Source organism: Helicoverpa armigera, chromosome 5 (assembly GCF_030705265.1).
Source record: "Helicoverpa armigera isolate CAAS_96S chromosome 5, ASM3070526v1, whole genome shotgun sequence".
Taxonomy (NCBI): Eukaryota; Metazoa; Arthropoda; class Insecta; order Lepidoptera; family Noctuidae; genus Helicoverpa; species Helicoverpa armigera.
This window is the reverse complement of record NC_087124.1, coordinates 5310651-6242019: the sequence shown is the minus strand read 5'-3', so window position 1 is coordinate 6242019 and position 931369 is coordinate 5310651. Positions and strand designations below refer to the sequence as shown.

Genomic DNA, 931369 nt, shown 5'->3' with positions numbered 1-931369 from the left:
GTGTAAATTCTATGTTTAGGATATAATTAAAACCCGGCTTAAAAAAGCTGATTACACATTCCGTTTCGTAATAAATAATTATGAACTGTGGTCACCTAGCGAACGCTGAGTCAGACTTCAAACATGCGTATTACCTTTTATGTAAATATATCTGTAAGACAATTTGTCTGTAGCACATAACATGTATGTAGACACATCAATAAATAGTAGAACATGTCACCACAGCGCATTTACGACGTTCAGCTAGTAGATATGTACGAAATATTAAATGTTTGTTGTGAAAGGAAAATGTTTTCGTAATTTATGTGGACATAAATTATTAATATACCGCCAGCAGCCTGCAGCTATCTATGGAACAGTTAAATTGGATTCAAGGGTCGCACGAGGTTTAATTTGATGCGGGTCTGCTCGAGCGGGACCCTTTATGATAAAGAGAATTTGTCGATTTAAAATTCTTCGACACATTTTTGATCTTTTATAAACCTGTGAGTTATTCCGTAAAACATATAAGCACTTCTTTTGTTACCTTATTCTGTGTGAGTCTTGTTCGCTATCATATTAAAGTGAAAACAAAACCACGGCAGCACACAGATCTCATAAATATCGATGATCCATTTCCTCCCGACGCAGTGAGACGATACAGTGTTGTTTCAAATTATAGACGCGTGCGCCACTGGAGGCTGCGGATGTTGAGAATTGTCAAGCGAGGGAGAACCCGCGCCATCCTAACTCGTGAATAAATTTGAATGCCTGAACAGAGGACACGACGACATTTGGCCTACAGGCCACAGGTGCCGACGCTCTATGTTATGTTTCCATAAAAACGCGCTCGTCGAAGGGAAATCTGTGCAAATTTTGAGAAAAAATACTCCACACACGAATAAGTTTACCTTTCGGTGTAACTTGTAATATATTCGATTGAATCGTCAGAGTTTGCGTGTGGACCTATCACCATATTCCTGATATTTTATAGATATGTATATCAATAAAATCATGCATGGTTAAATCGTAACTTGAGTGTTACGACGTAAACGAGATACGAGCGGTACAATCTAACTTGGAATGTTGAAACTCCGATTGAATTTTCGTGTTTACTGGGCGCAGGTGAAATGTTTCAAGAAAATTTTTCAATAAATGAAAAATGGAATTGGTTTGCTGCCGGGAAACGTATATAGTCGTCGACATGTTTTCTATTTTACTACTTCTTGAAACAAGTCGCTCCACGTGTTCTCACTATAACGCTCTGTGAATTTCCTTACAATATTCAATGATTGACAAAAGCTTTCCTTAACTCAAGATATGATATATCAGAACTCATACTTGTACAGTATCGAAAAACGTCACGGCAGCATGTACACCTTCCTACATGTTTGTGATATAGACTAGTTATAAAAAAGAAGGACGACTTAAAGGATAAACAAAAAATTTCATGCCCCACTGGTTTTTAAAATAAAAATATGTAGAAATAAAATAAAATATGCCAAGCATTAATCCCGTTGAAGTGGTGGTTTAATTTCACACGAATATGAATCAGCAGAGTCGGTCATCGGCTGTCATGACCGGGTGACGACACCGGTATATATATGGTCCGAGTGAACACTTCAAAAAGACCACAATGTCGAACAAATACTCGTCACATATGTATTTCGGTGACTACAAAGGATGTCTAGTTTGCTTACCGGTCGATGTGTAATAAGTTCATTGGTCATTGGATACACAATAGGTACCTATTGAATATGTGTGACCCTTTTTTTTCCAAAAGTTTACAACACGATATTGATTGTCTGATTTCCAAAAATAAAAACTATATTTTCATGTATTTCGCGCCTGTTAGTTTTTTATACCTCTACACCTGTCACATCGGAATGCATCGAAAATCTCTTTTGAAATTGCAATTCAATTTTCGAATTTCTGACGTAGCAAAAACCAAAATAAGTATAGACAATTGAATATTAATACAACGCCTTGACGTTTTACACGTAATACAATCAACAGAAACCTCAATATCTTATAGAAATAGGTACCTACGTCAAATGAAACCCCAATATTGGTAAAATAAGCGTAAAGGGCATACTCGCCTACATGAGTGAAGGTTCAATATTAAATAAGAACGTCTATATCTGTATGCTGAATCCGCGAATCTCATTCCTGGTTTTATTACTTGATAAAGTCAATAAATACTTTATTATACTTTATACTTCTTGATTCTATTTTTAAAATAATTTACTGAACAATTATTTTACTCTTGTTTGAACAGTGTAGTCTACTATTTTATGTCTAGTACTAAGTATACATATGTATGTATTTTCTTTGTTCAACATGTGAGATTTTGCGTATCGCTGAGAAAAACCCAATAACTTTTTAAACGCTCACTATCGCTGTTAGTAGTAGTTTTGCTTCCAACAAGATCGAAATAAACTTAATAGAAATAGCTTGGAATTTCAAAATTTAAGTGGACCTATTTTCTACCTATAAACGTAACTGACATTTGACACTCGGACCATTCTCTCGTATAAATTATCAGTTGGCATCGAAATAAAGATTGACATGAGATACGTTTCCATAATTTTCTCTCACTAATTTGTAAGATAATCGCAAAACATTTTCCGGTGAAAATCGCATGAACAAATAATTCTTCATTAGAACGTGATATCATAATACTACCTTGATAGATGATATCCTTTCCATTTGTTTCCCTATGACTTTATTAAAATTCTGCAGATGTATTTGTACTCCAGAACTCTTTATTCAATTAACAAAATTGGAAGCCTTAAACAACATAAACCGCCCTTCCAAATACAAGTTTGTGTTTAGAGCTGACCATCTTAGTGAAACAATAGAGCATCAAGTTCATCAGGCAATCCAGTTTCCTCGGCTGCATTGTAATGAAAAGCGGTTTTGTATTCGCGATGCGGCCGCCGATGGGCCCGAACTGAATTAAAAGTTGCGCCGTCCGCAGCCGATGTGCCCGTAAACTGATAAACGCACAGTTACATGCTCCGTTCACGTAATGTAGTTAGTCGTAACGATGCTTTACTGGTCCGCTAGTGAGGTTACCCAGCCTTTTAAATGGATGGTTAAATGAACTAAATTGTTTATAGAGAGGTGCATGTAACGTACGGCCGCTTTGATGTTTCATGAGATGCGGAAGTATACTTTAGCTACTATTTTATGAAAATTATCTCCAACGGAACTCTGACAGTATCATTTATTGGCAAAATATTGAATAATGGAGACATGTTGTCCAGGAGAATAAGGACGTCATAAACTTTTCTGGTTTTACTTAATATTAAACACGCCGCTTGTATGTATTTCTTTTTTGTATATAATAAAGTACGTACAAAAGGAAAATGAAGTTAACATACATTTCAGCATTAACCGTTTTATTATTCTACATCCACGAAACACAATTTATTAATTTACTATGAAAAGAGGAACTATAAAGCAATTTAATTAAAGGTAACTAAAACAACACGGTGGTTGGAAAGGTGCGCTATCAAAGCTTTGAAATTATAAAATAAAACTAGGGGTATGTTTTATCAGACAATAGTGAGGCGCCCCCTAGCTCCGAGGGGCGAGTGGCGGGCGAGTGGCGAGCGACTGCCAGTGCGGACTGAAGCCCTGCTTGTTACGATCCCGGCTCGGGTAACAGAATTGCAATTTATAGCTTTCTCGTTGTTTTTCATAATTTATAAGATTAGCAGCAGCGGCGTCGCGATACCATTATAAATTTCAAATAAGCTTGATTTATATTGTTACTGTAAAAACTTATGATTCAATTACAAGTGTAATTCATTACGATTTTGTTAACGAGTTTCCAAAAATCTTTAAAATAGCGTTAAACATAATGTCACTCATGTTTTCTTTTTAACACAATAGCAGTGTCTAAGTAATTAGCTAGTAATTCCTAATTGTAATACAATATTTTTTACTTTACTTAGTTTTTTTTTCTTGTAAAATAATTACAAATCAGATGACATTTGATCGAATGTTAAATGCAACGTAGGACATTTGGTATGAGTTGAACTCTTGCCAAAACACATTGAAGCTAGCACAAAAATCGAACGTGAAAATCACAGTAGCTGAGTTTGGACCACCAGGATATTCTTAATTCAAAGTAATTCATATAATTTGCAACAGAGAAGTTAGTTGGCCAGCCGCATGCCGTAGGTACCCAGCAGCGTTAAGTTTAAACATTTCGTTTTATAACTATGCACCCACTAGACTATGGAATGGAAACTACTTTTCAGTTAATTTACTAAGTAGTGCAGCTAACCTGACTCCTGTGCTAAATGCAACGTTTATTTATTTTGTTATTATATAATAATTAGAACATCCAGCTCTTGTTCAAAGAAGTTTTCGTTTTCATAATAAAAGCGAGGTATTTTTGTTTGTCTAAGGTTTTTCTGAGAGAAAGTTATGCATACCAATGCGAAAAAAACTACGCACCTACGCTGATTTAATTTTGTTAACAAGTCCACCTACAGTTTATAACTGTTTTGTGTTTTTGTGAAACAATAAATTCAAACTTCTTCGTAATTCGATTTTAATCTACCTATTAAAGCTTACCTATATGAGACAATTTGCCAGTTTTGGCCAATTTGATGAGTGCACTTATTTTGTGTGTGTGTGTTTTTACAATGTTGCTTCTTCTTCTCCAGTGTACATTTGAACGTTACTCATGCGGTGTACGTGAAGTAGTTTCTTTAGCCGAAGCTAAGATATTCTAGAGAGACGCGTCGTCCACTCGGGGGTACGTGAGTCGCGTGGAGAACATTCGCCCAAACACTCGTTTGTATACATGGCATCTCTTGCTTGTACACGCTTTTTATTTGATTGATTCATTCAGTATCGCTTGTCAATCAAATGTTGCCTTAAGTGTGAAAGAAACGCAAGCACTTGTAGAACTTAATTGCTTCAAAGCTAAAGAAAAGACAGTCCAAACTAATGCAAAATCCATGTATGCAATTTCGTTCCCATCTATTTAATCCTAACTAGCTATCGAAAATTTTGTCTCGATAGCAATGATACTTTTTATTTAACTATCTTCACATATGTAAGTTTAGTCTGGATTGAAATTTTGTCAGTTAAGTACATAGTCGTGTTCAAATGATATCACATACGACAGCTTTTCCATCTAAATCCAGCATCTAGATATTCACAATACGGTTCAGTTCCCAGACTTCTCGCTGTACAATAATATTTGTTTATAATTGGACAAGTTTGGAGTGGCTAATTAATGGAAATGGCACAGTATCGGTGTCACGTAGACGCAGCATAAGTCCTAACTAGATTCTGCGAAGTGTGACACAAGGAACATGACGTCTGCTCCCGATCATTATAACTTGCCCTCACAACTACGGCACCGGATTCGATATTAGCCTGCTTCAACTGAATACAATATCTACAGATGTTCCGATATGTACATACTAAGATCTAAGTAGGTGCTTTAGTTCTGAAGTTGAATATGTTCCTGTCTTTATTTTCTTGTGGAATCAATTTTTTTGTAAAGTCTTTGTTTTGGTGAACAATGATATTCTAAACAGATTTAGTAATGTTTTTTTTTGCTGCTGCAAGCGACTGTTTTAACAATTATTTGGTTGGTACTATTGAATTGCTCTATTGAACACGTTTTTTTACATAAACTGTAATTGAAGCGGTGATTCTCTAAAAAGCTAAGTAGTCATACACAAACATAAGCTATACAATTTGCCAGCGCTATAAATATAGCAATTTCAGTGTCGAGAGAGTCGCATTTGTATTTACGACGATTTTCATTTCTGGGCACAGTTGAATTAACATTTTTATGGTTCGGCAGCAAACGGCATAAAACCCTGCTCATTAGACATCGCCAGGGGAACTTTACGCTTTGGTGCGCTATCGAAATTATAGTCCCCGATTCCGCATCAAACTCGAAAAATCAGCGATAAGGAAGTTTTTCTTTGCATTTTCTTTTTCAGAATTTGTTTTTGTGAACCTCGTAGGTAAGGAACGAAAATAAAAAGCGTATTGGCGTTTAATATTGGAAATTTAAATATAAAAGTAGGTACCCGGTGTTGGTTTGTTCTTTTATATTTTGTTTTAAAAGCGGAAAAGAAATACCGGGCACGCGATAAAATAGCCAAGAGAATATTTGTTCATGCTGTTGAAAAATATTTGCCAGTCAGCTGGTTGTTAGCGAGATTGACTGTCTGGGGTGCGCTGCACTAATGCTCTGCTGAGTGCCTTTGACTTTCTTTATTAGAAAAACATAATTTAGTTTTTCAATAAAATATTGTAGGTACCTGAAGAATATTTTTGTAAATGATTTCTTTATAAAAATACAGCTAAAAATAAAAGTGGCGTTTATTGGAGCACAGAACTGTTTCGTAAATGGATACTTACTTGTTGAGTTTCTTGCACTTGAGCCGGTAATTAGTTTCGGATTGGTGGCGGCTGCGAATGGTGGACGGAGCAAAAATCACAAAAGGCGCCTATTATAATGGATTTAGGGAGAAATTGTCGCCACTGTCCGGACTCCGGACACTTGAATTAATGAGACTACTTCACAAATCCAAAAATAGCTGGCAACTGTATTCTCTGACTAATAACTTATTTGCAGTCACAGTTTAAATCTGACTTTAAAAATACTGGCCGACTTCAGTTGAAATGAAAATCTTTTCAGTTTACTGGATTATGGCAGTCCACGTTTAGGGGAAATGGTCCCATTTTAAATAAGGTATGAACGCAGTTTCTTCAATCGTTGTATCACGTTGGTTTATGGTTATTAGGTAGAAGAGTAAGTTGTTAATAGAAAAAGAAAATATTTGTAATCACATGCAGTCATTTACATTGATCTATCGTACCTACGTAAAAAAACGTATATTCTGCAACAGTGGAAATCTACAATATCTACCGCACAAGTCATGTAAAAACAGATACAAAGAATAACAAATATACATCCATACATTCTTACAAACTTTCACATTTATAATATTAGTAGGATTATATGCCCAATTAGATGGTTACTGGCTTTAATTAGATGGTTCTCAAAAAGCGTGATCTCAAGCGCCTGTCGATTTACCTTCGCCCAAGAGCACTGAAGACGCGACGCTAGGGCGCAACTTTTTGATTCCATTTACTCTCAGGGGTACCCCTGCACGCACCAAATGTGCATATGCAAGATCGTAACGTTCCATTTATCATTTCACATATCAGTTGTCAAATGCCACTTTACTCCTCTCGCGAAAACACATTTTATTGTTATGATATGACAAATGAATCTAACAATTATAAAGATTTTGATCGTTGGAAGCACCATGAGGATACGGTTGCTTCTAATTAAACCATCTGAGCAGAAAACGTGATTAAAAGAACTTCGATAATATTATAAGAGAGTTGTTATGGGTTACAAAAGTAATTGTAGATATCATATTCCTAACGGTTTACGAGTTGACATACACACTACGTAATACCATTTTAATAGCGTCAATATCTGCTCAGCGCCGGTTTCCTCGACTAACATAACGCCATAACAATACCGATGCGGGCTATACTGACAACTAATCCCCATCAAATATACTCCAACACAATTGCTGAGCCACAATTAGTTTATCTAATTAATTCGCGACAGCCAGCGTATGATCATAATGCGTACACTGCCAGTTTGTAATAGAATAGAATAATAATATTTGTTTAGCGAATAATGTAGGCACATGTTGCGTCAATAACTGCTAAATAAATCTCATCTAAAATTAGGTTAGTTATTAATAGCGGTAGCCAGGTTTTTAGCGATATGTCAATGTACGTTTATAAACAGATCCTCCAATGGAAAGTTTCAATGTTTGCTTATATCATCGATTGACTGGTTAATTAGACGAAGTCTTCTAACGCAACTCGTTAGTTCGCATCCGTTGATGGGCATGAAGGAATATTTGCCATTTACCGTTAAAAACAACATCGGGGTGTGACAAACAGTCCCAAACGGCACAACAATGGCGTGGCACGGGTGACGGTGGCGGTGCTAGTATTTCCATCGAGCGAGGCAACACAGTGACAAGTTATCGGAGGCACAAAGCCGAGGCAGTCGCCGCCAGCTTGCTGCGCCGCCATTCACCGCTCTCTCAAATGCACTTTATCATCCGCTCTGCTCTGAGTGGCTCAATGCTTCACGCTTTTTTCCATTACGTGAGTTTGTATTAAGTTGGTTATTGCAGGTATCGGTGGGAAATTTTATGATAGACAGCTGTTATTTACTGATAGGTTTCTTAATGGTTTTTATTGAGTATCGTTTTTATTCCCTCGCAGTCGGGAAGAGTTGTAGTTGTGCGCACCATTTGGTCCTGAGCTAGCATTCCGCAGGAATAGTAGTTTTCTTTTATTTATTGTTTTGAATTAAAAGCTTCATTTTTCATAATTTTCACATAAATAACAATCTCTTAATATACCGCCTAAAATACTGGTTACTGCTGAACTTTTCTAGGCTGCCATCACAACTTTTTAACTTCCCAAATTGAGTCAATTGCATATCAACCAATCATTCTCAAAGCAATATGGCACTAATGATTTAACAGTCCTGTAAGAAAAGTCCGCGAAAGCCTTTTGTAAGGGCTTTATAAATTAGCAGGTAAAATAAGTACGATAAAGTAGTTTAAGCGCCTGACAGACAAAAGGTGGCACCTGATCAAGAAAGGGGTGTTCCGGACCCGAGCCGCTCCGCCTTCCGTGTGACGCGCGCCTAATTGTAGATGACGAAGGTAACAGGTTAATTTGTTATCAAAGAGATTGTTACATCAAGGTTTGAAGGGTGTCACTTTGAGCGAAGCGTGCTGCCTTCGACTTGAAATGGTGATAATTGGCTACGTAACAACTATGTGTTCTTATGGCCGTTTAAAGCCTGTCGATAGTTTTAATTTTTTTTTTTCAAGTCAGATAACACACTTCGTATGGCGTGCGTAAAATTTCCTAGTCAAAAGTCGGTCATAGCTTTGTATAGTGTATGTAAAATGTCCTAGTCAAAAGACGGTAGTCTCCAAAGCTCGCGTCAATCTCGGTTCATGGGCGTCGAAGCTTGCGGGCAGTCGTGGTGCTGACATGTAACATATTGTCGGAACATAGCTCTTACATTAACACAAAAACACCACATGACATGTACATTTTATTAACAGTTTAATGGTAATCATGGGGGTAAATTGTAAGACCTGAAATATAAGCTAAGATGATAAAATGAACATGTGTGAAAGATAAACTTTTCAATCATGTTTAGCGGAAATCTGCGGCCAAACGTCAACAATAAAGTAATATGACATGAAAAATGCGGGAAACAGACAAAAAGTTTATCGAAAGGAGGCAAAAGGGAAAAGATGAACACCTTTTGAAAATAATTACCCATCTTGAAAAATGGGAAAAGGGTAGCAAAGCCGAAGCATAAGTACCTGTCCGGGTTGAGAGCCCTCGAATATGCTCTTTATGTAAGTTATGATACTGACGGTATGGTAATGGGACATCATCGACGACCACTCCATTCATCCTCACCGTGTATAGGATGATCTTTTAAGAACCAATTTCAGTGGCAGTCGATGACGTGATCGGTTGGTTAAACAGCATTTTTTTTTACTTTAGTAGCTCGAATTATGTCAACATGGTAGACTTTTTACTAGAATAAGGTCAATCTGCCTGCATTTTCAAAAGTTATATCAATAAACATGTTTGGCATTTTTTTTGTACATATATTTTTGTATTTTACGCGGTTTAAAGCAAAAAGTTTGGAAAGTAATTGTTACATTACATACCCAGAATTAACTGAAAATTTTAGGTTTTTAAACTTTTAGGTTAAAACAGTTGTGTTTTAGTTTAGAGAGATTCAAACTTTGAATAAAGTTTGGTCTAAACATATTCTATGTTCGATGTTTTCATAATCTCACTGGATCAACCTGTATATACTGAAACAAAGTTTGGCTACTTTCGTACTTAAACGGGCATTCCGGGTGGATTTCAAATGTTAATTTTATTGAAATTAAGCACATAACTTAGAAATTATAAACATTCGGGTATTATGATTTACTTATTTGTACTACAGGGGACATTATAAATTTAAAATTAATCATTTACTTATAGTTTGTTCGAAGAAACTGCACAAAATTAAATAAATTAAAATTATTAAAAAAATAAATAATAAGTAAATTCATAATTAAACGATATTGAGTTCAACGGTAAGTAGGTACTATAAAACTTAATGAAACTGTTACTTACTCATCATCATTATTTAATTTATCATAGTCCTCTCATAACCGTAAATAAATAAGTACGACATTAAAAAGGCGTAGATAAGATATAAAGGAGTAAAGAAAAGCGCAGTTTTATAAATCAAAGTTAAGAAGGCTCGAACAGATTCGTAGCACGTAGCACTTCGTAGCAATATGCATGTAGCAGGTAATAATATTCTAGATTCAACATCAACACACAAAAGCAGGTAAAACTTATGTACTGTTATTGTTTAAAACTATTTATGTACCTACTAATTTTAACTAATTTAGATACCTTTACAGGAAAATATACATACCAAGTGCTTGAAGAACTACCCCTTGAAACACATACTTTTGATCACTGTAATACATATGTAGTCGAAAATAAAATATCACTTCTTCACTAGCTACAGCCAAACAACACCATCTTTGTACCGCACACCTGGAACCAAAATAAGTGCTGCCAATAATATTGAGAAAACAATAAATAAATAGGTAATTACGCCATCATTCATTTGGCCAGTAAACCGTCGGCGATCAATACGCCGTGTCATCCATTACGGTAGCGTTGTGAAATATATTGAAGTATCGCTCCAGTCGCGCTACTTATTATAAGTACACACCAATCATTAAAGATAAGTAGTTTAAGTTTGTATATCTATATGCATGCATAGTGTGTACCTACATTGTATAAAATAAATAAATATATACGAATTATAGTCTATATAATATGTTCTAAAATGTAAAATATATGTTTAACAACAAATCATTAAATGTAAAATTCTCATTTGTTCGTACTTCTGATTTATCAGAACCGATAATTTAGAGGTAAATCATGTTTGATTGGCATTTCCTGGAATACAAATTGCAATATGAAAGCGGATTTAAAATTGTGTGAATGTATGTAAAGAAATATTTCATAGTGCCAAAAGATCACCTTTTTGTGAATCATTTAGCAGTTTTCTGTGAAAATGCAATACACAGTATCTTCGTTCCAATATGAGTCCCTTCAGTGAATATAAAAAAAAAACAAGCCCAGTAATACAGATTAACTATTTGATCTTTTACGACTGATGGGATGGCCAGGGTAATAAAGCTTATTGAAGATTTCACAATGAAAACGCGATGTTCGATTCTGTTAATGGCAGATTATGATCGAACCAGATTAACAAGGCTTGAACTTACATCCTATAATTTGCATAAAAATCATGACATAAAAACAGACGAATAAAATTCTTTTCAAACAAAATGCACACTCTTTTTACGAAAGCAAAAACCACACCTGAATTCAAAAACGACATTGATTAAACTGGTATGTTCATTTATATGCCAGTACTTTGCCACTGGACCAGTATGTAACTGATAAAAACCTTTTTCTATCTCCGAATTTATAGTAGGACTTTATTCGGGCGAGTAACGTTAAAAATCATTTTGTTACGTCCAAAACCGAACTGCCGTTTTATCTCATACCTACCCATCGTTTCAGACTGAAATTTCTTTTTTAATGTAAATCGCCTGTTTTATTATAGGTATTACAATGAAATGCGATTGGTACAATACAGCCATCAGTAAAATACTATGGGGTCAACCCTTTATGCTCGCTTCCGCGTTTTATCCCTGATAATGACGGTTCGACCTTTATTTCTCGAATCGGTGTGAAAATTGTACAAATTCCTGGTGCGGTCACATTATTTGTTGAGGTCTTCCGTCTCCGACATTGTTCAAACGATTGACTGCCGATTAAGTCCTTGAACCTTTGAATACCACGCAGTGAACTATGGTAAGTTTTTGCATTGTATCCAGAATCGTTGCGTATTCGTATCTAGTAGCGATTTCGTATAGTTATGATCACTTTGATTGTGCTATCATATATATCAAACAATTATTGCCTTAGCTATTTATTTACTTAACATTCTTCTCTATTTAACAAAGTAAATATAAGAAGACAAATAAAGCAAGTTTGGCGCGAGAGAGACTTGGTGACGGGGCTAAGTCTGGCGGTCAGTCGGCAGCCAGCTCAGGCGGCCACTGTTTATCAGGGCGCGGTTGGCGGAGACGCGACAAATAACCGCGCTGTCCATCTCCGCAGATAACGCCACGCTTTTTGTGTCCCCCACCACTCGCCGTCGAGATAATACTCATTTATATTGAATTTACCCAAAATAAAAGGAAGAAGACAATAAAATGTTCAACGAGATTTTCGCCGCTTTTTCCTTTTGTCAAAAACTGTGTTTTATTTATTTGAATAGGGCCTTTATTGAGCTTGTTACGTTTTAATTTCGTTTATAATTTTTGATGGAGGCTGTCATCAGCACGTTGTACTTGTGCAGTGCAAACATTTTGTGGTATTATTGACGGCATCCGATAAAACGTGGAGCCGAATTAATTATTCGCAGAAACTATATTTCATACGCAACCGCTGTAGAGGCCAGCGCTGATGTTTGATGAAACACGTATGTACCTAGCTATAGGTTTGTCAGTGGTGCTTTGAATTTAACGTAGTAAGGACGATGGGCGTTTTGGTACCTTGTCCAACAGTGTTGAATGTAGTACCATTGCGTAGGTCTTGGCAAGGCAAAAAATGTTTACTATGACGACTAGTCCCAAATCCTTGTCCATTTCGCGTGACATCGACTAATAGAATGCATAATGTTCATAAATCATCAACGTAGATGTAGTTCTTAAATCCAACTGTATCGAATAAAAACTGGTAAAGTAACAAAAAAACTAGAATTTGGCCTTTTTAGAATGTTTGCCTGCCGATTGATTTGAAAAAAGACTGTGCAAACCATTGCAGTTCACGCAGAACTAGCTGATGTATTTGGTGAAAGTTTTTCAGTCTTTACAATCAATTGAGGTTGAAAAGTCAGAAGACGATGTTTACATAGTACATATTACGACTCAATCTTGCTCGTCAAGACGTGCTGAGATAATGATGGATTTCTTCTTAAAAAAGATGAATATAAATGTTTTGAGCTTTCGTCAAATCAGATGACGATTGTGTTTCCGTAGTATGACTCCATAGACTATTACAACCTTTAGATTATAATAGAGTGTATCTCAAACAATGTAAGATGTCTGTTAACTGAGTTTAAAATTATTACACTGACGACATAATATGCCTCTTAATGAATTTGCATATATGGATGACATACTTGTATGTCGATTCAATTTTTATCGTTACTCGGATCGGACAGCTAATTGAGGCAAGCCCCATAGTTTTTATTATTCTTCACGTTAATACCTTTCTAATGATATATCATACGTTACTGTTGGAGCGGGTACCAAATTCCATACAAAGTGCCCATTGTCCAAAGGTTGTATATTATGTAGCATATTGATCGTTATATTTTACATGATAGCAGGTACATACATATAATAATCGTTACCTAAGTCTAGCTTGAGAGTCTAGCAAGTATTTGTGGAAACATATCACCTTCAATTCGTTAACACATTTTTTTGCATTAATTTACATCACACTTATTGTGTTCTAAAAGAGTTTCATAAACTTTTCTACTTAATACTTCCTACTTCACTCGACTTGAAACACTTGTTGTCATATCGATTCCTTTTCTTTTAGGTAGACATGTTGTCAATTCATAATCAAATCTTTTTCTTACTGATTCGGGTTTTCCGATGTTTTGCTACCTATATAGACTCTTCGCCAACTTAAATCTGGAAGAATGGGCAATAGCGGTTTACAAAATAATATTCAAGTGATTCACTTGAATTATTGTTTTGTCTGGCAGAGAAAGGCGCAAAAAAAATACAAAACAAGAAAGCAGCTTTTTTATTGAACTTCTATATAAACAAACCGTTTTCGATATTAAAATGAAATAGCGAACAGTATCTGCTATCTTTTCATTGCATACGTCAGCAAACTGTACTTTCCCGAAGCGTATGTCATCATGCTTCTTTTTTATATCTCTTCAACGAACGCAAAATAGAAATAATATTTCAGACGACAATTTACATAAAACATGAATATGAAATGCTGTCATCAAACGGGTTTCGTCAACACTGGACCACGGGATTATTTTGTGTATCCATACTCCAATTACCTTTAATCATATACCTATTGGCGCATAATTTATGATAATTAACTTGTATAGTTAATTGCGATAAATCATTACAGATTCCCGAACACTGTGATTACGTGTCGGTCGATCACAATGAGCCACATACATAGTGTTTAGCGTGATTGTCTCCAGACGACCCTAATACTATAATTATCCTCACAATTGCATTCGCATGAATACAGTTATTAACTAATTAAGTAGATATTAATCTCTCTGATATATCCGTTTAACATTGATAAGCAGACAAAGATGAAAACTAAAGCATGAAACATTAGACAGATCTGTCATCTTCTACTCAGAACTGCAGAATGGTAAGCGAAAGCAGGATGGTCAACGTCTGCGATACAAAGATGTGCTTAAACGCCACATGAAGAGATGTGACTTACATCCGTCACACTGGGAGGCTATGGCGGCAGATAGGACACAATGGAGGCGAACTGTTAGGGACAAGGTGTGCGAGTTTGAGAGCCAGCGTAGAGAACAGCTTGACGCTAGACAAGACGAGCTGAAGGCCCAACCACCCTCAGCCATTCAATACACCTATATCGGAGGAGTGCTGACTAGCAGGGAATGTGGACGGACATTTACTGCAAAAATTGGCTTTGTCAGTCACTGGAAAGCACATCAGCGAAGCTCTAAAAATTAAGCGCAGACCCAAGTCGCTGAAGCCGAAATCGGCCAGGATCAATATAAATAAGTCAGTAAACGAAGATATATATAAAACCTGGAGTATTTAAAGATAAATATGATCAAATAATCAATGTACCAATCAAAACTGACCATTGTCATTATCATAAGTTCAGTTTAGTTAAATGAGTATCACGTAAGTTTCATTAACTGCTCCACTCGCTGGAGGGAAAAGCGTCACATAACGGTGCTCCTATTCCATTCATCAAATTCTAATCCGGCGCTCCAGCGACCTGTTCACGTTCAGTCGGCCGTGCTATATGGATTTGTTATATAAAATACAGTGCATTCACATTTGAGCACGAACAAGGCTCGTCCGAGTGACGTCTAGACAATGTCCGAGCGGGAGGGCGCGGGGCGGGCGGCGAACGCTGCACACTGCCACAGTCGGCGCGCAATTCGTCAAGAGACCGCTCTGCCGTAACTAGAGTTCTGCTACTCTGCCGCAGCTTTTTGTTCCCAAGCAAAATAAAGAACATAAAATGCAAAACAAGCGAGCGATACGATACCCTGATCTACAGCGGACTTTATTGATAGCGCCTGAAATATGCTCCGTCATTTTGTCTGCAGCTGAAACGAGCTACGTAGTTAGTACAAGATGTATTGTACGAATTAGTTCGGATGAGTTGCTTGGGTACATTTCGTTTATTTTGCAAATAGAACGAGCTCACCGGTGCTCGAGTTGCAGACCGCGCGAGTAATACTTAAGGGCGGCGCGCTTATGTGTTTTTAACAAAGTTGCCACTACGGAAATAAAATGGGATTTTAGGAGCACATGGTAGCGTTGGCTGTCTGCCACGAGACGGAGTTAAAGAAAATTTACTGGCCACAAAAATGTAGCCTCTCTAGTACGCGGCACCCCCTCCGGGACGCACCGGTTAGATTAAAGTTTTGTTAATATGGAAAGGTTGCTGCGGCGTACGATTTCCCGTGAGATTAAAATGAACACATTTCAGATTTCGAGCTCGACCCAACTTTGAGTACCTAGTTCGACACAATGCGCAATGGTCCACTATGATAAGAGTATTCAGTCTGACGCGTGGAAATATATCGCCCAGTCCCCTTCCAGTAACACTTGACACGCAAACCGCTATTAAATTTGGGCTTTTGAAACGGCATCCGTAAATTGTAAAAGTTCCACTGACGAGCCCATTAACTAGGAGCCATTCAGCACTCGAGTGTACGGTAACATGGAGCATTCAGAGACCACCCCGGTTGAAATACGTCGTAGCCACCCTCTGTTAGCACGAACACTTTCATAGTTTCGTTTTTACAAAATGTTGTAAGGATAAAAATGGGAAGATATTGATGTAGAGGCATATTGTGTACTTAGTCGTAAAGTATAGGTATATGCCGTGTATAAATCAATTCGAATTAAAGTTATCAGACTGGGTGCCGTTTCCGAGTCAGTGTTAAGTTAGTGAGTGCCAATCAGTATAGTTAGCGGCCGCCTTAGGAGCTTCCAGACAATCTCGGCAAATGGTGCCATTAGCTGAATGCGTAGCACGGCTCACGCCGGGTAACGAGCGGCTTAGCTGCCGAGCCCGCTATCATTGAACAATTTGAATAATACATGGAAGTTGAAACACTCACCGCGCATCGGGAAAGTTGGAAAACCGAAGTTGGGCCATAGGCCGAGCTCCGAATAGATAGTTTAATCGACAGTATGTGTAGCGTGCACCGGCACCAAAATATATCGTGGATAGACACCAACATAGTTTGATCGGTGTTTTACCATAATTAAAACTATGAAGTAACTAGACTGTGAGCAATAAGCTCTGTTTACAAATGTGTTCCAGAGAGAGATCTTGCAAGGCACAACATCCTTGGGAAAGAGGCGAACATCCATGTTATGAGACGCTTCACTAATGTTATTAAGAAATAAGCAATCATGTCTCAAATAGGTACCAGAGCTGCACTATGCACCTTCATGATTAATATGAGTTCGATAAGCTCGCTACAAATGAAGTGACGGGGACAGGGCGATAGTTTTCTCACGGGGAGTAATTAATCAAAGGACAGGAGCCGCCTGCCGCCGCAGACGATAAATCATCCAGGCTGGACTGTAACGAGCGTTTCCTCGCAGATGAACGCTATGAATTTACCTCGTCCTTAACTGCTGGGCTACCTACTTAATGGTATACGTCTGTTCTGTATATTAGTTTAAACATGGATCGTTTTGTCTAAAAAAACATACTTAATTGTGAATCAGTATTTGATCCTTAGTAATAAACAGAGATAGTATCATGCTAAGTGCAACTTTATTATTACTCTGTACATAAGAACCTGACTCCTCTTTGGAAAATTAAATAAATATGAAACGTATTCGCTTCTTACAGCAAAAAGTTTTTCCTTTGCAAACTTCAGTCTCCTTAGGCTAGAGTGTCAAGGAGTATGATCACACTCTGTCGCTTGCCTCGGCTAACAAATTTCCGCTATAAAACTGTCTGTTGGTGTATATGTAGCGGTACCTATTGCTCGGTTTTTGCTAACCAGCGACACAGGTTGCTCGGAATTTAAAGAAAACGAATGAAATTGCTGCAGCTTAAAAAAAAGTATAAAAAATTGCTACGGGCCATTGGTTCCAAAATCTGTGGTTCGCAAAATTCAGTTAATTATGTTCCATCGAATGTATTGTCGTACAATGTGTTGAACACTACACGTTATGCGTCAGAGACTCGTATTTCATAAAAGTGACAGGCGCGACAAGTGCCTCCGAATAAATAAAAAGCTGGGAATTCCGAATAAAGTTTCACTGGATGGTTTGCGAACATGTTTTCTGGTTCGCCGACATTTCCTACCTGTTTTGAAGCACGTTGTTCTGTGAGCTGCCACTATATTTTAGCACCAAATAAAATATATACCCACGTTGATACAAAACATTAATTTATTGTACCTAATACATTCTAGTGATGTACAATATGGAAAAACAAATAAATACTATACACACACATTAAAATGTTAGTCACTGAAAATTTACGTAAAAAATTTCCTGCACCATTTATTTCCTGCGTTTGATTCGCTTACATTTTCATTTCAAATATGTAGGTCTTGTTGTAACCTTATCGTGGAATGTTGGCTGTCTGTAAGTATGTATAATTTGGAGCACATTCCTTTTTCACAGAGAGAGGCATATTAGATGTGGTGCAGGTAGGGCTCGTCGATGACGCCGCAGTGCGGCTGGCGGCCACCCGCGGCCGAATGTTGCGCCATACACAACCTACCATGGGCCCTGAATTCTTTATGTACGCGCACACTTTGTGAACATTTGCGTACATTTCCCCTCTTATACTTAGACTCGACCATAGTTTTCGTTCATAAGATATTCTGTTTTAAATAATTTTACTTATTTATTTCTTAGTTAGAAATATAATTCCTGTCTTTTGCCAGTTTTTGGGTTGGAATGCGGCAAAAATACTCTTTGCATAGGAATAAGGAGCAAAGTTAAAACTTTTTCAAGAAACACAGCTGAAACTGTGACTGCGACTAATTCACTTAACATTAATACTTGTTTCATGAGCCAGAATGTTTTAACCGACTTCAAAGAGATTACATCAAAACTTTCTTAATTTTAATCTTAACTTTGGCTTTTTTCGCTTAGAATTGATGAGGTTTTAATTTGGTGTGACAGTTTGTAGTCCGTAGATTGTAAACAGTTCTAATTTGTAAAAAAAAATAAAGGAACCTAACTAGGACATGGTTATACTCGTAGCAGCAAAAGAATTTCCTTAACATGTCTAAAAGATGCCTTCCAAAGTTTTTCCCTTCGGAGCTTACAAAATATGTGCAAACACGTGAGGGCCTCAGGCGAGGCAGGTGTTCCATCGCGAACAAATAGACTAACGATCAGGATTCTACTTGTGGCCATTAGTAAGGGCCACGGCTCGCTGCCCGTACATGTTACTGCACCGCGACTCAATAATTTACTCTATACGCTCCTTGTTTCAGTCGGTTTAGTTAAAACATGGCGCAGTGATCGCCAGCCGCTGCTACCAACTCCACGCTTTCAGAAATAAATGATAAACGTGGTTTTAGTTTTTCGAACGCCATTTATGGGCCACGAGCACTTACTTTAATGCTTTCAGGGGAAAACGATGAGACAACAGAAAGGTTTCGCACAAACGTAGATAACAAAGTTAAGATAATGTGCTGAGAGGAGCTACTCGTCAGCGGGAAACGTTTTACGGTTTACAGCCGCATATCGGGAAATTTTATATTGATAGTGCGGTGTGGCACTGAATTCGGTTTCAACGTAAGTTACTTTGATTAAATCTGTTGGATCAACTGTGTGGGACATACGAATTAAGCGTATCAAGGTTTATTAATAGAAATGTAATGTATTGTTTTATTAGCTACTTAATTAGTCTGCCGTCTTGAATACAAACCTCTTACGAAAAGGTCACTTAAGTCAAGCAAAAGAATTCAACAAAAAAATACCTGGAAAACTGCCGAAGAAATGAAAATTCCCATTCAGGTTGAGTACCTGTGTTCTCTAATAATAATAATAATTGGTTGGCGATCAAAACGACGTAATAAACATGGTGGATGGTGGTGAAGCAGTAACAAATGACCCACATTCATTGTCTCCGCGGTTCCCTTTGGCACTAATGAGCCCCAGAATCACATTTTCAACCAAATCGTGGAAAATTTCGATTAATGTACACACAAATGTAGGCCTGTTTGAATATATTCGAGGGTAATTTGTCATTTTGGATTGCTTTATGTGTTTACTTTCGTTATTGTAAACTCATTTGGCGCCTGAAACATGTAGCGGTGCTGAGAGCCTATCGCTATACAAAGCTTATTGATTAGATTTACTGAGTTCATTGAATTGTTCGGTTAAATCCTGGTCATAATGCAGTATTTTAGCAGATTGAATCTGATGCTGCTGTCAGGTCCAACTACGAACAGTTTAAGTCCTAGATAACTTACAGAATTCCTTTATTCATTCAAATTCAATTATGTTCGGTCTTGTGTAATTTATCTAGATAAGGACTTTTACAGAACTCAAAGACCAGGGTGAGGGACATAAAACAAATCATAAATCATTCATATTCACGACTATACAAACAAGTCATGATACAAACGATGCAGCCTTTGATACCATCAAAAACTATAACTTCGTATTTATGTGAACCATGCATAAAATTGATTGCACCAATCATAACAAATTGGCGCATTCAATTCAGAATACATTTTCCTGGTATTTATAACGAAGTGGGAATTGAATGCAGGGACACAAAGAAAACCGCTACTCGATACCAATTTAGCAGCTGCACTTGTAAGCAAGAGATAAAAATTGTACGCGACACGTAACAAGCATTACCTACTTTAATATGAAATGCACTGCGTTTGTTGCTGATAAATATTTTGCGGGTTTCGAGTGACGGGGATTAAAAATAAATAGCCGTTGCTTTATGGCGCTTCTACGAATACCTGATGTCGGTTTTATAATTAAAATATCTGCACTGCTTTTATGTACCTGGATTATATAAAAAATATGTTATGTTTAATATGAATATTTAAGGAAGAACAAAAGTATGGTTCTATTTGCCAAACCAAACAATACTCAAAATGCACTAATACTTATTGCAATGTATGTGGTTAGAAATAGAAAAAAGATTACATATATTATGCATAGAATTGGTACCATTAGCAACCGACAAAACTATGAGTGTGGTTCCATCACCTGCATAAGCCTCAGTGATAATAGGTAAGTTTATCGGCGAATTTTCCGAGATTATTACTCGTTGAAGTACTGGTTACTGGTTTAAGTAACAGTAAAACAATCCTTACGGATTACTTGAACCACTTACTAATAGTCGAATTGTAATAAAATAGGATCCAAGTTACTGCAATCGTAAGAGAAAACGATGCACCATTTGCAAGATTTAATTAATTTGAATGGTTTCAAGTCCATTTCCAATGAATGCTTTATTACGAAAGCATACCAATGTATTCTGGCTTCAGGGTATTCTGATAGCAAATGAATATAAATTATTGAGTTGGGTAAGTAAAGCGGGCTGGAAACATAGAGTTGTGACAAAACTTTTAAGAACGCAATTAAAAATAAACGCTCGGCAGGGTTCGAGCGCGATCGTGACGTGCGCAGCGCTTTACCTCACGAGCTTTTTTAATATAGAATTTAAAACGATGACACATTTTAATTAATCATATATTTTTCCAATTTTCACGACTACTGGCTTTAAACGTGTGGTATTGTCATAAATTTAATGGGTACGCTTCGTTTGTCAAAGGTGGCAAAGAATATTGGTAATCATTTTGAGCATTCACTGGCGTTTTGTATTAATTAAAAAGTAATTTGAATCGTTCTCCCAATGAGCCTCGATACAACAAGTTAGGGTAAAATAAAAAAAAAAAACAGAAAGGAGAGTTATTTATGACTATATAAGTAATCGCGCGTAGATAATTTATGAAGGAGTCACCGGCCTAACGATATAAATTTAGAGAGACCTCAGTGCCGCTTGATAAATGAAACTACAGCGGGGAATTTCGCTTTCGACACATTTATTTTCTAAGGCTCGGCCCGCCCCCACTGACTCCTGTGTCTGAGTTACTGTTGCAAAAACCCAACCAACTAACGACGTCCAGGTATTGTCGGCTCGTTTCAATTTTGCACATAATTATTATTCTGTTCAGAACGAAATATCGATTGCTGTTCGAAGCCGAAATTCGTGGAAATTCGCCGTCAAAGGGCACCACAACTGGACTGAAATATCGCACTGCATTTTCTAGCAAAAATAGCTTTGTGGGAATGTATTGTGTGTATGTTTTGTGTAGGTATAAGCATCTAGAACAAATAGTACAAACCTGCCTTATGATTATTCGTTCGACTCATTAGCTCAAAGAGCAGTTTTCAGACTGTTATAACCACGCACGTCAGATCTCTTTTGTGCAGTTCTCCGTTTTCCGCGCAGATACTCAATATTTTCCATCTTCACTTTTTCTCAGATCATTGAATAGTTACTAATTCACGTCGAGTTTGCACGATTTGAACTTTCTAGCAATTCATTTTGTAGCATAATGATTTCAAGTTTGGAATGTTCCTCCATTTCTTTAGTTTTGATAAGTTTATCGGGAAATTGCTGCAATCAAAATGATCAATGTATTCATTAAAATGGAAAAAAAAGACTTGCAAAAATATACTAAAAAGATCTATTTTCAGAAACTGGAATTAAGAACTTTCACACTTCATCTTTATATACCAAAGCGTAATTTTTCCCCGTAGCAATCTCAATGACGCTTAACGTTGCGTGTTACGTTGTACGATTATCAATACAAGAGCAGCAGCACTTCGGTATGTAATCCCGTGCCACGTACGCTGTACAGCGTACAGTCGAGCAATTTGATATGAAGCCGGTCCATTAGCCGCGGGCCAGTAAGCCAGCGGCTGACCGCGATGTAAATGTTGTCGATTTGTTCAGCACGCCGTTGTCCGACCGCCCTACCATCCACTAAGCTAATGAGCCCCTTACAGAGGTTCAGGGATCATTGCTGTAACACCTAAAATTGGTGTCTATTAAAATGTTTAATACCTATATTTTACTTTGTATTACTTAGCCAACCTAGCCCACGATGGCTAATTAATTTCCAATCCAAGCTACTTCAGTTTCTGTCAGCCACATTGGGCTCATAAGCGTTTTTTTGTTGCAGCAGTCCTAAATAAGATCGAAATACTACGTTTCTTTCATTTAATTCAACACATGATTTGTTATTTATTTACCTAAAGTGGTAATTCAATTTTAAATTAACTAATTCAATTTCAACACTTAGTAATTCACTTTTCTCTTCAACAAAATAGTAGTGTTTGTAAAAAACACACAATTTCGCAGTTACGTATAGAGATAAGGTATGTGATACCTTCATAAATTCTGGAGGGTTTAAGATAGTGAACAAATGTCCAAGAGAAAATGAGACAGAACCTCATGCGGTTTTAAAACCTCCAGTGGTATTATCTGATGGAATCCTGAGCAAGAGAAGAGATAATAAAATGGATAGTGAGCAATAAAACCAGCTACCTTTGCGGGCACTATAAAACTATTTGACATACCCAAACCGTGCGAGCCAAATATACGAGTATCTACGTAAACTTGTGGTTGTACTGGATATGTCGAGTAGGCTAAACAGTATTGGATATAAGAAAATGTACGTTAGATGACATTCGTGTCCAATGTGGACTAATATTTTTTACAGTCCCGATAATTTCTGTGCGATAACACTGAACACTGAACGCTGCTTTCAGTTCCTATATTTTCATAACCACTTCTTTATCAAAATTTGAATTAGCTCGTATACCTACAGTTTACGTTTCAATTTATTTTTACCTGTATTTAAGATATCATAATTCTTCACACAAAAGCGGGATCGGTTTAAAAAAAAGTTCTTTACTGAAATTTTATTTGAGGATTTACGGAAGGGTCGGGTCGTTCGTTACATGTGAAGGCGGCCGAGGGTCATTTGTAATAATTATAAACTCCATTTTTTTTCAACCAAGCATGTGGTAAACACGGTGATCCGAACTAACAGGAACACTGTAAGCTGAAGTTTTTTGTTCCTTTTTGGAATACTAGTATGCGTTTTGCTATTCTTTGGAAACACAGTCAGAATAAAATCTTAACATGTCGTGATCGTGATAAAGTCATAACAAGGAACAAGCCTTTTTAACTTTAATGTGTATATGAACAATAGGATCTGCATATTATTGAATAGTGTAAGGTGTTCCATTGTAGCGGGCAGTCCGAGCGTGATTTCCTGGCACGCTTCACCGCTCAAATATAAGTTTGACAGCATTCTCTAATGCAAATATATATTTGAATGAATATGGAACATTTCGAACCTTACAGGCAAAAGTGTGTGTTGGCTGGACGATAAACTACATGCCAACATTGTTATAAGAAATGTATAGGTACCTTACTAGATTCGTCTATCCCTATATATATTGTCCTACACTTGCCATCATTAAATTATACTTTTAAAAACATTCACCGGTATGCTATATTTTGAGAACATAACATCACCTAACAGTTTATTTAATAGATTTCTTCTGGTTAATTCTATCATAGAGACAGAAAAACCAAAAAACATAGTTGAAATAATAGATCTAGCCGGTGTATTGTATTAAAGTCCAATCATAACAGCTTACGGACAGCATCAGTTCCTGTTATACAAGTAAACGGTGAATCGATTTCCTATTACGGTTGTAATGAATACCTGTGGTCGCAACACATCGCAGATGCTGTGGAAAATATGAGGAGACACCACCGTTACCTTATAACCCGCTCCACTGAGATATTGAATATTTTGTTCCACGGAAAAATCGTATCGGTCTGTGCAAAATTGTTTGTGAATTTTTGATGTGGTTGAAGATCTGTATTTGATAGAATACTGCATTGCTAATATAGAAGTATGCCATTTTGAGGTGAATGCACACGTTCGGTTTGAACGCTAGTCTTCCCTACATCTTGATGTTTCATGGTAGGTAAAAGAATTACTTACGTGATTTTCCACAGTGTAAGTAATACGAGGCTCAATGTAATACTCATCCCTTTACCAATAGCTACAAAATATGCGTCCTTCACCTTTATAGACATTCTTAAAAGCTCTCCTGAAAGTGAATTTTAAATCAAGTTATTATTTCAGCCTATTATTTCGGTACCCACAGTTAAGTCTAAACCAAAGGTCAGTCCCATAATATCGCCTACGTAATGTTTCTACGTCACTGCCCAACTAGAGAGCACTGACTGCTTACGTATTACGGTACACGGTTGTAAAATTTTGTAAAGAGCCCGTACATCGTACATATAGTTACAACGGACCTGTAAAGAAATGTAAGCTGAATTTCAGCTCAAAATTAAGATTGGATTTTTATGCAATTCATAAGCGCGTATGAATGGATGGCGGCACGTGGCGTTCTGTGGTTAGCGTTCTCGCCGTGCCGAAGCTTGATTTGTTTGTGTTGAAATTGTGAAACCCTAAACCCTTCACTAATTGCATTGTTTGTCGGTAGGAATTAATCTAAAATTCATAAAGCACAACTAGGTAGTGCTATAAGCTAAGATAGATATAAGCAGTATATAGGTATGAATATCAATGCGTACCAGGGAAACTGAAATAAGAAGATATACCTACTCAACTATTCAGCTTTAAAGGTAGACAGTGAAACCGATATCTTACACATAGAAGAAATGCCTATAAGTAAAATAGGATAGATAAACTTTAAACGCGATCCTTGTCACTTTCACGTCACTTAATCCACAAAACTGGGCAACTGGTACGTGAATGAATTCTGATTCGTATCTTTTATTAAAGCTGTCAAACGTTTGACCTTTGTGGAAAGCTAGAAAATGTGTGTCTTGTTCGTGTTATATAAAGCGACTATTTCAGGCCCCAGTGCCACCGGGGCTTAGTGTGTTCTAAATATACCAACACCCCCGAGTTGTGACGTCATAGCGCAGCCCCAACCCTTAGGCTTGGGATACATGCTGCGCGGTGCATGCTTCATTGCTGTTTAATAATGTTCACATTTCATGCAATGCACCTAATTTTCTGTCTCTGGTCTCGAAGGTATGTGTATCATATTTGTTAAAGGTATATCTGTAATATATGTATTTTTTTATCATTCTCAGCAGATTAATAATTATAACGTTATATCACTTCGTTTTATTACAAAGTGCCTTCGTTTGAATTCTCAGAACAAATGATACCTGGATCTGTGAAATGAAGTAACATCACAATCGAAAGACAACAATAGTCCACTGACCTTACCAGTGAGGTCCTTCAGAAAGGTCAGGTTCGAGAGCTACTCGTACCCGTCGCACATGTATGAAAAGATCCATGAATGTAAAAGTGTCAAAAGGAATATTGTAAGGGTCGCACGTATCGTGTGTAGTTACTGCCGGCCCCCGTGGGACACGACGTGACGCTACTATGTCGCACGTGTGTACTGAACCTTACCGATGCAAAATGTTTCATCGTTGTTATTTAACTAACAAAATATCTCAAAACAAAAGCGAACTCTCAAAGGCTTTATTTTTCGAAAATGCCCCTTTGAATAGAAACAAAAGGATTTGTCGCGAGGTTTACATAATTCAATATAAAAAATAATTTATATATACTAAAAATTTGACTGTATAAGTGAATTTCATATTAAAAGACATGGATCCAGGCCATATCCAGGCTTTGTACGCCGATATCAATCAAAAATATTTTTCAATCGTATGGATATTGAAAATTTATCTCAATTCAATCTCCAAATGAATTCATCAAACTGACGCGGTTACTCGATTCTCATTTAAACAGAACCCTTAAAACATGCTATTCATGAAGAAAATTATGTTTACTTCGTCATAGGAAATTCAAAGCGAACCGTGCTCTTGACAGCTTTGTGCCGTAAAAACGATTAATACTAACTCTTGGTTCATAAAATCATCAAATGCGAACACAACGTACTCAACTCGATTACGCTTCTGTCGAGTGCTATTGAAAGCCGATCGATTTTCGCTATAAAGGCTTACTCGATTCCTATCGAAAATAACGCCACCCTTACAACGTTCAATAAGCTAGTCATAACACAATTATAATTAGTAGGATTAATTCGACGAACGTGTTCAAAAACGTTTTATGTTTTAAGGTTAAACACATATTCAACTTACAGTGTCATGTGACTAACGATCATAATTATAAACTCGTAAAATTCTCTCGAAGCTGTTGTTTTGAGAGATTGCTCAATTGTTCTAAATTTTGTCATTCACATTTGTTTCCTGTGTTTTAAATCTAATGAAGTAATTCGAGTAATGTCGTAACCTAAGCTAGGATTCATAACGTGAAGAAAATAGGAACGAAGTTGTACATATTTTTGCACATTACGCACCCCCGAAATCCCCTAAAATATACAGCTGCCAACATACTCGGTTACATATAATTCGCAGAACAAACAATCAATATTTACAGAAGCATTAGTTCTAGCCAAGCCGAGTGTAGCTTTAAGTAATTTTGTTTGAGCAAAGACTTTTTTACTGCTTTATTACGACATTTTCGCTCTTTCTCCCTACCGCTGGGAGAATTAAAATTTTAATGGATTTTCAATGGCGGCAAGTGAAATAAAACCACCAGCACGGTGATTACACAGCTTCCGCTGGGGAAACAGTACGTACTGCCTGAACACTGCCAATTTAATTGCGGTATTAAGGAAATTAATTCAAAACAAATGCAAATTGTTTTACGAAAACCACCGCTTCTCAGGCACAACACAAATTGATTTATTTATCTGCTTCACATTAGCTATTCACTATTGCCGCTTTCGAGATTTCGTTTCAGAATGATTGATCTCAGCAAATACAATATTGGAAACAATTTTATTCTATCAAAATACCATAAATCTGAGTTCTACATGTCGTGATTAAAGAATGTCCAATTTCGTTCAGGCTTCTTTTATAACTGAATTAATTTATGCATAGCAAAGTACTAATACGGCCAATACAACAATGCAATGTTCCACATTTATTTCCATACATCAATATCATAGAGCTATTTTCGGCTTTATCTAATCGAAATTAATCTGGTTTAATCAGGGATACCTATGTTGCCTTATTTAGGCTGCCTAGTAGGGTTTATTTTTAACCCCCGACGCAAAAACGACGGGGTGTTATAAGTTTGACGTGTCTGTGTGTGTGTGTGTGTGTGTGTGTATGTGGCATCGTAGCTCCCAAACGGATGATCCGATTGTAATGCGGTTTTTTTTGTTTAAAAGGTATGTCAGTCGGGAGTGTTCTTAGCTATGTTTGGTGGAAATCGGTTCAGGTCTTCAAGGTCATCAGCTCGTTTGCTATATGTGATAGGAATGTTACACGCTCAGTTTACTTGCAAGTATATGTGGGATCTGAAATTTGAAACACTAATGTCTTTTGGAAGCACTGAGCTGGTCTGCTGTTAGGGCACGAAGATAGGAGACGTAACCCTGAACTGCCTTTTAGTAAACCCATCGAGTTTGGGCTCGTTGAATTTGTCGTGACGAGTTCTCTTCATATTTCTGATTGACGAGAACCTGATGCTGGAAATGGGATGTGGCGGATGAAACCCTGGAATGCCGGAATGAAACGGATAAACCGATTTATATTTTTGCTGAAAATCTAGAACTTCCAAAGGTTAATCTTTATTGTTTCTCAATCTGTGCAACTCTCCCAGAGCCAGTTTGTCATGAGGATTGTTAAACAGCTTCCTTTGGCCGAGATCGCATATAGCGACCCCATCTTAAGATAAAATAAATTAAATGAAAGAAGGAAAAATTAAGGAGCTCCTTTAAAAGCATGAAATAAAATTAAATTATAATTTAAAAACCCCCGACCCAAAAAAGTACGCAATAATTATGACAAAAGGTTAAAACGCTAAACTCTATAAAAGCAAAAATAACTTTTAACACTACGTAAACTAAATTTTGACGTGTCGGGGGACCGCTTTTTACCTTCATAAATACTTACATAAATCAAATGATACCTACCTAATTACAACATTCGTTTAAAAAAAACACGTATCTAAAGTAATGAATTAGAGCGGTCCCCCGACACGACAAAATTTAGTTTACGTAGTATTAAAAGTTATTTTTTGCTTTTTATAGAGTTTAGCGTTTTTAACCTTTTGTCATAATTATTGCGTACTTTTTTTGGGTCGGGGGTTTTTATAGATTTTGTTGCTGATATTACAGCAAGTTTTGGTAACACGTAAAGAAACAAACAAGATTAGGTAGTAATCACGTTCAATAGGTGAGTAATAGCATCTTGTGAAGTTGTGGAGCCTTCTCCTCTGAGGCTCGGCCCACGTCGCACTCGAACATGTTACCGGCTTTTTATTGTCCATCGTATAATATTGATGGATTTCGAAACAAGTTTTGAATTAGATTTAGTGGGCGTAAAAATCTAGAGAAGTAAATAAAAAGATAAGAAAAGCAGAAGTTGTTTGAAACGATATATGTATATTATCCGGTGCGGTGCGGTGACTCAAGCAACTCCCTAAAGCAATTTGTTTTTTTTCTCATTATATGAACAAAGTAGCATTGGTATTTTAATCTAAAATTAACACGTTTGAATTACGATTTACAGGGCTGTCTATACCTACATACGAGGGCGTTTTTAATAAAAAATAATAATATTTTTTATTTTCAATACATTGTCGTTATAAGTACTTACCGCTCTGCCAACATTTCCAGGGCTATGTCAATACCTGAGTATTGAGATTTTATTTGTCTTTAAAAGAACGAGGAATTAAAATCACAGCTGAGTCGCCGTCGTAGCTTGCGTTCTGTAAGCTAAATATTTTTTACCTTTTTTAAATGGTCCGTATTTTAAATGAGCGCTATAATTGCACAAAGAGCCGGTGCTGCAAATATCCTCAAATATATGGCGCGGGTGTCAGCACAGTGCAGCCTCTGCGGTTCAGATTTAAGTGCAGCCGAGCGGAAGGAATGCAGACGAATGATATTCCTTAACAGCCGAGCGGGGGATTAAGAAAGCTTCAAGTGACATATATTCCTGTACGAGCCATGGAATCACCAATTAAGAGTAGGTACGAGTTGGCAGGAATTCCGTAATTAATGTGCCTCTGCAATGTTTTCAACAATATTTTTGTGTGTTATATTTACTCTATTTGTGTATATCTACACAGTAGTGGAATTGCAACATTTTCTAAATGGAGCAGCAGCTTTAAATGTCAGTGGTCGGCAGCGACTGGTAGCCGCTTAAGACTCACTTGCGTAATTGTACCTAATTAGTTGTTGGTTGCTACCATACCGTACGTAGAACAATGAGATGAAATTGTTTAGTACGATTAATCTTAAATAAAATTTTCTACGGTTATAATTCATTATTATTAAAAATATTTCTACTTACCACGGATTTTATCAGCCAATCCACCCTTATGATTGCGTTCACCAATTTATAACAGCATTTACATATTGTGTATACAATATGTGTATACCTCAAGGAACTTAATACAGCGGGGTTCGTTTTCACTGTCCTTTGTTTACGATGACTCTTAAAGAATATTGGACATTCTGAAAATTCGATCACATACAAATATTGGCAACCAACATATTACGTGAAGGTTTACTGTATCGTTACGATACTTTTTAAACGGTTTTATCCTTGTATTGCAGTTATGAAATATTAAAAAAATATAGAGGAAGGTAAGTAAGTAAAAAAAAGTGAAAAAGAAAACCAAACAAAACCTTATTCTATTAAAAAAATACTAACAAATGAAAATCAACTGAACAAAACTGTTGAAAGAAACCTTTTTGCTCCCTAACTAAAAATACTTTAAAACAGTTGACAGCTAATAAAACAACAAAATGAAAACTTTACACGTTTATAAAAAGTTACTGAAGTCTCCTCTTAAATGCAGCGTAAATAAAAACAGAGAAGTCGGGAACTGAAGCCCCAACGCTGAGGATTGCGCGTTACAACGAAATAAAATATTAAGAGAGAGTGGGAATCCCGGTAACCTCACAAAGTAGGCACCCTCTCAAGAGTGTTTCCTCCTATAGAATAGCTACTCGTCTCTACCTACATATATGTATATTCATATTTAGATCTCTCGTCTACAGAGGGAATTCTCGCTAAAGCTGCATCAATATTTAATTCTGATGAAACAATAACTCTTGACTTCTCTTTAGATCGACGTTGAAAACATTTGGGTGCCTTTGTTTTTTTTCTACGTTCACATTCACCTACCTATATCCCATACATATACCTTGTTTCTTTGCAAGATCCTGAATAATTCTGAGATATCAACGTTCCGTTGTTTTTATATTCTTACCTCATATTGTACTTATTACGTATTTTAGTCTTGTATTGATTTTAGAAAAGCTCGTGTGCATTATTCATTGGCGGACACTCTTTTTTCAATACTTACTTATTCTCAAATATGGAATTTGCAATCCTTTCTTGTCTGATACCGGAATGTTTCGGCAAACATTGTTTCATGTTCCATATTTAATCCAACCATCAATATTATATCTGTTCTAAGTTTTGAAATATTTTTTCCAGTGCGAGTGTCAGGAGCTATAAACCATATTTAAATCGTGATCATATGTTAATCCTTTTCACGTTTGCTTTCGACGTTTTTATTTAACTCCATTTCCTATTCTGTACCTTTGCGACCTGTTACTGCATACTTTTGTAAAACATGCGGTTTTTATGTTATCTATTTTTGTGTAAAGTTTTGGATCTGGTGTTCTTGCTAAAATCTATGAAGGTGAAAGGAAATGAAAAACGAGAATCGTATTATCATAATCTTTTTATTAACAATAAAATGAATCATGTGCGATACATAATTGAATTTCCAGTTTAAGATGCACAAGCCTGGTTACTGCAAACTACTGAACCGCGTTTCAAGTTCCATCCAAATAATACGGTCACCGCATTAGAACATGTCTGCTTCGTGTGAAGGTAAAGAATTAGCACTTATAATAACTATTACAAAAGGAATCGGTTCGACCTGCGTGTGGTGCCGCGAGCGGGGCGCTCCCTGGCGACCGCTCTGATGTCGCACCACACTATAATCCTACGAGTTATTATGATAAAAAGCACTTTCGTTTTTTCGTTAAATACAAGTATCAATTGCATAATGCATCTCTCTTACCATTTTATAATCGAGAAATATGTAAGAAGAAAAATTTATGGAATATAATAACAATAAATAAATATTTTATTTACAGTTTAAAAATTTTATCGCCTATCTATTATATTCTTCGGGCGCTTAGGAAATAAATAGTACGATTGGAACTAACTAATAAGTGATCGACGCATGAACTGAACGCGACAAGACGAGCGACATGCGGGTCCCGCGCGGCGCTCCTTACCTTCCACAATACTCATCCGACTACTTCCTCTTCCAAAACAAATGCTCTCAATGAAAACAGCTTACAAACACGTATCATAGATATTAGAATAAGTATTTACAATTTACTTAGAGCTGAGTTAAGTTAGTTTGTTCTCATGTCTTGGTGCCACCTTATATTGTGTACTGGTCTGTTTAAAACACAAGTGTTCAAAGTAATGACAGAAATACATATTTATAAAAGCTTCAATAAAATTCATTTATGTAGACACATCGATGTGACATAACGACGTCGTAACCCAATACAGGAATAGAAAGAATACAAGTACAAAACATTGTTAGTCGATTGTCAATATCATTACATTAAAACTTTGTATCTACTTATATCTTATTTGGCAGTAGTGATCTTATATTACCAAAACTGGTGTAATTACCAGTTATAAGCTACTTCACTTAATTCGTAGGTATTAAATCCATTTTATATAACAAATTACAACATACTATGGTCGTTTTATGTTCTTAAAACTGCTTCAGAATGTAATAATATTATTCCGCGAATATACATAGGTTATACCAAATTTAGTGATGAATGAACTATTCCCTAGACTGTTACGATATATTAAAGATCAGGTTAATTGAAACATAACACTTAAAATGGGTCAATGATCAAGTCTTCCGGGATTTTTATAATAATTAAAGCTCAAATTTAATGGATAAGAAAATATCCATTACATTTTCTATTTATGAGTTAACACAAAAATCTTATCCATAGCACATTCACTTTGGCCTTAATTTGGCACACAGTATCAGTTACTGATTATACGATACACAATAACATTGTACACAAACTTCCCATCTCTACAAGGAAAACATTCGCCATTACTAGACAGCATTGCGGAAACAGACAGAATCACGATATCGTACACGTACAATAGAGCAACTCAGTGGTCGAGTTCGTATAGAACACAGTGGTCACAGATAACTTACAACGGTCACTAGAGAAGGAACAGAACGCGCTGTCCGTCGCGGACGCAGCAACACAACGTAACGGGTACAAACTGCGCCGGCACTCACTCCACGCACTCTTACTTGACACCTAAACGATATTATAGATAATATTGTCTCGGCAAAATCTCACTCCACGACACTCGTCAAATATTAGCGAGTCGTATATACTACGTATATATAAATTTGATAAAGTTAATTCGTATTTAAATATTCCATATTAATATTTACTCATAAAAACACTAATTCATCGTACTTTCGAAGTTCACAAGGTCACAAGAGGAGGCGGGTGGGTAGGGGTTGGGATTGGGATGGGGTTCATGTTTGGTCAGTTGGTCAGTAGACTGCGGCGACATGCAGCGGCCGCATGGGCAGCAGGCCGGCGCGCTCGAGCGAGGCGCGCCGTTAAATGATGCTCTCGCGGTTGCGCTCGTTCTCCTCCAAGGAGCTCACCGAGCTGCCGCCGCAGATCTGCATCTCTATCTCCTGCAGCCTGGACACAACACGAGCGCTAAATAAGCTGCCTTCCGGAAACATGGCTAGAATCAAGCCATCCACTTATTTATATACGTAATAGTTTATCGACTTACCTCTGGTCCACCTCCCACTGTTGCTGGCTGAGCTTGGCGGACATGGCAGCGTTCTCGGTCTCGACGGTGTAGAGGCGCTCTCGCAGGCGCTTGATCTCGCACTCGAGCGCGTCGTGCGAGTCGAGCAGCACGCGCGGCGCGGTGGCCACGCTGCCGCCGCCCGCGCCGCTGCTGCGCGCGCTCGACGCACACGACGCCACCGGGGAGGCTACACGTAGGGGGCTTACTGACGAACTGCAACAACAATCTCACGTCAACAATCAACAATCTCATCTCTCACGAGATAACGTTTCGAATAAAAAATAGTTAAACATTATTTCTACTATTAGGTTTAGCGTTTGTACTATCAGTAGCTTTTGATACTGTTCTACACATACTTGCCCAACACTTTACAACATAAATCCATGGAACTAAGAGCATGTGGTTTATAAAACACACACATAAACAATTCCCAAATAAATAATGTCTCCTTGGTGGTTTTTTAAAACATTATCAATCAAATACTGCTCGTACCTTTAGGAGTTCTACAAGGAATACATTTAGGACCCTTGCACTTTCAAAATATAAAAAGAGCCTTTCATACTTAACAATATGGTAGTACCTATAAAGCTGGTCCCGATAGGAAGGCGGGTGTGATGGGTGTGGGGGCGGTAGCGCGGGCGCAGGTGGCAGGTTCATGTCTTCTATGGGCACGCGTCCACTCGTCTCCACCAGTCCGGGCGTCGACTGACAACGACCCATAGCCACTAAAACATAATCACAAATCAGTCAAAGTGCTAAAGTACTGTTTAATGTTTATTAATTAATTACAATAAAAAGATCATCTGTTTGTTTATGCCTATTTATTAATTTCGTAGGCAGTGTTTTAAACTAAATGTACCTTTTTCAAGCGGCGCTTTTTTATATTTCTCAAGTCTCTTGACGGCGATCGCTTCGAGTCGCACCCTGGCAGCTGGATACTCCTTGAGCACGTCCCACATGTCCTTCTTGCTGAGCACGAACAGATCCGAATAACCCACAGATCGCACCGATGCTGTCCGGCGGTTGCCTGTCGACGTGTCATCCACACACTCCGTGCCAACCGGCGTCCGGTCCCCCTTATGAGCTGTTCTGATCCCTCATTCCACACAACACAACATACACAGAACAGGTCATAAGACCAGGTTGACCAGGACAACCGACACCGGCGGCAGGGGAAACATGACAAGAGAAGTTCAGTCACAGTTCAAGAACTAAAAACAAAGCTTGTTTAGTAAAAAGATCGAAAACTACCTTTAAATTTAGACAACACGAAGGGTAGGTAACGGATCCGGAGTCACATCGCGTCCAGAATTTGAAAAATAAGAAATGACCGTAAAAAAATTATAAGAAGCCATCTCTCTAGGGTTCTTATTGTGCTTCATTACCAAGACAAAGCTTTAAAATACAAAAATTGTTACATACGAATGCTAAATAGGAATTAATATAAAATCAGTAGATATTTGAAATCCGTAAAAGAACTAAGCAGTTCTACAAGTCAGATTGCATAGGATATCGAAGTCAGACAAATAAAAATAATTTTGAAACCGAAGTATATGGTATAAGATCGTTACGTACGCAGGTGACACTTAATAATATTGGGGGATCATGCACCAAGAGGTCACGCCAAGTATATGAGGTAATCAGGGAGGATGCAAAGCGATCGGGGACACTGCCTTCAATACAACCAAAGGAGATGTTACTAAGATGCAAATAAATCACATGACACAAGACGCTACAAATCCTTGAAGAGGATCTAAGATGAAGCCATTGAAGTCCGATTCGAAACAAATAAAAGTAGTTAAGCTTACCACACAACAATATTTCTTCTTTTGAAGTATCAATATGAAAAGGAATATTTTAAGAGCATATAAAAAAACTGAAATCATATCTAAAATGCGTAATTATAAATTAATTGTAAATTTGAAAGCATTCCCTAATAGAATTGGCACGACTAGTTAGCGCTAGTCGGGTGCGCTATTGCGTGGCAGTGCCGACAGCGGTAACAGTCGTCACCGTGATGTCCCAGAACCTGTTGGTAGCGTCGCGGCCGCTCCCTCGGCCTGAGTGCAGCGTCTCCTCGAAACGTTTGCTTTTCAAAACTTTTCAACAATACGGAGTAGATAATAATGGCGTGGCGTCTCGGGCCCTGGCGATATTTACCAAGTTGTTTACCTGCCGTGCCCATGTTCAGAATGGAAATTTCGCCAAAATAAGAACCAGCCTTGAGTGTTGCAAGCACGGTCTTCCCGTTGTCGCCTACCACCTGGAGTTTCCCTCGGTTCACTATGTACATTTCCTTTCCGACTTCACCTACGGAAAATATTCTATTTAAGCTCTGTTTACCGGGAATATATTCAGTATTTCCCTTTCGATAGGTAAATATTTAAGTACCTACAGGAAGCCAAATAAAATCAAACCTTACCTTTTCTGCAAATGTAGTCGCCTGGCGAAAACAGAACTGGTCGAAGCCGTAGGACCAACTCACACAAAAACCCCGCTTCAGTGTTTTGAAATATTTCCACCCTGTAATTTCGAAGTCATTACTTTCCTTGTTAATTGTAATATGGTGGTCTAAAAATATGCATCAATCTTCTTTAGCTTATTAAGGCTTGACTTGTTAATGTAAATTCGTTGACAATCGAAGTTAAATAAATAATTAAAGATACATTATAGTCATGAATATGTGCAGGTATGTCTAAATAAATTCCAGCTGAAAAACACAAGAGCCATTTGGCGACAAAAATTTACGGATCGTATAAACGAACACTTATGCATAATTCATGGACGTAAAAAGCGAATGTTTCTCTTTTTAATTATACAACACGGGGTATTAAGCTTGAACTGCTACGCTGCATTAATGTTGGTGAGGTGATGTGTACCTACCCGTTATCCCACTAGCCATTAGCAAATACAAAGTTTGTACAAGAAAGAACACACACAACAATGATAGAAATTTACGTAGTAAAATAATTCAATTAACTAACTCAAGCTAAATGCAAATTAAATTAAAGGCTAAGACATTTGGACGCCTTAAGTAATTTGCTCGATAGTGACAACTTCATTATCCCTCAAGTTAAGTTCCGACAATCCTTTGTCACAGTGTCTGGGAGGATCAACTTTTGTAATGTCCATCTGAGCATTCTCTAAAATTGCCTTAATAATATTGTCAGATTTCAAAGAGCAAAGTATACCTAAGTACCTTCTTTTAGGACTGTGATTTTAAAGATTGTGCTCCGAAAACACCTGATCCCCAGAATTCAGGCCAGCTGGGCTCGACATTTATTTCTTTGTGATTATTTAATACATTTGTGTTTCGAAGACTGCTAAAGAATACTAATCACCTTCTTTTCTTTTCTGCCACAGGCACGCTAGATCCTGTGTTCAGATAGGTACTAATGTAATATGTTTTTTCCTATTTGTACAAGTACGCTTTATTACATATCTTAATCATTTGGAAACCCCATCCTCATTGAGTCATCATTCTTGAGATAGGAACCTTAGCTATTTCTACCATGTCTATATGGTGGGACAACTATGTGAGAAACATTATATTACCTCTTCAATGTATCTAGGTGTACATTGATTGCTATTTCAGCTTTAAGCTTATCTGGCAGGCATGAGACGGCCTTCTCTTCATCCGAGCACTTCTGCGTCAGCCACAGGTAGTCAAACCACTTGATCACCTTCACCTGTAAGTGTGTTGGTACCCGCCGCATGCGCATATACGTCTTCACACCGTCCAGTTTCGCTGTAACAATGAATACAGTGGAAATTCTATAGGTGTTAATACTGCTAAAGTCAGGATTAACAATATTGAAACGAAGTTTTGACATCGGTTAAGTACTTTGACACATTTAGTTGGAAATACTCATAAAAATCTACATCATATGGATCAATAAGTATCCGATTGTCTTAAAGCAACTAAGAGCCTTTTGTAGAATTAAAAAGAGATTACTCTGGAAGAGGTTTAAGGCTTTCGCAAACGAATTTCAATTTCAAAAAGATAATGTTATTCATCAAGTTATTACGAAGTTTCGCAGCGGCAAAATGAATTTATACTGTTTTGCAGATCACACTTAATCTCACCTGTCGCCGTCCGGGAACTAGGGTTAGTTAACTAAGTGGAGCGCCTAGTATGTCAAGTGCTAACTTAATGTTCGCAAGAAATAATTGCAATCTCAAGTTTACCAAAACCGTTTAACCCGACTGCCATGTCTGCCCCGAGATAACAGGCTTAGTTCAGAACAAACACACAATAACGACGTGTAATGTGGGCATTAAACACTATACTCACGATGTCAAGTTATGTATGTATAATTAGATAACTGCGCGGTCGTTACCTTCATCCGCAGTTTACATTCCCAAAGTACATGACATTACAATTTTAATGGAAATCGATCCGTTGAGACGTGATTGTGTGGTAAAGCGATATATTTCATTCCGAATCCCTGAGGAGTCCCTATACAACCTGAGTAAAAAGGGGTCTGTCATCCGTGACGTAAGTTTCCTCTGTTACATTCTCTACATGTAAAGTATAGCATTGGGTTATGTTAATAAAGACCGACGGCACATTCTCAATGTTAGCAACATTTATTACAATATTTAGAATAAGGATCCACAAAATAAATAATATGATATGCTACGCCGAGTTCAAATGAAAACTAATTTGCACTGATACAGAGCATGCGGTTTTGTGTTCCGTCTGCGAATGTAAAGTATTCGTTTTCAAAGCGTTCACTGCTAGTCAATATGCACAAAGGCTGCGGTTGTGCTATAACCTGCAACATAATTAAAATTGTACTATACACATGAACTAACGCAACAAAATTTAACACACTGAAAACTCCTTACAAAGAAGCAAAGCTAGGCGTGTAGTGTGCGGGAACAAAAAGCTGCACCTAATCACTGGCTGCAGTAACAAGTGGCTCTAAGTGTTCGGAATAAGTTAGCACTAATCGCCACTTATTGGAAAATCGAACGCTTCAACTATTACAATATTAAATTTTAGTATTCAACGTGTTCACGAACTTTATGATAGGTTTTACACGTAACTTTGATATAGGTTCTGCACTCACGTAAGCAAAGCGTATCGGAGCGAGGTGCGAAGTGCTCAACTTCATTCGTTGACAAAAGCGCGCTGGACGGTGCGCACTATAAAGTACGCTGCAGGTCGCCACTAGCTCATAAAAGCGCTACTAAAAGTTTCCTAGATATTTTTTATCTCGGGATTATTTTATCACTCGTTTGGCGACAAAAATAAACCAAGAGTATCTTATAAGTTTTGGCATCATTCTCGTATCCTAATTTATAGCGAGTCATTCCACAAATATTGCAACAGACATTATTTGGCTTTTCTTTTGTGTAACGGATGTTAGGCCTACTTCAATGTCTGAGTATTCTTTTCTTAGGAGTGTGGGAGTTCAACTAATAACGCTTCCATATTTTCTTTACTTTATTTTACAACATATGAATTTATAAAAACAATATTTAATACTGATTTAAAATGTTTTCCAACTTATTAAGCGCGGTCTTTACAAACGACGGGCTTAAATGGTAGGCTTAGACCATCAACCTGGTTACAGTCTACGGTTTTGAACAGTAGGTACCTATATAAAGTCTAAAGATTTGTTATTCCCGTCATTATAAAAGTTCGCAAAAAGCTCAATACACAACATACATTCCATTTTGAAAATAGCTCTTTATTTTAATTTGATCACTGGAACCTATAACTTAAAACAGGCAAGCGCGGTTACAGCAGCATAATCGGTAGCTATGTAACGTCAACAATAAATTGGTCACAAAAACAAGTCACCAGGGAACCCTTTGCTTTGTACACATACGTATAACGGCGTACACGGTGTTATTAGTGTGCCGACATTTGGAGTAATTTAATCTTACTCAAACACTGCACGGAACGGGATGGCGGCTGAGTGCCGGCCGGCAGCCGCCGCGCCGCGCCGCGCCGCATCGCCCGACGGAAATAAGCCACGTGCACGACCAGCCACGCTACATTAGTTTCGTTAGAACACACTTTTTGGGAAACGACGGAAATAAAGCTTGTTTATTTAGTAAACCATTATTATTTTACTGTCCAGGTTTCCGTGTTCGCGTTGAGCAAAATACATCAGCTGGAAATAAATGTCCCAGAGGCTCTGTATAAATTAGCGAAAATATCTTCCTCAATCGAAATGAGAAAATTAAGACTTCTGTTTTTATTGCTTCTGCATTTAAAGATAGTTTTGCCGGCTCGGCTATTAGGTATTTTGAATTTGCTATGAAATTAAATAAATATGTCTCGTTAAATGGCTGAAGCAGTTATAGGTACAGCAGTTTTAAAAAGTTTTTCTATAGTACCTAATATTTGCTAGCCACAATGAAAATGGTTATCGGTAATGTTATCAGTATACGCAACAATGCAACGTCTAAAAGTCAAACGAACCTAGTTGGGAGCGCTGACTGCGTACACAATTTGAGGACAGGCCGCGTCCAACAATTTGAATATAAACTAGATACTTACTGTAGGAGCCACTGCACCGATTGTTTACATTGAGCCTGCCTGCTCGACATTTCCTAACTCCCTATTGAACTGTGAGAACACTCTATGGAATATCCGAACCTACTCATTACTTGAGTGGCGTCAAATAATCTTGTTTGAACATCATTTGAGTACATCTATTCCAGCCAGTGGTAACTATAAAGTATACATTAACTAAGAGACATATAAAAAATCTCTTAATAACTAAGGTACATATTACACAGAATGATCACCATGAAATTCAAACACAGCAAACAAAATCCAAGGTTACATTTTCCGCGTCTTGTCACTGAGTTGATAAACTTGATATTGTGTGTGTGAAGATTGCAAGAAGGCATTTTGCACCGGACGTGTGAGCGTATCACGAAGAAGCTAGTATTTCATTAGACGGGTAAGCGACCGGCGCGCAAGTTATTTAACTTGTGAATACTATACCTAGAGTTTTAGGGTTAATGAAATTGGCTTAATACTTCGCGGAGAGCGAGGCTTTCCACCTAAATTGGGAGTATGTATATCTAATGTTTTATGATGTTTAATTTTAATGTTTTATAATATTTTTAGGTGTCGGTTAGTTGGTACTTGTTCTTATCTTCTGGCAATTAAAATTACAGGAAGACTAAAGAATATTTTATATATCGACATCCGAGTCGAAGGCAGATGGACAAGTCCACGTGATGCGTAAGATGGAGGTGGTGATGTGTGGTGCATGGTGACTGTGACCAGCGGGAGGTCGCGGAGTAGATCAATTACTGTCGAATTGTTAGGCTTGGGCGGGCGCCGGGCGATGGGGTGCGATGGGGTGCGATGGGGCGCGATGGGGCGCGCGGTGGCAGCACGGATCGATGTCGGGCGGCCGCGCGCGACGCGCTCTCCCGGCGGGATGGGGCGCGGCGCCCGACTTTCGCCGAGCTATTTATAGCATTCAAGCCGCTGACCTATTTCGCTGCAGCGCCGCCGAGGAAGGTCACGGATTCAGCCTGCTCTCTGCCGTCGCGGCGCCATTGTCTTTTCAACCGAGCTGCAGCGCTAATTAAAGTTGTTGACACTTTGCCGGTCCTCTGTGTTTAAAATGCTAGAGTTATCCATTCTACGAATTGATTACCTACGTATCTGTTGCTAATTTGAGTTTAACACCAGTCAGTTTGCTTACTAAATAATAAGAATGATAAACAAAGTACTTACTTATCTTTCATAGTGTTATGACTTCCTTAAAATGTATCCGAAATTTCGGGAAAAAAAACTCAGTTTTCTAACTGAGCAGTGAGCAGACGGTGCACAGAAGTCAAGTTGAACGTAAGGTCGAGAAGCAGGAGGCGTGGGTGCCGGGAGCACGTCGCGGCGCGGTGCGCGGGAGGCGCGTGCCGGCACGTCTACCTGCTTAGTACGCTAATGTGACAGCCACACTGCGCCGCGCCGCGCTGCCGGCCCACCTTCTAGGCCCACTATGTCGACCAAGCTCTTTGAACCTTCACACGTGCGCTTGATATATCGTGTTAACCATCTAATGCATCACAGAAAATGAGAACTCTACGAAGCTTGTCTACAACACACATATTTATACGGGAACGTTTTATTTTTGCATAATCCTTCTTATATGGTAATCGGCTTACCTCAAACGTTTTTCATATAACATGCCTAAATTGTGCGCCGTCAGAACCAAGAACGCTTAAGTCTTAGATAAACTTAAACGTAAGGGAAAATTGTGTGGATAGTAGATACTACATTAAAAGAAAACTTGACCTGTGCCAACCTATGCCAAACGCTTCCAAGTGGTGCTATAACAACATAATAATGAGTAAATAAGAAAGTTTTTATAGAGCAAATTACATTCCAATATTTCCCACAAAAGCGAAAGTAGATTAGAGTCTCATATAAAATAATGTAATCACGCTGATATTGATAGATAAACGTACCTACAGTATTGTATTAAACATTTCTGTGAATGCTTTTACCTCGGCTGGAATTGTGTCATTGACATTCAGCGCTTTCATCACGGTGCACATAAAGAGAGCTCATTTAGGAAAACTAGCTAAAAAAGAAGAAAGCGTATATACGGACTGAAGATGTGTGGGACGTACCTAACGTTTGTGTTTTCTATACTACACAATATTTTCTTTGTAGAAGATTTTATAACAGTTGTGTTAATACATTAGTGTGTATGTTACCTTGGAACTCTTTCCTAGCGGTGCTGACGGAGGTGACGATGTTGGCGACGTGGCCCAGCACGGTGGCGAACAGCATCAGGCCGAACAGCAGCTGCGCGATCACGAACACGTACTCGCCTTTGCTGCGCGGCCGAGGCAAGTCACCTGGACACACAAACAACTACTACAGTCTACGTATGGTTGGTGATTTTCACCATAATATGGTACCTATTTAGGATGGTCACGCCTGCTACCTAAGCGTACTAACTATTTAATTTGAAGATGAATCTGCCGATTCACAAAATGATGATTCTTAGTGTAAGCTGTACTCAGGGTGTCAGGAAAATTTGTCTTGGTAATTTATAAACTAAAACAAAATCGCACTTTATGTTTCACAAATTGATTAGTACGGTTTCGTAGTTGTTGTGTTGTTTTTCATAATTTTAGATAATGGAAATCTTAAAAACAGCTTGCTTCTAGAATAACTGATACACATGCAACAGAAACATCGCCACTGCTACTGCAAGCAAGCATCATATGCAGACATGTCTCCCGAGATACGAGCCGTGACAAATCGCAGCGATTTAACATTGCAAATTGATCTCCTGCAGTTTCATCAAACGACGAACAAGAAAAATTGAGCGTCATTATTTATTCACGATTCAATCGCTTTATTCCAACTCTAACATCTATACATGAGTGTTACGACAGAAATCGGACACCATTACAACATGATCCTCCAACTTAATGATTCCCAATGTACTTGGAATGACTTCGAATAAATTTTTAAGGGGCATTCAATGTGTGTCATGATAAAAGAAATAAATACGATGAGTACATAACTGTTCATGATTTGTGTGTAGTGAAGTGAAAAGGATAGTAATTAGTAAATAAGTGAAAACTAAAACCAGTAAAGTTAAAACAACATCAAAACAGGAGCAGCATATAATTCATTGCAAGAATGTGAACGTTTATAACGATGTGGTTAAAGGCGAGCGGTCAGGAGCAACCGCGCCGCTTCGCTCGTCCGCGGCACCGAATCATACAACAACGCCTTTGTAATTGCTACGCCGAACAAAAAACTCCAAACTGATAAACCTGTCTATACGCGTTTGTTAACAACACCAATAAAGGACTGTTTCATGTTGATTCAGTTAGGTCCGTGCAAATATTAGCGCAAAAAATGTTCACAAGCTACGACCGCTCCACTTTATCCCTGCGTCTCGTTCGAGTCAATGTCAGATTAAGCCTCGTGTGTAAGTACTTTATCCCACCACCTGTGACGACGAGATGTGAGAAAGCGTATTTTATTTTAAAAATCGCTATAAATTTTCCAGCCGTTGGGAGCAACGGCTTGGAATGTCTGCCCGCCACGTAAAAAGTTCAATATTTACTGAGTAACCTAAACAACATTATAATAGGTTTTTTTTTTCAATTCTATGAAAAAGTAAGGTGGTGAATATACTTATATGAAAATATTTTATTGATGATAACAAAAGCTCGAAGATTAAACTTTCGTTGTCAACATCTAAACAATATTTCGTGGGTACTTGTACATAATAAATTCGCTAAAGAGTGTTTGAAATGCGTATAAGCAGGTACAAAGGACCCTTATTAGAAGACGGATGGCCCTCAAGACATGACAGTTACAACGTGGGCCGGTTTTTACGGATTTTATTATTAAAGTTAATTGCACGGCCCCCGAGAACACAGAGCGTTACTGACAATAAACGTCAGTTTACAAGGCACAAGAGTTTCGTAGCAAATCCGTAGCCGTTGCTACGCTACTGTGCTACGAAAATCGTAGAACATGTGCGACGTGACTTTGTGGGTGAATTTTTGTTTTCAATGAAAAAACATAGCTCATGATACAATGTAGGTACTATAATAATTATATAGGTAACAAATTGTAATAATTATGTGATGTGTCTCAGAATACACGCCATTAGAGCTTATTGCAGGCGTTACACTTGGCAAGCTTGCAAAACGATCGCCAATAAAGGTCTCCGAGACATTGTTACACCTTTTTATTGGGCTCATAAAAATACATTTTCTGTCGTTAGTACTAAGTGTGGCATGCTTGCCACTATTATTATAATAATTCACAAGACAAACAATATATGTAATATGTACAAACACTTCAATTCGCTGTGTTAATTGTCGCGGAGAAAGCGTAAGTCATTCATATTGTTTTCATTAATAAGGCTCCAAATTTAGACGTGTTTTGGTTGAGTACAACAGACACGCACACCAAAACGTAATTTATAGCCCACTCTAGCTACGCGTATACGTACATTCGGTATGCAGGATTTGTTGATTTAAAACTTTTCCCATTACCTGACGACCGTTGTACGGCTTTGTATATAATTATTGCGTTGTTCTTTATTTATGATGGCGAGTCGTATTATGAATATTCATTTGATCTATTGTACTCTCATTATATACAGGACGCTGATAAAAGCTAAGCTATACATATGCGTATATATATTGAAATGTCGAATTTACACCAACGTATTTATTCACGTACGCTACCTACGTTACATTTGACCATTATTTCGGGTTATTGACTGTTGTAACCCAAAAATTGCCATCGGCAAGGGTTGTCCTAGTCTCCCGCAACAAAGGCATACGCGTTCACCCGTGTTTAGAAATTGAAATTGATATAACCCTGAAAATCCTTTGACAAAGGGATTCGAACACAATGTCGGTCCCATTGTTTTAATTTTACACAATTGAAAAATATGTAAAAGTAAATAAAGTTAGGATTTAAATTGAATGATGTTTTAAGGTATACAATGAATCGTTTTATGGAAAAGGCCCATATTTTAATACCAGGCAGATGCATGAAAATTTCTCAGTAAACGTGTTTTGTAAAATTGATCAAAACATTAAAAGACGCAGTAAGTGTATTATTGAAAAGTATTTGTAAATAGGTATTGCATCAAAGTAACGATATGTATGTAATGTAAATGGCGTATCCAGATCTGAGTCATAAATGCATGGTGCTTGTCCTTAATGTTTTAAGTGTTCGTGAGCGCGGAACTCAAAATGGTGGTCATTAAATGAAATGGTGCTCTACATTGAAACACCTCTTGCTATTTTCCAGCGTTGTTGTTAATACGCGCTAAACTGCCGCGGAAGGTGCTATTTTAGAAAATTTAAATTGTGTAAATACTTTAAGATATGCCGAACAAAAATTCACGATAAGAAAATACTGAGAATAACCATTGCGATGCAGCAAATAAAAGTTTTTTTTTCTTATCTAAATGTGTTTTTATTTATATTATATATCATTATTTTTTTATTACACATTTACTGAAAATCTATCTGATGTAAACCTTTATGGCTGTTTGGTCATTTGTATCAACTTCACTTGCAAAAATACGCCGGTACCTATTCAAATAGTAGTACAACAATAAATCATTTTACGGCGAGCAAGCCCCAGAGGCGCGCCCGGTTTAATATAACAACTAAAGAAATACAATGTTTACTGAGAAAAGTTCCGTCTGCAAGGAACTGGTAACTACTTAACTAAGTTGAGAAGTTCGCGTATGAACGACCACCCAATAATGTTAAGTTATTGTACTTGCTTACATTTTGTGTATGTGAGGTAATGGCTTATTATGTCTCGCTCAAGGTGTGGCGTTAATACACCCGTGTTTACTAACTTAATCAATTTTGGTTATGTAATGAATTACGTGGCAAAAGTAAACATGTTGATTTTGAATTACGAGTGCGATTAAATCAATTAACTGTACGTTAGGGGATGATGTGCTTTTGTAAAGTTTTTGCTAGAGTTTAATAAATTGCATAACGTTAAATCAAGAACACGTTAACAACTCACTTTCAAGTACAAATAATAGAACTACTTACTTTATGAATAGAATAAAGACAAGCAATTTATAAAACGTATCGTACGTTTCCCTTATAACGTAAAGTAAACAAACCCATTCGCAGACCATTAACATAATATAATGAAATCTAATTTAAAACACCACTTCGGAAAGCCGCAATTTATAGTTTATAAACAGTATAAATAAGCGGTATCTCTCGTACAATTATCTCCCTATTTATGGGCGGAAAGTGTCAACCTCCGGGAAAGTTGCCTGTATTCCCTACCAGCGGTGAGGCGGGCGGCCCACTATGTTATTAAACCCGCTAATCATTATAAGTTGGTAACGCGATATACTCAAGCGGTTAATTGGATCTATCTTCGGTAAACTCGCCTCATTAATAACGGGATTTTTGATTTATTTTACAGTATTTTTATTAGGGAAAGTACATAAGTTCATATTACTTAATTTTCTTATAAAAAGAAAACAACTATAAATTTTATTTTCATTATGTTGGAGGCGAACTTTGATAACTTTTTACGTTAACGATAAGATCGATAAGAAAAACATTAATATTATCATTCAGCTCGATCGGCAATAATAGAATCACTAGGAGCGTACAGAAGCATGTTTACAAAGGCAACATTGCATCTAATATTGTACCAATTTCATGTGTGCGTCGTCACTGTGGTAGTAAGTCCCGGGTACGTTTTGTGTTTATTCGCTCATAGACGCTTTGTTTGTGAAAATATTGCACTAATATTGTGAGTGAAGTCGGCCAACTAGTTGACCAACCGCGAGGCGAGCCTGTCGCGCCGAGACGAGCCAAGTATCTACGGAGACACTTCAAGTCGATAGTGCTCGACTCGAGGGAACTTCTCAAGCACAATATTTTTATCTTCTACAGCTTTTACGATTCATTTTTTAAAGATCTCGATAGATGACTCTATGACATTGAAAACTGATAAATCTCGAAAGCAATTGGAACATTCTACGCGTATTATGAATACCGATAAGATAGTAAACAAGCGTTTGAATTGTCTTCAAGAGGCAATGAAAATGTAACGCTTAGTAAATACGTGCCTCAATTAAATTAACGATTTATTAAAGTAATCATTACGTGATCTAACAGTTAACGGCTCCAATAAAAATTATAATACACACTTACAGACCCAGGCACTGGTACAATATTGGATGTAGAAATTCAATTTTGGTTCGCAACTAATTACGCCGAAACAACCGAACTAAATTGACAAGCTATTTGATTGAATCCCGTCATTTGTATAGTACATCCACGAACCTGATTTTCCGATGCACGGAATTTATGAGGGATTTTGATGAATATAAATTATGCCATTATAATAAAATGGTGGCACGTAATCTGTGTAGCCATTCAGTTTAATGAGGCGTTCCAGCCTAAGGTTATGAACGCTATTAGAACAAAAACAGCCATAATGTTTGTTGTCAATACTCTTTTTTTGTTCGCGATTTTGCTTAATTCATAAATGTTATTATCTTAACGGTGTTAGCATAGCAAATTATTTATTTGAATATAGACGATTCGATTAACTGTTTTACCGGTAAAAAAAGTATTTTTAATATGTTAGAACTATGGAAATAATGGACCTTTGTCGCCAAATTCAGCGACAAGGCCCACTTAACCGCCAAAAGGAACCTACAAGTAGAAAAAACTACTTGTAAAGTGGAGCATAAATAAAGCTCATTAATCAAACATTTTTCAATACCGCACCCTGATCGTTTACAAAACATTTCTCATAAGATATTTATGTTATTTATTACGGAGTTATTCACTAAATATTGGAAGGCGCGCGTAGTGTCCGACAGGTCGTCACTCATTCCTGATATTTGCTGGAGCTATGAAACTAATTCTCTTTATTGTTTTCTACTCCGTAAACCGATGAAATTAAATAAATGTTGAAACGAACCTTCATATCACCGACGACTTTAATTTTCTTAATTTCAGACGCTTTTTACCTACGTTCATTTAAATTAGTAAAACCTTCATGTTTAAAATTTTTATCTTACTACTACATCAATTAGGTTTTTTGAACGTTTCTAAGGTTCCTGTTTTTAGTTCTGATGTTTAAATTGAATAAGTACATACTACATAAGTATAGGTAAACATTATGTCGTGGATTATTATATGTACACTAGTTTATAACATTTTATTAAAAAATCAATTCAAATTCTTTCCATTCGACATAAAACATTTTTATAATAAAACGAACACCTATAAATTATAAACCGCATTGAAATCGTTGTAGCGAACTGTCGATGTACAAGCTTTGTCCGAGTAGAACTGATCGGCAAATTGAATTAAATTCCATGAAACTACCGCTATAACATATTACACAATAGAGTTATGCACGAGTACGACACCTAAGTATTGGTTAATTTGGTTATTCTATATACGATTAGGTACCAGCTTACATCATGTATTCATGTATGTGCATTGTTTAGTGTTGTAACACGCTTTTTCAATTAATTTTACTAGCAAAAACATACGTTACAAATTGGTCATACTGTTTATCTAAGCACGTAATAAATATGTATGCGTTTTGTTTTCCATACGGTGTCGTACACTCTTTTGTTTTTTATGAACGAACTCGAAGTAGGTAGGTTTTTCTACTATTAAAATTGGTAGATCTTTAATCAGCGAAATTCAGAAATTGAAAACGAAAACTCATGTATTGTTAACGATGACTTCGTATTTTAGGGAACCAAAATTAGAAAAGGCGAATCGTAATTGGTGTTATGAGCAAGATCATTACCCTCCAAATCTTCACGTTAAAGCTAATGTGACAGAACATCGTTACACGGGGGAAGCATACGGTAATCCCTACTTATCAACACATGCAGAAGGTGAAATAAAATAAACTTAGGACTCACCTATCGTCGTGAGCGCCAACGTGCACCAATAATAACTTTGCAAATATTGTTTCACCACATCCGCAGTCTCAGTGTCATGATACACCCAGTTTTTACTACCGAACCCATTGTTTTTATATATTATATGGTACAAGCACCCGTTCCAATGGAATATCACTAATAAATAATGAATTAAACTGGTCGATCTAAACAAGTTTGGATAGTTCGTATGCCGCTCGGTGCGGTCCATGAACGCCCAGAAGCGGTATATCTTGACGAGGCGGAACGAGCGCAGGATGGAGTTGAACCCGATGGACAGGTAGAGGAAGTCGAGCGGCAGCAGGCACAGGCAGTCGATGTAGAACGTGGTGGAGTTCATGTAGTGCGCGCGCAGCTTGGCCGCGTCCGTCTGCAGCACGCCGTCCTCCAGGTAGCCCGTGCGGAAGTGGAACAGTATGTCCGCCAGGTAAAGGAAATCCGAAAAGTAGTCCAAACAAAACCACACTATTAGCGTCTCGCCTGCAACAAAACACAACAACCACATTATTATACATACTAAAAAATAAATTCACAAATTGTACGGGTTGTGTGACCACGATACATAAGATGTCACTCTCGCGATGAGATGATGTCAGCTAATCAGAGGTGGGTGTTGTCAAGAGGAAACGACCTTTATTAGCGAGTGTCTTTAATTCACTGATCATACAAAATTAACATAAAATAAAGTAATATAAAATGTAGGTCGCGCATGAACAATGCTATGCGATGTCATCAAGATTAAATTATGTATATAAAATAAATGTACGTTCGTCCGTACATACTGCCAACACAAAAGAGAACCAACTTAATTTAAAAGTACAACTATGTCGAACACTACATAAGAATTAAGTATAAAAGCAACAACACATGTATTTATGTAAGTAAAGTGCATTGATGAATATTGGTGCTATTGTTACTATTATTAGTTATCATTAACTACACTGAAGCTAACTGTTCTGTTCATAGTTGGCGATGTAGCCTTATTCACACTTGTCACACTATATGCTTTGCGCATCACTGGTGAGAACGTCTCACTATTGTTTGAGTTGTTCTTTTGCCCCGGAGATGAGATCGGCTGATCTCTGGTCACCCTGATATTCACATCACTCTCCTGTCTTGTCATCGATGCTGCTACTCCGACCCCAGGCTCAGGAACTGATATGGTGTCACCTGAAGGTTTCCGTGTCTGTGTATTGATTCGCCATTGGTTCACTTTGTACCCCATGACAATAAGAACGATCAGAAGTACAGTACCCAAGATGCCGTAAATTATATAGTAATGCGGAGTATCATCTAGTGGGCTTTCTTCCAATTTTTGTTTCTTCAAATTGGAAATCTGTCGCTTTATTTCATGGAATTCTGCCGTGTGGTTGGTAATCTGAATGATGTCTTGTGGAGTTACAGATGTATTCAAAATGTTGTTTAATTGAGATATGTTCGGAAGTCTTTCCACAGTGGGTTGAATGAACATCTGATTCATATAGTTATGATGACTATGTATTGTAAACATATCACCTTTCAAAACACAACCTTGCCCGATGGTAATGACCCCACTACCAATTAATTGTTTAGTCACTAGGCCGTCTGGGCATAAAATGCGGACTGAGCATTCCTCGCAACACGAGAATAGCCACGAGTCTCGGGTGTGTAATTTGATCCAGTTGTATGTGCATTCCTTGATTTCAGTATGACAGTACTTATTGTCACTATTTTGTGTATATTTGATTTTACAAATGGATTCTCCCATTTTTAATGTGTAAATGGGATGATTTAATGAACAGATAAATTCATTTTCAGCACGCATGGCGCACGATTGTACGTCTTGTTCTGTCATGGGTATAACTGTATCCTTATTAACATTGACTGCGATGTATTTTGATTCAGTTTGAGTATACACAGTACTGGTTCCTTTTTGCAGTGGAATAGTGATGATTCTGTCAAGTTCAAATTTATCATGGTTCAAGAGAGGAATTCTGATTTCCATTAGCAAAGTTTGCTTGTCACCCTCGCTTTGATTTGCATTAGTCCATATAACTCTTTGCTGTTAGTCCCTGGTATTTTGAGTTCGCCGTGTATTTGACTGGCGATTATGGTGAGTTGTTGCTGAATCTGATCCGGAGACAGTAAATGTGAATTTATTCTGCCATGGTAAATGTCAGTTACGGTATCTATTAAGTCATCCTGTAAACGTTGTATGTGGAAATTATAATATTAGCCGACATGAGTGCTGTCAACAAGGAAACTTTTGTACCGTGGTTTGAATCTCGTTTCGAAACTGGTGCATGTCAGATGTGATACGTTGCATATGTTCAGTGATAGCGATAAAGTTTTTATTCATTACAGCTTCATTTCTTTTATGATGTTGTTTTCTGCTTCCATTATTGACGTCTGATTTTTGAATAACGAAAATAAATGATCTTCTCTAATTTGTATAAGTTTGATGTCTTTTTCATACCTTTTGGCAAATCTTTCATCCAAGACTCCAAATAAACTATTTGCAACATACCCAACTCCATTAATCAGACCTCTTTTCTTCCTCGACGTTTGTATGTTCGTCAATAAATTGTTACGATGTGTTATTTCTTCCAACTGATGGTACAACTGTGCTGCAATAGATGTGAGCATAGGTTCCTCTCTACACGATTTGTTTATTTGCCGAAGGAAAGACTCTATGTCGACAATGCTCTGCCAATAGGAGGTCATATTATAGAAAACCACCATTTTCCATTGGTCTTGTACAATATTTATGTCAGCAATTTTGTCAAAATACAGAGAGTTCGAATTGTGCAATGACGTCACGTGTACTGTTTGTTGGAGAGAGGGAGTTACGAATGTGAGCAGTAATAGAAGAGTGGTTGCGAGAAAGTTCCGCTTGATTCTTCTCGCAGCTCTTGGTTTTATTTTGTCAGATTCTTGAGTGTTGTCAGATTCTTGAGTGTTGTCAGATTTACATATCGTCTCGTCTTCCTGTACGGGAAGAGATGATAATTTAATAATTGGCCTTTTCACTGTGCCTGATTTTGTTTTTACAGTCACCACTCGCACATAACCATTTTTCCCGGGATGCAATTCCATTATTCGCCCGAGAACCCATTTTGAAGGTGGCAAGTTGTCTTCTTTTATGAGCACTATATCATTGATGCAAGGGGCCTTCTTAGGAATATTCCATTTGTATCTTGATTGCAATTGTTGTAAATAGTCTGAAGACCATTTTTTCCAGAATTGTTGATGCATATGTTCTGTTAATTGCCATCTTGTTTTTATTCCGCATGCATCATAAACTGTCAGGGGTGAAGACAAAATGTTTCCACCAGTTAAAAAATGTCCTGGTGTAAGATATTCATCTTCTGGATTTTCTGTCATAGCGTAGAGAGGTCTCGAATTTAAACAAGCTTCGATCTGAGTCAAAAGTGTCGAAAATTCCTCATACGTCAATTTTTGTTCTCCTAGAACTCTTTTAAGGTGATGCTTCATACTTTTTACGGCAGCTTCCCACAACCCACCTGCACTAGGCCACGCAGGTGAGTTGAAGTGCCAAGTTATGTTCATGTCAGCTATGTCATTTAAAAAGTGTTCATTGATCATCTGTAAGGCTTCTTGATATTCTTTCTTGATGACACGGGAAGCTCCAACAAAATTCGTCCCATTGTCACTATAAACATGTTTAGGAACGCCTCTTCTAGAACACATCCTCTTAAAGGCGGCGAGGAATGTTGGAGTGCTCAAGTCAGATACGAGCTCCAAATGTACAGCTTTGGTTGCAAAGCACACAAACACTGCGATGTATCCTTTTGTCATTTTTATCCCTCTGCCTTTATTCGCTTTCACATCCACGTGTCCAGTGAAGTCAACACCCGTGTGAGTAAACGGACGTGAAGGTGTCACTCGAGGTTCTGGTAGATTCGCCATCAATTGATTTTTTTGTACGTTACTAAATCTACAACACGTTATACAACGACGAATATGTTTTTTGACTGTTACATATCCGCTTATAATCCAAAACTTCTGTCGTAAATACATCAAGGTAAGTCTAGGACCTCCATGAAGTGTCGTTTTATGTGCCTGGTTAATAAGTAATTCTGTCAGTCTTGATGTTTTCGGAAGTATGATGGGATGTTTGGTGTCGTTTGTCAAGTTTGAATATTCCAGTCTCCCACCAACTCTCAAAATACCTTTCTTATCCAAAAACGGACTCAGTTTAAGTAGACTACTACTGCTTTTTACCGATCCTGTTCGTTGTATTTGTGCAATGTCATCATGGTACTCTTTAACTTGTGTCATCCGAATAAGTATGTTATATGCATTTTCTATTTCAGACGATGTCAGGTAATTATTGTCGTTAATTGTTGGTGACTCATACCTTGCCTTTTTAGTTATACGATACCGAGTATTTGTTATGAAACGCGATACCCAAGACAAGACACGTGCCGCATGAGTAATAGAACTGTATTTTTCTAATATGTTTTCAATAACTTCATATTTTAATTGTGTAGTCATTACTTGGGGATTTCTTTTGATTTCAATCTCCGGGTCTTCTATATTTAGAGTATCTTCTTTAACGTCATCCTTTAGCCACGTAGGTCCCTTCCACCACAATGAGTGCTCTCTCAGCTGGGAAGGGGTAAGGCCTCTAGTTGCACAGTCTGCTGCATTGTCAGATGATTTTGTATCACCAAACAAATTGAAATATTTCTTAATCAACCTAATATACAGAAACAAAATTCTTACGAGTTGAGAAGATTACATGATACTACTATGGAATGCATTCACGCCATCCATAATTTAGGAATTGACACCACGACGTGGGATCCTATCCTGGTTCATCTGCTGATAAAAAAGTTTGACACGCACACATACAGCGATTACATGGAAAGTAGGAAAGAACCTCGTAAATTACCAGTATTTGAGGAAGCTATTGCATTCTTAGAGGCTAAATTTACAGCCTTGGAACCTGTAAAGAAACATGACAAGAACACATCAACAATGAATAACCCAGGTTATTCTAAATCATTTGCTTACAAGGAAAAATCATCATATGTGCCTGGGAAGAAAACAGCATTTACTAGAACATCTAGCGTATTTCATTGTGTATTGTGCAATACCAACCATGCGTTATACCAATGCAGCAAATTTGAATCTATGTCACCAGAAGTTAAATTGGCAACAGTTTCGAAATATAATGTGTGCAAAATTGTTTATTTGTGCACGAAAAAAATATCTGCAATTCCACAAAACGCTGTAAAGAATGCAACGCAGCACACAATACATTATTGCATGAAGCATGCGTCAACCCCGATGTGACCTCAAATTCTACCAAGCTATTCACACCAAGAAAACAGCAACAGATGCGTCAGCAAACTGTTCATCACTTAGCGGACATCAGTAACGAGATATTACTCCCATCGGTTCAAATGCATGTGTTATGCAAAGACGGACAATATATTAAATTGACAGCGCTTCTCGACCAGGGTTCACAAATATCCTTGATTACAGAGAATGCGGCACAAAGACTAGGATTACCCAGACGTCACTTTGACGGTACGATCTCTGGCGTCGGTACTTTATCAAACAAATGTAAAGGGAAAATTAACCTTCAGTGCAAATCGATTCATGACGATTATACATTTAATACTGATGTTCTGATTATGCCAAAATGATTAATCATTTGCCGAACAATTCATTTGATACTGCTCATTACAAGCATATCAATAACCTTCCACTTGCAGATCCGGAATTTAACATATCGAAGCCGATTGACGTTTTATTAGATGCAAAAATATATTCAGAAATAATAATGAATGGACTCGTAAAGGTTCTCCACAAGAACCCATTGCACAGCAGACAAAAATGGGGTGGATTCTATCGGGAAATATTACACCATCATTTAATTGTCATGTCGTCATTAATAACATAGAAGACATTGCCAATTATTGGGAGATAGAAGACATTCCATCTGACACTGAAGTGAAAAATCTTACGCAGCAAGATCGATTCTGCGAAAATTTATTCATGACAACAACACGACGTTTACCTAGTGGAAGATATGAAGTGAGGTTGCCAATGAAGGAAGGGTTTGAAAGTAAGCTGGGAGATAGCAAACCACAAGCAGTGGCTCAGTTCAAACAGCAGGAAAAGAGGTTCCAAAACGATGACACTTTATATGACAATTATAAACGATTTATCGACGAGTATATTAATATGGGTCACATGAAGAAGTGTGTTACTAAGACAAAAGTAAGCTGCATACTTCCACATCATGGAGTGATTAAAAATGACTCTACTACAACGAAGCTTAGAGTTGTATTTAATGGGTCGAGCAAAACTACATCAGGGTTCAGTCTGAATGATCTGATGGAATGTGGTCCGAAGCTCCAACAAGATATCCTGTCTCTTCTTCTGAGATGGCGAATATATAAAATTGCATTCACGGCAGACTGCGAAAAAATGTATCGTATGGTGATGCTTCAAGAAGACCAGCAGCATCTGCAAAAAATTGTCTGGCGGGACCAACTAATGAAACCGCTGGAAGAATATCAACTGTGTACAGTAACCTATGGTACAAAAGCAGCGCCATATTTAGCAATGAGGACGATAAAACAGTTAGCAAGTGATGACGCACAGAAATATCCCCTTGCAGGCAAAATTTTGGAAAATGACCTATTTGTTGATGACCTAGTTAGTGGCGCTCATACCATAGAGCAGGCTAAAAATATACAAGCGGAAGTAATTGACATGTTGAAAGGAGCAGGATTTAACTTAAGAAAATGGTCGAGTAACACGCCGGAGTTACTAATGCATTTGACAGAACACCAATTAAATCCATCGGTATTGGACTTCAAGAACGCTGACTCTACTAAAACACTTGGACTTAGATGGAATCCGGCTCGAAGGACCAAAATGTACGGGTTGTGTGACCACGATACATAAGATGTCACTCTCGCGATGAGATGATGTCAGCTAATCAGAGGTGGGTGTTGTCAAGAGGAAACGACCTTTATTAGCGAGTGTCTTTAATTCACTGATCATACAAAATTAACATAAAATAAAGTAATATAAAATGTAGGTCGCGCATGAACAATGCTATGCGATGTCATCAAGATTAAATTATGTATATAAAATAAATGTACGTTCGTCCGTACACAAATAAATGATTACCTACAGTATCAGTCTATAAAGTTATACAACTTTTGCTCCCACTAATGGATAAATAATTTTGCTTTGATCTGAACTTTCGCTATAAACTAAAGACAAAAAGATCAATATAACGAAACGGAAACTTGAAAGGCAACGCTTTGAAACTCATAGCAGCTGTGAAGTGGTAATGAAACAATTGGAAACTCGGGCGACGAAACATCCAAACGTTACCTTTCCAAATATTACATTGTCTCCGGTGCGAAACATTTAACTCAGAAAAGCTATTCAGGTAAGTAATTTAATTCACCGCGGGGCAAGTTGGCGGAAACTATGCGCGGAGTGCGCTAAGTCGGTGCAGCCCCAGATCGTCGTCGCTAATCTTGGTTGCTATCTAAATGGAGACGTCTTTTGCATAAGCTCTAGAGTCAAAATTGGATTTTTATCCACTTAAGCGCCTGCTTTCAAGTTTATCCGACAATGAAAATGAGTGGGAGCGATACAATTTGGATCGATTATGCCTAAATTGAAGGAAAAAGTAACTCACCGTTAATCTCCTGGAAGGCGAACCTGTACACTATGACCCAAAGGTTGTATAGGAAGGCGAGGGAGACGACCATGGACCAGTAGTAGCACAGGCGGCCCGCGGGGTCGAACACGAAGGACCAGTGCGGGCCGGCGCGCAGCCGCCCGCTCGCGTACGTCGAGCGCCGCCGCAGCCCGCCTCTGCTGCCGCTGCGACAACAATACACTATCAACCATCTCATTACCCATATCGTTTGACCCTTTTACCCTTAATGTCGTTCACTTTGCCTTAACTACGTACACAACGTTAAATCTGTTCGCCTTTGAACTCATCTACATAACATTATGTGTGTGTGTGCGCGCTCTCTGCAAATCTAATAAGAGTTGCACTCAACGTTAACCCTTGCGCTGAGAGTTTATATCATCATATCATAGGCTGTCATACAAATATTGCATACACAAAGTAAGCAAACACAAATACGTTACTTATTACCTACATCATCAACGCACAACATAACTAAAGGGGATCATTATCAAAGTTATATTTTGATTATTATGTATGTAGTAGTGAATACCGTAAAGAGCGTTAGTTATATGTACACAATATTACGTTGGCACATAACTAGTGCGAGTTGTATTGTCTGTGATATGCTTATGTGTATCTGTGGACCGTTGAGCGTGTGCGAATGGCGGCAATAGATAGTTTGCCTTCATTTGATATCAAAGTTAGTGACAGATAGGTTTGCGTGGCGCCTTTGTTATTCGATACTATTGTCGACAAGATAGAATATAGGTGCCTATTAAATGTTAGCTCTGATATGTTATGGACAGGATATTGAGATTCAGAATAGTGATTCACTGAACGGTTCCCAATACCATTACATAGATGACTCCGACCTACCGTTCATATTGCTCATTGCTATGCGTGAAATTAAAAAATATATATTTATCTTTCACAATAACTTGTAGACATTCTACTTAGTACGTGTAGCAATTAAGATAAGGCATAAGTTACACGCTAATTACAATAGTCTTTGTTCAATCTCGACAGCTTATCGATCAATCGAAGCATCGCCGACACGGCTGGAAACGTATGTAAGCATTACAGATTCAATACGCAAGCTATCAACGTCGGAGTCGTTTACACAAGACGCCTACTTCCCTATGCTAAGCATCCAGGCTTACAAGATATGTACACAGGTATCAGGCACGGACCGTGTAAGATAAATGTAAGCATCGCTGTTTGCATTAGCTGATTGTTTGGAGTTAACTCCGATTGACTGAGTTAGCTCGGGCTTGAGATTTATGTACTCACATACATGTGTGTATGTAATTGCGACTTGAGAATAATTGAATATCGCGTTTACCACCTGAGGGCTCGGCGCACCGATATCTGTTGATCGGTATCCAATTAACCCTCCGGATACAGAAGACAGCCACCGAAAGCGCCTTGCCACAGGATTGCGGTGTCAATAATACCAGTTTCATTATCTTGAGCAGGCTGAGATTGAATGCTATGACCTGCCAACTAGAGGCTTGTATCTCGACACGTCTCTGTCAGAACATGTATACAAGCACCAATACATGGCTGTAGAATATACAATAGGTGTATAGGAGTACCTGAATAGAGCAAATGGATTTTCATTAAATCCGATTTCTAAAGAGCTTATTTCAATTTATTGACAATTTCTTTATCGGTGTAAATATCGAGTGTCGCATAGCTTTTCCGCTATTTTGAAAATTACTTAAAAAGGGTTTCAAAGAATACTCAGTTGATATGATAAAGTATAAGATAGGTACATTATAAATTATATGAGAGATAGGTAAATCAAGGTTTCCCGCTTAATGGGATTGCAAACACTAATTAGATATTGCGGCCTCAGTAAACTTGTGAACAACATTTACCAATGTAGGGTTGTTAGCTAACTTCACCAGTTGTCGTGCAAACCGAACCACAGCTTATCAACTAGTTATTTGTTTATTAATACGAGCTTTTTCATTCATACAACAACTTCTACATGCGAACGAAAACTATTAGAAAGTTCGAATTAAAAAGGGCAAATGCTCTCATACCCGGTTTCATTAAATAAACGTTGAGTTTACTACCAGGGTGAGTTTTCCAGCCAAAATTGGATTTGCTTAGTTCATCCGATTTCCTTGTGCAGATTAGAGCGCCACCGACGTGGTTAGGTGCAGTGATAGAAAAACATTATACTTTTCATTTGGTTCGGTATAATTGTAACAGTAGTTCCTTTAAATAAACACAGATTTCAGACTATACACGAAAATCATCACTAATCATTATAATATCACCTGCCTAGCCTTTTCTGCTTAGGCAAGTTATAAAAATTTTATAATTTTCTATGTTTACTTTCAACTCTATGAAACAATGTAACCGATAGATACAACAAAGAGCAGTATACTGACGCTTAACAAAGCAGTGACACATTCACACGGACTCAGCTATAACTAACTTCTTACAAAATAAATCTCAACTTTTACCTGAGTATTACAGTTTTTTTTTAAGTTTTATAGTGTCGTAAGTTGTAGCATCAAGTAAGTAGTATCAAGTTTTGTAGTCTCTTATTCAAGGGGTCCGAGATTCTTACAGCGGTATAGTACCATAACAGAAAATGTGTACATACCTGTCGGTGCCATTGCAGTGCGTAGGCGCAAGATGGTTGTGCGAGTGGTGCGGCGCCGGCGTGGCGGGCGCGTGCGGCGTGTGCGGCGTGCTGCGCCAGCCGCTCAGCAGCGGTGCCTCGCCGCTCGCACCCAACAATTTTAATCTATGACAAAACAAATATTTAATCAATTAAATATGACGTTTATTTAGCAAATGGACGTAGTTATGCAGAAACGTTCCAACCCACTGTAAGTTGAATTTGAGATATAAGCATTTACGCGTTTCAGTTGTATTCTTTTTTATTCTAACTAGTAAAGGCATATACTAGAGGTTTTATTGTTGAATTATATTGAGGATAACCATATGCTAAATTTTAGGCTGTTCAATCACAATAACTCGATTTCGGGTGACTTGTGGGTTGGAACGTTCCTCCATAACTACGTCCAAATATTCCTCAAAAGTCTCTGGGTTCGCGAATTCCACGCTGTACCAAACTTGAAATAGATAATAATTCAATCTTTTTATTTACAACTAGCTTCTGCCCGCGACTTCGTACGCGGATCCAGTCCCTTGTGCCAGCGACTACGGAGTCAGCAAAATCAAAGATCTGAATCGTCTGATATTGAATTTTAAGGGCCCGCTGACTTGAAATCAACGGAATACGCATAACCATTAGAAACGTTCCATATATTTAATTTTTGTACTTCAACGGCAAAAGCACAGCAGACTAAACACAACGCTGCGAACTGAAGCGCAATAGGCGTGACCATAGGGATAAAAGTAGTGATTCTAATTAGTCCGCATTTAAGTTGTGTGTGATAAAAATATTGCACGTATTATTACGTAAAAAAAATTTAATATAACTAAGATGACTAAGTCGTGGTGACTTAGTGGAAGTCGTGGTGGTTTAGTGGGTAGAGAACCAATCTCTCAAGTATGAGCGTGTGACTTTGATTCCAGGTCTGGCAAGTACCTGCCAATGCTACTTTTCTAAGTTCGTATGTACTTTCTATGTATATTTTGGATACCAATGACCGTTATTTGGAGGGGATGTTAAACTGTAGGTCCCGGCTGTCATTGAACATTCTTGGCAGTCGTTATGGGTAGTCAGAAGCTAGTAAGTCTGACCAGTTTTTGTTGTTGGGTTGAGCGGGTAACCGGGTTGTGGAGGTCAGATAGGCATTCGCTCCTTGTAAAACACTGGTACTCAGTTGCATCGTGACTGGAAGTCGACCCTAACATAATTGGGACAAAGGCTCTTGAGATAATAACGACAATAATAATGAGATATAAGCACCGCAGGACATCTGAGGCTGATGACGGGGAGTAGCGACCCCGCGGGGCTATATGTATATGTCACCGTAAGATTACAAACATCGTTAGATTACAATCTATCTCGAGAGATTGTAAACTGTCGAATTATTGTGAACCGTAACATCTGATTACAATTTAACGCATTATTTTTCGCTATATTATAATCTATCGATGAGAAATTGTCAAATTGTCAACTGTCCGAAAGCTCTCCCTGATTGGTCAGTCTTTTTATAAGATCGACCAATCACGACCAGCCGTTCTGTTGCCATGGAGTTCCCGTAGAGTTAGGAATGAATTTGTGTTTGAAGACAAACTACCTAATTATTTTGTTTCTTATAATTTTCCAATTTCATTTAAATAAAACTACTTTTACGGATTTTATCGCGGTCGGTTTTAAACGTCGGGATTAAATAATATAACATAACCGCGATAAAATCCGTAAAAGTAGTTTTATTTAAATGTCTAATATTCGCGTAAGTGTCAGAAATCAATATGTTTCCAATTTCAATTTGTGTTTGAAGAATAAATATTTCGTTACAATTTGTTTTCTCCATATGTCAGGAATATTAATTACATACTCGTACTAAATAATAAATACTTGAAGAATTTTTGAAGAGCATTTATTTTATTTAACTGACACCTCTATTTCATTCCTAACTCTTCGGGAACTCCATGGGAACAGAACGGATTATTGGTCGATCTTACAAAAAGACTGACCAATCAGGGAGAGCTTTCGGACAGTTGACAATTTGACAATTTCTCGTCAATAGATTATAATATAGCGAAAAATAATGCGTTAAATTGCAATCAGATGTTACGGTTCACAATAATTCGACAGTTTACAATCTCTCGAGATAGATTGTAATCTAACGATGTTTGTAATCTTACGGTGACATATATACCGAGTGCTCCAGGGAGAGTATACTGTCTCCCATCTCCGGCCGGCCGGAGTGAACCATGACGGGGGTAGGTCTCACGCCTCTGGCTTGGCTTGGCCGTCCAGAGTGGAGTCGCTAGAGCATGGTTAGTAGCCCTTCTCGGAGGGCAGGTGCGTCCTGGTAAGTGGCGAGTGGGCCGGTGATGCTGGACCCACAGGGAGCGCGTGATCTGCGTTTTAAATCCGCCGAGATATCCTCGCCCTTCAGCCGCTCTGACTACGACTTAATTTTTTGATTCACCATACCTATTTTGTAATATTCATTTATATACATTTCAAGTGTAGTAGGGCTCTTGAAGTTCCACATCAGGTGTTGCAGATCTTCGATTTTTATACGTCAATAGAGTGTGCTTATCAGATTGAACAAATTTTGCTAAAACGTCATACCTTTATATGCTATTGTCTACCTGGGCTCCTGGAGTTCCACATCAGGTGTTTTAGATCTTCAATTTTTATAAGTCATTAAAGAGTACTTATCAGATTGAACAACTTTTGCTAAGACGTCATACCTTTATATGCTATAGTCTAGCTGGGCTCCTGGAGTTCCACATCAGGTGTTCCAGATCTTCAAATTTATTATCTCAGCAGAAAATGCTCATCCCATGAAACAATTTTTGCCATGGCACCAATTTTGTATCTCTTATAGTTTTGTTGGTCTGTTGGAGTTCTGCATCAGGTCTTCAAGTTTCGAAGATAAATTATAGCCTATATGTTGACCAGGTTTAATACCAATACAACAAAGAAAGAATCATTGAAATCCGTTCAGTAGTTCCGAAGATTAGCGTGTACAAACAAACAGACATACAGACATACAGACATGCAGACATACAGACAAACAGACAGATTTTTTTTTTTGGATTTGTGCTCCATTACTGTTTCTAAACCCTACCCAATTATTATTTTTTTAATATATTCAATGTACAGACACACTTTTTTTACAGATTTATTATATGTATATAGATATTTAAAAAAAGAGTTTTTAAAAAAATATGATGCCATTAAAATAATTGGTTTGCAAAACAGTAGTATGTATAATTTAATCAACACACAAGGGTTTACATATCATAGTTCCTACTCCCGAAGTATTCAGTCATCACGATTCACTCTTACCGTAAAATCCAGAACCTACACAATTGAATGTTCACTTAATTTACATTATTGAAACACATTACACATTCATTTCAGCCCCCCTCTTAAAAAACACAATATTCAGTCATTGAATGAAATCAGTATGTTGTTTTAACCGTCAAATCCGTAGCGGACCCCAATCGGGGTCTGAACATCAATGTCACCGTAAGCTCGGTTTAGACCCCAATTGGGGTCTGCGAATCAGTCATATGCTTTCCTAATTATTTACGCTCATATTTATTTTCTTTCCAATCAAACCACATTTGTGAGTACTAAATAAAATAACTAAATAAATTTAAATTATTTTTACGCATTCAAACCTTTCATATTTAGCATCCCGTTAGAAATATACCTTTTTAAAATCCAATCGTAATTACCGGGAATTCTGATCGAACTCGCCATGTTTGTTTACATTAGTTGTTTTTTTAAATTTGAAGACGCATAGACAAGATGGCGACGGTGATAGAAGTTTTGCATCGAATGATCCGATTCGTTAAAATAAAGAATCGATTTAATAATTTTATATTATTTGATATTATAATATTACTAAATTGCACTTTTGTATACTTACCATAATCTGAAAATAAATTAGGAAAAGAAAATTTATTTTGAAAAAAATGCTAGAAAATCAGTGGTAGAAAATACGTTGTAGCCGGAATAAAATAATCTTCGGTTTTTAGGGTTTCTGAAGACGGCAAATGAAGACTTATTTATTTCTTCGGGTGTTTTATGTGCAGGATTCCTGTAGACCTGCCAAACTTAATGGCGATTCGTTACTTCCAACTTTTAACTGAGCGGCAAAGCAATTTGACGAGAGCCGTAGTTAGGTGTAGTTATCGCAAAATTTTATGACGATTTTATTGTTTGAAAGGGCAAATAGTTCGCTGTTCATCGAAAGCTGGTCCAAGAAGGAAAGATGGCCGCCGCCGACTTATTTTAACCGACTTCCCAAAAGCGGAGGTTCTCAATTCGACCATTTTTTCGTATGTTTGTTACGCGATTACTCAGTCATTTATTTATCGATTTTGATGATTCTTTTTTTGTTTGATAGCGTATACTTCCGAGGTGGTCCCATTATCATCAGGTCAGGATCTGATGATGGAACCTTGAGAAATCGAGGGCGACTTTCGAAAGTTGCAGAAATACATAGGTTGAAATCTTATCACTCAGGTGTTTGCCTGGTAGCACTATTCAACAGTGAAGGCTTTGAGCTGACCTGATGATGGAGACCAGTGAAGGTCGAGGGAACTCGACAACTGAATATTTAAACTTTCTCGTGTTTGTGCTTATATTATTCGTATTTACGAGGCCTCTGCAACAGTGAAGGAGATGTAGACGAGAGAAGTTCGGTTGTCGAGTTCCCTCGACCTTCTCTGGCCTCCATCATCAGGTCAGCTCCAAACCTTTACTGTTTCATAGTGTTATCAGACATACATCTGAATGTCAAGTTATAACCTTATCTATGCTTACAATTTTCGAGAGTTGCCCTCGATTTCTCAAGGTTTCCATCATCAGATCCTGGACCTAATAACAAATATGGGGAATATACCCTTTCGACCAAAAACAAACATCCAAAATGAGAACCACCTCCTTTTTGGGATTCGGTTAAAAATATTTGGTGACTTTAAAATCAATCAATTATTATAATAATTGATTGACTATAATAATAATAATTATTATTGTTTCTCATCATCAAATAAGTACATTACTATGGTAGTTACAAATTGCATTATATTTCAGAACACCAGGCTTACCCTCCGCCGAAACAAAAATCTTAGAATTGTTGAGAAATAATATAAGAATAAATTAAAATTCCGTAATAGGTAATAAAAATTCAATTAAAGTTAAAAATTATTACAAATGACGCAACACCAAAATAAATAATACAAATAAAAATTTAATGCTAAAAACTTTCATAAAACTTAAATATCTTTTTTCTTAACAACAAAAACAAATTGAACCTATAATTTAAAATTAATAAATAAAATTGAAATTAGTTGCTATTAAAAAATAGGTATGTATATATAAAATTGGTATTCGATTATTTATAATAAATATCCGATTTAGGTATCGAATGCACACCGCTGATTGAAAAAAAAAATACCTACTCCATTCCAAAGTCTACTTCTCTTTGATCTTGTAAATTGTTCATTTTTATTGTGTATTTTATGTGCTGATTTTTTAGTTATTGTATATAAATAACTGCACGAAATGTATTGCAACGGATTGAAAATGTTATAAATATGACGTTTGTGTTGTGTTTGAGAAAGTGATGCGATTATTTATTGGTAAGTTTTCACCAAATTTGAAATGCCTAACTTTTCGATAGACTTAAAAACACCGTAATTATTATCTTTTTCTGAATTAACTGACCCCATTTGACCTTTGCACGTTGTTGTCAAATAAGTGAGCTCTAAAGTTATAGTTAAAATACTTCTGATCAGGCATTACGGACTTAGAATTCATGTGTTGAAAGTTAGTACAAATGTTTGACTTCCATGTCGCGATTCAAAATATCCCGCCGAATCAACGGTAAAGTCATATGTCAAAATCTTGTCGAGCAGAGGGGTTAAACGAACCTGCTGTCAAACAACATATATTTTCCCGCTCTTCTACATTTTTTTTTTTTGCAGCTTCACAGATTATAGATAATTAAAAAAGGTTTTTTTTAAGCCATCAAGGATTAGGATTAAAAATAAATACGAATTATGTATATATTATTACTACTACTACAATTTTGAAACAATAATAAAATGTACAAATTTGTAACATTTGGTACAAAATAAATAAATAATAAAATAAAATATAACATTACTAACAACCTTTTTTGACTAGCTCGGTACTGGTCTTAACGTTTCAAAACGTCGATGGTATGGCCTGGCCATTAAGACAAAAAAAGAAAATATGAATTTATTTTTAAATTGATGTTTAATGGCATTTAAACATTGTTTGGTTAGTAGTGGCCAGTTCTTTTTACGAAAGAGGTTTTAAGACCGACAGAATAAACATATTAAGTAAGTGCTTATTTTATTTCGCTAATTTAGGTAATTAATTATACATTAAGGATGATTTATCTATATGTGGAGTACATAATATGTTAACGTTAAAATTAAGCCATTTTTTACTTATATAAAACAGCACCAACTTATTTTCGGAAAGTGTACTGCAGAACTTCGAAATACGTACATTGAGATCATACCAAAAATAATACTGCAAGTCAACAAAAGCTATAAATCCGCTCCACATATCCACGTTAAATGAAAAACCAGTCAATAAAGCAGAATACAAAAGTCACCGGCTCGCGCGGTGTTAATCTAAAGTTATGCAGAGATGCGACTTTTTGCCTAGAGGAAGGAATCGTTTGAAGTCCAATCGACTTAGTGGCACGCGAGCGGCTACCGGTAGAAATTGGTTTTCCCAATACGACCTCTGTGGGGGCAGAGCTGTGCTAGAACTGTCGTACCGTAAAATGAGATATAAACCGTTCAAAAATGCGATCGGTTGTATTGCCGCGCCGACAGGCGCTCGCTCATATTACGGCAGGGCTGTCGCCAGCTGCTTAGCTACTCCTTTTAGATTAAATGGAGCGGTATTTATCGGCTTTTCTATCTTTACGTCGGCAACAAACAAAAATCCCTTTTGAAGTGCGTCATTTCCTCAATTCCCGTTTCTTTGTAGCGTAGGGGGGTTTTAAATGTAGATGGTTTACTTACATTATTAATTAAACATACCTACTTATAGCTAAACCAAACTACTTTTTATTTGTATAGGTAAGTTTAAAATTGTTTTGTTTAAGTTGTTTGTATAGGTATTTCACTATCAAATGTTAAGTATATAACCCCACGAGTATGTGCCTTCCCCAAACTCACCCCGTACATGATATGGCAAGACAATGTTTGTCTTACTTTAAATAATGCAGTTTTGTTTTAAAGTAGATGTACGTGAGTCTTTACACGTGAGGGCGGAGGACGGAGGCTCATCGAGTCAACACTTGTGATTAAAGCGGCACTCAAGAAAAGGGCCCTCGCGCTCCTGGGCAAACAAGAGTCAGACCCTCGAACCTCTCCACCGGCGCCTTAATGGAGGTACTGCACGTTTAACCACGTTAAGTAAAGAAAATTAAACCCCACAAAAATATTAAAAATAATACTTTTCAGTCCCAACCATCACGCATTAACAAACCAAGCTTGTCTTTTCAGTCAAATTTTCAGTGGCAACCTTGAATCTATATCTTCGATTGAGGGCAATCATCTCACCCCCCTTTTACAACGGAAAGGAGGGTATTCTGCCTAACCCTTCGCGAAATTAGGGTGCAAATATGTGTTAAGTATTTAATTAAATTATACGCCTATCATTCGATAAGGATTAAGATTAAGCTTTAGAATGTAATTGGTGTAGGTTTCAATCATATTACAGATTTACTAGTATAACGAACTACTCCATAACTAACATAATGATAATACATCTTAATTTAGCAACTTTAGACGTCCAGCAGTTAGCTAAATACAAGCACAAAACATTCACTATTCAAAAGCTATTCCCCCAAACGATAAATTGAGTTTATTGACCTCAATAAAATATACCAAAAGAAATCAACGACGTAATAATTCTTGATATCATAGAGGACGTTAAAAAAATGTGTCCGCATTACATAGCGACTGGAAGTGTTATGATCGCGATAGATCCCCTTTATCGCTCGTCGTGGTTTGTCACATCCAGTGGGGGATATCAAGTATTAAGGGCGTGAAATGCTGAACAGAAAAAGTGACGACACTACATACAGCTGAAACTTTTCCTAGAATAACTTTTAATACTCTCTTAAGCAGTTTTCTTGTTTACATTTTTTGCTGCACGTGGCACGATTAAAATTCCTTTAACTATGCATTTTGACTATAGATGTTGACTTAATTAAACAGAGGTTCATTTATATTAAACCACTTACAATTTTTTAATCGAACTGCCAGCTTATAAATTCCAAATATTTAACAAAAAAGACTGTAATTTTAAAAAGCGCTCGGTACTTAATTAAATACTAGACAGCCCAATTTTGCTTTCGCCTCTAAAAATCTCACGTTAATGATCTCGGGTTTATGAAGCGGAAAATTCGATACCTTATTACCTTACAAGTCGATAATTTTTAGAATAATGATTCAGTGGAAGCAGCCCTCCGTTTGAAACACCCCTGAACGATTGGAAAATGAAATACTTCACAACACCCTGTTTTTCATTCCCGTTTTTAATAGAGATGCGCCCTCTAAACGAAAAATTAATGAGAAAAAAACGTTAATATTTTATTTTTGAAATCCTCTTTGTAGGATGGTAACAGTTAAATGTAATTATATAACTTAAATTGATTTTGGGCATTCAGACAAAGTGTGTTTCATTTTGAGTGTTATGCAGAGTTATGTAATTAATTAATTTAAAACCTTCTGCTGTAGTTCACTCTGGGATGTGATAATCTATTTATAGAACATCACATGTTCGACTAGTTTAGATTGCTCAAAATTTACTCGTAGTGCCTAAACTCAAAAACCAAATTGTTAGAAATTATAGTACGCATCATGTAAAAAGAACGCTGGAAAAAAGTGAAGAGGGTGTGTTTGCACATAAGTACACTCGCCCACGAAAATACTACTCCTATTGATTTTATTTTTAACTAGCATTTTGCTCGCGACTTCATACACCAAATAGATTTCACTTCACGTCGACAAATAGCTTAATGCACACCTAGAGATGTAAAGTGACCGTCACGTTATATGTGACCGATTAATCTGACCGAGCATATTGGACATTTATCCAATTTGACCGGTCACTTATTGTCATTTATTGTCAGCAACGTCAGAATCGTTTTTTTTTGTTTAAAAATAGAATTTATTAGAAATAAACGTTTTTTCTTTCTTTATTTTATAAAACTACGGAAGTTTTAGAATCATCGAAGGTAACCAAATGTCATTCATCGATCTTTAAGATAAGATTTCGCCCGGCGGGAGATATCGTGCGGTGTTCCGCAGGGGTCGGTTCTGGGCCGCTCTTGTGGAACATCGGCTACGACTGGGTGCTGCGCGCCGACCTCCCTAGCGGCGTCAGCGTGGTCTGCTACGCTGACGACATGTTGGTTCTGGCACAAGGGAGGTCGCACCAGGAGGCGGCCGAGATAATGACGCGCGGGATTGCGACGATCATCGAGAGAATCTAGCTGCTGGGCCTGGAGGTGACCTTGCACAAATCCGAGGCCATGTGCTTTCATGGGCTTCGGAACGCGCCACCTTCAGGCTCCCAAGTCACGGTGGGGGGGGAGGAGGGGGTTCACATCGGCGTCGAGAGGGCGATGAAGTACCTAGGACTCGTCCTCGACAGCCGGTGGAACTTCGTTGAGCATTTCCGACGTTTGGGCCCACAACTGGAGAAGGCAGGTGCTGCCTTCAAACGGCTCCTGCCCAATCTGGGAGGCCCAAACGCCCCCTGCCGTAAACTCTACGCGGGGGTCATGCGGTCCATGGCCCTTTACGGGGCCCCGGTATGGGCACGTTCGGTACGGCCGCGTGGTGTACACTACCTGAACGTGCCCTAAAAGGTGATAGCCATTAGGCTAATCCGGGGGTACCGTACGATCTCCCGCGAAGCAGCTGGCCTACTTGCTGGACTGCCACCGTGGGATCTCGAGGCGAGAGTCTTCTTGCGCCTGTACGACTGGCGCGAGGAGACACTGCGCCGGGGGGAAACTCCGCTGCCGCGGCAAGTTGTCGCGCAGCGGGCGGAGCTCCGGCGCGATCTCATGGTGGCCTGGAGGGAGCGACTGTCACAACCCAGTGCAGGGCACGCCACCATCGTGGCGGTAAGTCCCCTCTTTGAGGAGTGGCTCGGGAGGAGTCATGGCGCCCTCACGTACCGCATGACGCAGGTGCTCATCGGACACGGTTGTTTCGGGAGGTACCTGTACCGAATCGGTCGTGAGGAGGCACCCGGGTGTCACCACTGTGCGGACAGCCCCGAGGACACGGTGGACCACACAGTCCAGGTGTGCCCCGCATGGGAAGGGCACCGCTGGGTCCTCGTCGAGGCTTTAGGCGGCGGCGACCTCTTTCGTCCGGCCCTGATCCAGGCCATGGTCCGGGGCGAGAGGGAATGGGATGCCGTCGCCTCCTTCTGCGAAGCAATCATGCTCGAGAAGGAGGAGGCGGAACGCCAGAGAGTTCGCACCTCTCATCCCAGCCGCCGTGCTGGACCAGGTAGACACCACGGGCGCCGGGTGTCGCGAGATGACTCCCGGCCACCGTAGGTGTGGGTCTGTGGGCGGTGAGTTCCGGTGGCTCATCGTCCCTCTGTCTACTTAGACGACAGACCCGTGTCGACACGCGCTCCTCAAAGAGATGTCAGCAACCCCAGAGGGGCCCAGTTGGGCCTAGGCCTGCCGGGGCTGCGGGTTGTTCGAAAGAGTTACCGCGGCTCTGGTACATAAAAGGCCTACGACGGAACACGACGGTTTTTAGTCAGTAAGAGTCTGACACTCCCTCACCGCTGCTAACCCACAGCAGGAGGGGTCATTTGATGATTTTTAACGTCGATAAAAAAAAAGAGATTTCGCCGACACTCTATGATTAATGATTTGTCAGTATACATCAATAAAAATAAATACGTACTTGAGAGTCTATCTTTTTAAAAGGTTATCTATGCACTATGTTGGTTTAGAAAGGCAATTATAGGTATTATTTCACATTCATAATGTTTTTAATTTGCTTGAGACGAAAATAATAATTGTACCAAGTAAAAAATACTTATTTAATATATCTGACCAGTCTGACAATAAATGTCCAATGTGACCGGTCATTTAATAGTAATTGACGGTCACTTATCGTATGTGACCGTCAGTTTACAACCCTATGCACACCTCTACAACCAGCGTTCCTTTCACATGACACTTACTATACCTTTATTCAGCATGCAATAACAAATGATGGTGATGATAATGTAGTTACCTAGCTTTATGTGCGCGTCTGGAGCGCGAGGAGAGGTCCAACTCGCTGGCGGCCGAGCATGCGGTGCCAGCCTGCAGCGAGCCTCGGGAGCCGCCCAGCCGACGCGAGCCCAGCCGGCACGTCATCATTTCTGTGTAGCAAAGGATACATTCAGTACATTGAAAAAATATATTTATATCAAGAAAGTAAAATAACTTAAAGAATGAATTGGTGACGTCTTAAATCATTTTGCAAGAACCCAACCTCAAGGAAGGGTTATGTTAAGTACCTCATCATATCCTCCAAACACCCAAATTGATTTCAATAGCTAAGATATAATGTACTTAATTTCTTTCTCAGATCACACTCATCTATAAACACAGAAGTGCCAAATTCGGTTTCAGGATAGTAATAGCTGTTACCATCGTGTTAATTATAATCTTATTGTCGTATTGAAGGAATGATCATTAAATTATAAATGGCTCGTTGTACCTGTTACTACAACAATACGCGCCACTAATGTCAATCGTATCACATTTCTCAGTCCGTTGTGCCCAATCAATCTACATATTATGATGTCTAAACACGCATAAAGTCTACTATCTCTCTTGTCCATCGGACTTACATAGTTCTTCCGTTGAATAAATATATACGTATTCATAAAACAAAGTTTTCTCATGAAAGTAACTGAAAATTGACATAAAAGTCGTCTTATCACAAGTTAAGCAGTATTTAAGTACTTATTCTCTGTAAACAATTAAGAAGATATGAGATAACATTGAATTTTATGATGAGTTCAATTCGCTGCGGTGCAAAGGGCCAACCGCTCTCCAATGGGGAAACAATAACGATAATAAAACGGAACCATCTTGCGAAACGAATAAAATGAATAAAGCGTAAATCGAATGAGGCTATTGTTGCGTCCCTATTCTTTTTATAAACTGCCCGCCACGATTTGTTCATTGAGGCGCCCACTTTCTGAGAGTTCCGGTCCAAATTACGACGTTCGAAAAGAAACTCCGACGTACTTCGTTCAGAAGTTACCTAACGAACTAAAAATAAAATGAAAACTCGATGCAATCGGGCAGCTGGCGCAACTATAGCATACATAATGGGTAAAGAAATAGGCTCATCACATCGCAGCCCGTGAGGGTAATATAACAACTTGATAGAAGCTATTTATACGGCGCTGTTCACAGTATGACGTCATAGCACAAAGCGATATCGTCAGTAGTAAATAGTAGCGTAAATGCGAATGTACGCGGATTGTTTCGTTCCGGCAGGCGGAGGTTTTGGTAAATTTTAATGGTATGTTGCGTCGCAGTGCGGAAACCTGCAACTTTTTGGCATGCTTATCATATTCACGGAGCTTATTTTACCTTTTGTTTCAATGATAGTCGCAATATGCACGTATTTTCTAAAAGGTTTATATTTTTAATCCACCTTGATGGCTGTCAATGTCATGCTATATTTTAATGAAGCAAGCAATATCATGCTATAAACTTGCACGACGAAGAAAATTTACCTGTTTCCATCACGCTTGCGTCATAGGCTCAGTTAAGTTTATTTCTTAGAGCAAATGCAATCATTTCAGGCCATTTCTGCTACGCCAAAAACCAAAATGCAGTACCAGCAAACAGCCAAACTATGGGTAATCAAGTTATCGTGGAAATACGGTCAACAACGTTCAAAATACTCTATCGTCAACATCAAGCCAGACGGTCTCGGAGCGATGCCACTAAAGGCCAATAAATAATAAGCTTGCCAGTTTGCCGCGTCATCGCGTCGATAAGCATCGAACAATGCTCCATTCTTGCATAATTAAAATTATTGAAGTTTTTATTAATGCTAATCGAATCACCCATTCATTTATTTATGGTTAAAGTGTCTCAGCAAATCCTTAGGTACTATTATTCTAAGTTTGATGGAATACATTTAAATGATTTGGAATACAGTAAGCCTATCTCTTTCTTCCTTTTCTTTGTGAAATCCTCTCTGGATTAGACTACTTCTTATTCTGCTGGGGCTTGACAGTACAGAAACCAATATTTTCTGTTCTTTAAAACATAAACTATTGTTGAGTTTGAGTGATTTATTTTGACATTCTTTTGAGCAGATGTTTAACACGCTTGTGCCAACCCCGAGGAAAATAAAGTGAAAAGGTGAAAACTAAAGCGAAACACTACTAACATCGCCCGAACGCCTCTCAAACGATTCCAGTTCGGAAACGTAGTTCTCGCGTTCAAATAATTTTCTATTTCCGCACCAAAAGAAAAAACAGTATATTTTGGTTTCTCTCGCCACAATATTCACGGCTAAAATACACTTTTGGACGTTTGCATCGTTAAGCGAGCTTCAGGATATAAGAAGTTTGGGAGTGCGCGAGCTTTATCTTGGGGAAACTTGGGAAAGCGATCACACCGTGTTATGTAACAAGATTATTAATATTTTAAACAACCTTCCTAGTACCTCAACATTATTTATAAATTGATACACATTTTTATTCTATCCCGTTCTTTTTTTTTCAAAATAAATGTTGATTAAAACAAAATACCACCAATATAAAAACACTGCTGTTACAAAACTATAAATATTTGTTGCTTTCATTGCAATTCGATACACTAGTGTATCACAACAATCAGTATAAAACAATAACATTCTTTTAATCAGGTGTATTCTGTTAAATAACTAAAAAAGTTTTTATAGTGAATGAAAAACCCCTATCCTACCTCTATCCTAACTATGACGAATGAATCGTAATTTTGTTTCATAATGTCTATTTCGTGGTTAAACGGCTGAACCCATGTAGACCCATGCTGATCATAAAAAATAGTTATATAATAAAAAAATAAACATAATTTCAATAGTAAGCAAGAATACGTCTGGACATTTTAACTAGAATAAAACATATTGAAGTTCGATTCATCGGCGTAACTGTACTCCGTGTGTCATATCTTTTCTTACACCCTTATATGAACGTCGCCGGGGGTGTACTCTAAAGTGGCGTCAACCAGTTGTGATAACGTACATAACCCGGCGCCGGGGGCACGCCGCACTGCGACGCAACACATCATTAAAATTTACTGGAATCTGTAACGTGCGAGGATCGCCGATCCAAACAAACAGATACACACACCAATTAGAAGCACGGCCTAGCAGTGTACTGCTGTTAAGCGGGTAAAGACGCGCTTACACCAAAACAGAGGGATTTAGCGAGATTGATATCTGGATCACTGCATACTTTGCAACCCACCCAAATATTCTGATTTATGTCGTAGCTTCACGAAAGATTTCTGAAAAAGTTACAGCCATAAATTTTCTATAGTTTGAAATTGTTGGTTTTAAACCATGAAATTGTTATTTAGATTAAGATTCTTACCGTAACGTTACAGGGCTTCGTTTAATTTAGGTAATTACTTTTGCAATAAACTACTCCGCGGAATACACAACGACATGGGACTTTTGAACGACGTCGTTTACTTAGCTCGCTTGACTTAATTTCCTTGTTTCGTTTGAAGTTGAATGTAAATTTGATTGAACTACCCGCACTCCCGCTGGGAGACGGGAACATATCTGGTGCGAACGAGATGATTTATGTCGTCGGTCTCGCCTCTTTTCGCTAATTACTTAGACGTGCCGCAGTCTTGTTAAGATTTGTGTTGTTGGGACTAATTAATTTTTATATAGGTACTTTACTCAGTTTTGTTATTACCTAGAATAGTGAATATTGTTTCTTCTTGTGAAACAAAAATGCATAGCAGATCATTATAATTTGAGAGCCATAGAAGACTTTTAATACATATAAAATACTTTAAAACCTGCAAAACTTAACTCAAATGTTGTCACATAATTATTTAAAAGTTTACATCAAAACCCTTTTAATATTAACTGGCATTTATGTAGTCACATAACTATCGTATAGAAATAAAATGGTTACGCAAACGATTTGATTACGTTCATAATAGTTCCAAATCTGCAAATCCACATTGTGTGTGGCTCTCACCGCGACACTAAAGCTCACCCTTCAATAAGGTTCGTAACTGACTCGTAAATGCTACATTAGCATAATAATAAGATTCATACTTAGATATAAATCTAGCATTTTATATGGCATCATATATTACTCGATGAATCTCCTGCGGTGGAAATACGTAGGAACTTTATTGGAATAATTCTGAGGCGGTTTTTTAGCAGTTTGCAATTTAAGTGGCTGAAGTATAATACAAGTATTCTTACGTCAAATGTAATTAATGTGAATTATTTGTAGCATAATGTGTATCATAAACTATACTTACGCAAATTATTATTAGAACAATATCGAGCTACGTTATACATATAAGTAGTCATACTCGCATGTAGGCAGTCGCGGCCTGCTGGCAAAGCCCTACAGCCGATAAGACGCATCTAGGATAAGCTTCAAATAGATCTGTACCTAGGCTGTTACGGACACAGACAAGGTATAGATTTTAATTTGACTGCAAACAGACAGTGTGGATCATACCGTCGTGTTGATGTGAGGTGTGCATTATGTAGGTAAACGTATTTTTATTGAAGCATATGTTCGAATAATTAAATTGTTTAATTTATGTATTATTACTTCTAATATTGGCATAATATTTCTACTATCTCATGATGCATGAAGATTAGGACACGATCATAAAAGCAAAAAAAGAAATAATTTGAATGTAACAAATAAAATATCTTAAGAAACATCAACATAACACGTAAGTCCAAAACACAAGTTCGTACATCCGCCCTGAGAGTTATATATTTGAAATGTTTACGGAGAGAATAATAAACCACTTAAGTTAAATGGGATTGTGTGTTTGCAGTAAGTAATTAAATCGTAAAGTTTAAAGGGGAGCCACAGATGGGCGCACCACGCCAAGACGCCTAAAATTCTAATTCACCCGACATTCTTGAAAGAAACAACATTATATTTATACATATTGACTATCTCTCTACGGATTTCCTCGGTAGGTACTTATGCTAGAGTATCTACCATCCACACGCTCCATAAATTAACAAATAAATATTAAAAGCAAATAAAATTAGAGAAACCTCATTAGGGAATGAATTAATCTTCATTAATCTTTGTTAATACTGGCCTCTTATCACAAAAACATCATAACTTCTCCCCTTATAACCAGAACCTTCCACGCACAAATTACAGGGATTTACAAATTGATTGAGTTCATATTCAATATGAAAAATGTATATAGCCTGACGACGTGTTTGCTTAACGCAGGATATATACGCGTAATAACGCAAAAAATCGAATACGGTTTGAACTTCTACTGTTTCGGAATTTGATCAACTTGTAAACCCTTCAATACAATTACTGAAAAAAGAGTAGGTACTCTTGAATACTACTATGAACAGTTTTCAATGATAAAATTCACTTTTGAAACGTGAAGCAAAAATTTAATCGTATCAGCTTTAGAATCTTAGACATCAAAGTGACGTGGAGGTTTCTAGAAACTTTCCGCCATCGCCTTTTCTCTGCTACGTCGACTTTTAGAGATAAAAGTTTTTTCGCCTACAAAAGAGTTATACGCTTTATTTCGCAGACAAAATAAAATGTCTGTGAAAAATCAAGAAAACTGAAAGACTGGATCCGAAGCCCCGAAGAGTTATTACTATAGCTGTCCATTTCGAATTCGAATGTAAAATAATAATTTCTGTGCTCCTTACATTTGCTGTTTGACCAAGTATGAAGTGAGTGAGCTTGGAGGTTGGGGGGAACCAGCTTGTGACCGATCGCGCGTAAACTTTCGACGTCGTCCCGCAGCCGCACTAAGAGTTTTTCATCATTTGATTTCAATATTTTATTAAGTCTTTTTTAGAAAATATAGATATCTAAAGGTCTGGCACATCGCGGCTTGTCTGACTACTCATGGTTGACGATAGTAACGTAAACGATGATCATGTTTTTGTTTATAATCTGTACCTACATGTGTGGCATCGCAATCTAAATATATAAAACTCAAAGGTGACTGACTGACTGACATAGTGATCTATCAACGCACAGCTGAAACCACTGGACGGATCGGGCTGAAATTTGGCATGCAGGTAGATGTTATGACGTAGGCATCCGCTAAGAAAGGATTTTGATCAATTCTACCCCCAAGGGGATAAAATAGGGGATGAAAGTTTGTATGAAACTTGCCCACGCAGACGAAGTTGCGGGCAACAGCTAGTCGTCGTATAAGTCGCTTCTCACATTGCTTCTCTGTTGTTAGATTTACTCAGTTATAGGTACCTAAGAAACATGATTGTAGTACCTCACTAAACAGTGTTGTTAAGATTCTCACGCAACTTGAGGAAATGTTTATAGTACCTGGTGTTTTATTTAAGAACAGAAACCCCCAACAACCTCTTTCCCGAGGACATTACATATTCTGTTACGCACAATCTGGACACCGAGGGCTACCGGTTGTAAAAGTTTTATTCGCCAATCGAGCTTGCTGTATAAACAGTAGGTACAAGAAACTTTTCATGATATCAATTTGCTATAATTTTCCTCCGGTTCACGGTCCCAAACAATCGTTTAAAGAGCTGCAGCAAACAGACGATAACATTATGAAAATGGTAAGCAAATATTTGACAAACGACTGCAGTATTCGGTGACGCCGCTATACTAACAACTTGTTGCAACGTAGACTAGGGCCGGCCAAGTTTACATAGATAGAACTTTTCGGTCTAGTCCATTGCACTTACTGCACTCCACTTTAGAACAAGCGCAGACGACGCGACGACTTCACTCCGCAAAAAGTCTCTCAATCTAACTTCAACTTAGGGAAGTGATCAATATCTTTCGTCGTGAACTTTAGCGTCAGAACTCAACAATCAAAGTTATCATACAAAAAGAAATACAGCGGGTTTGTGTAGGTGTACGATACTCTCACAGTTCACGTGTCATTGCACTCATGTAAACCCGCAGAATATTGGGTAGAGCGATTGAGCTCGGTTGCTCAACAAAGTGAGACTTGCTTGAATCCCGCATGTAATTTAATATCTGGAGAATATATAAACTACGCAAAATTGTACGAGAAAAGTGAAATAAAGAAAAAAGAATATTGCAATGTACTGAAATATAAAACATATATTCGATACTAAAATGTTATTTAGTAGACTAAAAGTAATAAACTATGAATCTATTGTAGCGGTTCATTAAATTTTATTACCTGTATCATGACATTATTTCCATAGAGAACACGTTTACATATCAAACACAATGATTGACGCCTCTTCAACAACAAAGAAAAAACACGCGATAAGTGCAAAAGTCTCGAATAGATTGTAGTTGTTACAGTTTTTATGCTATGAGTCTCGTCAAAAGTTTTGTCTCACCCATATTTCCCAGTGCACAACTCTATTTAAATAAAGTATGAACGGGAACTTTGAGAAGAAGTCGAACTGAAAAAATGCATTTTTTACTAAGTACGGCACTAAAAAAGTGTTTATAACAAAATTAGGTTTTAGAGGGAGTTCTAACTTTATTTAATCTAAGAATAGCTTTTGTTTTTGTACTTGTAGTTATTCATTGTGTGAGTGACTTAAGTTCCTACTTACAAGATAAATCTCTAACATTTGAATAGATACTTCCAGCTTTTTAAATTTGCCAATACTAAACGAGTTTTCTCAATGAGTTAATTAGTTTTGTAGAAGATTTCATTATGGAAGCCTCAAATTCAACATACATCGCTTGTGATCTCTAGCAAAACCAATTGACTGGTACAGTGGATACTTGTTTGATGGCAAAGTGAGAGATTCGTATACATTTTGTCATACATACAATAATAACTTAAATCAAATAATGGAGTGCAATAACAAGCAATCATTCTTTGACTAGAGTACCTATTATTGAAGCAAATACCTTTGGAGTAGGTGTGTGTTACAGGCGAGTATGCTCAATACAAAATAAACAATATTTCTCTCTTGGTTGGCACTCACAAAATATAATCACCCTCTCCAGCGCAAAGCCATTATTGTATTTTGTTATACATATCTTACTTTTTAATTCGAAATACATTTTTATAAAGCGATGAGTCCATTTTAATTCCAGTTTATTACTCTTATTAATACTTTCTGGGGAGCGATAACGACGGAGTGCACGACTAGCAAAACCCGTAGCAATTAATTAGCTGGGATCATCTAAATGTCCTTACCGAGATGAACGCCTGATAAATTAAGCTATTTAATTCAAGATACTGTCTATAATAATGCTTTATGTTTTCAAAAGATCTATTTGATAAGCTGTTTTAATTTCAAACGGTATGAAGGCTCTGGTTGCGGCCCGGGAGACTTGGCGTCCTTCCCAATGGCTGTAAAAGTGTAAAACAAGTATGTGTTCGCGCCGCTGAACATTAACATCAAGTTATTTTCCCCACAGTTTGTATTGCAGACAGTGTGAAACTTTAAATAAAACAAAATATTCACTAGTTAAATGTAAGTGTAATGTAAGAGAGTTCCGTTTGACGGCAGCAGCACAAAAATAATGAATAGGTCGCGCGGCGTCCACGACGCGCTCAACTGAGCAACGTCAATAAATAACAATGTTTTAGGCGCAGCCGGAGTGCTACCAGTTACAAGTAAGTAATTAGATAAATGTACCAAACAAGTCGTAACAAATGGGCTCAACGGCGATGCTGAAATATTTCGTGATTGATCACCAGTAACGAGCATGGGCTCTAAATTCCTTTTACACTATAGTAATGTGTTCAGCTCAAAACTTTGAATTTATCTAAAATGTTGCCTAGTTTGTTTGGTATATTCATGCTTTTAATTTAATATTAACTGTGTAAGTGACCTTTCCTGGTAAAAACAAATGGGCCATTAAGGGTCATTAGTGAAGGATATAATTATAATAATCTGGTAAAACATGCCTTATGCGTCACGATCGTGTATTACATGACTTTATATTACGCTCACAAAATCATTGCCGTACCCGTAATATGGGAAAATATGTCAATTTTAAGATGTTACGAAATATAAAAATACCAACCATGAAATAGACGTAATCAATCACGCAAACCAGAAGTGGCATCTTATTTGATAAAAACATGATCCAAACTTGTCCGCAATTCAGCTGATGCCATGATTAATTTCACGATAGGTAGATAATCCTAAGCTTAAAAAAAACTCGACACTCAAAGAAAGATGACGAGCTAATCAAATTTCGCGCAAGTTCGGAAAGTCTCAGCAAGTTGTCGGCAAGTTCTCAGATTCAATTAGTAGATACGCGGCGGGCTGATGTCGGCACCACGCCGCGCCCGCGTCTCCACACGACCACGGTGATTCCCATTATCGTGTCTATAATAACCATTCACTCTTACTTTCTTGATGTTTGCCCTTTGCACTTAACTTGAGTCTATTGCTATTCCTGCACTTTAATTGGAACTAGCTAATTATCAATCGTTGATATATGATTTGCAACATTTGCAGGGAGAGAATGAAAATGAGTATAACATTTTTAAATAGGAAACTGCGACAATGTTGATACAAATCATTAAGATTGCGCTCTGAGAGTACAAAAGGAGCTGTTATTAAACGACGAATAGTTAGATATAAAGCCGCGCAGCAGATTGCCAGCGCAGACATTATAAAAGGCCATTTAATACAAAAAGTGGAGCGAACGCCCCCGTCAACTACAAAGCCGACTGATAGATTGGCTCAACAAAACTTACTAATGTACGGTGATGGTGCAAGGTGAAACGCGCCAACTTCGCAAAGTTTCACCTTTGCCAGTGTTCAATGTTGGCAAATTACACGCCCCGTTTGAGAACCTTTCGCAACATACCGGTTGGCTAGTTAATATATTGAACAACAAACAGAGTTTGGAGCTTATATTGAAAATTCATATTTACCTACTAATAACACACTTATTCAAATAAAATATTGTTTGAAACCCGTCGATAAAAACACAGTATCTATTTAATATTAAAGACATGGCAACATTCTTGCGAGAAATATATCACAAACGACGACAATCATCCTTAACTGGTGAGGTCAAGAAGTGTCACCTGAGCGGGAAGACCCCTGCGAGAGTCGAGCGGCACATTGCCCGCCACGCAAACGTAATAAGAAAACTGAATTCAATTATACGCAATCTTACGGTTCCTTTGAGCTTTTTAATGAAACAACCATTTCAACATATTTGCTTGCTTGCAATAGAAAAAGACTACTGTTTTTATTTTTCAGCTGCATAATTCGATCTCCTTTCATTTGTCTATTTTTGCCGGGCCGCGCTCTGTTTTTCCTCTCGGAAAAGCCACCAATATAGCAGGCTGGTACAGGTCATAGGTATTAGGAATTGTGAGACTTTACTGCCATATAATTGCTATATTAGGCATATTCCATTTCTCTCATTAAATATAACTGCGCTTTCACACTAGTAATTTCCCAATAAGTCTTTTTACGGCCGCGGTATGTTTGAATGGGTGGCGCGTAGAAAAATTGAGCATATTATACCTACGTGCGACAAAAACTACTGGCGTGAAAGCGGAAAATGTAACGTCGAGTATACAGACGACAACAATCATACTTAAGAGGTCAAGAAGTGTCACCACAGGGAATAGCGACTGGGGACCTGCTAAATGTGACCACGTGTTACAGTATGAATGAGCCATGATAATGTTTATAAAAATCATATCATTTGAAAATCTTAAACACTTTTTGTCACTTTTTTGTTTGTAAGTAGTTCAAACATTAGCTGTCGTTGCAGTGATATGCACTAGATACATTTCGTAACATAAATTTTCCATGAATCGCCCCCACACCTTGGCATTTTACGGAGCACTAAAACGTTTTACCGGAGCGCGGGCGTAGATTATCTCCGTAGTCGAGTGCTTTACCGGCGGGTATCGCATCTCTTAACTACCTATGCAGTCCTGGTACAATTAACTATTTTACTACTACGGAACCCTTAGTTGCTGCTTTCACAATAAATCTGAAAACTGCCTTCTAGAAGAGTAACTTCGACATTGTTTTTAGAAGCTCTTTAATGATGGTGCAAACGTTCTAACAATGGTGGCAACCTTGAGGCACCGAGTCCTTTGTGGCAACTGCCGCCTTGTCCGAGGCATATTCTCGCCTTAATAAAACTTTATGTGCCTCTCTACATCAAAATATTCTCCGAAGCATTTAGGGAAACTCTTCACGGGAAATGATTGTCTCATTTCACGATGACTGTTTCAAATAAATATTAACGACTGAACATTGAGATATTTAATGGACGACTTCGTCGGTTGAATGAAATTTTATGGACTAGTCGGTGGAAGATTGTCCAGTAAAAAACATTGAATGTCTTTAGTTTTACTTCTCACTTACCGAAGTAAGCCCCTCTTTGTCTCTTGACTACTGCTACTGCTATCAGCAGAAAGTTTAAGTGTTTTTTCTATAACAATTAGACATATTCGCCTAAAATGTTCTTATGTGGAAAAATAATACACCAAATGAATCTCACATAAACCATAAAAGCTTCAATTTTCCTAACATTCCTTTGAATGTAGAATCACAATGAAAATGTTAATTTCTCCGCGTCCGCCGCTGGATAAAGAGCATTTTTGTGTTCATAAGCAATCGACTAGCGTCGGCTTGTCACGTGAATATCCACTATTATAGCACACAGCCTTTGTGAACTGCGTATTACCGATTAGTTGATACTATTTCATTTATCGTGATAAAATGTTTTATTACTTTGGACAAAAATTTATTAGGGGGCTCGACCAGCAATTTCTTTCAGCAAAGTACTTATCTTGTGATTTATTTTGTAAAGCATTCTAAGTCATATGTATTTTACTGTATAATAAATTAAGTTCAATCATAATGTCCATATACTTCTTTAGTGCATAACATTACATAGTGACGTGTCTGAAATTACATATCTCACATTCCTGAAAAAAAAGTAAAGTGACCCTCAGTTTGACACTCTTGATGAAATCTTTACTTAGATTCTTTAGAGATAAGAATTGAAAAAAGGGTCCAAACCTTGCAGTAAAAAAACAGTTCTAATAATATCAATATCGTACAATAAATAAGAGTTGTTGATCTAAATCCTTGAAGGCACCCACCGGCAGAAATAGGTTATGCTATTGTTAGCCGGGGGTCACATGACGTGCCTGCATCGATATTCAGTGCTATTTTAGGGTTGACTGGCGTGGCTCCTACGACCGCTAGCCGAGATATTGTCACCTCTGTAGTAAAACCTCTTTAAATAGGCTGCAAGTACTGCATGATCAGTGACTTTGGCTAACTCAAAAATAAAAATTTTAAACGAAAGTAAATTATTTTTCTTAATATTTTATAAATATTTTTTACTTCTATCCCACATCATTAAGCAGTGAAGGTCTTAAAAGACAATTCCAAAGATTTTTTTGCAAATAAATCCAGCATCGCTGCAACATATGTATTACCGAAAATTTTACGGAATCAATCAGTTCAAAGCGCAGATTGACCCATACATATTAATATGTGCATATTATATTCCTACTGTATTCAATATCAGTATCTCTCTGCATCTGAATCATAAAGCACCAATCATATTACTTAAAGCTACCTGGCTACAACCGTCGTACGTCACCCGATCCCCCGTGACCAGCGATCTAGAATAATTATCCCCGGAATATTAGGCCAATACCGGGAACTGTGTTAAGTGCACCTCTAGCGTGTCCGACATACTATTGATTTAACAGTGCCATTATCTCGTGTATACCAAAGTAGCTGTTCTCGTGTTCTATGACGAAATAATGTGTCCATAACTCAAACAAAAAGTATGGTAATTAGCACGAGCTTATAAAAACTAGTTTATTGTAAAATAACTTATTAAAATACCTTTACTGGATAAGATCTAATTGATTAAATCAGACTGAACATTTTAGGCATGTACAGAATACAAACGCTATAATGCTTTAGCAATTTAGTATTCCCGCACATGTACTTCAAAAATAGTCATCTCTCATAAGCCGACGCGACGTACAAATGCACGACATTACCCAGCCCAGTTGGTAATAGGTCAAATTCTTGTCCCGCTGCCAGAACTGATCCTTTTTCCTGCACAATAAATTAAATAGGACACTCCTCCACTACGTACACGTCCGTTGACATATCACGGCAAAATAGAAACGTGTTTCTGGCAATAATGCCCGTTTCTGCCACAATAAATTTGCTGTTGAAACGACCGAAATTGGTTAGCCTGTCATTGGACAATATTTCCCGAATGCAAGATGCCATCAAAGGCTATGCGGCATCGGTCCAATTAATTGTGTTGTAATAAACTGTCGTTTGCCCGCGGCATCATTCACTTTTTCCAATATTTCCTGCTATTCTTCTGCCATTAAATGGAGCTTTGTTTAAAAATGACTTATATTTCCTGGCGGCCACGTTGATATTATTGCTACTTATTATTTTATTCTTTCGTTGGGAAAGATATTACAAAGGACAATGGTTAATGTTTTATTCGAATTTATAAGAGAACGCAGAAAAACTACGTAACCGTATCATACATTAATAATTATTCTGGGAATTGTTGTTAAACTGCTCACATGATGTACATAAATATGTGAGCTAGCTCATAATATAATATCATTTATCATCATGTGTACGGAACAATAACTGTTGCCAAAGCTTAATGTAGGTTTCAGTATTGACGGATTAAGGTGTTGGGTGCCCTCAACAAACATTAGCTCTATATTGAGATTGATGAAGCATCCAAGCACTGGCACGTATCGCTGTCCTCCTACTAGCTATAGGTACCTAGTATAATCCACCACGCAGTTCATGCATTGTTGCTTAATATACGTGAACTCAAACTGACGTGATAACTATACCTATAGAAACCACTTTTTTATCACATCTGCAAATATCTACTACGGCGTAGCAAGTTACTACGAGCTACAAATCATGTGCAATGTAAACATTTTTCTAAAATATAACACAATTTCATTAGAAAAGAACCCCACTGCTAGTTAATGTGTCCTGAGTAATATATTATAATCACCTTTTTTCTACTTCACTTCAGCCCCTCTGCCTCCCGTGTCGTGCTAAATGAAGCTTATATAACGTAGAACTTGCACCATTTACCTTCGTATTTATATTGTACCCTACACCTAAGTTCGCAACATTGAACTGGGAAAGTAGTTCAAAAGCTAGATTTTCCACAATGCGCAATACGAGCCACCAATTAATGCTGTATTAAGGTAATCGATTGTCGATTCTCGGTACATTTGGGAATTGCCATTACACCTAATTAGGGGAAACTGTGCAATCGAATATACATTATGCTGTTGAACATGTGTCGTCTGCCATTGCTCCCCACAGACAAACCGGTTGCCGTAGAAACGGGACGGTGAGTGACGGCTCTGTACCTATTGCCACGACTAAAATAATGGTCGGCCACCGCCAAAGCGTTGACTGTTCGTTGCCAATTTACCTGGCAGACGTACGAGATGCATGTGCTAATGTATTTGCATACTAATATATTAGTTACTATTACGACAACTGTAGGATCTGTTAACATGTTCTATAAAATTATATGCAAACCTTATCGACAATTTATCCACATACCTTGAATAAAATATATAAAACACGTACTTATCGAATAGCTACGGAGCTTTCCGGTTGACGAAACAAAACGGTGCCAAAAATGTCACATGTGACATCTTTAATGAACCGTGCTATGACAAAGGTGGACGTACAAAGCGCGGGTACTTCAGTCCTTCACGGCACTTATGTACACCTGTTACTCACGTCATATTTCAGGAGAGCGCCCGTCGCAAATGTGTCATGCGAATACCCCATAAAAAGTTTTCACTTTCCTCTCAATTTTTATCGGGATATTATGTCATTATTTTCCACTATCTCTTGAAATACCTTCTGAACAGGTAGCGAGGTAGCTTCACGTGACAGTGATGTAGGACTTAGGAAAATTTCATTATCTTTTTTGTACATAAAGATGTGGTCCCAAGAGTCACATGGACGAATACAAAGCGTATTGACTATGTAGACTGGATAGTCGATATAGTTTATGAGACAATGGGGAATCGTTATTGCTTTATTTCGATCAACTCACTGGTAACTAGGGCATTTTATGAGCTAATAACGTAGGCATATAAACAATAAAATTATAAATAGATGGATGAGAAGAAGGCGGGTGTATTTGAGTCGATATCCGTACACGGCACGTGGCATGAACAATACTTAATCGAGTGTCAACCGCGGAGGCCCTCGCTTGACAGTCGACGTATATTCTCACGAGACATGACACCTATCGCCATTCGCACAGCATTACACACGTCGGGATTTTATTAACCACGGGGGTGCCTCGCTATATCTCTGTATGCTAGTGTTCGAGAGCAATCGATTAGAAATGTGTAGGTACGCTGGTGAGTTATAAATGTGATCTATTTTTATTTAATATTTTAAACTTCCTCAATTACTTATAAAATACTTACGTAATTGACTTTTCCTTTTTATAACGAATATTCACAAATAACTTAATGAAGATGTATGGCAAAACTTTAACTTCAACAAATTTAGAGCATGGCTTGCTATTTAGAGCCTCCGAGAGTGCTTCATCAATCATATTCTTTCTCGTCCCTTGGTTTCCTATCTTGCTTTCTTTGAAAAGTTGGGTCGCTTTACGACATCATCATCTTATTATTTATTTCAAATATTCTAATACATTAATGAATTCCAGATTCTCTAGTATTTCGGTATAAATAAAGTGTGAAACTAGTTCCAATTTTTTTCGAGGATATTCCAAAGCTTATACAAGCCGCAGTGTGGCACAAGCTTTGACCACCAAAACGAAGTTAAGGAAAACGTTTTTTACAAAAGTGTCGCGGTGGAGTGACGTGCGGTCGCTAGTGTAACATAAAATTCAGTTAATCGCGTGCGAGTCCGGGCGGGCTCGGTGGGCACAGCGCGCATCCCGGCCGGATATTGAGGGAGCGCGGCCGTCATGAAACTTTTACGTCCCTTATCCGCACACCTATTATACCGGCGTCATATTTCATCGAACCGCCGCTCGCCGGCTAGACAGCGCGAAAGCGGTTTTTATTAAAATCGTTGCGGACGTTTCCGTCACCTCGTAAACCACACGTGGCTGAAGGTCTTGCGATACAGCGAAAATGTTAAGATACGCGTGATGTGTTTGACGCGGGACTAAGCGAAATGTGTTCACATAAACTGCCGGCTTTATCATAGAGGGGAAGGGATAATATCTCGTGTGTAATCATTTGGTTGAGAAGTGTCTGCTATATTGTTTTAGGTAACGAATTAAGGGATGGTAAAACGTTTCCCTTTTGTGTGAACATTGATAGCACATGTATAAATTGATTTTTCTTTCAATTTTATGTTTTGACTGTACATATTTACCATTATTTTATAGGTTTTCTCTGCCAGGAACGTCTAGTAATATCTAGCGCAAATGAGGTATTAGAAAATTCTCAATAGCGGCCATAACTTTGGCAATGCGGTCGGAATTCCTCGGCCCTTGGGAGACTATGCCGCTGTACCGCTATACCGTAGACAAACTGAAACTGTAATACTATAAACCTCTGCCTACCTGCTGGGAATTACGGCCTTTTTAATAAGACACTGTATTAAGAAAATTTTTGCGCCGTGTAACTTTCAGTTTAAGCTATAAATTCTGAAGTGGAAGGCATATATAACTTTATATTTGCGTCATCAACTTAACATTGATTAAATTTTAATGATCCATAGAAAATTATGAATGCTAAATCACGGGATGCACGTTAAAAGCTAACAACCCTATTGCACGTACAAATGAATAAGTAAATTTATCTAAAAGCAGCGCAAGTGGCAGTCTGAGATTAAGATAACTCAATAAAACTGCTTAGCATAAGAAGTACTGAGTCAAAACTAAGTGCTATTTGTTTAACATATATAACTACAGTCAATATACCTAGAAATATTTTTGAAAATATGCAGATTTAATTTGTAATAGGTATATTATATCTATATATATAAAAATGAAACCCGCTTTCCGTTGTCACGACATAACACAAAAACGGCTTGACTGATTTGGCTGATTAGAGGGAAGGTTACTTAGACCCGGGAGAAGGTTTTAGGATAGTTCTTGTTACCATCCGGCTACGGGACGCGGGTGAAACTGCGGGCGAAAGCTAGTAGTTGTATAAATGGAAATTTTAAGGTTGTAAAAAAACACTATTTTACTACATACAATAGGTATATGAAGTCGGTACTCATAACGTAAAATGACACTTGTCTTTTGTGTTTGTAATTAATCGAAATAACATCATATAAAATTATAAGAATTTTACTAAGAAGTATTAAATCTTTTACCTACGCACTTACACGTATAAAACTACAACAATCCCAGCCTATATCTTGACAGATACCGTACTCGACTAGCACGTCATATTAGCAACAACATTGTAGTTAGCAGGCATTGTAGGCGGTGGACCGGACGGAGTGACGCGGGCTGACAGCGCGTCGCCGCGCCATCCCAACTGTCCTCGCGATCAATCACTCATGATCGAGGACACGCTTTAACATTTACTTTATTTCTTACTACATTTAAACTGCTAATTGACTGTCGATCTTCACCTGTTTATAATTGCGACGATTATGACAGTGGAAAGAGGTTGAACAAAGAAACGATGGACGGATTGTGTGAAAGTCGACATAGCTTAGAATGTTACTTGCGAGGTGGCGGCAGACAGAAGAGTATGGAAGAAGAAAACCCAAATAAAAAATGGGATAAGAGCAAGAGGATGCTGACAAGTGTATCAGCGTAGAAAACTTTCTCAGACAAGTGTTGCCAGTGACAGTTTTCTGACCTCTTACGCAACATCTCTTTCTGTAGGAGCACAGAAAGAGCATGTGAGGGATGTTGCGTGTGAATGTCAAAAAACTTCGTTTCACAAACCCACTTACAAAATCGATTAACTTTCATTCAACGAAAATAAAAACAAGCTCCACTTACACAGTCGCAATTTATCTTTCTCATTTGAAAATCTTTATAAAATAGCTTACATAATGTATAGCACATTCTGCGCTCGTTGGGGTTATCGTTTCAGATCTAAAACGCCGAAACGGTATCGTACAGTTTAATTTTCTTTTGCAAATTGAAGACTCGCTCCTAATAATCGAGATTGCTTTTGGTATCATTTGTTTTCGTTGAGATAGATAATGTAAAATATATGAGTTCATGTAGTAAGCACTGTGTTGCTAGCTATAATCGTAAATTCGTAGGTTGACATATTGTAAAGGTCGTTTTTTTTAACTTTTGTTAGCGGCAAAAGCGTATTGTCGGTAAGTATAAGAAGAATGTTGCCAGTGATTCCTGTTTTATAAACCTATGTGTTCTAACTCCAGGTCTGGTCATGGTTTATGTATGTTCAGTTGGGAACGGGTGACGGATAACGAGTGCATATTGAGACATTGAACGTTTTGTCACGTAGGCCCTCGTCGGCTATCCGTGGCGGCATTATGCTGATTGTGGCGCAATACGTAACTCGTATGGCGCTAACATGCACAATGCGCCACAAATACAACATTTTAATGCTGGTGGCTTTTGTTAAAGTAACACGGTACTGCTATATTACTAAAATAGGCTGCAAAAAAACATAGACTCTCAATCACGAGCAATAGTATAGTAGGTATGTAATTGCAATTATTTTTACGAATATTATAATTCATACCTCTACATAAGCATTTTATCTTAAATCTTTACGGTTTTTATTTAATTCTCAAAAAAATTGATGGAAAATAAATTTAAAAGGGCTTTTCGCACTCGTGTCCCCGCCGCGCCTCACCGCGACCCCACTATAGCCAGCCCGGACCAGCTCGCTAGTTTCCAAATAAATCCAAATTCTTAAACATGATCATACCAAAGGCAGCTAATGAGCAGAGCTAATGCTCAGACTACCCAAACTAGCGCTGCATCTAAGAGCCTCTCTAGAAAATATCAACCTTATGGATTTCAAAATTAGAATTAATTTCGTTTCAGAAGGAACTGGACTTATATCTTTCCTGAAAATTGCTTTAAATATCTATTTATCTCTGTCTTTTTATAAATCTATCTCTTTCATTTCGTGCGTGACGTCATTGACGTGTCATTTGTTTCATTAAACATTTGTCGACTCTTTCTCACCTAGATCAATCCATCCCTTTCATTTCGTGCGTGACGTCATTGACGTGTGTTTTGTTTCGATAGAAAGATTTATTTACTCTTTCTTACAAATCATTCTATCTTTTTCATGTCGCGAAGTATCATTTAAGAAAATAGCAACATTATTTTTATTTTCATTCCTATTTTTTGTTTAGTAGAACAGAATGTCTTTTAATAAATTTTAAAATTCGAATGCCTGCTCGAATGTTCGAATATTTTAAATGTTAATCATGAGGTCAATGACATGTCTTGTATTTGGATTTGAAAGTTCGAATAGTTGCAAGCTTATATTTTTTCTTTGTTATAAAACACAAAAGATTCCTACGCATCTTTTTGAAAAGTCGAAAAAAACAAATGAGATAATGCCTTAGTATAAATAAGTGCTCGTATATTATATACTTAGTCGTGCAGGCTAGAGTATTTCCCGGTGAACTGGCACGCGGGCTGCCCGCCTGATATTAAATTCTGAAGGTAATATTCATGAACGAGTGCCCTAAGCACGCCACTCAACTGTTTTCGATATAATAAGAGTATATTTTGTAATAAAACAAAATTACAGTGTTAATGTGCACTGAACCAACAAATTAAAGCTTTAAATTATGTTTCCACCATTTGTTGTCTGTAAATTATTGGGCGTTAGAAAAAACAGAACGTTATTATTACTAAAAATAAATTATCATTATTCATGAAACGTTCTGAAAAACGAATTACCATATTTTTAATATTGATCTACTAGATGGAGAACTATTTGAATAATAATAACTTTTGAAGGCGGAAGTTACGAAAAGACGAAAATCCTCATTTCAATAAACACAGACTTTATTCAGCAGCGTCGGAACCTAAGTACCCAAATTCATACAAAAAAGAAACTGAACAGTTTTGCGGGCATTGCACTCCATCGGATGTGAAACTGCATAGTGTTTTTGCTAGTAACGCCTCTAGAGACAAAAGTAGTGAATAAAATAGCAAAAAAACGTCACCGCGCCGCATTAATTTCATAAAGTCACCACGCGGGAACTATAAATTCACACGGCCCCGTTGTTACTGGGATGACGTCACACTCGAATGCAGCCTGTAATTACCAGTGATTTCGAAAACTATCAGCGGCTATGTTAAGTTTAACATGTCATTATCGAGCGCCCTCCCGCTCGAGCCACGCGAAATAACATTTTAATGTCCCCATTTATGGTAACTTGTCATGTTTTACTGACGTCCGAAATTACTGCTTTAATCGCGTTTCGGTAACGTGAACCAACGCTTGCTTCAGGGCAAAGGTGTACAAAATATCACAGCAAATGTACCCCAAATTGGATACATTTTTACGTGGCTTTAATAAATCCCTTTTGAAAAGACTTTCCTTTTACTGAAAACGTCTTTGATGGCAAAACCGACAATAATAACTAAAACATGATCATTTGTTAGAAGCGCAGATAAAAGTCCATTGATATCGTCTTACCTACAGGATCACGTAAAACAAATAACAACGGCTGGCCAATTAACGGCACCAAAGCAAAAGGAAAAACACATATTTTGGGGAATCCTCGCTAATAGAAACTAATTATGACGAGTGTGTTACTGGGGGTATTTCTTCGTTAGCGGCTTATTTATTAACATGATGAAGTACCTATAGGTAGGACCTCAGTAAAAATCTTAATGCAGTTGTCTGTCACACATACATACCTAGTTTTATAGAAACTGTTTTTGACCTGGTAAGAATATTTATCAGTTATCTAAAAGAGGAGATGGAGATATACATAAATATGAAATATGTTCCAGTTTACCTTTCAATAAACATACAAATAATGTCTCAATGCTCACGGAACAACATTAAATTTTCCTTATATTTTTTCAGATTAAAATGCAGAATGCGTAACCGCAGAGGCTTCTGTTTACACAAGTTCAAGTTTTCCGTAACGTTTACGCACGCACGTAGAATGTTTGTGTTCATTCCACAGCTATCATTGATTTTGTTTGCCGCCAACGATTTATACACACACCTGAAAGGGCTACAAATTCAATCATAAACGTCGTATTGGCGGATGTTTTGAGCCAACAAAGTAATTTAGAGTGTGCGAATGGAACGAGAAACAATCGAGCATTTTCGAAGCTATTCTTTGGGAACGATATTAAATAATGGCCTGATTTTGCTTCTGAAATTCGCCTTTAGTTAATTTGACGCAACTATACATTTGGCAATATGACTACGAAGAAGTTCCGTTTAAAATTATTTTTTTTACATGTTATTGATTTATCGAACCCATAAAACCCGAGCCTGAAGCGACAACGAAGGACAGAATTAAACGTTAATTTTCCTTAAGTCCCCAGGGGTGTGGTACAATTTACCTTAAAGAAACATGAGGTACCAATGGTCCCATGTTACTTAATATTTGATAAGTAAATCCATCCATTACCCATAGATATATATGTATGCATATAAACGGTTCTGTTTGAGTAAATGTTTTGGAAACTTGCTACAAACGATACAGTTTTAAAAAAACCTCTTTTTTTACAAAAGATGGGTACCTATTGAGTTTAATTAAAACTGCAGTTGTAGTATACTTATGTCTAACTGTCTGTCAAGTAAGTCACAAGTTTATAAACTGAACGTTTTATTCAGTGACAAAATGACACATCTTAAACAATTTGCGCAAAATGTGTTAATCATTAGTCCTAAGTAGGACGTATGAATATATATGTTTGCTTAATTACTTAATCTTTTGCGCGATGTATGTAAACCGTTTCCAAGTTCTCATCCGGCATAATGTCCCACATGAATAATTCCAGGTTATCTATTATAATACGGCTTAGCACAAGCCCGCTGTAGCCGATAACGTATTTAGAATAATTTACAGCGCTGATAGAATTCACTGGATTCTGTTTAAGGTCGAGATTATCCACTCTGCGGGAAAATTGAATCAGCGAGGAAAAAATTACAAAACTGAAACTGGTGTTTGTCACGGAAAAATGTGAATTTCATATTTCCGCCAGCTTTTTGGCAGGTAAAAACGGAATCACAAAAGTAATAATTTAATGAGATTTTTAAATTAAATTGAATTGAAACAAAAATGTTTCACAGGTTTACAAACATTAAAAGCTGGTGAAACAACCCATTTGTTACTCAAATCACTAACCAAAGAGAAATGTTGAATGTTCTAAAGACGGAAACCGCATTACAACGGATGAGCCTGCCCGGCTCTGCGGCTTACATTAATTTGTAAGAACTATTACATAGATTACGCGTGTGACTCACGACCACATAACTAGGGGCAACTTGAATAAATATTCAGCGGCCGACAGAAGAAATTAGTGTGATACGGATAGGGCGGAGTAACAGAATCCTGCCTAAATAACGCTTTTCAGATGAGTAACACGGATTGTCTGGAAATAAATTAATCAAGCGGTGGGGCAACCCACGTATCGTAGATTTACGAGTTGCTTCGCGCGCCCCTCGCCCCGCGCCCCTGCGCCCCCGCGCCCGGCGTCTCTCGCGCCTCGCACTACACTACTCATCAATTTCCTCAGGACATACGACTTGGAATCCTGTTAATTAAACTATGCCGCCAAATTAAACTGGCTATACACAGCTCGCGCGGTTTACCACTGACGAAAGTATGCACATTACGTACCTATTACAAATTATTCCTCATTTATCATTCTTGGCGTTTCTAATGACCCTCATATCTCTCAGGAACTAATTAGTAAACTAATCGTGAGGCACAACAAAATCAACATTTGTATCAATTAACCTTAATCAATAGATAAAAAGAGATTTTGGCTTTATCGGAAATTAGAAAGTTACAAAAAGTGTGTCTCATTCGAGTATTTCTATTCAATGTGTTCTTGCTGAACCCATATTTCGTCCATGACAAGCTAAAACCCCAATTTGCAAGGGGTGAGCTTATCTCTGCGCATAAAGAGCAGGTTCAATTCTTAGCAGATACATACGTATATGTATATACTGCTTGTATGTTAGAACAGCTACCAAGATTTTTTTAGGAGAAATCTTTTATCTTAAACTTGAATGAATGGTATTCTAATGGTGTTTAATCCTGACGGAACATTCTATGTCAAAGTTATCGAATCAAATTTATTTCTACACTAATTCTGCACGTAAGATCAGATTCTAAAGAAGTACATTTAAATACCCCCAGTTGCGTACATAACAGAATAACTTCTGTAGCAATATTTCACCAGGTAAATAAATACTTTGCACTTTTGGGTGGTTGCTCTAAAAGGGTTTTTATATTTTTTTCGGTGTGTGGTAGTACAGTACTGACCTATGAGGCTGTGCCGGCTGGCGCCGAGGCTGGGCGCGGGCGGCGAGCCGGCGGATCGCAGCGCGCCCAGCGCGCCGCCGCCGCCGCCGCCGCCCAGCGCGCCGCCCTCCAGCGCGCCTGGAAACAATACAACATTTCAATATCTAAAATACACGTACAAAAATATACAAATAAAACGTCCTATTAATTAAAAAGGGCTCTAAAGCTACCGGTTTTATACCAATAAATCTCTCAAATTTTGATAAAATTGCGTTATAATTAAAATATACGTGTTAACATTGCCAATGGAAGTACTTAACATCAACGTATGCAACAAGTCACCTAACACAACCCGGAATTGATCACCATTACAGCAAACCAAGTAGAACATTCAATCAAGCAACTTCATTAAGTATTAAAAGGACAAGGACTACTAATGGCTCGGCAATTTACGACGACTAAGACGGACAAAGTGAATATGATTGAGCCGGATGAAGATTTCGAGCACCGGTACCAGATAAACTGAGAATTCCTTTTTATTTACCTACCACTTTACTAAGACTTGTGACTATGTAGTCGCCTTTCACAAAACTGGGTCTTAAGTATTTTTAATGAATGCTATAGTTTTAGATTTCTACAGATAAGGTTTTAAAACTTTTGAATATTACTTATATTATTTACTTTGTTTCAAATTTTATTCATATTTTTTATCTTTATCACCCGAGAGCAATATTGCGTTGTATCTTGCACGAATGTAACACAACAATTTCGCAGAATACTAAACATTTTCAAATATCAAAGTCATCATCCTCCTCCGAGCCTTTTCCCAATCATGTTGGGGTCGGCTTCCAGTCTAACCGGATTCAGCTGAGTACCAGTGCTTTACAAGAAGCGACTGCCTATCTGACCTCCTCAACCCAGTTGCCTGGGCAACCCGATACCCCTTGGTTAGACTGGTGTCAGACTTACTGGCTTCTGACTACCCGTAACGACTGCCAAGGATGTTCAACGACAGCCGGGACCTACAGTTTAACGTGCCATCCGAAACACAGCCAATGGTGTCTAAGATATACTTAGAAAGTACATACAAACTTAGAAAAGTTGCATTGGTACTTGCCTGACCTGGGATCGAACCCGCGCCCTCATACTTGAGAGGTTGGTCCTTTACCCACTAGGCCACCACGACTTTCAAATATCAAAGTAATTTTATTTAATACCAGGAGTGCATAAATGCATAGGTGCTAGCTGTACATATGCCGGTGTCCTCGGTTGACTCTTACAACTTGCGCGCTCGAAACACCACTGAAACTAACTTTCCTACGAACAAGTTTTCAACAACTCATTTGGAATCAGTTCACTTCTTTAGAGCCTCTCGTAATGAAATTCATTCGTATTAGCAAGGAGGTCACGTGTTTTTCGAGTTCGGACTATTTATTATTTATGCACCTTCTCTGGTACAAATAAACCAAGCTTACGTATTGATTAATGATCCATTTAGAACATCACACTTTTAATGACTCTGAGCAGGAAAGTAACTGTTTGTTCTCACAATGAAGTTTTATCAAAAGTGAGGATTACTCACACAGTAAATAGTCGTAACAGGGACAAAAGACGCCTAGAGACATTTTAAAAGTTTTTCTATTAATCTAGCATTTTTTCTCCGGTCGCCTCTCAAAAGGACAAACAATGTATTCAGCAGTTTGGCGCAGACGATCGCTCCCAAGGAGCCATAAAAATTAATATGATGTTATAAAAGTGATATTTTTCATTAGAAGTGTTGGCAACTATTTTTTACAGTTTCCGCTAATGGTCATACTTTTTTAAATTACCTACGTTATTTCAGAACTTTAAAAAGCTACATACTAATTTCTTATTAGATAATTAGTTTCATGCACGAAATCTTTTTTTGAACTCTTAAGTATCCCAAAGTAGTAACGATCTTGCTATATAAACGTAAAGCTTGGACAAAAATAGCTGAAGATATTGATAGGTCTGTTCGGTTTCCAATAACGAGATGATAAGGCTGAGGATATGGTGGCGCTAGATAGTCGTGACGACTCCCTCGGGGCTCGTCGCCGACGACATTTTGCTTTATGTGCTCTAATATGGGCGATTCGTCGTGCTGTCGTGTCTGCGGACATTGTGGCCGTAACGTGGACCCAGCTTTGTAAGTTACAAGCTAAACGAAAACATAGTAGCTAACATTACTGTACGCCTCGAAAAAACTACCAGACTAGAACACTAATTATCCTCTTACAGTCTGGTTTTTTCGTACTTCAAAGTAACAAAGTTCAATAACCAGCATTGTTTTACTTGCACTAGTATTCATAGAGTCGCACACACAATATCGAGTTAACAACCCCAAACTTGGCGACAGACTCGGTAACGCCCTCGCGCCGCCGGCACCAACCACTACCTCTTATATTTCTACGTGAAATGACTTCTCTTAAACCAAAAACATGGCGGAGGCAACACGTTTTATGCATTGTAGATAAAACAAGAAAATATAGCTGTAATATGTATAGCAAAATGGGCAATAACGTGGTTCGGCCGATGTCTTTTATATTTTCTTTATTTACTCCAAAACAGATAGGTAGTAAAATTTTATATCATATATTACGATGATCTTATTTTTTCACACGATAACATTCATGCAGATCATTAGGAAAAAACATAATATAATTGTGGTATAGAAACATATAGGCAGTGTCCCTAAAGTCCACCCCTGAATGTTTATGAAACAAGTTTAGTGAATTTATCGTCGTAATTTTTCCGTATTTCTATACATGTATTTCATTTTTATGAGTATTGTTATGGCCGCAACACATGCTCAAAATCATTTTGGTTTTATGAATTCTCCTGATAATTGGGTCGTTTTATGGGACCAAAGTCCCGCAGATGTACTTTAATTAAGGATCACATTGAACGTTCCCTTATGTTGTTTGAGGTAAAAAGTTTTGGCCCTTTGAAAAAGCCCTGTTGTTGATGTACTTTGTGCTCAATCTATCGGCTCGGTCGGGTTTCGCACGGAGGCAATTATTTTGTGACAGCAATCTGACTTGTTCCACTTTTGCGTGCTCCGCTCGCCATTGTTGGTGTCTTATCAATAGACCAGTTTTACAATGAAACGGTTTTTTATGCGAACAATATAGTTCGATTTTCAGCGACGATTATATAGCCGACAAAAATATTTTTCGTTTTATGGTCAAAGGACTTTTTGTAAGTCCCGTTTATGTATTTACGAGCAAAATTGTAAAACAATATTTGTTCAGTTATGTTTATTATTTGAATGGATCACCTGTGTAAAAATTATGTATTTACTGATTTTGAACTGCAGTGAAGCAGTCCAGAAAATACTTAAATCAAGCTACTTTTCGGAAAGCAGAAGCATTTCTCTCATCATAGATTTATCATACCTTCATTTAGCAAAATTATTATTTTTTAGCTTAATCATAATGTCAAAAAAATAATAAAGTTCAAACATTAAGCCATACCAAATCGAACCTTTCGAAAGTAACGAGTAGAGAGCTCATGGTGTATTCACAAGCCTTTACTCACAAAACAATGTTCGGAAACAACACCCAATGGTTGCAATATCTACTCTGCAATTTATATCTAGCAACATCTCAAAGAAGATTTCAAATAGTAAAGGGGAATAGTAGGCTCGGATAACAACCGCTTCATAACAAATTCACGCCAGTCGGACCGCAATCTTTGCAAACATTTAAAGGCTCTTTAAACTACATCAAATATTCTAGAACTAAGACACGGAACGATTGAAAGCGAGAACAAATAAACTACTCAATTACAGTGCACTACTAATATTAAATTGTACAATTATATTATGAACATAAACCACTGTGAAGTAAACCTCTTATTTATAGCTAAGTTTCGAGAAAATTCTTCTCCTTTCCTCCTGTATTTATTGTTGGAACATAAACCAACTATTTGATTATGGCATTTTATTTTGAAACACTATTACTAAAACGATAGATACAAAAAAAAATTCTTAGATTAGGTCTTATACTTCCACTAGCCACCCCGGCATTTAGTTTTTCTGCGCACTTTTTGAAGAAGTTTCTGTTATGCAAATAATTATCTCCTAATTCTTCTATCACCATGGAGGTATATATTATCTTTTATGTAGTTTAAGCTGCACTGCTAAATACTAGGCCTGAGGCTGCAACATAAACGTGATGCAGATCTCTCTCTCAGAGAATGAAAGATGACCTTCGAATACGCCCAATTTTACCAGCACAAAAGCACACATACCATTCCTATACCTACTTATAAGAAGTATGATATATTGTCCTACTCGTGCCATTAACGCACATGTTCACCAAAAGAGAAAGCTTACTGGGAGTATAAAAATAAGTAGGCATAAGTCACTGATTAGTGACTACAAAGTTTCTCCAGAACTCCGGAGTTGGCGCTGCGCCAGCTCTGTTAAAAGTAGTTAATGATATAAGAACATGTTACTTGCAAAAACTCTATAGGAGAAAGGTTAGAACAAATCGGTGTCATCAGTAACTTCATTATGGTTAATGTGGTACTTTTGCTCAACTAATAACGTTCTACTGCGGACCTCATGGGATTAGTATGCTTTGTGTCGTTACCATTACCATTTATTCGTTTTCTAAACCAAAATAAAAGATCTGGAATATAAGATCGAAATTATTTATGTAAACTGCTCCAAATCAAAAATTCTCGTGACTTAGATATTTTTTACCCAAAGATGACAACTCACCCTGTATTCCGAAGAGCCATTACTCAGTGGCCACAGCGCATTCAAACTTACAACTACATATGACACTGAGTGATCAGTTTTGAGAACTCGGTACTTTGTTTCAGAAATTCCAGAAGTATGCCTGAGAAATGCGTCCACAGAAATATATAGCTAGGTACAGTATGATTGAGACCTCGTGAGTAGAAGCAAGGCATCACGTGTGCTCAGCAGCCGACCATTTCATAATAGCGGTTAGGGGACGCGATATAGCGCGCTTCAGAAGCACGTACGGGCTCAAACGACTCATAAATAGCTGGTCTACCTTCCGCGAGGCGTGTTACTTATTTCTCAGATGAAATATATGAAAATAAGGAAGCGAACATAAATAATAATGAAGTGAAGACACTACATTATAAAACAGATGCCTTCAATTAGGAATTCTTACATTCATCCAAGTGTATTTAATCTCATTAAATTAAAAGCGCCCGAAACCAAGTTTGGAGAGGTTTGGAAACTAATACAGAGCACTAAAATAAATATAATTCAGCAAGTAAATTCAGAGGCACAGTGGTGGATTCAAAGCGGATGTCAGTCATATCCGGAGCGGAGCGGCGACCGTTGATTAAAGTATAAATTACGAATCGTACGTGCCAGCAGGACTTGCAAATACAAATACATAATACCCAAAAAAGGTTTGATTAAAATAATCAACATTGTCTGCACATTTTCGTGTTATCGAAATAATTTCAAAAAGTCTTCGTCTAAAAATGTAAAAATCCAACCACATTTCGTTAACATTCTCCACAAGTTCGTACTTACAATTATCATCACGTAATTTTTCGGTTTTATAATATTAATCTTTGTTTCTGACCTAATTTTATTTGGTGCTTGAGCTTCGCGTCAGGCATTTTTATCAATTTACAAAAAAAAAAAGTAAAATCTCACTTTCTCGAATATAATGAAATGGAAAACATGAAATAAATATGTTTTATGTGCGGCGTATATTTTAGTGGTTTCTTTTAAGACAACGTATAAAATTGTCGTATTTCTGTTGAATTGGATGCTATTAGAAGAGATTGAGCGTAAGCCTTCGGCCGGATCGCACGGAGCGCTTAATTCGAACCCACCAATGCTGATTTATATTCCATCTGATTATCCGGATTTCCTTTTTTTCAATTTGAATTTCTTTTATTCGTCTAATTTAAGGCAAATTAAGCGGGGCATTGATATCATAACCCGGTACCTAGAAATGGTAATATAATACGGTTTATAGTTTTGTTTATAGTTAGTGTGTTTTGTTTTATTATCGTTTGCATATTTAACAGAGTTAGCTATTCAACGTATGATTCTGAGAAATACGTTATATTTCCATTTTGTTTAATTATACACAATATCAATGTAAACGCAAAATATCCGAATGGAATAATACGAATATTCATAACGGTTTCATTCCTAGTAAAATATAATAACGTACATAAATAAGAACTGAATTGCGTTCCAAATTAATATCCTGTGAATATCAAAACATGAAACGAAACAACTATTCCGACTATTCCGGGTATCGGCAACTATTCAACTATGCAATTTGATGTAACCCTCAATAAACTATTTTTAAAAGAGAAACTCGTTCAGGTAATTTTATTAAACATTCCACTCAACTGAATATTATGCTGAATTTCGGTCCCTTACTCCAGTAATTTATTAAATTCTTTAAATGACGAAGAGCTTAGTTTTACCGCAGTAAGAAAATGGGTCCGGAAATTATTTCTTCCCTAAAGTATTAGCAAGGCATCCATGTTAAATGATGGGCAGTCGGGTATGAAATACATTTAGCTGGGTTAGTAACTACATGTTGATTTCACTGACCTCTGTAATCAGATTACTGCGCTAGCATTTAATTAAGCGGATATGAGTTTCCAGATAGATCACGAATGCCGACTTGAGGGCAACACTACCTGTATGAAGCTCCTGGACTTCGGCTTATAAAACTTGTTACTCAATCGGAATAAACTTACTAATTCCAATTAAGTTTGTTTTAGATGGTAAATATGTACCTTTAAAAACATGATTCATAATAATGCAGACCTATTTCATGCTACGACTATTACATATTACTTTGTACGAGTATTTTATCTTCACACAGCTAATGTATATTAGCAAACCCACAGTCCGTACAACCATAAACTATCAAATAATTCAGTATCACGCCCACGCAAACGTCGAATAAATAAATCTATTTTTGTTTTATAGGCTAGAGTCCGGCTTCACCCGCAGGTAACATACATAAACGAAACAGATAAACTGGTAGTTTCCATGAACGCGGAAAACTTTTGTTTAGGTACTTACAGCTTATCCCATTTTTCTTTTATACGAGTTCTAAGAGTTCAAGGTACGCCAAGTGTATCGGGAAATTCGGAAACTAGTTTTGTAACAACATCGTTTTGATATGAACCCCCAAAAAACGAGTACTGTGTCGCTCTCGCGGTCAGGGACCTGGTGAGCGGGGTGGCAGCGTGGTTGCATGACCATAAAAGGCATGACGTCAGCGTGACGTCGACGTGACGCAAACACGAGGCGGCTATGACGTGGATAACTAATCGAAACGAGTACGTAATACTCGTATCTCGTGATAGTATGCGCACAAATGTGCTCCTGTCAACACTAAAGTACGCTAAGTTAGTGCGCCCTTCGTCCTTCTGGCTCGCGTTAGCATTCTTTACGCCTCGGGAGTCTGTTTCATTGCGTCACACGCGAAATTGTCTCCCGGTTTGTCAGGATCCATGCATAGCTATATATTGCCTTGCTTACTTTAATATCACTTTTGTTAGTGCGTTATTAGGATATTTTAACAAAAGACACGAAACACTGCGTTTATTGTTTGAAAACGAATAACGAAACTACTTTACCTATATACTTTGGCATGCTACTGATTTCAAAGAACAATGCAATTGCGGTATCAATAATTTACTGGAATGTGGTTAAAACAGTTTAATAACCCAACGCTTTAAATAAAAACACTCCCACAATACGGAACGCGAAACTCAAGTATTTCGAATTTGCAATTAAATTCAGTTCGATTGTGAAAGAGCCTTTTGGGCGAAGGTAGCGGCATAATGAAGTCTGTGTATTTCCATTTTACGAGGGGCATGTACAGCGGTATTGCTCGTAAACATTATGTACTTTATGAGGAATACGCGTTTGTATTACGCTACCGTAACCAGTTTATACCGGTTGTCACCAACCTACTTTGCGATACCACTGTGGTATTCACGGCCTTACAAAAACAATGGAACTAAAGTAACACGTCAATATAAGAGGGCTCGCGAGATTGCTCATAAGCCTCCTGTCAATCTCAACAATTTCTCCAACAGAAAATATATTCCACTTATTCAGTCGCTGTTGCGGTATATTTGGTTAGATTTTCTTTCTATGCAAATATAGTTGCTAAGATATAACTTTTAAATCAAAGTTAGATGCGAAGTTTGTTTAAATTCTCTTAAAAATAAAGATATAAATCTGTATTAAGAACTTAACTTGTATGCATTTGGTTCCGCTAGTGTGTGCACAAGAAAACAAATCTTTTATTCCGCTTGCACTCCAAGTATGAAATAATAAAGTACCTACCATATATGGCGGATAGCATGTATTTTTCCATTTCCGCGGTCGCAGTATTGGAACTCCGTTTATTTATTTTACGATGCACCCGAGAATAAGTCGCGATCGAAAATAATATTTTTATAAGCTGTGAAAATAGTTTGTCGAATAGTTAGTCATTAGAACTTTATTCACTTTAATTAAGACACACAGAAACTTTACTTGTAACCTTATTTGTATTTACTTTGTATCAAATTATATTGAATACATGATGGAAAAAAACGTTGCATTAAGGACAGACGGAAACTGCTTCCATAACAAAAATCAAATATGTAACTTCAAACGCTACCCTTCGCAGGGGTTGCGTATCGCGAAGGGATACCCCAAATTGGAAACGCAAGATTTTTCTCTAAGTGTGTATTTCAGATTTTCTGTTTGTTTATGCAAAGGCGCAAAACCAACAGCTAAATCTTTAAGGATAACAAATGAAAATCGTTCTCGATTCGAAATTGAATTGGAAACGTCAATTACGCTGTAGAGTACAGAACAAAGGCGTTATTGTGTCTATCCGTCAATTAAAACAACCTTTACTTGATCTCCGACGATAACATTCAGCGTACTACCAAAACCAGTTAATGAAATGTTTACTTACTTTTTGTTATTACTCGTGTTCACGACAGTAAAACCAAGTTCTTTTTTACGATACAAATGAAGGGAAAAAAACATCGGTCGCAGCAAAGCTAATGCGAGAGCAGTCGTTAGTAATGTTTTGCTGACTTCCTGAACAACTGTGAACAACAAAAATGGACACAAGCGTGGGTAGCGTGTCGCTTTACTTGTGTACATGTAGGTATACAAGTAGAAATCAGGTATAAGCACAAATGAAGCAAAGGGTGGAAGGGTTAAAAATATTTACTCTCACATTATCATCCCAGGTCCTCTGCAAACAAGAGTACAATGTGGCTTTAATTACATGCGCCACTTTTACACAGGAATACAATTTTAACCAGAAAACATGTCCTGCAGAGTTACCTGTAGCGAGTGCCAAGTTGGTAAACAAAGTTTTATATTTCAATAAGGCTAATTCGAAAAACGGGTCGAGCAAATAATAGTAACAATGTGCTATTGTGGAGCTAGGCTCAAGGCGGCGTCAGGTCACACGCCGTCCTGTGCAAACACACAAACTACCCTCGCCTTGTGTACCGCTTTTAACTAAACTGCCAGCAAATCTCTCATTTTCTTCGACAAATGCCGTTACTTATTCATGCATGTCCTGAGGAAAAGTTGCCGGTGCCGGAATTTTCACTCATGCATACGAAGAGCCCTCAACCGAAAAGTTTCACGACGTTTTGTTGTATGAATAGGAATAAAAAGTAAATATTTTGGTTTCTCGTCTACGGTTACGTGTCTGTAGTAGGTATACAAATATGCCGGACGAATGTTACGGTCAGACAGCTTGAAATAAACTACCTAAACCAAACTTTCCTTTCATAAATGTAATTAATTTCGACGTTGGTTTGTACTAAGTACTTACTTATGCGAATCATATACAGCGTTACTAACATAGGCTCAGGATATAACTGCGAGTATTCCCAAGTAGATAATAAAGCAAAATAATATTTTGAAACTTAATAGAGTTTCTATTTTTCATGCTCCCTTGGGCCACTGGCAAACTTTTTGTATTACGCGTCTGTTTTAAGTTGTGTTTAACACAGCTGCGCGTCGAGGGAGCGTTACAAACTTTTCTGGGAAGGTATTCTCATAGGCCGGTCGAGTCTAGTAGAGTATTAGAAACTATCTAAGCCGCCGGAGTCCCTTATTAGGCCATAGGCCGCTCCATTAGAAAAATTAATAAGCATCGCGTCCGACCTTAGCGGCGATGGGCATTAATGAGAGGCTGCGAACAGAATAAGAAAGAAAAACTCTTTAACAAAGTGCGTGACAAATGAGACACGTAACTAATGACCCCGTCAGAGCAGGCCGCCCTTACATCTGCTCCTCACAGACGACCAGGAACAAATGCTGTATTTACCTTACACTTTTCTACATAAATGTTTTGACGACGTATGTAATCTTATGCTCTCACGAAGTCTGCACCGATTTTTTTAATGCAAACATATTCCAAAAATACTTTCTGAATGCCGATGCTTACCTATAGATCGTTCTAGAATAGCTATGGATAACAGTCGCTATTCTAAACTGCAAACATCAAACTAGCCTCCATTGGAACCATTGATGAGAAGGCCTTTAATATTAATTCCGACATTTACACGTATTAACAGCAATATACATTAATAGCTCCGCGTCATCATTGTTAGCGTTCGATTGAGCACAATAATAATAATCAACTGAACAATAGTAGACAAAGGCATGGACAATATATGATTTCTCTTATCTTACCGACCCTTCCCTTACAGAAACTGTTATACGTCTTTCATCTATGATAAGGAGTATAGGTATATAAGAAACACGACAGCTCCTAAAGTAGCAATTTGCTGGGATTCGAGGGACCCTTCCGTAGATCAGTGTGGTGCACCGCTCTGATAAACACAACTGCCTGTTATACTCGTTTGGCTTATGAAGGCTTAACTGACCAACAACAGGCTTTCAGATAGGTTTGCTTCCAAAATAATGTATTGTGAGTGTTTGTATGTAACTAACATTCAAAAGTAGTTTAGTCAATAAAAAGTTCTTTAGAGATATATACGTTTGAGTTTTATTTAAGACCCAAACAATCGGGGGTTAACCCTACCTTAGATCTCAAATTGTCCTTATCAAGAATTTTAGCTCGACTGCAGCGGTTGCAACTACATATGAACGTACATAATCTATATAATAACTCGAGTGTATGTACTCCAAAACATTTTTGTCAAAAAGAATATACGCGATTAGAAACAAAGCGTCATCTTAAGGTCTAAATTTGTCCGACAAACGGCAGCTATAGACGTAGAAGTGCAGTGACTAAACAAACGGCAAGCTTCAGCCAATACTCCGTCAGGCTCAGAGCGAATCAACAGCCTGTCAAACAAACAAGTCAGCCTTTGAATTGTAGTCTTGATTTCATACCTATGTGACTATAGACTTCACTACCAAAACAACAGGCGCCTTTGTTTACGCCTCGAAATATTCCAGAATAAATAAACTGCTGAAATCCGTGTAGTGGCTTTCTGATAGCCAATAATCATGATTAAAAGGCTCGCGATTTTCGAGTTTGCAGTTCTCCTCATGTCGATAAACGTAGTTTCAATTTCGCATCACATTGCGTTGCTCGGGAAGAACGTTTTTATTGAAGGCGATACGCATTCAATTACTTTAGTATTTCGCTAAGTAACCTGGTTGGAGCCTCCTCCCGCATCTCCTTATCCAGTCATGCTCGCGGGATCGCTCCACACGAAATAACGATAAACGGTATGAGGCAACATACGCGTGTATCGATAAAGTACGTACCGTGCTGACACAAATGATCGACAAAATTTCCCCTGGGCCCCGGTGAGACCGAGCTGTGCCTCTCCAATGTTTTATATTTACCAGAGTGGAATCCATGAAGGTTACGTGTTAACAGTCTACATACACATAAATTGTTAAACAGCGGCTCCCCGATGAGCAGAACTTCCGTTCAGTGACAAAAATTTCCCATGAGTATCGGTGTGTTCGACGCGCGACAACATAACACAAAAACACCGCAATTTTATTTTTGGTGCAAAGTCATTACGCCGCGTGTAAATTATCCGGGAGATGAAACAAAACCTTGTGCCTATATTTGGTAAAAATGAATTCGATCTAATACATCAAACATGAAACATTTTTTATACATGATTATTATTTCTTTGTAAAAGTACCTTTTGAAAGCGAAGATATAAATAAAGTATTATAAAATCTATTATCTAAAGCAAGAAACAGTTAGTCAAAAGTGCTGCACTATTTGTTTCATTTTAAACATTCTAAAGTAAAAAAATATCTCACTAAAGAAAACATTCAGAATAAAAATATTCGAAACGCTACATTGCGTAGCTATCGTACGTAGCGCGTACCACATGTGCTACGAACGTAGCGCGTAGCACGTAGCATAGTTGATCGCACTAAATAGCAAGATCAGGCAAAATGTTTCATAAATCGAACCGCATCGACCCTTAATTCTCTGGTGTTGAACAAAGGGTTCTAGAGGCACATACCTAGAGGGCTGGCCTAAAGTTTTGTGGACATAATTCGATATCAGCGACCCTTGTAACCAAGTTTGTGAATTAGAGCAATCTGTCGTACGTCAAGAACATAAACGGCCATGCTGCATAGTCATCAATATTCCATGAAATTAGTGTAGTAGCTTAGTAATTTCTTAAGGATTATCACCAACATAATTTAGAGTGTTGTTCTAAAATTAAAGTATTGATAATTAAATTAATTTAATAACTTAATGGGTGATTCTGTCACTAGTTTACTTATACTTTTTGTATTCAATATTGTTTAAGTTTATCCGCACAGAAACTATGAACTGATTTCTTGTGTTTATATTCACTCACTCTCATTGATTCTTTAATTTAATAACCTATATACACTTTTCATTTTCGTAATGTATTCTGCACCTACGCGTTCTTTAAAAACGCACCACGAACTGAGTTAACGTTTGACTACAAAGGTCTAATGACCTAGTAAACACGATGATGAGCATAAGTTTAAGATGTATATGCAGTGCGTGATGATGGTGTGAAGACATAATGTACCCGTGAATGTGGCGCTCGTAGTGTGACGGTCTATGTCGGGGCGGAGCTGCGCGCCGCCGCCGGCATGCTATCAGCTGGTCGGCGCAGCCATGTGTCCGTCGCCCGCTGTCGCTCACCGGCCGCCGCCTGCGCACAACCACACCACGTTACTCACTACTCACTACTCATTACACCTTATTTACAATGTAAGCTAACACTAAAAGCAGCGCTTCACTTAGTTTAAGACGGCGCGCCGTGCAACTGTTTTCTAATTTGCTTTTTGTTTTTTGGTTTGAGTAGCGAAAGCGATTGTGCGCCAGTATTTCCGCATGTACGCATAAACATTAATATTAATTTAATTACTCTATGATTCACCGCACTGATTTTTGATAACCCTAAGTTTACATCTAAGATTAATTTAGCTAATCCGGAATAATTTAGGTAACACGCTTATGTTCCTAATCTGGTATTTATAATCCTAATATTACCTTAATATAGTGTTAATTAAGTTAAACTCGTTATTCCGCGTTGTAAGTAGAGAAATTAGTTGTCTCATAATACGTAACTAAGGTAGGTACGTCCTCACGCCATCAAATAATCGCGTCCCTAAGCAAGCGTTGTACGGTCATCGAGATCCTTTATCAATGAAGCCACAGACTCTAAAAGCATGCTACGTTTGCCATGACCGAAGTGGGAATGTTATTAGTTATTATTAATTTAAACAAAATGGGAATAATGACCGTTACATTTCTCATTAAAACAAGTGAATACACACGTGTGTTACATTATAAAGCAGTATTTTTAGACCTAAGCATAATATAATGTAACCATTCTACAGGCTGCCTATACTTCGTGCATAATAGACTTGCGTAGACCTAGTTCTCCACAAATAGGCGTGATGGCCACAACTGCACACGATCTAAATGCGGACAACACAGAATAGGCGACAGATCAATACTTCTTTATTAGTACAAACATGGACCAACTCCATCTTGTCCACATAAACTTGTTAGTTAGATTGGGTATGTACTTGTCACGTACATTTGTATTTACTCGCGTTGTGATCATCCCAATTCTCCTCTCAATTTTGGCACATGGGCACATGTTTGATGTATAAGCAATACAGTAAGAGAAAAACTGTCCAAAGTAAGTTTATACACATTTCATAACAACTACCTGAAAGTCGATTGTTTACCATAATCGCTGTATTAAGTTAAACCGCAATATCAGTAAAGTTGTGCAATAGTTCACAAGTCTCGTTCATGTTTCACTTATGCGTCTCATTTTTCAAGACATCTCACTGTGCCTGCAACTTCAGAGACTAAAAGTTTATTACTTTTATCTTTTTTCTTCTCTTATGTCTTTATATAGATATAGGAATACGGTTTTATATCGTTTAAACGTGCTTATTTCATTGCTTGAAATTACACTCTCAATATTTAAAATCGAAAGCACGTTTCATTTGATCGGCACACAGAAGTCAAGTACTTTCTTGCTTGTAACCAAACACACTCTTTTTATTTAACAAACATTCTCTGTGAATGTAAGAGCAAGGTACATACATAAAAAGAAATGGGCCGTGCCTCACTAGACGCCTCATTCATCATATTCAGTAACCCACATTCAAAAAAGAAAAATGAAATGCTAAAACCAAACGTCACGACCATGCATGGTGTACGAATTCATAACTCTTCCTTTTAGCTTCACGTTAGGGGGTAAAATTAGATAAAAGGATTGTTCATTTCACGCTTTGTCCCTTTTAAGGTGGGCAAATGATGTCACCTCTGTCGATCCACAAAAGCCACCCCTCTGCCAGCAGAAAATATGATTCCAAATAAATTTTATTTGGCAGATTTTAGATAACTTTTTGGAAGCTATGCAGAAAAAAAAGTAATATTTGATTCTGAAAAAGTATTGCTATAATTGAAAAATAATCCAATAAGTCTTGAGCTACTTAAAGAAATCATTTCAAATTGTTAAACTCAAATTGCAATAAACTATTTAGCACTTCAAAATAATTATGATAATAATTTAGTCTAAAATTACGAGTATTTTCGGTGCTCAAACAAATTCATGCTAGTAGTTTTGCTAGCATTCACTTATGTTTACTGGTATAGCATTTATTTTATCCATTACATAAACAAACCGTGTTTTCCTAGCGTAGGTACAGTATGCGCACTCGGCACTCCATACACTCAAGTGTATCAGCATTCGTCATCATTTCAGATGGATGTCAGCCACCGTAAAAATACTCATCTTTCACGAGACACGCTCCAGGGTTCAATCAAATAAGTAACATGTTTACTTTACGAATATTTGCTCTGTAAACTTGTTTGTGTGATGGAAAACTATCAAGTAATTCAGGCAAATTATTTAGAAGGTACTATTTGAAGAATATTTTCGGTCAAGTGTACCTAAATATAGCAGACGATATATGACTTCAAAAGAAATATTAACGTGGGAAAACAATTACGGCAAAAGTTTACGTCTTAAAATGAATAAAATCTAGTAATAGCTAACATACGTATGTAATATCCCCTAGTTACTACGAGCACCAATAAGAAAATAACAAAGCGACGCTCACAAAAACCAAAAAGCAACAGTTTAATCAAAATCAGTAGAACGTTTTGAATAGGAAAACGAACCTTTTCAAAACGAAAACTTGAAATCATTTTGAAAACTTCATCCAATTCCAAACGTGAACGTAAATGAACAGTTTCTGTCGATTTCCATGTCCGCTAGTTCATTTCATTGTACTTGGATTCAATTAAAACATTTGAGGAAGTTTGACTCTGATAGCGACTGAAGGAAATATTCCAAGTTCGCATTGACAAGGTGATAGAGAATGTGGGACATGAAACTTTGCCGAGATAACTCATTCACATTCCGCGCTTTTGTTTGTACAGCGCTATAGTTTGTTCTGCGAAGACGTGAACTCTCGGAAAATGTAAAAATATGGATAAGAGCTTTACCCACAAAGCTTTCCTTGATAGTCGCCGTAAGAATAACTAGGAAATCATAAATATACAAAATGTTAAGACTTTCCTGTCTTTGAAGCAAGCATGCAGTAACTGCACTGTAAAGCATATTATGTCACGTACTTGCCCTCTAGACTATAAAATGAGATATTTCCAAGAATTTATATCAAATTCAAGTAGACAAAGAAACAATCTATCACCGTCAGAAAGAACAGCTACGTAGTACGTAGGTAGCGCAGCGCGAATACTTCTGCTAACTTTTATTACGTTTTCCTGAGCTTACTGTTTATGTCCCCTTGCCGTTTATAACCGGGACGAGATATTTTTTATGTCACACCTTCAGCCGTCAGTGAGAGAACTTCAATAAAACGTGTATTAATAATAATAATGCATGGTGAGCAAGAACCGTTTTATAGCTGCAGTAAAGAGATATAAAAATCTGTTCAAAATGTATGAAGGACGTGGAAAAATGATAAAATGATTATGATAAATTCTTGTATTGTTTGACTCCGCAAGGTATGCATTTATGCTTCATTCACTTGTGTCACGTTTTCTCTTTTGGCAAGTAATTTAGCATACCGCACCAACAATGTTTGAGTCTCTAAATACCTTAATAAAAGCAGTTATAACATTTCACGTTGGACTGAAATAATGCAAGAATTTTCAAAAATGTGAAAATATTCAACGGGCCAGCTTGCATGTCTGTACAAAGGAAGCATTGTGAACAAAATATTTAAAAGTGAACAGTTGAAATTTCCGTCGTGTCGGCCGTTCAGCGTCTGTCACGTGCGAAACATGCGCCATTTATTTGTAGCGGCCTGCTTGTGACACGCGCTCACTCCCCGAATGTTTTCGTTGTTCCAGACTCCCGCACAACAAGACATGCTCCCGTATACCTACACCGCATTCCACTCACTCTAGTTTTTCGTACTCTTCTGGCAATTCGTGGCCTAAAAACCTTTTCGGCCGTTATCGGGCGAGTATTCTCATATTCTGACATTTTCTTTGACCGCCCATTGTGGGCGCAGTTGCTCTTAATGTACGCCAACGATCTTGGAAATAGCTTTGTTCGTTCAAATTAAGGTTTCAATCTTGACTCTGTATATCGATCTACTGCGAGAGCCTTTTAATAGGATTAGGACAAAATCTATTAGACCGTACTACTCTACTTGTTCGTGCAGTACCTCTTGGTAATATAAGCATTGAAATTAGGTTTTCCCCTTAATATTTTATAGCTTACTGCCATTATCAGCGCCATAACTTACAAAGATAATGGTCGTTACATGTCCCGGAGAATCTTATATGCAACATTATAGGTCGCCTCATGGGAGCCAAAGTGGACTGCTTGCGACTTTGTGTAGCTGATCCTGGGATGTGTCGATTCTTCGCATATGTAACGACTACTATAGTTGCATGTGAACGATAGTTCTCTGGTTCACCTAAAAGCTTTCCATCAATCTAGAATACTACAACAGATCCAATCTTTGATTACATGCTCTAATTCTTTGAACATAGATACAGGTACTAAAGCACGATGTAGATTAACTTTGTGAGTGCAATATTAGTGTTTTGATGAAGCAGAAAAATATTTATATTTAAATGTATGAAAATGACAAAATGTAATAACAAACGTTTTCAGTCATAAATATCGTGCTACACTTAACTACACAAAAGAAAGCGTGTAATAAAACGGCAATGTATTTTCTTTGTCCTTTTAAGCGAAAGTAGGATGTAATGGCTTTTAAAATTGAGATAAACCAATTACGAAATCAAAACACAAAGGACGTCGAGTCATGACTTTCGTGAGTATCTTTAGCTTCGCATAAACCGCTGAGTGAGCAATATAAACACAAGATTCGTTCGACAGTTTGTGCCGACATGCGTTCGCAACATAAATGTTTTTTCATTTCCTTTTGAAATTCACGATGTTACTACTTTTGACAGTTTTCATCATTATTTTCTACGCGGGCTTTTTGCCTTATTAAAATCCTTCAAATTGAATAAGTACTCTTCACTGCTGTTTGCAGTGAATTGTAAGATTCTATCTAAATTTTGTATTGCGTAAAAATCAAGTATGTTATTATTTAATCAATCTGTTAATGAATTCAACAAAGCGTATATGCTTTGTTCGCTCCTCCAAATCTTTGTTAATGGAACGTTAAACAACACATAAACCGAGGAAGAAAGCAGTGATAATACTATTCGTATTAATCCCGGCACAAGTCATATTGAACCTTCGAACAACAACGTGGGATGAAAGACGAGTTTGTGATAAATAGCTGATATCGATTTTTAAAACAATAACTGGGAGTTTCAATGTCAAGCTTGACTCGCAGTAGATTAGACGACACCTGTTACATTGGCAATGTTATATTATCTACAGGCACTTATAGACGAGCTGCAGACTGACAGGCACACGAGCTAGCTTTCAATATTGACTGTAGGTCGGTGGTGTGAAAGTCAAGGAGTGTATTCATTCTGATCAGGGACAACAGCGCACGTGCGCGACTCTATCCCCTCCGGGTAGAGGTTAAAATACAACGGTCGGTTCCCCAGGGCGGGCTGCTTCGTAATTCATTCATTTTTATTCCGAATGCCACTCGCCAGAGCTGTTAGCATGCGGAAAATCGTTACCGGCGTCGACAATCGCCATGCGGACTAGGGATCACACGCAACGCATCCACTTACACATAAATTAACGGACGCGGCTTCTTTACATCGCGCCACAATCGCCGGTCCCTGGGAACGTGGTCACTGAGCTACTCGCAGACAACACAGAGTACACGGCACGGCTGCGGCGCGGCACGAGGGCGTGTTCGCGCGACTCGACGCGGCGGCTCAGGTGACGCACAGCGCGGTGCGGGACGAGCGCTCGCACGGGCCAGCGCCGACACACGACAGCCTCCGTCGCAATGACGAAGCGGCCGGGCACGCGCGCGCGCTCTGCGACGCAGCCTCCGACTCTCTCCGATTGGCTACGAGATCTGACGACGCAGGGGTGAACAAACCCGCCACGCTTCTCCTTCTAACACAGTGACGAGGTTAAAAAGGATTTAGACTTTCTCGTAGCATTTTACGGTTCGATCGTCCTCAACGTACACTTTGTAAATCTAGACATCGTCTTGTTGTGAACTTGTCTGAATTGAGTATAAATCCTAGAGATCTGAGCGTCGTATATGATGTTAATCAGACACCTTATCGCCGCGTGCTATTCTTGTGTACAAATGATGTTTAAAGTCGTGAGATGAACAACCTCTGGATTCACTACAGTGTTTCAATGTTGGATAACAGGACATCAAAATATATAACAGGAAATCTCCTAGATAAGACTCCTAGTTAGGTATCTACATGACAATATATTTTATTATTAAGTTATTTATTAAAACCTAACGGTTACCGTTAAAATAAATTGACATTTTAACAATTTAAATTCTCCGAATATTTCTGCTGAACTGTGATCGAAAACGATTAAAACTGCGCAAATTGATATCCCTGGGAAAGCTGCAGCTGACGCCGACTCCAGGAAAAACATATCCATTGTGCCGAAGCCGGCGTGAGCCTGCTTTATACTGCACTACTATTCTTCTCTCCTAAGTTCTTATTTCAAGCTATTTGGGCTGGCTACACATAATTGTGACCCCTATAGTAGTCCATTACGTATAAAAAAGAAACAAATGACCATCATATGAAAACTGATAAGGGAAATTTTGATACTTTGACATTTGCACGTAACCCTTTTGATTAGCAATAACGTGCAGGGCGTGAAGAGGATTAGGTTAATTAATTCTTAATTACAAAACGTAAAAGGGATAATACAATATCGATATAAAACTCGCTCGACGGGAATAAACGAGTTAAGGTTTAAAAGGATGAAGGTTTTTCTCATTAATTTTTCATATACCACTTAATGCTACATGAGTACAAAAATACATGTTAAAAAACTAATTAAAACTTTTGCAAGCACCAATTAAAATACATTTCCACGTTTTATAAACAATCCAGCAAACAGCTACGTATAGTTCGTAGACCGCGCTACGAATTCGTAGCTCGTAGCAGGCGAAACACTAACGTAGCCCCTAATTCCTTTTGTTGTTTGAAAGCTTTTGCATAATCGCATTCAAAACATAAATAAATATTTGTATAAAACAACTGCGCTATTATTTTAACGAAGTTTGCGTATTTCTGTTCATATTGTATCCTTTGTTTAGTACATAAACAGACTGTAGATTTACATTTAAATCAATTAAGATATGCCGAAAACATTGTTACAGACTGTAATGTTTATTTTAGTAGTCATTGAACTTCAGTATTCTATTAATATCAATGTTTGATTTATGGATAGGTACTAACTACTATCTACTGGAGTAAATAGGTACACAAGTCACAAGGCAGCCAAGGTACTCATAGGCAATTGTAAGATTGCAAAAGCACGGTGCGTCAAATTGGGAACTGAATTCTATCTACCTATCAAATATAAGGAAGGGTGCAGGCGCGCGAAATAATTGACGTATGCGTAATTTTATACATCCTACTAATATCCTACTAATAGAAATGTAAAAGTTTGTGAGAATGTGTGGATGTATGTTTGTTATTCTTTCACGCAAAAACGGCTGGACGGATTTGGTTGTAATTTGATATGTAGATAGGTGATACCCTGGATAACACATAAGCTACTTTTTATCAACACACCACGCGGGCGAAGCCGTGAGCGGAAACTAGTATAGTATAAAAATATACAAGCGCTGATAGATCAGCGCCGGCTACCAGCTTTCTTTCTGAATACAACCAGAAGACTCCACCTATGCAGAGTGGAGAGGTATCTAAGCAAAATGTAGTACGTAAACTCAGGAGCGCTGAGTAGTGGCCGAGTCAAAGACAATATGCACCTTTTACCCACTCAAGGTTATCTCATCTCATCCGCTTTTGTAAGATAGCCTGATGGAGTATATCAATGGTTCTTTATTTATTTGATTGAGATTGAATGGGTGAGATGGATCCTGCCGTTTCTTCTTCATCATTTAATCTCAGCCTCCTCAATCAAGTTCAGAAGTCGAAAGTAGATAATTTCATATGAATGTGGTGTAGATTTAAAATTGTGAATTGGCTCGCCTTCAAATTATTGCATAAAACAATTATAGTCGGATGAGTTAGATTCTGTTCTGTATGCCAGCAGCTCTGCCTACCTATGCAATTCTATACATGTGTGGCCTAATAAAATTTGTAGAAAACAAATAATTTTAGTTGGGAAATAAAACGCCAGACTTTTGAATAGCAAAAAAAGATCGTATATTTAGAAACATAATTTCAATATCTTACAAACGAACAGCAGGCAAGCTATATTCAAGAGTAGAATCTAAGTGCACTACAGCATCTTTATGTTCCAAAGACATCTCGAACGCGTCGCCATCTTCAGTCAGCTTATCGAAAAAATAACTCGTATTCACCTTGCCAATGATAGAATTATCATTACTATTAGTACTAAATCTAAAATTACTTTTCCTAACAGGGCTATCTCGTGGCGTAGAACAATTGTTATGAATTTGCGTCAATACAGATTTCCTCAAACTCATTTTCTTAGGAGTTGAATACTTTTCAAAGATTAATCTAACTACCTTATTGTCTACTTTGGCAGTTTTTATTTCAGGAGGCCTTGAGATGATGTTGTCTATAATATCTGATAGATCAATATCTTCAATTTCATCGTCAGTCTTATTTAGCATACTTAGAAAATGAGGACTTGGTTTATTTTCTTTATTGGTATCAAAATGTTTGTCTTGTAACTGGTAATTATCATCAGCTACCATAATATTGTCTTCGCAATTAAGTGAAATATTTTTAAAGCTTTTTCTTAGAGATTGCATAACTTGTTTGCTTGTTCTTCGCTTTTTGCTAGCAATGAAGCTGGTCAGTGTTTTCTGTCCTTTCTTTGTATTGTTTTTAATTTTTCTTTTTAATCTGTTGACATTTACGCTGACGTTTAATGCGCTTGTGTTTGTGCCAGTTGCTTTCATAGACGCGTTGACGCTATCAACAGGTACCACAGTCTTAGGTTTCTTGGTATATTTTCTTTTAGGTTTATCAGTATTTGTATTGTCATTGTCTTTCTTCTTACGACCTCTAGTTTTCTTCTCTTTGGGTGGTTTTTTAATCGACTCCTCGTAGGCTTCTACTACTTTTGGATAATACTTGAGCATCAAATCTTGCCTCTCAGTTGTAGTCCAAGGAATCAAAGGATCCTCACCATCTGTAAATAAAATATGCATCACGTTGATTTCTAGACATCATCTGTTACAGTTTATAATAACTATCATTCGCATATTGCTTGAGCTTTACCTTCGAACTGGTCATCAGGAATCAGACCGTCATATTGACCTTCAGTATCAGTCCAAACAACTTCGTAACTTGGGACACCTGTACACAGACAAAACACAATTTACCACCACTAAGCAATACATTAAAAAGCACGTGAAAATATTTTTATATCAGCTGGCTTGCCATAAAAGGCCTTACCTCTTGGATTTCTCTTCTTCTTAATAAGCAAAGCCTGAAGAGTTCTGCAAGGGACATTGTCTTGGAAGTGCCATTTAGTCAGCAGCGGCAAGAATTTCTCCACACAATACCTTTCTGACCAGTCCAACTTGTTTGTCATTAGTTTCTAAAAGCACATATAACACACATATAAAACCTATACGAAAACTTAGCGATTGCTATAAGGTACTGTAAATAATTACCACAAATTGAATTAAGCTAGGTGTAGGCCTTTTCAGAGCATTCACATCAATGTCATCTGGAGGGGTATTCATGAATTCCTTCATGACTTTAGGCTCTGGGAAGGGAGCCCCGCATGTCAGCGCCCGGTTGCGCAGTGACAGCTCACGCTTCAACTCCGCTACTTTCGCCCTAGAAAATATAAATTGAACATTTAAGACTTAGTCACAGCACAGGACATAACATACAGCTTTATTAATGATTCTAATGCAACGACATTTGAACTTATCCATTGCAGAGAAGCTTACTCACTCCTGTGAAGACCAGCAAAATAATTGTTATCCTCTACCACCTGAGGCCTAATTCTTGAAAAACGAAATCTTACATTATTTTGTAAATTGAGTTTCGAACTACATCAGAGTGTACTATGTATCTTGACGAGTCTGAAATAAGCTAATCGGCTCACGAGCTTGTATTGTTCATACAAACGCCTTAGGACTTACAAGATTATTGGAAATATAATTCTTATAACTTTTGTTTTATTCAGCCTATACCATCCCAGTAATGGGCAAAGACCTACCCTATAGCCTGCCATTTTGCATCTCTTTCTATCGGAAGCTTTTTGTGACTATAACTTCTTATAACTAAATATTAAAATATGCATTACTTGTGTCCAGTATCATCACAGCCGCGATTTGTGACGCACACAGGACAACCGCTCTTGCCGTGCGTGCGACCGAAGTGTCCGCAGCGGTCACAGCGCCCGGGTGCCGACAGCCAGCGACTCTTTTCATCGTAGCGATCCGTGTCCGTCACCCAGGACAAAAGCCTGGAAATGTCATTGGAAATATAGCCACGTTTTTATCCACCATTCTTACGACTGAAAATTATTTATTTTTAACGCCAGTGCAAAAACATTGTAATATTTTGCCTGAACATGCTCTAAAGCCGACTGGAACTAAAAATACTCTTTTACTTACCTCGGTATGACATCCTTTTCAGGAATAGTGTGGAGGAAAGACACAGCTGTGTTTATAGATGAACCACAAGCACCCAGGCCATAGTCACACCCGCATAGTAATGCTAAGGCCACCATTTTGTTGCGTCCAAAGCCTGAAAAATGTGTTATAGTCTTTAACCACATCTACATACAAGATTCATTCTGTAAATAAAAGTAAGTTGTGTTAGTTACACAATTCATAACTCAATTCAGAAATAGCTGAACCGAATTGGCAACTTATATCCTGGGGAAGGATGTAGGTTACTTTTTTATCTCCATCCAGGTACGCAAAACAGTTCCGGAACACGGATGAAACCGCGGGTAAAGTAACCACAAGAAAGTATGTCACAAAAAATTTAAGAATAAGTTTACCATTGCTCTTATACATAGCAGCCGCGTCATAACAGTCGACGGAGCCCTGCATGGCGCCGCCCCCTGCTGAGTTGGACACGCTGAAATTGCGGTACACGCGACGAGCCCCGTAAGCGAAGCAGTCCGAGTCTTGTGATACTACTGCATCTACCAACTATAAAAGTAGAGAAAAGGACATAGTATATATTATCAGTACATAAGGAAGAAAAAAGGTATAGCGTACAGCAGAGAACATAGGGGCAGTACAAAAGAGATTACATAAGGAAGTACATAGAGAGTATACCAGAGTACTTAAAAAGAAGAAAGAATTGTGACACCACAAGTAAATTAGGTTTGAGGGTATGTCCCCAGTGCACACTACAGTAAATCCGCCACTGTAACATACCAGCAAAATATTACATTGTAAGCCCTAAGTCTAAGTAAGTATATAATTTATTGAGCAATGAATAGAAAATAAATACAAACACCTTGAGCATTCAGTTGCGCACATGTTGCTTCTGCCTCACCATGACCTTTCACACATCTGACTCCAAGGGTCTTCAGCAAAGACTCACACTGAAAACAAAGAAGTTTCTTATATTTATAAACCATAAATCTGTTATTCTTTCTCAAAATGTTAGGAAATCAGGTGTATGCAAAATTTTATTTAGTACAAATTAAATATTACATACTTCTTTGAGAACATTTTTAAATCTCTTCCTAGCAACATCAGGTTTTTTCTTGTTTACTGCAGCCTCAGAGCGAGGGGCAGCCCCTTTGAACTGGATAGCATTTCGGGCAGCCATGACATCTCTCTTGAGCTCCGGTGCATCCCCCTCCAGCACAAATATAGGGTTTATGTCAGCTAGCAGCAAATACACAGTTCTGAAGAATAGATTTCTGAAAAAAGAGATCATAGTTCAAGTTTTAAAACTATTAGCATATTTTAGAATTTAATAATGTTATTCAAGCATTGCTAAAGCAAGCCTAATAATGTAGGTTCTCGTAGTCTTGAGATAAATTACTAACGAATATGAAATGGAAGCTACAATCATACTAAATGGCTCTTTGATGTTCTACCAATACTTCATGGTTTTATTCAATTCATCTTTGTTATCATGCTAGCAGTATTTATACTATTTTAATCCTAAGTGTTATATATATAAACAACCCAAAGTTTAACTAGATACTTACCTCAAATATAACTTTGGCTGTATGTGGTACTCTGTGACATTCTGACTGTCGCAAACCCATCCTGATAAATCAACTGCAACTGTTTCACCACGTATCTGTAAATAATATTAACATACCGTGAGTAAAACAACTTATATTTCAATAACATGTTGTGGTTGTTTAAGAGGTCATACTTCATGTAAAGATTTTTTCTCACTATATGGCGTTAATACTGTCCAGAGGCCTTTCACACCCATTCTTGTCTCTCACTCGTTTTTAATTGCAATATAACACCTTTTTGAATTAATTGAACCACGACTTATTTACCAGTTATTAATAATATTTTTGTTTTTCAAACTGTTGTCAGTTGTTTTGAACATTATCACCTATTCCATCAAAAACAAACTGTAATGCAAAGATATAAAATGCAAATTGCAATAGAAATACAATAGTTTGACATTGACAACAGTGAATAATCTGACAATTCAGTCAAGATTGTTACCATGATCAACAGAAATAATAAAATATGGCCCAAGTCGCCAGAAAAGTAAAAGAAACAGTGAGGATTTTGGTTCTTATCTCCTTTTTATTTGTGTTGTTTATTTTAGATTGTTAAAATAAATACTGTTTCAAAAAACTCTGGAATAAAACGATTCAGTAAATCATTTGGCAATCTTGACAATAAATGACAGGAGTTGTCAAAGCTTCAACACAGCGCGTAGCAGTGAAAATTCATTCTGTTTCTCTCAGACACAAACTAAGTTATATTTGACTATCTCTTTCTCTGATTGTAAATGGCATCAAACTTACAACTTTGTAAACAAGTTAGTTGAATGAATAGGTCAAAATAATTATTGAAGACTGACTATAAATATTTATTAAATATGATAATGATGTAATACGTTGTTTACAATAGTAATTTCTATTTTCCCACAAAACTGTAGCAACGACGCATACGACCACAATGAGTTTCAGTTCCTTTCTGTCAAGTTGTTTACCAAGTTTAATTAAATTCGGTGCCACTATTTCAAAATCGCTAATGAGTTGATAAGAATGTTATTATGATAATTTTTTGGCGATAGTATCATTACTCAGCGTTATCAGCAGGCGGAGGGGCCTGGCGACGGACGTAATCTTAAAACACACCACACATATTGAACTGAGTAGATAAGTTATTATGAAACTTTGATTTAATTGCTCTCATACTTTTATTAAAACCGAACATGTCATATTTAAGAAGTCTGTACAAAAATGGGTAAGTACCTTTCATTATTATAAAGAAATAAAGTAGTTGTACATAATTTATTGTTGTAATTTTAATTTTATTTAAAACATTTTGTGAATACCACAGACTGATAGTGTAACTATGTATATCAGTCAATAAAATACTTACAGGTTACTATTCTCTTTTCTATATTTCCAGGGTGTCATTGCACCTGCAGTACCCGTCAAGGTTTGCTCACTCGCAGCAACTCAAAGAGGAGGTTCGCCGAAGGCAGATCAGTAAAGTGCTGATTGCCAACCGAGGGGAGATAGCATGTCGAGTTATGAAGACGGCTAGGAAGCTGGGTGTCAGGACTGTGGCCGTCTACTCTGATGCTGACAAACATGCCATGCATGTGGAAATGGTAATGCCATTATTTAATAATTTCAGTTAATACTTGTGTAACTGTTCAATTTAATGACAATGTTTATGCATTTGATAAGGTTTCCCGACTTATTTTATGTATACTTTGTACCTACGTACATCATTATGTTATCCACATCATTGTCAGGAATTAATTTTAGAAGGATTGGCTGCAATTGTGACTGAATTGTCTGTGTTTGTGCCACATGTAAGTTAACTCCAGCAGTTTTCAATCAATAATGTGTCTTATTATAGTGGTGCCAATGACTTATTTCCAATGTCATTATCACAGTTCATGATCTTATCAGCTGACATACTGTTTGCAGTATAATGTATAATTGGTATAAATAGGCATATTGTTATTAACAATAACAACCAAGTAGGTACTATTCATGTTAACTTATGTAAAATCCCACCATATTTTTTAATTCTGTTTTTAGGCAGATGAAGCATACCACATAGGTCCTGCACCCTCCACCCAGAGCTACTTAAATGCAGCTAAAATACTAGAAGTGGCCAAGAAGTCGAACAGTCAAGCCATACACCCTGGCTATGGGTTCCTGTCTGAAAATGTGGAGTTCTGTGAAAAGTGTGCCACTGAGGATGTCATATTTATTGGCCCACCACCTGCTGCCATTAGAGATATGGGAATTAAAAGGTAAAAGAAGATACATTGTTAAGTTACTTAAAAATGTCCATGGTATAAATAAAGGTTGACTGGTAAATTGCTGGTAGATGGATATACTTGAACAAGTGATTCTAATCATGATTACAAACAACTTTCCCAAAGAAACTTATTTTATACTCATTAATTTAAACTCTTCATGCTTTTATCTTCTAGTACATCAAAAGCTATAATGTCAGCTGCCGGCGTACCAATTGTCAAAGGTTATCATGGAGAAGAACAGAGTATTGAGAAGTTGCGAGAAGAAGCCCGACGGATCGGATTCCCTCTCATGATCAAAGCTGTGCGGGGAGGTGGTGGAAAGGTAATACCATATTTTTTCTAGGCTATAGTAGTATATGATTTACCACCCAATAGAATGCAAAATTTTTGGAACATAAAGAGATGGTGATTTGACAAACAGATGTTGCTGTTATTCTGGGTTCAGTGTTATAATATCTTAATATATTGTGTAAATTGTTTAATTTTCCATTACTTCTAGGGAATGAGAATAGCAATGACAGAGGCTGAATTCTTGCCGGAACTAGAGTCGGCTAAGCGTGAATCTCTGAAGTCCTTCGGGGATGACAACATGCTGCTCGAACAATACATCACAGACCCTAGGCATGTGGAAGTACAGGTATGTTGTGTATTGTAATCAAAGTATTTTAAGCTATACTAAAAATATGTGTAACTTTGTAATAATATTAATTAAGAGCCTATCTGGCCAGGTATTTAAATAGATGTTTAATGTAACTAACAGGTATTCGCTGACATGCACGGCAATGCCGTCCATCTGTTTGAGAGGGACTGCTCAGTTCAAAGACGTCATCAAAAGATTATCGAAGAGGCACCAGCGGTAAGTAACAAGGACAACCCGACGTAATGTCAAATTTTTTTTTTTTGTGCCTAAGTTCAAAATTTTACCTGCGAACCTTTGAAAAGCAGATAAAACCACTTTTATGTGCCTACATGTAATATCCTGTAATTCCAGCCAGGTCTTTCGGAAGAGACGCGCAGAGCTCTAGGCGAGGCGGCGGTCCGCGCGGCCAAGGCCGTGGGCTACGTGGGCGCAGGCACCGTGGAGTTCATCCTGCATAGACAGACTCATGAGTTCCACTTCATGGAGATGAACACGCGTCTGCAGGTCGAACATCCAATCACTGAGATGATTACTGGTGAGTACATTTGAATTTGGATTGCGGATGCTTTTTTAACCCGCTTTTATTTTTATGGCTTCGTCAAACTTTTTTTTATCTGCCTGATATAAATATTCATAAAAGCAATAACATTCTGACTATTCTTGTATTAGTCAAAGAGCCTAATAGTAAAAAAAAAATCGGAGCTTTCTAATGACGAAGTATCTACGTAGTGTTATTATGCCTGTTGTATTCCTCTTACCTTACTGAAGTGCTTTATTTAATGGCCCAATATTATATATTATTTTAGCCTAAACCATCTAGGCACCAAATCATAATCATTCAATAACTTTTCTTTCAAGGTACGGACCTAGTAGAATGGCAGCTACGCGTGGCTGCCGGGGAACAGTTACCCCTTTCCCAAGAGGAAATCATTCGCCGCGGCCACGCCGTCGAATGCCGTATATACGCAGAGGAACCAAACGCCGGTTTCTTACCTCGCGCCGGCACTCTGCATAGACTCACACAACCTGTACCTGAGGAGTTTGTTAGGGTGAGTTCTTAATTCAACTGAAGAAACTAGAGGTCGCCTTCTTATTCCGTCGAATGTAGTAAGCACGCCGAGGAGTAGTGGCAACACGGCTTTTTACCACGCACCGATACCCTGCAAAGGAGGAGTTTTTATTTTCTATTGTAGAAACTAGAGGTCGCCTCTTCATGTTGTCGAGTTTGGGTCGTCAAGTAGTAGCGCGGGGCTTCGTAAGTCGATGTTGACGTTTTCAATTGACTTCAACAGAGAGCGTTATTGGTATATTACTCAGTTCAAAGTGTGGAAGGCTCGATGGTACATATCCTCTCTTTTGTGAGAAGTCGCTTGTGTTTCGATTAGTTCGAGATGTTTTCAATAGATGGATCTGATGAAGCATGTAATGATAAAACATTATAGTTAATATTGCTCAACATATTTTTTAAATATTTCCTCACTTTGGTTTATTTTATGTTTATTGCATTTTCATTGTGAAGTAATTTTTAACTTTCAAATAAAAATGCGATTTAAGTTAGCAGTTTAGTTCATTTTTTTAATGAACGTTATAACTTTCCACCAGGTGGAGACAGGAGTGCGAGAAGGGCAGGAGGTGTCGGTGCACTACGACCCCATGATCGCCAAGCTCGTGGTGTGGGGACGCGACCGCAGTGAAGCGCTTGCCAAGACTAGGGCCAAGCTCTCCGAGTACCAAGTAAGACATTCGTATATTAAAAAGTTAAGGCATCAAGTTTAACTTTGTAGTAAATACACGGTTCTCATACATTTCCATTCAAAGATTTATATATTTTAATTTCCATTATTATGATGTTCTTCTCAAAAAATCTTTTTCATGACGGCTAGATTTTTTCAAGAAGTTAATCGGATGCGGCAAAAATAAATAGTTCCTCAATTTTCACTTTGACTGTGTTGATCATTTCTGTAATTCAGGGTAGTATATAAAAGTCATAATATATCACATCATGTTTTTTTTTTTAATTTTCCTCAGGTAGCAGGTCTGGAAACAAACGTGAACTTCCTCCTGCGTCTGAGCGGCGCGAGCGCATTCGTGGCGGGTGATGTGCACACCGCCTTCATACCGCAACACAAGCACGAGCTGTTCCCCATCTCCGACCACAGGCTCAGCGAGGACTGTGCTATACAGGCTGCACTGGGACATGTTAGTATACATAACTAACGTAAAAAAAAATTGAGCTAAACTTTCTTTGAAAAGTATTCATGAATTAAACTCACGCCTAATTCATGGTACTTAACTGTTGATCAATATTATTGATTAGTAAGGAGTATATTCCGTCCGGAGAAAATTCGTCAAATGCCTTAATCAACGCAAGACAGTTTTGCCAGCATTTCTTTCTTTCATTTCATTTATTTATTCAGAACAACATTTTACATTGTGTAGAACATACAACTTACAACTAATAGTTAAAATGATGTTACAATTTAATTCCCTGACACAGTTATAATTGTAAGAAATCTGACACAGAGTACAAACATTTTTCTAACAAAAATGCCTTTAATTCCTTCTTAAATGAATTAGGGCTATAAATTAATAGTTTGAGATTAGTTAGTCAACTTAGCAACTCAGCAACATGTTGTTGCAACTTTGTTCATAAACAAAAGTTTACCATAAATACGAGAGGGGCATTACAACCGTAAAAGTCTACGCTAGCTATTTCCCATGGAACATTAAGGCATCTTGTGATAGTTTCTTCATGCACTCAATCTGATATACTTCTATACATATGTATATATGATTGATTTTCATCCAGTTGCTGATCAAACAGCAGTCGAGCACGGTGACGGACAACTGGAAGGGGATCTCAGTGGAGCCTCAGGCGTGGAGACCTAACTACGAGCTACAGAAAAACGTCACCTTGAGATTTGATGAAGATGGTAATTTACTAACATTCATTGGCACTGTGAATGCCCCGTAGCAGAACAGTTATCTTCAAAAAAATAAAATAAATAATATTATACTCGTACACATTTTCTTCGAAGACAACTTACAATCCTTTGGCACCTATCACCAAATCTAAACTTATATCTATCTATGTCTTTCCTCAGACTTCACAGTAACAGTGCAATACGAACGCACTCCAAACACATACCGCGTCAAAGTGAAGGACGGCGAGTGGAAGCAAGTGGAAGCTTCACTACAAGCCACCGACAGGGGACTGAGGCTGCACACAACTATTGGTGATAAGAGGACCAATGTAGGCCTGCTCACGCATGAACAACAGATACATGTTTATGATGAGGTAATGGCTGTTAAGAACCTACACTTTTCTTTTGGTGGTAATTCATCAAATGACCCGCTGTGAGTGCAGCGTGATGGCGAGTCAGACTCTTACTGACTAAAACCCACCATGTTCGTTCTGGAGCCCTTCATGTACAAAGTCGCAGCAACTTTTTAGAAACACCGGCAGGGGCTCTAAAGTACCTAAATCTCTTATATCAGACATTACTTAAGTTCTGAAATAATGTTAACGCTGAAAATATTACATTCAAATAAATCATTCGATTATCCTAAATTAATTCACTCCTGCTGTAGCTAAGATTAAATACCATGTTCTCCATATTTCAAACCAAATTCCTTCACACTGAAACGTCAAACCGATTGCGAAAGCAACGAACTCGTGTCACCTTAAAATACGCAAAGAAAAATACATTTCGATATGTCAACAACGCCTACTTGAAAGATGTTCACATATGTTTTTGTGACAGAATGGTCAAACAGTGGTGGAGTTGCCTCGACCCAAATACCAGGCGAGCACCGTGGACGCGGCGGCCGCGGCCAACTCCGCCAGCTCGCCCACGCCCGGCGTGCTGGAGAGAGTACTCGTCAGCAAGGGGGACAAAGTGAGTCAATGTCATGGCAGACAACCTTTTTTTGACGTGACAACGTCTAATTACTCGATATTACTCGGACTGCATGCACGAAAAAGTTGACGTCATTGTCCCGTTGCACTCGATGTCCCGTTCCGCAAGCCAGAGCGCGGCACGAACGAGAGAGAGGTGTGATTGGCTCGAGTGGTCCACCAACAATAACCAATTTTTTTTATCGTTGGTAAAAATCATCAAATTACCCTTACCCCATCAAACCCCTCCCGCTGTATGTTAGCAGCGGTGAGAAAGTGTCAGATTTTTACTGACTAAAAACCCATCGTGTTCCTTCGTAGGCCTTTTATGTACCAGTACTACAGTACAGTACCGCGGTAAGTCTTTCGAACAACCCCGCAGCCCGTGGCAGCCATCAGCGTCACAACTCACCATGGCAGTCAGGCTTCATTAAGTATAACTTTCTCATGCAACAGTTTGGCACGCACGACGATGACCTATGATCCGAAGATAAAAGTGCGGCTTCATTGAATTTGCCCATTTTAAAGATGTCGATGTATCTCAAGAAAACCCGGTAGAAATACTACCATACTACAGTTTTTTTTTTTACTTTTCCCTCTTCAATCTCTTGTAAGGCTAGCTATGGACACACTTCAAGCAATGCAAAGTTTTCTTGAAAGATACTACATCATTCAACACGTTCATTAATATACTTAACAAGAGTACATAATATCCAGGTGGTGAAAGGCCAGCCCCTATTCGTGGTGATAGCCATGAAGATGGAGTACGTGGTGCGTTCCCCCCGCGACGGCGTGGTGGCGGCGCTGGCGCCCTACAACCTCGGAGACTCCGTCGGCAAGGGCGCCCAAGTCGTCATGTTGGAGGGAGACAGCTGAACGTGTCAGAAACCTAAGACTTTCTACTGGTAGGCTGTGACTATATCAATCGTTTTATTTTAAAAGTGCAATAAACCGAAAATATTATGTTATCAAAAAAAGACATTAAAATTTGCAAATAAATTGCAAAATCAACTAAGATATGAAATCTATGTCTTGTCCTCAACCTTAAGTAAAGATGTAAGTATATCACTAGAAACTAAATATTATAAAGAACAGTATATTACATTAAAAGTAACCTCTACATTGGCCTACTTTTACTAGTATTGAGCAAAGTAGATATCTACATTTTGTTACGCTTTTTACTTTCACTGGTACTTATTGTAAAAAACTTGCACACTTAGACGAACTTAATGCTCATCTCCTAATACCCCATTCATAGTAAAATGCAGCCTTTAAGCCTTTAGATAGTAAATAAGTATCAGATTATATTGAGGTACTCAGTGGCCATTGTGCAGGGAGTCAAACAGGCTTTGCCTATTCTTCCTAAAAAAGTGAAAGGCACGCTAAACAGAATTTCTACAACACAATACTTTTATTATTACAAAAGAATTTTCAGCTTAAAGCTAACCGGCAATATTAAAAATATTTTGAGGACAGTCAAACTCGATAATCGAGTCTTATATCCATAAGTTTCTCTACTGAACAATAGCATACTCTGTCTATTAAAAGTTTGGCGGTTATTTTAATATTAGTCTATGGTTTCAATGGCCGTGTTATCTTGGTCGGTGGACGCGAGCCCTTATAAGGCGCGAGGCCTATTGGTTGCAAAGCTTATTTAGTAATCCGACAATGTTATGAATATTTGTATGAATGAATTGTAATGAGGACTATGATTTTTTTATTCATTCCAAGTTTGTAACGTGTATAATTTAGTTAATGTTGTTGCCAAGTGTCAGCTAATATTTAGCTGATAAAAAAGGGTTATAAAATGACCCATTTGTAAAGCTATGGACCTCATAATTATTTTTATATCAAAGTTTGTTTACATTTTTCTAAGTAATTGTAATGCTAGTCGTGCAAAATTATGAAAGTGATTGTTTGAAATGTTTTAATTATGTGAGTTATTTTGGGATATAGGACAATATAAAATATATTTTTATTATTTTTACACAATTTCCTCGTTATGTATCTGTATATCTATTGTAAATATAACACTATAAAAATATGAAAGGAAGCGTTATTGAAATCCACCTCAGTGCTACCTACGTTAATTACCGCAATTGAAGGACGCTAATTAATGAATATTTAATACTCGAGCGAGCATCCGGATCACACCGCTGACAACATAACTACATACACAGAATCATTGAACACTTTGACTACATGGACTGAGGAATAATTGACTATGTAGTTTTCAATTCTCAGCATTAGATGGAAACTTTAATCATGTGCAAGAATAACTTTATAAAGAGAATGAAACCAACATACACAATGTGAATAGTAACACTAACACTATAAACCGTTATGTCTTCTCAATACTTATACCTTGAAATAACCCAATTTTAGTTTAGTATAAAAAAAAAACATCTTGATATTCGCCACCTCGTTTTTTAATGCATTTGTTGCGGCAATAGAAATAAATCTCGCTGATCGGCACAGACAGACGTAGTATTAAGGTACCGTTAGCATCTTCAGGTACGAAAAACTAAAAATGACCTGCCTCAAACTAAACGGGTTTGGACAAAGTTATTCAAACAAGTTAAGTATAACGGTACATTACAGTTAGTATTTAAATAATTTCGTGTTCTGTTTTCTATTACCAACTGTTGAGTGTTATGAAGCAATCATTTCAGACAAAAGAATGTAATACGCAATTTCGTCGGGTCACATATGGGGGGCGTAGCTCAGATGGTAGAGCGCTCGCTTAGCATGCGAGAGGTACCGGGATCGATACCCGGCGCCTCCAATCTGATTTTTTTGCTTATTATACTTTGTTTTTTCCATCTCGTAGAAATCTTCAAAGGTATACATATATCTATCTTTTTAACGGAACGGTTGTTTCAGAATAAAGTTGTGGTATGTTGTTAGTGTAGGTAATTCATGGCCGATGGAGATATACTACATATTTATTTATAGGGACTGTATGTATTGACGTAGAAACAACATTTTATTGATAAGATAATGTAATAATCTTCTTCCGTGTTTTGTTTGCATAAGCATAATTGTTCCATTAGAACTGAGTGCCTGTACTCGAGCTAGCGTACAAGGATGCTCAAAGGTGTGAGGTAATTACCGACTTTTCCATATACTTCAAGTAGGTACCTAAATTAGGCAAATTAACTTTCCAAATACCTCAAATAGGATCAAGGATCGGATTGGATGAACACAGAAAAATAGAATAAGTACATAATTGTTTACCAAGTAAACTGAAACTTGACTATTTTATTCAGTAGGTAGGTATTGTAGGTAACTAGCAACATAGGCATAGCAAGAAAGTGTACCGCAATCACAAACCACCAAACCGCAAATTGACAAGTGTTCGACACGACCCAGGTCACTGATAGGCACATTTGAATACCTACTCAATTAATGGTAACACTCCCTTATCTGAGTACAATGTGCTAGCATTGTTATCACAGTCGATCGTGGTCTGCCCCATTGCACCGCTCTGGACGCCACCTTATCTCATGCGGTTTTCGAAACATGCGTTCCCATTGTGCTATTTTTATCAAGCCCCTTTTATTCATACTGGTAGATACCGTTACCTTTCGTATACAATCTGTTTAGCTATACGGAAACTGGTAACGCCACATTTTTTCGCTCTGAGCAGACTAGATGAGGTAGGTATATTTAGGTGTATAAGGTAACCGCGTCCGTATAACACATCCGCCACCGTAAGTACTAACGTGTTAATTTTAATGAGTAAATCGTGTTTTTAGCTTGTATAAGGAGGTGCCGTTAAAACTAACTTAAACCACCGGTATACCACTTCTGTTGCAGTAGCCGATACTATTTTAGGGACTGTTGAAAGTTTCTCGCACACGAAATGTGGGTTACGCTTATCCCGGAAGCGTAGCAAGCAAAGCGAGTCTATTATAATATGTATCTGCCTTTAACGTTCAAATCAATAGTGGCCACGTGGTCTTCAAACAGAAATTATTGTACTGAAAGTTAATTATTGTCTGTAAGTGTTTTATAATTCAATTTTGATAAATCAAGCTAATACGGCCTTTTTTACTAGTCTCTTGCAGTGTTAATATGGTCATAACCTACTATAATATTATAAACGCGAAAGTTTGTATGTATGGATGTACCTATGGATGTTTGTTACTCTTTCACGCAAAAACTACTGAATGGATTTTAATGAAACTTTACAATAATATAGCTTATACATCAGAATAACACATAGGCTACAATTTGTAAACATATTGTTCGAAATACTAAACCTGCGCAGACGAAGTCGCGGGCACCAGCTAGTCGTTTATATTCTTGCAACAAAACAATCAAGTTCTCTAATTATTGAATTGTTATTGTTAAATCGACTTCAGAACTTGTACTCGGAATGACTCTAACGACCCTGCTTATCGTTATCATCATTAAAACTATATTAACTATGTCGAACAACTAGGTAGTCGTAATTGAACGTTTTATTCTTAAATGCTGATGGTCAATCAAGAACTAATCACATACTTATCCGACAGTATATTGCTTCCTGTCGCATCCTAATGTGTCTCGATACTTGCGATTTCAATCCATACATATTTCGTTTGTATCTACGCAAGTATTGATTTAAAGCGCATAAAGGTACCGTGATGGGTAGAGCATCGTAATCATCTTTCATTAAAAAGTTCTTTGTCCTCAGGTAAATTTTATCGCCGAACTAGTTTCTGCTACGGTCCAAATACGCAAAGCCGTACCGTCACCGTAACCAGTTCATATCTATGGGTAACAGAATTCCTTAAAGCCGTAATGCCATCATCTTAGACAATGGTCAAACTTCACAGACAAAAGCGTAAGCAATTTCGAAAATTTCGTTGCGGCGTACAAAATCTCTCCCCAACAAATGTGAGCAGGATTCCATTGAAGTGCTGCTATTGTTATTCGATGTGCCTTTGTTACCTGCGCCGCGCCCCCGGGACCAGGCTCAGGTTTGTTGATATTTTTTTGTAAACATTCCCGAAACAGCTGATCATGACAACAAACCCACGTGACCCCGCCGGCCTGCTATTGGTGAGAAACTTAGAGACACCCCAAGTTTCATGTTATAGGTCTCACAGGCACGAACACACTCACACAAACATTGCTACGTCGTAAATATTATTGGTCCAGTGAGAGTAGAGATGCTTATGCATCTGTTGCCTCACGGAAATTATAAAAAATCCTGGGGTTGTTACTTTACCTGTGGTTTGAGTTGGGTTACATTTATTATCTAAGGTAATTATTGTCTAGGGTAAGTTAAGATTGATAATCGACTCATAATTACGAGCATTTAGGTAGATAGATTCCATTTTGAGGTATTAAAATTAGTTAAAGACAAATAAAATAGTTATACTAGTGACAGGCAATATTATAAATGTTACGGGTAATGCTAGAAGGTGGAGTAAACCTAGGTTTACTCGGGTTGACTTAGTATTACCCAAGCTTCTTGGGTAAAGTCCGAATGATAATTAAAATAAATTTTAATTCGGGGTTTACCCATGCTCACCTAGGTCTACCCAACTCTGACTGGGTAATGTTAAAATTTGTGTACTTAATTAGTAAAATGAAAATCCAAGGTCATTTTAAACATTTATGATTTAAAAAACATACAAAGGCGATCGTAATTGCTTGAAGAGCATAAACTTAATAGCTTTAATATAAAAAAAAAAAACTAATAACGGTCGTTATTGTTCAAATTTAAATTATTTATTTGAGCAAGATAAACTGCTGTGACATTTAGAATTTCTCAATTTTCCTACAGGTTTGCATGAACACTTCTTTGTACCACATTTTGTTTTGCAATTACACCTTTTATAACCCTGGCCTCCTGAAAGCGACTGTTCATTTGCAACCTCTCGTAAGCTTTTTTTCTGGTGATATATTTTCAATATCAATCAGTTTATCATGACACACAGAAAAATGATTCCTTGAGAACATTTCCTCAATAGTACCACGTTCGACCTAGAATTAAACCACGGGCTCGAAAATTACGCAATACCTAACATTACCCAGACAGAGTTGGGTAGACCTAGGTGCATAGACCTAGAGCATGGGTAAACCCCGAATTATTATTTATTTTACTTATTATTCGGACTTTACCCAAGAAGCTTGGGTAATACTAAGTCAACCCGGGTAAACCTAGGTTTACTCCACCTTCTAGCATTACCCGTAACATAAATACTTGATGCATTAAATACGGATTAATAGTTATGTATTAGGTGTCGGCATGTACGTGGGAGTGGCGTGTGGCGATGTGGATAAACGTAATCAATCATGCTCACTCGTGCTCTTGATTTTAATTAAGAGCACGTTATTGTGGAAGTGTCCGCACAGTTATGTCATCATAATTATTTCAGTACTCAGTATTATGACTTGTGTAAAGGTGTAGGAATATTTTATCATTTAGTTCGTAGTACGTAATACTACGGACTAAAAGTCGTGGTTCGTAATGGGAGAACCTAAGTGGATGATACTGTCCTCCCATTAAAAACAACGTATAAGTTGTAAACTACAGTAATAAACAATATTAAGCAAAAGTTTTACTGAAACAAGCAAAACACATACCTACATTAAGTATGTGAACCGTTTGTGTAAGTAAAGCAGCACGTTTGTGAGAATTATCTGGTGACGATTGCTGATGAAGCAATCATTATCGAGGTCACTCAATATATAAAAATATATTTACAAGATTTAAAAGCATTTAAGTGGTTTCACTTTTTTATGAATTGCAATAAAAATCAAACGAGGCTATTGCTAACAAAAGTCGATTTGCGCAATATGTTTGGTATTTAACGTTTTTCGATTAGGTACCTACCATAACTTTGGCGTATGTAACGTTTATTAAAATCGTTTGTTGATTGTAGCTGTGAAGTAAATATGATTGACCGATTGGCCCCATTACGAAAATCATGAGTCAATATTAGGGAGCAAAACTTTTGCTTGGTTGTAAAATAAGGTGTTTCATTATTAAATGATGAATTTGCATTTATATATTTAATCAGTTTTTCAGTCAGTAAGATTTTTTTATTGATAGGCAAGTATGATGATTCATGTGAGCCCTGTCACCGGTGCCAGTGAAATGAACTACTACGAATTTTCACGTTAAGTTTTCCGAAACATTCATTTTAACAAAAAGTGGCGTTTCTGTTACCGATTCTAAGAAATCACCGAAAGTTTTTGGCAATTTGAGATTAAAACATGCTGTGGTATACGTAGCTACTAGCACGTAAAGAATTCATTAGGCTAAGTACCTATCTACCTATGTGTATAATGTATCTACCTACGAACAACCTTTAAGGTAAAAACAAGAGAATTAAAAGACCATCAATCAGTGGATACTGGATACCTATACTACTTATTTATATCAGTAATGTTAGCAAGTAGGCCATTTGCCAACACATGATACATACCTTCCTACTACATCTTTCTGTACAACAATTTACTAATGGCTTATTATATTCCTGGTGACTAATAACTTAAAAGTCGACAAATGTTGGCAACAAATAAAATAACTTGCCAGCGATTAAATATTTTCGCGACTATTATAATATGTAAGGTTCAAAATTAAGGGTGTTATAAAAACTAAAAACTAGCAGCTGCGTTTGGGTAGCAAATAAACTATACCAGTCAATTGAAATATTAGGTGAGGAGCTATTTATAATGACTTGGCGACTAATAATTTTAGTTGGGTGGCAAAGATAATATGTTACCAACTATTTCGTGCCGACTAAAAACCCAGTTTCAGGCTTCGCTTTGTGGATAGCTCTAAATATTAAAAGGAGTACAATAAAAAGGAATAAGAGTTAATTATTAATATTGTGTATCATAATTTTAATGAAAACGGCGGAAGATGCGGTGGTATTATCTCACTTGGCGCACTATGAAGATGGTAGAATTTAATTTGGATTAATTTTATTTAGCATATTGCCATTTATAACCTTCAATTAAAAAAACATTGTATTAAACATTGAAGTTAGTGACGAAAACGAATCGCTGCAAAACCGACTCCACGTAGTCTTGTCTGCCCTGCCCCTAGAGTGGAATTCAAAATCGCGTAGGCGCGGAGGGGCGAGGCGGATAAGCTCGCATGGGACCGCCGGAGCCCCGCAGCGCCGGAGCCGTGACAGAAGTCATGCTTGCTGCATGTTGCATGCTTACTTCCATGCTATTCACCTATAATTTTGAAAATAACACCCGCAAAATATTTTTTCTTCATGCCATTTTAGACTTTATTTAAAGCTATTAAAAAGTCGCACAATATATTTATAATATGAGCAAGTTTATATTTATTCTTCATCCAAACAATTTTAAATAGAACCTGATTTGTATTATTTATGAATGCCCATTTTCTATTTTATTGTCATCATTAAGTTTTCGCTTAGATATTAATTCAGTTGCCAAAAGAAAAACTTGATGCCAGTTTAAATTAAAACGGACCTCATAACTGATATATTAATATGCTACCTTTGACTTATTATGATACTCCTTTTTAGCTGCCAACCCATTATAAATGGTACCCACTCTATTATTTTTTTAAACCTATATTCGTTTTACTTAGTCGCCGCGCTAAATACATGCCTTTACTAATCACTATGAAAACCAATCACTGTACGTGCATTGCTGTTGTAGTAGTAGTAGTGTAGCTTCAGCTTCATTCTATGATGCAACTGTAGTAATAAATAACTCTTTCACCAAGTCCCTAAGTATAAAAAAAATACCTGTTTAATATAATAACACGGTAGTAAATAATAAATTAATTGCAATAACACATACTTACTCTTCAACCTTTCAACATTTTATGCAACACCGGTTCGTTAATAGTAGATGCGAAGTTGCAGTATTATTAATGTTTGCTTTGACGAAATGGGTTTTCTCAGATAAGAGCTAAATGATGATAATTATATTATTGTTATTTTACTGGGAGCCTGTCTCGGCTACAAACACAGGTTTATTTTCGTGAAAAATACAATCTTTGGCCAAATACTGATAACGATCACAATAAATTAAATATTAGGTACCTACGTAGTATCTAATTTGGTACATTCATTCAGAAGATATGACTTTATGAGTGGAAAAATATAAATATAACGTTTATCTTTGAAAACATATACTTATCTACTTCAATATTTTTTGACGTATAATAGAGGATTTAACGAGCTGTTCCCAGTTTATCTAGCTATTGGGTAAGCTTATCTTATCGAGATTATTTATCAGCCCAATAAAATGCTAGGCAGGAGTTTCGATACAATTCAGGACATTCCCTACGACTGCACCTTAAAGCTGTCTACTGAATACTGAACAAAAGAAGATTCTACTTCGCTCCCAGTGTACATTTCTTACCAGGATACCTAGTCATATTGCTAATAGTTTTCAAAATCTTTAGACAGTATTTGTGATCCCGTTCTCCTTTTTAACAATTTTCTAGTTTCCAAGATTTTATAGTTACGGACGTGCACCCACGTGCTAATGTCGCTACAATATTTTGGTTTTAAACACGTACTTTCTATGAAATTCTACACATAGGAAATATTGCACGCAATACTTACGTACAGGTAAAATTATTAGAAAATACAATTCGTGGAGAAAATAATTTGATGATTATTTTGTTACTTGTCTATAAAATTCAATTGTATAATTAAGTATGTTTGAAATTATATGAAATGTACCAAGTTCTTAAGAAGATCAAAGTTCTCAGAATATTTATTTACGTATGTATTTACCTTACACCAACCTTACTAATCCAGCATTTACGTAAACTACACTCAAAAATAACAAAGAGTATTCATACTTCAATATTCGCAGTATTTTAAAATACTTGGCATTGGCACTGAAACTTCATTTGCAGAAGGCTAAATAAATTATTATTCGTAATCGGTTATTTCTTTGTGTCGAGGCTCAAAACAATCTGTCATTATCATCACTAATTAGCGTCATTACTCATTACTTCCGTGGGTAAGCACAATGATAAGGAACTCAGGTAACTATATTTTAAACGATAAAGGTAATTCTAAATACAGTTAATGTCAAGACGCAGTAGCAGAGTATTTTATTTGCCAAACAAATTCAAATATCTAGGTACCTATATTGTCCTATAAACTAAAAGCAATAAACACCATTTACATCTTTTTTGAATGAGCTCAATGACGATAATGACACTGAGAACGCTCTCCGATGCGCTCTGCCTTAGCTGCGCTGGCTCTAAGGTTTCGTAGCCAACAATGCAGCAATACGACCGGTTGGTCTTCGTGGATCCAGGATTTCAGCGAGTTTACCATGTAGTTGGAACGGACAGATAGCAATGTGCAATTATATGATTGTGGTAAAATTTAATCGTCTCTACATGGGCAATGATAGTTACGGAAAGAGTCGCAACATTGGAAGGGCCTGAACTCAGAACCGAAGGTAGCATTCCCTAACTTTGAATAGTATTTAATTAGGAAGTTGTTTCCAGCCTCGTAAAGCTATTTATTAAATATTTATTATAGATTCTCGTATTAAATGGCCTCACAAGTCATAATATTTTTGATAGTCGGTCACAATGTTAGTAAACAATATGATCCACACTAAGCTAATAACAGTTTCTACTCGATTCTTACAACGGCGTGGCGTGGGTTTGTTTACCAGAGACAAATTTTCACGCACTTGATAAATAGAGAGTGACCTCTATTCATGAGATTTGTCTGCCGGGACAAGACTTACGTAAATGTGTTTACAACGAACATCATAACGTAAACAAATGTGACCATAAACTTGATAAACATAGAGTATAAGTAGGCACATGAAATAGTTCGGCGGGTGACGTAACCGCCGTGCGCGCCAGTTGCCGGCCATAACCAAACGTGTGACGGTTATTTTGGTAACATCATTATGCATTCAATTCGACATCACGTAGTTTTATGAGTTTATCTTTGGGCGAGCTTATCACATTTCAAAAATGCCAGAATTTGGGTCCAAATACTGTACAATTTTTTATTCATTTCAGATTCCTATTATAAAAGTAGGTCACTTGTGTGTTTACTCTACCACTAACTTTTCAACGTTTTGCTAAACCGAAATAGTTATGCATAAATTGAGTTATTATTGACAGCTCCTAATCCTATGCGGGAAAGCATTATGTCAAACGATACATTATTATAGATACCTTTTATTTATATTGTGTTTCTATTTTAATATGACAATATCTTCCTTAAGACAGGTGTAGCGTCTAACTTCTTATCTCTGTTCAATATATTTATTTCTAACAGAAAATACAATTTGATGCTGTATATGTATTCTAATAATATTGTTTTCAAACGTCGTGCTTGTTCTAAACGTTCAATAGATGGCGCAGCTTGACTTAGTCTCTGGTAGTTAGTAAGTTTATCTACTACGGTTCCATACTGGCAAACTATAATAAATAGTGACTATGAATTTATATTGTTAAGTATATATTGTTCAGCGATATTAAGACAAACAACATGATTGTTATAACATCATATAAATCAATTTACGTACTAGTAGTGATTGTAATTGCGCAGGTGTTAAATTAATTTAAATAATAGGTTTAATAAGTTAGGAACTTTTAATGGAGAAAAAACCTTTAAATATAGAGCAGGCACGTAAGATGATAGTAGAGAGTAGATACTGACTGAAGTATTCTGAAAAAAAAAAGTTAAACAAAACGATACCTAAAATGTAGAGTCATTAACAGATGAATTTTAAATACTGTCCGATATAAGTAAATCGTCTTCGCAAATATTTTTATTAGAATTATAAAATGGGTGCGTAGTCGTAGTTGGGTCACGTTAACTGCGTTGCATAAGTGGGTGCATCTGCTTGACATTTGAATCGACCCCGAATCCGAATAGAAACTGTGTCACGTATGAAGCGTCCGCGGACAGTGGGTACGGGCGGCGTCGGTGCGTTGTGCAATCCCGTTAGCGCTCCACGTGCGAACCGAACCGGCGCGCCTCAATGTCGCCCGTGGGCGGCTGCCCTCCGCGTGCCGCCCGCCCGCCCGCGCGCCGAGCGCGCCCGAGCCCGCCCGAGCGCGCCCGAGCGCCGCCGAGCGCGCAGTCGCCCGAGCTGCCGTCTAGCTCAGGCGCGCGGCCGTTGACTCGGTCGTCTCGCTCGCGCGAACAGCTGAGTATCAAAACAAAGGAGCGAGACGGGCGGTCGCCGGTCCCGCTCGCCGGCCGGCCGGTGTCGCCGCACGCACTCACGCCAGTTCGTGTTCGAACCGCGCTTATTGAGGTCGTCCGCTGCGAGCTCGGTTGCCAAGTTTAGTACCGCGAAAGAATTTTCCTTTGTCCCAATCCTCGAGGACCCTGCCCTCGTATTATGTTTCTACGCGAGAGCCGCGACCAGCCCCGGCCTACTGAGGAGCCGGACCGCGCACAGCGTGCCGAATCGCGTCGAAATTCTGTCAGTTTTCCAAAATTCTGTGACGGTTATCCCGCGAAACGCGTACGCCGGGCGATTTGAAATTTTTGAGTGAAGTTGTGAGTAGAATTTTGTCGGCCACCGGACAGTGGTGCGCTGCCACAAGTGTTCAACTAGTAGAGTGAGGACTGAGCATCATGTCCACGGGCAAGCGGCTAGCGAAGCGCTCCATCATCGGGACGCGCGTCGCGGCGCTGGGTGATGACGGACTGTACTACTCGGGCATGATCCAGGCGGTGAAGACGCCGGCGCCCTTCCCGGAGAACAACAACTGCATCAATCTGACGCCGAACACCCGCTACACGGTGCGCTTCGACAGCGTCAAGATGAAGAACCGCGAGTACCGCGACGCCGAGCTGATCGGGCCCGGCTTCCGCGGCATGACGGGCGTGCGCCTCAAGGAGGGCCAGCGCGTCTTCCTCACGCACAACGGGCGCGAGGTGCGCGCCGACGTCAAGCACCACGACCCCGACACCGACGAGCTGCGCGTCCAGGTGCACTCGCCCACCACTGAGGTCAGTTCCACACACTACTATACAACCATTGTACTTCAGGGAAATCATCTAAACGCGATTTCGTAGCAACTATAACTTACACCAAACTCTACGTAGACCTCACTGAAGTTTGTTTGATTTTTCAACCAAAAGACATCAACGATGTATTCATGTGAATTTAAACTCAAAAAAGTTTGTCTCGATTTCTTTATTAGAAATTGAAAATGGGAATAGCTAATGAGTAGTATATATAGTTAGGGTAACACATGCATAGACAATGATGGATATGCATTTATTTATAATTGGAGCGTTTATGAGTGTGCGTGTGTTTAGTGATCGGTTATTTGTAGTGAGTGCATGCAGTCGGGTGCGATGTTGTAGTGTAGGCGGAGTGGTGCAGCGAGCTATTGACCCCGCTCCACGTGCAGCGCGGTGCACGGTGCACCGGCCGGCGCCCGCGCATCGCACGCGCATCGCTCTACTTATCGCACGGAGCGCGGCTCACCGCCGGCTCCTGCTTAATGCCCGGTGTGTCCACTAATCACTTCTACTCTCAATATAACATACCTGTCATGACTCAATTATTAAAATCTATGACATCACTTTTTGTTATTGTTTGCCGGCTTACACCATCAGTTCAGGCGAATTATTTTCCTATACATTATAAATGTGAACATAACAGGTACCTAGAGTTTTCAACAATGCATTGCTTTATCTGTGCACTTATGTCTATGAAAGATCGCAAAGTTAAAACTAACAAGTGATCTATTTAATATATTAGCATAAGAGGAAAATACTAAATGTTAGCCTGAAACTAATAACTGAAACAAAAGCGCAATGTGTGTTTTTGAACAATAGAAATATTAAAATAGCTTAACATCAAGGGTAAAGATAACGCTATCGATTATAAAAAAATCGGCAGCACTGGCAAGGTGATGCTTTTATCATTGAAAACATTAAATGCATTTCAATCATTTTACAATAGAGATTAGATAACCGGTAGGTCACGACACGCGTAGTGTGCATACAGTGTCAGACGCAAGCCTCGCTAGATAAACAAGGAGTGCACGTGTCGCTACACTTACTTGTTGAAATTAACTCGGCACGGGTTAATGCGCGGCACGTATTTGGCGGCGACTAGAGCACGCATGCGCTACATGTTATAAGCCACTCGGACCGTTACAATAGGTTCCACAGCGCGCCATGTAACAGGTAGCCAAACATTACAATAATCAAGTCTTCCGACACTCGGCCGCCGCTAGAGTACGCAGCGTCGGACGCCGGCCGGCGCGCGCGCTCAATGCGTCATCAGCGTCGCCCTCCTTATCGCCGACCACAATTTGTACACAATATTAAATTCATGTTAATTTACACAGTCGATAATTGGCCGGTTGACCCGGCTCAATATTTTAATCTGACCGTCAATTTGTTTACCAAGGCTCGATAAAGGTTTTTCTGGCCATTACCTTCGTTTTTATATTTCCACTATACAAAGTAGGTGTCTACGTACAATAAAACATCCAATTTATGCGAACGCTCATAAGATTACAAGGAATATGGTTGCTTAAAGCTAAAATAAGACTGGCCGTGATAATGTTTAAGTCATAAAATTAACATTATTGTACAACAAAGAATTTGGGTCAAAACAATAACGGGATCGAACGCTGCAAGTAATTAAAATGAATACTCACTCATTTACTGATGTGTACTCAAATCGTTAAGATAGCCGTCGACAAACAAGCTGTTTTCGAACAACATCAAGAAAGCGGTGGCGCAGTGATTTTACAACAGTATCTGTATCTAGCTAATAACAATAAGGAAGCGAATTGCGCGCGCGCAGGCCTTGTGCCGTTGTGCGTAAATAGTGACGTAGCACGCGATACCGGCGTGACGCGACACTACGCTGGACTTAATTCATAGAGATGATGCCATGTTTACGATCCCTGATCATTATTTTGCTATTTGTTTCTTGTAAACAACTAAAAACTTTCCAAGCAACAGTCAATTACGAACGACAAGAATATTTTACATTCGAATTTTATTACTGTATAACCTACAAATATCAGCAACTAAATACAAAAACAATCTGACAACAAAGAACGTTAAGTAAACTCGGCACACACTTGTTTACTCACGAATGCCGGTGTATTGTGCCATTAATAATAGCCATGTATATCAAACAGTTTTTGCGTCACCCGGCGATAGATAGAGCGGCGCACTTCATCAAAACAACTTGACAGATAACACGCAATCCACCAGCAACATTTTTTATACGTAGCAGAGTAATGCAGGAGAAACCCAAAATAAGATAGTATGGAACTATTGAATAAATGTCCAATTACGGCAAAAGTCGATTTATCACAGCAATGACGCGCGGTATTCCCCAGGTGAAGCTCTGTGCGCTCGCGTCACAGCTCACAGCTCGCAGCGGACAGATCCACACTGCGGAGCTCACACACGCTCACACTAAACTTCTCGCTGAGTCACCGCCCGCGCTCATGTTCGTAAACAACTATTATTTTACCGACAAACCCGGACAGGGGAATTACGTAATGACTAAATAACTGCACATTAACTCATGTACACTAATGTTCAGTTCTATTCTATCTAATACATCAGTGTTGCAACTCAAAGATGTACACCGAAGAACTCTACGTTTGTAGATTACATTTGAAATAACACGGCTGCTTAAAATACTTTAAACCGACTACGCCATCATAACGTCAGGCAATAAGATATAAAAATAAAGAGTTCTCGACTGAGAAATAAGGTCACCGGCAGGCCCGGAACCGAGTAACGGTATTCGTTACAAAATCGCGTCAAGAATTATTTTCACGTGCGCGCGGCTCCGCCGGCCATACCGTTAGCCGGTGGCGGCCCAACATCAGCTAACCTTACCACAAGCTTGTCCGCCGTAAGCCGTTAAGTGGAACACTTACAGCACTTAACGACTGCCTCAATTGTTTGTGTATTTGCACAGCTTCTTCTCGTCGTAAATCTGGAATATTCTTTGCGCGAGAGCAATAACAAAGCGCTGCATCTGAATTGATACATGAACATTACGTAATCAGTATTTAAAGTGATTTCCCCAGTATCGGTAACCGGCGGAACGCCTTTCGTTTGCGGAGGTCGTAAGCGGTCCGAAGTGAGCAGCGAGTGGAGCCCGCGTCGGCTATTAGCGAGTGACGCTCTCCGCACTCCGCGCCGCGGCGAGTGTGAAAGTGCCGCCCGCACCTGCATTGTCCATGTACAGTGACAGTTTCAGATTCACTTTACCTGTACCATGAACTACTTACACTATTGTTTCATACACCTGTGAGAAATGACGAAAACACCTTCTTTAAAATACTCTTATGCAACAAAACCACTAATAAATAAACAAACCCGGATACATAGTGAGGGTTTGTTTATCACTTTCCTGAAACCATAAATTGGGTCACGTTAAAGAGCTTTTATTGCTCTTTTAGTTTTGGTGCTCAAATTAGGATCAATCCGCCAAAAATAGATCTTCGACTGAAAGCAAACCTGCGAGATCTGAAATTAGTTCAGCTAGCGCCCTTTCGATAACAGCGACTTACAAAAGTGCAGTACATGCACAGCATAATATTATGAGTTGTTGACACTAGGTGAAGCCTGTGCGCAATGAATGATTACTGTTGAGTGGAATCCACATTAGCATAAAGTTGCATGTAATAAAGCTAATAGATTGAAATAGCAAGCTATCGCGCGTGTCCGAACAATATAAAGAGTACGGACGGGCTCGGGCGGCAGACAGTAATAACTTGCCAACAATGTAATTAATATCGCATAACTAATATAGCTAGCGAAAGTAGTTATGATTCAAAAGTGTATTATAAATGCGTTTTCCAGATTTTCCAGTCCAGTTAAGATTTTTTTCGATGGAACGAAGACACTTACGCTCATGGCGCTTACCGTTGCGTGGAGCCGTCGCGTGTTCGACGCAAATTTCACTTAACTATACCAACTGTAGTCTGTTTATATTTTCCTAACGCGACTGATTTAAAACATTACGCGTATTGTTACAACGCACAAAACATTCAAGGCTGTTAAACATCAATCATCTATCGGCGTCGCTCACTATCGCTCTAAATTAGGAACTTACATATGTACATGGACACACACACAGTCTCGGTTTGCTATATCATATAGATAACTATTACATTTAGATAGAATAACAAACATTCTGGCCTTAGACAAAAGTCTACCTTAGTATTAAAGTTCACACTATTTCAGTTTCTCCTTCAGCAATTTCCAGTCATAATAATATGTTAGTTTTTCTCGTTGAGAGCGCACACGGAACTGCAAACTATGAGTGAGTTTGTCTTGGTGCAGAAGCCATGGGAAGAGAAAACAACCCGGCACATGCGCAAGCGCAATAAGCGTAGTCGACTACGCACGACGCCGACGCTACGTGACAATTTTGTTACTGATATTGTTATTATGACAAGACAACAAGATCTTCAATTTTCACACAGCAACATTTGCGAACTCAAAATCAAAAAGTCGTGTACATATTCATTCATGGTTGTTACACTGTCTCGTGACACGGTTTCGAAACAAATCAAGGTTGATAAGATAACACCGACAAAGATTTGGCGGCTGGCACAAGACTTAAGACGACAAAACTAATGTTAGGATGTTAGACAGCTTACGACTTAGGCGCAGAGCACCAGCAATACTTAATAAAATATCAAAGTTTCCATTGTTATTGTGCATAATATCGTAGAGCCACAAGAATCAGCCTGATGTTTATTTATTAATTCATTTCAATATGTACGCAGTATCAACCTGTTGCGTGTGTGATCTTATTTTATAACTGGTATAATATTCAGTTCGTAACGTCCACCGCGTTGATGTTATGCATGATAACTAGTAGTTAATATTGCCTTGCCGGCCGGCTCATATTAATACCACTAATGCTTCAGCAATGCATCTTAAACGTATAATAGCTTCTTCATACATCTTGAAGCCATGCATTTTTCCGTACGAAATAAAATTGTGTGACTGAAATATTATTTTTTAAACCAAATCAACGTCCGATCAGCTAAACAACTAAATAGCGCTAATCGACGTCAAATAATTGATGCAATAAAAATAGCAGTGTGTAATTAAATATTATGGTTTCAAATATTCATCCTTGACATATTAATAAATCGCTTGTAATAAATTGATACATAGCTAGTTCCCCTGCATGGCGATAATATAGTCCGCCTAATGTATTCGACCCAAATTTACGCCGAAACAGAGATGATTGACCATTTAATGTTGCGGAGCCCCGTTGCGAATTTATAAAAAGGTGTTTATGCTTAACCAGATCGTTAAAGTACCGAAATCTACTATCTGGAATCCTATTGAGATGGAATTTATAATACAAAATGTGTTTAGAATGTTTCTCTATTCTCATTCTCATGGACACTGTTACATTTTCGTTGTGCTATAAATATTGGTCCTCCTACGAACGAGCAGCGAAGGCAAGGTCGGCCCTTTGTGAGTGACCTCATTGCATTCGCCTTGGAATAGTTGCATGATTTATGTCTCTTATCTAAACAGCTGGCAGAACCAGGCGTGAATCTCGATTCTTTGTCGGTTGAATTACACTAAGTGACGATTGCTGATGAGAACCTCCTTTAGAATCGGAATCAAATGTCAATGAAAACAAAACATCTCAAATTCTTTTCACAATCCTTAAATAGGATAACCTACAGCAATCTTTGGGCGTCACGCACGGCGTCGCCGGTTGACTCAGCAACGCAAAATAACTCGTTTTCGGGTTTGAGGTAACAGTAACACACCGCGACCGTTACTACGTGGGCGAGTGTCACAAGTCTACAGTTACGAACTACGCAACATTATCCACATCTGTATGCCGGCGTCGGAGGCGCCGCTAAACGACCATTAATGTTTTAGTGTGATCTTGAACACTCAGGTCAAATTACAAAGCATGCTAACAATGATGTAGAGAAGACCGTGAGAAAGAAGGAAACCGAATTCTGATGCAAACAATGTAACCGCGGCGTGCTTCGCTAAATTAACAGAATAGCTTATGATAATGTAATTACCTAATTAAGTGCATGTCACTTGCTAAGAGCCCTTGACTTGTAGTTTTCGCAGTATTTGTCCTACATAAATAACGCTTAGTCGGGTCGTTTAGCATGCTGAGTATGTGTTGCTATGTTTCGAAATATTTTTGTATGAAGAGCAAGTTTAATTGCAAGCGTGCGGCGAGGGGGGAGCGCCCGCGCCCGCGCTGCCGCCGGCATGGTGACCCACTGACCCAGAATTGCTGATATTGAACCAGCGGCGACGCACAACCCGTATTCAAAACCCGACCTCCACTTGCGTTGTTTTTATTATACTATTCCGAATTTTTACAACGAGATCCATTTTGGTCTTTAATATCTAAAAAAATATTAACAATAGCGACTTCAGACATTTGTCAAGTTGGGTAAATATAGATACACCTAGTACACCCACCTGATGACCTATTTATGATCAAATATTCTTGAAGACATAAGAAAAAGACAAATTGTAGCCTATCGGCCCTTATTAAATTTAATACAGATTAATTAATAATTAAAATATTGAGTGAATGGATGATAGTGAACTCGTATTTAGTAGCGATGCAGTGCATGTACCTAGACTGCGGCAGATTCAAATTCTAAGTAGGTAATCAAAGCCACTAGAAATAGCATCAGGCCATCTCAGGTCAGCAGTATAACGGTGGTAGAGTGATGCGTATGCTGCGGCCGCGTGAAGCGAACAGGTTCCCGTATCCGTTATCAACTGGTAACTTGGGGCGCGGTGGGTCGCACTCCGTTTTTGGGTCAGGTTGGGTCACGACGCCTGCGTGCAAGCCGCCTGTCCCCCGAACATATTTAGCACTATTTCGATATCTAAGAATAGAGAGGCAACTACGCTTGCAGGCATCTCAAGGTGAAACGCTCACTTTTCTAAGCGTCGCACGTAAACGATGCGATTATAGCATCACGCCGGGAGTCAGCGATGTCGAAACATCGACACTGCGTCCTTGTGCAGATTTCACGTTCAATTACGTAATAGCATGCGATTTTATTTACGTGTAAGTCGAGTATGTTACGCGCGGGCCTGCGCCTCCTACGCGCTGCCGCGTGCTCGCCGAGAGGGGGCGGCCAGCCGTAACATTTTGCCCGTGACGTCATCGTCGCGTCGCGCCTACGCTAAATTGTTCGCCAACGCGCTCTGACGTCGTTCCTAGAATTCTAATTGCTACGGACTGTGACGTCACTCGCTATCAAATTCAATCACCACTTGACAGATAAAATGTTGGAATGCCTCGGCACCGGCTTGCATCATTGTCAGCGCTACGCAACATCAATTTCCTGACGACGGCCGACGACAGAAGCTGACCTACATGGTCGCTCGGATTTATATTCTATTATATCGAATTCTTTGGAACATAAAATTACTACACTTGATTGTTAGAAAATGAAATGAACTGGAGTCAAATATTATTTGACACATTTCCATTTTTACCCGACTGCCAAAGAAGGAGGGTAATGTTTTTTATTACCATGAAAAGCCATAAAACATGAAAAGGAAATTAAGTAATAGATCGTAGAAGTAGACGCGCGTCTACCCAAAACTTCTGCGCTCTGTACCTATCAAGCGATGCACTTGTGCTCTATAAATATAGTAATTGTTGACCGTACTAGATCCAGAAATAGAGCACGGTGAGGTTACCCGGGCGAAACCGGGCCGCCTAGATGCTAGGATCGCGACCCGCGGACCTGGCGCTCGCCAACTAGGCCGCCAGTTCGTCCTGCACAATCGATGAGCCAGACCTACTTTGCACTAACGACGTTCTGCATTAAATCCAAGACGTCAGCTGTAACAGGAATAACCATGATTCATTTACAATGGAAAAGATTTTGATTTTCCTCATTATTTCATATAATTGAACAATTGCATGTATTAGTCATAGTTGACCAGACGGTTAGGAAACTTTGTTACTTTTGTTAGAGCTGTTTTTATGAAGTAGAGTAGAATTAAAGTTAAATTACCAGCGAATTGAACGGTTCTCTCCAAATAGAATGGTTGCAATAAAAACACCGGCTGCATTTTGACGTATAAAATGTAGGTCACGGATTTTTGGGGCAAGGTTGCCGGTTGCAGCGACTTGGTGGAGGGCGTGCGGCGCGAGCGTGGCCTGCTTCCACTGCATCCGCTTCGCCACCACAGTAACGTTTGTATTCACCAATCATACGAGGCCACCGTGCCGATTCATTGATCACCTTAATCGTACTCATCCGACTGCAGCTCGCCTGAACCTTTACATCGTAATTCTAACTTTTTTGAACTTTGTAGCATTTATATCGGTTTTTAATTGCTCATCGGGGTGGACTCTATGTCCTTTCTTTCAAACCATCATATGTATCTACCTACTATTCGTTGCCCAGTTACTATAATAAGGCAATATTAAAGAGTAAGACTTTCGTACCACTATCAGGGCTCTATACTTTAAAAATTAAACTGAAATAAGTTTGGTGTTCATTACCTATGTATGGCCTAATATGGTGCTTTATAGGTATAACCTGTTGTCGATTTGCATAGAACTAGGAATAATTCGTTGCTAACACGTGTAAGTTGATTCATTTCTGCCCACGCGCCTATTTCTGGCTTCAGTTCAGAAATGAATAAGTACCCTGTAATGCGAATACAGTCAGCCCCTAAATTCGGTGAACCATTAACATTTCGAATATATTGATGTTAGGCTAGCTTCGGTCACTCATTACAATGTCTTTCAGCTATTTTTGATAATTTCTTGTAACTTGTAGTTTTTCGCACGGCGAATAAACGAGCAATTAAATTAAGTAATTCCATTTCAGTAACCAGGTGTTTACAAGTTGCTGTATCAATTGTATCTTTTTGTTTTGATTTAATCGGAATAAAAATTTTGCTAGCGATAGTGACAAGAAGTAAACAAATAAGAACGTAGGTTATTTTAATTTAGAAATCACCTTCGTTGCGTGTGGCGGTCGTGTTGATTATTTGTTAGGTAAAATAATTGATAATAATAAGCAGTGGCAATATGCGTCTATACCAACATTTATCTTAGTACTTACACAATTATTATCTTATCAGTAAACAGACGTAGTTTGTACCTACGCAATAAAAGACGTTTAACGTAATGTTGGAGGGCTAATTCTCAGAACTTATATGTAGGGAGCTACTTACTTGGAGGTACAAAGTGAACAATGAGATTTTGAGGTCTATTTTTAGATGATGTTTCCTTAGAGTAGTAAGTGAGCAGCAACAGATTTGAAACTCAATGGCACCGAGGCACAATGGGCCGATTATATTGGGTACTAGAGCTATTGACCTATTTATTAGTGCACGACCGCTCGCCGACAACCGAATTGCTTATGCATGCGTGTCTACGTGACTTCAACTGCAGCCTCACTGAATATATTATAATGGAACACTATTGACATCTCTACGAAGGTCTAAAACTTTCTTAATTAACTCTAAAATTAGCTATTGACAAAAAAATCTAAAAATCTAATAGATAATTAGGTCTCAGGTGCCTAATAAAACTTTAATAATTTTTTTGATAAAACAGTAGGATTCAAGACATCTGAATTGTTTCAAGCACCTATAGTGTGTCAGAATGTAACACTAAGTACCAACTCGGATAGACAAGAAGCCCGAGATGCCTAGTCTACTCATCAGTCATACATAAAATAAAGGGCCTGCCTTTCACCATCCATAACAATACTCCTATTTTTTAAAATAGATAAATTCAAAAGAATTTTATCAGTGGATAATGTAACCGAAGTGCGCTGCTTGTCCCCAACGCTACGTAATATTAAGTGCATTGTCCTGTTGCCTTAGCAAGTACCTATCCTGCCACTGACGTGACCACTGACATGGGTTAATACCTACGTAACACCATTTATGCTGTAATTGACACACATGGAAATTATTTATTTATTTCTCATTTTGGTTTATCTACGCCGAGCTCTGCTTTCCTCCTGTTGTTATGGTTGACATGAAAATTGGGTAGATTAAAGGCTTCAATAGTTGTATTGGTCATAATACAATAATTTATAAAATTTATAACACGATTTTTTTAATTGAATACTATTTTTTAACGTTCTTGATCTCTAAAGGGAAAGTTGCCTTAAGGATCTATCTGGGTAGATTTTTTTAAAGATTGTAGGGAATCAAAGTTGAAATTGATAGACTAACCTCCTCGCGGTCGTGACTACATATTTTCCACAAATTGTATTTGCAAATGCATTGATTTTCTACCATACGTTAAGTTAGTCTGGAGCCGATTCTAGAAACCAAATATAAAATCGTGTTAATTTAGTGGTGTCACATTGAGTATCGCCGGCGCAGTGTGTCGTCACGCACGCGTCATCATACATGATGCATAGCTCGCGCGCCTTACAGCCGCCCGCCCGCCTTCAGGCATTGACTCGACGCAGTCAATGCCACCACTTGATCGATCACTTATTATCATTCTGTTTCACGCTTTCGCTGATCAAATGTGATTTTATTGGAAATTACAATATTTATTTCTAACGGCTCTTATCGCAGTGGAAGGTTTATTTAGTGAAGCGCAAAATCTCGCAATGCTTTGATAAAAAAATGTCACACTTTAATGATATTGATAAGTATAAAATAGATTAGAACGGAACTAATTTATTTCCCTAGCGGTGTTTTGAAGACAGAAAATGTAACGTTTCAAAACCAAGGAGGCGTTACAAGCATAGATAATCCGTTTTGCGCAGCAGCAACATCGATGCGCAGTAGAGCGCACAGTTTACGCAACCCTGAGACGCCAAGAGCACCCGACTATCGGCCATCGCGTAAAAAAACAACCTCTGAACCGTAGTTAATAATATAAAATAATGAACTGTCATCATTGCTTGTTAATATGTGATTTTTTCCTATTGGATCGAACTTGGTATATCTCTTAAAGTTTATTTAATCTTTGATCACATCCTTCTGAAAGTAAACGAAATTGAATTGAATCAGACTTTTTTATCCCGGAACGGTGGCATTAAATTATTGTATCTACTCGTTCTATACATTATTATAGCTGCAATGATATGACATTGTCTAATGGCTGTAAATGACTACAAATGATCAATAAATTAATACGAAACTCATTTGTAATGACCGCCAACTCATTAACGTATAATTTAATAACATAGGCATTAACTATTACAGTAACTGTATTTTTTTTCTGAAAGTATATTACTACTTTGCTATTCATTCTAAGGTTACTACTATTCGCGTAGCTTAAGTAGGTGGTACGCATATCAGAAATTTTGGTCAAGGTAATGACATATACCTACTCTTTTATCTTTGTGATTGAATCTCGTTTCATCATCATCGGTGGATGAGAGATCTTGCAACTGTACATACCGGCAGACAAGTTTCTCTAAGCACAAGTACTGGTCTTATTATGCAACTCAGCTATGGCAATGCATTATTGTTGATACCGCCACCGGCAAACGTTGTCTATCGCTAATTACGATCGTCGGCAATTCCAACAATTGACACGTAATAGCAGTTCAGCATAAAATAAATTAACTCTACAAATACACTGAAAGTATAAAACGCAATAAACACGTCTAACCCTGTATATAGTAGTCATGCCAACGTTATCATGATATAGCGAAGTCGCCCGGCGACTTTCACTGGCATTTCAAAGCCGTCCGTTTCGCCATCGAATGAAGCAATTGTGCAATAGTTGTCACTTTTTACATAACCATGCCAGCAAGAGACTCGCTCGCCAATACACGTCTAACGGAACTATCGAACTTGCAATTGTTATTTTTATATTAAAAAATAATAGAATCACTGAGGTCCCACTAAAGAAAAGACTGCAATAAAATGAAGAACCTTTAAGTTTACTCATTTAAATAATTAGTTTGTGCTTCCAGTAGAAAAGCTTATGTATGGTTTTGGAATTTCTGTCAAACAATCATCGAGATACTCATTAACGCTACTTTCATTGTTCCGGCTCAAGTGAGGGGCACGGCAGTCAGCGTCTCATGGCTCAGAAGCACGTCCACACACCGCACGAAATCATGTAAAAGTGAAAGTATGATGTGATCAGCGACCCGACGCTCGACGCTAACTGTAGCTTCTACTGATCACTTCATCATAATTACAGGATTTGCCTGCGGAACGCCATGATCATCTTAAAGCTTATTCGTATTTCATGCTATGACAGCAATATCAATCTTATAAGAAGAATTTGTATTCGAATAACCTATCCATTCTAAACAGAGTTCGTCTAATCTGCGCTGTCATCTTGTAAAGCAACTAATATTTGATATACGGAAGTAAATCCGCAGTAAACGATGATTTTGCTATGAAGCCAGTAGAAAACAAACAATCGTCGCGTAAATTGATGCTAAACACGGCAAGGTTACGACCGTACCGACTGATGTATTGAAAAAGTAGTGACTACGTACACTCATTATGTAGGTAGATAATGTGTCAATCACGAAGGTAGCGTAGAAGGAAGCCGGCGACGAAAACGTAACCAATGTCAACCAGTCGACAGCTCGCCGCTCGTGGCACATAATTGACCGAGAGTGTGACCGCGATACGAGCAACTTTACCAGTGCGTGATAAGTATACATGCCGCATGCGTCATGCAGGCCCACTTCCTAATACTTGTGTTACAAGTTCAGCTCAATAATAACCTTTGAGATACGATAGAGTCCGAAGCGACGCGTAAAACTGATCAATTATTTCTTAGAAGGAACGCTGTATTGAAAACCCCACGATTATGGACTTCCCCGAAACAGAAATGCACATGCATTTATGTTTTTCACAAATATTATTACATGTTGTTAAGCCACTTTTCAACTTGATGGAAATTCCGTTGAAAGTTACGATGAAATCAGGTTGTTCCCCGTAGGCCGTAGCACAGACAGAATACTTAAAGTTAATTACGACTGCTACTTCGTACCCGTAGAAATCATAACGAAAATCAATGACAATGTTTGTTAGGAATTCTTGGTCCAGTATAGCTATTGGATATCCATTCTAATCCCGTAGTATCAGACCCCCTTAAAAAGCTGCTGCTTATGAAAATTTAAATAAATAGGTATCTACAAAACGCCTATAAAACCGGTACTGGAATATATTTCAATGGATACTTATTAATTTATGTATAAATGCGCTTTTCAGTTTCCAGTAGCGTAGATTACCACACTCAGAATCAGAACTTGTTTACCTCTACGAAGCAAGTATTTGAGTTGTGTGTTTCCTGTTCTGAGGCATAAGCTCGACAAGTAGGTATGTATTAGGAATTTACATTGATATATACCTACTTATTACTGTGATTTTATAGTTTATCAACTATTCGCCACAAGGAAACAATCGCTATGTGTTATTAGGAATAGGGAGTTAAATGTGCAGTTCCATAGAGCCGTGAGTCAGACCTCAAACCATGCGCCTCCACCCCGTCATGACGTCAGTTCGCATAGTTCCACCCCTATGGTTGTCCGTTGTGAAGGTCGCTATTGATCTCGTTCGTCAACACTCAAGTTTATGTTGCGATATAAATTTTGTAGACACATAAAATTTGCTTACGCAAAATGCAGTAAACTCAAATAAAAGGCGAGGCTTAACCAAGGTCTTATGAACTATGACAATATGTAATAGTCATGGAATGCAACTACCTACTACTTTTTTGGTGAAGTAGGTTTCTTACTCTTAACAGATTTGTTGTCCTTTAAGTGCTTGCATAAAGAAACTTAAAGTTATAGTTAGATGACCTACTAGATGATCTACTACTACAAAATAATATACCGCTAGCAAAAGGAACTACTCAATTATATTATAAGACCAATGTTTTTTCCATTGCAGGTGGGGGTTGAGCTAAAGAAAAGACTGGATGAAGTAAGGCTATTGGAATCCCGGAAGTCAGCCAGACTGGCAGATGTGGACACAGATTTCGCCAGATTGGCTGACATGGCTGGAGACCGCCGCCGTGCTTCTGCCACCATTGAAGTACCCGCACATCACATGCAAGGGTAAGCTCTATTCATAATTCATTGAAATTGTCTTAAATCTGAATGTGGTAATAATGCCAGATGATATTATTAAAAACTCGCATCATGGAAAAAGAATGAGGAAGCCGTAAGAAAAGTGTTCAGAATTTATAAAACAATTGGGATAAAAGAGCAGGGAATTAAATTAACAAAATATCAATGATTTTGCCTTGAGGTAGCGGCTCACCTCGCCACAAGCCGGTAGGAAGGCCGCTGCCGCTGCATTTCTAATGGCCGCTCGCCGCCTTGCAAAATCTCTTTATCTGGATTTTGCAAACTGGTTTGCCCTAACAACAGGAAGTAGGTCATCAAAAAACACAAACAACGTAATATGAAAAGGATTTCAAAATTATAATTTACCGTTTTGGCTGGAATTTGAAATTCTGTATGAATTTCGTAGGGTGTAGTGTAACAACGGCAACCAGCCATTAGGTAGATACCCAGCATGTATTGTACGTTACCTTGTAGGTAGGTGTAATCGTTCACGAGTGTGCACTGTGCATCGGCGAAGTGGGGCCGGGCGCGGGCGAGCGTTGCGAAACGCGCACCGAGCACGTTAGAAACTGGATGGAAGTGTTAGCGCGGAGTACGGGCGTGTCCTTGTCACACTTGCCTACATTCTGTGGCCGGAGCCCGCCGCCCGCGCCTCTCGCCTCTCGCCGCGCCTCTAACAGGGACAGACAATGCAACGTTGTGAGAATTATTTTAAAAAATCTAACGGATTACATCATTACCAATACCAATACCAACTACAGCTAGAACATGTTAGAGGCGATTGTTGCTACTCTCGGAATGGGAAGTGCTGATCAAATTGCTATTACTTTTTAAAAAGTTCTCCCACCTGTATATTTACATAAAACAAACAGGCAACAATCTTGAATCCAGACGTTTCTGAGATAAAAAGACAAGTTTTCAGTAATTGGCAGCCTAGTGCAAACGGTGACATTATATTCTGGCTGAGGAACCTACTGCAGTAGAACCGGAAAAAGAAACATCATCAAATAAAAGTCTGGCGTGACGTGACGCTCGTCGACACTGCAGTTTCACTTTTCATCGTGATCGTGGTGAGAGGCGAGGCCTCCACCGTGGTCCAAATTTCACAATACCTAACTTAACCGACGACGACGCTCAAAGGAACGCTCTGCTTTCGGATCTACTACGCAAGTCGCATTACAGATTAAATCAATTCATGCTCGGTGTTTAAAACTTTCTGTTATGCTGCATAGAGTCCACAACTTGAATAGCAAGAAACCGAAAACAGACACAGAACTAGGGTTTTAGTAAAATATCATGTCACTGTATACAAAGTTATGACCAAAACATATTCCAGACGGATGTAATCCGGTGTTAATACCGATGTGACCTCTAGAGGTACAGACAGTCTAGTCTACACCAGCTAGGTGACATGTGCTAGGTTATTGCATTACTTCTGTCTGGATCTTCAGGATCTGTTGCATATTATGCCTCATTTAATCATTGAAATTATCTGTGACAAAATATATATTTAGCATAAATATTAACACTATGTTTAGGGTAAATTCTGTCATCTTCCAAGGGATTCTGCGCTGGCGAGCTCAATTGACCGATTTCGTTATTAATCTTAGATCTCATAATCTGGAGGTAAATTACAATACCGTAGAAGGAACAACCAACGAGAATCTACTGAAAACTCAAACAGTATTTTAATCGGTGGTAAAACTAAAACTCTTAAACCAGCATTTGATATTTAAAGTAAAGCCGGTAATTTCAAGAAACCTGTTTGTACAACTCTCAAAGTTGCATGAGAGAGCAAGCCAAAAAATTTCAAACCATAAAACTATTTTGATTGAATTTGATAATGTAAGATTGTTATCAACCTGAGTACTAATTGAAGAGGTTTGTGATGAAAAAGATCCCGTTGTGAGCTCTCTTTCTAGTAATTACAGATAAAGCAAGATAGAAATTGAATTCGTGAACAAAATTTCGCAATTACAAAACGGGGCTATGGGTAAAGTGAAAGTTTGCTAACATTCGTTTTCTTTTAGTTAGCGACAGTGGTCAGCCACGGAAGCAGAGTTGTAAACCTGACGCCTTTCGGATGAAGCCAACATGGCAGTAGAAAAACCGTTACATTGTAGCAAGTGTGGCTAGACAATGAATATTACGATTTCGCTTACGAGTACATGAATCAACTAAATTCAAAGATGGCGTCGCATTTGGCTGGTACTTGGCGCGGCCGCCATGTGACACAGTGACCCAGTTTCGAAATGGAACGCCACACACACTAGAATAATACAGCGTACAGCGATATCCGCGAATGCTACATCGAGGCGAAGCGACAACTAATTGGAGAACCTAATCAATTGGTGTAACAATGAACGCGGCTTGACCATAATCGGCCAACTGGCCAAACATGCATATTGGAACTTGTTCGGAATTAAAATATCAACGTGAAAGCCATAGAACATAAGCGTAAGACGGAAGGTGAAAGCCTACATAAACTCAAAGGTGCACCAAGAATTTAGAGTTCGATGGAAGTCAGATAGGAACTCTTCTACGCTTAGATAGCAAAATTTTAACTGATCTCGCTAGCAGCAGGCCTAGTAATTAGTAATAGAATTTCAGTCATATTGCTTTTTGTCTTTTAATCAGTAGGTAAAGACTTCCTTGTCTGCTTATTATTCAATAAGTGATATTTTTACTATTTCGCGTCATAATCTGTCAGTTTTATTAATTCAAGATCATGAGGAACAACTGAGCACATCTCATTAATGATACTTTCCGTTTCATGCCTTTCACATATTGTAAGTAAAAACTTACCAGTATGTGTTAAAATTAGGCTAACTATATTATGAGAATTGTATGCGTTTATACAAAGTTGGAAGACATTAACTTACATTCCGCATGCGTTTGCGCAACATGTAAAGAGAAGGCGCGCGCGCACCGGCGACGGCCGGTGGTGGGGCGATGGCGGCACTTTCACGTTGGATAGGTACACGTTTGCTTTCGTTGGTGTTGAGGAGGCCCGTTATCTCATTCGGCAGGTGCAGTTATGCTGCTACCAACCCGAGAAAGTGTTACAAAAATTTATTCACTGGTTATTATGCAATATAACCTATTTGATTACTTTTAATTACATTGATGAAAAAATTAGGGAACAAAGAATACCATTGCGACTCTGATTGTTAATTTACTCTCTAAACTGGAAATCGAACAAAGGACGTCTACAAAACCCGAATACGTCATATTCAAGGAACATGATTACTCATCCGGAATGTTCACCTCTGTGTTGACTTTCCGGCGACCTACCTGCAGGTTATTACACTTCTCGGCAGGCAGGGACAAAAACAGTTCACGAGTGCGATTATTCTTCGAAGTCCACGGAATAACGACAGCCGCTGTGTAATTTCAACTAATAGCTAATTTTACTTTGGTTCAGTTCGATATTTGATGTCAGGTTAATAGAAGCAATAAAACTGACAATTGCTAGTGCTACCCCAGTCAATATTTTTATCTCTATTTTAGAGATGGGATTACAAAAATATCAAAACCCTAGGTTCCAACAAAAAAAATGTGGCATTTACCTGTAGGTTGGGAGTCAGGATTGTATCCCGATTTGACGGAGGCGGATATGGTAGGTAGGCAATGCTATCAGAAAAACAAAGCAAAAATTAAAGGGGTTAAATATACAGGGTTCCGTGCGAACAACACAAAACATTACAATTATAACCTTGGCAAGGCTAGGCAAGGAGCGGCGAAGGAGGCTGGCGCGGACCGTCCACGAGACTACTCGACCACAAGCTCTACAGATCTGTTTTTGTAGTCAGAACAAAAACAGCGCGCCCGACCTACATCAACATGGCAAAAAACGCATTAGCTTCGAACATACCTATAATGAAACACTGACGAAATTTACACAATGACCACGCTGAAGGCCTTCAGTTTATTTTTCAAATCAGCACATCATTGTCATATGACATTGATTTAACTAGTCGGAAGTTTTATTGTTAACATAAATCTCCGGTGATTGTAGTTGCCATAACTTTGAGAACGCTCTAACTAGGCAGCATTTGCGAAGTGCGTAGATGTCAGTGGAAGACATCATGCGTATCGTATGTTCACGTGCCTGAGTAGAAAAAATTGCGCGAACATAACAAAGTGAAATCGGTTAGGTATGGATTTGTAGCACATCTTGTAGAATCATCAATTCTTCAAATGTAAAAGTACATTGATGTATCAAGAAGATGCTGTATAATTTGTATTAAGATGAAGGTGTGTTGTTAATCTTACGTCTGTATGTCATGTCGCATAATATTTTCGCTATCGATGTTAAGCCAGTGGTACGCGAGCCGGCAGCAAGCCGCAAGGTCGTTCTCAATGTTACACGTGTGCAGCCCGTACGACATCGCAGCATGAAGCGAATGTGTGCACAGTTGTCACTACCCCGTGGCAAACATCCACTGATTATTTCAACAATTGTGACGCCATTTACACTTGACTGATGATATAATATTTTTCTTGACGTCATGAATTAGATGTCTAATTCAGAAAGTTGGTTACAGCGAATGGTAAAAAGAAATTGCTGAGTAATCTCCGTATGCCATTTGCCATACGTACTGTTGTACGTAGAGCTACCATATTTGATTACGTCAGTGCAGGAAATTACCTCATCGTTCACTTTGGGTACGTAAGTATGCTCCGCGCCGGCCGGCGAGCATCCCCATTATTACAAATAAAAAACAATGTCACCTCCGTAGCATCGGTCGTCGTCTCAGGGCGATAACGACCCCGTCGCCCGTCAGTTCACCTAGCCGTTCTATACAATATAAACGATTTCACCTTGCTTGCCGACTGAAACTATTCATGGGGCATTCTATTTTTGCCATTTATTTTTTTGTAAGTGATTAGTCGCGAATACTTTGAACTGTGAGCGAAACATATTAGACGAATGATAAAGTGACCTACAGTACGTACACCCTTACGAAAATGTACTGTTCTAAATCGGACAACGAACCTGGGGAAGGTCGTTGCGACGCGAGGTTAATACACCTTGTTTCTAGGGTGCGTTCGTAGGTCGCCTAAAGTCTACTTACTATTTGTGAGATTTACTTCTTAATAACTTTAATATCACTTTTAAAGTCCCGACTGTATACAATTGAAGTTGTAGTACAACTTATCAGTTTTTAAAATCAATTAAATATTGATAGGGAATAAATTAGACATATTTATTTTATGAAATAGTAATTCATTTTGAGGACTTAAGACACCCAGCAATTTGCAACATAAATCTGATGAAAGAACAAAAAAGTGATGCGCGCGCCGGTCGCTGATCTTGAGTGAACGCAGCCGGTCGGGGCCGCTCGCCGGCCTCCAAGGACGTCGCCGCAGCCTCCCGAAATGAACTCAAGTTCAAACGGGAATATTTTTTATATTTAAAGTTCACCAACGTTATTGATAAAACCTTAGTGCACGAACATCATTATAAACCTGGGCACAAAGTCTAGACTGTGCCAAAAACAATCCAGGTTGATGGTGGACCTTTGAACTACTTGTGTTAAATTCCATAAAAAATAAGTATAATCGTTACTCGTTAGGTACTACTTTGATTGAGATAATTATATGTAGATCTACAGCACAAATCTGTTAATAATCCTGAATCTTTACGTTCTTTGGTTTAATTTAAAGGCAAACATATAAAAAATTGTTTACATTTGTATTTTACCTACAACTCAATAAAAATTAAAAATATTTTAATCGGAGTTATTTCTTTATATTTCAGTGAAGTCATTTATTTGATATTTGGAATTATTCTTATTCAATTTTATAAAATACGGCGGTGTGTGTGAGTTAATAGAAACGTACACAGCTGAGGTTGTTGGGCCGGGCGTTCAGTTCATTCGCTGAGCGAAACAGGTTGAACGACCGAACGCACATGACTTGTGAAGGTGGCACAGGGTGATCGGTCAGAGCAAAAGCCTTCGTCCTTATGTGACTTGGCCAAAATGTCTATCGTTTGTGGGTCGCCGCCGGTTGCGCAACAGACGCACCCACCCCACGCATCCCCGCGCCCTCCAGTCACTTCACGCCGCCATCCCAACACTGCTGTAGCTGAGTTCAATACTCTAGTCTAGACTTGTTGATTGTTCAATGACGTGAACTTTTTTCGGTAACTTCGAGATAGATCTATTTGATAATAAACAAAATAGGTCTTTACTGTTAAGGGACGTTGGAGCTTTGAACTTGTGGCTTCAGATTTTGTGACCTGACATAGAAGAGTTTTAACCATTAATGCTATGCACCTTTAATAAGTTAAGATGTTTTGTTTTAGATCGCGCAAGCGTGGCCCGAGCAGTTCCTGCGACCTGGGCTACGGCGAGCGCGACGACCAGATGAACGAGTGCAATGCTGCGCTCGTGCTGATGTCGCTCAGCTGCTCGCCCAACTCGCCGCGCCCCAGTAAGTCGCCCGACACGACTCACCACACGGCACAACTCGACACGGTGGCGCTCACTCGCCATTACCCATGCATCTTCGACGACGCTGATACCCAGCATCGGTAGTCAGCAAGTTCTACATTATTAAGTATATTAAAACATCATGCTTCTGCTTTTGAGGCACTTGAGAGCTTGATATATCTAGCGATTACGATAACATGTAAGGTATACTCTAGGTCCAATTGGGACCTTAACAGAAGCACCTTTGTACTTCAAAATTCTCATTTCTTAAATCTTAATATTTTTTTCTCTTCAACTAATTATAAATAATTGTAAATAGCGGCTACTTATAAATAGGTTCCCTGTAGTTTAGGAATATAACATTTTAATAGAACTTAGACATTAACAAAGTTAGTGCAGATTATTCGTTTTAATAATACTTTGACTGTTAAGGGAGCGCTTGTATTCTGGATAAAATCTGCAAAACGTGGATAGCGTCTAGACAGTTGTCTAGACGGTGTCTAGACAGGTATTTGGTGTAACAGCCCTCTCATGATGAGCTTCAACCAAATGTGTTCTTTTCCTAACATAGCTATTTAAAGGAACACTATACAAATAAATGGACCGTCCCATTTTAAATTGTTAGGTACAAATAGAACAAAGCTCGCTCTGAATAATATGAATCGAGACTGCAATAACAATCTATTAGATAAGATATTCTATCATATTTGCGTCAAAATAATTTATTATTTCATTCAATTAGACACTCCTAAAATAATAAAATCATTCCCACGCTGGGCTCCAGCGAGCGAAGTGAGCTTTTCGGTACAGCTTTGTTTTACTGATATTTAGTGAAAAATAAGATTGCAATTTAACGAAAGCTTAGGAGAACACTGCGTCAGATCTAATGCGCGAGCGCATGTGGGCCGCGAGAAATAGCAGTTCTTGTGAGTGAAAGTTCTGACCAAAGTTCCGTTTCGCAATTTATTAGGTGGATACTTATTATTTTTATTTATGAAAGCATACGTTGCTATTCAAATAGAATCATTCATATTAATTACAACCGACATGAGATGCATTGTAACAGACTAAAAACACAACTCTTTTAAATTGGGAAGTTGTAAGTAAATGTGAGTTTGTCTGGCAGGCGCCTGGGGAGGCAGGTCGTCGGTGTCTCCTGGAGCCAGCAGCAGCTCCGGGTCGTCATGGCGCTCCGGCACGCCGTCACCTCCACCGGCATCCTCCTCCTTCAGCGACGAAGGCATTGCTATGGACTATGAAGACATCCACCCGCGCAAGAAAAGGGTAAGTGATCATATTTTACTACTGTACTACGGTCTGATAACATCTGCAAAAGTTGATCATCAAATATGATAATTAATCCTATTTAAAAAGATACGTAATTTGACATCTACTCAAATTACGTATCTACTCTGTCTTCAGTTTTTTCTCATGTTTCTTAATTTAAAAAGCCGTTAGCAGGGGTCTAACAAGCAAATTACAAAGATGTGTCGTGTGCCCAGTATGACTTCAATTAGACCGTGACACACTTCGTACTCGCTTTCATATTGCAATGACTCTTCATAAGGAAGGTACATCTTAATAGAGTTTTTAGAGACTATACACAATAATGTTTGTGATTAGCATGTTGTTATCTCAATTGAAAATTATTTTCTTGTTCTCTTTTCGAAGGAATCATTATAATATAACATTTTCTAACCGAAAGAGCTCTTTACACAATTTAGGATTTCTTAAAAAGTAACTACTTGCTCCTAAAGTTTCATCAGAATCATTCATACGGCATTTTGAAAAGTCAACTAGATCCTGCTATATAAAAATATCTGTTAAACATGCAGTTATCTACTTTATATAAGGCGCATAACGACAAACAAAGACATTTTATAAGATCCTTTGTGACGCACTCACCGTGCCGCTGAGTCAAATGCACAGATGCACTTCAAGGTTCGCTTGATGACATTAAGTATTACATCAGAACTCATGACGTAATGATTTCTTTTGTTTTTAATGACAACGGTTGAGGTCTATTCAGTACAAAGGTATCTATTACAAAGATGCTTTCTCTTACGCAGTAGATACGTCATTCAAAGGTAACTATGTAAGAACATTCTGTTATGCTCGTGGAATGCTTAATTATTTACGCTATCGGTTGTCACTTTTGCTATTACAAAACCTGAAACTAGGCTTTAGCACCTGGCTATGCTGTGTGATGCAGTTGTGTGGCCCAATAGGTGTAACCTACATTGTAAATAGATTAAATCCTTAACAATAACAAACTGCTTGGTAGATTGATAGTCCAAAGTCATGCGTTGGATAAGCAGTCAATGACTCGCGATGCACTTTGTTTAGGTATCAGTGCAACAAAAGGTGCCTACATTCGCGACACGTGTCGGGCCAATATAAGTTATTAGGTATCTACATGTTTATTAAGTGGTGTTCGTGCGCACACTATTAACTGAAGTATGTATTTATCTACGGAACAGTGCCAAGAGAACATGGAACTAGTAATTTGCTTTTACATTTGAAAATACGTTTTTAGTTGACTGAAACGCATCATAAAATATTTCCTACTCGACTTGCATAAGGGTTAAAGACGCCAAGAAAATTACCTCGGAACCTATTATGTTCCACTTCCTAGAAAAAAAACTAGGCAAAGACAATTTGTAATAACATGTTTTTTCCTTTTATGTGACGTTAGTTACAATGATGCGTTGCTGGTAAATCGATTCTTCAATGTATTGTATCGAATATCTTGTTCTCAGATATTAAAGTTCAAGTGCATTTATTTGCTTGAATCAGATCTTTCAATTATTTTTCCTCATTTTCGTTTCAATCTCTGAAAAGACTTACATTCTGCCAGAATGCTGGTGTTTTATGGAAAAGCTAAGTCAATATAATTTTAAAAAATGTGTTCGGGTTTCGTACGTACAGAAAAATATATATTTTGCAAACAGGGAAAACAGCGATAATGAGGTATTATTATTTAGCGTGAAGCTATCTCCACTCTATGTTGGCAGTAATAACATAGCATTGTCATTTATTGTATAGAATAAAGTGCAACGAACATACACATGTGCATATAATATAATTTACGATACACGTGCTCGGTTCAGTGTGTCGTACAATGTCAAGGCGTGGAGCTGTGGTCGACGTTATGCAACGCCATTGTAAAATTGACATAAATGTTTATGACTGCGTGAGTGACTACGACCGCAGCCGATACTTTATTGCAGGTAGTTATGACGATTCTTTACAGTTTACTGCTAAACGACGATCAGTGACAACGTTACGGTCATGGCTCTTCTATTTATCTGTACAATAGAGCTCTTGATTACATACAACTAGTTGAAAAATCCAAATAAAAAAAAACGAAAAATTGCGACTGACTCGACCTCTGTGGGTTCCGTACTCCTGACTTATACAATGCAGAATTACACTATGTGTATGTACATTTAATATACACACAAGTATAACTCACGGCTTACGTGAGATAAAATATCTGTAACATGATTAATTTCTGTAGTTGTAATAATTTTGTACATGATTGTCAGTGGCTGCATGGGCTAGCAGCGCATTCGATTTCGGTATATTGTCAGTCGTCTTTATCTCCACAGAATAGAACAGCAAGCGTACAATAGGTGTCGAGCATTGTATTGGCTTGGCTTGCCCACGCTCTGTTTATAACCTTGTGTACATATTGTTGGCGGCCAAATGCTCGTGGTGGGCGGACCGGAGACTCGTCGCGGGTTCGCTCTACTATTACATATTTTCTGTTCAATTACGTAACGGCTATTTACTCACTGTGAATGTGTACCTACTCATCACTCATTGTTCCTACACGAATGGAAGATTCCGCAAATTACAGCAGATCTAACTCTAACTGTGGACTATAGTCAGTTACAAAATCATTGCTAATTATTTTAATACACCGTTTAAATACAAAATTATAATGTATTATTCTATAAACGTCAAGATTTAGTAATGGCACTGATAATCGCTAAGAATACCCACCTAGCTAATCATCTCGATTTCCTCTTCGGGTATGGAACCCTAAAAATAGACACCGCAAAACAATAAGTTGGTTATTAATGTAACTTCGACACATACTTATTCTTTGTTTGGAAATATTGAGTTTCTGTACTGCATTGTCTGTAGAAAATGCATTGCTGTATTATTGTAGAATCGTGCATGCGCCTACGCAAATGCTGGCCGTTGCTAACAGGCTATTATTGGTGCAGCCGAACAATGGCATGCCCCAGACGTCGTGTCGCCCGGCGTGCTAAATTATCACGTAAGTTTCCTTGCCAACTACCGTTTTATTCATTACCAATATGCCATATTGTGTCATAGAATCCTTAGAGCCGCCGTACACGGACTGCTTCAAGCAGTTGAGACCGACCGCTTAAAGCCGCGACCGCGCAGTGAACTATAGTCATTCATTCGCTGCCGTACACACGACTGCTCGAGCAGTCGCGACCGCTTCAAGCCGTCAACTGCATGATGAAATTCCATCGTGCCGTCGACCGCTCGCGAGCGGTTGCGAGGCATACACCGACTGCTCGAGCCGTTGACTGCGCTAGAGCAGTCGACAGCTCTCCGACTTCCCTCTCCCCCCCGCCCTTTGCGGCCTCGCGGCGTCTGTTTTCTCATTTGACTGCTCGAGCAGTTGGGTCGTAGCTCGAGCAGTCAACAACCGACAGCTCAAGCAGTCGACGCCGACCGCTCGAGCGGTCCGTGTATTTCACTCAGCCGCTAACTGCTCGAGCAGTCCGTGTACGGCGGCCCTTAGAAGGCATTTTAGCAGAAAGCTGAGCGGTCCCTTAAGACGAATGTCATACCAAACAGGCACATTCAAAAGGTCTACTCGAAAGGCTAAACTTTAACAGTTTATTGATTAACAAGCTAAAGAGGGCAATCTTCAGAGTAGGTACATATTTGCAGAAATCAGTAGCTATTATGTGTGGCCTAAATGTGAAAAGAGTGGGAAGAGTCAATGGCTGTGCGGCGAGTGTCGGTACTCTCGGATTATCGTCCCTGGGGTCGCTGACCTGGCCACATGTGATCCGTGCGGAACCTGTTCCTGCGCACCACTTATGCCTGGCCGCTGCCCACTCTAGAGATCGCTTCTACCTGAAAAAAGTTACCAATACAGCTGCACTACGCTAGATACTGACGCACTTAGGCATGACTTTCCGTCATGAGTGATTTTCCGTCACATCACGATTATATCCAGATATCCATGATCACATTAATATTGAAGTTGGGTGGATGTTTGTTACTCTTTCACGCAAAAACGATTATCCAGGTGCGGGAAGTAGTACCCTCGGGACATGGGTGATAAAGACGGCCGGCGAAAACTGATGTTTCAAATAAAGGGGCATCCTGAAACAAAAACATTGTCTAATATGGTAGCGCGATCATTAGCAACTGACGTGCATAGCTGCATAGTATAAATATGTCGGAAGGCGGCGAAACATCAGGATGGCACTATCATCCGACATCAGTTAGGGTAATCAAGCAAAGAGATAACTCAAAGAAACTCAAAATTCAAACGAACTCAAAAGTCAAACGTTTATTCAAATTAGTCAGAACAAAAGACAGCCCCCAAAACGCCCGCCCTTCGCCACTTCCTATGTGTTTTGGCTTGGGGAGAAGAAGTGGCGGAACAAACTCCCCAGCAACACATGTCTGTCTGTTAGGTTAGAAGAACCTTTACACTTTAATTTCAAAAGACACTTTACACACTTTACAATATGGATCTACAACAGTACTACAACACTAGGCAATAACACTAGGTACACTACACGTAACGAAAGGCAGTATCGAGATGTGCGCAGCACGACGACTCGACCAAGACTGAGCTCCGCGGACGCCACGCCGACCACCACTACTCTGCCAAGCGCGCCAAAATGTTGTTTCTCCGGAAACGCCACCAGAGGGCGCGCTTGCGTGACGTTTAGTGTCCGTACTATTGACAGTCTCCGACAAATATAACTGGATGCAAAATCTCTTGTTACCGAGCGAGAGACTGACGTCAGCTGGCAGACCTTGGCGGAGGACACAGCTATTAGAGCGAAGCAAGGCCTTGCCAGCATTCTGCATGCAATGCAAATTTTTATATTTATTATGCATTCGTCACAATAATCGAGTCTTTAATTTTTGTTACTATGAAAGCTTCAGGGAAGGAAAATAAAAAGCGTGACATAATTATAGCCGAGCGTAATTTTTTTTTGAATAGCGTTCAGTCAATACAATGTTATCAGCTTTCGTCACATGATCAAATATTCGTAGAGCTGCGTGCGTACAGTCTGCATCACGAGCCATTCCACCAGCCGCTGACGTAGTCGCCACATCCAAGCGTAACAATAAGCGCGTTGCATCATACATACACGCCTATTTAAATTATATCACTTATGTATCGGTCCGTGGCGAGTACACCTTTATTCAAGAAGCATCCCTTCAGGGTCCATTCAGGGCTTGACACGAGAGCGGTCCTGAGAAGCAGATAGAGCACAAATACTAGCCAAACTACTCGCATAGTGGCTGGTGTAGACTTTCCATACAATAGTTACTATCGAGTGGCGATAAGAAAAATCGAGAGATTGGAGTGCATGCATGCAACACTTAAATTTGCACGAGTTTCATTATAGCCGCGACACGTGTGACCTCGGATGCGGTTTATTCCGTCATAGTAGTTTCATGAGATCAATAAGCACCAAACAGTTTACGAACCTTTTTAAAAGTAAACATTATATTGTTCCAATCTTACTAATACCTAGGTATGGGTGGAAGTTTTTTACTCCATCATAGATAGTACTGAATGGATTTCGATGAAACTGCAATAAGTACTACATCCAAATAGCCTAGGCAGTGCTTTTCATTTTGTGTATACCCAAATTAGTTCCCTTAATTTAACTAACGATCGAAGAGAGCACATAATCTAAAGGTTTTATATAAATCATTTAGATATTATAATTGTTAGAAGAAGGCATATTGTTCAACAAGCCCGTATAGTGACAATTGTCTCGCGGCACATACGTGCTTTAGCGAAGGTCGTATTATCGCGTACTACTGATAAAATACACCAATCGTTATCTGCAAAGGCGTTGCGAGGTGACTTCCGCGTGTCGCTCACGGTCATTATGTGACTATACTTACTTATACATACGGAGTTAATTATTATATTAGATAGAACCGGATCGTAATATTGTAAACAGACAAATTCTTGAAGGGACTACTTAATTTTTTAAAGCCAAGATAATAATAGACACGGTAAAACAAATATCAAATCACTAATTGGTAAAATTAGTGATATTTTTATTTGTGTGTTGTTTGATTAGAGAGCAGTTAAATAATTATCTCCTGTCTATAAGAAAGCGAGTATAGGTATCCAAAAGCGATAAGGGTGTTGATAATACATCTGATAGTGGCTGCGCTCGTACAGGAATACAGAAACTCACGTGAGTGGATAACGTTGCGCGTGCGCAACGTGACCACAGCCCCACCATCACCATAATAATAGTTTGTTTAGTAAGCCTTTGTTAGTTAGACCTTGAGTTTCTTTCTTTGCTAAGCCATGTCCTGCTATGCTCAGAAACGTGTTTACATTGCATTGTGCCCCGTTATATCTCTCCAAAAAAATATACAGCTTGATATTTCAAGGTTTATGTTGCATGAAAACAACGTGTGGTAGTTCCAACGCGAATATTACTTCGACCTTCGGGTTCTATATTTAAAACGCGGAAGACATTGCGGTACTAGAAGCGCACAGATCACTCGGCTCTGTAAACAGTTAGCTGTATAACTATTCTGCGCCAGTAACGCTACTCTTTTGCCGTTTGTATTTTTTATTTCAATTGGAGCTTAATCGATGACGTCGACATAATTCGGTGATGAATTTATTAACTGTCTCTTAGCCCGGACCTACCTTCACTTCCAGCCAAAAATGAGCTAACTTTTTGCTCGTCATGTGTTTCTGCCCAAGCGCACAGCTTGTCAAATCTTCACACATGGCACTTTGTCAAGCAATTACGCGTTTATTCAAAACACATTAGGTAACAGCAGTGTGATATAACAGTCGATAACAGAACATTCACGCTCCAGGCGTTACTAACGCTATCACGGTTTTATATCAGCCCACTGTGCGCGGTTAACATTGTTCGCTATTACGTCACTAGTCACATTTGAACACGTAAATTGCGTAGTTTGAATAGTAAAACAGACAAACACCGTACTCGTGCGAACATATTTTTTTTTAACCTTTTGTCTATTTAAACAGTAAATAAACGTAAATTGAATAATTATTAGGCGACGAGTAGTAAACTTCGATAACAATTTAGGTCACAAACGCGATTGCCGAAAATATGTTCACTATTATTACAGCTAATTATCTGAATGTTTACAGATAATATGCTATAAGTAGGTAGTTCTTTTTCAGTACCTCATTGTAGTGAGCAGCGGTAAAACTAGACTAGTATAGTATTATCAATACAGTACCTACTTTAAATGAGGTTTTAAGTATCAAACGTTTGTCAGTTATTATGTATCGGAAATCTAAAAATATGTGTGTACCGAAGTAACTCGCAATTCATGGAAACACGTTCAATAAATTATTGATCGAATGAATAACTGGAACACTTGTTTCAATCTTGAGCCTGTTTGACCTCATATTTATAGTTGGTATAGGTACCTACATCCAAATGGTATCTTTCTGTCCCTTACAAATAATAAAATTGCTATGGTAATCAATCACCTAATCACTCATTGATTACTATGTGATTCCGCGCAATTAGGCTTAGAGCTGCGTGAATAAAACAACCCTTAAAACTTCTTGAGTGTAAAAGCATTTTCAAACGCAGTACATCAACGTTTTTAATATTAATTGAATCATTAAAAAATTACCCAATGTAAATACGTTTCATATTGAACAATGTTTCAAGTAAACAGCATACAGCGGTACCCACTGCACGAACTTCAGTATTGTTGTCGTTCCGTCTCGCTCTGCGGGTCATCGCCCTGACACCACACAACTCCCTCGTTCTAATAACCCTACGCATATAACCAGGTTATTTTATCGTAAGTGCGGATTTTCGACAGCCTCATTATTTTTAGTAAAAAATTGTAAGTGAAAGTTACGTCAATTTGAAAAAATAGCGCTATAAGTTCATGTACCCCTATCCTGGCGACCTTGGCGCGGTCAAAAACACCGTGGAAGACATTGACCAGTATCAAGCGGGTACACCAGCTGCGGTTACGGTCATTATGGGTGTGTAACCACATTGGGCAATTATTTCTACCAGCTTGCACAATTTAAATGAACAAAGGAAGTGCTACAGTTACCATTTTGCGTGCAACACGACAGTCAAGTGGGTGGCAACAACGGGGGCCACACTTCAAGGTATCTTTCTGGGCATCAATCGTGAATCATGATTTATAAAGTACATGATAAAAATAATAATTAACCATAAGCAGTGGGATTTCCAAAACAACATTAATTACCCGACGGCCAAAAGGGGTTTTTTGCGGTTATTCTTGTATAATATATGCATTTTATACCTTTATATCCGACTGTAAGAAGAGTTAAGTATTGTTTTCCTCATATCTTCCAAACTGCTGAATGGATAACGATACCTGATTAGATATACCTATGTGACATTGAAGAAAATCATACGTACCTACATTTAATTTTATAAATTACGTAGCTTTTAGTTTTAGTACTACGGTACATAAAGATAAATAATAATACAGTTTAATTCAGCAGTCGACTTTCATGACACAAATGCACATCTTACGCAGCATCGTGTTGTCGGAGGATAGATAGACGGAGGCAATGCGTTTTTTTAACCGGCATTGGCGGGGCATTGACACAACGGCCGGTTCACTGCCCGTTCTTGACTGTTCAAATGTTTACACTCGGCTTTTAAATCTAAGGATCACTCCATTCTTATACTTTGTCATAGAGTATCAACTCCTGTTTAAGCAACTTTGTTTTTAATTCAATGAGTTTCGCAGTTGATATTTTACATTTTGTAGTTCACCTTATCATATTAGTTTACCCTTGTTTTGGAACAAGTAGGTTTACGCTTCTGTCGTTTTAAATATATCAGTTGGCTTTACTGTCTATTGTTGAGTATCAGAATGACTGATAGGTAGTTTATGCATAATGACGCTAGCACCTACTGACAAAAGTGACACATGTATACCTTATATACGAGTAGAATATCACCGGCTGGAACAATGGCACGACGAGTTCATCAGACGCGATAATGAGCAGTCCCGTGGGTTCAACAAACTCCTCATTTCACTAAATAATGTATATTGCGATGATATTGTTACGCCAGATTCCTTGAGCGTTTCAATCTTTTAATAGCCTTGAATCGTGTCGCTTGCAAGTGTTGAGTGGTTGCCAAATCTTTCAAGATATCAATACATTCGTTTTACCTCGTCCGTGTTGTGCTACATTATCGATTCAGGAGATAAGTTCTTATATTGCACCAGGTTAAGATAAATCTTATTTCATAGATATGTAGGGTTATATTTACCTATAGGTATTGTAGTTATTTTCATATAAAGCACCTACCATTTAATTCGCATAAAAAATAATCCATTATTACGATATCACACATGTATTTTGTATGACTGGCTTGGCTGATGGATGAATGCCTGAATGTTTTTTCTGCACGCAAAAACCCCTGAACGGATTATGATAAACGTAATAGTAATATAGCTCAATACATCAGATTAGTTCCCTGTGAAACCGTTTGAAACGGTGGGGAACAGTTTGTAGCCTATGGTTGACAAATTGTTTTTAATTAAATGCGCAGGCGGCTAATTTAAGTGACTTTATAAACTACAAAACGATGTATTCGATTCCACAAATTAAACCTGGTAGGCCGGTCCAGTTACAGAGAAATAAAAAGTGAAATAGGTACAAGTTAGAACCTGTAGAGGTCGGTGACCAAAGAGGCGACGCTGTGGCTTTATACCGATTGGCACTGCCCCACGCGTCTGATTCGTCATCTTTCCACCACCGTTTGAAAGCTTTGTTCTCTTTATTACTTTACTAAATTTGCACACATGCTAATTCTTTATTGTTGGACAATTATAACTGAGAGTGAATTAATTATAAAGTACAATTTTACCTACTTCATTTGACCTATTTCCTAGCTTGTTTTAGATATCAGGATGTCACACATTTTCACACAGCCGGCACACATGCCAAGTGACGTTGATCACCTTTGACCGTATTACTGGTCACGTGTATTTGTACTGCTATATCGCTATTCGCTACCAAGGCGCTATTCTACATTATTAACTTTTTGCTTTTATGCCACCTAATAATATTTCTTCAAAAGCGTCTGAAAGATTGTAACTTATCGATTGTATTGCGTCCCTGACTTTGATAGACTTTGATATCACCTTTTTATGAAAGAAAAAAACAATCATTTATAAATTTTATACCAACATCAACAGTACCATCACAAAGGATTTTAAAAGTTACCTATCAAAGCTACATCACAACCGCTCGAATCGTTCCAAAGTCACAAAGTCCAAAGATGTTTTGTTTTGTTTTGTGTACATTGTGGAAGTTACATTTCAACATAGCTAGATAGGCTGTAAGAAAGCATGAAGTGACGAGGGTGGAACGCCCGCACCCACCGGAGCTGCCGGCGGGGTGCAAGCGAGGGGAATGTTTTGGACCCGAGTTCAATGCATCCGCGCCGCCATGCGCCACCTGTGGAACATTGTATCAAAAAACGTTAATTCATGTTTCGTGGTATCTACGTTGTATTAAATATGAACAATAGTCTACATAACATCTAAACATATTTCTGTTATTTTGATACAATTATTTAATTTAAAATATCTCAGGATTTTCTATTTATTTAATCATAGGCACAACTTACGCTTATCTAACTATTAAGCAAAAATAAGACGCAAAAAGCGACTTTAAAATTATTTTGAAGTTGGTTTGACAGGAGACAATGATCCAACTCCTTAGGTATTGCATGAGGCTCACTGGGGGATCAAATATCACGAAGTTGTTTCTGTTTCGTCAAACCGTAAGGGTAAAACCATCGACAGTTCAGTGACCTGCCGTGCTCCTGGTTGTCCCTTGGCTTATGGGGTGCAGGCCGCGTGCGCTTTCTCGCTCCTGCATACACTCGTGCCATCTCATCTATTTCTTTGTGCGACTTCTAAACCAAATTCAAAGAATTAACACAGTCCCATACTACTATTTCATCATCCTTAAAATATACAGTATGATAATATTTTTTTTATTGCTATAGTAATACTAATTCGTAACTGATGTCTCCTTTATTTATTTGGTTATTGTGACAAATAAGTTAGTTTCGCAAAAGTTGTTATCCTACTATTTACGGAAATGGCTATCGGAAACGGTTTTTGTAGTTTACTTTTCAAACAACTTCATCATTCAGAAAGGTTTTTATTTGTAAACATGCAACTAGTGAATAAAGCTTGTTTTGAAACTCCGCCATCAAGCCTAGCCACGTGATCATTCAAATTCTCTACGCATCCGCCCCTCATCTCGGGGATATTTAATTATATGAATGATGCAGGAAACTGGAATAAGTCAGATTTTACTTTAAAACTTGATGTTATACTGTAGCCTAAATTATAATTTCGACATGTAGAGCACAGTGGAGTCACAATCACAAAGTCCGCATAAAAGTACCGGCCGGCAACACGCAGCCAGTAATCCAACATATCTCGTTAAAAGGCGTCTTCCTCATTCGCCTCGTTCCTAGAGCTAGAAGGAGATGACGCGAAAACAACTTATCTGGCCCTGTTAGGAATATGCATGTGTGCGTGTATCTGTAAATAAGGAAGGTCAAGCGGATGAAACGGACTTAGTATGTAGCTATGGTGACCACCCAGCCTTCGGCCCTAGATTAAGTCTGTACGCACACATGTATAATGTGCTGACTATAATTTTAAGAACTTAGGTAGATAAGTCGCCCCACCGGAGATGTCGCGCCGAGATGGGTCAGACAGTAGATTAGTTTTTTTACAATTAAAAGTACCTCAGAATCGGTAACACGCTTTTAATTTGTCTCCCGAAATTCCTTAGTAGTAATACTTAGTAATTTCAATAGTTTCCCCGCTCCGGAAACAAGAGTGGCGCAGCCGGTAGGATTTCGCTGTTATATTCCTAAATTCTTCGCGGTTTTAAATTCGTCGCGTGTCTCGAGGACGAGCTGCACGATAGCTGTGGGAATTTAAGGACGAGTGAAATCCGACGAACCAAATAAATTACTCTTGGTGCGTGTGGGCAAACAAAGGAATACCAAGGATGAGAGTAGCAGCTGGCTGGTGAGTGATTTTTCGCCAATCCATGTTCCTCTATCCCCCAATACTTAATACCTACATTATTTTGAGATTAAACCTCTCTCATTATAACGTGTTCATTTAGATTATTGGCTTATCTCATTGTGTTCTATAAATAGAACCGACATAGAGTAGTTAAACTTTCAGAGACGCCAATTAATTGTTATCTCAAGTGTATTCTTTGCATTGATATTTTTATAAATGTGTTTTATTAAAAGTAATAAGTAAAGTGTATGTAATTCTACACCTAATATAAAAAAATATATATTTTATACATTAATATTTTTAATTTTATTACCTAAACTATTACATACATTTTGCGTCTAATTATTTTCTGATTTACGTGTGTTATGTTTGAATTGTGTTATCTTGTGTGTTTCATAGCATAGTCAATTGTACTCTCACGAATTGTTTTATCTGTTCCGTTCTCTACTCTGTGAACATGATGACTTCAGTGACTATTGAACAAATACCCAAAGAAATTATTCAATTAATACCTTTGTATAATGGTGATAAAAGACAGTTAAATCTTTATTTGCGAAAGTGTCAGTATGTCCTTGACCGATATAAGGGTAGCCACGAACAAAATCTTTACGTTTATAATGTTTTAACTAGTCGATTGAGAGATGACGCCGCAGCGCTCTTATCAGAACGTGAAGATATTGTGACATGGTCTGCTTTTAAAGATCTACTTATTCAACATTTTGGAGACCCGCGTAGCGAAGCGTGCATTAATATCGAATTAGAATCCTTAAAAATTAAATCCGGTGAAAGTTATTTAGAATTTTGTAATAGAATCCAAAGTGTTCGATCATTATTGATGTCCAAGGTCAACATGATTGAGGATACTGATTTGAAGAGTGCAAAGACAATTATTTATAACAATACGGCCTTGAATGTGTTCTTATACAATCTCCCAGAGAATATGGTTCGTATTGTAAGGCTTAAGGCACCCTCTAGTTTAGAAGCGGCCTTGAGTATAGTACTTGAGGAAGTTAATTTCTTAGAGCAGTATAATACTAGGAATCGCATTTACGGTCAATCTAGCAGTTTCGGATCAAAATTGGTAATGACGCCAGCGGGATACAAACCTTTATTGCCAAATAATATTACCACACCTAAATTTAATTTCGGTATTCCACAGAATAAATTCAATCAGCCCCAAGGTCAATTACCAAATGCATTAACATCACGCCCCAAGCCTGGGTACTTACCCCAATCTCAACAATTTGGGTACAGGCCACCCCAACAATTCGGGTACAGGCCACCTCAACAATTCGGGTATAGGCCACCTCAACCATTTGGGTACAGGCCACCCCAACAATTAGGATACAGGCCACCGCCACAGTTTGGCTATAAACCGTTGCAACCTCAGCAGTTTGGTTACAAATCCCCCAATAATTCTAATACCCCACAAATACTAAAACCTCAAACGCAAACTACTGATGTGTCTATGCGAACAGCCCAACCTAAATCGAATGTACCACAAGGTTTCAATTTAAATGAATTGTCTGCTGACGACTATGAGCCTTATTACAATAACTATTACTCTAACTATGACGATGACTATTATGGTGACTCAAATGAAATTAATTATCATGACGAGACTCATGTTGACTATGAATTACAATCAGAAAATGAAATTCAGGCACTGGATTTTCAGGAGAGTGCCTCGACGGACAAGAAATCTTAGAATTAAATTTTGACTCTAATTTAGAGCTACCGTATATTTATGTAGAAGAGATAGACGCAAAATGATGATAGATACTGGTAGTATGAGATCGTTCATTGGTCCTACAAAAGCATATGAGTATTTTTACGACTATATACGTAATGAAAATTTTCAGGTGGTTAGTACTCATGCTACTAGTAGACATAATGAAGTAATAGAAATTCCTCTTCTACCTACCTTTGTTAGTGACGATTGGCATAAGTTCTATGTATACGAAGTAGATCCACGGTATGACGGGCTTATAGGTAACGACCTTTACAGCAATTAGGTGCAATTATTGATCTAAAAGAACGAATCTTAAAACGAATTCCACTTGTATTCCAATAATCAATAATAATTTAAATTATAAAATTACTGTACAGCCACGTTCAGAACAACGATTTAAATTGCCAGTAGATCAATATTCAGGTGACGCTATTCTTGACTACCAAGAATTTCGAAATGGACTACGAATGCCTAGTGCTTTAGTAAACTGTGATAGTGGATACGCATTTACAGTAATTCAAAACACTTCAGATTGCCCAAAACAACTGACTATTTGCCAACCTTTCACAGTAACGCCATATGAAAATACAGAATACAACATTAATTTTACTACGACCAATACTCCTCTAGAAATTGACAAATTACTTGAAGAAAATTTAGATAAATTAAGACTCGATCATACCAATGGCGAAGAACGTGAGAAAATTTATGCACTTTGTAGGGAATATAAGGACATATTCTACTGTGACCAAATCCCCCTTACGTTTACTAATCAGGTTAAACATCACATACGTACCAAAAATGAAGATCCTATATACATTAAACCCTATAGACAGGCACCTTTCATCCAAAACGAAATAAATAATCAGGTAGAAAAATTACTTCATGAAAATGTTATACAAGAATCTCATTCCCTTGGAGTGCTCCAGTTCACCTTGTCCCTAAAAGAAGGATGCGTCTGGTGAAATTAAATACAGGATGGTAATAGACTACAGACGACTGAATGACATAACCATAGACGACAAATACCCCCTACCTAATATTAATGACCTTTTCGACAAACTAGGAAAGAGTGTGTACTTCACCACATTGGATCTAGCAAGCGGCTACCACCAAATAGAAGTAGAAGAGAAGGATAGACAGAAGACAGCTTTTTCGACGCAAAATGGCCATTTTGAGTTTCTCAGAATGCCGTTTGGACTTAAAACCGCTCCTGCTACCTTCCAACGGACCATGGATAATATTTTGCGTGGTCTGCAAGGACTCCACTGCATGGTATACTTGGATGACATAATAATTTACGGAAATAGCCTTGACGAAATGATAAATAAATTAAGAATTGTATTTGACCGACTTAGAACAACTAACATGAAAATTCAATTAGACAAATCTGAATTTTACGCAAAGAAGTGCTCTACCTTGGACACACTATAACTAAAGACGGGCTAAAGCCTAATGACGACAAAATAAACGCTGTATTGAATTACCCGTTACCAAAGACAACGACAGAGATTAAGAGCTTTCTTGGACTTGTAGGTTACTACAGACGTTTTATAAAAGATTTTGCAAAATTACTCAACCATTGACAGCCTGCTTAAAAAGCGCAACAAAATTGTTATTGACCAGAAATACATAGACGCATTTAACAAATGCAAGGAACTCCTGACACATGCCCCACTGTTACAATACCCTGACTATGACAAAACATTTATACTGACGACCGACGCATCCAATGTCGCTCTAGGCGCTGTGCTGTCACAAGGACAGATTGGCAGTGACAAGCCCATTGCGTATGCTAGTCGTACCCTCAGTGATACAGAATCACGTTATAGTACCATCGAACGTGAACTGCTCGCTATAGTGTGGGCAGTAAAGCATTTTAGGCCCTATCTGTACGGTAGAAAATTCTATATATATACTGACCACCGTCCCTTAACTTGGCTCCAATCTCTTAAAGACCCTAGTAGCAAACTCACACGTTGGCGGTTACGTTTGCAAGATTACGACTTTGATTTAATTCACAAAACGGCAAACAAAATACAAATGCAGACGCTCTGTCCAGAATAAAAATCAATGCCTTACTCACAGACGACGAAAATCAGTCTCTAGCAGTTAATATTGATGAGAAGGAAGATAAAAATCTAAATGAATGTGCAGATAGTAAAGGTTCATCAACAGTAACGATATCTGATTCTAGTCGAACTATGACCTGTAGTCCTATAGATTTTTCCGACAATATTAGAGAAGTTCACTACGATACAAATGAGTATCCAATACGATCAGTGTCCAGTAAGTCGAACGAAACCGTTCATTCCGCTGTAGAATTAGAATCAACCGGTATACCTATTTTACATGAGGCGATCGACACCAAGCCGAATCAAATCTTAATATTTTCATGGTTTAAAAATCAAATGCATGTTAAGAACCTGTCACGTGACAAACAAAAGATATTAGAAGTTTTCCTGCCAAAAGATAATCCGCAATTAGTAAAGGACTTTTTAAAGGAATACATACAGCCAAAATTAAAATATTTCATTTATTTTGAGGAGAATGAACATCGGAAACTATTTAGCAATATAATAATTGAACTATTCAGAAAGGGAACTATTAACCTATTTGAATGTACAGAAAGAGTTATTTTTGTAGAAGATGAAGGAGAGCAAAAGGCACTTATACTTAAACACCATGAAGGAAAGACCTGTCATAGAGGCATAAAAGAAACGCTAGTTAGGCTCCGTAGAAATTATTATTGGAATAGAATGCAGGAAACTGTAACAGCCGTCATAAACAGTTGCGATGGGTGCCGTAGAATGAAATATGATAGGAAACCCATCAAACCTATATTACAACTAACACAAACCCAAGACGCGCCTTTTCAAGAGCTATTTATAGATCTTTTTAGTATAGAAGGTAAAACTTATTTAACTATAATTGACGCATTTAGCAAATTAGGTCAGGCAATCGAAACTCAGGGAAAATCAACTCCCGAAGTAACTAGAGCACTGATGAAATATTTTTCGTATTACGGTACACCCAGAAGAATAAGCTCAGACCCCGGAACCGAATTTAATAATGAACTAATTAAGGAATTTTGAATTTACATAAAATTGATTTCACATTGGAACCCCTAATAACCCCAATTCAATGGGTCTTATTGAGAGGTTCCACTCCACTATAATAGAAATTTACAGACTGGCCAAATACGAAAAACAATGTACTGATGCGGCTTCGGTTATGACTTATTCTGTTCTGGCATACAATCACACTATCCACTCAGTCACTGAACTTGCACCATTTGAAGTTGTCTTCGGACATACCGACTCAAGCAGTCCGTTTAGCATAGAATTAGAAAAACGTTATTTCCAAAAATTAGTAAAAGATCATGCAAAAGAATAAAAACATTATACGAACACTTAGCAGACAAAATGGTTAATATTAAAGAAAAGAATAGAGAGAGTAAGGGTGGTGAAGGTGAAATAAAGTTTAAAAAAGGAGAAATTGTTTTCGGTAAAGACATAAATAAGCGTAAAAGTAAGGATAAGCCCCGATATATAAAAGCTGTAGTAACAGGCAAAGCAGATAAAAATATTTTACCTATAAAAATAGGAGAAAGGGATACCAAAATTCCTATTAAAAATATAAAACGTCCTCCACAGGTGCGGCATATTATTGATGACAGTCACGATGCTGTCGCTGGCCCTTCATCTGCAAAATCTTGAAGGTAATCCAGGAGTTTTACCGGTGAAACAAGGTCATGCATATTTCCAAACTGATCAGTGGACTATTGTAAAGATCATCAGCCTAGATCAAATTTATACTGACCTTAACTACATCTCTACCAACTATCAAGCGCTTTGTAATTTAATTGATTGGAATGCATCATACTCACAAGAAATTATGACTATTAAAATGCATACAGATTCCATACGTGATTTAACTGTAGAAAAATACCAACAGCTTATACCATCCAAACGATCTAAACGAGGACTCATTAATCCACTGGGCTCTATTATAAAATTGTTACCGGTAATTTGGATCATGATGATGCGTTGAAGTATGATAATCTCATTTCTAAATTGAATCAAGGTCAAATCACTATATCTAAAAGGTTAACATTGGTCTCTAAAATGTTTGACAGTTTTATTAATGCCACTGAAACTATTGAACAGAATACAATTAACTTCCATAACAGGTTAACTAAAATTGAAACATTAATTAAAGATTTAACTGCTCAGCAAAATAGTTGGATTTTTCTGACGTACTTAACTGGGTTGTTCAATGTTTTCATGAGTAACTTTCGTACTATATTTATTAGATTAAGTGAAATCGAAACTGCACTTGCATTAAGCAGAGTCTCTATTTTACATCAATCAATTGTTAATTCTTCAGAACTTTTATATCATCTTAAATTAATATCCGAATATGAAAGCTTAATATATCCTCCCGCCGAAGCGAACTTGTTAAAAATAGAAGAGATTATATGTGTTAAATCATTTATTAAAAGTAATCAAATAACGTTTATAATGGAGATACCACTTACCGATAATGTTACTTATAACTATTATAAGATTTACTCCTACCAATTTTCCATGACACCGAAAATAAGACCCTAGCTATTTTCCCCAAATACCCTTACCTATTGGCGAAAGAAAATAGATACTCACCAATCGCAATACCGTGTAGACCATTCTCTGCCGGTGCTCGCTTCCTCTGCACTGCAGACAACAGGATCCCCTTCTATGAACTTACCTGTGTCGAACAGCTTATGAATTTCGAAAACGACCTTACCCTTTGCAAACAACATCCAATAGAAATCGAACAGGTCAGAGTCCAACAAGTCGCTAACAACAACTGGATCCTGTATAGTGAAGAGAAGACCACACTAACAGAACGATGCAAGGATGAGACCAGTAGACAATTGGTATTTGGTACTTACCTGATGACCATCGAAGAACCCTGTGAGGTGGAGATTCATGGCATACACATTAATCATCGTATCTTCATAGAGTCCGATGTGGTGAAAAGAGTACCAATCATCGCCTTACCTCAGTTACGCACTAACGCACAGCTATCCAGTACACGTGCACTTGATATGAAGGGCATAAATCTAGACGAAGTGAAATATATGGCGTATTCGTTAAAACATAGTGAAGTGATCGAAAGTGTTTTTGATAAAAGGGACAGTAGCTTCAGTGCGTCCTTGGTGTACGTGACCTTAGGTTTAGTTATTTTAAGTATTTTTGTATTTTCCGTTTATGTTGTTCGGCTCAAATTGCTGAAATACACGTGTTTCAAGAAAAATTATCGGAACCAATCTAAAATCGATTCTCCCGATAATTTTCCTCTTAAGGTCGGAGGAGCTATGGTGACCACCCAGCCTTCGGCCCTAGATTAAGTCTGTACGCACACATGTATAATGTGCTGACTATAATTTTAAGAACTTAGGTAGATAAGTCGCCCCACCGGAGATGTCGCGCCGAGATGGGTCAGACAGTAGATTAGTTTTTTTACAATTAAAAGTACCTCAGAATCGGTAACACGCTTTTAATTTGTCTCCCGAAATTCCTTAGTAGTAATACTTAGTAATTTCAATAGTTTCCCCGCTCCGGAAACAAGAGTATGTATGCTCGAGCAAAAAAGAGACGCAATGAAAACAAATCAATATCATGATCTCACAGCGTTTCGCGTTGGAAAGAGACAGCGCAATAACAAACCGGCATTTTGTGCCCGGCATGTTTTATGTTCAAGCACAAAACTTCTAACTTCAACTCTATCTCGATAGCATAAAATACAATTTCAACCGAGGAAGAGTTGTTTACAGACTTTAAGCAAGAACGTAGTCACTTTATATTTTCTCGACTGGTTAGTTGTAGGTAGATTCATATAGCTTACAGCGTTACAGCAAACAAAGAATTTTGACTTTCTAACGGCAATCATTGTACTATTAGATCCAAATTTTCACGGGTATTTATTTTATTTTATTAAGTGTCCAATTTAAACATGGATGTTAAAACATTATTAGGTCCGTACTTTATGGGCTCTACTAAATATTTATATTTACTTACTATATTTCAGCTCTTCTTTAAAGGTACTAAAAGCAGGAAACATTAAGCTCAAGCCCTGTAATTTAACTCGCTAAATCTAATCTCTATTGAACAACATAGGCAGTTAGAGTCAGTAATTTCGCGGCGATCACTTCCCTACACACAAATGCATAGATAGGTACAGTTGCACACTGGCATCGACTACTGCAGTGCACACAAAGACTTCAACTGGCACGTGTAAGCGTACCGACGACACACATACACAAACGGGGTTAATCTGAAAATGTTTTATAGTTTTGCTTATACAAGGGCTCTATAACGGCAAACATAAAGCTGTTATTACAATACACACTATATTAGTGTATTTCCATGATTAAATACTACTTTGACGATATTTTAATTCATGTAACAGACGTACGCAGATTACACAACCCTGCCAATCTTTGTGGAATACAAGTAATACATGACTTCCGCATGACGTTCATGCTATGCTTTCCTTTTGCATCATCTAAGCTGCCTTGCATTAGCTATATTGCTTTGTACAAGTGGATCTACAGCGCTGTATGTAAGCAAAATTGTATTGAATCGTTATTAAAACCTGAAAGTAGGTCAGTGGTGCAGCGAAGGGAAGGGAGGCGCCCTCCTGAAGTGAAACACGCGCTCCGACATTCGATCCGTACTCCCCACCTCCTGCGACGAGGGAACCTCAAACAATATTATAATAAACTATTTGCTTTGCCAACATAAGAATTTCTAAATTATACAGTTTTATTTCAACGTATCATACAACTGTTATGCAAACTTAATGAAATAATTGGACCAAAACATGACATAAACCTAGGTAGGTATTTATCGAATTGGAAAACCAGCTCATCTGTATGATCCTTTGTAAAAAGCTACAATTAATAAGGACAGGATCTAGAATAATAACCGTAACCAATTTACCTTAAAATTATTTGCTTTGTCACACATACAAATAATATAAAAAAGTAAAATGATTAATGTTATGTAGATAAAATTTGGAATAGATGCAATCCTGAATAAAGGAATAATTTCAGCGATTTTCCAAGTGGATAACGTGACCGTAGATTGAATTTGGAACGGCGGTATCGAACTTACAAGTTTTCAATTAGAAGATTTAATTGTCGATGCTATTTACTGAATAAGCGAGTTGCATTTGCCTGAAAATGTTCATGAATTAGACAAAGAAGCGCAACCTTCATATACCACCCTTGGCCCTGGTGCTTCGACCCAGTTCGCGGACTCCCCGCCCCCCAGCAGCCCCGGACGGCGCTCTTCTACCCCCGTGACCTAACCTACTTTTCATTGCACTTAATACGAGCCTTGTTGCTACATTTGGCGCAGCTAAGGTAGGCTGTAAACCTTCTGTATAGTATGAGCTCATTATTGAAGAGAAAGAAAGTTAAAATGAGAAACCAATCATGTGCGATATGACTGCCTCATAATGACTGACGACTGTCGACATGTATTATGTCATCGTTCAAACAAAGACTATTTGCAGTTGCAATGCGTGATATGTATTAGGCAAGCTAAATTAGTTTGATTGCAGCTTAGTAACAGTATTGTAAACCACTAGGTATGTGGTAATGTACAACTGTGTATGTAGCTAGCTCAATTCGGCCGAAATTATGCGGCATTGAGCAGAAGGTCGATGCAGAAACTTTGGCAAGACACGCCAACTGCGGCCCTGTGTATCATGTCATGGCTGCCAGGGTTGCCATTCTGCTATTTTACTCTGATCCAGCTTCACCATGGTTTGAATGACAGTTTCCATCTATCCTTACTTAATAGACAAGGATGTCAAAGAAGAACAAAACATCTTAATATAATTCCTACATTCTATGGAAACGATAATAAGATGTGGTCACAGTTTAAATGGAGATTAGTAGTTGTGTACAAATAGTAGAGGTAGATACAGGAGGGCAGCACTGATACGCGATCCATTCGCAAGGCCACGACCTAGAGTCGCTTCCGTCTCAGCTACCTATATCATCGCGAGTTTACTCGTTTTAAACACATTGGATTAATGTAGAAGGTGCATTATGTTGGCACAGATAGAATGTAACTTTGCAGGATTGGAAATGTCGCGGTACTTAATTTTTGATGACAAATTAAATTCATATTTTTCATTAAAAGTTTATTTTGCGTTTTAGCTATATTTGTGAAAAGCGGTGTTTATTGAACATATTTTCTAACTATATTATTTTGGTTGTTACAGATAAACAGTGTTGTATTCGTCTGCACCTGGAGAGGATGTACTTACGACACAAACACTTGCTCCGCCATTGAAGCACACATCAGAAACACACATTTAGGGTTGGTATCTACTCCTGTTATTATTTACTTTTGGACATTAATAGGCAAAGGGGCGGATTGGACAACGAAGTAAATGACAAGAATAAAATTAACCCAAATGCGAACTTTATTTTATTAAAAAATGATTATCCAACAATGCAAGCGCAATAACAGTTTAGAATGCTAGTGCTAGATTAACTCACAAATAACATAATGCAATGGTCACGTGTAAATGAGGTCACGTGCAGGAGCTAGTGCACGTGCTAGATGCAATAATAATTGTGCAATGCCAACAAGCCAGCTGGCAAGGTTACAGCCAGCCTGCGTCGCTAGCAAACATCTTACTTCCTGAACAAACAGAGAAAGTCTACATCAAATCTTAATCATTTCGTACCTTTTCGAGTTGTGGAATCACTGACAAAATACATACGACTAACGTTGTAAAGGTAACTAAAAATACTACCTCGGACCTTGATAATCGTTATTGTTAGAATAAAGTAGTTAGAGAGCACTGAAAGGCCGGCCCTTGGTGACCCGGAAGCAGCGAGGCTTCGCGACAAGGTTGCTAGCAACAGTCCCGCGGGCGGCCGCGCGCGCAAGGTCGCTTGCCAACGCCCGCGGCCCGGCTTACGTAACTGCCCTGTCGCCTTCTTATGTTACCGATGTGTGATATCAATCTACTGCTCCTATATGTTGCACATCATTTATTTATATACACGACAAGTACCGCAATATTATTTCAAATATATAAATTCAATCGCAAAAATATTCTTTAAGAACTAAAACCAGCCTGTATATGATTTACATCATGATTGGATAAGGTAAAAATAAATCATACCATTATGACCGTATTCCGAGAACTAGCAAAAGTACGCAGTAACCGACCATTAAAGTATAGTTTTTAAAAATTATGAACATTGCAGGCCAAAGAAAGAAGGCGATAGTGACCATGAAGAAGAGTTCTACTACACAGAGAGGGAGGTGGCGGCCCCGGCACCGCCGCCCACACTCTCCCACCGAGACATGTGCCGCCCGCCGCACGAGGATCCCGAGTATCAACGACAGCTAGTCGGCTCTTTCAGGTAAAACATAAGCAGCAGTTTGCTGTACATATCGAACCTTGTTTGTCAATGATCATTTTTGAATAACCATTACGTGTGTAATTTCAGGCAAGGTCTTCTCTCTACAATGCAGAATGGAACCGCCCGGCCAATAAGCATTCCCGTTACACATCATTGGGCCAATTCACATTCACCAGTAAGTACACAAGCGTTTAAAACATGTGGTCTTGCTGTCACATACTTCAATAAAACAGTTTTACTTAATCCAAAATGAATTTTTCAGAAACATATGCGGTTATCAGCGGCGAGCGGATCACCGGGCAGTCCCGGGAGGCGGCCGCGCTCGGATAATAAGAAATGTCGTAAGGTATATGGCATGGACCAACGCGATCTCTGGTGTACACAGTGCAAGTGGAAAAAAGCGTGCACGCGTTTCGGCGATTAGCGTTCGCGTCGCACGCACGCATATGCGCGGGCAGTGCAACTTAAATGAACGGTGACGTTACATTATTGAACCAAAATACAATGAGACATTTTGATCAATCGCGAAACGCGAGAACTATTCCGTGTGGGATTCATGATTTAATTAATTATAAGAAAATATATACTATTATGAATGAAAGTTTTTATTAATATAAGCAGAGACATAAAATTTAGATATATTCGTTAAAAAAGTTAAAGGAGACATATTTTTGCTCTTTATATGTGGCTCGTGTTTTGACTGCATAATGGACATTGCCCACGTATTTTTGTAGCGCAGTAGATTCGCCTTAACTGTGACGTACGTACATGTGGAATGCAAAATTGTGTGACGCTCTCGAGCGGAGACTGTGAATATTAGCATTAAGTAGTTGTAAGATTAGACTGAGATGAATGCTGTGAAAACATTGTCAACAGTGTTGACCAATATAGAATCTTCTCCAGTTGACCAATATAAACTCCTTAAACTAGACATTTTAAAATACCACATTTATCATAAAGGTATTTTAGTTGGTATTGATTTAAACAACAGTTTGGGAAACACTGCACAGTGTCATCGAAACTCTTGTAAAGGGTCAGTCAATTCCGTCCACATTTTCGAATGTGCTGCTTCGATTGTTATCGACAACACGTCCAAGACAATGTTTTCACACTATTGTACTATGTACTGAGTATGCCACTGTATGCTCTGATTGTTCGACCACATTCAATGTCGAAAATACTTCGGTGATATTAATCACTATATTATATGAAATGTATATTGACTGACTTATTAGATAATAACGAAATATAAATAATAATATATGAATTAGCCTCGTAAGTTATCTCAGATTCGACGAAAAGACTACTAACATGTTTAGACTTAAATTTTTATGAACATATCTGTGTTGTATACAAAGATGGTCCTACTAGAACAAGGAGACAATACTCAAGAGATGCTCGCGCATTCTGCGGCGCCGGGGCTTCACCGCGGAGCTCTGTGCTCGTCGCAATGTGAACACAACAGGGTGAGCAGCATATACGCAAGACTATGACTTCCAAGGAGACGAGAGAATTTGTAGGTAACACCACACTGTACATACTGATTCAATTATTGCATACAATCTGCAAAAATGGAGTTCGTTTGCATGAATTTCGATACGCCAATAGATGAGGCCTAATAATCTAGTAACCGGAACGTCGTCGGAAAACTTGAGATATGAATTTCATATACCTATTTAAAGTTCTGATAAGATTAAGAACCCATAGAATGTAATGTAACATTAGAAACATCAACACGTACAGGAGGGAAATATAAAAGAAGCGTGCAGGATTTGGGAAAAGTAAGAATAAAAGCGATTGCGAGCTGCAATATTACTTATAAGTATTACTGATTAATTATGTAAATATTAATTTAAATATAGTGAATTATATAAAAAGATATTATTCTGTATCTACATATTTAAAAAATAAAAGCAATGTTTGGATGTGTACATAGATAAAAGTATAATTATGAAATATTATTGTTACTTAATGTAATTGTTTAAATCGAAAACTTTTGTACGGCTTCATGATAACGAGTTTATGAAATATTTTAAATAGTTAGGCACTGTAATGAATTACAAGAGCCGCGTAAAGTTTTAATTTTGTGTTCCCTGCATACATCACGACGCGAATGGATTCTTTGTTACCAAGGCTCCTTGTCGGTTCAAATATATTTTTAAGTACATATTAACAAATTACAAAATGCTTACATTAAAGAGAAAAGTATTAAGTTCGTGAATACTCCTGGTTGTCAAACCATAGGTATCTATGTAATATTTAAAATGTGCCAATTGTAAATGTAACAATCACTGTGAAATCAATATTAGACTATTATACACGTAATGTGTTCATGTGTTCATTAGTATGCACTATGAGCTATCTAATTACATCGGTGCTGATACAAATAACGCACATTTCAGATAAATATGTACCGAGTTCTGTGCCTATTCAGAATTTGGACAACTTATATTATTGAACGATTACTGGTATCAGTTATCTTGGTTGTACAGGAAACATGTTAAAATCCTTTTTATTAATCTCATCGATTCAATAACATGTTAATTTCTATTTAGATCTGATTAGACCAGACAGACAGTCTATTTATGCCAAATGCATTCATGAGAATTGGACAAGGTACAACAGAAATCCGCTTCTATTCATGAAGAATCTTTAAATTTTTATGTTTTTTTCTGATACGCGGCGCGGTAAACCAATCAGAGTTTATTTTTAAAAAGTGACCACACAGTTGAACTAGCATTGCATTGCACTTATTGTGTCTTATAGTGACTGAATTAGTAACGGCCAATACAGCCCCGCTCCTCCGCCTAAATGAAAGAGATGTGACGATTAAGAATCAGTCCATAAACAAATATCAATCAATCAGTATCAGAATTAAATATGTAAACACCAATTTTTATTACAAATTAAATTCAATACGTACCTATTACTCATATGATAGAGATACCGCTTCTTGCCAAATTTCTTTATAAAGTATGTGTTACAGGTGCTTTATGTCATTATTAGTAATACTTAAATGTATTTGGAAATCGTGCTATCATAATATTATATTACGTGATGTACCTGTAAATCTTACCAAATAATTACATTTCATTGCAATATTGGTTGTGATAAAACATCATGAAGTTGTCATTTAATAGCAAAATAACAACGCTCGACGCAATGAACCTCCGCGCTTTCTAAACCAAAAGATCACTGTAGTCGTAAGCAACAACTCAGCTAGCGATTTGACAACTGCCATATTGTAAGGATCTAGAATATATAACTGCAGCTTAGATTTATATGTAGCTCCTAGTTGTATTTTAAGTTGAAGTCATAATAATAGTATTTAATATGTTAGGTACAGTAAACGTATTACGTATATTTAGTTGATATTTGTTATTTCACAGTTGTGAATTTTGTAAATTGTTTCAACAATTTCTACCTTGAATAGTCGATCACATTTTATATTTCCACGCAAAAATGTAGAAAACATTTGAACATGCCTCATGTGGACTGTTTAAGTTTAGACTCACTTTTCCTGTAGCTGCAACACTACCACTGTATTTGTACCTCTAACCAAAATAAGAATTGTTATCAATGGGTAACAATAAAAAGTTAAGACCAATATTTACGGAGATAATTACCGGGATTATATTTAAATACGTATCGTCGGTAGACAATATACATTTTGCAACGATATTTACGTACCAATTATTTCATATTCATGCATAAATACGATGCCGATCTCAATTTATTTTCGAAGCTACTAGAGTTACGTTTAGAGACATAATATTATTTCATGCATAGAACATTTCTTATTTTATATAAATTATTCATAGTAGTTTAGGCGTTATTATTTTTAAAATAAAGACACTTTATTTTTAATAACTAAATGATTTGTAAGTAAATATTTTTACGTAATTTACTAATTTATTTAGCCAAAATTTTTGCTCAATTTTGTATGCACTCAACACCAAAGTCATAATACTAACAAGAAACTACATATCAGTACAAAAAGCATAATTGAAACAGTTTTAAGATTTTTTTGCCTAGAAGATCACATGCATGGGCTCACGTCGCAGTCCTAATACTCTTGGAAGCATGTTTCGATGAAATTCTTAGATAGAGCGCTAGTGTAGCTCCAAGTTTTAATTCAGTTTCTACGTAACGGACTGTCTACTTGAGACCTAAGTACTGTTCTTGATTAGGTACATCAAAATATTATTTAGAACTTACAGATATAATGCAAGTGGGATTTAAATCCGTGTCGTCGAATTGAGCACGCGTTCAGCAATATTTGAATCCCACTAAAACTCGCTCCTCTTGCGAGGAAGTTAAATATCTTTCTTTTTACATACAGCGCCGCTATTTTCTTCTCTAACTTCTTTATGTAAATATGTAAATTGACAAAGGTCTTAGATACTAATAAATACCTGGTATTGAGTGGAACACCATAATTTCTAGTGCTATCGGTACTTACATAAAGCTGACGATATTATGTAAACGTTATCAACGTAAACACAGTTTTACCTTCTAGTTGAGTAGCATATTTACTTAAATATTGTATTCTTAATAGTCTATTCGTGAATATAGATTACTTCACCTGTTTTATACATACTTTTAGTACCCTTTGTTGTAATATAATTTCCGTTAAAATTATGGTACCTACATGCTAGCATGTAATTTTATCTACAAATATTTTAAATTAATATTATCTATATCATAGATTTACGACACTGTAATTTCTTATTTTTATCGTGTATTGTAATTATTTACTCCTAATTGCGTATATTTTAATTATTATGTTTCATCATTTATTCATCCCTTATGTATTTTGCTATTCCAATGAAGTTAATTTTATGTTTATGTGGGCAATTATAGTTTATGAAAATATGTCTCCTGTTTTTAGTGGTACCAATGTATTAAGTACTTGTGATTAAAGATATTTTCTTGACATGTCCATAATCTGACATAATCTAGCACTCAGCGTAATATTAATTTAACAACGAGTTGGCAAAAAAGTACAATTTCACAAAAAAAGGAAAAGAGCTATTATGATGAGCTAAATGAAAATACCTTTCTATCGAAAAGAATGAAATTAATATAAGGAAATAAAGCACTTTTTACCGATATCACTAAATATATATTAGTGTATTATGTGTTGGTACTTGCCAATGAATCAAAGCCAACTTGCGCTATGATCAGGCTGCATGACGATTTTTAAAAAATCAGGAATCAATCGTGTAAAATATTATATTTACATATATGTACACTGAAAATCAAGTACATAGCACACCTCTTTAAGAAAATAATAATTGCTAATACAAGTAGGTACCTATCTACCTATTGTAAAATTTGTATGTATAGAGTACATATTATTTGCTTTATTATTTTATTCCTTAATAGTTTAGGTGAGACTTCTGAAAATCGAATTGTCACGAAATTAACAGTGTACCTAAATCCTGTTACCTATATCATTTGAATTGTAATGTGAAAAGTTAGCATTTTTTGTGGAAAACATCCCTACTTTTAATTAATATTGTTCAACTAGAGAGTGCCACAGACTTTCAGAATGACTAATGTGCTAGTCGTATCTTGGAAATATCTGAATTAAGACTCAGCATATTACCTAAATGACCTATGCTAATTTTTTGCATTAGGACTGTCAATTCATGTAAATCTCACATAATAATCTACCTTACAGGAAGTTACTTACGCAATTGTTAAGCCAGTATGTATCAAATTTATATCAATATGACGTAAGTTTCAGAAATATGGTGTAGATATCTAGTTTCTTGTTAAGAACCGGTGGATGCATCGATACGTCGTTATTAATGGTTACCAGTAGTTTTAAGGACGCAACATGATCAAATATGTTGTTTATCTCTTGATAGATATTATATTTTCATATTTAGTTGTCAATATCACAGCAGTTTTAATAGACACTGTCAGCTCTATTCCTCATATTTAACTTTCTCTAACTGCCATCACAAGTTTTGTTTACTACGATCAACAAATGGTAGAAACTAGCTGGCGGTTAATCTACTGTGATATTCATAATTTTATTTATTATTTTCTAAATTATTATTTATAAATTTAATGTTGAATGTGAGCAGAGCATGTTATATTTTAATGAGATTGTCGTAGTTAAGACATTATTTTATATTGTATCTAATGGAAGGTCCAGAATGTGTTCCAAATTGGTTTAATAACGATAGTTAATACAATTTTATTACAAAATGTTTTTGTTAATACGTTGTTAATAATCTTGTAATGTAAATTGAAACAAGAAGAAATATGTACATCACAAAACTTAACAGCCTTATTAATGCACTTTGAGCTCTCTATCTATAATGTGTAATATTGAATGCATTTCATAGCAAACTATATTTGACTGTGAAGTATTGTACCTACCTATACCTACTTGACAAAATGTTACACAATTTAATGAAATATATATTAAAAAAATGTTATTATTTTATTATGTGCTACTTCAAGTAGACTATTTGCCTGAATATACCTCAATAAGTTTAGTATGAATTTTGTGTGTCTTGAAAAAATATATTTCAATTATTAGAATCACAGTGGCATTATTTTTCTGACCTTATCCTATCCTTAACAATATGCATAGAAAAGCTCGACTTCAGATCAAGCAAGTACCAATGCAACTTTTCCAAGTTTGTATGTAGGTACTTCTCAAGTATATCTTGGACATCAATGACCGTGATTCGGAGGGCAAACTATAGGTAAACTGTAGGTTCTGGTTGTCATTTGAACATCTTTGACAATCGTTACGGGTAGTCAGAAACCAGTAGGGTCAATTCCCACTGAAAGAGCAGCGGCCGTAAGAGCACGGACAATGTTAAGGTGTCTACACACCAAAGCCGCTGATGCCGGCGGCACAGCCCGGCGGCCCAACCCGCCGGCCGTATTTTGTACAATCATGCCGCCGGCTTTCATAGAGTATTTGACAATTACTAGAACACCACATGCCGCGGCAGGCGTGCCGCCGGTTTGTGCCGCCGGGTCAGCGGCTTTGGTGTGTAGACCCCTTAAGAGCGCGGCGTGGCGCGGCCCAATCTCTTGCGTTTACGGCCGCTGCCGGCCGCTGCCGGCCGCTGCTCTTTCAGTGGGGATTGACCCTAAGGCTGACAACCAGCCATAACATGGGATATTGGGTTGCCTGGATAACTGGGTTGCCCGGTAACTTGGTTGATCAGATCAGGGGCCCGATTCTCCTAATTTTACTTAAGCGACGTAAGATTCACATCCGACTGAGATCCAATCACGACTGAATTACGATTGAAGCGTATGTGGCATTGCGCAATTTTTTTCTTTTAAATAAACGTTTCTATCCGTTTCTGTGATTCAATTTTGAATCATATTGTGTGCAAATTATTAAAACTGCGATTCAATTTCTATTTAATTTTGTTATTATTAACTTAGCAGAATCGGGCCCTAGATAGGCAGTCGCTCCTTGTAATACTCTGAAACGCACTCAACTGCATCCCGTTAAACAACTACATAGGCGAGAAAATCCTTGGCAGATTTTAAGCTATGGAGAGGAAACTTCACATTGACTATTTTATATTAGCCAGTCTCAGCCTGTGTACAGTCAACTTCAGGTCAGTGGTAACAGTTTTATAGGAAAATCGTACTTATAACTATTGAGTTAAGGTGCATGACAGTTACCACTGATGTGCGGTCTACCGTACCTAAGGCTGACTGAACTTAGCTTAGTTGAATTCTGTTCATTCATCTACAAAATGTGCGAAAAAAAAGTAAAATATATTGAATGATATAATAAGCTTCCGGCCGCGGCTTCACCTACTTGGTGTGTTGAATGTAGCCTATGTGTCAATCCAGGGTATCACCTATCTAGGTCACTAAACCAAATCGGTCCAGCCGTTTTTGCATATACATTCTCACAAACTTTCACATTTATAATAATAATTAATCAAATTAATATTTATTTATAATATAAATATAGTAGGATACTTTAGTAGGATTAGTAGGATTTATCTTTAGGGGTAAATATTTCAGAGAGCTGGTATCACTTTTTATAATCTATGTTTTTGGCCCGTGTCTGTCAATGTCATGTCAAATTAAGAAATAAATCAATAGATTGTGAGAGTTGTTTTTCAAGAACAATGCAATTTGTGACTAATATTGTAGAAAGCTATTGACTGTCTCATAATTATCTTAAAAATCGTAATTGGTGTCCGAACAAGAAAAGTTAAGAAATAATAAGAGTGTCCAAGTATGGGGGCAGTACTAGGTCTTTGTTCTGCAGCTCAGGTGAATGTTGTTTTATCATAATTTTAATTTTGCTTACTAAAGTTTTATTTTCTCTTAAATTACTGTACAGAATCTATAAGTAATCCTTTGCTTAAATACCACATAGCATTATGGTTTGTTGTTATACTAGACAATGACGTGATCTAAGCCATTAGACATCTCCAGAAATATACATAAAATTGTTGTATCAAACAAAAAGTATGTATGTTTTTTGTTATTCATTAGTAAGAGTGTTCAGATTGCGTTTTAACTCTGACTAAAATATATTTTTTTATGATTCTGACCCACACTAGGATTTTCTAACATTTTGTGGGTATGTTTACAAAGATCATTTACCTACCTACCCTAAGGAGATCCACTTACCCATATTGTACTATGTATTTTGATCTTTTTCACATTATGTAGGTATTGCTCTTTTCTCAGAACTTGGGAAAATAGAGAATTTAAAAGCAGTATCTGCACAATGGCGAGAACCCTAAATTGAGCTCAAGTTGAACATTTTGTATTAACTTAAGGAAAACCTATTGAATTCAAACTGAAAACATACAATGTTACAGTCTCATAAAACAAAGCAAATACTTCCATTACTTTAATTGAATTTCAATGTGCATTTGTCTACTATTTGAGTGTAACTAATTATCCTAAAACATACTTTTTACTAGTAGGGCAGCCTGATTTTATATGACTACTTGAGAATAAATTTCTTGTAATTACTGGTATACAAGCAGTTAGTAATGTTAAAGAAACAAATTAACTTTTTCAATTAACACAGCTGGCATGCTGCTGTGGAAGTGCAGCGTGTTCCCTGTGTTGCTCAGCATGTCCGTCATGTGCCAACTCAACATCAACTCGTCTCATGTACACGCTCATGCTGCTACTTGTCATGGTAGCTGCTTGCATTACACTCGCCCCTGGATTACAAGATGAGATGAAAAAGGTATTTTTATAGTAGAATAATGAAGTGATTTAAAATAATTTTCTGCCATTTTAGGATATGTGCATTGTGATGTTTCATGATTTTTTCAGGTACCATTTTGTAAAAATTCTACTCACTACATACCCGGAGACTTTAAGGTTGACTGTGATAAAGCTGTTGGCTATTTGGCAGTTTACAGGTAATTAAATTAGTAATTATACAGTTAACATTATTCTTACAATTCATTTTATCAATTTTGCATTTCTGGATATACATTTGTGTTGAAAAGTAACGCAATTCAACAGGCTGTAGAGGAAAATATATTATTATCATTATAAGGATATGATTCGCCTTATAATTGTATTTCTGTTTACAGAATATGTTTTGCAGCATGTCTTTTCTTTGTTCTGATGGCTCTTATAACAATTGGTGTAAAGTCCTCTAAAGATCCACGAGCAGGCGTTCAAAATGGGTAAGTTATTATCAGTGAGTTTGTTTTGAACAACTATGTTTTATCAGTTAAGTATGTTGACTGATAATATTGTGCTCAATGATATATGGTGATGAGAATATTATATGTTTTTTTAGTTTCTGGGGCATCAAGTATCTGCTTGTGATTGGTGGTATAATTGGTGCTTTCTTTATTCCGGAGGGACAATTTGCCTTAACTTGGATGGTGTTTGGCATGATTGGAGGATTTTGCTTCATTGTTATTCAACTGATTTTGATTATTGACTTTGCCCACTCTTGGGCAGAACGATGGGTGTGTAAGTATGAGTTTTTTTCTACAAGTTGCTTTTTTCACACAATTTATTGGTATAACTGATAAAGTCATCATAGAAGGGGAAAAACCGTGTAAATAACAAAAGCGTCTCAACGACATTGAGTCACGAGGAAACAAGATGATAACAATTGTGAATCATTCTACATAATATACTATGATGACTTCCCAGAAAACTTGACATCTCTAAAATACTCCTGTTTAATATCAAAAAGGCATGGAATTACAAAAGCTTGTCCAACCATCCATGTATTTTGAATTGCGTTTTAGAATACAAAAAAATCAATGACTAACAATAGGCCTAAAAATAATCAATTGTTTTAGGAATACCTATAAAATATATAATTTAAACTGTAAATACAAATTTCAGCCAACTATGAGGAATCTCAGTCACGCGGCTGGTACGCGGCTCTGCTGCTGGCTATGCTCACCGCCTACGCACTCGCACTCATTGGCGTTGTCCTCCTTTATGTGTACTACACCAAGGCAAGTTTAATTTGTATACTAACTAGCGACCCGCCCCGGCTCCACACGGCAAAACAGTATTTGCCCACTATTTAATAGATGCTATTATACACCATTCTCATCAATCACTCTATCTATTAAAAAAAAGCGCATCAAAATCCATTGCGTATTTTTAAAGATTTAAAGCATACATAGGGATAGGTATAGGGACAGAGAAAGCGACTTTGTTTTATACTATGTAGTGATTACATGGTTGAAGATATAAAATCAAGCAAGAATCAATGAATGATGATGCATCCCTTATTTCTTTTCACAGTCAAGTGGATGTGAGCTATCCAAATTCTTCATCTCGATAAACCTGATCCTGGTGGTGATCGCGAGTGGCATTTCAATCCTGCCGTCAGTGCAAGAGCATCAGCCTCGCTCTGGACTGCTTCAGTCGGCTGTGGTGTCACTGTATGTCATGTACCTGACGTGGTCCGCGCTGTCCAACGCGTCTAAGGAATGTAACAGCATCACCGGGGGATCTAATGAGGTGTGTAATGAAAGAACAGTTATTTGTATACTGATACTTGCATATACCGTTATATGTATGAAGCTTACCCAAACGATACTACAGCCAAACTTTATTTCCTAAATAAATAACGTAGACGGATTCTATACGCCGTACTCCGTACTTATATTCAATATTGAATATCCAGATTAAGTAGTGAAAAAGATTCAGCAAAAAAAACATTAAAAGTAAAATTTTATGAGACTCATTCACTGACGAAAACTTTACTGAGTAGAACGATATTTAGGTGTGCTATAAAATATTTATGTCTATATTGTGTATAATACGTATTTATATTTATTTATGCCTGACATGGAAATAAAGGAAGTGACATATTGGGTATGTATGTATATTATATTTTATTTTTACAAATTGGCCAGACAGAAATTAAAGGAGCTGCACTGACAAGATAGGTCTTAAATTGAAGAAGATTGTATGTTCGTTGGATGGATGACTTATCATCTATAGCCTTGAATCATATATAGTCTTGAATGTGGAATCTGATTTCACTACTCGTTAACGAACCTTTTGGGCAGGCAAAATGATATCTTGTTACCTTTTTTGGCAGTCGTCCTTCGATAAGCAGTCGATCATCGGGCTGGCCATTTGGGTCTGCAGCGTTTTGTACTCGTCCATCCGAACTGCCTCTTCCTCGTCCAAGATTACCATGTCGGAGCATATCCTCGCCAAGGAAGGCGGCGGAGGTGAATATACCCTTTTATATTTCCTTACACTAATTAAAATAATATTGCAAACATTAACATGACTAAATTGCAAAGGAAAAAAACAATGGTAAGATTTTTATACATTGGCTTATTCACATTCTGTTCAAACTGGCCAGAATTATTTTGGAATGTCAACATGCATCGTTAACAGTGTGTCCTCTACCTTATTTGTGAGTCGCACGCTCACCAACTTTTACTACAATCCAACCACGGGATGTCTGTTCTTTATTCTGGTTTTGCATGATCTGTGTTAAACTTGAGTTATGCAGATAATCACTTTACATGAGTGTGTACCACAAACACATACACATGACAAAGAGACCATTTCATTCTTCTTAATTTAATGATTCTTTTGTACCACTCATTGAATAAAATATTTCTATAATTTTTATATTACCTATAGAGTTATTTTCCAATTATTTTTGCGAATATCTTTATTTTACACACAGCAAGAAGTTCAGTTGTCACATTCTATTTTTACTTTTTTTTATGTAAACTAACGCATACTGTGCATTCCTTGCGGACATAACGCGCGGCGGCGGCGCGGTGTAAGGGCACGGAGGGCTCATTGCTAACGAAGGTAACGCACACTTGCACTCGGCCTTAAGTCATAACGTACCTTCCATGCCAGATATTGAACATGTAACCAACTCATTCATGCTAACATAACATTTGCTTATTTAATTCCATTGTTATGATAACATCGCGACTTCACCATTATTTGCTTTGTTTACTTAGTATGAAACTATATTTCTTTTTCTTATTTTCCGTTGCGCTTGATCTCGGTCCAGCTTCTAAAGAATCCCAATCCAAGCCTAGCCCTATTTCGACGACGCCAGGTTAAAGTTTTGCAATAATGTAGGTTGTGTCACTGTTAGTTGCTAATTCATTCAGTTTTTTTATGTAGATTAAATTTATATTCCTTGGTAACATATTTTCATTTGTAAACAATGTTTAGTAACATTTTCAATTTATTTTAAAAAGTTAAGTTCTGTAGTTTTAGTTTTCCATGTATTCGCTTTAGTTGCACGTTACCATGGTACTGTGATCAACATTGTTAACGTTGCATGTTGGTATGCTCACTGAGCGCAGGGTATGATTCCATAGAGGGCGCTGACGGCGGCGAGGCGGGTCGCGAGGAGACCAAGGTCTTCGACAACGAGGGCGATGGCGTCGCCTACTCCTGGACCTTCTTCCACATCGTGTTCGCTCTCGCTACCCTGTACATCATGATGACACTCACGAATTGGTACAAGTGAGTATCTTTAAGCTCTGAAGTTTTTATTTAATATTAGTTTGCCATTCCCTATTGTTTGTAGGAACTATGTACTTATGTACCTGTAGTTTTATATAAAAGTAACATAATTACCATGGTTTGATACAATCATAGTATAGGCTTATGCAGCCTTCGACGCCTTTATTTTATTCCTCTAGAAAAAGAGGTAAAATGGGGTTGCAAAATATTAACTTAAACTTAACTTTTCCAGCCCGAGCTCGCAGCTTTCGAAGGAGAACGTCGCCTCAATGTGGATTAAAATCACTTCATCCTGGCTGTGCGTGGGTCTCTACATCTGGACCCTGGTAGCACCAGCCCTGTTCCCCGACAGGGAATTCAACTAAACCTGTTCTTCAAATTCTGTTTTATGCTATATAGAAAACACGGTTATGAGATACAACTTAGTGACAGACGAATAGCGAAATCTTAGCAATAGAGTACCTTTCTCTGGGTTTAGAATCCTAAAAAAAAATACGCTTGGAGCGACAAAATTATTTCAAATAAAGTTTATTGTGAATCGATTTGAACAAAAATAGCATAAAACAGATTAAAATTAATTTTATCATAAGTAATTTCGTTTCCATCATTTAATAAATTATGCCGTACTGTCAATTGTATCTATCTTATGCTAGTAAACCAGAGCAATGTTGTTAAAATAAGCCTGTGAATCCTTAAATATTAAGATCTCATATTATTATTATTTTTTATTACTTATTTTCAATTCATTAAGTATGAACTATCCTTTCTATCTGTGTAGTGTATGTTCTGTGCTGTGTATGTTCATAGCATTTTATAATTCTTTCACAACAATACACATAACTTTTTGTCTCACTATCTTCAAATCTTAATTGTTGTGTTACTTACTGCTTTAAATGTCTGTACCCACTAATTAAAATATTATTTTATCAATAAATGTTATATACCCCGTATGATTTTTATTACTTCGTTTAAATGTAAAATGAGTGAGCATTGAGTTTCTCGCCAGTTCTTCTCAATGATAAACTATGTAGGTACTTTTGAAATGGGCAACTAGAGTCAGTAAATTTTACAATAATGCAACCGCAACCCAGGCACCACGCTCTTGCATAGATAACCGACGAATCGGATAAAAACTTAAAACGGCCACAAAGAGTTGCAAGAAAACATCAACATTTATGATGAAAATAACTATATAACAACAGAAGTAGATTTTCTTGTATCCTGTTGGTACTGGAAGTAACTGTTCAGTAATAATTATAGAATATAAATTATAACGAATTACTAAAAAAGTACTTGTTATTGGTCGGTAACTTTTGGGTAACATCGACTTTCGCAGCTGGTATCATTAAAAATGACATTTCGGAAATCTGACATTTGACATTCGGATTTTCTGACAACTTTATAAATCCTGAAATTTAAACTTCGTTTACGTTTGTCTTATGTTTAATTTAATATAAATAAGTAATGAATTGCAAACACAATATTTAACGATGAATAGTCATTTATTTACTTTATTTTGTATTGTTGTATTAGTAAAATCTAACACAAATCAAGAGTTTTGTAGTAAAGATGATGAATCTTGTTCAGCAGACTACAATAAATATAGCAAAGGTAGAATCAATCACGTTTTTAAGGATGAATTTTATTTAATGTTGCGTTTCATAAATTAAGTATTTTAAAAGTAATGTTAATTGATCATCAATTGCTCTTTCAGTGTTGTAATTGCTTTTTTATATTCAGTTATTTATGTATAAAAGAAACAAACTTTACTTTTGCAAATACACATTGTTTATATTTTTATTCACTAAACATTTATTTTCAGAAGCTAATGAGTGGGCGAATAAAATTAAAGAAAAAATTGACTTAGCTGTCAGCCAGTATGTTCCATGTAAAAGTACAAATTGTAGCTGCCATGCATCAGTGATTGACCAGGACTTGGCACCATTTAGAGATGGCATCACAAAGCAACTATTCAATAAAGCTAGAGCAAAAGCAACTAAGTACCAGGTAATATTAGTTCAGTAGCATCTAACACGAAGCAGGGAATGCAAAAATAAAACTCAAGCTTCATTGTTGGTCGAAATTTCAATTTTGCCCATATTGATAGGCAGTCCGCCTTGGAGCCACGCACTACATTGACATAATTCTATGATCAATGCTAGAAGAACAATTGAATCCTAACAATATATTTTAATTTAAAAATCCCTGTTTATAATAATTTTATAATTATTATGTTTCAGATAATAGATGGCAAACTATATAGAGAAAAGGAATGTCATTTTCCAGCAAGGTGTGCAGGAGTGGAGCACTACCTGACTGCACTTGCACCAAAAATGCCTGATTTAGAACTAGCTCTAAACACCAGAGATTGGCCCCAAGTCAACCCAGGATGGGGCCATCCAAAGGCGCCAGTTTTTTCTTTCAGTAAGGTCCTGAAATTATCATTTTTAATATTTAAGAATACAGAGAAGCTGACAACAAATCCAATATGAATACAAATTAGTTTTGCATTAGGACACTATTTGCCTATTCATTTCCCAACTAAGCTGTCTAACTGGGTCCAGCTGAGAATAGTGCTTTAAACAAGCGAACATTCATTATATGTGTGTATCTTCTCGAACATCTATATTACTTGTAATACCACTTGACTTAGGTTGACAGACTTTCTGGATTCTTTGTGTATGTGTTCTGAGACCATCAATTTAGTAGTAGCATCCAGCACTCAACAACAGAATAACCATACCTTTATCAACCTGTAATTTAGCCATTTTACATAAGTATATGTATTTATTGCACTTAAATATATTTTTTCCAGACAAAAGATTACTATGACATAATGTATCCTGCCTGGAGTTTCTGGGAAGGGGGACCGGCAATATCTTTATATCCCACAGGGATAGGCAGATGGGACAAACACAGAATCTCTATTTCAAAAGCTGCTGAAAAGTTTGTATATATGTTTTTAAGTTAACTAGTTCACCAATTACAACATACATGTGTCTCTGACTTAATGCAATGATTAAATCTTCAGTCAGGAATAACTGTTCTGAAAAATGTCAAATCTTCGTTAGAATGAAAGATTTTTAAACATTTATGAAGAAGCACTGCAAAACGTGAACTTATCTAATTTAAATTACCCATACCTTTATTCAATCCAAGTAACTGAATCCAAACTAGGGTAAGGAATAATGAGACAAGGCACTTGTAAAAGCAGTTTTTTTATCTTTACTTTTGTCTTTGCACAACATGGAATGTAGTTCGTCTTATATTAAATTTTAGGTGGCCATGGGGAAAAAAGGAAGAGAGGGCATTTTTCCGTGGATCTAGAACAAGCGAAGAACGAGATGCTCTTATATTACTCTCTAGATCTGAGCCTGATCTTGTAGATGCTCAGTATACAAAAAATCAAGCCTGGAAGTCAGATATGGTACGTAGCTTTTATTCTTTGTTAAAACTAAATGCCATGAAGTGTGAGATTGATATGATTCATGAAATCAAATGTTTTGTATTTTAGGATACACTTTATGCACCACCGGCTTCAGAAGTACCATTTGAAGATCATTGCAAATATAAATATGTTTTCAACTACAGAGGAGTTGCTGCCAGTTTCAGATTCAAGCATTTGTTCCTCTGCAAGTCTTTGGTGTTTCATGTTGGTGATCAATGGCTTGAATTTTTTTACCCATCACTAAAACCTTGGGTACATTACGTACCTATCAGCACAGATGCAACCCAAGAAGAGATCAAAGACTTGATCAATTTCTTCAAAGAAAATGATAGTTTAGGTAATGAAATCGCAAACAGAGGATTCCAACATATTTGGGATCATTTGACTGATAAAGATGTAAAATGTTATTGGAGGAAGCTTCTAAAGAAGTATGCGAAACTTCTGAAATATGATGTAGTAAAAGATGTTGATCTGGAATTAATAACAGCGTAATTAAACCTACTTGCTCATAAAAGGTTTTGTTTTATTGTTGAATGAATAACTAATGAAAAATTGGATTAAAATAATCTATGGAGTGGCAGTAGAGGCATCCACTAGCATTATTCACGCCTACAGCGCCAGACCATAGCTGTAAGTCACAAGTAGTGAATTATAGCGACAATCATAGATAACAAAGGCCAGAAAGTTCATAGTTTAGTGTTTGATCAAAGTATAGTATACCAGCACTTTTTAGAATTAAGCAAAATATTGTAAAATTATATACAAAGTGAAGTAGTAAACAATTTATAATTTATACACTACCCTACTTGTCCACCTGCTCTCCCTTTTATCATTTTTTCGAATATGTACGTCATAATTTTATTCCAACACTGTTTACGGTGATTTGGTAAATATAAATACCGTTTTTTTATATATTGATTTATTTCTGAAATACATTTTACAATCTCAAGTGTCGAGACATTGAATATTACAGCTCAGTATTTCATGGAATTATAAAAATATTTATACATATGTAATATAAAATATGCTTACCTACCGAAGATGCATTAAAATTCATATTCTTACTAAGTAACAGAGGGTATTATTATAGCGATACAGTTCTCATTCAATTATCGACTCACTTGGTGGGTAGGTCACACTGCAGGGTCCTCGTCAATTGAATTTAGATAATTACAATATTAAATTGTACCTATGTAATAATAAAATAACATTTTTCATTTCGTTCACATCACTATTTGGATCGTTCTCTTTCTTCCCATCTTTGAGTATGTATTTAGATTATAATACTCTGTCCCAAATACGGCGTTATATCAGTCTCAATATTACGTAACTCACACCAACGTTATTATTTTTGTAACTACCTAAAATTATAAAAAGGCACTTTTGTCGCGTTCTGAGATTATTCCTTAGTAATTAATATTTTTGATTATTATTCAACCAGATGTCAGGATGTAAAATTATATACTTTAATCTATGCTTCATAATACCGAATATTGAAAATATGTATAAAATAAAAACTGAAACAAATTGAAGCCTTGAAAACATAATAACAATTTGCAGGACAGAACAACATTTGGAAGCCCCATTAATTCCCTTGAAGTTCTAAAGATATTTTTCACTTATCAACCGACTTCAAAAAAACATCTTTTGTTTTAGAAAATTAATTACAATTGACTTAATGGAAGTAAGTAGTGATGTTGGCTGACCAGCAGTAAATTACAATGCTATTTAAAAAAATAATCTCGTTTAGCGCTAAAACAGAAAATGATCTGTGCTAGTTTATTTGGCAGTTAGTTTACGCTCGAGTTGATCAGCGATGGCGAGGAGGAAGTCCTCGGTGTGTAAGTACATGCCCTCCTTGGTGTTCTTCAGGCCATGGATGCAGATCACCAAGTCCTTGGTCATTTTGCCGCTATCGATGCATTCGACGCACGCCTGCAAAAGTAAGTTTGAGGTTTAAAAACCGGCCAAGTGCGAGTCGGACTCGTGCACGAAGGGTTCCGTAAATTACAGTTAAATCAACCTATCTCAAAAACTATAAGAGATACTTTGATCAAACCAAAAATCGTTGAAAGAGTTAATTAGCATGCATCACCTCTATTTTTTTTAGAATTTTATACCCCGTAGTTATAAAAATAGAGGGGGGGGGACATACTTTTTACGACTTTGAGAGCTGATATCTCAAAAACCGTTCACTTTAAGAAAAATGTTTTTTAGAAAACTTTATATCATTTTAAAAGACCTTTCCATTGATACCCCACACGGGTATGTACATCGAAAAAAAAAATTTCATCCCTCAGTTACATGTATGGGGGGCCCCACCCCCAATTCTTTTTTTTACTATTTAGTGTCATATTTTTGTAGCGGTTCATACAACACATATTCCCATCAAATTTCATCACTGTAGTACTTATAGTTTCCGAGTAAATCGGCTGTGACAGACGGACAGACGGACATGACGAAACTATAAGGGTTCCGTTTTTGCCATTTTGGCTACGGAACCCTAAAAATGAAATTAGGTAAAAAGATAGTAGGTGGTAATTCTATATAAATGTAAAGTGAAGGTGAAATTTGTTTGCAATCACGCTTTGAATCAATGTTTACGTACTTAGCGCTATCTGGTACTTTTGCACCGTTGGATAGCACGAAATAAACGAAGGCGCTATTGTTGGTCCCTTTCATAGTATTTTATAGTATTATAAATGCGAAAGTGAGTTTGTTTATTTAGCTTTAGTTCTATTTATTTTTTTGAAAAACAAACATAGTACATGTAAAATTAAATAGCTAGGAGGCCAATTGTGCAATTTGTTACTGAATATTTCAAAGAGTGTTGACCTTATTTTGAAAAATAAAAGGTGTGTGTTGTTCGCGAGTGTCGATGAACCCGCTTTAAACAAGAACTACTCGTTTTGCCACTTTTATGGGCGCGACTGAACGACTGGCATTTAATCAGGTATTCTGTTTTTTTGGAAATTGTTTTAATGCTGAGAATTCGCAAACACGTTAGGTATATTAATCTTCCAATATCGATGAATCGGCAGCTTATCAAAATGATTTAGCCTTAGTGATTACCTACTTTGTTAATCTGCTATTAAGTTTACCTAAATTAGAATGAAAGTATTGATAAAGACTGCGGGAGGGGTTGCATTACTTGTGATAAGAAACAAGTAAGTTTAGATAACGTAATATCTGGAGTGATTAAACATTAATGATAACATCCAAAATGTACATGTTGTTTGTTATTCCAAACACAATATTTGCTAAAAGCTATGTACATAATAATTTTCAAGGTAAGGTTTATTTCCATACACCACATTACCTACAATTAATATCTTCAATGTTTTCCTTAACAGTCCACGACACTATAATAATTAGACACTTATACATAGAGACGCAATATTTGAATTGAAAATTCTAGAGACAACTGTTCTGGAGACAACTTGGTAAAATGGGGGAGCTTCTAACGTCCAACTTGAGCAAACGTTCATTATGCTCATTCCTTCTTTTGCGGAGCCGGGCCTGTGCCCCGCAGTACAATACAAAATCTGGTGATGCAAATCTGAAAAGAAGGTATAAAACAAATGACTTACGTCTTCGAGTGCGAGTGCGAACCGCTCGAGATCAGGCGTATTGTCGAGCTTAGCGCGATGAATCAGGCCCCTGGTCCACGCGTAGATGGAGGCGACAGGGTTGGTGGAGGTGGGCTTGCCCTGCTGGTGCATGCGGTAGTGGCGCGTCACCGTGCCGTGCGCCGCCTCCGACTCCACCGTGCGCCCGTCCGGGCACATCAGCACTGACGTCATCATACCCAGCGACCCGTAGCCCTAGTTCAATGCCAGACATGAATTGCGATTTCTATTGTTTTTGTAATAGCATAAAACAGCATCTGAGAAAACTGATGCTTGAAAAATCTTGATATGACGAAACCCTTAAAATAGTTATTTGTTATACAAGAGTGCAAAGTTGCTTTTTAACCGCGGGCTCAATTTTGATGACCGAGCAAGCGAAGGATTCTAAAATTGAAACACGAGCGTAGCGAGTGTTTCAATAATTAGAATCCTGAGCGATAGCGAGGGAATCAAAAGAGCACAAGGTGAAAAATCTTTGCACTCGAGTGCAACACGTAACTTTTCATCCCACCTCATCGAGGAAATTACTAAATCCAAAAAAACAAAATGGCGCACACATACGAGTATCAAATTAAAAAGATGTACCTATTAAAGTTCATATATTTGAAAACTTACTTTAAAAATGAAACGACGGTAAAAATCGGTGTAAAAACAATAACAAAAAATACTTAATTAATTTAATAATTATTTTAAGCAGTATTTTATTTGTTTAATAAGTATTTGTTTGAAAAGTCTTAGGTATCAAGATTGTCACAAATGGAGTATTGCACACGATGTTCTAAATTCAAATCACTTTGCCGCTCTAGAGGATAAAAACGACTTTTGCGCTCAGATATCAAAGGGTAAAACTACTCTTTCCGAGATGGTGGGATGAAAAGGTATTTTGTCACACTTTTCTGCGATCTGAGAATCGAACCCAGGACCATATGCTCAGTATTACAGGCAATTTGACATTCTGTATCTTTCAATAAGCAATCAAAGGGTATTGTTTTCTCGTTGTTTTAGTCGTTCATTCATAGTGCACAAACCTGTTTTGTTCTATACGTGTCTGTACAAGGCTGTGATCAATTTATTCGCTAATAATATAGCATTGGCGCTGCGGTCACAAATAAACTTGTCTAGAGGCTGGCGGAATGACCACAAGCGGTGAATTGAGACCAGATCATAAGTACCATTTTGTAACATTGACGACTATGTTATGTATTTATTATGTATGTACTTCCACGTATTATAAAACTAGGACTAAACTAGTATTATCACAAACCTGAGCTACTACGTCAGATTGCACGTCGCCGTCATAGTTCTTGCAGGCCCACACGAAGCCGCCCGAGCCCTTGATAGCCTGCGCCACCATGTCGTCGATCAGCCGGTGCTCATACCATATCTTTGCATCTTCGAACTGCTTCTTGTAATCACTAGTGATCAAAGATTAAAGAATTAGTGCAATGGTTTTATCAACATCATTAAATCAGTGAAAAGATACAAAGCTGTTTTTTTATCTCCAAATCACTAGCGAGGTGTTACATAAGTAATGCGTTTTAATACCTTTGATAAATTTCTTCGAAAATGTCCTTGAAACGCCCGTCGTACTTCTTGAGAATGGTGTTCTTAGTCGACAAATATAAAGGCCATTTCTTCTGCAGTGCCACCTGATTAAAGACAAAACATAATTTATGACGCAAATCGTAAATGCATGTTAATAACTGCAAATAGTACTGTATAGTCTAAACAAGTTCGTGTTTGATATGTATTAAGACTCATTGAAGCAAGGTCGCGGTGACCGAACAATTAAACTCTTCGGTAGATTGCTCTGAGTGCGTCATATCGATATTATTTTTTATTTACTTCTAGAGTTATTATTATTTGGACAGAACAAAATAAAACAATAAGTTATTAATAGTACTAAATATTTGAAGTGCGATAACGCATTAATAAGTCCGGGTTATTCAGATCAAGCAATAAAATAAACTAAAATGTTCGTTTAAAAATACCCTCGTACCTGGAAACTAGAATGCGCGAAAGCACGGATGGATTCGTCCGTATTGTACATAGCCATGGCAACACCGGGTCCTTTGAAGTCATACAGTGGTCGCCTCTCCACTGAACCATCGGCTGCTGTGTACACTAACTCCACCTGAATTATAGAAAGTGTTAATACATAGGTATAAATCGATTTATTGCAGATAGCTTGAATTTTCTGGGCCACTTCTTTCAAATGAGTTTTTGGTGATGAATATGGACCATACATTTTTAAGAAATCCTGTTTAAGCCTCAAAAATGGATGATCTTACGGTCTGTATGTACGTACGTCAAGGTATGTACTTGTTTGTCAATCAAGCTATATTTAGGATAAAATACGAAACGTAACATAAAAGGATCGTTAATTATTATTACCTTGCCAGCTTTGGGTATGACTAAATCTTGTGCTTTATACTGGTCTCCGTGTGCGTGACGCCCAATAACCATCGCTTTTGTCCATCCGGGCACGACTCGGGGAATGCTCTTACAAAGTATAGGCTCACGGAACACAGTGCCGCCGAGAATGTTACGAATGGTCCCGTTAGGACTCAGCCACATCTTCTTGAGCTTGAATTCTAAAATAAATACGTTCCATATATAGTTGTTTTAATGAGGGCATTAACATTCAGTGCACATGTACTTTTTATTTGCTATAAGAATGAAATCCATTGACTAAACCCTATGCATATCGGCTACGGCTACCGACATTTGACTGTGGGAAGACTTATTTTTGTAACTTACATGTTAATGAACCTAAAACGTGGCTAATTCTCACACGTGTCATTTTCCTTTGTTAACTTGACTCAACTGTGAACTCCTGTGATTGAACTCTAAGTACCGCGGCGGGCAGACAAAACGACGCTTAACGTTGAAACATTGTAAATAATTACTTAACGATGTTAATAAGTAGGTAATGTGTAGTTGATGAAGATAACATTGAATTTATTGTAGTTTATATTATTGTTTTAATTTATTTTTTAGGACAGCCGCCTGCACGTAGGCTTATCGAAAAAGTTACGATAACTTTTGAATAACCCCTGATAAATTAGTTTTGGAAGTTCAACTACTACAAGTAGGCATGTATAATTTAGGGATTTAAGTATACCTTCAACTCTTTGTTCGTCGGGAGTGATGGTGGCGCACTTGATGCCCACATTGTGCTTGAGGATCGCGTGTGCTGCGTCAATAGTGACCTGGTCGTCTGTGGCGTCACGGTGAGGCAGGCCCAGGTCGTAGTACAAGCAATCCAACTGCAAATATTTGGCGATGTTAATCTGAGGCCTAAATATTGGAATAGCATTGCTGCTAAAAGTACTGGCAGCTGTGCAGGGGACAAAAAACTATTAGGTCCTACTTCAGCAAAAGTGTACATTACATGGACCTCTATTTTTAAATGGCATCACGGAAGTCGGATAAATATTTTTATACTAAACAGCATTGCTGAATTTGTTAGGGCTAGATGCAATTAAAAGAAATTCAAAGTCATATTGTTTATCAGTTCAAAGTCATGTTAATACATTAATGTACTATATTTCGCAAAATGCATGTATGTTAACATAAAATTAGTAAACTAACAAAATTTTATACGCAAGTGATAAGGCATTTAGATATGAATGTGCAAGACTTGTGTTACAAATGATAACCAAGTAGTAAAATGGTAACATTGGCATAATAAAATGTGATAAGGAAAGTAAGTAGTTCTAATACAAAGATAACCTGAATGCTCTAACTATTTCGTACAATAGCAATTAATTGATTCCATTAACTCTTCTTTGTTTCTTTGAGATTTATGTTATCAAATTATAATTAATAGTTGTGTTGTTTATGTGGTACTCTTACTGCAGGTATCAATAGCACACATTAGTACTTTTAACATTATTATACACAATGTTAAAAAAAACCATATGGCTTTTATTAAATACCATGAGCAAAATGTATAAGCTAAGTTGACTTACAAAAAATTAAATGCATATGTTAAGTAACATACCTTAACATAAGGGAATATAAGCTTCTCTTTGATCATGGACCAAATGATGCGGGTCATCTCATCACCATCCATTTCAACCACTGGGTTCTTAGCCACCACTCTCTTGGCTGTGCCATCTAAACAGACCATTCAATATTTCATTAAACACAACATATTAATATTTATGTACGTATTTCCTTAATAAGTAATTAATTTTTAAATATAATTTTCTCATGCAAATTCCCAAACATTTGGAAACATAATTGAAGTGTTAAATTAAAACACTAATTAACCAAGCGCTTAGGATGACTGGTCTCAATTGAATAATTAGTAACCTCACATGAATATAAAGCAAACGTAAATTATTTATATTCATTTAAAACAACATTTTTAGTCATGTACTTTGCATGGGCCAAAGTTCTAATTTTACTACTACTAAATTGTCAGTAATGAAACAACTAGATTTCAAGTAATTCCCCCAGTTTAAAACTATACAGCGCCTATTTTTTTTATTATTGTTGTGTCCGTCGTGAACGCTTAAACTAATACCAAAGTTATCTAACCAAAAATGAATAACTATAATTTTATACTTACAATTTCTTGACGTAAACATGTTAACTTCAGTTAAACATTTGAATAATTTTCTACTATTACCGGCCATTTCTTAAATGAATAATTGGCACCGTAGCCTTTTTATCACGCAAATATATTTCACGTACAAGCGAGCGGTGAACTCGAACTTTTGGAGCTGCCAAGTTGGAGTTGCAGCACAGTGGAGGCGTAAACCGGCCGGACAGTGAATGAGTGAGCGAATGAAATTAGTAGTTTTGAATGAACGATCAGATAACCGAACCCACTCACACATATACACATTACAAACGAATACTCTACATACAGATGTCTCAATACTACCGCGTCCCGCGGGTCTCGCGTCTGTGCAATGGAAAGCTGACAGTTTTTAGCGATGTTACCAGAAGATAATTGGGAGTTAAAAGTGGGCGGTGTGGTGGTTGGGAGGATCATCTTATGTAGTAATAGATTGCATTTATGTGTTGATTGTATATTAATATGTACCTATAGCTGTAAGACAAAATAAAAAAAATATGCTGATAATATGAATTAAAGTCAAGATATAAGTAGATTTAACATAATTTTGGATTTTGTACTAGAAACTCTTAATTATGTGTGATAGAATGTCCATGTCAAAAAAACCGGAACACTCTGACATGTCATGCTGGTTTGTTTTGTTCTAATTTTCTAAATCAAAAGTCTATAGCAGAAAAATGTATTAAATCTTAGCAACACCGCACCGGCACGTCAAATCGTTATATTCATTTTCATTCATTCATTATCCACACACACACACACATAAAGATGTGATTGTTTCTGTGTGTATCACAAAACGTTGGTGTGCGTACATGGTTCACAAAGCTAGGAGTGGGTAATATAGCTTTTTCACAATATCAAATCGAAACTATATATTGATATTTGATATCGGATTTCGAAACTATATATTTTCTGAAACTATATATTAACAGATACGCGTAATCCGTCTCATGATGTTGTATCATTCCATAAAGCGTATTGTGAGTGAGAACCACCTAGGCATGCGATATTGTAAATATCGTAATACGATGTATCTCTAAGGAGCTAAATTACAAACAACGGTTTTGTCTAGATACTTAGCTGAAGTTTAAACATCACTAATTTCACGTGATGAAAAAGCCTATTACGTAGTTAGAGAAAACATACAATCGTCATCATCAATGAACTGTCCTTCATACTTTTACCAGGCTTAGGACTGGCTGCATTATTGTCTGTTATGAAAAGTTTTATAATAAATTATACCTAAATGTAGGTGCCGAACGATAAAATAATGCAGGCGTATTTAACAGTTCATTTGATGATATATACAAACTTTTTATATTTACACTATTTACATTGTCTTTTTACATTTTCAACTATTTACGTTGTTTGTTCAGCATTTATTTAAATCTGTTTTCATCTAGATTTACGTTCAAAGATACGAGCTGGTTTACTTTTGATGTTGTCAGCCGAGTGCGACGATCATTTATAATTAGTCCCGTTTTGCTAAAGATCCTCTCGCATGGAACTGACGTCGCCATGATGTTTCCATATCTTTTTAATAGTTTCGCCAAGTATGGATATGTAAACTTATGTTTGCGCCACCATTCGAGAGGGCAGTTCCACGTAGTTCCTGTGAAAACTGGCAACAGGTCGTCATTCAAATAGCCATCTATTTCTTTAATGGCTTTTGACACCGGTGTCCCGACATTTTGCTTTTTTCCCACTATTTCGTTTAAAATTGTCCATGGTGAAAACTTATCAGCATTGTGGTCCTCAGATGCCGAGACGGGTGCCTCTTCTCGCGCTCTCTCCTGCGCTATAATACCACTTACTAAGTCCTGGACTCGTTTCTTAGTATTTATAATTTCATTTTCGTCAGAAAAGACAGCCAGTTTGTATCGAGGATCTAAAAATGTACATACCGAAAATGTTCCACTTCTTTCAAGATTGGAGAATCTGGTTATTAGTCCTGTCCTTAAAGTGTAAATTAGCTCTTTAGATACATCACAGAATTCTTCGTCCAGGAGTTTATCACATGATGATATTAGACACCGTGTCATGACTATGACTGAACTACCAGTCATATACTTTTCGCCGCTCATCGATTCTGTCGCGTCCTCGAACGGTTTCAATATTTTTGTGACTTCGGCAAGTAGCAACCACTCTTCGTTGGTAATAATGGGAAGGTCTTTTCTGATGACTGCAACTGTAGACCTAATGCAATGTTCCAGTTCCACGAAGCGCCGTATCATGTGAAAGCTGGAGTTCCAGCGCGTCGGAACTTCTTGAATCAAACGTTTTGGTACGCAGTTTGGCTGATCATTAGTTTGTGCTTTTAATAATTTCTCTAAGGCGGTACTGTTTTTTTTAAAAAAGCGCACAATTTTTTTTACTTTATCTAATACGGACTGTAGAGTCTGCTCTCTTGTAATGGCATTCTGTAAAATCAAATTAAGCGTGTGTCCATAGCATCCATAATGCTTCCAACCGATGTTAGTAACCGCTCTTTGAATATTGGCCGCATTATCAGTTACTATAAAATTAATTTTGTTTAATGTTAATTCATATTTACTCATTACATCATTTAACACACTCTGAATGTTTTCACTCGTATGAGAATCTTCGAAATTAGAACAGTCCAGCAAGATGGTCTTTAGCTCGAACTCCTCCGTGATAAAATGACCGGTAACAGCCAAATACGATTCATTGGCTCTTGACGTCCATAAGTCAGCTGTAAGACACAAATGTTCAATGCTACCCAATGTCGTTTTTAAAGTTTCTTCGTTTTTATTGTACAAGGCAGGAATCATGACGTTAGAAATAGTTTTTCTAGTCGGGAGTTGATAGCCAGGGATCCAGCGCATAACTTTTTTAAAAGCTCGTTCCTCTACTAATGTAAAGGGGTGATAACTATCTATGAATAAGTCTAGTACATCATTGTCGATCTTTCTTTTCAAGTCACCTGATATTTTTTTAGTGGCGCCATATCTTTCTATACCTTGTTGTCTTACGTGACGTGGGGGTGAAACTGTTGGATTCGCTGCTGTTGAAGTTGAGGCGATTGGGTTTGCTAACGTAGTTATTGTAGCCGATGTTGACGGTGTTGCAGATGAATCTGCGGCAATAATCTGACTTGCTGAGGCAGTTTGGAAAGTCGTAATATCTTGCTGCCCGGTAGCAACTCTCGTATATGCATCTAAATGCTTTTTTTTTAAATGTGCCTTTAGATTGCCTGTCGTACCTTTATAACTATAACTGTCACCACAAACACGACATTTGGCTTTTTTGTCCACTAAATTTGTTTTGTCAAAATAGTCCCATAAAATACTCGAATTTATACGAGACATTTTTAAAATAGTTTTTAACACGAGTCACAAAATGTTTCAATATAAGTACCTAACCTACTCTAATTTTTACACTTAAATTTTATTTACACCTTAATACCTACACACATTAATACTCAAGTTAAGAAATTAAACTATTTTAAATACTAAACTAACACAAATTAACAGAAAATCAAATCGTAAGTAAGTAATAATGAGGAACAACAATAATGCGCTCACTCAATAATTGCTAGCACGAAACTAAAAAATAGAATTTTAAAATTTCTTTGCTTTCTAGTTCAAGGCCAGAGGACAACAAGCGTCATGCGCGAAGTTAATAAATCCTTGCAAATTATGTAATGTAATATGCATCATTATTACTTTAAAAGAAAGTTGAAATTCCTTTAACAATCTTGCCAAAATACTAAAACAATTCTTCAAACAGACTTATTGCATTTGACATAAGGTTCAGAATAGTACCTACGGATTATTAAGCTACGTTCTACGTTGGTTTTATTAATCACGCGCTCCCTCTCTCGGCCGGCTGCTAAGTTATTTCGTCGGTGTCAGTCGGTGTAGACATGGGGATGCAACTGAAGTACAATAATTTTCTGAGGTTTTTTTTTAGAAATGCGCCATCTAGTGACGGATGCCCCGTAACTTGGGTATTTGTACTTCGTTTTAGTCACTAGATGTCACTGCACCTTAGACCGATATTTCATCGATTTAATAACAAATCTAAAAAAAGTTTTGTGATTAGAAATATTAACAAATATTGTAATTAAATAATTTTATGATTTATTTTTAATTCTTTTTTATCTATGAGGACGTCTTAGTTAATCACAATAATCACACTACTTGAAACCACTTGAAACACTGACGATTGACATTGACAGTCGACCATACTTTTAAATTAAACCGTTTTCCGTTTTCTAACGTGTTGGTTTATTCTGAGTGTTATTTTCTGGTTTTTTTATTACGATTGTTGCGTGTTCCTGGACTCTGATACTGACTGCTTCTGTGATTGACCTGGCTTCGTATTTTGGACCTGTGATCTACTGCATTTTCATTGACCCGGCTTTGTATTTTGGAACCTCGATCGACTGCTTTTACATTGACCCGGCACCGTATTTAGGACTAGAAAATGCGTCCAGTGGATCGTCTTAGGGCGGAATGCCATCAACGTCAAGATATAAGTGCTACTTTGATTGTGACAATGACGGTAAGTTCAAAACTTTTAACTTTATAATGCACGTAATTTATCTTTTGCTGATAGGCTGCACAATATCCATTATTGTCATCCGTGCAATCTGTGGTCATCATAGTCCTTGAGTCATCAAAAATCTAAGATGCACTACCACACACACTCCTGTCCTGACCCTACACAAACAATTGAAACTGCACATTAACTTTTATATCCAATCAAAGACTCGGAATCTACGTATAAGACAAAGCCCGCTCTAGACGACCCTCTGACCAAATAACTTCATCAGGTTTTAAAACTATGATTTTACAGTGGCGTAGCATGGGATTCCGCCGCCCGGGGCGCAGGTATATTTAGCTGCCGGTCAGTGGGTAGTCTTAGGGCGAGCCCTTATTTAGGTACTTATTTAAATTCAAATGACTACAATTTAATAAAATTCTAAAGATGGTTTTGGCAAGAAAGAATTATTATTGATATCGACTCATGACCAGGTGCGGTCTCAGCCCATGATTTTGGGATTCACTAGGGTGCTGGAAGGAATACTTTCAGAAATTGTTACTGGCTCTCTTTGATATGTAGTGCAGCAGTGTGAAAATTTTAGCATCCTACCTAGGATTTTGTTGATTCATACACTAATGATCTATGTATAACTTTGTCGATTCATACAGCATGCAACAATATTTTTTGCAAACTAGGATATGTTAGATTTTCCTTTAAAGCTCAAAAAACATAAAGCCTTGTGTGGACTAAGCATTTATTGTCAAATTAAACGAAAAACAAGCAGATGTAAAAATTCAAGAGCGAGTCGAAAAATTTAGTACCCTGCCTGCCTGATAGGTTAGATCTTCTTTTAGTAGACAAGAAGTTATTGGGAGGTAGGCTAGAAGTATAGATAGATATCTATCTATCTTGTTGTATTTGTTATGGTGGTGGTGGTGGTATCTATACACACTATGTACACCATAACAAATTACAATTAAAACTTAATAACTAAAAGGGTGTAACAATGGGTGGTCTTATCGCTAAAAGCGATCTTTTACAGACAACCTTTAATGTATAGTGACTCTTCTCAAGAAAATTGTATTATGGGGTGGCATAAATAGGAACTGACAATGTAAAGGCGGCAAAAAATGCCTTTGCCTCTACTGTCAACGCTATCAGCTTCTACTTGGCTTGATGCTGCAGCTAGGCGGCGGTGCCGGCCCCTAGAGTAGCGCCACCCAGGGCCATGGCCCCTCGGCACCCCATGCTATGCTACTGTGATTTTATTTACTTCAACTGTGGTGTTCCTGTTCTAGTACTGCTAGACCTCAGCTATTATTTCTAGTGTTAGATTAATATTCAAGGATGGTATCACAGTACATTACTAAAATTTTATACATATGATGATGATATCTATTACGGTATTTTAATGAGAGTGAGTTGTTCATGTATAAAACTTCTTGATTTCAGGCCCATTGCACCGATTTCCTAAACCTGAATACCCACATTTGGAAAAGTTTAACTCGTGGAAAAAAGTACTAGATAAAGCTTTACAAGAGAAAGGCGACATCTACATTTATAACCAAATTCGATTTTGCGACAGACATTTTGAAGAGTGTTACCGTTCAGCCAGTCACCGACTTACTCCAAATGCAATACCAACTCTAGGTACCTACTATTTAGATGTCTTATGTTATTTAAATCTTAATAGAAACAAAACCACATTTCTTTGCCTTCGCTGTAATAACAAAATTGTTCCTCAAATATTAAATAAAATTTTCTACTGAATAATCTAATCCTAATTAGAAGAAAATAAAATGAATATTATATACCAAAAATAATTGATGCAACATGCTATCTTCTAAGAATTAAATGAATATTGTTCTATATTCTACATAATTATACAGTAACTATAAATAATTTCATCCTTTTGCAGATTTATCTACATTACCAGTTGGTCAAACTCTTGAAGGTCCATCGGGACATGTCGAGGCAGACATGTCGAATTTATTAAACATTTCGCAAGATAAACTTGCTGTCATTGAGCCATCCAGCTCTACCCACTATCATAGTGATGTACAGAATGCATTACAGACAGCTGAACGCCCTAAAGGTAAATATTTTTATTGACAATTGACCTTTGACTTGTAACATTAGGTTTTTCTTTCCATCATCAGGATTCCAATTTGTTTCCACTGTAGGGTCATAAAACTTCTTGCAGAGAGAGAGTGGGCATTTAAGCGTACATAGGGAAATAAGGACAGAGAAAGCGACTTTGTTTTATACTATGTAGTGAAGCCTATGTGTTATTACATTTTTTATAAGCTATATTACTGTAAAGTTTCATCTAAATCCGTTTAGTAGTTTTCGCGGGAAAGAGGAACAAACATCCTCACAACATTTATAATATTAGTACTAGTATAGGATTATTTCATACTAACTGCGTCCCGCGGTTTCACCCGCGTATACCGGAATAAAAAATAGCCTATGTCTAATTCCAGGGTATAAGCTATCTACATACCAAATTTCATCCAAAGCCGTTCAGTAGTTTTTTCGTGAAAGAGTAACAAACATCATCCAAACTTACAAACTTTCGCGTTTATAATTTTAGGTAGGATTATTTCCGCACTTGCAGGAATCAATAAATGTAAGACAATAACAAATCTCGAACTTGTAAACCTGAATTAAATGGATTAATAATAATAACTTGATATAATCCTACAACTTATGTGTCATAATAATTATTCATCCAAATAGCTAGTTCTAACCATCCATACCATTTTTTTTCGTTGGTAGAAAAGGCCCAAAAATGTATGGAGTCTGAATGATCTTCTTTATATCCATTTTTGTTTACCCATAAAATCCCCATAAAAAATATTTATCAAGCTTGTATCTGCTGTTGTAGGGAAGTCTCCACTTTTGTATCTGTTCCTCGAAGCCTACCTATTCCAATCTCTGGTCATAATATAATAACAGAACAATATTATGTAACATATTTTTATCACAATTCTATTAAAACTTTGTGTAACACTATTTCTTTGATCTGAGGTGTAACATAATTTAAATTACAGGTTCTAGGAAAAGAGGGACTTGTCAATATTTAAAACGAGTCGTCACCTCCAAAGAGAAGGAGATAATAAAGTTAAAACAGAAAGTATTGAAGCTGAAAAAGAAATATAAGGAACAAAATAACAAGAAACTCTCTGCAAGGAAAATTTCCACATCAAAATCATTTTGAAAGAGTTAAATAAAATGCCTGCAACAATAAAAATATTTACTTCTCCAAATGAAATGGAAAAAGAAACCACGAGGCAGGCGATTTACATTTAACGAAAAATCATGGCATTGACCATTTACAAACAGAGTCAGAAAGCTTACAACCTCATGCGAAAAATGTTTGTCTTGCCATCAAAGCGCAGCCTACAAAAATGTTGAGTAAATTTGAACTGAAACCAGGCTTCAATCCTGATATATTTAAAAATTTAAAAGCTACAGTAGCAAAATTGCCGGCAGAAAAAAAGTTGGTCAATTTACTGTTTGATGAGGTATCATTGGCTCCGGGTGTTTTTTACAACCCTGCCCTAAAACAGATAACTGGTTTTGAAGATTTTGGGCACAGACAAACAAAAACTCGCAGATCATGCCTTGGTCTTTATGATCAAGGGTATAAAAGCAAAGTGAAACAACCTTTATGCTTTTCATTTTGCCAAGGTGCCACGAAAAGGACGATTTAAAGAAGCTGATCAAAACAATAATAAAAGAAATCTCCAATACTGGATTGATAGTTATTGCCACTATATGTGACCAATCAGCCACAAATATTTCTGTGATAAAAGTCTTCAAGAAGACACAAAACGCAAATATTTACAAGAGGGTAATGAATATAGGACCCAAGCCTTCGAGTTTGAAGACCAAAAGGTCTTCCCATTATTTGATCCTCCACATCTTTTAAAGGGAATGAGAAATAATTTACTCGCCAAACATTTGAAATTTGTACAAGATGGGAAAACAAAGTATGCAAAGTGGGAACATTTGGAGATGCTGTTGAAGTTAGATGTTGGGGATGATGAAATTAGGCTTGTTAATAAATTAACAGAAAACCATGTTAATAAAGAGAAAATTCCAAAATGAAAGTGAAATATGCTGCACAAGTTTTCAGCCAAAGGGTATCATCAGCATTGAGATTCTTAGCAAGTAAGTATGCTTTTATTGTTCTCATTATTTTCTCTATATTTAAAAAATTGCTATTAATTTACTAAATTAGATTTTTATTTTTAATTTACATGTTTTTAACCATCTTCATTCTCCACAGACAAATTAGAAAGTTCATTATTTTTCTTTAAAATAATATTAGATGTCCTGGCTACATTTATAAGTTCAAAAATATTTAAAAACAAACAATTGAGATGCTATTTCTCTCGATAAAATTCAAAATAAAAATACAATTCATATCTAATAATTTATCTAAAATTGGCTATGTCAATATTTAAGATGCATAAGATATATTGTTGGAATAACATTATAAATTGAAATGAAATAATAAATTAAAATTATCATATTGAAATAAAAATTTGAGACATTATGAAACTACAAAATATAGTTTAATGTTGGTTTCTTACTAATTATATTTACACCCACAACTATTTACTGAACCAACTGATAAAGACGCACAGTAAATCGTTACTGCCACTTTAAAGTTTGTAAGTTTGTGCCTTTTCGACACAGCCGTGAGGCACACCGTTTAATTTTTTAATTAAATTTTTGTATTTTTGTTTTTTTATTGTGTCCCCTAATCTGGGTCGAATAAATGTATTTTCTTTCTTTTTTCTTTAATTTCGGTCCACAATAGCAAAAAAGATTGATATGAACTGTATTCTAGTACTTATTTAATATATTGTTTCAGAACACAACCTTCTTCCGGCGGAGTGCGAAGAAACTGCTGATTTTCTACTCATTATGGACAAACTATTTGATTCTTTCAATGGACATTCATATACAGGTGATCCAAAAATTTTCAAGGGGTGTGTAATGAATAATTCTCCTCATTTTAGATTATGGACAGAGGTAGTTCCTATATTGGATTCAATGACTTTTAAAACTATAAAAAAAAAACGGGATGGTACAGAAGAAGTAAGATATGAAAAAGTGCCATCCCTTCAAAATTGGATCCACAATATTAAAACGTTTAAAGAAATGTGGGAGTTTTTAAAAATCAAATATAAAGTTACTAGCCTTTTAACCAGAAATTTCAATCAGGACCCTCTTGAAAATTTTTTTTGTAACATTAGAAGTAATGGGATACGAAATGTTAATCCCTCGTGCCTACAATTTATTAATGCGTTCAAAACTTTGTTACTTAATAATTTAAATTCGAACCATTCTGTAAGTGCCAACTGTGAAAAAGATGAAAATAAATCACTGCAATCTTTCAAAGATCTTCTTGCTGAAAAACAAAACAATGAAATTGAATTGGTTAGTGGTGATTTTCCTATTGATTCTTTAATTAATACAATGAACCAAATTAAATGGAATGACTCGATTTTGCATGCCGAATCAAAAAAATATGTAGCAGGATACATTGTAAAAAATCGAAATGTAAAGTGTTCAAAAAATGTGGAACATGTACTAATGATATATTAAGAAAGGAAATTGATTTTGAATCATTTAATTATGAAATAGATTATACGAAAAAATCCTTATTTAATGCATGTGATGATTTTATAAAATTATTAAATGAAATATATTATATGATTGTTGCATGTTTACGAGATTCACCTGAAATAAAATATCTGAAAGAAAAAATGAAATTTTACATCAATTGCCATTGTGATTTTAGTATAATTACTTGTATAGTTCATAAAAATAAATTAATTGATTTTATAATTAATATGTCAATTAATTTAATCATTCACAGTTGGTGCACCGGGGTTAATAGAATAATTAACGGAAAAATAACAAATTTCGATGTAAATGATGAAATTAAGTTACAAGCATTTAAATATTGTAATACACATAAAAAAAGGAAATAAAATATACTTAGCCGATAAATGTACTCTTTATCTTTTGTTTTTTTATTATCTCCCATAATATTATTGACTAGACTAGAAGTTGGAAACTGAAAACTGGAAACTGGAACTGGAAATTGAAATCACTGTTTTAAATTCAATTTACAGTAAATTGAATTTAAAACAGTGATTTCAATTTTCAAATTTAAAAACATATTTAAGAGAACTCTTGAAAAGCGCCATCTACCCTAACCATACATGAAGTAACCACGCCATCTTGTGACGGGGGCCCGTTAACTTTCACGCTAGTAAGTTGTTTTGAACGATGAGTTGCGTATCTATCTCTATATAGTGTATTATCTATGGGTGTAGAGACTAGAGATCGTGTCACATCGTGTATACTCGGTCTTTATTCGGTAAATCGGTTTAATACGATACGTACGACAAGCTCATACTCGCCCTCGGATACGTTTTGGAGCAATATAGTGTTTCGCCCGATATATAGATTCAGATTAAGCCGATATCGGATTTTAGATATTGCACCAATATATAGATTCAATATCTATATACGTTTTGTATCACCCACTCCTAAAAGAAACTGTCTGTTATGATGCACCCACACATTCATAGCACTGCAAACTGCACAGGGTAGTGGTGCACGCATTGCACTTGCAGGTAGCAGGCTAGCAGGTAGAGACTGCACTGTGACAAGTGTGTCGGTTTCAACCATTTTTTTTAGTTCAATGTACCTGCGGGCCGGCACCCACTGATTCCCAGAGCTAGCTAACTCGCCGGTTGGCGGCACAACGTAAACGATAATAATATTGTGGTTGTTGTCGTTATCGAATTGAGTGAAGAGTGTATTGCGAATGCCAGCTCTATTGCCGTATTGGGTACGCCGGGCCGCGGTTGTCGCGAGTCTGGGTATTGAATAAATACCAAACGAAATAAAGAATAATAATTTTGGTGTCCTAATTTTGCTTCTCACTCGTGGTAGTTTTCGGCTCGTCTAAATATAATTCCTACACAAGTTCGGTATTCGGCTGCAAGCGTGAGTTTCAACCACAATCTAAAAGTCCTTCTGTTCTTGAACATACCTACTTCGGAAATTATTGTTATTGAGCCAGCAAGAGGCTTTTACAGCAAGTTTGGAACCCGGCTTGGGGGCAGGTAATTGCAAGCACTTGATTTTTAAAACGTATTGAATTTATCCTTTCATAACTTGACATAATTTATAATTTATTTTAATACATTCAATTTTTTGTAGTAATTATTTTTTCTAACAAAGTAAGGAAACTATTATCAATCTCAATCTTTAGCGCATTTAACGTAATAATTCCCTTCCCGTGCATAATTTCTAAATAAATGTGTATGAATCGTTGTAATGTACGACCTACATTATTATCTGCAATAGTAAAAGTGCATACTTTTATCCACGACTAATTAGCGCAGTAGTCCGGTCTCTGATAACGAGCTTTTATTAGGTAGATATAATTCTACGTACTTACTTGATAATCGCACGCAGAGGCGCGTTTCTTTACCGGCAACCATTATCTTGACCCTCTTATATTATTCATGAGTAAAATAAACTAATTTGCCTGAGGATTATGTCGCGTTTACAAACAATATTTGATATGTTATATCTTCTTAATTTTACCTAAAGGCACAAGCAATTTTTATTACCACAATGATGGTTTATAACATGTAATGAATTGCAATTTAAGATAGGAAACCTATTAAAAATCCTAAATCATTTAGATCCCCCAAACCAGCTGTCCATATCCGGAAGAGCGAGAGAGATTTGGTGTTGCCATTTAATGTCTTCAAAAAACACCCTTCCCTAACTAAAAAGGTGAAAAGAATGAGTGTATAAATAATTGCAGTTCCACCTCCTTTCAATGAATCTGATAAATAGAAGTTTTGGTTTTCAATGCTTCTTACAGAAATAAAAAATTTACTTCCTTCACAACTTTTCATAGAAGTCAAGACTTATCAGTATTATCTAGTATCATAGTAGAATAGAAAGGAGCAGTTGTGCAGTAATGTTTTTCAAAATATATGTTACAGTTGACCAATATGTCTGGGTCAGTGAGGTTGCTGCAAATCCACAAACCTCTACAGCGATCATGGCACTTCCGCCTATCAAGTTCTTCTGCAACCGCACCTCCAACACAGGGGGTTCCATACACTAAACTCAGCATAGGAGTACCAAAAGAGATTTGGGATAATGAAAGAAGGTAAGATATAAGTAAACCTACTTAGAGAAAAATCTATCTAGACAGCTTTTGAGAATACTATTTGAGATGGTTAAAAATTCACTCTTTTTCAGAGTGGCTGTAGTACCTGCAGTAGTTAGTAAATTAGTAAAAAAAGGCTTTAGTGTCAATATTGAGGAGAATGCAGGAGCTTTAGCAAATTTTCCGAATAAGACATATGAAGAGGCGGGTGCCAAAATAACCAGCTTACAGGCCACATTCCAGTCTGGTAATTAAGTTATAGTAATCTTCCGAATGCAGAATACAACTTAAATCGCATGAATTCTAACTTTTTGCTTGATTTCAGATATCATTTTAAAAGTCCGTCCATTAGTTGATCCAGAGGTGCAGAATGTGAGGGCAGAAGGGACACTGATTTCATTTTTATATCCTGCACAAAATCAGGAGCTGATAAAAAAGCTTGCTGCCAAAAATGTAAATGCATTTGGTAAGGCCTTTAAATATACTGTGGATAACTAAATTTGCTTTATAAACATCTCTGTCATATTCCCTTTATTTTTATAGCAATGGACTGCGTGCCTCGTATTAGTCGCGCCCAAGCTTTTGACGCTCTCAGCTCTATGGCAAACGTAGCTGGATATCGCGCTGTGATTGAGGCTGCTGCCCACTTCCCAAGATTCTTTTCTGGTGAGATACAATATGAAATCATTAATTTCCTTTTATGTAATAATATCTATCGCTTTTCGAATTGCCCAATACATGTAAGTTCGAGTCCAAAACAACATCTATGTGCAGTATTTATATTACTGAAGACCTCTAAATGTAATTGAATTTTCTCATTCCTATTTATACAAAGGAAAAACAATCATTTTTTGGGCTTCGTATCAATGTCGTTCGTGTCAATTTATGAGAATGTTGTTGATGATTGTGCACAATGTAGGCGGATAATAAAGGTATGGCTGCACATACAGGCGAGTGTTCTTGTTTTAAAGAAGTATGAAGAACAGTCAATCTCAAAGAACAGACATTATCACCTTGTTCCATGTATGCGTATGTTCACATTCTCATTTGGCACACATGGTCTTGGTATGCAGAGAAATGAAGGTGTGTTGTGGTGCAGGTCAGATGACGGCAGCGGGTCGCGTGCCGCCGTGCCGCGTGCTGGTGGTGGGCGGCGGCGTGGCGGGGCTGGCGGCGGCCGCGCAGGCGCGCTGCATGGGCGCCGCCGTGCGCGCCTTCGACACGCGCCCCGCCGTGCGCGAGCAGATCGAGAGCCTTGGCGCACAGTTCATCACCATGGACATGAAGGTCAGACCGATCACTGACCTCTAGCCACAGTCTTCACTTATTGATAGCAGAGTAGCTGCATATTTACCAAAATGTGTTTTTGCAGTGCTTTGGCATTTTAGTGCTTCGCCATTTGATAGTTGATACCACCAATCAGCCTTTCTTTTTATGAGATGTTAAAAACCCAAGGCTTAAAGTATTGTTTGATATTGTCACCTACCTAATAATGATCACATGTTTCTCTAGTGCGACTGATTACTTGTTATCGCTGAAGCTGTTTCGTGTTTAAAAGGGAGCAAGATCAATGTAACTTGTAATTATTGCAGCTAATAAAACGTAACATATTAAAATGTACCTTGAACTGTGAAACATTACACTGAGTATAATGAGCTGTCGCTGCGTGACCTATATCTGCGCATGAGATGCGTACAGCTCACAAGTTACATTGTGTGCATACATACCGGCGATGTCTGTGGTCAAAGTATAAGTGTCACGTTTGTCGTGTGACCGCAGGCTTGTATACGATGTCCACGTGTATTGTCCGTGTGTTATCAGGGACTTGTGCTTATAAAACTATTTGTTTACAGAGGTGGCTGTACCCTAATCCTAGTGGTTGGGGTGCAGCGTCCACCCTGCCCTTGGCTGCTATCGCCAATGGTAATTTCCAGATCAGATGACTCGTAGTTCTAGATACGTAGTCACGTTATATTTATTCACCTTATTTGTAAAGTTGGTTTTGTTTCGCTAAATCTTATGTAAATTTGCAACATTGAATGCACCAAACCTTGAGGAGTTATGTTATCTTTTCGTGATTTGCTAGTGTAGTTTTGTTTCTTTCGTTAATTTTCTGGCATGCTTCATCTTTTTATATTATCAATGAACTGGTTAATTGAACGTTTGCCCCAAAACATTTGTATAAATATTTGTCATGCCTTTAAAGAAACCGAAGTTGAAATATCTTACACCGAATCTAGACGCCGTATAGAAACATTTAAAATTCTCCTCAGATCGATGTCTAGCGTGTTTATTATTCAGTCTAGCAACTGTCACTCCCCCAATTTGACTAGTTAAACGACTTATTAAAACTTGTTTTCATGTTGCAAACCTTGAACATTTCATTTTGGTTTATTGGCAAATATTGTAATGATAATAAACACCACAAACGAGATGTTGGCATGGTGACGTGTCATGTAGTATAAACCGACTGATAAACTAAATACATAGAATGTGATAGAAGCTAGGTAAAAAAACGCCAACTTGTTTTTAACTTTAAAATTATGGAAATCCATTTATATCTTCAACGGCAAAAAAGTTTAGGCGGTTTATTATTCAAAACATACACGCCCACCGTTGGTCAAGGTCAATGACCGCTTTAATGGGTGTTTATTTACGATGTTTAGGAGGAAGGCGCCGGAGTAGGTGGGTATGCCAAGGAGATGAGTCAGGAGTTTCTTGACGCCGAGAGGGCTCTCCTAGGGAAGGAAGCCAGGACTTCTGATGTGGTCATCAGCACTGCGCTTATTCCTGGCAAACCAGCACCTGTCCTTATCCTTGAGGTAAGCACGTTTTCAAGAAATTACATAACTTAATTATTGAATAACCATTCAAGTCAATAATATTTATGTGTACTTAACTACGTGTAGGTAATATCATCGTGTTATCTATCGTGGGGTTACATTTTTAAACTACGCTGTAAAATTCAGCGGCTGATAACATTACACTGATGTTTTTCACCGTTCAAAAACATTTTATGGAACACGGAATCGCTGTGCAAAGTTAAAAATATCATGTTTATAACGTTGCTCACGCAAATAGCATTTTTTGCAAGCGTACGCGCAATGCAGTGCCTATATCTTAATAATGGGCGCGGAATCATGATAAACATATTTTGATTGCAGTTGATAAAGATGCCTTTTTTTAATCTTGACTTACATAATGCATATTAAATGTATATTATAAGAGAACAAATTGAAATGTATCAATATTTTTTATTGACCTAGGATGCGGTCCGTGATATGGCACCAGGCAGTGTCATAGTAGATTTGGCAGCAGAGATGGGTGGCAACGTTCAGACCACGAAGAAGGGCGAGATCGTCAAAGTGCATGGAGTGACACACATCGGCCTCACTGACATGCCCAGTCGTATGCCAGCACACGCCTCCACGCTATATGCGAATAACATCTCTGGATTCCTGTTTAGCTTAGGTAAATATTGCTCCAACTGATAAGATAACACCCAGAATAATTTGAAGGTTTGCAGCTGCAAAATATTTACGAAAAGTCACAAGCTTAACTGACATTTTCACAAGATACCTAATTTTAAAATGCATATTTGTAATAAAAATTCTTCTGGTCCAAAGGTACCAATGACCATTTCCACATCAACTTGGAAGATGAAGTGACTCGGGGCGCCATAGTGCTCAAGGCTGGAGAGCTCCTCTGGCCACCGCCCCCTCCTCCAAGCATGGCGTCAGTTCAGGCAGCCAGCACTGCCCCCGCGGCCGTCGCTAAGCCTGAACCTCCCAACCCGTTCAATGACACTTTGAAAGACGCTTTCTTATACTCTACAGGTAGGTAATGAGGCAAAGAACAAATGAACATCTATGCTATTTGAATGCGCCTCTAACTGACATCTTTTTCAGGATTGGCCGGCCTCATTGGTCTGGGAATAGCGTCGCCGAATCCGGCTTTCACCACAATGACAACTACACTCGCTCTATCAGGTAAATAAAATACATGCTATGCTTTAACCTCGTCTGCACTAGAGTAACATTGTGCGAAGTTAGTCATACTAGTCATCCCGCATGAAAATTGTATACCACCGTCAATCGCAAACCGCAATATTGCTCTGCCGTAGACAATCCTCCTTACAGATCTAATGCAAAAAGTGACAAAAGTGCTGAACCTATTGAGATGTTTTACATGGAGATAGGCGGCGATCTGAAAACGGCTCTGAAAAGACCAGCTACTTTATATATGACCGTCCTGAGTTTCCTCAGCTATTCTTGAACACTTTCTAAAAGTTGATACATTGCAGGCGTGGTAGGCTACCACACAGTATGGGGCGTGGTGCCGGCTCTGCACTCGCCGCTCATGTCCGTCACCAACGCCGTGTCGGGCATCACAGCCGTCGGCGGCCTGCTGCTGATGGGCGGCGGGTATGTGCCCGAGACGCCTGTACAGGTAATTAAGATAAACTTTGAATTTTCATGTTCTACGTTACTGTATTTGTGTACTATTTTTGTATAACGGAGCGCCCCATGTGAGCGATTTGGATACGAACTTAAAACGCCGCGATGTGATGCTAAAACAACAAACGGTCGGTATACGTACTCCTTAGAACGAACACCTAAAAATAATTCTACATGGGAATTATTCGCTTCACATTCGGCTTCGCATTGATGGGCCACGCTGATGGGCAGGACGCACAGTTCTAGTTTATTATGTCCCAAAATAGTAAAAAGTAGTAAGTAGCTGTTTTTTGCAAATTAGCAAACTTTCATAAAGAGATGGTATGGAGTATAAATAGAAATCTAAACATAAATGTAAACCTGACATTTCCCGTCTCAACAATATCAGAGAACTATTGTTTTCAAGCAATTACCGTTTTTTATTGAGCTCAATTAATAGAATCGAGTTGTTAATTGAGCTAAATAGACCATTGTTGTTGCCTATACTGAATAGTGTTCTAGCACTAAATTAGTCATTGACCCTCTTATTATAAAAACTGCCGCAAGTAGTGGTTTAAACCCGACTGAAGACGTCTTGGTTTGTTACGGTACTTACGATAGTCTTTACATCCTTATTACAAAACGTAGACTAAGAGAAGACTGTCTAGTACTTCGATTTGTCTATGGTTCTAATAATATCCACAGATTATAAGCAACAAATATTTAAATCATTCGTTCAATCGTTCCGAATTCTATGCGCCGTTCCTTTTTACATTATTTTGTTAATTCTATTTTGATGAAAAATAAATAACTATGATAATAAAAAAAATATCTCTGCAGTTGAAAATATTACATTTTATTATTTAAAGGTAATTTTATATTTCTAGTATCTTTTAACGATATACATGATCCAATTATTCTCTTTTAAAAAACTATCGAGTTTGCGCGTATAACGGAACGTCAGCGCGCGTATCCGAGTTATGTTTTGGTTTTAGGTTAGAAATAATTTGGATTATTTTCATTCCGATTTAAATGATTAAATAAGACGTTGTGCATCTAATTAGAACCTCTTCAAATTAAGTGCACAATAACTTACACACATAATATCGTGTGCATTAAATTACCAAAAGAAAATGAAACATTTGAAACAACATAAAAGTAGAAAATTATATTTTATTCCGATGTCTATTTATACAGTCAAATGCACTGATACATGTTGGACACTGTTCTTCATCACACAATCTTGTTCCCTTTCTCATCTAGGCATTTTTTGTACATTTTAGCAAGCTTCCAGTCTTTTTTTTACAAACATTGCATATTACTGGCAGAGATACGGCGTGAAAAACGCCAAAATAGTCTTGAATCTGTAAATAAACAGTAGACTGTATGATAATCTGATATATTTTCGGAGTTTCATCAAAATCTATGTGGTAGTTTATGCGTGGAACATAAACAAACATCCATAATAAAAACTTTGACTCTTATACAATTAATTAGGATGTTTTGGCAACCTACTTGCACTGTAAAGGCTACTTACTTTATGACGAGCCCAGTTGAGCATCATAGGATCATCCTGGATTATCATCATGCATTCAATTGACTATTATTTCGAAAAACGTAAATCGATATTTACATCGAAAATTGTCGTCAGGTAATTTGAAGAGATTTTGTCGATGACGCATTCTGTTGGGTCCCCGGACACTCTCAATAGTATTCTAACACATCCAAGTATTCCAAATCACACATATTTATATCCAATTTCGTTTTTTTCATCACAAAACAAATAACCTCAAAAGTAAATAATGTCGGAATTTGACGTTTGTTGACTAAGTACTGCAGTTTAGGCTTGGGCAAAAAATATCGATATATCAAAATATCGATATTTTTTCCGAAAAATATCGATATAAATCAGCGATATTTTTTCCCGCGATATATCAACTTTCGATATTAGGTATCAAAATCGATATATTTTTTAAAGCTCTGCTGTCTGCTCATGCGTCACATCATGCCTTTGACCAATCTGATTTCTTAAATTTAATTCAAACGCAAACAAAAATTACACTCTATAGTCTATGACCTGCTTGTCTATTTTGTTCATCTATGACAATGACACTGCTTGTTGGTTTGGTTTGGTTGGTATCACTGACTGCGTGTGTTGGAGTGTTGAGTAAATTGCCGACACTTCACGCCGGTTCTCTCGGATATCGCCCTAAAATATTTGATTTGCCAAGCTTCTTCAGTGTCATCTGAAAGAGTAGCTTCAATGGTGAATTTGGCTGTGCCGAATGATAGGAGTAGATTAACAGGCGAGCACATCAAGCAAAGAGTGCTCTTGATGTCAATATCAGACAAATACTGGTTTGAATAATGTAATTTTTGTTGTGTTGATGATGTTGTTTTTTTCTTGGCTTTATGTACTTATTTTTTAATAATAAAACTGATGTCAAAACAGCCAGATGTGTATTTGCTTTAAAATTTCGAATATTTTGACAATTTTTATAGATAATTGCTTATTGCGCAGAAAATATCGATATATCAACATATCGATATTTTTTAGTCAATTATTATCGATATATTTTAAAAATATCGATACGATATATATCGATATTTTTTCCCCATTTGCCCATCCCTACTGCAGTTAAACTAGGGGGCTCGATGGTTTATCTTTTGTACTACAGATAGTAATAGGACTTGCGATAAACTGCGTTTTGTAATAACGTTTTTTCAAGGTCGTACTTAAAGGTGGATTAAAGGTAGTACAAAAGCCGATACTTATTTGATACCGCGTTTTATAATAAGAGGGTGAGAGTTTTCTATGCAGCCAAATATACTTTCTTCAATAATACATTTGGAAGGCATTTATGTCTACAAAAAATTATAAAATTTTACCATGCCTATAATATTGCAGTGTTGAATATAAGTAACACATATTTTCTGAATAGAGAGACTGACACAGGTCTAGGTCACTGACATAGGTTTCTTCTAAATGACGCAGTTGAATCTTGAACAAAATCTAAGGCGTGTATAATAACTAAACAATAATCTTCTAACAGTGGCTGGCCAGCACAGCGGCGCTCATATCATTCGTCAACGTGTTCGGCGGTTTCCTCGTCACGCAGCGAATGTTGGACATGTTCAAAAGGTATTATATACAAGCTTGATCACTCTTTTTAGCCGCACGCAGGTAAATGAGAAAAAGAAAGATTAACTTAATTTTTGAATAAAATGGCTCCTATTAAATAATAAAAAGACTATACTTTATCCCGAAACGGGAAGAATTTCCCCCAAGACACTGGTGAAACCTCGGGAAACAGCAACTCTAAAATATTCTAGAATATAAAACTGTATGATGATATATCTTCCTATTTACAATAGGCCAACTGACCCGCCAGAATACGGTTACCTGTATGGAATTCCCGCCGCAGCGCTGCTAGGCGGCTACATTACCACGGCTATGCAGGTAACATTACAACAATAGAACATTATTATTTGTTATAGCTTAGTCTGCCTACATACAGCGATATTAACGCAGATTATATACTTACTGAACCGTTTTGTTCTTATGTCTCTATTGTTTTCTACTGTTAGGTAGTTGTAATAATAAATAATGTCGTTACATCTGTTCTGGCGAAATTGGCGGACAAACAGAGGTTTAATTTGGCGAGTTATATTAAAACTGAAAAGAAATATTTTTATGAGAATATAACTTCTGATTACCGCATACATGGTTGTGCGAAAGTCGCAAGTGTTCTTACAAAAAAGTAAATAAATGACATTGTGAAAAAAAAACCATGAAATAATTTTCTGAAGACACAATACCGACCAAAATTACGACCCTTCTCTTTTTTTCCACGATATACAATACATAATATTTTTTTCATCCCACCATCTCGGAAAGAGTAGTTTTACCCTTTGATATCTGAGCGCAAAAGTCGTTTTTATCCTCTAGAGCGGCAAAGTGATTTGAATTTAGAACATCGTGTGCAATACTCCATTTGTGACAATCTTGATAAACTTTTCAAACAAATACATATTAAACAAATAAAATACTGCTTAAAATAATTATTCAATTAATTAAGTATTTTTTATTATTGTTTTTACACAGATTTTTAACGTCGTTTCATTTTTAAAGTGAGTTTTCAAATAAATGAACTTTAATAGGTACTTCTTTTTAATTTGAGACTCGTATGTGCGCGCCATTTTGTTTTTTTTTGCATTTAGTAATTTCCTCGATGAGGTGGGATGAAAAGTTACGTGTTGCACTCGAGTGCAAAGATTTTTCACCTTGTGCTCTTTTGATTCCCTCGCTATCGCTCAGGATTCTAATTATTGAAACACTCGCTACGCTCGTGTTTCAATTTTAGAATCCTTCGCTTGCTCGGTCATCAAAATTAAGCCCGCGGTTAAAAAGCAACTTTGCACTCTTGTATAATAAATAACTTTTTCTTAGGGTTACCCCGAAGTCCACCAGATGGCTTACCTGGCATCATCTCTATGCTGCGTCGGAGCGCTCGCCGGACTTAGCTCCCAAACCACAGCTCGCAAAGGAAACTACCTAGGAATGGTACGAACATTTCACAAATTGAAAAACAAAAACTAATGAACTTAATCTTGCAACCGATGATTAGAAAAAGGCATTCATAACATCTATGTTGCAAGTGTCCGCAGCTACAGACTCGGCCCAAGACCCGCTCATTGTAATCTTGATGGCATTAGTCTTGATCTAATGAACATTGTAAAGGCATTGAGACATCATTGAACAATATGACAAAATTGCTGCATCATCATATCAATAAACCTTTTTTTTTGTGTAAATAGTTTTTGTTTTGAATTTCCTATATTTGAATTTATCTTCGAAAAAGATGCAGCAATTTTGTCCAGTTCCGCTGTGCTTGAATATAGACATTAGTTTTTAAGTCTTAGCTAGTGTTATACAACTCAGTACATAATTTATTCAACGAGGCAACTTGGGTTAAGTTCGGCACTTCACCTTGATGACACTTTAGTAATATGAGGTTGCATAAAACATATACAAATAATGCTAAGATTTAATTTGGAAAATATTTAGCTTGATGATATTATGTCCTAGATTGGTGTATCGGGAGGCATAGCCGCGACGTTGGGCATGCTTACTCCAAGTCACCCAGTGTTGGCACAAATGTTGGGCGTGGCTGGTATTGGCGGTCTTATTGGCAGCACCATTGCCAAGAAGATTGAAATCACTGACCTGCCGCAACTTGTGGCTGGATTCCACAGGTAACTTAATAATTCATCCAAACAGGATTGATTGTCTGTTGAATGAAAAAGAGAACTATTAAGGTGGACTGCTGATTTATATATCTTATTAATATTTTTTTCGTATTCCAGTCTTGTCGGCATGGCAGCAGTGCTAACTTGCCTCGCCACATACATGCATGACTTCCCTGCGATGGCGATGGACCCTACAGCAGCCACTCTGAAGACTTCTCTCTTCCTCGGCACCTACATCGGTGGTATTACATTCACGTAAGTCATTATTTTAATGGAGTTTTCTTTCCATACTAAAAATAAGAGGTATAGTTGTATGTATAACGACTTGTTATTATCGTCCTCTGGTGTAAACACACGTGAACAAACACTTACAACTAAACAAGCTGAACAATTTGTACTTACGTGTGAAATTAACTACATGTTAACAAACAGTATTTCACAGTTCTATGGAATCCACTTGAAAGGTCATTACAGGTCAAATTACTATTTGCCTTTTGTGCCACAAATACCACGTCAATAGTGGTGCGAGATTTACCAAAATGGCTTTAGTTTGCCATCATAATTTGTCTTGATTAGATATTGCAAAATAAATTGAAAAAAATCCTTACTTTAAAAGTGACCTTAAGAACAAGCTGCTAAGGTACATTTTCGCTTGCAGCGGTTCACTAGTAGCGTACGGCAAACTACAAGGGTCGCTGTCGTCAGCACCGCTGCTGCTACCAGGCCGTCACGCCATCAACGCGGGGCTGCTGGCGGGCTCGCTGGGCTGCGGCGGCGCGCTGCTGGCCTTCCCCGACGTGCCCGGTCTGCCGCTGCTGTCCGCTGCTGCTGTACTCAGTGGCATTCAGGGACTGACCCTCACAGCTGCTATTGGAGGTACGTCATTGTCTTATCAGCTTTAAGAAGTACTCTACTTGTATGTTGGAGTTGTATAAATCTGGTTCTTCAAACCTAATAGACAGACATATTTTTTTGGGGAGTTTGGTACGCCAGCAAAAACTCATTGGAAGTGGTGAAGGGTGTACGTGTGAAGCGACTTTGAAAAGTTTACTGACCGAAAGAGGACATAAGTAAGAAGGGAGTGGATGTTAGTATGTATGACGGCAAAAAGAGAAAAATGGAAGCGAAAAACATGCTGAACCAAATTACTTGGGGACAAGGCAAGAAGAAGAAGCTGTCCTTTGTTGAATATAGGCTGTTGCTTTGGAAAGCTCACATCCATTCACTGGCCGCCACCTTCTATATATCAACCGTCACCTGTGCAGTGATCCTGCATTACAATTCAAATGTTGCATGGATCATAAGACATATTTTTTTATTTTGTTATATTAACAGGTGCGGACATGCCCGTCGTGATAACGGTACTAAACAGCTACTCCGGCTGGGCGCTATGTGCTGAAGGGTTCATGTTGAACAACTCGCTCATGACCATCGTCGGCGCTCTCATCGGCAGCTCCGGTGCTATCCTGTCCTACATTATGTGCAAGGTAACTTGGTTACATCGATCAATGAGTTCGAAAAACAATTCTGTAATTTTTGAAAAAGAAAAACATCTATACTTATGTAACAAAGAGGAAACGTTGGTTCATTTGTTTGTAAAGGCACCGAAATTAATGAACAGATTTGAGAAATTCTTTCACGTTTGGAAGCTACATTATCCCCGAGTAATATAGGCTATATTTTAATGCCGTTACTGGCAGTAGATCTCACGGGTCGCTGGTGAAACCGCGGGAAAAACTAGTCTTTAACTTTGGCTCTTCTTAGAGACGAAAATGAAACCATTAAGTATCGTAGTTTCATTTCAAAATATTACTTTATTTCAGGCCATGAACAGGTCTCTACCGAACGTAATTTTGGGAGGATACGGCGTGACTAGCAGCGGGTCGGCGCGACCGGCCGGCGCCACGCACACTGAAGTCAATGTGGACTCCGCCGCAGACCTCATTCATCGTGCCTCCAATATTATTATTACTCCCGGTAACACATTTTACAATATGAAGTATTTAACACATGAACTGAAATATTTTCTTGAAGTTTTTGTAAGTTTCATAGTCGCGACTCTGTTGATGTCCCTCGTCCACTAATGCTTTCCATACTTTTATGAGCATTCCATTTACTATTATTCCGTGACACTATTTTTAAGAAAAATAATACCAAATAAACAATGTTTCTTTTTTTTCAGGATACGGTCTATGTGTAGCGAAGGCCCAATACCCTATTGCTGAGCTAGTCGATATTCTCAAAGGAATTGGAAAGAAAGTGCGTTTCGCTATTCACCCAGTTGCAGGTACATACATTTATAATCTTTATTTCTTCGTTATTATTTCTTAGGTAAAGGTTGAATGAATTGGTTAAACAAGTAAATTATTGTTTACAGGTCGTATGCCTGGACAGTTGAACGTCTTGCTCGCGGAAGCCGGCGTACCTTACGATGACGTATTCGAAATGGAGGAAATCAACGATGAATTCCCTGAAACTGATCTCGTGTTGGTTATTGGTAAGTTGCTTTAAACTTTCGGCAATAGTTTATTTATTAAAGCAAATTACATTAAGTAACAATATACTAATGTTGAATCGTTTACATAGGTGCCAACGACACAGTAAACAGTGCTGCGGAAACCGACCCCCAGTCACCCATCGCAGGCATGCCTGTACTTAAAGTTTGGAAAGCGAATCAGGTAAGCATTCCTCTGAATTAATTACTTAGAATATTGATGAAGTACATTATTATTAAAAAAAAAAACAAACAAATCTACATGATGTCCTTCCCCTTGTAACGCCAGGTGGTAGTAATGAAGCGATCAATGGGCGTGGGCTACGCGGCCGTGGACAACCCTATCTTCTACAACAACAACACAGCTATGCTGCTCGGAGACGCCAAGAAGACTTGCGATGCACTCCTCGACCGTATCAAACATCTCACCAGTTAAGTTGTAGCTAGACTATAATTTATTGTACCAAATATCTGTACTTATGCAGCTGCTCACAAGAGAAGTTACTGCCTAATTAGAGATATTTTTAGTTCAAATATTTTATCTCGCTGCCAGTCTTATTTTGAGAGACTTTGTTTTATTTTAACACATCACACCAACCACTGAATGGTCAGTGTTTTTGCAAAAAATTTGACACTCCATTTGCTAAGTTCTTTGTTATGGAAGAATTTTAGGGAGATCTGTTATTACTGATCGTAAAATATATCGTACTAACATCACAAGTTTTCCATAATCACATGCAGTCTATGAACACTACGGTTGGTTGAGGAGCTGCATTTATTTCACCGATATATTCCTTTTATGAATGAACACTAACTGTCTAGAAAGCATGTTATTATGTGTTATTTTCTATGCTCATTATCAAGACTGTAAAATTATGACGCCGTTCTTAAAACAAAATTACCCTTATATCTATAAAGGAGTACAACGATTTATGTAGGAGTTAAAAGTGTATATTTTACGTGTATAAGTCGTTTTTATTGACTCGAAAAACAATGCAAAATGTACTTGAAAGTCACTTTATTGTGTTCTTTGCAATCCAGTGTCATAATATATTTACTACTTTTGCGACTGAATAGTTATAACGAGGCGGGACCTTTTCGCCTGAATGTCGATGCCTTTGCTAATATTAAGAAACAAATGTGCCTTTAATGTTCTTAAATTCAAGTATCTCTTAACAGCTAGTCTATAAGCTTTTATGAAATTACTATTTTAATAATATTTTTTAATAAAATTGCATTTGAAATTTTTTATATTGTGTAAATATATTCATATTTGAATTATACTATGTTGAAACAATTGAGATTTTTATATACCTCTGTATTTAATGTTTGTTTTTAACTACAAACATAGATGTGAGATTATCCTATGGGTAACAGATTTTATTGGACCATCTTATATTGTGTTGGATTTAATTTCATGTTTCTTATGTCAACCATGATTTAGTACTATATGAACAATATCATTCCAACAGAATAATTATAGTATGTTCTTACATATAAGTACTTAGTTCACGACGCTAGATCATTGGGTGTAAGCTGCATTTTATCAAAATCAAACATTGGTTCAGTATACGAAATTATGTTGGTTAGGTTTGCAATAACTGTGGAATGTTATTTGCTATGATTATATTGTATCTTTTAAAAATAAAGAATGACCTGAAAATATTTCTGAAAATTTTTATTTACCATAGTTTATGTACTTTTGAAATTAATTTTCATCTTCATTATGTTCATCCGGCTCATCCTCTAACCTAAAGTCGAAGTCTTTGATTGCGTTATGATATTGGCTTCTAATATCTGAAAGCTGGTATTTCAAATTATTCATCTTGCGTAAGAATTCGATATTACTTTCGTTATAGCTGGCTCCTTTAGAGGAAGATAGTTTAAGTTTGTCGATCGCAATTAAAACCTCCAGGCGCAACTTTTCACAGATGTCTTGATAGCTCGTAAACTCAGGGATATATCCATTAGATCTAGAACGTTCTTCAGCTCTTAAACTCTGAAAAAGCTCATCGAGCTTTTCTATGAAGCCCTCAAAAGTAGTCAATAATTTCTTATGAAGATCGAAATTTTGGTTAGCGACGATACCGTTGTTACAAATATCCGCTGCAAGTTGTAACTCGGAGTCTTCAAGTTCTGATCTATATTTCAAAAAAGTTATATTATTTATTTCGGACATATTTCTTACCGCTTACCTAAACACCAAATAATTTATTAAATGTGTAATTTCATAATTTATTTACAAAATATCACCAAAATGTTTCAAATGTCAGAGATTATCATCAATCAAATAATCGAGAAGTGGAGTTGAATAGAGTTCAAACAAAATCGCATGAGAGGTTGGTAGCTAGAGGATTTCTATTGGCGAAAATCATACCTACTATGTATTAGGTGCGGTTTCACCCTCGTCCCGAGAAATCCTCTTGCAAATGGATAAAAAGTAGCCTATGTATGTTATTGTGATAATGTATAAACTATATAACTTCACAGACTCTGGTTCAACATATATCCAAGCCGCGTAAACTCGAGGTACCTTTATGCATGAGGTCATTGTGCGTGCGGACGGCCTCAAGAACACGGTTGAGGTGCTCTGTTGCTAGGAGGAGCACCGCCGCATTCTCGTGGCAGCCATTGGCGTCGGTGACCTCTCGCCACCAGCCGTGGTTTAAGCCATGATCCAGAGCGAGAAGACTCGTTGTTATTACACAACAATCATGCCATAAATAATTATATCATTATTATCTTCAGAGTCTTTTTCCAACTTATTGGGGTTGACTTCTAACTGGATACAGCTGAATACTAGTATTGATACAAGGTGCCACTGCCTGTCTTACAACCTCAACCTAGTTAGTTGTAGTAGAACTCGAGCAACCCAATCCCGCTTTGATAAGATTGGTTGTCAGACTAACGGCCAGTTTCTTCAAAAGTTATGGCTAAAGTAATGTCTAAAGTAAAAGTAACGGTCAAATTAAATTTTTTCTATTAGTTTTGGTGTCACTTTAGCCTTGAAAAAACGAATTTGACCGTTACTTTTACTTTAGCCATAACTTTAACTTTTGATGAAGAAACTGGCTATTAGTGGCTTCTGACTACCCATAACGACTGCCAAAGATGTTCGATGATAGCCGGTACCTACAGTTTAACGTGCCGTCCTAACGAAACACAGTGATTGGTGTCTAAGATATACTAAAAAAGTTTAAACTAACTTAACCGGGAATCGAACCCTTTACCCACGAGAGGCCATCACGACTTTTTAAATAATTATATAAGCTGTGGCATAAATAAAGTCCATAAAAAGTATTAGTTGAAACCATGTGTGTCAAAAGTTGTCAACTGTCAAAGTCAGCGAAGCACAGCACAGATGTTCACAGACAGGTACACACGATACCGCCTCGTCGTCGTATCGATAACATAATTATTTGTTTGAGTCGGTGCTGTGCTGTACCGTAGCGGAGTGTTTCAATCCACAAAATTATAGAATCCGTCTTCTTGTCGTATATTTCTAAAACAAAACAAATATTAAGATAAGGTATGAAATAAAATCAGACAAAAGTATTGCGGAGTGCAATGCGCTAGACGCGCCAGGAAATTAAGATTTGGTAATCATTCGGTTTATTCTTGTGTTGTTTAGTTGTTTTTAGTTTTCAAGTTCTACACTCCAGTGCTCAGCATGGTACGTTTTAGAAACTTTATTTTACACGTAATAATATCTACTCAGTCTATAAATAAAAATGACTTCTTATTCCTGAGTACTAAACTATTTTAAGGAGTTGGTTCGTTTTTAAATATTTTAAGTTTTTCCTGTTCATTTCTTGATGGACCTGTCTTATTTTCTTTTTAACTAGGTATTGAATTGATAAATTGAATATTGTAGTATTCTTATGTTAATAGGCAAGTGATGAGAAGAAGATGGTGTCATCAAGTAAGCCTGCCCTGCCTCCAAGCAGTGAAGAAAATGGCAATGTGTTTTCCATGATGTACAGATTCTTCAAGAAGGTATGCATTATTTATGTTTATAAAAAAAAGTTGATGGCATCATCATCACATTCTGATTAGAATAAATGCATGAAATATATTTGTCCAAACGGGTTGTTAGTGTGAGTCAACAGTGACCTTGAAATGCTGTGCTTTGAATCATAAGTTGGGCATTCAACCTTAAAGTGTTAGTTCCTGTTCTTTATTTTATGAGGTGGAAGTTTTTACTCACTACATTGTCTCAGAAAATATTGAATCATTTGGCTGATTCTCATGATGTAATTGTGAGTTTTTTTTCACTTACACAAGGTTTTTTGTGCTGCACCACATGCTTAGCCTTTCCCGATTTTCTTGTACTATATTTGAAAATGACATCAAGTCGACAAACAATAGAAATGTGTTGAGCATGAGGCAAGCAGTGCTTATCAGTAATTGGCAGCACACACCTCACTCCTTAGCTAATGAATACAAACACACATTAGCATAACTTACACATAACATGCAGGATAGCACATAAGCATGATGTCATGCTCTAGAATAGTTGTCCCAGAGGGCACAATGTTTCTAAAATAACTGGTTTTAAATGGAATGAGGAAGAAGCTACATAAATATGTATGTTATTATAAAATAACATTCAATTACAAAAAAAAATACGATTTTTATGTACTACTTCAATTTTTGCTCCACATTAATTTGTTTGCTTAAAAACATGTGATTAAAATTCATAAAAATCTGCTCAGGCATTTTAATGACTACTCAGAACGAAAAAACAGTCAAAAATTGCCTAATGAACAAAAATCAATCCATGAGCATAATAGACTGCATTAATAGAATACTATTGAACTAATCTTATCATTCTTTTGTACTTAAATTGAGTATTATTATTAGTTTAATCAAGATTGTGATAGTAAAACTATTATTACCATGAAAGAGAATGTAGTTGCTTCTTAAATTAAAAGTTCAAATGAATATGCGTTCAGTGTTTATAGTGCAGTGCATTAGGTATGCTTGATGAACGTTTGGTGCAGGTGTCGATAGTCGGCGTGGTGTACCTGGTGGGGTACATGCAATGGAGCGTGGCGTGGCTGATCGGACCCGTTATATTGTCCGTACTGCGCGATCAATGGCGCAAGGAGAACGAATACCGGCGCAACTTGGCCAAGGCCGCCGCCTCCTCCTCCGAGAAAGATGTTGTTTTGGCTAAGCTCGACGACTTGCCGGCGTGGGTAAGATATTACAACCTTTTATCGATGTCTGCTGAAACAGAATTTCATATCAACAAAGTTACTATTGATCGACATTTTATCTAATACCTAGAAAGTCCTGTATCACTGCGATTTTCGTGATTTGGATCATCGCCAAAAATAAATTAACTGATGGAGTAACCTACTCAGTTTTCTGTAAATATTTTCCTTCTTTTGCTGTGTATACTGCATAGTCCATTGGTCGCCTGTTTGTATGCAATTGCGTCACCTGCGGGATGTTATGGGATAATCGATTAGCAGCTCAACAATCATAGAGCAATTTATTTTTGCTGCATATACAAAAGGATATCATGTTAAAAAGTCATTACTTACTTAGGTAAAATTATTGTAAAACCTAGACAGAGCTGTCCAAACAAATCCAATTCTATTGTACCTAATAATTTAGTCGGAAGCTAAAAAATCGATATTTCCAACGATCGAAATGATAGCGAATTCCAGTAAAAAAAGTGACACAGAAAAACGACAACACGAACTGTCGTATCGGCAAAATATATACTTGCTCAAGCAAATTGATATTTTGTTTTTTGTGCTACTTTTACGCAATGGGTCAATCACACCATAAATGAACACGGTAAAACTAGGTCGTTGGCCTTCATGTATCATTATGCAATCGATCACTTCTTACGCACATATGGTATTTTTTACCAAAAGGGACTACCTACATTATAATATTCTTCCTTAATAATAATGCGTCGAAAAAAAAATGGACTATTTTCCAAAATTCACTTCAACCCTTTACATTTACCTCGTGATACCAAGTTAAAACTAATAACCCCATTTTAAAATTTTGGTCCCATATAAAAACAGAGTAGTACCTATACGTTATGGATTTAGGTCAACGGGAAGTTCTAAATACCCTTGAGAGTTTAGAAACATGCGTCTGTTGCCGAATAAGCGGCCGCACCTCTATATTTTTTTATAATTTCATAGACCTTAGTATACGATTTTTTTTTTTTTTTTTAATTCTTTTATTTTAAGGAACTTTTACGCATAGCGTATGTCAGTTCCATCGTACCCTAATCATACATTCATCACATATACAGGCAATTATAAATGGGCCATAAATTCGAACAAAACTTTCGCATCACCTCCATTTGGCTGGGACAAGATTTTATGGAAAGTACCTAAGTCAGTCCTGTTCAAATTCAAGGTTGATATAAGATTATTTCTGGCTGTCTCATACTTGACACATTCCACCAACAAATGGTGTAGGTCTTCAACAACCCCACATACTTCCGAAATAAGACCGTGAATCTTGATAGTCGGACAGACGAACAACAAACTGATCTTATAAACCGATCTAAGAAACCCTTAAAAGCTATGATGGCAAAGTTTGTCGATGTGATGTGACATCACTACCATTGTCTTAAGTTGCATTTCTATGAATAGTAACAACTATTAACATTTCCAGGTGTTCTTCCCGGACGTGGAACGCGCAGAATGGCTGAATAGGGTATGTAATGTATAGCAATTTAGTAAACTAAGCTGCCTCCTACAGCTGTTTAGTGCTCGCATATATCTAGTTCCTCCCACCTATTAATTTATGTGCAGCTCAACTATTGATTATGATTCCTTGAGTGAATAATCTATGACTATTTTTCAAACTTATTTCTATTCTATTTATGTTCTCCAAGGTCACAACTGGTGCAACCGGACGATGATAGACAAGTGGAATTTGTTACTGTATGCAAATGCTAATTCTCTAACAAAGTCGAATGTTTTGTAGATTCTACTGCAAGTATGGCCAAATGTGAACTCGTACGCTCGCATTCTGCTGAAGGAGTCGATCGAGCCCGCCGTGGCGGAGAGCCTGGCCAACTACAAGCTTACCGGCTTCAAGTTCGAGCGCATGATTCTCGGTACCATTGTAAGTATGACTGTATCTGGGTGTGTTGGTATGTTGAAGTGCTCTTAGGAACTCTTACTCTCTTCAAAGATATCGCACATTATTATTTCCTATATTCATGTCCTATGATAGTGACAAGCACTTGAGAAGCTGAAGTGGATCGAGAAATAAACTGCGCACAGAATTTTAATGACATCATTTCGGAGTAAAAATAGATGATAACTCGCCTATCTAGTGCAAATAGTGCAATTCCATTTCAAATAATGATCATAAAAATGCACGTAGGTAAGAAGAAAAAGGTTGTTATGCTATTGACTTTCCACGCGGTTAATAACGTCATCGGTATAAAAGTTTTATTGTATTGACGGGAGTTTAATCTTTTCAGGCGCCGCGAGTTGGCGGTGTTAAAGTCTACGATAAGAACTTGTCCAGGGATGAAATCATCATGGATGTCGACTTGTTGTGAGTCAACTTAAAAATACTATTCACCTACTTTATCTGTATCTGTGTGACGAATTTGTTTGTTGAATGAATTGTTTTGTCATCTGATAGTTTAAGTTTTGAGGCAGGTTGCACAAGCGAAAATGTAATGTATGCCGTATTTTCAAGGATGCTTTCATTGATTTCAGCTATGCAGGTGACTGTGATATATCATTTGTTCTGCAACGCATCCGTGGTGGAATTAAAGATCTTCAGGTACGGATCTACTCCTTTTAGTTGTCAGTTTTCGAATAAATTGCCAAAAAAAATTTTTGAATTCTGGTAAAGAGATGTTTCACTCGAATGCGATGAAGAAGAGTCTTTTGAAAGGCTGTGAAACCCTTCGTTTAAAGATATGATAGTTAAACTGACAAGACAGACATACTAGGAAGTTAGATATTAATAATGCTCCGTGTTATAGATCCACGGTATGATGCGTATCGTAATGAAGCCCCTCATCACCAAGATGCCTTTAGTAGGAGGACTACAGATATTCTTCCTGAACAACCCGTCCATTGACTTCAACTTAGTCGGCGCCGCTGATGTCCTCGATATGCCAGGATTCAGGTGAGGCCCTATGAAAAAAAAGTTTTACAAACCGTAAAACCGACATGAATAAAATATACCTGGATTCTCCTAAGTTCAATAATACTATGATCAAAACTGCATCAAAATTCGATAAAAACTGAGAACATGAAGTCGGTTATAAAAGTTTATGAAATCCAAAAATAGGGTACTGACCATAGACAATTATTTTTCCAGTGACATCCTTCGCCGTTGCATTGTAGAGCAAGTGGCTAAGATGATGGTGTTGCCAAATAAGCTACCAATTAAATTGAGTGATGAAATACCCACTGTTGACTTGAGGATGCCTGAACCTGAGGTTTGTAATTATTTATGACAATTCGATAAGTACATAGTAATTCAATATTAAAATAATATTTTTTTGTAATGTTAACATTAATTGTAATTTATTTTATTTTACAGGGTGTTCTTCGTATTCATCTCGTCCAAGCTCAGAATCTCATGAAGAAAGATATGTCAATGATTGGTAAGAGTTATTCATTATTTACACTAGTCATTACTTATGTATTTGTAATAGATTTACATTTTAGCCGAATTCATTATGAGAATCCTTAATGAGATTGTGATAAAGCCACTTGCTTATATCAACTATTGCTGGTAAACATTACTTGAGTGTACATAATAATCGTTAAGTTTATGTGTACTCCAAACATTTTGTGTTTGTACTCATTATCTTTTAGGCACCGATCACGTTCTTGTAAAGCGGAACTGTAGCTTATATTACCGATAGGTAATAACGTTCTAATCAATCTGTTATCACTAGGTGAACACTCGAAGTACGATTAATGATGATAGATTACTCCTCGTACAGAATGACGTGATTTCATTTGAAAAAAAATAAATAGGTGTGGAGCTTGTACTTATGTTGTACTACGGTGTCTAATTACCTTACATTTGCATAAGAATGAAATGTTCTCGTAAGAGTATTCAAATCTTTTCAATATTCACTTCTTATTTTCCTTAGCAAAGTGGAGACCTTTTACTGGCTTCTAACAATAATCTTATGTATTTTATTTTGATATCCAGGTAAGGGTAAGTCAGATCCGTACGCGATCATAACAGTGGGCGCGCAGCAATGGAAGACAAAACACATTGACAATAACGTCAACCCACGATGGGACTTCTGGTGCGAGGTAAGCATACACACAACATTTTCTCTTTTTTTTATTTATATTTTACTCGTTTGACTATGTATGCACATGGGTATTACTTATACAATATAATATTAGTTTGGATGTAGTGTTTATACCTATTTAGATTTTTAACAGATTTTACAACAACAGTTCGCTTAGCGAGCACAAAATACCCTTTCTTAATGTTGGTATATAACATTTGAGATGAGCTTGCTTATTTTAATTAATCGGGTTTTGGATTTTGGTAAGTAAGGTACTTTGTCTTAGCTCATTTCTGATCTTTTTTCAATTCGCATTGCGTGTCACAAATTTTCATTTATCTGTGCATTTGACATTATTTTAATTTCTCTACACGACGAGAATAATTGCAATTCGAACGCTGTCTGGCAGAACTGAAGTGGCAAAATACATTATACTATGAATATAATATTCTCATTTTGGTAAATAACAATGTTTTGCTATTTCAATAAAAGAATGCATTTTCAGCAATGAGCATGACTGAACGAGATATTTTATTTATAACGAAGAATGTTTATTGTTTAACTGTGGCTTATTGTAAAATAGTTTTTATGACAGCTACCTAACCGTTAATAAATTGTTAATTACTAAAATTCCCATGTGTTATACGCATGCTCGTTGTAAATAATCAGTAAACATTCTTCTAGGTAGAATGCCTTTTATTCTTATTCTTAAGTATTTATAAAAATATTAAAAGGGTTACTTACTATTTTAAAAATAATTATTGATATATTCAAAAGCCCAGGTATTTATAGACTTTTATTTGGTTTGAATTTCTTGCATGATAAAATGGGTCTTTAAAAAACATATATATTCGAATCAGGGCATCTAAGAGGGAAGTTTAAAAACATTTGATGATAGTATAGAAACTCTACAGTAACAAGGTTTTACAATTAACAATTTTGTAAATTATGCTTCTTAAATAAAACCATGTATAATGCGAGCGTATTCTGCACGCAAATATGGTCGTAGAATGTTTTCAAGTAAGTAGTTTATGAACAAGATTTTGTTTTCCTCACTTATGTTTGCGTCGGACTATGCGCGTGTGGCATACAGGCGCGTATAATGCAATCTCTGGGCCAAGCGTTGGAAATAGAAGTGTTCGACAAGGACGAGGGCAACAACGATGACAAGCTCGGCAAGTAAGTACGTGCACGCGGTGACGGGGCGCGGGGGGGGGAGCAAGCAGAGCGGGGCGGGACGCAGGAATCCGTAATAATGCTACGCTGATGGTTGCACTCGCTTCACGCATTGTAACTGTCCCGATACGCTTTACATCGGCCATTGCGACGCTTGTCTGTCAGTTGCAGTGGCATGGATGTCAGGTGATGGCGCCTACCACTGTTAACTGATAGTACTGCAAAGAATTAACAAGATGGGATAGAGTAGTGACATTCCAACATGGTGTAGACAAGTCTTGTGAGGTCATGTCACACCGACTCATTAAGCTCTTTGGTATGCTACTACTTCTATGTCCCTCAACATACAGTAGTGGAGGAACCTGAAATATGTTAAATCGACTTCTACCGATCCATTGAAGTGAATTAAATAATTTACTAACTATTCCAGGTTCTCCCATTACAAATAACCTAATTTTAGCTGCATGTGTAGTTATAGCGCAATTAGATTTTAGTACCTACTACGAATCATTCAACGAGTTACCAACGGTGAAGGTGAGTATCTTAGATATTCCTTGTATTTGTTCTCTATTACTCTTTAATACATCATTATTTCTCTCCCTTCTCCGCAAGTTTCTAATATGCAGGCATGAAGAGTACAACTTTAGAGAAATTGCTAGAAAGTTTAATGTTCTCATGAAATTCGATAAACTTGCCAGATGGTCTGAGATTCAAATTGGGTTGAAATTTAATCAAAATTATCAAAATTTCTATGAATAAGTAAAATGTTTAGGCTTGTTTTGGCATACTACTAATATGTAGCTGTATTGTGATTTTGTCCTAAGGCGTTAATAAGCTCAAGGAAGAGTCAAGTGTTGCAGTGCGAGCTCTGGGACTGGGACCCAGGCATGGGCATACAGAACGATGATTATCTTGGCAGGTCCGTCTCCGCTACGCGTGCTAACACACACTAGCGACATTTCATTGCCGTGTTATTTTTTGTTCCTCTAATATTGAGTCTTATTATCACCGTTGCCTAGTCGAGATCAGTTTTATTTTTCATTTTCATTCTGTCATGCCGGTGATGCTAAGATTCGTTTTGGTTTTAACTAAGTATTTTGACTTCTTTGGTGTTCTATTTTATACCTACAGCTGTTGTGTTTGAGATTGTTTTTTGCCTTTAATAGGAATACCGAACACATTGGGGACATACAATATGAAATATAATTGGAGTGGCAAGTTGATTAGACTTAATCGTATTCATGTATTAAGAAACTCACATTTACATAGGAATACCTACTCACAAAATTAATTTACATATAATTTAAGACACCAGCGCTTATTTTGTCATAATTTTTAACATGTATTTACAATACACCTTGGAACCTATTAATTTATTGCGCATAAAAATATGTACATAAACATAGACCTGATTCCCTATCCCCTGACTATTAATATTAGCTTAATATACATATATGTACGTGTATATAACTTGGTGAGTTGTAACAGTCCATACTCCGCACCAGCGCGACGATATTGGCCGTCAACCTTTTCGACTGGGACCGCACGGGACGAGACGATAAACTGGGCAGGTCGGTCGCTGCCACGAACACAACTGTATTTGACAATGTACAAACATTCTCACAGTGAACTAACATACTATTGCCACTGAAAGCGACCACGGAACGTACTTTACGTGCTGCGCACACGAAACTGAAATTAATGCTGCTGCCCGTACATTGCGCTGTAACGTCACTAAGGCACTCATTAACACATAACCACACATTGCACAACGCGGCGCCACGGTAGCCCACTAACGTACAACTTTTGTTAACACTCATTAGATTCTGGAACTCACAAATGGATCAAAAATATCACTCATTGCTTTACAATAGATATTAGGTGGCTGTTGTAACTCTACACAATCATACGTTAACGTTGAGGTATAACACAAACGTAACAGCTCACGGAGCATTCCTAAGGCTATTGCTAACAGACAGACTGTATGTCCACAAAGCAATTTTTCCGTATTCCAATCCTTAAACATACTGCTTGTTGTGTTCACTAAATGTTGCATTATGCACTGGTTTTCATTTTTCCACTTAAAATGGTTAAAATTTCTTTATAAACCCTTTTGTTCTTTCCAAATTAAAGTAATAACTTTTCTGAACATCCAAAACATGTTTATTGGAACTTGACATCTTAAACATGTGAATTGATTTGTGCTAACTATGGTGACTCTGTGAAGGTTCCTTAGCAAGCTTGTTGGAACAATGAAATTAATCTTTGTTATAATTTCAGGTGTTCACTTGATATCTCACAAGTTGTTCGCTTCGGTCGCTTAGATACGGTAAGTGAATTCCCTCAAATGAACTTTCTGAGCAGAAGATAAAAATAAATGATTTTGGTGAATTGATGGTTTATACAGAGCTAATTTATTTTTTTATTTTAGTGGCAAACCCTTCAACAAGCGAAACATGGAAAGGTCGAGTTGCGTCTGTCATGGCACCGCCTGTCCTCTGATGTATCGGAGCTTAGTCGCGTGAGTGTATCTACTGCATTATAAAATATGAAACCGTTTATAAACTCATTTTGTATTTATTTATATAATTATTTATTTCCAGGCTATATCTGAGACCTTGCTGATCAAGACCGGAGAACTGAGTTCTGCTGTCTTATCCGTTTACATCGATTCCTGCAAGAAGTTGCCTGTAAGTTATTCCTATCAAGATGACAAACCAAAATGAACTCTCCTAGAATGTATTTACGGTTTTAATTGTAAAATATTTGTCAATAGAATGCGCGCACCCAGTCTCGGCCAGACCCGTACCTCACGGTGACAGTTGGCAAGAAGACGGAGACGAGCGCCGTCCAGATGAGGACCGATGACCCTGTCTACGAGATTGGATACTCTTTTCTCGTGCAGAACCCAGAGATTGATAACTTGGAGATTAAGGTAATTTATAAACATCTGTTGTGTGTTAAAAACCGGATATAGAAAACTTTTTGCGTGTCTTCGCGTTTGCGAAAGAGGAAGAGTATAATTGAAATCCATTTGCGTTACTGATCCATGAAAACGCATCGACTTTTAGCACTACATATATGTACTAAAAGAAAGATGTTTACTTCGGATTACTTGTAATATCAGATCAGAAAAGGGTGTTTGTGTGTTGTTTCAATACTTTAATTGGTTCAATACTTTTATTTTTTATTTAAGGTTTTGGACTCCAAAACAGGAGGTCAATTAGGCCAGCTGACTTATGGAATTTCTTCTCTTCTGAAACAAAAGGACCTCAGCATGTTAACTCAGCCGCTTATGCTGCAGAGGTCCGGCCCAGAGTCTAAGATTATCATGTCTTTACAACTAAAGGTGAGTTTAACCTATTAACTCATTATTTACCAATTTCCATAATCTAGCTATATGTTATTGAAATCCACGTTTAACTTCAAGTATTAATATGCATAGGATATTCACTGCTAATACTGGTATGTTAGCACATCACACTTAACGTAAACCCGTTTTTGGAGAGAAGCAATTCTAGTAATTCCTTCATTGTATACCTTATAACAGTTGTTGCTAATAACTTTATGTACTAGTTTGTGATATGTAACTGTTCCCTCATAGATATTGAAAGAGGCTATAAAAGAGGAGGATTATGAAGAAGAGCCCGTGGCCGAGGCACCGAAGGATCCGTCGCCCGCCGTGACGCCGTCACCGCCCCCCGCCACCCCGCCCTCCCCTCCCGTCACCGTCGATGATCTAGACACGCACAAACCGGTCCCTCCACTAACTGACCCAGGTGATTCACACAACTTATTGATGATTTATTGCACGAAAGCGGGAAAGCTACGTCTGTGTTTTGATTCTTTCACTGACTGAGCGCTTCTAAAGGGGTCTACACACCAAAGCCGCTGACCCGGCGGCACAGCCCGGCGGCACGACTGCCGCGGCATGTGGTGTTCTAGTAATTGTCAAATACTCTATGAAAGCCGGCGGCATGATTGTACAAAATACGGCCGGCGGGTTGGGCCGCCGGGCTGTGCCGCCGGCATCAGCGGCTTTGGTGTGTAGACACCTTAAGCTTACGCATAAGGACAATGTGCATGGAGATTTATGGACACAAGTATTGCTTTCTTGCTTTCTGAAATAAAACATCTGTACCTATTTGTGACTAATTTGTTGATACTTTTCCACTGGACTAGTTTTTTCTTATCTCTTTACATCAGTCTCCTAGAACTCTTTTTTTTAAAGCAAACAGCACCTTTTGCACCCTTTTTGTTGTACTATTTTTTTTCTTCTGTGACTTGTACTGGATGAATTATATATTTCAAACTCACAAGCTAATCTGCTATTTACCTGAAACATGGCGAGCAGCTGTAGAATGTATGTTTAATATCGTTTGTTGCAGTCACTGTTCTCCCTGAACCTGTTCTTAGGAATATTGAAGATGCTCTCCTAGACAGCAGTTCACAGAAGTCTGTGCCTTTAGAACACATTGAAAAGGAAGTTGGTGAGAACTAGAAGTTTTTCGAAAACTTTTTTAAAATGAATCAATTTAAAAAAAGTACACTTATAACTTAATTTTATGTTATACAGACACGCCTCAAGAGTACCAGCCTCCTACTGGCCGCGATTCACCGAAACTTGTTCATAGAACCTCTTCGTTGACTACGTAAGTAAATAGCTATAAATTGAAATCATGAAAAAAATGAAGTTAACAAAGGTTTGTTTTAAAAGCATTATTTGAATATAATCGTCAAAAATTATTTATTTTATACAGATCTGCGGGAGAGGCGGGACTCGGACGTATACTTCTGTCACTTCGCTACAGCATGCAAAACCAAACATTGTTCGTCGTTGTTCACAAAATAATGTGAGTTATTTGAACTTTGGATAATTAAATGCCCGTTATTTAAGACTGTTTAATAAATGTTTCCACAAATTGTACAGGCACATACCACTGAAGGACCCGACCAACGTGCCCGACCCGTACGTCAAGTTATATTTGTTACCAGGCCGCTCCAAAGATTCGAAACGTAAAACTGTGGTAAGTGCAATATTATAAGAACAATCATTATCATCCTGCATTTATCCCAATTTTATTTGGGGTGCGCGCAGAATGTTTTCTTCTTCCAAACTTTTCTCAATGAAGAACAAAGCTTCGTTTCTATCAAATTCTAATAGCTGTTTTATAACTGGACTTTTTACCAGCTCGTCAAGAAGAGACTTGGACTTGTTAAGTTGGTCTCTAATAAGCAGTGGCGGCCCTAGGGGTGTGCGAACTGTGCCTTCGCACAGGGCCTCGCGCTTGGGGGGGCCTGGCGCTACAACCCACACTAATATATAAAATTATAATTAAAAAATATATATCTGGTCCAAAAAAAAAAATGCATTTTTCTTTATTTCTAATTCATTCTGCGTTTACTTTTTGAGTTCTCAATTTAACAAAAAGTTGGAACACCAAAGTAACAAAAACTGGCTCTCGATCCAGTCACGGATTCTTTTTATTTGTGCTTAATTCCGAGTTTAATTTGAGACTCCTTAAACAAACAATTAAAAAAAAATTCGCGCTCGCTACGCTCGCGGCTGTTCACTTGTCAGTACCGTTCATTCTAACATGATTAGAGTACTTTTATGTCCCAAAACTGAAAAATTTTCGCGCTCGCTACGCTCGCGGCTGTTACTTGTCGGTACCGTTCATTCTAACATGATTAGAGTACTTTTATGTCCCAAAACTGAAAAATTTTCGCGCTCGCTACGCTCGCGGCTGTTCACTTGTCGGTACCGTTCATTCTAACATGATTAGAGTACTTTTATGTCCCGAAAATCAAAAATTTTCGCGCTCGCTGCGCTCGCGACCTCACCTTGCACTATTGTTTACTATACAACTTTAGGTGCTTTAGTGACCCAAAGCTCAAAAATCTTTTGCGCTCGCTTCGCTCGCGGGTGCTTTATTTTCCACTTAGCCGAACCTAGAAGGTAGCGCCGCTTGTAAGTCCTTTTATTAACAAGAAAATAACTCCTGGCTCGCAACACAGACTTTTCACGTAGGACAAAGGACCTCGCATAGACCTGCCGCACGTAGCCTCGCAATGTCTAGGGCCGCCGCTGCTAATAAGAATAGACCTATGTCTACTATATCGCAATATTTGATAGAAACCACCTTGAATATTAAATGGACTATATAATTTGTTGTATGTATTTCAATCATCAGGTCGTGAAGGACAGTTGCATGCCGGAATATGACGAGCAGTTCGAGTGGGTGATCCCGTTAGCGGAGCTGCACTCCAGGCAGGTGGAGGTCACTGTCGCCACGCACAAAGGCTTCCTAGGCGGCAGCCCTGTTATTGGACAGGTACATACTCGATTGAATAATTATTTTATGGATATCAAGCCATCTTCGCCTATCATTTTCCAGGGGTTGGTTCTAGTCTCCAGTTCCAGGAGTAGTCTGCCTTTATGACCTCCTCAACCTAGTAATTTGGGCAACCCCTTGGTCAGGCGGGTTGTCACTCTTCCTGACCTTCGACTATCCGTAATAACTGCCAATGATATATAAATGATAGCCGGGACTCGTTTATGAGCTTACGTATTATTCTTTGTTTGCAGGTTGTTGTCCATCTCAACCAGTACGACTTCCGCGAAGCAAAAACTATGTGGTTTGACCTCATGCCTGAGACATCGCCTAGAGATTAGATGACATACAAACTTATTTTACATATTTTATGAAAGTACTTATGAATCTATTGTATTTTGCAAATTGCAAAAGCCATATTTGCTGATCTGATAATTTCTGTCACAATTAATTTTGACATGAATGTTGTGCTAAAGCCTTTTCGTAATTTCATATTTTAGGAATATAACCAATGTTGAACTATTAACAAATATATGTATTTTTACACTTGTTTACATTGTTATTAAAAGCTTTCAATATTTGTATTTAACTGAGAATAATACTTTTAACATTGAGTATTGTTGCTGATGACGCGCTAAGTCAAACTAATTAAGTGAGTAAACTTATGAAATATACAAAGCATTTACATCGAGTCGCATATTATTTAATAAAATATTAAAGTAGTTCATATTTCGTTCTTGTTACTTTTATATTGCATTTAAGTGTATTTTCGTGAATAAATATTTGAAAAATATCATTTATATTTTATTTGTATTACGTTTTTTTAGATAGTGTACTCAGAATCATTTGCAGGAGCAGTGGGAATCAGTTGCAGACATGGGATGAAGTCACCAATAAATAGAATATTGAGAACAGCCATTAGTATGGCCTGTAGAATAACAATACTCAAGAGATATAGCCTTCTATATTCTTTTAAAAGGCTTTGCACACAGGTCACTAGGAAAATATGACCGTAATGGATGCAAACACAGACCATTTACCATGTTCTGTACTGGCCTCATTGTTTTTGTTCTGTATTTTATAAAACTTAGTTTAAATGGTTTAAGACTAAAAAAGAGCAGAGATTAATGGAAAATCTTTATTAGATACTTCATTACATATTTCACACTCTGTTGTCATTGAATGTTGTCACTAGTAAATACAATTTCACAGTCTTCCTCAAAGTTCTGGCCTTAATAATAAAAGCACACGTGTCCTTATCACTTAAAAGAAATGATCAGCGTTCCATAGGAGTGGGTGTGATTTTTTGTGCAATTATTTTTCCATAACCACCTCTGCCACCATCATAATCTGTTCTGTATTCATCTCGGACCTGTACACAAAATAATGAACTTAATCTTTCAACATCCATCTAAAATTATTTAATGGATTATTTCACTCCAATAAACACATTTTTCATAATTTAATTTGCTCAATATAATTCCAAATAAGCGATTTTATCTTATTTACAAGTTTGATACAGTAATAATTCTTAAAAAAATATTACATTCTAAGAACATTTTGAACCATCATTTGAATGTAAGAAACGTGAAAATGCCATACCTGGCCACCAGTCTTGCCTCTGCCATACTGTCTGCCTTCAATAAATCCTGCATCCCAATCACAACGAATAATTCTGTCATCAAGTCTTGTACCATTTATGTACCTGTAAGATGTCCATTATTGTCAATCTGAATAACCAAGTCCAAAAACCTAATTTAAAAACAAACAGTACACTAACCTCATACAGTTTTCCGAATCATGTCTTGTATAATACTCCACAAAGCAAAATCCACATGGAGTCTTTTTATATTTATCTAAACCCATAATTACTCTTCTGATATCACCGCATCGGGAAAATAATTCGTATATTTGTTCTTCCGTAGTGTAAAATGACAAGTTTCCAATGTAGAGCGTTGATGACGCTTTTAATAGCTTTTCTTGCTCGCTGCGGGAACCCTAAAGAAAGAATTTAATGAATTGATATTTATATACAGAAATAAGTAATTCAAATAGAATATTATAGCATGTTTATAGAAGATATCTTGGATAAAATACTTAAACAAAATACGATAATATACCTTGAAATGTTGATCACGGTATGAACTTATTTCAATAGATGAATTCATAGCGCCGAAGCTGCTTTGCATACTGATTAAAACATTAAATTAATAGAACCAGTCTTGGTTACGAATTTAAAGCAAAGCAATAGTTAAAATTCACTATTACAGAATTCCAGCTCGACAAAAGCAAGCACAAAAAGCGTTTCACTTTTCTAGAGAATGACACTGACATAAATGATGACATTTATAATTTGACCATAGACAAGAATAAATACGGTTCATCCACAGACTAGTAAAAAAGGTTGAGCGTCCGATCTTCTTCTCCGAATCAATCTATTTCCGGCTTGGAGCCGCCCTAAAAAATGCCCAACCCCGAACTGACATTGACATATTTATTTTTTGGGTTAGGTTGGTAGAACTGTAGAAAATAAAAGTTACGAAAATACAACTGTTTTCTTTTTTGTTTAATTTAATTTAACGCTTTTCATTCATTTTTAAGTTTTATTTAACATCAACATCGTGAGTTAACGAAATTGTTGCATTAAAAAAACAAGCACTTTTCGTCCAAATTGTCGGAAAATAATAAGAAACTACTAAAATAGCCTGCTTCCCAATGGCCACTGTCCAAGAATTTGAAACTTTAGACGAAGAGGTTCGCGAGCTAATTCAAAATTATAAACATAAAAGAGCTACTGCCTACGAGCCCTGTACAGTTAAAAACATAAAGGAATGTTTAATTGGCCTCAGCGAAGTGTGTATAATATTTTTTTGATCTTTAACCGCACTCACAGTGCCGGACAGGTTTACTTGCTGTTGATTACTTTTATTATTTTGTCAAATCTTATTTCTAGGAGTTTGGGTTGCTTAACATAAGCTACATTTTCAATCCGTATATAGACTTTTCCGAAAACACTATAGATTCGGACGCCTTAGTGAAGCTTGTTAACTCCATGTGGACTTTATTACAAAAACACAAAAATGTTGCCCAAAAAGCTGATGATTTAGAGGAACGGAATCATATCTTGGAACATAATAATAAGCAACTAAACGTATGTATATGTTTTTCTTCTTTTGTATGTTTTTTTTTGTATTTATCATTCAACCAGCTGTTCCTCGTGGTTTGACCTGTGTCCCGAGGGACGATTTTTCGCAACCGTTTAATATACAGTTATGTACCCTTTCGGTGTAGTGTCCTTCCTCAGTCTTTTAAGTAACAGAGAGTTACTTTTGCATTATACCTAACAAGAATTTTTGAATTGTTATACTTTTACAGGGGCTAGTGACAAGATTGAAAGAAAAGATAAGCTCAGAGAAGAATGAGTCCAAGGCCTGCGTTGCATCAGCACAGAGGATATCTGACCACTCTGATGAAGTGGTACACAAAATGACAGACATGCGTGCCAAATTGTTACAAGTTACCAAACAAAAGGAAGCTAATGAAAGAAAACTACACAATGAAATAACTAGACTTAAACTACAAAATGATAAACTCACTGATCGACTTAGGAATAAAGGTAAGAAGAACATTATCATACTATTAATTGTTAAAGTTCACTTGATATATGGCAGGCATGAATATCATAGCATACAGCTATGATAGATGTGTGCTTTCATATGATTGCAAAAAGTCTAAAAAAATTTAGGTGCTCTGATTAATGATGTCAACAAAAGACAAAATACATTGAAACACAAAAATTTTAATCATAAAATTATGTCAGAATTTTATCAACACTCCATTAATTGTAATTATTTTGCAGATCTTCACACTCATCCTACCAATGCATCACAGGCTATGTGCAAAACTATGAAATCGGAACATGATGATTATGTTAAGCATTTAAAGAGAATAATAAGCAAATTGGAAAATAACAATCAAATGTTATTACAAGAAGTTCTCAAACTCAAAGAAGAACTCATTTTTAGAGGAATGGACCAGTTCACTTTGGATAATGGAAAGAATTAAACTCATCAAACACTTATTTTAACATAAGTTACCAACAAGAGCTGTGACATTTTTTTTTTATTAACTGATACTAACTGACTATTATCAAAAGATTATTATTAGACTACAGACGTTGGATTATATTAAAATAATATAAAATAATATGTATAAAACAAAATGACATTTATTTTCTCAGCATTTATAACTGTGTACAAATATGCAGCTTCATGTAATCCAATGTCTAATCATCAGTATTATAAAATAGCAGTAAGTAATATTGACACTCTATGTAAAAACTAATCTAAGTTTAATTGACACATTTTTTTTAATTAATAATATTTCTTGACTTGTTGCTGATTTTGTAATTAATCTGTCTAACATTACAGTTTTATATTATGACTTCATATTTGTTATGATTTTATATCCAGGCCCACAAAAATGTATAATTAAAATACCAGAATTATTTATTAACCTTTTTAAATATTTATTTAAAGATAAATCGGTTGTCACACAAAATCTCGCTCGCGGCTTCTCCCGTATGTAGGCACTCAAATTTATTTAGATATGAATTTTAAAGGCATTCCACAAGCAGCACTTAAAAAAATTATTACAATTATATTTTAAATTTTAAAAAGTTATCTTTTAATTTCTAATTCTCATAGAGAACAAAATGACTAGCAGAGATGTCATAACGCAAAATCTGCTAGGAAAGTAGCGCGCCAAAATGCGGGCATTCGAGGGACAAGAAACGTTATTTGCTCCTATCTGCCTTTAGAACCTGCAAATTTATTTAAAAATCCGTGTCACCAATCAATCAGTATTACATCTATGACAAATTGTTTTTTTTGGACAACGTACCCGTACGCCTCGTTAGTGTTAGTAACTAATCGTTTTAATCACGCCTACCGTACGTTTCTTGCCCGATTGCTTTATGACTATACACTCATCTTTCCTTCGTCCGAGCTAATAGGCTAGTTTCCTAAAAAATAATAATTAGTCCGTCTTGTAGATTGTCCAAATATAAGCGATACGTATTTTTTCTTTTTTAAATTGGATCAGAACTTGTTAAGATATAGCGTGTTAAAGTTGAGTGTGACGTCACAAGTTGCTACAATTTTCAGGACACTGTGACGTAAAAGGCCCCCACTCCTAATTTTTGAAGTGTATTATCTTTGTCATTTTATGTTTAATTAAAAAAAGAAAAAATACGTATCCAATATTTTTTGATTATCTAAAAAGCGGACTAAATATTATTTCATTATTTCGACCCTGGACACTACCCTATTCTTTATTAACACAGATATTTTGAAGGGAATAACGTCATATCGTCTGATAAAATTAATGGAAAATACATGAATCGGTTAAAGTTAAATATTTAAACATAATAAGTAAATTATCATCTCGAACCAAACAGTAATTACAGTAATATTAGAAAATTGATTAACTAATTTCATGGGGTTTTCACGTGGAATGTCAAGTAGATAATAATGTGTTCCACCCTTGCAATAGGATAACATGTAAGTACCTATGTATCCGACACCAGCAGGGAACCACCAGTCTCCAATCTATGCAATATCTCGGTTTAAAGAAAACTCACGCATTTGTAATACCAGCTTCCGCCCGCGTTTTCACCTGCATCTCCAAGGATCTATTTCCCGCACATGGATAAAAAGTTGTACCTAGCTGCTAAAGTTACAGTTATGGCTAAGCCTCGCATTTAGGTATTATATAAGTATAATTAAACTAATTCACGCCAGCGGTAACAACCGCGTCCTGTGGAAACTTGGCGTACCCGGATAAAAAGGCTGTCCTCAATCTCAATCAAGGGTCTATCAAACATTCAAAGAATCATTCAAATTAAACCCGAGGTTTCTGAGATAAGCGCGTTAATACCAACTTAGACTCTTCAGCATTGTAATAAAAGCACAGATAAGGAAACCTATAGTTTCAGAAGAGAACTATGTACAAAAATTCTAGATAAATAAGTATCGTCATTAATTTAACAAGATGCGCAAACAGTGTCATAAACGTAACTCCGTCCAAACAATATGCGGCGCATGACGTAAACTCGTTTACGGCCGAGGTTTGTACATATTACGTCTGTAGAATTAATTTAGTTGTTGTGTCGTGTGTCCAGGCTTTTGCGAGACTGATGCGCGGATGTTAAAACAGAGACGATAATATATGAGAGTGCGATGTGTCCAGTTTACAACTAGCTGCGCGTGCGCCGAACTGATTCACTCGGCGGCAGTCGCCGACTGAACATTGAAGTGAACATTCTACGTTCGTCCGGGAAAGTGTGTGCGCGCGCCTTGTTTTAACTGCAATCATTTCGTTATCATTAGTATTTCTATAAGATTGATAACATCATTACATCACCAGAGTGATAAGATTCAAGGACTAAGTTACAGGCGAACAGAAGTTTCACCGCGATTGTAGTATGCAACAGCTGTATTAAAATTAAGTGTGAACAATATAGTATATTGTCGTTAAGTGTGAATATTGTGTTGAACTTTGTCGGATGTCGCGGCACGCACCATGGGGACGTCAAAAAGACTGAAGATAACAGTGGTTGGCGATGGTATGGTCGGCAAAACATGTTTGCTCTACGTTTTCACGAAGAATGAATTTCCCGAAGAATATGTACCAACAGTGTAAGTGTCAACTTATTTTCCTGCTATGTTGCTTCTTATAAGTTATTGTACTGTTTGAGATGTCAGGTGCGGCGTATCTTAGGTCAGTAGGGCGACTGAGACGAGGTAAGTGCGACGCGAGTCTAAGCCTCCGAATTAGCACTTCGAAGTCGATGGTAATTATTACACTTATGTACCTACCTCATTACTAACACAGTCGCAGATTTGTCATGCTAAATTGTACCTATAACATCCTGCCATGGACTGGATGATTAAGGATTTTAATAAATTTTCCTTATATTTTCAATAGGTACTTACTAAAACAAGAGTGCTTCGTACATACCGTCACTGACTGATAGTGGCATTTAAAGCAAAATACAGTAAATAAAACTTTATTACGCTCTAGTCGAGGACGCAAATATATAAACACTGGTCATAAATTAATTTTCTTGCTTAAGTACCTCCTGTGGTGGATCCTAAGGTAACTTGAAGATCAGTAACTTGTACCTCTATATTATTCGATTAAAAACGTAGAAACAAATGGGCCTAAGGACAAGTACTTTGACGGTAAATAAATATAAGCAGGAAATCGATTTATCTTACGTCATTCATATTTGTATTATATCGTAGAACTTAACATGATGAGTAATCGTGCGTTGTGAGGTGTAAAACCAGATATTTAAAGCAAAGATCACAGGTAGGTAATATCATTTGAGTACGAACAACATTTAACAGATAAGCCACAATTTATGATACATTTTATTGTGTTTAGAGATAATAATGATGTCTATCAGTTTTGTCTTTGATACTTGTTAACTCAATCGTGTAGAAAATATGTATAAAGATACATTTCGTACTGTCGTTTCCCGATCTTCCACTTCAGCTTACCCTATATTCCCTATAAAATTTGTCATCATTCCATAACTTTGAGTTAAGACATAGTTTTCGGGAAGTACCCGATCAATTCAGTAGTCACTCAGAATTTTCTTTTAAAAAATAATTTCGTTCCCTTCATTTATAAAAAAACGTTGAACTGGCATGGTGAGTGAACGTTAATTTTGCCAGTAATATTCAGCACCAGCGGGCTAAATATTATTGAACAGGTACCTACTTAGCATTGCGAGCTGCACTATTTATAAAGTCAAATACGTCGCGGCATTGTTGTATTGTATCTACACGTCGTCGCTTCCTCTTTATGAAACTGGACGCACGCCTACAGCAACTTTAATTTCCTTGCAATCCATCTCTACTAAATAGCACAATTTCTCTGACACGAAGCTAGACGACAAATATAGTATTTAAGATTTTCAAAGAGACTAGTTGTAGTTTTATTTTTATTAAATATCATTCGAGCCACATGCATATTTATATTTATACTATGTTTGAAAAACTCGCAGTTTGGTAGCCGGTAGGTTAACGTACGCGTGTAGGATTGCTGTCGCCAGTACCGGTAATAGCTAGCATCAATTGTAATATCATTTTGAAATACCTATAATCTTTTACTGAACAACCATCGTCAGCCCTTGCCCTTATCCCAATTGATTGTCTATTCTTCCTTACTTCTCTGCCTGACATGTAGATAAAAACCTTAAATTCAATAGGTACCTAAATAGCAAAACAAATCGTTTCTTTGGTAGTTTCCTTCCTTGATAGGTACCCCTCAAATTCATGTATTCCCCACAATGCCATCCATATCCTCATTGCTCCGTATCACAACTACGACAGTTTCCACCACACAGCTGCTCCGATGCTGGTACCGAACTTCCTCTTACATTCCTCGTAAGAATAATATAAATAACAAACTGTAAAAATGGTTTTCAAATAACGTGATATTTTTTGGCGACAGGTTCGACAACTATGTCGGTCACATCACCGTGGATGGTGAAGAGGTGGAAATGGCGTTGTGGGACACTGCCGGCCAGGAGGACTACGAACGGTTAAGGCCTTTATCTTATACACAGGTGAGTTTCTTTCATGGTTTGGTCATTTGGTCCCGATGTGCGCGTGAGCGATTAAAAAAGCATTTCGGAATTCGTTACACCAGACGTATTTAGGCAAAGATTTTTGGGAACTTCTCCATTTGCCACTGAGTTATTGACTCTCAATAGGTACCTACCAGTTGCATCAGACAATACCCTAACATTTCGGTTCTGACGTTCAGAGTTCAAATTTAGTGCTCTTTTAATTGTAATTCAAACAGTAGTGTTGTTTAAATAATTCAAATGTTATTGTTCTGTTACAGACAAACTGTTTCCTCGTGTGCTATTCGGTGGGCACTCGTTCGTCATTCGAAAACGTGATCCACAAATGGTATCCAGAGCTAAAACACTTCAATGAAAAAGTACCCATTGTATTAGTTGGTAAGTTCAGAACAAAAATTTAATTGAACCTTCCTGCTTAATTTTAAGAAGTTTGACTTCTCCCGCAACGTAATACCTAAAACACCTGTATTTCCATATGGCGGAAAAAGGTTTTCAGGGTGTATGTAATTCCTAATTTCATATTTCTTCTTAAGTTATTATTAGACTCCCGAAAGCTCAGTCCAGCATACGAGTGCGCTATTAATTTCATTTCGGCTCGAGAGTCCTTTGTAACAACGTTCACTGAAATTAATGCAGAGCTCATTATTATTTTAAAAAATTGTTAATTATGTACACTGCAATTGGCGGCTATTAGCTAAATGAGTGTTAATAAGGAAGAACTTAATTGGTGCTTTAGATCCATTGTTAAATTCGCACTTATCAAGCTTTGCTTACTCAGCCTAAAGTAATTAAGGTTTACTAACGATCAGGCTATTTTAAGCAAATCAACAAATTGACCGTTTTCGTCGTAACTTCGCATATTTCTCAATGATCCCTCTTATTTGGAGATTTTTCTCGATGATTCCTTTTATTTGGATAAGTGCCTGATGTCGATATTTTTATTGCTTGGATTAATTGAACGAACATGTCGAAAAGGTGTCGTGCTCCCTTGTGTTGGGAGGCAGGCGAACCATTGTAAAATAATTACGTATTGGTATATTATTATGTACTATATCATGTTTAATTTATCCGTTTCAGCAACTAAAATTGACCTGCGAGCATCCGGCAGCGCAGTGATTACGACACAAGAAGGAAAGAAACTAAAAAAGAAAATTCGGTAAGCTCATAATCACAAACTTCCTAGAATAATATCTGTTTCACTCGTATCGTACCAAATTACAGTGAAAGATAGTATTGAAACTGAATATTTTTTAAAACAACACAAAAGTGAAAACTGACAAGGGTTATCGTGCGCGAGCGCCGCCGGCAGCTGCGCTATCGCCTCTTATCACCCGTTGATAATGACACCAGCATTGTGATATAACGACACAGAAATCATTTATTAAATAAATCAGGCGATTTAACTTGAACACAATTAGTTAAGTGCTATTAACTATTTACATAGATATTTGCGTCCTTAGTCACTTTGGTTTATCTGCTACGTTTGAATATTAATTAAGAGTTATCACCCGTTTCCCTATTCACTGATTTTATGATGAAGACACAAGTAGTTATTTATCTTTTGATACTGTTTGGCGAAGTTTCTATGATGCTTATCAGTTGGAGTGTCGTTGTAGAAGTGGGTAGCTACATGCGAGGCTGTTATTAACGTCGGTGTACTGGTTTCAGAGCGGTGCAGCTGGTGGAGTGCTCGGCGCTGGAGCGGGTCAACATGAACGAGGTGTTCGAGGAGGCGGTGCGCGCCGCGCTGCGCAAGACGCCCGTGCACAAGCGCACCTGTGCATATCTCTGACACTCTTCATACATCCAAATATTTTCTCAACACGACCCGCGGAAATCACCATCAACCAAAAGACAAACAAGCCGCGCACCATTCAAACATTCGCTGTTTAATCTTTCCAGAGTAACCGCGATTGTTATTGGTTAGATATTGACTTAAATGTTGCATTTTAACTTCAAGTATTATTAAACTGCAAAATGAGAAAATAGATCGACGATAGTGAGATTAGTCGGTTGATACATTGAGATTTTAGTTTAAGAACAAGCGTTGAGTAATGTGCTATTTATGATGCTATTGTACAAACATTATTACTTATAAAGTTTTTTTTGGTATTAAGTTAAATATGAAATGTATATTTGGTTTAGAAATGTAAATATAAAGTTAGATTAATATATTTTACGACAAAAATACCAAATTTAAGGAAACGTAGTCTACCTACGTTATTTTTCATGAGCAATAATAGCGCAATGTATTTTCCTCAATGCATGTATTAATTTGTTGCCTGTGGACTAAGCTTGGTTATAGATTCGTTGTACGTTGAGTTACGTCTGTAGTATGCAAGCTATTATATTTTAAAGTAGAATAATTTGATCACACTGCCACACTGTAGGTAGATTTCCCTCGTTCTACAACTTACATTATACGAGCTTAGCTTAGATACTTTAGGACGCATTTTACCGGGTACAATAAAGGGAATGATTGAGCTATGCCCGATGACGCCGATGCCGGCGCACTTATCCAATGTTGGGTTTACAAACCATACGTTAGTCATCGGTTGCTTACCAAGGATTTTCCGAATCACAGATAGATGACGTCATTAATACACAGTACGTAAATAATATGTATGGTATTTTACAATAAACTGACTGAATCAGTATTTTTGTAGCACAGGAAACGAATGCAATAATTGTAACACATGATAGATAGTAATATTTTAACAGGAAAATGCAAGAACTATTTATACTTAGAACATGTAGAATTTATCTTAAAAAAAATGTAGTAATATTTATCAAAATGCGCTAGCCGGTGTTTTGTAAGTATTAATTTATGTATTGAACGCCGCAAAAACTAGCGCACCAAATGGATAATAATTTACAAGTGTTAATGTTTACCAAAAATCCATATTTTAAGTAAATATATTGTATTAATTTATACTTAGTTTTATTATTTGTTGTTATATGTGTTGTATTTTATGAAGGTAGGTTTCCATACTATTGATAGCAGAATTAAAATATCTGCAAAAATAAATGATACACTTACCAACTGTCCGCAGCGCAGTTTCTATTTAAATGGTTGTTGAAATAAAAACAAAAGTTTAGTTAAAAATATGTATAATGCGGCAACCATGGCACATACTGACTTATAGAGAGCGTTAATTTTACACAATTTAACATTATTTTGTGACAATTTCATAACTTGTACAAACGTGAAAATGTTATGTTAGGAGTTTACAGGCTAGATTGATGACAATATGGCCGTTGTTGGCAACAACACGCCAAACACACTTACACCGCTATATTATGCTTTATTCGATTCAAAAACACGTACTAAATATGGACAATACAGACAAACCATTATGAGATTACTCCCGCCTTGTATGAATAAGAGAAGTTTGACATATACTACAGTACTTTACTATGAGATGATATAATTTAATTCTGAAGTCTGGAGTTTCAGATGGACTCTCACATTTGTTGACATTCAGCACCAGGTTGTGTTAAAAAAAAACAATTTTGTGTACGTTAAGGCCGCAAATTCGGAACAGTGGGGATTCAATGTATACCTACGTGGCATAGACTATACAGAACCGAGCTTCTGCATTTTCACGTTAAAGTTCTGCAAACTGGCCACACCGATTACTCTCAACTACTATGTAAAATATGTGAAGGGTTACCCGCTGTTCCGAATTCGCAGCGAGAAGGTCCCTACTGAGTAGATTTCAATGCGTCCGAACGCACACGAGGCCGAGCCACGGCGAACAAAACGTGTCAGGCGCGGAACACTCTGAGGACATTACTTGTCATTTCTTCTTCGAACGCTCTATGAGTTTACTCTGTAAAAGACACAAAATATTTTTTAAATAAGTCGGTCACGCGACAAATTGATTAGGTGATTCAAGCTATTGTTAATCCCTTTTTTAAATAATTTAATCTGAAATCTTTGATACAATTAGAGGTTACACGAATGAATTTTCAGTCTACATGCACTTTACATAGTTCTTTTATCTTATCACAAAGATATAATTGATATCACTCAAAAATTGCGATATCACGTCCGGACACAATTGTATACGTATTGTGAACACCAACTGAATCATATCCGGCCGTCTTGAGCGGGATGTTTGTCAAATTTGAAAGACTGAATTTGCATTGAGTAAATAATTCTTATGTAACTTTATCAAACTGATATCCAAATAACTATTAATATTGAATTGATAAGAAACATGGAGTGCAAAATGACGAGCGGAGGTGCTATAACGGAAAATGTCCCAAGAAAGTAGCGTTACCATCGTACGGGTATTTGGGGAACGAGGAACGTTACTGTCTACGCCTTCTTTGGAAACCGCCCATTTTTTTAAAGTGAAAAATCATGGACATACACTCGTAAATACGCTCCCCGTAACTTTTTATTTGCCTGACCTACCAGCCTCACCTTTCACCGTGGTAAGTAGTGTTAGCTAAGTTGAGTCCGATCTCGCTGAGGTGCTTGTGCTCCAGAAGGCGCCTGACCTCGCTGGATTATGGCATCTCCCTTCATATCCTAACTCCTTGGTAAATGGTGTTGCCTACCTTAGCTAGGTTGAGTCCGATCTCGCTGAGGCGCTTGTGCTGGTAGGTGAGCGGCTCGTGCAGCTTGGCGTCGCCGCGCTTGTAGAAGTCGCTGTAGTCGAGCCGGAACGCCAGCGTCTGAAGCGACACCTCCGGGTGCAGAGCCAGCTTCAGTATCAACGTCGTCACGTGACCCCTAGCATAAGAAACCACGTTATTTCTACACGTTATTTAGAAGAAAAAAAATATTTCGAAATTACAAAACTATTGTGTATGTTTCTGGAATGACCACGCAGAGAAACATAGAGCATGCCGAGTTCAAACTGTTCAAGCATTTCTTTTTCGACTACCCTTTTATGGAACTAGACAAAAATTGGATATCCCAAAATAAAAGTTCGGAAATCTGGATTCCTTGATATACATATCAGAGCTAAAAACAATAAAAATATTGATTAGCCTAATAGCCTTATACTACTTGGCATGATAATACTAGGCCAAAGATGAACATGAAATATAATTAGTAACGGCATGGGTTAAAGTAACAAATCGTGCGTGAAGAATGGACCGTGTAACATAGTTATAGTACCTGTACGTGCGAGCCCAAACGTTCAAGTCGGCTCTCCGACTCGCTAGGAACTGGTGGAAGATCTTCCGCTTCTCCTTGTCTTGAGCCTCGTCAGCTGCCGTGAATGCATATTCTCCTGAACGACAAATGTAAATAACCCAGTAGTATAAAAGTTTTTTTTAAATCATATATTATACATCATAATATTAGCTTCACTCGCATTGTATAACTATCTCACGGATAAGTTTTACTGTGAGAAAACTATTGAAGTTACTTGTTTTTTAAGTGTCAACGGAGTTTCTTGCCGGTTCTTCTCACTATGACTTGTGCTGACCAAGGAGTGCAAGGTTTGACTTTTCGAAAGAATTCAGGTCTATTTATGATAAAAAAAACCGGCCAAGTGCGAGTCGGACTCGCGCACCGAGGGTTCCGTATAAATCCTGTATAGATAAAAAGTGAGTCTCGCGCCAACCGTTCAGTTTAGAACAATCATAGTTATGGTAATTTCGTGAGAGTCAAAATACCTAGTTAATATTTTTTATTTTATAATATAACTAAAATAGTAGGCCAGTACCTTGTAAAAGTTATTTTATTAAAGTTATTTATATACAACATTTTATAGTCATCATTCAGAAATCTGATTGAAAATAACTAATTATGTCTTAAAGGCTGACCCGCTTTGTAAAAAGTGGCGGACATGAATCAAAGTAGTTTTAAATCGTGGAGAATGGTATGACGTTTCTTTGAATATAAATATTTTATTAAAATTCCATGGAGACAATGTCCAGGATCGTTTGAAAAATATAAAAGACAAGCAGTTTCAGAGGATTGTACTGGTTGCAATGCTAGTTTTTATTGTTAAAGACTTTTCATAAAGAAGGAAGATGCCAATTCGGATGACCAGGATCTGATGAGGATCTGGAAACCCTGAGAAATCGAGGGCAACTCTTGAATATTGTAGGCACGCATCGAGTCAAAACCAGACATGTGACTGTATTTTTGAGGGTACTGGTAAACAGTGAAGGTTTGGAGCTGATTTGATTATGGAGACTACAGAGAGTACTGAGAGGGAACTCCTGAATGGTATGTTGCAAGTACCACGTGTTTGGGCTTATTTTATTCGTATTGGCGAAGACTTTCCACATAGATAGGTTTGATTGCCATTGTGGGATCGATAGCAAAGATCAGATATAGTTATGGGAACTCCTTTACAATTTATAACGTAACCTTGTGTTGGAGCTTATTTTATTTTAGGTGATGAGAATTCACTACTAATGGGATCTTTTATTTTTGAGGGATTAATCACCTAACGAGCTCCAGTTTCAGGTTTTTTTCGAAACTGCCTGACGACTTGTAATGATCCGATGAATCCGCCGTGGGTATGGTTTCCATACTAAGGTGCCCAAAGACCTTTGAATGATTTAGAATTTTTCACAGTTTAGAGGCAATTATATTTAAGAAGTGTTTGATATGAATTTCAACTTTAATATCTCTACGCGTTCATGTGAAAAAGGGTAGGTAGTAAGTTTATAATCATTAAAAAAATATTTTATGTCATGTAAGCAAAAATAATATTTTAATATTTTATGTAACTTCAAATTTATCATTTTCGCAATTTTTCCTTTATCTGTACTATATAACGTTGCTTCTTGCCGAATTTCAAGATTCTGAGTTCACGGGAAGTACCTTGTAGGTTTTGATTCCCTAGCGTGTGACGGAAATTCGTCTAAGGTATCGGTATAACTGCTGTATCTTTTCACCGCGTTAATTTAGAAGTTTGATTTTTTCACTGCCTAAAGGGACAATAAACATAGGTATTTGGTATAAATTTCAATTTAATACCATTATTCGTTCGTGAGAAATAAGGTAGTAAGTTTCATTTTATTAAAATATTTTTTTTTATATTATATAACTGAAAAAATGAGATTTTCGGGATTTTTCCTATATTTGCATTATATGACAATGCTTCATGCCAAATTTCAAGACTCTGAGTTTACGGGAAGTATCCTGTAGGTTTTGATTCCTTTGCGAGTATCGAAAATTTGTTGAAAATATCGACATAATCGGCTGTATCTTTTGATTGGCTTGGCTTAGAAGTTTGATATTTTCACAGCTTAAAGGGACAATAGACCTAAGTATTTCATGTGAATTTCAGCTTGATACGTCCACGCGTTCCTGAGATAAAGGGTCTTGACAGACAGACAGACAGACAGACAGACGGACAACAAAGTGATCCTATAAGGGTTCCGTTTTTTCCTTTTGAGGTACGGAACCCTAAAAAGAGTTGATATTGACATCTCTCAATCCAAAAGATTTCAAGATAACGCTAAAAAACAGCAGGGTTAGAAAACTACGTGAATTTGTATGGACTTACCGCGAGCCACTCTGTCCGCTTTCATCTGTTCTATTTTGTCGCGTCGCTCGAGCTCGCTGTTGATGCCGGCGTGCAGCGTCGACTCGAAGCTACGCAACGCTAGCGTTTCGTTCAACACGTTGCCCAAGTACGACTGAAGCTCCTATAAGATTGCGAATCCAATGTAGCGTCGCGTTTAGTGACGGTATTTATGACCCCTGGGAAAATTGTGAGGTTTCCCAGTAACATAAGAGAGTACATAAGGGGTGTACATAAGAGAGTACATAAGAGGAGTATATAAAAGAGTGCATAAGAGAGTACAATTTTTTTCCCAGGTTGATAATAAGGTGGCTTAGGTACGCTATATGTGGAGATTTGCCATAATTGTTCGCTCGAAAATGGTGGTCGAGTGTATAGGTCTGTCTGAGCCGTGTGGTGCCGGTGGCGCGGCAGTACCTGCGTGGTGGAGTGTATCATGGCGTGTATGGAGTGGCGGTCGAGCGCGCGGTGGTGCAGGCGCAGCAGCGTGTCGAGGTCGGCGCGGTCGGCGGCGGCGGCCAGCAGCGCCTGCCAGGCGGGCTCGGCGCCGACGCCGCCCGCCTCCTGCAGCGCGCCCATCAGCCGCAGCGCCTCCAGTCGTAGGCAAGACACGCGTCGCATCAGGCTCCACACCTCTGACAACGTCACACCAACATTACAATCCATCTTTAAACTCCAGTTTCCAAATTCCTGCACCTAGAAAACTGTTTACCTGGCATATGCTTGAGCCTCTTCTGTAGAATAGCATGTTCGCGCCAGGCATCATGCAGCCCGTACTCGATGCGCTTGACTCGCCACAGCTGCGTGAAGAGCGCCCGGTAGCGCGCGGCGCACGTGGCCGGGAATAGAGTGCCCAGGGGTCCGTCCACGCGGTACTGCAGAGCAAATACGTCCCAGCCGCAGTCGTCGCGACCGTCGCCTGTAGGCAATAAATAGGATGATGCCCATATCACATTGTCTTCTTGACGAAACGAAAATTAATTAGACTGCTTAAAAATATATTAAGCCAAACTTTGTGGGTAGTTTCAATCCCTACCACTTCCTATAAAAGCGCACGCGCACGCTCAGTTGCGTCCGCTCTGCTTGGTCGTCGAGTAGAAAGGTGGTTGGCGATGATATTGTAAGACTATTCCTTTTGCTTATCTTGTGTTGGACAAGTAACCGTTGTTTTAGAGTTGTTTTTCACAATGTTGTTTACATTTTTGATTGAATTATTCTCGGTCATACTTAATTATTATTAATTTCAACTTGCCAATTTGTAATAAAAAGTACATAAGTTCGTTGTGATCTGTCTTTGAAACTAAATATAATTTTAATTAATTTTACTTACAGTTAGGGTAGAGATTAACGTGTAGCCTGGCGAGTACGTGCGGCGGCTCGAACTGCGCGTTGGTGGCACGCACGGCCGCCTCCAGCGTGCACGTCAGGTTGTGCACGTATAGCGACGTCGCCGGCTTGTTCAGCTCATCTCTGTGCGGGAAGAGTTACGAGATTGTAAAGACCGTATTAGAAGCAATACTAAATTGAATACTGGGAAGTTTGATGCGCTACTTCTTCCCAGCAAATAACACATACGAGGTGGTGACAGGTGGACGTTTTGGGAACTTTTGACGTTCAAAAACTACTGTTTTGCAGCCGAAATTGAATAAACGATTTATGATTTGATTTAATGAGTTAGCCTGGACTGGTCTACCTTAAAAAAAAGAGAGGCAGAAGAAAACTGACAGATAGATCGGTAAACTATATGACGTATTACATTCTTAAAATAAATACCGACTACATTAGAAACGACGATATAATTTTACAAGGAAGGCTACATACTGCAGCAGCGTCATAAGATGGTGCACGAAGTCGCCCTGCGCGAGCAGCAGGTAGCGGCGGTGCGCGGCCAGGTGGTCGAGCAGGTGGTGGTGCTGCGTCAGCGCCGCCAGCAGCCGCGCCGACGCCGCCGCGTGCGCCGCCGCCACGCCCTCGCGCAGCCCCGCCGCCTCCCACCACGCGCCGCCCTCGGCACCACGCTCCGATCCTGGTAATATGGACTCTGGATTTACGTCACATGGCCAGAGTTCATCAGCTCAGAGACAGAGAGGACCTCACGCTGTTTATGATATCACAAATCGCGAAAAAAAACTGCAGTGTTGTAATACAATATTAGTCATAGGTTTGGCGCGTAATACAATGTAATTTCCCCTATAATCTCCATTTCGTAATAGGTACTCACTTATGCATGTACTTCCCCTAAGAACTCGTTTATAGACTACCTATAGTAAGTACTACTGATGTCTGACCTGTATGCGGCTTGAGCAGCGCCTGCAGATGCTGCGCGTGGTCGCTGGGCCCGGCGGGCTCGTCCTGGCAGGCCTCGCGCATGAACACCACGCTCTTGCCCGTCGCCAGGATCTGCGCCGCCTGTTCCCGCGACATGAACGACGGCACCATCCACTCTCTGCAAACACAACAATATTAATAATATGAAAGCACTATTGATGGCAGGAGTTCATCAACAACATGAACATCAGTTTTCTTGAAACAACTGTTTACTATGAATTTTCCAATTTAATTTTCAAAGTGAACAGCTGTTTTAAGAATAACGGACGTTTGACCATTTATTTACTGTTGTGTTGTGGTGTGTGTGTTGAAGTGAATTTGTACATACCTAACTCTATACTTGTCATGCCACATCCTATCGATTGGGACTCCACTTCTGCTCTCAATAAAGAACTCGTTGAATCGATCGTCAATCTCCCCTGAAACAAAAATATACGATAATGTAGGTGGGCTGCGGGATTGTTCGAAAAAGTTGCCGCGGTCTTGCTACATAAAGGGCTTAGGAAGGAAGAAAAAGTCTGCCACTCCCTCACGCTGCACCCACAGCGGATGAGGTCATTTGATTATTTCCGACCATATAAGACATCTCTTAGCTTGGTTTATCGTCAAAATCTGCATAGTAATGTACAAATATTGCACCCCCAAAGCGACAATCACTTTTCCAAAAATGTGTTAAATATCTACAAATATCCTAAAGCAACCTTACTTGGTGCAATACCATTACTTTTGTAGTAAGAAAAATTTGTCGTCTTAGTTCATTTCATCTACATATTCTTTCTTCACTGTTGCATGAGGGAGATGTCAAAGTTTTAAATGCTTCTCCTGAGAAATTACATTTTTGTATTCAGTGACAGTGTCGCACTGGGGTGGTGCTATATGAGTACATGGTAGCTATATACTGACCGTGTATGAGCCATCGCGTGAGCATGAGCAGCAGCGGGTATGTGAGCGCGGTGAGCAGACGCCGCGCCAGCATGGCCACGCGCTCGTCGCCGTGACGCACGAAGCGGTGCACGCACGACGCCAGCTCGCCACCTATGCAAACATGACAATTATCTATCTATAACTAAATGTAGGGTAATAGACGACCAACGCCTTAGTCTGCCCGTGACCATGGATGCTGTAAAGGATCCGAAACGTCGGGATTAAATAATGTAAATACAACATCGATGAAATCCCGATAAGTAATTCTATAAAATTACTCTATTTATTCAAAAACAAGCTCTTGCTCGCTGTTTCGCTCGTGTCTTGAAGAACTACTTCGCGCACCTGGATAAGTGTAACTTTTAATAAATAACCATACTTTGGTCGATAAATGGATTGATTTGGTTTGTTCTGTCTAACAAACAAAGCTTCTTCTTCTTCTATCTATACAGAGGAGAGATCTATATATATATATATATAAAGAGGCAAACTTTGTTTGTATGGTTGTAATGGATAAACTCAAAAACTACTGGACTGATTTTAAATATTCTTCCACCATTAGAAAGCTATATTATCTGCGAGTAACATAGGCTCCCGGTGCGGGCAGTAGCTCCCATGGGACGCGGTTGAAACCGCGGCAAAACGGCTAGTGTATAATATTAGAACAGTTTAAGTTACGGCGTTTGATAGCTAGAATTGCTGTAATATACCTTTCTTGTGATGGGCAGCATGCGCGATATTGGCCAGCCAAGTGAGTCGATGCAACGGCTCCTGTGCCCATACACACACTCTGCGCAGAGTGCCGCCGCCGCCATCACCTTCGCAAGCCTGGTGACACAAAACATTATAATAACTAATCTCTAGTGAACCTAATAATCTAAATTAGACAGCATTATACATACCTGAGACTGTAGAAGAGCCACGCTGCGATAGTATTCAGTGAGTTCATCTCTTATTGATGCTACCAAGCCCTCTCCCATCAGCCCTAAAGTAAAATTAGAAAAAAAAAGTTTTAAAACCTATTTTCTCAATTTTTTTTAAACCCACTGTAGAAACGAGTTTCTTATCACTGGTTGACTAGGACATACCTTGAGGCATAAGTCCAGAGGCTGGGTCGATGAACTCCTTGAGCCTGTCGTGTAAGAAGCCGAGATGTGCGATGCGCGCGTGCAACGCTTGCTGCGGGCGCGGCGCGACGCCAACCCCGCGTGACTTCACTCCCGTCGCGGCGAGCACTGCTTCGCGTACGCAAGTGCGCTCGGTTGTTCGATCTAAATTCAAACAATTTAGTTATTTAAGAAATATGTTATTTATTAATGATGATGATGATGAGAGATAAATTCATAACACCTTTTACCTTGAGAGTATGAATGTCAATGATATCTCGAAACATTGTATGAGCATACTCTTTCATCATCTGCAAGACTAGCAATACTGACTCGGATCCATGCACTTACAAAGTTCAAACTTAATCAATATGGCAATACACAGTATTACTGTGTTCAAATTCAAATTGCATGAACAGGTGACAGAAATTCATAAATATTTTTTTTTTCAGATAGCAAAATGGTTTTTTGTTGAGTTATGAAGATAGTGTAATAATATATTTACCAGCAGATTGCAATGCCACAGCCAAGTTACTGTTATTGGATGGGAGGCTCTGATTGGAGCCTTGCTGTTTATTGGCATGGCTACCCCAGCTCATTGAACCAATTGTGCTCTTACTTGTGCTTGATGTTGCACATATGCCTGTGGCAGATTTCTGAAATGGAACAATTTTATGTAGACCTCAGTCAACATTTTAATTGTAATGTACAGAAACTACAAGACTGTAACTCACGGTGGCAGCAAGGTGAGGAATTGGGAATAGCTGTTGAGTAGACTCTGACTGCTGAGGTGATTCGGACAGAGCCAGAAGTAGAGCCAAGACTGACACACGCTGCTTCAGTATAAACTGCAAAATGAGGAAATTGTAACTTTGCTATATATCATTTGAAAAGTTGAATATGTTATACTTAAATTATCATACTCACTGAACCTTTCAGTTTGGAATAGCATTCGTTGAATTTGTCTGCGTCTCTAGAAGACACACTAGACAATTTTGATTGTATCTTCTGACACAGCAGCCTTTCATCCTGAACAGTCCGGGTCTTCTCGCCAGTTGATGATAAGTATGAAACCGCCAATTCATATGCACCATCTGTATACATAACATCTGTACATAACTATGGTCTATGTCTAATTAATGTGGTGTTAACCTATTTGACATCTTCACATTAGTGACAAGCCTCCAACTAACAACATTTTTGCAGTGATAGCCTTCTTAGTGTTCAATTAGATTAATAAACAACATTTACCTTTTCTCAAACTTGGAAATAAAGATTTAAAGTAATCATGGAAGTTATTCATAAAAATCATATAAAATGTTTTTTAAAACATTCATAAATGCACAAACTGTTATTAAAATCTTATTTCTTGTGACATTAGCAAATTTATCAAAAACAATTTGTAGTTGTTTTGAAAATAGAATTTACCTGGATCTAATGACAATCCTGCACACAATTTTTGAAGTAGTCCAGAGAGATTATTTGAAGACAAGTCCATTTTGACAAAAAAATATCTTCATCTACAATATAAAGATTATTTTGGTTCGGAATGATTATTATTTGCTATGGTACAATATTAAAACCATCACAATATTTACAAAGCTAATTTCATATCATAAGAAAACATGCACTTTTGTGTTTTCTCGCGGATTCGACAAAGATCGAATAGCATAAAAGATCTAATTCATTCTTGTTAAAAGTTATCCTAAGAACCAAGAATATGAAGAATTTACTTATTGTACGAACTAAATAATTAAAAACGATCAAATCAACCGAAAACTGTGTTTGTCATTTTTGTTTGACAATTGCATGACATCTACTAGAGAGGAGGTGCAGACGATAAGAGGATACCCAATGCTCATTGCTGATGTTTGAAACAGGATTATTTGTGATGGCATTGCTTTAGCTATTTTCACTATATTACACCGCCGCTATACAGTAATACTAAAACGATTAAATCGCATGGGTAATGTGCATCTTGCGTTGAACACTTACTAAATTAGTCATAACGTCATTCAGCTCAACTCCAGTTTATCGTTATTTTATCTATGGTAAAAAGTAGATGTGTGCTCCGAAATATTACTCAGTACACTCATGCTCTGGACGTCGTACATGAATCCAAGGCTGCATATTGTACTGATGATGAGACCCGGACCAGTGCAGCGTATCCTCAATGAAATCAAAGCACTGGCCACTTTAGAACGAGACTGACAGTATGGAGTGGGTCATGAGGACCAACCAGTTTACTAAGCTACATTTGGGAACACACCTTAGGCTGCGGTTCCATTGAGGCGGAGCGGAGACGAGCTGTGCTGCGATTCACGGTCACCCGTAACATTCTTTGAAATCCACATCTCTTCTCCATTCCGTTTCAAAGGCAACAGCAACAGCGAAGAGGACCTAAATTATTTAAAATATCAGGAAAACGGGCTAGATTATCTTTCTCTACTACGCCCTATCCATTCAGTGTAGAGCACAGAGAGAGGTGGCTCACTCTCGTGACTCGAATGTTGAAGGAGTTCCTATATGCGATACGAATAGGCAAAGCAGCTCCGCTTCAGTGGGAACAACTGCTAACAACTACCTCTTTTCACAGCTGAGCCCCGCTCCGCTACGCCTCAATGGAACCGCAGCGTTAGATGTCATATCTTATCAAATGTCAAGTCAAGTTTTATTGTCATTTCTCAATATCGGTAGAGGTTAGGAAATGAATATAAACAAAATTTATCATGAATCCCAAAAGCGAAGAAGCACGTAACCGTGACGAAAACCCATTTGAGGGAATGGTTATTGCAAGTTCAGAATCATTAGACAACTTAGAAGGCCGCAGTGCATGTCCGCGGTGCGGCAAATCACGAATGTATTTCTGCTATACATGCTACGTGCCAGTTTCCCTTATTGCAGGAAAAATTCCAGAATGCAAGGTAGGTAACTCTGTCTTTGTCTAGGTGTCTGATAATACGACCAGAACAGACCGTGGGAATCTATGATGTTTCATTCATTGATCTAATGTATACTCCTTTTTTCAGCTTCCAATAAAGGTGGATATAATTAAACACCGGCGAGAAATAGATGGTAAAAGCACTTCAGCACATGCAGCCGTTTTAGCACCAAATGATGTCACCGTATACACATATCCAGATGTACCTGAATATCCCCTGGATGGCAAAACCGTATTATTGTTTCCAGGAGCAGAGGCTAGAACTGTCCAGGAATTGTTTACTGGAAAAGACAATGCTCCTAGTTATTCTGATCTGTTGTTAGCAGAACTACCTTCTGGTTATAATGTAGGAACATTAATGACAAAAGTATTAAAACATCAAGACATTAATGAAATTCAGCATGCCCATAAGTTTCCAATAGACAGAGTAGTTCTTATAGACAGTACATGGAACCAGAGTAGAGGAATATATGCTGACGAAAGACTTCAAAAGATACCCACAATAGTGCTCCAGAGAAGAGCTTCCCAATTTTGGCGCCACCAGAAAGGTAGCCCCAGGTGGTACCTTTCAACAATAGAAGCCTTACATCAGCTGCTGCTAGAGCTACATATATGTGCATGGGGTAGGAGTGAACACTATAAGTCATTCCTCACAGTATACAGTCCTGTGCACAAAGACGACAACCATCCCCAGTGTAAACCTTACATAGGACAATATGACAACCTGCTGTATTTCTTTAAATTTATGTATGAAAAATTACATAAACTGTACAAGCATGAGAGCTTATTAGCATATACCAGACCCATGACATAGCTTCAGTGTCATTAAGTTTTGTCTACACCTATTTAAGGTTAAATATTAGGTAGGAACATCAGAGATGTAAATTATTGATAACTCAGTGATAGCAATAAATTTTTAAGAATTACTCTGTATAAGACAATCATTGAATAATACAGTAATAAAATTAAGAAATGTGATTACTTTTACTATTTATACTCTTTTATTTGTTATAAAAAATATTCCTATTATTACACAAGTAACAAAAATTAAGTAATTCCTATAGGTAAATGGAAATTTGTAGATTAAAATTAATGTCGACAATAATAATTCATATTGAGTTCCATGAATACTAATTTTATGGTTACCTCATATCACCATCACAATACATACCAATTACATACAGAAAGTGGGAATATAAATGATTCACTATTATCAATATAGAGTAAATATGAAAGGTATAATTTAATAAACTTACAGTATAAAGCTTTACAATGGCAATTTTAACCATTAATAATGTATACATTTCCAAATACTATATGATGTTTCCTGCAGTATCAATGAGGGTTTTTGAAATTTTTTCTGCCACCGGGTGGCGCCACGTATGCGTCTGGTCCAAACAGCTGTCAAATAGTATGGAATTGTAGGTGCCGAACTTATTGTTTATTGAAATTCTGTTATATTGGAAGTGTTATTGATTTTATTATGGACTACGGTCAGAATAAGGTTTCCGAACTAAAAATTGAGCTAAGAGAGAGGGTGCAAAAGTCACTGGTAGTTGAAAAATTTGTTAACACAATATGATTTAGTTTTTTTTATTTACTCAACCTCAATAGTAAAACAATAATGCAGTCACTGACCTCTATATTTACACACTGGACCGGCTGTTCCGTACGTTTGACAGCAATTTTATTGTGCCCATTTGAAGCGCCAATATCGTCTAAGCGAGTGTCCACAAAACTAATTTTGACGTATAATTTCAAATGGCTGCGAGAGACGTGTTTGTTCATTGGTTCACTGTAAAATAATTTTAGTACCTTAGTACATACCACGAACACTCGCTACGTCTAACAGCGCCAAAATGGCGATTATCAAACGGGCACAAAAACACGTTGACAACAGCCTGTCCAGTGGTAAATATAGAGGTCAGTGAATGCAGTGCTTTAATTATAAAATAAAAAAACCACTAAAATCGTTCACTATTCATAGTAAAGATAAACACTTTGACAGTTACCTGGACCTGACGACTCAGTGCGCCACCTGGTGGACGCCATTTTAGAAAACCCTCATTACTTCCTTACAGAAATACTTCACCTAACACAACAGGAAATGTATGAACAAATTTAGTCTTAACCGTCTCTACACTAAGTTGCATCTGTATCAGTTCAGATTATCTTGCCTTGAAACTTTAACTTGGAAACAAATTGACTTTTACATGTATAATATTATTGTTGAAAATCCTGATACTACTAAGATTTATGGATAATACAATATCAATCTATAGTTATTGCCATAAATACAAATCTGAGGGTCAACTACATTTTAATACAGGTTATAAGTTTTATAACTGTTTTTTGAAAGTTCATAATCATCTCCTGATTTTTTTATGATTAAACACACATACAGTGTTTCTGACAGCCTGTTGTTATAGTTTACGCAAATCTAAAACAAATACACTGCCGTCACTAGCGCTTGCGCCAACTTTCGTGCCTCGTGAGTTCCAGCAAACTTCAAAAATACCTCCTGTGCCTTTGTATGAGTGCACAAGACTTCCAGTTTGTGTTGACCATATGTGCACACACTTATCAAATGATCCACTAGCAAGGAATTTGCCATCAGGCGAAAATGCCACACTGTAAACTGGTTCAGTGTGTTTTGTGAGTGTATGTATGCACACACCTCGTTCAACATCCCATAAGCGGACTGTGCTGTCAAAAGAAGCACTTGCCAAGATCAGATTCATGTTGGGATTCTGTGTTCCAGGCCCTGTAGGTGACCATTTGATTGTGTAGATTTCTTTTGAGTGTGCCTGTAAGTCATGCACACATGTGTCCTGTTTCATGGACCAAATCTTTAATGTCATGTCATCTGAACATGATGCTAATAATTGTCCTTGAGGATCCCATTTTATGGCATTAACTTCATTCTGAAACAATATGAAGAATATTTAATTATGATGCCTATAAACAATTAAATAGCAAAAATATTTGTATGTTTACTTACAGTGTGACCTTGAAAGCTTTTGATTGGCTTATCAGCATTAAGTTTGCAGACATGAATACACTGATCAGTAGAGCAAGATGCAAAGGAAGTGTTGGTCTGCCAGTCAACATCAAGAGCTGGAGCTAAATGGAATGAGAACTGTTGTGTGCATTGTCCTGTTGATGCATCCCAAATAATTGTTGTCTTGTCAACCTGAAATACATTCATCATCATCATCATCATCAGCCTATCGCAGTCCACTGCTGGACATAGGCCTCTCCAAGTGCACGCCACTGAGATCGATTTTCGGCTTCTCGCATCCAGCTCCTGCCAGCCGTCTTGCGCAAAATACATTATTGCTAATAAAATAAAAAGTAATAATTGCTAGTCTTGAATGCTATGTGGTGTTTCTAAAATCAAAAATTATTAATCACTAACTTCTGCCATTGGTTCACACGTCCTATGACTTTTTACGTAGGATAAAGTCAATCATTCTATCAACTTACCCCTGCACTCAAAATATAGTTTCCTCTTTTGTTCCACTTTAAAGCAAATATTGGACCTTTATGTTGGCCTAGTGTTGATGCCAAGGTACCATCTGTGGTCCAAATACGAGCATAACCATCATATGAGCCTGTGGCAAGGAGGTTTCCATCACACTGCAAGGAGAAAGAATAACAATATTGTCACTGATTGTTATAATATTGCTACAGAAAGTATATTGTACTTTATGTGCATGATTCACTTACGTTCCAGTCTAATGATGTAACATCTTTGTTGCTGGGTACTTCAGCACCACCCTTTTGTATGCAGTGCCTCAACACCAACTGATTGGGGGTAGTGGCTGGATTGTCTGACATGTCCCATATTCTGAAATTAATGTAAGGAAAAAATGATTCAAACTCAAATAGGATAATTTTTATGTAGTGCTAGTTAAAAACCTGTTTGAGAAGGAAATATATTATCTGAACTGTGTGTAACAGTGTAGATATGCATTATTAATTTCCCCTTAAGCAGTGTAATAAACTACAACTTACCTAGCAGTGCTGTCTCCTGATCCACTAGCCAGCAGGTCTGTGCTGGGGTTCCAAGCACAGATGAACACCTCAGATTCATGTCCTCTGAGCACAGTGGCTTTGCTGGCAGGGATTTCTATGGACTGATCCATATCCATTGCCTCTGGAGCACTTGGAGTTGCCGCCCCACCAGGTGCAGCTGCCGCAGCATTACATGTTGTGCCCTGAAGTTAATTGTAACAATCTTTAATTATGTCATTTATACAGTATTTAATAATTAAACTTGATCAACTCTTGTGTTTGTTAGTTGATTAAATTCCATGAAACTTGTAACTTAATTGAAGGTATTACATAAATGGGCATAAAAATTAGTAATCCTTCAAACCATCTAAAATTCATTTCATTTACCACTAAAGAATAGCTGTACTTCAACCTTGTATTATGTGTACTGCATAGTTCTAGTAAGTATACGTAGTAGAGAAAATTCTGGATTCTTACATCAACTCCATTTTGTTCCCCACCAGAGCCAGGTTCTGCCTTGATGGCTTGCTTTTGAGCATTATGTGCATTCTGCCTTGCAGCTACGATATCTGGTGTGACTGCATCAATCAGACTTAAACTTTCTGTGAGCCGTGTTTCTGTGCCTGGAGAAAAAGAGGTGTTGTCATGGACTTGTATCACTCATTACATAGAGTACTGAAACCATTAACCTATCTCTGAAGTTTGTTGTCAAATACAAAACTACTGAAAGCTTGTAACCCACTTTGGGGATACATATGAAGATCCAAGTAAATCAAAACATACCATCTTCTCCTATTGTTATTTCTGCTTCCGTGTATTGTAATCCTTTTTGTAATATATTAAGCAAAGCAGCAGGTGGCACTAAGGCTCCATTGATGTTACTCTGAGATATGTGAGACTCAATACCAAATGTATATGCAGAGTGATGAAATCCTGAAAATAAAAAAATTTGTTCCTTATTGAATCTAGCAAAATTTGATGCTTATTTGACAGAATGGTGTGTACAAGATGTAAGGTTTGGATATTTTCAGATTCATTTGGGGAATCCACAAGAGGTTACACCGTAGCTGTAAAATATTGTCTCGTATATTTTTTTTTAAGAAGATGAATTGAAATTCACTCGTGTCATAATATTACGATGAAGCAGGTCTTCTACAAATTAGAAACGAGATAATGTCGTCGAAGAACTAGTTAGCGTCTGAAAGTTCAATGAACCATACCTGATTCCTGTAAATAGCGATATACAAGAAAATTGACTTCGTCACTGGAAAAACTCATTTTGTTTTATAATTTAATACATTCAGGGGAATAAATTGATCAATTTTCGTTAGAAACCGATAGAAAACATTTAACCCCTTTTATTTACTTCGCACCGATCATTGATTGTAAAGCAAAAATCTTTTGTCTGTGGTCAGACACACTTTCAGAACAGATATTCTCAGCGGTTGATTGATCCAAAGCAATTTTTTATAGCAATCAAAAGTACAGATGGCGCCATAGTCGTCTGTTCATCAATCTTCTTGTTGTCATAACAGTTCTTTATCTTCCTATTTTCTGGAAGATCACAAACAACTGAAAATTATAATCATATCATATCTAATCAGATACTCTTTACAGTTTTATTGCCATATAAATGATTTAATTTACGCATTTAAACAAAAAAAGGATCTTGAATGAATTTAATGCAAGCAAGTAAAACAACACGGCGACACGATATACAAATAGGAATAGTACATAGTAATAAATGTACTAAACGAACTGTCTATACCCGAATGAAATATTGCTTATGTCATCCGGGGACAATATAGCTTCACAAAGTGAAATCTTTCTTCAAATAGGTTCAGTAGTTTCGGAGGTAGACTTTAGGGTACAAACAAACAAAATAGGGAAAAGAGGACCACTCTTTCATAGAATTCTACAGAAGCATAGAAATTCAAATAACATCAAAATAAAACAAATCATGTCAGTCAATCTAAGCTAAAGTTATTTTAAACTATCAGTTATTCCTGTTTAATTTAAGGTACTAGTCGTTTTTAACGTTTTCATTCTAGACCAAATATTGACTACCAGAATGTAGCAAACTTCAGTCTGTTTTCTATCAAATCGAGCCAGTCATAGCAATTTGCGAAGTCGATAAATGAGAAAAATAAGGCTGTTCCACAGTACCTTTGCCTAGCAAAATTTGTAGGAACTGAAACAAATAAAAACTATTTTCGTTCTTACTTACCTTACGTCAAAAAAGTGTTAGTGAATTAAATTTGGTGGTTTATTTCAATATTTTTCAGTAAATTGAGTAAATGGTAGAAGAAAAGGTAAAATATTTAAATATTCAGTATTTTCTCATGTAGCCTGTTTATTAAAAGTAGCAAGTTTTATATATTTTTTGCTTTGTCTTGTTTGGGATAATGACGCCATTTTGTCGCGCCGGCTGATCTTAGGAATTATTATTTTGTAGATGTTCTTCTGTGGGTAGGGCAAGTGTTGTAATTATTTATTATTAGAATACACCTTTGAAATCAGACTTATATTTAGCATTCATCATTAAAATGAGTAAAATTACATAAGTTAGAAAATCTTAAAGGAAAATTGATTGATTTATGAATCGCACCAATATTGCGATAAATTATTACTATAAATTGCGCCTGTTTCTCTTTGTATATTCTACGATATTTTCAGTGATTATTCAAATAAGAAATGTATCTTCATACAACGTAAACTGCCCTTTTCTTGCCTCGTTATCAGAAATATAACTAAGTGTAGGTTTATGTGACTCAAAATGGTTTTTGTGTTAGTATAAAATTAGATGTACTAATCATGCTATTTTTTATTTGTCCCGATGAAACTACTTCGTATTCCAGCCACTGACACACCTTTTATAAAAGTGTGTTTAATTTTAAGTAAATAACAATAATTTGGCGATTCCATTTACCTCAAAATATTTGCTGGCAAATGACATTTGAAAAGGACAAAGTAATGGGAAAAACATGACAGAATATGATTTAAACTGTTGTAATAAAAATATAAATGGAGCTGTTCATTTCCAGGGGGTGCAATGATTAATCATATGTTGAAATAATGACTATATCAATGAAAGAACAAGATCAAATGCCTGGGGAGGTAAGCATCATATTTTTCTAATTACATTATGCTATGTGTGACTTTTTGTGGATCAATAATTAGTTTATACATTTCCTTGTGAAAGTGATATGATGTCAATCAAGAATAATAAGGAAATATCATTTGAAATGTTGTTTTCATAAAGTTTTGTACTTTATGCAGCTTTATACAGCTGTATTAATAAACTGCTCTGCAAATCTTTAAATGCAGTAATTTTCTAAACCCACTAGACAACTCACTATTGTGATATAATTACATTTTGGCACCATACCTAATGTGAAATACTAAATTATTTGTAAATATATTTCTGTTTAATGTAAATAACTTTTACTAGATGGCATTCCCCGAGGCCAAATTAAAGGCACTGGAAGAGAAGATTTCACATCCTCGCTGGGTTGTGCCCGTGCTTCCTGAACAGGAGCTGGAGGCACTGCTCGTTGCTGCCACTGAGCTGGCAGCAAAAGGTGAGCCATTACAACCAATATGTACTAAAAACATACACATTGTTCATTGATTTTTGTCAATTTTGTGTTCTAACTTTTCAAAGTCATGATACATTAAAAAAAAAAGTTATAGAGTAAGGCATACTCGCGGCCTAGTCAATTCATTGGTCTTTGGAGGGATTCCTACAGAACTTTCTTGTGAAGTTGCTATAACAGTTTATTTTTGGGGAATCCCCACAACGTTTGAAGTATTTACAGTGTATTCACAACACTGGTACCACTGTACTGTATTGATATTATAACAACATAATATGTATTATTATGGTCATGACCAAACTTATCTAATGTGTGCTGCAGCATATCTTATCAGTTTATTTTGATATCAGTGATGAAACAGCTGTTGTTTGTTGACAAGTCATTGTTTGCTTCAGGTGAAGATGCAAACCACCCGGCGTGTCAGAGATTCTATAATGATGCCCTCACAGTGTCCTTTACAAAGATACTAACAGATGATGCAGTCTCATCTTGGAAGAATAACATACAACAATGTGTCCGTTCAAACTGCGAGAAGCTTGTAAAACTATGTGCAATGAAACTAGATGATCCAAGATTTCTGCATTTATTATCAATGGCATTCAATCCAAATAACAAGTAAGAGACTATTTCATAATCATTGCATGCATTTCATAATATCAAGTATTAATGAGCTGCATATATTATCTTCAATGTAATCTTTATAATTGATCACTTCATTTGATTTTAAACTAAGTTAAGGATTGCTTGATTTGTTTGTAGTACTATGTAGGTACTACATAAATGATGGTTTTTACAGATTTCACACATTTAATGCATCTAGGACTTCTGAAGGTCTTTCTATCACACCGCCTGGACAGGGTACAGCACAAGAGGCTGAAGTGTTTGCAAGGTCGCAGGATCATCGCACGCCGAGAGGATGGCTGGTCCATCTTGTTAATGTGTATGTAATTATTACTACACCATATAATCTTGGTGGACTTACAGCCTTTTTGTGTCAGATTAGATTCATTATCAAATCAGACATGATAGTTTGCTAACTTTTCATAGTTTCTGTCAGTGTGTTACATTGTTATAAATAGTAATGTCCATTAAGTAGTTTCAGCTCTTGCAATGATCAACTTTATTAGCTATTGGTGTGAATGATAACATTGAGTTTGGGTTATTTATTTTCACAGGTTTGGGCAGGCAGGTGGCTTTGTTAAACTCCGTGAAAGGTTTGAAACAATCATGGGGTTCCAAAAGGCAGAGTTGACATCATCCATTACTTCAGAGGAAAAAGTCTCTACAGAAATAATAGAAAAAGAAAATGAAGAAACTAAAAGTGATAAAGTTGAAAACACAGAAATAGCACCAGTTAATGCTGACAGTGGAGAAGTATGTATTACTTAATATAATTAAGTTGAACAAAATATAGTTAAATTATATAATTTGTCTAAAACATGCTGTGTTCAGGATGTTAGGTTTTATGATTCAATTAATTAATTAGTAGTTTAAGTTTAGTACTTCAAGTTGACATTTATACGAGGACATGTCTAAGTAGTCTTGTCAAGTTAAGAGGATTAATGAAAACTAAGGTCATTAACAAAATGTATAAGACGGAATTTAGTGCATATTTCTAGTACAACAGCACCCTTCTAAGACTGAATCTAAAGCCGCTTTGGTGCTACATGGTGTTAACTGATCAGTCAGCTATGCAGTTTGAACTGTTGTAACTTAAAAATTCTTATAGAGAACAGCACTATTAAACATTCCACGAAATATTGTCTACAAAAGTATATTATTGTCCTAGTTCTCGATCCCGGCACGCAGCGAGCAGCCTTCGTCGTTAGAACAGTCTACCAGCGGGGAGACTCGCGTGGCGTCCGTGTGGCAGCTGCTGCGGCCTCTGGGGCTCTGCCACGACCTCCTCACATCACACACCGTTACCACGTACCTGTTACCTGTACTTGTAAGTACTGCATTTGAGACATTTTTACTTCATTTTATATGGACTATATTAGTGCCTGTATATAGTCCATATAAAATGAAGTAAATAAGGTCTAACCCAGCAGCTGTCTCTAATATGTTCCATAATTTCCAGGAATGTATCCCAACACTGCTGGAAAGTTTAACTGACGAAGAATTGAAGAGGGAGGCGCGTGGTAGCGAGAATAAGACTGACATTGTTTCCTGTTTAATTCGCGCATGTAAATACGTCTCAGTGAAAACACCCCAGCATCACAGTTTACTCAAATGTGAGTACATAGCCAATAAGCATCATATCATTTTCTTTTTGTTATAAAGTTACAAAGAAGTCTGAGATAATTTGATTGTAAACTGAACTGCAACTGCTAGAGTAAAGGTTTTATAGAGTCTTGGCCATTTACGACAGGATTCTAACTTTTAATATCTGTGTGGTGACTTGTTTTTGCAACTCTGTCAGTCTCTCATAGAACAAATATTTGCCAGTTGCTTTTCAGTTAGTGTATAGTTTTCATCCTTATATGGTGAACACACATCGATTGGAGCCGATTGTAACTTTAGAAGGACACTCAATAGAAAGCAGCAAATCTGGGAGATATTGGACAGTGCTGCACTGGCTGGAAGATGTGTTGGGTCGGTAGCATACCCTGTAGCTGCTAAGGGGCGTAGTTTCTATACCTCCCCTTCGCCGCTACATCGTACACTACCGGCTCCTATATGACATCGGAAGACAACACTTGAAGACTGAAAAATTTGTTGAAGCATGTTAGGGTTGTAAAGACCTGCAGAAAGCATTTACAATTTAAATTGAATAAAAATATTGTGTCACTTCTTGTATTGTATTCGTAAACCATTTTATTTGACGTTATTAATTCTTGTAAGGCGAAATGTTTAAGTTTAATTTTTTCAGCACTTGAAATGTTTCGTTTAAAAATGATATTGCGATTGCTGCAAATGTCTTCATTCAACGGGAAGATGTCAGCTCTGAATGAAATCAATCAACTCATCAGTACATTTTCTCAGCAACCAAAACCAGAGTGGCTCACGCCTGCTGTTATTACAGTAAGATATTTGTATTATAGTAGTATAAAAGTAAAGTAATAGTAGAAAAGTCTAGCATGTAATCCCTGCAAACTCAGATGTTCAAGAAGTCCACTAGAAAGCTGGAATGCTTTTCGTTACGCCATTTCGTCTTTACTAAATAATACATTTCATTTGTCGTTTACAATCTTACGAAAGTTAGAATTTTCTTAGGAGGAACACATACCTATATGTATCAAACAATTTTTTCCAGAATTGGATCCGAGAAAATAAAGTAGTGGACATAGTTTTACGAGACTCCCTCCACCAGCCGCAGTACGTCGACAGACTAGAGAAAATGCTTAGGTTTATGATAAAAGAGAACTCACTGACGCGGGACGATCTAGACGCCATCTGGAAGGCGCAGCATGGCAAGCACGAAGCCATTGTTAAGAACTTGCATGATTTGTTAGCCAAACTGGCTTGGGACTTCACCCCCGATCAACTTGACCATTTATTTGACTGTTTTAAGGTAATTTTGTCACTAATTGTTATAAGTATTAGCTGTTCTACAAAGTACATTTCTTATGTTACAAATTGTGTTTCAGGCGAGTTGGGCCACATCAAGCAAAAAGCAAAGTGATAAACTACTAGAAGTAATAAGGAGATTAGCAGAAGATGACAAAGATGGTGTAATGGCAAACAAGGTATAGTACTTTGCTATTCAGTTTCCGTTTCAAAGCTAGTCTTAAAATAAGGCTACATTGATAGTATGTTTGTTCTGCAGGTATTAGTACTTTTCTGGAACTTGGCGCACTCAGATGAAGTTTGTACGGAAATAATGGATGTTGCATTAGCTAATCTTATAAAAATATTGGACTACAGTTGTAGTCAAGACCGAGACGCTCAGAAGACGCTGTGGTTAGACAAGTAAGTTTAACCTTCATGCAATTTGCTTTAAATTACATTATAACTCTTAGCCATGCATCACTAGAATTTTCACATAACCCATTAAAGGCAGTTGAAGTTGGTAGGGGCCTATGTCCGAAAATGTAGGCATGCCAGTTACATAAGGCCATCAAATCATTTGTAAACTGGCTTAATTTGTTAAGGCATTTGTTAACAAGCATACTTTTGTTGACTTATTCATTGGAAGGGCGCTAACGGCAGCTTGTGTGTTCAGGTGTGTAGAAGAACTGAAAACAAATGAGAAGTGGGTGTTACCAGCACTGAAGATGATGCGCGAGATATGTTGCTTGTACGAGGCGGGCGGCGGCACGGGGCTGCGGCCGCACGTCACGCGCCAGGAGCTCATCGACCGCCTGCAGACGCAGCACTCGCTCGTCATACTCGTCACCGACTCCCTCACGCATTACATGGAAGCTGTGCGGAACAAACTAACAGGTATTTCTCAATCTTAAGTTAATTATATCGTCCATGTGAGGTTTCATAGCAGAATTTCGACAAATAAATTGTTTTGTTGTTATAGAAGAAGGAGAAATAGATTGGGACAACTGGCAACCAGATGGTAGATACCCACATGCAGCTCAAGTTCATGAACGACTCAGTTTCCTGAGGTTTCTGTTGAAAGACGGACAACTGTGGCTGTGCGCAGAACAAGTGAGGGGGCTACTTACCTTTATTTAAAAGTTGAATTAATTATTCGTTGTGTAATCCCTGCTCTTATTTTCTAGGCAAAACAGATATGGGTGTGTTTGGCTGAGAAGCCTGCACACCTCGGTGACCGGGAGGCGTGTTTCCGATGGTTCAGCAAATTGATGGGGGAGGAGCCTGACTTAGATCCTAACATTAATCTACATTTTTTTCGAAGGAACATTATGACATTATCACCGAATTTACTAACCCACGCTGGTATCAAGTGTTTTGAAAGGTACGAATTAGTCATGACAGTTATCATTTTTAAATAAAAAAATCATCATTTTTTAAACGACATTTGAATATTTGCAGATTTTTCAAGGCAGTGAACTCCAAAGAAGGCAAACTGAAAGTAAAGCGACGTAGTTTTCTACTTAACGACGCAGATCTCATAGGCTTAGATTATTTATGGCGGGTGATAACGGAGTGCGACGACGAGATCTCCGCGCGCGGCATCGAGCTGCTGCGCGAGGTGTGCACGTGCGTGGGCCCGCAGCTGTCGGCCGCGCACCACCACGAGGCCTTCCTCACGCACTGCTGCGCGCGCACGCAGCGCATGCAGAAGGACATGGACACGCACGAAGGTACACTCTAACTGATCATCATTTACCGAACCTTTTTCCCAGGCTTCCAGTCTAACCGGATGCGGCTGACTACCAGCGATTTACAAGGAGCGATTGCCCATCTGACCTCAACCCATTTACCCAGGCAACCCAATCCTCCTTGGTTAGACTGGTGTCAGACTTACTGGCTTCTGACTACCCGTAACGACTGCCAAGAATGTTTAAACTGATAATCACCGACAAAAAAGTACATTACACATTTTACACATTATCGTCATTGGTCGATAAATGTTATTGTGAAATTATTATTTTCAGATTCGTCAGAGGGTTGTACAAGAATGTGTAGGGTGATTCGTGCCATACAAGAATACATAAATGAATGTGATAGAAGGTTTTCAGCTGAGCGGCAGATCTTACCTATCTATAGGTCAGGTCGGGGGAGGCAGTGTACGATTATAGTCAGATTTAATTTCCAAACTGGCCAAAGACAAGTTGAAGATATTGAACTGTTCTCACACTCTAATGAGACGCTGCATTCGTTACGCGCCTCCATTCAAAGAAGGTTTGTGGGCTTATCATCAAGAAATTGAAATATTTTTTTCAGTTATATAAATTATTATGAATTTCTCTGTTATAGGCTGAAGACTGCTTCAGAAAGTAATATAAAGTTAGAGCTATATGTAAATAAGTTGGAGCTGTATGTTAATGGGGAATTATTAGATTCTAGTCACGATAGAAAAATTCTCTCGCAAATACCGCTTCGTGACAAAACTGTGATTGTTGCTAAGGTAGGTAACCTTAGAAAAATCCTCATGTATTTTATATTGTAGCCGTTTAGTAGCTATACTATATAAACACTATGGTGTATGTTGCGTAGGTTTATGATGGGCAAGTATGTGGCAGCGGCGGCTGTGGTTCGTCTAACGAGTCCAGCAGCGATTCCAGTACTTCTTCACCTCCCTTGTCGCCTACACCGGAGCACGCTTTACCTGGCGTTGTAAGTACTTTATATAAACATTTATTACAAATAGTCTAGATAGGGATTTTAATTGCAACTGAAAAAATATAACAATGTTTTAAAACTCGTAATTTCAAATAATTATTTCTTTTTATCAACAGCTTTTCGCGCAAGGGTCGTGGTATCTGCCATTTATATTAGACTTGGAACATATTGGCATAACCAAGGGACATGGTCCCCTTACCGAAGCGGCGCATCTACTCTCACAGATTTGCCCAGCGCATAAGCAAACTGTAAGTTATTCAATCATAAACAAAATTATCAGTTAATGTATATCAAAGAATTACTTATAATCTATGTTGTGTTGTTAATTTTACAGGTAGAAAAATTAACAGAAGCTTTGCTATGTAGAGAAGACACAAAATTGAGGGATATGCTTTACGGCCCAGCTCCGCCCACGGTAGCTTATAATGTTGAGGTATGTATTCCTATCTTATCTCCTAAATGCCTGTAACAAAATAAGTCATATAACAATGTAATAATATTTATAAATACCCAGGTGTTATACAGCATGGTGATGCCATCTTCAGACACGCGATTGGAACGCTGTCGCAGTTTTCAGATAGCTTGCGTCAAGAAAGCTCCACTGCTAGTCCAGTGCTTGTCTGACAAGGACTTTCTGCAGGCGCTGCACCACATACGCGGAGGTATGTTACCAGTTTATTGTCATGTTATGATAATGTCATAAAACTGTAAGCACTGTGTGGCTTCGATCAATAATGCAATGGCCTGAAAAATACTGCTACATCATAAAATTAAGAAATGTTTGTCAATTTTTGTTATCTATTTCAGGGTCGGCTACTTAGCTCTAGTGAGGCTAGCCAAACTGGCGTTATACACGCTTGGCCACCTTTTCGAAATATTAGCTCCTGACGGCACTGAATCAACTCTCGATAAGGAATTCAGGTTAGTTCACTTCCCTGATCCGCAAGAATCAGACACTAGTATAAATAGAAGGATTGAACTTACATGCAGATTTATATGAATTTGAAAATGTCTGGTATATAAAAATGCTGCAAAAATGCTTACTTTAACTTAGCCTATGTTCCAAAAATACAAAATGTTGAAGGTCTTCTTATTTTAACTGTTCTGTTCTTGTTAGTAGAAGGGATGTGACTATACTACGCGAAGCCTTACAGACGGTGCCCAACCATAGTTGCGAATTGATGGTCAAGGCTATTTCTGAGAAGCTAGCCAATGCGTTGGGCGAACAGGTAAATTTCATTTCAAAGTTTAGAATAAAAATATTCTAGCTTATAATCCAATTTCATCGTGAATTTAATGAATCAGGTGGTGATCAGTGGCGAGGACAGTGACTCAGTGTCTACGTTAGTGTGGTGGCGTGTGCCGACCGCGGCCACTGTCCGCGCTCTCTACAGCCTCGCTTACTCTGTGGCACAGCCGTCAGAGATCAGCGGTATCGTTCACCCTGATGATGTTACACGTAAGTTAAAATTACTTAGGGTATATTTGCATTTTGTTTTTTGAACTGGGATTTTACGATGATGTTTACTTTCAGTTGTCCGGGAATGTATGGAAGTAGTGACCATCTGTATGGCGCTGAACGGCGGCCATCTGGAGAATAACTTATTAAATGAGACATGGTGGCAGGATACTGCGTTGTTCCTAATGATTGATTGCCCGAACCCTCAGGTCAGTAGTCCTGTAGTCACATGAACAAAATTTTGGATAAATTGGAATTTACTGTTATTTTATATCTATAAATTGTCTTTGTGTGGCCTTCAACTTTTTTTTTATGTTACTGTTACATCGGGCTCTCATTTCAGTGTAACAATTGGACATGATTAAAATGAGTGTACATTGCAGGTTCGCGTATCATGCGCGGAGCAGCTGCTAGCCATGTGCGCGTGGGGCGGCGGCGGCGGCGCCCGGGCTGCGCTGGCGGCGCTGGGCGGCGCGGCGCAGGTGGCGGCGCCGGCGGGCACGTCCCCTGCCACGGCTCGTGCTCCGGCCGCGCGCCTCACGCGGCACCCGCGCCACGCGCAGCAGTTCCTGCAGCTACTGTGTAGACTGGTGGCTCTGGCCGGGCCCACGTCACGCACGCTCGATGATCTCGCTCTTGAGGTGAGTGCTCTGTCAATTTAATAAAGGCTTATTATATTCCTGGTGACTAATAACTTAAAAGTCGACAAATGTTGGCAGCAAATAAAATAACTTGCCAGCGATTAAATATTTTCGCGACTATTATAATATGTAAGGTTCAAAATTAAGGGTGTTATAAAAACTAAAAACTAGCAGCTGCGTTTGGGTAGCAAATAAACTATACCAGTCAATTGAAATATTAGGTGAGGAGCTATTTATAATGACTTGGCGACTAATAATGTTAGTTGGATGGCAGAGATAATATGTTACCAACTATTTCGTGCCGACTAAAAACCCAGTTTTAGGCTTCGCTTTGTGGATAGCTCTAAATATTAAAAGGAGTACAATAAAAAGGAATAAGAGTTAGTTATTAATATTGTGTATCATAATTTCATGAAAACGGCGGAAGGTGCGGTGGTATTATCTCACTTGGCGCACTATGAAGATGGTAGAATTTAATTTGGATTCATTTTATTTAGCATATTGCCATTTATAACCTTCAATTTAAAAAAACATTGTATTAAAAATTGAAGTTAGTGACGAAAACGAATCGCTGCAAAACCGACGCCACGTAGTCTTGTCTGCTCTACCCCTAGAGTGCAATTCAAAACCGCGTAGGCGCGGAGGGGCGAGGCGGCCTGCGAGCTGAGGTGCAGGTAGTTTTAACGCTCGCCGCCGCGGCTGAGGCTGCGGTGCAAGCCGAAGCGGGCAAGCCGAAGCTGCGGTGGTGAGCGTGAAAACCATCTGCGACTATAAGCTCGCATGGGACCGCCGGAGCCCTGCAGCGCCGGAGCCGTGACAGAAGTCATGCTTGCTGCATGTTGCATGCTTACTTCCATGCTATTCACCTATAATTTTGAAAATAGCAGCCGCAAAATATTTTTTCTTCATGCCATTTTAGACTTTATTTAAAGCCATTAAAAAGTCGCACAATATATTTATAATATGAGCTAATTTATATTTATTATTCATCCAAACAATTTTAAATAGAACCTGATTTGTATTATTTATGTATGCCCATTTTCTATTTTATTGTCATCATTAAGTTTTCGCTTAGATATTAATTCAGTCGCCAAAAGAAAAACTTGATGCTACTTTAAATTAAAACGGACCTCATAACTGATATATTAATATGCTACCTTTGATTTATTATGATACTCCTTTTTAGCTGCCAACCCATTATAAATGGTACCCACTCTATTATTTTTTAAAACCTATATTCGTTTTACTTAGTCGCCGCGTTAAATACATGCCTTTAATAAAATCAATAATCATTTATTCAAACTTGGCTGCAAAACAGCACTTATCGAACGTCAAAAAAAAATTACAAAAGACAAAATCCCTTCCTATGTGGTTTAGCTAGGAAGAAAAAGAGGCATAACTAACTCCTCAGCAACACATGTCTGTCTGTAGGTTAAAAGAACCTTTCAATAATGTTTTAAATATTGATATGCAATGTGAATATTGCAGTATACACAATATTTACATAAAAAAACATTACATTTGTTTTCTTATATGTGTTTTTTTATAGATTCTATGTGATTTCATAACCCATCATATATTTGTATTGTGTAGGTGGCATGGTTACGAGCAGTCCGTGCCAACCCTTTATCGCTGGACGACACGCTGTTAGAAGGGCATCTCAACCTCACCAAGGAGTTATTCGCGCATGTACCAGCGCAGGTTAAATACCAGTATGGCGCACATCCAGACCACAAGGATGCGGGACTCATAAAGGTAAGATTCATTGAAAATTTGTCTATTCACAATCTTGCCTTTTCACAACTAGGTTGAGGATGGCTTCCAGTCTGTTTTTCTTTGTTCGTTTTACCAGTGTTTTACATGCAGTGATATTTGACCTTCTGAACCTAATCAACTGAATCATTCATAATGCTTTAAAAAAACTCATTCATTTGGATTTCTGGCTTCTGATTACCCAAAATAACTGACAAAGTTAGATCGAACTCTTAACAACAATAATGCACCCAATACAATTTTTTATGCAATAATCAAAAATATAGTCTGTCTCATTTCAAAATTCTATAAAATCTATTCTCTATCTTTTATTAAATTATGCTAGAAAATACTGTACTTATAATGGTCGTGTTGTTGTATGTTAGGAAGTGACGACGGAGTTCCTGTGGCCGTACTCGTGGGCGTGGTGCGCGGTGCCGCTGCGCGGCGGGCGAGGCGGGCGCGGAGCCGGCGCCGCTGTGCTGTGCACGCCGCCGCCGCCGCCGCCGCCACCGACCTGCTGCTCGCGCTCGTGCATGCCTGCGTGCCCAACATGGCTGCGCTCGCTAATCTGCTCGAGCATATGTTTTATAGCGGTTAGTACGTCGCCACAGTATTTTCATCGTCCTGCTGCTGGGCACAGAACTCTAGTAAAAGGATTGAGGGTCAATCAAAGGATTGGCGATTACAATAATTGGCACCCTATACATATGTATTATGTATTACCCAGTATATATTTTTATAATATGTGTGCATATCAAAATGACAAAGAACGAACGACTGATCTTTTATTTATACTTGTAATAAATCAACTTAACGATGACCATATACTTGCAAAAATGACATGCGATATTGCCACTAGTAGACACAATTTTTATTGTTTTAAAGGTAAGATTAGATACATACTCGTTGCAAGCCGTCAACAGGGTCTAATTAAAATGTATTTGTTATGTAGACAAGAGCATGCCGCTGGCGGAGTGGGAGTACATGCCGTGCGTGGGGCCGCGGCCGGCGGCGGGGCTGGTGGGGCTGAAGAACGCGGGCGCCACGTGCTACATGAACTCCGTGCTGCAGCAGCTCTACTGCGTGCGAGCTGTGCGGGACGCGCTGCTCACCGTGCAAGGTCACACATACAAACAAATTATACTTCCTACCATACCAGTACTTTTGGTGAAGTGAAAGACACTTTTGGCAGTATTTTTTCCAAAACGTAGAGCAAATCTTTACTCTGTTTGGACCAACCCGCTCCATGCTTTCTTTAATCAAACTAAATGTCTGAATTATTTTGTAAATTTTAGTGCATGCTAAAAGTGTTTTTGTTTTTAGTTTTTAACTATAACCTGGGTATTTTTCACAGGAGCTGCAACAGACCCAAATGAAGATTTTTCTGGTGAAACTCATCATCACACTATTGTAGAGAATAATATTGAGGTATGTGTGCCCTACATGTTCATAACATGGTTTAGTTTATTGATAATATTTACCCTCTTTCTTACTATTATGATTTTTTTCAGAACAATGCAGATTACAACATCACGATTTTAAAACAAGTACAAGCAATTTTTGCCCATCTACACTATAGCAAGCTACAATACTACATCCCTAGGGGCCTTTGGGCACATTTCAGGTAAGATTCATTTTGTACCTTGAATTAAGAGTAATACAGGACGACAGGACTATTTTATAATGTTCTAATTTGTTATAGGCTTCAAGGTGAACCCGTAAACTTACGTGAACAGCAAGATGCGGTAGAGTTTTTTATGTCGCTGGTAGAATCTTTAGACGAAGCGTTGAAATCATTGGGCCAGGAACAACTAATGGCTAAAACTATGGGTGGTACATACTCAGATCAGAAGATTTGTAAGGGCTGCCCTCATAGGTAAGCTACACCATTTTATGAGAATTAATCCTAACAAAGGAAATTGATACTCATACTCGAATGATTGTTCGACAGGTACTGTAAGGAGGAACCATTCAGTGTCGTGTCTCTGGACATCAGGAACATGTCCCGTTTACAGGAATCCTTAGAAGCTTATGTTCGGGGAGAGCTGCTAGAAGGCGCCGATGCTTATCATTGTGACAAGTGTAATAAAAAAGTTTGTATCACTACCTATTCTATGAAACTGCTCCTGATTTTCCATTAAAAATATTACATCATTAATTTATATTTTAGGTGGTAACTGTGAAGCGGCTTTGTCTAAACAAACTACCTCCAGTGTTAGTTATACAGTTGAAAAGGTTCGAATATGATTTCGAAAAAGTATGTGCTATAAAATTCAATGACTACTTCGAGTTTCCGCGGGAGTTGGATGTCGAGCCTTACACAGGTGCGTGATGACCAATCTTTCTTGTCTCCATACTTTTTGGCACGTTACATGAGTGATAAATATAATATGAACATATATTTTTACATGGATCTGTTTACGTCTTCTAGCATGGGGCCTGGCTCGGGCCGAGGGCGACTCGTCACTGTGGGAGGGTGGCGAGGAAAAGGCGCAAGAGACTCATTACCAACTTAGCGGCATTGTGGTACACTCTGGACAGGCCTCTGGTGGACACTATTACTCATACGTATTATTGAGGTAGGTTGCAATCATTTTCAAATACAAATATTCTTTATTGTGGTACATGGGTAAGTAATGAGTTTTTACAACATGATTCCAAAATTTTACACGGCTTTGACATTTGTGGACATAATGGATAATACTTATGGATACTAATAAGTAATAATATTATAAAGAAAGTCTTTTGTAGAATTCTTACACTGTCCAAAGGCTATAATATATAGCTACGGGAAGTAGTTTTCACGGGACGCGGGCGAAACTGCGGGTAACCGGTAGTTTCGAGTGAAATAGATGCCCTTAGTTAATTTATTACATAACGGTAATATTTACAGAGACAACGGCAGCGAGACGGGACGATGGGTGAAGTTAGACGACGGTGACGTATCGGAGTGCGGCATGCACGACGACGAGGAGATGAAGGCGCAGTGCTTCGGCGGCGAGTACATGGGCGAAGTAAGTACAAGTGCCGCCAGGGCAGCCCGCACAACACACCTACACACACACCCCCTTATTCATAAATACCGACCTTACTTTGAACAGTGCGAAGATGCATGAGGGTCAAAATAAGCAGTCGAAACAAATCATAACCAAACGCGGTGACAATGACAATAAAAAAAAATCAATTTATGAATAAGGGGGTAAAAACACCTGTTGTGCTTACCACATGGTGACTTTTGTCATGTTGTAGGTGTTCGATCCGATGTTAAAGAGAGTATCATACAAGCGACAGAAAAGATGGTGGAATGCGTACATGCTGTTTTACACAAGGAAGGATACCATCGAAAATCAGTCGGCTCTAGAACAGTCAATGCAGAATTTGACCATGAAGTGAGTTGTAATTTTGTACCAAATTTTGTGGCATGAACTCTGTGGTCATGCATGATTTTCACCTCTCGATTGTTTTTCAGGGAAAATATCATACCTCGTCCTATCTGGTTGTCAGTACGTCGCAGTAATATTGCATTTTCTCACAATCAAGACCAGTTCAGTCTTGAGCATTTCAATTTTATGAAGAAACTTTGTTGTATGCGGCTACAAATGCTCCCAGGATCTCAAAGCGCTGTATGGGTACGTGTATTATATAAAACAAGATATTGCGTCCTTTTTTACGTCTTTTCAGAATTTTGATGTATTTATTTTGTCTGACAGGGGCCCGAACACGAAGAGATGTCGATGTTAGCGGTGCAACTGGCAACGAAGTTCTTGTTCCAAGTAGGGTTCCGAACAAAGAAGACATTACGTGGCCCCGCGGCCGACTGGCACGACATACTGTGTCAACACTTGCGATGCTCACAGGTCGTCCGAGCTTGGTTTGCTACTGATCTCTTCAAACATCCACATAGGTAATTTAATTTATAATATTTAACATTCACTACTCGGTATTGTTTAATCGAAATTAGAAAATAATAGTTTCCTTTTAATTTTTTCAGATTGTGTGACTACTTATTATCGTGTCCAACGGCTGAAGTGAGAATAGTATTTATGAAAATCATCGTCTTTTTGGCGCATTTCTCAGTTCAAGATCCGCCAGGTAATTCAGAATCTTGCTACTTATAGCACTATATTCGATATTTAATGAATCTACAATTTGTTGATAGATATTTGTTGATTGTTTATCCTCACTAATATTGTAAATGCGAAAGTAACTTTGTCTGTCTGTCTTTTACGCTTTCATGTCTATACCACTGAACAGATTTTAATAAAATTTTATACAGAGGTAAAGTTGATCTTGAGAAAGAACATAGGATAGTTTTAATCCCGGACTTATATTGAAGAGTTCTCTTGGAAACGCGATATAACCGAACTCGACGCGGGCGAAGTCACGGGCGGAAATCTACTTCTATATATATCGTGTTATATTTGGGTGTGTTTTGTTCGTCAGTGAGCAACGGTTTCGGCGTGTGGTGCTCGCGCGAGGAGGCGCAGTCGCTGTCGGACCAGCTGCTGTGCAGCGCGCGGGCCCTGGCGGCGCCGCACCACGACGCGCACGCCATCCGCCACCTGCCGCTGCTCTTCAACCTCTTCCACACCTACGCCAGCCTCGGCCTCAGCGAGAAGCTGCAGCTGCTTAGGGTAACTTATTATGAACCTCCTAAAAAATATATCGTCCCTATAGGAGCATTTTGACACCCTTAAAGCTATTGCTACTTCTTATTTTTTTTTTTTTTTATTTATTATAATAGGTTCACCAACAATTGTTTACACAATTACAATTATAAAACACATGCTTAACTGTAGTATTGCAGTGTAACAATATAAATATAATTAGATATTCTATACATTGATCATCATCATATCCCGAGCCTTTTCCCAACTATGTTGGGGTCGGCTTTCAGTCTAATTGAATGCGGCTGGGTACCAGTGTTTTTGTGTTTTTTACACTTCTATACATTGCTATCGGCCTGTATATTGATATTTATGGATAAAAAAATATATACATCGTAGTTTTTTGGTCTTACTACAGCAGAGCTGTAATAGAAATGAAAATTTATTTCACGTGCAAAAACCAATCATTCCTTTTCTATTTCAGCTAAAACTCCTCGACGTCGTTTTGTCTGTTTGCATGGATGAATCGAACACAATGGGAAAATACCAGTATCCAGAGTCGGCCAAAATTCATCAGGTAATTTAAATGAACTTTTAGATGTTATCAATTTAATACTACTAAGGATTTTATTCCCTCCTTACCAAAAATGATCGATATTATTTACGATCGTATTGTGTTTTAAAAAGATGGCTGCAAAACGTTTACAATATAATGTAAGATGAAATCCAAAAGTTTTGAGCTGCATATCGATTTCGCACTCCTGAAGGTTGAACATTAGCGCACGCTCCAGCCGCGTGAAATGGATACCATTTTGGAACGCGCGCCAATGTGTTCGTTGGAGCGCGCGAATGCAGAGCGGTGTGCTCCCTAGGGTGTCGGTTTCTACCGCGAACAGTCGTGGCGCGCGCGTCAATTGAGACTGTCGAAACATATTCTTTATGTTGGTTGCGCTCCCATGTGTCTTCTGCCACTACTGGCTTCCATGATGACTGGCCGAACACTGGCACAGTTGCCGCGCGCTCCAGGCTCGCTTAGTTGAGATACTTTAAATATTTGGAACACTCGGCGCGGTCATTCATGTCGCGCGAAGTCGATACGCAGCTTGGACTGACGGGTTGTTGTATGTGGTTGTTATCAGGTGGTGTGCGCGCTGGTGCGGTGCTGCGACGTGAGCGCGCTGCGGGTCGGCGCTGGCGAGCGAGGGCGCGGCGCCGCTGCCCAACCCCTACGCCGAGCCGCACGCGCCGCGCCCCGCGCTCTCGCCGCAGGCCGCCGACGTGCTCTACAACCGCACCGGGTACGTTCCCGCCCCTCTCTAGCCTGATCACTCACGTGCTCGCCAGTCGGCGCTGGCGAGCGAGGGCGCGGCGCCGCTGCCCAACCCTACGCCGAGCCGCGCGCGCGCCCCGCGCTCGCCGCAGGCCGCCGACGTGCTCTACAACCGCACCGGGTACGTTCCCGCCCCTCTAGCCTGATCACTCACACGTGCTCGCCAGTCGGCGCTGGCGAGCGAGGGCGCGGCGCCGCTGCCCAACCCCCGCCGAGCCGCACGCGCGCGCTCCCGCGCTCTCGCCGCAGGCCGCCGACGTGCTCTACAACCGCACCGGGTACGTTCCCGCCCCTCTAGCCTGATCACTCACACGTGCTCGCCAGTCGGCGCTGGCGAGCGAGGGCGGCGCCGCCGCCCAACCCTACGCCGAGCCGCACGCGCCGCGCCCCGCGCTCCGCCGCAGGCCGCCGACGTGCTCTACAACCGCACCGGGTACGTTCCCGCCCCCTCTAGCCTGATCACTCACGTGCTCGCCAGTCGGCGCTGGCGCGGCGCCGCTGCCCAACCCTACGCCGAGCCGCACGCGCTGCGCCCCGCGCTCGCCGCAGGCCGCCGACGTGCTCTACAACCGCACCGGGTACGTTCCCGCCCTCTCTAGCCTGATCACTCACGTGCTCGCCAGTCGGCGCTGGCGAGCGAGGGCGCGGCGCCGCTGCCCAACCCTACGCCGAGCCGCACGCGCCGCGCCCTGCGCTCGCCGCAGGCCGCCGACGTGCTCTACAACCGCACCGGGTACGTTCCCGCCCCTCTAGCCTGATCACTCACGTGCTCGCCAGTCGGCGCTGGCGAGCGAGGGCGCGGCGCCGCTGCCCAACCCTACGCCGAGCCGCACGCGCCGCGCCGCGCTCTCGCCGCAGGCCGCCGACGTGCTCTACAACCGCACCGGGTACGTTCCCGCCCTCTCTAGCCTGATCACTCACACGTGCTCGCCAGTCGGCGCTGGCGAGCGAGGGCGCGGCGCCGCTGCCCAACCCCTACGCCGAGCCGCACGCGCCGCGCCCCGCGCTCTCGCCGCAGGCCGCCGACGTGCTCTACAACCGCACCGGGTACGTTCCCGCCCCTCTCTAGCCTGATCACACACGTGCTCGCCAGTCGGCGCTGGCGAGCGAGGGCGCGCCGCTGCCCAACCCTACGCCGAGCCGCACGCGCCGCGCCTCTCGCCGCAGGCCGCCGACGTGCTCTACAACCGCACCGGGTACGTTCCCGCCCCTCTAGCCTGATCACTCACACGTGCTCGCCAGTCGGCGCTGAGCGAGGGGCGCGCCGCTGCCCAACCCTACGCCGAGCCGCACGCGCGCCCCGCGCCTCGCCGCAGGCCGCCGACGTGCTCTACAACCGCACCGGGTACGTTCCCGCCCCTCTCTAGCCTGATCACTCACACGTGCTCGCCAGTCGGCGCTGGCGAGCGAGGGCGCGGCGCCGCTGCCCAACCCCTACGCCGAGCCGCACGCGCCGCGCCCCGCGCTCTCGCCGCAGGCCGCCGACGTGCTCTACAACCGCACCGGGTACGTTCCCGCCCCTCTCTAGCCTGATCACTCACACGTGCTCGCCAGTCGGCGCTGGCGAGCGAGGGCGCGGCGCCGCTGCCCAACCCCTACGCCGAGCCGCACGCGCCGCGCCCCGCGCTCTCGCCGCAGGCCGCCGACGTGCTCTACAACCGCACCGGGTACGTTCCCGCCCCTCTCTAGCCTGATCACTCACACGTGCTCGCCAGTCGGCGCTGGCGAGCGAGGGCGCGGCGCCGCTGCCCAACCCCTACGCCGAGCCGCACGCGCCGCGCCCCGCGCTCTCGCCGCAGGCCGCCGACGTGCTCTACAACCGCACCGGGTACGTTCCCGCCCCTCTAGCCTGATCACTCACACGTGCTCGCCAGTCGGCGCTGGCGAGCGAGGGCGGCGCCGCTGCCCAACCCTACGCCGCACGCGCCGCGCCCGCGCTCGCCGCAGGCCGCCGACGTGCTCTACAACCGCACCGGGTACGTTCCCGCCCTCTCTAGCCTGATCACTCACACGTGCTCGCCAGTCGGCGCTGGCGAGCGAGGGCGCGGCGCCGCTGCCCAACCCTACGCCGAGCCACGCGCGCGCCGCGCTCTCGCCGCAGGCCGCCGACGTGCTCTACAACCGCACCGGGTACGTTCCCGCCCCTCTCTAGCCTGATCACTCACACGTGCTCGCCAGTCGGCGCTGGCGAGCGAGGCGCGGCGCCGCTGCCCAACCCTACGCCGAGCCGCGCGCCGCGCCCGCGCCGCAGGCCGCCGACGTGCTCTACAACCGCACCGGGTACGTTCCCGCCCTCTCTAGCCTGATCACTCACGTGCTCGCCAGTCGGCGCTGAGCGAGGGCGGCGCCGCTGCCCAACCCTACGCCGAGCCGCACGCGCCGCGCCCGCGCTCGCCGCAGGCCGCCGACGTGCTCTACAACCGCACCGGGTACGTTCCCGCCCTCTAGCCTGATCACTCACACGTGCTCGCCAGTCGGCGCTGGCGAGCGAGGGCGCGGCGCCGCTGCCCAACCCTACGCCGAGCCGCACGCGCGCGCGCCCGCGCTCGCCGCAGGCCGCCGACGTGCTCTACAACCGCACCGGGTACGTTCCCGCCCTCTCTAGCCTGATCACTCACACGTGCTCGCCAGTCGGCGCTGGCGAGCGAGGGCGCGGCGCCGCTGCCCAACCCCTACGCCGAGCCGCACGCGCCGCGCCCCGCGCTCTCGCCGCAGGCCGCCGACGTGCTCTACAACCGCACCGGGTACGTTCCTAACACACGACGTCTCACACATGCGTGCGACCACCAGGGCTTTCTTCCTACATTTTAACTAACGCGCATCAACTTCGTAGACGCAAAGATTTTAGACGTAAGCTGTATGTAAATAAAGTACAAATAAAGCCATCCAAAGTGGTCTGGAAATTCATTTTAGGAATAATCTCGACTTGACTTTTACAGGAGAATAACTTAATTGCTTTTATGGTACATTATTTTTGGCTTGTGACAATTGACTAGGTTGCGTATTGCGTATAAACTCCAATGGAGTTATTATTTACATCATACAAACTATCTTCCAGGACTTACATGAAAAAATTGACTGAAGAGTGTTGTGGCTGCGAGGAAGGTATAAGATTACTACAGTTCCTGTGCTGGGAGCACGCGGGCTGGTCGCGGATCGCGCTGGCCGAGCTGCTGTGGCAGATGGCGTACGCGTACTGCCACGAGCTGCGCCGCCACTCCGACGCGCTCACTGCGCTGCTGCTCATGGAGGACAGCTGGCAGCAGCACCGGATACATAACGTCATCAAGGTACTTTCTACTTCTGTTTTTACTATTACAATATGTGAAATGCGTTTGAGTGTTCTTGTCTCCGAATCTTGTCTGTTTTTCTGATATACAATAAAAAAAGTCATCAAGATTATAAATTCAAGCGAATGTCCGCATAAACCATTGTGGTAATTTTTAACTCGGTGCTGTTGTTCAGGGCGTGTCGGACGAGCGTCCGGGGCTGCTGGAGACGGCGGCGCGGGCGCGCGGGCACTACCAGAAGCGCGCGTACGCGTGCGTCAAGCTGCTGGTGGGCGTCATGTGCGCGCCGCCGCCGTGCGCGTGCACGCGCAGCCCGACGCGCGCCGCCGCTGGCGCCAGCTGCTCGCCTGGCTGCAGGACGAGCTCGACCGCGTAACTAAACATTCCTTATGTCCCCTACATATCTACCTATTCCTATATTTTATCTTCAATGCTACTTCGCACAGTTCAAAGTCAAAAATCGTTTATTCAAACTTGGTCGCAAAACAGCACTTTTCGAACGTCAGAAATTTACAAAAGACAACCCCCAATACCTTTCACCACTTCCTATGTGTTTTTGCTGGGAAAAAGTGGTGCAACAAACTCCCCAGTTTATAGTGACACAGTTTATACTGAGTGTCGACATGGCCTTGATTTGCGGAAATGCTTTCAGAAGTATGGCCCTGGCTACGGCTCTTACGGCACGTGGTCTCCGCCCGGTACATCAAACGAGACGTCGAGCGGATACTTCCTCGAGCGTAGCAACTCTGCTAGGAAAACACTCGAAAAGTAAGTTCTCAATTGTCACTTGTTAAAAATGCTTATAAATATGCTGTAAACGGTCGCCAAATTCATGTAAAAATATTTGCAGAGCGTACCAACTATGCCCCGAAGAGGAAGACGAAGAAGAAGAGGAGGGTCGCGAGGGCGCGTCGGGCTCGGGCTCGGGCGACGCGGCGGACGACAGCGCGGACGAGGAGGAGGCGCCCGCGCCCGCCGCCGCCGCCCGCGCCGCGCGACCCGCTGCCGCCGCTGTGAGCGTCTCTCTAGTCCCGCCCCGCGTACACTTATTTATGTAACTTACATGTTCCGCTTTAAAAGTACCATAGTATTTATTATTCGCCGTTAGGATTCGTCGTAGTGCTCTCTCGGCGGTCGACTGTATCGGTCGTTCGGCTCCGTGCCGAGGAACGCGCCTCGCCGGTCTCGATTGCGTGAATCGTTGAGAATCGAAAGGACGGTCACTTCGAGTCGGCTTGAAATATTGTTTGGTCCCCAAATATTTTCTCCTTATATGTTCACCGACACGAGAAGCAATCTCCTCTAGAAATAAGTTTTGTTTATCTGTGCAAAATATCTGAAAATAGTTGTGAATTCGCAACACACTATGAGACCGAGTTTTAATCTAATCTATGAAATGAACAATACTTGAAATAATGCTTTTGTTAAAATAGTTCATCTGATGCATTTTAAAATAGTGATAGATAGCAATTTTTTACTTTTAGTCCAGAGATGATAAACATGAATTAGAAAAGTTTTACACAGTACATAACGCATAGGATCGTATAACAAAGTATAAAGCTAGGTGCTATCTATTAGAGTCACGTCGTTGATTTTGATTGTGCTCGCTTGCTTGTTTACTTGTTTTGTTCGAACTTATGAGCTTTTGACGTTCACGATCTAATTAATAAGATTGCAGTACGTTTTGTCATTTTAATAATACTGCATTTCTTTATATATTAATTATATTATACATTTTGTTTAAATTACTATAATATATAATTGCCGTAAATAACCTACCGGTATAGTGACGACACACTTTAACCAAGTTGTATTGAATAATCAAAAAATCTCCTATAAATACGTTTTAATATAATAATATGGACTTTTATAGTCTGAATCGACATGGAAATGTAGGAGTGCACATTTTGACAATTCCTTTGCCTTCATCACACAATTTGTTTGTACATGTTTACAATTAAATTTGAAATCCTTACAACCACCTTACAAACGTCACTACACAAGTAGACGATATATTGAGAAATCTAATTATTACGGTATGGTGATATGGTAAAGTAATAAATTTTAATCAGAATCCCGGTCAATTAAATTTAACAATTGAAATTCATCTACTACACCTACATAATATTTGGCAAAGCTCAAATACTCTACAAAATCAAACAATTTGTAATAGACATCAATATTTAGGGACCGAGTTCATTGCAAAATACTTCACTTATAAATATTGCTTTTAATTGTGACATTTTCAATGGTCATTTTTATATCAATTATATTAGATAAGAACTGTAGATCTTTCTAAACTGAGTCATGTTTTGAAATAATTGTGATCACGATGTTTATGAGTGAAGTAAAATTTAATGTACATAGTAAAAATACAAATTATTGAGGCCAGAGAACACATATTGGCCTAACTCTGACTATGTAAACAATGTTTAATATTTCAGTTTTTTATTTGCTAGATGTATTATTATAATAAAATAAACTTAGTTTTAATTCAGTGGAAAGTGTAGATATAGGTATTAACGACTAGTCTAACAGGAAAATGTTGCCACTATGTCAATGTTCTGCTTTGTAATATAATGTTATTTATTTTTATATTTCACGACGGTTGTATAATATTTTCCTTTTTTTCTAGTGGTAAAATTGTTGTAACATCCAGGCTATCAGGCGATGCAGACGCTCTGGCCACTCGCTCGCATGCGTCACGGACGCTCTTGTCATAGTCACTTGTAGCCATTGAAGTTTGCACTTCGCATTCTACTAGTATTTTACAAATATAAAACCACCGTGATATTCTGTGAGTATTCATTGTTTTCATTAATTTTATCATAATGAGCCTTCAAATTTTGGTCACATAGACCGTGTGCCTTATTTTAATTTTATTTGCTCAATGCTTGCACCTGATAGTCTGTATATTGATCTATTAACAAGTTTTTATTTAAGACTGTTATGTCATTCATTTTGCATGTAAACAATATATTTCGATAATTAAATAACAAAGTATTTAAACAATGTGATAAAAATAGAATTTAAATTTTATTGCTTATTAAACACCAAGCAGTGTTTATATGTTAAAGTGAATGATGTCAAGTCGTGATTTTATTTTGGCTTTAAAAATTAAAAGAAGTCGCTTTTTATCATGGTTTTAATAAGAAAATACAGACATCCAAAATCACAAGTTGTAATGATTGATATAGTACAGATTAGCATTGTGAATAATTAGATACCTGGTCGATAAAATGCTGATTGTTGTTAATGTTATTACCAAAGATGGAGTTATAGATAAAGGGAATATGGTGGCCCTTTTCTTACTAGCTTAATAATTGAAATGTTTTGTATCTTTTATAAAATGCAAAGTTAACGATATTATGTTGAAACGAGATAAAATGTGATTGATCTTAGATAGGTGAACCGCTGATTCGTGTTTAGAAACAAATGAATCTATATACTGGTAACTAATCACATCTAGCAGATGTATGATTCTCGGAGCGAGTTTCGAAATCTTGTAAATATCATCAACCGGATGTCAAACTCAACATTAACTTCATTCTATTTTATATTCACAAAATTCGTAAATAGGACTTAAATAGCAGTGGAATCCCCAAAAACAAATAAGTTATAAACAAAAAGAAATGCAATTTTTTTATATTGAAAATTTTGTAATGTAGCATATTATTATATTGACTTATAAAATACCAATTTATTTGGCAGATATAATGTTGGAATTATTCACTGTAATTCGCATGCAGTTTTCACGAGAACAGTGTAAAATGTGTATTGATAGAATTATTATAAGATCAGTTGAGTTTTGTATAACATTTCTATGGCAAATATAACGAAATGGCATTTGAAGATTATACAAGAATGCTCAAACAAGCATTCATACAGATATTATACTATTCAAATCAAGAAATAAATTCATAAAATCTTCTTGGAGTTTTTAATTTACATTTGGAAAGAAAACCTTTTAGCGCTTAACTCTTTCAGTACATAGGCATCTAACTAAAGGTAACAAATAGTAACAAGTAAAATTGTATAATAATTGTTTCATTGATTGAAAATGTATTGAATTTTAAAATATAATATTTTATCTTTAGTTAAATGCCTACCCGAAATTAGTATACCGGTTTTAAATAATAAATAGACTCTTGTGTAATAACAATATCGTCACTGGAATACTAAAACTCATTAGTAAATTGTTATAACAACAAAATGGCATAAGGTCAAAGATCTTTCTATACAGTTTTGGAGATTATAAAGCGTAGAAAGCATAGTATATACCAGATCGAGTAAAAATATATTGTAAGACAATTATAATGACCTGTGCCCTTAAACGTAATACTTAAACAGATAAGTTGTATTGCGTGTTATCATTTGCACGCATTTGATGGCAAGTGATGATCGAGTTAAGCTCCTCCTAATTTTCATATAAAAATCAAATAAATATATAAATATGGAAGTACATAAGTGTAAAGGACATAGAAGAAGCAGCTCTATCAATATTACCGAAACCTGCCGGGACTATTACAAAAGTGGAGCAACAGATGAGCAAACTTTGGCTGAAAACAAACTGGCTTTTCAAAGGTATGCAATAAGTGAATTCATTTATAAATAGAATTGTATCTCGTGCCCATTATACACCATATGTGTTGCTTTTACATAGGTTGCGGATTCGTCCAAAATGTTTGATAGGAGTTAGTCGTTGTGATCTTCGCACTAAAGTATTGGGGCACGATGTCTCTCTCCCGGTCGGTATATCACCGACTGCTATGCAGCGAATGGCGCACCCTGAGGGGGAATTAGCTAATGCTAGAGGTAAATACCAAATCATTACTAATCATGTATTTGAATAAATACAAAATTGTGTGCTTGTGTGTTGATTATTTAAATTGATAAATATTTATATCATAACATATTTAAGCTGCTCAAGCGGAAAAAACAGTTTTTACGCTGAGTACCATAGCCACCAGCTCCATAGAAGAGGTCGCTGAAGCTGCTCCTGATGCAATAAAATGGTTTCAGTTATACATATACAATGACAGGTAAAAGATTTAATCAGCTGATGTAAAGTTCGATGTACTATTTTGTTTAAACAACAACTTACACTCTGCATATGGTACACTTACAGAGAAGTTACGAAAAATCTAGTCCTGAGGGCTGAGAAGGCAGGTTTTAAAGCTATCGCTCTCACTGTTGATACTCCGCTATTTGGAATAAGGCGCGCAGACGTCAGAAATAAGTTTACTCTGCCTCCGCATTTAAGGTAATGTTTTTACATAATTCCGTGGTCATATATGATTTAGATTGATGTTTTGCTTATACATTTGCGTTTTGAACAGGCTCGCTAACTTTGAAGGGATGCTGTCCACCAAGATCCGAAGCACTGACAGCGGAAGCGGCTTAAACAAATATGTCGAGAATTTATTTGATAAATCTTTGACTTGGGACGAGGTGAAGTGGTTGAAAAGGTAATATGATTAGTGAATACATATTATACAATTTTGATACTTCTGTCTTTATTACGATTTGTTAAATTCAAGTGGTTTCTTTTAATAGCATCACTACGCTACCAATAATAGCAAAAGGTATTCTACGGGGTGATGATGCGGTGAAAGCTATCCAAGCCGGCTGTTCAGCAATTTTAGTATCGAATCATGGAGCGAGGCAGCTGGACGGCGTCCCTTCTACGGTAATATACTTCCCTATGATATGACACATGTATAAATTTATTCCTCTATTAAAAATCGTTCTTCGTCGCATGCAAATGTGGCGCCTTATATAAAGTGAAAGATGATAAGCAAGCTTGTTTCTATCAGATTGAAGCGCTGCCTGAAATTATACAAGCCGTGAGAAATTACAACGTTGAAGTGTACTTGGATGGTGGCGTGACGACTGGAACTGATGTGTACAAAGCCTTAGCACTTGGCGCAAAAATGGTGAGCTTTTTTATTTCGAATACTTATTTATACTAATGTATTTTGATCCAAACGTACCTATACTAATTAAATAAAAGGTTATGTGAGAGGAGGCCTGTGCCCAGCAGTGGGACGAAAAAAGGCTGTAACAGTATTAGGTATATATAAAATGTTTTGTCGCATACAGGTTTTCGTCGGTCGTCCTGCATTGTGGGGGCTTACCGTCGGAGGACAGGCTGGTGTGCAAAGAATGCTAAATATTTTCCGGACTGAGCTGGAGTATACCTTGCAAATAGCAGGTATGTATCGATATTTATCAATTTATGTTTGGTAAAATATTTATTACCTCGAAAATATTATATTGAAAGTCGTCATATCGTTATATGAATTCCTACAATTTAAAAGAGTATGACGATGTTTTTAGAACCTTTACATGCAATTTTCTGGGCGAAGAATTGCAATTTCTAATTATATGAAGCCACATTCGCTAAACGTTGTTCAAGAGCTTACTAACTTTAGATTAACTTTAGTTTTTTCTTTGTTACAACAGGAACTCCAACTATTGCTGATATTACAAGAGACATGGTACGACATGAATCTGCGTATAGTAAGCTTTAACACAAACAAAATCATGTGATACTGACTAGCTGACATAACCACATAAAGTTGTGTAATTTATTTTACATAAGATAATAAAATATGACCATGACTACCTAATTATCTTGTTTTTGTTGTGACTGGCAAAAAATATGTTTTATTGATCTTTTGATTGGTAATGCGACTCAAACGATACAAATATACCGAGCACATAGTTTATTTTGTAATTAATTTACGATACAGGTTGTACAGAACTGCAGGCGTCATGTAACTTTCTTTAGGCCACATTATTCTAGAAATTTTCTGTAACAAAATATTTTTTATGTATTTATTTCGCTAGTTTTATTGGTCCAAAATTTAGCTACGTATTAAAAAAAACATCCTTGTCATTAGAACTTACCTTAAAATCGCAACCGTATAAATTGATTCCCAATTTCAGTTTTCTTATAGTTTGCTTCAGTTGGTTGTCTTTAGCCAGTTTTTGCTTCAGCTCAATTGTATCATTGCACGTGTTACAGGAATTGGTGACTTCCATACTACTTCCATCATGTTTCTCCTTAGATTGTATTTCTCCTAAGTAATTGCTAGACTGATTAGTTTTGTTCAAAAGCGAATCTCTTTTACGCATGTAGTTTGTAAAACTATAGCTACAAGACATAGTGTCTCGGTTGCGAGTGTTCCTCAGAGAAGTTTCTTCACTTTGATGCGTATCATTCTTAGGATTAAATATATTTTGACTGTCTTCACCAGTGTTGTGCACGTTGTATTAATAGCATCAAAGACACGTCCACTAAAAGACTTGTGTTTGATTTCTTTATCAATTTTGCTTCGGTCTGAATATTTTGCGACCCTCATTCTCGGTAGCCGTCGCTTCATCTGAATTTTTCTTGAATTTTGTTGAGTACACCTACTAGCAACAGTATTGGAGGTATCATTAGGGCGTTGACTAATGCACTTGGACTGATTGTCTACATCATGTCTCCTGGGAGTAGACGTAAATGTCGGTTTGAATTCATTTGTGGAAAATGTCTTTGAACAACCATATTTATTTTCGTTTAGAGACTCATAAACAGAATCTTTATTCAATCCACTACTGCTAGCTTGGAGTCGTCTTTGAAAACTGAGTGAACGACGCTGTTCAGGTTTGATGAAATCAGATATAACATGCTTGTTTTTCAAATGAGTCTCATGTAAAAAGGAAAGAGAGAGTTCATTTGTTTTATTACTTCGCAGTGAATCATTTGCGATTAGTGTTTGTCTAGTTTTCCTAAACTAATTTGATTAGCACTTTGAGCACACCTACAAAATGTGTTTCTCGTCGAAACTTGTAATGGATTTCGAGAGTCACATTTGACTGAATTTTTTTGGTTTGTATCCACCATAAATTCCGATGGAAAGAAAGCTTTTAAATTATATTCTTTCTCAGCACCAGCATTTGTTATTTCCTTCAGAACAGTTTTAAAGAATGCTGTGGTATCTGCACTATATTCTTTTTGTTTTGTTTGGCCAGGTTGTAATTTCGTGAGCAAGGATTCACTGAATTGAATATCATCTTTTTTTTCGTCATCGATTGCTGGGGCTTCAATAAGGGGTGCTAAAATAAAGTAACGTCATTAAAGTTTAACTAATTTCTCAAACACCTGACTTCACAAAAATATTAGTTTACCTTTTATTGGTGTTATACGATATAAGACTATCGTAGCCCACTGGCCTAACTGTAACACAAAATAATTGTATCAGAACATTTTTGGAATTGTCATTAATATTAGCTTAAAGTTTTTCAATAAGGTAAATAATATTAAATGATACCGGCGATTGCGGTCCATACACCAACAAGAAGTCTCGTAAATGTTCAGAAATATTTGTCTTAGCGATCAGTTCGACTGCTTCAGTGGAACTCTGCGCTATTGTGGCTAACAGTTGCAGGCTTATTTCATATTGCAGGAGTTCCCTATAAAATTAAACAAAACTTAGGCTATTCTTTACATGCAAAGTGCTAACTTTAACTTGGTAGATATGTCACAATTTAACCTAGTGATCAATGTAGATAAATTATTGAAAAATTGGTTGATCACAACGTCCAAGAATTCCTCAGTACTTTTACCACGAGAGAAAAGACATGACTACTTAGGCACCCTAGATGCCATGCCAGATAGACAGGTGTAAAAAACCTGAAGATAACTTTACCACATCTGAAGATAACTGACCTTTGAATAAGGACATTCCGTTACATTCAATAAACAGGTTGATGTTGCGGGTGTGGTTCTGTAGCAGGCTTTGAAGAACCACCAATACATCGATTGTTCGGGGATGGCACTTCTGAACGCACTGCAAAAAAATATTCATAGAACAACTTGTTCTGGAACTTATTTTAGTTATAGAGTAATTTAGGTACCGTTGGAATGAGGTGTGCACAATAGCTCTGATTGGCTTGCATACTGCGGCAAGATTCAGCGAGACACCGGCAAAGTGCACGCCACACATCTTGATTCTGAAAATGTTTCAATTTAGCAAAACGTAAGTACGATTGCATAATTAAAGGAATACTACAAAGCAAAATTCCTACCATCATACAAGTGAAAAGTTCACACATAGTTGATAGACAACCGCTACTTCTGACCATATTCCTTGCATAGGCTACCAGGTTGCCTTTTTTACTTTGACCTTCTTCATCGTCAACGTACAAAAGTGTTGAGAGGAAGTTTAAGGCAATAGTCGTTTTCCCAGCACGACTGTTCTCAAGGATTTTGCATATTTTGTCGTAAATGGGGTTGAATGTTATAATTGCCTCAACACTACCATTCTGGAAAAGTGAGACGTCATTAGAATATGTTTCTATTCTAAGAAGACTTACAGATATTTTTTTAATAACATAAAAGTATTACATTTAGCATTACATATGCAGATAAAATTGACAATAATTTAACTTGCGTGTCGTCGGTGCAACCATTGAAAAATTCCAATACGCCTGTTAAATTGAACGTTTTTCCGTTTTTCAATGAAGATACCAGATCCTGTAAATATTTGTGATAAATATGCCTTATTAATTTGTGAGGGTATGGGCCTGTGGTAAGATGGGGTATTGCTTATGCTATCAAATCAAATGATCCCAGCGCTTTGGGAAAGTATGCAAATAATCCTTGCTAATATTATAAATGCGAAAGTTAGTTCGTTCATTTAGTTAGAACTGTTTTATATGAAAATGAGATTTTATTTAAGAATTTTGTTATCCAAACAATTCAAATGTTTTTATAAGTTAATGTATAGCACACGAGATTCTATAGAAAAATACTAAAGTCACCTTTATTATAGGAATCTGATTACTCCTCATAATATTCATAATTGAAATTCAATTGGTACTATTCACAACCGAGTGTTCTATTTAAAAAGTTTTAGGTTGAAAACTTGAAAGTTCAAATTCCGACTCTTACCGCCACATTACCGCCACTTCTTGGACTCATGGACGAAAACTATAGACAATATATAATTTGTTTTTTTTTTTTATTATGTAGCTGGTTTACTTGTAAAAAGGTTCTAATTTTTGCAATGATGTCTACCGATGTGGACGGAAAATATTTCATAAAACGTCCTACATTTTGTAAAGACTTATGATCAGCAAGATTCCACGAGTAAAGGTATTTTGTAAAAAAAATCATTGAACATTTTGTATCTCTAAGTAGTCTGTGGTCAGTCAGTCCAGTTGTCAGTGTCATTCAAGTAAATAAAAGTCAAAACAACAAATGTCAAAACTAGCATTTTATTACTCCGTCTTGCTCGGAGAAACCAAACCGATAAATAATTATTTTTCAGCTCAACTTTTCACTCATGTTGTTTATAGTGGAATTTTATAATTATAATACAGCACACTTATGAAAAGGGATATAATTACTACTAAACATTAACTTGTATTAAGATGGACGTTGGAGAACTGCTTTCATTTAAGGTAAGATCTTGTAAGGTTGTGTTCACTATTTAACGTGTTGATAAAGTTTACATTGGATATTATATATAATACATACATATTATTTACAAACAGCCCACGCCGACGCCTAAAAGACCTAATGAAGAAGACAGCGGGGACTCTGACGACGATGGCGCGAAGGCTTCAAAGATGCGACGCTTGGGAGGACTAAACAAAGTAATAAGTTAATACCGTTGAGTACGACGTTGCCTAAGGAACCCACCATTACTGATAAAGAGAGAGACATACTTCGATTTGTTGAAACTGAAGTTACAGAGGTATGATCAGTACATTTTAAAATCTTGTAAACTACCTCTTACTAAGTGCGAGTGCTATCTAACTTTAAAATCTTCGACAATTATTTATACAGGGTGACATTCTGGATGAGACTGCAGTTAAGAAATTAGTGCTGAACTTTGAGAAAACTCTTAGGAACAGAGATGAGAATAAAGTTTCCTGATCAACCAGAGAAGTTCATGGATAGCGAAATAGACTTACATGAAGCACTTCAGGTATGACCAAATGATTTCTAAATGTGTTTGTTATTTAATTATCAACGGTATATTGGAATAATGAATATGTGTTTGTAGGAACTAAGCGCCGTAGCCACAGTGCCAGACCAGTATCCGTTGCTGGTAGAACTGAAGTGCATCAACTCTCTATTGGAATTGTTGTCCCATGATAACACAGACATTTCTACTAAAGTTGTCCACCTGCTGCAGGTAAAAATTACACCAGATCCTTTCACTACAATCACTGTATTTTTTATTTTATCTATCTATGTATAATCAAAATATCTAAAAGGTACATTATCATAGAAAATGCAGCAATGATTTGAAATTAAAAAAATTTTAACCTTACTTTGCCACTCAATTGTTTTAGTTATTCTTAATCAAATGTTCATCTTGTTTGTGAAAATGAGCCTTTTAATCTAGACATCTTGATTAAATACTGACAAATACTTAATCTCCCAACCAGTGGCGTAGCGTGGGTATCTGCCGCCCGGGGCAGTTGTCGATTTTGCCGCCCCTTCCCGTGTATTTTTTTTAACAAGTGTTACTGGCCGTTTGTCATTTTTAAAGTTTTTTTTTTGTGTATCGACGTTAAAAATCATCAAATAACCCTTCCCGCTGTGGTTTAGCAGCGTTGAGGGAGTGTCAGACTCTTACTGACTAAAAACCGTCGTGTTCCGTCGAAGGCCTTTTATGTTCCAGAGCCGCGGTAACTCTTTCGAACAACCCGCAGCCCCGGCAGAAGGGGGAGGTTCTCAAGTAGACTTTTATATCTTTGTTACTTGATTTCTTGAAGGTTTTAAAATTCTTTTAGGTACCTATGCAGGCCAGCGAAGTAGGTACCTATAAGTATATATGAAATTGAAATAATTTAAAAAGCGGGGCTACTTTAAACTGTTTAAAAATTAATTTAATTTACGGGACTAACACTAAAACCAGTTTCCATGGAACTATACCTAAGCGTGAAATTTGGCTTGTATCTAGGTAGGTTTTGCTTATAGCATTCAACTTTATCTAAACCAGTGGTTCTTAACCTTTTAGTCATGAGGGACCACTTTAATTAAAGTTTGTCTTGCCAGGGACCACCTCATCGGTTTACCTAACATATAGCACTCTGCTAAACGCATGTCGGCAGTTGTGTAGGTAAACAAATGCAAATAAAGAAAAACTTGCCCATGCAGTTTCCAAATGCGCGAGCGAAGCGAGCGCGAAAAATTATCGGACTTAAACCAAATATTACGTAAAATTTAGCCCAAACGTACTTAACTTTTGTTTGTTGACAGATGCAAAAATAAGGGAATATCGTTTTTGAATACGCGAGCGAAGCGAGCGCGAAATTTTTATCGGACTTAAAACAAAAATTACGTAAAATTTAGCCCAAACGTACTTAACGTTTTGTTTGTTGACAAATGCAAAAATAAGGGCCATAATATAGTTTCTGAATACGCGAGCGAAGCGAGCGCGAAATTAATTATTTTTATTTAAGACTCAAAACCAAAATTAAATACTAGTTGCGGCGCAGATACTAGTTGCGAACAATTTTTTTTTAATTGGGTAAATTTTGCCGCCCCCTAAAATTTTGCCGCCCGGGGAATTTGCCCCCTTGCCCCCCCCACGCTACGCCACTGCTCCCAACAAAAATAATATGTACCTAATTATATTGTTAATGCATATACATTTTCTAGGAATTAACAGATGTGGATATACTACATGAGAGTGAGGAGGGTGCAGATGAGCTGATAAATGCACTGGCTGAGGCTGAAGCACCCGCATTGTTGTTACACAACCTTGCACGCCTTGACGAACAAGTGCCTGACGAGAGAGATGCTGTACATAACACACTTGGTAATTTGCTACCACCACTTTTTTCTATTAAACAAAAATAGGCATATCTTTTCTAATTAGTTGTTACTCTGCAGGTATAATTGAAAACCTTACTGAATTCAGAATTGAATTGAGTGCGGAAGTTGCTAAACAGGGTTTCATGCAATGGATACTAAAAAGGCTGAAGGTAAGCTTGATCATTCACTTGTATATTGAACTAAAATCTGAATTAGAAAATGTTATATTTATACTTTTTGCTTTCTTTTTATTCACAGTTGAAAGTGCCTTTTGATGGCAACAAATTGTATGCCACAGAAATTTTATCAATTCTATTACAAAACACACCAGAGAATAGGAAGTTACTAGGAGAGCTTGATGGCATTGATGTTCTCTTACAACAGTTGGCGGTAAGTTTATTATATCCGTAAAATTATCTTTTATGTATAAAATACGTTCAGAATAAGCAGGCCCGCCGCTAGCTGTTTGTTCGCCCGCGTGCAAAACCGATTATGCCGCCCTACGACTACATATTATTGTCAAAAAATATATAAGGGGGGGGGGGGTCCAGGAGGTCCAGACCCACCCGCCCATTCATATCCATTTTACTTGTCCAACAGAAAAAAATATGTACATGCACCGCTCTAATTGCAGAAAACGCACTTCCTTTTGGATACATAAATATTGCAATAGGTACATAACATATATTACACATAACTTTTCATTTACTTGAAATGCTCAAGTCTTAGAGTAACCTAAGAAGTCCTGGGTTAGCCCGTAAGCAGACTAAGCAATTGCTTAGGGCATCAATGCAGTGCAATCATTACCCAAGTGGCCCCTATGTATTGAAAGATTGTGATTAATGGGTAGGTACCAACATAATGTATATCAAAGTGCTTAGAACGGATTATGGGTAACTTAAACTAACGAACTTAAATATTTATAGCAATGTTTAATTTCAGTAAAATATGTTATTAATGGTTTTTGGTGGGTTTCCCGTTGAAAAAGTCAACGCATGAGACATATTTTATATGTAAGGAAGCGCGAGCGAAGCGGGCGCGAAATTTATTTAGTCATAGGACACAAAACAAATAAAAACCACTGTTAATTAACAAAGCAAAGCCAAAAGGAAGATATACACAGAAATGAAGTGCAAATGTACATGAAGCCGCGAGCGAAGCGAGCGCGATTTTTTCCTTAGAGTTTTCATGAAGTAAACATACCACAAAACGCGAAAGTGAACAAAAAGCTATAACGGACGTGCGCGAAAAATTATTTTTCGGAATTGAATGCCAACAACAATTAAACAAAGATAAATTGCGATCAGTGCCGGTTTTAACTCAACCAGCTCCCTGGGCGAGATTTCTACGGCGCCCTCCAACTGCAATTCAAACCCATACGAAAAATAGAGACGTATGTAGATACCGATTGCGCGAGCGAAGCGAATATTTTTGTAATATTTTAGAACTCTAAACAAAAATTACTTAAAATTTTGCCCGTACATAACTCTTTGTTGATGATGGCGCCTATGTATTAAAATTTTGGGACTTAAAGTAGTACCCTAAAAAAAGGAAAGTTCATATGGAAACTAGAAGTTACTTTCTTATTAATTAAAGAACTTAACAACGACGCTCCCTTTTTGCTAAGGTAGACTAAAAAAATCTTGAAAAATAAAAACAACTGTAAAGTGAAGCAAGCCCGAAAATTTTTGAGTTTTGGATCACTAAAAGTCCTAAACATATATAATAAAAAGCGACTGTGAAGTGAAGAAGCCGCGAGCGAAGGGAGCGCGTTTTTTTTTTGAGTATTGGGACATTAAAAGTAGCTATATGTGATAAAAAATCGAAGCGTAAAGCAAGGAAACCGCGAGCGAAGCGAGCGCGAAAATTTTTGAGTTTTGGGACATAAAAGTAGTGTTTCTTCATTCAATTAAACACAAATTCGCCTTGGGCGCCCCTGAGCCCGCGGCGCCCGGGTTATTCACACACGCTGCACCATAGGTTAAGATGGCCCTGATGCTATCCATTCATTTGGATACAGTTCTTGTAAGTTGCAATCTTCGATGAAATTTAAAACAAAAATAGGAGTAACATTCTGATCAAGGATTGGTTGGGGGCGCCTGCGGCGCCCCTTATATCCGGCGCCCTGGGCCGTCGCCCAACCGCGCCCTACCCTAAAACCGCTACTGACTGCGATATCTGACATGAAGGCGCGAGCGCAGCTAGCGCGAATTTTTTTGGGGATGCAAAGGATGAACCCGTCAAAATTGATAGGGGACGACCAAAGCGAGGGCGGTTTTTCTGAAATTTTATTGCTAATCTACTTATCTATTTTTAATATTAAATATTACGTATATACGTATATTTTATTACGTAATTATGGTTTAATTCTGCCGTATGGGTTAATTTTGCCGCCCCCTAAATAGTGCCGCCCAGGGCATTTGTTTTAAATCGTCTTTAATAATTTTTAATTTTGAAAATGATCAACAAATGTAACTGAAACCGGCAGTGTTAGTAATATTCTTAGCGCTATTGCTGTGTTCGGAAATATTGAAATCAAATAATTGGTAAAAAGATATTGTATTTTTTTTATAGTACGTGATAGGTCGCTCGATTTGCCGCCCCCTAGGACGTGCCGCCCGCGTGCGGTGCACGCGCTGCACGCCCGCTTACGGCGGGCCTGAGAATAAGAGCAATCCAACTAACTAGCTAGCCCATGCTCATCCAGGGTCACTTGTTTACGCCGCTTTTTCTATTGCAGTATGTAGTTTTGACCCATAGAGATTTAGATTTTGATGCTTGGCGAGATTAGCGCTTTATTTTGTCGTTCACATACAAAATGAGATCTTAAGTGTCAATTAGTTAGTTAATGCTATCTGCCAGATAAAGGCTGCTTATTATTTTAGCCAGTTTTCTGAGACCTTTGAAACAAAAAGTTAAAGTTTATCGATACCTGATGAAACTGTACTTAAGTGTTATGTTGTTTGTTTGATAATTGTTGTGCAGTTCTACAAACGCAACGACCCGGCGGGCGCGGAGGAGCAGGAGGCGATGGAGAACATGTTCGACTCGCTGTGCTGCGCGCTCATGGAGCCCTCCAACCGCGACCGCTTCCTGCGCGGCGAGGGGCTGCAGCTTATGAACCTTATGCTCAGGTGAGATACCAGCCTTATTAGTGGCAAGCAGAACTAAATTGCTTGACCACACTCTCTTGATACTAATAAAATCAAGATACTTTTTACAGTAAAAACGTACTTCATTATGTAAAAACCTATTAACTTCTCTAAATTAAGCAAACACTATCTTGAAACCGCATCCAAATCCAAATGTGTTTGACCAGTATGCATACATCCAACCGAGAACCTCATTTTTTTGAAGTCGGTTAAAAACAACTTATTATTTCTGAACGTTTTGTATTGTTCTGAATATTCTTGCTTGACTTTTGAGTATTGTTTTTTAATTTACAGGGAAAAGAAAATGTCACGGAATGGTTCACTAAAAGTCCTCGACCACGCACTCGCGGGGCCCGAAGGCCGAGACAACTGTAACAAGTTCGTGGACATCTTAGGGCTACGCACTGTCTTTCCGCTATTCATGAAGACGCCTAAACGTAAAAGGATATTAACAGTTGATCAGCATGAAGGTTTGTATGTCATTTAAAAAAGGATTAATGAAATGTTAACTCGTTCAAAAAGATGTATCTAACTGTTCATTTATTGTTTTCAGAACATGTTGTATCGATAATTGCGTCAATGTTGCGCAATTGCCAAGGCAGTCAGAGACAGCGATTGTTGGCCAAGTTCACTGAAAACGACCTGGAGAAGGTAGATAGGCTTCTAGAGTTACACTTCAAGTATATGGACAAAGTGGATCGCACTGAAAAAGAAATGGAGGTGAGTCAGAACATCACGTTTTTTTTAAATTTCAATCAGTATTTGTAAAGGTCCATAGACTTAAAGGATGGTAGAAATTGTTCTAAATTGAGTAGGATGAATTACCTTACAAGTAGTTTTCATTGTTTAATTTGTTACTTTTTGTTTTTGCAGCAAGAAGGAGAAGAGTTGGATGATGACGCACAGTATTTGAGGCGGTTGTCTGGCGGTCTCTTCACATTGCAGCTCATAGACAGAATCATTTTGGAGGTAACATTTCTTTTATGTCTTGTCTGTATGAATATGTAAATTATTTTCGGTTTTCATTCTAAAGCTGCCTTCATTATAATCCTCAATTTACAAAGACAAGAGAAACTTAGCAATATATTAATAATCTTTTCAAAGGTTTGTACTGCGGGCCCGTCAGCCATCAAACAGCGTGTACAGCGCGTGCTGTCACTACGCGGTGGATCACTCAAGATCATTCGACATGTCATGAGAGGTGAGCAAATTAACGTTTATTCTAAACTTGTGCAAAATTATCGATTGGTTGGACAATTAAATATGTAATTGGTTGGCCGCCGCCAATGTTCAATGGTTTGCCGCGCGCAGTTGATACGCGGTTTTACGACGGTATTAATTCACTCTTCGCCTCTCGCAATAGTCGTTACAAATTGATTGTATGGTGTTTTTTCAGAGTACGCTGGCAACCTGGGCGATGCCGGCAGCGAGGATTGGCGTCAGCAGGAGCAGCAACATATATTGCAACTTGTAGATAAATTCTAAATACAAGCAATGTCTTAAATGTATGTGTTTTATTAATTTTACATCCTCAATTATCATCGCTGTGTATACTCCCGCCTGATAAATGAAAGTGTTTAACGTGATGCAATCCCTAAAATGATTAACTGTGACTTTCGTTAGTTCTAATTAAAAACACCACAAGTAACAATCGAATAATTTTATTGAATGCATATTTAATTACATTAATCAATTAAAAACCTCACTAACAGTGAACAATATAAAATAACAAACTACGTAAAAATAATTCTGCATGTAAACGAAATTAAGACATGTGTAATTTAGAAAAAAATATCTTTTAAAATAAACTATTTTAGTGCTAACATAAGATATTTTTCTTCATAAATTTGTAATTTACTTGGTTCAATAAGGAACTCATTAAAATTAAAATAACATCTATGTGACCGTTAAACCCATGAAAAAAATACATAAGTAGCAAAATTAGGTAAAAAATATTTAAAAAAAATTCCATACATTTCACGCCTCTAGCTAAATTAGGCAGCTGTTACTCGTGATTCAAAATCATTGCTTGAGATGATGCACGAAATTAATTAGCTTTGTTATCGGTATATTGCTCCTGTTTATCACTATTTTTTCCATTTTACCAATCGGTTCAAAAAACTAAGAGGGTATCGTGTACTTTTCTCACTATCATACTGAACTTTTCAGTGATTTTAATTGTAGTACATTATAATATTTTAGTTTAATTTTATCAAACTAGCACGTATGTGCATGAAATATATCATTATTACGTATCAAATTTAATAGTATCTATTAAAAGTCGAAGTTTGGTTCAATATAATGCGCGCTTTTAAACTGGCCGATTTTCCCGTCGATTTTTCCAAGCGGTAACGCGGAAAACGCACTGGCGTTGTCGCCCGTGCGACAACATACATTTGATAAATACCAGTTGGAGTGCAGGCGACTGAAACCGCGCGAAGTCAAACAGTATAGGTATATGCACGAAAATCCGTAAATTTGAAAGCGCTTTAAAACACACTCGCTATAACAGTCGTTTTTTAAATTGTAACATCAACAATATCCCTTCATTTTGTAGATATCAGATTGACAGATTGAAGTGAATGATCAATTAAATCGAGAGCAACCGTGATGTCGAGTGCGTCATGCAATTGATCTACTTAATTACATTTCATCGGATAAGAATTAGGTCTAAAATCTGTTCTCGCCAAACATGCGGACGTAAACACGAGCTTATGAGTAAAAACAAGTAACAAATTGTGTCAAACGTTATCACATTCTCCAAAATATGCTACTTTTCACTTCAGCATTCACAACCATTCTCTATTCTTTTCATTGTACATATTTACATTTCACGTGAGTTCAACGTCTCTAGTCGGTCTATTTAACATATATACGTGACAATTTGTTATACACTGCAATGGAAATGTTTCAGCTAATACTGCTTTAAATGCCAGTTGGCGCAAATAATTGTGTGCACCAAAGTGTGTAACTAACTAAAATAATTAAACTATACATATGTATAACAAAAATAAGAAAAGCCATTGCCAAGTAAGTATTATGAAAACCTTATGATTTCAAAAACAAATTCCTAAGTACCTGTAATTTTTAACTTTGACCTAAATCTAAAACATAGGTAAGTACGAAGCTTTAAGTTTATCTTGTATTTTGGGTACACTAATTAAAAACTAAACAATATTTACGCAATTTGAAATAATTTTCTTACAGCGAAATTATTAAACCACATAGAATATAACATACAGACATTACATGTAACTATCTGAATTTATATTGTATCACAATAATTCTTGACATACTATATATTTTACTCGGTTTCGAATTACAATAAGTAAGATAATATTCTGCAATTTCCTCGAGCCGTAAATATTATAAAATGCGAGATTTTTATTTAAATCTAAGGTAAGGTCACATTGGGGTCTCTATTCTTAATAACTTGTGATTTATATAAATGTATTTAAGATATCACTTCTAATTCGAACAAACCTCGTCACAAGATAAAAGTTTCAACCTTGTCGATCGTGCAAGACATGCGGCGTCATAGAACTGGGGAATGTTATTAAGTACGTATAAGATTTAACTTGTATCCTGTGCCGAACATTATATTAATATATTATAGTAACAAGGTAAGGTAGCTATGCCGTCCTATATAAATCTCGTCAGAGTGAATAAAGTAAGGCAACTCTAATTACAAATAACAACAACGACACTCATGTACCGCAACGGACGCTCATACTGAACAACAGAATAGAAAAAATAATGTAGTAACATTAAATAGTCAATTCTATTGTAACAAGCTGAGCATGAGGGCTAAAGTCACAAAGGCGAAAGTATGTGAGTATGTTTGTTACTTGTTCACGCGCAAACGGCTGAATGGATTCTGAAGAAACTTGGCAGAGATGTAAAAATGCTAATAAATCAGAATACCATTTGGACTACTCATATCTCGCGAAAACCCGCTGGCTGGAGGGAACCCGCTGGCAGTAGTCTGGTAAACCACAATTTAGCAAGTGTTTATATGTATAATCGGGAAACATCGGTTATATTTTATTCTCACTTTTTTGAAAAAATATTTTTTAAATTATTTTATATGTTTTGAATTTAATTTATAATTTTTAGGCTTTGAAAAGTGCGTCTAGCAGACCGGTACATAAATGTCGTTGTAACATAACAAGTAGTTAGAGGGCTTGGGGCCGCGGTTAAGGACACTCCTTGCTCATCATCTTGCTGAACGCCTTGGGAATGTCTTCGTTTGTCTTCGACACGTTGCTGCTGCCCAGCAGTGTGGGCGCGGGGAAGGTGCCCGACTGAATACCGTAAGCAGTCTTCAAGAGATCGTAGTTTATCTTTTCAGACACTACTGAATCTTTCCTGCAAAGGCGGGAAAGTATGACTATTAATTACTTGCATCAAACGGCTGGAATGTCCATCCGACGTATCGGCTACAAAGCTATTTTTAATTTTGATGTTGCTATATTAAGATATTAACAAATAAAGACGCGTTAAAGTCAAGGGGCTGTTTTCGTAATAAGTTGAAAAAAAACAAAAATATGGTAGCACGGCAACAACGCTTGGTAATTATAAAATTATAAAAAATTAAAATTTAACTATACATTGATTATATTAAATTTGAAAAGTCTGGAGACTACTTATTTAGCTTTCAAACCAACTGAACAGCTGACTTGGTGGTTCTGTAGTTAGTATTAAAGGTATAACTCACTGGTACTGCGGGTGGGAGGTGACGAAGTTGCGCATCCAAGAGGCCATGGTGGAGATCTCGCCGGAAGAGCGGCGCTGGATGAGCTTGAGGTACTGCTGCACCGAGCAGTGCGTGTCCGCGTCCACGTCCATGCCCGACAGGTACGACTCGATCAGCGGGATCAGGCCCGGAAGATGCCGTCCTGGTGACATCACAAATTGAATTATTGCGCTTTATTCTTTTGGAGAAATCTTGACTGAGTAGTCCGTAAGAATACTGCCTACTTAAAAACTCGATTTTCTTTATCAACCAGAAGACCAAAATGATATTTAAAAAAAGGTAGGAACCTTTTTAAAGTTAGAAATAGAAATGAGTTTTTGAAGTTCATTAGTATCACTAATCTATAAAGCTGATATTTATAAAAATAGAGTTACAACAAGATTTAATTACTATTACTACCATACCTCTTTTCATCGCTTACAATAACGGCCTACTAAACGTTCATGTAATGTAATGAAAATGAGTTCTATCGCCCTCACTAAACGGTTATCTTCACGTCCATTGCATAAGAATATAACCATGAATGTTTGAGTAACTACATTATGTTTCACTTATTCGTGCTGCTTATGCGAAGATTCTAATAGGTACAAGTAGTACATCCATGTAGTCCGTTCGCATTGTATACACAATTAAGTTAAAAAGGGAAACCTGTAATTGGCCTTGCTAACTGTTTTATATTTATCTGTTAAGCACTGATTGCATCGCCGTTGGTTTTCTTAATAAATAAAATAAAAACATAGTATAGTTTGAAGATGGTCTCAAATGGTAAATGTACCTGTATGTAGTTATAACAGTTGAAATACAGTTATAAATCGCATAGGAATTACCAATGTATTAAATTAGATACATATTTGTAGGAAAAATATTCATCTTCCTCATGTATAAGACGTAATCCATTCATCCTTGCTACAGCTGAATCAACAAAATTATCCGCTTGAAAACCCAAAGCGTCTTATTGTGTTATTGTTAGTGTCTAAACCACATCCTGTTTTTGTCTAGTTCTCGTAGTTAAGCCCAAGCTGCATGAGTCGATCGATCATAAGGTTAGGCTAAGCTTGGCGCGGTCGATCTGCGGATGGCTGAACATCTTGACAAGACAAGTTCTTCCGTGTTTCAGAAGCCACAATTAATTGGTTGACCAGCACCTTGACAACTATTCCTATGGGTTGCCCGGGTAACAGGGTTGAGGAGGTCGGCTAGGCAGTCGCTTCTTTTAAAATACTGGTACTTAGCAGCCTCCGTATCCAACTCCGACATTGTTGGGAAAAGGTTAGGCAGATGATAACTTGTTATTGTGCCCACTGGGGCATATCCGCCACAAAACCTAAACATCAGTTCAACTTTGATATTTTAGAAGCATAGTATAGTTACCTTTCCGTTGACGATCTCGTCGATGGTCATCTCAGTGTAGAGCTCGTTGGGGTCGGCGACGTGTTTGGCGAGGTCGGTGGGGGCGCCCACGTCGCGGCGCCACCAGAACTTCTCGCTCAGGCACGCGTTGCGACGCTGGGCACGCTGCATGTTCTCATCAACCTGATGCCAAAAACAAGTTAACGATATTAAAAGTTTGAGACACTACGACTGAAATAATGTTATACTTATACCACCTAATTATAAACGAGGTCTTAAAAGTACCCGCTTTATCTCTAGGTTTAAACCATCGTCTCGAACAAAATTAATCGTCTAAATGTAGCCTGCTTTTTAAATTCACGTTTTATAATAAGGTGGGACTTCTTATTTAGTTCAACTGTTCGTTGTGTTTAACGGTTAGTTATTAAAGTCCTTAAAGTTGATACTAAAGAGAATGTTGGCTGAAAATTATACGTGAAATATCACAAATATACCTATAATCATTAAAGCAAATATTTTACCTTGCTAATAGGCATAACGAAGTTGAGTCGGTAGGACAGTATGACCCTGGTGAGCAGCACGACGAAGCAGACATACGCGGCGTTCTCGAAGTCGGTGAGCTGCGCCTCGCACGGGCGGAACTCCACGCGCCAGCCGATGGGCGAGTTCGGCGGCGGCGGCTTGAAGCGCATCGTCTGCCAGTTCGTCGACTGGATGTTCTGTACGGACATAGGAAAATAGGATGTGTGTGATGACAAGCGTTATCAGACTCCTGATAAAGCATACATATTTTGACATAAATAAATAATAACGTTATCCAATGAATGACGATTTGCAGTTTCCAAAAAAGTTCTTAGACAGAGAGAGAGAGAGAGATAAAAGTTCACATCGCTTACTAAAAGCCATTTTTTCACTATGAGTTCTAATTTAGGTTATTAATTAATATACTGACAGCTCTGGCGGTCTTTATGGAAAAGAACCGGCAAGAAGCTATATGTAGCTGAAGTTCAACATGAACCAAAAGCAACGTACTTCAAAATGGTCGGTATCATTCTGGTCGTCCTGGTGCACCTTCTCGGAGAACAGCGAGACGGTGTCGCGGATGAACAGGTGCGCCATGCAGAGCCAGCGGGTGGTCGATGCCGCCCTCGCGCAGTCGCCGGTACAGCGCCTTGTCGTGAACTATGTTGATGTCGTTGTACCTTCACAACAAATAATTACGTATAGCCTAATTGGAAGGTGACTCATTCATTGGCATACTAAATATAAAACCTTAGAAACTGTAAGCGTTAGGAGTCTTGTAGGTTTCGTGATATTCAATGTTTTTTATCAGAACCTCCAGGAAGTTTAAAAATATATCATCTTTTCATTGTTAATATGTAATAACTTAAAGCGACGACCATAAAAAATATATTAGTGAAACAATACGGCACTAGACCGAGCTGCTGCCTATTACTTGAACAATAAATGTAATTAGCGTGATGATTTACTATAAACATCATTGTTCGTTTAAAAACAACTGATAACATCTGTGGTTAACTTGACCTACAGCTATAATAACTCTCCATAATTACTCAGGCACTCATCAGGCCGCAGATATCGGCGGTACAATGATTGCTTTTCACCTTTTATCGGTGAACGCATTAAATCAATGAACTCAATCGGTTCACTTAATTAAAAGAAACGGATTAAATCCGGCTTACCTATCTAGCCGCCAATTACTCAAAGGGATAGAGCGATAAGACGGCTTTGCGGCTATTATTATTAAACCTGTCTTTATTAAATCCTAAACATTTTAACAATTGCGGATTAAATATTTCTAGAAAGTATCCTATTCTATCTACTCTACGATAACGGATTGATCTCGAATCATATCTTTGATTACGGGGAGATGTTTTTCATCTGATTATTATCGAGATATAACAGAACTATAAACAATGCTCACGCTTCATTTTCCGGCGAGATGTAAGAAGAAATGGAATCATAACGCGACTTGTTGATGCGGAACCTATTGTTCTTGAGCGGTTCCAGGCCGCGTTCCTCGCGCGTCCTGCAGTCCACGGAGCCCGCGATCACGTTCCAGCGACAGTCCACGTCGGTCAGGAAACCGCGGAAGATAGGAGAAGCCGCTGATAAAGCCAGCTTTAGAACAAAAACAAAAAGTTTTAGGTCTTCTGAAAAAACATATTTGCTGTCTAAACATTTATTGATAATTCCAAAGAGCCTAAAATTTTCTTGATTTCTTATAAAAGGGGCCCTTTTAATTCTATCAGCTTTTTAAACAAATCTTCCTGCCAAGATGTAACGTAACCACAACATGAAGCCACCTGTTACGTAGTTATATATAGTGTAAATAATATGGAATGTAGATGTGATGACTTGCAAATTCTGAACTAAATATAAATTGCCTGAGGAAGATTTATTATCTTTTTGCAAATACTCCCATAGCTTTGAATCATTGCTTGTTATCTACTAATTGGTAGTAAGAGTGATATAGTGTGGCGCATGTAATCGATCCAATTCTGACCTCTAACACCGAACCGACCCATGATTTTTTACATAAAACATGACATAGTTCGTATGGACGAACTTTAGGTATAAAATTTATGATTATTTTCGATTGCTCAAAATTTTACAGTTAGGGGCCACGGTAAAGCTAAAAATATACTGAAACCGCTGGTCCTACTTGAATAAAAGATAACGAACCATTATAGGACACAGGGGAGCGAGCTGGTCGTAGAGTGTGCGCGCTTCTGTAATGCAACAAGCTTGGAAGGTAAGCTGCAGACAGCAGCAGCCCATGCCAAAGCCCATGGCGTCCAGGTACACGCAGTCCGGCTTAGCGACACCAGGCTCCTTCAAGTGGGAGTCATCCACCGGAATCTTCGTGTTGATGTCTTTGAACACTATGAGGAAAAAATATATTACGTAACAAATACTACACGCTGGTAAAACCGTTAGGCAGGTAAACTTTGCATGAGGAAGTACATAATGTATCGTTAGAACGTGATATTATGAATACAAGACCCATTCATAAATTGTATGTACATTTTATTACCGTCGTTTATTCATCCAATAACCTAAGTCTCGTGTCGGTATTAGGTATAATTAATCATATGTATAAGGATATTCGGTTTTTGCTTCTTACCTGGTAAATTAATAGCTACTTTTTCACCACGTCGTTGTCGAATGTTGGAGGTAAGTGTTTTGAAGCGAGGGTGTCCAGGGAAAATGCCCTCATCAGGAAAGAATAATGATCTAGACACGCCGTCATGTGGTGTCGGCGGGAACGCGGGAGTTGTGAAATTTGGACAGCCTAATCTGTAAAGAAAATGTTTATTGTGTACTATAGCTTCCATTCGTGGCTTCCCCCGCATCCCGAAGGAAATACTTCCAGCACAAGGGTAAAAAGTAGCCTATATGTTATTATGAGATGTCTGTTACATTATCCATTTTTGCGTGCAAGAGTAATAAGAAACATTCGTTTCTAACATACATTCTTACAATCTTTCGCGTTTATAATATTTATTGTAGGATCTCTTGGGCCTTCGGGATCGTTCAAATAGTTACTGATTTCATACTGTAGATGTAACCTTTAAAACGTAATTTTGGAATGGTTAACCCAGGATCTCCACCAAAATTAACCTCCAATGTGTAAATTGGCTGGACTTATTGGATGAAAAATTGAAGGTGTTTTTGATGAAAAGTCATTTAATTCCAAGCGAACTAAAATAAAACTTTTAAAACTGCCTCGTCATGCATACCATAGCAACCACAAACGCTACAAACAAATGACTCAGTCAAAACAGAACTAGTTATTGAGATAGAAGTAAGTATTTGAGTTTACAAAAGAATGAAGGCACACATGGAATACGAATTTATCGCACTGGGTGATGATGAAATGAATCTTGAAGAAGGAACTTACTTTACCTTGGAAAATTCGTGATGCTCATTATGACTTCTCCCGGGGGTAACAAATGTGAAACTTCAGCTCTGCGGTACTGCATGTTCGCCTCCACAATATTGAAATGAGCTAGCAGGCCTCCGTACGGCCGTCCCGGGGTACCTTCTATCATGTACGCGCCGTACTCCGGTCGCCATAGAGACTTTACATCTGCAACAAAATCATAACAGTTTTAGATGTTTCCAAAGGAAAGCGATTATTCGAAGTATATAAATAATTTTAATATAAAGGTTATAAAGGTTTAATGCTGATGTGGTTAAAACATAATATATGACTTAACTACTTTGAATATAAGTAGGTCTGCTATGGACAGATGATAACAGATGCAAATAAAATGCAAGTTTTATGCATTACAAACGATGCACGTCAAAAACAAGCATTGTCTTTACTGTGTCACTAACTACATGGCGCTACACTTTTGCCATAAGGGTACCTACTCTAATAGATGATTAATTATGATGATGATGGATGACAACAATGGTAAAGTGGACAATTTATCTTGCTTTTAAAGAGGCTTGACGCCCTTCTATGGAATTTACACATTATAATTAATTCTATTCACACATTCTGTGGAACGCATGGCCCCATATATTTTAAACATTATCAACATCGACTCGACAGCCAGTGGACAGTCAGCGTAGCCTTAATTTTTTTGGATTGTAATTAGTGACCTACAAAGGATTTTATCATCACCGATTCTGATGTCTCATTTGAGATTACGTTTGTTGTAGAAATATCAAAACTTATCAAGTCAGATAAAAAGTTGTATCTTACACTACACATTATCAGAATGACAACATGACAGTGCTAAATTAATATGACATCATTTCTTATTTAAACATCATAATCTAGCTATGAAGGAGTACCCTATGTCAGTACATAGACATAACACAACGCGGGTGTTCAACAATATCAGTACTACTGAAGCTTCATCTATTGCAGCGGTTCCCGAATTCTTTTGGCTTCGGAACCCTTTTCGTTTCAGCATTTTTCGGCGGAACCTTAGCCTAAGTAAGAAGTAAACTAAAGACGTAAATACACTTAGGGACGGCTCGTGGCCCGTGGAAGCGCACCAAATGGTTATATGGTTAGAAACATATTCAGTATACTCAGGCGTAGCATTACTATCTGCCGCACGGGCCAGAATTTAGCCGCCCTTGACTTTGTGTATTATGTGAATAGTTTTCAGTTTGAAGACTGACAAAGTAAACGCAAAAAGAAATAGATTGGGTTTGTAAAGGTGCGAGGCGAGCGAGCGCGATTTTTAAAAGTAAAAGTAGAAGTTCCGAGCACCCGCTAGCATTGCAAGACATTCAGTGGTAGCCGGTATCGCGAGCGAAGCGAGCGCGAATTTTTTTTTGTTGTAAGTACCTACACAAAATAAACAAAACCACTGTAAATTAATAAGTCTCAAAAAGTACAATATCCACACAAAAAAGCAAATGCAAATGAATACGCAGCTAGCGAAGAAAGCGCTATTGTTTTTCCTGAACTGTGTGTTGGATACTCGAGCGACAAAACGAACATAAAAGCATCACACGTAACATGGAGTCGCGAGCGAAGCGAGCGCGAAATTTTCGGATTCGCGGAGGTGCAAAAATTGAAAATAATGTCACACTTTGATTCTTGTTAAAAATAGCCACTGGAAATACGTATGCCGTGTCATTTCACGTCCTGTCAAATGTATGAAAACGTATAAGCCCAAAAAATGCGGTGATTTTTAGCCGACTCGCTACCGACTTTTGCCGAATGCCGAAGACCTGGAGGTATTAAGTTAATCTACAATTTGTAAAAAACTAAATTAAATTATCAGCTGCCGTGGCCTTCCCCCGCCACTTGTCGCGAAAATACGAGACTTACACTCCAGAGTGGTACTCACCTACGTGGTGCCTAAATGGAATTTTGGAATGCAATATTTAAAACAATTTAATTGAAAGTGAATGATAATTTAATATTGTCAAAAGTGAGACGATTTACCAAATGGAAATCTTGAATTTTCCACGGAACCCCTGAGGGCCTGTCACGGAACCTTAGGGTTCCGCGGAACCCTATTTGGGAACGGCTGATCTATTGCACCGTGCTTCTACCCGTATGAGAATGGATAGTCAGTGCTTTTATGATGGATAGCTGTAAAGCTGCGGTACTCAATGAGAAGCTATGTCTTTAATTTGAAAACAGAATGTATGTGGGTATGAATGGGGGCGGGGGGTTATTTTGTTTCAGTTTTACGTCTTGCTAAACTAAAGCTAAACATAGCAATAAAGGTGATAGGATTTTCGAAGGTTTTATGGCATAATTTTAATAGATTCTGCGTAAGATACAATCAAAATCACGACAGTCACAATGATGTTGATGAATTGTAAATAAGCAGTGCACGGTTTATGAAACACGCAACTCGACACTTCCGCCCTATGCATTACGAATTAGTTATACATTGACAAATGTAGATATAGATGCACGAGCATGACATGCATTATGCAAGCAATGGTGTGTAGGCAATCAGTCGTTACTAATGAACTAGGTAAAATGACATGCCAGTAAATGTATTATCTAATTGTAACGTCGTTGTTGCAGTGTGCTGCAAGTTAGACATTCTACTACAAACGTCTCTATTCATGTGATGTACGAGGTATATAAGGAAACTGCATAGAATAATAATTAATATGATATGATCAATAGATACTCTTTATCATTGTGTCACATGTCATTATTTATTAGGTAATGATTAAGATAACTGTGCAGTAGGTGCTATTATTTATTACCCTGCTGACTGAGCATAAATACAAGATTAGTGAATAGTGGTAAATGTGGTTTCAGTATCCAGTTTATGTTTCAGCAACATAATTTCAACATCGAGCGACTGAGCGGCCTACAATCAATCTTTATTGAGCTTGTACTCGTACATATCTACAGACTAATTAGTGCGTCTAGGGATGTGATGAATATCGATATCTGAGTACAAAAGAGCAACCGTATATTTAACATTAATCAATAGAACGTGTGTTCTTTTGTACGCACTAGATCCATCATACCTAGTTGACTTCGATCTTTCATAGCGGAAAATGACAATGCAATGCTACGTAAAACAAAGTGGATAAACTAAAAAAACCTATAAGTATGTATTGATAAAAAATCTATAATTATGCCAAATCTGGTTCTGTTATGTTAATAATATTACGCAATAATAGTAGCACCTTGTTATAGTTGTGATAATACGATTGAAGGTGTTAGCAGAAGTTTGTTTACACGGAAGCACTTTTTATACGAGTATAGGAAGGGCGCAGTTACTTGACGGGTTCAATATATCAATAAAGATAATTTGTAATTGAGTATATTAGATAACAGTGCCTTCTTGCGATCAATATCTATAATGGTATTAAAGCTGAAGAGTTTTTTGTTTGTATGTTTGTTTGGCTTTAACGCGCGAATGTAATGAACTAAAGAGCCAATTTTAAAGACTTTAGCCATAGTCTAATTATAGGGTAGTGCGTTAGTAAGCAGGCTTGCGGTTGCAAGTTGCAACCTCAGAAAGCTAAATTATTTTACTTGGTTTTCCTAACGTCATATTGTGAGTTTCACATACAATTTAAGTAGATCGCTGATATCGATGAGTGTTGTTGTGCCCCTATTTTATTTAAGCAATCAAGGCGAGCAAAAAAGCTTCGGTTATTTAATCGTGAATAAATTATATATAAGCTTAGTAGCTCAAACCATTAATTATTAACTGGCGCTAGAGTATGTCGTCATCCTGCATGACGTCATGACATTTTATTTTTGCTTTGTCACTGTAGCTAGCACCAACGACATGACTACATGAAAATAGGTAGCTGTTTTTATTTCTCCAACCTAATGTTTTCGTCGTGTGTGAGTCATGAAAACCACACACGAAGACGTCGTCAGCATGAAGATCGCTTTAAATCTTTCACAATATTATTCAATTCAAAAAACTTTGGAATGCCAGAGGGTCTTTTTTACTGACTTATACAATACGCCCGTGTGTTCTCAGGGATTCGTTCCTTGAAAAAGAACACGTTCTAACACGTGCAGTTTAGGAAACTCCTTATCATATATTGTAACAGCTACCTCGTGTTTTGGCTGTTATTCGTTTTGATAACATTGCATGTTAGTTATTAGACAGGGTAAAAAACCTCAATAAAGTCATTAGATTTTTAGTTTTTTTGTTTTAGCAAAATTTTGTAGGCACTATCATTCTGTAATTTTTTTTCGTGTTACATAATTCTTATTTTTTCCGAAGCATATGTAGAGTAGGACGTCGACTCGTACCTGTACGCCCTAGGCTGTATAAACAGGGACTCTCTATTTAATAATACATAGTTATGTTATGTGATTATCGACCACTAGAACACGGTCTTACATCGTTGAGAGTAAAGACGTGTTCCAACGTACATTTTTTGTGGCGTTAAATGTCGGTCACGATCACGACTTCATAATCTGTCAGCACAATGAATTGACAATATTATGTAGTTAAAAATATAACTTTTATCAATAAATAGATAGACTACTTAGATTATTCGGTATTTTAGGTATTTATGTGAATAGATTTTGTTTGATTGTGCCTATCCAGAGAAAATTCTTATTTTATAAATTGTTCATAAAATGGCAATGAATGAATACATAGACCTACTACAACAAAAAATCTTGTATAAAAATTGGCATGTTTGTAATTTTTAATTTTTTCTACGTCGTATTTTATTCGAGTTTTGCGACAGACAGTGCTTAACTGAGCTTAAATATTAAAACGGTTATAAAAATACTATAATAATATATTTTTTACGTTACTTGCTGGATGGTCTTAGATACACAAATAACAAACTAATTCGTTTGTAAATATTTGACCATGACACAAAGCTTTAACTGTCTGTGAAGGTAATTATTTCAAGGTCACGTGATAAAAAAGTGGTTTTAGCTATATTATTATGGAGTATGTACATATTGTAAAAAAATAATCTTTCTCTGTAGGTTATTAGGATATTAATGTAGTATGTTATTTCAGTTTTATACCCTCATCATTTTTAAAATCCATAAATAAAGATTTATCTCTTATGACAAGAAAATAAAAAAGCACATTACTATGTACTTTATGGATGACTTTTTACATTTTAATTAAAAATAAGTATTATTTTTGGAAGTCAGTTTTTTGTTATTATTTTTTTCTTAACATAATGTATATTTAATGTGTTAAAGATATATGGATGTGATAAAGAACTGAATTCATATTTACTTTGAGGGTCTGCTAACTCCTTCTCCTGCAGTTTGGGAAGGATATTATTGGCTATGAGGCTGACTGTAGCTCGCTGGTTTTCATCATCAAACTTTACTATTCCATGGAAGAGAAAACATATTTTACCGTAATGTCTTACAACTTTAATTACCCTTGTGATTTAATAATCAACTATCATAACTATGAAAACTATCATAATAGAAAAAATCTTATCAAAATTGATTTGAATTTTTAATCCAATGTGAGACTTATTAGCATAAAATAGAATATGTAAATGTATTTATATGGAACATGTAATGTGTTTATGGAAAATGCAATAAAAATAACTTTTTTATGAGACACTCCTGAGATAAGTCACAAGATTTTCTGTGAGGAATAACCTGTGCAAGCTTAAGTAAACAAACCTCATCTCCCCACTTGAGCACATCGCCTGTACGCTCCTGCAGCTTCACGTACAGATTAATGAACTGCTCGATGCCGTGCTGACGGACATGCTCCGCCAAGGACTTCGTCTCATCCCAGGACAGAGGGCTTCCTTCACTTAACAAACCCATCCTTGCTACTTGATCGTAATGAAATGATACACGTGATCTGAATAAGTCTTTCGAAAAGAATTTTCTACAGAAAGACGCCCTCGACTTAAGAAAATTGTTCATATAATGTTACTCGGAAAACATTAATATTACTCGTTCATAACAACTACAACGTAAAATTTTCTTTTACGACATTGCTTAGAACGGATATAAAAAAATCACCACAGCCGATGTTGTAGACAGACCAAAATATTGAAGGAACTTTTTCCAACTATTAGGAACGATAATCAACAATACCAAAAACACAGAATTTAAACTTTTCACTTTATCCTATTCTTCGGTCATGCAATTTAAAGGCGACCGATTTCTGTAATAGTTCATAATAAACAGACACAGAAGGAGACAGGAATGCAGTTATATCAGCGCACAAGGTTGTTCTGTAATCACTAATAATTCACAATTTTTTTATCAATGGAGCATCTACTGAAAAATCCAGTTGATCTTGGCAATCGGCGAATTGTGGAACTAAATACAAATGTATTGAATTTGACATGTTTATTAAAAACTACGTTCCATTTGACTCAAACCAAACTTGATGCTTATCAAGTCATTTTAAAGTTGTGAGCTGTCCGAAGGGCCGACTGTGGAAGATCAGCCTCTGAACTGGTTAATTTGTTTCATGCTGAATCGACTTACAAAATTAAACAGCATCACAATGTTTTTAACCTATTGAAAAGTTGAGCAATTTAGGCAACTTCAAACAATATTTTTAATCTGTTTTAGTAAATGTCAAAACGAATTTGTGTGTGGCGTTCTGTCGCACTAGTATTTTATTTCTCAATCATTACTTGTCCTAACAAAAGTTATAACATTGTGAAAAATGTGTTTAAACTCATAAGTAATATGTGATGCTAAGCAGTAGTAGGATTTTCGGTTATTGTAGTAATCAGTAACTAATCATGGTGCCAGTAGCAATAGAAGGTTGCACCCAGGGTGCCGAAGGTGGAGGAGCTCGAGGTGGATCCATATCGCTAGCATTACTGATAGACTTTATCGTACAAAGGACTTACGATGAACTCACAGTATTGGCTGAGCTGTAAGTATTTTACTGTCGACACAAATACTCTTTCATACAAACATGATAGTACATTTGCAATGTTTTTTTTTCTATTTACAGTTTACCTCGCAAAACAGATATGGAGCGCAAAATTGAGATATATAAATTTAGTGCACGAACGCGACAGTTGTTTGTGCGCTTGTTAGCCTTAGTAAAATGGGCAAGCAGTGCCACAAAAGTGGATCGCTCTGCTCATATTATGGCATTCCTTGACAAACAAGCCTTGCTGTTTGTGGAGACAGCTGATGTTTTGGCCAGAGTAGCTCGTGAGACTCTGGTCCATGCCAGGTTTGTAATTTTATTTTAAAAAGTAATTGATACTATATAATAAAGTTATGCTTAGATTTTGCACATAGGCTGATGGACCTTCTGTTATCTATAGTATGAGGCAGGTTCACCCACCCACCAACTGCATTTGTGCAAGTTGTCTCCAAAAAAATAATGTTTTTTTAAAGTTGCAATTTGCGCTTTTGTGCTAATAATATTAGTGGATTGACTACTAATCTTTTATACCAAACTAACTTAGTAGCACAGATTACGCTTTGCGAGTATTAGTGGTCCAAAATCCTGAATATGTGTATATTTGTTACTGCATTTTTACTTCTTCAAGTTCTTCACATGAAAAAGGTTGAAATTCTGATCAAACTTGGTGTTTATGAGACTTGTAAAATAGAATAACATGTGTCAGGAAGCGAAAGGAATATCTGATGGAAGCTAGTTTTTGATGAATAGAATTTAATAAATATGTTGTAGTGATTTGTTTTTCCTGTTGGTGTATTGTTATTACTTTAAAGTAGGATGGGTTGCAGGGAAAAGTAGGGAATTCATTGGAAAAGAAGTACAGTTAGTCTTATCACTGGATTTTGAATTCTGTAGGAGTTAATCAAATGTTTCAATACACAGGTTACCAACTTTCCACATGGCGGCAGCAGTAGAGGTGCTGACGCTGGGTACATACAGTAGATTGCCGGCAGTGATCAGGGAGCGGCTGGTCCCGCCTCCGTCGCTGACGGCCGGCGAGCGCCGCACCACATTGCGTGCTCTTGCGCATGTTGTGCGCCAACGCCTTACTACTGCTTCTTTACCTAGCGATATTAGGAACTTGAAGGTATAGTTCTAACTTGAAAATTAATTCATGTTTTTCCTTCCTCATGAGATATCTTCACTTTATGAGAATCTGAATCCTGTACTTCATGTTTAATCTTTTATAATTGTAGGTGGAGAATGGGCGCGCCACATTTACTGTAGGTCAAGAGTTCAGTGTTTCTCTCACTGTGATGGGGGATGCACCCAACTTGCCATGGCGTCTGTTGGATATTGCGATACTAATTCAAGACAGTGAAACTGGCGGTAAGTAATTTGTATAAGTAAGATGCACTTCTAATTGAATGTTTTTATTTCTGTTTAAATGTGCCTTATTTTCCCACCTTACAAATAAAAAAAATAAAAAAAGGTAGTCAAATAAAGTCTAGCTTTATCAAACCCAGAAAAGAAACCATGTTTGCAATATTCGTATGATATCAGTGAAATACTAAGGTACTAATATTGAATATCTTTTGTAGAGGGCAAGCCCCTCGTGCACAGTTCGCAACTAGCGTGGTTGCGCGGAGTGGCGCAGGCAAGATTAGCTGCAGCCGGACTTAGCGGAGCATTGACTGCGTTGCGCTACTTCTGTCGCTCGCTCTCTCTCGAGCTGCTCTACACGCAGACGCTGAGACTGTGCCGAGACCGCCTATCGCGTCATCTCCAAGTAGACAGATATACACCCGGACAGAAACTACAGGTCTCTTATTGGAGGTATGTTCACAAAGTTGTCTCATTTCGTATTTTATTTCTTGCTATTTGACGGCTGTTTAGAAAAAAACTTTTATTACTGCTTCTTTCCAGTCATAACCATAGGAAGTAGGAAGGGTGGGCGATTTCAGGATGCTGTTGTTTTTGAATTTTATGCCTAATAATTATAAGTTTTATTTATAATACCATGTCTGAAAATTCACATAATTTATTTTTTTATTTATTTATTCCTTTAATTCAGGCAACTAGGGCCCATAGAACATACAATACACAAATAACAATTAACATAAAAATAATTATAAACTAATACATACTATAATGACTCTCAGATGTCCCTAAACAGTTGGTGGTGGCCATGATTATTTTCAATGGTAAACTGCAAGTATAAGTTCTATTACGCAGGGAGCTGGGTTGCGAGCTGGGTTACCGGCTGATCATCGGCGCGGAAGGCTCGCAGCTGTGCGTGTGGCACGTGCCGGCGCTGGCGGGCGGCGAGCGCGTGGCCAGCGCGCTCACGCCGCACGCGCCCTCCATGGAGCGTCTGCTCGCGCACACCGTGCACGTGCGCAGCCGACAGCGCCTCAACGATCTCAAAGTGCTGCTCAATGATTTGGGGGTGAGCTATGATCATTTCATCAAATTAAGCATCAACTGTAATCAAGTCGAGGTCAAATCATTTATTTCATTTAGGTCTTTACAAGCACTTTAATTATGAACGTCAAAAAAAATTAAAAGTTTAAATTCTAATTGTCCAATCCAAAGTAGCTTCCTATGGAAAAGAACGGGCTAGAAACTCTATGGTTACTCATGAAATCATAACCATCTGTACCAAGGTAGTTACGTAAATAGTTTTGCATGAGTTAGTCCTGCAGTACATTAGCCTGATTCTGAGGTAAAATTATATTATGTACTGCAAAGTCCCGGTAAAATCTATATTGTGTACATGTAAACTTTCAGAGTTATTGTTAGTATAATTTTATATGTGACTAGCTGGTGCCCGCGACTTCGTCTGCGCAGGTTTAGTATTTCGAACAATATGTTTACAAATTGTAGCCTATGTGTTATTTTGATGTATAAGCTATATTATTGTAAAGTTTCATTAAAATCCATTCAGTAGTTTTTGCGTGAAAGAGTAACAAACATCCATACATCCATACATACAAACTTTCGCGTTTATAATATTAGTAGGATGAAATTGTAGTACCTGTATTGAGTCGTTCAGTTTATATCACAAGTGGTTTATTCACTGGTGTTGTTACACAGGTGGAGTGCAGCGTGAGCGGCTGGCCGTGCGTGCTGGCGTGCTCGGTGGTGGCGCCGTGCCTGCGCGCGGAGCAGCTGCTGGTGTGCGTGGCGCGCACGGCGGGCGGCTGCGGGCCCGCGTGCCCGCCTACCCCGCCACGCCGCGCATGCCCGACCTCGCCAACGCGCTCGCCGCCACCAATGTGCCGCTTATTAAGACGCTGCTCACGCAACTAAGGTGAATACCCGTGTTTCTACGGTTATGAATAATTTTAACGGTTTTTAGGGATCGGTTTTGGGTTGAATCCCTAATTGAGTATTGCCTCTTCTGGTCGTGGGATGCAGGGGGTTGTTTGAAACACGGTGTTCGAATACCGGGTATATTTCGCGTAAACCCCCAGATATAACCGCTAACTCGGAACAGTAACTATCCGTGCCTTGCGTGCCTCACAATTTCACACGTTTTTGCTAACCTTGCACTCTGCCATACATGCTTTCATGTGTCCCTGCAAGTTATAGTATAATGTTTTTTTTTAGCAAAATATCTAAAAGCTAAGTCAATCCTAATACATATTTTGCAATATAACGTCAAACGTAATTTAAAAATATACCTAAGACGCGATGATTGCTAATGAAGGATTCATTACACTTTCTTCGTTTACGAAACTGGACTACACTCTTGGCTGCCGTGTCTCATCATACAAAAAAATCCTATAAAATTGTTAAACAATTCCACTAGGTTCTGGTTAGTGGCGCGTCGTTGCGAGAAGACCCTGCAGCACCTGCCGGCGAGCGTGTGCGAGCACCTGCCGTTCCTGCACGGGCCCGACCACCCGCTCAGCAAGCTGTCGCCCGACCGGCTCTACGTCACGCTGCACCGACACACCGATCATATACTGGTCAGTTATATCACATCATAAATTACATTACTAACTTACGCATTTGTTAATTTTACTGTCACTTTCCATAAAGTTAACTAGGTATTGCCCGGAGTTCCACCCGTGTTCCCAGGAAATACTTCCGGCACCTGGATTAATTTAGCCCACGTCGGTTTTGTTTCAGCCTAGAACCTTATCTCTAGACTATGTGTGCTCATTATACTGTCAGTAGTATTTGCGTGAACCCGCGACAGGTAAAAAAATACAGTTTCTTTCGCAAAATGACATATAAAAACATACCCAACTGTTTTAATCATAATCGTTTTTAAGATTTAGCTAATGAATAAAAGCACAAGAATTTTCAACTTCTCGTAAATCCATTTGACAAACATTTTTCTATAATAAATAATCGTCGTAATGTTGTCTCAGATCGTAGAAATGAAAGAAGTAGCGGCTGGCAGTACAGCTACTACGAGCAACAGCGCCAACAGCGGCAGCGCGTGCTCCGTGGCGCTGTCCTTCCACCTCGCCGGCGCAAGGCGCTGCACGCCTGATGAGTGCGAGGACGAGGTACCACTCCCGTGTTACTATAGTATATAAAGTTTCTTCTTGGCCCCATCACATCTGAACACTTCAGTGAACGATAAGCAAAAAAATATATATATATTGCGCAACTTTGCACAATGTTGCGCAAGATTGCGCTAAGTTGCGCAATTTTTAAACTAAATTTTAGCGACTTTATCCTTAGTTCCGTGATGTTTATATTGGATAAATCAATAGCTTACTAGATTAAAAGTGTATTTAATTTAAAAAAGGAGGTGGTATTTGCAAAGACGTGTTGCTTTCAATAAATCTGATTTATTATTGCAAGATTTCCACACAAACAATACACGAAACTTATAATAAAGTACTTAAAATATGTACCTACGTCCTTACAAAGCTGAGGTTTATTATAAATCTTGGATGGTACAGGGTTCCGCCAGCAGTGCATCAACCTCGACTACAGCGACTCGAGCCTACTTGAAACTGAACTCCTTGGTTGAATTGGACACGTTTACTCTCACGCATGGACCGTTCACGCCGCTTGATACACCAGGTAAGGTTCCTTTAATTTCTTATACATAGAAGATATGACTTATTTAAGTGTTGTGCCTCTTCTTCTCAACACAGAGGAAGGGTGAAGGGTGTTTTCGTTATTCTTTTTTTTGACATCCTCAAAGTGCTTATTTATCAGTTTAATTTGACGTTATTTACATTATTTTTTAAAACGTGACTTATAAGAGCGTTTGTTACTCAGGCATGCAGCCAGGCAAGCGTAAGTTGTCGGCGGCGTCGCAACGCATAGTGCGCGTGCGTCAGCCGGCCTACTTCATCCCCGAGCTCGCTCATGTCGTCGCCGCCGCGGATGAACGCGTACCTTTCGTTAACCTAGCGCAGGAGGTTGGTATACAATTTTATAATTTTGTCTAATGTAAAATAATCGAAGTAAATATGAATATTGATGTTAGTGATTGACTATAAGGCTGCCCGTCCAAGTAAAATTTTGTTGATTGGATTGGATAGGATAGATAATCGGGTCGATTTGCTGGCTAGGATTTCTGACTAGAATTTTCTGTTCCAATATTTTTTAGAAAGTGTCCATTGCATTATTGCTATCAGTGTGTTTTGCTTTTCTCCTGCAAAAAATCGGACTTCGATTAATCGGACGTAGAAGGGTAGTCACGAGACATTTGTATAAAAATTGCACTTGTGTGATATTACAAAAGTGTATTTATGTGCTTAGTTGGCGCGTCGCGGCGTGACGCACGGCGGCGTGCAGCCGGAGTGGAGCGGGTCGGCGCTGGGCATGCGTGGTGGCGCTGCCGCCGCCCGCCGGCGCCTGTCCGCGCCGCCGCCGCGCTGCGCGAGCGTCTGCTGGCCGCCACCATACGACTCACTACTAAGAACCAGGCACGAGTCTGGACTGCGGAGATTGTGTTCCACGGCTCGCCCGTGCGGACCCCCAACCCGAGAGAACAAGGTACGATACTCATTTATTCTTGAAAAGCGACCCACTTTGGCTTCGCACGGGATAACAGTACTTCCCCACTATTTTATGTATATTATTATACGTATAAACCTTCCTCTTTAATTCTTCCACTCTATCTATTAAAAAATTTTAGTTTGAAGATTTAAGCATTCAAAGGGACTTTGTTTTGTACTTTGTAGTGATGCCCAATAACCACGCTTCACGCACATTGTCAGTCTGATGACGAGAAATTACTGAATAAAGTCAGCTGCAAAGCCATTTATTTACATCCGTTGTATTATCTTATATTTGTATTATTGTTCCTCTATGTAAAGAATACATTGCGCAACCTTAAACTGTGTAGTTGTAAAACATGTTTATTTATTTATCGAACATACCCACTATCGTCACAGTATTACCATATATATAAAATAGCAGTGTCCAAAGCGTCACTAAATGTTTACTTGTTATACACATGTTACTAAAAGTATACTTGTTATATACACGTTACTAAATGTATACGTGTTATATACATGTTACTAGATATATACATGTTACTAAATGTATACTTGTTATACACATGTTACTAACTATATAAAGTACTTGTCATAGGCGAGCGTCGCTGCGTATACCTGCAGTACGACCTGGGCACGGACGCGGGCCGCACGGCGGATGCGTTCCTCGCCGACTGGGCCGCCATCGTGCATCTGCATACATTGCTGCACGACTTCATGCTCAGGCCTGCACACGGTGAGAACTCTTTAACTATTACACTATGTCAAAGTTGAACTTGAGAAGAACTGTATTTTTACATATAATAATATCAGTCCATGGCTACCATTATACTGTATTATAATATTTAGGGGCGTATACTGCCTTCAAAAGGGTCGTGAGAATATGGAGCGCGGCCAATATCACTCTATGGCCACCATTATATTGTAGCATCGTTAGGGGCAGATCCAGTCTTAGAAAGGGTTGTGAGCACATACATCCGATGTGGCTGAAAATTTCGAATGTGGAATCACAAGGGAGTGTAGGTGTACAGAGGAGTACTTAAGGAACTGTAATGGGTACTGTGGTAGTATATAAAGGGTGACATGGCATATATTTTTGTTTTTGCGTAACAACATTTTCAGAACACGACTGCGCGTCATATTTCGTTGAATTTACTAGTATTGGAATTTACGAAACACGTTAGTTGAACTCTTGCTTCGTGACACAGAGCGCGAGACGCTATGGTCGGGTGTATGCATCCGGTCCTACACGTACCGGTCGCTGGTGGTGGGGTTCGGCACGGCGGCGCGGGCGACGGCCGTGCTGCAGTGGAGCGCGGCGGCGCAGCGCTACTCGCTGGCCACGCCGGCGCATCAGCCCGCTGCCAACGCGCACCATCTGCTGCATCATCATCTCGACCATTATATTAACTGGTGATTATTAACCTCTGTTTATATTCAACCTATTTGATTAGTCCACTATGGTATTTCTCCTACATGATATTCGACAACCACTTTGCAATTCTTGAAGCAAAAGAGAATGTAATTTTTGCAATAATCGTCTGTAAGGTTGTAATGCAATCAATACACATAACAATACCAACTATAGTACAATTAGTACATAACAAAAAATAATTTAGATTCGATAGAAGGGATAACTTTGCGCATTTTGCACTTACTGACATAGAAAGTACCCTTTTCAAGTGCTTGTCACTATTTTATGGTTATTGCTATAATTTATTTTTAATCGTGTCAGTTTGAAAGAAATACAACTGGTTCACTTACGGAGTTCAATATATCAAGCAATCATAACATGTTTATTAAATCCACACATAGTGCAAATTGATTGTGATCGAAATTATCTGCATTTGTACTTAAAATACCCAATACATTCCGTACAGCCACAAAGACCTGATGTCGTTTGGCGTGGTACTCCGCGAGACGTACGGGCCGCTGCTGGCGCTGTCCCGACTGCCGACCCTGCCGCAGCTGGGGCTGCATCACGTGCGGACACTTATGCCCACGCCTACCTTCACGCTGCTGGCACACTCCTGGAGAAAGGTAACTTTGTAGCTTGTCTAATGGCCGTTTAAAATATTTTAAGTGTTGTGTTATATAGGAATTGGACATTACTTTTATGGGGGCAATGTTAAAATTGTAGCTGTAGTAGCGAATCAGCAGATAGATAAAATATTAAGAACGGCTGGATGCTGAAATACCCCTATCAAAAATCCCCAATAACAATTAACTTCTCAACTAACAATACAAAAATAGATGTTGTCGACAACTTCACACTACTCGGACTTACCATAGACACTCATATAAACTGGAAGACGCACATACAAAATATTAAATCCAAGATCTCCAAATTTATTTACGCTTTTCGCGAAGTAAAGGTAACCACGGACCTACCAACTGCTCTAAGTACTTACTACGCATATGCGCACTCCTGGTTCAGCTACGGCATCATCATGTGGGGACACAGCACCGACGCACCATCACTCTTCACTCTACAAAAGAAACTAATCCGCATACTAACAAACATAGAACAAACAGACAGCTGCAAACCCTATTTCCAAAAACACAAAATACTCACATTACCATGCATCTACATTATTCTACATATTAGAAATATGTAAATTCGTTAGGAGATACTCAAAGTTCTTTACCAAACGCGGAGACAAACACACCAATAGATCACTGAGACACAAAAATATGCTGATGCTACCTACCTCCAACATGACACTACACTCCAACAGCCCCTACGTGATGTGCATCAAAATATACAATAAATTGCCCAACAAAATCAAGGACGAAACAAGTGACACAAAATTCCTTAACATCCTAAAACAAATTTTAATAAAAAAAGCATACTATACAATCAACGAGTATATTACCGATAAAGAAATAACTTAAAATTAAATAAAAGCAACATATAAAGAAAAATAACTATAAAATGAAGTTATGCTACACAAAAATATACGCAATATTATAATATAAATAAATACTTGAATAATATACTACATACTACCTACTATATTACATTAAACGCCTTCCTCTCTTCTAACTCTTTGCTGTGCCCATCAGGGTCCATAATTGTGACTACCTCTATTATTTTATATTTTCCACCAAATGTACATTATGGAATGCAATAAATGATATGATATGATATGAAATGAGGCAACCCTCTACCATGCGCCATGCGCGCTAATATAATTTGCATTTCACGCATGATATTTTATGCAAAAAATATTGTGGAATGCGTCGTGTTACAGTAATTGTTAATGTATACATTTTGCTACAAATTATTAGTTGCGCACATAACAAATTTGCGCAAAGTTTTGCACAGAGGACGCGCATTTAGGAATAAATCATAATGAAAATAAAACTAATAACTATCATACTATCCTCTTAGATCCGCATAGTATACGCGGGCGCATACTCTGGAAGTGGGTATCCGCGGCGGCGGCATCATCACGATACGCGACGGAGCTTACTCCAAGTTCGATCGTAACACTGTCGTCGACGAGTTCGCTCCTGCACTCGGTTTGAAGGTAAATAACATAACCATGTCTTCCTTACTAATGTCCTTTGCAGGGCTGGATGGATTTTAAAGGATAATGTAACATTACTTGATTCACAGGCATTCCTATCGCGGTACGTTGAAGACAATATGAGCGCAAGACTGTTAGCTGAAGATGACAACCCGCCATCGCCCATGTCGCCTATGCCACCTGGTAATAAATAAAGTGAAAAAAATAAGGACAAACACATACACCAGTGATTACATACAAGCAGGAAAAAAAATATATTCGTTCTTTTCTTAGGTGGTTTGAGGTTCCCGGCGCCGTTAACACCGCCGCAGCCGCACACACCGCACTCCGCGCCTGTCACCCCTCACCCAGCATCGCCTGCGCAGCACCAGGTACTTATAAACTGTGTCAAAGACCGCTCATAACGTCTGTCTTGTAGAAGTAGAATGAGCAGTATGAGTATACACGTTGGTCTGTTCACAGATGGGTGGAGGATCGTTCAACCTGACGTCCCCGCCTGGAGGCGCGGGCGGGGCGGGTGGTGGCGCGGGGGGCGGTATCTCGGCGTCGCCCGCGTCCCCCATGGCGCCGTCTCCTCACGCTGCGCCCGCCGCCTCCCCGCACCCGCCGCCCACCTCCCCCTTCACGGCCTGGCCGGCTTCGCCCTCACTGCCACGCCCCTCGCCCGGACACCACCCCTCGCCTAGGCATCACATTGATCATAAGGGTTAGTTTTATATTCTTAAATCCATGACATGATATCATTTTGTCTGTCTAAATACTTGTTTTATATCATATACAGGGTTATTGGTAAAACACTAACAACCTTGCAGGACTGTATTACTAACATCATAAAGTACAACTTTTGTTCTATGACTTTTTATAAAACATAATACATTTGCCAAAAACAAACCTACAAGATTTCATTGGTCTATCTAACACATTTCAACTCTATTTTGCTATAGTGATAAAATTTGCACGCCCCTACATTTCTTCACCAACAAAAGGCCCGATCGAGACCAGTCGAGCGATTAGTCGACCTTAGAGTCTGCGGACGAGTCGAGATTATCACACATTACAATAAATTCGTTTGGAGAAGGGTTTGCATTTTTAGAATGACTGCAAGATCTTTACCTACCCTACGCCTCCCGCGCACTATTCTCGTACCTAGTCATACTTTTGAATTGGTAACTCGCTACGCTACGACTTCCCGCCTTTTTACGAAAAGGTCAATAAAGAAAAAAACTTCTCGTTCTGTGTGCCTCGGTGGACGATCACTATCCCTGATGGCATGCTGGAATTGCCCGTAATCTCGTAACCGCTGTGTGGCGGCTAGCATTGTTACTCAGCGAGGTGTAGGGATGTTTGGGAATCGTATAGCGTATTGGCGACAGGCTTCCGAAACATTGTCATCACACCTAGCAAGCGTTCGCACCATTTCCGTGTACTCGACATTTGAATATCGATACGCCATACTGTAAAGATTTTACGTTAGAGAATTACGTTCGCTCCACCGAATTTTGCTACGAGAACACGTATGATGCGACGCGGGCGCATTAAAACGACTGACGGCCGCTCGTAAATAGGTCAAACCCTCCCCACCCGAGCCCCGCCCCTCCGCTGTTTTTGTACTACTGATTACTGTGCTTCGCATAGACTTCGTAAATTTTAGAGCGTACACTTGAAATATTTTAATTTTTGTGTGAAAATTTTGATGAACTAAAATCTGAGAATTATTAAAAGTCATAGAACAAAAGTTTTAGTTTATGATATTAGTAATATGGTCCCGAGAGGTTGTTAGTGTTTTACCTATAACCCTGTATATGAAATACATAGGAAAATGCTCGAAATTTATATAATATGTAAAACGACTCTACGTATGTATGAGACCCTATTATTAACCACTTTAAGTTTCCCTCGAAGTCCACTCAAGAATAGTTGGATGGTAGTATAAAATAAAGTGTAATGTTTTGCTGAACTTGATAGTGTCTCGCGACTGTCATATCTCCGTCACCTATCGAAACCTTAAAATTTCTGCGCAACGTCTCGCACAATGTCTGTATACACCAAATATATATGTATAAAGAAACGTATTGTACAATGAGTTGATTGTCCCGCTGTGCAGCAGGCCCCAGGCGAGCTCGAGCAGCTCGCGCGGCGGCGGTGGGCGCGGCTGGGCGGGGCTCCGGCGACGCCGCTGGCGGTGTGCAAGCTGGAGACGCTGTGCACGCCGGGCGAGGCGCCGGCGGGCGGCGCCGGCGGCGCGCGCCGCTGCAGCGCTCGCCTGCGTCTACATGAAGCGCACGCTGCAGCGCTTCGTGCAGCAGGAGGAATTTGTCAGTATACATGTTCTATTGCTCATATGTTTATATATCTGAAGCATATCGCGCTATATCGTCGGACCGAAATCGCTTTTGTGGATTTTCTAACACATTCACAAAGCAGCCCGTAGTCTGGAAGTTGTTGATTGATTCTCCCGTGCATTGGAGAGTACGCTTATATCGGTCCTGCGCCTGATGTCTCTCTGGTCGTGTCAGATTGCCGTCCCATCGGGCTATGCAAGTGAAAGAATAGGAAGTGCTCCTGTGTCTGCTCAAATGCTATATGTCCGGCGCAGCAGGCTAATCTATTTAAATGAGAACAGCCGCCGTAGCCAATATAATCCGTTAGGAGGACATTATTATCAAACTACGTTGTTGTTGACGTGGCTCTGTGTGCACAGTTAACACTGGTATCGGTGGAGGCGACGAGCCTAACATTCCGGTGCGAGAGCGCGGGGCTGGCGGCGCGCGTGGCGCTGCACCCGCAGCACATGCAGTCGCTACATCTGCAGCTCACGCCGCTGCCCGACCACAACAAGGAGCAATGGTCCGCTGATGATCTGCAGGTTTGATACTATATAATCATTTATTCGTATATTATATTCAGCTACTTTTTTATGTCTTATTGGCTAATGCACCTACCATGTTTTCTCTGCATCACCCTCAGGTAGACTGGAAAGAATGTCTATTGAGTCCGCCTAATGTTTTGGTGCATAAAGTTTAAATAAAGAAATATATTTAAAATCTGTACTTACTACGAGGACGATATCACGAACAAAACTCTAATGAATCATTTCTGTAATTTTGTTATACTGCCTTATTGGTGCAGTGGTCGAGCACCTATAACACTGAGAGCTGCAGTGAGTAAGTGGGTGTGTTGTACAGGTGATGGAGAAGTTCTTCGAGCAGCGCGTGGCGATCGCGCCGTACCGCGCGACGGCGCTGCAGGGCTGGACGCGCACGTGGGGCGCGCCGGGCGCGGCGCTGGGCTCGCTGGTGGCGCTCATGCGCGCCGAGCTGGCGCCCGCCGCGCCCGCGCTGTGGCAGCTGCACTGGGCGCTGCGCATCCCGCCCGCCGCGCCGCCCATCGTGCCCGCCGGACAGCCCGCCGTGCTGCTGGCCAAGCATAAGATACTCTTCTTTGTAAGTCTAATATACGATTACCACTTGTCTCGATTTTATTTAGTGTGCCAAACGAACGCGTGGAAGCGTCTAACGTCAGTTGCACAAAGACCCATTGAAATAAAAGGATCATCATCATATTGCTATCATAGTTGGCAAAGAAAGAGTCGGCAAAAGATTTAAAGAACCTTTAACTTTAATGGAGCTTTGTGCAACTGAAGGTAAGCCGGAGGTTTATACGCGCGCATAATAAGCTAGCGTGGAACCGATCTTACATACATGAGATCTTATAGTTTTGAATTTGAATTGAGCAACTTTCACGTCCCATTAACCTGCCGTATGCTTGCAGATCTGCTTAACGCGCGGCGACACGCAGCTGGTGCTGCCGCTGGTGTACGACATGCAGCTGAACGTGACGCAGCTGGCGGACAAGCAGAACGCGCAGCCGCATCTCATCGCCGTCAGCTTGCATCTCAAACGGTACGTTTTTAAATGTTTATTTTGTATCCGGTCTCAAAGGTACTTTGATACAACTACACAGAAAAAAGTTGCCTAAATCCTTCCCCGTTAAATGGGCTATCTAATACTATAAAACACACCCTTCAACTTTTCTAATATAGATTAAAAGCTTATCCTTTATTTTCCATCACGTAAGAAGAAGTTCAAAAGCGCATCTATTCAAAATATGCAAACAAAACTTGATCAGATACTTGTCATTTATAATGATTTTATATTTTGTGGGTATATGAAAGTGCTTGTAATGTGTCAGGTTCAACGAGTTCAGCCAGTCTCACGCGGAGTGCACGCTGTGGCCAGCGGTGCGCGACCTGCTCACCAACTTCACGCTGCCGCAGGAGGCGCCGCAGCCCGCCGCGCCGCCGCCGCCATAACACCACGCGTACCACGACCTGCTGTAGCGTGACAACACTCAACACTCACCGCTGTCACCTATAGTGTGTATCGTATTTAGCCTGGCCCTACGAGTAACGAAGCGTGAAAACGAACTGCCCGTATTCAACAGTAGAAAGTTGAAGACACCATTGTGGCTAGCCTTATAAACTTATGTTTGTACAAAGAATGTAGTAGTAAGTTGTAAGCTCAATACCGCTGTCCTCATCAATGTATAGCGGAAAGTTTGACTGTTGCTGATTGTTAAAATTATAGTTTTTTAATCAGTGGTCGATTAAGAGTTTTTATAAACTGTAAATTATTATTTAATAAATGAATAATCTCACAACTTTATGGTTTTACTAAGTTCCGGCCGCCGTTTCGTATAAAATATAGCCTATACATCTGTTATTCTGATGCCTTAATACTGCCAAATTTCATTTAAATCCATTATTTTGCGTGAAAGAGCTAAGAGGAACAATAATTGCGCAAGGGGTTATTGTTTTGTCCAGGGATTGCTGCTAATGTAAAATGTAAAACGTTATAATATAACAATAGTGCAGAGCGGGCCAAAACTGAGCTGAGCCGCCCCCGCAAAAAGTTTGACGTACATTTTATCCAAGAAGATTACTTAGAGCTAGATAAAAACCTATTTAACTACTGTCTTCGTCTTTGGTATAATAGAGTGTTTAGGTACGAATATGTCACAATAAGATTTGGCATACTTAATTCACGTGCATTCACAATATATTCCAACTATGCGATAAACAAAATTATTTAAGTACTTAGACTTTTTTATAAGAACCTAAAAATTACAAGTAACATACTATGGCCATGGCGGGCAAGGCCAGGCATGATAACTCAATGGAAACAATACTAACGTTTGATCGAGATGTGGTATGAATTTCAGTTACTCGTTACTACTTCTACTAACATTCAAAATTACGTATATTCATGATCCAGCTAATGGATTTGTTACGTATTACTACCCGGTGACCAAAATGGTTTTAGGGTTTGGTCGATAAGTCATTTTTGTGGGTAATCTAAAAGTTGAATATAGCTACTGGTATTGAGTAGTAAGTCGGCATAAATAGGTATCTAGGTACCTACTAATATCGTTCAAGACCTCTTCGTTCCTGCCGGGGCTGCGGGTTGTTCGAAAGAGATACCGCGGCCCTGGCACATGAAACCTACGACGGTTTTAGTCAGTAAGAGTCTGACACTCCCTCGTCGCTGCTAACCCACAGCGGGAGGTGTCATTTGATGATTTCTGACGTCGTTAAAAAAAAAGACCTCTTCGTTTACAACGATATATTATTGATGAATTTAGCAAAGTAATTGGTCGGTGGTGTGGTCCACGTCTCACATCACGGACATGGACAACGCGACGGCGCGGACGACGCGCGTGCGAGTGCGGGGTCGCCGGCGCATGCGACTCGGCTCCCTCGCCCTCAGCGCACTGATGACTATGCACTGTCGAGTATCAGCGTCAGCACTCACCAGCGGATTCTGTAAGTTGCCTACATCAACATTTTTATGATGCAATGATTTCAATTTGAAGCATTAATATAAAACTACTTTTATCGCGATTATATTAATATTATTTAATCCCACTGTTTCGGATCCTTTCCAGCTTGACCATTATAGAAACTACTAGCTGTTGCCCGCGACTTCGTCTGCGTGAGAAATAAAGAATTTCCAATTTCGTTTATTTCATCATTCATTGCTCAACCCCCGTAGATGATAGCGTGATAATATATAGCCTATGTGTTGAACCGGCCCCCAGGTAATAGTCATGCAAAATTTGATTTAAATCCATGCAGTACTTTTTGAGTTTATCCGGGACAAACATACAGACAAACAGATAAACAGACATACAGACAAAAATTCTAAAAACTACATATTTGGGTTCAGAATCGATTATGGATAAAGTATTAAGTATTCTTTAAAAAAAAAATCAATGTACAGTTTCGACTTTCTTATCATTTTATTATATGTATAGATTAAGTCCCAATCCAAGCCGAAAACTGCTAGACCTAAGGATATAGTGAACTCGTATTGCGTGAAACGTCAATAATCAACAAAATGTAGGGTAGCTGTTGTAACTAAAATATCAAGTCTGCCCGTGACTATGGATGTTGTAAAGGATCCGAAACTTCGGGATTAAATAATATTAATATAACCGCGATAAAATCCGTACAAGTAGTTTTATTTAAATGTCTTATATTCGCCTATGTGTCAGAAATCAATATATTAAAGCATTAAGTTCTGCTCATGGTCGTGTTTGTTTTGATTGCAGTTTTTTTCATGGTGTTCCTGATAGTAGCTGTAGCAAGCCTTGCAAACCCACTGCGACATTTCGAAATATACCTTGGACAATGGAGCCTTAGCGGGCCTGGCCGTGCATTCAGAATTATTCCCATGCTAGACGGTAAGAAAAGATGCCTGTTCATAGTATATGTTTTTCATAGGTAATTACGTAATAAATATATCAGCGTTTAACATAAAGGAACGGTGTTTTGCCCAGCCAGCCATCTTTATATATTACTAGCTTCCGCCAGCGGCTACGCCCGCGTGGTGTGTTGATAAAAAGTAGCCTATGTGTTAATCCAGGGTATCACCTATCTACATACCAAATTTCAATCAAATCGGTCCAGCCGTTTTTGCGTGATTGAATAACAAACTTACATCCATACTTTCTCAAAAACTTTCACATTTATAATATACTAGCTGGTGCCCGCGACTTCGTCTGCGCAGTTTTAGTATTTCCAACAATATGTTTACAAATTGTAGCCTATGTGTTATTCTAATGTATAAGCTATATTATTGTAAAGTTTCATTAAAATTCATTCAGTAGTTTTTGCGTGAAAGAGTAACAAACATCCATACATCTATACATACAAACTTTCGCGTTTATAATATTAGTAGGAAGTAGGATATAAGTAGGATTATTTAACCACACAGTAGTTATTTAAAATTGTTGAGTGATATAATTGTTATTTTCTGTTGTGGTAGGTATTGGCATAGCAATGTGTATAAATGCTATAGTGCGCGCCGTCACCTGCTGTTCCATAGCTGCCATAGCTGCGATGTACGTGATCCACTCGGTGGCCGATGCCAAGCTGCCCTTTACTTATTGCCGGTGAGATATTACTTACTGACGGCAAACAGGATTTCAGAGCGGCTTCACACTCGCGGATAATATCTACACACGGTTTGGACAGTGCCGGCTTTAACTCTACTAGCGCCCTGGGCGAGATTTCTACGGCGCCCCCAACTGCAATTCAAACCCATACGAAAAACAGAGACATATGCAGTTACCGATTGCGCGAGCGAAGCGAGCGCGAATTTTTTTTTATTGTTTACAAGTCAAAGCAAAAATTACCTTAAATGTAGCCCAATTGTACATAAGTTATTGCTGGTTGATGAATGCAAAAACAAGGGAACACAGGTTCTGATTGCGCGAGTTATATTTTAGAACTCAAAACAAAAATGACTTAAAAATGTAGCCCAAACGTAGATAACTCTTTATTGGTGTTGGCGCCTATGAATTAAAATTTTGGGACTCAAAGTAGTACTATAAATAGAAACTAGAAGTTACTTTCTTATTAATAAAAGGACTTAAAACGACGCTACCTTTTTGCTAGGGTAGACAAAAAAATTTTGAAAAATAAAAACAACTATAAAGTGAAGCAAGCCCGAAAAAGCTTATAATAAAAGGCGACTGTGAAGTGAAGAAGCCGCGAGCGAAGGGAGCGCGAATTTTTTTGAGTATTGGGACATTAAATTAAAAGTAGCTATATGTGGAAAAAAATGTAAGTGTAAAGTAAAGAAACCGCGAGCGAAGCGAAAATTTTGAGTTTTGGGACATAAAAGTAGTATATCTAACGCGCCCAGCATTGTATGACAATAGGTACATTAATTTAATTGAAATTTCTTGGTCCAGGAGGTCCACAACCTGCACCATAGGTTAAGGCGGCCCTGATGCTATGCATACATTTGGATACCGTTCTTGTAAGCTGCGATATTTGATGAAATTTTAAAACAAAAATAGGAGTAAAATTCTGACCAAGGTTTGGTTGGGCGCCTGCGGCTTATGCCAACGCCCTGGGCCGTCGCCCAACCGCGCCCTACCCTAAAGCCGCTACTGGGTTTGGAACGCCCGTAATTCTAAACAAATTCTTGTCGGTATTTCATTTAATAAACTCATAAACAGCGCAAAAAAATACCGATGCTGTAAAGTATACCTACCCGCATAGTGTGAAACCATTTATAACATGAAAGACCTGTTTTAAAAAAAAAACTAACTATGAAAATTCAGATTCATAGTCCTATTTATTCTAATTTTAGGGATTATGATTTGAACTCGTATGAACCAGAGTTAAAAGAAATCAAACAACTGTCATACCACGGGGTAAGTGCTATTATTTTAATACACGTCCGTCCGGTCTATCACGCATACACAAGGAAGGGTGATTTCAGGGACTTTCATTAATTGATTTGTTTCGTTTTAGCCTCGATTCTCAATAGGCTCTCCAACACAAGGGACTGAAGATGCAATGAGCACTATGGACTTCTTCCAAAGGGCCTGGAGGAACGTTACCTTTACTGCGTATGTACATAAATTCATTACATAATTTCATGCAAAGAATACTAAAATTAGTTTCGTTCGGGTTGGGAAGGCGTTCATTTTTATTGTGCAGTCTGCTAAAAAAATCAGATCCTGTAAATTGATTCGTAAAACAAATGAACTGTGGTGCACTGCGCAGATACCCGGTTTTGCTAGAGATTAAAAACTAAAGTCACATATTTTTACATTACTACAAGTAACTTACGCTCAAATGCTATTAAAAATTATAACATATTTTGAATTGCAGTAAGAGAAACCCCCAAACGTATAAAGTGAAAGTATGCAACGAAACTTTTCCTGGAAAATATCCTGCTCTATTCAGCACTCCTGCATACAACTTTTTCTAGTACGTTCGATTTTTAGTTTTCTTTTCTTTTTCCTACGATTATCACTTCCTTTTTATAATAATTTTCTTGTCTTATTTCAGCGTGGAAGTGGTTCAATATCGCTCAGAGCATGGTTTGGGTAATTTCAACCTGCCACTCCTAGTGGTCCTGATTTTTACATGGCTTATTTTATGGTCCATTATGGTTGTAGAAAAACTAAGTTATGGCCGAGTAAGTACAAATAAGTAAAATTTTACTAAAATACTCTTCTTCATCTTAAAGTTGAGGTATGAACACTCACTATTCGAAAGTTAACACATGTTTATTTATTAAGATAAGAAATTTTAATGTAGAAGGTACGACCGTGGAGTAGATTTTACTTATGGACAAATATTGTTGTATGAGTGTAAATTTTCGATTTTCCCAAGATCCAATCCAAATGCATGGACAGTTTACAAAAAAATTAAGCCGCATTCTTTGTTTTGTCTATATTTTGTTAGTTTTAGCTAATTTGGAACAACATAAGGCCGTGGTTACTAATCGTACCTTGGTTATGGACTTTACTGCTAGCAGGGACTGCTGCATCTAACCTGACTTTATACAAAACTATAACCAAAGCCTTCCGGGCCTTCGGTACTAAGCAATTTGTAGCGGTATGTACCTGATGCATCTTATCTGTGTTACCTCAAAATGATTTTATTTTACACCGTACTTTATATTTCCACGTTATTTAAAATTATAGGGTGTGGCAGATGCTTTTGAAGTGGCACTTTATATACATTCTGTAAGTGTTGGAACTGAGCTGATACATGGTAAAGGACTTAATCGGTTTGGTATGTACCTACTGTACTTATTCTGTACCATGAGTAATACAGCAGTTGAGATCATTGAACCCTGCTAGAATAATTGGAACTAATGTGACTATGCATTTTTTTGTTTTGTAGCAAGCGGACATGTAGACCCGTCATTAAACTCTGAGAACGTGTGGCATTCGTGCATAGTGCTGATGCTGACGGCGCTGCACTCGGCCACGGCGGCCATGTGTGCACTCGTCGACTACGTGCAGTTCAATCTATTGGAAACTAACGACATATCCGAGAGTACGTAGATCATTACGATACAGGACCAAATAATTTAGTCTCCGTTTGAAGGGGAAATTTAATAGCTTGCAATACATTTTCATACATGTGTTATAGGAGCACGCCCATAACATTACAAAGAGTACACATACCTACTAAAGAATGTTTGTTTGGTTGATCGGTTGAACGCGCTATCTACTGTCTATAACTCATACAATGTTATACAGGATGAATGTAATTAAAATTATCTTTGTTTCGCAATAGGTACGCTCTGGATGTTACCTATGTACTCCAAATGCACATCGTTGGGTAGCTACTCTCATCTCGTGTAAGTCTTTTTTTTGTTCATTTTATAAGGATTTGGTTCATTGTACTTAGTATGTAGCACTGATGTTACACTGATGACCTCAGTGTATTTTACTATTGTTTCAGTACTCGTTATTTCGTTGATTTCAGGACAGCTCTAGTATTTGGTGGTTTGATGGTTTCATACATGACTGTTTCATTTGTGTTGTTGAAAACAGCGCTGCATACAATATTTGAATACAGAGTAAAATTTGTGTAAGTTAGATTATTAAATATTTATTTATATTTTATCTTTTTCAAATATTCTGCGGTTGTGACTGAGAACTACGTTCAATTAACTTCATGGGGCACCCGAATACTCCGAACCTGTAGGTATTAAATCCAAAGGCAGTTTTGCAAATGCTATAAGTAATATTTTTTTTTTTTCAGTTCAGTGGAACAAGGTGTTGTCGCTATTCTCATGGTAACCTGTATGTGCCTCAGTTTAGTGGTTGCAACAAATGTCAGTATTAAATACAAACAATACTAAACTGATATAGGTATTTTACGGGTTCACGTTGTATATTGAATGTATCTGTTACCGCGCAGGGCGGCTTACCGTTGCTGGAGAGCTTAGACGCGTTAATGACAGGAGTAGCGATGCCGCTAGTGGTGCTACTGGAGCTAGTCAGTCTAATGTACGTGTACCGCAGCCACGACTTCCAATCAGACATAAACCTTGCTACTGAAGAAAACGCATGCGCTTCACGCTTAGGAATACAGTGGCAGATCATTCCATTTCTTACAGCAGTAAGTAATTTCTGATTCCCTACAATCATATCTGAAATTTAATTCCCGTAGAATTAGAATTAGAGTGACTGACATAGTCCAGCAGATACGCACGTTCAAGTTTAAAGATTCTAAAGTCACTATGAACTATGCATTATCATAAACTTTGTTGATTTAAAAATATCCAACAATAACTACGTTGTTTGCAGGTCGCACTGGTATTGAAACTAACGGTGCTAGCTAACGCCGAGCTGCCTTCACGATCTATGTGCTTAGCGGCAGTTCCGGTGGTCATGACGATACTAGCGCTTCCGCTGCGCGCCGCACACAATGCCTACAAGTTCCTGCACGCATCGTCGCAACCTTCCACCTGACCACTTGTATACAACATCATTAAATATCTACATTTTACTGCACAAATTTTTGACGGAAGATCCCAGTATCAATAAACCGAAACGCTGATAAACGAATTACGATGAATCAGCTTTTTAAAATGAGGTTTTCAAGAAACAAAAAACACAACTGATTGAAAATAAATGTTTATTCAATCATTTAAAATATTTATAAATATTGTTCTTTTGTACAATGTAGCAACATGTGTACACATGATTGATGACAGTAGCCTAAGTGAGACTCATATAACTTACAGACGCGAATTAATATATTTAAAAGATACATTCGAGGGCGCCTAGTTTACACAAGCTGCTCATGTTCCGTACACTATTTACACAACACCTATTTACCCATCCTGATTGATTCAAACGTTTGAGTAATTCATTGTCTATTAGCAAAGTATAATGCAAACATTAAAAACTCTGAATCACCATCAGATTGCATCGTGGGTATTCTACTATGATCTAGTGTATGCTATGATCTATTTCACAATATATTTAAAATATCACATATGTACAAATTATTTTCAAAAACTAAATCTCAATAATATCAGCAATGTTTCTGTGACATGTTGACAGATGAATAAATTCGTAAGTTAGCTAAACTTAGGCCATCGATTGCATCGTATTATATTTATATTTTATTTGCATATTTTACATTCAAAGTATCTATATTCAAAAACTATCACTTATCAACAAATCAATGATCAAGATGTCTGCAGGGTTCCTCTAAAATATATTTATATAGATTGAAAAGATGTAATTGTGCAAAACAGTTGCGAAATCTGCTACTTAACTAAACATTGGCACATAATATTTCCTAAATTTGTATTATTGAGCTAAGGATGGTATTGATTTGTTGATGTGAAATGTGTGGCCAGATGGTTAAGCCATAAATTGACCAAAGTTTATAACGAGAATAGTTAGATTTGACTATAAGTTCATAAAACTACAAGATTCATTGAAATAGTGGAGTTTTACTGGCGGTAGCCGAGCAATTGCTCGATAACCCTGTTCAAGGGTAAATCTTGTATGATTATGAATTTATACGATTTAATTACAACACCTAAGCACACCTTGATAAACGGTAGACACTCGTTTTCGATCTCGATAGGCCGTCGACTTCTTAAAATACTTTCGAATAATTTACTAAACCTGCACAATCAATTCCATTCAAACCCGTTCACGGTTCAATCCAAGGCACTCGTTGCACCATCAGTCCGGCGGCGCTGCCGGACGCGTTACAGAATAAATAAGGAGTAGTGCTTGCCGCGCGGCGCCTGCGCGAGCCGTCAGAAGCGCCGCAGCGCCGCGCCCGCCGCCGCCTTGCGCGTCGGCTGCACCGACAGCGGCGCCACCAGCACCTCGCCGCCCGCCGCGCCGCCGCCGCTCGTGCCCATCTCCTGCCACACAACACACCGGTCACGCACCACTAACATACTGAACGACATTACATCAAAACCCAAAATATGAATTTTCACGTTAAACGGACACTCTTATAGTTATTTGTGTGTAAGCTGACTCACGTTGATATTATTACAGCTGGCGAGCCTCATCTGCGCGAGCTGCGAGGCGGGCGTGAGGTTGGAGGTGGAGCCGAACGGCGAGATCATCGACGACATCGCGCGCTTCAGCTTCGACGGCGTTTTGTTAAACGAAAACGCTCGACCCACCTGTACGACATACGGCAAAATTAATGTATATTGTAAAATACGCAAAAAATACAACACTATTTACATTGGGCTTCTGGTTAAATACTTACTTTACAAACTGAACATGCTATTTCTTTACTTTTATTATAATTTCAAATAATTTTAAAGTCATTATTAGTCTCATTTACAATTATTTAAGAAGCCCAAAATATCAATTAACAGTGTTTATTAGACAATATGTCATCACATAACAAAACCATGCCCATTTTCCGTCCACAATGACACAGATGTTTAGAAACAATAGGAAATGAGTATGTATGGATGACTTGTTAAACACCACTGGTATGGCACGCTCACGACGGTTAATGTGTGCAAGGACTTAAAGCTAAGCGTTAACTAAGACATTCACTCGACCCTCGCTCTCTCTGTGCAGAAATTGAGCTGTTTACTTAGCAAAACATTCATTGGCAACGCAAGTTATACAATACTTCATGAGTAGTCACTGAATTAAGCAACGATGGACTGATTACTGAGCACACACTGATTCCTGTGCTTTGATTACAGCAGCACTTAGTAGTCTCCCAAATTCCAATGACATGTATTATTATTAAATGAATAATCCTCCATAACCGGGATGACAAATGAGTAAGATTATAATGATGGGTTCAGACAGAAGTGCATTCTCGCCGGCAAGGTTTAAGGGTTATAATACTCTTCATAATTTTCCGACCTTCATTTGAGTGATATTTCTTTTCAGTTGACTTTTTCTTTGACAGTTGAGTTGACAGTTAAAAAATTAGGTTTTCAGTTTGATCTATGTTTGAGCGAGATTATCTCATGTTTGGCTGAACCGATTTGCAGGTTACAGTATTTGTAAGACTTGGATGTTTAGGTATATTATTGAAGTCGAAGGTTTTATTTTTTTATTAAAAGTTTTTATAATCCATAAGAATTGGTCAGCGCACATCTAACTGAACGGAGCAACGCAGACGGCACACAGTATTATAGTGACAAACAGGAAGCAGTGTGCGGATGAAGGTATTAGTGGGGCTCAGGAGTGCGGCAGAGGCGCGTCAGACCTGTGCGAGTAAGTGAGCGCGCAATACCCATGTGTCTAGCAGCCCGGAGCCCGGCTCGGGCCGCAGCAGCCCCGTCAGCCCCGCCAGCGCCTCCAGCTACAACACAACACGACGCTGTCTCTGCACTACTATGCCAACACTGACCACTACAGCGCGACATAGCGAGTCGCTGTTACTCGCCGACATTCGCAACCATTCTTGTTCTTGTGAAGTGCAGGCACCCGTATCGTAGATACATTATGTGCCCACAAAAACTTAAAAATACTGAGGTTGAGGCTAAGTTAACCCACCCATACATTAGTGGTTTGGCATAAAAACTCATGATTTTGTTACTCCCCATTTAAAAAATCCCGATTCGTACTAAAAAGTTCTTAGCCATTGTTTCTATTCCATTTCAACTCGGCGAGTAAATGAATGTATGACTTTTGATTGTTATAACACGTTGACATAGTTGAATGCAAAACGACTGCAGACTACAATATCATGCCTTAGTTACATAGAGATGCTTGTGACGAACTCCTTGAGGTAGCACTTTGAATTTTTTGTAACTTACCAACATCACAGTTATGTGCTTGTTATTCTATGTCCAAGCTAAGCTAATATTCGTCTAATTCATGCTTTATTCATGTACATATATTTTAAAACTGGATTCGAGAGTCAGCCGGTTAACAAACACGTGTGTTTTGGGCCTAAAGTTTGTTAGCCTGGCCTGGACTCTCGGCAAGATATGATACAGTATAAACAAAGGTTGTGTTAGTGTCGTGATGTTACCTTGATCCTGGTGCGGGCGGCGAACTTGGACACCTTAGACAGTGTGCTGAGCGCCAGTTCGCTCGTGTCGATGTCGAGCTGGTGCGACTCTAGGCACGCCAGAAATTTATCCTGCAAATATTCAATATTATAATTATAATATAGGCCCAGCAGTTAAATCAGTGACGATTAATATTTTATATCCATTTTGCGAAATGTGGTACCTGATATCTGTAAAACTAAATATTCAACCATAAATACCTAGCTGATACAAGCATGATGGCATTTGTTGCTTATGGTAATATGTATGGGTAAACCAACATGAGCAATACTTACAGCATCAGCTTTGCAGACGGTATTAGCCATTTGTCTGCAAAGTTGTCGAAGAAAATGTGACTTGTCTACGGTTTCATCAGTAATCATAAAGGAATAGAGTTTCTCTTTGAGCTCTTGATTGTTGCGGCACATCAGCGCAAATACGTTGTGACAGTCTGAAATATACAATTATTTTAGAGGTTGTGCTTATTCGTTCGTAGATGGGCACAAATTTGTGAATGAAGCGTAGTATCTGTATCAAAATAAACTAGGTGTTCCACTCGGTTTCACTCTCGTCCCGGATAAAAAGCCCATGTTCAGCACAGAGAAGGTAGTTTCATAACAGTAGATAGACGAATTATTCAAATTGTTTCAGTAGATCCGTAACTTATTCTATGCAAACAAACATATCAATCAAATCTTTTCTCCTTATACATTAGTATAATTTAGTAGGTAAGCATACTATTAGTATATAACAAATGGTACAAACCTTCAGCTTCCCTGATATCGACGACGCGCTTGACCGTGCTGAGAGGCATGAGCGATATGTGCCGGTACGGCTTGCTCGAGCCTATCCGCATCGTGCCCGTGCCGTTCGTTGGGCTTTTACTGTTAAAAGCCTGAAATACAATGTAAAAAGTCATTATATGTTGGTTTGTCTGACAAATGACTTTGAGTATGCAATAAAAAGATGAGTATGAAATGATTTAATTATTTTGAGAAACATTTACTCATTGTTATTGTGCATTTGTGATTTGCCCAATCTCTATCAAATCACTCTATCGCTTAAAGGTTGGCTATAAGAGAACCCAACTCTGGGATAAGCTCGCCGTTATATCGTGTGTGTCGTTCACAATCACATTAAATCATATCGCGATATTCTATGGCGAATTGTAAAAAAAATAACCTAATCCATTCAGTGGTTTAACCACAGGAGTCATTTTTCGTTTTTATAATTTACAACATCATGTGTAAAGCAGAGATAAAGTTAGGAGCATTGACATATATTCTAGCGATAGACAAGAACATCCATACAAATAATTTACCCGCTTATGTCGTCTGTTGACATCTCGTTGACGTATTGTGACATGTAGTCATCCTCATTGATGTTAATTGCTGAAGTGTCGCTCGTATTTTGCCTACATTTTTCATTACTCAAAAAGTTTATATCCAAGTGAATTCAAAATCATGTAATATATCAAAAAGTTTATTTATATCTAATTGAATGCAAAATCATGTAATATATTAAAACCAGGAACTTATTTTTAGAGTTTTTAATATTAATTACGATGTTTTTTTTTCTTAAGAGGGCTATCACAAATTTTCGCGAATTTAATTATTTTTTCTTGAAAGTAAGAACATACCATGACAAAGTGAAGTCTGTTTTCATTGATATTTTACCTACTGCCAGTTTTATGGCACATCTGTTTCTGCACGATTTTCTTAATCCATAATTTAAGATGGCGGGCGGGAACAAATTAATGCATATTTGTAAAATTGAATTATAAATGAAAAGTATGATATACAAGCGTTGTAATAGCATGAACAGCGTGTAATTTTACTAACTTGACTCTCGAATAGTTTATATGTGTAAGTTTATACCTTAATATGTATTTTCTATTTTATAATTGTCGTTTCATAGACATCCATCTGACGCAGGCGTCAAAATCGCTCTGATTTGCCATTTTGGGCACTGCATAGTCTGCACTGCAGTTCAGTGTGGTAAGATTTTTGTTCGGAACGTTCTATCTAGTACGTAGTACATATATATCGATGGTTAGGAGTATCGTATGTTTTGATCCGTTGACAGCTGTCAGTTTTCAAGGGAGAATTTCAGTTGTTTGTAATGAATGACTTTTATATGGTGTTCTAGTTCTTGCACATTTTTATTCCATTTAGTTTGTTTGAAAAAAACATTTTTTTATTTTTACGTATTTTTCTTTTATCTTTGTGTTAATGGACATATATTAACCAGTATATTAACGCATTTCATTTTATGTGATTATGAACGACACACCCGATATATAAACTTTCCGTATTTTTTGTGCTTCAATAATAATATAATCCCGGGCAACATACTCACTTTAGATCGTTTCTTGCAGACTTCCATGGTGTCAGTGAAGAGGAATAGCACGAGGTGGTCCCCCCGGCCCGACAGCTCCTTGGAGAGCTCCACCACTTCACAGCGCGATACAAACGACCGGTGAGACGACACCAGGTGGGCCTGCGTACAATACAAATCATGAAACGACGAGGGTTCCAACCGACTTTTACATAATCCTTGAGTAACATAGTCTTGCGTGTTTTTCGAAATATGACTCAATGTGCTTTGTGGGTGGGGTCCACTAGAGCCAAAGCCTGCCCAGGCTGCGGGATTTTTCGAAAAAGTTTAAAGTTCGAAAACGCTTTATATATATACCGGTACATAAAAGTACTTTTGTTTATGTACAAGTACATTGAAGGAAAAGAAAGAACATGGTGGGTTTGAAACAGTAAGTTTGCCTCACGATGCAGTCTACAGCAGGAGAGATCATCAGATGCTTTTTCACCAAAAAATAAGTATACGTATGTACGAGCACAAACACTATTCTATACATCAATACTGGTCAGCATACTGGTCTGTGTGTAGGTTAGAACATGTGTGTGTGTGTTTGAGTGTAGTTACCGGGCACTGGTCGATGTCGTTGTAGATGTCGAACATCTGCAGCTGGCCCTCGGTCTTGCGCTTGTCCTCGTTGATGTGCGACATGACCTCGCGCAGCCCCGCCAGCGCCTGCACCAGCGCGCCGTGGTCGGGGTTGTTCTTGTGCGTGTGCTTCAGTATGTCTGATATACACATATAACATACGATATCAAATATATTCTGCATTATTATGTAAAATTAAACTAGATAGTTTAATTAAAAAAACGATCGAACATATAATATTTGATCCGTTCTGACTAAAATGGTTTAAACAAAGCAAAATAAACATTACTTTTAGATGAGTGGCAGACAGCAAAAACACATAGGAAGTGCTGAAGAGTGGACGTCTTGGGGCTGTCTTTTAATATTTTTGACGTCCGAAAAGTGCTGTTTTGTAGCCAAGTTTGAATAAATTAATGTTGATTTTGAGCTACAGACTTATTTCTATACAAGTATTTTATTTTGGAATACAGATTATACAGCTAAACATCTAGTCTAATTGTAAAGTAATAAAGTAGTCTTACCATCAAGTAATAAACTTATACTAGGTAATCGCTGCACTGGTCTTATTAGTAGCTCCTGTAAACTTTGTCGGCCACATTCTGGCTTGGTTTGACAGATTTTCAGGAATGCATGAAATCTGAAAGGAAACAAATCACATATTAAAACTTTTGATTCAACACTTTAATTTTTAAAAATTATATAATTTTTAATGGTGGAACCTTAATGATGTATCAAAGAGGTTTAGATACAATGACGTTTATATTTATACCTTGGGTTCTCACGGTCGCACTGTTGCAGCATCTCCTTGGTATTCTCGAAGAAGTTGACGAAGGGCGGGTAGGCCTTCACCATGTCGGGCGTGTAGCGCAGCACGAGCCGCCCGATGCTCGTCTCCTCGCTCCAGTGCGCCTGCGCGAACCGCAGCTCCTCTAACATGCGCCTGCACACCGAACACAACGCATGCTCATTACGTGTTTAGTTTTAACACTAAGGATGAATATCGATATTCATCAAAATATTATTGTTGTCCGTTTTCCGTAAAACAACTGTTTACCATGAAAATTTAACGTAAACATAAACATTTGTTTTCATCAATATCCAAGTTCATTGATGACATAAATGTTATTTGGGCCTAAATGTGATGAGAGCTCATCACTCATGTGGTGTCTACAAAGGTGGCTCCTGAGAGTCATGAATTAGTGGAACTAAATAGGGAAAAATTGGACTTTGCTGGTATCGAAAAGCAGAAAGCAAAAATCTACAATGTTCATACTCACTGGTGTAATTCATAAATAGGCGGTAAGTTTCCAAATATAATTTTGAGTTCAGTATTATTGAGCAATGCTTGATTCTTGCCATTACTATTGTCGTCCTCGGCCATCTCCTCCAACGGTTGCTTAAACATCTGTAAGTAGGTTGAATACAGATTTAATTATCGATATTTTATACTTATATTCAAACTCAACAAAAGCCAATACTTAACATCACGCTCATTATATGCATCGTATCTATTGTAATTAGAAACCAATCTATTGTAAATAAGTTATTGTCACAGAAAAAACTTATTTTTCTTTATTTTATGTTAATGTGAGTATATGTATATAAAAGCCTTACCGTAACTATTGTGTGCAATATTCCGACATAATTGGACTCTGTCTGTAGCAGCTCCATAAACACTTGCTGACGAGGCGAGAGCAGCTTCCTGACAACCGTGTCGGGGACCTCAGACTCTGTGGACGAACAATGAGCGGTCAGAGCGTCCGCATAATAGCATACCTACGTAGCGCACGAGTTCAACATGACGTTATTATAAACAACAAAACATAAATATATGATTATACCGTTGTCTGTTGACACAACAGTTATCAATCTGGTGAAAAGTACTTTTCAGTTGAATTACTAGTGCATGTAATGAAACAGATGGTTAGTGCTACTGACCCTCGAGCAGCTGCTTGCCGTCGGGCGAGGGCGTGCAGTCGAGCAGGTTGCCGGACAGGCTGAGCAGCACGGCGTCGCCCACGGAGGAGCGGCGCTTGTGCAGCGCGGAGTCGCCGCCGCGCAGCTTGCGCTTGCGCAGGCGCTGCAGGTGCGACGGCGTGGCCGCGTCCGCCGCCGCCTCCTCCGCCGCCGCCACCGCGCCCGCGCCGCCCACCGACGAGCGCCGCGACACCTCGTCCAAGTACTGCGCAAGGGAGAACTATTACTATACCGCTCCAGTTCATTCAACTTTCATCAAACTAAAAATTCTTTAGAATATTAATAAATAAAATACTTGTGTTAATATCAATGTTAAATATTTATTACTGAGTGAATATTATCAGGAATTTTAATACTCACGTCTTTGAATAGGTAATCTCGCTCATCTTGCGCCTCCTCGTTTTGCACGGAAGCCCAGAACCATTCGGCTTTGACGACGTGCACCCGCGTCGAACAATCCGGCGCAACCACTGTATTGTGCTCATCGACGACCTGCATTCACAAAGGAAATATTACGAACCATACTGTTAACTTCTGAGATTGCTTTCCTCCACCATTACCCACTAGACCCGTTCATCGGGATTCCTACACAATTCTTGTGAAGGCGTATCTGTGTACGCACGCCCCATTAAGCGTCTAAATAGATTTCAAGGTGCAGATATATTTTATATGACATGCATTCCAGCGAGGACCACTTCGAGGCCGAGAAGTCTCGACATGTACATGACACAGACCATGACCGCTGATGTTCGATGGCATGACAAAGCTACTATAAGTTTAGTAGTATTGAATAAAATAGTGTTAGTACCGGCAGCGATATTCCATGGCATTGCGATATGGTGTGGGCGTCGCGGATGGGGGGCGTCGAGGCAGGCGGCGGCTGGTCGCGGGCGGAGCGGGAGGCGGGAGGGGCGGCGGGGGCGGGCGGGGGCAGGCCGGCGGGGGCGGGCGGGGGCAGGCCGGCGCGGCCGAGGCGCGGCGACGCCGACGCTAGGCTCAGCGCGCTACTCATACGCAGCTCGGAACCGCCGCAAATTGAATGGCGATGAGTACGAAGCCATAGGCTTTGTGGGGTTTTAAATACGGTGGAATCATCCAGTTCATCTACATCAGCATCTCTGTCTCTGACCGGGGTGGCCAGGTCAGTGCTGTCCACTGTATCTACTTGTACTGGAGAAATATCTAAATTCATTCCATCAAATACCCTCTTTGGTGTAGAAACGTTTTTGAGATCTGAAGGTAAATGGCTCGCGTCAACTTCTACAGTATTACGTTCTGCTCGCTTTTCATATTTCTTTTTTCTTTCGCTCCTAAACGAAGCTGTAAATGACTTCACACTTCTTCGTAGTTTTGAAGCGGATTTTACAGTTTTGGAACTTCTAATTGAAGCAAATGATATATCAAAAAATCCTGACTGTTTGCTTGTGTTCATTGAACAAATAGAAGCATTATCATCTTCTTTGATGGGTGACGATGTGGAAGCTATAAATTCCCCAGCTGGGTCGGTCGGCTTCACGCTGTCTGGACTCACGGACTCCACTACAATTTCTCCGGACGTTTTAGTAACCGAATCTTTTTTCGTCCTTTTGAATATAGTCGGCCTATTTTTAAATTTAAAAGAGTCTTTAATTTTAAGCCTTTTAATAGACTTCCAGTTACTTTCTTCACATTTGTCTGGTGATAAGTTAGCATCAACTGTGCTTACTTGGAAATTAGAATCTGTAGAGTTACGACTTCTTTTTTTGCCGGAAGATATTGTAGTTGTCGACTGTTGCAGTTCTTTGCCGACAGTTGAGTTGGCTAACAAGAATACTGGTTCATCTTTGGAGTCGAGATCACACAAACTCTTCGTGAGTGACGAGTGTAAAGATCCCGCTTCAGTGAGACAATCAACTAAGTTGAAAACGTTCATAGACTTATTTCTAAATACTTCTCTCTTGTCTTTGGAGTTAATTCTGTCTGCCCCATGGACGAGCTGAGACAGGTTTTTGTTATTCTCTTTATCGGAAATATTAATTTTGCGCAACTCAACACGTTCAACGTGTGGGGGGCTTTTAGTATTGTCATAATTATAACATAAGTCGTCAGTAAACGATTTTCCTACAAAGCTAATACTGAAGTCATCTGTTTGATCTTTGCAAACAGCTTTGGCGTGTTTATCTCTAATACTGTTCCGAGCTAACTGCAAGCGTTGCTCTCGCTCATCGTGCGATACGTCGGCACTGACGTCGCTACGCTTGCTGGGGCTAGCGCGGCGGCCGGACAGCCGCGCCGACAGGCGGCGGTACAGGGAGCTCTTGGGAGTGGACTGGGACCGGTTGTTGGGAGTGCTGCGGGATGGTTTCGTGGAGTTAGGTGTACTAGGGTGGGGCGATAGGATAAGCGAACGACCGAAAGTCTCCCCATTGGCCATTACCTGAAACATGTGTGAAACACACCACGCAATGATGTAATGAAGCCATTCCAATACAAACATGCACGACGACAATAATAATATTATTATCGCGATAGAGGTAGTTACAACAAAGAAAGCGACTGCCTAGCGAAGATTGATAATATGTAATTTCAGTTTAGTTTACAAAGTGTTTCTGAACATAATTGAAGTCTATGAAAGAGGTGTTTGAGAAGCGATTTAAATAAATGAAATTGATCTGCTTGTGAGATTAAGTATATCTACAATGTAAATAGTGTCCTGTGCATGAGAGAGGATATTAAGGAAGCAAGTCGACACATAAACTCACACATGTAACAAAAAATGTGAACAACACTAGAAAATGGAGGTCGTGTGTATATGTACACGTAGGCTGATGAGGTAGGTGCGCAATTAAACACAGCAGTGAATATGAGTGAACCAACAATACCATGAAACTCGTGATAACAACAAAATGAATATAAAAAACAATGAAATAAAAAGAAACAATGGGTCGACTTTGTGTCGTGCGGTGAGGGATGCGGAAGTGGTTTACATGTTGGTCTATCCCGAGTGGCTGAAGACCAGGTCGGGATATTGGGATAAAATAAACAACAGATGAAAAAACAAAACGCAAAAGAGTTTCTAATATCGAAACAATTTCAGTGTGCATATAAAACACGCGACGTGACATTGAGTCGGCTGTCATTGGGTCATTATTTGTACTGATAATTGTACATCAAACACCTGCTGGCATTGAAGGCATTGCTAATAAATACGCAGTCATCGGAAGAAGTAAAGAGGTGTAAAATGTGTCTTAATAACAACATAGGTGTGCTACTAGCTTATTCATATTATCTACAATGTATATCTAACTAAGAGTGATTTGTGTACCCAAGTATAGTAACTACACGCATGCTGACTTCATAATGCTAAAATTAAAATTAGTTACTATTTATGTGTAATGTGCCATGAATTATATAAATAAACCGGTATGTATGCATGTTATGCAGAGGTAAATATTCTGTAGGACATTGTGTGTCGTTGGTAGGATAAATTAATTAATTTAACGAACGATTATATTAAGTGTATCGTCAGACTGTTAAAAAGGTTTTTTTTTTAAACAGCTATGTTTGACCTTGAGAATACAATGTTTAATGCGACTTCGGTGTTCGTCATGTTTGTAAACATTTGGCTTGCCGCGTAGAAGGACAATTGAAGTTAATGTAATCAATAGAATACTACCAGCATTATCGAGGTTATCAGCTGCATTATGTTCGGCAATAAGTCTAATACGAATAGGGCTGCCATCCGTCCGGGTTTCCCCGGATTTGTCCTCGTTTGAAGGGCGTCCGGGGGCCGTCCGGGCGGGGTTTCAAGAAGTGTCCGGGGAAAACCCGGACAATTTTCATGCAAGGAAGCACCTCATTGAATTTAAGTATATGTTAATAGTAAATGGATTACAAATTTCGTATCATTTTGTTTAAAAAAAATCGTACTCGTTCCTGGAAAAAATGCGATTTACGCCAAATGTCCGGGTTTTTTTAATGTTTGTCCGGGTTTGGCGAAATTCGAGATGGCAGCCCTAAATACGAACAACATTGAGACACGTGTTTTGTGTGTGTGTGTGTGTGTGTGTGTGTGTGTGTAATAGGACAGGTATGCAGTACTCACGACGTGCGTGCAGTCAGGGTCGTCCAGCTGACAGGTGCCGCCGCCATTGCTGGCGAGCACCTCCGCCATGTGCTGGGTCTCATCTTCAGGGAAACCCACAAAGCAGACGCGAGCGCCCGCGAACACTTTTAATTTGTGTTCCTTCTGCAATGACGACATAAATAAACAAAATGAGTATTTTACTACAAAAATTATGAATTATAGCTATATCCTGAGGTTGGGCCGACGTCCCGAGAGACTACTTCGCGCATCCCGAAAAAATTACAACAGAACAATGAAATAACATTCCCGAATTCCAAAAGGAATATGTCCAATGTTTTATGTATGTTCGATGTGGTAACCAAAGAAGTATAACAGTAAACAAAAAACAATTTTATTTTATTGATTTTGTACATTGCTGGGCCACGAGCTAATTTAATAATGTGGTCAATAGACATAACTTTAGATAATACTTACAATGACGTCATCATCAGTGGCTAGGCAGGCGGGGTCGTCGCGACGTTCCCAGCAGGCGTCGACCCAGGAGCGCGCCAGCACGGGCAGGCCGAAGCCCGACGCATACCGGTACTTGTCGCCCGTCGCCGCGGCCGCGATCAGGTGCGTCACTTTACTCGACATGTCCTTGCGGATCGACCCGCCCATATAGTGGATCAGGGTTATCAGGTACGTCTGCCGAATAATACATCAATTGTACACATTGAACTGAATGATTATTATTTTCTTCTTCAAGTACTCCTCCGTCCATAAACTACTTAAATTGTAAATTTGTGTTTCTGAACAGTTACGGCCATTTAATAGGATACAATCAAAGATAATGTTCCTACATATAGTCGCATTCATTTCAATTGAAGGCAGATTTGGTTAATTTGGAGCTGGTTGACTGTAAAACTGTTTCGAGTTTATCAATATTGTCACTCTTGTCACCCGACCGCAAGAGCCGATTTTGCAAGATAAGGAGGATGTTTACGTAAAACTCAAGAATTAGTCAATAACTATCGGTGTCTAAGGAACCACGTAATTTCCTACATAAATTGGAATTACTAACAAGTTCATCCTTTTTCCGGAATCCTGAGAAACATATGACAGCGCCGCGCATCGCGAGCGAGTAGAGCGGGCGCGCGGTCGCCGGCGCAGGCTCATCGCGCTCCGACAGCTGCAACACTGCCGTAGGGCCCAGCACCCTGTAACACACAAACATATCAAGAATTAGTATAGACTTAACTATGTAGCCAGTTCAGTGTCTAAATATTTTACCCAGCTGAGGTTTATTTTTAAAGTAACTACCATTCATACATAATAAAAGAAAGTCATAAGACAACCTCTTTGTTACGTTAAAGCTTGAAATAGCCATGTACGTGGGTAAATTATTGATTATTTTATGACGTGTGGTCTGTGACACACCATACCACAAACGATGCGGCCTTCTATGCTACCCAAGGTGCTTCACACCTAGACAATCAAACGCCTATTTGATATCACTGACAATGAAGGGTGACGAAATATTTGGCTTCTAAAATGCATAAGTTTTTGCCCTCCGCTAAATATTTGCCGTTTAGGTACCTATTCACTATAGAACATTTGTTATGACTCCTAAACTAAGGCTAGAACAATATTCAAGCATAGTCATTATCGCCGGAATTTAGTTTAGAGATGTCGATTAAACACTGTACCAGGAATACTTATAATTTAATGACATGTTATCTTTTGAAGTGCTGATATATTTCCCTTCATGAATCTACGATTCTGATTCAACTGTTCCTGCTACTCATGACATAGGTACCAATTTAATAACAGGAAATAATATATGTTTGAAGAACACCCCATTCACTTACAATAAGAAAGACATTTACCCATACAGATTAGGTACATGACTAGTATATTAGGTCTTAAAATATTTTTGTACATCCTACTATATGTGAAAATTATTTGCACGAATATACAAATGAAGCAAAATCTGTCTATCGTGCCAATACAAACAGTCATTACAGTGACGCTACTAGCAGACAACATAGTCAATAACAAAATCATATATACATCTAATCTGATTCAATAGTATATAATTATATTAATTTGTTAATTAAATGCATCACCATCCGAAGCTATCAGCTATATGCCCCTTAAAAAATACCAAAAGCCCTTCTAAATGTGTCATGTCCCTTCCCTTTATAGAATGTAATGATGTCGTTTGTCTATTTCTCTACGTAAAAAATCGATTAAAAAATGTTCTGTCACTCTCAATTTCATTTTCGAATGTGCAGCGTAACATGGGTCGAGTGAGTAGAGTTGTTTCACAATTAAACTTTTTTATTAATTGCACCGAGTTAAATGTATGTTGCAACAGCACAATAAAATTCCGTCCAACCCATTATTATACTTTTGAAACAAAATATTCAGTTAGTCGCATTGGTACTCAAGATAAACTTATCAATATTGAAGGCATATCAATTACAGTTCGCCGGTCAAAGTAACAGTTGCAATTTATAAGCTAGCAATTTGCTTACATCCGACTAATTAGTTAACCTTATCAGTAGTATGAAAATATTATCAAGTCAGGTCACAGGCGGGCTTTCCTTTTATGTTGGTTCGAAGCTGAAAACTTGGACATCAGCTATGTTGTAGCGACCCCTTTTATAATTAGAACTAGCGGTGCATATCCGGAGTACCTCACGCTGAATATTAATGAATTTCTTTATGTAATACAATGCACTCTCCTATTTTACTAAGTAACTTACAAACCGTCAACATGAAGCACAGAGTTGGTTTACTTCTTGTAACATGTATTTAGAGGTTCTCCACAGTTCTATGCGTCCCGAAGGAATTATTTCTAGTAATCGGACTAATTGTAATTCTGCTGTTAACGTTGAATATTTAGTCCAAGTAGGTATTATTATTTGTTTTGAATTTGTCGTAATTTGTGAGAAATTACTTAAGCCTTCCACTAAGTAATAATAAATAACATGTTTTTGTTATGGTATCAATGGATTTAATGAAATGCACGTAGGCACCACACATTGGCATGTAAGTATGTAGGTACATAATGTAACATGGCACCGCTTATCAACATAACAAAACAATCGTTACTAGTGAATAGCCATAGCCATGGTCGGGACGCAGTAAGTTCTTATACAAGCTAGCATTTTATATGTATTTTTGTTAATGAAAGTATGTGAACAAAGAAGATATATATACACGGAAAGAAAAAGAAAACCAACAAGAAAATGTGTACGGCCGAATTGAGAAACCACCTCTTCTTCTGAAGCCGTTTTTTTAATATTAATTATCGTTATTAAGTATAGCAGTCCATGGATGGTTAACGGATTGTGACCGAGTACCCTCCCTGTATGAAGCTGCCCGCATCCAGACACAATTTATAACAATAAAAACTCGAAATTATACTACTGAAACTCCAAACATACATGGAATTATACTTTGCTTGAATGGAGGATGTTAGTCGCCAGTTCGTTTGAGTCAATTATAGAATTCGTTTTATTCATATGTATGTCATTGTAGAAAATATTAATAGGGCAAGGAGTTTATCCGCGAAGATGTGAATTAAAAGTGTTGTTGGATATGGTGGGCGTCAGCGTGACGCGAGCTCTCGGAAAGAAAAGTGCGTTGAGTTCTGACGACGACGAGTCGCTATTGGGACTGTGTAGGCCTGACGTCACAGGATGCCGCATACAACGCTACTATAGCTATCTGTCGCTTTAGAAATACTTGATGAGTTACAGTCGAATTCCACGAATTTGTAAACAATCATTGCGATTCAATTAAATATTAAAATAGCATATTTTTGTTCCGAAAATTACTCATGCACTAAATAGATTCAGTGAAAACTTAAAATAGTAAATTTTAAAGAATCTTGTGAAATAAATGCCTTTAGAATGAGTTGGCAGTCAGCTTTTCGCTTCATTCAAGGCGTGTGTAAATATTTTGGTAGGAATGCAACTACACCCGTTCATCCTCTTATGTATCGAACTTGAGAATTGACTAAATCAAAATGTCGTGTAAAATCGATATCAACTGATATTATTGACACATGCCAAAGATTAATATAATCACGGCATCTCATAACGGCTGTAGTTGTAACATACGAGGAAGAACATTTTTTACACAGAACAGGGAAAATCAAGCATAAAGAACACAAAACTTCTGTGAAAATTCACAATTGAAGTAATTATGAAATTTTGACTGTCCTATCGCCCACACGGCGCAGAACCGGACCGAGTGGAGAAGATTGACATACAGTCACGATCCTCAGCATTGAGGGAACGACCAGAAAGAATCGCCCACAATAAACAAAATTATTCAAGTTGTTCATCTCAGTGAAATCAAATTGACAGCAGTTATTAGAACAAACATAAATCAAATAAAGTCTTACACATCGCAAATGGGCTGAATATTATCAAAAGCTTTTGATTCTGCACGAGCGACGAGGTGCGGAGGATCTTCCTCCTCGGGTGTAGGTGGTAGCCGCGTGGGCCCCATTACTATCACATTCACTGTAATCAGGCACTAGTCCGACGTGCTCTCGACACTATCGCTTCGCTTTGGACCCACTCACTAGCACTCTTTATCATCGTCATGGAGGTTACCTCATACACTTCTAACGGAAATCTGAGCATACATGATCTCGTTTTAATTTCGCGTATTCGTTGACTATTATTTCGTGCTAATTCGAGAAATGAAACAGATTAATAGTTTTATCGCGAGTGCCGCGAAAACAAAGGCACAAACGGCGTGCGCGTTATGCGTTTCACGTTAGATTGAAAAACAGTCGAGAGGAATGTGAGGCCGAAAATAGCAAGGAGCGTCGCGCGGCCACAAGGGCGACCCTCGCGCTACGCCGAACGTCGTCGCGTCGCACGCCCGCGAACTCTACACGCACCTTTATTTACATCCATCCTTCTATGAAACAGTCACCGTAACATACGGCCGTTTTACGAGTAGAAGGTCCCTCGTTTATAAACAACCCCGACTTGATGGGAGTTATGTGTTGGTCATTGTATTTAATGATGATACTCTTGAAGATGTCATAACGGTCTTTATAGAATCGTGATTTTGATTTTGCCTTCTTTCTTCGATATTTCGATCAGGCTAATATATTTTTTTGCTTTATGCGTATAGAACGCTGTATTATATGAGTCAGGTTAGAGAGATGAAATAATAAACAATGAATTCTCATCAGAATCATCTAAACAGCATCGTGCCGGCTGTAGCACTTCAATAGGAATTAAATGCATCCATATATTGAGCTCGAGGGAATGGTGTTCGAACTACAAGAACAGCATTATAAATATCCCGACATTTTAACAATGGCGCCGGGCAGCGTAGCGCCTCCTTGCTGATGCCGTACAGCTCAATTCTACCGCAGCTGAATTTAATGAACACATTGAACGATAAGGAGCCGCCAAATTGCCACTCATAAATCAAACTCAAGACAGACTATAGTTTCGATGCGAACAAAATACAACTTAAAGGAAATCAGGGTTGTTGAACTAGCGATTTGACAGGGTGGTGTGGAAGGAGGCATCATAAGGGTAGATCACTTTTAATGTTGCACATTGCGAAAATTAACCATTATTTAAATATTTTAATAAGAAAAGCGCATGACACGTAAATACGGACAACGCAGTAAGGAAGGGTTTTTGTTTTTCCTTTAATTAAAGGAATCTGTTACTCTAATGTCCTTCTACCCAAAGTATAGACAGGGACATGCTTCAATAATTTATGGAGATAGTTGTTTGACGCTGATCATAAATCAGCACTGAAGTAAGCATCGCCCACAGCAGTTCACAGAGTTGGCTGCTGAGTTTCTTCAGCATTCTTATTGTGTATATTCTCATCATAAGAACAATTAAACACAATGAGTCATGGGCAGGGAGATTTAAAAATAAAACTGCCAAATCTTATTTTTCTTGAGAAAGGGTTTTGCTTTCATGATTTAGATCGAAAGTAATTATTGTGTCGACAAGCGTCTCTAGTTGTTTGATTTTTAGAAATACTTAGCTGTGACGAATTTTTGCTATAAATCTTTGACATGATCATTATAATAAAAAAATGCTCTCTTCATGTATATTACCGTAGGTAATGACATGGAAGAGTTATGTTTTCAAAACAATTGATGATCATCATGCTATATTACTATTTTCATGAGTATTAAGAGACAGGTACAACCCAATGAAATAAGACCTACATCATATCGTATATTTCTTAAAAAGCTGGTTTTATCGCAATGTTCATCTTAATGAACACTATTTTAGGCGGCCTGAACGTCACCACGTTTCCACGGTTGCGTTTACACGTACAAAAGCGTAGGTGAGTGTAAGACAAAAAGATGTTAATGTAACCGCGCAATACAGCATTCGACGCGCTTATTAGTAGTTTGGACTAGCAAAAACGCCTTTCGAGCTGCCAAAATTAATGTCAATAACGAATAGTTAGCAACACAAGTACCTACCATTGGAAAATTGCAATTTTATTCGAGTAGGTAAGTCGTTATTGACATTTATCCCTTTACTCATCCTTTTCCTCGTATCTGATCTCAGACATTTAACTTTTCAGTTTGGATCAAAGCAAGCCACGTCAAATTATTTTGCTTTCACTTTAGGATTTTTTACTATTACGTATTACTTAAGGTAACAAAACCATCGCGAAACAGTATTGGTCTGTTCTGTAATGTGAAATAGCATTAAGCACTCACCTGTATTTCGCTCTATGTGCAGTGTCAAACAGATCACCGTCGAATGGTGAAGTGATGACGTAGGAAGGTGGGGCGGGGGGCTGCTGAGACGGCGGCAGAGCTTCTGGGCTTGGAGCGACCGCCACCGTGCCCAGCCGCTCGCAAGCCGCGCGCACCCTCTCACACTCCAAACACGTCTCATTCACGTACACTAATGGAGTCGACGAGCCTGGTAAATAATCATAATGTTAATACTTTTATAAGATACGAATGGAAATAATTTAGTAAAGGCTTAGATTCTTAAAACATATTTCAATTGACTGCCAACCCTGGATGTCTTGTGGATTTGGAGATATAAGAAGTCCCACTTCTTACATAAACATAGTGTACTATGTATCCAAATGTATAAGAGAAATAGTTTAACTATAATTTGTACATATTAAGTAATCTTCACACAAACAGAGATCTTTAGCACAATACAATTATGTTATACATCGTATTAGAACAAAATAACGAGTCAATGCAGAATGTTCTCACTCAGTTGGATTAAACACTCTACCAATAAAATTTCTATTATGATATATGTGCGCACATTTTACGATTTAAAATAGTACAGACTGGGGCTCAGACGGATTACGACTAAACTAGAATATTTATTGCATTCCATACAGTACCTACATGTTTCAATAAATGGCAAGCTAGGAAACTGTGTAATGATAATGAACCTTTTTACACCCAGGGTGCATACTAATTTTTGTCACGTATAAATCGGTATAGTTTATCCAATTTAGGTTGGGTTATACATACATACACTCATAGTGCCTCTAGCTGCCTCTTTTACATCTCACTCATTCATTGTAAGATCAGCGAATAGCTGCTTGGGCCAGAGACTAGTTTTAGAGGCACAAAAGAGTTCGCATTACCTACTTATGGTGTATTCTGAATAGGTAATTAAGGATAGCAGTAGCTTAAAACTTGATCTTTAGATCAGGATGTCTATTACTGTGATAATGAATGTTACTGTTGAAAAAGTTTTCCCAATTAACGACAGTAAAGGATTGCGATTAAGGATTCTAGTGCATCAGTTTTTAAACGAATCCTAATGAATTCGAAATAATCAGAGGTAAATAAAGCATAACTACATACGTAATAGTTAGTCTGATTGGACCATGTATCAACCATTTCACATTATGTTCACGGGATATGTACCTATCTAGTGTTAAGTTTTTACATTTCGATCATATGCCAAGAGTGTTCATGCCCATTAGGTCATTTTCGGGCTCTGATCTGTCTTCATATAAGGCTCATTGTGGAACTTAAGGCATTTGGCATAAGACGCAGTCATGCGTCTTTAACTCTTTGCTGGCATCAATGTTATTTTTAACACCATGCTGCTGGCTTGCGGGTGCGATTTCTCAAGAATATCGCTTCGCAGACCTGAACCCTCGGTTGGATGTATTATTGTCTACATTCAATGTTCATGTACGAAATATTATGTCAGAGACAGAAGGGTTAAGCAACGCTGGTCGCGGTCAGTCCGTGAATTACCATCTTAACATGATGAGTATCGAGTCCCTACCCCTACGTGTATCAGAGGACGCGTGAAATTTGTGGGTTCCGCCCACCTGTCATTTGAACACCTTTGGTTGTCGTCACGTGTATTTAGAATTCTAATATTATTAATTTTTAATAACTGAAATAAGATAGATCTTTTGAAGAACTGCGTAGTCTTCGCCAAATTATTCTCGTGTAAGGTAGTCGTGAACCATGAACACGATTTATCTGATTACGACGAATACCACTTGAAAAGAAACAGATGCTGACAACCACCGCTTCCTTTGATCCTTCAAGAATACACGGCAGAGGTATGCCGAGCGAGTTCCAACTCTTGTAAACATCGGTCATCGGCGCATATCATTGTTATTTCGGTCATAATTTAACGCTTCAACGATAAGTGATTTTGTAGCTATTCTCACTACCCTAACTACATAATCATAAAGTTCTACGGGAGTATGTTTATTCAGATATGACTACTAAACCTAGAGGATGATTATAGGATTAGCATACAGGATTTACGAGCAATCGCGCGTATAACCCAGACATAGGTACATAAACTTTTAACTTTCTACTCATATAATGCATTACACTTTTGATAAAATACAATTAATTTATATCTAGATAGACCCTTATGTATTTTATTGAAATAGTCTACTAGTGTTCGTTTATGTTTACGATATGAAGAACGGATTAGTAATATTTAAGTGCACGCCTTCGATGTATAATGGGTACTTAGTAGTAGGTGAAACGTGAAAAACAATATACCTAACGAGAAATGTGACCTTTCTTAACACGTTTTCTAATGTTAATGGTTCAGGGTCGCTGAGTCACGCTTGCGACATAGGGAACACCCGGCACTCTTGGCATGCAACACCACGCGAAAACAAGATGCTGTTGCCTGTACCTCACACATTGAGTAGGTTGTCAGATGCAGTATGAAAGTATTCAATCATACAAATACGCACTCAAGATGAGTGCTCAGCAGTTTAGATAATGATATCTAAATGGTGATAATAAAATAAGCAGTATTCACACCATAACACATTTTTTGATGAACCTTCAAAATGACACATAAATCGAATGAATAGAAATGGTAAATGGATTACACTTCTTTACCTGCAATTTCTGCTGACATATTGCTTATTTATGTGTGACATTATTATGTATATTAAAGCAAACATGTGACCATTTTATAATTTGACAGATACAGTTATATATATTTAAAAAAACTAAAAGCTATTAAGTAATTTACATTTACTGTCCAGTTGACATAACGCTTATATTTTTATAGAAAGCTGAAATGAAACAACTTTGTACATAATAAGGCAAACAGCACAGATTAAGTTTGATTTTTCTAGGGTTTCTAGTAAAATATTTATTGATTAGGTATAGCATGAAGTTTTTAAAAATGTAGCATTGATATTGCCAAAGTTTACTTTTGATATGTAGTTTGTATTATTTAATATGGTGAGTTAAATAATTGTGATGGGGAATTGTTGAGAACACGCCATGCTACAAACGCATTCGCACTCACATCCTCCACCGAGGTATGACCGCAGTTGTTCTACCAACGCTAGCATAGTTGGCGTGCGTGCCGCAAACCACGCTTTACGCCATCTGCAAAAGCAGTGCTCTTCAACAATCTTGGGCGAAAAGGGGCGATGACCGTTGCAGCATATAAATTCTACTAAAACTGATAAACAAAGCTATGAAATTACACATGGAGCATCTTTTTTTTAAGAAATTATTTGTACTGAAGGGTTAAGTTATCATGATCATGCTTTTGACCTTATCCCAATTTCATTTGGGGTTGGCACAGCAGGTGTTCTGGAGTTGTATTAAGTTTTAATTTGAAAGTTATGTTATATTATAAGTTACTTAATAGTGTGTGTACTATTTACTTACAACCAATAGTGTGGTATTGGTACATGATTATTATGGTAAGCAGGAAATATTTGTGTTAGTTTTGCAAATGTTTTTAACGTTGCCATTTGACATTTAAGCTGGATAAATTAAATACAGGTATCAATTTTACATTAAACCGTGTGAACAAGTTTGAGAAAAATATTATGAATAACTTTCAACATTAGTATCTACTTTTCTTTCTAGTACTTGGATATGGAATAAGTAATTATATATAACAAACTTATTTATGATAATTAAAGATGAGGAAAATTCGACTACTAAAATATGTTATGGAAAGCTTTGGATTTCAAAGAGCCACTTAAGAATTAATATTCAAATTGACTTGGGATATCAACTTCATAAGTACTTATTATTGCAGCTAAAGACTCATCAGTGCTTTCAGATATCTGTTTATCATAAAATGAATAATATGTGAAGTAGTCAATGTTTTCACAACACGGAAGGGTCAAGACTTCTAATAATTAATTACTTTTGTTAACTACTTGTATTGGTAACGTAGTATACAAAAACACCTCTATTTCATATCACATTAGATCAATACTATATTTTTGTGTTAGTGTTGTACTGCAAAGCAGATTTGGTGCATTTAAGTACACAAACTGTCAAAAATAATAATTTCTTGCATACCTCTTTTCAATAATATAATATTCATTTTACTTGTACAGAGAATGGCTTTAAAAGGACATTTGAAAAGCAATTAATACTGTGAAATGGTTTCAAGGATCCTTGATAAGTACTGTAATTGTTGACACCTGTGTATTGACAATGTTTATTGAAATATGTACATATAAAACATCAAATATTATATTCTGCTGATATAAGCAAAATCAAACATGCCATTGATTTGGTGTCTACCTAATATAAAGGTTTCTCATGTAATGTGCAAACCTATGTCAATAAGGGAAGGAAATAATGTAAAGGATATTTTGACAAATAAATGTTATAAAATAATACTGTTTGATTTGGAATCTCTAATCCTATCAATTCGAAATATACCAAAAAAACTAAAAGCTAGAGTCAGACTATTGAAAACCTTGGTTTTGCCTGTTATTTTAGGGATATTATGGGATGTTATAAGAATAATAAATATGAATACAGGATTTTTTTCTCTGGTTTAAAAAAAAACATTGCTTCACATACTCCAGGACTATAATGCATGGTCTAACAAACTAATATGATTAAAAAATTCATCAAAATAATTAATAATTGCTACAATTTGAGCAACATGTCAATGATAAGATCTTTTAATAATTAAAGAAAAAAAAAACAATTAAAATAGTTTATGTGGTGGCAGCAAAAACAAAATCTATTCCAGCTGAATTACTCTAGACTAGAATGCAATTATCAGGTAGGAAACGACGCACAGCAACATTTTGAGCTTCAGACTACTATGTTCAGCTCCTAACTCCTAGTTTACTCAAGACCCTACCAAAATTACCGATTTTTGAGTGCAAACTTTTTCAAAAACGAAGAGTAATAATTCAAACAGTATTTTTTTTAGATTTCGTTGTTGTTTACATTTTTTCCAAACATCTACATCCTTTCTTTATCAATTCCTGCACCCTTTACACACTATATATAATGGAACAATGATACGTTAGAATATTTACCATCATCATTTTCTTGAATTTTGTCAGTTGTAGCGGTGTTTCCTGTTTGTGTCATGCCCTTAGACAATTCGTCCATCTTGCCGTACACTGGTTCGTTACATCAATCATTAAAATCACAACACAAATTACAAAAACCTTATACGACACATATTGTACTATATCTCACTACGCAAAAAACTCAGTCTTTTATGAAAATAATTAGTTTTATCCATTTCAAACACATTTCTAAAACTCAGTAGCAATCACTCACTACGAACCAAATTGAAGTCCGTCAGAGACAAACCATAAACAAAGCAAAAGACAAGACGAAGACGACACTGCTGCTGGAGTGCTGGCTTATGGCTGAATATTTTAATGAGACTTTAAGTTTTAAATAGACAATTTTAAACTATTTTCATAATATGTGTGACTGATGCCATAAAATGTATCCTTAAGTCTGTGCTTCACTCGTTCCGTAAGACATCCGCACATAATATTAACATCATTACGCTAACGGGGTTGTTTCTTTTCACCTAACTAAATATGAATGGAATACTTGAATGGAACTTAAAAATGTAAGATGCTGTCGCCTTATCTATGAAGATCTTCATTATCCACATAATCATGGAACAGAAAGAAGAAGTGCTATTTTAATTTATGTTCCGTGATCATAACAATGATGGTTAATACTGGTCATAAAGCGCTACCTAGTCGATCTGAGTGAAGTGTATGTACATTGTGTGAGGTTATGGGTTAATATTGAAGATTGTGCAATGATTTTAGGCGACAAAAATTTTTATTGGACTATATTATTGTAGGTCTAGGGGTATGTACCATTCTTATTCTTAGAATCGCTTTTACGGACAATGTTCTAAGGCGCTCCCTAGACGATCCAATTTATTGAGCAATATCACGTACTGTGCAAAATTGCATGTAGGGTTGATATTGAAGATTATGATCATTGCATACTATTTTTGTTGTAATATTACACAAGGTAGGTCTAGGGGTACTTAACATCATAAAACTGGTAGATGGGGTGAAACGAGAATAGCAGCGTTTTACCTGAAATAAAACGCATATTAAATACTTACCTTATTTGAAGCTTACTAGTTTGAGATAGGCACCTACGTGTTTTCCGCTTTTATCTCCGTCCTTTTCTACCCCATATCTTGCATCTCTCTCGCACATCGACCAGTTTCACTCCCCACCAGGCAGGAGGCGACGAGTGTTCTCGGCGGCCACAGTTCGTCATTGAGTCGAAAACACCAGGCAGAAATTAAAATGTAAGCTTCAAATAAGGTAAGTATTTAATATGCGTTTTATTTCAGGTAAAACGCTGCTATTAAATTCTTGACCGTTATTTGAAGCTTACTAGTTTGAGACGTGTTTGTTATCGCCTGGTGGAAGTGGACGCCAATGTGAGCAAAAGCACAATGAAATTGTGTATGTAAATAGGTACTTAGGTACACGAGTAATCACATGTAAGTATGTGTATTGCGTCCTGGAATACTAATGTAATAAAAGTTAACTGGTACTGGTACTCAGCTACATCCTGTTAGACTGGAAGCCGACCCCAACATAGTTGGGAAAGGGGCTCGGAGGATGAGTAATAAAAATTAAAAGAGAGATGCAAGAACAAAAGCAAAATTGATTTCATTTTCTAATAGTAATTAACAAAAATATTGCGATACTTCTTAATAACAATAGTAACAAAAATATAGACATTAATCAGCTGGATTAATTAAATAATCGAGATAACTTGCTACTTCTATTTAGTGGGTATCTTTCCCTTCTGTAAAAATGGGCAAATGTATTGCCTGATCGCCAATTACCCTTGGCTAATATATCGTCCAAAGGTATATTGTCAACCCCGATTTTGACGCTACCGCCGAGTGGAAGCTTCCTGGGGTTGTAGTTATTCCTGCCTCTTTTAACAATGTCTTAATCCACCCGCAATCATCGTTCGGGTGCCTGCCTTTGGTTGGCCTCTAACGGATATAAATAAATTTAAGGAATTAGCCGATGTTCGTCTATCTTCTAACAAGGCTTTAGTCTTTCTGACCCAATACACTGGACTTAGATTTATATTTTCCTGATTATCCATCAAACAACAACCCGACTGCCTATGACTAGAACTGTCGGTCTTAGAGCCAAAGACTGGCCATAAGATTAAATTATCTTTGTTGTTTTTGAAATGTTCTGGGTCTATTGCAAGCAAGGAAAGATCATGGACTCGCCTTTCCGAAACAAGCTAGCAAAAGAAAGAGCAGCAGTGTGCCTGGAAGTTGCAAAAGGATTATTCTTGTCTACGTTTACTGCACTTAAGTAGGTTACCAATTGGTCAATATTCCAGATGGACGGCTTCCCGGGGAACAGGTTTGCTCAGCGCTATTAATTTTAAAATGTATCCGACTAGAACGTGTGAACCTAGCTCTCCAGTGGTTTCTGCATTGCATAGTGTAGCTATAACTGACTTGTGTAATAAAATAGTATTGTATGCTAGTTTATTTACTATGTAAGTCCGCAAAAAATTGGGTAAGTATAGGTCCAAATAGGGATTCAAGGATTCATAGGATCCAATTTCATACTTTTCGCCCCAATTTAACCATCGACTCCAAGCTGATTGATAAGTCTTGCGTGTGGATTGAAGAAGACTTCAGTCGGAGAGACTCCTTGTCCCTCCCCCCCCCCTCCCCATTTCCTTGACCTTGGCAGGGGGTATCCCCGTTGCTGTGTCTATCGGTTTCTGCTCGAGGTTCATCAGTGAGTAGGATACTGCTAATGATTGGGACTTCAAATCTGCTCGCCAAAATACCTGGTGCCACCGAAGGAACTACTATGAGATTAACTCCCGTTCCTGAATTGAGATGACTGAGGACCTACGGTATAAGGTCAGGTGGCGGTAATACCCATGCTAGCGGGTAAGTCCAAACTTGAGAAAAAGGGCATCGTGGAACCCCGCCTCGGGTCCTTCAGATCTAGGGGCACGTAGTACACAACTATGTATCCCTGGGCTCGCTTCGAGGCAAATAGGTCCACTGCTGATACAAGATGCCCCTCCGGTGGAGGTTTGTGTCGGGAGAGATGGTCTGCATGACTGTTGAATAGGGCTGGTATATGATTCACGACGTGATAGATTTGATACAGCTCGAGATAACTGAATACTTTGTACGTCAAGTTCGGTAGGCTCCTTGATCGGGTGCCACCTTGATTTCTTAGATATGACACTACAGTCCCATTTTTGCATTGAAAAATGGCTGTTGATCTCCTTAGCAACTCGCCGTGATTATCCAGTTAATACTGCAAGCGTCTCTTTCAGATCGCAGTGAAAGCCTTTTTCTCTCTTGTTCCATGAACCCATTACGGGAGTTCCGTTCAGTTGTGCCCCCATCCTACATCGGAGGCGTCCGTGGTTATAAGGTGACAGGGAAGTGGCGTATGAATATCCAAGGTTTGGTGGCAGCTGACCAGCCACCACTTTAGATCTGCATAGGCATCTGCTGGTAGGTTCAACATTGCTATACTCCATTCACCGAGCCGTGAGCCCACAATGTAACCAACGAATGACACTTTTCAAAATGGTGGGTATAACCCGACCGATGACAAAAACGTCACATTTTTATGTAAAATGTTCTTAGTATCTGTGGTCTTCAATTAAGTAGGGTTCTATGTATGACAGTCAAGACTTCTAGGTTCCTTTTACATGTAAACGATTTACTACATATTTAATTAAAATTAAGAAAACAATTTACGGCATTTATTATATTTGATTTCAAATAAGTTTGAAAAGATTGCATAAGTTCCACAGACATCGTTCTAAAATATAATTTCTAATGTTGTCAGTATATTACTTTCGTAGTTATTTTTATAAAATATGATCATTACTTCAATCGTGACTTATAAGAACCCTTTTTATGGTTTGTTCACCGTTTGGCTCACGGTTCCATGAATAGGGTAGGTATAGATTGCTGTTCAACACTGCATTGAGGGAAATGAGGAGAGCCCGGTAATGCAGTCTGCCGTATGGGACAACAAAAACTTGCGAAGTTTTAAAGTCCTATCAAGCTATGCAGGTCTTCTAAGTTTGTCGTGCTGTTTGTCACGTAGTGCGTTTTGTCATTATCTTGTTGATAATGCTTGCGATTTATTCACTTGCCATCCAAAACGTGGTGCAAATGATCCCAAAGTAGGCGAATATATCTTGGTGAGCCACCAGAAAATCGAGATACACAATTATAAGTAACCCTTGAGTTTTCAAAGTTTGAGCCACCCAATTGGTCACTGTGGCGAAGGTCTTGGGTGCCGTGCTTAAGCCAAATGGTAGGCACGTAATCTGAAGCAGTCTTCTTCTGTATACTAGTCGAAGAACATGTCTGTGACCTTCGGCTAACGGAAGGTAGAAGTAAGCCTGGGCGAGATCCACTTGCACAGCCATTCGTCTTTCTGAAGAAACTCTAGCACCCGAAAAACATTTATTAAACTGAAGGGTTCCGTAATTATGAACTTGTTGAGAACCTTGAGATTGAATATTGGACGGTTCTTTCCGTTGCCTTTTGGGCACAAGAAACATATTGGAAAGAAAGCTGGCAGAATTTGCAGCTATCAATAGAACTTTTTGTTTTATCATTTGGGATATGACGACATCCATCTCTTTGGACTCTCTGGTCAAATCTGGCATTATCTATCAAAGGTGGCTTTTGGCCAATGGTATCCGATACCCAGTTATTATTTTTGACAAAGGCGGAGCTCCCATTTCTTTCCATTGGTCTTGATATAATGTTAGGCAACCCGCCTCGAAAGTCATAACTTACGTGCCTTGTTGGACGCATCAAAGTCCGCCTGCGGTCCTGGACGCTTTGTTTCGTCTGTTGGACATGGTTCCTATTGTAATTTACTCGTGATGTCCCAAGGGAGCCTTTAGAGTTTTGCGTCACACGCCATTCAGCGTGAGTGTGATTACCATTTCCCTTCGAGGGAAGGTTATAATGGCGACTCTTCGATCCAAATAGCCAATAGGTTATAAGTCGATCCAAATAGCCACCCTGCGAGGGTAGATTGCAATGATGGTACGACCCGCAACATGCATGCTTGGTACCCTGCGAGGGTCCGTGATAATGAGCCGACCCCTGCGGGGGGTGGCAAGTATACTTACTGGTCCCTGCTTTGTAATGATGCTGCTACTCGCAACATGCAAGATTGGTACCCTGCGCGGGTCCCGTGATAATGAACCGACCCCTGCGGGGGGTGGCTAACATACTTACTGGTCCCTGCTTTGTAATGATGCTGCGACTCGCAAAATGCAAGATTGGTACCCTGCGCGGGTCCGTGATAATGAACCGACCCCTGTGGGGGGTGGCTAGTATACTTACTGGTCCCCACTTTGTAATGATGCTGCGTCTCGCAACATGCAAGATTGGTACCCTGCGCGGGTCCGTGAAAATGAGCCAAACACTGCGGGGGGTGGCTAACATACTTACTGGCAGTCCTAGGCGGAGCGTACCAAGTCTTTCAAGGCCGAAAAGCATCACACGCCGAGATAATGAGCCGACCCTACGGGGGGTGGCTAACAGACTTACTGGCAGTCCGAAGGGAGCGTACCAAGTCTTTCGAGGTCGAAAACCATCACACGCCGTGATAATGAGCCGACCCCCATGGGGGGTGGCTAACAGACTTACTGGCAGTCCGAGGGGAGCGTACCAAGTCTTTCAAGGCCGAAAAGCTTTCTTGACACCATCAGCCCTCTTCAAGTGCGGTAGTGATCAGTCCGAACTAAGGAGATGCTGGTTGGACCGCACCTCACACCATTCTTTTTTGTCAAACCGTTGAAACGCCTTGCAGGATTGAACTAGGGCCACAGGTGCCTTAGGGACATCGGGCTTGCTTTCTTTTCCATAGTCACGTGCACGGGCTGTGGTAGCTTTATTATTTACCGCATCTGTATTTGCTTTATAAGTCACTCATTCTGAAAACAAATTACTGAAAAAAAAAAAAAGTACACGGAAGAAACTCGTGACAAAAAAGGGGTAGATGTACAAAATATTAACACTTGATTTCGCAAAATCGAATATCGAACGGTAAAACCGTTAACACATTGTATAAAATATTATAAACTCACCTGTGTTCTGCGAGAGCACTGAGTTTATTTTTCAACGAAATACTACAGCGGTTGGTTAGACCAACCTTCTCGGGCGGAAAACAAGACGCCAAATGACGAACTGTGGCCGCCGAGAACACTCGTCGCCTCCTGCCTGGTGGGGAGTGAAACTGGTCGATGTGCGAGAGAGATGCAAGATATGGGGTAGAAAAGGACGGAGATAAAAGCGGAAAACACGTAGGTGCCTATCTCAAACTAGTAAGCTTCAAATAACGGTCAAGAATTTAATAATCTTCTTTCTTGACCCTTGTCTATGACTATCGACTATCAACCAATAAGAGCTCAACTAAACTATAATTTTAATCTACAAGGTTACTTTTTTTATAACAATATTTTTGATATCTTATCTGTGATTGGCTTTGTCGCAAGAATAAACAGAGATAGTTTTTTGATAAGATAATTGTTTAATTATATTTGCATAATGATAAAACAATACAATGGGCTAAGACTATAGCAAATGAAAATATTAAGTTGTTGTTTTCTACGAGTCGCTGGTTTATTTTCTAGTGGCAGTTGCAGGATGGATCATTTTGGCCTTTCGCACATATTGCTCGAGCCAGATAAATATAATCCAGATACTTTGGACTTGCTAGTTGACGAAGAAGCAAGAGAATATTGGCTTAATACTTGTGAAAAACTGACTGAAAAATATGTAAATTTTGCGCTTTTAAATAATGAAGATCCTACAGTGGAAATACGCGCACTTAAATTTAAAACTTGTTACATAGAAGCACTCAAAGAACTCAGAATAAACCCTCTGTAAGTAAAAAATTAATTGCATACATGATAAAATAATAGTAAACAGATGATTGGATAATCAAAGATACTCGTCTTAAACTATTTTTATATATTTAAACTTAATTTTATTATAGTGAGTGCCTTTACTCAAAACAAGAGCTATTGCGAGAGGAATGTAGAGGCCAATGAACAACATAACTGTTTCCCCTTATGTTAAGGTAGATGTGCAGGGATGATGCATTGCTAAAGTTATGCAATGTATTAACTATAGGAAATAGACATAGCTGCACAATTTGTGACCGTCCAATATTCACTTCCTTAGTTGAGTTATTTTCCACCAGCATTATGCTATGTGACACAATAACAGCTCTCCAATGGCCTTTTTTAGTTTCTGAACTTATGGAATCATGCCAAATAGAGTTGTTAAAATATATGCTGAGACAACCCCTGAAAGAAACTGGAATGAGGGGAGGAGAATCATAATTGCATGATCATTGTATATTTTTGGATACTAACAATGTATTCCTTTGATTCTAGTGCTCATGGGCAGTTGACCATAAGATTACTTCTTGACATCAACGAAACATGCCTTCGTTCTCAGGGTTTCTTTGATTTATGGAAACAACAAAAAAAATGTGAAAATGAAGGAGCATTGGCAACATTTGGTGCTCGACTAGCTGAAATTGATGCCCTGCCGGATGACAGACAGAGGTGGATCGAACTGACAAGAGGAGTATTAGCCGGTAACTCAATACATTTGTTTTGCCTTATTTAAATTTAAAACTGTACATACAACATAGTACAACATAGTTTGGGAAATGGCTTAGAGGATGATTTAAATTTAAAACTGTCTCAGTCCCTAAGGTGCATCCACATCAAATGTGAACTACTCCTTAACTGAGTTGAAAGTAGTTTATCAACCAATCTCTGTGCCAAATCTTATATCTATTTTAATACAAAGGAGTTACAATGCACCTGTCCTTCACACGTGATTGAATAAGGATGCTGGGATGGATGGAAGCTGCCCACCCTTTCACCTATGACCTGACATCCCTTACCTGAATAGCCTACAACAATCAAAAATAATATAGCTTTTTTTCATGAGACCCTTGAGATTACTCCCTACAATGGCACATACTCAAAAACATAACTTATCTCTATATAATATAAAATGAGCCACCATCTTAGATACCAAGTAAATACTTTTCCTCAAAGTTCATCTTTTATACTCACAAAAAATGTAATAAAGCGTTCATGAATAGTTGACAAAGGCTGGCATCTTAATTAATTCATTAAGTTGATGTCTATAGGAAATATGTTTGACTGGGGGGCCCAGGCAGTAACCAGTATTCTAGATAGTGGATTATATGAAGCACTAGAGAAAATTCAGAAAAGGCCCTGGCTGTATGATGGCTTGGATAAATGGCTTGACAAACTAGAGGTGAGTTTTAACTACACACTAATATGTATAACTCATATTTATATAGTTACAGATAATAAAAGGGAACATAAACTATTTAAACTAATTATATCTGCTTACAGAAAACTGTACACCATTGTGCTGCTGTGTTTGTTGATAATAGTGGTGTTGACATAGTTCTTGGTATATTGCCATTTGTGAGAGCATTATTACTGAGAGGCACTGGTGTCATATTATGTGCCAATGAATGGCCAGCCCTCAACGATGTTACCAATGTTGAACTGGAAGAGGTGTTACAGGGAGCTTCCCTCATTTGTCCCGTTATCTCAGCGGCTCTGTCTACTGGAGATTTAGTAGTAAGATCAAGTGGACAAAGAGGTCCATGTTTGGATCTAAGAACGATTAGTGTAGGTAAGTTGTTGAAATTCAAATTCAATGAAGTTAGATTAGCAACAGTGATGTAATGATAAGCTTTTACAGGTTTATGCACTGAAATGAAGGTTCGAGGAGTTGACTTAATCATATTGGAGGGTATGGGCAGAGCTCTTCATACTAACTTAAATGCTCGCCTTGCTGTTGATTCACTGAAAATTGCTGTAGTCAAGAATACATGGTTAGCACAGAGACTTGGTGGGCCACTTTTTTCTGTAATCTTTATTTATGAGGAGAAACCAACTAAAACATAAAAAACCACAACAAGTATGATGATGTGATTGTTCCCAGTATTCATTTAGGAATTTTAAGCCATTGAACTTGTGAAACCATTTGTTTGTAGTAATATCTCCATATTGCGCATTCATCTTTTAGAATGCCCAGTCTTCTTGTGTTAATGTTCTTATAGTGATTTTCGGAATATATTGAGTGTTATCCTGATCTAACTTGTTTTAATTATATAATTCCAAACTACTTAGTGCGACTCTGACGCTACTTCAATCAAGGTAACGGCGGCAAATAAGACGAAATGCTGCCCTTAAAATGGAGGGTACTCACAAGAGTTTCCTCCAGTATAAGAACTTCAAAAATAATAGGTGAAAGAAGAAAATAGGTGTCCTCTCCAAGTAGATATTTGTTACAGTTGATACAGAGATTTTCAAGGTGTTCAGCATATATAGTGTATCTTCCAGTTGATTTATTTTTCGATTTTTCAGAGTGTTATTTACTGCCTTATGTTATCAATTAAGATTATACTAAAGTCAGAGTAATCTACCAATTACTGTTGCTCTAGCAGCTTTTATACATGATGATTTAGGTTTTATGTGGCTAGGGTTATGGAAGGCATTTGGTGCTAGGATTTGACTTGAATAATGTATGTAAACTAATTAATATGATGCTTTATGTGCGTGCGTTAGGACAAATAATACCAAATTAAAATTTGTGAATTCGTATCGTTTATTCAAATAAAAAATGACCCAGTTCATACATCTATACACTAAAGGGAAGGGTCATGTAACTTCTCAACAATTCATTAAAAGAAGACGAATGCATGAAAAGTTATCATATCATGTGAGAATTCACTGTACACATCGCAGAAATGTACAACATTCAACATATCATATAAAAAGTGTTACCTAAATGCTAAGAAATAATAATCTTTGATGAACAATAACACTTCCACCTTTACTACAACCAGAAAGTGACATTTCTACATATTATGTCCCTTAAAATGAACAATCCAGTGATTCAAATTTCATAACGTCAACAATACATGGGTAGGACTTCATCTTACATTTTAATGTTGCTGTTCCTAATGCGGATTAGGATCTGTTCAGCCAAGCAATAACTTTGAACAACAAGTAGGCTATACCAAAAGCATACGCAATCTTTTCTTTCTGCTGCCGTTGCAGTTGCTCTGCCTCTATAGACATCACACGACGATTCAATTTCACAATCTGACGACGCAGATGTACTAACTCTTCCGAAGTAGACAAACCTTCACCATTACCCATTGGTGGGGTTGGGTCTCTGAAAATATAAGTTCATACTTAAGTAATGTTATAAGATAAAAGAATAATAGAATTGATAACTAACTAAGACCTAATTTTAATGCTTTGGGCATTTTGATTACAACTGCTGTTTACTTACAATAAAATAATTCATGATCAACCATGAGCATCCTTACCTCAGAACCAAGCGCGATTCAGTCATGGTAGATTCGTTGAAGTTATCAGGACGAGGTGTGGTCGAGCGTGCACCATCGCCTTGAGACCGGTAATTTCTTGAATTTCTTGGCGGCGAGTTAGCAGGCATCCCTTGTGGGAAATCATCAGCAGATGGAAAGTAGTGTTGATCAAGAGTAATCACGCGAGGTGGTGTACTGACCCGAATCATACCAGGGTCTGTTGGCAGCACTGCATTGTCAAGTTGGATTTCGCGAGGAGGTGCTTTTGTCCCTATAAAAAAGAACAAAAGAAAAACAAAAAATAATACCTATATTGTTATAACTCAGTTCATTGAAGAAATAAATTTTAAATAGCGATGCATAGAACGTCACGCGCTCGATACTAGTTCCTCTCACTCTCGCGCGTACCGTAAACAGAGTCTTTAGGTCAAAATTTGCTGAATTGACGACCTTAGTGATCTTTTTTACGAAAACCGAAAAAAATTGCAGAAAACTATAACAAATACTTTAAGCCAAGCAAAAACCGCTATTTAAGATTTTTTTTATTCAATGCCTAAGGGACCGTTCAGACAGACCAGCTTGAAGAGGAGAACAAATTCTTAACACGTTGAAAATTTAGTACATGCTCAGTATTTGTAGTAAGGTTTATTTTTGCATGTGCACTGCTTATGTCATTAAGAATTCGGAGCCGATTCGGGTCTGTGCGAAAAGAAAAATGTACACGTCTCCAAGGGGAACTTTTTCCTGTACCCAGATAAAATATAATCTTTGTTCACGGGGATAATGTAGCTTCCCAATAGAAAATAATTTTTCAAGTAGTTTCAGAGCTTACACATGTCAAACAAATAATCAAATCTTTCCTCTTTATAATATTTATGTAAATTATGCTGAACGAATAAGTTATGTTGTTAATGTCCTCCTAACTGATTGTCGCCTATGATGGCTGATCTCCTTGTATCTGCACAGGACATATTATAGTGCACAAACATTTGTGCAGACACAGGTGCATTCTTTATTTCTTCACTCTTGTACCCCAATGGGGACAGACATTTGTCACAACCACTATATAATTTTAACTGACCCTATTTTGTATTCTAGTTATTTTCTGGAATCCACAGTACTACATGCTATTGACAATTATAGTAAACAATTAAACATCTGATGAAAAATCTTATCATTTTAACTGTGTGTGCTCTTACCAACATGTTGATCTTGTCCAACAACAAGGATTCTCTCAGGTACTTTCATGTCAAACTTTTCGTTAGCATAATCCCAGCCAGACACTATTCCATTAGGTGCGCTGTCTTCATCCACTATGTCACCAGTAGCCTAAAAAAACATAACAACTTCATAAAGAATCAACACACTGTTTAGACAGCTGTTCTCCTAAAATTGAAATCCAACTTTACTGAAGTATCCATAATCTTTGTTTGTAATTTGAGTAAGCAACGTGAATATATAAAAAAACAAAGGAAAGCACTAAGCTGTAGATACAACAAATTAAAATTCATTAACAATAAAATCAAATAGGTATGATATAATTACCTTAATCCTTTGAGGCACAGTCATGTGGTGGCTTATAAGCCGCGCATAAGCTTCATCGGAGGTGTACTGCATTGTAGCGGTGTAGTCCAGATAGCAGAAACAATAGACGTGGTGGAGTAGGCACCTAGAGGAAAATGTACAATAAATACGTAATGTATAATAGTGTACCCGATCAACGAAGAATCAATATTAAGCTTTATCCTTTGGTAGGCGGTAGAAATATGACAATATAAAAACAAAACTTTGGATAATGTAATGTGAGAGAAATAAACTTTTTATCAGTTCAATCATAATTTATAATTATTAAATTTGAGTGTAGTCGTGGTATTTTTAATGTACTATAATAATATACGAAAACTGAGAACACTTACTGCTTGTTTATTTTATTTAAGTAGTTTAGTCCATCTGGGTATGGAGTGAAAAATAATAAGACAATCGAAATTTATTACACGGGCAGAAGTCCAGTCGTAAGAATTCGCGATTGACAGTATTTGACAGTTAAAGGATTGACAATTGACAGTTTTGAAATTTTGATGTCATGATTTGACAAATATGGAGGGTAGATGCAGGGAAAGCCATTGGTAATGGCGACAAATAAAAAAAATATATATATTTCATAAGAAAAGTTAATATCTCACAAACTCATCAAATGTGGCAAAGCAATGAGCTAACAAGATATATCTAGTGGCAATTGAGGCCTAAGTCCGTTTGACTAAATACAAACGTCCTAAATGATTCAGTCAGTATGTCCTCAGGACAGGAGCTGTAGCCTAGTTTGAGGGTCATTGCCAAACATTTATTGTAATTCTTTTTTAATGAATAAATATTTTTTTACTAATTTAGTCAAATGACACTCAGGAATTTATGTTAGAATCATTTAACTCTATGAATTTAGTATTTTTGAATCTTTGACTATTTTTAGTGGCGTGCACTTGGAGAGGCCTATGTCCAGCAGTGGACTGCGATAGGCTGATGATGATGATGATGATGACTATTTTTAATGTTTGGTAGAGGGTACTAATCACAGAAAACTGAGAAATCAGAAGATATTTCGCTTCTGGCTGACTTAATCCTCATTAGAAAGTGATGTAGGTCTTCTGAATTAATCAAGTAGAATAAGGCTTTGTTATGTTTTTTATAAGTGGAGTCAACAATTGGAACGTCATTTTCTGTTTTCCTCTACCCTCTATAATGATAAATTTCATTTGTTTTATATTTCACAACACAGTGTTATAGCGGTAGCTATTTCCTATTGGTAGTTACACTACTATAGCAGCATTAGCAACCCCCAGCCAATCGTAAAATACCGTTATTATGCACTATGTTTGGTACATGAGAACCGCTGTCAATTACGCCGTGTCCAGCTGTCATTGGTGGTTGTCTGGTTGTGTTGTCTCTTTAGGATGAGTTTTAATATCCGAAATCTATGAAGTTTTCATATTAACTCAACTAAAACAACTTGGAAAGTATGACCACTTATAAAGTTGTGTGTAAATGTGGCACTTGTACATAATTAAATTAAGGAATTCTTTAATTACTCGTAGAAGCATTTTAAGAACGATGAGAGCTACCGGCTTCAGAATTTCCTTATGTATAATAGCTTGCGTATTAGTGGCTTCGGTTTCATGTGATGATACTTCGAAACCATATGAAAAGAAGTCCAAATCTGTAACTTCTTTTGTAAGTGCAAAATGGGAAGCTACTCCAATAGTCCTGGAGCTCGCGGAATATCTGGCAGGCGAAAGTACAGACCTGTTCTGGTCATTCTTCGATGGGATAAATTCATTAAAAACTAGTCTGGACACCCTCGGTGAGTGAATAACAAAAACAATAGTCTTTAACCTACAGAACAATGTATAATCTGAGTATAGGAGCAGCATGGTTTGTGTGGTACTGCATTTAAAAATGTGCTTAACAAAGACAATGATTGAATTAAGAATCTGAATCTATACTATAAGGCTGAATAATCTTACAGAGTTAGATAGACTATTTATTGAGGAAGATTGTAGGCTACTTTTATCAGGGTGCATGGTATAGATTATATGGGAAGCAGATGAAGCTCTGTAAGTTAGTTTATAAATAAGTGAAATGTTATTTTTTTTGGAACCACTTGATAATAGTTTGTGTATGAATGCTTTGTCATAATTTTTTCAGTGTAAAAGTTTTGAATAATGTTCTAATTTATGGAAATTTTCAGAAACTGACAAGCAGGTGTATGATGCCTGTATTGGTGTTGCTAGTTCACTGCTGGCACCAGCACAGCTGCGGATGGCCAAACTGGCTCTCTCAATGCATCTCACTTCACCTACTGTCAGAATGTTTGATCAGATTGCCACACAAAGTGGAGCAAAAGAGGTTGCATGTGATACATTTGTGTCAATAGCTTCAAGGAAAATATGTGATAATGATGCTTTAAGAGATGTTCTGAAGTCCTACAACCAGTATGATGTGGCAAGTATAACTTTCCTTAAATATCATATTTTATCTGTTACATATATAGAGTATTATTTCTGAATAGTATGGTTTCCCTTAATCTGGTTATTAGTATTCTGTTGAGTGTATTTCTATGCATGCGTGGAGTTCCAATTACCTAAATTATAGAAATCAGCCTTGAAACGTTTCATGTTATTAGTTTATTACTGATGGTTTCTAGTAACAATGTTCCTACATAAAGTATAAAACTTTAGGTAGTAGGTTATTACTCATAAAACATTGTGTAGGGACATTAAAATTACTAGATATTAATTTTATTGATTATGACATGCATACTTGAAATCTGAAATATTTAATGAGGATGCTTATTGAAAAGTTTGTGAGGATTTCATGTATGACCAGTTATAGTCTGGAAGTTAAAAGCTTTTACTATAAGAACATAGAAGTGTTGTGCTAAATCATATGCTATATATGAAGCATGGAAAATGCACACTTCAATAGCATCACTTCAAGGTGATTACTGTAAAAATATTGTAAGAAAGATTACTATAGTACTCAAGGCCAGGTTACTACTACTACACTATCATGTACAATAATAATTTGTGTTTTATATAGGTTGAAATAGGCCATGCCATTAGCCATACTATTCTGAAATTGTGAAGTTTTTGCACTACTTGGTTTGAAACTTCTTTTGTTGAGGCCCCTTATAAGCTACAACTGTTGCAGCAATGTTAACACAATAGAGGAAGATATGTGTGTATGCATCAGTGCAACTGTGGTTGTCAATAGAAACAAGGTGTGCAGGAAATATTTTTGTATATATTTGAAAAGCAAAAAATAATAATCTTTTCTATCTTTAATTAGGAAGAGCATAAGCTGGAGACATATCTGTTAGACCACACTTATCCAAGCAGTGACAATAAGAGCCTCACTGCTATATTGTATGGAGAGCTTGGAATGAAAGACTTTACTGCAAAGCACAAGATACTCTCTGGATATGCAGACACAGGTGCCATCAACTACGTAGTGCGGTGGAATGTTAAGGTAAATATTTTTAATAACTTTATAATTGGTCTGCATTAAAATTGTCCATGAAATGCTCCTCATGTCCATTTTATTGAGGTAAAGACATAAATAAGTGCAATAATTTCCTGTAACATTTTTCATTTTACACATTAAATGTTTTTTGGTCCTCTAGCCCCGAGGCAAGCCTAAATTACGTCTATCAGGCTATGGCGTGGAATTACAACTGAAGAGCACAGAGTATAAGAGTCAGGATGACTCTACACCAAAAGAAGCTGATGACGGAGACACAAATGCTCAATTGTCTGAGGAAGAAGACGAGAATGATCCACAGAACCAAATTGATGGATTTAATTTTGGAAGGCTCAAGTACGTAATTATTTTTTTAGATTTAGACATTCTTTTCTTACTTCTATCTATACCTGAATTACTCTTTTATACAGGAATTTGTTCCCTGGTTTGCGTTCACCTCTGGAACGTTTCCGTCGACACTTATCAGAGTCTAACGAGGAGCTGGCTCCTTTAAAAGTGTGGCAGATGCAAGCTCTGAGCATGCAGGCTGCAGTAGCCGTTGTCGATGCCAACGACGCTGGAGGGGATGAGTCGCTCAAAGTCCTCACATCCATTGCTCAAAACTTTCCTATGCAGGTAACTGACAAGAAGGTTCAATATCATAAAAAAATATGTAAATAAAAGATCACAATATAAAGGATGACAACAGCATTGAACGTAAACCTCTTTTTCCATTGCTTTAGACAAAATCCCTTATCCACGTGAATGTCCCCCGTTCTTTCCGAGAAGAGGTATTATACAATCAAGACCTTTGGGCGTCTTCCCTGGGTCTACGTCCAGCTGAACCACTGCTACTCGTGTCGGGAGCGCAGTATGACGCCGAGGAAGTCGATGTGATGGCGTTGTTAGCCGCCCTCAAAGAAGATATTGGACCCATGAATACATTACATGCACTTGGTACGGCGTAAGTCACAAATTGAATCTAATATTTATCATAATATCAGTCTAGACACACGGCAGTGTGTCCGCCAAGTTCGAGCAAAAAAGGCGACACACCGGCCGTGGGTTATATTACACGAACCATTTCGGGCCAAATTCGACCCCCCTGTAACTCAAAATCTATTTTATTTACGCATATCAAATTTCTAGTATCTGTTGAGACCCCCTCACTTATCTAAAATACAAAATTTCATTAATATACCTATTGTAGGTCTTGAGATATTGACGTCAGAAAATCGCTATTTTTACTATACACTCACTGACTGATTCACTGATTCACTGATTCACTGACTCACTCATCAAAAACCTAGACCACTTCCAATGGTCGTATTGACTTGAAATTTGGCATGGAGGTAGGTCTTTATGTCAAGGTAAAGGGAAAAATCTGAAAATGGCCAAGTGTGAGTCGGTTTCAAAATAATGAAGGTGTTTTATACCCGGTGTAAATTTATACCCCTAAGGAACTAAAACGAACTAAATTTATCTATATTTATATAATATATCTTCGAATGGTACAAAGGTTTGTATTTAGTCAAAGTAAAGTAAAAATCTGAAAACGGCCAAGTGTGAATCACTTTCGAAAATAACGAATGTGTAACTTTGATCCACGAACATAATATATGATAACATGTCATGTCAGTCAGTTGGTAAATCTAGTCATATTTAATCTAGTTCATTTCTTTGTAAGAAACATAGTGCATATTAAAAAATCTAAAAGATAGTATAAATGAGACATTTCTTTAACTAACTTCATCATAAGAAAAAAATAAAATGAACAACCTTACAAAAATAAATGAAATCCCACCCAAAACAAAAATGTGAAAGACTGCCAAGTTCGATAATATGGGAATGCTTCGCCTATAAAAGAAGTGAGATCTGAATAAGTACCAAGTTCCATACACATACCTCAGTTAAAAATAGTTACTTTTTAATGATGATTACTTGGCAAGTTTTAATAGAAAATTAAATACTTGATTCATTGCGTTTAGTAGGTTTATAACAAGGTGTATGAAAACTTGCCAAGTAACATCATTAAAAAGTAACTATTTTTAACTGAGGTATGTGTATGGAACTTGGTACTTATTCAGATCTCACTTCTTTTATAGGCGAAGCATTCCCATATTATCGAACTTGGCAGTCTTTCACATTTTTGTTTTGGGTGGTTTGTATTAATACTTTTTTGTCATAGGTTTGTCTAAAAAGCTGATCAATAAATTAATGTCTCTGGAGCTGGGTGAGACGTACACATGGGAGGAGTACGGTCTGGACATCCGCGACACGTCTATCACGTGGCTGAACGACTTGGAGTCGGATGAGCGCTACCGCCGCTGGCCTTCCTCGTATATGGAACTACTCCGGCCTACTTACCCAGGCATGCTGAGGAATTTGAGGAGAAATATTTACAATTACGTGAGTACTCAAAAATATTCTGAAAACGTCATAAAAATAACTACATACAATTTATAAATCACATAGATATGATGTATACTTTTTGCAAATACAATAATTAAGTGCAATTTTATGATCAGGTCATAGTGGTGGACCCGACGTCCGTCGCATCTGGGCCGCCTCTAAAGCTGGGTGAGACGCTACTCAAGCACGCGACCCCGGTACGCGTGGGATTGGTACTCGCGCCCAGCTCAGACAACCCTGCCCTCGAGGCCGCCGTCCGGTCTGCCTTCAACTACGTCGCACAAGAGAAGAACTCCAACAAGGAAGCTTACTATTTCCTCACACAGGTCAGTAAAACCATATATTTTCCTTCTCGTCTCAATCTATCTTAAAGTTGTCTGGAAGAGATCGTTCTTAGCGATAACAAAATGATGTCACTTTAATTCGTTCTAAGATAGAAAAATGTATAAATACACTACTCAACAAAATTTTCTTTTTTTATTATATCCAAGGTGAAACATATAATTTTTTGCAGATTATCTATCACAGAATCGAAGTCTAGAACACAGGACTGCTCTAGCACGTCTAGTTTTGGAGAAAAACTAATCTGAAAATGCCTTAAAACGCTTTTTTAACGATATTTAAAGCCATTTTTTTACAGACACTATTTTTTTTCGTACTTTCTAACTAAAGAATCATTTAGCACTGCTCTTCTCAATTCAAATCCAGTTTACTTTACATCAGTACGAGTTTCCATTCTCGTGATATTTTTTTTCAGCTACGTCGTACGATTTGCCTTACATTACTAATAGACATTTTAGTATGGACAAAATACACCGTAAATGTAAAATGGTATATCTCGAGAAAGAAAACTCGTAATGATGTAAAGTAACTGGATTTGAATTGAGAAGAGCAGTACTAAATGATTCTTTAGTTAGAAAATACGAAAAAAAAAATAGTGTCTGTAGAATAATGGCTTTAAATATCGTTAAAAAAGCGTTTTTAGGCATTTTCAGATTGGTTTTTCTCCAAAACTAGACGTGCTAGGGCAGTCCAGTGTTCTAGACTTCGATTCTGTGATAGAAAGTCTGCAAAAAATTATATGTTTCACCTTGGATACGAAAATGCTGTTGACTAGTGATATTGGTGTACCTAATAAAGTACATCCACATATGTATCTAAGACATCGGTTATTTTCTAAGACCAGCAATTGTTTTTAAACCCAGAATTAATGTAATTTGCATTTTTTTAGCTGTTGAACCCGCCTCAAGACGAAAAGCTGTCGATAGAATTTGTGAAGAAACAACTGAACAAGTACATAAGTTTCAAATCTGATATTGATGAAATTCTCTCTGAGGACTCAGAGTATAACTTTGGAAGGCAACTGTCTGATGAGTTTGTTTCGAAAATTGGCACCAACAAATATCCTCAGGTATGTTATTTCTTCCAAATATTGTTCTAGCATTAGATAAAAGACAACAATTAATATCATGTTACCTGACAGTCTTCTTGAAACTAAAACAAAAGAATGTCTTAAAACTATTAACTTTGTTGAATTGGTAGGTGGTAAGTTAATTTTAAGTAGGGCACATATTCTAGATACATACATACTTACCTTATACTGTATACTATACACTACAGTACATATTTACTAAGTATGAAATAGAATTTCAACCCGATAATTACAGCCAGTCAAGTGAACCTATTTTAAAATTATTAATATACATTCATAGGTACTAATAAACGGCGTGCCTCTAGTCGAGGAAGGTAACTCGCCAGTGACGGGCTCGGTAGAGTTGCTCGAAGAGGCGCTGGTAACAGCACTGTCACGTCACACGGGCCGCCTGCAGCGCGCCGTCTTCAGGGGCGAGCTCTCCGACTCGGATGACGCGCTCGACTATCTGATGAAGCAGCCACATATTATGCCTAGGTATGTTAATATTACTCTGAAGAGTTGTTCGTAATTGATGCTCCTAAGGAAACAATAACAGATTTTAGATAAAAGTCCAAAGTTATTATTATAAAAATAAGTAGATAAAAAAAAGTTTTGATCACTGAAAAAAATAGGAAAGTCAATTAACACGTTGCCCAATAAAGACGACATAGCATACTTTAGCTCTAGATATTGATACAGTTTGTACATACATACGCAGCTATAAGGAATATTCATCGCATTTGACGAATCCTCAGTACCGTGAATATAAATCTCATTTGGAGACCATCACTGGTAAATTTTGGAGGTATCTTAAATGATATGTCAACTTTAAGGAAGCTAATTATGCACATTTTTCACAAATCACGGTAAATGTTTTCTAATATTTCTCTTCTTTGTAATACAAGGATGAAAATCAAATGTAGAGTATGAATAATTTCTATAGAGTAATTGGTATTCGATACTTTAACCCCCACACCACACAACAGCACTTTGCCAGTTAATTTTGTTTGGAATTTATGCCACTGAGACGCCAATCTCACTGTCCCTGAAACAATATGGTTTTGATAAACTTGTTTGTTTGCTAAAATATTAACGTGTTTGACAAATGCTCTAATAGGTATATCTTCATGAAACAGAAGGTTAATTATGTGAATTCTCTCCCTCAGACTGAACCGCCGAATTCTGGGTTCAGAACCATCACAGTATTTAGATTTGACAGGAGTTCCATCTTCCCACGACTTATTTGCTGAAGACAAAATACATAAACTTATGCATTTAACAGGTCAGTATTAAAGCTTGAAAATCCTATGTAGCTTGTGGTAACCATTTTCAATACCACCTACAATCTAAATATTATTATTAATCTCCTAGGGCGAGACGCGCTGGCAACTGCATTACCATTGTTAAAATATTTCACGAAATCTGGCAAGGTTGAGAAGTACACTCAAACTATTTGGGTAGCCGGCGATCTTAATAACAAGGAGTCCAGGGACCTACTGAAGAATGCTTTGGCCTTCATGGTAAATATAATTTTAACTAGGTTCCGACCGCGGTTTCAACAGCGTCCCGAGATAACTGTTTCCCGTAACCGGATGGTGACAAAAACTATGAAACTATGTCCTTCTCCCAAGTCTAAGCTACCTCCCCACAAATTTTCAACTTAAATGGTTCAGCCATTCTTGAGTTATATGTCGTATAATTAACAAGGACATTCATATAAAACTCATATTTTTTGTTATTGCATTTTTTAAATTATGCATCTTTTTAAACAATAGCTTCATATTTCATTCGTAACAGAAAGACTCCCGTGGCGTACGCGTGGCGTTTATTCCGAACGTGGACGGTTCGTCCAATGTGGACCAGTCTTTGAATAAAGTGGCGTTGGCGGCGTTAACCACATTGGGACCAGCTGAGGCCACGGCATACATGACGAAGCTGTTAGATGACGAGGGCTGCCATGAGACACAGACTTGTGATATATTGGTGAGTTCACACTTCTTGTTCGAATTATGAGTTTTTTATACAATAGATATGACAAAGAGATTGCTTTCTAGGTCTAGTTGTCGCGTAGCAACTGTTGTGCACGAGGTCTCGGGTTCAATTCTAGGGTTGTGGGTTGTATAAACTTTCCTAAAGTGTTACATCCCCGTTCCTGGGAGATCAGTACTCAGTAGCGGTCGGTATTATGATTCCACGGCCGTCAGGTGGATTTAAGTAAACTTTGACACTGGCATTGCTAAGTGATTAAAACTGTAGCCCTCACTGGAAAAGCCCAATCTAATTGATTTATAAATGTCGTTCCTCCAGCCGGAGATGGTCCCAGCACTGAACAAGTACGAGTGGGTGCTGAAGGCGTCCCGCGTGCTGTGTGCGCGCAGCCTGCGCCTGCGAGCCGCCGCCCGCGCACTCGTCTACAATGCGCGGCTCATCGGCCCGCTGCATCAACACGAACAGTTCACGCTTGACGATTTCCAACTGCTCGAGAGGTAATACACACTTTTGGATTGCAATACAAAAGAATCAAGCATAAATGTTCCATTCACATCACTACATAATATAAAACAAAGTTGCATTCTCTGTCCCTATATCTTGAATGCAATGAATTTCGATGTACTTTTTTTTTATAGATAGTGTGATTTAAGAGGAAGGTTTATATGTATAATAACATCCATTTAATAGAATTAGACCCTTGTGGTGCCGAGGCAGGTTGCTAGTTAAGAATATAATGTACAGCTTAAGGAATATAACATGTTTAATTTCTCTTTTAGGTACAGCAACCAAATGTACGCTGACAAGCTATCAGAAGCACTGGACAGCAAGAAGAAGTCAAAAGATTTAGATAACGAAGATGATGATGATGGTAAGTTCTTACTACTGTATTGGGACATCTTTCAAAGATTTTGCGTTATGACATCTTCGCTTGACACTTTGAACCGACTTCAAAAAGGAGGAGGTTCTGAATTCGACCATTTTTTTTTATTTTCTCCATGGTTTTGTGTGTTCAGACGTGGACAGCAAGCAGCTGGACAGCTCGGAGCGGCTGAAGGTGGTGAGCGTGGTGGCGGCGCGCAGCCCGCGCGTGCGCACGGCGCTGCCGCCCGGCCTGCGCACCGAGCACTCGCTCGTAGACCTGCCGCCGCTCAGGGACGACGAGGCTGCTGTCGAGGTCAGTCGTGGTGTCACCAATATTGGGAATTATCGTAGGTTTTAAACATATTTACTGTACTGCATATGGGTCAAAAAATGAGGTTGTACATATCTGTTGATTTTTATTGTATGTTGGACGACATAACCTACTCTCTCTCTATACAAGTTGTTTGAGCAGTCGTGTCTATTTGACAGGCAGGAATAACCGAGTATACTTTCGTAATATAAATAAACCAGCCCGTATTAGGCAGTATATTACAGGTTTCACTGTTTAATCAAACCTTATTCATGCAATGTACTTTTAATTTAGCCAAAAATATTGATAACACTAGTGTTGAAACAGTACATAATATTTATTTGTTTCTATAGATAGTGGCAGTGCTAGATCCGGCGTCGACGGCAGCACAGCGCCTGGCGCCGCTGCTGCTGGTGCTGCGGCGCGTCGTCAACTGCCGCATCAAGCTGTTCCTCAACCCGCAGGATAAGAACTCCGACATGCCGCTCAAGAGGTACACCTTCAAGTTATTGTATAGTTATGTGCGTCAACAATTGCATTTGTTATGATTTGAATTTCATCAAATGCATACAGTGCACTACATTGCTTAGCATAAATGTTCTCTAATATTTTATATCTGTTACGATTAAAAGGTCGAAGTACGGCTTCACCTAGTTCTAGTCGGCTAAAGCTAGGTGTAACCAGCCAAGTGCGGCTAGACTTATTTTTATTCTAGTTAGTTCTAAGGTGAAGCCTTCACTATATCGGCTTAAACTAGGTGTATTCGCCGTACCGTAAGTTATATAAGACCAATGACATTTATAAACCTTAGGTCGAAATTCGGCATTGCGGAAATGTATCAATCGATTCTTAGACAAAGTGGGCCATACATTTGATTGGTTGATCCTCGTGATGAATCTCCTTTCTCCCCCCATACTCGTGATAAATTGACGAAAATATGCATGTATTGTCGTCAGTTTCTACCGCTACGTGTTGGAGCCGGAGCTGCAGTTCACAGCTGCCGGTGCCGCTACTGGCGGGGCGCTGGCGCGGTTCGCGCGGCTGCCGCACGCGCCGCTGCTGAGCATGGAGCTGCGGACGCCGCCCAACTGGCTCGTCGAGTGCGTCAAGTCTGTATATGACCTCGATAACATACGGTTGGCTGATGTCGATACACTTGTACATAGGTGAGTTATTTTGCTGGCTTTTAAATACACAGCAATATGCAAAAATATGTGTGTCTCATGTGTCTGTGCGTTATATAACTTATTTCACAAAAAAAAAGAAAATAATTCTGAAGTTTGAGCTAACCAAATCCTACTTATATTATAAATGTGATGTTTGTGAGTATGTATGGATGTATGTTTGTTATTCTATATTCGTGTATTTTTTGCAGCACGGCTAGAGTTTATAAGAATTCAAATAATGACTGGAAATATATAAAATTGATGAAAAATAGTTTAGTACTATCTCTAGATCATTCGAATCACAGAACTTCATAAACCACCTTTTATACCAAACAATGTTTACTTTATTAAACAGCGAATTCGAGCTCGAATACCTCCTCCTAGAAGGCCACGCGTGGGACACCACATTGGGCACTCCGCCGCGTGGTCTGCAGCTCGTGCTGGGCACCCGCGACCGCCCCGAGCGTATGGACACCATCGTCATGGCCAACCTCGGCTACTTCCAGCTCAAGGCCAACCCGGGGGCATGGCTGCTCAGGCTCAGGCCTGGACGATCTGATGATATCTATGAGATTGTTGGGTAAGTTAGGCTTTGAATGTTCTCTTTTGTGAAAAAACCGTTAATAACGACTCTTTTGTTAATATATGAGTTATAATCACTACATAGTATAAAACAAAGTCGCTTTTTCTGTCCCTATATCCCTGTGTCCTTTTGTACGCTTAAATCTTCAAAACAACGCTACCGATTTTGTGATTTGATGAGATTTTTTTATTTAATAGCGAGATTGTAGAGGAAGGCGCCGGTGCGAAGCCAGGGTGGGTCGCTAGTTTTTATAGCTTAAACGAAATACTCAAGTACAAAAATATTGTGATCTTTTCCTACAGCCACGAAAACACAGACACGCCAGCAGACAGCGAAGATATCCAGGTGCTGATGAGTTCGTTCCGAAGCCACGTGATCAAGCTGCGAGTCAGCAAGAAGCCCGACAAGCAACATCTTGACCTGCTCGTCGAGAACGATGATAAGAACGCCGGCGGGATTTGGAACTCTATTGCTAGGTGAGTAAAGCTTAAAATATTTTTTAACAGTTCCCTTATGTGCAGATGTGCTTTAAAGAAAATTTTTATTAATAAAAAAAATAAGTTTAAATTTTTATTTTGCCCGCTTATTTTGAAATTGTGTGGAACTGCAGTTGGATTTCGGCTAGAGCCCGAATGCGGATACAGCTAGGTGTAACCGGCCATATGCGGCTCCGTTATGTACTCCTCTATGGACTTCCTTATGTATTTGCTAATGTATTCCGTTGTGTACAACCCCAATGTTATTTGAATTATTTCGTACCAGGCGAATCGTACTGGTAGTTCGTACTTATCGCCTGATAATAAAGATTGAAATAAATAAATACGCATTCGCAGTTCGTTCGGCGGTGGGGAGGAACTCGAGGCACAAGACGAGACCATCAACGTGTTCTCGGTGGCGTCGGGACATCTGTACGAGCGCTTCCTACGTATCATGATGTTGTCTGTGCTCAAGCATACCAAGTCACCCGTCAAGTTCTGGTTCCTTAAGAACTATCTTAGTCCTTCTCTAAAGGTAAGGCTTTAGTTTGCGGTATTGGAAACGGCCTATAACATTGGTCTATTATAGTATTGTAAGAATTTAATGTCACATTATCACTGGATAATTTCAATAATATATACCACAGCTCTGGAACATAAGGGGCTCCAAAAAGAACATAGGTGACAAAAAACATACTATTGTGTTAATTCGACAGGAAAAGTCAGACAATCAAAAAATCCTAACTTATTTCACTTATGTTTTGTGCCACTATGTGAATGAAATAAAGCTATTATATTCATCTAAAAGGATTTTCCACCTCATTTTCTAAAAAAAAAACAAAATCTATCATACTATAGCTGTCTTTCCTATAGGACATTCTCCCATACATGGCGCAAGAGTACGGGTTCGAGTATGAGCTGGTGCAGTACCAGTGGCCGCGCTGGCTGCAGCGGCAGCGCGACCGCCAGCGCACCATCTGGGGGTACAAGATACTGTTCCTCGACGTGCTCTTCCCGCTGCACGTCAAGAAGATCATATTCGTTGATGCTGATCAGGTAATCAGGTTCCTGGGTCTAAAATAATGCAGTATTATTAATTTTAAAGCTTCTGAAATATAATATGTGGCATTCATTTCATGAATACCGGCCTATCGATTTAAAAGTTTAAACTAAATATTTATATAGAACATGTATCTTAATTAACGCACATCCTGAAATTAGTTTGTTCAGAATCGTTTACTGAATCGATTGTTATCATATTATAGGTAATTTTTTATCCCAAAAATAAATACAACTACGGAAATTATTGTCATATTAACCCTGTACAGTCAAAACAAATTCAAATATACCGTAACTCAAAGTAATAAGACTTCGTGTATTGTCGGCTTTTTCCGTAGTTTCGTTATGTTGTGTCGAGTCGAGCGGCGCGCGGCGCGATATTTTCGTGCGTAGTAGTATGACCAAAAAGTTCTCCAAGAATTGGTATAACTAATTTAGTAAATAACAATGTATATACATGTTAAATTAAAAATTCAGTGTATGTATTATGATTATAACATAATATTCTAATTAGGGTGTTTGAGGGTGTGCGTTAATTACGTTACATGTTGTATAAATAAAAATGAGGGAATAATCTTTATTTCTTTAATTTATAGATAGTTTTTCCCAAATTCATCAATAACGACATGTCATTATTTTTTAGATTGTTCGTGCGGATTTGAAAGAGCTGGTAGAATTGGACTTGGGCGGCGCTCCATACGGCTACACGCCGTTCTGTGACAGCAGAAGAGAAATGGAAGGATTTAGGTAATAAATGGCCCTTAGCACTTTGTAGCCTAGGGTTTATTTATGTAACAATAAGTATTTCTGTTTGTTGCTGTATATACAAGCTGTTGATTTGCATCCGTGCAAAATTCAAGGAGGTTGACATAAAATACGTAAATATAATCAATTAAAAGTATGGTATGCGGGAAATACCTGATATGGTTCTTGTAATTTAATAGTAGATACTTTTGAATTAACCCAGTTTTATGAAATGAAAATATCATTAAAAGCCATGAAGCAACGTACATACTATAACTGAATTGTGGGTGTCGATATAGAAATATCTCGTCACGTAGCTGCCTGCGTCTACAAGGGTAATGATTATCATGTTCTGTTGCAGGTTCTGGAAGCAAGGCTACTGGCGCAACCACCTGCAGGGGCGCAGCTACCACATCAGCGCGCTGTACGTGGTGGACCTCAAGCGCTTCCGCCGCATCGCCGCCGGCGACCGCCTGCGCGGGCAGTACCAGGCGCTCAGCCAGGACCCCAACAGCTTGTCCAACTTAGGTAACTAACAGATTATTTATTTATTTTATCTTTATTATCTGGCATCATGGCCCGTGGATAAATACCTTAAACTAACATATATACTTCATATACTTTGTTAGTTAATGAATAGAAGTATAATAGTCACTTTTTGAAGGTTAAGATTACAAAAACGCCCGCCTTTCACGACTTATTATGTGCCTTGCCTTACATTAATAAACCATTTATTTCGGACAGAATCCATATTTAAGTTAGTAACAATGTACTTAAAAACTATGTTAGCAATTATATAATATAATATATAGGTACATTTATAATTTTCCCGTTACTATTCCCACCCAGTGTGCCTGTATGGGACAGTCAAAACGGGATGCAATCATTTGCAGAATTTTTAGCAGCATTAACCTGATCATTTTATACATATATCAAATTAATATCTTGAAGTTAATGCTGTCATATATTTCTTTAGTCTCATTTTGCGCCGCGAAAGGACAATGCCAGGGTCTGGGCTCAAAGTTTGCCCAGCAGTGGGAGTAGTTCCAGCTAGTTCCATAGTGCACTCTGAACACGAAATCCAAATATTTTGGAAATCGGTCCCAGAGGTCCCGAGAAAAACCGGTTCTAATGTTAAACTTGAACAGTCACTTTATAAAGTCCAAGCCATTTTCCCAGTAGTGGGAATGGTTAAAACAGGTTCTTTACTTCACTCTTAAGATGGAATCCAAATATTTTTGAAATCGGTCCCAGAGGTTCCGAGAAAAACCTGTTCTAATGTTAGCCAGCCATTGTTAGCAAGCCATTTTAAGCAGCCACAAACCTAACAACCTCTTTTCTTGAAATAACATTCAGATTGCCAGTGGTTTCTTTCACTGTTACCGGGATAAAAAAAAAAAACAGAAGTAGACGTTTAAGGGTGATTGTTGTTTCTCTTGATTTTCAGTCTCTATCTACCACAATCAGTCCTAAGTTCGTGTAGCGTCATGCAATTAATATCCGTAATGGCAATGGAAAAATCTTATCAAGACGAATAAAACAAGCTCGAACACGAGGTAGTAAATAGATACCGTTGAGGAGTTCCCTCGTCTCACGAGGAGTTCCGTCGTATCCATCGTCAGGTCAGGTCTTACCCTCCACTGTTTTGTGGTGTCGGAGACGTATACCCGAATGACAAGTTTTTATTCGATATGTGCTTACAATTTCTGAAAGTTCCCTATTGTTTTAAGGTTTCTATCACCAGACCCTGGACCGAATAACAAAGGAACCATTTGGAAAGTAAATCCTTTCAAACAATAAAATGATTGTTTAAATCGATTGGTAAACGACGGAGTTATGCACGTACTTACGTAAAAAGAACTGAGAAACTCCTCCATTTTTTGAAGTCGGTAAAAAAAATCTCGTTCAATACCTCGTATTTGTCGATTAATATTATAATGCATTTCAATTAAGGTAATAAAAGTGGAATAGTTTAAGAGTTCGTAAGCATATTTTTCGTAATATTGAATAAGAGTCAAACCAGTTTTTCTCAGGACTCCTGGGATAGATTTCTAAATATTTCGGTCTGGGACCTATTTTATAATATACTATGCAGTTACTGTGGGCAACTCTTGAGCCCAACTTCCATACAAAGAATAGCATTGTCCTTTGGTAGAATAATTCAGAGCTGCAATCGGCAAGAAATGTAATAATTATTTCGTTGCAGATCAAGATTTACCGAACAACATGATCCATCAAGTAGCCATCAAGTCTCTGCCTCAAGAGTGGCTGTGGTGCGAGACGTGGTGCGACAACGACTCTAAGGCTTATGCCAAGACTATTGATTTGGTAAGTCGTAGCACATAAGCACGTGTTGAATACACCTTGAACACGCAAACACTTTACAGGCGTAGTATAAAAATACCTATAAAAACATTCTTAGCGCAGTTGGGTAAAAATATCCTTTTTCACTTTACAAAGAAAATACAGACTTTTAAGTTCGTATTTTTTTTATCTTATACTCTCAGTTGGTATTCCTGCAGGGACCGCTTTCCATGATTAAATCAATGACCTATTCACAGTGCAATAATCCAATGACGAAAGAAGCGAAGTTGTCAGCCGCCATGCGCATAGTTCCCGAGTGGAGCAAGTACGACGACGAGATAAAGGGGCTGCAGGCACGCGTGAGACGCGGGCTGTACCAGGCCGCAGACCATGAACAGGTGACGTACACACAAATTATGTAGCACTAGCTGTTCCACGCGGTTTTCCTGCCGTGCCGGATAAATTTTTACCTTACCTGGATATAACATCAAAAGAATAACAATGAAAGCATTATTCAAATCGGGTCAGCCGAAGTCTACTCGATACAAACAATACAATAAATTATACTTTTCTTATTTATTTACTATGTTTTGTAACATTCTTCATGTAACGTTCTCTGAAAACAACTGTTCACTATCATTGTCACGTTCTATTTTCAAAATAAATTTTGCCGATGAAAATGGGTCACAATGGGTCCTGAAATATTATATTTTGGCTTCATTTTTGATGTAGTGTGTTAACACAGCGAGATTGTAGATTCTAATTAGTGAAGCGATTTTCTGCGCGAGCCGTGTATCTCCTTTCCATGTTCTCGAATACTCAATAATTGTGAAAGTTTTTATCTCTATCACTGAAATAATAGTTCTTATGATATTATTTAAATTCTTGCAGGAAATCGAGAGTACTGATCATCAAGAAAGTAGTACGGGTAGTCAGTCAAGTAAGTTATAAAATAAATATTCATTATGAACCACAAAAAAAAAACAAGTTCACTAAAGGGAGTTATTTTTGTTTCAGAACACGAGGAGCACTCTGAGTTATGATGAACTAAAGTGTTGTTATAATTAGTTTATTCCAATTTGTTGAATGCTGATTCGAGTGAATGTGTAAGTAGAAATGCTCACTTTTCTGTACAGTTCAGCGTTTAAAGTAGCTTGAACTATTCAATTATTACTTGTATTCTTATTACATAGGTATATATTTCCACATAATTGTAACAAGCTATGTATGTAATTGATTTGAAACAAAAACATTGGAAGTTCCTTTTATGATTTTATTGATTATAATAAGTCGAATCGTTCTTTATAACTACCAAAATATTTTTATAAAACGGTAATGTAGAACAAGTGTACTAAATTACGTCTTCATTTATATTATACTGCGAATTTAATTTGCGATGCCATATTGTAATATTCGTAACGGAAATTGTTTAAAATTATTATATTTCAACTGTAAAAACTCGTAACGAATTACCTATAGCTGACCTATGCTGTTTTGTCCCATCTACCACTTTCTTAAACTATGTTTTTACCACCAGATATTAACAATAAGTAAAAATGATGTGATTTTTAGTTAATAAGTGCAGGGATTTTGTTTATGTTAAAGTCACTAAGTTTGCAAAAGTTTATTTTTCTATAACCAGTGACAGTTTCCAAAATTCGGTATAGTTAGTGATGAAAACTACTGTGTTAATGTATAAGGTAAATTAATATAGCAGTCTCGAGATCTCACAAGTTAGTGAATTGTGTATACAGTGGATTTCTGAAGATTGGTCATAGTAAATTTCTTATTCCCAATTTGCTCAGTATATGTTTTGGTAATTGACATTGCTAAACAGTGTTGTAAATAAACAACTTGTGTCACATTAACATGGACTTTCATTCTAGAGCCCTATTTATTCATTACTAGCTGTTTCCAGCGGTTTCACCGGAGTCCCCCATAGGTACCTTCTTCCTTCTAAAATATGGTTATATCCGGGCATAGTCAAGTATGTAAACAGGAAAAGATTTTTCTGAATTTCAGAATGTTAAGGGTACAAACAAACAAAAGAGTTTCTTCTTTATTATATCAGCAAAGAAAAAACTGCAAAGCAAAATAAAACAGAGAATTCTTCTAAGTACGACTTTTATTTACAAGAGTTCTTAACATCACTATGCATTAAGATGTTTGCATAAAGTGTTATTTGACATGAAAAGACTATGACTAAAACTACGTATTAATTATAAAATTACGTTGATAGAGCAAAAGTACCTAAATATAGTTTATGATACTACCAATAAATACTACTCAATATGTACATCAATGTAAAAAGTAAGTAATACTAGGGATAAATACATACAGGAAGTTAGATTTCTGTAATGTATTATCATGAATTTAGCAAAAAGTTTTTTCGATTTCATTTCTAACAGTACACAACTCTACACAAGAGGCGTGCTCTAGCCCCAAAAAGAAGAATAACGATTACAGTAATCTACGAAAGCCGGATGTACAGCGTGGCTACATTACAATTTATTGTCGAAATATTAAAAAATACACACTAAAGTTACATTACACAAAGTAAAATCGTAGTATCCCGAACATCTACGTTAAAAAGTAACAGTCTTACTTATAAAATGATAAAATCTGTAGATTCTAAGTACAGTAGGAAGTCAGGCTATTGATTCAACTTTAAACTTATTCTTTATTTTAATACATCAAATATTATTTTTTTATTATTTAGGTAGTAATGAAATATTAATACCTACTACAGCTCCATATTGTTTAATGAGCGTTTCTGCTGCACATAGGGTGCTACTTTTCTCTTGCAAAACACAAAGCTTGCAAATCATCAAAAATTAATGTGTTTTTGTTCAATATTTTTTTTTTTCATCTGGAAAAAGGACGGTGATGTTGGTTACGAAAAGTTACATCTCATGCGGGCAAATTAGTATTATGTTAAAATAACCGAATCTGTATCTGTACCTACTAGACATTAAATATTAAAGGAAGAATCCATCTAATACCTACCAGTAAAACGGCAGTGGTTTACAAACATGAAGAACCTACACTTACGAAGGTAAAATGACTAGGTATAATGTCAATATTAATCTAATCAATCTTTGGTAATCTGGACTGGAACACTCACTGTATCCTTTATTTGTTTGAACTGGCGACGCAACGGTCTCTACAATTTAAAGAGTACCAACAGTAAAATTTATAATATCTATTGAATAATTAAGTTTTATGAAAAATTTAACCGTGGCTATATCTTGGATCATGTAGGGCTCACAAAACTTGTATTTTGCCAAAGGACGTTTTAGTTTCGATGGTGGTTATTTGGCGAGTGTTAAGTGAATAACTTGTGAGTTTAGGAGATCAGTTGCAGTAATGTTCCTCGGTGGTGAGGCGGCACAGCTGGCAGTCGACGCGGCAGCACCAGTGGTAGCGGCAGTGGCAGCGCTCGAGCCGACTGCTCCGCACACCGCGCCGCCCGCGCCCGCAGCACAGCCGCCCGCAACCGCCCGGCCCGCTGCCTATGCTCGCGTTGCACTTCCTGACACGCAACACTCTCATTAAAGGCCAACTTCGTTTATGTAGTGCCATGTACTGATCAGTGGAACAATCAATATGGAAGCTTAATTTTTGAAGCTTAAAAGTTTTTAGAACTAACTGCAATTCAGGGAAAATATGTACATCCTTGAAGTCTGTGTGCTAGAGGCACATTTGTAATTTACCTTCCATGCGTGCCGAGCGAGCCGGCGGCGGGGTCGGGCTCGCAGTAGTCGGGGCTGGGCGTGACGTAGCGCAGACGGGCGCGGGCGCGGCGCGCGTGGCGGGCGCGCGGGCGCAGCGGGCCGGCGCGCGCCGCCTCGGCCGCCAGCGCCGCCGCCACGCGCGCCAGCGGCGGCAGCGCGCGCCAGCACGTGCGCACCGAGCACGAGCCCGACACGCCGTGACACGTGCACTTCGTGCGCATGCCTGCTGACACCGCCTGCACAAACAAACACGTAAGTGCTTTTCCATTCGCTGTCGTCTTCGCGTCTACCACTGATCGATGCAACCTTCATTAGAAGGCAATTCGGAAACTAGTTCTGTCGTAAATGCAGGAGGACTTCTGGATGCGTCTGTGAACTTTTTGCGGCATTAAATTATGACAAAACAAAGGAAAACTTTCGATACCTTTCAGCCTTATTGCCAAATACTGAGAAAACCACTCCATTTTAAATTCGCTAATCAATGGACACAGATAATTCGATAAAAATCTTGTTATTTTAACGTCCATGTCAGTGCCCTCCAATTAGTTATAAAACTTTATGTCTGTGATTTACCTTCCGACCAAACCGTCCATTCATTAGATTAGCGGACGCAATGAGCTCTCGTAGTCGTTCAAGCCGCGTCCGCAAATCCACTTGTGGATCGAATCTGGGGTCGTCGGCTGCCATCCGGTATTCGATGTTACGGTATCTTGAACTTCTATCTTCGTATTCGTACCTGGTACGAAACATGGTATAGTTTAGTTCATGATAATTATAAAAAAAAAAATAGTATAAGTAGATATATGTGTAAGCGTTTTGCTTGGAAATTCATTGAAAAAAAAAACATCTAAAGTCTAGGGAAGGAATGCGTACAAAACACCTCTGCCCTAATCCTTCGAAATTGTGGCGAGGATCGTGCAAAAACGCTTTATATACGCTAACCTCGGCCTAGATCTGAACCTTTTCCGAGTGGGTCTTCCTCGTCGCGGTGAGCGCGGTAAACGCTTCCGTCCGCGACGTCCCTTCTTCCTCGTCTTCGGAGCCACGCTGGTGTTGGCTGGCGCCGGCTGGTCGTCCACGAGGATGACCACAGGAGGCATTGTCGTCGGCTCCATGGTTGTTGTAGTGGTAGGTAATTCTGTAGTTGTTGTTTCTATTTCTAGAATGTTTTCAACCTTCCCCTCTCGAACGTCTATTTCGTGTGCATCCAAAAACTGCTTCGCGAATCTGAAATTGAAGTTTATAGTAGAATTTCCCATAAAATCTTTTTAATATTTCATTCACCTAAGTAAACTAAATTTTTTAATGTTAATGAAGTTACCTCTCTGCCCATTGAAAGTTGTCTCCACATCCCCCCCATTTGAATCGTGCGTGTGGTTCAGCGGGTGTGATCTGAGCTTGGCGCGGAGGTCGCGGGGGCGCGCGGGGAGGTGCAGCGCATGAGCAAGCCGGCAGCGAGCCCGCCGCGCATGCGCGTGCCACCGACCACGTCAGTGCAGCCGCAGACATTGCATACACGTACGCTTGCTCGCGAGTGCCTGAGGACGACGACGAACTGAGTTGAATTCATAAAGTTATTATTTTTCTTCTTTTTTGAGTGCATCTCCTACTGGGGTTATGCCATTAGCTCAGCCAATTGACTCTTGCCTATGTTGTACCTACAACAAACCCAAAATACATAGGTCTTCAATGCCGGCAATACTTGTCCACTTTTGGATGTTCCGTAGCTAGGAATTGTAGCGTCTTTCTACACCTCTTTACCATATGTACATAAAGAAGTACACAAGGGAAGAATCGAGGGGAGTACATAACTTACATAAGAGAGTTCATAACAGAAGAACATAAGAGAGTACACAAAGAGTTCATAAGATGGTACGTAAGGGGAGTACGTAAGAGAGTCCATAAGATAGTTCATAAGAGAGTACATAAGAGAGTACACAAAGAGTTCATAAGATGGTACGTAAGGGGAGTACGTAAGAGAGTCCATAAGATAGTTCATAAGAGAGTACCTAAGGGGAGTACGTAAGAGAGTTCATAAGGGGAGTACATAAGGAAGAATATAAGGAAGTACACAAGGGCAGTGTATAAGGGGAGTACATAAGGAAGTACACAAGGGGAGAATATAAGGGGAGTACATAAAAGGAATACATAAGAGAGTTCATAACAGGAGTACATAAGGAAGTTCATCAGGGGAGTACATTAGTTAAATAAAGGGTTCACAAATTAGAATCGTAGTCTTGCAGGCGGTTGGTTTGGGATATTTAAGTCTTCAGCTACGTCAAGACGTGATTTAACTATGTTTGTAGCTAAAAAAAGTAAGTATAAAAGATTTAAGTACCTACACGTTCAGCAAAACATATTTTTTCCTTTAATCCCGAACCTTTGTATAGGTCTTGTACTGATAAGCACTTTCTGCGAAGAATCGTTTTAAATTACAAACGATATCAGCGCGATAAAGCCCGCACGTCCTTAGCTGAGTTAAACAATGGCATCTGACGGGCTTATCACACAGCACATCGGCAGCGCAGACCGCGCGTGAGTGCACAGCTCACGGTTATCGCTGAATGACGTCCTCCCCCTCCCCCGGCTACCCTCACCATCCCGCACCCTGCACGCTTGATTCATGCGTGTAATTAAATCTTTTGTCCGTCTCGCTGTACCTCGACCCTAAGCCCTCACCGCTGATCGTATTGTAAGACGAGCATTCGATCGCCTTTCTAATTTAACAGACTAAAGATAACTTTCATGGTTTTCAGAAGAAAAGCTTTATCTCATCAATAAGGATTCGCGAGATTGATTTATATTACCTTAACTTCGTCGTTCGTTCCCTTTTCCTATGAAAACGCCCCCGAGCTCTTAAAGAAATTGTTTGATTTCAGAAGTTAGAGTTAGTAGTTTATCTGCAGTGTACGTCAAATATTAAGTTTGCTACAGCAAATATTAATTACCTACCAAGTTGTGTATTTTTGTATATACAAGTAAGCATATATGATATATTGTTTTCTTCACATTGCACAACCCAACATGAAAAATCATCAACGTATTTCTACTCGGATCATCAAAGACATATTGTCTTATATATTTTTATATATTTTTCAACTAAGTTAATCATCGTTATTCAAGTTAGTAGCATATGTTTCTGAAATTAGGTCTGCGACAGTCGATCAGAAATGCAACCACGCGACTAAGCGATAATGTCTTCTTTGCGTCGCGTAGTCGGAAAAATATAAGTCGTTGAACTACTATTGTAGTTGAGCCCCATTACTGTTAGGATAGAAGCCAACTGAAGACTGGATTTAACTTTATATAGGGTTACTTGTGTTTCGAAGTAGCGTTATCTGCGAAAGACCTGATAGAATGGTCTAAAAGAAAATTGAGCGGCAGTAATTAACCTGATGAGGCTCTCGCTAGGCGTCTGGATTAAGGGACATATTCAGTAGGCAGAACTCCTTGAAGCGGCGCGTATTGCAATGAGTTTTCTGGCTTCTTATAAGCCTGACCACCGCGGTAGTCAGGCTATAAAACTATATATAAAAAATGATGGCTAGCGATATCGTGCACAGGGTGTAAGGTCCGGTACCTTTGTATAGTTTTTATATATTCACACGACACTTTGGAATGTGGAAAACCAACTCTACGTCACTGGTTACGTATAAATAATTATTTTACTCTCTGTGTTCCCGTAGAATCTTATTAAAAAAATCTTGCTATGTACTTTACTGGTTTCGTTTGAAGAAAAATTATTACTTCAACGAAAGAAGTTTCGTAGCAAGAAAAATAATTCTTCCCCCGTAACTAACCAGTAACGTAGGAACAATTATTTTTACTACGAAACCAACGCTACGTGGTTACGTAGCGAAGCGACCGGCCGAAGCCAACTTTTTAACGTTTTTTTTTTTAAGTGACTTGGAATTTTAATTTAGTTAAAATATATGATAGCTGATTGTATTTTTTGGTAAACTGTTTACGTATAGTTCAATCTTGTATTTAAAATAATTGTGGTCTAGCCTTTTCTAGCTCTAATCTAATGAAACGAGAGAAGTATTTAAAATTATAGTTCCGTTTAGGGAGTTTTACATTGTAAAGTTAGGGGACTTCGGATTCCAATACGCCATAATTGCCAATTGTCATACATACTTATTTTTGGACGTACCTACTTCCAAAAACAAAACCGATATCAAAGAGGCATCGCCATTACTTAGGTAGTATCAGGTAGGTACCTACTGTGGAGATTGAATTAAGTATTAAAAATCTCGGTTAAAGCTACATCCATAAACATATTCAGTTATTTATTGAATAGAAACGCGATGTGCGTCGTCGCGATGTCACGGGCTGTCCTGCGTTAGGTACATTTTTTGCATGTAGGTAAAGGTAAATATCACGGAAAACAACTCATAATAAAGTCAAATATTTGCGATGCGATGTCGTGACACCGGCGATAGGCACTACCTGTCACGTCAGTCCTGGGCGATGGATGAATGACGTGGCTACATCCGGTGCCAGCTTCAGTGATTGCTTGATGTTTGCTAACCTCTAACTATTCCGTTTACCAGTTGGGGTATTTGAATTAAATGACCATTTTCATAACTTAGGTATTCGTATCGGACTTCGTTATCTATGGTGTCCTTATTATTCATTAAATTAAACAGATGATTATTATTCATGAATGAGAAATAATTTTTCGAAGCTAAGATCTGTATGCAAAATTAGACGGACACCTATCTAAGTAGACACCTTCTTACTGAAAAGTTATTCTTTGTTCATTGCCTCAGCGGCCGCAGACTTTATTCGCTTCGTAAAACTTTTAATTAAAATGTATCAAGCCGGGAGCACTCCAAAGATTCCTAACGGTTTTGTTTGTAGCCGACAACGTTCCGTGTCAATTAATTTCCTAAAGTGGGCAGACGGACGCCGAAATGGTGACCAAAAACAATGCTTCGTATTTCGCAGTAGTCGACCGTCGGCATCCGGCCCGCACTCGCTGCCAACTACACAATGTCGCCGACCATGCTAAAACTAGAAAAACTTGCCCATTGTTTGTCTTCTTTTCTATTCCTAACTTTTAGATAGTTGTTTTTTAGTCTCTCTTGAACACTGATTGTAGAGAGCGACGTAAATAGATTGGATAGTGTTAACATTCAGGAAAAAGCTTGTTCCCTCTCCGTTTATCTTCCATGAGAATCTTGCTGAAGGATAAAATTATTTTCGGAAATAAATAACTGTATGTACGGATCGGTAGGTGCGTTTATCTTTCATTTATTAGATCAATATTGAGCTACTTAGTATGCAGCCCCGTCACGCTATGAGAGCCAACGTGTTGTACAGGCGACCTGCGGCGGCGCTCGCTCAACGAGTTCCGTGCTGGCGCAGTTATGAAGACATCGCGTGACGTCTTCTGTTATTTAATAAGGTTCCTGCGCCGGCCGTACCTACGATCGGAATCGACACGATTGCTCTTTACTGTCTATCCGTTCAACGTTCACTCTATTAGGGGATAATTAACAATAGACCAGTCAAATTAAATTTAAACAATGGTGTTGTTTGGAATTAATTACCCGAGAAGTGATAAATATGTTCATGTGTCATGTAAATAAAAAGAATGGTTGGAGCGGAACGGTACTCGCGCACCGTTGCTGAAAGAAAGGGCGCTGTCGTCACGCCGGCCGCGCTCGTACAATACATCCACGGTGATTTAAAAGACTCGACAAACTTTGTGCTTATCTTACATTAGTAATGGAAGTGCCAACTTTTTTCTACTAAGGGCGGTGATGGTTTCTTGCGAATAACAAATAATACTTAACTACACACATCATAAATGTACCTAAAAACTGATCAAAGTTTTAGATACTTTATAAATTGATAAGTGGAACTCACCCGTTAGCAGATCAGGGGTGTATCTTGGCGCCAGCTGTATGGAGGAGCAGTTCCAGCGCTCGCCCTGGTGCGCGGCGAGGCAGGCGGCGCGGGCGAGGCGCGCGGCTCCCGCCACGTGCGGCATGGCGGAGGGCTGGCGCCGACACGCGCGCGCCTGCCCGCCCCACAGCCAGCCCGCACGACGAGCCTCCACGCACGAGCTCTCCGTCCAGTTGCCTTCGCTTTCATGCAACGCTCTGTTTATTATCAAAAATAATAATATCATAACTGGTGCAGGTACTCATCTTAAATGTAGATATTATATAAATGCCTCCATGATATGGGGAAAAGATTCTCTTTTACTTGAAGTATTGATTTGTGAGCTAAATAAAACATCAGGATTTTTGTCAACTGTTTATTTCAAAAACATTTTACCTTCTATGACTTATTTAAATTATTCAATGGCAGTGATTCGTACGTTTATTCTTAAGTGCAATATTTTTATTGATACTATTTCGGTACTTTCTTTTCGTGTTCTACATTGTAAGAGGACGATGACCCGTCCCCACGTCGTGCGGATTCAGGCCTCTGACCACGTTGAAACGCCTCACACATTTCATACAAATAATTTGGTAAAAAATCTGAACCTTCGCCCTCTCTACGGCGTAGCACGTGGTAGGCTTCTCGTAGCGTCGGCTTCGGTGCGAGGCGCAACTCCAGCTCCACGGCCGTTGGAAAGTGAGCGGCTAAAGAATAAACTATCTCTAGATCCGAAGGTGGTGGCGATAAATGCCGGTAGTTCGATACTTTATGCAGAAAGTATTCTGACATACTGACTCTTGGATTACTATCATCGTATTTTCCTAGTTTCATGTCATATAGTACTGCTTTTTGTCTGTCTGGGCCCCAGAATTCTTGTTCAAAAGCCGCGTAGAATGTTTCTACGTCTTTGAACTCGCTCTTGAAGCATCGTGCCCACATGAGTGGTACTCCTTCTAAACACGATATTATGAATGGCAACTGTTTTTCTTCTGCCATTCTTAATTCGGATATGTAGTACTGAATATTTTCTAAAAAATCCATGGGGTGAGTGTCTCCGACGTCATCGAAATGTGGTCTCCTGTTAATGGACGCCAGAATCCAATCACTGAGATTTTCTGATGATAAATTAATGGTCGTTTTGTGTTTATCCAGTCTATCTTCGTCAAGTTCTACTATCTTCGGTCTGTCGTCTTGGCGCGACGCGGAAGGTTTATCGAACACGTTTTCAGCTTTACCCAAATTCGGAAGAGACATGTGACTGCGCAGTCTAGACGAAGGCATAGGCAGGCTTTGGTATACATCTTCTTGACTGGAAAATCGCACGCCGAAACCTAAAGTCGTCGGTTTGTGAATGGAGCTGCTGTACATAGAACTGCTGTACAGGATTTCGTCTTTCTTTGGGCGTTCATCTGGTTTCTTTTCTTTAGAAACAGAAGAAGATATCTTGTCAACCATCTCAGATAGGTTTGTTACTGAAGATTTAATCTGACGTAAATCGACAAACAAACTCATTGTAGAGTTATAACTTTTTATAAATCCATTTTCATGAATCTGACTGAAAATGTTTAAGCTGAAACAAAATAGAATTATGCATTACGATCGGTATCTCAGAGACAAAAATAAAATACCTATCAAGGGTAGTGCATGTGCGTGCATGTGTATCAAACCGTCAGTTCCAATAATAAAACTATTTTTCAAAAATGTCTCTCGTGTTGTCCTACTAGCTCTACATCTACAAAACGTACGCATCAGCTATCTTGTACACGTAATAATCGACGTCAGTCACATTTCAATGTTCATTGATGGATTTTTAACTCTATTTGATGTTTGATTGATGACTCTGTGCCTGGAATGGAGCGATGGTGGACGAGTGTTTATCATTGGCTATTGTTTACAGACGGCACGAAAGTTAACCATGTGAAACGTTGCTGTAGTGCTCGTGAGTGGTCCACAATGGAGGGCGATTCGTCACTGTTCGTGCGCCATTGCGCCGGCTAAATCAACACGTTGCTGTATGTGTAGCGGTCAGCTTAATGTGGTACCTACCCGAGTTACTTAAGCTTCAATTAAAAGACCATTGTTAAGCAGTTATATTTATATAATACAATGGTGCATAAATAATTCTATAAGTTAATAAATTAATATAATAATTGATTTATTGTTCTAGTTTGCGTTACCGATAGATTAGTATGTGTCAGTGAGCGTAGTGCTGGGCGGCTAAAGCGTGCGTAGCAAGTTCGTAGCAAGGGAGCTTACGTGCGGCGGCGGCGGGCGGGCACTCCGTACTACCCGCCGACTGCGAACTGCCGAGGGATGCGGCAGGCGTACTTGCCGCTTTTTATATACAGCTTACGTTACAATAACTGGGTTATCGTAGACGGTATATTAAATTTCATTGACGTTTCGTCGTGCCTGCCAAGGACACGCGTTGCCGATGGTACCGTTTCCAATATTACGAGGGGAACACGCTTTGTTCAAATATCTAGGTTGAATTTGTACCGTAGTTTGAAACTAACTGAATTTGTTGCGCTCATTATGTGGCATTACTCGTATCTTTAATTAAACTTTATTAACAGTGGTTACTAAAGAATATTTAGGCAACTTTATGCAGTTATGTTTTAATTTAAGCTATAAGTACCTGGTTACTTAAATGTTGTAAGCAAAAATAGAAGTAACCAATCGGGAAATGTAAGTATAAACTAAAAAGTTATGCCACGGGGGTAATTAAGCTAGAGCTAACATTGCCATGGGGGTACAGCATAGGGGTAAGGCAATTATGCCCTCAAAGGTAAGGTTTGCTGTAAGTTATTGCGAAGTACGTATAGTGCAAGTTCATTATTGATGCATTAGTTCCGCGGCCGGTCGCCGCTCGGTTGCGCATATCTTTGCGACCGAGCGAACAATAAACAACAAGCCCTCCTTCCTTCCATCCTTTTTAGCTTAACACTGACCCTACGTCCGCGATAATACCTATGTATGGAGAATTTGTTTTTGTTTTACATTCTGAAACTTTACACTGGCTACATATTTATCCAGAACTTTAGTTCTTTTTATAATATAGTAGTCTTTAGCTTAATGTTAACTTAATCAATCAATAACTAAGTAGCCATATGTACAGGGAGAAATATTTTCGATCAAGAAATGATATTGTATCCTAAAGATGCAATTAATTAAGGTTTTAAAAATTGGTCAAGCTATTTAGCTACTGCTTAAATATGTTAACAGGTAGGTACTTAATGGACTTATTCTTCGATAAAGTAAATTGTGATATCATTCAATTACATTATACACGTCTGTTACCAACCTGCGTAAGTTATAATAATATTAGGGGTTAAAGTATGAAATTGCCGTTTTATTCTAGTAGGTTTTTGAATTGCCATAGAGTCTTCATGGTTTGAGGTTTTCGAATTTAACTTTTTTCACGTGGTTTCTGTGATGTTTTTCTTTTAAAAAATGTGAAACATTTGATTATCGATGTTCAATTGTTTTTGTTATTCAACTTAAACAAGAAAGATGGATACTGCGAAAATTTGAGTAATTTTTGAATATGAGTTCCGACGCGGGATTGAACGGCAGAAACAGCCCGCAATATCAATGCTGCATTTGAAGAGGTGTCTGCTAAAGAACGCGCCGTGCGATTTTGGATTAAACGCTTTCGTGGTGGAAACTTCGACTTGAAGAACGAGCCATGAGAAAGACCGCCTGACAGGTGATTAACGAGAAATTAAGAGAGACGGTGAACGCCGATCCTAGTCAAACTACCCAGATACCCAGCCGAACACCGAATAATGTTGAAAAAATTAGCAGTAAAACAGCCACGACTCATGAATCGACCTTCACCGCTATTGCTCCATGACAACGCGAGGCCTCATACAGCAAAATAAACCGTTTTAACTCTTCAGGAACTGCAGTTGGAAACTATTCGTCTTCCTCCATATTCGCCAGACCTTGCTCTAACGGACGACCATTTTTTTTTTGTGATTTGGACAATTATCTACGTCACAAGAAGTTTCTTCCCAGGAGGCAGAACAAAATTCTTTCACACTGTTTGTGCAGTCTAGATCCTCAGAGTTCTATCGTAAAGGCATAAATGACCTTCTTATTAGATGACCGCAATGTATAGATAATAATGGCAACTATTTTGATTAAATAAGTTTGTTAAAAATTAAAAAAAAATACAATTTAGGTTTTCAGTACAAATCGGCAATTTCATACTTTAACCCCTATTATTTAACTTCTGAATACTTTGATTATTTTCTGAAACAAAAAAGGGCACAGGCAGGTAGCAACAGATAGTAAGGCCAAATATAAGTAAAGCGTCATTACACAGCTTTAAGGTAAGAAGCCTTTAAATATTTGCTATAATATATCCTTCGGAAAACTGATATCCGTGTAATGTGGTGGGGGACAGCGCACGCGACGTCACCACTCACGGTAGCTCCGACGGGCCACGTCACTCGCTCCGCATGCAATCAACATTAATAGCTGGCAGCCTGCAAACTTGGAAACAGCTACGCAGCACGCATCCGCAGAATAGCGCAACACCAATTGACTCCGGACATCGTGTCACGGTGCTGCGAGCCCAAAGCTTCCGTAATCCTACTATTATGGTTAATTCATGTGGAATGTAATTGTTCCGTTGTTGGACTCGGGTCGGGCACATTATCGCATTCGTCACGCCGCGCACGTGTACGTTTGATCTAATAAAATAACTCCCGTATCAAATTTTACGCGCCTATCTCGATCTGGTAGACAAAGAACCGCGCAGAGGGGTACAAGGCTTGGCTTTGTCATAACTGGTAGTCGGCACAAAAGACCACCCAACATTTTTCGGGTAAATCTCTTTGTGTTGTCCATATAGATAAAATAGGCCGTCAAGTTACAGTATAATTTTTGTTAATACCGAAAAGGGTCACATGTCTACGCAATACGCAGAAAGAACCACTGTTGTAAAAATGGCTAATATTACAATTCTATTGAATTAAATAAAAGGGTAGATAATTCGTGCATTTGCATACTGTGCTGCATTTTCTAATTTCTTGCTTATTGTTCTCTGGGTGAGTTTTTTGCGTTTTGTCTCCGGTACAATTAATGAAGTGTGGGCCGTGGCCGACACTTTTATGAATCTCTGAAACAAAACCACTAAAATCAAGCTCAACACAGGAAACAAATTCTATCAAAAACCCCATTGAATTTTAACATTGTTTGTGCTGTCCTGCCAATTAAAAAAAAACTTCGCCTAAAACCCGCGATGAAGCAAAAAAGCCCGTTTGGGGCGCAATACAGCTGACGCGGCTGCAGCGGCGCGGCGCTGATTCCGCTTTAATGATGATTAAATGCTGTATGATTGTCGTGGCGTGTGTAGCCGCCCCTGCGGCCACCAGCCTGCACCGCGGCAAGGGAACTTTACAGGAAACTTTCCCAGTACCTATCGAACTTCTTAATGTGAAAATAACTAGCGCTGCATAATTTAAAACAATATTTAGGTACTGAAGTAAATACACCGTTAGAATAGTTAATTCATCGTCTAAGTATCCTGATAACAAAATTAACAAAACAAAATACACGCATAGGTACATTACTGCAGTCACATCCCGTTTGGTTATGCTGACGGATGCTTTATTTCTACAAACGCCTCCCCTTCAAATGAAAATTAAATTTGCCACGGTAATGCATGCTACAAATTGTAGAATTGTCAAATCATTCCCATGCCCACATCCACTTGCTACGGATAATAAACTAACAAAATCGTAAACAATGAAATAGATTGACTATTTCATAATAGTAGCCAAAGATTACAATTTGTAATGATCAGTTACAAGAGCTGCTTTTCGCCCCAGCCAGTGTTAACTGCTTCGCTCCATTACACACGGGACAATGATACCTCCCTAATTATGAACCATTTGACACACGCACCCGTACGGAAAATGTTTACGTAACGTAATCAAGATCCTGCATTTCCAACCACAAGCATATAGCACTTCTATATAAATATGAAGGATGATTTGCATTTTTAGTCACTTATATGAAATTCGCGTTCGAGAATAGTAATAGCACATTTATGAGGGATATCACAAAAGTCATAAAATGGATACTGTGCAGGAATATCTCCGTAATTATTTCGTATTCAACGAATTTATACGCCGAGCACGTGGCAGAGAAACCCATTAGATTTAAATGTAGGTAAGTGGCCATCAAGAAGGAAGCCGGGAATAATTGAAACAAATGCACGGATTACTCAACAAATTGTTCAATACAAGGGCTATTTATCTAAGTCAACGCGCTGAAATGAACAATTTGTTTCATTTTATTGATATGACCGTGCACTAAACTTGGTGCACTCTTAAAATAATGCAACGATAAAAGGCGGATGATGTTTGGGCAACTTCTAAATCATTTCAGGAGTTACTAAGTATACCTAACTATTTAATCAGTTTAATAAATTGGTTCCTATTTTATTACACAATGATCCAAAAAATAAATACTAGATATTACCCGCGAGTTCGTCTGAATCCTAAACTGTCGTTTAATAGCCAAACATTGGATATTTCGAGACGTGTTGCGACACTCATTCAGTATCTGCAGCTGTGTTATTTTAGATGTTAACACGAGGATGCGGTTGTAATGAAGTAAAAAGTAAAAAACATCAGTCAATAAATCTTGTCAACTAATCCGGCGAGAGAAATGAAGCAGATTATAAAAACCGTTTTTTTGCAAGCTGAGAGAGGGTATGGAGTGCCGAGTCGTGCCTTATCTTTATTGAGAAAAAGTTTGTAGCACGCCGGACTAAACGAATTAAATGTCAATGTTTGATCCTGTTGAATGAATACACAGATAATTATTTTGGTCCCTACTAATGATTGTAGATAATGTTTACAGTTATAGCACTAAAAGTAATTTTTTAGGACTTATTTGCAGAGTAATCATTGATTACAGGAAGCACGTGGCGACAACGACAAGACCTAAAAGTGGATAATCGCAATGAGCTTTTGTCGGCGTCGGACGCGATGGGCGGGCGGATTGCACCGCGCGGGAAGTACGCGCGTGAGTCAACGCAAGCCAGACAGCGTGCCGCCCCCTCGCTCCCTCCCCCCGCACCTTGCTCAGCTATGAGCGCTAATTACTAGTATCGCCACCTTCCAACTATTACTTATACACATTTTCTTTGTTCTCTTTCCAAATTGGTCACACTTATTGGATTGATTAGTATGTTCTTAGCATTATTCCTTTTACAGTAGGTAGTCAATCATATTCTTCTGTGGAATGCGCTGCCCTCAGAAACCAGGAAGTCACCCAGCAAACAATCTTTTAAGAGTGCTGTGCGGAAGTACTTGCTTAAGAAATCGTTGGCAGAATCATCATTATAATAATTTATTGGTATATTATATGTATGTATGTATGTATTTATTGTTATTTGTATTAATATTGTTGTATTTAATTAGTATTTAGTGTTTTATTCATCATTAAGTTTTCGTTTTATTTTCTAATGCACCTACCATGTTTTTCTCTGCATCACCCTAAGGTTGACTGGAAAGAATGCCTATGGCATTAAGTCCGCCTATGTAATATTTTTGTTGCATAAAGTTTAAATAAATAATCACTTGCCCATCATAACTAAAATAAAATGTTTTTGTAATTTCAGCGAATTCCGATAGAAAGCTCAGTCGTGTTCGAAATATGTTATACCGGATCGTATACAATTGATTAATGAAGCATACATCAAAAAGGTTGCCGTCGATACGGCCGAACAAGAAATGTGTGACAAAAATAAAAGGCGAACAAATACGGCGGTGAGGATGTCGGTAATTTATGAATTTGTCAGGACAAACTGAACATCGTCGTCCGTGTAAATAAAGAGCACCACTGCGCGGATAAATTTGTGTCAGATCAAATGAATCGTGCCCACAACGATTTGTTGCACTTATTGCCCGCTCCACCCTCGAGCGACCAACAAAAACAATTCTTGGAGATGTTGAAGAATTAAGTCGTTTGTTCTCTGCTAAGATAAATTGGAAAGCTTCCATATACCCTCAATAGTACACATGAATAAAATCTATTTGTAAACGATCAAAGCCACAGGACACAGACACAGGAGGTGTCTGAACTTGCTTTAACTTAGTAAGTAGAGATGATATTATGTAGCGACATAGTATGCAAACAGCTTCTGCCCATTGTGTAACGTTGCCTCTTGCCGTACAAGTTGTGAACTTTAATAGTAGCTCAAAGTTGCATCCCTGCGAAACCCTTCACATTTTAGCCCGAACATTGCAAGTACTTAAAACTCCGCACTCCCAGTCGTTGTAGGATTTCGAGGAAGTTATCAGATTTAGATTAATTATAACGTTGGTAGCTTCACAGAAGTTCTATGAATTATATTCAAATGAACCAATTTCCAATTTAACAAATTCCTGAAAAAAAAAATGAAATAAATTCGTCCAATAAGTTATATAAGAGTTAAAATAAAATAGTAAAAACGTGTGTCCGGCACAGTGCAATAAAATAAATCTTGTACTAAGTGGCTCATATTTTACCTTCGCCCGCACTCGGCAGGCATACGTTTTCCACCTACATACGTTAGGCTGAAGGGGGAATTCAATAAAAATCACAATCGTAAAAACTAAGATGGCAGCCATATAAAAATACCTAAGAAAGCATTAAGAGCCGTCCCCTAATAATAGGTCCCGCCAGATGCACGGGACGGCCGCCTGGAAAAGTCACAGTGGGAACTCGAGCGAGGGAAATTATTTTTTTCGGTCTGCCACACACGGCCCTTGCTAACTCAGCGAAAACTGAGACCGCTCCTCTCACCGGAATCACTTACAAGAGGACATTTTACTGTAAAACTTTGGATATGAAAGTAATGTGTAATATAAAAGTATATTACGCGAACGAAGAAATACTTATTCAATATTGCTACGTGACTTCGACCAAAAAAATTATACGTCTTTTGCCGTGGTTGCGGGTCTATGAATTGCTATAAGTTTCTTTTGGTGTGGATTCGAATAAAATATTGTTTTTCTCTGAATAAAGGCTTTTCCTGCGAATTATCATAGTAGTTTTTAAAAATAAGTTTTCCATTGATAGAAACCGCCCTTATGTTACTTCTGTACCTTACTATTAAACTGACAATTTTAAAGATTTTTTTAAAATTCGAAGATGCAAGAACTTCATTTTCATCTGAACAACTATTAAACGTAACGCGTTCAGCCAAACTGATTTGTCGTAATTTTTTACAGCTTTAGTTCATGCAAACCAAGAAAAGCGTAGCGGAGTATATTCTATGCTATCAAAGACGTAGTTTTTTTTTTGTCAGGGGGGAAAATCCTCATGGACTGTTCTCCACCTGGGGTAAGTGGAGGGGTGTGCCGGACTCTTACCGGCTAAAAACCCTACCTGGTGTTGCCTCCAATTACCTGTTGTCGAGGGCACGGGTATCGCCAAGGCATTCTTCCGCACCCCCGACAGGTATTGGCCCGCCAGATGTTCGAAGGCGGGCCCCGTCACCCTTTGTGGCCGTCACCCAGCGGCCACAGTAACTCCACTGAGAGAGGCGCGCGCAACACAACGCCACCGTCTCGAGGCCTGTTTCTGATCGGATGACAGACGCCCCTAGTCTGTCGTCCGCAGGCCGCGCCCTATGGTGGCCGGAGATCAGCCACCCTGCGACGCCCCCTACGTCTGCTGCGGGTGGGGAGAGAGGTAGCAGATTCTCTCACCCTTTCCGCCGCCTCCTTTAAAACCATCACCTCCTCGCAAAAGGAGGCGACGGCATTCCACTCTTCTTCGCTGCTGACCATGCAAGACACGACGGCCGTCAGCGAAAGATTTCCCGCAGCATCCAGTACCGCAGTTAACTCACGGCGCTGCGTTGCCCAAGCTGGGCACTCCGCCAACGTATGCAACGCCGAATCTTCGTTGCCGGTGCCACAATGGTGGCAGTCGGGCGTGGGCTCCCGGCCTATGCGACACAGGAACTTTCCGAAACAACCATGTCCGGTGAGAACCTGTGTCAGCCGGAAGCTGAGGGCGCCGTGGCTTCTCTCCAGCCACTCCTTCATTACGGGCCTTATCGCCGCGATAACGGCGTGCCCTGCCGTGGGTCGTGCAAGCCTCTGCTCCCACTCCGCCATTAACACTTGGCGGAGCTCAGCCCTATGCGCCTCAATTTGTCGAGGTGCGAGACGCTCGCCCCGCCCCACCGCTTCCTCGCGCCATGTATAGAGTGACGCGAGGACTCTTCCGTCTATGTCCCACGGCGGAGATCCGGCTAGGAGACATGCCGCTTCAAACGAGATCGTTCGGTAACCCCTTATCACCCTGATGGCCATCGCTCGCTGTGGTCTTCGTAGCGCTGCGCGGTTGCGGGCCGCCAAGGTGTTCGCCCACACTGGCGCGGCGTACAGCGCCATCGCCCTCACGACCCCCATATAGAGCCTCCGGCAGGAGTTGTTGGGCCCCCTGAGATTGGGTAGCAAGCGCGAGAGCGCTGAAGCCGCAGCCATCAAACGAGGGGTTAGCCGCTGAAAGTGCGGCCCGAAGTCCCATCGACTGTCGAGAACGAGTCCGAGGTATTTCATTGTCGACTCGACAGCGATGGTGACCCCTCCTACCACTATGCTGGACCCCGGAGGTGGCTTCTTCCTCGGCCCATGGAAACAAAGGGCCTCAGACTTGTGCAGGGCCACCTCGAGGCCAAGACGCCGGATTCTGCCCACAACCTGTGAGACACTGGCTGTCGCCCGAATGCAAGCCTGCCGGTACGTCTTCCCACGTGCTGTTACTAGCGTGTCGTCAGCGTAGCATAGCACGCTGACGCCGTGGAGAAGCGCACCGCGCAGGACCCAGTCGTATCCAATGTTCCACAGGAGAGGGCCAAGAACCGACCCCTGAGGAACACCGCACGTCATCTCTCGACGACCCCATCCTTCTCGACCCGGGTATACGACAGCTCTTTCCGACAAGTAATCCCCGACTATGCGGCGGAGGTACGCTGGCACTCCATGGTAACGGAGCGCCTCCTTGATGGTATTCCAGGGCAAGGTGTTGAATGCATTGGCGATGTCGAGCGACACCGCCAAGACCACCTCGCCCCGGGCGACAGCTTCCTCCGCCAGGACCCTAACGCGCATGATCGCGTCCACTGTTGAACGCCCCTTTCGGAAACCATATTGGTTGTCCGCCAGATCTGGCCCTTCGCTAGACATGTACTGAACAAGGCGGTCGGCGATGATTCTCTCGAAGATCTTGCCCACTTCGTTCAGCAACACAATAGGCAGATGGTGAATCTGCGGGGCGTCCGTCCTTCCTGAATCAAAGACGTAGTTATATAACCTACTAGCTCTATTATCAGATTAATCATAACTTTATTAATTACGCTCAGGACAGCAATTAGTTCTTCGATGGTATTTAAACGATTACCTTATTCAGTATAACTTAAAATACACCGCATAACTTAATATTAAACAATAAACTACCTAATAACAAAATTTCATTTGATCATGCGAAACTTTTACGACGCGCTCGAGAGGACATTAACTGAGCAATTAGCGAACCACAGTAATATTGAAATAATTAGGTAGGTACTAAGAGCTATGCTGCCGTCGTATCAAAGAAGGGCACATCTACCATTTTGGTCAAACTGAGATAATTGAGATTAAAGTTTTTACCATATTCTGCTCCATAGCGTGGAAACCTATAGCTTAAAAGAAAAAAAAATACTGATGATATATGCGTGAAGGTTAGTACTATTATATTTTTAACTTTTTAGTTTTTATATATAGTTGTCGGAGGCGCCATCAGGATGGCAGGCACTATCGTCCGACATCAGTTAGGGTAATCAAGCAAAGAGATAAATTTGGATCTACAACGCTAGGCAATAACACTAGGTACGCTAGACGTGAGTACGTGACGTAGGGTAGTAACGCCACGAACACTCAATGAAGACTCGACCAAGACTGAACTAAGACTGAGCTCCGCGGACGCCGCGCTGACCGCCACGACTCCGCCAAGCGCGCCAAATTGTTGTTTCACCGAAAACGCCGCCAGAGGGCGCGCTTGCGTCTCGTTCAGTGACCGTACTATTGACTATCTCCGACACGGCCATAACTGACATACACACGTCCTCGTGTGGCTACACATTGTATCTGGTGACAAAAGAAAACAAAACTGGAGTAACTTTTCAGCTCGGCCTACCTGACCACACGATTAGGAATGACAACATAATTTTAAACAAAACAGAAACCAAATGTTTAGAAAGAATGCCACAATCTTAAAATCAATCGAAATCAGATCACACAATCTCGAATCAATGCACCATGTAAATGATCCAGACAGACCTAAGTCAATCAGGAATCGATAGGCTCCAGTGCTTCTCACTGGGCGTGTCAAAGATGAAAATGATCAGTCCTTCTGACTGATATGATTTAGAATGATCAGTCCTTCTGACTGATATGATTTAGAATGATCAGTCCTTCTGACTGATATGATTTAGAATGATCAGTCCTTCTGACTGATATGATTTAGAATGATCAGTCCTTCTGACTGATATGATTTAGAATGATCAGTCCTTCTGACTGATATGATTTAGAATGATCAGTCCTTCTGACTGATATGATTTAGAATGATCAGTCCTTCTGACTGATATGATTTAGAATGATCAGTCCTTCTGACTGATATGATTTAGATTGATCAGTCCTTCTGACTGATATGATTTAGAATGATCAGTCCTTCTGACTGATATGATTTAGAATTATCAGTCCTTCTCACTCATAAGTTGTCACAATGACGATATCTTTGACACAAGCATTCCAGTCCTTCTCACTGGAACACTCCTAGGGTCTACCCAAGGGATATCAGTCCTTCTCACTGATATGGTAAGGTAGGAATTGCATCTGAACAATGAACTTTGCAATGAAATTAGTAGCATTAACTTGAAATAAAATCAGCGAAATCAATTCGCACAAAATCAGTCGCAATCATCAGACAGATACAATTATCATGCGTGCATTAATTAGAGTTTGATGAAGTACCTTCGCCTGGGTCATCGACCTCTAAATCAACAGTAACTAAATCTAATTCAGTTGGAATCTCAGCTTGGGGCATCCTTACATCGTGGGCATACTTCTAGGTTCTATTACCAGTTAAAGATTTCAAAACATAGCGATCGTCTTTAAGTAACTCAAAAACTTTAAATGGCTTTTTAAATTTAGGGTCAAACTAGGTCACCAACTTATCAACGAGACAGATGCCTCTCAAGTTTAAAAATGTCGTAAAACAAATAACGTCAACATAAAGCAAAAATGGATCGGTCTCACCGGGTTTCCATTCAACGTGCGTGACGATGCGCACATCGCTATGGCCAGCAGTACAGCAAGGCTTTCGGACGTGAAGCCACGGAGATGCACGAGCACCAACGCTCCGACCTCACGATGACACGTTGGGCTCCTAGCAGCTGACATGCTCCATTCAACGTCGTAATTTTCTCGCCGAATTGCACAATAACCACCGTCATTGAAAAAAAAAGACAAATTCGGTTAATTTTCTAACATACCTTCAATAACTAGCTTGACATTTAACAATGGCAACGATACCATTACCATAAACGTGGTTACCATACTTGTACCTTCGTTGAAATTCTTAATTCAAATTATCGACGTTACTTTTTTTTTATCAAGTGGGTAGAAATTTATTTTCACGTGGCGAATTCGAAACGCGTGTGGGCATTCGGATTGCATCCCACTTCTGATGTCGGAGGCGCCATCAGGATGGCAGGCACTATCGTCCGACATCAGTTAGGGTAATCAAGCAAAGAGATAAATTTGGATCTACAACGCTAGGCAATAACACTAGGTACGCTAGACGTGAGTACGTGACGTAGGGTAGTAACGCCACGAACACTCAATGAAGACTCGACCAAGACTGAACTAAGACTGAGCTCCGCGGACGCCGCGCTGACCGCCACGACTCCGCCAAGCGCGCCAAATTGTTGTTTCACCGAAAACGCCGCCAGAGGGCGCGCTTGCGTCTCGTTCAGTGACCGTACTATTGACTATCTCCGACATAGTTAATTTTAAAATAAATTCAAATTATTCCTTTCAACTTAAAAAAAAAATAATTAAAAAATACCACTTACTACAAAGAAATGGCATAATTAACCAAATGTGACCTTTCTTTTTAATATTTCAAGAAAATTAGTCATTGAGTCTGAAAGAAGGGGCACATTTGTCTAATTGCGCTTTTTTAATGCAAAACTAAATTTTTTCTACAAAAAAAAGACAAATAATCATGCGAGGAAACTTTAATAAACTATAAAACATTTATTGTCATGCCATTTCTGGTTATCCTTATCCAAATAACTGAAACAAAACTTCTAGGACACCAACATTTAAACAAAAAAGAACCTTTCTTAATATTCAATAGTTATTTTTAAATTATTAGGGATCTCATCCTTCAATTTTGGTTAACTAATAGAACTTATAAATTAGAAAGAAAAAGTGCTAATACTTAAACTCGATTACAGTTTTTAGTTAGTTACCTAAGTAAGTATACCTAAGGAAAATCAAAATTTAATATTTATATTCTTTTTAATAAAAATAGGTTGGACCCAATTTAAAAATCTATGCAATAATCTCTAAATCTCTAAATTACAATTTAAAAACCGGCCAAGTGCGAGTCGGACTCGTGCACGAAGGGTTCCGTAAATTACAGTTAAATCAACCTATCTCAAAAACTATAAGAGATACTTTGATCAAACCAAAAATCGTTGAAAGAGTTAATTAGCATGCATCACCTCTATTTTTTTTAGAATTTTATACCCCGTAGTTATAAAAATAGAGGGGGGGGGACATACTTTTTACGACTTTGAGAGCTGATATCTCAAAAACCGTTCACTTTAAGAAAAATGTTTTTTAGAAAACTTTATATCATTTTAAAAGACCTTTCCATTGATACCCCACACGGGTATGTACATCGAAAAAAAAAATTTCATCCCTCAGTTACATGTATGGGGGGCCCCACCCCCAATTCTTTTTTTTACTATTTAGTGTCATATTTTTGTAGCGGTTCATACAACACATATTCCCATCAAATTTCATCACTGTAGTACTTATAGTTTCCGAGTAAATCGGCTGTGACAGACGGACAGACGGACAGACGGACAGACGGACATGACGAAACTATAAGGGTTCCGTTTTTGCCATTTTGGCTACGGAACCCTAAAAATAAATCAAAATATTCTATATTAATAGAGGTAGTAATAGGAGCATAAAGAAGACGGATCACAATCCATACAAAATTGCCCCACGTCTTATAACAATGTGACGTATCTCAAAAAAAAGATAAAAATGTTAAAAAAAATATGACATACTCTGTAACTTAATTTTTTTACACCTTCATACGAAAAAAATGCTTCAAAAATTGTTCAGGCGCTGTTATGAAAAAATTGTTCATGAGAAAATTTAAGGACCATTTTTTTAAATTATGTACCTATATGATTGATAGTGTCTACCTCCCAGGTGGTCCCATATTCATCAGGTCAGGATCTGATGATGGAAACCCTGAGAAATCCAGGGCAACTTTTGAAAGTTGTAGGCATGCGCAGGATAAAAACTTGACAATGAGGTGTATGTCTGATTACACGATGCAAATTATTAAAAAAAAAAAACCGACTCCCAAAAAAACACTGAAAAGCAAAAAAAAAAAACTATTAGGTGCATCGGCCTAGAAGTCGGTGCTTTTCATTGTTTTGGGAGTCGGTCTTATTTTTTTGTAAAAAGTTTTTTTATTTTTGGCTCTTCAGTGACAAGCTTAGTTGTTACTATCCGTATTAGTGGAAAGTTCTCATCAATACGAATAATATACGACCAAATACGAGGTAATTTACATATTCAATTGTCGAGTTCGCTTGACCTTCTCTGGTCTCCATCATCAGGTCAGCTAAAAAATTTCACTGTTGTAAATGTATATTCAATACAAATAATATATAAGCCCAAACACGAGGTAGTTTACATATTCAGTTGTTGATTTCCCTCGACCCTCTTTCGTCTCCATCATCAGGTCAGCTCCAAACCTTCACTGTTGCATAGTGTTATCAGACATATAACACCTCATTGTAAAGTTTTTATCCTGCGCATGCCTACAACTTTTAAAAGTTGCCCTGGATTTCTTCCATCATCAGATCCTGACCTGATGAATATGGGACCACCTGTGAGGTACACACTATCAAACAAAAATATAATTTAAAAAAATGGTCTATAAATAGTCTTATGATCGATGTTTTCATAAAAGCGCCTGAACAATTTTCAAAGCATTTTTTTGTATGAAGGTGTAAAAAAATTAAGTTACAGAGTATGCCATATTTTTTTACATTTTTATCTTTTTTTTGAGATACGTCACATTGTTGTAGGACGTGGGGCAATTTTGATCCATCTTCTTTTGGTTGTCAACCTTTTTTAAGCTATGTTATTAGAGCTTATTCGTCGCTTATAGCTTCGACGTCACAGGCACAACTGACGCGTTTCAATCAAACCCTGCCCTCCTTTCCTCACCCCTAATCATAAATAATTTAAAGAAAAGGCACAACTGGGTCTTTGTGACTTTTATACGTAAATTAATTGAGAAATACATGGATTATTTATTTAGTAGAAAGAGCACATCTGGCATTTGAGCCTTTTCTTTATGTTATGTTGTAGATGTGCCTTTTCAAAGTAGCTTTTAGTAAATATCTATATGAAATTATAGTCACATCTACGTATTTGTGCCTTTTCAATAAAATGGTAAATACATGTGTCTTTTCATCTTATAAAACATGAATATTAGTCTCATTTGTGCCTTTTAAGCCATCTGTATCTCCGTATTCCTTAAAGATAAAATTCTACAAAAAATTGAGCAGATGCGCCTTTTTTTTCTGATTCTAAATATGTGTGTAACTCAATTTTTTTTAAAATGTTAGTTGTGCCCTTTTTTCTTACGACGGCAGTATGCCGAAAATCGTGTTCGTACCAAAGCTCACATTTCCCGGGATATTACCGGGTGTAATCTCGGGGGCGAATAATTGCGGGTTGCAACTGAACAACGGTGCTCATTAGTGCAATGTTCAATTAGGGAGCGTCGATGGACGGGGAGAACCGACCCGTTACAACCGCTTTAAATCCTGTGGATGTTTCAAATGGTACAATAACAATGTTATTTAGTACCGCTTTATGCTGTTGTGATGCTTGTATTGATTAATTTGCTTTATGTATTCCTTAATTATATTGAATTCGCAATGGCTTCAACTCCGTTGTTTGACTCATGTAAATAGCGATGTCGAGCGCTGCTCGTTATTATAGAGCGTTAATCTGTTTTAATGACTTTTGCTTTTCATCTGTGATGTTACAATATTTATCAGTACGTATAGCAATGTTAATTAACAACTTCATTAAAATTACTGGCATATTAACTTCAAATATTTATGTTAATTAATAATAGAGTAGGTCTAGGTGTGTTGTTACTTTCCAATTATGTTTTCAAGCTCTCGTGTTTACCGAGCTTACAGAAATGATTTTAGTGTCGCTAATTACCTATGTTCTAATTAATTGTAAATCCTATCTCCGTGATGTTTGTTTTTAAGACTCGCCGTCCTCAGGATTTTCAACCACAACCTAAGTGAACTTTAAAATATTTTTTTAAACTAGGTATTCGTGAGCTTTCTTAACATATGCAGCTTTAATACCCTTCAGACTGAAAATTGAAATAGACGGAAGACAAGAAACGACACTAGGGCGGATCCAAAATTGAAAATTCCGAACCAAGAATCCTGCTGGTATGATTCGCTGATAGATGACCATCTCACTCATCTTATGATGACGCTCTTTAGTGTTTCGGAAGTGCATGATAAACTGGTGGGTAGTTAGAAGCCAGAAAGTGTGACAACCAGTGTTATCAAGGGCTATCGGTTTACCCGTGACAATTCACACTGGTACTCAGCTGCATCCGGTTAGATTAGAAGCCGATCCGAAAAGATTCGAGGCGATGAGAAAAGAGTAGACAAATATTGATGAATCCAATTTTTTAAAGTACTACGATGACAACTAAGCGAGATTTATGTAGTAGGTACATACTAGCCGTTTGCTCGCGGTTTCACCCGCGTCTAAATATAGCCTGCCTACGTTACTCGGGAAAACTGTAGCTTTCCAACAGTGAAAGAATTTTTCAAAGCGGTTCAAAACAGTAAACCGCGGAAAGAAAAACAACCATTTTTCCTCTATACTATATTAGTAGGTATAGATGGAATATTAATAGATGGAAGTAGGTACATAGGGAAGTCCATCTCCCGAGCCTTTTCCCAACTACGTTGGGGTCGGCTTCCAGTCTAACCGGATTCGTCTGGGAACCAGTGTTTTAAAAGGAGCGACTGCTTATCTGACCTCCTCAACCCAGTTACCTGGGCAACCCAGTACCCCATTTGGTTAGACTAGTTACCTGAAATACTGCCATGGGTAATAAAGCCGGGACCTACGGTTTAATGTGCCATCCGAAACACAGTCTTTAGTGTCCAAGATATACTAAGACAGTACATACAAACTTAGAAAAGTTCATGCCTGACCTGGAATCGAACCTACGCTCTCATACGTGTGAGATTGGTTCTTTAATTACCCACAAGGCCACCACAACTACATAAGGGTGAAATATTTATTTATTAATTTTATGAATGAATATTACAGCCATACAGAACAACATATTAAATCCAAAAGTACGAACAATTTTTCTGGTTGTTTTTGGACTGATTCAGCCTACCCCTCGTACTAGAAAAAAGATTTAGGTATCAGAGAGAGTGCATAAGGAAGGTGCATACTCTATATGAAGTACCTATATAGAGTAAAAGAGAGTACGTAAGGGGGAGTATATAAGGGTAGTGCATAAAGTAGAACAATTGATACTATGTACAAAGGAACAGTTCATAAGGAAGTACATTATGGAGTTTTTACATAAAAAGAAAAAAAAAGTAGTTTCACGTCACAAAGATATTCGTATTAGGGTTGTGGGCATGCCCAAAGTGCAGTCCACTACAAAGATCCATGACGACGATGTGAAAAAATCTGCACGTTTTTAACCTTTAGTATAATACATTAAGCTGTAGCTATAATTTATTCATACGTTTTATTTTATGTCTGATTTTCACTGCATATAACATTTTGATGCGTTTCCACCATATTGCATACCAGTTTTCTTTTTGCGGTAAAAATAATTAATATGTTCTTTGTTTAACATTTTTCTTCATTTTTCATTCATTTTTCATTTCATTTTTCTGTCTATTTATCTTATTATTATTTACTGAAATAGTTTTCAAGCCACCACAGAACCAACAGTCATCCTACAGAACCAACAGTCGTCACCAAAGTTACTTACCATAGTAGGAGCGGTTGCCGAAAATATTTTCAGAATTTATGAACTTGTAAATTTGAATTTAATCTCATTCCCATGCTACCGTTGTCAAATACCGCTAAGTATATTTATTCCTAGACCAAGTGAGGCCAATGCAATCCTTATATTTAATTTTGGATAGGTCAAAAGCGTCTCAATTTTTTTATGTCGTGAATGATTAGAGCAATTTTCTCAGGTAAATCAATTCTCATAAAAAAAATTAAGCAAGGTACAGACGAAATCAATTTTGAATTATTTTTACACGTATAACTTATTAGATGATGCGCAATATAATAATCTATAAAAGAAAAATAAACAATACTCACAACCATCGTATCGCCTTCGTAGACTTCGGCAAAAACACAAAGAACAAAACGAAAGCAATATAAGAACGCATCACAAAATAAAATCGATCACTGCATTAATTAAATATTTCAGTAACAAATCGTAGTTTAAAAAAAAAGTAACAAGGGCGCGAATTTTTTGGCGGGAAAAGTCGAGTGTCACGGAGAGCCCGGCGACGGGCAGCGAGCGATGCGGGATGAGCGCTCCCGAGCTGCGATTGCGACAGAATGCACGACTACGACCACCTCCAGCCACTCTCGGCCAGTGGTCAGGCAGACAAAACGCGCCGCCGCAACTGGCAAGAGTCGCCAAAGATTAAAACGCTAACTCCAGGTGTGATACTTTTAAGTAATGATTAACGCGTTTTCGCGTCGTATGGAGTATTTTAGTTACAGTTTCTGCTATTATATTAGTGTCTAAGTTTTCTTTTGTTTTTCTAGATTAATTTCACTCCTATCTCTGCTCTCTTCGCTTCAAAATTTCGTAACTCTGTTGTTTCTTTGTGCACAACATTATTGGCAAATGGATTTAGGTTAATAAGCCATATAAAAGGCACTTAATACATATATACAGGTGTATTGAACAGATCGAATCAACATTAGTAATTTAATTAATATCCATCAGTGTCTACGTACTGCAAATTTTAGACAGTTTCCCCCATTTTTGAGGTAATATTCAATTTTCTCCCTTATTTTGTACTTTCATAATACAAATTCGGAGTACTCTTTGAGAACGGGTTGTAATAGGCACAAATATGCAGCTAATACACCATTCCCTTGACAGTGGCGCGCGGCGAATCGGGCGGGCGGGTGGACACGCGCTCCCCACGCAAGCGGTACAACCCACTTATCAATTCAGTCGAGTGGGCATTCATTCATTGTGAAGCATTGTGCCTATTATGCGCGGATTCGGTGCTTATTTACCCGTTCACATGCCACTAGAGCAGTCGTCACTGTAACTATCTCATGAATTCAAGTCATCAAAATTTTGAACCACTAGCCGCCAGTTGCACAAAGCTCCATTAAAATTAAAGCTTCATTCAATCTATTGCTAACACTTTTATCTTGTTGACAAAGAAAGAGTCAGCAATAGATTTAAAGAAGCTTTAACTTTAATGGAGCTTTGAACAACTGATCGTATGAGGTACTAAATGGAGCCCGCTTTTTTAGGGCTCAGCATCTGTTTTCATCTTCACCACTCACCACGATCCAGCCATCATATTAAATATCCCATCTTCCTTCTATTCAGTTGGCTATTGCAATGTGCACGCATCCGTGGACTTAAAATTCAACCTGTTTAAGATTACAATTGTTAAAATCAAAGCTGAACGCAGCAAACGCGCCAATTGAAACCATACTAGAATTTCTTTAGGTGCATAAAATTTTATGAAACCTCGTGCACTTGTGCACATTGAATCGTATGAAACTGAAAGAAACCTCGACAAATTCGGATGACATCATCAAATTCGAGGCGGGTTACAGTTGTTGTATTAGACGAGATAGAAACAATTTCCTCGATTCAGTTAAGTGTGCGAGGCCTTTCTTGCATTCGATCGCATAAATGTGCGTTCACCCTTACAATGGTTGGTTTCCTTTATGTAAGGATTGTAACTATCTCCTAGGTCCGCAGATACCCGTATGTGAATTAATTTCCGCACATCCACATCAGTATTGTTAGCGCTGCGAGGTTTATCTAGTCGTCTCTCACCCATGCCCTATTGCTTAATTGGCCAGAATATTCAGTTACAGAAATATCTGCCTCATTTGAATAGTACGTTTTAAAAGAAAGAGGCATTTCATGAAGATGGCGTTACATATGGATTATGCGCGTCAGTACCTAAGTTTATGCGGAGATTCCTGCGCGCCAAAGTAAAAAAAAATTACACGGGGGTAATTCCAGTGAGTATTAATAACCGTGTGCTGGATTGGGATATACGAAAAATTACGAATTACAAAACACCGATACTAAAAAGGTACTATAATGTCTCGTGCGACTTCAGTATTCCTCTCAGACGTCAGCAGTATCATTCTGAAAGCCCAAGAACAAATGTCATGGCAGGCAGTAATTCGATATTCTAGAGATCTGAGAACAGAACTAAATCTGTTTAGTTGTATGGAATTCCCGTGTAACTCAATTTATGCGCGTATGAGTCAGGTGACTCCTGACTTCGACGAGGAACATAAATAATTATTGATATTTTTCAAGAATCCGTAACAGTAAAAAAAATATTTTGATTTTAATTAATCATATATTTGTATCAGCTATTTTACATACATAATATAATAAATTTGAAATAATATTCTAACACATTTTGCACTATTATAAACTATGATACATTGGGCACCCAAAATAAGTCTTAGTTATGTGCACTAAAGTAAACATCATCATACAGCATTTACTCCTAAAACTATTTAACCAAAGTAATAATAGTAAGGCGAATTACATTCAAAAATACAAATGTCACCAAATATAATTACAAACTTAATCACTAGGGGACCGAACATCTGGATATAGAGGAGATTTTGAGACACTTCATATGGTTTTAACAGTATCTTGTCAAATATCGTTACTAAATACATAAAATTGTTTGTGTAAGTTCTAGAGCCGATTAGTCCCCACTGAGCTACTGTCACGAAAACTGTTAGCAAAACATGGTTCAGTGATTCTTCTTGGCAGCGTACTGCTTGATGATAGCGACGCTGAAGGTGCGGGGGGGTCAGGCGAGGTGCGAGAGGTCGTCCAGCTCCGGGGGCGGGGGCGCCGCGCCGCCACGCGCGAACACCGGCTTGGCCACCACAGACACCGGTGCCTGCGCGCAAAACAACACATTATAATGTGACATTTTTAACCCAATTTTACAAAAAGTAGGAGAACCTCAATTCGACCGTGTTTTATATTTTTGGCTAATTCACTTGAATTATTTTAAACTGAAGTATAAAAACACAGAAACCAACCAAGGAGAACCTGTACAGTCTTCTTGTGCATTCTTTTTAAGTTGAAAAAGAAGAAAATAAATAACAAATTACATAAGTTATTTTTTCGTAAAACGAGTAAAATAATGAATTAAAAATTAAAAATATTTCAAGATTACGTAAAATCACTCATTCAAAACACGTCTTAATGCTTAGACGTGAATACATAGACTCGCAACAGGCGATGCAAAAGTGCTAATAAGACAGCGCATCACGTTCCTCCCGGACTCGTACTTCTTTCTGGGTGACGTCACTAAGACGTAGGGATGCGCGACAATGGGACAAATTTATCGACATTATTTTATACTAATATATTGTTTACTATTCTGATTAAGTTTTTAGCTATTATTCGTGCACATTGAGTTTTATCTACAGTTCAGTAGAAGTGTGTGTGCGCATCTCTATCAAAGATTTCATTAGCAAAACATCGTCTGCCGTGAGTGTATGCGTTGACTATAGTACTGTATGACCTACCTGGCTGACGTGCGCGGCGCTGTGGGCTGGCGCAGAGACAGGGGCGGAGGCAGGGGCGGCGTGGTGCGGGGGCTGAACGCCCACCACCACCACCTTCTGCGGGGGCGCCGCGCCGCCCGCCGGGCCACTCGTCACCACCACCGACTACGCAGACATGCACTACGTCACTACTCCGACTCACACAACGCTACCGGCGCCTGCCACCTGGCGCCCTACCACTGCACATTACACCTCGATGTGGTGCTTCTATGTACCACTCATTATTAGTTAACTGCCCTAACGACCCGTGGGCGTGTGTGGTGATTAACGCTCAATTCTTCTCTGTATGAAAAGAGGCCTGCGCCCAGTAGTGGTACGATAATAAGGCTGATGCCGATAACTGCCCTGCAGGCCATAAGCCCGCAGCTGAACATAGACCTTAGTATTTACTTATTGTTTCAGCTGATCAAGGGCATCGTTGAACAATAACGAGAGCGTGGAGAAAAACAAATAAACAATAATTGCAAAAACTAATTGTATTTTCAAAACTTTTTTGGGACATTCTTGACCGGTAGGTTTGATTGATAGGACTTCATCGAGAACAATGCGTCACATTAGTCAAATCTCTCAATGATGTGCTCTGCTCTCAACTTACAAATGTAGTATCTTACAACTACTGTTGTATTTCGTAAACCGTAAGTAAAATTGTTCTCCATTTCTGCTTGTATTCATTCGTGTGGCTAGATCCAGCATGCAGTTGTCATTGTTCATGCAAACATACACAAAGGCTCGTTCATCACAAACTCACAAACGTACATGGAATCGTATCTAGGTCAACATAACTACATACATGTCATTCGATAATAAGTGTGGTATATACCTGAACGTTCTGACTGCGGACGATGGTCGGCTGCGAGCTGTGTACGACTATGTGACCCGCGCCGCTGGCTGGCTGCGTCTGTTCAAAGGAAAACCAACCATATGAATAAAAGCTTTTATGACCATTTTTGCCTAGCACATGTGCTTCCTTATTTAAATAAATTCAGAATATTGGCCGGTTTCTCCAATAAACAAAAATAAACCGATCATAAGGTTGGGCAATGCTTGTCGTCGTCAGTCCGTAGATGGGTGACCATCTTGTCAAGACGAGTTCTTCCGTCTTATGAAAGGTACGATAAACTGTAGGTCCCGGCTGTCATTTGAACATCTTTGCCGGGTAGACAGAAGTCAGAAAGGACATTAACGAACATCGGTAAATAAAATCCCATGCCTTCTAATGTGAAATGGATAATTTTTGAAAACATTTTTTTTCGCATAGTCTATCTATATCTATATGTAGCATAAGTGAGTCTTTTTCGATCTTTTATGTATTCTAGAAAGTTCGGTATTTAACTTGTTGTACATACATTAACCTGCGGCGGCTTCTGCTGCGATACAATGACGAACTTCTGCGGCGGCGGCGTGGAGGGCGCGGGCGACTGCGGCGCGGGGGACGCGCTGATCACCACGTTACGCGTCGCCATCGTCTCTGCGGATAACAGAACCTTGATAACCAACTATTAAACTCAAAGTCAAAAACATTTAATCAAATTAGGCTGATAATTTGGACCGGACAAACAAAGGACAGCCCGCAAAACACCGACTCATTATGTATTTTTGCTGGGAAGAAGTGGCTTAACAAACTCCCCATAGGAACACAAGATTGTCTTGAAGATTTGTCTTGTTAGGTTTGAAGAACCAGATACACAAAAAAGTCCAATATATACAAAACATAATTACCACATGATAAGTAAAAATAATAACGCGGCTTTATACATGCAAATTAAGATACGTAGCTGCTCTACTTGTTTGTTACAGTTTGCCAGTAACCAAACACAGTATCAAAATTGTCGTGGAAATTGTTGCTAAATACGGGGCCGCTACAGGCCTCTTGAGCGTCCATTTTTTGGACTCATATAACCTGTTAAGCATTGTCAATCTGTCTAACATGTGTGGTGGTGGATTTCTACGTCTACGATACTGACCGACAGTCTTGGGCTGGTGCGAGGCATGCGCGACGTGGTGCGGCGAGGGCGCGGCCGGCACGAGCGGCGGCGTGCACGTGACCACGGCCACCGCGCCGCCGCCGCCGCCGCCCGCCGGCGACGCGCGCACCTTGCCCACCGCCTGCTGCAGGCTGGGGCCCAGGTACCCGTAGTCACGTCTGCACCGTAATATAGATATAAAGGAACGCTAGTGGGACGAATTACATGGGGTCGTTAGGCGTTAGTTATTGATACCAGGACTTTTGTAGTGCTCAACAGCAAGGAGGATGAAGTGAGGCGTCACGTTGAGGTTGAGGATGAATATGATTGCTGGTCTATGCAGTTCCACCTGAATCCCGTGGGAATACTGTCTGAGAATAAAATATATCCTATGTTCACCGGGGGTAATCTAACTACCCCACATCAAAAAAAAAAAATCGATTCGATTCCGTAGTTTCGGAGCCTGTTCACGTCTAACAAAGAATCACAATCTTTATATATTAGTATATAAGTATAGATGTTAAAAATGAACTGACTTGTAGTCATCGGGAAGGTCCGGCGGCTGGCGCAGCTGCCTCACGACTGGCGCCAGCACCTTGAGCAGCTGATGCTTGAGGTTGCCGGCCGCGAGCCGGTCGGCGCCGCCCAGCCCGCTCAGCGCGCCCTCCACGCGCTCGCCCAGCCACCGCACGCGCGGCAGGATGAACACCTACACAACATACACACACAAATGTACACATGGATGTTTTATGGGACCTAAACCCCACAAAGCAACTTAGTAAAGTAACCTTCGATAACGGCACACGCCCTGTTGCCTGTACAAAAACTGCGTGAAAGTATTGGAAAATTAAATAAAGAAGATTTCATTTGAAATAAGCTGTGCCATTGTAAAAAAAATAACTATTTTTATTGTTGTCTATATTTTGTGTGTAACTGTGTACATAAACTGTTAAACAAATAAACAAATAAGAAATGATAATAAAATACGATGGATGATACTCACTTTAACAACTTCAGGTCCTAATTCTGCCAAGCCCTGAACAGCGCCATACAGAGACGCGAGAGGAGTTTTCTCCGATTCCTTCATAGTGGTGACCATGGACGGTCCTACACCAGTCTCGTTATTAGTCTGTGACGGGCACTGCAGTGCCTTGGCGAACAATCTATCAATATAAGAAAACAAATGAAATGAAGACAGTGAGTAAATAAAATTATGTACTCCAATAAGCAATAATATTTTCCTGTTATATCATCAAAACTATCTAATCAGTTAACCAGTCTTATCCAGTTTTTTTTACCTTGTGACTCTCGTCTGTAGATTATTAGTAGACGTGTTGAAAGTCTTGCATATCTGCGCCATGAGACGCGCGGCGAAGTCCCGTAGCGCCCAGTGGTTGTCCATCTCTGGTCGCAGGCACAGCTGTCGCGATACTATGCACGTCGACACGGACGGGATCAACTCGTGTAACTACAATTGCGGGCCAATTGTTTGTATATAAATTATTGAAAAAAAAAGCTTAAAACAAATACGATCTATATTTTTGATCTGTGGCATACTTACATACTTCTCAAGATAAAGAGATTGGTTGTCAAGCAAAGCTTTGACCATTCGCATCAAATATATGAGCAATGCAAGATTGTTCTGCACTACATTAACTTTGACGCCTTCTGATATGAATGTACACATTCTTGGTAACATTTCGTGTAAACCTGGATCACAGGCTAGTGACTGCAGTGCTTCCTGCAAAGAAAAGAAAGAAGATTGAAAGAATTTTTATTACATACTGGCATTAAATGCCCAATGTTGCTGTGCCCTAACACGGTCCACAATTGTCCTTAGCTATAAGCCTACATAACATTTTGATAATTACATGAATAATTTTGTGATATAAAAAGATTTATCAATAAGCACAAGCAAGGTTGACTACAATGTTGTATCAGATACAGATACACATAGTTACGGCATGCGAAACATTTCTTTGTAAGTGAAATAATGATTACCGCGCGGCGTCCTTCGTCGCTGCCAACACAAGCCTCTGTGATTTCCTTGTAATACAACTGTTGCTCCACACTCAACTCATGCGTGGCCAGTTGCTTCACGTGCACCGACTCTGACGCCTTCAGCCGGGCTGCTTTACCACACATTGGTTTACCTGAAATATAGAATTGCAACCATTAGAAAAAACCTTTAATCTCGAATATGAATAATATACTCACATGGCATGCATTTATTGGCTTATATTTGAATGTTGGTTGATAAAAATAACAAAGATAGATCATGCTTAGGACCACTTAGTAAAACAGAGCGTAACAATTTTAAGCCTTAGCACAGAGCTGGATTTAAGGCAAAGCAGGCAGGTAATGGGGAAGAGAGAAAAAAGATTTATTGCAGTTATTTTTCAGTTTCAAGAATAGTTTAATTTTTTATATATATCGAAAAATAACTTATTTTGATGAAATAAATTAATTATGATCTTCCATGCCTTCAAATCCAGCCGAAATATTAAGTTAATTTATTTTTAATTTGATAAATTTATTTTTTTACTTTGGTAGCACTAGTTGTTTAAGAAAAATGCTTCTTTGTGAGAACTTGGCTTTTATGCCAAACAGTAGTAGCTAAACCAAATAAAAATATCATGTAGAGTTTTGTACTCAATAAAATTGATTAATTCTTTGTTTTTTATTTGGTCTGGCCATTTTTCCAATCCAATGATTAAATTCTATTTGCACTGGCTGGGATGAGCATCACTAAAGATATGTATAAGCTTTAGAGGGAGAAAATATATTTTATTAATAAAGAAAATAATTAGACATTCATGAACTTGAAATTGGTTAGCTGTCAGGTTTTACAATAATCTAAAGCAAGGGTTGCACATGCCATCCAGTGGTCATGTGTTATTCAAAATAAACTTACATTATTTGTATGCATCATGTATAGACATGTGAAATATAATTCAAAATGTCAAAATACATTATATGCTGATAGTCGCAGTGCATAAGTGCAATGTTAAACTAGAATAGGCAAACAAATGAATACCTGCAGCATCCTTATTAGTGGGTTTGCTTAATTTACTGATTGGATCAACTGATTCTGATTTCTGTGCTTCTTTAGATAGTGGTGGAGGGTTTTCGGGCACTGTGGGTTGAACACCATCAACACTCAGCCAGTGCGCTCGTACAGACACATCCAGAGGTATCTTTGGTGGAGGAGCTGACAATATATCAGACAAGTCTACTTCTTTCTCTTCTACAAAGTGCAACTCTCTTCCACCACCAGATGCAAACCTAAATGGTAGTGAATCTGGTTGAATGAATCCATATTGACACTGAAATATAAAAAAAAGAGTTGATTATTTGAATGTCATTTGTTTTCTTTAGCACACACTAGAATTTATTAGTTAGTGCATTTATTTGTGTCCAACACAATTCAGTTTGCTTAACAAACAAAATGTTAATTTTAGGATGTAAACTAAGTATCCCAATCGTTTAACCTTTAAACTTCACTGCCCTACATTCCATTATGACCAAATTTATTGCTCATCACCAGTTTATGCTTAATGAAACAGTAATTCAATAACACAGTCTCTTAAATACATAAGCTTAGGGAGTCTTACATAGGAGTGAATATAGTTCACATTATTTTTATATTATGCCGTTATGTATGATTCTTAAGTATCTACATCTAAGACAACAAACAAAGGGAACACCTAGACAGACAGCAGCTCTCTTAAGGGACAATCTAGCATTCTTAAATGCTAAAGGCATATAATTTTGTTAAAATGGAATAAACAAACCTATTTACTTATTTTATTATAGTTGTTGTTTTTAGCATGGAGTATGAGCTTACCTCAATATTCTTTATCTTCAAAGTATTATCTATATCAGTTATGGACAATTTCTGTCTCTTGGAATGATGCATGAATTTCATGCTATCCTGGACTATAACTTTAAGGCGGAAAGTCACATCATCCGCCAGCTCTTTAGCGGCATCATCCCCAAGACTCGCTATACCTATACTTTCCGCTATTGTTTTCATAGAATCCACTGACAATGAGGAGCCGTAGGCAAACTCTGAATCACCCATTTTTAAAGTATTTTCGGTAACACGGCACAACAAAATACAGTGAACCTACATGTACAAGTGCAAGAAAAGAATCTTAGCGTTAGACAAAATTATAACATTTTACAAGTATTACAATAGTCATATAGTAAGTATTGTGCCATACATATGCTGGTTGTATGAATAGCCAATTTTATTCAGAATTCCACAAATCGACATAAAATAGAAATCGAAAATACAATAAACACTACACAATGACAGCAAATGTGTACATTATTTATACTCTATGGTACTGACAAGTGACACGAAGAGAATTGCATAGATAAAAAATAATTCAGTCGGAAGTCGATATTTCCGTGGAAGAGTGGAAAATGGGTATAACCTTAGTGTGGGACGCGACCTGCGTCGACACTTGCGCCATCCCATCTTCCTAAAACTGCGTGTTGTGCTGGCTCCACCGCTTTACAAGCAGAGGACCTCAAACTCAAAATATAGTAGCCTTATCGGGAATTACATGTTTGACCCGTTTGGGGTTGAAACTCACGGGCCGTGGGGTCCGAGTGCTCATGCGCTTGCCAAGGAAATTTAGTTTTTTAATACATGTTTGAAATTGTAAATGAATAATAGAAGTTCAGTCAGACTAATCTCGATATATCTATTACAGGAAGATTTGATTGCTTGCTCGCAGCGAGTAGAATACTGAACCGGTTTGTTTGTTGATTGGATTTCTTTCACTGTGGTAGCTACACTATCTGTGTTGAACATGGGCTACGTTTTATTATTACATGGAGCGCAGGTTATTATTTAGAAACCAAATTAGAGAATGCTGCTAAAATTAAAGTAAGGACCAATCACGGGATGTAGATCCACCTGAAATCCAACCAGCAACTCATACAGTAGAATAGTCGATAAAAGTCATGGCGCTATCTTCAAAATGTTGATGTTCATTTCAGTTGTTTTTTTTAATCAAAATTGACTAGAGATACCAGAATGATGCAGAGAGGATTAATAGAGTGTGTCTTTCCAAAATATACGTTTTTTTAAAAGTCCATTGCATAGGCAGTTTAGCCAACACCACGCAAAAACACATTATTCTTGCCAGCAGTGAAATTACTGGATAACATGATAATGTTCCAAAATCTTTGTGTTTTAGAAGACTATTAGTGGCAGCAATTGAGAAAACCATGTAATAATATTAATCACAGCTTACAAGTAAATTAATGAATTGTGTTTAATGGATAAATAGTGATTTTAATGCCTCGAAATATTTTATGTCAGGCACTTGGAGGAAATTCGCAAATGTACTGACAACCCTGAAACTTAAAAATGACGAACACCGAATGCCGATCCATTTGCCCCACGCGATTTTTTCTTGTGTAAGGTGATTCGAGTCTGAAAAAGAAATACATTGGTGAATAGATTGTAAAAATGTATAGAAATAAGAAAGACGTTGATAAACATGTGGAGAATTTGCTATCTAAATTGTCCGCTAAAGAGGTAAGTAAAACAAGACCATGACCAAAATTTCAAGGATTGCTATGTAAGCGGTTTATTTTGTATATCTATAACTATTTGCTTATTTGCAGTTTAATTCGCGAGCTTATTCTGTAGCTCGACTATATTTCGAAGTGGGGGATTATTCGAATTGCCAGAAATATGTGGAGCAATACCTTACTCAAAAAGACAACAACGCTGCGGCGTACAAACTTCTCGGACAAGCTTTGCAGAAACTGGGGCTGAAAGAAAGAGCCCTTGAACAATACAAAGCATCTTTAGACATCGACCCGGCACAAACTAGCACAATTCTGGACAGTAAGCATGTTTTATTACTTAATTGTAGTCAGTGAATGACATTTCACATTTTAGTTATTTGGTTATATCTATATAGATATCAACATTTACGAGTCGAAATCAATATCAATGTTGGTTGTTAAAGAAAAACCAGTTCATGATTTATATCCACTAATATGCTATGATTTAACAATAGGAAGGTACATGGAAAATTATGTGAATTGCGGTTTGTAACATAATTAATATTATAAATCGTTGAATAACCTAAATAGGTTACTTCAAATGAAGTGATCAATCATTTCTATCAATATCATAGGTATGTTGCTCTTAAAATTTATACCATTTTACAGATACTCTAAATTATAGAACTTATAATATGTTCAACTTTATAAGAGTTTATTCTGTGTTAACAGTTCATTTGATTTTATTGCTTGTCGATGTCTGATTATCCGAATCAACCCTGGTCCCAATTAATTCGTATAATCAGCATTCTGTTGTACTTATTTCACCAATTATGCATACATAATATAAAAAGATGAAGTAACTTTAAGGGTTCAATTTTTTTATTACAATGTGAGTTGTTGAAGGTAAAGTTTTGAAATAAGTCTTTCATCTATTCCAGTTTGTGAGCTTCTTGCTGATGGTGAAGTCACCATTGAACCTGGCCGTGCAAAATACTGGTGTGAAAAAGCTGAAGCAACATTTCCTAGACATCCAGTTACATTTCGCCTACGGGAGAGACTAATTGCTGCATCCAACCCAGACCCTGAAGCACTTGTTACCTTACTGCAGTCTGAATTGGCAATAAGACCAAGGGATGCATTACTTCATGCTCGCTTGCTGAAACATTACCTTAGCATCAACAAAGTTAAAGAAGCTTTTGAACATGCATGTGTTGTGGAGTTTGGAGGGAAAACGTTTAGTAACAACTATGGCTGGTATGAAATTCTCAATGATCTTCTTAAACATAACTCTCACAACACCAGTGACTGGCTGTACCATTTACTTCTCCTTACGGTAAAGGAGCGTATTTGTTTATTGAGTATAACTGAAACACCTAGTGGTTCATCAAAAAGTCTGATTGAATCTAATGATCTCCTTCATGCATATGATCAAGCTATTGACAGTGTTGCAAAATTTGGAGCATCTCCTGGTTTTGGTGAATTTCATAGTGCACTGTTACAACACCATAGAGGTCAAGTGGCTTTTCATGCTGCCACATTTTTATTGAAAAAAGCCAAGAAAGATCAAATGAGCTGGCGTGATGCTACCAAGCTTGCATCCCCATTAATGTTGGTGGCATGGCAAACGGTTCCCTTAGATTCAAAAGTAAATTGGCTTAGAAATGCTCCTGAAAAACAAACAATTGCAGTAAATCGTTGGTATTCTGAGGGAACTTATAGATGTTCCCAGGCTGGCCATTACTTGCAGGCAAATATTCAAGAAAAGAATCAGTCATTTTTAGACCAGGTTTCTCAATGCTACTCTGGAACTCACTGGAGAGACAAACTGTATAAGAAGATATTTTCTAGTAAAAGTCATTTGGATAAAATCAAGTCATCTTACTTGGCATCAAATGCATTCACTCCACCAGTTCTAAGGCTCCCTAGGAAAGTAGAAGTTGAATCTTATGATGGTGATGCTCAAAGGGAATACGGTAGTTCCCTACACCACTTTGTTTGGACATTGTTAAATTACAAAAATTATGCAAACTTCAAATGCACACTTTTTGATATGCTCACTTACAACGCAACAACTTGTGGACCCGAAACATTAAACAGATCAGATATACACGCCTTTCTCTACTGTGCAACTTTAACAGCTCAACAGCAAATATCCAAGAGAGAATCTTACTCAACCAATGATAAGCCAGCTTCACTTCCAGCAAACATCACTGACTTACTATGTCCCCTTACGCAAATGAAATGGTGGGACTGTGCATACAAATTCAGCCAAAATGAGCTAGGTACTGAATTGACAGATATAAGGGCTACATTAAGCCGTGGCATAGAAGTTGTGCGATGCATTGATAACCATGGCCTTGACCCAGAACTACTTTGTACTCTTGGACGTATATTCAGTGAGAGAGCTAAAATGTCTACAAACGTCGATGAAAAAACTCAATTAGAACTAAGGGCTGGTTTGTACTATTCTTCAGCTGTACCTTTATTAGAAAAGTTGAGAAGTAAAATTGTAGTTAAATTCCTTGACAAAAGAATGTTTGATTACACACACAAAGACCTGGGCACCAAAGAACTCAATGCATTGATTGAGGAATGTAAGTTATATGTGGCAGTCAATCATCTTAGTGAAGGTGAATATGATAAAGTAATTGAAATTCTTTCCAATCTCAAATCACCTCAAGCTTTATATCACCTAAGCCAGACTTACAAAAAAATTGCTTTAGAAGAGAATAATTTGTCCAGAGATTCTGAATCAAGGTCAAAATTTGCAGCACTGCTGTCTAAAGCCAAAATGTTTGCATACAGAGCTTTAGATAGGCTCAAGGAGAGTGAATCCAACAAAAACCATCCTTTATACTCTGATACCCAAGAACTCATTGAAGACATTGAAATCCACATAAATAAAATAGATTCAGATTTTTCGGCCGCAATAAATGACGGTGACGGCAAGTACTCGTCGGATGAAAATGTCTCTGGAGAAAGTGGGCATTTGCCAATCCGAGGAAACTCGCATGTTTTTCGTAATATCAGTTCTACACCAAAAGCTGCTTCGAATGCGAATGCTACAAACTACAGAACTGCGATGGACTCCCAAATACTTGAACATTCTAGAGTTGATCAACAATTTTTCACAAGAATAGAAAATGAAATAAAAAATTTGCAGAAACGAGATAGCACCATTGGTGACTTCATGGAACAAACAAGAAATTGGTTTGACGAGAATCGTAAATTGGGCAACCAAATAATTAGCAGCATTCATTCTAATATGCAAAATACGACAGATCAGTTTAAGTTGCTGAAGATATCAGTGGATCAGGTTAAAGACCAAATCGATGAATGCAGAAATGAATGCAAGGATGTTAGTGAATTAAAAAAACAGGTAGCAGAGCTCAAGAAGGAAGTTGGCAAACTGAAAAAAGCTTCTTCTGAACAGACCATTGATGATAGCGACTTATATAATTTGGATGAAGATTATAGAACTAATGATAGTACATCATCATTTGCAGCCCAGTTACCATTCACACCATCACAAGTGATTCCTCCTTTCAATCAGAGACTTGTTCCACCTTTCAGTGTGCCACCTAATCCATATCAGTTATATAATCAAAGCTTATACAACCTGTATAACCAGTACTCTCAGTTTGCACAGCCCTCGTCAGTGCCAGGAACACAGCCAATGTTTGATCCCACAAGAGCTCAAGTAAACTATCCTGGTGTTTACCCAACACCAGATCAAATGTATTTGGACGTAGCACATCTTGTACCTCCTAATGCTCCCGCAGTGCCACCAGTGCCCGCCCCGCCCACGTTGTCAACTGGATCAGCAATGCCACCTGTGCCGTCTATACCTGTGCCACCACCAGTAACATCAGTTACCATGTCTAAAACAATTTCTTCTTCAGAAACTAAAGAAACTTCAAGATCCTTGCCTGTGAATGTTGTAATAACATCCTCAGACCCACTGCCGACCTGTACAACAACCCCAGCACCAATCTTGAGTGTGACAATTCCACCAAAACATATTAAAGGCACCCCTCATAATTATCAAATTCAATTGCCTTCAACAACTGAAACAAAACCTCCAGTGTTTGTTTTTCCCGCTCAAAATAATAAAACTGCAATTTCGAGTTCTAGTACCGTGAACTGGAATCAATCGTCCGTGTTCAAAACGACACCTGTTTGTTCAACTTCCACGTTCAGCTCTTTGCTTAATCCGACACAAGCAGCTCCAAAAATTGGAGGAGATACACTTGACACTTCAACATCTGCTGTTGATGGACTGTTTGCTAATTCGTCTCCAAACACCAGTCTCAATAAATCCAGGACCTTATCAGAGAGGAGCAATACTTCTGTAGAAAACTATGACCCATGTCCAGATTTTAAACCTATTGTGCCCCTGCCAGCTGAAGTCAAAGTAACTACTGGTGAAGAAAATGAATATACGATATTCAGCGCTAGAGCTAAACTGTTCAGATTTGTCGATAAGCAATGGAAAGAGAGAGGCCTTGGTGAAATGAAATTACTCAAACATAAGATTACAGGAAAAGTCCGAGTTCTGATGAGACGAGAACAAGTGCATAAAATATGTGCCAATCATATAATTACTTCAGAAATGGAAATAAAGCAAATGAAGAATGAGACTAAAGCATACTTTTGGGTTGCTAACGATTTTGCAGATGAAACTGTGGTCTTAGAAAAGTTCTGCATTCGTTTTAAAACTGCTGATATAGCTCAAGATTTCTATAATGCCTTTGAAAAAGCTAGACAAGAATCTTCACTAAATAAAACTTTGAGCCCAGTAGCACCGAAAAGTGAAGCTCCTAAATTATCAGAAACCACTGTGAGCTCTAGCCCACTTACTACACCTGTTAAAAGTAATACTGTTCAACCTGCAGTGTCTTCAGCAAAGGCAGTGGTTGGAGGATTTACATTCAGCAGCACACCAACATTCAAATCTGTTTCTGATGATGCCAAGGAAGAAACAAAATCGCAAGAAGTTGCTACTACTAAGGTTAATGTATTTAGTGGATTATCATTTAAAACTACAACAACTTCTCCATTTAGCAATTTGTTTGGAAAAACAACTTCCTCTGATATAGCCAGCTCTGATAGCACCGAGCCGGCGGCATCTGCTAACTTAAATACTTCAGACCAAGTTGAAGAGTATGAACCAAATGTTGAATTCAAGCCTGTAGTACCGTTGCCTGCCTTAGTTGACCAGAAGACTGGTGAAGAGGATGAAAATGTACTATTTGAGCATCGCGCCAAACTGTTAAGATTTGATGCTTCTGTAAAAGAATGGAAAGAACGAGGCCTGGGTAATATTAAATTACTTGTTCAGAAAGATAATGTTCAAAAAGTAAGACTTCTCATGAGACGTGAACAGATAATGAAGGTATGTTGTAATCATGCCCTTACCAATGAAATGGTTTTCCAAAAAATGCCCAACTTAGATAAAGCAGTTACTTGGTGTGCTAAAGACTTTTCTGAAGGTGAATTAGTTGCCGAGACATTCTGCTTAAGATTTAAAACTGTGCAGTTGTGTGATGACTTTATTGAGGCTGTTAAGTCTGCACAATCAAAAATGAAGGATGAATCTAAGGCAGCTAAAGAAGAAAAGAATGCTGCAAAACAAAATAATCAAACTGGATTTGGTGAAATGTTCAAACCTAAAGCTGGATCATGGCACTGCGATGCATGCTACACAAACAATTTAGAAAGTTTCTCCAAGTGTGCCTGTTGTGAAACACCTAAGCCAAACAGCTCCAATGGCAGTTCTGGGCCTGCAACCGCTACTACAACTACTGAAAAGCCAACAGCAACTGTAGGCTGGGGTGACAAATTCAAGCCCAAGGCAGGTAGTTGGGAATGCAAGGATTGTTTAGTTCGAAACGAACCTAATTTGGAAAATTGTAGTGCATGTAACAGTCCTAAAGATCCAACAAAAGCGAAGACGACTGTTAAACTCACATCTGACAATGCACCTAAATTCAATTTTGGTATACCTAAAGCAACTACTGAAGAAAAACCCACTTCAATATTGCCAGTTACTAGTACGCCATTGCCAGATAGCACAACTGGAACTGGAATGTTCAAACCTAATCCACCCAGCGTAGAACCTAATAATAAAACATCTATTTTTGGTATCTCTGCACCAACACAATTCCGTTTTGGTATTCCACCTGCAACTACTGATCCAAAGACAAGCGCATCTATTTTTGATGGGACTGGTGGACACAAATTTAGTTTTGGTGTACCAAATAATAACCAAGACACGACATCGAGTCCTGTTACCTTTGGAGATCAGAAACCTTCAACTAATAATATTGTGCTCGATGCACCTAAGAGTTCTAATGGTCAGGCTGTCGACTTTACTTTCAAAAAGAATGAAGAACCAAGTAATCCAGTAAAGCCAGCACTACTTCCAACACCATCAACTGATAATTCTTCTAATTTATCATTTGGGTTTAAAGAGAGTAGCACGTTTGGTTTCGTATTCAAACCAAAAACTCCAACCAAGGCTAAAAGCCCAGCTAAGTCGCCACATGGTCAAGGAGATGGTGATGAGAGTGATGGTAACGAGTATGCAGTAGAAGACGAATGCTACCATCCCTTCACTCCTGTGATTCCGCTGCCTGATAAGGTATGACAAATTAGTATTTAGCCCCTTTTTAAATAGTCCTTAATTTTCATTTTCATATTCATTTCTTAATTCATTATGAAATTACTTGCATCTTTATTTATGATTTATGTGAATGTGCTACAATTATATGTGATGTACAAGAGGTAATTATAACTTTTAGGTTGAAGTTGTAACTGGTGAAGAAAATGAAATCGAACTTTATGGACAACTAGCAAAACTATATAGGTTTTTATCAGGCGAATGGAAAGAAAGAGGGAAAGGAATCGTCAAAATACTGAAGCACAAGGATACTGGAAAATTGAGGTAATCATTATTATTCAAGCTATATTTGATGTGTGTCTACTATTTATAAAAAGTTTTAGAATAAATAATTAACTCTTATTTAATACAACTTTGCAGGGTCGTAATGCGAAGGGACCAGGTCTTTAAAATATGTTTAAATCATGCTTTGACATCTGAAATAATTTATAATGTAAAAGATGAAAAATCTTGGCAATTTGTTGTTAATGACTTTACTGAAGGGGAACTGAACTTAGAACATTTCTGTCTGAGATTCAAAAATAAAGAAATTGCATTAGAATTTAAAAATGCCATTGATGATGCGTTACAAGGAAAACTAGTCAAAAAGGCAGAGGCTACCGATAAAAAGGAAAAAGATGAAAGTGATGATGTTGTATTTGTTAGTGAAATACAAGCCACTTCTGAAGAAAAACAAAAAGCTAAGGCACTGATGCTCCCTGAAAACTTCTTTACTTATAAGAGTAAAGAGCCATGCCAAGGATGTCGTGGATGCAATGACAGTGAAGAGTCAACCGGATCAAAAACATCGCAGTTGTCAGCAACAACAAGTGACGCTAATGTGGCGACATCAACTAATGAATCATCCACTTCTACTGCTGAACAAAAGCCTGCCACTCTTGCAGGTACATTGAAAGCATCTCTGACTAATGCCAGCACACCTGTGAAAACCACGTCACCTCTCTTCCAAAGTCCTACTAATTCTGTTTATGGTACTCCTACTAATTTTGAAAAGACTATTGATACTTCTATATTCCGCACACCTCTTGGTTCACTTGCATCTAATGCTAAAACACCAACGTCGACATCTTCTCTAAGCAGTTTTGATAATAATGCTACCAACAAAGAAAACACTTTCAATCAGAAACCTAGTATATTCGGAGGATTTGGAGAACAGACCATGTTATTTGGTGCTCCCCAAAACAAAACTACGTCTATATTTGGCAGTGGCGATTCTCAATCGGCAGCGGGCTCTAAGAATTCCCTCCTAGCTCCACCAAAGCTCAATATTCTAAATACGTCGAAGGAAAATCAAAATGAGGGCAACACCAATATCAGTACAGCACCATCTAAATTTACTTTTAGTGATACAAAACAAACAGCGCCGCCTACGAATAGTACCGCCGATACGGGAATGTCTTTTAATAGATCTATTTTAGATTTCTCAGCTGCTAATGCGAAAACAGAAAATCAGAATAGTGGTGTCAAATCTATATTTGGAGATGATAATAAATCTGAAAACATATTTACGAGTGTTAAACAAGGAGGTCTATTTGGATCGGGTGGCCTAGCAGGCTCGCAACCTAAAACTGGTCCTGGAATATTTGGATCAGCTGGCATGTCGGCATTTGGTTCCATTTCTTCTCAAAATTCGATATTTGGAAGTGGAAAGCCCTTATTCGGAACACCAAACCAAACGTCTGTATTAGGTACAGTTGCAAAACCTGAGCAGAATAAAGAAGATACAGCGACTAAAGCTGTAATTGGTGACAACAAAACTAAAGAAATTGTTTCGGAACAACCTGAAAAGAAGGAAGCACCGCTTAAAGTTGACAACAGTTTAACATTTGCTGCACTGTCATCTGGAACTGGACCTGGATTTAACATTAAAACTGCTCAAAGTAAGTACATACATAATTGAATATTTTTTTTGCATATATCTTTGATGTGAATTGAGGAATAAATAGTTCAATATAAGCTTATTATACTTTTTATAACGGCACCACCTCAAAGATGCTGATTTCTGTAGTATTTTTACATAAAATGAAAGTACTCCCCTCAGGCGTTATTATCGTTGATACAAAAAGCAGACTCCTATTCCAATGTTCGTAAACAATTCATATACTTTTAGAACAAACGGACTTCAAATGGGAGGGAGCAGGCCAACAACTGTTTGTCGCAAAGCCTGCAAAAGATTCAGGGGACAAGAACAACGAGAGTGGAGCGGGCGATGACAGCGTGGGTGCCGGAGATGAGGAGTACGACCCGCACTACGAGCCTATCGTACCTCTGCCCGACAAGATTGTGGTCACCACTGGAGAGGAGGATGAGGTATTTATATGACATACATTACATACATATAGATGACTACTTTTAATATTGTATTTAGATAATCATGTATTTCGGACTATCTGTCTACTCTGCATTGGTTTAATACTAAAAAAAAATTCGATTGACTTTCGATATTGTTTCGTGTTTTTTAAATTCTATATATCATTTTTAAGGAAAAAATGTTTGGAGAGCGATGCAAATTGTTCCGTTACGACGAGAAGTCCCGAGAATGGAAGGAGCGAGGCGTAGGCGAAATGAAAGTGCTATACCATCCAACCAGGAAGACTTACAGACTTCTACTTCGTCGTGAACAGGTATGTTTGTTCTGTAAAATCTGTGTTTGTGTATATGTGTAACGAAATTTGCCTTAGAAAGCAGGTAAGAAGAGTAGCAATTTGTACTCATAAATACAAACGATCACCTCACAGGTACACAAAGCTGTGCTCAACATGCTGCTATATATGGACTTAGAGCTGCTACAGATGAAGAATTCGGACCGCGCGTGGACGTGGGCAGGCCGCAACTTCGCGGAAAACCCGGCTGGCGAGCAGGAGACACTTGCAGTCCGCTTCAAGTCCGTTGATCTGGCCACCTCCTTTCACGATAAAGTCGTTGAATGTGTTAGGGTAAGTAATTTAGAGCATTAACCCTTAATTTTTAGCTTAATTTTTGTTACGATATGCGCTTATACTAAAGTAAAATTCATTAACAGAAATTACAAGCGTCTGCCGCCCAAGCGGTAAGAGAAGAGAAAGAAGCAGAAAGCAATGCGGCACCATTAAGGTTACCCAAACATTTACAAGAGAGTGCGCGCGCAGACAACGCCATTACAGCTGAAGTGATCCAGAGGACGTCTGTGACGTCAGCCGAGCAGGAGGCCGACTCTACCGGCGATGATACAGGCGTCACCGAGGTGTTCAAACAGGTGCACTTCCAGGAATCGGAGGAAGACCATGATGATGAAGAGGAGGATTATGACTATGATGGATACTATAATGAGGTGAGTCATGATTGTGATAAAAAAAACTTCTACCAGTTATCATTTATTATTTGTGTGCATATGTCGAGCCCTTGGACTTGGATCATGTGAAATACTTTAATAATTAATTTGTTTAGGACGAGGAAGAGTCAGCAGCGTACTACTCGTGCGACGGAGAGGCGATAGTGCGCCAGGGCAACAATGAAACGACCTGCTCTAACGCACACATACAAGTACTGTTTGACCAGGAGATCTACTCGCCAAAGATTCTCGTTACGGACGCTGCTTCCGGGGAAATACTTGCAGATATGCTCATATACACAGATACTGAGTTCCAGGTACAAATCCTGCCCCTAATCTATTTTGATCTTAAAGCTAAGATTGAGGTTTTCATATTTTTCAACTTTCCCTGTTTTAAGCATAGAGTTTTTACATTCTATACACTTAAGTATATAGGTATGTGATCAGATACATAGTTTTGCTCGCTACAAGTTGTAATTAAAGTCATACCTAATTATATGTTGGACCGCCATCGTAATAAACTTAGAGTAAAATTGTGACGAATGTGTATGACAGATGAGCGGCGACACGTGCGTATGGTCGGGCACGGATTACACCAGCAACGACCCCGTCGACAAGACGGTCACCGTCAACTTCTACGACAGCGAGACGGCCATGCAGTTCTATGATAGTTGTGAGGTATGTAAACTACACTTATAATAGGAATCTACTTGCAATACTTAATATCGTTCCTATTGTGACCCGGTGTATCATGTTGTTTCAGACGAGTAAAGCCGCCACGTACGCGTCTACTGATCCAGAGTCTTAGGAATATTATTTAACGCCTAAATAAGTATTTTAACTTCAATTGTAGATTAAATTTCGTATTTGATTTAGGGCTGATTTTTCATTCGCCAGATAACTTTTATCTGAGGAATATGTTTGACGTTTTGACAGTTTTTGTATGGAAAATATGTCAAACGGCCATATTTATTCCTCAGATAGAAGTTAACTGATGATTGAAAAATCAGCCCTTAGTTAGTAAGTGTGTAGACCGGTTTTTACAATATGTTTATTACGAAGTTATTTTATAAAGTCTAGGCGACTATAAATTGATACTTTTTGTTTGTTGAGAGTCCAATTTTGTTACCTGTTTTTATTATTGCTCTTTAGATCTCATAAAACCTAAAAGCGTTTTTATAACTTTTATCATAGAAACGAATTAGCCAGTGAAACAATTATGACATTAACATTATTATCAATGCTAGACAAACGATGGTAGCAACAAGCTTACACATCTACAACTGTTGCTAAATAAACATTACCTGAAATACATTGATTGCCGTGCATGTGTAGTTTCATCCAACTATTTGACAGAAGCCATTTGATTTGTATAAGTGCTTAGTAAATATGTATTTTAATCGTACTATCAAAATATGCAAGTGTATTGTAATATAGGACAGAAAGAGATCTAACCAACACTTGTTGACATTTTGAATGTAAATGATCACATTGTTTGACGTCGTGTATAATTATGTAATGATATTGAAGCGAATGTTCCTAATTGGTTAGGTCTTTTTGGGCGTCACGATGGAGTTGCGACTGATTGAGACTGCTTGTTTAAATGAAATGTATCACTCGTAGCTCCATGTTTGTTAACAGGGCATACTTGATTCATAAAGTTTTCACATCTTTATAATATTGTTATTTACTGTAATTAACTTTGTGAACAAATTATTACAATTATGATCCAATCCATGTGATGATATTATAAATGTTTGTGAATTTCTAGAATGCAGGTTTTAAAATATTGTTTTTAAATGAGAAAAGGATTAATTTGTTTATAGTGATATTGTTATTTTACTTAATAATTAATGAAAAGTGATACCTTTGAAAGGGTTGTACATTTCCTTTTCTCATTTAAACTGTGATCTTATTATTAAACGTAATATCTGATGAATCAAGTGTAATAAATAAGTGATTGAAAATTATTTAGTTTTTTTTTATGATACTCTAACAATTTACTTTTAAGGTCATTTTACACGCTTATCAACTTCCCTTCTAGGGATCGGTAAGCGCAGAGTTGACTTTCCATTACTTGGTAGGCGCCGTTGCTGAACTTGTTTGCGTGATCGAACGATCACACTCCTGCCATCATCCGCAAGGAAAAGAATTTGCGACTCTGACCATAAAATACTTTTTGCTTTTGATTGTTTAGATTCTGCAGTATATTTTTTTTTATCTTGCCAAAGAGTACATATACTTGCTGTTCAGAAAATGACTAGAACTTGTCAAAGATTGTTACATTTCTTAAAAATAATGTCAGGTCTTATTTTCTGATTTGAAGAAGTGAAAATAATATGGACAATAAATGGTATAAATGTTTCTGTTATGGAGCACAATATAGACTATTATGCAACTTAAACATTTCATTGAATTACAGTTTCTGTTCACAGGATAGGACTAATCTACTTCATAATTTTAAGACAATCAATAGCTTTCGATGAAGAGAATATGAATGAATCTCTCAAGGAGACATCACAAGTGGAAGTGAGAGCTGTGTTCATAAACTGCGAACCAGTGAGTGTGAGCCTTCATGATGTGTGAAGAACCTACAAAATCTAAAACCCAGAGTTTGTTTTAGATATAGTAGATAATATTAATACTTATAATGAACTCTATATGAGAGTATATAGTAGTGAATTTTTCTAATGAACAGGTACAGGAAGTAAGCGTAGCACCAGATAGCGACTCGATGCGTTTCGAGCGAGAAGAACTCTTCAAGCATAGTGTACTACGCGACTGCTACAAAAAGTTGGCAGTCACTGTCAAAATAGTTAGCGAGCCCGAAGTGAGTACCTGTGTAAGGTGACTAAATGCAATGTTGACGACTTAATAAGAACACTACAATGTTTATAGATAGCTCTATTAAAATTGCAACCTAGCATCAAAGATAACCTTAATTATTGCATGTTTTCCCAGCAAAATTCAGGAGATGAATACTTACCCATTGAACACGTCTTCGAGGGATCTAATAAGAAGCGCATTCGTCTCCTCGACCCGTACATACTCCGTTTGCGCAGAGAACAACCACTGCAGGCGTACAAATTGCGAAGAGTTGATGTATGAACCACTTTCTTACTATGCTTGCAGTAGTATTCAATTTATTATAAACAGAATTTGAAGACAGCTGTAAGTTGTTTATCCTAGAATAGTTATCCGCTAAACTTACACTAGTCATGCTGCATGGCTGCAGCTGCGTGTGGGCGTCACCAAATTCTATAAGTACCTACCTATATCTTTAAAGAAGGCGATTGAGGAGTGACTAAAGTAGATAGAATAGATACCTACATTAGAATTCTGGTATCATACCAATGTGGTATAGATCCTACCACGAGATAACACAATTTTTAAATAATGCGCACGTTTTTTCAGACCATCAGCGGTATTTTGCTTGATTCTGAAGGTACAACATTTACCGGAAATATCAAACACGTAAAAGTAAGTTATTCCTCCTTATCTACTTACGTGTATTTCAAGTAGAAACTAGTTTTTTCAATGAAGTTTGGTTAGTAAAATTGAAAATATGAATTATAAATGAAAGAAGTGAGGATTTTTTACATATTTATATTACCCAAATAATAATTACGAAGTAAATACTTTCTTACGTCATAGAGTCGTATAGAGCGCGACATAGGCCACTCCGGGAAAATGGCTCGAGGCCCAAATGTTGAGATAGAGCAGACAGAACAGACACGTACTATTCCATTGACTCCAGAAAGTATCCAACCGCTTCAACCTACTACACTATCCTTCACGGAGTTTGCGTCACAGGGATCTCGAAGTTGTGGTTTGTATAACACATGTATAAATCTTTACTGCTGAATAAGTACCTATGTGTTATTGTTAAGTGAGTTTGTTGGTTACAATTTATGTTAAAACGGCTGAACATTTATAAAATCTTATTAGTATAAAATGGTTCATTTAGCACTTAGAGGGCACGTTCGTGCGCTCCTTGCCGTACCGCGGCTCCGAGTCTCGCACACGTACCTATGTTCAAGTCACGAGATACCTATACATGGCAAAGTTTCAATGATTTTGAAATATTGTTTATTTACTTTTACGTATCAAACACCACTACATTCACTTGTATCTTAGTAGGTAAATCTAATCCGGTTTAGGTGTCTTCAAAATATTCTCTCTTGATTTTATTTTCTATGATAAAATGTGTCGCATATTCCTCAGAAGGTGCTGTACTTCTGGCTTGCGATTGAGATGATAAACTCTCCTCAGCATCAATGATAACGGCAAATATTTTTTTCTTCACTTGTGTTTGCATCCACTGAGGCATATCTCTGGTGCTCTTTAGAATGCAGTTGAAGAACGATTCGAGTGCATCCACCTCTTTTTCTTGTGAAGTGTGCTCAACACAGCGTCTTTTATGCGCTACTTCTGTTTGTGCAGGTTCAGTGCTATTCGTCGTGGAAACATCGGGTTCGGAATTTTTTGGCTGTATTGTCACTGGTGGATCCATTTCAATATTTTCTGTTATACGGTACTTCATATGTGGCTCAAGAAATTGCATCGCTTTTGCATATTTCCAAGTAGTCACATGAGCTGGCAGTAATTTGTTTTGTCCTAATTTTGCTCTTTTCAAAGCCTCCCGATGGTTGTCCCGAAGCTTTCTCCATTCGGTGCGTGCAGCTTTAACTGAAATTAAGGAAATAATAAGTTATAGTTATAAAATTAGGAGGTTACCTATAGTTATAATTAAATAAGTTTAGTTTGGTTAGTACAAAAAAGAATAGTTATTGGTAGCGAAAGATACTTATTTTGTAACCGATTGTACGGTGACAGTCGTCACAGTAGGCACGGCGGCAACGCGAAACCGGTTTACTGACGCGAGCTCTGCACGGCGCGCATGAGAATAGATAATACTTATCCATATAAAATTTAGCTGATTTTAGGGCGGATAAAAAAAAATACTGATGATCCAGATATGCTCTGTTAATGATTCTGGAACACCAGATTTTTTTGCACTGCTTAAAATTTATTCCTGTATGTTATGGATATAGTATAGGAGTCCTATAATAGGACCTATAATATGTAGATAGGTAAATCTCAAACCAGGCTACGGAAAAATGGAACTAAAAAAACCTGCCAAGTGTGGGTCAGACTCAAGCAAGAAGGGTTCCGTACCATTATTTAAAATGAGCAAAAAAATTACGTTTGTGGTATGGGAGCCCCCAAAATATTTATTTTATTCTAGTTTTTAGTATTTGTTGTTATAGCGGCAACAGAATTACATAATCTGTGAAAATTTAAATTCTCTAACTATCACGGTTCATGAGATACAGCCTGGTGACAGACGGACGGACGGACGGAGGAGCGAAAACAATAGGGTCCCGTTTTACGCTTTGGTACGGAACCCTAAAAATGTAACAAAAATATTTTTTTCTCTGTTCGTCGCATGTACGCATGCTAGTTTTGGTACTTATGTCGAACGAATCGAATTACTTATTTCCAAACCTGGGATTTAAATAAACCATTATTGGAACAACAATGTTTTGCTACCTACTTGTATCAAACTATTCTGTTATTGTGTCCGTTCAACTTTAAAACGGCTATTATAAGACAGACTAAAGACAAATGAATCTTATGATTTGAATCACGAAACATTTAGATAGGCCTTACTTACTATTTGGTATAGAATCGTCGTTGATTTCTTTGACGACACTCTGCCAAGCCTGGCCTCGTGCGTGAACTTCGGGATAGTCCGGATGCTGCGGGTTCCACAAGCACGGATGTGCTCGCACTGTTTCTATGAACTTCTCCATGTTAGAGCTGTGTATGAATCACTACAGGGCTAGCGAAGTGCCTGGCGGCGTACGGACTGGCTCTGCACGACGTGCGGAGCCCTCCCTTTACAATCAAACCGGTTTTTGTGTTGAACGCCGGCCAGCAGTATTATAAAACCGGTTAGAACGCTTTCACACAGACGTTACATTAACAGCCCAGCTTTATCGTCTGTTTGTCTGCACGTATTATATTCTATGAGACTAGACTATATACTTATGATGCCGAACGATGCACATTTATAGTAATAATTTTAGCACAAAGATATAATAGGTAGGTAAGGTCTTAAAAATATTTCTACAGAAGTATGCAGGCAATCTAAACAGGCATTACTACATGCTCAATGTGTAATATTGTCGAATACCTAAATTCAGGTGCAAACAATTTAGATAAGTCGATTTTTATCCAACAATGCAGGTAGGTATGTTTATATGTATTGTCCATGCCCACGTTTTACATGAATTATAAAGGTGAAACCAATTTTACAAATAAGATATTTGCTCTAGTAGGTACTACACTTACTATTTTAATACTATTTATTTGTAATGCATTTTGTAGTTTGATACTTATTTTGGAATAATGTTCTAGCTAATTCTCTTAATGAAATATGTACAAATCAAATGAACACTACTCTAAGTAAGCGCAAGAAACGCAGCGAACATAACATTGTGGTGGAAGAAGCCAGTGATGACAATAAACAGTGGAAGTCAAAAGAACGTTATTACCAAATATCAGAACCTGAAAGAGATTCGGGTGATATCTTTGAAGAGAGACCCATTGATGACGATATTCATCATAGACTAGCGTTCGGTAACCATAAAAAAGAGTCGGCAGGGATGGCTGTCACTGAACCTCTGCCAGACGAAAGTGACCATCATAAGAAAATGCGTACTCGCACCTTAAATACTGATTCTAAAGCAGGGAGGAATAAAAATTCAGAAAATCTTAGAACGAACTCTCCCTCTATAAAAACTAAGGATATTAAAACTTCGATGGCTGATAAGCGATTTGATGATAGATATGGTGAAGTTGATGATTATAATAATAATGTTGAACGCGAAGAAGCCGAGCGAGATTACGCTGTTTATGAAATAGGTCATCCGGAATTATGGTATACGGTCCACGTACAATTGTTTGAAAAATTAAGCACTCCAGATGGGAAAACAGTTTGGAATGACTTGACCAAAGGCGAACAAGCCAGGTTGTAAAGATATTCCATTTATATTTTATCGTGCGTAATTAACTGAACTATTAAAATGTCTTTTTGGCACTCATAATATGATCGGCCAGTAGCATTATATTAGGCCTCGGCCTCGAATTTTGCGGGCAGCGGGGTGGCAGCGGCGGCGGCGCGGGAGCGGCAGGATCTTACGCGTATAATCAAATGGACCGGCCCTCGAATACAGCGGCGCGGGAGCGGGCAACGAGCGGTGCACTCGGTAACCGCCCGCGCCGCCGCCGCTGCCGCCCCGCTGCCCACAAAATTCGAGGCCGAGGCCTAAGACATTGAATGCTGCTGCATAGTTGTAGAGGTGAGGTTGCCCTATACACGCCATGATTTTACTAATTTATTTGTTTGTCGCTATATTGTAGTGTAAGTTCACTGTCACCCGAGTGGATTGGCCAAGACCTGACTGTTCGGTATCGTCCCGGTGAATGGATCCCTAGAGAAGAATTTTCTTTGCCCACGAGTAACTTGTGCCTCCTAGCTCCGATACGAGGCTCTGATAGCGTGCCTTACAATGTTGAAAACGGGAACATAACAAGTGGTACGCTGGTAAAAACTATCCTAATTGAAATTCGAAAAATAAATTCCTATTTAGTTCATATTAGAGCTTATATCGCTTATAATTTAACAAACGCCAGGTTATGCAATAAACTGTGATCTCTATACGGATACGAGCGGCGTTCTCGTTCCTTGGCCGATAGGAAGACATGGCGTTTTCGGCTGGTTCATCATCTGTATAACATATCTTTAGAAACCTCATAAAAACGAAGTGAAGTTTGCGAAATTTCGCCTACTTGTCACAACTGCTGTACTAAGTTTGCCTAAGATTAGGGCTGCCATCCGTCCGGGTTTCAAGAAGTGTCCGGGGAAAACCCTGACACTTTTCATGTAAGGAAGCAACTCATTGAATTTAAATATATGTTAATTGTAAATGAATAACAAATTAGGTATTATTTTGTTTAAAAAAATCGTACTCGTTCGGGGAAAAAATGCGATTTACACCAAATGTCCGGGTATTTTAATGTTTGACGAAATTCGAGATGGCAAACCTACCTTTTTTTTTTAACGACGAAAAAAATCATCAAATGACCCCTCCCGCTGTGGGTTAGCAGCGGTGAGGGAGTGTCAGACTCTTACTGACTAAAAGCCGTCGTGTTCCGTCGTAGGCCTTCTTATGTGCTAGGGCCGCGGTACCTCTTTCGAACAACCCGCAGCCCATGGCAAACCTACCTAAGATTAGTTTATTGTTTTTAGATCATTACAACTATTACCAACAAGCAATGAACACTTTTCATGTAAGGAAGCAACTCATTGAATTTAAATATATGTTAATTGTAAATGAATAACAAATTAGGTATTATTTTGTTTAAAAAAAATCGTACTCGTTCGGGGAAAAAATGCGATTTACACCAAATGTCCGGGTATTTTAATGTTTGTAGGGTTTGGCGAAATTCGAGATGGCAAACCTACCTTTTTTTTTTTAACGACGAAAAAAATCATCAAATGACCCCTCCCGCTGTGGGTTTGCAGCGGTGAGGGAGTGTCAGACTCTTACTGACTAAAAGCCGTCGTGTTCCGTCGTAGGCCTTCTTATGTGCTAGGGCCGCGGTACCTCTTTCGAACAACCCGCAGCCCATGGCAAACCTACCTAAGATTAGTTTATTGTTTTTAGATCATTACAACTATTACCAACAAGCAATGAAAATTCAGAAAGTCTGCCTCATACAGAATACAGCTACACTTTCCCTATAGTTTATTAAAATCGCTAGTAACGATTCGCTACAGCTACTTAATCCAAATAATCTCAATTCTTTTTAAGGTATTTCTGAAGATGGAGGCTACGTTGTCCTTCCTCAGGAAGACGTCATGGGATTGAAGGACGATGATAACATCTTCAAACGAAACGATAACGGTTCGGACTCAGATGATAATCCAAAACCAGAAGAACTAAGTGAGCGCAACGAACAGGTGCAGAATGATGTTGATTTATATCTGAATTATTTTGGCAATTAGCTGGCAGACTATTTTCGACCTCAATGACTTGCAGGGTCATCGAAGAGTAGTCGTCCGTACATCAAGGGCTTTATTGAGTGGAAGCGAAGAGAAAGTAAATATTGCCTTCCAAGGCTCCGATAAGTATCTAACGCTGCCACATCGACGTCCACATCACGCGCAAATCGATTTGGAAGCAAGAGCTGATGAAAATGAGCTCGTTCGAATTGGGTACTGTCATATTATACTACTAATTACTTTTATTGAATCACATAGTACCTACAATTATTACTTTGTTAGTTTAAAACCGGCTAAAAAAATGCTTTTGGTAGCTGAACTGTTTTCCCATAGTATGAATGAAAGAGAGAGAAATTCGTATGATCGTATGACCTTAGAACTTAAAACAGGTGAGTAGGTTACTACAATTCGTCATCTTCAGCCAATAAGATCTTGCTGGACTATCTATGTACTCGAAGGTAATTCCATGTCTCCCAAGGCGTACCTAAGCGAACCACTACTATTCGTAATATAACACACCAATATTAAATTCTCAGCGCATCTGGGCGTATTGCAATTGCTGTAGCAGATAGCACACGAAGAACGCGCACAATAATAACACTGCAAGTTGGTAATACGGGACTAGCTGCGGCACGATTCAGGTTTTTAGATATTTTTAACTACTTACTTGTCTTTTTCTCCCTATCAATGTTATATAACAAAATAACTGATATCTAATGATAGACTGGACAGGAACCGGTTTAGGCTCTTTTCGGTACTTTCCTATATCCTACGAACGTAGCGCATCTGCTGGGGAGTTTGTTGCGCCACTTCTTCTCAAAAACACATAGGAAGAGGTGAAGGCTCTGGGTGGGTTTTGGGGGCTGTCTTTTGTAAATTTCTGACGTTCGAAAAGTGCTGTTTTGCAGCCAAGTTTGAATAAATGATTTTTTATTTTCATTCTGTCCTGTGGGTAATTGTTTTTGTAAAGCAGAATAAGTATATAAACATAATGAAACTAAAATGATATTTACAATTGTGTATCTTTATATAGAGTCATAACGAGGGACTGTGGGCCAGCTTTGTCCGACTTCGTGAATGAGAAAAATAAACAATTGACGATGGCTGGACCTGTGCTGATCCCGCCGCGCCATACAAGAACTGTGCGACTAGAGCTACCAGTCGAGATTCCTATCGATGTCGCCCATTGTTCCGGTAAATATATCTAACTAGCTGTTTTCCTGAGATTTCACTCGCGTCCAGGGGGAACTCCTACCCTGATAAAATATAGCTTGTGTTACTTATATGTAGGTAGGTAGGTTAGCTTATCAATAGTGAAACAAAAAATGTTTCCTATTTATTGTATATGTGGTATAACTAGAGCTTTTTTTCTAATTTGATGATTTTTTCTATGTAGTCTCATTAGTGAATGATGAAGAGAAGTCGATAGCTGTAAGAGAAGTGGCCATAAAAAAGGGAGACCGGTGCTTTTGCGTCTGGCATTGCGACTGTGTTTGTCTAAGTAAGTCCAATAATAAAAGTAGCATAATACCCCTACTTGCCGCCTTATTGCGAACACGACTAGTTTCCGGGATCCTGGTTAGTGACCTATCGAGACGTCTGCACCTGCCACCTTTAATATGAATTTATTAAATTTTTAAAGGCAGCTGGTGCCACAATTGTCAGAAGCTAAGTCAATAGTCAGTCGTAGAATTCTAGTAGAGACATACAAAAAAATAGGGTACCTACTAGAGCTCTTGAAAAATAGTGGTTATTCCGCAAGGCAATATTCATTTTGTATGTTCTCCTAGCATATCTCCGCCACTCGCTGATACCTTAAAATGGTTCCTGCGCAGCGACTGCCGCAATTTCTTTACCTAGCCCTCAAAACCGCAAAAACGTGAATTGGCATTGCTTTGCTTTATGCTTGCAGCGGAAGATCCCAGGCTCCTCTGCCGAGAGATGCCAGAGGCTCGGCAGTCGGCCGCAGGGCTCTCGAGTCGCGGCAGAACTCGGCATGCTCGCTCGTGCTGTTACCGTGACGTTGTATCACTCAACGTATTCGTCGTCTTTGCTGGCGTTATTGTGACGCTTTTATTTTTTGGCTAGTATACCTTACATGAGTTAGAGATGTGATGTTTTTTTAATTAAAAAAAACTTGAGAATAAGTCCCATGCTGTTTTTCAGGTTGCTTAAAAGCATTTCTGGGGCTTATCTTTAGTTGTATCGGCTCTTGGGGTTTGTGTCATATAGTCCAGGTGCCCCGTAAACTTGATCATTACTACGAAGCCAGCCTAAAATGTCGCCCCGTTGAATACGATTGTGAGGGCTATGCAATTCATCCCGATACAAAGGAGAGGACTGTTCGTATGTTCAGCAGGTAACACCTTAATAATAATTTTAAAAAACATAAATAGGAAGGTGTCTTACCAAGTGAATGACAAAATAACAACTGAATAGACACCTATATAGATACATATATAATAGATATACTTAGATACTTAAATACACTTAGATAAAAAATATTTTACGATAGTAAAAATCTCCTGACTAGGTAGGTACTAACAAATTATTCTTTATCATATATCTCCTCGCTTTCTTGCAGAACCATGGAATTTATACTAAATGTGATATTCTTTGTGACTGTGCCTTGCATTATCGTTGCGGAATCGATCAAGGGGTTGATCTCACATTTTAGAAGCAAGAAAACAGACAATGGTGGTAGGATGTCATGCCAGAGCAATAGTAAAAAGTGTTTTAGCACACAGGACATGCAGGTATACCTATTTTTTTTACGTCATAGATAATTTATTTCTTGGAAACAGTAAGGAATTGCACTTGTAAGTATACATATAACATGCTTTAATAAAATTGGATTGATGTTATTGTAGATAGATGATTTCTCGAATATTTAGTGTGAAAAGTGCAATTCCTGACTGTTTGTAGGGGATGGCGTTGCGCTGGCGGCGGCGTCGCGGTGGCCTGCGTAGGTGGATGACACCTCAGGCACAGGAACTATCTAAAGAACTTTGGAAGGAAGGGCTCTCGCCGGTCAAATGCGAATTTGTAAGAGCTGATCTTTGCGATATTTCATTGTTTAGAATCTATTCGCTTTAAGCGAAGGCAAGCGTTTAATGTCTAGGTTGTGCTACAAAATAATGGCGATTTTTATTCCAGTCCGGTACGTATATCTACATATGAAAAAATTCAAATGAATAATTGAAATACAACAGATGCGGCCGCTGCTACGGGATATCCGGCACGAGCCTTCATTGCTCACCGAGACGCGCTGCCCCGACTCATGCGCCGACTCCGAGCAAGACGACACGGACTACGTCCTCACTCAGATGCAGAAGAGTAGAGAATCACTTTCTGTGAGGTTTTTCATGCAAACATTAATGCTACCTTGTCATGTACATAATTGTGCTACCTTGTCAAGCAGCTTTCATCGTCATTTCTTCATCCATTTCTTATCAGGTAGCTTTCGTATAAATACCTACACAAAGAGTCTTTGACCCTTCCTTGAGCTTAAACAAGGTAGTACCTAGGTCAGTTCTTCTAAATATTTTTTGAATACTTGCAGCTTGTATTTACTAAACTGCCAAGAACATACGTAGCCCTTTTTCGCCCTTCTTGTATGTACGCATGTAATGTTCTTCGTCATACGTAGGACTTTCAGGATAACGTTGGATTCTCCTTGGTTACCCAAGTGTTCTTAGAAATTATTTAAAATATAATTAGGTACCTACATGGTGTTTATAGTAACGCCGTGCACTCATCATCCTCCTGACTTCAGGTATTCCAATTTTTTGGGGGTGGCGCAGCATACCCATTTTCTTCCATACCCTTCGGTCTATCGCAATTTCACAAGTTACATTATCTAAACAACACATTGTATAAAACAATCCATCCATCGTTTCTTTGGTTCCTTCTCTATACCTACCTATCCATCGTTCGTTCATACTCAAGTAGTTAAGAACATAACATGACTGCCAAGAAAAGTTATGTATATGTAACATGGCACACCACTAGGGCTGCCATCCGTCCGGGTTTCCCCGGATTTGTCCTCGTTTGGAGCCCGTCCGGGGGCCGTCCGGGTGGGTTTTGAAGAAGTTTCCGGGGAAAACCCGGACCATTGTGTCAAATTAAAAAATAATATGAAAATGAGGTCTTGTTTTTTACATATAATTTTTGGTCTCTTCCGGCGAATGAATGAATGAATGAATGAATGAATGAATGATATATTTATTTGCAAGAATATAGGTAGTTAACATCAGTTCTTAACATCTAAGGGTTTCACTATATTCGGCATTTCTGCCGTGCAAATATTTAGATTTTTTCATCTTCCACATAGCATGCAGTACACATTTGTCTAATAATAATCAATTACATAAAGTTACAATAATTTCACACTTAAATTTAGATTTCATGCAATTAATAAGATTAAATACAATTCTATTCATTAAATTATTATATTACCAATATTATATTATATTAAATTAAAAGTAATTATAGTAATTAAATAAGTTTTACAATTTACACTCAAGATATTCATTGATGGAATAAAAAAATCTCTCACACAACCAGTTATATACCTTCTTATTAAATTCTAAATCTGTAGCACTTCTAAATTCTACAGGTAAGTGGTTAAATATTTTCACCGCCATGGTATAGCAATTTTTGTCGCATAGTTTTAACCTATTTCGAGGAACCACAAGAGGCTTTTGAGCTACTTTCCTCCTAGACAAACCTCTTATCTCTTTCAAAGAGTGAGTAATTATTTCTTACAAACTTGCAGGTTTCAAATATATATAGTGATGGTAGGGTAAGCAGCTTTTGTTTAATAAATATAGGTTTACAAGAGTCTGTCCACTTTAAATTAAAGATTGATCTTACACATTTCTTTTGGGCTATGAATGCTCTCTGGGCATCTGTTGAATTCCCCCATATAGTGAAAAAATGCAATTTACGCCAAATGTCCGGGTTTTTTTAATCTATGCCCGGGTTTGGCGAAATTCGAGATGGCAGCCCTACACACCAACTTATTTACAAAGAGATAAACTATATACCTACACAACTTGCGTAACACATACGGTCGGTTGCAAATAATTTAAATATGTAGGTAGTTTTTGAAAATTAAAATCAAAGGAATTAAAATCATTTATGCAAAACAGCACTTTTCGAACGCCAACATTTACCTAGTAAGAAAGCTTCCTTAACTGCTAAAAGCCCCATGGTATTATGTGCCTATGGTAGGTACATTAAAAGTTTACGGAAAAGCGAGCGAACGAAACGAACGATTTTGTTGTTTTGAGACATTTTGATTTCGTTATGAGCAAAAGTCTAAACTACCCGCACAGTTGCGAGTGCGAGTTACAAATATTGCACGGTGCACGGGCCGCATGCAGCTGTCACAAGCCTAATTTCCAAAGTGTAACTTTAGCCATAGGTACCTTACAATTTTCTTTAATTTTTCCAGATTTTGAAGCAAAAGCCCAAGTCCTGATCGGCAGTAAAAATACAGTACGCAGTATACATGCTTGATCTACAATATTTATTGCTTTGGTTTTACTAATACGTTTACATACATATTCATATTTGTTTTAAAGTTATAACTATAATAATTTTAATAAGTATTTTGTGCCCGATTGTTGTTTGAGTCAATTTTAAGATACATGCCTTCACAAATAGGTAAGTATGACTGTTATAAGAAATTGATTAAAGACTTGTATTAATGTTTTTTTTTTTTTTTAATTTATACCTATACTTAGCGAAGGTATGGTATTCTATAATATGTAGAGTCACATGATCTTCATTAATTTATGCTCATAACTACACGTATATCCTTCTCCCTAATGTGTTGGGGTCGGCTTCCGCTTCCAGTCTTAACTGGATGCAGCCAAGTACCGGTTTCAGACTACCCCCAGTAAAAATATACCTTTTGGTGGTTGTCAGACTTTCTGGCATCTGACTACCTTCAACGACTGCCCGAGATGTTCAAATAACATCCAATATAACGTGGCTTCAGCAAAATGGACAACAGCTGCATGCTGTTTAGGCCACAGCATAGGTACACCTGGGTACACCCCAAATCAAACGCCTCATTCGCTGTCAAAAATATGTCAAATTGTCAAGTTGACGTAAAGACAGCTGATGTGAGACGTCAAACTTAAAGAACTTGAGCGAGATCGATTTCGAACCGTAGCGGCGGCGTTGTATCTTATCATTACATTATTATTATTAGAAAGCCATATCATCCAGTTACGCAACGCATTAGGCGATGTAAGTAATGCGTTTATTACTCAGGCCGATAGTTATAGCTAGGAAGGCGCTGCAGGCGAACAGAAGCGTGCAGTTAAAGCATCCATTTACAACAGGTACGACGCTTGTAGCACGCGTGTGTGTATATTAACGATATATAAATACGGAAGGACCTCGTTCACGGTCTATTTTGGAAACGTGCCAGTTTGATACGAGAAGTAAAACATACAAACTTGATTCGTGTTTCTAGCGTTAGTTTGGAGAGCCATGGAAGATAAAGAGTCTTTGAAGAAAAGATTGACGCCTCTACAGTATCATGTTACTCAGGAAGCTGGAACTGAAAGACCGTATACAGGTTAGACCAGGACTATCGTTTTTTGGACTAATTCAGTTTGTGTCAAGAATTACCATGGCATATTTTAAAATCATGATTAGGATTTATTTATGAAATTATATTTTTCCTACTATTTCAGGATGTTATAACAAATTCTATGAAGAGGGCATGTATTGTTGTGTAGTTTGTAGACAAGATCTATTTACATCTAAGACAAAGTATGACTCAGGATGTGGTTGGCCCGCATTCAATGATGTTCTCTCCAAAGAAAAAGTTACCCTACACCAGGACACAAGCGCAGGTATGCTAATATGCATCTAGTCTATTTTACTGTATGTGACTAAGCGCATGAAAAATAACTGTTAATTTACAGTTGTCTGTCTTGCTTATTTGTTTTGTCTTTCTGAGTCCATATTTTAAAGTCATAGAAAATATTGGTGATTTTATTAGACTTATAGTTATATAGACTCTCATAACCAATCAATTTCAGTTGTCAAATAGCTAATTTGACCAATGGGTAGCTATTACACAGCTGGTTATTGTTAAGTCATTATTACCATTACATGATGTAAATCATCAATAGTGTTTTAAGGTAACTAATTAGGTAGTTACTAGCTTGAACTGACAGTAGATTATACTCACAAAATCACCATTTTTTCATCCATGTATGTGTAACCTTCAAAGCATTCATTGAAATTAACAATATGGAACAAATTTTCATTGCCATTTGGTACTACATTAAGCATTTAAACATAAAAGAATGATAACAATAGTGTTCCGAAAGCAAGCCTCCATTCAAGGTTGTTGTCTAATTCCTTCCACTATCTAATCCTTTGGTTCCATTTTAATAGTAAATGACAGAATAAATTACTCAAATCATCCAACAAGTATTTATTCATGGATTTTAAAATTTCTTAAACATTGAATAGGTGGGCATGACCATCACACTGTCATTTATTAATAGAATTGGAGACTGACTATTATATGTGTATGATACCTCATAGCTTTTTCTGCAATATAACATATTATTAATTTTATAAACATTAAATTATGTATTTATATAAACTACCTATTTTTGTTACCAAAATATATATATATATTTACATTTCTTAGCCTTAGAGTGGATGATGTTTAAAAACATTTTTGTTTGTGTTGTCTAGAACCATAAAAGAAGTAAAATACAGATAAATTACTTTTTATATACCTAGTTATTTTCTGCTGTGTAATACTTATGTACACAACAAACTAAATATAACAAGTCATGGCCAATTTTTTATACTTATCAATAACATAGATAATTTAATTGATTACATATAAAATTTCATCATCATTAGCTGCCTACTGTATTGTGACATCTTATTTACCGTCATGATATCAAGTTGCCTTGCACAAGTTACTTGTATGGATATCAATGCTACTTCCATATACACTTACATTGCCTTATATGCACTTGTGTCCTGATCATGGTCATGACCTTCAACTTGAACACTGTGCAATATGGATAAATAAGGTTTTATAATTACATTCCCTCTGAAGGCAATCCTTAGTTATTTAAAGATTGGAGACCCAACCCCTAATATTCGTAGGATTGTGTTGCTTAAGATACAACATTTTAAATTCGATTCAAGTTTCAGGAAGTTAGTTAATTCCTTCAAAATCCAATTAACCTAATAAGACGCCTATAGGTACATGCAATTATCATTTTATCAAAGGAAATAAAGCAAGACACTGACTGCTTATTATATTTTATTCCCCACTAGAAGTCATAGTAAAAATAAAACAATATCTCTTCAATCTGTGATAAATTATCTTTGTTCTCGCTTTTCTCACTGATCCATATTTGTTATTAGAGATAGATATGTTTAGTTTAATACCATATCTCGTAAATGTTATGAATACAGACTGCATTGGAACAATAGTATTTGTGAAGTCCTTTCACATGTATACACCGCGACTTTTTAGTCGTCTTACAAAGGTGGTCCACTGAATGTATCCGACATAAAATACCACTAGACATGATTATTAATTTTATAGCATTAATTAAGATAATAGGTGCAAAGAAAAATAAATAATACATTAGAAATAGGAAACATCCTGTTAATAATGTTTACGTATCAAACGGTAGAAAGTAGGTACCTTCCCAGCGCTCGAGTCGAGTGATCGTTCCATCTCCATTTTTTACGAGACAAAATATCGTAAGCCAATCTAGCACAGTCCACGTGGACTGTCATCCAATGAGATTCATTCCACGAGCGGCACGACGGCACCGCCAAAGACGACGACGGCACTTTTCAAAGAGTCCACGTGGACTTTGATAAATGCCGCCTTTTACTTAAAAATAGGTTTTAAAGGTCATTCTGTGGCTCAGTTGCCGTCCGAACTCCGCAAGTTGCGGAAGTGTGCGCGCACTACCGGTAATCAAGTGTTGTTCGCGATCGCTACGAGTGAATAGGGTATACGTCTTGCATGATGAGTGATAGGAACCGTCGCTACTCGAATATCGAGTACCTACAAATGGTACGCGTGTACGCAATAGCTGGTGACAATTTAAGGGAAGCAAGAAGATTGTACGCTGCGCCTAACAATCTAATAATGTTACGGAACCGAGGAGTGATCAACCCGCACGAAATAAAAATAATAATATTGCAACGCGCGCGGCGCGTGTGACTATTGTGCGCCCTGAGCCGCGTGGGGCTACCGGTAACCCAGCGAGCGGTAGGCCATTTATCGCGCGCGAGTACAGAGAGTGACAGAGGCCTGATAATAGGTACGTCATTGTCAACTTACATCACTTTGTTTTGGTTTGATTACGAAAAATGTTTCTGACGGTCCTAAGCCCGTAAAAGTATGAAGGAAGAATTGGAATTAAGTGTTACAAATTAAGTAAGAGTGCAAGTTTACAAACTGCTACATAATGAGAACATTAAGATTGCAATAGTAAGAAACTTATTTTGCGCTAGGGTGAATGAACTTTGATAAAGACGCCGCGCCGCGCCGCGCCGCTCCATTGATACAAGACTCGGGCCGCGCTCACTACAGGGTGTTTTTATAATCTATGTCATGCGTCATAATAATGAATTTATTTTTATTTTTGAATTATTCAAATGTCATAAATATATATATTTTTGTAATGAACGTGTTCTAGACATTGGATACATGAAGTGGGCTGCCGTTGTAAGACGACTAAAATGTCACGGTGTATATGTCACCGTAAGATTACAAACATCGTTAGATTACAATCTATCTCGAGAGATTGTAAACTGTCGAATTATTGTGAACCGTAACATCTGATTGCAATTTAACGCATTATTTTTCGCTATATTATAATCTATCGATGAGAAATTGTCAAATTGTCAACTGTCCGAAAGCTCTCCCTGATTGGTCAGTCTTTATGTAAGATCGACCAATAATCCGTTCTGTTCCCATGGAGTTCCCGTAGAGTTAGGAATGAAATAGAGGTATCAGTTAAATAAAATAAATGCTCTTCAAAAATTCTTCAAGGATTTATTATTTAGTACGAGTATGTAATTAATATTCCTGACATATGGAGAGGACAAATTGTAACGAAATATTTATTCTTCAAACACAAATTGAAATTGGAAACATATTGATTTCTGACACTTACGCGAATATTAGACATTTAAATAAAACTACTTTTACGGATTTTATCGCGGTTATATTATATTATTTAATCCCGACGTTTAAAACCGACCGCGATAAAATCCGTAAAAGTAGTTTTATTTAAATGAACCTGGAAAATTATAAGAAACTTTTATAAAAAAAAAAAAACAAAACAATTAGGTAGTTTGTCTTCAAACACAAATTCATTCCTAACTCTACGGGAACTCCATGGCAACAGAACGGCTGGCCGTGATTGGTCGATCTTACAAAAAGACTGACCAATCAGGGTGAGCTTTCGGACAGTTGATAATTTGACAATTTCTCATCGATAGATTATAATATAGCGAAAAATAATGCGTTAAATTGCAATCAGATGTTACGGTTCACAATAATTCGACAGTTTACAATCTCTCGAGATAGATTGTAATCTAACGATGTTTGTAATCTTACGGTGACATATATATACATAATATAATATGTATCATATTTTAACAATAGGCTTCCAAGATATTGGATTAGCCTAAACAAGCAAATGTCTATAGCTACAGAACAAAATAGAGTACCATAATATTATTTTTGGTTACTTTACCCCTTTAAAAAGTGCTTCTGAATACATATTTAGATTTCGAATAATATACCTAACAGCATGTGCTTTAGTTTTGATCTTGTGATATGCACGATTAACCCTGTAAGAAAATATTGTAGGTGTAAGTATGTATTATATTTAATTATTGGAAATTATATGCTTGAAGTTATGAAATATTAACTCAATATCTTAATGACATACCAGTAACAACTGACAAGTACTTATTAAGGTACTTGTTAAAAATATGAATGGTGTCCCTATTTTGCAGTAGATATTGATTTATCCCAATGTACATGTAAATATTACTTTGAATAGTTTATTTATGCCTGCCATAAAGCCAGGTGACGGGAAAGTGGATTCTGGTGCTAATACATTTTATCTTTTTTCTGTCTTCCCCGTACCTTTGACCATCCTCCGACACAATCCTGACTCTCTACAACAAACGTAAGTCGGCCTTGATTGGTAATCACTGGTTAATTTCAATTTGATGCTTTATCTACCTGCGTATAACATTTGGAAATGCACTGTATGTCAAACGTTGCCCATATAAACACACCTCACTCGCAAATAATATTGCAATGTATTCATGCTATTTTACATATTTACTCTAATCTCGTTCACCGCTCTGGTTGGGCGATCACAAACAATACACGAATGATCACACGATCCAATATGGATGCGGCCTTAACATTGGTATTCTGCATCACTCGTGATCTGTTACACGCCTCTATTGTGACTTCACCGTAACCGTTGTGGAATGCGCATGATGAATAATATGCATTTGTCCTCGCCACCTGAACTGCCCCGTCTTGTCCCGTCCCGCCTGTGCTCCTCCTGGATGGCTGCCGGCTGGACACTGCATCGCGACCGCGGTGACGACGCGCGACCAACACCACCCTCACGACACGACAACTGTGAACATCATATTCGGATTTATTCATATCATTCATTGTTCAATGTGAAATGTAAATAAATGGCTTCTTGGTGAATGGACCTGGTGTGTGAATTCAAGTTGGAGCAAATATATTACTGGTTTTAACACGGCCAGGTTTGGTGCGAACTGAGGTGCGATGCTCCAAGTGCTCCGCTCACCTGGGACACGTGTTCGATGACGGGCCAGCGCCCACACGAAAACGTTTTTGCATTAATTCTGCCTCCTTGGACTTCATACCTGCTGAAGAAAGGAAAGACTAACGTGTCCCCGTGTGAATTACCATCAAATAATAAACTTTGCTTGATTTTCTACATTCAATACAATAACATTTATAATGCTATTGAGCATAATCAATGATTAGATTGAAAGCCTTATTGTAGACTTAAGTACATAAATGCTTTGATCAAATTATTTGGCAGAAAACCATATTAATAATAGGCAATTAAAACCCTATCTTCCAGGATATTTTATATTCGATCGCAGAAACGTATAATGTATTTTTGTACAAAGTGCCACTAAAAACCATGTGCCTAATCAAGGTTCTTAACAGACAATTTGTCTATATTTTTGTAAAGCAAATCTACCAATTGTTAACGCTTCTATAAGGCAGCTTTTAATTTGAAGCAGAAGTCAAGAATTTAGTTACCATATCAAGTCATTGTTTTAATTTTATAGCTACTCCTTCGAATAATCTCCTACCTACATAATAACCATGAGTTGAACATATGTCCAATGGCTTGTAAAACATGACTATCAAGAGTGTGGGGGGGTTATTTATGGATTATGGATCGAGTGAATCTTGATTTGTTATTAATTTATTATTTATCTGGATAATACATGTAGAACTACTATGGAATAGAGTACAAATCTTTGTTCACAGTAATTGCTGCTTATTTATTAGATGCATAGATATTATTTTTTATTAATACAATAAAGGTTTTTTGTAATTACCATATGCTTTTTTTTTCATCCTTATCTCTCAATCACTTCAGTACATCTTTTGTAGTCATTACTCAATAAAACAATTGAATAATCTTGGTGAGTCTTTTATTATAGTATGGTAGTAGGTAATTTATATGCACAAGTTGCTCATACATGGCACTGATGTTTTACAACGGTCAAAAATCATGAAAAATGTTGCAACCACATTAAATGTCTTGTTCAGTTACCTATTACAATAATTAATACACTTTTAACTTAATCTACGTACATAATTACAATTACTTTCTCAACATAACATTCTATGCATACTCAAATTCATCTTCTTGATCACATTATGTAGTTTAATACACTTCATACAATATTTAGTAATATAGATATTGAATAACTTTGTTCAAGCTCTCTTGAAGTTTTGGCTACATTTTTACATTTCTACATCATTATTGCACAATTTGGTGTGGTTGGTGCAGTCTGTTTAAAATATTCAATTTTAGGCCGTATTTTTGTGATTGATTACTTTTATATGTGGATACCATCCACAGCAAATAATTCTATTGCTAACAACTGTAGTTTAATGGTAAATGCACATACATTTTAAACATTGCAATTAAAATAACGTAGTGGAATAAATGCCAGTGCTTCTTTTCGTAACATTTTAATTATCAGAATAACGACATAAGAAACGCGAGTATCACAATGTCACTGTACAACTAAGATTATTATAATTGATTATAATACCAATTATTATAAAAACTCAGTGTGACCATGACCTAACGAAAAATTTAATAATTTTTATTTTTTTTATCTTTTAGGTATGTAAAAGGTAATATTACAGGATACGAAATAAAAGCAATTCATACATAATGCACCAACCTGGACTGCACAGATTCTACATAGCGTAAATTGGTCACGTTCATATTGTCAATGAGTAGTTCTACTCGTTACTAACTTGTGTCTGTACAATTTACATGAGGCTTGTCTGTACCGATGCCTCCGTCTCATATCACGTCACATGTATATCATACATCGCCCACACATTCACACTACTCTCTCGCATACCTATAATAGTGAATACGTATCAAAATAAAACAAATTTTAACAGCGTCTGTCGGCACAACCTAAACAGTAAAAGCAGAGAGACAACTCGCAAGTCTTACAAATAAATGAAAATAAAATACTTCAATGATTTAATACAAATAAATGAATGAATATACGGAACCCTATGATCCTACTATTGTCGTAACTGTAAAGTAATGCGATATGCCGTAACTATTATTAGATGAATTATCTAAGTCTATCATTTAATAAAATCTATTGTTTCTGCAAACATATAATTATTTACTTTCCCTGCGCTAATGAATACTTACAGTTTGTGCCATAAAGGAGACGATCACCGATATATTTATCCTTTTTCTTTTGCTGATATTATTCAGCTGAATAGACTTTATAAACTTAATACTATGTAAATGCTTCACCTCATGACTAACAATAAAAATAATAATTATGGTCACGCGTCTAATGAGAATATTTTTGGCTTTATTTAACAATATACATACCATGTAATAAAAATTAATAAATTTAGATGAATATTGAATCAACTGCTTTACCAATATAATAATATAATCTCAAACGTAAATTAGAAGCCATAAGCGATTTTAAATAAATTAACAATTATTTTACATATATCTATTACTAACTAGTAACTATCGAAAGCAAACAAGCAGCTTAAGCCATCATTGTCTCGTTAGGTTTAATACGTGATATAAATTATACGAACTACACTCATTTCGTAATAAAATGCTTAATATGTACCAATCAATGCTCTAACAAACACTAAAAATAATAAAAATATTTCGAAATAGGAATACACATAAACAGAATGAAATGATAGTTCCATTCAGTCCGTCTCCATTCAGCAGTGAGCAGCCAGTCGAGCGGCACTGCGCCGGCCCGCCTCTGTATTGATGTGTTTCCCACAACTGCCTCACAACTATCATCACAGTGAATAAGCTGACTCCATACTAAAGTAACGTTTCTACGGTACTCTACTATTTATACTTTACAAGGTCGCCTAATCATCTGCCAGTCTTCGTTTGCAGCCATAATATTTCGTATTATTCCAAAAATTCGTATCTAAACTTCTAATATCTATCTACATTATCCGATCTTACCGTACATCAGTTAAAAGAAACACGTCAATAAGAGATCACATCGCTAAAAGAACAAATAATGCTAATACACAACACTACGACGATTTATAGTTAGTGGACTGCACTTTATTATCGATCTCTTCTCTTGTAAAAATATTACCTCTATTATATCCAATCGGCAGCAGTTTTACATTTAAAATAGGTATTGCTTTCTATTTAGATTTCCGTCACAGATTTCCGCATGGTGCTTCACCGTCTGTGAACAGGTTCGGCTGCGTGAGTCCACGGGTAGGCACTGAGGCTAGGGCCGGGCGGGCGCGGGCGGCGCCGGCGGCCTGCGCTAATGGCCTTTGGCCGCCTCCTTCGCCGCCATGATCAGCGGCGTCAGCGACGCCAGCGGCCGCGCCATTTTCAAGAACGGGTGCTGTAATATGTTCAAATCATTTAACTAGGAAGGCTATAGCTGCATAAACGTATAGCAATTATGGTAACAATGTACACATCATCATTGCTGTCCTATAATATATTATTAATTTATAGAACAGGGTCAGGCAAATTCCTTCTTGTTGTATAATAGACTTGAAAATATTGGACAAATCTGCTATTTGACAACTAAAAATAGTCCGGTTATCGTCATAGTCAAATGGCAACACTGGAGATGTCAACTTATTATCTCGCAATAAATAGCGAATATGTTTAGCAAAACGAATGATTAATGTAAAATGTACCTTTAATAAATCGAGGGCGGTGGCGCGCCTGTCGACGTCCACCTCGAGGCACTGGTCGAGGAAGTCCTGGAAGACTGTGCTGAGCTTCTCCTTATCCTTGATGTCCGGCTTGCCGTTTGTCGCTATGAGGTATAGCGCTCGCAACGGATTTTCATTCAAATAAGGTGGTTCACCCTCTATCATTTCAATGGCCATAATACCGAGTGACCACACATCCACCTGAAAATAATAAACACATTCTTCAGGGCTCAAGTCCAATAGTCGTTGTTGCAATTGTGTAAGAAGCCTAAGACCTAAAGGCTTGAAGTACAGATTAAATATGCATTTTTAATCTATATTTACACGAAAATATTCAGCAACCGTAATTTATCCATGTAGTAGACAAGTCCTCATCAAAACAATCACGCAATTTAAACATTCATAGGTAAAATAATGTTTTAAGTATAAGAAACAATACGAGTTACGAACCTTAGGGCCATACTGCTTCCGCGTAACAACCTCAGGCGCCATCCAATAAGGCGTGCCGACCATTGTCGTGCGTTTATTTTGTTCAGGCGATATTTGGGCGCAGAAACCGAAGTCAGCTGGAAAATTCAGTATGTATGTTGATTAGCTAATATTTAGTTATGTAGATCTATGAGCGAACTGGTAAGTAGAAGAAAATTAAACATCAGTAAATGAGGATACTCACTCAGCTTGACTTGTCCATCTAATCCAAGCAGTATGTTGTCGGACTTGATGTCTCGATGTATGACGTGGTTGGTGTGCAGGAAGTGCAGCGCCTGCAGCACCTCCCGGCACACGGCGGCGATCTGTCCCTCGTCCATACACGTCTCCGTCACCACGTCGGTCAGAGAACCGCCCGCTAAATATTCCATTACCACCCACAATTCCTATAAAAACATTAAATATTGTTTTTAACTTTCACAGAAATTAAAAATGTTTCGTTAAATGCGCTAGTAGTGCCATGAAACTGTTTTATTTTAAATCAACATCAATCAAATCAAAGGTGAAACGATCTATCTACGAAAAGTAGTTATCCGATGATACTCACTTCATTAACTAGATAACTATCAAGATAGTTGACTACATTATTATGTTTGTTCTCCCGCATAACGAGAATCTCATTTATGATCAGTTCTTTCTTAGGCTGCTGGCTAAGATTCATTTGTTTGATCGCTACTTCCATGCCTGTCGATGTCTCTATTGCCGTATACACTGTACCTGATGCACTGTAAAAGAAAAGAACATCATTTCAATTCTCTCTATATTCCGAATGTGACATATTTTGAGAGTATGTGGGCTCTCAGTCAAACTTACCCCTGGCCAATCTTCTCCATTTTAGTATATTTCCTATTGGGGTCGCCAACACTAACGATAGTTCTTAATTTTTCTAATATTTCCTCATCAGTCATTTTCTTTTTCCTCTGTTGCTGGGCAGTCGCTCTTCTGTAAAACGGGAAATAGAAAATATGATAGAGCAGTTGTTAATGTGAGATATTTTTGCACATGGAAAACATTGAGTGGTATCCGTACGGTGTGTCGGCGGTGAGCGGGGCGCCGTTGGGCGGCGGCGCGTGCGGCGGCGGCGTGTGCGGCGCCAGCGCGGCGCCCGCGGGGTTCTTGTTGCGGTCCAGCACCGCGCCCGACCCCACCTCCGCGCGGCTGCAGATCTGTGGAACCAAATACTCAGTACAGTCTCTAAGCCGACCTTCCGTGCTCAGATGCATTTCATTTCCCCATACTTCTAAAATCCTTTGATATAACATGATAAAAGTTTGTAAAAAAAAATGACAATGTTAGGAAAAATGTTATTATGGCCAATATGATAACATAAAAGGAAAAAGCGTTTAAATTATAGTTTATCCAAAAATATAATCGGAGGAAAATTACACCACTATTATCAACTCAATTATTGTATTTTTTGGCGATTTGTTGATTATACAAACAATCGTTTGTAAAATATAACCAGGATATAACATTTGATAACTAACCGAATGCGTGGTAAGGGCAGGATGCGGCACGTGCGGGGGAGACGCGGGCGCAGGAGCCGGCCGCGGAGGTGGCGCCTCTTCCTCTTCAATAGGCTTCGTGTACTGTAACACAATTTTAATAATCATAATAAAACTGAAAACCTGAAAAGACTGCCAAATTATCTGTGGTTTGATTGACCATTATACATAGAGATGTGATACATACAATGCTCTTGGTGCGATCTGGACGCGAGGGTGGCGGCGGTGGAGGCTCGGGGTGCTCAGTGTCCGTGGGGGTCGATGACGATGGACTACTAGAGGATACCCTGGACACTGAAGATCCTGTCAATAGATATTCATTATATTATAATTAACTCCCAGATTTATATACTTTTTATCTAAACAAAATATAATTTGTTTATCATTTACCTGAGTGTGTTGTGTGCATTTGTGCCGACGTCATGTACTTGGAAGGCGGTGGCTGCGTGGCCGAGGCGTCGTACCACTTGAGCACGTCGAGCACGGCCTGCGGGTTGTTCTTCTGCTCTTGCTTGCTGATGTTGGCGGCCATGAGCAGCCGCGCCCATGCCTCCGGCATGCCCTTAGGACAATTACCAGATAGTCAATATAGGAAACATTTTTTTAACTTTCAAATATCATGCAGTGTCCAATAAAGACTATCTCTATATTGAATAATAACTGGTTATCTTCTTATAAGCAAAAGAACCAGCGAATATACAAAGACCACTTATTAAAAAACTCAGAACAAAAATATACACACTATCACCACCAAGACATTCATGGTTAAGTTGATGCCAGTGGTGGTTTCAATTGTGTTTTGTTAACATGGGCAAGTGTAATAAGCACAAAAATAATTGTTGATATTTTTTTATAATATGTACTACTGGTAAGAAAAACAATCAACATTATAATTTAAGAGTTGTAGGTAATAAAAAATTTACATGCGAAATCTTTGAGTTCACTAACTGATAAATAGAAGTAGAACAAGTACCATCTGCAATATTAAAACAGGTAGGTTCTAAGCAGTCATAGCTGTAATTATTAATGTGCAGGAAACACTAGTCAAGAGTATACCAGCTAGGACTACTGGATAGAAATCAAGCAGTTTTTTGAGTAAAACTCTACACTAAAGAAAGAATCAACATAAGGTACCTACTATGATGCTATCTTAATATTTATTATTGTTATCAGTAGAGACTAACTAAAGCAAGAATTAGAGCAGATATTTGTAATATATGTCCTAAAACTAAAGGTTATAACCATATGGGAAGTAGAATATGCATGCTATACACAGAGACTGCATTGTGAACACAAAATGGAGTAAACATAAAAATTAACTAAACTCAAATAACATAAGGTAAGGAGTGATAAAACAAAACATTAATGTAAGATGTACATTATCACATTATGTAAGGTTGTATGTGAAAATGCACTAAACATATAATAGTATAAGCTATTACTTACTGTCATAGGCAGCTTGAAACAAAAGCGGTAATACATGGAACTCAATTACATGATAAAATTACTTGTTCCTTAAGGACTGTTTTAGATACATGTTATTACAACAGACAGCTAAGTCACCATTACACAGTTTTAAACAATAATGGTCTATAAACATTCCATGGTGTAAACCCGTAAGTCATCAATTCTAAATATACATTCTCTAATTTAAACATGCTTGTTGTTTTATACTTTTTCATTAACTAAACATTACAAGATCCTAATAAGATTATTGTTAAAAGTTAATAGTTTTCAGTAGTAAACAAAGGACATATTGTGTATGGACTTTTATTTGCAATACTAAAGGTTTGCAATGAAATTACTTTGAATAAATAAGGAATTCAACTGAAATGTAAAAAAATAATACTTGATATGCCATTTTAAAAGAAAGCAAAGCATTAAAGCTGTGAGGCATGTTTAGGCAAGAAGCTCTCTGTCTTTCATCAAAGGGTCTGGATAACAATATTTTTAAATAAGTCATTTAAACATGGATGACAAGATTTTGTGAAGTACTAAAAAATGACAAACACAATTATTTTGCAACAAAGGTGCATTAGTGCAAGTTAATCTTGATTTTTTAAATAATTACCCACATGGAATAGTCAGGGTGTAGATATTAATCTATGCATTCTTATCTCAAATTTAGTGTAGACAAATTAATAAACTAAAAACTGTAATTATCAATAATGTAATTTCTAATTACAGTCAATCAAGACCTACAATGCCACATCATAATATTCTAGTGCAATGAATATTTTCATGTGGGTTTATGGGGAGGGATACAACATGATGTGTCATGGGTTTTCCCTGGACACCCAACAGACATGAAGGTATAGTTACTATAACACAAATACAGTTTTATGTTACTTACAGTGAATTCTCCTGTGACTGCATCAAAGCCAACGTGAACCGTGTGCTCAAAATTGGTTGGGTAGCTTATGTTAGGCTTGTTGTCATTGTGAGCAGTACTTTTAGAGCCTTTAATTTTAGCTTTCAGTGTTTTCTTCTTTCTGTCACCACCATCATCAGGTTCTAAAAAGGAATAATAACAATAGATTTATGTAAGAGCTAGACAAATTATGTATTATCAAATTGTAATTATATTTTTTATTGTACAAAAATTGTATTGAAGTGGTTACTTTCTCAATCTGTAGGTCTGTTTATAGAATTGGTGATAGAATAGTTGTTGTCTCTTATTTGGGTACACCTATTGTTTACAAACTCATTAGCACATTAGTTAGCAGATACAAAAAATATATTCAAATGAAACTTCAATTGACTGGATCCCTGCCAAGATTTGTTGTTACCTTTTGGGAGAGGCCTCATGTCCACTGAGGCCACGGAGTCGCCACGGTCCGTGGCACGGTTGCTTGTGAGCCGGACCGGCGGCGCAGGTGGTTTGTCCTCATCACTCGACATTTCGGCGTCTTTAACCCGTGCTATATGCGAGAAAAACATACAACTACTTCATCAATATCTTAATACGATACTGTTAAGTTTTTATTCGTAATGTATGTACTGAAACTAGATGTGAATGTAGTAAAATGGGTAAGAATGTTTCTAGTGCTCCTAAATAGTATCAGGAACATTACAACAGTGTCACTCACTGTTTAATAGTATCAAAATTTGTAATGTAATAAAGATACAAGCAACTGGGCTGAGTGGAAATGCTTGACAATATCATAAAATAAAACTAAACTAAAGCACAATATTACTCATGGACGCGCCCCGCAAAGGTTTGCGAATGCGACAAAAAGATATTGCTTGAATATCAAACTCATATTTCCACCCACCTGGAAAATTATAGAATTATAAGGGTCGACGAAACAATAATATATGGACTTTTATCACATTTCAATTAATCACAACACTTAAAAACACATATCTTCTTCAAAACTTAATAATTTAATCATTCACACACATGAAACGATAGCAGTGATGACTAGAGCCGCCATTACACCACTATATTTAGAGAAGCCTCGCACATTCTGTGCTTAAGAGTAAATCTATGAATTAAAATCGACTAAAACAATAGAATGCAAGCTTATTTCTAGACTAATAACCCGAATATACAGAAAAAAAAATGTTGAATGTCAATGGATTATAAAAATAAGGCAGAGCTATTCCTGTTTTAATTTGAGACTGAGGAATAAATACTAAAACACTTAGTGTGTACCTACTAAGTACTAAGAACAGCGCGAGGCGTCATCTAGACGATCAATTAAATGGCCCAATACGGCAGTTACTGCAGTAAGTATTACTTTAAATATCATCGGTCAATTTTGCACTATTTCATTGATCGTTTAGGCTGCCTGTATATTGAACTAGTAATAGCTGTTTTTATAGTCGACTTTTTTTTAGTTGCAGCCTGTTCCAAGTTGCAGTCTGTCATGGTCAGCCCTTTTCTTTGACATGTTCTATGCATCTATGGTTTTATAGTGACAGTAAAAGTCGGTTGTCGTGTGTCATACGTGACATAAGTGACAATCTTGTATGACAACATACGTGCTAAGCTGAGAATCGTGGATTTGTGAATTGTGATGTGATTAGATTTAATAAAATACACACTAGCTTGCCAATCTAATACTTTCTCGAACCTTATATTGATAAACACTTCAACGGCTTATAGTTCCTGCCAAGAATGGTATAGAGCCCCTAACAACTAATCGCCATGGATCATCCAGAGTCAACGGTTTGTTTAATAACTATTATAATACCTATAAACAGTTGCTTTATGTTGGTTGATGGAGCACCTGCAACCAATTTATGCCTACATTAATTAATGCACAACTAATCATTCTTATATAGGCAGGGGCTGGTGTTTAAAATTCCCAGTTTATTACAAACAATTCAATACGGCTTGCTTACGTATGCGGCGATAACATCCTGTCCTTGATGCATATATACTTTTTACTCGTGTTAACTAGTATATTACTATAATTTTAAATTAGTAATTCCTTCTTATGCATTGTCACTACCATGTCCTTGTATCATTATTTATTTGGAGGTTTCACATAATTTCAGAGTCAAGAGAGTGGTGTTAAAAAAACCCCATTCGATGACTTGAGTAGAGATGATCTTATCAACAAATGCAAAGGGCTACTGGCAATCGCTCAAAAAGCCAAAATAGCCAAATCAGGTATTTATCATACTGACATACTTAATAAATTAATGTAGTGTGTATAAGATAAGATGTAATTAATTAACCAAACTTTTAACAGAGCTCCAAACAGAACTTGACGCATGCAAAGTAAGGTTGGAGAAATGTGAGGAAGAAAAAAATGCTAGTTCAGAAACAACTAAAACTCTACAAGAGCTTGTAAACTCCTTGACTGAACAAAAACTGAACTATATCACTGAGGTTGACTCAGCTCAAGGCAAGATTAAAGCACTTAACACCAAGTGTAGTAATTATGAGGAAAACATCAACACTTACAAAAGTGATTTGATTGTTAAAGATAGCAAAATTGCTGATTTAAATCAGAAGTTATCTGATCTTGATATTGAAGTAACATCACTTAAAAGACAGAACAATAGACTTTTGGAAGAAAATGAGCAGTTGCTGAGTCAACTCACTGAGTTTGAAGCTAGAGCAGCTGAGTTTAACAACATTGGGATGCAACAGAGAGAACAACTTAAAATTTTGGAAGAAAGTGTCCATACAGGTATTTTTGTTATTTCGCATAATTCATACATTTAACATACATGACATCTAATATTTTTTTTCTTTTAATATTATAATATTCTGGGTTTTTTTTTCAGAAGAGTATTATAAAAATCAATTGGGTGAATTACAGAATACAATCCAGCAATTAGAAGTGAAACTTCAAAGCAATGTAGATTTTGAATCAAAGTTCAATGAAGTAAATGAACTGTATGAGTCAGAAAAAGCTAAGAAAGAAAAAGCGAATGTGAAATTGAGGAGCTACAAAGATAAAATTTTGAAATGTGCTGCCTGTATTAATCAATTGAAGAACTCTAGATTTATTCTTGCTAAAACAGTTAAAGAATATTCAGAAAATATTCCTAAATGGCAAAATGATATCATAAAGGCATCAAAGGTTCTTGATAATCAAATAAATGAACTAAACAGTGAAAATATGTCATTGAAAGAAAGACTCCAGGAATTAGAAAAGCAATTGAATGAAGCTAAAGAAATTAAAATGGACACTAGTGCTAGTGATTCTCAAATAACTGGCTTAACAGAAGAGATCACCTTATTAAAGGGCCAAGTTGCTCATTTGGAAGACCAATTACAAAGCAGTGCAAATGAAAATACCAAACTTATCACTGAAAACAAATACCAATTAGATGAAATGAAAGTGCTGGAGGAGAATTTAAATGAATGCACTCAAAAGTTGAGTGATATCACTCATAAGTTTAATGATCTTGATAAATCAATGCAAACTCTACAAAGAGAGAATAAAAAATTAAATGACGCATTACAAAACACAGTGCAAAATAGTGATGAACTCGATAACTTGAATTTGCAAATAAAAGCTTTGGAAAGTGAAAAATCTATTTTGGTAAAAGAAAAGTTAAATGCTAGAGACAATGTTGTAGAACTTGAAAATCAAAATAAAGTGTTGTCAGAAAAATTAGCAAAGACAAAAACTGAATTACAAGGAATTCAATCTCAGTTAGACTTGGTATCACAAGAAAAGTCTGCATTTGAGATTAACTTTAAGGCTGAGAAAGAGAGTGAGGTCAATACATTGAAGTGTAATTTAATGGCTCAACAGGAACAGTTTAATTTGCTTAAGAAGGAATATGAAGATTTACAAGATTTAAATGGTCTATTGAAGGAGGAAGTGGAAACACTTAAACTTTCATTAGAGCAGCCTAAAGATGATGCTGACAATTTATCTGATTTGAATGTCTCCTTACAAGCTGACATTGTAAAGTTAGAGACCAAGCTATCTGCTTATAAACAGGAAAATTCTTCACTTCTATCAGAAATAAAAGACGCACGAAACAAATCGAAGGAGTTTGATAATTTAGTGGCCGAATATGAAGATGCCAAATCTAAATTAGCCAGTTATAAATCTGAAAATACAGAACTGTTAAATGAAATGAAGGAAATCAATCAAGTACTAAAAGAGCGTGGTGAGGCCATATCTAAACTGCAAAAGGCTATTTCTGAAATGGAGAAATTAGTAGAAACGCTAGAAAAAGACAGAGAAAATATCAATCAAGAGAAAGTAGAACTTCTCCAGAAGAATGAAACTCTAACAAGTGATTTGAAAAATTTAGAACAGAAGAGTTTCGAAAATACTGAAACAGCCAATCAATTGAATATTGAAAAGAGTAATGTTATGAAAGATTTGGTGAAAAAAGACGAAATCATCGTAACTTTGAGAGAAGAAATAGAAAAACTCAAACAACAACAAATGTCATCAGGTATTTATTTTAATGAATCTTTAACATATTATAGCGTTTAGCCAATTTAACTGATAATATGTTTGAGGATAACATTAAATATGTATATTATTGTGTTACAGCAGAATTACCTAATGAAGATATGTCTACATCTACCATATCAAAAGCAGAAGAACATTCTCGAATGAAGGACCTGGATGAGACTTTTGAAGAGAAGTTAGTGTAGAACCGATTTTATCTCCATATTTTTTGATTTTATACAGTACCCTTGACAAACCCCTAACTTTTTGCAGGTATACAAAGTTGAGGATATTTGCTCTTAAGCTGAAGAAGAAATTGAACGAGACCATAGCTCAGATGCAGCAATCAGAAAAGGATAAAACTCGACTTGAAAAGTTACTCAGTGAGAGCAAATCAGTGCATTGTGCAGATGAAGTTGATGCTCCCAAAGTAGAGAATACTGCTGTTACTAAAACAGATAACAGTGAACTTGAAGAAAAAGTAAAATCATTAACTGTTGCTCTTGAAGCTACCGAAAATGTTTCCACTGAACTTGAGAAATTGAAAGGTAATCGTTATTTAAAAAAATATTTTTGTAATGCTTCATAAGATGAAAAATAAGAAAGAAACAAATTAATTCTTTTATTTGAATATTTCAGCGGAGTTAGCATGCAAGACTCAACAACTGGCTACTGAAGTGGAAGCCCATAAAGTAACAAAAGACAACCTGGAGAAGGCTCGCCGTGATGTCAAGAAGAAGAATGTACTGAGTCTTGAGATGGAGGATTATGAAAGGTCCATGAAAGAGCTTTCAACAAAAATGGAAGAGAGTAAGAAAAAAATGATGCAGGTTTGTTCCAATTTTTTATATCACATTATTACACAAACACAATAACACTAGGATGTACCAAATGAGCTTTTAATTTGTTTACTACAGATGGAATCCACAATAGACACACAAGAAGGTACGATCACAGCAATGAGAACGCAAATAAAGCTATTGGAGGAACAAATAAAGACTGAGGAGAGACAGAACAGGCTTGTTAAAGAGGACCTCCAACACGCCATTGAAGATGGTAAAGAGAAGGACAACCAAATTCAAATGAAGAACACTGTCATTTCAAAATTAGAACAAGATCTTGAAGACGAAAAGAGGAAGAATGAGGAGTCAGATTTAGAGATGACGTCATTACTTACCGACAAAGAGAAAGTTATAATGGCGCTAGGCGAAGATAAAACTGAGCTCAACAACAGAGTTAAGAAACTGGAGTTCAAGTGTTCAGAACTCAATGAAAAACTAAGGATAACTAATATAGAATTGGCAGATCTGAAAACTGAATATACTAGTTATAAGGTAATGAGTTTGATTACGATAGTGCTGTACGTTTGATGCTATGATATTTATAACTGTTATAGTAATCACCAAACTTATTGGCAGCTCGTAAATAATTTCCGAGTATAGATAGGCTCATGTGGCCCGTATCACTCACCCGGCTATATCTAATAATGAGTTCTGCGATATTCGGCTATTTAGTTTGGCACCCAGAAAATATACTTATTTTAATAAATTAACTTCAATTTCAGGTGCGGGCTCAAGCTGTTTTACGTCAAAATCAAACAGTGGACCATAGTCAAGAAGAGCAACTGAAGGAGGAAGCGGCTGCTATGAGGGCACAGATAGAAACATTAACAGCCAAACTCACTACAGCACAGTATGTATATCTTGATCCTTTATTGCATAAATTATTGTTATAGGGCTTGTCTTGTCTTCTCTAGTATTCGAAAAGAATACTAATTTCAAATGTAGTTGCTGTTGGATTATTAAGCAGAATCGGTTTGCTAATCAAATAGCAAACAAAAACGCTGGGAGAACTTGCCTTGCGGTTGCGGGGCCTTGGCATTTAAAAATTGGTGGCCATTGATTTCATCAGCATTTTTTTTATGACATCTTTAAATAAGTTTGAATTCAATGTTTTTTCGGATGACGCTTCAGGGAGCTCTGGATTTTTTTATTTATTATTTTTTGCACACAGTTACTAAACATTATAGGTAAATAGGCTGACTTAATGCCTTAGTAGTTTTCTACCAGTCAATCCTACTTTAGTCAGCCGTTTTAAACATTGTATGTGTCTTTCGCATTTTAGGGCTGACTGTCCTCTCTCTGTCGAAACGTTTAGACAATTCCAATAATATGCAAATATATTCATTTTATGAGCGTGGTGAAAACAAAACAAAAATAAGTACTTCTACTTGTCCCGCCATCAATAATGTTCGTGAAATGTTATTGTCACAGAATCAAAAGAACATGTGTTTTATTTATTTGTTATTAAGTATTTGTTTAAATATAGAACAATTAATGAATATGTGAAAGTAGAGACATGATGTTCTGACATACAATAGGGTGATGAAACAATTATGCAAAATATTTATCTTGCTAAATATCCTTCGTGTTTAACAGTTTAACACATTGCCTAATAAAATGGCAAAAACAATTAGCAATGCTGAAAGTGATAGCTTTTTTGTTATTGCAAAACCTGTGTCTAGCACACACATATTCATTATGTGAGCAACCATTCAGAATGTATAGCCGAAATAATTTGATAGAGTGGAACATACGCAGCTATTCGATACCTATTTTAACGCATTTTGTAATTCTTTAGATAGTTTAGAAATATGTTTCCGTAAAATAGGTTTGCCACTCCAATGTTAGCCATTCAACGCATTTGTAGCACAGTAGTGTTAGTTCATATAGTCAAAATAGAACACCTATTTTCGACGTCACTAGTAGCTAGCTTCGGACAAGCAAAGCTATTCGAAGAGAACTGTAGTCTCTTTGCTTTCTGAGTTCCTTTTTTACTTTAGTACATTTCCGGCATTTGTGTTTTAAAGGGAGCAGATAGCAGAGAAAACTTCCGAAGTGGAGAGTACTCGGCGACGCATGTCTGAGGCGACGAGCGAGGCGGCGCGTGCCCATCAGAGGACCACTCGCCTGCACGCCGACCTCGCGCGCCTCTCGCAACAAATTGAATCAGAGAGGACTCAGAATAAACTGCAGGTGAGCTGGAGTAAAAGACTGCTGGGTATTCATTGTTATAGTCCCCGCCAAACTTAATGGCGACTCGAAACTGCAATCTGAGCACAGGTTATACCACTCGGCACCGAGATCGTGATGCTCCGAGCCTCCGACCCCAAATTAAGTTTGGCACGAACTTCATTACATATTAGGAAAGGAATCGATGATACAACAGCCAAACCCTTTTTATTATAATTATCAAAATTTAGACAAGTGCATGCTGGACACTTGCTTCAAAGTTCACCAACAAAAATTAAATCAAATCACCTTTATTGTGGGTACTGAAAAATTACATACTACATGTGCGATCTCATCTATTACATACTCTACAACTATTACAGGTCTCAACTTTGACACAGTGTTACAAAACTCAAATAAGTGAAATGGAAGCCAAGCATCAGAACGAGACGGAGGCTTTGAAGAAGCAGCTGGCGTTAGCTCAGGAGACGAGGAAGTCTGGCAACGTCGCAGCCTCGCTGATGGACGACGCTAACAGAAACCAGTACATGTTGCCAGTTATACCCAAAGACGAGAGCAGTGACGGCGAGATGGACATCAACGTGTCTATGATACCCAGGGAGGAGGGAGAGGTAATTATACTTTTTCAACTAGATTAAGGGAGTGTGAACAATGAATGATAAGTCTTAGTATTCCACTGATTACTAATTAAATACCAACAATATTCGTCTAAAACAGAATTTCTAATGCTAGGAGAAATAGGCCCGCCGTAAGCGGGCGTGCAGCGCGTGCACAGCACGCGGGCGGCACGTCCTAGGGGGCGGCAAATCTAGCGAGTTATCATGTAATATTAAAAAAATACAATATCTTTTTACTAATGATTTGATTTCAATATTTCCGAACACAGCAATAGCGCTAAGAATATTACTTACACTGCCGGTTTCAGTTAGGTACATCTGTTGAAAGGACATTTTCAAAATTAAAGATTCTTAAAAACGATTTTAGATCAACCAGTGGCAAAGCGTGGGGCAAATGCTATTTAGGGGGCGGCAAAATTTAACCAATAAAATTTCAGAAAAAGCCGCTTTGGTCGTCTCCTATCAATTTTGACTGTTTCACCCTTTGCATCAACAAAAAAAATCGTGCTCGCTCCGCTCGCGCTTCCTTACATATGAAATGTGCCTTATGCGTTTTTAACGGGAAACCCACCAAATAACATATTTTACTGACTTTAAACATTGTTATGTATTGCAATAGTTATTTATCCAAAAGTAGGTGGGTTTTCTGCAATCAGAGCGGTGCATGTACATATTTTTTCTATTGGACAAGTAAGATGGATATGAATGGGCGGGGGGGTCCGGACCCCCTGGATCCGCTCCCCCCCCCCTTATATATTTTTTGTCAAAACGTATGTAGTCGTAGGGCGGCATAATCAGTTTTGCACGCGGGCGAACAAACAGCTAGCGGCGGGCCTGTTGTATTTCTGTTCTTTTGTATTTCTCCTGGAGAAATACAATTGTCCGATTTCATAAATTAAAAACGAATAAAAATCTAAGGATATACAATGACATGTTTGCTACTCTTTCACGCGAAAGTACTCCCTAAGTGGATTTTGGTTAAACTTCGCAGTTATACATTTTATATAATCAGAATAACCTATTATATACTTTATATCCATGCGCACGAACTAGTTTTCTCGGGGCGCGGGTCTATAACATACGTAAAATCTCCATCACAAAGCGTGAAGCGTATTAAACAAACAAGTTTACAGTCATAATATCCAATTAGTTATTGATTGGTTATTATATTATGTTCATGGTGCATTGTGACGTCACAGTCAGCGTTCTTTTACAAATAACATATGACAATCACACACTTGACACTCAAGGACTACGTAAAAGCGTAAATACCAGGTGCTTATTACGTACTTATGTTACATAAACATGTGCTACTGTAATTAACTTGATTAAGGATGGCTGTATTTGTATAGCCGTTAATAATTACAATTTTAAAAGGCGTTACGCTATGACGAATGTATTTGTACAACATTTGGAATAACAAAATAGTTGTGTCCTTTAGCAATTTATTAGAACTGATTGTTCAAGCTTTTCCTTGTATTGAACATCAAATCCGCATCGAACTGAGATTTAGAAAACCACAATGCATTGGTATTGCAACATGTTATCATCTTAATTCTAAAATTGAGTCTCGTCATTCTTCGTCAGACTTTATTGACTCTTTTAATAAATATTGTATGTAGGTGTAAGTAAGGCACTTATCACTAACAAAGCCTTTAATAATAATATCGATTGATGATTTAAATTAGTTACACAATAATGCATTTCAATTTACAATACAATAATAATTTATTTTTAATTTGCAAACTTAAGAAACTACAGATAAGGAGTACTGAGCTGAGCATCAGCATCATTTCTTCACCTTCATAATCAAAATATAATTTAAGTATCCATACCCAATTCCAGGGTTCAGAATCAGCTCCGTCGCCGCCTCCGTCGAAGCCATACCTTGTGGCTGGCGGCGGCAGTCGGTCGCCCGTACCTCTAGAGAGGCTGCTGGAAGAGGGGGTACCTGATGACGAGGCTATGGACACATCGTCTTTCGCCCTCACGCCCGACCAGGAGATTGCTGACCTCAAGCGGAGGCTACAAGCTCAGCAGCAGAGGTTTGAACTACATGCATACTTTTATGAAGATACTATCTGTTTTCCCGCGGTTTTATCAGCGTCAAAGTATTTATTCGCTGTTGGGAAGCATAATAGGACACAGACAAGCAAATATACGTACAAAACAAAAACAAAAAACATGGTAAAATAAGAAAACAAAATGATAATTTAACGACAACACGCAAGATGGTCCTCGCTCGGCATATGCAGCCTCCCTTTCGCTTTCTTTGTTGTAGAATATTATTATTATTTGTTGTAGTAGTGTGGCACTCTGGGCACTGATTTTCTCGTGACGTCCCTCTACTTTCTTATATTTATGTCGGAGTACATATTATTACTCACCTAAATCTCAATATTACTCATACATAAATGATCCTCATATACTTTATTCCTCCAGAGTGAAGCACGTGACGGTGCTGCTGGCGGAGTCGGAGCGCGGGTGCGCGCGGCTGGCGCAGCTGAGCGAGCTGCTGAAGGGCGAGCTGCGGCGCGTGCGCGGCGCCACCAGCCAGCCGCACAACACCGAGTACATGAAGAATGTCACGCTCAAGGTATAGCTCTCCACTAACTTTTAGTCGTCAGTAGCCATGGAAGATTGCACGAGTCGCTGCGCAGAAAAAAAATTGGATGTCAGCGAGCGCGAGGGTGAGGGGGGAAGGGGTATGAACAAATGCGTGGACTTGTGTTCGAAATTCAGTTTACTAAAGACGTCGAGTTTTAAATATACATATGGAGGGTAGAGATTAGGAGATACTCATACTGTCTATGTCAAAAGTTTAGTTCGAAATGTTCGCTTGGCTTACTATTTAATCAGATGTCATATTATGTCGTTCTATTTCTATTTTTTTTTATGTAGATGTCAAAACAGAAGGTAACTGCTATTCATTCTGCAGATACACTCTTTTGTGTACTTTGATATATCATGCCACAGAATGGCCCAAGCATACATTACTTAGTACCACAACTTGCCATTACAGAGTAAAGGTCATAGTAAAATTCGTTCATAACATATTCACTTTGAGTACTTTTAGTCCCTTATATAAAAATATGGTCTATAAATAAAATCTATGACAATTCCAGTTCCTGACACTGCCGCCCGGTGACGAGCGCAGCAGGCTGGTACCAGTGCTGCAGAAGATACTTACTCTCACTAATGAAGAAACACAGAAAATTAACGCCGTGGCTAAGGGTAATACTTACATCCTACTAATATTATGTATAAATGTGAAAGTTTGTGAGAATGTATGGATGTATGTTGGTTATTCTTTCACCCAAAAACGGTTGGGCCGATTTGGTTGATATTTGGTATGTAGATAGGTGATACCCTGGATTACCACATACTTTTATCAATACACCATGCGGACAAAGCTGCGAGCGCAAGCTAGTCATAGTTAAATTACAAATAATCATCAATAAATTACAAATAATGGTATTAATATCGCGGGGACTTCCCCGTATCAGAGGAAATGCCTCGCGACCCGCCTTTTGCTTTTGTGCATTCAAAAGTTACAACTAAGATACGATTTTTTTAATCCACCGGCTTATGTTTCATTAATCTTGAAATCACGGGGAAGTACCTAGTATGAAGATTAAAAGCAATAACATTTTCTGCAATTGTGCATTAATTCGCATTTTAGATGTACCTATATTATATGAATGTTTTTATTTACAGGTTTGGATCCGAATCCGAGCAAAGGCTGGGGCAGTTATTTGCCGTGGCCCGGAGGGAAATAATATACTTAAAGAAATATAGATACACACAGTATAGAATGCGATAGTCGTGACTAAGCAATAGTAAACTGTAAATTGTCTGTGATTACAATATTATCGGATGCCTTTTCATTTACTTCGGAACTTTTATCTATTGCATTTGTACTAGACTTTTGTTCGATTTTAATGTATTTGTAACTATAAATTATTTATTTTGGAAATTAAACTAGCCATGTAATGTAATTAGGTTAGAGAGAGGAAATATAGAAGATTATGAAATACTTACAACTGTTATTATTAAATAACTAGTTACTTGTAGAGTTGGGTACAAGGTTCGTCATCAACAATCATTACATTCACTTTTAAATTATTATTAAATTCCTAAGTCTCAAAAGTTTTTTCGTTGACGTGTCTATGTTCCGCATGAGTATTCGCACATACAAATTGTTTTTTTCTAGAAAGTGTATTATGAGTGCGATTAACGATAACATTATTCAATATTTCTTAATTACATTTTGTGAAGTAATTTCGTAAAACTATTGCAAGCGTTTTTGCAAGACAACGAGTTATAAGACCGGTTTTTAATTATATACGATTAGTTAATCTGCACTGTTTTGAAATAAAGCTGTCGTTAAAAACACGAATAATTAGATGAAACCTATAATGTTACAAATGTTTTCTTTATTGTCGTCAAACTACATTCCGTAATTAATTTCATTATTGATGATTTTTACAGATTTTTTTGTCTAAAGAAACTATGTTATAACTAAAAATTCAATATTATTATTTATTTATATATCCCAGCAATGAAAAAGAAGCTTGTATAAACAAGGTGTTTGTGTATGACATAGTTTCAATTATTATTATTTACATTTCTATATTTTACATCCATTAATTAAAGTTTACACTTTATTTTGAACTAAGTATTTTTCGAATTTAATTATAAGAACATCAGGATATGTTTAAACAATTAAATACATTAAAAAAAACTTGTATTATTTTTGTATATTGCACCCGGATTCCACTTATTTTAAGGTCTACTGAGAAACCACACAATAAGCGCCGTTTCAAGGATTACCACCTTCTGACTGAGTTCCTTGACCCAGCCTCTAAACGAGAGCCCCTCAAGATGTTGATCGTGCTCTTGGCCACTAAACCTCTGGCGATCACGACAATCGGCATGAACTGCTTAATATTTTGGTGGACTGTGTTGGGCGCATACTTGTAGTAAGGTACCTCAAGATCCTCAAGTTTGTAGTGCAGAGCAATGTGCTGGTGGATGATCTTGGCTACTTGGTTGTAGTTTGTATTATTGCCAAAATATTTATAGTTTTGGTAACTTATTGAAATCTTTACAAACTAAGTTAATCTATATTTTTCTTCTCACCTGTGCTTGATAGCCCATTAGGATAAAAACAATCTTTGAAAATATATAGCTAAATGCCTAGTAACCCGCTTAGGCAGCTGCTATATTATAAATACAATGGTTTATGACAATTAATCCATGATTGCTACTCTTATTTTAATAAAACTGCAATAAACGTAACATAGGGTAAGTTTTAATCATTACAGCAAGAGGGTGGAATATCGTTTCATCAAAATCGGTACAGCCCATTTCGAGCATAAATGTGTAACAGAAAAAAACCTTGTTTCGCGTAACGGCTCTCACTAATCCCATGAAAGTTTTATGGTGACCCTTTCTGATATTTATGTAGGTTTATGATAATTTATAAAAGGTATTCCTTCAATATTACCCAGTTATCGAGCAAGGATATAGGCTACTTTTATCAAATTGGGTGTAGTACTTTGGGAAGCGGGCGAAACCTCGGGAGCCTGCCAGTAATATACCTATGTTCGTTCCTTGTTCATAAACACGGACTATAGCGACTATTTATAACTGAGCATTAGGATCGGTATAATTAAAGTGTAAGTAAATATCAAGGCTTTATAAAACAAAAAGGTTTGTACAACACCTACGTCGAACAGTGATACTTGGCCTTTATGTTATATACCTCCGATAAAGCACGAAGAAAAAGAAAGTTCTGAACATCCGGTTTTCCGACGGTTTTTTAAAAGCAATTTAATTATTACAAGAATTATTGGTTTATATAGGACTGTTATTAATCATTGCTAGAATTAAGACATTATACTTTATTATAAATCTAGGGTTTTCGCGATGATTCACAAAAAAATTACCGTTTTGATTTTATTGATTGCATTTCCCGGGTGAATTGTTCACGGCGCATGCTCGAAAATTGCTCGGAAAATTCGTGACTGCGGCTGCAAAGGTGAGCTTTTCTTGTGTTTTATCATAAAATATTTGAAAGAATTGGTAAATATAAGGGTTTTGTGTGATTCTGAAACACATCTAATTAAAAATCAAAACAAAAGTGCTTTTCCTGCGAAATTAATTTGAATATCATCTGAGTACAGGTATCCGCCGGTATGGGATTCGATTCATAAATTACGCAATTATTGTTTTTATTACGCTTATTGCAGTGATTTTTTATAAACAGCGAAGGCAATGCCAGTGATTCTTAATTTTCTCTAATCGTTTGCGAAAAAAATGCAACGCCTGTAAAAGCAACAGCAGACTTTAATTCGCATAGATCTAATATATATAGTGAGAAGATCGGCTAACGTTTTCTATGATATTTCTTATCATCATTTATTTTTCCCTTTAATCCTGTGCCATTGTTTGTTGAAAGTGAAAAATAAGAATTTTCCAATTTCAAAGTTATGTCATGTTAATGTCACCGTTATTAATTCTCGAACAAATACCGGGCACAAAGGGATTGCTTGTGAAAAGTATGATGCAGGCACATGCTCAAGATGGACGCACTGCAAAGCCCATGTGCGTCGCCGGTACACATGCTACGTAGTGCGACATGCGATTATTCTAATTTTGAATCATACAGTCGCAAATACATCGTAACTACTTGTATAGATCACATCAACTAATTTTAGATCGAATGCACTCTCTCCTTGTGATAGATAATAAATATATATGTAGTCATTGCGTCGGGATCGTTATGCACTTTCTGACGAGCCGCCGGTATACGTCGTATGTTATTAAATTGGTAAAGAAACTTGGTAATTTCGGATTCAAAAGAAGTGTTTAGAAAACAGATAGAACTTCGTAGTAAGTTAAATCGGTTACGATTTTGTAGTAAGCTAAATTGCTAACAATTTAAATCGGAATGGACCATTTAAGACTCAAACCTTTGCCTTTAAACGTCCGGAAAACATCGTGATATTTTTTGGTTTAGTGCGAGAGAAAGTGTGCTTTTTGTGCTTATGGGGAACTTTGATCACACGTTACAATTTAATTATTCTTAGCCAGCATAAAAGGCAATTAATTTGCGTATGTAGACAAGACATAGTCTATATTTGGCTGAATGGCTCCGCTGTATCGATGTCCCGGATGTCCTATGCGCACGCTCGGAGAAGCGACACCCTATAGGGACTTTTGCTACTAATTCAATCGCGAATTATTGTCAGTGCGCCTTACTGCAGTTACGACGTAGCTCGTGCAACATATTAACTGTAAGAAATATCTTACTTAGTTCACTGAAACCTATCTGTACCTACCTAGCTATAGACAGAAATTGAGTTTATACCTACAACGCGCTAGGTACTCGAAGATCCAATGGAAGATATTACCTCAAGAATCAATTTCAAGTTTTATGTATATTGAGAAACGGTCTTTAGTTTCGTGTTAAATTAAACAGTAGACCGCTAGTTGCCGAAAAGCTATGAAAAAGCTTTTAATTGAACTTCAAATCTGGTTGAGGAAATTTTGTTGTTAAAATCTTGTTCGAATATTTCGGTCTTTCGGAATTAGGACTGATTCCCTCAATACTCTCATAATCCATTTATTGAAATTTACTATTTCAATTGGTTGATGTGTTAAAATAAAGAAATCATTGGAGATATCTGACCTAACAATTCAGCATTTTCGAAACTTTGTCCCTGTTTTGTGCAGGTTGCAAGTGGATTTACTTAGTTTCGCATAACGCGCCACAAGGATGGGTAAGGAGAAGACTCACATCAACATCGTGGTGATCGGCCACGTAGATTCCGGCAAGTCCACCACAACCGGACATCTTATCTACAAATGCGGTGGTATCGACAAGAGAACTATTGAGAAGTTCGAAAAGGAGGCACAGGAGATGGGCAAGGGCTCCTTCAAGTACGCTTGGGTGCGTAATTACCTATATCTGTAATATTATCTAAAAGCTACTTTGCTTTAACTTTGCTATACCTAAATTAATACCTATATATCATAGGCAGCGATCTTCAGGCCCCTTTGTTTGTTTTGTCTTCTAAATTATAGTGTTATTTGTTGGATCTAATATACTCTAAAAAGGCTTTCTTGTTGCCATAGGTGTTGGACAAACTAAAAGCAGAGCGTGAGCGCGGTATCACGATTGACATCGCGCTGTGGAAGTTCGAAACGGGCAAGTACTATGTGACCATCATCGACGCACCCGGACACAGGGACTTCATCAAGAACATGATCACTGGCACCTCCCAGGTAAGTGGCTTCGTTCCATTTTTAAAACACATTGACCACCACCGTTTCTTATATTCATGAACAATGGTGTTGATGTCATTTATTAGGCTGACTGTGCGGTGTTGATTGTGGCCGCGGGCACGGGCGAGTTTGAGGCGGGCATCAGTAAGAATGGGCAGACGCGTGAGCACGCTCTCCTTGCCTTCACCCTGGGGGTCAAGCAGCTGATCGTAGGTGTTAACAAGATGGACTCCACTGAACCTCCCTACCACGAGGCACGCTACGAGGAAATCAAGAAGGAAGTGTCCTCTTACATAAAGAAGATCGGTAAGTTGTCGCTTATTTCAGCTGTGTTTAAACACGTCAAAGGTAGTAGGACTAGAATCGCACTTTGTAATAGGTTCATAGTCATTACCAGCTGCAAACTACAGATTAGTTGAAAGTTGTTTTATTTCTCCACGGTTGACTGGATTTGCAGTCTTAACTGCCCCAATGCCCAGGTGACCACGGTCGTGCCCTACGATTTATACGCCAGTATTTTCTTTTAACATAAATGTAATTGGTCATTGTCTCGTTCGACGCAGCGTTTCATTTGTTCTCGCAATTTCTTTGGCAACTAGTCAGGCAATAAAAATAATTTATTAACAAGAAACGCTCTGAAACTAAATGGGTCGGTACTTAGATGTGACGTAATGTTCCTAAGTAGAACGCAAGGAGACGTTGAGGTCAAATAGGTACTTACATAAGCTTGATGTGGCAGGCTACAACCCCGCCACGGTGGCTTTCGTGCCCATCTCGGGCTGGCACGGAGACAACATGCTGGAGCCCTCCGACAAAATGCCTTGGTTCAAGGGCTGGACCATCGACCGCAAGGAAGGCAAGGTTGAGGGCAAGACCCTTATTGAGGTATGCACTACATAAAAACTATATTATTGGTCCAAGGACAAAACCGCAATGAAAGGTAATGTCAAGGTGATAATTTAATGTGTGATGCCAGACTACGAATGCTTTTTTTTTAAATAAGAACAACGCATCGCAACAATTTTTTTTTCGTAACTTACCAAGTGAGGTAATCAAATATTCAACTGAACAAATTGCGATGTAGCCTTAAGCCTCGTCTAGGCTTGCAGTAGGTAAAGGTGAATAATCTAAAATAAACTTTGACCTATCAAATCCACTGATGTGTACAGATTTTCGAGCGGCTACTTTCATCTCATTCCTTTCAATTGAGTCCTTAACCTCTTGGTATTAAGTTTGTAAAGCCTCTCTCTGTAAAAGGGCAGCAGACGACTTGTGGCAACGACATTAATACTTAGGCATTTTGGATTCACAATAGTTATCGATCGATATTGAAATTGCTCTAGGAAAAATACGAATCGATATCCTTTAGGTTCACTCACAAATGTGAAATGTCCTTCGAAAGGGTAAAAGGCACGATATCATTATAACTTATCCTTGTAGGCTCTGGACGCTATTCAGCCTCCATCCCGGCCCACGGAGAAGCCGCTGCGCTTGCCTCTGCAGGACGTGTACAAGATAGGAGGCATAGGCACTGTGCCTGTGGGCCGAGTTGAGACCGGCATCCTCAAACCTGGTAAGAGATATCCTCTCAGCAGTAATATATCATTACAGGTCCGAAAGTAGAAATAAGACTTCCACAATTACCTATCGGTCGCGAGCTAGTAGACTTTGCTTAACCCTCGCATCCTTCATTCTGGGAATATTTAGATATTAATCGGTAAAAAGCGATTCTTGTCATTGATATCCTTCCACGAAAAATTCATAAGTAAATAAGATTTCTCAAATCGGAATTTCCAGAGATAAGCGGATTCAATTAGTGTTTAACTGATCTAATTACCTATCTAGATTAAGAATCGTGGTAATAATGGGGATACATTTGTAGGTATGGTAGTGGTGTTCGCGCCTGCTGCTATCACCACTGAGGTGAAATCTGTAGAGATGCACCACGAGGCCCTGCAAGAGGCCATGCCTGGAGACAACGTTGGCTTCAACGTCAAGGTACGACCTTCAACAAAACTGCATTCGTTGATTCATCATCATCCTCCTGCCCTTTTCCCAATTTTCTTTATGGTCAGGTCAGCGCAACATGACTTCTTCTTCCACACTTGTTTGTCTGACATTATCTTACATTCTTTCTAGTTTAGCTACTAGACTTAAAAAAACGGACTTGTGCAATTTAAGAAATTTGTAAAAAAAGTTGCTTATCTTCTTTACAGAACGTGTCTGTGAAGGAACTGCGTCGCGGCTACGTGGCCGGCGACTCTAAGAACGCACCACCTAAGGGTGCTTCCGACTTCACTGCTCAGGTAACTCGACTCCGACGTGACTTTGGTTTTGTCTGGTATATCCAAATGTTAATCTTTTTCCTTTGGTCAAAATACTTAATTTTCTTTCAAAATTGCGCTTACGCAATTCATTATGGGACTATAGACGAGTTAACTATTAAATAAATTGTGTCCACACTATTAGATATCTATATTGTTATAAATCACGCACACTGTAAGTATTGCAAAGTTAGAAATTTTCTAAAATACCGACACACATACCTAATTCGCAAATGTTGCGAAAACTTAACACCCCAGTTGAGTTCATTGCTTAATGTTATAATTAGTTAGTAGTTGTAATAATAACGTGTCCCCTAATTTCCTGCCGCCTATCGAGTTTTGTAATGAATATTATCGGTTGACCTTGTGCCTACTGTAACGTAAAACACATATTGTTCTGTTGTATGACTGTTGCATGTCTACATAGTGCTAAATTAGTAACTGATTACTAACATAGTTGAGCAGCCAGATACAACGACCCTTTATGCCTGCGTTAAATGACCTGCCTATGCAAAAGTCTACTGACTAGGCACCTATTAAGTAGATGGCAACTAATTAGTTCTGCTTGAATATTTCCCGGAAGAACCGATTACTCCAAGCGTTAAAAACCGTTGATTAGCTACCGTATTGATCTTTAAGCATTTTCTTCTGCGTGATTTTTCGGCTCCAGCGAAATAAAAAAAAAAACTTCAAACAGACTAGGTTCTTCCGAGTAGTAGGTCTTGCTTATGCTACAAACTGAGGGACAGATCATCTTGCAGGGTGGCTGAGCTAAGCCACCTTACCTACTCATGGTCGTACTATTTTGTAAAACCTATTCAACAATCAAGATATTATTTGCTGACAATCTAATTACACTCTGTCGGGAGTTATGCTAAAATGACGAAACTAGCATTTTTCTATTATTAACATTTATGTGAGCGGTTAGTGAGGTAAAATTTAATCATGCGGTTGAGCACTTGCAACACACCGAGCGCTTTCAACTTCTCTCTAATGGTCTATTGCTTATTCACTATGCTTCAACCTCATCCCCTGCAAGAAGCAGAAAAATTTGAGGATTACGTGACAGATTACATGACAGATTATTTTAGTTCCTGTTCTCGTGACAATCTTAGAAATTTTGGGAAGAGCTCAATTAGTCTGTCCTGCGACAATAGCTTTTTTGGAGAAGATTATTATGACGATAATGATTTTTAAATAACTGTACCACCTACCTACTACGATTCGAATCATAAAATACAATCTCCCGATGGCCTTGCACGGCTAGTTAGTATTCTCAGGGTCTCTGTATGTACGTGTGATGTTCAGGTGATCGTGCTGAACCACCCGGGCCAGATCAGCAACGGCTACACGCCCGTGCTGGACTGTCACACCGCGCATATCGCCTGCAAGTTCGCCGAGATCAAGGAGAAGTGCGACCGTCGTACTGGTGCGTACATTTGCTCCATGACAACAAAATTTGACATTGTTTGGTACAAATAATATATCCAAATAACTTATATAAAAAAGTTAGTCTTCTTCAAGTGGTACTTAATTTTTCATCACAGCTCGCACATTGTGTTTTCCCGTTTCAGCTTCTAAGCCCCTCACCCAACCGTCCTAATACAGTAATATTCATACCCACCTGTGAATCGACCTCTTTTCCATATCCTTATCCATCAGTAAGTGTAATACAATAGCCCATACGCATCATACAATAATTTTGACCAATTATAAACAGGTAAGACTACAGAGGTGGACCCGAAATCGATAAAATCTGGCGACGCGGCCATCGTGACGCTGGTGCCCACCAAGGCGCTGTGCGTGGAGTCGTTCCAGGAGTTCCCGCCGCTCGGCCGCTTCGCTGTGCGCGACATGCGCCAGACCGTCGCCGTCGGCGTCATCAAGGTATTGCTGTCTATCCAGCTATCTGTTGTTCTGTACCGGCTCTGTTCAACAAAAAGCTCGGCTTACTGTATTCTACTAATTTGATCGTCTTTTTATTACAGAGTGTTACCTTCAAGGAAGTCACAACGGGTAAAATTACCAAGGCTGCCGAGAAGGCCCAGAAGAAAAAATAACTATGGGGCATGTTAAGCAATGTAGTGCAGCCGACCAGCACCTGCAGCAGCGCGGCGGCCGGCGGCTGCACTACCGCCCCGTCGAGTCCTAGCCGAGTCCCGCCCCCCCTAGTGTCTCCCCGCAATCGGAGCTTCTTCACTGGTGACATCACGCTCGCCCTCTACGTATGCATTTATCATAGCACGATATTCTTAAAGTTAGTTCGTTTTAGTTACGCTTACGTGTTAAGTTTATATCTTTGTGATTATTTTAGTCGTAAGTTACTCGCCAAGTTTGAGTTTCCGTATCTGAAAGCTCGTTACGTTTTATTTTTCCATCGCAAGGAGTTTAGGAGGAAAAGCAATGGAGTGGTGGTTGGATTTTTAAACCAATTCCGTGCACAGAACAACACCATGACTGCTTCGTGAATGTCATCCGACTCATTCTGACACCTATTCTCGTTGATATGTATTTCTTGATCATTTCTAATTGTTATATTTTATTTGTTATATTCTATATATTTTTTCAGTATCACGTTTCAAATTGTCTTTTCATAAATCCATAATATTATAATATTCTGGTTTATTAATGAATAAAATTCATTGTACTTATTTATATTTTTAATATGCCTAGATACGTAGGTGTAAGTATTATCGTATCTAATTATTTCACGTTATAATGGTCGAAGATTATTGTAAAGTTAACATCAGCGTAGTTATTGAGGGAATTTGATTGTAAATCAATCCTCTGTAGTTAGCAGTATGACTAAAGCGTTAAAAACGTAATGATAGAAATTTTGAAATGTTTGTAAGGCGTAGTTAACTAATTTTTGTTCCTAGTATTTAAATGAAAATGAATTAATTTGAACTTCTGTGTGAGGGTTTGAATATTCAATTCTAATCTACCCATTAAAACTGTTTCCATAATCTTAACTGTTTAGAAACTGTTTAGATATTCTTACGTACGGAAAACAAACTCGAGACTCATTTTAAGCTAAATGTAACTTTGTAATTTTTTCAATAATTTTGTAAAGACCTTGATCCTTGATAAAACCAATAAAGAAGCTACTGGTATTGGACGAGTTTTATTTTATAGTTTAAAAAATGAAGTAAAATGATCTTATACCCATATGACTAGCTGTCTCCCCGCGGTTACACCCGTATTCTGGGTAGAACTTCCCATACCCAGGCTATGGTATTCTTGGCTTAAGTACGACCTTTCCAACAGTAAATAATTTCTGCAATCTATTCAGTAGTTTCGAAGCCAAGGGTACAAAACAATATTATTGTAATTAAGATCACTGTACTTGGCACAGCTCCCATGAGATTCCAAGGGATGCCATAAGTCAAATTATGCCTCTGGTATTTACACCGTTTGGGAAATAGTTTGAGGAATGCGAATCCCAAGTTCCCATGGCACCCACCTTCGAGATAGATTTTAAGGGGTGCCATGGGTTGAACATAATGGGTTACCTACTAGAGGCGGATATGTATAAGAAATATTTTTATGGTGGTCATTCAATTATTAGTGGAAATTCTTCTTTTGCGACGTGGCACTTTATTTATTTATTTCATTTGGAATTCCAACAAGAAATACACAACTTCATACATAAAAAATACAAACACAACCATGCAATGTGTTTCCTCATAATGGAATCCACATCATGCCGTAGACCATTTAGCCCACTTCTACAGCTTGTGTGTGGTTTTCCTTAACCGACTATTCCGAGAAGTAGCAAAATCAAACTATTTGATGATGAGTGTGCTTCATGGTCGTGGAGACTTTGCAGGCCAGTGACACGTTAGTTCGCGTGATCCCATGCAGAATCAAGACGCTTCAAGAGAAAACATAACGGGAACGTGCTACCTGGGGATTGCAGGACGGCAGGTGATTCCGGTGTGAATTGCTCCTCCCATCAACCATTGGTTGGTTGGAGCAGGAGTCTTTGGCCTTTGAGTGAATATTTCCTGTGGGTTCAACCATTTTTAACGAACTTCAAAAACAAAAGGAAGAGTCTTATGATTATGATCAAATGATATTGGAGTGCTTAATCAATTGTGTGTAGTGTGTAAAACTAAAGTGTTATAATTATTACGCTATAAAGACGGTGCCGTGGCATGCTTTCACACGACGATGTCCCGTGTTCAGTCTATAATTTTAAAAGGATAGCGTATGTTAGAGTTCTAGTAGTTTTGGCGTAACAGCGAGACGTTATAATTTTATTTTAATGTTTATAATAGTCTCGTAAGGGTATTATTATAACCAATTCATTTATATTGTTTAAATGGTTTAAGATGTGACTTAAAAGTTCCATATCCAAAGATTTTCGTAATGACAATGACAACTAGTTGACAGTATTGGCAGCGGTACGTTTGACACTTGACAGTTGTGTTATCAAGTTTCCGTGAGGTGGATAACTTTTCGCCGCATATTTACTTACGATACCAGTGAGCTGTTGATAACGAAACACGATGACGTGTGCTTTGCCGTAAGTGAAAGTAACTAACAAGTGGTAGGAGCAATACGCGTAGGCCTTCAATATCTGTTGTGTATTGTGGCAACTGCAGTCTGTCGCGAGCCGTGGTTTTGTACGCTTGGATCCATTATAACGTTCTGCTTCGTTTACGATGTGTGGAATTTTTGCATACATTAATCATCTAACGCCTAAAACAAGGCGAGAAATATTAGAATTGTTAGTAACCGGATTAAAACGCTTGGAATATCGTGGCTATGATTCAGCAGGCGTCGCTGTTGATGCCGCAGATCAGAAAGACATCGCTGTTCTCAAGCGAAGAGGCAAAGTAGCCGCACTCGAGGAACTGTTGCAGGAGCGCAGTGTAGAACTGTCAGTGGAAGATTGTGTAGAGTCGCATTGTGGCATCGCTCACACGAGATGGGCCACTCACGGCGAGCCCAGCGCTGTCAACTCTCATCCGCAGCGGTCTGGCGAGGACAATGCTTTCGTTGTCATCCACAATGGAATCATCACCAACTACAAAGAAGTTAAAACTTTCCTTGAGAACAAGGGCTACATTTTTGAATCTCAGACTGACACTGAAGCCATTGCTAAGCTGATTCATCATCTTTACAACCAGCACAAGGATTTCAGCTTCCAAGAACTGGCTGAACAGGTAATTCAACAGTTAGAAGGTGCCTTTGCTTTGTGCTTTAAGTCCCGATACTTCCCAAATGAGTGTGTGGCAACCCGCCGTGGTAGCCCACTGCTTGTGGGCATCAAAACCCGACGTCGCCTCTCCAGTGACCATGTGCCCATCATGTACACCAACAACAAAGCTACCCGCGGTGTTGTGCCATCTGTGCCCAGAGTGAACAGCCATGCTCATTTCCAGCCAGAAGAAGAAAGAGAAGTAGAATATTTCTTTGCCTCTGATGCCTCTGCAGTAATTGAGCATACAAACAGAGTTCTGTACTTCGAAGATGATGATGTTGCTCACATCAAAGATGGTGTTCTTAGCATTCACCGCTTGTCTGGCAGTAGCAGTGATCCTCATCAGCGAGAAATCTTTACCCTGAAATTGGAACTGCAGCAAATTATGAAGGGAAATTATGACTACTTTATGCAAAAGGAAATCTTTGAACAGCCAGAATCCATTGTGAACACTATGAGAGGACGTCTCAACTTTGCTGATAGCACTGTTACTTTAGGAGGTATTAAAGATTATATCCCTGAAATTAAAAGGTGCAGGAGGTTGATGTTGATTGGGTGCGGTACGAGCTACCACAGTGCTGTAGCTACTCGTCAACTTCTGGAAGAATTAACCGAATTGCCTGTTATGGTAGAGCTGGCTTCTGATTTCCTGGACAGGAACACACCTGTATTCCGTGACGATGTTTGCTTCTTTATCTCTCAGTCTGGAGAAACTGCTGACACTTTAATGGCTCTACGCTACTGCAAGCGTCATGGTGCTCTTATCGTCGGAATCACCAACACAGTAGGAAGTTCCATTTGTCGCGAGTCTCATTGTGGTGTGCACATCAACGCCGGCCCGGAAATTGGTGTCGCATCTACAAAAGCTTACACATCTCAGTTTGTGTCTTTAGTAATGTTTGCCCTGGTAATAAGCGAGGATCGTATATCTCTTCAAAAAAGACGCGCAGACATAATTGAAGGTCTACATGAATTGGACACAAAGATTCGTCAAGTTCTAGCTTTAGACAATGAAGTGAAAAAATTGGCTGAAGACCTGTACCGTCAACGATCTCTACTTATCATGGGTCGCGGATACAACTTTGCCACTTGCCTTGAAGGCGCCTTAAAAGTAAAAGAATTGACGTACATGCATAGTGAGGGCATTATGGCCGGTGAACTGAAACATGGTCCTCTGGCGCTAATTGACGACTCGATGCCGGTCGTAATGATCGTAATGCGCGACCCTGTTTACACAAAATGTATGAATGCGCTACAGCAGGTTACTGCCCGTCAAGGTCGCCCTATCCTCATTTGTGAGGAAGGCGACAAAGAAACAATGGCGTTCGCTTCACGGTGCCTCCAAATACCTAAAACTGTGGATTGTCTTCAGGGAGTCCTCACGGTTATCCCGATGCAGCTCCTCGCGTACCACATCGCCGTATTGCGCGACTGTAACGTCGACTGCCCACGTAATCTCGCTAAATCGGTTACCGTGGAATAGGTAACTTTACACTATTATAAGCACGTACACATAGTTGATACTACTGTAACATAAAACATCGACAATTAACTAGGCGTTAATTGAAAGCAAAGTATTCTCTAACTAGAGGACCAAAAACAGTCGTGGATATTATTGTTGTTGTGAAATTAATTCGAAAATACTTTAGTCATGCTTAAAGTAAGTGGTTTGAATTTAAGTATCCCGACCGGTATACTCGCTATACCATAGTAGGGTCGCATATATTAGGGAACTGGTTTTGTTCTCGCGTGTGAGAGTGAATATTTGATATTATGCTTTATTTCCTATTAATTTCTGCACATTCCGAAACTTTTTTCTATTTTATAACTAAAGTTCCATTGACATTCCATTACTTTGTCAATAGGTAAATGTAGGCTCAGCATTTGTATAGTTTTTATGACTTAACTCGTCATAGGTTGTCGTATCAAGGCCATGCCTTTCGCTTGCATACCTGCCACAGACAGGCTGTCATTAACTTGTTTATTATTATTAATTAAGCATTAATTTGCCCAAATTCAACGATTTTCTGTAAGTTCTGTTTTGTGTGTGTCTTTTATTATTTTTGAATGTTTATCGCATCACTTGCCAGCTGACAAGTGCGTACTGCCACGTCGATTATGCTTGTTATTTTAATAAGTTGATTGTAAAACCTTATATTCATTAATATCTCCTTGTATTAATTTAGCATTCAGTTTTAACGCCGTAATCATTATTACAATTCGGTTATTCCTTCTATTATTCTTAATATTAATTAAGTCTCCATAACTATCAATTATTTTACCGAATGATAACTGATTTTTTTTTTCACTTATTCATTTGAGTTCCTGATTCCTTTGTTTTTTTAAATTGTTATAATGCTCTACGATAACGTGTTTGTTATCTTCACTTAGGTGCCTACTTCAACAAAATAATATGTTTTCCATGTTCTAAAATATATTTTACAGATGTTACGACTTGATAAGTGTTAAATTAATTATCAATATCAGATTGTCGAAAGTCTAAATGTTTTATGACAATCAGATTGTTAATTTTCTTTGAATTTTATAATTATATTTTAATGCAGTGATAATCAACCTGCTGCCCCTGCGCCAACATTTAACTTATCTGTGCAATACTTAAGACTACCTACAAAATAGAAACGAATATGATTCGTCCCAGCCTGCACCTTCCACATAGGCGGCGAGGACGTTAAGGGTTGATTATCATTTCAAAAAATGCATCACACTCGATTGAGATTCTTAGTATGTACTTATGTAGGATTTGTATATAAGTAGTTGATATGAAATAGATGTAGTATATCCTATACATTATATTTTATGCCTAATTGGTATATTACATGAATCTATCTGATTAGAATAAGAATGTAAATCATTTTAATGTATTATACAAACTTTAACTTAGTTGCGACAAAAGTATTTTTAAGGATTTTCACACAGCAAGTACCTAGCGTGGCTTATACCTAGCGCCAGAATTCAGTAACAGTTTTAAGTGCCCGTAAAGTAAAACTAATGGCATACTTTAAATCTGGTCGCTGATAAGGTTTAAAACCAAGGAAACGTGAGATAGGTGCGCACTTAATGAATTTGATAAAGACTAGAGCGATTAGGTACTTTGCAATTAAATTTTCATTTCATCGATGTAAATATACCGGAGTGGATACACACTTCTTTCCTCTTGGTTTGTTCATAGTCATAACACAAACTTAATTTTGATTGAAACGAACCTGATTCTATATTACACGTAAAATATTGTATTGTTTTATAAAATAAATATATACATACCTATATGTATATTTTACATATTAACTCGGAATGTAGGTACTATAGTGCTCTCACTTATAAAGTAACTACTGATAACTGATTTAAAAATTATACACACAAAATGTAAATACCACTAATTAACTGTTGTTATTTTTTATTCTAAATTAATCGCTAGTCAAAAATCTTAGCTTAGATATTTTGATATTAAATATCTGATAAAGTATATGATATCTGTATATTTATTTTACCAATTACAAAATGACCTTTTTCAAACCCTGCATAGACTTAAACATTAACGGTAATCATCCCGAAAAAATGGAATGTATTGATTCCAGCACACTAGTACCTACTTCCATTAGAACGCTATCAGCTATGGCCTCGGAAACAGGATCATTTAGAGAGCATTCTATTCGCAATCAAAGCAGCTAATTAATTTACAATCGTAATGTGTAGAAATCAATCCAGTTTTATTTTATAACATGGTAACTTACAACAACTTTTTGGAAGTGCTGATTTTAGATTTAGAACACCTTTTTGAATTGTTTCACCACCTGCTTATACGCAATATGCTTACACACTGTAACTGGCAGATAATTACTACCTAAAAGTTATAAAACAGACCTCTCGTAATATTTGCAATTTGCGACATAGCTAAGAGCAGAGTCTAGATTTATGACCGATTGAGACTGTAAACGCGAATATTAAGAATGTGGTATTTTCAGTTGCCTAATTAAATGTAGTTGACAACCTAAAGGCGATGTTGTAATATATTAATAGTGTATGAATGACATTGTTTTATCTTAGTACGCTAGGCACAAGTAATAAATAACGGTTGTAGGTATAACTAGAAATACATACACTAGATGCTCGGCATTTGTACGTGTCATGTCTGGAGTGTAGTCTCGAGTGTCAGCAGAGGTTTTAGGGATCTATATAATCGAGGCTAGATAATGCGGTACGTTTTAAGAGGATTTTGTGATAATAAATATCATCCATTCATTACTTCTGTCTGATGCACACATGCTATGCTGTCTTCACTTTAGCGTGAAATATTAAGGGTCAAAAACAGAGTTGTTATATTTTTTATTATTTACCTATTTGATTATTTTGAAAATATATGTTTATTATGTTCCAAATTTTATTGAAATGGTTTTATTTATAACCCCCTAATTAATAACTTTTTTGAGTAATAATAAACAATCTGGACCTATGTGTTGGTGACAGTTGCCGGCTATTCTCACTAGGGAGATCAAGCCGGATACGCGCGCAATCCCTGTTACCTATATACCTAGTATCCAAGAGTTTTCGACACAGGAGCACTCTCATAGCCCCGGACGGAACTCACGAGCAGTCACACTATGAGATTTCCTACTACACCAACGAGACAGTTTTAAAACCTTTAAACTTTACCAATATAGGAGGGTAAAATATGTTAGATATTTAATTTATCATCAGTCTATGCATTGTACTCTTAATTAAATGACAATGTAGTCTGTATCAATAGAAAACCATATCATTTAAATAATTTCCGGGTCCAGGAAACCCAACATTTCCTTAACTGATATTACATAGTTACAGTTATGGTAAAGTGGCGAACTACTAACATTGTAGTTACTAACGCAGTTTGTTCGTAGTCTAGGTAACTGTCTCATTGGTCTAGTTACGTAGTAAGTAATCGCATAGCGCGACTGCAGTGCAGGTCCTGGGTTCGATTCCCGAAATAGCTTTGTGGGCTTTAGAAACTTTCACCAAGCAGGTCAGAGTCTGAAAGTTGTCTGTGTCATACCCCAGTGCCCAAGAGAGCACGTAAAGCGACCGTCCTCGAATACTCATCAGAAGTACTTAGTCGTTAGAATTCCACTTCAGAGGCCGACAGGAGGATTTGAGAAAAACTCTCGACACGAGCTTGTCAGGCTATTGAACGGAATTGAACCTGCTGCTCACTCGACAAGAAGAATATGAAGTGCCCCTCCCCACATCTATCTAAGTTTTTAATGACACATGGGTAGGTATAATAAAGTACACCACAATGCCGACGTGTATCGATGTATAGTCAGAATAAAAGTACTAAAAGAAGACGAGACAATATACTTAAACCAACGAGAACACTTATGCAATCACTTCTCACACACGATTGTCACGTGCAGTTTTCTCTAAAACGATGGGTACAACGTAATACCTACATAGTTTGATCAGTTAGCACCCAGACAGTATATGCCTGACTAAAAACAATGGACCGGTGTCTTTGTGATAAAAACGCTCATGTGACAGCTTTTAAAGAGCACTTTATACTATTCTTTGGCAGTCAAAATTCGATTAAAAGACAAAAAGCCAAATTTATTCAAAGTAGGCAAAAAATAGCACTTTTTGAAGGTCAACGAAAAGTTACCAAAGTGAAGTCCACGGAGCGCTGTTTCGCAGAACGCGAAGAAAGTTCCCTGAGTCCCAAGCTCCAAGCTCGTCACCAGTTCGCTAAGAATCTAGAAGATAGAGTTGTAATGTTAAAGGTAGCAGTCAATAAGTCTTCGAAAAGACGATACACATGTGCTGAAATGGCAATTTCAATCAGCTGGCAGCGACATATAGGAACGCATAAACCTTTCCCGTAAATCGCTCTATTTGTTAAAAACCACATGACAATTCGTGCAGTATTTTATAGATAAGGCCGAGGAATTTGTATTTAAGTGCTTAAAACCACACAAAATCATTACTTTAGTAACGTTCTGTAGGTGTCTTTCTGTGCAGGTAATATAAGAAAAACAAGCTCTTGTAAAATATGGAAGACCTGTTATCTTGTATAGTATTTTATAATGTCACTAGACTTGACCTTCGGGCTGTAAACCTGTTATAGAAATTCAATATAAAATAATATTTTTTGTATCAAATAAAAAGAAACCAGAATCCTTCCTAATATTAGAAACTCGAATGGATAATAGCTACATTATTCTAAAAACAGGTGCAACATTTCAAAAAAATACATAATAATACAGTACCTTCGGTTCTGCAGTTAAAGAAAATATTGGCTAATCAAAGTTTTATTACCGATTAGATTTAACAGTGTTATCGTAGAATTATTTGTTATATAACTGCTTGCAATTAGTTCTTTATGTTAGTTTAGTGCCTATGAGGAACGTATTTATTTATTCAGGTGATACTTAGCTAAACCAACGAAACTGCCTTTCTGTAAATAAATGTTATTTTTTTAACTTATCCGGTTCTCAATAACTTTTATATAACATTCGATTAAACAAATGTAACCACTAATCCAATTTCCCTGTTGCTAAACTAACCCTGGGTAAAATAGACTATATTTTATCTGGGTTCGGGATGAGTTTCCACGAAACGCGAAAAAACAGTAATCAGCTATTTGGTAGGTTCCTATTTAAGATATTAGAAGTGCTTAGCAATGGGTACCTTACTGAAACCATTCTAAGCTCCTAACTTGCTAATTACCTAAATTATAAATGTAGCCTACCATGGATATGAATGTTTAAGCGAATACATACCGTATTACGTATTTCTGAATGCCAGTGAGAAACAAGCTTATGGTGGGTTAATGTTGGAGGCAACACCAGGTAGGGTTTTTAGCCGGTAAGAGTCCGGCACACCCCTCCACCTACCTACCCCAGGTGGAGTACAGTCCATGAGGATTTTCCCCACTGACAAAAAAAAAGTAGAGATGAGAGAACCACGGTCTTCGCTAGCAGCAGCCCTTGCAGAAATTATCGAAATCCGCTCACAATGACTGTAGTGTTAAGGCGTTCACTTAATTATATTATTGGTGAATCCCCAGTGAAAACACCAAAGTCCTTGTATAGTAAATCAAGATTATAGGTGAACACATTATCAGAAACCATTATCAATTTGATAATGTGAAGATCAAAGCAATACCTAGTATAAGCGCCAATCACGTCATATCGATGCTATTATTTTATTGTGCTGATAAGATTGGTTATTTTACGCTGTTTTTGAGACAGGAAAGCGTTCTTCTTATCTCCGGAAGTACCTTGTATGGGTAACTTCCATATGTGGAGTGAGGCTGAACATCTGAAACCAATGAGATTCCTCATAGCAAAACTGCTTTCTGCTGCTTAACTACCTACCCTAAAATCGACTACTTGAACTAAGTCATGTAACCATACAGGAATTTCAATTAATTGCTTTTTTGTTTGCGTGTGTGAGAGAAAAGCGCGGGCGGTGAGCGTGAGACGGGGCGCGCGCCGCTGCAGTTGTTGCGCAGACGTCGTCACCATCCACCTCTCTCTGTTTCACAACACGACCCACTTGTCAGCCTGGCCGCCACACATAGGTGCACCCCCGCCACCGACACCTCTAACACACGCCAGACCAGCGCATACCAGTTGAACACATTGAAACTTTGGCATTAAGCAACGCTTACAACAATCCTTCGATATGATAGACGCCGTCCTTGCGACATAATGACTTTCAAAATTAATACCAACTATTATGTACCTACCCACACCTTTATAGGTCTATATCTACGTATTGCAAAATAATGTCTTTGATTTTTCAGATACGAAATAGAAGTTGCAAATTTTATACAAAGTTTTTTGTTAAGTAAAGCAAAACAAAAGTTCTCTTTTCCGACAAGTATTTTGTGGCATTGTACGAAATCTTCGCCTCTGTTTCTGATACACACCGGTTTTTTGAAAGAACTCGACTTCGCTGAGACAGCAACTGTTTCTGTTTATCTCAGGATTGATGTAGTCTTGAGTCAAGCAAAACAGACGCATTACAGTATCGCAAAGCAGTAACAAAAGATAATCATGATAAAACTGTTTTTTTAGAATAACAGATTTTCGGAAATGATTGGATGCATTCTCGGAACAATAAGTAAATTCTATAAATAATTAAACTCATATCGTAGATAACGAATTATTTTCCTCATAAACGGATATGAAAACATTATCCGCGAATAAAGATAACAGCTGCGACTACACACGTAAGACAAGAGAGAAACAGCTGAAATGTGCGTAGGTTATCGTATCTTAACTTATTAACACAGCAATATGGTTTCGTGGTATCTAATGATGTAATTTGGTAAACATTAGGTCAAGCGCACGGCGCGCCGCGGACCTGGGAAGGCCAGGGAGTGCTCGGGCGCCGGCGCCGTCAATGTTCCGGTCAGACGCGGTCACTGGCCCACACAAACCCACTCCTTCGTACATTTGCATCACAATCTAATCACCAAAATGCACACAGATATCCTGATTTTTAACGTGAAAATGTATTTTTTACTTATCTGTTCTTTGATTTGATTGGGAATCTCTGTTATACCTACTTTAATCGCTACTAATTGTTTTGTCTTGTAATTCTATGATTGCATTATCTATAGATTCATTTTGTATTATATCCGTCTTCTAGCTAGAATGATACCTAAATTATTAATGTTTTGCTTTTTAGTGTTTGTTTTGTGGCGGTTTTTTTAAGTGTTATATTGGAAAATTCAGCTCGGCGTTTAAATTACTTCAGACTTTTTTGGGTTCGCGCAATAATGCGTACAATAATGTGAAATTAAAACCTAATCTGACTGCTGAATCTCGGTTGTAAGTTAGTAAGTGCAAGTTGGCGGGATTGCAACACCCACTCAAATGTTAAATTGCGCATTCCTTGCGTCAGACCGATAGGTTCGACTTGTTTGACTCGGCTGAAGGTGTTTTGTTTTCATTCTCCATGCGTTTACATAGTTTGTTTGTTATTGCTGCATGTATTCAGCTAGCCTACAACAATAAGAGCGATTTTCTATGGTTCGCTTTATTGTTTTATCATATAAGTGCCTACCTTCATATTTATGTACATAAATGTTTCGAGGCATATAACGAGTTCATACATACGTACAGCAGGGATGGCCATTTTAATGAAAGCACCTTAGAATGAAATCTCCATAATGGCACTTACCTAATAAGCTATAGATAGACAAGAATTAGCTCTATGTCATAGGGACAGCAAGGAATTTGGTTTCTAACAGAAGAGTAGAGTAGTATAATTCTGTAGTTCAGATCGACCATGCATGAGAAGTGATCGATCATGAATTTTAAACAAATGAGCAAAGTGTTGAAAGATGTTAAACAAAATCGCACACCTAAAAATCCTTTGCTCTTACAAAATACAACGCATTGAATTTACTATTGTATTTGTGTTGTATTTGAGGGTTTGCGATTCCGGCACTAAGAATTACCTCCATAATACAGTCAGTCAGGATTCAGCAGCACCTACGTAGTTTTTCAAATAGTTTGACCGTTATCTCAAATTCTCAATAAATAACACGAATTTAACCTATGAGCTGAGGTTGTCTGCTATCTTAAATCAAGTTTTGTTATGCTATTCGTTTAGCCTTTAGAACTTGTCACCTTTATGCCGCTGCACCGTCTAATGTGAAGGCTAACAAGGTAAACAGATAAGCTGACACTAGGAAACAAATACTGCCTTTTAAAAATAGACTTTTCTTTTTTAGAACTGCGGATAAATAAGTTCCTAAGTCGTAAGTACTGTGACAATCTATTATATGAGCTTCTACTTATAATGTTTTTCCCGATAGCTTCACAAGAAACACACACAACTTGCTTTTGAAGATTCTCATTTGGAGCACTAGGGGTCATGCAATACGTCGCTACTTGCATATTATTAAGACGGTTTTCCAAATTATTTTACATGCTCTATCGCTACCGGGAGATCACATTAGTTCTACCACAACCACAACCTATCTAAAAGCATGTAGTAGGTACATCGTTTTATTTATTTATTTACATACAAATACTCACACCTACCTGCTTACTTAATGTTACCAAAAATACTAGTTACTTTAAACACAAGAATAGGCATCAAAGTATTCCAGTTTCCTTTTACATAACACTGAAACTCAGGCAAATAAAAAACAGATTCTGTGATTTAGCGATCGTTATTAATATGAAGCTCTTTATCTGCGAGTACCAACGGTGATTCTTAAAAAAAAAAAACAGTAAAAACCAATGCAGGCGCGGTGTCAGTGGCCCCAAGCCGACCGCAGTAGCGGCGAAATTCCACGGTCCATCTGACGCACACTGCATACTAAGTAGTTTGATATGACCTCAAAAAGGATACTATCGCCTAGTTCCGATATCATTAGTAATTTCACAATTTACAAAAGTTTACGGAACTAAAATGCGTAGGTTCACATTACTGAGACACCTTTCAAGGTGCCTGCCGAAAGCTTCCTTGGCTGCAAATTAGGAGATTGATCCATTTCTATAGCTTCTATAGATTATTATTTACAGCCAAATACATTTGACCAACCTATTCTAACCTAATTAAATAGCGTAACAAATCAACAAAGAAAGGAAACCAAACCTAAGCTGCATCAAGGTTACTAATTCGGAAACGCTTAGACCGTACAAATAACCAGGAAAAAATATATAGATTAACTTATAATGATTATGCATTATGAATAAGGGAATGGTGTGCCGAGCGTTCGCCTTGGAATATTCCTTGCGCCTGCGCACCCGCAGTGAAGGGGCTTGCAAGTCTTTGTTCCTAACTAACAGAGAAATGTTGCGAAACTGGTCTTTGACCTTTTATTTATTGCGACACTTATTGGTTTATTTAAGAATTGTGCTAAGGGTTGCGGAATATTGTTTCTTGCTTCTGCTTATCAATTTAGTTTAATATGGTACCTAAGTACATATATTCAGAAACATCGAAATGTGATATGAAAACTCAACCCCATCCATCTTAGAATATTGAAGTGCTTGCCTACCCTACTTGTTTGTTTTGCCAAAAGACCGTTCCTAACAAAACCGGCCACCTACTTAAATAACCACTTGACTTAAATAATTACGTAAAATTAAGTAACTTAGTATTGAATGTGGTAAATTTAAGTTGTTTGATGATCCAAACCAACCGGTTTTTGGCCGCCGATGAGATTGAAAGTTCGCTTCGTGACATTTACAAACTCCAGCAGATATGTATTCTTTATGGAAATTATAAAATGGCATTGAATAAAAAACGAGAAGATTCTATTATATATATTCGTAATTATTATCAAACAAAATCTCACAGCAGAAGCCATTAAAATTATTTTAGGATTGAGCATGGTATGAAGGCTGTTATAGTAAAAATAATGTTACCTACAGACTGTGGCTTAGGATATTTTTCTGTAACCTACTGAAACTGACACAATGGTTACCGATTCAGTGTCTGGTATCCGATAGTAAGTACTACCTTCCAGATAAAGGATGCTTATAATTTCTGCCAGATATTGCTATAGCCAAAAGTTATAGTTTAGGCAGAGAGTAGTAAAAGCTTAGGTTTAGCTTATTATCTGTCAGATAAATTACGTTAAGTTCCTCCGGTCAATTTTGGTATAGTGGTGGTACCGATTTTTGTGTGCAGTGAGAACCGTCTTTTTTCAAGGGAATAAAGCCTTTTCTTACTGACTCACAGAACTGCCAACAGTAGAGTACCAAAAAACGGTCAGACCAGAAGGCAAACCAGAAGGTAATCTATTCACGGAAAACAACAAAACTTTCGATCTGTCTACCTCAATGGTCTACTTAGTCAATGAAAAAAAATTGGGAGTCTAGAATCTGGTAGCTTGACTAGGCAATCTTAGATTTTAGAATTTTTATGAATTATAATTACCTATATAGGTAAAGAAAAAGAGTTAGGTATTCAATTAACTATTATTCAAGTTTATCACGAATCACGATTAGGGAACAGACCAATATAATGTATACTGACTGTAGATATTCTGAAAGTAGTGCAGGCCTGTTTCTTTGGCAAAAATCAAGGTTATTTTAAAATATTCCAACACATGCCTACTTATTGCTAGAATTTATAGAATTTGTCTACAAACGCAGATCGGTGCGCTTATGTAACGAATCTAATATGATTTGCGTATATTTTAGAGAAATCACGGCGAAATTAAAAAGAATTCTCAGTCAAGCCGTTTCTGATTACTTAATCAGTAAAGATATCTGAAAAAAAAGTTACTAATAGGTACCCTTTTAAGCTACCAACTTCTATGTACGTGAGGAGGTAGAGCCATTTTGTAAATTTTTATTTTTTCAGTATGTTGGTACTTAGTAAGCACTTCCTTACATTCGATTAGATTTTCCACGCGGTTTCACCTGCGTGTCGGGGAAAACATCTTCCCGTACCCGGATAAAACAGCCCATTTTCAGCGCAGATAGTGTAGGTAGCTTCCTAACAGTGAAATAATTATTCAAATTAGTTCAGTGGTTCCGGAGCTATTGGATTCAAACAATCAAAATTCTTTAGGGTCTTTCCATACATATTAGTATGGTAAGAAGGGAGAGCACCCTCCGACCTCCTATTTTTTCTGGAAAGTCAGTTGATGAATAAAAAAGTAGAACTTATTTATAGGTCTTAATAATTATCGCGCAATCATAATATAGTGTTGCTATTATTAGGCTTCCTATTGAACAGCTATATCTAGTGCTTTTAGGAATTTACTTTGCGGAATACGGATATAAGTAGGTGTAGCGTACCAAATCAAATAATGTAGGAATTCAATGTTTAAATTTAGCAAATGTAAAAGTCAAGATTCAAGAATTCAAGGTGAACAGGTAGTGACGGGACCATTCCAGTTGACTCTACGGATTTATCGCAAATTTATGTACCCACCTACCAACCAACGTATTATTATTAAATACTTCGGATTAGACACAAAATTTGTAATTTGATTATGTAAAAATTGATAGTATCCAATAGAGGCAAGCATTCAGGAAGTCTGACTGAATGTTAAAAGTCAGAGTCAACGCTTAAACACGGTAACTAAGTAGGTAAGTCCCGGATTAATGTAAAAGCCTAGGGGTGGCAGATTTCAGTACAGAATTACACGATGCCAGAGGATTACGGATAAAGAAGTTCACTAATTTTGCGATTTTCTTTTTTAAATACTTCGTTAAGTGATGTTCTCGCTTCGGTCGTGGCCTGTTCTCTCTTTAAACGAAATGTCTATTTAAATGAAATTTTATACACATGGTTACACAATTACACATATCATTAAACTTTGCCAATCTGAAGTCAGCCATTGGACGCCTTGCATAAGTTGCATATGCGCATAATATGTGTTTTGTTTAGATAATATGACTATCTGCTATCGTGGTTCCTTTTTTTAATTAAAAATATGTTTTAATGTACCTACCTACTGTATATAATTGCAGTAAAAGCGATAATGATCATTGTAGGTATCAGTTCTACAAGTTTTTTTCAATAGGAAATGGGTAGTGGTAGATCATCTTTATTTATATAAAATGGTAAAGGTAAGGAGTGTTAGAAGTTTGATCCGTTGACTGGTCTATAATAAGAGGTTTTCTTTTCGAGAATTAAAAAAAGCAGTGCCAAATGGCGTTTTACCTTTGCCAAGTTAAAAAAAAACATTGCACCGAGCCCTTTGAGCCGAGACCCAGACCCGGATAGTTATCTGACTAACTTCTTTTCTCCTTTTATTCCCTGTTTTATATATTTTTTTATTGTTATTAACAAAAACGTTTCGTCATACGACCTGGCTGCGGAGTTGAAAAGATATGACAATACGTTCCTTACAATCACGGACCTAGGTCAGCGCCATCTAGTCATCAGCTAGGAAAAGAAAAAAATAAATAAAAAGAAAAATTCCTCAACATTATGTATTTATTGTCTGCGTCACTATATTACTGATAACGCGTTGGTAACATTTTCAATGTTTTTTTAGTTAAAATCAATCAATCAATAGTTCTAAACATATTTCATCACGACCGGCTCAAAGTCCAAGCTTTTTGTTCTGAGTTTAACTATTATAAACTTATTAGCTTTTTTGTCAAGAGGGCGGCAGGGATCTCGGGCACTAAATAACTTACCAAAACTAAAAAAGAAATGTTTTTTTCGGTCCTTAGAATCCAGAAACGAGCCTGGCAATATTCTCGGCTCCCGGCCGGAGCCGGCCCGTTTGAGTGGCTCCATCTACAATGGCTTGGCTGCTTGGCTTTTTTATTGTTTTTATTACATGCTTTTATTGTCTGTGGTTAATTTATGTTGTCTTTGATATCGTGTGTTTTCAGAAATATAACCCGGAATACCGATTAGTGATCTATTAAATTGTGCAATACTATGTATTCGAGTAAAATTTACTGTTGAGACTTAATATAGCGCAATTATTTTAGTGATAATAGGTCTAGGGGCCGGCTGCCTTAACAATACAGTACACAATATGCCATAATATGACGGCACAAACAAACTACTTTGCCCAAGTGGTATACTGAGTTATCTTTTGGAACACACGGTCTATAGATATTCATCTATCTATTGTCTTTTCCTCATTCAGAATCACAGAGTACTTTTTATATTATGAAATAGAGGTCCAACTCGACTACCAAACTAAGTAAGACAAGTGGCGCCTTCTGAACGCAGGTTTAAGAAACTATTTGTCAATATATATACATATAGCTACATAAAGCAGTGGTTACTGGGTCTAGGTAGATTTTTGTTTCTTTTTGTTTAATATTTATAAGATGTTTTTCAATAAATAAAACACTGATAACCTTTAATATAATTTATTTTTTTCTTTTAAAACATTTCATGTATAATTTTTTCGCTTTTAGCTTATAGGAATCCGTATCATCATCACACTCTCTCCTATTTATTAATATTTTATTAATATCTTTACAGTAATTGTAAATAAAGAATCTGCAGGATATATTGATTAAAAAGTCTATTAATTTTTCTTTATGAATTTCACATTTTATGAAATCGAATTTCAAATGTATAAATATTAATGTTTTGATGAAATCTTTTAAATATTTTTTTCCAAACATTTTTAATTATTGTGTAATTTATATCCTGCAGATTCGAAACACAATTTAAGAGAGAGTCGCTGGGACTGCAAAGCCATTTTTATTAGCATACTCTCTATATTTTAAATAATCGTGTTCCTGATCGGACATTAAATTTTTTACATTCACTACAACCCTTGAAGACTTTCTTCTTAGCGGTTTTAATAAAATAACCGCTAACATATTGTAGCCCCAATTATACGGGGTCGCTTTTGTCTTCAAGGGCTGTAAATTCAATGTCCGGAATCTCAGAGAGCTCACAATTTATTTGTTCTTTGCAGGCCCCGCTTGTGATGAGAACTTCATGCAAAGCGTGGCAATTATCTGCCTCACAATTTGTCCCTGGGGCATGGACACTAGATAGGCTGTTTATTAAAGGCTGCTAAATGCTGCTTCAAATCCATCTGGAGTAGGGTTTACGTTGCGGCATCCTTGACTCCTTATCGATCCAAAAATTTTCTATTGGATCCTGATTCAGATGCCGCAACCAAACCGATGTCACTCCGTACTTCGCAGCAATTTTTTAAAAGCAGTTCTATTCCTTCTAGTGTCCATACCCAGTTACTTAAGGTGGGAACATACTCCACATTCGAGGTTTTACATTCACAAATTTCATATTTTTAAAAATATTTTTGCCTCCATCCATGTTTTGTGATGTATTGAGTTCGGCGTCGCAGGTCCCAGCAGTGGTTTACTGTGCTTCCTTTTCCCGAAGCTTCCGTTAATGGAGTCAAAAAGTTTGTCAAAAAACAAGATGACGTCCGCTGTATTTTGCGCATCTTGAGAGATTATTCCTTTTCTGCAAAAATAAGAAAAAAATATTAATAAATATTCCTCACACGTTCTTACAACGCAATCTAGTCCCAAACAAAGCATTGCTTGCTTGTAATTTGGGTACAGCAGACAACCAATAAATGAACTTATATAAATATAAATATTTTATAAATAACATAACATAGTGTACATATGTAGAAACACCCACACACATAAATGTTTGACTTATGCGGGAATCGAACCCGCGACCTCCTGTGGCAGGCAGATACACTGGCTACTATGGCATCTAGTCATCAATAAGAAACTTGTTATTATTAAATCTGAACTGGGAGCAGTTTTAATTTGTGAAAACTTTTACTATACAATCTTCCGCCCGCGGTTCTACCGCATCCCGTGAAAGCTACTTCGCGCACCCAGATTAAAAGTCACTTTTAGTCTTCCTCAATAAATGAGCTATCTAACGGTGAAAGATTATTTCAAATTAGACCTGATCGACCTTGGTGATTGGATTGGTTCTTCAGATTAGCATGGTTAAGAAAACATACAAACAAAAAAATCTTCAGCTTTATAATATATAAGTATCGATAAAATAATGCAATGTGAAAACATTATGTAATAAAGTTTATTTACCTGCTAGGTAGCCCATATTTGATGCTACAGTTTGGCTGAATAGTTGCGTAGCAAATTTAACTTTCATCCGTGGAATTTTACTGGGAATGCAGTGGGAGTCTGTTAATTTTGGCACCAGTCTTATGCCTTTGTAGCCTGGGTTTTCTTGGTGCAGTGCAGTTATGTGTTCCCACTTTGCCATTAGCATTTTGTTGTCTTTTATATAGTAGATTTTTCGTTATTAAATTATTTCTTATACATTTCATTAAGTGAGGTGGGTCATACAAGGGAATGATTTCCTGTTTATTTATTAAAATAATATTTCCCTCAGGTTCTTCTGATTTTCTTAACAGAATACCTCTTGTTTCTTGTAACAAGAATTTAATGCAGTTAACATTATTTGTTCCTTGGTCGCACACTGTTGCTACCACATTAAGACCAGCATTTTGTAGTTCTGTGATGACAGCCTTTAATTGTTTTGCCAGTTCTGGTCCCTTTGTGGCAGACTGAGAAAATGTGTATGCAACGGGTTGCTTATAATTTTTTATAAGTCCTCTTATCATAAATACCTGCGCATGATCTGCATACTCAGGCAGTGTCTCTTGCCCATTGGTTACAAACCCACTCACTCTGTCCTTCCTTTCATTGTATGCCACATTCGGTTTTAGTGACATTTCGTCAAAAGAACCACACATAATTTGTGCTCTGGTTTCATTTTAAGTGTGGCTTTTTTTATTTGTGCCATCAAATTTTTATTGATACCAGCATTTATATCTGCCATATTAATTAATTTTATTAAAATTTGGCGTGATGGCAGGATAAAGATTTTCCTCAGGAATCTGTATCCTTTTGGGCTTTGCTTGAGGATAGTCAAAGCTACAATTTTTCCTCTAATGTGAAACGCCGGCCTTTTTTTCCTTTTGTGCTCCCTGAACTGCAGCAAAGTTAAAATTTTTGATGTGCTAGACATTTTGTCTAGAGTTTCTAAAATTGAGGGTTTGTAGTAATATTTTGCAGGGCCTTGATCTTGATTGCCTGCTTTTTAACCTTGCTACGGCATTTGCTGAGTTTCACACCAACTTGCAGCATTTTCTGATACAGAGCACGCTCAGTTTTCGTAACAGCAACCTGTTTTACCGCCTTCTTACTAACACATTTAACTTTGCGATGCACTGAAAAAATAATAAGAATCATATGAATAAAAATTGCAGAATTTAAGAGTACATATGAGTGAGATAGCATCAAAGCTAGTTGTGTGTGAAAGTATCCCATGATTGAAATATGTATTAAATCTATAAATCAGTACCTAGTTAATAAACCATGATAGTGAGTGTAACAAGCAAACTCAGCTTTGAAGTTATTAAGTTTGATTACAATTGTGTTGCTTACCAAGATCTTTCACCACCTCAACATTTTCTTCTTCACTATGAGGCTGTCTATCACTGTGTACAGACTGAGATTCTGAAGTGACAGGATCTGAAAGGTCATTAACATATTTGGTAAGAAATGTGTGCCTATTATATACAAACCAATTAAGCTGATGATCATTACCATCATCATGAATGTAGCAGTTCATATTGAGTAACCATTATTTGAATCATATTGAATTAATTAAAGCCAGCCCACTACTAGACAAAGTTACTTTTCTTTTATATAGTTTATAATATCAACTAGCGACCCGCCCGGCTTCGCACGGGATAACAGTATTTCCCAGTATTTAATGTATGTTATTATACATAAAACCTTCCTCTTGAATCACTCTACCTATTACAAAAAACCGCATCAAAATCCGTTGCGTAGTTTTAAAGATTTGAGCGTTCATAGGGACATACAACATGACACATGACAGAAAAAGCGACTTTGTTTTATACTATGTAGTGATAAGGATGTTAACATTTTAGGACTTATGCATATGACATATAAATGTAATTTAACAAACTGTATTTCATCAATCACTCTTGTCTTAAGGGATAGGTTTATAGAGAGGCTAGTTTACTTTAATTGTTTGCAAAATTATAACTCAGGAACAACAAAAATAATTCAATTTAAGATGATTTTAAGGTAAATTAGCACATTTATCGAGAGAGGCTACATTTTATCCGGCGCATGAAGGAGTTCCAGGACAGAATATGTGTAAAATAATTGCTGATTAAATGCTTGTATGTAGGATCACTCACCAAGATTCTCTTTCATTTGTACATCTTCAATTGAACCTTGTGAGTGTATATGTAGATGCGCAGGTTCTGTAAATAATAATATTCAGTGATTAGTATATGTTATTATTACATCATTTATTGCTAGTGTCTATCTATCAATTACACTATATGCTGTCCGCATGGGTGCCGCATATTATGCACAAATATGTTGACATTATTGAAAAGAAACAAGTATTAAACAAAACAAAGTAATACAAAAGTAAATTATTTCAGACATGGTAATGGTTTTGTATGCCTAAGTGAGAGTAGTAGAAATCATAATTGACATGTACCTTGAAAACTAGACGTTATGGATACCACATATTATGTTTGGAACATTTGATCTATGATTCATTACCTATTCATTCAGTCAAGAGGGTACCAAAATTGTGTAATGCAGTGCTATTTAAGTATTACAACAAATTAAAATAGCAAAGGATTTTTGGTAAATGTGACATTCAAGTTACTCAATTTCAGCCTAATTTGTAGGAATAAATGATCTTTGAAATAACTTCACTCAAAAATGGCTGGACCGATTTGGTTGAAATTTGGTATGTAGATAGGTGATACCCTGGATTAAGACATAGGCCACTTTTATCAATACACCATGCGGACGAAGCCGCAAGTGGAAGCTAGTACATACGTAATGTAAATGTATGTATGTATGTATAAAATGAATTGCTTGTTTATATGTATATGATAAAATATACCTTTTGATGTAGACGGTCCTGAAATCTGAAGAGGTCTTAGTGCTCTTTTTCAATGCTGAATTTCGAGCAAGATAATCCTGTAAACAACGATAAAATAATATGAATTATAAATATAGTAAATTTTGAAATGTAATATAGAAACTCTTGTATGACATACTGCGTACATACAGAAATTGTGGCTCCAAAGAAATCTCTATTCAGATGTTTTAGACTTACTGCAGCTTTTCATTTTGTGATTTGGAAAGTTTACTTTAAACTCAAATAACATGACTGTTTATTTCTTTCTAACATCAACTCTAGAAATTTGAGACTTAGGTACTCTTTAAGGTAAACAGGTACCTTAATTTGGGTATTTTACTAAAACTAACCTGGCATGTTTTTTGTAGGTACAGCTCCTTTGGCAAGTCGGTTATTCCGGCACCAATATTTTGGTTCGAAATGATCATTACAGACGCGGCGGTATTTGAAAATATGGTTATTTTCAAGTTGCAAAATGTCACCACCAATATGAAAGACCCATGTATTAAATAGCTGCCTATCCTTATCTGGATTAGGGAATTTATGTAAATACCCCGTAGTGTCTGAAAAAAAGGGTAACAAGTTAGAATTCAGTGGAGTCGTGACAAAATGACGACTATTTGTTTTAAGGATGTTGATAAATGCTTACCTAAGCCATTTGTACATCCGGGAACACAACACTTTCTATTAGACATGATAAATATTAATTATCACAAAACGGGTCAACGAGTCCTATCTCAAGCACAAAATTCACAAGATTTCGATCACCTCAAGCACAAAATCGACACGGCCGAAGGAGCAGAGGCTCAACTTAACGGACTTAGGTGGATAAAGCACTAATAGGGATAAAATCTGGAAAAACAAACAAGACACCGAAAAGCACTTCAGCGCAAACCGGCAGCCAAATTTGTTTGATTGACAATTTTTGCATAATGTTGCATGTAGAAAATGGATTTAATGTTGCCAGTAGAAAATAAATTCTTGAATTTTATTTTATTTCTGGCTAATTGATAATAAACATTAAATTTTAGTAATTGCTTCAATATGCAACTCAAAATTTTTATTATTTATTTTTTTATTTTAGCTGAAAAAAAAGATAGGGTAAGAGTAGAACCAATAAAAGATGTGATAGCGCCCTCTTACACACCTAAGCATAACTACTACGCAATCGCGCATCATCGTCATTACAAATAACGCCATCTATATTTCAGTTTCTTTAATATCTTACATTATAATACTACCAAATTAAAATGACACTTCCATGTAAGGACCTCAATGTATTTACTGTCTCACTTCATTTTGCAGACCTATAATGATACGTTTTCTCGTTTGCCACTATTAAGATTGTCACCCCTGTTCAGAATCTATCTGACGCGTTGTTGCGATAAAAATTGCCGTGGTTATTTATTTCATGGCTATACAGTTTTACAGCATTACGCCATAGTAATTTGATTTACAGAGAAGATACCTTCTGATACTATCCACCATGTGTTCCAAGAGTGGCAACTACAATGGTGACTTGTTCGAGTATATCAAAGTTAGTGAAGATGAAGATGAATCTAATGCGGTTGAAATTCCTTGCGAATTAGATGGTACACTGTTGCTTTCAACTCTCGTAGCCCAATTTCCCGGGGCTTGTGGACTGAAATATCGACACCCGGATAGCAAATCAATCCGAGGGATTCGTCTAAGTGATGGCAAACTACATCCACCCAGTGAAGTAGGTTGGGGTAAACACCTGTACATTTGTGTATTTCCTAAAGAGAACAAACGTAAAATGGAAGATGTTTCTCCAGAGAATTCTGCTGCTAAGACCAAACGCTTAGAGAAGAAACTGACATGCTCAGATTTAATTTGTTTAGGATTGCCCTGGAAGTCAACAGAAGAGTCCATTAAGCAGTATTTCGAGCAATTTGGTGAAGTTGTAATGGTGCAATTGAAAAGAGATAAGAATGGCTCCTTTAAAGGTTTTGGTTTTATTCGTTTTGCTACTTATGCATCCCAGATGAGAGCTTTAGCCCAGAGGCATAACATTGATGGCCGCTGGGTAGATGTTCGTATTCCTAATTCAAAAGAAGGCGTAGTGCCTCAGATGCCCTGCAAAGTATTTGTTGGAAGGTGTACTGAAGATATGACAGCTGATGATTTACGAGAATATTTCTCAAAGTTCGGAGAAGTAACTGATGTGTTTGTTCCACGTCCATTTAGAGCATTTGGATTTGTTACATTTTTGGATCCAGAAGTAGCACAAAGTCTTTGTGGAGAAGATCATGTTATAAAGGGAGCTTCTGTATCTGTATCAAGTGCAGCACCCAAAATTAAGACCAAGTCCCAAAACTGGAAAGATGATTCCTATGGGCCGAATAATTGGGAGGGCAACCGTTCAGGGGGACCATCTGGTGGCCCAAGCAACAATGGCGGAAATAGTAACATTGATTCTCTTAACATGCAGAACTTAGGAATCAACCCTAATGGAGGTCCACCAGCTAACTTCAATTTACCTATAAGTTTAGTAGCTGCAGCACTTAACCAAGCAGGATGGGGTGGATTTTTAGGAGGCCCTGGTAACTCTGGTCCCAATAATTGGCAAGGTGGCCCACCACAAGGCAACCCTGGGAAAAACTGGAATGGTAATCAAAATTGGGGTCAAAATGGACCACCACAATCATGGAATCAGGGTGGTGGTAGTGGTGGCAACCAAGGTTGGAATGGTGGTGGCAAAAGTGGAGGCAACTGGAATCAAGGCAGTTGGCCAAATGGCCAGGGCAACTGGAATGGTAATGGCAATGGGGGAGGTGGCTCCAGTTCTGGCTCTGGAAGTGGGTGGAACAACAACAAGCCCCAAACATGAGGTGAGCACTACAGCCGATGCTTATATCAGAGATGTTTGTATGGTAATAATAGTTTAATTTCTAGTCTTTTAAGTAAATTTTTATTGCTATTATGTAAAGATGTGTAACGGAAGCAAAATTTGATGTGATAGGACTATCACAGAATGCTGATATGGATGCAATAAGATCCAGATGATGGTGTATTAGACGTAAGGTGACATAGAGTACTGTGTGTAATAATGTGATGTGTGTGATGAGGACTTTAGTTCAATAAAGGTGTATGCTAATATGAGATGGATGTTTAATTTCAATAATTATTGGTTAGGCTTACATTGTCAAAATATTATGTATGTTGGCCAATACAAAGAATTGGATGTGAGTGAACATCTGACTGTATGCGATTAATATCATAATTCTAAGGGATAACTGTCTAGGATGCCAAGTTGTCATTGGGTGTGCACAATTGTGTGTATCTTGCGTGATGTGTCTACTTCTATCAAACTCGTTGGAATGAAGTGAACTATGTCTACATCTTTGGGATCTGCGGTAAGTTGTGGGTGTGCAATCAATGGTATGGTCTGATGTTCTACCATGTATGACATATATGCATTTATTCTTTCTGTGCAGTAGCTATAGAAAGTGGATAAAAGGCTTATCAAGAGTGCTAATAACCAGTATGAGTTTGACTGATAAGGTCTGTGGTAACTATTTTTTGATTTATGTTATAAAACATTATAATTTGTTGTTGTTTGATTTTTTGTTTAATTTTGAGTACATTTTTATTATATTTATATCATTTCAGTTGTTATACGTAAACTTGGAGGACTTAAGAAGACATCTGGCCTAATAAGCTCCTGGTGTTTGCAATTTAACAACTTGTTTGTTCACTAATGGACAGAAAGGTAGCTGCAAGTATGTATTATGCATTTAACAGTTCGCATAAGCACATCTTACTATCTCAATCTCAACTGCAGCGAGTTTAAGAACGTGTAAGTAACACGATAGTGGTGTCTCACGCCATATAGGATAAAAATATTCTTACATACGAAAAATAATACGAGGTGCACACTGGGTTTTTTTAACCAGAAATACTTATTTAAATCTTTTTTGAGTTTGAAAACAATGCCAGTTTATCTACTTCATCATCAGGACGTCCACTGCTGAACATAGGCCTCCCCCTTTGATCTCCCCAGATACCTGTTGGAAGCGACCTGCATCCAGCGTCTTCCGGCGACCTTTATAAGGTCGTCTGTCCACCTGTCTCTACTTAACCTCTTTTAAATTTTAATTAATTAACACACTAAAATAACGTAGTTATTGTGTTCTCTTTGGTTAAAATGTAACACAATTGGTTTCATCCGCACCAAAATTGATAAACATTGATGAAAACATAGAGTTCAAGGGGAATCTTCTATTCTTCTGATGATACCTGCCCTTTTGATAAATGTTTAATTTTCAACAGGTGAATTCCGACCAGTATTTGGGAGTGATGAAAAAAGATATGGAAAGACAAATTGCTCTACAAAAATAATTGTGAATAAAAACTAAAGAAATAGGAGTGGTTTTAAGGTCATAAAATTTGAATTTCACATTGCAATTGAACAAGACACATGTCTCCTCAATTAGAAGGCAAATGGTAAAAGCAGGACAGTAGCGTGTCCAAATTCTTTCAGTGAAACGCGTATGAAGCTGATTGATGAAGAGAACGGCGCAGCTCCAACTCGGCATTTGAATTTGACCCTTAAATTATATCTCGTATGTTTTTCTATAACTTCAATATAAAAAGCCCGAGAAGGGGTGACAGCGAGCTTGCACATACCTACCTGACCACAAATGCGACGTTGCCGTGCCGTTCATGTGTGTGTGCCATAACCTTAAGTAGTCAAGAAGCGTGCAGATTTGAAGAAATTGTCGTCAAAGAGTTTAGACAAAAAACTTATGAAAGAAGTTCACTTAGAACGAACAGAAAGAATCAGATTAAAAGAGTCCCATGGGCCAGTTCAAGCGTCTCGCGTTCGGCTGAAGGAAGTCAGAATCGTTCGCTGGTCAACTCCATGATTGGCCAATGCACGGAGTCAAATATTCCATGACGAAAGCCGGCTTTGTGAGAAATTCATCAACTGAAGGCAAAGGATGTGAAGTACTTTGACTGAAAAGGTGTTATACACTTGTGGAGGGTCTGTTATGGTGTGGAGCGGCATAACTTTGAAAGTACCCATGCTTCATGACTGCACACCGATATAGATAATAGGGGTTAAAGTATGAAATTGCCGATTTGTACTGAAAATCTAAATTGTAATTTTTTTTAATTTTTAACAAACTTATTTAATCAAAATAGTTGCCATTATTATCTATACATTGCGGCCATCTAATAAGAAGGTCATTTATGCCGTTACGATAGAACTCTGAGGATCTAGACTGCACAAACTGTGTGAAAGAATTTTGATCTGCCTCCTGGGAAGAAACTTCTTGTGACGCAGATAATTGTCCAAATCACAAAAAAAAATGGTCGTCCGTTAGAGCAAGGTCTGGCGAATATGGAGGAAGACGAATAGTTTCCAACTGCAGTTCCTGAAGAGTTAAAACGGTTTCTTTTGCTGTATGAGGCCTCGCGTTGTCATGGAGCAATAACGGTGAAGGTCGATTCATGAGTCGTGGCTGTTTTACTGCTAATTTTTCAACATTATTCGTCTTCGGCTGGGTATCTGGGTAGTTTGACTAGGATCGGCGTTCGCCGTCTCTCTTAATTTCTCGTTAATCACCTGTCAGGCGGTCTTTTTCATGGCTCGTTCTTCAAGTCGAAGTTTCCACCACGAAAGCGTTTAATTTCAACATTATTCGTCTTCGGCTGGGTATCTGGGTAGTTTGACTAGGATCGGCGTTCGCCGTCTCTCTTAATTTCTCGTTAATCACCTGTCAGGCGGTCTTTTTCATGGCTCGTTCTTCAAGTCGAAGTTTCCACCACGAAAGCGTTTAATCCAAAATCGCACGGTGCGTTCATTAGCAGACACCTCTTCAAATGCAGCATTGATATTGCGGGCTGTTTCTGCCGTTTACTTCCGCGTCGGAACTCATATTCAAAAATTACTCAAATTTTCGCAGTGTCCATCTTTCTTGTTTAAGTTGAATAACAAAAACAATTGAACATCGATAATCAAATGTTTCACATTTTTTAAAAGAAGAACATCACAGAAACCACGTGAAAAAAGTTTCATTCGAAAACCTCAAACCATGAAGACTCTATGGCAATTCAAAAACCTACTAGAATAAAACGGCAATTTCATACTTTAACCCCTAATATTACCGAGATCTTAGAAAATATGCATATGCCATTTAGAGTATTTGTTGGCTCAAATTTTGTATTTATGCACGATATCGCATTAAATTAACCAAATGGCACGATCAATATACATAATTGATAGAGCAATCCTGGGACATGATTGGGCGAAGAGTAAAATAGAGGATACCTTTACCCGGAATTTTTTGCCCTAGGAAATTATTTAAGGTGAAACATGGGCAAATTTTTTTAGACAATTTCTGTTTTTTTTTTGCCCTGTATTCTGAAGGCCAATAAAAGTACATGATGAATATATTTTTTTATTGACTATTTTACCCACACACCTACTATTGCAACTCAGGTAAAGGAGCATCTAAAGAAAACGAAGGTCAAGTCAAGGTGAATTTTAAGATATAGCATGAAGAAATTAAAAATTGACCCTAGAGCATTTAACAAATCGGATCCACTGGAGAGCACAAATGTCTGTGAGGAACAGTATGCTAATAAATAATAAAGAGCGGGGGTCGAGAGTAGAGACAACGCCACAATAGAGATAGCTCACTATTCTTCATACATAGTTACGCACCTCACCAAACCCAAATCCATCGTGTTCCTTCGTAGGCCTTTTATGTAAGTACCAGGGCCGCGCTAAGTCTTTCAAACAATCCCGCAGTCTCTGTCTGCCTGCCTGCCCCCTGGCTTTGGCCCTGTTGTGGCCCGCTGGGGTTGCTGACATCCTCTTTGGTGGCCGGGAGTAATCTCGCGACACCCGGCGCCCGTGGTGTTACGCACCGAACTCTACAAAATAACACATGTCCACCAATCTCTGATTGAAACGATGGATCCCAGACTCTTCCGACATCGGTTTTACAGAAATCACAGTATTGCTAGAGACAATGAATACCGACAGGGGTGCGATTCTGCTAATTTTACTAAAGTGACATACGATTCACATACGACTGAGATCCAATCACGACTCAATATTACGATTGATGCCTATAATTGTCTATACTGTAGTTTGCTCTACAATCATATTGCAATCGTAAATCATTTGCAGACAAAATGATTCATTATTGAATGACAGAAAAGGATAAAAACGTTAATTTCAAAGAAAAAATAGCGGAATGGCACATACGCGTCAATCGTAATCGAGTCGTAATTGGATCGCAGTCGAATGTGAATCGTATGTTGCTTAAGTAAAATCAGGAGCATCGGGCCCCTGTTCTTCGCAAATATCATAGGACTTTCCGACTTCTCTCTTACATGTTTATTTCATAGTGGCGAGCATACAAATAAATCGACCATTTACTTTTTATAGTAGGTATATTGTTTGCAAAGTGTGGAAGCTTTCTATTACGATAATTGGATTCAAGAGCACCACATTATAAATACGTACACCTATACATTTTAAACTTAAAATTCTTACATCACAAGTTAATCACACGTCATGAGATCCATGGGAAGTCGTTTACGAACAAACCATGAGGTTAATAATATCAAATATGACTTCTACGAATTGTTTCCAGCAGTGGCGGATTTACAAACTTGCCGCTAGTAGGCCATTCAATTTTTGCCGCCTCTAATGATTGTGAACTTAATGATATTTCTGTCAGTTACTAGATTATTTTTGCAAGCCTCTATGTATGTACCGAAGAGTTTAATGTTAACAAGTTTATATGACAGCGACTTTGAAGCGTAAAACCTCTGTAACTTTTAAACGGCTCAATCGATTTTCATCAAACACTAAAAAAAAACTAAATTGAAATCGGTTCATTCGTTCGGGTGCTATGATGCAGTGGCGACGTTGCATCGGGTGGCACCCGGGGCGGACTACCTATTGTGCGGCCCCCCAAAAAAAAACGACAAATGTAAAAACTTTTTTGTTCCAAAACTCAATAATTTTGTACCAAAACGAGTAAAAAAACCGTCGTAAAGTGAAAAAGTCGCGAGCGAAGCGAGCGCGAATTTTTTTTTAGTTTTGGTACACAAAAATATCTACCCAAACAAGAGTGGAAAAAAAGCACTGCAAGGAGAAGAAGCCGCGAGCGTAGCGAGCGCGAAATTTTTGATGTTTGGGACGCAATAATACCTAAAGAAATCAGAAAATAGCCACTGCCAAGTGAAAAACGCGAGCGCAGCGAGCGCGAAATTTTTTGAGTTTTGGGACACAAAAGTCCTCCACCTCATAAACAGCTTAGAAATCGTCAGTTTAGAGCGTCAGTTGTTTTTGCTACTTCGGTGCTTTAACTTTTTGTTAAATTGAGGACTCAAAGAGCGCAGAACAAATCAGGAATGATGAAAAAAGCTGCGAAACCGTGAGCGAAGCGAGCGGATTTTTTATTTTATTTTTATTGAAACGCTATTAGAATATTTTAAAATTCATGATCACGTAAGTACCTAAGTATATATTACAGTTTATTAATTTTGCGTTTATTAATCGTCTATTTATATATGGATTGTGTACTCATATACTCAATTATAAAAAAAACCTGTAAAAAAAAATGGCTACATTTGCCGCCCCTCTAAATCTGCCGCTCTAGGCACTGGCCTACTTGGCCTATTGGTAAATCCGCCACTGGTTTCCAGTGAACTGTACTCAGTAGAGCTATTGGAAGCTGCATCTATATTCCGGCCTTCCGTCGTTCTAACCGACTATCTGACTGTTATAATATTACAGTACCTAGCATATTTTTACATAAATTGGTTTTCTATCATATTGATGTTGCACAATAACGTACACTTTGATATACAAAAGAATTGTATATTTTCATAGCGTATTTCTTACAAAAAATACATGTATTACAGTTATTAAACAGAACGAACACTTACAATGCGAGTTTGACTCGCACTTGACCCGTTTTATTAATAGTATGAAAATAAGAGAATCATCGACGAAATCGCTGACCGCGTCTACTGATAAGATAACATTTTTTTCTGAAACCTATACGCGGGAAATAACTACGAGCGATCAATTACAATAAAGCTTTCTAACTTTTACAGTCAAAGAGCCAGGCGATAATGGGTCTACTTACAAATAGCCAAACAGCCGGTAGTCGACGAGTAATCACATACTAATATATAGCATCCCTATTTTTCGAATCTGAGAACAAGATATCTACATTATACAACACTTTGAAATCCAGATATTCAGAATCAAGTTAATGTTATATTCTAATAGATTGATGCATATCTTGAATAGATATCATGCTGTATCATTTTTTAAAGCGTTTATTTCCATAAAAATTATTGCGAGCGCTTTCACCCTAATTGCTGCCATAAATACGAAAACATGAGACAGTAATTGTTTCCCTTTTTATCCTGCTGACTTAAGTTCCATAGAAAAAATATGAAGTACTTGGGATTTTTAAGTGTTAAAATGGATTGAAGGCCCATTCTGGTGACTCATACAGCGAAATTATTTACAAGGTTATAATGGTCTAACTTGGGTTCTGAATAGTAAATTCTGAAGAAAGTCGTCAAGACTTGTTATCTACATATGGAGTTAATTAAGAAAATATTATGTTTTAAAGAAATTCACGGATCCTGAATATGGAATTTCATATTTTTGGCGTGTGAACTAAGATCGAAGGTTAGACGCTTTTTATCTGTAATGTCATAATTAAGAGTTCTGGCAATCTCTTAGTATGCAATAACAGCGTCAGCGTTTGCTTAGTTTTAACTGCGGTTTCCGCTCACCCACCCCGTCCGCAGTTGGTTCGACTAGTCAAAAAGTATGTTTGTGTTACCCGCTAGCAGATTCTGTTGCCCGCCCCGCTTCCACTGTAGTTGCACACACTCTATTACTGAATCGTGTATCTCTTGAATTGAAAAAGAATAGGCCTTCAACCCACATGCACACATTGTTTGTTATTAATTCGAATACTTTTAAGAAAACGAGTTTTCGCCCAATTTTGGCGTCATCTGTAGTAGCGTGCATTGAAAGTAAATTTAAATCAAAGTGTGTAATTTTACTCCCTGGTACCGATAGCAAAATAACATTATTTTATACGTAGTCTTTATATTTACGTAAGTACAAGTATAAAATAATGTTATTACATAAGTTATTATAATCCATATCCATGCCTTTTTTATTATGTTATAACTGTTTCTAGCTGTAGTGATTACGTAAGTTAGAGGATTTCTTCAATTCGATTTACATTAATTTCAATAATGCGTCTACATTATTTTGTTATGGATACTAGGATATATTTTTACATTATTATTAATTGGAGATTAGACATTTTGATACCCTATAATATATGCTACCTTTATAAGTTTATCTTAGCACAGAAACATTATGACCCAGTTGAAATTTCCGAATAGTTTAAATATTTCCTAAATTTATGACTGCCAAGTCCATACTAATCCAATCGCACATAAATATATAAGTATTTCAAGTGAATCTAATTGATCTCGACTCGACCTTATCTGAATCAACATCTGATTCTGATTTCAAAATAAAAATGGTTCCCAAAATGAATGGCATTCTACTTCTGTTATTTCAAAGAGACTCTCTGTTGTGATTGATGAAACTAATAAAGGTATTGTCAGCAATTTTTACGATGTTCTTAGTTCTAACATACACCCAACACAAATGTCTAATCTGATAGCATCGAATGAAAGCAACAAAGTAATAATAGTATAATGTGTTTCATTTAGTGCTATAAAATCATATTTTTCTTTTTAATACAATCAACAGGTTTGGGTAGCCGAAGAATCTGCCTACTTATACATTACATATACGTAATCGGTGAGTAATAGAAGCTGCATACATTTTAAATTATAGAATCATAAATAGCGACTTTGAAGATATGATATGACGCTGCTCGTACATTCTTATTTACAATGCACTTTTGCCACTGTCATACAAAATTAATTGGATTGACTATGATAATAAAATATATAGCTGAGAGGTTTCTTTTCTGTTACTAACTAACTAATAACAGTGAATCTTTCAGATGTCAGATGTAAATAAAATAACAAACAAATTAATTTAACAACCACATAAATTGTCTAAACTAAAAATGCTTTCATAAGACTAAGGAGTTACATTAGACCTTTAGTTTTTTGGCGGGCCTGAGAGCATAGTTGAGGGTCACTTGGCGTTTGATGGTGGACCGTCGAGGATTCCTCCGGCCGTTCCACTCAGCTTCCATCTTTCGCGCCAATTCAAAATCATTCTTTTCCTGTTCAATCAACTTTTCAATTCTGAGCTGCTCTTGTAGTATTTTCTTAACATCACAATTCTTTAATGGACTAGACAAATTTTTTACAGCTAAATTGACCTTATTGTTATTTATTGTTTCTGAAATTAATGGTGGACTGTTTAATTCCTTTTTGGTACTTGACTTTTTGGAATCACTCCGTAAATATGGCTTCCTCTCAGATGAAACTTTTCTCTGCTTCATTTTGCCTTTTTTTGGTGTTGTTTCATTTTCATCTTTTGTAATACTTCCCATAGATCTAGTGCGTCTAAGATTAGTTTCATTATTCAATTTAGCAATGCCATCAATGTGAATAGTTTGTTTATTTCTATTAATGTTTCGTTTGATAGGCAGGGGTGCAACGCAAGGACTGGTTGATGCAGTTTTCTTTATTTTTGATCTGTTTGTCTCGCATTTGCCGGGGTTTTCCTGTAAGAAATTATAACTAAGATGTAGTTCTGATGTTTTACCATGGTCTGCAGCGAAAATTAAAGTTGAGATAGTTGTTAACTAGTTCAGCATTACATACAACCTAGCTAGAGTAACCGCTTTAATTTGCATGAAAGAAACACTTTTCTAGATTATCATTCAGGAAAACAATGCTTGTTAGGTATTATTTATGGCTGGTGAGATCCTTACCTTTTTAACTTTAAGGATATTTAGTGCAATAACAAAGGCAGATGGTAAGTTTTTAGCTAAGGACATATTTCTGAGGCGACAAAGTCCCTCCAAATACTGCGCACGGCTTGGAACAGGCTCCGTACGTGACGACGACGCCTCCTTGTCCACTCGCACGCCTGGAACGCGGAGCGGGAGGGTTTTACCTGTGTTGAAACTAAAAGAAAAGTTAAGCTGATTAATATTGCATTTTGTGATTACTTATAATAAAAAAACATATAATAACTTGTACACACCTTGTTGGTGTAGTTGATTCAATAGGTTTGAAGTAACACAACTCTTGTCGCATAGAGTCAACACTTCCAGTTTCGAGGTTTCTGTTTTCAGCTGCATTTATTTTGTGTTGTAGTATTCCAGTGTATGGCAGTGGCAAGGACACAAGGAGGGAAGGAACTGAGTTTTTTGATTTCACCTTATCTTCTGAATTGCTTACTTCTTTATCAGTGCTTTTAGGGTCTTCTTTCTGTAAACATGCAAACACCATTCTTACTGGTACCTAGCCTTCTTGAAATTATCTGTTAAAGGTGACCACAACTATTAGAACTAGTAGACTACTTCGGACTCACGCTAATCATTCGCATTAGCTTTCTGTTTATAAAAGAAGCAACATTGCGAGGAAAACAAAAAAATCATATATTGTTATCAGGAGCCCATCTTGCATTCACTAGAGAATCAATAATGTAAAAGGGCCCAAGGCCCAAAGCCCCTTTTATTTGGATTTATTTCAAGATTAAACATTCATCTTCATTTTTAAATACTAACTTCAATCGATTCAAGTACAAGCAACATACCTTTTCTTTAACACTTTCTCCATTTTCTTTATTCCATAAACCAGGGCCAAGTTTATTTTTTTTATCTATAAAGCTTTTAATTAGTTTTCCATAACTTGGCACCATTTCTGGCGAAGTTCCATTCATAGGCTTGACTGTTGGAGCTTTAGGAGTGGATCCATCAGTGCTGGTGTTATCATTAGCTTCATTATTTATTTGTGAACTACTGCAATGAGATAATACAATTTATACTAATATAATAAAGAGGAAACATTTTTTGTGACTACTGAACAGATTTGAAACATTCTTTATCTGTTGGAAAGTTTGATTATCCCTGAGTAACATAGACAATATTTTATCCAGGTACGGAATGAAGTTCCCAAAGGATGCGAGTGCAACCATGGAAAACCAGCTAGTAGAGTTGCTAACCAAGAAAACAGTGAATGCCCAGTTACATAAATATGGCACAATGGGACAGAATTTTGGACTTTTTAAAACCACTATCCCTGAGAAAAACAAATACATAACAAGTAACATGGTGCCTTTTACTGATATTGTATAAGTATAGCAATTTATTGCTAAAGACTTGAAAATTGTAAAACCAAAAATTTTTAGATTATTATGATTTACAAGCTACAAAATTTAAACTTACTCTTTATTGGTGGGTACTTGTAATTTAGATAAATAACTATCAATTTTAGTAGCTTTAAGTCTAGGTTTTGCAGCTGTTGCTTTAACATTTAGTTTCCTAGGAGTGTTTGGTGGTGGTACATTGTCTTTAACATGATCTTGCTGCATTTGTTGTGCTAGCAGTTCATCTTGTTTTAAGTTCTCTAAATACTTTTTATGGGCTTCTTCCTCATCAGATTGAAGTTTCCTGTAATGAAAATCTCATGGTTAATAGGCACAAGCAAATGTAAGCTGTTTCTTAGAATAGTGAATATACTAATAAACTCATACTTGATTAATAGTTCAGTCTCCTGTATATGCTTTTGCTCTAATCTAACCCTCTCATCTCTGAGCCGCCTCAGTTCAGCCTCATATTCTGACCTTATTTCTCCAGGCTCACTTAGACGGGGCAATGGTGTTTCTGAAATGCAAAAGGAGTTATTTATCTAAATATTTAGTTCTTTATGTTTCATCCTCTGAGCCTTTTTCCCAACTATGTTGTTGTTAGTATGTATGTTAGTTCTTTAGCTTTATCTAGCTAAAAAGAAAGCCAGATCCTTCTGTCTAGTCATTCTTAGATTTGTCAATTTACATATTTAATAGGAATCATTATTAATCCACATGATAACTTATGTAAATTTATAGATGTTTCGAAACAGGAACATGGTATTAACCCTAATAAATATAAATTACGCTACCTATGTTATTAAAAGTCAACTGTTGTGGGTTTGAAATTGGAGAGATCCTGAATGCTCCAATAGTTACATTGAATAGGCCACTACCCGTATCATCAGCAAATAACAAGTTTAGTTTATGAATTCATTTTTCAAAAAACATTTTACTTTATAAACATAAACAAAATATCGATTTACTATCGTTTTAGTTCGTATTCTTTCAGATGTTTACCTTCTGGCAAATGGATATCTTCTCCTTTCGTTTTAATTTCAATTTCTTGAGGAAATTTCGATTGAATAAAATTCCAAAGTTCAACGTTCACCAAATTCTTTTGTTTTGTTGCTGTTCTTAGCCAGGATCCAATTCGTAATCGACATAGAGGACAACACAAAGCATTATTTTCTATGCTGCCATTAAAACATCGATGACAAAAATCATGAAAACACGGCAGGGTTACTGGTTCTATTAAAATAGATTGACAAATTGAACAAAATACATCTTTTAATTCTAATTTTTCTAATTTTAATAACTTATTTTCAATTTTAGACAGCCGCTTCTTTGACTTGGCCGCCATTTTTGACTATTGTTTTTTTTCTTTATTTTTCTGTTACATTTTGTGCTCCATCCCTCTACTTTGAGATGTTTAGCATGTCGCCTTGATGTTGAATCAAATGAAGCTTTGTAAAGGGTAGTTTACACGAATAAAAAGCAGTAAGACACCATTCGCGTTTCAAATAAGCGCTTTCAAATAAATCAAAGTATTCACTCTCACATTTATGTATAATGCACGTAAATATTATGGTTTTATTCCTACTATCAGAAAAGGCCCAATAATCCACGAATATACTTAAATCTTTTGGCTAACTTTTCTGAAGTTCAAACAAAAGTACCACAAGAGTATTAGTACTAAGGCAAACAGAGGCAAGTTAATTTAATTCCTTTTATTAAATTAGTTTTAGTTTATTACAATAGTCAGGTTTATTCAAATAGTACGAAATTGTGGCTTCTCTAAAATAGTTGCTTAAATCAGGGGTACCAACATTCTGGGCGAAGAAGCCATGTTGATATTTTCTTTCTTTTTTCGTCATGTACCGACTCACATGTATTTGAGAACGAGAAACGAACACGAAAGAAACCACGAGAAATATGGTGGTTGGAAGAGGATTTTAGATGGTGTTCTTTTGTTCTTGCAGAATAGTGGTGGAATATTAACAAATGTTTAAGTGTGCTCTTTGAAATCTTTTTTAAAACACAGGATAAGACCTTGGAAAATGTCTTCAATGCATTTTGTGGTTCATCCTTTGCCTGGCACAGAGGATCAATTGATAGACAGGTAAACATATTTTATCGTTTTACTTGACTCCATTACGTTCATGTTGTGAAATCCGACATTCCATGATCATAAGACTGTATTGAGTCACATAATAATGATATAGCATCTAGGGCCACGTTTCCCGTATCATTTTACGTTCATGGGAGAATTTCCATTGCATGACATTTCTTTGTATAATTTAGTTTAGAGTTGCTTTACATTCACGCCATATAATGTACATTTCGATCGGATGGCGTAATCCTGTTTGGTTAAACGACGATGCCGTATTTGCAAACTCGCTTTTCGCATTGACAATGCCGATTCTGGAGAGTTGTTAATTCTCGAACTGTGACATAATAATTGTTCAATACCTTCCTACTAATCCAATACAATCATGCGAGATCAATAGTATTCCCGTATTAAAAAGGAAAATATGAAGATATTACTAAACTAAACTAACTATAAACTAATAATAATCAATAGGTTTTATTCTGCATGTAACTTTGGCACAAAAAAATGATAAGATCTAACAATAATCACCCTGTTTTTTTGTTTCAAAAACTCATAGGTTATTTGCTACTCACTTATAAAAATGTAGATTAGATGATTTTTCTTCTATTTTATACATACAATAAAATGGTATGTACCCCAAGGGGTAAAGTAAAATTAATGATCAACGAAAATAATACATACCAATCTAAGCAGGTGTCTTCATTCTGCAAAAGTAATTTGCAATATTGTCACTTGTCACATACTAAATAGTACTGAAGATGATCACTCAAAAATCAATTACTACCCACTCTTGTTTACTAGTTATCTATTTGTTAGAAATTTATATTTGGGATTCTATTCAATTTTGCCCAATTTTAAGATCATATAAAATCTTCAAAAATTGCAATAGAGTGGCAATGTAGCTAGTCTTTTTGGGATGACTCCCGCTGATAGCGATGTCGATGAGTCATGATGATATCCTCAGTGTTTCTGAAGGCAGTTTAGTATGGTGATCTGGCTGTCATTTGAATGTCTTTGGCAGTAATTGTGAGAAGCCAAGCATCCAGACCATCAAGCAATCAGTCTTGTCAAGATATATAGCATTGAGGAGGTTGAGTGGCAGTAGGCAGTTACACAATCTAAAACAATTATACTCAGCCGCACCCAGTTAGACTGCTGCAGGTGGTAGCTGCCTACAAATACAGTAACAGGCCTAGGTTATTTTTTTTTTCCTATAATCTATCATAATTTGATTATGGTGAAAACAAGTAGACCTTCATCATTAGTGGTTGCTGCTCAAGCATTTGTATGGATTTTGTTCACATCAAAAACAATTTTTAAAGTTTTTTACTTTTTTATTAGTCTCATTGCATTTTTATGACATCTGTCTTTTTCATGTGGACATGTTTGGACAACATCATCAAGGGAAAGACATTTGTCAAAGTCCTAGGAAAGAAAACTTATTTCAGTTAGTCTCGTGTATTTTTAAGCAACATTATGCATATCTGGAAGCCTAACATAGGGGCTATATTTTTTCATGACATGGTTATCAATATTTGCCCAGATTTTTCCCCAACTATGTTGGGAAGCTTCCAGTCTTACATGAAGTGACTTACTTCTTCTACCCATTTACTTGGGTCCAATAAAATACTCCTTTGTTTAAAACTGGCTGTCAGACTTAATTCTGACATAGGTGTTAAAATAACAACTAAAACCTATAGCTTACAATGCTTTCTGAAACCTAGAACTTATGTATTTCCACCCCTTTTGTGCATTTAAAGGTTTTATGAAACAAAGGGTGGCAAAAAGGTGTTTGTTGACCATTAAAAGATCTTACATGTTGTTTACCTACTGTTCATTGAGAAATACAAAGTTTGCCTTATACATATGATTTTTTTGTGAATATTTTTTTTTTGTTTGCTTTAGGCTAAAGGAAGTTGCTGACCGTTGGAATAGATATGGGACAGGTGCAGGATCGTCGGCTCTCAGTTCACTGCGAGGAGTACGTGCAGTGGCCGCCGGTCCAGCACATATCGCTTGTCTGCTGGAAGATGGTACTATCTGCCGTGCCGCCTTCTCCATAATTCCAGATAGATTGGACTTGAGTAAAACCGACGCTAGTAAGAATGGGGGTAATGGTGGAGGTGGCAGTGGCGGCGGAGGCACGAGTGGAGGCAAGCAAGGGGGCAGTGGCGGGGGTTGTGGCTCGCGTCAGCAACCACGCACTAGGGCCCGTATTATGAGGAACTCTATTCGAGCTACTCCTAGTTCGCAAGGTTTGTAGTTGAACACAGTACCTTCACTTCCTAAATTTTTTCAGTATAAGTCTAGACAACTAAGAACAGAAATGATACATGACTGGTTTATTTATTCGGAGCTTAAAACATTTGATTTGGACAGGATCTACAAGCCGTGCAACGGGTGTAATAATTGGAGCATCAGGTTCAGGACGAGTCGTTTCTGTTCCCGCGCCATTTGTCCCGGAAGATCTTGTCACACAGGCTCAAGTAGTCCTACAAGGAAAGAGCAGGAGTCTCATTATTAGGGAGTTACAGGTAAGATTTGTGATGCTGTCGTGATACAGGTGACGGGTTTTCATATCTAACTTATATATTTCTATTGGGTATGTTAATGCAATGGCAATGCATAATTAAATAAAAGAGTTTGAATATGTTTTGATGAAATATCGCAGCGAACAAACTTGGACGTGAATTTGGCGGTGAACAACTTGCTGTCGCGCGACGACGAGGAGGGCGAGGAACCGGAAGGCGGTGAGGGAGGCGATGGCTACGTGCCCGAGGACCTCATCTCGCTGTTGGACGGCGGCTTCCACGCCGCGCAGCAGGATCACTCCGTCATCATCGACGCGGACACCATGTTTTCTGAGGACATCTTCGGGTACGCGGCTATCAGAAGGTATACCTGTCAAGCTACGCTCCTCTGCCTCTACACACGATCCTGCCTGTAGTTGATATAGCCCTCGACCCAATCTCTGGCACGCTGTCAAGCTTACGCAGTTTCCGTTTATGTTATGATTGGGTGTTTATTAGTTCTGAACATAGAATACATACTCTAGAACAGTGCATGTTATTGTTTGATCCTTGCACTGAACACATTCCCTAATGTATTATTGTATTTGTCTGTGTATGGCGTAGTAGAGTAGAAGTAGGATTGCAGTTACAAAGAAAGGTTATAATTATGTATTATCATTGTGAAATTGTACAGACCACAATACACAATCAAAGGTACATAATATATTTGTGAACGTAAGTAGCTTGAGAACTGAAAACAATGATTTAAGAGATCAACTGTCACAAGTCTGGTGTTTTGCATTAGTATAAATGGACCTGGACCTTTCTTTGTGTCTGTGAACATTGCTAAACGTAAAGACAGTGTTAAAATATAATTGTATAATAGTCGCAGTGGTGGCGGCGGCGGCAGCAGCGGCGGTCGCGGAGGCGCCAGTCGCGAGAGCAGCAGCTCCACTCAGGAGCGCCCCTCAGAGTTCAGTCGGTGGCGCGAACGTCAGTACTTTGGGCCACGTCGGTGGCTCGAATCGGCTCTGCGCGATACCTCTTGGGACAAGGACGGAGGTAATAATGATGGAGGTAAATATTACATGTTTTTATTAATTGTTGTTATAATGTTTTCATTTTCATATTATAGACCTTGAAATTATAATCTTATCCTAAACTAATGCAATATTTTAATGACTTAACTATTATACCCTTACAAACACCCTCAATATTATTTGTAAGCGATTTGTCATAATGATTTAATCATGGCGCAAGGTTCAACAAATCTCTTTTTTTGGCATTTAAGTTCAAAGCGATAACAAATGTAATGTTTTCCTATCTTATCCTGTACATTTTGTAAAATGATATAGCTGAGAGCAAGAAAAAGGATTCTTCGATTGCGGCGTCACCACTTTGGGTGTCTGAAGAGTTGGAGTACTGGGACAGTAACATACGTTTCACCCATATCGCGGCCACGTACAGTGAGCTTATCGCGATCTCGACTCAGGGTCAACTGCACCAGTGGCGCTGGGCTGATGCTCATCCTTACCAACGCAATGATGTAAGTGCTTATTATTTATTGCCTAAAGAAGCATTATTGATATTTGCTTCTTTCAAATATATAAGCAGCCAGTCTTTTTTGTGATTTAATAATACAAATTTGTATGTGTGTATTATAACAGGCATCAGGATCGGTGAGTGCCTATCACCCTCGCTCCACCTGGTTGGGCATGGCTCCCGGCGAGCGAGTAATTAACATCAGCGCAGCCGGCATCCGCATCTCAGTCCTTACTGACACTGGCAGGATTGCCACTTTCCTTGACGAATCTATCGGTAAAGTATTAATTTATTACAATTATTATTCATTACATGCTCATCTTGGTTAAAAAGAGTGACCAAACACAAAATAGAATACATTTAACATATTACTGTTCTTTTTTATGCGTAGCTCATGCTCCTGGGGCTTCACGTCTCGAACATCCTCTTCAGACGTTTATGGAGTTTGGATCTGATAAGGCAATCTCTCTCCACGTATGTTCTTTGTATACCGTCGCGAGATTGGACTCTGGAGCGCTGTATTGGTGGTACGTTTGTCTTCACATTGAAATATTGCTGTATAACCTTTTCACCAAAAATAAATTAATGTATGTACTTAATGTCATAGGGGAGTCCTTCCATTGGGGCAGCGAGCTCGTCTCTGGGAGAAACATCGTGCGCGCTCTCGCAAGCAGCAGCGCGGACACTCGTCTACGGCGCCGCAAGACTTGCAGGCCGGACAAAGCGTTACTATGAAGAATGCGCCCATGTACCAACCCGGCGCCGTCGGTAAGTGCAGATACTGTTTGCGTATGCAATGCCTTAATTCGTTAAAGGATTTTTGGTAATACTTCATCTACTGCAGATTTTGGTCTTTGATTCAATAAATTAGTGATAAATCGTAAAATAATGTTAATTTGTGATCAGGATTCAATATGTCGACCGGAGTGCCAAAAGTCGGGGTTCTGCAGAATGCTGCTTGGAACCTATCTGACATGTGTCGGTTCAAGTTGTTACCGCCACCTCAACCTGACCGTTCCGTCTCTGATAAAGACAAGAGGGATTTACAGGTAACAATTTTACCTTTTCAAAATACATAATATGAATTTATCTATAAACAAAACATATAATTTGAACCGGATTTCTTTTGTTTCATCCAGAATCAGTCGCCTCTAACAGTTTCGTCTGTGAAAGCTTCGTCTTCAAGCAGCAACAGCAAGGATGGCGCTAAGGATAGCAACAAGGACATGGCTGATAGGCTTGACATGCCGCCGCCGCCCAGCCCAGCGTCTTCCACTTGCAGTGACACCAGCACATCACACAGTAAGTCTATAATTTAGCACTTACAATTATCAGTCAACTGAATGCACTATAATTATCTTATCAATAGACGGTTATTATTTTTATCTGTCACAAAAATTAGAATGTTTAGTAAATATTATTATTGTTTTCAGAACGCGCCAAGCGCGTAACTGTACGCGGCGAAGAAGGCTCTTCTAATGACGGTTCTAAACGTGACGAGGAGGAATGGCCGCTAAAGGAGGTCGTATTCCTGGAAGACGTAAAGAGTGTGCCATTAGGGCGAGTGCTCAAAGTGGACGGAGCTTACGCCGCTGTGAGGTTCCCTACCATCGGCAAGGACGGCAAGGAGGTTGTGCCATCGACCCCCGATGATCTGTCGACGCTGCTGCAAGACTGCCGTCTTGTTCGCAAAGATGACTTGGTAGCTGTCAAGTGGGGAGTGGGCGGAGCCGCCGGGCCTCGCGGACCTGACTGTCTGCAGCGCTCGCCGAGGAAGATTGCCCTGCCACCTGATGTACAAGTTATCACTATTGCCGTGAGTATTTTTGTTTACAAATACACAGAATGTGAAATTCATAGTGTTATTTACGTGGCCTTCGTGGTTATTTATCTTTTGTATTTATCATGGTCTAGCGACCCGCCCTTACATCCCCACAGTTTCGCACGGGATAACAGTATTTCCCCACTATTTCATGTATGTTATATTTTATATTTTTTTCGTGTCCGTAGGTGGACAGCCGCGGCGTGCACGCGGTGGTGCGTCGGGCGGGCGGCGCGCTGGCGTACGCCGTGTACGCCGTGGGCACCACGCGCGCGCTCACCGACAGCGCCTTCCCCACCGACAACAGCGCGCTGCTCGGATACTCCAACGGGCAGGCCATACAACTCGCCACCGCTGCTGAGGTTAGCACTATTTAATTCGTTTTTATTGATTTATAACAGCATCTTTAGATATTCCCTGACCAGCAGGGATTTTTGGTGTAAAAACAACTTAAATTTGAGTACCTAAACGTTTCATTATTGAAGGTTGTTTATAACGAATTTCTTGCAGAAAATGCCGTGGTATTTATTGACATAATGCAACTAGTTTCTTGCCTCATTTGAAGTTTGAAGGCATAAAATGACTAATTTTTAGTTTCAATATACTGACCGTAAAATCCTTGCGTACAGGGCAGCGAGCCAGTGGTAATGATGGTGGACGGCAACGGCGCCCTGTACCCGGTGTCGCGCGACTGCGTGGGCATGGTGCGCGAGCCGCCGCCGCTCAACCTGCCGCCCGCCCGCGCGCTGGCCGCGCACGCGCTGCCGCTGCACCCGCACGCCGCCGCCGCCGCCGCCGCGCACCCGCACCACACCGCGCTCAAGTCGCAGGTACGACACCACGTCAAGGAAACATGAGCGAAGATGCCATAAGGCCTAGTACATAAAAGGCCTACGTGGGAAAGGAAGGGAAAATGATGCTTTTAGTCAGTAAGAGTCTGACACTCCTTCACCGCTGCTAAACCACAGCGGGAGGAGTCATTTGATGATTTCAAAAAAAAAAAAGAAAAGAGATGATGCATAAGGCCGGGACTCCACCAAAGCAGAGATGTGTGAAGTATGCAGTGTATGCTGTCCACTTCAGACTCCCATTATGCCCTTTGTTAGGAGTTTATAATGACATGACACATCCGCTCGTTATTTTGTTCTCCATCCGAACCCACGACTATTACTAAATGTATCCGACAATTAATCTATGTATTGCGCCTGTAATGTAGAAATGTTTCGTGTCCAGGTTGCGCTGATTATCTTAGTGCCGGAGCCGCAGCTCATGATGCCGCGCGTGCTTCGCTGCGACCTCGACGGCGTACGTCAATTGTTGCACCAACTCGAATCTGACTCCAACAGTAAGTTATCTACAAGTTGTAACTACTATAATAATGCCAAATTACATTCATAGGGGTTTACTTCATGTATATTTATTGTTTACAGAACAACAGATCTTGTCCATATTACAAGAGCGTTGCGATGGCAACAGGAATATTCTACACGCGTGCGTACATATGTGCGCGCCTACATCTAACAAGGAACCTGATATAGGTACGTAACACTAAAGAAGAAAAGAAAAAAGCTATGTTGAATTTAGTGTAGGTGTAATTCTAACTTAACTATTTATTTAGTGGAAAACGCTTCGATGCCCAATTTAGCGGGTGGAACGAGCTCGGGAGGCGCTGGCGCTGAGGAGTCGGTGCCCGCCATCTCCTGGCCGCCAGAGACCTTCGAGGCCTCCGGAGACGAAGACAGCTTGATGGGACTCACCAACAATGGGTAAGAGCAATACTAGCATGTTTACAGCAACTGAAAAGTGCCACTTTTCTGCACTTTTTGTGTCTGATTAATTAATGCACTGTGACTTTCTTTCAGAAATATAATATCTACTCAATTTGTCTAAACCCTAAATGATCAGTGAATGTCTTTCCTTTATGTGTTTTTCTGTATTTGTTTCTTATCATCATCACTTTTTCCAAAAGAGTTTGAGTCAGTTTCTGGTCTAGTATCCGCCTTTATGTTACCCTATTACTTTGAATTATTTAAATATTTTGTTGTTTTAATTTATTGATTGACAACATGGGTCTCCTTTGCATGTAATATCAATTTGGTGACCAAAATAAGGGTGTGTATTTATAATTAACCACCCTGTTTGAACAGTACTCTCCATTGTGAATGGGAAGTGCAGTGTTACGCCGGATAACCTAGCCAAGACTACTAGACGAGTTCTCAAGAGGAATGTTACGGATGTGATGATGTGTTGAAACATTTACAGTAAAATGTCTGGCGGTGGTAACAGTGGCGGCGGCGCGGTGAGCGCGGACCCGGCGGAGCGGCGCGGCAACGCGCTGGCGGCCTTGCGGGCCCTCTGCGAGAGCTCGCTGCTGCAGCCCTTCCTCATGCAGCTCCTCACCGCCAAGTAAGTCAGCTTCACCTAGCTTATGTTGGGGCCCGATATGATTCGCTACCCACTCGTCACTTTAATCACGTGGTGTAGTTGATACCTTCGTGTGAACTGTCGATCGCGTTATGTTGGCTCACTTAGTACAACGGGTTATAAGATCGCCTTTGATAGTCGCGGACAAAAATGCTTTTAAATTATAAATCTTATACCAAGTCAGCAATCACTAATATGATTAACATTATCAGGGATGGAATGGGCCAGACTCCACTGATGGCCGCGGTAGCAGAACGCGCATACCGTGCGGCCCTTGTAATACTGGATGCCATTCGTGCCTGCCCCGAAGCGGACGAAGCACAACGCTCGGCCGCCATCTTCCCGCCCAACGCCAGCCCAGACCATTCGCCACTGCTGGTACTCTGCTGCAATGACACCTGCAGCTTCACTTGGACAGGACAGGAGCATATTAATCAGGTTTGTATATAATCGTAAAATATAGGAGATGATCTATTTACAGATCTTTCGATAAATATATAATAGTTGAATGTCGTACAAAGTTTATGATGCGCTTTTTCTTTGCAGGATATATTCGAGTGCAAAACGTGCGGTCTGACAGGATCCCTTTGCTGCTGCACTGAATGTGCTAAGGTAATGTATTACAACAAAGTGGTAGTTTATATAAATTTTAAAACTATTTAAATCATAAGCTAAATAGAACTACATAAGTCCATGTACTTTTATATTTTCATTCATACAGGTATGCCATAAAGGCCATGACTGCAAGCTAAAGCGGACGTCTCCGACGGCGTATTGCGATTGCTGGGAGAAGTGTCGCTGCAAGGCACTCGTCGGCGGCAACTGGACCGCGCGCTGTGACCTACTCGCGAGGCTCGCTAGAGACACGTCACTTGCTACACATTTCAACTCAAGGTTTGCAGAAACTTTTGATAAAGTTCTTGTTGAATAACTTATAGCTCTTGTGACTTCAAAGAGTCAAGCTTAGTTGACGACTACTGTACTTTTTGACAATGAATTATTTTTCAAATCTAACAATATTTTTAATGTCTACAGGGGTGAATCGATCCTCCTGTTCCTAGTTCAGACAGTTGGACGTCAAGCGGTGGAACAGCGCCAGTTCCGCGCCGGTGGAGGGCGCGGTCGCGGCCCTCGCAAGCAGCCTGGCTCTGACGCTGAAGTAGACGCTCCAGACCATGACCTTGAACCGCCCAAGTTCGCCAGAAGGGCGTTACTGCATTTATTGGGTGATTATCTTGCACGTCGGTCATTAGCTATTGTTGGAAATAATATGAAGAATACTAAACTAATTCTATTTATAGGTGATTGGCCGGCTGTTGAAGCTGCCGTAATGTGTGGCGCCAGTGGTGCTGCGGGAGAATCCGAGAGTCGTCCCAGTAGCCCTTCGCCCTCACAGTCCGGCACCACGCTGTTAGACAAGTTCACGCATGCGCTCATTGTTAAGTGCACTAATGAGGTTCGTACACAATATTGTAGGTGTAGTTTCGGCAAACCAATATCGTCATTCTTTATAGTGTGAATAAAAAAACTATGCTTTCCATTGTCACAGATGCTGGACACCCTGCTACATACTTTGATTCGTGAGCAACAAAATGATACAATTCCGGGTCGTGCTGAACGTGCGCGTGAAGTGGCGCGACGTTTCGTGCGTTCCGTTGCTAGAATATTCGTCATATTCAGCGTAGAGATGGCTCCGGGAGCGGCTAAGAAGAAAGGGTAAATAGAGTTGTATATATTTGCTAATTGAATGGCGTACGCAAGAACAAGTAATTAAATATTGTGATTTTTTTGCAGACCTCTATCGATCACATCATCTCTGGTCCGATGTCGTCGAGTATTCGCCGCGCTAGTCGCGCTCGCTGTGGAAGAACTAGTAGAGGCGGCCGACGCACTGCTTGCCCCGGTACGACTAGGTGTCGTGCGTCCCACAGCTCCGTTCCCGCTAGCGACCACCTATGTGGACCTCGTGAACGGCAGCGAAGACTTGTTCGGCGTCGAACCTCTTTCTACTGGACATTCGAGGCTTGCACATGCGCGCAGGTATGTATCGTTTTCTAAATATTTTACGTTGAGCACCAGTTTCGATGCGTAAGCAAATAAGGTAGTGTGGTCTATTTTATTCTCAAATATCTGTGGTGTGTCTTGCATGCATTTTGACTGCGTTATGTATAAGATGTTGTTAATATATTGCCGTTGTTAATATATAAGTGACGTTGTTTACGTATATAGAGAGTCGACGGCTGGCGGCGGTCGCGGCGCGGTGGCGGGCGGCACCTCGATGGGCAGCTCCACGCTGGTGCCGGACCGCTCGTCCACGCCGGTGGCCACCGAGTACGCCGACGACGTCGCGGGCGAAGCGCTCGGCGCTGACGACGACGCCTCCGAGACTGACGAGCCCGGAGCACCCGCGCCCAACCACGGCCAGCATGCCGCGCAGCCGCAGGATAATCAACATCATGATGATGCTATGGCCGACAGGTAACACTTCATTTTAGTATTAACTTAAAAGAGAAAACCAATGTTACATGTCTCATTATTATGTCTATACGAAAATTTGTCATGTGGTGTCTCTTATATGAGCTTTTCCAGCCTAAAATTTGTTATTTAGGAACAACATTATACTTTCGTACATTTTAACAGAGGTCAAGAACAACACGTAGTCGTGGAGAACGGCACGGAACGCGCTGAAGGCGGCGAGAGTGAGAGCGAGTTGGACTTGTTAGCCGAAGTGGAAACTGAGAGCGACTCTGATGATCAGGACAACGGGGAGTCTGCTCAACGCAGCGTCCAGACCGGGGCCACGCAAGGTTCCGACGCCGGTAACTTGACTATTCTTTCGTATAAAATAAAAATAATATAACGAGAATTTAAGGTAGTTATTATAAAATCTTATTTATCGTGATATAGGTATTGCATCGCTGCTGCTATACCCTGATGACGAGAGCGGCGACTCTACCCAGCCTGAGGACGAAGACTCCGAGGCAGGCGAGACTGACGAACAGGACGGAGAAGCCGAGCCGCCGCTACACGACGGCGAAACCCTCGAGAGACGCGCCGCTCCGCCTGCGCGGCCCAACCTAGCACCGCATTCCATGCAGTGGGCCATACGGTATGTGTCTATATTGTGAACTATTACTATTTACACCATCGTAAATAAACATGAAAGTTAGCACGTGTGGAAGTTTGCTACTGAAGTATTATTGAACGGATTTTGTAAAACTTACTGTAACATAATTACGTTTTATCCGTGTGGGGAACTAGCTCCGTCAGGGTTTGGGTGGCGTTATTTATTTCATACATGAATTTGGATTAGTGTCTTTTTTTTTACACAACCGTTGTACTGTACGTGAAGCAGATCTCGCGAGACAGCTCGCGGCACGAGCGGCAGCACGGGCGGCGTCCGACTGACGGGCAGCTCGTCGCTGGTGTTCATCGACCCCGCGTCGCTGCGCCGCTCGGCTGCGGCCGCGGCTGGTGCCCACGACCCGCATTCCACCTCCACTACTGCTTCTTGCCTCGCTAGAGCTTTTGGTAAGATATTGTGCATTTTTTTCAGAATATTCTACATACTCGAAAAAAACAACAAACTAATCTTTCTGCTAAACCTCCATCTTTTATAGAAGTTGATAAAATTTTGAGCTGCTTTTTTCATTCTTGTACATTATTACGTTAAAGTATAACTCTGAAACTATCTTATGCATGTAGGTAAAGTATGCTCTTTCTTTGACAGGCATCGTGATCCGTCAGATAGCGGACTTACTCTGGGAGTATGAGCGAGTAACATTGCCATTACCGCGAATGGTGCCGCTGGCATATCGCGAGGCGCTGCGCCTGCAGTGCTACCTCGAACGACAACTCAAACCCACATGGGACTGGCTAGTCACTGTAATGGACGCCACTGAAGCACAACTAAGGTATTTGCTTATTTTTATAGATGGATCTCTTTTAAGTATAATGCTTGAATGGTATATATCACATTCCTAAATGCTTTGTATAGATTCGGTGCGTCACTGACTTCTAACAATGCAAGTACCTCGACGGGCGACAGCGGTCGGTCTGCAGCGCCGGCTACTCGCCGCACTACATCACTGACGTCACCAGCTACTCGCATTATAGGCTTTTCTGAAGGACCCAGAGCGCGGGATCGCGAACAAGGTAAGACGCGCCTTTTTTATTCATCAAAGAAAACGGCTTCCAGTCTAACCGATGTTTTACATAGAGCGACTGCCTATCTGACTTCCGCAATCCAGTTATTGTGGCTACCTGACATCCTTTTGTAAGACTTTTTGTCTTCAGACTAACCGTAACGTCTGCCAATACGTTAAAATAAACACGGAATAACTCGTTATGACCCACCGACTGCGCCAAGCGTTGTTTAACCTAATGATCCGTCGATCCCCGCAGCTTTGACTTAGCTACAAGCTCTTCAAGCTCTTGTAATTTCAAAAATTATAAAAATAATGTGATGACATAGGTGTGGAAGCGGGCAGCGCGCGTCGCGAGTTCCTGGCGTACTGCCTGTCGCTGCTCCGCGCACACAGCGCCGAGCACGCGGAGCAGCTGCCCGTGCTGGACGTGGCGGCGCTCAAGCACGTGGCCTACGTGCTCGACGCGCTCGTCTACTACATGCGCGCCGCGCAGCCGCAGCCGCACCACCACCACCATCTCTGGACACCGGTAATGATGCACTTTCAACTTTATACCTGTGTTTTTTATTAATTGCGGATTATAAATACCCGATTCATCCGTTGTTTTGTGATTGGAAATAACTTGACGGCTTCTAAATTACTAGCAGATTTCCGTTTTTTTTGCACTCGCGTCTCGAGGTAACTAATACCGGTACCCGGATAAAATTAGACTAATAGTCTTCACCGGGCATAATGTAAGCTAAATTAGATAATACATATTCAGGCTACTCCTTACCTAGTCAGTAGTTCTTCCACAGAAAGTGTCACTGTGTTGCCTAAAACATTCAATGCACTATGCGAATGCAATTAATTTTCATACACAATTGCGAAGTTGCTAGCGTTTTTGTAGGTATTATCTAATTTAGCTTATTATTATCTAATTTAGCTTCTTATGTAGTAACTGTTGCTACGAATTAAATTTATTAACAAATACAAATTTATTCATATATGCATAATAATTACAATGACATATGTGTACAATAATGATTTTGCTAATATAGGACGAAAATGAAAACGAAGAAGGCGACGAAGAGATGGTAGTGGGCGGCGGAACTGCGGCCGAGTCCGACAGCGAGGGCGAGGGGGCTCGCGGCCGAGCGCATGCCTTCTTCCAGCGATCCGACTCTACCCTGTGTCTTGGCTGTCCTCCGCCGGATCCCTTCAACAGTCAGTACTCTTATATACTGCGTCATTTTAATAGCGCCGCAGATTGTTTTCGACAATTTTTCCTTACCTTTTTTTACTTACCTAATTGAAATTAATTTTTGTTGTGTATTTTAACTCTAGTTATTTTTTAAAACTCACTGAATTACTATGTGGACTTTCGTGGTGATGGAAATTTATTAATGGTTTTATAATATCGTAGTCTTGCGTTATTTATTACTCGTTACGGTATGAGTATGTTCTCAGCTGTTACAGAGATGTGGTAGGTATTTGGATATTTTTGTCGGGTCGAAATAGGCCATAAAAGATTTTGTGCTACTTAATTTTTGTATAAAACAGTGACTATGCAAGACGCACTACCGCTAGCTGATCAGCCGCAACTCCTTCAACCGAACGCTCGTCGTGAGGAATTGTTCGGAATGCCTCGACAGCCCGTTACCGTGCCCGCCTCCGGTGACGCGCCGCCCGGTGTGAACAACCCGCTAGAAGGTAACATTGCACGTAAATATTCACTTTTTATGTATTTACTAGATTAAGTAAATAGTGCTTTATATAATAAAAAGATCACAACTGCTTTAAATTGTATGTCTTTTTGAGAAAATGTCTCATAACTGCAAAATCACAGTAAATTATAACACTGTAATAACTTGACACAATAGCAGCAAAAAATATTAATAATCCAAAAGCACTCTTGAAGTATCCCCTTTTTAGTCTGGCAGCAAGTGCATAGTGTGATTTGTTTGTCAGTGGTTCCTCGACGCCTGGGCCTGTCGACACGCGGGACTGACCGCGGCTGGTCGCCGCCAGCCCGACCCGCGTCTGCACCACCTACTCACACCCATACGCTGACTAGAGACGAGCCACAGGTATGTCACTTCAACATTAGACAGTTTAATCATTTGCACGATTATATACTTCTATCTTTTCCCTAAAACTAGCGTGGAGGTGACTTATTGTATTATTTCTTTCCAGGACCTATCTTGTGCGAAAGACGCATCCACTAAAATGGACATTGACACTGATGGTGAATACTTATCTGACTCTGATTCTAACGAAGCCCGACAGATTCCAAGAAAGAAGCACCACAGGTATGTTGCATTTCTGTGTGATCACACAAAATGTTCAACAAGTCCATGTTTTATACGTTGCTTGTATTTCAGACATCCACATTCAGTCAACCTGACGACTGGAAACAGTTCCATGCATGACTCCATGGCGCAGCCGTCTGAGTTCCACACACTAGTAGACACAGCTTGTTCTATCATTGAAGCGCCTCATCAGCAGAACATCTCAGCGTCTCCATCGCCAGGTATGTTCGAAATCCTCATTTATTTGTTTATTTCTCTAAAACTTGTTATGGTGTCATGTACTTGAACGCGTTAACTTGTTTTAGGACCAAGCGGCTCCAACACAGTGGTAGCAGAAGCCCGCGCCTCGTCGTCCCGAAGCCCCGGCAAGACTGTTATTGTACGTGCTGTAAGTCACTCCACTTATTTGGGGGACTTTTTCTTATCAAAATTTTACCCTATTCTTGAATTGGATATAACTTTCTGAATCAAATTACTGAATAATCTATTTGGTAAAAAAATGCAAAATTCCGGATTTTCTTCCATACATTTTTCTGAGGACTCTGATACTCAGAAGTATGTAATAAAATGTTAAGCCACAGTTTAAATTTTCAATGTATATTTGGTAACCCCAGGGCGAGCTGTTAAGTGCAGCAGATCCACTAGAGTCTCAGGAGATATCAGCTCACGTGACGGTGGAGACCACCGGCTTACCGCCGCCACCACTCTTGCCAACTCTTACTGCACCGGCTCAACCGTAAGTTTTCCACATACAAATATATTTTCGTTTTATTTATTACCAGCAAATTATATTAAAAACCATGGTGCTTTAGAGTATCACATTAATTATATTTACAATCTTTGTAGCCGCGCGTGTCCATCATTAGGCGCATCTGTGTCCCACGATCTCCTCCTGGGCAGATGGCGCCTGTCTCTAGACCTGTTCGGACGTGTATTCACTGAGGATGTAGGCCTGGAGCCTGGCTCCGTGGTTGCTGAGCTCGGCGGCTTCCCTCTCAAAGAGGTGAAGTTCCGCAGAGACATGGAAAAGCTCAGGAATTCACAACAGAGGGATTTGACGTTACATAAGGTCAGTTTTTAGTGAACATAGGAATTTATTTTTTAACATACTATTGTCATTAACCCATGGTATTTCTTGTAATGAGTTTTATGAGTGTTAAAACTATAATTTTAACGTCGTAGATGGAACGTGACCGTGCCAAGTTGCTGCAACAAACGTTTGCGGAGTTGAACAGCGCCTTCGCGGGGCAGAACAGGCGAGCACACAGTGCTCAGCCGCCGCTGGCCGTCAACCGCGTCAAGGTGACCTTCCGCGACGAGCCCGGCGAGGGCAGCGGCGTCGCTCGCTCCTTCTACACCAGTGTCGCTGAGGTAACAACATTCAACATTACTAACAAGGCTTAGGCCGAATTTCACTCAATATGTGCTTAGCCTTCTCTTAACTATATGTCAGCAACTGAGTATATTGTTTTTACATGGAGCGACTGGCTATCGGACCTCCTCCACCCAATTATCAGGGTAACTTACCCCTTGTAAGAATGGTTGTCAGACTTTCTGGCTTTAACAACTGCCAAAGACAATATTACAAAGATTTCATTTTAATGTAAAGCAAAGCAGAAGTAATTTATTATTGTATGTAGTAATGCTGTTTGAATTATTCGTATACTGAAAGTGTTTTTTTTTTGTGCAGGCGTTATTAGCAAACGAGAAGCTCCCGCCTTTGGAGCCCGCGACCGGCAGCGGAACAACGAGTAGCAGTACCAACGGCACGTCAGGATCTGCCAACACCAACGCCGGCGGAGCGAGCAGTAACAGCGGAGCTCGGTAATTACAATTATTGCAATAAAGGTTGCCTTAGCAGTCTTACACTAATGAATATCCCATAAAATAGTTGCAAAAGACGTACTTCGGTTTCATTGTTATTGATTAATAGCTGTTTGCCCGCGGTTTCAGACGTGTTCCTGCCTGTATGGATAAAATAACGCTTCGATAATGTAACTTCCCAACGTGGAAGATTTTTTCAGATCGATTCAGTAGTTTTGGAACCCTCTCTATTATATCAGTATAGACAATTTAAACTTTAATGATGTGAAATATCGTTTCAGGAGTGGAGCGGGTCGCGCAAGGTCTAAAGACGCGGCGCGGCGAACTCCCGGCCGGCCCGCGCCGCGCCCGCCTGCATCACGCGAGCCGCGCAGAGTGCTCAGCGTCGACGCGAGGCCCTATTCGCCACAGGTCACTAATATTACATATTATAGAGCACCTCTAGTTGGTTCCCGGGTTTCACCCGTGTCTCGGGACGACTTCTTCCCGTACCCCAAAATATAATCTAGCCCATGTCACTCTAAGATAAGATGGAAGATTTTTTCATATCTGTTCTGTAGCATTTAGAGTGCAAACAGATTATGTATTATATTAGTACCGATGAGACCACTCATCATGTCTTCTTCGGCTACTAAATATTTGATTTATAATAATCACTTTTACATTGTTCGTTTACAGGCTGCTCCCGGTACGGAAGGCGCTGGTTACAGCGGTGACAGACCCGGTGGACATAACGAACATCTCACATTGCACCAGGCACAACTTGGCGAACGACTGTATCCTAGGGTAAGAACAGTCATAATGAAGAAGACAAAAATGTCCTTGTAAGAAAAAAAAAAACGAAAGAAGTTCTAACGCCATTTTTTTCTTTATCAGGTTCATTCATTACACCCGACTTTTGCGGGCAAGATTACTGGCATGTTATTAGAATTGACGCCGGCACAGTTGCTTGTGCTGCTTGCTAGCGAAGATGCGTTGCGACAGAAAGTGCGCGAAGCCATGGATCTCATAGTCATGCATCCTTCCGAAGCTATACTAGGTACGTTTATGCAGGGTTGATGTCATTTTCTTTGCATCCTCTTAGATAAATTTCAATGTACACTTGATAAACTTTACACTGTCCAGTTATTATCTACCGTAGTGGACACTGGGCATGCTAATTTACTTATCATGCTTATTTCTTGTTTTTATGTACTACCCCTCTAGCATAATCACTTATGTACTACTATAAACTTCCACCATATCGGATGGATTTTACCCACAAACTTTTGTTGAGAATTGTGGCCGCCCTGATAATATATCGTAAAACTGACTGTTTATGTGGCAGATTTAGACGTATTCTCGCTGTCGGAGCGCGGCGGCGGCGGCGCGAGCGGCGCGGGCGCGGGCGCGGCGGGCACGTCGGGAAGCGCGCCGGCGCCGGCCGACGACGCGGCGCCGCTGTTCTACTCGCCCGGCAAGCGCGGCTACTACTCGCCGCGCCAGGGACGCGCCACTCCCGAACGTATTAACGCTTTTAGAAATGTTGGCAGGTGAGCTTCTCGTCAACCCATACAGTGTTTAACCTTACATTTTATGTTGAAAGATTGTGAGAATAACTTTATTTTTTTTTTATTTCCAGGATAATCGGATTATGCCTCCTTCAAAACGAACTTTGTCCAATGTTCCTAAATAGACACGTCCTCAAATATATTTTGGCTCGACCGGTGAGGTTCCACGACCTCGCATTCTTCGATCCGGTAGTCTACGAGAGTCTTCGACAGTTAGTTGTAGATGCTGAGACAGGAGACTCGCATTCCCTTTTTGCTGCTTTAGATCTCAACTTTAGGTAAGGAATTTATCATTATGTTACTTTGTCACAAATATAAAATGTATTGGACAAATAAAAGAATTTGACCTACTGATCCGTAACGAATCTCATTGACTTTCTTCAGTTTGGAAATGTGTGAAGAAGAAGGTGGTGGTTGTGTGGAGCTGGTGCCTGGCGGACGCGACATCGAAGTGACCGCGCTCAACGTGTATGACTACGTGCGCAAGTACGCACAGCATCGGATGCTGCTCTCACAAGAGAAGGCCCTTGAGGTACTTTACAAAATATACTATATTAATGACTATGATTTTTACTTTGTGTCAATTTCTATGAAAACTTGATAGATTTAAATTTAATTTAAAAAATCAACCGTTAAATCAACCAACAGTTTGTTACACAAAGTATAGTTTTCAGACACATTTTGATTATTTAATTTTCAGGCAATGCGCGTTGGTGTACTCGACGTGCTTCCCGAATCTGCGTTAGAAGGCTTGACTGCGGAAGACTTGAGGCTGTTGCTAAATGGAGTAGGAGACATTAACGTGGCTGCTTTGGTGTCTTACACCAGCTTTAACGATGAGAGCGGGGAGCCCTCCGAGCGACTTGCGCGTTTCAAGCGCTGGCTGTGGGCAATCGTAGATAAGATGACTCATTTGGAGCGTCAGGATTTGGTAAGTCAAGGACAAAACTAAGCAAAATATTTTCAATTTTAGTTACGTCGTTGTATTTAGCCAATATGTGACTATTTAACTCCAGCAGTATAAAACATTAACTATGTACAAATTCACAATGGCTGTATATTATAGGTGTATTTCTGGACCGGGTCCCCTGCGCTGCCCGCCTCCGAGGAAGGCTTCCAGCCGATGCCGTCGGTGACCATCCGGCCGGCAGACGACGCGCACCTGCCCACCGCCAACACGTGCATATCGCGCCTCTACATCCCGCTGTACTCCTCGCGACATGTGCTCAAGCATAAATTACTGCTTGCCATCAAAACCAAGAACTTTGGCTTCGTCTAGACACTCGCCACTATTTGTTATGTATATCCTTAAGTTTAAGCCCAGTCATGTAAGACTGCCGCTGTATTCTGTCACTTTGTAAAAGTTTAGAGAAATTCCGTGTCTATAAAGAGTACTATCTTAGAGCTTACTTTATTAAAACCTTGAATTGTATTAACTTCTCGTACGGACATACTGGTGTATATTTATTTATATTAGATCTTTTTAATTGACGAATATTTAATTCTATATGACTGGGTGTATTTGACTGAATAGTAATATTCAATATGCAGTAATTTTTGTTAGAAAAAAGGCCCAAGAACGGTCCGCACAAGTACATAGTAATTGTTAAACTTTTAAGCTCATAGACCATAAGTATTTAACTGTTATTTAAAAGAAACCTATAGAAATCGCAATTCTATATACATACCAATATTACTTGAAAGTTGATTTAAATCAAAGATCAACATTTTTTTACTTATTTTCTAAATTGTTTTATTTATCTTTTTCTCAACTTATTTTTGATAAAGGCCTAAGTTAACCTGCATTTCTTTGCTCTCTGAAGAGACACAACACTATGGAGCATAAAAATATTCAAGAATATTTCAATTGTTTATATAGCTTTGTTATATAGTAAAAATTATATAAGATAATACAGTATGATGGGTATACTGCTATAATACTTTGGGAAGCTTGGATAGAGAGGCGTCGGGTCCGAGCGATGGTGGTATTGTGATATCAGAGGAAGTATTTTGCGCCTCAATCTCTAAATTTAAGATTATAATTAGATTTCCTTTGATTAGTTGTATTAATACGGTTCATAATAAACAATCTCAAAACGCTTAGATTGTGATTTTATTATATTTGTACCTACCACACATTAACTCTCGACTCAGGGACAATTTCAGCCTGGTTGTCCAATACCATAAAATGAGTCGCGGCTTGCTAAGGAAATGAGCAGCGGTAGCATTCGCAGGGAACTACTTCCCGCCCCCGAGAAAAGTTAAGTTGGAGTGAGTGATAAAATGACAGCAGACCAGAGTGCTTAGTGCGAGTTTTCGTGAATTTTTTTACGGACTCACATGAGAGCGCGTATTCTAAGATTTGTATGGAACAAAAACAGCTCCACCTAGTGTCAAAAATTGGAACCTGTTTTTGTTCCATACAAACAGTGTTGCCAACAGTTGTAGAAGTTTACCACCAGAGTCAACTTTTAAAACCACCAGAAAACCACTAACAAAAATTTATCCCACACTTAAAATCACCAAATTCACCACTAAAAAAATATTGTTTATATTTTATTGTAACCTAAAACAATTTAATCATCCAAAGATGTAACTCGGCAACGATAGAAAATTAAAACAGACAAAGCATTACATCTGTTTAGCAATTCATCCGACCCGATCCGAATCCTTCACAAATTATAATCGGCGTAGTAGTTTCACAAATTGTTTAGTTACGCATTTGACCAATGAATGAGTACTTAATATAATTATATAGTAGTCGTTCACCTTTTTGTTTTGTAGATGCTTTTTTGACATTCCGTGAGACTTCAAATCTCCATAGTAACTCCTTAAAGTTGTACCACAAAACTTACATTTCGCTACTTGACCCGCAGTACTTTCAACATTTCGCCACTAAATAGGGGACTTAAACCACCAGTATTAGTGGAAAATCCACTAAGTTGGCAACACTGCATACAAATCTTAGTATACGCGCTCTCATGTGAGTCCGTAAAAAAATTCACGAAAACTCGCACTAAGCACTCAGAGTTCTCTAGGTACTCTCTCACTTATATTGGGGAGATGTGTGTATACTGGTTACATGTTCATAAATAAGTAAAAAAGATTATTAAATCAAAGCCAGCTTTCAGTTCTTATTTTTATTCAAAAATAGGTATTCAAACATTTACAGTAATAAAATCTTAATTGTACAAACTGAACACACTAGTTTACGCAACGCGTATAAAGACATACATGTATCTTAACTAAGTACACACTTGCCATTTCAATTCTACACAGATTGGGAGTGCTTGAGCAAATTCACTGACTAAAAAATGCTTTCAATTTATAAAATTAATTACATTTGTGTAATACAAATACTAAAAATGACTTGTTGTTTATTGCATCGTGCCTACAAATAGATTGGACATACAAATCGCACATGATATAATTATGTAATTCACAACATTATCTTTTTGCACTTGTACACTTGGGAGATGAGCTTACTCTAATTTTGATACCATGTTTAATTCTGCCGATATTTTCTTATAAACACCATACAGTACAGTAACATGACATACATGCAATAACATACTTGTGAGATATGTGCTAGGATAGGTATTCCAACACATTTCAATAAGAGCTAACAACAGGAATCTGACAATAACCGAGTAATTGTTGGACCATAGTAGATAAGGCAGGCTGTGGAAGTACCAGGAATAAAATTGATAGTGAAGGCTCCTTGCACACATGACACCAATGAAGTTTACAATAAACATAGGTAGAATAAATAGTTGAGACAAAATATCAAAATTAATATTGTAGTGTGGATTGTGTTCTTGTTCAACAGGTTTCTTAACTGCCTTCTTTCCACCCTTCTGAGAAGATTTTTGCAGCATCACTTCAAATGAATTGAGGAAATCCTCTTGTTCTTTGGTCAAATTTTCTTGCTCATCACTCTTTTTATTTATCTTCTTCTTAATTTCTTTATTCAATTTACTTTTCCTCTTATTTTCTAAATTTTTTGCATCAATTTGCGGTTGTACCTGCTTTTGGACATACTTCAGACGACAGTAGCTTTGGAAATATTTTACACACATAGGTATGAATACAAACAACAAGAGAACATGTATTGCTAGTAACGATAAATGAAAACACTTATTTTCAAATACATCTACATCTAAAAACCTATAGTTAACAGTCCATGTATGATTGAAAACCCGACCAATGTCAAAGCTACCCTTTAAGTATGCAACAGGACTGCTCAGTAAGAATGGCAACCCTAGCACTACTTGGATTGCACCACAAATAAACAGTTGTATTAAAGTCCCTTTAAAACCTAGATTTGTCAGGTAAAAGAAAAATAAAGCTGGGGCATATAAAAGTATGTTCATTTTCACTGATACTCCTAAACTATAAAATATGCTACCCAAGTGCCATTTGGAATCGATGAAAAAATTTAAAGCAGCATAAAGGAAAAGAACAGCAATTGGGTCGTTAAATAATCTTAATACATAAATTGAATGTATCCTGTAAGATGTCAATATTGTGATGACCAGGACATAAGGTGGAACTTTCTTAGTTTTAATATAAATTCTAAGAACTAGGCACAGTTGTAGCAAATAGATGCCAATAAATATATATTGAGCTAATCTAATATTTTCACCTTGGCCTGTCAGGAAATAGAACAAAGAATAGATGTATACGAATCCTGCTGGGTACACGAGAGGTCCGGTGTCTCCGCGGAGTTGGCTGTAGTCGAGGGTTCCATTCAGGAATCCTTCACATTCTTGCATGTACGCTTTCCAGTCGATTTCAGTATAAGGCACACGTTCCACAACCAGTACATTGATGATTAGTTCAGCAATAATCAGGAGCAGAGCGGCAAATGGTAGCTGTGCAGGATTTACAACCAGACCTTTCATAAAAGACCACGTAAACATCCTCATTATATCGCGGTAAACCTCTTGAAATCTACTTTTGCCACCCATGTTGAGGCAGTTGGCATAACCACACGATATATTAAAGTAGCCTATACGTCCCGCAGATGTAGAAAGAGCTTGACAGAGTCAGTTTATTATTTCTATTTTAGGATTAGGTCACCGCACCGGTCCCTGGATAGCAGACATTTTTCGATGCTACTGTACCGAGTGACCGATGATGACAGTTTGATTACAAAAGGTTGACATTGACGTGATGGATATTGTCAATAGGGACGTGCAAACGACATAAAATTGCATGGTTCTTTCTATATGGCAGAATTTGAATACTCCGAAAATATTCATAACACAATTGGCATAATTTTCTTTTAACGAATGTCTTTAAAATATTTAGTATTATGATAGTTACGCGGAATATTTATTTGCCCGAATTCACAGTTACGTACTATTAAGCTAGCAGAATTTTATTTCGTAAAATTGCTTTTTATAGTTAGAATATCGCATTATTTCGTTTAGCTTAATGTTTATTTTGAGATACTATTATTTGGTATAATCTCACTCGGCGTACTATGAAGATTGTAGAATTTCATTTAGATTCATTTTATTTAGCATATATTGCCATTTATAACCTACCTACAATAAAAAAATATTGTATAAAAAATTGAAGTTGGTGACGAAAATGAATCGCTGCAAAACCGACTCCACGTAGTCTTGTCTGCCCTAGCCCTAGAATGCAATTCAAAACGAGGGGCGAGGCGTCCTGCGTGCTGAGGCGCGGGTAGTTGTAAAGCCCCTTGAGCCACAAAACTCGCAGATTAAATTAGATTAAAAAGGGGGGTAAGAAGAGCAGTTAAAAAGAGAGAGTAGGTACATAAGAGGAGTATATAAGAGGAGTACATAAGAGGAGTATTTAAGAGGAGTACATAAGAGGAATATATAAGAGGAGTACTTTTGCTTCACTTGTTCCCAGGTAATGAATATTACTTTTTTCAGCTCTGTACTCTATGAAACTTTCCAACAGACAAGCATGTATACTGTCTTATATGACCCCATTTCACTAGTCCAAATGCAACTTTTCTTATTAATACCTTCCACTGATTGTCAATACATTATAACTTAGAACAGGTTTGAGACGTAGTTATTATTTGATTGAACACGTTCTTAATCCCTTAAAAAATTACGGTAGCACCAATACAAGAAAGTACTCAACATAAAATTAGCGTTCTAACTTCTATTGATGTATCACTTAATGCTAGAGGAGAGGTAGCCCAAAACGCTCATTCACCTTTATTTGTTTAATTTGATGCATATTTTATATTTTACTAGTAAATAAAATAAACTTAATTAACTCTATCAACAAAGTTTATATTCATCTAATCAAACTGATAAAAACATTACTAGAGCAAAGAATTCCTATCATCATAAATACTTAGGTACATCAAGCAAACAATCCTTGCCTATTATTCCGCGTATTTACAGAGTGTACATAGCCAAAACGCATCCATAGGAAACTGCTCGCTGATATTTTGTAATGCTGTTTTTTAATTTGTGATTTCAAAGTATACACGAATTTTGCGTACTGCTCGAGTATAATTCGTAGCTTAGACGTGCACATGCATCATTCCAATTTATACACGGTCAAATTTAACTATACAAAATTAATATTAGGTAAATCATTAAACAAAAAAGGCTTTTGAATCTGAGTTTGTTTATTAAAAATGGGTGCTAATTAAACAGGCTTCTTTTTAATATCATTATTCGCCCCCAAAAATGTATGTTGCCTTCTAAATTACTAAGTCAGCCACAATTAACGAGCATCTAAATAATACTATCTTAGCCACTAGTATCTTCTAAGTAAGCCACTCTAAATACAACTCAGCATGATGGTTATTTTCAACCGACTTCCAAAAAAGGAGGAGGTTTTCAATTCAGCTGTATTTTTTTAGCATCTAAATTTGTAGCATGCATTCTAACAGTAAACTTCTAAAATACTATTAAATGACACCATAAAATATATTTAATTAGCTTCTAATTTTTTAACTCAGTACGTTTAAAATGTAAGCAAGCATCGCTTCTGTCACGGCTCCGGTGCTGCGGGGCTCCGGCGGTCCCATGCGAGCTTATCGTCGCAGATGGTTTTCACGCTCACCACCGCAGCTTCGGCTTGCTGGCCGGCTGAGCCGGCCAGCCTCAGCCGCGGCGGCGAGCGTTAAAACTACCTGCGCCTCAGCTCGCAGGCCGCCTCGACCCTCCGCGCCTACGCGGTTTTGAATTGCACTCTAGGGGTAGGGCAGACAAGACTACGTGGAGTCGGTTTTGCAGCGATTCGTTTTCGTCACTAACTTCAATTTTTAATACAATGTTTTTTAATTGAAGGTTATAAATGGCAATATACTAAAAACGAGTTAGTAAATTAGATGACAATGTATAAATAATTTTGTAAAATTAGAAGCGTAATCATGTGTTCAATAAATAATTTTGTGGCTGCACTTATATTTCCCATAAAAAATCAACTTGTTTAAAAAATATACAAAAAGAAATTGAATTTACGAGCATTATTAATATTTAAATTAACATTAAATGCTAGGTCGTGTTTTAATCAAAATGGCGAGCATGCAACTGCTCGCGAATAGATTGGAATCGTAAAGTTTTTCACGCCTATTCCAGTGTATACACGATAGTTTGCATGCGGACTAGCACTGTATATTATGGAACAAAGCAAGTTACTTTGGCCACTACAAAATATATGCGAGTATTTGCGTACTGCTGCTGTATACATCGGAAGACTTTGTATAAAAAGTGAATTCCAATCTATTCGCGACTAGTTTCACACGCTTGCGTACTAGCCATGTATATTCTGTAAATACGCTATTATTCCCCTTGACTTACTTTTAATCACGCTCGTTTCGTTCTTGACATTATTTGAACATCTAAATGAATGGTTAAAAAAGGTTCCTGAGAACTTGAACTTGAGACGCTGTACCTACCTACATTCAGCAGAGTAGGCTTATCTTGTATCTTGACCGACGCGTCGTAGGGATCTTCAGCAGTAAAGCAAGCAGTAAAGAGGTTTTCTTCACAGTTCACACAATCCTATTATTTATTTAGGTGCCTTCTCGTACCTTATCAGCAATACCTTTAAGATGAGCAAGGTCAGTCATATCATATTAAAGGAACAACAAATAGTTAACCAGTCTATGATTGTTGTTCTTTTTTGCCGATCGTAGTCGTAGTTAATTGGTCGTCATTATGAAAAGTTTTATTAGTATTCCATTATTTTTAACACTTGCAGTGGTATTAGGATCAGTAGGAGCCGAAGTGAATCGTGAGTAGCCACATATTTATGGTCGTATTACAAAAAAGTTAAATAGACGTTCGAGACGTGTTTAAGGGAAATTCTCCATACAACATTTTCTTAAACACGTGACGAACGTCTATTTAACTTTTTTGTCGTAAGATGTTTAATTAGACTTGGTACCTACAGGATAGACTTTCAAATATTCTCATTCTAAACCATTTTTTCCACTTATAGCCAAGAATTGTCTGGAAGCTCAAGTGCTGGACTTATTGTCAAAATGGCAAAACGGGGACGAGAATATTACATCTTCAGTTCCTTCATTGGAGAATATAAGTCTAAAATCAGTGGATGGCGTGTATGAAGGTTTCGGGATAAGGTAAGTTATTTATTTATTCTTTACTAGGCAGTACTTTATATCACCAGTGTGGATGCGCACTTATAAATCTGTCCGTCTGTTTCACGGTAATACGTCTCAACCGATATTAACAGCAGTTGGCGATAGTAATATCCCATCTTTGGAATATCCAGTGACTTCGTCGTAGCTGTCGCTTTTAGCAGGGGCGAATTTAGCCCTCGAAAATATTGTGGGCACATCTATCCGATAAGGCTGAAAATTATCATGTAACACAAAATAAACAACTTCAGTTAAGGTCTTCCGGATTAATTACATTATTAATGACAATTTACTTATTAAATAACGATGTAAATTAAAATGCAAAGTTGTTTCCCCAGAATCTCATACACCACCGGAGAAATGCAACTTCGAGGTGTGAATAGATTAATAGTCGAAGAACTTTCAGTATCCACTAGTGACTTGGAAGCATCCACAACTCTCCATTTTCCACTATTATCGTTAACTGCAGGTAATTATGTGTGTAGGTAGCTACTTCGTTTTCGTGTATGTAACCCACCTCAATCATTGTTTGCTGAATTAATTAAATTTACCGTTTAAGGCATAAACATTCCTAATCATCTATAGGTCTATTACCTTCGAATATTGGCATTATGCTTGTCTAATCGCTGCACGTGGGCCTAATAAGTTTTATTAAATTTAATTATATTCTTGTTTGCAGAACAATATAATTTAAAAGGGCGCGCGTATCTGATGTATTCTTTGAAAGGGGCAGGCCTGATGAAGTAAGTTGACCTATCCACTGTGTATGTAACTAGAGCCGAAGTTCTATGAAATATTATAGCGACGCCGACGCTAAGAGAAGAATCCCTACCTATTACTTACGCATTTCATAATGTTTCAGTGCGACATTTCAAAACGTTAAAGTTACTGTGGGATCGAAGTTAGTCACGAATGATACAGTAATGCAAGTGGATGATGTTAACCTGAATTTTAGTGTTGGAAGCATCCAGGTATATATCTTCGTCTTTTTAGCCTTAGGTACAATAGACAAAAAAAAAATAACGCGAGAGTCGGTCCTGTTTTTTTACCTGACTGTAAAATGTTTGAAGTTCACATAAATAGGTATAACAACTGTCAGAAATCAATAACATCTTTCAGCAGTTTCAGTTTATTTAGATCAAATATAGAATGACTTGAATGATTAATTTATTGACACGATCTTACTAAATAGTTATTTTTGCCTTTGTTTCTTAGGTTGATTTAGCAGACAGCTCGTGGCCGATCAACAAAGTTTTGAACAGCAGCGCGATGAAGATTGTGGAGAACCACCGAAAGGAGATAGTCACCGCGGCTAAAGATTTTTTGAAACCAGTCGTGAATGATTATCTAGCCACAATGACGTCCTCGCAGCTGCTGAGCATAGCGGCAAAAGATTACTGTAACTTCTCGTTAACATCTATTGATTTTCCAAAATAAATTATGCTGACGATTATACTAGTTTTTAAGCTTAAAACATAATAACGCCATTTTTTTATGAACAAGTAACCTATTATTTCCTGTTTATTTTTCATTATTTTGGTTCTGCTACTCATACCCAAACCAAAAGATAATAGGAATTCCTACTGAATTTCAAAGTTACAACATTTTCGCACTAGCGGATTTTCCAATCAGAATTCCAAGCGTAGGTACCTACCTACGTAATAAAAAAAACCGGTAATGCCACTGCAGTAAAAATGTTGATAAAATGATATTATCGAAAAGTAAGTTCTACAAACAAATGTTATGATTGATAGTTATCTAATTCGTTTTTAAATTCATATAAACCGGCTTTGGTTTCATGTAAACTGATAATTTCTCCAGGAGTCAAATCACTTTTTTACAATTGATTTCCTAAATAACAAGACAGCGTCCTAAATAATTAACAACAAGATTTGTACACTGTACAATAAATGTTTCTCATAGGAAGCAATAAAAAGATTGCTGATCATAGGAACATCACGGATTACAAATCGTGCTAATAGTTACACGTTACACCACTATTTGTTAGATTTTATGAAAAAATAAGTGTTACCGTTAACGAGGTTCACTTGTTCACACTAATAGCTTCGCTCAACTGTGTATCAAATTGACTATTTCAGAACAAAATTAGGAACAACACGATAAGCTATTACACACCATTAGACATACTAACAGCCAGTTTCTTCATCAAAAGTTAAAGCCAAAGTAAAAGTCAAAGTAATGTCTAAAGTAAAAGTAACGGTTAAATTCAATTTTTCTATGAATTTTGCTGACACTTTAGCCTTGAAAAAACTAATTTGACCGTTACTTTAACTTTAGACATTACTTTAACTTTAACTTTTGATGAAGAAACTGGCCGTAAGTGACAACACTCCTAAATTGTAATTTAAATAAATTCTCTGTTAAAATTATACGGCAATCAAAGATTTTTGAGGGAGTTTTATTCGGGAAGTGTTCTAACGGACGGAGTGTGCAATATATATACATACCTAACTACAAATAAATTATTATATGTACCATAGAAAAAATAAATAAAACCACACTCGTTTTAATATTAATTTTGAATCTTTTTGCGATATTTTCGACGGGCTCTTGCTTCCGATGACAATCGTTTGATACTTGTATTAGACGTGCCAATCAAATATCTTAATATATCTGAAGACGGGATTTTCTCCAGTTCGTAGTTAACTGTCTCGAGTGCCATATCCAGCACATCATTATCAAACATTATATCTTCTATGTTATTTACAAAATCATGCAATATTCGAATAAACGTTTGGGAAGAATGTTCCATTTGAATCTGGAGCTGAAAACGAAAGGTAATTTGCTATATTACGATATCTATGACAAGTATTCAGATATTAGGGTGAGCGTTTTGGAGTTTCCATTATACAAGCTATGCACTACAGGATACAGCTGGCTCAGTCAGATTTGAAGTTAGAGATTTATAACGAAGTAGCTTCCACCCGCGTCCCGAGGGGACAATATGCCTAATAAGCTAAGTATCTCCATCAGGATAAAAAGAAGCTTATCAAGATTTTTTTTTCAAAATTGCGCGTGAATAGGTTACATACACACAAACGACCGTTATGACGCAGAACTTCCTAATGTAAAATTCAGTGCAAACGAAGTGAGTTTCGATTTGACTTACGCGTGCGCCATCTATATGGATTATAATCAGAGCATTTTCGAATGCGAATACTGAACCCTTGTAGTGTCGCATAGTCACGGGACCCAGCACTGCCGACATTGACAACCCAGTTAATGTTAACCTGTTCAAACAAAAATAACACTTTAGTGGTGATTTAATTTAGCTAAAGTATACCATCAAATAATAGTTAAGAACATTTACGTACTTAAAATGACCAACTTCACGTACGTTTGTGTAGTCGTAATAAAACAAGGAAGGACAATGCAGGTGGAAATCAGCTGAAACCGAAAAAAAGTTTTAATTATACGTATATATTTACTAAACTATTGCAAACGATATTATGTTGCTCAAGCAAATTGTAGTTGTCCAATAACTGCATGTCAAATAATAGCAGATTCCTTTATAATATCTAAAACGAAGTTTTTATGTATCGTCGTGTCTGCAGCTTTTAAACTAAATTACTTAGGTATCTGTTAAAATTCATAAAGTTTACCTTCCACAGTAATCTTGGGAACAGTAAAATTGAAATCGATTCTAGGCGGTTGCACCTGCACATCAAATGTTTGTAGAACTACATCAGGTATCCCCGTCACTATAACGTCGTCCAAAGTGATGTTTCCGCTGAAAATAATCTGGTCTTAGAAGTTTGAAGAAATATGGAAATTCAGTTCAGTTCGTGGAGGGTAGGAAATTGATTCAATCATTGAATACCTGAAAGAACTGTTTATCGAATCGAAAACAAATATTTAAATCTATAAACACATAGGTATTTCGAAGTACATAGCATAATTTTCTACTGCGTTCAGTAGGTATGTACAGATGCAACTTATAATTTCAGTCTAACTCACGTAATATGAAGGTCAGGTACATTAATATCGTGGGTTCCAAAGTGAGGAATTCTGTATGGTTGGAGCTCGGAGAGTTTTTGAAGTGAATGCAGTAAGGTTATTGCTCGACGTGTGGCGCGCCGGTCTACCCAACCTTTCGGGTGAAGAAACGCAGGTAATTCTGCTGTGTTTAGACGAATGTGCAACGAACCGAAGTCTTCATCAACTGTTAATAAAAATTGACAAGTCTATAAGATTAAGATCATATGTAAACCATTTCTTATGTTGATAAAATACATAACCCTTACTATTGTACACCCGGGACTGGACGAAATATACACAGCATGTCACGAAAAGCAGAACCCTCATTTTGGCACCAAAGATTTAAAGCAACTGTGAACAATACTGTATATAAACATGTTATTTTCATCCGAGTTTGAAAAGGTTTATTGTTGTCAGAAATTGGTACACTAGTAAATTATATGATACGAAAAATCACATTGGATATACTTCTTCGTAGGAGAATGCCTATTTGTGAGTTACGTAAAATCGTAGAATACTAGTTCACATTTTTTATTTCAAATACCTACCTACATGAACGCAGAATATGCAGGCCTCTCTAAGTGTGCGAGAAAATGTAAAAAGATTGATTTTTCTAAGAGTCCTTAACTGTTTAAGTAAGTACATATGACACATTTATACTTAGTCAGTTTCTTTGCAAATATTATTCCCGGGAGGAGGTGACTCATAGACCAGGCCTTTCACTCTATGGAGCATGGTGTGAACCAAATCCGGTCACGACATTGATCGTAAGTAGAGTAGAACTCACATGAATGCCCAGTGCCCCGCCCGATCCAATGCTTATGCCCCTAAACTGCATCAGCAGACGGCAGGAGAAGGCTCTTCAAAGACATAACTTCCAGCCATTATTGTATCGTGCCTATGGCACCATTCACCCCCTAAAACTTTTTCCTTAAAAATCCAGTACCTACCTTCCTATTTTGCAGAGGAATCCTTGACATAGAAAATGAAATGGTCGTTGTGATCCTGGAGCAAGCTAGTGAGCAGTTTGCACACTGAAAACTTTTCTATAGTCGGCCGATAGTTTGTTTGGCCTCCTAAATAAGTATAAAGATGTATAGCAGTATACTAAGTACGCACATTACAAAACTAAGGTATCTAGCCGGTATCAGACCGACTGAAAAACTTGAAACGAATCAAGATTCTCTTTAAAAAAAAAATTGCCCACCATCGGGCAAGAGCTCCAACACATTGCAAAATTTTAGGCGGCCAAAAGTTTATTTGGGCTCATAAATCAGTATTGACATCAGTCACTCCAACTGACACAGACCAAGATCAGGTATCGGCTAATGCCCGTACTACCCGTATCAGACACACTGAAAACCTTGATTGGAATCAAGATAAAAAAAACTGACCATCGGATCATCTGCCAGACGACTGTTTAGTCTGCAGTGTGCGGGAACCCTAAGTAATATTTGATTTCTTTTAATATTCATATCTGATTTCATGGGATTGTTTTTTATGTAAGTATATTTTTTTCTTTACAGATGGTTTTATTATGGTTTACCTTTGTCACGATTAGCAGGAGTAGCTCCAGTCTGAGATTCCCAGACAGATTTTAATAGAAAAAAGAACTTAATTCTTTTAAAGTGGAGAGGTTCATAAATAAATCCAATAAAAACTTATCTATTGTTTTCCATCGGGCCACGACGTATGATGGCCACCTTTAATAGAACGTACTTAAATACGAGTATAGGTACTTTGCTTAGGAAGTGTCAGCATCCACAAATAAATTGCCGCTACCGAAAGTAAATAAAACATAAATAACAAAAAAGCTCGACTTCAATTAACTGAAAGCTTGTTTTTTGTTTAACAGAACTAAAATACTAAAATTCCTTATAAGACAACCAATCAATTTAGGCTTTGAATTTCTAAAATGGTTGATTTATCAACGTTAAATATTGTGGTTTCAAAAGTAACACCCCATTCGTGGTTAGGGTCATGATAATAAGAACGAGACTACAGAACCAACTTTTGGGGAAGTAAGTTGATCATTCCACTATAGGATTCAAAACTGTTTATTAACTGTTTGTATGAATGCCGCTAATTATAAAACAAAAGAAAACTAATCATGTTCAGCTATTTCATTGTCCTGTAAACTCAAGTCCTGGAAAGTGTGTAAGAATGGGTTGAGTAGGAAAGGACAGGAAATAAAACATGTCTTTTATTAATGAATTTAATCCAGCATTATTTATTTAGTTATACATATATTTAGTGATAATGCAGTTATTGGTTCTTGAAGAGCTGTGGTGGCTTCCCGTCTGCAACGAGATAGTTGAGGAGATCATCAGCGTTGAACCTGGCGAGCTCCACGCTGATGGCAGCTAACACGTTGCGAACGATGTTGTTCACCGTGTTCGGGTAAATCGACGTGTTCTTCAGGAAGTGAGTAGCGAATGCTCGGAATTCATCCGAATACTGATTCATGTTCATTGATACCTGTAGTAAGTAATGTAAGTATTACGTGAATCGTTTAATTATTACGGAAATATAGAAAAATATATTTTATTTTATAAAAATGGAATGCTAATAAAGAATTGAGCATTTATCAGCAACAAAGTCTGTGAATAGGTAATCTAGAGCTGATGCTATCGAGTGCATCTTTTCGTGTGGGGTGCTTTCACAAGCATATATAGAAATAATTAACATTGTTTTCTATATCTTGCGTATACTAAACATATAATTGTGAAGCTCATAAATTACCTGGGCACTTCCTACGAATATTTTGACATCGGCGCTCTCAATTTGGTACACTTTTTGACCAAGAGACATTGCTAGTTTATTTCCTTCGGCTATCGCAGCGACCAAGTCTTTGAGAATTATGCTGTACACAGAAACAACACATTAGGGACCTAAGAGTTAACTAAAAAATGTAGGAGACATTAATTAAGTATTTTACCTCACTTGGCCAACAATGTTCAAAGGTTGGCCTGCGTAAACTCCGCTCAATTGGAAACTACCTAAAAGTAAAAGAACATCAATGTATTTTTTATTTTAAATCACTAAGTTTCAGGATCTTGCAAGAAAATAAGATTTTGAATTCTTATTAATGGATACACGGAACAGTTCTTCCTCAATCCGTATTGAACTGTAATTATAGAAATGTTAATATTAAGTCAATTACCACTAGCAGCAACTTCAGGCAGACTGGCATTAAAGTCTACTCTGGAATTGGTCATGCGCATTTCGAGATTATTCAAAGCAAGGTTCTTGATTCCAGTCACGACCACATTTGCTAACGCTAAGTTAGCCCTGAAATAGACAAAATCAAGATGTAACGATTGTATGATGTTCGATCAAGATGTTCGAACCGGTGTTTTGTAGTTGTCTTAATATTTTTGCTTAAAGCCATGGTCACATATATCGACGATAGTGTAGGTACAACCCGTTGATACTTACTCGATATTATATTCTGGCATAGATATATGGTATGGTCCCAAACTCGCTAATTGAAGAGGATTGACTTGAGGCATATGTTTGATGAAGCCGACAAAGGACGCTGCCTTACGCACGGCATGCTTGTCGGCAGCAGTCAGGGGCAGGTACTTAGCCGGGAGGCGACCAGTTTGACCTTCGATGTTGATAGGGCTGATAATTTCGTTCCCTGAATAGACAAAAATTATTAACATTTAGACGGTTCACACATGACACTGCGCACCGCCTCGGTTTGCAGAAACTGAGCGATGATTTTTCCCGCGCGGAGACCCGATCGTAAACGCGAAACAAAATAGTGGAAACTCCAGTGCTACGCTGTATCCCCGTGAATTATTTATACACGGTTTGGTTTCAGACCCCGCCTGTCCACTGAAAGTGCAATCCGGTGCGATACGGACAGGAGGACACGGGTGTATGGTTGTTTTCTTGATCTTTCAAAAGCATTTGACCTGGTAAATTATGTCATTTTGTGTCAAAAGTTGTCGGATAACACAGACTTGCCTGCTGAGTTAATTAATGTGTACATTGGTGATACATTGGTATCTATAAGAACCAGATAAATTATGTTAAGTGGGCGGATACCAAATCTGAGACTTATAGCCTGGAGTATGGAGTTAGGGAGGGGGGAATAATTTAACTACTCTGTTTAATCTTTACATAGATCGTTTGGTGGGGAGCTGAGCAGCACCATGGTTGGGTGCTCGATAGATGGAAAGATGCTAAACTGACAAAATTGACGGGCCGTTTATTAGACACTGGCCGAGTAGACATGTGCGTGCTGACGGCCATGTCAAAATTGACATATATAAGGTAATTACTGTTTTCTACTAACAATAGGATGAGAAATTACTAACATTTTGACATGGGTCCTTGGTCTGAAATAAATAATTTATTATTGTATGTCTTTTTCCGACCACGGGACTACAGAGTCCCGGATTTTTGGAAGGCGAACGTGGGGCCGAAGCCAACACGCTGAAGCCCTTTTGAGACAACTTTAATGAAATGGTGACACAAAACCGACGATTATCCCTGTATACACTATAGAAATGTACCCAAGGACAAATTATTATTATGTACATAAGGACATAAGGACAATAGAAAAAAACCTATTATATTATATGGTCGCCCAATAAAATATATTTTGCTAACTTAAAATGCTTTGATTTCCGGACCCCACTACGCCATCTGAGCAACGACTACGCGCGTAGCGCTACGCCGTAGTCATGATTTTCAACCATCAAAAATACTCGTATGTAGTATCCGAAACGAATATTCCGCATGGAAATTGTTCTCGAAAAATGTCATTAAAATAATATGTGAATACCTGCGGGTCGCAGAGGTTCAATTATTTTTAAATAATATACATATTAAATAATTACTATCAAGCTACTTATGAAGCATTAATTTTAAGCAAAATAGCTAAATAAAAATAAGTAAGTATTAAAACACATGTAACTCACATGCTTGGACGGAATAAACGGTGCAGAATACCAAAACAATAATTCCCTTCATTTTCGTACCAAAAAATCCATACGACTGCATGTAAAACGCGATTACTTTTTAATATATATTCATAACAGTTATGTTGTACATAATGATTCACTTGTTGTCGGAAATTGGTTACATAAATTGATTTTGCAGAAGAACAGCATTCACAAACTACTCTGTAACCCATAGCTAATAGCTGCTTGTACAACTTTATTAATACAATTTGTAACCAATTTGTGAAATAGTATTTAGTGATTAAGCACCTACTCTTTCTTAAAATTAATATTTATGTACAAGTTACCCAAGCCTATAGTACAAGAAAACAAATTGAAATTCCTAGTTCGGCGTAATTGATTAATAGCAGTTTGTTTAGTAACAATTACTATGGTATACAGTTACTTTATTATATTTCGGTAGTGTTTTTATATATTTTTTTAAACAATTTACTTTAGTATTATGTAGCCCAAACCTTTGTTTGTTCACCATTGACCGAACAATGAACATAGGTACTTAATTTTAAGACTACATTTTATTTAACCTATGTTTTACAAATAATAAATTTAAATATAAATAACAACACACACAATTACAAATAATAAATTTGTAAAACTGTGTTGTTAACTTTGATTCGTGGTGGCCCAGTGGGCAAAGAACCAACCTCTTAAGTATGCGCGGGTTCGATTCCAGGTCAGGCAAGTAGCAATGCAACTTTTCTATGTTTGTATGTACTTTCTAAGGATATTGACTGTGTTTCGGATGGCACGTTAAACTGTGGGTCCCGGCTGTCATTGAACATCCTTCGCAGTCGACCCCAACGTAGATGGGAAAAAACTCGGAGGATGTGGATGAGGGTATTCCTCCTAGGTGGTCCCATAATCAATTCGAAATTTGTAGGCATTTATTTTATTTAAACTTTTTACAAAAAAGCCAAACCCACATAAAGGAGATGGCCAAAAAAAAACCCAGAGTCGACAGAAACCTCGCATGTATCATTGGATTCAGTATAATGTCTGGATGAATATGAAAAGTATTTCATATCATCCGAAAACCATGGGGTTCTCTTTTTATAACGGTTTTTCGATCAAGAATTTAGGTTATGAAAAAGTTTGCCTTATGCCCGTTTTCACCAACAATCTCTTAAAGTTTCCCTAATTAAGTGTCACTTAAAATAAGGGCTCCTCCAATAATACAGGTTATAAGGGACACTTAAACTTTGGTGAAAACGAAATTCGTATTAAGTGTTCCCTAAATGCTCTTAGGGGATCCCTAAATTTAAGTATTTGTTGGTGAAAATAGGCATCAGTCTATTATATCTTCTCTAAAAGAGTTGTGACTCCGCTCGGTTCATCCGATAGGAGAATCTGGTAGTGTGAAAATGCTGTTACCTAATGTAAGTTTTGGGACTAAAGACGATTACTCAGTTTTTGTTTGTAAGAATAGTTTCATCCCTGGTGTGCACTGTGTATTTCGTGATTGAAACGAATTAACAATTCGTTGATTTCTACGTAAAACGCTTGGGAAGATTAGCGGGATGCTGCGCGCATTTTCGGCGACCATCCCAAGGCGTCCGATTGCGTTGACCATGCATGATGCTCTCCTTTGTAAGCTGAACCTCTACGGAATTCGTGGTAAAGCTCTCGCGCTTGTCCTTTCTATCTGTCTAATAGACGACAAATAGTGGATATAAGTGGCTCATCTGGATCATTAGACATAATGGGCGTGCCGCAAGGCTCAATTTTAGGTCCCTTTTTAATCTTAGCTTATATAAATGTTCTCCAGCATATGATGTGTGAGATCTCTGATATTATTTTATTTGCTGATGACACTTTCCTTTTTTTCTAAAGGAGATGGCCAAATTTTCATAGAAAAAAAACCCAGAATCGACAGCAATGAAATGGTTACCAATAGGTTCTTTATGATAGACCTTTGATGGTGCCAAAAAATCCAGACTAAAATCCATGGGGTTTTGGAGCTATTTCATATTATCGCAAAAATAGGTTATGTTGAATATATGTTGATTTTAAAGATTATTAACATCAAAGGACATACAAAAGCAAAGTAAACTAACATTATACAAGCCACTAGTAATATCCCCATAGTTTCTGAGTTGGCCTGGTGATTAAAAGGTCTTGTATTTAACCACTCCAGATGCGATTAAGCACCGACCTTACCTACTTGGAGAGGTTTCACAGTTACATGCAACCTTCACAACTGGCTATGATATGTTTTTGGAGAAATTGTCTTTGAAAATCGCGCCATGTGACATTGTCAAATATAACAAATGACTTAGCAATGCAAAACGGTCCAATCACGAGTCTGCATTCAACTTCTAACAAACATCAAACAGTAAAAGTAAACTTTTTTGTGAACTAAAATCTTGATCGAAAAAACATTATAAAAAGAGAACCCCATGGTTTTTAGATGATTTGAAATACTTTTTAAAATCCACAAATTATACTGAATCCAATCATACATATGAAGTTCCTGTCGACTCTGGGTGTTTTTTTGGCCATCTCCTTTACAGAAAAGAACTAGTCCCATACACGTAAATGACTTGCTTCTTAATTCTTCTAAAACTAAATGCATCAAACTCTTATTAACTCCAGTAGGACGATATCGTTCAGGACGCTTATAAATTAGACGTTATTACTAAAACCGTTTTCCTGGGCATCACCATTAACTGTAAATTGAAATGGGGTGCTCACATATCAGCACTGTTAAAAATGAGTTCCGCAGCTCATGCAGTCAGAAAAATAAGACAGATTACTAACGTTGCTACTGCTAGGCTCGTGTATTTCGCTTACTTCCATAGTATTATGTCCTATGGAATCATACTATGGGATGCAGTGGCTGACGTAAATTCAATCTTTGAGCTGACGGCTGACTGGCTGACGTAAATGATCTCACGGATATATATAAAATTAAGCCTAAACTGTAAAGTCCACCCTAAATAAAAAAGCTTATTACAAAATTCAAGACGTTGACGATAAAGATATGTGGCGCTAACTTATCTCTGCATGTGTGGCTTCCCCTGACAATTAAACGACATTTCTTCTCTTTTTGGATTTTTGCAGTTTACCTTTCAGTTGCATCTGAAAGGTAAACTGCAAAAATCTTAACTTGGATAATTTTATCAGCATATTATTGTTATGTAATAGAATGTTTGTGATCAAATTACTTTTTAAAAAGAGTGTCTATGGATTTTCTTGCCGGCTCTTCTCCATGAGACCAACTTTTTGGAAACGTGCAACTAGTGCGACGTTTCATAGGAGCCTGCAAAGGCCTATTTGAAATAAAAACATTTGACTTTGACTTTGAAACAACAAATACTTAGGAGGAATGTACGCTATTTAAGGGTAGGATAGAATAAAAGACAAATTATTAATCTAAAATGTATTTATTTTTAGTACTTAGGTTACATATCTGTTGTTGGTTACATATTTATTGGAAAACCAACGGCTATACGACTGAGAAACAAAAAGCCAATTATAGGTTTTCACGGATAGCAATATAATAACTTATAGCTAATCAGCTGATATATGAGACATTAAAATGAGTGATTGCAAAGTTTGAAAAACTCATGATTTAGCTGCCTACGAACCACAACACTCTCGGTATTGAATGGGTCAAAACAGTACTACTTTCTTTACCTAATTTGTTAAATTCTTTGTTGTATTCCAAGTTGTGGATATACCTAAGCTTATATAAAACAGTCAAGCGGTTATTAAATTAACCAACTTTCAGAAGAAGGTGTAGGTACCGGCATGGTATTCATTCATGATAGTTCTTTGATAATCACGGATACGAAATATTTTTTGGTAGGTATGTACATTATGTTAGGTTTCAATATTTCAATTAATCCAACTTCAACTTAAAATTGATAAGAAATAAGAATCTTTATTTGTTTGCAGAATGACCCAGAAGATCAGATACAAACACTAACTGTATACTATTTTTTTTTATATGGTCGTTTATCTATCTATATTAACAAAAGTAGGTAAAAAGCCATCATATAAGATTTGAGAATAAAAAAATGTAAGCAGAAGTTAGCTTGTTCTATAATAATACAATGTGTATAACTCCTGAATGTCCTTTTCACTTGACCATTTCATAGCAGTTAGATATTTCCGTAAAAATTCACGATTGAATATTTCATTAATATTAATAAAGTATTCACTAAATAATTGTTATATACCATACCTACCTATCACATTTTTGGTAAGAATGCGTCGGCTGAAATTTCTGCCAGTTGTTGATTTACTAAGATCATTGCCGTTTTGAGAATATTATCATAAAGACTCCCTTTCCTTCCTTTCACCCTACGAGTTTTTTTGAATAATTGAGTAACGGGAGTGCCGACAGTTTCTTTCGCGCCGCCAATGGAAATACTTGTGAAATTGAACTGAAACAAAATTAATTAACTAATTACTTATCTCAGTTGTAATTTTCAGCGCTTTCTCATTGTGAACCTCAGAGATAGGGTCTTTATTTACTTTTTTGCTAAACGATTATGCTCCCCCACATATTCTAATTTACCTAGTAGAAATGTAGTACTAAATTTTTTATGTGCAGTCTGTGCAAACAAACTGTCTACTTCGAGTTCACAGAGGTTCGAGAGAACAAGTTGACACATCCTGAAATAAACCGCTCTAGCGAATGGAACAACTTTGCACACCGACCTACATAAAAATCTAAAGAGTTACCTACTTACTTACTACCATATTGTTTCGGAGTTGATAAAAAATGTAATATTTACCTTGGCGTCTTTTATATTGATATCGACTTCAGCGCTGTCAATTTGCAGCACTTTCCCCGTCGGTGGGATGTTATCCTGCTTAGCCCCAGCCGATACCATTATGCGCATATCGTAGAGGGTCCCACTGTTAGCATACAAATAGAAACAAACTCATCAGACTCTAAAAATATTGTAGATATTACTTTATGGACTCAATGACTGTAGTCTCTATTTCTATTTAGTAACAACTAGCGGCACAATACAGTACAGGGGCCCGATTCTGCTAAGTTAATAATGTAAAAATTGAATCGCAATAGCAGTTTTAACCTTAGCGGGCATTCTGCTACTTATATACATAAGACCAATCGTATTCCAACGATATTCGATTGGTTTGCGATTGGTCTTTACTGTAGTTTGCTCTACAATCATATTGCAATCGTAAATAATTTGCAAACACTATGATTCATTATTAAATCACAGAAACGGATAAAAAGGTTTTTTTTAAAGAAAAGTAGCGGAATGCCACATAAGCTTCCATTTATTTTAATACCCTCGTTACCTAATTACCTTATTTATTTTGAATGCACACTGACCTTAAGCTGCACCGCAATCTGACAGGGAGGAAACTCATAGTTGCCTGCAGGTTAAAGTCACCTGCAAAGTAGACCAAACGTTATTTCATACCTTAAGAACCTATTTCTTTTGTAACCTATTTATTTTTTTCGCTCCTCTGTCCATCCTTCCGTCCGTTTGTCACCAGACTGTATCTCATGAACATGTATTTCTGTTGCCGCTATAACAACAAATACTGAAAACTATTATTAAATAAATATTTTGGGGGTTTTATAAACAATGGTATGGAACCCTCCGTTCTCCGGACTCGTACTTGGCCGGTTTTTATTCAATACTAATGATCACTAATTTTATCTTTTGGAGGAATTCATTAAGGTTGATAAAAAAATCATCCCCATCTTGGAAAGATTAGTTTTACTCTTCGATATCTGAGTACAAAAACCGTTTTTATCCTCAAGAGCGTCATTTATCTTATATTACTGCTTTTTAATTTCCACACTCATTGCAAATTAAGTGAGTATCATCCTCAATTAAATAATGCCTTGACCACGACTAATGACAAAAATCTGTTTGATCATACATACTTTCAAAATATATCTGAGGAATTGTGATATTAAGATCTGCTCGAAGATTAATCAGACGCAACTGAACGCCTTCTATTATCAATGATGTGATTCCGGAAACCTGAAAGTTCTTCATGTATGCAACACCACTAAAAATAAGAATAAGAACAATGATTAGTAAGGAGCTAGCATGACCTAATTTTATTTCATTGAATATGATAATCAATATTAATTAATATTTTCAAAACAGTCACATTCACTCACACATGTAGGAAAATAGGCGTTATTCTCTCTCGATTTTAAAGTACATCCACTGACGTATTTTACACACTAACTAACATCGCACTCTTGACAGTGCTATCCGAAAAAGGATTAATTAAATATCCTATTACATAAAGTGATTAATAGGTGACGAGACGCTGACCAAGACGCTGAAACATACTTTAGCCAGAGATGAGGGATATCAATGCCAACGGGAGGTGGCGCGTCAAGCTTGAATGGGTCGATATTAGGCGCGAGCGCGATAAAGCCCAGAATATCTGACGCTGTGAGAGATGCTTCCACGTCCTCCTCTGTCATCGGAATGTACTTCAACGGTAGGTTCCCAACGCTGGCATGCATCTTTATGTCGCCGTATTTACTCCCGACTGTAACATACGATATTGTTGTAAGTTGGCTTGAAGAAGGTATGTTGGCAAGAATTCTCATGACAAAATAAAAAAAATAAATAAAAAATAATAAAATGAAAAATAAGCCTTCTACATAAACTTCCAAACAAATGGGAGCTTATAGTTCTCTTAGTTGCCGTCGCTCCTCCAAATCAACACATCGAAGGAGGTAGGTATACTTAATACAAAGACAAAATATGAAGGATTTAGCATGTAAGTAGATTTATATCTTCATATTTGATAAATATTCTTTGTGTCAATGAACTTTGAAGGTCTAGTTGGGTATTCACAAGTTTCTCCTAATATCTGAAAACTTACGATTGTTATATCTACATAGGGTAAGCGTAGCCTTACGATACCATGGAATTGTTACTATAACACTAATTAATTCATGTAACTGACACTTCTACTTACGTACCCGTTTCATTTGCTGATATAAAAGGTAGCAAGATGTTAAGAGTCAATAATATAAGTATCCGCATTTTTGCACCAAAACCTTTTATCAACTGTGTAAAATATACCCCGTTCAAATATATAACACGGAATTTTAATCACTAAATAAATACATACAGAAGTCAAGCTCATGCATGTGCTTCACTTTTCTTGCCTAAAGTCGGCGGTCGCGCTCGGGCCACAAAGTCATGTTTACTTTTCGCCGCGGGGCGCTTAACTACCTACCCGAAGTTTAAACTTTAACTGACAACAGGTAACTGAAAAGATAGTTCACTGTTTAATGTTGAATTTAAAGAGCTGTTCAATGCATAAAAAATATCATGGACGCGCGTCTCAGGCGGACGACTGGCGTGCTGGCATGACTCAGAGACGGTTTGAGATGATGATGATGATATCCTCCTAGCCGATTACCGGCTACGGCGGTTGTTCCCATGTAAGGGAGAGAAATCAGGCGCAGGACCGACATTTACGAGCTCTCAGGTCTCAGATGCACTTTGGCTGCTTTGTGAAAGTTTCTGAAACCCACAAATCGATTTCGGCCCGACCCGGGAATCGAACCCGAGACCTCGTGCTCAGCAGCCGCGGTTGCGATAACTAGAACAACGAGGCAGTTAACGAATCGGACGGTCTGAGAGCGGTGTCTGAGCGGCGTGCGAGGCTCGAGCGTATTTTGTATGTAGTTTGACTTCTGTATGTATTTATTTTGTGTTATTTTGTCTTCCAAAATAATAGACCGTCCACATTGCTGTTATAGAGTGTAAGTTCATGTGCACACATTAGTTACAAAAAATTGATTTTCCACCTATACATATGTTTTTATGGGATTAAATACTAATATTTCCTGCCTCGCTGCTACAAACTAGCGAATTTAAAGTATTTCTTCAATATGATGCGAAAATATTGTTATTTTCCATTCCAACGCAAGCGTTTTATCACCTTACCTTCCAGTACCAACATACTCATTTTCAATCATACCAACCATAACTATTTGCGTTAGCTGAAAAAGTCTAATGTTCTGCGATATTTAGGTACTTATTAACACAGGCTTCGGCCATTTTGTTACATGTTTTACTTAATTGAAAATGACGCATCACTGACACAACAAATTCAATTGCCAACAAATTAAAAAACAACAACAGAGAATGAACTAATAGCGTCCGTCCGTCAATCAACGGTTTCACCCGGGCTCCCCCAATAAACGGATCATCTAAAACTGCTAGTATTTAATAAAGAAATGTTTACTCTCTCTCTCTTTGTATTGAATTCTCGTACTTTTTTCTATAAATAAACAATACGAAGAAGATCCAAATAAGCTTGTATCGACAATCTTTTTGATTTTGGTACTTATCTTGTTTATTAACACATATTTAGATTATATTATACTAGTAAAATGAATTATCTTGTTGTCGGCTTAGTCGTGGCAATCGTTATAATCGTTTGAATCGACGTGACGTAGCAGCTTTGATTTGCGTTAAGTACCAACCTAGGTACATAGTATTTATGATTTCTAAGTCTGCTTAGTTTGATAGTTTAATTAATGTTTTATAAACTGAGATAGGGTTTCGCCAGATATTTATTTAGGTCACGACATTCTGGTGAGTTGAGGTAATATTAAGTGAGCTCTAGTCGCAGAACGACACCAACCGACCGATCTATCCGCCTAAATCGTTAGTAAATTAACTAGATATACCTATATAAGTCTTGAGTTTGTATAGTTGTATTAGCTGGGTCGTAGCCCAGACAACTTTAGGAGTTGCAGTTTTTTTTGCCGAAGTTATGTCAGGCGCGGCTAGGGTCATTGTCGGCTGGAACTGTTACTACCTCGTAGGTGGGTACTAGGCACCCACTTACTCGTAGGTAGCCAACTACCACGTGTCACCAACTGGTCAGCCACGTTATCTGCGAGTACCTACGTGCATAACAATGATATTGAGCAGCTGCTAAATATTTCGCAGGTTGATAACATTCATTGTACAAGTTGTTCCAGCGTTATCTACGAAAGCTGAGATTACATTGGTAATGATGATGGATCGCGGGGGCGATTATCGAAAATGGAAGGGAACTTATAAAGAAGTGCAAATTAGGCGAATAGCCCAAATTGTTCAAAGATACAACGGTAATAACTTTGGACTTATTTTTTATATTAATTAAAAAGTAATACCTATGTATCTAATTGTCTTATTTTGATTGCAGAAAATGAAAATATTGTGTCTCGTGTCTTTGCTCGTGTGCGCGTTGGCGCAGGCCGCCAATGTAGACAATGAAGCTCTTTCCGCAGGTCAGTGTCCAATTTACACGTAGGTAATGAAAATTGTCTTCCTGATTTTTTTAGAATTTTAACTATCGTAGGATATTATTACCAGAAGAATTGAATATAAAACCTATCTAAGTATTTATCTATTTTTTGCAGTAGACAGCGTGGAGACTCGTCTAGAAGACACGCACTTGCATGTGAACCTCTTAGCACCTGATTATGATGTGACAGAAGATGATCAGCAGCTTTTATCAGAGCTGGCAGCTCAAGAGAGGGAAAGCCGCAACATCGTCACAGATGCCATCAAAGATATGGTGGAGGGCTTCAGGGATGTTGTAATCAATGGGAACGATGACCTCCCGCCTCTAGACCCCCTCGTGGTACCCGTCATTGGACCTTTCGAATATAAGGCTCCTGCGTAAGTGTCATTTGTCGTAAACTTTAAGAACCTCACTACAATTCAATGAATTTAAATTTCAACATCAACCCTGTTCCCGTTTTAAATAAGAATCAAGCTTAGAAAAAGTAACAAAAGTCATAATATTTGTTTCTATAAAGTATCAATTTTTAAATACCTAAGTTCACTGTACAGTTTCATTTAACTAAAATAGAAAAACTAATATAAATGTATTTTAAGTGGTTTTCTTTAACATGCAGCACGGTCGCCGAGGTAACGGTCAACGACTTCAGGGCAGAAGGTCTCCGCTGGTATGTGCTGGACAGCGTCACCTTCAACGCTATCCGCCTGTCCTTCGGCGTGCACGTCACTATCCCCTGGATTACGGTCACTGGTAAGTTGGGCTATTGAATGCTATCGTCTAATATAGGACCTATGTTATTATATTATATCTATACCAAGGTACCTACTTGTACCTATTATAAGTAAGGAGGAAGGAAGGAGGTCAAGAGGACTTACTACGGTTTCGCAGGACCTTTATATGGCTGGTAGCTTGGACTACCTATATGTCTTTGCTCATAGGACATCATTGCTTGAAAATATTTCATAATCTGATTAAAGTATCAGTATTTAATTAAAGGAAACAGCAATTAGAAACCGATTTAACTTATCTTAAAAACTTAGATATTACGTACATAGCTAAGCTTATTAGCAATTTAATCCGCAATAGGGTATTAAAAGATTTGGTTATTATTATTTATCAGGTAGCTACGATGCCCGCGCCCGGCTTGGGCTTCTAAGCCACAGAGCTGGTGGAAACTTCAGGTGTGTATAGTTTTATTGATACTGATCTCAGATCAGTATCTCCGTATCTAGTATTAGGTACTTATCTGTATATCGTATATCAGGGAAACACGCAGATAACAGTGGTTGTCATGTGAATGACATAGTTATCTATGAATGTTGAGGAATAGTCGGACATCACTAATGCTTGATTGATTCGATCCGTGCTTACAGCTATGGATAAATACACTAATTATTTTAATTATTAACTTAACATCGTCTTTCAGGATCTTTGCCCACCGTATTGAATTCGGTATGGACATGAGGCTGGGCACCAACCTCTTCGGTGGACATCTTATCTTGCGTGAACTAGACATCAAAATCGACATCCATGACACCCATGTGAGTTAAAAGTTTATTTGTATAATTTACAAACCAAACCATTTTTTTTATAATGTCCATCACTGTCTTACAATTACTTAATCAATGTTCAGATCATTAATTTTATTCAACCAATTTAAGGACCAGATTAAAAGTTGTTTTGTTTTTTTCTAGATTCAAATCCACGGTATGACTGGCTCCAGCATCATTAACAGTTTCATCAATGGCCTGGTTCAGAGCGTGTCACAGGAGTTGATCCAGTCTGAGATGGAGAACGTCAGCAAAATGATCAGCGAAGAACTCTTTGACGTTATCAACGAAGTCCTCAAAGACTACACCATCAACGACATCTTAGGATAAGGAAAAAAGGCACCGGAACAAAAAGACTCGATACAAGGGCGGAATTTCAATACTCAACATTTTATATTTTTTTTCGTAGGTATACCTACTGAGAAAATAAATAAAAAAATGCGTCACTTAATAAAGTGGTGTTTAAAATTTCCATCTTTTATTTATATCCCTGGCCTAGGTAAATACTTAGTAATTTATGATTACTATGATTTATACGATCACGTAGAAAATGCATGACTACGATTAACATGTTCACGTAGTTACACGTTCAAAAATGCATGAGTTCATTACGTTCAGTACATTACACCTAATGTAATTTTGATATCCGTGTTTAAACAAATTACATTTATGTAACCCGATAATCGTTTTAATCCAAAATGCAACATGATTTTGGATTGAAGAACTATCGCAATTAAACAAAAACATTTAAAATTACTTTGAGGTACCTATATCGTAATCGCATTAGATATGATAAGATCAAGCCCATCGAGTATAATTAATTGTTAATGTTTACTTAGGAACAACATCGACCAAAATCTATTTTATTTTTAATTTCCCGCTAACACTCGAAGCGTTAATGTTAAGATGTTAGCACTGAACTGAAAAGCCATGGCATCCAAATAATAATGAAGTAAATTAAAACTTGTCTATGATATAAAGCGTGTGTTCTGAAATATAACAACAAAAAGACGTATGTTACATGGTCGCCACGACCTTATGAATCGTGGTGCTGCGGTTACCATATTTTGCTGATGAAATCGGACAAGTATGATTGTATGCAGATTAAGTTGTTTGCATGCGTACAAATACTATTGTCAATATATCGATTCTTGACGTCCGTCATCGCTACAGGTCAGTAACTGAGATACTCGATGTAAACTTCGGAACACAGACGAGATTCCTTGACTGTGGCTTGACGTTGACTTTACTTTTGATAGTTTGACAAATGACAGTCGCCGTCGTTTACATTTACACAAAACATTCAGATTTTAAATAAACTTTTATTGAAATATTATAATGGCAGGAAATTTTTGGCAAAGTTCACATCACCAGCAGTGGATATTGGATAAACAAGACCTAATAAGAGATCGTCAACATGATTTGGGTATATTATCGGAAGAAGAATACCAAAAAATATTTAACTTCTTCGCAAGCATAATTCAGGTTTTAGGCGAACAGCTTAAGCTTCGTCAACAAGTTATAGCTACGGCTACGGTATACTTCAAAAGATTTTATGCAAGAAACTCTTTAAAATGTATTGACCCGTTGCTTCTAGCACCTACATGCGTGTTCCTTGCCTCTAAGGTTGAAGAATTTGGTGTGATCTCGAACTCGAGACTAATAACAACTTGCCAGACTGTAATCAAAAACAAATTTAGCTATGCTTACGGCCAACAAGAGTTTCCGTACAGGACTAACCATATATTAGAATGTGAATTCTATTTGTTGGAGAATTTGGATTGCTGTTTGATTGTGTATCAACCATACAGACCATTGTTACTGTTTGTACAAGACATAGGGCAGGATGATCAGCTGCTTACTTATGCATGGAGGATAGTTAACGACTCTTTGAGGACTGATGTCAGCTTGCTATTCCCACCATATCAGGTATGGGAGAAATAACTTACTGCATAGGTACATTGTTGGTATTAAAAGTATACTACAATATTGTAATGTTTCAGATTGCAATAGCTGCTCTACACATAGCCTGTGTGATGTTGGGGAAGGAAAATCTCAAGCCTTGGTTTGCAGAACTTAATGTAGACATGGACAAGGTGAGCTCATTACTGCATGTTAACATAGAATGTGTGTATGTACATATAATTATTTAAACTTACTTATTTCAGTAATTTTGCATGTTTTAACAAAACAGATTTCAGCTTTTAAAAGTTTTTTAATGAAATATATAATACAAACTATACACTCTATTTTTTATGACAAAGATACACAAATTGTGAATAGGACAAATGTTTTATGCCCATAGGGTGATGCAAACTTCGTACTTATGCATTTTTCTCTTTCCAGATCCAAGAAATTGTGAGATCAATAATAAACCTGTATGAAATGTGGAAAAGTTATGACGAAAAGAAGGAAATACAACCTTTGTTAGTTAAAATGCCTAAACCAAAGCCTGCACCCCAAAGATAATAGTGGATAATATTTTTTATTATTATAGTTTAGGTAGTAATACCTTAGATGACAGTGACTTCTCATAGGACAGGTAGCAAGTAAGGGCTGGTGGAGGCATTCAAATGACATGTTCTAAAACTGATCTTGACAGGGAGTGAATGTCCTTAACATACTCATAGCCTTGTAACATAACATATTGTCTATTTTGCTGGCAAATATAGTTTTATGATTATTAGTAAAATAATTTAAAAAAATAAACACTAAAATTAACAATAATTTAAATTATAGAAGCTTTCAGAAGTTAAGATAAATAATGGATAGTTATTAATAATTGTTCAATTGAACTGGAGCTTCCAATGTGTACATCAAACTACTCAGTTTAGATTCTAACGATACCTGCTTGTATTTGGAAAACATTTTATATTTAATGATTATTGTAACAAGTACAATTATTAGTATTTCTTAAGTATGTTTAACTGTAATAAAGAAACAATGAAGTAGAAATGTGTTCCTATTGTTTAATAACAGTATTTGTAAATTTGTATCTGAATACATCATTAAATCTTGACAATCAATTTGATAATAATAACATACTTAAGATGAGTGGTTGTTTAATTTAATTTTACAGATTTAAGTTTATTGTTTAAGTTTGACATGGGTGAAACAATACGGATTAAGTGGCTTTAAGAATACATGTGTTCTTTTCAGTGTTTCATATTCATTGACATGATACCTATGGTGCAAATAGCTCAACTGAAATAAGTGCTTTGCAAAGACAGTATTTTTTTTGAATAATACAAAAATACGTATGAATATATAAAACAATATGGAAACCACCCCTTCTTTTACAAAAAATTGAATCTTTGTAAGAAATAAATATTCTTTCACACAGAAACTGTATATTATTTACCCACTATGAGGATCGCCCTCGATCTATGTAGAGTTTGTTTTCCTGAGCTGAGATAAAAAAATACCGGTTCTTAACATGACTGGAACTTTTGCTAGAATTCTGTATGTCTCGACTAAAATTCTACTTTTCATCCCAATACGAGTAGTTCCCTCGGGAGGTGAAACCACGTGAAACAGCTTTTTCATATGAATGCGAATGACAGGCACTCACGTAACGACTAAACCGATTGATAAAGGTATGGAGATAGGTGGGACTAGTAGCTAAGATCTAAATCTATACTACCTATTAAACTTCTTCTTTTTATCTGGTGAGCTATATTTTCTACAAGAGGCGGTCGAAGCCGCGGGAAATAGCCAGTGCTGATAGCTTACATGGTAAATGGTACATACATAAATTAAACTTCTCTTTTGAATAGGTATAGACTAGTGAAATACTATGGAGTCTGAGGTTTAGCATCTACTAAGTTGGTGGTAGCTGTTGCAAGCTTGTTCGCATATCTTCATAGCCTGGGCCTGGTATAATAGGTACCTACGCAACTGTCCTTAGGTAAAAACAAGAAAATCCATATGAATAAGACAGTTATGCATCGTCAATAACATTTTATTTTGTGTGCGTTCGCGCAGCGGAATGTTGTTGAATTTAAAGATTTTAATTATGCAGATAATTAGTGTAAGACGTCCTATAATTGTGTATGGTAAATAAAAATTTGTGTATGCAGCCATTGTGGAGAAATTCACCAAAAACAGATTCCGCTGGGCGAACGTTGGCGAACGTTGTCCTGGCGGAACTTTTTTTAATCCATAGACTTTAGAAGAAAAGAGATGTGTCCGAAAATTAGTGTGTATTTGTGTATAATTGATTATGTATGAATGAAATTAGTGCATGCATAAACTTCGGAGAGTTTCCGCTACGCGAACGTTTGGCCATTAGCTAGTTTTCATATAAAGCGCTTACATAGAGAGCTGTAGATTTTACATACGTTGTTTTGAATTTGTTTATATTTGTTTAAAAACAGATTTAGAAAAGTCGTAGGGTTTAAAAGATAAAAATATAAACGTAAAATACACTTATTAGGTCTTAGTTCTTAAAGTATGCAGTTTGGGGTCTAGATTTTCACGTTTACACAAACCTTGTAAGTGTCTCCAACATGTTGCCAAGTATCAATGATGTTCCATTAGTAATTAAAAAGTTATAGGATATTTTAACATGAACAGATCACTGTTTACAAAGCAGTCGAATATCACGACGTTCTAAAGGAATTGCATGGTAAAATGTATGCCAATAATTAGTTTAATCATTCAACTATTCACTTGCAAAATTTAATGTCATTAAATTCAGTAATTAAAGAAAGACAATTAAAATATCGAAACCCTACATAATCCGACCAAGTTCGGATTGCTACCAAAAAGCGGCCGTGCCATATGTCTAAGCAACGTTCTTAACTTGGAAGGTTAGTATTTATTAATATGGAACAGTTGCGTACACAAGCGTTAGGAAAAAATAAAACAATTGTATGTCTTGATTGATAAACATTTTTTTAATAATAATGCCACTATCTACGATAAAAATAAATCTTCAATTAACAAGTACTTCTCTATTTAAATATGAGTGTACAAAAATATTTTTATTATTATTACTTACATAAATTACTTAACTACGTGATTAAAAATAACGTTAATAAACGTTACGTATTTTAACTAAAATGTCGTAGATAGTGGCGTTATTATTAAAAATATTTTCATTCAAGAAATGCAATTGTTTTATTTTTCCTAACGCTTGTGTACGCATCTGTACCATATTAATAAATATACTAACCTTCCAAGTTAAGAACGTTGCTTAGACATATGGCACGGCCGCTTTTTTGTACCTATCCGAACTTGGTCGGATTATGTAGGGTTTCGATGCTCCGTCAGTATTATAATTGTCTTTCTTTAATTACTGAATTTAATGACATGAAATTTTGCAAGTGAATAGTTGAATGACTAAACTAATTATTGGCATACATTTTACCATGCAATTACTTTAGAACGTCGTGATATTCGACTGCTTTGTAGACAGTGATCTGTTCATGGTAAAATATCCTATAACTTTTTAATTACTAACGGAATATCATTGATACTTGGCAACATGTTGGAGACACTTACAAGGTTTGTGTAAACGTGAAAAGCTAGACCCCAAACTGCATACTTTAAGAACTAAGACCTAATAAGTGTATTTTACGTTTATATTTTTATCTTTTAAACCCTACGACTTTTTCTAAATCTGTGTTTTAAACAAATATAAACAAATTCAAAACTACGTACGTAAAAATCTACAGCTCTCTACGTAAGCGCTTTATATGAAAACTAGCTAATGGCCAAACGTTCGCGTAGCGGAAACTTGAATTTCTCCGAAGTTTATGCATGCACTGATTGCATTCATACATAATCAATTATACACAAATACACACTAATTTTCGGACACATCTCTTTTCTTCTAAAGTCTATGGATTAAAAAAAGTTCCGCCAGGACAACGTTCGCCAACGTTCGCCCAGCGGAATCTGTTTTTGGTGAATTTCTCCACAATGGCTGCATACACAAATTTTTATTTACCATACACAATTATAGGACGTCTTACACTAATTATCTGCATAATTAAAATCTTTAAATTCAACAACATTCCGCTGCGCGAACGCACACTTTTATTTTATAGGTAGTTGTAGGTAGATTTGAACTATGAGTTACGTAGTCATGGCTGTCTGCAAATTAATGGTTTCCGTTAGTACGGCTGGTGTCAAATGTTGATACCTGTATGCATAATTATAAATCCATGCAACCAAGTAACGACTTATTGTATAAACCTACAATCATAACAATCCCGATCTTCTCATATCAAAACAATAGTTGGCCATATCGCTGCAGTGTCCATACTAAAAGTAATTTTAGGACAAATGTTTAAGAAACGCTATCATCCGTGATACACCACTGATTAAGAGTCATATCTATTTAGGTATTAAACAAGTACTAATCACCACGGAGTGACGAAGTTTATGGTGAATTAGAAGCAGACAGGCCATTTTCTGTCTTACAACTTACACACCAGATTGAGTGTAATGTTGTAGGTAAAAATGTCTTTAATATGAATCTAATAAATCTTTATAAGTAGGCATCTATTTGAAATATGTGCGGATAAGTAACAGCCGCTCGGGTTGTCCTGGTGAACAAACCATTATGAGGTAGGCGAAAAGGTGGAATGTCCGTGTAAAAATATCAGAAAGTGTGCACACAATGCATAATTCGGCGAACACTTCAAAATACCTGGCTATATAAGTGTTGTGGAAGTGGAACGTACCGTTAGTAAAGTCGTCTCCGCCGCAGTCGACATGTCTTCAAGAGTGCTGCTGTGTGACCTCTGCGTCATCCTACTATACGGACTTAGCTTTATACTGGCCGAGGAGAAGAGCAGCACGTACGTCATTTGTTATATTTACTCGAATTCTTTGCGATTATTTTGGGTACTCAAATATATTTTTTCACAGTTCAACAGCACCAGATGACGGACCAAAGGGCAATTGTTCATGTGGAGGCTTTCCAACTAGTACGATAGAGCTCGGCAGTCTGCCCCTCCTTTCGCAGACTCCGGGGTTGGTAGTCAAGTGTGACGACGAGGGTGCTGGCACTTGCAAGAGCCTTTGCAACGCCTTGGCCACTGCCACCAAGGCTAAAGGACCGGAAGTTCTATGCAATAGGCTTAAGAATGCCAAAGAATTGAAGGTAATTTGATTAGAACACTGCTAGCTTAACAGATGAGACGACTTATTTGCAAATAACAAAAAATTACTTATTTTCACAGTTGTCAGCATTCTACCAAATATGCGATAAGCCGTGGACGTATGCTGATTTGACTGCCGATGAGCCGCTTTGCTGTGAGGAGTCCAAGGTGAAGATCTGTCCGTCCATGGAATCGGTGAACTCCACAGACACAGTGGCCACTATGGCCATTTAATCGCTTTATGTTCGTGCTAGTGTAGTTCCGCATTTATTATAGTAAATGAATTGTACTTATAAGACTTTATTGTTTTACTTTATATTTTATTTACCTCACAAAAGGCAAGCAACACTGGGCTTCATATACAATAATTAATCGCCGAAATGTGTCATGCGTAACGTCTGATAAGCTACAAAAAAGTGGATAACTCTCTCTTCATCAGGTTCAACTTATTCAGGATAAGGTTATTTAGTTAAATAGGAATTTAACATTTCAAAGTATACGGATACATTTAGTATTTGATAGTCAGTTTAGTCAATAAGTTTACGTTATCTGGGTATTTATAAAATAAAGACAGTATACAGGTAAAACCGTATATTTACAATTAGCTTCTGTTGAGTATGTATAGTTTTGTACATCATTTCAATACAAACTGTTAAATGACTACGATTTATAAACATATTGCAACCCAAGCAGGCTGGAATACAGAACTACTTATATCATATTAATAACAGAGGTAATTTTGAAGGTACTACAATCATTTTTAATATTGCTATTTTTTAGAACAAGTAAATATGTTTACAGACACAATAATTTTGAAACTAAACAATTTGAGTTGCAAGGGCCTTTGCTTATATTTCTTGTCATAACAAAGCGAAGGATAATGTTTCGGCAGAAGTCATAACAATACCTTTGAATCTACAACAATGCCTCGTGGTGTGCCGGATAAGCCATCGCGGGGCCCATATCAAAAAGTCGATGGATTTATTTGATACATTGACATAGAGCTCGGCACGGTTTACTGTGAGCTCTCCGGTCGCACAGAGCATATTTTGTGGAACCGTGCAGTAGAAACACATTACCTAAATATAATTTGTGAATTATGTTAACCAACCTATTGGTCCATTACTTTCGAGATAAACTGCGAATATCGAGTGAGAACTTTGCTTTAACAACAAAAACGTTTAAAAACTACTTGTTTCTCTGATATTTCATAATGATAAAACTTTATTAAAATCGAAAATCGAATGTTTAACTTAAAATTCATACTTCCGTAAAATAATTAACTAACTAAAATAACCGTTGCTTATTATTATATCTTTTGTTATTTCATTTTTGTATAATTCGTGTCTGCTTGGATCGGTATCATAACATCAAACAGCCAAACATACATAATTATACCTGTAAAATATTATACATATCCGACGTGGTTTAATTTCACAGTCAATGTTTACTCTTTCAACATGTTGAATAATGAACCATCTTCCAATTCTACTCAGTGCATTTTGGTGAGAAATGTACTGTGCCAGAGTTGTTGATTATTTTCGCAACATAGAAAATCTGATAGATACTCAACTTTAAATAGTGTACTTATGTATTGTTTGAATTAAAACCAAGGGAAGAAATAAATAATTCAAACTGTTTCAAAACCGAATGGTGCTTAAATACGAGAAAACAACCGCCTACAGATTTCTATATCAACCATTGCACTACGTTTACATAGTCAAATAATATTTATTTGAATCGAGGTAAAATGTTTGCGCACCAAAATAAGAAGGAAAATATGTAATTTATCAAGTATAGTTCTTCCTACTTCCTTCTTATAGCGTTTTAACAAACAAAAGTAACATTCTCTGAATGTAAAGATGAAATGTAAAATACAAACATGTTACAAAAGATGTATTACTCCTGTTTAAAATTCCATATTTATACTTGTATGTGCTACATTGTCGCCAAATACCTTTATAAATATTTGGCCTCGCCTCGAGAAAATCTACCGTCCAAGTCTTGTGCCTTCTTGATAATGGATTTCTTCTGCGCCTCGTCGAAGCGGTTCACTTGAAGATCCACGTCGCGACTGAACGGGCGCCGCTCCTTCTTGCCGTCTTCTCGCTCCTCTTTCTGTAATAGTTAAGAAATTGATGTGGTCACTAAGTTTTAACAACATCAAATGATGCCTTGTAGTTTTTGAGTATTTATTTTAAAAACAAAATGAACACAAAACGAATTAAAAATGGCTGCTCATCTATTACCCGTCTAAAGTTACGAGCCCCTTTCTTACTTAAATTATCCCATTCATATTAAGGAATCTACTGCATACCTTCTTCTTCTTTTTCAACTTCTTTTGATGCATGTCCAGAAGGCTCTCTTCTCTTTTATGTTTCTTCTTGTGTTTTCTGCAAAAAAATGAAAACTTAAGTTTTTTTTTATTACTTAATAAATATATATTTTTTTTAAATGAACCAAAGACAGTAAACGCGGTTTTATCTCCATACCGGTAGTTATGCACACTCACTTGACGGCGGATTCTTGTTCGTCGTCTCTGTTGGCGATGTGGCGCATCCTGGCTTCCTGCTTGAGGGTCATCTCCACGTCTTCCTCCTTCACGACGCCCGCGGCTTTGCGCGCCTTCTCCTCAGGCGTGTCTGTCCAACTCGACCTGAGGGTAGATTGACAATATTTTATCAGATACATACTGCATCATCTAGATTATTCTTGGCTTGAGAGCAGTCTGTAAAAAGGTCCTAGCTAGACTATCGTGAACTTTGATGTTGGTATTTCAATTATAATATCTGATCAATACAGTGACAAGAACCACCATATTATGCTGTTAAGTTAACAACTTACCTATCAGACATATCGGGACCTGCCTTAGCTCTAAAGCTCCTTGCCTCTAATCCTATTATTTTTGCTTTACCCTCTGGAAGCTCTAACATCCATTTTTCTCTAGACTTTACTTTGCTGCTATCTGAGTGACCATCTAAATTCTTTATCTTGATATCTAGCGCTCTTTCCTCTAGTCTTCGATGTGCGTCGGACCATTTCTCTTCCGAGCCGGCGGGTAAAGGGCCTATACCCAGATCTTCATCAGAACTTTCGTATTTAATAACTTCTCTTTCCTTTTCAGCTAGTACTTTGCGCATGTCGTCGGGGATAGAAGGTCCTGAAAGAATAATGAAGGATATTTCAAGGCTGTTCTATTGTTGTACTATTGATTATTATAGGCTTTTGGTGTTATCATTAGTTTTTTTTGTATAACTTTATTCCTTTGTTAGTTGGTCACCCGTCACCCAGTAGAACTTACTTGCATTCATGGATAATTCACTTCAATAATAGCCTACTACAGAAGATAATTAATATTAAGGATTTATACTATACCTATATTTTTAGGAGTGCTTTTCAGATGAGGTGGCAGAGCTGGACCTTCAATATTTGGTGAGGCACTTCTCACATACCGTTTCTGAAGATGTGGCGGCAGAGCCGGTCCGCATACGTCAGCAGCAGCTTTGTCGTCAACTTTGGGAGCCGTACGTCTCAACTTGTGCCTCAAGTCTGTTGGATCTATTTCAATCTCACTTTGAGTATCATCACTTGATATCTCACCTTCTTCACAACTCTCCTTTTGCGCACTTTTTTGTGTGGACGAAACTTCCTCCACAGCCTCAACATCGTTTTTTAAAACATCAGCCTTTAAATCAATATCAGTTGTGCTACTTACTTCTACTGATGCTGATGCATCTCTATCCCTGTCTTTGCTGGATTTGGAACTTTTTCTTTTGTGTTTCTTTTTATGCTTCTTTTTTTTCGTTTTCTGCAGTTCTTTCTCTAAATTTAAAAGCTTCGCCCTAAGTCTCTCGTCATCAGAAGAATCAATCTCACTGGATTCCTCTGATTTTTCTTTTACTACAGCTGGTATCATACTGTAGTAGGAACCAGGTTGTACTTCCTCAGAGGCGTCACTCAGGTCATGCTCTTCAATCACAATTGGACTCTCACTTTTCCTTTTTGGTGCTACCATGGGAGGAGGTATGTATATTTCAGATCTTTTGGACCTGTGCTCAGGAGATGGTGACTTCTCTTTTGGTTTCCTTACAGGCCTCTCCGGACTTCTATCGCGATCAGGTTTTCGTCGGGAATCATCCTTAGGTTCTTTATCCTTTCTATAGTCATGACCTATATAGGATCTTGAAGTAGAACCAGCATGTTTATGTCTATCTCTACTGCTACTTCTATGTTCCTTAAGTTTTGATCTATCACTAGATTCTTTGTGCCTATTTCGCTCATGTGATCTTCTATTTGGACTTCTGTCCCTGGAGTGTCTCCTCCTGCTTACAGGTGAATGTCTAGGATACCTGTGTCTGTCCCTATCTCTAGAATGTCTATCCGAGTGGGTTCTTTCATCTCTTTTTCTGTCAAAGTTTCTATTGAATCTGTCTGGCCCAGATTGTCTATTCCTTCCTAAATCTCTAGAAGTATCAACTCTTTGATGAGAAGACTTTTCATCTTGAGTCTTAGCTCGACCTTTGAATCTACCTGTTTCTGAATCACTGCTTGACTCATCCGAAATCATATTGGTATCTAAAAACAAAAAAGGGTTTTAAAATCAGGAATAATAAAAATCTAATTTACTTACTACCTTTATTACATACATATATACAAAACTACAAATTATAATTAAAACATTTTTGCTATTTTTTTAGCACTATAACGAACTGACTTCAGAAAGCCAGCTGTAAGTATGCCTTTTAATGATTGCCTCACACTGGACTGCCAAACTATATCCTTCAGGATCTGCCTCAATACCACAGCACAGTCAATATCATAAGCTACAGCGCGGAGGACATCTTCCATGTCTTGTTGGAGGCCCCCATGGTTCCAAAACTTAACAATCTTTTGTTGTGGTACCATCGGCAACTGCATCAAATGGTGTAACTTTGTCTCTGGGTTTACATCCTGATGGCACTGGGCGTCACCAGTTGGGATGTCAACGTAAGCATGGAACTGCTGTAAGATTGGCTGGTATAATTCTCGAAAGCTTAACAACTGTGGCTGCACTATGTTCCTTACTTTATTTTTATTTTCTCCGAAGGTCATTCTAAAGTCACCAGCATAACTTATGTTAGAAATAGCAAAATAGAAATCATACTCAGAGAACGTTTCTGGAAGAGTCAGGAGTGCTGTGTGGACTGCAGAGCGCAGATTAGCCTGCAGTGCACCCTGTAGCTGTGAACTATTGGTTTGCTTTATAATTTCTACTGGTTTGTGCAGTCTGCCAGCCAGATATAAATCATTCCAGTCTAGAAGATCGGCAATCAAATCTTTCTGTGACACCACCCCATACTTTATTAGGATATTCTCTTCTTTCACTTCAACAAGGGTGTTAAAATAAACCTTAGCACCCCAGTTCTCCTGAAACCTTGCAACAAACCCTTTGCCCAGGAAGCGCAGGGCGGAATAGTGCGATGGGTTCGTTGCGATGTTAGCCGCGTGCCATCGATATGAATTATCTACGCAGTATATTAAATCGATCATGTTTTGCTTCTTATTGTTTCCCATTTGTGGTTTCACGGCAGATCCGTAGGCGAAGCAGAATGTAAAATTCTGTGGAAATTTTGACAGTATCCTGTAGTATAGCGGTGATATATCTCTCGCTACACCGGTCATAACTTTTAATGCAGGTGCCGTTGCCATTTTTAAGTAATGAAGAGAAAGAGTATCTGCTGACCTGAGAACAACAGCAGTCCGCGCTGAAGACACGATGACAGGTGGATGATATTGTATGCTAGGTTTTTATTTATATACGGCTTAACATTTAGATGCTCATCATATCTAAGTTGAATTGTTAACCATACAACGTGTGCCTAACTAATAATATTTCATTGCACAATAATTATAACCAAAATAATCACAAACACAATAAAGCCCTATGCCCTGCAGTTACGCGGCCATAGACATATCATAGATTAATAGACCAACAGAGGCAACAGAATAGATAATAAACTTCAATAATAGAGTAGTTAAAAGACCATAGACTAGATAGATAAGCTTAAGTCAAGTCAAATTGACGTTTCGCTCACTCGTCTTGCTCGTCTTTGTTATACGTCAAAAACAGAAACTGTGCAGATTGTTTTCCATCGTTTATTTGTTGGTTTGCGCGTTACCGACAGGGTGCAACTGAAGTTGCACATTGTAGGTTCTATCAAGTAGTCGTTTATATCCAATAATGTCGAGTGTTGATAGAATTGATTTTGAAATGGAGGTTGAGGTGGAGAGTGCTTCATCTGGGCCGGCTGTGGATGCTCCTAACCCCACATCACCAGCTCCGCCAGCACCAGGAGGTGCTAAGAGTGTGGTGGTCACCACTGCGACCTCCGGCTCCGTGACGGTATCTCTACATCCCCTTGTGATAATGAATGTATCTGAACATTGGACTAGGTTACGTGCACAAGAGGGCTCTCCACAGATAGGTATTAAAACAACAATACATAAAATTTTACATAAACGAATTTAGATAAAACATATTTTCAATTAATGGTATTTGTTTTAGTTATTGGTGCCTTGATTGGGAAACAAAAGGGTCGAAACATAGAAGTGATGAACTCATTTGAGTTAATGTTCAGTGTTATTGAAGGAGATATCATAATTGATAGAGACTATTACAATTTAAAGGAAGAACAGTGTGAGTATTCTAACTATTCAAATTTTAAATGACCTTGGGTGTACAGGAAATAAAATAAAAAATGTCTGTTAATAATTACCCACATTTTTGAAATTCATCAGTTAAGCAAGTATTCTCTGACATGGACTTCCTGGGCTGGTACACCACGGGAGACACGCCAACTGACAAGGACATTGCCATTCACAGACAGATCTGTGATATCAACGAGTGTCCCGTCATGTTGATGCTAAACCCAGCTGGGAGGAACGGAGATGTGAGTCGACTAACTGTATTGTATTATGATTCTTTAATGATCTTTTGAATTTTGAAGACTTATATTGGGCATTTCTATTAAGAGGCCTCTTTATGTTGTCAAAAAACAAATTTATTGAAGGTTTTCCTTTAAGGTGCATATATACTCAGTGATGTACACTAAACTGATGCTATGTGTATGATAAAGAGTTTCAAAATCTTTCATTGGGCTAGCCATTTTAACCAGCAGCTGTTATTTCATTGAATTCAAAACTCCATGTGTTATTTTAATTTAATTCCAGCAACTTCCAGTGGTGCTGTATGAGTCTGTAATAGATGTAGTAAATGGTAGAGCCACAATGTTACTGGCACCTCTCACATACACATTGGCTGCTGAGGAGGCTGAAAGAATTGGAGTGGACCATGTTGCCAGGGTGTCATCTGGTGAAGCTGCACTTAACAGTTTAGGTAAGGACATTTATGTTTTAGCATTTGTTTCATGTATTCAGTCTTGTTGTCAGTTGACTGAAAGCACTGATTTTTACACGCTTTTTATTAGCTTCACCTGTATGTTTGTAGGTTTGTATGTTTGTTTGTAACCGACTTCTTTGGGCGCGATTTTGACCCACTTTAAACGGCCAGATTTCGTTCAAACTTTGTAGATTTGTTGAGGACCGATGACAATACACTAATTTGATAAAATTATTCAATTTTTAACAACAACCGACTTCCCAAAAAGGAGGAGGTTACACATACACATCGATTACTCCGAGGTTTATAGACCGATTTACGTGATTCTTTTTTTGTTCGACTCGGAATAGCTGCCAGTTGGTCCCATAGTCATCAGGTCAGGATCTGATGATGGAAACCCTGAGAAATCGAGGGCAACCTTCAAAAGTTGTAGGCATACATAGAGTAAAAACTTAACACTCAGGTGTACGCCTAAAAGCACTATTCAACTGTGAAGATTTGGAGCTGACCTGATGATGGAGACCAGAGAGGGTCGAGGGAACTCGACAACTGAATATGTAAACTACCTCGTGTTTGGGCTTAAATTATTCGTATTGACAAGACCTATGCAACAGTGAAGGTTTGGAGCTGACCTGATGATGGAGACCAGAGAAAGTCGAGGGAACTCGACAACTGAATATGTAAACTACCTCGTGTTTGGGCTTAAATTATTCGTATTGACAAGACCTATGCAACAGTGAAGGTTTGGAGCTGACCTGATGATGGAGACCAGAGAAAGTCGCGGGAACTCGACAACTGAATATGTAAAATACCTCGTTTGGACTTATATTCTTTGTATTGATGAGAACTTCCCACTTGTATGGATAGTGACAACTATTCGTATCACAAAAAGCTTTAAATAAATAAAATTTTACAAAAATATTAAACCGACTTCCCAAAGCACTAAAAAGCAAAAAAAAAATCAATTTTGTGCATCGGCCTAGAAGTCGGTGGCAAAATTAACTTAGTAACATCCATTAGAAACCGACTTCTAGGCTTTTCAATTTGCAAAATATGATTTTTGTTAATTTATATAATTTTCGTCTATAGTCGATAAGGTAAGAAAATTAATTAAAATTTTCTAGATTTTTTCTCTACAGTCGATAAGGCAGGACTCGATGTTAATTTTTATTTCCAATAATTATCTTTAGCCGTTTTCTCTAATATTGACAAATTTTTGTATACTAAAGAGAATTTTAATTCTACAAAACAAATAATAGTTTTAAAACAAACTAAAAAGTAGAAAATAAATAATAGTTTAGAAAAACTAAAAAACACACTTTTTATAGAAAAACGAACTAAAAAATAGAAAATAAATTTTAATGAATTTAAATTAAGAAAACAGTGTTAAAAATTTCAATGAATATAAATTAATAATAGTGTGAATACAAAAAAAAATATTTATAAAAAGCGTGGGGTGCTTTTTAAGATATTATCGAAATGAGAATCACTGTACTCATATCTGTCAATAAAATATTTATAACTATTGACACCATGCACCCCACGCTTTTTTTTAAATATTTTTTTTTTGTTAGCAGTGTTTGGTTAAACCTAGTTGTAGTAGCTTTCTAGGGGTTTCGTCATAACATTGCATTGTATTTGTTAAAGTATGCTTACAAAATGACCACAAATCTTAATTCATACTGAAAATATAATTCTATCTCTGTCACATTTACATACCTTTTTACCACAGATACACTTTTAAGTAGAGGTTACAGTTAAGTAACGTTCAAGTATAAAGTGGTAACTAACATATTTATACCTATAACAAGTGTATAACTATTTTTACAGTGGCAGAGCACCTAACAGCTCAGCGATCAGCTATCAAGATGTTAGTGTCTCGTGTGCGCGCGGTGCTGGCGACAGTGCGCGCGATCCGTGACGGCTCGCTGCCGCCGCGGCCGGCGCTGCTGCGCGAGGCGCGGGCGCTCTCCAACAGGCTGCCCCTACTTACTTCGCAACAGTTCCGCACACATTTCTATAACGTACGTGTATTTTGTTGACATAATCAAGTTCGTAGCTATTTCATTTAATTACCTCGGTGCGTGTACTGGGAATTATTTTGTTAAGTTCCATACACAACGTTACTTAAAGTAACCCAGATTGTAAAGGCACTCAGTGAGTGACAGTAACGCTGCCATTAATTAGCAGACAAAATATATTTAACATTACGGATATCATGCAAATAAGCAGTTTTCTATTTGGCTTTCAGAGTTAAGACGGTAATCTATTTGAATTCAAATATAACTGTTTTTTTTTTGTGTTCTTTTACAGCAATGCAATGACGTGGCGCTGATGACTTACCTGGGCACGATCACGAAGGGCTGCAACGCCATCAACCAGCTAGTGAACAGATTCAATGTACTATATGATAGACAGGGCATGGGACGCCGCATGCGAGGACTTTTCTTTTAGGGTGGACATTAATATTGCCTCTTTTGTACAGCAACTACGAAAGCATAGAGTGAGTGGAAAACTAGCATTTTTTCTTTTTTGTAACCAGTGGGAGTTTGTTTTTCCATGAATTCTATACTCAGTACTAATAAGGAACTTTATTATGTGGCAGTTGATTGTGATTCAGATCTTTGCTCTGAAAATATTACTTCCACACTAAAATGATTGTGTATATGTTGTGGGTGGAAACAATTTCAAAATATTGAAAAACTTAAGTTGCTATAAAATTAAGATTCAAAATGTAAAGTCAATAAAACAAAGTTAGGGTCTATGCACAAGAATGCTTTGGGCAACGGATTTACAATATTTTAAAGCTTGTTGTATTACCAAATTATGAAAAACTTAAAACATACAAAAAATGCTTGGGAATCAATCATGTGAATAGACCTTAATTAATTGGTGATTATATTGACATAGTGACTGATTTTATTAATTTGTAGCTACTGAAAATAAATATGTCTCATAAATTAAACAGTTTAATTAAACTAGCTCCATTTTGTTTCTAAATTCAAAAGTTACGTAAAATAATACACAAGTATGTGACGCATTATTTTTATTTTCGCATCCCGTTTGAAAATTCTATAGTTTCACTTCAAAATTAACAACTTTGGACACATTGAGATTCATGCTATGGAAGACTTTGTCAGATCAAGCCTTTACACTGTAAGACACCATACCATGGGTACCAGAACTTGTGATGTCAGTTATATGACTAACAGGATAATAATATTGTCAAGCTACATAACATGTATGTGATGGTTTAATAAGAAATAACTCGTTATCCAATATTTACAAATATGGTAGCTAACTTCGTTAGGATGATTACGTATCGCGATAGTAAAAAACTGGAATTTGGTAAACTTTGGAAACTTTTTATAAACAGTACACAGTCTTAATATTAGCACTGCCCTATAAATTATGTAAATTTATTAAAATTTGTATTAATTAAAAATCACTTTTACGTTTTTTTAATCAAGTTTATTAACAATGACTTGATAAAACTTACATTAGATAAACTTTATAATTGTACTTTAATCGATAGTTGTATAAAAATACTTTTTTAGTTGTATTTTAAATCGAATCAAACGCTAATATTGCTTTCATGTAACTATTTCGTAAAAAATATCTAAAAGTCCACAAACATTATTTAAAATAAGACACAGTTGAACCACCTTACTATTGAGTATGATGACGGAATAACATAAATGCATTAATGAGTTATAGTGGAGTGACCGAACAAAGCTAACATTGTGTCACGGAGTAGTGCACAAAAGGAGTTCCATATCCTTTACACGCAGTATAGTTAGTCCAAATTCTCTCAAATATGACCTATCACCAAAGTTCATTGGCGTGACATCGTTTGTCGACTGTCACATGCCACCACTCACTCGTTTTGTTAACTAATCCGTGGTGTGACGCTGTTTAATACAATCGAAGTCTTTGGATAAAAAACTAGTGGCAAGCACCGTAGTCGGCCGGCTATCTTGTAGCCTTGCGTCGCTGTTTGAGTGTTAGCTATGTGTCGTCAGGTATCTTCTCGATGCCTATGAGTTCGTCGAACAGCGAGTGGTTGTCTGGTATGACGTGCGGCTCGTGGAGCGTCTGTCGCGCGAACTTGAGCACGGCGCGCGCTAGTTGACCCACCGTCCATTTTCTGTCTACTAGTACTCGGACGAGCGTGTCCAGCTGTGGAGGAAAAAAATGAAGGCGTGACAATAAAAAAACACCAAATTAAGTTTTCTTCTCTGGAAAAGCTTCACGTTTTGAGGATTTAACGCAGTAAATAATTGTTCTTTTAAAATTAATTCTATCGTTTCAGTGATAGGCACATGTCTAGGACATACCTTGAACAGTTTCTCGTTCCCGAAAGTATAATAGATGAGTGCGGGCACTCCGGCCACGCTAGCAGCCAGCCATTGCAGCAGCAGTTTGAGCTGCGGGTGTCCTCGCAGACGAGTGCCGCAGCCCCAGTTGCCCGTGGCCACCGGCCGGCACGACCCGCCCGACACGATCTTGTGCGCCAACTGCGACAGCTGCGGACCGTGTAGCGATCAACTTCACTCTACATCCCCAAACTTTACTACTCACAGCCTAACCAGATTCTTACGACTGAGACTGAGTTACAGCTTGTGTCAAATAAGTTTGCTCCTCTGAAGTTAGCAATTTTATTCCCAGTAGTTTCTTTCTGTTGCGTTTTCACTAGTAGCCGACTTCGGAGAAAATTATTTAACATGCTAGCTGTACCAGTGATTTATATCTCTGTAACTCTGTAATCTGTTACAACACAATCGAATTATCAAAATTTAACTCCCCTCAAATTAAACAAGTCGGTAACTAGTTAGTGAGTAGTTTCCTTTTTTGTGTAAAGTGTGTAAAGAATCTGATACGGCTAAGGTATATTGAATTACACTAAAATAATACATGTCTAGATACGGATATCTAATAATGAATTATGGATAAAGTACTTAATACATTACAATTTCAAGCGATTAGCAATAGCTCCCGTAGTGCGTTTTTCAGTGCTACCAAATCGTTATGCATGAATAGTTTTAGCTTGCTGTATTTATTATTTTTAGCTTGCTGTATTTATTATGTCAATCGGAGGGACACTGAACACAACGGAAATATTAATTAATAGGTTTACATAAAATTTTATATTAGCGTTTACAGATGAGACGAACGAATAGGTACGGAGAGGAGGTGAAAATTTCTTTAACACAGTGCGTTTCGAGCTTACTCCACCGCGCCTCCTGCGTTCAAAGTTTTTCGATCAACAAACCTGAGCTGATCAAATTATGAGACACAAGATGCAGTTCGACCGAAGTTTGATTTAGCCTCGATTATTACATGCAACACCACAGAAGTATATGTTTCGACAGAAAGCAAAGACGATTATAATCATGTTATGTTAGTAGATACTGAGTGTTTAGAGTTAGCGACAGCCGGGTGCACGCCTGACCTTCGGTTTCTTTAGTTTTACAGTGACCGGTTCGCATTCGACGGTCTCTTCGATAGTTTCTACGATCATGTTTATCATCCAGTTCAACTTTTTCTTCCTGAGACTTGGGTTGGGCGGTACAGAGCCCGTCTCAGTGGACTTGTCCGTACATTTGACTTCGTCGCTGTGTGTCGTGTCGATCGCTCGCGTGCCCTCTATTATCTCCTCCGGTATAGATTCTTTAACTTTACGTTTCTGTCAAAACATATAGCAGTTTAGGTCGATGGTTAGATAATTTTGCTGTTAATGCCTTGTTTATTGCAGCAATTAGTTGTAATTAATTTGGAAATCCGAATGCATCAGCCTTGCAGATGTTATATATGTAAGTCGCGGTTTTTTAATAATGTTTATTACCGTAATCATTACAGAGTCGACTACATTAGACATTGGTTAACCAATCATTTTGTAAGTAGGTCCAACAGAAAGAAGATATTTTTAGCACGGGGTAGTGTGGTCCGATTTACTCGATCCTATTAAAATCGGGTTAACTTTTTGTCAGGTTGTTAAAACAGTGTTGAATCAATCTGAGAAAGCGAAAATACTATATAAATCTACAGATTATCGTGGTACTCCAGCATCGGTACAGTCTTGGTTTAGTCATATCAATGTAGATAAGAGGTTTATACGGATTAGGAAGGTAAGAAGTACGTAAATACTACCTAGGCCCCGTTAGTACCCAAGTAGAATCTGACTACTTACCCACATTGGTCTTTATGTAACTTTAATTAAACTAACGGAAAACTTAAGACATGAATACAAGACGGAGTAACTTACACCCGTTTTCTGAAAGTAAAATATTCATTGTCATCTGCAAAATGGTCACACATTCCTAAGAAGAAATAAATAATCTGCAAGATTAGTGGCAAAGGACCTTCAGAAAGTGGGTGGTTTCTGTAAATAATCATGAAATCTCATGCTGTCACGGAGAACACGGTAAGCAAATTCTTGTTTTTTGCATGTCCTGCCTATCGATGAAACGCTTGATGTAGGTAATCAGCTGAATCTGTTATATCTAAGGCTGTTGCTGTTGCTGTGACCATTATGAACCTATTTTTTTAATTGTCATTGGAATATTTGGGTAGTGTTTGAACATGTACAGAAGTAGTGCAAGTATGTACGTACGAGATGCGCGGCGAGGCGGTGCTTGTGCCTGGCGAGCTCGAGCGAGAGGGAGCGGGCCGCCAGCGCTAGTGGTCGCGGCGGCAGCGCCCGCGGCTCGCGCCCGTACAGCTCGGCCGCGTCCGCGCCGCCGCCCGCGCCGCCCACCGCCAGCGACTCCGACAGAGTGCGCTTCAGCAACGACCCCGCGAACCTGACGTGTTGAAGGTACTTCATACATTTCCCGTCATATATCTTCGAAGTTAGGTACATAGGTATGTTTTGTTTATCATATTAAAATTTCGACTATCGTAAAGTTACTGGCCAACTTTGGTCAAGTAAGGATATTTGGCAAGAACTGTATGGAAGCCGAATAGACCATTCAAAACTTCTTGTAGGTACGTATATTGTTTCTATAGCTTTAGCTTCGAAGTATTTAATACAATATCTTTATTTGCTAATCTTTTCAGATAGATATGTGTTATATACCCGGGCTACTTGGGCTCCAAACTGTAAAAAATTAGAGGAATCCCAAAATAACTGACAATCCTTGCTATATACAACATGTAACTTAATTAACGCACATCCTGAAATTAGTTTGTTCAGAATCGTTTACTGAATCGATTTATATCATTTTTAATATAGGTAATTTTTTATCCCAAAAATAATTAAAACTACGGAAATTATTGTCATATTAACCCTGTACAGTCAAAACAAAATCAAATAGACCGTTAGGGTCGGTTCATATCTAACGGAAAATGCGTCGAGCGTATCGTAAATGTATGAGCGACGCACTAACGCATCATCGGTTAGGTGTGAATGATTGAATGTTTTATCTTATATTTGTCTGTTTTAGCGTTACGCGACCGAAAATACGCGACGTATGTTCCGTCAGATATGAACCTACCCTAACTCAAAGTAATAAAGTAATAAGACTTCGTGTATTGTCGGCTTTTTCCGTAGTTTCGTTATGTTGTGTCGAGTCGAGCGGCGCGCGGCGCGATATTTGCGTGCGTAGTAGTATGACCAAAAAGTTCTCCGAGAATTGGTATAACTAATTTAGTAAATAACAATGCGTATACATGTTAAATTAAAAAATCAGTGTATGTATTATGTTCTAATTGGGGTGTTTGAGGGTGTGCGTTAATTACGTTACATGTTTATAGGTGTGACTGTCATAAAATCCTAAGAGAATTTGGTACAACCACTGACGACACAAACACAGATCTTCAAACAAAAGATTGATGTCTTCGTAGGTGGACTTTCGGTCATTGCGCCGCATTATGTCCTAAGATTATCAGACCACTTAAACCCTGCCTTAAAATCGATGGAAAAAACCTTGTCGCTAGTACAAGTTGTTAAATTGGAAGTAATTCGTCAATTCTTTGCGACAGAGAATTATGTATAGCATAGGCGAAATCGTAAAAGTGGTCATTTCAAATCTACACAAGTACACACAGGTCATAGAACTGCTGGTTGCCTATTACCTGGAGATATTTGGTTTATCAAAAACTTGTTTTGGCTGCGAAAGTGAAGTGTCTTCGCAACTAGGTCCTTCTTCACAGTCTAATATACCATTTTCATCAAGAGGCAAAGAGGAATCTTCGTGTCTGGAATAGCATTTCAATAAGACCTGACCTCTTCATGTATGGGGACAGGTAAAAGGATGCCCCCAACTTTATATATTTTATGTGCTATATGGTGTAATTCAGAAAAGCTGATTCTGAAGAGTGAAGACTTAATGGATTCAGGCAAGTCTTTTGTCACCCTATCCACTTATCGTGTAATTTGTTTCATGTGGGTAATATAAAAGATATACTTTACCTAATCACAGCCAAGTCTCGAGAGTCTAACTCTCGATTTTTGTGTTCGCCCGATTCTGAGTCGACGATGGGGTCGTTGAGCCACTGGTTGAATTGCTCGTACACTTCTTCTAACTCCGAACTAAAATAAGAAACATTTGAATCAAAATATGAACTTGACTTCAGAAATCTAGGCATTAAACTCTTGAAGAGCATTTGATAAGAAATTCCTAATTTTGGGAAACTCACGTATATTCGGTGCTGAAGCTATACTTAGAACTGTTGCCAGTTTCCTTCCTGCCGATGGGTCGGTGTCTCGGTGAAGGGTCTCCATTGCTTACAGTCTCTTTCTCTGTCAGCACGAAGCCGACTGAACCGCCTCGTTTTACCCTGAGGGACAAAGAACTTATTAATTCCAGTGTCTGGTATAAGGTCAGCGGGATGAAACAAAAAGAGAATCTCCCATTCTGTTATAAGACATCCTTTCTGACGAAGGAATTACATGATCAATTTCTCGATTTGCGATTTGAATTTCAAGATAAATGAAAAACGGGTACAGAAGCCATATTTAAGAATTAAGCAAAAACTAGGTGTAGGGTATAGAAAATATCCCTGCTTAATTTGGCTAGACAGAACTGAAAATTATGGACCTCTTCGTAACATATGTACCTGATATCATTATCCTGCACCTCAGCCCCAGATATGCTGATGCCCACAGCGTAACTAGAGCTATCAGTAGACCAGTCCCCGGTGCTGGTGGTGGTAGAATGTTCGGCCTCTCTCCGCAACGCTTCCCGCAGTCGATCAGCGAAGCTCAGTCGTCTTTCTTCAGTGGATAGCTCCTTGAGGTACTGGAATGAGTTGGGACGAGCGCTCTCGCCTCGACCTTCGTCTTCGCTACCTGGAAATAAAAGGAGTCCATTATGAAAAATGAGGGGTGTTATGTTTTCATATAGTCGTATTAATTAAAAGAACAGTCAAAGAAGTGGAATCTTGAGAAAATAATGTAGATTGGTTGTCTGAAAAAACTTGCTGTTCCCGCTTAGATGAAGTTCGTCGATCGTCTTTTGTTTTTTTAAGGGCGATTTTCTTTTATTTTGTCAAGATTTCTTTTAAGTGGTATGTTCTACTATACTACGTTCAGCTAAACACTCTTCACTCACCGTAATCAAAGCTATCATTGGCACTATGGTACTCATCATCGCTGGAGTTACAACTGGAGTACAAACTATCTTCCTGGCCGTCCTGTATGCCTCCCGTAGACCTGGTGACTGGTAAGCATTCGCCGGAGGAGCCGAGCACTATGAACCGACCTCTGCGGTTGTTCAACATGCCCCCGTCGGGAGATAACCAGCATTTCTTCTTTGTGAACTCTGCGCCTAGAACGAAGTGAAAGAAGGTTAGGTTTGTACATAAGGGAACTTTGTGAGGTATGAGGTGGTATTTCCACGAAAATGTACTGTAGGTAACTGTATAACTAACTTAAAAGTTTTGGTTCTTTTTGTTTTAATGTTAATTAACGGGTCGGCATGACTCAAGGTTCCTCGTTTAGCAGGTACTCGCCTGCTGGTTATAGGATAAGTTTTCATCTAGGTAATGGTTAATGCAATTTTATCGTAGTTAATAAATTATCAGTTAATGTACACAGTTACACACATACAACAGACAAGAAGAAAAATATAACAAATAATACAAAGGTATTTGATTTCAAAAGACCATTGAATGATTTTAGTATTCTTAAAGAAGGTACACTTACTAGGATCATTAAGGTTGAGCGTAGCCGCGCAGTAGTTCTGCGGCGAGGGGCTGCGACTGTTGTAGCTGTTCAGCGTGCTGCATGAGGAGGCTTGCTTTATGACTACCGTTGCTTCTACTTCGGGCGGCGTGTGACTGAACGACTCTCCTAAAAATGTAATAAACAATTTGAATTCTAAAACATGATTGAAAAAAAAAGAAAAACGAAACGATTTTTTGTTGATGAAGACGAAGTAATAGAAATGTGGTTTTGACCCATTGACGGTGTTGCAAAAAGACCTTAAACATTTCGGACCCATCTATTCAGAGCGGGTTTAAAATTTACTGCGAGCCCGATCGTGTGATTTTGGAGAAGTAAGTTCGGGGTTCCGTATTGCTAAGGGGCCCCGGCTAGTGAATACAGTGTCAAATAGCTCTAAGGATCCTGTTTCCACAATTTTAAGGATTTCTCTTTTATATTAGGTATTCTATAATGAGTCGTTTTTTCAACTGACCTATTGGTGAAAGCCTCCTCTCATGCCGGTTGCCATCTCTGCTTTTCATAGGCGTCTGTTGGAAAGCTAGTAGACACTTGTTGAGCTCTCGTAACACGTTGTCTTCCTCCCATTGGCTTAAAGGCAGCTTGCTATAGTCTTCTGCGTCCATTAGGCATACAGTCACCTGTAAAATGTAAGAAGTTCGCAAAAGGTAAATAAAAGAATTTGAAAACTGACATATTTATGAAAAAAAGTTGTTTATAGGTCCAAAATGATGAGGTGTAAATAAATTATGGTTATGCTGGCAGAAGCTGCTACATCAAATATGGCTTGAACCTGGTAGAAAGTTCAAGTTCCTTTTAGGCGAAGACTCTGTGTCTTACCGTTTTAGGTTCTTCAAGCAGTTCCACTTTGGTCTTCTGTCTCTTGTCGCAGATCCTGCTGAAGAGCCGCACGCCTTCCACCTTGAGCACCTCGTTATCTTCTAAAGCTTCTACCGATAGCATGGCCGGAAGCAACTCCGGCATCATGAACATTGATAGGGACTCCTGAAAAATTTATAGTAAACCAACTTAGTTCTGAAACTTGAAGAGAAAATGACTATTTGAGACTAGTCAGTTGGCACAGAGTAATTTTTAAAGAGCCGAATTTATGAAGATGAATCCAAAATCCAGATAAGTAAGAAACGATTAACTACAAAATTATGACTTCTGAAGAATTCGCAGAATTTCCTGATTTCCATTTCCTGATTGCCATATAATTCCGTAGACACAATAGTCAAAGAACAGCTGCGGAGCACATAATTCTTATGTATTTAAATAATGTTATGGGAAACCTATTAAGAAGGACTTACTTTAGCTTATGATTTACCTGTGAATCTCCATCAATAAGCGTATCCCCACCAACTCGACTGGACGCGAAGCAGACTCTGATGGCCTCGTCGTTCTCACATCTCTCCGGACGACCTTCGTGCCTCACTTGCAGCTTGCACAGTGGCAGCGTGCATTCTAACCAGTCCTCTATTGTCAACCACTGTTTTGAGGTCATCACCTAAAAAGTACGTTTGAGGATTATCTTCCTGAAAAGCAGCTTCTGAAGGACCCATCCAATCATTACAGAGTAATAAACAAATTCGCTTTTTCTGTCCCTATGTCCCCGTGTCCCTTAATACGCTTAAATCTTCAAAACTTTAGAACCGATTATGATGCGGTTTTTTTAAGAGATAGAGTGATTGAATAGGAATATAGGTTTATATATGTATAATAACATTCATTGCGCGGAGCCGGGGCGGCTCGCTAGTTGTTAATAATTACGTACTACGTTTCTCATTAATTAATTGTACCATGTTAAAATGTCAACGACCAGTTCCGAAATTCTTTTCCCAGAATACGGTCTAGACGTTTTATGAATGGACATTATGTGGTAGTATGCGGAGTATTTGCGTGTTGTACAGCCATAAAGCCGTTTAGTGGCCGTTCTAGAATAACTGGGGGTAAAACTTTACCTGTCTGCTTAATTTAATGGATCCCTCGTTGCTACTCTTATCTAACCATTCGAAGTAGTGGAGCAAGCTTTTTAATTTGTTCCTCTGTGATTTTCTGGAACAAATGAGGATCAATAAATCAAAATTCCACTTGACTGTCGTTGGAGCAATTCTGTGAATCGATTTGGTCTACTTTTCTTAATTGTTGTGTCAGTGTCTATTTATAAAGAACAACTGAAGGGAGTTTAGTTTACATTGTAGCAGAATGATGGCTTGTTCAGAATACATTAGCGCTAATTAGGTAGATGTTTTGATGTTCTTCAAAAAAATATTTGCATTTAGAAAATGAGGAACTTAGGTAACTAACTAGCTAGTCTATTTAATTGATATTGGAAATTGTCTATACCTGTGTAAATTCTTAAAAAAATGTGTAAAGTTGAAGTCTTGAAGTGTAGGGTGTGTTTTGAGCGTCCTCTTGGGGTTCGTGGAGAAGAAGGCGTGCGCCACCAGCGCCGACACAAAGTTGTACTCCAGTTCTGTTACGTCACCTAGCAACAAAGAAAATAGGAAATTCCATATTAGGCTAACAGCACTAACTGCTTGGCATTAGAAAATGACGAAAATGTACTGAGCTCAAATTAGTTTCCCATTCCTTAAATAATTCAGAAGACACTTTTCTTGCCGACTAATGAAACTGAAAACATTTGGCTTTCCGAAAGAAATGGCGTTGGATTGAAATTAACAGTATTTGCTTAGTAACAAATTAACGTAAGTAGAAACTACACGCTTCTTGAATGCTAAAATTACTGAAGAAAACGAAGGAATTTGGTTACTCGTATTTTCTTCAAGGGTTAAAGAGACGGCATTAATTTGAGCTTTTTTGCTAACAAAAACCTTTATAAAGAAAACCCGATTATTAGGACTAAATCTAATTACTCAAAGACTTGGAACAAAAGCGAAAATATTTTTAAAGGCTAATCAAACCCACGCTAAGCCTGATATCCGATATCCCAATGCGGCATTACCTACTTAGAGATCAGGTGCCGTAATAGACTACAAAAGTGGATCCAAAGAAGAACCTTTTATACGTAGGTAGGCTATGTAGGTTATCTAATACCTTAAGATAATAGTTTCATACCTAAGGATTCGTGGTAATACTGGTAATGTAAAAACCAGCATTGTTTAACTCAACAGTTAAGTATAATTTATAAATCTTCCTCCGAATTAAGTTATCTACCGATTTCCGACGTAATGCGTACATGTTTCCCGTGAGCACGATAATAATGCAGGGTATTACGCAACTGAGAAACCAGCCTAGATTTCGTTTGGCGTATAAACAATATTACCTAAGTGTAAGTCGTTACTTCTAGAATGAGAATTGCCTTCCATCCCTAAGGTACCTATAATAATGTGCGCAATGTTTGCAAGTAACCAAACGATGATTTGATGTTAATCAATTAGTCTTTTCAGGAGTTACCAAGGTAGGGGAGTATGAGTATGGAACCTTGGACGTGGCATACTTGATTATTTTATAAGGATTTGTGACCTATGAACAGTAGAATTACCTATGCACATCACCAGGCAATAAATCAAGCCACAATCAGATGTCATCAGATCACGATCAGATAAATATGAAATCTACTTATCTGCCAATATTTTGCCATGTTTGCGCAAGTTATCGTTGCATTCCATGATCCATCATGTTTATGCAATTAGGGATATTTTGGAACGTTGACGTCAACTGCCAAGCCTTTTGTAGTAGCTAGGTCGTACTTTTAATGCAACTGGATGAATATTATAAATAGGGAGCTGTAATGTTTCTATTAAAACTTAAAGGTACCTACCTAAGTAAGGCATCTGTAAATTTAATTGAGGAACTGTCTTCCCGCAGTTCGATTCTTAAATCTGGTCAATACCTAGTTCTCCAATAACAGACTAGCTAAAATTAAGACAAGTCTTATTTCTAGAATATATGTATATTCGCATTCGCATGTTTTAAATCTAACTAATTATGTAGGTACGTACTTTGTTGCTGTAAACTAAACATGAGTCCTTTGGGCGGCCGCCAGCGCTTGAGGTGCAGCGCCTTGTTCACCATGATCCTGATCGTGTTGTCGAGGAAGTGCCTCCGCTCGTCCTCCGTCATCTCTTCCTCTAGGAACACCTCCAGTCCCTTCATGAGCTCCGGGTCCTTGATGTCGTCGTCCGGATCTATACCTATGCTGTTGAGATAAAATGTGTATAATATAATGAATGTGTAATGTATAAAACTTATTATTCGTCAATCTAAGTAATTTATGTAATTGTATCAATCTAAGTAATTTATTTTCAGAAATCTACACATTATTTATATTTTATATTAATTCTAAACATATAAATAAAACAAAATATTTTTTTCTTCTTCAGACTTCAGTATACTCACTTGCACATGTCATGTATTTTCAACATGCTGGCTGTAAGTTTTGCCGGCGACGATGCCAGCAGCAGGTGCTTCAAATGACGCTGCACCGACGTCCACCAGGGAAGATCACAAGGTAACATTACAAGCGCCATGCTGCAAGATAAAAAAAACATAAATATGTAAATAATAATTCAATCTAAGTTTTCAGTATTTTAGATTATAAGTTTAAATAAAATTACACGCTTCCATATTTACTTATTTTTTAAAATTCGCGGTCTTTTTACACATTACGTAAAAATGCGTTCATGCATGCACATCTACTTAAATTCTTTGTAATGTTGAGGTTTTGAATTAAACTGTTATTAAATTACCTTCTAATTACTGAAACTGGTTATTAACAAAAATTAGCACCTAAGTGGTACCAGTTGGCAACAAAATCGATACGCGAAACATTGGATACATTTAGCTTCTACGCTAGCAAACGCTTTGAAACACGAACGCTCCCGTTACAGTTTGACGTTTGACATTTGAGAATATACTGTGCGCGGTTTATATTGGTTCAGTGTCGTGTTTTATTACGATTTTATGTGTATTTTAATTTTGTTTTACAGTAAATTAACCAAATACACAATGTCTAAAATAATTTAAGTTCAAAGTTAACGAAATCAACTAAAATCAAGCACAGTTTCATACAGAAACCGAAGGAAATATATTACGAAATAAATACAAAAGTTACGTATTTTGTGGTGACCAGTGTTATCAACTATCAAATGCAGATATAATCAGATAAAGTATTATCCAATAAATTTCGCATAACAAACGAGGTCATTATACTGCGACTGTCTGTGTCTACCTATGGTTATATGATAAACTCGTAGAAATACGCAGCGCACAATATTAGCAGTCAATATCAAAGTACAAAGGTCGGCAAGTATGTCTACAACGAGTAAATTACTAAAAACTTTGATCCTTGGCGCTCCTGCGTCGGGGAAGGGCACCATATCATCTCGAATAGTAAAGAAGTATAACGTAGCACACGTATCGAGTGGTGACAAGTTGAGGGACCACATTGAAAAACAAACTGATCTGGGAAAGGAAGTGAAAAAATACTTAAATGAAGGAAAACTGGTTCCAGATGATGTGATGATCAAATTTATGATCACAGAACTGAAGAAAGTTGAAAACCAACCATGGCTACTGGACGGATTCCCGAGAACTGTGGCTCAAGCAAATGCCTTGTGGAAGGTACAACCTGTAGATGTTGTAGTGAACTTAGTAGTGCCATTTGAAGTGATTATAGATAGAGTGAAGAACCGCTGGGTGCATTTAGCATCAGGACGGGTGTACAATATTGGTTTCAATACGCCTAAAGTTGAAGGCAAGGATGATGTGACTGGTGAAGATTTAATTCAAAGGCCTGATGACAAACCTGAGGCTGTGCGCAAGCGTTTGGAAATTTATGACAGTATTACAAGACCAGTCATAGACTTTTACAAACAGAAAGGTATACTCAAAGAGTTTGAGGGACGCACTTCTGATGAAATATGGCCTAAAGTGACCGCCTATTTGGATCCAATTTTCAAAAAGTAAGCATATCAACACACTTTTATCAGCTGTAGGCGAATACAGTCACGGAAACAATAGATAAAACTTTGATAGGAATTGTACTGGTGCTTCTAACAATAGAATTAAGTCACAAAATATGGTAAACTATTTAATGTATTTTATAGAACTTTTATAACTGTTAATTATTTTGCAAAGCAGAGCCATTTTATTCCTGTTTTACCTTATGGTATAATTTTATATTATGTACCTACCTTTATTTTACTAGATATAATCAAAGTTGTATTTTAATGCATTATAGGTAGTTATAATTTTTATTAATTTTAATGTTGAACACATTTTTTTCCAAATACCAAGATTTAGTCCAAAGTTATGTAGTGTGAGTGCAATATAGTGAAATTGTGTGATAGACGGTTAATGTAGCAAAGAGTATGTAGACAAGGAAATTGTATATCACATTGGTTACAGCCCTAGTCTTCCCTGTCGATATGTACTTATGTATTAGTGTAGTACTTATGAAGTAGCTGCTAGTTAAGTAATTGACAAAAATAGTGCCTTAATTGGGCTCACAGCAAGACACAAAGAAATTCCAATAAAGTAGTTTTAAGAGAAATATATCAAAAACAAGTTCCTTAATTGTATCACAAAAATGCCATTTAAGCTCAAATGATATCAAATCTTGTTATTGTTTTTTTTTGTAATATATATATTGATTGTTAAAGCTTATTTTACATTTGTTTGTTGAATTTCTATTTGTTTAAAAATAAAAACAATAGTTTTTATGTAAATGGTTTTTTGATGTTACCTCAACATTAGCTTAAAAATATAGAACTGTAATACATATACAAGTAAGTATGGATAGGTAGCTATACGTAACTAATATACCAACATGTTTCTGTCGTTGCACTGACGACAGAACATTATAGAATGTAGGTACACGTCTGGAAATAATCGTAAACAGCTTCAGCTCTCAGTTGGATGCACGTAATAAAGTTAATTTTCCAGAGCTGTACACGTAACCATATTGTATACGTTAGATGTTTTGTAGTAAGCTATTGTTTGTTTACGTTAATCGACATTAGTTCAATTTGAAGAGATCCGTCTGCAATGGACAGAATTACCACGAAACGTAGTCACTCATATTCATATCGAAACGGTATCATGAAATTCAAGCTTATTGCCGAAGCTACGCTAAAAGCAAATATGTATTACATAGAGACTCATCAATTTACATACAAGGACAAAAACCGAAACGCAAAGTAGACATTCAGAAAATATACCCAGCAATAAAGTTGATGAATATCAGATACGGCATAGCATGACGAAGACAATAAATTCGGAGAATTATGAATACTATCCGAAACTTATAAATGCGTCCATGACTATGCGTTCCAGAAAACTACACATCACATCTTTAGTTAAGAATAATGTATTCAGTTACCTTATAGCGAATGCGTTGCAATTCAGGCACAATGATTACTTCGTAAACACTATAATAACACCATCAGTCACTGTCGCCTCGCGACAACCGGCTTCTTTTTACGCACTTTTCTCATTATCTACAAGGAAACCGTCCACTGGTATTCTTTAGCATGTAGAATATCTTATTGCTTTTCTATAAGACAGAAATAGTGTAGGGAGAAACGCGGGCCGGCTGCGGGCAGACACGAGCGCGCAAACCCCGACTATTTTTAGCTGCTTTCGTGCATCGGCGCTGAAATTAGATTGTAAATAAAAAGTTTGGGTTAACAGGAGTCGAAGGCCTCATTATTTAGTCTTGTAGGTCATCACTTAAACCAACACCTGAAGGGTTTCAGCTTAATCTGTAATTAAAGTTTCCACGTTGTTGAATCGGTTCGAGTAGCACTTTCGGAAAGTTAGGTATTCCAAATATCTCGCTTCATGGTCACAATAAGTAGGTTATACGCTTATTTATAGTATTTTGCGATTTTACATTGTCATGAAAAGCTTAAAGTGAATTCGACACAGTAAACAAAGAGTTCGGGCAAAACTTTTAAACGTACCTAGCATCGTCCACTGATACAACTGAAGCTTCGTTGCTGATTTAAATGGGTCCTAGACCAGATTTAAATACTACTTATGAAAACGTTTTCAGTTATTTCCAAAATAATCTAGCGCGAAACCACCGCACTCGAAACTTTAACAACTTTTAACTCACTGTACGGAATTAGAACATTGATGTATCATTGAACGTATGTACCAAATTAATATTTGTAGCGTTTTCAATAATATCTGATCCCGACGCCAGAGCTTTGAGGTTAAGCGATCGGTGTAAATAGAGGAGCGGGGAGTGAAGTGTACGAGCCGATCGACGAGCCAGGCTGTACTGACGGCGTCGGGCCGACTTTCACTGGGGGGTGAGTACCCTTGCCCTGCCGGCTGTCGCACCCTCCACCCTCGGCAGTGACGTCACTCGGGCGCGTCACGACCTACGACGCCGTACGACGCCGCCACCCGATGCTCAATACCCCGCTCCCTAATAGCACGCCTCGTGAAATGTCGCTGCTGCTCCCGAAACGTTACGTAAAATGAAATATGAAAGTACCCACAGCCTGCGTCAGCACACTACATCATTTTCATACGGTTAAGGTCGTTCTGTGCCAAAATTAAAGGGCTCTACAGTAGCTTTAAATGCCTACTGCTCTCTTTGAGATAGAGTTTTGATTGGATTTTGAGTCTCGCTATCTATTAAGTATACACAGCTTAACATATAGTCAGTCGTAGCTTTTATGGTTTATGTAAGAGGTAAGTGTGTAACACGTAGATACCTTATTGAAATAAAAAAAAACAGGCCAGTCGCAAACGTCCCCACTAGGAATCAGGCAATAAGGAAAATTGCAATACGAAGAGGTTTCTGATATTCATGAAGAAATAATTATGTCCTTAAAACTTCCCATAACTAAGTTCTTTTGCAACCATACTGGACTGCAACTATTTCACGATTAGACTCTCTTATTAACGCTTGTTGATTGTAGGTATTGTTTATGTAGAATGATCACATCGTCGCTTACCACCAGACAGGTCAAGCGCGTGCAATTAATATACAAAAATATTTGAAGTCTCAAAATACAACAGCTTACAAAACCCACTGAGATCGTGTATATGTTCGGTACCTACTTAGAACCTACATGGTTAGAAGAAAAGTTTTGAAAACTCGGTGATCAGGGTTTGAGCACACATCTTGAAACTCTGACCGTTCACCAGCGGCAATCCTTTCTTATCCATAAGCGTGGTTCGCAGTCCGTAGCTGACCACGAACTCTCAGGATATGAGAAGCATCCGACCATTTCGTCTAATGCGCATGCGTGGATGATGTGATATCCTGTCTCTTTCATTTTTGCCGAACATATCAGATCTCCTACTAGGTTCTGTGAGCCTAGTACACTGGCCGCCCGAGAAAAGTTGTTGCCGCCCTTAATGGTCCACGTTGGGCGGGCTTGGGCGGAGCGGCAATACGCCTTCAGCAATCAGTTTGTTGCATTTCCTAACTTGACAGCCATCGTGTTGTGCGATTAGATACAGATGTAACAAGAGCGGGACTCATTATGGCGTTATTAATTTTTGCATTAATCATAGACTTACTTTCGAAGACATAAAAAGGTATGACACGGTTATTTACAAATGGCTGATTAATTATTTATTTGGCAAAAGTTTTTCTCAAAGGTATTGTATACCTATTCCTCTGCCGTGAGCGTATTATATTCAAGGTAGAAGTAACTTATATCTTGTGACTTCCAAAAAGTTAAATGGGTGTTAGGTTTCGAACCTGATGCATACTAATGCATGAAAACGTAACTTCCGGGAAATTACTACGCGGGAGGTGTGGGGCGGAGCGGCGTAACCCGCCTTCCTCAACAACCTTATTGCCTTAAGATCACTATCTTTACTTACCATTAGGATTTAGATCCTGTTGTTTAACTTAAGAGACGATAATAATAACAAGGATAGGTAAAGACCTAACCTTTGTTTATGTCTGTTTAAATAGCTTTTGATAATAAGGTCGATACTTATCTGTATTTATAAATCAACCATGTTGTTTTCCATTTATAAGGCAGCTAATAATTCTTGGCACGGAACAACATTATTAAAAGCATAACATCTAAATTATCTCAACATGAATGTATTACAAGCATTAAGAGCTTCATTAAATATCGGTAAAAGGTCGTTTATTTTAGGAACGAGTCTAATTAAAAGATTCTTATCAATGTCGCGCGTGATTCTGAAAGAAGCCAAGTTAATGCTATAAAGTCCTCGAAATATACGGTTATGCCTTTTGTTATTATGAAGCCCTAGTAATTTCGCCACGTGACATCGACTCGCGCCGCCCTCCGAATCAGCCGGTGGGCGGAGAATTTTTCCGGAATTCCCACAGATTTTCTTCTTCATAAAACATTTTATGAATTCGGGAATAACTAAAATACCTTATTAGGTTGTGATTTCGGAAAGACCATTATTGAGTGGGGTGATTAAAGTATGTAGGAGTAGGATGGAGGTGTTAGAAATTAATAAAACAATAAAATAAAAGGCACTTAGGAGTTATTGTGTTTTGCACAATTACCTAAATAAATCTTAACTTGAACTTTTTATTGCGATTAAGTAGGTATCTAGTTGTAATCAACACGCCTACCTTTGACAATTGAAATGTCAGGGTCAGTTTTATGGTTCATACACTTGATCATAATTGAATTAAGGATAAACACTAAACCTAATGACAGAATTGGGCTTCAAGCAAAGTCGATTGCTCCTCGTCGTATTTATCCGTATTTATATCATTGGTATTTAGTACTTAAATACTGTTCGTTTCCGCGTTATTAAATTAGTCTAGATAGATCAATAAATAAACATAGGTATACATCAGTTTTCTTGCTACCATTCAATATCTGAATTATCAGACTTTTACAAAAATAAATTATGCGCTTAAATTCTGTAAGTAGTGAATAAATTAATACTTATCCTAGCAGGTACGCTAAAATCTAAAAATTAACACAACTATGGGCCTAAGTTTACCGACAATATAAATGTCAGTTATCAAATAGTTTATTTAATGAGTTTACGATGAATTTTCATGTACGAATTTCAAAATAAACAGTTGATTCAATGTCACAAATAATACGTCAAGTTTACATAGGCAAAATAAATGTAAATTAGGTAAAAAAAAACTTATCTGGCTGAAATCAAACCTATTTGTCAAATCAAAAGATAACATCCAATTGTCTCGATAAGTAACTACATAGACATCTTTAAGTGGTCTGTTTTCCTGGTCGAATCGACCTCTGGTGCGGACAGAGCAACCCCAACGAAGCGTCATCCTTGGGGTAAAAGGTCACGTGAAATGCCAAAGATTCACAGTTTTGGCACGTACCGGTAATTTGCAAGGTCTCTGCGTTCCCAAACTTATGTAACGAATGGCACTGTTCATGTAACGAGACTGCATATCTACCTAACTAGAACTATCTTGAAATATTTGTTTTCGGTACCTTTTAAAATAATTACTATCACCTTGGATTTCATTGAAAAGATTCTGATCCCCAGATAATTGTTGGTTGTGCTTACTTTATTGGGGTTCTAAAGCTAAAACGTTTAAATGTAGGGTCGAGATTAATTTTATTCGACCCTTAGCAATCGTCACCGAGACATGACGTCACAATCATATAGTCGTGTACCGTTTCACCCCCGACGAGTCAACCCTCGCGTGCGGCCGACGTCAGCGCCGAATCGTGACCCTTTGTATTAGGGCTTCATAAAATAATGGATATAGAGCTACCCCTATAGTTTCGGTTTTGAGGACGTCATTTATCGATCGGCTTACGTCTGGCTTGAAATGCGTGATAAGTGCAGCATGCTGGAACAATATCAATTTTTTGATGATCTGAGATACTGTCGATGATTTGTGATTATTGCTTAAGCTTTATAACGGGTTTGCTCTTTCTTAAATAATCGTTAGGTACCTAGTTGGTGATGGCTACAGATTTTAATCTAAAAAAAGTTAATCCAGTTCAAACAAGTGGGTCAAAGTTTTTCATTAGGTAAACTGAGACGGTTTTTCTCAGAATAAGAAATATACTAGGTAACTTAATCGTTTTTTTTATATCCTGAATGCATTGGATTTGATTGCATGATTGCATTACCAATTGCAATGGGTAGATTAAGGGGCGAGGAATATTGAAGTGGGTTTAGAAATCTCTCTTAAAACCAAAGTGTACATAGGGGAATAGAAAAAAAACTTAATGATGTAAGTTATAAGGGATTTCTGCCAAAGTTACACTGGATCAAGTAAACTGTGTAAGAGGGTTAAATAGGGTATTTAGACGGTCGTTTGTCGATGATAATGGCGAAATTCCACCTATGTGAGGCTCTGTACACACAGCAATGTTTTTTCCTGGTCTACTCTAGTACTGTACACTTAATCAGTTTTTTGTTTGATTGGTCGTACCATTCGTAACGGGCTTTCTCGATAAAACATTTTTTTGTATGTAATCGAGATTTACATTCGAAAAGCATGTAATGTTTCTAACCAGCAATCTTCTTTTAAATTATTTTTTGTATTATTTCTAACGACTTAAAAATTAGTTTTAACGCAGACACGGGACTGTAATGGCACTGCAAACAGCGTTATCATTGATGTACCTGCCTGGGCTTGATAAACATTGTCCCCCTATGATATTTGCATAGCATCGATATATTTCCATGTCCAAACATTGTTATCCTTATTATCAATCATCAGTCACTTGCCCTTCGCGAATCCCTCCCCAGTGGTTATCATTTATGACGTCATCACCCCTCGCGACCACCCCCCACCCAATAGTTAGACAAAACTATTTGTACCTTCTCACTATCATGTTGCCCTATTGTGTTACACTAGCAAGCGCGGGGCGCCCGCGTTAGTTGTCAACTTATGGCGAGTACAACCCTTCTCGTCGCTCATGCTACCCTAGTACATTCGTAGTCAGGGCGTTACGTCACTACGGAAAATTTGAGAGGGCAAGTTTTAGAGACTACGCCAAACCGCCCTCGCTACTACGCGCTACGCCGAGGCTCTACGACTTGTAAGTGTGACTACGGCTACGAAAATTTAAGATTTTTATTAGCTATACCTACTAGTTACGGTAAATCGCTTAATATTATGGTTTATTTAGGTAAATATTTATTTTTTGATATGCAGTTGTTTTCTAATTCAATTGTTATTTATCTATTTCACTGACCAGTCGTCACCCACTCTATTTGGTTGAATTGATACAAATCTCTGAGTTGTTACTGAAAAAAAACATAAGAATAAACTTAATTTTGGCAATAATTATTTGAGAAAGTTATGTGCTTAAGCTAATAAAGGAACCACTCGGATTATTTATATTTAAACCTGCGTATGTAAACTTAAAACATTGAGACGTAAAATCTACAAAAAATCAGTCTACTAATCAAAGTAACTACGAAAACTAACAATACTCATGAGACGTAGCTTGTTAGGATATCTAACCACAAAACACGGGCTATTATAAAAATTACATAAATAACACATTTAATTCCACAAGAACAACTATTATTATTTCTAACATTATATTTATTTGTATTAACCTGATTATTTATTTCTGTCCTTGATATAAATTGACTGTTATACAAGCAAACATCTTACAAAGTACCCAATCAACATGTTTTATTGTATTTTTATTCTATACACAGTTTATTCACTATAAACAGCGCTATAAATTACAAAAGTACGGAGTGTACACAGTGATAATAGTTTTGTTTTGATGGCAACACGGTTATTCAGAGCTTGATAGACGAAGTGGAAAACTGCTTGAAAATCATGTCTTCGTAATCCTGAACTCCTGGTAGAAATAACCTCTGAAACGTCGACTACGCGTGCCGTCCCGCATTTTGTTTAGCTAACTAAAACTTTTACGAAGTCAGAACTTTTTCGGAGGAAGGACGCTTTTTGTTAAAACTGAGAAATGTTGTGTGCAAACTATTTGTATCAATAGTTTTAAATTGAAACGTTTGGTATTGATCATTAAGATTACTTAATTTACTTAAAATAAAGTCAAATAAAATGACAAATAAGTTACCTATTTTTATACCTAATTTCAAAAGTTCAAAGGGATTTACTTAAAAAAAATTTAATAAGAGTTAAAAGAAAACACCGCAACTATTTCGCGCAAACAAAATGCTACGAGCAATTTGAATACCGCACGCTACGGCGAAAGCGTAGCGTACTTCGCTGTAGGCGCTCGTAGCAACCGTAGAGCCTACGCGCCGCGCTCCGAGCCTGAAGTATCGACCACTTCGTGACGTAGCAAGAGGACTCCACGTCACTTATGCAGCCTTAGTACAGAAAACCACAAAGCCTTTGGGGTGGTATTATTCGAATTCAATGGCATGTTATGGGGTTTATTACTCCCATGCTTTTGGGGCTTTGGTATTTTAGAGGTGGGATGTTTTGAGCAGCTATCTAGAGGTAGGTGCACTAAATAAAATACGTAATATTGTAAGTACACGTTTTACTGTAAAATATATTAGTTTAAGGTACTAATTGCATTTAATTACTGTTTAATTATTTATAAAAGTTATACATTTAATCAATACTCAATTCTAATTTCAAATATTTTGTCAAATGAAATAAATAGTTTAAGTTACCATTCTTATTTTAAAAAATTGAAAGAACACCCATTAAAACTTTATTTTTAGTAAAAGAAAACAGCTCATCAACAAACTATGTGTTGATCCCAAATTCGCAGATTCCTCTGTACCTAAGTACTAAGACATCAGATTGTGTTGGAAACATTGTTAGCCTAGATTTAGTCTGGAATATCGTAACATACATATATGTTGTCCCGGTATTTAGGTACATGGAGTACTGGCGCGTTACTAATCGCTACAAAGGACTCGCTGAGTTGTTCACAAACAGAGCAATGTTAGCGTTACGCCAAAACTTCGGCAGCTAACGTTAGCTCCACAAACTAGAATGAATGATAATTGCATTTCATAATTGAAAAGTTGTAATTTCATTTCCAAACTTGTCCTGCATTTAGTTGCAAATACTGTCCAAAATATTTCTGTCCAAACTAACACATAACGTTGTATTTATTCATTAGCGAACTACGTTCCTGTTTTAGTAACGAACAAATTGTATAATTAGTAGTGAGTGCATAGTTCTGAGAGTTCAGTTTGTAGGTAGTGGTATCAGGCACGTTTTGTTAAGTCCACATCCTTCGAGCTTTGAGTCCTTGGTATGCAGGGCTTCCATTAGACATGGCACACTACGTCACACATTGCGCACCAGTCTCATTCTACGTCACTGAACGTTGTAGGCGCTCACGGAGTTAGATACATGTACTTAACATTTCTGTAATACAATGTTCTACTGTGTTTAATGTTAGAATCAAAACTTTATAGCTATAACAAAGCAAAATATCTCGAAAGTAATTTCGATAAAATTTAACATCTAAAAACCTTTTGATCTTAGTAACTCATTACCTAAATCATTTTTATGTCGTCGCGTCATGAATAAATTATAAAAAGAGTCACACATTCTCAACTTTGCAAAAGCACGGACGGATCGATATGACGCACACTACTATGCCGTATCGTGAGCGTGACCCGTTCGATAACCACCCTTCATGACGTCAGAGCGCTATATTGATTTTCTCCACCCCATACTCTAATACTTCTGCACTCCTGGCATCTAAGTATGCCGGGGAAAGCTTTTGTCTACGGAAAACTTGAGAAGGCACTGGAAAATTCTTAAGAAAATCATCTTCTTTCGTAGTACTTCCGAGTTAGCGTTAATAGCTATGGAAATATTCAAACAAATTTTCAGTGGATTGTTTCATTACAGAACAACATTTGTCATACAAACATACAGACAGGAAAATTGTAGATGATATGAGTGCACGTCTGGCTTACATGAGAGGGGACTGTCAACGTGTTGATAAAGTTTATTAAGGAAGTATTCTCGCATAAGTAGTAAATTACCACCACGACTGGTACAGCGCCAGTCGAGTGCTGTTCATTTGGGAGCCCGCCCACGTGTTCTCGCCACTTCGCCTTCACTTCATCCGCCGGGCTAATCTGTAAAACATCTCCTTTCGCGCATTGTCTCCTAGTACTGCCGGTTCAGTTTATCCGAAACTTTATCCGATATTATCCGGGTTATCCAGCCCGCTTAATCCAATGGCGTGCAATAGTGTTATTCTGATTGCGCTGTGCTTGGGTTTGGTGCATTGTTACAGCCAATACAGTTTCGAAAGTCATAAATATTGTGATGACCTGTCGCCGTATTATGGAAATATTAGTTTGGACCAAATAGCTGGTATTTGGTATGGCGTCGAAAAAATACCGCACACCAGAGGAGAATATAAAATAGAGCATACACAGGAATGTTTTTACATTGACATAAAGGAGATAAACATTGAGGTTTGTTTTTTTGATTTGTTTATTCATACCTACTCACCCCACTAAAATATAAATTAGTTATGTATTTGCATGCTAAAGGAGTTGCAAACAATTATTTTCCTTGTATCTATAAATAAATTAAACTATTGTAAATTAGAAAATTATAAAGCGCAAATGTATGTTTCTTTGTGTAGTTTTCGTTGAAAGCCGGATGAACCAGGTTAGAAAAGAAAAGGGTATGCACATAGTCTGAATCCACAAAGAGATTTTTCACCCATTGCTTTTGTAACTGGTTCCTTCGGAATGCAAGTAGGTACGACTGCAAAAAAAAATGCTTCTGTAAATAAACAAGCTTTGTCATTCAAGCGTAGTCTTATAAGTGTTTTTTTTTGGAAATTAATCACCAAAACTTAAATGTATATAATGCACCTACTTACTTCGCACTTAGTACATGCATGCTATGTGAACTAAAGCGAATTATGGTTATTTTTACTATCTTCGATGTCTTGTTATTGTCCCGTTGAAAATTAAACCTCAGTACATCATCTTATATATAAAAATGAATTGATGTTCGTTAGTCTCACTAAAACTCGAGAATAGCTGGACCAATTTGGGTTATTTTGGTTTTAAAATGTTCGTAGAGGTCCAGGAAAGTTTAAACGATACGAAGTTCGCGGGGTCAGCTACTAGGTAATAAAAAATATCAGCTTAATTTCACACAATGTCGGTTAGGTTTGTTATTTATAGCTATCACAACTGATAAAGATATGTACAGAAAAACAAAATACAAGTACTTCAACATAAAGCATATATTGCAGTGCGAGTTTAAGTAAATGCCCTTAAATATGCTGATTAGTTTATGACTATGATTCTCTAAAAGGCCTACTTATAACAGGATACGGGGTGGTAGTGTCAATTAATAGGTTAATTGTAATTATGGTTCACATAAGTACGTAACAAGACGTAATGTAATCAAGTGGGACAGTGTTTGAATGATAATTAGACTCCCGGTGTCGGGAAACAGATCGCTCACGACTACTCATCACACATTTCAATGATGGGCGTAGTTTTACTCGGATTATGTTTCATTACGTCCACTTTGGCAGCCAACGTTAATTTCTGCCAGAACCTAGAGCCAACGCATGACTTTGATGAGGAATCCGTGTTAGGCATGTGGTACATCCACGAGTATGTCTTCCACAGAGAAAATGTTACGAAAACTGAAGCTAATCCTTACTGTCCTATTGTACAGATTAGAAAGTTTGAGGATTATGTTGAAGGGGGCCTGTTGAACCATAACTTAGTGAGTGGACCATAAGTATATTCCTCATTTGTTTTCGATTAGAAACTTAATTGTTTGTCTCTGTTCCAGCCTACTCCGCCGACGCCGTACCCTCAGCTTACGAACTCGCCGTACGTGAACCGTCAGTACAACATGCATGAGCCCTACCGCATCAGACACTTCGTCCTGGAGTGGCACGAGGGTATCTGGCAAGACGACTACCACATTAAGGTCAACACCTCCCACAAAGGATTCTGGGCTACCGATGTGCCTAATAGATGTAAGGAAATGTTTCTTATATAGGATTTTAGAATAGACAGGAGATTATTTTCTACTAAGAGCTAATCATGTGGTCACTCCATTATGGCTGCTTCATATAATAGGAAGATATGCAAATATTCTATGGGTAAAAGGACTATAAATTAGGAAACTCAAAGTAATGGAACATCTCTGACCAATTCTCAAATTCAAAACACCTAAAACAAAAAAAATAAAGGTTTTAATTATTTGTTCTTTTCCAAAAAATAGATCTCCTCTTTCAATGGGTTATAAAATATAGTTTCTACTTATTAACAGTGGTCATTGTATTATTTCAGCTGTCGGTGACATGTACAGATTCTTCGGCGGTGTCATCCAAGTATTGAAAGTGGCTAACAACCACCTGGTGCTGAACTTCTGCATGCGGCTGCCCAACTCACAGCTGTTCAGCGTCGTGCTCTCCAGAAATGAGAACCAACTGACCCCCGAAGACCTGGCCAGTATCCACAACGTCTTCACTATGAAGCATCTCTCTACATCAGCCCTTAAAAGGGTCTGTGAAAACTCAGCGTCGAGCATAACTGTATCGACTTTACTACTCTTTATAGTTACTTACACGATTTGGGGATCCCACATGTAAAATATCCAATTTTATTAATATGTATAGTATTCAGAGATAAAACTATTAATATTGATATATTTTTGTATGAGAAAAGAGAAATAAATGATTTATTATGTATATGTCGTTTTGTAAAGCAATTTCTTATCCCCCTGTCCTATATTTAGACTACGGTCCTAATACCTACGAATCTTCGAAGGTCTTATCTCCAGTTCTGTTCAATAAGGATTAAGGTAAATCATGTATAAAATATAGATCTTCAGTCCTTTGTACCAATACGCTTGAAGCAAACAATTGTTGTCTGTCTACTTGTGTCAAGATATTTGTTCGTAGCAAAAAGTCTCAAAGCGAAACCAATTCAACGGGCCTTTGGAGTTATTGATGCTTAAGTATTCCAAAATGTCTGCTTATAATTGATTTTGCGAACTGGTAAGAAATAATTATAAAGAACACGATAATTGGCGTTAGTTCTCATGTGGGGTACCCTAGTAAATTAACTAGTATAGATTAACTTACTGTCTAGAATTATTAATTTATTGCTATGGTTTGGTAAAGAAATACTTGGTGTTTAGAGATACAGTGAATACGAATCTGTAGACTGTTTTAAAACTTAAAACTTATCTCAATTTATCGAAGAATACGATATTTTTTTCAAGTATATAAGTAATAGCCTATTTGTAATTTATATGTAGGCTATACATAGAAATATAATTGTGTTTTTCGATTTATCTCGTTAAACAAGCTACACCCACGAGTTCACCCACAACCCTGCGGATATTTTACATGTTTTGTGCGGTAGGAAATTGCTTGTAGCTTTCGTGTAGGCTCTAGGCAGGATTTTTCCTTTAGTTTATAGAAACTATAAAAAATATGAGGACAGCCTTGTATGTATAATAATGATAACCTACTCATACAAATAAGTAGGTAACAAGATAAACAACAATTTGCATTTTTTCATGTTCTGCATACTGATTTACGCGTGAACGCATTTAAAAACAGATTACAACAATCAAGTATTCACAACCAGTGCAATAGTTACCTACTAAGCCTATACTAGACTTATTGTTTACGAGATGTGTCCAGATGAGTCATGCGAACTGCAGTTGCGCCATGCAGGGAGCATCACCTGCACCAATTCGCTAATTGGTACCGCGGCTTCGAACGACGCCTTGTCCCATATTCCTCGCGAACCCAGTACAGACATGTTGGTCGCGCTGCCATTTTGTCTACTCCTTACCGTGGGCCACGTTCAAGGCTTCTGTGGTGATAACATTAAGTGGTCTCACAACTTCAACATAGAGGATGCATACGGCATGTGGTACGGCGTCGGGTACGCCCAGCACACCCCCGACTTGACGAACAAGCCGAACACCGTGGGCTGCGTCACTCTTCACATAACTGACGTCACTACTGAACCTCAGGATGATTGGCTTGATTGGTCGGTAAGTACTAATTGTGATAATTCTTTATCTAGCTAAAGCTAGTTTCGAAGGTGATGCCTTAATACCTAATAGGGAAGACCTATGCACGTAGCGGGCTATCTAGAACAACTTAATTAAAAGCGATCATTCAATTGATGAAATTGTGATATATGGTGTTGCAGTGTCTGCGGTTGCTATTAATTTACCGTAGCACTATATAAGTTACCAGTTACTCGCTGTTATTGAAGACATTCTCACATTTAATAACACATAACGAGATACTAATATTAATAAAATACAATGTACTTAATATAACTAATGGAAAACCCACAGGATCTTGCGATAAGCCCATCACATCGCTCATTCGGGGTATGACACAAAAAAATCCCCTCATTGATAAAAAAGACAATGTGCTTAATAAGTTTAATTTTATTCTAGATCCAAAAACACAATTATTCAGATGAAAATTGGCGGTCCTACAAGAGCAACCCATGGTCGGAAGACGTTCTGTCTGGCTCCTGGCTGGACATACGAGTAAAGAGGAAAGCGAAGAGGGACATATACAACGAGAGGCGACTGCGAGTGGTGTGGGATGAGGATGGGCAGTCCGTGGAGCAAGTTTACCTGTACACTCCAGAGGCGCCAGGCTTGTGGACCGCTGACCAGCGCAGGCCTTTGGAGAGAGAAATGTTGTCCAGGGGAATTGGTATTTTATTGTTTTTCTTTTATTCAATATAAGATAGGAAAAGATTAAAATATTTTGCGGTAATTCAAGGGCAATATGTCACACATTAAGAACATCAGTATACATAATCAATCCGAAAAAAATTACATTGTTACCAAATTTCAATCCCACATAATTTGTATATCTACTTATGTACAGAGCACGTGCCTCGTAATTACCCACTTAGGTAAACACCATTGATACAAAACATAGAAATTGACTATTTCGCAATAACCTGTAAAGTATTGTATAACAGCTTTCAGTGTTACTTGACCTCGGCAAGAATACATTACTGACATCAATAATTCTTTCTTTCTTTCTCAGATGTATGGAACCCCGACGAACCCCCAAGGCATCCACAGGTGATACGAATATTGAAGGTTAAGCAAAACGTCATGATCATCAACCACTGTTCCGAGATCAGTGGAGCTGTGTTCTCACTGATCCTCCGAAGGTCGCCCTCCAGGGTCGACAGGTGGGAATGGTTTGACTACAAGAGGCAGTTCTTCAACTTCGAGCTACCTAACGTTTATCGGTATTCTGCAGTGTGTGCAGGCTGCATTGAAACTAGTTCAGTGATTTTTGTTTTAATGTCTGCGGCCGTTTTTGTACTTTTATGAGGTCCTCATGTGTTTTTTTAATGTGAGATAAAGTTGCAATAAAATAAATGTTTAAAACAATGTTTCAATTAAATTCCTATCTCTGGTAAGAAAATCAACAGATGTAGAGTTAAAATCAATATTTGACTTTCTTTTTGGACGTTGTCTGATAAATACGACACCAATCCTTTAATTCATTGACCTTTCTAAAGGATATAATTATTGCCGTTGGTAGATAATTAAAGGTTTTCTAAAATAAACCTTTTTTCAGGATTAATAAAGGTTCTTACCTTAGTACCTAATAATTACAGCTTAAATAACCAAATACCCAGTTACGCAACAACAACTCATATAGGTATAACATTCATTATGTATTAATCTTAAATGTGAAATAAACTAGCAATCGAATAATTGCACAACATTTTTCCGCACCTAACGTACCTGAGGCACGCCTTGTACGTAATACAAAACAATATCTAAAAATAGCTCACGCATTTTCATTTCCTACGAACAAAGATGATAAAGAAATTACATAATAATGTAAAACGTTAGGCATAATACGGTACAATACACCTGATATTGAAGATATGCGACATTGATATCCGTATATTTACATTCAAATACAATGCGGATACATACTGGGCCCCGATTCTCCTAAGTTAATAATGTCAAAATCGAATAGAAATCGAATCGCAATATGATCGTAATAGCAGTTTTAACCATATCGGGCATTCTGCTACTAATAAAAGACCAATCGTATTCGATTGACATTTGATTGGTGTGCCATTGGTCTGCTATTTTGATGATTTTGGTCTATACGGTAGTTTGCTGTACAATCATTTTGCAATCGTAAATCATTTGCAGACAAAATGATTCATTATTGAATGACAGAAAAGGATAAAAACGTTTATTTCAAAGAAAAAATAGCGGAATGCCACATACGCTTCAATCGTAATCGAGTCGGGATTGGATCTCAGTCGAATCGAGTCGAACGTCAATCGAAGGTCGCTTAAGTAAAATTAGGAGAATCGGGCCCCTGATGTAGGCTACCTATTCCGCGATCGGAAAAAAATGCCAAACATGTACCAACGACACATGAACGGTGCCTACCATTTTATTTTTTTGGTTGGGAGAAATCCTCTACACTTCCTCCGCCAGGGTAGAGGCGGAGGGGTGTGCCGGACTCTTACCGGCTAAAACCTGTGTGTGTTCTCCTTGCACGTGGGCGCGGGGCCGCGGGAATCCAAATTCTTCCGTAACATTGCCTACCATACTTAACCTCTAATCAACACTACAGAAACTTTTACATAATTAATTAAGTAAATGTTCTTCATTAAACTCAATAAAAGTTGAACCTCCAGCTTCTTCGTAAATATAGCATAGTATTTCAATGGTATCGCACAATTTATTGCATTACAATTTGCGTGGTGATGTCATCGCTGTCAGAATCGAGTTTAGAAGTATGATAGCGTTTCCACGGTCTTGCAACATATTAATCAACCAACAACAGCTGTTATTCGCGCCATACTTTTCAATGAATAGAAATAAAGATAACCAGGTGTGTATTTGTATGTTATCTGCATGTATGTTTGTTTGTTGATGCTCACCTTGTTGCTACTTTTGTTCCTCTACGACCTACGTAGAACTTAACTTACCTATTTGATGGAATTTCATTTATAAGTGCAAATTTATTGCGACATATAAGCAGTTAATCGACTGTATAAAGTTATATTTATGATTAATGCTCAATCCTTCTCATTGTGAGAGGAGGCCTGTGCCCAGCTGTGGGACGATAAAAAAGGCTGTAACAGCAGGTTACTCAATTGCCAGTTGGGTATTATTGAGTACCTAGAAGAGAGTAGAGTTTATTGAGTGCCTAGTTGGGTATTATCGAAACAAACATCCGTTCAATAGAATAGTTGATATAAGCTGGCTTGGAGTTAACTGTCTGTTCTTCCCCTAAACTATTTACTAGTTACAAATTAAAATGGCAGTTTATCTGCTATGATACAGATTAGTCATTGGTAAAACCGATAGACTGTACATCAGATCATGGGGTACTTATTAATGATGAGTCGAGAAACTTAACTAGTGCTCCTTAACAACAATAAAGTTGTTTGTGAACGAGGATGTACCAGTGGCCTCTGATCTGTGACCAGCACAGGAGACAGGGTCACAGCCGTCGACGACAGGACATCAACGAATTATATCAATTAACCGTTTGCCACACCGGATTTGTGAATCACCTTACGAGAAATTATTATATGGCACAAAGGTAATTAGATGTCGAGTATGAACGTACCAGAACCTTAATTGGTCTCGTGGCATGGGAAAATTCCTTCAGTCTCTGAAAACAGTTTTCTTAATTTCTCGATAGACATATAAGCTCAAGGTATTTCTCTATTTCTAGCAAATTCTCGTGTTGGTAGAGGACTATCATCTTACCTACATTGCGTACTATTTTTAGGGTTTTATTTTATTTTTCAAGTTAATATTTATGTAATTACTAAGTATGTAAAAGTAAACTTCTACGTACTTACAACGTACTGATAGAGTGACGGAGAGTGGCCAAAAATGTTATGAATATAATTACGACTTGGTAATTCAATATTTTTTCAGGTAATAGACATTTGAAAGCTATGAGGTATCTTTTCAAAGTTAGCATACCTAACCTTGAATTATGAGACAGAAACTTAATACCTACTCTGATCTACGTTTTTTATTTATTAAGTGCCTTGAATGAATAATAAGGGACAGACCTGCAATTGCGCAAGGTGCAATAAGTCAGTTTCTTATGATTTCAGACCATGACACGTTAGCGGCCTGAAAAGCTACCTAAACTTGGCCAAAATTTAGATTTGAGATTAAAAAGCAAAAAATCTGTTTTTTTTTGCGCTTAATTACCACTATTTACTTAGGTATTACATAGAGCGACGCCCTGGGTAAGATTGGTTGTAAAGATGTTCAACTGACAGCCGGGACGAAATACAGAGGAACGCGAGATGTCTAGATATAGGTGAGACAATCGAAACTTACTTGTAATTTAATAGTTTATGTATTTATATCATATTCAATTTCTTGCCATTAAGCTCGCTAATTACAGTATTTTGTATTCCTATCATCATCACATTAATGCTATACTTATTAAGTAATCAACGCGACATAAGAAGTTTGAAATGCTACTTAGACGTGTTCCCAACTCCGGGACCAGTGGTCGTGAATTAGTCGTAATTAGTTTACTTCCCAGTCCCATCGCGAGCTCGCACCAGTCACACAACCCTACTATCACGCGACGACACACATCGAATACCAAAAAACAATTAGAAATGTACCGAAACGTGGTTGTTTTAATTGTTTTGTGGGCCACAGCTGAGAGTGCGAACTACCAACGGTACGCAGAGCCTGGTGATGCAAGATATGCCACGTATTCCAGCTCTAGTTACACTACTGTGAATCCGTATAACCAAAACCTGTATAAATCCGGCAGCAGCTATGGTAGTGATATAGCCAACTTCCCTGAAGTGACGCGATACCCCAACTACAGCCCTGGAAGCTCGACATACTCGTCGATTTACAACTCCTACACCACTCCGAGATCGAACGTGTTTTATCCTCCTGGTGGAGACATAACTCCACGATATGGAGACACTTCCTACAGGCAGGGCTATGGACAAGGATATGGGCAGACTGGGCAAGGCTATGGGCAAGTGGGACAAGGGTATGGTACTGGATACAGCTCCTACGAGATGCCGTTTATGAAGAATATCAGGGACTACTGTGTGAACCGGTCGCCGCAGCAAGGCATCTGGGTGGACAGCCTGATGGGCATGTGGTATGGCGTGGAGTTCATTCAGCATCTCGCCGGAGACTCCAGGATCGACTACGCCAGGACCTGCATTGTGATACATATCTCAGAGCCTATGGATCAGGTAAGTCTTTTAATACTATTCTGTGACGATTTGCCTATTTTGCTCATATGTTTCTGAAATATTTGAATGAAATAAGATCAATAGTGAAATGAGGAAATTTTTATCCATTAATGAGCTTTTATATCTGTATCTGGAAATCCCGAACTTTCGCACACATATTTCGTTGCGCAATAACGTACTCAGTCCTTTGCTTAACCCTAGAAGCCCAATCATATTTAACTAGCTATAAAGCCCAATCATACGTAAAAATGACGTGTAAAAATAAAACTTCAGTTTTCCATTTTTTTTTCTGTTAATGAAGTATATTTTTGCATGAGTTATCATAATTGAAGTTTTAATTAATAAATAATATACATTTTAAGTTAAAAAATACTCTTTATTAATACTATTATGGCACTTTAATCAAATCTTAGAAAAAAAAAACAAAAAAATCAAGCCTCTAACACTTTTTCTTAAAATTATGTAATTATAAAAAAAATCAACTAGTTTTAAATGTTTTCATAAAATTAAATCAACTTGTAATAATATTTTATAAGTCTCTTAGAAAAAAACAGTCTTTATATACAGTATTGACAAACATCAACATTGTGTTCTCCACATATAGCATTTGCAACACTGCGCTTTGGTCATCCGCCTTTTTTTATATGAACAAAATCCACAATAGCGTCGTTTTTTTGGTTCTGGCTCATAACTAATATTTTCTGATGATGGTGGTACCACTCCATTATCACTCCAGACATCATCTTCAACTACACAATCTTCTTTCTCGGATTCCGAATCCAGCGGAGAATAATCGTCATCATTTTCTAAAATTGTAGCTATTTCGTCCTGGTTTAGCCGTTGACGGGTCGCCATTTTGTATTCAACCTGAAAATATTAATATTATATGTAAAATGTAACGAAACAATACGATTAACTCAAATAAATCACAAATATAAAAAAATTTAAACAATTTCAAAAGTTACACAAAGCCCAATTATACGTCAAAATGACGTGCAACCTCTCTATTACAACAAAATGGCGGCACTTACCGAGATGACGCAACTGTGTCCTGCGAGGTCCCAATGGATACTGAGTTGGTTCAGCAGTTAGCGGCGATCTGACTTTAAACGTGAAAGATACAGAGATTTTTCGCCGCGGCATACGTCAAATTTACGTAGATTGGGCTTCTAGAGTAAATTATTCTCATCAATACTTAAAATATGTCCAAATAAATGAATATTTTTACTGCATACCTTTTAACTAAAACTTTAATGACTTACTACGATTGACAACGCTAGTCGTAATTATTTATAGTTTAAACAAAGGTCTGTAATGGGAGCTTTCTATCGGGAAAGGAATCAATTGACGGTCCGTCAATTAGTTTCGTCCCGCACATAACGATTGTTGTGACAAATATGTACCAGCGCTATTACTTCCAGCCACAGACCTATAAATTGTGTAGACTTGGCTTCTTGTTTACATAATTATACGTAATTATAATATCATAGTATCTGTAAAATTTTAAGAATAATACTTAAATCGAAAGAGTTTATATTAAACTATCTAATATAAAACAAGCTATGATGTACCTGTGTGCTAAATGGAAGAACCTGTCTTTAAATACTATAGTGCCTTAATAAACTCCCAAGGTACTTCTTTATATGCTGAGATATTTTGAATAGGTTAATTCTGAATAATTATGGTAATTACCTACCTACCAATCATAGTAAACACGTGGGTGTGATGTTAATACTTATAGTACAAGACAAGAATGATTACGTTTGTAATGTTTAATTAACACTATTCTTTAGAATTTCAATAACATCTATGTCATAACTTGGATAATCCAGCCCGGGGTTATCAAGAAAGCAATGCACTAAAAGATAATTTTGCAATAATGTAATAACCTAATACGTACGTACAACCGTGTAAACCAAAGAGATCGAATCGATAGGTACTTTATCGGAATCAATGGTAGGGGAGATGTTCCCAAAACGGGTAAGCTAAGGGAAGATGTTAAATAAAATAACCAAGAACATTACATGCGACTTGTATTTGTACTCATAGGGTTGTTTATATAATAAACTTTGGAAAACATAAGATAGTCTTAGTAATCTTCTTCAAAATTCAGAAAAAAATCAAAAAAAGTAAACCCCTTCGAAATACCCGCTTTGCCCTCGGGGGGGTCCTAAAACGGGTAGCGCCTTTGGGCAAAGCAGGTAATGAATGAATATATGTGATAAATGAATTAGAAAACGTATCTTAGCCTCCTGTTATCCAGGAAATCTTTATCGTTAATTAGTCTCCTTAATTATGTTAAACAGTTTTCTTATTTTGATCAGTCTAGATCACTTTTTTACTTTATTAAATGTTACATTTGAAATTATAATCCTACCAGCAGATAATTTTGTAAAAAATCAGAGAAAACATATTTTAATTTCTTTTTCACGCTGTTCCTGTACTTGTTCAGCTCTCTGTGGCTTCTTTTGTCTTCGATTAGCTTTCTGTGGGATCAATTAAGGAAGTGGTCCCTTATTTCAAATCGGGTAGTCACCCGTTATGCCCCTACCCGTTTTGCCCAAAAGCACGTTTTAAATTTCAACTACCTTAACCTTAAAATAGTAAACAATCAGACCACTAAGTATTCACAATTAATAAGCATATAACATGCAAAATGATAATACAAAACTACGAAAACCGTATCTTGCACCATATTTGAGTAGTCAGCACTAGCATAATCCGATTTTTTTTAATAAACTCTGCAAAAAACTTTTTTTACATCTAATCTCGAAAACGCTCGTTCTAGGCGCCCGAGCCAACTGACCGTGATCGGCGGGGTGGTAGTGCACCGCTCTACACTCACAGGTTCACACTAAGACCTATAATATACGAATGGCAAAGCCTACCCGTTTTAGGAAGGGTACCCGTTTTAGGAACATCTCCCCTAGTTGTTGATGATCTACATGCAATAGTTAAAAATTGGATTTTCTTGCACAATCGCCGCAATTTTACATTCTAAACAATGAAGGAGTTTCTCAATTCGAATGTTGTTTAAAATTATGATATTTAGTAAAATGCATTGTAAACCTTCTTAAGTTACACTATTAAAACTCTTCATGATTCCTGTTATCTGATAGTAAGTAATTGCGCAATACCAAAGCAATTACCAAAAGTTGTGAAACTTTCATTCAACTCAAGGAAAATCTTGTTTACCTTTTTGAGTACGCGGGAATACCTATCCGGCCGGCGAGTCTGTTCATATAAAAGCGTTGGGTCAACTTTGATAACATCAAGCCGCGTGAGTCAGGCGCGCGCGCCGCTACTCTCCTCAGTCGGCTACCATCTTTTATAAGCGCTATTTCAGCGCGAGTGCAAACCTCGAATAAAAAATCTCGCAGAGATTATTCGAATTTAAAATTAGTAAATAGGAAGTTTAATGTCAGAAAAGTGTAGTGTAACCCAGACAAAACATTGGAAAATGGAGTCGTTTTACCGAGTCTTGCCTTGGATTTTACTACTGTTTACATTGATATCTGCTGAAGAATTTATAATTTACGACTTCGACGCTGAATCAAACCACACTGCGCAAGGCAACAGTGGAATCTACAACGCTACTAATGTGAACTGTGTTCGTGAACACTTGTATGACAGTTTGGACATTAGCAAAGTGCTAGGCAAGTGGAAGGTGCGCGAGTTGTACATGCACCTGAGCAAAGAAGGCGTCAACGAGTACAACAGCTGTCCCGAAGTCAAAATCTGGGAGGACCCATACTTCCCTACTACCACGTTTGGGGTAGGTTTATTGCTTTTAAATTTTGGCAATGTAAGACGCCCAATACGTGCCTTTATAAATTGACATGTGACTAACAAATGTGCTGACTGAAATTGGTACTTCGCATGATATTTTCTCAATATCCGTTGTCCAGATCTGAAGAATGTATTTCGGTAAACGGGTATAGGTACCCTGTGCTATATTGACCTCATAGTTTAAGTTGTATAGTCATTAGACCCAGTACTTAATTACTGTGAATATCTTATAGTTAGGAGCTATTTAAGTTTGTGTGCATGTTGTTCAGAGAGTACTTGCTGATTGTATTGTGTAACTCCGTCAATTGAGCAAATTTCATTGTAACAACGGCTGACGGTCGCTAAGAATTCCTTAATGATTTTCTAACATGTGTGTTTGTTTATTCTGGTCTTTATGTTCCTACAGCAATAAGACTGAAAATACTAGTAGCCTATTTATATTGTAAGGCTGAATATTTTCTGTTAAGTTAGTGACGTAAATAGAACGAATAACGAAATGTGATTTTAGAAGACAGGATTATTGACTGTTGAAAATAATTTTAATTTATAAGCATGTATACGCCTCAGTATTTTATGTAAGTAGGTAGGTACTTCCGTTATGTTAAAAATGATTTATTTATTATATACTTAGGATATTATCAGGGCGTTTTGGTGAAACGCTATTGTTTCCAAAAGGATATTCTTTTGGACCTTATTGTTTGTACACTTGAATATGTTTACTGTACCTTCAATAAATAAACTTAAAACTTTGTCTTACGAAAAAATTGTAAGTATCTACCTATAAATTGACATCCGATCCTCTGTATAACTGAGTAAGAACAGAGAAGCACCTTGAATCAATATTAGTACGAAACGTCATGATTTGGTAGCCAGTCAAAACTGGAAACAATGACCAGTCTTTTCTAATATTGGCTCCGTGAGTAACTTTTGAGTTTAGAAACAAAATTATATTTATGAAACATGCCTACGTCCTTTATTTCACTTTAAGTCACTATCAACGGTATTTCCGCTAAACCCAAACTGTAGCTCGGATTGATGATAAAAATAAATAAATTAGGGTATAAACATCGAAAAGGACTTGAATATAAAAAATAAATATATTGTTCCAAATCATGCCAAATAAATTGCATATATCCGGCACCTACGCGACTGTATCAAAAATATTGGTATTTATTATTTTTATGCGTGGGCTCAATCTTTATTATTACTGACTGTTTTTGAACAGTTTCAACACAGTTATTTCCTGGATACCGAATAGTCCAATAATATTTATTTTGACTAAAACTACAAACCCGCATCTTACACTTCATTAATTTACGTAGCTGAAGGTAATCAGGCAGGTGCTTTAACGAAACTGAAAAACAATAAATATCTGCTTGAAAATACATACCTAAGTGAGCGCCCTAATACATTCATGTTTTTGTGTATTTCCTACAAAATACTAAACATCCATTGATTTCCCGTGCCAGTGTACAGGCCAGTCCCATTCAAAAGACAGGAGACTTGTCCCAACATGGGTGCCAATTACATATGTCTATTAACCTTTATCACCTACACGGTCGATGACTAAGACCAAGTATGTAGTACCTACGAATCCGCCTAAAGTTTGACTGAATCCCTGAGAATAACTATACAACTATAATAGACCTTAAAAAAAACCAGTAGAGTTCTTGGAAGTGCCGCTCGCATCAGTAGACAAAATATTATAGGCTGATAGGTAATAGGAATTCAATGGACGAAATGAAGCTGGCTCAATGCCTCTGGCCATATGTTCTTGGAATCCAGTCGTGGTATGAGTCAAGCACGTAGACGCGGGTGCGACCTGATAAGTCGAAACAAATACTTCTACTTATTATAATCGTAGACTGATAGACAATACCGATTGTTGTAATATCCCTCATTATTTTATATACCTACTTACCTACTTAGATTAAGTACCTTACTTAATTGAAATATGTATAGACTTCTGGTTAGGAAGGAAACATTAGTACCTACCTATAGTTCCTTAAATAAAACATAGACCAATTTGGAACCATCAGGATTTAATTTAGTTATAAGAAAATAAATTCAAAAAGATTTTCCTCATATATAACGCGGGACAATGCAAACTTAAGTAACACGGTAAGGAAAGGACAAAAAAGTAACTTACTACGTGAAAGTAATTCAGCTAACCGCTGAAATAAAATTTGGCATGGAGATTACACGTGCGGGAGTGGTACCTACAGACTTAAGATAGATGAGTAACTAGGTACAGGAAAACCCAAAATATTTTCATGATCATCATTTCTACGTAAAAATATATTTGTCATTTTTTGTTCCCGTTACACATCTCGACATGATGTGTATTTGGTAATTTGCCATTTTAATACAAATCGTGCAATTTCAGGTCAACGTAATAACCTACAGAAGCATATAAATATGTAAATACGACCTTTATGTAAACATGATTTTACATTTTTGACTTTTAAAACCTCTTTGAAACCAATTCATCTTGATGAAGTATCTACCTACATATTTGCGGAATTTCAGCATATCTAAAGCGTTTATTTTGAACGAGAAACAAATTGCAAGTCCCTTATTCTAGGGTCAGTGACACAGGTGTCATTCCGCATGCTGTAGGGAGACGGTTCCGGGAGCAATCCGACCTCGATGCTCCATCCGGGAGATTGAACCGAACCGCTCCATACCCCACGACAAGCAATCGCTCTTGCAAATTTTATACGCGACGGCTACGCAATATTGATTACAAGTCACTCTATCAATCATTTTACAGTACGTTACAGTTACTATTCTGTCAGTTAGTTTTACAAAATTACTCGTTTTAAGCAACTTAAAATAGAACAAGAGTCCTCGCTAAGGAGCGTCTACTAAAACAGTCCCACGCTAATCAGGCTCCCGTAAATAGGTACCTACTATTTTTAAAACTCTATATTCAAGGAGCAACCTTTTTTATAAAATGGTGAAAATATGCAAGATTAACTTTTACTTTTCCCAAATATTTTCCTCACATTGGTGAAGTTACCTACCTACTTGTATATTTATAAAACCCTTTAACGCTTCTCTAATACTTTCCTCTTTTACTGTACGTATAACTATCGTGTGGCGACCAAAATATTTTCCTTTTTCATCAACTGAGCAGTTATTTTTATTACTATTTGAAAATAGTTTTCACACTTTTACTTATTACCGGCAAATGTTAATAGATTCATAGGAGGTAACTCAATTTTCGCAAAGGTTTTCCTATTTTATTGTACGTATGTACACAACATGAGTCAATTACTGTTTTTGACATTTGGGGTTTTCTTTCCAGGAGCAATACGTATTGTTTATTGAAAGTCCCTTGAGCAATTACCTAGAATAGACTCATTAGTATTTTTCTACAATAATTTCCTGGTCGTGTCAATGATAATATTCTTGGCCTTATGCATGTTGGAAATACATTATATAAGTAATTCTCTAGTTGCATTTGTACACACGCGGTCATGCCAACAATGTTTGTATAAAACATTTGCACCTTCAATTGTTCGAAGGAAACCGTAGAGTCGAATGTTATGCGTTTTCGCTTGAGTGCCTCTAAAAACGAGACTCACATATCATTTGGTCATTCCAAGTGAGCCATACGTACCTACTCACATACGACAATAGGGCAATTAACTGCTCCCACTTTGTATCTTATACTATCTGTAATACCAGAGACTGTAATTTGACGAATTCTAAGATAGTAAGCACAATTAATGTGACCTGTATGCGGTACAACCACGGTGACGCATCTTGACCCGTCACAGAGGTCAATCCGACTGACCCACTTAATTCTCCAAGGATGCTGCAGTCTCTAGAACAGGATGACTAAGTCCAGGTTCAATTGGTCGATCGAGAAAATTGTTTACAGTTTCTGGAATCACACAAAGTGCATGTTTATATTTTTGTATGTACACGTGTGGGACTAGGACATCGTTGCTTAGAGCTTATGTTAATGTTATGAGAGTTTCATCCTTGACTTTATTTTGTGTGCATTGTTATACAACTGTCACGTTGTAGTTTACTGACCTAAATTCGATATTTTGACTATTTAGACCAGACGTACAGTCCTAATAAACCTCTTTGAATCTTTCCAGCCATCCACTGAGAACCAGTTGTTCCACGTCCAGCATATCAACGCGAAGTTCCGCCACGAGTACCGGCACCTGCGCCTGCTGTGGGACGAGGCTGGCCAGACCATCGAGTACTCGCTCTACTTCAAAAACGACTCCGCCGGCTACTGGCAAGTGTTCGACGGACAAAACGGTATGTTCTCTACACCTGGATTTTTCTACAACCTCCATAATGGCCGACGTTTGAGCACCTTTATTTTGGGCCTCGTAAACTTTCTATATAGTTCATCTATAACAATTTTTGGACAAAAGTTGTTCCAATTTTCAACATCTCAATTGATATTGCCACAATTACGCCCAATGATTATAGTCAGACAATAACAGCCAATATGTGATCCCTGTGACCGCGATAACTCTCTGAATTACCACGTAGGTACACGCAAGGACAATCTGTTTATTGAACGCGGTTATTATTCAGACTTATCTTCATTCTTGCTGTGCAGACAAACATATGTGTTTTAATATATGAGAAAATTAAACATCAAATGAAAATATTTCAGGAACGCTGCCGGCTAGACCGAGTTACCATCAGTTCAGTGGTACCGTTCAAGTGCTTAAGGCGGTCAACGATCACCTTCTTCTGAATTTCTGTCAAGATCAAGTGAACGGCAAGTCTGCGCAGCTGTACTCTGTCCTGTTCTCACGCGAGCCTGGCTTCATGGAGCGATGGGAACTGGACTCCGTGCACGCTCTGCTACAGAATAAAAAATTGTCCGTCGCATCAAGAAGAATGGTTTGCGGTAACAGCGCTGACAAACCGATTCTTAGTTTAGCTTCCTCAATAATTCTCATAGTACTAGCTTACGCAATTAGGTCTTATTAACGCAGTCTTATCTAGGGGCAAATCTATTTATAAAATACGAAATGATATTTAATCGGACAAGATGACATCACCGACAGTCTGTTTTAACGCCCACACGGTAACCACACAACTATCGAAGATGACATAACGCTAACTGAACTTGAAAGTATTACTACGCTCTGCGCAAAACGTGTCACGGAAGTTCTAAATGATTAGAGTTTCGTGTTATTGTGGTATAGGTGTTAAAACAACTGTCACGAATAATTTCAAAGTCACCACACACTTAACTGCATTCTGCGAAAACATAAATGCCGTCGTAAAATGTTCAATCTTTAAGACTGAATTTGGAAGACAATGTTTATGCCAAACAAAAGCTGTAGAACGTCTCGGCAACGTAAAATGTTGCAGTAAAGATGAAATGTGCCATTGTGTATGTCTGAGAGCCCCGTGCTTATTGACTCTGCAAATATTAAACCGGTTCCACCTCGCGTCCTTGTCTGCACTTGAAAGATTTGAGACTTCGAGAAGGACAATAGTCCCAGAATTACCTACATATCAACTTTTATAGCGTACATAAATATCCGTCCTTATAGTATGAAAATGATTAATGGTTTAGCTAAAGCAGTATACGTCAAGTTTGATCAAAATTTGAACGACGAGATGATGGCTAGGCGTGAGAATTTCTTAACTATGTACTAGCCACAAAGTCATGATAATGAAGCTGCTAAGAAAATGAGTAGGTAATATAGCAGAATGATGATAAAATTGTTGCTTTTATAACTAGCAATATAAACACAATAAGATGCTTATTACAATAATGCTTCATACTGTAACAAACGACCGTTTAATCTTCAATGTTGAATTTAAATAACTACTGTTTAGATGACGTCATACTAGCACAATGTTATGAAAAATGTATGCAGATAATCTGTTTGGAAGTAAACTCGTAACTGGGGTGCAACTGTTGCCAACATTGCAAGCGCATTAGTCTGCCTCTGATATTTTAGGGTTACACAACCGACGTTATGGTGCTACACTTATATGTTGAACAAACTTCTTGTTTAAGGAGATATCTCCAAAGTATTTATATACTTTTAATGTCCTCTGTTGTGTATGTTGTTACTTTAGATGCATATATATGTATATGGTATATCACAAAGTACAAAAGTAAGAATTTCAAGAAAACTCATTAGTACGTAGAATCGATTTTATAGCTATTGTAACAATTTCTTTTCATCTAGCACTGTCACTTGTTTTCTTATTTATTTTAATACCAAAGATTTATTAATTATTTAAATATGATATTAAGTTTATTTACATATTCTTTGAAAGAATAAAACCTTAAATAGAAAGCCGGCCTTTTATTTAATCCAATCTCTCAAATGGGGCAGAGATAATCTCGGAACTGATGACGCCAGAGCCCATTGAAAATTACGCCAATATTCAGAAATAATAAGGTCAAATTCGACGTAAATCCCTATTAGATTAGAACCAAAATAATACATGCCCCTGGAAGCCTATTTAAGCCTGTAGGTACAAGGCTTCTTTCACGTGAGTTACCAAATATAAATCTAATTTATCGCTTGCGCTAGTTTTTTTGTTTCAGCTTTTTGTCTAGCCTTCCTTGTGCTGCTTTGACTCTTTGATATTTTCCTGTACTACTTAAGATATAAGGTAAGTGGACGACTCTCTAAATATGAAGGATTCAAGCACTACATCTACGATCTACCAGATTACCGATAGGTGTGGGATAAGATCTAGAATTTACTAGTACCTACTTCCTAGAGCATAGGTATATGCTGGCTGTGTTTTATAGAAGGAAAACCAGTGCCACATTGAAAAAGTTCCTAATTTTGAAGAAAAACAAAAAAACGTTAAGGACACCTTTAGCGAAATACGCAAAATTAAAGCAAATATTTATTAGCCCCCAGTTATTCAAAGAAAAATCCTTCACTCCTACTCATGAGTTCAAATGGGTCAATGTAACGCCTACTAAAGTTTACATAATCACGTAACGTAACTAATACCTTCTGCTTTAAAATTCTGAGCCCTACTCCAAGGTCAGCTAACAAATCCAACAAATTGTTTACAGTTGTAAAACGCCGTTGATCCAATTAAACCGGCTGCCTCTCTACAAGCTGAATTTAGCACGGCTAAAAATAACTTCTAACTTTATTTTAAGGTTGATAAAGTTGAGTTTTGTTTGCGGATGGGATTACAATTTTAAGTTCGGTGGTTGAGCAATGACGTCACTGGAGCCGCCCACGATGAAGCGGGCATGCCTGAGGGGTGAACTTCACACAGGCGTTGCGTTTACTTAATAGTCTAGACTTCGTTTGTGGTGTCACAACCCTTTGCGAACATATCTGCTTTGATGTTACTTACGTTTGTTTACGTCCCATTCCGTTGTGACTTCTAAAAATATATTGGGATAATGTATTTAAAAACACAGAGATTTATTGGAGTTCCTAAACGCACGACATATAATGAAAACCTGACATATAATGAGAAGTGATATACCTTAATCATGGGCTGTTTTTGTCAATTCAGAGGGTTATCTACGCAAAAATAGCAGTATTAAATAACTTGTGTCATACATTAATAAATCGTATAGAATTTCACTGATTGCAGTCAGTATTGAATCTACCTAACAACGCAAAGGGCGTATTGTTAATTTTGTGGCAATAATGAAGTTTCTTTTTGTTCTGATTTGTGTGATACTCGGGACTTGGGCTAAAGCAACACATAAACAAGAGCACCATAACTCAACAGTCTGTGAAGGCGTGCATGTACACGGGAAACTGCACAAAAGACATGTCATCATGAACGGAATCAATCGTCCCTACCAGCTGGCCATATACAATCACGAACACAAGATATATTTCAGCTACAATGTCGGAGAAGACACCCAGGACACCTTCGGAATTGCCTACGTGAAGATAAACGATACAATGCCGACCGAAATAAACGGAATAAAAAACGGATTCGCCGTCGCCGTGGACGAGCACAATAAAATTGTGTTTTTCGGAGGAAGCGACGGCATCTACTCCCACAATCTAACACATCCGGGAGGCTTGAAGCACCTCGTTAAGGACCGTGACATTTGGGACATGCAGTTCTTAAACCACCACTTGTACTTCATACAGTACCCGTCGCAGCGACTGCACAAATACGACTTCAAAGAACATAATGTATCACTTCAAGAACATATTAAGGAAAAAATATACCAGTTCGTCATCGATGGAGATGGTGACACTTTTATAACGACTAGAGATGGCTTGTTTGCAATAAAGAAAGGGGCAAATCATCGCGTCCCCTATGAAGGCCCCAAAGTGTTTAGGGCCATAGAAGTAAATCACCAAGGCGTAGCACACTTCTGCGCTAAAAGTGCCATCTACGTAGCGCACAAGGAAAACCACACGCTGATAGAAATAGCTAGCATTAAAAATATTTTTGGGATAACATTTGATAGTGAGGACCATATTATTTATTCGAATCCCCACGAAATTGTGAAACTTGTACCTCATGACTGTAAGTAGACCTTGTAAAAGATACCTACGTATCCTCCCACCTCATAAATACTATGTTGGTAGTTGGTTCGAAATTATTTTTAAATATTTAGTAAGAAAATTGTGTATAACTTTGCTAGGTGTTCAACTTTTCAACACCTAGTTCAGCTATTAACATAATTTTAGTGCATGTATGCGTACAATATTTTTATTAATTAAAAATATCATGAATTTAGTCAATAGTCATAAATCATAATGCTCTTTTCAGAAATTATTGTTACTTCAGCAAAATGCATGAGGCATGAGGTACCAGGGTAATAGCATTTGAGAGATATCTCTTAATAGAAAAGGACATCCCGATCTGTCTCGCTTCCGCGATGGAGGGTCGCACCCTCTTCCGATTTCCCCAACCCTCCACGTTTCTGTCCAATCCTCGCTGGGTCTATTCAAATACAATAAAGCTTTCCAAATCTTTGGAACAAAAACTTTTAAAACTCGTAAAAGAAAAATAACAAAAATCTTAATTAAAAAAAACCGGTGCGAGTCTGGCTCACGCACGAAGGGCTCCTACTAGGTACTATTATTATCCATAAAAAGCACCAAAAAATCACGCTAATAGCATATGAGTCCCTTAATTATTAATTTTATTTTAGTATTTCTATTTTTTTACTACGAAACCCTAAAAAACAAAAAAATATATAGTGTCAAAAATAGGTCAAAACAAGCAAACATTGTTTTAAAGTTTAAAAAAATGTCCAATAACCAAAAGCGATATCTTGTAACAATATGGTGGCCTGGTATTGTTGACGTCGTATCTATTGAACAGTCACCGATAATATCGACGAAGGGTCGCCGCTGTTATCGATGCCTATTCATATCAAATTAAAAAGCCATAGGCCGTACTTACTTTTTCAAAAATCTAAATCATTTTTGTTATACTTAATGAATTAAAACCTTTTCACGAGTTCAATTTTGTTTTCATTATTATTTTAACTTACTATTCCCTTCGTAAGGTAATAAAATGTATTTTATATGAGTTCCAAACACATAATCAAAAACTTAACAATAAGTGTATTTATTTAAAAATAATTTTAAATTACAGAAGAAGAAAAAACAATCTAAGTTAAATACGGTTTGAACGACTAAAACAGGAACCTACTCTGTTGTTTTCCCGAACTTTATCGCGACAGCTGACTTTAATAACGAAGTATCTTCTAAAGTTATGATGTCCCAGTACAAATGTATTCGGGATTGGTCGTGGAAAATCAAAGTTGGCGGTTGGTCACACTACGTCACACTTCGGAGGTTGGATGTTGGATGAAAAGTAATGACTAGCTTTTCACTACCACTCGGAAAATAATTATTTTCAGTATTTCCTGATTTCCGAAGTGGACAGTGGTCAAGCTGACTTGCAAAATGTCCATGACAACGTCGCGAAATCGTCAGTAGAGGTCGTTTGTACTAGGCGAGCATAAACTGGGAAGAACTTAGGTCGCCGTATAATGCGAAGATCGGAATTTGGCGGAAGGACCTTCGGGAACGTTTTGCTCCCCTAGTGAGCGGCGCCATTTGTTCAATATTTTTGCTATTGTCTTTCGTCAGGGGCATATGAAGTAAAAAAATTATATATTTTAAAATGAAGTTGCGTTCTTTATTTGGTTCAATTTGTATGAATTAAAACTAAAAATATCTTATTTGAGTAAAACTAGAACGCAACGAGATCCTAAACTTCACAGGCACCGGTGGAAGAGACCGTCACAGTCCCTCTTACGTAGGTTACACCATCTCTGCATGCACAGCTATCCTGGAAAATAAAGAAATAATAATATGAGTTTTGAATAGAACTATGATAACTTCAGTACAAAATTGTTTGTAACAATACTTACAAATATATCACCATACGACGGGCACTCATCTTGCTCATAAAACTGGACCTTCTCAAGATTATGTCTGATGATTTCGTAAGTAGTTCTCCTCTCTTCCTCGCAACGCTTCTCTGTGGAGACCAGCCCCATGTTGTATCTCTTCACCTTCAAGTGTTCGGCGGTAACATTGTCCATAATGTCAGGGCTTCCAAAGATGGCATCTTCGAGATACGTGCAGTACTTATCGCTTTTCTTGGTCATGTTGATGTACCCGTTTGAGTTCCTGCGTTGCTTTATATTAGACTCATCTCTTTCCTTATCTATATAATTTTGATACAGTTCTTCATTCAACATTGGGGCGTTAACTGGTGCTGCGACGGATTTTCTCCTGGATTTCCTGATTCTGACGTAGAAGCTGGTAACGAATTGAAACTTGAGTATGTAGGCGGCTATTTCGGCGATGCTCGCGTACCCGCTCTTGTTGCCCTTGCTGTGCAGCAGACAGAAGTGTTTGGGTGGCGATGCACCGTATGTGAAACCTGAATGAACACAATATTTTGAATTACACATTGCTCTATCATCCTTCACGAGTCACCAATTTAGGAGATGATGAAACACTAGAAATTTCTGTCGACTGGCTTTATTCAGACCGGCGGCGCCCTATTTATATCTGCACGCCTGCGGCAGCGAAAATCTGCTTTTGAAATTTCAAAATTTTGAATTTGACTTTTAATCCTAATTGCTATTTTCTTCATGAGTATTGAAGGTTGCAAGTCAAAGAAGGTTGTATGCGTTTCATGTCGCTACAAACTAAATAAATGCCGATGGAGACTTGGCTCGATTTGGAGTTGAATGGATAAGACTGAGACAGACTAAAAGTAAAGTAAAACGACTTTGACTTCCACAGACTTCCACTTTAACATTTTCAACGAATGAAGAAACTTTCCTTCAGCTGCAAGCTAATTAAAACATTTTGGTGAAAGACATCTTACATCTACATAGACTTACCATTCAAAAATCCTTTTATATAGTTCGTTGATTAGTTCTCCATCATAGCCACTTGGAACTGCGACTGTTGTACGAGGTGAGTTTGCAAATTCATATATTTAAGAAAAAGATATCAGTATTGTTACGTACTATGGTTATTATAGCAGGAGCACGGCGTGAGCAGCGGCTCGTGTTCCGCGAGCGCGTGCGGCGCGCTGCGCGTGCGGCAGAAGTTGTTGCTGTTCCACGTCGAGTCCGTGTACGGGATGGAGTCGCACGCGCTGCCCACTGACTGGCACTTGCGGGACTCGCGCAGGGAGAAGAATGTTAGCGTTACCACTGCCTAGGAGAGGATAGAATTGTGTATTTAAAAATGGAGTTTTAATGACTTTTTTGTGGAAAATGTGGGAAACCTAAATTCTTTGTGATGTCATTTATTTTCTGTAAAAAGTCGTGGCCTGTAAAATCACCTGTATAAAACCTGCTAAAGGGAAAAGTTAGCTAGAACTATGGAGGTAATTTCATAGAATATTTTTATACACATAAACACATTCAAATCTGAGTAATTTCTTTGCTATCTAGGACACAACAGGCAGGCATCGTGGACGAATGACTCATTCGGTAGAAATCATTCTTTCGCCAAATACGAAAAAAAGGTGGTTCATGGTCAATTCGACTGCAATTATCTGTGCAATTTTGTCTGTGGTTATACAAACTTACCATAGTAAAACAAGCCGCAGCACATAGAGTAGCACACAGCGGGAACCCGTAGCGTTCAGTGAGGGCTCCACCCAGCGCGGGGCCTAGGACTTCGCCCAGCGAGTAGCAACACGACCATACGCCAGCCACCGCGCTGTATGTCGCTAGGGCTTCGGGACAACCACCTTCGTAGCTGATGGATAGTTTTATAAAATAAAAAGCGTGTAAAAAAAAAGAAGTGAACACCAAGACTTGTTGATGGTATACCTATACATTTAGGTACTTAGAATACAGTCTACTATGCTGACCATCATCGAAATTGCGATGACCTGTCAGGGCGATATACATGTGATGAGATCTGACATTATTAGAAATGTTCGCAGGACATTGTTACTGTTTGGCAGAGTGAATCATTTTGGGCGTCAAGGCACTGGGGTACACCGGTGGAATCTCATCCATAATAATTTGTAGGTTTATTTTTTAACTTATGATGGAAGGATAAAAGAGGTTAGTAAATCCTAACTAATATTATAAATGCGAAAGTAACTCTGTCTGTCTGTCTGTCTGTCTTTCTGTCTGTCTGTCTGTCTTTTCTTCACGCCTAAACTACTGAACCGATTTGTGTGAAATTTGGTACAGACATAGTTTGAAACTTGAGAAAGGACATAGGATAGTTTTTATTACAAAAAGAAATAAAAATAAAATTATTCCGGACATATAGCGCCATCTATTGGTCAAATCAAAAATCTGCTGGTAGTCACTATTCCACGCGAACGAAGTTGCGTGCAAAAGCTAGTTGTCTATATTTTACGTAAGTAAACCGAAAGCGGCGAATAAGTTGCTGGCAAATATTCAGGGGCACGTATTCACATCTATCATGTCAGCTGAAATTGACGAGCATTTTAAAACCGTTCCATCAGTGTCGTCAAGTCTTTTTCTATCATTTTATATCTTTGGCGCAATTTAAAACTGAATTTTCATAAAATCGGTAGTTCTTCTGACGTCGTTCAATCAGCTTTTAATAGAGTTGAAATTACAAGCTATAAATGGCAGATAAAAAATTAAAGATACTTTTTGAGATTAGATTCATACAAATATTTGAACAATTTATGAAAAACTTACATAGAACTTGTGAGTACTCCTTGGAAGGTGGGCAAAAGCGTTAAAGCAACAGACATGCCCAAAATTGACAACGCCACGAGATCAAGCCAGAGATCTCTGAAAAAATAACATTAAAGTAGATAACAACTACATAGATACACTCGATATTTACTTAGAAGATATTTAATATCTAAGAATTGTTTTTAATGAAGTTCTTACCTCGGTAGACCAGGGATGAAAGGGCAAGGTCCAAGGAGAAGTAATCCAGCACTAGATAGGAACAGACCCCACACCATCATACACCAGTGGTTGTGGACCCTGTAATGAGTATTTAATGTACATTTTGACACATGACCCAGTAGCAATATGTGGTAGATAAATATGCTATGGTGAAGGATATACCTAGTCATAACCGAAAATCAGAGGTAACAACTAGAATTAGCCGCAAATGGCCGGTTACAACTAGCTTTAGCCGGTTAAACTTAGGTGTAGCCAGTCTTCGGGCTTTAGCTTTATAGCAAATACATAAATAATGTCCGATTTTTTTAACGAAAATATATATATGTACTTACCGATCTGCAACCCATCCCCATATCGGGCTAAATATCCCATAAAGGCTGGAAAACAAGAGGAATATCAGGCCTATCTGTTCAGTAGAGAGGCCGAACTGCCGCAGGTGGGGCTCCAGCGTCGGGTCGAGAAAGGCCCACGTGTTCGACACGATCACTATCACTAAACCCGTTATTATGATCGAAGGAATCTTGAATAATCCGATGATGGACGCCGTCTTTGAACCTGACACGTATTCTGCGAAGGAAATTAAAATTGTTGATATAAAATTAAACTTTATTGAAAAAAAATAAGCAGGTTAGATGATTAGGATTTATGGGACTGTGCATTTGTTCCAAGAGACAGTAGAAATCACGTATCAAAGCTTCATCATATTTTTTTGCAACCAAGTTAAATTGTATTTTTTCTTTTTGTTTTTGGGTTTTTATGGAGATCATTTTCATCACCAAACGTATAAAAATAGATGAGAGTCATTTTATTTGGTGACGGCAAACGCAAATAAAAAAATCACAATCAATTAAATCATTCAAAATTACCTTCGCAATCAGTGAGCAAGAAGAAGTTGATGGGCACAGTCAACACCATGATAACGCCAAGAGTGTAAAAAGGTAGCCCGAAGCCCCCGATCTACCTGGAACATTCAGGTAAGTAGTTATACATTCACGCTAAAAACATTGTACGTACTTATTTATGGCCCCACTGGAACTGAAATGACTTTATTCGTCAATTACAGCGTTTTCACACTGGCGGCTTTTTCGCGGGAAAAACCACAGCAGAATCGAGTGTAAATAGGTACGTAAATGCGCGAAACATTTCGAGCGGCAAAATCTGTCGCGCAGTTTTCAACTGTCATTTGTCAGTACCGCAAAAAGAGTCAAAATTCGCGCCATAGGAACCTAATCATGAAAAGAGGTTCCATTCAGCCAAGCCATATTTTTTGTTGTGATTCGGTCCAGCAGAGGATCTGGAGAGTTGGTTGATAATAAACGGTGTTCATACAATAGGCATGTTTTTTGTCGTAAATTGTTGAAATAATAATATGTACCTAAATATTTTTTTATGACAAAATAACAAACTGCAGTTAATAAGTTTCGACATTACTCATTGTAACTGCTAATTAATTTGACAGATGTACTTACGCAGTGTTAATTAAACACGTTGCGATAACAAAACGATAGTGATTTTATAATCATTACGCCCGTGCTCTCATTTCATAGATTAATTAAAAATGAGATTTGTACCCACAAAACTAGCTCTGGATTATGTTTGTAACAATTTAATGTAGATGATTATTTTTTTCCATGGCCTACAAAATTAATCTGCTAAACAAGCTTTTTTAATCAACTTTACTTAGCGGGTACAATTCTCACATTGCTAGACTTTCATAAACTAAATACAATTACCGTGTACAACAGTCCCCCGATGGCTGGCCCCACAGACATGCCGAGGCCGATGAACGTCTCCAGGATGCCGAGGACTGAGCCTATGCTGTCAGGAAACGTGTTCACCACGAACACATAGCTGGCCGTGGAGTATGCGCTTGCCCCGAGAGCCTCCATTCCTCGCACCACGAAGCATAGTGTAGTAAAAGTCACCGTGTCTTCTATTAACGCTAGTGTACTAAAAATAGTAATAAATAATAGCAATAAGTATGTAAGATATGATAGGTTCAAAAAAGGTAACATTTCACCTAATCATTAGTACTTACTAAAAAGTTTCTAATTACTTTAATTTAAAGATTCTGGCTGAATTATGTGAAAAAAATGAGAAATAGCCATAAATTAATGAAAAGAAAAATATTTAAAAAAAATCTAATGGCTTTTTTAGTCTAACTTTGAAGTAAGTGGCCAGTGAGTGTTGATATTTCCTTAAAGAAGGTTTTAATGAAAGAAAAATGATTACAAAATAATCACCTAATACGTATGTAAAGGCTCAAGTTTTAACGTCCTATGCTTCGTAGGAAAAGTTAATAATTCGAATAACAGGCGTGAAGTAATAAAACGTGCATCAAGCTAGAAAATGCAAAACTTTTTGGAAGAAAAACCAATTTCAGGATCCGCTGTTAATAATGGGATATTATAAATTGCATATCAAATAAATAATCGCCTATCAATAAATACTCATCATTTATATTCTTTTTTACATCAAATAACTTAGTTCACTACAAATAAACTAAATGTTTAACAAAACTCAAACTGCAGATAATTCGAAATTATACATCAATATGACATTACTTTTTTCTTATAATGCAATACAGTTAAATTTATTCTTGTGCAAAAATACTACATACAAGCATTAAATACTGACTGCACAGCAAATTTACCATATTTCATAGCAAAATAACTATCCCAGTCGCATAGTACAACAAAACCTGTTCATCATATTTGTCTTAATTTTCAAGAAGCCATGCTCGGAAAATTTTATGATTATTATAACAAAAAAATCCTGTCACATTGCATTATTTCTAAAAGCAGAACAAATTAACTGAAAAATTGAAGCTAGTAACGAAAACGAGTCGCTGCAAAACCGACTCCACGTAGTCTTGTTTGCCCTACCCCTAGAGTGCAATTCAAAACCGCGTAGGCGCGGAGGGGCGAGGCGGCCTGCGAGCTGAGGCGCAGGTAGTTTTAACGCTCGCCGACGTGGCTGAGGCTGGCCGGCTCTGCCAGCCAGTAAGCCGAAGCTGCGGTGGTGAGCCTGAAAACCATCTGCGACGATAAGCTCGCATGGGACCGCCGGAGCCACGAAGCGCCGGAGCCGTGACAGAAGCCATGCTTGCTGCATGTTGCATGCTTACTTCCATGTTGCATGCCTGCTTACATGCTGCATGCCTGCTTGCATGCTTCAGGCTTGTTTGCATGCTTCTTACAGGAAAATAAAAATTCCAAAACTCTACCAAAAGATGATTCTGACTATAAACATTCTGAAATGTGATAGTTCTGCCTTTTAATGACAACTTATATGAAATGTATGCCAAAAGGAAGTACTGACTAAAAAGTGCCTATTGGGCAAACAAGGAAGCGTGGACGCTTATTAATAATTCAATAAATTACAATTTTGTATTTAATTTTATATTTTTTTGCTGATCTCATTATGTGGTAATTAATAAATAATAAGATGACTGTGACTAATAAAATGCTGTTTTATTCAGAAAAACTGCTGTAAACAATATAAAAATAGAAGCTATATTTAAAACAAAAAGAGTTTACATGTATAATGTGCATTAAGATTGTTAGCTGTGCATTGATGAAAAAGCTTTTGCTTTAGGAAAAATCGCTGTACGCTATGAAAATAAATTGTAGTGTGTTTAGTGATATTTTGAGTTGAATATTTTGCTGTGCAATCAGTAATTTTGATGGGAATTCGGATTCTTATTGCACGGAAAAAGGATATTTTTTGATTTGCGTTTAAATACTACCCGTTAATAATAACGTAATTTAAGAACTCACTATTGTACGTAACAGCCTACTGCTATCGGTTTTCATTATAGTCATGAATTGCAATGAAAGATTCGTGTAGTTTTACGAGAAATATCGTAAAGTCGTTTAGAATGAACATGTGACATAACTGACTGTTATGTTTTATTTGGACTTACCTACTATCTACCTTATTTTGTAAATTCTCGGTAAGTACACCCTTAGTAGGTACCTACTTACCTAATCAGTCTCACAAATAGGTATGTTACGACTATTTATAGATCTTCTATCTCTTCTAAATAAGAATGTACCTAAATTATATTAGATGCTCACGTGTTTATCTACAAACTAAAACATATTTGTATAAGCAACAAATTATTCCATGAGCAGTCTATTAATTAGGTCATCAAACTCATTGTCCTAACAAATAGTAGAGGTCTATGGAAAAGAACAAGAACTCACCCAAATAAAACATTGCAAGCGCCGGCGATGAACATGCCGGCCGTGAAAAGGAATTTTGCGCCAACCATCGGCAACTGCAAAATAAACAACGCATTATACAAATATCTACAATGTATTGTAGTTACGTTTAAAAGATAGTGCTAATTATTATGTACACTATCTAGCGGTTGATCAACAACAGGTTGTCATTTGTTATTAATTTACTTCCAAAGGGATGATAATACGAGTGTCGAGATGCCACATTACATTTTGGTGGCTCGGCGTCACTGTTTTTTTAGATTTTCTTGAAAAAAACCTACGCCTTTCTCGTGCAGTAGAGTAGGGCTGATTATATTTTAATTAAGAAATTATAATCTCAAATCAGTTAGTTAGGTACTGACATTTGTCTTTGAATATATTAAGTTAATTAGCAGGATTTAAATAAATATATTCAACGAAAAAAGTCAGTCCTTTTGCCAAAGAGCCCATAGTAAAATCCCTGGGGGCGACAAAACCTCTTAATAAAATGACGTAAAAGGAAGTTGAAAGGAAATCGTAAACATCCATAATACACGTCTTACGCAGGTTCCTTGAATAGAAACTTCTATTTCAAGATTGTGACCTTTTGATTATTCAGTTGCTGTTGTTTATTATCTAACTGATCTACATTCGAATCTCAGAGTTCTTAATTTCGTCCTACTCGCTGAGAATATTAGGTAAGTACCTAGTATTAATATTACGAGATTGAACAAGAACAGAGATGATAGAGGCGGGGTTAGATAAACAGCCTAGTAGACCTCCGACGAGTCTTGCGAAGAAGTCTTTGTAAAAACTTCAAAGGCGATACTTACAAACTTTCCAAATAAAGGCGATGTGAGGAACATAACGACGGCGTAGAAACTGAACACGATGCCACACATGGTCTCCGACAGGCCCTTGGCCGCTGCCTCCCGGGGAAAGAAGGGCGCCATCACGCTCATGGAGCAGAAACTCATGAAGTCCACCAGCGCCAGGGAGGCCAGTGTCAGACGCTGACGGCTGGACAGGTTGCGCACTGCGCCCGGCTGCAGGCGCGTCTGAGTTCGCACCAACCTACATAGGAATTACAGTATTCAGGGCTCTAACGACATAGAACCTTTTGCGTACCAACATTTGCTGGCCTAGACTTAGGTATCTGTGCTTAGACTTCAATCACTACCATTCAAGTGGGGATGGTTTGATTCACAGGGTTTGAATTGGATAAAGGACCTTTAAGTATAAGATGTCTAATTAGAACTATAATATCAGGTGTTTGTATTGCAAATTGCATCCAAGATCAATCTAGCAGGTATTGGATTACATGATACTTGATATACTAGCTAGACATTGATCATAATATAAGATAATGACAGCGACTGTTCTCTGCGTTAACAATAGCCTGATAGTAGAATAGCTACAAAATGCAACACGTGTGATTATAGTAATTACCCACTTGGATGCACCTTTCCATTGTCGAATGACATACGTGGGTATCAGTGCATTACACATTTGTTTGGAAAGATAATATCTTACCTTTCCCTTAATATAATGATTTCTGAGCTGATGTCATCGGGCGGGCCTCCCGACCAGGAGTGCACGCGCCGCAGTCTCCCCGAGTCCTGCAGGGACCTGCGCCCGCCCCACGTCGCTGCGAGGTCCTCCGTATGCGTGGAGGTCTTCATCATCTTGCTATCAAACACTATCGTCTCGTGAGAACCTGTTCCGCGGGCGGCACTGTTTAAATTCGAGTCACTAGAAGTCCGTTCACGGTTGTGTGAAATTTCACACAGTGGCGTATTGTCGTCAGCCTCGTCGCACTCTCTGTCCATATTGAAGGGCCACACTGGACCTCCGCGTGCTGCTGCAGCCGAACACAGAATATGCTAGATGTCACCCGCCTCCGCCACTAGCGCCGCAGTAATACCCGATCGTAAACAAACCAAGTTATCAGCGTGTCAACACCGAGCGCAGCGACTACTACTGTTCACAATTAAAATCCAACCTCGCACATATCAATTTAGGTATTATCGATATCTTATCGTGTTCAAATAAAAATTTCCTGGATAGAGGACGCTTTCCAGCCAGTGCAGGCAAGTTGACTCGATCGACTCGGTGGGAAGTATGGCGCTGTATTCATTTATTTTTTATATTATGTGGGTACCTGATCGTAAGTTCTCGTACGATATGTTTACTTACGATAATCCATGCCCTCCATGCCAGGATAGTTATCGTGAGAATTCGATAGCAAAAGGAAGTTTTAGAAGTGTTCTTATTTGTTCCATTAGGGACTGAGCAACTGGTGATGGCGTTCAGGTCAATTGTATCACAAATGCACACATTTAAGGTAAACACGTTTTCGCACCTGAAATGAAAGTATTCGATTTAAAACTCTGAGTGAATATAAGTTTTATTCACGTGATTACATTTTATAGCTTTCGATTATTTCAAGCCGTTATCCGTTGAATTTACTGATACTTTATTTGGATAAAAGTGAACCTAGATTACCATGTCGCATATTACCCACTGCTACAATTTTTATTTTTGTGAAGAGGATAAAATAAAACAGATTAGCAGAAAAAAATAATTGTATCTGTGTAAAAGTATAAATGGGACGTCTATGTTTGTGTGAGGTGCATCAAATAAAATTACCTATTGCAATAACCTGTTTAGAATTGGAACGCTCTAATTTTTATCTAAGTAATTGACCGCCAAACAGGACGGCATTTAGCAAGCTTTGTTTGAAAAAAAAAGAGATAAATAATTTATTGTGATTCATAAATACTATTTTAAAATGTAGTCGTGGCGCTAAGCATATTATCTTGTTTGCAATGTCAGTGCCAGTCATAATGAATAACAATTTACATATTTTATTATAGAGACCCACATGTCAGGCAGAACATTTTCGTTACAGAAAGACGATTGAAGCGTGGAAGTTATCTATGACAGAATTATTACTTGGCTACCTAGGTGCAATCGAATGACTAAAATGCATATAATTAAATTCATCTATTTGAAATACTAGATTACACCACATCGTGTCATTTTTTATTTGGAGTGAAATATCCAACTTTTGGCAATCCCATTTTCATTTCCAAAATATGGTAAAAAAGTTATTAAGGGGTTAGCGCAACGCATTTTATATTTCCAATAGCCCGCAATCCTACTAATATTATAAACGCGAAAGTTTGTATGTATGGATGTTTGTTACTCTTTCACGCAAAAACTACTGAATGGATTTTAATGAAACTTTACAATAATATAGCTTATACATCAGAATAACACATAGGCTACAATTTGTAAACATATTGTTCGAAATACTAAACCTGCGCAGACGAAGTCGCGGGCACCAGCTAGTATTCAATAAAAAATGACTTTGTTAACTCTTATTAGGGAGTAATAAAAGCTATGTTAGTTGTCCACTCTTGGAAGGACTAGAAGTATCAAAGAGCTTTCAAGAAACATAAATTAGGTACTTAAAATTTACGTGCCTAGGTCAATTATTGACCATGTGCATCATATGTATTTCAAAATAAGTATTGAAAACTAAATGCGGCACTGAAAGGGACTAGTGGATATAGGACTAGGCCATATGCTGGTGTAGATGGTGGTATGCAAATCATATTTAAAAATAAAAAAGAATACAACATACCGTAAAAATCCAATTCCATGATCCGTGAAACTCATTCATTCAGAAGTAATTCAATATTCCGATCAACGTGCAAGATAAGCTGATAAAAAATATTAGCTTAATTTGAGATCGAGATAAGATAAATAAAACTACCACTTACAAATATAGTAACCAGATTTGTATTGATGTTTTTATTCAAAACGAATGTTCATTATACGTATAACAAATCAACAATCACTTCATGTAATAATTACAAAAGAGAGTCAGCGATTTAGTACACTTACGATAAATTAAATTTATGATATTACAAATAAACAACGTATTTAATCCTTCTCTTAGTAATAACAGATTTATGTGAAAAAATATAGCATTTGTAAGTATGACTGCACTCGCGAACAATCGAACAAGTAATAATTGGCGATCTATTCGCCAGCTCGTTGCAGGCCGGTTTCATACGTAAGTAAATAGACACAATCTCAACCTTATATTATGCGAACGATTTTACGTTAGCGACACACTTCGATACAAAAATATTAAACAAAACACATATTTATAATTATAATCATGAATCGTTACTTTCAATCTTATTAATATTTCACGCTTTCATAAGTTTTAATTCTCTTCATTAAATGAAAAAGAATATGACGCATTCTCACGGGACAGACAGTAGAGGAATAAATAATGATATAAATAATTCGAAGAAAAATATTTGTCAAATATTTTGTCTGTTCCCGTGAGTGCTTGACGAATAAAGCTGTCCTTAATTCTAGGGTGAGCTTATTTGCGTGGCGTGGCCGATCATAACTTAAGTTGAGCTAGTTCCTGCAACAACGCGGCCTCTTGGTCAATCTTAGCGAGCTGGTTGAGTTCCAACTGCTTGCCCGCAGCTTTCTGTTGCTTCAGCTTGTCAATGTCGCTCAGTTTCTGGAAATAAAAAGAGGTTTGTTATGTATGCCTATGTGACTTCATCCAAGGAAAACGAAACGTACAAGTGCGAAGCGAACTCGCCCACCGAGGGTTTCAAACCTATGGTCATTATAAAAAGATAAGGATTTTTTTATGAATATTATTTTCCACCTATGCGTTGCATGTGAAATTTCAGGTTCTCAGAGTCGAAGTGAATGTAATTTGAGAAGAAATGTCTTTTTGTTTGGTTTGGCATTGCATTTGCGTAATAAAGGGCTCAGTTTGTTCCTGTTCAGAGCAACGCAACATTTTAAAGCAACATTATTTTTTAAGTCTGGTAGTCTGGCATGTTAGAATTGAGCATATCCAAATTACAAATTAGTTTGCAATTTCTGTCTATCCATTTTATTATTATTTTCAAAATGCTAATTTGTATTTCTAAAACACCTTTTTAATTTAAATTAAAGAATGACCGTGAAGCAAGACTACCAACTGCTGACACTTGTGCATTGGTTTCAATAGGTAAGTAGTAGGTAGGTAGTAATATGTTAAGATTACTTTTTTATGGTCGACGACCTTAAAGTGGGGGGAAACTCAACATGATAATGACGATTTGCCTTCTACGAATTAACTATAGATTTTCGCAATTTACAAGCCAAGTAATTTTCAATGCACATCCATATTTTTATTACCACAATGAATTCCTAAAGAAAATAATAATCTTTATTTTAGCAATGCAAATATAAAGGTTGATACAACAAATTATTTAGATAGATGCGGGATATTGCATAAATACATAATAATAGTAGACGAGTCTAGCACTCAATGGCACTGTCGAGCGTCATATTTGATAGTTTATCTTTTATGAAGCACCGGAAGAAAAGATAAGATGACGCTTATCTTTTGCATCTATGTGCTTGATTTACCCATTATGATTTATATATATTGCATATAGTCATAAAGTGGTTATAAATAGGTGACCGCCATCGAACAGATTTTTGTGTTGAGTGTAGATCGACAATGTTAAATCCTTGCGACCCTGACAAGAGATCTGTGCTTTTCCTAATGAAGAAGAGGATATTTTGAAGAAGCAGAAAAAGATGCCATAATATTCATTGAATTAGGTATCCAAAGCAAAGTAACTATCAAACGATGCGGTATCGTTTGACAGTAACCTAGGGGCTCTAGTGGTCTCACTATTAAGCTGACAAACTTTCTTTTTCTACACATGCCACAATTTTTTTTAAGAATAAGTTGAAAACAGTACCTTATTGAGGTTTTTGATCTTCTTGTCCTTCTCCGGGTCCCCAGTGGACACGAAGGGTGCGCGGGGCGTGGCGGCGGCGGGCGGCGGGGGCGAGGCGTCGCCACGTGCCTTCTCCTCAGCCTTGCGCGCCTTGCGGGCTTCGCGCTTTTCCTTCTGCTTGATAGCCTGCTTTGAAGGCGCCGCTAAGAAACAGAAAATTATTTGAATGGCTTTCATGTGTTTAAAGATTTTGCGGACGAAGACGAAATGTAAATTAGTCCTCGCTACGCTGCTTGGTATTAGACTCTAAAGTTGTATATACAAAGTTGAGAGGTATTTATTCAGCTGCATAATCTGGCAAAATTGAGAAAATTAACAAACCGCTCTGACTGCAAATAAAGTAATAATAAATGCAGCCAAGAGTGGTAACAATTTTCAACAGCTTTTGTCAATAGAATATCGAAATTAAGTACTCTTAATTGTCATAACTTACCACTAGGAGTTTCTCCAGGCTTATGCGGCTTCTCCTGTTCATGTAACGTGAAGGTTGAAGGCCTGTTCTTGGCCCCGGGAGGCCTGTAAGCCGCCGCCGGCTTCGGCGTGGAGTCCTCAATGCCTTTGGGCACGGTTCGCGACAACTCGCTCTTGAGGAAGTTGCCGGGCTGCCAACTAATTGCTAGAAGGTTCTCCTTCTCCGCACAGACGCGCTTGTGCATCAGAGCGCATGTGTAGTGCCAGATCTTGTACCTAAAACAAAAGGGAAACGTTGTCATGTCATACGTCTACTGTTTTCCGCAAAGAGGCTACCTATGTACTATATAGTGTAAACAGCTCTCGTCAAATAACTTTGCTGCTGTGGACAATTATACAGAATTTTTTTCCGTCCATTTTGAACCACAAAGCGGTAAATTTATTTTTATTGACGACAGCCGTACCTCAATATATCATTCTATACTTCATATCAATCTATAACGTTGTCGAAATTAATATCAATAACCTTAACAGTGAACTGGATAAATCCGAATATTATTTAATAATTCTGTCTGAAAACATTTAATTTGCACAATAATAACAATAACCGCCCAATTTTATATTCAAATGCTAATTATGCACGTATTTAAATATTTATTTAGTAGTGATGCAAACATTAATGATCAATAAATGCATATTAAGTAGGAAGTCTACTGGAACTTGCTAAACTTGCTATTATGATTCCAAATTGTTGCCTGGACATGAATAAGTAACGTGTTTCTATCGAATTAGTAAGTACATGTCCGTAAGTGTAAATTCGTAAGCTGTAACAAAATAATGGCGCCAAGAGACACAAAAACTTGACTAAATCAGTGACAAAAAAGAGGTCATAGAAATTATCATTTTGTTAAATAGCAACATGGCAAGGTAGGATGTGATTGAAATATGCTCCATTTCGCAAGGAATCGCCATTTCCTACACAACTTCTGGTTTGTAGAAAATCAGACATTTTTCACAATAGGTACATACCCATTGCCAACAGTGAGCCTGGGGTACGTAGTGGCAGTGAGGAAAGTCTCAGCTCGCGGGTCCCACATGAGACTGGTCGTGTCTGGGGCGGCACAAGACCCCACTTTCTTGTATCCGCGGAGCTCCCAAACCTCGATGTGCCCCGAAGCTATATTGCCGAAACCACCAAGCAACATACGTGTAGCGGAGTCAAGGAATTTTTTTACTCAAAAAAATAATAAAAGTCAAGACATACAAAAATTCGCGTTTCAGACTACATTTGAAAATATTTTAAAACTAGTTTATAAAATCGCTTTTTGAATAAATAGCACTTATCAACAAAAAACACTGAGTAGGTAATAGTTATGCAAAAAAATCGTCAGCATTTAATTTTGTTGACGTGACATTAATCCAGCGTTTTTTAATATAGCGACGCCTGATATACATACTTTTGCCACAAATATTTTTGCTTAGCTGATCAAAACTTTCGGCCAGTTTAAATCATTGTGCTGACTAAGCGTTCCAATATACGGTAGCCTTATGACGAAAAGTCGATACGGCTGTTAAGATTTCATACGAAGACTATAGAACCTACATACCATACATAGTGTACTGTAGTGCGTCATTGAAACAGCTATCCGACAGAAATCTTTACACAGTCTAAAACTAGTACATGAAATCATATGAAAAGGATATGGTTTCCTTCAGGCGGGAAGTATATGGAGTTCCAGGCGCCAGTTCCGAACTCGAACAGGGGTTCGCACTTGGCGTTGAACAGCGTGGCCTTGGCGGGCGCGTGGCCGTACACCGCCACCCACTCGTTCGAGTTGCCCGGGTTCCACGAGATGGCGTGGATGGGGCCTTCCTTACCTAAATCAGGCAATACATTAAACTAGAGATTTCATGTTGTAACAGCTAATAAACTATATCAAAGCAATAAATCATACTTACTGAAAACAAAATTATGAGAAGTTTTGGCAGATGGCATATCATCAGTCTGGATAAGAAAACATGATATTTGTCTATTAAAAATATTTGACCAGTAAATTAATACTTACTGAATGTCACATTCTCTGAGTTGCCTTTCACATCACCATAAGAGAGTGATTGCTTTCCATAGTAAGAGCCACCAGTTTTGTCCACCTAAAAGCAGATGTTTTGTTAATACTCAATTCGAAGTATCAGCTTAGAAGATGGCATCCAGATCCATTGTGAACAATGAAGAATTGTGTGCAGATTCAATTACGACAAGATTGTAAATAATTTGTCAATGAAATCATTCTTAAAGCGGTAGATAGACAAGGAACAAAATAAATATTTGCCACATGAAACTTTGTACTAACATCAGTTTGCGTCATCGCGAACACATTAGTGCCGCGTCGGTTCCAGTAGAAGGTGGCCTTATCTGCCTGAAAAGACGAGCGGCTGACTACGGCCTGAGACTCATCCTTAAAGTCTGGGTACTTATACACGCGCCAGAATGACGGCTGTCCGGCTTTACCTGTGAAAAATTGTGCATCAACATGTCTTATGACTATCCACTAGCGTCCACATAGCAAATAAGAAGTAGAAAAGTGAGGTCAACCAATTTAGTTGTTTTGAGCATAGTTTTACTATACTCATATCTATAAACAATCGGGACTTCAACGCGCCACTATGTAGGTACCTTTTCTTTTTCACCCTGGTGTACAGTTCACCCACCATGTGTACAAATCACATAAGTTTAAAAACGTTTTACTCATGTTAGAAACTATTCATTTTAGCAAAATATGGACCAGTCCTCTTTTATTTAACCTATTGCAATATTTGATAGCCCACAATTACTAAAATATTCTAATATCATTATTTTTTTTTGTTTTTACAATCATCATACCTAAAGTAAATAAAGCAAAATAATATGTTGGAGCAGGGCTGGGTGACACACTGAATGACTTTAGTTTATCTGCTGTTATTTGTTGCGTATATCTATCGAGCTCTCCGTTTTCATAGATCAGCACCCTGTTGTTCAAATGTAGGGCCAACAGCTTCTCATCTGATGTCCATTTTGGCTCCCTGAGGAGGAAAAAAACATTTACTTATTTTTCATTCATATGTAAATTAGATGAGGTTGTCACAGTAATGTAATAATAACACTGGTACTAAGCTGCATCCGGTTAGACTGGAAGCCAACCTCAACATAGTTGAGAAAAGGCTCGGAAGATGACGATGTTTGTCATTATTTTGAAAATTAATTTTATCTACTGGTGTGCCAGTTTCCATCACCCAATTGTGATTGTTACATGAATCTAGGTCTTCGGTATACCAGAACTATTTTAAACTTACCATCCGGTTTGATTCTTTTGTGTAAAACTTCCTACTAGCTGGCCATCAGCTGATTTATATACATGGAGGTTAGGCTTACCCTGAAACAGAAAGCTTTTAGTCATCATACATTTAGAAAAATCTCTGGTTAAAGTTCTTTTATGCTATATCGTTACCTGAGGGTTTTCTTTTGTCATCAAAAACATTTCCCAGACAGTAAAATAGCTGTCCAGTGGTGAAAAGAACATTTCCTTGATATTTCCATTTATGGTTGCTGTTACAGACCAGTCGGAACATCGCAGTATATCCACTCTGAAAGCATTCGTGTTTTGGTGTAAGTGTACCTAATGTACATAATGAATTTAGTTGCTAACAATAAATGTATAGTTAGCAACTAAAGTCCAACAACACAAAATGCTGAAACATTAAAATCTCAAATGTTTGTCATTGTTTATATCCAGATAATTTAGTTCTATAGTGTGATAGTTAGTTGAATATGGGAGCTTTTAGTGTATAAGAAGCTTTAATTTTGTTCCTAGTTCTGTTGCTAACCATTCAAAAATATAGGTCAGTGGGTCGTCTTAGGGATTGTAATATTGAAAATAAATAGTAAACCAGTAACGTAACCTTATAAGATCCTTGAAAACCATGTTAAAGAAAATTTACTGACAATACTGACTGGTATATCATATTAGTAGAATACTTGCCGAGTATTTACACTTACTTCTTATCTGTCCTGTATGCCAAATAGGTACCTTTTGGACTAAATATAATGCTACGTATATTCGTAGTCGTCTCATCTCTGAGATTTTTCTCATCATATGGCTCTTTGAAGTCTATTAAAAATATGTTTTTGCTGGTTAAACCTGTAATGTTACGGATCAAATAATTATAACCTCTGAAACATGCTTTTATCGTACTACTTCACTTTCTTACAGTGAGACATAAATATTTACCAGCAATATAAGGTGTACTCATTGTATTTAATTATATGTTTTGATCAACACCTTTAAAAACTCTTCATTTTCAGGAAATTATGGGTTTTACAAATAATTTCTTCCGCGCCGCAGCTGGACAGTTATATGTACCATAGAGTATAAATCTTTTACTTTTTATCGTTTTATCTACAGGTGCACAGACAAGTTGTATGAGGACTTTGAATCTTATAATTACTTTCTGTGGTAATATTTTTGTTTCATTAACTTTTAAGTATTAAATAAAAGATGAAAAGAAAATATACATCTGAATAAAATAGAAAAGTTAAAACTTTTAAAGTAATAATCTGTAGCTAATAATCCATGAAATGTCAAAAGAAAAAGAATGGAAAGAAAGAATTCAAGATGGTGGATTTAATTTACTATTTCAGAATGGCGCGCGAGTGATTAATTGGGATTTGAGTCCTTTTAAAAGTAATTTCTCACGTTTGAGCATTGAATATATTGGACTGAAACCCTAACTTTTCAATGTTTAGTAGTAAGGCTCAACTTCAGAAACGTACTCCTGAAAATGGGACAGATCGAGAGAACTTTTTGTCGCTTCTAGTGGATGAATATTTGCATTCTACTTCGTATGGTAAATATCTTCTACTTGAGAGATATTGTTTTTTTATTTATAAACGTTGTTATATTTAGAATATATATAGATCATAAAACATTGCACGTTATCCCATTAAAATTTTATTTGACCCTGACTCACGTAACATTCTTCGTGTTTATTACAGATGCTAAATGCCAAGTTTTAGCGAATTTGGCAAATTTTGCATACGATCCTATCAACTACCAGTACATCAGAGACGTTGGTGTCCTAGACATTTTTCTTCACGTTATAAAAAATGAAAGTAATGAGCAACTGCTTCATTTTGCCTCTGCTGGTATCTGCAATTTATGCTGTGGTAAGAGATGTGATTATTTTATATCACTATTTATTAGAACCTGAAGTAGGCATAGCCTGAGCACCCAAGTTATATAATGGAACAAAACTATAGTAATTTTATTTATATACACACAGGTTGTAGAATACCCAAAGTAAAAAAAAACTAATATCAAATACACATAAATAGTACATTACCTATTTTTATTATTTTGAAATCTATTGTTGAGCTGATTAGTTTTTATACTATGTATATTGTTAGGTTCAGTTCAAAACCCTATCTCTAGGATTTCTCCAGCTGTTTATCCGTCCGTTTGTCTCTCACCAGGCTGTGTCGCTCAAGTACTGTAATAGCTAGAAAGTTGTAATTATGAAGTTGATATATATTAAAACAAATGTGTTTATCAATATTGTAGTGTTTATACATGAATCAACCTACACTTGACCATTTTTTTAACACAATTATTGCTTATTTTATTATACTATGCTATTGAAATTATACTTTTATTTTTCAGATCCATTGAATGCCGAGTACATAGTTACACAATCTGGGCTGAAGCCGATCATTGCATTACTGAAATTAAACCACAATGATATCTTAGCAGACACAATCACTACTTTGTATTATCTTTACAATAATCAAACCAGGGCTGAAATCACCACAACAGAGGTTATTAAGCAAATTCGTGATATTCAGAACTCAAATGATAAGAGATTGGTAAACTTAGCCACTTTATACTTGCAAGATGTCTGTGGTACAAAAGAAGATATTTGAATAAAGCCAGCTTACAAAATGAACAAAATGCTATCAAATAGATTCCCTTACATTGTGGTAAATAACAAAAATTACCAGAAAATATGCAAAATTCACACTACTACCTTCAGTAATACTGCATTCAAAGCAGGAGACAAGATTCGCATACAGAAAACATTGACTCAGAAAGATTTGGATGCATTCTCTAACCTCACAAGTGACCATAACTATTTGCACCAGAACAATGGCAACAAGAGGCCAATAGTGCATGGAGCACTTCTTAATGGCTTGGTGGCTGGACTCATTGGCACACACCTGCCCGGCCCGGGCACTGTACTTGTGTCACAAACTATGAAGTTCCCTAACAAATGCTTTGTTGGTGAGAAACTAACCATAAGTGTAGAACTTGTTGATGTGAGGAAAATCCTCAAAGTGAAATTTTATTGCATTGTGGAGGAAGAAAAAAAGGTTGTGTTTGAGGGTGAGGCTAAACTTATGTTGGCCAAAGACTGTTAGAGATTTAAGTTAATTATAAAGTAACTTATTTCATAGGGTTAAGTTTTAAATGTTAAGGAAATCTTTTAGTAATGCTATGTGGATTTTGAATTCATAATTTATGAAATCCTTAAAATATAAACTAGATAAAATAAAAAGCTATTAGAAACTTGAAAGTTTTATGATAGTCTGTCTTATGTGCCAATAAATCCATGAAATCAAGTAATATAAACTGTCAAGTACAATTACTTAGTTTTAATTAGATAACTCAGTACCTTCAAGGTAGTATTTAGTAATTTAACACCAAGCATGCTGCAGTTGTATCTTGAATCTGTCCATGATTGTCCATTATTATACAATTTTCATAGTCTATAATTAATTAAGACTGATAGCGACTAGATCACCTATCAACAAACATTACCTAAACTATATTCATGAACTTTGGCAGCAGAATGTATGAATTGATGCATTATCACTCATAATGGTATTTCACAAAATAACATAATATAAACAAGCATTTTACCTACTCAATGCATAATATTTTTCAGCAGAAATTTCATACTCCATCATGTGATAACTACTTATCTTGCCAAATCATGTCCCCACATTTACAATTTTGTCAGTCACATCACAATGGCAAATTAGGAAAAATTTTTTGATGTATCATTCTTTTGAGAGCAGTGTTTTTGCTATTGAAAATGTTTTGGGTATTTTGTTCATTGATATGGAGTAAGAAGTTGGCCACACACCTGTAATATAAAGTATTATTAAGTACATAAATGCTCAAACTTTTTTATCAGGCTCAACAAAAAAGTTACAATTTTACCTAATGTACTGAATCTCTATTAATAAGCCTTTTATGTCTCCATTGTGATGATTGTAATGTTGAAACAAATCACTGCCACATTGAACAGTTTTGCACCAGGTTAACATTTCCTAAGATATCAAAATATTGAACTTTAGTTGGTGCCTTTTGCTGATCGCTGTGCTGACTCGTGATACTTGCGTAATATTTTTACATGACACTAAAATTATTTGTCATACTTAAATGAACTGCACTACAATTGCAAAGCAACTTTTTAAATCTGATGAATCATATAAATAAGAAAAAGAAAGGATCCTACAACTTTTTTAGAACTTACTCTGTAAATTAAATCTTTATGGTAATTTCTTAGTGATGTATAACACCATCGTCAGACTAATGTTATCTCGTACTTTAGCATGCTAGATTTTGTTTTAATTTTACCTTTCTGTTAGTTATTCGTAAATATTTGTTGTTTTCTTATCCTTGTTTTTCTTTTGTGCCGCCAAATCACATGAAATGTGATCCTCATGACATTTTATATGCTATGATGTAATGTAAACCCTTTATGTTTTACATAACTTCTTGAGCTGTTACAGAAATGTTTGTTTTTTTTATTAAACTTTGCCCTCTGTTTTTGTGACTTTTTTTTCCTCCATTTTCGCTTTATTTGCTTAATTTAGTTATTGTGTAGTGTCAATGTACTATAAATGTTTATTACTCATAGTATTTACGTAGTGTTAGGTCTTTCAAATTTTATTAAAGGCATTGCTAGTTGCTAGATGAATTTGCTTCAGAATAGAAATTAGAGACTAAAAATTCTATGATTGGGAAGGCTGTGAATTAAACTTGTGTAATGAACACTTGACTTTGGCAAATATAGATTCAGGTAGATTATTGTATGTGTAGATTCATCAATGTTTAATATTTTTTTCGTCGATTCTTAAAGTATTTCTTACATTAGTGTAGAAAATTAAACAGCATCATGGTAAATGGTTTTTTAATTTATTACATCAATACTTTTTCAGTCAAACCTACCCTTAGAAATCAATAGTTATTTATGGGCTAGTTTATAGCAACATTATCCATACAAGTCCTTGAGGCTGTTGCGTCTCAAGTATTATTCCACGCTTCTCAATCATTCTGGATACCTACGGATTGTTCGAAAGAGTTGCTGCGGCCTAAATACACAAGGGACTCCAGAAGAACCAAATAAGTCCGAGACCCTCTCCTTTAAGTGTAGGAACCACAGCGCGAAGGAAAGATTTCCACCGAAACAAATGAGTATCTCTCAACCTCAAAAGACCCTGAATATTATAGTCAGTCACTAAAAACTACCTATGGTTTGAAAGGTATTTGATCAGAAGGTACCTACATAATATGACCTGGAATTCACACATTACTTTGTTAAGGGGAAACTTATCTTTGAACAATTCTCAATCACGTTTATTAGGTACGCGGAAAGATTACCTAGATATATTCACGTAAAACATATCGCCTCTAGTAATTCAAGCACGTTTCGTTGTGCGGCCAAACTGCTGACTTAGCCATGTTTACTTGGATATTTACCCGGACTTGGAGATGGAATGAATAGATAATTTTGATCGGATCTGAATATAAGTTTAGTGTAGTTTTCAAAAGTTTGGTCAGTGATGTGATTGTCTGAAGAGGGGAAGGTGTGGCGGTCACCTGAATATTGGAGAACTTGTAGAAGGTAAGAAACAGTTTTTTGTTATGTGAGCTAGTTATGGCCTATAGTGGATGTTATTGAGGAGGCCTGTTGATTGTCCTATAGGGTTAGGGGTTGAGGGATTTTTGATGTTCCTTCTCAGTTTGACCTGAGATGGTCTCACGTTTGGCTAAAGCGATTTTGATGCGGTTTTCAGCATACTATTTATCACACTAAGGAGAAAGTTTAAGCTTAGGTATTGAAGTCCGTTTTATTTTATAAAAAAAATCCTTGTCCTAGTTGGTAGGCGCAGAAATAGGTGAGGACTTACATAAAGTGCTGATAGGTTTTCTGCTTACCTATTAAAGTGATGACCTCTGCGTTAGTCTCATTGATTGCTCATTACAGGCTCAATCTTCGATATCATCAAAATGCGTGGAGTCCAGTGGCTACTTCTAGCAGTGTGTCTGTTCCTGACAGTTGCATCCGAAGCCAAGAGGAAGGCCAAACGAGAGAACTACGTCAGCGCCCCCTCTGAGGAAGAAAATAACTACGATGACGATTATGAAGAGGTACTGTCAATTCACTGATGTCCAGATTATTTACTTAGTTCAGTACCTAACTCATTTTTAGGTCATTTATTCAGATATTATTGGATTACTCAGGTATTTTGTAACTTGGATAGTGGTGATAGAATTTTGTTGCTGACCGTACATAACTCTTGCGCTATTGTTATGTGTTATATTATTTACTTGCTTACGTGCTGAATTAAGAAACTTAATTACCTTTCTATGACTTAATGAAGTAGGAAAGCCTTTGTTTTTAATATGTAATTTGTAAATGTGGAGTCCGTGGGTACAGGATGTTAAGTATCTTCCAATCTTATTCAGCAGTTACCTATAGGTAATCAATTTCCAGACTTTACTTTAATATAAGAACAAGTATTTCTGCATCTGAAAAAAATATGACAAGGATTTACGAGTCTATGTTGCCAGTAATTTTCAAATGGAACTAGGTGTAGACCTAGCTTGATGTATAAATCAAGAGCAGTACAGTAATAACTGACAATATACCTGCGTAAGTACCACGATACTTAAGTCAGTATATGAATCATTCATCATTGTCATTATTTTACTGGTTTTATGTATTTTTGCTACAATTCAACCTTGCTTTACGGTCAAGGCTACGATGTTATCGTGGCGTCAGGATAACTGCTGTAAAGGTAATTAAGGCTGATGCGCTAACTACCATTAGGAGGCTCACATCTTGTTTGAAAAACAAAGAACTTTACAAGTATGTATATATATACATACACATAGGTATTTGATTGTGCTACGGAAAGACATGTGTGGCTATCACGTTCTTCTGTTGTATCTACTGTAGATTTTCCAGAAAAGCTTAAACATACTTAATGGACTTCCAGTTTCCACCTTTCAACCTTTATTCCGATCTTAATTTATTCATAATATGTTTATAATGATTTCTGACTAGACTTGAGTATCGTCCTAGAATGCGGTCCGCATTATAAGGCTAAGGACATTGTCTACCTACGTATGTTAGTTTACTGATCTCCTTTTGAGCTTGTATTCGGAAAAAGGTACTTCAAACCAGTGGTCTTTTACAAAAAAAAAATACGACGTTAACGAACCTAAGCCGTCCAACCCAGAAAAGTCAGCAAAATTGAAAAAGCTGAATATGGTCAAATTCTTTTTCATGTTCAATTTTATTTTTTTGTGTTTTGGCGTCAAGTTTTGCTCACAGAAATGCACTTTATTCTCTCTAAACAATTTCTGTGTTTCTATTTCAGCTGGAACCATGTCAATGTGGCGTGTTCCTGTCGCAGCAGGTCGGTATCAAGGAGAACAACCGTCGCAGTCGTCCGCGCGGCCCTCCCCAGGGTGAGCCTGTGGTCACCTACGACACCGACTCACCCAGCCTGCCCTGCGGCACGGGAGGATTCAAGAGCTGCGTCAGCCGCTGTCTTGATGTGGTAAGTACCATACCTGATAGAAGTTTGGAATTGGTAGGAGATCGTTTCTCAGATCGTTGGATAGATAGCCGAATATTTTGAACCTATGTTATAAATTGATATGGTTCAAACTAAGTTGAATTTATCGAGTTCAATAATCCTGCTTCAGCAAATATTTGTTTTTTTGTTTAGTGAGCTGATTAATTTCGCACAAGTAAACATGATACGTTTTACGCATAACCTCGCGGCCCTTGATTGTAATTAGCTGCCATAATAGAGGTCACCGCGTTCTGTCGCAAGTAATCATAACAATAGGAATCAAATGGTTACCTGAAGGTTGGCGGTGAACACTAATACATATGTATTGTTATAAGTATTTATCTTTAATCAGTTACTCCTTGTCATACAAGCACACAGAGATGAGATTAGAGGTCTGGATGTTGGTCATCTGTCTGCACCAGGCAGTTCTCTAGCTAGGTTGCACAACCAGTGATACTTGAACCAATTGACTGCAATTTATACTTATGTTAGCGTAACACAAAAGCAAGCCTCTAGTTTTTACTGGCCTGGAGATTTTGGTTGAACTTTGCTGTTTTTCGAATCCTAAATTCGATGGCAAGGAATAGAGAATGGTTTAATTGCCACCAACTTATAAACAATAAGCAATTTATTATTATCTATAATTTAACTTCTATTCATCACACCCCTTCTCACTCTTTTTTAGTACATAACCAGCAGGTTTGATTTATCAGTCATCTTTTTGAATCTATAGATCTTGAAGTATCTCCCTCGAGCCGGCCCTGTGATCTGCGGGGCGGTGGAACGCGACGTGCACAGAGAAAAGGCGTTCCTCTTCATAAAGAACTGCGGCGGTGAATGGACGCCCACCAGCTTCTCAGCAGGCAAGGAGTTCTGTTGCACCGATGGGGAACATCATAAGTGCTGAACAATTCCAAAATACGTACAGGATACCTAGTTTCGATTATTATAAGTTGACATTGATGTTTTTATACCTTATTACCATATTGGATTTTGAGTGGGGTTCGCGTTCACATACACATAATATGGAGTTCCTAATCCATGAATCTCACTAGAGAATAGAGATGCACCTAGTTACTTAGCGTTCATTTTAAAATTGTTACTCTGTACTTTTATTACACTTATCTAGGGAAGTTACGTCTAGCATTTTGAATATTAGCAATTGTTGCTATAATAATGAGACAGCGGAGTCAATCATGAAGTCAATTTGTCAAAACGTACACGAGTACAATTTGTTTGAGGACCAAAGTCGAACGCGCGGACGTTTCCTTGTGATGTCTTATTAAAGTGCTGTGTCTATGTTCAATCTTTAGGTATAAAAATATTTATACCTAGTTGTAATTTTCAAAGCGCTTGAGTTGTGATAATGTTCCTTCGCAAATCTTGATGTTGTAATTTTTTCTGATGTGGATAAAAGGGACATTAGATGAACTAGAATTCATAATATATTTTAGGAGGCGTCTGCATCTAGGATTTAAGTCATATTTGGGTTAATTATTTATTTTTATAATGTGGCAGCAGTGCCAGTAGTATAAGTACCTATGTAAGTAATACATTTTAGTTCGACAAACCTAACATAATTATTCTGATAGCGGTAGGAAAGCGCGCTCATCACATTAGTTAATGTCCAATTAATGATTGTAATTAATTTCAATAAAAAGTGTAAGTACTTAAGTTAATGTAATGGTAGTGCATTTGTAATCTGCTTTCTTTTATTACCTATGTATAGATATGTAGACATGCTATTAGAATGCGCAGTTAATTAGTTTTCTAATAAACGAATTCAATGAAATTGGACTTTAAATGCATTGCTAACTCATGTAATTGTATAATTTATGTAAATTATTTATTAAACCTAGTTTATTGCTTAATAAAGTAAGTGCTAATACCTACTGGCGTCTGGTTTTAACAAACGTGTTACCTAACTGAACTTGACGTAGCAAGTGTTAAGAATTCAATTTGGCCACGTTTTATTTTTACGTAAGGATTGTATTTACGCGACTCTGGCATGTGTTAGCATATATTGTCTATTTTTGCGCACGCACGCGGTCCCGCGTGTCTGTCGGCGTGGTCCTGCGCGGGCGCCGGTGGGCGCGCCGAGGAGTGCCTTATCCGCTGACCCGGTTCTGGATTATGGTGTCAATGAAGTTCCCTTATCAAGGACTAGTACACTCACATCAAGTGAAGTACATAGCTGCAGCTAGACGTACGCTGCGGGCGCGGCGGGGGCGCGCGGCGCGGGGGGCGCGGCGCCTGACCCGGATCGCGTAGGGTGAACAACCCCGACACGTGCCACTTTCTAAAAGAAACGCGCGTCGCCCGCGCATCCTTGCGTGGACAGCTGGGACACTGGCTGCTTCTCTATTACACGACTAAAACGTTTTGGCACCTAACGACCGACTAATAATAGCACACGCGTCTCAATCATAGCTAAATTATTCCTTATTCAAACAACCTGTCCCCACCGACAAGAGATGTAACGATGACAGGCTCCGGGTCTACGCTGCCAGACTACCTAAACGTGTCTGACTTTTCTCTTCGCTCATTGATACTAATTAACAAATTGATGACGCAAGGCGAATGTAGGTACTCCACCGTAACTAATGGAGAGTACTGAATACCTGTACATACATTATATTTAATTGACTTCTCATAAAGTCAAACTGCAGCTACCCTGAGGTAAAGCACGCTCATCCACGTTATAATTTCGGTTGCCAATTCTCTGAAACTCATTATTATGCTGAATGGAGTGTGGACGTACCTTAGCGAATACAATCCTGTTGCCAATATTTTTTAAAAGTCTCGGCACACTGAAATTATTCAGGGTTTAAAATCAGTTTCATGAACACATTTGAAACATTTGTGTTACGACTTTGATATAAGAGCGAATCCAATCCTTTACCGCGTAGATAAAGTAGATAAGCCTAATGTCACGAGTACACATGCCTCCCGGATCCCTGATTCGCGCGTGTGACCGACTGATAAGGACTCTAGCGTCACAGCTCAAGAGATACTCATTACTCTTACTTGACTAATGCTACGTGTACATTAAATAGGGTTGCAATGACGAACAAATTAAGTACAATGTCAGATTGTAATTACAATGTAATTATGGATCGCAGATTTGTTTACCTTGTTGTGTACCTACATACACTGTGCATCTTGGTACCTAAGTAAGTACGTACTTACATAATACAGTCATCATGATGAGGGTGCGAATTATAAAAGATGCGAGGACATCTCCGACATCCTGTAAGGTGCTTTATTATTGGATTAGTTTATTGCTAAGTCACGACTAGTATGTGTACCGATGCTTCGATACACTCCGTATGGTGCTACGTAATAGGTCGTAGGCCGTAGCTAGTTCACCCGTGTAGTTGCGTGATCACATTGATCGCGACCAACAACCCTGGCGAGGTGTAAGTTCGAGCGCGAGTGTTCCCCGAATCGGCGTGTGACCCCGGCGGCGCGGGCGCAGGCGGCACGTAGCGTCGCGTTATTGTAATGCGTTGCGCAACATCCCCCCTCCCGTCTACCCCTTCCCCCTACCTCCAGTGGCCAGCAGTGCTGCGCTGCCCTCCGTCGCTCGGGGTATTAATTCCAATGAACTCTAACTGTGACTTATTGGTTGAAATTGTAAGTATAGGCTTTTAAAGGTATGTGAACTACTGAGCTTTATTGCATTCGCTTCGAAACTACCTACATTGCAGGAATGTTGCCAATCTTTTATGTATTATAGCTCGGTTGAGTAAGTTCCATTACAGGAATATGATTCCATTGCGTACGCAGCATGAGTTCAGTCTGTAGGAGTATTTTATATTTTCTAATAGTTACTCCTGGATAGGGCTGCCATCTCGAATTTCACCAAACCCGGAAAAACATTAAAAAAACCCGGACATTTGGCGTAAATCGCATTTTTTCCCCAAACGATTACGATTTTTTTAAACAAAATAATACCTAATTTGTTCCATTATCCTAATCCATTTAATATTAACATATACTTAAATTCAATGAGGTGCAAAGTGTCCGGGTTTTCCCCGGACACTTCTTGAAACCCCGCCCGGACGGCCCCCGGACGGCCTCCAAACGAGGACAAATCCTCCCCGGATTTGTCCCTGAAATTATTCTGTATGACTTAGTAAACAATTGCAGAGCCACAGACGTATAACTTTATCAACTTTTCAACCAATCAACAAAAAAACTAATCTTTTTTACTTTGTCTCTTTAAGAAGTCGAGGTAAAGCATTACTATTAGTAGGTTCCCATAAAACAGACTTTTACGGGGTAGTCAGTTAACTGGAATCCTATAGGTACTTTTTTCAGCGTTTGTTTCAGTCTGAACTTTTCCTACCTGAAATAGGTAAGGTAAACGCGGGTGAAGTCGTCAAAACTTTTATTATTATTTTCTACTGAACTTAAAATGGGCCGGTTTATATATCAACATATTCTTGATAATATATTGCACAATTGAAATAACAATACGGGGTTTTAACAGTCACGGCTTCTAAGATATGTTATTTCAAACGTGTGTGCCCTAACAAAATCGTTTTTTCGTGAAGTTCAGCTGTCAAAAGTGAAACTCAGCACGTGGTTTTGTGTTTTGATTTAAATAACTCCAGTGGGGTCTGTGGTATGTTTCTTTGTTCAATTAGATAGTAAAGTTTATTTGCTAGCGATGTAATATGCAATTTGGAATACTTTTAACATAGAAGATATATTTTTTTAATGTGACATCTATTGGTACTTCAAAACTCCCATTTGACCCAAAACCCGTCAATTTTACAATTATTATGACGACTACTGGGACATGCTCAAAAGTTGCACCTAAACTCGTCATAATGAGATATTTTGTGTTTTACAGTACAAAATGCGAATAAATAGCTAATATCGGGACTTTTACAAAATTGATAACTGTCTAGAACAAACATATTTAAGGTTAAGATTACATTTGTTCATAAAACTGCGTTTCTTTTAAGCTTTTTCTTAGGGGTAAATTTTACTCTGCTGGTTCTAGATGCACGTACACAGTCATGTTATTCGATTCAATTAATATGTTTCTTAATGGTTAAATCCCCTGTTTTCTATAAGTATGCACTTTCTACAAGTGTTTTTTCAGGTATATATTGGCCGCTGTAGGCCTCCGCCATTTGATTAAGATCTATCGCTTTGGGTACAAGTAGGTCTAGCACTAGCCTTTGTTTCTACTACGCTTGGATTACAATTTGTGGCAAACAAAAATTGACTGTTCTTACACTATGCTTTTTGTTCGAAATAACTGCATTTCGTTATGCGTATTGTACCGCGTCTTCCTAACGTGCCTTAATAGCGCCTGTATACAAATTATGTCATTCAACTAGTTTTGACGCAAAAATATTAAAATCAGTTTTAAAACTAAGATGACATAGCTTCCATCGCTGTCACTTCTTTGCTTGTCGTATTCGATATTGATGAGTAAAGAGTAATCTTAAGTAAGATTTTTTATTTAAAATTGTCTGTATTTAGTGATTGCATGATCGTAATTTTAGTAGCAGATCATGACTGAAAGAAACTACAAGCAAGAGGGCCTTTTAAAAGTCATAAAAGCTGTAAATCAAGGGCCCACACACAACATCAGATGCAGCAAAAAAATTTAAAATGCCCTTTTAAGACAACTTTAATAAAATGGTGACACAAAACCGACGGTTATCCCTGTATATACTATAGAAATGAACCCAAGGACAATCTCCGGTTCTGTGCTAAAGTATTGCTAACTATGGAGGAAAACTACTTGGGCTATTGCGTTGCGAGGGATGTTGATTTGATATAGGAAACTATAGGAACTATGGCACCTGGAAAAAAGTCGTGGTGGCCTGGTGGGCCAAGAATCAACCTCTCAAGTATGAGGGCGCGGGTTCGATTCCAGGTCAGGCAAGTACCAACGCAACTTTTCTAAGTTTGTATGTACTTTCTAAGTATATCCTGCAATGACACCAATGACTGTGTTTCGGATGGCACGTTAAACTGTAAGTCCCGGCTATCCTTGAACATCCTTGGCAGTCGTTACGGGTAGTCAAAAGTCAGTAAGTCTCACACCAGTCTAACCAAGGGGTATTGGGTTGCCCGGGTAACTGGGTTGAGGAGGTCAGATAGGCAGACGTAAAGTACTGGTACTCGGCTGAATCCGGTTAGACTGGAAGCCGACCCCAACATAGTTGGGAAAAAAGGCTCGAAAGATGATGATGATGAGGAACTATGGCACCTGCCGATGACAATGTATAAAATACATGTTACAATGGCAGGTGGAGACTCGCCACCTCACTTACTGGGCCCCCGGGAATCAGTTGCTAAATCGCAACAAGAGGGCAACAGGTACATGAGCGGCTGAAGGGTGAGGATACCTCGGCGGACTTTAAACGCAGATCACGCACTCCCTGTGGGTCCAGCATCACCGGCCCACTCGCCACTTACCACGAGGCACCTACCCTCCGGGCAGGGCTGCTAACCCTGCTCTAGCGACTCCACTCTGGTCGGCCAATGAAGGCAAGCCAAGAGGCGGGAGACCTTCACTCCAGCAGGCCGGAGATGGGGGACAGTATACTCTCCCCGGAGCACTCGGATATATAGCCCCGCGGGGTCGCTACTCCCCGTCATCCACCTCAGATGCCCTATGGGGCTTATTAGATATTATTATTATTGAGTTTGAACGGTTAGTTGTACCTAATCATATTTTATTTTTTGATTGATACCTTTAAGACAGTAGACAGTTTAAACTGTCTATAGAGATTTTTGCAAATGGTACTTAGCATGCGCTGAGCAGTTCAGAAGTTTTGATGAATGACGACCTTACCTACATATCTATGAATGTTAGTAATTATTTCGCGATAAGCTATATAAATGAATGTGGCTTTTATTTTTTGTGAATACTAATTATTTTATTTTACAATTTAAATATTTTAAAAGTAATTATTTTACTCGTGCTACATATGCACATGACTGCATCGTTATTATGATTTAAAAATATAACATACTAGCTTCTGCCAGCGGTTTCACCCGCATCCCGTGGGAACTACTTCCCGTACCGGGATAAAAAGTAGCCTATAGCCTTCCTCGATACATGGGCTATTTAACACTGAAAGAAATATTCAAATCGGACCAGTAGTTCCTGAGATGAGCGCGTTCAAACAAACAAACTCTTCAGCTTTATAATATTAGTATAGTTATCGGCACGAATCTTGAGCTCTGACCTACTCCTGCGCAGAAGTATTTATTGGGTATGAAGTGAGGCGCGAGGACGGGCTAAAGCGGTGATTGGCCCGCAGTGCATCGCGTCATAGCGGTCACTCGGGATTGGTTCTTTGCTAATAAATCACTTCTGCGCAAATGTAGGTCAGAGCTCAAAATTCGTGCCGATAACTATATAGATATTTTATACATAGACTGGTTTTGTGATTCCAAGCGTTTGATAGATAGGAATATAAATATAAAATGCAACCATGTATCTGTTTTATTGAATACCTGCTCTTCTAACAGATTATGACCTGCTATTCTAAATAGGAATTTGGTTTTTTATCTATCTAACTACCTGATGTTTCAAAAGCACAAGTATGCTTAACAAATTCTAGCTCAAAAAAAATGTACATAACTTGAACCTTATGTTCAAGAGCAGAGAGTTTACATTAGCATTAAAAGTTGACGAGTACTGGGATAATTTGACGAGTATCCGTACAAATCAGACGACTATTGGTACAAATCGCCCTTTTTTTACTTTTGCCTTAATAAGTATATAAACCCATCAAAATGATTAAAAAAACATTAGTTAATTAGAATAATGAATAAATACTCTATCACGTCATGCAAAAATTTTCATTTTCTATTGAATATTTAACACACAGTAGCGCTTCAAAGTCAGTGATTTCCGAAATTCGACGACTATTGGTACGTTTACCTTACGCTATACCTACCTAAATCAAGAAAATTCTTAATGCTCTTATTAGTTGGGTTGTGGTTTAAACATCTATCCATACCCATAAATTGGAGTAAAGAGGATCTGAATATACCTAGGTACCGAAAAAAATACATGGAATCTAGAAATATGGTGCAAGGTGCAATAGATACTAAACTAATTGACCTAGTTCCCAGGAACAATCAACATTAGGTAGTCCGGAGACTACAATTCTATATTCTTGTACAAAAGATCTTATGGATACTGCCCGTCTATTAGGAAATTGGTAACCTACGCGAATCCATAGGTAAACACTAGATACATTATGAACACAATGCAGCATTTAGTATCAATCTAGCATACAGTAACATATGACGTTTATTTCTTAGGTGTGTGAGCGTTTACGACGCCTTCCGACGTTGTGGTACCTGCGCAATAATGACGTTCACAGTTCAACGGAAAACTATAAAATGCATACATGGACGTTTTCCAGCGCGCCGCGGGTGATGAGGAGCGAGGCGCGGGGGCGCGGGGGGACCCGCCCCGTCGACACACTTTCTGAAGGGCTCTAAAACTCCGGCTTTTGTGGCCACCTTTATGACCATCTATTCGTAGACCTTTTGATTTATTTAGCTGTTAAGACTAGCGTTTGAAGGCAAAATAGCTTTTATATGGCTTTTAAAAAGCTGTATTAGAAATACCCATTTTTGACAAAGTAAGTAGGTCCCGTTTAGGTTTGATCCTTTTCGAGGTCAGCTCGAATAGGGCGAGGTTGACTGTAATAGAATTAAACTGCACAATGTCGCAGTAACATGCTGTCATAAAACTCTGAACACTGCCAAACCAGGGATTTTCCGTTTGGCCGCAGTCCATCCTAATCGCTTGCGGTACTGAATGCACTAGCATGCCAGCTAGGATGCATTACACCCGGGTATATTAACTCGGCGTACACTTTATAGCTAACCGACCCTGTACTGTTATCGACCACACTCGCCACAAGGATGATAATCTATGCACATTTGGCATTGTGTTAAATTCAGCAGTGTTTTACCGACAAGTGAATTTTTATTACTATGTAAGTATTTAACTTTTCAATGGTTCGTGAAAATATGGGAAAAGCAAAAGAATTGTATCGTTTAATTTCCTTTGAGAAGACGTTGCATGTGTTTGGCACTAAAAGCCCTGTTAGCTCTTCCAACTAGGTCGCGTGCAAAGCTTTGCTAGGAATCGCCGCAGCGTGGGAATACCTACATCAATCCTTCTCAGAGATACTTAGTGGGACAAGGACTTAACTTTAGCCAAGTAGCTAGAAGCTAATCCATAGTTCAAAAGTGCGGAATCTTCGGGCTTTTTTCTAGGAGGTCACCAAGATGCCGTGGATATTTACCACTGTAATGCCAATGGTCTCTATTGCAGAGATGCAATACTCGCATGTATTGCATCCACCACCACGATTACACAGTATGAATACGAGTGAAGTTAGAATGATATCACGATATTATCAGTGCCTATGGAGGTTTGTCTGGAGCGAACGTTTCGAAGATTATCGGCATTTCGGTATTCCGCATGATACCCCAGTTCGTAATCTTTATCTGAAAGCAAAAACCTTATCTTCGTATACTTACTACGTACGTGGGAGTGCCGCCTCGGCGACTAAGCGGTGGAATTACCGAAGTATTCGTTTGATGGTACAGCTACAGATGTTACTCTACATGACCTGCAAACAAACTGCTTGTTTTCATCAAATTGTTCAATGCTAATTCTTAAGTTTCTGAATCATTCTGCTGCTCAAAGTGCTAAAGCTATAATAAGGAAGTTTTTTACCATCAGAAGTAGTCACTGGTGAACATAAGCAGTATAGGTGCTAGTAAGTGTACTTACATAGTTAATTGTTCGTTTTCATTGCTCACAACATAAAATGCGATGCAGTTACGTTTAAACACCGCTTTGACGAACTACCGTAAGCCGTAGCGATGGTTACATACTGCCTATCACAATGCGTTGAACATAAAGGAGGGAGAGGAAATAGGATAACGGTGTGCGCGGGCGCAGTGCGTCGGCATAGTCAGAGCGCAAGAACTTCTCAATATCGCAAACCGTTCCCCTGTCTGCGACCAACAATGTATCATTAAAACCTCGCCGCGGTGGCAGGCCTGCCCACCCCTGCGCGCGCGCGGCGGGCGCGAGCGGCGCGGCGCGGCGCCGGCTCCGGGGACGTGCCAGCGCGCGCTGGCTGCCCGTAATGGCACTCGATGTCGCCCCGCCCGATGACGCTCCACCGTTCACAACTTTTTGCTATTGCAAATGGAAACTACGGAGACAGTGGGGTGAATCGAGGCCGCTACACCGACGTTACACTACCATCTCAGAAATGATGTCGATTGTCAAGCGCTATTAGAGAACACATCATCGACACTGATGAACTACCAAATCTACGGATAATAACTGCTTCAGCGAAAGGTCAAGCAGTGTGGCTTTACGTAATGCCCATGTATAAATAAACACTAACAGAGCCTAATAATATCTCGTCTCAGTTTTAATTATTGCATCCATAACATTTTAAGTTTGAGGCAAACGTACTAATAATGGATTGTAGAGGAAAGTAAAATATTATTATGCTACAAAAGCTTAGATAACTATGCGATTGTTATGTCGACTAGTAAAAAATCTCACAATCTTTTTCCTTAAAGTAGAGTTTATCGATAAACTACAGTTACAAGGAAAAAATAACTAAGTTGGCACGTATAAAACTTCCGGTTGCGCTCTTGAATATTTCTATAAGACGTCTAACAATAAAAGTAGCGCAGAAGTATATTAAAGCAATCGGCACTCTGCACGGCAGAGTAGTAGGTATTGATTAAGGCCGCTATGGACGTGCTCCTCGGCAGAGCCAAAATAATTTAGAGATAGAAAGAACAGGTACAGGTGGTGTTGGAAAGTCCACACAACAACCTGTCTTTGGAGACTCAATTTAAAAAGTAATAAAGAAGCTCCGACTATTATAATGTAGATGATTACGGAACTAATGAAGTTTGTTTCAGGTTAACAAAAAACTTACATTGTGTGTTGAATGGTCCATAATTCGATTTTGTTTGTCCTAGTTATCACATTTTCCCACTCTCCTTCGAAGCAATGAAAGATGAGGAAGGCTCAACGATGTTAAGAGTTTGGTGCAACACGAACGAGACGTATTGCAAGGCGTGGTTTTGAAAGAGCTTCGAAATTGGATACTGCCAGAAAGCAAATAGAAAAGTCATGATTATATCGAAGTAGCCAACTACAGGTATATTGAAATTTAACTAGCGCTGGCAAAAAATCTGGAATATTTTAAGACGTCTTTTAGACTGCTGTGGTCAACTGTTTGATTAGAAGAGAACAAACATGAGGTAGTTATTTATTTCTTGTTATAAACGCAGGTTGCTATGAATATGTACATACGCCCATTTCACTGAGTTTTTATGTAATCGTTCTGCTGTATTTTTTTTTCATTCTTATTACTAACGATGCAAACCCTAAGTGGAGGGAGACATTTTAGGCGTTAATTAATTATTGGCAGAAATGTTATAGAGATAGTATAGTATCTAATAGGTCTATCGATCGTGAGTTTATAACTAGATCTACGTTTATATTTCAGGTAAGTAACCCCTAGGGGTTCTAATAGAACAGCGTGCGTCATAGACAAGGGAGATGAACAAACTCATCGCTATAGAACACGGAGTGTAAAGCTCACAACATTTAATAAGTTAAACATCGCCTTTCTAATTGTTTAGTACAAAGGTACACTCGTAAAGGCTTTGTCAACAAACATTAAAAGGTAGGAGAAAGGAGTCACTTCATACGAACTAAGAAAACTTGCAAGTGTTTATCTTTCCTACTGCTACGTCAGGCATAAATTATGTGTTATCAAATGACAGAACATAAAGACTGGCCTTGAACTAGAGTTCTAGCCGTCTAATACTAGTGTCTATAATATTGTAGTTATAACATTTATATTGACAGGTTTTGGAGCGGTGACCGGCGTGGACAGAGCAGAGCCACGGAAACACGGAATGCACCGCCGCTTGCGCAACCGAGCCTGCCCACTAACGTGTTGTTGCTCGGGGAAGACATAAAAAGAAATATTTTATTAGTGACTACACCGGTACCACTAAAAGTCTTGGGACTTACGTACATTAGAGCGGCGTGGGCGCAAATGAAATCCATCATTTAAATTAAATGCCTCCTCATCGTAAAGCGCAAAACGGGATGTACACAAGTTTATTAATCGATTCTTTAGCATTGTGTTATTAATTAACTTTGTACGGTACCTCGGTCTTTTAGAAAGGGGTAATCTGTGCATAATAATCTTATTCATACGGCAGGGTATTTCACTAACGGAACTCGCGTAAGTGTAGAAAATATTGGCTGCTGTTGGTTTCACCAGGATGAAAGCAGACAGAAGGATTTCATTTAATGTCTATTCAGCTGTAAGTGATATAAAGAACCTATTTAATAGAGGCTTTTCGCTTCTAATATAATGAATTATTTCTAAAACTTGTGATGATTAATCTAGTCAGTGTTTGTGGTAAAGGATTTTCAGATAGGATTGAATTTGAATGTCTTTAACTGCACTTGAGCGTTTGCTGAAAAAGAAATCTGCATTAATTTTATTTATAAGATCTGATAGATAGATATACGTACTTACTGCTATTGGTTTTGCTACTTGTTTGCAAAATCACCCCTCACAGATCAGGAAATAAATGTGCAGCTAAGGATGTAACCTAAAAATATGCGTATTTCTAGAAATTGCAAGTTTCTACAAACGATATCAAATCAGAACTGTGACCGAGGCGTGTAATCCTTGCACGTCACCGTCATGGCCACGGCCCGTTGTCGCCGTGCACTCCTGCGCACCTCTACTTATAACTATACCTAATTGTGATTTTACACTTAGGTAACCAGTAGGTACGTAGTTTGTTATATTCAAAGTGCATTTTTCAGGATTAAGGAAATGACAACGATAATCTAAAAATTATGTAGTTATTGTTCTTCTAATAATGCTCGGCAATTTTCCACAACCGCCATCTAATGAAATCTGTAGTGTGACGGAGGCGTGCCCGCCGTCAGGGCCACGGGCCGCTGCCCGCGCGCACTCCTGCGCAAGCACGCCGCCCGTGTAGCATAGCGTAGCACACTGTGTAAAACCTTCGAGCTGTACTCGCTTACATAAATTCTAGAAAAGTAAATATGTCTCTTTGTATGTAACTTTTACACATTTTTTTATTCGGTTATTTCTTAAATTCTTCAACACACACTTGAGAAATCAGTGTGATCCTTCATCACATTTTCGTCACACGTCTGTGATTTTTTGAGGGTAACGATGATTATGAGAGGGGTCCGTCATTCTCCCACAGTTCACCGATAATGGAGCGAGTCTCATGAACCATGTCACAGGGGTTGATGGAGCTCCACAACATGATAAGATATATCTGTATAAGTCAGGAAAGGCCTACCGCGCGGTATTACGGCTTAATACTCGTAATACAGTGTGGTCGATAACCTCAATGTGAACTTTGTTAAAATTTGATAAATGGCAAGGATAACGTCAATCAATGAAATGTTTATATTTCGCTTTAATTAGCACTTTAACAATTTTTAAACATAACGTTTTGCGTTCATAAATTATTGTCTCATAGCCGTTGTGACGAAGGTCGTGAATGAGCTTCATCGAGGTTACGGGTCCTACCGGCGCGGGCGCGTGTAGATGTGCCAGTAATTATCGTGAGACATCAATCATTACTACTCCACCGACTCACACACATGCACTTGTAGCTATCCGTTCATTGGAAATATGGTTTTTATTCGAGAATCTATGGTTTTGTAACAAAACCAGTTAAAGCTCAGAAACAACACTTTTATTTCTACGTCTTCAATTCTAGCAAGAATAGTATAATAATACAATGAAATTACAAAAGAATTCAAGGCATTGTATAAAAGCATTATAGAATTTATAGAAGACATCAATAAAATACTGTGTCGCAGGCGAGCATAGGCACACACAATAGAATTAAAGCTGTGCAGGTACTTGTAATAGCAGTGTGTTGGAGTTTGGTACGTTTACCGACGTATTAGCGAAGATGTCCAAATTTCCTCGATGACTACATTTAGGAGCACGAATTGTGAAGGCATGTGAAACAGGCACACTAAAGTATCTATTCACCGGTGTTAAATACTGTTGGCAGAACATAGAAATGAAACAAATTCTACATGAAGTAAGATATATACTTAGTTGTTTACTTCAAGAGGATATAATTCTGCCAACAGGTATTTTTCTTTTGACTTAGCAAAATCAACCGCACCTTTAGGTGAGATTTATCTCGATTATTCTCAATCTGTATATTTGTGCTGCCGATGATATTAAACGTTTTCGCAGTAGGTAACATTAGCGTGTTAGAACACAGCTAGCAATTGGAAAACACTAGTGTTCGCAGGATGCGTGAAGGTCGTACCCGCCCACGTTGCCTTTCCGATGACTAGGCGATCGCTACCTGTGTTCGCTAGGCGTCTTTATTATACTAATTACGGCCTAATGAACGTAAGGCTCACTTATTATTTCCTGAACGTAATTGTCCCTTAGCACTCGCGAAGTCATAGCGCAGTTCCGCTGACGAAGGGGAGGAATTGAACACTGATTGCTGAGTTTAATTGTTTCATTTTGTTATGGGAAAATTGCTTATTTAACCTACCTCTCATATGTAGACAGTGTCTAATATATTCTTGAAGATATTTAATCTTCTCCTACCTTCCGAATAATGTAAGACAGAATGAAATTTTTTAGTCAAGTAGTTTGAAATCCTTAGAACAAGTCTTCTTATTTAAAAACAACGAAGTTTTTACGAGTGTCTCATCGATTGAAGGTCATTTTACATATAAAGGAGATAAAGACATTTTTATGTAATAGGCAATCTTGTAACAGTAGCGATAAGTAGGTAGCAAATGTTTTGATAAATTATAAAAATACCCAACAAACAAAAAATCCTCTCATAGTGGCTAATAATGCCAAAAATAAATATCTTATAACAGCCGTATTAACGCTAATAAGGGTGCGTTTGGGCACAAATTACAAGAACAATAACCTCAAACCCCCCTTATATTTGCTTTATTGACAGCTTCTTTTTCTTATATGTACTTTTTTATAGCAAGCGATAAGGGAGTCAAACTAATAAAAGCAAAAGGATTTGCTCTTAAAAAGCCAACCAACCTTATACATGTTTTATAATGGCGAGCAACAAGGGAGTAAAACTTATAGCGGCAGGACAAATTCTATTTTAAAGCTATTCGCCTTAAAATCAGTGTTTGAGTTTCTGCAAGAAGTGTTTTGTTGAGTAATTTTTCACAGTTTGGCAGCGTCAACGAGTATTTCAAAGAAAACAAGAACCATGATTAATTTCATTCTTTTTTAGTGTACCTGAATCCGAGAGTATATTGTGTTTGTTTATTGAGAAAACTGTGTGGGAATTCAAACGTATGATAAAATGTGGTACAAAAAGTGTAATTATATCAACGCGCCCTTGAATTTGGGTAGTTTTCACGTAAAATGTGAATAATTATTAAGGCGTGTTTTTTATAACGCTTTTACAAGGGTAATATCATTCTCACAACGTCTATTAGAAATCTATAAGATTATAAGCTCTGTAATGGCAACATTTATTCCATCTGCTATCGCCATTTTATCTACCGTTAGGGTTCCTTTCATAATTCCGTAGCTGTATTAATATTAGCTATAATACATTTCAGGTATTATCACAATGGTCGTATTTACGGAGAAGATCTCACTGTCCAAAACAAGAGATGGCCATGGAATTTGACACATTTTATCGTACGAAGAAAATGTTTTCATTGCAAATATCAGACTTTGTCAAGCATACCTTCACACTTTGTGATTGGGCGTGAAAAAATAGAAGTTTTGCTACTATTCACTTTCTTGTTTTGTCAAAATTGTAAAGAGTATTTGATTTATGATCTTTATTGAAGATGAATGTGAATATTGTAATCCATAATTTTATTACACATTTCTCAATAGTAATAAAAAATTTCAATACCTAGGCAATGAAAAATAATTATTACTAGGTCAGTGTATGCAGTGGGACAGCATAGGCTAATTAAAAAAAAAAGTGTAAATAAATAGATATTTTAATAAATAGATTGTAATATTTTTAATAGATCACTCAAAGCCATTGTGAAATATTATTTTTTACTGCCCAGTTTTTGACATCACCACCGATATCCATCTTATTCAACTCAAATTTAGTTGAAAATTTATGTCTTCTTCACTACCACCACCGTTATATTCTTCTTGACTGATTTCCTGTACTTCATTGTCATCTTCCATAAAATCATTGACGGAACCCTCAAGTGATTTGTTGGTATCGGGTTTATGACTATAAGTATAAGTATTTAATGACTATGTAAGTGATTATGGATTGCGTTCATTCTTGTAAAGACCATATAAAATGCAGAATATTGTTTGTTGGGCAGACATCTTATGAAATGCTCCTATGAGTTTAAAAGCATCATAGTTAGCTTATGCATTACTATTATAAGAACAGTTAGCCAAATGAAAAGCTTTTATAGGGTTTTGAATATTATAAGGCTTAAAAGCATTGTAAATGCGCTTATGAGAATAACACATTTTCAATCCTTATTATAATCATGTAATTTGGACTTGTTATGGTTAACCCAACCAAATTATAAGAGTAAAGGTAATATTAGGCAAATCTTCTTATATTGTGCCATAATAAGGAACATTGACATAATGAAAGCGATTTTAAAGCAACTATAAGAAATTAGACCTTAAACATATAATTTTATAAGAGTAGCTTGTTTGTTGGGTAGGTACAAAATGCCTAGTGGTGAATTTTTGAGTTCTACTTGATATGAACATGTAAATGGCACCCAAGCAAAATGACTTTTAAATTAGAAACCGATGATCAGTTTGTGTACTTATAATCTCGGTTGAGCCGGCCGCACAGATAATAGCCATGATTGTCCAACGCAGAAAAAAACGACCTATAACCTCATTTTTTCCTAAAAATCTAAAGATCGTTGTAATTTATAAGAAACTGGCAGCTATTGCGAGAATATTACAACTACCTACTTATTGATGACCAGAGGAGAACAGGTTCAAAATAATGTTTAACTTATGCTTAATTTTTAAAGTTCAACTTCTATGCTGTTAGCCAAAATTTAAATTTTGATGTTTTTTAATAAGTAACATACGATAAATAATGCGAGCTATTAAAAAAAATGTATGGTGATTACGAAGATCTAAATTGATGTATTGAAATCATAGTGAAATGTGGTCGACCACCACTAACACAACAAATTGTGTCTGTTGTGAGAGCACCTAATTGTCGCGCATTAACAAGATGGTGTCCTCAATAGCGAGCGAGCGCGCCACCCCTAAGGATGCCCATTTCCTTGTAGCTGATTACGGCTCACGGACTAAAAAAGTACAATCATAGTGCTCTCCGGCGCGGAACGCACTGTCCTCATTTGAATACAAACGCAATGCGCGTGCGCACACACCCTTAACTGTACACAGACCCAACGCGACGGACCAATGACGACTCTAAAGTCAACGACCATCAGTTCCAAATCGCTCAGCGGCTCCACCATCGTGCCCTCTTTTCAAAGTCGAAAGAAGAGGGACTCTCGCGTGCGAGAACGGGAGGGCGCTATGCTTGACGAGGACGGAGGACGTTAAGGGCATTCACCCCGTACCCCGTGGGTTGCGACTAGCGGCTCTACAAATGATGTACAAGCACATAGATGCCTTTCTCTATTTAGGTGCGCACGAGTTTCGAAATAGTGGCCGTGGAACTTTTTGTTGGGAGGTGGATCCTGTTTGGGTTGCGTCAGCGCATGGCGATAAGTTCGGCTATTGCTGCGGCTAGAATGTCCGCGGCACAGGTGTGCGCCCGCGCCGCGCCGCGCCGTCACCCACCGACACCCGACACAACCTTTCAAAATGACCATCTCCGCGACGTTACACACTTATCACTTGTCTTCATAATCACTAGTAGTGGGGCATGAACGCTTAGGTGCTTATGAGTTAGTTATCAAACACACAGCTATTTATAGCCATCAACTTTTAATCAAGCGTAGAGTAAAAAAGCTAAGAAACTAAATTGCTCATTAAGTTTCAGGTGCAACCCCAACTCATTAAAATTCATCGAAAACAATTGAGTTGTTAATAAAACCCCTAAAAAACCTCACTTGTATCGTCTCTCATAGGGGATTATATCAATCTTCAAGTTATTGAAATATTATACGCAGCCAATTGGCTAACCGATTAAAGTTTAAGTAATCAAGCTGCATCTACAGTGAATATCAAAGTTATCTACATTAATGTTATTGCAATATTGATTGGATCCATAACATTGATATTTATCGAGGCTAATGAAGCCTCCGAATGAGGCCCTTACAAACGGGATCGCATCCACAAATCTAGTCATTTATAAACAAGCCATATATGTAGTTATTTATGGCCCCCCTCCATTAATATGTATATTTTGACACCAGAGCTATTGGGAGCTTATTACTTAATTATCTTGGTATATTTTAAACTTAGTTACTTAGGTAATCAATAATTTTTGGTTTTGTCACTAAATAGGAATGCGAGCTAATACGAGCCACTGTGCAATTTTTCTTAAGTATCATTTTTATATATGTAACTATATATTTGAAAATATTTTATTTTGAATTTAAAGATATTCGTCTATCTACAGACCGAACACTTGGCCACTTACCTGAAATACTTAATTTAACTTTAATGACTTAACAACAAACAATTTTCACCACATAATCCCCAAATATTTGTTCTACGTGTAAATAGACAAGGACTTAGTTGTATGTCCTCACTTGAAACAATATGAGCGATGTTAGGTCATTCTTACACAGGTGAATTGTCTAAGACTAACATACATAGTTCAGCGTACCTTGTTGAAAGGATTTGTCACTTATTTTACCAAATAGGTTGCAATGCAAAACCATTCAGACCACCAAACAATATCCGATACAATGGAATTAAGTATATTCAATCTTGGAGAACTATGATCGGCGAAGTGATGAAAACGTATTGCACTCAAAAGCCAACCATTTTCCCAGGCACGTGTTTAACAACTTAAAGTTACCAGTGACTAATTGTGTTATCCCGGTATTGATCGAAACCCCCAAAATGACGCGAAAAATTGCATGCATTTGTAAATTCTGCAACATCCATGTTCTATTCGCAGCTACCGCCTGCCTACGTTAGATGTATCTAGGTATGGATATGGATTTTCATGTAGGTAGTTTTCCATGGCTATTATCGATCGGCGCAGATAACTAGCTGGTGTCCTGGCCGGGGGTGGGCTACATCCACCCACCCCCCTCCCGCCGATGTGTCGATAGAGCCCGCATCATGCACCGCCGCTAATTGTTGGGAGACTACACTGCGCTGTGTATATCATTGTCTGGAGTTAAATCAATAGGGTTCGCGCTCTGCAACTGTTCTGTTGTTGCACTTTGTTATCTGTATTCCGGTTTTTTACAGGTATACTTTTAATTTATGAAAATTGATTAAACTACTAGTTTTTTCTGATATGATCTGTATTACAATATGTGGCCACTTCGTTATATTTCCTGTAATTATGCTAGAAACAAACCACTAAAAGTAAGGTAGTTCAGTTGCAACAAAAAACAAATGAACATAATAAGCTATTGCGCCGTGGACTGACCAGCGTTCCTCCGAAGTCCGAAATAAGAGAAATAAAAGTCGAACAAAAAGTGAGCCGGTCATCCCCCTCTGGACGGCGGCAAAAAGTACAAAAGTGTGCCACCTCCCGCCGTTCCCAGGAATGCTTTACGTCCCCTTCCCTCTGAGGGACGGGCGCGACTCCATCTCGTGGGAGAGTTTTCATGATCAGCCATGCCTTTTAAACTTTTTGTCTTTGCTACTTTGTTTTCTTAAAAATCGAAAGATACATGCTGAGGGTTGCATGTTGAGGAATAGATATTTTGCCAAAGAAAAATTGTTAAACTGATTGAAGGCAAATAGTTACTCTGTTATTTGAAGGAGATTAGATGCGATATATGTACTTTAGTTATTCATCTGCATGCAACAGAGATACTAGGTACCTAATTATTTATTGTAATAGAAAAGTACCAACAACAGGAAATAGTTTAACATAATAACATCCTAAATCCGTGTCGCTTGCCATGTAAAATGTTCATTACTCAAAAACGTAATTTATGTTTCCTGCATAGAGTTCACGATTTGTTTGGCAAGTTCAGAATTCGACCGGCAATGTTTAGAATTAGTTTCATTGTTATGTCGGGTATTGGAGCAACTAAAAGTTATGAATGAACGCACTCCCCTGCCTGTGGATCTGTCGCGTGACATGTCGTGACCGAACTCGCGGGAAACCGCACCATATGCATTAGCTGCGCTGGATGAGACATGAAAGTTCCTTTCATCTTTGGCAAATAGCAATTTGGCAAATGAAAAGGATTGCTGAAAGTTTCCGCAAGCCTTCGTCGATATTTGGAAGAAACAATTGAAACTGTAACTCACGATTGGATCACATTGATTCAGAATTTACGAAAATTCAGAATTATGGAAATATTTCAATATGTTGCCAGATGACCGGGATACCGTACCAAATCCAAATGCATTTAATAAATAGTTTGTTACTCAATCTTATATTGGCGGCCCTGTCATTTCCAGCATACTTTCTCTAGATTAGTGGCAAAGTGTGGAAACCACGAGCACTTGTCGTTTGACACGGAGCCCCGCGATAAGTGGCGAGGGGCTCTAGCCACAGGTTATTAAACCGGCCCGGGGGAGTGTTTGTTTTGTTTTTATATAAATAGCGATAAACATTCAGGCCATATCGCGCTCCGTGTGATTAAGGGAGGCTTACGCGCCTGAAGCGCGAATGGAAAGTCGGAGGGGAAATGTTACAACAATAAAATTAAACATTTACCCTCAATTTATTTATTTATAAACAGATTACGTTATTTTTTATAACTTAATCTGTTTATAACCTAAAATTACCTATCAAAATCTGTGGGATGGTTATTACTAAAAGACAATTATATAAAGTACAATGTAAATTCATTTCAACTGTGTCTTTGATAATATGTTTTCTTTGCATCAAGAGCTTACCTAAAATTATACAAACTTAGAAGTTGACTTTTTTGAATTTACAACATATTTTAACATTATCAAAGTCGAAGTTGGACATTTTCCTTTTCAAGTAAGTAATATCTGTACAAATTATTTTTAAAATATTCTTTTACTTATGTTTATCCTTCTGATGTTAGCAGGCGAACCATATTAGCTACGTGGAAATGGTGTTTTTACAAAGTTTTCAGAGTAAACGTGGCGAAATTACCATTCGTAAAATCGGTTGCCGAAACTGGTACTTAAACCCTTAGAATTAAATTGTGGGATGTACTCATGTCCTGATAAAATATTTTTTCACGGCTTACGGAATTTTAATCTGCAGATGCTTATTTACCGTGACGGCAAAGGAAGCATTTAGCAAACAGTTAGCAGACATGAGCCAATCTACGTTGCGATATTTTCTGTATTTTAACTTGATTAAGCTTTTAAAAACTAAATAAAAAGCGATAGGTCGATAACTTCTTCTTCGTCGCGAAAATTAATTAGATTTTCTTTTTCACCTAATATGTATGGATGTACCAAGTTGGTCTTACAAGTGGCGGAAAAGTTTGTAAGGCAACTCTAGTCTTGCAGTCGTAGCTCTAGGTTTTCAACGTTAGCTGAAGCCTTGACTGAAAACCAAATCAAAGCGCACCTAAACCTAATTATAATTTAATCATGTTGCATTTCCAGAAAAAAAAGCAATTCGGAAATCTTCATCTGCAAGCTCACAAAACGCAGCCGAAAGTAGCAGTGGTGACAGTTTGAACAAAATTTGGTAGGTACTGAAATGAAAAACATATTGGTGGTTGTTCCTTAAATTCCTATACATACATTTATGTAGGAAGCTATGCATGTCAACACAGTAATCACTTAAATAACCAATTTTCCGCTCCGGCGATTGCCTTTTTAGTAATTGTTACGATTGAAATAATAAAACCATTGATAGAAACAAACTACCCTCATGGTTCACCCTCTCAAAACTTTTTTCAAATTTGAATGAATTAATATCGTCTTTATGAAAATACTAATAAGGTTGATATTTGTGTGCCCTGTGTATGTTGTACTGGTAAGTGTTAGGATTGTAATGCAGTAAATTCAGTTGAATTTGACACGATGGAGTGGGTGCAGCGTCCTGGCATGCGGGTGGGGTGAGACTGCGTTTTGTTTTTTATTGTTCATTTACCGGACGATTCGGTCGAAGGGTGCATTTTTATTTTTTGTTCTTCTTTTACTATCTTAGTCCTTTTTTTAAGTCTGTCTGGATTAAGTTATTTCGTTAGGTCGAGGTATTGGATTTCTTGATTTGTATTTAGTGAAAAAGCACTAATAGGTATATTTACCTTTCTGCAGTTTATTCAAGTTTATGTACGTATCTAGCTCGGTATACTTTTGTCTGCGTTAAAAACTGAACAAACTTATGATCGAAGGACGACGAGAAACTATCACACTTTATTACATTTTCTTTACCACCAACCTTCTGCGATTTTTTTTTTCTTTTGTATCAAAATACCCCTGCCAATTAACATAATGATGCACTTGACGTTCCGAAGCACGCGGTTACAACGTTTAACATGTTTAATATCGAAGGGTGCCTCCATGGGAGAGTGACTCGTACCATACGCTCTGGTACCCTCACTGGAATTATTTTAAGGGAAGCGAGGGTTGCTCCATGATTTAATTAAGGAAATGGACGTAATTTGAACAATTGTTGCTGTTACATCGACCAGGACGAAACCACGTGTGATCACGATAAATACTACAAATACCCTGTGGTTTAAGAAAGCAAATACTTCATTAAAACTTCTTCGTAAGCTCCTTACAGTACCTGCTGGAGGATAAGCAACGATATGTAAGGGAATGTACGAATAAAACTTATTCAAAAAGGTCTTTCAATGATTGCGTTGCACTGGTTCGACTAATCTAAAAACGTTTAAATTATTCTACCAATTGACTCTAAGGGTAACAGGGTGCTTGAAACATTCCGTTTAATATTCAAAGTATTCAAACCTCATTTGCTATCACGTACTCTGAGATTGGTATTCACATTTTAACCTAATATAAATGAGCAACAACATATTTCATATTGAAATGTCTTTTCAATGAGTTTCAAGTAGGTTACTCTTAAAGATTGCTTTAATATTTAAAACGAATTGCTATATTACCATGTTACGGGACAAAAATATCAACTTATTGAAATATGGATACTTTACAATATTTTGGGACTAAACCTTTATATCCCACATGATAGGATGCCCATTATCTATGTGCATAATCTTTTGGTACCGTTTACAATTGGGGCAAAAAGTATAAATATTAAGTAAGGATGTCACTTTGTGATAACCCCTTAAATTATACATATCACGCAGGTACCCACACTATACTTAGTTGGAATCTGATAAATTAAGTACCTACTTATATTTTTAACGGAACCAATGACCAAGTTCTATTTTCGGGGTGGTTTATCTAATGTTTCTGTCTGTACTCTCATTATTTCGTTTAAAACGAGTTGGTCCGACTCTGTTGTACCTGCGAGCGAGCCCTCTCAAACTTAGAAGGCATTTCAAAACAAAGAAATGGAGTCCTTGCCCTCTCCGAGTAGCCCTCAGCGTGCCTCACAAAGGGCTGTGATTGCGAGGACAGGGGGGGGGGACACGGGTGAATGACCGCGCGCCGGGGTGGCCGCCCCCTGCGTACGCGCACGGTTGGCCGACGGTCTGTAACGTCCCTCATTCCTACAGTATTTTATTAAAATCTAGAGTTCCGGTCGCATAAATCGTAGCTTAAAAATATCCTTAGGGGGCGCAAAACTCTGACTGTATTATACCTACGCAATAACGCAAGTAGCTACAGAAAAAGACAAATGATTTTCTACAGAGGCACTTACAGTATTATGTATTAATACATTTAATTTAATACCCATTACTATTAGTATTTCGTATTAAAAAAGGATGTAGGAAAAGCATTGCTTGATTTTCCTGAAAAAAATCATTCCGAATTATGCACTAATGGTGTAATAATTTAGTAAAACTAAAATAATTTTTGAACTAAATTCATGTAAAGGCCTAATATGTATACAAATCAATATTTTGCCCGATTAATTACTAACTGAACGCCATAACTTTTTAACAGTCTTCGGAGAAAACACACCGATTTACATTAGGCTCTAAGTATTCGGCGTTAAAGCTTTGGCGAAAGAATTCTTAAATTCTTAAATAAATGTCAGTCAATCACTAGAGGTTTTAAATAAATAACTGTTGCACTCTTATTCTTGATAATAAATTGATTATTATTACGTATTGCCTATAAAATTATGTTGAATTCTACTATATTGGGGTAATATTGCAAACCTGCGCCCGGGAAGTGAATCCCAAGTTATAGTGACAAAGCCACAACCTCAGAAGTATCCACGATATATTAAAACAGCGCACGTTTGTCGTACAGCAAGTAATTACGTAGAACATAGTGAGTGTATTTCCATTATCGAGAGTTACTGCTTGCAATTGTGAGATAAGGAAACCGTAATGCAGTGAGTTTATGTCCAGCACCGAAGGCAACGTCTAACCTTACGTAACGATGTCTTCATTGCTAACGTTGCATACATCTAATATTCGTAAATAATCTAGGATTCTAGGTACCATTTAAAGTATCAGTTACAGTTGCTAAGAATGTCGGTAGAACATTTTAAAAGTTTACATTAGCCTCGTAATTTTACAATTTTCTCCGATTTTTAGGACTGTTTTCCTTCAAGCAACACTTCATATTTCTGACGTTGTTATGACCGTCTTTTCCTTTTTACGAAAATTAACTACTCTCCCCAATTTGCTCTCGTACCTCCCATATTTGTGCTTGATCTCTTTGTATATTACAAGAACGTCAAAAACTGATGAGCAGTGATTGCGTGTTGACAGTCGGTAGATTCGACCCCCACCTGTTGCGTCCCCTCGGCGGAAGCAGGGAATTTGCATCACAATCGAACGTACCCCACGTCGCATCGCAGTAGACTGACCCCAATCGTAATCTCTGTACCGTAAATGTTCATTTCCGGTGGTATTTTCAGGTGTAGGTGGTTTATGAACATTTCGTCAGGTCAACTAAATTGACTCGTCAGCTATTAGGTACTGATTTTAATACGTTTTAATATTTAACAGGGAAAAACGGATTTTCTAATGTATTGAGGTTTTAAGTACCTTTATAATATGTACCTACCTTAACGCGAAAGTTATTTTAATTTCATAACTGCTTCTTGCAAAGCATTAAGCATTTCTAATCGCTGAGGACATTCATGAAAATTCTTTTCCGACAATGAAAATCTTAATATAAGTAATATAAGTTTTGAAATCAATAGGTAGCATGCATTAGAATAACACAGGTACTTACTTAGAGCTAGGTAGGTACCTATCTACATACGAACACTCCATGAGGTTAGTAGAGTGGACGGGCGCTTATCGTGGCGAGCGAAGTGGCGCAGACCCTGCCATGACCTTCTGATTATTGTAGGACACGCTCGCCCCTCGCGTCCTGCGTGATCTTTGTTCTATGATTTCTATGTTCTAATGCCAAATGCTTGGCGCCAATGTTGGCGATTGGACCCAACAATGGCGCCATCTATAATGAATCGCACACTCGCAGTGTCCACGTGAGACGCTACTCGCGGACTCACCTACACGACCAACGTATAAAATGTGTGGTAGGTAGTAGTTTTTTTATTCATATTTTTTTATGTAAAAGTTTGAATATAGATTTTATTTGCCTAAAGCGTGTCTAGCTTTTATTTTCGTAAGCACTGAGTCGGTGCTGCCGTTGCATCTTGTCAGTCATCTAGTATCATACCTATTACCATGTTTTTTCACTTAAGTACTTTTAAAATTTAAATTGATATTTCTTTGTCTTCTAATTTTGAAGTTAGAGACATGATTTATTACTTCAGCTTCATAGGCACACATACCAATCAGTGCTACGTAACTTCAATACAGCCAGTGGCGTAGCGTGGGGGGGGCAGGGGGGGCAAATTCCCCGGGCGGCAGCTTTTAGGGGGCGGCAAAATTTACCCAATTAAAAAAAATTGTTCGCAACTACATAAAACTGTCTAACAATAACAAAACATTAAACAAGAAAGTTGAAACTTTTTAAAATTAAAATTAATTATTGTCAGGTACTTAAAACACACGTGACACTACATTTTACGTAATTTTGGTTTTGAGTCTTAAATAAAAAATAATTAAAATTTCGCGCTCGCTTCGCTCGCGTATTCAGTACCTGTATGCGCTTAATTTTGCATTTATCAACAAACAAAAAGTTAAGTACGTTTGGGCTAAATTTTACGTAATATTTGGTTTAAGTCCGATAAAAAATTTCGCGCTCGCTTCGCTCGCGTATTCAGAAACTATATTGTGGCTCTTATTTTTGCATTTGTCAACAGGCAAAACGTCAAGTACGTTTGGGCTATATTTTACGTAATATTTGGTTTAAGTCCGATAAAAATTTCGCGCTCGCTTCGCTCGCGTATTCAAAAATGATATGCCCTTATTTTTGCATCTATCAACAAACAAAAAGTTAAGTACGTTTGGGCTAAATTTTACGTAATATTTGGTTTAAGTCCGATAAAAATTTCGCGCTCGCTTCGCTCGCGTATTCAAAAATGACATGCCCTTATTTTTGCATCTGTCAACAAACAAGAACTTAAATACGTTTGGGCTAAATTTTACGTAATTTTTGTTTAAAGTCCGATAAAAATTTCGCGCTCGCTTCGCTCGCGCATTTGGAAATTTAACACCTTCAAGAATTTAGGTAACAAAGATATAAAAGAAAAGTCTACTTGAGAACCTCTCTCTTCTGCCGGGGCTGCGGGTTGTTCGAAAGAGTTACCGCGGCTCTGGAACATAAAAGGCCTTCGGCGGAACACGACGGTGTTTAGTCAGTAAGAGACTGACACTCCCTCACCGCGCGTAACCCACAGCGGGAAGGGTCATTTGATGATTTTTAACGTCGATACAATAAAAAATCCCTTTTTTTGAAGTCGGTTAAAAATGACAAACGGCCAGTAACACTTGTTAAAAAAAATACACGGGAAGGGGCGGCAAAATCGACAACTGCCCCGGGCGGCAGATACCGACGCTACGCCACTGAATACAGCACTTTTATCACTTAATACATACATATATTACACCACATAAGTTGTTAAAAGAGTAGTTTTAATTTATCAGACAGGTGTTAAATTCTTGAAAATCTTGATATTAACATAAACAAGCCTTGATTTTTTTAATATCGTGATTGTGTAGACACAATCCTATTGATAGAATAGCAAACACATTTTTTATGACCCTGTTTTTTTGGACAAGACACCAAAGCTTAAGGATATTATTTTTGAATAAATTAATTCAACATAAGGCATCCTTTAATGCCATAGATCATTAAGTTAGGTTTAAAAGCTGTCATTGCCTAGTACCTAAACCACATTACACATCCTTTCTTTTGAAGAAATACCTACCACTTACCTATTGAGAGGGCTAGCAGGTAGGTACTTAGTTTGTCATGTAATACCTATGTACCTACGCTAAGCTTTTAATCACCATAATTTTCTACGTTATGAGTTTATGTAAAAATACAGTTTGATTTTAAATTAAGCTCTTATGAGCAGATCACTAAATTCCTGTTTCACCACAAAACAGATTTCAGATCCTGTCTAGTCTTGGACGTGGTATTTTTTTGCAATAATTGAGTACCTATCTACACAAAAGAATAGTAGTCCTAGCATTTTTACTTATTACCTACAATGACAATAATATGCAATTTTCGATATGACATTGGTAATGTCCACGTCACGTTGTGAGTTGGCGGTGCCATCAGCGGTGCCTAGTAATAAAATTTTCCTGCGTTGTGGTGTGTGAGGGAGGCGACGCGGCGGGGCGGGGGTGCGGGGCGCGCGGCTCAAGGCGCAGAGGGCGCGGCGGGCGGTGCGCACCCGCTGGGGCCTCTCGATCACCGCCCGCGCAGCCGCCGATTCGCCTGCAACGACGTGACGCCGTCGTCGCGAGGGCAACTCTCCGGGGGAATTTTCGTAGATCATCTAACGTCACCCCTATCCAAACCCATTGAGATTTAATAAGGTTAGTTTTAAAGTACGAAATCTTCTATTCCATCGCATCGAACCTTTCATCTCCGGCCTATACTCCCTTCGAATCATCTCGAACAGTCCGAGTACCTACCGTGAAGCCCTTTCTCTAATTAAACATTCCTACTTTTACGATATGCGCATCGCTATAATATACCTGCTGAGAAGTAGGAAAAACTAACGGTGCAAAGAATGATGAGTGCGCCTTTCGGATGCACACGTGTGGGACGCGTTTGCGCAAGGTAACTCCCAAAACCGCGGCCGCAGGCGGCCATCGCTGCATCGGGGCCGTGAGCGGACATCAGAGAAAGGTGGAATTCACGCAACTCATGCGATACAATATGACACGGAAATTTAGGCATTTTATCTTCTCATTTCGTATTACTTAACGTTCAAGAAGTTCATCTCGTCCACTAATGACGGTAATAACATGATCAACATGATTCAGGTACCATTAGGAAAATCAAGGGTTAAAACATTGTATTAGGAAGTATATAGGCATGTAGCTAAATTGAATATAATATGTATAAATTTAAAAAGTACAAGCCCTAGTTACTTTTCCAACTAAAATGTGAAAGATTTGGTCGTATACCAAATCAATCCAAAATATTACACATGTCTTAAACTTAAAACGCTACAAAAGTGGCCAGACCACAAAGTAGTTGGGGATATATCACGGGCAGCTTACACGGCGTGGAGCACTCAAGCCCGACTGTTTACACGTGGAGAAGGCTTGCGCAACGCTCGCCTGCCTCCGCGCAGCGCTACTTTCCTTACGGTCACTACCCTTCTTGGAGGGACATTTAACACTTCTTTCAACATCCAGTATTTCCTGTGTTGAATTTGAATAACATCAATCAGATAGAGATTTACTAATTTAATAGAAATACGTTTAAATTACACTGGCTACGAATGACTACGAGAAATTCTGTTTTGTTTAGAAGTTGTAGTAGCCTATGTATAAATTCGATTCGTAGCACGGCTTATAGGATTTGGATGTAATCTTGTGTGCACATAGGACTTTCTAGCAAATACACCTAGCCTAGTGTCCACCTACACACATATATTGGAATGCCTTTCGAAGGTAAAAACTAATCTTCGAAATTATGGAAGTTCGGAAGTCTGTAGCCCAAGCAAAGACATAAAGAAAAGAAAAAAAAAGAAATACGCGATAGTCAAATATACATTTCTATGAATATTGGGGGTGATAATATACACGCCCATAAAGTGAAGGTCACGATTATCATACAATGGCAACGAACCGATCTGTATGTCGGTGCGACGTCGTACGGTGACAGAATCGTTGTTATGCAACTTATTTAAATATACTAAGCTTCTCTTATGCTTCGCTTTTTATACGACCATACAGTTATTTGAATAACTGGTGTGATAATATAGCTTTTAAACGATACATAAGTTCATCTATTTACTTTAAAACCAATATGACCAGTATCCTTATTGAGCTTAATTAAAGCAAGATAAAAACTCCTCTTATAAATAAATAAGGGAGATAGAAATTAAAGATATCACTTAGAATCAGAATGTGTTGTACACCTCATGAGCTTGTGCGCTCATTAAGATCAGCCCAGGGCCTGCAGTCTCGACATAAGATAGCGATTCGATCGCAAACTGACAGTCGCTAAATATTAACGAAAATATTCGCTTGCCATAACGACAGTAACGATAAACGCAAGTCTCGACAGCCGAGATAGCGGGCAACATCGCTAATTATCATGACATATTCGTGTCGGTACGATAGCGAAAACCGTATTCATAGTGCGGTGAATTTGTATTAAAATGTTGCATGTAAAAAAAATCCTTGTATTATAGGGAGAAATGGTAGACAAGATTTGCACAACCAATTTTGTTTCCTTTGACAATTATAAAGAAAATAGATGAACCTTATCATATTAAAACTTTTTGCATCGAACCGTGTAAGTAAAACATACCGTTTTTTAAGAAAACACATATTAAAGATCTTAATAGTTTGCGTACTTGCAATACAGACATAGAACATAAACAAACTGTCAATGTCAAGTTTGTTTGTGCATGAACATTGGTTTGATTTATAATAATAATAAAGGAGAACGGTGTATTCATTACTATTCATGGACGGTGAAGTCATTGAAACAGGCGCAGGCCTGCCGGGTGCCAGCAGCTTGAGCGTCAGGTAAGTACATCTACAACGAGAATTTTTTATTCCTATTCTTGGTACTTACTAAATTGAATACTTTGTATACATCCGAAGTATTCTGTGTTTACATAATGACTACTTTAATGTTTCAGGCGTAAGCGTCTGCGTAGCCCTCGTGTTACACCCGCTCAAATTGATGCACTACTATCAATATTAGAAGCGCGTCCATATTTGCACACGCGGAAATTTACCGGCTTGCAGGGCCGGGAAAATTTCGAAACGGGCTGGAGGGAGGTTGCCGAGGAGCTCAATAATCTCCCTAACGGGTCTAGAAAGACACCAGAGCAGTGGATGACGGTAAGTCTTTTTCAAAGATTGAATTGGTTTTAATTATAAGCATGTACATGCCACGTCAGTTTTTTTTTATTATTTACTTGAGTTAATTATTCTAATTGTAGGTTTGAGAGACTTAAAAGCCGCGCTTGCAGTAAGGCGGCAAAATTAAAAAGAACAAAACGTACCGGCAACCGGCGTCAGCACTGCTCCCCTGACCGAGGCCGAGAGCCGGATAATTTCAATAGTTGGGGCAGATTATTCCTTTGGGACAGACTGCCCGGACGCTATGCCAGAGGAAGATGTAAGTTGTGATTATTGTATTCAATACAATTTAATATTCTCAATCTTTGAATGTTGATAACACTAAAAATACTTTTATTGTTATTTACAGTTATTACAACATGAGATGGAGGCTGGGGTGGTAATCTCTGAGGTTCTCACCTTACCTCATTCTCAGGGTAAGTTTTTAAATTAATAGGTACTCAATTCAAAATATAATTATTTTAATTTTAATGTTACTATTTATTTTATTACAGCTAGAGATTTTGTGGAATTGTTACCGACTGAAACAAGTAAGTTGGAGTTTTTAGTAACTAGTTGGTTACTGCTATAATATATTTTATTATGTGTATACATCTGTACACTAATGTTACCAAAATATTAATTAACAAAATATTTTAGCAATCAATGACAGCAGAGCAACGGCTGGTTCTTCACCACCACCCATCCAAGAACAAGTGCAAGATGCCCCTCAGTCGCCAGTACTACAAATGAGTAAGTTGCAGTTATTTTGCTCACCTATGTTTATTTTCATTGATTTTTATTTAATGTGTTATAATTGATAATTCCAGCAGTACGTGGCAGAAGGACAGAAACTGTTGCATCATCAACACCACCACTGCGACAGAGACCCAGAAGAAAGAGGAGTAAGCTTAAATTTTATTTATAATAAAACATTAGTTCTGCAGGTGGGTCAGCCAATAATTCCTACAATACCAATAATTTTGGGTATTTTCAGATCTGAATCCTCGCCAAAGTGTTTCTGAGCAATATAGTGCAGCTCGACGAGAATTTCTAGCAGTTGCAGAAGCAAATGCTGCTACAATGAAGGTGTGTTATAGTGTAAATTTCCTCTTAATTATTATACACACTAGCATGCTAGAGAACATTAAGACACATTCAGTAAATCCAACGTTTTTTAGATGCTGGCAACTGCTGCTCAAGCGCAAGCAGATGCTGCCAAGATGCAGGCTGAGGCAGCCAAGGTACAAGCCGAGGCGACGCTGCAATTGGTAAAAGTCGGAAACAAAATAGCTGACGCAATAAATAATTACATAAATAAAAATAATAAATGATATAAAATGTTTTTATTTGAAACAGTACATAAATGAAAAAAGTATAATAATTATGTGAAACTAGTGTTAATTAGCCTTCTTCTTATGCGCTCTGCAACAGCTCGCCCAGAACCTGCATAACAAAAATAAAATGTATTGGTGTTAGGTATACATACATAGTAAAATAAAAAATCAGTTCATAAGTTACCTGTAACTTCTAACATATCATCATGGAATCTACTATTATCCACCAGCTGCATGGATGTGGTGGACTCTGGTTCCGGTAATTTATATGTTATCCGCATATTGTGGAGCACTGCACATGCGTTAATTATTAGGCCAGCCATATAGGGTTCGTACATTAACTGGCGTTGGTGTGATAGACATCTAAACACAGATTTTAGCACACCGAAGCATCTTTCTATGATGTTCCTAGCTGAGCAGTGTGCTTCGGTATATTTATATTCCGGTGTGCCAGGCTGTTGATGTTTTATGGGAGTCATTAACCACGGTTCCAGAGGATATCCATCATCACCTAAAAGATTAAAAATACAAAGTAATTTCAGAAGTCGAATGGGCAACCTCTTCGAGGCAGATTTATAATGTTCATTTATTTACCAAGCAGCCAAGCACGGCGGTCCCCATTTTCAAAATGTCGCTTCATTGTTGAGCGCACCGGTGAATTTGCCCATATGTGAGCATCATGTCTCGCTCCTGGCCATCGAGCATTAATATTTAAAATAATAAGATCAGGGTCACACACCTGTAATATATTAAATATGTAAGTACATATTTTTCAAACAATATTTTTAGATATTATAGAACTGAAGGTCAACTTACAGCTTGCACATTTAATGAATGGCCCTCATGGTGACCACTCACATAAGACTCCTCATTGGTCTTAGGAGCTAAAATTTTTATATGGGTGCAATCAATGGCTCCAATTACCCCTGGGAATGGCTGTGGGGCATTTCTAAATTTCTGTTTTGCCGCATGGCGTTCTCCTTGAGTCATTGGAAATTTAATATATTTTCTTAAAAGTTTTCATTTATTGCCGAAGTTACAGCCCGGATGACTCGGCTAACAGATTTTTGGCTCATGCTACAACCCCACTGCAAGCCAACAGGTTGTTGGTAGCACCCACATGCGTAAAATCGGAGTGCCGTCAGTATCTAATAAGAAGAAAATTTAAAAAGTTCAACCTTAGTTATAAGAAAAATATATTATAGAAATATTATTTATGCACGGTAGGTCGCAAAGACACTTACTTGGGACTCCACAGAAAGTCCGTAAGGCCGTCGTCTTTGGAGAGATGGACGCAGTTCACTTAGTAGCCTGTGAAACATTTCCTTTGAAATTCTATACATTTGAAGAAATTGGCCATCCTCCAAATCCAAGGGATTTTCATCGTTTCGCTTGTTTCGTGCTATTTGTCGACCCATAAGCACATCGCGTCTGTGCTCGAGCACAACTAAGTCCCATGCTAAATATTCAGAAGCCATTATTTATTAAATTACTATTTATTTAATATTTTCTGACGTAAAATAAACAAATATAGGAACGATATCGATAGTAGCTATCACTTAGCGGGCTGTCAAAAACTGTCGCAAGGAAATTCTATGACATAACGATAAATCGTTATCTTACCGAAAATATTCGGTAACTTTGCGATGACACTCGATAGTTTTGGCAGTAGAGACTACCAAAAATCGTTACGATCGGATCGTTAGGACTTATCGACCGAATTTTGTCGTTAAGCGATCGCTATCTTTGTCGAGACTGCAGGCCCAGCATTCGTGTAACTATTAGAAACACGCAGCGTAAGAAAAAGCTATCAAAGTAAGAGAAAAATAGTATCGATCACAGACATGCGACAGAAATCGCTCCACATACACCTGCACTACACATTAAGTTCACTAGATAGATAGAACGTATTGCGATTTATTAGAACTCGGCTCAACTTAACAATTTCCTGCTGATTGAAGTCAAAGTTACAAGAGTTTATATAAATACACCTTATCATGTAGGTAACCTAACTTCATCAATTGAAACAGCTAGCGGTTAATCAATTTAAGTATTCGCAAAACAACATGCAAATTGATTACTTTCAATTATAAATAAGTGGATATTATTACGTCGATATCGACTGAACTTCAGAAAATGTTCTCGATTTCAAAAAGTGTTCACGTTAATTTTTGCATCGTACAGGTTTCGTGTTTTTTTGAAGATTTATGAACTTAGGAGTTGATCTCTTTCTCTCTTGGAAACGAAAATTTTGTCCCAAAATCCAAATTATAAAAATCACCGATACGCGTGTCGCGTGTAGGTCGTTGACCCAACGTGGAACCACCCTGATTTCACATTGTTTGTCTCTTTCTGACTTATGTATGATTACTATTGCTACACCGTTCAGTCCGCTCATTCTCACGTGCGCGCACGCTGCACTATGTCGCACGCGGCGCCTATCAAAAAGTTCTACTCTTGTCTAGGCTAGGTACAAATGTCACATTTTAATAGAATATTTCTTAGATGGAAATCTGGTTTCTGACTGGCTCACCTTATATTATGTACATAATGTATGTGTATTTAGGTTTGTCATCTGTATCTAGTGCAGTACGCACGTTCATATCGTCTCTCAGTTGTCCCTCCTTTATGTCGGTGTTCATTGGGAGTACCTAAATTGTGGTCATTCTCACCATTCTGATTTTCTTATACAAATCCTATTGAAGGAAAAAAAATATCTTATCGCCAGAATGAGCTAAATAGTTGAAAACTTATTTTAAAAGGTTCGTATTATAAAGTATCATCGATAGAACATTTCAACAGTTCTTTCGGACCGTGGCTACGTTGCTACGTTCGCTTTCCAACAATCCTAATTTAAAAGATAATTAAAAGTAGAAGGTGCGAAAATTACTTGTTATCACTAGCTTTGTCTTCCTCGTGTTTTATAATATTTCTTTTACCGCCTGAGGCTTGGTGAACGCATTTTATACCGCTACGTAGTCCCGGTTCAATTCGCTGACGTTAGCTTTGCATTTAACATTAAATGAGAATTTATAATAATGTAAGCTCAGAACAATCAAAATAAAAGTAATTACGTATTAAGATAACATCAATTTTACATTGTTCTGTAGTAAAAATAATCTAACCATTAACTAGGGATGCCACTTGGCCTTGCTACGTTGTAGCATGCTCTGTATTACTCAATACATGTTCTTTATTCTCAAATATGTATTTAGTTTCTACCTTCTGTTTTTTAACCTTATGTCATCAAAATCAATCGATATGGTTCAAAAGTTTCAAGAAATGAACAACTAAATTCTTGGTAATGGACATAAGCAAAAAGGACTCTTGTTTCAAAACTTCATTGAGTACTTCAATCCATGTACTACCTTTTTTTACTCGTCCGTGATATAAGCATACATTATTGTTCATTGCCAATACATTGACGCACAACAATCCCTCATCTATTCTTGAGATACCTGTATTAATTCGGTGTGGCAGACACGTAGTTGGATGAAGTGACCATTTGGGTTTTCTGCTAGATTTTGGTTTGGAACCCAAAAAAGAGGTTTACTTCTTTCATAAACGGGTCTGAGCAAGCGATGCGCAAATTTTGCGCTACATGGGTTGGGTAGAGTAGACTCGTAATAAATGAGGTAGGTAGGCGTCGTCGCCTCTCAAGGTCTCACGTCGTGATGGTGGTGGCGGATATTATCTCTATTTACATGTAGGTACTTAGCTAAGGTACGTGGGTACGTACACCACTACATCTACGAAAGCCTGTATCATTTGAACATCACTAGCTTCGTGCAGCTAAGATTTAGCCCTTTGATCGAAACGCCGAATCGTAAAATAACGATAAAACTGTTACATACTAAAATCAAATTGCGCGCTCGCCTATAGCTATGCGCGGATATTTACAAGAGAAATTAAGGTTTCATACGATTACAGAGCTTTTAAAGACTAAGAAAATTCATATGTACGCGAAAGTCATATAAAATCTTAGAGAAATGAATGCCGTTGTCTAGTTTTACTACATCATGAAACACTGTGAAGAGTAATGGCTAGTAACTCTCTCACATTTAACATATAGGAACTAACAGTTTCCAAACGTCTGTAATTAACTATCTGTGTTCCTGTTGTGTAAAAGTATGCTACATCTTTGTACTGATGTTATAAAGTTGTAGGTAAGTTGTATTTATACTGATCTTATCCAATACCTACAGCTAAGAACTGATCTCAGACGCTAATACCTATTAGGTAAAACTGTCACTCACTGCATTATGCAACATGATATTCAGCAATATTTTATCATAAATATGAATCATAACCACGTTAATTGTTCCAGTATCTAATAAAAAATGTTAAGTTAAAGCAGCAATAGAATTTTGTAGATTGCAAGCCAAGCGCCAGCAAGCCCGTGCTTGTAAGCCAAGGAACAATTTTTAATACAAGGGACTGTGCATAATAATGAGCATTGAAATGTTGGCTCGGTAATATTTTTACATTGATGGCGGCAGCAAGTGGGAGCAATCCTCCGAAGCGCTGACCTTGCCGCGTGGGAGCCGCGCTAGAAATCGGCCCCGTGCGCTTACGCAATCTCAAACACTCGGGCGCGCGCGCCTCCACGTTCACACCACTGCGACAAGCTCACCGCGCGCCCAGGCTTCAAGCGCCCGATTATCCTCCAAACATCATTCTACCTGTCACACTCGAACATTTAGCTTTTGCATTTATTACATCTCATACCTCCCGGAATACAGATTTTTTCCGTTGAGGAATCAGTATCCTGTGAGACGTTCCTTATAAGTTAATTAATTAATAGGACTTTGAGGAAAATATGGAATAATTAAACGCGTTAAGCGATAGAGCAGTATGTGCTAATCCACGGGATTCTAACCGTAATGAGAGTACCAACTTCGATACACAATTTGAATTCGATGCCTAGGGAATTTTCCTGTGAAGGTCCAAAAATAACCTCCCATTTGAAAAAGTACCAAAGAAATGTGGACGGCTGCGTGTACCGGATATCATTTAGGGTTAATTGATTCACCGCCAAAACTTGAGCTTTCGTGAGATGGAATTAGTGATGAGCCGCGTAGTAACGGGACAACGGTAACGGCTGCTGTTGATGCTTTGCACAGCCTGTCTATTCCGACTCATTCGAATAGATCATTCCACCTGATGTCTTGCTCGCACTCGTTGTACGTAGGCAAGGTAAAAGCGTAAAATGTCCAATCGAATGTACTTAGAACAGAATAACAGATTGTGCCCAGAGTCACAGCGCATCGACAGGTGTCCCTGATTGTGCGACTGCGGCTGATAAACTGTGAGAAGACATGACTTATCGTGATAATGTCGGAATTCACGATATTTACTATCGATAAAATTGAGTAATTTATATAGGTGCTTACATTATTTGCCGAATTGTAGTAAAGGTAGTAAACAAATTTTGACAATTGAGCAAATTATGCTTACTAATGCAAGTATAACTTTAATGTTTTCTAGTAAGTAAATTAAATTGTCATTAAAACTGGAAATCGTTAATACATGAATATGGCTATTATAGTAACGATTGCCGATTGTTCCGCTTTCGTAATTAGGTATCCTCAAGCTGCGTAATGAATGATGATGATGATTTTACCATCATTTTAATTGATGTTGATTACCTATTTGTAATCTTTGCATTGATTCCTCGATGTAAAGTTTGAAAAGTGCGGTATTAGCAATAAGAAGGTCAGCAAAGATGGCTGTAGTCTCACCCACTAGCCCTTCTCGGAAATGGGAGGTGGCCGGAGGAATCAGCCGCTCCCCTTGTTTCGTATCGTTGACACATATGCCAGGAATTCGCTGATTTTATTTGTAAGGGTTATGGTTATAGTATATCTACGAATGGTATGGTTATGGAATAAAATCATACTTAAGCATAATTTTCTTTTGTCTCATTAGCATCACCGAAAAACTCTTTTGCAGTTGAAAAATCAAATTCTGACATTCATATGGGTTTAGCTTACTTTTAAAATAATTCCAGCACAGTGCATTCCAAATGAGTTTTTTTGTCATCGAAATTATCATCGTTGAATATTAGAAGACGGCAATATCGAGACAAAGATGATTCTTGATTTCAAAAAATAAGCAGAAGCAGAAAATAAAAATTTGTAAAAGCTTCGTGTGAAATGCCTCAAAAAAGAAAAACAAAGTATCAGTAGTATTCTTAAAACGCCTTCTATTCTATTTCTCAAATTAAATTGCTTATTAATTCAGGTAGGTGGACATCACGCAACATCCACTTTACCGCCTCGGGAGGAATTGATCTGGTAGCTGCAGTGATGTAGCCGTGAGATATCTAACAGTACACGGCGAAAATTGAGCGTCCGAATCGAGTCATTGAACCGAAACCCGACCGTTAGACGCACCGATTCTAGCAGGACGGGCCCTTCTACCTACACCTACTTACTGATACATGATTAGGAAACCGAAAATGCACTTCAGATTACTTCTTATACTAGGAAAGAACGCGAAAGCGTTCAAAGCGAACGAAAGGATTTCTAGATTTGCTTAAACTACAGTCTGTAATAGGGAAGACAAAGACTAATTTACTTATGATTATTATCTAAGTACCTAACTACTTACTTTTTTTTTTTTAATCATTTAAACTAGATTGTCATGTCTGCTCGTATGCATTTGAATAGGCCATGAAAGACGATGCCATCCCATATTCGATGAGTCTCTCCACGATGTACACACACACGTCGTATTTGTTAGAAAGCCGAAGGATTTCTTTTTGTTCGCAGCTTTTACCACTCTCGAAGTTTTAACAGTTAACGTCTACCGTTCTTCGCGGGCCGTTACTGCAAAATCTGCCTATTCATTGGCCACTCGAGGAACCAAACTTAAGAAAATACGACAATTACATTGAAATATAGAACATGTTATGGCAGTGGTGCTTTTGTTGAACGGTCACACTTTACTAAAAAAAGTGCGATCTGTAACAAAGCTATGATCATATAATCATTTCATTGTACCTATTACTTAGGTTTTTAGAAACTTTTACTGAAATATCATGTTCCTCTGTCTGCCTGTCCGTGGTTTAGTTCAGACATCCATATACTTAGCAGGAGAATAGCTATTGAACAACCTGACAACAGTTTAAAATGTTAATTAACGTGGATTCTTAGAACACCGCCCCTGCATGTCAAGAACGGTTGAATTATCTTTTGACTTATTTTAGATACGCAGGAAATATTAAGGTTTGATCAAATTATTTATATGTAGAAGATTCAGGAATCTCACATTGAAATTAAGGGAGAACATTTTATAAATGGGCACCACAATACACTTAGGTACTTTACGTACTCCTTCATGCCCCGCTTTCTGTATCCATTAGATCTAAATAACTATTAATAGATTAATGGTTCCGAAAATGGCAAAATTACTTCTAAAAATAACCCGATATTACTTCCAACTAAGCTCGTTTAAATCGCCATTAACCACGCTAGAGTTATAAAAATCTGAAAGGCAAGCCGCATTATGCAATGCCGGTAGGTATGTAATTTCAGTATTAATATCACAAATCAAACATACTTAGATATTTGTATAAGCTTCTTTCTATTCCTTTTTGTTCAGCAGTATGAAAACATAACGAATTTTTGTGACTCCCTTAGAGCGCTTGACTGGCAAAACGTGCCACCTTTAGATATTCCAGGGCGTGTTTGTTATTAGAGGGAAAGTGTGTTGGCAAGCTTTTATGCATCAGCCGCGCCGTCTGGAAACTGGGTCAGCTGGCTGTAAGGACTTCAGCTAACACGGGCACGATGACCTAGGTCAGGTCACTGCTGAATTATAGCTCTCGCTCTGTCCAATCGATACGACCAAGTTTACAGCGGCAGGTGCGCTAATTCACTAACAATATTCATGTGCGATTCTAAATGTTATTCTGACGCCGCGATGTGATCGATGCCTGTCCCATACGTCGCTCGTTGTTAATTCAATGTAAACATACATAAGATTTGGTAAATATTTTGTTCATCAAAACTGAAAATGACAATTATAACTGTATCTTTACGGGCTCGGTTATGATTTATTTATTAAATTGTAGTTGATCTGACATTCATATTGGCCTATTATAGTTATGTATCCCTGGATCAAACCTTTCGCAAACGATGAGTAATACCTTCATGTATACCTAATAAGTGGCTGTAAGCGGAATTGAAAACAAACATGATATTAAAATACAAGCATCGAAATACACTTAAAAAAAACTTTGTCCATTCATTCATTTTTAAAACTTAATTAAAATCTAAGGCCCATTACATTTGTCTAAGTATTTTTTATTTTACGAGAATGGGTTTTAGTTGTAAATAAATGTTAAATTAAGAATAAAAATAACTGTTTAGTACCTATATTCTTAGTCATTTAAATTTAATTTTCCAGATGTTAGGCATTTAGATTAAACATAAATATCCGATGGTAAGGGTGTACAGGAAACCACTTGCGTTCGTATTTTTATACCAAAGTTTCTGGGTTCGCGCCAAAAATCATAGAATCAAAATGTTCCGCTACGTGGATGCGATGGTGGGACTACGCCGTCGCACTGTGGAGTAAAATATACAGTAGATATCCTGATTCAGGTCAAATTCTTATCACAGTAATAGGATATGAGGTAATTTGATACGTAGGACGTAAGTGTGAAGTGTTCATTCCGTCCACATCAGGGGGGTGGTGTTAGCGATAACGATAAATAATAAAAATAGGAAACAGGACACCAGTTAAATTTATTTTTCTTTCATTGAACCCTTACTCTCATATTTTTTTCTCATTAATTATAGTTAAAGATCATTTATAATTATTAGGGATATAGGCTAACATTATTTTATCTAAGGATCTTTTATGCTAGCATAATAAATGATCTAGATGTTCATGTAAGATCCTTTTGTTCCTGTGGTCCTTAGCTGGCTTGTGTTATATTGCACTCAGGAATCAGTGTTCGTGTTTTCCACGATTCACTTTTGAAACTTTCTAACCCTGTGCCGGAGTGTAGCGGCAGGGAGGGGCGCGCGCGGGTGCCAGAGAGAGGGTACCGACCTCATTGCCCATTGCCACTCCTCCCGCCGAGGCGGCAGGCCATTTTTATTAAAAATACTTCCGAGTAACATCGCGCGCGGTTTTTTTTTTCATGTCCTGAAATTCTTCCTGTTATTGTTAAAAACTACAAAAAAATTAATACAGTGGTAAATTAATTAATACTGACACAAATAATTTTGGACCTATCGTAAATAAATTTAAAAACATTAGTGTATGTTCAAGTGAATTTGAAACTTAAAAAAATACAAGTGCGCCCTGCGATCTATTTTCCGTGCGGACTCGGGTTGCTTCGGTTGCGAAAAGTGGCGGCACTCGGCCATCATCGGCGGCGCTCGCCGCGTAGAGGGCGTCCATCCAACCCCACCCGCGCGGGACAGAGACAGAAAACACTGCTGACATGGCGACAACACGAATGGATTGATGTTTTTCACGTGGAAAACTCATCCCTTGAATGTATCCACGCAAAGGTGGGTTGATAAAGATCATTCATTTTATAACCATTTTGATTGAAATGTAGTTTTCTATATGAAAGAAGTGTAAAATAACCTTTGTTTTCGAAAACTAGCTTAATTAAATATGATATTAGGTCTAGTGATTTTAATCTGTAGCTGTATCATAATAAAGTGCTGGAGTAGGATGCTTGGATAGAGTATATTCCCCACTCGGTAGACAAAACATAATCTTTGCACACATTATTTTTATGTTAATTTTATCATTAAACCAATCACCTACACCTTCGTGATAGTAATAATAACTCTTGTCATTTACTGCCCTGACTTGTCGGGGTACCGGCATCTCCCCTATTTTCGTCCACAGCATTGATACTGCACAGGCTAAGATATAATCGTAAGGAAATACCTATTTAACTAGGAGTTAGTACGGAAAACGATTAAAAAGTGTAGCATCCTGACGGGGATGATGTTCCACGCGAGAGAGGAAATCAATAAATTTCAATAAATCAATATTTTAGCGTGCACCCTGCGCTGAATATATCCGCTGCCGCCATTTCGATGATGACGGCGTATTTTTTGTGAGAGATATTCGAGTCGCGGAGCGAGTCGGTGTTCGTCGCGCGGGGTTGCGGGCTGCGGCCGTCAGTCGTCGGGTGAGCGGGGTGCGACGTAAACGCGGACTCGGACTATGGCGGAAGGGCTGATCCTCATTCCCATAAAAGGGTCGAGTTGATTGTGTGCAGATACGTGTGGTACGTTCCCTTATGTTAGTGCAGTGATATAATTATTCTCAAACGGTGCTTATCTCGACGTATCGGTTGAATTAATGTGGATATCGGAGGTAATAATGCCATTGTGATGACGTAATGTAACGCGCTCGACTGGGTGCGTAGTAATAATTCGAGCGCCCGTTTATACCGCGATAACGTTTGTGGTCAGCACCTGTGGATGTGGAGCAAATGTTCGTGTTTTTGTAGATTTAAAATAAATTCGAGACCGTTCCAATTAGATTCTGATTGGAGTAAACGTTATTGTATTTTTTAAAGCAAATAGATGTCAATCTTTGTAAAAACATGATTAGTTTCCGACACGGCGAATATTTGGTGTTTGGTATGGGTGCAGTGGTAGCTTACAATACAATTTCCTACTGCAGTGCGCTCGTGTCGCCGCGATGCACAGGCTCCCCACGCCGCTAGACTATAGACGCCCTCGATTTTTTTAACCTTGATTGAATTGTGTAGCTACTGGTCTCATTCACAACCCGAAGTACTTTTCTAACGTGCCACACAGTCCTATGTTAACAATTTGTTACCTATGATTTTCTTTGCAATAAAGTGGGATTTTATTTATTCATTCAAAGTAGGATGCCAGTTATTTACAAACAGTTTGAGAGATTCAAATATTTTTCATACACGCTTTAAAACTACAAAATAGCACGTATGCAAGGTCTATTTAATTACTCTTTTGAAATAGGTACAAACAGGTACCTAGGTAATTAAATAAATATAAATCTATTTCTCCCTACAATTTAAGAATAAAACTATTGTGTTAGATTTATTCGCTGTTTTTTGTAAATAAAAATACCTACATTATATTTAAATTTCTATGTTCGCTCGCCGGCTAGAACCGGCATGTACCTAGGTATTACAGTCCTACCTACACCTATCAACTGACAATATGTGCAACGAGCTAGATATTTTATGGATAGGTACCTATCTAACTTACACAATATCATAATATTTATTTGAATTAAAAAATATTACATAGACCCGTCATACAAAATAACACGTATCTATAAAATATGAACAGCTCAGAGTTACCAGTCATTAAAAACTATGCATTTATTTAGGTTATTTTAGGTCCCTACTTGGATGTTGCGTGAATGGAGTAAGAAGATAATAGCGTGACAGATGCAAGCACAAACGTGCATAAATTCTGTAATCAGTAATCACATAAGCAGTGTGCCTAATTATTTCTAGTAGACACGAGAGCATAGAAATCAAAACGCTGCTCGACTTTCTGTTCTAATCAGAACCCATTAATAGCATCTCGATATTGTTACTGCAGTAACATAACGTAAGATCGTGTAGCTGTGTTATTATAAAAGTGATTGTTATACTGTTACAGGTCCCCCTGCGCCCGGCACACAAGCAGCACTAAACACTATGAAACATACAAATTGAAAATGGCTTTTAAAAAGTAAACATTATCTATTGTTGACGTTTTGTTGTATTGTTCATGGAACAAGAGAGAATACTTATGTATACATGATTGAATAGTTGTTGGTAAAATAGATTTTAAGCCTGGACTGGCAAAAATCATATCTTCCAAAGAAGAGAATATACAAAAAACAAATATGGCTACGCAAAGGTTTTGTTTGCGGTGGAATAACCACCAATCTAACATGTTGTCTGTGTTTGACCAACTACTTCATGCGGAGACGTTCACAGACGTCACTCTTGCTGTTGATGGACAGTTGCTGAAAGCACACAAGATGGTCCTATCAGCTTGCAGTCCTTACTTTCAAGCTCTCTTTGTTAACCACCAAGAAAAGCATCCCATTGTTATATTGAAAGATGTTCCGTATTCGGACATGAAGAGTTTACTTGACTTCATGTACAGAGGGGAAGTAAGTGTGGACCAGGAACGTTTAACAGCTTTCTTAAAAGTAGCCGAAAGCTTAAGAATAAAAGGTCTGACAGAAGTGAATGAGGAAAAGTGTGATATTCCAGCCTTAACTAACTCGTTAATACAACAGCAGAGTAATGCGCACACGCCTCCCCCGCAGCTTCACAGAATACACCCATACATGCATCAAAAACGACCGGCATCCGGGATGCCTAGCGGAGGGGCGCCCCCCAATTTATTAATGCCCTTATTGGGTAACGCATTGATGCAACCAAAAAGAAAACGAGGCCGACCGAGAAAACTGAGTGGAAGTTCAAGTGACGCACTGAATACAGCGGCCAGTCCTCCTGGAGAATTCGTTCCTGAGCCTGCCTCTCACGGATCGTCGAACAGACCTGGTGACCAACTGATAAGAGGCTCGCCAGAAATGTTGGAAGTTAAGATGTCCATGGATAGCTTCAACGCTGAGGACGGCGCGACGTCGGGGGGTGAGGAGGCAGGCGAGGCCCTGCTCATCGACGAGGGCGATGACGCTCAATCGACTGAAGCTCCGATGACTGGCAAAGATTCCGAGTCTGCAGGTATGTGCCTCAGCAATTAATCCTTTTTTATATTTCAGCTATATCGGTAGAAATTATTCACTTGTTAATAGAATATTAATTTCAATTGAATGTTGTTGAGTCTCCAAATGCCTTAAAACTGTTTTCATTGATGTATAGAATTTGATTTGTTTTGTACAAATTATAAAGTCGCGCCATCATTTTATAAATTGATAAGATTGTTGTTTATATTCGCTTACTATTTGTAAATACCTGTATTAATCTTCCTTTCCAAACATCTAACATTGTTTACAACAGTAAAATTTTAAATAAAAAGGGAAAAGCTAATGGGATATAAGCTTTGATGATAGGATACGATAAGTGAAAAGTGAAGTGTATAACGAATGCCTACTTTATATTTAATAATATTTAAAGTTTATTGAAAAGGGGTAAGTGATTATCTATGAAATTTTTTGACGTATACGAGTAACAGATGCTTATTTTTCTTCTATAAATCGACAATTTAACTATTGCTTGCTTTTCTGCTTTTGGGGAGAGCTATTAGAGGAATGGCCAGGGGCAAACTCGGTGTGGTACTTAATGGTTTGATCATAATTTCTTTCTTTAAACTACTTCAATTAAAATATGTATTACGAATAAGAAAAGGGAACACAAACAAGGCTTATTCCCAATAGCTTTCCTTGGTAATAAAGCAATTGGAAATATTCTGGTGGCTTGCCACTCACCTAAACTTAACGTAGGTTCGTCATTTGTATAAGCTTAATTTAAGATATAAGTCCTAAGAATAAAGGAGAAGAATATTCTGCGTCTCACTAAAATATTTCCAATGATGTTGTCGAGTGAAATAAATAGAAATATGATTATTTCAATACGTATAAATTGAGACCTGAAACCAACTTTTCAGATCCTGAAAAACCACCAAAAGAAGAAATACAACAAAACTTTTCAACAAACGGGCCCGTACTTTCCATAGAGAATGGATCTATAAAACAAGAACCCGCAGCTGAGCTTAACGACGGTTACAATGAACCAATCGAATATAAATACAATCCTGACCGAAGCCGCGAGAACTCTAATTCACAGGAAGGCCCTATTAAAGACACAGAAGACAAAAACAGACTAGGTCGTAACTTAAAGCCAAAGAATAGTAAAAAATTGCTACCCCAAATGTCAAAAATTAGAGCTCGAAACTTGTTCAATCAACTTTCTGGGCTTTCCAGTTTAAATCCCGCGCTGAGTACGTTCGATAAATTCCCCCCAGACCCGGTTCTGATGCCAGCTCTCGCCACACAGCTTTTCGCCGCTGAATTGGAGCAAAATAACCTCAACATGGCTAATAACGAGGTATCCGATTTAGCGCAGACCAACTGGGAACATCGTATATTCCCTTCGCCTATAAGGAAGGCAAATATGGGTAGTGTCGGTAATTATCACGAGGAGACCAACGAGTCTGTGAGAGATTATTGCATAAAAGAAGGAGAAAATGTATTCAGATGTAAAATATGCGCGAGAGTCTACACGCATATAAGTAATTTCTGTAGGCACTACGTCACTTCTCACAAGAAAGATGTAAAAGTTTTCCCATGTCCCATTTGCTTCAAAGAGTTCACTCGAAAAGATAACATGATCGCTCACTTGAAGATCATTCACAAAAATCAGCCGAATGCTAACGAGCAGATGGCGAAGCAGGAGTCTTAATGTATTCACAAGTTTTAGATTGTCGACAACACTCAGTAGTACTCTTTGTCGCAGATGTATTAAGATCTGATTAGCCAGAGTAGAATTTATTCATGTTATACGTTAACTTAAAATTTGGATTTTCAATAGTTTAATAAAGCGTAGATTGCGTATTGAGTAAGCGTTCGAGCTCTAAGTTTCATACATATGTCAATAAGTTTGTTGATATTAGACGACTCCGGTCGTTTGTTGTTAATATATTTATCTCTTTATTTATATTGTTCCATTTGTTTCTCAGAGTGCTGACTTCAAAGAGATTTATAAAATTTTCTATGATTTACTTGTTATTTTGCACTTAACTTGTTACTTAATTTTATTAGTTACAACATTTTCAGGGTACAAAATAAACTACTCATGGTGATCGTAAATTCAAAAGTAGTGTAATTTTTATGTGCTGAATATTAATGCAATTCTCATTGAACTGAATTAGTTAGTTTAAGTTTAGTTAATATATTTATGAGTTATTGCAATGGCATAGTCTTTTTGTAAATCGAGGGTGGTGTTGCGACGGAGTTAGGCATCAGCGCTGTTGAGTATCACAAGAGGCTAAACTATCTCTTTATAAAAAGACTTGATAACAAAATGCCATTGCGTAAGTAGTAGCGGAAAATGCATTTTCATTTAACTTGCCTTAATAGTGATCTTAGTTGTAGATGACGATTTGACTTCTTCGAAGTAAAACTCAACACAGGCTATGATTTTATTTTGTAGAGTTTGTTAAGAATAATTTATAATAGTTTATCAATGTTGAAATATTTGGTTGTAAATGTTATTATGCTATTCAAATATCTACTTATTTAAATCGCTTAAATTATACAATAGAATCTATAGAATAGTTGGTACACAGTATCAAAGGCGAACACTGTAGAATGCCAACACTTGATGGTTAATGTTCAGTTCCTGAATAATCAACAGAGCCCCAAATCATTTAGATATTTTAATAAAAGTTTTTAATTCGTAACATAAAAATATAATAGGATTATTATTACTTTGTTAAATGATTAAATTATTTACGCATATGAAATATCTATTTGTCAAAGACAATACAACAAATACTGTAGCTAATGTTATAAAGGTTATTAGATCGCGAACTGCATCCGTTGTGGGGCATGCCTTCAATGCAGCCGCGCTCAGGACTAAGTTGAATGTGCACTGCGGCCATTGTCAACTGTGTGTATCGGAGCCAGCGGGCGCAGTCGCGATATTATAACCGCAATCACAAACACATCTACCTTATTCACATTTGAGTTACTATCGAAAACAACTTTAAACAAATGTAACATATTATATATTTTAAAGGTTGACGTTTAAATTGTATATATTGAAATGATACAACAAGGCGTTGTTGTTAAAGTGATCTTAGCAAGGTGCTTTGAATGAAGTTTATATGTAACTGGAATCATGAGATGATTTGTAAATTCTATTTTAGTAGAAAACAAAATGCCTTAAATATAAAGTAAGGAACGGTACTTATAAATTATTTACTTAGTTAAATTTAGAGGCAAAAGTAGTCTTCCATGTAAAGATAGCGACACGTTTTCATATTTCAATTAAAACGAGAAAGTAAAATTGTTTTAAATAAGTAGGTATTGTATAAAATGAGTTTATATGGATGATAGGTATCTACTTCAATAGGTAGGTACGTATATTATGTTGTCGACCCAGAAACCAAATTCTCCAATTATAATAACGTAGGTCCAGGGAACGCTTGCCTATTAGTGTGCCTTTACTTGTATATTAATAAGTTTAATATTTATCGACTACTAGACTACTAAGAAATTTCAAAAATGTTATGTATTATTTATTTTCATTATTCAGAGTTTACAATGTCTACTTTAAGAAGCTTCCTTAGGAGTTTAGAAACCTTTTAGGCCCAAGTAGTTAAATTAAACGATGTAATTAAAATTAAGAATATATCATCTCATGTTTTCCATTTTGTTTGGAAATCGGAACAACTCGTCAATGTTATTTACAAAGTGAATATAAAAATTCGTAATTTTCGAGGCGTCAGGTCTTGATAATCAATATTAAGACTGTTAAAATTCATAAAAACGAATTTATTGTACCTACCTTTCATAAATCTTTATACGAAATTTACCTTGAACACTGATAGGTACTTAAAAAGGAAATTTAGACTTAATAATGGTGAGGCTATTATTGATCGATGAAACAAATCACTTACATTATGATAGTCAATTTAGCCAGTGCCTAAGCTTAACCTGTTCATTTTTAGTGAACCTAAATACTACATGAACATCATATTTATTGTATTATCTACTATGTATAACATATAAATCTAATATTTTGGTTTTAAATCTATTTAATAATTACATAATTGTATCAGTTTTAAGTCTTAAATTCAAGAAAGATTAATTATTTATTTTTCAATTCCGTATATTTATTATATTATGTAATATTATCAACTCACTAATAAATAATTTTATTATTTGTTAATGTTATATCATAATTGGTGCTAAATTATACTTAAGAAAATGTCACATGTGATGTGACATAAAATGGATTGTCCCTAAAATATACATAATATTATATATTGTTTGTTGATATTGTTGTTTTAAAAGCATGTATGTAAGAACATTATAGTCAGTCGTTACATTTATCCGTTGACAAAGTTATGGGACTTAAACATTCGCAATTATGTCATTCAAATGTTATATATTATTATTTCTGATTGAAACAAAATAATAAGAATATACCTATCTATTACATTTGACTATACAACCTTAAAGCAATATTTACTTTGTAATAATTACATGAATTACTTACAAATATTAAATTGAAAGATACTTTACCATTGACGACATAGAATTTTTACTTGGATTCAAATAGATGATAATTTTAATCTCATATAAATTACTTCCGGATAACAAAACAACTATAGTTTTTCTGTATAATAAATTATGTACTTAATACGGGTTTCTTGAGGGATTGGTCAAGTTGTTCAATGTAAAGCACCGGTAATACCGAGATAGATGCTTATGTACCTAGGTGCCTACAACTTGTACCTATGAATTTTCGGCACAACAGCTGCCAATATGTTTTTGTTTATAGTACCTAATCATAATTATATATTTGTAGAAAATAAGGACATTTTATGTTGCCTATAAACCAATTCCTCAAACAAACCACGAACGATAAGTTGTTAACTTTTACTCAAAAGAGTTTTATTAAATCTGCAGATAAATTAAATATATTTAAATTATATATCGACTTATCAAAACTCACACGACAATTATAATAATATTTATAGAATTTAGCCAAATGTTAAGCAAATCCATATTTTTTTGTTATTTGCACTTAGACAATAGAAAATGCAAAGAGTATGTTTAGATAAATTTAGAATTGAAAGTTACACGACATAGAATATTTGTTAATGAAACAAAATACAATGGTATACAATAAGGTGTTAATTACTATTTTTAGAAACTTTAAAGAAAATAATAAAAGTTACAGCAAAAACAGCCAATATTTTAATGTTTCTTACTTATTATTTTGTTTTGATTCTCTATTGTTATTTTAAGTTTTCACCTGTTTGATTTTATTAATTGTGAAGTTAAAAAGGTCTACGATCTTTCACTTGTATATTTAAATTGTATTTATTGTTTAAACGTTATTGTACCTATTGTACTATTGGCGTATAGCATATCGCTAAACGTTGTAATACCTAGTAGACATGGAATGTCTTGTCTTGCCGTTTGATTTCATACTAAACTTGGTGACACGATAATCATACTTATGTGGTCTGTCACCCGTGATTTATACAGCAACGATGACGAATACTAACGATTTCAACAATATTTTATTATTTTTTATATTTAAATATGTAGTAGCAAAGTAACAACACGGGTTATTAGTAAAGAGTAGATTAAAAGTTAAGTTATTTATAATATTATAGACATTAATAGTGTTGTTGACGATGGAGTGACATGAGAACACTGTATAGAGATGTTACTTAGTCACGCAGAGAGGACTGAACAGGTACGTTGTCCTATGACGCTACTCTCACGTTTCGTAGATGGTGTGGTTAGAGCTAGATTACGTTTAATGCTTTCTATGTTGCTCAAATTGATGCTCTGCAATGAACAAAGTATTGATTTGTTGGTCCAGTACAAATTGTTGCTTTTTATTTTTTATTTATACCATATTCTTAGATATTTCTGATGCAATATTATCCAGATATTGATTAATGAGGCTAATAACATGTTCCTGATTTTTTTATCCAAACATGATTGTATCTTTTGGCTTATTTTTCTCTGTATGTCCATATTCATACAATATATTGGCAGCTATTTTTTCGAATTATGTTTCTCGTGTTAAACGAATGAACTACACAACTGCTATAAGTTTAATGTTACTTTTCAACTATAAACCCACCTTATGTGATCTTAAGAGCTTAAGTTAACTGAAGTGTTATTTTTATAATTATGTACCTACTACTGAACTTGCCGAAATAGTTCCAAATGCAAACACTTGAGTCCTATTATGTCATAGTGAAATCTATTCTTTTTTGTTATTATTTTTTAATTTATTAATTTATGGTTACTTTAAAATAGTGTAAGCAGTTTGACTTTGCTACAAGTTCATGTTTTAAATTAAACATCAGATAATTTTATTGAACACACCCTCTGTTATCTTTTGAAATTTATTTGCTTAGTGAGTTTTAATTTATAGGACTGATGATTTAAATTTTGGTTAATATATATACACTTAGTACATATATTCCAAAATTGATATTATTTCACATTTTTCTAGTTTTAAATGTTTTATTTTGGATGCATCTCATGGACAAGCTTACCATTTATAGGATCGTCATAAGTTATTGACTGGTGCTATGTTAAATTGACAAGATTATTTCTGTATATCGAATGGCAGCTATTTTAAATTGAATATAATTATTGTAAACTTGTCCACGGAATGATTTCATGAATCGTGGTTTTTCATTTTAATCATGGTGTAATAAATTTCGTCATTCAATTTGAACAAATAAAGTTAATATATTTTCTGTTCGTTTTTTTCTTAATTTCATCGTTCTTTTGATTTATTCACCTTATTGTTAGCCCATGCATATATACCGATTTATCCTTTTTTTGCAAACACTTTTGTGCCTATAGACGTTGTGCAGTAAGTTGAGAACCGTAGGCAGGTAAATAAAGGACAATCCCAAAGGGCATCACGTAGTTTGATTTAATGTCGGCTTCAAATCAAACATTCAGAATGCAGTAATTATTAAAAATAATATTTTGAAGCAATGTCTTGATTTATCTCTTTTGTTATAGTTCACAATGTATCAATGGAGTTGTCCTTTTAAACTTTTAGTAATGAAATAATAAACGATACAATTGATTAATTATAATGTCATACTAATTAAGAAAACATTTTTTTTCAGGACGTGGAAGCCCTGATTCGGAAAACAAGGACATGAAATATTCTCGATCATCCCCATCAAATGATGGATCAGGAAAAATCCGCGTGAATCCGGCAACACAGGCTTCTACTTCGAATGAGTATCAAAACGACTCCATAAACAACAACACGTTACAGACCGGCAGCAGCCAAATGCAGAGGCCAGCAGTCAGAAGAAGAATAAGAAGAAGAGCTAACTCAGCATCGAATGACCCCGCCGAGCAGTTGACGGAAATGTCTGTTAGAGGCCTCAATCTATTCAGATACGCGTCAGTCAACGAAGGGGTGTACCAGTGCACGGAGTGCGCTAAGGAGAACATCCAAAAAACCTTCAAAAACAAATATTCATTCCAGAGGCACGCCTTCCTCTACCACGAGGGTCATCAAAGGAAAGTATTCCCGTGTCCCGTTTGTTGTAAGGAATTTTCTAGGCCCGACAAAATGAAGAACCACATGAAAACGACGCACGACTGCTACGTGCCAAAAGATTGCGTGTATCCGCCAAACGCCTACTTCCTGATACCGGGCATGGAAGGCCAGCTTCCTCCCGGCATCAAGGTGGAGGCGATGGGCTCGGGCTCTCCCCACGGCTCCACGCCTTCCCACTCCTCGCCTGACCCTGCGCAAGTCTAAGTGAGTGACGGGTTTCCGCTGGATTATTGTTGATTCCACGTAAACATGAAAACTTTTCCTTTGGCTAGTTTGTAGGTCGTCAAGATATAGAATTTTCGATTATAGTATTTGTTCTATTTTTGGAGTAAAATTTTCATGTACATTTTTACATTGTACGTTTACATATTTCCAAGAATACTGTTATGCATTTAATAACGAATGTTTGTTACATAAAATAAAGCTCATTATGTTATCTTGTTTAAAAGTATGGTTGTGCAAATATTAGACAATAATATACAATGTAATATTTGAGGCCAGTTACTGCGTGTTGAATTTAACTTGTTTTTGAAATTTAAGCATTTGTAGGTGCTACAAAAGTCTGAAACGTGCCTTCCATTTACGCAGATTATTAAACTATATAATTCTAAATGAGTTGTCGCCTAAAGTGCCTAAAAATACTTATACATAGTTATTCGAGATACCGCAAGACACCAACCAAAGACTGTATTACAAGTAAAACTTATTTTTATGTTGTCTATGTTCGCAAAATTGCAACATTACAGGTATGTGATCGGAAATCAGGGAGCGGGACGATAAGGCACGCACGACATGTCTCGGCTGAGTCCACGAGCCCGTCACATAGTACGATTATTGCGACAATTATCAGTATCACTCGCAAGCATTAATAAAAATAGATATATTTAATTATATTGAAACCTTTTCTTTCTTATTAAAGACTTATATAAAATAGATTATATTAAAAATATTTGTCTACCTATATTAGTGAGCCTACTGTTATGTACGTTAAGTACGTATTTGATTGAATCTATTTTAACAAGAGAAGTGTAGTGGGGAAATATCAATATGTTAACATTAACTTAATAGTGCCATAGCACAATTTTAATTCATTTTTGTATAATGTTTAATATTACTAAAGTTTCCAACTCTTATTATTTCACTTTTAGATTATATTTAGTGGATAGCGGAGAAGTCCTGGATAATATTCTAGGACCTATAACAAAATCAGCAGTTCTTCCATTGATAAGGGAAATAATATTTGTTAGGTAATGTTAATGTAACGCCTAATGTTCATTTATATTGTTAAGGTCTATTTCGGAGTGATTTATGCCTAATCTACGTTAGTGACCGACTTTAAAACTAGCAGGTCATGTATTTGTCGCGTATTTTTTAAGTTCACGTTTTGAAAAATTAAGAAGATACCTTTATGAGATCGATTAATGTTTTTTTTTTCTGATTGGATACTAAAATAGATTAGATTTTATTATAAATATTATTTCTACTTAAAGCATTAATCGGTAATAAAATTGAGTTTCGGTATTTTAAAATTTAGCGCACAACTTGATTTTAGTTTCATTTTTAGATATCTACGTTAAGTTTAAAGAAATAAGATTTGTTAGATCACGTTCTTGTATATAGTTTAACTGTGTATTACATAAATATTTAGGATATATAGTCGCCGACAAGGTATTAACAATTTGCAGTGTGATTTTTATATAAGTAGGTACGTCAGCGCCAGTCAATCGCACAAATAAACTCAACGTCAAGAGATACGTTGATATTTTTTTGAAAAGGATTAGGTTTTTGTTTATATTTTATTTCCTTTTATTTTTCGCCACTTCTGTTTCGATTAGCTATCTTAAAAATCGCTCTGTTACTCACTATCGAGTTCATAGGCTTTCTCAAGTTGGAGGAGAATTTGATTTGATTCGTCTATTTGTCTCTATTATTTGAAGTGGTGAAGTGTTATGCCTATCTATTATCTTTTTTGTAGTATTTTATTTTGTGATATTAGTGCTAACTAAGTTGGCGATCATGTTCATTGTTGAGTTATTGTAATTCTTACTTTCTCACTTCTAAACACGTGCTGCAAGGCAGCCTTATTTTACGTTTACTGCAAAATGCATCGCTAAAATAGTTTACTTTGTGAATAAAGTATTACGGGATCCAGTATGCGTCATTTGGTAAAATTATCGGCGATTTAAACTTTTGTTATTTTAATTATTCCTTATTACAAAATTATGAAAAAAGTAATATGCACAAAACTTCATAATATCTAACCATTATTTGGTAATTATGTAAAATATTTGCTAATAATTATGTTATCTTTTTATGGCTATCTTAATTTCGTTTAAATTTCTCTTCGTAATTTTTTTTTCTGCAAATATCTAGGTATTGTCAGACCTACCCTTAATAAGCACTTCAGAAAGGTAATTATTACGCCTACTTTGTAATGGCAATAATACGCTACTTGTATACTATGTTATATGTATAAAAATCTTCTAGAGGTTTAAAAAATGTTTATTATTAACTAATATTGCAAGAGAAGTTTTCTATTTAGGTTCGTGTCAAGTGCAATGATTATATGCAAGTGTTGATTTTTTTCTATATTCTATTGATTTTTACTCGATGTCCATAACTAACGATTACCTAATTACATACTTATTACTTGAGTTTATTAGACTGAAGGAGGACATTAGAGCTATTAGATTCCGTCGTACTTCTGACTATATGACCAGTTATCGGTATCGAGTATTAATAGTTTACTATCGTTCACCATTTATATTTCTCAAACAATTTAATTAACATATTAAAGAAATAACTTTATCTATTCATTCAATCAAATTATTTTAAGTCAACATTTTGAGAGATTCTTACCAATTAGTCGTTCAAAAGTAGATTTCATTTTTAACATTGATTTTATTAATGTATGTATGTATCTCTGTACTTTCCAAACCGTCAGTAATAAATACATCTCTGTTTTATAAGATGCGCCATACTAAAATATGTTTTTTTTTTGTATTTCGACTACTCCTACAATATTGTAATGATTATAGTGATTTAAGAACGTTAGATATTCGATAGTTTATATTAACAATTACTATTAACAAAATTACTACCACAGTCTAACTGATAAATTTAATAGTTTACCTATACTATGTAATTATCGTTGCAAACATCAAAGCTTTAACAATAAATTGATGAGAACGAGACAAAAGTTTATTTTTATTGTAACAAAAATATAGTAGTTATATTTTAAAGAAAGGATCTTACCAACACATATTGAGTAATTATTGTGAAAACATTTACCTACACTACGAATAAAACTATAAAAATAATCAAATGTCTTTAATTACCTCCACCAAACATATACCTACATTACATGTAGGTACCTACCTGCCTTTTTGTAATATTTGATTAGTCCCAATTTATAGCCCGGTCAAAATAGACATATGAAATAACAAAAATTCCCACAGAGCTGATTTTTGGTGGAGAGCTAGATTTGATCATTATAAATAAAATACTAAAAGTCCCTATCGATCCCATGTGTGCGTCAAAAGTTATTCGAGGTCAAATGTCAAAATTTTAGGTTTTTTGATTTTTTTTCGAAAACGGTAAGTTTTATCAAAAAAACACATCAGACCAAAATTGTAGATCTTTAAATTTTCTACAAAAATGACATTAACAGTTTTCTCCTAAATCTTACCATTTCTGAGATATAGCGATTCAAAGAGTCACACTATACATGATATGCACATATAAGCCACGTACATGCGAGGGCTGCCTTTAAGTTGTATCGTTTGAAATAAGTACAGACAATCTAATAAGTTAATACCATTTATTGTTTTTCAAAGAATTCTCTGCGATATTTAATGCACTTTAGCACGCATTAAACCCAGTTCTTGAAACATTGATTCCATTCTAAAGTGGGGGTAGTCAAATTGGCCGATTTGTACCTTCCTTCCAACCCCAGTCTTCTGGATAAAAATGGAAATGTCGAAGGAAAATAAGCGTGCGATAATTTTCTACAACTTTAAAAGCGCATTGTCGCGACTTCAGCGCTTTAAAAAAAATTGTTCTGTGTTTAATGATGCAGAACCATGCCTTAGGACTGCAGTACGCTCATATTTAGGATTTAAAAGTGGGCAATCTAGCCTTAGAGACAAGCCACTTGAAGGTAGTTCAAACCCGATATGACCCAAGATAATATCGAGGCTATGCGGCAGTTAATTGTCGCAGACCAACATGTAACATACCGTGACATAGATCCGTGGGCATAACGATTGTTTTACATTCCACAAAATTAAGTAAAGTCTTCGTGGTAAACTTTTCAGCACACCTGAAAAGGCTGTTGACTCATACAAATCGGCCAATTTGACTACCCCCACTTCAGAATGGAATAAATGTTTCAAGAACTGGGTTTAATGCGTGCTAAAGTGCATTAAATATCGCAGAGAATTCTTTGAAAAACAATAAATGGTATTAACTTATTAGATTGTCTGTACTTATTTCAAACGATACAACTTAAAGGCAGCCCTCGCATGTACGTGGCTTATATGTGCATATCATGTATAGTGTGACTCTTTGAATCGCTATATCTCAGAAATGGTAAGATTTAGGAGAAAACTGTTAATGTCATTTTTGTAGAAAATTTAAAGATCTACGATTTTGGTCTGATGTCTTTTTTTGATAAAACTTACCGTTTTCGAAAAATAATCAAAAAACCTAAAATTTTGACATTTGACCTCGAATAACTTTTGACGCACACATGGGATCGATGGGGACTTTTAGTATTTTATTTATAATGATCAAATCTAGCTCTCCACCAAAAATCGGCTCTGTGGGAATTTTTGTTATTTGACCACTACTTTTATGTCTATTTTGACCGGGCTATTAATAAAAATAAATAATTTTGAAATTAGAACTTCCAGAGTACCACTACACATTTGACTATGATGGCGAGAATGGCAGCATCCCTATAATAACCCTCGAAGTAATGTCTGACTCATCTAACCCCGAACCGATCATATCCAACTACGTTGACGCAGCTACGACTAGCGGCCATATCGATGACGCACTGACCAAGGATACTGGAGTTCATTTTCTGACCGAGCAGATGCACGATCATGCTCCTAAACAAGAAGTGAATAAAGAGGAAGGGAAAGAGGGATCGAAAGGGCGGCATGAATTGTTGGAGTACATGCTGCGGACCGACGGGAGTGTCATCTGCAAGTTGTGCGGGGAAGTGCTGCAGAGCCGCACGCACTGGTACAGACACAAGTACAAGCGACACGCTGCACAGCCGACCAACCCCGCCCCACTATTCCAATGCGAACAATGTTTCGTCTATTTTAAAAGCAGAAAAGGTAAGAACCATATTTACTGTCAAACTCAAATCTATAGTCAGCAAATCAAAATATAGATAAGAAATTGAAATCCATATCGATTTCTAAACATACATTACACATTAGGTACACTCAGTGCCCTGGAATCATTTTAATAATAAAATAAACGAATAAATAATTTCAGGATATATCGGACACATAGCAAGTAGACACAGTGAACTATTATCAGATGCCAGTCCAGTTTTAACTAACACGCCAGCGGAACCTCTTGGGACAGACCATCCGCAGCCGGTTGCACAGGAGCCGAAGGAGGAACCTGATCCAGAATTGGTGCTACCGAAGTCAAGCGTGCCTAACTATCAGACATCTGTAGTAAAACACACAACGAAGGCAGAAACTAAAAAGTCGTATCGAACCAAAGGTAATGTGATCTTTGCTATGACAAGTAAACTGTGAGCCAGGGTTTCTAAATGCCACCTTTAGTCTTGGGATTGACAAGCAGACCAAAAAGATGTGTTTTTCACTGGTTTCAGAACACATAGTGAACCAAGCAGACTGGGAAGAAAAACGTTCTCGGGAGGAAAAATTGGTGGCTGACATCATAGACCGGGTACGCCGAGAGTGTGAAGCGCAGCCAACTCAAACTGCACCAGCTCGACGCAGCTACTCGCGGCGTGCAACAGTCATGCACACGTTGCGACAAACAGACGCCCTGACGTAAGCACGACACTCGAAGTTCCTGTAGGATAGCTTTAATATTAAGACAAACAGCGTCTGTTACAAAACGTGTGGATATACTGAATTACTCAAAATACGACTTATTTTGCTATGCAGTACTGCAATATCCAGTAGTCTGGGTACCTACTGAGCGAGAAAATTAATTAGGTGTTAGTGAGGCACACGTTAAAACTGTTATTTTAAAAGCGACTTGCCTTAGTTACCTGTCAACCATTTATTAATTAATGCTGTTCCACGTACCTACGTCTGGCTACACTGTGGGTTCAGCATCATTTTCAGCGAAGCGACTGATTGAATTCAAATGACCCTCATTCTTAATAGCACTTAATAAAAGATGTCTTATCGGCCTAACAAAGTGAAAAATTACATTACACTTGCTCATGTTTTGTGCCAGTCAATAAAGTCTAGAGTCAAGAGTCAGTCAGTTAAGAGTCAGCTCTATTATCTAAGTAGGAACGTATGCGTTACAAAAAGTTGTAAATAAAGTATTCTGTGCCAATTGCTAACAAAATTGATGTGCCAACTAAATTTCAGATCATGTAAATACATTACATATTACAATCTTAACTAATTAATATTACTATCAATGTCTATCCAATATGAATATTAATTTTTGTGAAATATTTGTAGTCAATCTAGGTTAATTCAAACCATGTCTAAAATCGTCATTAATGTGACATGTTCCTATTCGTTCCATTGGAAATTCATATCAACCGTATGTGAAATACTTACCTAATTATAAACTATTTCTGACTAAGGATATGTTTGGTTTCACACTAGGCATAAAGTTAACGTCCGATTCAAATCTGTGATGATCGGAGACGGAAAACTACAGCTGAATTCAGATACTGCTTTTAGCACTACCATATATTCATTGGCTGACGTGATGGACGGATGCAACTGAACCGTACTATCACGGATTAGAATCGAACACTCTGAAATCGCAGAGACACGTCAGAGATCTCCTCTTCCTCTCCAGTAAAATATACAAAAATAATTTGATTGCCATTGTCATTAAACTATCATCTACTTTTACCTTCTATATCAAACCCATAGATTAAATTTTACGTACTTAACTGTAACTAATTCTGTCCTGAATTCGTCTATGTTGAATTTATTATTATAATGGCTATAAATATAGGAACGAAATGTGAGACTGAAAGTAAGAATAGACAGTTAGATTCTCCTGAAATGCCTACGTTACTAGCAAATGTAAGGGAGTAGAATTACTGATCAGCGATAAGTACCGTATTCTACACTTTTATCATAATTTTATTATCTACTACGTCACGTGTTTTAAATGAAGCGGATAGTTTTTATTATGTACATTAATTATTATTATTTAGGTACAAATAGAAGAAAAACAACTTATGTGGAAATGTAAATGTAATCCTGCATCAGGATCGCAATTTCTGTTAATTCAATTGCGTTCGTTCTTTCATAGTTAAGTAATGGGGGAAATCTCATAGATTATTACCATCTCATTGATTGATGTTAATGACTACATACCTATGTAGGTATGTCCTAAGATCCTCTTTTTAAAACTACCTATATATTATTTTATATCGTTTAGTGTAGCATCGCGAATGGACAATAATTAGTTATTTATTTTGTGATGTTCTTTTTTGTATTGCTTGTACACTGTGTTTGCGATCAAAATAATAGAACGCCGGCATCGGGGACAGGGTCAAACTTTCAGCAGTTGGAGGACGTATTATAAGACCAGCACCAGCAGCATCGAAGATACCTACTTATGTACTCCTCTCAGCATTTTAAACAATCCTTGAAGACTCACATCTCAGGATCTTAGTCCTTCGCATCCCTTGGTCTTTTGTGACACCGACAAGCCAATTATCTCACGTGCCAAATTGTTAAGAAAGATTGATAAAGAAATAAGCTTGTTTTAATTGAGAGCGTTATTTTCTTAATAATAATTGATACTCCAAATAAACCGTATTTAGAATTAAAATTACACCTAACTATTATTAACTTAAATGTGTCAAACCTGTAAATATTAAATATCTTATATACAAAAACTGTGATGAATGTGGCTCAGAAATATACGTATTAAGTAACTTACCTGATTGTTTGATTTTAATTAAGGCAATAAGTAGGTATTCCAGCGTGTAGTAGATACGTTACTGTACCGTAACCTTGGGATTTGATTTACTTGAATTCTCTATTACCTACAAGAACGTTTTCCTGGACTTTTTTCAGGTTTATTATTTCTTGAGGATCTATCCTACGATTTGCAGACTTGACAAGTCAAAACAAAAATTCCTTCGTTCCTTTTTGAAAGTTCGCTATTTTTTAAACTTTTGTTCGGTCACCAGTATCATATAGAAACACATTGATATAAAACCTGTACAGTGGGTACCTTCTTCTAGAGTTCTTTTTGTAATTTAGTTCTTTCTCTATTGTTTTTCTTTTCGTGGTTAAGTGCATGCTATCTACCAGGGCCAGGGCTTAAATGAAAATACTGAAATATTGGACAAATATTAAACAGTCTGCTTAGTCCTACTTAGTACTCTATGTTGAAGCCAAAAAAGTAGTCCGTCTAGACTCTAGACGCGTCATAACAAAATCTCAGAATGACGGACGAGTACGAGGCGAGGTGTGACCAGTCCTTAAAACATAGATAATGTAGTAAATAACATTATCTATGTTTTAAGGACTTATCTGTGAACAACATTGAGCATTGTCAATGTCAATGTCAAATAGCATTAGAATTTTGACATGTTATGATTTTTGCAATGCTTATTTCAAAGATTTCAAAACAAATTGAAAATATTCAGTTCAATTAAGAGAATTCGATTTTTGAAGAATATACGTACTTACTAAACTTTAACTATGCCTCAAGTATTTCAAGTCTTACGATGTTATAAATGTTTGGTCTTCCAGGTAAGATGCTTCACCAATGGGTATTGAATTGTTCACGATTCATTTTTCTATTGCGTATTCTAGTTGTACATTTTTACTATCTTAGGTCCACCAAACAAAGAAATCAAATAAATGGGAATGTAAGTTGTGTGGTGAAAAGCAATCGATCAAAAGACATTATGGAATAGGCACAGCCAAAGATTGTAGATTACACGTTCAAAAACTAAACGGCATGAGAGGTGAATTAGACGGCCTTAAAAACGAATCAAATAATAGTGACAGCAGTGAAACTGAAGAAAACATAGAGCCGGTTAAAGCACCTGTAAAGAATGATTACTCACCCTTGAAAAACAGTAAGTGGTCTAACTACGTGGAAGAAACTGAAAACGTTCAGAATAGTGATGAAAAGATGTCCTTAGGGGATGCAGAAGTAGTGTTGGAAATTCCACAAAAGCGGAGAAAAAGATTTCAAAACGTCACTAAGAAATATCCTAAGATTACACCATCCGATCATGTGGGTATTCAGGAAAATTTAAATGATCAAATTGCATTACCTGAAACTAGACCAATTGCTAGCAATTGTACAGTCAGCTTTGATCAAAAAACCTCAGATCTAAGTTCTCATTCCAAACACCAAAATGAAGTAGAACCTTTTAAAAGTAGGAATAGTAATAAGAAGTTTGTTCCACCAATAGTAAATAAAAATTCAAAATGGGCACAGTTTACTGATGATGCAGATCAAAGTCAACAGTCAGTTATAGAACCTTCAGAAAGTATTGAAACATCTCAAAATAATGTGCTGTTTTCATTATGTGATGATACCGATCTTGATAATATTTTAGATTTTTAAATGTCCCTTATGTGTCTTATTTCAATATCTATATCTGAGTGAGTATTTTAAGAGGACAAATTTGTATCAAATCTGCATATGTTATGTTTTTAGTTAAGAAGAATTATTAAAAGGCAATTGTTTTCCAATAATTTTATTATTACAACCAATACACATTATCATCACAATGGCAACAGTTTAATATCACTTTCATTAATGTCTACTACATAAATAGCGAGTGTACTACAGGCATACTTTTACATCATAACATCTACAACAAACTTCAATGAGTAAGTCCCACTATGGGTACTTCATTTCCATACTTACATGTCATACTTTATCTCCCAACTAAGCGGTACTCTCACAAAACGTGTAGCCCTGCTGAAGCTAAGTATAACAATAATATTACTTGGATAATAATTGCAGAATATTTTGTTAAAGCTAAACATACACAGACTCATGGAAAGACAGAATTTTAAAGTTAATTGTACCAACTGACCAACTAATGGTTTATTTCTTTCTTATGGCTACATTTGTTCAATGTATTTACCTATGTAAAAAAACTTGAGTATAGAATTATTTATCAAATCTCTTATTTGTGTTAGGCAGTGAAACTTTATAGACTTTTTGAAATATTCTAGAAAATGTTATTTAGATATATTGATATCCAACAATTCTGAAGACAGAAAATACAGCCACATAGAACAATTACATAGAATGTAGAATATATCTAATATAGGAAGCCCTACTACTTTCGATGTATAGTAAGAGTACATTAGAATAAATATTATAAATGATATAGTCGCTTAGAAATATCAGAAATCAGACTGTTTGGATCATTACATAAGAAGACTTAAGTTGATCTGTTTAATAAGATGTAAACAATCTCCATGAATTCTATTCTAACAACTTCTTCACCATATCAAAACCTGCATCGAGAATACATTTCTCATAACAATCCATTGCTGTAACCCAGCTCTTTACTTGTCTAATTTAAACAAATTATCGTTATTGCTCCCGCCCCGTGCTGCCTGACAAAGTCCTCATTATAAAAAAGCAGTTCTTGTTTAAAAGCTGCTTGTCACTTTAATTTCCAGAGATATTTACATTACGTAGACTAGTACGGCATCATATGCCTGCGTCTGTGCAGCTCTCTCGCTCGTGCGTAGCGTCGGCCGTAGCTCCACCGCCAAGCCCTGAGATGATAAATACATCAAATTATCTATTTTACAATACAATATCTAAAATATAGTAAACATTTTGAAGCTTTGTATGTTACCTCTCATTGTATCCTACAGTATCGCCTCTGTACAAGTGGTCCTCGAAGCGATCGTCAAAACGTCTGTTGGCAGTTTCTTCACTGCTGCCTGAAAATACAAGTATTTTTATGCTAAAACTTCGTCTTTTTCATGTATATGTAATTTTGTGTATTCGAGGAATCATTTCTATAGTTACCATTTGGATTAGAATGCGAGAAGCGTCGACACGAGGGACCTCTGCAGCTGAGTAGTTGTTGCAACTGATTGTGGAAATAATCCTTCTCAGCCGGTGTTAAATATTTTACTCGGTTTTGAGTTTCAAATGGATCTGAAATTAGAAAAAAATATTTTTTATTCATTCGACATTCGGTTTTTTTACTTCTGCTTTTGTTTTTATTTGCTGAACATACCGATTCTCAAGTTGTAGTAAGTGACCAGCCCGGTTATGAACTCGCAGTAGAGCAAGTTGTGTGTGGCGTTGATGGTCCTTACGCAATTGTAGGTGTTGTTGGAGGTACTCATACAGAAGCAGAAAGGACCGGCTGTCCAGAAAGGCGCCGTCCTCCAGTGGTCGTTGTCGTGTCTGTAGCAGTTCATACGCTCGGATTCGCATAGTTTCTCTAATTCCGCCTGGAATATTATTAAAAAATAGATAATGAACAAGTCAGGGCCAGTTGATTGAGGACGTATTATTTTTTGATTGTCTGTCTACTTGTAGATGAATTACCTAGTGTTTATTTATAATCTACAATGTAACTCACCCTCTTTCTAGCTTTCCTTAACTTCTTTTGAAGTAATTGGGCTTTTCGTTTTCTCTGTTCTTCCCTCGCTTTCTGTGCTGCTTCCAAGTAACTGTGCGCCGCTCCTCTCATTTTTCTGCAAAAAAGCAAAAATGTTAGGTTGATGTCAATTCTCATACGAATAACAAGTAGTTATTGTTTTGTTGTATGCGTACCGATTTTCTTCGCAATAACACACGTGCTTGTCCTCATTTTCAATGAAGAGTGGGTGAAGTCTTCTTTGGAATACATCAACGGGTTTCTCGAAGATACCCATGTTCTTTGACGTTGCCTTATTTGGATTCCTTTGTTCGTATTCGGAGGCGTCAAGCCGAGCTGGCCCAAGACTCAATGGACTCAGAGTCGTATGTCTCGACGTCGTGGTCGAAGGTCTACTGGTTGTGGTTGTTTCAGAACTTGTTGGTCTGCTCGTTGTACTTGTTGGTCTCTCAGTAGACAGAATCTTATCTATTGCCGAAGTGAAGTAATTAACATTCTGCGAAAAATACCCTTCAGAAGTCAAGTTTTCCCGGTTCTCGTTTATACGTTTCGTGGTCGCATCGAAATTCAGCGGATAATCGGTTGTGCCTATCGAATCAGTACTCGTTAATATGTTAAGTGTAGTTTTATAATCTTCAACACTGTTTTGTTCGTAGTTGCCATCGACAATGACCGTCGTGACATGCGGTTTCTGTATTTCGATTTTATGATCAGTATTTCCTTCGGATTTATCAACTTCGTGATTAAAGGTTTTTATCGTGGGAGCTACAGTGCTTGTATCATTCTTCAATTGAATGTCAAACACGTCTTCTTTGGTTCTAGCATTTATTGTGGGCACCACGTATTCATTCGAATGTCTGAATTTCTTTTCTTGAGCTGTGCTATTTCTATGTTTTGGTTTAATTCTATGAAGTCGACCTTTTCGCAAATGTTCCTTGGAGGAGTTGTGTTCGTGAGATGAACTTTTATTAAAGAGATGGTTGTTGATGAAGGCAGGATGTAAAGTTTGAGTTTCAATTACAACTGGCTTGGCGGTTTTAAGATGTCTCTTTATCTCTTTTAAATCTTCTAATTTTGTTCTTAATTGTCTTATTTGGTCTTCTAAACTCAATCTATTTGTATGCCAAGCTTTAAGATCATTATAAATTAGTTGAGAACAGTTTACTGTTCCATCTTTCTCTATCTTACATTCTAATGAAGATTCATTGCTGTTAATGATTGCATCATTCTTTTTATGTTTATTATGGTTCCAGTGCTGAGCCCTACGTTTAATTCTTTTATGTTCTATTTTTTCTTTGGTACGTTCATAAGCCTCAAGGAATGCTTCAGTTTCCTTTATAAGTTTATCAATTGTGTCCTTTGTATTTCTACTTTCGATCTCGTCTACTGGTTCGTTCTTGAAGCCTAAATGTCCAATGCTTGGATTTTCTTTAAGAATACTATCGACCGTGTTAGGTTCGTAAACCTCATTGTCTATAGATCTTCGACTCCGAGTGTTATTTTCTTTGGAGACCTCTGCAAGTCGCCGAGCTATTGTGCCGTCAGTTTCAAGCCTTGTGTACACAAGTCCACTGGGAGTAAAGCAGGCACATTTCTTTGTGCTCATCTTTGACTGTGATGGATTAATTTCCGCCTGTAAATTGTAAAACAAAATTATAAAACCATGACTGATGAAACATGAAAATTATTAAACTCGTTTGACAAAGATACTGACCTCATATCTGCACTTGTGCCTTCTCCAACGTCCATTTACTAGAACACATTTCCATTTCCTGCCAGCAGAGCAGGGTGCACGTAGCTCGGCTTTTGAACAGTCGGCTGCAATGCGAGCTGCCTTCCCCTCTAGTCCATTTGCGTCCGCTACTGCAAAGTATTTTGATTTGATTTTGAATTTCAAATTTTTAAATATGCGGCATGAAAATATTTCCATGCTATGATATCCTCCAAATTCAATCAAATAGACTGTGTCAATGCAAAGTGCCGATCCATCACTCAGTTGAGTAAATTCCAGTATTGACTGAAAGTAGGTACACACCTAAGATTTTATGACCACTTCCCAATCCTAATCTATAAAGAAAATGAGCAAGTTGGAAAATAGGGCATGTCAACTTACGTTCGAACAACTTGCTCCCTGGTGTAAGATAGTTCGGTTGTTCTTCAGCATCGAGCACTTTTTCAATACTGGCTTCCAGCAGCGGGTTGTGGCTCTCGTTAGTTATCAGCGTGTCCGATGACTTCTTCAGTGAATCAGATGAATCGCTTTCTGTGCTTTCCTGCATCAAAAATTATGGTGTAAAATAAACACAGTCATTTGTTAAACGAGATTAGTTCTGAAGTATACTGAAATACAAAAGTAACTACCTCACATTATTAGAACTTACATCATCATCGTCGTCATCCGGTTCGAGGAAGTCATCATCATCCGTGTCCTCGTCGAAGTCGCCGCTCTCTGAGGACTGAGGAGGTGATGTGGTGGCTCTGTTTTCATTCATCTCTCGACTGTACTTGTTCTCTCGAGAGCGGTGGCCAAGACCTGGGATATCTCGCCGACCAGAGCTGTGGGTGGGATTAATAGCTTTTTTTAATAAACCTTCCAACATAACTTTATTGTTTGGAGTCATTTTGTGGCTATTTCTCATACCTAAATATCTCAAAATTATTTACCTTTCAACTAAGAACGTGTCTGGCCAGTGCGCGGCGGCATGACGTCGGCGCCTCGGCTGTAAGAGTGGCAGGAGTGATCGTCCATCCATATGTGCAGGCGGTTCTACGCCTCCCATGTCCAAGAATGTAGGTGCCAGATCGATGTTGAGAACTATATCGTCAACGCTACGAAGAAAACATTACAGATAAGACTTTTCCATTAGTTGGTTAGTGAGACATCTTAACTAATTTAGGTTTGTAAGGCTCAGCATTTGTGGCAGATACACAGGCATTCACATTAGTCGAAATAAGTAAACACTAAATGAGCTAATAATGATAAATCAATTTGATCCGGGTCAGTAAAGTTCCTTCATGACGCAGCATACCTGCATGATATTACCTATTATTTAGATGCAAAACATTTAGGCTGGGAATTGAGGTAAGTATTGTAAGTCGGCAAAAAGGAAAGATACTAGTTATAAAAAAAAAAAACATATTTATTTTTCCTTTATTTTAAATGGTGTCATCCCTTTTATTTGAGTGTTTAGACGATTTAAACCAGTTAATCACAGAAAATAAAATGTCAAAGGAAGGAAAGAGGTTTTAGAGTTTTCGCTCATAAAAAATACTGGCTGTTCCAAGCTAAAAAAAAGAATGATCCCATTAAAAATTAAAAACAAATGTTCTATTTTCTTTTTATTTTTAATGGCATCTTGATTTTTTTTTTCACATATTTCAACCAGTTGCATTATATTTAAATTATGAAGTATAGAGGCTAATTGTAAATAGGCTGAATATGAATAATACAGAATAAAACTTACACCGTGCCTGGTTCCACTCCTGGCCCTCGTACAAGGAAAGGCACTCTAATGTCAAACTCGAAGGGAAAGCTTTTTCCTTTTACTAAGCCAAACTGTCCCAAATGATAACCATGGTCGGACGTGTAAACTAAATACGTATTATCTAGTTCGCCTAAAGCTTTTAACTCTTGATAAACTCGTTCTACAGCCTGGAAAATGGAAAGTTATAGATTAATCTTTTTGATTATGATAAATGTCCAAATGTAAATTATATGGTTTATTTTATATGAACAGGGAGAAAAATATTTGCATAATAAAGACCCGGGAAGATAAATATAAGTGGCTAGAAGCTATATCACAATTTAATTTCAACCACATGGTTTTGTGACGCAGTTTATAATAACTTACCATGTCGACGCTCTGCAACGTCTGCAGTCGTTTGGTCATCAGCAGGTCCGTGAACTGGCGATGGATGGGCTTCATCTTGTCTGTCACGCGGAGAATCCACTGCTTGTCTGGATTTGGCGCCATGTCGTAAGTCGGCGTGCTGTGAAATGATTGTAATGATAAATTATGTACACATAGAAAATTGCAAAAGATTTTATAGGTACCCATATAAATACTAACGTTAAAATATAGTAGGTACTTAATCGAAATTAAAACTCCTTTACACCCCAAAAGTGTTGTACCTACTTATGGAAGCACAGACTTCCGACAAAGTCGATCACATAAAATTATTATCTAACTAAAAATCGAGGTTCAAAAGGATTCATTCTACATCATTATTACATATTAAAGGTCCATTTTAGACATTTTTTTAATTCGCGATTGTCGGCGCGGCGAGGACAGGTTCCAGAGATACGCCCGACCACACAATACGCCGATAGCTGAATATTAAAACGAACAGGGTCATCATACAAGAAAAAAAAAATAAGCTAGACTCTTTGATCATGCATTATTGCGAAATACCACGCATCTGCGAGACCTAAATCAAGATTTATGTTTAGCATTTAATTGTTTATGTGTTTGGCTAAGATTTTATTGATAAACATGACGCTAATAGCATTATTGGTTTGCCAATTATATTTTATTACTGCCATCAATTATTAATGTTCGCCAATTGATGCTTAGGTAAATATGTGTGAAGTTAACATTTCCATAAATAAACAATATGGTCTGTCAGATGCTAAGGCCAAACCCTTTGCTTGTATTTAATAAATTTGCAGGTGTTTTAGCATACACTTTATAATAATATAAGAAGCGAATGCCGAACCATTTTAACATTAGGTCAGTTCCAGAAAAAGTAGATGTAGGTAATATTTTGAACAGCCCTGAAGCTCTGCTGAGGGCCGTGTTGCCTGTTGCTGCCGGCGCCAGCGAGTCGCAGGCGATTCACCGCAGAATGCACATGCTCTAATCAAACGTATGCACCAACCAACTAATACGAGCTATGTCCTACGAATGTCTTCCAATTACCATTTTAAGTTAATCCGCAAGAGTGGAACAATTTCACGATGTATTTGCCTGGCTCATGCTAAGTGAAATTTGTATGCAAAAATGCAGAACTAAGATGGCCATTCCGCGATAACTTTGTAGTGTAAACGAGACATGCCTGATTAAAACTGTGCTAATTTAGTATACACAGGTTGCACATCGCGCTTTCTAGACAAACTTTAATAAGGGTTACTTAGTCTAAATTAAGTATTCTTTCTAAAGTATTTTTTTGTAGGTAATCTTAAAGTATACAGAAGCTATTAGGTACCTATACCTAAGTAGTTTAGGAAATATATGCAGTTCATTGAATTTTGGATACGTTTATTCGTTTTAGCTACGAAAGCGATACTTACTACGCACGAAAACGGGAAAAACGGCTGATAAATGGCAATAACACCGTTTTGAACCAATGTTCATACTTATATAAAACTTCAAATAAACATTAGACTTTAGCGGTTTATTGCCTCAAATAGCTCGGAGGTCGTTTACACAAAAACAATGGTCATAACCATTATTATGAAGTGATCGTAATGATTTATTGGTTTTATTACAGGGAAACCATAAAAGTAGAGGAATGTAACTACCTAAGACCTACTTAGTAGTAAAGTCACACAGGTAAAGTTTCACATAGTAGGTAAGTATTTTATATTGCTTAGGAACAATGGGCCATACCCAGCCATGTTTATTAATAAGCAATATTTAGCTAATCAACAATATATCGTTAGGCAAATGGCTACTTTTCTAATTGACCTTTCCCTTGATTGCGATTGCCTGAAGCTTTTACTTACGATAGGAAGTACAATGAAAAGCTTCAAGCAACAGAACAAAAAAAACTCTCGTCTCTTTGTCATTGTTTTATTTGTAATATAATTATTTACTGACGAGTTATAAGAAGTTATTCGAGTTAACTAAAGTTTGCACGTGTCTAAAGTGTGAATATCCCATTCCACAGGCAAAGCGCGTCGCAGCCCTAACCGCCTAACATTTTAACGAAGCACCGACTTCATCCCGCTGTCTTAACACGATTACAAATAAACAGTTTAACATTTATATGTTAAGTAATGATTGGGATAAAGATTGTCTCATTTATTTGCATCGGCGACTTTCAAGCCCAGTCTTCCCCGACCGGTATAATTTATGCGAGGATCCAAGCCGAGACGTTCTACCTACCAGTAACCCGTCGAACGTTTCAACTGCACGATAAATAAAATCATGCAAGGAAGTCGTCCGTATAAAAAATAACGTAAAATATGCACATACATACATTCCTGATGTGTTTTATGTGAAGCAGCGGCTCGGCTTTTATGTTTTTACTGAATGTTACAACTGGTATAATTGACTACATGAAATAGCGCTCAGTTTATTTTCTGTTTGTAAAAGGAAAATATTAAAATTCATTGTATCGGAAAGTTATTCAGACGTTTTTGCGATGTTGGATCGTTGTTGTATTCTCTTACGTTTGGGAACGTAATAATTACAATGAGATCTATATCTTTTATACAAGTCACTACAGATGTTTATACATAAAGTAAAATCGGAAAATCACTTATTAGATTTAGTCAGCTTTCTATTCAATACGTTAACTTATTAGTTAATTTCGTTTTATTTCTGCAACTGTAGACTATGGTATTATTTTTAGAACATAACAATATCAACCCACATTTTCACCTTATTCCCGTACGATGTGTCAGGTATCATTTGAAAACATTATTAAATTAGTTCTTACTTAAGCCTAAGTTTTTAACTGTATTTTCTGTGCATGGCATATAAGGTTAATAAAAACAAAAACTCAATTTATTTAAACCCCAAAAACCGTTATTTACTGGAAAAATATTTTTTGTTTACAAGTAACCTAATTGGGTTGGCGAAGTGAAAATACTTCAAGTCATACAATTTCGGAGTCTGTTTCAGAAAGGTTGGGCAACTGAAATGGAAACTTGATGGACGATTTAATACCTTTTAATCCCGGGCCACGTTACACCTAATTCTTCATAATTTAGTTCCGAAACTTTGTAAAACAATTGTGCTGTTAGGCAGTTTTTAGATTTGCTTTGTGTTAATTTGAAAGGTATTTTAGAGAAAAAGAAATAAGCACAATTTCAGCCGTTTTAGATGAATTTAGACTCAAAAAGTTTTATTAAGTCAAAAGGACCTGACACTGAATTTCTTTAACTTTGAATGATCTCATTTGCTATGTTCACGGAACCGTGAAATCATACACACAATCCTATTTTATATGAAACAGTTCCGGATTCTCGGAACAGGCTGTCAGGTAGATACGACAGGAGTAGCAACTCGATGAAGTCGAAGTGGCTTCATCTAATACATATTCAGAGTGCATATTGTGATCTGTCGGGATGCGAATGCACCGTCGCGTCGTTTCACGTTATGTGCGTTATAACACCATTTGACTGCTGACTGCTGATACTCTATAAAACCTCTGAAGATACGCGAGCTTACTGAATTACTTATGTACCTACATTATAATTCAGATGTTTTCTATGGAATTGTGGGATAAAGTGATGAAAGCTATGGAAAGGTAATTCAGAGTTCAGGAATAATTTTCCATCAGCTAAATAATAAACATTTTCCCCGTTTGAACGCATGAAGTGATAACAAATTTCTCATAAATATTTTATGAAACACAACTAAGTGAAAGGAAAAGCACTGTTATGTTCTTTTACAGAATCTTTGTCTAAACGCAGCTATTAAAAGCGCTAGGAAAGTCTGCTAACGCAATAAAGTAAGGTTCAATGCATCACTATGAAGAAGTTTCCAAGAAACAAGTGTAAAATGAATGAAATGGTCTCAATAAACTTGTTGTTCTCACTATGCGATATCGTTAAACGTGAAAGCGTTAAATATTTTAACACAACGAGTACTTATATAACATGTAGATTTATAGCACGTGTTTTCTCCACTCAGTCGTTATTTCTTGGAGTAGAAATGTTTATTTACGTCCAGACCTGCCTACCAATACGTTAAGCTCCTGTTTTGCCACCACGCCTCAATTCTTGGTAAATTACCTACCTACCTATAGGTCCATATTTATTTGTCAGTCTGAAAAAGCATCTTGACATAGGTGCAGCAGTTAAATTAATAGATACCTACCTACATATATATGTTAAGACGTAGATATATCCTTAACGTTAGCACAATCGATTACCTAAGTAAATAATTGCACTCATGTTTATTTTACGATTCTAGAAACTAAAGCTGGTCAGAATGCGGTACGCCAGGTGTATTGATGGCTCAGTTCAAAGAATAGGTGCGGTACATAACTCAGGCGTGTTATCCTCGTGCAGTGAATTGCGGCACGCTAGCTAATGTGTTACACAAACGCCACGACGTCTGCTAGACAATTGATCTGTGTGCAGCGTTCCACCAGACGGCGCGACACCTGAGCGTGGCATTGAGCGATATCCTCGTATTACTCCGCGCCCACTTCCGCTGAATAAGCGAAAGCCAGTGCCCCCATAGTCGTAAGACACCATAATATAACGTTGGCTGACTCTAAACATTCTTATGAAACATAAATCAGCCTCCCACCACCTCTAGCCTGAGTGTAACTAAAATTATTCAGGGCACCGTCCGACGTAAGTGCACGTAAAATTTTTGGAGAGTTCCCGCGAAAAAAGGCCGCTCGTGATTATGAACCCGAATACATGCACCGCAGCGTAAAGTGGACAGCTTTTTACTACGTCGTATATTGAAGTAGTAATCTGCTGAACATTCTGTGCGCTTTTAATTTGAGCATGAATAATTTATTTGCTAAAATAACCTCAAAAATATTCATGTACTTAGGCAGCAACTTATTTTCAGCTCATAAAAGCTTAAAATGTATTTAGTTACAAGTTAATGTTTGGGTAGCACAGTAATGACCTCTGGAAAGTTAATCGTTCTCGCGGTCCAGCGCTCATTTGCCAAGGACCTCGTAACATCCTTGTGCGTATCTTTGCAGTAAAATGTTTCGGGGTCGACCACAAACATCAGAGTGGCATCCTAAAAGCTATTTGCTTTCGATGGAGCCTCAAAAACTGCGACTCTTTAAATATTTAAAGGGTAGCAAGATGGCCGGTGTTGTTGCGAAAACTCTGCAGCAATTAGTGTTTTTGTTGAGATATTTAGACGACGCGTCTCCGTCCGCTGAGATTTCAAACTGAATAGCGATTTATATTTTTAATTTGAACTGACGACGAACCGAGTGAGTCGAGTACTCTCCGAGGACCAAATTATGAAATTGAATTTTATCGATCAGGGGAACGACCTCTTCAGTTCTTTCAGAGGTGACTCAGTGACGAATTTATACGGCATTATTATAAGAATACATTTATGTCTCTAATAATAATTTTGGAAGGTATCGTTCTGTTCTCGAATATATTTAAAAGGCGACCACTTTGTCACTGAAAGTTTCGAGTTCATTGTTATCTTATTTTAAATACGACTTCATCAAGTTGTTTCTGAACACCGTTCGACCTCAAGTACTAGAACTATGTCAAAGTGACTTACATATCCTGGCGTTTAATATGCTACCAGTGAGAACTTTTAGTTTCCTCTAAAATATTTTCAAGACGAACGAACTCTATCAATTTATTGCATTGCATATTATAATATAAACGCAAGAACAACATCATAATATGTCCATTAAATACAATAAGCGTTGCAACCGCAGCGGCTACAACAAATAAGACGATAGCCCATCACCTCGCGTGATTTATTTCCTACTCTTACAAGTTGTACGATATAAATCATACGTGATAAAGGGCCGACACTGGGTTGTTATTCATCGGAACATAGACCACATTTGCCGTCACGCTATCCTGAAGGGATGTGCAATTGTCTCACGGACGTATTAAAGGAAAACAAAGGAATAATTAAGTTGTGTTTATCGGAACAAGATGATATGGTATATAATGGTCCGGGACATGGTTTATGCAAATAATTATACTACTCATTCTTTGATTACGCAAATTATAACTGGTACTCACTGGTGCGTGGTGACATTGAAGAACAGATGCGAGTACTGTGGAGCCGAGTCCTCAGGGCCGTGTGGGGCAGGGAAGGACATCACCAGCAGCACTGGCTTGCGAGAGAACCGGCGCTTGGACGCGCGCAGGAACGCTATGGAGTCGTTCGCTATCAGGTCCGGGTAGTAGTCCTGCGAAAGATGCCATATTTTAGTAACAATGCAGTATAGAGGGAAAATGTTGAACATTGACATGTGACTATGTATGTTATGATTCAATCTTCAAAATATTAAACCTTTAAATTTCAGAGTTGCTTAAACGTAATTAAAAAAATTGAACTTTTATTTCGTAATTCTGCGCTAAATAATTCTTACAACTGTTGACTTGACTTGCACCTATACTTTGAAAAGACTTTTATTTATGTGAGCTTTATTGAAAAAAAGCTTAGATGGCTATTTGAACTGTCATGAATATTGAGCCCGTACTTTGATTGAGACTTTTGTATGGACCAAATGACAACTTCAAATCTAAGTTTAAGTAGAAGCAAGAAATAAGAAGTAGAAGAATGAGAAGGTAGGTAAATACCTTGTGATAATCATCTCCATGCTTGATCTTCTTGCCGTTCATGTTGATGCTGTAGTTGTAGTACTTGGAGTTCATGATGAGGCCCCCCCACTCGCGCCAGCCGGGCGGGATGTACGACCCGTTGTACTTGTTCAAGTACTTCCCGAAGTAACCTGCGCAAAACATAACATGCCTTTAGTTACATTAATACAAGCTATGTACCTACAAACACACAAAGGATTCATTTTCGTAAACAGAACTGTCATCGCAATCGTCAAGATTTTAATTTAAAGCGATCCAAAATATTGTAACAATACCTATAGCTAATTTTAGAAAGAGTGTTGTTACATTAACACTGATTTGTCCTGAAAATAATAAACTTATATTCCACTCTGTACCTATCTTTTCCTGTTTGCCAACAATTTTCACGTTACAATACCTACAGGCGTTTTAATTGGTTTCCACGAGTTCCAAAAAGAATAATAAATCTTAATTTGAACGGCAAACATTTCAAATAATGAATGGGGACAACGCGCGAACGGAGCGCAGAATGAAAAGTGCTGTAACAAGGGATCATTGTTCGGGGGAGACAATAGTTCTCAAATTTTAATTTCGGCGACATTAAGGGAAACGCGGAGGGTTTTTAATTCAGTGGCGGTGTCGTGGCAGCCGGCAGCCGGGACGCCGTCATCTCCAATGAAGTGGGACATAGACGATGATTACTCGCTCCCTGATGTGCACGCGATGGCGCAAGCGACGAGCAGATTCCAGCGTTGCTCGTTTTCTTCTTATATTAAAGCTGGTGTAATATCAATTTTCATTTTGACAGTGATATTGCCTTTGTAAATTCCCTTATTTTCTTTTCTTGTTTTAAAATAATTGCTTTTGCTAAATCCTGCGAGAAATTGAGTGTGAGAAGGCCATTGCATATGTCAGTCAGCAATGTCAGACATATATCAAGGATATATGACCCGAGTTGCTCCACCTAAAATTTATTCTGACGGTAATGAGGTCCCAGGAATGGTGCCGCTTGATATAGCGCAAGACCTTATCATAGTCATACTGGCACCAGTCCAAGGTAATCACTCACTTCGTCATCATATTATTTTCAACATTATGAATAACCGTACCTTAGTCACCGTTATAATTTCATGCGGAGAAAAGGGGTGAGTCCTTTGCAATTGTCATTATTTTTGATCAAAAAGCTCTCCAGCCCATTGCGAATAATGAGATTTTATTTTCGATTTCCATTCGTTCTTTAATATTCGTACGACAAAATGAATATACGATGTTCTGTCCTTAAAGAAATTCCAATACCTTTATCAAAGCTTTTGCTTCCGTTATTACAATAATTTCTCATTGTGTCCAAAAATTGGATTGGCCGGAGAAAGTCGCCGGAAGGTCATAAATTGAGGTTCTTTGTTAGCTGTAAGACAACAGGGCGCCGTAAGCTTCGCAAACAAATGCTTTAAGATTTTCTTTTCTTTTTTGTCAAGGAGTTTAAGTGCAATGGAAATAAACTAGTATTCTATCTGCGAGTAGCTAGGTTGTTACACCTGAGTGGTGCAAACAAGAGACATCGTCAAAATGGTAATCCCACAAATAAACAATTAAACATTTTTACGGTTCATTTTATGTGGCTGTTTCAGCATGACAATACAACAGCATTAGTACCTGGCTACTAAAGACCGACTTGGTGCCATTAGGTATATAAGGAGCAGACATACAACAGGAGTATCTTTCAATATAATTTCCATAAGAAAAATGAACGTATCTAAAATGCATGTTTCATTCCATAGAATAGACAGAAAACAGTTTCGTTATTTATAAAGTAAAACACTGTTTCTGAAACAAACCGTATCCACTTTGCTTGAAATATGAATAGTCGTTGAAATTTTTGTCGATGTCGACTGAAAATATGAAACGTTATTACAAAAAGCTTTTAAAACTTGAAGTGCTGTAAAACGAAAGAACCGCTTGTCAAATAGCTGTATTACTTAGCTTGCGTCTACCTATTTGTATAGAGGCACTGTGGATAAGTTTATCTTTTAAAGAACTAACTGTGCATCAGAGTGGCGGTCACTCCTGCCTGAAGGACTACAATATTTATCAAAGCAATTATATAGGTAGTTGATAGAATAAGAAAAAACCTTCCGAAAATATTCCTGCCTCGAACAGGTACATACTTAAATTGTTAAGCGTATATTTAGCACTACTGATCTAAATAAAAACAAATCCAAATATACCTATGCACTTTGTAAACAAAGAGTTCACTGACCTCATAGAAATGACACACACATGTTAATTTAGATCAGCAGTCACCGTTCACTTATCTAAATTAATTGATATTAGTTTCACTTAAATAGTAATATGTCGATGATAACACGCACATAATGGACGCGGAGTCAGGAGGCGCGATATGTCACGGCACTGCTGCCAAATGAGAGCAAGTTCTGAGAAACGATGTGCCGACGGCGCAGCTGTTATATCGAAATTAAATTCCTGATGTACTATGTCCTATGTTATGCGATAACTAGCGTAACTTGTGAACATACTTCATGCCTTCGACATAGTTACCTGATTTTCGTAGGTGCCTGCTTTGAAATTCAATGGATGTTTTTGTGTCATTAGATCTATTTATTGATAGAAGTTTTTTAAGCTTAGTACTGTAAGTTGGCCACGAACAGCGACCGATAGAGAAAGATGGTAGGCTACGGGTGAAGACTTTGCCCAGCAATGGGAAAAAACTGTAAGTTGATTGTAATAATATATTTTCGTACAAAAATAGAATGATTATTTGTGTGACCTACATACATTATTCATAAATCTCATTCACCTAACTCATCATCGAAATGGAAACTACGAAAATTTCGACTGAAAATCAAACCCTTTGATCCCAATGGCTTTACATTCGTTATTTCTTTGCTTCAAGTAACATTTCATGATTAACTTTAAATCATTAATTTAGTATTAATGTATTTGGAGAAGGAGGTTCCTTCTCCGTGCGAGAGGAGGCCTGTGCCCAGGAGTGGGACTATAAAAAGGCTGTAACTGTAATCTATTTGGAAAATAAAAGATGCATACTGACTATATATAAAAATAAACACTAAGATATTCTTAGGTACCTACAATTAATTACTTTTTCATCCCACCATCTCGGAAAGAGTAGTTTTACCCTTTGATATCTGAGCGCAAAAGTCGTTTTTATCCTCTAGAGCGGCAAAGTGATTTGAATTTAGAACATCGTGTGCAATACGCCATTTGTGACAATTTTGATAAGACTTTTCAAACAAATACATATTAAACAAATAAAATACTGCTTAAAATAATTATTCAATTAATTAAGTCGTTTTTATTATTGTTTTTACATAGATTTTTAACCTCGTTTCATTTTTAAACTGAGTTTTCAAATAAATGAACTTTAATAGGTACTGCTTATTAATTTGATACTCATATGTGCGCGCCATTTTGGTTTTTTGCATTTAGTAATAACTATTTTTCTCATCTAGTAATAATAATTATCGGTCGTGAATTATCTTCAAGACATTAATTATTTATCTGTAGGTAAATAAAGATTAAGGTCAGTCGGTTTCGCATTTTTTATCCACATTTAAATATTCGCGTAAAGTTTCCTTGAGGAGATAAGCAGAAGTTTAATTATTTAGATTGAAATTCTATAAGATCATTGTAGAGATAAGATCTATCCTTATCAAGATCTTGATTTAAAATGTAAATTTGTTCATAAAATCTGTTAATAAATATCAGGAAATTGATTCCTGTTTTTAACACATAGATAAAGTTATAATGAATTATCCAGCAGATTTCGACAAACAAGATATTTTTCCTTTGGTTTGTAGCTTTATTATTTTCCGATAACTAGCTACGAGTATATTATGATTTTATTTACGTCTAAACTTATCTGCATAGTTACTTGAATAGGTACCTACATACAAATTCAGAGTCATAAAAATAACAATTTGTAAAGGCATTGCAGGAATTTTGTGGTCTCTAAATATAGCCTTAGCGGTCGTTTACATAAGTTAAACTATTGTCTCATGCATGTTGTAAATTTTGAGGTGATTTGACCTGAATATCTGAAATACCTTCAAGCCTAGCGTGGAGTACTCGGTCCTAATATAATATGTCAAAGTGACAAAAGTTACGACTTACGAAGTTAGCTTGTACTTATGTGACTCATTAAGTTGAAGTTCAAATTGCAGTGTTATCAGGGAATACATAAAACCTTGAAAGTATGTTAGCACTTTAAGGCTTTTTACAACAATACTTTCCTTTTATCGTTGTACTTAAGGCCCACCTCTGGAAGTACCCTTGTTAGCTTGTAAATATGAACTTAGTGGTTATAAGTATCAACACCAACATTTTGTCTAGATAATGTTTAAATGAAATTAAAATAGTAACATTCAAGGAAATTAAAGGCAATTGCGCTAAACCTAGAAAGTAAACTTGGACCGAAACGATTTCGAAATAAATTTGCTTAAGCTGAGCTCAAATCAATTTAAAAGGTACGTACATAGTTAGACAGGGCCCGTGTCAACCGCGGGTCACGTTCGTTGCTGGAATTTCATTTAGTGTCGGCCACCTTAATCTGGTTGCTGTGGCCAGCTCCCTTGTAATTACGTTAGTTTATAAGACAAACGAGCTATTTCACCGTGGAGTTTAAACGATTTGACAGCTGATCGATACGCAGTTGAGTTGTTGTGTAATGCTATTCGATTTGTTACGGGTAGCAGTTTAGCCACAGCTTGGAATATTGTTTCACTATTAAAAGCTAAAATCATTAATTAAATGAAATCGCTCCTTAAAGCCCCTAAAGCTTGTACAGTGTAAGAGTAAACTAGTGGTAGGGATTAGACAGTTTTGTGTACGTGCCAATTCTTAGAAAAAGATCGGACACCCCATAGGGTATTTCTACCGGAAAGTTAGTTTATATAATTTCTGTTTTTATTTTATAAGAACAGTGTTATGTAACGACGTTATGTTAGGGATATCAAAATGTCAAGAATTTCCTAACTTTCCTCCATTCTCACACAAATCAATTTCTATTTCAGTAGAACATAATGTAGTACAGGCAGTATTAGTGGACAGTAACACGAGTCCATCGGCAGACCGTGTCGTGTCATGTCTCGGTAAAGTGCGCGCTATCTGGCTAAGTTAGAGCTATTCACGACCGAAGCTCGGCGAGCACTCGATACTGGCCATAGACACGCGATTCTACATAGCTCACGTAGAACTGTGTATTTATACCTTTAAATTTAGTGTTAAATAGATGTTTTTAAGGTAAAAAATATGTTTAGAGACATCTAGATGCTAGATGTTGATAGATATGTCAGATTTTCGGTGGGAATATCATTTCGGTTAGTATCGATCGTTTAGAAGTCGTCAACAGTATTAGAGATAAGAGAAACAACTGGTTTGATATGAGATTGTAATTAAGATGTTACCACGTAGTCTTTAATTGTTAATTAAATCAATTTATAACGTCTCACACACATAAATAAGAACGTATCTATATAAGTTACACGAATATGACTGCTAAAGTGCTAACTTAAGATTCGCATTATATCTCTCCAAGTTCTAAACTCAAGTAAATACTGGAGTCGTAACGATAAGTGTATAATATTGTTTGTCGAGAACGTTAATATGAGATGGAAAGCGGTTCTCTATAAATAGCTGTACCTACGTCTTGACGGAGGAAATTGGGCGTCAGAACTTTAATGTCAGTTATGGATCCGTCAGCTTTGTTTATTTATAACCAATGAAAGTGGATCTAAGTAATATAAGACCGAATTATTTTGGGAAGGATGTTTCTTATTGATGTTTTCGGTTTAGTACTTTTCTTTCAGTAAGGTAATTGGACTTCACCTAGATCTTCGGGACTTATCAGGAGCGGCAATAAAGCGATATATTACAATTATAGAATAAGTTACAGAACCAGCATGAGCTTTTGCAGAAAATTAAATGGCCACCGAAGTTTCCTTAGTACCACATTTTCACACATTTCCAGGCCAAAATCCATTCAAAGATATTGTGTAATTCCAATTCAGTATTAGTCTACATTTTGTTGTAACCAAGAAGATCGTAGGCGTACTATTTGACACTAGGTTGCATAATTACCATCGCTGATTCATTTCATATAGATGCCATTAATCATATCACCACCAAGCGGCTGTAATTTATGGCCAGCCGACTCTGATAATAGAATTTAAGTGGTATTTATTATTATAAGGCCCTTCAAGCTGCTTTGATATCGATATTGAATTGAAAATAGTACAATTATGATCCTTATGAGCCTTGCTTTCTTTTTCTTTTGGCACATTTGATTTTCAAGATCTAGCTCGGCAATCTAGTCAGTTTTGGTTGCTTTGGGCCGTTATTTCTGGTTTTAGTTTTAATTGAGATACAATTCAAATCGAAAATAACCATGAGAGCCATATGAGAGCCCATTAATTGTAATCCTTTTACTCTTCAAAAAGCTGCTCAACTATTTTGTTTAATAACTACGAATGTGTATTATTACCTAAGTTAAGTATTCTATTACGTGATTAATTACAGTTCCTTGTTCCAAATTCGTTCCAACACGAAAATGTTTGAAACTATCCTTAGCAGATCAACGATCGTTCCGAACTACAAAATGGAGTTTGTCTATAAAACGAAGAAGACAAAGTATTGGTTTAATTATGTCTCATCCGACGGTCGGAGGACGAATGGCGGTTAGTATCTTCAAAGCTACTTTCCAAAACATTTCTCTTCGCTTTGATTCTATTTTGACTAATGACTTTCCTGTTAGACCGCTTGTTACACTCTTTTTGTATGTAAATAATGTTGCAGTATTAAAGTTTATTGCGTAGATAGAGCACAAGTATTACAAAGGATATTAAAATTAATATACGTGTATTTATCTGCTTTTAGCTTTTATTTCAAGTTTATTTAAAAGTAAGTTAAAGCTTTTGGATAACCTAAGTTTGATAGAAAACATACTAGACGTGATAAAATAAACTTTAACGCGTTTTAAATAATGAAATAAACTTTGAAAGCTTTTTATGAAACATTTAACAATCCATTAATAAAATTCGTATAAGTAAGAAAGTAGCACTAATCGACTTGCCACTTTAAACTAAAAACAAAATCGTCAGCTGTTTAATTCGACAAAATTGCTCTATAAATACATGAAGTTTATTATCCGGCGCATAAATTAAAAGATAAATAAAGCATACATAAATTGACTTTCTCCTTTATAAGATAACATAAACACGTTTTATAAAGTGAAATAGTATCGTCGTACAAATCACATTACGTTAATACGTGCATTGGTGATGGGGTCCCATTGACAAACTGTATGAATGAGGCGAGGCGGCGAGGCAAGGCGGCTAGGCAACTGGCCACGTGCCTCGCCCACGGATGGCGAGGCGTTTAGTGAGAGGCGGAGCGGAAGTGCCGTCCGATTTGTCCGTCCGTCTCGCTACTGTAGGCGGCTAAACAAGTGGTCGAATTCTTGAGCGATCAGCGATTTTGGATGATTCACAACACTGATGCCGCGTGACCTTAGTTTTTAGTGTGTTTTTTGTTTGAGTTGATGCAATTCCAAGAACTTTAATTACTACATTGTACCAACATAGGTTTACATGTTAATACAATATGCTTGGCAATTACAGCGTAGACAGCGTAGTAGATGGCCTATTGAAGAAATATTTTATAATTTCGATGTCTATTAGAGAAATGAAAATGGTATGTTGTGTGTTTTAAATTTTAAAACTTAGTATCGTACTAGTAGATTCACATGGTTTGAACTGTATGATATTAAAATAGAAGAATGAATTATATTAAATGCAATCCACAAATTGCACCATGAGCATAAAATGAAACTTGCGTTTAGGTAAACAAGCTACTCGCTTGCGCCCGTGAATCAGACCGCTCGCCGCCCAAAGGTGTAAGTTGCATGTGATTGCGCGCCGTGACCTGCGTGGGCGCAGCCGCTATAAATCGTTGAATTATTTACACGCCTTTGACAACACCGACCATTTGAATAATGTTTCGTTAACCAATATAAATTTTATCGTGACAACATGTACTTTGTAGTCGTTATGAAATATTATCACAGTAATGGGGATAATTGTTATTGTATTAATCAATAAACACGTCACGCAATTTGCAACTTAGCGATATGAATAATAGTCTTACCTAATTCTAATGAGTTTCTTGTTTAAGCCCTTTATAATTTCAAATAAAACGCGCTGCGTTTCGTTCTCTAAATTCAAATTATAACGAGACCTCTTTGCTTCAAGAGAAATGATTTATAAAAATAATAAATATAATTGTCTATGGACTACCGGCAGCTGAGCGAGCTACCGTGGAGGATTCATGAAGAGCGCGTCAAGGACGGTCGCCTATTGACAGCTCAATTAGGAATACAATAGTGAGTCGGTGGATGAGAACCAACCAGATATAAAAACTGGATCTTGCCTCAAGTGGCACAAGCAGTTACTGCGCCAGCCGACCCGGTATTAATCGCAGACATTAATTTTTATTACTTGAACCATAAATTATTACATGGCGTCAGCATTTTTTCAGTTTAAAATTGGGTTTTATCTGGCTTCCAAAAATATCGAGTTAGACGTTAACTGAGAATTCTCCAGTCTCAAAAGATCGCCCCAAAAGCTAACAAGTTTAGTGTGAAAATACAAAGGACTTTTCCTAAAAAGCAACCGCAGCCATTACGAAAAGACTAACACAATATAGCTCGGTAATGTCACCTGAAAACATTCACCCTTCAGTGGGCACATTTCTATTTACCACAATCTGTAATATTTCGGCTCCGTTGGCCAGAGCTGCCAATAATAACATTGGGTGTTTTCGCTCCAATAAATTCACTTATAAATGAAATACTGTCTGGTATTCAACTAAGTATTCGATCAAACTACTTTGCATATTGACTGGATTGCAGACGTGTATTTAATGTATCTGTCCCAATAGGTACTTCATTTAAATGAAACGGAATTGGTAATAACCGATTTGCCCTTAATTCGAGGGATATCGTTTCGATTATTATATTCGCTGATATTCGTAATCTTTTAATACTCTTACGAAATATGTCGCTAAACGATTGCCTCATGTTATGTTACGTACTTATACGATATAAAATGCTGCATACACTTAAGTTTTACAACTGTGGTAGGCGTGGGCGGGCCGGTGCTGTTCATTCATACTTTATCACGACCGATGAATGAACTACCAAATAAAACGTTTATTGATCGTCATTTACATTTATTTCCATAATATTATGTGTCTTCTAATGCATTATGCTACTCGAGACGTTAAAGGGCACATAGCGTAATGTCCTACGTTAGATAAATTTGGATTAAAGTGCAAACGTACCTCATAACTGTGCTGGAATTCAAATAAATAAATCTATTTTTAGTATTGTAAATGAAATTCAGTTAATTCAACACGTGCACGTAATTATGGTCTACAATTATGGATTATTTGTCTTAAAAGCACCCATAAATATCAGCGCAAAGCATGTGACCGCATAAGCGACAAACCATTTCAACAACAAGGCCCCATTAAGTTTGTGCACAAGTAAACAATTCTAATGACAAGAGAACGATTATACGTCACGTGTGTAATAGTAATGTGGGCTTCAAACTGACTAATAGCATTAATTCGACGATGGTGTGGACAATGAATTAGTCCCTATCCGGTCGCTGAGCAGGACATCCAGAGGGCTATATTTTTAACAGAACAATTGCTACAATTGGCGTGTCGTAAAATTACGACGTGAAATCTTCAACAGACAGACGCAATTATGAAAAAGTAGAATTATATTCAATTAGTGGCCACTCTATGTGGGATGAAATAGAAGCTTCCTTGATTTTCTTGCTCATTTCGTAATGGGGGACTCAATTGCTACAAATTATTTCTTTAATGAAAGTCGTTATCTATGGGAAGTCAGCATTTGATAATTGAAGGCCCTTCAGTCTGCTTATTAAGGGGAGTTTTACGCAGAAACTTTGTTTTACTTGGAGCCTTCCGGACTTTGAGAAGTGAAGTTTGCTCGTTTGTGTAATCTCAGTACCTACATTGTAAACTTTACGAGTATTTCATACAGCAGCGATTATTTGATTATGTCTAATGTTAATTTCTCACAATAAATTCCTGATGAAAATCGTTTTTGTAATGTTGCTTAATCAACACTTGTCTTAGGGGAATGCTGGTTTTCATTTCTGTTTAACTGGCGTCATTTCCTCACAATACCGAAAAAGCGTGTAAAAATGTTTCATTATGTAAGTACCTATCACTACGACATTCAACTTTTTCTCATCACTTTTGAGCATAGGTCTATTTGAAAAACTATAATTTTATAGAAGAACCCGCTTACATGGTTTGTACTTACACATTTAAGCTGATTGTGTTAAGTAAACGAGAATCGCGTGACGACTGCCCAATTAAGCCAACGATATCTACCCACACAAATATCTAAGCTACACATTTAATACGATTAGCTTTTGAACTTATTTAAATGTTTAATTGTTTAATCGGATTTCATGCCCTAAGTACCTACGTAGGTAATGGTCGTTCATTTAATTGAAAATGTTTAAGTAGTTACCTAATGAAATTAAATTAAGATAGGTATATAGGTGTATAGGTATTAAATACTGACTGCACAGCAAATTTTCCATATTTCATAGCAAAATAACTATCCCAGTCGCATATTAACCAGTAAGTACAACAAAACCTGTTCATCATATTTGTCTTAATTTTCAAGAAGCCATGCTCGGCAAATTTTATGATTATTATAACAAAAAAATCCTGTCACATTGCATTATTTCTAAAAGCAGAACAAATTAACTGAAAAATTGAAGCTAGTAACGAAAACGAATCGCTGCAAAACCGACTCCACGTACTTAGTCTTGTTTGCCCTACCCCTAGAGTGCAATTCAAAACCGCGTGAAAAAGAAAATGAGTTTACAATACATGTATAATGTGCATTAAGATTGTTAGCTGTGCATTTATGAAAAAGCTTTTGCTTTAGGAAAAATCGCTGTACGCCGCGAAAATAAATTGTAGTGTGTTTAGTGATATTTTGAGTTGAATATTTTGCTGTGCAATCAGTAATTTTGATGGGAATTCGGAATCTTATTGCATGGAAAAGGATATTTTTTGATTTGCGTTTAAATACTACCCATTTTTATTTGTAGTATGAAATTCCTAATTTTTATTTGACACTCGCTTAAAGTAGTCTTATTTTACACTTGTACACAAATTACGAACTAACTCTCAAATCAAATAGAAATCTTAATGAATCAATTACCGGACTTTGACGACATCTTAACGAATTCTGTGAGTCGAGAGAGGCACTAACAATCTTTGACTCGTCCCTTCCGCTTCATTAATTACGATTGTAATGTAAATCTCTCGTCAAGTTCACGGACGATGGTCCGACTTGGAATGTCCTAAAAATAAACCACTCACAGTTATAAATAAGACGAACATCTAACACCAATTATATAGGAAACTCGTCAAGTTGGACGTCTACTATATTAATAATTTGATAATGTGACGAAATGAGCAGTTAAACCCGGTTTATGGACCAACTTCTTGACTCCTATATCTGAACTTTGTACGAATGTATGTCGTTTCACTTATTAAGATGCATTCTTAGCTGATTTAACAAATAAGTCTGAAAAAAACCGTTTAAAAAAGAGCTTTCATACATTTATAAGATCTGATGTATAATGATAAATGTTTTTATATAATCTGATGTACCTATTTAAATAATGCCACATTTCTATTAAGTTGATGGCCAAAAACTTCAGATATGTTTTATCATCGCGACGTATTTGACCTATGACTTGGCACCCACGACCTTTGGGAAGGGCCCGCTAAGCCTCGCGCCCCACGCAGACCTAGCCTCTTGCGAAACGCCTCGTGGCAACTAAAAGTTTCTCATGAATACAACATCGTATTTAGAATTTGTTACCGTGTTGATACGAAAGCTGATATCGTAAATAATCGACGGTTTATTCGTGACAGGTCTGTTTATTTATTTATGGGTAGTGGAAGTACTATTCGTATTTATTTAACTTAGGGCTTTGACCCAATGCTATAGTCAAGTACTTAATGTTCGAATGTTAGATCTTGGTATACGTTTCTAGAGGTAATATTAAGCTTTTGAAATTAGAATGTGCATAGGCAGTCAGTATTTTTTTTTAAATGGCCATTTAAAGAACCTATAAATGGCCATATTTGCTACGCAGTATCGAAAATTGCTCGAACCTTTAGAATGTGTAGGTGGGAAAACGTCAAAGAGTAAAAGCTTTGTGATCGGGGAATGAGGACAAAAGTAATTAAGTTTAAAAATAAATTATGATGACTCACGTTCTCTACAGTTTCTATTGGTTAATTTATGTTTTATTGAATCAATACTTAACATTTAAACAAAGCCAAAGGTTTTATTAGAAAGCTTATTGGTTTTACAGCCACAACACTTTAAAATGAAAAGTAATAAGGAAAACGTTCGCTTCAATAAGTTCCTCCATAGAAATATATTACAGTCAAAGCCTGTTTCATTCTACATCCTGAATTATTTGTAATTTATGAGCAATATAGTGTTTACGAGCCTAGCTTTTATAAACGTTAAATATTTGCACTTAAACAGCGTGTTTCTGTGTAAAGATACAAAAGCTGTGCTGGCAAACACTTGACTAAAGCATTGGAGAGGTCGTGCCCTCCCACACTCGCGGTGTCAAGAGATGATAATCACTCTCGGTACGGAGGGCCTGCCCTAAGCTGGGATAATTAGCGGGTGTTCACGCACCTGGTCGCTTTCCCTCCGTGCTGTACGCTGGCGAGAAAGTTACTCAGTTAAATGCAAACAACCTTCAGGTTATAAAGGCCTGCACGCGCGAGCGAGCGACCTTTTAACATCTCAATAAGTGCGCTCAATACGTATTCAGAGGGACTCGCCTCAATACTAATTTGAATGTCCGATGAGACTTCACTTCTAGTTAGCTGCATTATAATTCTGCGGTACCGTATTGCTATTTTTAGACCAGTACAGAAAATATGTCAAACAAAACATTCCAAAAATTCCCATGATGACTGCCGAGCTTAAAGTATTCTTGCTTATTAGGAATAAGTGGAAAAGCAGAAGCTTACTCGAATGGAGTAACTAAACCTCTGTGGCTCATTTTTCCATTTTCAATTCACCCAAATAACTACAAGAACAATTACGGACTTCTCTCATTGATACAAAACGGTGGGGACTCCCTACTCCATTCCCAAAAATACCCATAAAAGTCAAAATCACAGCTAAGTATTGTTAACAAAAACGGTTAGTTATCAAATATCCTACATTCACTGCGAGGTGATCTAGAGGTGTGCCTGAACACTCGGTAACACACACCGGCTGGACGAGACCACATCGGGGTCACCGCCACGCGATAGAGATGCGCGCACGCACCGTTAGGGTTGCCGATGTCTATCATATTCTGCTGAAGTAACGGATAATGGTTACATGTTAGCTTGTGCTGCACATTCCAGGTAAAATTATGTCCTTATCCAAAGATTTGTCTGCATGACCGTACCTGTTCCTTTTGTGTGTGAACTTGGTTTGGAACTGGGTCATTCAATTTTCGTATTCTAAAGATACCATTCTAAAGGATATGAATAAAATGCTTTCACTACTTTATGACTACAAATTTTAAAGTAACGAATGAAGAGCATTTTTACCCTAGAAATATTCAAACGACGATTAATTGTGCGTGCTAAATAAAACAAAACACCATCTCCTTGTTCCTTTCATTTTACAGCTTCAATAATTTATTATCAGTTTCGCATCAACGTTAAGTACCTACGTATTTCTATTTAAGCAGGGAAACGGTAACCGCCGGACTAATAAGTTTAACTACCACTTTTATGACTCTGCTCTTGTAAAACCTTTCGGTATTTATAGCGTCATCATAGCTTAGATTTAATACTTTTAAATTAGCTTTTTACGCCGTTTAAATTACAACACGGCGGAATTGGTAATCAGTTGGAAGTGGAAAATGTATGTAGATACAGGACGTGAAGTATGGCTAACATATTTCATGGTAGTTACTGTAATTAAATACAACATTCTAAGACTGAGTTATGCCATAACGCTTAACATTTAAGTATTTGTTAAATGAATTACCTACGAACTGATATGATCTTTGCGATTAAGTACATAAATGCGTAGACTTTTAAGGACATATACTTACTTATATACGTTTTCAAGTAGACATTCAAGTTGTAAAAACTTATTTACAAAATACTTTTATAAACAAAATGTTGCATTTCAATTACATTTGTAATTTCTAGGTATTGATTTTCACTGTATTGTTAAAATAAACCTTTAACAATAACAAAATACCTAGGCACCCCATACGTTTTATGCTTCGTAGGCTCAATTATTTTGCCTATGCAAATGAATCAAAACTGTTTGTTACGCAACAGCCATCGACGCCACCTACATTACATATATATTTTACTGCATACCTTGTCAGTTACAATATAAATCAGCAAAGAATCACAGCCCTATGTCAGCCCGGTACCCGCCCGGAGCCGGCAGACAGCGTCGCGCCACAAACTAGCCGTTTTATCGCGGCCGCGTCCACCTGCGCCCGCGCACCTCGCCACTCATTTACCTCATTGTTTGCTAATCCTCTCACTTACGTATACGGGTCTGTAGACGGTCAATAAGATTTCCTAAATTGATATTCGTGGAAGACTATTCTAGTGAATTTGAGATAAGAAGAAGTAGTTATAGAATTGAAGATGTTACACCTTCAATTGAAAATCTTTCGGTCCTTCTTGACTTCTATAGTAAGTATGATTCAACAATCCTAAGTATAATTGTTAAAATTTGAATTAATTTATCTAAAGCTGAAAAAAATATTTTATTTTATAGGAAACTACTTATAACACGAATTAAAACAATCAAATACAAAGCTTAAGAGCTTAGAATGTTGTGGCTTTACCGAATACGGTAAACTATGATCACGATTGAAGCTCAATAGAGACGTCAAGATTATAATGAGGTTTATGATAACTTCGGGAACAGACAGTAGGTATAAATAAAATCAGACATCAATTATTAATCATCTAAGTAATGATTGATGTTGAATTGGTTTCAGGGCTTACGGCGGGCCATGAAACAATTGAACACAAATAAAATGGTTATGTTTCTTGTTATTTCAATTTTCATCAATTGGTTTGATTGACTCATTAATTGGTTTGGAATTTAATCATACTAAGTTTATAAACCTGAAGAGTTTGTTTGTTTGAACGCGCTAATCTCAGGAAGTACTGGTCCGATTTGAAAAATGTTTTCGGTGACAGAACACCCCTTTATCGAGGAAGACTATAGGCTACTTTTTATCCGGCTTCGTGTAGCAGAAAGTATTAATAGAACCTTATCCGATCATTCTTAGGAATTTACAAGACCATCACTTTTAATACAAGCACGTTAAACTGAATTCAGTGTGTATTCACATTTGCGTTCACAAACAAAGTTCGTAGTATTATGATATCTAGTTACAACAGTGAATATTCCGTGAAATACGTGTAGTGATGATAATTCAATCAGTGAAACGTAATATGTCTGGCAAACAGCTGAGGCTTCGGTAAACATAATATAACGGCAGTCAAGTATTATGGGCTAGCTGCGGGTTTTATTTTTGTATGTCCACGACTTTGAACTAGACATTGTTTAAATTCAAGACCATGTTTGGAAACTGTAGAAGTAAATATGCCCTTTAAAACTAAACTAAGTACTTTTAAACTTAGTAAGTATAAATACCTACCTAACCTAATAACAATTGCAATAAATAGGTACTAAGAAGATGAATATGCGAGCGTCTGTTTATCTTTTTTCAGTTTTCATGGTCACGTTGCTGAAAGAAGTATAAAAAACTATATTTTGATCTCTGAAGAGAAAAATAGCTTTGTTTTGCGTATGTTAAGAAGTCAGACTCGAACGAGAAGCGGCTTTAGATTATGCATAAAAAAACATTCAGACGAACAATGTCATTTATATTCCCAAATCAATATTCCAAAATAGCTAAGGTCGCCTATAAAACATGATATTTACTATATTTTCCAGTTTGTGTCGGCTGGTTGTTAAACAAGCTATGATGTTCCGCAGGTTGCCTAGACAGTTCGGCGCTGCGCCCACGCAAGCGCGCTCTCTCGCTAATACACTATTTATAACCACTATTTATTGGGTCCATTCCATCAACAAGCTTGTGTGAAAAGAATTAATGATCGCGATGATAGCTATAAAACAAATTCGAGCTTTGATAACGACGGAATCTGTTTTGGGAATGAACTTGACGCCCAGCCACATGAAGGGCACAAATATAATACATAATTATTTCAGAGGCCAGTCCTTCATAAATCCCTCGTCACTGTGAGCACAACAAGTACTGTATTCCATTCATCGTATCCGAAATAAATAAATCGATAACGATCGCCATTTATATAAATTAGGGTGGCGACATTGATAAATAATGTACGTGCTCTTAAAGCTGCCATTACCCTGGCTTTAGACCACTACCGTTGTATCCTGAGCCATAAAACTGTAATACATTGGCAGCTAGCTACATTATCTTCAAGGCACGGTGTTCTATAGGAAGCCTTGAGTTAATGGTCGGTCGGCCACCGCGTACTTTGTTCGAGTGATATTAGGTAGGTACTCGTAACATCTTGTAACGTTGTACTTGTCGCTATTCGAGAACCTTCTTGCAAGTAATACCTATCAGGCTACCAGCTTACAAATTCAAGTTTGCTTAATTTTCAACACTCAAAATGGATTAAGTCCTATAGAAGGTAATGTTGAAATTCTTCGGAAAAGTCAAGAACATCTTCACAAAACAATCCTACAATAAGTATTTTTCACGTGTGAAAAAGTCACGAATCGGTTTGGAACCAAGATGTAATAAAGATAAAAAAGAGTTCACGGTTTCGTGGCCACTGCTACACAATCTCTGATCAGGGCTATAAAAGGGCTTCTAACAATCGCCGGAAAAATATTATTAGGTGTAAATCTGTGAAATGTGTTCACTACATACCTACCTCGTTCTACGAGGGCCTTGCAAAGGAAAAGTGATATAATTTTGTAGATTTTAATATTAAAATTTTACAAACTAAAATAAGAGAACATGTGAGACGAAGTACTCCTCCCTCCGCATCACAGTCCTTTGTAGATTGGATTTGAGAATATTGAAAATAACTTTCACAAAACATGTTACAATTAAATGAGAAAATTGCAACAACAACCAAATAATTCAACAATACAGTCGTGTTTCCTTCTCAAATAAACTAATTTGGCTAAAATAAACAGCTGAATGCTGGTGTTAGCAAATTCTACGAGCAAAGTAACACAATGGAGGATAACGTGGCCGCGGCTGGGTGCACGTTGCCGCCGCAGGCTTTAATAATAAAACCTCTTTATTGTGTTTAACTTTGTAGACTCCCTACTTTGTTGCAACTCCGCGATTTAAAAGCAACTCGTGTACTTAGAGACTTGTGTAATTAAATGAGCAGTTACGCAGAGGAGGCGCTAAGTGTTCCACAAAGGGATTCTCTCAACAGACGTAATGGACACAATAAATGTTTGTACAACATAATGCTGCACTTCATTCTGTACAATGAAGTGTTCGTGGCCGTGGTGTACATTGTCTGTACGGGCGGGCTAATTTGAGTAAACCACATCTTGTTACCGAGTTGTCTGGCTGCCGAGATTGGGCTCATTTCGGAATGACGCCTTAGTTGCCAGCTCTGGATTTAACTACTTCCATTCAGATAAAGTACCTAGTTTTTATTTATATTTGCGTTGACGAGTTTATATGTTACCAAATGAAATATTTCAACAGCTTCTTGGGGATTTCCAATCATACCTACTCATGTTGACTCAGACTGGTTATGAACATAACGCAATATTGCTTGCTCTCCAAGACAAATACTAAGAAAGAAAATTTATGGTTCTTGTCAGGAAAATAAACTATTGCATACCGCTTGTTCATAAACTCTGAACATAGGTATTCTAAATTGGTAGCAATCCGTTTAAATTACCAAGTTACAGCTAAGTTCAATCAAGGCTGCGGCTGAGCTGTGAAGTTTCAACAACGGCCCGTTACTTGCAGCTGCTAATCTCTATATTCATTACAGTATTGTTGGCAGCGAACACAACGCATTCCATTTTACGTAACTATCCTTTGAAGTGTCATTTGCTGAAAATGCGTAGTGTTATTTGCTGCTAGATTTTTTTATTAACTGTACACAAGTATAGGGCTAAGTATCAGACATTTTTTTCATAAACCTGAAAAACTAGAATGTACAAAACGATAACTGTTAAACTACATGAAGACGGAAGCCCTGGATGGCCACTAGGCAAATGAATAGTTGTAGAAAGAGTGTCTCGGGCAATCAGCGACAATTTGCACTCCCACACGTCTCAACTTTCATATCTGGACGGAAGACGCAATATAAGTGATTAGGCTCTATCACCGGCCACACGTAGCGAGCCCGTGGGTAGTACCCATACCTACCAACTAGCCCGGAAGGGAAAGTAAAGGGACGAATTTATGATACCTCGTTTCAAGCATAAATTTACAAGCCAAATGGATTCTTAAGAGAACAGTGATAGAGTGCGGACACGTGCTTTGTGTCCTAAATGGCACTTCTTTGAACATTTCGCTAGGAATGTGCGCATTCTTGAGAACATGTTAAACACTTGGAGTTCACACCTGCCTCAGCACTATTTAAATATTAATGTAGACGGTTTACATACAACATTGTTTAAATTTTATGTCACATGCAATTAACAAATCTTCCCTCAACTGAGATAAATGTTGGTAACAATTTAGCTTGTGATAAATGATACGCCTGATTCGCTTCATTTGCAAATGATGCAATCGCTAAATCTGCTGGGAACCTCGAGCATATACAAATAAACACTCATGTTTTTGCGTCTAACAATGTGGTAGAATTATAAAATTAAACATTTGGAAAAAACGTCCATGTAAAGGAGTTAGTCGTAGGTCAAGACGCGCCGGACTGAGGTACATTAGCCGGATGGAGATAGAGCGGCCGATCGGTCTCCCCAAATACCGACAAGGACACTTCCATCTACATTTATTTGTACGAATCAGTGATGCGATCAAATGGACGACGTCCGGCGGCCCACGTGCACCCACGCCGCAACATATGATATTTAGAACAAATCTTAGAAGATGCATAGTGCATTTTACGAATTGTGGCTGTCCACTGCTGCGTGCTATTGATTTATGGCCGATGTTAAGTACGAGATAAGGACGCTTCCATTCTATTTAGATGTTTTGCAGTGCGCCGCAATAAGCTGCTTCCGCGGTTTTGAGATGCTGAAGTAGCTAGCGGTTGTTTGTCTTCTATTTGAATATTGGAATAAACTGGTCAGTTGTATTCGCAAAGAAACTGGCTATCTACCTACTGGTTGATATACAATATTAAATATAGACTCAAAAATCGTCTTGTAATGAAACTGTAAAATCGAGTTCAAACTAACTGAAAATCAATAAAACCCAGTTTTGGGCTATGTACATACATAGGAATTATAAAACTGTACAAATTTATTGAACTAGAAACACCACTTATGGACTAAAAGAATTCTTAGATTATCAAGAAGAGATCTTGATTACCTACGTCCTATACTTTATTAATACGAAGCATAGAATTGAACTAAATACGATTATTGTAGACAATTGCGTCGCTAGACCTTGTATCTTCAATATTCTTTTTCTATAAACAAAACACATTGATATGTGGTCAAGTTTATTTCCGAAAGAATAAACGTCTTCAGATATTTTCTAAGGTTCAGTGATGGTCATATTGCTCAATATTCCGTATTCTGAATAAAAACCTTTGACAAATTCAGATGTGCTTCCAGTCTCTGGCACAATTTATGTATGTAGCCTCATGTTATTACAGTATCAAATATAAACTCCCTAACCATATATAGGAATAACTAAAACAAAAAACATAGAAACAGCTACAAATTAATTACTACAAATGTTGCATACGACTTACGAGGGTTTATTAATAGCCGTGTAACAACAAACGCATTAATGTGGTAGCAAAACAGGAATATACGTTTGTGCGACCACCCCGCGTACATTAATCTAACACAAATAGAAAGTAGCACATATTTCAACCAGCCAGCTAGCCGCTTATCGCGCTAATCCTTCCTGGCTATACATCAATTATATTGCACCTCATGCGACTGAGACAAGACCCAAATACGATCCGATAATCGTAATTCATGTCGAAGGTGGACCTGCCAAAATGCCAAAACAGATTAACAGCGAAAACATTAAAAATATAATAAAATTGGCAGTCGGAAAATAAAACAGCCTCAATTTTAATGGTTTTCCAGATAAGTTTATCAATAAAATAAAGATCTTTGTGCAACTAGGAACAACAACATTTATTTTGTATTACGACTTACAATTCAAGCGTGGTGATTAATGCTCAATCCTTCTCCGTGTGAGAGGACAATTCAATTTCATGAATGTGTTGAAATTAGGCTAATTTTACGTCAATTTTATTTCTTTTAGCGCTTGCAAAACTGGGAAGGAAGAACGGTAATAGCACATATTGGTAACCTACGTATTGTTTATTATGTCTTAGTTAGGTAGTTACCAACAAACAAAATTTATTTAAACATCTTCCATGCCACGGACAAAACTTTCAACCGTTACCGAAAACGCGGCGTGTCGCTTAACATTTAAGAAATTGTGCAAGTTACAAGTGAAGTGGTGAGTCAGTCGGCATTCCTGACCCTCTTGCATCATGGCGGCGTATCAGCCGGATAAGCGTTCGTCGCTCCTCAGGTATTACCGGGAGTATTGCCTCTACGTCATCATACAAGTCGGAGACTTAGAACCGTGCTATTCAAAACTATGTAGATACCTAACTAAGCTGCATTGAAGAAATGGTCACTGGAATTTATGTAGCTTAATTTGGTTCATGTGTTGCCTGAGGTAAAATGTAATTGTTAACTGAACTTATGTCGTTTATATCTCTAATTTGTATAGAGTTACTGGGCAACTGCTATGTATTATAACGTTTTTTTGCATAGTTTTTTTTTGGTGTATCAATTAAAGAAAGAAGAAGAAGTATGTATAAGATCCGGACGTCCATATAAAAAAAGCCCATCGACATGTGCAACTATGCTACACATGCACAATATTTAACATGACATTCGAATAAAAAATCTTTCAAATAACTCAAGAACAGCAATTAACACCTTTTCACGATAAAAATCACCGACAAATTCATGAAATATTTAATCAAGATTCAAATTAACACCAATAATAATCTTAACATTTACATATGCATAAAAAACATCGTAAATGATTATATGTAGCATTATTTATCAGAATTTATAGTAGAAGTATTTTCCCAGAAATAAACACGTATTAAAACATCCTATTCGATGTATTAAAACATAACATTTAATATCAGTAATAAAATAAAGCCTTCCTTAACGGCACTTCGCTGAATTCATTAATGCATTAGAGAGTTCAGAGTTATCTTGACATAAAACTTTGTTCTTCGAAAGTACGTAATAAGTACGTATCTAGACGAAGTGCATTCCCAGGTGGTCGGGTTTCGAGTTACGATGGCTTGTACTCTACATAATAAAACAACTTGTGCCAGACACACCGTCGATCATCGTGTAAGTCAGCGAAACGCTAACGTTAACACTTTGTATTGCATAGAAAACACTTCTCAGAACTGAAAATGTATGTTGTACGAACATGTGAAAGGAACTTTACAAAAGAGCTTCAGGCTATGAAATTGTTCGAAGGCATTCGAGTGCCAGTTATTGTAGTCAGAAGTTTGTGAAGTTATCTAAGTACAGTCAACTTCAGGTCAGTGGTAACACTTTTATAGGAAAATCGTACTTATTACTATTGAGTTAAGGTGCATGACAGTTGCCACTGATGTGCAGTCTACTGTACCTACTCGTACATTTTGGAATCGGTAAAATTTCAGAAATCATCGTTGTTTTAAGAACTTTTTTACCGCTATTTGTAAGCTTAATATTATCGTCATATCAATTTTGATTTTACAAACAATGTAACTATTTTTCTCATCGGTTTAAATGGAAATGTCATTGAGCAGTAGTTGTTAGTAATCAAGAAACCGATACTATATTGATATCTAGCAGTAGGTACCAGAAGCTGCAACCGTAATTACAATAGTTCTCGATTAGTCGATTCTCAATCTGTCTCGATTTCAAAAGCGCCAGCAAATTGCTTCGCGCATGTGCCAACGCAAACGATAATATATTTCAGTTGGGACGTATCTGAGAGTAATTTCAATCGACTGGCTCTTTCCGCAATCTGTATTATTTCGTTTTGATGGGAAATATTCCTGAATTGATACCTATTCTTTGTGATTTACACATTCATATAGGTTACTATTCTTTGAGAACGACTTGGAGGGTCCATTATCTGAATGTAGACATTAAATAAAATTAACTTACAAATTATAACATTATTTTTAATTTGCTTAGCCAACTTCCCATGTGTCTATATTCTACATTAATTTAATTAGTATAATAAACATTAATAGCCTACATCTGCCCGCCTGATAAGAAATTCGTGCGAGAACTATAGTTGCTAGATGAGCTTAAAAAATATGTTTGACGGAGTCTCACGCCTAGGATAATGTACTGTGGCAGACGTTCAGAGATTGCAGGCGGATGACTAATGACGGTAATTACCATCAATTATGCCTACTTGAGTAGTCCCGTGAGGTGCTTACGAACTAGTAAATTACTATGTAAATCATGGTTTGACTGACGTGACATTTTACTTTTACGCATTATGCACATCGTCATTATCCATATATTGGGAACCTGCCATCCAATATTATGAATCCACTTTTTTGGTCCTGGTGTTCCTAGTATCAGATATTATTGGTACTTTTTGTTAAGCTTTCAAAAGAATGTACTATTCGATTATACAACAACGAAGCAATTAGGGAAAAATAATGGTTTAATTACAGTAAGCCATATAAGACGTGACATCTAAGATTCTGTCGGATTTACAGAAAATTTATGAGAGCTTTAAAGCTAGGGCTCAAGGGGTTCAAAGGTCAAATTAATGAAAACGGTAGGCTGGAGTGTAGAATACTTTATATATTTCAACTTCTTGATGTCTGATGTCTAGCTTTTGTACCACAATAGGTGTATTCCATAAAATTCATGGGTAACGAGAGAACAAAAGAGCAATTCAATCAGTCTAATAATCGCAAACGGCAGAATCGATCATGATGTCATAGCTTCAGCTAACACACCAGAATATGGGCAACTTTTTATCCGGGTGCAGGAAGTGGTTCCTTTGAGTAGCGGGTACAGCTGTCGGAAGCTATAATAATAAAATATGAACTCACCGGTCCGGTAGCCCGCATTGGAGAGGTAGGTCGCGAAGGTGTTGGTCTCGTGGGTAGCCTGCCACATCGGAGATGAGCAGTTGTCATTGTTCGTGTACACGTTGTGGTTGTGCACGTACACTCCCGTCAGTAACGAACTCCTGGGGAAGATGGTGCAGTGTGTAAGGTGAGAGGAACAGTGCAAACATAAATAATGAGCATAATGTTGATTGAGCTGAGAGTATATCGTAGACCGGTTGCGGTTAGAATTCTTGAACTGTAAAGGAAACTGAAATTAATTGAACCAACAATGTCCATTAATTTCGAGTGCGCTATAACTATGCCTCGCAGCACGGGAAGTTACTTTAATTGACATAAACAACATAAGGCCTTTCGTAATGGCCTTTAGAATAAACACGGCCGGTGGCCGGTGTGAAAGCAGTCGCATTAGCCTCCAATTAGTAATGTAGTCGTCGGGACCAGGTGCAATTGTGAACTGTCAGTCAGTCGCTATTGCAGCGAGTAATTTCAGTGCAACCGATAATGGTGCTGGATCTATGTCATTTATATTCTAATGGCACTTAACTGAGTCGTTATTTGCTGAAAGGCGTCAACTGCGCGAGATTGCTTGTAGATTTTATCGCAATTGCCAATAACAAGTAAAACTGATGAGAAATGTTAAGCTGTTTGAAGTTATTCGATTTAAATTGTATCGGAATTTATGATTGCTCTTGTTTGTGAATGGATGGGCAATTTTGTTTTCGCAAGTTCATTGAATGATAATAAAATTATATACCTTGATGGACAGCACATGGGCGTGGTGGTGTAAGCATGACGGAACTCGGCTCCGGCGCTCCTGACTGCCTTCATGGTCCTCGGCATAAAGTTCAAGCTGCCCAGTTCCACATCCTGGTCGTCAGTCAGGATCAAAATGATATTAGGTTTCCTCTCCCTCGGCTGAGGGTATGGGATGTAGCCACCAGTCTGCCACTTATTGGTGGACTTCAATTTAGATCTAGTCGAGTTTTCTCTTACAGGAACATGTGGCCTTTCTTGTGCTTTACTCTGAGGAATAGGCCTCCTTGCGGAGTTCCATGGCTTTTCCACGCTACTTCTGTTCCAGTGTTTCTCCGCCTTCCTGGATTTCTCATCTTTTCTCAAGCTGTATGGCTCAATCGTCCGGTTTACACTATCTTCTAGTGAATGAGCATCCGTTCCTTTCCGTCTATCTCTCCTTATTTCATGTTCTCTGTCCCATCTTCGTCTGTCTCCACGGTACCTTGAACTGTTTTTATGTCTCAGATTCCTTCGCTCGGGAATATCAGTGAGGGTACCATTGAATGTAGTTCTGTTTCGATTGTTTTCCCTATTCCTCAACTCTCGCGATCTCGATGTTTCTTCGTCTTCATACGAATCTCTTCTTGCAGATATCAATAAAAAATTCCATGTTAAGACTAGTGATATAAACTTAAAATTCATATTGGTTAATTGTTTAAAGTTAATTATATAATTTCTAGGAAATTAAGTATTGTATAATGTTTTTGGGAATAGGTTACGTCGTTACACGAATCACCGACTTCAAGGATCGCCTCGGACACCGAATCACCATTTTCGTACACCAACTGCAACAAAAGAGACCAAGAATTAGTCTTATAATTATATAAAACATTCTGATACATAAGTCCCAATACTTTTTAACCGCAATTAGCAAGTCATTGATTCGAAGTCATTTCAATAACTTGGAACATAAACATTAGGTTCGTAAGGACGCCTATTCCATGTTCGATCCGGATTTGAAATATGTTCGTTTCGTCCGTAATCAATATCGAAGCATTTAATGGCATTCGACCAGGGCATCAATCGTGAATTGCTTTTAACAGAATTGGACCGGTACCGGTCGGGGCGACTGAATAAATGCGCGACTCCCTGCATGAGGATTTTTAAAATAGATGTTGGTCAATATACGGGCATTGGCGATGCATGGGATTCCTAGAACGAGCTCTCATTAAATATAGTTTGAATCCCGCAGACACAACTCGTCAAATGTAGGAGAGCATTACTCACGTACATTGAGACTACGCATAAATATTTAAATAGATAGCTAAAGTGCAATGCCGCTATAAACTGCTAAAATACGTTCCAAGTATTTATGGATAACATTAACATTTGATAGAGAAGTTTAGTGCATACACAAAATTATGTTCGCCATTCAAATATTATTTATGTTGCAGTGTCTCGGTTGCGCCCTGAATCTACTGAGTGCTTAGGGCCCTAACAATTCTGTTGATAGGTTAAGAAAGTAAAACGATGTACAGTAACAATATTTCTGTAAATAGGAGTACCTTGGAGAAAATAATAATCGCTTTATAGACAGTATGTTTATATAACCTTACATTATTTTCCACTATCGCTACACGCCGTCCAGCTTCCTATAAACTCTATTTATAGAGCTTCTGAAAACTGTTTTCCTGGGAAAATATTGGGTATTTACCGGCATTATCTGAACAGATTGCAGATTGTTTAAACAGGGTATTTTTCAGTTTGGTTAATGTGTTGTTTGCACAGAGTGTGGGAATACCATTCCATGGGTTTTCCAAAGCTCGTGTCCATTAATTCATAGGGCATTTGCGCGCGTGCGGCTGAGTGGCCGGCATTCGGGCGGGCCGACGCGCACGCCACCCGTTCATCTTAATTTATATCCCCAGCCTAATTGATAGGGGACGAGATGCGATCGATGACGTCACACCACCCCGTGATATTGCCCCTCTACACTATTTATTATTCGATACTTCGTTGTGCTGGCTCGTAAAACAATTCAGTCTAAATGAGAATGCCTGTATTCAGGTCCACGCGTGCATTATATGTAGTCACACTGTCCAGGACTGGTTGAGCTCAGAATACATGCATAATGCTTGAAGGATTGCGCTTTAAGATGTCAACGATGCGAATACTTAGTAAAGTGTGCAATGCGCATTCTTGAACGCTCCGCACTGAAACTGTCATTTTCTGCATTCAGAAAATGTTTCTATTATGTCTATTATTCTGGGCGTAGTGTCTGTGATTAACCTAACAATACGTACACTTGAAATAATAATATGTATTCCAAAGATATCCTGCAATTGCGTAATGTGTGATTTTTACAACTCAGCAAAAACCAGTTTACTGCTTGAAAACAAATGAAAATAGTCTGTTAAATTCTTCAATTGCTGACGTAATTAGAGCACAAATTCATATAATATTTGTATTCAAGTAATCTGTTCTGTCCGCAAAAAGGACGGACAGATAACAAAGTTAATGTCGACAAGAGAGGCAGTGAGTGGGCGGCCACGGCTCAGGATTAAGGTCCTGCATAAATAAATGAGTGTTCATACAAGTTAGAACAAAGCCAACCCCAGCTTAACATCCTATTCAGCAATTTTTATCCAGTTGACCTTTTCACCTGCGTTGTGGACAGCGAATTAATTCCTCCACTGATGAGTGTCTTTCATGTTCCCTTCAGCTTTAATTAACCTTATTCTGAACGTTTCACTATTGTAAACTTCAGCCGACATTTTCGCTCAGCAACTGTTGTTTATGAGAAGAAAGCACGCAGAATACAGCGCATAAAACATTTTTAGACCATTAGCTATGTTTTGTTTTGGCAAACAGTGCAATAACCTATAATATATGAATAAAACAGTGATTGTTATGGCGGTGTCGACTTGATGTTTCGCCTCGCCCACTATTTGGAAACAAACACTTGGTGTGTCGCTATGTGCGTTTTATGTGATCCATGTGCCGAATAATAATATTTATAGAGAGAATTTATGTCGGTAACGTTACCAGTCTAAGTATATAGCTCCAATTTTCGCGCACGCTTGTAAGAGGATTTTCTTCAGACAGCACGCTTCAGGAATACCTCTGCGTCACGTTGGGATTACCTGTTCGTTGCCAGTATCTAACATGCTCCAACAAAGACTATCAGGTCAGGTATTTCTTCGAAGTAATTACAAAATCGATCTTTATTACAGAACGCCATCAAAGACTAAGTATATTTTTTTCATCCTAGATTAGTGTCCAGTGCATCTGAAAACCGGTTGCCATCTCGTGTTTACCGTAATGAAGATAAAGTTTTCATTCGAACCTTTAATGGTTTCATCGGAGCCCAAAGGTAGTTATTAGGTATCAGTTAATGCTATGCTATCTAACTAATGCTGCGATATCGCAATAACATTACAGTTTGAAATAGCATATTCATTTCAAGATGATCGGCTTTTATTACTTCAAGTTTTCGTTACAGAAAAGGAACCTCAAATTAAACGTGTTTAAAGTTCTTAATTACTTCGTATGTTTGGCCTAAAGTCAGGAAGTGGAATGCTACAAACATTGTTAATGAGCCCTTATAAATTAGAAGGGAAGGTAGGCGATCTCCCAATCGTCGAAGTTCGCGCCCTGTGCGAACTTTCCATGTTAATTTCCGTAATGGTGGCGAGACAAAACTTTAATCTTTACTTTACTCTGACTTGATTACATAAACTCCATCGCAAAGTTTAGCTGTTGAAATGTGCGGGTTTTTCGTAAGTATCAATATTGATTATGTTATAGGTAAATAAAGAACAGATTTTCTATATTCGTGGCGCCAATTCTTGATAGGTACTTCCAAAAACTTACAGGATAAACCAGGGCTACTAAGAACTCAGAAAGGTGAAGCCGTGCAGGTGTGCAGATACCTACCATCAAAAACCTAGGTACTTTTATGCATTCCATTTTTAAAACATGACGTATATCTATTTAATGTTATAAATAAACAAAAGAATGATGTCATACGGCTGATGAGATATCGGCACTATTTAGCTGAAGTAAATAAGTATGACATTAACAGTATTGACTTTCAACTGTAATGGCAGTAAAACTTCTTGAAGCTCATTTATATTGAAGAGGGCCTGCATTCTCAATCCCAATTCATTTTACCGTCGTTTAGAGTTTAAGTGCACTCGGTTAAGTGTTCGTTAACGAGTCGCCTTCAATACGCACGCCGTACCTACGTAGCTAGCATTGTTTTCGTAAAGGTGCAGTTAAAATTGAGAATTAGGTAATTCCCTAACACTTTATTAATTTACGTCGATAGATGTCGGCTATGATATAACAGTTAAGTATCTCTAGTATATCACAAACGAATGTGATAAAAAGTCAAAGACATCCCTCAAAAAATAACACAAAACCTTTTGCTTGCTTAGAAGTCTCAATTGGATAGTATTGTTCAAGCCGTTTGCCACTGAACTCAAAGCTTAGACCCGATATTGCAGATACTATTCAGGCCGGTAAACGCATTCCCTTTATTTAGATCGTGTATGACTAACAAGAAACAGAGGAACGGAATGAGACCATACGAATGTACCGCTCGCTACCTCCTTTCCTATCTACAAGTCGACATTAGAACTAGTACTTAGTATATCAGCAAGATTATCCCAGTTTCCAATAGATAAAGACACTGTTATTAGTTTGTAACCAAACGACAAATATCAAGTAATATATTAATAGAGATATTACGAAATGCATGCAGGCGGCAAACCGTTATGTCTGGCTGATATAGAAAATAGCTGAATGCAAATTGCCTGCAGCAAACACATTTATGGAGTATAGCTAGAACTACCTCACGTCGGAACATTGCAACGAGAGCGTGACATATTATTGTGGACTAAAAGCATACTATGCAATTAAGTGCAAATATGTAACAAGATTTACGTAATGAGTACTTCCAGTTTGTGAAACTTATGCCCTCTTATTATAAAACGCGGTATCAAATAAGTATCGGCTTTTGTACTACCTTTAATCCACCTTTAAGTACGACCTTGAAAAAACGTTATTACAAAACGCAGTTTATCGCAAGTCCTATTACTATCTGTAGTACAAAAGATAAACCATCGAGCCCCCTAGTTTAACTGCAGTACTTAGTCGACAAACGTCAAATTCCGACATTATTTACTTTTGAGGTTATTTGTTTTGTGATGAAAAAAACGAAAGTGGATATAAATATGTGTGATTTGGAATACTTGGATGTGTTAGAATACTATTGAGAGTGTCCGGGGACCCAACAGAATGCGTCATCGACAAAATCTCTTCAAATTACCTGACGACAATTTTCGATATAAATATCGATTTACGTTTTTCGAAATAATAGTCAATTGAATGCATGATGATAATCCAGGATGATACTATGATGCTCAACTGGGCTCGCCATAAAGTAAGTAGCCTTGACAGTGCAAGTAGGTTGCCAAAACATCCTAATTAATTGTATAAGAGTCAAAGTTTTTATTATGGATGTTTGTTTATGTTCCACGCATAAACTATCACATAGATTTTGATGAAACTCCGAAAATATATCAGATTATCATACAGTCTACTGTTTATTTTCAGATTCAAGACTATTTTGGCGTTTTGCACGCCGTATCTCTGCCAGTAATATGCAATGTTTGTAAACGACTGGAAGCTTGCTAAAATGTACAAAAATGCCTAGATGAGAAAGGGAACAAGATTGTGTGATGAAGAACAGTGTCCAACATGTATCAGTGCATTTGACTGTTTAAATAGACATCGGAATAAAATATAATTTTCTACTTTTATGTTGTTTCAAATGTTTCATTTTCTTTTGGTAATTTAATGCACACAATATTCTGTGTGTAAGTTATTGTGCACTTAATTTTGAAGAGGTTCTAATTAGATGCACAACGTCTTATTTAATCATTTAAATCGGGATGAAAATAATCCAAATTATTTCTAACCTAAAAACAAAACATAACTCGGATACGCGCGCTGACGTTCCGTTATACGCGCAAACTCGATAGTTGTTTAAAAGAGAATAATTGGATCATGTATATCGTTAAAAGATACTAGAAATATAAAATTACCTTTAAATAATAAAAAGTAATATTTTCAACTGCAGAGATATTTTTTTTATTATCATAGTTATTTATTTTTCATCAAAATAGACTTAACAAAATAATGTAAAAAGGAACGGCGCATAGAATTCGGAACGATTGGACGAATGATTTAAATATTTGTTGCTTATAATCTGTGGATATTATTTGAACCATAGACAAATCGAAGTACTAAACAGTCTTCTCTTAGTCTACGTTTTGTAATAAGGATGTAAAGACTATCGTAAGTACCGTAACAAACCAAGACGTCTTCAGTCGGGTTTAAACCACTACTTGCGGCAGTTTTTATAATAAGAGGGATGGTGGCTTACTTTGCTGAAGCAATTTGTAAGTGTCACTAAGGCATCTTAGAATGGTAGCAGGTGACACAAATATGGAAACCTACCTGGAAATCATTATAGTCTTAAAACTATGGTCTTAATGTTGAGTATGGATGTGTCTACAACCTTCATAGTACCTACTCCGTAAAAATACTAATCATATTTCATGGATGAATCAGTGGGTCATAGATTAACAAATGAATGGGACAATCTCCGTATATAAGTCTGCACCATGCAAATCGTAGTAAATAGTTAAATACTATTGAGCACAGTAATATCATAAACTTGTTACTTACGTATGATATAGTAAAATGACGTCTATTTTAGTTGCCGTCTCATAATATTGGATTACGAACGCCCACGGTATCAAAATATTGAAATCAGTTCGGAAACCAGTCGCCAATCATGTAGTTCAGAATGTTAGCACATTAAAATGTATACGTAGTTTGTTCTCATTAGTACACGACATAAAATGTTTACGATAGATATTAAAGTGATACTTCTCTCTATACATGGTTATTATAAAGCACAGTGCCGCCCGCCGTATCTACACCGGTTCGTGTGAACCTCACAGCACGGATTGAATAATTGGAACGAAATGAAATCGAAAACATTGGAATATTTCATTAAATGCTGGTGTCGGAAATGGGCCGTTTAATCGAGGAAATCGTTTTTTATTAATATTTCACCTTTTACTATTATGACGTAAGTTTTCAGTGGCCGTACGCTTTTATGTGTGCCTATTTATAGATGTAGATATCTTCAGCATAGTTTTTACCACACTTGTATTGATAATAAAGTATAAAGATACTTGATCTAATGTGTTTACAATGCTTACATGATATGACATAATATTAAAAAAAAAATCCCAATTAAATTCAGATTTCGTTTTGTTCTTCGTAAACTTACAGTAGGGGACACAATTGGCTTCATAGAGTTCCAGTCACGGCTGACTTACCTTTGTCCTAACAATATGTCTACCTAGCGCGGCGTCTGAACAAGAGACATCGTTATAATATTGTAATCGTGGCGCATCGTTTATTCTCTGTTTTGAAAGTTCGACTGTAAGATGGAAAATAGAAAGAATTTTAGAGAACAGAAACATAACGATATTTAATCAAACGTAGCCAAATTACTTAATTTTATAATTTATCGAGTTTAAATGTACTATAAGAAATATTGCAATCATAAGTATAATAGAATTCTATAAACATTTATCATTGTTACTGCATATTCAGGAGCTTGGTACTTAATTAAATTCTTTAGTAATTAGTCATCTGATTGCAGATATATTTAAATCCATACAGTTCTATCAGTGTCCACTGTCCAATTATAGTTATCTTATATATTTCTCAATATATTCCGTGCAAGTCAATCTTAATCCGATCTTTAGTGCTATTTAACCCAAACGTTATAATTCAATTTGCCCACATTGAAGTAAGATTGATATCAGTGTGTTAATGTAAGCAATACTTTCAAGCACGCAATAAATAAACTTTAGGGCGTATGTAAACGATATATTTACATAATTCGTAGACTTTTAGGGTGGGTTGAACCATATAAATATTAAGATAACTAAACCATAACTTTCTGTCAAATCGCCGATTTGACAAATTGGCAATTTGACGGCAAGATTTGCTTATCGTTAGAAATAGATAGTTTGCATCCATCATTTTAGTGAATAGGTAACTGAGACTGGCAAAACCTAGATTCATATAGTGAAAACAGCGACGTACATCATTTTAATACAGAAATAAAGATAAGTTAACCGCACCTAATTATCGTCTACATAAGGTGCACGGTTCATTTGTGGGGCTTTGTGTACGCATTTATAACAGAATTCCGGTTCATCTGTTGGAATTAACGGACAGTTCTTTTAAAAACAAAATCAAAGAAATTCTTGTTAAAAGGCATATTATAATGATTATTTCACAGATAAACGCAGATGGCAGCTCTGAAGTGGAACAAAAGTGCTTTCTTTTATTTTGTATGTTTCGGTGTTTTAAATTAATAATTGATGAAATGGAATTGTATAATTGTAAAATAAATTAATAATAATAAAATTGTAATAGACAGCTGTGTTGCTGGGAAGTTTGTTCTTCACCGCTTCTTCTTTCCAGCCATAACACTAGGAAGTGGTGAAAGGTTTTGGGGGTGCTGTCATTCTTGTAAAATTTTGACGTTAAAAAGTGCTAATCGTATTAGCCTATTTTAATTAAATGATTTTGACTTTGACTTTGATATCAGATTTATGAGTAGTCTGATTCAGTACATCTATCTTGTTCTTATCCTAAGGATGTTTACTTAATACAAATACATGTTTGTAATTAAGTAGTAACATAGGATTTGAGTTAAACAAAATGTAGATATAACAATAAATTATTTTTAATCAACTCCTGCTGTGGCAAGTGTTAACATATATTTTACAGAAGAATAAATCATAATAACAGCTGGTAACAGTTACACGATAAAATAAATTCACGCCCTTAGTTACTTCCGGAGATTCTTACACAAATAATTATATATTAATGAGAACTCGCAATTCGGTACAATAATATCTTCATACAAACTCAAACTCAAAATCGTTTATTCAAATTAGGCTGATAAATCAGCACTTTTCGAACGTCAAAAACAAAAGACAGTCCCCAAAACGCCCGCCCTTCACCACTTCCTATGTGTTTTTGCTGGGAAGAAGAAGTGGCGCAACAAACTCCCCAGACACATGTGGCATATTTCCACTTATAATTAAAAACACATTGTTGCTTATTATCCTTTATTATCCGCCATAGCGTCCTTGTGGGCACAAGTAAATATTATGATGTTTAATATAGTTTGTTATTATGGCTAAAATGGCGGCGTCATGGTATCGCCAAGTACATCGTCATTACATACAATTGCTGTTGTGTCATCTTTATAATTAATCTATTTTTTTATGAACGTAGTAGGTGTTTTTAACAACATTACGTAAGTGGACGTGCATATGCGCACTAATGTGCAGGCATTACTTGCTTAGTACCAAAGCTCGTTTTTGATGAAATACTTCATTTAATGCTCATAATTTCAGTGTCAAATTGGCGTGAGCTATAAAAGCATGGTGTCTAAGCATGTGCCCAGAGGTTCACATTATATGTAAATAAAAGAAAAATAAAACATTTAGATACTAGACTTGCGTGATAAAAAAGTTCATCAACGTCCACCACATGCCGTTTTATGGCATTTTTTTGCAAACACTCTTACTAATTAAAACATCTCATCCTTCGTGATAAATCACATAATCTCAGATCAATGACCTCACATAACATTTACTAATTGATAATTGGGCCCACTGGTGGCGCCTAAACGTATTTAGAAGTACAGTCAGCGTCAAAAGTTGCTGAACAAAACGAAATTTTCAAAACTGCTACACACCGTGTCTTCGATAACTTACCAGAGTACTCAAAGGTATCTTTTTTTGAAGTTTAGGATGATAAGTAAATTATATATTCTTTTATATTATATACTAGCTGTTCCTGCGAACTTCGTATCGTTGAAACCTTCCCTGGACCTCTACAAATATTTTAAAACCAAAATCAGCTCAATCGGCCCAGGCGTTCAATCAGACTAACGAACTTTATATAGATTTTTTTAAACTTTATATAGATTATTATATGTATTCGTAAATATTATGACCCTTTAATTTTTTAGACACTTTTGGAAGTTTTGATTTGTTCTGCAACTGTTGATGCTGATTGTACAGTCAAGTGCTAAACAGTCAATGTCTCTCTATTGAATTTACAGCTGCCTTTAATGTTGTGTCAATTCAACTAGTTACATCAATTAGACAGTGGTATACTGGTGTCGGGAACACTAATTTGATTAACGCCCGAAAATAGTACGTTTTTAAAGTACCTGCTGTTATTTTATTATAAAAGACAATAAGGGTGCAAAGCAATAAAAAAATCCAGAAAATTTAGTATTTCGGTTATAGTTCGGACAGAGATCACAGTTTTCGTAAAACGTTGATCCAAATTCTATCCCATTCAAATATTCTTTATATGGGCACCCTAACTCATAAAGATGTCTGCCGATAATGACAGGAGTGCTAACTGTTATTTAAATACAGGCTTGTCAAAGGTCCCGCCATAAATCTGTCAATCCGACCACTTGATTAACTCGTTATGATAAACCTTGTATGTAGTGCAATTTATTTTAAGAAGCAATCTGGCCAGCTTGGTTTAAAAATATTAATTAAATTTATTATAGCCAGTTTAGGCCGAAATTCTTTTGACGGATCAGTTGATGGATAATCTGGTCCCGCATTCTTTTATGACAGTTCTTGTCTATGACGTGATGACGCGTATTATGCGGCCAAATAAATTAAGAAATCTTTAAAGTTCGTTTCGAATAATATGTTATATTAAACGTACCGATGTTTTATAGAGTAAAGTAATACATTGAAGACAAGTAACAAGCTTGTTGCATTATCAGTAACCTTAATTTATCTCTTCATACAAGTCATAAAGTAACGTCGCAACGAAGTATCAATGTCAAGTGCCGAGTGCACACTTCTAACTGATTGGTAATGACGTGAACACTCGTTTAAGGTATATTTACGATCATGTACACCCGCCTTGTTTCTAGCATTATATATCATCGGCCTTATTGGTTTTGTCGTTTACTATTGCTTCAGTAATTGACCAATCGTGGTTTCATAAGTTTTAATAATGTTAATATCGAATTGATGCTTGTGAAACTGTCTGAACCATCTGTTTAATTTAAGGGTCGTTTATTTTTCTTGCATACACTTATGAAGTCTCACTAAGAGAGAAATAATGTGTGATTTCAGAAGCTCATGCTTTTTAGGTCTTCATTAAATTCTATACATAGAGCTACATCGAACGTAGTGCATTGCGCAACACTATATATATAACTCTCACAGAACAAAATCGTAACTGAATAAAACCTTTTCCATTTTATTCTTTTTGTGTGCAATATCTAGTGCAGTATCGCCAGTATCGCTTCACAAAAAAAACTATATCTGCGAGAGGGTTTTGTGAAAACGCTTTTCAGAGTAGAAAACATTGCAAAATATTCCTGTATAAATTGAATATAAAGCGCAATATTTTCGAGAAAGAGCTTTTATTGTATTTTTGAGCTGAAGTTTAGGTAAGGTGTGCCTTATCCGTGGGGCTGCTTACGGCGGGAGTTTCATTAGAGTTAACGTGCTGCCCAAAGCCGTAGTACGCGATAACTGCGCAGTAAATGAGCTAATCCTCGCTGGCCAACAAACGAAGCTGCAGCCGGTAAACCGTAAACAACGGACGGTTACAGCACTAATAACTTAACGCGGTGCAATCCGTCTTATTACACCACCAGGTATAAGCCTCTGCTTGCTTTGTTAATGAAAATTCTAATACAACGAAAAAGAAACCGAGGAAAAATCCTCACGGTGCACGTGTGCAAAGGAATTCGATGTCGCACAAAAATAAGTATCTCTAAATATCTTTGATAATTAAATCAATCTATAAACATCCTTGAAATAATTAATCCATATTACAAGAGCATTTGACCTAATCAAACCTGTTTACATGGTCGCAACACCTGCGATATATATCAGAAGTAATTATTCATCTCATCAAAAACAAAGATAATGAAATCTAGATTATTATGTAAAGTGCTACTAAGAACTTATTGATGAGTGGAAATATTCTATTAATATTACAATAGCCGGTGGTAATGAAAACAAACTGGTTGCGCACCTGACTGCGACCGGCAGCCGGGTGTCACGTTACGTCACGGATAATATAAAGTAAATGGAGTGATTGTGCACCCTGCCTCTGTAAGAAAAAGGAAGCCTACTACTGTAAATGAAAGAAAACAGTGATACTCTCGTTGTGAATAACTTGTTTACAGTTTCATCTCGTCCTCATTCCTGAACGGTGATAACAAAAATACGGAGAGACAGATGGAAAACTCCAGGAACAGCAAGGAATATTTCATGTGTGCAGGTTAAACCTCACCTGCATTGAATGTTTATTCAATTTAACAAGTCTAATACAAGCTGACTAAGCAAGCGAATTCTGTGAACTCTATAATCTAATCTTACTACCAACAAAATTGCGTCTTTGACCAATCCATTTGTTGTTTATTCTGTGTCAAGTGAACTGCGCAGACGCAGCGTCTATGAGTTTCATTTTCATTGAGTCATCTTTAATTATGAAGTCGTATTGAGCGCAATCATGCTCAATAAAAGCTGTTATTCAGCCAATACTTACTTATCATTTTTTTATGATCATTTTATGGAAGATGCATTTGATATATTACAGATGACTTCATATTAACCTAAATAAATACTATGTATTTGTTTGTTTGTACAAAGGTCGCTCACAAATTGATTTGCATTGTTCTATTTATAAGCATTAACTGATGGTTATTTTTGTCCCAGTCTCCTCACTTGAAATATGTTTAAGCATTGCCGCAGCGTCAAAAGGAGGAAAAGACTAAGTTTTATGATGCGCATGCGTTTTATTAAATCTAATTGTAAGAATACCTAAATTGATTAAATTTATCCTAAATTGAATATGCTTGCCTACGTAGAGAAAACTGTATCCGTATTCAAAGCTCTTAATTAACAACGTAAATTTTAATTATATGCTAATAAATGAATACCACGCATTTTTTGATATAACAAAAAAAATATTCCATATTCATTGCTTTTAAATAACCTATTCTAATGGCTGCACCTGTGTACTGAAAATATAAATATGCGCATATTGTCTATGCTTAAATGGGCGAGAGATGTCAACACTATTGGTGTCCTAGTTCCTTTATTCAAATCGACCATAAATATTTATCTGTCAAAGTCCAAAAATAGGGTTATGATTATAAATTAAACATTTGATATTTCACGATCTGATAACGTTAGCGATTATATAGTTGCATAGTTATTAGCACTATGAGATCTTATAAAGATAAAGATCCCACTTGCAACTTAATCTTAGTTGAATTATGTATAAATTGCTGCGTTTACCTTTATTTATATACGCATATAATCGCCAGCTCAATTATGAAGCATCCATCTATGTGATTAATCGTTAAATAGTTATTTTACTTATATAAAATGTTATTATGCTTCATTTATGGGTTTACTACGTTGATGAATTTCTCGTTAGCCTGAAGCGAAATAACTAGGTAACTAAAGAATCAATTACAAGAAATGCCATTAAATTAAAGTTAAGTAGGTACTTGCCTGAAAAGTGAATTGATTTGATTTGAAAATCTACATAGTCTATGATCACGGTGACAATTGACACTACACGTGTATTTTTCAAAAACAAATTAGAATCTAGGATGTAAACAACATGTAATCTTGTTGTCTGATCACTGAGATTGATTACCGAAATAACCTTTACACAGATATCAATATTTAGTAGGTAAATTAAAAGATATAATATGCCACGATAAAGCCTGTATATTAAACAGTTCCCAGGCTGCTATGTGTAAACAAGAAACTTTTGGGAAATCGAGGCCATTTTGCGTCATTAGTGTTTGTTACACGACGATAGGTAAGTACATCGAGGATAGAGTTGCTACTAAAAATCCTAGTGGGTATGATAATTATGGATTGGCGTAGGAACCTACTTGTAGAGCGGGCTGCGGGATGTTCGAACCAAAGGCCAAACACAAACAAGGGCTCCAGAGAAAACAAAGGTGGTTTTCGTCAGTAAAAGTCTGACAATTATTAGATGACCCTGCTGCACTCACAGAAAGAAGGATTCCCCAATTCAAAAAAGTTAAATAGGTACCTACCTGATGCATAGAATTTGTGTATCAAAAGATGCATAGAATTTCAGCCTGTAAACTTTCGTCAATTGTCATTTCAAATCTTTCGTCAATCGTCAAAAACTGGCATGACATAGGTACATGTTGCTATTTCTGTCGTTCTCCAAACTTAGTAAAATAACAGTTTCTCTAGTAAAGCTACGTCTTATTCAAAAGCTAATTATTCTATTTCAGTTCTAATCTACACTAATTCGTCAGAGCGATTGTTTCAAAGCGGTTGTGTCTAAGGATAATATTTTACTTTCAACAGACACTCTACAAAAGGAGCTTTGACATTTAGAGGTATATTAGCTTAGGACTCGCTTTGAACTAAGTTTATGCAATCCTAATATCTAGTTAGGTGTTACGCAATAACACTGATGTGTAACTTCAACTTACTAACTTGAAATTACTATATCGAAAGTACCAATTTTCTGTTTTTTTATAAGGAGAATCTACAAGTGTACCTATATCCTAAAGTGCCCACTTAAACTTATAAGTAGTTATGAAGGTTGTCAGATAATATTCCACACTCAAACTCAACATAACAGAACCGAGAGAAAAAAGCAAGCCAAACAAGTGACTGTGACACTAAAATGTTCCAAAAGATAAATAAACATGAATGTCTGTAATTAGTTACCATATAAATCTAACAGCTAAACCACCCAGTCTTCAGTTGTAATTAAAATCGTTTCAGAAGTCGGAATACCTCAATAATGAGACAAACACGACGGCCGACTGTAATAACGTGCGATTTATGTAGAACTCAATGAAACTTCGCGTAATTAATTTCAGCAGCTGCTCATTACAAGTCTTGACGAAATTATCAAACTTTAAGGAAAATGTCGGCACCTAATGGAAATTGCGCTTCATAATGCACCAGGAGGCGAGTTTTATACTTTAGTATTACATTTTCGAAATTACTTCAGTTATTAAAACAGATACCTAATTTTAAATGAGCTTAGAATAAGATTTAATATGATTTCCTATAAAATCAATTTAGAGTTCAAGTTTTCCTTTTACCTAATGACGTGAAGGATTAAATATGAACATAGGTACTTATCATAATAATGTGCATAAAAACCACGTACTACGCCGTACTTGAATCTTTAATCATCACAGTAAAACAAAAAATGTGAACAAATCTGCAGCTTGTAAACACGGTTTGTTTGTCCATTCCCACGGTTTGTGCGTGCGCGCAGGCCATATGGCGTCTAGCGCCACAACTAGATCTAGAATACTCAAATTTAATCACACTATTATAATCTTTATGTGAGCTGAGAGCTGTTTTGAATCGTTTAATAATAAATCATAGAGATTGAATCTTGCCAATGTAAATAAATACGTCAGTTATATTGACACAGTTGGGTGGCAACTTTGGCAACACTGGAGCCGCAAACGTCATAGCAGCGCCACAGACTAAACAATAATGACTTCCAGGCAAGCTGACTTGTTTGTTTTTACTGGCTTTGTTTTATCTTGTACGACCTATTCCTGAAATACTAGCTGATGTATCTAGCTGGCTAAGCTTCCTACATAAACAACTGTTACCTACCAATTATTACCTATACTTATTTATACATGACATGAACTCATGAAGTGGATATATATTCTCATTGCTGAAAATTTAAAATCGCGCTAGCGATTGAAAGACAAACTTATTTACCGTAGTCAAAAAGGTACTCTATTGCAAAAATGGCATTCTGTTCAAACTATGAGGTCAACGAGTATTTGTCTTATGTCTATGCTTGTAGAATTTATCGTGCAAATACTCAATATCTAGCTAACACAGACTATGCAAATACCGGCAATCGATGCCGCGATGATAACTTCAACCGACATCATATTATCCTAATAGGTATCCTAGAACACAAGAATTTTAATGACTCAGATACATATCATTGTCAATAATACTCGTAGATAATCATCATTCCATAATTATTTAATAAAATAATAAGCTCAGCGGTTGTTTTAGTAATAACTTCATCTAAACATGTAATTAGATACTTACTCTGATCTATTACTTACTTCTACCTATAAGTATTATTACTATACCACCTCCACATTATACCTATTGACTGATTGATATTGATTTATGACATAACCGTTCAGAACTCCATGTGATTATCCTAGTCAGTACCTCCTGAACAAGTACAGGCAAGTAACTGATTCACAGGGAAGTGTAAATCTCATTCGTCCCAAATACAGTTACACACAAAGTTCCTCGTAGCTATCTAAATCCCAACACATCATCTGTTCAAACATTACGGAGACTAATTTTCTCCCCAGACTAGGAGGATCTGGGAATCTAAACTAACAAACTGAACCAATACGCGATTCCAGAAACAGTCTAGATAAGACCGGTTTCGTCCTGAAATCCTAGAGATTACTTATGTTATTTTGTTCGCGTTTCGCTTCCCGTCGGTCTTGCGTCGCCAAAACTCTAAAATACACATTTGAGCGCTCATAGAGCTAATATTAGATGTTCACAAATGTGCATACGACGAATGATGTCAGTGACGAATTCACTTGCTTTCCTCTTATAGAGCTGCGCACACTGCCGTCACCAATTGTTACGTGTGTGAGGCTCGTCCGGACTAAACAGATTGATGTAATTCTGTAACGCGCTGAATGAAATTCAAACTAACGCAACACGCTCCAGATGATATCATTTCACGGAACTGAACATGGAACAAACAAACAAGGAATAATTTTAGCACTGTTTTTAATTTCAGACAAAGCAAGGATACTCGGGAAAACCTCTGGAAAAACCCTCATTCGGTTTATCGACTTCATGGTCTCATTCATATGGATCGATAAGATTTCCATTCGGAAATACAAGCATTTGGTGAATCAGTTTAATAATCTTCCTGTAATGTTAGGCTCATCGTCTGCCGCTCCGCTGTCTCGGCGGGCTGCCAGGATCGGCTTCGATTATAGGAAGCGCTCGGACACTAATTAGTGCGCACGCGCTTCCTTCACTCGTAACGTGCCGAGTGATTGCAGATTGTCAGTCGTATGACATTTCAAGCTTTAAGAGGCTTTTCATAATACTGTTCTGCTGGTTCTCTAGATTTTTGACTTTTTGTCGCCCAGTCCTTTCATGTCTTGAAACACTATCCCATCTGGAGATTGAATCAATAACAGGCCATTAAAATTGTGCTACATTTAAATGTTGACTGGTTAAGCTAACATTATTTTTCATCCAGCTGTCAAGCTTTATTTAAAAGTGAATTATCAGTAGTATGGTCCATGTCATTGTTTTAATTAAAGACTTAGTGTGTGTGTACATAGTTTCGTAGGTCCGTCCGCCGACATTCCATAGTAAAGCTCCTATCCCCTCGGTTTTATTCAGCCATAATAAAATTCTCTATTTCGCTCACATAGCTGCAGCATCAATGAAAACTTTAAACTCGATTTTCCATTTCAAGTGACATAAAACTCATATGTAGGTACAGCCTTTATTTCAAATTGAATTTTGCCATTTTATAAGTGAGTCGTACCTTGAGAAACTTATGTTCGCATGAGAACATTAAATCCACTAAACAATCGGCGTGTCTTTAATATAATGTGACAGGTTCAGTCATAACCGTCGATTATGTCACATAATAAAGTCTGAGAAATACATTTTATTTATGTGTATTCACATCTTTATGTTCGTTTGCTAATATCTACATTATAACAACGTAAATCATTTAAACAGATACAAAGCAAATATAATATGTTTTAAGTGCGCCCACGAACTTGTCATGTTTGATCATCATTGACATGTTTCTCTTTGATGGACATTCAAATCATAAGTATCTGTTATGCATAATAATGTTATCGAAGTGATATCCAACAGGTTCTCAGAAAATGTTTTTTTTAATAATGTTGATGGAGTAAACCAGTTTATGTTTGTGTAAAATTATTAATCGAACTTGATAAACTTTACCTACGTTATGGCACCTGATATTATTATTTACCTTGAAATGGCCGGTCAGGCCTCTAACGGCCTTGCTGTAAGTCAATAAACCCATCGTAGACAGGGTCAATTTATGTGAAAGCATTTCCTAATTTAGGCAGACGTTGGTCGTCCATCGCAAATCCCTCCAAAGACAGGATACAAACAACGCCGCGCGGCGCTCTGAAAAGCTTTCAAGTCTGGTTTGAGCGGTGCCTTTACTTACCGACACCCTGATGTAACAAGCATTCTTAGACCAAAAGAACGTACTTAAGATAGTGCTACATAAATATTTAGTGAATTTTGGCTACGTCCTTAAAACAAACAGATTTCTTCATCGATAGGCCGAAACTCTTTATATTGAAACTCAGATTGGCTTGTAGATAAATGGTCCTATAAAATTATGTGATGTAGCCGATACAACGACTTGTTGCGGTTCTTCACAGGAGGTGATAAATGTCGGCCATACTTAACCTTAATCAGAGTGAGTAAAACTTAAGTACGACCAGAGACAATAGACAATTGCAAGTCCGCAGAGCGTTTATGACACATTGTGCATGGTCGTAGACGTTATTGTACATCTACGTTTAGGGACCACCGACGATGACAATTGTGTAACCAATACTTCCCCTGGAATTATTAACACAAAGGTTTTTCAGCAAATAAAGAATTTATGGATACTCAACTCTTGAAGGTTCTTACACATAGTTAGTTGACCATTTATTCTACGGGTACTCATATATGTAGACTATCCATAGAATCCATTCAACTAATTTGGACATTCCTACTTTAAAGTGCAAAATTTAAAATCACGTGGAGTACCTACAATAAACCACAGTTTGACGTATACCTAAAGTATATTGGCGAACTTAAACCTTGAAGAGTTGCCTCAGATCCGACGCATAGCTCTTAGACTACAATAATAGTAATAAAACACCATTACAAAGTTATCGTACACGGCATCACTGCTTTTTGTACGAAGTTGGAGAATGCGTTGCAGTGTTTATGGTTGATGCCTCTCCTTGGGGATAAGGCAGGGTAGGAACTATTTATTTGGTCCGTATATGGCGAGCTGGCAATATCAGCCAGTCGACAAACACGTCTCGGCGAGACTGAGCGGCAGTTACGCCAAACATGGCCCCGCCTCATACTTCAGACGCAAATTATATTTCTTCTTAGCAGTTCTATACGGTGATGCCAACTTATAGCGGTTAGCTTTTTCACGCTTTTTGTTGCTAATAAGACATAATTTAGACCGCTTTAGTTTAGCTTTATTGCAATTGTGGTTGAAATGTGCGATATCACCTTTTTTATTTGCCTACTCATAGTCTAGTTCGCAAGCTGTGTAAAATGTCTAATTACATTTATTTTCTTTCTGCTGAACTGAGCACTGTACCTACCTAATTAAGAAATGCTCTTTCTCATCTGTTATTTTTGACAGGACCAACTTCCCTAATTTTAAGCTTCTTAGGTCCCATAAACTTTTGGGGACAGGGTCAAGTCAATAAAGCTATTCATAGTACTTAGAGAATCATTTACTTAATCTCCAGTTTAGAGCACGTAATCATGTTCGGACGTTAACTACAGTTTAATCGCACATTATTTATAACCGACCGATTAGCTCCGTCACATGGCGGCGAAACTTAATAAGTATGTCTTTACTTACCAAAGTTATAAATAAATGAGTGACGTTAATGTTATTATTTAAGTGATATGCTTAAGTATCGTATACCGAACTTATGATCAGAATATATGAGAAGTTTTAAAATTAGACCCAACCTGCGACAGTTCTTCTTTCCCAAGAACAATTTTATCTAAAATATCGACATGTAAAATTATTTTATTTTCTACTAGGTAATTATTTGATTTATTAATGAAATTTTAACTCTGTCTTTTCTCTTTTTGTTGTCCCTGAAAAGACAATTCTTTTTGTCCTCACCTGTGCCCGTGATAATACAGTAATGATAACATCGAAGCATCTGGCGGACGTGATTAGTTATGCATTCAACACTGCTTCTACTTGCGGAAGTACTCCACTATATTATGCTAGGATACCAAGTTTTAGTTGTGAGCTGAGCCCCTAGCCTTCCTGTTTTGCACCAACATTCTCATCTACACACTTTAGTAGCCAAGGAGAATATGAACACCCGAAAAATTGTATATGATAATCGTGGGACAATCTTGTAATCGGAGCCATGTCTCCTTGGGGCCCTTAAAAAACTGTCAAACTTGTTGAAATGACGTAAGTGTGTGCGTATGTGAAACGTAATTGAGAAGAATTAACACCTTTCAACTAAGACGAGGTACAGAGAAGTACAGAAAAACCCGCTATAAAAAAGGCGTGTTAAAAATAAAGTGCGAGTAGGTAGATAGTAGGAGTAACGTTCCCTACGTCTTAGCTTCTTCGCTGAAGTTCGACGTAAGTGCCCATTAATTGGACAAATAACTTCATAAATGTCGTCTTGAAGTCCATTTATAAGTTAAGAATCTTTAAAAGCACTTTAACTTCTTTAATGTAAAAAGTCAAATATTGATAGGTTCTTAGAGAAGGGGAAGAGAGTCCATCGTATAATAAATTATGAAGACAGGGTTTGTAGTAAGAATTTTTGGGTCCCGGCTGTGGTTTACAGTCGTTAAGGCTATTTAGAAGACATTACTTAGGTTTGACAACCAGTCCTATCAAGGGTTATCAAGTCGTTCCATACAAAACACTGGTAGGTACTCAGCTGCACCCATTCAGACTGGAAGCTGACCCCAACATAGTTGGGAAAAGGCAGATGATGACATTTGATACATCAAAAGCTCTATTGTATATCTTCAAGGGTAGAATGTTTTTGTTAAAAAGAGACCCCTCAAGGTTTCGGCAAGTTGGAGTGTGCGGGCACCCTCCCGGACCTCGACCGTTTAATATCTGCGCCGTTGACGCCTCACCAAATATTTGCGTTGAGATTTCTGCCGTTGACATATGCCACGTATTTCTAAGATAACGCTAGTTTATCTTACACATAAATTGAGATTAGGCGGTAATGAATGTATTCTATGCTTCTAAGCTTGATAATTATATTCAAGCATTCGAAATACGGTAAACGTTCGTAGCGAGTATTATTACTTCTACTTTGCCAATTTTCATATCGGAGAAAGCCATCGCCTATTTTGTACATAGTAAATGCTACTGTTAAAGAATAATAAATATCTAGGACATGTTTATTTTATTAATCACCAATATAATCTCAATAGTGAAATGACAACAAAAAACAAATCAATCTGTGCAGCACACTGAAATTGATTATCAAAAAACCATCGGGTTCAGTCTTTGCAATTATGCGACCGAGTGCGCAGTAACGTGTAATTAAGAGGACGAATTGGAATTTTTGGCCCCAAGGATTTCAATTTTTCTCAGTAAATACAAAACGGATCAAAATACAACTTGGTTATCTGAAAGTTCACGATATAAACCTTATTTTGTTTGTTGTAGAAACATGATTAGGTAACTTTTATAACAGAGAAAAATATATCAAACATACCTCTTTTTAAAAAGAGATTCACATATTATGGGCATACGGGACCGATTTAAGCCTCTTAACTTTTTTAGTAGTTGAGTATATACATACTCTTTAAAATTGTAGAAGGAATTTTTATCAAATTATCATTTCTAAATAATAAAATTACAAAACCATTTTGTCGCTTACGACTTTTAGTTATAAGCTAGCGCGCGTATTGTTATCCTCGCCCCGCTCAGACGCTCCGACCCCTTTTGGCGCCTTAGATGCGCGTGCCGGTTATGGAATTATTGTTGACCACTTCCTCGCCTTAATTGCAAAAAACAGTTCCTACATTTGAATTTAGTTCTTAAAATTTCCTCGTGAGCCAAAGTAACAGTGAGCGGGCCGTCTTTCAGTGCAGTCATTGTGGCCACCACCTGCTGTTCTCATTAAACCGTGGTTCGTCTGACGATAAATTCGCAAGGCGAGGTTCTCTCCTTACGTAGCTATGGCTGAGGGAATATTACACCGGCCAAAGTTTACGGTTACACCCCGGATTATATTTAGAAGGCTTTTTGTAAGCTTAGCCTATAATTACACGAGTTCGCACGCCACTACACCTTACAAATTGGTGTCGTATGTTCTGGTATTGTTGATTTTGTGTTGTTTGTTGAATATTTTTAGGTACAGCATTTTTTTTAATCATTCACTTAGTCTTGTATTAATTAATAAAAATATTCATGAAGAAAAACTTTATTTGAATTTTAAAACTTTTTTAATTTAAAATTTAAAATTTCATTTGGCCACAAAATATACAGAATATATAGTTTTTCCTTCAACACAGTACTAATCTTCTGGCCTCAAGGCCAAGCAGGTGCAACAAAAAATATTAATTTACTGTCTACGATGCATAATGAAGTGAAATAAATTCATGTCATGACAGCTAGATCCGCATTGCAAAAGGATAAATAATAATCTTTGACTTAATATTATGTTAAAGATCTATATTGGTGAACTTCGTTTCCTATTATTTGAGTGTTTTGCATACCAAACACATGGCAGTTACGGTGTCTCATATACAGTCTGCATTTTAAAATGTAAGGTTCGATTTTTGGGACTGTAACTTAAATACTTACTCAATTACATCACTAACGCATCAAAGTGGAAAAAAATATCGATGGGAAAACCTGAAACGTAATGAGCTAGGAGGCATCCATACCATTACCTATAAAAATCTCGGAAATATGTAGTACTAACTAATAAACATTAATATTCAAAGTCGTACAAAAAGTAGAAATAGCAGCCGTGGCCATATCCGAGTAGTCTATTGGAGATGTGCCTGCACTTTAAATGATTTTCCACGGTTTATTTTATGTGAGCACCTCACGGAAATGGTTACAAATTTTATGTTTCGCGAGTAAAAGCCCGACTTGGCATAAATCCACGCTGTCGTCCTGTCTGACATTTTTCTCCTCTTTGTGCGCCACAAGACTGTTTTTAAAGACTAAAGAAACAGGTAGATTTTATTACCCAAGAACTAAACCCTGTTAGGTTGATGTCTGTATAAAGATAGATGGCAATAATAAAGCGCTAAAAGTTTATTGGCAAGCCTGGCCCTGTTTATAGCACACGGTAGTCGATATACAAACATACAATTTGGAATGTATACGGAATAAACGTGATAGTCACGGTTCGTTTGGAGAATGCGCTGGCTAGCGCCGAGATCCAATTAAACACGGGTTTGAATAAGTTACCGCCTTCAAATAGCCAGTGGATTAAGATAAGACCCACTGCGAAGCGTGGTAATCGTGTAATTGGTTTGTTAGGTTTGATGATTATCTATAATAATAATATCCGTACGTGTTAACGCGCAAAATGGAATGTAATTTTCTCCTCGGCCCTCTTGGCGGCGTGAGATTATTCAGAATAGGAATTTAAATTTTCATCAACGCGTATTCGAAGTTGGAACGAATCATAAATGTTTAACATATTTCGTTTATTATGGGTCGCAAGAATGTTGTTAATCTTTCAGTTCAGTTCGTTAAGCTTATTGAACTTCAGACAAATTTTTCTTAGACGTAGATATGTATCCTTGTCATGTTCCACATAATAGCAGAATAATTGATTTGATGTTAAAACATATTTGTGGCTTAGAAGTAACTTTGACGGAATGGCTGCTTTTGTCTATTTTCCCAACAACACTGCCAGATCTTTTACAGGAATATTATTGGAATTTTTCGCAGAACATATACATGGAACAATGATGGCAGTTCGTCGGAACGGACGGTTCTGAGCTACAACGATTTTCCATTACGCTGGCGGGCGATCCATCGTTGCCCGATAAGTGTCGGCCGCTCCAAGGGATAAGCCCTAGGCCATATAGATTACTACGTACCATGTATGAATGAAGTAGCATTTTGTAGGACCACGATGAACGTAAGGGTACAGAGACTTGATAATCGCCATACTAAGCCGATAAGCTTAACTTCACTGTAAGCCTCTTCTTCGCTTCGGATTTGCTCACGCGATGTATAGCACTATTAATATTTTTATTTATAGCTTTGTTTTAAATTATCTTTTGAGTAAGTATAAAGCCAATAAATTAGCTATTTTTCCAATAGGAAAGTATTTTAAATGAAGTTTTTAAATAAGTAATCTAAATTTTAGATTACCTATAGCAAGTAATATTTAACATTTAAAAACTCATAGGTAGCCAAAAATCTCGTAATGCAAAATTATTCTAATAAGTAAACATCAAAACCACTTTAAGTTCTAAATTAGTGTGAAATGTTGAATCTAAATGTGCCATGATTTTAGCAAAACATGCAAGATTTATCAAATTCCATAGAGGTCTAGATGCTGATTTATTAAATAGCTTTAAAAACGTTTAACTTGTAGAATAATTCAATCCCACCAAAAACATTAAATGTAAAAAAAGCCAAGCCTCTACGCAATTCTTCCACCGTAAAAAGTTTTGAGATCGCATAGAAGCCAAGTCCTGTTCAACTATATTCGTAATAATAAATCAATATTTTGTGACTATATCAATAGTTTTGTTAACATTACAATAATATTGTCTTGGCCATGAGCACAATAAACTATAAATATAATACAGCATATTATCTGGAAGAGGTGAAAGTCAAACATGAATTTTAATATCACAGAATTAAATACTTTTAGTTTATTGTTACTAAATGACCGACAGTCAGTATCATGCAAGATCAATGAACTGCACATGAACTATGGCGCATGTTTAGTCCATGGAGATCTCAAATTCCAATCAGTCCATAATCAGTCCAATCACATAATCATGTCCATATATAAATTTATAAATCCAACGGTATTTACACGGGGACACACAAGGAGCGAGTATTAACTTGTGCTCATGGCCAAGACAATATTATTGTAAAATGAACAAAACTATTTAATTGATATAGTCACAAAATGTTGATTTATTATTACAATTAAAGTTGAACAGGACTTGGCTTCTATGCGATCTCAAAACTTTTTACGGTGGAAGAATTGCGTAGAGGCTTGGCTTTTTTTACATTTAATGTTTTTGGTGGGATCTAATTTATTTTTTGTAGGTCTCTTTCTTCTCTAAGTATATAACAAATTAAATTAGCTTACATGCAACTAACTAAATATATAACAAACTAGCCGTTTTCCCGCGGTTTCACCCGCGTCCCTACTGCTCGCACCGGGATAAAATATAGCCTGTGTTACTCGCAGATAATATAGCCTCCTAATGGTGAAAGAATTTTTAAATCGATCCAGTAGTTTTTGAGTTTATCCATTACAACCAAACAAACAAAGTTTTCCTCTTTATAATATTGGGGTATAGACTAAATATGTACACCTAAAGTAGTACGTAAACAACATTTTTTTTAAAATAAATTATAAACTTCAAAATCGTCGAATTTTCGAATCGAATATCTTTTAGAATCAAAGGGGTTTATTTCAGAGATAGATGGCACTATCACATGAATTTGGAATGGCATCTCGCAGTTCAGCCTAGGAGGCCGTGTACTGCTTAACCGGCACATGAATTTTTTTTTAAAGTACTACTTATACTAAGCTATGTAACGAAACCATAGCGCGATTTAGACCAGGACAACGCCATCTATCGAGCGAGCATGCAGTATTTATCGCACTGCATTCTATGAAAGATTTTATCATTATTCATTTCATTTAACCTAGCTTTTTTTTCATATGTATTTGATTAATATTTAATACATAATAACAATATACCACACTATGTAACAATAAAACTAATAGTAACATTTTGTACATAAATGAATAACAAAGTTATCAATGCAGTCAAAATTCATACACAATGTTCTTGAAAAACCGCAAATATAAATTTGTTTCCTTTTTTTTATTAAGTTTTAAGGTTTTTATAATTTTCCCTTTATATGTAGCTAATAACCTATCTTGGTGCCAAATTTGAAGGTTCTAAGTTTGCTAGAAGTACCTTAGATTTTTGATGATCTGTCAGTGAGTCAGTGAGTGACAAAATTGTGTAACTTTGATCGCTCATTACTCTTAAACTATTTATTCAAATGTCTTGTAATTTTGAGACTGAGCTTGTTCTAATACTTACTCTTGGTCATCGAAAACCTAAACTCCTAGCTTTGTCCACATGGAAGATACAGGGGGCTGAAATAGCCGCGAAACGCTTCGAGAAAAGATGGTACGGCCGTGCCCGCTTTGCTCGAGTCTTGGCGAGGGCACTGCCGTGCCCTCAGATATTTAAATTTTATGAACCAATTTATAATGAAGAAAAAAACTTCTGAAATATCTATTAAATATTTGCATTTTTGTGGGGACGGATGGACTTTTATTCACGGATATAAATTTTCTATGTCGTAGGTACAAGTATGAAATCGAACATCGCGACACTACACAAACACAGACCACCCATTTCAATCCGAATTAACTGCACAATCCCCCGGAGACCATCCCATTCCCAGTCTAAATAAATCCAATCCTAGCGGTTGCGATAGTCGGAATTAATTAATTATTCAAGAGCAGCGATGTGCCCTATTTGGTGCACCGTACCCTACCCAAGCCATATTTGTCACCCTCTCCTATGACAAAAACTATAAGCCACATAAGGATGGTCCCTATTCCAGGGACTACGCGAAAGTCAGCACAAAAAATGTAATAAAAAGTTTTTAATCAACAAATCAAATGTCGACAATAAAATCGATAGAGCGGACTCGTTAGGTAGGTATATCAAATGCTTATCATTAGGATATAGCTAAAACAAAATCGGAACCGCTTTCTATATGGTTAGTAGGTATACGAACTGCATTCCTCGCTTGATATCCGTCATAATATTTGGCGCCACCAATTTGCATAGCAATTAACAGCGAGGTTTATTATGATGCAAATTTCGCCAGAAATGTTCTTGTAGTCTTTAACAAGACGTACGATAGCACCGACCTCAAAAAAACCTGTCGCAGGCTTTGTAGAAAAAAAAGCAAATCCAGTTACTGCACATTCCTAGGAGATAAAACGGGTATGTGATTGTCATTGAAATGCATAGGTGTAGTAAAGATTTATAGCCTTGTTCAGACATTCATCAGAAAGTTATTTAATAAAACTTTCCTGTGATGGTCGACTGATGATTAATATTTTTGAGTACATTTTTATCCCTATATTTTTCCTAGTATTCAAGTATGCCTTAAAAGTCATGACGCACCTAACCGTATCAGGTCCTTGTATCAGAAACACAAAAACATTGAACTATTGCGTTATCGGCGCGGAGTGACGTGGCGCCACCACTTCTAGTCTAAACAGAGAGCGACCCGCTGACCACGGACCATTGTTCGCAAGATACGATGCTGCAACTCGGTAATGCATTTTACAAAGTAAATTGTACCTGAGACCTCTGCAGATCTTAACACTTTTTACCTGATAACGTGGTAACATTCTACTTTAGATATTTGGCGATTTCTAGGAAGTCAGTCAAGTAGTGGTTCTCAACACTCATGAGTGCATCAGTTCTTAAGAATGCGGTTGAGGACATCAGCCTGGAAATATTAGGGGTTAAAGTATGAAATTGCCGTTTTATTCTAGTAGGTTTTTGAATTGCCATAGAGTCTTCATGGTTTGAGGTTTTCGAATGGAACTTTTTTCACGTGGTTTCTGTGATGTTCTTCTTTTAAAAAATGTGAAACATTTGATTATCGATGTTCAATTGTTTTGAACTTAAACAAGAAAGATGGATACTGCGAAAATTTGAGTAATTTTTGAATATGAGTTCCGACGCGGGATTGAACGGCAGAAACAGCCCGCAATATCAATGCTGCATTTGAAGAGGTGTCTGCTAAAGAACGCGCCGTGCGATTTTGGATTAAACGCTTTCGTGGTGGAAACTTCGACTTGAAGAACGAGCCATGAGAAAGACCGCCTGACAGGTGATTAACGAGAAATTAAGAGAGACGGTGAACGCCGATCCTAGTCAAACTACCCAGATACCCAGCCGAACACCGAATAATGTTGAAAAAATTAGCAGTAAAACAGCCACGACTCATGAATCGACCTTCACCGCTATTGCTCCATGACAACGCGAGGCCTCATACAGCAAAATAAACCGTTTTAACTCTTCAGGAACTGCAGTTGGAAACTATTCGTCTTCCTCCATATTCGCCAGACCTTGCTCTAACGGACGACCATTTTTTTTGTGATTTGGACAATTATCTACGTCACAAGAAGTTTCTTCCCAGGAGGCAGAACAAAATTCTTTCACACTGTTTGTGCAGTCTAGATCCTCAGAGTTCTATCGTAAAGGCATAAATGACCTTCTTATTAGATGACCGCAATGTATAGATAATAATGGCAACTATTTTGATTAAATAAGTTTGTTAAAAATTAAAAAAAAATACAATTTAGGTTTTCAGTACAAATCGGCAATTTCATACTTTAACCCCTATTACTTAAGTTATTTAGATAGTAATAGGTATGGTATTTTATATTTCTTGTTTGGAAAGACCTGGAAACTCAAATGATATGTCTGCTTTTCAGTAAACTTATACATAAACAACAACAGATATCTGAAGGACGTACGTACCTACCTCACTAAACGCGATAATTATGTGTATTTCACCTGGAGATAAATAACACGTAAAGACATCTCCATCGGTGCATGTTATTGAAACAAGAAGTCGCAAAACAGTATAATAACAAGTAGTATTTAAACAAGTGGTAGACTAGCCGGTTGGTTTGTGTGAATGAGAGAATGCCAGTCATTCATAACTCGAAGCATTCTTTTGTTATACGCCGCTGGCGCAGTGCGATAAAAAAGGGTTGGCGCGCTGCCCTTACCGACACGGTTGTACGATACCCTTATGTCAAATAGGTCTTACTTGAAACATTGATCTTACAGGATACCTTAATATTGTTATGCTTTTGCAACATCAAGTAAGAGGGTTCAAGACACAAAGTACAAGTATATATTCAAGGTTTAGTTTGTTGCCCACTTATCTACAAGATAGATAGGTAAAGGTAAAACCACGTTGGTATGTTTCCAGGTTTTAAAAAGTACGATGTTAGATCACGAGTAAAACGAATAACCATTTATCATGTGCCATATCTACTCGTCGAATGCAATTTAATAAACATTGCAGGATTTGCATTGTTAACGGCAATAACATGTCTAAAAACTGCGAAACATAAGATGTTATGAAAAAAAATGTAATATCCACCGACAAGCCGTTGAAATATGCCTTTGTCTCAGGCATTCATGAATAGAATCTTCATAACTAAGCAATAAAATGTCGGAAAATATTCCTCTGCGTTACGCCAGCATTCGGGCTATGTGTTAATATTTGTGCCAATGCTAATGGAAGCGATCGACTGTGAACTCCGAACATTATGAATTTTCCTTCCTTTCTTTCATTGATTTGTACATATTGGAAAAAATCTTCAAAATACATACCTAACTAGAAAGATAGAAATACTCGCTAACAAAAATACACTTGATAGATTCTACATCTTTACGATTCTATTCTATTCTTATTCTCAACCACAATTTACCAGTACCTAGCAATAAAGACGCATTATTTAAAATAAGAGAAGACAAAACAGATGCAAAACTACATCAAGATAATATCGCGAATAGTGTCAATCTTAAAGTTTTCCCCAACATGAATATTCATAGATATCAACATGAATGGGTGCCCTGAGAAATTCAAGGAGATAAGACCATCAGATAAGCTAGAGAAATCCCATAAACGGACGCAAGTCGTGCTACTGTTGTCATCCATAGACAAGATAAGGTGTGTGTACATAGATAAGGGACCCTTGCAATAGACAAACACGCTTGCGGCATCGACGGACGGATACATCTGAATTCAGAACACCTTAATAAAATAGCCGTAATGTTTGAAATAGGAATACCGAAATTTCTAAATACCTATTGTAGAAACCAGTATGATTCTGTATTCGTGGCCTAGGTTAGTACTTAAATCTCGAAAATCTTGGTACATGTCCAATTTGCAGAGTTAATCTATTTTACTAGCACCATCACTTAGCTAAAGGTGTATTTTCAAGCCGTTTACAAACAGTTTATTGTCCTAGACGATTTCGGCCATGACCAATAACATCAGTGTTTTTTAAACCATAAATTAAACTTTTTACTTCCTCATACCAAAGTTACGTAGAAACTTAATTAATTGGTTCTTCTTTATTAGTTACGTTGAACGCAGGTAGCTTAGTTGGCAAAAAACTATAAAAAATGTTTAGTGGGCGTACAAACATCGTAGTAGATAATCGTTCAATTCACAAAAACTAACAGCTTAATGGAGGTGCTAAACAATAGTATTTGTGGAATCATAGTAATTAGAGTGATCTTCGTAGCTACCTGTACTTAGTTTACCAACATTGTAGCAGCCATTGCCGTAAGAACGCGCTTCAGCGGGATCAAAATATGACCAATTTCTCGTAGATTTTTTGTTAATTCACAAAATTTCATTTGTTTCATCACTTCTTTAATACATTCAATCCACTACAAGCCTTACGTTTTAAAACTGGGTTACCTAGGTAGGTATACTTTACCAAGGCTTTGGGTATCAACTTCGTCTTCTATTCTAGAGAGAACATTTTCATAAATACAACGCCTAATAAAATACGCGAGGCTTTTTACTTTGCCATTTACGATACACGTCAGCAGTATAATCGAGTTTTAATAAAAACACCCGCTGAGTGTCCGTTAATCTTATAATAAAATGGCTACAGTTTACAAGTAATTATATTTATGGTACAGGCTTCGAATGGCGCCAAACGACCCGACTTGGCCGTTGACTTACCGATTACAAGTGAATTTTTTCCCCTTTTTATAGTCCTTAGCTCTTTCGTTTTTCTAACTGCCTAGTAATATTCTTAGTTTAGATAATAAAGTGGGTGGTCCCTTTAATAGTTACCGACTAATCAAGTTTTTATTTGTCCCCAGTTGTTGGCAAAACTATTAAATGGTATTTTACGTTCAATGGAGCACTTGGACTCTTGTAGTACCTAGTTACACAAGTCTATGAAATGCCGTGACGTGATGCTATTATTTTCTCATCATCTGCTGTAATGTCAAAGTCCTCTCATTATACAGAGAAAGATAAAACGAGCTTTGAACACGCCAAAATAATTTGGCATCTACAAAAAAGATTAGTAATTTTCTTCTAGGTTGCATTGAAAATAATACAAACGATAACAGGTATAGTTATGTTACAATTAGGCCAATGTTTTCTTTAAAATCCATTAATTATTATAATGTGTTTATATTCACTAATTTTAAGTTTGTCAGCACAGTGAGGACCACGTCAGTGGCTCGTCCAGGCATATCAATGGTGAGTAATGAAGATATGATAACAAGGCATCAAGGCAATTAGTGAATGACACACACAGTTTCCTTCGAAATACATTTTTATGCCTCGATAAGTGAGCGAGGCATGTAAATAAATAACTATCGCTCGTTTTATCGCTGCAGACATAAATTACGAAACTGCCATCAAATTGCCGTTATTTCATATTCCGCATAACCCGAGTTTCTGACCACCCTTTCATCAGGAATGTCTCATTTTTAATGCGGATTACGATAACAAGAGAAAGTTAGACCTTTTATTTATACAAGACCTCCCAGGCAGCACACAAGTCAGATAACTGGCCAAGAATTTAACCCTATGCAGGGTTAAGCTTTATTATATATGAATAAAAGCTGAGTGTATTACCAAATTATGTATTAAAGTTATTTCTTGCTATAATAATGCTATCAGCTGAATTAGTTTAGTAATTTGCGGATTTTATTTCTTCAAACTGAATAATCATCTTAAAAAGACCTGCTACTCAAGAGTTCGTGTAATCTTTTGTATAACATTGGTATAAAATTCCATTATCAAGCATGATACTGGATAAGCTGTATTCTGTTTTCTTTTAGTTGTATTACACACTACACCTTGACAGTTATTCAGCTGCTGTATAAAATAGGCGTTGTTTCTGTTATGAAGCATATAGTAACTTAACAGAAATAAAGATGGCTGTTGTAACTACTTTATGACGCTTTGAGTACGAAATTACCGTCATGTGCAGCTAACTGTAGTTAAAGCAATATTAACAGATTCTGATGCAGAAGTTTGCTGCGTATTCATGAGAAGTACTTAGACATTTTTAAGCTAGAAGAGCTGTTCTGGAAAGTTAGTCAGCATTTAACCGGCTGACAGTGCTAATTGTTTTGTAGGGTTACTATGTGAAAATGCATCGCACGTTTGTAGTAGGTATATACTATATAGTACCTACTATGCTTATTTATTTGTATCGTACTATTATGAATTCTGTACTACAATGATAAGTTATAATTAAGTATGTAATTTTTCGTATCGTAATATATTTTAACCGAGTTCTAAAAGAATGAGGTTTTCAATTCATCGGGTTTTTATTATTATATGACTGAATCCTAATTGTTTGATTTACAGTACGCATGTGTGTTATTATAGAACAGTTGTCGAAATTTTTTTAATGCAGTCCACTTTTAACCAGAGCACAACTTACTAAGTGGACACTTATGGTCTGTTATGCATACATTAGACGGTAAGCCGCTGTGCAATCAGATTTTATTCAGAATGTGCGTCGCCATTATCGAACAACATAACCTAGTTATAATGATGTGGAATTTTATACTCAAATACTCAAGTTTAATAACGAAATAAATATAATATTCTTAAAAAAGTTTTACATGGTTATTTTTGAACCCTGACATTGAAATAAACTAAAAAAATATTTTACACGTAAAAAACATAACTAGAAGAAATGTTGTTTATTTCTTCAAAACCCGGCTTATCAGGAAGCGCGTGAAAAATTTACACGAAATATATATATATATACACGGTAAAGTTGCATGCGCACCTACAATTTCTTTCATCAAGCCTAAATAAGGGTAAAAATTACGATAGGTAAAATATTATACTACGAATATGTATAACTCTGTTCGGATTTGTCAATATTTAATTTGATCAACTTCTTGCTAAAATATACCTGAAATAAGCTAAACGCTGTGTATGATCTGAATATCTGAGCTTTGAAGGACTCAGTCAATTAATTATAATATGTTCATTCATCATTCACTCATCATCTGGCTAAAAGAGCTGTAATACTTGTGTTAAAGAACAAAATCTTTTTATGTAGAAGATATTCAGCTTGCCGTACAATTATTCAAAAATTATTCATATTTTACGTTGCTATTACACAGCTAATAGCAGTATATTTTGTGCCCAAATTGCTTGAATAACGTCTGAGTAAGCGCCATATCAGCTATTTACAGTAGTTTTTATCTGCAATTAGCTTCTATGACTGCTGTTAAACAAAAATTATTCAAAAGGTTTGTGCTGGCTGGGCTTGCTTCGGTACCACTATCGAAATGATAATCTCAATACAATAATTCTTATCTTTACACGTAGGAGTTAAAACTTGCGGCCAGTCTGGAAAACCTGCTGAAAATCTTAATTTAAACCAAATTACAATCAATATGAACTCGTATAATGGCTTGATCTACTTTCAAAGCTAGAATGAAAACTGGACGTGGTAATTCGCCGATTGATCACATAAGTGCGAATATAAACGATCTGCGACAATATGTTACGAGCTCTCAAGTGCCATTTGCATTTGCTAATCGTGCGTGAGTTACGACGCATGGTCAAGCGATAAGGTTTACTAATCCGGTTCAAAACTTGATTACATTGCTATCTGATCTTAGAATATAGGTCTACAACGTCTCTGGCGAGCTTTCCTCTTATAAATGTACACAATTATTATTCTTATCTCGTCTGTTCAGTGTATCAGACCAATTTCCAGGTAAATCGTTTAGGATAAACAATGTGCCATGCTGTAAATATGTGAACTGAGTAATTTAAGATATTTAATTTAGCACGTTGTTTTAACCTTTATCTCAGAGGTTAATTGCAGTTTCAAGAAGTTTACTTACAGCTCGGAAATATGAATTGATCGCTATTTATTGTAGACACAAAATTTATATGGATATGTTTTCGTCCCGAACAAGTTTGTGTTTCTTCAATAGCGCCCTATTAACCAAGGTATGGAATGAAGTGGGCCATTCCGATCTCTGATGACGAACGCATCCCGAGTTGACCTACGACCGTGACAATCTAAAATTATTTCTACGTAAAACTGGGTCAGAATGAGCATAAATTTACACGGCTTGATATTATCTAATGGGTCGATGTACCAGGGTCACAGTGGAGCGCGGCGGTGGACCGTGGACGCCTATTGTCATTCAATCGGGCCATTGTGGGCTCTTTGTCGGCCGCGACCGGAGCCCTGCCTCGGTCATTCGACATGGGGGATGCGGGACATAAAATATGTTAAAATTATCGGAATGTAGCCCAACGGCTAATGAATTCCCCAGCCGAGCACAATTTAAATGCATTTGAAATAGAAATACATAGTTTACCAATATGATAATGGTCTTCCGAGCTACCTAAATCATATTCTCGATGGGTACAAATAAAATAAATTGTTTAAATCCTTGTGAATCTGAAACGCCCAAATATGGAATGTCCTAGAAGAATATGAGAAGAACTTATGCAGCAAGTACCTAACAGTGGTTAATCCTGTTACATCAGAAAAGCTTTCGCTATTTCCGAGTAAGAAGCTTAGATCCAATGGAAAGCACTTAAAACATTTTTCTTAGCAACATTGCAGCAGTCGCGTGACTTCCTACATAATATCATCCAGGTAGATATTAAGATGCATGTAACATAACACATTAAACGCACATTATCAGCAATTAGCGGCTGCCGCTTTTAAACTCGTCCAAGCACCGTGAGAACGACGAAAAAAGTTGCGTTTGCGCATCTCAGCACGACACTATGCCTATACAAGATATTTCATTTTTATGTCTTTATTTTTCTAGGTGAATGTCAAGCGGCTAATATTAATTGTTAAAACAAATAAATCAAGTTAATCATTATCCTTGTATTCTTATTGTGTAATTAACAACAACAAAACCACTTCCATGGCTGCTTTTAATTTTCCTTTCCATTTCATAAATAACTGCCCTTGCGGTCTTAATACAGGCTAATGAATCATGTTCATTCATAAATTATTTGTCTTGAGCATTATCCTTTTTTGAACAATGTTAATGTAGCAGGAATAAAAATAAATGAAACGGTACTTCCTTCCAGCTCAAATTCGGAGAAAACTTCGAAACCGTTCGATGACTCAGTTTAAATTGAATTTTGTTGCACGACGTTAATGAGTTTTTGATACTAGACATTTTAGGTCTATCGAGGATCATTTTGAGGAATAAAAATTACAGCTTGAAATCAAAAGGACCGGAAAGAAGATGGATCAAAATTGCCCCACGTTCTATAACAATGGGACGTATCTCAAAAAAAAGATAAAAATATTAAAAAAAATATGGCATTCTCTCTAATTTATTTTTTTTACACCTTCATACGAAAAAAATGCTTTAAAAACTGTACAGGCGCTGTTATGAAAACATCGTTCATGGGACTATTTATGGAATATTTCATTAAATTATTTTTTTGTTTGATAGGGTATACCTCACAGGTGGTCCCATAATCATCAAGTCAGGATCTGATGATGGAAACCCTCAGAAATCCAGGGTAACTTTTGAAAGTTGTAGGCATGTGCAGGAAAAAAACTTGATAATAAGGTGTAAGTCTTTTAACACTATGCAACAGTGAAGGTTCGGAGCTGACCTGATGATGGAGACGAAAGAAGGTCGAGGGAACTCGACAACTTAATATGTAAACTACTTCAGAAGTCGGTGTCTAATGGATGTACCTAAGTTTATTTCCCCACCGACTTCTGCCCCACTTGGCCGATGCTCCTAAGAATAGTTATTTTTTGCATTTCAGTGTTTTTGGGAGTCGGTTTTATTTTATTGTAAAAAAGTTTTTTTATTTTTGGTTTTTCAGTGACAAGCACAGTTGTCATTTTCCGCATAAGTGGAAAGTTCTCATCAATTCGAATAATATAAGCCCAAACACAAGGTAGTTCACATATTCAGTTGTCGAGTTCCCTCGAACTTCTCTGGCCTCCATCATCAGGCCAGCTCCAGACCTTCACTGTTGCAAAGGTCTCGTCAATACGAATAATATAAGCACAAACACGAGGTAGTTTACATATATAGCTGTCGAGTTCCCTCGACCTTCTTTCGTCTCCATCATCAGGTCAGCTCCAAACTTTCACCAATGCATAGTGTTATCAGACGTACATCTTATTATCAAGTTTTTACTCTGTGCATGCCTACAACTTTCAAAAGTTGCCCTAGATTTCTCAGGGTTCCCATTATCAGAACCTGACCTGATGGTTATGGGACCACCTGTGGGGTATACCATATCAAACAAAAAAATAATTTAATAAAATAGTCCATAAATAGTCCCATGAACGATGTTTTCATAACAGCGCCTAAACAATTTTTAAAGCATTTTTTTCATATGAAGGTGTAAAAAAAGTAAATTAGAGAGTATGCCATATTTTTTTATACATTTTTATCTTTTTTTTGAGATACGTCACATTGTTATAGGACGTGGGGTAATTTTGTATGGATTGTGATCCGTCTTCTTTCTGAAGTAAGTGGATCTTGAAAATATGAAGTTGACTGATCGAAAAAGATGAAGACTGAGAGAAAAAAGTCTCTTAGTCAGTAGGTAAATACTAAAGAGAATATAGATATTAACCAACTGTAAGCTCATCAAAAAATTGCCCCAAGATCTAAGAATTCATTACCAACTGTCATCAAACACACCTTTATCAACACGTTTAAAATGGACATCCAAGAGAGAATTACAAGTACCTCTAAATAGGAGAGTTAAAGCAAGACTGAACCTGATCGGTAAAATCCTTTGTTCGGTAATTCAATGGTAGGTATTTCTCCCGGACCCATGGAAACAGTTATCGGTAGTTACCGAATAAAGAGATTTTTTTTAGGGGAAAGGCACTTCTAGTCATGATTCACTATTTAGAAGGTTGTTAGACTCACTGGCGCTCAATTGTTTTCTTTGTTTAGGTTTTTAACTATTATTCTAGCCCCGACGTTAAAAAGGACTGTGGTGACTGATGATATCTATAGGAGGTCAGAATAACATTATGTAAAAAAAATGGGATTCTCGCAGATATTAGTTTTTTGGCTTCTGTTATTCTCTATTGATAAATAAGTATTTTACTGCTGTCTGAAATTTCAGCGCGTCTTACAAAAAACTTTTTTTTAACCGCATGATTTTTGGTTAAATATGGTCCTAGGAATTAATTAAGCAATAGAATCGTTTTATTGATAACACAGGTCAACAGCATTTTTGGTGCAAAGGTGAAATATACAATTTCTTGTAGGATATTAGATACGTAATCGAAGTCCAGAACATAGAGTTGCACTAGCACGTAGGGATTTAGAGATATACCCCTCCTAAAGTACCAAAAACGCGATTTTAACGATATTTGACGATTTTTTTGAAGTACAGCAAAATAGTTTTTTTTGTTTCTATCTATAGCATTATATAGTACCACTCTTCCCGATTGAAATTCATTTTTATTTCCAACGTTAAGAGTTTAAATTTTCATGAAATATGTATACAGCTACGATAGTTCGATCTTCCCTATATTTCATTTGGCCTGTTAGTATGAAAAAACTCCACTTTAGTTATAAAATGGTATATATCGGGAAATAAAACTCGCAAAAATATAAATTAAAATGGGGTTAATGCGGGGAAAGTAGTACTATATGATGCTTTAGTTAGAAATTCCTATAAAATTCTGCTGTCCCCAAAAAATGACATCAAATTTCATAAAAAAACGCGTTTTTGGTACTTTAGGAGGGGTATATCTCTAAATCCCTGCGTGCTAGTGCAACTTTATGTTCTGGACTTCGATTACGTATCTAATATCCTACAAGAAATTGTATATTTCACCTTTGCACCAAAAAAAAAATTATAATTTGTTGACCAGTGTAATCAACTAACGCCGATTCTGATAAAGAAAACCGTGATCACAATATTTTTGAAATCATAAAAAAGGTCAACGTACGATAGTGCGTAAATCTTCGCAAAATGCACGGTTATTTTTTCTGTAAGGATATGAGATCTGAGAAGATACCTTATCAGCATAGTGTAAGAAACTCATATTCGCAGCATCCTACGTGCTTGATCTTTAGGTACCTCATTACAAATGAATGCTGAGATGAATATGATGTTTGTTCTTATCAGTTACTAAATATATATGTAGGTAGATTACATTTTTTTAAAGAATTCTCTATAATTAGGTAGATCAATAAAAATAATTTTGCTTATGGTTGTAAAATATGAATATGCAACTAATAAGGAATATTCAAATATAAACTCGCAAAATTATAAGTACACATAAGTTCTCAATTAAACAGTTACCTAATTGTTTTTTACACAAAGATTCCAACATTATCCGCATCTAGCAGTGACATCTACAAATACGATAACGCTGATAATAAACAGTCTAACTTTGTATATGAATACCTTCATTATTTTACATTTGCAAACATTGAAGTAGGTAGGTAATTAATCACAATAAAACTTCTTTAAAGTTTATCGATGTGAGCTAACTTAATTAATATTTAGTTCAAACGGTAACTTGATAACAAACAAATCACTGCATTATTCAAGTGATAACTGTATGACAACATAACAACGTGACTAGTGCCCGCTAAATAAAGATTTAAAACGTAATAAATTCTGCACTGGCCTGAGGATAAGTAAGACTTTTTGATTTTCAAAAATACTCACCGCTATTAAAGGTGCAACAGGATCTTTCTGACATGCACTCGATACCGATGCTTTCCACAAAACTGAAGACACGATCTTATTCCCGACCACAGTGGCCAGGATAACTAAATTAATTGTAAGCGAACAGCTCGCTACAGAGTCGCTAAACACACTGATATTGTATTTACAGCTTTAGCTAAAAACCACAGGTGGTTTAAATATTTACGTAAAGTTTTTGACGTTACAAGTTGTACGGGCGCGACGTAACGCGAGGCGATCGGCTCCCTGTCGAGCCGACGCAAGACTATCTCGGATACACTCGATCCTCAAGCTTTCGTACGCCGCGCCCGTCCCGCTCTCGCAGCCGGTCACCTGCCGGTTAAAAAAATATGAGAAGCCTCACATTTCGCCGAAATGTGAACCAAACCAAACATTTTACATTCAGGCAGAAAGGTACGAGACTGCTTTAAGTCGTGCGGGACTCCCTTCAACTCTAGATATCTTCACGTTATAGTTGATAGACGTGTACCCTGAGACTAGGAGGCAGATGCGTGTTCGCACGCTCAGGAGTCAATTTTGCTAGATTATCTATTATTGCAGCTACGTAGTTACTGCATCGCCGGCAGAGATTTATCTGGCCAGCCTACAGTAAAGGAAAATCTTCGTGTCGTCGATAATGATCCGAGTACACAAGAGAACATTTTAGCGCCCTGACTGTAATCATCGATACAAACTAACCCATCGTTTCCCAGTGATAAATTCAATTACTTGTTGTTTTCCAGCTTTATCTCTGCTAAGAACATCCTACGTCAATATTTGAAGGTACAATATAAAGCAAGCAGCGAGCTGCGCTGTTGACTCGAGCACCTCACACAAACAAACTTGCTTCCACTGATATGCCACCCTCAGAGATTACCTCCTGCTGTAACGGTAGCTGTGCGAATGAATTCGTACAACTATTTGGGTTTAATTCCGACAATTAAACAATTTAGGTCGACCATTATTCAACAAATACGCAAACTGGTGGCCATTAAATTTTACGATATCCTAATTTGGGATCTGAGCTTACAACTTCAGCAAAGTTACAGAATACGTGAGAATAAATGTGCAATGAAAAACTTTTGAATTACGCACCGGAATCTGTATAGAGTTTCTCGCGCTTTTGTTTGATAGCATCTCCTATTACTTCCGTCTGCCAAAATCACTTTGTTATGTAAGTACAGCGTTAACGTAAATCCTGATTCCTTTTTTGACTTAATGTAAGACAAAACAGAGTTAGTATGACGCGACGTCGACGCGGGCATGACACGGCAAAGCACTCAGAAAGTCAGCACCCCAGGCTTAAAATAGAGTCCGAGCACCCGCAAACCGCTCGCAACTCTTAAATCCTATTAAAGGAGCTCGGGAGCACCTTTATTCATAGACTTCACCAATAATTTAAAAGCGCTGCTTAAAGGCTGGTTCGCACCGGCGGCGAACAACAAAGACTTAAGTTTTCCTCCAATACGACTTGCCATTTACTTATGCCGAATGATGTAAGCGTTCGTAGGAAAACCGTAACTCCAGGTACAAGTTTACGTGATAAGATTACCACACAATATGCTCATGACGCTTGACCAGAGGCTACGTGATGAACTGCAGGCGTCAAATGTCATTCAATGAACGAATATTATTATATTATTGTTCTCGTGAATTATGAGACCAAATGTGTAGTCGGTACTGAGTCTCAAATAGGTCAGAAAGGAAATACTGATTGGTCTATATATTTTTAGCGGTTTTAACAACTAAACATGCCTTTATCTAAGCGTGACACTTAAATTACTTTACACAATTAATTTGGTCAACGTTACCCTACTACAACTCCTTTTGTACATAGAAAATTTATATTAAAACTGGGCTATAAATACTGGTCGCAGTTTCCTCACTGTGTAAAAGCAAAAAGACTTGCACTCCGCAAACTCCGCAAGCCTGCGCACTAGTCCTTGTACTAATATTTTATTTTTGAAATAAAACAGTCTGGGGTATCCTGTTCAAACTAGAATTTAGTTCGAGTAACTTAGAGTCAAATAAAGGAGAAGAATTGGCAGTGTCCCTTCGTTGTGTATGGTGCTTACCTGCGTTTATTTAATGTCTATTTTGTATTAACGTTTTGCCTGCTTAGGTATACTTATCATGCTGATGAAATGCATAGTATTTATTTATGTTATTGCGTATATACGGTATTACAATAGGTATTGCAACAACGATAACTAAGATTTGATTTTAAGGTATTTTAAAATAAAATAAATGTGGATAAATAATAAGTACATACATAGGTACATAAGCTGGGTAGATTTTTTTTATTAATTTTTTTCAGTTTGAACATTTCAAACCTTTAGCTCTCGTTATCTTGCTTCCATGTTTTCGCCGCTGTAATCGGAAAAACAAAAAATACCTAAAAAGTATTAATATAAGTGTCATGCACCAGGCATCATTATAAATTGTAATGAGACACAGAAAAAAAGTTGTCGTTTAATGTCAAAGCATTTTCTTCCAATAAATTTTCTATATTTATTTAAATTTTGTAATCATTCTGATCAAATTTTCGATTTATTTTAGTTTGTATCGTAAAAATAAAGAATTTTCTCTCTAAGTACTAAGTTGTAACGTAAAAGCCGAAACATGGCGAGTAAGTACATTTTGTGATATTCGATAAATCTAGTCTGCCTGCCTCTGGATTGCGTAATTATGTCACTTTACGTCTATAATATATCCACTTTATATTACGTCCACTTACTATCAACCACTAGCATTAACATAATTTAAAATGCATTTTGCGCTGTGTTGTGTCTGTAGAGATGGTTGGTATTCGTTATTCATTATATTAATTAGATTAGTAAATTGCCCAGATACCCCATGTGATGACATTTTCCACGATAGTAAGATTGTATTATCTAATAGCTTACAAAAGATGTAGTAGTGTGTAATGTAATGTAACATCTGCTTACAGACGAGGCTGTACTAACGAATATATCGGAAATGATCGACTTGGCCATCGGTACTCCTGAGGTAAACAAACAACTGTATTATAAAGTTTAATGCTAAATACATACATAAAAGTACCTATGTCAAGAAGTAAAAATCTTAATTATGACAATTAAAGCCATTGTTATAATTTCCACAAAAAATTTGGGTAGGTACTGCATTTTCTTTTGGCTTTTATATTTTGTGATCCTTAGCTGCTAATAGAGCTTGGACCGACGCCCAATGAACGGGGATAGGCGCCACGCCTCCCACATCCGTATCACTCTTATAAATACTTTCATTGACGACGACCTATGAATACTCGTGAATTTTCTAGACGACACTTCCCACAGCATTAATCAACAAACGCCAAAGAAAAAAGTGGGAAAAGATATTCCTTTTATTGCCATCGATTTCATTCCCGTATGAATGACAGTTGGCGCCAAAAAAGCCACAGACAATAGAAATATTTTGCACAAAACCAGCATCACTCGAAGAAACCCACCCATTCTTTAAATGGGAATGTTATTAGATTGAATATTTACTTATTGATGTTTTCACGAATTAGAAAATCTTGTGAGTCTAGCCAAAATATGGCGTTATACACAGATTTTAATTAGCAAAGTTATAATAACATTATTAAGATCTTATAAATATATCTAATAAATTGGTGATTGTAGAGTATTGACCTATATGAATTCTTAGCTCTGCCGAGGCGTAAAAACTATTTAACAGGATCAAGCTTTGTTCATTAAGATTAGCACACAATATTTGCAGGATACATTACCATTACCATTAAGGTAACATTTCTACATATTTTTTGTTCGGTTTAGATCGGAGTTGTGGACTTCAGTATGCTGCAGACTGTCCTGCACTGCCTTGCCCAACAACTGGGAGTGCTGAGCAAGAATGTTGAGTTGCGAGGCAGCGTGGCCGCCCTACCCGTCGGCAGACCCTCCGACACCACCCAGACCATAGCCATCAGCGAGTTCATCGTCGATACAGGGGTAATTTTACTCGCAACATGTATTAATGTATTTCAAAAATACCTGAAAGTTGTCAGATGTACAAAGTATCTGGTTTGTAAATACTACTACTAAAGGTAAGGCTCTTGATCAATTAGGGATTATAATTTCAATTTTTCATATAAATTATCTTTTGTATTTTCAGGCACCCGGAGGCTATGAGCTAGGTAAGTGGGTGATACCGAAACAACAATTTCATCTCTTAAAGTAACACACTTATGAAAATTACCTACACGATAACACATATTGAAACTTCTGAGTGAACTCGAAACTGTAAAATATGTACTTACAGTCTGAAATCAATTCCGTAATAAGCACTCAATTTTATTTATTTACATACTGTGTTCTAATAAATTAAAATGATATTGCTTACATATTTCAGCAACATATCCGATGTCACCTGATCAAGAAAGTATGCTCGTTGGTAAGCTGGTCAAACCTAAACACTTAATTCTAATGCTACAGGTACCCAATAGGTACGCCATTACTCAAAACAATTTTTTTTACAGTTGAGCGCAGGAAAAGGACAGATTACACTCCAGCGCCTTGTAAGTTCTCCATTAACTAGTGAATAAGTCAAATTTAAAAATCTCCTTAATTTTACTGACTGCAGGTACCTAAACATATTATAAAATCTTATGTTTTCTATGATATTAGCTAGAAAAACCACGACACCCGGAATGAGTACTCCAGGTGGTAAGGCTGCTGGTGGCGGTCAGGTTCCTGGGGGTGGTCAGTTCCCTGGTGGCGGTCAGGTTCCTGGGGGCGGTCAGTTCCCCGGTGGCGGTCAGGGTCCCGGTGGAGGTCAGGTTCCTGGTGGCGGTCAGTTCCCTGGTGGCGGTCAGGGTCCCGGTGGAGGTCAGGTTCCTGGTGGAGGTCAGGGTCCCGGTGGAGGTCAGGGTCCTGGTGGCGGTCAGGTTCCTGGTTACGCTCAGGGTCCCGGTGGAGGTCAGGGTCCGGGTGGAGTCGGTGGTGCGGGTGCTGGCCCCGGCGGTGTGCCTGGTGCCCAAGGCGGCGTCGGACCTCCATCCAGTCCTGCACCGCCTTCTGGAGCCGCTAGAGGTGGGCCACAAGCACCAACTGGCTATGAGACAGCCATTCCTGCAGCTGCTCAGACCACGCCATCAATGCCTCCGCCAATGGCACCACCAGGATCTCGTCCACTTCCACCTGTAGCCTCTAGACCGTCCTCAGAGAGGCTTTCCCTCGTCACACTCAGCAAATTCAACGTGTTGGAAGGCACTGTCAATGACCTGAAGCAACGCGTTTACGGCACCACCCCCAAGAACGAGGATATATTGCAAGAAGTCAGGTACTCCTTACAATTTTTATGTTAATTAATTTAACTTTGTATTTCCATCGCTTGGGTCCGTATAGATAGAAATACAATAACTAACGTCGTGGCTGCTGTTCTCATATTAGGAGATTAGCCAGCTGCACAGGGTCTGTTACAGTGCAGAAGCATTTGCGAGGACGCACTCTCCATTCATTGTGGGCAACCTACCTCATAAAGGTCGGCGGAAGACGCTAGATGCAGGACGCCTCCAACAGCTATCTGTGGAGATCTAAGAGGGACTGGGGAGGCCTATGTTCAGCAGTGAACATCCTATGGCTGAGATGATGATGATGACTCTACATTCCTTCCACGCGCACAATAGTCGCGCTATGCGACTAACAGACCAACGATGTAACAGGTCACAAGGGAATTTGAAGGCAATTACAGACATGTGGACCAACATGAATGTCTCATCACGTTTGGATGCTGCAGAAGAAGGCATCGGCAAGCTTAGCTCACTGATAGAAGACCTCATTGGAGAGACGGTCGAACTACAAAAGGCTACTGGAAGCCAACCGTTAGTCTTTTATTTCTATAGACAAATAGGCTAATCATCCATCAAACAAAACCCCGTCTTTTAATCAGAAACACAAATATTTTATTTGCAATTCTTGTAGATTTTTTGGCATTTACTCAGGAAAATTTAAATATTGCAGAACTATATATGAATTTCCTGCGTTGCAAAGCTTAATAAAAGAACCCTCTTTTTACCACAATTTCAACAAGTTTAAGAACCTAACCAGCTGTTTTTTAGTACAAGATTCTCACCCAATATTTATGAGTACTTTATAACTTGTAACTTGAATTAATTTTTAGGAGCCCTGCGACGGCCAGATTGGCAGAAAAAGCTAAGGCTGTGTCGCAAACGCCGAGGGGACCGGGCGGTGGTGGATACGGTCCTGATGGTGGTCAAGGAATGCAGGGTGGTCAAGCAGCTCCAGCGTACGGCCCACCTGGTGGTCAACCTGCTCCTGCTTATGGTCCGCCAGGCGGTCAGCAGGCCCCAGCGTATGGGCCCCCTGGAGGCCAGCAAGCTCCGGGATATGGTCCACCTGGTGGGCAACAGGCCCCAGCGTATGGGCCTCCTGGAGGCCAGCAAGCTCCGGGATATGGTCCACCTGGTGGTCAACAGGCCCCAGCGTATGGGCCCCCTGGAGGCCAGCAAGCTCCGGGTTATGGTCCACCTGGTGGTCAACCTGGAGGCCAGCCAGCTCCGGGATATGGTCCACCTGGTGGTCAACAGGCTCCAGCGTATGGGCCTCCTGGAGGCCAGCCAGCTCCGGGATATGGTCCACCTGGTCAGCAAGGCCAAGGCGCTCCTGGTGGTCAGCAAGGCCAAGGTTATGGCCCGCCTGGTGGTCAGCAAGGCCAAGGACAAGGCCCTCCTGGTGGTCAACAAGGCCAAGGGTTTGGCCCACCCGGTGGTCAGCAAGTACAAGGACAAGGCCCTCCCGGTGGTCAACAGGGCCAAGGATTCGGTCCTGCTGGTGGTCAACAAGGCCAAGGATTTGGCCCACCCGGTGGTCAACAAGGCCAAGGATTTGGCCCACCCGGTGGTCAACAAGGCCAAGGACAAGGTGCTCCTGGTGGACAACAGGGCCAAGGATTCGGTCCTGCTGGTGGTCAGCAGGGCCAAGGATACGGACCTGCTGGTGGCCAACAGGACCAAGGATACGGACCTGCTGGTGGCCAACAGGGCCAAGGATACGGACCTGCTGGTGGCCAACAGGGCCAAGGATACGGTCCTGCTGGTGGCCAACAGGGCCAAGGGTATGGGCCTCCTGGTGCTCAACAAGTACAAGGACAAGGTTCTTTCGGCCCTATGGGTGGAGCACAGGGCATGCCGGGTGTTCAATCTATGTTAGACTTGTCTGCATATGCTACTAAAGATGAGCTTATGCAGCTGCTTGGCCACTTGCAGCGAGTAAGGAACGACCTGGACTCTCTGACAGAATCCTTCTATAACGCGATGAAGGAAGTCAATGATGCTTTTGGTAAGATATTGCTTTGTTTTCAGTAAGTAATATAAAATATTCGAAATACATACAGAAACGACAAATTATCCACCGTAAATAATTATGTGTATTCCTGTAATCACTTGCCATTTGACCCTAAGCTCACATTGATACTATCAGTTAGCATTTCTCAGGTGCTAAAATATCGACTGCGTACCTACAGATTATCTAATAATCGCGATTAGGAAATGCTTATGGCACAAGCAGCTGAAATGTATACTTGTGAGACCGAGAAGAACTAGCCGACGTTTCCTCTTTTTGAAGTTTAGTTCGAAACATTCTAAAAGGAGCTCATGGCTAAACCTCTGAAACAATTTGGCGCGGTCAGTTCCTAAATTGCTGATAGCCATCAGTACCTAAATGAGTGAATAAAAATCACTTGGCTGACGGGACTTTCCAAGAGTCAGCCACAAAGCAACAAACATGAGTTATAGAAAGTTTTAAGATTGCTCGGAAAAGGAAATTAATAATAAATATAAAATGAATGTGGAGTGGAGACCACGCCTCGGCAAACGTAGTGTAGGACGTCCTCAGGCACGGTGGAGTGATGACTTGCGCAAGACGGCTGGCAGGAGCTGGATGCGAGCAGCCGAAAATCGATCTCAGTGGCGTGCACTTGGAGAGGCCTATGTCCAGCAGTGGACTGCGATAGGCTGATGATGATGATGATGATAAAATGAATTAACTTCGAACTTCCTATTTTAGAACCACCAACTCCGCTGCCTCCACCGTCTACATTAGCGCTGGTCACTCCCGCCGGTGAAGTGATGACGCAAGCTTATGGAGGACGCGGACCCGGAGGAGGCGCTTCTGGAGGAGGAGCAGGCGGTGGAAAGGCAGGCGGTGGTAAAGGCGGCGGTGGAAAAGCAGGTGGCGGAGGATATGGTGGGGGAGTAGATGGCCCTGCACCCAACATCACACTCGCCCCGGGTATGGCAGCACCAGGAGCAGGAAGTAAGTTTATTTATCGAACCAGTCTACGAAAATAAAGTACCTATTATTTAATAACCCATTTATTGCGGAAGGCTATAGGCTAGCTTTTATTCGGGGGCGCTAAACAGTTAACTTAGGAACGGACGATATCATGGGAAACTGCTGGTGATGAATGTAAAGACACTCTAATTGAAGAGAAAATAAATATTTTTTATTCCGTTTTTTTTTACATACATATTATTAACATTTTTAAATATTAAATATAAAAATAATAAATTTTTGGGCAGGCACAAGTGGGAAAATACAAGAAAATAGGTGAAAAAATTATTGTTCCTTTAACTTAAAACTTAAATTAATTGGTCCACAGTGACTCAGTATACACCACAGTCGCACCAAATGGGCCAGTCCCCTCAGACGATTCAGATGGCTCAAATGGGAGGAAATGTGATGGAAAGGCTGATTGAGCTAGAGAAGCAGTTGAAGAAGTGCTGCGACAACATCACCAAGTCTGACGGGCTCGTCAACGACCAGGTAATCTTGTTATCTCTTTGGTTTGAGCGACACACGTCAGCTAACGACGTTTTACGACGTACACCATCTTTACATAGAGGTACAAAATGGGATGGCCCAAAGATAAGGATACTATTTAAATGACGGTCCTTTATATGTCAGATCTGATTAGATATAGCTAACTTCTATTTAATCCCACAGTATCAAATTCCACGGTAAAAGTCTTAATACCGAATTTTATTTCAGCTGTCTTCGTTCCAAGATCAACTAGAATATATGGCGAAGCAAATCGCAGGGTTGACTGGTGGCGACATGGGTCTCGCCGGGAAGCTATCGCCAGATCTTGTTAAGGATCTACAAGGTAAACTACAACGCGCCATTGTCTCGCTAGTCAATGCCAATAGACGGTTGCTAGGGAAATCACTGTGTTCGCATATAAAGTTAAAAAGAAATCACAGGATTTTTAAAAAATAAGTATTATAGTGGCATCTGCAATGGCAGAATAAGGATATACCTCTTAACACACACATTCTGTCACAGATCAATGGTAAACAATTTAATTAAAAAACAAATTACGTACTTACATAGGCGGTGTATTCAGGTTCCAACTTCTGCCGACATCGTTCAATGAGAGCCTGATTCTTTGCAGGATTAATGCAATTGTTCCAAACTGTGCAAGATATGCAGACTCAGCTGCAACAAGTCCATGAGACGGCACTGCATCTCGCCGCTGAAAAAGAGGACAGGCAGAATCATATTGACGTAATAAACTACAGCAAACCTTTGCTTCATTATTCTTATGTTATCGGTGTCATCAATGCAGACACATCAACAAATGTCATTGTTTTAAAAAGTATTGGAGACGGCATGATGGACCTTCCAAAACTAGAGTTTAACTGCTATAATTTCGATATGCCTTTTATGGATACCCATTGACTAGGCACTGCAACTTTTTTCTTCTAAATATTTTTATTCTCAGGCTCTTTTGGAACAAATCGAGCTTCTAAAGGCCATCAAATTGGACCGCGAGGACATGGTGGAAGCCTTGGCCGACAAGGCAGACCTTCGCATGCTGGCTAGGAAGGTATCTCATGATCAGTTCGAGACGGCTTGCGATGACCTCTCTAAAGGATTGGAGCATGCGCTTGGAAAGCTCAATGTTCAGGTACGTTGTTGAAAAATAAACTATCTGCACTCTTTCATATAAGTAAGATAAAATATAATCTCCCTTAACCCCTCCCAACAGGGAAAGTACCTAAGCCTCGTTTATCTAAGTATCTACCTATGCCTTATTAAGGAAATTCGCTTTGCTAGATGGTACTATTTACAATAGGTACCCGAATACCTCTAACAGACTACGGGAACCTTATAGATAAGTGAATAGGTAGGTACAGTAAGGAATGTTTTGATTAACGAGGTTCTGTGTTACCCCAACTCGTTCCGGTATTTGAATAGGACAAGCATCTGAATGTTACTTCATGCAAGGTCAACGACGCTCGTTACTGACGAACTCATTCAGCCATAGCAGATAATTGTTCGCTTTAAACGTGTACCTACTGGGCCTCTCCCATTAATATGAAACAAACAACTAGGCATGTCATCAGATCCCCGATGAATGAAAGCTTTGTTTTTTGCCAACGAATGTCTGTAAGAGCCTATTTTTATTCTTTCTTGATTTTGCACCATATCTTCGTATTCGTTTTTCATAGGAAGTTGGTTTCTATTAAATTATGTGATTCGTTTTGCGGCTTTTGATATTCACTTCAAGTTCTCAGTAGTACCTATCTTGAATAGGTACGTCCACAGATTTTTTCCTCAACTTCCTATCTACCTACCTATCTACTCTATATATTCCTATCTACCCTAACCTTTAGGAAGCTCTTTGGCAACAAGCTCTGGATGACATCCAACGTGAGATCGAGACTAAACTGGACAAGATGGAGCTGTCTCCTGTGAAGGAATTCTTCAACAACAAACTGAAACAGCTTCAGGATAATCTGAAGCAGATGGCAGCACTTCGCCGCGAAGCAGAAGCTGCTGGCACCAAGAGAAGACTGTTGAGGTAACAGTTCAACAATAATTATAGCACTCTTCATATTGGTGTCATAAATGTGGCTACACTACCAATAGTAGATACAATTTGATTATTCCAATAACGACCGTTCCCAATATTCTATCTATCTTTTCTTTTGCTTAGGTACTAGAGATAATATTGTGATATTAGCACCATACAAGTACCTACATCTCAAATTCCTATCTCTAGAAAGGAAATCGACAGATACATAGTATATTGAGAGAACAGTCGTAGGTACCTAAGTCTGTATAGTGTACTCAATTTTCTACTACTAATCACCAAAAGGATTTTGCAACAAGAATTTTAAAAGCAATTCACAGCTATACTTTACCTTCCAACTGTGCTTCTCTCTAGGGATGTCAACTGCATATCGTGCGATGCGAAAGCTATAATGTCGATGGACGCACCGTCGCCGCTACCTGCAAAACCACTGCCGGCTACGCTTTCCATGAAGCCGTATCTCAGTTATGAATTAGGTAAAAGAGTATAACTACTATATTTTTGCTAATTTAGTTAGAATTTTTTTTTCCTGTTGTATAAAAATAAGTTTTTGCTGTGCTGCCCCAGGCTTAACACTTAATAGCTTTTGATTTGATAATTGTTTCACGTTTACAGACGCTATTCGCAAGGCCCAAGCGAGCAATTTACCGCATCGCAACATGCACGACTGGGAGCACATAGATAAGCAGATGATGCCCAAACAGCCCTACAAAGTCAGGTATATAATATATAACCACACAGCCATTGTTACAAGTCGAGCTAAGCTATTGAAATATACTATGTATTGTTTCTTACATTCGGTATCCAGATCAGAAACGGACAAGCACCTGTGCAACCGATATTGTGGCGGGTCGCACACGGTAACGACTCCTGCGCAGCGCGTCGCAAGACTCGGCCACTTTATAAAACAGTGGGGGCCAGAGGTGCTTCCGTTGTCTTCAGGATTCGCGGCTGGTGATGATGGCAGGGTAAGCAATGTTGAGCATAATGATTGGACAAAACAATATCGTTCGATTTTGCACAAAAAAATTAAGTATTGAGTGTCTCTAATTCAAACATGCTTTATATTCCAGTTGTATAAAATCAGCACTGGGGAAGGTGCTAGCGTCGGTCCAGGTATTTGTTATTGACTTTTTATGCTACCATACCATATATAGAGACTTGAAGTGAGTCCAATCCTTTAAAAAGTTTTGCGCACATTAATCCGATATAGCTGAAAATTCACATACATTCATTAAATTCAGATATATGAGAGAGTACATAAGGACATACATTAGAGAAAACATAAAAAGGCGAAATTTATCCAAGCAATGTCACATAAGGGTTTTAGGCATGAACACAGTTCCTACGGTGAAGGGCGGCGTTTTGGGGGATGTCTCTTGTAAATTTGACGTTCAAAAAGTGCTGATTTTCGGCCTACTTTGAATAAACGACTTTTGATTTTGACTACGGTAGAACCGCCACTAATAGAGACGTATAATCACATGCCACACCCATGTGCATTGTTCAGGTGGTGCAGTGGAAGGTGCAGCGACGTGCGCGCCGAAGTCTCCAGTCAAGAAGCCAGAGCCTCCTAAAGGGCCCAAGCCTATAGTGATCAGCGCAGTCAGTATCATTTTCTACCTCTCAGACCAGAATATGTTTTAGACCGGTGTTCCTTAGTGCAATTTGCGACAAAAAAAAACAAGTATGAATAGAAAAGGGTCGAATATTACAGTCACTGTATAATTATTGTTTTTCGCTTTTTACAACTAAATCAACAAGACTTGATCAAGGTAATTAATCGATGGTCCGTCTTTCAGGAATGCCGCTGTTTGGATCCCACAGGTACTTAGCTTGATTTTTTTTCTATTAGTACCAACTTTTTGGGGTATCGCTAAGAAATGGTTGTTAGAGCCTGACAAATTAGGATGTAGGTACATTGCACGATACCGCATACAATGGGGCCGGTATGGACCAAGCATGCGATTAAGGGATTAACTTACCAGGCTATAACAAATAAATTGGTTTATAGAAAAAAAAATATTTCAAAATGTAAATCGCTAAAAAAATAATTTCTATTTCAGAGCGACAACCTAAGAGCTGAATGGATTATCGTTTTGTCACATTATTATGTTGACTATTGTTTTTAATTAATTTCTAAAATTGTTTATCAATCGTGTACTTATTTCTTACTTATAATAATGTAATTCGTAAGTATGTAGTTATTTTTTAATTAAATTTTAGTAATGTTTATCATAAACAACACTAACTAAAATAAAAGATATGCTGGATTTTATTATGTTTTAATGGTAAATCAATTACCATACAATGTTAGCTTACATAGATGTAATTCGTATCTAGGTATTCAAAAATTAACAAAATTGTCTTTTCACCGGCTACAAAACATTTTGCAAGAAAATTATAATCATGAGAGAGAAACGACGACAATACAAGACAATCAACAATTTTCCTGAGATATACATATTTTTATATCAAACCTTATTCGTTAAGAAGCGATTATGTTTTACGATTATTATTTACAAAGTTACAATATCACACGTTAAAGGATAGCGTAAGGATAGGCTGACACTGATGTAACAGTAACTTCCCATAGCCCACTCCACTACGCATCGGGCTACTCATTTACACGGCTCTTAACCATCTACCAATCAGTCTTTCTCATCATTAGTCATTAACTCACGATCAATCATTAACTTTACAATTATTACATCCAGTACAGCTATTCAGACCTTCCCATTTTAAAAGCCAATTTCTTTGAAGTTGATTCTGATATAAATTAACATGCATCTGGCCTTCCCACAGATGTGACAATCTATTTTCAAATGATCTTTTAAACATTACATTCTTTTGTTTTCGACTCAGGGAGGCGAAAACTAAGCATCGCCGACAGATTTTTCACAACCAAATCGCTGTATCAATGTATCCACGAAAATAGTCATTATGTTTTAGGATTTGAAGAACCTGTTTGAAGTTTAGGTCTAGATAATGGTATAAACGCTAAGGAGTGTCGTTGTTAGTGTGTGGCAAACGTCGAAAACTATTTAACAGGTTTGTGCGATGATATGGCTCTTATTAATTACTGTAGCTATCACACAAGAAAATGCACGTATTTTGGCAGTTTTCCTGCTCGAATTAAGGGCTTTCACACAAAACTCCGATGCGATGCCGCATCGCAAATCGCAGATACACCTGCGATACTATTTTGCGCGGCAAACCATTTCGTAGAAAGTAGTACTTTTAAAGGGGCGTCATATCGCATGAATGCGCGATGCGAATGAGATCGGGAGTTCTTGCGGTGCATTCGTGCGAGTTCGCAGATATTAGCGATTCTGAGTTCGCAGTTTTGTGTGGGAGTCCTATATCTTAATCTTGTCTTCTGTTTTCTGTCTTCGACAGTCGCCACTACGACTATTATTTTTATGTCAAACCTTCTTACTGATTTTATAATGGACATTTGTGGCCTAGCTCCTCGTTTCCTCTTCAACGCATCTGAAGACATCGCCAGGACTCACGTAACTCTCTTTATAGCTACATTTATTATTAAATATTGTCCAGAACGGCATCCCTATTAAGGCCGCTATCCCACTGGCGTTTTACGAGCATTGGCGCTTTTCCAACCTCTGCGCAGCGCCAACGTCGCGCAGGCAGACGAGACGCTAACGTCGCGAGTTTCTATTGGCAAGCGATACATCCGCTGAACGCAAAGTTAACGTCGCACACCACACTTGCTGTGCAATGCAAGAAACTCGCAAAGTTAACGTCGCGTCGTCGTGCGCAGACGTCAGAGAAGCGCCAAAGCTCGTAAAACGCCAGTGGGATAGTGGCCTAAGAACCCTACATTTTAAATAGAGTCTAGTCGCATCGTGGAGAATACTTCCACACTGATGGACTATAGTTGCAAAAACATCCCCATTGGATCCCATCTCTCCAGGGAACAAAGTCAAATGTTTTTATTTCAAATGTGAGTGACGTGAGAAACGAGCATAGCGTCATGGAATCGTCGCGTACTTTCGTATCTGGAAAGTACGTTTATTGTCTCAAAATATTTGAATAGTCAATTTTGAATATATTTGACACTAATGATGTTAAGGTGATTTTTAGGTGTAGTAACATAATTGATTTTGTTTTTGAATCCGAAACTCTTACTTCGCAAAACACATTAAAATAATGTACTGTGACTATCTTGAGATCTCTTTCTATCAAGCGCGCTACGTATGATTAATGTTATTCTTTGAATTTCTAATAAGCAATTATCACAAACAGTAAACACATAAAATGTTTGACATTTACCAATTTAATCATTTGGACTCGCGAGTAACAATAACGTACATCTTAACTTTAAAAATGTGTGGATTAAGCCACAACATTGTACTATATACAATAATTATTTTACGAACCTACAAATTAGTAATAAATTCCAATTAGTCCCTAAATTAGACACTTTCGACAAGATTCAGTTGCATCATTTGCATAGGAGAGAACAGTTTAAAAAGTTTATTTTTTATGAAACAGACCTATTTAGACAGCTATAAAACCTTATATGCAATCAGTTTGACAAGAGCTGCATACACATGAGTTAAGACTATTTTGTATAACTATGTTTGTTGTATGTGGCGGCAATCGCCTCGAACGCGTGCGCTTACTGGAGAGTAAGACGGGAGACGGCCTCGGCGTACAGGTCGCAGCAGGAGCAGCGCCGTGCCTAGCGATGTCGGCCGCGCGAGTTGTAGTGGTTGCCGCCGTCGCGGCTGTAGCGCCGCTCCTTGCGCTCGCGACTGCCGCGCGACCTGTCGCGTCGCTCGCGGTCGCGGGAGTACTCCTTGTCGCGCGATGACTCGTGGCTCCTGCTGACCAATTTCAGCTCATTACTATTTGATTTAACAATCTAATACTTAAGTGGTATATGCAATTTTGTTAACTGTACATTTAAAGAAGTGGAATAGATACAAACCTGGTTTCTCCAGCGGAGCGGCTGTCGCGGGACTTGCGGCGGGAGGGGGCCCGCGAGCGCGGCGACCGCGAGCGAGACCGCGACTTGCGACCCTTCGGGGGCGACTCGCGCTCACTGTTCAAGTTGAAATCGTCGAATCTGCCAAACACGTAGTATGCAGAATAATCTCTCAACTAATGCCCAGTACCTATACAAAGCCTATTTGATTTTATTATTTATTTCCCTTTTGATATGTTTAGATCGATTTTAGATTAAAGAAGAAAGAAACTGATTTTAGATCTTTAGTAAATAAATTGTGAAATGAACTCACCATTCCATATGGCAGCGTTCATAACACATCATAGATAGATTTGAGCAATTTTTTATATCAATCTTATTACATTGAATGAAATCAGAATAGAACATTATATAGAACGGAAGAGGCAACTCACTTGTTTTTAGGAGCTGTGGAACTGTGACTAGAACTGGAACTAGAAGACGAGCTTGATGAGGAAGAGGAACTCCTAGACCTGCGCAAACGATATACTTGTACTTACTTGTGACACTACAACACAAGAATACTTTACAGAGCCACCGAATATGCTGTTCAGTATGACAAAATATGTAAGGAAGCCAGGACATCGAGCTACTCCAATCTGTCAATGATAGATTTTCAACTTTATGCCTGAATAATAAGGTTTATACCTTATATTGTTGACTGAAAAAAATCTACAGATACAGGAGTGACTGTGGCTTGACAGCCCCATAGGTTTTTACTGAAGCTCAATATAAAATGGTAACACTAAATCAAAACCAACAGCGGTGTTATGAACAGCCGAGTCGGTGGCTTAAAATTACTAATTACTCACAGCTAAGTATTAAAAACTTGTGAGCAACAAAACTTATTCGTATTATACATGTATGTTGTGAAATAAGTAATTACCCACATCTAAGACCAACCTTCTCTTACTCTTGTGTGGCGAAGTGTTGTCGTTTTTGTCGTCCTGACTGTCGGACCCGCCCTCTTTGGAACCCTCGCCGTCTTTCGCTTTATCCGCATTATCTGGAAACCGGATACAAGAATAAACAATTTACAGAATATCATTTTGTGCTAGGTGCGAGTACTGCTATTAAAATCCGTGTAATTCAGAAAACCTCGCATGTCTGTCTGGACCACACACAACTAAGCAGTTGTTACTTGTGTAATATTCTCGTCGGATATCTTCGACCTTCGGTCTTTTAGTTAGAACAAACGAACAAAATGGCGTCGAGCATCTGACATCAGGGGTGCGGGCCAGTTTTTTACGTAAAGTAAAACTGTATAGTCTTGTATTTGTTTTTTAACTTTATGGCATTACGCTACTAATTGGACTTACAACAACCTATACTGACCAGCTTTGGATGAGTTGCCCTGCTCAGCGTCGCTGCCCCATAAGTCATACTTGGAGAGGTCAGCTTCGTCGCCCGACTCCTCATCCTCGTCCTCCTCCCCTTCGGGCTGGCCCGGAGCCGGAGAAGACTTGCTCTGCAACAAGCGTAGGCACCGTCATACACCCGATCAAGTTACAAAGCAACACTTAGCGCCTGACATGATAAGCCCTGCCATAGTAGCATATCGCATATCGCATAAAATATATACGAATAATAGGCCTTATTTACTTCTGTTAGTTCTAATATTTTTTTATAATTCATGAATACAAACCTTATTCTTTCGCTTCGCCCTTTTGCCTGAGCTTTTCGTAGTCTTATCGGCAGTTTTCACAGTCAGTTTTAACCTATTCAGTAGAATAGGTTTTGGTAAAGCAAAACTTTTAAAGTTCCCTATAACCGGTGCATTTTCATTTGTTTGCGAAGTATTGTTAGTTTTATCTTCTTCTGGGTGTTGTATATTCAGGTTTAACTTTCTCACGATGTTAGGAGGTATAACAACTGGGCCCGGGTCAAAAATATCACTTAAAAAAGGAGTGTCAGTGTTGCCGTCCAGTTTCTCCAACTGCCTCTCAATGCTCCCGTCTCTGTTAGACTCCTTCTCCCAGTCTTCGTCATTAGTCAAGTTGATGGTTTCCGTGACTTGCACAGGTTGTTCAGTGTCTTGTTGCTCAGCATTGGTTGGTTCACTATGTTTAGGTGAAGAATTTTGGTTTATTTGTTGAAGATTTTGCAATGCTAATAGTAATGTGTTAGTGTTTATGCCAGCTAATAAATTTGACAAGTCCACTTGGGCCACAGGCTGTTGTTGTTCTGCAATTTTTGCAGGAGTATCTTTACTTGCGTCAACATTAGGGCTTGAAGTCATGAAATTTGTGTTACTTGACTGTGGTGCGTTGGGACTTGCATGTTGTGATGTGTTATTTTGGTTTGTTGGGACAATCTTCTGTGGCAATGAACCAGGCTGAATAGTGACGTATTCAAGGATATGTACTCGCTTTGAAGGACTAATCGTTTTAGGAATGTCTTCAGTAACTTGACTACCAACTCTTTCTGATAAACGTAAAATTTCAAGTGACGCTTCTTTCGGAATTGGCTCAGGTATAGGAATATTAAAATTAGGGTTTAACTCAGATCTAGTCATGGAATAGTTTGGTACTTGTTCAGGTCGTGCCATGTGGTACTTTGTCATTTGTTCTGGTCTGTTAAGGGTTGTTTTATATGCTAAATCAGATCCAGGAATTACATAATTCAGACCCTGACTTGCTCTGGGAATATTATGATTTGGCATCAAATCACTCCTTTCCATATTGTGATTTGAAATCCTGTCAGATCTTGATATGTTAAGATTTGGAATAGGGGAAATTCCAGGGACAAAAACGTTTTGAACTGGATCAGGTCTTCTTATGCTTTGATTCATAAACAAGTCTGATGTATTTACTGGCAGATCTGAAGTTCTAGGATGTGGGTCAGAAGGATGACTGATGATTCTATCAGTTCTGTTGAAAGTATTACTTGGGGTGCATTCAGATCTGTCCATGAGCATATTCACAGCCCGCTCAGGCTTGCTCACTATAGGGTTAGGAATACAATCACTTCTGGTGATAAGAAGACTTGGAATTGTGTCATGTTTATGTGCGACAGGGTTTGGGATTGATTCCAGATCAACCATAGAATTATTAAAGTTAGTATCAATTATATTGTGGTGCAAATTCTCCTCTTGACGCTGAGGGGTCCCATGTTTCAGTGGAGATACCATCTGACTTATTTCCTTGTTCTGAAAATCCTTTAACATGTCCAAAAGCATTTCATGTTTATCTTTGATGAATTCTGGTATCAAATTCTTATCACCAGGTTGTTCTCGCTGGGGCTTTTTGTCAGTTGTGTACAACATGTCAGAAGTGGGACTCTCAGGCCTGTTGGAGATAGCTGGAGATTGATGCCCACCTAATGTTGCTTGATCATCACATTCTGAATTTTTATAGAGTGCTTCATCCTCTTCATCCCATTCATTCTCATACATTTTTCTCACATTATCATACTTTTCCAAATCATTTTCAGCATCTGGAGTTCTTTGTGCTGGCTCACTAATATCAAAAATGTCTAAAATACTTCTGTTTTTAGCAGTGTTATTAGATTGCACTACAGCAAAAATGCGATCAGTGTTCTCAGTAGTATCACTTATAACACAATTTTTATCTGTTTTGACTGGTTTATCAAAAGGCATATAATGTTCAGTGCTGACGAAATTCTCAATGTCATCTTTAGTGAAATCATCTGCTTGATTATTTACAGCTTTAGACTGTGCAGTAACATACTGGTGAATTTCTACAGCTTTGACTGGTTCATCTATTGGTTTATTTGGGGTTCTATTTGTTTTATGAATGACATCCATTGACATATTATGCCTGTTTATCACCAGAGAAGTTCCATTACCCTTAGCCCAGTAACCTTTCTTTCGCACATTGTCTTTAAACTCTTGATAATTCTTTTTAGCAGTAGAACCCAGTTTGGTAGGAACATACTCACTGGAACAGCCATCAATATCAATATTTTCACGAGACTTTACATTCATATTACGGAGATTAGCTGTGTAGATGTTACCAGTCACTAAAGGCGACTGTTCTGCCTTTTTAACTGTACTGTATCCTTCAAAAGTGTTGACGTCGGTAGACACATAACTACTAAGTTTAGGTGTAGGTGCCACAGGGATGGGTCTTCTCTTCACTTTACGTCTCTTCCTGCCTTCTCCAAATACTCTTGACAAGAAGTTATCTTCTTCACTGTTATACGACACTGAATCAGAGTCAGATCCATGGGTGGACTGTCTAGTTGATGTATTTGATGATTTCAGAACGTTTCTTGGGTTCACAGACTTGGAGCCCTTTTCTGAATCAGTATCTGGATAGTTAGAGTCTTGGCTGTCGCGGGAATTCGAACGAGTTTGTCGGTGTGTGGATTGAGAACTTCTACCTCCTGATCCTCTTCCATCCACAGTGCTGGCTGAGCTACCAGCTGCTGGCAATTCTCTACTCCCTCCAATGAACAAAGTTTCAGCACTCATACTTCTACCAGATTTTTCTAGATTTTGATTAGGTTCCTCCTCATCACTGTCAGAGTCAATAATAATTTCATCAGGATTAGGCAATTTACAAACTGGTTTTCTGTCTTGAGATTTGATTTTGTCAGTAGTCATTCCAGATTTTTCTAATTCTGTATGTGAATCTACTAAACAACCTGTGCTCAAAAGCCGCTGTCTCCAGGCAAAGATTGTTTTAAAATCTGGTGCTGGTTTGTCATATAATGCTTCAAATTTATCTGTGGTAATTTTACAGTTGTTGTACACAATGGCAAAAGCTGCACTTCTTATTCGTTCTTCTAAGGTGTAGGTTACTTGAAAATCTTCAGCTGGATTTTGTCTTGTAAATTTGTAAACGAGATCATTCTTTGTGGATGAAACCCTATTTTCCATTACTGGGTTATACATTTTAGGTATAAGAGAGTCTGTGCTATCATGTTTACTCTTTTTTGAGCCAGTTTCATAGCCTGATGAAGCTGCTTGCTCCCTATCACCGGCACTTAAGAATCTCTTTCTTGTTTGAGTACCATTTGGTTTGTAAGAGGGTAACATATAATCTTGTCTCGGATTGTTCATTTGTTGATATCTGCTAACTCCTGCATTTGTTAGTGAGGGAATTTCACACATGGAGCTATCGCTAAGGTTGCCATTTCTTTTATCTTTTGGATTATTTGTAATTAGTGATATGTTTGGCCCAAGGACTGGCATTTTACGTTCTTTATTTGATTCCATCTGCAGCACTGTTGGTGGCAAGCTTTTGAATACTGCTCCTTCAGTGATGCCAACCTGAAGGCAGGAAAAATTATCTCCACTTTAATAATGATGTGCTTCAAAAGTTATTGCACTTATAATATAACATCAAGTCTTCTTTAGCTTCAAAATCCATTACTCCCTGAATATTGGTTAAAAAAAGAAAATTTTTACACAAAAAAGCTGCCATTACAGAACTTAAATGCAAGGACAGATATTGTATATCAAGATGGTGTTAATGATTTTTCGAAAATAAGTATTTATTAACTTAGCATATGTGATTTATAAAAATTGAATTAGAAGAGATGTTATTTTAACTAATGCAAGCCTTTAGTGCCAACATACTTAGTACGAGTTATGATTAAACATACCTTTTCGGATTTCTCTTGGGAGTCTGCCTTACGTTTGCGCTTTTTTCTACCAAATTCATCATATTCATCATCAGAGGATGGTTCACGTCTCCGGTACTCCACAACGCCGCGCTCATTGTAACCTCCACCGTAACCGGTGCGCGCTTCCACCTGAAATCATTAACAACGTATAGCTCATCTGCCTACCACACATGTTTAGAGGGCTTCAAAAATTAACGTCATACTTACTTCGCCGTACTTTGGTGCATTACAAACATTGCAAGTCTGACGCCGGGCCCAGTTAACATTAGCACATTTGTTGCACTGCCAATCATCGGCATTGAATAAGCCACGAGACTTTTCAGCTGCAGTCTTTCCTATTTCTGTGCCTAATTTCTTTTTGAAGGCTTTGGAACTGTCGGGTCTTTCTTTATTACATCTATAACATGAAGCCCTGCGTGCAAAATTAATATTTCCGCAATTCGCATCACTGCATATCCAATCCCCGTCGTTCATTTTGTTATGGATTTACACCTTTCTCTAGAGCAAACAACGCATATCCTCACACGAACACTTCGTTTTATTTCATCTAACCAAACATATCGAACTCTAGTCGAAACGTAAATAAAAGTCAAAACATTGGCAGAAACCACCGCTTTCAAAGAAAACCAAGCTCACTTTTGCAAGAAAAGTAATCAAGCTTCATGCCAGCCATGACGTGACGCAAGTAAAAAAAGAATTTCCTACCATAAACAATTGCATCGATACTTCCGTTTCTTGACTAAAACTACATTATTGATTGGTATTATCCCAAAGAATATAAAATAAACATTGTTTCATCATAAAAAAGGCCTAATGTATTGTTTGAAATATAAAAAAGTTCTGTAAGAATAAAAAAAAAAACTGTCTTAAGCTCTATGTAATTGGCAAAGTAATTAAAAAATTCATCGAAACTGTTGTACAAGGATACTATATAATGCTTAATCAAATTTTATTCAGGAAAGTGAATTATTATTAAATATCATTAAAAAAAAACATTTATTCTTTATTCAATGTAATTCAAAAAAAATTGTGACCAATAACTAAACGTTTTTATGCGCCTTTTCGAGTTTCGTAGAAGTTCGAGCCTCGCGCGCAATTTGCTACTGTCAAAATTGTTTACCGTGAGCCGTGAGGTTAATTTGTAGATTTTAATTTCATATTTCAATGATTTACTGTATTTTTATACACAGACCGAACTTGTAGCATGTTTTTTTGTGACATTATTCTGTTATAATTGAAGTTTTTGTGCAAACCAAACCAACGCGATTTGTGTGTGGTTGTCAAAAAGTACGCGAATATTTTGTAAAATAGGATTTTTACATAATGTTAACGCACAATGTATGAAGATGACAACATAACTTGTACCCCAAAGCGCTGTGTGCTTACTGAGGTCACAAACTCAGCCAACTATGTATCGCCGACTGCTAACCTCAAGTTACTGACTAATGTCGCGTTGCAATATCCCACACCGCCGCCCAGTGCTATACATCGAAAAGAAAAATCCCTTCAGATATTATGTGACAGGTGAGCAAACGCACTTCAAAATACTATCATTTTAGATTGAGAAGAAAAAATCTGATAAACTTACATTGTTACAGATTCCTCAATCTGTATCCACTCCATGGTGATGGTCCAGTGGAAATACAACTGGATAGCACTGCAGCCCGGCTAGGCGTAGAGAAACGTCGAATGTATGATATAATAAACATACTTGAAGCTATGCAGTGTGCAGTTCATAAGAGAAAGAACACATATCTTTGGCATGGAGGATCTCGACTAAATTCATTTCTTAAAATGTTGAAAAAGCAGGGGGAGCACCTTAAGTTATCAGAAGCTCTGCGTGGGAAAGCCCCCAAGCCTCCCACACCCAAACATAAAACTTTGGGAGTTTTGGCTCAGAGATTCCTGATGCTGTTCTTAGTAGAACCTCCTGTGAGTAGCTTATAATTGATACATTAAACCATATTTTTATTAATCAAAACTAAATTCATTGCCAGCTTGATAATAACATAATATTTCTCCTTTGCAGAATACTCTAATAAACTTGGAGATGGCTGTGAGAGTGTTGATAGACACTTCTAATAAGAGTAAGACAGTCCTCACTCCTGAGCAGCAGGACCGCCAACACAAGTCCAAAGTAAGGAGACTCTATGACATTGCCAATGTATTTATCTCAATTGGTCTCATTGAAAAAGTATCAGGTAATTTAATATTAAAGAAGCCAGTTTTTAAGTATGTGGGGCCACACAAGATTAAGAAGTGTGATAAGACTTTAATGACAACACCATCCCCCATCACACCACTGTCGCTGTTGGACAGTGAGCAGAGGGGCACCGCTTGCCATGTGTTTGCTGGAAGGTCCAAACGGAAACTGGAGTTCACAACTCCAACTTCCACCAAAGAACTGAAGCTTGGTATCACAACCCCACCTCACACGCCGTCACACAAGTGGGATGAAATCCTGCTCGTGGCTGACATGGAACTGACTAGAATTAACAAAGGAGTAGTCTTGTGATTAATTTAAAATTTGATTGTATTGATAATAATGCAGATTTTTATATAGTTCTCTTTTTCTATTTGTCTTCCAGGATAGCATGTCATAGTGACTTATTATATAGACAAAATTATAATGTACTTTGTTCCTATTTTTAAATTTTATTCAGTTGTTGCTAAGAGCAGATTATTTTTATTTGTCGCAATAATATTTAATTGCCAAGGCTAATAAATACATAAAGGGAGTACTGAATATATTATTATAGTACAGAAAGTTTTTTCATGAGTGAGAGATTAGACTGGACTCCTTTTTAATATTATTCTATTTATGAATTTCTGATCCTAGTGTCTAGGATTTGTACAACTACAAAATCTATTTTTTGACAAATTATGATATCGGTTTTTAACTGTAGAAGGCCTAGTGGCTCTTTAACTGTAGACATGGATTTATATAGAATATGCTTTTATTTTATATTGTTTATTCTTTATTCCTAATAAATGAAATGACCTTTTTTCTAATTTTATCATTCAATGTTTAACCATAGTCATTCTTGTTAATCCTTTATTTTTATTGATTTTTATAGGAAAACTAGCTTCTGCCAGGTGTTTCAACTGAATTCCTTGGGAACTACTTCTTGCACACGAATATATAGTAGCTAGCCTTCCTGGATTAATGGCCCACCTAAGACTGAAATAATTTTTCAATATTTTTTAAAGTTGTTTAGTTTGCTAGGCAAAAACAAAATCTTTTATCAGTTTCATTGGTAAAGCATCTTAAAATAATATCACTTTCATTTATAGTTATGGACAATGTGCAGACAGATCCTATACCAAGTCTGTTGGAACTTTTCATTATTTGTAAGTGTAAAGAAAACAATAAGTGAAACTTAGATTTTATTTACATTCATGTTAGATAAATGAATATATTTACAGACACACAAATTACATGATTATTGAGGAACATTAATTACATGAACTACATATTACTATGAATGATTTGAAATGAATGAATAAATTAGACGGAAATCATAACACTATTTTTACATCAATTATCTAAACAACTAATCAAATTAATGAAACAACTAAACTCTCGTAAGATAGAAAGATGTGCACCTCGAAGCCAAGGATGCACAAAATAGAACAATATATATTTAGGTACTACATAAAACTGGCCCTCTTTAGATAGACTATTAACAAAGCGTCTTGAGAGACTACAGTCCCACGATTTAATTTCGTGTTTGAAGCGATAAATAACCCTTATATAGTAATGGCAATCATACACTAGAAATTTCAAAATGCCCTTTGAGAGAATCTTGTGTCGACAAATTACACAACAGACATTAACATTATGGCTTCTCGAGTCAGTTAGGTTCGTTGAGGTGTTGTGTGATGCGGCCAGGAGGCGGCAGGAATAGCGGCAGATGTCCGTGTCACACCTGCTCTATCATTGGGAACTGCTCCGGGTCCTCGGATTGTGGGAGGGCTTCTGCGTCGAAGAAGCTGGCGTGCAGGGCTACTACCGTCACTGTGGCTCCTGAAATACCGCATATTTTAGTGTTGTTTTAAAATCGTTTCAATATGCTGATGTGCAATTTAAGAATACTGGTGTATACTATGTATGTAGCATACAATCTAAAAATGGTATCTAGGCAGTACCAGATGAAGCAAGTTTGGGTCCTGTAACAAATTTTTGAGAGTTTGTTTGGTGATTCAGTAATGGTGATACATTAAAATTGTAAAAAGAAAGCATTGGGCTTCATGATCCAGGTATAAAGCAGCTTACCAAGTATCCATGTGTATTAAGTATTTTATTGAGGGTGAAATAATGGGACAGATCTTAATAGCACTTATTTTTGAAAACTTCATATTTTTAAGCAGATAGGTGACATGTAAAGTAATTAAAAATGGTACTTAAATATAATTTACCTAAAACCCAGAAGAGTACAGCTCCAGCCCCGGCGAGCCAACACAATGCCATTGAGCATGCTGCACCTACTGCATACTGTTGAGTTTTACTCAACTCCCAGCCACCAATCTAATAAAGTCATTGTAGAGGAATTAACGTAAGAAATAAAATTTTGGCACACTGAAAGTCCTATGTTATATAAGACAGATTATAGTAATTAATTCCAATATGAGACAAAAGTTTAATAGTATATGAGGGTAAATTAGATATTTATCATGAAAAAAAAGAAGGAATATGGGCTATGTAACTTACTTTTGGCTGAAACAAAAATTAAACCATTACATTTAGCAGTTCATTTGCACAATACATAGTATAATAAAATATTCTCACCTTCCATGTGTTTGGACCTGATGTAAGTTTTCGATATCCAAAAAAACTGGCCACCATAGCAATCAGCAGTAGAGGTGAAGTTATCCTGAAGTCAGTAGTAGAACACCTTTTAATACAGAGTTTGTCCTTGAGTTTAGTAAGAAATTGTTTTTTACTACTTACAGGCAGTATGCAAACAATCCAAGGAATACCATCAGGTAATTCGCTTGAAAGTACTCCACATTTCTGTAAAACCGGCGAGATAACCGAGGTATTGATGGTGGTGCCTACAAAAGTATAATTTTTAAGTATCTCAAAGTGTTGTTCAGAACAGAATTCACATAGACGACGCATTAAATCCAATTCTTCCAAAAAATATACTAAGCATAGCAATCAAATTTGTCAATTAACCTTAAAGTTGTCAGTAGCCACAAATTGCGTCCAGGGTCTGCGTGTAGCCAGTACTCCCATGACCAGGGCCGGGCCAGCCCCACTGCGGACATGCTGTAGCAACCTGTTGCAAACAAGCTCAGTAGTCATATGTCTGTATATGTTATATTTCTCATTTAACTTATAACAACACACTATTTTACGATCCCGATGACAAGTACAAAGCAATTAATTTATATAATGAAGCAATTTAAATGAAGTCTTGTTAGTATGATTTTAAAGATGCACTATGTGGTGTGTGAGAATGATAATGTCTGAAGTAATCTGCATCAAAAGATTAACAAACTTAAGTTATATTCTTACTTGGAGAGAATCACAATCAATATACATACTAATCAGTAATTGTTCTATCTCTAATACAAATACTATTCATTTTTGTGCTTTAACTTTTCTACGCGAATGTTGAAAACCAATCATAATTATGCGTTAAGCGGGTAAAATTGGTTTATGCTGAAGCACAAACAACTCTCAAAGCATGAAAAACACCACGTAGCGTATTTTTGTTGTTGTTGTTAGACTTACAATTCCATATCATTGACATACTTTTGTAACCCTTTCTTTTCTACAGTAGCGTTAATTTCTCCTGAGAGATCAATGTTCACATTTTCAGACATTATGAAGGTCGTTTAATTTGTAATTTACAGTAATTATCCACAAAATAAGTCGGTAATTTGGAGCGATTTTGTATTATTGACTTGAATGAATGAATTGCTGAGTGAGTTGCTGACACTGACACTGACTGATGTTGGATGTTGAAGGAAAGGATCGGAAACACTGACCTCTATATTTACACACTGGACCGGCTGTTCCGTACGTTTGACAGCAATTTTTTTGTGCCCATTTGAAGCGCCAATATCGTCTAAGCGAGTGTCAACAGAACTAATTTTGACGTATAATTTCAAATGGCTGTGAGAGACGTGTTTGTTCATTGGTTCACTGTAAAATAATTTTAGTACCACGAACACTCGCTACGTCTAACAGCGCCAAAATGGTCATTATCAAACGGGCACAAAAGCACGTTGACAACAGCCTGTCCAGTGGTAATTATAGAGGTCAGTGATCGGAAAGGATAGAAGAGAAGTGACTGAGTTTTAAAAATAGTATAAAAAATATTAAATGCAGTATGAGGCGTGATTTTGTTTTTGATACTTTGAGGAAAATATATTTATAAGTACATTTTTTGTTCTACTAGATAACTAGACCTAGTTTAGCCTAGGCCAAACTAGTTTGTTCTGAAATCGGGCTTGACCGGTAACGTATCATTATCCTTGCCTAGCATTTTCTTTTTAGGGTTGGCTTCCAATCTAACCAGACGCAGCAGTGTACCAATGTTTTACAGAGAGTGACTGCCTGACTATCCTCCACAACCCAGTTACCCGGGCATTCCAATGTAATAAAGGGTATTATACCCCCGAAATATTCGATTTACTGAAAATAAAAAAGGTATTTACAAACACTCCTTTCGTTGAGAAAAAGGACTGGCTTCTTCACTATGGCCAGGTTTGACAAATGTCAGATCAGATGGCATTGACAGAACAGAACAAACGGATTTGTCACGTTTGGTCTGCTTTTTTCACCTTTTTGATGTTTTAATTTTTATAATTGAATATTGTCTTTATTAAACTACTTTCAGGGTCTATTTTAAAGTTACTTTGAAAATAAGGTATATCACCTTATTTTTGTACATTAAAATGCGTTCCTGTGCTGTGTACCTATTTTTTATTATTGCTTCAGTGTTAGCTCTTCAAGACGTTAGCCGGATAAAAAGTATGGGTAGATAAACCACAATTCAGTCAGTGTCTTACTTTTAAATTTGTCAAGATTTTTAGATTATTATCTGCTATTTCAGGAGATATTCTATGTCGCAATTGTGGAGCTGATATTGCCTCCAATCGCTCAATAATTTCAAAGTCGAGCCCTAAATGTAGATATTCGTTCAGCGATACTTTATTTTTCAAAGAAGAAGTCTTGGTGCAGGTGTTTACTACCGAAGTATTTTTCAGTTATCCTGTGATATCATTCACATATTCATCCTGTATTCCCAAAGGGGAGGTAGTATACATTTTACCTCAAACCATGGTGTTCATATGTAAATGACATCATGTAGATAATAATTTTTTGAAACAAATTACAGTGGGAAGAAAGTACGTCTTGGTTTCCTGGTTATGTTTGGAAGCCATGCGTATGCCCAGATTGTGGGGCATATATTGGATTTATCTTTCAACCCATCAATCCTGATTTGGTAGAGCCACCCAAAACATTTTATGGTCTTATCCTGACACATCTTATAAGTGAAGACTGTAAATATAATATTCAGTATTATTGGTTTTGGGAGTCAGTTGGTCAGTCAGGTAGTTGGGGGATGGGTGGTGTGTCATGTTTATGTCAGTGGAGTTGTGGGGCTGCTATTTATTGTTTTCTGTTATTTGGCTGAATTATTCTACATAGTATTGTAGTCAATCATCAAGTGATGTATTCAGTACTATGTTTCTTTTTCCTTTCGTCCTGCGGTTTCAGCCGTGTCAAGCACCCAGATAAAATATGTGCATACTGTACTTTTTAACAATCAAAGAATTTTTTAATAGAAGTACCAAAGAGTATCCCTTCATAGTAAATTATTATGAATTTTGAAAGAATGATTTCTTGGCCTTTTTGTGTATGGTGAAAATTTTATGATTATCATCTCTGTCTGTCCTTGTTGTTTGCTAAGCTTTAGTTTAGGATCAGGCTGGGTGTGACATTAAATAACCATATTTGTTTTAGCTACATTGGCCTTTCATACTATTAAAAATATTGGTGTGTGTTATGAGATGTCACATCTAGACCTATATTAACCAAAGTTAACAGACTTCTCAAGAAGGTTTTCAATTCCAATCACTTCATATAATTTATTTTTCATATGGTGAAAACTTAATTGCAGTGTGGCATTGTGTTGGTTACAAAAGTGTTAGTTATTAAAAATGTGTTGCTAAATAAGAAGTAAAAAACTATTTATTTGTATATTATTTTCAGTTCTTAATTCCTTGACCGAATACCCAGGAAGCATATCAAACTAAAGATGGCTGATACATTATCAGCTGAAGATAAGGAGTTTTTAGCTAAATGCGAGGAAGAACTGAAGGATAGATTTACTGAGAAAGATGAAGATTTTATGAAAGTTTTTAATGAAGTGGTCTCTAAGCCTCCAGTGGTGGACTCCTGGTGGGTTCCCAATTCTGGTCGTCGTAATGATCGCCGCAATAACCGGAGGAACCACCCGTACCAACGCGACAACAGAGACAGGAACTACGACCGCCGGGACAATAGAGGCTACAACGACTACAACAGAGGATACAACGACTACAATAGAGGATACGACGACGGCGGATCAGGATACCGCGCACGGCAACGCTATCCATACTGAAAGTGCATTTTAAATTAAATGTTTATTCTTGTTTTGATAAAAAATAAAACAATATCTTTCTCAAAAGAATATATTCTCAATTATTATGGCTTGATTTACATTTTAACAACTTAGAATTACATAATAAATCATCACCGATAAAGTAATGTAGCTACAGCAACCGTAAGATTGGAAACCATAACAGAATAAATAAATATTTTAATTCTCACTGCTACTCAACAAGTCTAATGATTATAAATTTATAACAATAATTATGCCGATATAATTTTAAAACCTAAGTTCATCTATTACATTCCTGATGTACACAAACAATAACAACGTCAAAATATTCTGCATGAATAGACGCACGCGCTATATTCTATATTTCATTTAACAGCTGGGATACTTTTTGGTACTTGTACTTTCTACCATAGATATACACAAAAGTTATTTCGCGTGGCCTTTCACAAAAATATATATCTCTTCTAATCTCACATAGGAATATGTCGTATATACAGTACATATGAAACAAAAAAGACGATGCCATTATACTGGCCATAGCGGTATAGTATAGTTAGCGCAGCGATGCGCCTGCGCAGCGCAGCGGCTCTAGCGCGCGTGCTTACATAGGACAAATAAATAATGTTATACGACCAGATAGATCTGAGTAACATCATGCTAACGATTACTAAGCACAATGACGATTACATTCATCAAGCATTCTAAGATAACTATTTAAGATTTTTTTTACTATTTAATTAATAATATTCATATATTGGCTACTCATCTCTGTACTGAAGCGTCACATCACGAACATAATCTATGGTTTATTGTAAACTATGTTGATTGCGTGTTCGTACTCCGTGGACTATCTTAGACACTCTTATAAATGTGTGACATGAATGAAGATATGTTAGATATTCACTAAACTGCCGATCAGCATATTATTATGATGTTAATATTATTAAATCAGTGATAAGTGACAACGCTCCAATAAGTGAAAAAATGCAACCATAATAATCAAATCACAGTACAAGTGTAACATAATTATGCTCACTAACTTAATATTATGACTCAATACAATCAGACACACGACAACATAACATACAAAATCTACTACACAAATTATAAATAAATAGAATATTTATAGTGACAGTGTCGGGGACCCTTGCGCGGGCTTCACACGAGCGGCTCGAAGCTCCGTCACTGGCAAGAATCGGTGCAGCTTGCGCCGCTGCCAACTGAGAGCGAGCTGTCTCCAAGCGTATGTCATCAAGGAACCGGAATCACTTTCATAAAATTAATGCGTGTTACATTGCTCGGTACTGGACACGCCAATAAGTCGGCCTCTAAACACATAGGTAATGATTGATTTGTTAATATATAAACTTCTACATAACATACAGATTTTATAGTTACAAATATGCTTTAATTTCCTTAACAACAATGCACAATATTAATTGTATGAATTGACACATAATAATTATCGGACTGTTCGGGCTTACGAGCGGTGGCGCCAGGCGGCCGACCGCAGCGCCGAGGTGCCGCAACACCAGGAATGTCGTCTGTATGCGCGGCTCGGTCCGTCTCCGTAACTCTCAACTTACATACAAATGACAATTGACTAGGATTAATGCACTTGCTCAGCAGAGCGAGCGGCGGCACTCGTATCCGAACACGCCTCTAAATTCGGAGAGGATGAAAACATTGGTCAGGTTTCAGTACATTTGACTAGAAATGCGCGTAGACGTTTATAATATTGTCTTCATGTCGGCCGATCGATGTTGATCCGCGCCGCTACGTTTCGAGTCACAATGCGAGTACAAAATCGTTTTCAGACTCATCGGTACTAAAGTCGAAAAGACTGACTTGTAAAAGTGTCAAATCTTCGTAGCAAATTTCATAAGATAATCTAAAGCTTATTTTTGATTTGAAAGTAGAGTAGTGGAGCGCTGTGTGCGGCGCGTGCGGCGAGTCCGGCGGGCGGCGGCGGCGCTCAGATGAAGGTCCAGCACTCCATGATCTTGACGATGAAGTCCTCGCGCGTGGTCAGCGGCTCGTTGCCGTACGTCTTGCAGCGCTGCGTGCGGCCCAGGTACAGGTCGCCGTCCAGCCACAGCCCGAACTTGCCGCTGCAACACCACGGAACAGTTAGTATGCGCATGACACTCGTCGCCTGAAAGGTACTCGCAGTTAGTCATCTAGTTTTGATTGATACTCACTCTCCGGCGCCGATGGATATGTTATCGTTGCTGCCGCGAATGAAATACATGTTGTCTCCGGTCCAGCCCCAGTACTTGAATTTGGTTTTCACCGGTGCTGGTGGTTCTGCAATTGAAATCAAATTTTAGCTGACAATCATAAATTATGCTAATGTGAAGCGATTTGGTACTAAAACCATTAACATAAATAGTAAATTGGGACTGACCATCTTTTTGTTCCTTGTTGTCGTCCTTGTCGTGATCCTTGGGCGCGTCGATGTTGGCCTGCGACTGGCGGCGCGCCTCCTCGCCGCTGCACTGGAACGAGAACAGCAGCGACTCGCCCGTGCCGTAGAAGTGCTCCGACGGGTGCAGCGCGCACGATGTCAGAGCGCCGAATACCTACACATTACAAAAACAATTTGTTTATTTATTTTACACTAGCTTTCCGCCCGCGGCTTCGCCCGCGTGGAATTCGGTTATATTGCGGTATAAATCACAACTATAAGAAAACTTCTCATTCCCACAGAAAAATCTAAGAAGCGCGATGTAACGCTGGATACGATTAGTTGTTAAACCAAAACTGAATGGTACACTATATTATACGTTTTCCCTTGTGGAGCAAAAACATGCAGATTTTGGGCCGGGAACACGCTACATAGAGCTGACCATGCGAAAAACAATGTTTTTCTAAGTGTACTCCAGCAACCCTTAGAGTTTGGCCATGTGCTTTATTAATGGTCATTGCAAATGAAACCCTTATAGGAAATTGTAGTCTTTTAAATTCAAATGGGAGGTCTGTTGCAATAATCGGAATCCGAGGAATGAGTACACTTTCACCCTTTGCTGCGCCAGTTAAAATAGTGGCTGTAATAATGTTCCGCCCAAGCTGAGTGACACGCAGCCTGGTACCATGACACAGTCTAGGGGCATCGAGATTACGCATGAGCATCACCGGAACACCTACTTTTAGTTTTAATTTATGAGAAGGCACCCCATTATCGTATCATTTAGCTTCTAAATGTACATGTTTATATTCGTTTGCAATATATTACCTTGTTTTAAACGACACACAGCGCCATCTACAATCCATCCATCAAGTAAACAATATTTTTGTTTTCCCTCGGGAATATCTATTTTTTTCGGGATAAAAAGTACCCTATTATTTAATCCGGACTTCTAACTTTACGTCTGCAAAATTTCAAAGCAATCAGTTCAGTAGTTACGGCGTGAAAGCGGAACAAACAAACAAACAAACAAACTCACTTTCCGATTTATAATATTAGTAAGGAAGTAAGGATGTATACAGCGCTCAATGTGCGCATGATCTTTCAAGGATTACAATTAAACACGTATCTACAAGGTGCGCAAATCGACCACCCACCAGAACTCGCTTTAAATTGATATAAAGTTCACAAGTTTTTTCATATTATTCTGCATGATAGTGATGTGATAGCCAGTCCTCTTTATCGCTCTTATCGATAAAATTGAGAGGAAAACATTCGAAAAGTAACAATCACAATGAATCAAGGTTTTCTTGTGTTTATTTATAAAAACGCAAGGATAAATATTATCGGCATGAGCAAACGCGACCTCTTGAACTTGTGTTAATATATTCTCGTCACGATAATAACAAAGTAAGCAATTGTAATTTGTATCAACTGTGTCTGTAAACACTTAAAATAGTTTACTACAAACATTTCGTAATAATAAATCTATTTTAAGCTGCATTAATCGGTCTAGATTTGGTAACTAACCCGAGGGGCGTTGGCAAACAGCTTATCAATTCTAAAATATTAATATCTTGCATTAGTGAAACTGCATAATCAGATCCAATCCTATCGAAATCGTGACAAAATGCTTATACATTGTAAATTCAAATCTATCCGGTTCTTAACTAGGCTACTACGGAGCTATTTTGTTATGTGACATAAGGCAGGAACTTTTGGAAACTGAAAGTATATTATCCGAAAGTGGCATAGGCAAGCATCGTTTTTGCGTGGAACACAACATCACAATAGACGAAGTTAGCCCTTTAAAGGCCATTATGGCCCAAGTATATCAACAACATAAACGTCAGTTTTTTTTTTATGTGGGATGATATACTTACAATGTTTTTTATGAGCTTGTAGCTAATTCAAAGTCGCGCAGATCGACCATAAGGTTAAGCAAAGCATGGCGTGGTCGGTCCGTGAATATTTAAACATCTTTGGTAGTCGTTACGTTTAGTCAGAAGCCAAAAATTGTGACAATCACCCTCACCGAGGGATATAGGGTTGCCCTTGTAACTGGGTTGATCAGATAGGCTGTCGCTCCATGTGAAACTCTGGTACTGAGTTGCATCCAGTTCGACTGGAAGCCGACCCCCAACATAGGTGGGAAAAGACTAGGCATATGTGTATCTCTATTAGGCAATTTGTTTCCTGTTTCTGTATAACTTACATTGTTGTCAGTGTCCTGTATGACGAGCAGCACGGGGCTGTCGACGCGCTGCATCTTGCGGTACATGGAGGCCAGCGAAAAGCCGTGCTGGCTCGTGCTGAACGCCAGCGACCACATGTAGCCCTGCGCGCGCGCCGGCAGCACCGAGCACAGCTTCTCTCTGAAATATACAGGTTATGCTTCATAACTAGTTCCTTAATGAAGTTAGAGACCTACTAGATATCGTTAGGGTTGCCAAATATACTTTTCAAATCTGTATTACACTAGATTATATTGTAGAACAAAAAATAAAGTACACAGACATAACCAGACATACATGACTGTAGATATTTGGACTTTGTAATGTACACCTGAAGGTTGATAAAGGCTGTCTTTTTCTTGTAAAAAGGTAGTTGGCAACCCTAATTCTGTTATCGTGGTCAACTTTTTTAATTATGGTGAAACTATTGTTATTGCATAACAAAAAAAGTTAACGTCGTCACTTTTACGTGAACCTATTAACCGATATCGATGAAATGAAACAATGATTGTTCTGTAGGCGGACAATATTTCAGTTCTTACGACAGAATTGTTACGGTTCGTACCGCGCCGTGCCTGTAGCGAGCGCGGCTGGAGAAATACTTCTTACGCTGCCCATATCCGATAATCGGTGACCGATTTTTTTATAGGAGAAAATAGAACACACTGATAGCAATAGTGTAAGTCTGCCTCGGGCAGGCAGCCTTATTGGACTAGCAGGTCCTGCGATTAGCAAATTCAAGCAAAGTAACAAACTCCAGCTTTATAATATCAGTATATTTGAAGTAAATAATACGTTGAGGCTTACCTGTGCTCCATGGTGAATACCTCGGAGGTGCCGATGAGGTCGGGCGGCGAGAACTCCATGTCGATGGAGGCGCCCGACGAGTACAGAGCCCGGCGCAGCTCATCGCTCATCGACAGCACCTACACAACGCACTGTTCGTTATATGCAGTACTCACGGCACGCGCTAATCAGATCTCAAATCGAACAAACATGAAACAAATGGTAGCCCCCACAGATGGCTTCAGCAGTACTAATCATTTATGGGAAATGTGGTACTTAAAAGTCGCATAAGCACATAATTCAAAAAGTGCAAGATATGACATTTTGTTATGCAATAGTGAAATAAGAAATTGATTACCTCATTACTGCTTTAATTAAAAGTTATCTGTGAGGGCTCATGACTGCTGAATCAAATGATTGATAATTTATGATCCTACTATATTATCAGGCATGACTTTGACAAGTATTTTGGAAATTGTAACGACTCATGCTTGAATTGAATTGAAAAAAGATTCTAGTTAAAAAATATTGCAATGATAATTGAAGTGAATTAGGTACAGTGTTGCCACTTTTGACGTGCAATATTAATTGTCTAACAGAAAATTATAAATGTAAATGTGCACGTTTTTTATTTGTGTTAATATATTCGTGATTTTATTCCACAAAATAGCTAAAATAATGGTTAGTAAAATGGCAGCACTGATAATGTCTATGACAGAGTCGACAAGATGCACTAGGGGGTGATGCATTCCCGATCTACAGTTCACATTCAACATTCACAGTGAACAGTGCGAGTCGTGCGCACTACTTAGCTAATTACAAATACACAACAACACTAAAGTGTTCAAAAGTTTCTTAATAACATTTACATACTTAGGTACACATATTTTTTGCTGACATATTCATATTTCAATAAGTGTAAATCCTGCTAATGCTACTTTTGTGATAGAGATCTAGCTAGAAGGCGTGTATAGGATAGTATTCGAATAAGAATAATCATATGCAAAATAGAGGTCTTCTAATATGTATCAGACTTGAATCAATAAATAATTTATTGAACAGGGATTTCAATTCATAAAAGACAAATACCTACCGGGTCCCGACATAAATTAAACTTGGAAATGCTAAAGATCACAATTAGCTAATAGTTAAACTTAAATACCAAATTAACAGGCATTCTGAATATAAAATGATTTTGCTTATATTAATTAGCTAGCTCTAGTGTTTCGCGCGTCTGACAACCAGTGCAAGTGTTTAGTAAGCTCAACATATTGCTTAAAACGAGTTCAACAATGTTAATTGGCCAACACAAGTCAAATCATTATACTGTATGTCATAATTAGACTGTTCTCGAGTGTGCGCTATACCTACTTAATTATTTAATGCAAATTTAAAATACCGTGAACAACAAAATTGCCAGTGAACTTGGAATAATGTATAAGTTTTTTTGTTATTTTTTGTTTGTATTGCTATGTTCACCTCACCTCGCATATGGAGTGTATGGTCCCCCGCCTCCGAGCGGCGTGTCCTAGAGTGCCCCGATCGCATACTGAGTGTATGGTCCCCCTTCTTTTAACGCTTGCATTAAACACAATCATTTCGATCTTCCGCACCTTGTCTGCGATTACGGCCGCGAGTCGTCGTAAGAGCCGAAACATTTTGATCTTTTAATTGTCGATTAGTTGCAACACTGGTGGCCTTCACGTGTCGGAATGAATGTTGACCAGGCAATGGGTAAGGAGTTCAGAAGCTTCTTGAGAATGCTTTTTTAAAGCAAGAAGAAACCAGCCTAAGGCTGTATACCTACGGGAGACATGGTGACGGTTTTTTTCACTATGATTATTATTTATTCACCACTACTCCAAAAAATGTCATGTTCCGGGACGTGCACCTACTGCGAGCGATTGCATTCGCGGCGTTGATTACACTGTTTTCCGTCGGCACCTTGTTCAAAAAGAAATGTCGCGTTAATCTCATTTTATCGCCTTTATCTTAATACATTAACCATCAATGTGGTACACAACTATCTCTGGATTATACCTAGGATTACGAATTATTTACTATAGCAGCTAATCGGTAATAAATTGCCACTGATAATACGATTACCTCAGTCAGGGTGTCACCACCATTACCATACATTTTTCACAGACGGATCTGGCTAAGAGATTCCAACCTGTATGACCAGTGTTAGAATATGACAAACCTACGTAGATATGTACGTAATGAATTACAACTGCGAACAGGAAAGTATATGGGAAATTGTGGGAAATCGGAGTAGGTACATGAGCGTGCACGCACGTGTAAGTGTCTATTTACCGTTTTTATTTTGAGAAAGTAGTAGGCAAGAGTAATTCACAATATGCTTGCCAATGAGTTCCCCCTGAAATTATTTTCAAACACTACTATTACGAGTTTTGAAAAAATTGTAAGTCTTGCAAGAAAAATAACATAGGAACCTATATTTAATGTTAACTCATGCACTGCGATAGGTAATAAAAAGGATTAATGATAGCGCGTTAAAAAAAGGAGATCAGCTAGACCTTCCCTTTCATCCCCCAATTATGAGTTATCCTAATTTGCCACTGAGAGTGTAAAAAAAGTACAACAAATGTCAGGATTTCCTAAGCAATTTAAGTTTTTTTTATATATCCTTCCGTATTGGATTTCTACAGAAAAACATTGCCACAAACAAATTGAAAACATCCTCCTTTTTTGGATGGTTTACAAACCATTTTCAGTAACTGGTCCAATGCGGAGTAATGTCAAGATTTGGATAAAAATGCACTATGTAAATCACATGTTATTTGTATTGTGTACCTAAGTTATAGAATTGTAATTGACTTGGAATGAGTAATATTATTACGTAGGCAGACATGTCAACAGGTAATAATTTTCCTGTTATAAAGAACTACATCAAGTAGGTTAAAATTATGTATTTTAGATTTTACTGTATGCGTATCACTTAGGTAATGTGAGTGGAAAGCCCTGTCTGCCTATTTATAACTCACCTCGATAAAAAATACAATTTCGATTAAAATGTGTTATCACTGATGTATAAGTATAATACCTATTAACGTGCAGTTAATTTTAGACATACTAAAATTCTTATAGTTGATTCAAATGGAAATTGCATAACATTAGAAATAAAACGCTGTGTATGAAATTATTAAAACAATAGAAAAAAACATTTTCTTTCAGAAAGTAATTATTTTATATCTTTACTAGATGAGAGATGAATTCAAAGGAAAGGCGTGTTTTACAAGCTTATAAATCCTAATAAGTGAGCGCAGTATCTTACATTTTGGACCGCAACCTAGTACATACAATATAGCTATTAAGATAAGATAATCATTTCCGACATTTTCGCTATAAATTATTTATTACTTAATAGGTTCATTCCTTCGTCAATTAGTAACTGCGAGTATTTTTTTTAAATTAATTTGTTTTCTTGTTTACACTGGAATTTTTTCGTGGGTATGTTTCCATATAAGTAGTTCTAAATTGGTCGAGAACTATTCTATAAATTATGTAAATGATATTCATTAATGTTCTATGAATGTCGCAAGTTAACGGAAAATTTTAATTCAAGATTGATTCCACGTTGCGCTTCGCGCCTACTTATAAACGCACCAACGATTTCGGACAAGGCGTCGACATTGCGATGACTTTACCGACTAACAATAAGTAAGCCTCATGGATATACAATATTATGAAAAACAATGCGCCATCGGCTTCTATACATGGTGTTTCATGATCTGCCTGACCCTTAGGCACATACATTACAGTAAGAATAAATAAATAGTTCTTAGACCTTGCGATTGGACACACGGTAGCTGCTCGCCTCTCTCTCTCTATTTATAGAAGAATTGGTTGCTAATTGCTGTCAACCTGGTGCATCTAGGAGTGTTCTCTATAATCTATGTGCAAAAAAACTGATGCTGTATATCAAGACGTTGGCAAACTTCAGCTAATTCTCCCTACATGCAATAGATATGATAAAGCCAATGTATTTAAGTTATAATACGTCACCGCAACAATAGGCTGGATTATCGTCTATCGCCGGCTAGCAAACTATTAAAAACTAATCGAACCATTTTCTTAACAATCTTATCGGAACATAAACATTGGCGAGAAAAACACGTGGCTAACTCTGCCTACGCTCAATAATTTCGTAATTTTGTGTCACGACCGGAATCACAAGTATATTACATACCCAGAAAGGTTTTGAACAAATATTATACTTTTTGTACAATAAACTAGTAAGTATCTATTTAGCTCGGTCAGACCTCACAGCCAATCAGCCATGAGTAGATTTTTTACTTAAGAATATGTACCTAAATAAAAAACTGAACAAACGTGTTTTCATCCAAGCCCATTTTAAGACCTTGCTTAAATATTAGAACATATATTCAATTCGGTAAACTTTTAATAAATTTTTGAGATGCTTTCTTGACATGAAATAGTAAGGAACGAGTTTATAGAAGCTTTTTTCTCTTGAACCAAATAATGTTATGATAATTTTAATCAATAACTTGTTTTACCACAAATGGAAAGGTCACCAAGGAGTGAATAGAGAGTGGAATCTTAAGAACGCCTGATGATGATAATGAATCACTTATCTTAGTTTCTGTAGTATACGATCCATTTGAACTTTACAGATAAGACTATTATGTCATAATAATTATCAATATTGAATTACTAATAATATAGCATATATTTGTCCACATATTGAACATATATCAAAAAGTTTTAGAGCCGGAAAAGCCAATATCTTCATATTGTTGTGCATACACAGTGGTGTGAAATAATTGTACCTCTTTTAAAACTTGTTCTTTCATTAGTATTTGTTGTTGACGTAATCCCGCCTCAAAGTGAATGAGTCGGCATACAATCGTGTTGACAATTTAACCATCAGCTAGGATCGGTCGTGCATGCGCAGGTAAAGCTAACGGTATACTGCTCACCTTTTCGCCGTCGAAAGTGGAAGGCCTTTCGGTGGCAGTTGGGCCGAGCCGCACCATCTCTATCCATTTAACTGTCTGCATCGAGTACACACGTTTTTACCGACTAAACAAAGGCGAGAGCGCAGGAACGCTCAAGTATGTACGCTCACAAACGATGCACCACAAAAAACACGTCGTCCACATCACAATTGCCAGCGCTTAATTTAGAAATCACCCACGCGATTACAAGGTTTCATAACTAAACAGTGAACACCAGCGTCGCGAGCGTCTGCTTATAAACAAAAGTGGTTTGTGTTCGTTTGTACGTGCCAGCCGGACACAATGAGCGTGTACAAGTCGCGGAAACTACGAACGTGCAGTGGACGGCCGGCCGAGCTCACGCCGTAATTAATGCTTGGATTAAAATATATATCCGAGTGCGGAGCGCGAGGCGAGCACGACGAAGCGACGTCGCTTGGAAACTAGCGGCTAAAAGAAAGGAGCACAACACGCGGCCGCTGCCGACCCCGCTGCCGAGCCCGCGACGTGTATGCGCCGCTGTGAGCCCGCCACCAACACCATACGTGCGGAAACAATTATATCCAGCCCATTAACTGTTTACTGAAAACCACACCACTGACATTTGTTTACGACGCTAACGAGCCTACTCGGGGATTGGAATCTGGGCAAAACGCGACGCGTTATAACACTATTACTCCTTTACCTTACTCTATTGAACAATGATGTAATTAATAGTGTTTGTTAGTTACTCGATAACCATTAAATTGGGATATAACTCATAATTATATGTATAACACTCTGACTATAATTAACGCCAATAGTAAGTCGCAATGAATCAACTCTTTCAGGAGAGTTAACCTTGTGGGAGTAATGTCAATGCTTCATGTCTGCTCGAACCACGCTTGAAGGTTACTCTACCGTAGCCCGAGTAACTATTCAACAACTTCCAACAAACTTATTAGTGGAGTTAGTATCTTTATATTCAAATACAAATTGTGCACTGAAGCTGAATACGATACTTCGGAATCTGAACAACGTTTAAATTAGACAAAAATAGCAATTACAAAGAGAGATATATTCAAAAATATACAGTAATGCTATATTCAATAATTCATTAATTATATTCATTACCTACCTGTTACTTTGGAAGGTCTTATGTGCAAAAGTTGACAGTGATCTTGGTCGCAGGACACACGTTAAAACAAACAAAAATATTAACTGAATTGTCAGTGGTAAAGCATTCACAATGTATTTAATTTTAAACCAGTTAATGGATGCAAGGTTCGCTCACATTGTGGCCTGGCTTGGCACCGCGTATATTGTGTCGAGTGTGCAGATGTATGCAGCCAGCCTTGCACTGCAAGTTATTATTGTCTTAGCACGCGAAAGAAGTGCAGTGTGCTGTGTGGACAAGCAGCCGCTCGCTGTGCTCTATCGTTATAGAATATCTCAAGAGCTTAATAAATCTCCAGACATTTATGCACGCCGAGCTAACAACGATGTTACAATTAGTCGCGATTAACATCTCGGCTAAACGCGGCGATTACGACGGCGACGCTCGGCGATGGCTTTAATTGAAATGTCTCACACAACGCACACAACGTAACATGCAAATTAATAAACGCACCATAAAACATATTGTGTGATATAACTGGGGGTGACACTTCTATTAACTTTATGACTTTTCATATTTAGTGAAATCGATACCACCCAGCTATATTAAGAGTAATCTCATGGCATGTGACATCGCTTCGTTTACATTATGCATTTGCTTGCTGCGTTTATTCATTATTAAGTAGATAAACATTTTGAAAAAAAACATTATTTGCTGTTTAAAATGAAACTTGTTTTTAGTTGGCCAGGCTTTAATTTAATCCGACACCAGTCTAGACCAGATTTGGGAATATTTTTCCGGTTCCAATTGAGTCAAATATTTGCAATATACACCAGCCAATTAACTTTTGTCTTCGAGCTAAAATAGTGCCCCAAAAACTTGATTGGAGACGAAGATAAAGTAAGATCATGAACCGAATTAAATAATATTTTGGTAGCACAGAGCCGATACGCACTAACCCTGAGCTGATCAAAATATTGACACACTTCACAATACAAATACGCGTATTCATTACGTATTACACGCGAAACTATTAACTGCAATTCTATAGAAAGCCTGTCATTTAATCCACCGTTGCACTTTTTCTTTTGTATAACACACCTGACAAAATAATAAGAAGTCTAACAAAGCCTCTGTCTGCAACATTCATTCGTAGAAGAAAAGATTTTTGAAAATAAATCAAATTGCTTGAATATTCAGCAAAGTGAAAGTGACTAACTTATCTCGGGTCATTTCATAAGTTTCTTCCAATATGAAAGTTAAGGCTATGCTTCTATGCTGTGACGTGCATCATCAAATGTATTGATGATAGCGCGAAATTTTGAGATGGTGCAGCGATTACGCGCCTGCTTACTCTTATGAACTTTTTCAAAACCAGTATGATTGATTTAGACATTAAACCATGTCGATATTAAGCAATTTACGCTTAATATTAAGGACAGAAGACATAGAAATAAAATAGGACATTAGAAAGAGGAGGATAGCTAAGTTTCTATGTAGTGCAGTTCTTTGGCAAGATTGGAAGGCTGAATTGAACTTAATACGTGAGGAAACGTCTGTCAAAACAGATCTGATGTGTTACAATTTCAGTACAATACGGAACGGCTAACGTCGAATTAAATTGTCTGTTTAGTGCCATTACACACGCGATCAAAATAAGCGCACATGCTCTTCGTTAATATTTTTGTGTACAATGTGATGTATCGTAACAATCTGCAAATTGTTGAGGATTCCTAACAAAATGGGTTAATAACGTTCCGGTTGTTCAGCATTAAGTAATTGGTTAGTTTCAATTGAGTCTTTATGTGCGTTTGTGGAATATCCCTGCAGTTATCCATCACGAGGACAGCGCTGAACACAATTGGATAATCTCGTTCGTACTGTGTTACGCAGCTACTATCAACCTCAAAAGGTTAAATTTTAATTCGATTATTTTACACGATTTTGAAGGCAACTGTAAATAGTTAATGAATGTAGAATATTATAAAGGTCCTGCGTAACCTTGCATTTGTTATCATTTACGCCCTTCTTGTTGTTCTCGTAAACTTGGCTCGGACCTCACAACACCCGGACCAGACTCATTATTTACTCATTAAGAGTGATAGCGTAACTGCCTATTTTTAACCGACTTCCCAAAAAGGAGGAGGTTATCAATTCGGCCGGTATGTTTTTTTTTTTTTTCTATGTATGTACATCGATTACTCCGAGGTTTATGGACCGATTTACGTGATTCTTTTTTTGTTCGACTCGGAATAGCTGCCAGTTGGTCCCATAGTCATCAGGTCAGGATCTGATGATGGAAACCCTGAGAAATCGAGGGTAACCTTCGAAAGTTGTAGGCATAAATAGGGTAAAAACTTGATACTCAGGTGTACGCCTAAAAGCACTATTCAACAGTGAAGATTTGGAGCTGATCTGATGATGGAAACCAGAGAGGGTCGAGGGAACTCGACAACTGAATATGTAAACTACCTCGTGTTTGGGCTTAAATTATTTGTATTGACAAGACCTTTGCAACATTGAAGGTTTGAAGCTGACCTGATGATGGAGACCAGAGAAAGTCGAGGGAACTCGACAACTGAATATGTAAAATACCTCGTATTTGGACTTATATTCTTTGTATTGATGAGAACTTCCCACTTGTATGGATAGTGACAACTATACGTATCACTGAAAAGCTTTAAATAAAAAACTTTTTTACAAAAAAATTAAACCGACTTCCCAAAACACTAAAAAGCAAAAAAACTATTTTTAGGTGCATCGGCCTAGAAGTCGGTGGCAAAATTAACTTAGTAACATCCATTAGACACCGAATTCTAGGCCGATGCACCTAAAAATAGTTTTTTTTTTGCTTTTTAGTGTTTTGGGAAGTCGGTTTAATTTTTTTGTAAAAAAGTTTTTTACATTGATTTCAAAATATTCCATTTAGCATTTATGACACATTTGCAATTCCAATATTTAATACAATAATTATTTTTTAATTATATTCACAGAAATCTCAAAAAATTCCATCACATCGTCAAGTTTTTATAACTGTGCAGATCGTAAGCGGGACATTATGATAATTTGTAGATATTTAGAAGCAAGCTACATTTTTGGGGTTTATTTAATGTAAAGTTTTGCAAGAATTATATCTCAGCAAGCTTACATTTAGCTCCATTGTGTTTTGTAATTCTTCTTGAAAATTCACTGATATTTTGAAAATAATTGTCAAAAATGTAATGACTGCTACCTGACAATTACACCATGGAGTATTTTAATTTTTGGACGATTGCAAAGCCTGTTGTCTAAACTTTTTTTCCCTGCACTTCTTGCTTTTTTATTAGCTGAAAATATTTTTAATTCATCCTCATAGTGCAAAAAATTGTTTTGCCCGTTTGATCAAGTCAAATCTATCGTGGCCAACCATAGTGAATAACAATCGTCAGATGTATTGTAAATTCATTGGAAATAGTGTCAGTAGGTATCATCTCGACACAATATCTAATTATATATGTATGAAGCTGTATGCCGGTTATGAATAATGTAAGAGGGCCAGGCGCTGCTTAGCACGCAGTTTGTAGTGCGGCGGACATTCGCGTCGACGATATGCCACGCCGGCCGACCGGCGACCGCCGCTTGACGCACTACAATGCTAATGAGCCGTTCTACTAGATCGGTTCTAGTACGCATTTTTTCTATAAGACAAGAAAATTGCAAGTAAACACATTCCATACATTCTGTTGTTTACTAAGCATTATTTTTCAATACCTGAATACAATGACAACTGACGTAGATAAATATGATGTTATCCGTTGAGATATTATTGTTCATAATTTCAAAGAACAGCAAGAACGCCTAAAACAATGGCTTGATTTAATTAAATACTAGGAAAATAGAATAGTGTAATTTGATGGGCAGGTCGGACACAACTAATGAGCTACAATTTTTCGAAATGCTACATGAATAGTGAATGGACTAGTGAAGGAAGATTACACAGCGTCCAGTTGGACGGCCATTGTTCAGCGTCCATTGTAACGTAACCATAACCTGCATGTTCTGCTAACACCATTACACATGTTATGTAACAGCTAATCTTACATATTCATAGAGTCTGAACATATGTACATTCTAAATCCTTTTCAGTTTTAGTAACATGCCAATTTTCATGCGCTTGCCATTTCATGTTCAATGTTAATAAATCGTAGGTCTACTCTAGACAGATCCAGCAATTCTATTAATCTTTACTAGCAGATTTTTTCTTGCATAAACCTTAGTAATAATGAGTCGAAAGTTATTGTAGAATAAAACAGTTAAGCCTTAAACATAAAGTGCATTACCCTAAACAGTAGACAAATGAGAACGTACACAGCTACGAGCTAATGTGCATACTAACATATATCTAGCCTAGGACAGATCGCATAGTAAAATCATTCTGGACATTGGTTGCTAAGAGTATTGGATGCAATCTAAGGGCAGTGCTTAACATTTCACTAACAAGTGCTTGACAATCGCACTACGAGGTATTTACATAGGCTGAACATGACTTCGTACGTATGTATGCGGACTTTAAAATAAATGTCACTTGCCTAAAATACCGAGAGACGTGGATGATGTAACGAATGCATAGTTCTCGAACAAGCTAATCATGGCGGGTCAAGGCTCACGCTCTTACGCGCACAATGGAGGTAAATTAGGATATTTACTCTAGCAGTTTCCTAAATATAGAACTTATATGGTATACCGTTATCGATACCAATTATTTACTATTGACTTACGTGTATGAATGGATTCTTTTATCCAATACTGGGACAATAAACAAGGTTGACGATGACTCACAAATATTCTACGGATTTATGGATGTACTTTTTGTACATTTTACTCGGAACTTCTCGGATTTTTGATATGGCAGGTGACAATAAATTGAAGTGAAGGTATGACGTGGTCATGTTCAGCCCTGGCGGAGGTACCTCCTGGCGCGGCTCCTCGCCGAGCGAGTCGCCCAGCGCCTCGGCCTGGCTCTTCATTATCGAATATATTTTCACGTACGGCGCCTTCAGCAGCTACGCGCATTGTCAATATTAGTGCTTATATGTATGTTGTAACCTTGTAACGTATGCCAGTGTCATCTTGTCTTAAGTGTCTAATACCCACAACTACATAATATTAATTGATGTTAATTAAACATGTAAGAATGTCTGTGTCAATTTCATGTTATTGATAAGTTAATCTAAATGCAGTCTTTATCTAAAATTGTGCAGACTTGAGTAAATAACGATGCCAACATAAATATATTACCGCCAGCTCAACGGCCATATAAAGAATTAGATAAAACAATAAAAACAAAAACATTTTTTCACATTATCTGCCATGTGGGGCTGTGACTGATAGGTAGATGTGAGTTAGCTAGTTCGCACTGCGCACCCAGTCTTATCGCGAGAGTGACGGGCAAACATAGCTCAAGTAAATACCTGTTGCATAACGAACCTTGAGCAAGGATACTACTTCACTGGAACTAATTAGCATTCATGATAACTCACTGAGGGTAATTTGGCAATCGCACTTCAGGTCTAATCGATCTTTATAGGCACACACATTTTGGCCTGTCTACGTGATCAGCTGCAGAAGTTATTATTAGTAACAGTTAACACGTTCCTGCAGCGTCATCAGAACGTTTCACAAACAACGTATTTTACGTCTACCTATAAGGAGCATCATAAATGTTCTGTTTGTCTCGTGCTACTGCCGTTATGGCTTCTCGTATGTAAATAACATCTTTACATATAATTTGTGCCAAAAAAGGATTCGAATAAAGGTACATTGTAATATAAAAACATCCATGTTCAATGTGTACTGTAATGTGGGATGTGAGATGCATTGTCGTTGATAAACGGTGTATAAAAAGCGTTAGTTAGTAATAAAACGGTGTTCAAATAATGTAATGTAGTAAGAAATGTGTTGGAATGAGTTAAGACGACTTACCTCCCAGGACTCGCGGGTCAGGTCGGACACATCGCCCGTGCTGCCGGTCCGCTCGTCCTACAAGTAATTAGTCATTAACACATAGGAAATTAACACAAAACCATCATAAATATGCTCGGAAAATTCTTATCTTAATGAGTGATGACAGGAGACGAGATAAATGTTTGTATGAAAAGAGTGATATATAGAATGCCTATTAATTATTAAATGGGAGGCGTTTTAGTGCAAACAAAAAGGTGCGCAACCTTTGTTCTGACTGGAGTTGACGATGAGTCTCATTTTCCTCATATTTAACACGTAACGTGTGAATTTTTGGACAATATTTGTCTGTTTATTGTACACTAGATTAACATGAGATTTCCTGTGATTAGCCATGACTGATTATAGAGTTATAGCCACGAAGCGTACCTTCTGTCCAGGCTTAGCATCGTCGTCATCCCACTCGGTGTCGCTGTCGATGAGCTCGTAGCCGTGCGCGCTCACGTCGCCCAGCGGCCCGTACCGGTCCGGCACCCAGTGCGTCAGGAACTTAAACAGGTCGTCCACCCTACGAATATTATTACCAATTAATATTAATACAACTAATCACGTTTGGTAAAAACAGTTAAACAGGCTTTCGACACGTGAATAAGGGAAATTCTCCATAATTATTTTTCTTAAACACGTGACAAGCGCCTATTTAACATTTTTGCATAGTTATTTTTAAGTGATTTAGCACATTGTCAAGCGATAAAATAAATTAAGAGCAATAAAATATTTTAACCTTTTATGGCAATTTACATACCTACATATATTTCGCGATGTGAATAGGACATCGGTTACCAAGTCAGGTATTCCAAAATTAGACTTTCACCTTATGCTGAAGCGTTGTTAATTCAAAAAGTTTCCATCTTATATATTTAAATATTCTTATACCATACGTCACTAACTAGGTATTATCCATATTTAATTTTGGAGAGGCGACAGAATTTCAAGGCTACGGGATAGACGCAATAACAATTTAAAATGGAGATTGTAAAATTCTATAGATGTATTACACACTTGCCTATTCCTAGACACTCCCAACCTATACTCGGGCTACATGCGCTTGCGACGGACAGCAACAATTTTATTTAGAATGGAGATTGAGAGAGATGCGGGACTGTTCGAAAGCCTTACCGCGGCCCTGGTACATAAAAGGTCTACGAAGGAACACGATGAATTTTTGTCAGTAAAAGTCTGACACTTCCTCACTGCTGCTAACCCACAGCGGGAGAGGGGTCATTGGATGATTTTTGCCATCGCTAAAAAAAATATTGAGTTAGATGTACTAAACACTTGCCTGTTCCTAGGTACTCCGAACCAATACTCGGGCTTCATGCGCTTGCGGCCGTAAGACATGAGCGGCGTGGTGCGTGGTAGCGGTCGGCCGATCGGCTTGCCCATGCGTAGGCGCAGGTACAGCGGCGGGTCGTCGCTGGGTCGCGCCGGTCGGGGAATTAGCTCTGATGGGGGAAAAAGGGTATTTTCAATTGAAGGATTTTAAAAACAAAGAAGTTAAACGATAACTTGCCCTAAGTTGCACGTAACATCTTCAATGAATATCGTCTTCAGAGTAAACGGTACACATATGCTACTTCCTGGGTAGTCTTCCTGTATTTTGAAATTAGTGGATTTTTTTGTATTCATTTATTACATGAATGTACCAGGTTTTGCCAATAGGGCAGGAAGTGGATCTGTTTCACAGACAATGTTCTAAAGTCCAATATCCGCCCTTTTTCAAGCATTAGTAGGACACGTAATTTCTTTGTGTTATTATCGTTATTCAGGGCACAAGGTTAATCAGGTTTTATATTGTTGACACGAGATTAACTCTTTTATTGCACGTTAGATAAGGCATCAATTTATATGGAACTAATGATTACTTCAGTGCGTTATAAATGTTACCAAAGATCTGTGTAGATTATAATGTAAGGTAATGAACTCCTTTTGAACTTAAAATTGATTAGATTCAGAGATATTGTATTTACGTCATTTTTATAAATTATTTGACGGCTGATTTCGAAGAACAATCTAGAGGTTTTATAAAAACTTATTTTTACAAAAATATGTAGTTTAGCATACTTGTTAACTTGTTAACCAGACCAAACCTGTATCTACTAATAATATAATGAGGAAAAACTGATATTTTTTTGCGGACCAAAGGCTAAAGGCTACAAAAAAATAACACTTCTATAAACCGATTTAAAAAAATATTTATTTCACTGTTGGGAAGCTACAGTATCCTCGAGCACGGAGTTAGGCTGTACTTTATCCGGGCCCGGAAAGTAGTTCAAAGTCAAAGTCAGAAACGTTTATTGAAACTAGGCTAGTTTTTAGCACTTTTTCACGTCAACAATTACAAAAGGACCAAAACCTTTCACCACATCCTAGTGTTATGGCTGGGAAGAAGAAACTTCCCAGCAATACAGCTGTCTATTACAATTTAATTATAATTAAGTTACAGCTATACAATACCCTATAATTCCTTATTTAAAAATAAACAAAAGTGTGTACATACTATCAAAAGAGGCGAAGAGATCAGGCATGTCATCGACGGACACCATGCTGCGGTAGTCGAGGCGCGGGGGCGGGGCGCTGCCGCTGCTGGACGTGGACTTGGTGTGCGAGCGCCCGAACCCGCCCAAGGAGCTGCGTCTATATATACAACCTTATTAAAAAAGTGACTCCAGATTTTTGTTACTGGCATGTAGTTTTGATTAATTTGGCAGAATAAGCACTGCCTGCTGACGTCAAACGCACAATTACGTAGGGTATTTTGAGAGTTGCTACCTCACTGTATCAAATATAGCTGTCAGATGGTTTTACACCTATTCACCACTTATGTTAAATATACAGATACGGTAATTATACAAAAGAACTTGTAGGTACTTATTTATGGTCCTCATTCTTTAATTAAGGTGAGAGATAGAAAAAAAGAAAAGTTAAAATATCCTGCACCTGCAAAAATCAAAACTCAAGATTATTCCAGAGACTTCAGGGTAATCCAATAGCAAATTGGAGACACGCAAGGCACGTCTTATATGGAAGACGTCTTAAGCTAATCATGCCAAAACAGTACATAATACATATGAAAGGGTGCCGGTAATAGAAAGTGATGCGAGTGTTGGTGAACCTAGAACATCATATTCCTAGAAATGAGGTGACATGACACAGAGTATAACGCTATAGGTTCTATCTGGGAAATGAAGGCTAGTACCTAACACATATACATCATGCTCTTTAGCTTTAATAGAGAACAACAGATTGTGACATTATAGAATGAAACAGCCAATCGATTAATAATAATATTTTCATAAAAGTTAGCAATGTGCTAATTTATCGAATTTATAGTCTAAAAAGTAATCTGTTGGCTGTTTTACACTAAATACACTTGAAAAGTACCGCCTGACAAGACAGAATACAAATAAAAAACAAATACATTTATGCCGGTGGATATGCCTAGAAGAGTGATAGATAACGAATAAAAGGCCAGACAGAGACCACGGCGTCATAACAAACGCCTTAATACTTTGACTCATAGCTAAATCCCATATAGCTAGTACGTGCCTACTGCGGGAAGTTTCACACATTTGTCAAACGCGTTATCTATGAGACGATAAATTGACATTTATGTACAGTAAGCTATTTGGAAGTCAATGAGAATAACAAATGATAAGTTATCGCAACACAAATATACATATTTATGTGTTACGGTTACAATAGATTCGCAGCGATCAATAGAGTCAATTTATTTATTTTTATTATGTTTTTAACATAAAGCTAGAACTTATTAATCACGGATAAAACGACGCGACGCAAGAACAAAAACAAAGTCAAAATATTAAGGTTAGCATAGCATGTGGCTAGAACATATGGCGCTGTGGTCTATAGTTCGTCAAAGGCAACACATTACAATCGGGCACATCGAGACTTGCAGCGGAACGTGACGTCACGTACCCCGAAGTAGAAAACACGTCCTGGGGCGCCTCTTCAGACGGGGTCTTACTCAGGAACAAACCGGTACCGAACTCCACTAGGTTCATTGGCGAGCTAGCGGTCAATGAATATAGCGGAGTCGAGTCATTCGGTACGTCCCGGTAAGCATCCACGGTAGCAAAACAAAAATTGACGATTGCTATATTAATTGATTTAGTTCCAGCATGTGTATATGTGTGTCGCATGTTCGTGGCGTCGTTTATTGTTGTCGGTAGCGATTACAACTGCCGTGCAAACATCGTAAACACGGCACAAAACAAACAGTTGTTTGATCACGCTCGTAAAATAATCATATAAGTACAAAAGGGTTAATTGCCATGTTTGCAACATGCTATTCATGACTAATATCAAATTAGTCTTATATGTATTTTTAGTCACAAATTAAAATAATAATGACTGCCACCGACAAACTGTGCCACGATCTGTTTAATGTAAACCAACATTTTGAGTACATTGTGAGCGGCACGTGGATATATTCTTTGCTAAATACTGTGAAGATGTGACACTTATCCCAACTCATATTAACTACTGTAGTGAGTTTTTGAGCCTTTGATTGGCTGTTATTGCCACCAATCAAATAAAAACAAAGCCTGAAACCTTAAAATACAATGTCCAACTCAACTCCAGCATGTGACGAAAGCCAGATATAAGCACTATAGAAGTTATTCTCAAAGATTAAGAGTGAAGTACATAGTAGGTTACATTTTGATTTTGTTACTATGTGCAACAGGATTTTACGTTGACTTTTTATAAGATAAGTTAGGAAATATCATAATAAATGAACAAACAACTTGGATGGAAGTGCTTGATCCATCCTAAGATGATAATAAGAGGCCGGTGGTTATGGCTGAGCGCATCGAACAGTATTTTCCACTGTCAAACAATTATCGACATTGTATTCATTGTAATATAGTCTAAAATCAATTAACACAACAGTCACACGAAGAGCGTCATCGTAAAAAAAGTCAATTGATTTTAGATTTTATTCTCATGACGACAATGTTGATATTAGAATGGCTTTGCTCATCGCCACATTTTCAGCGACCGTAAACATAATCATCATGTTTGTTGTGTCAGATCTGGCCTTAATAAGTGATGTAGACTTAATGTTCTGGGGTTGTTATACGGGCAGTTGAGTGGGTGTGGAAGGGTCGTACCTGTTGAAGACCTTGGAGAAGACGCTGGTGTTGTGGCTGTCGGCAGAGGCTGGGAGGGATTCGCTGTGAGAGCCCTGTGCAGCCTCGCCGGTCAGGCCTTCCACCCAAGATAGTGGGTATGAAAGACGCTTCAGCATCTGTTGGTAGAGTAGTTGCAGGTTACACATTGAGTTAAATACAGACAACGTTAGGAAACTTGCGAGGGAAGTATGTTCTTTGTTATGTAGATGGGAAATCTTCAATTTGCCCCGCTCCTACTGAGGTTGGAGTGGAAGTCAGTCTTATTTACTTACAACATGCACATGTTGCGGATGATTAAAGATACACAGTATTTTATCATTACGAGGGATGATCTCATTTGATCCTTCCTCAATGGAAACCCGCGTCTAGTTAAGTAATCATATATTTCATATTTTTAACACGCATTAATATGTATTAGCTTCACCTGTAACTATGGATCTAAGAAAATCTTGGAATCTTAATTTGAACCACTTCCCGGTCTTCGATTAAGATGAAATTTTGCATACGCTCTGAGTTCTGATGACAATACATAATAAGCGTGTTTGTAAGTTTTTTAGACTATATTTTTTTATTTAGAAGATTACCTTATTCTTCTTATCAGGTTTAGCATCATCCTTGGCGGCGGGCGCGGCGTCGCGGGAGAAGGACACGGCGGCGGGCTTGCGGGCGCGCTCGGCGTCGCTGTGCGGCGGCGCCGACAGCGGCGGCTCGCCGCGCGCCAGGCACACGGGCGGCACCCACTCCGCTGAGAGCACTATGTCTGCGTCGCTGTATACCTAGGAGCAGCGGGTTTTTGTTAAATGCTGAGAGGGTATATTTGCCTGAGAGTTGGGAGCAGATTTGATCCCCTCTGACCCCACTATCTTAGTTTTTTCTATACCATTTCATAGGTTTAAAGATTTGTTCAGGCTCGTCCTGAACAAGTCATTCGTTCTCAGCGACGGAACCACAGCTTTAATTTTTGTTTAAATGTTGACAGATCAAACAACATTTATATTTTAAATTTCAAAGTGGAACTTTCTATTTTTGATCTGACTGGTTTTCCTCTACCTACACTAACTTAGTTGACATTTATTTTACATATAAGATCCATTACACACACAAACAAATTAAGATTTACACAGAAGAAATAGTCGAAATATTCTCAACCATAGACCCAAAGAAATGAAAGAATCAGCTTCAGTGTTAGCTTCAGTGCAAAGTGCTTTAACAAAAGAAGGTGCAGAAAAAGAAGACCAACGACCACGACGAGGAACGACCGAAAGATTCCGAAAGTAAAGTTTCGACGACACGAAGTCCAGTGTAGTACAGGAACATGACTTATGACGTCACAGTCTCACCTCATCGCACGACGAGTACACAGAATCGGATCGCGCATCTGCGTTCCTATGCAGAACTACGAAACATTGCAGTGCATGCGCCGCCTCCTGGTGCCAATTACTACTGTACTTGGGTATCTCCAGCTCGGTAGACTCGTATATCGTGTCTATCTCATGATAATACTCATCGCAATCTACGAGGGAGCCCTAGAAATTTGTTAGTGTTAATTATGTAAAAAAAGACAAAATAAATGTTAGTATGTGTTAGTTAAAGTTGAACTGCGAGCCTCCACTGTGATTCTGAAAGCAGCACAGGTCATGCGTTCTCCTCCATCCAAGTATTGATTTGGGGGGTGCAATATATTGAAGCACAAAAGATACCAAAAATATTTAGTTTTTAGGCTTACTTTCTTGGAGTTATTAGGAGTGACATGCAGCAGTGGGTCGCGGATATCGATGCCGGAGTCATGGTAGGACAGCTTGACGAGATGCTGTGCGTCGTCGTCAGCCGCGTCACCGCCCTCCGACCCGTCGGCGGCGGCCGCGGCGTCCGGCTCGCCGCCAACGCTCTCGTCCTTGCAAGCGTCCGCGCTTGATGATACCTGGGACAATTGAGTATAATGTGAATACTGTTTAATGTACACTTATAATAATACTAAAATATGAAAAGAAATGTACAGTCATAGATAGGATTTTTGTGAAGAACATTCAATGCATTACAAGTATGTATCTGTGTACGAATGGAAAAGGTGTAAACAGTGATCCGTGCACTTGGTGAATAATGTGAAATATTCGATACGATATGAATACGATTTGATAAAAACATACATAGATTTGAACATGAGGTATGTAGGTGCTGAGTAAAAAAAAACCGGCCAAGTGCGAGTCGGACTCGTGCACGAAGGGTTCCGTAAATTACAGTTAAATCAACCTATCTCAAAAACTATAAGAGATACTTTGATCAAACCAAAAATCGTTGAAAGAGTTAATTAGCATGCATCACCTCTATTTTTTTTAGAATTTTATACCCCGTAGTTATAAAAATAGACGGGGGGGGACATACTTTTTACGACTTTGAGAGCTGATATCTCAAAAACCGTTCACTTTAAGAAAAATGTTTTTTAGAAAACTTTATATCATTTTAAAAGACCTTTCCATTGATACCCCACACGGGTATGTACATCGAAAAAAAAAATTTCATCCCTCAGTTACATGTATGGGGGGCCCCACCCCCAATTCTTTTTTTTACTATTTAGTGTCATATTTTTGTAGCGGTTCATACAACACATATTCCCATCAAATTTCATCACTGTAGTACTTATAGTTTCCGAGTAAATCGGCTGTGACAGACGGACAGACGGACAGACGGACAGACGGACATGACGAAACTATAAGGGTTCCGTTTTTGCCATTTTGGCTACGGAACCCTAAAAAAGCAAGAACTTCCAGTGATATAAAAAGACAAGATAATTCAAGACTTAGATAGACTTTACTCTTTGATTCGAAGCTCACCTCGCTTCCTTGATCGATGGACATTCTGTCCTTACTCGGTATAGCCCAATGTTGGTCCAGTAGCGACTTTCGTCTGTCTTCGGTAGATTGCTGCTAAAATGAAAATGAAAACAAAATCTCTTGTGAAACATAAGCGAAACAAAAATAAAATGAAACTAGGTGTTTTGTTCTGCAGTGATCCCTGCTGTGATAAGCAATAAATAAATATAAAAAGTGTCGCGTGTGTATTCAGCTTTTCTTCATTGAGATTACCTGCAAATAGCGTCCCAAAGCGTTTGGATAAAGCAGGACACATTCTAGCTTAATGTGTGTTCCCGGTTTTTTATGAGGCCTTTTGGCCATTTAATGATATTTATCATGAGTCGGTTTCTGTTCCACCCATAGCACCCCCTATACCAGCGACAAGAATACACTGAAGAAGACCTAACCGTTTATGTATTACAATATCAGTGTAAATAGCGTGTAGGTAAGCTGGCTAATGAGTCGTACCTGCAAAGCAGTGGGAGTGACGAGCTCGCGGTCGAAGGCCTTGGGGAAGGCGGCGCCGCCGCGGTCCTCAGCTTCGTCAGGACGCGGCTCGGCGGCCGACTCGCCCTCCGCGCCCTCGCCCGTAGCCGCCTGCAGCTCGGGGAATGTTTCATCCTGAAGTACACATACATTATTGTCACTTTCTACCACAAAATTCCGTCGGTGAACATCTTCGGCAGTCGTTACGGGTAGTCAGAAGCCAGTAAGTCTGACAAGCAGTCTTACCAACGGGTATTGGGTTGCGCGAGTACCTGGGTTGAGGAGGTCAGATAGGGCAGTCTCTCCTTGTAAACACTGGTTCTCAGCTGCATCCGGTTAGACTGGAAGCCTACCCCAAAATAGTTGGGAAAAGGCTCGGAAGATAATATGTACCACAAAAAGTTTGTAAATTAATAGAATTTTGCAATTATTATGGCCAGTTTCACCGGTTTCCGATAGTCTCTGAAAGCCTGTTAGGAGCTTATCTGACAGATAAACCATAGCTTCTGGTTTCACAGATCTAGGATGGCAATATCTGGCAGAAATTATAAGCAACCTTTATCTGGCAGACTGCATTAACTAAGTATCACAGCTAACTAGCACTTTATCGGAAGTTGGGCCATAGTGTTTTATTATAATAACTGTTGGTTTAGTTTTATTGACACGATAAGAAGAACAATTGGCGTTTAAAATGTTTTATCAAGTGTGTTTTATTTTCAAGGACATAATCTTGCAACATGATTTACAATATATTACTTATATCTCTTACTTTGACTAGAAGCGAGTCCTTTCCGGGAGAGAGTTCCGACTTATTCATGTAGTAGATCTCAGCCTGCTCGGCTCTGGAAAGAAACATTCATTGGCTTAAACTAATTTATTTTCATACAATCATTATAGCGATAATACTAGAAAATATAAAACAATGAAACTATTACGCAACCGTGAAAATTACTTCAGATCCAGTTACAGTCTACAGTCAAACATCAAGGTGTTAGAAATCTGCTAACCTTTTGTTTAATTTGTGATAGTTATAGCGAAAATCAGTCAATTAAAACTATAAACTATACCTCAAATATTTAATTAACAACATCACTGTGTATGTTTGGTTCACACACAGATTATAATGAATGAGAACCTGCGATCGTACAATATTATTGTTGTTGAAAATGTTCAAATAAACTGTTTGTTTGAATTAATGACTGCATCATTATTTATTCACAGCTCGATTTAAAAATAAAATAAACTGAGCTGATTATAAATGAAGTGCTCATTATAAATGAGAATTTAAGCAAAACATTGCCTGTTAGCTCTCTAATGGTTTGTTTATTTATAGTACGAAGCCCACGTGATATTTATTTAACAACTGCAAATGTTACGCGCATTACCATACATTGACTAAATAACTCCGATAACTGGAAAGTACATAATATCTACTTTATATTGAGTAAGGTAAAGTATAAAATATTGAGCAAGGGACACATATCAAGAAAACTTCTAAGTATAATAGAGTGTATTTCAACTTTTTAGGTATAGGTAAATCTTGCATCCTCCCACTCCCACTGTAGGTTTCGATCACGATATTGATTCATAATATACCAGACCAGAACAATAATGAGTCGAATACTATAACAAAATATTCCCAAGCGCATATTTTTAAATACATGTTTGTATTTTTTAACTATATTTTAAACAAAATAGTTGTATGTACATACTTGTGCGTGTTATGGTCGGGTCCGTGTGTGCGCATGTGCGCGATGTCGTAGAAAATGGCGGCGTTGACGACGTACTCCATGGGCGCGATGACGCCGTACGACTCCGGCCCGTGCTCCATCACCAGCGTGTCCGACACGTTCGGGTCGAACATCACCGCGTTCGGCGTCACCAAAAGCACCCCGGAGACCACGCCCTGGAGAAAGAGGAATAATATATTAGGCTGGGTTTCACCAAGCAACAATAACGATAACAAAACCATAACCAGCAGTCAATTACCAGCAGCATAATTTTATGGCTGGTTATGGTTACATGGGACAACCAACCCTAATAATAATACATATCTGGTAGTATGTCCTTAAGGAAACAAGTTAATAACCTGAGCACCATTTATTTCGTCCTTACCCATAAGAATTAGAGAAGGAATGCCGAATCGTAGAGACCTCTAGGAATAACCCAATTCGATTTATTCGGAAATAAAAGCAGAAACACCTTTAAAGTAGCAGCTTTTATTTAAATTAAGTCCTTCGAAACTAATGTGCTTCGAAGGACCTAGTATTATAGCACAAAATAGGTAAGTTGCTTTAGACAACGTTGTTGCATTATCGACTTGCAGCTGAGACTGCACAAATATACTTGACCGACATACCCAGTCTCCATTACAAATAAAAGAAGACAGACAATATTTGTTGTGAACTTATATGTCCAAACAAACAAACATTGTAATAGTAAGCTTACCAATACACAAACAATAATTTAAAACCTAAATAATGCATTCAATGATTGCTTTGGTTAACAACAATAACTTGACTTTTAACAAATATGTGGCATTCACTTCATTAATTACATTTCCTCCAATCAATTACTAACTAGTAAACATGCCGTTTGTAACACTGCATGTTATGTTATCAACACAATAAATGATAACGTAAAAATAGCTATGAAAATAAACTGCGAACAATGTGAAAACAAATAAATGAAACGTAGATTCCTTTCATTTCCGTTTGTAGTCTTGTATGTACTTGTTTGCAATTTTCAGGCTTACACACAACTATATTCTAATATATAAAGATAAGTAGCACAATAAACTCGTTTCGATAGACACAGATTTGTTGGGTAACATCTTTAAAATCTTAATTTTCTTACTTCAGAACTCCTTGACTAGCACCACTGTTTATAGCATCATTGTTAACGTTAATTTTCATGCCTTAATCTTGATCGGCACTAAAAACAAAGCGTTATCGATACATACCTGTCCATCAGTGATGTGCCTGACGTTGATCTTGAGGAATCGCTGTGGCGCGCAGCTGCTGGCGGGCGCCTCGGGGGAGCCCGGCCGCAGGCTATCCAAGATCTCTGCAATATAACACCAAGCTACATTAATATACGATATATCACCTCGTTTTTTAAATAAATACGAAATAACTGGCTTGGAGTGCATTGTGCTCTCTTTGTGTGAGATCATTTCGTGATTGCTCTAGCATCTTCCATCGCGTGACCGTCGATCTACTAATCTACAGCTGTTCCACTCGAGTGACGTCACGACGCTCATTTGCAGTTTCCACGTTGTACAAAATACTGAACAGCTGTTAAACTATCGTGACCACTGCCCTTCCTTTGTCTGCTTTTAAGGACAGATATTCATATAGGTGTACATTATAAGGTCTTTGAACTCATTTGATAATGTACGTGTCATGTTTTTCTATTTTATTACACTTAACCATGAGAATGTTATATAAAGAGTTGATGTAGCCTTTGTAAGTACCAGTATAATTTGCTGTATTATTTGATGAGAAACATAATTAGGGCACGAGTATAGTTCGCGAGGCAAATCATCTGTCATGGCCGTGACTCCGGCGCATTTATCTTTCCATCATCACTCATTGAGACTGACAGTGACAGACCGCCTACATTGAAAACATAACCTATAGAACACCTATTTGTATGAACCTCAATATCTTTTTGTATTGCAATGCAGATTTGTTTGTGTCCTTCTCAAAGGAAGTGAAATAATAGCAGTAGATACCACGTGACAATAATGGGATATTTTTTAATTGTGGCTATTATAACATCATTGAAGACAGAAGTACCTAATTTCTTTTCCGGGTTGTAAATAGGTACGCTATAAACGAGATTGGTTATCAGAATGATTACTGTGTCAATTGCCAGAGCACCACCCATTATTTCCTATAGGAGGAATATATCACCATAGTTTAATGTTAATTTGATTTGTCTGGAGTTGAAATGATTTCATTGATTAATTCATCAAATATAATAATAGCGAAGGAAACGTAACATGGTCCAAAATCCACCATACTTTCATGTGAAAATGCTGTTAGGTAGGTGTTATGCAGTGTGCGTCGTTAAAAATATTGCAAACACTTGTTAGTGCTCGATAACAAGTTGAGTTTAGCGTGATCTGATAACGGATCGCTACATGCCGGTTGTTCACAATTCATCCAGTTACACCTATTGTACCTAAGAACAATCTATTGCTAATTTTGTTTACTGTGTGCTTCGTTAATTGTGCTGTTTCATACCTTTTTCTTGTGCGGGCTCGCTCGGTGGGCCCTGTGTTGACTCAGATGTGTTATCGCCGCTCTCTGACGGGCCATCCGAGTCTTTATCGCCATCTGGAATTCGACACACCACTTGTTATTTACACCTGTTATTGTTTACTTACGTGTCATACTAGCCGGTCGTGAGCTAAAGCCGCCTTTTACCATAAAATGATACGGAAAATAGCACGAAAACACACCGTGATACCACCGCTTCAGGAATTCAAAACTGAACATTATCGAGCTGAACCGACACTGGGTCCATATCGGCACATTTATCGGTTGTGATAAACCGAATCCATTATTATCTTGGCGTCCACAGCTGACGAAGTGAGCCCCAGTGGCTGTACAATTGATTCCACTGTGGCGTAATTACAAATGTAGGACGAAATGTAATTTAGTGACAAATTAAAATAGAATGAGTAGAGCGCAAAGCGTTCGCTCAGCGTGGCGGCCGCGTCTGTACTCCGGCGCGGCCAATGTTGTAACTTGTGTTTGCCGTGCAAATAGGAGAAAAATTTGTTCCATGCCTACGTCATGCATGAATGAATAACATCAAGGCTGAATGTTATTGTTTTGTTTCATGCCTTGACAATGTAGCATCTTGTGCAATGTGTGCGCTTTGGGTGCAAGTAATGCTGATTCTCATCTCTACATTTACTGACGATCGTCTAGCTTTGATTACCATCTTCTAAATATAAACTATCTATTGAAAACACAGGATGCACATACTTCAATTTAAATGTAATTGATAAACGTACGAGATCGTCTGTGTGTTGTCGGACTAACAATATGAAATCGTGACGAGAGTGGAAAAATCAATGAGATTAATTCAATTTAATTCAGAGTGGAATCGACGTCAAGAGATTATTGAAAATAAATAGCTTTATTAGATATACAGATTAGCATCTAAATAACCTAGTAGAAAGGACCATGCCCATCTGTGCCCCAGTAACGCCCAGAGAAAGTATATTACAAGATAGCCTTATTAAATAAAAACTAGAATTATAATGATAATTTGAAGTCTTAAAAAGCACCGGTTAAAAAATTAAAAAAATAAGACATTCTTGTTGATATTGCAGTACATGACATCGTTTCAATCATGCTTTATTTATTACGGTCTGGAATCTCGTCCTTTGGCCCATGTATATATTCATTTAATGTATACAATATATTCAAATAACTGACATGTTTATCTAATAACATACAATTAAGTCATTAATTCATGATGATCATGAAGTACCTAGTGAAAAACTAATAGCAATGCTGTCTATAAACGATAAAATGTATAAAATGTTTAATGTCCAATATCTTTTGAATCGGTGCTTTATATAATATTAAATCTAGATATCTTACAAATATGGCTATAAAGCTATCGTATGACATAGAACTGGAATTTGGGCATTTCATGGCGTTTCTGACTTTTGACTCCATACTAATATGGGCATGATCCTTTCCTATACGCAAGAGGCGATGTCGTCAGCACCAGTGTTTATGTACCTACACGCGGTTGAAACACATAAACTGAGCATATCTCCTGAATATTCGCTTTTGATGTAAACTTCACAAACTAATATAAATTATTATGATTATTTGACCGCCAACTGTATTTACGTCTAACTTTCAAAGAAATTTGCGCTGCTTCAATCATAGATATCAATTCAAAGATAAAAATTCCCGCAAAAACTATTCGGTGGTGGATTACGATAACAACAGAAGATTCCAATCGCATATCAATGTTAATTTATTGATAAAGTCCTAATAATTAATAATATTATATTGATAAATTATAGCTATCATTACGAACGATAATATGATAAAAATGGAAACCCCAAATACTTAAATATGCTACAGCAGTGTAACCGAGAACCAGTGCCATGCTAGATAAGCAACCGGCAAGAAGCAATACTTTCAGCTGTTCTTGCCAAATTATTGTCAAATAACGAAGGTTGCGTTTCGCAAGGAGTATTTTCTCATATAAATTATCCGACAGAGTTGCAATCGTTTTGGGCCACACCAAAACATGTTTTTACTACTTCTGTTGTAAATTGGAAATGGAACGAATAGCATAACCTAAGCCTCCTCATTTCGCAATTAAATATTTTGGAAAGCCTATAGGTAGGTATAAAAGTAGTTTATTGCTAGCAGTTTTGTATACGAGGCCGCTTTTAATAATATAGCCTTCGTTAAAACCGGCTGAAGCGATCGACACGAGGTATTATGACGAGTGTGAAGACGCTTCAGACTACTTTTCATTCAGTTCACGTAAAGGTCCTCAGAACCGGCGTCAACTAAGGTGGTATTTTTCATTCTAATGAAATCTATAATATTTATAAGTCATATTTAAGTTGGAGAACCATTTATTGAAAACTGTATGTCATCCAGGGGTATATTTTTAAGAATTTTGCCTCACTTTAAATCTGGGTCTTGTTTAAATTAAAAATCTTGCGTTGGCGAAGTATCAAATATTTATAAGTGCATTATTGTGGTGACAGTTAACGAGTGAGCCGTGCGCTACCCTGCGTCGTCATTGCTTTTGTAATCGAAAATGTTTCTCACCGCAGTCGGGACATAATTATTGTCGTGGTCGGTGGCAATAATATGTATTGTATAAACAAACGCCGGTAACCTTCGCGGCGTCCTTTTCCTGTCTGTAGCCGAGAAACTTAACGGTGCTTTCATGATATGCATAACGTGAAATTATATTTACAAACACGGAATACTTAAAAGGTGAGCACGCAAGCTAATGTTGAAACAGTGAACTGTTTCCTTGCCGTATCTAGGGTAATAGAAAAGCTAGATAACAGTAAGTACTCAAGCATGTTCGTTCTCATTCGTCAAAATCGCCTATAAAATCCTTGTATTTATTGCACATAATCTGCATCGTTAAACGTGATAAAGTGTTCTTACACCCATAAAGACCACTTTACTTTGGCTACCACTACTTATAGTAATAATGATACCACTTACTTTAATTCTATTTGGATGTAAAAATCTAAAATTGCTGAGTAAAATATAAGACAGCTTTAATTAAAGAACTTAAAAATCCTTTGAAGTGGAAATGTCTAAAATAGAAGACGAGTAGACGACGCTTTATTTACGTGGACACAGCGTATAAATAAATAGCACGCAGTTCTATTTTGGTTTGATGGCGTCTCGTGCGTGTGGACCTTTTCATATTTTATAAATATTTAATTAAAATCATTATCAAATCGTCCCATGAGATTCTGGCAATGGCTATAAAGGGGTTCCGAGAAGTCTGATGTGTAGTATATTATTACATGAATATTAATAAAAATAAAATACTTATAGTAATTCCAAACCGTCTCTCTGGAATCGTTATGCAGATAGTCTCCCTAACAGGGCTTTGTACCTACAACTCTGTGTACATTATGTACGTTCAATTCTTCTAACCATGGGAACTATACAGCGAATAGGGAAAGCTATACAGCAAAAAGCGGCAACTATACGATTCTGACTGCAAAACTGTGTCTGACGTTGTTGCAATGTAAAGTATAGTGTCTGATGAAGGTTTTCATGAAACAAGTCTCACCTTTCCGTTTGTCGGGCACCAGCAGCGTCTGTCCCGGGAAGATGAACTGGGTGGCGAGCCTGTTCAGCTTGGTCAGCTCCGAGGGGGTCGTGTCGAACCTCGCCGCTAGCGACGTCAGGGTATCACGGTCTCGAACCTGTGGAAGAAATTCATTTGTTAAGATACCATCAGGCAAATAATTAGCATTGCTAGTATAAATTCAAACGTCCTCGTCAGCGTCTGTTGCCTTGCCATTAATTGTTCGTTTCGTGACACGAGCTGGCCTATTCAGATGACTTTTGGGGTCATCAAATATTAATGGCATCGATCCTGATCGACCTATGTATCACTGCTTTCTTAACATAAGGATTAGGCTTTATGAAAGCTGTAATGGCAAATTCTCATCTTTTTATACAGTTAAAGGTAGAACTAGACTGTATATTGAAACAAAAAAGCTATTCCCTTGAAAAAAACTTATTGGTTTTTATCCAAGAATGCATGACACTTTATTACCCCGCATTTTCTCTAGAGAGCACACGAGAATATGGCTGCATTTTATGAAAATAAGACAGCATAATACCTAATTTTCATTTTCAATATGAGATTGCACATTGTCATGGTGTTCGGGTTAACGAACAGTGGTGACCTACTGTCCATTCAACCGTGGGAAGTGGATTAACATTAAAGTGCCCGAAAGTGAATGTATACCGAGCCTGTCATTACTTAGTCTATTGTGTATCGAGTAAGCTCTTGTCTAGTAATCCACTTTAGATTGGCCAGCCCATTATGCCACAAAATCAATACTTGCTACCGTTAATGCTAGCAGCATTCAATCAATTACCGTATAAGTCATTGTTTTTATCGGTGGAGGGGGCGGTAATCTCTTAGCTTGCTCGTCTTCATCTGCAACAAAATAAAATTTAACTTTATAATCGTTGATCCTTTCACAATATAAATGTAACATGGATGGACATTGAACGTGTTGTAAAAACGCCTTGCAAAATAGCAATACGAGTTCACAATGCGCAAATTGCTCTGCGCGGTGTGGTCGGCGTTGCATTGCCAAAGTGTAATGTAAGCAAAATGATTTATGATATTATCGTAAAGGTTTCGATAACGGCAGTGATTTTGTTATTGCGTAAGTTATAGCATTGATCGATTCTCCGGACTTTGGATACTTTTGTTGTAAAATCAATTTCATTAACTTTCGTTAGTCTTCTCGAAGTCTTAAAATATTGACCGTTATTTCGTAGACACATATTAAGTAAGTTTCATAAATCATTAGCAAACAAAAATCCGTTCAAGGTTAAAAACAAGCAACCAATAAATTACAGAATGTAATTAGATACTCAAAAAACTTGATATGCCATTTGTACTTAAAAAGCGATTACTACAGTGATCAAAGTTATTTTGAATAACAGCCCTTACATCAATCATCAGTTCAGAAAAGTAAAATAAACAAATACCAGATGATTGAAATCTTGGACATAATCATAAATCAACTGTCAAAACTCGATAATACGTGCTAATATTCTCGACCATTGATCAAAATTTTAATAAGTTTATTTAGGCCAAACCAAACGTTATAGTACAGTCGTCAGCATATAAAAAGTTTGTACATGAAGATTTATCTCTAGTTACGAAATCATAAATCAACATGATGATAGAATAAAAACGTAGCAATAGAAACAAATAGACAGTGCGGTGTTTTCACAGAATTTACTGGATTAATTAATGTTTTGAAAGCCGGATGTTAGTATATAATCAGTCTGTTTATTTTGAAAATATATCTCGATCCAAGGCATGATTTGCGACAGGCAGAGATGACGTGACTCCGAGAAATCGTTCTTTGTCACGTATTACGCACCTCTGTACTACGTATGCAGGTATGTGCCCGTCATACCACTTTTCTACTTACATCCTATACCTATTTAGATTACGATCCGATATACATACGTCACAAGGTAAGAAACAAATTGATTAAATGTCACGGCATTTCTAAAACATCAATAAAAAAAGTTCATTATAATATTGCCTGCAGAGATGTTTGTTTATAATGCAAATTAAGGCTATTCAGAAATTCTATTTAATACTGAGTCAGCGTGCGAATACGTAGCGTTGGTATCAGCCCAACCCACATTTATTTATATGTTATATAAAATATGAAATGAGACAGATATTTACTGTCGTCTCTCCAGTCTCCGGCTGTCTAGTACATAGTACCTACGTGATTAAAATTCTTGGAGGTCACAGCCTCAGTCTCACAGCTTAGGGCAAGTTTTGTTCATGAGTCGATTGACCAGTACGATAACCGAGGCAAGTTGGTTGGAGCACGAATACTTCAAATTCCTTAAAAATAAATATGTAATTGAATGCCGTGACAAGACTATAAACGTGTAGAACTGTAGACTGTAAGCATTGTTTTGATATTAAAGTAGATGCTCCTATTCTTATCGCGTATTCATATTTTGTAATATTGGCCCAAATTAAACTCTGAAATAGTTCCACAACATGTTCTATTTACATAATTGAAGATTATGACGACAACATTTCATAAGTACGCTTAGTGTTGGGCCCGCAACCCGCCACTAAACATAATCGCCAGCTTTGTAATGTGTTTTAATGAAAGGGTTTAAGTTTTAACATTGTTTTAATGTCCTCACAACGCGGCAATTAAATGTTGTAAGTTTAGTTTGCGCAATAGGGGTAATAATAAAACAGTTTAGTATTCCCATACGACATAACAAACTGGACGAAGCTTCAATGTTACTCTCGTTTTGTTTTACAACGCGTGGGAGAATACTTACATGGAATTTAATTGTAAGAAATAACTGCATCTATTCTTATTATTCAATTAATCCATAATTAAATGATTGTTGATTAATTAATTCTTAACGCGATAACTTGTAATGCAAAGTTTTAAATTGATGTCTTCTGGTTGACTTGACTACGTCTTCCCAATTTGATAGACTTATATGAATTAATTTATACTAGGACGAGTTTAATTTTGGATCTTAAGCAGATTAAGAATTGATTACTCATTAAATTAATCTTGTGACGTGTGCAGTAATAAAATCTTTCCGTTATGCGCATGTATGAATTGCTCACAATTTATTTCTGGATATAAGGACATGTGAGTTATTTCAGAAGAATTTCACACAACAAAATATGAGTTTTATTCACCTCTGTGTACAGCATCAAATCTGCCTTCGACCTTCGAGCGCAGAGCCTCCAAGTCAAATGGCGGCGAGAAGCCATGGTCAACCGAGCGACTTTTCGACCTGTAACATAACAATGGAAAATTAGTTTGTCTGTAATTTGGGTTCAATGAAGTCCAAGTGTTCTGTTTATCATCTAGGCACGCGGTGTAAACACACTGGGTCAACGCACGTGTAATTGTCCACTCTCCCAAAAGCTGTCGTCCCAAATAACTGTCGTAAGACTGACACAAATAGAATGAGCCGACGCCTGTCGACTCACCTAAATAATATGGCGGAGAGGAATTCGCTATATGCACCATATACGCACTACAGAATTATTGCCCGACATATTGTCGATAAAATCAAAACATATACTCATCAGATAAAAGAAGAAATAGACAAACATCTACTTTTCATGTAAATAAAACAATTCAGAGCAAAAACGCCCAGTTGATGTAACTTGGATGTAACTTCGGTTGAACACCAATTTTAGTAATAGATACCTGAACCGAAGCATACTTGATAGGAAGGAAGTGCTTAGTTACTTATAGCCCGGAGGTTCATGACTAAACGAATTTCTTTGGCACTGGCTTAAGCCAGTTCACATTTCTGCATTAATATTTGAATGACATTACTTAAGGTCAATCTCGTGTCTCCATTGAAGGCCAGTTGCTCGATATTAATTTACTGCATGTTATGAGTCATAAATCATAACAAGATAGTGTTTGCTGTACACTGCTTCAATGAATATCGATGGGATTACATTGGTTTAACATAATTAGGTCAATGTTTATCTGCCGCATCGAATATTTCAGTTTCGAAATATCGCATATTCGTGAAGATAGTCAATTTACAGATTTCGTGATAGCCAAACAGCAAGATGTATTTTATTTCATCCTCATTTTATTATTGTTGTAATTCTATGCACTGATCGATTTAAGCAAAATACACAAAACAGCACACATGTATAAAAAAAAAACATATGAAATATTAATAAGATAAATAAGGTAAGAAACGAAGCAAATTAATAATTTAATTAATCAATATCTGTTTTTCGCAATCTTTTGGCAATCTCATAAGATAACGTTATTGTTTTGTTTGTTGTAATCGTACCTATTTATGATGATGACAGAGATAAGACTTTCTGCAGTGCGATTTCTCTTATGGGCTTGCCAATAGATTAAAGCGCGTGATTTTGTAATAAATGTGCAAAAACGTGAGTACCTCTTGAAAGACTGGTCGATGCTTTCTGCGCTCCTGGACAGCTGCTGCGAAGCTCGCCTAGACCTGCATGCAACAGAGACCACTCTAGACACAGGCATACGCATGCATAATACAACAAACAATCCAGGCAACTCTAAATCAATAATAATCAATATTACCCAAGAATCGATCAAAACAACTGGCTGTATGTATGGCTCAAACAATGGCTGAGTCCTTTCCTAAGCTAGAATTGTCTGGATATTTAGTTGTAAGTTTCCAATCTGTTACATCAAACTTAAAATATAACGTTAACATAGAAAATACATAAATTATACCATTCCTTTGAAAAATAAAAGCATATATCAGAGTGGAAACTTACATATAATTAACAGTGCGGTTGGCAAACAAAAATATTAACGAATTATTTTATAAACCAGCAAATAAAAACTAAACCATAAAAATGCCACATCGATCCATGCGATGGGTCGTTTTGAGAATCATGCAATGTGTAAATAATGACACGTAGTGAATAATGTATGTGACATTACATTTTTGTGCGAACAGTTTTTTGAAATAATTGTGACTTTAATTACAACTGGAAATTACTTGACCTCATAACTTTGAAGATATATCGAGGGGTGACAACATCTTTCAGCGAGGCTGGTATTAACATACAGCGTAATGAGTTCGTGGCGAAAACAGTTTTCATTTGCATTAATAGCTACGTTTTCAAAATAAATCTGTGCTTCACGAGTCACAAATAATTTTAGGAGCCTTTCATTGAAAGCTGAACCCTGCAATGTATTCTTGAGTAATAAAACGTGTTTCACGCTACATTGGAAAAGGCTTTCATGAATGAAATTAATATAAAGAGGCAGAAATAGGCTCTGTGTGGGCTTCGGCATTAAATTAACGTCAAATTTAATAAACTAAACCTAATCGCTCTCAAACCTTGATTGTTAAATAGTCATCTGACATTTCGGAAACATTATGTTTTTTGGCTTAGGCAATTTCACTAAAAGCGAAAAGAACAAATTACTTTAATTAAAAAACCTTTTGCGTTTCGTTTTACATATTTAATTATGGAATATTATACCCTGGGTATTCAACGAGTAAGCTCCCCGAATCAAAGTAAGCCATACTTAATGAAAGATTTAAAAATTAAACAGACTCTATTAATAAATTAAAAGGCCTAAAGTAATCCGCAGTCTGTAAGAAGCTAATTACGTAAATAATTAGTGTTAATTTAAAGAAGACGTCTAAGTTTAAGCTTATAAACGCAATGCAAGTGGAGCGTTATCTGTGCGGCCCCGCCCGGGCCTGTTGGGTTGCTCCTATACTAGGTACAGTAACTTATAAACGAGCTCCTACGATTCGTTTTCCCTTGCTCGTGTTTGTGGCTATCGAACAATGTAGTGGTTCTTCTTACATTGGTTTCTCCGGCCGTGACGAAGATACGAATGCGGGGAGCGAGCGCCGCCCTTGACACTCGGTGGGCGCCAAGACTTTTGCGTTTATTTACTAACATTAGGTCTGCCTATGTAAGTAAATAAATGGGAGTCTTCATGCGTCACATTTTTACAAACAGCCGTCATTTTGGAAACGGATGAGAATAAAATAATTAAGAGGACGAATTGGAATTTTTGGCGCCAAGGATGTCAATTTTTCTCAGTAAATACAAAACGGATCAAAATACAACTTGGTTACCTGAAAGTTCATGATATAAGCCTTATTTTGTTAGTTGTAGAAACATGATTAGGTAACTTTTATAACAGAGAAAAATATATCAAACATACCTCTTTTTAAAAAGAGATTCACATATTATGGGCAAACGGGACCGATTTAAGCCTCTTAACTTTTTTAGTAGTTGAGTATATACATACTCTTTAAAATGGTAGTAGGAATTTTTATTAAATTATCATTTCTAAATATTAAAATTACAAAACCATTTTGTCGCTTACGACTTTTAGTTATAAGCTAGCGCGCGTATTGTTATCCTCGCCCCGCTCAGACGCTCCGACCCCTTTTGGCGCCTTAGATGCGCGTGCCGGTTATGGAATTATTGTTGACCAATTCCTCGCCTTAAGCTCTATTACGCAAATAATTTTGGTTAAACGTTGTTACAGCAATAGCATTATTCTGAAAATGAATTTTCACAAGCGTGAGCCAAATGTTTGTGAAAAATAAACGTCACATTTGTACGTAAGTGCGTAGTAGAATTTTTGTCGGTCTACAAGAGTATCATGGCAGGTAGTGCAGAGTAACAAGATCTACATCATCGGATACTGTGACAACCTTTTATGTGGAAGCCTTCGATGTGTGTAGCAATGTGTTGATTATATTACAGAAATCCTTGTTATTTACTGCACATGCTAAGAATATTTTTCTCTATTTAACGGTTATAGCTTTTCCTTATAAGTTTAAGATGTAAATTATGGATTATTTCCATAATCTACAGAGATTACTTATGTGTATAACAACTGAGGCATAACCAACACGGTGATGATTTCATTGGTTGTTTTGGTTGAGAATTATTAAAACTTTTCATTGAGCTAAAAAGAGAAAATTGAGGCCTCTCCAAGTGCACGCCACTGAGATCGTTTTTCGGCTTCTCGCATCCAGCTCCTGCCTGAGGACGTCCTACACTACGTAATTGAGGTACTCCCCGAAAATAGTTTCTTCTTCTTATTAGAAGGCCAAATAATATTTAGCGGAAATAGAAACAACATGGCGTTTCATAGTACTTATGCTTGCGGCTTGTGACATCATTTGCCAATGGATCTGGACAGTTAAACAATATTTTTCAAGATACTATTATTGGATGCCAACTTTGTAAACGCAGTCGGATTTCAAGAGATGAAGATCGGGAAAGTCTGTTTTCTATTTTTTTATTGAAAATGTCTACGTGTAAAATATATTTATCCCATAAAGCAACATAGCAAAATTATTGTTTTTATATGTATATTTATGTAAGAATGTGGAGCATGTTGTCCACCTATATTGGTACTGCATAAATGTAGATGATAAGTATGTATTAAATTTTAATGGAATATGTATATTCAGATTTCAATCATGTTATACAGTAGCGAAATCTGAAATCTCATTGTTTAAGGGTAAGTAAATACTCTACCAAATTAGATGACAATGCTATAAAAATCTGTTTCCACGTTGTTTTCATGACCCTACATAAAAAGAAGGAGGTTCTATTTGTTCCTATTGCATTGCAGCATTACTATGTAGTAAATCTTGTGTATGATAATGTTCATACTTTAGCCAATTAAAGCCAAGGCGGAACGTTACTTGGACCGGAAATAATTTTGGTACAAATAGCAGCGTAATTACAGAGCAAGAGTTAAATATAACAAACGTACCCGGGGCAATCTTATTACCTTCAAGTCTGCATTTTTAATAACAACCAGCTAATTATTCGCATTATCTATTGGACCAAAATGCAATTAATATGCAATGACAACCAGTTTCTTATACGCTTTAGAAATAGCAGTCAGCTTAGCGTATCAACATCAAGAGTAAGAGTTAAGACGGTAAAGCTTTAGCTAATTAAGCTTACTATTAGAATCTTATGCTGTTGCTAATGGGAGTAGGCTTTTGTTATCATAGACTTTCCATAATAAAGACGGAAAGGATACTAAAGACTAAACTGTCGGACCATTAAACATAATAGCAATTATCTTTATCTGCTGTCATAAAAATCTACAGTCGACCAGTGAGGAAGTAGGAGTAGTCTACTAACCTATTCCGAGGCGAGGTCATTGTACTGTTACTGTGGTTTTGAAATTATATGAACGAATATACGCGCGCCGGCGCACGTACCACGCAACGCACGCACTAACTTATTGCAACACAAGTATGACCATTTCAATATTATCAGAAATACTAGCAAGTAATGCAATGGCATTACTCAGTCCTGCGTTAAAAAGATTCAATGTTTGTTATTCTAAAGTGAATGTTTTATTAGCATCTGAATTTAAAGTTAAGGATTTATAATATTTCTGTTGTACAAACAATTTAAGTGCCTGTTGCATCGTTAAAAGATTAATGTTGAAATTTATCGATTGTTTGACTGGCTGTATGAAATAAAGTGCACTGATACATTTGCGAATTTAACTTCTGAATAATTCGCCGGGTGCAGGATTTCAGGAAAACGATATTAGTAGGTTCAGGTACACGTAATCTAAAACTTTCACCTTGCACCCACTCACATAGACAGAACCATCTCTAGTATGGTACGTCAAAAATAGTTGGATTTGGTAGACAAGCCGGCGCCAACCCATGTCCATGATGGAGACCAAATATTTCTTCTCATGGTCTGGCCCGTTTTATACTAAGGCAAAATGCTGCGGTTTGCGCTTGAGCATATGTTGCACTAAAAATTATTACCGATTATGAAATGATTACACGCTTTATAATATATTTTTTTTTGTATTTTATGTCGTATAGGTAGTATTGATAATCATTAATTAAGTATGTTTAGCTATTAACAAAGACGTCTCTTACTCACTACACATACCTAATGTATTTATTATTCATTAGTTTCCTACCTATTCAAGTATTTTAATTGTAAACAAATATAATATGGTGATTAAGCTCGGCAATGTATCTAAATCGTCTTAACATTATTCATTAACACGGTATTTATCATACATTATTAAAACTTTAATAATCTTTTTTACATAAAAGATATCCTAGAAATATTATTGTTTGTATCCATATTGTTTACAGAGTAGGTAGGTAGTGGTTTAAATCTTAACAAGTAAACAATACAGCGTCACGGTCGGGTATCTTGAGATGCCAAAATGCATGACACAATTTGTTCTAAATCAGTGAAGCGGCTATCGGCTGCGCGTGCAAGTGGAGTATGTTTAGCCAGCAGAGTATAACGAATTATCCACAATTATAAAACACTTCAAATGTGTTTGCGATGCAGATTTGCAATATTAAATTACATGCATTATGAAACAACATTACTGATTATGATACTGAAAATAATATTTATAAAAAAACAGGTTTAAGGTTACTCTGGCAACACAGCTGCACACACCGCGAATTGTGCTAGGCCAGACAAGGTCAAAGCAAAATACCAAATAAGCACTTGAACTGACTGCTTATGTTTGAGGAGAATCGTTGTTTATAGAATTAGTTGTTTATAATTTCTTGAAATATTATGGCAAGTAATCACATGAATGGAAATTAAATGGCAAAACACCACGGTATGACTGACCACATCAGTATTGACCATCACTTTAACGGTACTTTTAATTTTCTATTAAGAAAAGTAGAAAATAATATTTTGCATAATTGAACCCAGAAACTGAATTAATATATTTCTAATGCGATAACATAAGACATGTATGACGTGTAGCTTAACGTTTCCCACGTAGAAGGTAACGCCATATCGCTGGCGGTCGGTGTTAAATGTTAGATGCTAGTTGACCCTAATGACTACAATGGCCTTCTGACGCTACACTTAGATCAACAAGAATCGCCACAACACCTTATTGAAAGATGCTCACTCAAAAGCGAGCATGTGTCATTTTTTACCCAAGTACTTAGAGCACAATGCAATTTAAATGACTCTTTCTGTCTTCTTCATTGAAACAAACTGAAATTAATGACAGCACCATCATGAATTCATTTTACAATTCGTTACGAATTAATTATGCTTGCTATTCATAAATGTCGCTCTTAGAATTCTGGATGACTTCATCAGATAACATGAGGTTTCAGAACAATGTGCAATTAGTCAATTACTATCTGCAATTAATATAAAAATGACATTCAGACAATAAGTGTATGCGATGCTAATGGGCCTTGCCCACTCTTAGGAAAAGCCTAAGAACAGTTTATATGTTTCATGCTGTAGTACCTAGGTACGTATTTCTTTTGTGTTTTATTTTGTAGAAATGTGTTCTAATAGCGTCATTAGTTTCGCCAGATAGTGCGGTCGAGAAAACGTCAAACCGTCATCAAAGAAATGACGTAGCCCACCTGGTCAGAGAGCTCGTCACAGTGTGCCTGACAACGCACAGGCTCTAAAAGCCCTGTTTATTTTTATTGTGTTTATGCCAGTGGATCATTAGCGGAGCTGTCTGCTACTAAGGCGAGTAGGCGAGTAAAATACATAATTAGCAGAACAAATGAAAAGTGATATTTTCTGCTTTCACTTAGGTATTAGTCATACTCATTCATGGATGCTAGCATCTGTAAGTTTAGTAGTAAAGTATCTTGTATCTAGAATCAAGTTTAGTTTTTTCTCGAATGAAATATTCGTATGGTATGTACATTTACGTCGTGAGGTGCGCACTCGCCCATCAGACTCGTTCGTTAATTGCGGAGCTTACAATTAGTTGAGTGCCATCCGCAAACGAGCGCAATTGGCGCAATGGGGAGGAAATGGACATCCATCCTCGAACACCTATATTATACGCACGTAAACACTCATATGAAGTGGCATTGCACAAACAAGTACAATTTTAAGGCCCTATTGCTATATTCTACTTTATTCACATCATAACACTTTAAACACTTCAAAGTGAAGGTTAATTTTAACATAGGCATGATATACCTGTGTATGTAGCTGCTATGTATTAATGAATTTCATCGTACCCAGTTTTGTTACAGGGCTGAGGACGCCACAAATGTGCATATAATCTTGGCAACATCGTTTTGCAAATCATTGTTCAAACTGAAATCATCAATAAAGATTTATTATTTAGGATAAAATCGAAATAGATTACAAATGTAATTATCTCATATTTTTATTAGTACAGAAATGGTTTTGTTATATTATATTTAAAGTAAGTAAGTACAATTTCTATTTTCCCCGCAGTTTCAAACTATCTATGGAGCAGCAGAAAGCTCGTTTGAATATCGATTAATAGATAAGCTATCAAGGTGTATTGAAATAAAACGATTACTCGTCGTGCATGAATCATTAAAATTAATTGCATCACTTGTCGCTTGGGCAGTCTTAAAATGGTATGTTGCAGTCCGTGCACTAAACGGTCGGCGATATAATGAAAACGTGACCGACGACGATGATGGCCACAGGGGTCGTTGCGAATTGATCTGCGCATCTACTGATATATCAAATTGTCAACAAGGTTGTTGGTAGATATTATTTTAAAAAATCCAAATACTTATTAAACATGTAAATCATCCGAAACCACTTAGAACTAAATTCGTATTCGTGTAAGGTAAAGCCGAAGAACGAGCAAACGTTACTAACACAAGTGAAAGTGTTAAAAGGCAACCAACATTCGGTAACAGAAGTGTAAATGAATCGTAACGAGACCATCGCCAGTGGAACCATGAACGAGTATTAATGTGCAATAAAATAAACGAGTGCCACACATCTCGGTAGCCGGTGCATGAATGTGACCGTCCTTGTACAAGACAACATTGTCACCGCACGGCGACCGGCGACCGCACTGCGCATACATCTGGGTCAGGTCGCTTTCCGCAGTTCATTCGGAAGTCAGCATTTATGGAAAACTAGAAACATTGAAACTGACACTCATCTGATAGTATTTACAGACAGGTATGAAGAAAACAAGGTAAACGTGCAGACAGAATTAACGATTGCTGGCGTCGTTACTCTGGTTTGATCTGATCAGGTAAACAACGAAGTTGTTGAGAGAATAAGACTAATACTTCTTACAAACAAAGTTTTGTGTACTCATCCTATTTCTAAACTGCCGGACGCCGCGGTAGCCACGGACAATTGACTAGATGTGTATTTTCAGTGGCGTTCATTGTATTGTAGCCACACAATGTTATATTGAGCTTTATGTGGGGACCTAATCCTGCCGCCATTTGTGATACAACTTTGTGTGGTGACCCTGTAACACAGCGGATTTATAGGGAGCGGGTTCACTGCGTATCTGCTAACACAATGGCAGAATTGATGTGAAGGATTCTTTCACCAGATTTATTGTAACGATTATCGCATACTTAATCTCTTTTAATATTAAACCTTTCGTAGTATGCGCTTGGAGTGATACGATGTAAACAATATCTCGACATCCCATTACATAATCTGCAGGCAATGACTTTTTAGTTATTCTAGAATCAAAGAACTATCACGAGTCACGACATATTGAAGATGTATTTCAAACGGAATGGCGAGTGCAGCGTTGCCAAAATATTAGGTTCGTGATTATTCGAATAACTATTGTAAACAATTTCACGGAATTGATCATTAAAAGCTTAGATCAGTGCCAAGGGAATCTGTGCACCATATTCTCAATAATAGCGCTAATATGTGCAGTAAATATGTTGACATACTCATCTCCATCCGTAGGGATTCAGGGTTACATATTAAGATTAGATATTTCACATACCTACATTCCTCAGTTTGGACATGCTTGAGGACTAGCACTAGTTTCAAGTGGAAGTACATAACATTTTCAACAGTGGAATGTGAACCTTCAGCAAACTAATTGCTATTCCATATTAAGTGGCATAATGTTATGACTTACAATCAACAACAATTCAGCAATACTATTTGCTCTAAAATTTATACGACACTCCTAATATTACAGTAGGTATCAGACTTCTATTAGAAACAGGAACGATATAAAAGCATATGAAACCAAAAGAGGCATCATTTGCATATCTATTTTATTGTGGTCTGAAGAAAGTTGTTATAATTTTTAATATCTTCCATTCCTAAGGGCCTTACGATAATTTATTTTCTAGACATAGAGAATAACTTAGTTTTTTTCATGTACTTAATACACAACGAAAAAATAGGACAAGAAATCTATTCTAATTTTAATAATAATAGTATGTGCACAGATATTCCTTATTGGATATTTTTTGATTTTGCGATATGGATCAAAAGATCTAATCAGATATTTTTATAACAATAAGACTACGAGTGATGTCTATGCATGGATCCCCAGATGATCTGGGTTGAATTTTCTAGACTTGTTTAGTGTTACCACGTTAGCCTCCAAATTGTAGTGGGCGTGGTACCTACGTCAGACACGTCACCGCGTCGTTACTGATTGCTCCTACTATGGCTTTAAACAAATACTCTCATAATAAATACATAATAGGTTTTATTTGTAGAATTAGTGTTACTTTAATTATGAAAACACAAAAGTATATTTTGCTTCACTTAAAATATTCAGTCATCTTTACGTTAACTAGGACGTGACTTTTGTGTTAAATATATTATTGTATTCATTCCGTGATCATATGTATTCATGTTCCTCATTGTCCAATACATGTAAGTTTTACGTGTTTACTGACGGGTAATAAAAATTTAACGGAACTCGTTAAAATTTTCTTATTTATTTATTCAGCTGCATTAACATAGACTATAAAGTGTATTATGCACAATAGTATTGTATTGTGGATGATGATTCACGGTTCACCATGTGTACACTTTGCCAAAATTATTTTTAATTTATGTGAGCATGTTAAAAACAAACATGTCTTCAAGTTTAAATTGAGAACACTCTCATTAAACTCACTGCACTCGAATATTTTGTAAGTTGTGGCATAACATAAAAAGTATATAACATATAAAACCAACGTACATAGCATCTAGTGCCTACCTAAGAATTGAATTAAACACAAATCGGCCTTGTTCACGCGACAGCACGCGTATGGTTCAGAGGTTATTTTTATAAACATCCTTTGAAACATAGAATCTCATGTCTATTTGTAATGTTAACAATAATCACGAAGTAAAATTGTGCGCAGTGATATCACAACAAATTGTGCAACAATGGATGGGGGGGGTATGTGGGGACGCTGAGGACAACGGTGTGCGCCCGAGACAGATACGAGACGCTTTTGTGTTGTCTCCGCATAGTTTTTAATAACAACATCATGTGGCAGGGAGGCGACGGAGACCGCGTGGACGTCTGGCGGCTGGCCAGCCTTGGGATGTATAATCACAATGTTTTTCAAGGTTCACAATGTAAAAAAAAAGCAAATATGCAGTCTAGGTCCAGCGCACTAGCTACTGCGCACACAGATAAATGCTATAAAGCCCGTTTTTGGCCGATTGTTATCGATAGACGTTATTTGAAAATTGTAAATATACACCAATTGAGGTGTATTTCAGAAAGACTAGAAGAAAATGTTTGTCCAGCTGATATCTACCTCAATACTTCCTATTGTAGGAAAAAAAACTGGAAAAGTGCGAGTCGGACTCGCCCATCAATGGTTTAACGATGTACTTTGATGTTGTTTTTATTACCAGGTCTAGAGCCTAAAACTATCTAAAATGCAAAAAATACCATCTACTGACGTCCATGAACTAATACAATATGATATTTTGATGAGGATATTAATCATTGTCTTTATTATCCATAAACACTGTTGTGAATTATATCTAATCTTATTATAATTTTGCATTTGCATTCGCAAATCCATTAAATGTTTATGGCCACGTGTTTGGAATATCAAGTGGGCACAAGACACATTTAATGAGAGCTCGTTTCCGCTTAAATGTGAAATGTCTACGTAGTTTATGTGTTACTAAGGTCATCATACGTATAACTGTTTAACCAATTTTCTGTTTGCTCGTGAGAAAACAATTTGCTACGATCAATTTTTGCATTTAAATGTTAAAGGTTTCAATAAAATGTAGGAAAACAAAGGGTTTCGTCTTTTGACAGACAAAGGTGAACGCACGATCGCGGAAGCTGCGCAGGCGCTGCACGACGAGCATGTTGAAACCACCTCATTCTATGACGTAGAGCAGTGCCTACAGCAACTACGAAGCGCATAAAACTGTATAATACTTATAAAGTATAATAATATTATACGAATTTCCGCATGACTAAGACTAAAAGAGTAATAAGACGCCCACACTGTTACCTTTTACATCTGTTTATCATCAAACTGTCCACAATCATTTGGTGTATGGGTGTTTACGGAACATATTTGAGTTTGGCGTTTAAAGGTCAAAATGCAAAGTAGCGATTATGAATTAAATGGTATCTTTCGTTATAATATTTATGCTCATAAGAAAAGCTTCGTAATATCCATTGAATACTTCCTTTTTATTTATTTAAAAGAAAATATGGTATTAAGTATCCAATTGTCACCGAAGTACCGAATCAATGTTTGGCTATTTAGCTTGCATTGACACTTCATTAAATGTTAAATAAGAATATTTTTTCCCTTATCCTAAGGGGTTGACCAAATAATAATTCATATAAATGTGTTATAAGACTAGAGGGCACATGACTCATTCCGTACAATAAATTCTAGTAGGTGTCTGTACATAAACAATCGGTAGCACTAAGAAAATATTCTTCAAAATCTGACATCTGAAATTATCAGGTTAGAGATCTCAAGGTCTCTCCCTGATGGATTACACAAAAACGCAAAGGCTCTTAGTGTGTTCGGGCAAATTCGGCAAGTCTATATGAAATTATAGTGATCATCCAAAAAGATCGTGAGTAAATATTGGTGCTAATGGAATAATTCAATTATCGACAATGTGTAATGTAATATCAATTTGATTGGTCAGACCCGACTGAAGCGAACCTAATGGACCACCATTGAGTTTGCGTGAAAAATATTACACTTCACCTACTTATTTTTTATTCTCTACAACATTAATAATGCACCAGTCATTTAGACAGAGTGTTGGTCATTGTTTGATTGGATAAATCGTAATAATACCGATATCCGTTCTCCATGTCTTCGAATTTATGAGATGTGGAAAAACTTAATGTTGGAATTTCTTTAGGTCAACCGATTCGATAAAAGCTAACTTGTTCCATTTGTAAGCTGCCTAATCAATTGATATTTCCAAAAGTTACGGAATTTCCTGTTTCGACCTTTTCAAATATTAGGATAAAATGTTCCGATTCTTTATATTCTAAACTATTTTGGTTAAAAATAATAGAGGAGAGAAAAACTCAAAAATGTTTTTGATCAGCTAAATAAAAAGCTGTAAGTATAATATACTACATCAGGTAAGTAGTCTGCATTTGAATACGCACGAAAAACGATACCTAATAATATCTAAACCGATTTGACCATATCGAGAATTCGCTTTTACACGATAACAGGTAGGCGTCAGTATTATGACATTTGAATGCAAATGTCAGCAAATTGATTAATGTAATGTTACGTCCACCTGTAAGTAAATGTGTTGCGGTGACGTAGTGTGTTATTTACTACCCAAAGTTTCATGACGATCATGTAACTTGCTTATGGTGGTATCCAATTTTTGATACTTTGATATCAGGTGATACAAAACAAACTGAATGGGCTCTAGTGGTTTTAACGTTGATGATACTACGAATTATAAATTACACAAATATTTGTGTTATATTGTAGACAAAATGTTCCTTTAGATAAAAGTAATATATACGTAAATTAAGGTAGTGTTTGTTACTGATTTATCAAACCAGAATACGTCTTGTAAATTTGTCACCGTACTGTGTACATAAACTCTCGTGTATTATGGAAAATTTTGGTGATAAATAACCTATTATTTACGGTTCTAATATCAGATACCTAGTAATATCAGAAAAAGATTGTCTTAGAAACTTGAAAAATAAAGTTACAACATTATGTAAAAAAAATACCCAATATGTATGATAGAATTCAGAAAACATTTAGTTATTAAGAGAGATAAACTAACCTAACTCGTACATACGATGATTGAATGATGAATAGCATTAACACACATGAATATGGAAGGATTCGCAGTTCCAATTGCAATGCCCAGTAACCATGAAAGTTGCACACTTAGTTCACAAACAAACAATCGGAGTACGAGCATTAGGTCAAGGAAATCATGTGCCCTAGCCCCGCATACACATTCTAATCCCGTTAAAGGAATACGAACATTATATCACATTGCATAGTTAAGTTCCTTTGGGGTAAGTGTTGAACCAAGAATAAAATGAATGACTTCTAGATGGTTAAAAAAAATGTATGTTAACGGTACCTGTTCTTCAGCATATTATCAGGCACGAACACATTCCACCACGAGGGTCTTTTCTGACGGACATATATTGGGGTATCACTCTCTTCGTCTGTATCGTTTCCTCCTGACTTCCTCCGTTTTTTGCGTTCTAACTGTAATCTCGCTGCCCAAGAGCGTCTTCGACCCTTATCATTGGGACCAAAACCTTCGGCACCCACAGGCACCGCTAAGGAGGCACGCCGTGGTGCTTCAGGCGGGGGACCATCAAAATCCGTCAACTGTCTGTAACGTTCGGCAAAGGTAGCTTCGGAAGCTCGGCGTCCGTTGGAGGTTGACAAAGACGGTACTTCTGGAACTACGTCGTCAGTGAACGCCTCATCATCGTCCGTATCGGCAGCAAATGGTTCTCCACTGTAACGCCTAGGAGTCTCATCAGCGGACTCTTGTAAGCTGGCTAGCTGCAGACTGGGCCGGTGCGTGCGCAAACCTCGTGGCACTCGGCCGGGCCGCGTCTGCAGCCTCGACAGAGCCAGCGGCACCGGGGACTCGGTCAATGTCGGTTCCACACTCATTTTATTCAACACTTTAGCTCGTTAAATGTCACTTCGACTAGTTTTATGGAGCCAACATGACAATTACGGCTCCTTCATTTTCGAACACATTGCAACAAAAGAAATCATTTGTTGTCGCTTATGAATCACTTACACTGTAATTTTTAAAGATTCAAGGTTTTAAATTTATCCCATATCACGTGGAACGCTTTAGCAATTGACTACAATTATGGTTGATCCAATACTTAAATAATATCTATATTGTCTTGGAACTACTGAAAATGTATAGACTCTTGGGAACGATGTAACTACATAATATCAATAATAGCTTAATAGCTTTAGAGGGCTTAGTTTAGAAAATTGATTTTACGAAGTTTTGTATACAAGTGTAATGCTGTACACGATAATGGCAAAATAATAAGCTACGTCCGTGTAATAATATATAAGCATAAACAAATAAATATGGTCCTTGTAATCGGGTAACATTTTCCTTATTTTCAGAACAAATAATATTTCATTAATAGATCATGCAACGAAAACAAACTGTTGTATAAATAGGCACAGTGTAATTCTAAGCAAGCTTAGCGACAAGTGTCGGCGCTATGCCATATAAGCAGGTGATTGCAGCTTTCGTAACAGCGGCGCGGTCCGTCATCAGATCGCGCGCACACGCAGCGCGGGCTCGGGGAAAGTTTCCACCGCCTTGCCATACGTATTCACTATCTTTCACATATACACCATCGATTTCATAATCATTTTTAGACATCATACAATTTATGCGTAAAACAACTTGGAATTCGACCAAGATCTTGAATCTAATTTTGAGTTTACGATTCAACAGTGCCATCACATTTTATTAGTAAGGGATATGGTAATTGAAATATAGATCCCTCATGTGTCATTAAAATGACAAATGTGCAATACAATTTAGAGTCCAATTTATTTTTTGTGTTAAGATCAAGCTAGCAAGAAAAAAATATCAAAGCAAAATGTTGAAATGCACTGGAGTGTCCATGCGACATAGCAGACTTGAGTAAACAGTGCACAGGAAATCATGTACATTTCGCAACATGGTATCTAGCTTAAGTGAGTGCGTATTAATGAGACTCGGAATATTAGTCTAGGACGCGTGTTTTTATTATGAAGAAAACTATTTCATATCATATTTTTATATATTTCAATCAAGGAGTGTTTAAAGCATGGCCTTGTGTGAATCAAAGTTAACCTACAACCGTCAATCAGGTGGCAGAATGCACGCTCAACGTTGACTAGGAAATTAACCTCTCACGAGAGCTCGACATCCGACCCTCCTGTGTTACAATTTCTAATCAAACTGTTCCATCCGCAATAATGCAAGAACAGACGATAGTTATAAACTTAACGGAATCATTACGATTTAACTTATTAACCCTTGATGTCTTAAGCCATACAAATTACGGTCATTTTTTATAACACATGGCTACTTGTTGACATATACAAATCATAGTTGTTTACAAGAGAAAGATAAAACGAAAACAAGTTGTAAACCGATGTCGTTTCCACCAGTCGTAATTCATCTAAAGCTTTGATGTTTGATGATCGCTCGCACTTCCTTTGAAGTACTTCGGTAGTTAACAGTTTGTACGAAAATTATTTAATTTAACCAATCAGAACCAAACCTTTTTGGCAAATTTTGCAGGCTGAAAATTATCAATTCTCAAATTATAACCTTTAACTTTGGCTAAGGATTATTTTTACTAAAATTTTTGAGTGCAAAAACGAGGAACTATTTCCTGAACTGAAGATATATTCAATAATCATATACAAATAATGTTATCTTTCACAATTATAACTTCTAACAACAATAAACACGTGACTTCATCTATTACGTATGACAATAAGTGCACATTAAATATAATATTTCATAGATAGGGTGAGACTGATAGAAAAGCCTTGAGAACAGCACATAGTCTCACTCGCAGTGGAAAATGTCTGGCTAGATCATTACGCGGTTTATGTTAATAACGTAAAGGGTGATAAAGCACGCACAAACGGTCATAAATGTGTTAGCTGGCACCGTTAGTGTTCTAGCAACTTCGTAGTTATCTCACGTCGTGTACCACAGACCTTCTTCTATATCGGCGTTAAGAAAATAATATTCATAACAGGTCCTAACCTTAGCACAATAAATGTAATTACAACCACTAGTAAAACTTTTTAAACAGATGTACTGGTGTCGCACAAGTGCTTCGGACATTAATGTAAGACATTGACTACAATGTTAACAAATACACAGACGCATGTAGACTTTGCATTGCTTGGTGAGTAAATCGCAAGTAACAAAGGAATCAATGCAGATAGAATCGAACACGTCGATGGGTCACGACGACGACGCGAAAGTATGCACGATCTCAAAGTCAAAACGGCGGGTAAACAAAGGGGTCAGCGCACGCTGCGCCATCGCCAGATTTTATATCAGTCACATCGCCATTCCAAGTAATGCTGCAAAATACGTTAACATGGAACTCGATGTAAAACTTACAAAGATACATTCAGCAGACAACACGACCGAACAACATAAAATATAAGATTTATTTAAAATACAGGATGTAAATGTACGTTGTCCTTTTATTGCTATCCATTCGTGTAAATTTCTATAGCACGATTACCGTGACAAACAAACAATTCGTTTAGATATGCTTACGATTTCTTCACGGAAATTATCATGATGTCTCTTTAAACTTAGAATAAATGTGAATTTAAGTGCACATTTTTGAGATAAGAGAATAGTTCCTGTATAATAGCAGTTTAAATAGATTGCTCTGAAAGATTTATGTAATCGCACGTGATTTACTGTGTTTAGATAAACATTCTAATCGACCAGAATTTATGGAATACAACAATATTTGACTAAGAAGAATGAGAATGCTAGAAAAATTGTGCGTCGTAACATTAAAGAATGATCCCTTCCATTCCATCGCCAGCCATCAGATTTATCTTTACAGAAACATTCAAGGAGAGTAGATAAGTCCGTGTCATGGGTCATTAGTTTCAATGTAACAAGAATGCACTTACGAGGGCTAGACACAACAACATACACACAAACAATGATAATTGAAACGTAGAACAAACGTCGCATGTATAATAAGATGGTAGCAAGGAGCAAACGCACTGAATACAGATTAATTGGTAACAATAAATAAACCTACAGACAAAGAAATACAGAGTTCATTAATACATCAGCGGTGTAAATGATTCCTGTACACTTAACTGTCTGTTTAAGATTCTTTAGTATAGTTTTGGGGCCTTATGCGCATAATATGCATCAAGATTTATGATAAACAAAATAAAGGAAACGACATAATGCAGGACCCAACTATGATGACAAACCCAAACAATCGACAGATAGCGTTATTTACGTACTAGTAATTGATTGTTTTAGTAATTGTAAAAGTCGTGGTGGCCTAGTGGGCAAAGAACCAACCTCTCGAGTATGAGGGCGCGGGTTCGATTCCAGGTCAGGCAAGTACCAATGCAACTTTTCTAAGTTTGTATGTACTTTCTAAGTATATCTTAGACGCCAATGACTGTGTTTCGGATGGCACGTTAAACTGTAGGTCCCGGCTGTCATTGAACATCCTTGGCAGTCGTTACGGGTAGTCAGAAGCCAGTAAGTCTGACACCAGTCTAACCAAGGGGTATTGGGTTGCCCAGGTAACTGGGTTGAGGAGGTCAGGCAGGGCAGTCGCTCCTTGTAAAGCACTGGTACTCAGCTACATCCGGTTAGACTGGAAGCCGACCCCAACATAGTTGGGAAAAAAAAAGGCTCGGAGGATGATAATTGTTTTAGCTCGTCCTGCCAAAGTTCGGTACTGCGACGATATCGATACTGTGTACGTGACCAGGCAGGTACATTTGCTAAATTATCAGATATTCTACAATGATATGATTCAAACTATTCCATGAATTAATAATGAGCTAAAACCAGCAAATACATTTAAACATAAATAACGCATTTTGATGGACATGAATAAAATAACATATGGAACCTTTCAGGAGAGGTGAGGCACATGTGCTACTGACAGCAGAAATCTTACTCATAAATCAGGGATAATTAATTTCGATCGAGAAAAAATTAATTAGATTGATTAAGATTTAGGTGTATTCTATATTGAGAAATATACTCGTACCTATTACTTAAGCTTTCTTATCCATAGGAATCTGTACTTCTAATAAATAAGCATTTTTTCAGGGGAGGAGAACGGTTGGTAGGATGATATTTAAGAAAAATATTAAAATTAGTAAGTAAATTATCCTTCTTCGGCAGTCGAGTAAAGACCATAGCTGACCAACTATGTCACCAGTTAATTGATGTTAATAATACGCTGTTGTTTTCAATTTTAATAACATTTTATGAGCCGTGTGTTGATATAGTTAACGAGGTATTATTGAAATGGTTCCGCAACATTAACAAAGATAATGTACACGGTACACTAGGATTAATTCTCATTTATACAACACAGTCTTTAAATCTTTACTATTATTTAATTCTATTTCCACAAGTTAACTAAATTAGTTCTAGCAAAAACTTATTATTGAAATTAGAAGACAAGCAAACAATCCCAGATAGACTACTCCTCGGTTTGAACTGGACACACCCATTTTTATTATGAAACGCATTTTAAAACTAAATTTTAATTAACATTTAGTTCTTATTTTAATAACCGGCAAGTTCATTTTTGCCTCTAATTACTTTAAAAGCAAACTTCTAGCACTACGTTTAGTCTCTTTTAAAAAATGCTAAAATTACTTCACAAATACTTTTTTTATAAGGTGGATTTCATGAAACTCAGTAAGACACCAAAATTGTAAAAATTCAGCATGTATGTGGATATTTTGGCAATAAAACAGGACAGAAGTAAATTACTTCCTCAAATCTATTAATATAATCTACCAACTACTCTAAACTTGCTATTAAAAGTACCAAACATGTTTTGGGAGTTAAGGAAAACGAGACTTGAGATTAGATCAATCGCCATAAGAGATCACATTCTTTTCTCGCTGTTTATAAATAAAAGCTATTTAAATGCAATATCGAAACATTAAAATAGCTTGGCTTATTAATTTATCGGGAGCACTACTAGCACCCTACAACTAGAACGGTGCTCAAGTTACGTCTATTGCTGAGAAAAATGTAGGTCGTGTCCGATTTCAAAGCGCAGCGGGACTTGCACAACTTACTTGTAACTGCCAATGGCAAATCAACAACAGACTTTCGATATTTCTAGTGTTTAGTTATATTTCACACTTCGTCGATTTATTTTATATCAGCGATAAGATAAACCAACGCAACTGATTTTTTCGTTTGAATCACTGCATGACTTATCGGCTTTAAATCGACATCAAATTTCATGGTCAAGAAGGAATTAATTTACTTACTAACATCCGGATCATGGACAAATATGGAAACTTGTAATAATTTATGCACGGAAGTCACGTTACCTAAGCCAAAAATAATATTGTTACGTTCAATGTTATTAGACCACTTCTTATTGGGAATTCGGGAGATTCGCTAAGTATTTCATATTTTGTGGTAAAGAAATCCCCAGCGGGAGTTGGGGAACTTTTGAACACTAGAAGGCAGTATGGTTTTACCCAGAATTATACCTGTTATTCTTCTGCTGTCAACAAATCAAGTATCTAATTTGAAGAGAAATATACAGCAAACTATATTTGGGAAAAAATAATAGTCCAAATTGAGTCTTACAGAATTGCAAAACGTAATGATAAGGTGTGTAATGTGGGAAAGGCGTAGAGGGTCACGGACATACACTCGATTCTTGTTTTCACTAAGCAGCTGTCTGTGGGAGCAACTTGGAGGCAATACTCCAGCTTCTAACTGACGCCTACCGACAACTGCAAACTTCTCGCCACTTGTTGTTGCTACACAACTAACAACATCGTCGTCCTAGCTAGACAATCGTTCAAGTTTCCACGAGACAAGCCACAAGTTTTACAGCTATCTACGTACTACGACATTATGTCTACGAACCCGTAGTACTTAGTTTTTCTAATGCCTTTGAATATTGAACTTTTTGTTCTCTTTGATTTTCTTAAGTTACGTACAATTGAGAAAGTCGAGAATGTAATTCGAAAATAGCATTTGTTTACCACATCCTACAGAGTTCTAGAGATCAAAACAATAAAGATATTATTTAGCTATTGCCATCAAAACATAAAATATCAATTGGTAAATAAATAGAACACAAAAGTATTTTTAACATATTTTAAAGTGTCACACGAACATGGGATCGATTTAAAACTTCAGCATCACAAATCACGGCAGTGTTACGGGCTTTGGACAAGCACCGACCTCCTTTCGCCGTTGCACTGGCGCAACGAACAAACAGAATAACTAGACGAAGATGTCGGCGTACGAAATCGTAGCGGAACCTGCGCGCGCGACTTTCACTACCGTACTTATACGCGTGGTCGTGCGCAGCGTGCGAATCGCGCACCGCTGTGAATGCTACTGATGATGACAAACGCCGGCCGCCACTTGCGCCGATGGTGGGGCAGCTGGGTGTCTATCGTCAACATCTGATAATAAACATACTGAAACCTACCCCCTGACTACTGGCAGCGTTATCTGTTTTCGAAGCCTAGATATTCGTTTCTCTCATCTGGGCCAATTTTTTATCGCTAATGTCACTCGTGCCCCACATTTGACTCATCAGTACGAAACTGTCGCAAGTAAATATATGAATATGTAAACATTTCTTTGAAATTAAACTTATATGTAAAATATCTCAACAGGATAATAGTCTTGAGTAACTACAAACACAGACCCTACAGGGATAAATTATATAATAATTAATGTTTAATAATTGTATACGAAGTTCGATAATTTAAATCCATAACATTAGGTTGTATAAATAAGACAAACCCACACATAGTAAGCATATTGCGGTTATTGTATTCAAATTACATGTGCTCCTATTTCTGTGGATTGCGCGAGTGGGTAGACTGGGCTAGGTGGTTAGGGTGCCCTACCTACCTTGCCGATGTGCACTACATTCAACCGTAAGACGTTATGGATTTCCCAACGACTAAACATGGCTGATTTATAACATGCCTATGTTAAAAATATTTTTAGCGGCGATATATATCAACATGATGTTGTCAAATTAATCAAGCAAGTAAGTCCCCCATCAAATAAGACCGACGATGAGCTATTGTGTGACTGACAATAGTTCAGCTGCCTGTTGATCATGTTAGGCACCATGTTTTTTCCTGATTTACATTTCTCATTACTGCCTGTTCCTTTCACTGATTCGATATGATAAATTGAATGCTACAAAGACAGGACAAAACCGAAATGTACGCAGATATAATAGATAACACTAAAACGCGGTCATTTATGATATCCGCATCTTCTGCTGAATAATAAACTGGCACGAATAAAGTAGGGAAAGATAAGGAAAGTTCTGTGACGTTTTGATTTCTGACACTTACGCGAATATTAGACATTTAAATAAAACTACTTTTACGGATTTTATCGCGGTTATATTATATTATTTAATCCCGGTTATATTATATTCTGTGACGTTATTTTGTTCATCATTTTTGCCTCTGCAAGCTACAGTAAAGATAACATGTATCTGAACATTCAACCTCTGTCAAGATCCTCGCGTATCCGATGATCAAGATCAGGCTCATTTAAAGTCTTGTAAAATTCATATTGCATTTTCTAATAATTTGGAAACTGTTAATTAATACTGCTATATAAATGAAAGATGCTGGAAAAGCTTCATAATTATTTGTTACTGAAACTTGCAGTATTTCTGATCAATCTTGTTCTTGTGGTTTCCTCCTGTTACCAGAACTATTCCATAAATGTCATTTCATTGATCATTGGAAAAATATTTTGCCTTTAAAACTTGATAAGGGACCTTGAAACCGGAATTTTGTAATTTAGGGTATAAAGCAATTTTAAATGCTAATTTATGGCCATATTAATAAAATGTATATCTTAAATAAATCATTCAATCAGATACGATATTTTTCTTTTCTTCAATACCTGCGGCAAGTAAAATAGACGAGGATGTATGCTGGTCATAGTACCTAATATCACATAAGTGCTCCTAGGTATAAAATGCTGTGTGTTTGTAATGTGCTAATGAAATCCGCTTATAATTTGATACCAAACAGTGTTTGATTTATTCCAAGTCGCTAGATTTGTCTCCTAGACTTCAAATTGACACCATTTTTAATGATATGTGACATTAGATTTTATCCGCATCTTTTCAACAGCGGATAATTTGTCATAAGTATTTATTTTTTTAAGTATAAAGGAACTGACATCCATTCTGGCCAAATCATAACAATTCTTTTTATGCCTATTAAAAGGGGCATAAAACGCAATGACGATAAAAACACGTACTTCGCGCATCATATTTTTAAGTAGACCCTGGTTAAACTGGCATATTGCGCAATCCTTGCCCTTTCATCTGACTTTGACATATTACAGTGATGCAAGAGCCTTCCATATGTTTCATTTACGTGTTCGGTACTCGTAAATTACTTTAATTTCAAAGTTTCAAAATTCATGAATTTATTCAAGTAAGCAATTAAAACTAGTGCATAAAAACTAGGTACAATGTTCTACGCTGAACAAAAGTATCGCGTAAATAATGGCACAAAGACTAATTTGCCTAATCGAGACTAGTGCCACGTCACGGATGAATAACGGTTCACTTGTGGTCTGCGCTGCCTTCAATTGAAAGTGTTCGCAACGGTACTTCCGATTGTAACAAAACTTTTCAAACTAATGGGGCCGTCATGGATCATAGAACTTTAACATTAGTAACACTAAAGCCAAATGATAGAATACATCAAATAATATCGCCAATTTACGGAAGACATAGGATGACAGCGAAACGACACACAAATCTGCAGGTGACTTTGAAAATGCAATAGAGTGAGCCACTGTAAAATTACGGTAGTAATGTTATGTAATGAGAACGTCAGGCGGATTTGAGAAAACTTTAAGACTAGGGCTTGTCAGGTGATTAAACCTGCAGCTCACCCGACAAGAAGAATAAAATATATATTAAGATAGGATGGGTTTTAAAGTGGCGACACAAGATATCGGAATCCTAATAAGGCTTTGGCGTTTGTTCGTGATCAGATAGAAACTTAAATAATGACGATATGCATAGTGGCGTGCAAACTATAACATTAAACACGTCAAGCAGGAAACTATATTTTTATGAGCAGTAAATGTACTGAAGTAATTAGAAAATGTACTATTACGTTTCTTGTATGTAAGTTGTTACGTATGTATATGCATATCCGCCTTATGTACATTATTGCATGGGCACAGCTTCAACCTTCCACTTAAGTATGGCTTCCGACAAGGGCTTCAAGTCTTGAATGAGAGATAAATCAAATTCCCACGCGGTGTAAAGCTTCACTGCATTTTCATTATCCAGCCCAATGTTGTTAGATACAGAAAAATGTGTAAGTAGAGAATAAAACTGTAATATTGTAAATGAGAAAGTTTGTTTGCTTATTTGCATTTCAGATGAAAGGCATGAGGATAGGCGATAACCTGATATCGGAGATACACTTTTTATTCGGGAACTGATGCAGTTCCTTCGGGAAACGGGGGAAGTCGCAGGCGAAATATAGTTGGAAATATTTTTCTAGTTTCAGAACGCCAAATATAATTATTTAATACTTGAATCACCCAAAACAAAAATGTGAAAGGCTGCCAAGTTGGATAATATGGGAATGCTTCGCCTATAAAAGAAGTGAGATCTGAATAAGTACCAAGTTCCATACACATACCTCAGTTAAAAATAGTTTCTTTTTGATGATGTTACTTGGCAAGTTTTCACACACCTTGTTATAAACCTACTAAACGCAATGAATCAAGTATTTAATTTTCTATTAAAACTTGCCAAGTAACATTATCAAAAAGTAACAATTTTTAACTGAGGTATGTGTATGGAACTTGGTACTTATTCAGATCTCACTTCTTTTATAGGCGAAGCATTCCCATATTATCGAACTTGGCAGCCTTTCACATTTTTGTTTTGGGTGAGATTTCATTTATTTTTGTAAGGTTGTTTATTTTATTTTTTTCTTATGATTAAGTTAAGTAAAGAAATGTCTCATTTATACTATCTTTCAGATTTTTTAATATGCACTATGCTGTTACAAAGAAATTAACTAGATTAACTAAATGGACTAGATTTACCAACTAAATGACATGACATGGTTATCATATATTATGTTCGTGGATCAAAGTTACACATTCTTTATTTTCGAAAGTGACTCACACTTGGCCGTTTTCAGATTTTTACTTTAATTTGACTAAATACAAACCTTTGTAACGAATTTTAGATCGGTACGACCATTCGAAGATATATTATATAAATATAGATTTTAGTTCGTTTTAGTTCCTTAGGGGTATAATCTGAATAATTTTGAAACCGACTCACACTTGGCCATTTTCAGATTTTTCCCTTTACCTTGACATAAAGACCTACCTCCATGCCAAATTTCAAGTCAATACGACCATTGGAAGTGGTCTAGGTTTTTGATGAGTGAGTCAGTCAGTGAGTGTATAGTAAAAATAGCGATTTTCTGACGTCAATATCTCAAGACCTACAATAGGTATATTAATGAAATTTTGTATTTTAGATAAGTGAGGGGGTCTCAACAGATACTAGAAATTTGATATGCGTAAATAAAATAGATTTTGAGTTATAGGGGGGTCGAATTTGGCCCGAAATGGTTCGTGTAATATAACCCACGGCCGGTGTGTCGCTTTTTTCTGCTCGAACTTGGCGGACACACTGCCGTGTGTCTAGACATTGTGTTATGTGTGTGCTCATCCCATCTTAGCCTACAAGTTACATCCTAGTTCCGCGACAAAGCTGTAAAACGCAATTTCTAAAATGAATAAATAACAACATAACTTTTACTCTCGGAACACAATAGTTCTCGTTGATTACACTTTATTATAATAGACTGAGCGTTGCTTGGAAACTGGCGTCAGAAACAGGAAACATGAGAGGAAACACTCGTTCGAGATACGGATATTTTATAGGGGGATGATAGTTTATGCATCCGAGGCGTGGAAACGAGAATAATGGGAGTCACATCGTGATAATTACAAATAATTGAAAACAGGGAGGAAATTATGTAGCACAATTACTAGGAGTATGTTAATCAATTCTATGAATTAAAAAATCTCAATTATAGCTGAAAATTTTTTGGCATGCGAATATACGAGTTCAGATAGGATTTTAAGTTCACTAATTGCGAGTTGGAATTAAACGACAGTGCTCATCAAAACTTGTCGTGTGTTTGGCTTGGCCCCAAAATGTTTTAACAACGACCGATGTATTATAAAATACTTAAGTTATATTTTTGTAAAGAAAGTAAAAATAGTTAATGCACTGATAATATTTTTAAAACGATTATTCGTGTCAACCGCGATTTTGATCTTGTCAAAAAAAAAGCAAAAATGTATCTAGGTCTTTCATTTTAATTCCTATATTTAGGTACATATACCACACCGTGTACATCTCTTTTATTCTTATTTTCCTTTCGCTTGTATGTTGTAAGACTAAGAGACTTCTTTTGAAATAAGCATTATAAATTGAATATAATAGAAAATTCTGTAGTAATTATGTTATAGTCAGTACCTAAGAATACATAAAAGAATGGGTACCTAAGCAATCACATCTTCACTTTCAGATTACAAATTTTCCCAGAACAGTTTTGTTCATCACATCAAATGTTATCATCACACTTTCTACGGTAGTAGACGCATATTGACTTATTGTCATACTTTTACCAGGTACTTGAATGTTTTCCTTATTGTGCTACTGCGCATTATTTCTAGATAATGCGACATGTTGACAGGCTTAATCATTCATATCACTGCTCTCATCACAGACATGTCGTAAAGGGTGCGTAAATAACTGATCGCAATTGTAACTGATCAGGAAGAACGGCGGAGATGTTTATTAAACAGACACCAACTGCGAGTCATCTGTGCAACTGCAACACATTTGTTTACTTTTGTCTACTGTAAACGAACCTTAAACATCGACTCGATAGTTACGACTTTCGCAACACTTAACTGCCGACTCGAATACACAGACAAACATATTATGTACCTATCATAACGTCACATTTTCCAGAAATCAACGCGAAAAATTCTTTGAAATTAAGCTGATGTGAAAATTGAAACGTCGACGGTAGAGTACAACCAAACCTCATTTTATCGGTGAAAAATCATTTGTATGGGAGATTTATAGTCTACTCGTGACTTTTATGTTTTATTCGCTCGTCTCCGTGAATAATATTTGTCGCTTACCTATTTGCTCGGCTAGCTCGAGTTGATGATATGAATATTCATGACAATGCGGTATTAAAGCAAACGTACGCTATGCTAGATGAGCGACGCAGCCACGCTGGTGACGGCTGGGGCGTGGGCGGCGGTGACAGAGCTACGTAGCTGAAATTTCAATAAATTTGGATTTCATTGCGATTCCATATAAGGAGAAGACCACTCGCTAGCTCCCAGAACAAGTAAGATAAAAGGATACTTGGAAAGTTCGAATAGAACGCAAAATACAAACAAACGCAAAAGAGAAAAGATACATAGGAAGGTATCTGTGTTTATTGAAAAGTGTCTTGTAAACAATGCCACATGATATCAGACATGTGAGCGATGAGCTCCATAAGAGTTCGTTGATTTTGATAACGATTCCGGTCAGAGGCCCGAGGAAGGGCTCCGCTGGTCTACTACAATATATTGTATATATAGGTTCGTCCACAAAAAGAAATATAAATATAAAAAATAAAAATACTGTTTAACTAAAACAAAATATCTAGTACTCGCAGTTATTAGGAACCCTAAAATATGATACCTAGTCGTGTTTTTCTTGAAGATCTTTATGACAAGACTAAAATAAAGATGCTGTAGCCACCAGCTGAACAATGGCACCGCGGCGCGGTATGTACAAACATTCAACTTTATCTTGACAGGTTTACTTACTTCAGTGTGATACATAAGTTTCTGAGAAACAGCTACTGTAATATCAAAACTGATAAATTGTTAATTATAATTATCTGAAGATCTGAACAAGGTCAATCGTTGTTAGTGACAATGAGTGCAATTCGGGATGCCAACGAGTGGTTGAGTGGTTAACGTATGACAATTTACGATCGAGTACTCACTCGATCTCGGCACTCCATAGTTCTTCGTCTTCCTCTTCATTCGTTAGCATAATTGTAATAATTAATATTGTATATTTGCACTGGAATAAACAATACACCTGAAAATGGACGGCGATGGAAGTCATTTAATTATAGGTTTAGTTAGATCGTCAGCACAAATATTTGCGCGAATAATTCAATACCTAAAGAAGATTGCGCCTCACGCTTCTTCCCGACAACAGGTCCATACACCCGTAAATTTAAATCCAAGTAAATGATAGTCTCTTTATATTGTTTTACTTTCAAGTCAATAGTTAAAATCACCAGAGATCAAGTATGCGCCGAAGAAATACATATACGCCGTCTAAAGAACTAAGGAACAAGAAACCTTCAATGGTATTAAACTGCAACCGTCATGATGATGTCATCAATATATTCATTTACTACATGCGTACTTCTTAAATATTCTTGCAAAAAAGACGACTTTTTCAGATTACTGGCGTACAGGATTATAATGCATTATTTATTTCGCGAAGAAAATTGGTGTTCTTGAAAGTTACATATCGCGCATCTTTAACAATGGAGCATTTAATTGACTCAATAACTCATGTTTTCAATGATCGTAACGCAAAAATGTTCTCCAATGTTAAGAGCCGACAACGCAATTTGTTTAAACTCTTTTGTGAACATGCAAGAATAAATCGTATGACAGCCACTATAGCTGCACATTGGATTCTGATTAATATTAATGTTTTAATTTTATCTGATAAACCGCCAGAATATATTTCAATCGTGTTACCAAATAATCTTAGTTCATTGAATGGATACGCAATTAATATTTATAGAAATGTACATACCCAGTGAAAAACGCAAAAAAGCTCATTGAGAAACACTATCCAGCGTTAACTGGCACAATAACTAACACCACTTTGACGGCGGATATCACCGCAAAAACTCAAAATTAATAGTTATCAGCAAAGCATAGCAATCAATTGTCGAAATTATATAAAAGGAACAGACACTTATCTTGGACGCATTACCAATACTTTTGTTATGATAACAAAATGTTGATTAATTATACCGATATCGGTTTTTTTGTACAATAGGTATCGGAGCGTTGAATCATACCTATTGAGATACCGAACTCAAAAAGTTTTTAGTGGAAGTCAAAATAATTAAACGGGCGGAAATTCAGGTCTTGTGGTTATCTGTTGATAAAACTTCGTAAAATAAAATCAAACATCCAGTCAATTTATTCTTTGGCCGCCTTTTATTGGCTTAATATGTATTTTATTCAATTCAATTGCTTCTGGCAGTTATAATATTTGTGTAACGTTAGACTCGGTGTGATGATAAAACAGGATGAGGATAGTGAAACTTGTTACAGTGTCATTATGTATTTTTAACAACCCAAAAAGAGGTGTTCAGTTTTGATGTTGCCTTGTAATGTTGTAATACTTGTAATGATACAACTGACCAAGAATAACATTGGTTTTCATGAATCCTGCGGATGTTTTTAAAGTATAATGCCAAAGACACCTAAGTTTTCTGCACTGTAGGTCAAACACATACACGAACATGGTTTAGTTGATCCCTTAAATGCTACAATATAAGCCAGGTTAAACGGGATGTACTCGAGTCGGCTAACAATGTGATGCATTACTGTCGGATGCAGCTCTGGCCAACATCAGACCGTCAGCGTCAAGTGTCCAGTTGGCGCCGCCGCCAATCATACAATTACATGCAGAGCATAAACGATTCAATTGCAGAATTCGCCTCTAAAACTGTACTAATAAACGCCCGTGCGTTCTTTTACATGGCCACGTCACTTTATTAAGTGCATCCGTCAAGGTAATTTTGCCAAAGATGTTGTTATGCAAAGTGCGATGCAGAGGATAGGACACTATATAAATTTTTAAATATAGGACTTTTAATTAGTCAGTCAGCATCTAAAACCATCTAAGTTTACTCGCTTCTGTCGGAAACCGCCCTGCGAAGAACAAGCCCGAGGAGACCTACTAATACTACGCATGACAAATTATTTCATATGATGGAAATTATCATCAGTTTTGATAGCTTCTCGTAAATATTTATATTAATGGTCACAAGAGCGACAGATGTCTCTTGAGAATTTAGGAAGGCGCTAGTTGGCAGAAAAACAAACTTATCTCGTCTTTTCACTTGAAATTGCCAAACAAAAACTTGATGATGGGGCAAACATAAAGCGGGGGCTCGTCTATTATCTAACTGTACAACAATTTGAGTGTTATCTGTAATGCGCAAATAGGCACTCAAGATACCTTTTTTGTTTTCCGTTACTAAAATAGGACAGAAGGAAAATTGAGATTATTTTGAATATCGAATCATCCTGTTATCAAGAATTCTCTTTTAACGATATTCTGAGAACATTTGGAATATCTCAAGAGATAAGCTTGCCAAAATTACCCGAGTGGAGGATATGATGGAACGATAAAAGAGCTATCATTAATCTAAAGACGATTTTACAACACCGCTGCATCCCTAAAGACTCGTTTACTCCAAACCAAAATCGTGCGACATCGTTTTACGCTGCAAACTTATCGAACAAAACTGTCGTGATTTATTTGTAAAAGAAAATTGCTGATACTCTGAGGCGCAGTGTCATTTTTACCTTTTGAGTGTTTTACCTTAATCATTATTTTAGAATTTTTACATTTTGAACTCTGCATTAGGAAGTGAGCTGCTGGTGTTTACGTACAAGCTCTCACAACTGAATTTTGCGTTGTACGTCTTGTACACGGTTGGAAACTCTTGAGGTGGTCGTACAAGTAAGATCTAATTTCATGACTATTTTCCAACATCAGATTGCGATAAGAATAACAAACTAGTAAAAGGAATACACGAACGCTGGTTCATCAGTAAGCTGCGAGAACAAGGAGTAGTTGATCAACATGATGAAACAATAGCTGCCATCCGATAAACCCATATTGAGATGCTAATAAGAAAAGGGAAAATAGATACGTTTGTAGCCAGTAAACGTACGGCTGTGAAATTGATTTGTACGCGCTAATGCGGCGACAAAGCGATGCGTTGTGTGTGTCGCGGGCGACGCGTGACAACACGGTTACGCGTACAATATCACATGGCCTCGTGCACCCATCGCCGTCACGATCCTCGCCTGCAAAACACTGTATTGCCTCGCCATGTACACAATGCTTTACCTACCTAGTCTATGCTCTACATTAATGGTTCATAATGTTAAGAACAAAAGTCAGTGGCGATTATGGAGATGTGGCAAGCTTTCAAAAATGAAGGCTCAAAAATATTGCGCGCCAATTGAAAATACAGATCAAGATTTCTCAAACCAGTACTAAAAGGTATCTGCCAGAAAAGCTGAGAAAAGTAAACAAGACATAAAGGCCCTGATCAATACCGTTATGCAATCACAAACTCTCGACACAAGTGTAAAGGGTCTTTCGCAGCCGCAACTCGTAAGTAACAAGAACCAGACATCCTATACTTATAAGCTATAGCTAACCGCAAACATGCTCCGCCGGCGGTTTAGAATAGATAGCACAAAAGGAAACAATGACGGGGTGATCCGCCCTCACCCGGTCCACCCTCACCCACACTTCGCCGATGGTGTTGTCGCCTAAACGTTTTATATCGGCCAAGGACGGCCTGCGACATGCACAGCGGAACTGAGCACTGCAACGCTACCGATTCTACAGCTCCATCAAATATGCGACACTGACGAGAATGAATTAGCTCGCCGAAACTAGGTTGACGGAGCCTAGGCACTCCCACTGTGATTCGCGATAAATGTCTGTGTAACATTTTAAAATAAACCAAATAGAGCCACTAGCGTATTGTACCAAATTTTATGTTTGTTACATAAAAGAATTGTGAAAAATTATATAATAAAAAGATGATTATGATACTTTCAATAATCGAATTTCAAGTAACACATTATTTAATAAATCCTGTGCGATCGCCGGTAAAAACTAGTATGTCATAAAGGACAGTCTATATAGATATTTATCTAACAACTGTTTACATAAGCATTAATTGTGAGTGTTTACTGACTGATATAATCATTCTAAGACTACGTAGTCCATTACGTCAAACAAGAAATGGTAAAAGTTATATTATATGATATGATATCAAAGTACAGTTCGTAAAATAGCGATGAAACCTTGTAATCTCTGACTCTAAGGCGGCAAGCTTTTTAATTAAATTACGTTATAAAGGGGCGCGGTAAACAAGCGAGATTTAGTTCGGAAGGCCAGCGCTACCGACTGAGGCTGCTTGAGTGAAGATAAGGAGCCAGTAGGTGGAGGTAATGTACACACCCGAGATAGGGAATGTTGCACAAGGCAAATATTTGCGCCCCAACCGACGCGGCCCCTCAACGTGCTCACTGACATGTCATTAAAGAAAGAAATGCGGATTTTTTACATACTGACTTCTTTTTACCACCATTACAAGAAAACATTCCTCAGAATGATCTACAGGAAGAACTTCGTCCCCAAAAATAAACTTTTGAAGTAAAACAGACCGCGACCTCGTGTAAGAGCTAAGGCAGAACTGAAATATAGGATGACACATTAACACTATATAACAATGTTCCGCTCGTGCACAATCTCGTAATTACGTACTTCTCCTAAAACTATTAAAATAAAACAATTCCAAGTAAAGCTAGAAAGAGAGCTTTGTAGTAAGTCACGTGCGCGAAGTAAAAAGTTAGTACGTAGCCATCGTGAAAGAATTTCATTTTTCAGATTGGCACTTTTCTTGACTAACATTAGTTTATTAACCTTCTGCTAACACGATTAATTAGCTACCAATGACACGAGATTATCGGTGACAGATGATAACAATAACTGAAAATATTATGGTGTTTACCATTTTCTATTACAAGATTAATTAACAAGAAGGCCGTAATATATCACATTTCTATATCAATGTTAGTATTAATTAGGTAAATAATTACCGAGTAAAAGCGCCGCGACCTTTAGATAAATATGCCTAGTGGAATGTTTCCACTGGGGAAGGAGGAAAAATAACATGAATGTAAGGCAACAAGCGGCTAATCCGTGATGCATTCGTACAAATTGCGCGTCCCAGCTGGGAACAAATTGGATTCCCGGTGACGAGACGCCAGAGCTGCTCTAGTGCAGAGCGAAAGCGGCGGCGCGGCGGCAGCGGACCACCGTCTAGCAAATTGAATACCGTACGACCACAGTTTTTTATTGCCTTTCAGAATTCGTTTGTGGAATGGTGTACAAAAACCTTCATAAAATATCACATTCATCTACTTCGTTAAATACATGCATGCACCTAAAAAAGAGAAAATAAACCCATTAAAAATTTTCAGGTTACCTAAATAAGACACAGTCACGTGTTACGCCAAGTGTTACAAGAAAATCCAAGAAGATTTTGTTTAGCCTGTACAAGAACAGATAAAGATAAAATCTTTTATTTTGTTAATTTTTCATGTTTAGCATCTTTCCATAAAAAAGTCATCATCACGTGTTCCTTTTGCAACTTCCATTGTTTGCAGAGACAAAAGCTAGTAGTTTTCTTCAATTAATATTTACATTTTCATAGCATAATAAGAACTTGTTTATTGTATCATGTATGTTGAAAGAATATTTAATTATTATTATTGAACAAGTTCATGCACTCTGGTGCCTCGCCGGAGCTGCGATCAATGTCCACATCCTGTCATGGTTATGAGTTTGCGCTAACTTTTGTGTATCTAATATAATTAATCATGCTATTTTTTACAAACTCAACTTGCTTTCTTGTATTAGTGTTGTGTTTTTCCTCATTGTGGGTACGTAAAGTCAGACTCGCCTACACAAGACTGTTCCGGAATTTGAATTAAGGAGTGGTTTTACTTTATTCATTAATTTGCATTATTCATGTTGATGGCGACTCCTTGAAACTGTTTCTTGCAAGCGGCGATTGACAATAAAAATATCGGAAATCATCAAGGTCATAGTTCGACAGACAGAAGGGCCATTGAGATTAAATATATTCGTAATCAAATTAGCCTCAAATTATAGCTATGTTACTTATAAAAAATAAACATAATATAGTTTTACAATTCAGAGATGCAAGTCGTAGATGAAGTGAACGCAGTTGCAGCATCATTGGGCACAAAAATTCTAAACGATAGCCAGTCATTCAGTGCCGCATCTTTCATTCAAGAAGTAATTTAATAACAATAATGATATACTTTATGGCTGCGCGATGCCGTATCAGTATTTGTTATTTAAGATCAAAAATTACCCTCAGCGTAAATTACACGGATTCCATTTAAGGACATCATTTATATTTTTTAAACGGTTTTATTTTTTCATCTGATGTGGTCCCCTGGGGTTCCATTCTGATCTTAGCCACTGAACATATTTTTGCCTAGATCTGTATCAGATTTACCGGTAGTTGGTATACGTTGCAAGTACTGGTTGATCAGAATTATTGGACGGAATGACGAAAGTAGTTTACCTATCCTAATAAAAGTATGTACAATAATGACAAATATGCTGACGCTATGCAAGTCGCACGCACGCATGTTATTTCTAGATATAAACAAAAATGGACAACAAATGCCTCCATGTAAATCCATATATTAGAGTTTGGAGATCCTGATCGAGGCATAACGTTAACCTGCGTCCAAGCCAATTGCACAGTAATAAGCGATGCTGTGTTACCCAAAAATAAAAAGGCATGCAATACCTATTTTCGTAATAAGCTAACTATCATTTCCTATTAGCTACAGCCGATCGAAGACGCGTACCACCTGTAAAGTTATTGGGAAAAATTACAAAAAGGAAGCACTCACTGCCAATGGAAGGGTCCGGTAATGCCTTCTCTTAGTCGATCCTTTAAGGAGCGTTGCCGTGAGGGGCCAGGGCCCGGGGGCAGCATGCCCGCGCCGGCCGGCACCGGCACAGGCGGCGGGGGCGCGCGAGCCGGCGACGACATCACTACGTACCGCGGCGCACGCGCACTAACACCGCACCGACAACATCACACCACTCCACTATTAACGCGAGCTGCAACATAGCAAAAACAACCAAAGCCACATAAATAAAGCAAAGCGATATCATAAACGCAAAATATAATTGGCAAAATTAAATATTCACGTAAATAAAAGAGTACATTGCAGAGTTGGAAAAATTCAAATTGACTAGGCATATCAACAAAATATACCATGTTAAATAAAATATACAAGGAAAAGATAAATATAATAATATAAAGATAAAGATAAGTTAAGCTATGTCTCAGTTAAAATTATTCCCAAAAGCCCCAATATCCCAAGTTGATCCTTGAGAACGCGAAAAATTTTGATTTATCTATTTCTCTTTTGGAACTACATATAATTATGACTATCATAAACTATAGGAATAGGATATGATGGGCTTGAAACAAAACTACTAATTACTAGCATACAGAATATAGCAAAGCGTGCGCAGTTTTCTTTGTGCGCCTGCAAGTTTTATAACAGCAAAGGCTTGATGGAAGTTTACCCTAATAATAATGTCAGGCGTCTCTATCAGTCATGGATGTAAAAACTGATCTGCGTAGGTATCATATGACCCTTTTTTGCATGTTTACTACCTTCGAATAATATTCATTGATTTCGGCAGTACGTTTTTATTAGACTTTTTCTATCAAGCAGCGTATCAATTATAATCGTTTCAGAAGTTTGTTTAATCGTAGTAGTTTTTTTGTTAACTCATTGTCAAAACTAAGCCAATCAGAACACACTTTACATATCATATCATTGCTAAAATAATCAAAGTACCTACACATAGCTGTTAGGTACCTTTTATATTCCCCTTCACATCAGGATATTTCTGTACCTAGATAATTTTATAATATATTTATTTTTCACACTCTTAGTGGAAACCTGAGGATCAGCTAAGTATTTTATACTTACTTTTCCAATACAATATGTAGGGTTAACAGGGCCGTTGCAATAACATAATACGCTCAATTTTAGTTTGGTGGCTATAATGGTCAACCTTTTTTTTAATATGTGCTCGAGCTACATGATATGCTGTGCGAAAAACGGTCCTGTGACTTCAATATTTTTTCATGTTGATTTCTAGCGTTTGGAATTACTAGGCAACGATGATAGAATTTAGATTTCCAGCAGTTCAACTACTTTCAACGTCTGCCAGCTCAGCAGACAGCAGTCGCGTCAGTAACCACTAGGCTTAAAGACACGGCTTAAATATTAAATGCATCTAACGGACGCTATTTTAGGCTACTTCATTAATACAAGACATTAGGTACAAACAACTCCTCGTGAGCGTGACGACAATGCAAATAAACTAATACGAACGTCACATCTATCTGGTAATAACATTTGATGACTAACCTTGGAATTCTGTAACTAACAGCTAAGAAATCGTTTTGATTTGATTGTATTACTGATTGCAGCAGTTGAATCAAATACGTTAAGTTTTATTCTTGAGTGAAAATAATGTTCGATGTTTTTCCTCAATTTCGGATGTACGGGAGTAGATCAGTCCAAAAATTTTCCACACAAGATGACTTTAACATCTGAGTTCTTATCCTCGCATGTAGGCAAAAATAGGATTTCATTGGAATTTAGACCTATAAGGTACTAATACTTACTTCGTTATAAATGCATTCCAAAATTACTTCAATTTTGGTGTGCGAAAGCCCAAAAATCATATGTGGGTCCTTCATCAAGATTATTTAGCAAAACCCCCTAATTATAACTAAGCATTCTAAAGGTTTATTTATTGGTTAGCGGCATAGCTGGTTTAGAAAAAAAATAGCGAAGTAATGTTACGGGATACCATGACCTTGGTCTAATTTATCCGAATTCCTATGATTCGCGTAGCAAAGGGTTGCAATCCAAAATGAATAGAAAATGCTTATTTGTTGAGTTGAAAAAGTTTTGGGTAACTAGTTAAGATCCTTCTGAACAGTAAAAGTTTTGTTGAGAATACACTGAAACGGACAGGGCGATAGCAAGGGGCGAAAGCGGGTATCGATCGGCCCTACCCTCTCCCCGCGCGTACTCCGCGCCACCCCGTCGTCCCAGCTCACCTTACGTAAGTCCAGCTGATCGCACCCACCCTGTAACCTTGGCAACGAGCCTTATGCACGCATTTCTTCCCCACCACTTACTGTTTGTTACCCATTTTCAATGCATAATTTGATTACCTACTCAGGTGGCTTATTGAAATGCTATTTATTACAATTTCGACATTCTGAAATCTGTGCAATGATAAAATTCCTGCTGAGCACCATCTTAAAGCTTAACATCATCTATGTTAAGGAAGTGAGGCACTTCTATCCATTTGTCTGTCAATTTTATAAGCACTAAGCGCCCCCAGCAACAGTGACAACAGTGTCCCAGATACCTGGCCGACACAGAGACATGTTAATTTCCTGATACGTACCGGCCTTTTATCCAATTTCAATACCTCACGCTGCATGTGTATTCTACCTATCTATGAAATACGAACTACCAACATCTCATTCGGTTTTACCTAAGCTTATAATCTATTAAATAAACAAAATAGAGTATCTCTAAAGTGTATGTATATCTATTCTAATGTATATTATATATTTATATTATATATTTTTATATAATGTATATTATTATATATTTTAACTAAAACTTTATTTCATAAACACACCCGAGTTACGATATTTTTATACAACTGATGAAACCACATACAATATATCTAAGACCTAAAAATGGATACAGGCACGTAGTATTTCTATTCTGTTGAAGTACAATCGTTTACTTGGGTTTGTTTTCTTAGTACGGTTAGAAATTAAATTAAAAGATTTAGATTTTGGATAACCGCCTAATATTGTTTATGCTTAGTGGTAAGGAGATAATAAAAACACTATATGTATATATAATAAGACTGATACAAGTCGAACGAGGATAGAGAAGCCTATACAAACAAGGACATTTCTAAGGGTTCCCTTAATTTGGCTTAAAGGAAGTGATGGGTGGAATGCGTACGGTTCGTTAAATATTTGACCGATGCCGCTCAATACGTACGACCTTGTGACCGGAAATCGTCGCGCTTGCTCGCTACCAAATAGCAACCGAAGTGTTTCCAGCGATCAGCTGTTTTGCATTATAGACAACAATTGTTAACCCATGTCATAAATCTTCATTTATAACAGTAATATTGAAGCTAGGAAGTAACTTCGCTGTTCTACAATCCCCAATCAGAATACTTCCTAATAAACATCACCGAATAAAACGTAAACACTTACAATACCTATCACATTTTAAAGTAGCAGTTTACACTCACAATTTTATAAAGATATCTAATTAATAAATAATCTAGTTTTTATACGAGATACTAATTACACCTACACGGCAATAGCATAACAGTGATCCAATTAATTTCTCGCAACAAATGATACGAACGACATATAATAAACAATCCTATCACTGATGTGATAGCAAATTAAGGATCTAGAAACCTCAATTAAAAATAATGACGAAACAATGATAAAATAGTGAAGTTTGATGATTATTAATTTCGGCTAATGAATGAATAGTGCACGTAAGCATCTAAGTGTGGTCCATGCATATATGCAACGAACCGAGGAAGAAGAACGAAATTCATGTGACGAAGCGCTGACGGGAGGTTGGATGACATAACGCGCACGCGGTTTACTCCGAAGGCTGAAAGCGTGCAACTGAAACAGCGGCGGGCGGCGGGAAGCGGGGTCGAGAGTGGGGCGTACCGAGCTGGCGCCCAACGCGGGCCCGACATACCCCTACGACACAACACCTCCTTCATATAATCACAGGACAATTCCGTACACCTCGGTAACGATTATATCGAAAAGTTCGTGTATTGTACATTCGTGCACTATGACAAATTACTACAGTGAATTGATAACCATTTTCCTTTATCGTAGAAGCCGTAAATCGTTTTAACCACAATCCAAACATGACATGCCTATTTGATTAAATCATTATTTTAGAAGCACTTGTGCAAAACCTCATTTATACGTATCATATATCTATGTTCGACATTTACAACCAAGCTTTACAAAATCAGTGCATGTGATCAATAAATCGCGAATATAGTACAGAACATCGAAAATCCGGCATTAAATGGGTTCTAGGAATTGCGTGATTAGCGGGAACTGGGAAATTTAAACTTGGCGTGTCGACGAAGTGAGCTTGCCTGGGAATCAGAACTAAAAAAAATGGTCGTATTATTTGCGGTCAAAGTTTTGCTTATAATATGATTTATTTTTTATGTTTTAGTGGTTTTAGCGTTAATAAAATCAAAGTTTATTGCCATTTTCTTTTTGATAACAACATTGCTTTTGTTTTTTTTATTCTTTTACAAAACGATAGCTCGACTCAAAAATGAGTAATTACATGTAACCTAAACTAAACGGAGAAACTACGACAAAGGAAAAAATCTTACCTACGTTACGTGAACCAACATCGGTTATGCGCAAGTTATTGTATGAAAATATAATCGTTTCATACGAGAAACAATTCCTCAAATCGTTATCGATTAGCAAATGGCAGTAAATTGCGCCGACTGATTCACCACGGTTGTCCAACTAACTTCAATATAATTTTTATTCTTTCGTGGTGCATTCAATTCAATATAGGTCAGCATAGTAAGAAAACCAATTGAAACGTATGCATTTGAGGACACATTAATATAAATAATAACCATTTTGTACATTTTATATTTAGAATCATATCAAACTGATTGTAACATACTCCGCTGCGAAAATGCATCTTTTGTGCCAGTAATAACATTTTAATTGACCTTTTTTTATAAAATAAAAGGTGTTTAACATCGTTAGTCATCTCATTCATATTGTGTAATTTCACAGTGTTTGGAAAAGTTAGTAGTTTAGCTAGTTTTCTTTGAATATCCACTCAATACGTAACCAACGAGTGATATTGCTACGAGTTTTGCATGAAATTAATTATACGACTGTATTAAAATGCAGTGCAAGTAAATTATATTTTATACTACAGAAGGTTTACATTAACAAAACTGGTTTTGAAAGTGGAACATCGTATTCCGTCGGTTGTCCTTGACCCGGGTTCTCTTCGTTCGGTCCTCCAAATACATACTTGCAAGTAGCACAATATCCCCGGGGAACTGAGAATTACACTCATGAAGTTCCCATAGAGTACATCTTTTTAAAACGAACAAGAGCCTGAATTGTGGTTCAGTAAACATCACTCAAGATCATCACTGGCCGCAATAAATTACCTATTTCTCTGCTCTTCTCTACCTCTCTGCTCTCGTTACGTCGCTTATTGGAAAAAGTCAGAAATGCTTAAATATTCAACAGTTATTGAAGTAAAATAAATAAATGCACGCTATTCCGAAAATGGGCCGAACATGAAGCCATTTTCCTGAACATTTGTAATAAAAAGTACATGAAGTACTTTTACACAAGAATTGAGTCAAACAGCAGTGTTTGTCAGGGTTCAATGGCCAGCGAAGGTTGGTTTTATTTTCAAAACAGGATTTTGAACTGAGCGTGAGTCAACGTCCAGGCGATGGTGCACGCTACTCACCAACAGCCCCTTATTTCATTTCTATATATTGCTTTAAGAATTCTATATATTATTTTATTTACTCTGCAATCTTTACCTAGCAATATTTATATAGAAAGATTACCTATTTATGACTAATAATGAATCATCCTAAGGCTTTCTTATTGTGCGTATCGTTAAATCGGAAAATGAACAGTTTAAATAAGAGGTATCTTAATAAATTCATTTTTTAGGGACCACTGAGGGGCCCTGTAGTTTTGCTGTCCAGCAAGAACGTTAAGGCCTTGAACAATATAAAACAAAGGCACTAACTAAAATAAAAACGATACAACATAACGTGTGAGTATCTGCTGCGCTATCACGCCATACTCTTTCAATATGATTTATCCAAATATGACACAATCAATAACATGTTTATCAACGCATATGTTGGCTCGGACCGGGTCTGCAGTTTGGCGCTCGCTTATACCCAGTATAATATTATGTTTATCTATGTGCAACGTCTGGCAACAGTCTGTCTAGGTTTCCGGTCATTTTCAGAGTCAATACATTTCAAATCCTACTAAACGTTGTACCTCTAAGTTGTATGAAGACACCCGACACGTATCTTCATTATAGTTTGCCGTTTGATAGTCTGCATCTAAGACATTGTAGGTACGCGAATTATCAAAAGATGACTTACACGATATATGCACCAGAGCTCCTATCCCAACTGGTTCAGCAAATAATAGACGATAACTGGATACACTTGAATAACTTTCCTTATATGCTTTGAAAACTTGATCACTTGCAGCCTAAACCACACAGGTGTATTTTTGAAATAACACTACATTCATTTCTATGTTCTGTCAGTCTGTCAGTAGCGAAGTGAAAACAAGCACTGATAAGTTGTGTTAGTAGATAACCCTTTATTTATGCCGAGATAAGACGAAAATCTGTCCTCGATGTCAATAAGTTTGTTTTGAATAAGATCAACTGTCATAAAAGAATGAATGTTGAATTTAAAAATAACTACACAGTGTACACTGTAATCTTTACACTGACCTTTACAATACTTGACAAAGACCACTTTATTTACGAAAATTGTTATTTCTTGCACTTCTCTCTGGTAGCCACAAACAAAGAAAACTTAGTTTTTATAAGAAAGACAGTTTGTGTTTACGAAGATTCAAAAGGAACTCAATTCAACTTTTGAATGAGGACTTGAATTAAGATTTTAGACAACAGCAGTCCATGTATTTTCTTTACAATGCAGTGTAGTTGTTTTATTCTTTTTTTCATACACCACACAAGTTCTTATTGGATGTAATTTTTTATCGTAACTTCTAACTAAAACCAGGATAATTGCTGATTTCAAACAGAAATCTTTTTATTGTTTTTTTCCGCAAGGAAGCTTGCCCTAACCAGATGGAGAAGTATCTAAAGCATTATATTAAATACAGATTATCGTATCTTACCTACATCTAAAACTTGTCTAAATGTCTTTATACCTATCCTGAAGTTGTAGACTACCCTTTAAAGAGACATTTTAAAGACCACCATATTTTTCATATTTGTAAATTTTATGCTGCTAATAGGCACATGTAAAGAACATGATACTATGTTTACAACAGAAAGGATAATGCTTTATTTAAATGTCATGTTTAAAATTCTTAGCACACAGCCCGTTGACGATGATGGTTTGAATAAAATGTTCAGCTATGATGCAAACATGCCACACCCATACGTCATTTTTAGCAAATACATAGTAGGAAACTATTCAGTTTCTTTCCCACTGTACCTAACAAAGGCTAAGTGCAGTCACCCCAAACAGTAAACATGATGAGGTAGGTAAATAGGATACTGATCAACATGCTGATGAATGTTTGATGATTTCCAATATTGAAAATGTCTAAAGTAGCCTGTGTATGTGCTTGAATGCTTATGCATGTAAACAAATGTGGCATTGCATTGCATGACAGCTCTATAATAAATAAAGAATATGTAAATCGCTAAAGTATGGTCTCATCGTTTGATTTATACAATAGTACTTGAAGGCAATAAACCACCTAACTATAAGATTTTAGAGTTAGAACACTTTAATGGCCTGTTTATGGCATGTTGACAATATGAACCTGAATAATTTCCAATAAACACTCATAGACAAAGGTTAAAGGTCTCTTAAAACAACCATTGTTAATCTTCAAAGGAAACTCATAAATGAGCCAGACAATATCTAATAACATTAGAAATGGCATCACCTGCACATATAACAATATCTATTATTGTATGGTCAGGCATGCAAGTCTATAAGAACTCTTCAAATATTAAATTAAAAATTCAGTGCAGTCCTAATTTTTAATTTATTTCTTAAATGTAATTCAGTAGTTCAATGTAGTTGAGATCTTTCAATTATTTCATAATTTCCTTATTTAAACCTGTCTCTTATTTTTATTTTACCCGTATACATATTATGATGAGGCAATTGATATTAATAGGAGAAACCTCTAGATTAAATGCACCAATTATAAGAAAACAGTGTTAACACCATTACCATTTTATTTTACTGTCATATGAGAAGTGCTTTCCCCAGGATAGGTACTAATACCACCTTACCTTGTGAAACCACACTGAACAGTTGATACCAGATAGTAATAAAGTATTTCATTAGAATAATTTAATTGGCAAAGAACAAAAGTATTCAGATGAGATTTTTGTTTTGTAAAACATGACATCATAATACCTCAGTAAACCTAGTGTTTACAAATTAGGCTAATATGCAATCAACATAATATTTGGAATCTGAATCATGATGTAGTTCTGATGATCAAAGCATACCCATTGACCATCATTTGAATCCAAGTAAAAAGAAAGAAAAGAAAACGAAAAATTGGTACCTACTCCTAAAGTATGAGTTAAACATTATCATTGTAATTATTTTAACAAATTTAAACATGGGTAGACATACCATTGTTCATTTTGAAACTCAGCTGTTCAGGAGGGACACCTCTCACAGGAATACTTACTGTGCCAGTTATTGCTTACTTTAAGGATATAAATAAAAAATATATATACTCACATGATGATGGATCTTCGTCTTTTTCAAGGCGCAGAAAGCCGGACACTTGTAATACAGTTAATTCATTTATTTATTTATTATGACGCCGCAGGCCGCAAATCACAATAACAATTCAAGTCTTGTACAGTGCAATATCATGTGATAGTGCATCAAATCCTTTAAAAGTTTTTAAGTAAACCAGAACAATAAATCTAAGCAGAATTTTCAATCAATAATAATGTTAACTTAAAAAAACTAAACCGATACAATCGAGCCAAGTCAGTTCTAGGTGCAGCGTTTTTTATACCAACAAAATATCCGCACTTTAATTCTCACGATAGCAGTAGGACACAAAGTTTTAAAACAACAATAAACATTGTTATTTATTAGTATTTTTTTAGAAAAAAATAATAAAATCTAAAGAACTGAGGCGTTTCACTGGTGCGCGCATCTGTCAACTTTTTTCTGCGCTTCAAATCAAACTCGACTCTCGGTCTGAATCAGTCTGAATCAAAACAATGCCTTGAGAGCCATCTAGTGAATAATGTTCGGAAATGAAACCCATTTAGTTCCGCTTCCACTCCTTTTTACTTGAATTATGGAGTGTAGAACTTAGAGGAAAAATATAGGATTGGATCCTAGCCTAGAAAAACTTAACAGGATAAAAACTTTACAAGTAGTACTAGTAAACAACTTTACACACCCAGATAAATAGTACCAAGAAATATTTTTTCAAAATAAACCTGAGTTTGGCACGTTTTGTCAAAGTAGCTAATAACATAAATGGGAGTACTTTGCTATTAATGATATCATGACAATGCCAATTTAAAAATATCAATATGAACTGTGGTGTCTAATAGCACATTAGATAGATCCTGCACTCGTTCTATCACAATTATCACTCACTAATGTTATAAAGGCAAAAGTGAGTTCATCTGTCTCTTTAAACTTAACGCGCAAATGGCTGAATAGATTGTGATGGAACTTGGCAATAATTAGGTTACATATCAGATAAAATATTATGGGCTGTTTATCCGGATGGAGGAAATATTCAGTTTCCTTAGGAAGAGAGTGCGACCCCGCAGATGTTAGCGTTTAAGCGTGTCTGAGTGTCATACCTACAATTTAAAATTTCGCAATGTTGTTACAATTACACGTGTTGCTCTTAGTACATACATAGTTGTATTGGTTTCAAACGTGCTCCTAACATAGTTAATGTGACTGATAAGACTTTTGAAATAACTAGGTACAACTGTTTAGGAAACTTAAAAGCTTTTGCGTAACGACACTACAAGTACAATATAAAATAGCTGCGTATTCAAATGAAGGACTGTAGTAATTTATTAGTTGTGGCTAAAAAGTTTAGTTACCACGATGGCGGCAAAATTATTAGTTCTGCTATCCATTATATTGGCTCTTTATGTAAGTACATTTATTTGTAATTTAGTATGTTTTTTTAGTATTTAATTTGTATACTTATGAAAACCGCATGAAAATCTGGGGCCCGATTCTCCTAATTTTACTTAAGCAACATACGATTCACGTTCGACTGTGATCCAATCCCGACTCGATTACGATTGAAACGTATGTGGCATTCCGCTATTTTTTCTTTGAAATAAACGTTTTTATCCTTTTCTGTCATTCAATTATGAATCATTTTGTCTGCAAATGATTTACGATTGCAAAATGATTGTACATCAAACTACCGTATAGACCAAAATCACCGAAATAGCAGACCAATCGCACACCAATCAAATCTCAAACGAATACGATTGGCCTTTTATTAGTAGCAGAATGCCCGATATGGTTAAAACTGCTATTGCGATCATATTGCGATTCGATTTCTATTCGATTTTTACATTATTAACTTAGGAGAATCGGGCCCCAGTGCTGTAGTTTTTGAGCTAAGACAGAACACCTGTGTCAGAACTTTTTTGTGATGATGCAAGTTGCAATATCATCAATCCTTACACATTCCTCTGTTAGGATAATTAATTATTAGGAATATTATAAAAAATAATATTAAATGTTTCATATTTTTTTCAGGTCACTTCGATCACATGCTATCCGACCTGTGATAATGGTA

The 931369-nt window shown here is 37.6% G+C and overlaps 72 protein-coding genes, 3 long non-coding RNA genes and 1 other non-coding gene across 162 annotated transcripts; 44 read left to right on the top strand and 32 right to left on the bottom strand.

Annotated features, from left to right (window-relative positions):
• Window positions 1-31276: 31276 nt before the first annotated feature.
• Window positions 31277-112871, bottom strand: LOC110384351 (uncharacterized protein). Of its 11 annotated transcripts, none has more exons than XM_064034683.1 (17): window positions 112608-112871; window positions 106963-107088; window positions 93946-94062; window positions 70531-70660; window positions 59195-59338; window positions 56572-56759; window positions 48876-49373; window positions 42154-42297; window positions 37009-37201; window positions 35876-35976; window positions 35614-35763; window positions 35262-35279; window positions 34313-34480; window positions 34034-34178; window positions 33613-33666; window positions 33433-33568; window positions 31277-33335 (listed from the first exon to the last, which is right to left on the bottom strand). In XM_064034683.1, exons 4-17 carry the CDS (start codon window positions 70656-70658, stop codon window positions 33171-33173), a joined length of 2232 nt encoding a protein of 743 aa, XP_063890753.1. In that variant the 5' UTR covers window positions 70659-70660; window positions 93946-94062; window positions 106963-107088; window positions 112608-112871; the 3' UTR covers window positions 31277-33170. The 11 variants fall into 11 exon arrangements, with proteins under 11 accessions (XP_063890753.1, XP_063890755.1, XP_063890754.1 ...); XM_064034685.1 differs by having other exon boundaries at window positions 34313-34465; XM_064034684.1 differs by having other exon boundaries at window positions 35626-35763.
• Window positions 112872-115201: 2330 nt separating this feature from the next.
• Window positions 115202-119633, bottom strand: Gen (XPG-like endonuclease). 2 transcript variants are annotated; one of them, XM_064034962.1, is made up of 11 exons: window positions 119479-119633; window positions 119173-119267; window positions 118671-118878; window positions 118465-118554; window positions 118000-118153; window positions 117608-117740; window positions 117295-117456; window positions 116651-116819; window positions 116430-116574; window positions 116253-116330; window positions 115202-116163 (listed from the first exon to the last, which is right to left on the bottom strand). In XM_064034962.1, the coding sequence occupies exons 3-11, from the start codon at window positions 118782-118784 to the stop codon at window positions 115232-115234; spliced, it is 1977 nt and encodes a 658-aa protein (XP_063891032.1). In that variant the 5' UTR covers window positions 118785-118878; window positions 119173-119267; window positions 119479-119633; the 3' UTR covers window positions 115202-115231. The 2 variants fall into 2 exon arrangements, with proteins under 2 accessions (XP_063891032.1, XP_063891031.1); XM_064034961.1 differs by having other exon boundaries at window positions 119346-119484.
• A 449-nt stretch (window positions 119634-120082) lies between these two features.
• Window positions 120083-126998, top strand: LOC110381555 (methylcrotonoyl-CoA carboxylase subunit alpha, mitochondrial). Its single transcript, XM_064034721.1, has 14 exons — window positions 120083-120406; window positions 120575-120779; window positions 121219-121436; window positions 121620-121767; window positions 121945-122082; window positions 122206-122301; window positions 122437-122620; window positions 122944-123134; window positions 123688-123819; window positions 124114-124284; window positions 124895-125018; window positions 125190-125383; window positions 125850-125984; window positions 126701-126998. The coding sequence occupies exons 1-14, from the start codon at window positions 120375-120377 to the stop codon at window positions 126857-126859; spliced, it is 2127 nt and encodes a 708-aa protein (XP_063890791.1). The 5' UTR covers window positions 120083-120374; the 3' UTR covers window positions 126860-126998.
• Window positions 126999-128695: 1697 nt separating this feature from the next.
• On the top strand, window positions 128696-128768 carry Trnaa-agc (transfer RNA alanine (anticodon AGC)). The gene has a single exon. It is a non-coding gene; the product is annotated as a tRNA-Ala (tRNA).
• A 9334-nt stretch (window positions 128769-138102) lies between these two features.
• Glut4ef (Glucose transporter 4 enhancer factor) lies at window positions 138103-190505 on the top strand. The gene is made up of 8 exons (XM_021327719.3): window positions 138103-138936; window positions 152815-152981; window positions 159307-159434; window positions 160560-160717; window positions 182781-182878; window positions 183781-183939; window positions 184027-184114; window positions 184202-190505. Exons 1-8 carry the CDS (start codon window positions 138559-138561, stop codon window positions 184361-184363), a joined length of 1338 nt encoding a protein of 445 aa, XP_021183394.1. The 5' UTR covers window positions 138103-138558; the 3' UTR covers window positions 184364-190505.
• Window positions 153092-153795, bottom strand: LOC126055107 (uncharacterized). The gene is made up of 2 exons (XR_007511240.2): window positions 153461-153795; window positions 153092-153286 (listed from the first exon to the last, which is right to left on the bottom strand). It is a non-coding gene; the product is annotated as an uncharacterized LOC126055107 (long non-coding RNA).
• On the top strand, window positions 172016-180034 carry LOC135116943 (uncharacterized). Its single transcript, XR_010276514.1, has 2 exons — window positions 172016-172765; window positions 178154-180034. It is a non-coding gene; the product is annotated as an uncharacterized LOC135116943 (long non-coding RNA).
• A 1472-nt stretch (window positions 190506-191977) lies between the features above and the next one.
• On the top strand, window positions 191978-197864 carry LOC110383806 (probable serine incorporator). 3 transcript variants are annotated; one of them, XM_021344733.3, is made up of 11 exons: window positions 191978-192219; window positions 192992-193156; window positions 193246-193334; window positions 193512-193607; window positions 193724-193902; window positions 194287-194402; window positions 194698-194916; window positions 195503-195638; window positions 196213-196239; window positions 196767-196914; window positions 197147-197864. In XM_021344733.3, exons 1-11 carry the CDS (start codon window positions 192184-192186, stop codon window positions 197277-197279), a joined length of 1344 nt encoding a protein of 447 aa, XP_021200408.2. In that variant the 5' UTR covers window positions 191978-192183; the 3' UTR covers window positions 197280-197864. The 3 variants fall into 3 exon arrangements, with proteins under 3 accessions (XP_021200408.2, XP_049698388.2, XP_021200423.2); XM_049842431.2 differs by lacking the exon at window positions 196213-196239 and having other exon boundaries at window positions 196752-196914; XM_021344748.3 differs by lacking the exon at window positions 196213-196239 and having other exon boundaries at window positions 191979-192219.
• Window positions 197865-198297: 433 nt separating this feature from the next.
• On the top strand, window positions 198298-201878 carry LOC110370875 (O-glucosyltransferase rumi homolog). The gene is made up of 6 exons (XM_021326867.3): window positions 198298-198525; window positions 198737-198921; window positions 199155-199343; window positions 199730-199860; window positions 200194-200341; window positions 200429-201878. Exons 1-6 carry the CDS (start codon window positions 198405-198407, stop codon window positions 200852-200854), a joined length of 1200 nt encoding a protein of 399 aa, XP_021182542.3. The 5' UTR covers window positions 198298-198404; the 3' UTR covers window positions 200855-201878.
• LOC110378776 (isocitrate dehydrogenase [NADP] cytoplasmic) lies at window positions 201812-208803 on the bottom strand. Its single transcript, XM_021338215.3, has 9 exons — window positions 208571-208803; window positions 207998-208113; window positions 207116-207260; window positions 206386-206585; window positions 205991-206125; window positions 205537-205640; window positions 205256-205406; window positions 203953-204186; window positions 201812-202297 (listed from the first exon to the last, which is right to left on the bottom strand). The coding sequence occupies exons 1-9, from the start codon at window positions 208635-208637 to the stop codon at window positions 202142-202144; spliced, it is 1308 nt and encodes a 435-aa protein (XP_021193890.1). The 5' UTR covers window positions 208638-208803; the 3' UTR covers window positions 201812-202141.
• Window positions 208804-213059: 4256 nt separating this feature from the next.
• On the top strand, window positions 213060-216330 carry LOC135116942 (uncharacterized). The gene is made up of 4 exons (XM_064034821.1): window positions 213060-213109; window positions 214544-214741; window positions 215010-215186; window positions 216145-216330. The coding sequence occupies exons 1-4, from the start codon at window positions 213061-213063 to the stop codon at window positions 216309-216311; spliced, it is 591 nt and encodes a 196-aa protein (XP_063890891.1). The 5' UTR covers window position 213060; the 3' UTR covers window positions 216312-216330.
• Window positions 216331-219699: 3369 nt separating this feature from the next.
• On the top strand, window positions 219700-235160 carry LOC110370178 (NAD(P) transhydrogenase, mitochondrial). The gene is made up of 23 exons (XM_064034820.1): window positions 219700-220248; window positions 221146-221315; window positions 221408-221562; window positions 221641-221781; window positions 221859-221981; window positions 222415-222602; window positions 223982-224137; window positions 224582-224786; window positions 224942-225151; window positions 225224-225304; window positions 225619-225764; window positions 228805-228893; window positions 229127-229211; window positions 230202-230315; window positions 230841-231007; window positions 231119-231256; window positions 231660-231877; window positions 232337-232488; window positions 232825-232978; window positions 233184-233288; window positions 233379-233498; window positions 233588-233679; window positions 233785-235160. Exons 2-23 carry the CDS (start codon window positions 221155-221157, stop codon window positions 233929-233931), a joined length of 3147 nt encoding a protein of 1048 aa, XP_063890890.1. The 5' UTR covers window positions 219700-220248; window positions 221146-221154; the 3' UTR covers window positions 233932-235160.
• A 1683-nt stretch (window positions 235161-236843) lies between these two features.
• Window positions 236844-251064, top strand: Esyt2 (Extended synaptotagmin-like protein 2). 5 transcript variants are annotated; one of them, XM_021327051.3, is made up of 24 exons: window positions 236844-237024; window positions 237387-237491; window positions 238499-238696; window positions 240147-240188; window positions 240462-240602; window positions 240967-241043; window positions 241211-241277; window positions 241483-241628; window positions 241824-241944; window positions 242049-242112; window positions 242673-242779; window positions 244761-244855; window positions 246217-246265; window positions 246368-246457; window positions 246540-246626; window positions 246713-246871; window positions 247133-247285; window positions 247541-247715; window positions 248325-248426; window positions 248513-248588; window positions 248697-248789; window positions 248867-248963; window positions 250131-250271; window positions 250526-251064. In XM_021327051.3, the coding sequence occupies exons 2-24, from the start codon at window positions 237405-237407 to the stop codon at window positions 250610-250612; spliced, it is 2454 nt and encodes an 817-aa protein (XP_021182726.3). In that variant the 5' UTR covers window positions 236844-237024; window positions 237387-237404; the 3' UTR covers window positions 250613-251064. The 5 variants fall into 5 exon arrangements, with proteins under 5 accessions (XP_021182726.3, XP_021182646.3, XP_021182567.3 ...); XM_021326971.3 differs by having other exon boundaries at window positions 236844-237094; XM_021326892.3 differs by lacking the exon at window positions 244761-244855 and adding an exon at window positions 245425-245507 and having other exon boundaries at window positions 236844-237168.
• Window positions 251065-251395: 331 nt separating this feature from the next.
• Window positions 251396-252602, bottom strand: LOC110370945 (nuclear cap-binding protein subunit 2). Its single transcript, XM_021326966.3, has 4 exons — window positions 252392-252602; window positions 252052-252269; window positions 251874-251976; window positions 251396-251643 (listed from the first exon to the last, which is right to left on the bottom strand). The coding sequence occupies exons 1-4, from the start codon at window positions 252458-252460 to the stop codon at window positions 251548-251550; spliced, it is 486 nt and encodes a 161-aa protein (XP_021182641.1). The 5' UTR covers window positions 252461-252602; the 3' UTR covers window positions 251396-251547.
• Window positions 252603-252758: 156 nt separating this feature from the next.
• On the top strand, window positions 252759-254393 carry LOC110383972 (uncharacterized). Its single transcript, XM_021344965.3, has 4 exons — window positions 252759-253124; window positions 253225-253422; window positions 253647-253887; window positions 254131-254393. Exons 1-4 carry the CDS (start codon window positions 252987-252989, stop codon window positions 254334-254336), a joined length of 783 nt encoding a protein of 260 aa, XP_021200640.2. The 5' UTR covers window positions 252759-252986; the 3' UTR covers window positions 254337-254393.
• A 2139-nt stretch (window positions 254394-256532) lies between these two features.
• On the top strand, window positions 256533-261864 carry LOC110383978 (ras-like GTP-binding protein RhoL). Its single transcript, XM_021344979.3, has 5 exons — window positions 256533-256969; window positions 258795-258909; window positions 259191-259308; window positions 260008-260086; window positions 260599-261864. The coding sequence occupies exons 1-5, from the start codon at window positions 256854-256856 to the stop codon at window positions 260720-260722; spliced, it is 552 nt and encodes a 183-aa protein (XP_021200654.1). The 5' UTR covers window positions 256533-256853; the 3' UTR covers window positions 260723-261864.
• A 160-nt stretch (window positions 261865-262024) lies between these two features.
• Window positions 262025-272850, bottom strand: LOC110383762 (gamma-tubulin complex component 3 homolog). Of its 2 annotated transcripts, none has more exons than XM_064034696.1 (18): window positions 272222-272850; window positions 271721-271887; window positions 271528-271641; window positions 271299-271449; window positions 270776-270958; window positions 270590-270672; window positions 270398-270515; window positions 269667-269798; window positions 269092-269182; window positions 268724-268881; window positions 268257-268476; window positions 267766-267905; window positions 267148-267354; window positions 266853-267070; window positions 266418-266559; window positions 264065-264179; window positions 263500-263674; window positions 262025-262763 (listed from the first exon to the last, which is right to left on the bottom strand). In XM_064034696.1, exons 1-18 carry the CDS (start codon window positions 272289-272291, stop codon window positions 262731-262733), a joined length of 2517 nt encoding a protein of 838 aa, XP_063890766.1. In that variant the 5' UTR covers window positions 272292-272850; the 3' UTR covers window positions 262025-262730. The 2 variants fall into 2 exon arrangements, with proteins under 2 accessions (XP_063890766.1, XP_063890767.1); XM_064034697.1 differs by having other exon boundaries at window positions 268257-268461; window positions 272222-272841.
• A 542-nt stretch (window positions 272851-273392) lies between these two features.
• LOC110380942 (tRNA-uridine aminocarboxypropyltransferase 1) lies at window positions 273393-274661 on the top strand. The gene is made up of 2 exons (XM_021341139.3): window positions 273393-273717; window positions 273823-274661. Exons 1-2 carry the CDS (start codon window positions 273523-273525, stop codon window positions 274546-274548), a joined length of 921 nt encoding a protein of 306 aa, XP_021196814.3. The 5' UTR covers window positions 273393-273522; the 3' UTR covers window positions 274549-274661.
• Window positions 274662-274712: 51 nt separating this feature from the next.
• Ebi (ebi) lies at window positions 274713-279154 on the bottom strand. Its single transcript, XM_021341023.3, has 8 exons — window positions 278972-279154; window positions 278535-278684; window positions 278229-278374; window positions 277752-277954; window positions 277464-277584; window positions 277221-277373; window positions 276736-276927; window positions 274713-276658 (listed from the first exon to the last, which is right to left on the bottom strand). Exons 1-8 carry the CDS (start codon window positions 279027-279029, stop codon window positions 276158-276160), a joined length of 1524 nt encoding a protein of 507 aa, XP_021196698.1. The 5' UTR covers window positions 279030-279154; the 3' UTR covers window positions 274713-276157.
• Window positions 279155-279839: 685 nt separating this feature from the next.
• LOC110383612 (probable ubiquitin carboxyl-terminal hydrolase FAF-X) lies at window positions 279840-304563 on the top strand. The gene is given in 52 exon segments (XM_064034969.1): window positions 279840-280063; window positions 280796-280868; window positions 281203-281332; window positions 281743-281962; window positions 282144-282287; window positions 282523-282721; window positions 283137-283295; window positions 283428-283581; window positions 284220-284371; window positions 284604-284861; window positions 284938-285036; window positions 285117-285259; window positions 285513-285733; window positions 285819-285949; window positions 286024-286220; window positions 286298-286569; window positions 286864-287110; window positions 287186-287336; window positions 287426-287545; window positions 287668-287799; window positions 287886-287984; window positions 288066-288189; window positions 288192-288213; window positions 288359-288472; window positions 288672-288780; window positions 288857-289010; window positions 289086-289219; window positions 289394-289651; window positions 291245-291406; window positions 291790-291895; window positions 291898-291999; window positions 292359-292526; window positions 292761-292834; window positions 292918-293030; window positions 293109-293282; window positions 293358-293499; window positions 293577-293730; window positions 293838-293985; window positions 294300-294420; window positions 294656-294795; window positions 294876-295035; window positions 295117-295310; window positions 295398-295498; window positions 295850-296040; window positions 296498-296590; window positions 297153-297197; window positions 298278-298390; window positions 300402-300633; window positions 300809-300923; window positions 300926-301005; window positions 301286-301401; window positions 301484-304563. Coding segments are annotated over 51 exon segments (7437 nt in total). The 5' UTR covers window positions 279840-280063; window positions 280796-280826; the 3' UTR covers window positions 301692-304563.
• Window positions 304564-304980: 417 nt separating this feature from the next.
• LOC110383526 (uncharacterized) lies at window positions 304981-307260 on the top strand. The gene is made up of 9 exons (XM_021344349.3): window positions 304981-305217; window positions 305297-305448; window positions 305555-305675; window positions 305762-305896; window positions 305973-306101; window positions 306190-306322; window positions 306450-306569; window positions 306736-306847; window positions 307099-307260. The coding sequence occupies exons 1-9, from the start codon at window positions 305087-305089 to the stop codon at window positions 307164-307166; spliced, it is 1101 nt and encodes a 366-aa protein (XP_021200024.3). The 5' UTR covers window positions 304981-305086; the 3' UTR covers window positions 307167-307260.
• Window positions 307261-307321: 61 nt separating this feature from the next.
• Window positions 307322-310744, bottom strand: LOC110384448 (uncharacterized). The gene is given in 7 exon segments (XM_064034986.1): window positions 307322-307448; window positions 307546-307880; window positions 307883-308417; window positions 309333-309473; window positions 309541-309948; window positions 310031-310159; window positions 310447-310744. Coding segments are annotated over 7 exon segments (1665 nt in total). The 5' UTR covers window positions 310477-310744; the 3' UTR covers window positions 307322-307361.
• A 172-nt stretch (window positions 310745-310916) lies between these two features.
• On the top strand, window positions 310917-318113 carry LOC110383421 (beta-catenin-like protein 1). Its single transcript, XM_021344246.3, is given in 15 exon segments — window positions 310917-311088; window positions 311182-311269; window positions 311272-311384; window positions 311477-311541; window positions 311543-311618; window positions 311697-311828; window positions 313304-313463; window positions 313538-313629; window positions 313718-313849; window positions 316445-316593; window positions 316906-317081; window positions 317165-317331; window positions 317485-317580; window positions 317716-317812; window positions 318008-318113. Coding segments are annotated over 15 exon segments (1662 nt in total). The 5' UTR covers window positions 310917-311058; the 3' UTR covers window positions 318097-318113.
• A 143-nt stretch (window positions 318114-318256) lies between these two features.
• LOC110373042 (glutamate--cysteine ligase catalytic subunit) lies at window positions 318257-333009 on the bottom strand. The gene is given in 13 exon segments (XM_064034968.1): window positions 318257-320979; window positions 321329-321506; window positions 322238-322241; window positions 322739-322900; window positions 323239-323436; window positions 323750-323834; window positions 323836-323919; window positions 324663-324859; window positions 325424-325623; window positions 325866-326038; window positions 326648-326831; window positions 331924-332028; window positions 332321-333009. Coding segments are annotated over 13 exon segments (2001 nt in total). The 5' UTR covers window positions 332580-333009; the 3' UTR covers window positions 318257-320807.
• Window positions 333010-333221: 212 nt separating this feature from the next.
• On the top strand, window positions 333222-347701 carry LOC110382569 (mediator of RNA polymerase II transcription subunit 14). Its single transcript, XM_064034967.1, is given in 30 exon segments — window positions 333222-333552; window positions 333634-333861; window positions 334477-334681; window positions 334791-334923; window positions 335136-335370; window positions 335770-335983; window positions 336631-336715; window positions 336718-336847; window positions 337349-337508; window positions 337917-338057; window positions 338460-338583; window positions 338785-338927; window positions 339271-339338; window positions 339340-339369; window positions 339371-339507; window positions 340108-340245; window positions 340718-340922; window positions 341390-341549; window positions 342904-342932; window positions 342934-343042; window positions 343132-343225; window positions 343316-343413; window positions 343505-343752; window positions 345150-345172; window positions 345175-345274; window positions 345276-345357; window positions 345744-345908; window positions 346228-346485; window positions 346814-346944; window positions 347234-347701. Coding segments are annotated over 30 exon segments (4131 nt in total). The 5' UTR covers window positions 333222-333415; the 3' UTR covers window positions 347355-347701.
• A 340-nt stretch (window positions 347702-348041) lies between these two features.
• Window positions 348042-354872, top strand: LOC110369704 (sodium- and chloride-dependent neutral and basic amino acid transporter B(0+)). 2 transcript variants are annotated; one of them, XM_021325223.3, is made up of 16 exons: window positions 348042-348249; window positions 348683-348863; window positions 349652-349783; window positions 350368-350494; window positions 351703-351766; window positions 351867-351964; window positions 352230-352328; window positions 352410-352539; window positions 352815-352961; window positions 353051-353141; window positions 353253-353408; window positions 353652-353715; window positions 353844-353948; window positions 354123-354195; window positions 354282-354482; window positions 354671-354872. In XM_021325223.3, the coding sequence occupies exons 1-16, from the start codon at window positions 348181-348183 to the stop codon at window positions 354833-354835; spliced, it is 1902 nt and encodes a 633-aa protein (XP_021180898.2). In that variant the 5' UTR covers window positions 348042-348180; the 3' UTR covers window positions 354836-354872. The 2 variants fall into 2 exon arrangements, with proteins under 2 accessions (XP_021180898.2, XP_021180908.2); XM_021325233.3 differs by lacking the exon at window positions 353844-353948.
• A 115-nt stretch (window positions 354873-354987) lies between these two features.
• On the bottom strand, window positions 354988-379503 carry LOC110369697 (protein ECT2). 6 transcript variants are annotated; one of them, XM_049842841.2, is made up of 21 exons: window positions 379172-379503; window positions 377170-377252; window positions 374100-374307; window positions 368442-368577; window positions 367853-368065; window positions 367397-367540; window positions 364121-365728; window positions 363673-363804; window positions 363274-363517; window positions 362950-363065; window positions 362613-362740; window positions 362105-362275; window positions 361857-361972; window positions 361315-361475; window positions 360733-360873; window positions 359140-359269; window positions 358671-358825; window positions 358356-358466; window positions 357585-357680; window positions 356380-356526; window positions 354988-356256 (listed from the first exon to the last, which is right to left on the bottom strand). In XM_049842841.2, exons 2-21 carry the CDS (start codon window positions 377213-377215, stop codon window positions 356146-356148), a joined length of 4314 nt encoding a protein of 1437 aa, XP_049698798.2. In that variant the 5' UTR covers window positions 377216-377252; window positions 379172-379503; the 3' UTR covers window positions 354988-356145. The 6 variants fall into 6 exon arrangements, with proteins under 6 accessions (XP_049698798.2, XP_021180886.3, XP_049698797.2 ...); XM_021325211.3 differs by lacking the exon at window positions 377170-377252 and having other exon boundaries at window positions 379172-379502; XM_049842840.2 differs by lacking the exon at window positions 377170-377252 and having other exon boundaries at window positions 357612-357680; window positions 379172-379502.
• Window positions 379504-385636: 6133 nt separating this feature from the next.
• On the top strand, window positions 385637-388335 carry LOC110369717 (4'-phosphopantetheine phosphatase). Of its 2 annotated transcripts, none has more exons than XM_021325254.3 (5): window positions 385637-386063; window positions 386580-386785; window positions 387353-387483; window positions 387585-387869; window positions 387943-388101. In XM_021325254.3, the coding sequence occupies exons 1-5, from the start codon at window positions 385762-385764 to the stop codon at window positions 387958-387960; spliced, it is 942 nt and encodes a 313-aa protein (XP_021180929.1). In that variant the 5' UTR covers window positions 385637-385761; the 3' UTR covers window positions 387961-388101. The 2 variants fall into 2 exon arrangements, with proteins under 2 accessions (XP_021180929.1, XP_021180920.1); XM_021325245.3 differs by having other exon boundaries at window positions 385638-386063; window positions 387585-387873; window positions 387943-388335.
• A 492-nt stretch (window positions 388336-388827) lies between these two features.
• Window positions 388828-391656, bottom strand: LOC110369689 (transport and Golgi organization protein 11). The gene is made up of 5 exons (XM_049842061.2): window positions 391498-391656; window positions 391127-391250; window positions 390781-390910; window positions 389582-389852; window positions 388828-389424 (listed from the first exon to the last, which is right to left on the bottom strand). The coding sequence occupies exons 2-5, from the start codon at window positions 391196-391198 to the stop codon at window positions 389217-389219; spliced, it is 681 nt and encodes a 226-aa protein (XP_049698018.1). The 5' UTR covers window positions 391199-391250; window positions 391498-391656; the 3' UTR covers window positions 388828-389216.
• Window positions 391657-392457: 801 nt separating this feature from the next.
• On the top strand, window positions 392458-409783 carry LOC110370674 (UDP-glucose:glycoprotein glucosyltransferase). Of its 2 annotated transcripts, none has more exons than XM_064034966.1 (28): window positions 392458-392936; window positions 393324-393577; window positions 394424-394603; window positions 394758-394951; window positions 395026-395230; window positions 395338-395551; window positions 396783-397003; window positions 397123-397332; window positions 398238-398417; window positions 398719-398915; window positions 399587-399702; window positions 399792-399940; window positions 400218-400403; window positions 400728-400906; window positions 401189-401280; window positions 401426-401586; window positions 401937-402076; window positions 402540-402749; window positions 403105-403329; window positions 403635-403808; window positions 404166-404343; window positions 404682-404864; window positions 405511-405614; window positions 405973-406139; window positions 407818-407939; window positions 408173-408313; window positions 408807-408855; window positions 408933-409783. In XM_064034966.1, the coding sequence occupies exons 1-28, from the start codon at window positions 392621-392623 to the stop codon at window positions 408956-408958; spliced, it is 4773 nt and encodes a 1590-aa protein (XP_063891036.1). In that variant the 5' UTR covers window positions 392458-392620; the 3' UTR covers window positions 408959-409783. The 2 variants fall into 2 exon arrangements, with proteins under 2 accessions (XP_063891036.1, XP_063891035.1); XM_064034965.1 differs by having other exon boundaries at window positions 393324-393581; window positions 394428-394603.
• Window positions 409784-410880: 1097 nt separating this feature from the next.
• LOC110371679 (protein Wnt-11b-2) lies at window positions 410881-437606 on the bottom strand. Of its 2 annotated transcripts, none has more exons than XM_021328045.3 (7): window positions 437272-437606; window positions 417524-417759; window positions 412971-413187; window positions 412610-412876; window positions 412223-412385; window positions 411629-411885; window positions 410881-411447 (listed from the first exon to the last, which is right to left on the bottom strand). In XM_021328045.3, the coding sequence occupies exons 1-7, from the start codon at window positions 437340-437342 to the stop codon at window positions 411270-411272; spliced, it is 1389 nt and encodes a 462-aa protein (XP_021183720.3). In that variant the 5' UTR covers window positions 437343-437606; the 3' UTR covers window positions 410881-411269. The 2 variants fall into 2 exon arrangements, with proteins under 2 accessions (XP_021183720.3, XP_021183712.3); XM_021328037.3 differs by having other exon boundaries at window positions 410883-411447; window positions 412592-412876; window positions 437272-437603.
• On the bottom strand, window positions 417970-420071 carry LOC126055111 (uncharacterized). Its single transcript, XM_049842855.2, has one exon. The coding sequence runs from the start codon at window positions 419054-419056 to the stop codon at window positions 418013-418015; it is 1044 nt and encodes a 347-aa protein (XP_049698812.1). The 5' UTR covers window positions 419057-420071; the 3' UTR covers window positions 417970-418012.
• Window positions 437607-439518: 1912 nt separating the features above from the next.
• Window positions 439519-447092, bottom strand: LOC110384142 (transcription initiation factor TFIID subunit 6). Of its 4 annotated transcripts, none has more exons than XM_021345258.3 (12): window positions 446587-447092; window positions 445777-446065; window positions 444741-444892; window positions 444301-444480; window positions 444038-444207; window positions 443743-443902; window positions 443276-443448; window positions 442740-442918; window positions 442122-442243; window positions 441596-441673; window positions 440737-440880; window positions 439519-440099 (listed from the first exon to the last, which is right to left on the bottom strand). In XM_021345258.3, exons 1-12 carry the CDS (start codon window positions 446821-446823, stop codon window positions 440007-440009), a joined length of 1977 nt encoding a protein of 658 aa, XP_021200933.3. In that variant the 5' UTR covers window positions 446824-447092; the 3' UTR covers window positions 439519-440006. The 4 variants fall into 4 exon arrangements, with proteins under 4 accessions (XP_021200933.3, XP_049697821.2, XP_049697822.2 ...); XM_049841864.2 differs by having other exon boundaries at window positions 444741-444871; XM_049841865.2 differs by having other exon boundaries at window positions 444741-444868.
• A 994-nt stretch (window positions 447093-448086) lies between these two features.
• LOC110375449 (E3 SUMO-protein ligase RanBP2) lies at window positions 448087-460236 on the top strand. The gene is made up of 13 exons (XM_021333595.3): window positions 448087-448296; window positions 448386-448611; window positions 449213-454917; window positions 455078-455220; window positions 455317-456836; window positions 457067-457266; window positions 457440-457580; window positions 457695-457892; window positions 457979-458266; window positions 458383-458583; window positions 458822-458944; window positions 459030-459142; window positions 459284-460236. The coding sequence occupies exons 1-12, from the start codon at window positions 448228-448230 to the stop codon at window positions 459072-459074; spliced, it is 8859 nt and encodes a 2952-aa protein (XP_021189270.3). The 5' UTR covers window positions 448087-448227; the 3' UTR covers window positions 459075-459142; window positions 459284-460236.
• Window positions 460237-460492: 256 nt separating this feature from the next.
• Window positions 460493-473057, top strand: LOC110370510 (uncharacterized). 3 transcript variants are annotated; one of them, XM_021326346.3, is made up of 19 exons: window positions 460493-460619; window positions 460702-460825; window positions 460965-461096; window positions 461228-461368; window positions 461681-461746; window positions 461921-462095; window positions 464690-465302; window positions 465695-465870; window positions 467149-467297; window positions 467377-467552; window positions 467876-467980; window positions 468373-468533; window positions 468736-468840; window positions 469252-469422; window positions 469506-469698; window positions 469924-470095; window positions 470265-470384; window positions 470552-470692; window positions 472798-473057. In XM_021326346.3, the coding sequence occupies exons 1-19, from the start codon at window positions 460606-460608 to the stop codon at window positions 472822-472824; spliced, it is 2961 nt and encodes a 986-aa protein (XP_021182021.3). In that variant the 5' UTR covers window positions 460493-460605; the 3' UTR covers window positions 472825-473057. The 3 variants fall into 3 exon arrangements, with proteins under 3 accessions (XP_021182021.3, XP_049698179.2, XP_049698180.2); XM_049842222.2 differs by lacking the exon at window positions 472798-473057 and having other exon boundaries at window positions 470552-471527; XM_049842223.2 differs by lacking the exons at window positions 470265-470384; window positions 472798-473057 and having other exon boundaries at window positions 470552-471527.
• LOC110370530 (uncharacterized) lies at window positions 461857-464510 on the bottom strand. Its single transcript, XM_021326374.3, has 2 exons — window positions 463944-464510; window positions 461857-462955 (listed from the first exon to the last, which is right to left on the bottom strand). Exons 1-2 carry the CDS (start codon window positions 464080-464082, stop codon window positions 462423-462425), a joined length of 672 nt encoding a protein of 223 aa, XP_021182049.3. The 5' UTR covers window positions 464083-464510; the 3' UTR covers window positions 461857-462422.
• A 402-nt stretch (window positions 473058-473459) lies between the features above and the next one.
• On the top strand, window positions 473460-480005 carry Selr (Selenoprotein R). 3 transcript variants are annotated; one of them, XM_021327116.3, is made up of 4 exons: window positions 473460-473600; window positions 473830-473934; window positions 474053-474214; window positions 479133-480005. In XM_021327116.3, the coding sequence occupies exons 2-4, from the start codon at window positions 473847-473849 to the stop codon at window positions 479312-479314; spliced, it is 432 nt and encodes a 143-aa protein (XP_021182791.1). In that variant the 5' UTR covers window positions 473460-473600; window positions 473830-473846; the 3' UTR covers window positions 479315-480005. The 3 variants fall into 3 exon arrangements, with proteins under 3 accessions (XP_021182791.1, XP_021182774.1, XP_021182782.1); XM_021327099.3 differs by having other exon boundaries at window positions 473476-473695; XM_021327107.3 differs by having other exon boundaries at window positions 473481-473695; window positions 479169-480005.
• On the bottom strand, window positions 479518-488337 carry Pak (p21-activated kinase). The gene is made up of 13 exons (XM_021327086.3): window positions 488159-488337; window positions 487673-487804; window positions 487237-487397; window positions 485274-485445; window positions 485071-485186; window positions 484866-484967; window positions 484408-484544; window positions 484192-484320; window positions 483926-484103; window positions 483563-483764; window positions 483340-483455; window positions 482872-483090; window positions 479518-482567 (listed from the first exon to the last, which is right to left on the bottom strand). The coding sequence occupies exons 2-13, from the start codon at window positions 487782-487784 to the stop codon at window positions 482484-482486; spliced, it is 1728 nt and encodes a 575-aa protein (XP_021182761.1). The 5' UTR covers window positions 487785-487804; window positions 488159-488337; the 3' UTR covers window positions 479518-482483.
• Window positions 488338-488808: 471 nt separating this feature from the next.
• Window positions 488809-499449, top strand: LOC110373120 (GRIP and coiled-coil domain-containing protein 2). Of its 2 annotated transcripts, none has more exons than XM_021330470.3 (15): window positions 488809-489057; window positions 489390-489504; window positions 489587-490030; window positions 490128-491765; window positions 491870-491960; window positions 492038-492312; window positions 492404-492594; window positions 492682-493098; window positions 493329-493456; window positions 494634-494799; window positions 495159-495407; window positions 497259-497458; window positions 497856-498009; window positions 498539-498647; window positions 499131-499449. In XM_021330470.3, the coding sequence occupies exons 1-15, from the start codon at window positions 489037-489039 to the stop codon at window positions 499190-499192; spliced, it is 4260 nt and encodes a 1419-aa protein (XP_021186145.3). In that variant the 5' UTR covers window positions 488809-489036; the 3' UTR covers window positions 499193-499449. The 2 variants fall into 2 exon arrangements, with proteins under 2 accessions (XP_021186145.3, XP_021185993.3); XM_021330318.3 differs by having other exon boundaries at window positions 491867-491960.
• A 1850-nt stretch (window positions 499450-501299) lies between these two features.
• On the top strand, window positions 501300-509142 carry LOC110377935 (elongation factor 1-alpha 2). 4 transcript variants are annotated; one of them, XM_021337025.3, is made up of 11 exons: window positions 501300-501456; window positions 503154-503370; window positions 503556-503705; window positions 503792-504011; window positions 504445-504590; window positions 505146-505278; window positions 505588-505703; window positions 505922-506011; window positions 507338-507458; window positions 507750-507916; window positions 508018-509142. In XM_021337025.3, exons 2-11 carry the CDS (start codon window positions 503197-503199, stop codon window positions 508087-508089), a joined length of 1389 nt encoding a protein of 462 aa, XP_021192700.1. In that variant the 5' UTR covers window positions 501300-501456; window positions 503154-503196; the 3' UTR covers window positions 508090-509142. The 4 variants fall into 4 exon arrangements, with proteins under 4 accessions (XP_021192700.1, XP_021192777.1, XP_021192859.1 ...); XM_021337102.3 differs by lacking the exon at window positions 501300-501456 and adding an exon at window positions 501483-501611; XM_021337184.3 differs by lacking the exon at window positions 501300-501456 and adding an exon at window positions 501578-501601.
• Window positions 509143-510463: 1321 nt separating this feature from the next.
• Window positions 510464-515640, top strand: LOC110371289 (glutamine--fructose-6-phosphate aminotransferase [isomerizing] 1). The gene has a single exon (XM_021327458.3). The coding sequence runs from the start codon at window positions 510697-510699 to the stop codon at window positions 512719-512721; it is 2025 nt and encodes a 674-aa protein (XP_021183133.1). The 5' UTR covers window positions 510464-510696; the 3' UTR covers window positions 512722-515640.
• Window positions 515641-531986: 16346 nt separating this feature from the next.
• Window positions 531987-536139, top strand: LOC110376758 (TAR DNA-binding protein 43). 4 transcript variants are annotated; one of them, XR_010276529.1, is made up of 3 exons: window positions 531987-533488; window positions 534270-534369; window positions 534930-536139. XR_010276529.1 is itself a non-coding variant. In XM_064034901.1 (2 exons), exon 1 carries the CDS (start codon window positions 532123-532125, stop codon window positions 533485-533487), a length of 1365 nt encoding a protein of 454 aa, XP_063890971.1. In that variant the 5' UTR covers window positions 531987-532122; the 3' UTR covers window position 533488; window positions 534095-534111. The 4 variants fall into 4 exon arrangements, 1 of the variants encoding a protein (XP_063890971.1); XR_010276528.1 differs by having other exon boundaries at window positions 534270-534379; XR_010276527.1 differs by having other exon boundaries at window positions 534270-534456.
• A 3352-nt stretch (window positions 536140-539491) lies between these two features.
• On the bottom strand, window positions 539492-545337 carry LOC110383776 (uncharacterized). The gene is made up of 7 exons (XM_021344668.3): window positions 544972-545337; window positions 544357-544486; window positions 544049-544273; window positions 543418-543622; window positions 542863-543089; window positions 542588-542783; window positions 539492-542377 (listed from the first exon to the last, which is right to left on the bottom strand). Exons 1-7 carry the CDS (start codon window positions 545312-545314, stop codon window positions 541796-541798), a joined length of 1908 nt encoding a protein of 635 aa, XP_021200343.3. The 5' UTR covers window positions 545315-545337; the 3' UTR covers window positions 539492-541795.
• A 442-nt stretch (window positions 545338-545779) lies between these two features.
• On the top strand, window positions 545780-566278 carry LOC110384044 (E3 ubiquitin-protein ligase UBR5). 9 transcript variants are annotated; one of them, XM_049842575.2, is made up of 50 exons: window positions 545780-546073; window positions 547970-548319; window positions 548444-548598; window positions 548736-548941; window positions 549461-549651; window positions 549930-550120; window positions 550242-550392; window positions 550508-550643; window positions 550724-550884; window positions 551023-551165; window positions 551256-551418; window positions 551550-551932; window positions 552127-552300; window positions 552568-552768; window positions 553172-553283; window positions 553369-553476; window positions 553557-553704; window positions 554201-554344; window positions 554575-554800; window positions 554909-554974; window positions 555084-555256; window positions 555398-555588; window positions 555664-555818; window positions 555912-556078; window positions 556157-556402; window positions 556592-556840; window positions 557003-557181; window positions 557270-557471; window positions 557715-557893; window positions 558093-558276; window positions 558360-558517; window positions 558837-559039; window positions 559551-559716; window positions 560053-560214; window positions 560461-560579; window positions 560686-560801; window positions 560874-561022; window positions 561107-561189; window positions 561416-561537; window positions 561648-561870; window positions 561984-562172; window positions 562492-562625; window positions 562907-563036; window positions 563304-563411; window positions 563502-563664; window positions 563953-564157; window positions 564247-564453; window positions 564560-564707; window positions 564876-565106; window positions 565242-566278. In XM_049842575.2, exons 1-50 carry the CDS (start codon window positions 546012-546014, stop codon window positions 565452-565454), a joined length of 8625 nt encoding a protein of 2874 aa, XP_049698532.2. In that variant the 5' UTR covers window positions 545780-546011; the 3' UTR covers window positions 565455-566278. The 9 variants fall into 9 exon arrangements, with proteins under 9 accessions (XP_049698532.2, XP_049698536.2, XP_049698535.2 ...); XM_049842579.2 differs by having other exon boundaries at window positions 548736-548959; window positions 553584-553704; window positions 554225-554344; XM_049842578.2 differs by having other exon boundaries at window positions 548736-548959; window positions 553584-553704.
• Window positions 566279-567300: 1022 nt separating this feature from the next.
• LOC110384151 (lethal(2)neighbour of tid protein 2) lies at window positions 567301-569324 on the bottom strand. Its single transcript, XM_021345282.3, has one exon. The coding sequence runs from the start codon at window positions 569143-569145 to the stop codon at window positions 567658-567660; it is 1488 nt and encodes a 495-aa protein (XP_021200957.1). The 5' UTR covers window positions 569146-569324; the 3' UTR covers window positions 567301-567657.
• Window positions 569325-572188: 2864 nt separating this feature from the next.
• Window positions 572189-574237, top strand: LOC110369761 (uncharacterized). The gene is made up of 6 exons (XM_064034763.1): window positions 572189-572419; window positions 572627-572768; window positions 573125-573255; window positions 573466-573529; window positions 573649-573757; window positions 574002-574237. The coding sequence occupies exons 1-6, from the start codon at window positions 572344-572346 to the stop codon at window positions 574221-574223; spliced, it is 744 nt and encodes a 247-aa protein (XP_063890833.1). The 5' UTR covers window positions 572189-572343; the 3' UTR covers window positions 574224-574237.
• Window positions 574238-575267: 1030 nt separating this feature from the next.
• LOC110370209 (uncharacterized) lies at window positions 575268-577156 on the bottom strand. Its single transcript, XM_021325960.3, has 6 exons — window positions 577052-577156; window positions 576765-576969; window positions 576410-576537; window positions 576122-576194; window positions 575917-576037; window positions 575268-575571 (listed from the first exon to the last, which is right to left on the bottom strand). Exons 1-6 carry the CDS (start codon window positions 577110-577112, stop codon window positions 575320-575322), a joined length of 840 nt encoding a protein of 279 aa, XP_021181635.3. The 5' UTR covers window positions 577113-577156; the 3' UTR covers window positions 575268-575319.
• A 1830-nt stretch (window positions 577157-578986) lies between these two features.
• On the bottom strand, window positions 578987-581827 carry LOC110384202 (uncharacterized). Its single transcript, XM_021345359.3, has 6 exons — window positions 581720-581827; window positions 580224-580428; window positions 579949-580076; window positions 579724-579784; window positions 579528-579648; window positions 578987-579263 (listed from the first exon to the last, which is right to left on the bottom strand). The coding sequence occupies exons 1-6, from the start codon at window positions 581799-581801 to the stop codon at window positions 579051-579053; spliced, it is 810 nt and encodes a 269-aa protein (XP_021201034.2). The 5' UTR covers window positions 581802-581827; the 3' UTR covers window positions 578987-579050.
• Window positions 581828-585149: 3322 nt separating this feature from the next.
• LOC110384213 (uncharacterized) lies at window positions 585150-588812 on the bottom strand. 2 transcript variants are annotated; one of them, XM_021345382.3, is made up of 6 exons: window positions 588705-588812; window positions 588061-588265; window positions 587640-587767; window positions 587076-587136; window positions 586504-586627; window positions 585150-586149 (listed from the first exon to the last, which is right to left on the bottom strand). In XM_021345382.3, exons 1-6 carry the CDS (start codon window positions 588766-588768, stop codon window positions 585955-585957), a joined length of 777 nt encoding a protein of 258 aa, XP_021201057.2. In that variant the 5' UTR covers window positions 588769-588812; the 3' UTR covers window positions 585150-585954. The 2 variants fall into 2 exon arrangements, with proteins under 2 accessions (XP_021201057.2, XP_049698139.2); XM_049842182.2 differs by lacking the exon at window positions 588705-588812 and adding an exon at window positions 588381-588553.
• A 2043-nt stretch (window positions 588813-590855) lies between these two features.
• LOC110371440 (uncharacterized) lies at window positions 590856-593052 on the top strand. Of its 2 annotated transcripts, none has more exons than XM_049841847.2 (6): window positions 590856-591017; window positions 591150-591411; window positions 591651-591784; window positions 592155-592215; window positions 592461-592575; window positions 592729-593052. In XM_049841847.2, exons 1-6 carry the CDS (start codon window positions 590936-590938, stop codon window positions 592912-592914), a joined length of 840 nt encoding a protein of 279 aa, XP_049697804.2. In that variant the 5' UTR covers window positions 590856-590935; the 3' UTR covers window positions 592915-593052. The 2 variants fall into 2 exon arrangements, with proteins under 2 accessions (XP_049697804.2, XP_021183382.3); XM_021327707.3 differs by having other exon boundaries at window positions 590858-591017; window positions 591153-591411.
• Window positions 593053-593856: 804 nt separating this feature from the next.
• Window positions 593857-595930, top strand: LOC110371407 (cyclin-C). The gene is made up of 3 exons (XM_021327638.3): window positions 593857-594513; window positions 594588-594680; window positions 594931-595930. Exons 1-3 carry the CDS (start codon window positions 593923-593925, stop codon window positions 595051-595053), a joined length of 807 nt encoding a protein of 268 aa, XP_021183313.1. The 5' UTR covers window positions 593857-593922; the 3' UTR covers window positions 595054-595930.
• Window positions 595931-599240: 3310 nt separating this feature from the next.
• Window positions 599241-599994, top strand: LOC110371428 (uncharacterized). The gene is made up of 3 exons (XM_021327685.3): window positions 599241-599393; window positions 599464-599698; window positions 599778-599994. The coding sequence occupies exons 1-3, from the start codon at window positions 599308-599310 to the stop codon at window positions 599928-599930; spliced, it is 474 nt and encodes a 157-aa protein (XP_021183360.1). The 5' UTR covers window positions 599241-599307; the 3' UTR covers window positions 599931-599994.
• Window positions 599995-600272: 278 nt separating this feature from the next.
• LOC110371372 (inner centromere protein B) lies at window positions 600273-605662 on the bottom strand. Its single transcript, XM_021327595.3, has 6 exons — window positions 605419-605662; window positions 603072-604271; window positions 602541-602856; window positions 602209-602352; window positions 602014-602089; window positions 600273-601814 (listed from the first exon to the last, which is right to left on the bottom strand). Exons 2-6 carry the CDS (start codon window positions 604261-604263, stop codon window positions 601656-601658), a joined length of 1887 nt encoding a protein of 628 aa, XP_021183270.3. The 5' UTR covers window positions 604264-604271; window positions 605419-605662; the 3' UTR covers window positions 600273-601655.
• LOC110371397 (phosphatidate cytidylyltransferase, mitochondrial) lies at window positions 604315-605420 on the bottom strand. The gene has a single exon (XM_021327626.3). It carries the CDS (start codon window positions 605382-605384, stop codon window positions 604368-604370), a length of 1017 nt encoding a protein of 338 aa, XP_021183301.2. The 5' UTR covers window positions 605385-605420; the 3' UTR covers window positions 604315-604367.
• Window positions 605663-605773: 111 nt separating the features above from the next.
• Window positions 605774-610039, top strand: LOC110371386 (COP9 signalosome complex subunit 6). The gene is made up of 6 exons (XM_021327614.3): window positions 605774-606160; window positions 606241-606372; window positions 606474-606625; window positions 606906-607071; window positions 608905-609098; window positions 609388-610039. Exons 1-6 carry the CDS (start codon window positions 605917-605919, stop codon window positions 609526-609528), a joined length of 1029 nt encoding a protein of 342 aa, XP_021183289.1. The 5' UTR covers window positions 605774-605916; the 3' UTR covers window positions 609529-610039.
• Window positions 610040-610105: 66 nt separating this feature from the next.
• On the bottom strand, window positions 610106-625505 carry LOC110371351 (uncharacterized). Of its 4 annotated transcripts, none has more exons than XM_049842831.2 (18): window positions 625168-625505; window positions 624585-624857; window positions 621602-621733; window positions 621205-621401; window positions 619586-619727; window positions 619201-619294; window positions 618567-618746; window positions 618080-618244; window positions 617715-617880; window positions 617222-617368; window positions 616629-616844; window positions 616135-616366; window positions 615715-615855; window positions 615488-615607; window positions 613688-613877; window positions 612527-612760; window positions 611412-611600; window positions 610106-611253 (listed from the first exon to the last, which is right to left on the bottom strand). In XM_049842831.2, the coding sequence occupies exons 3-18, from the start codon at window positions 621730-621732 to the stop codon at window positions 611083-611085; spliced, it is 2715 nt and encodes a 904-aa protein (XP_049698788.2). In that variant the 5' UTR covers window position 621733; window positions 624585-624857; window positions 625168-625505; the 3' UTR covers window positions 610106-611082. The 4 variants fall into 4 exon arrangements, with proteins under 4 accessions (XP_049698788.2, XP_049698789.2, XP_049698790.2 ...); XM_049842832.2 differs by having other exon boundaries at window positions 611412-611591; XM_049842833.2 differs by lacking the exon at window positions 612527-612760 and having other exon boundaries at window positions 625168-625504.
• LOC110371419 (GTP:AMP phosphotransferase AK3, mitochondrial) lies at window positions 622096-623726 on the top strand. Its single transcript, XM_021327675.3, has one exon. It carries the CDS (start codon window positions 622514-622516, stop codon window positions 623168-623170), a length of 657 nt encoding a protein of 218 aa, XP_021183350.3. The 5' UTR covers window positions 622096-622513; the 3' UTR covers window positions 623171-623726.
• A 7565-nt stretch (window positions 625506-633070) lies between the features above and the next one.
• Window positions 633071-635832, top strand: LOC110371415 (uncharacterized). 2 transcript variants are annotated; one of them, XM_021327661.3, is made up of 3 exons: window positions 633071-633574; window positions 634926-635115; window positions 635432-635832. In XM_021327661.3, exons 1-3 carry the CDS (start codon window positions 633332-633334, stop codon window positions 635731-635733), a joined length of 735 nt encoding a protein of 244 aa, XP_021183336.3. In that variant the 5' UTR covers window positions 633071-633331; the 3' UTR covers window positions 635734-635832. The 2 variants fall into 2 exon arrangements, with proteins under 2 accessions (XP_021183336.3, XP_021183325.3); XM_021327650.3 differs by lacking the exon at window positions 633071-633574 and adding an exon at window positions 634386-634856.
• A 938-nt stretch (window positions 635833-636770) lies between these two features.
• LOC110384011 (uncharacterized) lies at window positions 636771-638512 on the top strand. The gene is made up of 3 exons (XM_021345029.3): window positions 636771-637154; window positions 637572-637839; window positions 638182-638512. The coding sequence occupies exons 1-3, from the start codon at window positions 636786-636788 to the stop codon at window positions 638475-638477; spliced, it is 933 nt and encodes a 310-aa protein (XP_021200704.3). The 5' UTR covers window positions 636771-636785; the 3' UTR covers window positions 638478-638512.
• A 3156-nt stretch (window positions 638513-641668) lies between these two features.
• Window positions 641669-652165, top strand: LOC110377175 (uncharacterized). Its single transcript, XM_021335931.3, has 3 exons — window positions 641669-642385; window positions 650290-650458; window positions 650826-652165. The coding sequence occupies exons 1-3, from the start codon at window positions 641783-641785 to the stop codon at window positions 651146-651148; spliced, it is 1095 nt and encodes a 364-aa protein (XP_021191606.2). The 5' UTR covers window positions 641669-641782; the 3' UTR covers window positions 651149-652165.
• Window positions 642741-643451, bottom strand: LOC135116905 (uncharacterized). The gene is made up of 2 exons (XR_010276474.1): window positions 643417-643451; window positions 642741-643252 (listed from the first exon to the last, which is right to left on the bottom strand). It is a non-coding gene; the product is annotated as an uncharacterized LOC135116905 (long non-coding RNA).
• Window positions 652166-653949: 1784 nt separating the features above from the next.
• On the top strand, window positions 653950-654666 carry LOC110371550 (ommochrome-binding protein). Its single transcript, XM_021327873.3, has one exon. It carries the CDS (start codon window positions 653950-653952, stop codon window positions 654664-654666), a length of 717 nt encoding a protein of 238 aa, XP_021183548.3.
• A 1592-nt stretch (window positions 654667-656258) lies between these two features.
• LOC110371530 (MFS-type transporter SLC18B1) lies at window positions 656259-667522 on the bottom strand. Its single transcript, XM_021327854.3, has 13 exons — window positions 667383-667522; window positions 665267-666095; window positions 664567-664807; window positions 663737-663810; window positions 661262-661478; window positions 660395-660485; window positions 659861-660095; window positions 659508-659606; window positions 659310-659405; window positions 658209-658380; window positions 657639-657831; window positions 656523-657040; window positions 656259-656440 (listed from the first exon to the last, which is right to left on the bottom strand). The coding sequence occupies exons 2-13, from the start codon at window positions 665560-665562 to the stop codon at window positions 656360-656362; spliced, it is 2313 nt and encodes a 770-aa protein (XP_021183529.2). The 5' UTR covers window positions 665563-666095; window positions 667383-667522; the 3' UTR covers window positions 656259-656359.
• On the bottom strand, window positions 667518-674407 carry LOC110371541 (eukaryotic translation initiation factor 2A). The gene is made up of 12 exons (XM_064034944.1): window positions 674250-674407; window positions 674018-674159; window positions 673470-673605; window positions 673315-673394; window positions 672866-673044; window positions 672336-672493; window positions 672051-672135; window positions 671690-671862; window positions 671014-671192; window positions 670007-670260; window positions 669535-669716; window positions 667518-668285 (listed from the first exon to the last, which is right to left on the bottom strand). The coding sequence occupies exons 1-12, from the start codon at window positions 674269-674271 to the stop codon at window positions 668160-668162; spliced, it is 1716 nt and encodes a 571-aa protein (XP_063891014.1). The 5' UTR covers window positions 674272-674407; the 3' UTR covers window positions 667518-668159.
• A 196-nt stretch (window positions 674408-674603) lies between these two features.
• LOC110382119 (armadillo repeat-containing protein 7) lies at window positions 674604-676028 on the top strand. Its single transcript, XM_021342645.3, has 3 exons — window positions 674604-674865; window positions 675014-675184; window positions 675678-676028. Exons 1-3 carry the CDS (start codon window positions 674757-674759, stop codon window positions 675935-675937), a joined length of 540 nt encoding a protein of 179 aa, XP_021198320.3. The 5' UTR covers window positions 674604-674756; the 3' UTR covers window positions 675938-676028.
• A 407-nt stretch (window positions 676029-676435) lies between these two features.
• Window positions 676436-682814, top strand: LOC110382028 (follicle cell protein 3C-1). Its single transcript, XM_064034945.1, has 4 exons — window positions 676436-678927; window positions 679291-679454; window positions 680690-680872; window positions 681624-682814. Exons 2-4 carry the CDS (start codon window positions 679314-679316, stop codon window positions 681795-681797), a joined length of 498 nt encoding a protein of 165 aa, XP_063891015.1. The 5' UTR covers window positions 676436-678927; window positions 679291-679313; the 3' UTR covers window positions 681798-682814.
• Window positions 682815-708956: 26142 nt separating this feature from the next.
• On the top strand, window positions 708957-739655 carry LOC110377462 (protein tramtrack, alpha isoform). 7 transcript variants are annotated; one of them, XM_049842586.2, is made up of 5 exons: window positions 708957-709109; window positions 724585-725666; window positions 738137-738580; window positions 738744-738980; window positions 739093-739655. In XM_049842586.2, the coding sequence occupies exons 2-5, from the start codon at window positions 724814-724816 to the stop codon at window positions 739278-739280; spliced, it is 1722 nt and encodes a 573-aa protein (XP_049698543.2). In that variant the 5' UTR covers window positions 708957-709109; window positions 724585-724813; the 3' UTR covers window positions 739281-739655. The 7 variants fall into 7 exon arrangements, with proteins under 7 accessions (XP_049698543.2, XP_049698542.2, XP_049698540.2 ...); XM_049842585.2 differs by lacking the exon at window positions 708957-709109 and adding an exon at window positions 722010-722472; XM_049842583.2 differs by lacking the exon at window positions 708957-709109 and adding an exon at window positions 722899-723209.
• Window positions 711782-712946, top strand: LOC135116937 (uncharacterized). The gene is made up of 7 exons (XM_064034799.1): window positions 711782-711885; window positions 711976-712042; window positions 712121-712156; window positions 712266-712358; window positions 712436-712510; window positions 712603-712694; window positions 712787-712946. Exons 1-7 carry the CDS (start codon window positions 711871-711873, stop codon window positions 712937-712939), a joined length of 531 nt encoding a protein of 176 aa, XP_063890869.1. The 5' UTR covers window positions 711782-711870; the 3' UTR covers window positions 712940-712946.
• On the bottom strand, window positions 712937-714705 carry LOC135116936 (putative nuclease HARBI1). The gene is made up of 5 exons (XM_064034798.1): window positions 714187-714705; window positions 713759-714090; window positions 713537-713681; window positions 713127-713453; window positions 712937-713051 (listed from the first exon to the last, which is right to left on the bottom strand). Exons 2-5 carry the CDS (start codon window positions 713930-713932, stop codon window positions 712990-712992), a joined length of 708 nt encoding a protein of 235 aa, XP_063890868.1. The 5' UTR covers window positions 713933-714090; window positions 714187-714705; the 3' UTR covers window positions 712937-712989.
• Window positions 739656-743144: 3489 nt separating the features above from the next.
• On the bottom strand, window positions 743145-819027 carry LOC110373702 (extracellular sulfatase SULF-1 homolog). The gene is made up of 17 exons (XM_021331451.3): window positions 818717-819027; window positions 779769-780594; window positions 778994-779133; window positions 755534-755685; window positions 754970-755139; window positions 748896-749034; window positions 748509-748696; window positions 747709-747873; window positions 747426-747600; window positions 747158-747317; window positions 746759-746907; window positions 745221-746677; window positions 745027-745141; window positions 744676-744895; window positions 744462-744593; window positions 744286-744373; window positions 743145-744202 (listed from the first exon to the last, which is right to left on the bottom strand). The coding sequence occupies exons 2-17, from the start codon at window positions 780449-780451 to the stop codon at window positions 744124-744126; spliced, it is 4212 nt and encodes a 1403-aa protein (XP_021187126.3). The 5' UTR covers window positions 780452-780594; window positions 818717-819027; the 3' UTR covers window positions 743145-744123.
• A 2159-nt stretch (window positions 819028-821186) lies between these two features.
• Window positions 821187-831867, top strand: LOC110371510 (collagen alpha-1(III) chain). Of its 2 annotated transcripts, none has more exons than XM_049842317.2 (22): window positions 821187-821363; window positions 821685-821743; window positions 822532-822705; window positions 822869-822890; window positions 823106-823147; window positions 823233-823271; window positions 823381-824035; window positions 824418-824576; window positions 824876-826053; window positions 826780-827028; window positions 827375-827538; window positions 827764-827878; window positions 828167-828279; window positions 828497-828682; window positions 829392-829579; window positions 829946-830067; window positions 830207-830309; window positions 830400-830559; window positions 830665-830707; window positions 831102-831196; window positions 831394-831418; window positions 831658-831867. In XM_049842317.2, the coding sequence occupies exons 1-22, from the start codon at window positions 821357-821359 to the stop codon at window positions 831675-831677; spliced, it is 3918 nt and encodes a 1305-aa protein (XP_049698274.2). In that variant the 5' UTR covers window positions 821187-821356; the 3' UTR covers window positions 831678-831867. The 2 variants fall into 2 exon arrangements, with proteins under 2 accessions (XP_049698274.2, XP_049698273.2); XM_049842316.2 differs by lacking the exon at window positions 821187-821363 and adding an exon at window positions 821413-821535.
• Window positions 831861-840885, bottom strand: LOC110371498 (uncharacterized). Of its 5 annotated transcripts, none has more exons than XM_021327797.3 (8): window positions 840381-840884; window positions 840153-840302; window positions 836227-839817; window positions 835917-836049; window positions 835485-835587; window positions 834977-835054; window positions 834546-834683; window positions 831861-834441 (listed from the first exon to the last, which is right to left on the bottom strand). In XM_021327797.3, the coding sequence occupies exons 1-8, from the start codon at window positions 840645-840647 to the stop codon at window positions 834297-834299; spliced, it is 4605 nt and encodes a 1534-aa protein (XP_021183472.3). In that variant the 5' UTR covers window positions 840648-840884; the 3' UTR covers window positions 831861-834296. The 5 variants fall into 5 exon arrangements, 4 of the variants coding, with proteins under 4 accessions (XP_021183472.3, XP_021183481.3, XP_049698271.2 ...); XM_021327806.3 differs by having other exon boundaries at window positions 831861-834438; XM_049842314.2 differs by having other exon boundaries at window positions 834546-834659.
• A 341-nt stretch (window positions 840886-841226) lies between these two features.
• Window positions 841227-843180, top strand: LOC110370220 (transcription factor E2F7). The gene is made up of 3 exons (XM_021325970.3): window positions 841227-841697; window positions 841772-842105; window positions 842203-843180. Exons 1-3 carry the CDS (start codon window positions 841510-841512, stop codon window positions 842686-842688), a joined length of 1008 nt encoding a protein of 335 aa, XP_021181645.1. The 5' UTR covers window positions 841227-841509; the 3' UTR covers window positions 842689-843180.
• A 367-nt stretch (window positions 843181-843547) lies between these two features.
• LOC110370376 (prenylated Rab acceptor protein 1) lies at window positions 843548-846133 on the bottom strand. 2 transcript variants are annotated; one of them, XM_021326151.3, is made up of 6 exons: window positions 845914-846133; window positions 845353-845455; window positions 845125-845228; window positions 844963-845047; window positions 844593-844701; window positions 843548-844200 (listed from the first exon to the last, which is right to left on the bottom strand). In XM_021326151.3, exons 1-6 carry the CDS (start codon window positions 846003-846005, stop codon window positions 844097-844099), a joined length of 597 nt encoding a protein of 198 aa, XP_021181826.2. In that variant the 5' UTR covers window positions 846006-846133; the 3' UTR covers window positions 843548-844096. The 2 variants fall into 2 exon arrangements, with proteins under 2 accessions (XP_021181826.2, XP_021181843.2); XM_021326168.3 differs by having other exon boundaries at window positions 845935-846133.
• A 2316-nt stretch (window positions 846134-848449) lies between these two features.
• LOC110384458 (RNA guanine-N7 methyltransferase activating subunit) lies at window positions 848450-848794 on the top strand. The gene has a single exon (XM_049842337.2). The coding sequence runs from the start codon at window positions 848450-848452 to the stop codon at window positions 848792-848794; it is 345 nt and encodes a 114-aa protein (XP_049698294.1).
• Window positions 848795-848850: 56 nt separating this feature from the next.
• On the bottom strand, window positions 848851-929768 carry LOC110381278 (TLD domain-containing protein 2). Of its 20 annotated transcripts, XM_049842331.2 has the most exons (28): window positions 914554-914689; window positions 913718-913815; window positions 912921-912992; window positions 887018-887080; window positions 885777-885874; window positions 883435-883496; window positions 882615-882750; window positions 879044-879136; window positions 877756-877859; window positions 876506-876699; window positions 875563-875635; window positions 874776-874928; window positions 874287-874379; window positions 873182-873376; window positions 872796-872981; window positions 872040-872231; window positions 871435-871571; window positions 870239-870331; window positions 868800-868936; window positions 867582-867744; window positions 866669-866807; window positions 866261-866317; window positions 865249-865341; window positions 854243-854361; window positions 853417-853576; window positions 851202-851376; window positions 850996-851101; window positions 848851-850905 (listed from the first exon to the last, which is right to left on the bottom strand). In XM_049842331.2, exons 2-28 carry the CDS (start codon window positions 913765-913767, stop codon window positions 850770-850772), a joined length of 3279 nt encoding a protein of 1092 aa, XP_049698288.2. In that variant the 5' UTR covers window positions 913768-913815; window positions 914554-914689; the 3' UTR covers window positions 848851-850769. The 20 variants fall into 20 exon arrangements, with proteins under 20 accessions (XP_049698288.2, XP_049698286.2, XP_049698287.2 ...); XM_049842329.2 differs by lacking the exons at window positions 912921-912992; window positions 913718-913815; window positions 914554-914689 and adding exons at window positions 920526-920739; window positions 929305-929768; XM_049842330.2 differs by lacking the exons at window positions 912921-912992; window positions 913718-913815; window positions 914554-914689 and adding exons at window positions 920526-920739; window positions 926929-927108.
• Window positions 929769-931369: the final 1601 nt, after the last annotated feature.

Coding starts and splice junctions, on each gene's coding strand:
- LOC110384351 (XM_064034683.1), bottom strand. CDS start 70,658: ATGATGACGTGCCGGCTGGGCTCGCGTCGGCTGGGCGGCTCCCGAGGC. Junction 35,977..37,008: donor CACCTAGATACATTGAAGAG/GTAATATAATGT, acceptor TCGAAATTACAG/GGTGGAAATATTTCAAAACA. Junction 33,667..34,033: donor TATCGGGACCAGCTTTATAG/GTACTACCATAT, acceptor TTGTTGTTGCAG/TTCGTCAGTAAGCCCCCTAC.
- Gen (XM_064034961.1), bottom strand. CDS start 119,408: ATGGGTGTGAAAGGCCTCTGGACAGTATTAACGCCATATAGTGAGAAA. Junction 117,457..117,607: donor GAAAAGGATGTCATACCGAG/GTAAGTAAAAGA, acceptor TGACATTTCCAG/GCTTTTGTCCTGGGTGACGG. Junction 116,331..116,429: donor GAAGAAGAGAAATCCAAGAG/GTAAGGCCTTTT, acceptor GTCTGTGTACAG/GTGTCCCAAGTTACGAAGTT.
- LOC110381555 (XM_064034721.1), top strand. CDS start 120,375: ATGTCATATTTAAGAAGTCTGTACAAAAATGG. Junction 121,437..121,619: donor AGAGATATGGGAATTAAAAG/GTAAAAGAAGAT, acceptor TTTATCTTCTAG/TACATCAAAAGCTATAATGT. Junction 122,083..122,205: donor CTAGGCATGTGGAAGTACAG/GTATGTTGTGTA, acceptor TGTAACTAACAG/GTATTCGCTGACATGCACGG.
- Glut4ef (XM_021327719.3), top strand. CDS start 138,559: ATGTCCACGGGCAAGCGGCTAGCGAAGCGCTCCATCATCGGGACGCGC. Junction 160,718..182,780: donor TCCACCCGCGCAAGAAAAGG/GTAAGTGATCAT, acceptor TGGTTGTTACAG/ATAAACAGTGTTGTATTCGT. Junction 182,879..183,780: donor ATCAGAAACACACATTTAGG/GTTGGTATCTAC, acceptor TGAACATTGCAG/GCCAAAGAAAGAAGGCGATA.
- LOC110383806 (XM_021344733.3), top strand. CDS start 192,184: ATGGGGGCAGTACTAGGTCTTTGTTCTGCAGCTCAG. Junction 192,220..192,991: donor GTCTTTGTTCTGCAGCTCAG/GTGAATGTTGTT, acceptor CAATTAACACAG/CTGGCATGCTGCTGTGGAAG. Junction 193,157..193,245: donor TACAAGATGAGATGAAAAAG/GTATTTTTATAG, acceptor TGATTTTTTCAG/GTACCATTTTGTAAAAATTC.
- LOC110370875 (XM_021326867.3), top strand. CDS start 198,405: ATGAATAGTCATTTATTTACTTTATTTTGTATTGTTGTATTAGTAAAA. Junction 198,526..198,736: donor CTACAATAAATATAGCAAAG/GTAGAATCAATC, acceptor ATTTATTTTCAG/AAGCTAATGAGTGGGCGAAT. Junction 198,922..199,154: donor CAAAAGCAACTAAGTACCAG/GTAATATTAGTT, acceptor ATTATGTTTCAG/ATAATAGATGGCAAACTATA.
- LOC110378776 (XM_021338215.3), bottom strand. CDS start 208,637: ATGGCCGGTAATAGTAGAAAATTATTCAAATGTTTAACTGAAGTTAAC. Junction 206,126..206,385: donor TCATACCCAAAGCTGGCAAG/GTAATAATAATT, acceptor TCTATAATTCAG/GTGGAGTTAGTGTACACAGC. Junction 204,187..205,255: donor AATCTGACGTAGTAGCTCAG/GTTTGTGATAAT, acceptor GCATTGAACTAG/GGCTACGGGTCGCTGGGTAT.
- LOC135116942 (XM_064034821.1), top strand. CDS start 213,061: ATGCCATCAACGTCAAGATATAAGTGCTACTTTGATTGTGACAATGAC. Junction 213,110..214,543: donor CTTTGATTGTGACAATGACG/GTAAGTTCAAAA, acceptor TCTTGATTTCAG/GCCCATTGCACCGATTTCCT. Junction 215,187..216,144: donor GACAGCTGAACGCCCTAAAG/GTAAATATTTTT, acceptor TTTAAATTACAG/GTTCTAGGAAAAGAGGGACT.
- LOC110370178 (XM_064034820.1), top strand. CDS start 221,155: ATGTCTGGGTCAGTGAGGTTGCTGCAAATCCACAAACCTCTACAGCGA. Junction 222,603..223,981: donor TCATCACCATGGACATGAAG/GTCAGACCGATC, acceptor TACGATGTTTAG/GAGGAAGGCGCCGGAGTAGG. Junction 233,499..233,587: donor TGATCTCGTGTTGGTTATTG/GTAAGTTGCTTT, acceptor TCGTTTACATAG/GTGCCAACGACACAGTAAAC.
- Esyt2 (XM_021326732.3), top strand. Junction 242,780..244,760: donor GATGGGACTTCTGGTGCGAG/GTAAGCATACAC, acceptor TTTTGTCCTAAG/GCGTTAATAAGCTCAAGGAA. Junction 248,964..250,130: donor ATTCGAAACGTAAAACTGTG/GTAAGTGCAATA, acceptor TTCAATCATCAG/GTCGTGAAGGACAGTTGCAT.
- LOC110370945 (XM_021326966.3), bottom strand. CDS start 252,460: ATGCAAAGCAGCTTCGGCGCTATGAATTCATCTATTGAAATAAGTTCA. Junction 251,977..252,051: donor GATTCGGAAAACTGTATGAG/GTTAGTGTACTG, acceptor GACATCTTACAG/GTACATAAATGGTACAAGAC. Junction 251,644..251,873: donor GAGGCAAGACTGGTGGCCAG/GTATGGCATTTT, acceptor TTTTGTGTACAG/GTCCGAGATGAATACAGAAC.
- LOC110383972 (XM_021344965.3), top strand. CDS start 252,987: ATGGCCACTGTCCAAGAATTTGAAACTTTAGACGAAGAGGTTCGCGAG. Junction 253,423..253,646: donor ATAATAATAAGCAACTAAAC/GTATGTATATGT, acceptor ATACTTTTACAG/GGGCTAGTGACAAGATTGAA. Junction 253,888..254,130: donor TGATCGACTTAGGAATAAAG/GTAAGAAGAACA, acceptor ATTATTTTGCAG/ATCTTCACACTCATCCTACC.
- LOC110383978 (XM_021344979.3), top strand. CDS start 256,854: ATGGGGACGTCAAAAAGACTGAAGATAACAGTGGTTGGCGATGGTATG. Junction 256,970..258,794: donor GAAGAATATGTACCAACAGT/GTAAGTGTCAAC, acceptor TTTTGGCGACAG/GTTCGACAACTATGTCGGTC. Junction 259,309..260,007: donor AGTACCCATTGTATTAGTTG/GTAAGTTCAGAA, acceptor TATCCGTTTCAG/CAACTAAAATTGACCTGCGA.
- LOC110383762 (XM_064034696.1), bottom strand. CDS start 272,291: ATGGACTTGTCTTCAAATAATCTCTCTGGACTACTTCAAAAATTGTGT. Junction 269,183..269,666: donor CACGCGATGGCTCATACACG/GTCAGTATATAG, acceptor TTTTTGTTTCAG/GGGAGATTGACGATCGATTC. Junction 267,355..267,765: donor CGTTAATCTCTACCCTAACT/GTAAGTAAAATT, acceptor TATTGCCTACAG/GCGACGGTCGCGACGACTGC.
- LOC110380942 (XM_021341139.3), top strand. CDS start 273,523: ATGAATCCCAAAAGCGAAGAAGCACGTAACCGTGACGAAAACCCATTT. Junction 273,718..273,822: donor GAAAAATTCCAGAATGCAAG/GTAGGTAACTCT, acceptor TCCTTTTTTCAG/CTTCCAATAAAGGTGGATAT.
- Ebi (XM_021341023.3), bottom strand. CDS start 279,029: ATGAGTTTTTCCAGTGACGAAGTCAATTTTCTTGTATATCGCTATTTA. Junction 278,375..278,534: donor AATAACAATAGGAGAAGATG/GTATGTTTTGAT, acceptor CTTTTTCTCCAG/GCACAGAAACACGGCTCACA. Junction 277,585..277,751: donor TCAGGAGACAGCACTGCTAG/GTAAGTTGTAGT, acceptor CATTAATTTCAG/AATATGGGACATGTCAGACA.
- LOC110383526 (XM_021344349.3), top strand. CDS start 305,087: ATGGAAGTACATAAGTGTAAAGGACATAGAAGAAGCAGCTCTATCAAT. Junction 305,449..305,554: donor GGAATTAGCTAATGCTAGAG/GTAAATACCAAA, acceptor AACATATTTAAG/CTGCTCAAGCGGAAAAAACA. Junction 305,676..305,761: donor TTATACATATACAATGACAG/GTAAAAGATTTA, acceptor GTACACTTACAG/AGAAGTTACGAAAAATCTAG.
- LOC110369704 (XM_021325223.3), top strand. CDS start 348,181: ATGGCCATGGCGGGCAAGGCCAGGCATGATAACTCAATGGAAACAATA. Junction 352,540..352,814: donor AAAAACTAAGTTATGGCCGA/GTAAGTACAAAT, acceptor TGTTAGTTTTAG/CTAATTTGGAACAACATAAG. Junction 354,196..354,281: donor GTTTAGTGGTTGCAACAAAT/GTCAGTATTAAA, acceptor GTTACCGCGCAG/GGCGGCTTACCGTTGCTGGA.
- LOC110369697 (XM_021325211.3), bottom strand. CDS start 379,247: ATGGACGAATTGTCTAAGGGCATGACACAAACAGGAAACACCGCTACA. Junction 363,066..363,273: donor CGGCAAGCAGCTGCTCGAGG/GTCAGTAGCACT, acceptor GTTCGTCCACAG/AGTCTGAGGTCCCCGACACG. Junction 356,527..357,584: donor GCGCTCACTTACTCGCACAG/GTCTGACGCGCC, acceptor TATGTCGTACAG/GTGGGTCGAGCGTTTTCGTT.
- LOC110369717 (XM_021325245.3), top strand. CDS start 385,762: ATGAAAATATTAAGTTGTTGTTTTCTACGAGTCGCTGGTTTATTTTCT. Junction 386,064..386,579: donor GAACTCAGAATAAACCCTCT/GTAAGTAAAAAA, acceptor CTTTGATTCTAG/TGCTCATGGGCAGTTGACCA. Junction 386,786..387,352: donor GACAAGAGGAGTATTAGCCG/GTAACTCAATAC, acceptor TGATGTCTATAG/GAAATATGTTTGACTGGGGG.
- LOC110369689 (XM_049842061.2), bottom strand. CDS start 391,198: ATGCAGTACACCTCCGATGAAGCTTATGCGCGGCTTATAAGCCACCAC. Junction 390,911..391,126: donor CTGTGCCTCAAAGGATTAAG/GTAATTATATCA, acceptor ATGTTTTTTTAG/GCTACTGGTGACATAGTGGA. Junction 389,425..389,581: donor GAATCGCGCTTGGTTCTGAG/GTAAGGATGCTC, acceptor TTATATTTTCAG/AGACCCAACCCCACCAATGG.
- LOC110370674 (XM_064034966.1), top strand. CDS start 392,621: ATGTGGCACTTGTACATAATTAAATTAAGGAATTCTTTAATTACTCGT. Junction 393,578..394,423: donor CCTACAACCAGTATGATGTG/GCAAGTATAACT, acceptor ATCTTTAATTAG/GAAGAGCATAAGCTGGAGAC. Junction 403,809..404,165: donor ATTTGGAACTCTATTGCTAG/GTGAGTAAAGCT, acceptor ACGCATTCGCAG/TTCGTTCGGCGGTGGGGAGG.
- LOC126055111 (XM_049842855.2), bottom strand. CDS start 419,056: ATGAGTTTGTTTGTCGATTTACGTCAGATTAAATCTTCAGTAACAAAC.
- LOC110371679 (XM_021328037.3), bottom strand. CDS start 437,342: ATGCGTTCTTATATTGCTTTCGTTTTGTTCTTTGTGTTTTTGCCGAAG. Junction 412,877..412,970: donor AACTTTCAATGGGCAGAGAG/GTAACTTCATTA, acceptor CTTCAATTTCAG/ATTCGCGAAGCAGTTTTTGG. Junction 411,448..411,628: donor TCGCTCGGCACGCATGGAAG/GTAAATTACAAA, acceptor GTTGCGTGTCAG/GAAGTGCAACGCGAGCATAG.
- LOC110384142 (XM_021345258.3), bottom strand. CDS start 446,823: ATGGGTGATTCAGAGTTTGCCTACGGCTCCTCATTGTCAGTGGATTCT. Junction 444,893..445,776: donor CACTAATAAGGATGCTGCAG/GTATTCATTTGT, acceptor TCTATATTTCAG/GTAAACCAATGTGTGGTAAA. Junction 444,481..444,740: donor GCGACGAAGGACGCCGCGCG/GTAATCATTATT, acceptor TTTTCTTTGCAG/GAAGCACTGCAGTCACTAGC.
- LOC110375449 (XM_021333595.3), top strand. CDS start 448,228: ATGTATAGAAATAAGAAAGACGTTGATAAACATGTGGAGAATTTGCTA. Junction 448,297..448,385: donor CTAAATTGTCCGCTAAAGAG/GTAAGTAAAACA, acceptor GCTTATTTGCAG/TTTAATTCGCGAGCTTATTC. Junction 458,945..459,029: donor AGTTCTATGATAGTTGTGAG/GTATGTAAACTA, acceptor ATGTTGTTTCAG/ACGAGTAAAGCCGCCACGTA.
- LOC110370510 (XM_049842222.2), top strand. Junction 460,826..460,964: donor TGTTCATAAACTGCGAACCA/GTGAGTGTGAGC, acceptor TCTAATGAACAG/GTACAGGAAGTAAGCGTAGC. Junction 469,423..469,505: donor TGTGACGCTTTTATTTTTTG/GCTAGTATACCT, acceptor GCTGTTTTTCAG/GTTGCTTAAAAGCATTTCTG.
- LOC110370530 (XM_021326374.3), bottom strand. CDS start 464,082: ATGGAGAAGTTCATAGAAACAGTGCGAGCACATCCGTGCTTGTGGAAC. Junction 462,956..463,943: donor CGACGATTCTATACCAAATA/GTAAGTAAGGCC, acceptor CCTTAATTTCAG/TTAAAGCTGCACGCACCGAA.
- Selr (XM_021327099.3), top strand. CDS start 473,608: ATGCGTTTATTACTCAGGCCGATAGTTATAGCTAGGAAGGCGCTGCAG. Junction 473,696..473,829: donor AAAGCATCCATTTACAACAG/GTACGACGCTTG, acceptor TCGTGTTTCTAG/CGTTAGTTTGGAGAGCCATG. Junction 474,215..479,132: donor ACACCAGGACACAAGCGCAG/GTATGCTAATAT, acceptor TGTGAATTCAAG/TTGGAGCAAATATATTACTG.
- Pak (XM_021327086.3), bottom strand. CDS start 487,784: ATGTCGAGTGATGAGGACAAACCACCTGCGCCGCCGGTCCGGCTCACA. Junction 485,187..485,273: donor AATGCACACAACACACTCAG/GTAAATGATAAA, acceptor ATCTATTGACAG/GATCTTCAGTGTCCAGGGTA. Junction 483,456..483,562: donor AGATGGACAAGTCAAGCTGA/GTGAGTATCCTC, acceptor TGAATTTTCCAG/CTGACTTCGGTTTCTGCGCC.
- LOC110373120 (XM_021330318.3), top strand. CDS start 489,037: ATGGATCATCCAGAGTCAACG. Junction 491,961..492,037: donor GATGAGACTTTTGAAGAGAA/GTTAGTGTAGAA, acceptor AACTTTTTGCAG/GTATACAAAGTTGAGGATAT. Junction 493,457..494,633: donor GCCAAACTCACTACAGCACA/GTATGTATATCT, acceptor TGTGTTTTAAAG/GGAGCAGATAGCAGAGAAAA.
- LOC110377935 (XM_021337025.3), top strand. CDS start 503,197: ATGGGTAAGGAGAAGACTCACATCAACATCGTGGTGATCGGCCACGTA. Junction 505,704..505,921: donor ACGTTGGCTTCAACGTCAAG/GTACGACCTTCA, acceptor TCTTCTTTACAG/AACGTGTCTGTGAAGGAACT. Junction 507,459..507,749: donor GAAGTGCGACCGTCGTACTG/GTGCGTACATTT, acceptor AATTATAAACAG/GTAAGACTACAGAGGTGGAC.
- LOC110371289 (XM_021327458.3), top strand. CDS start 510,697: ATGTGTGGAATTTTTGCATACATTAATCATCTAACGCCTAAAACAAGG.
- LOC110376758 (XM_064034901.1), top strand. CDS start 532,123: ATGTGTTCCAAGAGTGGCAACTACAATGGTGACTTGTTCGAGTATATC.
- LOC110383776 (XM_021344668.3), bottom strand. CDS start 545,314: ATGGCGGCCAAGTCAAAGAAGCGGCTGTCTAAAATTGAAAATAAGTTA. Junction 544,274..544,356: donor GAGACTGAACTATTAATCAA/GTATGAGTTTAT, acceptor TTTTCATTACAG/GAAACTTCAATCTGATGAGG. Junction 542,378..542,587: donor ATATCCTTAAAGTTAAAAAG/GTAAGGATCTCA, acceptor AATTTCTTACAG/GAAAACCCCGGCAAATGCGA.
- LOC110384044 (XM_049842572.2), top strand. CDS start 546,012: ATGTCTTCAATGCATTTTGTGGTTCATCCTTTGCCTGGCACAGAGGAT. Junction 548,599..548,735: donor TCATTATTAGGGAGTTACAG/GTAAGATTTGTG, acceptor GAAATATCGCAG/CGAACAAACTTGGACGTGAA. Junction 558,518..558,836: donor AGCGCGGGATCGCGAACAAG/GTAAGACGCGCC, acceptor GTGATGACATAG/GTGTGGAAGCGGGCAGCGCG.
- LOC110384151 (XM_021345282.3), bottom strand. CDS start 569,145: ATGGGTGGCAAAAGTAGATTTCAAGAGGTTTACCGCGATATAATGAGG.
- LOC110369761 (XM_064034763.1), top strand. CDS start 572,344: ATGAAAAGTTTTATTAGTATTCCATTATTTTTAACACTTGCAGTGGTA. Junction 572,769..573,124: donor TATGAAGGTTTCGGGATAAG/GTAAGTTATTTA, acceptor TTGTTTCCCCAG/AATCTCATACACCACCGGAG. Junction 573,530..573,648: donor AAAGGGGCAGGCCTGATGAA/GTAAGTTGACCT, acceptor ATAATGTTTCAG/TGCGACATTTCAAAACGTTA.
- LOC110370209 (XM_021325960.3), bottom strand. CDS start 577,112: ATGAGGGTTCTGCTTTTCGTGACATGCTGTGTATATTTCGTCCAGTCC. Junction 576,038..576,121: donor CGTGAAGTTGGTCATTTTAA/GTACGTAAATGT, acceptor TTGTTTGAACAG/GTTAACATTAACTGGGTTGT. Junction 575,572..575,916: donor TCCATATAGATGGCGCACGC/GTAAGTCAAATC, acceptor TTTCGTTTTCAG/CTCCAGATTCAAATGGAACA.
- LOC110384202 (XM_021345359.3), bottom strand. CDS start 581,801: ATGCAGTCGTATGGATTTTTTGGTACGAAAATGAAGGGAATTATTGTT. Junction 580,429..581,719: donor CGTTTATTCCGTCCAAGCAT/GTGAGTTACATG, acceptor TTGTCTATTCAG/GGAACGAAATTATCAGCCCT. Junction 579,264..579,527: donor TATTCGTAGGAAGTGCCCAG/GTAATTTATGAG, acceptor TACTTACTACAG/GTATCAATGAACATGAATCA.
- LOC110384213 (XM_021345382.3), bottom strand. CDS start 588,768: ATGCGGATACTTATATTATTGACTCTTAACATCTTGCTACCTTTTATA. Junction 586,628..587,075: donor AGATTGCGGTGCAGCTTAAG/GTCAGTGTGCAT, acceptor GTATGCTAACAG/TGGGACCCTCTACGATATGC. Junction 586,150..586,503: donor TCAATATAAAAGACGCCAAG/GTAAATATTACA, acceptor ATTTTGTTTCAG/TTCAATTTCACAAGTATTTC.
- LOC110371440 (XM_049841847.2), top strand. CDS start 590,936: ATGAAAATATTGTGTCTCGTGTCTTTGCTCGTGTGCGCGTTGGCGCAG. Junction 591,412..591,650: donor TTCGAATATAAGGCTCCTGC/GTAAGTGTCATT, acceptor TTTAACATGCAG/CACGGTCGCCGAGGTAACGG. Junction 592,216..592,460: donor AGAGCTGGTGGAAACTTCAG/GTGTGTATAGTT, acceptor ATCGTCTTTCAG/GATCTTTGCCCACCGTATTG.
- LOC110371407 (XM_021327638.3), top strand. CDS start 593,923: ATGGCAGGAAATTTTTGGCAAAGTTCACATCACCAGCAGTGGATATTG. Junction 594,514..594,587: donor TGCTATTCCCACCATATCAG/GTATGGGAGAAA, acceptor GTAATGTTTCAG/ATTGCAATAGCTGCTCTACA. Junction 594,681..594,930: donor TTAATGTAGACATGGACAAG/GTGAGCTCATTA, acceptor TTCTCTTTCCAG/ATCCAAGAAATTGTGAGATC.
- LOC110371428 (XM_021327685.3), top strand. CDS start 599,308: ATGTCTTCAAGAGTGCTGCTGTGTGACCTCTGCGTCATCCTACTATAC. Junction 599,394..599,463: donor GCCGAGGAGAAGAGCAGCAC/GTACGTCATTTG, acceptor ATTTTTTCACAG/TTCAACAGCACCAGATGACG. Junction 599,699..599,777: donor AGAATGCCAAAGAATTGAAG/GTAATTTGATTA, acceptor TTATTTTCACAG/TTGTCAGCATTCTACCAAAT.
- LOC110371372 (XM_021327595.3), bottom strand. CDS start 604,263: ATGATTTCGGATGAGTCAAGCAGTGATTCAGAAACAGGTAGATTCAAA. Junction 602,353..602,540: donor GGTCCCGATATGTCTGATAG/GTAAGTTGTTAA, acceptor ATCTACCCTCAG/GTCGAGTTGGACAGACACGC. Junction 602,090..602,208: donor GAACAAGAATCCGCCGTCAA/GTGAGTGTGCAT, acceptor ATTTTTTTGCAG/AAAACACAAGAAGAAACATA.
- LOC110371397 (XM_021327626.3), bottom strand. CDS start 605,384: ATGGCAACGGCACCTGCATTAAAAGTTATGACCGGTGTAGCGAGAGAT.
- LOC110371386 (XM_021327614.3), top strand. CDS start 605,917: ATGTCGAGTGTTGATAGAATTGATTTTGAAATGGAGGTTGAGGTGGAG. Junction 606,626..606,905: donor CAGCTGGGAGGAACGGAGAT/GTGAGTCGACTA, acceptor ATTTAATTCCAG/CAACTTCCAGTGGTGCTGTA. Junction 609,099..609,387: donor TCCGCACACATTTCTATAAC/GTACGTGTATTT, acceptor GTTCTTTTACAG/CAATGCAATGACGTGGCGCT.
- LOC110371351 (XM_049842831.2), bottom strand. CDS start 621,732: ATGGCGCTTGTAATGTTACCTTGTGATCTTCCCTGGTGGACGTCGGTG. Junction 615,608..615,714: donor AGCTTCAGCACCGAATATAC/GTGAGTTTCCCA, acceptor TTCTTATTTTAG/TTCGGAGTTAGAAGAAGTGT. Junction 611,601..612,526: donor TAAAACTAAAGAAACCGAAG/GTCAGGCGTGCA, acceptor CACGGTCCGCAG/CTGTCGCAGTTGGCGCACAA.
- LOC110371419 (XM_021327675.3), top strand. CDS start 622,514: ATGTCTACAACGAGTAAATTACTAAAAACTTTGATCCTTGGCGCTCCT.
- LOC110371415 (XM_021327650.3), top strand. CDS start 634,608: ATGATGGGCGTAGTTTTACTCGGATTATGTTTCATTACGTCCACTTTG. Junction 634,857..634,925: donor GCCTGTTGAACCATAACTTA/GTGAGTGGACCA, acceptor TCTCTGTTCCAG/CCTACTCCGCCGACGCCGTA. Junction 635,116..635,431: donor TACCGATGTGCCTAATAGAT/GTAAGGAAATGT, acceptor GTATTATTTCAG/CTGTCGGTGACATGTACAGA.
- LOC110384011 (XM_021345029.3), top strand. CDS start 636,786: ATGTGTCCAGATGAGTCATGCGAACTGCAGTTGCGCCATGCAGGGAGC. Junction 637,155..637,571: donor ATGATTGGCTTGATTGGTCG/GTAAGTACTAAT, acceptor ATTTTATTCTAG/ATCCAAAAACACAATTATTC. Junction 637,840..638,181: donor AATGTTGTCCAGGGGAATTG/GTATTTTATTGT, acceptor TTTCTTTCTCAG/ATGTATGGAACCCCGACGAA.
- LOC110377175 (XM_021335931.3), top strand. CDS start 641,783: ATGTACCGAAACGTGGTTGTTTTAATTGTTTTGTGGGCCACAGCTGAG. Junction 642,386..650,289: donor TCTCAGAGCCTATGGATCAG/GTAAGTCTTTTA, acceptor GAATCTTTCCAG/CCATCCACTGAGAACCAGTT. Junction 650,459..650,825: donor AGTGTTCGACGGACAAAACG/GTATGTTCTCTA, acceptor AAAATATTTCAG/GAACGCTGCCGGCTAGACCG.
- LOC110371550 (XM_021327873.3), top strand. CDS start 653,950: ATGAACGGAATCAATCGTCCCTACCAGCTGGCCATATACAATCACGAA.
- LOC110371530 (XM_021327854.3), bottom strand. CDS start 665,562: ATGGACAGAGAGTGCGACGAGGCTGACGACAATACGCCACTGTGTGAA. Junction 663,811..664,566: donor CGCCTTTATTTGGAAAGTTT/GTAAGTATCGCC, acceptor TTTATTTTGCAG/TTGCCGATGGTTGGCGCAAA. Junction 657,041..657,638: donor CTCCTGCTATAATAACCATA/GTACGTAACAAT, acceptor GTGTTCATTCAG/GTTTCACATACGGTGCATCG.
- LOC110371541 (XM_064034944.1), bottom strand. CDS start 674,271: ATGAGTACACCTTATATTGCTG. Junction 673,606..674,017: donor GCATACAGGACAGATAAGAA/GTAAGTGTAAAT, acceptor GAATGCTTTCAG/AGTGGATATACTGCGATGTT. Junction 673,395..673,469: donor TGACAAAAGAAAACCCTCAG/GTAACGATATAG, acceptor TTTCTGTTTCAG/GGTAAGCCTAACCTCCATGT.
- LOC110382119 (XM_021342645.3), top strand. CDS start 674,757: ATGTTTAGTAGTAAGGCTCAACTTCAGAAACGTACTCCTGAAAATGGG. Junction 674,866..675,013: donor TTTGCATTCTACTTCGTATG/GTAAATATCTTC, acceptor TGTTTATTACAG/ATGCTAAATGCCAAGTTTTA. Junction 675,185..675,677: donor TATCTGCAATTTATGCTGTG/GTAAGAGATGTG, acceptor TTTATTTTTCAG/ATCCATTGAATGCCGAGTAC.
- LOC110382028 (XM_064034945.1), top strand. CDS start 679,314: ATGCGTGGAGTCCAGTGGCTACTTCTAGCAGTGTGTCTGTTCCTGACA. Junction 679,455..680,689: donor ACGATGACGATTATGAAGAG/GTACTGTCAATT, acceptor TTTCTATTTCAG/CTGGAACCATGTCAATGTGG. Junction 680,873..681,623: donor TCAGCCGCTGTCTTGATGTG/GTAAGTACCATA, acceptor TTGAATCTATAG/ATCTTGAAGTATCTCCCTCG.
- LOC135116937 (XM_064034799.1), top strand. Junction 712,359..712,435: donor GTCGCCAGTACTACAAATGA/GTAAGTTGCAGT, acceptor TGATAATTCCAG/CAGTACGTGGCAGAAGGACA. Junction 712,511..712,602: donor GAGACCCAGAAGAAAGAGGA/GTAAGCTTAAAT, acceptor GGGTATTTTCAG/ATCTGAATCCTCGCCAAAGT.
- LOC135116936 (XM_064034798.1), bottom strand. CDS start 713,932: ATGACTCAAGGAGAACGCCATGCGGCAAAACAGAAATTTAGAAATGCC. Junction 713,682..713,758: donor ATTCATTAAATGTGCAAGCT/GTAAGTTGACCT, acceptor AATATATTACAG/GTGTGTGACCCTGATCTTAT. Junction 713,052..713,126: donor TGATATGTTAGAAGTTACAG/GTAACTTATGAA, acceptor TTTGTTATGCAG/GTTCTGGGCGAGCTGTTGCA.
- LOC110377462 (XM_049842586.2), top strand. CDS start 724,814: ATGGCTACGCAAAGGTTTTGTTTGCGGTGGAATAACCACCAATCTAAC. Junction 725,667..738,136: donor CAAAGATTCCGAGTCTGCAG/GTATGTGCCTCA, acceptor TTTTGAAATTAG/AACTTCCAGAGTACCACTAC. Junction 738,981..739,092: donor AAAGTCGTATCGAACCAAAG/GTAATGTGATCT, acceptor CACTGGTTTCAG/AACACATAGTGAACCAAGCA.
- LOC110373702 (XM_021331451.3), bottom strand. CDS start 780,451: ATGAATTTTAAGTTTATATCACTAGTCTTAACATGGAATTTTTTATTG. Junction 755,686..778,993: donor CAATGCGGGCTACCGGACCG/GTGAGTTCATAT, acceptor TGTTTTGCGCAG/GTTACTTCGGGAAGTACTTG. Junction 747,601..747,708: donor GACACGTTCTTAGTTGAAAG/GTAAATAATTTT, acceptor TCCCACCCACAG/CTCTGGTCGGCGAGATATCC.
- LOC110371510 (XM_049842316.2), top strand. CDS start 821,502: ATGCATTTTGCGCTGTGTTGTGTCTGTAGAGATG. Junction 824,577..824,875: donor AAGGCTACTGGAAGCCAACC/GTTAGTCTTTTA, acceptor ATTAATTTTTAG/GAGCCCTGCGACGGCCAGAT. Junction 830,708..831,101: donor AGGTGCTAGCGTCGGTCCAG/GTATTTGTTATT, acceptor TGCATTGTTCAG/GTGGTGCAGTGGAAGGTGCA.
- LOC110371498 (XM_021327797.3), bottom strand. CDS start 840,647: ATGAACGACGGGGATTGGATATGCAGTGATGCGAATTGCGGAAATATT. Junction 835,588..835,916: donor GGGCAACTCATCCAAAGCTG/GTCAGTATAGGT, acceptor TCCGGTTTCCAG/ATAATGCGGATAAAGCGAAA. Junction 834,684..834,976: donor TCCACAGCTCCTAAAAACAA/GTGAGTTGCCTC, acceptor CGTGTTTGGCAG/ATTCGACGATTTCAACTTGA.
- LOC110370220 (XM_021325970.3), top strand. CDS start 841,510: ATGTATGAAGATGACAACATAACTTGTACCCCAAAGCGCTGTGTGCTT. Junction 841,698..841,771: donor CTTCAGATATTATGTGACAG/GTGAGCAAACGC, acceptor ACATTGTTACAG/ATTCCTCAATCTGTATCCAC. Junction 842,106..842,202: donor TGTTCTTAGTAGAACCTCCT/GTGAGTAGCTTA, acceptor TCTCCTTTGCAG/AATACTCTAATAAACTTGGA.
- LOC110370376 (XM_021326151.3), bottom strand. CDS start 846,005: ATGTCTGAAAATGTGAACATTGATCTCTCAGGAGAAATTAACGCTACT. Junction 844,702..844,962: donor CAGGTCCAAACACATGGAAG/GTGAGAATATTT, acceptor TGACTTTATTAG/ATTGGTGGCTGGGAGTTGAG. Junction 844,201..844,592: donor TGTACTCTTCTGGGTTTTAG/GTAAATTATATT, acceptor GCGGTATTTCAG/GAGCCACAGTGACGGTAGTA.
- LOC110384458 (XM_049842337.2), top strand. CDS start 848,450: ATGGCTGATACATTATCAGCTGAAGATAAGGAGTTTTTAGCTAAATGC.
- LOC110381278 (XM_049842321.2), bottom strand. CDS start 900,496: ATGAGTGTGGAACCGACATTGACCGAGTCCCCGGTGCCGCTGGCTCTG. Junction 872,232..872,795: donor TGTACTCGTCGTGCGATGAG/GTGAGACTGTGA, acceptor CGCTGCTCCTAG/GTATACAGCGACGCAGACAT. Junction 870,332..871,434: donor TTCTCCAAGGTCTTCAACAG/GTACGACCCTTC, acceptor ATTGACCGCTAG/CTCGCCAATGAACCTAGTGG.